We start from the raw sequence: 1,038,764 nt of genomic DNA, 5'->3' as shown, positions 1-1,038,764 counted from the left end.
TATTTTACAGTTTAATGGAGTCCCGGGCCATTAATGCGCGTCAGCTAATTAGCGGCGCGGTGAATACCTGCGCCGATCCCCGAGTGCTAACGATCTTGAGGCTGATAAATCGAACGGTCGCCCCGGCGAAACGATCGGAGCTGACGTTGTCTTAACTGCATCGATATGCACTAGAAAGTGCACTGATCGAGAATCGCGACCTATTCGTCGCTAGATATTTAATGGCGATTTTCTGGGTTACCTGGCGCCATCTTGACGCGATGTAATTGTTTTGAATAATTGTTTCGTGGTTGCTTTGTGTTTTAAAAATGTTTAGTTTCAATCAGGATTTTAAAGTTAATTTGGAATTATTTGTGGCGCCATCTGGTGGTGCCACCTCGTTTTTTCAAAGGATCATTTTCAGGTTATTTTGTTTTTTTTAAATATTGTTTCTTTTCTATGAGGGTTACAGAGTTTGAGATTATTTGAGAATTTGGAATATAGTTATATAGGAGTCATTGCGATTTAATAATGACATCTTTTGATACTTGACGCGATCTTGATGCGATCTAATTATTTTTAATAATTCTTTCACGGTTGCTTTGTATTTGAAAACGTTTAGTTTCTATCAGGATTTTAAAATTAACTTGGAATTAATTGTGACGCCATCTGGTGTCGCCACCTCGGTATTTTAAACGATCATTTTGGGGTTATTTTGTTTTTTGAAAATATTGTTTCCTTTCTATGATGGTTAGAAAGTTTGAGATTCATTGAGAATTTGAAATATTGTTAAATACGAGTCATTGCAATTTAATAATGACATCTTTCGATGCTTGACGCCATCTTGACGCGATGTAATTGTTTTGAATAATTCTTTCGCGGTTACTTTGTGTTTTGAAAACGTTTAGTTTCTATCAAGATTTTAAAGTTAATTTGGAATTAATTGTGACGCCATCTGGTGTCGCCACCTCGGTATTTTAAACGATCATTTTGGGGTTATTTTGTTTTTTGAAAATATTGTTTCCTTTCTATGATGGTTAGAAAGTTTGAGATTCATTGAGAATTTGAAATATTGTTAAATACGAGTCATTGCAATTTAATAATGACATCTTTCGATGCTTGACGCCATCTTGACGCGATGTAATTGTTTTGAATAATTCTTTCGCGGTTACTTTGTGTTTTGAAAACGTTTAGTTTCTATCAAGATTTTAAAGTTAATTTGGAATTAATTGTGACGCCATCTGGTGTCGCCACCTCGGTATTTTAAACGATCATTTTGGGGTTATTTTGTTTTTTGAAAATATTGTTTCCTTTCTATGATGGTTAGAAAGTTTGAGATTAATTGAGAATTTGAAATATAGTTAAATACGAGTCATTGTAATTTAATAATGACATCTTTCGATGCTTGACGCCATCTTGACGCGATGTAATTGTTTTGAATAATTCTTTCGCGGTTGCTTTGTGTTTTAAAAACGTTTAGTTTCTAACAGGATTTTAAAATTAATTTGGAATTAATTGTGGCGCCACCTGGTGGTGCCACCTCGTTATTTCAAACGATCATTTTGAGGTTATTTCGTTTTTTAAAAATATTATTTCCTTTCTATCAGGATTCCAAAGTTTGAAATTGATTAAAAATTTCAAATACAGTTAAATACAAGTCATTGCGATTTAATAATGACATCTTTCGATACTTGACGCCATCTTGACGCGATCTAATTATTTCAAAAAATAATTTTGAGGTTATTTCGTTCTTTAAAAATATTTTTTATGTATCAGGATTCTAAAAATGAGATTGAAATTAATTGAGAATTTGAAATATAGTTAAATACGAGTCATCGCGATTTAATAATGACATCTTCCGATACCTAACGCCATCTGGTGACTCCACCTCATTATTTCAAACGATCATTTCGAGGTTATTTCGTTTTTTAAAAATATTATTTCCTTTCTATGAGAGTTATAAAATTTGAAATTAAGTGAGAATTTGAAATATAGTTAAATATGAGTCATCGCGATTTAATAATGACATCTTCCCAGCTGCCTGACGTCGTCTTGATGCGATCTAATTATTTTAAATAATTCTTCCACGATTATTTCGTTTTTTTAAAATATTCTCTTTGTATTAGGATTTTAAAAAAGTGATTGAAATTAATTGTGAATTTGAAATATAGTTAAATACGATTCATCGCGATTTAATAATGAGATCTTTCGATATCTAACGCCATCTGGTGTCGCCACCTCATTATTTCAAACGATTATTTTGAAGTTATTTCGTTTTTTAAAAATATTATTTCCTTTCTATCAGGATTCCAAAGTTTGAAATTGATTGAAAATTTCAAATACAGTTAAATACAAGTCCTTGGAACCAAGTCAACGCGATTTAATAACGATTCTATCTTGAAGTCGCAATCTAATTATTCCAAATTATTATTTAGCAACTATTTTGTTTTTTTAAAACATCGTTTCCTTTTTCTATCACGATTCTAAAAATAAGCTTGAAATTAATTGATAATTTGAAATATAGTTAAATATAGTTAATTCTTCCCGGAGCTCTCGACGTAAACTATTATTATTTTTATTATACCAATACAATCAAAATAAGATTGCAAATGTGATTTTAATACCAATTAAGTAAAATTTCTGAATGATAGCCCTATTAAAAATATCCAAGGTAACACAATAAACACTCTATTAACATTACATTTCTTACAAACAAATAAACCAATATTGTCCAAAATCCCAATAAAACAATTTCAAAAAAAAACCTGTAAAATAATTTCTAGCTTATATTTCCAAATACAATCTCTTTTTCCCTTTTCAAAATTACCTTCATAACCTCATTTCGACTATCCCCTTCCACCTACTATCGTTCCCCAATAAAACTCTCCGTTCATTAAACAAATAAACAAATAAACAAATAAATAAATATAAACAAAATCCATCCAGTTCCGGTTGATCGATCGATAGACGATAAAACACAGTTCGAGAGCGTTGGGCAACAGTGCACGTGCGCGCGATAATTCGAGAGTCGACAGTAATCGATAAAAATTCTCGCTGCGAGAGCGTTCGAGGCACCGGGGGCGGCGAACGATACGAGAAGGAACGAGAGAGACGAGGAACGGGCGGAGGCGTGTCTCGAAGGTGATCGATCCTCGATCGTTGCGGGGCCCGCGTGGGTCCCCGGGTGTTCGGGGCGCGATGATCGAGATGCAGACCACGCAGCGGCTCGATCCCGAATTCATCGTGTTGGCCTGGCCATTAGCAAATTACTACGGTGTAAACAGTATCGACGTTGCCCCCGGGGCACGTCGGGCCCAAGTGCATCGATCTATGCATACGTGGATGTTTATACATCGGTGCGGATAGAGGGGGGGAGGTGGAGAGGGGGAGCCAGTTAGTTAGTAACCGATCATTATGGCGACGTTTTACACCGGCTCTAGCCACCTAATAACTGTCTACATCGGAATGAATTTAGCGATCGGTAGCGGGCCAGGGCCACGGAACCGGCTGTGGTTCGGTAAAAGAACTCTGGGCAAAAAGAACCGTCTGCTCCCGAAACGGCTGATTCCGTACAGATTCCCCAGGGCGATGTTTAAGAAGAGATAAATTACCGGACTCGGCGTGCAACGATACGGAGTTATTGCGGGGATTTTTGGGTCGATTCTGAACGAAGACAGTTCCATTGAGGAGAATACAGGAGATGATGGAATTCTTTGCTTGGGTGACTACATGTCGGATTGTTGTTTATTGACGAGACAATATTAAGTAGTAGAATTGTTGTAATGTTGGTATGGATATGGAGATAGTGATATGGACTCGTGGAACGAATCGTAAAAGGAAATATGTGGAAATTTTGATATTGTTTTCAGTGAACTGTTTCAAAGAATGTTGAAGAGGAACATGTTTGACTAGGTTTGACAAGGTTTGAGGGTGTTTGCCAGTCTTTCACTGTGTTTGACTATGTTTGCGTAGATTGATACTGATGAAGATGGGAAAATATTGTTATTGCTTGACTGGGTTTGAGTATGTTTGACTGTGTTTAATTGTGTTTGACTAGGTTGGACTATGTTTGAATAGATTCGACTAGGTTTGACTGGGTTTGACTGTGTTTGACTGTGTTTCACTATATTTCACGATATTTACCAATGTTTCGCGATGTTTCATGATGTTTCACGATGTTTCACGATGTTTCACGATATTTCACGATGTTTCACGATGTTTCACGATGTTTCACGATGTTTACATACATTAATACTGACGAAGACGAGAAAATATTGCTATTGCTTGACTAGGTTTGACTATGTTTGACTGTGTTTAATTGTGTTTGACTAGGTTTCACTATGTTTCACGATGTTTTACTATGTTTCACGATGTTTCTCAATGTTTCACGATGTTTATGTGCACTAATACTAATGGAGACGAGAAAATATTGTTATTGCTTGACTAGGTTTGACTATGTTTGACTGTGTTTGAGTGTGTTTGACTAGATTTGACTAGGTTTGACTATGTTTGACTGTGTTTGACTATGTTTCGCAATGTTTCATGATGTTTCACGATGTTTTACTATGTTTCACGATGTTTCTCAATGTTTCACGATGTTTATGTGCACTAATACTAATGGAGACGAGAAAATATTGTTATGGCTTGACTAGGTTTGACTATGTTTGACTGTGTTTGATTGTGTTTGACTAGGTTTGACTATGTTTGACTGTGTTTGAGTGTGTTTGACTAGATTTGACTAGATTTGCCTATGTTGAACTATATTTGACTATATCTCACTAAATTTGACAATGTTTGACTATGTTTGCGTACACTAATACCGACAAACCCGGGGAAAAAATGACAAAATAATCTTTCTACAACAAACAAACGATCATCACCCCTACCCCAAAGTATCCCAAAACCAAAAATCCTTGATTCCAAGAACCTCCAATACCAACTTTCCACCAAAATAACCACAGTACAAATTTTCCAGAGATCACCTTTAACAAAAAATCGTCTTCCAAAATTCAAATATATCAACAGTCATCTCAATCGAACAAAAAAAAAACCAAATAAATAAATTTCCAAAAAAATACCACAACTCTGTTTCATTTGCACCAAATCGAATCTTCTGCATTAAATATCTCGTTCACTGAATTTACAAGAGCACAGAGAGCCGTAGAGAGCCAAGGTCCGCTAGTTTTTGATTTTCTGATCAGGTTCATAGCACAAAAAAAATTCGTTGTGCGCGTCGGGAGCCCCCATTTTAAACGTTGCCCCCCCCCCTTCCTCCCCGCGTCCCCTCGCGCGCAGCACGCGTAATGTTTTATCCAGTTAACAATCCCTAATTGCAGGGTTTCCTGTAACTAACTCGGTTAACGTGAAGGCCCCCACGATGATTCCTCCGCCGTTACCTATCATCGCGATGGATGCAGATTAAACAGCCCCTTAATCTCGGCCTCCGCGAGCTCGCTCAAACTTACCAGACCTCCCTCGTGCTCTCCGGTGCGTCGTTTAATAGGGCCTAACGATAGGGAAACCAGTACTCTTTTACGACGGAATCATACTCCTCGTGAACGTTTGCCCCGAACTCACGACCGGATCGATCCTCGGATCGGTTCCTCTGGCAATCATGTCTCCAATTTTCTAATTCGATTAGCCGTAAAGTGCGAAACATCGCGTTACCCGTGGCCAGCCTGAAGATCGAGGATGGATCTCGCGAGGTGGATCGTTCCTTCGTGATCGACGATCGACCATCCACGAAGATACCATATCGCCTGGTTGGGGCTAGGTCCGCCGCGGTGGACGCGAGACAATAAGAGGAAACGAAGAACACGATGGAAACGGAAGGCGAAGACGAAGTGGAGGAAGAAGAAGAAGACGACGAACGACGCGTACGACGACGAAATCGACGCTGGACGAGGGGGTACGAGGGGGGGGGAAGGGAGAGGAGGAGCGGCTACGAGATGAGGGATGTACGGCGTGACGGTCTAATTGAGGCCTTCTTGATTGCATTTACACCGCTGCACGGCCTCCTGTATCCCAGGTATACCGGAGTATCAGCTTTCTGCAGCCGATCCGCGTCGTATTTGGCCGTGGCTGCTATTGCTTCCACTTCTTCTCTCGCCTCTCCTTACGATACCCTCTTTTCACCTGGCTCGATTCCACTTCTTTTGCGTCAACGTTCGCTCTATTCCTTGGTCATGGTCTTCGAGGATCGTTGGGTAGTCCGGGGGGTTTCGTAATGGGACGCAAAATATTATGAAATTGACGTCCAATCGCTTGTCGTCCTTCTTTTTATAAATTTAAACAATCTACACTAGGGAAATGTGAGGTTAACTATCGAAATACTCTCGAATCTATCGAGACATTCGAGAGTTTCGAGGATTTCGGAGAGTAATAAGTATCGAATCTATCGATATATTCAAGAATATCGAGAGTGATAACTATTGAAACTATCGAGATATTCGAGAATTTCGAGAGTGATAAATATCGAATCTATCGAAATATTCGAGAATTTCGATAGTGATAACTATGGAATTTATCGAGATATTCGAGACATTCGAGAGTGATAAGTATCGATTCTATCGAGATATTCGAGAATTTCGAGAGTAATAAGTATCGAATCTATCGATATATTCGAGAATTTGGAGGGTATTAAGTATCGAATCTATCGAGATATACCCTTCAAATGGTGACCATTTCTCCCCAAATAGTGAATTTTGTTACTCATATTCATATATGACGTTTTCGATCAAATTACTGTAGTATCAGTTACTTAATAATAATAATAATATTATTATATAATAATAGATTCTAATATTAATATTATTATTATTAGCATTCTATTTAAACAATTATAAATATCTCAATATATCAATTATTATTATATAATAATATTATCATTATTATTAAGTAACTGATACTACAGAAATTCGATCGAAATATTATATGTGAATATAAGTAACGAAATTCAATTTTGGGGACAAAATGGACGCCATTTGAAGGTTAGAAACTTCGAATTATTTTTACACCTCGAATCTTCACAATCTCATTTTGTCACATAGAAACTAATTTCCTTTTTACTGAATAACAATAATAGTAGTACACGAATGAAAGTAAACTATGGTATTGTGGCGTCGCCTCCCATGCTCGCCACCAGAGGGGTCGCGCTCTCACAAGCGCTCGACCGACCCCTCCGTTGCTATATATACACTCCTCGAACGACTTCCCAATATCCCAGTCGTCTAAGGCAGGGCCTGCTAGAAAGCCTTACTGATGAGTCCACTGGCAGGCCCGGACGAAACGCGCCCCCTCCTTTCCTTTTCTGCCCTCCTACGGAATTCTCTCGAGATCCTCTACCCGCAGCGAAGCAGCGCCACAGTATTAAATAAATAATACTGTAAAAATTCTATCGAAAACGTTACACAGGAATAAGAATTACCGAAATTCAAGTTTGAGAGCAAAATGAACGCCATTTGAAGGTTAGAAAATTCGAACTCTTTCTGCGCCTCAATTCTTCAGATTCTAACATTAATATTATTATTATTAACATTCTATTTACACATATTATAAATATCTCAATAGTTTCAATGTTCCTACCCCCTACACACAGAAGAACACATTCCCCACATTGCCCAAGGAACATAACAATAAAAAGAGCAAAATTTTCTCAAAGAATCCCCCTCCCCTTTGTAAACGTAATTTCTAACAGCATGATGGACACGCGAGTAGAGGTATTTTCTCACAGGGAACGCGTAAACCGCAAGCAATATCGCGACCACATCTCTCGCGAGCTCGCGACGCGTTCGAGACTCGACGTAAGAATCCCCGAAGAAACCAGGCGAACCAGCACGTTCGAGGGAAAATCTGGGATCGCTTTAGGATCGAAAGGGGTCGTTCAGGGGTCGATCGCGTGGGCGTTCATTCGTTACGAACGTCGGACGTATACACGCTCTCAGGTTTTTATCGCACGGTCTCAGTCGGGGTTACGTATCCGGCGATCGAATGCAAATGCCGCGAAACTCACGGCCGGAATTATATCATTACTCGCCGAGGGACCCAGTGGTGGCCGTGTCTTTTTTCAAATAAGGAAATAAATTAAGACGTAATGGGCTTAATAAGGCTCCGGTCGGATAGCATTCCGCGACCGTGCCAGTAACTAATGGCGGCGTTTGCGCGTTTTATGTCGTGTCGGGGTGAACGGGGGTCCCCTCCCCCCCCCCATCATCCTACGAGTTTTGGGCGTGTAAACCCCCCTGAAACTTTTTGAACTTTTTCTCTGCATCAACGTTGGTTCGATCCTCCATTGGAAACTGTGATTTTCTGTCTCTTTTCGGGAAATTGACGACTCGTTTGAAGGATGATCGAGGGGGATCCCGAGGATAGCGTGGAGATCGCCGGGAGATCGTTAAATTATAGCGGAGTTTCGAGATTATTGAGGGAAAACGGGGTTGAAAATTTCTGAGTGGAGGCTCGCGTGGTGATCGAGCAGTGCGCCAATCGGGCCAGTTGCAGCCCCACTTGGCATCTTTACCACTACCTGTGGTCACTTGCTACCAGTTACTTCCCTCTCCAAGCCAGCTCGTTGCTAAGTGATCGTCCTTTCCGCGTGTCAACGCCATCCGAGGCCCTCGCGCGATAATCGAGAACCTCCTCCGTATTTGGTCCAAACTCCTCGAGTCTCGGGACAATTAAAATTCCTCGGGATCTGAGGTGGACGATCAATTTTCGCGTACCAGTTTGTCCAATGTGGCTAGAGACGTTCGATGTTTGTTGTTTGGGAAGAGAAATCTTCGATTTGGTATGAATGGGTCCTTGATTCAGAGGTTCAGGCGATTTGAATTCAAGCTTTTGTTGGTTGAGTTCGCCATTTTGTGATTCAAATATTTTCTTGGTTTCAGTTTTTCGAGTTATGAGTCTTTGATCTTAGAAAACGGCGGCCATTTCGTCCACGAATTTCGATTTCGATTATTGGTATTCCTACGGAAGGTTTTCGAATTTTTGCTTTATTGTTTATTTAAAATTGTTTTGTTGACAGTTTGTTAAAATGAAATTGTGAGGATTCTAGCCGTAAAAATGGTTTGAAGTTTTTAACCTTCAAATGGTGGCCATTTTGCTCCTCGAATATTCAGATTCTCAATCTGTCCCATAGATACCTACTGTTTCACATTTGACTAAATAACAATAATAATAGTAAACGAGTGAAAGTAAACTATAGTATTAAATAACTAATACTGCTGAAATTCAATCGAAAACATTACACAGGAATAAGAATGATCGAAATTCAAGTTTGAGAGCAAAATGGACGCCATTTGAAGGTTAGAAACCTCGAACTATTGCTGCACCTCGAATTTTCACAGTGTCATTTTGCCACATAGAAACTATTTTACTTTTTGCTGAATAACAATAATAGTAGTTCACGAGTGAAAGTAAACTATAGTATTAAATAATTAATATTGCAGAAATTCAGTTGAAAACATTACACAGAAACAAGAATGATCCAAATTCAAGTTTAAGAGCAAAATGGACGGCTATTTGAAGGTTACAAACTTCGAACTGTTTCTGCACCTCGAATCTTCAGATTCACAATCTATCCCATAGCTACTGTTTTACACTTTACAAAATAACAATAATAATAGTACACGAGTGAATGTAAACTATGGTATCAGTCAGAAATCCAATCGAAAACGTTCACACAGTAATATAAACAACGAAACTCGAGTGTGGGGTCAAAATGGCCGCCATTCGATGCTCAGAAACATCTAATCATTCGAAATCTGCGAATCTAACACGACGAATGACTCACCATAGACTAAAAACGACTGTTTTTCGAGTGTCTGAACGTTCCCGGAGATTGGCGAACCGCCTCTGAACCGAATAAATAAATATTCCGGGAGGAACGATGATGCGAGGGGTCCACTCGGTTGCGGTTTACGCCCTCGGTGGGAAAGATTGCGCGTCCCGTGTCCCGTCCCGTTCGCGTACGGCGCACCACACGCTCGTCCTTGTTTGCGATTCGCCGCGTGGTGTTGGCGTTATTAGCGTAAAGGCCCGAGTTAGCCGCAATCGCGATGGTAATTTGCGCGTTTGCCCGTCCAACCGGTGCCGCCGAGTGGAATTGCGGTGTCGCGTTACCTTACGTGATAATGCGACGCGCCATAAATCCTGGGCCCCCGGGTTGGACCCTCGGTGCGGCTACGTACGATCCGCCGCCTGTAATAACACCAAAGAGAACCCGTGGACGTTGGGAGTTCTGGAGGAGAGGCGTCGATGATGCGCCTCCGTGAAAAGTGGACAAAGGCTCGCGGTGGATTTATTCGGTTACGAGGCAGCTCGACTCGGGAATTCGGCGGTTGTTCGTCGGTGGCTTCTTGAAATTAAGCGTCATTGTTTAAGAGTGAATTCATCTTGATTGTCGATGACTAATGTCCCGCGGCAGCCACGCCGAGCGCCACGAGGATGGATCACGGCCATACAGGAGTCGGTGTCGGGGACGCTGGAATGGCTAACGTCGGGACCAGCGTGCGAGAGAGCGGGAGAGAGAGTGAGAGAGAAATCGGGACGAAGAAGAACTGCCCCACCGGCACGTGAGAGCTCTTTAACGAGCATCATCAATAACGCGTACCGACGTTGAAGAGGAAACAAAAAGGAGCTTAGAGAGTCACGGACGCCGGACAGCGCGAGTCGCCCGCGCTATAGATCCTGGTAAATGGTGTTAATTAGTAAATTTGATTTAAGCCCAAACGAAGCGACCGAATAGGCGGACAACCGTTCGCCGGGGATGATGTACGATCTCCGCGAATTACCCGTACCGGCTTCGCCTCCCTTGGAATCTTGCCCCCGTTTAACCATCGAACGAGATCTACAACGAACGCGCGGCTTGTTCCTCGTTTAATCGCGCTTATTAACGTCCGCTCGATATCGGTCGATCGATACTCTCGATCTGTTACGGAATCGTGACACTTCGAGATAGGTTCGAGAATCGTGACGGTTGGAGGTACTTCGAGATGCTTCGAGAATCGTGATAACTTTGAGAATCGAGATATTACGAGATGCTTCGAGAATCGAGATATTTCAAGATGATTCGAGAATCGAGATACTTCGAGAATCGAGATATTTCGAGATGGTTCGAGAATCGAGATACTTCGAGAATCGAGATATTTCGAGATGCTTTGAGAATCGAGATATTTCGAAATTCTTCGAAAATCGAGATATTTCAAGATGATTCGAGAATCGAGATACATCGAGAATCGAGATACTTCGAGATGCTTCGAGAATCGAGATATTTCAAGAAACGTAATACTTCGAGATAACTTCGAGAATCGAGATATTTCGAGATGCTTTGAGAATCGAGATACTTCGAGAATCGAGATATTTCGAGATGGTTCGAGAATCGAGATACTTCGAGAATCGAGATATTTCGAGATTGTTCGAGAATCGAGATATGTACTTCGAGATGCTTCGAGAATCGTAATACTTTGAGATAACTTTAAGAATCGTAATACTTCGAGATCACTTCGAGAATCGCAATACTTCGAGAATTATTATTATTATTATTATTATTATTGTTGTTGTTATTATTATTATTAATATTCATTTATTAACGGGATTAAACCCTTTAGTACAAAGGGTGTAGTATGTAAGGAACCACAAATTTGGATTTTGCATAGTCAAACATTGTCACTCATAAAATTTTAACAAAATGAAGTAATTTACAAAACGTTTCAAGAATAATTTTAGACATTCTAATGATAGTTATATTGATATACTTCGAGATGCTTCGAGAATCGATATATTTCGAGAATGGAGATATTTCGAGATAACTTCGAGAATCGCAATACTTCGAGAATCGAGAGTCTTCGAGATGCTCCCAAAATCGTAATATTTCGAGATGCTTCGAGAATCGAGATATTTCGAGGTAACTTCGAGAATCGATATACATACTTCGAGAATCGAGATATTTCAAGATAACTTCGAGAATCGCAATACTTCGAGAATCGAGATACTTCGAGATGCTTAAAAAATCGTAATACTTCGGGGTGCGTCGAGAATCAAGATACTTCGAGACGCTTCGAGAATCGAAATACCTCAAAATGCCTCGAGAATCGAGATACCCCGAGATATTTCGAGACTCGTACAACACCTGCGGATAAATTGAACCTCCGCGATGCGATGGACGGTTGAGAATTTTTGGTAATGACGCGTTTGCTACCGTAGGGGTATACCGGGGCAAGAACGGAGACGCGAGGGGGGACCGAAGGGGAAAAGATCGACTCCGAAAACGAAGGGCGCGGAGAAGAGACGGCCCGTTAATCGGAGGGCATTATCTCAATCACGTAAAACGGCAAAATTGCATTTACCTTTTTAAATGAATATTTGGCGGGAGACGCGCCGTGCCGCGCTGTTCGCCGGCGCGCTGCAGCCGCCCGCTAAGTTAATTTACCAAGGAATGCCGGGTAACGCCCTGTTCAACCTACCGGCCGCTGGACAAGTATTGTCCCGCCTCAGCTTCAACCCTAAACGCGAACTTCGGGAACCGACTCGGAGAAAAGATCCGACAGATTCGCGCCGCTCGTTCGCCTCCGCTCGGCCATCGTCAACATTCTTTTCCGCGCTGTTTCTTCTGCAAAAATTCATCTCTCACGGCCGTTACCGCGAGCGTTTCTCCACTTCCGTGGGTGCCATTCGGTTCAATCACCTGCGATATCATCAAGCTGGAGCAATCGAATCGTTGGCGATCGATGAACTGGTGCGCGAGATGCGAGTAAATAGCGATTTTAGCTCGTAAGAAAGGGTTCTTTTGCAGATTTTTATGGGGTTATTGCAAGGGGAAGACCCTGTTTTCATGCTTATAGCGATACTATAGTTATGGAGACCGCAAGGAAGACCTGGTTAAGCTTATTGAATGTGAATATTACGGGGATGGTATGACCTAACAATATTGGTAGAATTGTTGTAATATTCTTATGGAACTGGAGATAACGACAATAATTGTTCCAAGCAATGCTCAACAAGAATATGTTTCACTATGTTTGGGTATGTTTGACTATGTTTGACTAGGTCTGACTAGGTTTGACTATGTTTGACTAGGTTTGACTGTGTTCGACTGTGCTTGACTGTGCTTAACAGTACTTGACTGTACTTGACTGTGTTTGACTGTGCTTGACTGTGCTTGACTGTGTTTGACTGTGCTTGACTGTGTTTGACTGTGTTTAAGTGTGTTTAATTGTGTTTGACTAGATTTGACTAGGTTTCACAATGTTTGACTATGTTTGGCTATGTTTGAGTACATTAATACGTATGAAAACAGGAAAATATTGTTAGATCTGGGTTAGGCTGTAGGTTAAAATTGTCGTCTGACTACGTTTGACCATGTTTGACTATGTTTGACTATGTTTGACGATGTTTGACGATGTTTGACAATGTTTGAGAACATTAATACTCATGAAGATGGCAAAATATTGTTAGATCTGGGTTAGGATCTCGGATAAAATCGTCATTTGGCTACGTTTGACCATGTTTGACAATGTTTGACAATGTTTGACCATGTCTACGTACATTAATACTGACAAAGACGAGAAAATATTGCCAGACCATCCTTTCACAACAAATAAATGACCACCATTGATACCTGAGAGCGGCTTAAACCCAATATCATTGATCCTAAGAATCCTCAATCACCAACTGCTTATTAAACTAGCCTCAACGCCCACAGTAGACATCAAGATATTCCAACACCTGCATTATTCATTACATTTTCAACATCTAAGTACAAGTTCACTACAGTTTCCCATTCCTCGAGAGTACCCAACGCAAAGAAACATTGACTCCACATGCAAGGAACGAAAATTTCCACCAACATTCGAGGCATATGAACCGATCAATGTAATAAAATGCTTCGTCTCGAATGTTGTTCGGGCTAGATTGGCGATCCGTCACGCCGGTGCGGCGCGGCTAACAGATTCTTTCGGTCCCGCGTGATCCACCGCGCTCGTATCTCAGTATCTGATAATTGGAGCGGTAATTACGCGATGATTAACAGAGATGGCTCCCGCGCATCATACCTCCTACAGACCCTGCTCCCTTTCTCTCTCCGTTCCACAACCATTCTCTGTCTCCTCCCTGGTACCCCCTCGAACCACCTCGATCCGCTCAACCAAGATCAAAGATCCAAGATACACACAGCCTCCTGCATGTCCTCCTTCGCTATCCCCCACTCTCGACCACAATTTCTTCTTTTACTCTCTGCCTCTGCGTTCTTATCCTCGTTACAATCCTCGATGATCCATTTCCTATGGAACCAACCAGGATCGTCTCAGTTTGCGCGCGTGGCGCGAGGGGGGGTGAAGAGAGGTCGAGGAAGAAACGAGGAACGACACCCGAGATCGCCACAAAGTATCTGAAAGGTGCACAAAGCAGGTAAGAACGGAATTGGTTAACCGATCGGGCGTGGCCCGCGAGTCGACCGGTTCGAGCAACCCCTAAACGTTCAGTTAATTAGAGCTACGCCGTCTCGTTCTCGACCTCCTCCGTCTCGCTCGCACGGAACCCGTGGCCCGCCTAATAACGCGGGCCAGCCGTAATGAGGAGTAAACTAATTATTGGATGCTAGTTGGGCAGGACGATATTTCACGTACTCGCTGACAGCCAGCCGGGGCCAGGAGCAACAAGGATGCATCAAGGATGCGCCCCGTCCCGGACTGGGAACTCGCTGCGCGCTCGTAAACAGCTCCGAACGATACCGAGCTGCACGGCCAGCTCTGGAGAACCTAATCAAACCTAATCGTTCGCCCCGGTGACACTACGGGGCAGTGTCTAGATCTAAATTAACGATTTTTTTTTTTTTGACAATTGAGAATCTTTCGAGAGTTTTGGAAAATGTATCTTTGGTTTGTGGTTAATTGATTTTTAATTTGAGTCGTTTTTCGCTTGGTTTTTGAGTTGAGTCATTCTTTAACTGGTTTTTTTGTTTGAATCATTCTTTAATTGGTTTTTACTTTGAGTCATTATTGATTGGTTTTTTATTTGAGCCATGCTTTAACTGGTTTCTAGTTTGAGTCATTCTTCAATTGGCTTTTAATTTGAGTCATTCTTTCATTGGTTTTTAATTTAAGTCATTCTACAATTGCTTTTAATTTGAGTCATTCCTGAATTGGTTTTAATTTGTGTCATTCTTCCATTGGTTTTTAATATGAGTCACTCTACAATTAGGTTGTAGTTTGAGTCATTCTTGAATTGGTGTTTGATTTGAGTCATTCTTCTATTGATTTTTAATTTGAGTCATTCTTCGATTGGTTTTTTATTTGAGTAATTCTTCGATTGGTTTTTAATTTGAGTCATTCTTGAATTGGTTTTTAATTTGAATCATTCTGCTATTAGGTTGTAGTTTGAGTCATTCTTGAATTGGTGTTTGATTTGAGTCATTCTTCTATTGATTTTTAATTTGAGTCATTCTTCGATTGGTTTTATTATTTGAGTAATTCTTCGATTGGTTTTTTATTTGAGTCATTCTTGAATTGGTTTTTAATTTGAATCATTCTGCTATTAGGTTGTAGTTTGAGTCATTCTTGAAGTGGTTTTTGATTTGAGTCATTCTTCGATTGGTTTTTGATTTGAGTCATTCTTCGATTGGTCTTTGATTTGAGTCATTCTTAAATTGGTTTTTGAGAAGTTTTATAGTCTTTCACTGCATATTATGAATCGATAAAAGACACTATTAACGACCAAATACAATGAAGTAAACATACTATGCGTTCTTGAGAAGTTGGCTACTGAAAAGAATGTGGGTCTCATTGGTTCTTCACTGCAGCTTGCCACGCCCACAGTCTCTATTGGTCGAAACGACAAAGATAGGCGGAGCAAGCATTCCCACGCCTCCTGTGCCATCCCACTAGCCAACTTCTCGCAAACACACAGTACAAATAGTCATCACAATATTTATAATATAAATTCTATGGAATCATTTCAACGATACTTAAATACCGTATTATAGTCTTTCACTGCATATTATGAATTGATAAAAGACACTATCAACGACTAAATAGAAGGAAGTAAACATACTATGCGCTCTTCAGAAGTTGGCAACTGAAAAGAATGTGGGTCTGATTGGTTCCTCACTCCAGCTTGCCACGCCCACAGTCTCTATTGGTCGAAACGACAAAGATAGGCGGAGCAAGCATTTTCCCGCCCCCTATACCATCCCACTAGCCACCTTCTCGCAAGCACACAGTACAAATACTTATTAAAATTATTGCAACTCAATCGAGAAATTTTGCCTGAATTATTGTAATATATATTCTAAGAAATTATTTCAACGATACTTAAACACCGTATTATAGTCTTTCACTGCATATTATGAATCGATAAAAGACACTATTAACGACTAAATAGAAGGAAGTAAACATACTATGCGTTCTTGAGAAGTTGACTACTGAAAAGAATGTGGGTCTCATTGGTTCCTCACTCCAGCTTGCCACGCCCACAGTCTCTATTGGTCGAAACGACAAAGATAGGCGGAGCAAGTACTCCCACGCCCCCTGTGCCATCCCCACTAGCCACCTTCTCGCGATCTCGCACTAGATACACGCGAATCGTCGACAGTCCCGGCGTAAAACGAACAAATACTTCGCCGAACGCTCGTTGGAAACTAATTTCTGGACGAATGTCGTCATCCGCGGCGATCACGGAATACATTTCAGGTATCCAATCCGAGAGGAAGTCCCCGTAGCCGGGGTCGTTACATAAAATCCCCGGAGCCGTACTCTGCCGAGGCAAGAGGCTTATCCACACGCGGCGCGGCCTTGGTTTCGAATGAAATATCGCGCGGAACGGACCCAATAGGTCGGTCTAATAGGAATAAACAATGTTATGAATTTAAACGGCTCAGCTTGGCGCCACCATAACCCTATATTATCAAATTACGGGGGCTTGTATAGGGACCCGCGAGGTGCACGCCTCGTGCGACCAGGATGCATCGTAAAGTCGGATGTTAACGGTAGGAACCCACGTTCCGCTCCTCCCTTCTCTTTTAGATCCCATTCGCGGCGCTCCACGGGGGGGCGCTTCGTTCCAGCCGAACCCTCGATCACAATAAACAATTACGAAACGAGGATTTTCGAAAATTTCGTGACCGAACGCCGCGCCTCCAAACGAGTTCCACGCTCGATCGAACGACACATGGCTCGTCGCTGGTCCACGGACAGCGATTCCTCGATCGAAACGACCCCGGGGGCTGATTTAGATCGTAACCACGGATTCTACGGTTGTTTCTTTTCCTTTCTCGGTTTCTACGGTTCGAAAAAATCGCGCGGGGCATCCCCTCGAAGCGTTAATCGGCGAATTATCGTCTCGCGCTGTATATCCATTACCCCTGGCGACGGGATAAAATTCATATTAGACGGGTTATTAGGGTAAAGTGAATTATACTGCTCCGATTTACGATGCAGCACGCTTATCCGAATTTCTCGATCAGTCGTATTTCACGGTAATTAACCCGGAGGAGATTCCTCAGGAGGGGGCGGGGGCCTCGTATTCCTCGAATATTAAGAGACCCTCGGTGGAACCCGCCACTTTATGAATACGAAATGAGGGCGCGTCGTGGTGAGGACCGCGTCTCTCTCGACTATCGCGTGGAAAAGCCCTCGGTTTCGTAATAAATTGGGACGGAATCGTAAAGGAGAAAGAGAAGGCGGTTGGGGGGGCGAGAGAGGCCCACGAAACACTCGGACTTGGCTGCTGATCGTTAAAGAATAAAGAATGGTAATATTATGCCTCGCGAATGCTACGTTGGGAACTAGAGAGAGAGAAGAGGATACCTCGAGGGAGAGGGAGAGAGAGGGTTTTGAGAAAGGCGTGGAAATTACAAAGTAAATTCATATCGATTAGTTGGATTATCTTTCTCCCTCGAACGAGATTAACTATCGCGAGGGAACTTTCTCTGGAGGATTTTTTGACGACTGTTCTCCCGTGGGGCCCGCTACGGGTTGGATCTGGGCCCCAAAACACGAGAAACACGGACACGGACACGCCCTGGAGAGGGTTTGGAGGTAGAGGGGCCCCGGACGGGAGAATTTTAATTTAATTAAGATAGATTCGTTATTAAGACCCACGTCCGCGGCAGATTAGAATTCCTTCGTGAATTGGGGAAGATCGTAAGTCAGACCTGTAGATTGGAATGGAATGGAAGGAGGTCTCGAGATCCATGGAGCGTATACAGGGTGTTCGGTCGACTCTGGGGAAAATTTGAATGGGGGATTCTAGGGGGTAAAATAAGACGAAAATTGAGAATACCAATTTGTTGATGGAGGCTTCGTTAAAAAATTATTAACAATTACGTATCTAAAGGCGCAACTTGCGTAACTATTACAGGTGCAATTGTTAATAATTTTTTAACGAAGCCTCAATCAACAAATTGGTATTCTTCATTTTCGTCTTATTTTGGTCTATAGAATCACCTATTCAAAGTTATTAACGTTTAAAGTTTTATAGCAATTGGAGGTGGAATTGAAAAATTTGGAATCGTTATGAAAAAATTATTTTTAGTTGAGGGGGTCGATTGCAATTGTTTTTGGTGAATACACGTATCTTCGAAATCCTACGCAGTTCGGAGAAAAAAATTCGAGTAGGGGGCAAATTTTTTGAAAAAATTGAAATCTTCAAATGATTCTGAAAAAATTATTTTTGGTTGCTGGCATCAATTACAATCATTTTTGGTGAATGGGCATACCCCCATAATACTACCCATTTTCGAGAAAAAAATTCGAGTAGAGGGCACATTTTTCGAAAAAATTAAAAGTTTCCAATGATTCTAAAAAAATTATTTTTGATTGCTGGGATCAATTACAATCATTTTTTGTGAATAGACATACCCTCGAAATCCCACGTAGTTTCGAGAAAAAAATTCGAATAAAGGGACCATTTTTCGAAAAAATTAAAAGTTTCAAATGATTCTAAAAAAATTATTTTTGATTGCTGGGATCAATTACAATCATTTTTGGTGAATAGACATACTCCGGAAATCCTACCCATTTTCGGAAAAAAAATTCGAGTTGTGGCAAATTTTTCAGCGAAATTAAAAAATTTCAAATCATTTTTTAAAAATTACTTTTGGTTGCGGGGGTCAATTACAATCATTTTTGGTGAATAGATATATTCCCAAAATCCTAACCATTTTCGAGAAAAAAATTCATTATCGAAAATACAATGTCTGGCCAAAAATATTACCCTGAAATGTCATGCGTATCTTTAAAACACCATAACTCCTGAACGGATTGGACGATTTTGAAGTTTCAAAAGGCAAACTACGCGTATTTTAGTGAAGAATGTGTAGAAATTCTAAGAATGTTGGAAAAGTTGTTCCTTAACCACGTAAAATTAGAAAAACTCCATAAAAGTGGTCCAAATTTCAAACGACCATAACTACTACAATAGTGAATATATTTCAATGAAATTTTTTTCTGAACTAGTGCTCATCGATACCTACAAAAAAGTATTAAACAGAATTTTCGTAGCGCGTCAAACAAATTTATTAAAAATGAAAAACGAATTTCTAAGAAAATCCACAGGGGTAGGTACCTAAATATTTCGACGAAAAACAAAAATTTCAAATCGCCTTAAAAAAAATATTTTTAGTTGTGGGGTTCGATTACAATCATTTTTGGTGAATACACATACCCTGGAAATCCTACCCATTTTGAAGAAAAAAATTCAAGTAGGCTACAAAATTTTCGACATAATTAAAAAATTTTAAATGATTCTAAAAAAATTATTTTCGTTAACTGGAGTCAATTACAATCAATTTTGGTGAATAGACATACCCCCGAAATCCTACGCACTTTCGAGAAAAAAATTCGTATATGTAGAGACATTTTATTAATAATTTTTAACAATAATTTATTTTGGCCTCTAGAATCTTCCACAAAAGTTCATTTTCTAGTCGAGACGTTGAGGGGAGTGATTTTGGACTACATTTGAAAATAGATTTGTGAATTTCAAGAAGGTTAGAAAAATAAGTATTGGAAACAATGGCCGAAATCAAAGTTTTAGTGTTACAGAATATTATACGGTTGTAATGAACGTGTTAAACGTGATATCTATCTAATATATTAATATTATCAATTTACAAGATGGCGCCGTCGATTTGAAGCGCGAATTTCAAATTTTCAACGCGAGGCGGCGCTGCCGTGTTCATTGCCTCCATCAACAAATTGCTATTCTTGATTTTCGTCTTATTTTAGGCTCTAGAATCCCCCATTAAAATTTTTCCCAGGGTTGCTCGAGCACCCTGTATGTATACTGGTAAACACAATTATCGTGTCTCCGAAAAAGAACGAGAAGAGATCGTTTCCTGACAGGATCGCGAAGGCGTCGTCGACGACTGTCCCCGACCACCGAGTAGTCGTAATCGCAAGCGAGTTACACGGGGCCCTGTCGTTCGTCCAGCGCACGGCAAACGCGAGACGTCAGTTTCGCGACAGAGGCAACACAGTGTACCGTTGTATACGATTGTGACCGCGGTTCTCGACAAACGAAACGCGCTATTAATTTAATGCCCCGCGGCAAAACGCGGGGAACGCGTAGGCGCGAGCCACGGCGGAATATCCCGTGAGCGTTCCCGACATGCGCGCGCTGCACGCTCGATCGCCAACCACGACGACGACGACGCCTATGCGTTTTAATGAACACGTCAATCGACGTACCTGGCCGGTAGTTCGTGCACGATTATTCCCCGAACGACGACATCGGTGACGGTACAAGCTAATTGTTTGATGAAATAATCTGTGCGATACGAGAGCTTCGATATGCCTTTCGAGGAATATTGGGGATTCATATTGGGGGTACAATTATGTTTTGGAGAAATTTTTCATCTGATTGCTAGGTTTTAGGAAGATTGGTCGATATTTAGTTTTGGGACTGTCATGATTGGAATAATGTTTTCTTTTTGAGGTTATTTTAGCCCTACGAACAAGTATTCTGATGTCCCTCGAGAGTCTTGTTTAAGTGATAATATAATTTATTTATTTACTGTTTCAAACAACGCACGGCAAGGATATGTTTGACTATGTTTGATCGTGTTTGACCACGTCTGACCACGTCTAACCACGTCTGACCACGGTTTGGCCACGTCTGACCACGATTTGGCCACGCCTGACCACGTCTGACCACGTTTTGACCACGTCTGACCACGGTTTGACCACGGTTTGACCACGTCTGATCATGTCTGACGACGTTTGACCAGGTCTGACCACGTTAGCCCACGATTTGACCACGTCTGACCACGTCTGATCACGGTTTGACCACGGTTTGACCACGTCTAATCACGTCTGACCACGTCTGACCACGGTTTGACCACGTCTGACCACGGTTTGACCACGTCTGACCACGTCTGACCACGTTTGACTACGTTTTCGTACTTTAATACTGACAGAGATGAAAAAAATATTGCCAGATTATCATTTTATGTCAAATAAATGTTCACCATTGATATCTGAGAGTGACTTAAAAGCAAATATACAAAATATCGACAATATTTCTACTAAACTGTTCCAAACAACATCTGTTTATGACAGCTAACTGGTCACCATTTGTCGTAAAACCGAAATTATTGATACTAAGAAGCTTCAATTTTCGACTGTTCATTAAAACAGCCATTTGTTTGTTACATTTTCTGCATCTTAGTGCAACTTTAATATAGTTTCAGTTCAACATAGCTACGGATTCAAGAACGAAAGTATTTCTAAAAATCTTTCGTTGCATTAATTACTACATTGGCACTTATTTTGACCTTTCAAAAGACACGAAGCAATTATGAGGCGTGTTGGATAGGCCAAGAAATATTTATTTATATGAAAAAGAAGCTCAAACCACATTTTGCACACTGTTTTTCGTGTTTATTTAACCGTTTTTACAGGTTGTACTAACTCTGGTTTCTTTTTCTGGTGATTCTCGACCAAACGCTCGAACAAATATACCCAATAAACTGTAGCCTAATTGCCGGACAAACGACGTCGACATCTGTATCGAGCACGTGTCAGAATTTTCTGGGGCCCCGATAAATGGAAAAATTTCACCAAATAACAGGTGGCGAACGCCCCGAAAGGCTATCGTTCGCAAGCAATTTGGGCTGATTGCTCATTTCGGTTCCTCGATCCAGGCCTGTTGCCTGATTAACACTGGGGACTCTTTAACGTCCGCTGATTCCCCTATTTCCGGCCGGAAAAGCCAACAGTGGGTAATTCGAACGATCCATCGTCGGGCCCCGCCACCCAGTAGACGGTTAAATTAGAATCGATCGCGGCGGATACGTTTCGATCGTTCGTTAGGAACTCTAATAGACGCAGAAAAGCCCAACGACGCGTGGAGGAAGACGATTCCGAGCGGAATGGCCGGGGCAAGATGAACGGTGACGCGAGGTCTCCGAAACTGTCGTTATTTATGTGTTTGGTGAGACGACACGGCGTGTGGGTGTCGAAGCCCGGTGAGCGCCACAGGAGCTCCGTGGGCAACGTGCGCCGCGTGCCTGTGGACGATCCACCAGTGGGCATCTGTGTGCCCCGGGAACCCCGACACTCCTCCTCGCGACCCAAATATTAGGACATCCCGCAAATAACGTGATTTCACCATCGATCGTTCGATAGGACAAATTGGAATTGGCTTTGAACTCGATAGCTTCCCATCTATGCTGACGTACTGGCGAAGTTGTGGAGCAACTGAAACAGTTATCTAGGGGTTTCTAGTTATTGTTCACTATTACTAGATTTTACTTTTTTCACTAGATTTTATTTTTTTCATTAGATTTTACTTTTTTTACTAGATTTTACTTTATTACTGGATTTTCCTTTATTACTAGATTTTCCTTTTTCACTGGATTTTACTTTTTTTACTAGATTCTACTTTTTTCACTAGATTTTATTTTTTCACTAGTTTTTACTTTATTACTAGATCTTACCTTTTTTACTAGACTTTACTTTTTTGCTAGATTTTACTTTATTACTAGATTTTCCTTTTTTACTAGACTTCTCTAGTAAATTTTACTGTTTTATTAGATATTACTTTTTTCACTGTATTCTACATTTTTACTAGATTTCACTTTTGTTACTAGAATTTACTTTATTACTAGATTTTCCGTTATTACTGAATTTTCCTTTTGTACTAGAATTCTCTAGTAAATTTTACTTTCTTCACTAGATTTTACTATTTTTACTAGATTCTACTTTTTTCACTAGACTTTACTTTATTACTAAATTCTACTTTTTTCACTAGATTTTATTTTTTCACTAGATTTTACTTTATTACTAGATTTTACTTTATTAGTGGATTTTCCTTTTTTACTAGACTTCTCTAGTAAATTTTACTGTTTTATTAGATTCTATTTTCTTACTAGATTTCACTTTTTTTACTAGATTTTACTTTTTTTACTAGATTTTCCTTTATTACTGGATTTTCCTTTATTACTAGATTTTCCTTTTTTCACTGGATTTTCCTTTTTTTACTAGATTCTACTTCTTTCACTAGATTTTATTTTTTCACTCTATTTTACTTTATTACTAGATTTTACTTTTTTTCTAGATATTACTTTATTACTAGATTTTCCTATATTACTAGATTTTGATTTTTTACTAGACTTCTCTAGTAAATTTTACTTTTTTACTAGATTTTACTTTTCTTGCTAGACTTTTCTAGTAAATTTTACTTTTATTACTAGATTTTTCTACTACATTTGACTTGTTTTATTAGACTTTTTTACTAGATTGTTTCAGTGAGTGAAAAATGCTCTAACCCAATGCAAAATTGCATAGGGACTTCAAGTTTTAACCTCTTTATTCGCATTAAAAATATTATTCAAAGTATAAAATTATTGACACTTTTATATCTTATTTGAGAATCTTAAATTCACTGAACCTTTCTGCCATATGAGCTCTTAAGTGTACATGTCAATATACTTATTTGAAAAATTCATGCAATCCTCCACTAGTTCACTGTTTTTTAAATGCTTAATAAGAATCAACATTAAGTAAAATAATTGAAATTGAGAGTCCACTCAAGGGTTAACATTCACTTTTCCATAATTATACGCAGTGTTATCATTTTCAGATTGTCGATTTCTCACGTGAGAAATATCACTAGATAGAATTTGGTTCTCGTGGACAATTATCGATGGATCGTTGGACAAATTCGTTGGACGTCGGTATCGAGGGAAACGGAGAGGACGAAAGACATGGAATACGAGGGGTGGGTATTCGAGGGCGCAAAGTAACGCCATCGGACACGCGAATGAGAAACGGGACGGTGTTTCGTGGAGGCAGGAGGTCCGAATGGGCCAATAACTTTGCGAGCTTATGTTCCTGAATATAAAGGGGACAGTGGTAGTTTGCGGTACGACGTCACTCGCGTATCCCCTCCCCCGCTCCCCTTCTCACCAACCACGGTCAACCCTATTATTCCCCTCCTGTCCCCGTTCGTGTTCTGATGCACGACTGTCGTTCTTATTCAAATGCACGCCCCTGCAAACCAAACACGATGGCTCTCGCGACCCAAACGAGTGATTCACGACGCGACGCCAACTACGCGGGACGAGCAGATGCATACGCGTCGGTGGTTGCGCGAAACGTCGCGTTTTAACGTTCCTGCGACGCCACGTCCCTGGGCTTTCTAAGTAAGTTGCAAATGGAACGAACACGATGATTTGTATTATGTTTAGAAACATGTTTATCGTTTCATGCTCGCGACGTGGAATACCATTTGACACTGATTTATGTGCACCCCTCGCGGCCCTGAGACCTGGGACGTCCTGTTGCATTCCAGAGCTCGACGTACGATTCTTCGACTACAATTGTGTATCCACCTCCTCTCGATATTACGATTTGATGGAAAATAATAATTGTTTAATATTTTCAATGCCTGTACTTTTATTAGAGCACTGAAATATAGTATCAATCTTCTGAAAGACTGCGTTCTATTAATATTTGACAGATTATTTTATGTTTCGAACTTTTTCGATCAAAATCGAATTAGTATCGATAGTATCGATCAATATCGATACACGTACAGAGTCGTTCAACGATCGATATGTCGAATCGTTTGTCACGCGAGAATATCGAAATACCATTCGATAATCGATTTCTCGAATCGTTTCTCGCGCGAGAATATCGAAACACCATTCGATGATCGATTTCTCGAATCGTTTCTCGCGCGAGAGTATCGAAACACCATTCGATGATCGATTTCTCGAATCGTTGGTCGCGCGAGACAATCGATACGCGTAAGAGTCGTTTAACGATCGATATCTCGAATCGTTTCTCGCGCGAGAGTATCGAAACACCATTCAACCATCGATTTCTCGAATCGTTGGTCGCGCGAGAGTATCGATATGCGTAAAAGTCGTTTAACGATCGATATCTCGAATCGTTTCTCACGCAAAAATATCGAAACACCATTCGACCATCGATTTCTCGAATCGTTTCTCGCGTGAGAATATCGATACGCGTAGAAGTCGTTTAACAATCGATATCTCGAATCGCGAGAGTATCGAAACGCCGTTCAACGATCGATTTCTCGCGTAATGAAATCACCACGAAATTGATTTTAACAAAAAAATTCATAAACCAGTGACGATTCACAAATCGTTTAAAGATTCCAGCTAGGGATTTTTACGAATTCTAGGGGATTCGATTAATCACGATGTTTTTTGTAGATTTTGTGCTATTTGCTCGACAAATACATTTCAAATTTTATATTAGTATGGTTTTTTAATTGACGAAAGAGGTAAAGGAGGCAAAGAGGGTTGAAGACGACTGGTCTAAAAACTTTTACAGGCCTTTATGAAAAATCACTATAGTGGGAGAGGAGGCTGGACCATACTTCTCCAACCATAACCTCCCCAATAGACTCTCCCCTTTTTTAACATTTTCATATATATTAATATATATTTATAATACATATCAATGACATTTCTAAGCTATTCCAACACTCTAAATTGACACACTAATTGAACTGGACTAAACTGATATAATTGAACAATCAGAAAGTCTAAAATTATCCTTGCAACGTATTGTAAATTAATATATATTGTTAAAATTTCATAAACAATAATGTTTGACAAGAAATCCACATTTGTAGTTCCTTATATATCACATCTTTTGTACTAAAGAGTTCATTTCCGTTTACAAATGAATAATAATAATACTAGTGATATAATTCTTTTGCAATTAATTTATCTCTGTATCAACGAACTAAACTCTGCAGAATTTCTGATTTCTGGCTGGAACAGATTGTCCAGCCATTGTTTGGCCGAGAAATAAAACTCCACCGAGGGCAGATGGATCCTTTAAAATTCAGCCTGTGGAAGAACGACGCGTCGGGGCTACGAAATTCCCGACTAAAGGCCAAAGGAAGGTTTCGGTCGGCTACCGGATAGCGTGGAATATATATACAGCCCGGGTATCTAAAGGCAGAATGGAGAAGAAGAGTTCCAGGGGAGTAAATGACAGGCCCCGCTGGCCGCCCCGGGCCCCAGAGATGATTATTTTGATTAATTTCTCCCGTCATTCGGTAGCCAGTCGTGCCGACGGTGTATTCGTGAGATACGATTCCGCTTCTAATTTCGTCGTAATTGAAATCTATGCGAGATCTTGCTAACAGAACGAGGGAAAATACGAAAAGATCGAATATTTTTTACTTTCGAAATATGGGCAGGTTATCTGTTTATGAAAGGTAAATGTTCACCATTCATAGCTGAGGATAGCGTGAAATCAAATCTATAAAATATCGATAATGTTTCCATTAAACTGTTTCAAAGAACGCGCGAAACGAATATGTTGCACTATGTTTGACTAAGTTTGAGTAGGTTTGACTGTGTTTGATTGTGCTTGACTGTGCTTGACTGTGCTTGACTGTGTTTGACTGTGATTAATTGTGTTTGAATGGATTTGACTATGTTTGACTGTGTTTGACTGCATTTGACTGTGTTCAGCTATGCTTGACTGTGCTTGACTGTGCTTGACTGTGCTTGACTGTGTTTGACTGTGCTTCACAGCGTTTAATTGTGTTTAATTATGTTTGACTAGATTTGACTATGTTTGACTACGTTTGACTGTGTTTGACTATGTTTGGCTGTGTTTAACTGTGTTAACGTACATTAATAATGATGAAGACGTGAAAATATTGTTATTGTGTGACTATGTTTAACAAGGTTTGACGATGTTTGACGATGTTGAACGATGTTTGACGATATTTGACTATGTTTGATGATGTTTATGACCATTAACACTGATGAAGACGAGAAAATATTGTTATTGTTTGACAAGGTTTGACTATGTTTGACTGTGTTTAAGTGTGTTTGACTACGTTTGACTGTGTTTGACTGTGTTTGACTAGGTTTGACTAGGTTTGCCTATGTTTGACTATGTTGGACGATGTTTGACAATGTTTGCATACATTAATATTAACAAAGAAGGGAAAATATTGTCATCTCAAAAGGAAATGTCCACTTCCTTCGAGTAGAATTAAATGAATTAATGGAAAGTCAGACGAGGAAAACTTCATCTAAATTACAAAATGGCGGACAAGAGAAGGGAAAACATTGCCATCTCAAAACGAAATACTCAATTCCTTCGAATGGAATTAAATGAATTAATGCAAACCCAGACTAGGAAAACTTCATCTAAATTACAAAATGGCGGACAAGAGAAGGGAAAACATTGTCATCTCAAAACGAAATACCCAATTCCTTCCAATGGAATTAAACGAATCAATGGAACACCAGACGGGGAAAAATTCATCCAAATTACAAAATGGCGGAGAAGAGATTGTTCTACGAGAAATTGCATATGGCGATTATCCCGCGTCCCTGGGGTAATTCGATCTAATTCCGCGATCCCGTCGATGATTTCGGCTATCTTCTATAATCAGACCCGTTTCGCGCCAACGAACCGAACCAGTAATGGAATGAAATTAAGAGGAGACGTGACTTTCGCTAGAATCTATTAATTCAGACGTGCAAAATTACCACCGGACGTCGATTGGGAACGAGTTTTCGCGAAACTACCGATACGCGGACGCCTTTATCGCATTCCCGTTTCCCTCTTAATCAATTACATTACTGTCAATTATATACAAAAGCGCGATTACCGGTTCCCTAGAAAGCTAAGGCGACGTTATCGTTAACGGCGGCTGGGAAAAATAATTGGCGCGCCTTCTTCTTTTGAAATTTCTCGACACGCGGAAGCCATATATCAGTACCCATGGTCTTTGGAGTCTTTTAATATGCAGTCTGGATTGAGGAAACTGGGAAAGAGAAACCGAAATTTTCTAATCAAAACAGTAATGATACCAGAAATACATAGATAATTGATTTATTAAATATCAAAAAATCGTTTAATATACGATTAATTATTGATTTTAAAGGGAACAATTTTGAAAAACAATCTTGATTCTTAGTCCTCTGATGACTGTATTTTTTGTTTGTCTGAGGCAAATACATTATTAATTTATTAATATAAAAAAAAAAACAATTTTTAACACGCCTGTGGCATTATTAATTGTAAAGGAAATAATTTTGAAAAATTGAAACAAATAGATAATTGATTTATTAAATACCAAAGAACAGTTCCACATATGATTTTAAATGAAACAAATTTGGAAAATAGTCTTGATTCATCAGCCTTCTGATTGCTACATTTGTAGTTTGTCAGAGGTTTAATTAGAAATGACAACAATTTAGTTGGAAGAAACCACCGTAAATCTCGGTTTCTGGGGGGCCAAAAGTGGATTTTCGAGAATCCTGAACGAGTGGTCGAAGGTATGCAGACAGGTACGAGAAGGATAAGGCGTTATCTGCGGGAGGAGAGCGAACATTTGTCCCCTGTCGACTTATCACAGCTACTTCTGTCGTTTCGTTCGGCCCGCAATGAGCAAACGGATCCATCCTCGAATATTGCGCGAGAACGAATCGTAGAACAGAGTCGTGACTGGACAGAAAAAAAAGAGAGAAAAAAAGTGCCTTTAAAAGGATACACTTTACTTCCAAAGTAAAGATTACTCTCTCAAACAGTAAACCCAATCTCCATCAAACTTCTAGGCGAGAAACACGTCTGGGAGACTAAAAGCCCACTGTTTGAAGTCTCAATATCGCAAAATAATTCACACTAAATTATTCTTGAAACTTTTAGTAATGTAGTTACTTTTAAAATTAGGTTTGGTTAAGTTTGACCATGTTTGACTGTGTTTGAATATGTTTGACGATGTTTAGGTACATTAATACTGATGAAGACGAGAAAATAGTGTTATTGTTTGACTATGTTTGGCTATGTTTGGCTATGTTTGACCATGTTTGACCATGCTTGACCATGTTTGACCATGCTTGACCATTTTTGACCATGTTTGACCATGTATGACCATGTTTGACCATGTATGACCAAGTTTAACTACATTTAACTATGTTTGACGGTGTTTGACGATGTTTACGTACATTAATGCTGATGAAGACGAGAAAATACTGTTATTGTATGACTATGTTGGCTATGTTTAACAAGATTTGATGATGTCTGACGATGTGTGGCTATGTTTGACTATGTTTGACTGTGTTTTACTATGTTTGACGATGTTTGCATACATTAATATTTTCAGGCAAGGGAAAATATTGTCAGGTCATCTGCTTATGACATGTAAATAGTCATCATTTAACGTAAAATCATAATTGTTGATACTAAGAATCTTCAATTTCCGATTGTTCACTACTGACAAAGACTAGAAAAAGACTGAGAGGCTAAAAGCCTAATCTTTAAAATCTCAATAACCAAAAATAATTCTCACTAAATTATTCTCGAATCTTTTGACACTAAAAATTACTTTTAAAATTACATTCTTCCTCTTCACAATTATCCAAAATTTTCCCCCACTTCAAACTTTACTGATTATTAAAATCACAGTGAAATATCTGTCCTTGGAGAAAAATTGCACTATCCTTCTTTTTAACATTACATTCCTCATCTTTACAACTATCCATCATCTTCCAGTTCCAATCACATCATATGAACTTTACTAATTATTAACACTAGAACTATCAACAATTACAAAAACCTGAAGAAAATATATAATGCAATGAAAATAAGTGTCTATTCATTCCCTTATAGAAAATTATAGTTTTTCAAAAATTCTGTCAAGTAAACTTTTCACACTTTTCATTAAAAATTACAAATAAGTCATTTAGACTGCTCTGGTAATTCCAGTATTAAAAATCTTCCTCAATCTCCACGTATACAAAAAATATCAAAAAGAAAAATTGCACATCCATACAATTATTCATCATTGTCCTCCAGTTCTGATCACGTCGTACGAACTTTACCGATTATTAAAATCCTCCACGATGTCTACGTGTACGGACAGAGAATATCAAAGAGGAAGAAAAAAAGGGTTAGACAGACGATTCCATCGATGCAGTAGCCGGTACGAGTTCGATTCAGCGCGCGGTACAATTAATGAAAACGAATAGCAACAATTACGACGAGGTTCTAGACGCGGTTCGCGATATCGATCAAGTTCTCGAAAGGCGGTCGGGCGAAGAAGATTGCTCACATTTCTTGGGATAAGGTTGCAGAGAGCAAGATGGATATTTCGTTTTTCGAAACGAACGAGCCGGGGCATCAAGCTCGAGGGCCCCTGAGCAGAGAGAGCAGCAACGAAGGAACGGACAGCGGATCCGGCGCTGACGCTCATTACGATGATTGGCAGATTCAATTAACGAGCAGCCGGGCTCCAGCGCGGCGGGGTCGCCTCGGCTTAACCCCGGCTAAATATTATTAATAATAATCAGCTCATTACCGGCTCCATTAATTATCCGGCTGTATATACGAGTTACCCTGCCTCCAGGAGCGCGCTAGATTCTACAATATCGAATCGATGTTCCCGATAATCGACGCGTTCGAGTTCTGTTACGTTGCATTCAAGATGGCGGCGAAGTCGCGATCGCTTCGCGACTTGATGTCAACAGGATGTTAAATACGATGTGAAATACCACGTTATGAGAGGCAGAGAGTTTTCTGGAGCTTTGAACTTAGTCATTTCGAAAGAATTTTCTCGGTTAAAATGTGTAGTTTGATCGAAACACGAAGTGGAAAATATCAGATCGCGTAACCGTCTAGAGCGCGCTAGATTCTGGAATATCGAGTGGATATTCTCGATAATCGACGTGTTCGAGTTCTCTGACGTTGGTTCCAAGATGGCGTCAAAATCGAGTCACGATCGCCTCGCGACTTAATGTCAACACGATGTTAAATACGATGCGAAATACCACGTTATGAGAGGCAGAGAGTTTTCTGGAGCTTTGAACTTAGTCATTTCGAAAGAATTTTCTCGGTTGAAATGTGTAGTTTGATCGAAACACGAAGTGGAAAATATCAGATCGCGTAACCGTCTAGAACGCGCTAGATTCTGGAATATCGAGTCGATATTCTCGATAATCGACGTGTTCGAGTTCTCTGACATTGCTTCAAAGATGGCGGATGACTAGAGTCGCGATCACCTCACGATTTGATGTTAATGTAACGTTAAATACGATGTGAAATACCACGTTATCAAAGGCAGAGAGTTTTCTGGAGCTTTGAACTTATATGTTTCGAAATGATTCTACCAGTAGAAATGTACAATCTGTTCTCAAACCGTCGCGCGCTAGATTCTTGATAATCGACTTGTTCGAGTTCTCTGACATTACTTTCAAGATGGCGGTTGACTAGAATTGCGATCACCTCGCGATTTGACGTTAACGTAACGTTAAATATAATGTAAAATACCACGTTATCAAAGGCAGAGAGTTTTCTGGAGCATTGAACTTATATGTTTCGAAACGATTTGCTGTTAGAAATTACGATTATTGGGTCATTTTGACCATTTCGGTAATTCTAGTGTTAAACGATCCTAGGTTTTCTTCTGGACTTTGTTGATTACCTTCAAGAATTGTATCAAGGTGTATCACATGTCTGAAAGGAAAGATGGATCAATATAAAGAAATTTTAATAATAAAATTATGAGAAGCTATAGAAAATTCTATTATTCCATGGTTCAGGCACATCTTTGACGATTCTTTCTTCATTCCAGACTACGTTAATTATATTCCAGAGTTACATTAAGGTGTATGGGATCATTGTACTTAAAAGAAAAAATGAATCAATACAAATTTTTAAAATAAAATTTTGTGAGGTTATAGAGAATTCTATTCTGTTTCAAGGATTTTCTTTCGTTAAACAATCCTTTCTTCGTTCCAGAATACGTTGATTATTATCCAGAGTTGTATTAATGCATATAGGGGATCATTGTACCTAATAAAAAGAAAAGATGGATGAGTACAAACAAATTTTTTAAATAAAATTATGAAAAACTAGATAACCGTCTAGAGCTCGCTAGATTCTGGAATATCGACTCAATATTCTCGATAATCGACGTGTTCGAGTTCTCTGACGTTGCTTTCAAGATGGCGTCGAAATCGAGTCGCGATCACCTCGCGACTTGATGTTAACGTAACGTTAAATATAATGTGAAATACCACGTTATCAAAGGCAGAGTGTTTTCTGGAGGTTTGAAATTATTCATTTCGAAAGAATTCTCTCTGTTGAAATGTATAGTTTGATCGAAATCAGATCCCGTAGCCGTCGCGCGCATCCTCGTAATATTATCTTAAACGGCAGAAGGAGGGAAAAGAGAAAGTGGAATATTAATCCATTTAACAAACTCATTATCGATGAGATATATCGAACGTTTACCGTGCGCGTCGGCGGCGCGAACGTGCTCCTCCTATACCGGGGGAACCCCGGTAATATTAGCGGGTTGGCACCCCTGCGGCTTGATTTACGGGCGCGCACTAACGAGCCTCGGCCTGCATCGGACGCGAAGAGGTGGTGCAGGTCGGTGCAACAGCTCTCGATCGTCCGTGGAGCGCCTTCGCGCACGATGCGCCGCGAGCAGTGGCGTCGCCACAATTTTAATCCTCGAAATCGAAAGTCTCGCGAAAAAATTCTTTACAAAACGTTCGCAAATCCTTTCAACGCAACCCATGGGGCAAAACAGGAAATTTTATCGACGATTCACTCTTGTGCGTTTGATTTTTACACTGAATTTGAATATCCTGTTGAAATGAGATTCGTGAGCCCATGGCGTCCACGCCTATGCTCGATATACACCACGATGGATGCACCGAGAAGAAAAGAAGGGCAGTGGAAAGGTTCGGATCCGACAATATGCCGAACGGCTCGAAAGGCTCGAAACGGTCCGACATCGCCGGCCCCCGAGGGCTGATTGGACCGTATTTGGTTGTAATTAAGGCACCGGCGGCGGCCATTAGCGACCGCGAAAACGAACAACATTGTTCCGCGGGCGAAAGGCGAGCCGCGCCGTTCGACACGTATATCAAATTGCGCAAAGATCCTGTCTTACCCTTTCCCGAACAGTCCCGTAATTGCGTTTGTTTTGCTGACCGCGCAATTACCGAAATATACAGCTACGATTTATCGATAACCGACGCCATTGCAAATCTCTTCCGTTCTAGGGAATTTTCTCCGGTGAAATGATCGTTTCCGAGAAAGGTAAATTTGGACTCGCAAAATAGGGACGTATCGAAAGTCAATAGATTATATTTTTAGAGTTGTCAATTTTTTCTGTTGGTGTTTTAATTATTTCTGTATTTTACAACCTTCTTTCTAGTATAGGGAATTTTTGGGGGAGAAATTTATCAACGTTTTTGAGAAAAATTAATTTGGATTCGTAAAATATAGAAGTATCGAAAGTCAATAGATTACATTTTTAGAGTTGTTAATTTTTTCTGTTGGTGTTTTAATTTTTTCTGTATTTTGCAACCTTTTTTTAGTATAGGGAATTTTTTGGGGATAAATTTATCAACGTTCTTGAGAAAAATTAATTTGGATGTGCAAAATATGCATGCATCGAAAGCCAAAAAAGATTAAATTTTTTGAACTATTGATTTTTTCCTGTTGACTGTTTCCTGTCTTTTTATTATAGGGAATTTTTTTGGAGAAATTTTAGCAACGTTTTTTTTTCAGGAAAATTAAATTTGGACTTGCAAAATATGGAGATATCGAAAACACTTTTGAAATCATCATCTATTTTCTTCTGTTATTCTAGGGAATTTTCTTGCAAAAAAAAGCTTATCAACATTGTTGAGAAAGATAAATTTGGACTTAAAAAAAATGGAAGTATCGAAAACGCTTTTGAAATCATCCTCAAATTTCTCTTACTATCCATTTGACTATATCTATGTTTTGCAAGCCTTTTTTATTCTAGGGAATTTTATCGAAGAAAGCTAATCAACATTGTTAAGAAACATGACTTTGAACTCACAGAATGACGTATTGAAAACTAAAAGATTACACTTTTTAAATCATCATCTACATTGTGCAATCTTTTTCATTCTAGGGAATTTTCTTAAAGTAAGCTTATCAATATCATTGAGAACGATAAACCTAGACTAGCAAAATATAGACTTATCAAAAGCTAACAAGATTATGGAAAACACTTTATAAATGATCAATGTTTTTTATTCTAGGGAATTTTATCAGAACAAGCTTATCGACTTCATTGAGAAACATAAATTTGCACTCACAAAACATGGAACTATCAAAAACACATTTTAAATCATCAATTCTTTCCTGTTGGCTCTTTGGTTATGTCTGCATCTAATCTAGGGAATTTTAATCTAGAGAATTTCCTTGCCCAAGCCTACCAACATAAATTTGACTACCAGCTGAGAAAACAGGCAATTTAAAGAACATTTTCAACAATCTTTTCGCCCCCAAATAAGAAGAAACAGAGAAAACAAGATGACTTAAAGAACAAGATTATGGAAAACACTTTATAAATCATCAATGATTTTTATTCTAGGGAATTTTATCAGAACAAGCTTATCAACGTTATTGAGAAAGATAAATTCGCACTCACAAAATATGCAAGCATCGAAAACACAATTTAAATCATCAATTCTTGGCTTTTTGGTTATGTCTGCATCGTGCAACCTCTTTCAATCTAGGGAATTTTCTTACCCAAGCCTACCAACATAAATTCTACTACCAACAGAGAAAACAGCCAATTTAAAGAACGTTTTCAACAATCTTTTCGCCCCAAATAAGAAGAAACAGAGAAAACAAGATTTAAAGAACAAGATTATGGAAAACACTTTATAAATCAATGTTCTCTTATTGACCTTTTGGCTACGTCTACATTGTGATACCTTTTTTATTCTAGGGAATTTTATCAGAACAAGCTTATCAACGTTATTGGGAAAGATAAATTTGGACTTACAAAACATGGAAGCATCGAAAACAGATTGTAAATCATCAATTATTTCCTGTTGGCTTTTTGGTTATATCTGCATCTAATCTAGGGAATTTTAATCTAGGGAATTTTCTTGCCCAAGCCTACCAACATAAATTCGACTACCAACAGAGAAAACAGCCAATTCAAAGAACGCTTTCAACAATCTTTTCGCCCCAAATAAGAAGAAACAGAGAAAACAAGACGATTTAAAGAACGTTTCCAACAATCTTTCCCCAGTAATAATAAGAAACTCAAGACTCGTCGACCGAGAGTACGTCTGTATCTCGTCGTGGACGAAGCACCGTTCAAATTCCGTAACGTTCACCGATAGTGGTGAACCGTGGAAGCGAACGGTGACTTTGCAGGGGACGTTCCCGTGCAGGTATGGCTGACAGATCAGAGGGAATACCACAATACCGTTCGACTCGCGTAATTGGCGCTATGGGCACCCGGTGGGAGCATCCGACACGGCGGTGCGGGGAGGGACGCCGATACAGGATGAAGAGATTTACAATGTTCTCGGCCGTAAAATAATCAATAAAATCTGCGCAATGTAAAGAAACGGACGTGCGGCGGTGATTTAGTATGCGGAGCGGTCGGGCTCTGCTATTCTCTCCTCTCCTCCGGGCCTGGCTTTTCTAACCTATCCTTAAGTCCCAACTACGAAGGCGGCCCCGCATGCTCGATTCGATCTTCGAAACGCGACTACAAAGCAACTTTATTACTCAAAACACTTCTCGTCGATTCTGAATTCCATCTAATCGGTGTTCTTTGCGAGTAAACACCATTTCACCACACCTTTTTTGCATCATTATCGCCTAGTAACATTTTTCAAAACGTTGAGATTTCTTGCAAACAATTTTTTTAAATGCTCCGTTACAATTTTAATCGCTGTTTTACCATGTCCTTTATCCTTATTTTTTTAAGAAGTCAGAAGAGAGAAGAGATGGGTTGCAACAACTTTGTCACTTTTTTTTTAAATTTGCATCAAAGATACATTAAGCTTTTATCCTAGTCTCTATGAAACGAAATACAATTTTTTTCGATCATCAAGATTCACAGTCGTATCTCAGAGTTACGTTTCTCCTGGTGGCTGTTGGGAATCACCGATTTACAATCGAATAACATCTCCGGGATTCGAAACGTAAACAATGCTCGACGATTATCGCCTATCGGGCCGCGAGGCGTGGTCGAACGTCGTGTTTCCTAACTTTACGAGGCGTTAAAGGTATAGTGATTGACGACGAGTGCGCCTAACGAGGTTACGCCAGCGAAACAATAGCGTTCGAAGCCGTTGCGTCGCGTCGTCGCGCGTTCTCGGGGGCTTCCCAAGCCAGAGACACTACGCTTTTGTTCGTAAAAGGCAAGAGATCGAGGGACAGGGCGATAATGACGGGACAGTGGACGACCGATGATCGCGTAATCAAGTCGTATGGGCGGAGGGAGGCTCGATGTGGGCAGAGCTTTAGCTTTCCGGTGGGAAATATAGCGAGTCGCCGCAGGGTTTTGCAGCAGGAGCCGACTATGGTGACGAATTTACGAGCTCCTTACGAGGCTGCCTTCCTCGAGCGTAGCGAGCAATAAAGTACGAGGCCAGAGGATATTCGAAACAATCGGCCCCGTAGAGGCCCGGGACCTATCTACGCGCGAAATCCCCGGATCAAATTTAAAATTGATTTACGAGTGATCGCGCGCCGACCTTCGTCTTCCCATCCCCCCCCCCATATCCACCTTCTGCATACTTCCTGGTATCGACGCGCCAAATTCCATTCCACGTTTCTGGCTCGTCTTTCGTTAACACTAGAACGACACTTGAGGTGTGTTTAATTGTATCAAAGCAATTAAAACGATAGATACTTAAAGAAATACAATGGAAGTAAATGGATATTCATTTTCTGATAGAGAACCACTGTAAGTTTGCAGAAATTCAGCCGAGAGAATTTTTTACAAATTTTGTTAGAAATTACGAATGGGTCATTTTGACCATTTTGGTAGTTCTAGTGTTAAACGATCCTTGGTTTTCTTCTGGACTTTGTTGATTATCTTCAAGAATTGTATTAAGGTGTATCATTGTACCTAATAAAAAGATAAAATGGATGAGTGCAAGGAAAATATAAAAATAAAATCTTGAGAGGCTATAGAGAATTCTATTCTGTTTCAAAGATTTTCTTATCGTTAAACAATCCTTTCTTCATTCCAGAATACGTTGATCATCTTCCAGAGTTGTATTAAGGTGTGTCATTGTACCTAATAAAAAGGAAAGATGAATCAATACAAAGAAATTTTTAAAATAAAATTATGAAAAACTAAATAACCGTCTATGGCGCGCTAGATTCTGGAATATCGAATCGATATTCTCGATAATTGACGTGTTCGAGTTCTCTGACACTTTCAAGATGGCGGTCGACTAGAGTCACGATCACCTCGCGAATTGACGTTAACGTCACTTTAAATACGATGTAAAATACCATGTTATGAAAGGCAGAGAGTATTCTGGAGCTTTGAACTTATTTGTTTAGACACGATTTTATCGGTTGAAATGTACGATTCGATGGAAACGCGAAGCAGAAAAATTGGGATCAAAAGACGGCATGTTAAACGGAATTCTATTGCATGTTTCAGGCTTATTTTTCGTTAAACAATGCTTTCTTCACTCCAGAATACGTTCATTATTTTTCAGAGTTGTATTAACGTGTATAGGATCATTGTACCTAAAAGGAAAGATGGATCAATACAAACAAATTTTTAAAATAGAATTATGAGTTGCTATAGACAATTTTATTCCATGTTTCAGGCTTATTTTTCGTTAAACGATCCTTGGTTTTCTTCTGGACTTCGTTAATTATCTTCAAGAATTATACTAAGGTGTATAACATCATAATATCTGAAAAAAAAGGTGGATCAATATAACAAAATTTAAGAATAAAATTATGAGAAGCTATAGAGAATTCTATTCCATATTACAGACTTGTTTTTCGTTAAACAATCCTTTTTTTTTCTTCTAGACTGCGATAATTGTCTTCCAGAGTTGTATTAATTACATTTTTTCCTTTTAACCTTCTGATTATGTCCCTATGTTGCAACCTTTTTCATTCTAGGGAATTTTCTTGGAGAAACCTTATCAATGTTTTCAGGAAACATAAATTTGTACTTGGATAATATGGAAGTATCGAAAATATTATTTAAATCATCATCAAGTTCTTTCTATTGGCCTTTTGGCCTATTGACCTTTTAGCTATGTCTTTGTTTTGCAATCTCTGTTATTCTAGGGAATTTTCTTGCAGAAAAAGCTTATCAACATTGTTGAGAAAGATAAATTTAGACCTAAAAAAGATGAAAGTATCGAAAATGCTTTCAAAATCATCATCAACTTTCTCCTACAGGCCTTGACTATATCTATGTTTTGCAACCTTTTTTATTCTAGGGAATTTGATCAAAGAAAGCTAATATTGTTAAGAAAGATGAATCTGAACTCACAAAATGAAGTATTGAAAGCTAAAAGATTAGACTTTTTAAATCATCATCTACATTGTGCAATCTTTTTTATTCTAGGGAATTTTCTTGAGGAAAGCTTATCAACGTTTTTGAAAAAGATAAACCTAGGCTAGCAAAATATGGACATATCAAAAGGTAACAAGATTATGTAAATCACTTTATAAATCATCAATGTTCTCCTATTGACCTTTTGGCTACATCTACATTATGTTACCTCTTTCTTATTCTAGGGAATTTTCTTAAAAGAAATGTTTATCAACACTGTTGAGAAAGATAAATTTGGACTTATCTAAAATTCTTTCTTCATTCCAGAATACGTTGATTACTATCCAGAGTTGTATTAAAGGGATCATTGCACCTAATAAAAAGAAAAGATGGATGAATACAAAATAAATATAAAATTATGAGATGCTACAGAGAATTCTATTCCACATTTCAGGCTTATTTTCATTAGTTCTTCCTTCATTCCAATTTACATTAACTACATTCCAGACTTATATTAAGATGTACACAAATACAGGATCATTGGACCTAATAAAAAGGAAGGTTAAATCAATACGAATACAAACAAATTACATAAAACAATAAATAATATCAAAATTGAAGAATATCACATCCTCTTCCAACCCTAGGGACCCTAAATACATATATGACAAAAAGTACACAAAATTAAACCCTAGATAATATACTAGAAATTCCTCTCGCCATCTACATTTAATTTACGCTACTAAAAAAACGCAGAAAAAAAATTATCTTTATTTAAAACTCTTAAAAACTATTCAAAACTATTCAAAACTCGTACTGCAATTTGTGCAGCTAGTCATTCCAGGAATTATTAATATTCCGTTCGCACAGCACAATTTGTGTAATGCATATTGATCGATCTAGATTTCGATCGGAAACTTCGCGCTAAATCCAGTTTCCGAGCTTGTTTACTTTCCCTGGCCGATGCAATCTCCTTTTACCGTCGATCGAGAGATTTCGATCTTTTGTGCGATTTCTCGAAGCAGCCTCGAAGTCTCACCGATCGAGATCGAAATTTTCGCTCCTAAGCGTTCGAAGCAACGCTTGCAAATAGAAATTTACCGCCTTTCTAAATTTATGTAACGTTACGACGCTCTTTCGAAACGCTCGTTTCCATCGACGCTAATAACTGGAACCTCGACGGTAAAAGAACCAATAATGCATTATACGGATGACTCGACAAACTCTGAGTTAACGTTCTCATAGATCAGTACATTGTGCAAGTGCAAGTGATAAAAAAAAAACATTACCATGACTCGATAAACAGCCTCTGAGAACGACGGTAATGTAATTATAACTTGCATTTATTCGTTCGTCGTTTATCACGATGAAAATTCCCATCAACTTTATTCAATTTTCCCCAATGAGCTGAAGGATGGAATTTCCAGATACGAAGTAAGAAAAATGTTTTGTAGGAAATTGGCAGAAAAAAAAAATGAATTGGATGGCTGGTAGACCGGTGGTTTAACTAACGGCGAGTGAGGAAGCAGGAAAAGGAACAATGAGAGGTTTCTCGTCGACCGGTCCTCCTCTTCTCACCAGCACCAGCAATTAACTAACATGGCGTCCACGTTGATTCGCTTCGAGCGTTTACCGTGGCGCTACCTGTTGGGTCGCGTGCCTGTCGATGCAGCGAAATTCTATTCCCTCGAATCTTCTTATTGCACGATCCTCTTCGCCTAATTATGAGCAACCTCGTCGTACATTGGATTTTTGAAGGTCGACGTGGCCTGCTTGTAGAGCGGATTGTCGTCCTAAATGGTAGAGAACATGGTTAATAAGACGAATAGGGTTAATAATATTGGAGATACTAACACGATGCCATTTGGCCAAGGCTCGTTCCTGCTCAAACTTCGCGTACTCGCGTCTGTCGTAAATGGTCGTCCATATCTTCCAAATGAGAAGAATCAGGAAACCCAAAATCACTGTACTCACCATCAACCCGGCAGCGATACCTAAAAAATTTTATTTCAATGATATATACAGGTTATTAACCCTTTTATCCGCCATTTTGAAAATTAAAAGCTTCCACGTCCACTCACCGACGACATTGATTGGCGTGGGACACGTTTTCCCCTTCTCAGCGAGAATTTTAAAAATCTTTTCACCTCCTGTACTGTCTCTGTAATATTGGTACTTGAAAATGAATATACAGCCTTCTTCGCCGTTTGTCCGACAAATGTGAGCTTCACTCTTCTGATCTTCGAGTGGATTATCTGTGATGGCGTCGACCTGAATGAAAGAGACTTTTGTTAATTGGAATCTTCTTCTTACAATGGTTCCTAATCTTGAGTTAAAAGTAACTGTAACAACGTTACAAATTATGTGACTCTTTCCTAACCTTTAATTCAAGTTAAATGTAATAGAACTATTACAGAAGACCAAAATAAAAAATATGTTTAATAAAAGGAACATCACAAGTATGATTGTTTTAAATTGACAAAATAGGAGAATAAAAGTTCCACAAAATAAACATTTCTCACAATATCAATTTGGTGTGGACACTCGTTGCATCTTTCATTTTTGGCCAATGGGCCAGTATTATGAGCCACACATTCCACGCAATCTTTCAGTTTCTCGCACCATTGTCCAGGACAGGTCTGAAAAGGGATCATTGAGTTTCATTTGGAGTTTTCAGATATTTGAAAATACGTTTTTCTGAGACACCCACGGTGCATTCCTCGCAGTATTGGCCAGAGTATCGCACGTTGTCCTTCTCGTGACAGTGGCAGCTACCGCAGACACAGTCACCGCGTCCATTGCAAATATCCCCGTGCTCGCTGTTGCTCTGTATGCATGTGCTGTTCGTCTCTTTGCAATCGCAAGTCTCGCCGCCCCATCCTGGAAAGCAATTGCAAGTACCGCATTCGCACTTCCCTCGCCCGCCGCAAATCTTAAACGCAAACACGACGACAGATGCAATATAACAGAATACACAAGGCGTACATAATTCATCCAACCTCTTTATAAAAGACATCATGCAAGAAGTATAGAATAGACATTGCATGCAGTGCTCTTTTTTTGCTGTTGGAAGTGAGTCAATTACATTTGTAGACACTCATGTGTAACTGTAAATGCTTTTCCAAAAGGACCATAGAACTTTGAATTGAAACAAAATGGAAGCTACAAAGGGTAATCTAGAGATCATTGATACAACACAATTTTCAATGATTCTGAGCACACATGATAATCAAACACTCATTGGAAAAGCTTGTAACAGATATCTACATATTTATAGCAATTGGAACAAAATGGAAGCTTATGAAAGGTACTCTGGAGCATATATGTAACTCAACCTCTCATTGGAAAACCATGTATCAGTTTTCAATGCATTTATAGAACTTTAAAATTGGAACAAAATGGAAGCTACAAAGGGTAATCTAGAGCTCATTGCTACACCACAATTTTCAATGATTCTGAGCACATATAAAAACAAAGCTCTTATTTGAAAACCTTGTATTCAATTTAATCATAGAGCTTTCAAATTGGAACAAAATGGAAGCCACAATGATTCTGACCATATCACATATGTAACTCAAGCTGTTGTTGGAAAACCTTGTAATAGATTTCTATATATTTATAGAACTTTAAAATTCAAACAAAATGGAAGCTACAAAGAGTAATCTAGGGCTCATTGATAAAACACAATTTTCAATCATTCTGAGCACACATGTAAATCAAGCACTCATTGGAGAACCTTGTAACAGATTTCTATATATTACAGAGCATTCAAATAGAAACAAAATGGAAGGTGCAATTATTCTGAGCATATATGTAACTCAACAACTCATTGCAAAACCTTGTATAAGTTTTCAATGCATTTATAGAACTTTAAAATTGAAACAAAATGGAAGCTACAAAGGGTAATCTAGAGCTCATTGCTACACCACAATTTTCAATGATTCTGAGCACATATAAAAACAAAGCTCTTATTTGAAAACCTTGTATTCAATTTAATCATAGAGCTTTCAAATTGGAACAAAATGGAAGCCACAATGATTCTGACCATATCACATATGTAACTCAAGCTCTTGTTGGAAAACCTTGTAATAGATTTCTATATATTTATAGAACTTTAAAATTCAAACAAAATGGAAGCTACAAAGAGTAATCTAGGGCTCATTGATACAACACAATTTTCAATCATTCTGAGCACACATGTAAATCAAGCACTCATTGGAGAACCTTGTAACAGATTTCTATATATTACAGAGCATTCAAATAGAAACAAAATGGAAGGTGCAATTATTCTGAGCATATATGTAACTCAACAACTCATTGCAAAACCTTGTATAAGTTTTCAATGCATTTATAGAACTTTAAAATTGAAACAAAATGGAAGCTACAAAGGGTAATCTAGAGCTCATTGCTACACCACAATTTTCAATGATTCTGAGCACATATAAAAACAAAGCTCTTATTTGAAAACCTTGTATTCAATTTAATCATAGAGCTTTCAAATTGGAACAAAATGGAAGCCACAATGATTCTGACCATATCACATATGTAACTCAAGCTCTTGTTGGAAAACCTTGTAATAGATTTCTATATATTTATAGAACATTAAAATTGAAACAAAATGGAAGCTACAAAGAGTAATCTAGGGTTCATTGATACAACACAATTTTCAATCATTCTGAGCACACATGTAAATCAAGCACTCATTGGAGAACCTTGTAACAGATTTCTATATATTACAAAGCATTCAAATAGAATCAAAATGGAAGGTGCAATTATTCTGAGCATATATGTAACTCAATCTCTCATTGCAAAACCTTGTATAAGTTTTCAATGCATTTATAGAACTTTAAAATTGAAACAAAATGGAAGCTACAATGATTCTGACCATATACATATATAACTCAAGCTCTTGTTCGAAAACCTTGTAATAGATTTCTATATAGTTACAGAACTTTGAAATTGAAACAAAATGGATGCTACAAAGGGTAATCTAGAGCTCATTCATACAACACAATTTTCAATCATTCTGAGCACACATGTAAATCTAGCACTCATTGGAAAACCTTGTAACAGATATCTACATATGTATGTATATGTAGAAACTGAAACAAAATGGAAGCTACAATAGGTACTCTGGAGCACATATGTAAATCAAGCTCTCATTAGAAAACCTTATACAAAAATTCGAAATATTTTAAGCTCTATTTGACCCCCTCGCTAAACAGTTATTTTCTGCACAATTTTTCAAATTCAGAGGAACTCGAGACTACAAACTGAACATGTAAACATGTAGCCTCACCAGTCCATCGCTGCGTTTGCAGGAGAAATTATTGCACTCGCAGTACTTCCCATAGAAGATCTCCTGAGGATTTGATCGCTTGTCGCAATCGCACATGCCACATTTACAGACTCCACGACCATTACAAATTTCATTGGTCTCGTTGTTGGGTTTGCATTCCGCCATGTCGATCTCGTTCCTGGCCCCAAAGTCGTTTCCCTTGCACTCGCATTGCTTCCCATAGAAACCGTCCTGGCAGGAGCACACACCGCAAACCAGGTCGCTGTGGCCATTGCAATACTTGGAATTAGGCTCGTTTCCCTACCATTTTCATTAAAAACGTGTCAGAAAATGGTAAATCATAAATCTACTATAATTTCTATTTTAATTGTTGGGCTAAATACAGTACATATGACCCTGTAACTAGCATTTCTGCATTATGCAATACACGTTTGGGTGAAATTATATTTTTAATGCATGGTTAACTACCCTCAAAAGAAAAATCCTACAAGTCCTACTTTAACTAATCTTTTACTATATTATTGTATTATTTTAATACTTTGTATTCTGTTTTACAATAGATTTGCCTATTAATAATATACATAATAATCTGTATACTTATTTTTCCTTCAATTTTCTGAATTTAATTAGAATTGAGGTTCTGGGAATCCCCTTGTATGAAACAAACAAAATGGCGAGTTGGAGGGCATTGGACTCAAAATGGAGTCAAAACGCTATCATCACAAAGACCATTGACACTGTTTTGCACAGTCCAATCTCTTCAAGACTGTTCAAGAAGACTTCAAGAAGAAGACTCGTCTATTTCTCACCGATTGTCCTGGCCTGTCGCAAGAACAATCGCAAACGATGCTCAGGTCGATCGTCAGGCTCTCCTTTATGCCCCCAGGTTTTATCTCTATGGTTTGTCGCCACTCGTCGGGATCCTCTGGACAATCGAGCGCCTGCAAACGTTCAATACCAAGACCATGATCTTCAGCGATCGTGAATCTATCTATCGACGCACCTTCAACGCTACTTCGAACTCGACGACGTTCCCGACGCGCAATCCTCCGCATTCTCGTCTCTCCTTCAATTCCCCATTGTTCTCCAAGCATCTGGAGAAGTACTTCACATCAACCATCTTCGTCGCGTTGTCCAGCATCGTCACGGACTGCACCAGTTTCTAAAAACGCGAAATTTGATTTTCAAAATTTAATTTTTTACTGAGCTACAAAAATTGTCCAAACTAGAAAATAAGTCCAGATAGGACTCTTGAATATTAACGAGGCTGTAAAAATAAGGTCTATGTCAAACTATGGGTCTGTCAGATTCCAATTGTCCAAAACCAAGTTTTTTGTGAACAATTTGGGGGAATCCCCTGGCTCTTTTTCTCTAATTCTTTCACCTCGTACTCGCCACTGATGAGAGTGACTATGTTCTTCGAATCGTCGTCGAGTGTCCCGATGGAGGAACCGCTGATGCTTCCACTGAGCTGCTGATACGCTTCCTCCGCGCCCTTGACAATCGCGAAGATGATGTTCATGTTGTTTTCGCGCGCCATATTGTTAATCTGTTTACAAAAGTGAATAGTGAGTAATTATTTGACTTGATTACCCCTAATCCAAAGCGTGGATAGTCCCTGTTGACGAGAGATAGGGGAAGCAGAGGGGTTAAGTCTGGGTCTGCTATGGTGGGGGGGACTCATTAATTAACCCCTTGACGTACCATTCAACTTCAAATAATTTTTCAAACGTATACTGTTCAATTTTGTTATAATTTTGTTTTATGAACACTTTGTCAATGTAAAAATCCGTTGATTTTAATATATAAGACTTGATGACGAGTGGAGTAGCCTTATAATTGTGAAAAACTTGACATTAAGAGAACTTTTGTGACGAATCAAGACTCATCATTGTACAGTAAAGGGTTAATAAAGCAATCCTAGCAAGCTCTGCCTCAGATACCACGATATGGAACAGTCGATCGAGGAGCGTATATATGCAAACGGAAGGTCTATCGAACGCTTGCGAGAGAGTCAAGAGCGTGGCCCTCTGGCGGCGAGAGACTCAAGAGTATAGCCCTCTGGCGGCAAGAGACTCAAGAGCGTAGCCCTCTGGCGGCGAAAGAGTCAAGAGCGTAGCCCTTTGGCGGCGAAAGAGTCAAAAGCATAGCCCTCTGGCGGCGAGAAAGCCAAGAACGTAGCCCTCTGGCGGCGAGAGAGTCAAGAGCGTAGCCCTCTAGCGGCGAGCACAAGAAGCTCCTTTCCTATCTCTCATTGACAGAGACCCCACACAGTTTCGATACCAAACAAACTAATGTAATTCTAATTTCTACCACTGTGTGGCGCTCAAAAACAGTAAATACTTGAGCAATGGAGGGGTAATCTTGCAGAAGAGAATACGAGTAAAATCCTTTCTCGTCCAAGTGGCAAAGGCAATCGTTGGGTTCGAGGATCCCTGCGAGCTAGAAGAACATAACACAATAAACAGAATGATGCAAAGAATTATTAATTATTAAAAAACAGAGTTTTTTTAATATGTCCACGTACTCTACCGTCCCCAGCCAAGTGCGACACGGCGTCTGTCGAGAAGACAATGAGGCGTCGTGCGTTCTGTCGCCAACCGATTTCCTTGGTGCACACTATAGCCTGCATCATGGCGTCGAAACCACCTTCCGGTGTATCTACGTTTGCGGATATGGGCGCCTGTTTTACGCGAGTCTGAAATAAAGAAACAGTGATCCGTATTCGATTCTAGATGCTATTTCTACACGCTGGAACGTGTAAATGGAATAAGAAATGAATTCAAAGCGAAACGATTACTTTGAACAGAGCGATGTCTTCGTTGAGCGACATCTGGTGCTGGTAACCGTAAGAAGGAGCGCATACTTTATTGAGAGCAGCGCACGGTTGTTTCAACCTGCAAAAAGGAAAACTGTTTAACAAAGCTAGAAACCTCGTGCAATTTTTATATACAATGAACTTAATTCGATTTTCCTATTTCTCCAACCACAGTTTATGAGAGTTTCATGTGACTCTTTAAAATGTCATAACTTTTGAACAGATTGAAGGATTTTAATGTTTGAAAAGGCAAATAATGCGTATTTAAGTGAAGAATATATAGAAATTCTAACAATATTGAAAAAGTTATTCTTTCATCCCGTAAAATGAGCAAAACCACATGAAAATGGTCCAATATTCAAACTGCCATAATTCATGCTATAATTTAACATATTTCAATGAAACTTTTTTCTGAAGTAGAGCTCATGAGTATCTACAAAAAAGTATTAGACAACTTTTCTGTAAGGCGCCAAACAAAATTACTAAAAATCAAAAACGAATTTTTAAGAAAAACCGACATGGGGAAAGTCCCTAAATTCTTCGACGGAAAAAAAAAAAATTCAAATCGTTCTGAAAAAATTATTTTCGGTTACAGGGGTCAATTATAAGCATTTTTAGTCATTGGACCTACCCTCGAAATCCTACCCACTTTCGAGAAAAAAATTCAGTATGTGTGGAACTTTAAACGTTAATAACTTTTTAACGGAGGCTCAATCGACAAATTAGTATTCTTGATTTTCGTTTTATTTTGGCTTCTAGAATCCCCCATTAAAATTTTTTTAAACGAATTTTTTCAAAATTAAACAGTTTTCTAACTGTAAAACGCATACTTTTCTGGTTGCACGTTGGTCATAGGCATCACAACTTTGTCGACGAAACTACCGAATCCTAGACGAAAATTCGAGGTGAGTTTCCTCATAGCCTCCGCCAATTTGAATCCCAATTCCGACAATCGGTTCCTGTGTTCCATCATGGAGAACGACAAGTCCATAAGATAATACAAATCTACGGGATAGTCGTCCGCTTGACTGTACTTCACGGTCACCCGGTATTCTTCGCCTGCAAACGCAAGAATAACGATTTCAAAAACTGTAATTCTAACATTGCAACGCTTCGAAAACTTTTTCTATATTATTTAATAATTCCTAAGTATTTTATACAATATGCAAAAATATAAAAAATACTTGAAAGAAGGTATGTGAATTATTATATTTAGGGGTTGAGACAACCCTCTAAAAACTATTTTCATTCCTTATAAAATAAATTGGGGATATTTATGAATTTTAATTCTCAAAAAATTAGAAAATTTAAAGCAAGGTAAGAATTATTATACAGGGTGTTCAGTAACTCGTGGGTAAAATTTTAATAGGTGATTCTAGAGACCAAAATAAGACGAAAATCAAGAATACCAATTTGTTGATTGAGGCTTCGTTAAAAAGTTATTAACAGTTGTACCTGTAATAGTTACGCAAGTTGCGCTTTTAGATATTCAATTGTTAATAACTTTTTAACGAAGCCTCAAACGAAAAATTGGTATTCTTGATTTTCGTCTTATTTTGGCCTCTAGAATCCCCCATTAAAATTTTTCCCAGGATTGTCTTAACACCCTGCATTTGGGGGTTGAAACAACCCTCTACAAAGCTATTTTATTAATTTCTACTAATAAAAATATGAATTTGCATAAAGATCCACAGTCTAATTATAAGCTTGAATTGTGTTGGAGTCAATTTTTTTAAATTTTATGGCGATAAAGACACTTTCCTCGACGAAGTTTCAGGCTGATTTTTTGAGGCTGAACTTGAACAGGGTTGGTGCCTTTCTTTGAGGACAACGTTCGGTTCTCGATCACTTTCATCGAGTTTGCGTCGTCCACCACGTCGATATGTGGACACCATCGATCACCCTCCTTCAGATATTGTTTTCTCGTCACGCAACGAATCACAGCGTTGGTGTTCGCGTCGCTCAACTGAATTGACATTATGTTAATTCGTTAAAGAGAACTATTCACGTGGAGAATATAATATTTCTAAAACTAGCAATGGTGTAAAAGAATATTAAGCAAAAAGTGTGTTAAGATGGATTAAAGATTGACTTTTTTTAAATGAAAGTATATGTATATTGTGGACCACATTTTGACGAATTTAATACTTATAAATATTCAAATTTATCGTTACCATTTGCACGTGGGTTAATTTTCACAAAAATTGTATATTGCAGATCAAATTTTGACGAATTTAATACTTATAATCACTCAAATTTATCGCTGTTATTTCCACGTAAATTAATTTCCAAAAATTTTAATTATCGTCAGTTTTTCTAAAAATTCTCTAAAATATTATTAAAATTTATTAGAACCTACAGTTCCATTTAAAAAAAAATGATCTTGGAATATCTTGGACGCTTTCGAAAAAATAAATTGACGCTTCAATTTTGATTGAATATTTTTTTTATATCGCTGGTTATCGCCTATATTTTGCAACCTTTGTTATATTTCATGACAACTGTATATTGTAGACCACATTTTGAAAAATTCAACACTTATAATCACTCAAATCTATTATTCTCCATGTGAATTAATTTTCAATTTCTCCATTTTTATTACAAGGTGCCCCAAAAATAAAAAAGCACGTATTATTATTAATAATAATAATATTATTCCATTTTTAAAAGTTGTTGATGTTACAATATTTTGTCGAAAAAATAAATTACAGTTTCAAGTTTGCCTAAATATTTTTTTAAATCACAAAAAACTAAGAATCTTCGAGAATTTTCCAAAAAAAAAAAATATATAATTGAAAGGATCGAAACATTGAATATCAAAAAATTGTCCATTTTTAAAAACTGTCGATCTTAAAATATTTTTTCGATAAAAATAAATTAACACTTCCATTTTGCCTAAATATATTTTTTTAAATCACAGAAAACTGAGAATCTCCAAGAATTTGCCAAAAAAAAAAATATATAAATGAAACGATCAAAACATTGCATATAAAAAAATTGTCAATTTTTAAAAATTGTCGATCTTGAAATATCTTTTCGAAAAAATAAATTAACACTTCCATTTTGCCTAAATATTTTTTTAAATCACAGAAAACTAAAACTCTCCAAGAATTTGTTACAAAAAAGAAAAGGATCACCTTTGTGGAGCACCAAACGCATCGCGGTGTTTGCACGCAGCTTCTGCAAGTCTGCTGAGACGCGCATAGACTCTCCGAATCCTTGTACTCGGAAAACACGATCGAAAACAGTCGAAACCAAAGGAGAAGAAACGTCCAGCGTGCCATTATTATTAACCTTACACTGGATCACGATTTACTTTTATTCTGACGACTCGAAAGGATATTGCGGCATTCCGCGGAAACGGCTGAGCGATAAAACGACACGGTGCGTCATTAAGTAACGATTCGTCACGTTAAAACCGATTTTTCAATCATCGAGAACGATCATTCGACGGAGGATCTGAAATAAATTTTTAAACGTTCGTTATTTTCACCCTAGAAACTCGTTCGACAGTTTCCATAACGAGAAACGCTATGTTTTCATTTTTATTATTGCGGTTTTTTGATTTTTTTTCTGCGAGACCGATGCACCAAAAGAAATGCTGCATGACTGAATGCTGACAATTTGCGGAAACGAGTCTTTGATAAGACCTCGGACACGTCATTAATTAGCTTCTTGTCGCGTTTCACGCTTACAAGGACGCAGGAGCAACGATTAGCCAGATAAATATTATTTTGTTTTCGTTAATACGTGTTTCAAGTTAATTATTTATTTATGAATTTAAAGGAGCGTTCAAAGACCACAGTGACTCCATCTGACGTTTATTTTATACAAATGCTTGAGCATAAAGCAGCTACCAACGACGATAATCGAATAAAATTGTTTTAGATACCTACAATTCTGAGGAACGTAACTCTCAAACCTGAATTATTTAATAAATACTCGTCTTTTAGGAAGCTCATCCGAAAACATTAACTAATCAATAACAATATTTAAATATATTAAGAATTACTTATTTCGGAAGATAATAGAGAACTAAATCGATTTGAACCTATTCAAATGTTAAATTTGGATTTAATCACCTGCCGGTGAATTAATTTTCTATATTAACAGCGGTAGAATCGCAGATTTCGTCTGTACCACCATAAACTTGGGTTTTGTGGGCCATATAGCTCGGGTGGTAACGTAGTTTCCCCATATGATCATGTCACATGCGACTTTACCAACCTAGACAAGAATACAACTCCATACGTAACAGAAACTCCTTCGAAAACATTAATTAAACAACAGCAATATTTAAATATATTAAGAATTAATTATTTCGGAAGATAATAGAGATCTGAACCGATTTGAACCTATTCAAATGTTAAATTTGGATTTGATCACCTGTCTGTGAATGAATTTTCTATATTAACAGCGGTAGAATCACAGATTTCGTCTGTACCACCATAAACTTGGGTTTTTCGTGCCATATGGCTCGGGTGGTAACGTAGTTCCCCCATATGATCACGTCACATGCGACTTTACCAACCTAAACAAGAATACAACGCCATAGGTAACAGAACACCATGAATTATAGTTGAATTTACCAATTATCCAATCTATTAATTGAAGATTTCGTATGTACCAACATAAACTTGGGTTTTCGTGCCATGAATTGTAGTTGAATTTACCAATTATTCAATCTATTAATTACAGATTTCGTCTGTACCAACATAAACTTGGGGTTTTCGTGTCATATAGCTCGGGTGGTAACGTAGTTCCCCCATATGATCACGTCACATGCGACTTTACCATCCTAGACAAGAATACAACGCCATAGGTAACAGAACACCATGAATTATAGTTGAATTTACCAATTATACAATTTATTAATTAAAACAAAATACGATATGAGTTACTATTTGATACAGGATCGAAATATTAGTCGTTTTGGATCGAATGAAGAAGCTATATTTATACTAAACTACACGGGAAAGCTCACAGCCATTTGCTCATATTATTTGCTATGTAATTAATTATTATATTAAACAGTTCCAAGTAATTAATAATTATATCAAACAGTTCCAAGTGTTGCAATTAATTACATACTAAATAATAATGACCCAGGTCTCACCACGTGGAGGTTGCTGCGAATGGAGACCCACCCTAACCTCGCCCTAACCACCCTTCCTTTGGCGAGGAAACCTAACTATCTATGGACATTTTCTCCTAAAAGAAGAACAAAACGAATAGATTTTATTTTTTTACTTTCTGAATACACGCGACGATAGTTAAAATCAGGTTAATTCGGTAATTGATTATTTAATAATTGTCAAAAAGTAATGAAATATGTATTTTATTAACACTTTACCGACCGGTAGCGGTTGATTAATCGGCTATCGGTCGGTAAACGTCGACCGATAAAACAGTTGATTAATAGGCTATCGGTCGGTAAGCGTTGGCCGGTAAAACAGTCGATTAATAGGCTATCGGTCGGTAAAGTGTTAAAATTGATTCGTTGTAACGATAATCGATTGAAAAGTTGAAATATCGCGAAGCTATCGACACTTCCCATTTGATAGCACTAATTAAATCTAAATCACACGTTTTGGAATAAATATAGGTTTTATAAACAATAGTTTAAGGACTAATTACAAGTAAATCACATGTTTTCTAATAGATATATCTCTTGTAAACAGTAGTTCAATGACTAATCAGGTGTTTACACCGCCGATTGAACACGAGGTTCTGTTCTAACTAATCGAAATACTGATCTCGTAAAAAGTCAACAGTATTACAGCGCACTCTGTGCTCAAGAGCAGTGATTCTGAGAACCACATTTAACCCGATCATCGGTAACGTCAACAAAATCACGAATTTTGCTTTCGATGCAATATCGACAAAAGTTTTGATCAAAAATTATTTACGCAAAATACGATAACATTCTAAAAGTTCTAAAGTCAAAATACTTTTTTATCACTCAAATTAGTTATGAACCACATATGATACATGGAGGCTCCATTCTCAAAATTAGAATCTAGACCAACCAAATGCCAAAAAGTTATCGTTTACACACGTTTTGACTACCTATAGCTCATTCGTAATGCAATTTCCCTCGTTTTTGCAACTTTCGTATCAATCTTTAAACAAATCGATCGGTTCAACAACTAGTTAGTACAGCCAGCTGACGGTAGATGGCGCGAGAAGCACGTATGGTGTTCGAGAACGTTGAATCGATAGTAACGTGGAAACAACGAAAAGGGAAGGAGCGCGTACTTTCGGTGATCGTCTTCTTTCATCGGCAAGTTTCGCACTAAACGGTACGTGTATCGTTCCGAAGCTAGTTCTCACCTTCGATTAACTGTAACTTTGGTGTTCTCTAACAGTGATATGCAACTACAGCACTATCGGTTATGTAAGACGACGTTACGAAAAGTAACACGCTATTTTCCTCTAATTCCTACGAACGACAAATGAAACGTGCTTCGTACCTTAACCAAACATTCCGTGTTACTAAATACTGCCACGACTATCCGCAACCGATGTTAGAAAATCTCTACTCCGTTCTATTTCTATATCGTAAATCAGTGCCGGCTATTCTTAAGCCTAGTGAGAATTGCTGCAACGTGAATTTGTAGGTTAGCTCCACCATACAACGTATTCCATCGGCGAAACGAAATTTCAAGTGCATTATTTTAACTGACCTTTACGCGTGCACGGAACGCAATGTAATTTCGACGATTCGTTTCTATTTTTATACATTTCTATGGAAACGTTGTAACTTTAAGGGAAGCCGCGAATTCACAGCACGAGGAATAGAATGTTCCATTTAATAATTGAGATTTATTCCTAAAAAGTACGATAATCTTCTTACGCGTTTCGTAGGAGAGTTAGAGCGTTGACGATCTTGTGCAACTCTTCAAATAATGAACTTTAAATAACAGGGCGTGTTCGTAAGAAAATGAAGGTTTCCTTGAATGCGTATGTTGTTCGATGCATAGTGCGTCGTTACATAAATATTAAAATATAGAGTAACGTATATCGCGCGTAAGAGAGTTTATTAAAATACTTGCACGACCCCGGTACTTGCTTATCTAACGTTGCACGTTGCATTCCTTATCTCGCTAGAATTTACAATTTCTCCGAGGAAGTTATTTTTTCTCGTCTCGGGGGGAAAAACGAGTCTATAGCGACACGTCTTTAACCTAGATGAATAATTGCTGCGAGAAGACGTAGAAGAGTGAAATATCGATTTACGCATAACTCGGTGATCTGTTAGAAAACCATGCGAATTTTTTTCCTTATTAAAACAGCTAATATAATATTATTTATCCCGCCATTTTATTTACTTCCGTGGTAATCTTCGACAGAAGAAATTCTTTTGCCCAAGTCTTTTACTTTTAATCAGTTTTATTACTCTCGATTTGCATCGATTAAAATGTATAAAACTTGTTTCTCGTAAGACTGAAAAATGTGCGTATTTTCGAACGATACTGTACTATTATTATTTCAAGCGCAAACGTCGCGTAACCGATTGATATTCCAACTATTCACCTTAATCATCGATCATGGACGCGTTCCAATGTCACGTGTCCTTCGTTTTTAAATTTGGCGCCCGTATTTTACGTAACCGAAACGTAATCTTTTTTTCGTCTTTGTTTCAGAGTACGAAGCCAGCGCTGCGGTGTGTCAGAGATGTATTTGACTTCTGCCGCCCTCTATTCCCTCAGGTTATCGTTTCAACAGGTAAAACGAACTTGCGTTCGACAAGTGCAAACGTATTGTGTAACGTATTATGCGTGCGTAGCGTCATAAAATGGCGCCTTTAGTCCTTGTACAGGGTGTTCGACCACCTCTGGGAAAAATTTTAATGAGAGATTCTAGAGAAAATCAAGAATTTTCGATTTCTTGACTGAGGCTTCGTTAAAAAGTTATTAAAAAATTAAATTAATATTCAAATCGTTCTGGAAAAATTATTTTCGGTTACAGGGGACAATTACAATTGTTTTTGGTCATTAGACATACCCTCGAAATCTTGCCCGCTTTCGAGAAAAAAATTCGAGTAGGTATTGAAATTTTTTAGTGAAATTGAAAAATTTCAAATCATACTAAAAAAATTATATTTAGTTACAGGGGTCAATTACAAGCATTTTTGGTCATTACACATAACCCAGAAATCCTACGCATTTTCAAGAAAAAAATTTCTGACCGAAAATCTAATGTGAAAGTCAGAAATGCAACCCTGAAATTTCATAAAATGTCATAACTCTTGAACGGATTGAAGGATTTTAATGTTTGAAAAGGCAAATAATGCGTATTTTAGTGAAGAATATGTAGAAATTCTAACAATATTGAAAAAGTTATTCCTTGACCACGTAAACTAAGAAAATCCCCATGCAAAAATGGTCTAATATTCAAACAGCCATAACACTTACTATAGTGAATATATTTCAATGAAACTTTTTTCTGAAGTAGAGCTCATGGGTACCTACGAAAAAGTATTAGACAACTTTTCTGTAGAGCGTCAAACAAAATTACTAAAAATAAAATAACGAATTTTTAAGAAAGTTGACAGGGGGGAGTCCCTAAATTTTTCGACGAAAAAAGAAAAAATTTCAAATCGTTCTGGAAAAATTATTTTCAGTTGCAGGGGTCAATTACAATCATTTTTGGTTATTAGACATACCCTCGAAATCTTGTCCATTTTCGAGAAAAAAATTCGAGTAGGTATTGAAATTTTTGAGTGAAGTTAAAAAATTTCAAATCATACTTAAAAAATTATATTTAGTTACAGGGGTCAATTACAAGCTTTTTTGGTGAATACACGTAGCTCCGAAATCCTACACGTATCCGAGAAAAAAATTCTTTGCCGAAAATCTAATGTGAAGCCAGAAATGCACCACTGAAATTTCATGCGAATCTTTAAAATATCATAACTTCTGAACGGATTGAAGAATTCTAATGTTTGAAAAGGCAAATAATGCGTATTTTAGTGAAGAATATGTACAAATTTTAACAATATTGAAAAAGTTATACCTTGACCCCGTAAACTAAGAAAATCCCCATGCAAAAATGGTCTAATTTTCATACAGCCATAACTCTTACTATAGTGAATATATTTCAATGAAACTTTTTTCTGAAGTAGAGCTCATGGGTACCTACAAAAAAGTATTAGACAACTTTTCTATACGGTGTCAAATACAATTACTAAAAATCAAAAACGAATTTTTAAGAAATCCGACATGGGGGAAGTCCCTAAATTTTTCGACGGAAAAAAAAAATTTCAAATCGTTCTGAAAAAATTATTTTCGGTTACAGGGGTCAATTACAAGCATTTTTAGTCATTGGACATACCCTCGAAATCCTACCCACTTTCGAGAAAAAAATTCAGTATGTGTGGAACTTTAAACGTTAATAACTTTTTAACGGAGCCTCAATCGACAAATTAGTATTCTTGATTTTCGTCTTATGTTTGCCTCTAGTGTCTCCCATTAAAATTTTTCCCAGGGTAGCCGAGCACCCTGTATAGCACGCGTGAATGAATATTATGCGAATTTCTGCAATTCCCTCGCGCCTTGCACAATTTTCGCATGGTTGATCAGGCACAAAGTTTGCAAGGGAGGGGAACGAAATATGTGAAAGTATATTTGTGAAATTTATTTATAATTTAGAATCGAATGTAAAATAAATGATAAATTTTTTAAGATTTTTTAACTTCGCTAAAATTCACCGAGATATTATTATATTTCCATAATATTCAAACGCCAGTTTTGTCCTAGATAGTATGGGGCATGTGCATTTTATGTTAGCGTGACCCTATCTGCAAGAATTTAATAACATTTCAGTTATCTCGGTCGTTTCACTGTGACTTGATAACAAACAGTTCTATTTAAATAGATTCGAATGTAACTAAGAATAACCATATAAACAAACAGGGCAATTATGTACTTCACCAACACCACCACTGTCTTTAACAGTCTCACAGTAATTTGATGATTACAATTTAGTTTGAACATAGAATTGTTTACTATCTTTTAAATATAACCAAACCATTTGGCTCTGTTTTCAAGACTATAAATAGATTTTAATAATTCATCCTTAAAAACTAATTCAGTGGTAGATTTAACATTTTCAAAGACTGTTGATATCATAGGTGGCGTTGTTAACAGTCTCACTGTAATTTGATAATTACAATTTAGTTTGAACTTAGAATTATGCACTATCTTTTAAATATAACCAAACCATTAGGCTCTGATTTCAAGACTATGAATAGCTTTTAATAATTTTGTCTTGAAAACTAACCTAACATTTTCAAAGGCAATTGATATCATTGGTGGCGTTGGTTAGAACTAAAAACCAAGAACCATATATTGATGGATTACTTCTCTTTCAGGGAGCTGTTTCACATGCAGTACGCAGAAATATAGTCGAACGTAACGCGACGAAATCGGCGTTTGTCCTTGCCGCCGTTGGAATATCCATGAGCATGTTCTCCGTGAAAAAGATGCTTACGTCCAAGCATCGAGGCCGTCTGTAACAATTCCATTCGCATCAGCAGCAACAAATCAACCCTGCAGAAGAGAGGAGAATGATGTTTAAGATGGTTCATCATCAGATACGAATCCTTCACGGAACACGCTCACGACGGAGACCCCACCATCGATAATTAGTATTTTTTAATGGAAACGTTCCCATCGTTGTACCTTTTGCAACCAAAAATCAGCACCACCACCGTTTATTCGTTCATAGATAATAAGGTGCCCAGTATTGTAGCCATTACTAACTCGAATACGAAATACTATCCTCGAATAAGCTAAAGTGATTAAATAATATATATGTATATTCGAGAACGACGAATGGGGCGTTTGTGGTCAGCGATCGTTCCGTAATTTTTTTTGGGAATAATTTTTTATCTGTCGATAAACGATGAAAAAAATTCTTCTCGAAATCTGCCACGAAGGAAATAGACCGACGAGGCTGTAGACAAAGGTGGATGCAATCCCTAGAATCCGCGACGGTTGTTTATTTGTAAGGACTAATTTTAACAATGTTGTCTTTGGAACACACAATCGACCCGACAAGATCGTCGTGATTGTTGCTGCAAGACTATGTCACGGGCTGCAGTCGCATAATCATGTAAGCGCGACATTATACTGTTACGTAGATTATAACCACATTTGTCCGTAGTCAACCATACAAATTCTATGTCACGTATGTTCGTTAACGACACGTTTTAGTTATTTTATTTTCTCCTCCTTTCCCACGATCCTAGTAAATTTTTTCACTTTTGAAATTTATGGCATATCTGGGTTTATCTAGAATAACGTAGACAGTACACGTCATACATTTCTCAGAGCACGATAATTCGTAATAAAATGTCTGTTATAAACGTGTATAAATCATGTCGTGTAGTTATAATCCTCGACAACGTAATATATAGGGTGTTCGGCTACACATGGGAAAAATTTAATGGGAGATTCTAGGGGCCAAAATAAGACGAAAATCAAGAATACTAATTTATGGATGGAGGCTTCGTTAAAAAGTTATTAACGTTTAAAGTTCCGCCCTTACTGAATTTTTTTCTCGAAAGTGGGTAAGATTTCGAGGGTATGTCCAATGACTAAAAATGCTTATAATTAACCCCTGTAACCGAAAATAATTTTTCCAGGACGATTTGAAACTTTTTAATTTTGTCGACAAATTTTACAATCTTCTCAAATTTTTTTCTCGAAAGGGGGTAGAATTTTGGGGGTATGTCTATTCACCAAATATCATTGTAATTGACCCCTGCATCCGAAAATAATTTTTTTAGAACGATTTGACATTTTTTTTTTTTCCGTCGAAGAATTTAGGGACTTCCCCCATGTCGGTTTTTCTTAAAAATTCGTTTTTGATTTTTAGTCATTTTGTTTGATGCCCTATTGAAAAGTTATCTAATACTATTTTGTAGGTACCTACGAGCTCTACTTCCGAAAAAAGTTTCATTGAAATCCATTCCCTATTGTAAGAGTTATGGCTGTTTGAAAATTGGATCATTTTTATGGGGTTTTCCTCACTTTGGAAGATCAAGGATCAACTTTTCGATTATTTTCTGAATTTCTATATATTCTTTACTAAAATACGCGTTGTTTGCATTTTGAAACATTAAAATCCTCCAATCCGTTCAGGAGTTATGACATTTTAAAGATTCACATGAAATTTCAGGAAAGCATCACATTAGATTTTCGGGAAAGAATTTTTTTCTCGAAAGTGTGTAGGATTTCGGGATATGTCCATTAACCAAAAATGTTTGTAATTGACCCCTGTAACTAAATATAAATTTTTTACTACGATTTGAAATTTTTTAATTTCGTCTAAAAATTTCAGTACCGACTCGAATTTTTTTCTCGAAAGTGGGTAGGATTTCAGGGGTATGTGTATTCACTCAAAATACTTGTAATTAACCCCTGTAACCGAAAATAATTTTTTCAGAACGATTTGAAATTTTTTTTTCCCGTCGAAGAATTTAGGGACTTCCCCCATGTCGGATTTCTTAAAAATTCGTTTTTGATTTTTAGTAATTGTATTTGACACCGTATAGAAAAGTTGTCTAATACTTTTTTGTAGGTACCCATGAGCTCTACTTCAGAAAAAAGTTTCATTAAAACATATTCACTATTATAGGAGTTATGGCTGTTTGAAAATTGGACCATTTAAACATTTCTATCCACACATTGTACTTTCAGTAAAGAATTTTTTTCTCGAAAGTGTGTAGGGTTTCGAGGATATGTATATTGACAAAAAATAATTGTAATTGATCCCCACAACCAAAAATAATTTTATCAAAACAACTTAAAATTTTTCAATTCCATCAAACAATTGGAACACCTACTCGAATTTTTTTCTCGAAAGTGGGGAAGAATTCGAGGGTATGTCTAATGACCAAAAATGATTGTAATTGACCCCTGCAACCGAAAATAATTTTTCCAGAACGATTTGAAATTTTTCAATTTAATTTTGTTAATAACTTTTTAACAAAGCCTCCATCAACAAATTGATATTCTTGATTTTCGTCCTACTTTAGCCTCTAGAATCTCCAATTAAAATTTTTCCCACGGTTATCCGGACGCCCTGTATATCGTCGCACCGATGTAGCGACAAAGATCGGTAGAATCATTTTTATTAGACTTAACGTATACATTTATTTATAATTATTATACAGTCTCACACTCGATATCTCTTGTCGTAACGTCTCGTCTATAATTCTCCCACACTCGTTCCTTCAAGCTCTCGATTTCGTCTCGTCGTCTCGCGAAACGTCTCATCCACACCAGGGAACCACCGACGAGATCAAACGTTCGTCGAATACACCTTTTACGTAAATGAATTTTCGCGTTTCCTTTCTGTGTGTAAAAAAATATTCGGAGTTCTAGAAGTTATCCTTTAGTCGATTCTTCCCTTCGTGTGCATAAGGCTATTCGCGCACAAAACATATACATACATATACATATATATACACATTTATACATACATATATGTATGTACAAGCAGCTATAGAATAAAAATTCGTGATCGTCGGACCGCTCGATTCGACAGGTTTAGACGCTAAAAAGGTACCTAAAATAAAATAAAATAAAATAATAATTGAAGAAACATAACGACAATATTAACTATACGATCAACAATGGTAACAGCTACGAATGTCCAAAAGAAGCAACAACGCTGTGAATTTTAACGAATCGATGCTCGTTCTGTGGTTTCGGATAGCTTACCGCAACTAATCGATACTCTCTTGTACTTAAAAGAAACTTTGGCAAATGCTACGCTTAAAAAATACTTTGGCAAACGAGACGCGTTTTCCAGATGGGTTTTTTTTTGTCTCTTCTGACCGATGGAAAAGAATGTGTGTTCTTATGGTAACGTAAAACGATCAAGCGTTGGGGAGGGGAGGGGAGAGCTAACGAAAGAGGACGTTGGATCACCAGATTTGCCTCGATAAAACAAAATTCCCACGCGGAATGTCGAGTGGCGCGGCTTTTGCTCCCGTGTACAATTGTAAACAACTCTATGTGCGAGATAGAAACTGAATCAGAAAAGGAGAGATACAAAAGCGACTTGTTCGGTTTCCCCTGTTCTCGTGTCTCCTTAATTAGTTCCTTAATTAGTGGCAGTCTGGCAGGGAGGCACATGGTTGTCGACCGTACGACAATCGGACAGTACAATTCGGCTTTGAAAGGAGCCACGCATTCAACACTTTGGAGATTAGAATTTTTGTCGATTGTACTATTTATTGTTCGAGCTGCCCGACGATATCGCGTTCGACTTTCACGAGGCTTGTCGAAGCGCGATCTCTTTCTTCAATCTTGAATTTATCACATCTGAAACGTAAACGTACGACTCTCGAACGAAAGAAAATAAATTATCCTCGTGAAAGATCGACGCGCTCCCTAGGGCTACACGGTTAAACTATTCGAGGAGTCAATAAAATATCGTTATCGTTTCTTTAAATTTCGGTGCTTTTTTTCTCTATCACACACACACTCCCATCGTTACTGTCCGAGCTAAAATCGTCCCCCCCCCTTCGACGTATGATCGGATTTAATAGGTAACGCGACGCATAATCGATGTGACTGGCAAGTTCACGGAATCGTCGTCGTCGTCGCTGTTGTACGCTTTGTCCCTTGACTCTAAACGCGTAAAAAACGTATGGTCGTAAACCTCGAGAAGAACGGAATAATAAAAGGCGTGTTCAGCTGCACCATTTACATGTAAAAACACGTTTGAAGGATTTCTGACAAATGTTGTCTGCAATCGATCGAATCACTCGTCTTTGTTTTTTTTTTTTTCTTAAAAGCGATCAAAAAACGTAGCGCGATCCTTCCCCTTCGTCGAAAGGATTAAGACGATGTTAAAAAAATAGATCTTGTCTCCACGATAACTAATGACGACTCTCGTTTTATCTTAAGCTTAATTATTTAACGAAAACACTCGATTGTTTTCCCGTTGCTTTGCCTAATTTACACGGATCTATAAATATTAGTAACTAAATCGATTCGCGCTCGGGCGACGTACACTGTTTTTACTTCCAATTGTTTCGTATTTTAAGAACTAATTACAAACGCCATAAAAATGAAACTTTATAAACGATACTGACATAAGAAAAAGAATATGTATATATATATATATATACACAGGGTGTTTGGCCACCCCCGGTTAAAAAAAAATTTAGTAGGAGATTCTAGGGACCAAAATAAGACGAAAATCAAGAATACCAATTTGTTGATGGAGGCTTCCTTAAAAAGTTATTAACAGTTGCACCCGTAGATGTGCAACCTGCGTAACTATTACAGGTTCAACTGTTAATAACTTTTTAACGAAGCCTCGATCGACAAATTGGTATTCTTGATTTTCGTCTTATTTTGGCCCCTAGAATCCCTCATTAAAATTTTTCCCAGGTGTGGCCGAACACCCTGTATAAAGAGGAACCGGTTCTCTGAAACGTTTTACGTTCTTATCGAGATCGAATCTCGCATTCTGTGCGTGCGATTGGCCCCCATCGTACGTAAAGACTCCATAGAAGTCGTATTATGTTATCTTTAAAATTTTATTTGTTTTTTTTTAAAAAAAAAAAAAAAAAAAGGAAAAGATAACTGAATCCATGCACTTGGTGCAAAGACTGTCCCCGTTTTCATCGGTACTAACATATATATCTTCGTAATATAATAAAACACGTAACTTCGTTATCTCGTTTTCGTACGTTCTACGTGAAAGACGTTTTCAGTTATTAAAAACAGTATTTTTTTCTTCTCTTTTCGGTTCGTCTCGAATATGAAATATGTCATATAAAATCTGCAATAAAATAGAAACTTCTGATACGCTCGATCCACAAACAATTTCCAAAGAAATTTTAAATCAATTACGCTCGATGCATCTAAAAGCATCTCATATTCAAGGCCAGACCATTATTCTTCTTCGACCCCTATCTTTAAGTTGCTTAATTTTACGAATTTTCCATTATATCGAACCTTTATATTGCTCGGAAACTATTCGCGTTTTTTTCTTCTCATTTCTTTTTTTTTTCACGTATTTTTCTTCGAATAATTTCTGTACAAACTTTTTTTTTTATGAGACGATTCAACTATCGTTCTTCCACGAGAAGAAGGCACAGCGTGTTTACATCCCTCGCAGGTATTGGTCGAGAACGGTGACGAGGCTCGGTGACGGCCAATCAGCAGCAAGAGTCCGCTGATTGGCTGGCACCGATCTTCGTCACCGTTCTCGGCCAATACCAGTGAGTCAACGGACTGCAACAGGAGTGTAGGTGTAAACACGCTGTGCCTTATTCTCGCGGAAGAATGGTACATTTGTCAAAGTTCACGCAATCAAATCGATCGTTTCATTTTACTTGTATTTTTTTTTCCTTTTTTTTCTCTCTCGTACAAAACATATTATTCCCGACACGAAACGATGTTTTACGGTTTTTATACAACGAACCAAATACTTTTTTCAATGCATCTCAACTAACGAGTGGTTCGCTACGTTAACATCAACAGCAAAATGTGCAATGTTTGCTTACGCGTTGCATAAATTTTTTTCGGACACTCGACAGATATACGTCTATAATTTTTTTTTTTCTGCACTTTTAATCGGCTTCCCTCATGCAATATCAAGTAAATAGGTATTTCTGTCTACCACAGACTTCGTGCGCTTAGTACTTCTACGAATGTTTAGAAATATAGCGCTTATACTCTTAATAAGAATATCAGTTATCCAAGATAAGACACCTTAATACAACATATTTTTTTTTTTTTTCGGCTTCCGTTTCCAAAATGATTTCTGATTAAACATTGTCAGTATACATGCATACCGGGTGATCGATCTCGCGTCATTTGACCATTCTTAAAACTTCCAAATACACGGGAAACATAACTATCCGTATCCGATTGCGATCATTTCTGAGGACATTTGAACGCTTTTGCTGGTCCATCCGAGAATTATAATTAACGAAACATGTGTAAGTAGTTACGTACATATTGAACACTGTAATCCATTCTTATAATTATTCATATAAGAGAAATAGACTTTATATATTTACTTTAGTTATCCTATTCGTAGGAGAAACATTGACAAAAAACTCCGAATAGACCAGTGCCATTTAGAAACTTTGCAACGGACATATACGTTTGTCCATTTTTTTTTATAGAAATTCTCTTCGGCAGACTATAATGTGAGTGTATACATAATGTTATGTATTACCTTGTAAGAGCTGACGTATACTGTACGACTGAAGTGCGTTTGCTTAACAAGCGATAAAAATATGCGAAGGCTGAGCTTTTCTTAGCGTATCACATATGTATACGCACACACATACGAGCGTTGTTCGTGTACATACATACATATACATATATGTAATAAAACACTTGTTTATTCGCCCTCTTAATATTCGGTTAAAATCGGATTTGTAACCCTGGATCACTAGCACTAGCCACATTGGGAGTGCGGTTAAATGTGTTAACAATGTCTACTTGCTTCGTCGAATGTTTTCTCGTAGTTAACCCAAACGCGTGACTCGTTGCGAACCGGTTTGCATCGTTATTACGATCTCTCGTCCGCACTCTTTTTTGCCCACACCGTCCATCTTTCTCGAAACGTAGAAAACGTCCATGGACTCGAGAGGATGTTCCCACAGCCGATTGCTCTTCGAACCGCTTTCCTGGCACTTTCGAACGCAAATCTCGTTTCGTGTTCCGTGCATACACTATAGAAACGAACAACGATCCTTTTCCATTTCTTGCTGGTCGCTGGCAGGCTCGGCGAATGCAGAGGGATCCGAACGATAGCGATATTAATTCGCGTTGAGGGAATCCAATCGACGACGATAACACAGGAATCGTTCTTTCTTTCTCGTATCCACCACGTGGTAAAGTATACAATCTTATGACATCGAGGAACAGGGTAAACGCGGCGAACCCATCTGCGTGAGCACCCTATCGAGCCATTGCAGCGGCCCGTTTAAATGCAGCTCGATCCAACATGGCGTCGACGTAACGGTTTGTCGTCGATACGCCGCCCCCCAGCCCTTCACGAAGCTCATTCTGATGGTGCACATCCGAGTTAGCTGATACACCGCCTCGAATCCCTGCGACACCGACTGCGACAGCAACGCAGCGAACTCCTGGTTGTTGAAGATCTTCAAATTGCAACCTGCGCGACGTGAAAGAAGAAATACGGTTCTGAGAATAGCGCGTTACGAATGATCCGGGCCGTGAATCGAAACCCAGTCGAAGCTCGTCGTTCGTTGCATCTTCGGCCATCGTAAACGATCAGCTTCGACTGTTGCGTTAAGAAATTGTATCTGAATGTTTCAGCCCCCTTTGAAATTTTAACCTTAAACCAATTTAAGATAGGAATCAATTCTCAGTAAATTAGATAAATGCATATAGATAGCAGCAAGTGTATCTTAATTCCCAGTAACTCTCAAAACAGTACTTGTTTATTAGTTTCATTTTATTTGTAAGGAATACTTATCAAAGAAGCGTCTCTATTTGTTTCTTATTCGACCACACAATTTGTCAGTTTCCAATTTCAAAGGGGCCTGAAACATTCAGATTGAATTTTTAACAGGACAGTGGAAGCTCGTTGTTCGTTGCATCATCAGACACCATAAATGATCAGAGCTTCGACTGTTGAAAATTGTATCCAAATGTTTCAATCCCCTTTGAAATTGGACACTGACAAATTATGTGGTCGAATAGAAAACAAATAGAGACACTTTAATACATATAATGAAATACTCATAAACAAGCATTGTTTTGAGAATTACTGGGAATTAAGATAAGTGTGTACTTTTGCTGCCATCTGTAGAGCTTGACAAATGAATTTGTAAATCATTCCACTTAATTGGTTACTAATTTACTGGGAATTGTTTCCTACCTTAAATTGCTTTAAGGTTAGAATTAACAATAATGAGTTGTCGGTGTAGATTTCATTGTACGTTATTTTGTTGCACCGTGTCTACGTTACAAATTAATCATAAGTTTAAGAGAGTACGTGCAAGAAAGGTCATATAAACCCCTGTAACATTCTGTATCAGAAGTCGTTCAATGAAAATTCCAAGCTATTATCTATTGTGCATCATACACTTAGACTTTTTTTTTTTATGGATCGTATATTGAAATTATTCTATTACTTGGAATACCGAGAACTCGCTATTGTCAATAATGAGTCAGTAATCTCGCATAAGAGAACGCTTACGGTTTCTTTATTATGAGGTTTATCTGCCTGCAATAAAATTGTTACACCGGTATTACGATTTCAAGGGTAATTAAGCACAAGGTTAAATCAAATATAAAGAACTTATCGCCTCTATTTGTCCCCGAGTATTTCATAGCTTTACAGCTCTAACTTGAAAAGGTGCCTTCATCCCCTGCATACGAATCTTCTAAACAAAATCTATGTCAATATACTCGTCAGGTTTCATCAAACGGTTAACGATTGAGTAATGTTCTTTGTTATCATTTGCAGCTAAGAAGGAAGCCTCCGGAGGTGTACACTCATTTGACATCATTCTGTCCACACTACCCAATAGCTTGCGTGCGATAACAATAATGAAAACATTTGAACCGAGTGTACCTTGCACAAGATAAGAACTAAAATCGTTCACCTTCGATTTTAATCTACTTTTGCAGAATCTCAGAGATTACCTATCTGGGTTACAATTACAAATTAACGACGCCTACTATTTTAACAACCTGTGATCTATCATCCTCCAAGAGAGGATTGACATAGAAGCGATTTTGTTCCTTTGGAAGGTTCATTCTCAGCTGCTAGTGACAATACGACGCTTACCGGGCGGTATTTTGCAAACAGTAGCCGGATGCCAGCCGTAACGCTGATTGCAATTAGGACTTTGCACGAATATGCTCGAGTCGGATAGGCACTCGGCGAACACCTCGCCGCCAATGTAATAAAGTCTAGCTCCCTTTCCAATGTGTCGTCTCGTCTGCTCGACCACGGTGTTGCGGTTGACGTTCGACAACAGGCCCAGACAGAAGCGTTCGGAGTTGCTGGGATCGGTGAACCCGTCCACCGTGATGCTCGGCTGGGACGCGTGGAAGGTCTCGCCCACTCTCGTGTTCAGCTCGTAGTAGCTTATCGAACACCTTGCAGGCGAAAGAAAGAAAAAAGCGTTGATTGAATATACCAGTAAACGCGTTCGATCGCGTTTTCGACAGTTAGCTATGATGATTCACGCAGACTCCGCTCACCAGAAGGCAGGCTCGCAATACATAACCGGTTGTGCGTCCACTGGACTGGGAGACAAACGGGACAAAGACATGTTGTCATTGTGGTCCATGTTATCGCCATCCTCGCTTATGTATCCAGGTGGCGGGGTGTCCGCCGGTGGATCCATGGATCCGGGGGCCGGATGCGGTGAACCCTGAACGCTTCCTAGGCTCCCCACGCTCGCGGGACTCGTTGCCTGCATACTCTGGGGGAAAATAAATATACAGAAGGAGAGAACACCGTGTTTCGACCACCTTTTGATGGAGAAATGGGAACAATAGATTCGATACTAACCTGCATTCCTTGGTAGGGATTGTTCGGCTGCTGTTGTTGCTGTTGTTGCTGCTGTTGCTGCGGGGATTGCGGTATACCCTGTTGATTATGGTGCTGATGGTTCAGCGTCGCGTGGAAGCTCGTGTTCTCCGGCACGCTGACGCTGAGCTCCTCGAGGGAGGTGTTGTACAGGACGGGCTCGTCCCCGGCTAGGTTGTGCCGCGGCACGAGAATGGCTGGCAAAACTGCAAAGTTTCGTGCGCTAATAAGTCACGCGATCGGGCCGCGGTCGCTTTGCTTACGCCGGTAATAACGTTACGGCCGATTAATGGCGCGATTCCAGTTAACCCTTTCGTTCCCCAAATTATTTAACTATAAACAAAAATATCTTTTGGTAGCTTTGGGTACGACGAACGATCGGTTCGCGTTGGCTGATAGGCTCGTAAGACGAAGATTTTTATTTTTATTTTAGGATTACATGTGTGGCACGCTTGGCAGATGGAGGGAGAAAATGAAAGGAGAGGGGGAGTACTTCGTTCTGGGTCTGTTATTGGGACTCATGAGTAAGGATTCCTAATAAGAATGTTCGATTCAGAATCGATTTTACAGAAAATTTTTAATTACGAATCGGCGAAATTGAAAAATTTCAAATTGCTTTGAAAAAATTATTTTTGGTTGCGGGGGTCAATTACAATCATTTTTTGTGAATACATATATCCCCGAATTCCTGCATACTTTCGAGAAAAAAATTCGAGTAGGTGGAGAAATTTTTTGACGAAATTGAAAAATTTCAAATTGTTTTGAAAAAATTATTTTTGGTTGCAGGAGTCAATTACAATCATTTTTCGCGGGTAGACATACCCCCGAATTCCCACGCATTTTCGAGAAAAAAATTCTTTACCGAAATTATACCGTGTGTCCAGAAATGTTTCTGTAATTTCATTTCCTCATTTTTATCAATCATATGTACCTACTTAGATATAAGTCTGATTCTCCGGCATTGCTCCAGTCCCAAATATGCCGGATAATCGGAATTTTATTCTATTCGGAATTTTATTCGATTCTAGTCGCTTCAATAAAAAATTGATTCAAGACTTCATTCTTGCAAAAATCGAACATCCCTACACCAGGATATTGGATAGTCGGTTGAGGAACGAAAGGATCAGTCGAACGCTTGCGAGAGAGCGGAGCCCTCTGGTGGCGAGTGCCAGAGGTAACGCCACACATGCAATACGATGCTTTCTCATAATATATTTCTCACCGTTAATAACGGCAGGACAATCTGATGACAATTCCTTTAGCTGGTGTCAAAGAGTCTTTGATAACTTTAGAGAATCTGAAGGGTCGAACAGGTGAACAGAGGTCTTCGAGGCAAAGACGAATGATCTATATCTGTTACACGAAAGATGTAAAGACTCAAGTTCACCTACCTGGCGTCTGTATTCGTTGATAATGGTACGGATTGACGCAGACTTCGTCCCGTTTCTGCGTAAACGCGTATTCGCAGTGCTCGATCGCCCTCAGCTCGTGATGCGACTGCAGATCCGGCCAGCGCCAAAGCCGGCAGTAGATCACGTGCGGCAGACCTTTACCGCGTACTCCTTGGACACCGTTGTCGCCAGCACTGCCCGGACTAGGCCTTTCGTGCAAAGAATACGGACTTAGTGTCTGCGTTTCTCGATCGTCGTATCAATTTCGCCGGTAATCGCCGGGATTCGCGGAACCGGAACCGCGACCATCGAAACACTTTCCCGCCCGCGTCCCCCAACGTCGACCACGATAAAGGCGCCATCGTCGAAGTTTTATACGTCGCCACGAAACTGGCCACTGAGAGAGGCTCGAGCGTCGTCGTAAACTTGGTCTTTAATGTACACACGCTTCTTTCCCGACTTTCCTTCTGCCTCTTTCGCTACCTCGAGTTCCGAGGCGCGTCTGCCGCGCCGGAAGTGGTGGCGCCTAGCAAAGACGCCGACCGATATGCACCGCGTTCATCTCCGACGTTTCTCTCTTTCTCGAAACCGGGGTAATTTAACCGGGGACACGCGCTACAGGGTGGTCCACCGGACACGCAACACCAGAATAACTCTTTAGGCTCGCGAGGACTAAGACCGGGTTAGGTTAGGGCGCACGAGAGTTAATACGACGCGCGTTCGTATGTTTTTCGATGTACTTGCAATTGAAAACAACGAAGACAGACATAGAAACGCGAAACACCGATTGTCTTCGTTGTTTTCAGTTGTAAGACAAGGAAAACATAGAAACGCACGTCGTTTCGACGCTCGTGCGACTCTAACCTAATGTGACGCGAGAGATTAATCCCAGGGGGCGCTGTTTTTAGGAACGATAATTTTTCCTTGTCTTTACAATTGAAAAGAACCAAGATGGGCATAGGAACGCCGGTTGTCTTCGTTGTTTTTAATTGCAAGACAAGGAAGAACATAGAAACGTCGTTTCGACGCTCGTGTGACGCGGAGAAATTAATCCTAGGGGGCGCTGTTTTCAGGGACGATGTTCCCTAGTTTTAACGCCATTTTTTTCTATGTTTTTACGTGGAATTAATAAAAAGATAACCTTCTTCGTCGGTAAATAAAACATTTCGTTTCACTCTGTCGCCATTTTTGCAATTCCAGATTCATCGGTTGGGGGGAATCCCTGCGTTGCAAATTAAACGAACGCTACCAGCTTCGAAAATCTCTGTGTTTAACGAACGGCGACGAAACGACAAAGGAAATGTCGCGGGGAATAACGACGCCGCTGAAACGTGTTTATCATTGACTTTGATGTGCACGCGACTAGAGTGGAATCTCGATGGATGCAACGCCTCGATACCTGCATGCGAAGCGCGTCCTTTGCGTCCGTGTAAGTGGAGGGGACGATCGCTCGCCAATAAATGAACTTGTAAATATACAGAGTGGGGTATTTTTACCACCTTAATTACTTGTTCTTTTAAATTTTATTCGCAGGAAAAATAACGTTTAAGTTTGTTATTATATTTTTACGGACAATAGGAGGCTATATATTGTTAGAACAGCGGTTATTTGAGATGTAGGAGCAAAACAACGGTTCTTACGTCATAAAATGTGTTTCGAAATTGGTGTGGCCGATCGAACCGACGCAACACTGCAATCGCCGAGCAGCTGAAGCCCCGTATGCTTCTTATCGTTTCCGGACTGATTCCATCAAGAGTTCGACGATTACAGTGTTGAGTCGATATCGCCGAACAACGCTTCGAGCACTTATGACGCAAGTATTGTTATTTTACTCCTTCATTTCACGTTGAATGGCCTTGCATTACGCGTATATTTTTTTTATACATGTTCTTTTACAATTGAATATACGCATGTTATATGTTCAGTTTTAAATTCGAAATAAATGGACTGCTAGTTACTGAAAAACGTTCGAAATAAATGGAGCGCGTGTTCTAAATGCTAGCGTTAAAAGGAGCACCCTATATACGCACAGTCCACGCGTGACCATCAATTACAATTGCACGATACGGCAATTCGTTACATAATAATATTAAAACACTCGTTACGGGATTTATATGATAGTTCTCGATGTCGATCTCGTACTCGAACTCGATTCGCGGCCCACGAGAGTCGATTATGCAAGATGGCGCGCCCATCTTGGAAACGAAAACCTCAGAGCTCAAAAGAAGGTGTATTTTTTTAAGAAATTCATTTTTACTTTACTAGAAAAACATAAATTATTATCTCAATTTAAAAATCTGGTTTATATATTGCATTACTATTAGATCATTTAAAAACTTTGTATTTAAACTTTTTTAACATTTTGTTCTTTGCGTTGTTTACCTAATTTGCATTAAAATTACTGCTTTGCATAAAGTATATATAAAAATGAAATAAAATCACGGGAGATCGTTTACAGAGCGAGATACTTATTCGAGGATCGCACAGAGGTACGAAACACAAGTTTTCTCGCAGCTTTGTATGGAACCGCGAGAATATAACCGCGCCCCCTCCCGCTGTACCCAATTGTTATGTAACAACAATGTACCGGCAAAAGTACCGTCAATTCACTGGCAACATTGGCTAACTCTCCAGCGTTTCGACGGTCCGTCTGTTCCCGCGTTCTATCGACCGCTCCAAAAGGTAGCCCTACTATAATAATACAGTAGAACCTTCATTATAGTCGAATAAAATAAATCGGTTACGATTCGACATCGACAAAACCTATACCATAAAATTTTCCGCCGATTTTCTTCGATTTACAAACCTCAACTATACTCATTTCTACTATCATTATCATTTTCATTTTAATTTTTTTTTTAATAAGGGTTACGCTTCGACATCGATAAAACCTATATCATAAAATTTTTTCCCGATTTTCTTCGATTTACAAACCTCAACTATACTCATTTTAAGTTTTTCCCGATTTTCTTCGATTTGCAAATCTCAACTATATTCATCTTAATTTTCATTTTCATTTTTTTTTTAATAACTCACGTTCGACATCAACATAACCTATATCACAACATTTTCCGCGGATTTTCTTCGATTTACAAACCTCAACTATACTAATTTTAATTTTAATTTTCATTTATTTTTAATAAAGGTTACGCTTCGACATTAACAAAACCTATACCATAAAATTTTCATTTTCATTTTCAAATATCCCTAGACCCTCGCGATATTTTTTTTTAATTTTGAATATGATTTGGTGAACGCGAAATTTAGCAAATAAAAAGCTAAAATACAGCACAGATTTTTGCGTTAAGTATAAACGGGGTCAGCCAATGTTCTACGACAATCTCAATTATGAATCGATCTTATGGTTTCTACGAATGGCAACACATAACGATCGAAGAACTATTGCTAACGTTAAGTATTTATACAATGTTCTTGTCCTGTCTCGAGCCAAATGCATCCTTGAAAACGTTACGAAATTTCTCTGTTCTCGAATCGAACCGCCTCGAAATATGGTGATATCGATATCTCGTTGCATATATCGAATCTGCGATTATTCGATTTTTCAACGACTAACCAAAACAAATGGCGTCCATCAAATGTATAAATTGCAATTTATATGAACAGTTTCTACTCGAAAGTGGAAAATCGTTCGAAAAGGACCACAGAGTTCCCTCACTAGTGAATAATACTTACTGGTAGCTCTAATCGAACGAGACGTCGTCAGAGATACGGGAAGATCGTTTCCGACTAGTCGAAATAGCCGTGGTTCTATCGGTAACCGCGAGAACGTAATCGATCCACGGTCTCAGTTCCTTCTGCAATTTTAGTCATCCTGCTGACGCACGCCTACCTCGAGGACGCCAGGAGTCGCGTTCACCGTGAAATTCTTTCCACGTATGCATCAAACGGGCAGGCGCGACTTAATCGAGTTTAATCGTCGATTGCACGGGGAACGGCGGCCGGCGCGCCGGTGTGCTCCCACGTTTTTTACAAAAGGAGAAGAAAGGAAAAGAAAACAGTCGGTACGTGAGCTGCACTTATTTGCACGCGCCGGTGGCGCTCGGTTTTGTCCTCCGCTAAACGCGACACGCACCCCACCGGGAAAAAAAAGAAACAACACTCTAGGACGACCGACGGTCTCTTCTAGGTTATCTTTTACCGAGTAAAAAATGCACGACACACCGGCACGCCGACTATTCGCGAATGCGAACGCACACGCTGGTCTCGACGTCAAAACGAGCACGCGTTGAATGTCAATAGAGGTAAGCCGCTAATGAACGAGAGTCTTTCTCGTTCCGGTCGTCAGGTAAGCCGGGGGCTTATCGTTATCTCGAATAATTTCGGTCGTACGTAACGGAAAGTGGCGGCTAACCGCTTTGTCTCGATCCTCCGGCGGAGTCCATGGGAGGAAGGATACGGAGGAAACGAACGGGTCAACGTCACGGCAACCTTCGGCTACGATAAAGAAACCCAGAAGGCAAGGGAACTCGAGGGAAGGGAAGAAAAAAAAGCATGGAACGTTTTGATAAAACGAGCCAACGAAACCGACGCGATAAATTATATCTTCGCGCGGAGGGCACAGTTACAGCGATTCCGATTTCGTTCCTCGTGGCGACTTCGAGGATCACGGGAATAACTCGGAATTGGACTAATCTTATTCGCCCATCAACAAATAAAAATTTTAGATTCGTTAACTTTCAGTTTTGTATTCGTAAATAATGTTTTTAAGTGGCATTAGAATTGGCCAAATCTAGTTTTTTTCATTTCATTCGTTGATAAACAATAAAATTTGTTCAATTCTGGAATAATTTTTTAATCTTGCGACTTTTCGCGCGTTTATACAAAATGGCGTCCCTCATTATCTTTCGTTAATGTTGTCAAGACCATCAAAATAGTTTCAGGCATTCTTCAGGCAAATTTTATTCGCCATCAACAAATACAGATTTTTAATTCGTTAACTTTCATCTTTTTATTCGTAAATAATGTTTTTAAGTGGCATTAGAATTGGCCAAATCTAGTTTTTTTCATTTCATTCGTTGATAAACAATAAAATTTGTTCAATTCTGGAATAATTTTTGAATCTTGCGACTTTTCGCGCGTTTATACAAAATGGCGTCCCTCATTGTCTTTCGTTAATGTTGTCAAGACTATCAAAATAGTTTCAGGCATTCTTCGGGCAAATTTTATTCGCCATCAACAAATACAGATTTTTAATTCGTTAACTTTCGTTTTTATATTCTTAAAGCACTCATAAATTATAATGTTTTAAACTGATATTAAATCTGGCTGAATCTACTTTAAAACGAGTTTAGAAATTTTATTCTTTATCGACGAATAAAATTCCAGTTCTGGAATAATTTTTGAATCTTGGGACTTTTCCCGCGTTTATACAAAATGGCGTCCCTGCACTGATTATCTTTCGTTAGTGTTATCAAGACCATCAAAATGATTTCAAGCATTCATTAAAATCAGGCAAATTTTCAATCAACGAATAAAAATTTTTAATTCGTTAGCTTCCATTTTTTTATTCGTAACGATACTCGTAAATTATAATGTTTTGAACCGATATTAAATCTGGCTGAATCTACTTTAAAACGAGTTTAAAAATTTTATTCTCCATCAACGAATAAAATTCCAGTTCTGGAATAATTTTTGAATCTTGGGATTTTTCGCGCGTTTATACAAAATGGCGTCCCTACACTGATTATCTTTCGCTAATATTATCAAGACCATCAAAATGATTTCAGAGATTCTTTAAAATTATTGACACCATGCTAATACAAATGTACGAATTTATTATGACTTTTATCCCGTCGACTGCCATGGTGGTCACCGGTGACCGGCGCTTCGAACTTTCCTTCCAAACGCTTGAAATGAACGAACCCCATTACTCATGAAATTTTTAATAATTCCAGTGTTATTAGAAAGTACAATAACAAACGTTGAGGGCATTTCTGAGCACGGAAAACTGGCAGTCAACGTGTTAACAAGAGGTAAACAAGGTTATGTTTCCTTAAACGCGGCCCCAAGACCATAGAAATACCTTCATTTTTGGCAGCCCGCATATTTAAGACTATTATGTAGTACTAAAAACAATGATGACGAAGGGGCTTAAAATAGGGCCAAAATGAAAAACGATCGCGGATATAATGGCGCCTAGACGAAGCACGTCGATGCCGAGAAAGTTCCTCCACCGTTGGTCGTTCGTATCTCAAAAATATTTTTTTTCACCGGCTAAAATATTTGCAACAAATAAATTTAACGCGCGAAATTTTGTAACGTTAAATGATTACTGGGTTTCGCGATCGTCGCGTGCACATCTCGTAAATGGCTCGACACGGTGCCACACTTGCGTAACTTTACGTTTTTCCGAGTCACACTTTGCCTTCCTATCCGCGGGGGAAAACGTCGCTACGAAATCTGTGTCACTCATTTTCTACGTAAATGCTACTTACTGTATCGATTACGTTACGTAAACATCAATTAGTCCGGGTTACCGCTCGAAAGTATCTCGACGACGAATCGATAACATTTTATGTGTCTTGATCGCGTGGAAATCTTAATCGATCAAACGACGAACCCAGCTTCCGTTCCTAGTTACCAAAAATACTCTTTTAAACAGACGAAACAACGCCCATTTTGCTCGTTTACTTTCTCCTTCGATGGGTTAGCCACTATTGCTTTAATCATATAGGTCTTCTATTCTTATCAGTTATTTATTCTATTTTCTTTTCTGCTGGTGAAACAACGTACACTAGGACCTCGTTCATTATCCATTGTAATAATAAAAAAAGGACTATAATTGTTCTACTTTTATAGGTTAGTAAATTGCATGTCACGATTTTGATGTGCAACCATTTCTCAATGATTTTAAAATAATTATAGATTATGTATGATTTCAAAAAAATAAATCTAAAATATAAATTAAATTTGCAAACCTTAAAATTTGCCTTAAAAAAAATGTCGAAAGCCCAATGACGTTCTTAGTCGCGGTTACGGAAACTCGTCCGCGCGATTAATAAATACCTGGGATCTCGATCGGTCGAGCAACGCGGAAACTCTTACTCCGGAGAACCTGGATCGACGTTCTATCGTTGTTCGACAATGCAGAAACGAAACGCCATTCACGGAGGTACGCGATACATCGCGATCGGTAAACCGCGGGACACGGACGAAAATTTCATTTCCTCGAGTCGCGCGCGAATCAAACGCTCGTTAACGACCGTGTAAATAGTCGGTGGATCGCGACGCGTCCAGCTGGTGGAACGAAATCGAATTTCCGGGAGGTTATTGTGAGCACGGAGTTATCAACCGGAGGTACTAGCACGTGGACTGCCGCTGGTGGTCACCGGTGACCGGCGATCGGAGATAAACGGAATTTTATTCCAGCCAAAATGCATTGGAACTGAGAAAAAGCCTGAGAACAGATTGAAACTATAATATAAAATCGTCCTCCATGGTACTTAATTTATATACACACTATAATTGTTGCTATCTTGTTTAAAGTTTAATTACTCTGCATCTTTTAAATATGTATTGAAAAATTATACCTTTCCCGTACGATATTACCAACACAACGGAATCTAACCTTAAAAAGCGTTTATATGTCACTGGACACTTAATGAAAAGTTTAGTACGTCCTTAGCCATGAGAAACTGTCATGGCGGCCGTCGCCTTAAGGACGAGCCGAAGGTTTCGAGCGACAAAATCGCGACACCGTGGCGAAAAACGTAACTCGCGGCGAGTATCGAAACACGAAACACGAAACACGAAACGCGCGCGTTTCGTCCGAGTTACAGAAGGATCTGCCTTTCTCGATGACAGACTTTCCCTCTCTCCTGTCGAGTATCCTTGGACGCACGACGACGTGGCTAGGATTACTATTAATAACATCGTTATGAGCTACGTGCTGTAAGACAATCGATTCCGATACGCGAATTTATTCAGGATACGCTTTCACATCATTGCGCAATAATACAAAATCCAGCAAAATACTAATCGTTCGTTCTAACCTCAAAATCGAACGTCAAAAAGCAACGCGAAGACGTCGATTTCGTCCTGTTCGCGTATTTCTCGAACGTTCCACCGAAAATCGCTGCGATCCTTTTAACCTACAATGCGTAACGTCTGCGTTATGCAATCTACAGATAAGATAGCACGCGCTGAACGCTACATTTAAATTTCTGAAACAAGAGCACCGGAGAGGACAGCTTTCGAAGATCCTGCGACGCTCGAGCGTGAAATAAAAATTTTTCACTTCAAATTAACCCCTTTTACGATTAAATTTACAGTGTAAAGCGGTGAATATGATTTGCAAAAGTTTTAATTTAGAGTGCAAAATCTACGTGGCGCGTCTGCGTACGTCGTTTTGCCCCGAGTATCAATTTGCACTACTTTGTGCTCGTGATCGTCCGAGATGGTTTGATTCTGTTTACAAGACAATAACGTCTGTTAACAATTCATTAAATTAACACATTATATGACGGAGGCTGCCCTTTAACAACCGGAGACGCCAATCGTTGGCACGTCATAAGCCAACAGTGATGAAATCTTATACTCTTTCGCTATGATACAAGTCTCGCTTATCTTGATTTTCCTTCTAGATTTATTTCTCTTGTCCTATGTCACTGCTAGATTCGTTTATCGGTGACTTTGTAAAGTCACGTCCGTTCGAACGAAAAATTCATGATCGTTTGTTTGCGTAGATGATTAAAATTCTTATCTAGATAACAATTTTAAACAACGAATCACAAGATACGCAAATTTGTTCATTTACAGAGATCTACGAGAACCAAAAAATAAACGAGTGTATATGTTTTTTGTTTAAATAAATAAATAACGTTTATTGTTATTTTGTTTCTTCTTTATTCGTGAATAACATTCGATTTATTATTTATCGAAGGCAGCTTATTTCGATTAATTTTTATTGGGACAATTGTTCCAGTAAATCCTGTTTCGTGAACCAAAATGGCCGCCTGCGAAGGATTAACACTTTCGTCGATAAAACCAAGACCTTCTCGTTTTTGTATTATCTTTTAATTTTGTTCGTGATATCAAAGGTCCTAATATCCATTATGTATCTCATAGTCGATCGTACCGATGATGTTTTTAAAATATCAGTCACGTGTTAAGCGATAAGACTGATTTATGTATACGATATGTACACAGTCTGTACGGTTATGTATACAACTCTTCCTATCTTCGAATCCACTTCAAATCTCCTCTTTAACGTCACTTAGTTCTTTGAATTAAACATTTTCAAAAATGTACAAAGTTCAAGCAATTTTTATATAATCTACATTCTACGCGTACAGTATCGTATTTACGATTCGAGGAAGTTTTGTCGTTATACAAAATTAAAATTGTCAAAAATAACTATTTTTAATAACTAAATAAATTTTAAAACACTGTATACAACATTACACTCTTGTAAACACGTTCAAACTAAAATATAAACACTTTTGAATTTCTTTTTTCTTTTTTAAAATTCTTTTAAAAATTATTAACGAACTTATTGTTATTACGTGTGCACATAAAACACTAGAAAACGTTTTTCAAAATCGAATCACTGCCCATTGTAATTTTGTTAAAAGATGAAATCCGGGTCAGAATTGACATTAAATTGAATTTTTACATTAAATTCGGTGTCCTTCATCGGTTAGATACCTTCGTAAGCTAAAATATTGGTTACTGAGTCTCCGTAAGTCGAAACCTCGATAAAACGAAACTTCGAGTTCGTTTTATCGAGGTCCGACATTTCTCGCCTTCCCTATCGCCGTATCAAGGAACACACCACTTCGAATGATCGAACCGACGCTCGATTGTACGTGTCACGACTGTCACTGGTTAGGTGAAAAAAATTTTCAAAGCCCCCGAAGAACAATTCTCGCGCGAAGAAAGATGGATCGCGAGCGCGGGGCAACGTGACGCGCACGTGTCTCATTCCCAGCCACGTTTCGCAACTGAAACGGACGCCGCGCGCGTTAATTGTTATTTATTCCGATCCGAATACACGAGCACAAACGATAAAAAAAAGAATCGTTTACACGGTTACACGTTTCGAACATTGTCGCGCGTCGTGCGCGACAGCTGCTTTCATTTCGCTCGTTCGTTGGTACGCGGCGGCTTATTCGTTAAAGATTGTTACATAATTGCCAAGATAACGCACGGCGTGCAATCACTATACCCAACTATCGTGTTACAGCGAGATAAAGTGATTTTATTAAAATACGTATAAAACTATAATGTTGCTGGTGTCCATTTTGTTTTTCGGCCACCCCTGGGAAAAATTTTAATGGAGGATTCTAGAGGCCAAAATAAGACGAAAATCAAGAATACCAATTTGTTGATGGAGGCCTCGTTAAAAAGTTATTAACAATTGCACTTGTAGATGGGCAACCTGCGTACAGACGCAATTGTTAATAACTTTTTAACGAAGCCTTAATCGACAAATTGGTATTCTTGATTTCCGTCTTATTTTAGCCTTTAGAATCCCCTATTAAAATTTTTATTTATTTAATCGTCGGAACTGGCTTGTATTTTAATTACACTTACTGTTTTAACATTTCGTCTTTTTTTTGTTTGTGAGGAACGCTAAATTGACTACTAGCAGACTTGGATACATTGACAAAAACTAACCCGTTGAGTCAATGTTTTCTAAAGTGTGGGGCGTGACCACTAGAGGGGAGGAGGTGTGTAATCCTAGAAGAACTCCACCATATTTGTCCAGTTCGGTTGAAATTTGATTCAATTGCTCTTTACATTCCGAAGTATTAACTATAATGCATACTGGAATGCTTCAAGGTGAAGTTGATTCCATATTGGTTCGGATAATAGAGATTTTAAGTATCGTCCGGTTGTTTAAAAAGCAAATATTATCGCCGGGTTTGCACCAAGTACTGAACGAACAAACTGACGTAACGCACGCGAATTGATTGCCAAGAAATCGACGGAGAGAACACGTGCCATCGATTAGGATTATCCCCGCACGAACTCGTGGCTGGAGATAAAGGATCGATAAATATATAATAATAATAATAACGAACGAAAAAAAGCTCGTCGAGCTGCTCGTCTAGGATATCTGACAAGATCTTTTTATCGTTAATACCCGCGTTCGAAACTAAATGATGCACCGTGGACGTACACGCGATTCTACGGTCCGCGATTGTATACTAAAAGCGTATTACTGTTATTATATATTTCGGTTTGGTTAGATGTAGCATGTTGATAACGGGAGGGCAGAATCTAAAACAGTACACGTTCGTTGAAAGTCCAGCGAACGCCGGCAATAGATCTTTAGTGCCTTAGGTCAGGTCATATACAGGGTGTTCGGCCACCCCTGGGAAAAATTTTAATGGATGTATACCAATTTGTTGATCTTCGTCTTATTTTCGCCTCTAGAATCCTACCATTAAAATTTTTCCCAATGGGTGGCCGAACGAAACAAGAATTTAAGTCCGAACTGTCAATTGTTTTGGAAGAATCGCTACTTGTAAACTGTTGGAACTTTAAGGAACTGAAACAGATCGTTGCACCTATTCAATCGCTACGTACACGCTCTTGTTTCGTTACAAGCGTGTGTACACGATTATTGTCACGCTCTCGATATTATTCGATATGATTTGCAGTTTCCAACGACGATCGATCGAACGGAGTCGTTTCTTAAACGATCCGCATCACGTTTTAATCAACGTAACAATTGTCATGCGTTTATAAGGTAGTATACGAAAATAGAAATCATCGGGGATACCGGATCCCGTCGATTCGTTAATAAGAACGGAAAGCCGTCTCTTATGCATAGAGTACAATGAAAGAGAAACGTCAAATGGATAGAGAGTGTGACATTATACGCACGAATACGTAGGCAAGTAAATATGAACGGCGAACAAAACACTCGCACACAGACGCGCGTACACGTACTCGTGCTATCTATTTGCCGGAGTTCCGTTAAAAGAGACGCAAATAAATGCAGAAATCTCTACAGAACCCGTTACGTTACGTCACAAAGCAGGTACAAAAACAGACAGGCAAAAAGAGAAAAGAATAGGTCGCACAGGTCGTAATATCTATGCACGCGCAAGGAGTATGTAAAGCGAGCGTACCTTGGTATAGTGATGCACTTGGTGTTGCAACTTTGCGTAGTAATGGCCTTCTCGAGTTCCTCGAGGCCAGTGGACTTCTTTAACTTTTTAACGAGGCTTTTCACGGCTTTCTCACTCCATTTGTCCTCCCCCTCGGCTTTTTTCCAACCCAGCAATCGTTTAACGACAGGCGGGTTAAAGCTGGACAGCATCGAAGTCATGATTTGCGCTACGAGGATTGCGCGCGACCCGCATCGGGCTGTTTCGACGTGCTGCGACACAAACGAATTTACCACTCGCGATATTGGGCCACGGGACCCGGACAGGGTCACTGTACGATTAACGTTAACCGCGAACTTCTAAATCGTGGTGAACGCGAATCTCTCATACGGGCGGCGAAAACTTTGCCACGGCCGCCATATTGTTCCTTAAGCACGTTCGACGGAACTCGGTGATCTTCGGTCGGTCCCGAACCGGTCATTGAATATATGCTAAGTAGAAAGCGAAATTACGATTGATTTTTCAAATACCACTTGAATTTTATTAATTGCACGTAATTGGATAATAACCCACGTTGGTTGTTGCACCAATCTGTTCCAAAGATATTTCGTACGGCAACGTGTGAACTTTAATATATAAGAAGTAATTGTGACGAACGATTCCGTAGCGAGATTTAAAGTTTAGTAAATGTATGTGGTATGGATTCCATTTAATTAACAAAATATAACGATTGGTTGGCTTCGAAACCTGTCTAACCTGACAAAGTAGCCAAAAACGAAATGGCCAATAGCGCGCGTCTCGTGTGACTTCGCTTGTTGTGTTATTTCAGCGTAAATATATTTCTTCGATTATGTTTCTGAATCCCAATTTGATATTAAAAACAAGAAGGTGCTTTACAATTTAGCGGGTCTTCGGCAAGGAATCATCGACATTTCACATTTTAGTGAAGAAGTAGTTATTAATAATTAGTGACAAGGTGTATATTTGTATATAAGTGCAATGAATCGCGAAGGTAAATTGAATTTAAAAAGTTTGTTTAATTTAGGACGCGAAAATGATGAAAACAGTGATATTTAAATATACGTATAAATATTTATGCATATAGAAATTTTAGTTCTGTTAACGTTAATTGTAATATTTATGTAATACACTTGGAAATGTTGGTATTTTAGACTATTTTGTGACTTTAATGCAATGGTATTTCATTTTTAGAAGAAAGAAGTGAATCGGAAGAAGAGCACGAAAAGTCTAGAAGCCCGTCTGCGGATTCCCAAAGATCCGCCAGAAGTAGATCTAAATCACACTCCCCTAGTCGTTCTCCTAGGTTTAAAAATCGTATTTATTTGAATAATTAAATAATATTATTTCTAATATAACATAATCTTTAAAACGTTTTCTTTTAGATCCAATCAATCTTCGCCTGCGCAGCCAAGGTCGCCAGCTTCTGTGCGATCCAATGCTACTTCTAGAAAATCATATTCTAGATCGCCATCCCAGAATCGATCGATATCGCCTTCATCCGATAAAAATCAAAGGCTGTCTAGATCCAGATCGAAGTCTGCCGATAGAAAAAGTGCTTCGAAGTCGCCTTCTAAATCTCCATCACCGGAACGAAATGGGAAAATTGTACAAAGTGAATCGCAATCACCACACTCGATGCGTTCAGCAAAATCACCATCGAGATCAAGAAGCTCTTCGTTGGAAGAATCCAGAAGAAGTTCTAATCCAGCGTCTCGGCAAAATTCGCGCTCTAGATCTAGATCTACGTCGGCTAAACGAAGTAATCCGCCATCCAAGTGCTCTTCCCCGAAAATGAACTCTCCGTTGGGTTCCAGATCTCCTTCGCCATCTGTACATTTTAAATCACGTTCCCGGTCAAACACTCGTTCTCCTTCCGGTTCCCCAAAAGTGGCTGCTAGATCACGTTCTCGGTCAAGCTCTCGTTCTCCTTCCGGTTCCCCGAAAGCGTCTGTTAGATCTCGTTCTCCATCCGGTTCACGAAGATCTCGATCTCGGTCTCTGTCGGGAAGTCCACGGCCAAAATCACACAGTAGATCTAGATCTCCTTTAGACGACAAAAAACTATTACATTCGCCATCTCCATCCTGTATTAAGACTTCTCGATCCCGTTCGAGATCAAAATCCCAATCGATAGATGGATCGAGGAAAGGTTCGCCCCATTCACGAAAAGGTTCCCGTTCAAAATCACCTGCGAACTCTCTGGATGGAAACCATAAATCGAGATCCCGATCTAGATCGGGCTCAGGATCAAGAAAACAGTCGCCTGCGGTATCTCGAAAGGGATCTATATCCAGATCACCTTCCGCGGAACTTCAAGTTTCGTCGCGTTCGAAATCAAGGACACCATTGGGTTCGAGGCAAGGATCGCGATCTAGATCACGCTCAAAGTCTGTCTCGAGACATGGATCGCGATCTAGATCGCACTCGAAGTCTGTTTCGAGGCAAGGATCGCGGTCTAGATCACGCTCGAAATCTGGTTCAAGAAAATCGGTTTCGAGGCAAGGATCGCGATCTAGATCGCGCTCAAAATCTGGCTCCGTGAAATCGATTTCAAGACAAGGATCGCGATCCAGATCACGTTCAAAATCTGGCTCCAGAAAATCGAGATCGTTGTCGGGATCACGGAAAGGATCGCAGTCTCCCATTTCAAGAAAAAGTTCTCGATCGAGATCTAGCTCAAGATCGTCTAAATCCAGATCTGGATCTCGTTCCAGCTCAAAAGCGTCGCGTTCTAGATCGCGTTCGGGATCTCGATCGAAATCAAGGTCGAGATCAAAGTCGCGATCAAAATCTAGATCACGATCAAGATCACATTCGGGTTCGCGATCGAAGTCAAAGTCGCGTTCTAAATCGCGATCACGATCACGATCAAGATCAAGATCGGGCTCGATCGCAGCATCTAGACATTCCTCCAGATCGAAGTCTCGATCGAAATCAAGGTCTCGTTCGGCATCGAAATCAAGAAGATCCAGAAGTCGCAGCGAGGATTCTGAAACTGCTATCAAAAAAAGGAACAGAGTTCTGTCTGACTCCGAAGAAGAAGATAATGGTGTTAAGGCAACGAAGAAATCAAAACACGGATTATCTGATTCGGAGAATGAAGGTAACGATGATGTAGTAGTGGAAAAGAAGGACGAGGATGAACAGGATGAAGAAGGAGAGAATAAACAGCTTGGAGATGGTGCACCTACTGAACGACAGGAGAACGAAGATTCCGATGACGGAATTATCGCAGATGGCGGACTGTAAGTCGATTAAATTTCATGTTTAAAAGATTATATTGTAAACCCAACGTTTAGGAGAAGTAGCTGCGATGACCTTGACCTTGACAGATGTCGTCAAGGTCAAGGTTGAATGACCCCTGAATGACCCTCAGAAGGTTTTAGCTGTTGTTCGTTTTTTATCAAAAAGTTATTAATAAAAATGTATTATTAGTGTTATATTAGAATCTGCGTAGATGTATACTCAATGTGACCTTGACGTTCACACAGTTTATGAAGGTCACAGTTTTGAGCATTCCCCAAAAAGTTATAGCTACCTCTCGTTACAAAGAACAAGTATATGGAATTTCGTTCCATGAGCCCTGCGTAGCACAAAATAGAACATCCCCCACGAGTTGAACAGTGGTTTTGCTGACTGGGGGGGGTGCGTCTCCCAGATTCCCCTAATAACTACACTGACTAATACCGACACCCATTTTTAATAAAATATAATTTAATATAATCGTTTTATTTAAATAAATATGTTGTATAATATAATAAATATTACATGATTTTTATATGCTAATAACTTTTTAATAAAAAACGAGAGACGGCTATAATCTCTTGGATGTTACTCAGGAGGGTGACCTTGACAACATATGTCAAGGTCAAAGTCATCGGAGCTGCCTCCCCTAAACGTAAGGTTTACTAGTTATATACAGGGTGTTCGGCCACTTCTAGGAAAAATTATAATGGGAGATTCTAGAAGTCAAAATAAGATGAAAATCAAGAATACCAATTTGTTGATTTTCGTTTTCTTTTGGCCTCTAGAATCACTCATTAAAATTTTTCCCAGGATTGGCCGAACACCCTGCATATAATGGAAATGTTTCATTACGTAAAATAGTTAAGATTTGACTGTAATGCTAATGCATATCGTCTTTAATGTACGCCTATCAGGAATAACAGATATCTGTAAGTAATGTTACGTACGAAGAAAGTGAAAGTTGTAGTGAAATATTAGTAATAGATGGAAAATCTTTATGCATTGAAGTTTATGAGAATTGACGATTGTAATAAATTCCAGAAATGATGCTTTGTCGGACTTCGACCGTATGTTGGTCCGTAAGAAAGAAGAACAATCACGAAGACGTAAAAGGAAAGATATTGATATAATTAACGATAACGACGATATTATAGCGCAACTTTTGTCCGATATGAGAACAGCATCGGACGAGGATAGAAAATTAAATCAACAAAACAAACCCGCAACTAACAAAATAGCTATGTTACCGAAAGTATTATCGCAACTTAAAAAGCACGACCTGCAATTGGCTTTTTTGGAACATAATGTATTGGCAGTTTTAACAGACTGGTTAGCCCCGATGCCCGATCGATCTTTACCCTCGTTAAAAATTAGAGACAGTCTGTTGAAGCTTTTGTGGGAAGTAAGTTTCAAAATACAAGTTTTACGATTAGGCAACATCGAATAATGTAATCTGTATTTTTAGTTTCCAAGAATTGATCAGGGATCGTTGAAACAGTCTGGCATTGGTAAAGCTGTAATGTATCTTTACAAACATCCTAGAGAAACCAAAGAGAACAAAGAACGTGCAGGTAAATTGATAAATGAATGGGCACGTCCTATATTTAATTTGTCGGCTGATTTTAAAGCGTTGTCGAAAGAGGAACGAATGCAAAGAGACTTGGAACAAACGCCCCAAAAGAGAAGAAAAATTGAAGACGGTAGTTCTTCTCAAAAGTCACAAGACATTAATAAAGCTTTAAAAGGAGACGCCAAGTATGAATTTCTTAAACTTTTAAAGATTAATTAACTTTATCCAGACATTATTGAATTTATTTTGCTTAGGCCATTGAGACCCGGAGACCCTGGATGGGTTGGAAGAGCCAGAGTTCCTAAACCATCCAATAAAGACTACGTCGTAAGACCAGATTGGAAATCTGACATTGACATTAGTAGGGTAAATATAATTCACGTATAATTATTGTCATAGTAAGAGTCCATATCCATTAAATGTGTCCGATATGTTAGCAGAGTACTAAGAAACAAATGAACAGATTTGAGAGGCACATGAAGAATTATATAGATAATAAAAGGATAAAAGCAACTAGAAGAGCTGTAGATATATCCATCGAAGGGCGCAAGATGTCTTTATAAACAATTTTTTGACCCATACATAAAAAGTATTGTATAATATTTACAAGCACTGTGTAACTATATCAATAATTTCCCTGTATTAAATTATACCAGTTAAAATTGTAACTATAATTGTGCTCAATAAAAATTCGATAAAACTTGTTATGTACATTTATTATTATATAATTAGTTATTAAAATCACGACAATATTAATCAATACTAATATACTAATACACAATATTAATCAAATTCTTATAGGAAAAGTTTTATGTAAACGAAGTCTTTCGAAAATTAAATGGCTCCATTTCCGGCTTACGCGAACCCAGCGTGATCTTTTTCCGGTTTATCGTGATATTGTACAGACGGCACAATGAAAGCTAAGGGTGAAGTAAGTAAATATACAAAAATATATTAAAAGTATGATGAATTTATTAGTTAAAAAAAATGTTTTGCAATTACGTTATCCTGCACATCGTGATAGTTCATCTAAAACGATTGAAATAAAGTTTAATCGTATGTTAACATCGACCTAACCTACAATGGCATGTTTGCCGTCACATGTTCAAACTGTTTTGAATTTAATACGTTAATTCAATACGTCAAATTTATAATAGAACTCATTAGAATTTGAGCTTATATTAAAAGAGTTACTTACAATGAAAAACGAATGTTTTTATTTTACAGCTAAAGGAGTTCGAAGTGATCGGACGCAAGTTGCCGACCGAAAAAGAAAAAACGACGCCTTTGTACAAAATGAGAATATTTGCACCCGATGCTATCGTTGCAAAGTCAAGATTTTGGTACTTCTTACGTCAGTTAAAAAAATTCAAGAAGTCCACCGGAGAGATCGTATCTCTTAAACAGGTAACCATCAATGAAACTGAATATTGGAAACACGTCGGATATTTTTAATGTGATGTATTACTTGCTAGATTTCAGAGAAAACTTTGACAAAAATAAAAAATTTTGGAATTTGGTTGAGATACGACTCGAGGTCCGGAACTCACAATATGTACAGAGAGTACAGAGATCTTTCTGTCAGCGGTGCCGTAACACAGTGTTACAGAGACATGGGAGCTCGTCATCGCGCTCGTGCTCATTCCATCCAAATTATTAAAGTCGAAGTTGTAAAAGCTGAGAATTGCCGAAGACCTCAGGTCAAACAATTCCACGATTCCAAAATCAGGTTCCCGTTACCAAAACGTATTCATCATAAGAATCGTATGCCACTCTTTAGCGTTCGAAAACCACGTACCTATTTCCTTTAAATACTTTCTGACTAGTGTTTTGAATATTAACACTAAATATACGTTATTCTAAAGGAAATAAAAAGACATTTGTTCTAATATGCTACCTCCATCGTTATTCTCCTTGTCCTAATAACAATTTTACTTTTCACATTTAAAATACCTGCGATAACTAAAACTACGTCGGTTGTATTAAAGGTTCTTATAGAAAAAGTAAATTATTTATTTTAATTTAAACATAATTTTAAATTAAAATTGTAATTTCTAAAAATACGATTTAAATGATTATGAATAATCACTTTAATCGTATTTATATATATATGTATATATATATGTATGATATGTGTCACGTATTATGATTCATAAAACTGGGCGGATTGCAATCTGGTGCCACTTAGAATCAATCGGAAATTTGAATTTAAGCGTAATACATAAATCAAATCTCTTTTGTAGATTTGAATACGTAGATAAAACTTCTAATTTTATTGAAATAGTCTACGTTGAATAAAATACAACGTTCGAATATATCTTACAATTGTCAAAATTCATTGTGATAGGTTATGTGATAGGTTAGTTTGTTAACTCTTCCGAAAAAAAGTGTACATAATAATTCAATTGCGAATTCAAACAATAATTTCCTACTTTAAATTATGCAAACAAAAGACGAAAAACAATTTTACAGATAGCAATATTATTTTTATTCTCGTGATATAAAATGGGACAGTTTCAAGATAACATGACGGGTAATCGTGAAAAGTTCGACGAGAAAAGTGAAAACGGATTGATTCTTGCCGACAAGTATCTACCTCAGGAATTATTGGCGGAAATTTTCTGCTATCTCGATAACAAGTCATTATTGAATTGTCAACTTGTGTGCGTACGTTGGAAAATTTTAATCCAAAGTTATGTGTGGCGTAAAAAGGCAAACATTTTGCTTGGCCGATTATTTTTGCTAGATGAAGACGTGCATTGGCATGTATCGTATTTAATATGTAAGAAGAAACCTTTCGAAAAAAACTTGGTAATAAATCATTCCGGGGAACATGGGATACAAAAGTATTGGAAGATCCTTAGCCAAGGAGGTGACCGGTGGGCAGTTGAAAATCCTCCGCTAGGAGTTCCACCTCTACCAAACGACGAACCTCTGTTCGGTGGAAAGCAAGTTTGCTTCAGTACTTCCTATCACCATTGCTCCAAAATGCAAACGATCGATCTAGTAGACGCAGGACTGATGGAATATGTTTTAGATACTTTACAACCTTCGATAGTGGTAATTTAAAACTTACATTTTTCAAAGGTTTCGTTTAATGCAATATTTACGCAAGAGGCAGTTCTCGAATAATGATTTATGTTTATATAGGTAAGCGAATGGTACAGTTGTCGATGGGATTGTCCAGCCGTTTATGAGTGCGCTATCAAATTGTTCGATAAACATAACGAAGTGATAGATTCCTTTAAGTTTCGTGATATTATCGAAGGAGAGAAACAAAATAAATGGCACAAAGTACGTGTTTATGTATATTCGAAACGATTATAAAATTGAAAATGTACTGTGTCGTAGAATTAATCGAGCTGAATTTTAAATAGGTGTCGCACGAGTTTTCAAATTACGGGCCTGGGCTTAGAAAAATTTTGTTTTATCACGGAGGCTCGGATCGGTTATTTTGGGCTGGACATTACGGGAGTAAAATGGCAGGTGCGTGTGTTTACATGAAAATTCCTACTACGAAACATTCTGAGAGCGAGGAAAGTACATTGGATATAGATATAGATTAATACATGTTTTTAAAATGAGAGAAGTACTTAAACGAAATTTCTTCAAAAGCTCATGAAAAATATGAACAACATTTATACGATGTTCAAATTTTTAATAGATTTCAAATTCTATCCGAACACTTAACGCTAAGATGATATTTATAAGTATATATAAACATACGTTCTATTGAAATTATGAGCTACGCTAAATATTTGTTAACTTGTAAATAAAAGTTATAATATAATATAAATTACGAGCATGAGTGAGGTATGATAGTTAAGTAATAATATTTGTATGGGTTTTGTTTCGGAACTGCCGTTACGAAGACAAAAACGGACGCGACGCGCGTGACTCACTCGTTCACACCGAATAAACGTGAATCTGATTTCGCAAGTTCTATCGTTCTAAGACTTTCGTTTGCCATAGTTCATCCTCCTACGCCGGTGAGCCCTGCCCTGATTCCACATCCACAACCCCCAACGCGTGTCGAGAAATTCAATACGAGAATTATTTCTTCGAGTCTCGTACAGGTTTATATATGTGATATATTGAATGTTGCATAGTTGTAAAAATAACATTTAATGACATGTATTTATATATATATATATATATATTTCTAAAAAGGCTTTAAAAAATGCGAGATATGATCGAAGAATGAACAAAGAAAATAGTATTTAATCAAGTAAAGCTTAATTTTGATACGTATTAAAAGTTCAAATACAATATGTTATTATTTTAAATTTTTGTTCAAAGTTTTAATAAATTCTCTAACAAATTTAAACTTATGTTAAAGAGTGCAACGAATGTAACTTGAATGCTACTTCGATTAAATTTTGCGGTGCAGAATCTTGATAACACACGTACAACTCCTTCGGATGAGGAGTTGTATAGAGTCGTCCAACAACCCAGTACGTAACGTTTTCCCATTCGAATAACACACCGTGTTCTTTAACAGCGATTAAACTCTTATTAATTACAGTTTTGTCCATATCTGAGTTCAACATTTTTTTAAACCTTACTGTATTATGCAACAGTCTGTGTATAATGTGAACACATTTATTAAAATTGACCAAAATTTTACGATCCTTTGCTGAATTTTCCAATGGCTTCGAAGATAAAAGAATCCCTTCGACCATATCTAAATGCACATAGTGATACAAATAATTTTTATTGCCTGTGGTCAATATTTTTGGTGTTAAATATTCGGCTTGGTTTAATAGATTTTCTCGTATGTTAGATATATCCATGTTTAATATCCGACAGTCATTCTGTAACAATGTATTTTATACAAATATATATTTATATAAACTGAACAATGTACAAAACGCGGAATTAAATAAATATTTTATCGAATAAATTATATATGCTGTTTACCTTGTACATATCGATATCAGAATCACTGTCATCGGAATATCTTGATCCGCTAGAAATTTTTTCCCTTGTTGCTCGTCTTCCTAATATAGGCATTGTTTCGTCGCTTATTTCGCTAACTCCACCTGTTCCTTGGCTCAATGAATCTTCCGATGTATGCAAAGAATACACTGTAAAAAATTTTAAACGACATCAACATTTACCACTGCATATGACTCGTAGGTAAAAAAAAAATGTTAATAGTGTTATTTACCAGATCCTAAGACTGTCAGACTTTCTTCCGTATTACGTTTCTTTAAAATAGAAGGTATCTCTTGAGATCTTCTACTAGTAGTCGTAGTATGGGATGATTTGGTAAGCGAGCTTTGTACATCGTTTGATTTTATGAGACCCAAAAAGTTTTCCGTGATACTGGATGATGGTTTTAGAGACACATTTTCTTCGTAAGGTATTACTTCTGGTCTTGTATTAGAAGCGATCCATTTGGCTGCCAGTGTCGTTACTCCTATTTTTTGTATATGCTTTAGAGTCTCCTGAGCTTCCTCCACGTAAAATATATCCGGACCTGTAGTTTCACTACACCTACGGTGATAAAATTGATAAGTATTTTAAGAATATAATTAAAAGGAAAACATGAGAGCGTTACTTTGTAGTACATCCACCAGATTCTAGGAGGACTGCTAACAGATCATATCCATATCCAACAACAAGTAGAAACCATTTTCCATTAGGAACCAATGGCTGAATACTTCTACCGTTTTCCGTATTTCCACGATTATATAAAGAAGGATAAACCTTTTTCCAAATAACAAGACTCTTTACAGGTTCGTTGGTTATCAAATTGAAAAGGCAATTTTGTTGTAGATAAGAATTCACTTCAATTAAATCGTCATGGGTCAAGTGAGATCCAAGAAGGTAATGTTTGTGATAGATGCAACTACCTAAAATTGTATATAATCTTTGGCAGTCCATGGGATCTTCATTCTAAAAGAATTACATTGTTTTATGGTATTTGGCGTTCTCCTTAATTTACTGTACGATACATACCCAATCTCTATAATCCATCGCTTCCATTTCACTCAAAGCAGCATCGATTTGAATTTGTGCATCTCTTGATAGTTCCAAAGAGTTTGCGACTGAAAAGGTGCTCCTAAATTTGTAACTTTCCATACTTTCGATGTCGTTATTAATTTCCATAGAACGATTAGTTAATCCCGCATTATTCACGTAACTTTTTATATCCAGTAATTGCTGTATAATTAAGATAAAAAAATGATCTAAAGCGGAATGATTTTCCTGAGGTGTGAAGCATTTTGTTAACGATTGGTATGTGAATTTTAAAGTTCTAACTACATCGGCTGATAAATTAACTGCTTCCTCGAGACTACAACTGAAAATATTGAAGATAATGTAATATAAATTACTTTTACATAAATATTATACAGGGTGTTCGGCCACTCCTGGGAAAAATTTTAATGGGTTATTTTGGCCTCTAGAATCTCCCATTAAACCCTGTACAATTGTTACTCACCATTTTTTTGGTAATGCTATTAAAAGTAATTCCTCATCCTGAGAAGTATACACAATATGAATTTCCTCGTCTGCTATCTGTATAGTAGTACTATAAAAGTTGTACTATAAAACGCGATTGGGCATACATTATAAAAATTATATCAACAATTGGTACAAATATTCAATAATACCTAGTAGGCTGTAAACCTGCTATTCCAGGTAACAAGTGATTAAGAGTTATAAAAGCTCCTCTTGCTGTACACAAAATAGAATGCGTATTTTTATTTTCTGACCGAGGTAGTGTATAAAGAACACCTTGTAATTCTGGTCCCATTTCTGAAAGCTCTGTCGTTCGTAGATATAGCACACCGAGTGGATAATTTAATAACGACTGCATTAGATCTTTGCTTTCTTCTTTATTCATTAATCTCTGTACTAACAAAGATTGCTAACAGCGAAAGAAATAAATTATTTTCATTTGTAAAATTTCTTAATTTTACATCACATATACATCAATTATGTAAAATCATATTTACTTTAGGAGAATTTAACGTAGGCAATTTTGCAGTAACATCTATACCTGCGACTCTTTGTAGTTCTAACGTTACCTGAGTGGAGAATGAAAATTAACTGTAATAAACTATTTCATAACTTTACAACACTGCAAATTCAATTCTTACATTCGTTGAAACAGTTATATCAGACAATATCTGATCCAAATTTTGATACGTTACTTCGTTTGAATTTATACTTCTCAACCAATCTCCAATTTTGATGTTTTTATTTTTCATCGCTTCTCCGTCTGGAATAAATCCAGCAACCATGATTCGTGTTTTGTCTGAAAATACTCCCGCAGTAATTCCAAAATATGCTTCGCATAACGTAGCTCTCCTTCCCAATTTATGTCTTCTGTCCGGATCAACCCAGAGCGTAACTTCTCGAATCTCACCTGCCTAAAATGTTCACATACTTTTATGCGAAGTATGTTTTATTACTAGAAGTATTTGCGGAATAACTATAAAATCATTTACTTGAAAGTCCCTAAATGTCACTTCTTTCGTTGCGCTCCCTTCTTTCCCTGAATTGATTATATTGTTCGATACGGCATTGGGATTACTTTTTTTATTCCTTGTGCTCCAACGTTTACTCTCTTTGCGCCTTATGAGTCGCATGAGCTTTCCAGCTCTTGTGCTACGACGTCTAGTCAGTTCTGGTTGGGAATTATGTTGCGTTTCGTTAAAAGAACACTGATCGTCAGTTATGCTTTCTGCTACAGATTCTATGTAAAACAGTTCTCCGTTAGGACTGATTTCTGATTCCCATTCTGCCGTAGAACTGTGACAATGTAAAATATTGAACACGATGAAAATATATTTAATTGAAATATGTAAAAATTTTTTTAAATTCCAAGCACCTATCTGTATCCGAATAATATGATCCAGTACTTGATCCACTGTCACTTGCCCACCAATCATGCTCGTTATCATCTTTTGTATTGTCTACATTGCAGATTTGATCATTGTATTTACATTGTAATTTTAACAATACGTTTTTGGAACCAGCTTCATCCATGTTTTTTTAAAGTAATTGTGAAAGCATGTATAATACTGTATTATTCGAGAATTTACTTTAGATTGTTAAATATTTATCTTCAGTCTTCCATAAAAAGGTTGGGTCAGGCAAATGTTACCTGAATACCTGAATATACAAATTGGAAAGGGTGGGGGCTTGAAATACCTTTCACCTTGATATAGTACAAGGAACTTAGGTATAGTAGCAGACAATAGACTTAAAACACAGGTGGGACGATGTTGGTAAAGAATTACTCTTTTTATTGAAATCATAATGTATTTATAAAATATTTTCATGACAATACAGTAAAAATGAATTAAAATTTAAATATCTCACAGTTTATTTCGTTTACGCATACAATCGCTTATATAAAAATAGAAATCAAACTACGTGTACGAGTTTTCGTGAAAATAACTCAATACTACCAGGTACCAAGTGTTTTGAATACGTTGATAAAGGACGAATCAATCGAGTATTACAATACGAGCCTTTATCGCTTAAAATGTAGATCACTATATCTTGCACTTAATAAGTAAATGCAAAGGTTTATTTCATCTATTAATATAAACACATTATCGGATCGATTGCTTAAGCCTAGAAGGGACAGATTTCATTTCGCTTGGCTCTTTCTTTTTGTGCGGATCGGGCTGGAAACATTTCCATAGTCTTAAAGTTTCATCGGCACCTGCGCTAAGTATCGTGGTTCCGTCCGGGGACATTGCTAAATGCAGAACGCGACTAGAGTGACCCGTAAGTTCGGCGACCTTTGTCATCGTTGGGTACTTCCAAATTGTTAATTGATTTTGCGCATATCCATGACCAGACACAATCTCTTTGTAAGTCGTGGACCAAAGTAAAGAACACACTTGTGACTTGGTATCTATCGTATTTAAGCAGGCTCCTGTACGTTAAGAAAAAATATTTAAATTGGTTTCTTTTTTTTTTTTGTTTGTTTCTACACAATTTTTGTTTACCTGTATTGCAATTCCAAAATCGGATTGTTCTGTCGGCAGTACCACCGCCGCTCGCGAGAATGTTATTTTGCCAGGGGCACCATGCGAGAGCTTTAACAGCAGCTTGATGCTGATTTAACGAATAGATCGGTTGTATATGTGTATGATTCTGCCCAGAAATCGACGGCCATATTTGAAGCATATTATCGTTACCGCCGCTCGCTAAATATTTCCCGTCGGGCGACCATTTCAAACCACACACTTCTTGAGCGTGTGCGTTTATCGTAGATATCAAATGATCCCTTTGCCTAACGTCGTGGTGCACTATTTGCCCAGCTCTAAAAGTAGAAATAAAATCAACGTGATGAAATTCTTTTGGCGATATGTATTGACCAGTTAGCTGTGATTGACGAGTATACTCAGTTAAATTTATATTTATTATGTATTTTCACCTGCATCCACTTGATAAAATATGTGAATTCCAAGAAAGAGATCCCACTCTGGCTGCATGGCCGTTCATTACGCGTACTCTTTTCGTTTGGCAACAATCCCACAATTCTGTGTTCCCCGTTGTGGTGCCTACAGCTAAATATGGACCTTCTTGAATCCACGCGACGGAGCAAACATAGTCATTGCCCTCTACTTCGAATAATTGTTCTATAGTTCCTGACGCGGCATTCCATAAATAAACACTAGCGCCTAATGCTACGGCTAAAATATTACTCTCCGACCAATCGATCAGGTTCAGATCTGAAACAAGTATCGATCATCCTTAATGTTCAGTAAGATCTCCTAGGCATTCTAAATGTTAAATATTCTTACAATAGTCATCGATAATTTCTGGGGCGTCCAATATTCTATCGGGAGTTTGCGGTATATATCTTGTACTAGCTTTCACGCTTGCCGGTGTTTTACTTTGACTGTACATAACTCTTAATGGATTCAGGTAACCTTCCGGAGGGGCAGGTGCTTTGTTTTGATAAGATAAAACCCTTATGTTCTTGATATCACCGCCATATAAATTTTCTCCCATAAGACGCTGCATTTCTTTCTTAGAGGGACTTACGTTGTCCATTTTTTCCTCGTCTTTGTCTGCGTTCGCTTGTTGCTGAATCTAAACGTAATAATAATTCTGGTGTATCGAGGCAATATCCCAGATAATATGAAATATATACCTTGTAATAACCGAGATCAAAATTAGTCGTCGATCTTGAAGGAATGAACCTATCGCCACCGCTGGGTGTTTTAGCAGGCGTAGACGAGGCACGGCCTAAAATTATTTTCATTTAGAAATTGATTACCCCAAATGACATTATAAAATTAGTATCGTACTTGGTGATTTCCTGGAACCCTTGGAAGGTGTTTTTTTAGTTCGAGTGTCATTCTTTTTGGTTGGTGTTTTTCCTGTAGTTGAACTTACGCACGATACATTTGCAATTTTTCGCGACGAATTAATACTAAGATTTACGCTGGACAAACAAACAAATATAACGTTTAACAAAATATTTTGATGAAAATGAAATGATTAAATAATACCTGGAATTCGACGATTCCAAACATTTCTTCTGCCAGCGTGGAAGTGGTCCTTTAATAGCTTCGTCCATGCGAGTCAAACTGTTTATTTCTTTCATATATTTCAGATGAGACATTATCGAAATGTGCAATTTAAAGATTAAAAATAATAATCTGAGTTAATGAATACAAGGGTCTAGTGATGCTAAAACCAAATGAAAATTTTAATGAGCAGATTTGATAGTGTTAACGCATTTCGAGCAATTTAATTTACTTACTCTTATTCCGATTCGGTTAAGTGACAGATATAACTTTAGAAAATAAGATAGAACGTCGAAGTACTTAATTATCGAAAGATATTATAATTTTTCACTCAGAAATATCAAATTCTTTGTTCGCAAAATTTAACTTGCTTGGAACGAACGGAATACTCGACGTTTAAAAAGTCCGTTAAAATTTAAAGGTCTTTGTACATTAGTTCCCCTGTAGGGGGCGTCGTATGAATACAGGCGCGTTTTCAAATTCAACGAAACATTAAGAAAGAACGTAAATTATATACCAGTTATAAAATAGTATGAATGTTTTCGATTTTAATGCCCACGCGCTTACTTTTAGCTTGATTATTTTAAACATTCGTTTTAGGTTATTAATGGTTCATTTTGGAATCGTTAATAGTTGTGAGTGCGCCAAAATGAAGACTATATAAGGAGAAATATGTAATGCAGGTCACGATTTGTTTTATTTTTTTTATTATTTTTTTTTTTGAATTGTCATATTCAAACAAATATTTTCAAATTTGTATAATTTTCTGTACATAGAATAATACTGACTGATTTTTAATCAATTGAAAGTCACTAATGTCATTCCACCAATCGAAAGGTTCTATGCAACCAATATTTTTCATATTTTATTTTAATGGGAGATTTTAGAGGCAAAAATAAGACGAAAGTCAAGAATACCAATTTGTTGATGGAGGCTTCATTAAAAAATTGATATTCTTGATTTTCGTCTTATTTTTGCCTCTAGAATTCAAATGTCCAAGAAATGGATTGAAATCAGAACACTTTAATTTGTTTATATACATATATTCTGGCATTAACACAGCGAATGGAACTCTATAGACAAAATGCATTATAAACGTAACATGATTTCTGAATGTATAATAAATATTACAGGTTAAAATCCTATTTTGTACATCCTACTTAAGGAAGTCTTGTGATTTAAAAGTCTTTATACTAAAAAATTGTGTTCTTGTTACTTAAATCATGTAATATCGTACTCTAAGATTTCTGTAAGATACAATAGTCTTTGAGGCACTATGAACATGTCAACAGGGCGAAAATAAATGTTACATTTCCAAGTCATTAAGTTTGCCTTCGCAGAGCAAAGCATTCTTCAATTTTTCTTCGAAAAAAGAACTTCGCTGCCGTTGTATCTCTAAACAGTCTTCAATCTTTTTGGAAATATAATGCACCTCCATTACTTGGCTTTGACTATTTTCACAAAATTCGGCTAAAGGTTCGAGAACAAAGTCATTTTCTCGGACTTTATATACTTTTCGTTTCTTTACAATAGGTTCACTAGCGCCGATCCCTTTCTCGTTTTCCTGCTCGTACTCTTGAATATTAACTGCTCTCTGTACAATTTTATATTCGTTTAATAGGTTAGATTTCAACCACCATGGTAAAGTTTGAAAGTGTTTTATGTGATTCTTATTATAAACCACTTTCAAATTCTCGTCGAGAAGAAATATCTTTCTCTTCACGATATATAAGAGGACGTCGATGAAGTTCGATGCAGTTGAAATACCAGATGTAAAAAATAAGTGGCTTAATATATTGTAGGATATTTCATTACTGTCGGTACTGGATAATGCTTCTTGACAGTAATCTGTTATACTCTCACTAAATGCGCTGCTGTCATTTATTGGCCATGGATATCTAAAATAGAAATATATTTAAATTAATTATACAGATTAATTGTAATTGAGGGGTCGGTCGAACGCTTGTGAGAGCGCGACCTCTGGTGGCGAGCGTGGGAGGCGACGCTACAATACCATATCTGTATGTTACAGTGAAACACCGAAATCTGGAGAATGTCGACTTTCACCGGTGAATGTCAACATTCACATAGTCGCTTAGTGTATGTCCGAAATATTTGCTAAACACCCTTATTTCTGACTTACACCGGTAAATGTTGACATTCACTAATGGTGAGTGTTGAACATGTTGGAGAATTATATTTTCTTCTCCGTAATTCAGTCGCTATAAAACGTCACAAGGGTGACGTAACTTTTTCGCCTCTCTTTCTGAAAGGATCTAACCCAGATCTAACCCAGACCTAACCCAGACCTAACCCAGACCTAACCCAGACTTAATTCAGACCTAACCCAGACCTAACCCAGACTTAATTCAGACTTATTCCAGACCTAACCCAGACCTAACCCAGACCTAACCCAGACCTAACCCAGACTTAATTCAGACTTAACCCAGACCTAACCCAGACCTAACCCAGACCTAACCCAGACTTAATTCAGACCTAACCCAGACCTAACCCAGACTTATTCCAGACCTAACCCAGACCTAACCCAGACCTAACCCAGACTTAATTCAGACCTAACCCAGACCTAACCCAGACTTAATTCAGACCTAACCCAGACCTAACCCAGACCTAACCCAGACTTAATTTAGACTTATTCCAGACCTAACCCAGACCTAACCCAGACTTAATTCAGACCTAATCCAGACCTAACCCAGACTTAATTCAGACTTATTCCAGACCTAACCCAGACCAATTCATCGCTGATAACGGGGGTTAGGTCTGGAATAAGTCTGAATTAAGTCTGGGTTAGGTCTGGGTTAGGTCTGGAATAAGTCTGAATTAAGTCTGGGTTAGGTCTGGGTTAGGTCTGAATTAAGTCTGGGTTAGGTCTGGGTTAGGTCTGAATTAAGTCTGGGTTAGGTCTGGGTTAGGTCTGGGTTAGAAAAAGATCACGATTTACTGCAGTATCCATTTAGTATAAATTAGGGTATCAGGAAAAAAATTAAGAAAACGTTGCTCGCGTTATCAAAGCTTGCATAAGACTGACAAAGCTGATTGACTCCGAGCAGAACAAAGGATTTGGCAGGAGAGAGCCAGTCGCTTGTTTTTTGACTCTTCTGTTTTAGACCTCCAGCAGAGCATATCTGTGATTGTCGACACACACCGGAGAGGGTCCGAATGTACAACAATGTAATGAAATATTCGATCTTTCACCGACGTATTTGGTATCTGTTGACATTCTCCAATTTCGGTCATTCACGGTAACATGTACATAATTAATCTAAAGAAAACAAAAAGGTATACAAAGATTACTTACTTCCATTGGGGCAATTTAAAACTAGACATCACTGTTTCCAATTTTGCCTTGTAGTCCTCCCTTTTCCAAGTATCGTCAAAATACTCGTAGCTACAGGGCATCATGTACTGGTTACTGATGTAGTTTTTAAACTCTGGAGCAAATTTTGTATACATGAACGATTCCGGATCCAATATTATGTCTATAAGATGAGCGACTGCTTCGTTATGCAAATCAATTATGAATTTTGGCTCCTTCAAAGCGTGTGATAATTTCTCATTGAAGGGCGAATCGCCTAATATCCTGTAAAAACAAGCTTCTATAAACGTTGATAAATTTTTAACAAAAAACGAAATAGCATTGATCACTATACCTCAGCCACAATTCTTCTGTTAAGCAAGTATCGTAAATGTTTTGCAAGTAATCCATCTCTAATGGATTTTGAGGCGATTTATTTATGGATAACCATAGCATTGCACTTTGCGTTAAATTTAAGATCGTTTTCTCTGTTAAATCCTTCTCGTACATAATCGTGTATGTTGATAAGTATCCTGCTTTTAACAGTTCTTCCAAGCTGGAAACAGCCATCTTGTTTTGAGTTTCGAAATTTACATCGCCCAAGACAATGAATACGAGAGGTATAGGCATAAGTCTATCTCTCGACAATATAGTTTTGGTTAAACGTTTTATTACAATTTTGGTATCCTCGGAAGCAGCTGCTATGAACAGAAGGGCATCCGATCCTATTAAATTATGTTCGCTGATCAGACCTTCGAAGTGTCTGATACAAATATGTAAAGCTTCAGCTCGAGTCGATTGATACAGTTTTATAATAGGCTCTGCGGTGTAATCATCAGGGCAAAGATACTGATTCATTATTTTTTTATGATGCCATAATATTGGTTTGTTATGTAAATCTGGCCAAGAAACAACTAATTTCCAGTAATAATTCGAATGCATATTTACGCGCGAAGATTTCATATTTTCTCTAATCCCCATTGAAATTAAAACTTCAATCGGCGCCAAAGAATCGATATACGATTTGGTACATTTTTGTTCTTCTTGCCTTTTACACATATTTTTAATAACTAAATCTTGTTCTTTGGAATACAATAATTTTGCACATTGCCTGCTGGAGCGTTTCTGCAACCACACCGGTGTCCCATCCAATGCTTTTCTTTGTTGCTTTTTTTTCAACGTATTACACTTCCATATATTGAAATACTTTATAATTGTTCTATTTTTGATTCTCATTGACATCTCGTGCAATTTTTGCGAATTAACAATCTCTTCTCGCAAAATATTATTACATACGTCGTGAGTAACCGTATTTAAAATCTGAGTACTGACGTCCTTGCATAACGTGTTATAAACATTCATTCTATTAATTTCCTCTTTTACTAAATTGGAGCAATACTCTTGTACAATTTCTGTTTGCAAGGTATTCGAGATTTGTTTCGCAGTCTCGTCAATTTGTTGCATTTTCATAGCAGACTCCTCTTCCTCCGATTTTAATTTCTCAGGTTTCACTTCTTTCGGAGTTTCAGTTTGTGCTTGTTCCACACGAGCGAAGGAACTTGGTATTTCTTTTATCGTATTGTTGCTCGTAATAGTTGCAGTATTTGTGGCATTCGATGATTTTGAAACAGGTTGCACGTTCGAGTACGTATTAGAAAATATTGCGGAGGGTGTAACATTTCTCATAAATATATTTCCTTGCGCAGCCCCAGAAAATATGCTCTTGTTCATAGCCGATGCAAATGGCGAAGCAACAGCATTGTACTGTGGCGATTCAAATGGCTTAGAGAATATATTAGAGGCGTTTGTAGATGTAGACGTAGTATCGAACACACTGCACGAAGTGGAAGATTCGATGGTCTTATTTACATTTGGTACGATATCTTGTTGTTTAGATGCAAAACTAAACGCCTTTGCATCTTTCTGTTTGTCTAATTTTGATTGCGTGGCAATTATCGGAGGCTTAGAGGTAAAAGAAACATTCGTATCAGATTTCATAGGTATAAAGGCATTCGCACCAAATTCAGTATCAGTAACCGATTTAAATGCATTCGTAGGCACAGAAGTAACTGTAGTTTCAGTTTTATTCTGATCTTTTTCAGGTGTTGGTATCGATTCCTTAGTCTGCACTGTATCTTCGTCTATATATTCGTATGGGTCGTCCAATTCGCTAACAACATTTTTACTCTGATCTTCCGCATTGATAGATTCAGGTGTTAAATAGCCATTCGAATCGAAACTGTTGTGCGGTTTATGGTATTTATAAGTCTGTTCTGGCATCTTACACGCTGCTATACATTCTCCAATGGACAAGTGTCGCATAGTTCTTTTAGATTCTATTACATTACAAGCTCTATTTTGTTTTATATTTAATACAGGCATAGTAAAATTTTGCCGATTTAGTAGTATATGCAGCTCATCCTTCGAAGCACCTAAACCTATTTGTTCGCAAAAGTAAACAGCTTCGTTCTCGTCTTCGAAACCTAATATATCTATTAACTCGTACAGTGGATATGCTGTTGACGTAGTTCTGCAATAGGCTTTCACCATTACCGATAAAGCCTTTAATCTTACTTGGTTGAAATATCTAAGCAGGATGCACGCATTCAAATATGTGGTCTTTCGGACAAGTTTGAAAAATTTGTAATAATTGTTGGATTCGAGGGCGAAATATACATCTAACGCAAATCGAACTTCCGGCGACTTTTGTATACTTCTAGGCAGTCTTTGCAAATCCCACATGAAATTGCCATTGTTCAAATTCAATAAAATAATATATGCTCGAAATTCAGGTTCATTCTTACAATTAATTCCATTTATTCTTAAATCGTTGTACATATACTTCAATGATTGCAAAGACTTTGTTAAATTATCGGAATTAATTCTTTTGTCGAAAACAGACGGCTCTTCGGCACACAGTCTTTCAGAACATACTATATGAAATCTAGCGCATTGTTCAACCAGCTCAACGCTATCGGTGCAACATAATTCTTGTTGCGTTATATCCTTTCGAATTCCTCTTGTTCTATCCCATAAAAAGTGATACCATTCTCCTAAATTTGTTCCCTGGTGATCGCAAAGATTTGCTATTTCGTGAAGCAAATAACTCATCGTCATTTTCAAAGATTTCACCGGTCTCAGTTCATGCGCCATCGGTTCTTCCTGATCTGCGGAAGATCTAGAATACTGTTTTACTGCTATCGCATGATTTATTTTATATTCACTGCTTTCGAGTTGTTCGTATATTGCTAACTGCCTATTAGACTCACGCATTAAACGTTCTTTTTCAGGACACATGTCGGGACACATGCCAATCATCAATCTGGCCGCTGATAATGTGTGAGACTTGGTTTGCCTCATTCTCATAAGTCGATCTCTCGCTTCTAACACTTTGTATTTATCTTCGGAACTATACGCAGGTTGACGTACTACATTTTGTAGCTCCTCGAAAGTTGCATTAGGTAATAAATCTGATATTTGACTCTCCGGTTTAAGTTTCTCAGATTTCGCGGATGTTTTCTCCACTCTGCTCGTAGACTTTGACACACCTTTCGATTGTAGTAATTTGCTCCTTTTGAGCAAATTTCCGTCGATATTACCCTTATAATTATTGTGCAGATTATATTCCATGCTCATCATAGCTTCCAATTCCGATTTAATTTCGTCATCGGGTGATTTCAGAAAATTAGATACAATGTGTTTCGACATATCTTTTTTCTTCGTAGGAGATTTCGGCGATACGCATAATTTTGACCATTCTACGTTAAATTTCTTTCCTAAATACTCGCCGCTTTTATTGTAAGCTACGTTCGCTTCCTTTTTTGTAGCGTAGTTGACGGTTATTATTTGTTTCCTAGGACGAATGGTTATTTTCAACAGATTTCCGAACACCTGGAAATATTCTTTCGCCGCTGTTTTTGTAAGCAACGATTGAGGCACGTTCTTACAAGTTATAGAATTTTCTGCATTGATTTTAGCGACTTGCGATCTAGAATTTTTCTTTAATTGTTCAAACATAGTAGTATCTTTGAGTGCCTGGGCAAATACGTTAACTGCTGGTTTATACGAGTGTCTTGATATCTTAGGCTTATATTGTTTCCCAGACATGCTCGATTGATAAATCGGTGCATCTTGAACGTTTGGCTGCGACACTGCCGTTGGTGTAGCAAAAGTGAATACATTTTTCTTAACGGATCCATCGAATGTCTGCTGTGAATTAACCTCGAAATTAATAGTTTTCGGTGGACTAAGTATGTTTGGTTCGGAAAATATAAATGCCCCCGAAGTCATAGTATCCATCGAGGCTACGTTCGTTTGAGCATTTTCTTTACGTTCCATTATTTGCTTCCTTTTTCTCGAGTTTCACTTAATTACGAACGAGAACGTCATTCCGTATGTTTTCACGTATCGACACCTAGCTTTACCTCCTGTAAACACAGTTATGGTAGATTCATGGCTGGGTACAATTTATTAGAAGCTAGTTCTGTGTATAAGGCGCCTCCACTGAGTGACGGGGATGCCAGAAGTGCACCGAAGGTGCTTTCTCACACTATGCCAGATCACGCGTACGTGAGCTCGTAAAGTTTCGGAAAGTCGACAAAGACAAACTGACACGTGTCCTCTTTCTCGATTCTCCGAAGCTGCCCGAAGTGATTTCGGACCGCCTCGTGGGGGTCGAGAGAGAAAGGCTCACATTTGAAATACACGTTTTAAGACTCCCTGATCGTATTTTAATTATTGAAAGAAAAGAACTTTTTCTCTATCTTCTCTAGAAAAGAAGAAATTAAATTAAATCTTATACATTACACGATCACGTCCGAGATTCCAAATCGCGTGTCGCCGACGAGAGGTCGCACTTCAGCTGTTCAAGAGCGAGAAGGCAACTGTGAGCCTTTCTCTCTCGACTCCCACGAGGCGGTCCGAAATCACTTCGGGCAGCTTCGGAGATTCGAGCGAGAGGGCACGTGTCAGTCGGTCTTTGTCGACTCTCCGAAACTTTACGAGCTCACATGCGCGTGATCTGTCATAGTGTGAGTAGGTGCACTCGGTGCTCAATCTGGCATCTCTGCTGAGTGGGAGCCTACTCTGTTGCATAGCAAACGTTGATACTACATATGTAGATACATATTGTAACGTGTACGTGCTCGATACAAATACAATAAAGTATCTGAAGGGGAACAGAGACGTGCACGGGTACTATCCATGAAGCAGTGTTATACATACGTATAAATGTATTACCAAACGATGATCAAACAATCGGAAAACAAGTATCCGATCAAATTCTCGAATATGAAATTGTTCTGAGTTTCTCGTTTAAATGTGCAAAGAAACACGGAAAACGATAATAACATACGAATACGAGACGATATTGATAAACGTTCGAAAATAATTGTCGAAGAAAATTAAATTTAATGTAAATTCAAGAAACAATAATGCTAAATTATGGAAAATGTAGAAACGTTTTATTGGGTAGAGTGCGCTGTTTTCGGATTATCGGAATAATCGTTGTCTAGTCTTCTTTAAATAAAGCTCGGATAAAAATCGTCGGAACGTAATTCTACTAGAAACGCATAACGTCGGCTGCATTTTAGCCTGAGGCTTTTTACGCAATATCAGTGAACGTCCTACGATGTTCGTCGTTCTAGACATCGAGTTCATACGTCGTCATCAGTTTAATATTGCGAAGGCAACCAACATGGCAGTATATACGAAACCTTCTGTTTCTATGGCGGATAATGATGTCGGTATACGTAAAAAATAAACGTTTCGACGATATTTTCCATGATCGACGATGCCCGAGTAATAGCGATAAATTGTAAAAATGCAACCGATCACGAATATTTGAATGTATAATATAACCGGAAGAGCTCTGCGACGCAACCGATCGGCCATCACTGACTCTCGATTGACCAAGTTTGAATCTTGTAACGGTCGCGCCAGGTAAGTGTAAGCGTTCCACGGCACAGTGCAGATCGTACAGATTCTGTGCGGTGATCATAATTTTCAATTCGTATCCGTCAAATGACACGTAGAAACGTGATCGCGCGTTGGTAGATGGATCCAGTTTACCTTTGCTACACCTACTCTTAACCTTCCGTGTGTTTATATATTTCTTATGATCTCCGATCGTGCTAATTAAATTGTGTCCTTTGTTGTTCGGTCGCACCGATGACAGGTTCGTTCCGTTGGTATTTCCAATACCAGATAATTAATAGAAACCAATGATGGAGGATACAAACGACATACTGGTGTGCGCAACAGAATTTATAAAAGGTAAAGGTGTCCAAACATGTACAAAACTCAATTATGAAATTTAACCCCTCGCCTTACGATTTAATTTCCAACTGTGCGTGCCAAAAGCGACACCAAGGTTTGGTTCGGTAGACTCATCACGTCTCTGAGTCGTCGTCGTAAGCTGAGGGGTTGATTCGCATCGATTGTGTTTCGATTGATTTAAAAAAAACGTGTAACCCATTCTTTTCTTTCAGATCGATTATATTTTGTAACATTGAGGACGATGATAAAGCCAAAGAGTACTCCAAACACCCATTATTTCAGTATCGACGATGAACTGGTTTATGAAAATTTCTACGACGATTTTGGCCCGTTGAACCTTGCCATGTTGTACCATTACTGTCAGAAGGTTAATAAAAAGCTGAAGGCGGTAACCTTGAGAAGAAAACAAATTGTACATTATACAACTATGAATCCGGAAAAGAGAGTTAACGCTGCTTTCCTTATAGGAAGCTATGCTGTAAGTTTATTGTTATACGCATAATATTGAATACGAGAATGTTAATAACGACGTATTTTCTAGGTGATATATTGTAAACGTACAGCGGAAGAAGCATATAATTGTTTAACCAGTAGTCCTAATTGCCCGCCGTTTATTATGTTCCGTGACGCGTCTGTTGGTACCCCATGGTACCAAATATCATTGAGCGAATGTCTGAGTGCCATATACAAGTGCCACAGACTTGGATTCTTTAATTTTCAAGATTTTCGTGTCAAGGAATACGAATACTTGGAAAGAGTTGAAAACGGGGATTTGAATTGGATCGTTCCTGGTAAATTTATCGCGTTTTGTGGACCATGCGCTAAATCGAAAATAGAAAACGGTGAGCATCTACTTTGTTTATTTTATTTTAGAGAATAGCTAGAATTCTGAATGAGATTCTAGATGAACCATGTAAGGGTATAGCCGGATAAGATATCAGTTAATAGACCATTCAAAGAAAACCATTTGTGTGAAATATCAACCCCGTACCCTTACTGAGAGGGTAGTTACAGGGCGTAACGCAATTTTCAGTTTAAGCTGTATATCTTTTGTTGTATTGTATAAAAGATTTTGAAAAAAATTGGGGGTATCTTGCTCTACGGCGTACGTGTTTGTGAATTTTTTCAGAATTTTTCACCGGAAAATGGATTTTGAAAAAATTCTAAAAGTATAAAAATATTTTTTTTTAATAGAAATTATTAAATGACCACGTTTATATTTTTACAGTGTTAGTGTCTTGTCATGATTATTAATCTATAATTTTTTCAGATTTTTAGAAATGGGCGAGCGATGTTGGAAAAATCAAAAACCGACATTTGCTTGTATTTTTACCATAATTTTTGTTGCGACCATGTTCGTATTGTTACAATTTTAATAGCTTGTTACTGTTATAAATATATAATTTTTTTAGATTTTTTGTGGAGGTGTATCGCATACAAAATAATTATAAATCGATATTTCCTAAGTTTTCGTTCGCAGAGGAGTAATATATTCAAAATAGTTTTACGTGTATCAAATAATATAAAACATAAAACCTTAGGAATGTCGAAAAAGACATCAATGAATGACATTGATGAATACTTAATCTTTTATGAGTCATATTCTGAGAAATTCTAATAAAACAATAGCTGCGATTCTCTTAATTCATACATGTAAAACTATTTTGAGCATGTATATAATGATCATTCGATGAAGTAAAAATGTCAATTACCCGAATATATTACAAATGTCGGTTTTTGATTTTTCACATCCGTGGGAAAAATTTTAACGGGGGATTCTAGAGGCCAAAATAAGACGAAAATCAAGAATACCAATTTGTTGATGGAGGCATCGTTAAAAAGTTATTAACGTTTAAAGTTAAAGTGTGCAGCGCGCACGGTTTTCGTCTCACAAGCGCAACTATAAACGTTAATAACTTTTTAACAAAGCCTCCATCGACAAATTGGTATTCTTGATTTTCGTCTTATTTTGGCCTCCAGAATCCCCCATTAAAATTTTTCTTTAAAAGATCAAATCGTGATTCATGATTTCCGTTTGTTCTCGTTTGTAGGTTATCCGCTACATGCACCGAAATCGTATTTCACGTATTTCCGCCACAACGATGTTAGTACAATCATACGTCTTAATAAAGAAATGTACGATGCTTCGAGCTTCATAGACGAAGGGTTTGATCACAAGGATCTGTTTTTTGTTGACGGTTCATGCCCGACGGAATCAATTACGCGTCAATTTCTTAAAATAGCGGAGAACGCGAGGGGCGCTGTCGCTGTACATTGTAAAGCAGGTCTTGGAAGGACGGGTACTTTGATAGGTTGTTACATCATGAAACATTATCATTTGACAGCTCACGAAACAATCGCGTGGATAAGAATATGTAGACCAGGATCGGTGATTGGACACCAACAACAATGGTTGGAAAAGTATGCATGTCAATTGTTATATCGAGCAGTTTGTAATTGAAATATTCGTTGCTTATGAATTTGTGCTCTTTAGGAACGAGCGGTATCTTCACTTTTTTCTACATGAGCCGCTGCAATCGAAAAACGGAAATCGAGTGCACAAGTATGGAATATATTCTATAATTGGTAGACCGAAGACAGCATTTATGATCAACCTGAAAGACCCTCACTTGGTACAAGATAATGTTTCTGGAATAATGCACAGAGTGGATGGAATTACGTTAGAAGACCATACTCCTCCCACTGCTGGTACCAGCGCAACAAAATATATGAATTTGTCTCAAGGCAGCAAATTAATTCAAATTAAAGCCAAAAGGCGAGGTTTACCAACAAATCACACGCTTAATGCAACCACTAGTCCGTCGACTGTCGTACAGTAAGTATCAATACGATTTAACTCGTGTGTAAAAAGGTGTAATTATCAATACATTACGTTTTTTAGCCCTTACTTAAGACCACTGTTGCAAGCAAGGAATCAGAAAAGTACAATCAATACATTAACTGGAAACAAAGAGAAAGATCCCACGAAAAGGGTTCTGCCTAAATCGACCGCGACAACTATCGTTAAAAGGTCAGTAAATTGGATTTTATTATACAGGGTGTTCTTAATGGGAGATTCTAGGGGCCAAAATAAGACGATAATCAAGAATACCAATTTGTTGATTTTCGTTTTATTTTGGCCCCTAGAATCTTCCATTAAAATTTTTTCCAAGGGTGGCTGAACACCCCTGTATAACAATTGCTTACGTTTATTACGCCTCTTCTTGGTAGTTTATTTTCACGCTTTTCCTTTTCGATATATTAATATTTTCTTCGATTCTAACAGCATTCGTTCAATTCAGCTTCGTAACTGCTAAGTTTAGCCCGCGCTCTGACGGTTGCATATTGTGATAGTAAATACAGGATATCACGGTTTTTTTACCAAAAATTATAGAAACAGTTGGCTGGTCAACAGTACCTGTGATCCACCTCCGCGTCGTGTTAAGTCTACTAAACCAGCAACACAGATCAATAATATCAACAACAACAACAACAACAACAACAACACAACCACCACCACTCCCGTCACCTCGATATCCGCATCGAAACCGGTGACAAGGGCCAGTATAAGAACCTCCTGCATCACAAAGACCCGTACTACAAATACGTCTGCAAATCATTCAGTCACGCAACCGCAGCAAGGCATGAACATGATTCTAAGGTCTGCAGATCGAGTAAATCGCTATCATTCTCTAAGGCAGTAAGTCTCAATAACTGTTACTCTTCAAATTTTGCTAAGTAACAGTTATACAGCTTTCTTTATACAAATTGACTTCTGCGAAGGAAATTTTTTTTTTATCTTTTTGTTTTAAAAAGCTTCGTGTTTTAACTAAAATAAGCTCTTTTTGTGCATTTTATTACTCGTATAACTTGGCCTCTATCCTTCTATTGGAGCAACGGTGAAACAAGATTTTTTACTGGCAATTTCACAATACGTGATGCATAAAATAGAACGATACGAAGCTAAGAGCCCTCACATTCCTGTTCGCATAACATTAATATGCATGCAGCATGCACTAAGACATATTTCATTAAAGGCATGTAACCCTTAAAATGATATTAGGCCTGGACAATTAACAACGGAGTAAGATCGTTTATTTATGAGATTTTGTACGTAATAGTACCCAACTGAATTAGCTCGATGCGTATTATTTAGAAGATTAGGCACGATTCTGAAAATGTACAAAATTGAATATCTTTTTATCAGATCGGATTACTGTCCAGGCCTCTAAACTGTATAAGCTACGTTTAGAGCTTAGGGATCAAGTAGCTCCTGAGGTGGCCAACAAACTGCTCCCATTTATTTCTGTGACTTGCAGTGCGCACACGACTAAAAGTTATAAAACTGCATTTATCAGATGACTAACCGATATTCTCAGTGGCGTTGGGGAGGACAATCCGGTAACACGAGCATCTCACCAGCGTCGAAGATCTCACCGCTTAAATCCGATCATTCAGTAAAACCATCTCACTGATCTTCAATTCTTCGACTTGAGCACCTATTGCCCAAGTTTTTATCATAACCAACGAAGGTCGAATAGATCTGCCAGTCGACGTCATAGCTTTTTCAAGGTAGTTATTTTATGTTCGTATCCGTACCTTGGGTTATAAGTTTCTCATAATCGTCTCTCGCGCTTGGCACAGATTTTTTTTAAAAAAATTTCCCACATTCTTGCAATATGTTAAACATTCGCAAAACGAGATCGCCCTTACGTTTTCTTTCTGCGGGTCAGAAAAACGTAAACACTGTCGGAAGTATTCTCGAATAATTTTAATAAATGTATTCACTTTTATTCGCTTTGCTCTCGACAGGAAATTGGATAGAAGCTTGTAATCCCAATGTGCATTCTTACTTATACCTATGTGATTAACATAACTTATTTGTTCTCATACAAAATGTAATATCTATGCGGTGTGTTAGGACAACCCTGGGAAAAATTTTAATGGGGGATTCTGGAGGCCAAAATAAGACAAATATCAAGAATACCAATTTGTCGATGGAGGCTTCGTTAAAAAGTTATTAACGTTTATAGTTGCGCTTGTGAGACGAAAACCGTGCACGCTGCACACTTTAACTTTAAACGTTAATAACTTTTTAACGAAGCCTCCATCAACAAATTGGTATTCTTGATTTTCGTCTTATTTTGGCCTCTAGAATCCCCCGTTAAAATTTTTCCCACGGATGGTCGAACACCCCGTATACAAACATAACTCTTGCTCACGCATCTATTAAATTATAAGAGTGTTTGTACTATATTTTCAAAGTTTAAGTTGAGATAGCAATTTAACGATGAATATAGATTTTACAAATAGACGTAACTTTGTATAAATTTGTTATTGTGCTAATCACATTACGCATAATTGTTCATTAATCAAAAAATTGCAATCATATTGTAATAACAATGAATTTTACGTGTAAGTACTAAACAGCAGTTGGCTGTATAATTGGTTTAGCTGTGCTATTACGTGTTGCGACTTTAACCGTGTCTTCAGATCCGTTTATATTTATTATCCTAAAGTGTCGTTGATATCAAACATATCAAAAAAAATATAATTAAAGAAAATCATCGTAATGATCATGAAACATTTATCCTTTGGACGATCATAAAATGTTTAGAAAAATTTTTAAAGGAGAGGATTAACGAAGACAATTTTTATTTAATTTTAATAACATTTAAACATTCACGGAAATAATTCTGAACTTATATTTTTTCAACTGATCTGAAGATACGGTTAAAAGTATAAATTTTCGTTTCATAGCTTTGTATACAATGTAAATAGAATTGTAAGCTCATTATTAAAAATGCTGTTGAGTATAGTTATATAAAATAAAATAAGCTGTTACAAGTATTTATATATACTTTTACACCATACTTTTCTAGAAAGAGGTACTGCTTTCTAACGTTAACTGTAACAGCTTCTACAAAAGCAATATATTGTATAGCCGAATTTGTACATTTTTGCAGCATTTTTTGTTTCATAATAGTGTTTTTCATTGTTTAAAATACCATTCTTCCGCGAGAAGAGGGCGCAGCGTGTTTACATCCCCGCTCCTGTTGCACTCGCGCTAGACTCACGGTATTGGTCGAGAACGGTGACTAAGTCAGCCAATCAGCGGACTGCAGCAAGAGTGGGGGGATGAAAACACGCTGCGCGTTCTTCTCGCGGAAGGACGATACTTTGCTAACAAATTTCTCCCACTCATTAATCGCTTTAATATACGATGTACATATTGAACTGTTTGGTATGGTGAAGTTACTTTATAAAAATATGCTTACTGTGGAAACATTAATGAATTTTCGATTTTTTAAATACTTAAGAGGCATTGCATAAACTTTATAATAATGTTGATAGTAAAAAAAAAAAAGTCATTGGAATACATTCTAACGATGATAGTGTACAGTATGAATTATGTACAATTATCGTTTCATTAACTTTTATCGATGTAGAATATGTAATTAAATTAATAGATAGGTTGGTAGCAATGTGTAATAAGCGGACGAATGTAATATTTTTGTTAATGTAACCTATTGTGATTCATAAATGGATTTACCTAAGAAGGTACGTCGTGTAAAAAAGAGTAAAAGTATCGATATTAAAGGATTTTTAAAAAAGCGTTAAAATTCGACAATTACCAGCACTAAAATCTACTTAACAAAGACCAGACTAAGCTGGAAACAACTGAATTAATATCATTTAAACGTATTAAAGTGGCTGGGTGTCTAGTTCGTTCAATACAATAAATGTATTGTACTTTTTGCAATAAATCCATTTATAGATTAAAGCGCATCATTCGGTACTATGTATACGCGGTGGTATATTTATATTTATGTACAGAGTATTTTAAAAAGGGTGGGATAAGTTGAAAACGTACGAAATCCACGTACAAAAGAGAAATTGAAATGTCCTTTATTATTTTGTAATTTGTAATTTGTAATTTTGTTTTTTAAATACGGGTTCGACCAACCCTGGGAAAAAATTTTAATGGAGGATTCTAGAGGCAAAGGTTGCAAAATATTGTCGGACTTTTCGATCTCTTTTCACGTGTTCGACGTATCCTATATTTTTGAAACATTCTGTATGTAGCATTCTTCCACGAGACGAGGGCACAACGTGTTTACATCTCCAGCTGTCCGCTGACTCACAGGCATTGGTCGAAAACGGCGTCGAAGTCGGCCAATCAGCGTGCTGCGATACAGCCAATCAGCGGACTGCAGGAAGAGCGGGGATGTAAACACGCTGTGGCTTCTTCTCGCGGAAGGACGATATATTCCTGTAATTATATAAGATCACTTCATAAAAATTGATTAAATATTTTAACAAATTAATGCATTTCATAAAAAGTGTCATTAATATATAAGAACGAAGATATTTTAATAATGTAAAATAATGTATACTAGGTTCTAAAATCTAAGACTACGGAGAAAGTAAATTTTTTAATTGAAAGGTATTTGTAATCACGAAATAAATTTAAAAATTGGCTGTTTCGAGGGAAATCTGATTTACGGATTGAATATTGCGAATTTTATATGTAAAATTCTTTGTGCATAATTTGTAATTATATAGTTGAACTTAAATGTAGGAATTATGTACATGTAACATTGAAGATTGATTATTGTTAAATAACATAGCACAGACATTAACAATTAGACGCTCGTAATACGTGTTAGAGAAATTTTATATTTATATAGGCAAATATATTCACAAAGAAATTTTAGTTGATTGTCATCTAGTTTATAAATAACATTGAGTACAAACCTGCAATGTTTCGATTTTTGCCTTGAATATGCAATTGAATAATAGAAAGATTTTTTCATATATTTTATAAACTGAAATATAAGTGACCAATTCTAAAATACTTTACTTTTTGTATTTTTTAATTTAATGTAGAAGATATTACTACATTACGTTGTAACATTACATAGTATTATGTATATTACTGCGCTTTACTAGCAATCAGAATCGGCGTGCAAAATTATTGCATTTCGATCGAAAAAAATATAACTTTATTCACTGTTATGATTATGTTAAAGTTTAGCGTACAATGAAGTATTATTTAACGATCATGGCATATGAACTTTTTCATAGTTATTATATACTAATTGTTTAATATGTTTTATACATACATGCAAACATACGTTATGTTATACATCTAATAAAGACTATGTATTTTACTTACTTTCAGAATTCTACAAATTATACAATTTTTCCTGTTCAAAGCTGTTCGATAGTATTGGCGTTTCGTTCCTTTGATAGTTGCCGCAGGAATGTATAATATATTAAAAGCTATTTTTTCCTTTCATTTTATTTTCGTAAAAAACAGTACAAAAAGTCGTAGAAAATATATAAAAACGCTACTATACAATTGTAATTAAAAATTTATTTAAATAATGCGTTAAATTTACGTAATTTTGTTAATTTATCGATTCGACATCGAACGTAACCAGCAAACTAATATGCCTAGTATTATCTAATTAAAAAATATATACAATATGTAACGAACATTACCCAGTGACTAGCGAATCCAAGTTGGGACCATTTCTCGATAGTATGAATGTAGTTGTACCCTGTTTCTTGTAATTCAGACGTATCGAACATAAGGCCTAAATAGGCTAAATGAAAAACTGATAGGCCGGAGAACATCATGTTCGTTAGAAACACCCACCAAGAGTTCTGAGTGTTGTACGCGTGCGAGCATTTATTTTTAGCGCACTGTTTCGCCGCTACACACGCGTCAAAAATATTTGCAAGCATAGATCTGAGCTGGAACTCTACGTATGTATAAAATCCAAGGCTAAGCAGGACCGCTGCCAATTGAAAATTTAATCCATGTAAAAGAGCGCTTGTCAAATACGTCATTGTCACAGCTCCAAATTTCCCTACGTAATTAATGCTAGGACGGAATATATCTAAAAAATTTATAGAAAAATTTAAACACTATGTACGAAAGTTCATCGATAAATATTTAAACGATTCAAATACATACAGGTTTTCAACCAAAAATGCATCGGTACGTTCCAACAAATAACGACTTGCACAAGCGACCGTGGAAATTCCACTTTCAGTGGTTTTACTATAACGGTTAGCGCAAGTGGGAATCCCCCTAGTAGTAACACAGTGGATGCAATGTAAGAGATAAAATAATGAGACGTTCGAAAAGATAATGCGTCCCTATAAGCTAACAACCACCTAAAATGATAAAAGAAAAATTTAATACCTATAAAACATGAGAATCAGTTTCGACTGAACGTTTACTAACTTCCAAGAATTATCCATCACCATCCATTGCGTCCAACAGTTTGACACAGTTAAAAACAGAAAGGATAAAAATGCATATTGAACTGTATACATTATCCACCATTTATCCTAGGAATTTGAAACGTTTGTTAATTTTCTGTGTACGTAGGAAAGAAAATACAATTTCTACTTTCGCGTACCTGATTGTTTAAGCAACGTATCGAAATATAATCCTTGAACGATATCCAAGGACCGAAAAGGCATGTAACGCCGCAAAAAGTATATCCCATGTAACTAAAAATGTTAGGTAAATCGTTTGAATTAAGTTTATCTATAGCTATACTAATTGTTTTCATTGCCATTGTTAATACCACGCTGCGTATTTGGTGCCAGACTATCGGCGGCATAGAAAATTCACTGAAAATCAAAAGCTGTAGAAAAGTTACTCGCATTCGATACTCTCTATTTAAAAAAGAAAGAAGCGATATCTATGTTTTTTGCAACTTACCAATACGCGATAATACATAGAGGTGGCAAAAATATTCCTACGCTCTTGCAATATCGCTTAGGTATGTGTAAAGTGATATATGAAAATGTACATAGTGCTATTAGTATAAACAAACACTCTTTTACATAGTGATGGATATTGTACATACCAATCAACATTGATAATATGTGAAAGGTGCCATGCGATATATGTTCTGTAACATTAAATATATAGATGTGAATCATTCGAATTCATACTTCGCAGACCACATTTGTATATTATCTAATACATCTTACGAGAACCAGCGCATAATCTAAATACAATCGTAGAAACAAGTAGCGGTAGTATGTATGTGGCTGTATCGTAAACGGTGGGACCGAGGCAATACTGGTACAATTCGTGGAATGTTTCTTTCTCGATATCATCGTATTCGTATTCATAGTCCGCGTCCTGCAGATACTCGTATCCCACAAAATCACTTTCATCGTAATAAAAAACCGGTGCCTCTACATCGTCCATTACAGTAGAAATTAAAATGCCAGTCTATCGATGACAACAATTTAACATCGATCACAACACCACTTTTCCCTCGATCTACTTCAACGCGAAAATCGTAATCTTTTATTTTAAAAATCGCATATACGCGTAGGAAAGAAAATAATTAAGTGAAATTTTATTCAGAGGTATCAAACACATTCTAATAATTCTCGGTACGTACGGACGCCGGATCCCAAAAAACTTGCGTTCGTTTGTGTTTATACAACTGTATATGTACCGTGCTTCCGCGAGAAGAAGGCACAGCGTGTTTACGTCCCCACTCCTGTTGCGATCCGGTGACTCGCAGGTATTGGTCGAAAACGGTGGCGAAGTCAGCCAATCACCAGTGAGGATCAGGATTACTGTTTAAAATCCCGCGGTTTCCCCCACTACTCGCGATCACCACCGCTCGCCCCTCTACTCTCGTTCACGGCTCAGGGCGCAGCCTGCACCGCGCAGGCTCAGGTGGCGCCGTGGCGATAGTTGCCCATTCGGTCTTGAGCAGTGCTAGGGAGAGGAGTGGGACGAGCAGTGAGCTTCTAGTGGTAGAGTAAAGGGAGGGGGTAACCCGGTAACGCCACATCTTCGCCTAGCAACGCCAACGAGGATAAAACTTCTGCGAGGACCTAACCCTACGAACGAAGAAAATGGAATGAACTTAACACTGATAGCCAAGCATAGTCACTGGACCGCCACAGTAAAAGGTTCCTAACGAATGTACGTTGAAAATAGAATGAACAATTATTTTTTATTTATTGTATTCATACGATGATGCAATGGTGTACAATTTATTGTGTATTTTACATTTTGTTATAACTGCTTAAAGTGATATTCCATTTAAATTGTGCAAATATTGTGCTGCGTGATATCGAAAGAGGAAAAATTAAAAACTAACCTCACACAACTCATAAAAATTCATAAAAATCCTGAGCCAGGACGTAGCCAGACAACTCATCAGACAAATTCTCATTACTTATAAAAGTATTATAGCATAAATAGATTAATTTTAATAAACGTAGTTGTTTAGAGAAGAACATTACATATTGTACTGTGCGTACATAGTTCATTCGACAAAATTGATTCTTGCCATTCTAAGAGAAAGTCACGAATCAAAATGTCTGCTCGATGAAGTTGTATCCATAGTTGTATGAAATTGATGCACTAACACTCAACATGGCAGTGATCTTTATTAATTTTTAAACAGTCTCTTCAAATCAACTACGTACTAATAAAGTATTAGCGAGTTTCTAAAGGCACGTTTTCATTATAGGTATATACCAGTACATAGATCGAAAGTAACGATAATAATTTTAAAAATAAAAATGCAATACGTTGAAATATTAAATTCTCCTGTCGTCATTTTATTATATACATAATAGGATGAAAAAGGAATAAGTTACGTTCTTTAAATCTAAAAAATTGTATACATTGCTTTACAGTTTCTTTAATTCGCCGAGAATTAATATTAAAATTTCGTTAATTGAAATACAGTGGCAACTTCAAAGTTTCGTAACAAGCATAGAAATGGGATCAGGTAACAATCCTAAAGTCTGCAGGCAAATCTGTGCCGCTTCCGCTTTGGCTTGTTTTTTATTAGGACTTGCTACGCTCGGTTTATATTCAGTTCCATTCACTTTAACCTGAAACGCAATATTAAATGTAAACGATACGTTAAATTCAGCAATGAGAAGGATATAGAGCGCCACAAACCTTGAAAAGGAAATTCTTTCTATGATCTGGTCCACATTCGAAACACAATTCATAAACGGGTGCACCAAGTTTTCGCTTCGAACAATATTCGCCTAACAACGACACTGGATGTTTTCCTGTAATTAAATTTTTATTTCCTCGTATTGTATTTCTATAAATTAGGGAATCGAGAAACGATGTAGTATACGCTGTGCATTCTTCTCGTGGAAGCACGGGACAATGTACCTTCCAAAGTTTTGATAGCGGGTACCAATGGCTTCGCAGTTTTTCCTATTTTCTGTCCAATGTCTTGTTCCGACACCAGGCCTCTTTTATCCAATTTCACTTCGAGCTGCAACGGCTCAAGAGTACCTTCTTTATTTTTTCCCAAACCCTCCCCTGGCCGCCAACCCATCTTCTGCAGTAAAGCCATACCCATCCCACCCGAAACAGGTTGCGCCGATACTAATTGATCCTAAATAGTTCGTTAGATCAAGATGTAATTAATGTTGCAACGTGAATCGAATTATAGATATAAAAATGACGGTAATATATAAAAAGAATTCTCCGTTACTTTACGCTCGTGATAATTCAATGTATAATCGATTGTATAAAATTCTAATATTTTTTGGGTGAGAATACTTACCGAAGAAATCATAAATTCGACATCACGCCGCTGAAGTTGTTTCTTCTCTGATGTAGCTACGTGCCTGTAACAAACCCTCAGGTGGATGCAGACTAATGCTAAATATCCCAGCTTTACGACAGTAAGATACAGTGTAACGCCTGATGAAATCCTATGATAGGAAGCTGATGATAATTAGCAATAATCTCACAAGAGCCCATTATATGAATGAACTTCGTGCAGTCGCTGTTCTTAAACGATTTCTTATTTTCATTCACCGACGCGCCTCGTATTTGTTACTCTCGAATTTATCGTATCAATTGTTAATTATTCAATTAATAATCGAGCGTGTATAAAATAATGGTGCTCCTGTGTCCGTGCAGGCACAGAATCTACCTCTATGTAAGAAATAGTCTGTGCCTACACCACAGTACCTATCGGATCAACATGATCGATCTCGATAGACTGTACCTGAAAACTTGTTACAGGCAATATCAGTATCAGGCAATGCATTGTTAAAACAGGAGAAAGGAAGAAGCAAAAAGAGAAAAAAAAAAACTGTGATGTAAATGCGAGCGCATGCGCGTTAACACGTGTGCTCGCATCTCAAACAAAATTTGGTCAATTATTTGACACGTAAATATATAATTAGATCAAGAAGGCACTATCGTAAGTTTCAATAGAAAAATAAATGTGGAATGAAGGACAACGAGACAATCAGACTGCAAATAATACTGTTACCTTACGAGCCCAGGCCTGATAACCTGATGTAAGTTCTGCCGGTGAGAGCACTTTGGCTCCGGTGCTGCCAGTAAACTGACCTGGCATCTGTTTGCTTTCAGCCCACGTCTTCATCTGTAACGTGTAAAATAATAACGTGGAACGCTAAAGATACTTTTAATCACGGTATATTACCTCATTTTGCGCGCGATACATTTCGTTCTGCGCGCACACATCGTTTGGATTCTCTCTCAACTTTCTCATCGCAGCCAATCGTTGCGATACTATAGAACCAATATCTATTAGCTGTAATTGTACACACGTATAAATACATATATATACTTTCGAACAAACTGAAAAGTATCACTACGTTTTCGTACCTCCGTTGTTACCGACTGGGAGAAAATAGTCGTTGGTTGTATCGGTTGTACAGGTGCAGCCGGGGGTATCACAGCGGGAGGTTCGCTTGACGTAGAAGCTGGCACAATCGGTTTCTTTGGTTCTACTTTTTTTGGCGTTACCGGTACCCATTCGTTCTCTGTAGAAAATGAGTAACTGTGAATAAGTAAAAATTTAGTTTCAAACATCCGTAAATGAGGAATTTTACCGCTCTTTCTGTGATGCTGGCCACTCGATACAGGGAATTGTAAACGCAGTTGATTCGATGATTCTACTGTCTTTTCTTGGAATGTTTTCGTCGGTAATTGTTTCGCGTCCTAAAGACAATAGTACAATCGACAATTACATTATTAATTATCTCATTAAATGTAGCGAACTCACCCGAATATTCATGATGATAGAACTAGGTCGTCCTTTGAGCAAAAAGGGATGGTGAAAGCCTTTCTCTGACTCGCTTCCGTCCTCGTCCGATGAGATACTGGAAAGTTCACCTAATGCCTCAGACTTCGATAGTGATTTACAAAAATCTGAAACAAAGAAATGTTTTGTATAATCGCGTACATCAGTTGTATAACCGTATAGTTACCTGTGAGTTCGTCCACTGTCTTTCCACCAGCTTGTATCGCAGCGATAGCTTTGTCTTGTTGCGCCAATGGTAGTGTTCCTTGTTTGATCATATTTATTGCATTCCTTCTAGCAATTTCTAATAATTTCTTCTTATCAATTTCTATTCTTTCCCTTATAAAATATAGAAATTAAATACTTATAAATACAGTAGTAGTTACATACAGGGTGTTCGGCCAATCCTGGGGGAAATTTTAATGGAGGATTCTAGAGGCCAAATTCCCTGTATAGTGATAAAAGAATACTAACTTCCGTTCTCTGCTTCTGCTCCGTCCCCTCGTATATTTATCTCTGCTCCTATCGTCGCTACGGCTTCTGTGTCTTCTCCTTTCTCTGCTTTTCGCGGACTCTCTCCTATCGTTGCTGCGACTTTTATCGTGCCTGTCTCTGCTTTTGTCTCTTCGTTTGTCTCTGCCTCTACTACGGCTTCTATGCGAGTCTGAACGCGTTCGAGATTCGGATCTCCTCTTCTCTTGCGATTGGCAATTGTGATTACGTTTACTGTCTTTACCTGTCGTAGAGTTTTGGTTATGATTATGTACCTTATCTTTGTACTCGCTATCCATATACAACTTTGACTTTTCTATATCGTCTGATCTTTTATCCATACCTTCCAGTCTCTTTTTCTCCTTTTCTCTTAGTATCAATCTCAAATCGTTTCTAGCGGTTATTCCCCCTTTCGTAGGACTCAGTACCCTGTTCTCCCCTTTATCCAAAGTTGGACTCAACGTTGGCGACCTAAGCGAAGTGTATTGTAACGGGCTAGGACTCAACGTTGGTGTCCTGTTGTCTGTACTACTATCGGATATTTCACCATCTTCCATCCGTGCTGCTTTCTCCTTCACCTTGTTCTCTATTTCCTTCACCGTGTTGTTATAAACTGTACTGTTCTTGAGATCTTTTATCAAAATTTTCCCTTGAATTGCTTGCTTTGATTTGTCTACGCATAGAAAAACATCGTTACATACTCATTAACGCGTTCTAAAGTGGGAATGACAATTAATTTCCAGAAATTAAAGCAACAAATAGAACAAAAATGGTCTTCGTCAAATATATACTTCAAAATTATCACTCTTGACGTAAAATTATTAAACGAATTATACAAACCAAGAATTTTAGGTATCAACGGCTCTTCTGGATCCTCTTGAATTTTTTTTGAAATAGGAGGCAATTGAGGGCTCTCCGAGCTTTTTACAAAAGTACTTTCCGATCCCGGTTCCTTCTTAATTAACAAGACTTCTTCGAAATTTGTCGACACGGCCGTATCTTTCTTTTTCAATCCGTTATCTTTGCTATAGCCTTTCCTTTTTACAATGCTACTAGAACTATTGACCTTCGATATTTTATTCTTGGGCTCGTCCGAATCCGATGATCTGCTCGACTCATTTTCGTGCTTCCGTTTAGTCTTCTTTTTATGCTTCTTCTTCTTTTTAACATCTGTTCGTTACAAAAGATTATATTTCAAGCATTTAATAATACAGACTACATAGATTTCTAATTATTTATAATATCTTACTATTGCTTTCAGGGTCGCTGTTACTTTCGGAAGAATTGCGTCTCGATTTCTTTTTATGCTTTTTATCCTTGTGCTTGTGCTTTTTCTTGGCCTTTTTCTTTTTTATCTGAGACTTCTTAAGTTTCTCGACTTTGATATTGGCATTTGGGACCTGTTGATCGGTGTTCTCCGGCGATGCTATTCCCTCCTCGGCGTCAAACGTGCTAAATAACTCTGTCAGTATTTCGTTCGACGATTTCTCGGGCAGTCCGGGTTCCGGCTTAATTTTTATTCTATCAACACCGACAGTGGTGATTAAATTTGCGATATCGAACAAGTCACCCATGTTACTGTTCGTTCATTTGCATAAATAAAAAACCAAACACGGGGATAGTAGCAAAGCTTTCACAGATTTAAGATTTTTACAACGGTCACGTTCGACTTTGCTATCATACATTATCATCGCACCGAACCAGCAGTCGCCATTTATACTGTAATAATCATACGCCATTACAGTACATGTGGGGATTTCTAGGGTTGTTCATGGTGGCGCCACCGTCGCGCTGGTTGCAACGAGCGCGTGTAACTAGGGCGCAGTGATGGACTCTCGTGGGGTTCCTTTCTGCGCATGCGTACGCTGACGTCACAGCTACCTGTTATGCATCTTTAGCGCAAAAAAGGGGTGCATGTAAGGGGCCTGTTGGGAATTCCAACATTTTATTAGCGGACACCTCATTTAGTTAAATATTAGCTTAAGGGGTAAGACCACTGAAAAAATTTGAAATAAAGCGTTTTTTTTTTGGAATCATGTTTGTTACTAGGTTACCAGAAAGTTATACTCTTCATCTCTTAATGTTTCTCACTCGATCTTATTTTTCTTTCTAACATATATAAGATCGATGAAATCGATAAGGTAATGATTAGATTTCATCTGTCTCCTTGTTAGGTTGTTTCAGTTCAGTATTAAACTTGCAACAACTTAAAAAGGAAGACCGTATTACGATGATTCTATCGTCCTTCCACGAGAAGAAGGCACAGCTTGTTTACATCCCCACTCTTGCTGCAGTCCGCTGATTGGCTGTCACAGATCTTCGTCACAGTTTTCGACCAATGCCTGTGAGTCAGCGGACTGCACCAGGAGTGGGGATGTAAACACGCTGTGCCCTCTTCTCGTGGAAGAATGGTACTGATCAAAAGTAAAAATGATTTATTTGAACTTACATGCACGAATGCATGAAGTGTACGGTCGTGCATACGTCCGTATAAATATATTTTGGTAATTCTGTATTAAAGAACGAACAAGTAAAATGTCAGATAAAATTTATGTGTATTGACAATGTAATTTAAAATATACAAGACATTGGCGATAAATAAAAACTAATAATGAAAATGTGCGAATGATTTCAAGTACAATATAATATTACATAAAATTTAGTAATTCTACATGATTAATGATTTTTATGGTATAAACAAATATATACTACCTACCTAATATTTCGCTTCATTTTTAGCGTGAATCTACTCGAATACGTAATATTTCCTAAAAAATTTTGAAAACATTGATAAAGTTGTTTGTACTCGTCATTATTAATTGCGATCTTAAATAACGAAATAATTTCTTTGCGAAAAACGTTTTTTTTTTTTAAAGCTCAATCTGTTCGAAAGTAACTGTAACGATTACAAGAGAAAATTCATTGCATAAAGAATAACATATACAATTTTTACGAACTTCACATTTTGCTCCTACGATTCAGACAATTTAACAACAGACAAATTAACGCAATGTATGAATCATTCATAAATATAGTAACTGGCAAAAAGGCAAAATCGTAATGGGCTACATCCTACTTTATTAGCTTCTAAAACCCTTCAACCCTACAGCAAGTACTTCTTATGATTGTATATTATATATGTTAAATATTTTTCAGTCAGAATACACGTTGAAAGTAAATTTTTTTTTTTATGCGTACGAAGATTTGCCAAGAACATAAAATAATTTCGTATCGGATAGATTAGAATTTTGTGTTAAATGTACATGATCGAATAATAGAACTAAGCGTTCGATTCTAAAATCATTGAAATGAAATTTGCATTCAAGATTACTTGTCTAATACGTTCGACTTAAGTTGCATTGTATCGTATAACTAAAATTAAGAAAAAAAAAAAGGAAAAGCAATTAACGTATCCCATTTTTCATTGAAGTAATATACAATAATGTTAATCATAGCCAAAAGCAGGCGCCAGAAAAATTCCAGCGCATCGATTGAACGTGAATGGCCTATTGTTTCCTTTTATTTTCTGTACCTATTAAATGGATAACATTTTCCTACTTTTAATTATAGTTGTGTACACAATATACAAACCTGTTTCGTAATATCACCAAATTTTGCAAATCATAAAAGTGCTAAAAGTTTCCACTGCGTATATATATATATATATATATAATATACATACAGGGTGTTCGGTCAATCCTGGGAAAAATTTTAATAGGGGATTCTAGAGACCAAAATAAGACGAAAATCAAGAATACCAATTTGTTGATGGAGGCTTCGTTAAAAAGTTATTAACGTTTAAAGTTAAAGTGTGCAGCGCGCACGGTTTTCGTCTCACAAGCGCAACTATAAACGTTAATAACTTTTTAACAAAGCCTCCATCGACAAATTGGTATTCTTGATTTTCGTCTTATTTTGGCCTCTAGAATCCGCCATTAAAATTTTTCCCATGGCCGAACACCCCGTATATATAAACATTACAACACCCTAGTTTAGTTAAGTCGAATAATTATGTTCGAACGTAGCAACTTAGATGTTTAATCCTGCGTATCTTACGTGATACACAAGTTGACAATATTGGACAAAACTAAACTGGGGCAAACGACGAAGAAGTAGACGTTAATTTCATTAGCATTTTAATAAAATTAAAATTTAATATTTTAATTTCATTAGGATTTTAATAAAATTAAAATTTAATATTTTAATTTCATTAGGATTTTAATAAAATTAAAATTTAATATTTTCTCATTAAATTTCTATAACTAACAATTGTAAATCTTTGCTCATTTTTTCGGCATTATATAATACTAATGACTAGACTTCATGTTTTTTTTGTTGCTATTTGTACTTTTGCGTGAAGCACATTTTACTTTTGTTGCCTTCCTAATTAATCCAATGATACGGACAACGAAAATTTATGAATGTGCAAATAGCAACATTCAGTTGCAGGTACAGCTTCTTATTATTCAGACAAAATTAATCTGAAAATCTTATTTGAAGACCAGTGATTAGCAAGTATTTCTCTTCTTCACTCATGATATGTTGGGCATTTGTAAGATTACTTAAATATATTTATATCATTTATTGTAATACTGATCGCGCGCGGATAAATTTTCGAACACGAAGGGAATTCATTGACCTTGTTGCAATTACGAAATATATTTCTGTGTGTCAGTTGCATATCAGAATAAATTTTGTTTACATCCTTCATATACTTGTGATTTAAACATCGCACAAAGTCTTGAGAAATTTATAGGATCCTTTATAGCTTGTACCCGCAGACTGGTATGCTACATGAGTCATGTCATTTAGTGCAGTTCGCGATGGATTATCGCTACCAGTCGTGGATGACCGAGTATAAAACATTTTAATTAAAATCATATGTAGAATTTAATCATTGTCTATCACAAGGTATGAAATACTATGAGAAGAAGGCTCGTACAGTCATAGTAACAGGCTCTCTGCATACTGCACAAGTCGTCATACCAGGAGCACATTTAACACAAGCAACTATATGTCCACAGGGTAAAAATACTACTCCTAATTCCCCGTTATAACAGATTTTACACATCCTCGCGTCATCTACGGGCTTATTATTTTGTGTCTTTGTATTATTTGACAGTTCCTCTGCGTTTACTTTTACAGATTCTGTGTCAATACCGATGCTCTTTACTCCACTGTCTTGAGAACTTGGGCCTGGATTACTTTCCGCATCTTCCTTTTTCTCTACGTCTGTGGGTACGGATTGAACTTTCTTAATGAAACCAGGTAAATTCATTTGCATCATTTCCTGTAACGGGTAGAAAGCATAGATCAGTATACAATTTTATTCCATTCGTACGAAACATGATACAGCTCTTGTACTTACCTCTTTAGACGGTGGAGATATATGCTGACCCGTGACTTTATTTACATATTCTTGCCCTTTAACCATTAACAGATAATAGCATTTGGAGAACCATTTCGCGTGTTGTTCCCAAGGATCGTCTTCCGGTTCCCAATCTTTCAAACCACCTCCGCAATGATAACACAACGTCTGGTCACCTTTTCCAGTATAATAAAAGCCTGCGTCCGCCAACTCTTCTTTCGTTCGTGGCATAAACTTTGGCCAAGTTTCAAACGTATGTAGCCTGGCATCGTAACTGGCGTATTCAGAATGCACAGGTCCCTTGGACCTTCCCAAACCTAAACAGCTTAATTTCGCTGTGCTCGGTAGTTGCAATTCCGTTGACAAAGTACGATTATCAGGACCGGATGTTGGTCGATATTCTATTCCGTAAGGTCCACATACGTCCCCGCTTCTCGGTCTGGGTGGTAGAACCGTGCTTGGATCGACTCCAATCGGCACATTACCACAATTTATTTTGCGAATAAATCTACATCTTGCAGACCAACGTTGATGGTCGGTCATAGGGTTATCGCCTTCTATCCATTGGCATATTTCTACATTGCATTCGAAGCATCTTACTTTATCCTCCTCACCGGTATAGTAAAATCCAGCAGCTGCGAGAATTTCAGGCTCTATATACGGCACAGGCCAATGCTCGAAACTCTGCAGTCTGGCCACTTCGAAGTGATAATCGACGTTGTCCACTTCGTCTCTTAATACATGAGGCGTTATAGGAGGTGGTGGTGTTAAATGTGCATTCGCAGAAGGTTTAAAATTCGTATCGCTTCCCAACTCTCTGTGCTTAATAATACCAGTCATCTTGTTTAAATTAGAGATAGAAGTAATATCTTGGAAAGGTCTCCTCGATTATTTTGAAACCTATTAAAAACATCAGAAATCAAACAACCTACCAACGTGAAATTGAATTAATTTTATAGGCATTGGCGATAATTCTATTTAATCCTTTTTTTCGCAAGTTCGTGCGTCAGAGCTATTCACGATCGAACGATATCGTTCTATGTAAAATTGGCTAAGCTTAGTATCAATTTTACATATCAAAATTATGGACATATGGAACGTATGCGTTAAAAGAAAAAAAAAGAAAAGAGGCGCAATGCGAGAGACGTGCGATCGTGATGCACATTTATGGAAAATTATGCGCATTCGTGGATACACGAATACATGGGAGAGCGAGAGCAAGAGGGAGAGATAAAGAGAGATAGATGACTTTAGTGAGTGGGACTCCGCTGGCTTGGTCGCGATGCCGTTATGATTCGTGAATGATGGAGTATCATAGACTTTTCACACACCACGTAACGTCGAAATAACGCAGCCTACATGTCGCACACAAACAAGAACTTCCGAGAAACAAGCTCAATCTCTCTCTTCGTTCTCATAGTCTGACTGACGCAGCTGTAATACACACTCATGCTGTTCACCGCCCTGTGCGACGTTGCCGCGTATATGGCCCGTATTTTAACTTCTCTTGTTGCATTATACAACTGCGCGCTCATGGGAATGAAATGTATCGACAAGGGCGTAGCAACTTCCTATGCCTCTTTTATACAGGGTGTTCGGCCACCCCAGGGAAAAATTTTTATGGGGGATTATAGAGGCAAAAATAAGACGAAAATCAAGAATACCAATTTGTCGATCGAGGCTTCGTTAAAAAGTTATTAACGTTTAAAGCTGTTCTCGCAAGTGGAACTTTAAACGTTAATAACTTTTTAACGAAGCCTCCATCAACAAATTGGTATTCTTGATTTTCGTCTTATTTTAGTCCCTAGAATCTCCCATTAAAATTTTTCCCAGGAATGGCCGAACCCCCCCGTATCATAATTTTGTCCTTACGACCGTTAAAACTTTGTCAAAATAATTGCGTTATAGTTTTAAGAATCTTAAATGATTATTTAAGATTCTTAAATTTTTTGTCTGGGTCAATTTTATTGTTATTAAATTTCTCGAAATTTGATCCAAAACGTTGGGTAGATTGCTTAAAAGTATCAAATTTGTCGATCTGTGTCGGACTTTCTCGTACTGTTCGAATGTTCGTACGTTACACGAGAGACAAGCCTGCACGCTCCTACTTGCGAGAAAGCTCGGTTTATACAGGGTACTAAACCGGTTTGCTACGGCTCTGGGCTGGAAATCTACAGTGGATTCCTTTCTTCCCCTTTCCGGAATGCATACTTTTCTAATGGCCTGTTCGTGTGAAACGAAGCTACAAATTAATCATATCTACGAATTCTGGAATTAACCAATACACAATAAGAAATAGGTTTAAATGCTATCGATATACAATAATCGAAAAATAAAAATAATTCCAAGAAACTCTTCTGTACTTTTGCATATGTTTTCAACGATACGCATTTTTCTATCGAACACTATTTTACGACATTCTTCTACGCTTCGATAAAAAATCTGTTTCTGTACGAAGACACCTAAAACGTTGTAAATTTAAAGAGTCTGCGTTTAACTATGTTCGAGTATCGAGGGCTTTGGAAATAAACAAAATTAATACATCCTAAAAGAACTATATTTTCGTTGTGCGAATTAAAAATCAATCGCAGAATTAAATGTCCGATTTTTCTTTGAACTTTCACATCTGTTTCGTTCGTTCCATTTGGCAACAGCGTAATCAAGGGGAAGGGAGACACAACGGAAGTTGGTATGCAATGGAGATAGACATAAACAGCACAGGCATGTGTGGGTCAATTGTTTGTACGACGAAGAAAAGGAAATGTTTATATTTTCAATTAGCCTTTACTTTGAAATTATTCTTCGTATTATTTCTTATCCGAAACGATTCACTTCTGCAAGTTCTCGATCTTCGTCGAACCCGTCATAATCACAATTTATAATCAAGAAAGCCATTTCGATATCTAATCTTATTCGCGAACCGATAAAACTTTTCGATAAATGTTTACTTTAATATGGCTCTGCTCCAAATCTGTGTATTTTTGTACAGCTTCTTCGCAAACAGTTTCATTTCAACCAACCCTGGGAAAAATTTTATTGGGAGATTCTAGAGGCCAAAATAAGACGAAAATCAATAATACTAATCTGTTGATGGAGGCTTCGTTACAAAGTTATTAACGTTTAAAGTTTCGCCAGTACTGAATTTTGTACTCCAAAATGCGCAAGATTTCGGGGGTAGGTATATTCACCAAAAATTATTGTAATTGACCCCCCCCCCAACCGAAAATAATTTTTCCAGAACAATTTGAAATATTTATAATTTTGTCGAAAAATTTCACACCTTCCCGAATTTTTGTCTCGAAAATGGGTAGGATTTCGAGGGTACGTCTAATGATAAAAAGTGATTATAATTGACCCCCATAACCGAAAATAATTTTTCCAGAACGACTTAAAATTTTTTTTTTCTTATCGAAAAATTTAGGAACTACCCCCTGTCGATTTTTCTTATAACTTTGTTTTTCATTTTTAATATATTTGTTTGACGCTCTATAGAAAAGTTGTCTAATACTTTTTTGTAAGTACCCATAGGCTCTGCATCAGAAAAAAATTCCAATGAGATACCTTTACTATTGTAGGAGTTATGGCCGTTTGAAAATTGGACCAATTTTAGGGGATTTTTCTCACTTTACGGTGTCAAGGAACAACTTTCTCAATATTGTTAGAACTTCTACATATTCTCGTAATTTTGTTTGACGACCTACGGAAATATTGTTTAATACTTTTTTGTAGATATCCATGGGCTCTATTTCCACAATAAATTTCATTGAAATATATTCACTATTGTAGGAGTTATGGTCGTTTGAAAATTGGACCACTTCTATGGGGTTTTACTAAGTTTACAGAGTTAAGAAACAACTTTTCCAATATTCTAAGAATTTCTAAATATTCTGCATCAAAATACGCGTTTTTTACATTTTGAAACATTAAAATCCTTCAATCTGTTCAGGCAGCATTTCTGGCCTCACATTAGATTTTTTTTTTCTCGAAAGTACGTAGGATTTCGAGGTATGTCTATTCACCAAAAATGCTTGTAATTGACCCCTCTAACTAAATATAATTTTTTTAGTATGATTTGAAATTTTTTAATTTCGTCTAAAAATTTCAGTACCTTCTTGAATTTTTTTCTCGAAAGTAGGTAAGATTTCGGGGGTATGTGTATTCACAAAAAATGATTGCAATTGAGCCCCTTAGCTAAAAATAATTTTTTCAGAACGATTTGACATTTTTTTTTTCGTCGACAAATTTAGGCATCTGTTCGAATTTTTTTCTCGAAAATGGGTAGGATTTTAGGGGTATGTCTATTCACCAAAAATGCTTGTAATCGACCCCTGTAACTAAATATAATTTTTTTGGTATGATTTGAAATTTTTTAATTTCGTCTAAAAATTTCAGTACCATCTTGAATTTTTTTCTCGAAAGTGGGTAAGATTTCGGGGGTATGTGTATTCACAAAAAATGATCGTAATTGACCCCTGAAACTAAATATAATTTTTTTAGTATGATTTGAAATTTTTTAATTTTGTCGAAAAATTTCAGTATCTACTCGAATTTTTTTCTCGAAAGTGGGTAGGATTTCGGGGGTATGTGTATTCACCAAAAATGATTGCAATTGATCCCCTTAGTTAAAATAATTTTTCCAGAACGATTTGAAATTTTTTAATTTAACTTTTTAATAACTTTTTAACGAAGCCTCAGTCGAGAAATTGATATTCTTGATTTTCGTCTTATTTCGGCCTCCAGAATCTCCCATTAAGATTTTTTCCCACGGGTGAATCAATTTGATCGATATTCCGACAATTAGTTTTGGCGATTAGGTTAGGTCCGGCTATTTTTTATTTCGCCGTCGAGGGGAGGGCAACCTGCAACGAGCACGAACACTATGCATGTATGAGTTAGGTCTGGGGGCTGTTATATTATTGAAATTGGTTAAATTGAATCTTTTTGTCCACCCGTTATATACGCTCGCCTGTCGGTCAACCCGATGTGAACAGAAGACGATCGGTGGCCCCTTGCAGACGCAACTCGCCTACCGCACACTCGCAGACATAGTGAACGTGTGGTAGTGCCAACAATTTTTGGAAATATCTCTCGAACCGAGCCTAAACGACCACTATCGTTCGGACAAAACTTATTCACAATCTCCTCCTCCGTAACGTACCAAAAAATCATCAAAATCCGCGACTACCAGTTTCTCAATATTTTAAATCCTTTTTTTTTTTTTGTAAGAAGGAATGCTAATGCGCGTTATTTTTTGTACCTCCTACCATCTGTACTTCTTCACAAAGATGAAATACAAGCCTTTCGCGAAGAAACCATCGGACCAATATACAGATTTAAGGATAAAGCCACGAAAGTAAACGTTCACCGTACGTAGCATTTTCCCGCAGAGAAAGAACCGTGTACGTATGATTAATAAAACGTACTGTAACATACCGATATCGGAACAACCGTGAAGGTCCCCCGTGAACACACACGCACTTTGTTCTCGTTTTCGTCCTTTAGCAAATTAATTTCCTCCGTTGATCAATAAAATTTCACGCGCACACTAAGTAACAACCTGGTCTCGTGGCGGATATATTCGATTATTTCGTTTATACGGATACGAACGGTACGAGAACAAATTAACCGTACCGACTTTCATTAATAAAACGTGGCCGTTGGATCGAGTAACTGAGTCAGAACCCGCGCACTGTTTGTCGAAATTATATTCTCGCGATGAAAACCATATTGATGCGACGCGAGGATATCAGAAACGAGAAACGCGAGTGGTACTCTCGAACATTTCCAGTGTCTGGTGTTATGAAGAGCAATGGCGTACCTCTGTAAGCTCCTTAGTCCCCACTCGGGTTCGACCCAACCAAAGCGTAGTAATAACGGAGGAGCGATGGAAAAGGCCATGGAAAAGGCCGCGGCCAATCTACGCCTCTCTCTCTCTCTCTCTCTCTCTCTCTCTCTCTCTCTCTCTCTCTCTCTCTCTCTCTCTCTCTCTCTCTATGTTTTCAGTTACACGTGCAGCTTAACGCGTAAATTTCCCAGAATTCTTTGTCATTTTGAAAACTTTTCGTCAAAGAGATATTTTCCAAAATCAATATCAATACTCTCTCTCTCTCTATATATATACTACTCTAATTCCTGCTAGCTTCTACTTCCACGATTATTTTCACGTTCCGCAACACGGCTTCGTACCGATATGTTTTAATGTTTAAAAATAGAAATATGCGATAAACACACCGCATCATCGATGCGTTTTTTGGCAATGTATGCATATCTATATCGATACGTGGAGTTTGGCACGTAACGAAATAATATTTTTACGACAAAGGAATTTTAATTATTCGTTTTCGACTTGTTATCGCCGGATCGTTTTAATAAATGTAATCAATTCTTGGAACGGGTCGTGACTGCTGCTTTGCCAAGTCATCCAGTGTTTTAACAATGAGTCAGTTGTAACAATGAAAGCGACATTGTTTTGCATAAGACGTATATATTTAATGGCGAGAAAGGTTTTTCTTGAAACGAGGCTCGAATTAAACGTTTTCTTCATTTTAATAGCGTTTTTCACACAGTCAATTTATAAATATTATATGCATACGACTGTACAACGAAATAACGTACGTCTAATTCGGGCTTTGAAACGATAACCTAATTGTTTCGTATAATGATTACTGTACAAATATTACATAGACATTGAACGCGTTTTTGTTCTATTATTTGATATGGAATTATCGGAACGACAGAAATGAAATAACTGCATAAACTTACCTTCAGGTAATACAAACTTAACAACACTGTCCTTTAACGACTCGAATGTATCAGAAACTGGCAAAGTATAAGGTTATAAGCTTAAGGCTGACACATCCTTAGTCTTTATCTACCAGGTTATCTTGCTTTAAGTACAAAAGTACATATTGTTTTTCATTATTCTTGTTAAATTGCGTAGATCACGATGTCTAGGAAAAATATTATCTATATATATATATTGTTACGTTGAAAAAGTCGGACGATTCTTTTGTCCATTAAATCCGATATATTTACAAGTACTTGTACTAGCTTTTTACGAACAATTAACAGCAGCTGATACATTCGATAATACGTATTCTATGTATTATAAATCTGGTATAACAAATGCATTTATTATATCAACTACAGATGCATAATTTGAACAACGATCGACGAAAGGTGGGGAAAATTTTAATGGGAGATTCTAGAGCCCAAAATAAGACGAAAATCAAGAATATCGATTTGTTGATTTTCGTTTTATTTTGGCATGTTACAATTTTTCCCACCTTTGGTCAAACACCCTGTATAAATAAATAATTTTTTAATCCTGTAGTAAGAAATTTTAAAAGTTCTCCAAACTCTATGAATTAACTGTATCTAACAAATGTGCCCTTTGTATTTGCGTATCAATAACGTGAATTACGTGAATACGTAAATTTGGAGCGGCCATCTTGATTTTTCAGAGCCGGCGAGCACCGCGTAATTGTCTTGCAAAAACAATTACTTTTCTCTAAAACGTTCTGGAATTTGTACTTACTAAGAATATCAACGCAAGTTCCTTTATTCAACAGAAATAATATTATTAACGCTTAAATTATTTTATCATTTTTTTTACATGTCCTTATCGCGGAACAAAAAACGCTCGATATAATAATATTCTAGAAAACTGTACAAAAAAATATATCTTTACGCAATGTCGCATGTATTTACAACTTAAATTACCGACTTTGAATAAATATACTTACTGATATATTTATTAATTAATATCCTGCGTTTTGTTGTTCGGTTTACGATAAAAATGCACGAACGGTAGCACGAATTTCTCGTCGACACATTGGACAGATAGCAAGGGACAGGGCACAGTGAATGCAAGTTAAGTGTCCGCAAGGTAAAAACACAATAGCTATCTGTCGATCTATACAAATTTTACATAAACGAGCTTCTTTTAGTTTTTTATTTTCTTCTTTTAAAGACGCTGAAAAAGGTACAAGTTTGGTTATCATTTGATATCGGTTTCAAAATTTTCAAAGACAGGTTTCGTTGTTATTACTTACCAATTTCCTTAAGTTTAATCTTTAGCTTATTTTCATCACTTTCGTTATTAGATATTTCATGCTCCTCTTCCTTATTCGAGAGTATCTCATTTTTATATTCATTCGTAGTTTCGCTCATAGTTGTAGTATGCGATTCGTTATCATCAGACTGTTCCGTAGTATAATTTATTTGCTCCCTCACAGCGTGATCTAACGTAGAAATTGATTCGTTTCTATAAATCGAATAATATAATACATTAGTATTATGTCGTTCACTATTTTCATGTAGATACAATTTTATTATTACTAAACCTAGTATCGTCCTCCATTATTTGTTCACGAGGTACGTCCATATGTTGATTGAAATTTAAATACAGGGGTCCAATTGTTTCCATTAGTTTTGTCATAACTGTATTTATTCTCTGCGTGTGTAACGCAATTTCTGAAACATACTGAAAGAAAAGATTATTCGAGACGATGATATAATATCGTTCAGATGTTTTCGGAACAATGGAATAAACATATAAAGCATTACTGTTGTTAGCGGACTATCCGACAATCTTTCTGGCCCATTATCTTGCGTAGATGGTAAATTTGTAGACAAAGCGAGAGATGGTGGTGCTTCGGCTGTGGCTGGTTCTCCATCTTCCGCCACGCCCCGGAAAATCTGTATAAGCACTGAATATAATTTAAGATTTTTAAAAGACACAAGATAAATATATAATATTCACCGATGGACTTAAAGGTCGTCTATTATCGATACAACGTTTGACAAATTCTGGTCCCCTTATGAGATTTACGAACACACATTTGGGAGACCATCTGACGTGTTCGTTCCACGCCTCATCCGTTGCTTCCCAAGATCTTATACCGACATCGCAATGAAAACATCTAACAAGATCACCAAATCCTATAATTTTAACATTTACGATATTTCAAAGTTAGCAGAGAGAATTGAAATTTTTATGTCAATATTGAATATTTACCGGTGTAATAAAATCCAGCGATGGACAACAGTTTCGGAGTTTGAATCCGATTTTCCGGCCAACCATAAAAAGTATGCAATCTTTTCTCGTACGTCGAATAATTTGGGTTTTTAGGAGCCGTGTGTATCTGTACACCTAATTTTGTGAGACTCGATCTTTTACCAGGCTTTAACTTTATGTTATTTAAATACAGTATATCTATTAACGAAAAGACCAAGATAAAAAGGTTATTTAGAATATAAAGGGATTACTTCGCACGAATGAATAAATACCATCTCTGTCTGGACGATCGCAGTCAGGAAAATGTACCATGTATTCTGTATCTGGATTTAAACCGTTACTAAGTTTCCACTTCCATACAATACTTGCACAATACGCGCATTGCACCTGCGAACAAAGAAAATAAAATGTATAACGCCGTGTAAGGTTTTAATCTTTTTATATTTATTACCATGTCGTCGTATTGAAGATAATAAAAACCAGATTTAGCAATTCTTTCAAACGATAAGATTGAAGAGATTGGCCACTGACTAAATGTTAGTAATCTAGATGTTAGATTCCTATACTCTCTCGAAGGATCTTTGTTTTCTAAGTATCTTATAGAGAGTTGTTTAATTCTCTCGTTTTCTTGCCGTTCTTCCACCGGCGTTGAAGCTAATTCTTCTAGAAAATCTTCATTTCGCAAGCGAGTCGGAGTCTCGTCATCACTGATATTATTCATTTTGGAATATCAGTTATTTCGAATATCGTCGATCGGAAAAACGTCCCAGCAAATTTCAGTGAAATTACGTCTTCGATTTATGATATATGATTTTTTAATTTGACATTTGAAGTTTCATCATATTTCGACCATATATTCGATGCATTGTAACGCAGTGATGGACATTCGTGGGAATTTTCCCTCGCGGGTTTCCGTTCTGCGCATGCGTAAGCTGACGTCACAGCAGCTACCTGTCGTCCGTTACCACAGACGTATCTTGACCGCGAGAGGAGATGGATGTAAGGGGCCTGCTGGAATTCCAACATTTTTAGATTTTAAATCGATTAAAATATTTGAAATTAATTTGATTTAAATGTATTCGGTTAACATTGATAAAGTATATGTTTCCAGTATATGATAGTCCAGCTTTTGAAAATATCCTATATTGGCCTCTTTTTTATTATTTTTAGCTAAGGGGCTCAATTACAATCATTTTTTGTGAATACACGTACCCCCGAAATCTTGCCTACTTTCGAGAAAAAAATTCAAGAAGGTACTGAAATTTTTAGACAAAATTAAAAAATTTCAAATCATACTAAAAAAATTATATTTAGTTAGAGGGGTCAATTACAAGCATTTTTGGTGAATAGACATACCTCGAAATCCTACGTACTTTCGAGAAAAAAAAAATCTAATGTGAGGCCAGAAATGCTGCCTGGACAGATTGAAGGATTTTAATGTTTCAAAATGTAAAAAACGCGTATTTTGATGAAGAATATTTAGAAATTCTTAGAATATTGGAAAAGTTGTTTCTTAACTCTGTAAACTTAGTAAAACCCCATAGAAGTGGTCCAATTTTCAAACGACCATAACTCCTACAATAGTGAATATATTTCAATGAAATTTATTGTGGAAATAGAGCCCATGGATATCTACAAAAAAGTATTAAACAATATTTCCGTAGGTCGTCAAACAAAATTACGAGAATATGTAGAAGTTCTAACAATATTGAGAAAGTTGTTCCTTGACACCGTAAAGTGAGAAAAATCCCCTAAAATTGGTCCAATTTTCAACCGGCCATAACTCCTACAATAGTAAAGGTATCTCATTGGAATTTTTTTCTGATGCAGAGCCTATGGGTACTTACAAAAAAGTATTAGACAACTTTTCTATAGAGCGTCAAACAAATATATTAAAAATGAAAAACAAAGTTATAAGAAAAATCGACAGGGGGTAGTCCCTAAATTTTTCGATAAGAAAAAAAAAATTTTAAATCGTTATGGAAAAATTATTTTCGGTTATGGGGGTCAATTATAATCACTTTTTATCATTAGACATACCCTCGAATTCCTACCCACTTTCGAGACAAAAATTCGGGAAGGTGTGAAATTTTTCGACAAAATTATAAATATTTCAAATTGTTCTGGAAAAATTATTTTCGGTTGGGGGGGTCAGTTACAATAATTTTTGGTGAATATACCTACCCCCGAAATCTTGCGCATTTTGGAGAACAAAATTCAGTACTGGCGGAACTTTAAACGTTAATAACTTTGTAACGAAGCCTCCATCAACAAATTAGTATTCTTGATTTTCGTCTTATTTTGGTCTCTAGAATCCCCCATTAAAATTTTTTCCAGGGGTGGTCGAACACCCTGTACGTAATTCGTGAAAAGTGAAAAGAACGCTCCCGACCAATCAAAAACGTTCACGAAGAATCACGGAATCACTGTGAATGAAAAATCACCATGATTGGGAATGACGAATGAACGTGATCGAATCACGATATCACGAATGATTCAAAAGTAGCAATTCACGCCATCTCTAATGTTGACAAACATAAATTGTTATCAACCGAGAAACTGTAGAAATTTATAACTTGTAGTAGTTCTTATCTACTAAATGCGTGTGCACACATTGATAACCATATTGTACATTTAGCACAGTAGTTCGAACAAAATTAGTGGCTTGTTTTTCACAATGTTGACACTAAAGAACATTAGCAAAGTAAGTTAATTGTTCTCGATCGTTAAACTATTTATAAACAATTGAATAAATTTCCAAGAATTTAGTTTTCACTACGAAATTGTCGATTTTACGTATTTTATATACTTGTATTTATTTCTCATTTTTTGGAGAAATTTTAATAGATATACTTTATAATTGAAGCATTAATAAATATTGTAATAGACTTCTTAATATCTTTCGGTCTTTAAATCTTTATTATCCATTTTTAAACAATTTGAGTGGTAAAGAATGTATGTGCCCTTTGTTTGTTCAATGGCTCGATTGTTTATAATTCAATATTTTGCTTTCTGTCTAGATTCATCTGTTCAATGTACGATCATGTTGTTCCAAGACGAATTTAAACGACGTTGTAATAGTCAGTGCAGTCAGAACACCTATCGGATCGTTTCTCGGAGGCTTATCGAGCGTACCTGCGCCAAAACTTGGAGCCGTGGCTATTCAAGTATTAATCAAATTCTGACTAAGCTAATTAATCCCAAATACAAATGGTAATTAATAATTTTTCAAGGCAGCAGTAGAGCGTAGCAAGGTTTCGAAGGATCAGATTACAGAAGTTTTTATGGGAAATGTTTGTCAAGCTTCTTTGGGTCAAGCGCCAGCGAGACAAGCTACGTTGTTTGCAGGTTTCCTTCTTAAAATAGTACATTGTTTACACAGTTACGGTCTTATTATTAACATAGAAATGTTTGCGACAGGTTTTCCCAAGTCAACGATATGTACAACGATCAATAAAGTTTGCGCAAGCGGTATGAAAAGCATCATGCTTGCTTCTCAGACGTTACAATGTGGACACCAAGAGATCGTGCTTGCTGGTGGTATGGAATCAATGTCCAACGTACCATTCTACCTTGCACGAGGAGAAACAAAGTACGGTGGTATGAGACTCGAGGTGCAATAAATATTTTCAATATTTCATTAAATTTCTGTACATTCTCCCAATTATCTCACTCGCTCGCAATCTTACAGGATGGGATCGTGTTTGATGGTTTAACGGATGTTTACAACAAATTTCATATGGGCAATTGCGCAGAAAACACTGCTAAAAAGTTAAATATCACGCGCAAAGAGCAAGACGAATACGCTATCAACAGTTACAAACGTAGCGCGGAAGCGTATGCGAATAAAGTATTTCAAGATGAACTTGCACCAGTTAACGTGCCGCAAAAAAAAGGCAAACCTGATATTGTATTCAACGAAGACGAAGAGTACAAGAGGGTGGACTTTGCTAAATTTAACAAATTGAACACGGTCTTTCAGGTATACCTATAAGTCGATTAAAAATTAGCGATCCAGATTTTACGTAACGATTTCTATTTATTGCAGAGAGAAAATGGTACAGTCACTGCTGGAAATGCGTCGACTTTGAACGATGGAGCTGCCGCGTTGGTTTTAACGACTGCGAACGTCGCGCAGAAAATGAATCTGAAGCCTTTGGCGCGAGTGGCCGCGTTTCAAGATGCTGCGACCGATCCTATCGATTTTCCAATTGCACCGTCTTTCGCTATTCCCAAAGTACATTATTGCGATGTACATTAGAGTACAATATACTCTTTAAGCTTTTAATGACGAGACATGTATCTGTTTTCAGTTGCTACAAAGGGCCGGTGTTAATAAAAACGATATAGCCCTTTGGGAGATCAACGAAGCTTTCAGCGTAGTTGTCGTTGGAAACCAGAAGCTGCTCGATATCGATCCTAGTAAAGTAAACGTCCACGGCGGCGCTGTGTCTCTTGGTCACCCCATCGGGTGAGTATTTTAACTATTTAATCGTAAATGAAATATAAACTATATTTAACATTTTAGTATGTCTGGGGCACGTATCGTGGTACACTTGGTACACGCTCTGAAGGCTGGGGAAAAGGGTGTTGCGTCCATTTGTAACGGAGGCGGCGGTGCCTCTTCAATTTTAATCGAAAAATTGTAAGTCCGCGACGAGAAACGTTTCCGCTGATGCGGAAATATTTTTATACTTATTATGCGGGGAAAAGACTATACTCGATCAATACTCCAGTAAAAAATGTATTTTACCATATGGTTTTTGAAAGAATCGTAAAAACTTTCTATTTTTTTACTACACACGTGTAATTTTTATATTTAGATTTTTACAAATCACGTTGTTACGACGAATAAACAATGTTAAAAAATATTTTTAAAATTCTCTCTTTCTGTAGGTGCCATACAATATCTTCTCCACCGACATTAACATTGTACACAAAACGTCCGTGTCCGCTTTGCGATAATCTAAAAAACGAGTTGAAAGCGCAGTTTTCTGGTCGTTACCAACTGCAAGAAGTTGACATTACAGCACCGGGGAACGAAAGGTTCCTCGAGCTGTACAAATACGAAATTCCAGTTCTCTTTTTAGAGGGTCAGTTTCTTTGCAAGCATCGTCTGAATTCGGTGGTTTTAGAAAGGCGATTTACAGATCTAACGTCGTGAATTAAAAATTATAAAAATCAATACAATTAATAAATGTACAAAGTCATCCCGTGTAATCTAATTATCATGAGCGCATTGTATAGTAATCGTTATTAACCTCTTCACGCTCTTGGCCACATATGTGGACGTTCAGTAAATTATAGTTACTGTCAATAATAAATAGACAAAAAAAATAGAAAAAAAGAAAAAAAAATTCGTCCCTGAAGAGGTTAAAATTCTCGTTTCTCCCAAATTTTTTTATACCAACTTTGTAGTGTTCGTAGAACCAGAGTTGGGAAAAATAAATTTTTTAATTAGGTAATTAAATATTTATTTAACGAATATAATAAATGATGTATGTTAACGTCTAGAAACTGATAAATATAGGAATGGTAGAATAATAAGAACGATGAGCAGTGTTTCGTGTAATGGACAAATTAAAAAAATTAAAATCTATAAATGATGGCTTATTATAGCTTAAAATATTCATGAAGATACATAGATTTTGATACTATGTTACTTTTTTACTGAATTTACTATTTTGTAATTGAAAATGGTGCTTCAAAGTTGATGCCAATTTTTTATACATTTTCCGGAAAATTTGCAGTTTGCGCAAATTTTCTGAAAAATGACTTGATTTTTATATGCTCAGTATTATAAAATTTTAAATTACTGATTAACTTTTTTGCAATATTAACAATCTCTCTCAATTTTTTGTATTCAATGTTTTTCAACTTTGACTTGAGTTTTAAAAAATGTAACGATAAGTAACTCTTCTGATATTTTTTTTACTAATTTAGAGGTTATTAAACTTTAAGTCAACGTCAAACCTAGTTTTTAATGTGTTGTATTCAATGTTTTTCAACTTTGACTTGAGTTTTAAGAAATGTAACGAGAAGTAACTCTTCTGATATTTTTTTTACTAATTTAGAGGTTATTAAACTTTAAGTCAACGTCAAACCTAGTTCTCAATGTGTTATATTCAATGTTTTTCAACTTTGACTTGAGTTTTAAGAAATGTAACGATAAGTAACTTTCGTGATATTTTTTTTACTAATTTAGAGGTTATTAAACTTTAAGTCAACGTCAAACCTAGTTCTCAATTTGTCGTATTCAATATTTTTCAACTTTAACTTGAGTTTTAAGAAATGTAACGAGAAGTAACTCCCGTGATATTTTTTTTACTAATTTAGAGGTTATTAAACTTTGAGTCAACGTCAAACCTAGTTCTCAATTTGTTCTATTCAATGTTTTTCAACTTTGACTTGAGTTTTAAGAAATGTAACGATAAGTAACTTGCGTGATATTTTTTTTACTAATTTAGAGGTTATTAAACTTTAAGTCAACGTCAAACCTAGTTCTCAATTGTTGTTTTCAACGTTTTTCAACTTTGACTTGAGTTTTAAGAAATGTAACGAGAAGTAACTCCCGTGATAGTTTTTTTTACCAATTTAGAGGTTATTAAACTTTGAGTCAACGTCAAACCTAGTTTTCAATGTGTTGTATTCAATGTTTTTCAACTTTGATTTGAGTTTTAAGAAATGTAACGAGAAGTAACTCCCGTGATAGTTTTTTTTACCAATTTAGAGGTTATTAAACTTTGAGTCAACGTCAAACCTAGTTTTCAATGTGTTGTATTCAATGTTTTTCAACTTTGACTTGAGTTTTAAGAAATGTAACGAGAAGTAACTTTCGTGATAGTTTTTTTTACCAATTTAGAGGTTATTAAACTTTAAGTCAACGTCAAACCTAGTTCTCAATTTGTTGTATTCAATGTTTTTCAACTTTGACTTGAGTTTTAAGAAATGTAACGATAAGTAACTTTCGTGATATTTTTTTTACTAATTTAGAGGTTATTAAACCTAGTTGCCCAAGTTCGCCCGATACGGAGAAAATATTCGAGATCTTTAAAAGTTAATTATTTTACATTTAAGTTAGTTAACAGTCTTACATTTAATTATTTTATGTTTGTAAATATTTAAAAAAAGACTAAAAATTTTATCCCGTTCGTCCATATACTCAAAATGATTATTACGATTGTTCAGACATTTCCGTTGATCCACTAAAAAAAGTCAGTAATCACTTCTAAAGAAATTGCAATAGTTATAATTGACAACAATTTTTTATCAATTTTTAATTTTTGTAATTAATTTTTTAATTTTTTAGGACACTATATATTTTTATGCAACCTTTGATACATTTTATCATTCTCTTTAAAAAAGTATTGGGGGTCCCAGGTAAAAAATGAATTACTTCGGAAGTTACGATTTTGTGTCCCGAATTCCCATGTACGCGAAACACCGATGGTCGAAACGGTTGTATTGAATTTGGCATTATGTATTTAGCGGGGTGTCGTCGCGAATCTTGCGGCTGGTTGTGTCCGCTTTCGCCTATGCTTGTTCTGTCTTCGAATCACCTACTCTTTTTCGCCCTCTCCACTGGTTCTTCACCTCTTTCCTCTTGGTTCCCTTTCTCTCCGCCATTGGGTCTTGCATACTCTCTTTCCGATGGGTAAGCAGGCAGGCAGGCAGGCTGGCAGGCCAGGCAAGCACGCCCACACCGACACACACCGAAGATCGGCAGTGAATTGGTGAATGCACGCATCGGACTCTCCTTGCCGACGTTCGTTCTTTCTCAGTGCGTGCCTTACTCGGATACCGTGAAGTACTATCGCTTGTTTCGTATCATCTACGTGGCGCGTTGCAGCGGCGGACCCGCTTCGTTTCGGCTCGCGCGGAACAAAGACCAGGCGCGTAAAGAAAACCAAGAGACGAATACGTGCCCTTTAAAGTCACGTACGTGAATCGAACGAACGAACGCGCCCGTTGATTCACCGTCCAGCAGCGGTGCCATCGGGAATCGCTCCGGCGCAGTGGTCTGTCTGAATTTTCGAACCAGTGCCAAGAATAACGGGGCCGGCCGAACGCAAAAGTGGTACTGGAAATCTTCGAGTCGAAAGGGATCGGATCCGATCGGAAGAAAACCGATCGTCTTAACGATCGTTCGTATCGAGATCCCCCGGGTGGCAGTGGATTACGATTTTCGTGGCTCGATGGATCGCGAGCATACCCCCGCGGAACGAAATTCTGTCGCCCCGATGCGTACCCGGACAGCCAAAAGAAGTTTTATCGGCGCGGTGGCGGTAATCTAAACCACGAGTGGTGTGTTACGAGGCAGCGCCAACTGCTCCGTTGCTTCACGATATACACGGGTAAAGAGAAATTCGAATTCTTCTTCGGCCACTATCCGTTGATTTATCGGTGAAAGCAGTATCGAACCTTTTTTCCCCCCCGTAACGATAGACGCGTTTCTGGCCAACCGAGCTCGCAATATTTTTAGATGGCTTTATGCTCGGTCCCGATCGGTTCACGAATTTTCGAGAGTCGGTTGCATCTCGGGGAACGTTGACCGCGTTAAGTCGTTCGATCACGTACGCGCGAATGCATTTTTACCGTGCGATGGAATGACGTAAGTGTTAAACAAAAGACGTTACGCGTATTATATACGGGTCTTTTTACGGAAAGATGAGTGGAATAATTGGATTCGAAGTCCGTTGATTTACTCGAGCGGTGTTTTCTTCTGTGTGTTCGCGAAGAAATTGTGGGAAGAATGAAGGATGAATCTCGCGCGATCGGCTCTGTCGGAAGCGTAGGTGTTCCGAATTCTGGACGTCGTTTTTGAAAATACAGAAGGAACGAAGGTACGTGGAACGTTTGATATTTTTATCGATAACGATTTCTCCGTGTTTCGCGCAACTTGTACAGGTTAGGAGTTTTAAGAATCTTGAGAATAGTTGCTGTTGCAAATGTCCAAGAGTGGTTGGCCTTCGAATACGTATCGATGGTACGTATTGGTGCAATGTCGGACATACTTGCAAATGTACCGTTCTTATTGCATTTCGCTTGAAAAATGCACGAAGAACTCGGTCAACGTGTTCACGGTAATTATTTGCACAAGTGTTTTGTTACTGTTTCTATGATTTCGGTTTCGTTCTTCGCGATTGGTAATATCACGAATGAAATAGAATTTTTGTATCGCTTCTAAACGCAAGTATTCGACTTTGATACAAAAAGTTTCATTTGTTAGAAGAACCTGTTTTCCAAGAAAAGAATTATTTAATATTTTAATGATTAATTGATATTCGTAATAAACATAATAATTCCAATAATAACATGAATTCCATGAAATACAGTTAATAAATAAAAGATTCTACCATTAATGTGAAATTTAGCTTCATTATATTCGAAATATTGTAAAAGCTTCCATTTTTAAATAACTAAAACCGAAGGGAGCCGAAGTTAGACGAAGTTAGACGAAGTGTGTGTGATGTCACGTGCATATAAACAAATTGACGAAAAGTTTTTCACAGAAATGTTTTCAATACTCATTGGCATATGTAATTGTTAAAAGTTCAATAAATAATATGGGGATATAGTAATATAATTTAACTCTTTACGGGTACACTTGATTTTCACACCTAAAAAATACTGCCATACTTATTGGAATTGCGTTTTACGTAACCTTCTTCCAAATTACGTGACATATTTATTATTTTCACAAAATGATTACACGAACGTCATAAGCATTGTAATCAATGAAAATCATCATTTTGCAATATTTTCGATGCGTAACAAAAATTACAAATTTCTTAAAAAAAAATATTTCTAAACATTTTTGCGATCGAAAGGAAAATTTAGTTATTGTAGTTGCCATAAGCATTGTAATCAATGAAAATCATCATTTTGCAATATTTTCGATGCGCAACAAAAATTACAAATTTCTTCGAAAATAAATATTTCTAAACATTGTTGCGATCGAAAGGAAAATTTAGTTTTTGTAGTTGCCATAAGCATTGTAATCAATGAAAGTCATTTTGCAAGATTTTCGATGCCCAACAAAAATTACTTTTTCAAAAATAAATATTTCTAAACATTTTTGCGATTGAAAGGAAAATTTAGTTATTGTAGTTGCCATAAGCATTGTAATCAATGAAAATCATCATTTTGCAATATTTTCGATGCGTAACAAAAATTACAAATTTTTTTCAAAAATAAATATTTCTAAACATTTTTGCGATCGAAAGGAAAATTTAGTTTTTGTAGTTGCCATAAGCATTGTAATCAATGAAAGTCATTTTGCAAGATTTTCGATGCCCAACAAAAATTACTTTTTCAAAAATAAATATTTCTAAACATTTTTGCGATTGAAAGGAAAATTTAGTTATTGTAGTTGCCATAAGCATTGTAATCAATGAAAATCATCATTTTGCAATATTTTCGATGCGTAACAAAAATTACAAATTTTTTCGAAAATAAATATTTCTAAACATTTTTGCGATCGAAAGGAAAATTTAGTTTTTGTAGTTGCCATAAGCATTGTAATCAATGAAAATCATCATTTTGCAATATTTTCGATGCGCAACAAAAATTACAAATTTCTTCGAAAATAAATATTTCTAAACATTGTTGCGATCGAAAGGAAAATTTAGTTTTTGTAGTTGCCATAAGCATTGTAATCAATGAAAATCATCATTTTGCAATATTTTCGATGCGTAACAAAAATTACAAATTTTTTCGAAAATAAATATTTCTAAACATTTTTGCGATCGAAAGGAAAATTTAGTTTTTGTAGTTGCCATAAGCATTGTAATCAATGAAAATCATCATTTTGCAATATTTTCGATGCGCAACAAAAATTACAAATTTCTTCGAAAATAAATATTTCTAAACATTGTTGCGATCGAAAGGAAAATTTAGTTTTTGTAGTTGCCATAAGCATTGTAATCAATGAAAGTCATTTTGCAAGATTTTCGATGCCCAACAAAAATTACTTTTTCAAAAATAAATATTTCTAAACATTTTTGCGATTGAAAGGAAAATTTAGTTATTGTAGTTGCCATAAGCATTGTAATCAATGAAAATCATCATTTTGCAATATTTTCGATGCGTAACAAAAATTACAAATTTTTTCGAAAATAAATATTTCTAAACATTTTTGCGATCGAAAGGAAAATTTAGTTTTTGTAGTTGCCATAAGCATTGTAATCAATGAAAATCATCATTTTGCAATATTTTCGATGCTTAACAAAAATTACAAATTTTTTCAAAAATAAATATTTCTAAACATTTTTGCGATCGAAAGGAAAATTTAGTTATTGTAGTTGCCATAAGCATTGTAATCAATGAAAATCATCATTTTGCAATATTTTCGATGCTTAACAAAAATTACAAATTTTTTCAAAAATAAATATTTCTAAACATTTTTGCGATCGAAAGGAAAATTTAGTTATTGTAGTTGCCATAAGCATTGTAATCAATGAAAATCATCATTTTGCAATATTTTCGATGCTTAACAAAAATTACAAATTTTTTCAAAAATAAATATTTCTAAACATTTTTGCGATTGAAAAGAAAATTTAGTTTTTATAGTGCATAAATAACGAATATGTTATTGTTATTTGATAACGTGTCTCTGCATTCAAAAGAAACATTTATAAGAACTTATTAAAGAAAGACAATGGAAGAATAACGAATGTTTAATAGGAACTTAGGTTTCTTCCTGTAAAACCAATCATCTTATGTGCGTGCATTGAACACGAAAGGCAAAGTCTGTTCGTCTGTATAGGGTGTCTCAAAATACGTGGTATGAAAAAGAAGCTTGTGAAAAGAAAAAAAATACATATTAGTATCGCAAATGGATGACTTTAATTTTGAATTTGTTCTAATAATTTTTGAAATTTTTAAACTCCCTTGTACTATGTAACACGAGAAACGAGTATTCTCGTTTTACAAGTGTGTGTTTTTCTAGTAATTTTTTCGATAACACAAGAAAAAAAAATTCCAATATTATCCACATATAATTCCTGAAAATTTCAATAAAATATATTAATTACAAAAATACTTAGTATACACACGTTGAAAGAATTCTATGTCGTATAAGAAAGTTTTAATAAAAATGCCTAATAAATAAGCTAGTAAAAAGCATGGATTTGTTGGTACACGTAAAAGTACGCCCCCTAATGTCTAATATTATCCACATAAAAATTTCAATAAAATATATTAATTACAAGAATATCACGTTTTTAGTATACACATGTCGAAGGAATTCTATATATCAATAAAATCGTCGTATAAGAAAGTTTTAACGAAAGTGCCTAACAAATAAGCTAGTAAAAAGCATGGATTTGTTGGTACACGTAAAAGGTACGTCCCCTCTCGAGACGTCGATTAGCTTCGAGCCCCTCAGAAATATTCTTGTGGCGTTGTCCTGGTTCGTGATTCACGAATGAGCTATGTAGAGCCGTTGCCAGCTGAGAAGGTCCGGTTACTGGTTACCTGTTACTTGGACCAGTGTGCAGCGGACCCGTCCTGAAATATCGACCGTGAGGTATCCCCCGGTCGCGACTTTCGGAAATCCCTCATTCCGAAAATTCTGTCTGCTGTTTCCCTCGGTGGCCGTTGCGTGTCGTTGCTATTTGGTATGCAGCGCGTCGTACGTTGCTACGGTCGCTGGAAATATTGCTCACGCGTGCTTTATTCGCTCGAGCGATCGATTTTTGTAAACACGCGACCGTATGAAATCGATGGAGATAAATAAAGTGGAGAGACAAGTCGGGTTCATTCTTCCATCTTCGTGTGAGATGACAGATACCGTTCGAAAAGGGCAACGTTTCGGAAACACTGTTCTTCTGTCTCGCAAGTGGCGAGGCAAATGAATCAATTACCGAATGAGTCATATTCCCTCGCGACGACGTGTTGCCTGAAAATTTTTAACATCGTGCTAGCATTAGTGCCATAATAATCGTTGGAAACAGATACGTCGGAATATTTTGCGTCATTGTCGCTCAATATTATTTTAACACTATTTATAGGTTATGATTTAAGTAACCGTTCAACGACTCAGTTGGGTGCGAATTGTTCTCCGGTTCAGGACCGGTTTTGGCAGTCACACAAGACACATAATCCCCTTCTTTCGAACCACTGTAATTTCATCGCGATTTATAATTGTTAAAATGTTATTTGATATTCATTCCGAAAACCGGTCGATAAGCGTCGAAAGCAGATTAATCGGCCAACGGTCGATAACCGCTGGACACACAAAAATCGATCCTGTGAATTTTAACAAGGTTACTAAAATAATTACTGAAACAAATTTTAGGTTATGTAGAATGGTGTAAAATAAAAATTTTAATCTTGCAGAATATTACACAGTTTTTCATTTGGCAACGATTCAAACGATACGATATGAATGTATAAATTATTATTTAGAAAAATTCGTTTACTGTTTCACCTATTAAAACCCTTTCTCTGATACGTTGGTATTAAAAGTTCAACGAACTGCGGGTCTCGCGCCTAGCACAGTTAATTCCATTGATCACGACGACAATAAAGCAAGAAAGGTCGCGCGTGTTACTGTCGGTACGCGATGTTTTTTCCCCGAACAACGATAATCCTTCACCCGTGGTAATAATAATTTGGATCGTTACAGGATCGATGATAATTCGACGAATTGTTTCAGAAAGAAAATTTAATTTAACGAATCTTATCATAGGATATTTAAACGCGTGCAATAAATAATCTATCGTCACGCTTTCCGGGTACGTTTTTCGCGGTTAATTAATGCTCGTAATTAGCGTTCCATTGTTAATAGCGTCTAATGTTATGACACAATCATCTCCAGCTTATTTCCTTCGAACGTTCGGCATTCTCACGTGTCTCTTTCTGCGGGCGAAGTCGAGCATCGATTCCGTTTTAAATCGTTAATCAGAGCATGGCACCTGCATGGAAGCTTCGTAACATTTTTCGATATTTTTTCAACGGTGAGTTCGCAACAATTCGTGGAACGATTCTTCCAGGATTATTCGTTACAAGGCAGAGTCGTTGTATTAGAATACACGGCGAAGATATTTCGTCCTCGAGTCAGGCGAATGTGGGACAGGTTCAGACGGTCAGAGACAGAAACGGCCCACTTTGTTCGTGGGAAGAGGTTAGGTGTATCGTATCGGAATCGTTCGCCATCTTTTTACCAAATAATGTTCCGACTTGAATCGTCATTTTTTCATCAAATTTGGTGACAAATGGCGGACGATAAACCACTGGGCCTGAGTTAAATAATTTTTATTCCAAATAACCGTCGTTTGAATAAATTTGGTGACAAAATGGCGGACGATGCAAGGACGATAAATCGCTGGACTCAAGTTAAATAATTTTTATTTGAAATAACCGACGTTACATTAAATTTGGTGACAAGATGGCGGACGATAAACCACTGAGCTCAAATTAAATAATTTTGATTCCAAATAACCGTCATTTGAATTAATTTCGTGACAAGATGGCGGACGATAAACCACTGGGCCCAAGTTAAATAATTGTTATTCCAAATAACCGTCGTTTGAATAAATTTAGTGACAAGTTGACGGACAACGCAAGGACGATAAACCGTTGGGCCCAAGTCAAATAATTTTTATTCCAAATAACCGTCGTTAGAATAAATTTGGTGACAAAATGGCGGACGATGCAAGTTCGATAAACCACTGGACGCAAGTCAAATAATTTATAACCGTCGTTTGAATAAATTTGGTGACAAGATGGCGGACGATGCAAGGTCGATAAACCACTGGGCCCAAATTAAATAATTTTTATTCCAAATAACCGTCGTTTGAATAAATTTGGTGACAAAATGGCGGACGATAAACCACTGAGCCCAAATTAAATAATTTTGATTCCAAATAACCGTCGTTTCAAATAAATTTGGTGACAAAATGGCGGACGATGCAAGGTCGATAAACCGTTGGGCCCAAGTTAAATAATTTTTATTCCAAATAATCGTCGTTAGAATAATTTTAGTGACAAGTTGACGGACAACGCAAGGACGATAAACCGTTGGGCCCAAGTCAAATAATTTTTATTACAAATAACCGTCGTTTGAATAAATTTGGTGACAAGATGGCGGACGATAAACCACTGGGCCCAAGTTAAATAATTTTTATTCCAAATAACCGTCGTTTGAATAAATTCGTTGACAAGATGGCGGACGATAAACCACTGAGACCAAGTCAAATAACCGTCGTTGTAATATGTTATGTTACTTTTATTTCGTAATAAAAAATAAATTTTCATGATTGCAGAAAGGGAGCAGCGCAAAATGACGTCGAACGAGGATGGCGACCTGATCGATCTAGGGAACGAAGTGTGCGTGCCACGGGTGCCTGTCGAGGAGTTGTTGCCCGAGGAGCAGGAGCATCTTCTCGACGTGTGCCCGCCGAAGTTGGAACAGACGCTCTCGCTGACCAGAAAGCAGGAACAAGTGCACAGCGTGAGCGACAACGGCGACGTGTTGGTCACGCTGGGTCACGACCAGGTGGTGCCTATTCGAAAGAGGATCGACGTTGTTTCGTCCGATACGATAAAAAGGGTCCGCGACATCACCAGGAACTTGGAACCAGTCATAAGGAAGACATGTTCCGATATTAACGAGGAGCACCAGGACACTGTCGACCATGGAACCGTGTCGAGTCACGAAAAGCACGAGGACGAGACGTTCGAGGCCCAGGAGATCAACAACGCCTTCAACTTCCTCACGGAGCTCGACGACGCGGAGGACCAGGTCGAGGCCAGCTACGACCGTCGCGACGACGTCGAGGACTCCCACGTGTCGGTACTATTGACACGATCGGAAAACGAGGATCTGTTGAGCTTCCATCGTGGATCGTCCCGGGCCTTGAGTTGGAAAGCTCCGGACGGCTACTTCGTCCAGAAGGATAACGTTGATCTGGATAATCCGGCGTTCGAATTGTCCTCTAACTCCTCCAACATCTCGCGGAAGATCAGGTCCATTTCCGCGGGTCACGAGCTCGAGGCAGGTGGCATGCCGATCGTGAAGAAACGTTGCAAAGAGGAGGAGGTGTTTGGAAGAACGTCGTTTCAACGCATGCATCGCAAATCATGGACCGAGGGGACCAACAGCTTGAAGACTGGGTCCAAGGACGCTTTTACTAGGTTCGACAGGTCCACCAGTTTGGGGGAGTACAACTGCGAACCGTCCACTTCCACCGTCGCTCATCGACAGTCCAGTTTCATCTCGAGGTACGAGTTATTGTACAGGATGATTGAGGTGCAGGATAAGGTTGAATTGTGGTGTTACCTTCTGTACTCGCCGCCAGAGGGCCACGCTCTTGAGTCTCTCGCTAGCGCTCGATCCGCCACCTCTGTTGCTATATATACGCTCCTCGATCGACTATTCAGTGTCATGGCGACTGAGGGCCTGCTAGGAAGCTTTTATCGATGAGTTTGCTTAGCAGGCCTGTGGTAGGCTTTCCTTACTATTTTTCTCGTTACCTCCAGCAAAGCAAAGCTATAATATGTAGAATATTAAAAAGAAAATGTAGAAGGGAATAGAAGAAGACACAAGTCTCTTCTATTGAGAGATTCAACCTTGTCCTGCACCCGAGAGTATAAGAATAGTGTCTCACCTTAGAAAAGAACTGTAGCTTGTGTGAACCCGGTTCGTAGAATCGTCTTGTATAGCCATTGTCGATGCTTTAGTTGTAAGCGTAATGGAAGTAAAAGTTACACTGCTATTATTATCTGTGAAGCGTGCAACGAATGATTTGCGTGATCGTAATACATTAGTACGCAGTGACGTAAAAGACAGGACCGATTATGAGTCAAGCGAGCGAGACGATCAAATGATATCTGTCAGGCTTGAGAATCAAGCAGGATTGGACGCTAATTTGTGGGTAGCAAAAAGCATTGACTTGCGAGACACGCTTTGAAATGATAAGAATACACTTCTATAAAAATCACTCCCTAAATGAAATCACGCAAATTCGCTGGAATATTAATAAAGAAGTTCAGCCAACCTTGGGAAAAATTTTAATGGGGGATTCTAGAGGCCAAAATAAGACGAAAATCAAGAATACCAATTTGTTGACGGAGGCTTCGTTAAAAAGTTATTAACAGTTGCGCCTGTAGATGTGCAACCTGCGTAACTGTTACAGACGCAACTGTTAATAACTTTTTAACGAAGCCTCAATCAAGAAATTGTTATTCTTGATTTTCGTCTTATTTTGGCCTCTAGAAACTACCATTAAAATTTTTATTTCGTCGAAAAATTTCAGCACCTATCCGATTTTTTTTCTCGAAAGTGGTTAAGATTTTAGGGATATGCATATTCACCAAAAATGATTGCAATTGATCCCCTTAACTAAATATAATTTTTCCAGAACGATTTGAAATTTTTGAATTTAATTGTTAATAACTTTTTAACGAAGTCTCCATCAACAAATTGTTATTCTTGATTTCCGTCTTATTTTGGCCTCTAGACAAAAATAAATTTCCTAGGAGTGGCAGAACACCCTATATTTCACTGTAACTTAACAATTCGCGGTTATCTCGCATCTATTAAGCGAAACCGTCCGTCAGCGTTCGTGTTCCTAATTAAAAAGACCAATTCGTTCGTGTCGTTAACGTTAGCTCTGCAGAAACTTATCAAAAAACCCGTGGGCAGCGATAACGAGAATAAAAACAAGTCTGTCTGTTAACGGAAAGGGTAAAAGAAATCTCGTGGATTTTATCGCGCTTTGACAAATGGAAGGCGAAACATAATTTCAATAGCTTCGCTGCTTCCATCATGCTCTTGATGTCATCGTTGAGAAGGAATCAAAAAAGTTCTAAATAACAGGGACAATGAAAAGTGATAAATCTATAAAACAAATGTAATTTTAAAATACAAATAAAGTAAAAAAAACTTAGATAATGTCATGAGGGGGGTGAACTGTTGAAACGACCCTAGATCGAACGATAGGCGGATGTGAGGTGCGGGTGGCACTCACGGGGATCGAATGGAACGGTGGAAAAGCCTTTTGTACGCGCGGTCTCGCATCGGGTCCCGGTAAGGGGAGTACTTACGTTGCACGACAAGAGCGAGCAGCCGGAAGTAGTGCCACGGGAGTCGTGCGCGAGAAGCGTGGATCCAAGTCGGTTGGACGTCGTGCAGATCCCCGAAGTGGCACGTGCAGCCACGCCTGAGAAACAAAGGAGTTTAGAACTTTCGCCGTACGACCTGTCGTACGCTCTTCATTTAGGGCACGATTGTTTCTCTAACGGCGATCACAGGGCGTCCAATCCCATTTCAAATCCTCATAACCTCATCCAAAATGATATGGAAGGTACCATGGCTTGTATGTTCAAGTAATATTGGATTTACGGACAATTAATTGCTCAGTACTTTCATTGAAAGGCGTCACAAGTTGATATAGGTTCATCATTGTATCAGTAAAATTTAACATAAATTGCAATAGCAATTGATATTAGCTCTTGGATATTCTTAAACTTTCATATAGCCTTCTTTTAATTCATTCTCTCTCTTCATTCCTGTTTTGAGTGTTATTGTTTACCCAAGTTCTGTTATTTCTTAATAGATACACATATTTCATCATAAATAGTAGCTCACATACATAAAATCAAGCATACTCGTGGTTGGCTGTGGGAACACATTTATATTTACATTTGAGGTTATAAAGTTTTGCAGATTCAAAAGGGTTAATATTGTAACTAGACTGTGGATGTTCAATTCTCAAGAAACTACAAAATTCACTTAATATGCAAAAATATAAGAAATACTATATTCACATAACCTCTATAAAGCTCCCATTGCATTAATTCGTACAAATACGAATTTGATTCACAGTTTAGTTATAACACATTTAAGCTACCAAACATCCGCTGAGAAATCGTAGGATAGTCCCAAAGTATGCTCAACCGTCGCTAAGAAAGATCGTCCGTTTGAAAGTGGCGCGAATGAAAGAAAGATGGCGTTCGTTTTCCAGCTTTTCGAGGGAGGACGAGCTGGACACGAGCCCCGAGGACGGATGTTCCGATTGTTCGGAAGTAGATTGGTCGTGGCTGGAGGAAGTGGAGTGCCCGCGGCCCACGGAGTCGTCGTCGGCGCCCGTTGCGGTCGACGCGGTTCAGGAGACCGCCGAGCAACACCGAGGGGGGAGCGCATCCCCCACCAGCGAGAGCGCGAGGCGCAGGCGCGGTTGCGAGCATCGTGCTACCGATGCGGGCTGCAGTGCCGCGATGTCCGTCTCCGGGACGGCAAAGTCCCTGGTGGTCGGTGGTTCGCGATGGTCGACCTCCGACCCGTTGCCCGACCGTAACGAGGACACCGATCAGGATGAGGGTACGCGGTGCAACGCGGCCAACGAGTCCGTGGGCCGCGAGAACGCGACCACGGTGGTGAATTCGTGGGTAAGGGCGTCCATGAGACGTTTAAGGCACTTGAGACTGCCGGAAGGCATCGAGAGACAGCGCAGCGGCGACACGAATAACCGTCGCGGGGCTATCGTATCCGCGCCCAACTCTCTGCCGGACATCGCGCTGATCGCCCCGGAGATCCTCGCCGCGCAGACCAACGGCACTTCCGGTACCCTCCTCAGGCCCTCCAGCGCCCCCGTGAGGAACGTGAACAGCACCAACGTCGTGCCGCCGCGACGGGGTGGCAGACAGTTCAGGGGAAGTCGATCGCAAGCCGCGCGTAGTCGCGACGTGTCCTCGAGGCAAAGCAGCGTTCTGTCGACTACCACCGGCAGTGACACCACCTCGGGAACGACGACGTGCTCCAGCTCATTCGGCGGTGCTTCCACGAGCCCACCTTCCAGCACGGTGACCAGTCCGCAGCGAATCGCTTCCAGACGGTGAGTCCTTTCTTATCTTTTGACAATTGTTTCGTTAACGACTTCCTAGAGATCAATTAGACGCCGAAGCCACGTTTTGGTCCTCTTTCGGTCAATCCTCTTGCCACACGCGCGCCGGAAACGAGAATCGGCTTAACGAGTTTGCCGTTGCTCGTTGCTCGTCCAAGCCTGACACTGCTTGCGTCTCGGATCCCTCTTACGCAAACCGTCGATACACTTCGTGGGCAAGGCGTTAGGAAATTAATCCAGAAAATTACTTCCACGAGCTTTCTTGCGCGGGATTCCGCCCGTCCGCCATTACGTTTTTTTACTTTACCGCGAAATAACGGCGAGTTTCGAAAATTGTTGATATCAAAGACAACGAAGAGGGTGATCTTGAGTTATTTAACTCTTGATAAACATTCGACGATTATGGCCGGGCGTGTAGACCCCGGAGGGCCCTCGTGTCGAGAATAATTGACGAGAGTTGCGACAGCTCCTCGTGTCCACCATCACGGCTGGTTATACGCGCTTTACATTTCCGCCATGAGTTGACGCAACGTGTTACCGCGACGCGCGTCCGACAATCAAATTGAACACGGTCGTCTTCCCCGTCGATTAATAATTTTCCGTTATGCGCCGCGGCATCGAAGATCGATGCGTCTCTAAATTATTCGTCGCGCCATCGCCGCTCAAGACGTCGAACAGCAACTAAAGTTTACTATTTTGTATCGTTTGACATTTATCGTTCTTACAAAAATTTTTCGACATTGTTCACTTTTTAGGTTTTTGGGATGAATTTTACTATTCTTATCGGTTTTTACATTTAGTTTGCACTTTTAGTGTTATCTTAATAGGTTAGGTTAAGTTGGACTTATCATATAGTAGAGTTCATATATTGGTTTTGATGATTACTATAATTAACTTTGGTTTTGAGCAATAATTTTTGGCATTTTACATTTGAATTAACTTCTTTCCTTTTCTCTCTTGGTTTCTTCATATAATCGTATTTTACAATCATCTTTTGAAATTCTTTGTAGCATTTCTTTAACAGTCGACGCCATATTGTTTTTGGAGGACGACATTAGTGTAAACAATTTTCTTTTTTAGGTGTTTCAGACTATATTAACTCTACTTTTGGGTATAAATTATTGATTTTTGTATTAACTTCTTTCTCTCCTGATCTCTTCACATAACCTATTTACTGCATATTCTTCTTTTGAGATTCTTTCCATCATTTCTTCCATATTCGACGCCATATTGTTTCTGAAGGAAGACCTTAGTGTAAATAACTTTCCTCCATATATTTCAGACTATATTAACTTTGCTTTTAAGTAAAAATTTTTAACTTTCGTATTAACTTCTTTTCCTTACTTATTTCACTCTTTTTTTGAGATTCTTTTCATCATTTTTTTCACATTCGACGCCATATTGTTTCTGAAGAACATTAACCTTTCTTTAACATTCGACGCCATATTGTTTTTGGAAGACGACATTAGTGTAAATAACTTTCCCCTCTAGGTGTTTTATACTATATTAACATTTCTTTCGAATAAAAATCCTTGACTTTTGTTATTAACCTTTCCCTTACTTATGTCATACTCTTACTTTAAGATTCTTTTCATCATTTTTGTCCACATTCGACGCCATATTGTTTCTGAAGAAGACCATTAACCCAAGTAACCTTTCCATAGATATTTCGATGACAAATTTAATATTTTGAAAAAATAAGCCTGAAATCCGATTGGAGAAGTCTTCCCGCGCGTCTCTGGAAAGTTTTTTACCTCGGATGCGGCGTAATAACGGAAGATCGCCGCGGATACGGAAATCGTTGTCGCGCGTTTCGGACAACAATCCGTGAGAAAAAGCGCGGCAGACGATGTTGCGTGCGATTCGATCGAGTCCGCGAGGGTCGATGATCTCGATTGCTCGGAGATTGTTTCGCCGTCGATGAACCGTGTAACCTGTTGCGCAATCCACGTTCTAGCGTCGTGTAGCAAAGATCTCCCGACGCAGAGAAGTCTCGCGAGAGGTTCCTCCGTCGTCGACGCGAGAAAATTCCAATCTTCAACTTAAACACGATTGCTGCTATTAAAATTCTATGAAAATTCGATTCGAATGCGAGACATTTTTATTTTATCAGGTGCAGAGCTGTAGGGTTAGGTCTGGGTTATAATACTTTTAACGTTGTCGCGCAGTTGTGTTGTTTGTCGGCGCGATAAGCGACAAAGAATCTTCAACAAAGAATACCGATACCTTTGTAATTATACCGCATTCTTAAATGGTCTCGAGCCTTCGAGATGTCGGTGTTCTATTTAAGAAAACACGTAACATCGAAGTACAGTATTTTCTCTATATAAGCTCGGAACTCGTCCACGATATAGGCAAATATCATATCCCCTCTACTTATCCCCACTGCGTACCGTTAGAACTAAGCACTCGCTGTATCGGCGAGTATGCCTTCCTATGGGCGGTTCCCCAAGATAGCGGCGCGTTTGACAGTCGGTCGTCGAACATTGTCATACGATACGGACAAATTTTTTATTTTTCGTTTTCTTGTTTTGAAACTTTTAACATGTCTGTGACAGTTTTCTGATTTAACTAAGATCAAGTACAACATAATTTTTATTATTGTTTTTCATAAATTATAATATACATTTGACCTTTCTTTAAAGTGTATCCTCATCTGAAAAAAGGGAATTGTAATTTAATTGACCTATCATTTATTTGCCGAAATCGTGAGACAACTCAGAGTAAAATAAGTTGGTTAAACAGTTTAAATTCGCAAGTTATGTATATCTTTTCGGGTTATATCACTATTGCAGTAAACGATCGATACATACATATATGTACTGAAGTTATGACACGATTTAACTAGTACATATACAATATTAAATCAACAACGAAATTCATCTTTATTTTTGTTCTTCCTTTTTTCAAACTTCATCAACATATTCGTGACACTTTTCTGATTAAAATGACACCAAATACGATATACAATTTAGGTCCTATTTACTAACGCAATAAGAAATCAAAGGCATGCATCGCTCAAGTGACTCCACGTCGGCTGTATCGAAACACAGGCGATGTTTACGCGAGCCTATACAGAATCAGTATTTCATTCTGCGACCTCTACCAAGAGAGGTAGAAGTCAGAATTAGAACACCGATTTCGTATAGGCTCGCATAAACATCGCCTGTGTTTCGTTACAGCCGACCCGAAGCGAAGGAAGCGATAGCAAATTCGGCGATGCTCGGCCGCTCAGTCCCTCTTTGTCATATGCTCGCTGTTCTTTTCTATACTCGCCGCCTCCAGTAGGCGTCAACAAAGTATCAAGAATCGTTTCTCGTCCACGATATAGCCGAGCGTTGAGCCCCGAGAGCGTCGCTTCTATAGAGACAATACTGTATATTCATTATCGTTGACGCGTGGCCATCATTTTGTTTTATTCGTTCCCCGAATCTCCGGGCCCGCCCTCTACGCATCGATTGTAATTGTATACGGTTGGAGGCGCGCGTGTCGTTGAACGAGGGAGATTAGCGTCGCTGCCCCGTCATTCTAGCCGGTTTAGCGGAGTCCGTGGAACGGTTTCTCCGTCAATGAACAGCGCAAGCGACGCGTTTCTTACAAGCGTCGTAAACCCGGGGCTTCGTCGATTAACCGGCTGCAGACGGTTACCGGGAATCGAGAAAGTTCAAAGGAACGATCGTTTTCCGGGCCGTGACCGTCGGTATCGAAACGATATCACGCGAACTTATCCCATTGATGTCCAATCTGCACGCGTAGTTACCGCGAAGAATCGTTTGTTGGCCCTATTATGCCAAGCAACTAACCGTGCGCAGTTACATTTGCATCCGCTGCTTCCGATATCGTGCATTTTACTCGAATCCTGGGGGTCGAACTTAATATCCTTGATCGTCGTTTTTTTAGGTTATGCAAAAATTTTCATACTGCTTTGGGAAAATTAACTCGAATTAAAATTAAATTTTTACTCGAATCCTGGGGGTCGAACGAAACTTAATATCCTTGATCGTCGTTTTTTAGGTTTTTTAGGCTTTGAGATTTCGAACCCTTCGTCCAACCACTGTCCGCCATTTTGAAGAATTGTGTTTACATATATTTGTTCAGACAGCAGCCTTTTTTGCCTGTTATTAACATATTCGAGAGTGTGGTCGCGTTTCCGCGTACTCTCGTATGCAAATAGGAGGATAGAACGTGTAATTGTCTCGATTCTCAAACAATGAGAGTCGTTTTTGGGTCAGTGGTGGTACGGGAACGCGCGGCTTCAGGTCAACGGTACTGCCTGATGTGGTTTCCTTAACGGTACACTGTAATAATCACGGTTTCATCCTATTCAAAGTTTCATAATTGACACGATCTTTTCACCGAAAGACCTCGTCACTCTGGAAACTAATCGAAACGTTTCTAACGGATCAGTGCGTCCCGGATACGAGTCCTTCGAAGCCTTTTCCATCGAGGATTGAATATTGCATTAATACTAATTTACAGTTCTCGACCTATGTATTTATATACTAGCGTCCATACTAACAGTGATATAAAGGTAGATGTTTAATAAAGTTCGTTCTGCAACGTCTTAGAAGGCTTTTGAAAGGGTGGGTCAAAAGTGACCCGTCCTCATCATCTCGTCTCCACTGTTAATCTTGCTCAACTCGATGCAAAGGAGTATCTATATCGTTTATAACATTTATTTACGTGCATTGTCGACCCAGCGTTGAAATCTGTCCATTTATAATGAAACAAACGTATGCATGCTCAAACGCTAGCCTACACGTACACCACGAACATTTGTTCTTATTGATTATTTCCCGAGCGAAGCCGTTGCCTTTGTTCAAGTCCACCTCGACGGTATTCGTAACACCGACGCCAATTGTCGTGTACGGTCTAACGATTTTCTCTTATCAACAAGGGCGAACAAAACACAGCAACTTGGACGTTTTTTTTAACAATCGTACCCATTAATTTCTTTGTTTCGCTCGAAAGAAAATAACACGTTTCGTTCGATGTTTCGAAAAATACTGCGATAAATTTTGTATTCGCACAGTTTACATTTTGTCGACGAATCACCGAATCCCTCGAATTCGTAGTTCGAGCAAAGCGGGGAAAAATAAATTTAGATTAATTCGGGATGTTTGACCGCGGCAAAGAAAGCGTACGAAAATTTCCAGCGTCGTGGAAACATCGAGATAACGCTGCCTCTTCTCGTAGAATCTGACGTTGGAAGCCAGCAAGATTCATCGTATTCGTAGTTGTTGTTAACGAGTGAGCAACCGGTTTTCTCTTACCCTCGGTCCCCGTGACTTTGTTGCCTGAACTTTCCCTGAGAATTTTAAACGCTTTTTTCAGTTTTCAAATAAACTATCAATGCAAGGTTAACGGACCTCTTGTTCTAAAAAATCTCGATAACTTAAAAAAAATATATGCAAATGTTCGAGGAGCCGATTTGGAACAATTTGTAAGCCTCGAGTTTTCGAAGATCTCGAAATTTGTATTTTTAGAAAATTTTTACGATAAAATGACTATTGTCTGTAACTTCGTTTATCGAGCTGCGGTTGCCAGAATATTTGGAGAAAGTTTGAAACGCTAGGTGCAACTACGGATACGAGCCAATTACAGAAGTTTGACAACCGCCATTGTTCGAGCGCGATGAACTTACTTTCGTGACGTTTACGTGTCAGCAGGAATTACTTTACCTGGAATGATCGAAAAACTGCCATAGTATCGTCCAGCGGACGATACACCTCCTGTACAGAGGCAAACCGTACGGTTCGATAATGGCGATTAACTAGAGCGAAACGGTACGTGGTATAAGTCGAGTCTCGAAGACTTGGAAACGTCTTAAATCAGCGCGTGCGCGTGATAATTATTTTTTTCTTCGAAACGATAATAAAAGACGTCGCTTGTCCGTTTTCTCGTGTATTAAACTCTAGAAAGTGTGCACATTTTCGACGAACGCACTTCTCGTAAGGCGTCTTCACGATCTGGCAAAATGGCGCCGAAGCTTGGCGCGAAATTTGAATCGAAAAATGGTAAATAATCTTCCAAACGTATCCGTAAGATATTCTGTGATCAAAATTTGCATATTTATTCGCTCAATGCAATAAGCAATCCTTTATTTAAAATTTTATTGTTAAAAATAATTCTCGTAATAATTTATGCGTTGACTCGTAATAGCACGAAACAATTTTTAATCTCTTTAATATTAACAAGAACCTATTTCAAATCCAGTAATAGTTTCGTCATTACGATATAAAGAATAGAAACATTTTTTTTCAAACTTTGGAAGTAATTCAAGTTTATCGAATATTCGATTTCAGCGAGCGTTTATAGTAGAGCGAATGGTACAGTAGACTCGGTTAAACGCGCGGTCAACGATCGTCTGATTGCAAATGGCGCCGAAACTTGGCGCGAAATTTGAATCAAAAAATGACAAATAACCTTCTAAACGTATTTGTAACATATTCCATGATTAAAATTTGCATATTTATTCGCCCAATGCAATAAACAATCCTTTATTTAAAATTTTATTGTTAAAAATAATTCTCGTAATAATTTATGCGTTGACTCGTAATAGCACGAAACAATTTTTAATCTCTTTAATATTAACAAGAACCTATTTCAAATCCAGTAATAGTTTTGTCATTACGATATAAAGAATAGAAATATTTTTTTTCAAACTTTGGAAGTAATTCAAGTTTATCGAATATTCGATTTCAGCGAGCGTTTATAGTAGAGCGAATGGTACAGTAGACTCGGTTAAACGCGCGGTCAACGATCGTCTGATTGCAAATGGCGAATTGCAAGACCGTTTTATGCCTCACATAAAATTGGCCTGTAATTTGGGTTAAAGATGCCGGTGCGTATTTGTTATTGCAAAGATCGTTTTCAATTTGCTAGCTGCTTGTGTGTGCCGCACACGTTTTCACCGTGTGGCGACGCACACGCCCGCCTGTAACCGTAACAAGTGCAAGTATGGGCGTGCACGTTTATGTGCTTCCCCCCTCCCCTCCCCTCTAGTTTCTCTTTTCACCGGTGGCGTTGTAGTGGTCAGAGTGCGTGGCTCCGGGTTCACCTTCCTACGCGCTATCATTGTCTGCTGCACGTCGAATGCACCTTGGACCCATCAAATCTCTCTTCAAAATGGTCCCAAAGTTTCGAAGACTTCGAAAACACGATTCAAAGAAGATCTCGATAATTATTTTTGCTCTAGAAAAAGTTTGAACAAAATCTCTCGCAAATGCATTTCAATTGCACTGTACAGGGATTCCCAGTGTTCTCTGAACATAATAATAGCTCGTATCGAAAGTTATTATTGTTGAATTTTACACCGCAAATATGGAAACCGACATTCCTGTACGGATTAATCCCGCGACGAGGAGAAATTAAAACGGTTCCTGGTAGAATTGGCGTAATCGACATTACGGTGCCCGGTGAGCCCCATTAGATCCAAGCCTCGGGGATACAATCACGACATACCGTTAAAATCGTAATAGGAAAATCATCGAGATGAGGCCTCGTTTCGATTAGAACGCGAGACACGCGAGCCGTGTTCGATACCACAATGAATAGCCGCGTTCTTTAAGAGCGATTAGAAAAACGGATAAATGACGTGTGTATGGTTTGAGTAATCCAGGTAGTCGTTAAGCGGAACGCTTTGTAAAAAAAAAGAAGAAAAAGAAAAAAATTGATTATTCGATACGATTGATATTCGAAGCTGTTCCCTTGAAAGCTTTAATTACTCGATAACAACGCGTATGATCGTAAAGCGAACTTTATGGCGCGGGTTGCATCGCGATCAAAACCAAAGAAGAGGCCGGCGTAATTACGCGGACGCAAGAGGCGGCGAGGCAAAACTTAACGAGCGTTGCGATAATTGTTATATTGTACTGGAAAGAAACAGCTGATTTTCAAACAATATCGTTACGCGGTTTGATCCATAAACGGGAAATCTGTTAGCAGTACTTTCGATTTTTCTACTCGCTGGACACATTCAAGGATAGTGAAAAAAGCAGCGAAAAGTCTTTTTTCGTCCTTATGAATCGCTTGTGTCCTTCGCGATGGTCGTCATCTTGTTTATTTCGATTCACAATTTGCGCGCGCAACAAAGGTTGCTGCTTGTACAGTTCGAGAATGTATATTCCACCTCACCTCTTTCGAACCAGATTTCAACAGTTCTGTAAAAAAATAAAGACTCACGATCCTTTTGTTGCAATCGAACGCTGTGAAAATACCGCTTACATTCATTGTTTTCGATTGAAAATGTAATTTCAAGCTGAAAAGTCTTGTTTCGTCCTTATGAATCGCTTTTGTCCTTCGCGTTAGTCGCCATCTTGGATCCTTTGTTTCGCGATTAGTTGCGCGCGCAACAAAAGGTCGTTGCTTGTACAGTTCGAGAACGTATGCTACATTTTAGCTGCACCTTGCCTTTCCCGTACCAGATTTCAACAGTTCTGAATGAAACGTTTAAAAAACCAAAGACACGCGATCCGTCTGTTGAAATTAAACACTCTACGAATACTGCTTACGCTCGTTTTCACCGTTTGTTATTCGCTCATCTCGTTGCGTAACGTTGGTTCGCCGAATAAAGTATAGATTGCGATTCTAGTCGGCTGGGAGGTTAAAGAGAACGAACTGGTATCTTTAACGAGTTCATTTAGAACTCACGGACGGCGATAACTTTCATGAAAGCACGTGGAACGAAAAGGCGTGGTATGCGTTGGTACCGATAACCGCTGATCGCCCGTATTACATGCGGTTTTCTGTTCCACTCGTCTTATTTATATTCGGGTTCGCGTGGAACGGCGCGGTCTACGAGCTCGTTTCGTGGACAATTTTTCTGCGGTCGAAAACGGGACGAAACTGAGACGAAAGTCGCCTCGTGCCTGGCGTTTGCGGTGTTATCGTCTCGCGCACGACCAACCAGCCAACTTCGTACTGAATTTCTCGCTATGGTTAGTATTGTTCCTCCAATCCCAAAAATATCATTTTCAGGCATTTATTCTAACCTAACATTATGAAAAAGTGAAAAAATAAAAAAGAAGCACAATTATATACAGGGCAAAAAATTTTAATGAGGGATTCTAGAGGCTAAAATAAGACGAAAATCAAGAATAACAATTTGTTGATGGAGGCTTCCTTAAAAAGTTATTAACAATTAAATTCAAAAATTTCAAATCGTTCTGGAAAAATTATTTTCGGTTGTGGGGGTCAATTACAATCATTTTTGGTGAATACACATACCTCCGAAATCCTATACATTTTCGAGAAAAAAAATCGGATAGGTGCTGAAATTTTTCGACGAAAAAAAAATTTTAATGGGAGATTCTAGAGGCTAAAATAAGACGAAAATCAAGAATAACAATTTCTCGATTGAGGCTTCGTTAAAAAGATATTAACGTTTAAAGTTCGCTGGTTGCACATCTACAGGCGCAACTGTTAATAACTTTTTAACGAAGCCTCCATCAACAAATTGGTATTCTTGATTTTCGTCTTATTTTGGTATCTAGAATCCTCCATTAAAATTTTTCACAGGGTTACCGAACACTCTGTATATATTGTTTGTTATATTCTCTCTACGGTTTTGAATTGTAACATTTCTCGAGAAGAAACGCTTCCGTCGTGCTTGCGTCGCGTGAAAAAGTGCAACGAGGCCGCGAAAGCGTCGCCCGTTTGTTTTGCTGGCTCGTTGTTACATCAGTCCGCCTCACGGTACGCGGATTTTGTACGCAATAAGGCGTCGCGGTGTTCGGTATGAATGACATTCGCTGCTGCTGGCTCGGTGTCGTCTTCCTTTGCAACACACGGTTCGAAAACATTCCCCGGGGACATTCACAGTCACGTTTTGTCGCTCTAATTTCAGCCGTCGCGTGGCGCGCCATGTAGGTCGACGTACCATTTATATTTACGCGATTCCAAGATGGCCGCCGATAGACCTTTAACTTCGATCTTCCTTATTTAATTCTCGATTTCTAAAACCTCGATTTTCAATTATTAGATTAGATTAGAAACGTTGTTCTCGATATATGTAAATTGGAAATTTTTCATAATTAAATAACTCTAGGTGGCGCTCTATGTAGGTCGACGTACCTTTTATATTTACGCGATTTCAAGATGGCCGCCGATAGACCTTTAACTTCGATCGTTCCTTATTTAATTCTCGATTTCCAAACCCTCGATTTTCAATTATTAGATTAAATTAAAGACATTGTTCTTGATATATGTATGTTGGAAATTTTTCATAATTAAATAACTGTAGATGGCGCGAGGGAGACCCGAAAAACTGTCTTATTTTACGGAGACACTTCGAGACATTGCTCATCAACGATAAATAATGTGGGCTTACGACATCGAATAGAAAGTGCATGTTACAAAACGAGACACGGAAGAAATATTTGAAAATGTACTGCCTATGATTCGCAGATGTCAGGCTTCTATTGAATTAGAAGATGACACAAGTGTCTCCCATAAATGTGAAAACAAATTGTACCATAATGATTTTTAAATAAAATTCAAACAGCACATTCAGACATCACTAAACATATACACAACAGTTTACTCAGGAATTTCTTAAATTTTCCAGTAAAAAAATTCCCTAGCATTTCTTAAAAATTTCCCTAGTATTTAAAAAATCACTAGTAATTTTTTTGATCCGGTTATTTTTTAAAAATTTCCCTAGTAATTTTTTTTAAAAAATTCCCTAGTAATTTTTTTTTATTAGCTTTTATGAAATTCTAAAAAACGCCCCAGTTTTTTCGTACTCCGACAAACTCGTTAACGTTTGTTACGGGACTTTTACTCCGAATTGCCCCGCGCGTTTTAGTTTCGTAAAGTCGCGTTTGTATGCAACCGGTAAAGCGAGAACGGTTAACTCCGAACACGCCTCGCGCGACTCGTTTCGCGTTTCCCATCGTTTCTCCGCGAGGAACCGGAGAATGGACGATGAAAACCGCGCCTGGAACACAATAAAATTAAATCAGAAACATTCCACAGAAATGCAAAGCAACGGCGTCGAAATTTGTGTCAAAATTGACCCAGACTTATATTCACCATTTCTAAACCCCATTTTGCTAACATTAGTACCTATATTTATCCAAAATCTACCTATTGCACGTCTCAATAATTTAAAAATCTTTATTTTTATTTTTTACCCCCGTCGGTAAAACAGAATTTTTAGTTATATCTGAATTAATGTTTTATTCGAATTGAGGGTGGTATATGACATTTAACTGTGTGAGTTTGCACATGTTTGATGGGCGTAAATAAAGTTCTAAAAATAATCGATTTATAGATCGAGAGGGAAGGATTGCCGAAACCCAAATGGAGTTTTCAAGCATCACGATTTATCGTGAACGTTGCGCGAAATTTCCTTTCCATTAGCTCGATGACGTGCGGGGGAGAACGCGCGCGTTCCGCTATAAATACAGCTCGCGATGCACTTGCACACCGATGTATCGGTTGCAGCACGTGCAACCGTCCACCTCCTGCCTTCTCTGCCGCCCTGTTACCACGGACACAACTGCACCCGACGTATCGACTCATTGTTTACAGCGTTGCAACAAAAAAGAAACGGAGCACCCACTTGGAAATTGCATATCATTGACATAGAGCTCGGCCCCCTCCACTCGCTGACATTTACCTTTCAACGATTCTATGCTAAACAGTAAACGCTATTAAGGGACCTTGACGAATTTTGTAACGTTATAAATTACCAGGCATGGTAAAAAATTGGTGATAGATGGGCTTTACAAGTATATAGATGTTTTAGGTGCAATTTAAATGTGGGGAACGTGTAATTAGAGATAAGAAAATTAGCACTCTGATGCATCGTTTTTAGGTTTAATTATCGGCTTCGTGCGTGTCGGGGAAGACCCAGTAATGGAATAGGGGAATAAAACGTTAGGTAAATGTAGTAAATTATGTGCAATAAGGGTTTGAGGAAGGGAATTGTAAAAATTTTTAGAAAAATTTTATTTTTAATAATATATTTTTATTAATAGAGATTTTTATAAGTAGAGCTAAATATAATAATTTGTATCTTAATAAATGCATAAACATCCACAATCTAGTGAAGTCAAGCTTTTATTAGAATTTCAGGCTACCACCATTTTCTCCAAAATAAATGAACATAGACGCTCAAAAAAAATTATTTCCAAAAATTTGAAAACTGCTTCACACATAATGAGAAGATCATTTCTATTATACTCACAAATTTTCACGTAAAAAATACTTGAAAATCCAGTCTATTTGGGTGGTTTAACTCTACAGAGAAGAAAAATGGCGGAGGTGGCGCCAACGAGCGATTCTATCAAACTCACAAGTTTCCCGAGAAAAATTTGTGAAAGTAGAGCCCATAAACATCCTTATTCTAGTGACAAATCAAGCTTCTATTAAAATTCGTGATACTAATCACGTAGATGCAAAAAAAATTTGATTCCAAAAATTCAAAAAATGCTTCGCACATAATGAGCAGATCATTTTTATCTAACTCACAAATTTCCCGAGAAAAATTCGTGAAAATCGAGCCCATAAACATCCATATTCTAGTAACGAATCAAGTTTCTATTAAAATTCGCGAAAATTGTTTCCAAAAATTCGAAAAATGCTTCACACGCTATAAACAGACCATTTCTATTAAACTCTCAAATTTCCCCGTAAAAAATACTTGAAAATCGAGTCTTTTTGGGTGGTTTAATCCCTCCGAGAAAAAAAATGGCGGAGGTGTCTCCAAGGAGCGGTCTAGCGGGCGCGAGCGCACACGTGCGCTCATCTGCCTGCCCCGTCTGTCACGTGACACCGACCGGGTACAGTTATACATCGACTTCAGAGGGATTCTACGTGCATACGTGCGTTTCGTCGGGCAATAGTGTTTGCCAGTACAGCCATCCAGTTGGTAGCGCGAACGATCGTGGAATCTTCAAGGTTCCGTTCGCGGTAACGCGACACGTAGTACACGGGGGCCAGCGAAAAAGTTCGGACGCGCCACCGTTAACGTCGATTTTTCCCGCTCCGTGGTCCTCGACGGATCGTCGCTACGTGGCCGGTGACGCATCTTTCGCCGAATAATACGCCTCGGTTCCGCTCGTTTTTTCACCGTGACCGGCCGTATAAAGCGTTCAAAATCGCCACACTGCAACGGTATTGTTATTTCCAAGGAAAATCGCGTCGAAATTTCAGCTAGAATCCATCTAACGCGTGGCGGTCACCGGTGACCGGCACTTTTCAAACACAAATTTTACGACTCTAAAATTGCAAATAATTTTAATTAGAATTATGTGAAAATAACGAACTGAAAATTGTCGAATAACGAATGTCGAGTCGAAGGAAAATTCCAAGAATATTCTTTTGTCCGCATTTTCCCGCGGAGTTAATAATAGCGAGTCGAGGTGATAATTTCCACCGTCTCGCCTCGTGTTTTCGAAGAGGGACGACAGTGTTGTTTTTCACCGACTCCTAGGCAGCGTTTTGCATCGGGACCAGTCGATAATTCGCTACGAGTTGGACGTATACACGGCCGGAACGTGACGGTGCGCAAAGTGTTGAACGAGTGCTTATATCCCGTTTCCCAACACGGACATTTTTATAGCCCGAACGGGACGGAGACGGTGGTGTTGCGCAACCGATCGAAAACCGACGCGAACGTCGAGACGGAGCTTGAAAAAAAAGGGAGTTTCGCGCGTTGTGAATCGTCCTGTAACGCGACGAACGTAAAGCTCGCGGTGAAATTAAGAGGAACGAGGAACGACGTCGGCGTCGTGTGTGTACGAATCGACGACGGTGTTCCAAGGATCGCGCCCGGAGCGTCGTATTAGTCGATCCGTGGATCTTGGTGAGCGCTGGTCGCCTTAGAATCGATCGAGAGGCCACGTGCACGGTGCAAAACCGTGATCGATAACGTTGCGGATTCTGGCGATCGAGCGCCGAAACTCAGTGTCATTGGTCCGCGCGGAGGAAACGGAAACGACCATCGCTGCATTGCGTCAAGCCATCGACCGACGGGGAATCGTGGTTGGAAATATTTTTGGAGACCTCCTGAAGAATTTTGGTGAACACGAGATTCGATAATTGTCAAGATCGGTAAAAATAATAGATATAAATCGGCAAGATCGGTAAAAAAAATAGATATAAATGGTCGAGATTGGTGAAAACAACAGTTATAAATCGGAAAGATCGGTAAGAAGAATAGATGTAAATCGGCAAGATCGGTAAAAAAAATTGATATTAATCGTTAAGATCTGTGAGGACAATGACGACAAATTGTCAAGATCGGTAAAAATAATAGATATAAATCGGCAAGATCGGTAAAAAAAAATAGATATAAATCGTCAAGATTTCTGAAGACAATAACGACAAATTGTCAAGATCAGTAAAAATAATAGATATAAATCGGCAAGATCGGTAAAAAAAAAATAGATATAAATCGTCAAGATTTCTGAAGACAATAACGACAAATCGTCAAGATCGGTAAAAACAATAGATAGAAATCGGCAAGATCGGTAAAAAAAATAGCTATAAATCGTCAAGATCTGTGAAGACAATAACGATGAATCGTCAAGATTAGTAAAAACAATAGATATAAATCGGTAAGATCGGTAAAAGAAATAAATATAAATCAGAAAAATAGATCAAGATCGGTGAAGACGATAATAAATCGTCAAAATCGGTGAAGACACGAAAGACGAATCATCAAGATCGGTAAAAACAATAGATATAAATCGGCAAGATCGGTAAAAAAAATAGATGTAAATCAGAAAAATAGATCAAGATCGGTGAAGACTATAATAAATCGTCAAGATCGGCGAAGACAAGAAAGACGAATCGGCAAGATCGGTAAAAAAACTAAATATAAATCGTCAAGATCTTTGAAGACAATAACGACGAATCATCAAAATCGTTAAAAACAACATATGTAAATCGGCAAGATCGGTAAGAAAAAACAGATATAAATCGGAAAAACAGATCAAGATCGGTGAAGACGACAATAAATCGTCAAGATTATAGACATAAAACGTGAAGATCGGTAAACACAATGGAAAAAAATCGTCGAACGTGAGTTAAACCGGAAATGAGTTGAAATTTAATTGTTTTCGGTGTACTCGAACCGTGCGCGGAACCTTGAAATCGGTATTTTGCATGATTGTCTCGAAGATTGTTAACACGTTGGATCCCAGACACACGGGGCATACGGAATTTCGAGGAAATTAATTCGACTGTCGCCCCGGTTGTTAGAACCGCTCCCGGAAACGCGGTGGAAGAATAGAGACGATCGTAGGAAGAGGAAAATCGATAGACACCGTGGAAACGAACGGTCCCGGTCGTTGACGTCGTTGGCGTGACATGTGTTCAAGATGAACCACGATCCAGCGGTCTGCCGTCAGTATTTCTACTGTAGTCAACGTAGACATCGTATCAGGTACCGATCGTTCGTGACGATTTGTCATTGGGAGTTGTTAACATGTTGATTTGTTGGTGGTCACCGGTGACCGACACTTTAAATTTACAATGTGTTATAATATTGGTTAAAACGGGAATTTTAATACTTGTCAAATCGTAAACAATACTTTAATTTGAAATATTGTAAAATAACAAACATAATAATTCGTCACTGGGAGTTGTTAACATGTTGATTTGTTGGTGGTCACCGGTGACCGACACTTTAAATTTACAATAATATTGTTTAGAATTGTCAATATTGTAAATAATACTTTAATTAAAAATATTGCAAAATAACAAATTCATCATTGAATTATAGAATATTTCTATGTTTCTATAATTCGAACAAATGTTGAAGATATTTTGGATATGGAGAATTAAAATGGCAGTTAATGTGTTGAGATGGCTTGGAATTCGCAAATTGTTACGTAAAGGTTAATTTTTGAAACCTTGAATAATGTATTATGTCAATATTTCATAACGATTCGTTGTTGCGTTGATTGCCATTGGTGGTCACCGGTGACCGGCGCTTTGGAGTTACAAACGCGTTGCAATATAGATTAAAATGGAAGGTCAAATAAATAAATTTCCAATTAACGCGTTAAGGTAGCCTGGAAAGCTGTGTCGGCTATAAATCGTATTTAATTCGTAATATTTTTAAGTAAAAGTTAATTTTTGAAACGTGGAATAATGTATTATAACAGTTACTCCTACTAATATTCGTACACCGTCATAGTAATTTACTATAAATGAAAAAAAATAGCTTGTTTCTTATAAATCGAGTCATTGTTTTTATACGAATAAATTAATGATATAACTTGTTAAGGGATGTGGCACGTTGAAGACAGTGGTCCTTGCCTTGATCAGTGAAGTGCAGCTGCACTCGCCGCGTTCGAATCCAGTACTTTGGGATGGGTGACCGCTCCGGGGGAAAAAACACGTTTTCCTGATTTGTTTAGCGTTAGCATCGTTGTATACTCTTTGTATTCTACTTCTCTATCGGATTTGTAATTTGTGTATTAATTAATATTTAAAAAAAAATAACAATTAGTAAAAATAATATATTGAAAGAATTTATAGAAAACAAGTTTCCTTTCATTTATGGGGTACGAATACGAGTGAGAGTAAACTTTGTAAATACAAAAAATAAATAATTCACGTACGACCTATAAGAAAGGAAAAGTTTAGACTAGAAAAAGATAGTGGTATATTTATTAGGAATTGGAAATTAAGGTTTGAACAGTTTCTATTCTACTTTAATCATAAACTATGTACATATCATGTATAGAGAGTATAAACTAAATTAAAATTTGGAAGAAGATAATATAAGGATGCAAATTAAATAAACAGTGTAAAATATGGTTAAGATTTGTAAAAAAAACCACGAAGCTTGATTTATCCCCAAACTTGAAAACTGTCCCCCCAATTAATTAAATTGAACTATGTACATTTGATTATCTATATTCCTCCAGTCGTTCAATTCTTTCGAAAGTAAAAGGATAGAATTTAAAATTTCGTTGCACGCTGAGCGCGAAAACGGGCGTACATGGCGCTAGCTAAATCCTCGGTTCGTTAATCACGGAGATAAACAGCAATAAATCCTGCCAACGTACAGACATTGTTTTCTCTCTGCGTACGATACGGTATCTCGTCGCGAGCAATGCGGACTGGGGTATTTGCAAAGCTTCGCGAGGTTAAAGAACGCGAGAAAATCTAGGCTAGATCGCGGGGAGGGTTCGAGCCTAGCAATCTAGCCCTTCGATCAATCAAATACGATCAATCGTAAAAACACGTGCATAACCTCTTTCGTTAATTTAACACATCGACTGCCACGCCACCTATGCAGGGGTGTTCTGCCAACGTTGGGAAAAATTTTAATGGGGGATTCTAGTATATGGGTGACCGTACCGAAACAAATTTTAGGTTATGTAGCTTACAATGGTCTACAATCAAAATTGTACTTTTTCAGAATATAAAGCAGTTTTGATCTGGCAGTGAACGTGTTAAAAAACATTACATAGTGTACGTTTGAAAATTATTTCCTTTTAAATCGTACGTCAAAGAGATATATAAATATTTCTTAGACTTCCAGGAAGAAATTAGTGCAATCGAACGGATAATTTCGCGATGTCTCTTAAATGGAGTTAATGCTAGACATAACCTTTGCCAGAGTCAAAAGGAATTGCCGATCGACGATGACTCGTTTTCCTTGAGAGATCGAGTCGCTGTAGCTAGATAGTTGCGCGATCAAGGCTCACGAAACTTGTAGTCGCTTTGTTCGAACTGTACAGAGTAGATGACAGCGATCCTTTCGAACGGAGATTCGAACGTTATCGATAAATGCGAATCAAGGTTGTCAAATACGTTGAGCAGGTCGCGCGAATTAGTTGCTCGAAGGATGCCGACGCGTTGTCGTTGCTCGGCTAACACGAGCCAATTCTACCTTTCGTCGGTGTTTGTAGTCGATTTAACACCGGTTGACGTAACTAAGAGTTGCAATGGACCAATGAGCATGTAAATTTCTCACCGTTGAGATCAGAATTTCATTTAAATCGTGTATCGAATTTTTTCTTGCATCTATGCTCGTGAAGTTCACAATTGTTTCGGTAGATGGCGCGCCAAAAGTACGAAAGTCGTTTAACTGTTTTGTTTTGGTAGCAAAAACTTGGGGAAAGCGTCAAGAAAGTGGCCTTCGCGTGCTCTCTGAAAAGAATTCTTTGATTCTAAGAATAGAATGTAATAGAAATCTAAAAATCTTGATTATGTTTAAATATTGGGTCATTTAGATTCAGAGCTCTTTTATTTAATTGTATTCTTCTAAAAATGGAGTCGAACAAATCCAAAATGATAATTTATTATTAAATATTAGATTCAGAGCTTCCATTTTTTTTTATTTTATTGTACTCTTCCAAAAAATGGAGTCAAATAAACCCCCAAATCTTAATTAATTTCCAAATATTAAATTTGAAGCTCCTTTCTTTTGTTATTAAATTGTACTTTTTAAACAACGAAAGAAAGAGCTTATTGAGGCCACACGAAGTATTTATATCGAGCAATGAAAGTTTTTTTTTGCAAGTTCCTTCAGTGAACGTTTGTTTACAATTTCGAAATAAAAACGATGCTATTTATTTATTGTATTCAGAATCGAAACGAGCGAAACAGTGGCGAATTACATTGCACGTTTATATTGAAAATGTGGTCGGTGCACAATCTCGCGTTCTCTTCCCACGATCTAATTGCAATTCGGATTGCATCGCGGCCCGCAACACACGTCGCAACGACCGCCATTTAAGAGTAAAAAATTCAATCTCGAAAATGAAACCCGGCATTTTTCCGTAGCTCTGTCTCCGTCGCGTTACGCAACCGCGCGATTTAATGTTTCGCGTATACGTAAACGCGACATATCATTTGTTTAAATTAAATCCAAGTTTATTGCCGATGCACGGTAAAGCATGCGTTAATCGACGCTTTGAATTTAATTATTTATCTTGAAATCATCGAATGGAAAATGAACATTCAATTGCTGTGAGCGGCCATTTTTGCATTTAGAGTTGAATCCCAAGAAAATGATTAAAAAACAAATTTATAATCTGTGAAGATTATAATTTTGATGCAGTATACATCACATAAATTATGAATGAAATTATAAAAATTGTTTATGATGCATAAAGTGTGTTTTTATTTTATTTAAGATTATAATTATATTACATTATGTGAAGATTATAATTATATTACATTATTATTATATTATTATATTTTGGATGCGATAGAATCTCGTGAATTGTAAATTAAATTATAAAAATTGTTTATGATGCAAAAAACTGTGCTTTTATTTTATTTGCCATTTTTGAATTTAGAGTTGGATCTCAAGAAAATGATTGAAAAAAAATTATAATCTATGAAGATTATAATTATATTACACTATTATTATATTATTATATTTTGGATGCAATAGAATCTCGTAAATTGTAAATTAAATTATAAAAATTGTTTATAATGCAAAAGGTGTGTTTTTAGTTTATTTGCCATTTTTGAATTTAGAGTTGGACCTCAAGAAAATGATTGAAAAAAAATTATAATCTATGAAGATTATAATTATATTACATTATTATTATATTATTATATTTTGGATGCAATAGAATCTTGTAAATTGTAAATTAAATTATAAAAATTGTTTATAATGCAAAAGGTGTGTTTTTAGTTTATTTGCCATTTTTAAAAATAATTGTAAATGAAATAATAATAAAATAATAAAATAAGAATTTTAAATACATATATACCATAATTATAATATGAGACATTAATACATTATATAATATAATTACAATCATAATTTCATATAATTACAATTATAATTGTATTATAATTATAGTATATAATGTATTACTGTCTAAATTGGAAAATATGGGAACTATTTAAATTGAATATACCAATTTTTTAAACGTAAACGGATGTTTTTTAAACTAAAAAAATTAGAGTATAATTATAATACAATTCTATTTGTATTCTCTATTTTTCAATTTAGACATTAATACATTATATAACATAATTGTAATATAAGACATTAATAGATTATATGTATAATATAATTATAAATGCATATAATTACAATTCTACTTGTATTATAATTATAATATATAATGTATTAATATCACAAATGAAAAATAGGATACTATTTAAATTGAATACGAAGTTTCAAATACAATTATAATTGCATATAATTATAATTCTACCTGTATTATAATTATAGTGTATAATGTATTAATGTCTAAATTGAAAAATAGGGAACTATTTAAATTGAATACGAAGTTTCAAATATAATTATAATTGCGTATAATTATAATTCTAGTTGTATTATAATTATAATATACATATAATGTATTTAATAATACCAACAAAATTAAATTACTGCATACCAGAGATATACTTTTTTGAAAATAGTATCTAAGCACATCAACAAAATTAGAGTATAATTGTAATACAATGAAGTTTGAGAAACTATGCTGTATTGTATTCTACGCCTGATTAGACACACGATAAAAACAATACCTGTTTAATTGAGGCAAATTTGCAGGATTTGCGTAGAATGTTTTTATGTAATAGCAAGATCGATTCAATTACCTATTATTCAACGTCAATCAATTTGTAAATACATTCAATAATCAAACTTTTTTAAAAGATAAGATAAAACTCATGAAAGAAAAGAATTTGCATTATATAATATTATAATGTTTATATCACCTGTCTACTATCATTTTGTTGCACAGATTTGTACATTTTCACACACAAATAATTGCGCAAGTAGAATTAATTTATAAATAACCAATCTTTTTCAAAAAATAATCTAAAATTCATGCAATAAAAAATTTGCATTATAGAATAAATAAACAAATTAATGTTTACGTCTATTATTTAATATAATTGTATTGTACAGTTTTGTTCATTTCATAAATAACTAAACAAATAGAATTTAATTTTATATTAAAAAATTGAACGTTAATTTATAAATAACAAATTTTTTTCAAAAAATAAGCTAAAATTCGTTCAATACAAAATTTGCATTGTACAATAGATAAACAAATTAATGTTTACGTCTATTATTTAATATAATTGTATTGTACAGTTTTGTTCATTTCATAAATAACTAAACAAATAGAATTTAATTTTATATTAAATATTATAATCCCCCATTGAATTTCTAATGGGTCCCAAGTAGAAATCGTGCAACTTTTGTTTGGTTTACTTTTTCGCGCAGATAATAATATTGACGTTAATCGTGTAATGTCAACTGCCACGAAGTGTATCTAGCTCGAGCAAATGTTTGCCTCAGGCAGCCCAAGTAATGTTTACCTGTCGAATTCACGTGGGGTTTTGGTGTAAACGCGAGAAATCGAAAAAAAACTAAACATCTGCGAACAGATGTTCGCTTTCAGCCTTGAAATTCTTAAACAATTTAATGGATACGCAATACAATCAATTACTAAAATTACCAACGAGTGTACGATAAATTAGAAACACATCTTTTGCATCATAAAAAATTTTTTATAATTTAATTTGTAATTTAAGAGATTTTACTGCATCAAAATTATAATCTTCTCAAATTATAATTTTTTTTAAATATGTTCCTGAGGTCCAATTCTAAATGCAAAAATGTCAAATAAACTAAATACAACACCTTTTGCATCATAAACAATTTTTTATAATTTCATTTATAATTTATGAGATTTATACTGCATCAAGATTCTAATCTTCGCAGATTATAATTCTACATAATGTATAAATGTTTAAATAGAATAATAGAGAATACCAATGATTATATTTAAATTAAGACATTAATACATTGTTTATTAATCTATTAACACTATTTCCACCTACTCTTTTACAGACACATGTTTCAACCAAACCTTATAATAGAATTTGTATTATAATTATTAGACTGTAAATCTTTATACAAATTTATGTTTTTAATAATAGAATTAATGAAATGTTTTGTATATTTTTGCATATTAGGTGCATTCTGCATCTTTTTGAGGATTAGAATTTCTTATAAATGCATAAATATCCACAGTCTAATAATTATATTCTAATATTTTTAATACCATTTTTTTAAAATATATCAAATTTAATTTAAATTACCAATTTTCCAATTCAGACATCTATAGGGTGTTCAAAACAGAAAAAATATAAATATATGCATTAACATCCACAATCTAATAATTATATTCTAACATTTTTAATACCATTTTTAAAAAATATATCAAATTCAATTTAAATTTCCAGTTTTTCCAATCCAGACATTTATAGGGTGTCCAAAAAACAGAAAAAATATAAATATATGCATCAACATCCACAATCTAATAACTGTATTCTAACATTTTTAATCCCATTTTTTAAAAATATATCAAATTTAATTTAAATTACCAATTTTCCAATTCAGACATCTATAGGGTGTCTAAAACAAAAAAAATATAAATATATGCATCAACATCCACAATCTAATAACTATATTCTAACATTTTTAATTTCATTTTTTTAAAATATATCAAATTCAATTGAAATTTCCAATTTTCCAATTCAGACATTTATAGGGTGTCCAAAAAAAGAAGAAACATAAATATATGCATAAACATCCACAGTCTACTAACTATATCCTAATTCTTTTGATACTATGTTTCAAAAAATATTTCAAATTTAATTTAAATTTCCAGTTTTTCAATTCAATCATTTATAGGGTGTTCAAAATAGAAGAAAATATAAATATATGCATCAACATCCACAGTCCACTAATTATATCCCAATTCTTTGAATACTATGTTTTAATAAATATTTCAATTTTAAATAAAAATTCCAGTTTTCCAATTCAGACATTTATAGGGTGTCCAAAACAAAAAGAAACATAAATATCTGCAGTCTACTAATTATATCCCAATTCTTTTGATACTATGTTTTAAAAAATATTTCAAAATTAATTTAAATTTCCAGTTTTTCAATTCAATCATTTATAGGGTGTTCAAAATAGAAGAAAATATAAATATATGCATCAACATCCACAGTCCACTAATTATATCCCAATTCTTTTAATACTATGTTTTAATAAATATTTCAATTTTAAATAAAAATTCCAGTTTTCCAATTCAGACATTTATAGGGTGTCCAAAACAAAAAGAAACATAAATATCTGCAGTCTACTAATTATATCCCAATTCTTTTAATACTATTTTTAAAAAAACATATCAAATTCAATTTAAATTTCCAGTTTTCCAATTCAAACATTTATAGGGTGTCCAAAACAGAAAAAATATAAATATATGCATCAACATCCACAGTCCACTAATTATATCCCAATTCTTTTAATACTATGTTTTAATAAATATTTCAATTTTAAATAAAAATTCCAGTTTTCCAATTCAGACATTTATAGGGTGTCCAAAACAAAAAGAAACATAAATATCTGCAGTCTACTAATTATATCCCAATTCTTTTAATACTATTTTTAAAAAAACATATCAAATTCAATTTAAATTTCCAGTTTTCCAATTCAAACATTTATAGGGTGTCCAAAACAGAAAAAATATAAATATATGCATCAACATCCACAGTCCACTAATTATATCCCAATTCTTTTAATACTATGTTTTAATAAATATTTCAATTTTAAATAAAAATTCCAGTTTTCCAATTCAGACATTTATAGGGTGTCCAAAACAAAAAGAAACATAAATATCTGCAGTCTACTAATTATATCCCAATTCTTTTAATACTATTTTTAAAAAAATATTTCAAATTCAATTTAAATTTCCAGTTTTTCAATTCAATTATTTATAGGGTGTTCAAAATAGAAGAAAATATAAATATATGCATCAACATCCACAGTCTACTAATTATATCCCAATTCTTTTAATACTATTTTTAAAAAAATATTTCAAATTCAATTTAAATTTCCAGTTTTCCAATTCAAACATTCATAGGGTGTCCTAAACAGAAAAAATATAAATATATGCATTAACATCCACAATCAAATAACTATATTCTAACATTTTTAATACCATTTTTAAAAAATATATCAAGTTCAAATTGAATTTCCAGTTTTCCAATTCAGACATTTATAGTGTGTCCAAAACAAAAGAAACATAAATATATGCATCAACATCCACAGTCTACTAATTACATATATCCTAATTCTTTTACTACTATTTTTAAAAAAATATTTCAAATTCAATTTAAATTTCCTGTTTTCCAATTCAGACATATACAAGATGTTCAAAAAAAAAAGAAACATAAATCTCATTCATTGCATACTCAAACCATACAGATAATCCACACATCTGACCACAAAATTCTAGTATCTTTTCCTTACTTTATTTTACAGAAAAGTTACTTTTGTTTTCCCACAAGACTTTGAAACGCAAATTCTTCATAGTTCTCCAAGTTACCTATAATTTTCCGAGCCGCGTGATCTTTTCTCAGAATCGGGAAAAGTCGGTTTGCTGTCCATCGCTGATTTATACGATTTCCCGAGCAGTCAGGATTTTCTGTCGCCGTGCTCGAACGTTTCCCTTCCCTCGAGATCGTCGATCGTCTCCCAATTCGCCGCTGTTCGCCTTGAAAGCCTCTCGATTCGATCGCGGATACAGCGAGCAACCAATTATCATACTGGAGACGTGACACGGCAGAATGCACGTACATTGGAACTGTTTTCTGCTTAAAAAAAAAAGAAAAAACGTTATCATGACTCTTTCTCACAATTTCGCCTGAGCTTCGAAACTTCATCCTAAACAGAAGCCTGAAAAACCTAAAATAAAGCGTTTTTTTTTCGAATAAATGGAAAAATAAAAGTATAGTAATCAAGAATGCCATCAACCATGTTGTTAAGTGTTAAAAAAAAAACATTTACTCAAAAATATTGCAAAATAACAACACTTGGAGCCATTTTCACGAGGCATGTTTCGAATTTGAGACGATTTGCGGTACCCAGTGTGACTAACATTGCATCTAAAAATAAAAACAAAAAATTTTCTCTCAATCTACATGAGTATAGCTAGAGAAATACACAGGGGATTTTTAAAATATTAATTTTTGTGCGATTGGCGAGCAATTTGCCCCTCAAATTCGAAACACGCCTCGCGAGAATGGCTCCAACGTCGTTATTTTGCACAATTCTTGAATAAATATTCTTTTTTTAATACTCAACGACGTGGTTAATAACGTTCTTGAATATTATTATTGCTTTTTTATAAAAAAAAAAAAGAAACGTGCAAGAACGCTTTATTTCAGGTTTCTGCAGTGGTCTTGCCCCTTATCGCGCTGAATCTAACCGTTCGCGTGTTTCTAATCGCGTGCATTATTAGTACACGCCGACGAAGGTATCGTGGTCATTAGAAGCGGTCAGTTTATCGATTAATCGATAAGGCAATCTCGTTTCGGCCCTCCGTTCCACGCGAGTTCGTGGCTAGCCTTCGCATTTTCGGCCTTTCGCGCGGTTTATTCGGTCGTTTTGATAAAACAGAATCACGAGAAGTTGGGGAAAAGTATCATTCGAGTTTTCTTAATCGACTATGGTTTATAAATGGTACGATATTTGAGAATTTAACATAAAAAATAGAAAATGTCTTAATTTTTTAATGGTTCAAAAGTTTTAGACATTTTATTTATCGCGCTGTTTCTGAGAAGCAAATGATACGCATATTGTCAGACGATCGTTATGTATAGCAAGTTTTTCAAGTTGCTCGCACCGATGACATGTATGAATTCGTTAAATGCACGATCGGGATCGCGACGAGTCAAGGACGCCATTGGCGGCCATATTGGAAACTTGAAGAGGAAACGAAATTGATGTATTTTGCAGATTTAGAAATTGAAATGGTGACTAAATTTATGTCGATTGTGTTACGATTATGGTTATTTTGCAACTTTAACATGCTAATTGAATATTAAACGTAGTAAATTTGTTACTAATTGAATTTTTTATATGTTCTTTTTGCAACGACTACTGAAGTAGTGAATTATGCATTTTCATATGAAAAAATTCACGCAACCTCGTGATATACGTATAAATAACAGTGCAAAGTGTAAACCTGACGTTTCAAATAGTTACTTATTTCGTCGAAATTAAAAAATTTCAAATCCTTCTGAAAAAATTATTTTTAATTGTAAGAGTAAATTATAACCCTTTTTGGTGATTAGACATACCCTCGAAATCCTACTCACTTTCGAGAAAAAAAAATTCGAGTAGGTTGACAAATTTTTCGACGAAAAAAAAAATTTCACATCGTTCTAAAAAAATTATTTTTAGCTAGGGGAATCAATTACACTCATTTTTGGTCAATAGACATACCCTCGAAATCCTACTCACTTTCGAGAAAAAAATTCGAGCAGGTGGACAAATTTTTCGACGAAATTGAAAAATTTCAAATCGTTCTGGAAAAAATATTTTCAGTTGTGGGGATCAATTGCAATCATTTTTGGTCATTAGACATACCCACGATATCCTACCCACTTTCGAGAAAAAAATTCAGGAAGATGGACAAATTTTTTCGGCGAAATTGAAAAATTTCAAATCGGCTTAAAAAAATTATTTTTGGTGGCAGCGGGCAATTACGATCATTTTTGGTGAATAGACATAACCTTGAAATCCTGTGCACTTCCGAGAAAAAAATTCAGGAAGGTGGACAAATTTTTTCGGCTGAATTGAAAAATTTTAAATCGTTCTGAAAAAATTATTTTTAGTTGTGGGGATCAATTGTAATCATTTTTCATCATTAGACATACCCTTGAAATCCTACCCATTTTTGCGAAAAAAATTCAGGATAGTGAACAAATTTACCACGATTACTCAAGCAGCCGCCATCTTTGAAACTATTACACATTCCCAGATGAAAAAATTCAAGTAACTTCGTGAGATACGTATAAATAACGGTGCAAAGTTTAAACCTGATATCTCCAGTAGTTTTTCTTTTATAAAATTTCAAAAATGTGAATTTTTCGGGAACCCCCTTAAGCGATGAATAATCACTTTCATCGACGAAACTCAGCTTTAAAATTGCTTTTAATTTGCAAAGTAAAGGCTAATAACTCGAGTAGTCGACGCGTGGAACCGTAGATAAAACAAAAATGGCGCGGAATGGTTTTCCATACATTCCTCTTACCACGACTACTCAAGCAGCCGCCATCTTTAAAACTATTACACATTCTCAGATGAAAAAATTCAAGTAACTTCGTGAGATACGTATAAATAACGGTGCTAAGTTTAAATCTAATATCTTCAGTATTTTTCCTTTTATAAAATTTCAAAAATGTGAATTTTTCGGGAACCCCCTTAAGCGATGAATAATCACTTTCATCGACGAAACACAGCTTTGAAATTGCATTTAATTTGCAAAGTAAACGCTAATAACTCGAGTAGTCGACGCGTGGAACCGTAGATAAAACAAAAATGGCGCGGAATGGTTTTCCATACATACCTCTTACCACGACCACTCAAGCAGCCGCCATCTTTAAAACTATTACACATTCTCAGATGAAAAAATTCAAGTAACTTCGTGAGATACGTATAAATAACGGTGCAAAGTTTAAACCTGATATCTCCAGTAGTTTTTCTTTTATAAAATCTCAAAAATGTGAATTTTTCGGGAACCCCCTTAAGCGATGAATAATCACTTTCATCGACGAAACTCAGCTTTAAAATTGCTTTTAATTTGCAAAGTAAAGGCTAATAACTCGAGTAGTCGACGCGTGGAACCGTAGATAAAACAAAAATGGCGCGGGAATGGTTTTCCATACATTCCTCTTACCACGACTACTCAAGCAGCCGCCATCTTTAAAACTATTACACATTCTCAGATGAAAAAATTCAAGTAACTTCGTAAGATACGTATAAATAACGGTACAAAGTTTAAACTTGATATCTTCAGTAGTTTTTCTTTTATAAAATTTCAAAAATGTGAATTTTTCGGGAACCCCCTTTAGCTGTGAATAATCACTTTCATCGATGTAATACAGCTTTAAAATTGCATTTAATTTGCAAAGTAAACACTAATAACTCGAGTAGTCGACGCGTGGAACCGTAGATAAAACAAAAATGGCGCGGGAATGGTTTTCCATACATTCCTCTTACCACGATTACTCAAGCAGCCGCCATCTTTAAAACTATTACACATTCTCAAATGAAAAAATTCAAGTAACTTCGTAAGATACGTATAAATAACGGTACAAAGTTTAAACTTGATATCTTCAGTAGTTTTTCTTTTATAAAATTTCAAAAATGTGAATTTTTCGGGAACCCCCTTTAGCTGTGAATAATCACTTTCATCGACGAAACACAGCTTTAAAATTGCTTTTAATTTGCAAAGTAAACGCTAATAACTCGAGTAGTCGACGCGTGGAACCGTAGATAAAACAAAAATGGCGCGGAATGGTTTTCCATACATTCCTCTTACCACGACTACTCAAGCAGCCGCCATCTTTAAAACTATTACACATTCTCAGATGAAAAAATTCAAGTAACTTCGTGAGATACGTATAAATAACACTGCAAAGTTTAAACTTGATATCTTCAGTAGTTTTTCTTTTATAAAATTTAAAAAATGTGAATTTTTCGGGAACCCCCTTAAGCGATGAATAATCACTTTCATCGACGAAACTCAGCTTTAAAATTGCTTTTAATTTGCAAAGTAAAGGCTAATAACTCGAGTAGTCGACGCGTGGAACCGTAGATAAAACAAAAATGGCGCGGAATGGTTTTCCATACATTCCTCTTACCACGACTACTCAAGCAGCCGCCATCTTTAAAACTATTACACATTCTCAGATGAAAAAATTCAAGTAACTTCGTGAGATACGTATAAATAACGGTGCTAAGTTTAAATCTAATATCTTCAGTATTTTTCCTTTTATAAAATTTCAAAAATGTGAATTTTTCGGGAACCCCCTTAAGCGATGAATAATCACTTTCATCGACGAAACACAGCTTTGAAATTGCATTTAATTTGCAAAGTAAACGCTAATAACTCGAGTAGTCGACGCGTGGAACCGTAGATAAAACAAAAATGGCGCGGAATGGTTTTCCATACATTTCTCTTACCACGATTACTCAAGCAGCCGCCATCTTTAAAACTATTACACATTCTCAAATGAAAAAATTCAAGTAACTTCGTAAGATACGTATAAATAACGGTACAAAGTTTAAACTTGATATCTTCAGTAGTTTTTCTTTTATAAAATTTCAAAAATGTGAATTTTTCGGGAACCCCCTTTAGCTGTGAATAATCACTTTCATCGATGTAATACAGCTTTAAAATTGCATTTAATTTGCAAAGTAAACACTAATAACTCGAGTAGTCGACGCGTGGAACCGTAGATAAAACAAAAATGGCGCGGGAATGGTTTTCCATACATTCCTCTTACCACGATTACTCAAGCAGCCGCCATCTTTAAAACTATTACACATTCTCAAATGAAAAAATTCAAGTAACTTCGTAAGATACGTATAAATAACGGTACAAAGTTTAAACTTGATATCTTCAGTAGTTTTTCTTTTATAAAATTTCAAAAATGTGAATTTTTCGGGAACCCCCTTTAGCTGTGAATAATCACTTTCATCGACGAAACACAGCTTTAAAATTGCTTTTAATTTGCAAAGTAAACGCTAATAACTCGAGTAGTCGACGCGTGGAACCGTAGATAAAACAAAAATGGCGCGGAATGGTTTTCCATACATTCCTCTTACCACGACTACTCAAGCAGCCGCCATCTTTAAAACTATTACACATTCTCAGATGAAAAAATTCAAGTAACTTCGTGAGATACGTATAAATAACACTGCAAAGTTTAAACTTGATATCTTCAGTAGTTTTTCTTTTATAAAATTTAAAAATGTGAATTTTTCGGGAACCCCCTTAAGCGATGAATAATCACTTTCATCGACGAAACTCAGCTTTAAAATTGCTTTTAATTTGCAAAGTAAAGGCTAATAACTCGAGTAGTCGACGCGTGGAACCGTAGATAAAACAAAAATGGCGCGGAATGGTTTTCCATACATTCCTCTTACCACGACTACTCAAGCAGCCGCCATCTTTAAAACTATTACACATTCTCAGATGAAAAAATTCAAGTAACTTCGTGAGATACGTATAAATAACGGTGCTAAGTTTAAATCTAATATCTTCAGTATTTTTCCTTTTATAAAATTTCAAAAATGTGAATTTTTCGGGAACCCCCTTAAGCGATGAATAATCACTTTCATCGACGAAACACAGCTTTGAAATTGCATTTAATTTGCAAAGTAAACGCTAATAACTCGAGTAGTCGACGCGTGGAACCGTAGATAAAACAAAAATGGCGCGGAATGGTTTTCCATACATTTCTCTTACCACGATTACTCAAGCAGCCGCCATCTTTAAAACTATTACACATTCTCAAATGAAAAAATTCAAGTAACTTCGTAAGATACGTATAAATAACGGTACAAAGTTTAAACTTGATATCTTCAGTAGTTTTTCTTTTATAAAATTTCAAAAATGTGAATTTTTCGGGAACCCCCTTTAGCTGTGAATAATCACTTTCATCGATGTAATACAGCTTTAAAATTGCATTTAATTTGCAAAGTAAACACTAATAACTCGAGTAGTCGACGCGTGGAACCGTAGATAAAACAAAAATGGCGCGGGAATGGTTTTCCATACATTCCTCTTACCACGATTACTCAAGCAGCCGCCATCTTTAAAACTATTACACATTCTCAAATGAAAAAATTCAAGTAACTTCGTAAGATACGTATAAATAACGGTACAAAGTTTAAACTTGATATCTTCAGTAGTTTTTCTTTTATAAAATTTCAAAAATGTGAATTTTTCGGGAACCCCCTTTAGCTGTGAATAATCACTTTCATCGACGAAACACAGCTTTAAAATTGCTTTTAATTTGCAAAGTAAACGCTAATAACTCGAGTAGTCGACGCGTGGAACCGTAGATAAAACAAAAATGGCGCGGAATGGTTTTCCATACATTCCTCTTACCACGACTACTCAAGCAGCCGCCATCTTTAAAACTATTACACATTCTCAGATGAAAAAATTCAAGTAACTTCGTGAGATACGTATAAATAACACTGCAAAGTTTAAACTTGATATCTTCAGTAGTTTTTCTTTTATAAAATTTAAAAAATGTGAATTTTTCGGGAACCCCCTTAAGCGATGAATAATCACTTTCATCGACGAAACTCAGCTTTAAAATTGCTTTTAATTTGCAAAGTAAAGGCTAATAACTCGAGTAGTCGACGCGTGGAACCGTAGATAAAACAAAAATGGCGCGGAATGGTTTTCCATACATTCCTCTTACCACGACTACTCAAGCAGCCGCCATCTTTAAAACTATTACACATTCTCAGATGAAAAAATTCAAGTAACTTCGTGAGATACGTATAAATAACGGTGCTAAGTTTAAATCTAATATCTTCAGTATTTTTCCTTTTATAAAATTTCAAAAATGTGAATTTTTCGGGAACCCCCTTAAGCGATGAATAATCACTTTCATCGACGAAACACAGCTTTGAAATTGCATTTAATTTGCAAAGTAAACGCTAATAACTCGAGTAGTCGACGCGTGGAACCGTAGATAAAACAAAAATGGCGCGGAATGGTTTTCCATACATTTCTCTTACCACGATTACTCAAGCAGCCGCCATCTTTAAAACTATTACACATTCTCAAATGAAAAAATTCAAGTAACTTCGTAAGATACGTATAAATAACGGTACAAAGTTTAAACTTGATATCTTCAGTAGTTTTTCTTTTATAAAATTTCAAAAATGTGAATTTTTCGGGAACCCCCTTTAGCTGTGAATAATCACTTTCATCGACGAAACACAGCTTTAAAATTGCTTTTAATTTGCAAAGTAAACGCTAATAACTCGAGTAGTCGATGCGTGGAACCGTAGATAAAACAAAAATGGCGCGGAATGGTTTTCCATACATACCTCTTACCACGACCACTCAAGCAGCCGCCATCTTTAAAACTATTACACATTCTCAGATGAAAAAATTCAAGTAACTTCGTGAGATACGTATAAATAACGGTGCAAAGTTTAAACCTGATATCTCCAGTAGTTTTTCTTTTATAAAATCTCAAAAATGTGAATTTTTCGGGAACCCCCTTTAGCTGTGAATAATCACTTTCATCGACGAAACACAGCTTTGAAATTGCATTTAATTTGCAAAGTAAACGCTAATAACTCGAGTAGTCGATGCGTGGAACCGTACATAAAACAAAAATGGCGCAGAATGGTTTGCCAGAGCTAGAGTTTCAAGGGGGTTTTCGCGATAACAAGGATTCGTTAACCGGGATCGCGGCGATCTCCTTACTCATACTCGTATGAATAATTCACGTATGGTCGTCTTAAACGTCAAGAAGGACTAAGATTGGCGCAACGAAGGCGACGTAGACGCTAAGTTTCCGTATTCCTCGATCGAAACAAGGTCCAGTTGCGCCTTTAAGGTGGATCCACGTAGGAGTGCTCGGCCTCTCTTAAGCATTCGCCTCTCTATTCCCCCGATAACGGTACACCCGTGATCCTCGATCTGTTATCGACACTACCGTGAGATCCTTAGCTCGTAATCCACGGTTTGCTTAACCATTGCGCGCTTTATTTTATCGTAACTTGCATTCTACCGCCTCGACGCAAATGGCGGCCATTTAAACCTTTCGAATCGTTAACACTATCGCTACGAGGCAAACCTTAAGAAATGATCTTAAAAAATCACCAACCACATTCCACTCTGCTTCCTAATACGGGGGAAAAAATCTTAATTAAATAAAGAAAATTTAATTACGAAATGTGAACATCTGTAACCTAGTAAATACATATTTTAAAATTTATTGCAAGTCGATTGAAATGAAAAGATTTGATAAAAAGAATTGTTTTTGGATCAGATAAATTTATATCGAATCGTTTTTGACTTGAATTCAGCATCGATTCGAGTTTACCTCGCAGTTCGAGATGCCCTGGTATGGAATCGATTGTCGTAACGAGGTCTCGATCGACCGTGAATTATCTTCGACAACGATGACAAATGCGATACATTTACGTTCGACCCAGTTTTACGACTGATCGATACGGCCTCCAGCATGATTATTTTACGCAGTGTTATCGGGAATCGATAAGCACGCGCCAGCAACAACTAACGCGGTGTTTAATGTTTATGCAATACTTCATTTCGTTTTACGGGCTGCTTAAGAAATGATCTGCAATTCATCGAACTAAAATACATTTACTTGGCATTTTACGGCTACGAGAATAACAGTCAATGTTAACAAATTGACTCATTAGCAAAACAAATCAGTAAAAGTTTGATTTTAAACTCAGATTTCATGGAGTTTGGTTTTTTATGCATCTCTTGGAAAGAAGACAATTGTTTCTTCACTGTTGGTATTTTACAGTTATAGGAATTGAAATCATCATTAACAATTGTTTATTGACAAACCTAAACAGTAAAATGTTGATTTTAAATTCAAATTTCACCTCAAAACGGGCGCCATTTTGTTTTTTCATGTATCACTTAGAGAGATGACGCCATCTTGTTTTTTCACGTATTATTTACAAAGAATACGAACTTTCCTTCGTTTTTGTATTTTTCAGCTACAAGAATTAAAATCAATATTGATAATTATTTATTAATAGATCAAAACAGTAAAAATTTGATTGTAAATTCATATTTCTTGAGTTCTGTCCAGATTTATTTCCTTTAACATCTCAAACCAGGCGCCATCTTGTTTTTCCGTGTATCACTTAAAGGGAAGACGCCATCTTGTTTTTTTACATATGCCTTAGAAAGAATACAATCTTTCCTTTCTTCTTTGTATTTTACAGCTATAAGAATTAAAATCAACATTAACAATTGTTTATTGACAAACCTAAACAGTAAAATGTTGATTTTAAATTCAAATTTCACCTCAAAACGGGCGCCATTTTGTTTTTTCATGTATCACGTAGAGAGAAGACGCCATTTTGTTTTTTCACGTATCATTTAGAAAGAATACAATCTTTCCTTTCTTCTTTGTATTTTTCAGCTACAAAAATTAAAATCAATATTGACAATGATTTATTAACAAACCAAAACAGTAAAAATTTGATTGTAAATTCATATTTCTTGAGTTTTGTCCAGATTTATTTACTTCAAGATCTCAAACCAGGCGCCATCTTGTTTATCGTTTGTTAGAGAGAAGACGCCATCTTGTTTTTTCACGTATCATTTAGAGAGAAGACAATCTTTCCTTTCTTCTTTGCATTTTGCATCTACAAAAATTACAATCAATACTGATAATTATTTATTTACAAAACAGTACAAAATTTTATTTTAAATTCACATTTCTTGAGTTTCTGTCCAGATTTATTTACTTTAACATCTCAAACCAGGCGCCATCTTGTTTTTTCACTTATTATTTAGAAAGAATACAATCTTTCCTTTCTTCTTTGCATTTTGCAGCTACAAAAATTACAATCAATACTGATAATTATTTATTAATAAATCCAAACAGTAAAAATTTGATTGTAAATTCATATTTCTTAAGTTCTGTCCAGATTTATTTCCTTTAACATCTCAAATCAGGCGCCATCTTGCTCTTTCCGTGTATCACTTGGAGAGAAGACGCCATCTTGTTTTTTTACATATGCCTTTAGAAAGAATACAATCTTTCCTTTTTTCTTTGTATTTTTCAGCTACAAGAATTGAAATCGATATTGACAATTGTTTATTAACGAGCCAAAATTGTTTATTGTTTGTTCAGGATATGCGAAAGGCAAAGAGACGTCGACAGGGACGAGGACAGAGGAGAGGACGACGACGAGGACGCGAATCCATTGGGGAAGTGGCCACACGCTCTTAGTCCTGCGTTAGCGTGCCTTAGTTGCACCCTTGGTCTTTTTAATATAAGTAGATTCTCTATCCTTAGTATACAATTTGGAGGTGAGTCCCGGAAGATAGATTGCCACAGGGACTTAGAACGAAACGTAAACTACCGGTATTATATCGATATTTTCCGGTTACGTCTGCTAGAACGCCTAATAGAAATCGAGGTATGGAAATAAACGAGAATGGTCCAGAAAATATTAGCAAATTCAATTTGTAATAATCACGAAAATATATATCTTGCGTTTTCATTGTTAGTTTTCCTTATTTTAAAAACATTTCTACGCGTAAAGTAACAAGTTACACATTCTCGAGACCTTGCACAGAGCCCGATTATCACCTTTTTGAGAGATGATTCAACGATCATGACATCCAGCGTAGGCGTGCGTAGTTTTCTTCGTCGAAAATTATCGATCATCTTGATATCATCTTTTATTATTAAACACGATAAATTACGAGTCTGAAACGCACTCTGATAATAGAAAAGTGAATTAAAAGAAAAATGAAAGTTTATTTATTTACATTTTAAGAGGCTAGAGATCGGTATCGAGAAAACCAGGAAAATACCGGTATTAATCACGGTTTTATTTCAGTGTCGGGTATATTTACGATCCCGAAATAATTTTCGGTTTTAAGTCTCTGAGTCGAAATAAATAAAAAGGACAAAATAAAAACATACGTTCTCTGTTTCTCTTTCCAGTAAATTTCATTGTACAGTTCCTGATTTTGTCTCTGATATTGGGCATTCCACTTTTGACGTTGCACGTGTGCCTCGGGCAAAGATTAGCGGCTGGATCCGTGGATATGTGGAAAATTTCGCCCCTTTTCCAGGGCGTCGGTATAGCTCTGTTAATTGCACAAGCGTTTATCGGTACCTACAGTATAGTCGGGGTGTCCTGGATGTTCGTGTACTTCAGGTACGGCCATTTTCTTTTTGAGCGTTGATATTATGCATTTACGATGAAAATATTTTAGATATAGGTATACTAATGTTTTTATTTAACACTAGATGGCTATAAATGAAAAACTTTATCTGTAATCAAGGAATTAAACACATTCAAAAATAACGTACCGAAATCACCAGTCACTAAAAATCGTACAAGTTGGTACGACTGTAATCATTCGGGGAATACCCCATGTTTTTTAAATGTAGTGTTGGTAGCCCTTTGTTTGCTTGTTTTACTAAGCAAAGTCCATAAATTAGTGTGCAGTGGGTGTAAAATAATAAAAATGAAACAAACTTTTATTGAAGAACGAAACTTGGTTATTTATCGCTATAAAAATAAAAAAAGTTATAATGAAATTTGTCAAGTTATGAACAGAAGCAGAAGTACAATCCAATATATAATTGACAGATGATTTCAGTGTGTCATTTTCAAATATGTATAATTTGTTGATAGTAAATATTTTTATTTATAATTAGTATGCATTGAATAAAGACACATTAATGTAATTATCTCACTGTATCTACTCCTGACTAAATGGAGGATTTTCAAAAGCTCAAAGAAAAAGTTACTATTTGTATTTAGAGTTACTGAATTGCATCGACAAATTTCTTTATTTTTCCAGGGATTCGTTCATAACGAAGCAGGACAAGTACCGCTGGGCAGAGCCATTTTCTTTGTACAGGGAGGACAAGCCGGCGCAGAACGCCAGCACCTTGAACAAACTGTACGAAACTGTGCCGGATTATTTTAGCGGAGTGGTGTTGCAAAGGCAGCAATTGCACGAGTCGGATTCCGGCGTAGTGACGTTAAAATTTCAAGTAGCTTTCAACTTGGCCGTCGTTTGGATGATCGTGTTCGTTTCGTTGAGCAAAGGTACTAGCATTCCCTCTAAAAACACCATGATTCACCGCAAGTTCATTTATTCTATAAATACACCTTGTAAACACTACGGTATCATTCCTGCGAAACAGTGCATGCAAATAAACTCGCTTACTCCCACTTTAACCCCTTAACGTTCATGCCCGAGTCTGACTGCTTTGAAAAACGATATTTGTTTAATCTAATGGTTTAAGGGTTGATAATATTTGTTTTCCTTCAAATTATACGTCGGATACAACATTGTAATTAACAAAAACCGCAGTTTTAGAAACAAATCCAATAAAGAAAACTGATCATTCTTGGTTAGCCCGAAAAATATGAGCGTTAAGGGGTTAAAACCAGAAACATTCAAATGTAACTAAGGAGGAAGGAAACTCGTATGAGAACAGTGTTTTCGTTGCGTTTCCTTCATCGAAACTTACAAAACAGAGTACTCGTAGCAATTAAATATAACTACATTGCCACCAAACACTAACGTTACAAATCTAGTTCCTCGAAACAAATTTAAAACACTGTTCTATCTACTCTTTTCTGTGCAGACGTACAATGTTTAAATTCTATTTGATCTTATTAAAATTTCAGGCTTGAGATCTTATGGTAAAGTGGTGTACGTTTTCACACTGGTGCCTGTGTTTGGCACGCTGGTGCTGTGCACAAAATTGCTCGGCCTCACGCCTCCAGGGTCTATACATCAGCTTTTTCCTGCCACCGTGGGGACCGAGTTCTTCATAAACGGGAAATCGTGGGTGGCGGCGTCCATCGAGGTTTTCCTCACCTGGGGATTACTAGGCGCAGCCGCCATGCAGGTAATTGCCCCACGGACACCATAAACGCGTGTTCGAATAACGGAAAAAAACTCGAACGGAATATCGGTTTTCCAGATAGCTGCGCACAACAAGCACAAGCATCTTCTGCAACGGGACACGAGCCTCGTGATAGTGCTAACGATAGTGGTTCTCCTACTCGCGGCATTTCTGGCGAACACTTGCGTGCAGATTCTCAAGCATCACGGGTATATTTACATTCCGAGTTCCTTCGGTAAGTGAAGCCAACAGGTGCATAATTTCTTGTCCGCGTTTAATGGTTCTGACTGGTTCGGAGTCTATTTTTAGCCCTTAACTGGTAAACAAAATATTAGATCGTTCATTTTTAGTAGACAAAACGGTTGAAAATCATGAAAGCATGTTCGACAAAAGAGATTCCACTGAAACTTAGCATTAAAACAATTGACGTCTAGGCTGGAATACTTAATGTATCTGGTACAAGGTTTCCCTTTCATCAGGGTTCATTCCTGGCTGTTGTACTTACAGATAATAGCGTTAATTAGTTTCTTTCATCGTTTGTATCATCTGGATAGTTTGGAAAGACAAAAGATGGGACTCTGACCGAGGATTGTATTTAAAGATAGTTTCTATTTCAGAAAGAATATCATCGTACGTGTTTATGAGGCACGTGAATCAGCCAGCACCGCCGGGATACAGCAGCACACCAGAGAGATTTATGGCCCACGCGTCGTTTATCGTCGGTGAGCGTGTAATTCGTCCCGGCGCGGATTCCAGCGTAGAATCTGGTTATCAAGTTCTGAGACTTTCCACCGAATTGGTCCCTGCGACGCTGGCATTGCTCGGCACAGAGCAAGTGTCACCATTCTGGGCGGTACTCTTCTACTTTGTGCTGATTCTCTTTGGAATTGCTCAACAGGTACATGCAATATGTATTCAAACGCAAATAATACCCAAGATCCAAGTCTTTAAGCACACAGATGCCTGAATCCTCTTGGAACGCCCGTGGCAAGAGATAGAATCATTCGGTTTAAGGCTCATAATAAGAGCTCATTTCAACAAACATAATAAGCTACATAATTTCTGGTGTTACAGCTGGCAATATGGCACTGCGTGATAACCGGGATCATGGCCATCAACACAAAAGTGATGAAACTCTGGGAAACGACCATCACCTTCTTCAGCTGCGCTTGTGCATACATACTGGGCCTACCCTTGGCCACCGAGGTACATAAATATTCTCTAATAAACTAGCCTTTCAAAGTGGAGCGTAGTCGTTGCTATCGCGTGGTAATCGGAGTACTTATCAGATATACCCCATAATATTTTATTTGCTCTGATAACGATTATCAGTCTAAGAACAAGCGAGGCGCTTCGTCAGTATCGCTAGAGTCATTGTCGTTGATTGAAGATGAGTAACCGCGTAAATTCCGTGGTACGTCGAAGCGTACCTTGCTACTTCTGCAACGATTTTTTGGAGGAGAGGTACCTGAACGATCACCTGAAGCATTGTGGCTCGGTTTTGGAGGAATGTGCCTACAAGTGTGGCGTTTACGTGCCACGGAGGAACATGGAGGACCATCGAGGGACTTGTAATAGGAACGGTTCGAGGAGGAACAGTCAGATAAGCGAGGTCCAAGACACTTTATGGAGGAACAAAATATTCTCAGCTTTGACGTTGCTTCGCTCCGCGTTGAACGAGGAGGAGAGGGAACGCAAGAACCTTCAAGTTAACGTGTCTCGGTGTTTCAAGTTGCTGCACTCCCAGCAGGAGGCCATCGACATCTTGCGGTTCCAAGCGGCGGAAATGACGGGGGAGTGTCGTCAGGGGAACGCTGCCTTGAATCAGCGATTGAGCACGTTGGAATCTAGTCGTGATGACATGGAGCACCGTACCAGACTGAGCTTCCAACAGATCTCCGAGCAACTGAAGCTGCTGCACGTCGAGCTCACCGATGAACAGAGCAAAAAGGACGAGGTGCTGGGCGATTGGTGCATAGAGCTGAAAGATCTGAAGACGTATCTGGCGCAGGAGAGCGCCCACGTGAGCGGGATGTGGCAAGAACAGCAACAGTTGATCCACGACCTCAAGCTGGAGCTGGAGATGAGGTGTAAGAGCTCGAACGAGCTGACGTCTCAACAGAAGGCTCTCGCTGAGAAAGTCGACGCTCTCAGCGAAGAAGTACGCAAGCAGACGTCGGTGGTGGACGAGCACAAGTGCACCATCAAAGGGCTGAAGTTTCAGACGAAGGAGAACCTGAAGTATCTGGAAGAGCTGATCAGAGAGAGCTCCAAGCCCAATGTTGCGGAGCTGGTGGAGTGTCCATGTGAACAGGAACACGAGGAGCAGTTTCCAACCAATGGTAGGCTCCTCTGGAGGATCGATCGTTACAAAGAGAAAATGTCCGACGCCAAAGAGAGCGATTGCGCGCTGTACAGCCCAAGATTCTCCAACAAGGAGTACGGGTACACGCTGAGGCTGGAGTTGTTCCTGAACGGTATAGGCCAGTGGAAAGATCGCCACATAATAGGCTGCCTTCGCGTGGAAAATGGAAAGTGGGACCCTCTGTTGGACTGGCCCTGCGTCCTCCGAGCCTCCGTCGCTTTGAGGAACCAGGAAAACCCTGCAAACGACGTGAAGAAGCTGGTCAAGGCTGTTGGCTATGATAGAACGAACCAGAACGTCGACAGAGACTCCGGAATTTATATGTTCATTCCTCATACGACCTTGACCCGGTACACCGGGTATGTTAAGGACGACACGTTGTTCCTGGACATTCAAGTGAGGGATATAAAAACCAGCGCTTCCGCGTCGTCTCTAGTGTCGTGAGCGATGGAGTGGCTGATACAATCGTTGACAGAAAGAACAAAGTAAATACATGGGGCCCTGAGTGTACTCCAAATAACACTATTTGCACAGATATATTGATACTGTTTCAGATTATAGTGGAATGTAAAGGAATGTTTTTGATAGAGTTTTTTAGTAGTAAAACACGTTGAATTCTTGAGGCAAAAGTTGCAGTCTTAGCATATGCCCACACCTGGGCAAATACACTGTCCCTCTTCCTGCAATCAAATCCACATGTGATGTTACTTCTGTTCCCAGGTGGGCATACATATCGTGTACTATCTGGATTACACAATTGGTGGCTCGTGGTGGATAATGATCTTATATTTGGTGCAAGTCGGTGCTGTGTTCGCGGTGCGGGGACGACCTCACAGCGGAGAGGCGGTCGTTGCAGAGTTGTTCCCACCTACAGGTCGGTGTCTCAGGCACTGGGCTGGACCACTCTTGTCGTTCACGTGGAACGTCGTGCTACCAGTCATTCTCATGGTGAGTCATCATACTATGACCAGTAATCGCAGAACCACGTCAAACGATTATCTAATCAACAGGTTCTCAGCATCACGGTATTCAAAAACGCCGGATTCCGTGAGCTCTACTCTTATCGACGGACTGCCAGAGATTACTGGACGGTGCTCTCGAGGCAACTCGGAGCCATCATTCAACTGATACCGATACTAACCATACCTGCAGTGGCTATCATACAGACCTGTCGTTATCTGAACAACGGCCCACCCGATATATTTGATGTAAGGATCCCAGTGAGCTTTGGTAAACCTGGACTATCGATGTGACAAAACGACATAAGCTTCTCGGGTTTTAGAACAATATGCATGGAAGTATTCTCAACGCTAGAAAGACTGAAACTTAGTATATACCTATATCGCCCAAAAGCAGTCAAAATGGCTTCCTTTGGGCAATCTGGTGTTAAATGAACGCATGCGCTGTGCATGTTGCTCTAAAGGCCCACAGAGATGTGTCACCATTGGATATCGAAGAGCAAACAAAGATAAAACCTTATGTTTTCCTGCAACTGTCGATATCAAGTGCGATATAATACTCCGAAATTTGTCTCCTGATCCACTAACACGACCGCCTTCTTTGTTTGTGCTAAGACCAATCAAGTGGCAGTTAACGTAAATCACTGCGAGCAGTGTAACGGCGTAAGTTCTCATTTCTAACCTCACAGCATGCTCGAAATCGTCCTGCACCATTGAACACGCTAACAAACGTGCAAACTGTTTTGCAGATTAAATTCAATTCTTCTATTTTTAGTAGTAACACCATTTATCTTCTATTTTTAATTTTTAAATTCTCTATTTTCTTCTACCTGTTTCCTGTTTCTTGCTCCAGTTATTCCCCTCCTTTCTACTCTTTTAACTCCTCCCCCCCTTCATCATCTTCTTTTCCCCTTACCTCTCCTGCAATCCTAACCTCGCCTTCAGCCGACGCTTGCAACTAAAATTGAAGTTAACCTTAACCTATTACAGAAGACAATAAAACTAAAATAACACTACTTAGTTACTAAATATCACTACCCCGTTAGGAACATACTCCTCTTCCTCCTAACTTTCACCGCCTATCGCGACCCGTCTCTAAATTCAATTTGCAATGGGTGAATCCGTGTACAGTGTACAGTCTCTTAACACTTTACCGACCGATAGCCTATTAATCGACTGTTTTACCGGCTAACGCTTACCGACCGATAGCCTATTAATCAACTGTTTTATCGGCCGGCGTTTACCGACCGATAGCCGATTAATCAACCGCTACCGGTCGATAAAGTGTTAAAAATTGCATGCCTAGACCAGGGAATATCCCCTCAAACATTGAACAGTGAACACACCTTGACGGTAACTACGTTTTGCAGAGAATCCAACTGCTGTACCGACCCTCTCTGGAGCCGGATGACCCTAGAACAGCTCAAACGCATATCGGGAACGACACTAGTACCAGCATCCACGGTAATGGAATCGTCACTGCGACCACGGAGGTGCCGTTCGAGGATCCGCCGCCAAAGTACACGCCACCGCCCAGTTACACGACAGCCACAGGGGCTAGGATAGCGAAGATGCTGAGACAGAGCTTCAGAAGAAGCGTGAGACGAATAGCGAACGTGCTGGGTGAGAGCAGCACGCCCAGGCAGAGGCCAGCGTTGCAACCGCCGCCACCGGACTACGCGACCGTCCTCGTGGAAATGAATCAAGGCAGACAGACGCAGGACGTGGCGATCCACATCGCCGAGGCGAGGACAGAGATCTCCGTCGCGAACGCACGGAGCAACGCGATGGAGAGACACAGGCCTAACACCATCGACAGATCGACGAGGATCGGCGTGGTGACGCCGCGTGCGGTCGAGCGTACCCATTCGACGCTCGAGAGGACTCGTACGAGACAGTGCGCCACCGTGTCGAGCAGCTCGAACCTGACCGCGGTCGACGTAGCGAATTTACTTCGTAGTAGCATTAGGAGAGGTACTGCGAGGACCCAGCAGTCACTGCGCAGAAGCTTCTGCCACGACGAGCCGACGGTGGCGGCCTCTGTCGAGAATCTAGTCGAGGCGGCCGCGCCGATCGGCGAGGAATCATTGGTCCTGCCGAAGGACGTGTCTCTAGTCTCCGATGAACAGGCTAACGACGATAGCGACGACAAAAAGACTGCCGTAGAGACGGACGAGTCCGTTTCCGTGATATAGACTCTGTCCTTCGTTCCGAGTTTTTTTTTCTATCCAAGAACGTCCCAACGTCACGCAACGATTCACGCGTGCGTTGCCTTTTTAATCGCGCGCTTACCGCGGCGATCTTGAACCAACGACCGAGAAATTTATTCTTATTCTTTAGACTGAATTCAGTATTTCCTTTTCCTTTTCGTTAGTCTTGTCATGCCCGACGAATAACCGCATAATCTCGTCGTTCCACTTACCGCGACGATTGTATCGAGAACGAGATGAATAAAACGTACAACGAACTCTCGCGGAGCTTCGATTATATCGCTGTGTAGATCCATTACGACTTCGAACCGGTGTAATTTACAATTTTTCGGCATTCTTGTTCGAGACTGCGCGCAGGATGAATACGTCGATGTAATATACTGCTGTTAGTCTCCTGGTAGTTTTAGAGTATTAATGTATATAGTATTTTAACGAATCATTTACAAGATAAATTTTTGCTTGTCGCGCGTTTCGTAACGTTAACGTTTTCGTTTTATTGGCCGCAATTGTATAGTCCGTCCACCGTCCATCGAGGCCTGTACTATACTTTCTGGCCGATGGGTCGAACAAAATTGCGGCGAACTAGTGATTGTACGCGTTGCAATGGAAAGATTGTACGTTACGTATTATATGGCAATACGAATAGACGAAATAAGATCAAGCAAGAAAAGCAATGTAAAAAATGTATTGTTATTTACATGATTACGTAGTTGTAGAGTGCCGCAAATATTCTAATAATATTTCATAAGTGTAACTGCTATACCTGATATTATGGACCATAATAAAGTTTTTATGTTCTTTTGTAATTATCTTGTAATCTTTCTTTCGAATTCTTGATTTTTCATATTTTTTTTCTCGCAAGTGAGTAGGATTTCAAGGGTATAAGTATTCACTAAAAATGATTGCAATTGACCCCTGCAACCAAAAATAATTTTTTTAGAACGATTTTAAATTTTTCTTTTTTTGTTGAAAAATTTAGGGACTTCCCCTCTGCCAATTTTTCTTAAGATTCGTTTTTGATTTTTAATAATTTTGTTTGGCGCCCTATAGAAAAGTTGTGTAATAATTTTTTGTAGGTATTCGTGAGCTCTACTTCGGGAAAAAATTTCAATGAGATACGTTCACTATGGTAGGAGTTATGGCCGTTTGAAAATTGGACCAATTTTAGGGGGGTTTTTCTCACTTTACGGTGTCAAGGAACAAGTGTTTCAATATTGTTAGAATTTCTACATATTCTCCACTAAAATACGCGTTGTTTGTATTTTGATAAAGATTTTAAAGAGTTTACATTTCCATAAAGAGTTTAGATTTTCGATAAAGAATTTTTTTTGTCGAAACTGGGTAGAATTTCAAGGTTATGTGTATTTACCAAAAAAGCTTGTAATTGACCCCTGTAACCAAAAATAATTTTTTTAGAACGATTTGAAATTTTTCTTTTTTTGTTGAAAAATTTAGGGACTTCCCCTCTGTCAATTTTTCTTAAGATTCGTTTTTGATTTTTAATAATTTTGTTTGGCGCCCTATAGAAAAGTTGTGTAATACTTTTTTGTAGGTATTCGTGAGCTCTACTTCGGAAAAAAATTTCAATGAGATACGTTCACTATTGTAGGAGTTATGGTCGTTTGAAAACTGGACCAATTTTAGGGGGGTTTTCCTCACTTTACGGTGTCAAGGAACAACTTTTTCAATATTATTAGAATTTCTACACATTCTCCACTAAAATACGCGTTGTTTGGATTTTGAAAAATTAAAATCCTCCAATTCGTTCAGGAGTTATGACATTTTAAACTTTCGATTTTCGATATAGAATTTTTTTCTCGAAAGTGCGTAGGATTTCAAGGTTATGTGTATTTGCCAAAAATGCTTGTAATTGACCTCTGTAACTAAATATAATTTTTTTATTATGATTTGAAACTTTTAATTTCGTCTCAAAATTTCAATATCTACTCGAATTTTTTTCTCGAAAGTGAGTATGATTTCAAGGTTATGTGTATTCACCAAAAATGCTTGCAATTGGCCCCTGCAACCGAAAATAATTTTTTTAGAACGATTTGTAATTTTTTTTTTTCGTCGAAAAATTTAGGGATTCCCCTTTGTCGATTTTTCTTAAGAATTCGTTTTTTATTTCTAATAATTTTGTTTGACGTCCTATAGAAAAGTTTTGTAATACTTTTTTGTAGGTACCCGTGAGCTCTACTAGAGAAAAAAAATTTCAATGAGATGCGTTCACTATTATAGGAGTTATGGCCGTGAAATTTTTTAATTTAATTTTTTAGTAACTATTCAATGCAGCCTCAGTCAAAATTTTAATGTATATTAGCTCTGCAATTTGGAATCTTGTTAACGACGCTTACGTAGCATGGTAAATTATTTATTAGATGCCATTCAAATAATATAAATTCTACAGTACCTTGGTACTTACACATAAGCGAACGCAACGTATCTTTGTTACAGAAAGCGGTCTTTCAGTTTCGAACGTATATAAAACTAAATAAACTATGTATATTACAACCTCGTTATCGAAACGACGACCCTTACACGGATGTCATGCACTTTCATCGATTATGCTAAAATCGCCGTACAGAGCATTTTCGTTTCATTACACGCTTACAAAATGTGCAGAAAGATAACCCTCTTGATGCGTTTAAATAATATTCTTTACCATACGTATATTTTACTTATTACGTCACGAGTAATGGGCAAACGTCTCTCCACGAAGGATTTAATGCAAAGTTGCGCGAGCTAGCATCGACGAAACATACTACTATTCTATATCGAATGAAAAATCGGTATTCCTTAAATGGTTAGGTCATAAATAATTATTAGAAAAAAAAAAAAAAAAAAGGACAGACAAATAAATATCTCCATGAAATCCTTACACTATATGCGGAGAGTAGCTTCGTGGTAGCCCATTTTCCCCATTCCCGAATCATACATGATAATTAAGTCGTTGCAAAGTAATTTCATCGTTATGTTATTTCTTTTTTTTTAAATATCCCATCTCGATACGGAATTAAAACGGTTCCGGGAGACTAGCTCCCGCGAGGCAAATACAATTAACTAGTATTAAAGATATTAATTCAAAGCGGTGGATGTAAGAACGGCGACTCCTCTCTCGTAGAAACTGTGAGGATCTTGACTAGGAGCGATGTTTAAATCGACGGTGAACAGCAGCTCGGTACGCGTGCTGTTCAGGTAAACCGGCAACGAGAGCTTGCCTTTGCGGACTTCGTCGGTGGCTGAGCGTATCCATCTTAACATGGTAACTGGTAAGTCGGTCATTATGGTGGACGTCAGATACAGCTGATTGTCCTTGCACTGTGCTCCTTGCAGCTTCAAACCGGTAACGGCGAACGAGCAGTCGTCGGTCGCGATATTATCACAGTCTCCAATCGTCACGTCCAACTGAAGCTCCTCGAGCGACCAACTGTTCGCCTGCGCTATGCATTGTCTCGTCGCCGTGATGTACGCTTCAGGATTCAGCAGCCCACCGAGCCAAACGGGAAAACTCTGGAGAAAAAACACAAAGTCTCAACAAAGGGTCATAAAATATTGATTAATAATTACATTATAAATAATGAGTATGTATAAATCTATTAGTTTAATATCTATAGTTATTTATAAATATATATCTATAGCTTGATAATATATAAATATCTATGATTTTATAGAATCGATAGATTATCTATAATAAGTCATACAAAGAACCCAAAACCTACCTTGATCTCTTTCGCTCCTCCTTGAGACACCAGTCGCGAGACCTCTTGCAACTGAGACACTCTATGACTAAAATCGGTTATCCACTGTATCACCGTGCAACCTCTCGGTACGGTATAGCGTCTCCAGCGACCAGGTAAAATGCCCTTCACCAATTCCGACAACATGGTTCTGTGATAATTGGTCTGCTTCTTCTTGCTCTAAAAATCGAATAAAAAGTTACAAATGCAATTTACCAAATGCCACAATAACAGTCGAAAGAGTACCTGGCAAATTAAGACTACGTCCTCCAAATCGTGAATCACATCTTGCAGCAACTTGGCGCCACTGTTCACCTCTCTCTCGAAGTAGCGGTAGAGAGGGTCCTTTATATTCTCCACGGTTCTCTTCAGGGTTGGCAGGTTCTTGGGAAGCAACTGTAGCCAGGTGGAGGCTGAATTGTTGAGCGTCCTCATCCACGAGGGTCGACCATCGGCTTCAGCCTTAGTAGGCGTGTCCAGTGACTCTTCGTTCGAATACGCCAACTCGTCCTCGTCCTCCAGCTGCTGCATCTTCAGCAACTTCGACACCAAGTCGGTTCCTCTGGTGGTGAGCAGCACTTTCTCCGCGTTGTTCGGTAGACCTAGCCAGGAAGGTGTTTGCCTGTCAGACAGCGACTCGATCCACTTGAGGAAGTGATCGCGCCTGGTGCCATCTGGCATGGTGATGTTCCTCTGACTCGCTTGCGAAGCGTCTATATTAGCAACTAGGGCAAAGTCAGCCTCGAAGGACCTGGGTGTGAACAGTTTTCTAAGGAACGACGTCAGCAGACGTTGGTCGAAGTCGTTGTCGATCTTCCCACCGTATATGCACTGAGAGAGCAGCGTGACCACAGCGTCCCAGGGCACCTTCTCCGGAGGCAAGTTGGTTCTGCCCATAGCTGTGGTCTCTATCCAGGTGTCCAGAGTGTCGCACGCTACTCTCAGGTCGCTCTCGTTGAACTCGTAATGCTTGGCCCAGCCTAGTGGAGCGTAACGAAGGCGTTCCTGAACGATAGCGTGGAACCAGGCCAACAGGAAGTAGAGACGGGCCCTCTCGTTGGGCGCTTTCATCATCCTCGACGCTGGTACGGTGCTGAAGGTCCTCAATAGGTTTGCTCTGATGCCTGGCGGTGGCTCGAAGACGAATATTCTGCCAGCCCTGAGCAGATTCACCGGCACCTTTGGACTGATCTCCATGGTCAAGAACAGCCTGAAGCTGGCGTGCGGCTGAAGACTGTGCAACTTCTTCTCCAGCTGCACCAGCCACTGCGGGGCCAAGTGCACGTTCTTCAGCAACACCCATCTGCCAGCCTTGACGGCCATGTTTATAGCTCTGTCGGCCTGGTTGAACCCTTCCGTGGACCCAATGGCGATGCTGGCTATTTGCTTGCCCGACTCAGCGGCCAGATCGTCTACTCTACCCGACGCGTCGAAGCCAGGCACTGAGCACAGCAAGGCAGGCACCGTGGCCTTCAATTCGTTATCAACCACAGACGCAAAGTCGAGTTCCGCCTCTGCAGCAGCCATGAAGGATTCACCCAGGGCGGACGTGACCACCAGCGTCGCAGCAGCTATCACGCGATCCGGTCGGAACGCTTGGATGATCAACAGCTGGTGCATAGCTGTCCCAGTCGGTGTCAACGGCTTCTCCTCGTTCCACAGTTTTGGCACACAGGTCTCAGGGGTCGGCGATTGCAGCCACGAGTTAAATTCAGCGTTCTCTTGTATCTTCTCCGCCAGTTTCTTGAAGGCTGGTAGCCTGAGGCTCAACCTCATCATGGCTTCCTGTTGCTCAGAGCTCAGATTGGGCGCGAGGGGTCCCCGGATGTTCAGGACACCTTCCTTGCCCCGTAAGAAGAACGTGAACTCGCTGTCGTACGTGGACTCCGTGGCGATACCCTTCAAATGTATTCTGCACAATAGCAGTGCAAATGTTAGCCTATCGGTGTGCAGCATCCCGCGCGCTACGCGCTCGTAACAGGCGGAGAACAGGTCGCTGATGATCACCGACAGCCTCTGCGTGTAGTCTGATATATTGGACAGCCTTGGGTTCTGAGACAACACGGATGTGAACACGTCCAAGAACATGTTCAGAGAATACTGATACAAGAAGTGCACTTGATTCAGACTGTCCATAGTGAAGTACATGTTGGAGCAGGCTTGTGACAAGGGCATGTACTGTTGTGAGACTGTTTCTATCTCTGCTATCACTTTGTCCGTCTCCTCCACCTTCTTGCTGATGTCTGCAGCCTCCTGTTTCAACGTTTCCAGGGTGGTGATCACGGAATCGTCGTCGAGGATCTTCCCCTTGGCGTCGTTCAGCGCCTGCAGCAAAGACTTCTCGAGCTGCCGTAGCCGCAGGTGGAACTCGCCTTGCAGTTTCAACAGGTCGGACCTCTTCTCGTCGATGTCCGGGCGCTCTGCTTTCAGGACTTGGTTCAAACACTGGCTCTGCAGGGAGCTTCTGGTGACGGTGAAGTTTACAAAGGTGACACGCGAGCAGATGTCTGGCGGGAACTCCACGGTGGGATCTCTGGTGGACAAGAAGATGACGAAGGACGGTGAAAGGTCGATGTCCTGGTCACCGAGGGTGATCAGTACACGTCCACCTGTTCTTCTCAGTTCTCTGTTCAGGACAGGGTTCAGTATCGGGTCGTAGTTTTCTACGTCTTGCACCAACAGAGGATTACCAAAGCGCAGAGCGCTCTCGAGATTCTTCCTGAAGGAGTCGTCCAAGAAGCTCGTTTTCGTGATCTTTCGGTCCTTGAACTCGTTCATTATGAACTCTGTCGCTTGACCGGATGGGTCGATGATCAGTGGGTATCTGTTGAAGCGTTTCAGCATGATGGCATTCTCTGTGCAGAGGTCGTCCGTTGGCAAGGCGTTCGCCTGCCACCTCAGACGTTCATCAGGATTCGAGAGGTACTCTGTTCTTGCTATGTCAGGTCGGAAATGGAGATTCGCGTATTGCAGATGTTGGCACCAGGTACTGAATAGATTTTGTCGGTACTGTAGAACAGAAAATAGTGTTTTGTTACTCTTTGAAGAGGAATGTTACAATTGAACTGGCGATTGAGCTACTGTTGAATGCTTACGTGTTGGTCGAAGTATCCAGCATAGGCTAGGAAGGCGGATGATAGGAGAACATCTCCTATTATTGTAGACATTTGACTCTTGAATGTCTCGCTCGTTGCTTCCCATCGTTCCCTTTCGATTCCCAAGGATTTCAGCAAAGCAATAGAGCGATCTACTTTGGCTTGCACGCTCTCCAAGTCAGCTTTGATGGCTTGAGCTTGAGAGATTAATTGAGCGTATTCTTCCTTGTAGGAGGCTATGCTCTGTTCCAATTGGGCGATCAAATTCTTCACTTCCTCGCCTTTCTGCATGTTTGTTTCAGCCTGACGTTCCAACGAATGGAGCTCGTCCCTCAGGGGTTCTACTCGTTTCAACATGTCCGCATACTCGATCTGAAAATGGTAAATGTTATGAGTTGAATATACAGGGTGTTCAGTCACTCGCGGGAAAAATTTTAATAGGGGATTGGCCTCCATCAACAAATTGGTATTCTTGATTTTCGTCTTATTTTAGCCTCTGGAATCTCCCATTAAAATTTTTATTACGATTTGAAATTTTTTAATTTCGTCTAAAAATTTCAGTACCTACTCGAATTTTTTTCTCGAAAGTTGGTAGGTATTCAGGGGTAGGTCTATTCACCAAATATTATTGTAATTGACTCCCGCAACCGAAAATAATTTTTCTAGAACGATTTGAAATTGTTTAATTTTGTCTGAAAATTTCAGGACCTACTCGAATTTTTTTCTCGAAAGTGGGTAGGATTTCAAGAGTTTGTGTATTCACCAAAAATGATTGCAATTGACCCCTACAACCGAAAATAATTTTTTTAGAACGATTTGAAATTTTTTTTTTTTTCATCGAATTTAGGGACTTCCCCCCTGTCGACTGTTAATAACTTTTTAACGAAGCCTCCATCAAAAAATTAGTATTCTTGATTTTCGTCTTATTTTGGCCTCCAGAATCCCCCATTAAAATTTTTACCAAGCTTTCAATACGAAATTGGTCTGGGTTAATGGGGAAAATTCGGATTACCGAGTTTGTGTCTGTTTTCCGTATTTAATCGAGTTCGAAAATTACGTAAAAAATCTGGTGCATTGTGGTTATCGAGATACGTGTTCAAGAATTTTTTTCAATTTTTCGATTCCAAATTCTAGGTGTGAAAAATTAAAAACGCAGAAAAATACCGATTTCTTACTGAAGCCCTGGGAAAAATTTTATTGGGGGATTCTAGAGGCCAAAATAAGACGAAAATCAAGAATACTAATTTGTTAATATTTGATTTTCGTCTTATTTTGGCCTCTAGAATCTCCCATTAAAATTTTGATTGAGGCTTCATTGAATAGTTATTAAAAAATTAAATTAAAAAATTTCAAATCGTTTTGGAAAAATTATTTCCGTTTGCAGGGCTAAATTACAATCATTTTTGGTGAATACTCATACCCCCGAAATCCTACTCACTTTCGAGAAAAAAATTCGAGAAGGTATTAAAATTTTCAGACGAAATAATAAATTTCAAATCATAATAAAAAAATTATATTTAGTTACACAGGTCAATTACAAGTATTTTTGGTGAATAGTCATACCACGAAATTCTATCCAGTTTTGGAGAAAAAAATTCGATTAGGTACTGAAATTTTTAGACGAAATTAAAAAATTTCGAATCGGTCTGGAAAAATTATACTTAGTCACAGGGGTCAATTACAAGCATTTTTGGTGAAATGACGTACCCCGAAATTCTACGCACTTTCGAGAAAAAAATTCTTTATCGAAAATCTAAGGAGGTGCTTCCCTGAAATTTCATGCGAATCTTTAAAATGTCATAACTCCTGAACGGATTGAAGGATTTCAATTTTTCAAAATACAAACAACGCGTATTTTAGTGGAGAATATGTAGAAATTCTAACAATATTGAAAAAGTTGTTCCTTGACACCGCAAAGTGAGGAAAACCCCCCTAAAATTGTTCCAATTTTCAAACGGCCATAACTCCTACAATAGTGAACGTATCTCGTTGAAATTTTTTTCTGAAGTAGAGCTCACGGATACCTACAAAAAAGTATTACACAACTTTTGTATAGGGCGCCAAACAAAATTATTAAAAATCAAAAACGAATCTTAAGAAAAATTGACAGAGGGGAAGTCCCTAAATTTTTCAACAAAAAAAAATAAAAAATTTCAAATCGTTCTAAAAAAATTATTTTCGGTTGCAGGGGTCAATTGCAATCATTTTTGGTAAATACACAAACTCTTGAAATTCTAGCCATTTTCGAGAAAAAAATTCGAGTAGGTACTGAAATTTTTAGACGAAATTAAAAAATTTCAAATCGTTCTAGAAAAATTATTTTCGGTTGCAGGGGTCAATTACAATCATTTTTGGTGAGTAGACCTACCCCTGAAATCCTACCCCCTTTCGAGAAAAAAATTCGAGGAGGTACTGAAATTTTTAGGCGAAATTAAAAAATTTCATATCATAATAAAAATTGTAATGGGAGATTCTAGAGGCTAAAATAAGACGAAAATCAAGAATATCAATTTGTTGATTTTCGTCTTATTTTGGCCTCTAGAATCTCCCATTAAAATTTTTCCTAAAGTTGGCGACCCTGTATTTGATTATTAAATTTAAACGTGTAAAATATAATTACCTGCGCGGTGGCCCATTTAACCAGCGGTCCACAAGCCAAGCTGGCTCGATTCACTTTCTCAAAGTTGTAGTCGGGATTGCTCAGATAGCGACTCTTCATTTTCTCCCTCACCTCGTCGCTAGATAAACATTCACGAATCAATATCGATTTTTAAAAAACATCAACTAGATCTATTTCTTTGCCTTAGATACGCTTGGTTAACGAACGAAAAACCGGAACTTTAAGCAACATTTTAGTATACTGTATTATACACGTAAACTTCGGTTAGTAACAAGTTTGGCATTTATCGTTCACATCATGCTCTTAATAGTAGTTTGTGCTTTGTGAATTTCGTTGGACTTTCGTTTTTTTAAATTTCATTTTTTAGATTCGAGATCAGCAAGCACAGAGATTAGTTGTACATACATACAACGAGTATTAGTGTTACGCGTTATTTGCCGCCTGGAGAATTGATTTTTCAAAAAAGTATTCGAAGGTACCGTGTTCGCTGATCCCTAAGGTCAAAGAACTTGTATCGTTCGTTCAAGGAAAGAAACTAAAACAGTGAGAATGCATGCTTACGTAATGGCCTCTGTACTGAAATTAGAGACAATAGTATTGATAAAATTGTCCCTCATGATGACAGCGCGGATAGATTTCCAGTCACTGGCATTCTCACCGAGCAATAAGCAGATAGACTCCAACGCGACCTTCACGGTCGCCGGCGGATTCGCCATGGACCGTACTTCGACTAAATGCTGTTTCTTTATCGATTTCACCGCTATACGGAAAAAACGAAACGAATTTTATATAGTACAGTGGTGACAAATCAAGTGCAGGCATGGTGCAATTAGAAAAGTTACAATGTTATTGTAAGAAAAAAGCTCCGCAGCAGGCTTGGGGCGCGTCATTTTCAGCTGACCTATAAAGTTAGAGATCACGGATACTTTATTTACACAGTGTATACGCATTTACGTATCACGTCCTTACAATCATCACAAAAACCAATTACCATCTTTCTAGTTGCTCATAAGAACGTGACCATACGTAAACAAGTGTATCCAGCCAAAATTACATGACATGTATGTGTCAAGCGGTTATGGTAACGGTTTTGCCTCGGTAGGTTCCCAGGTTGCGAGTATCGAACATTCAGCAATCACTGAATAATTGGTATTTTCCTTACGTGATGGCCTCCGTGTTGAAGTTGACGATGGTCGGTATGAAGCTATCCTTCATAATGACGGCGCGAATCTGTTTCCAATCGGTAGCGTTCTCCTCGAGCAACAGGCATATCGACTCTAAAGCCAGCTTTACGATGCTGGGGGGATTTGCCATCGATCGTATTTCGACAAGATACTGCCGCTTAATCCCCTTGACAGCTACGCTCATTATAACGGTTTCAGCGCGACGTGGGACACGTGTCACAATTGCAAATAAATGGGAGTGTCTCGTTTTGACATCGTCGCGATTATCGCAACAAACAACCTACCATTCTGGGCGTCGATCACGGCTGGCTCGACCTGCGCCAGGTCAACCACAACGTCGTCCCTCTTTTGGTTGATGGCCACCGTCTGTATAGCCAACTGCTGCTGAATCTCCTGGCTCTGCACCTTCTTCTTCTCCGCCTCCTGCTGGTCCTTCACCATCTGTCGCAATTTTGCATTCGCGGCCTCGTTCTTCGCGTGCAACTCCTGAAAAATACCACTCGTTAATCTCTTTGCAAAGAACAACTACAAAACGGTGACTTTACCTGAGACTTTATAGCCAAGCTCTTCTGCATCTCCTCCACCTGCTCCACCGTTTCAGCAATCTTGCTCAGACCGACGTTCAGGTGCAGCTGTTGCTCCTCCAGGTCGCTCCTCTTCTCCTGGTAGAGTTTCACGAAGTGATTGATGAAGTCCAGGTAGTGGCGAGGCGTGATCGCCATGGTTCTGCTGCCCCGTTTCACCAGCCTAGCGTTTGCCTTGTGCAAAGTCTGGTGGACGTAGACGCAGGCGTTTATGACCGCGTCTCTGTGCGATGGTACAGAGGGGATCAGCGAGCAGACGGACGGGAAGAAGTCTGGACACTTCCAGGTGGGTCTCTCAAGGTCCACGCGGCTGGTGAACTCCTTGCCGACTTGGAAGAACGCGTCGTCCGACCAGTCGCCGAACCAGTTCAACACGCACCGGTTGAACAACGCGGGCGAGGTCGCGGCGCGGTCTTTGAGGCCATCCGTGCTTGGATTCATCGTGAACACCACGTGCAAGTTCTTCATGACTTGACCGGTGAACCATTTGTACAGCTCCTCGTTGGAATCCAGCATGAGACCCTCGCGCTGAGCGCCCTCCTTACACTGTGTCATCAAGGTTGTATACTCGTCACCTTCGAAGAGACCAGGCACCTCTCCGTTAGCGAGCAGCGTGTTCATTCGCTCCAGGAAGCCAGAATCCAGCACGTTGGACTCATCGAGAATGAATGCTATCTTCTCATCCTTGCAACCGGAACGTCTCAGCACTTGGCGCAAATCTTCATCGAAATCTTCGCCGGTATATTTATTGTGCACCTATTGAAACGATAGACGTTAAATTTTATCACGAGGATCGAGTGAATTGTAAATAAGATTGTACCTTTATTTGGAATATGGACAAACCGTTCATCCACGCAACAAATCTGGACAGAGTTGTCTTACCAGCGCCAGAGACACCAATTAGCAATAAGTGTCCCTGAGGCTGACGGAAAATTCTGTCAATTCGAAGAACGTGTTCGAGAACCTCGTCGAAGAGCACCAAAGGCACGTCTAGCTCTTCTTCGTAGAATACTTTCAGCCTTGCCCTAACGTAATCTCGTAGCTCTTGCCTATTGACTGGTACATAGTCCTTGGATAGCCAGTTGCTGTACAAGATGGGCCTGGCCAACGCTCTCTCCCTGTCTACACCCAGGAAGTGCTTCATGGCGACGGTGTCTATGTTTTTATTGGTCCAGGCTCTTTCTGTATCCTCCACCAGTCTGTCTTGGAAGAGTCGAAGGGCCTCGTGGGCCCACAAGCGCACCAAACCCTCCACCGACAGGTTGTCGAGAGGCCTGATGGCTTCGCAGATCCCGCGTACCCATCTGGTCATCTCACGCGGGGAATAGACGTAGTGCGGTTGCATGTCTTGAGTGAATCTTTCCTGGGACGCCAGGTAGAACTCCACCATGGCGTTCGTCAACGGTTCTGCATAGCCCCTCAACGAAGGAGTTAATCTGAAACATCATATTAGGAATCAAAACCTCTTCTTTTCACCTCTGATCCTCTGATCCTACCTGAGCATAGCGCGAGTAAACGTTCCATAGATCTGTTTCAAGGACGTCTCTCCCGGATAGTCGACGTAGATGACTGGAACGTGTCGTAGGAATCTGTGACTTAGGGGTTTTCTGCCAGGGTCTGTCGGAGGATTGCAAGCACCGACGAACTGGATCCTTTCCAGAGTGACCCACGCCTGGTCGCTGGTTCTGTAGAAACCTCTGTGTTCTACCAACTGTCTCAGGAACGAGATCACGCGTTGCGTTCCGTAGTTATCCATGTCAGGTAGATTGATCTCGTCGCAGAACAGGACTAGCCATTTGCCCAGCTGCACCGGGGACAGTACAACGCCGTTTGGTGTTTTACGGTACTCGCAATAGTGATCGAAGGTCTTGAGCAGCAGCTCGGGAGTGGTGGCTGACGAGAAGTTGAGGCCAACGACTTCCATGTCGGGCAGTGCTCGCAAGGCGGAGAAGAGAGTCATGGTTTTACCGGACCCAGGTGGTCCACAAAGCACTGCAATAAGAATAAAGGTATAGTCTTACTCAAATCTGTAAAAATAGGCTACTTACCTATTGGTTTGTGCTCCGCCAACCACGTGTACAGCAGACTCTCGTGCCTGACGGTGTCCAGAGTGGGTACGACGATGTCTGGACTAGCTACCTTGTGCGTTTCCACTTCGATCTGAGGTACCTTGTTGCTCCAAGGCAACCATTCGCCGTGAATGCTGACTTCGAAGTCTATGATAGGAATGTTACTCTGCGTCGGTAGAGGCACGGTAGTGATGGACCTGACGAAGTCTCCGGAATCGGATCTGACCTTCAATTTCGCGTCGCCAGCGAAGCTCCACAGCAGAGCGTACACCAGACACTTTGGCATGTAACGCTCCAGCTGCTCGCTGGGCAAGGGGAAGTCAGTGTGAGAGTGATTGTACTGAAGAACGTTGCGTACAGATTGGTTCAGCATGGAGAACAGGGAGCTCAGTGCACGCAAACGAGTGAAGTCCATTATGTGTTCCTGCTTCATGGCGTACTCCAAGCATCTCACTACCAAGCCATCGGGAGCAAAGTAGCTCTGCAAGATGCTGGCGACTTCCCTCTGCACGGACAACGCTGGTGACACCGTGTCCTCCTTCTCAGATGCCTTTTTGCTCAGATTGTCTTCCTCGCCGTCCTCCAGCGGGATGTGACGCAAACGTAGCATGTAGTTCTCGAATATCATCTCCGTGGACAGCACGTCCTCGGAGAACCAAACCATACCGCAACGAGAAACGGTGGCCAACGTGGCGTACTTCAGATCCTGCACCTCGAACATGACCCTCACGTTTGGCGGTAGACTCAGACGTTCGCCGTTTGGCAAAGTGAGCAGTTTGTTGTCGTCCAGCACGGAGTTCAGATTCTCCACCCATTCGGGATCAACGTCCCCGTCGAATATGATCCACTGTCTCTTGTTGATCTCTCCTCTCACGTTGTCGATGATCTTACGGAGGATGTGCGTGAAGAGACCGTCGGTCCACTCGCGGGTATTTGGATCCAGCACACCATACAACGTCTCTTTGCTGATTGCTTTTGGATCAATGACGTGTGCAACGCCTTCCACTCCTTCGAATCTCTCCAGAGCTTTCAGGAGCACCTTCCACGCCATTGTTTTACCAGAACCGCTGGGCCCCACCATCATCAGTCCATGGTTCAGGTTGCAGATTTGATAGAGTTGCAGTACCTAAACCGAAGCATCGTTAGAAACCACGACCAATCGAAAGGGGACGAGGATGATACTCATGCGAATTTACGAGACAGGGTACAATACATCTAGGGAAAGTAAAAAGATACAAAATCATGCGATACTGATCACAGACAGTTCAGACTTTCTCTCACCTTTCCTAGCCAGGTCTCACCGATCATATCCTGAGAGTGCGATAAACAATTTAGACGTTAGGAAAACATGGCAATTTAAAAAAAAAAATTCAATCGTTATACTAGTTTTGCATGCCGAGGGTAATGCATGTAATGATTATTTACAGTGATCGATACTCTGGTGTTTTGCGTTACCTTTTCTTGCCAAGCTCCTCCTTGCTCGTCGCCCTCGCCACACACCAGATACTCCTCCATGCACACCTTTCTGATCTGATCTTTCAATCCTGCAAAGATTTGACTTGTTAGAAAAGACACTGTTGAGCTCATGCAAGGTGCAAAGCATGTAAACTTGCCTTTCATCTCTGCACGCGTGTAATTTACATTGGGGAACACATCGTTCAGCAAACTGAACAGTAGTGGAATATCTTCAGCGACCAACTTTGGCACCATTGTCTCGCAAACGGATTGGATGAGGATCTCTTGCTCGGGCAAGTTCTCAGCGATCGAGGCCTCGTCGATGTTCGTCTTGCCGCGATTCTGCATGCCTTCCTTGATCTTCTGGATGCGGTCACGTTTGACATTTCCGGCGGAAATGAGCACTGACTTCAGAGCTCGAAGACCAAAATCGTAATGGGACTGATCAGACAGTTGCTCGTCGCACAGCCTGCAGATACAGCATGTTTCGGATTAACAATATTTTAAAAAAGGTAATTTTGAAATCTGAGAAGCTTACTTGAAGAATGGTACAATCTTGCACGCCAGTTTCTCAGCAGACCTAAATCCTTGGCTGAAGAGCATCACCTCAGCGATCAACTGTCTATCCGGCGTGGTCATGGCCAACGACCTGAAGAGTTTCTTCAGGTTGTCGGGAAGATTGGATCGTCCAGCGTAGCCTGGATTCATGGTGATGAAGATCGCCATGTCCGTGGAGACTTTCACTTGCTTGCCAACCAACTCCACGCAGAGCATTCCTTCCTTCTTCCCCTCCATCTGGCTCTTCAATGCCTCCTGAATGGTCTGCACTTGCTGAGAGACAGCGGAGAGCATACGCTCCTCCAAACGATTGAACTCGTCGAAGCAACCCCACGCACCGACCTGGCAGAGACCAACGAAGATGCGACCCATGGCCTGGAAGTCGAAGGTCTCGTCGCAATTGAACACCAACACGAACCTTCCAAGCTGATGGCCCAACGCTTTCACCGACTCTGTCTTTCCTGTTCCGGCTGGTCCAAACGGAGAGCCACCTAGACGAGCCTCCAAAGCCTGGGTCATCGTCAGGTAACACCTGTCCGTCAAAGGTGTCTGCACCAACCTGTCTTGCACCCCCAAGTACTCGAACCCGTAAAAGAACTTGGCGTTCGCCATGTGTATGGTGAGCTGTTGGAGAACCTCGGTCTGCCTAGGGTCAAAGTAGAATCTCATTTCACACAGCCATTCGAACGCCTTTGGATTGGAGACGTTGTTAGCGATCAATCTTCTGGTCACTGTGCGCTTGTGCACGAACTCGTTGATCAAATGCTCCAGCTTCTTTCGCCTCAAAGCAGGCTGCTCTTGGAGGACAGAGTCCGCCAGAACGTTCAACGTGCCCTCCACTTGCAACAGCACTCTTTCCAAGGGGTTCTTGCTTGGATCGTTTTGGGATTCGTGCAGAGCCGCCTCGACATCCTCCGACCACAAGATCTGAGCAGCCAGGACGATGATCTGTGCCTGGTAGTAGTCGCACCATGTCATGAACGCCTGTGGATTGATGTTACCGTCTTTGAACTGCTTGATGTCCTGTACTGCTCTTGCCAAACTCGACGCCAGGGTGACTCTCATCTCTTTCTCGACGAGGGTCAGCCATTCGTTGATCTTGGGATAGTCCACGGTAGACACTGGATTCTGGAACAGTACTTCCTCCCCCTCGCGGGACACTATGCCTGTAATAATGGTGTTGTCCTCGCTCAGGAGAATAGCTGCTATGCCTGCAAACATCTTCTTGAAGTGCTTCTGCAGCCTGGCGATGTTCTTACTGTTGCCAATGATTTCCAGCAGGTCCTCGTCTCCCACGAAATAGAACCGCGGGAACGAGGTACGTTCTCTCTCCAGATACTCTCCCAAAGCTTTCTGTATTTTGCCAAGCAAGTCAGCCAAACGTTCCAGCGCCCTCTGCACGCCAGGAATGTTCAGAACGTCCATGACCATAGGGGATTTCGACACTTTCTTCATCAGACCTAGAAACTCGGAGCTGATGCTCTGGAAACGAGACGTTTCAACGGGTAACAGCGTTTTGATGTCTGCACTGCTCGAGAAGATACCCTCCAAGTACACCCAACGTCTTTGTACATCTATCCAGACGTCGAACAACGCGTTGATTCTGTTCAGTTTCTCTTCCCAAGTCAACGCCTCCTCCTCGAAGACTTTGTAGTAGGGCGACAGCTTCATCGCAGCCACCGAATTGATGTGCTCTTTGACCTTGTTAAAGAGGTCGTCCCAACCGCGAATCAACTTACATTTATTTTGGTAATTTATCAGATCCAGTTCGTACGTTTGCCAGGACTCGCGGACCTGTTTCAAGAACTCTTCCAGCGCCATTTCACCCTGCGCCACGAGGATGATGTCTTTGACTATTCCTTCGTTCTTCTGCAGGTTCACGTCCCAGACTTGGCCGAGGGTAAGCTCGCTCAGCACCCAGTTGACTCGAAGCTGCTTCGTCAGTTGCTTCCAGTGTCTCTCCTTCAAAGCGTCGGACTTCAATTCGACTATCAACATGTTGACTTTCGTGTAACTTTGCAGCATCTTCTTAACGTATTCATATGAAGAGTACTGTCTGAGTCTGGCGGGTAGTTCCTTCAACTGCGCCATCATCGTGTCCAATTGTTGACGTAATTTCCTCGGCTGAACGGACAGCCAAGGCTTCTCGCGGGTCTCGTCGATCTGAGACCATATCTTTGACAGTTCTGACCAAACGCCTCTCAAGTCTTGAAGCTCCTCGAACACCACTTGCATCCTATCCTCGCTGGTGGATACTCCTCCCGGTTCTTGCAACTCCAAAGCTTCTTTAGCCTTCGCCACGTTGTCCCTCTCCTCTTTCAACCTAGCGAATTTACTTTCAAAGAGCTGCAGCTGTTGCAACGCGTCGTCCGGGCGCAGATGACCCTCGACTGGTTTGCCTCTTTCCCAGTCGCTCAGGAAGTCGGAGGTCCTTATCTCGACCGCCTTGTCCTCCGCGACGATCTTCATTTGCAACGAGGCTACTTGCGTTTGTATGCTCGTGTCCTTTCTCTTCAGTATCTCGTTAAATGCTCCCCACTCGCCCTCGATGTTGTCCACGTGCAGCCACGAGGACGGGAACTGGAACCTCTGGCGTTCCAATATCCTCTGACCCTCGCGGTACACGTCCACTTGCTTCTCCCACGCTTTCATCTTACGTTTCAAAGATTGCACATAAGTTATCAGCCCAACTGCATCTGATGTGCTGGCAGCCTCGATGGACTGTTGCTCCAAATCGCTTCTGGACTTCGATACTTGCGAATGGAAGCTCGACATCTCATTCCCAAGTAGAGTACCAAACTTACCCAACGTCTCTTTGTGCCACGAATCGTACTTCAAGGATACCTTGCTTTGCACCTTCGCGTAACCGATTATAACAGGGCCGAATTCGCGTCTGGTGTCGGACGTGTCGAAGGTGGTTCTAGTTTTCTTGATGTCGTTCAAGCATTTCATCCACAAGTTTATGTTCTCGCCCAGTTTGCCGTACAAATTATCCGGCTGCAGGTCCCAGAGCGCCTGGTAACGCAACCACTGGTCCACGTAATCGGCCACGTCCCTCATTTTGGACTCGACCGCGTTGTAGGCTGCCTCCAGAGGTTGTTTACCAGCGGGCAATTTCGTGAGAAGGTTCCTGTAGGTGCCAGACTCTGGTTTATCCAGACCTACTTGATACCTCGAGCTTTGGAGACGCATTTGCGAGGTGACGATCGCCTGCCACGCGAACAGCTGTTGCATTATTTGGAACCTAGCGTCCTCTATGCTCGGATACAAGTACATGGTCTGGTTCGTTATGCGAACTTCGTGAATCTGATTCTGAATCTTTGGGTCGCCGCCAGGTTTGTGCGTTGGCTGAGACGGTGCATCGGTGTCCATACTAAGATCAACTTCTTTCTTCTGACCGGTAAGAGCGTCGGTCCACGCCTTTATTCCAGCTTCCAATCTGGCGGCTAAATTCTTTTCTACCTCCTCGTCGAGTCTGGCTACCCAGATATTCAAGTTGGAGTAGTTCTTTAAGGACAGCTCGTCCACAGCCTTTTGTATTTTTGAAAGTATGTCGGCGAAGGTGTTTGCCGAGTATGGACATGTTTCGAGGGAACGAACGTCCACGTCCAGTTGTTCCTCGACCACCACCAGGTCTTCCACTTTTTCTTGGAACGAGACGACGACATCTGATAGACGTTGCACGTACTGATCCAACTTATAACTTTCCCAGATGAGAGCGATTCCCTGAGTATGAAGAGTTAATGAGTGAAAAGTAATGCAAAGGGATCAAATGTGACCTTGAATCAAATTTTACGATGGATCCATCGATAGAGAATCAAAATGAAACAATCTGTGCCAGATAGTGTTCTGTGTTGCCTAGATCGGCAACTGTTAATAACTTTTTAACGAAGCCACAATCAACAAATAGATATTCTTGATTTTCATCTTAGTTTAGTCTCTAGAATCTCCCATTAAATTCTTATTATGATTTGAAATTTTTTAATTTCGTCTAAAAATTTCAGTACCTACACGAATTTTTTTATCGAAAGTGGCTAGGATTTCAAGAGTTTGTGTATTCACCAAAAATGATCGCAATTGACCCCTGCAACCGAAAATAATTTTTTTAGAACGATTTGAAATTTTTTTTTTTTCTGTTGAAAAATTTAGGGACTTCCCCTCTATCAATTTTTCTTAAGATTCGTTTTTGATTTTTAATAATTTTGTTTGGCGCCCTATAGAAAAGTTGTTTAATACTTTTTTGTAGGTATCCGCGAGCTCTACTTCAGGAAAAAATTTCAATGAGATACTTTCACTATTGTAGGAGTTATGGTCGTTTGAAAATTGGATCAGTTTTTGGGGGGGTTTTTTTCAGTTTACGGTGTCAAGGAACAACTTTTTCAATATTGTTAGAATTTCTACATATTCTCCAGTAAAATACGCGTTGTTTGGATTTTGAAAAATTAAAATCCTCCAATCCGTTCAGGAATTATGACATTTTAAAGATTCGCATGAAATTTAAAGAAGCATCTCACATTAAATTTTCGATAAAGAATTTTTTTCTCGAAAGTGCGTAGGTTTTCGGTGTAAGTCAATTCACCAAAAATGCTTGTAATTGACCCCTGTAACTAAGTATAATTTTTTCAGAACGATTCGAAATTTTTTAATTTCGTCTAAAAATTTCTGTTCATACTCGAATTTTTTTCTCGAAACTGGGTAGAATTTCGGGGGTAGGTCTATTCATCAAAAATTATTGTAATTGACCTCTGTAACTAAATATAATTTTTTTATTATGATTTGAAATTTTTTAATTTCGTCTGAAGATTTCAATACCTACTCGAATTTTTTTCTCGAAACTGGATAAAATTTCGGGGTATGTCTATTCACCAAAAATGCTTGTAATTAACCTCTGTAACTAAATATAATTTTTTTATTATGATTTGAAATTTTTTAATTTCGTCTGGAAATTTCAATACCTACTCGAATTTTTTTCTCGAAAGTGAGTAGGATTTCAAGGGTATGTGTAATCATAAAAAATGATTGCAATTGACCCTTACAACCGAAAATAATTTTTTTAGGACGATTTGAAATTTTTCTTTTTCGTCGAAAAATTTGGGGACTTCCCCCCTGTCGACTGTTAATAACTTTTTAACGAAGCCTCCATCAACAAATTAGTATTCTTAATTTTCGTCTTATTTTGGCCTCCAGAATCCCCCATTAAAATTTTTCCCAGGGCTTTAATACGAAATCGGTATTTTCCTGCATTTTTAATTTTTCACGCCTACAATTTGGAATCGAAAAATCGAAAAAAATTCTCAAACACGTATCTCGATGTACTAGATTTTTTACGTAATTTTCGAACTCGATTAAATACGAAAAACAGGCACAAATTCGATAATCCGAATTTCCTCCATAACTACCCTTCCGAACAAGATGGAGGGTTGAAACTTGGCACAGAATGTTTGATTTTGATTCTCTATCGATGGATTCATCTTATGTCAACTTTGGTTCAAGGTCACATTTGACCCGTTTATTCGAGTATACTCTTCATAGTTTAGTATGAAAATTTACCTCGGAAATAAGCGACAGAACGTCGTTGCGCATCCCAGCGACCAAAGGCACGATACTGGCCTTGTCTTCGATCTAGGAAGAAACCAGAAATTATGAAACGTAATCGACAAAAAACACATTACTGGAAATACCAATACAATTTTACGACATAAATTACGATTCATCATTCAATAATGTACATTACAAAGAATGCAAACAAAAGTTTTACATGTTCATAGCCGATGCTAAGAAATCGTACGATAATTTTTATCTGCGCTTTAAATATTACAGAAACAGAGAAACACAAGATGTCACCATATCAATTACAAGCAACTTTCGGAATGTGCGGATAGCCAAACCTTTTAAATAAAAATTAAACACTATAAATTTCGAACCAAACGGAAGAGAAATCGCGTTACTTTTTTCGTTCATCGAATCAAAAGTTTACGGATAATCTTCATTGAAAATGAAAAGAAAAGACTCCAATTTATCCAGGTCCCCCCGCACATCCATACAATTCACCTACTCATACTTCAGACGGACTCGTACTAGTTTCTTTAAATTGTCCATTGTATACTAAAACAAAATCGTATCATCTTGCAGTACATATTCTTCTACAAGAGCTAAGCAGGCATACAATAATAATTTGCAAATGTAGGCAAGATGCATAATGCCTGAAAGCATCATGTATGACTACCTTCAATGCGGAGCAGTGGGGACTCCAATTGGTAAGCTAAAAATATTGGAGATCCAAGAAATTAGAAATATCAGTATTACTAATATGTAAACCTTTAACCTGGCTCTATTTCCTATTATTTTCTATTTTAAAAAAAATTCATATCTTCAAGATTTAAATATCTTGCGTTATTGTAACAATGATAAATCACGGTGCAGAAACATCTAGAAAATGAAACTTAGTTGCTACTAGAACGACGAATGTCTCTTGAAAATCTTACGTAAATTTTAGAAATTGTGTGATAAAAATTAAGAGAAACACACAACGAAGGATTACCTTCTCGAGAGTTCTCTCGTATGTTCTGATGCTGTCGATCAGGCTGATCGCGAACGGGTACAGTTGATTGGCCTGATGCGCTTTATTAACAATAGGTAACGGTACACGGAAACCGAGATTCCTCAAGTTTCTCACTTCCTTCGATAACGTGATAATTTCAGGAAGGAAATTCACTTTCAATTTCAACACGTTCCCGCGTCCCGTACGCGATCGTACATTGTCTATTGTAAAAATTCTCCCGGTAACGCCGAGGTTCCTTTGTTGCACTTTCCGCGCCCACTCGTTAAATATTTCCAGAGTAGACAGTTTCATGCGAAAGCTGTCACCATCCGCCTTCAACTTTTGCCCTTCGATGTGACTCTCCCATCCTTTACCTAACGAAGAAAATCAAATGAATACTCCATCGAAACGTACAAGATAATTTCAATAGTTACCTAATACATCCTCAACCCGTTTTAAGTACATCGTGAGCTGGTAATCTATTTGTTTAACCCAGATAATGGATCCAGCGACAGGAGGCAAGTCTCTGACTATGCTCATTTTACAACATTTGCTTTGTGCATATTGAACCTGTAACGCAATAATTAGTTGAAGTTTAGGTGAGCCTTACGTTTAGGGGAGGCAGCTGCGATGACCTTAACCATGACATATGTTATCGAGGTCACCCTTCCTGAATGTTAAAAAGTTATTAATATTACACTAGACTCTGCGTATACGTATACTCAATGTGACCATAACGTTCACATAATTTATGAAGGTCACACTCTTGAGCGTCCCTCAAAAAGTTACAGCGAAGAGCAAAACTGAACACACATACATTTTAACAAAAATAATTTCTTATTCAATATTTGCAGTTAGAATGCAAAAGAAACAAAATAGTATTATCTACAATCTTCTGGCTTTTCAAAACAAATTTAACATTTGTGATATTATTATTTAGCTTGTTATAATTTCTTTTCGCGTTGTCGGTTTTGCACAGCAACTAATTTTTAGTAAACATTTCAGATTTTGGTACACTTAATATTTTGTCCATAAACTTTCAACCTTGAAAATTTGCTTCGATACGTTTGGGTATACTTGATACTACAGTTTCGCAATACTCTGGTGCAATAGAATTGCATCAATATAACATTATGAAATCACTATCTAAAGATATAAAGAATAACATCATTTTCCAATTAAAATTGAGTTTAGCAACGGAAGTAATTGCTAGAAAATTTGCTGTTAGTCAGGGTATTGTACATACAATACAGAGAAAATGTAATTAAGTCCCTGCATCTTTTGGAGACCGTCCAAAATTATTATCTTGTCAGGATAAGAGAAGATTGACAAGATAAAGCTGTTAGAAAGCGATGTTGGAAAGGAAATTAGTAAGTGGACATCTCGGAGAGCATTAAAAGAAGCCAATTTTACAGCAATTAAGAAGAAAAAACAGAATGTCAAGGTCTGTCTGAATTTTTCAAGGAAACATTTAAGCTGGAAAAAAGTAATTATTTCCAATGAATCAAAAATCAATCGAATGCCATCGGATGGATGTTGTTGGTGTTGGAAAAAGCAAGACGAACCTCTTATACCACGTCATGTGAAACAAGCAATGAAATTTCATGGTGTGTCACTTATAGTGAGGGAGTGTATTACTGCGTATGATGTAGGATCACTACACCGAATAGAAGAGTACGGTGAACCAGTATACATATAAGGAAACTTTAGAAAAAGATTTATTAGAAACAATTGAAAATATGCTAGTATCAGAGTTGATGTTGTATTCCAATAACGCTCCTAGGCATTGTGCTAAGAATTGGCTGCAAACTCAACTATTTCAAACCATGGTAATGGCCTGCTCAAAGGTTAGACATAAACCCGATTGAAAATTTCTGGGCATACTTACCCAGTTAGCTGTGATTGACGAGTATACTCGTCATGCGTAAAAAATGGTGACTATTGGCTATTTAAACTGTAATTTTTGTGAAAATGTAATAATGTCTAAACATGTTGAAGCAATTATCAAGGTTAAAGGTTTATGAACGAAATATTAAATGTACCAAAATCCGAAATGTTTAATTTGTTTTGAAGAGCCAGAATATTATAGATAATACTAAGTATTTTATCTTTCTTGTATTCTAATATGCAAATATTGAATACAAAATTATTTTTGTTAAAATGTATGTGTGTTCAGTTTTACTCGTTACTGTATAGCTACCTCTCGTTTTTTATTAAAAAGTTATTAGTATATAAAAATTACCGGAAACAAAAAACAAGAATATGGAATTTTGTTCTACGAGCCCTGCGGAGCATAAAATAAAACATCCCCCATGGGTTGAACAGTATCATATTAAATTCGTTTTGCTGACTGGGGGGCTAAATCCCCCAGAACCCCCCAAAAAACTACACTAACTAATACCAACACCATTTTTAATAAAATATGCTAATAACTTCTTAATAAAAAACGAACAACTAAAATCTCTTGGATGTTACTCAAGAGGGTGACCTTGACAACATGAATCAAGGTCAAGATCATAGAGCTGTCTCCCCTAAACATAAGGTTTACCGAAATTTATAAAATCTTTCGGAAGTCCAGGTTTCTTATACCTTAAACTTTTCGTGCAGAGCTTCGATATCGTCTTTTACTCTCTGTATCAATTGTGTCTGGTATTCTCTAATGGCGCCTCGAATGTGCGGTCTCACGAAGAGCGCGTTGAAACGCGAGAAGATACGAAACATTTCGTTTGCATTTTTCGCGATACCCAATTGATCTCTCAGGTGTGCTGTGATCCTTGCTTCGACTCTTTCTATGCGTTCCTCGTACCTATGTACAGCAGCTTTCCAGGATTCAAGACCCTCTTTGGTAATATCGAGGCAGTCGATCTCTTTCACGTTCTCGTACGCTAAATTTACTTCGCTGATGGCATTTGCGTCCGCCGCGTCCAAAGCAAACTCGGCTTTATCGTTATCAGGATTCTCCAACGTGGCGGTATTATTACTCTGAAGTACTGTGGGTCTAAGTACGCGAACAATAACTGTCCTGAGTTGTTCGTGCTGTCGACGGAACTGTCGCATATGTTCCATTCTGGCTTCCAACTTCTTGTGCATAGGCGTGATCCTCCATACCATTTTCATATGTTCGTCGCGTTTCTTCTTTATAAGGTCTCTCAATAATCCCGTTAATTTTTCGTACTCGTCGTCCCACGCGTTGAATACTTCGAAACACTGTCCCATAACTTTCTCGAACTCGTCGAATGGAATGTGCATTAATCTTCTTGTGCCCAACACTTTGAGGAGTTGTTGCCCTAGATCTCTGGAGATGGCTTCTATCAGCCTCAGTGCTCTCTGAGTAGGGTACTTTGTGCTTCTAATTTTCCGTATATGCATAAAAATTTGCTGAATACTGATCCGTATTCTTTCAAGTTCCGTTGCCGATAGTAAATCGTTAATTGGGAAGTCCTTCATCAATGGATTGTAATCGTTGACTGTAGCCAGAGCTTGTTGCAACCCAGTGTCCGTATCAAAACTAACCGTCGCATGGAATCTCTTTCCATGCTTGAGTATATCCAGAGTCAAAGATATTTCTATACTCTCTCGTTTCTCTTGTATCCGGTGCAACGCTCTCTCCAGATTTAACCAGAATGAAATTTCTTGAAGAGCAGTGCCCGACTCTGGATCACGATTTAATTTGGTGACCTACGCAAATGAAATTTATGACAATATGGTACAAGACGTATACGAATGTTTTAAAATTACTTACCTTTTGAATTTCCTTTATCCATCTATTGACACCATTCTGCAACTGGTTCAGGAATGTTGAATCTTCAACCTTATCGCCAAAATCAGCAACTTTAGGCTTGCGATTCTCTTCGGCGCATTGTTTAATCACTTGTGCAACGACTGGATGAATTTGCAGCGAAATTTCAGGAATATCTATGTTCTGTTGTAAATGCAACAAACCCATTTCGAGTTCTGCTATCTTCTTTTCCACGGTTGGTGCCATTTTATCACCGTCTCGGTCCGCACGACCTGTTTCCTTCACGTAGCTCTTAAAATACGGAGCCATAGTTTTGCTTATAGCGTGCAAAGTTTCGTAAGGCGGTCCGTCCGAGAACGTTACTAGACGCAATTGCGAATGGATAGTCTTATCGGCTTCGACTATAGCTCCACGCTTTGTTATAACTAAGGAGGCCATTTTAGGATTAGTAAAATGTATCTCGTTCGATATATAGAAAACACAATTTTCTTTCTCTTCGTCTGCTTCATTGCTGTCTTCCTCTGAAAGATAACAAATTAAAGTATTAATTTGACAGTATTCACCATTACGATATTAGAAAAATTAATTCTCAAATTACGACGTCGAGGGAAATAAATAAATACTGAAACAAATTTTAGGTTAAGTAGCTCACAACGGTTTAAAATAAAAATTTTACTTTCGCAGAATATTATGATTTTGATCTGGCAGTGAACGTGTTAAACATTACACAAAGTAAAAGCAACAATTTGCAATGTAGAAGCTGATAAATTAATCAGAATAATTATAATAAATTCGTACATAAATCGCACAGATTTTTGTTTAAGTTTGAAGAACTTCTTTTTGAAAATGAATTATTTTTTAGATACGATATGGACAGAAGATGCGTAATATTCATGAAAATAGGTCGTAGGAAAATTTGTTTTCTTTTCCCCTTGATAAGCCAACGTGAAAAAATTCGCCTTCGAACGTAAATGTGTATGAAAGCATTATCGGCGCGAAACATTGCGCACCGGCGCATTTTTACGACAATGATAAAATACGGTGTACAATGTATCATCGAAAACAATGTAGCGATGTCGTTACGCGTATCGATTATATCAAGGCGTGAGTCATAATCGGGAGAAATGCAAATGCATGGGGACGGCAAGTGCCACATTAATTTTCAGAATACGTTTCCTGTCGCCGCGGCTTAATGTACCGTTGTATCGGACGACCGCAATGGAGGATATCGCAACGGGGGCAGAGTGGAAGATTCGCAAACGGCGAATCCGTACAGTAATATCGGAAATATCGTTTTCTGGCCTACGCACCTTTACTGGAATTCCTTTGTATGTAAAGCGCCCACACCTGTGAGTCGTTCAAAAATTTTTTCACGTACTCCTGATTGTTCTTGTCGTCGAGAGCAGAAACGAACGCGGGTGGTACCACATCTTCGTCGGGCAGAAGTACCATCACGACCTTTTTTAAATAATTAGCAAACTCCCAATAACCCACGACCGTAACAATCTGAGACTCCGGGGACGGTTCCCCGGAGCCGTCCAAGGAGTCACCCATCCCGCGGCAATCGGTATCGCAAAATCTTTAAAATCTTGAGCGGGTGATCGGTCGACCCCCGCTCCAGGATGAACTGTCACACGAGTGATGACGAACTGTAGTAGGCATAGACTACAGCACAGAAGTACTTACAAGCTGTAACGATTTTCTAACGATACCGCCATTTTCTTACCCATCGCTTTGGCCCGTTTTCATGTTCGCTTCGATCGGGGCCAGAATTGCAAGAATTTCGCGTCTACTTTTTCAATGACATTTCCACCAAACAGGAACAGTCGTCGATCGTGCGTAGTTATGAAATTTACGTTTGATTGGGGATATATTTCCGGGCTGAGTCCTCACAGGTGACTGCTATTATTATTATAGGATGGTTTTCGCATTTGCACGATAGAAACGTCACTTTAAGTATGCGATTTCAGGCTCGTATGTAACGTACGTGATAAAACGTGACATGCGCACAGCGTGGCCAGATATGGCGTAATTGAGTGCAGGCGACGTCGACGTTAGTAACGACGAACTTCCTTAGCGTTTAATGGAGTGGTGGGGATAGCAGGCATACACTACCGAGCCACGTGTACGTGAGCTCGGCACTTCGCGCAACTTCGGGAAATCGAGAAAGAAGACGAGTGTGTGTCTTTCCTTCTTGCTCTTGTAACAGCTGAAATACGATCTCAGATATAACAGTCAACAATTTGAAGGCCGCTGTCACGTATACGTGACTTTGCAAGCTAGTAGTCGTTCGCCACTGTCACGTGTACGTGATCTGCTGTATCAGTCATCATTTAATCATACATTCAACTTATTACGTTTTTTGAGGTTACGTTTATAATTCCTTATAATAATATTCCTAGCATCTTCGTGTATTTTACAAGAGCAAAAAGGAGAGGCTCACACCAGCGTTCTTTATCAATTTCCCGAGGTTGCGCGAAGTGACGAGCTCACGTACACGTGGCCCGTGCGGCAGTATACGTCTGCCATCCCCGCCAGTCCGTTAGACACTAAGGAAGTTCGTCGTTACTAACGTCGACGTCGCTGCACTCGATTACGCCAGATCTGGCCACACTGGCGTGACATGCGCACGCGTGCGGATCGAGAAGCAGGTGTAAATTTGTTGCAGTGATTTGTAACGGAAATTTTAGCAGTTCGAAAGTCGCTACAGAAATCGGTAACGTTTACAATAGAATCGGGAATTTTTTAGAAAAGGATTTCTCGCTGTCAACGTCGTATGTGATTAAAAGAACGTCTGTAACAAAAAGGCATTCTCCACCGGCTCTTACCGCGTAATCGTCCCGATCGATTCACCTTGTGCTTATTCTTCTACAATGGAAGCTTTAATACCAGTAATAAATAAATTACAAGATGTATTTAACACTCTCGGTTCAGATGCTATACAATTACCTCAGATCGTCGTACTTGGCGCACAGGTCAGTTGGTATTTTTTAAATTACGAAAGATAATAGATTCATGTGACCCTATCGTAATTACAATTTCAATAAAAATATTTTCTCTTCGAATAACTAAACGCCTGGTCGAACGGATCAGTAAATTAAGCTAATTTATATATTAAATCTTTAAGTTTTATATTATGAATCGTACAACATTCTTTGTGCTCTAAAAGAATAGAGAAAAATCAATTTTTTATAATTTCTACAGAATACTTTCAATGCAACGTTAAATACATATATTAATATTCTTTTCAGAGTTCGGGAAAGTCATCTTTAATCGAAAGCCTGGTTGGACGATCTTTTTTACCACGCGGCACCGGTATAGTTACTCGACGTCCTTTAGTACTGCAACTTATCTATTCGCCTATAGATGTGGTAGACGAAAATAGAAACGCAGAGAACGGAACGTGCGATATGAACGAGTGGGGTACATTTTTACACGCGAAAAATAAAATTTACAGAGACTTCAATGATATTTGTAGAGAAATTGAATTGGAAACAGAGCGCATGGCTGGAACCAACAAAGGGATTTGTCCAGAACCAATCAATTTGAAGATATATTCGACGTCTGTTGTTAATCTCACGCTCATAGATCTTCCTGGTATCACAAAGGTGCCAGTCGGCGACCAACCTGAAGATATCGAAAGCCAAATACGCCAACTTGTATTAAAGTACATATGTAATCCTAACTCTATTATATTAGCTGTCGTCACTGCCAACACGGACATGGCTACGAGCGAAAGCTTAAAACTTAGCAAGGATGTAGATCCAGAAGGCAGGCGTACTTTAGCCGTCGTAACTAAATTAGATCTAATGGATGCTGGTACACTATCCTTTTAAATTTCTATTTTACCAGGACGGATCGACAAAATCACTGTATCAAATATTGTTCTAGGTACCGATGCCATAGATATATTATGTGGTAGAGTAATTCCTGTAAAATTAGGAATTATTGGCGTAGTTAATCGTTCTCAGCAAGATATAATGAATAATAAAAGTATTAAAGATTCATTGAAGGACGAGGCTGCATTTTTACAACGCAAGTATCCTACGTTAGCGAACAGAAACGGAACCCCTTATCTAGCCAAAACATTGAACCGTTTACTTATGACTCACATCAGAGATTGCCTACCAGAGTTAAAGGTAATAATGTTGTTCACGAATACTAAAAATTCACCGTTACCGTAACTAGAAAGGACTAAGACGGGCATAATTTGGTAGAACTTATATTTTTTGAAAACAGGCGAGAGTAAATGTGATGGTCTCGCAATTTCAAACACTGCTTTCCTCGTTCGGCGACGACGTGAGCGACAAGACGCAAACATTGCTGCAAATCATTACGAAATTTGCAAGCAGCTATTGCTCAACGATCGAGGGAACGGCTAGGAATATAGGAACGACGGAGTTGTGCGGCGGTGCACGGATCTGTTACATTTTTCACGAAACATTCGGTCGAAGGCTCGACTCCATTCATCCGCTGGCCGGTCTGACGAAATTGGACGTTCTAACGGCCATACGAAACGCGACTGGGCCAAGACCTGCTCTATTTATACCGGAAGTCTCGTTCGAGTTGCTGGTCAAACGACAAATTCGAAGACTCGAGGAACCATCTTTACGGTGCGTGGAACTCGTCCACGAGGAAATGCAAAGAATTATACTGCACTGCGGCACCGAGGTGCAACACGAGATGTTACGTTTCCCAAAGTTGCACGAGCGCATCGTCGACGTTGTTACGCACTTGTTACGACGGCGTCTTCCGCCTACTAATACCATGGTTGAAAATTTGGTCGCCATAGAATTAGCGTATATCAATACCAAGCATCCAGATTTTCATAAAGACGCTGCTCTTGCGTCGTCTTTGCTATCGAACGACACGGATAATCTTAAACGAAATAAAAAGCTGGGTTCATCCTCGAGCGCGTCAAGTACTATAATTCAAAACGACACAGGGGTAAGTATTTATGAAAAGTATGTAAAATTACTTCCGAGCACTTTGTATGTATCGCCCTTTCGGCGAGAAGAAGACACTGCGTATTTACATCTCAGCAACAGGAGTGAGGATGTAAACACGCTGGGCCTTCTTCTCGCGGCAGTGACTAATGGTTTACCTTATTGTACCCTTGTAAACGATAAGATCGAACATTTTATGTTTAATCGACAAGATGATATAACGAATGCCTGCATTTCTGTATCGAGAGTGCCACGTAATTAAACACTTAACGTATCCCTGACAGAGTGTAAAGTCAGTTAACAGTCAAGATGAACTGCCAACTTTTTCCGAGCAGAGTAAGGAGCAACAGGGCCATCAGAATCATTGGTTAAGTAATTTATTGCCTCAGGATAGAACCGATTCGATGAGCAATTCGATCGACGGTTCCTCCCCTAACACAATTCCAACGATTGAAATACAGAAAACTCCGCAACAGAAATCGATAAACCTGCTTCCGGAGGTACCGATGCTAACACCTCGAAAGCTCAACGAACGAGAAGAACGAGACTGTGATGTTATTGGTACGAATAAGAAGCGAATTCGTAATTCGTAATTCGTAATTCGTGCTTAATATTTTATTATCTTCGCTTATATAAACGTTTCATGTTCCAGAGAGACTAATAAAATCATACTTTTATATCGTACGAAAATCTATAAAAGACAGTGTACCAAAAGCTGTAATGTATTTTCTAGTCAACTATGTAAAAGATAATTTACAAAGCGAGCTCGTGACTCATTTGTATAAGGCGGATTACGCTCAGCAGCTATTGAACGAGAGTGAGCACGTTGCTGTTAGACGCAAGGAAGCAGCAGACATGCTGAAGGTACGTCTACGTAAACCACGTCGTTCCATTTTGCGTAATTATCGATGTATACATACATACGTGTTTTCTGTTTCAGGCACTGACTCATGCTGGTCACATTATTAGCGAAATTCGAGAAACACACATGTGGTAACTGAACTTGTACACTACCTGTCCACACCGTCGCGTTCTAGTTCAACATAGACAGTTTGGCATTTTTGTTAGATAAATCGATGAATGATAACGCGTACGTCGAACCACTGTATATAATTTTTATTTTTCATGCAAGCAGTGTCTACAGCTACAATTACTTTTAAGGTTTTACGCATTTTCTTTTAGTTACACGTTTATAAGCGCAAAAAGAACAACGGTATCGTAGCACGTGCATTTACAGGGAATGTCGTTATTAAGAAACTGAAGTATTGCCAGTAATACCAATGGTGCTTGATGCCATAATTTTATTTCATTTCATTTTAGAAGCCTTGTTAAATTTATGTTCTAATTTTCTTTACATCGGGGACACCAACTTTTTCGACAATTTGTAAAGTGTAAAAAACCAAGAGCCATCGACAATTGTATACTGTAAGAACAAGGGTCGTGAATACAGGGCAGTTCGTAATTTTTTGTAACATTTTGCACAGCACTGCCTTGCAGGAGTCGAAAAATGCATTGCATTTAATACAAAAAGTTATCGTAAAAAAAAAAAAAATATTTCTTTTAATACTTTGTGATATAAATCCCAAGCCATGTACTGATATACATATATATATATATACATATAGATACGAAAACGCATTGTTAACTTATTATTGTTGGGAGGTACAGCCGAATTGATTGTAACATTGAATGATACATTGCTGTGTTTTGATAGTCTCGATGTTGGGCGCAGTGAAATACTTTTCAATAAAGTGTATATGCTCGAGCAACTGTATCAGAGCCTCTGCATAACGGCCTTCGTACATCTTCGATATCGCGTTCGATCGTTTGTCGATGGATTTACGCAACTGACCGTTCAATTTTCTCCAATCGATTCTCTCGTCACACTTGAGGCATTGGGACACGTTACGTGTATCATTTTCGTTCAAAGCAAGCGCGCCGATCATTCCCGAACATGCTCTGCAGTTATAATTCATTGTTTCAGGTAACGGATACTGCCAGTTCTGCGTGCAAGCTTCGCATGCGCAAAGAAAACGATACTTTTTCCACAAATACTCGCGTCTCTGTAATTTGCTCTCGCTGAGAAAATGTGGCCCGTAGCAATCAAGAATCTCGGTGTCCTTGCCGATAAAGCGTAACGCTCTAACCACGACCGTTCCTGCGAAAATTATTCACATTTAAACGTCGTACCTTGGCTGACATTTATAGAACGTGTGGACTCGTTTTTTTTTGTTTACCTGATGGATAACTATGGCGAACGACGTTCGGATAGCAGCTGTGATTCACGAGGCTGACCGAAGGATAAATGGCCCCGCCAACGTGTCTCGGTTCCCAAACATGAGTTCCCTTGTCGTACACGTTCTCCACGATCTCGTAAGCGTTGCAATTGATCGCCTGTAAATGATGCATCGTCGCTACAGCCAACGAGAGGAGAGTTTCCTTCAAGCAAACAATGTCCAATTTACTCAAGGCGAAAGTAAAGCATTTTGATAAAAAGATCGCCTCGATAGCGCGAATAAGGTTCACGTTTGGTTCCAGAGTCGCGCAATGAGTCTCCATCTCCAACACGGTGCGATAATCGCCGGAGTTGTACGCCTCGCTTGTCCCTAAATCGCTGCGCTCGTTTTTCGCGCTGGTTGCGCGGTACCGTAGGAAATTGTCGTTTAGAAACGGAACATCGTTCTCTTCCGTGTTGTTATTGTTATTTGTTTTTCCAGTGTTCGACGATAAGGACCCTACGATTGTCATCCTGTAAGCCAGTAACAAGTGCGATGTGTGTCGTTGCGTTTGCTCGGGACCATCCTCGTGAAAAACGTCGAACACGGAACACTCGTATCGGTGATACGTGTGCCATGCTTCTTTGCGACACTTTTCCGAACAGAAAGACACCTGTAAAAAGTACAAGAGGTTCGTGTTTCAGGAGTAGAAAGGTAAATATCGTAGTTGGAAGCAGGGACGAGTAAACATACATCGTCCTTCCGCGAGTGGAAGGCGCAGACTGCCGTGCAGGCAGCGTGTTTACATCCCCACTCTCGCTGCAGTCCGCTGATTGGCTGTCACCGTTCTCGAATAGCGTGAGTGCAACAGGAGTGGGGATGTAAACATTCTGTGCCTTCTTCTCGCGGAAGAATGGTACTTTTGTACTCGACGCGACGAATGTCTCGTTAATTTCCGTTTGTAGTGTAATCTCATTCGTTAGATGTGCAGTACCGTCATATTAACGTTCCATAGTCAATAGTAAGCGCAGGATTATTTGATAATTTAAACATGTCAATAGTTGTATGTATATTAGTGTGATATTTGATATAAATCGATTTTGTAAGTACTTACTGATTTCATTGTTCATTAAAGTTTGAAGAGCTTCTCGAGTGCATTGAATACACGTACAAGTAAAAGGTTAACTCTTTGCGGCACAGGATTTCAGATAATAAAATAGACCCATGTTGCGTAGAAATTTTATTGCATTTTAAGTTAAACAGAATTGGTATATTTTTATTAATAAAGGTATCACATAAAAGCATAAAGAAATAGAAAAACCAGGAGAAAGAGATTGTCGCAATAAACCTTCCGCTTGCAACAATCGATGAACTTGTATTGGCACGTTGAATGTTGCCAACTCGAGTGAATACTGCTTTACGTAAACAAGACGAAATATAAACCTGTGCGCATGCAGATATTTCTGACTAAAAATGTCCCACCATGCATTACGGTGCATCGAATAGGTGGGATGCTTGTAATCCCAGCGTGCCCCAAAGAGTTAAGTACCTTAATACTTTTTATCTGAATATGCCCGTCCCTAGTACCGATTGAGATCTATTCGCAATAACTAACCGTTCGACAATAGTAACAGGGAATCTTGACGACGGTGTCCAGTTTGAAGGTGACGTGACAGTGCAAGCAATTCCTGCCGAACGCCTCTTTGTTCGTGCTGAAAGCAAACGGTGGTTCAACGATAAGAACTGTTCCTGCTTCGATGTTCCTGGTGGCTACCAAGCATCTGCCCCTTTTGTCAACGAATTTCAAGGCCACAGCGTCGGAGCAACTCTTAAGAACGGCGTGCTGTTTCCCGTCGACGTCTGGCGTGCTACCATGATCCCCTGCAAATGCGTTCTCCAGGGACGTGCTCCTACCGGAATTGCGTTTCCTGCGCGCTTTCCTGTCCCGAGAGGACGACGCTTTCAACCGTTTCTTGCACTCGCTCTCTAAACTCAAGCACGCTTTTCTACGTTCCAAGAAATCGTTCGTGCTGTCGGCGGTCTTATTGTAAAAATTCGCGGGAAGCGCAAGCATGCACTCGCAGTACCTCAGGCATCTCGCGTAAGCCTTCGACTCGTACCAGTGTCGTGCGCAATCTAAAAGCGCATCCAGGAACAATCTACTACTCACGCTGGCCGTAAACAGTGTTTCCGTGAGATCGCTAATTCTACCTTCGTCGTATCGCGTAACTCCATTCTCGACCACTCGACACTTGCCATAAATCTCTGACGCTTTAACGTCATCCTTACCCGTGCACGACCCGACAATTCTTACGCTCTTTATGTACGGTACGTCCATGAGGATCTTTATCATTCCTTCTCTGTCGCCGTTCGTGGACAACGCTTTGAAACGGCTAGCGAACGGATCTGTCGTCGCGACGTCGTAAACCGTCTTCAGAAACTCGCTGAACTTGACGCATCTGCGAATAATTCACACATCTGTAACGTTATATGCGTGGGTATGTACTGTTAAAGTTTGGGAACAAACTCTGGGAATGTATTCTACTACGATGATAAAACAGTGTCATGTAAACAATATGTGCCTTCGTTACTTTCTTGCATCACCGAAAACAACGGACATATTTGCGTAAAATTCTCAAATTATGGTCTGTTATTCTTTTATTAAAAATGATAAACAATTTTACAGTCGATAAAACAGGATTATACAGCAAGGCAATTTTACAGTCGATAAAACAGAATTATACAGTAAGACAATTTTACGGTCGATAAAACAGAATTATACAATAAAACAGGAGATTAATAATTGAATATTCGGTTGATTTCCAAGCGTCTGTTATACATAGCAATCTAACGATCGTCGCATGACTCCCACGGCCGTGGTTCTGGTCGACAAACCTTAATTTTAGGTCTCTAAATTTACCAATGTAATTTAATCGAAGACTGAAATAGTTTGCGCGATAGTTTCTCATTTCCACGCCTCGGCCAGTAATATAACTTTCTCCGAACGATATTTGCACGTGGAATTTAAAGCGTTTCTACGATCATTTTCGTCGCCCCTTTCGCGAACGATCGAGATATAATTCGTACTTTTGTATCTTGTCTCAAAGATAAAGGTCGTTCGCTTACCCTTTCGTAATAGACATTATTCGTTCCCGGCAGTTGCAATTAATTGTATCGCAATTGACATTAGCACACGCACTTTTATTGCTGTACAAGACACGAGACGAATGAGCTGTGACGAATTCTAAAATTAGATATCCCGAGATTTCGCTCCGGGACACCTTGTGCTTTATTTCAAAACTTGACTTTAAGAAAAATAATCGGACAGATAAAACAGAATCCACGTTCTAAAATAATACCGTTCAACGAAATTACTAACATTTCCTTACGATCTTACAATTTCAACATTTTACAATATAATTACATTTTACGGGAAATTAAAGAATTAATATAATGCATACATTTGAATATTTCCAAGAAACGTTACGTTCCACGCAGATGCGTGAAATGTACGTTACTTTGGGTAATTTTGAAGAAAAGTAATAAATTCGATCTATATATCCAAATCGAATCTATAAATCCAACCATTGTAGGATTTATTTATAAATTAAAGTTCATTTCTCGAATTAAACTGTGTAAGCATACGTCGAGTACGTTGTACGAATATATTCACCGATCTAATCGCAAAATTTCGAATCCGTTTTCGAGACATTTAAAAATCGAATTTTAATACAATTTTTCCGCGATCGATGTCACTAGTATCACTTAACCATTAGGGGCACCAGACGTCACATGATAAGAACGGGTGTGTGTGCTTTCCTTCCAATCTCTACGTGAAATGTTCTTATTTTAAAATATCACAGATACCTGTGACCAACGTATGCTTTAGACCCGTTGATATAAATTCGTTTTAATTCCAACGTTTCTCTCGAGTATCGTGTACAACGACGGAACGAAAAACACCGCGATGAGATACGTTTTGGGCACTACTTTTGCATCCACTGCCTCCGCTACAATTCTAGTATTAGGTATTAATTAACATTTATTTCGCTTTAAATGAAACTAAAAGCCGTAAAACAATTTACAAAGAAATTTAACCAATTATACCCGTCAATCGAAAAAGATCGTCATGTTTTCGATTTTTCTAAAATACATATATATTTGTTTAAATAATAATAATGTCCCTTGCAGTATTGTACCATGTATTTACTGGAAAAGGAGAACGTGTTAGCATTGCATGGTGAGTAGAAAAATTTTGCTAAAAAATTCTTGCAACGTACGAATATTAAAAAAAGAAATATTTGTAGGTTTTTGGAAAGTTCATCGCCGTATATGTGGGCAACCCTTGGCATCGGACTAGCGGTTGCTTTGTCCGTAGTTGGTGCTGCGTTGTTAGTTTTAATCCTTGCGAACGATTCTCTCGTGTACTTCCGACAAATTAAAAAAAAAACTAATGTAAATGTTTCAGAGGTATTCATACGACCGGAGTCTCCATTGTCGGAGGCGGTGTAAAAGCACCGAGGATCAAAACGAAGAATTTAATTTCTGTTATATTTTGCGAAGCTGTTGCTATCTATGGTTTGATCACAGCCATCGTTTTGTCGGGAATGTTGGAAGAATTTAATTACAACGAACCAGCTTTAAGGGACGAAATTCGTAATCAGAACTGGCTAGCTGGATATTTAATGTTCGGAGCTGGTTTAGCTGTCGGTCTCGTTAATCTGTTTTGCGGTATAGCTGTTGGAATTGTTGGTTCCGGAGCAGCTCTCTCCGACGCAGCCAATTCCGCTCTGTTTGTAAAAATTCTCATAGTCGAAATCTTTGGCTCTGCTATCGGGCTCTTTGGATTAATCGTTGGAATTTATATGGTAAGTTACTCGCAAAAGTTAATAATCATTCTTTTACCTCGTCGTTAACAAACTCTTTCGTTCTTGCAGACGTCTAAAGTAAAAATGGGAAATAAGGTATAAATTTAGGATTAGAAGCAGCACTACAAACAACCATAAAGTATTTTTTGGAATCACAAAGTTCCATTCCATGTTTAGTAATCATTAAAAGAAAAAGGAAAGTAGGTAGAAGGAATACGTAGTATAACCGTTCTGTTCAAAACCGATGTAAAAAAAAAAAAATTGTTTCTCACGCCAAGGTCAGTACATCTTTGTTTCGAACAACTGTAATTTTGATACAAATAGAGTTGAACTCGAATAGTTGTTCAACTATTTTTTAGTAGTGAAAGAAATTTATTGCTGCGATACTGTCAGTTGTTTACAGTACTTCGAGTGCGTTGTAGCGCTCTCCTTTGAATGCATCTAATGTATATATGTTTTTTCCAAACTAAAATGTATCAAACAAGAGTAATATTATGTTATACTTATTTTTATGTGTAAAATATAGTACGTATAATCTTATTTATCAGCGGAATTCATTTAACGACACAAGATGAAGAAAATAGTTCTTTATTCATTTGACAATAATAAAAAAAGGTTTTCAAACGGCATTATATAAAAATTCACGATTGTATATGTAATTAACAGTGATAAAGGTTCTTATAAATGTGTAACGTATGTTCAACGAACTTGAATACAATAGTAATTGAATATCAATTACAAATATTTGATAGCGTTATTGTCAATGGGCCAATACCTGATTAATATTTTTAAACGCCTCTTCCAGACACTTTACGTACTCGCTAGAATTGCAATGGTTGTTATAACTCGTCACCACAGATCCCAGTCTCTTATCTTGAATCATGTATCTGAACATTAGTTGAATGTTGTAGATAAAGTTACTTTATACGTTAGCTTGTTGCAGGCGATATGTTTATATAAACAATAAAGGAAGTGTGTCTCACCCGATTCCATATCCATTGTTTACTACTGGCCCAAATCCACCAGCAATTACGGCTGGACTCGAAAGAGTGGAAGTGGATAAGATATTATTGTTTATATCATTGTACGCTGGATCCTGAAAAATAGCTGGTTTAGGGGAATCTGATTGTTCCCAAATCTTTTTCAATGCGAACAAATGTCTATCGAATCCTTGGCCTGTAAATGTAAAAAGAAGTTGTTAATTTCGATTCTTGACGATTAAGCATAACACCGGATGAGTTATAGATTATAATTACCCATAGCAGCTTCTTTGGTGAGCGTGTTATGAACGTTGCTGCAATTAATTATTAACCGTTTCAATTCCGACTTGGACAATTTGTTACTTTTCCGAGCCATAGCTTCGCACGTTATTTTCGTTTCCATCGTACAGGGCCTAATAGTCTCCGTTCGACCATGCTTAAACGCGGCTGTGCTACAAGATTCGTACGAAGGCACCATACAATTGTCCTGATAGTACAGAGCTAACTGGAAAGCCAATTGCATAATCGCATCAGGACTTACGCCAAAGTTCTTACACTCGCCTTTACCAAATTTCTCGAATATCATATGATCGATACTCAGTCGTTTCGTCCATTCCTCGTATTTCTTCGTTTGCGTATCAACAATATTTTTAAGTTTATCGTCTACGATAAATTCGAGTCGTTCGACATCCACTGTTCCTTTTCGAACGTAATCAGCCTCGTTAGGATGAAATCTTGGTTGTTTGGATATATCGTCTTTTATATCCTGGAAAAATAATGCCAATCAAATGTCACGATTATTCTGCTCAAAATTCTTACGTACATTAAAGAATCGTAGAATGGCTACTCCGTCTCCCCACGAGTGTTCAAAATTTATTCCAGCATGCCCGTCTTGCGAGACAATTAGAGAGAATGATTTGTCGAACCATCTGTTTGTTCCGTCTGCATGGAGGAATGTCTTAACTAATTCATTGTAATCTTCTCCGTTACATGCATCGTCCAGTATCATCATAAATGCAGCGGAGTCTATTTTCTGCAGAAGGTCTCGGTTACCAACTTCTGATAAACGAGCTCTGGTATTAGCCCATAGATTACGTTCCGCAGTTGTAAGTATTCCGATAGGGCTTTTACTGGCTGGTCTTTGGTCGTTTAATATAGATTTCACACAAGCTGCTATTGTCTTTGGGTCGTAAATATAGCCATTCTCATCCAACACATCGAAAGAGTAGAAATGTCCTTTCCTCATTACGATTATGTGCCGAGCAGATGTATTTTGATAAATTTCGTCCTTTTCTACTTTTGGTATCCTCGTTGTGTTAAACAAGTTATGATATTGAGACATGTCCAAAGGATAAGCCTGTAATAATTATTAATTTCAAGACAAGTATATCGTCTCGTGATGAACAAAGATCTAACGTATCTATTATCTTACGTTGAATAAGTAAGCTCCGTACCAACTGATTTGGGACGGCAGTAGTCTCGTAACAGTACGAAATAAATCAGTATCTGATTTTTTGGGATTCAGGTGAAACACTTCTGGCGGCAGAATGCCCTCTTTTAACGATTTCATGAATCTCAACGACGATACAATAAGATTCGTAGCTTTCACTAACTGTGCGTTATATATTGCTTTGTCCTCTGGCGCAAAAACTATGAATGGATTGTAATTGATGGGTAAAGGCTTACGATCTCTTAAATACATATCGAACCACCATTCGCTGATATAGCTAGTCTGACGATTCTTAGCGTCTTTCTCGATAAGCTTTTTGTGTAAATCAACACCGCTCGTTTCAAGAAATTCATTCACGTAAGACGTAGTTTTTTCTAATTGTTCGTTGGATAATAAAGGTATCTGCGCGTTTAGATATCTTCTGCACGTATCCTGTAGTTTGGGAATAGGCAAACGCGGCAGAGATCGTTGGAAATGCATTGTGGGAGTTTTACTTCTTTTAATATATTGGTACTCTTCATCCTTTTGCGTGGCTGTGTTTCTATAATAAAGACAAATATTTACAAAGAAAAATATTTCTGTTTATACATGCCAATTACGAAAATTTACCTTATCGCTTGAAAAACTAACAGCACTTTTCTATTATCAGTCTGAAAGATTAACGCATTATTGAAATAACATATTAAATGTAAAAGTACCGCAATATATTTACCAGTTCCCTTTTAAAATAATTATTTCTCACTGGTAAAGAGAACATATTGCACATATAAAATATTATTCTTTATTATACAGTATTTCATAAAATACAATAATTCGAGCAACACTGAATCGTACAAAAGTAAAAATTTTTCAAACTTATATTACTATCGTTAATTTCAATAGAAAGTATAATGAACTACTGTGCGTTACATTATTAACAAGAAGCGTTATATATATATATACATACATATATGTACATAAGCATCACATAATTAAATATTCTTAACGCACGTTTACATTTCTGTTATAAATATTTAAACGTGTTCGCAATATAATTTAAATATATATATATATACATATTAATGCATATATTTACACGATTTGAGTATTAAAAATTAATTCAAAATTTGTGCTACGCAAAGGTGGATTCACAACGAATCAATTTGGGAAAACCTGTTTCACGGCCAATGGTAAAACGCTCCCTAGAAGATTTTGAGCGATCGTGATTGGTCGACAGGATGATTCCGTGTCTTTCCCGCTTTTTAGAGTGCTGCAGGAGTGTAACGATACATTCGATGAATATAAATAATGAATCGTGTGTGTTTCGACTTGTTTCCTCAAAGTTTATAACAAACGTGTGCCATCGCCATTGATACGGACCGAAAATGCGTTTCTCGTCCGTTAAAACTGTGCCTTAAAAAAAAATATGTTGGATGTATTGCGAAGCGTTTCCGTTTGAAAGATTCAACACTCTTTGTGAATATGTACGATATCGAAACGAAAGGTTTTCAGTGAGGTGTAGTGTATATTCCGTACAGCATGAAGTGACAGCAACGAAAGACTTTTAGACGTACTTAATATCGTTTATCGAAATATGAATTATCACTGTGACCATAAACTCAGTACGAGTCATACGAATTTAAGGTTAGGTATGCGTCATAAATTCCATATTACATCTTCCCGTTCCGTTACGTTGATTACATGAAACAACATATACAATGCAGGTAGTTTAAGGACAACCTACTACATCGTTCTAATGGTGTACGTCGCTCTGTGCATATATTAGATACATAATTCTAATATAAATGCGATATGTTACCACGTCAGTTACTTCAAAAGATATAAACATGTTAGTAAATATGAATCTTGATATTTTTATTGTTAATCGCTGCTTAACACTTTATCGACCGGTAGCCTATTAATCGAGTTTACGATTGCCGATGCTTATCTACCGATAGCCTATTAATAGGTTTTTGGTTGACGACGGTTTTCGTCCACTCGACCACTACTGGTAGATAAAGTGTTAAAAGAAGAAATGCATCATTAAGTATTTAACGTTTTACAGGGCAGATCGAGATTATGATATGGGCCCAGCGACGGAAATGATGGTAAATGATTTTGACGATGAACGGACTTTAGACGAAGAAGAAGCTTTAGAAGGTAGTGAAGATTCTCACAACGAGTTGTCCAACTTGCAAAAGGTATAATTCTACGGTTTCTGAGTTAAATTAATATATATACGATGTTCACTTTGTAACAAGATTCTGATCCCAACTATTCTAGGATCAAGCCTGTGAAATGAAAAAATCAAGCCCATAAATAATTACAATTATGATAAGTTTCTACAACACTTTGGACTCAAAGTGCGTTCTCGTAGTGAGATTCGTATGCCTAGTCTATTTGCTACATCCGGCTTGGTGATCATTTGCGTTCTTGTCTTCTTTCAGGAAGGTGATATGCCACTAAAAGACCTACTAGCAATGTACGGATACGGGGATCCGTCTACGGAAAATTCAAACAGTTCGGATCGGTTGTTAATTCCATCCGGGAGCGGCGACCCGGAAGTCGAGGGACAGTATTCGGATAAGGGTGACAATGACGCGGACGACGACGACGACGACGACGAGGCGGACGCGACTAGTAACGAGCCAGATCTCAAACAATTTTATACAGAAATGTTGGTGAAAGGGAAGGACTCGACGTCGTTGGTGTCGGGATCGGCGATAAAAGGGGGCGGTGCTGGTAGCGTGGTCGCTGGTGACAATAGCAGACGGCACCGTATCCACGATGACGACGACGACGACGAGGAGGTAGAAGGCGAGGAGTGTTCCATGATGGATGGCTGTAGCAACAATGAAAACGCGAGGACGACCGCAACGATAGGGAGCACCGTCGCCGCGAAGTGCAGCGGCATGACTGGACACGGAGGCTGTACGACGGACGACAATACCGTCACTGGTGTAGAGGGCAGTGTCGGAGGCGGCACAGCGGACGGTGGCGAAGATGGAATAGTTAGCGGTAGTATAGTTAGCGGTACCTCAAGATTATTGCGAAGCGTTTCGCGACCACAGAGCGAGGAGGAAGAGGACGACTGTGATTACAGCCCGGACGAAGAGGAATGGAAAAAGACAATTATGGTTGGTAACGATTACCAAGCTGCTATACCAGAAGGTCTTTGTCGTTACGACGATGCATTGCCATACGAGAACGAGGACAAGATGTTATGGGACCCTAGCCATATACCCGAGGAAGAAACCGAAGAATTCTTGGAACGGGCACAGTTGCCAGCTGTGAAGGGCGGTGCTCTGCCTACGGGGTCCCATATCAGAGACGACGAACAAGCGCTGTATCTGTTGCTGCAGTGTGGCTATAATCTTGAAGAAGCGCTGAGAAGGCGTAGAATGAACGTTGTACCGCCTACTGATGCAGTTAGCCTCTGGTCGGAAGAGGAGTGCCACAACTTCGAGTCCGGGTTACGAACTTATGGGAAAGACTTTCATCTGATACAGAAGAACAAGGTACGTACCTTGACTCGTCTCGAGAAACGAAAAATTATTTTGATTCATTGTTGTTGTTCTTGTTACAGGTTAGGACGCGCTCTGTCGGCGAATTAGTGCAATTTTATTACCTGTGGAAGAAAACGGAACGTCACGATATATTCACGTACAAGGCCCGTCTGGAGAAGAAGAAGTACGCGTTGCATCCTGGCATCACGTGAGTATTTTCTCTATCCATCGATAGGGGCATCGTTCTCATAAACGAAGTTGTTCATTTTATTTAAATTATTACAACACATGTCGTATTTTTATCTTCTTTCGCGGCTTAAATAGATGGATTACTTTCGTTCGAGTCGCACAGTCTCTCTTTCATTTGCATTTTCCAACGTGTCGTGATTGAAAACTTGAAGTATGACAAGACCATTGAATCGTAAGCAGGGACTATATGGACCGATTCCTGGAGGAGCAGGAGGGTGTGCGCGATCGCAGCAGCTCGCCGAATGTTCATTGTTTGTTGTACGGTGACGCCAAGCGGCAACGGTCGACCGCTAGTGCTGTGAATAACGACGAATCGAAATCCACGGAACCGTGGGACAGTGGCGCCGTCGATCCGTTGGCGGATCTGAACGGACCAACGCCACCGCCGCCGCCGCCACCGCCCCCTCCTCCACCGCCGCCCACGCCAATCATCGCCAGCGGATCGCCATCAGGATTGGTCTCCACCACTTTGACGACGCCTGCGTACTGTACCTCGTCGACTCGACAGTCCGACTGCTCCCCGGCCGACTCTGCCTGTCCCAATCCTCACGCGTGGTCGAACCTGGCCTCTCGAGGCCACTCTACCTCCTCCATCGTGACGACGATCACCATCAACGCCACGGCGAACACCGCGCCGACGGTCACCGCTGTTGGTACCGCCAACACGGTGACCACCAGCTCCGTCGTCAGTTCCGTTACCTCGAATAATTTCTACCATTCGCGGGCGACGTCGAGAACCAACGACACCCACGATTCACCGTCGCCGGAGAACATTTTACCTCATTTGCCCCCTTAGCGTCAAACGCGACCTTCGGGTTCGCAGCCTGGAAGGCGTCAAATGTCACTGCGCGGCGCGTTCAGCTCGTCGCTAGCGCCATCGCTATCGTCGTAACATATAACGTTCGTTGATATCACGAATTCTATATTTTTATACTGTATCGTAGTAACGACTATCGATCGCGTCAGCGAAAAATGTACGTTCTCGCGCGTAACGAACACAAAGAGGTATTAAAGCTATGTCGATCAACCGAGAAGGACGGAAAAAAAAAAAAAAAAAATAAAAAAAAGGAAACGAACAGTTTGACGGTGAGTGGAACTTGGACGCGAATTACCGTAGCTTTTTCCATTCTCTGCTTTCTACTTTCCGGTAACTGTGTCCGTCGTTGTCCGTAGATTAAGTTTGCGAGAGGAACACACGAGTTTAAATTATTAACATCGATTCGCGTTCTCGGATCTATAAATATTTAAGTGTTGAACGATCGTGATCGCAGAATTGTAGCGCCGTGCGCGAACACACGTAGGATGAACGTAAACGTTGTTCTGTCGCTGGTACTAAATGTACAGAAAAAATCCAGTTCCGCAACGCGGGTTACGCGAATCCGACGAAATGAGACATGATTGAATTAAACTAAATTCGCTGAGAACTTGTTCTTTTTTTTTTTATTTGCGAGAATGCACGAAACGGTGATCGTTAAAATTTTTTTTGGTGATTTGGCGCCAGTGGTTCTCCTCGACCTTTGTAAAGCCTCATGGCACCGAGGGCGAAGAGTCGCTGCGTTTTATACACATTTCGAAATTTCTCCCTCGATTTATTCTTTTTATCAAACTTTTTTTATCCTTTATACGAGCACAAGAAGGTTATAATAAAAATCGTTACTTTATTACGAATTCCAACGTACACCGAATAATTATAAAAAAACTTTGTTTCTTTTGTACACTGCCAAATTTCTCCTTTCGTTTATTCTTAACACATTACCGACCGATAGCCTATTAATCAACTTCTTTACCGACCAACGCTTACCGACCGATAGCCGATTAATCAACCGCTACCGGTCGGTAAAGTGTTAATTTAACACGTAATTCGTCCTATTTTGTAACCGTCGCTATCGATACTGTATCAAGTCCAAGGACTCCACGACAGCCTTCAGCAGCTTGCCCATCAGCGGTAGAAATTGTACGCTGCTGACGTTGGTCGTGAACCGTCCGGTAGTGAAAATGTCCTCCTCGAGTGCCTCTCTGTGCGATTCTTTCAATCTGGCTGGTAAAATATTGTAACTGGGATCGACCGACTGATCTATCGTCCTGACGCTCTTTGTATCCGCGCTGATCAACGATCCTTTCACTGGCCAGTTGTCAGGCGTGCCTCGGTGCTCGAGGAAATCGAAGAAAACTCCCAGTTCCGTGATCGTTTCCCGCGCTATCAGCTGACGGTCTCTGAGAGCGATCCTCGGGCTCCTGACGCCCTCTAGGGCTTGGCACAATATCAACACGAGATTGATTTCAAGCGCCAGCCTCGTGTTGTTCTCGTCCATAGATTCGAACCAAGGATCGCTGAACTTCTGATATTTGGTAATAACAGGGCTGCTGCCGCTTTTCCCAGTGATCGATCCACCTCCTTTGGTGACGTGTCTACCACTGGTCAAGGCTGTTGCTCTGGACAGTATAGTGTTCTCGCAAATGAGAGGATCGTAAGGCCTTCTGACCAACCTGGGGCTGCTCAACAGCGGCACAGTCACGTCCAGGCCGCTGACGTACGCAAGAAAGTCCCCAGCCACGTTGGAGGACCTAGAAGCCGAGCCGGAAGCGGCGTGGATCATCCTCCTGAGATCCTTGCTCGTGTGCATCCTTCTGTCTTCAGGAGTGGCGTGTTCCCATTCCCTCTTGGCGGAATCCGTCTTGTCGTTCTGGCCAACGAAGGACACCGACGAGGAGCTCACTGGCTGAGACCTGGAGTGAAGAGCCTGCGTGAACAGCTGCGTGGAGCTGATGATGGTGCCGTACGTCAACCGTGGACCGGAGATTATGCTCATCTGTGGCGGTCCAAAGTTCATCTCCGCCATGGGGGTGTACCAGAAGTCCTGGGTGTATATAGTGTCCACCAGGGTGTTCAGTCTGGGCGAGAAGTAAACGAAACTGAGCGCGCAGGTCGTGTTTATGATGATCAGCTTGTTCACCAGCAGCTTCAGCTCGTCGCTCGGTGAACGTTTGTCGCAGGACTCGAGCTCCTCCGCGCTCTCCATGCTGATACCGTCGATGATGAACTTGAGGATCCGCGGGCGCAGCAGCAGGTTCACGGTGTTGTCGTACGCCAGGTACATGCACTTGATCAGTGTCTCGCATATGCTCTTCTGTATCGAGTTCCAAACGTACGGCAGCGTGGCCATGATGTTGATGAGCGCAACCAAGGATTGTACCAGATCAGCAGCTAAAAGGTCCGCAGTGTGTCTGAGCAACGTCGACGCGACCATCAACTGGTGCTCGTGGGAGTCAAGAAACATGACAATAGATTTTATATAGACTGTGGGTGTTTCTCTGGTCACTAATCCAGTGAGGAACTCCAAACCTAGGGTGTAGAGCGGCCACCAATCCTGGCAACGCCACTTCCCGTTGGTGCAGTCGTCGTACAAGGAGTCCAGCATGCTGTTGCCGATGTCAGCGGGTGGAATCAGGCTCAGCCACAGCTTTGCAATGTCGTTCTCGTTGATAGGGTGGAGGGTGTACGGGGAACGGACGATCAGGTTGAGCAGGTTGAGCGCCGCTGTGCTGAATCTCAGATAAGGATACTTCTGCAAGGTGATGCCGATGCAGGCCATCAGCTCGGGTATCATTTGCCGTAGCTGCACGCATCCTGACTTGCGCTGCTGCTTCGACAGCGAGCTGCGCTCCACGTAGGACCGCAACAGTTGCGTGACCATGCAGACAGCCAAAGTGGCGGGCAAACTCTCGCGAATTCCACGGAGGGTCTCCGCGTTCATCTCATCGGCGTTCTTCTGGGCCGTCACGCTACCGATCGTCCCCTTCTCGTCCACCGTGCGTTCTATCGGCTGCTGTTGCTTCCGTTTCTCGAACTGAACGGCTGCCTCCCTCAGTTGCTCCAACTCGCTGGCTGCGATTGTGCAGGAGTGCGCCAGAAGGTACTCGAGGCTCGTTGCGTCCTCGCGCAACGTCTTCTTCACGCACTGCACGCAACCAAGGAGCAAAGACATCAGCGTCTGACGCAACGACTTCCCGTAGCTGCGGTAGGCCTGGCCGATCTCCTGCATCAGCTGCGTCAAGCCTGTCTTGAAGATCCTCGAGTCGTCTACGCATATCTGCTTCCAAGAGGTGATGCAACGCAGGGACAGAGACGCTAGCAACATCGTGATCTTTCTGCTACCAAGGTCGTGGGACTGTTTCACCCGTTCCAACAGCGAGCCTAGAGAGTGCTGCGTTATCAGCTGCGCCTGGATCACGTTCACCGGATAGTTGGTCGCGATCCTTTCATCGGTCAGCGTGACGATGAAATTGTACCAGGATTCCAGATTACTTTCGTACTGGGAATGCAGGATACTAGTGTCCTGTTTCTCGTAATTCAACGACCTGTCGCCTTCGGAATGCACATCCTCCAGTATGTAGATCGCCAGCTTCTTCCAATAATCTTTCGACTTGTCCAGAAATTTTCTCAGGTTCATGGAGAAGTCGTCTTCCAGCACGGAACTCTTGAACAGCTCCAGGGTGATTATGTCTAACAGGTGAGAGTAACCCTTAGCGCCCGGCACTAGATCTCTGAAAAGAGGTGCAAACAAATGAGTCCAGAACTTCTCTCGTTTGCGAAAGAAATTGACTAGAATTTCGTTCCTGTGGTACCACATCGCTCTCAGCAACGCCATCGTGCTATTATACAACTTGTCGCACACGATGTCCCCCTTCTCGTAAATCCGGTTCAAGTATTTCACCAAGAACTGTCTGCACCCTTCCGTGAAGAACTCCTCGACCGATCTAGGGAAGATCCGTTTGCATTCTGCCGGGTGCACGATGTTGAAGAGAGCCTCCGTCAGGCCTGGTTGCTTCTCCAGGCAAACAGCGACCAACTCGAGGATGGCGACTTTAACATCCGCCACGCAAGTTGGCGACATGAGTCCTCTACGGGACGCGAAGGTTTCTCTGATAGCTGTACCGTCCATGCCCATGCAGACGAGGAGAGACATGGAAGATCCTTCAGCAAACTTCTTCAGCAGCCTGACAGCCATGGCTTGCAACGGTGGACTGAACCAGACATAGAGATAGTTAACGATCGTGGGCACTATTAAGAGACCATTGGGCACACGAGGCGAAGAATACAAGGCAGCTTCCAACGGAGATCTGTCTCCTGTCTCCAGTCCCAATGATTTCCTGAAGATCAGCAATCTATTCACCACAGATAGAGCCAGCTGTACACTCTTGATCGCCTTGAACCCTTTACCGCGGATCCAATCAGTTTCAGCCATCATTTTATTGTGCAGTGTACGTTCACCCGTGCGGATCAGCTTCAGCAACGCGTGCCTTGGCTCCAGATACAATAAACTATACGCGACCACCAGCTGCAATTCATTCCGTATGTCTTCTTTCGGTAGACTAGACTCGAGAGCTCTGTGAAGACAGAACATGCTCTTCAACCATAGATCGGTCCTCTCCGCGTCCGAATCGAAGTACCAAGAATCCAATTTAGGCAGAACACCTTGCAACAAGAACACCATTCCTGGAATCTCAACCGTGTACAAAGCTTCCTCGTTGTACTTCCTGATCAAGTACTTCGACAGGATATCCAAGTACGCGTTCAAAATTGGATAGGAATGGGCGATCGTTTCGATGGAGGACAGCCAGGACGCGATTATACCGCCGTCGAACGAAACGGCTTCCGCGAAGTCCAACGTCTTCTGGTAACGGTTGTTGAACCTTGGATAAACGCCTGCGCGCATCCTTGAGAGTATCTCTTCAGGATACTCTAGAACGAGCTCGGATGAAATACTGATGCACGCTGCAACGATTTTGTATATGTACATCTTGTCCTCGGGTAATACTGGATAGGAGAATCTGTTGATGATCTCGAAGCTTAGCTCCGTTGGTATGACCATACTTTGAGGTATCCCTATATATTTGGCTAGAGTTTTCAGTAACTTCAACCCTTGCGATACGATCTCGGGCAAGTTTTTGGTCATCTCGCTGATATTCGTGATCCCACCTCCAGCTTGAGAGAAGAGCTGCTCTATCTTGTAGTGCAAGGCGTCCCAGTAGCACGCTTTCTGCCGAAATATCACCACCTCGCGGTCGCTGGACATGCGTATATTCTCGCGCAGAGAATCTTCAGCTATCGCGTACGAGTTTTTATGGATCATACACTCTTGCTCGTACGGTTTGAAGGGTTTATTGTGGTCCCTCTGTCGCGGTACCTCCAGCGTCAGCGACTGGAGATTGTCCAGCTCCGCCGCGATTTTTTCAGCACTCGCTTCAGACGCGCTCGCCAAACCGATCGCAATGTTCGTCAGTGGCTCGAATTCGTACGGGAATTGTTCAGCCGCGAACTTGTAGATCAACCATAAACCGTCGTCCCGTTCCTCCCAAAATCGCGCCGCCGTTTTGGGGAACTGAATCGTGGCGGCAACAGCATCGAAGATACCGTTCAGTACGCTGAGTTTTTCTTCGTCCACGAACGCACACACCAAGGTAAGGAGGTTGTACACGCTGCTGTGCACGACTTCCGCGTAATGAGTCTTTTCGCAGATCATTTCGGTGTTCATTAAATCCTGCAAGTAATGGAAGACGTTGAGTTGTATGGCTTTGATACCGAACGGTTTGAATCGGTTTAACGTGTCCATATTTTCCGGATCGATGGCGTAATTTGCCAACATCCACGACAGAAACAGTGGGCTGTCTTGCGGGTAACTGTCGCGGATGCATTTGTGCTCGAAGGTTTCTTGCATGCTGTTTCTAACGCTTCGTATCCAATCTTCCATGTCGACACTGAGAAACAAAATATTAACGTTAAAATTCTGATTAATTTTAGGTTACGGTGCAAAATACTCACTGTTTTCTGACGTCCAATGCTACCAAAAATAGAGCCGCTTGACTGTGCTGTATTTCTTTGATTTTCTTTGCAATTGCTTTCTTGTCCTCGTGACTTTTTGTGCTTGCCAAGCGCCTTGGTTCCCCCTGTAAAATAATCGAATTTATTTAATAACAGTACTGTAACGCAGACTTATTCTTCTAGTACGTTACCAACCCCGATGCTTTCGTAAAATTTCAAAAATTCGCTGTCCGCAATATGTATATCATGAATGATGACCGTTAATATGTGAAGTAATTCTCGCATTTCAACAAGGCTGCTGTTATATAACCTGTGCAAATACTCCTCCGTACATAGTTGGGATCTAACAGGTGGGTTCACCGTCTTCAATGTTTCTATTTGTTTCTGAATGGATTCCAACAACGTTCCGAATAGAACGCTATCGAAAAACTTGGCGAATTCCTTTTGGTAACGGTGTTCGTTGTCTTTATATTCGACCATAAGTTTTAGGCATTTTATCAGGGTCATTCTTTCGGAATAGTAAAAGTTCCATATATCGTTGATCAACACTTTCATGGAAGTATAATCCACAAGCTGAGACGCGAACGTTTCTGTGCAATTGCGATATTCGTACTTTATGAAATTACAAACTAGGTCCCACGTAATCGTAGCGTCCAGATTCTAGAAAAACAGGAAAACAATTCTGACAATATTTAAATAAAAAAAGTAGTGAAAAGCTTTTCGTAATACGTACCAGAAGAGGAGCAAGTTTACTAATTAGTTCGTACATTCGAGGCGAAGGATCGTTCTTGGGTATATTTTGCAGCGACGCTTCTGTGTACGGTTTAAAATATAGAAGACCTTCCTTGAGGAGTTTTGTTTCCTTTTTAATTTCATCTTCGACGAGCTGTCTCTCGCACCGGCATACCGTATCCGATATTAAGAACCACAATTCCTTACAGTAACTGAATTAAAAATAATGTTTAGACGATGACAGTCATTGTACAAACAGGGTCAATTCTTAAAGAACCATAAAAGCTGTATTCCTTTTCATTAAGACGGCAAAACAAGGTAATATTTACTTACGGCAGACTTTCTACAGCGGGTGCTTCCATTTCACGTACATTGATTTATCTTAATAATAAGAAATATACTATGATTCTCTTACGAGATAATTAAAATATCTTAAACTCTAATGGAACTGCATTTAAACATTACATATCTGTTCTATTAATAGATGTTAACAATTTACTGTAAACATTGACCAGTACGTAACCTCAAATACACCGTTGAAAGTACTGCCGCGTATTATCGCGCGTGCAATTTTCAATTGAATTGAAAACCGGTCACAAAATTATTATGGCGCCTATGTAGTCGGTTTCTGATTGGTCGGATTCTTTAGGCGGAAGTGACTCTGAAGTTAGCCGGGAAGCCGGAAGTTGGCCATACTGTCGTTCACTTCCCGCCAGGACCTCGCGCGCTACGCACGCTTTGTAATTCAGAGCCGCTCGAAAGAGGAATATTTAAGCAAAAATTAAGCAAATCCCGTTTCCCTCCACGAATTCAGGTTGTTCAACTCGAGAAACAAGTCCCCAGCGTGAGTATTCGCTTTCGTTTGCATTCTTTTGCAATGTAGAACGTTTTATATTCGAACGCGTCCAGCGAACACGAAACGCTTTACAAAAATGCAATTATCTACGTTAAATTTGCAATCGTAAGGTCATTAGGGATGTCTTAGTTTACAGTTTGAAAGAAGAAAGTAATATTATACGTTCTTTTACGGGTCTAAAGCATAATACGTAACAAATTTTGAACGATTTAAATTGTTCGTTTCTCTTCCGTAAATCAACGATAAAAACATCTGTTTCGCGTTACAGATACAAAAAATAAACTATCCATGTTATAGCTGGAAGCTTTGACAACGAATATATTCGCATAAATGCTTTCGTTGGGTGTGCTGGGCATACGATTTCTACGGATACGAATTTCCCATCCGCCATGTTCGAAACCTTCACGAAGCGTCATTGCGCAGACTCCCTACCCAGCCAATCATATTACAGAACGCTTCGACACTTCGAAATGTCTAACCTTCGTGCAACGAGGTGCATAACAAAAAAGTAAGTTCTTTTAATTTCTCTACGACAGTAAAATGTTTAAATATTTCACGATTCCGAGGAATAAATTACTAGTTATTAAATGCGTACGAGTGTCTTTGGAAATGAATTCTATACAAGCAATATTTGTACATAACAGCTCGCGCGAGTTGCTCTGAAATATTCTGTCGCGTTTCAATTTTAAAATGTATTATGAATTTAAGAAATAAATTATTAGTTGTTAAATGCTCATTGTTGCGCTTTGGAGATGAATTAAGGCACATCCTTTTATATTTCATTTTAATGTTGGATGTATTTAAAATATATATAATTATAAATATATTAGAATATGTATGTAGAATAAGATTTTTAATTTTTAATTTATACAAGAAGGAAATTGTAATCGAGAAAGATTAAATTCTTTTTTAATGGTTTTTTCTAGATGGATGAATATAAATGTTGGAATTTGGGGGGGGGATAGGAGTATTATCGTTTTATCGATGGACAAACACAATGTCCTTCCACGAGAAGAAGGCACAGCGTGTTTACATCCCCACTCTTGCTGCAGCACGCTGATTGGCTGACTCCTGACAACAGGAGTGGGGAGGGATGTAAACACGTTGTGCCTTCTTCTCGCGAAAGAATGGCATATCCATCGAGCGAGGACGTTTCGTAGACATTAGGACAAATTGCGTTTTGCGACGCGCATAGAGGAAAAATTGTTTTTGAGAGTGCAAGATGGAAAGGGTGAGCGCATCTGTGTGAACGATACCCGGGTACATTTGTTAGAGTTAGTGGGCTGCAATTGGCTATAAGAACGCTGGCAACTAGATGGTTCATCCACGGGATATTCCAGGTCGACGTTAGACCATCCAATTTTTCTTTTTATACGAGCTTCTTATCCATCAAAACAAGCCGGTAATTTTGCTCCTCCCGGCCGAGAAATTTCTCTAGTAGGTTCTAGCGTGCATCGCGTTTATCATAGTAAACTTTTAAGGCGTTCGTCGATCATAACAAAAATATAAAAAAAAAAAAATTTATCAAAGGTATCTTATTTTGCACAATGTGCCTAAATTCGATTGCAAATTCAATTACACAACCACCTCGATATATAAAAAATTATAACGCAAACAATAAGTGATTGTACTTTGAAATGGCCAAGAGGCGCCATTTTGTACTTTTTTGCGCGGCCAATTCTATTGCAATCTATTACCAGGCTCCCAATAAAATCTCGATTGGTCTTTTTTGTTTCAGCCGATGAGCTTAGGACGTCTGGCAGAGGGTCGTCACGCACCCCTTTGCGGTCGAGAGCATCTTCCCCTTCGATCACCGGGAGGATGGCCACCGACCAGGTTATTTGCTCGTTACAAACACGCAGCGGCGACCGGAACGAGGAACAAGTCAAAAGTAATATTTCATAATTACTTGTTAGTAACCCTACATTACGCGTAGATGATGATCCGGTAATTTGGGGAATTATTTAGATGTTACTGGTCCTCGACTTGGAAGTCCCGTGGCAGGAATGCGAGAAAAGTAGAGGGGGTACACCAATTCCCACGTACACATTGAATTCTGGTTCGCTATTCGTCGCGGCAGTTGCACACGCACCTGGACTGCCTGAGAGCAAGGGAGCAAGATAGACAGATGGACCCCTCTTGCCCCTGTGCACAGTAGTCCGCACCACGACTGTAGTCATTGTCTGCCAAAGGGCGCTTACGGGTCACATTCAGGGTTAGGTTGTTTACGTTTGGCGACTCGTCTCCTTGGTCAGAGCGTAGATCAAGTTTGGCCACGTGTCCCTCGCTTCGTCTTCTCTCGAATAAAACACACCTTCTCGAAGGTTCGAGACCGTTCCAGAACGCGGCATAATTACAAAGGTGTCGGTAGCCTTTGCTGAAGTCTAGCGCGCTGCTCACAATGGACAACCCAACGGCGACATTGAAAGCATTCCTAGAATCTTAGAGTATAGTGCAGAGATTTGTGCAGCTTTAAAATTAAAGTTAAAGCCAAAGGTAACATTTATTTTCTTTAAAAAGAAGCAACAACTGACTTGCCCATTTGATGGTCAAATAGAGAAAGAAAAAATAGTAGGTACACTGGATAAAATATTTTGTTATATTCTCTGTATTTTACACGTGGTTGCACGATTAATAGACTCATATTTTATCTCAGATCATCCTGTTTCGATGTTGCAACCACTGGGAAAGATTTTAATGGGGGATTCTAGGGGCCAAAATAAAACGAAAATCAGGAATACTAATTTGTTGATGGAGGCTTCGTTAAAATAGTTATCAACAATTGCGTATCTACAGGCGCAACTGTTAATAACTTTTTAACGAAGCCTCAAACGAAAAATTGATATTCCTGATTTTCGTATTATTTTGGCCCCAACAATCCCCCATTAAAATTTTTTCCAGGTCTGAACACCCTCTATAGTCAAATGACTAATGTACCCATATTTCATCTTTCAGATCATCCGCGATGTTACTACCGTAAAGGAGCTTCGAGGAATAATGGGAGATGCTACCAGTTGAAGGCTGATGTTTCGTATAATCAAAGCACATACCGCTGTGTTTTTGTTTATGCACGAGGAACAAGGACCGTGTAAATTAAGTCCGCCGTGGGTTCTCGAACGACAGAAACTAATCAGGGGTTGGACGAGTTACGCAGTTCGCCCTGGCACAATAATCGCAGGTAAAAGAAACGGCCCGCGGGGGAAAGAAGGCAGGCAGACGCGTCAGGGCGCCGACGCGGGGCGTCGAGGCGGTCGACGCCGCGTCGTAGACGCTGATCGTCGACCAGTGCACGTTCGTCTTGAACATCGAGCGCGTCGCGTGCTGGTCGTCGCCGGGATACGTTTGTGGTACCGTGTCCGCGATGTTGCTGCGAGCGTGAGGGAGATACAGCGCGCAGGGGACGAAGGAAAAACGCGCTTCCATCGGGGATTACTATGCGATCCTACGCAACGAATATTCTCGTAAATATTCCCATACATCCGTCAGGATCGTTTCATCCTGCTCCGTTCGCGGATAGTTACACTCTAAAACCGTATTCATCTATGAAACCCTACCCCTGTGTTAGGATCCTCGAGTAAAAAGAAATAAAATCGTTTTCAGTGAACGACCAACCTGCTGCCTCTCTTCCTGCGATCGGGATCAAGTTTTTAATCACACGATGCACCCAGGACCGAAGATGTGTTGAACAGTGGTGTCAGGAGTATCTCTGATCGAGGCAAGAAGCGAGGCAATAAGTCGGTGAATTCGTGGGGGACGACAGCGTGGACGTAGCCGGCGTGCAATTCGTCGCGTTATAGCTCACCCCGTTCCGCGTGCCCATCGCGATTCTTGTTACCGGTGGATGCATCCATCGGGAAATATAACCGCGGTATCGAAACGGCGCGCGCGAAAACGGCATCGAGGTCCTCGAAATCCGACCGCGGCTAGGGTTGCATGCGGCACTGCGGCTGTTTCGCCGAGTTCGCGGCCTACCCTTGTAATTTAACCGCTGCAACGAGACCCGGCGAACTTTCTGACGGCGGTGATTCCCCCCTGTCGACGCGATTTATCGACCCGACCGGTTTGGGAACCGCGATCGACGCCGATTTCTTTTCGTCCATACTTGGTTCGTTTCTGTTGTTTGTAATTGCAATTATCCGGGGTGGTAAAGAAGGATCCTAGGAATCCGTACTCTGTTCCTCACGCGATTGTAACTTGTAACTAGTTGTTCGAAGGTTGTTGAAACTTTTCTTGCGGAGGGAAACTTCCGTTTAGTTTAGACTGTTGTAAAATTGATTGCGTCCAAAGTGCTCGGGATATGGACTATCATTGCAGGGAGAAACGAAGCAACTTTTACTAGCAACCCTTATATACGTTTGCAACTTGCAAGTTGCTCGAGTACGTCGTTGAGTGGAAACTGCCTTATGAAAGGAATCCTCGCGTTGTTCCTCTGTTATAGACTTGTAAAATTGTTTCCCCTAGATACACAGATTTGTTCTACGACTCCAGTAGTCAGTTCTCAATATTATTGTCCTTTTGAAACTACTGTTAAATATTTTAATCGACCTGAAGTCAAATGTAACGTATTTTACAGCTTCAGTAGCCCAGTTGATGGATAAGATTTCCCCCTAAAGCTACTTGAGTTTAGCAAAAACGACGTTCCGTTGTGTTTGTTGATGGTCGAGGGATCTCTGTATATTCCTAGACCGTCGCGTTCGCGAGTCTCGTGCTTGGTACGAATTCGAGGAACGTTCGGTTCGCGGAACCCGATGGAAGGTCGCTTATCGCCGTAGTGTAACCCGAACGCGAAAAGTGAGAGCACGTGTCGCGGTGTGCAGGTGGTGAATCGGAGCTGAGAGGATGCACAGTGCTGCGAGTCCCCCCGCGACGAACTGAGCGTTTCGGTGGACGTTCTCGCGGCGTTAAAAACACCCGCGAGTCACGCAGAGGGCAGTGAATATATAAAACCGTGTTGTGCGTGGCGGAGGATCGAAACGGTGGAGGAAAAATGAGGGCCTCGTTGCTGTTGCTGGGAGGCATCGTTGTGCTCTCGATCGCGGTCGCGAGGGCTCTTTCGTGTGTGTGCTCGCACCTCGAGTGCGACATTCTCACCGACGAGGATTGCCCCGGGGGCCTCACCTTGGACCCCTGCAAGTAAGTCGGTCTTACTTCTCAGCGATCCGTGACCTGGAATATGAATTTCCATGAAAATGACACGTCGTAAGGCAGAGAGTATCGAAACGAAGGGGTAAACTGTTTTTCTGGCGATCGTTGCCGCCATTTTTTATGTTTTAGTAATTGTCTACGGTGGTCACTGTTGGGTGAATTTTATTTTTAGGCAATGTTTAGCTGGATAGCCATTTGAAAAATTCTGTTAGTGATTTAATATTTGTTGTTTGTTAGTTGTGAATTTCTTGGAATTTTTTGGATGCATTATTAGAAATTTCCGCCATTTTTTATGTTTTAGTAAGTATCTACGGTGGTCACTGTTGGGTGAATTTTATTTTTAGCCAAAATTTATCTGCATAACCATCTAAAAAATTGAATTAGTGATTGAAAATTTGTTATTTGTTAGTTGTGAATTTTTAAGAATTTTTAGGATGCATCATTACGAATTTCCGCCATTTTTTATGTTTTGTCAATTATCTACAGTAGCCATAGTTGAATAAATTTGATTTTTAGCCAAAGTTTATCTGGATGATCACCTAAAAAAATCTCTTTATAATTTAAAATTTTTGTTATTTGTTAGTTGTGAATTTTTAGGATGCATTATTAGAAATTTCCGCCATTTTTTATAATTTACCAATTATCTACGGTGGCCACAGTCGGGTAAATTTTATTTTTGGCCAAAATTTATCTGCATAACCATCTAAAAAATTGAATTAGTGATTGAAAATTTGTTATTTGTTAGTTGTGAATTTTTAAGAATTTTTAGGATGCATCATTACGAATTTCCGCCATTTTTTATGTTTTGTCAATTATCTACAGTAGCCATAGTTGAATAAATTTGATTTTTAGCCAAAGTTTATCTGGATGATCATCTAAAAAAATCTCTTTATAATTTAAAATTTTTGTTATTTGTTAGTTGTGAATTTTTAGGATGCATTATTAGAAATTTCCGCCATTTTTTATAATTTACCAATTATCTACGGTGGCCACAGTCGGGTAAATTTTATTTTTAGCCAAAATTTATCTGCATAACCTTCTAAAAAATTGAATTAGTGAATGAAAATTTGTTATTTGTTAGTTGTGAATTTTTAAGAATTTTTAGGATGCATTATTACGAATTTCCGCCATTTTTTATGTTTTATCAATTATCTACAGTAACCATAGTTGAATAAATTTGATTTTTAGCCAAAGTTTATCTGGATGATCACCTAAAAAAATCTCTTTATAATTTAAAATTTTTGTTATTTATTAGTTGTGAATTTTTAGGATGCATTATTAGAAATTTCCGCCATTTTTTATAATTTACCAATTATCTACGGTGGCCACAGTCGGGTAAATTTTATTTTTGGCCAAAATTTATCTGCATAACCATCTAAAAAATTGAATTAGTGATTGAAAATTTGTTATTTGTTAGTTGTGAATTTTTAAGAATTTTTAGGATGCATTATTAGGAATTTCCGCCATTTTTTATGTTTTGTCAATTATCTACAGTAGCCATAGTTGAATAAATTTGATTTTTAGCCAAAGTTTATCTGGATGATCATCTAAAAAAATCTCTTTATAATTTAAAATTTTTGTTATTTGTTAGTTGTGAATTTTTAGGATGCATTATTAGAAATTTCCGCCATTTTTTATAATTTACCAATTATCTACGGTGGCCACAGTCGGGTAAATTTTATTTTTAGCCAAAATTTATCTGCATAACCTTCTAAAAAATTGAATTAGTGATTGAAAATTTGTTATTTGTTAGTTGTGAATTTTTAAGAATTTTTAGGATGCATTATTAGGAATTTCCGCCATTTTTTATGTTTTGTCAATTATCTACAGTAGCCATAGTTGAATAAATTTGATTTTTAGCCAAAGTTTATCTGGATGATCACCTAAAAAAATCTCTTTATAATTTAAAATTTTTGTTATTTATTAGTTGTGAATTTTTAGGATGCATTATTAGAAATTTCCGCCATTTTTTATAATTTACCAATTATCTACGGTGGCCACAGTCGGGTAAATTTTATTTTTGGCCAAAATTTATCTGCATAACCATCTAAAAAATTGAATTAGTGATTGAAAATTTGTTATTTGTTAGTTGTGAATTTTTAAGAATTTTTAGGATGCATTATTAGGAATTTCCGCCATTTTTTATGTTTTGTCAATTATCTATAGTAGCCATAGTTGAATAAATTTGATTTTTAGCCAAAGTTTATCTGGATGATCACCTAAAAAAATCTCTTTATAATTTAAAATTTTTGTTATTTGTTAGTTGTGAATTTTTAGGATGCATTATTAGAAATTTCCGCCATTTTTTATAATTTACCAATTATCTACGGTGGCCACAGTCGGGTAAATTTTATTTTTGGCCAAAATTTATCTGCATAACCATCTAAAAAATTGAATTAGTGATTGAAAATTTGTTATTTGTTAGTTGTGAATTTTTAAGAATTTTTAGGATGCATCATTACGAATTTCCGCCATTTTTTATGTTTTGTCAATTATCTACAGTAGCCATAGTTGAATAAATTTGATTTTTAGCCAAAGTTTATCTGGATGATCACCTAAAAAAATCTCTTTATAATTTAAAATTTTTGTTATTTGTTAGTTGTGAATTTTTAGGATGCATTATTAGAAATTTCCGCCATTTTTTATAATTTACCAATTATCTACGGTGGCCACAGTCGGGTAAATTTTATTTTTGGCCAAAATTTATCTGCATAACCATCTAAAAAATTGAATTAGTGATTGAAAATTTGTTATTTGTTAGTTGTGAATTTTTAAGAATTTTTAGGATGCATCATTACGAATTTCCGCCATTTTTTATGTTTTGTCAATTATCTACAGTAGCCATAGTTGAATAAATTTGATTTTTAGCCAAAGTTTATCTGGATGATCATCTAAAAAAATCTCTTTATAATTTAAAATTTTTGTTATTTGTTAGTTGTGAATTTTTAGGATGCATTATTAGAAATTTCCGCCATTTTTTATAATTTACCAATTATCTACGGTGGCCACAGTCGGGTAAATTTTATTTTTAGCCAAAATTTATCTGCATAACCTTCTAAAAAATTGAATTAGTGATTGAAAATTTGTTATTTGTTAGTTGTGAATTTTTAAGAATTTTTAGGATGCATTATTACGAATTTCCGCCATTTTTTATGTTTTGTCAATTATCTATAGTAGCCATAGTTGAATAAATTTGATTTTTAGCCAAAGTTTATCTGGATGATCACCTAAAAAAATCTCTTTATAATTTAAAATTTTTGTTATTTGTTAGTTGTGAATTTTTAGGATCCATTATTAGAAATTTCCGCCATTTTTTATAATTTACCAATTATCTACGGTGGCCACAGTCGGGTAAATTTTATTTTTGGCCAAAATTTATCTGCATAACCATCTAAAAAATTGAATTAGTGATTGAAAATTTGTTATTTGTTAGTTGTGAATTTTTAAGAATTTTTAGGATGCATTATTAGGAATTTCCGCCATTTTTTATGTTTTGTCAATTATCTACAGTAGCCATAGTTGAATAAATTTGATTTTTAGCCAAAGTTTATCTGCATAATCATCTAAAAAATTCCGTTAGTGATTTAAAATTTGTTATTTATTAATTATGATTTTATTAGGAATTTTTAGGATGCATTATTAAAAATTTTCGCCATTTTTTCTGTTTTACCAATTATCCACGGTGGCCACAGTCGCCAAAATTTGATTTTCAGCCAAAATGTACCTGCATAACCATATAAAAAAGTCCATTAGTGATTTAATATTTTTATTTGTTATTTCTGAATTTTTAGGATGCATTATTAGGATTCCGCGAGGCGACATTCGGCCTTTTAATGTTGAAAGGTTCCTCTCTGTGCATTAGCGTGCCCCGTGGAAATATTGCGCATTTCAAAAGCTTAATTTATTATACCACGGTGGATTTTTTCGTGGACCTTCATATTCAAAGGCACATCCCTCGTACGAGGGAAATTATACTCTGGAGATTTTAATAAAACTAGTAAAATGTTATGGGTATGTATTTTAAAAATATAATGAAGCTTTAATGAACTATGACTTTTATTGGAAATATGTTTTAATGAATCTTTTTCAGAGTCATCTCAAAAATAGTAAATCGAAATATTTTTATGTAAATATTTTTATTCCCCACTATATGCAATTACATATGGAAATAGTAATTGTGAACCAATCATTTCGTTAAAATTCAGGAAAAAAAAATGTTTCATCAAACAGTAATATTTCACTAAATATTATTTAAAATAATGGTATTGCAACTAATAGTATTGCAAACAAGAGGTTTTTGTCCTTCATTTTATTATATTTTTGTGTTTTAAAAATTTTAATGTTTCCAGCTATTTACACAAATAATAAAACACAAAAATATAATAAAATAAAGGACAAGAACCTCTTCCTTGCAACACTATTAGTTGCAATACCATTATTTCAAATAATATTTAGTGAAATATTACTGTTCGATGAAACATTATTTTCCTGTCTTATTTTCCACATTTGAAAACACAAATAGCATTTTTTCGTCATTTAAACATTCAATAAAATAGTAATTCATTTAAATATTAAACGAACTAATATTTAAACATTAAATGAAATAATATTTTCAAATAGTGTTTACTCATGCGAATATATCAATGTTTACTATTTCAAATGGTCTCTTCATTCGATAGAAACATAAAATTCTGATAAACGTTTGAGATAGATTAGAGGGGATGCAACAATCTGTGTGGAATCATAAAGCACAGAGGCAGCATACTAGCTTTATGGAGAACGCTGGTACAGAGCACTTAGAATTTATTAACTGCGCCGTGGACTGCATCATAACCCGAGCAGCAATAAAATCGAGGCCTGAAGAAACATTTATCTTCCGGCGAGATAGTGACCCAAAGCATCCACTGCATTAAAGCCAAGGAACAGTGCCAAAACAGCCATAATCACCGAATACAAATTGAGACAGTCAGGAGCTCGTAATACAAACGACAAAACAGAATTAAAGAAACTCGATAATTTAAGATTCACCGATTTCTTGAGGCCCTTCGATTCCATATTTTGCAAATGCAAACGCAACTTCGTTACTCGTATTAATTACAGTTTACTTCGAGGCACTTTGCAAGTTTGACTTTTATAATTACACAGAATGTCTCGCGAGTTTCTCTGCAAAGTTTGTCGGCGTGTTCCGCGACTAAGAAAGCCGATTTTGACGGAACTTTCCACAAATGTTCATCGGTCCAACTTAAGAACTGTGACGTATTTCGGTGCTTTTCAACTGCGTCCAAAGTAAGAATCCATCCCTTAAATCAGAGTCATTTTATTTCCGTGCAAATCTTAAATTACAAAAAGGGGGCGTAGAAAAGTGTTTAAAAAGTGTCCTTTTTCTCTTAAATCTTTTGTAATTTGAAAGCTATTCAGTTGTAAATAAAATGGACCTGACAATTCAGAGTTTGTTAAACTGAATAGTTAAGGTGTTCAGTCAACCCTGGGAAAAATTTTAATGGGAGATTCTAGAGGCCAAAATAAGACGAAAATCAAGAATACCAATTTTTCGATTGAGGCTTCGTTAAAAAGTTATTAACGTTTAGGGTTATGCATGTGAGACGCTGGCGCACGCAGCTGTATAAATGTTAATAACTTTTTAACGAAGCCTCAATCGAAAAATTAGTATTCTTGATTTTCGTCTTATTTTGGCCTCTAGAATCCCCCATTAAAATTTTTCCCGGGGCTTCAATACGAAATCGGTCCGGGTTAATGGGGAAAATTCGGATTATCGAATTTGTGCCTGTTTTCCGTGTTTAATCGAGTCCGAAAATTACGTAAAAAATCTGGTGCGTTGTGGTCATCGAGATACGTGTTCAAGAATTTTTTTCGATTTTTAGATTCCAAATTGTAGGCGTGAAAAATTAAAAACGCAGAAAAATACCGATTTCGTATTGAAGTCTTGGGAAAAATTTTATTGGGGGATTCTAGAGGCCAAAATAAGACGAAAATCGAGAATACTAATTTTTCGATTGAGGCTTCGTTAAAAAGTTATTAACGTTTAAAGTTATGCATGTGAGACGCTGGCGCACGCAGCTGTATAAATGTTAATAACTTTTTAACGAAGCCTCAATCGAAAAATTGATGTTCTTGATTTTCGTCTTATTTTGGCCCCTAGAATCCCCCATTAAAATTTTTCCCAGGGTTGTCAAGGAAATACATTTAATAAACTATATAAATAATTTGTTATATCTTGTATTTTAAAGGGAAACAATATTCAGTTCAATATTGAGAAATTTAAAACTAAAACTACCAAAACAGTCAAAATGATTCATTAGTTTCTAACAAAACTTGAAAAAAATTGACTGAACTGAATTTTTGAAAATTTAATTTTTTTTAAGAAAATGAATAAACACTTATTTCGTTTAAATTATTCATTTCTTCACGTATCTATCGCTTTAGTTTCTTTGGTGGAAATACTGTATTAATTGTCTGTATAAATAATTGTCTAGTTATTATATTAATAATTGTCTAATTGTCTGTAGTTCCAGTGTTGAAATCGTTTAAATAATATTTTCCATCGTTGCTCGGAGTATCAAATATCTAGAATTCGAACTTATCGTAGTTTGTCTTTGAGGTACGGACAACGTTTGCTATGAAACCTATAGGTACGTCTTTGTACGAGTTGCTCAGAGCCTTGTTTTAAAGTTTGAACGTATTAGTTTGCAAGTTGCTTGTGTTCCCAGTGATATCCGAGTGTCTTCGCTCTGTGGAGTGTAACTTCGTCTTTAACGAACGAGTTCCGTGTTATTGGTTGATTTTACACTGTTTGATGTTGTAGAATAATAAATAACGAAATAACAGTGGAAAAATAATAGTAAAAACAATTGTCAAAGAAATATATTTCCTTGTAATACAATATTGTATATCTGAATCAATGTTGATTGTGTTATTGACTGATTTTATACTGTTTGATGTAGAATAATAAATAACGAAATAACAGTGAAAAATATTTGTAAAAACAATTGTCAAGAAACTATATTTTTATATAATACAATATTGTATATCTAAATCGATGTTAACACTTTCTAAAAAATCTATAAACCGAATGTCTTCGCATTGTAGTCGTATTTCGGTGCTTTAAATAATAGAAATAATTTTTTTTAGTATTTACAAAAACAAATTTATTTGTTTTTGCATTGGCGATATTGTACTCTTAATCATAGTAAAATAATACGTTAAGCAGTGTAAAAAAATTATTTTTCTACAATTTAAGGATGCCTCTTTGTTTATGAAAAATAATTCATTCAAAATTAACTCTAGTATTTTAAAAAAAAAATTTTCTAATGCGACGGAAGGCAACATAGAGACCACTGACGATATTATAGTCTTAATTATAGAAAAATAGTATGTTAATGTTGGTAATGTGGTAATATAGTAGTGTAATGAAGTACGTGGCAGGAGTTGGACAGGTTAAGAAGAAATAGTTTGCACGTGATAACCTTTTTATAAGAAAACTATACTTAGATACATCTCCTCTCGCAAGTGTCGCAAGACGTACGGACTAATCATGATGGCGCATCCGCTTGCATTACAGTGGCGCCCTCACCTATCGACCACGTGGCGCTCTCGATCTACAAGTGATTTCAGTAGTTAAGCAGTGTAAAAAAATTATTTTTCTACAATTTAAAGATGCCTCTTTGTTTATGAAAAATAATTCAATGCAAATTAACGCTGGTGTCTATAAAAAAAAATTTTATAATTTACTTTTAGAGCAGTCAACTCTCTTCTTAAGATTACAATACATTTTTCTTTACATAGAGGCATTTTTAAATTGCAAAAAAATAATTCTTTTACACTTCTTAATACACTATTTGTCTACAATTAAAACCACGATACCAGCGTTATAAAATTGAAAATATTAATTCCAACAAAGCGAACCATTTTTTTTTCGAGCATAGAATTAAGTTCTAGCAGAATGGGACCGTAAAACGTGAGCTCGTGGCCACCAATTCGATGCAACGGTTATCGCGATGGAATCTAGAACGTTGTCGGTTGCGTGGAGGTTTCGAGTTCTCTTTCGCAGAGGAGGATTTGATTGTCGTAAAATGTTTACGCTACGCGAAATCCGCGGATGTTCCTTCTTCTCTGGAGATAGCTCGTCTACCCCCTTATCGTCCCGAGCTGGAGTCGAACAGTCGACCGACTTCGTTCGCTCCAAAAGACTTTCCAAGGATTCTTTGGGCGCGGTAAACGTTAGGTACACCTATTGAATTCGAAAAGGTCCTGAGAGAGAGGGGAGACGAACGATATAACTGGTACGAAGAATTCTACCTCCATCTTCGCTCTGCCTCTCGTTTCTACCGGAAATTCAATAATTCCGATATTTCTAAACGCCCATACGGTGCTCCATCGTCGAGCAATTTGAACCGGCTAATGTCGAGCGCCATCTTCTTTCTCCAGCATCTGTCTACGTTTTACTCGTTTTGTCAGATCCGTCTACAAAAAATTACACGCGATATTGTGTAAATCGTACGACGAAAGTTTAACCGTTATTTAACGAGTAAAAAAATATTCCCCGGGATTCGATCGGACTGACAAATGGATATTTCGAGGACGAAATACGACGTCGTCGCGTCGCGCTGGGCCTCCGGAGTTCGACGATGCAAATCCAATGGAAAATATATGGTCTATTATGAAGCATAAACGTCGAGGTAAACATATTTTAACGTTGAAAGCTCTAGTAAATCGTATTCGAAATATATGGGGGGTCACTACCTGTCTCCAGCGCTGAAAAATTGATCGGAACCATGCCAAGACGTTACTCGCTAATGGAGGAGATTGCATTCGCTATTAAATAACAGCGTGTCGGTTCTTTTTTATACGAGCCTTCGATCCACGTAAAGCTTTTCAACGAATTTCGTATCAGGAATACTATTCGCGATGACAAATGGAATCGACGATGACTGAATAAATAATCGAGACACCCTGTACATTTCATAATTATATGCGGACCCTTTGATTTCGCGTTGAGTTTCTATCAATTAGCTGAAACGCTGAACATTATTATTTGCACTAGCTATTGACCCATTTACTATCCAGGCAATTAAAAGTGTAGCTTTGTAATTGCAAAACCCTTAATTCTCTTAAATTGAGAAAAAAAGTATATAAACTCAGCTGAACGACTTCCTTATGATAGAATAATCACGAATAATTTTCTTTGCTTCAATTTCTTGCAAATAATAGTGTTGTGGCGTTACCTCACCTACTCGCCACCAGAGGGCCACGCTCTTGTCTTTCTCGCAAGCGCTCGACCAATCCCTTCGTTGCTATAGTGTTCGGTTATCCCTAGGAAAAATTGTAATAGGAGATTCTAGACGCCAAAATAAGACGAAAATCAAAGATACTAATTTGTTGATTGAGGCTTCGTTAAAAAGTTATAGAAACATTTTCGGTAAAGAATTTTTTTTCTCGAAACTGAGTAGGATTTCGTGGGTATGTCTATTCACCAAAAATGATCGTAATAGACCCCTGCAACTAAAAATAATTTTTTTAGAACGGTTTGAAATTTCTTTACGCCGAAAATTTAAGGGGAATAGGTGTATGTCTGGTCAGACATTATATTTTCGGTAAATAATTTTTTTTCTCGAAACTGAGTAGGATTTCGTGGGTATGTCTATTCACCAAAAATGATCGTAATTGATCCCTGTAAATAAAAATAATTTTTTTAGAACGGTTTGACATTTTTTTTCGCCGAAAAATTTAAGGAGAATAGGTGTATGTCTGGTCAGACATTATATTTTCGGTAAGGAATTTTTTTCTTGAAAGTACGTAGGATTTCGGGGGTATGTCTATTCACCAAAAATGATCGCAATTGACCCCTGCAACTGAAAATAATTTTTTTAGAACAGTTTCATTACTTTTTTCGCCGAAAAATGTAAGGGGAATAGGTGTATGTCTGGTCAGACATTATAATTTTGGTAAGGAATTTTTTTCTTGAAAGTGGTTAATATTTCGGGGGTATGCCTATTCACCAAAAATGATTGCAATTTACCCCCCTAGTTAAAAATAATTTTTCCAAGACGATTCGAAATTTTTTTTTTTTCACTCAAAACTTTCAACACTTATTCGAATTTTTTTCTCGAAACTGTGTAGGATTTCGGAAGTATGTCCGTTCACCAAAAATAGTAGTAATTAACCCTTTTAGCTAAAAATAATTTTTTTAGAACGATTGAAAATATTTTTTTCGCCGAAAAATTTAGGCACCTAACCACCCCTGTCGATTTTTCTTAAAAATTAGTTTTGCATTTTTAATAAATTTGGTTTACGTACTACGGAAATATTGTTTAATACATTTTTGTAGGTAACCGTGAGCTCTACGTCAGAAAAAAGTTTCGGTTAAATATATTCACTATTGTAGAAGTTATGGCTGTTTGAAAATTGGACAATTTTTATGGGGTTTTTCTCACTTTAAGGGGTTAAGGAGTAACTTTTCGAATATTTTTAGAATTTCTACATATTCTCCACCAAAATACGCGTCGTTTGCATTTAAAAAAATTGAAATTGTCCAATCCGTTCAGGAGTTATGATGTTTTAAAGATACACATGAAATTTTGAGCAACCATTTTTCGCCTCATATTAGATTTTCGGTGAGGAATTTTTTTCTCGAAACTGAGTAGGATTTCGTGGGTATGTCTATTGACCAAAAATGATTGCAATTGACTCCTACACCTAAATATAATTTTTTTTAAACGATTTGAAATTTTTAAATTTTGGCGAAAAATTTTACAACCTACTCGAATTTTTTTCTCGAAAGTGGTGAGGAATTCGGGGTTATGTCTATTGACAAAAAATGATTGCAATTGACCCCTGCAACTAAATATAATTTTTTTTAAACGATTTGAAATTTTTAAATTTTGTCGAAAAATTTCACATTTACTCGAATTTTTTTCTCGAAGCTGAGTAGAATTTCGAGGGTATGTCTATTGACCAAAAATGATTGCAATTGACCCCTGAAACTAAATATAATTTTTTGAAACGATTTGAAATTTTTTAATTTTTTCGAAAAATTTCACACCTACTCGAATTTTTTTCTCGTAAATGGTAAGGAGTTCGGGGTTATGTCTATTCACGAAAAATAATTGTAATTGACCCCCACAACCGAAAATAATTTTTTCAGAATGATTTGAAATTTTTTAATTTAATTTGTTAATAACTTTTCAACGAAGCCTCAATGAACAAATCGATATTCTTGATTTTTGTCTTATTTTGGCCTCTAGAATCTCCCATTAAAATTTATACCTCGTATATTCATTCCTTGACCGACTATCGACGAGTCAAAAGCTTCTCTTTGCTCTTCTACTGTCTTTCTCGTTATTTGCACCACAGTGTAATCACATACGAGGTTGATTGATACGATAACGTTTCGATTACTTAACGTGGAAAAGATGATACGCGTAAAATCAGAACAATTTTCCTTGCGTCAATTTCTTGTAAATAACAGTCTTGTGGCGTCGCTTCCCGTACTCGCCGCCAGAGGGCCACGCTCTCGTCTCTCTCGCAAGCGCTCGACCTACCCCTCCGTTGCTATATATTCATTCCTCGACCGACTAACGACGAGTCAAACTCTTCTCTCCGCTCTCCTACAATCTTTCTCGTTACCTGCACCACATTGTAATCACACACGAGGTTGATTGATACGATAACGTTTCGATTACTTAACGGGGGGGAAAGGTGATACGCGTAAAATCAGAGAGAGAGGGGTAATAATTACGGGGAAAACGCGAATCGAATCCGGCCAATAATTTGATTACAATTCATAGAAGGTGTCCCATTTCGCGTGGGATGATCCCCTCTGATTATTAACGATGATCAACGAGTTAAATCGTCTCCAGTGACCCGCGATCCTTTCCGGGAACGAATCCGCGGCAGGGATAAAGCTCCGGCGCGGCTTAATTAACTTCTCGATTGCTTTGTTTATCGTCGAAATTAGAGGGAAATGTGTTTAAACACGAGCCCCCCGGAACAATTGAACGGGAGAGTCGATCGGTAGCGGTGGACGGTGAGAGAGGTGAGGCGGCTGAAAATTCCGAAGACCCGACGCTTTTGTTCATCGCCCTGGCTCGGATGTACGGGCTTCGCTTTATCGTGCCCTATTTTTCATCGGCACGCTGCTAATACCCCGAATAAAATTCGCCGACGGCGGTCGGACAAAGACCCGTTGCGCAACAAAGAACAGAATTTTTTGTTCGACCGACGAAAAAGGGAACGAGAGCCCTTGCTACGCGGATTTTAATTGCACGCGGACTACCTGAAACGATTATAATACGCGGGAGAGAAACGAGCGGACAGCGAGGGATACGGGGAATCCGCGTATCAAAATCCGTTCTTGGTGCCAGACGGAAAATCGCGTAGACCTGTCTCGATCGGAGGCAACTTCCGGTCGAGGAGGATGGGTTACAACGACGAGATGTTCACGTGCTTTGGAGATTTTTTAGAAATTGTTAGCAATGGTTTTGATGTACGATATTGTATTCATTATTATTAGTGTAATAATTGTTGTTTTAATTATAGATAAATAATGTATTAAGCAGCGTAAAAAAATTGTTATTTTATAAGTTAAAGATGCCACCTTGTACATAGAAAATAATTCAATTCAAAATTGACTCTAGTATTTATTTAAAAAATTGTATAATGTAATGAAAGGCAAACATAGAAATCATTGGCGATATTTTACTCTTAATTATAGAAAAATAATGTATTAAGCAGTATAAAAAAATTATTTTTCTATTGTTTAAAGATGCCTCCTTGTATAGCAAAAATAATTCAATCCAAATTAACGCTGGTATCAACAAAAAAAAATTGTATAATGCGATGGATGGGAACATAGAAATCATTTGCGATAGTTTTTGTTATAGAAAAATATTAAGCCAAATTAACAATGTAAAAAAATTATTTTTCTATTATTTAAGGATGTCTCCTTGTATAACAAAAATAATTCAATGCAAATTAACCCTGTTTTCACCAAAAAAAAAATTGTATAATGCGATGGAAGGTAACATAGAAATCACTTGCGATAATTTAGTTATAGAAAAATATTAAGCCAAATTAGCAATGTAAAAAAATTATTTTTCTATCATTGAAAGATGTCTCCTTGTATAGCAAAAATAATTCAATCCAAATTAACGCTGGTATCAACAAAAAAAAATTGTATAATGTGATGAAAGGCAACATAAAAATCATTTGTGATATCATAGTCTTAATTATAGGAAGATAATCTATTAAGCAGTGTAAAAAAATTGTTTTTCTATAGTTTAAAGATGCTTCCTTGTATAGCAAAAGTAATTCAATCCAAATTAACGCTGGTATCAACAAAAAAAAATTGTATAATGCGATGGATGGGAACATAGAAATCATTTTCGATAGTTTTTGTTATAGAAAAATATTAAGCCAAATTAACAATGTAAAAAAATTATTTTTCTATTATTTAAGGATGTCTCCTTGTATAACAAAAATAATTCAATGCAAATTAACCCTGTTTTCACCAAAAAAAAAATTGTATAATGCGATGGAAGGTAACATAGAAATCACTTGCGATAATTTAGTTATAGAAAAATATTAAGACAAATTAGCAATGTAAAAAAATTATTTTTCTATCATTGAAAGATGTCTCCTTGTATAGCAAAAATAATTCAATCCAAATTAACGCTGGTATCAACAAAAAAAATTGTATAATGTGATGAAAGGCAACATAAAAATCATTTGTGATATCATAGTCTTAATTATAGGAAGATAATCTATTAAGCAGTGTAAAAAAATTGTTTTTCTATAGTTTAAAGATGCTTCCTTGTATAGCAAAAATAATTCAATCCAAATTAACGCTGGTATCAACAAAAAAAAATTGTATAATGCGATGGATGGGAACATAGAAATCATTTTCGATAGTTTTTGTTATAGAAAAATATTAAGCCAAATTAACAATGTAAAAAAATTATTTTTCTATTATTTAAGGATGTCTCCTTGTATAACAAAAATAATTCAATGCAAATTAACCCTGTTTTCACAAAAAAAAAAATTGTATAATGCGATGGAAGGTAACATAGAAATCACTTGCGATAATTTAGTTATAGAAAAATATTAAGACAAATTAGCAATGTAAAAAAATTATTTTTCTATCATTGAAAGATGTCTCCTTGTATAGCAAAAATAATTCAATCCAAATTAACGCTGGTATCAACAAAAAAAAATTGTATAATGTGATGAAAGGCAACATAAAAATCATTTGTGATATCATAGTCTTAATTATAGGAAGATAATCTATTAAGCAGTGTAAAAAAATTGTTTTTCTATAGTTTAAAGATGCCTTCTTGTATAGCAAAAATAATTTAATCCAAATCAATCCTGGTATCAACAAAAAAAAATTATATAATGTGATAGATGGTAACATAGAAATTATTTGCGATAGTTTTTGTTATAGAAAAATATTAAGCCAAATTAGCAATGTAAAAAAATTATTTTTCTATTATTTAAGGATGTCTCCTTGTATAGCAAAAATAATTCAATCCAAATTAACGCTGGTATCAACAAAAAAAAATTATATAATGCGATGGAAGGTAACATAGAAATCACTTGCGATAATTTAGTTATAGAAAAATATTAAGCCAAATTAGCAATGTAAAAAAATTATTTTTCTATCATTGAAAGATGTCTCCTTGTATAGCAAAAATAATTCAATCCAAATTAACGCTGGTATCAACAAAAAAAAATTGTATAATGTGATGAAAGGCAACATAAAAATCATTTGTGATATCATAGTCTTAATTATAGGAAGATAATCTATTAAGCAGTGTAAAAAAATTGTTTTTCTATAGTTTAAAGATGCCTCCTTGTATACCAAAAATAATTCAATACAAATTAATCCTGTTTTCAACAAAAAAAAATTATATAATGTGATGGATGGTAACATAGAAATTATTTGCGATAGTTTTTGTTATAGAAAAATATTAAGCCAAATTAGCACGGTAAAAAAATTATTTTTCTATCATTGAAAGATGTCTCCTTGTATAACAAAAATAATTCAATGCAAATTAACCCTGTTTTCAATAAAAAAAAAATTGTATAATGCGATGGAGCGCAACATAGAAATCACTGGCGATATTATACTCTTAATTATAGAAAAATAATGTATTAAGCAGTGTAAAAATATTATTTTTCTATAATTTTAAGATGTCTCTTTGCACATAAAAAATAATTGAATACAAATTAATGCTAGTACCTCAAAAAAAAATTTATATTTACTTTTAGAGCTTTTAACTCTCCTCTTAGAAGTTAATTTGGATAATCTACGTTGTACAGTGTTAGCGAATTAGAAACTCAAGCTATCGGAACACGTAGATTCGTTGCGATTAATTTTAAAAGTAACGCGAATGTTTGATGTCCCCAATCCGTGGACGTAAACCCCTAAATTCGCGGAGGAATCGCGGCGCCGTTGTGTTACGCGAACGCCCGGCACAAAGGGAGACGAAAATCAAGTTTTACGATGCGGCTCTCTAACTCTTACAATTAGCAACGCGTTTCAACGTTGAAATCCGCGGCTCGCGTGTTTGCCGGATAACGCAACTCGTAACGCGAGACAGTGCTTTTTCGAGTCGAAGCTCGCGAACAAGCACGGGGGGAAAAAACGACGAGATGCTCAAAGCTTTGAGCCGCGTGTACCGCGATTCCTTGGAAACCGTTGCAACTAAATTATTCAGTTGTCGTAGAGCACAAAGGTGGTTAAATTGCCCGGGCCACGGATACTCGAGACACGCGAAAATAGAATCACACGGCATTTTTAAAAACCTCCAAGGCGTTGTTTTCTAAGATAATTGCCAGATTTTAAAATTTTGTACAAGTAGAATTAATTCAGTCGAATCTTGGTCATTGGAAGCTTTAGAAGGCTAGAGTTTTTGCTATGTAAATCTCTACAAGTCAAATTGTATTGTTCCTTTGTAATTATATTAATATTTAGGCTTCTAAAATTGTTCATTGGCTCTACGAGTCGAAATGTATTGTTCTTCATACAAAAATGTTGTACAATGATATTTAAAGAAGCCATTAAATGGTAACTAAAGCTCTTCTCTACCTCTTAGGCACGATGCACCACTGTAATGTCATTATTCGATGCTATCTTTTTGAACGACGCGCCATTATAGTGGCTCACTCTGGTGGCTCACTCTGGTGGCTCACTTGCTCACTGTTTCAATTAAGTGATCGTTTCCATATGGTTTGATTCACACTATTTTTGCCTTCACAACGTTTTATACCAGTATTAACAATATACAGACATAATGTACAGTCTTTATTTTTAATAATAATACGCCATTGTCAAAATTCAGCCATGCCTAAGAGGTTAGAGGTTTGTATCATCATATTTGTAAATTCTTTATCCATTTGATGATCTGTACTTTAACTGTCAGCTAACTAGAGTTCTTCTAGCTTTCAATAGTGACAATGCATTTGATTTAAAAACTGCAGAATGCATTTAATATGCAAAAATATAAGAAACAAAGTAAGACACGAATTATTGTATTTAGAGGTCGAGACAACCTCTAAAAGTTTCATCGAAGATTGTTGGAAACGAAAAAGCGTGTGCAAAACGCGCAGGATCGAAGCAACGATTACTTTTTCACGGTCGACGTTGCACAGCAGGGGCACTTCATTCCGCGAGTGCATTTGAATTTCGTCGGTTCTAGTACGGGGGCTTGGATTCTCCGCGTATATTGCGGAGAAGGCGCAATACATTTCGACTGGCGGCTCCTAATCCGAATACCATGAAACAGCGGATCCGACAATAGCGTTGCATACTAAACATTTTCCAATAAATTCTCGATACGCTGCCCGCGGGGCCTCGTGCAAGCTTCGTTTTCCATTTCTCGTTCTCGTCTCTGCATCGCGCGTCATCGTTTCCCTGCCTCGGTGCTCGCGCGCGTGTCTGCACGTTTTGAATTATCGGTCGAAAATGTTAGGTTAGGTCTGGAATTAATTAACGCCACGACTTTCGCATTGTAAATTTAATTTTCCGAAATTCTTATTAAATTAATTTGCGAATACATGATGATACATGAATTATCGGTCGAAATTGTTAGGTTAGGTCTGGAATTAATTAACGCCACGACTTTCACATTGTAAATTTAATTTTCCGAAATTCTTATTAAATTAATTTGCGAATACATGATGATACATGAATTATCGGTCGAAAATGTTAGGTTAGGTCTGGAATTAATTAACGCTACGACTTTCGCATTGTAAATTCAATTTTCTGAAATTCTTATTAAATTAATTTGTAAATATATGATAAGCGTCGAATATATTAGGGTTAGGTAAATAAATGTAGCAATTGTTTTTTTTATAATAGTCATAGATAAGAATTAATACGTCTCGAGGTACATGCGATATTTAACACATTCGCTGTCAGATCAAAAATGTATAATATTCTGCAAAAGTAAAATATTGATTTTAGACCATTGTAAGCTACATAACATAAAATTTGTTTCAGTAGTTATTTTTGTAACCTTGTTAAAATTCACAAATTTTATTCAAACTTAATTCCCTCAACGTCTTAATTTGAGAATTAATTTTTCTAGTATCATAATGGTAAATTCTGTCATCCAACGATGACAGTCAAAGTGTTAATAGGAAAAAAGGAGTAGATTTAACACTTTACCGACCGGTAGCGGTTGATTAATCGGCTGTCGGTCGGTAAGCGTTGGTCGGTAAAGAAGTTGATTAATACGCTATCGGTCGGTAAGTGTTGGCCGGTAAAACAGTCGATTAATAGGCTATCGGTCGGTAAAGTGTTAATTCTCTGAAGCATTTATTAAATTAATTGTTAAAGAAATGTAGAAAATGTTGTTTATAATAGTCATAGAACATAAGAAATGATACGTCTCTAGGTACATGGGATATTTAACAGGAAAAGAGGAGTTTAACTCTAGATATACATTGATTCCATCTAAACTTATTTTGTTAGCAATTTTATTAAAATATAATTTTCTTTTCAACTAGAATATACATTTATCTCAGTACATTAGTTAGATTTAGTATAAATTGCTAACAAATAATATTGTGAGTTCTATAATTACACTTTCTGTAAATCTAGCGTTAATTGAACCTCTCAATGTTGGTTTTAAAATTGTTATCCTCCGGTGACTTGGCAGGAATATAACAGTAATTAGGAAAAGAGAAGTTTAGCTATAGATTTACATTGATTGCACATATCTAAACTCATCTTATTAACAGATTCATTAAAATACAATTTTCTTTTGAATTAGAATATACATTTATACCATTACAATTGATCAAATATAATATAAATTGCTAACAAATAATATTATGGGTTCTATAATTATACTTTTTGTGAATCTAGTGTTAATCCAACACATTTGTGGCGTCGTTTCCCATGCTCGCCACCAGAGGGCTCGCATTCTCACAAGCGCTCTCTGGGAAAAATTTTAATGGGAGATTCTAAAGGCCAAAATAAGACGAAAATCAACAAGTTGGTATTTTTGATTATAAAATTAAAATTTCTCATTAAAATTATTCTCAGTCCAAAAATTTTTATTAATTTTTAATTTAATATAAATTCCCAACAAATAATATCTCCTATAATTGTACAAATTATCGTAAATCTAGCGTTAACCCATTGTTAATTTTAAAATTATCCTCCCAGTCTCTAAATAATTAGTAGAGCAATTATATCAAGGACGAGAGAATACAACAGAATTATTTCCTCCCCAATTTGGGGGTGCGTCGTTGCGAGAAATGGTTCATCAAAGCGTTCAACGAATCTTGTCGCGAGTTAGGGGTGGGTTACACGTGTCGGGAAAATTGTTTCGTAGGGAAGACGGGAGGCAATATAAAAGGATTGATTGTCCCCGATCCTACGGCGAGACCGAGTAATAAAATTGCTCGTCCCGGACCCGGAAATTTTCCTGCACCGTGCACAGAAGTACAGGTGTTCTTATCCATCTCTTTTTTCTCCTCTCACCTCCCTCCCCTCCTGCGTCGTGAATGCGCCTTTATTTTTCTCCGGTTCTCTGAATCTCCGCGAGCATTATCTTTGAACGGTTCTTCTGGTTCCCTCGGCCATTAGAAACCGGGGCTGAATGTCGTTTGCTTTCAGTGGCTTTGTTACGTTTGAGCTCGTTTTCATAACGGCCGCGGAACACGACGGTAAAATCGCGTTTATTTCCACGAGATTTTATGAATCGTACCCGTTCCTCGTTTTTAATAACAACGCGTTTGATAACGAGGACGATTGTCCCGTTGGACCTCCGCAGAGTGATTCGCGGTTGTTTTATGGTACCTGACTCCCCCCTAATCGTTTTCAGATGCTGCAGGGTGTGCGCACGTGTCGAGGGTGAGCCGTGCGGCGGGCTGTTCGGTTTCTCCGGAAGCTGCGCCGACGATCTGCAATGCGTGATCAAGAATCTGCTGCCCAATGCCAGGGAGGTCGACGAGGGGATATGCACAAGTAGGTGCAATCGATTCGATTCGCGTTAGGGAGGTCAAAGAGTTCCTGCAATAAAGTGAGAAAGAGATGGATATATGTTCTAGTTGGTAAGAAGCAAAATAAGTAGAGGTAATTAGGCATAAATCATACTGAGGAGCCTCTGTGTATAGAGTATTGGTCGCAAGGAATTATAAGAACCATGTGGAAAAACATTTATTGTACAGGGTGTTCGGTCATACCTGGGAAAAATTTTAATGAGGGATTCTAGAAGTAAAAATAAGACGAAAATCAAGAATACTAATTTTTCGTTTGAGGCTTCGTTAAAAAGTTATTAACGTTTAAAGTTACGCCTATGAGACGCTGGCGCACGCATCTATGCGCAGGTTGCCTATCCTCAGGCGCAAATGTTAATAACTTCTTAAGCCTCAAACGAAAAATTGGTGTTCTTGATTTTCGGCTTATTTTGGCCTCTAGAAACCCCCACTAAAATTTTTTCCCAGGGCTTGTATAACAACCGAAGGGTTGGTCGAGCGCTTGTGAGAACGCGAGCCCTCTGGTGGCGAGCATTGAAGGCGGCGTCATTTCTGAGAAAAATTATAATGGGAGATTCTAGAGGCCAAAATAAGACGAAAATCAAGAATACTAATTTTTCGTTTGAGGCTTCGTTAAAAAGTTATTAACGTTTAAAGTTACGCCTATGAGACGCTGGCGCACGCATCTATGCGCAGGTTGCCTATCCTCAGGCGCAAATGTTAATAACTTTTTAAGCCTCAAACGAAAAATTGGTGTTCTTGATTTTCGGCTTATTTTGGCCTCTAGAAACCCCCACTAAAATTTTTTCCCAGGGCTTGTATAACAACCGAAGGGTTGGTCGAGCGCTTGTGAGAACGCGAGCCCTCTGGTGGCGAGCATTGAAGGCGGCGTCATTTCTGAGAAAAATTATAATGGGAGATTCTAGAGGCCAAAATAAGACGAAAATCAAGAATACTAATTTTTCGTTTGAGGCTTCGTTAAAAAGTTATTAACGTTTAAAGTTACGCCTATGAGACGCTGGCGCACGCATCTATGCGCAGGTTGCCTATCCTCAGGCGCAAATGTTAATAACTTTTTAAGCCTCAAACGAAAAATTGGTGTTCTTGATTTTCGGCTTATTTTGGCCTCTAGAAACCCCCACTAAAATTTTTTCCCAGGGCTTGTATAACAACCGAAGGGTTGGTCGAGCGCTTGTGAGAACGCGAGCCCTCTGGTGGCGAGCATTGAAGGCGGCGTCATTTCTGAGAAAAATTATAATGGGAGATTCTAGAGGCCAAAATAAAACGAAAATCAAGAATACCAATTTTTCGTTTGAGGCTTCGTTGAAAAGTTATTAACGTTTAAAGTGATGTCTATGAGACGCTGGCGCACGCAGCTATGCGCAGGTTGCCTATCCTCAGGCACAAACGTTAATAACTTTTTAACGAAGCCTCAAACGAAAAATTGGTATTCTTGATTTTCGGCTTATTTTGGCCTCTAGAAACCCCCACTAAAATTTTTTCCCAGGGCTTGTATAACAACCGAAGGGTTGGTCGAGCGCTTGTGAGAACGCGAGCCCTCTGGTGGCGAGCATTAAAGGTGGCGTCATTTCTGAGAAAAATTATAATGGGAGATTCTAGAGGCCAAAATAAGACGAAAATGAAGAATACCAATTTTTCGTTTGAGGCTTCGTTAAAAAGTTATTAACGTTTAAAGTTACGCCTATGAGACGCTGGCGCACGCATCTATGCGCAGGTTGCCTACCTACAGGCGCAACTGTTAATAACTTTTTAACGAAGCCTCAAACGAAAAATTGGTATTCTTGATTTTCGGCTTATTTTGGCCTCTAGAATCCCCCATTAAAATTTTTTAAAAATTCGACTTCCTCTCATTAACACACATTTAATTAGCACGAGGCTTCGTTACAGACAAAAGACACACGGTACAATAGTAGAATTGTAGTAAGTCGGAAGAACTCTAGATGGCGCAGAAACAAATGGCGCTTTGTTTCTAACGCTTTGTTATAAGCTTTTTAAATATAGGGAGAATTCATATAGTATTACAAAATATGTTCACATTTTTTAAATTGATTAGCAGTATTATTGTACAGTTTCTTTTCCAAATTTCATCTGTAAAAAATAATTTTCCACCAGCGTTCTGTTAATTAACGTCTCACTGTGTAGTTTATTCCGAATTTATAATTGTCTCACAAACGGAACCAAAGTCTATTCTTTCCAATGTATTTCTAAATTTTAATACTCGAGTGTCTGTAAATAATTGCGTCTGGAAAGAATGCAGTCATTGGAGAAAACAAACGAGGTGTATTGGGTCTCGAGTGTTCTGCTTTCGAACGATAAATTAATTATTAGCAGTGAATGCACGAACTTTCCTATTCTCCAGATTTAGTTCCTAATGATTATTCTGGTATTTAAAGAACTCTCATATCGAAAATACAAAGCTTCGATGTAAAACGAACTCGAAAGGGATTCGAAAGTTTTGTTGATGGCGAAGACAATGGTTCCTGCAGCGGGCATAGTTGCATCGAAACTTCGTTATGAAAACATTTTGGGGCAACATTTTTAGGGACTTTTTCTTTCGTCGTTGTTGCGGGAATTTTTTGACCTGCCCAACGTAATAATAAAAATAGTAGTCAGTGTTATTTTTTAGAGCGTTTAAATAATGATGAAATTGTCAGAAAAATATTTGATAATTCAAAACCTGTTTGACACGGAGAGGTCAAATGGAAGCGAGAAAATGGGGGAACGAGGGCAGAGGAAAAAGAGAAAAGGGCTTTTTAAAGTAAGATAAGTGGACCTTGTCTGGAGTGGCCAGAAAAGGCGAAGGACAACTGTACGATCGTTGGAACTTCCTAATACTTCAAGAAAACTACCGAGAAGTAGTCCAAAGGATCATCTCTCTTTTAAGGCAGGGCGTTGTTTTTGCACCCAACTCTTATTTCTGAACGAAAAAATGTGCTTGGAATTTCTAGTTATTTATAATGATAGCTAACAGTAATTAACAGTTAAAATTGAAAAATAACTCCACCTCGTGGCCCAGTTAGAATTTTATATTTTACAAAACATTTATCAAATAGCGTTCAAAATTGTAGAATAATGATTTGAAAGCGGAAATGAGAATAAATGAACGACGAAACGATATTCTTCGAAACAGTGTGATTAATAACGTTGTCCGGTTCGTGAAAATTTGGCGTCATCGATTACTCTGTCTCTTCGTGTTCGCCGTGTCATAGCCACTAATAATCCTGCACAAACAGCGCGACGATTGTCTCGTCGAGGGTCGCTAATGCAGTGGCGTTTCGATTCAATGAGGACGGGAACATCCGTGCTTTTCCGTCGATCAGTGATTTCATTTTTCCACGTTCTGGACCATTATTTTTCCTAAACATTTTAACATAATAACAACGACTACAAGGTTTTATTTTATTAGGCTTGTAGGAGAAATTGTAATCACAGGTGTACATACAGGGTGTTCGACCAAACCTGGGAAAAATTCAAAAAGCTAACCTTCTTAGAAAAAAGGAATTTCAACGACCATGTTTTATAACCTAAAAATATTTTTGTGACAATTATTCAAAAGTTCATTTAACGTTAACTTAATTTTATTCATTTCAATCCTTAACTACTTGAACACAGCATGCAAAATAATAAAATAAAAATTGTATAAAATGCAACCCTCCCGTATGTATATGCTGAAGAACGAAAAATTGACAAATATAAAAAATTGTTCGACACTTCTCCCAAGGATTTCTATAAACTAAAGACTCACAATGTAATGGTTGTATAAAATGCAACCGTCTCGTATGTATATGCTGAAGAATGAAAAATTGACAACCACCAAAATTTGTTTGATACTACTCTCAATTCAAAAAGCAACTCTTCTTAAAAGAAAGGAATTTCAACGACCATGTTTTATAGACAAAAAAATATTTTTGTAATAATTATTCAAAAGTTCATTTCACGTTAACTCAATTTTATTCATTGCAACCCTTAACTGTTTAAACACAACAGCAAAACTATAACTTTGAATATAGTGGTTGTACAAGATGCAACCGTCCCGTATGTATATGCTGAAGAACGAAAAATTGACAAATGAAAAAAATTGTTCGACACTTCTCCCAAGGATTTCTATAAACTAAAGACTCACAATGTAATGGTTGTATAAAATGCAACCGTCTCGTATGTATATGCTGAAGAATGAAAAATTGACAACCACCAAAATTTGTTTGATACTACTCTTAATTAAAAAAGCAACTCTTCTTAAAACAAAAGAATTTCAACGACCATGTTTTATAACCCAAAAATATTTTTGTAATAATTATTCAAAAGTTCATTTAACGTTAACTCAATTTTATTCATTGCAACCCTTAACTGTTTAAACACAACAGCAAAACTATAACTTTGAATATAGTGGTTGTACAAGATGCAACCGTCCCGTATGTATATGCTGAAGAACGAAAAATTGACAAATGAAAAAAATTGTTCGACACTTCTCCCAAGGATTTCTATAAACTAAAGACTCACAATGTAATGGTTGTATAAAATGCAACCGTCTCGTATGTATATGCTGAAGAATGAAAAATTGACAACCACCAAAATTTGTTTGATACTACTCTTAATTCAAAAAGCAACTCTTCTTAAAAGAAAGGAATTTCAACGACCATGTTTTATAACCAAAAAATGTTTTTGCGACAATTATTCACGAGCTTATTTAATGTTAACTTAATTTTATTCATTTCAACCCTTAACTACTTTAACACAGCATGCAAAATAATAACTTTTGATATAATGGTTGTATAAAATGCAACCCTCTCGAATGTATATGCTGAAGAACGAAAAATTGACAAACACAAAAAATTGTTTGATACTTCTCCTAATTCAAAAAGCAACCCTTCTTAAATAGAAGGAATCTCTGCAGCCATGTTTTATAACAAATTATTTTTGTAACAATTATTCACGAGCTTATTTAACGTTAACTTAATTTTATTCATTTAAACCCTCAATTACTTAAACACAACATACAAAATAATAACTTTTGATATAATGGTTGTATAAAATGCAACCCTCTCGAATGTATATGCCGAAGAATGAAAAATTGACAAACACAAAAAATTGCTCGATACTTTTCTAAATTCAAAAAGCAACCCTTCTTATAAAGAAGGAATCTCTGCAGCCATGTTTTATAACAAATTATTTTTGTAACAATTATTCACGAGCTTATTTAACGTTAACTTAATTTTATTCATTTAAACCCTCAATTACTTAAACACAACATACAAAATAATAACTTTTGATATAATGGTTGTATAAAATGCAACCCTCTCGAATGTATATGCTGAAGAATGAAAAATTGACAAACACAAAAAATTGCTCGATACTTTTCTAAATTCAAAAAGCAACCCTTCTTATAAAGAAGGAATCTCTGCAGCAATGTTTTATAACAAATTATTTTTGTAACAATTATTCACAAGCTTATTTAACGTTAACTTAATTTTATTCATTTAAACCCTCAATTACTTAAACACAACATACAAAATAATAACTTTTGATATAATGGTTGTATAAATTGCAACCCTCTCGAATGTATATGCTGAAGAACGAAAAATTGACAAACGAAAAAAATTGTTCAATTCGTCTCCTAATGAATTTCTATGAACTAAAGTCTCGCAATAATCGAAATTTTCAATCAATTCACGTTGTAACTACTGCTTGTATCAGGTTTTTCTTACCCTGGGACCAATCTTTGTTTCTCCCAACGAAACTCGAGTGGTCGTGTTGAAACGCTGTTAACGGGGACAGTCTTTTGCGGTCGTGATAATCGATACAGGAAGGTAATAATAGTATTCCACCGAGGGCGTGTAGTAATATATGGAAAAAATTTACAGAAACATTATTCCACGGTGTTCTCTGAGGGGGGTTCGTGTTGCACTCGTAACGTCGCGCGACCCAATTCGCCACGCTACTCGTCGAATAAGAGTATCGCGATGTAAGCGACTAAGACAGCTTAGTTTCAGTTTACGAAAGCAAATGCATTGTTACTAGCATTATCTCGTTTTCCAATTACGCGCTGTGGTTCCTCGAAATCGACTGCACGGTATAAAAAGGGCGCGAAAATGGCAAATATTTTGACAACGAAAGGGAAGAAAATTTCCTTCTCCTGCTAAGAGCATTCGAGGGAATCGACTTACTCCATATTGGATTTGTGAAGCATTTATCTTCGAAAATACCGCCTTGGAAATTTTATTTTATTATAATAATTCGAAAGGAGTGGTTCGACATTATCTTCAAAGTGATTTTAAGAGGGAGAGTCCATTAGGCGCATTATTATAAATATTGAAAGAATTCTTTTTCGCCGGATTTTTTCAAAGTACATTAAAAATATTTCCCGTGAATTTTAATATTTTCTGCGACAAAATTAACGAATCTACAAAATTTTTAAGGGGCGCACTTTACCTCGAAAGTGCTCTTAAGGGAGGGTCTCCATTAGGAACGTTACAAAAATCGATTCGTTTTTACTGGATTTCCACGAAAATGTGTAACTTTGGAAACATACCCTGCGAATTGGATAAAGTGGACTGATCTTGAAAGTGCTCTTATAACTTAAACGTATTTTTCTCGAACCGAAGTTTCGCTGAGCTGTTTCAAATTTCATGTTCATGAAAACTGGATATCCGTTTATCGTCCCTGACACGCTCAAGTTGACATCTGCAAAAAGAAAAATATAATAATTCTGTCAAATTATAGTAGATTTCAATTCGAGTACACCAGTCGATACAATTAAATATTTTTTAGTAAAACTTCTGTCTTTGGGGACTTTTTAGCTTGGGCCTTCTTAGACCCATCCTCAGGAGTAAAGTAGTATTTAAGAACAGTAGTACTTCGGGAATGTTCAATATAATTAAATATTCACTCCTGATTAATGCATTTTCGAGTCAAATTTTTTTGTCTTTGGGGACTTTTTAGCTTGGGTCTTTTTAGACCCATCCTCAGGAGTGCTGTAGTATTTAAGAACAGTAGTACTTCAGGAATGTTCAATATAATTAAATATTCACTCCTGATTAATGCATTTTCGAGTCAAATTTTTTTGTCTTTGGGGACTTTTTAGCTTGGGCCTTTTTAGACCCATCCTCAGGAGTGCTGTAGTATTTAAGAACAGTGGCATTTCACGAAGAATGGTCGAACGAAATATCGTTTAAATACATCCCGAATCGGTCAATAAATACCGATGCTCCTCGAGCTTTCACAAAGACGATCCTTTTGTACGTTCTATAAATGTTTCTCGTATTTCCTGTTTTTGACGAGTATCCTCGGGGTGGCTGCCGACGGCAGTAAGAATTGATTTCCAGCACCAAACCGTATAAAACTGTTTGCTGCGACTTGTACCCCACTCCCCCCTCCTCCTGTTCGCGATTGTCCGCGGGACGATTTTTGTCCGCTGTTTCCTCGGTTTATTTAATAATCGATTTGTATAGCAGCGCGCCACCTACAAACGACGTACAACCTTTACCCAGTTCTTTTTTTTTTTCAGTAGAGTCAGCCAGTCATCCTTTTTCTTTTCGTTTCGTTTCGCGAGACCCCTCCGTGCCCGCCCTTCCTTTGAAAGTTCTTAACACTCCGAACGAACGACTGCGGAATCGGGTTGAAGCGAAAGAGACGCGCGCGCTCTCTGCGAATTTAATCGAACAATTTTTCCACGGCGACCTCGCGTCGTTATTACTTCGTTTCTTGTTTTCGAGGCGAAAGCATCGTCGGTAGAAAAAAAAAAAAAAACTCTCGTCGAAAGGCTCGCGGACTTCCTTCTGTAGGAAAGAGGAAACGATTTCAGGATACGCTCCGTCGAGCGGGAAAGCTCGTTTCGAAGCGAAATTAATAAAAAGCAGAGTCAGATTCGAGGAAGCTACCGGCTTTACGCTTTTTTGCAAATATCTCGCGCGCCGTCGTTTGTACGAGAAAGTTAGTCATTATCGAAATCAAATAGCATGAAATTCTCTACAAACAAGGTCTCATTCGTGTTTTTAATAATTTTGATGTTTTAGAAGTTAAACGAATTTTATTCCCGGTTGGTGCACCTCACAGATATAACTGTTTGGAGCCATCATTTGATTCACTAATTTTACTCTTTAAATATTACAGTTAATGAAAATTTGAATAGGACCTTTTTTCTAGAGAATTTAAAATCCTTCAATTTATGTAGTAATCATATTTTTAATAAATTTGATAATTTAGAAGTTAAACGAATTTTATTCCCGTGTGGTGCTCCCCCCCAGATATTACTTTTTGGAGCCACCAAGTGATCACTGATTTACTCGTTAAATATTACAGTTATCAAAAATATGAATAGAGCCTTTCGTATAGAGAATTTCAAACCCTTCAATTTATGTAGTAATCGTATTTTTAATAACTTTGATATTTTAGAAGTTAAACGTATTTTATTCCCAGGAACTCCTTAGAAATATTACTTTTTGGAACCATCAATTGATTCACTGATTTACTCATTAAGTATTACAGGTATCAAAAATATGAATAGAGCCTTTCTTATAGAGAATTTTAAACCCTTCAATTTATGTAGTAATCATATTTTCAATAACTTTGATATTTTAGAAGTTAAACGAATTTTAATCCCGGGTGGTGCTCCCCCAGATATAACTTTTTGGAGCCACCAAGTAATCACTGATTTACTCGTTAAATATCATAGTTATCAAAAATATGAATACAACCTTTCTTACAGAGAATTTTAAACCCTTCAATTTATATCTGAATCATTTTTTTATAAAATCGATAGTTTGCAAGATATTTGCAAAAACCTACAAAGCTGTATTTGCTATTCATCTATTCTCCAAAATGGCGGAATCAGTATGTATCTAAGAACGTCTCTGCCAAATTTCAGCAGCTTTCCACGGTATTCTTTTTATAGTTATAGCCGGGAGGACGATAGTGGAATCGAGGCGCGCGATTACACTTCGATCCTCGTGTTCCTCGAAGAGCAGGTGCGATATGGAGAGCACCGAGGACAAAGTAACGATGTGTTTAGAATTCCAGATTTTATTAACACTCACGCGCGAACGAGCGTAACGTTTGCTGCCGTTGCAGATGGCACCGTGCCAGTACTGCGCAACAGTGGCACACGAACTTCCTTTTTTTCAAAGCCTCGAACGCGATCGGTAATCCTGTAAACTGACGTCTGACTCGACACGAGATCGCCAGTATCTGGGTTGCGTTATCTTGATCAAACGCATGGTTTATTTTACATACAGATCCGACAGATATGCAGGATGTTCGTCCAAACCTGGGAAAAATTTTAATGGGGGACTCGAGAGACCAAACTAAGACGAAAATCAAGAATAACAATTTGTTGATGGAGGCTTCGTTAAAAAGTTATTAACGTTTAAAGTTGCGCCTGTGAGACGCTGGCGCACGCAGCTGTATAAATGTTAATAACTTTTTAAGGAAGCCTCAAACGAAAAATTGGTATTCTTCATTTTCGTCTTATTTTGGCCTCTAGAATCCCCCATTAAAATTTTTTTTATATTAAAATAATACAATGTTCGGTGAGTTTTAAGAATTTTTTTTTTTTTAAATTCAAATCAAATGATACAATGGATGTTGTATAGGTGGATGGCTTTAAATTATTTTCTAGAGTACCTAATCTCCGTCGACGACGTCACGAGCCTAATCTCATTTGGACTTGTTGGCGTTGACGGTGGAACGATAATAAGCTTACCCTTAATATTGCCAAACATCACGTGACGAGGTTTTCGCGGCTGCAGAGCACGCTAATCGTTTCTTACGCGCATAATCGCGTGCCAGTGACACCTATTCACTAGATACGCGATCTAGGTGTTACTTTTGGCTCATCTTCGTCGTTTGCTTCGCATATCAGCGCTCTTATCGATACTGTTACGAGGCACTTGGGTTTCATGCGTTGGAGATAAACAAAAATTGATTTTTCGTTCTATTTTTTTTGAGTCTCGAGCATTGAAATTGTGAAAATTAGCTGAGACATTGTTATAAGATTTTTTATTTAAAAATTTATGTATTTTGATGAGATAGAATTAAATATATACACAATGTTTAAAATTGAAATTGAAATATTCAGTAGTTCTTTTTAAAAAAAAAAAAGATTTTAGATTTTTTAGTTTCAAAATTCCTATATTTTGACAAGATAAAATTTAAATTGTATACACGAAGTTTGAAATATTTAATAGTTCTGTTTTTAAAAAACAATATGAATTATTAGGCAACTTTTGGAACTTCAAACTAGGCAAATAATTCTTTTTTTTTTTTAAATTTGTTTGAAATTGAAATATTTGATAGTACTTTTTAAAAAAAATTTGGAATTATAATGCAAGTTTTGAGACTCAAAATTAGGCATATACATTATTTTTTTACAACTTTTTCCATATTTTGGCAAAATAAAATTAAATAAATTTGAAATTGAAATTGAAATAATTGATATTTTATTTTTAAAAAAATTTGAATTATAATACAAGTTTTGAGTCTCCAAATTAGGCAAATACATTATTTTTTTACAACTTTTTCCATATTTTGGCAAAATAAAATTAAATAAATTTGAAATTGAAGTATTTGGTAGTTTTTTTTTTTTTAACAATCTGAATTATAACGTAAAGGACATTAACAATAATAATAAGATTGTTTAGTTTTTAAATTCCCATATCTTGGCAAAAAAATTAAATAAAATTGAAATTAAAATTTTTGATAATTTTTTTTTTAAATTCGAATTATAATGCAAGTTTTGAGGCTCTAAATTAGGCAGATTCATAAATATTTCACAACTTTTCTCATTCTCGAGTGTGCAATTGTCGTTTATTTGAAAACTTAAATATCTAAAAATTAGGAAAATTTTTGTCATAATTTAATTTTAAATTATGAATGATTATAAATTTTGTTTTAATTTAAAAATTCCCCTATTTTTGCAAGATAGAATTAAATATTTACACAAAATTTGCGTTTGTAAAATTTGATAGTTCTTTTAAAATCGTATTATAATGAAAGTTTTGAGGCTCTAAATTAGGCAGACGAATAAACATTTCACAACTTTTTCCATTCTCATTTCGAGTATGCGAGTGTCGTTTGGTTACCCCATCGAGTGAAACGTTATTACGCTCGGAAAAGTTCAGCACGAATTCTTGCGGTTCGTCGCGTACAGGTTGGGTTGCTATTGTATATGGACAGAATCGATCATGGCTACATTCCTATCCCGAATCGTATTAACCTACTGACTATTCATCATCGTTTTCTCCTCGACGATTTCATTTCTCTGTTTAAGTCTCATCCACCGCGTTTGCATCTTCAATTTCATCGATTTTAATCACTTCTGGTTTCGCTGACCAATTTGGATCCCATTTGCAAGAATCTTTATCAAATTTCTTCGTCTCAATACTGGAAGCTATGAAAATGAATAAATCAAACAAAATATATTACAAAAACAATTTATTTAAGGGTATCTAGAAAATAGAATGCACGTCCATCGTGTCCATTTTTGAATTCTGCGAATATAAAAACAAATAGCACAGTTTAGTATGAATATAACAACAGGCTAGGTTACAAAAGAAAATATTGTAATTTTTTGAAATAGTGACGCTTCAAACGGAAACAAATTTCACAGAAAAGAGAAAAATATTTTTTCAAACAGAAAAAAAGAATTGTTTATATCGTCGAATAAACATTAATTATTATGACTGAAATATTAATAATATTTAAAAATTAAGTTACAATTCTCTTATTTTGTGTGTATATTAAATTATACGAAGATTCATTAGTTTTTAAGAATGTTATCTTAAGAAAAGTCTTGCGAATGATCGCTTTGAAGTTACAAGACTATTCAAACCCTCATCTGATGTATCAGAATTAAGTACTGAATAATAATTCACCGATAATACTTTACCAATCAGGATTTCACCACAAAAATTGCAAAGAAAATTTAATTGAATAACTATTATTTTTATGACTGAAATATTAATAATATTTAAAAATTAGGTGAAAATTTACTCACTTTCTACGTATATTAAATTATACGAAGATTCATTAGTTTTTAAGAAAGTTGGCTCAAGAAAAGTCTCGCGAATGATCGCTTTGAAGTTGCGAATGATCGCTTTGAAGTTACGAGACCATCCAAATCCTCATATATCGCTATTGGCTACTAAATTCGAGCAATACAGTGAGAGTTTTAATCCAATAATAATTACCAAATTTTTTAACAAAAAATTTGTCAAGAAAATATTCTCAATTTTTCGACGTCTGAAGAAATTTCGCCATTTTCCTCGACGTTTATACATTTCGTGTTTGTTCCTGACAGTCGTTCGTTTTCATGCGTTCGTTTCGATATGTGCTTTTCCATGTTGACGTATGTTCCGTTCCGTTAAACCTGCGTCTCGGCGTTGTTCGTTGAAGCGCGACGCGCGGTTGTTTGCGATGGAACGAGTCGCCGACAAGCTCGTTCCGGCGATTTTTTAAAATCCCGGTTCTACCCTTAGTTGAAAACTCGTTGAAAGAGTTCTTTTTTCTAGCCAGTTCGCGAAAGAAAATAAAGAACCGTCCGCGGGACTCGAAATCTCCGCCGCGGTTGAACGCTCCCCTCGAGTGTTCGCGATTCCAAAAGCTCATGAACGCTTTAATATTAATTACTCGCACCGTCTTCTCATTATTATCTTAAAGTGGCAGGTAATTGAATTACCGCGATTCAATTTTCTCGCCCCCGCGAGTAACGACTTCCCTTTTGTACACGAAACGCCTTAGCGAGGACAAGAAACCCCGTCGAACCTCTCGTTCTCCCCTTTCAAGCGATTATTATTATTTAGTGTTAATGATATTATGTAAATTCACGGTTAAATTATTCTGAATTATTTCATAATTCTCGTTTTGGTGGAAATTCGTTTTTCAGTCTCTTATAACAATTATTGTTTATTCGGTAATTGAGTAAATATTTTTGGTAATTTTTAATAAAGCTAAAAAGATTTACTGTAATTTTTTATAAAAGATAGAATAAGCATTTATTTCCATTGCATTCTAGTTCTAGTGTCAATAATAACACCTTCCGATACCTAGCGCCATCTGGCGACGCCACCTCATTATTTCAAACGATCATTTCTCGGTTATTTCGATGTTTAAAAATACCATTTCTTTTCTATATGGATTACAAAGCTTGAAATTAATTGAGAATTTTAAATATAGTTAAATAGGAGTCCTTGCGACCAGGTAATTTAATAATGACACCTTCCAGCTACCTGACGCCATCTGGCGACGCCACCTCATTATTTCGAACGCTCATTTCTCGGTTATTTCGATTTTTAAATGGTGGAAATTCGTTCTTCAGTGTCTTATCGTTTAAAATTTTATTAACCATCTAAAACTGACTATAAAAGAAGAACTGATCCTTCTGATCCTCGTAATTAAATTCTCGTTGACTCAGAAGACAATTTCATGTCCGCCATCTTGGATTTTTCAGGGTTCTTAAACTTTCATTTCAAAGCAATATACTCTATTATAAATTCTAAATGAAAGAAAATAAAATTTGACAAATTATCCAAAACTAACTATAAAAGAAGAATTGATGCTTCTGATCCTGATAATTAAATTCTCGTTGCCTCAGGAGACGGTTCGTCGCCATCTTGGATTTTTTTGGCGCACAGAAAAAATTATACAAATCCCCCAGCACGGTTCTTGAGCTTTTATTTTAGAAAGATACATCAGATCGTGATTGCCTTTTTTTGGAGGGTGAGAAAGCTCGCTTAATCGACTCTCGTCGTATTATTCCGCTGCATGTTCGACGAGCGGACACCTTGGAGAAAAAGAGAAACCGGGGAGACTCGAGGCTAAAACAAAATTGGGTTAACTCGGTACGACGATCGTATCGACTCGGCCGACAGGATTCGTTCGTTCTGTCGACAGAAAGCTTGCTCGTAAATTTCTCGTCGTAAAGGGAAAAAATGAAATCGGTAAGACGTATGTTGCGACTTCCGGGGGGGCATTATGTGCACAGGGTACCACGCGTGTATGCATCGAATGGGAAACACAAAATTTTATGCCTTGTAAGATGTAACAAGATGGCGTCGAGGACAAAATTTCTATTCTATTAACGTTTGAACTAACAAAGCAGTCAAAATGATTGGTAATTTTTAATAAAGCTAAAAAAATTCATTGTAATTTTTTACGACAGGAAGAATAAACATTTATTTCCATTGCATTCTAGTTCTAGTGTTAATAATAACACCTTCCGATACCTAACGCCATCTGGTGTCGCCACCTCACTATTTCAAACGATCATTTCTAGGTTATTTCGGTTTTTAAAAGTGCCATTTCTTTTCTATAAGGATTACAAAGTTTGAAATTGATTGAGAATTTGAAATATAGTTAAATAGGAGTCCTTGCGAATAGGTAATCGCGATTTAATAATGACACCTTCCAGCTATCTGACGCCATCTTGACGTCGCCATTTAATTACTTCGAACGATCATTGCATTATACATTTCTTCAGGTATTTGTACAAACAAATACACTATAATTATTGGTAATAAGATGGCGTCGAGGACAAAATTTCTATTCTATTAACGTTTGAACTAACAAAGCAGTCAAAATGATTGGTAATTTTTAATAAACCTACAAAAATTCATTGTAATTTTTTACGACAGGAAGAATAAACATTTATTTCCATTGCATTCTAGTTCTAGTGTTAATAATAACACCTTCCGATACCTAACGCCATCTGGTGTCGCCACCTCACTATTTCAAACGATCATTTCTAGGTTATTTCGGTTTTTAAAAGTGCCATTTCTTTTCTATAAGGATTACAAAGTTTGAAATTGATTGAGAATTTGAAATATAGTTAAATAGGAGTCCTTGCGAATAGGTAATCGCGATTTAATAATGACACCTTCCAGCTATCTGACGCCATCTTGACGTCGCCATTTAATTACTTCGAACGATCATTGCATTATACATTTCTTCAGGTATTTGTACAAACAAATACACTATAATTATTGGTAATAAGATGGCGTCGAGGACAAAATTTCTATTCTATTAACGTTTGAACTAACAAAGCAGTCAAAATGATTGGTAATTTTTAATAAAGCTAAAAAATTCATTGTAATTTTTTACGACAGGAAGAATAAACATTTATTTCCATTGCATTCTAGTTCTAGTGTTAATAATAACACCTTCCGATACCTAACGCCATCTGGTGTCGCCACCTCACTATTTCAAACGATCATTTCTAGGTTATTTCGGTTTTTAAAAGTGCCATTTCTTTTCTATAAGGATTACAAAGTTTGAAATTGATTGAGAATTTGAAATATAGTTAAATAGGAGTCCTTGCGAATAGGTAATCGCGATTTAATAATGACACCTTCCAGCTATCTGACGCCATCTTGACGTCGCCATTTAATTACTTCGAACGATCATTGCATTATACATTTCTTCAGGTATTTGTACAAACAAATACACTATAATTATTGGTAATAAGATGGCGTCGAGGACAAAATTTCTATTCTATTAACATTTGAACTAACAAAGCAGTCAAAATAATTGGTAATTTTTAATAAACCTACAAAAATTCATTGTAATTTTTTACGACAGGAAGAATAAACATTTATTTCCATTGCATTCTAGTTCTAGTGTTAATAATAACACCTTCCGATACCTAACGCCATCTGGTGTCGCCACCTCACTATTTCAAACGATCATTTCTAGGTTATTTCGGTTTTTAAAAGTGCCATTTCTTTTCTATAAGGATTATAAAGTTTGAAATTGATTGAGAATTTGAAATTTAGTTAAATAGGAGTCCTTGCGACCAGGTAATCGCGATTTAATAATGATAATTTCCAGCTATCTGACGCCATCTTGACGTCGCCATTTAATTATTTCAAACGATCGTTGCATTCTATATTTCTTCAGGTATTTGTTGTTTTCGTTTCTTTGGTACAAACAAATACACTATACCTATTGATCACAAAATGGCGTCTCGGACTAAACTTCTATTTTATTAAGAACGTTACTATTTTGAATAAAAAACAGAAATATAAGTATCAAAAGGGTAAAAAATATTTAAGAAACAACAGAAATCAGAGAACCTAAAACCACCATTTTAAAGAACGCGCCTTATGAAATCTAACAAGATGGCGCCTTGGACAAAATTTCTCTTCTATTAAAGACACTACTATTTTGAATAAAAAAAAAACAGAAATGTAATGCAATCAGTACTGAAACTGTAAAAAATATTCAAAGAACAAGAGATACCAGTGAAAATTAAAAAAAAACTTTTATTTTTGTAAATGAAATACGTCTTCCAAATTTTATGCAGTAAATCAAGGCGTCATAGAAATGTAATTCGCCATATTTATGGAGCCCAAAACGTTTCCACGCTCGAAGGAAGTATTTTGTCAAATGGGTGTTAATCTATTAGCGCTAGAACCGGGGTAGAATCTCTGCGAGGAAAGTTTTAAATCAATTTTAACGAAGATTCAGCCGGGCTGCGTTGTCCCAGCCCGGTTGGAAAACGTTTAAGAAAAGGGCTGAACACACTACGGTCGAGGATATGCATACGCCCGTTGAATTTAAGCCTTTGCATATGCACTGGTACTTGACGTGGAAGCTCCAGGTACTCAGTATTCATGGAATATCGTTGCTCGAAGGCAAGAGGTCGTCCCGGGGGAGACAGAGGGGCGGGACAAATTAGTTTAGCTCCTTTATATTTACATTACCGTGCTTCCATTAAAAAATACTTGCAACCCGCAGACGTCCACCGAAATTGGTTGTACGATTCGCACGTCGCCGTTCATCGATCGTTTTGGTCGTTCCCCATCTTTCGAAACAGTGACAGTATCTTTCCAAATGACAATAACGTCGGAGGTAGCCACAGCACTGCCGATGGAGACGATCAAACGCAAATGAAAACGTGAAAGGAACGAGCCTCGACGCAGTCACGCGAACTGATATTCACGGGAACTATCGAGTATCGACAGTCTTCTCGAACCTGTATGGCATTATCAGCTGCAACAGAAACCTCTTTCATGTCAATATTATTTTTTTTCAATGAAATTCTATCGTCCAGTCGATTGTTACGCCCGCAATACGCAAATGGGATCACCTAAATACGTTATTTATGGCCGTGAGAGGGATCTCCTTGGAATGGGGCGACGCCATTTTGGAGAACTTTAGAAACACGTTCTTTTGTGGGAGTTTTAAGAGTTTCAAGATTTTTTATCATGAGATATTTCTTTGTGGTAGGTTATTACACAAGTTGCTGAATTTTGTAACGATAATTTTTTTATTTTTTGGATTATTTATCAATTTCATTTGTAAATTTGTTTCAGTTGCTTATTTATAAATTTCCTTCATTTGTTCATTTATCAAATTTATTTCATTTGTAGATTTGTTTCAGTTGTTCATTTGTAAATTTCATTTGTAAATTCCTTTTGTGAGATTTTCAATATTGTGTTAGGTTATTACACAAATTTCTGAATTTTGTAGCGAAAATTAACAAATTTTTTGGATTATTTATAAATTTCATTTATAAATTTGTTTCAGTTGCCAATTTATAAATTTGTTTCATTTTTGTTCATTTGAAAATTGCATTCATAAATTTGTTTTATTTGTTCATTTAAAAATTAGTTTCAATTGTTCATTTATAAATTTCGTTAATAAATTGGTTTCAGCTGTTCATTTATAAATTTGTTTCATTTTTGCTCATTTATAAAATTCATTTATTTTGTTTCATTTCTGTTCATTTATTTTCATCTCTAAAATTTCTCATTATCATTTATAAATTTCTTCTATCGCAGCTCATAGAGACTTTAATATTTAAAAAAAATATTCGAAACACTACAAATTCCCCGATTCGTTTTTTCGCGTTTCTTTCGCCCAGTAAAACTCGCACGTTGAAAGGCGGGACTCTTCTCTCGTTGGCCAGTCGCGGGTTCGCTACAGACGTTCGAATTTATAGGTTGATTTCGCGAAAGTTTTGATCGGTTGTAAAAGTTCGTAATAAGTTATCCCTGCCATATCTCACCGTGCAGCATAAGTTTTTTCCCCGATATAAGCCATCCTTCGAGATTCGTCCGGGGGCGTCTTTCCGTGATTCGTTTCATTGTTTTGTCAAATTTCATCGTGACAAAGCGCTCGCTTCCCGTCGCCGGGGACGATTTGTTTCAAAACACGGCGCCTGTTGTTGACGATTTCTCAACGAAACATATTTTGATGCACGATCCAATTTGTTTCTGTCGCTCAGAGAATACAGGGGGGGACCAGACATCGCGTTACGCGACTATGCGAAGTCAATGGAGCGACCAACGATATATCTTCGGGACACATGAAATTTAATTGCTAGTTCTCTAGTAATGATACGACGAATTATGGTAATTACAGCCTGTAAATCATCTCCATTTATTGCCTTTGGTCGTACAGAATGTGGTGTGTCATTTAAACCCGAATTTCACATATGATTGGGTCGGATCGAGTATTGAAATGCTAAATTAAGAGGAGTAAATGTTAATTAAAAGCATCGGAAAAGGTATAGGAAAATGTTTAGAATGGAATTAGAAAGTTTTAAGATAATTTGTGTATTAAAAGTAAAATAGCTTCCAAAGTGTTGAGATTTGGATGAATTGTCTTAGATAAATTTTGTTGAAAAAGGTGGAAAAATAATTTTAAAAGGTAGTATTTTTGTCTGTGTTTGTTTGGAGCTTCAAAATTAAATGTGGGGATCATTAAATTTGAAATATGAAAAGTGTAAGTGAAGGTATATGAAATTATTTAAAATGCAATAGAGTTTCAAGTATTAGTTATATTAAAAATAAATTATATCTTCCAAAATGGTGAGTTTTCAATAATATATCTGGTATATATTTTGCTCAGAAGGATAGAAAAATAATTTTTAAAAATTACATCCTTTCAATGGGGAAAAATCGTAGAGTAATTTTGTCTATATTTACTTGTTAGACTCATAATTAAATTTAGGGATAATCGTTAAATTTGAAATATAAAAAGTATCAGTAAAAGTATATTAAATTGTTCAGATTGTTTTGTTTAATTTATATTACAAATAAAATATTTTCCAAAGTGTTCAGATTCCAAATGACTTATCTCAATAAGATAGTTAATATATTTGCTCAAAATTGATATATTCATTATATTTTGCTCAAAATGATTAAAAAAGAATTTTAAAAATTACATACTTTCAATGAGGAAAAGTCATATACAATCATTTTGTCTATCATTTCTTAGAACCTCAAAATTGAATGTAGAAATAATCATTTTTGAAGTATAAAAAGTATCAGTAATGATATATGAAAATATTTAGAATGTATAATTAGTTTTAAATACTTGTTACATTATAAATAAAATATCTTCCAAAGCTTTTTGTGTTTTCAATGACTTGTATCAATAATATAATTTATATATTTGTTATATTTTGCTCAAAAGGATTAAAAAAGAATTTCAACTGTTTTATTACAAAAAACACCTTTCAAATGTTGACTTAAAATTCTTCTTTAAGTTTAATTATTTCTCTACAATTAATAGACCTTTGATACAGTAGTTGTTAAAAACAAAATGTCCACCAAAGTGTTGAGTTTTCAATGACACATCTCAATGAGATAACTTATATTATTTGCTATATCTGGGGCAAAAGTATTAAAAGAGAATTTTAACCCTTTAATCACAAAGGACATCTTTCACATTTGAACTTAAAATTCTTCTGTAAGTTTAATCATTTCTCTACAATTAATTTGTAAATCTTTGATAGAATAATAGTTAAAAACAAAATGTCATCCATAGTGTTGAGTTTTCAATGACTTATCCCAATCAGTTATTGAAAACTCAACACATTGGAGGACATTTCGTTAAGTCATTGAAAACTCAATAACTTTTTGAGATAAGTCATTGAAAACCCAATAACTTATTGAGATAAGTCATTGAAAACTTAATAACTTATTGAGATAAGTCATTGAAAACTCAATAACTCATTGAAAACTCAACACATTGGAGGACATTTCATTAAGTCATTGAAAATTCAATAACATATTGAGAGAAGTCATTGAAAACTCAATAACTCATTGAAAACTCAACACATTGGAGGACATTTCATTAAGTCATTGAAAACTCAATAACTTTTTGAGATAAGTCATTGAAAACCCAATAACTTATTGAGATAAGTCATTGAAAACTTAATAATTTATTGAGATAAGTCATTGAAAACTCAATAACTCATTGAAAACTCAACACATTGGAGGACATTTCATTAAGTCATTGAAAATTCAATAACATATTGAGAGAAGTCATTGAAAACTCAATAACTCATTGAAAACTCAACACATTGGAGGACATTTCATTAAGTCATTGAAAATTCAATAATTTATTGAGATAAGTCATTGAAAACTCAATAACGTATTGAGATAAGTCATTGAAAACTCAATAACTTATTGAGATGAGTCATTGAAAACTCAATAACTTATTGAAAACTCAACACATTGGTGGACACTTCATTAAGTCATTGAAAATTCAATAATTTATTGAGATAAGTCATTGAAAACTCAATAACTCATTGAGAACTCAACACATTGGAGGACATTTCATTAAGTCATTGAAAATTCAATAATTTATTGAGATAAGTCATTGAAAACTCAATAACGTATTGAGATAAGTCATTGAAAACTCAATAACTTATTGAGATGAGTCATTGAAAACTCAATAACTTATTGAAAACTCAAAACATTGGTGGACATTTCATTAAGTCATTGAAAATTCAATAACATATTGAGAGAAGTCATTGAAAACTCAATAACTCATTGAAAACTCAACACATTGGAGGACATTTCATTAAGTCATTGAAAATTCAATAATTTATTGAGATAAGTCATTGAAAACCCAATAACTTATTGAGATAAGTCATTGAAAACTCAATAACTTATTGAGACGAGTCATTGAAAACTCAATAACTTATTGAAAACTCAACACATTGGTGGACACTTCATTAAGTCATTGAAAATTCAATAATTTATTGAGATAAGTCATTGAAAACTCAATAACTCATTGAGAACTCAACACATTGGAGGACATTTCATTAAGTCATTGAAAATTCAATAATTTATTGAGATAAGTCATTGAAAATTCAATAATTTATTGAGATAAGTTATTGAAAACTCACTAACTTATTAAGATAAGTCATTGAAAATTCATAACTTATTGAAAACTGAACATATTGGAGGACATTTCGTTAAGTCATTGAAAACTCAATAATTTATTGAGATAAGTCATTGAAAACTTAATAACTTATTGAGATAAGTCATTGAAAACTCAATAACTCATTGAAAACTCAACACATTGGAGGACATTTCATTAAGTCATTGAAAATTCAATAATTTATTGAGATAAGTCATTGAAAACTCAATAACATATTGAGATAAGTCATTGAAAACTCAATAACTTATTGAGATGAGTCATTGAAAAGTCAATAACTTATTGAAAACTCAACACATTGGTGGACACTTCATTAAGTCATTGAAAATTCAATAATTTATTGAGATAAGTCATTGAAAACTCAATAACTCATTGAAAACTCAACACATTGGAGGACATTTCATTAAGTCATTGAAAATTCAATAATTTATTGAGATAAGTCATTGAAAACTCAATAACGTATTGAGATAAGTCATTGAAAACTCAATAACTTATTGAGATGAGTCATTGAAAACTCAATAACTTATTGAAAACTCAACACATTGGTGGACATTTCATTAAGTCATTGAAAATTCAATAACATATTGAGAGAAGTCATTGAAAACTCAATAACTCATTGAAAACTCAACACATTGGAGGACATTTCATTAAGTCATTGAAAATTCAATAATTTATTGAGATAAGTCATTGAAAACTCAATAACGTATTGAGATAAGTCATTGAAAACTCAATAACTTATTGAGACGAGTCATTGAAAACTCAATAACTTATTGAAAACTCAACACATTGGTGGACACTTCATTAAGTCATTGAAAATTCAATAATTTATTGAGATAAGTCATTGAAAACTCAATAACTCATTGAAAACTCAACACATTGGAGGACATTTCATTAAGTCATTGAAAATTCAATAATTTATTGAGATAAGTCATTGAAAACTCAATAACGTATTGAGATAAGTCATTGAAAACTCAATAACTTATTGAGATGAGTCATTGAAAACTCAATAACTTATTGAAAACTCAACACATTGGTGGACACTTCATTAAGTCATTGAAAATTCAATAATTTATTGAGATAAGTCATTGAAAACTCAATAACTCATTGAAAACTCAACACATTGGAGGACATTTCATTAAGTCATTGAAAATTCAATAATTTATTGAGATAAGTCATTGAAAACTCAATAACGTATTGAGATAAGTCATTGAAAACTCAATAACTTATTGAGATGAGTCATTGAAAACTCAATAACTTATTGAAAACTCAACACATTGGTGGACACTTCATTAAGTCATTGAAAATTCAATAATTTATTGAGATAAGTCATTGAAAACTCAATAACTCATTGAGAACTCAACACATTGGAGGACATTTCATTAAGTCATTGAAAATTCAATAATTTATTGAGATAAGTCATTGAAAACTCAATAACGTATTGAGATAAGTCATTGAAAACTCAATAACTTATTGAGATGAGTCATTGAAAACTCAATAACTTATTGAAAACTCAACACATTGGTGGACACTTCATTAAGTCATTGAAAATTCAATAATTTATTGAGATAAGTCATTGAAAACTCAATAACTCATTGAAAACTCAACACATTGGAGGACATTTCATTAAGTCATTGAAAATTCAATAATTTATTGAGATAAGTCATTGAAAACTCAATAACGTATTGAGATAAGTCATTGAAAACTCAATAACTTATTGAGATGAGTCATTGAAAACTCAATAACTTATTGAAACTCAACACATTGGTGGACACTTCATTAAGTCATTGAAAATTCAATAATTTATTGAGATAAGTCATTGAAAACTCAATAACTCATTGAGAACTCAACACATTGGAGGACATTTCATTAAGTCATTGAAAACTCAATAATTTATTGAGATAAGTCATTGAAAATTCAATAATTTATTGAGATAAGTTATTGAAAACTCACTAACTTATTAAGATAAGTCATTGAAAATTCATAACTTATTGAAAACTGAACATATTGGAGGACATTTCGTTAAGTCATTGAAAACTCAATAATTTATTGAGATAAGTCATTGAAAACTTAATAACTTATTGAGATAAGTCATTGAAAACTCAATAACTCATTGAAAACTCAACACATTGGAGGACATTTCATTAAGTCATTGAAAATTCAATAATTTATTGAGATAAGTCATTGAAAACTCAATAACATATTGAGATAAGTCATTGAAAACTCAATAACTTATTGAGATGAGTCATTGAAAACTCAATAACTTATTGAAAACTCAACACATTGGTGGACACTTCATTAAGTCATTGAAAATTCAATAATTTATTGAGATAAGTCATTGAAAACTCAATAACTCATTGAGAACTCAACACATTGGAGGACATTTCATTAAGTCATTGAAAACTCAATAATTTATTGAGATAAGTCATTGAAAATTCAATAATTTATTGAGATAAGTTATTGAAAACTCACTAACTTATTAAGATAAGTCATTGAAAATTCATAACTTATTGAAAACTGAACATATTGGAGGACATTTCGTTAAGTCATTGTAAACTCAATAATTTATTGAGATAAGTCATTGAAAATTCAATAATTTATTGAGATAAGTTATTGAAAACTCACTAACTTATTAAGATAAGTCATTGAAAATTCATAACTTATTGAAAACTGAACATATTGGAGGACATTTCGTTAAGTCATTGTAAACTCAATAATTTATTGAGATAAGATATTGGAAACTCAATAACTTATTCAGATACATTATCAAAAACTCAATAATGTATTAAAATAAGTTATTGAAAACTAAACATTTTGGATGACCTTTCATTTTTAACAATTATTGTATCAAAGGTCAACAAGTTAATCGTACAGAAATTATTAAACTCAGAGAATAATTTTAAGTTCAAATTTGAAGGGTGTCTTTTGTGATAAACGTATAAAAATTTTTTACAAAAGATATACTTCAAATGTTAACTTAAAATTCTTCTGCAAGTTTAATAATTTCCCTACAATTCTTGACCTTTGATACAATAATTGTCAAAAACAAAATGTCCTCCAAAGTGTTGAGTTTTTATTGACTTATCTCAATAAGATAACTTATATATTTTCTATATTTTGCTCAAATAAGGCTTAAAACAGAATTTCAACACTTTCATCACAAAAGACACCCTTCAAATTTGAACTTAAAATTCTTCTCTAAGTTCAATCATTTCCTAACAATTAATTTCTTGACCTTTAATACAATTATTGTAAAAAACAAAATGTCCTCCAAAGCATTGAGTTTTCATTGATACACCTAACACACATTCCTCTCCAAAAAACCTTAAAAAAAAATCCGTAGAACCAGAGGAAGTCGTACATTTCTATCAATTTCCTCTCAGAACTGGCCCGATCCCCTCTCGAAAATATCGCGTTCCGCGTTTCCACGGATTCCCAATTAACGTTTTGCAATTCCCAAACAGTCCGCGGACCCCCGGAATCGCGGCGAGAAAAATTAAACGCGCCGCCGTAACGTGCATTTCGCGATTAACGCGTAACGAAATCAGGTTATTTGCATTGCGTTCGTCGGAACGATCTCGTTACACGCGCGCAAATACCTACGGCTCGTTACTCGATTTTCCATCGGTTGCTGGCGGGAGGAGGGAGAGAGAGAGTGAAAGAATCGCGAAATATACACGCTCGATTAAACTCTCGTCGGAATATCGTTTTTGCGTGCACGGACGTCCACGTCCAGGCGTATCTGTTTTACGGAAGGACCGCGTTGCAGATACGAGTTTTCACTTAGCGCGGGTGCTCGCGTTTTAATCGAAAAAAGTCGTTCCCCGTTCGGTTACCAGCAACGACGAGAGAAAAAAAAAAACTGTCGATTGATATCTCGTGGGCATATTCGCGCGTAAGCAGTGCCCACGGTCGATTACATTTATAAATCGGCTAATATCGGGCTACCTGGCGCCAACGTGGACCACCGCGTGCCGGATATAATCGTTGTTTATTGCCACGATTTTGTACCGTCCACTGCTCGATCAACCTGCGATTCAGCTTGCATTTTGTCATACCCCATAACTTGCACCGGCTGCAAGAAAATTCTAAGACGTTTGGTGGTTTTAGAATGTCTGGAATGTTCAGAGTTTGTTGAGACTATTCGCCATTGCAGATTCTGTAACCATTATAGGTGCAATATTGTTGATGAGTGGAGAAGTTTTCTTGGTCAAAGTAGACGATTTGGACGCCCCAATTGCCATATCGAGTCTCTGGAATTATTTACCAAAAGGAAACTTTCCTTTAAGATGATTGAAAATTACCATATTCAGAATTTCTCGTGGAACTTATTTTTACACATGAAATTCGAGAGTCCACTTCTTGGGGGTGTTCAATAATTCCAGTTGAACACATAACTCAGAGGGTGTGGGGCTAAAGGTGGGAAAAATTGTAATGGGAGATTTGTGAGACCAAAATAAGACGAAAATCAAGAATACCAATTTGTCGATTGAGGCTTCGTTAAAATGTTATTAACGTTTAAAGTTACGCCTGTGAGACGCTGGCGCACGCAACTATGCGCAGGTTGCCTATTCTCAGGTGCAAATCATAATAACTTTTTAACGAAGCCTCAAACGAAAAATTGGTATTCTTGATTTTCGTTGTATTTTGGCCTCTAGAATCCCCCACTAAAATTTTTCCCAGGGCTTGTATATCAACTGAAGGGTCGGTCGAGCGCTTGTGAGAACGCGAGCCCTCTGGCGGCGAGCATGGGAAGTGGCGCCACCCCTGGAAGAAATTGTAATGGGGGATTCTTGAGGCCAAAATAAGACGAAAATCAAGAATACCAATTTGTCGATTGAGGCTTCGTTAAAATGTTATTAACGTTTAAAGTTACGCCTGTGAGACGCTGGCGCACGCAACTATGCGCAGGTTGCCTATTCTCAGGTGCAAATGTTAATAACTTTTTAACGAAGCCTCAAACGAAAAATTGGTATACTTGATTTTCGTTGTATTTTGGCCTCTAGAATCCCCCACTAAAATTTTTCCCAGGGCTTGTATATCAACTGAAGGGTCGGTCGAGCGCTTGTGAGAACGCGAGCCCTCTGGCGGCGAGCATGGGAAGTGGCGCCACCCCTGGAAGAAATTGTAATGGGGGATTCTTGAGGCCAAAATAAGACGAAAATCAAGAATACCAATTTGTCGATTGAGGCTTCGTTAAAAAGTTATTAACGTTTAAAGTTACGTCTGTGAGACGCTGGCGCACGCAACTATGCGCAGGTTGCCTATTCTCAGGTGCAAATGTTAATAACTTTTTAACGAAGCCTCAAACGAAAAATTGGTATACTTGATTTTCGTTGTATTTTGGCCTCTAGAATCCCCAATTAAAATTTTTCCCAGGGTTCAGTACGGATATATTATATATAAGCATAAAAATACAAACTCAAATGAGCAAGCGGCTGAGCAGGACTACATGGCGCAGGAAAAACCATTTGACCACCAGATGGCGCTGCAGTGGGACGAGCAGACCCCTTTCACCATTCTAGATTTGTTTCATTTAATATCTAACCTTGAAAATTAATTTTTGTTGGGGTTTTGTAATGAGCTGACACATTCGATATAACTGTTCAATATAAACGTATATTTAGAAGCAAATTAAACACGTGTGCATACAAAGGCGATGCGTACTTTCAGGGAGACATATTTGGACTGAACAACAACAGAAAAACAAAACAATATGTTCGTATCGATAACGGCCATCATCGATTCTCTAACAATTTTTTTAGCTCCAATATGATTGTAGCATTGCTAGAAATAACAATAATAAAACAATTTTATTTCACACGATGACCACCATGGCGGCCATCTTGTTAAGTGATTTTTACTTGCAGTAACAATTCTTTTCGTATCACGAGGACATCGTTTCAATTTTTGTAGTTTGAAATCGAGCAGATTGATCGTTGACGTCATCTACGTTATTCGGAGTTGTATATTTGGAGAATTTAATTTCACCATATGCTGTAGATTCTGTCGCCACGCGTCAAACACGAATGTACATTATACCTGATAATTTATGCCTCGACGTTGACACTTTCTCGAAGCTCTCGTTGAACTCATTCAAGCGTTCTTGTCTTCCCGCCTATCGCGAAATAACGAACTCGATTAATTTATATGCACATGTACGCTTCCCTCAATGAGCAACGACCGCGAAAATTATTTTACTGCCGCCTCGAAAACACATTTGGTTCCGTAGATTTAACTGGACAAGTCGGCCATCTTGGATTTTCAAAAATTTCTAATCATTCTGGAAAAAATATTTTTGGTTGCGGGGGTCAATTACAATCATTTTTTATGAATAGACATATCCTTGAAATCCTACGCATTTTTGAGAAAAAAATTCAGGAATCTGGACAAATTTTTCGGCGAAATTGAAAAATTTCAAATTGTCCTAAAAAAATTATTTTTGCCTTCAGAGGTCAATTAGAATCATTTTTGGTGAATAGGCATAACCTCGAAATTCTACCCCCTTTCGAGAAAAAAATTCGAGTAGGGGGCAAATTTTTCGGCGAAATTAAAAAATTTCAAATGATTCTAGAAAAATTATTTTTGGTTGCAGGGGTGTATTATAAGCAATATTGATGAATAGACATACTCCCGAAATCCTACGCACTTTCGAGAAAAAAATTCTTTACTTCAAATATAATTTGAGCCCAAAATGCAAATCTTTGAAATATCATAACTCCTGAACGTATTGGGCGATTTCAATGTTTCAAAATGCAAACAACGAGTATTGCAGTGAAGAATATTTAGAAATTCTTAGAATGTGGAAGAAGTTGTTCCTTGACACCGCAAAGTTAGAAAAACCCCCTAAAAATGGTCCAATTTTCAAACAGCCATAACTCCCGAAATAGTGAATACATTTCAATGAAATTTTTGTCTGACATAGAGCTCTTGGGTACCTACAAAAAAGTATTAGACAACTTTTCTATAGGGCGTCAAACAAAATTACTAAAAATCAAAAACGAATTTCCAAGAAAAATCGATTTGGGGTAATCCCTAAATTTTTCGACACAAAAAAAAGAATTTCAAATTGTTCTAAAAAAATTATTTTCTGTTGCAGGGTTCAATTACAGTCATTTTTGGTGAATAGACATACCCCCGAATTCTTACGCATTTTCGAGAAAAAAATTCAGGAAGTTAGACAAATTTTCCGGCGAAAACGAAAAATTTTATATTGTTCTGAAAAAATTATTTCCAGCTGCAGGGGCCAATTTGAGTCAATTTTGGTGAATAGACATATCCCCGAATTCTTACGCATTTCCGAGAAAAAAATTCGAGTAAATGGACAAATTTTTCGCCAAAATTAAAAAATTTCAAACCATTTTGAAAAAATTATTTCTCAATGTGGGGATGAATTACAATCATTTTGTGTGAATACGCATACCCTCGAAATCCCACGCACTTCTGAGAAAAAAATTCTTTACCGAAAATATACAGCCAAAAGTGTCACGTTTGTAGTCTGCTTGTCGAGAAGATCCATAATACTACAATACATTCTTCCTGGTCGTCGATCCCCGACTATAAAATACGGTCCACGCAGCAAAACGTAGGATCCGAGGGATCAGTGTCGCACGTCGTACGGAAGAATGAAAGAAACTTCCGTCTTGGGTGCCATTTTTTCCCTTTCGGGGACCAGCACTTTCCGATAAAGGGTGGCTTAAGCCCGAATATCGGGGGGGAAAACGTTGGGGCTCGCGGACAAACAGCGTGCCGTGAAGGGATGGCGATCATTATCTCGCGATAGGACACGGGGTAGAGGGTCCATTGAAACGAGACAAGTCGGTCTCTCGCGATCCCAAACGAGAAAGAAGGGCGGAAGAAAAGGAACACGAGCTGAGAAGCGGTCGCGCGATATCTGAACATTTACGGGCCATTTCCCCGTCGCTGTTCATAATGACGTTATTGCCTTTCGGAGGTTCGGCCGGAGGTGGGCGGGAAGACCGTATCTGAATCCGTTAACCACCGACATTATCGGTTTTCGGCTGATGCGCCGTGGATGTAAATTCGCTGCAATCAGGGTACGCTCGATGCAAACATTGCAGCCACTTTTATTTCTCGTCGGGGAAAGAACCTTTCCGTCCTGGTCGCAAGATTGATTCCTTTCCGGCCCCGTTACACCCTGCTCTACTACGAATTACATTTATTATAACGCGGAGAGTCACAAATCAATTATATATCGGCTGAAAGGACGAGATCAATTAATAAAATTGGGGTTTGGGGAGAAATTTATCGACTGAGGTATGATTGACACTTTACCGACTGGTAGAATATTAATTTCTTTTTTACCGACCAACGTTTATGTACTTACCGACCGATAGAATAGTAATCTGTTGTATCGACTGTAATTTTTACGATCTTATCGACTGTTCATCGTGATACATCTGGTATAAGAAAACGGAGACGTGAAATTAAAGATTGCAAAGCAAAATATCGCAAACATAATAAGTAGACTGCGGATCTTTATGCAAATTCACATTTTTATTAATAAAATTAATGAAACGGAAGCTTCGCGGAGGGCTGTCTCAACCCCTAAATATAATAATTCGTATCTTACTTTAAGTATTTCTTATATTTTTGCATATTAAATGCATTCTGAAGTTTTTGAGGATTAACATTTCCCATAAATGTATAAACATCCGCAGTCTAATAATAAGAATTAAATTCTTAAGCGTTTCTCAGAGTGTCAGACAACTTAAAAATATGATATTTTCATTAATAAAATTAATAAAATCGACGTTAAGGAAGAAATGTATCGACAGAGGTATTATCAACACTTTTATCGACTGGTAGAATATTAATTTCTTTTTTACCGACCAACGTTTATGTACTTACCGACCGATAGAATAGTAATCTGTTGTATCGACTGTACTTTTTACGATCTTATCGACTGTTCGCCGCGATATATCTGGTATGAGAAAACAGAAACGTGAAATTAAAGATTGCACTGCAAAATATTGCAAATGTAATACGAATTAAATTCTTAAGCGTTTCTCAGAGTGTCAGACAATTTTGAAATATGATATTTTCGATTTAATAATTTTCGAGTGGACAACATCGTGGAACATTGGGGCCTCGAGTGCACCTGCCAGTGAAAAAAGGCTGTGATCCGTTTTATGACAAAGGCACTTAACCCAGGCTGTCGTAGCTGCGGGGGTGCGGCTGTATCAATCTCGCTGTGACATACGTGGGATTTTATCTCCGGACTGTACGAAGTTAATGTCTGCAACGATGCCCGGGTATATAGCGTATCGTTTAAACGGCTTTTACTTTTAAACTCGATTCCGCGCCGTGCACGATATTGAAAACATTTTTAGACAGATGCCATCGATATCCTGTCAGCATATTCCATTATTCGATGGAGCGCGGGATGAAAGTTCTTTTTCGTTTCTTCTGTCCCGTTTCCTTGGACCCTCGTTGGCTGGATACCCAAATTTCAGGCTCTTTGATCCTTAAAATAAAAAAAAAAAATTTCGTACCGAAATTAGCACTCTTATTTATTTTGGAAATTATTAACAATTGTTGTGGAGGAAATCGACTATAATTGACGAGTGTTTTCTCTGTGTTTTTATTATCGGAATATGGTAGGAATCGTTGAAATTGCATCTGATTGAGGCGGATACGTGTTTTCGGCAGATTGGTTTCGCCGGCTAGACTCTGGTATCGATGTCAAAGGGGATTGGAATTTTATTGTACGGTTTACAGGAAACTCCCACACAACGGTTTCAGAGCACAATTTTGTATTGTTCAATCATCTCAATTATAGTTGGACACAGATTAAATTCTTCAAAAAAGTATTTTTCAGGTTTAAAAATAATTACAGTCACGATTGATGTCTCTTTTCCTTTTTTGTTTCGAGTACACAGCAAATTTTTTGTGTTACAAATCAGTGGAAACTACTGTTGCAAAAGTAGTAGCTGTCCAAACATCCTTTTTTATATATAAATTATTCAAAAATATTCATCGTGATATATCTGGTATAAGAGAAACGTAAAATTAATGATTCCAGTGCAAAACATTGCAAATGTAATACGAATAGAATTCTTAAACGTTCCTCAGAGTGTCAGGCAATTTAAAAATATGATATTTTCGATTTATTAACTTTTGAATGAATGAAAAGGAAGAAATGTATCGACTGAGGCATGATTAACACTTTATCGACTGGTGGAATATTAATTTCTGTTTTACCGACCAACGCTTAAGTGTTTACCGACCGGTAGAACATTAATCTGTTCTATCGACTGTACTTTTTACGAACTTACCGACTGTTCGTCGTGATATATCTGGTGTAAGAAATGTTTTTGTGGTACAAATCAGCAGAAACCAGTGATATTAATATTGCAAACAGTTGGAAATGTTAACAATTCAAATTAGCAGGAATTAGTGATATTAATATTGTAAACAGTAGGAAAATTAAACAGTATTTGTGTGATAATCAGCAGGAACATCTCTACTATTAATCGTGCATTCAAACTATAAACCTGTTGTAAAAGTTGTAGGCGTCGAAACATCCTTTTTTATATATAAATTATCCAAAAATATTCATCGTGATATATCTGGTATAAGAGAACAGAAACGTGAAATTAAAGATTGCAATACAAAATATTGCAAATGTAATATGAATTAAATTCTTAAACGTTCCTCAGAGTCTCAGATAATTTAAAAATATGATATTTTCAATGTAATAATTTTCGAATAGACAACTTCGTGGAACTTTATAATTAATAAAATTAATAAAATTCAGGCTAAAGAAGAAATGTATCGACAGAGGTATGATTACCACTTTACCGACTGGTAGAATGTTAATTGCTTCTTTACCGACCAACGTTTATGTACTTACCGACCGGTAGAACATTAATCTGTTGTATCGACTGTACTTTTTACGAACTTACCGACCGGTAGACCATTAATCTGTTGTATCGACTGTACTTTTTACGAACTTACCGACTGTTCGTCGTGCTATATCTGGCGAAAGGAATATTTTTGTGGTACAAATCAGCAGAAACCAGTGATATTAATATTGTAAACAGTACGAAATTCCAACAATATTTTTGTGGTACAAATCAGCAGGAACTTTTCTACTCTTAATCGTGCACTCAAAGAAGATACTATGAACTTGTTGTAATAGTTGTACCAGTCTAAACAACCTTTCTTATACATCAATTATTCAAATATAGGCATCAACTAGTCTTACAGAAACCACGATACATAAATCTCCATTTTGGCGAACACTAAAAATACCCTCTGAATCGTTTCTGGGACTCTGAGGGAAGAGTTGAGGGTACCCAAAAAGCTTGTTCCCCAGATTTCGTACATCCAGCTTTGAAGTGTCGTGATTAATTGATCGTATAAACGTTGTTCACGGATGACTGAGGGTCTCACCTTACCCGTAAGAGGGTGGTACCGTCGCTCGTGCTGGTTAATCGAGCCCGGTATCACTTTGCGAGCATGCAAACGATGCGTACGCGCCGTATTATGTATGTACGTACGTATATAGGATACCTGGTTCGCGCAGATAGTGTTACGGTCAATATTTCACCGCAAAACCACGCCGGGCGTGCATAATTTAATTTTTAATCCGGCGTCCGTACGAAAGGAAGGAATCGAGCTACCGTCGTTCACCGAACGCTACCAGCGATCCGGGTGTTCCCCTTCCTCGTCTTGTTCTGCGTTTCAACCCGAGATTTATGGACGTGCCTGGATCGTGCACGTGCGTACAACGGGCTCACGTACTCGTACCAGTTGCTTCGGGGTTACGCGTTCAACGTTTCGTCCATTGAAATTCAGATGGCCATTATTCTTACACGCCAAACGATGAAAAATTTATGTAGATGGACGAGAAATCGTGTTTCTGACGATTTTATTTCATTTTATTCGGTTTATTTTGACTTGGAATTTTCTGTCGTTTGAAATTCCCGCCACTCGACGAGTTAAAATGGCTGACCATGCCACAACAATCATGACGGACGCCTTAAGTTCTCCAACTACGGCAGTTTTAATATTTGACTCAATTAAAATACAGCAGCCGGGTTATTGCAATTTTGATTACGCGCCAAATATCATAAACGTGATTTTTCGACCATCTACAAAAGTTTTTTGACGATTTTATTTCATTTTATTCGGTTTATTTTGTATTGGAATTTTCTGTCGTTTGAAATTCCCGCTACTCGACATGGTAAAATGGCTGACCGTGCTATAACAATCATGGTGGACCCCTGGGGATCTCCAAAGAAGACTGTTTTACAATTTAACAGAATTAAAATACACCAGAGGGGATGTTGCAATTTTTATTACATGCCAAAATATCGAAAAATTTTTGTAGATGGTCGAAAAATCTTGTTTTTGACGATTTTATAACGTTTTATTTGGTCTCTGAATTTTCTGTCATTTGAAATTCCCGCCACTCGACCTGTTAAAATGGCTGACCATGCCATAACAATCGTGACGGACGCCTTAAGTTCTCCAACTACGGCAGTTTTAATATTTGACTCAATTAAAATACAGCAGCCGGGTTATTGCAATTTTGATTACGCGCCAAATATCATAAACGTGATTTTTCGACCATCTACAAAAGTTTTTTGACGATTTTATTTCATTTTATTCGGTTTATTTTGTCTTGGAATTTTCTGTCGTTTGAAATTCCCGCTACTCGACATGGTAAAATGGCTGACCGTGCCATAACAATCATGGCGGACCCCTGGGGATCTCCAAAGAAGACTGTTTTACAATTTAACAGAATTAAAATACACCAGAGGGGATGTTGCAATTTTTATTACACGCCAAATATCGAAAAACTTTTGTAGAAGGTCGAAAAATCATGTTTTTGAAGATTTGATATTGCCTCATTTCACTTTATTTCGCCTCTGTATTTTCTATTTTTTTTTTGCGATTTTATATCGTTTTATTTGGTCTGTGAATTTTCTGTCGTTTGAAATTCCCGCCACTCGACGTGTTAAAATGGCTGACCGTGCCATAACAATCATGGCGGACGCCCGAGGTTCTCCAAACAAGCCTGCTCCACAATTTAACCCAATTAAAATACAACAGAGAGCTATAAATGTTAAAAATACATGCTCAAGATTGATAACAAACAACTCTATAATGCAGAAAATACCAACTTGTTTCGAACAACCGCCATGAAAGATACTAATTAGAATATTTTAACTCTTCTTTGGGAAACGTTCCACATTCATAACAAACAAGCTTTTAAAACACAGAAAATATCAACCTATTTTGAATAACATGCAGAATGTTGTATATGGAGAAAATATTTTTATAATTGATCAATTTTGGATTTCGAAGAAAAATTAGAGTTTCGAATGAAGGGTCGCTATTATTTATTCCCGTAGTGTTTGCGCTTGTTTGGTGAAAATATGGTTTACGCTCGTCACTTATGCACTGGATGACATTACGCGGTGGCGTGTTATTACCCATTTAATTTATGCGGAAATATTAACGAAGCGGTACGACGCAGGAATGGGACACGCGGCCAGCGGGGTCGATTTTCATAAATATTACTATCGCCGGTGCAGCAACGAATAAGCGACATTTTCCGAGTCCCGAAACGCCGGAACAGCGTCGCCGCCATGAAACATTTTAGTGTTTCGGATTTCCTCGATGAGAACGGCTGAATTATAGCCACGAAAGGCGCGCAAAATGAACCAAACGTTCGATAGAATTTTCTGTGCCGCGATTTAGGAGCTTTCTTGTCGCGCGTTATTTATTTAGAATTAGCAGGAATCGCGGTGGAAATATCAGAAAATGTTATGTAACACCCATCCATTCTCACGGTTTGAAGGGAACTCGGAACATTGCAGAGGATGGAATATTTCAGCAAAGTAGAATGCATAGAGCTGATATTTTCAAAGTTATAGCCTACCCCTACCGACTAACTAAAATTTCCCAAGTCCCATTTATCCTGGGGATTTACCCTAAAATAACGTTCCTAGGGAAGAATGATCAAACAACACTTTTCGTGGGGAAAATCTTCGAAAGACTCCCTCCCACCTCTTTGGGGAGAGGCGGGAGGGGTGTGTGGGATTCCCCGCGCCCATTATAACGGGCGCGGGACCTACCCACTAAAAACCCCACGGTGACCCTTCCGCACGATTTGGGAGGATACCGGGAATCGCTCGAAGTATACTTCCGGTATCCTCCCCGTGCCCGCGCTTTGCGCCCACCCGCGGGGGGACAAACGGTCCCCCCGGTAATCGCCCTGTCTCATAGCGGCAGGACGAGGCCACATCGTCCTGCCGCCATCCGTCCCGGGGCCGCGTCTAGTGGCGGCTGCGAGCCCCAACTCGCAACCGCCGCGACCCCTTTTCTACCCCTCGGAGGCCGGCAGCTCATGGCCGCACCAGGCCACCGAGGGTGCCGCTCCGTGCGCCGGACCCGGACAGGAGGCACTGCCACCCCATCCGGTCCGACCCTACGCCGCCTGGCGGGAGGGGGCTCCTATCAGGACCCCCCTCCCAGCCTGGGTCATGCGCCACGCCGAGGGGGCCGCCCGCGTCGCCTGACGCCCAGGCGACGCTCTCTCGCCACCAAACGAGCGCGAGCCTCAGCACGCCGCTGACGCTCGCGCTCCCTTCCCGCGGTCTCCTTCTGCAACATTACGATTTCGCAGAAGGAGGCCACGGCCCTCCACTTCTCCTCGCTGCCGAGCATGGCGCGCACCATGCCCGGCAGCGAGACATCCCGCCCGATGACGCCGATCAGGACACGGCGTTCACCCTCCCATGCAGCGCATACCTCGAGGGTATGTTCCGCCGTGTCCTGCTCAGCGTCACAATGGCAGCAACGCGCCGTCGGCTCCTTCCCTATCCGGCACAGGTATCTCCCGAAGCTGCCATGCCCCGAGAACACCTGTGCCATCCTGTAAGTGAGGCTTCCATGGCCTCTGTCCAGCCACTCACATAGGAGTGGCCGAACAGCCCCGACTGTCCGGTGCCCCGCGGTAGGCAGAGCCAACCGCTCTTGCCACGCGTGCACCACGGACTGCCGGGCCTGGCGCTTCAACTCGCCCCAAGCAGGTTCCTGCACACCCGGGACCGCCCCCACCCCCGCGCGACGGTCGACGCGGTGACGATACATCATCGCGTGCGACCGCGCGAGGAGATCCATGGGCGGCATCCCCGCAAGAACCGTCGCCGCCTCATGTGACACGGTCCGGTACCCGCGGACGACCCTTAGAGCCATCCGCCTCTGCACCCGACGCAGCATAGTCATGCCGCGCCGGGAGGCCGCCAGGTCGTCCGCCCAGACGGGGGCCCCGTATAGGACCACCGACTGAACCATTGCCACATAGAGGCGGCGAACTCGGCCCGCCGGGCCCCCCAGGTTGGGCAGAATCCGGCCCAAAGCCCCGACCATCCTCTCCAGCCGGGGGGCCAGGCAGCGGAAATGCTCCTCGAAGCGCCAGTGGCTATCGAGGATCAGCCCCAGATACCTCATCAGGGGCTTCACCTCGATATTAGCCTCACCCACGCGGATCAGAGGAGGTGGCGGATCCTGCCGAGGTGAATGGAACGCTATCACCTCGGTCTTATGGACCGCCACCGTCATCCCCATCCCTCTGATCCGGTCGACGACGCGTTGCGCCCCCCTCTCCGCGAGACGCTTGGCCCTCCCCCAGTGCGCCCCGACGGCCAGCACCAGTGTGTCATCTGCATAACACACGGCGCTGACGCCGTCGGGGAGGTCGGCCCGCAACACTGCGTCGTACGCGATGTTCCACAGGAGTGGCCCGAGGACCGACCCCTGCGGAACACCGCAGTACACCTCCCTCCGCATATGCCCATCCCGGCTCGGATACTCGATCCACCTGCCGCGGAGATAATACCCGATGGCCGCCCCGAGACAAGGGGGGACCCGATGATATTCGAGCCCCCTCCTTATCTCCTCCCAGGGCAGGGTGTTAAAGGCGTTGGCAATATCCAAGGATATTGCCAAAGCCACCCCTCCCCGGGAGACGGCCGACTCCGAGAGGGCCCTGACACGACCTATCGCGTCGATGGTCGATCGACCCTCCCGGAAACCGTACTGGCAGTCGGCCAGGCCGGGGGCACCCCGCGCCAGGTGCTCGACGAGGCGGGCAGCAATCACCCGCTCGAAGAGCTTGCCCACCTCGTCGAGGAGACAGATGGGCCGGTATGCGGAGGGAGACTCCGCGGGCCGACCCTCCTTCCGGAGGAGGACCATCCTCGCCACCTTCCAACTGGGGGGGAATCGCCCGTCCCTCAGGCATCGGTCGAACAACCGCCTGAGGTCAGCCCCAAGGACGCCCTGGGTCAAGACCCAAACCCGGCCGGGCACACCATCCGGACCCGGGGCCGTGTTACGCGCCCCGAGCCGTCTGATGGCCGCGGCCAGCTCCCCCTGAGTGACCCCCAGTTCGGCCGCCCACTCCCTTGGGACTGCCGCCTCCGCCGGAGGACGTGGTCCCCTCACCCGAATTGGGAAAAGAGTATTGACCACGTCCTCCAGCAGCCGGGGGTCAAGACCCTCGGTGACGGGGGGCGCCCACGGGCGGAGCTTCTTCAGCACCACCCTGTACGGGCGCCCCCAAGGATCGTCATCGAGGGTCTGGAGGAGATCCTTCCATGCCCGGGTCTTGGCCCGTTTGATGGCGACCTGCAGAGCAACCCGCGCCATCCGGTATGCCTCATACAGGTCATCTGCCCTCGCTCGCGCCACGCCATCGTCCGGTCGTAGACGACGGCGCGCGCGGGCGTACTGGCGTCGGGCGCGGACACTCGCGACCCGCAATTCCGCGATCGCGGCCGACCACCAGTACACCGCCCGGCGAGGAGAAGCTCGCCCGACCCGGGGCATCGACGCGTCGCAAATGTTTGCGACTAGTACCCCGAGCCGGGCAGCCTCCTCCTCCATGCTTGGCAACTCGGCCGCCACCTGCGGCCAAGTTGCAGCGAGGGCAGCTGCCATCAGGGCGTCCTTGTCCAGGCGCCGAAGCGCCCAGCGGCGCGGTGGGGTGCCATCCGGGCGGCGGTGCCGGGACGCAGCCCCGGCGGCAGAGACCTCCATCCGGATATACCGGTGATCGGAGAGTGTCTCTGCCTCCGGGGCCACCTGCCAACCCGACACCATGCGCACGGCGTTGGGGGTCGCGAATCCAACATCCACGATAGACCCCCCATATCGCCGCACGCACGTGTGCTCCGACCCCCGGTTCAGTAACCGAAGGTCGAGCCCCGCCGCCCAGTCGCCCAGGATCCCGCCGCGAACGGTGGTCCTAGGGGATCCCCAAGCCACCGACTTGGCGTTAAAGTCCCCCAGGACCAGCACCGGCCGGGCCGCGCAGCGCTGCACGCATGCCGCGACCTCGGCCAAGTACAGCTCGAACGCGGCGTGACCGCTGCGGGGCGAGATGTAGCACCCCACTACGGCGACTCCCCCCCAGTCCACGGCGACGAAACCCCGACCGCGCTCCAGAATGGAGAACGGCGGGGACCCGTCGCCACCTCCCCATACCGTCGCCACCAAACCGTCCGCGTCGCCCACCCAATGTGGGTGATCCGGCACGCGGTACGGCTCGGCGGCGACCGCCAGGCCAACCCCCCACTCCGCGAGGACTTGGGACATCATGTCCTGTGCCGCGCGGCAGTGGTTGAGATTGGCCTGGAGGAGGAGGCGGGGCGCCGTTATTTAACGGCCGTCCCAGCCTCCTCCCGGCTGTCCGTCCCCTGTGGCACCGTCCACCTCCATGGTGGACGCTGCCAGCAACCGCGGTGCTTGACCCGGGGTGGGCCCCTTCTTCCCCTTCCGGGAGGGGGGAGAGCACTTTTTGCTCCCCACCCTGTGATCGGCTGGCCTCCCCATGTCCGCACATAGCGGGCAGTGGGGGGCCGCCGAGCACTGGCTCGCGCGGTGGTCATTCGCCCCGCAGCGGTAACACTGACCGCTGCGGTCCACCGGCGAGGTGCACCACTGCCTCACGTGCCCCAGCTCGAGGCAGCGGTGACACTGGAGTGGCCGCGGCGCGAGTATCTCCACTCGCGCCGAAACCCACCCCACCAATACCCTCCCGGATTCCGCCACCTTTCGGGCGGCGGAGAGGGGACACCGGGCCCACACCGACCCCAGGCCGGAAGGAGACCTGCGGATTTCTCCGACCCGCACGTCTCCCTCGGGGCAATCACCCGCCCTCGCTAGGGCACAGGACACCTCCTGCGCGGTGACCGAGTCGTCCAACCCACATATGCGCATCTCTGTGCGCTTCGTGGGCCGGACGACTCGGACACCCCGCTCGCCCAGCTGCTCCTGGAGCCTCTGGGCGAGTCGGTCCGCCTTCTCGCCGCCCTCTGGACCAGGGATCTCCAGCAGGAGACCCCCGGTCACGGCCCTCTTCGCCCTCACGGAAGCGATGCCGAGCTCCTCCAGGGATACATTATCCCTGGCGAGCCGCATCGCCCCCGCGAGTGTCAGGTCGCCCCCCTGAGGAACGGTCAGCGTAACTGCTGCCGTTTTAGGGGGGCGCCCTGGTCGCACCTTCGCGGCCTTTCCCTTGGCCGCGGGCGGCGAGGTAGCAGGTCGCGGCTGCGAGGCCTTCCTCGCCGCCCTCTTCGCCTTCCGCCCTACCACCTCGCTCCACGACACCCCCCCTTGGGATGGTGCCGCGGAGGACGCGCGCACCGGGGCCGCGGGTACACTACCCCCCTGGGGGGCCGCGACCCGCGGCACCGGAACTGCCACGGTGGGTGGAGCCTTCCCTCCCCCCACCTTTGCCTTCCCCGCCTGAACCGACTTTGGTCGGGGAGGCACCGCCTTCTTGTTGCTGACCGCACCTCCGTGGAGGAGCTCCTCCCGGAAGGCGGCCAGCTTACTATCCATCATGTTCCCGATCCTCCTCAGAAGTTCGTCCTCTGAGGAGGATGGGGAACTCTGCACGGGCGGAGTGCGGGTGGAAGGTCCCCGCAACACCGCCGCCGCACTCCGCTTTTTTTCCACGACCGTGGGTCGTGGTGGTGGAGGTGGAGGAGGAGGGAGGATAGGAGGGAGGGCTGCGCTGTTCCAGCGCGCCTCTGCCCTCATCCTCCCCCGTCGCTCCTCCTCCACCTGGAGCTGCAGCCGGGCATTTCGCCCACACAACTCCTGTGTCGCTTCCCTCATCCTCTGGGCCGCTACCCTAAGGGGGTCTGCCCCGCAGGTCTTCTGCCCCTTCGAGGAGCAGGCCGCGGCCACCTTCTCCACCCGCCTCAGGGACGAGGAGATCCTCTCGGATATCTCCTCGGTTACCTCGTCCCTGAGGCAACTCACCATCACGACCGGGTTCATCGCCCGGTCCACTCCGTCGACGGCCTGCCCCGTCCGCTTCCTCTTGGAGCCTATGTGGCTCCTCGTGGAGGAGAAGGACGAGACTGACGCAGTCTCGTCGTCCTCCTCCACCTTCCACGAAGCCGGGCCAGGCGCTGAGTGAGGCGCGAGCGCCGTCACCCTAGCCCCAACACCGTCATCGTCCTTCCCCTCCAATATAACCCGTCCCATCCCCGTTTTATTTTGAAAATCCATGTATGAATCCCACGAGTAGGTCGGAAATAAAGGTCCACCCGGGCAGAGCCGCCTTACCCGGGTAAGCCTAATACTCCGGGGGTTCGGCAGGTGCCCCGGAGGTGGTCGCTTGGGATTGGGCCTTCTCCCCCAACCATGCATCCCATCGCCGCGCACCATAGCTTAGGATTGGAGGGCGATTTTATAGAGTCGCCATACTCTTGGCCCAGGCGGTTAAGCCAAGGCCCCCGCTTCTCCTGCCGTCACGTACCATTCACAAAACCAAAAAAGGAATTGTGAATGGGTCGTCGTGACGACCAACAGGAGGCTTACGGTGTGATTAGCTTCAGGTACCTCGGGGTCGCTACGCCCCGTACTGCGGCCGACGATTGCCGGACACAGCCCCTGAGGGATCAAACAACACTTGGAAGTTTCGTACCTTTTCTTTGCTTCATAATTTAGGATCGCCGTAAAGGGAACGAAAGAACGGCCCCCCGTGTCATCTGGAATAAATTTATTGCGTATCAGAGTTGCTTTCCATGCAGTCTTAAGCGCAAGGAAAGTGTGTTGTGTAACAATCATTCTGAGAATTGTAAAAGCGAATGATTAGGTGAGATATCTTGTTTAAAATCTTCTGTTCCCAATGGGAATATCTATCCTTTTAGTCGCAGGAAGTTCTGTTGGAAGACACGACGAGAGCTAGAAATATTTATAAATTGTTAGATTGTCCCAATTATTATGGAAACTTTCTGTAAGATATTGTACGTTCGACGATAAATTATTGACTTTGTCATGGTTTTAATGGGTCATCGATGGCCATTAGTGGTCACTTTATGACCATTGACGAGCAACAGTGGTCAGTTTATGACCATTGACGAGCAACAGTGGTCAGTTTTTGACCATCGATGATGAGCAGTGGTCAGTTTATGGCCACAAATGGCCATAGATGGTCACTTTATGGCCACAAATGACCAGCAGTGGTGAGTTTATGACCATTGATGAGGGGCAGTGGTCAGTTTATGACCATCTATGATCAACAGTGGTCAGTTTGTGGCCACAGTTGACCAACAGAGGTCAGTTTATGGTCATCAGAAGCTCTAGTTCTCCCTGATATCTTAAACAATTTTAATTAACAGCCATTAGCTCGGTGTTACCCACGAAAAATGAGTTTTCTATCGTGTGTTATACCGATTATCAGGTCTCACGAAGTTCTGTTGGATGACGCAACAGCTAGAAATATTTGCAAACTGTTAGATTGTCCCACTTATTGTGGGAACTTATTGTAAGATATCGTACGTTCGACGACAAATTATTGACTTTGTCGTGCTTTTAACGCTCATATTTTTCGGGTTATCCAACAATGATTAGTTTTCTTTATTGGATCTGTTTCTAAAAATACGGTTTTTTTTAATTACAATGGTGTATCTAACGTATTATTTGAAGGAAAACAAATATTATCATCCCTTAAACCGTTGGATTAAACAAATATTGTTTTCAAAGCAATCAGACTCGGGCATAAACGTTAAGGGGTTAATGGGTGATCTCTGGCCACAGTGGTTAGTTAATGGCCATCGATGGTTAGTAATGGTCACTTTATGATCATCGACGAGCAACAGTGATCAATTTATGACCATCGATGATCAACAGTGGTCAGTTTATGACCATCGATGATCAACAGTGGTCAGTTTATGGCTACAAACGGCCAGCGGTGGTCACTTTATGGCCCCAAATGACCAACAGTGGTGAGTTTATGACCATTCACGAAGGGCAGTGGTCAGTTGATGATCATTGACGAGACATAGTGGTCAGTTTATGGCCCCAATTACGAACGGTGGTCAGTTTGTGGCCACAGATGACCTACAGTCGTCAGTTTATGATCATCAGAAGCTCTAGTTATCTCTGATATCCTAAACAATTTTAATTAGCAGCCACCAGCTTGATGTTACCCACGAAGAATGACATTTGTATTGCGTGTAACACCGATTTCCAGGTTTCAGGAAGTTCTGTTGAAGACACGACAACAGCTAGAAATATTTTCAAAGTATTAGATTCCTCCACTTATACAGGAAATTTACTGTAATAGATCGTACGTTCGACGATAAATTATTGACTTTGTCATGGTTTTAATGGGTCATCGATGGCCAGCAGTTAGTTAATGGCCATCATTGGTTAGTAGTGGTCACTTTATGATCATCGACGAGCATCTGTGGTCAGTTTATGACCATTGACGAGCAACAGTGGTCAGTTTACGACCATTGACGAGTAACAGTGGCCAGTTTATGACCATTGACGAGTAACAGTGGTCAGTTTACGACCAGTGACGAGTAACAGATGTCAGTTTATGACCATCGATGATCAACAGTAGTCAGTAATGACCAGTAGTGGTCAGTAATGGTAAGCTGTGGTCACCAGTCGTCATCACTTCACTTATGGCCAGAGGTAGGCCCGCGATGTCGCGCGAAACTGAACTGGATTTCCTCAGCAGCGGCTTTATATCCCTCCTTGCAAGATCTTGAAGGGTGGGGGAAACGCAAGGTCAAATTTGACAGTCAAGATTATTTCATATACAGAAGAACTATTTCAATTTGACCTGTTTCTTGGCCATTTTTGAATCTTCACCGCTGTTGTCTATGTTAACCTCATTTTTGACCATCTTTGACCATGAGGTAACCTTTGTTGACCATCAGTGACCATAAACTAACCACCATTGACCACTAGAATAACCAATGAACCACTAAAACCATCACGAAGCTGACAATTAAAGCCTTCTGACCATTTCTGAATCTTCTCATTCTTGACCATTAATGACCATAAACTAACCACTATTGACCACTCGAATAACCAATGAACCATTAAAACCATCACGAAGCTGATGATCAAAGCCTTCTGACCATTTCTGAATCTTCTCATTCTTGACCAGTAATGACCATAAACTAACCATTGTTGACCATCGAGTAACCAATGATCCATTAATGAGATCAATGATTTGTTAGATCCTCCAAGAAATGATTTCACGAAATATTAATATTTTCTAGAAAACAATATTTATAACCATCATTTTCTATCTAGATATTGTTAATAACTATTTCATCTACTGTCCAATGAAAGTTATTAACAATTACGAAAGATAGAAATTACGATCGAAAATTTCAATGAATTTTTATTCCAAAATCGTGATTGGAATTAATATTTGTTAATAATATAAATAATAAATAATATTTATTAATAATACAAATAATAAATGATATTTAGTAATAATATAAATAATAAATAATATTTAGTAACAATATAAATAATAAATAATATTGAGTAATAATATAAATAATAAATGACATCTAGTAATAATATAAATAATAAATAATATTTATTAATAATAATTATTTAATTTTCATCATTCACATTTTTCATGTGCAATTCTGTTTTGTTCGTAAAAATATTCTTCCTTTCTTAGATACATGAATAGATTTCAAGGACGATAAGAATCGAACGTCGAACGTAAAATTATTTCCTTCCAACGAGAATATTCTATGCATTTAGAATTTTATTTTATGCGGGATATCAAGTATGAATATTTAGTTTATTCCTACTCCAGACGGAAAAGTCCTTTGTCAAGGACAATTCGAATCGATTCCCGATAGAACGTCTGTTTTTATGTTGGAACGTTTAATAATATTTTTTCTAAATAGCAGAGTAATTGTCAGTGTCGATCAATCGGAATATTTCTATTTTTGTACGAGTCGTTGGATAACTTTAGAATTTATTTACCGCGGAATATGCAGAGTCACACATAAATTAATTTCACTTCGTGGCGGGACAATCAGTGTCGAGGACGTTTTCGAGACGTTTTCAATCGGAGAATTATACGGAAGCAATTAATATCCAGCTCTTAGTAAACAGCTAACGTTTCTCCACACGTCGTGTATATACGTATCCTTGATTGTAGACAAAATTACCGATATTGAATAAGATACGAATTTCCACGACACGAAATATCCAATTTATTTAACATCTCGTCGATTTCAAGCTATAAGAATTGGAAATATTATTTATTTACTGGTTTAAAGAATGTTATTCCATACTTTTGATTTATTTCTGTGCAGAGAATAATCTTTTTTTTATTGTACCACCTTGTAGTTAATTAGAAAAATTTCCACAGTGAAAGACAGAAACAAAGTGATTTTTATCCTGACAATTTTGCAAATGTGTTAAAAAAAAAATATTTGAGTTCACTACAGAAATTATCAATTGAATTGCATTGAAATCAATCGTTTTTAGCGGATAAAAACTCGATATTAACAATTTTAATGAATATTTCCTACAAGTTCCAGTATAAAATTCGATACGATCTCGTGGAATGACCTAATATTTTTTACGAAGCTTCTCGTTGGATTGATACTCATAATCACGAAATCTGATATAATTTAAAGGAAGGTTCTCCAGTCTGAGACGCTCGATCGATCAAGTTACAATACGAATTCCATTTCTAACGTAGAATTCCAGATCACGGATAATGGAACCGTATCACGAGATCGTGTTTCGTTGGGTGGTTCTGAAAAGCCCCCATAATCGTTCAATGACGCGCAAAAGAATTTTCGAAGCGACGATTAATGCCTTTTGGCCATTCATGAATGTTCATTGGACCGCTGAACGCGATAATAATCTTATTGTTGACCATTAATGGCCATAAGTCAATCATTGTTGACCATAACTAACCATTGTTGACTAGCAATGAGTTCGATTAACCATCCTTCACCATTAGTGACCAGTAGTGACGATTCGTGATTATAAGTTAGCCATTGTTGACCATCAATGAGTTTGATTAACCATTCTTCACCATTAGTGACCATAATCTAACCATTCTTCACCTTTAGTGACCATAATCTAACCATTCTTCACCATTAGTAACCATAATCTAACCATTCTTGACCATTCGTGACCATAATCTAACCATTTTTCACCATTAATGACCATAACATAACCATTCTTCAACATTAGTAACCATAATCTAACCATTCCTGACCATTAGTGACGGTTCGTGATTATAAGTTAGCCATTGTTGACCATTAAAGGCCATAAGTTAATCATTGTTGGACATCAATGATCATAAGTAACCATTCTTGACCATTAGTGACGATTAGTGACTATAATTTAGCCATTGTCGACAATTAATGGCCATAAGGCAATCATTGTTGGCCATAACTAACCATTGTTGACCATCAATGAGTTCGATTAACCATTCTTCACCATCAGTGACCATAATCTAACCATTCTGGACCATTAGTGAGGATTAGTGATTATAAGTTAGCCATCCTTGATCATTAGTGGCCATAAGTCAATCATTGTTGGACGACATATGATCATAACTACCCATTGTTGACCATTAATGACCATAAGTCAATCATTGTTGGGCATTAATGACCATAACTGACCACTTTTGACCATTAGTGACGATTAGTGACTATAAGTTAGCCATTGTCGACCATTAATGGCCATAAGTTAATCAGTGTTGGACATCAATGATCGTAACTAACCATTGTTGATCATTAATGACCATAAGTAAATTAATGTTGACCATCAATAAGTTCGATTAACCATTCTTGACCATTAGTGACCATAATCTAATCATTCTAGACCATTAGTGACGGATAGTGATTATAAGTTAGTCATTGTTGGGCATTAATGGACATAAGGCAATCGTTGTTGGACATCAATGATCATAACTAACCAGTGTTGACCATTAATGATTATAATTAACCATTCTTGACCATTAATGACCATAAATCAATCATTGTTGGAATTCAATGATCGTAACTAACCATTGTTGGACATCAATAATCATAACTAACCATTGTTGGACATCAATGATCATAACTAACTATTCTTGACCATTAGTGACGATTAGTGACCATAAGTTAGCTATTGTTGACCATTAATGGCCTTAAGCCAATTATTGTTGGACATCAATGATCATAACTAACCATTGTTGACCATCAATGATCATAACTAACCATTGTTGACCATCAATGACCATAATTAACCATTGTTGACCATAAATGAGTTCGATTAACCATTCTTCACCATCAGTGACCATAATATAACCATTGTCGACTACCTAACGGATCGCTCTGTTTTTTCCAAAGCGTTCGTAAATGACACGGGGCGAAAAACCGTCCGCGTTATCTCGTTCCAGCGATAACCGACTTCTTCCTGCTCTTTGTTCCCGGAAATTAAACGAGCGCCGGAGTTCGTCGGCTTCAATCGACCGGTAGCTCGATGATTGTGCATCGGTAAAAATTATTGACCTAAAAAAAAAAACACACAATACAATGGGCGTCGAGGCGATGGAAATTTCCGACTCGATGTTTCTTTCGATCGTTCGGACGTTTCGTCGTTATTCATCCGCCGTTCGGGAGGAAAAAAAGAGTCCCTGTGTCCTCGATTCCGCGGAGTCGAGGAGATGCATACGCGCGTCACGAGCGCGCAGTTCCGGTATATTTTATGCAGCAGCGCTAGGAGTGGAGGAGAAGCCCTTAACGCGAGGACACGATTCATCCCCCGGAATGGAGAAAGTGGCGGTCGGGGCCGTTTCGAAAGATGAATTTGTTTAAAGCAGTTCTTTCACCCCAGCGACGACGGCGTGTTTAAGACGAAAATCGCGTTTCTTTTGTCCTGTGGCCATCGAAAGTCCCTTGAAGACAGCCAAAATACTAATTTTTTATCATTATTCGTGTCTCAGGTGGTGGAGGCGACAGTAAATTGGTGAAATTTACCTTGTGACCATTGTCTCCAGTACTATTTACATTCCTATTTGGTTATCTTCACTTTTCTGGTGTTGCCCATCGAATGACTCATTCAAACTATCGCGAAGCGGATGGTTAAAGCCTTCTGGCATTCCTGAATTTTCATTGGGCCACTAACTGCGATGTTAATCTCATTGTTGACCATTGGTGGCCGTAAAGTAACTATTGGTAACCATTGGTGGCCATAAAGAAACTATTGGTGACCATTGGTGACCATAAAGTAACTATTGGTGGCCATTAGTGTCCATAACGTAACTATTGGTGGCCATTAGTGACCATAAAGTAACTATTGGTGACCATAAAGTAGCTCTTGGTGGCTATTAGTGACCATAAAGTAACTATTGGTGGCCATCATTGACCATAAACTAACTACTGGTGACCATAAAGTGGCTCTTGGTGGCTATTAGTGACCATAAAGTAACTATTGGTGGCCATTAGTGACCATAAACTAACTATTGGTGACCATAAAGTAACTATTGGTGACCATAAAGTAACTATTGGTGACCATAAAGTAACTATTGGTGGCCATTATTGACCATGAACTAACTATTGGTGGCCATTAGTGACCATAAACTAACTACTGGTGACCATAAAGTAGCTCTTGGTGGCTATTAGTGACAATAAAGTAACTATTGGTGGCCATCATTGACCATAAACTAACTATTGGTGGCCATTAGTGACCATAAACTAACTACTGGTGACCATAAAGTGGCTCTTGGTGGCTATTAGTGACCATAAAGTAACTATTGGTGGCCATTAGTGACCACGAAGTAACTATTGGTGGCCATTAGTGACCATAAAGTAACTATTGGTGGCCATTAGTGACCATAAACTAACTACAGGTGACCATAAAGTAACTATTGGTGGCCATTAGTGACCATAAAGTAACTATTGGTGATCATAAAGTAACTATTGGTGGCCATTAGTGACCACAAAGTAATTATTGGTGCCCAGTAGTGACCATAAAGTAACTATTGGTGGCCATTAGTGACCATAAAGTAACTCTTGGTGGCCATTAGTGACCATAAAATAACTATTGGTGACCATTAATGGCCATGAGCGAACCGTCATTGTCCATTAGTAACCATAACCGTTGTTGATCATTAGTGACCACAATCTAACCATTATTAACCATTATTGACCATTGTTGAGCTCTTTATGGTTCATTTGTATGTCTATTGTTTTAGTAACTCCTTTAATATCGTAAATCTGTACATATCGAGTAAATAACATATCGAGAATGTAATTGACACGTGCAAAATATGGAATAAATTTGTAGTGAAATTGCACATTTCCCTGTATTGATAAAGTTACGACAAACGAAACGATAAAAAGTCGTAAAGAAATATCGAAGAATCATCGACAGCAAATGGAATTTAATACTGCAACATTAAGGGCGAGAAGGATGGAAATAAAAATATTAAACGCGAGTAATAGGAAAAAAAGTATTCCAATCTTCTTTTTCCCCTGTCCTTCTGTTGTAATATTAAATTCCATTCGTTGCTTCGAGTTCGTTCTTTTAACGGCACTTTTCAACTTTTTATCGCTTCGACTGTTCGTTATTTTGTTAAGCGCCCTTCGCTAACTTGGTATTAGCCTCATAAAGAATCGAGTTCATTTTCGACGGTGGTATTTTATTACACACGTACTCATTTATGGACTCTTGGCACTGGGTCTACTTTCTGATAATCAAATATGGCGGATAATTGAACTGTAAATAATACGGTTATGGAATATAAATTAAAAAAAAAAAGTAATATTGTAATGCAATTTATTAGTAAATATATGATACAATACCATTTATAATTTATTAGTAAATATACAATGCGATGCAAAAGTATTATAACACAAATCTACTTTACCGACAGTCGGCAATGATGCAGCTGGTTTTCGACAGTTTTCGGAAAATAATTGAGGATTATATGAAATCGTAATATTCAGATGTATTTTGAAATAGTATTTATCAGCGTTTTTCCGTGTATAAATCTATATAAACGGTGAGCGTGAAATACATGCAAGGTGTTCAATCACCCTTGGGAAAAATTTTAATTGGGGATTCTAGGGGCCAAAATAAGACGAAAATCAAGAATACCAATTTGTCGATGGAGGCTTCGTTAAAAAGTTATTAACGTTTAAAGTTAATGTGTGCAGTGCGCGCGGTTCCCGTCTCACATGTGCAACTTTAAACGTTAATAACTTTTTAACGAAGCCTCCATCAACAGATTGTTATACTTGATTTTCGTCTTATTTTGGTCTCTAGAATCGCTCGTGTAAATTTTGCCAAGGTTGGCCGAACACCCTAAATAATGCTGTATCTGCGCGGGTCGAGTCGTAGGGACGACGCAAACTACTGTTTATGTCAACGGGACGCACACGCCCGCTGATATCAAGCACCTCCACAGGCGCGTACGTCGTTGGTAAAACGGACTATTCTTGGTTTATTTGATTCGAAACGAGCTCTCCAGCGCGAACCACCGCCGCCTCCGTGCACAGACGAATCCCGCCTCCCGACCGCAGGCCAACTATTGCGCGACCCTTGCGATTTTATTGCGGCCTTACAGGAAATTCAAATATCCGACGATGCACACGCACTGGCCATTTTACGGGGTTTCCCCACCGTACACAATTAAAGGGGAATCTAGGTCGATTCCAGACGCAAAAGGCTCCCTTTATTAGCACTTTGTAAAATGGCGAAGCACGAATTCGAAGCTTTGGAGACTTTATTTTTTGTAAAATTTTATTTTTGTGTTTTATAGAAAATCCATCTTTTTAATACGATTTTTTTTTTTATGGTTTTTGGGACGAATTAATTTTTGTTTGAGGATGAAAATGTTGTTTTCTTTCTGTTTTTACATATATATTTTTAAAATTTTTAAACAGCCAAAAGTGAGAAAAGAAAAATTAATATTAATTTTGAAAGAGGTATTACAGGTTATTAATATAATTTTAAATTGGAAACTTTGTATTAGTTATTGAAAATTCTGTTTTGTTTATTGGATTACAAAAATTGAATGCTTATGTGATTATATTTAAGGACATTTCATACCAAATTAATCACTGTTGAGGTCAATGTCTGGGATTTTGTTTAAAATTGAATATGATGTAGACCATACGATATTAGGGGTAGTTTAAGTCATCATTTTGCTGGTTTCGTATTTATTTACAAAAAAAACCAACATCTAAAATTTACGATTTTTGTAAAATTGGTTTGTATTTTTCATCATTCTTTTTACGAGTGAAAATGCAATTTCTTTTATTTTATTTACAGTGTAATGTATCAGACTTTTCGGTTTGTCTTTGAATCTACATTTTAAAAATTTACAAACAATAAGTTAGAAAAGAAAATTGTCAGGAAATATACAGGATAGCCTGGATTTGAATGATCAGACTTGATCAGACTTGATCAAAGCTTGATCAAACTTGATTAAAGCTTGGCCAAACTTGATCAAACTTGATTAAAGCTTGGTCAAACTTGATGAAACTTGATTTGATGATCAAAGCTGGATTTCATCAAACTCTTTGCAACAGATCAAGCTATCAAACCAACAAATCAAAATATGCAGGATAGCCTGGGTTTTAATGATCAGACTTGATCAAACTTGATCAAGGCTTGGTCAAGCTTGATCAAACTTGATCAAAACTTAGTCGAACTTCTGCAAACTTGATAAAACTTGGTCAAACTTGATCAAAACTTAGCCGAACTTGGGTAAACTTGATTAAACGGTCAAAATTGGTCACAACATGATCAAAACTTGTTCGAACTTGATCAAACTTGGTCAAGCTTGATCAAACTCGGTCTAAGTAATGAAATAGAAAACACCTAACGAATGTGGAATAGAATTTTATCAATAAGATTGTGAAATCATTAGAATAGACCAGATTTTAATGATCAAATTTGATAAAACTCTTTGCAACAGATCAAGCTCTCGAACCAACGAACGAAATATACAGGATAGCCTCAGTTTTAATGACGAAACTTGATAAAACATGGCCAAACTTGACAAACTTGATCGAACTTGATCAAACTTGGTCAAGCTTGATCAAACTTGATCAAAACTTAGTCAAAACTTTCTAAAACTTGGTCAAACGTAATCAAACTTGGTCTAAGTAATGAAAAAGAACCAACTTAACAAATTTGGAATAAAATTTTGCCAATAAGAATGAAATACACATAACACTCCAGATTTTAATAATCAAACTCAATCTAAATAATAAAAAAACGAACTTAACGAATTTGATATATAAAAAAATAAATATTTTATAGATTCCTTCTTATATCTCCCGTTTTATTAACAAAAATTTTGCCTTTAACCAAATAATAAAGGGAGAATAGGACATTTGACAACGAATTTCAATTTTTGACTCGTCGTTTGCGAATGCAAGGCCAACCCCTGTTGCAAAAGTGTTAATATCCGTGTCTTTTCCCCGCCGGGAAAATTATTATCGAACCAAACATCAAAGGTTCAATGACCGTTTCTCGAAATTCACGGGAATAGGGCCGCGCAGTTGCATTTGCGCGAACGTTTCTCGTAATATACAATCTGAATGACCCCGGTTGTTTAGTAATCGGGTTACCAAGGTACAATGTTACCGTTCGCGGGTCGCTTTTAACGCAAACTGCTCCGCGCGACCGGGTTAAATGCAAATTGACGCGTAAGTGGATTCGAGTGCGCGCGAATCGGCGCCTTTGGATCTGGCGAAACGGCGCGACGACACTGGTTCCTTTTAAAAATTATTAAATGCGGCGCCAACGAACCAGACGACTCGTCGTTTGGTCAAATTTCAAAAACAGAAATATTCGATAGCTCCATGGACCTAACTCTCACCACTGATTTGGAAAAAAAAAAATATTTCTAATCTAATAAACGTAGAATAAAATAAATTAACGCTGAAGAGATGTGAATTGTAAAATGAAAATAACAGTTATTTATTCGTTGAATTATAAAGGAAATGTGATCAAGTTGGATCAAGTTTGATCAAGCTTTGATCAAGTTTGATCAAGTTTGGCCAGGTTTCGACCAAGTTTCGACCAAGTTTGATCAAGTTTGATCAAGCTCGATCAAGTTCGATCAAGTTCGATAAAGTTCGAACAAGTTTGCTCAAGTTTGGTCATCAAAATTCAGGCTATCTTATATATTTCGATGATTGTTCCAAGCCCCTGAACTTCTACAAAGAGACCACAATCTCATTAATACAATTTTATTCCACATTCGTTGTTTTTTCGATTACTTACTTACACCAAGTTTGATCAAGTGTAACCATTAAAAGCCGAGCTCCCCGGTGTATTTCGATCGTTGGTTCGCAATCCCTGGCCACCGAGAGGCTCCGTGCGAGCGAACACGAGATAGGAAAGTCCAGTTTCTCAACGTCAAGCAACAAATCTCGAGAATGGCCCGTAAGCGAGCCGCGCTGTTGGATGGCATTCCTATGCAACGCTTCGTCTGCGAGCACAGCCATTGGTAAACCCTACGAATTCTATACGAACGAGTATACAGAACCGTGAAAGTCCATAGATCACCGTCGCGCGATTCGATCCCGCGCATAGAAACCCCAACACGCCCTCGTTGCACGCTCGAATCGAACTTGTATACTCCCGCGAAAGAAATCTAACTACCCTCATTTCGCGGGGCGAAACCACAGCCACGAAATGGCTTTCAACCCTCACCTTAGAAGCCCATTATCATTCTATGTCGCGGCGATACAAAGCCGGAAGGTCTATAAACGGGTCCCGATAAACGTTTCCATAAACAACGTTGCGAGGGGAAAATAACAACCCTGTAAATTTACTTTTTTTCTAATTTATGTTCGACGGGTATCGAACGAAGTAGAAACCTGCAGTGCGGGTACTGTTAATTCAAACTTTGGCCATTTTCCGCCAACGCTGTTGCAACTTGTGTCTTTCAACCATGGTTTCGTATGTAGTTTGTGCAAAGTTGCTCTGCTTCGAGTAGAAATTAGAACGACGCGTTGGTTTGGGAGCCTGATTTGCTGCAAAAGGGGCCACAAGTTTGCCAATCAAATTTTATTCCATGTTTGTTACGTTTTTTTTTCGTTACTTATGTCGAGTTTGATCAAGTTTAATCAAGTTCGATCAATTATGACCAAGTTTGATCAAGTTTAGTCAACTTTGATCAAGTTTAATAAAGTTTCATCAAGTTTGATCAAGTTTAATCAACTTTGATCCAGTTAAATAAAGTTTCAACAAGTTTGATCAATTATGACCAAGTTTGATCAAGTTTAATCAACTTTGATCCAGTTGAATAAAGTTTCATCAAGTTTGATCATGTTTAATCAAGTTTGATCAAGTTTAATTAATTATGACCAAGTTCGTTCAAGTGGGTCAAAGTTCGATCAAATTTTGTCGAAGTTTAATCAAGTTTAATCAAGTTTGATGAAATTTGATTATGTTTGATGATTAAAATCTGAGCTACCAGGTGTATTTCAATCATTGCCTGTTGCATGAAACTATTTACCCAAACTTGACAATTTTCCACCAACGCTGTTGCAACTTATGTCTTTCAACCATGGTTTCCTATGTAGTTTGCGCAAAGTTACACTGCTTCGAGTAGAAATTAGAACGACGCGTTGGTTTGGGAGCCTGATTTGCTACAAAGGGGGCCACAAGTTTGCTAATTAAATTTTATTCCAATTTTGTTACGTTTTTTTTTTCGTTACTTATGTCGAGTTTGATGAAGTTTAATCAAGTTCGATCAAGTTTGATGAAGTTTAATCAACTTTCATCCATTTTAATAAAGTTTCGTCAAGTTTGATCAAGTTTAATCAACATTGATCCAGTTTAATAGAGTTTCGTCAAGTTTGATCAAGTTTGATCAAGTTCGATCAAGTTTCACCAAGTTTGATCAAGTTCGCTCAAGTTGAGCAAAGTTCGATCAAGTTGGTCAAAGTTCGATTGAGTTGGTAGTAGAATGACAGTACGATTATGTTCTATGAGTCAATCAAAAATCTGAAACCTCGTTATTTTATATCATAAATCGAAACTAATAAATTTTCTAATAACATCGTCAATACTCTACCATTTCTCTTTATTTCAAAAATCTAAATATACTTTCTAAAAACTAAACAATGAGAACGTTTGAATCGAGATTGGAATACAGAAGTAACATTAGTAGCAAAGTAAGAAAGCCAACAGAAAACATAAGGAAACTTACGGGGGGGGGGGGGGGGGGAACGAAAATTTAGGAAAAGAAAAATACAGAAGAAACAAAGTTCTCGCTAGTCCCTAGTTGTGTTTCTTATTAACTTTACCGCTCTGCAATGCTAATGTTCCTCCTGGTATCTCCTCCAATCTCCCCTCAAACATTATCATACCTACGTTCTTCGTTTCGAACGTAAATAGACGAGAATGGTAGTTCCAAAAATTCTGTTTCCAATCGACGTACGTTTTCACGATGTTCTTCGTCGATCGATAGGACACGGCCGTCCGATTCGGAGACACCCGTTATAAGAATTTAATTAAATCTGCCGGGGGAATCGGGGAAAACTGTCCATCGCGTAAAAAATTCACCCCAGCGGCGAGCGAACGAGCAAGGAAACACGGAATCTGCCGCGATAAAATCTGTTTACCTGCGATTTCGACCGTATAAATGTTTCAAACGCGAAATAACGCTGGAAAATTATTCGGGCGCAAAGGACGTGACGTATCGAACGAATTCTTGGATTAACCGTCGCTCTGCACGTGCCACCAACCAAAATATATTTGCAAAACCTTTCCAACAACATGGACAAGCACCGTGGAATAGAAATTGTTCGGTGGTCACGTGGTATTTTGCGGTTACATCGACAAACTCGTATGCATTTATTTCGCTGGCTTTATTCTCACTCGTTTATGCTTTCGAGCGTGTTGCACGCGGTGTTCTAATTTCTACTCGAATCGGAGCGTGTTTGTGCAAAATAACTGGCAATACTTGATCAAACTTGATGGAACTTTGATAAACTTCATCGAACTTTGATCAACTTGAACGAACTTTGACCCACTTGATGGAACTTTGACCAACTTGATGGAACTTTAACCAAATCGATCTAACTGTAACCAACTTGATCGAACTTTGACCAATTTGATCACACCTTAACCAACTTGATCACACTTTAACCAACTTGATCACACTTTAACCAACTTGATCACATTTCAACCAACTTGATCACACTTCAACCAACTTGATCACACTTGATCAAACTTGCTCTAAGTAATAAAAAGAAACGTAACAAACATGAAATAAAATTTGATTAACAAGATTGTGGTTCCTTTGCAACAGATCAGGCACCCAAACCAAAGGATCGTTCTCATTTCTTCTCAAATCAGAGTAAGTTTGGGCAAACTATGTAGAAAACCTGGTTTGAAAGTCATAGATTGCAACGGCATTAGTGGAAAATTGTCAGAGTTTAGGTAAATAGTTTCATGCACCAGGCAATGATCGAAAAATACAGGGTGGGCCCAATTTAATCATCAAACATATTGAAATTTGGTCAAACTTGATTACACTTGACCAAACTTTGCCAAACTTGATCGAACTTTGATCCACTTGAATGAACTTTAGCCCACTTGATCGAACTTTGACCAACTTGATCACACTTTGACCAACTTGATCACACATGATCAAATTTTCAGCAACTTGATCAAACTTGATCAAACTTGGTCAAACTCGATCTAAGTACTAAAACAAATACGTAACAAACATGGAATAAAGTTTGATAAACAAGATTGTGGCCCCTTTGCAACAGATCAGGCACCCAAACCAAAGGATCGTTCTCATTTCTTCTCAAATCAGAGTAAGTTTCTGCAAACTATGTAGAAAACCTGGTTTGAAAGACATAGATTGCAACAGCATTAATGGAAAATTGTCAGAGTTTGGGTAAATAGTTTCATACACGAGACAACGATCTAAATACACAGAGTAACTCGGATTTTTATCATCAAACATAATCAAATTCGATCAAACTTGATTAAACTTGATCTAACTTTGCCATAATTGATCAAACTTGATTAAACTTGGTCCAAATTGATCTAACTTGGCTAAGCTTGATCCAACTTGACGAAGCTTGATTCAACTTGATTAAGCTTGATCCAACTTGACCCAACTCGATTAAACTTGATCTAACTTTACCATAATTGGTTGAACTTGATTAAACTTGATTAAACTTGATCAAACTTTGTCATAATTGATCAAACTTAGTCTAAGTAATGAGGAAAACCGTAACAAACATAGAATAAAATTTGATTTACAAGATTGTGGTCCCTTTTGTAGCAAATCAGGCCCCCAAACCAACCTGTCGTTCTAATATCTACTAAAATTATTTATTATAATTAAACAACCTTACAGCTAATCAATTTATATAAGAAGCATAAATCTCGTCTCAAACATTATCAAACTGAAATTGCTTACTTTTTCTGGAAAATATATCTAATTTTTTTAAATAAAGAAAAAAAATCATAGAGTATTAACGGATATTATTAGAAAATTTATTAATTTTAATACTGTTTGATAGAGTTTGAAGGTGTTTGATATAAAATAACGATGAATGTCTCAGACTTCCAATTGACACACGGAACTTAATATGTCGTGTAATGGTTAAACAACGCGATCAATTTAGAAAAAAATTAATAAGTTCTTGGTGCAGAGTTTTTCCAGAATTATTAATCATAATTACTAGAGGGAGTCGCGACACATCATTGACAGGGGTGCATCCAATTTATGAAAGATAAATTCAAGAAGTTTACGCTGTACTCGTCCAGCGATGGCGCAACGGCCATTAAAGTAAGGGCACCGGATAATTGAACGGTATTAAATGCGGGGACGAACCAGAGTGTTGTATAAAAGTTTAACAGCGGAGATATTTTTAAAGCGACGGGGAACGCGAATATTAAGGCCAAGAATGTTAAGAGCTTTCCTCGCTGCATCGTTGCTTTCAAACTTTATGCCAAACACCTAAAAAATAGGAGGATTTTTGCTTCCTGGTATTTGTAGATAAAATACATTTCTGTTAAATTTATTTTAATACAAAATTAATTGTTTTTATATTAAATTTGCAAAAATCCAAAAAACATATTTACATAATTTTCTTGGTCCAAAATTTATTTTGAATATTCATAATTAATTTTTTCAATGATATGACAAGGTGGTATTGTTTAAAGTATAAATAAAAAATTAATTGTTTTTATATCACATTTGCAAAAATCCAAATTTATACAAATTTTCTTACATTAAAATTTATTTATTTTGAATATTTATAATTAATTTGTTCAATGTTATGACAAGGTGGTATTGTTTAAAGTTTAAATAACAAATTAATTGCTTTTATATCACATTTGCAAAAATCCAACAAACATGTTTATACAATTTTCTTGGTCTAAAATTTATTTTGAATATTCATAATTAATTAGGTGCCAAAATTCGACGAAAATGAAAAATTTCAAATCGTTTTGGAAAAATTATTTTCGATTACAGGGGTCAATTACAATCATTTTCGGTGAATAGACATACCCTCGAAATCCTACCCACTTTCTAGAAAAAAATTCGAGAATGTGAAATTTTTCGACGGGGAAAAAAAATTTCAAATCGTTTTGGAAAAAATATTTTCGGTTGCGGGGGTCAATTACAATCATTTTTGGTCATGACACATACCCTCGAAATCCTATGCACTTTCGAGAAAAAAATTCCTTAAAATCCCCGAAAATCTAATTAGGTGCCTAAATTTTTCGGCGAAAAAAAAATTTCAAATCGTTTTGGAAAAATTATTGTCGGTTGTGGGGGTCAATTGCAATCATTTTTGGTGAATAGACATACCCCCGAAATCTTGTGCATTTTCGAGAAAAAAATTCAATACTGGTGGAACTTTAAACGTTAATAACTTCTTATCGAAACCTCCATCAACAAATTGTTATTCTTGATTTTCGTCTTATTTTGGCCTCTAGAATCCCCCATTAAATTTTTTTCCAGGGGTAGCCGAACATTCTGTATATTTCTAAACGAATTTTAGAATCTGTCTAATCACTTTCTTCTCAAAATCAAAAAATCACACCCCTTTCCCGGGGAACTATTAAAATGGACGAATTCTATTTTTCTTTTGTCTGGAAGCCCCATATAAGACACTTGGGGAGAATAAATATTGTTACAAAAGTTAAAGTTAAAAGCTTTGTCATTTAGTAGCAAAAAGCTACCAAAGGATGTGCAATATTTGTTCATCGACGTGATCAGTAGATAACGTTAATAAAGGTTTAACCAAACGCTTTAATAGCGCCGTGTATCTTCTACTTGGAGCGGAGACCGCACCGTTAAGGGTAGAAGATCGCAAGACGAATAAACGTAGACATTGCTCCGACCAATGGCGGTCGTGGAAACGAGACCGCAGGATAGTTGGTACGTTAACCAGCACAGATACCGCTGTTATTCCTGACGCGGTGGCAGAGAAACGCGGAAATATATTTCAGCTTCACGTGTGCGCTTCAGGGGTTGTCGAGGAACCTTCCACCCCCCCCTGAAAATCAGAACATTTCAAAACATTCGTCAAGAAAACTTACAAAAAGACACAATTCTCAATAACAATAATATATCAATAACAATAATAACAATAACTCTAGAAAAACACAATCGGGGTAAAATTGGATTCCAAAGTTAACACTTTACCGACCGATAGCCTATTAATCGACTGTTTTACCGGTTAACGCTTACCGACTGATAGCCTATTAATCAACTGTTTTATCGGTCGGCGTTTACCGACCGATAGCCGATTAATCAACCGCTACCGGTCGGTAAAGTGTTAAAATATTCTTGTTTTAGTTTCTTGTGGTCTTCTATCAGTGAATTAATAGGGATCCCTCGTTAAGAGTCGCTGACTTGTTAACGTTATCGAGGGAGGCACACTAAAATTGTTCAATGTTTGTTTATTTATTTTTAATTCATTCAGAAGTACATGTGTAGTGTCTTTTATAATACAAATTCCATAATTCTCATAAGTAACTTAACTTTAACCTATTCACGCCCTTGGCCACATATGTGGACGTTTAGTTCTTTTTTTTATAATTACTGTTACTGTCAATAATAAATAGACCACAAAAAAAAAATAACGAACCCTGATTTTTTTTTTTTTTTTATTATTATTATTAATGCAATTTGAATCTCAAGAAAGAGATTATTTTGCAGTCCTGATTTATTACCGATAAAACAGTTGATTAATAGGCTATCAGTCGGTAAGCGTTAGCCGGTAAAACAGTCGATTAATAGGCTATCGGTCGGTAAAGTGTTAATAACATTATACCCCATAAATTCAACATTAAATTCTTCTTTTAGAATTTTCAAAAAAGCTTGGTCCCCTATCTATAAACATTTTATAACCATTTCACAAATTAATGGACCCCCATGAACGATATCGAGGGACCAGCGAACGTTAACGAGGGAACATTTCGAGACTCATTTTCCCAGACTTGAAGCTAACAAAAACTGTTTTGAGCCCATCAATCTTCCCTATCCCCATGTTTGCACGAGTTCTATAGGGTGTCACGCAAAGAAGGAGATTTCTCTGATCGTTCGACGGTGTTTTAGTGCCAAGGATGGTGCATTCCTGGCAGGTCAATAGACAGTGTGTGTATGTACGGGCTGCGATCGATTACTCGTTTTATTTCACGCGGATCCTCCGGGAGCACGGCTGTGTTATTACACAGGCGACGAGTCGGAGGAATATCGGGTCGAGTGGGGCGCGCGATTCGTGACATTACGCGAATCGGTAGGTAACGGGAGGATCCGAAGCGAGAGGTACACGATGTTATAACATCGATGAATGCACGCCGATGACCCGAATGCGTCCGATGGATTTTGGGATTTTAAATCTGATAGGATACCGATCGAGGAAAAGCAAACACGGGTAAACTGTAATTTTCACCGTGTCGCGAAAGACTGTGTCGCCGGCACGGAACATATTGCATCGGGACGGACGTATACCGGCGAGGCGGCAGAGATTGCGACCGAATGGAATTCAGATCGAGTAATCAGAATTTTTTGAAAAATACGTTATTTCGCTGTTTGTCAAGATCCCCTATCGCGCCAACTATTGATTAACGACGACGTCGACTCGTTTTCGCGAAATACACGTTGCATATGACCTCCAAAAAAAAAATGTAAATGGGTATATTAATTTTGGAAATTTTTTTGAGTTTGGGAGTAATTATCAGCGAAGGGTGAAATTTTAGTAAAAGGAGGCAGTATTTCATGAATCAGAGATTTCATTTTTTTTTTGTTGAGCATATAGCGCAAGGTCATTTTTTATAACTTCATGCAATACAATATGTGCCAAAAGAACGTAAATATGTATTTAAATTTTGTTAACTTGTTTTTATATAACTATGCAATATCAGTCGTACAAAAAAAATATAAATATGTATTTAAATTTTGTAAATTTGTTTCTGACTAAAAAAATCATCAGCGAGTGGTGAAATTTCTGTAAAAGGAGGGAGAATTTCATGAATCAGAGATTTTATTTTTTTTTTTTGTTGAGCATATAGCGCGAGGTCATTTTTTAGAAATTCATGCAATACAATTCATACCAAAAGAACGTAAATATGTATTTAAATTCTGCAAATTCGTTTTTATATTTCTATGAAGTATTATACGTACCAAAAGATTGTAAATATTTATTTAAATTTTGTAAATTTGTTTGTGTCTGGAATAATCATCAGGAAGGGGTGAAATTTCTGTAAAAGGAGGGAGAATTTCATGAATCAGAGATTTGATTTTTTTTTTGTTGAGCATATAGCGCAAGGTCATTTTTTATAAATTCATGCAATACAATACCTACCAAAATAACGTAAATATGTATTTAAATTTTGCAAATTTGTTTTTATATTTCTATGAAGTATCATACGTACCAAAAGAACGTAAATATTTATTTAAATTTTGAAAATTATGGTCGTGTCTGAAATAACTATTAATAAGATGTGAAATTTCTGTAAAAGGTGGGAGAATTTCATAAATTAGAGATTTGATTTTGTTTTAGTTGAGCATATAGCGCGAGGTCATTTTTTATAACTTCATGCAATACAAAACCTACCAAAAGAATATGTATCTAAATTTTCCAAATTTGTTAATAGTAAATTTGTTTTTATAACTCTGTACAATATTACACATACGAAAAGAACGTAAATACGTATGAAATTAAATTTTGTAAATTTATTTGCGTCTAAAGTAACCATTAGCGAGGCAAAAAATTTCTGTAAAACGAGAATATCACGAGTTGGGTATCCAATTTTTTTGACATCGCGTATATAGCGCGAGGTCATTTTTTATAACTCCATGCAATACATGTGTGTCTATTTGCACGTAACGTAACCTCGTCGCGTAACCTCAATGCAAACACAAACGTTTGTTTGGACTCTGTAGCTGTGTGCACGTGTTGCTAACATTGATGTTTGCGACGCGGTTCGTAACAGTTTCATCATTCTGTCGTCGCATCAAATCATGTTCACGGTCCACGCGCGTGTAACATAACCTCATAGCGATCAGGAACTTTCATGTGGACGAAACGACGTCGAGTTTGGAGCGGATCCATCATTTGTCGCCATTTTCCTGTCCCATCAAACGGTATTTATCGTCGAAATTACGGGCAATCTGGTCGAAAATTTAACAATACTTGATCATCGTACGATTAGTTCACGAATTCCAAAATTTAAACCTGCAATCTGCAATTATAAATCACTGCATATATTTTTTGACTATACAGGGTGACAAATTTTAATGGCGGACTCTAGAGGCCAAAATAAGACGAAAATTAAGAATATTAATTTCCCGACTGAGGCTTCATTACAAAATTATTAAAAAATTTGTGAAATTTTTCGACGGAAAAAAAAATTTCAAATCGTTCAAAAAAAATTATTTTCGGTTGCGGGGGTTAACTACAATCATTTTTGGTCATCACACATACTCTCGAAATCCTACCCACTTTCTAGAAAAAAATTCGAGAATGTGAAATTTTTCGACTGGAAAAAAAAAATATCAAATCGTTTTGGAAAAATTATTCTCGGTTAGAGGGGTCAATTACAATTATTTTTGGTGAATAGACATACCCCCGAAATCCTACCCAATTTCTAGAAAAAAATTCGAGAATGTGAAATTTTTCGACGGGAAAAAAAAAATTTCAAATCATTTTTGAAAAATTATTTTCGGTTGGGGGGGTCAATTACAATCATTTTTGGTAAATAGATATATCCCCGAAATCCTGCGCATTTTCGAGAAAAAAATTCCTTAAAATCCCCGAAAATCTAATTAGGTGCCTAAATTTTTCGATGAAAAAAAAATTTCAAATCGTTTTAAAAAAATTATTCTCGGTTAGAGGGGTCAATTACAATTATTTTTGGTGAATAGACATACCCCCGAAATCCTACCCAATTTCTAGAAAAAAATTCGAGAATGTAAAATTTTCGACGGGAAAAAAAAAATTTCAAATCATTTTTGAAAAATTATTGTCGGTTACGGGGGTCTATTACAATCATTTTTGGTAAATAGACATAACTTCGAAATCTTGCGTATTTTCGAGAAAAAAATTCAGTACGGGTGGAACTTTAAATGTTAATAACTTTTTAAGGAAACCTCCATCAACAAATTGTTATTCTTGATTTTCGTCTTATTTTGGCCGGTAGAATCCCCCATTAAAATTTTTCCCAGGGTTAACTGAACACCCTATATAAAATAATATTAAATAATTCCAATTCAACGTTCATATTTCGTAAAATAAAAATTATATAATATGTATATGTTATATATTAATATTTTAATTATATGGAGTTCATGAAACGTTCGAAATGGGTCGTGCTAAAAGCAAATTGTACATTTGTATTCGTTTAATAATTCTCTAGTTTCCTTTTCATAATTAATTGCCCATTCGCGTCGTTCAATACGCGTTACCCCCCAAAAAAGAATATTCGCGTATCATTAATTTCGTGATTGGAATCGCGAATCGATGGAATCATCGCGTGATTACAGGGCGAACGAAGTCGATCATAGGTGATATTAACATTCGCTCTGGACACTTGTATTATTCATTAATCATCACTATTGATTTCTCGGTAATTATCGTAGCTAGTTTAATTACACGGTAATTATAGTCGTTAATCATTAATCAGGTTACATTTTGCCCCGACAATGTTCTGGAGCAGGATGAACCCGTCCAACGAATAACACGGGAACACGATAAATGCTCGCGACGCGACCAGATTTCGTTCGACAGAAATTATTTGGAGTTTGTTATGCGCATCATCGCCCCCATTTCCGGCTGTGTCGGCGCGTATTAACTCTTGAAAGACCAAACTCCATTTGGACCGTTTAAAACTCTTTTGCATTCGATCGTATCGCCCGCTGTATTTCCTGCACTGTTTAAAATACTACAACAATAGGCGTTGCATATAGAGAAAATACTGTGTTTGTTTTACGGTCCACCTTTTTGTGGTACAAAGTGTAATTTTTTTATTATAATCAAGAATTTTATTCAGCCACTTTTATTAAAAAAATATTTCAAATTTTTTACATTTCAGTAAATAACAATAATAATATAGTTATACATAATATTTATTATAAAATAAATAGCTACTTATTTTCCCATTTAAAATACCCCAACAATAGGCATTATTTATTTTATAGTCCACGTTTTGCAGTACATATTAAAGTCGATTGTAGATATAGAGCGCCACGTAGTCTATCGGTGAGGGCGCCACCATAATATAAGCGGACGCGCCACCTTTATTCGTTAGTACGTCTTGTGACACGCGCGAGAGATGTACCGTAATACATTTTTCTTCTAGAAGGCTAATCTCGTGGTAAACTATTTTTTTACCTTGTTTAACTCCTTCCACGTACCTCCTCAACAATACAAAGTGTAATTTTTTATTGTAATCAAGATTTTCTTTCAGACACTTTCATTAAAAAATTATTTAAAATCTTTGATATTCCAGAAAATAACAATAATAATACTATAATTATACAATAAGCACTATTTATTTCATAGCCCTTTTTTTCTAGTACAAGTAGATTTTTTTTCAACACTTTCAAGTATTTAAAAAATTTTTGTTCAATTTCTGATATTTCAAAAAAATAGAAAATATTTAATTGCGGACCCGTTTAATTTGAGCGCTTGTGAGAACGCGAGCCCTCTGGTGGCGAGTATGGGAAGCGGTGCAAAAATTTTAATGGGGGATTCTGGAGGCCAAAATAAGACGAAAATCAAGAATACCAATTTCTCGCCTAATGGCTCGTTAAAAAGTTATTAACGTTTAAGGTTATGCTTGTGAGACGCTGGCGCACGCTAGGAACTTTAAACGTTGATAACTTTTGAACGAAGCCTCAATCAAAAAATTGTTATTCTTGATTTTCGTCTTATTTTGGGCTCCAGAATCCCCCATTAAAATTTTTCCCAGGGTTAGCCAAACGCCCTGTATACTGAATTATGCGAGTTCATGCACCAGTTCCTAGTCGTAGGAACGCTCCGATTGGACGAAGATGACACGGTGACCGTTGGAAACGCGCTAAGTAGTCAGCGCGATTCAATTTCCGGCGTTAATTAGGATGCACCACGGTCGTGTTCGCAAAGAGAATAATTCCCAAAGTTCCAGGAGAATTAGGCTCGACGTTAAAGCCCAGCTTCCCGAAAGTTTCCCCGCGAATCTTTCCACGTATTCGTCATAACTTCGAACCTGCTTCGCGGAGGAATTATCAACCGACGGATTAATGGAATACGCTCGTTATTCGGCAGAAAATTTTTCGTCCATGTTGCATCGCGTTCCGTCGAGTTTACTATAATTCTCCACGGCATCGTACATTACGTATACTGTAGAAACAAGCCCGAGTTTCCTTCGATCGGTCTCCGAGGCGCTTGGAAAAATAGGGATTTCGAAATAAAACGTATCCCCTATGAGCCACGGCGCTTCTGAAACATTCATGATCTCTCTCTGAAAATCGCTCTGTACGCATCGAACGGAATCGGTTGGCTCTGCCCGTACGACGAACCGACCCCATTTTCATCGTCATTTAGCGGGGTACGTGGCATTAAATTCTCCTCGCGGGTTCTATTTTTCTTTACGACCTATCGCGAATCGGCACGGATTTAATTCTCAAGTACGGAACACGGTTTCTTGAAATTCTTACGACCCGTTGCATTATTAGTTCGCACACGTTGCTATCCCCCGCGATTCCATTTTTGGCAAACGCAATAGTCCCGATAAGAACGGACGGGAAACATCGGGCCGTATAAATCAACGTCGAGGCTCGTTCCGTGCTCTTGTATCCGCGGAAATGTTCCGAATGTTCGATTTTTAGATTCTCTAGTTTCACCTAACCACTCGGGATATGTTGGAACCGGAATATGTACAGTATCGTGCTCGTTTGGTCTGTTACAGTCTTTCAGTTTCGTGGAAGTTCGTCGAACATTAGCCTCTAAATGATCTATTAGAGCCACAGAGAAATAGTCACTACTTTTCTGCAATGTTATTTCATTCGATATAAGTATTTTATGCTACAGTGCAACATAGTGCAACGAGACTTGTGTGGATAACCTCACTTTGTTAGGCGAGATAGTTTATTCGAAGAGTTCTAGGCACCTAGTTACATAATTGTTAGAAATAAAGCGCCATTTGTTCTTAAGCCACTTACAATTCTTTTGACTTACTACTATTGTACCGTGTGTTGAAGTCTTGTGCTCATTAAATGTGTGTTAGTGAGAGGAAGTCGAGCTCCTCATCTTGGAGGTCCAGAGGGACCGCAGAGCTATTGTAGGGGGCCAGGAGATGAAGGTCACCTCGCCCCTACACTTGAATCCTCTGCCACGGACGCCAGGTCACTCACCGCCCGTGGCTCTGGAGCTGCCTTTGGTGCTTGGGCCCCTTGCACCGAGCACCTGTAGCCTCCAGAGGCGGCCCGTCATTCCTCTAGCCACTGATGTGGTGGACGGCGGAGAGCACTGACGGGCTGCTCCTCATCTTGGTGGTCCCTCAGGACCTCAGAGCTACTGGAGGAGGCCAGGAGACGAAGGGCACCTCGCTCCTACCGCCTAAGACCCCACGGTGGCCGTCCTCTGGCGCTGTGGCGGGGGTCCAGGCACTCTAGTGAGGCATCACAGAGTCCTCCGTCACGCCATGCCTGTCGAGGCTCATCCCCTCCCTGATTTCTTCGCCACAAACGCCAGGTCACTCAGCACCCCTGGCCCTGGAGCTACCTTAGGTGCTCGAGCCCCTTGCATCGAGCACCTACAGCCCCCAGAGGAAGCCCGTCATTCCTCTTGCCACTGATGTGGTGGCCGATGGAGAGCGCTGACGGGCCGACCCTCATCTTGGGGGTCCCTCAGGACCTCAGGGCTATTGGAGGGGGCCAGGAAACGAAGGGCACCTCGCTCCTATCGGCTAAAACCCCACGGTGACCATCCTCCAGCGTTGCGGCGGGGGTCTAGGCACTCTAGTGGGGCATCACAGAGTCCTCCGCCACGCCATGCCTGTCGAGGCTCATCCTGGGAGGAAGGATGAACATGTCCTTGCCTCCCTGATTTCTCTGGGCGCCAGGTCACCCAACGCCCGTGGCCCTGTAGCTACCTTTGGTGCTTGGACCTCTTGCACCGAGCACCTGCAGCCCATCATTCCTCCAGCCACCGATGTGGTGGTCAATGGAGAGCACTGACAGGCTGCTCCTCCATCTTGGTGGTCCCTCAGGACCCCAGGGCTATTGTAGGGGGTCAAGAGACGAAGGGCACCTCGCTCCTACCGGCTAAAACCCCACGGTGACCGTCCTCTGGCGTTGTAGCGGTGGACCAGGTACTCTAGTGAGGCATCACAGAGTTCCACGTCACGCCATGCCTGTCGAGGCTCATCCCGGGAGGATCTCTGATTTCTCTGGGCGCCAGGTCACCCAACGCCCGTGGCCCTGGAGCTGCCTTTGGTGCTCGAGCCCCTTGCATCGAGCACCTATAGCTGTAGGTTTCACTAGCCACCGTTGTGGTGGTCGATGGAGAGCACTGACAGGCTGCTCCTCATCTTGGAGGTCCCTCAGGACCTCAGAACTATTGGAGGGGGCCAGGAGACGATGACCACCTCGTCCTGGCTCTCTTTCGAGCCCTCCCGCTCGGTGGCCTCCTTCTGCGACATAACTACTATATAGCGATGACTTGATGGCTAGGCACACCGATTGACCGTAGCTTAATAGCGACGCTTGCTTTCACACGCATTGTCGTTATTGGCTGAGTCGCCCACAACTACAATTCCATCACGTGACATGGGACGCGAACGAAACGTACAGAAACAGAGTAGGGTAGGACAAGACTGAGAGGCATTGACGTAACCATACGCTCAAAATACTAGCCATGAATAGAACAAAAGTGTATCACTTGTGGTTATGGAGACCTTACTACTATGTAGCCTGACGTCAGAGCGGGTCTCTATGGTGGGAATAGGCGGCGCGTAGACCTTCTCTCCTTGCCCTTGTCCCGTTTAGTTTGTTGGTGCCTAGTCATCAAGTCATCACTGTATAGTACCTCGCAGGAGGCCACCACTTGCCATGTCCTCTCGCTGGCCACCATCTTGCCACCTACTGTGGGCCAGCAGAGAGGTTCCTTCCAACTTCCTGCTCCAGGACACGGTGCTCAACTGCCCAGGCAGGCTTCCAGCGTGTGCTGCGCCATGTTCTGAGGGTCTCCACAATGGTGGCACCCCTTCTTCGCCTCTTTCCCGATTCGACACAGCTACTCACCAAAGCAACCATGCTCGATGAGCACCTGGGTCATCCTGTAGGCCTACCAAATAACCTATTAGCATAACCTAACCTACTAGGGAAATAATCACTACTTTTCTGCGATGTAATTTCATTTGATACAAGTATTTTATGCTACAGTGCTACATAGTGCAACTTGACGTGTGTACATAACCTCATTTTACTTTGGGAGACAGTTTATTCGAAATGTTTTAGTCACTCAGTCTCATAACCTGTTAGAGATATGGATCGATTTTAAATAAACATTCACTATGGTTCTGCAAATATTAAGAGGATTGAATTTACAGATGGAAATATAATTTGCAATTATATTATGATTGACGTGTGCTTTTCAGTTTCGTGGAAAAGCCGCATTGTAGTTCATCGAACGTTCTCTAAATAACCTATTAGCCACAGAGGAACATTCACTACTGTTTCACAGTGTAATTTAATTCGACACAGCAGTATTTCATGCTAGAATTCTACATAGTGCGACGCTACGTGTGTGCATAACCTCACTTTGCTTCGCACTTTATTGGAAATGATTCTGTTACATAACCTGTTAGAGATATAGATCGATTTTAAATAGACATTTACTATGGTTCTGCAAATATTAAGAGGATTGTGTTTACAGATATATTTAGTTCGTAATGATTTTATGATTGACGTGTGTACATTGGACGATCGAATTGCGTCGACTGGAGAACGCAGGAACGTGATTGGTTCTCGCCGCCAGCGCGTAACCAATGAAAACATGGCGCCAAGACTGTCAGTTTTAAACTCCGTCTAACACACTATTTAACAATTTTATTATTTTCATGATAAAATACAGTTAAAAAATACATTATAGCAAAGTTAATTAATTACTCATATAAAACAGACTTAAACTACAAAAGTATTCAACACGATTAACACTAGAACTACCGACAATTATACTGCGTTTATTTGTACCAAAGAAATCGAAACGACAGATACGCGAATAAATATATAATGCAATGGAAATAAGTGTTTATATATTCTCTCATAGAAAATTACGATAAATTTTCAAACATTCAGTCGAGTAAGTCGACGAACAGTCGGTAAGTTCGTAAAAAGTACAGTCGATACAACAGATTAATATTCTACCGGTCGGTAAGTACATAAACGTTGGTCGGTAAAGAAACAATTAATATTCTACCAGTCGGTAAAGTGTTAATCATACCTCTGTCGATACATTTCTTCCTTAACGTCGATTGTATTAATTTTATTAATGAAAATATCATATTTTTAAATTGTCTGGCACTCTGAGAAACGCTTAAGAATTTAATTCGTATTCCATTCGCAATATTTTCCAGTGCAATCTTTAACTTCACGTCTCTGTTTTCTCATACCAGATATATCACGATGAACAGTCGGTAAGTTCGTAAAAAGTACAGTCGATACAACAGATTAATATTCTACCGGTCGGTAAGTACATAAACGTTGGTCGGTAAAGAAGCAATTAATATTCTACCAGTCGGTAAATTATTAATCATACCTCCAGGATAGTAATTCCACAGAAGTATCCAATATTTCACTACAATAATCAGACACGTAAAACGTTACCGACCGTAGGTAAAGAAGAGCCACCAATTCCTAGTAAACAAAGGCAGAAAATGTGTAATACCGGACGGTGAAGTTCGCGATCGGGAGGTGGGAGTTTCGAACGAACAAACAATAATAAACGCGGCGCATAATTGTCCCGGATCATCGATCATCGTTCGCGGGCGGCGGATAATGAGAAAGCATAGTTCCCCAGTCGCCCGGGGTTCGTTTAATTGTTACGGACGCGCCGCGTCGGGACGGTGGAAAAACAAATAGCTGTCAAGCGGGGACGGTGCATTCTGATGTCACATTCTTTTTTTTTTTTTTTTTTATTTCCATCGCGGACGAACTCGCGAGGAAAAAAATATATTCCGCGCGGTTTTCGCGTGTTCCGTCAGCGGGCGGACTCCGCGGGCACGATTCGTCCGCGGACGTGCGCGGACTGATTAACACGCCTCTCGTTTCGCGCGTGTAATTTACTTAGCGCGGACGGGGCCGTTATTTTTCATAACGCCATTTACTTCGTAACCGGGGAATCTGCATTTCGTTGTCTCGGAACACGACGTTGTTTCATCCCCCCCAGAAGGGGGGGGGGACGACGTGCTGTGAATTTTTTCTCTCTCGTGCTTCGATATAATCAGATTCGACGAACGCGATTACATTTAACTATTGATTTTGTTCCGCGTTCCTCGAATGGGGGAAGTCCTAGGAAATTCGCTTGTGCTCTGGAAAGATGGTTCTTAATTATTTGCAACACCAAAAATGGCGTCGTTGTCGAGTTGTTTCATTTTGATTGGGGAAATGTGTAAAAAGAGATTTTATTCCTGGATGCGTAAAATTGGTTCTATTTTGCATAATTAGAAATTTTTGTATTAAATTTCTTGGAGTCTTAGTTATTTTGTATTAGTTTTAGTTTTTAGAAAAATTGGTACAAGTCAGTAATTTATAGACCCACGTTCCTTGGTTTTATTCCTTAGTAATAGCACGTAATTGTATGGTAGTGATATGTACTGTGGGGTTCGTTGATTCTGGCGCTCGCCGCCAGAGGGCTACGCGCTTGAGTCTCTCGCAAGCGCTCGATCGACTTTCCATATACGTTCCTCAATCAATTCTCAATATGGCAGCGTCTGAAATAGGATCATAGACGAGCTTTATGAGTAGACTTTTTATATCCTATGGCCTTCGTGGTCCAATCTGACTGCCATAACAATCTGAAAATTCGGTGGTGATTTTTTAGCGTTTTCTTCTCGTGGATGGCGGTCAGTTGAGAAACTATTCACAGAATTAATATTGGTTGGCCAAAAAGCAGCTGTGTTAGTATCTGAGGTAAATACATATCTGAGTTGACTATGGAAGGGATTAAAAATTCAATTTTCAAACGACCATAACTCCTATAATAGTGAATGTATTTCATTGAAATTTATTTCTAAAGTAGAGATCATGGATATCTACAAAAAAGTATTAAACAACATTTTCGTACAGCGTCCACTAAATTTATTAAAATTGAGAATCGAATTTTTAAGAAAAATCGCTTAAATTTTTCGACGGAAAAGAAAAATTTTAAATCGTTCTAAAAAAATTATTTTTGGTTGCAGAGGTCAATTACAATCATTTTTGGTGAACGCATATATCTCCGAAATCCTACGCATTTTCGAGAAAAAAATTCAGGAATGTGGACAAAATTTTCGACGAAATTGAAAAATTTCAAATCGTTCTAGAAAAATTATTGTTGGACGGAAGGGTCAATTAGAATTATTTTTGGTGGATAGACATACCCCAAAAATTCTACTCACTTTTGAGAAAAAAATTCCTAATCAAGAATATAATATATGACCAGAAATCTTCCCCAGAAACTTCATGCGAATGTGTCAAATATCATAACTCCTGAACGGATTGGCCGATTGTAATGTTTAAAAATGCAAACAACGCGTATTTTGGTGAAGAATATGTAGAAATTCCAAAAATTATCAAAACGTTGATCCCTGACATCGCAAAATAAGGGAGAGCCCATAAAAATGGTTCAATTTCCAAACGACCATAACTCCTACACTTCTGAATATATTTCAATGAAATTTTGGGAGGAATTAGAACTCATGTGTACCTACAAAAAAGTATTAGACAACTTTTCTCTAGGACGTCAAATAAAATTATTAAAAATCAAAAACGAATTTAAAAAAAAAATCGACAAGGGGGAGTCCCTAAATTTTTCGACGAAAAAAAAAAACATTTCAAATCGTTCTAAAAAAATTATTTTCGATTGCAGGCGTCAATTACAATCATTTTTAGTGAATATACGTATCCTCAAAATCTTACGCATTATAGAGAAAAAAATTCAGGAATCTGGGCAAATTTTTCGGCGAAATTGAAAAATTTCAAATCGTTCTAAAAAAATTATTATCGTTCCCAGGGTTCAATAACAATCATTTTTAGTGAATACACATACCCCCGAAATCCTGCTCACTTTCGAGAAAAAAATTCCTAATCGAGAATCTAATATATGACCAGAAATGTTTCTGTGATTTCATTTTCTGTCTCACTTTCTCTTGCGTCCATTTGTGTAACCTGTTGGTAATATTATGAGTGACACGAAAATGGTAATGTGGCTGTAGAGCCCCAGAAAAATGGGTCGAAAAAATACATTGTACGTAAGGTCTGCTCGTATACCACTGTGCTCTCATCAACAGTACCCCACAGTACAATTCATCAGCGTGGTCCAATTTAGGCGAGGGTTCGCATAAGTCAACTTCTTTGTCCCTCGTGCGCCACGTGGGCGTCGACAATTTAATATGGCTGGACGAACGTCTCTAAATAGGATTTCTGTTTGCTCGTCGCGATGTTTCGAAGCCGAAATAAAGCGTCGAAGTGTTAAAAACCAGACGCGGTACCCAGTTTTCGAGGAATATCGCGTTGACGAACGACAGGGACGCGTTAAAACGGGCCCTTTTCGGAGTCGTTGCAGCGTAGCTTCTACTTTGTGATTCGATTTACACGGGGCTTTTCGAATTTCGCGTTACGAAGTCGGAAACAACGTGGATATAATCTACGGGAAAACTAAACTGCACGCTATATGGATGTTGTGTTGCCTCTGAGCGAAAGCGCATTAACGAACTTTGAGTTTCGCAAATTCACCGGCAAAGTTATTACTATTATTACGATTATTACGAGCGAGACGAATTCTGTTAAACGCGTCGCTAATATAAATACGATGTGTATGGACGATGAAACGAACGTTAGGCACCAAAATACAATAATGGCGTCCATAATTCCCACGTAAGGATAACTTCAGATAGTTTTGTAGCTCGTTGAAAAATACACGAGGTGTTCGGGAAACCCTGGAAAAAATTTTAATGGGAGATTCTGGAGGCCAAAATAAGACGAAAATCAAGAATACCAATTTGTTGATGGAGGCTTCGTTATAAAGTTATTAACGTTTAAAGTTCCGCCAGTACTGAATTTTTTTCTAGAAAGTGGGTAGAATTTCGGGGGTAGGTCTATTCACCAAAAATTATTGTAATTGACCCCCGCAATCGAAAATAATTTTTTCAGAACGATTTGGAATTTTTTAATTTTGACTAAAAATTTCACATCTTCTCGAATTTTTTTCCTTGAAAGTAGGTAGGATTTCGAGGATATGTCTAAAGACCAAAAATGATTGTAATTGACCCCTGCAACCGAAAATAATTTTTCCAGAACGATTTGAAATTTTTTTTTTTCCGACGTAAAAGGGGACTACCCTCTGTCGACTTTTCTTGAAAATTAGTTTTTCATTTTTAATCAATTTGTTTGCAGCCGTAAAGAAAAGTTGTCTAATACTTTTTCGTAGGTACCCATGGACTCTGCCTCAGAAAAAAATTTCAAGGAGATACCTTTACTATTATAGGAGTTATGGCCGTTTGAAAATTGGACCAGTTTTAGGGGGTTTTTCTCATTTTGTAGTGTCAAGGAACAAGTTCCTCAATATTGTTAGAATTTCTATATGTTCTCCACTAAAATACGCGTTGTTTGCATTTTGAAACATTAAAATCGTCCAATTCGTTCAGAAGTTATGATGTTTCAAATATACGCATGAAATTTCAGGGTACCTCTTCTCACCACATATTGTATTTTTAGTAAAAAATTTTTTTTTCGAAAGCGGGTAGGATTTCGAGAGTATGTTTAATGACAAAAACTGATTGTAAGTGATCCCTGCAACTAACAATAATTTTTTCTGAGTGAATGAAACTTTTCAATTTTGTCGAAAAATTTCACATCTTCTCCAATTTTTTTTTCAAAAGTGAGTGGGATTTCGAGGGTTTGTCTATTGACCAAAAATAATTTTAACTGACCCCTGCAATCAAAAATAATTTTTTCAAAGTGATTTGAAACTTTTTAATTTTCAGGGCAACAGACAGTTATGGTCAGACATTACATTTTCAGTAATGAATTTTTTTCTCGAATATGCGTAGGAATTCGGTGGTATATCTAATGATAAAAAATTATTGTAATTGACCCCCACAATCGAAAATAATTTTTTCAGAATGATTTGAAATTTTTTAATTTTGACGAAAAATTTCAAACCTTCTCGAATTTTTTTCTCGAAAATGCGTAGGATTTCTGGGGTATGTCTATTGACCAAAACTGATTGTCATTGACCCCTGTAACTAAAAATAATTTTTTCAGATTTATTTGAAATTTTTCAATTTTCAGGGTAACAGACAGTTATGGTCAGACATTACATTTTCAGTAATGAATTTTTTTCTCGAAAATGCGTAGGATTTCGGGGTTATATCCAATAACCAAAACTGATTGTAATTGACCCCCACAACCGAAAATAATTTTTCCAGAGCGATTTGAAATTTTTTAATTTAATTTTTTAATAACTTTATAATGAAGCCTCAGTCAAGAAATAAATATTCTTGATTTTCGTCTTATTTTGGCCTCTAGAATCTCCTATTAAAATTTTTCCCAGGGTTGGCTGAACACCCTGTATAAAATCTCATTTGTTACTCTTTTTAGTCCCCAAAGTGGATTAATCAAATATTAAATTCGATAATTGCAGTCGAAACTTAAATTTGATAAATTAATTAGACTTTTTATTTTCATTTTTATAATTTGATGTGAGCAGTTTTTTTTTAAACTTGAATTGCTATTTTTTTTTCATACAAAATTCGATATTCTGATGAATCCTGAGAACAACAGCGGTACCTCGATTCGAGTTTTTTTTTTTTTACACGAGTTTCGTTTTTCGCGGTGAATAATCACTTGATTTACGCGGTTTGTTTTCCGCAATATCAATTTACGTCGAAAATATATATTTCCCCTCTGTCTATTGCTGAAAAACCCATTGCATATCGAAACATTTCACATAATTGTACTTTCAATATTATTCCAACAGTGATTTTTAATTCTGGCGCCATTTTGATTCGTAGAAACTTGATTTAGAATATTTCACTTTTCGCTAATAATTCTAGTAAAAGCTAATAATAATAATAAACGAGGAATTTAAAAATATAACAACGCAAAAATTAAATAAAAATTCGCATTGGAGTACAAATTAATGAAACTCGAATTCAGTTCAAAATGGCGTCCAAGACATAAAAATATAATAAATTTTCCAGTGATTAATATCATTTCCAACGAACGATATTTACAGTTTTTAAATCGAACAAGTATCTGGACGGGATAAAAAAATTCGTCGCGAATTTACAAACGCAATAAAATGTGTTACAAATTCGAAAATACGTTACGAGTTTACAAAGCCCTGGGATCCTGAATCTCATCTGGAAAATGAATCTGTCAGTGATTCCGTCGACCCAGTTTTGTTCGTTGCATAAAATATTGACAAGGCTCTTCACTTGGCCACAAAATTGGAAAACATGATTCTGTATATCGATCCGAGCGTTCGGCGTACTATGAAATTTCACGCGAGAATTAACTGTTGTCAAATATGAAGAAATTTGCATGAATTTAATCGCGAAAAAATCGGGGGAGAAAAAATATTTTTTAGGGGTAGTTTACCCCCCTGATGAGTGTGATTGGGGGTGAAAACATCATTCATGCAGTAAACTGCGGTAGTAAATTTTAATTTAAGTGATCTTCAAACCAAATATGCTATAGGAATTTTTAGACTTTTTATGGATCTCGGAAAATAGTCTTTTTCCTTGTTTCACCCCCTAAATATGAAAACAGATCAAAATAAAAATAGGATATATGTGTTTGAAGTATTTTTTTGAGACATCCTGAAAAACCTAGAAACATAATGACATCGGATGCACTTGTTATGAATTTTCAAAAATAGTTTTTGTTTCTCATTTCATCCCCTGAATATGAAAACAGATCAAAAAAATATTTCACAGAAGTAAGTGTGATTTTTTATTTTGATCTGTTTTCATGTTTAGGGGACGAAACAAAAATAGTTTCTTTCCTCGTTTCACCCCCTAAATATGAAAATTAAAAATGGGGGTGAAAGGAGGAAAAAAACTATTTTTGTTCCATCCCCCAAATATGATAAAAATTCAAATAAATAGTTCAAACATGTATGTGTGACTTTTTATTTTGATCTGTTTTCATATTTTTAGGGGATGAAATGGAAAACAAAAACTATTTTTGAGAATTAATAAGAACTGCATTAAGTGTCATTAAAAGTAATCAAAACAATATTTCGAACACATATGTGCTTCTTATTTTGGAATAGTTTCTTTCCTCGTTTCACCCCCTAAATATGAAAATTTAAAATGGGGGTGAAACGAGGGAAAAAACTATTTTTATTTCATCCCCCTAAATATGGAAACAGATCAAAAAAATATTTCATACATATACCTGTGACTTGTTGGTTGGTTTGGTATATTTCCATATTTAGGGGATGAAATGAGGGGGTGAACATTCTAAAATACCTACAAATATGATGACACCAAATGCACTTCTTGAGAACTGTCAAAAATAGATCTATTTCTCATTTCATCCCCTAAATATGAAAACAGATCAAAATAAAAGGCACATATGTATTTGAAATATTTTTTTAGGGGTAAGTAACACGTACATGTATGAAATATTTTTTTTTTACCATTCTAGAATATTTACAAAAATAATGACACCAAATACACGTTTTATGAACTTTTAAAAATAGTTTTTGTTTCTCATTTCACCCCCTAAATATGGTAACAGATCAAAATAAAATGTACATATGTGTTTGAAATAGTTTTTTGAGACATCCTGAAAAACCTTAAAACATAATGACACAGAATGCATTTCTTATGAACTTTTAAAAATAATTTTTCTTTCTCATTTCACCCCCTTAATATGAAAAACAAATCAAAATAAAAAATCACACTTACCTGTGGGAAATATTTTTTTGATCTATTTTCATATTTAGGGGGTGAAACAAAAGTAGTTTTTTTCCTCGTTTCACCCCCATTTTAAATTTTCATATTTAGGGGTTGAAACGAGGAAAGAAACTATTTTTATTTCACCCCCTAAATATGAAAACAGATCAAAATAAAAAATCACACTTACCTGTGTGAAATATTCTTTTTATCTGTTTTCATATTTAAGGGATGAAATGAGGAACAAATACTATTTTTAAAATTCATAAGAAATGCATTCTTTGTCATTATATTTGTAGATATCCTAGAATGTTAAAAAGAATACATTTCACACTAATACCTGTGACTTGTTGCTTTCATCTATTTCCATATTTGGGGGATGAAATGAGGGGATGAACATTCTAGAATAGAATATAAATGGTATGAATAGAACCTACAAATATACTGACTATACTACACTTCTTAATCAGTTTCAAAAATAGTTTCTATTTCTCATTCCACCCCCTAAATATGAAAACAAATCAAAATCAAAAATCACACCTATATTTGTTTTTTTTTTTTTTTAGAACATTCTAATATACCTAGAAATATAATGAGACATCATTCGTCTCCTATCGAAGTCGAGGGAGATTTCGGTTCGAAGGGGTCGTTTCGATTCGTCTTGCTCCTCCTCCCCGTAGGCCACGCTATAATCTTTCGTAAACGCAACCACGCAGCGAAATCGTACGATTCCGCAGATTTGTGGTAATTTCGGTTGGTTTCCGTGTTTGAGCAAGTTCGCGTAGGATTTGGTATTTTCTTGATCGAAAGCCGGGCTCGGCCGAGAGCGTTTCGCTCCCTTGGTGTGTACCCGGCGAACCGCGGCCAATTAGCCGGAAGCGCATTCAGACCATTAACTCGAAATGAATTCGCGTTTAGGGTTTGCTTCAGCGCGGAGGGTCGATCGGCAAACCGATTGGCAAATTCGATTTCTGGGGCGCTCGACCGTGGATTATTAAACTTATCGATCTAGCGGCCGACGCTGCCACGGGACGGGACGGGACGTTACGCTGTTCCTCGACCGGAAGTTGGTCGCAACGAACTTACGGATCCGCCTCTGTAACGAATAAACTCTGCCCTTGTTTCTTTACTTCCACTCTACCGGAAACAGGAACACGGTTTATACACGACAGGTCCGCCATTTTGGACGATTTGATTCTTAAATTTCTCCCAAAATGGCGGATTTAGATTTATTTTGTTGTCTCGATCCTTAAATATAATAATTCGTATTGTATTTTGACTATTCAAGTATTCTGATGTTACTTGAAGATTTTAATTTCTCATAAATGCATAAATAATTTTTGTTTATTATTTACTATAATTATACCTAATGCAACGATTTTTATAAATCGAATCCGCCTCTGCAACGAATAAACTCTGCCTTTCCATTCTACAGAAACAGAAACACGATTTATACAGGTTTGGTCCGCCATTTTGGACGATTCGATTCCTTAAATTCCTTCCAAAATGGCGGATTCAGACTTATTTTGTTGACTCGACCCTTAAATATAATAATTCGTATTTTATTTTGCCTATTTATTCAAGTATTCTGAAGGTTTTTGGGAATTTAAATTTCTCATAAATGCATAAGTATCCCCTGTTTACTAATTAATATAATTATACCTAATGCAACGATTTTTATAAATCGAATCCGCCTCTGTAACAAATAAACTCTGCCTTTCCACTCTGTGGAAACTGGAACACGGTTTATACAAGTTTGGTCCGCCATTTTGAACGATTCGATTCCTTAAATTCCTTCCAAAATGGCGGATTTAGACTTATTTTCTTGTCTCGACTCTCAAATATAATAAATCGTATTTTATTTTGACTATTCAAGTACATATTCTGAAGTTTCTTGAAAATTTAAATTTCTCATAAATGCATAAATATTTTTTGTTTACTAATTAATATAATTACACCCAATGCAACGGTTTTTATAAATCTGTAACGTGTTTAAGAGATTTCCAGTACGAGCTTTGCTGGTATATTGCGTAGAATTTCTATTTGCAGGATAAATAAAGTTTTGGATGGGTGAATAAATATTTATTCATTACTTAAAGTTGTTAGGCAGTGACTAATTATTTAATTTAATTAAGCCAATTATTGTACCTACTAAAATACCGATTTAATTTGTAAGAAGCCAATTAAGTTAATATATCCGCCACATGTAATATTACGTACAGTCTTTTACCCGCGAAAATTTGAATTGGCGATAGCAAAACGATATTATTACAGTTATGGATTCCGTCGAGGGGACAATCGATAACCGCCAGTAAAAAGCTACTCGTTCTCCGGTATCCCTTAATTGTTTTCCGCGTTTAGGGTCGACCCGGGACACCGTGTATGGTCGTGCAGAAAATAATGGAAGGTTCCGCGTAAACGATAAAGTCACAGTCACAATCACGGTGAATAATGAAAGCGTCGGACGAGTGGGAATCAACGGTGCGCATTTCCAGCCGCGCTCTCGATCTCGAATTCAATCGACGCGCTATTTGCAATTATTCATGGTCGGGCTAGTGCAAAAAGAAAACCGAATAAATAGAGAAGAGGGGAAAAGAACGGGCGAAAACGCGTCGACGAGACACGCGGACGACTCGCGGCAATATTTCCGCCGCGTTCGACGACGATTCTTATCAATTTTCCAGAATTATTTGTTAAAAAGAATGGTTACTACATTATTATTCTATTTCAGAGTCACATTTGTGTTTCTTCATTATTTTTGCGTATGAAAACCTGATGACTGAAATTGAGGTTAGTTTACTGTTTTCTTTGGTTATTTTTTGGTACGTAATTGAGGTTATGATGCGAGACAGCCTCAACGAGACACGCAGACGACTCGTGGCGATTTTTCTACCGCGTTCGATGACGATTCTTATCAATTTTCCAGAATTATTTGTTAAAAAGAATCGTTACTATATTATTATAGTATTTTTACAATTAAATTTGTATCCACGAACGACTACAATAGTGTTTCATCAGTATTTCTGTACATGAAAACCCGATTACTGAAATTGAGGTTAGTTTGATGTGTTCTTTGAGTATTTTTTGGTAAATAATTGAGGTTATGTCTTCAGATAATTTAGTGAACTTTTTGTGGGAGGAATTTGGTAGTCAAATTAAATGAGCCTCTTTCTGTTTAACAAATTAACGTATATATTTTTCACAATGTTCTCTCCACGAGTGCATCACACTCTCTCTATACATGGGACTTCCGCGCGTTCCACTCTCGCGCCCCAGGGTTGCCAACATCCACACTCATTCATTCCCCACTCACTCGTCAGGCATACCACACAATAAAAATAACCCCACACTTTTATCTCCTGAATTATTTAGGGCATGAATACTTTAATACTTGTGAATATTAAAAAGCTGCATTGAATGGTGCAATCCAAGTTATAGAGTTTTACTTTAAATAATAGATACAGTTTTTTAAAAAGAAATAAAATTGTATTTAACCTGTGCATTTAGTTTTGGCTCACAAGATTTTTTATTAACGTTGTTTCAAATGAAATTTGATTGCTCTGACTCTCAATATTTCCCAATATTTTTAGAAATTAGTAAAATTGTTCTCAACTTATGCACATAAATCTTCTTCATAAGTTTTTATTAGTGTTGATTTAAATGAAATTTCACTGCTCTGACTCTTAATATTTGACAATGGTTTTAGAAATGAATAAAATTGTGCTCAGCTTGTGCATTTAACTTTTCCTCATTAAATTTTTTATTAGCATTTGTTCAAATGAAATTTCATTGTACCGACTCTCAACATTTTCCAACGTTTTTAGAAATAAATTAAATTGTACTCAGCTTGTGCATTTAATTTTTCCTCATAAGGATTTTTATTAGCATTCAAATGTCACTACTTCCAATATTTTCTGAAAAATTCTTTATGTGTTTCTAAAGCTTTTTGTGATTCTATTAAGAATTCTTAGAAAGTATTAGTTTAGAACCATATTTGCAAGTCCTAAAAGTTGAAATTAGTGTAATCAAAATTATATAGTTTCACTTTAAAAGAAGAATACAATTTTTAAAAATAAATAATATTGTATTCAGCTCCTGCATTTAACTTTTTCTTATAAGATTTTCTATTAGTGTTAGTTCAGGTCAATTATCACTATTTTGACTTCTCAATATATTCTGAACCAATTCTTTATGTGTTTCTGTAGGTTTTTGTGATTCTATTAACACTTTACCGACCGGTAGCGGTTGATTAATCGGCTATCGGTCGGTAAGCGTTGGTCGGTAAAAAAGTTTATTAATACGCTATCGGTCGGTAAGTGTTGGCCGGTAAAAAAGTCGATTAATAGGCTATCGGTCGGTAATGTGTTAAGAATTCTTTGAAACTATTAATTTAAGGTCACATTTGCAAGTCCTAAAACTTGAAATTAGTGTTATCAAAATTATATAGTTTCACTTTAAAAGAAGAATGCAATTTTTAGAAATGAATAAAATTATATACAGTTTATGCCTTTAACTTTTCCTCATTGCAATGTTTTATTAGTATCAAATCAAGTGAATTGTCACTACTTTGACCTCACAATATTATTCCCAGAACCAATTTTTGATCTGTTCCCAAACTTATTAATTTAGAACCATATTTGCAAACCCTGATACTTGAAATTAGTGCAATCAATATTACAAAATTTCACTTTAATTAATTTTATTCATTTTTAAAAATTGTATGTGCATTTAACTTTACTTGATACAATGTTTTATTGGTATCAAATCAAGTGAATTGTCACTACTTTGACCTACCAAAATATTATTCCCAGAAACAATTTTTGATGTGTTCCCAAACCTATTAATTCAGGACCACGTATGCAAGTCCTGAAACACAAAGTCAATAAAAAATCGTGAAAAAAGATTACAACGTTTGATAGTGTAAATAGAAATCCTTTTAACGACTTTGGACGCCATTTCTCATATCCGCGTGCAATTTTTGCAGAGATTCCGGGCAGATCGAGGAGGCATTGTCCGCGCGGGCCGATAATGTCGGAACCGGGATGCAACTTGGTTTCTGAAGCAATCACCGGAGAGAACGGAAATACTTTGTCGACCGGAAAATGCGTTTGCGGACCGTCGGTGCCTTGGTGTCCGGACGAGCCACGGCCTTACGTTTACGCGACGCGACACGAGTGCAAGCTCAATTTGGCCGCCAAAACCGGTTACGGTAAGTTCCCCGTCATTTTTCACACACCGTTTATTCCACGCTTTCGATCGACTGCGAATCGAAAAAAACACCAGACGAAATAGGAAATTACTTTTCGCGATATTATCGTTGCTTTTCCGATTCCCACGTATTTGTTCGATACCGTGTTCATATTAAACCCAGAATTTCTCCACAATTTTTAGGTTAGAAAATTTACGAAAACGCGATACAAAATTTTTTAGGTTAGAAAGTTCACAGAAACACGATTCATGTGTCGTTTTTCATTGTTTTAAAATATTTGAATATTCTTTGGAGAGATTATTGTTAATTTTATCAATAATATAATTTAGTTCGTAATATAATAGGTTACTAATGCTAAATTCTCGAAGATTAGTTCAAAATATAGTGATTTCGACGATTCCTACGTTCGATTCCGTGTTCATATTAAACCCAGAGTTTCTCCACATTTTTTAGGTTAGAAAATTTACGAAAACGCGATATCAAATTTTTTAGGTTAGAAAGTTCACAGAAACACGATTCATGTGTCGTTTTTCGTTGTTTTAGAATATTTGAATATTCTTTGGAGGGATTATTGTTAATTTTATCAATAATATAATTTAGTTTGTAATAAAATAGATTACCAACGCTAGATTCTCGAAGGTTAGTTCAAAATATAATGTAATAAATAGTAAATATTCGATTATACAATGTTGTAACAATTTATTTATTATCCTATTCTCAATGACAGTATTTATAATTTTACTTAAAAAATGCTCGTTTATGAATTTTGATTTATGTATATTTTGTTAATAAATTTTATTTGTGTAACAATTTATTTATTATTGTATTCTCAATGACAGTATTTATAATTTTACTTAAAAAAAGGTAATGTATGAATTTTGATTTGTGTACATTTTTTTCAAATAAATCCGAAATTTTTACTCGTGTAACAATTTATTTTTATTATTACATTCATAATGACAGTATTTATAATTTTACTTAGAAAATGTTCGTTTATGAATTTTGATTTATGTATATTTTGTTAATAAATTTTATTTGTGTATCAATTTATTTATTATTGTATTCTCAATGACAGTATTTATAATTTTACTTAAAAAAAGGTAATGTATGAATTTTGATTTGTGTACATTTTTTCTAATAAATCCGAAATTTTTATTCGTGTAACAATTTATTTATTATTACATTCATAATGACAGTATTTATAATTTTATTTAGAAAATGCTCGTTTATGAATTCTGATTTATTTTTCTCCGAATGAGTTTGAAATTTTTATTCGTCAATCTCGAATAATGTTGGCCAGCCCTGTGGCTGATGCTGAGGTTGGCAGGACTGCTGATCAGCAATTCCGTGATTCGTGGTTTCGAATCCCCCGTACCTCTCTTTTTCCACGATTCCTACATATATGAATTCATATATAATCATATATGCATGAGGTGACGTATACGGTTAGATATTATCTTATAGAATCGTGGGCGATAATACAAGTTCATGTACGATATTGTCGCACGCGTATGGTCAGTCGTGGTCATTGCGTGTATGACATCAGATATGGCACCTTATGACTCATATAATGCGAACCAGATTAGTATCTATTCGAATATGATCGCACACGTTTCGTGTCTATTCGTTTATAATCCTTTTCTCAGGAATTTCTTTCTAAACTTGGTCGACTAATATTTTGTAAATTTTGAAATATTGTTAATTATTTCAAATTTGAGGTTATGGTCCAACTAAAAATAAATAAAATCTTGTCCTTTCTCTCTTCAGATTTCTTCCTAAAATTGGTCGACTAATATTTTGTAAATTTTGAAAAATTGTTACTTATTTCAAATTTGAGGTTATGGTCCAACTAAAAATAAATAAAATATTTTCCTTTCCCTCCTTATATTTCTTTATAAAATTGGTCGACTCGTATGTCTATAAATTTTTGAAAATTGTTAATTATTTCAAATTTGAGGTTATGGTTCAACTAAAAATAAATAAAATATTTTCCTTTCCCTCGTCAGATTTCTTCCTAAAATTGGTCAATTAATATTTTGTAAATTTTGAAATATTGTTAATTATTTCAAATTTGAGGTTAAATATATTATATTTAATTTTTATATTATTAAAATTGTAACTTGACAAATAGAAGTATTCTTAATGTCACTACTAGTATTATCAAATAATTTACAAGTATTAGAATTCATTTTTGCAAGAGTTTTAAATACATTCATAATTTTAATGGCGCGAAATTTAAAAAACAAAATAAAGAAAACGAGAAAAATTGCATTGCTAACAAACATATTACAAATATTAGAAATCTAAAAATTACAATACACTAAAATTCGCACTTTATATTTTAGAGATATATTTTATTAACATAAAATTTTTGTTGATGAATATTGCAAATAAATCTGAAACACTGAATAATTTTTTAAAATTGTAATTTGACAAATAGAAGTGTTCCTAGTGACACTATTATCATTATCAAATGATTTCCAAGTATTAAAATTCATTTATTGTAAGAGTTTTAAATACATTCATAATTTTAATGGCGCGAAATTTGAAAACCAAAATAAAGAATACGAGAAGAATTGCATTGCTACAAATATTAGAAATCTAAAAAATACAATACACTAAAATTCTCATTTTATATTTTAAAGAATTATTTTATTAACATAAAATTTTTGTTGATGAATATTGCAAATAAATTTGAGAGACTGATAATTTTTTAAAGTTCTAACTTGACAAATAGCAGTGTTCCCAAAGTCACTATTATCATTATCAAAAAATTTCCAACTATCAAAACTCATTTATTGCCAACCATTTAAACACATTCATAATTTTAATGGCGCGAAATTTGAAAACCAAAATAAAGAATACGAGAAAAATTGCATTGCTAACAAACATGATACAAATATTAGAATTCTAGAAAATACAATATACTACAATTCTCGTTTTATGTTTTAAAAAATGATTTTATTAACATAAAATTTTTGTCGATGAATATTGCAAATAAGTCTGAAATACTGAATAATTTTTTAAAAATGTAATTTGACAAATAGAAGTGTTCCTAATGTCACTGTTATCAGTATCAAAAAATTTCCAACTATCAAATCTCATTTATTGCCAACCTTCTAAACACACTCGTAATTTAAATGGCGCCAAAATTCAAAACCAAATAAAGAAAACAAGAAAAATGTCACTACAAACATAACACAAACATCGAAGCTTTAAAAACTATTACATTCTCGTTTACAATTTGGAAAAAAAAATATCATCAACATAAAATTTATATCAATATTTATTGCAAATAAATTGACAATAGAAACGGTACGAAAATAATGGTCCTCTTTCCGAAATTGTGCCCAGCGAACAATTCAATGCAGTCCAAAAAAAAAAAAAAGAAAAAATTGCCTCCCCCTTTGGGGTGGGAGTAGATCGATATTTCGTGATAGAAAAAAAAAAGAATTTTGAATATCCGACTGAAACGTAATCTCGCGTATGGCCAGGCCGCTGTTCCGCGCGGCGATGTTTGCATTACACGCGGATATCGGAGAGAATAAACAGGGATTGTCGAACAAATCCACTGCATTTGTACCCGGTTTTCCATTCCTTTTTAATAACGGCCGTGCGCCATTACAAATTGGCAATCCTGGATTTTCGTCGACGGTTTCGAATCGTTGTTTCCCCCGTCGTCGTCCACGGTGATTGAAATATCGCGCGACTGTTTAATTATTTAATTGTCTCGCGTCCATTCTCGCGTGAACATCGGCGTGTCGGCGACAAAGGAGCGCGAAAAGGGGCGCAGAAGGCTGAAATAACGAAAACTGTCCCGCGGTCGGCCCGTTAATGAAAAGAAAACATAAATAGTAGCGAAAGGAGGGAACAATGGTGACTAAGAAAAAACGAAAGGTCGTGAAGGGTTGGACGGCCGGGCGTTAATGAGAAAAAGACACAACTGCGGGGGCGACGTCTCTCCGCGATTCTTTGTTTCTGATTAAAGCCGCCAAAAATAACTGCGACGGGAAAAGGGTGATACAGACACGTTTTAAGCGAGAAATCCAACTGTGTCGAAGGAAAATGTAATTGGGGAAATCCGAAGAATATTGGAATTAATTTGTAATAATAAATCATTTAAAATTAGTAAATGTATGTATAATGAATTTTTAATAGTAAATATAACTTTAATGAATGTTTAATGTAGTTATTTTTGAAACCTTCTGGACTTTGGACATATTTTTAACATCTTTTCCTGTAAATATAGTATTTTAAAACATATTTTTCAAATAATATTTGCTTCCACAGTCTTATTTCAATCTAATAAATCACGAGTCGAGCCATTTACGCGATACAAGTTGTCAGCCATCTTGGAATCTTTCTAGTATCTTAAAACTAACGTTTAGTGAGTTTCAGAGCATTTAATTCAAGATCTTTCTATTATTTTAGATTTGTTCCTATAAATATAGTAATTTCCATCATAATTTTCGAATCATACTTGCCCCTATAGCCATATTTTAATATAATAAATCACGAGTCGAGCCATTTACGTCGTATGAGTTGTCAGCCATCTTGGAATCTTTCTAGTTCCTTAAAACTATTCTTTCGTCAGTTTCAGAGCATTAATATAAATATGAGTTGTCGAAGGAAAAAGTAATTGGGGAAATTCGAAGAATATTGGAATTAATTTGCAATAATAAATCATTTAAAATTAGTAAAAGTAGGTATAATGAATTTTTAATAGTAAATGTAACTTTAATGAATTTTTATTGTAGTTATTTTATCGACATTTTCTGGACTTTGGAAATATTTTTAATGATTTTGGTTTAAAGAATGTACACTTTTTTTATTGAGGTCTTCATCTTCCATATTAGATTCATAGTGATCGTAATATGGAGTACTATATTTATATGTATTTATATATTAATGTAAATATGAGTTGTCAGCTTTCAAAAGTCATCCAAATTTATATTATATGTTGACATGAATATGAGTTCTCGCGATATGAGTTGTCAGCCATCTTGGAATCTTCCTAGTTTCTTCAAACTAACGTTTAGTCAGTTACACAGCATTTAATTCGGGATCTTTTTATTATTTTACATTTATTCCTATAAATATAGTAATTTCCAACATAATTTTCAAATAATACTTGCTCCTATAGCCTTATTTTAATATAATAAATCACGAGTCGAGCCATTTACGCGATACAAGTTGTCAGCCATCTTGGAATTTTTCTAATCCCTTAAAACTAACGTTTAGTGAGATTCAGAGCCTTTAATTTAAGATATTTCTATTATTGTAGATTTGCTCCTATAAATATAGTAATTTGCAACATAATTTTCGAATCATACTTGCCTCTATAGCTTTATTTTAATATAATAAATCACGAGTCGAGCCATTTACGTCGTATGAGTTGTCAGCCATCTTGGAATCTTTCTAGTTCCTTAAAACTATTCTTTCGTCAGTTTCAGAGCATTAATATAAATATGAGTTGTCGAAGGAAAAAGTAATTGGGGAAATTCGAAGAATATTGGAATTAATTTGCAATAATAAATCATTTAAAATTAGTAAAAGTAGGTATAATGAATTTTTAATAGTAAATGTAACTTTAATGAATTTTTATTGTAGTTATTTTATCGACATTTTCTGGACTTTGGAAATATTTTTAATGATTTTGGTTTAAAGAATGTACACTTTTTTTATTGAGGTCTTCATCTTCCATATTAGATTCATAGTGATCGTAATATGGAGTACTATATTTATATGTATTTATATATTAATGTAAATATGAGTTGTCAGCTTTCAAAAGTCATCCAAATTTATATTATATGTTGACATGAATATGAGTTCTCGCGATATGAGTTGTCAGCCATCTTGGAATCTTCCTAGTTTCTTCAAACTAACGTTTAGTCAGTTACACAGCATTTAATTCGGGATCTTTTTATTATTTTACATTTATTCCTATAAATATAGTAATTTCCAACATAATTTTCAAATAATACTTGCTCCTATAGCCTTATTTTAATATAATAAATCACGAGTCGAGCCATTTACGCGATACAAGTTGTCAGCCATCTTGGAATTTTTCTAATCCCTTAAAACTAACGTTTAGTGAGATTCAGAGCCTTTAATTTAAGATATTTCTATTATTGTAGATTTGCTCCTATAAATATAGTAATTTGCAACATAATTTTCGAATCATACTTGCCTCTATAGCTTTATTTTAATATAATAAATCACGAGTCGAGCCATTTACGTCGTATGAGTTGTCAGCCATCTTGGAATCTTTCTAGTTCCTTAAAACTATTCTTTCGTCAGTTTCAGAGCATTAATATAAATATGAGTTGTCGAAGGAAAAAGTAATTGGGGAAATTCGAAGAATATTGGAATTAATTTGCAATAATAAATCATTTAAAATTGGTAAATATAAGTTTAATGAATTTTTAATAGTAAATATAAATTTAATGAATTTTTAATGTGGTTATTTTTGAAACCTTCTGGACTTTGGAAATATTTTTAACAATTTTTAACGTCTTGTAATGGCTTATATGTGTTCCACTTGCTTTTAGAATTTTGATGACAACTTAAATATTACGAATTTATAGGAAATTTTGTGTTGGTTTGATAGGTAACAGGCAAATTTAAAATATAATAATGGTTTAGAGAATGTTCACTTTTTTTTTACTGAGATCATTATTTTTCATATTAGACTCATAGTGATCGTAATATGGAGTACTATATTTATATGTATTTATATGTTAATGTAAAAATGAGTTTTTAGGCATCGAAAGCCATCTAAATTTATGTTATATGTTAATATGAATATGAGTTCTTGCGATATGAGCTGTCAGCCATCTTGGAATCTTCCTAGTTTCTTCAAACTAACGTTTAGTGGGTTTCAGAGCATTTAATTCAAGATCTCTCTATTACTTTACATTTGTTCCTATAAATACAGTAGTTTTGAACATAATTTTCGAGTAATACTTGCCCCTATAGGCTTATTTCACTATTATAAATCTCGAGTCGAGCCATTTACGTCATATGAGTTGTCAGCCATCTTGGAATCTTTTTAGTTCCTTAAAACTATTCTTTCATCAGTTTCAGAGCATTAATATAAAATTAATGACCATCAAAAGCCAACAGAATTTGTATTATAAATTAATATAAATATGAGTTTTTGAAGGAAAAAGTAATTGGGAAAATCCAAAGAATATTAGAATTAATTTATAAGAATAAATTATTTGAAATTACTAAATATAATTTTAATAAATTTTTAATGCAATTATTCTTGAAACTTTTTGGACTTTGGAAATATTTTTAACAATTTTTAACGCCTTGCAATGGCTTGGAATTTTTTTATTGATAGAAGGTTATTTAATAATGTTAAATTTTTAGGTAAATAGAAACAAATATTTGTGGTTGTTTACTGGAAAAATACTATTTCGATTGTATAGTAAACTTGTCTATCTATTGCTTACTGTTTCTACTTCTGTTTGAGTTTGCAACTGCTGACGATGGTGCATCATCTGTTTTACCCAGTTCGATATAGTTTGAAGGCATTAATATCGATGGAAATCGCTACGTGATAGGTACAATCGAACGTTTATTCAATTCACGTTTAAACAAATATGTTTACAAATGGCAAAATTTGAACTATATAATAAAATTATAATTTTCAATTTGAAACAAATATAAAAGTATTAGAATATTTATTAGGTTTTGTGTACTATAGTTTGTGGTCCATTTCGAAAATATATTTATGCAAAATTATTTTATGTAAGGTTTTCATAACATGAATTTCGTTCCTTGGTTAACACGTCTGACCATAACTCGTTATTTCTACTTGTTTTAAAACGTTGACATAAAAATTAGACGCTTAAAATAAATAACAAAATTAGAATTTTGAACTCCATGCATATATAAAAATTTAAAAATATTTATTGGGTTTGTATACTATAGTTTATAGTCCCTTTTGAAACTATTTTTATGTAAAATTATTTTGTATTAGGTTTGGTTTTCATGAACAGAAATTAGACGTTTAAAATAAATAACAAAATTAGAATTTTTAATTCCATGTATAAATAAAAATTCAAAAATATTTATTGGGATTGTGTACTATAGTTTATAGTCCCTTTTGAAACTATTTTTATGTAAAATTATTTTGTATTAGGTTTGGTTTTCATGAACAGAAATTAGACGTTTAAAATAAATAACAAAATTAGAATTTTTAATTCCATGTATAAATAAAAATTCAAAAATATTTATTGGGTTTGTATACTATAGTTTATAGTCCCTTTTGGATCTATTTTTATGTAAAATTGTTTTGTATTAGGTTTAGTTTTCATGAACATCAATTCCTTGCTTAACACGTCTGACCATACCTGATTATTTCTACTTGTTCTTAAACAAATATGTTTACATATGCACCAATTTTGAACTAAATAATAAAATTAGAGTTTTTAATTCGATACAGATTTAAAACTGTTAAAATATTTACTGGGTTTTGTGTACATCAATTTCTGGGCCAATATGTCTGACCACATCTCATTATTTCTACTTGCTCTGGCACGTATAAACATTGACAACGATGCGTTGTTATTAATTATACGTCAATATTGCTACCATGTAACGAATAAGAAATAATTTAAATAAATAACATTATTGTATCCTAGTATCAATGTTTAAAAACGTAAAAGCAAGTAGAAATATCGAATAATAGTCAGACACTTGAGAAAAATAATCGTAGCTCATTAATTTTAACGATTTATTTATCCGAAACTAGGCTTCCTGTATACAAATAGACGTAATCCGTATCGAAATAAAAATGTGAAACGACGAATAAAATATAAACAATGTCTGATCCATTACTCGTTAAACAGGAATTAAAATTTCAATTATGGAATATTTCACAACAAACGAATAAATATTTAACTGTTTGACCGAACGAACGTCACGAATGAATTATTGTATAATTCGATTATTTATCATTGATAAAATTTAATTTTGCACAATATTTGATCTCAGTAACAGGAGTTTCCCTATATTTTCACATTGTATTTCATTTGATTTCGCATAAATGAAATTTACTGAAGAAAATCCAGAAGGAAACACACGAGACTACAAAAGTACGTATTATTATTATTATTTTATTTTTATTTTTATTTTATTGTTTAGTGCAAAACTAGTTTGTTTAGTGCAAAAATTAATTTTTATTTTATTTTATTTTTATTTTATTTTTATTTTATTTTTATTTTATTTTTATTTTATTTTTATTCTATTTTTATTCTATTTTTATTTTATTTTTATTTTTATTTTATTTTTATTTTATTTTTATTTTATTTTTATTTTATTTTTATTTTATTGTTTAGTGCAAAATTTACAAAGCACTGCAAGGATAATTTTACACTTTCTAATTATTCTTCAATTATATCAATTTTTTAATTCTATTTATATAATTTTGAGATCCAAAAATTATACGATGCCTTTCAAAATGAAATAGAAGGTGATTTCTTAATATTCTGATGGTACATACAAATTATCAATTTAATCAAATATTATTAAAAAAAAAAATTTTAATTAATTTTTTATTTTTATATATATTTTTAATTTTTTTTATTTCCATATGAGAAACTGATTTCTCTCGTGTAATTTAAAATGCACATACAAATTATTAATTTAATCACAATTTATTTCTCCAAGGAAAAGAAAAAAATAATTTTTTGTATTTTTTATCTCGCGTAATTAAAACTGCACAAATTAAACAAATTATTTTCCACAAGAGCCGCGATACAGAGGAACACTTTGTTACCGCGAAACTTCCATAATCGCGTATAATACGAACGCAGTCTCTACGATCTACCAAGAATATCGTTTCCTTATTATGTTAATGAATTCCAGCAACGAAGAAGCGTGTTCCCCGCGTAATTACACTTTTGTTCTTTCTTGGTGTATTGGTTATCAAATAAATTTGACGATAATGACGCTCCCGAGGGGACCATCTCCCCTCTGCGGTTGTATAGAATCAATAGTTAACTCGTCTTTTCATTCAGCAAAACTTCGTCCGGGTCTGTCCTGGACGCGCTTCTCCGTCGAGTCTGTAACGAAGTTGTTAGCGAGCGAGTAACAAAAGTAGTTACCACCGCCGGTGAGGAAAGTTAAATTCGATTCGTCGGGGAAAAGTTTAATCGTGTACGTGGTTTAAAGGTGGAAGCCAGGACGGATTGTTCTTTCTGCGGAGTTAAGTGCACGACGAAAATTTTCGAGTCCATTCTGGAGGGGGGTGAAAAAACAAAAGAAAATCTTCTATTATTTTCTATTACTTTGCATTTGTTCCTATAAATACAGTAGTTTTGAACATAGTTTTCAAGTTACACTTGCTCCTATAGGCTTATTTTAATATTATAAATCACGAGTCGAGCCACTTACGCCATATGAGTTGTCAGCCATCTTGGAATCTTTCTAGTTTCGTAAAACTAACGTTTAGTCAGTTTCGGAGCATTTAATTCGGGATCTTTCTATTATTTTACATTTGTTCCTATAAATATAGTATTTTAAAACATATTTTTCGAATAATACTTGCTCCTATAGGCTTATTTCAATGTAATAAATCGCGAGTCGAGCCATTTACACGATACAAGTTGTCAGCCATCTTGGAATCTTTCTAAGTCCTTCAAACTAACATTTAATCAATTTCAGAGCATTTAATTCAAGATCTTTCTATTATTATACCTTTGTTCCAATAAATATTGTAGTTTTGAACACAATTTTCGTAAATTACTTGCTCCTGTAGGCTTATTTTAATATTATAAATCACGAGTCGAGCCACTTACACGATATGAGTTGTCAGCCATATTGGAATCTTTCTAGTCCCTTAAAACTAACGTTTAGTCAGTTTCAGAGCATTTAAATCAAGATCTTTTTATTACTATACCTTTGTTCCTATAAATACAGTAGTTTTGAACATAATTTTCGATTAATACTTGCTCCTATAGGCTTATTTTAATATAATAAATCACGAGTCGAGCCATTAACGTGACACACGTTGTCAGCCATCTTGGAATCTCTCCAATAATTTTCCTTCTATTATTTTCTTCACAAACAAAATGATTTGTTTCTTTTTTCGAAGAATCGTACCTTGAACTATCAACTAATGATGTAGCAACTCGTATAAACAATATTCGTTACTTCGAAAAATGCAATTTTGCTTAATTTCCTCCGCGTTTCTTTCTTCTTCGCGGTAATTTTAAGGTACAGAATCCGTCCAACCTTTTATTTTCTGAGCGTTCTCCGTATACCACTCGGGGACAGACCACTCCACGTGTCGTGCAACGGTATTTATAAATTCCCGCGCGCACAAACGCGCCGCTGTTGACCGTTTTCCATAGAATTTCCCTTTATTAACCCCCACCGGCCAGCAGGCCGATGCATTTTTATTCCACGCATATTTCTTGGAGGGGACGAGTTATTGCGCCTTCCACCGTCAGGCTGGAAAATTTAAATAGTAATACGTTCCCCGGGTCGCACAATAACGAGCTACACTCGTCGCGAAGTCTAATATTTGCGCGGGTCGAGTAATTGCTGGGGTTAGGGCGGCGGATCGCGAAGTTTTTTGGGGTATTTCGTACGCAGTTCTTTCGTTTAACCCCACAGATAACCTGAAGTCGTTGCGTTTATTGGGATCATTTCGTTGGAAAAGGAAGAGACAATTACTAGAAGTGTTTCAGGATACCAAGCCTTTCAGATTGCAGTAGGGGATATTAGGAAATGAGAAATCTTTTTCATTTGTGAAGAAAATTCTCATCATGAAATTATATTTTTTTCAGTTTTTTTTGTAAAGACTTCAGTAGGAATTTATTCCATCAGAATTTGAAGATATTTCCAGTTCATTCTTAGATATACAACACCAAAAACGAAAAAAATTAACTATAGTGCCTATTTGAGATACTAAAACCCCCAAGTTGCAGCACAAGTCATTGAAAGGAAGAATTTTTTCATTTTTGAAAGAAATTTACATTGTGAACTGAAAAAATATTCAGTTTTCCTCTAAAGACACCATCCAGAATTTATTTCATCATAATTTGAATACACTTTCATTTTATTCTTCGATTTGCAACACCAAAATAGAAAAAATTAATGACTAAAGTATAGTTTTAATAAACTAGAAAGATTCCAATATGGCCGACCACTTACATGGCGTGAATGGGTCGACTCGTGATTTATTATATTAAAATAAGGCTATAGGGGCAAGTATTACTCGAAAATTATGTTGGAAATTGCTATATTTATAGGAACAAAGGTATAATAATAGAAAAATCTTGAATTAAATGCTCTAAAACTCACTAAACGTTAGTTTGAAGAAACTAGAAAGATTCCAATATGGCTGACAACTCGTATCGCGTAAATAGTTCAACTCGTGATTTATTATAATGAAATAAGACTGTAGGAGCAAATATTATTCGAAAAGAATATATTGAAATATTATATTTGTAGGAACAAATGTAAAATAATAGAAAGATCTTGCAAACTATAGTTACTATTTAAGATTACACATCTCTCAAGTTACAGCACAGAACATTCTGAAACAAGAAATCCCTTTCATTTCTAAAGAAAATTCTCGTCATGTTTATTGCATCTATCATGCTTACATCATCAAAAAAGAAAAAAGCACGCTATTGTTAGATTCTCATGATGATCGTTGGATTCAACCAACGTATTTACAAAATCAAAAAAGAATAAAGCGAATTATAATAACTGTTTAAGATACCACACCTCTCAGATAGCAGTAGAGGATATTGTAAAATAAGAAATCTTTTTCATTTGTGAAGACAATTCTCATGGTGCTTGATGGATTCAACGTATTCGCAACATTAAAAAAGAAAAAAGCAAACCAAAGTTAGTATTTAAGATACCACACCTCTCAGGTTGCAGTTTATATCATTGTGAAGACAAAAGTTCCCTTTATTTTTGAAGAAATACCATATTTATAGGAACAGATGTAAAATAATACAAAGATCTTGGATTAAAAGTTCTGAAAGTGGCTAAAGAATAGTTTTAAGGAACTAGAAAGATTCCAATATGGCTGACAACTTATATGGCGTATAAAGGGTTCACCTCGTAATTTATTATATTGAAATAAGTCTACAGAAGCTAGTATTATTCGAAAACTGTGTTCAAAACTACTTTATTCATAGGAACAAATGTAAAATAATAGAAAGATTTTGAATTAAATGCTCTGAAACTGACTAAAGAATAGTTTTAAGGAACTAGAAAGATTCCAATATGGCTGACAACTTATATGGCGTAAATGAGTCGAGTCGTGATTTATTATATTAAAATAAGGCTATAGGAGCAAATATTATTCGAAAAATGTGTTTTAAAATATTATATTAGAAGGAAAAAATGTAAAATAATAGAAAGATCTTGCAAACTATAGTTACTATTATACTTATCATGAGTAGAAACTTTCTTCACACTCCACCAAGAATATATTCCACCACAATTCAAATTACACACTTCCATACTATTCAACGATCTCGAACATTCGATAATACCAAAACTTACGCCATCACATTTTTTTATTAGGCCCACACGGCCCCTAAATTAGGTCGAACGAATCGCAAAATATCGTGACGCGAACGAAATAATAAAACCGCCACGAGACCGACAAATGCATCGGAATCGGATTCCCATTAAAATGGCTTTACGTTTTAAACGTACCGCCGAATTGTAACGTATTTCGATAAACAATTTTTAACCAGTGTATCGGTTATTTCGCGAATATTTTTCGCCCGCGGTTATTAATCGGCTCCGCGGAGCACGATCGAGCGAAACGGCGGGGTAATTTCCATCGTATTTACCAGAATTCAACAAACGTTCCCGTATCCCCGTCGCCATTAGAAGATATTAATACCACTTCCATCGTACGAGGACCGAGTTGAACAGTGTTGGATCGACTTTACAACAACTTCAGTTTCAGTTTATATTAGCCTATTGCTTCTCGGTTTCATTTCCTGCCGCTCCGCGTCGAGTCTGTCCACGTACGAAACTAACTTCGTAGCTAATCGATGCGTGCTTAGATTGCCCAAAACGTTCCCATTAAACAAAATACACACTGTCGTTCATCGTAACATCGATTCGACGAATTAATTGCTTCTTAACGAGTCGGGGAAACGGGTTTTAATATTTTGCCACCGTAAATCGTTTAGGAAGAAAAAAAAAAGTCAGTGGAAACGACTCCAACGCTGGTATAAATATTCCTGAACCACTCGTGATTTATGTCTCGGATCATTATCCTGGTTGAATTTAAAAGTGTAACGAGCGTTCGTGTCGGTAGCACGTTTTATTAAATTCTACGCGGCCGGTGAAACGCGCCCTCAAACTATGTATCCGATTTCCGCTATCGTGCTTTATGGGGTTGCGGGGTCCGAGTTATTTTATTTCTAGTTCTTGGCTCCAGTTTACGTAGCGCCATTTTTCTTCTATCGGTACCGAAACGCGTCGAATTTACTTTCGTCCACGGCCGGCATTATTCCGGCACGTTTGTTCTTTAAAACCACCGCGGCACGGCGAGCATTAATCTTTTCCCGCGATTTACTTCATTTATGCACGGGTGTTTACGAGCCACCAGCTTTGCTGCATTCCTTTTAATACTTGGGAACCTCTGTTCGGACGTGGTTTTCATAAAAACTATTCTTTGGGGAATTTTTAGAATATTTTTTATTATTTCGTATTTATCGCCGTTGATATTTGTTACTGTAGTTCTGTTTTTATATAATAAGTCATGGCTTGGTCCATTTATGCGATGTGAAAGTTGTCAGCCATCTTGGGATTCGTCTAGAGTCTTAAAACTATTATTTAGTCAGTTTCAGAACATCTAATTCAAGATCTATGTATTATTTTAGTTTTGTTCCTCTAAATAAAGTAGTTTTGAACATAGTTTTCGAATAATAGTAGCCCACATAGTCTTATTTCAATATTATAAATCACGAGTCGAGCTATTTGCGTGACATGAGGTGTCAGCCATCTTGGAATCTTTCTAGTTTCTTCAAACTAACATTTAGTGAGTTTCAAACCATTTAATTCAAGATCTTTCTATTATTATAACTTTGTTCCTATAAATATTGTAGTTTTGAACATAATTTTCGAGTAATACTTGCCCCTATAGGCATATTTTAATATAATAAATCACGAGTCGACCCATTTACGCCATATAAGTTGTCGGCCATATTGGAATCTTTCTATTTCCTTAAAACTATTTTTCAATCAATTTCATAGCATTTAATTCAAAATCATTGTATTATTTTACATTTGTTCCTATTAATAAAGTAGTTTTGAACACAGTTTTCGAATAATACTTGTTTCTGTAGACTTATTTCAATATAATAAATTACGAGGTGAACCCTTTACACGCCATATAAGTTGTCAGCCATATTGGAATCTTTCTAGTGCTTTAAAACTATTCTTTAGTCAGTTTCAGAACTTTTAATCCAAGATCTTTGTATTATTTTACATCTGTTCCTATAAATATAGTATTTCTTCAAAAATAGAGGGAACTTTTTACTTCACAATGATATAAATTGCAACCTGAGAGGTGTGGTATCTTAAATACTAACTTTGGTTTGCTTTTTTCTTTTTTAATGTTGCGAATACGTTGAATCCATCAAGCACCATGAGAATTGTCTTCACAAATGAAAAAGATTTCTTATTTTACAATATCCTCTACTGCTATTTGAGAGGTTTGGTATCTTAAACAGTTATTATAATTCCCTTTATTCTTTTTTGATTTTGTAAATACGTTGGTTGAATCCAACGATCATCATGAGAATCTAACAATAGTGTGCTTTTTTCTTTTTTGATGTTGCAAGCATGATAGATGCAATAAACATGATGAGAATTTTCTTTAGACATGAAAAGGATATCTTGTTTTAGGATAGTCTGTGCTGTAACTTGAGTGGTGTGGTGTCTTAAATAGTAACTATAGTTTGCAAGATCTTTCTATTATTTTACATTTGTTCCTATAAATAAAGTATTTTAAAACACACTTTTCGAATAATATTTGCTCCTACAGTCTTATTTTATTATAATAAATCACGAGTTGAACTATTTACGCGATACGAGTTGTCAGCCATATTGGAATCTTTCTAGTTACTTAAAACTATTATTCACTCAGTTTCAGTGCATCCAATTCAAGATCTTTCTATTATTTGTCGTATAAATAAGATAATTATGTACCTACATTCCCCATCATACTTGCAGCTATGGTTTTCTTTCAACATAATAAGTTAAAACTCCCATTTGCCCAATGTAAATAAATCGTTAGTTACTTTCGGCTTTGGGTCTCGTTCTCCCACGAAACGTTTTACCAGAATTTTGTTGCAACGCATTAACATAGAAATGTAAAGTTTATGTTCGCATACAAAGATAATTCGGGCTGATTTATCGGAACGAATACACCGAATGTACATTTTGCACTCGGATATTTCACGCTAAAATTGAACATTATCCCCTCGACGTGCGAGAACTATATGAATTAAATAAATACATTCTACGGTGAACAAATACATTAAGTAATATACGAATTAAATAAATGAACGTTTCGTTAACGATATCCGAATATTAATGCTCGTAATCCACGCTCGCCATCGTTTCGACTCGTTTTTGCAACAACTTTCGCCATCCATCGTCGATTATTATCGCGCAATGGCGACAAATACGTTCGACGGGAGAGTATCCAACTTTCGAACCCTTCGAAGTATTTCTGCTTTTCGATGGTGGTTGTAAAACACGAGGGATACGAAGTTTTCTCGTTCGTGCAAAAGAATCGAACGGGGGACATAAATGTTTTCGACCCTCTCGGTTCTCTGGCGACGGAGAGTCGAGAATCGTATCGGCGGGAAAGGCTCGCGTCAGGAGAATCGGTTGAATCGAAGGGATCCCTCGATTCCCCAGCACCCTTAGGAATTTCTTAGGCTCGTTTCTGTACATAAGCACTCCTCTCACGTCGCGGATCCAATCACTCTTTGCCTCGATGATACTGGGAAACATCGTAATGTCGCGTCGCGCCAGAACTGCTTGCTTCGCTGGCTTTACAGAACACTTTGGAACCGTCTTCTACACGCACAATCCACCACACAAAGAGGATTATCAAAGTGCAAGGGAAACTCTTTAAAACAGGAAATAAATCACTAAAATATACGAGTCGAAATGTATGGGGTTGTGAAGAGAATAATGGAAAGGAAATTAAATGTTCTGAAAATGACTAAAAGTTAGTTTTAAGGAACTAAGAAAGATTCCAATATGGCTGACAAGTTATATGACGTGACTGTTTCACTTCGTGACTTATTATATTGAAATAAGACTGTAGTGGCAAATATTTATCGAAAACTGGTGTTTTAAAATACTATATCTATTGGAACAAATGTAAAATAATACAAAAATCTTGAATTAAATGTTATGAAACTGACTAAATGTTAGTTTTAAGGAACTAGAAAGATGCCAATATGGCTGACAAGTTATATGACGTAAATAGTTCACCTCGCAATTTACTGTATTGAAATAGGTCTATAGAAGCAAGTATTATTCAAAAAGTATAATTTAAAATACTTTATTTATAGGAACAAATGTAAAATGATGGAAAAATCGTGAATATAATGTTCTGAAACTGACTAAATGTTAGTTTTAAGATAACTAGAAAAATTCCAATATGGCTGACAAGTTATATGGCGTAAATAGTCAACTCGTAAGTTACTGTATTGAAATAAGTCTATAGAAGCAAGTATTATTCGAAAACTATGTTCAAAACTACTCTATTTATAGGAACAAAACTAAAATAATACAAAGCTTTCGAATTAAATGTTCTGAAACTGACTAAATAATAGTTTTAAGAAATTTGACAAATTCCAACATGGCTGAGACTTTTGCATCGCTTAAATAGAACAAGCCATGACTTATTATATAAAAACAGAACTACAGTAACAAATATCAACGACGATAAATACAAAATAATAAATAAAATATAAATAAAAGATAAAATAATGAATAAAACTCTCCACCTCGTAAGTTACTGTATTGAAATAAGTCTATAGAAGCCAGTATTACTTGAAAATTATGTTTAAAAATACTTTATTTATAGGAACAAATGTAAAATGATAGAAGGATCTGAAATGAAATGTTCTGAAACTGACTAAATAATAGTTTATTAAATTTATATTTAGTAATTTTAAATAATTTCTTCTTATAAATTAATTCTAATATTATTTGGATTTTCCAAATTACTTTTTCCTTCGACAACTCATATTTATATTAATTTATAATACATGTTGGCTTTTGTTGGTCATTAATTTTGATGGTTGATAACTCATTAATGCTCTGAAACTGACGAAAGAATAGTTTTAAGGAACTAGAAAGATTTCAAGATGGCTGACGTCTCGTATCGCGTAAATGGCTCGACTCGTGATTTATTATATTAAAATAAGGCTATAGGGGCGAGTATTATTCGAAAATTATGGTGGAAATTACTATATTTATAGGAAGAAATGTAAAATGATAGAAAAATCTTGAATTAAATGCTCTAAAACTGACTAAATAATAGTTTTAAGAAACTAGAAAGATTCCAATATGGCTGACAAGTTGTATGACGTAAATGGTTCACTTCGTGACTTATTATGTTGATAAAAGACTATGACAGTAAGTATTATTCGAAAACCATGTTTTAAACTACCATATTTATAGGAACAAATGTAAAATAATTAAATAATTAAATTACTAGGTGCATAAAACTTGTAATCGAAATATCTCCAAAACGAAGATTGTGATGTATCATAACTTCTATTATAACCAGGTATTATAACACCTAATAGCGTTCCAAAAGCGATTCCCACTACCGTACTGTACCCTTGTCAGAATTTTCCACGTACGTCGCGGTGTTTGCCATTAATATTTGCGAACACGTAACTGCTCTTTGCCCTAATCATCGCTGTTACCATTCGCCGCGTTCGTTCGATTTTCGAAATTCCAGACACCGAAACCTTTCACGTTCTTGAAAAAAAAACCGAGTCGAACGAGGCGAAATACGAAGCCGGCGACTCGAAACCGTTTGAAATAACTTTCCATTCGTTGAATATACAAGAAAACGTTTCGGAACGCGATATCGATGCCTTACAGCGCCCCCGTATTGCCTTCGCTTTTTTCTTAAATTTACGTTTTTAGATGCTAAAAACTCGACCGGGGTTTCTTTATGCTGTACAAATATCGTACCTTCGTGTTTGCGCTAAATTTCGAGGCTTCCGCGTGTTCGAGTTACGCAACCCAGTTCGGTATTTCGTAAAGAACAGAAATTAAATTTCCCCGTCCGAAACGAGCGAAAATTTTACATAGAATTTTCCAGTTTTTTTTAAAAATTGCACGAAAATGGGAGTATATTTAGTGTTGGTTCGAGGAATAATGAATTTTAACGGAATAATACGAGCTTCTTGTCTGTTTGGTGACGTTTCTCGAACACGTGCCGTGCCCTGGGGCACGTTTTCGAATTAAATTGAATCCCTCGATCAATAAAACGTCCGTCTAACGACCCAATTATGAAGTTATTGGTCACTGGAGTGTACGAAAGAAGGTATCCCGGTAATCTTATAATAACGTCTACATCCAGCTACCTATCGTACCGATTACGATAAAAGATTAACGAAATATACTGGAATAACGCTCAAATCCTCCACTTTATTAAATCTGGAATTATCTGGATTTTATTTAATAAATTATACCTTCGCTGTGGAAACATTAAGTTTCATTAATACTTAAGAGTGGTGGGAATGTATTGCCCCCTTGTACACGTAAATATTAATAAATAATCGCTTTTAAATGAACGTAAAATAATTTTTTGGATGATATTTACTGCTGAAATTGATCTTACAAATTCATTGATTTTGATTTTTATATTTTAGTGATTTTTGTTTATTGGTTCGAAGAATTTCCTTTAATGGTAGAAAAATTAATCAAAAGATTTTGAATTAAGTGTTTTGAAATTGACTAAAAGTTTGTTTGAAGAAGCTAGAATGATTCCAAGATGGCTGACAACTCGTATCGTGTAAATGGTACAACTCGTGATTTATTGTATTGAAATTAGGCTGTAGAGACAAATTTTATACGAAAAGTGTAGTTTAAAATACTATATTTATTGGAAGAAATGTAAAATGATACAATGATATTGAATTAAATGCTCTGAAAGTGACTAAATGTTAGTTTTAAGGAACTAGAAAGATTCCAATATGGCTGACAAGTTATATGACGTCAATGGTTCACTTCGTGACTTATTATATTAAAATAAGCCTACAGGGGCAAGTATTACTCGAAAATTATGTTCAAAACTACTGTATTTATAGGAACAAATGTAAAATAATAGTAAGATCTTGAATTAAATGCTCTGAAACTGACGAAATGTTAGTTTTAAGAAACTAGAAAGATTCCAATATGGCTGACAAGTTATATGACGTAAATGGTTCACTTCGTGATTTATTCTATTGAAATAAGACTGTAGGAGCAAATATTATTCGAAAATTGTGTTTTCAAATACTATATTTGTAGGAACAAACGTAAACTAATCTTTAAATATCAATTATTTTATTTGAGGTTGATTTTTACCAAATTGGTAAATGGAAATCAACTTTCCTTTGAAGCATTGAAAAATGAATGTACCAATGGAGGATTATGTACATTTTCAAATGATTAAATGGACTTATATTGATACTTAGATTTATTCCATCTTTGCACGAATTTTAAAAAATATTGGAATAATTGTGAATTTGTTTGTAATTATTAAATGGATTCTGAATCCCAATTATTCTACTTAATCTTGATTTTTAAATGAAAATCAACTTTCCATTGGAGCATTTAAAAAATAATAGAAGAACTGGAACGATTCCAAGATGGCTGACAATTCGTATCGCGTAAGTGACTCGACTCGTAATTTATTATATTAAAATAAGCCTATAGGGGCAAATATTAATCGAAAATTATGTTCAAAACTACTATATTTATAGGAACAAACGTAAAATAACAGTAAGATCTTGAATTAAATATTCTGAAACAGATTAAATGTCAGTTTTAAGGAACTAGAAAGATTCCAATATGGCTGACAACTTATATGACGTAAATGGTTCACATCATGACTTATTATATTGAAATAAGCCTGTAGTGGCAAATATTATTCCAAAAATATGTTTTAAAATACTATATTTGTAGGAACATACGTAAAATAATACAAAAATCTTAAATTAAATGCTCTGAAACAGACTAAATGTTAGTTTCAAGGAACTAGAAGGATTTCAATATGGCTGACACGTCATATGGCGTAAATAGTTCACCTCGTAAGTTACTGTATTGAAATAAGTCTATAGAAGCAAGTATTATTCAAAAACTGTGTTCCAAACCACTTTATTTAAAGGAACAAATGTAAAATAATAAAATAATACAATAATTCAATTACTAGATACATACAAAACTCGAAATAAAAATATCTAGAAAACGAAGGGCCACTATGAAGGAACCTACTACAGTTTTTTCATACTAGGTATTATAACTGGTACGTACTATCGTTTCAAACACAATTTCCACTATCGTAGGGTTCCCTTCTGAGTATCCCTGTGACCACTTCCGGATAACTTCGCGTTTGTTTAGGATCCAGCTTGGTTGATCCATTACTGCTGAAATTTATCTCACAAATACATGGATTTTGACTTTTATATTTTAGTGATTTGATTATTGTTTCGAAGTATTTCCTTCGATAATAGAAAAGTTAATAAAAAGATCTTGAATGGAATTCCAAGATGGCTGACAACTCGTATCGCGTAAGTGAGACAACTCGTGATTTATTATATGGAAATAAGACTATGGAGGCAAGTATTACTCGAAAATTATGTACAAAACTACTGTATTTATAAGAACAAATGTAAAATAGTAGTAAGATCTTGAATTAAATGCTCTGAAACTCACTAAACGTTAGTTTAAAGAAACTAGAAAGATTGCAAGATGGCTGACACCTCACATCGCGTAAATTGGTCGACTCGAGATTTATTCTATTGAAATAAGACTGTAGGACCAAATATAATTTGAAAACTATGTTTTAAAATACTATATTTGTAGGAACAAACGTAAAATAATTCAAAAATCTTGAATTAAAAGCTCTAAAAGTAACTAAATGTTAGTTTTAAGGAACTAGAAAGATTCCAATATGGCTGACAAGTTATATGACGTAAATGATTCACTTCGTGACTTATTATGTTGAAATAAGACTGTAATGGCATATAATATTCGAAAACTATGTTTTAAAATACTATATTCGTAGGAACAAACATAAAATAATACAAAAATCTTGAATTAAATGCTCTGAAGCTGACTAAATGTTACTTTCAATGAACTAGAAAGATTCCAATATGGCTGACAACTCGTACGACATAAAGAAACCTACTACGGTTTTTTGATACCAGATACCATATCTGGTATGCACTATCGTTTCAAACGCGATTTCCACTAAGGCAGGATTCCCTTCTGAGTATCCCCGTGGCCACTTCCGGATAACTTCGCGTTTGTTTAGGATCCAGCGTCGATGTTGCGCCTGAATTTACTTCCCATATTAGCCGTTCGGTAATCCATTCGGGTATTTGCATAATAAATGTCCACGGATGGATGATACATCGAGCCGGCCGAGCACGGGTAAACTCGGTAATCTGTAATATATCCGCGCGTACGCGCACATAATGCGCGAAAATGTTTGCAATCTAAGGCTCGAAGATAAAGTATGGCGCTGAGTCGACTCGTAAAGTCGCTCCCGTAGTCTTCCAGGCGTCTTGAAATATTAGGATGTCTCGGCGAGTATTGCGCGTTTTAGTCACTTTGCGTCGGGGTTATTTATCTGGAAAGGGTAATACGGGCACGGTTTATTCCACCGGGGCAGTGGAACGGGGAAAAAAATAAGAAAAAGTTACGTTTCTAGTTAAGTATAAACAACTGTCATTCCTGGAAACTTTATGCCCCTCGAGTTTATTCGTACTCCGGGGCTGGGGGGTCTGTTAGGCGAAGCAGCGCGAAATTGTGCGTTCGTATGTTTCGCGGGGACTCTTCAGACTTGTACGTCTAGTAATTTACAGGGATTTTAGGAGTTTTTTTTCGCCCTCTGGGGAAATAATTAATTTGTTTGAAGGATGTTCTCATAGTTGTGATCTTGAATTTTAATTTGTGGGGAAATTTATTTTAGTGGCTAGTGAAATATTGCAGGGGAAGTACGTTTTTGTAGATGGTTAGCAGACTAAATATAGTAATATTTAATTTATTTTTTTTTTTCGTTATTATTGTAGGAATTTTAGTTTTAGTTTATTTTAATTTAATTTCTGCCATAATTTAGTTTACTTTATATCTTCCTATGAATTGTACTTTTTTTTGTAGTTTCAATTTAATTTCTGTTTTATTTTAAGTTAGCTTACTCTATTTCACTATATGAATTTTAATTTTTTTTTAGTTTTACTTTATTTCAATTTAATGACTTTTATATTGTAGTTTATTTTATATCATTCTATGAATTTTACTGCTTTTTTAGTTTCAGTCAGTTTCAATTTAATTTCTGTTTTATTTTAGGTTAGCTTACTTTATTCCACTAAATGAATTTTAATTTTATTTTACTTTCACTTTATTCGACATTCTAATAATAATACTTCTAATTCTTAGTTCCAAGTAAATCTAAAACCTCAAGGTGAACCTAAAAATTGAAGCACAGAATATTTCCTAAAAAAACTTAGAAATCTCTCAATCCCACCTACACATTCATCCCACGCACGAAAATTTATTCTCCCAGTTTCGATACCCACGGTCCTCGCGGGACGATAGTTTTAATAAATCAAGGTTTCCAAACTGCACGAAACTTTATCCAGGACAGTCACGCGTTATTAACGGTTTCCGGGATCGAAATTTGTAATTCTGCAAAAACCCTCTCAAAGATTCTCTGTGATCATTAAGTGGACTCTCAATCCCTATTGTTCTACTTAATGTTTATTTTTAAATGGAAATCAACTTTGGAGCATTTAAAAAATAATAGAAGAATAGTTTTAAGGAATTGGAACGATCTCAAGATGGCTGACAATTCGTATTGCGCAAATGAGTCGACTCGCGATTTATTATATTAAAATAAGACTATAGGAGCAAATATTATTCGAAAAGTATGTTTTAAAATACTTTATTTATAGGAACAAATGCAATATAATAGAAACATCGTAAATTAAATGTTCTAAAACTGACAAAATGTTAGTTTTAAGGCACTAGAAAGATTCCAAGATGGCTGACACCTCACATCGCGTTAATGGTTCACTTCGTGACTTATTATATTAAAATAAGCCTATAGAGGCAAGTATTACTCGAAAATTATGTTCAAAACTACTGTATTTATAGGAACAAATGCAAAATAATCGAATGATCGTGAATTATATGTTCTGAAACTGACTAAACCTTTGTTTGAAAAAACTAGAAAGATTCCAATATGGCTGACAACTTATATGACGTAAATGGCTCGACTCGTGATTTATTATAGTAAAATAAGCCTATAGGGGCAAGTATTACTCGAAAATTATGTTCAAAACTACTGTATTTATAGGAACAAATGCAAAATAATAGTAAGATCTTGAATTAAATGCTCTGAAATTCACTAAATGTTAGTTTGAAGAAACTAGAAAGATTCCAAGATGGCTGACAACTCATATGACGTAAATGGCTCGACTCGTGATTTATTATATTAAAATAAGCCTATAGGGGCAAGTATTACTCGAAAATTATGTTCAAAACTACTGTATTTATAGGAACAAATGCAAAATAATAGTAAGATCTTGAATTAAATGCTCTGAAATTCACTAAATGTTAGTTTGAAGAAACTAGAAAGATTCCAAGATGGCTGACAACTCATATGACGTAAATGGCTCGACTCGTGATTTATTATATTAAAATAAGCCTATAGGGGCAAGTATTACTCGAAAATTATGTTCAAAACTACTGTATTTATAGGAACAAATGCAAAATAATAGAAAGATCGTGAATTAAATGCTCTGAAACCCACTAAACGTTAGTTTGAAGAAACTAGAAAGATTCCAAGATGGCTGACAACTCATATGACGTAAATGGCTCGACTCGTGATTTATTATATTAAAATAAGCCTATAGGAGCAAATATTACTCGAAAATTATGTTAAAAACTCCTGTATTTATAGGAACAAATGCAAAATAATAGTAAGATCTTGAATTAAATGCTCTGAAACTCACTAAACGTTAGTTTTAAGAAACGAGAAAGATTCCAATATGGCTGACAACTCATACAACGTAAATATCTCAACTCGTGATTTATTACATTAAAATAAGCCTATAGCATCAAGTATTATTCGAAAACTATGTTCGAAACTACCACATTTGTAGGAACAAATATAAAATAATTAAATAGGATTACATAAATGTTCAAATAACTGCCTTAACATATATTAATACTCTGATTTTCTCCAAATTATTCCACCCTTGCACGAATTTTAAAAAATTTACGAATAATTTTGTATTTGTTATTACTATCAGTCGGATTGGGAAATTTGTAATTCTGAAAACGCTCGCGAGGATTCTCGATGAACGATTTACTTTGATTCGCAGCAGCGGAATGCTCGCGTCCGTTTAATTGCGTCGTTTGTTCGGGCGATCGTCTCGTTACGTAATCTAATGAAGCGCGTTAAGGAGGGTGGAAAATAACGGTTAATTGATTTGCGTCTAGCACCTTCCGCCCAAGCTACGGCGAGGCTGATGCTGATAAACTTCTGTTTCAGATGACCTCTTTAGTTCCGGAGACACGGCCGCCGACGACACCGAAGGTGAGTCACTTTCAGTCAATTTCGAAAGTTCCCCGGGAACCTGGAGTTTTAATTGAGTGTGTTTAGTATTCATCAGCGATCGAGTTTGAGGGATTAAAGTGAAATTACGCCGGGCGTGTTTGGCGTTTCGTTAACGAACCGACTCTGATTCGAATCGTTCGTACTTTTATCGGGTGGGCGACTCGTCGTTTTCGTCAGTGACGAGGATATTTCGTTCCTCGTGCAGAATCGAGAAGATAAAGGGGAAATCACGGTTCCTTTTAACCCTTAGGTCTCTCAAGTGAATTATTTCTCTCAATATTGATTTTTAACAAATTGGTAAATGGAAATCAACTCTCCTTTGAAGCATTTAAAAAATAATAGAACAGTTTTGAAGAACTGGAACGATTCCAAGATGGCTGACAATTCGTGTTGCGTAAATGAGTCGACTCGTGATTTATTATATTAAAATAAGCCTATAGAGGCAAGTATTACTCGAAAATTATGTTCAAAACTACTGTATTTATAGGAACAAAGGTAAAATAATAGTAAGATCTTGGATTAAATGCTCTGAAATTCACTAAACGTTAGTTTGAAGAAACTAGAAAGATTCCAAGATGGTTGACAACTCATATCGCGTAAATGGCTCGACTCGTGATTTATTATATTAAAATAAGCCTATAGAGGCAAGTATTACTCGAAAATTATGTTCAAAACTACTGTATTTATAGGAACAAAGGTAAAATAATAGTAAGATCTTGGATTAAATGCTTTGAAACTCACTAAACGTTAGTTTGAAGAAACTAGAAAGATTCCAATATGGCTGACAACTCGTGTCGCGTAAATGGTTCACTTCGTGACTTAGTATATTGAAATAAGACTGTAGGAGCAAATATTATTCGAAAAGTGTGTTTTAAAATACTATATTTATAGGAACAAATGTAAAATAATTAAATAATTCAATTACTAGGTGCATACAAAACTTGTAACCGTATATCTCGAGAACAAAGGCCCATTTTAATGTATTATAACTTGTATTATAATCATTTATTATAAGTTACACCCACTAGCGTTTCAAAAGTGATTCTTCTTGAACCTAAAAATAATAAACCAATGGAAGATTACATAAATTTTTAAATAATTTCATCGACGTACATTGAACAATTATTAAGGTTTAAATCAATACTCAGATTTTCTCCACTTCGTTACATCTTTGCACAAATTTTTAAAAATTAAAAACATATTTTTTAAATCGTAAATTTTGTTTGAGATTATTTGTATGATATTTTCCTGTGACGTTGACTTCCGGTTCGTAGGCGTTGTTAATTTAGAATAATAAATTGAAATTTATCCCCGGTTTGGCTTCACGGCTCGGGATTCTGTAACATTTTTCTGTTCGTTTCTCTGTTTCCTGCTCATCGATCGACGTTTATTAATATCGTCGATGAAAACCGGTTGTTTCTCGTCCGTCAATATCGTGTATCCAATAATATGTTTGATAACCCGCGATCGTTTCGCGTGTGCATCAAGGGGAGCATGGAAAAACTTTTTTCCCCCCACCGCGTAATTGGTGTAACACCAATAATTTCCAATCAACGTCGTTGTGCGCGTATATTACAGTCCCAATAAGCGTCTGTGGAATTTTCAAAACGATCCTAGAAAATGGCTCTTCGAAATATTTAATACACTCTAAACCAAAAAAAGTCGATTTTTTGGAATTAAAAATAATTTAACGAATAACGAAATTTTATTTGAAGCTCGGTTAGGAGTAAAAATTATTTTTAAACATTTAAATATTAAATATTGGGTATCATTTGACGATCGTTAATGCATTCACTGTCTGTGATCCATATATGGGTCACACCACCGTGCTATTGGATACGACGCCGAGAGATTGGACAGTGAACGCGTTAATTGTATTTCGCCGAATAAGCGTCTGGGGAATTTTCAAGGCGATCCTAGAAAATGGCTCTTCGAAATATTTAACACACTCTAAACCAAAAAAAGTCGATTTTTCTGAATTAAAAATAAATTAACAAATAAAGTATTTTAATTGGAAGCTTGGTTAGGGGAAAAAATTATTTTAAAATATTTAAATATTAAATATTTGGTATCATTTGACGATCGTTAATGCATTCACTGCCTGTGATCCATATGTGGGTCACACCACCGTGGTATTGAATACGACGCTGAGAAATTGGACAGTGAACGCGTTAATTGCATTTCGAATCAACGTCGTTGTGCACGTATATTACAGCCCCAATAAGCGTCTGGGGAATTTTCAAAACGATCCTAGAAAATGGCTCTTCGAAATATTTAATACACTCTAAACCAAAAAAAAGTCGATTTTTCTGAATTAAAAATAATTTAACAAATCACGAATTTTTATTTGAAGCTTGGTTAGGAGAAAATATTATTTTTAAACATTTAAATATTGAATATTGCGTACCATTTGACGATCGTTAACGCATTCACTGTCTGTGATCCGTATATGGGTCATACCACTGTGCTATTGGATACGACGCTGAGAGATTGGACAGCGAACGCGTTAATTGTATTGTGGTTCGCAAATATTGAACGTGGTATGGTATTACATGTAAACACGAGTAGAGCAAATATAACAATAAATGAATGTGGTTTTTGTGTCCACGGAAAAAGTCTGGCGGGCAATGATTCTTCGTGCAAAGGTAAACGAAAAATGCGCACAGTTTTTGCTACGTTTTCGAGAAATTCTGTTTGTTATTTGATATAGATATTTTTAGTAGAAACGATACTTCGTGTGTCCGGTCGATGTATAAGATTTTACTTTTATCGAAATTGGGTGTTTCTTTGTATCTACAAAACAAAAAAAGAAAAAAAAAATTGTACTTATTTAAGATAACAAAACTCTCAGTATAGGATATTTTGAAATGAAAAATTCATTTTATTTTTGAAGAAAATTCTCATTTTGAAGTGAAAAAATGATAAAATTTTCCTCGAAAGACACTATTAAGAAATTATTCCATCACGAGTTGAATTATACACTTTATTCTTCGATTTTGGATTGCATAAAATTTTATTTTAAATAAAAATGGTAATTCTTTGATTAAAACTATATCGAAAATGTCTAATAAAATTATTTAATACTTCTTTTCAGAGAAAATCTTTAAGTTTCCAAAAAAAATATTTGCTTATCCTGAAAATTTAAAAAATTTTAAATTTTCTACTTTTGAAATATTATCGACATACAAAACAGTAAGATAGACGAAATATAAATAATACAATGGCCACTGTTTGTGTTTACAAACGCTGAAAAAAAGGCAGAAGTGGCTCCGCGTATAAAATACGAAAAATCGATTTCCCCGAAAACAGAGCCCCCGGGCGAAAATATTCTATCCCGAATTTTCGACTTTTTTTTTTTACACGAAAAGTCGCTCACTCTTTCTGGCTGAGCGTTTTCAAAAGGGTTATATTTTCGCGTTCCGTTTTTCCGTATTTAAGCGCCTGGACGTTTCAAATTTTTGAAGATTTATTCGCTCGAAATTAAAATCGAGAATACTCGAGAGATTTTTAAAAGCTAAGTAATTTATATACAAGGTGTGTCGTGCAATCAGGACCGGTTTGTATCTCGAATTTGATTCGAATAAAATTTCACAGAAGAAATATTGCACGTTACAGGTATTTTTTTTTTTTAAATTAAATCATTTTCTTACGCCAATTAATTTTTTGTGCTTGAAAAATATTTTATGCATTCAAACGCGTAAGCCATCGTCGATATTCTTTTTTGCTTTTCAGGGCAGAAATTTTAATCATTAAAATTTCACTTAACGTCGACGTACTTATTAAAAAAAAAATTTCATCAAAAGATTGCATTGAGGGGGATGTAACGTTTTTTTTTTTTTTATAAATTCATCCGTGCGTTTTTAATCATTGACAGATCGATCGTTTCCAAAGACTTCCTCTTCTCGATCAGCTGTTCGTTTCCATTTAAAAAAAAACTGTTTGAAATTTCTGATTCCAAAGCTGTCGATGCAATTTCTTTCCGGTCGAGAAATTTTAGAAAAATCGAAATAGAGGGGAAAGAGGTTCGTTGAGATGGAATAGAATTCTTTTCGCTATAATGTTTTTTAAATAAAAAAAAAACACTCAAAACACGAGAAACAATTTATGAGACGATTTAACGCTAGAAATACCCACAATTATTTATTTATTTGTAACAAAGATATTAAAATTATAGATACTAAGAGAAATTTATAATGTAATCGAAATAAATGTTTATTTATTTTTTTGTTAAAAAAAACTATGGTCAATTTTCAAAAATTTAACTGAGAAAAATTTTTGTAATTTTTATTGGAAATTTTTAAATGATTTGTAATTTGTTGAAATTACAAAATCATTTGTAATTCATCGAAAATACAAAATTACATATTTGTAATTCATCGAAATTACAAAATTACATATTTGTAATTCATTGAAAATACAAAATTACATATTTGTAATTAATTAAAAATACAAAATCATTAAAATCATTTCGAGCGCTTCTACAGTAGTTTTAGTATAAAAAATTGACAAAATTATACACGAACCTGTTAACAAAAATTCTGACTATACATACTTAAATAAAATTGAGAATGGTACAAAAGAATTTGTGAAAGAATTTTTTTTTCCCCCCCCCCCTCTTCAAGGAGCAAAATTACTTACTTTTATCGGTTTTCGGTTGGAAGCACGTGGGGCGTTTTGGGGGACGTTGGGGCTCGCATAAGCGAGGAATTGAATTACTCTGGGAGACGTTGGAAGCCGTCGCGAGGGTCAGTCGTTCGCATCCACGAGGCGCGAAGGAACTAATTCAATTTGGTAGGCGAGTGCGGTTCGCCTCTTCTTGAACGAGATCGAAAGGGCAACAATGCCCCGGCCCGTGAGAGCTTCTCTTTTTAGGCGGGACGCGTTCACGGATGAGAAAGGACGAAACATCACCGGGAAACGACCGGGGTAACGAAGAAAATTCCCTGCACACCCGCGGGAACGCTAAAACGTCGAGTCTTTTTCGTAGATCTCTGGTCTTTGGCCTCGATAAGAGGTCTGGAAACGCGTGGGGGCGCGTCGATCCCATTTTTTCTTACGGCTGCAACAATTGGGTAGATGGAACTGAAGACCCATAAGACAAAATGACGAATCAAGTAAGTTTAGTTTCAATTTTTTTTATGTTTAACATTTGGATGGAACTGATGATCCTTGAAGGAGTTTTTTCCTGAGGAACGTGGCCTAAGAGTTACTTAGAGAGACGCCATTTTGAAAGTGGACTAATATAGTATTTTAACACTGGTCAGCAGCGTTGAAAATTAGTTATAGAAACTCAGGATTTATCAAACTATGGCTCCCAATATTTATAGTTCAATTTTCTCTTTGAAATTGTAGGCTGGTATTTGTCTTCTATTTGCAATAAATTATTATTGTTCAGAGGCCACAATAGGTCATTCTGGTAGACCACAGACTATCTACCTTTATCTATTTTTTTTGTTGTGACTGCAACAATTGAAAAACTGGAATTGGAGACCCATAAGACATAATGACGAATCAAGTAAGTTTAGTTTCAATTTTTTTTATGTTTAACATTTGGGTGGAATTGATAAGTGGTCCTTGAAGGTATTTTTTTCTGAGGAAAGTGGTCTAAGAGTCACTTAGAGAGACGCCATCTTGAAAGTGGACTAATATAGTATTTTAACACTGGTCAGCAGCGTTGAAAATTAGTTATAGAAACTTAGGATTCATCAAACTATGGCACCCAATTTTTATAGTTCTCTTTGATATTATAGGCTGGTAATTGTCTTCTATTTGCAATGAATTATTATTGTTAAAGAGGGGCTTCAGAGGCCACAGTAGGTCATTTTGATGGACTACAGACTCTATTCACTTTTATCTACTCTTTTCATGACTGCAATAATTGAGAAACTGGAATTGGAGACTTAAAAGAGAAAATGGCGAGTCTAGTAAGTTTAGTTTCAATGTTTTTTATGTTTAACATTTGGGTGGAATTGATGGTCCTTAATGGTATTCTGAGGAAAGTGATCTAAGAGGTATTCAGAGAGACGCCATTTTGAAAGTGAACAACTTGAAGTTGGACAAGTTTACAGGTAGTTATAGAAACTCAGGATTCATCAAACTATGGCTCACAATTTTCATAAATAGTTCAATTTTCCCTTTGAAATTACAGTCTGGTAATTGTCTTCTATTTGCAATCAATTATTATTATTAAAAAGGAGCTTCAGAGGCCACAGTAGGTCTTTTTGATGGACTACAGACTCTATTCACTTTTATTTATTCTTTTTATGACTGCAACAATTGGGTAGATGGAACTGAAGACCCATAAGACAAAATGACGAATCAAGTAAGTTTAGTTTCAATTTTTTTTATGTTTAACATTTGGGTGGAATTGATAAATGTTCCTTGAAGGAATTTTTTTCTGAGGAAAGTGGTCTAAGAGTTACTTAGAGAGACGCCATTTTGAAAGTGGACTAATATAGTATTTTAACACTGGTCATCAGCGTTGAAAATTAGTTATAGAAACTTAGGATTCATCAAACTATGGCACCCAATTTTTATAGTTCTCTTTGATATTATAGGCTGGTAATTGTCTTCTATTTGTAATGAATTATTATTGTTAAAGAGGAGCTTCAGAGGCCACAGTAGGTCATTTTGATGGACTACAGACTCTATTCACTTTTATCTACTCTTTTCATGACTGCAATAATTGAGAAACTGGAATTGGAGACTTAAAAGAGAAAATGGCGAGTCTAGTAAGTTTAGTTTCAATGTTTTTTATGTTTAACATTTGGGTGGAATTGATGGTCCTTAATGGTATTCTGAGGAAAGTGATCTAAGAGGTATTCAGAGAGACGCCATTTTGAAAGTGAACAACTTGAAGTTGGACAAGTTTACAGGTAGTTATAGAAACTCAGGATTCATCAAACTATGGCTCACAATTTTCATAAATAGTTCAATTTTCCCTTTGAAATTACAGTCTGGTAATTGTCTTCTATTTGCAATCAATTATTATTATTAAAAAGGAGCTTCAGAGGCCACAGTAGGTCTTTTTGATGGACTACAGACTCTATTCACTTTTATTTATTCTTTTTATGACTGCAACAATTGGGTAGATGGAACTGAAGACCCATAAGACAAAATGACGAATCAAGTAAGTTTAGTTTCAATTTTTTTTATGTTTAACATTTGGGTGGAATTGATAAATGTTCCTTGAAGGAATTTTTTTCTGAGGAAAGTGGTCTAAGAGTTACTTAGAGAGACGCCATTTTGAAAGTGGACTAATATAGTATTTTAACACTGGTCAGCAGCGTTGAAAATTAGTTATAGAAACTTAGGATTCATCAAACTATGGCACCCAATTTTTATAGTTCTCTTTGATATTATAGGCTGGTAATTGTCTTCTATTTGTAATGAATTATTATTGTTAAAGAGGAGCTTCAGAGGCCACAGTAGGTCATTTTGATGGACTACAGACTCTATTCACTTTTATCTACTCTTTTCATGACTGCAATAATTGAGAAACTGGAATTGGAGACTTAAAAGAGAAAATGGCGAGTCTAGTAAGTTTAGTTTCAATGTTTTTTATGTTTAACATTTGGGTGGAATTGATGGTCCTTAATGGTATTCTGAGGAAAGTGATCTAAGAGGTATTTAGAGAGACGCCATTTTGAAAGTGAACAACTTGAAGTTGGACAAGTTTACAGGTAGTTATAGAAACTCAGGATTCATCAAACTATGGCTCACAATTTTCATAAATAGTTCAATTTTCCCTTTGAAATTACAGTCTGGTAATTGTCTTCTATTTGCAATCAATTATTATTATTAAAAAGGAGCTTCAGAGGCCACAGTAGGTCTTTTTGATGGACTACAGACTCTATTCACTTTTATTTATTCTTTTTATGACTGCAACAATTGGGTAGATGGAACTGAAGACCCATAAGACAAAATGACGAATCAAGTAAGTTTAGTTTCAATTTTTTTTATGTTTAACATTTGGGTGGAATTGATAAGTGGTCCTTGAAGGAATTTTTTTCTGAGGAAAGTGGTCTAAGAGTTACTTAGAGAGACGCCATCTTGAAAGTGGACTAATATAGAATTTTAACACTGGTCAGCAGCGTTGAAAATTAGTTATAGAAACTTAGGATTCATCAAACTATGGCACCCAATTTTTATAGTTCTCTTTGATATTATAGGCTGGTAATTGTCTTCTATTTGCAATGAATTATTATTGTTAAAGTGGGGCTTCAGAGGCCACAGTAGGTCATTTTGATGGACTACAGACTCTATTCACTTTTATCTACTCTTTTCATGACTGCAATAATTGAGAAACTGGAATTGGAGACTTAAAAGAGAAAATGGCGAGTCTAGTAAGTTTAGTTTCAATGTTTTTTATGTTTAACATTTGGGTGGAATTGATGGTCCTTAATGGTATTCTGAGGAAAGTGATCTAAGAGGTATTCAGAGAGACGCCATTTTGAAAGTGAACAACTTGAAGTTGGACAAGTTTACAGGTAGTTATAGAAACTCAGGATTCATCAAACTATGGCTCACAATTTTCATAAATAGTCCAATTTTCCCTTTGAAATTACAGTCTGGTAATTGTCTTCTATTTGCCATAAATTATTATTATTAAAAAGGAGATTTAGAGGCCACAGTAGGTCATTTTTATGGACTACAGACTCTATTCACTATTATCTATTCTTTTTATGACTGCAATAATTGAGAAACTGGAATTAAAAAGACGAAATGGTGTGAATCCTGTAAATTCAGATTCAATTTTTGTTATGTTTAACATTTGGATGCAATTGATGGTCCTTGAAGGAATTTTTTTCTGAGGAAAGTGATTTAAGAGTTACTTAGAGAGACGCCATCTTGAAAGTGGACTGATATATTTTAACACTGGTCTGCAGCCTTGAAAATTAGTTATAGAAACTCTGGATTCATCAAACTATTTCTCACAATTTTCATAAATAGTTCAATTTTCCCTTTGAAATTACAGTCTGGTAATTTTCTTCTATTTGCCATAAATTATTATTATTAAAAAGGAGATTTAGAGGCCATTGTAAGTCATTCTGATGGACCACAGACTCTATTCACTTTTATCTATTCTTTTTATGACTGCAATAATTGAGAAACTGGAATTGGAGACTTAAAAGAGAAAATGACGAGTCTAGTAACTTTAGTTTCAATTATTTTTATGTATAAAATTTGGGTAGAATTGATAAATGGTCTTTGAAGGAATTTTTTTTCTAAGGAAAATGATTTTAGAGACACGCCATTTTGAAAGTGAACTAATACACTTTAATAGTGATCTGCAAGCCTAAAAAATTAATTACAGAAATTCAGGAGTCTCTAGGCTCTCAAGTTTTATTGTCCAATTTGTCCTTCTATATTATAGTTTGGTAATTATTCTCCAGTTATAATAAATTATTATTATTAACTATTTTTTTCACCTGATAACAACAATTGGACGTTTCAATATATATTAATTTCAATGAAATTGATATTTAAATAGCCTTTAAAGGACTTTATTTCTATAAAACCTAATCTACCAATTACTCATAGAGACGCCATTTTGAAAATGAGGTAATATATTCTAATAATTGTCTGCAACCCTAAAAATCGTTCACAGAAACTCAGAATTATTTAACTATCAATTTGTATACTCCAATAAATGTGATCACTGAAATATTACTAAAATAAAAATAAATTTAACATAAAAAAAATAAAATTATTTAAATTATAAAAGCTTCGACGATAAAATCTTTGTAGTGTTGTATTTTTATAATAAAATAATTCTAGAAAATAGTGATTTATTTGAGGAGCATGATTAACACATTATTAATTAACAAATCTTTTAAAATAAAATTATTTAAATTATACAATTTTTTTGGGTTGCATTTTCATAATAAATAATTCTAGAAAATAGTGATTTATTTGACGATCATTATTAACTCATTAGTTAATAAATTTTCTAAAATAAAATTATTTAAATTACACAATTTTTGCAGGGTTGCAATATCATAATAAATAATTCTAGAAAATAATGATTTATTTAACGAACATTCAATAACCCATTAGTTAATAAATTTTGTATTAATAATTTTTTATTTAAAGTATCATTTTCCAAAATTTTCGTGCCTCCCAGTGTTTACAATTACAATCTACTAATTTTCCTCCAATATTAATAAATCATTATCAATAAAAGGAGAGCCTAAAACCCATAACCCTACTTTTATCAATTTTTTTTCGCCTCATAACAACAATTGGAGCAACGAATTTGACTCCCATATGGAAACCTATGATTAAATGGGATCCACGGAAAAAGCGATCGAAGAAGAAACGCAAACACGCGATTCGCGTTCAATGTCTAGTAATTTGCAACGTTTACTCGTTACTTGATAATGTCGGGCAAACACAGAGTTACCGGAACGATCGTAAAAACGAAGACGGGGGTCGGGCAATTAAATTGTTCCGCTCAGCTGGGATCCAAGGGTGGTTCAATTTGGCTCCGCAGGTTGGCCCCGGGGCAAAACACACGATAAGAACGTTTTTCTTTCGCGCGCTTCATCGTAGATTCGTTCTTCAATGGACGACTTCCGGCGCGAAGAATTACCGCCGCCATTTTCTCTTTCACTTTCTTCGATGCAATAAATGTTAATTATAGTCGGGGTAAAAAAAGTTATTAATCACACTTTTATCATGACTCCAGTTCGTACAATATAGGCATTGAAATATTATTAAAATTAAAATTAATAAATTAATAAATTAATAAAATTAATAAAATTAATAAAATTAATAAATTTTAATTTTAATAATATTAAATTGTACAAGCTTAGATGATAAAATTTTTGCAGGGTTGCATTTTCATATAATAATTATAGAAAATAGTGAATTATTTGAAAGTACCCATGTCACTTTTCCAAAATGGTCGAAAACAATTGGTGGATCGTATCAAAACAAAAACAGAGATTCCAATTGAAGGTAGTTTTATAATTCTTCAGGGAGGAATTGAAGTTTTATAGAATAATAGACAAGAAGCAACAATGGTCATTGAAATATTATTAAAATAAAAAAAAATAAAATTATGCAAGCTTGGATGATAAAATTTTTGTAGTGTTGCTTTTACATATAATAATTATAGAAAATAGTGAATTATTTGAGGGGCATGGTCATTGAAATATTAAAATTAAAATTAATAAATTAAAAAAAAATGCTTCTAAAAAAAAATTGTTAAACAATTCCAATCCCCAAATGGAAGGTCGTTTCTCGAGCTCAATAAATAGATCTGAATATTTATAACCTGTTTAACAATATTATTTACATCAGGAATATTTTGTCATAATTTTAAGATAAACTTAGAAAAAGAAAATTGTTAAAAAACGCAACTGGTGGTCACCGGTGACCGGCGCTTCAAACGTGTCTTCAAAACGCTACCAATAAATAAATCTCAATATATATAATTTTTTTAACAATATTACTAACATTAGAAACATTATAATTTAAAAAAATAACCTAGAAAAAAAAATTGTTAAACAATTCCAAGCCTTAAATGAAATTTCGCTCACGAGCTGAATAAAAATTACAACCGGTTAAAGTAATTAAATTGAAAGGTTAGGGGCGCCTTCTCGAACGAGTATAGTTATCCAATCGAATTTAACGAGAAGAAATTCCTGCGCGTCTGCGGCGTCGAAACTATCCCGGGATGGAATTAGTTCGTCAGTGTTCGAGCGGCGCTCGAGTCGAGAAGGTTCCTTGGGATTCTTTGGATATATAATTGTCGCGAAGTTGGCGAATTTTCCGGTGTAAAATGTTCGAAGGGATTAACTTCATCCCCCGATTAAAAGTTGAATCGGTAGATTGTGTCGGAAGTGATCTCAATTAAGGATTCTTAGGCGTTTCAACGAAATTAGACCGCGATTACGGGGAAACGACTCGTCCTGATTGCTTGTTAAGTCGAACGAGCATTTGCAGGGCACGATAATCGATTAACGAGGTTAATTTTTATTGTTCAGGCACCGCGGTTATTGCGTTCGAAATTATTTTATCGGTTACGGATAGAACAACACGATTTAAAATTAAACGAGCTGCGTGTTTAACTTCCCGCGAAATTTCTCGTGGAAGTTTCGACTTTAAATACGGGTAAATATCGATAAGCAGGGAGCTCGTAAACAGAGAAGTTCCACGGGGCATAAATATTTCGGACTAGAAAGGGCTCCGGAGACCAAAAAGTTTGATAACCGTTGGGTTATAAGCTCGAAGTTATGGTATTTATAGACCGGTATCTTCCGAAGAGGCGATTCCTCCGGGGAGACGTGCTATAATTCAAACGAGACGCGAGAGAACATTTTTTATCCCCCCAAAAATATGCAAAACTTAATCGTGGGGGATTAATAACCCTGCAAGTGTATTTTTAAAATTTTTCTGGAACAAATCGTTTCGTACAAAATGTTGGAATTTTTCATAATAAATATTGATACAATTTTACAGGTTGTAAATTTTTTACAAAGCACAGAAATCTCAGAATTCTGACTTGCAAAATTCTAAGTTAAATAGGAAATATGTAGGACCTCAAAATGGTTTTTGGTTTATGTCGATCTGACTTTCCGTTTTGGAGATATCGTAATTTAAATCAACGGATGATTTTTAGACGTCTTACAAGTCTATTAATGCGTATTAAAAATACTAAAACTTTAGACGCTTGTAGTTTCGAAACAATTAAAGCTTTATCCATTTTTGAGCCGCCATTAGCAGCGGCGAAGCTTCCCCTTTAAAAATGTCTTTTGGTTTTTGTCGATCCGACTTTCCGTTTTCGAGATATCGCAATTTATGTAAAGAAGCGTAATTCAATAATTTCCACTGTCTCTCTATGCCCGCCTTACGGAATCGCGTATTAACAATACTAAAAGTTTAGACGCTTGTAGTCTCAAAACTATTAGAGCTTTATCCATTTTTAAGCCGCCATTATCAGCGGCGAAGCTTCCTCTTTAAAAATGTCTTATGGTTTTTGTCGATCCGACTTTCCGTTTTCGAGATATCGTAATTTATGTAAAAGGTAATTTTTTCAATCTGACTATCTCTGTCTCCGTCTAACGCATGGGACCTCTCACTCTCTGTCTCGCGTGAGTCGAGACTGAGTGACGTCACATCTACTGTTTACTACGGTCGCGTGAGGTCAGTGACCTCGCGACGTAAACAGTGAAACGTAAACAAACGCTGCGAAGCCTTCCCCGGAACTATCCACCGCGTCGACTTGAAACTAAAATCGTTATATCTCCGGAACTAATTACGCTATCGACCTGTACGACCACTCATTTTAAAGGGCATTTCATCCTCTATCTGACGAGCTTAACAATCATTATTATTTATGCTGTCTTCTATGTTTATTTTGACATTAACTTTGGCGTTATACACTCAGAGAAGTCTCACCAATTCCTATCGATTATACGACTGGTGTGCGACAAAATTGGACCATAAATTCTTTATTTGAAGATGAATTTAAATTTGTATACATAATGTTTGCATAATTAGTCAGCATTTTTTTTGTAAATAATTATTTTCTCCGGAACTGACTACTCATATCCGATTTATTTATCATAGTAAGCTATTAATTTGCGTTGTAATATCACGTTGACTGGTGGTCACCGGTGACCGACGCTTATATATTACTTACATTAGGAATATTTTATTATAGTTTGAAGATACACAAAGAGAATTTGAAGTCACTTGACACAAAATTCTTTTCCAAGGGAGTTTTATTTCCTATCAGTATACATGAAGGTTAGGTTTAACGTTAATAAAGAATCGTGCATTCCAGATATTCCTCGACAAAGAGAACCATTTCTCTGGCAGAGATTCGCCAAGGCACGATATCTCTTTTCCCTGAAATATGTATACTCGTCCGCAACGAGATGTTTCGAAGTTCCTGGTAACTTTCCTTCCTCTTTCTTTCAGGAAGTCGCGTCGGTTGTTGCGAATCTTCGCCAACTCGTTAGTATAGCAACTCCGTGGCACGGTCTGGGGAGGGAATTGTCGAGGAATACAATTCCGGATCGGCGTCTTTTTCCAGTTTCGAGTTCTTAACAAATATGTGGAAGTCCGCGGAACGTCTTCGCGCTTTCACGGACTACCGGAATACTTCGAGTTTCTGCAGTCGATAGCAGTTTGCCAGTTTCCGCGCGCTTCCCGCTTTTCTGGAACGTTATTTTAAATCGTTCTTGTTCTTTCCGGCCTCCCCTGTAACGATGAAATTTCTTTTTATACTTTTTATCATTTTTAACGAATTTCTATCCCCAATTTTGGAACGTTTCGAGATTTCCAAAATTATCCAAATAAATTTTCTACAACTTAAAAACATTATCTAACGTTGCTAAGTGAGTGAAAAATAATTTACAAATTATTTAAATTAAATAAATATTTAGAGAACATGAATCGACACGTAAAATAGTAACGGCGTCGAGATGAAGAAGTACGAAAGCCAACAGTGATGAAGGGTTGCATTTTCATATAATAATTATAGAAAATAGTGAATTATACACTATTTTCTTATCAAAAAATTAATTAAATTAAAATATTACTAAAATTAAAATTAATAAATAAAAAAAAATAAAATTTCGCAAATTAGACGATAAAATTTAAATTTTTGTAGGGTTGTATTTTCATACAATAATTATAAAAAATAGTGAATTATTTGAGGGTTATGGTCATTTAAATATTATCAAAATTAAAATTGAGAAATATAATATAAAAATAATAAAATTATACAAGCTTGAACGATAAAATTTTTGTAGGGGTGCATTGTCATATAATAATTATAGAAAATAGTGAATTATACACTATTAAGTTAAACAAATAAAAATTCAAGAGTAAACAGCAATGGCGTCGAGGTGAAGAAGTGGAGAAAAATCATAGTAGGAATAATAAAGAGTTATGGTCGGTACTTAGCCATGAATACGACAGCTGTGCACTGGAAGGAGTTTAAGGTTGATAAAAAAGCGAATAAAAATGTAGCAGTAGAAGAAAGATAGAAAGGGATTGTAAGCTATAATAATAATACAGCAGTGAAAGAAAGAGGTACCGGAGGATGTACGATAAATAAATAAATATGAATCCGTTTAAGAAGCGGAGCACCGAGGATGCATCGGCGGTGCTTAAAGGAGGCGACGTCACAAAATGGCGGGCATTATTAAACGGATCGACTACTTTTCTGTACCGTTCGCGTCCACCGGGGACGTAAAGCGAACGTTAAAGGACGATTCCCTTTGGGTTGGCTTGAGAAAGTGGTCAAATCGTTATGCAAAGTTGAATATTGCCCGGAGTTCGGTCGTCTTCGAATTCATGGAACGCTTCTTGGAGACTCGTCCAAGTTTCGAGGAACTGGCGACGATCGTTTTCAAGTGGTACGGGGATGAATACTCGAGCGTTAGGGGCGCATAAAATTACGGGGGGAAGCTTGGTAAATGTATTAAAAAATTTGTAAATAAACAAGTATGTTTATTTTTAATTTGTGAGTCGTTTTGGTTTTTGATAATTGGGATTTGATTTCAAATTTGTGGATTTGTAAATAAGAATAGAAATGAAATCAGGGTCCTCATGGGGGATGAAAATTTTGGAAGGTGATTTTCAGACAGAAAAACAAGTATTTTATATTGTTAGATATATAAACAAGTTTATTATTTGTTATTTCTTTTTGGTTTTTAGAAAATTAGAATTTAATTGAAATTTGTCGATTTATAAATAAATTCAGGGTCCTGATGGGGATGAAAATTTTGGATTGTGAATTTTAGATAGATAAACATGTGTATTATTTGTTATTTCGTTTTGGTTTTTAGAAAATTGGAATTTAATTTGAAGTTTGTGGATTTATAAATAAATTCAGGGTCCTGATGGGGGTAACAATATTGAAACGTGAATTTTAGATAGATAAACAAGTATATTATTTGTTATTTTAAATCGTTGAGTCGTTTTGGTTTTAGCCAATTGGAATTTGATTTGAAATTTGTGGATTTGTAAATAGAAATAGAAAAAATAAAATCAGGGTCCTGATAGGGGATGAAAATTTTGGAACGTGAATTTCAGATTGAAAAACAAGTATTTTATATTGTTAGATATATAAACAAGTTTATTATTTGTTATTTCTTTTTGGTTTTTAGAAAATTGGTATTTAATTTGAAATTTGTGGATTTATAAACAAATTCAGGGTCCTGATGGGGATGAAAATTTTGGATTGTGAATTTTAAATAGATAAACAACTATATTATTCGTTATTTTAAATCCACAAATATGGGTTTCAGATAATTGGAATTTAATTTTATATTAGAGAATTTATAAATAAAATGAGGGTCTATATAGGGGATGGAAATTTTGGAACGTGAATTTTAGATAGATAAACAAGTATATTATTTGTTATTTTAAATTGTTGACTCGTTTTGGTTTTTAGAAAATTTGAATTTAATTTGAATTTTGTAAATTTGTAAATAAAAATAAAAATAAAATAAAATTCCTGGTGGGGGATGAAAATTTTGGAACATGAACTTTAGATAGATAAACAAGTATATTATTTGTTATTTTAAATCCACAAATATGGGTTTCAGATAATTGGAATTTAATTTTATATTAGAGAATTTATAAATAAAATGAGGGTCTATATAGGGGATGGAAATTTTGAAATGTGAATTTTAGATAGATAAACAAGTATATTATTTGTTATTTTAAATTGTTGACTCGTTTTGGTTTTTAGAAAATTTGAATTTAATTTGAATTTTGTAAATTTGTAAATAAAAATAAAAATAAAATAAAATTCCTGGTGGGGGATGAAAATTTTGGAACATGAACTTTAGATAGATAAACAAATATATTATTTGTTATTTTAAATCGTTGACACGTTTTAGTTTTTAGAAAATTTGAATTTAATGTAAAATTTGTTGATTTATGTAAAAAATCAGGGTCCAAAGAAGGGTTGAAAATTTTGGAACGTGATCTTTAAATAAATAAACAAGAATACTATATTGTTATGTAAATAAACAAGTATATTATTTGTTATTTTAAATCGTTGACTCCTTTTATTTTTAAACAATTGGAATTTAATTTGTAATTTGTGGATGTATAGATAGAACCGTGGTCCACACAAGGGATGAAAATTGTGGAACGTGAACATTTAGATAGGATTGGGAGCAGAATCGAGGAAAATGTAATCTGATTTGCCGCGATACGACCACACATAATCACACTGTAATCACAGGTTAATTGGAGGGTTATTGCACGTTTTAAAGATTTGCTATTACGATTATACCGTAATTAGACTATAATCACAGTGCAATTGCGTTCAATTATGTCATGGAAAGTTTGATCAGATTACGTTTCGCCCAACTCTGGTGCTAGTGTCAGAAAATTAACAGTTAAAAATTATTCCGTTTTATATTTTATTATACTCAAATAATGTATCACATATATCATTTTATTTTCCATTTTTGTGCATTCAGTAATTGATTTTTCATACCAGAGGCCAAATAAGAATAGTTACTTAAATGAAAATAATACTTTTTATTGTAAGTTGAAAATAATAATCGTAAAATTTGAAGAAAATCAATTTCTAAATCTTTTGGTTATACAATAATTAATAATTTATCATCAAAACATTTTTCAATCGCCCATAATCATTACTAATGACGAGAAATATTTTTTCGATTATATTTGATCAATGAAATATTTTATTTTGTGGTATAATTCATTTTATTGTCAATAAAACAATTTTTATAAAATTTATCATAATAGAAAAACTCTCAGATAATTTTATAAAATGTTAATTTTTTTTTAATTTTATTTTCAATAAAATTCAATTTTATGTAAATAATTTTTAGACGGTTCTTTAATTTGTTGCTTAATATTTATTCGAAACAAATATTTTATTCCACAGTACAATTTATATTATTACCTTATATTAACATTTTAAAAAATGTATAATAATAGAGAAGTCTTTTGCTAATTTTATAAAATGTCAATACCTTCTTTTTTTCAATTTTATTTTTAATAAAATTTCAACCTTCTCAATTTTCAGATGGTTCTTTAATCACTAAAAAAATAAATACATCATTCTTATTTAAAAAAACACACAAGAAATAATTATAATATTGTTTATCTACACAGCTGAATTGGGGTTGATAATAAATATTTTATTTCACTATACAATCCCTATTATTCCCAATCATACAATTTTAACAAACAATATAGAATAAACTATAATAGCAAAATCCTCAGCTAATACCCTTTTCATTTCTTACAATTTTACTTTCAAAAAAATCTCGGATTTTTTCTACTCTCAGACTGTTCTTTAATCCCTAACAAATTGCAATTTATTTAAAAAAACACAAGAAACAACGAATCATAATATATGCCTACACAGCTAGAGTTGATTATAAATATTATTTTATTCGTCCCCGCCAGGGGGGGTCTCTGGATTAAACAGGGGACGACGACGCGTTTATCCGCGCGAATGCAGAAAATATACACTCGGAATCGCGGTTTCCCCGCAGCGCCGCGGAAAGCTCTGGTAATCCCCGGGAGAGATACGCGTCGCGCGTTGGCCGCGTCCGCGGACCTCGAGCATATTTGCGCCGATAAAACGTACAGATTGTCCCGAGTCTCGCGGCGACGGGCCTTTTTATCAGCCAGCGCCGCGAAGGGACGCGAAAGGGGAACGAAAAGACGGTTCCGCGGCGTAACGTACGCTGCTGCACGGGGACGCGTCGCCCGCGGCGGCGTTCCAGCGACGAAAGTTTCTCCGTGTTTTTCGCTTAAAAAAAAAGGCAAGGAAATCTATCTGGTAAAAGAAACGAGAAAAAAGGGACCGTAATATCGATAAAAACAAAGTTTGCACCCGTGAGAGAGTTAAATGAAACGAAGCTTTTCTATTAAAATATCGCTCACCGTTTAAAGTGAATTTGGAGAAGTTTCGAGAAATTCCGCCCGTCGAATACATCCCTTGCCTGGGTATTAATTTCATTGAAAATTTATTTTCCGCGCGTTCCTGAGCGGCTGAGAAAACTTCGGCGACGTTCAATTACGGAACACCCGTTTCCCAATCGTTTCACCCTTTTCTCTCCGGGTTTCTTATATAGATTAATTTTCCTTGGTCTCGTTTTCCCCAGGTCCTGGGGATTTTTTCGTGCCGCGAAAATCACCAGAATCTACGGCCCGTAAACTTAATCGTAGCAGGGAACGAATCATTTTTTTATAGTTGTTACACGGGCAACCGAAATGAATTTCCACCATTGGTAATGGTTATCGACTGCTTATAACCATTATTATAACTGGGGAAACATTCTTTATTATATGGTTATATAGTAGTATTAAATTCCCCTACCGATAATGGTTATCGATTGCTTATAATCACTATTAATTTCCCCCATCGATAATAATGGTTATCAACTGCTTATAACCACTATTATAACTGGGGAAACATTCCTTATTATATGGTTATATAGTAGAATTAATTTCACCCATCGATATTGGTTATCCACTTCTTATAACCATTATTATAACTGAAGAAATATTCTTTATTATAAATGGTTATATAGTAGACATAATTTTTCCCATCGATAATAATGGTTATCGACTGCTTATAACCATTATTATAACTGGGGAAACATTCTTTATTATATGGTTATATAGTAGAATTAATTTCCGACATCGATAATAATTGTTATCGACTACTTATAACCACTATTATAACTGGGGAAACATTCCTTATTATATGGTTATATAGTGGAATTAATTTCTCCCATCGATGATGGTCATCGACTGCTTATAACCATTATTATAACTGGGGAAACATTCTTTATTATATGGTTATATAGTAGTATTAAATTCCCCTACCGATAATGGTTATCGATTGCTTATAATCACTATTAATTTCCCCCATCGATAATAATGGTTATCGACTGCTTATAACCACTATTATAACTGGGAAACATTCTTTATTATATGGTTATATAGAAGGATTGATTTCACCCATCGATAATAATGGTTATCGACTGCTTGTAACCATTATTATAACTGGGTAAAATTCTTTATTATATGGTAACATAGTAGAATTAATTTCCCCCAATTGATAATGATTATCGACTGCTTATAACGATTATTATAACTGGAGAAATATTCTTTATTGTATAGTTATATAGTAGAATTAATTTCTACCATCGATAATAATGGTTATCGACTGTTATAACCACTATTATAAATGGGAAACATTCTTTGTTATATGGTTATATAGTAGAATTAAATTCCCCTACCGATAATCGTTATCGACTGCTTATAATCACCATTAATTTCCCCCATCGATAATAATGGTTATCGACTGCTTATAACCACTATTATAAATGGGAAACATTCTTTGTTATATGGTTATATAGTAGAATTAAATTCCCCTACCGATGATCGTTATCGACTGCTTATAATCACTATTATAACTGGGGAAACATTCTTTATTATATTATAGTTATAAAGTGGAATTAATTTCCCCCATCGGTGATGGTTATCGACCATTATTATAATTGGGAAACATTCTTTATTATATGGTTATATAGAAGGATTGATTTCCCCCAACGATAATAATGGTTATCGACTGCTTATAACCATTATTATAACTGGGGAAACAATCTTTATTATATGGTTATATAGTAGAATTAATTTCTTCCATCGATAGTAATGGTTATCGACTTTTTATAACCACTATTTATTTGTGGCTGAAATCATTCTTTATTATATGGTTATAAAGTAGAATCAATTTCTCCCATCGATAATGGTTATCGACTGCTTATAACCACCACTACTATTTGTAACTGTGAACCATCCTTTATATTCTTACAAAGTAGAACGAATATCATTTCATAACTGTTAACACCAATATGAATCTTCCCTCAATCGATAATGGTTATTATCGCTTATAACCATTACTTATAATTATAAAACACCCTTTATAATATTAAGTGGTCAAGTTATGGTTATAACATTTAATATTTTAAGAAGAAAAACCATGTCAAGCCGTGATTATAATTTTTTCCAACTCACTGGGGATCGAACCTGGGACCCCAAGAGTCGAAGGCGAGCGTGCTACTCACGGAGCCACGACAGGCTTAAAAAACACGTGCAAGTATCTTGATATTAACTCCTTAAGAAAGAAAATCTTCCGCGAGTCAATTGTTTACAATCAAAGCGTGATAAATAATTGAAATAATTTGTCGTCTATTGAAACGACGAAAGTTACATGTTCTCAAATGTGATTTAGAGTGTAAACAATGGCGTCCGTTATAAGATCTCGCGGGAAATTCGAACGTTTCGTGTAGGGGATGTCCAAGAAAAAGGAATCTCAAGTGCGAACAACCCCCGGGGCTGGAGGAGTTCAACGAAACCATTTGTTAAAAAGTAACTCCCACGGGCGGCGGGAGACCATCTTACTCGCTAATAGCACCGAATGGAATTACACCTAATGGTGAAAAGGAGAGGAAGCGCGCCGGGTTGGCGGTGGATTTCAAAGTGTGTCGTGGCGTTAATCCCCGTTGAAACAAGGGTCTCTGACGGTCGCGAAACGAAGCTACTAACAGCCAACGAATGTTACTTCCGACTCCCCAAAACTTCGCGAAAGGATACATACTCGTACCCTCAGATCACATTTCACGATTTATTTTATAAAATTTTTCGACCGCCATATTTTCATCCCTTGCTCCCCCAATATTACAGTAATTCTTTTGAAATGGAACGGAATTTTTAATAATTTTATTTTTCACTGGGGAACAAATTTTATCATGCTTTTCAAAAAAACTTTTCAAAAAATTTTATATAATAAATTTCATCCCTCAAACTTTTGTGAAAAATTTACATTGTTAAAAAACCATTTTCATATAGGGTAACTAATTGTTTTGGTAAAAGAATTTTGATTAATAGGGACAAAGGGTTGAACCAATTTATAAATTTGTAAAAATTTAAAACAGGTCAAATATATATATAACATAGGTGAACAAAATTTTAAAATTAAAATACTATTATACTCAAAGAATTTTATATAATTAATTTCATCCCCTAAATTTTTGTGAGAAATTTATATTCTCACCAGACACTATTAAAAAACAATTTTCACAACTATTTTGTTAAAAGACATTTCTAAAAATTTAGAACACATGAAATATATATATCAGACCAGGATAAAATCTAAAAATGTAAATACTAGAAAAATTGCAAATTTTGAAAAATTTTCCGAAACTCGAGAAATATTTTTTAAATTTTCTGGACTCCTCTCAGAGTTAAAATGGCGGGCTAGAATTAACAATTTGATCCAGTATCGTCGCGTTTGCGGAGTCTTGGAGTATCAGGACGAGAATGGCGCGAAGATGGTTAAGGTGTATTTGCAAGTAAAAGTAAATTTCGAAGCGATCGCGCGTCGCCGGGGCCAGGAATCCTCAAAGGACGAAGGATCCTCGCGGCGCTTTAATGTATGCCACGTTCTCGATTTCCTTCTCGCCTTCCACTCGCGAAATAATTTGCAAGAAATAGAACGTGGCTCGAGTCGACCGTAACCTTTGAATAAATGCGGAATTACGGTTCTTCCGAAGTTTCTTTGCCCGCTAAGCAGTCGGACGACACGAATTTCTATACGCCCTCGTTAACCCCACGACGGTACCATCTGATTCCAAATAATTTTTCAATCGTATTCAATTTTATTTAAATTTGCTCTGAACAATTGGATTTTTTAATGAATACCTCATCAATATAGAAATATGTTGATTTTAATATACAGGGTGTTCGACAACCCTAGGAAAAATTTTAATGGGGGAATCTAGGGAGCAAAATAAGACGAAAATCAAGAATAGCAATTTGCCGATAGAGGCTTTGTTAAAAAGTTATTACCGTTTAATGTTACGCCTGTGAAACGCTGGCGCACGCAGCTGCGCATCTACAGAAGCAACTGTTAATAACTTTTTAACGAAGCCTCAATCGACAAATTGTTATTCTTGATTTTCGTCTTATTTTGGTCCCTAGAACCCCCCATTAAAATTTTTCTCAAAAGTGGTCGAACACCCTGTATAAGACAATATGATGAGTAGCTTTATGATCATGAAACTTGACATTAAGAACTTGTAACCAGTCAGACTCGTCATTGCATGTCAAGGGGTTGAGCTCGAACAGCAAAAATGGCTGTTTTAGGTTAGGATCCATTATCGATCGTTGGAAATTGTTTGATAAAGAGCGACACGCGTTTCGACGGTTCGTATCGCGTGCAATCTGAATTTATTAAATTGCAAACATAACATAGCTTCGAGCTCGGTGGATCTACGATCTTCTGCCATTGTTTCGAAAGCAATTCCATCCCTCTGCAGTAACTCCGCTTCTTTGTATGCAAACAACTCTACGCGTCCGCGTTTAACGTCGTCGCAGGATTAGATTTAATAGCGGACTATCGCTGAATCTCGCGCTTTGCGCTACAGATACGCGCTAAATACAAATTAAGGGACAATGCATTATTCAAACTGGAATGGGAAAATGTTAATATTAACTTGCATTTGCATGTGGTAATAACGACGCGATAATGTTGTTGTAATTATTGAAAAAGCGCGGTCCAACACGCTGGGGTAATTATTGTTTTAATTATGTGGTAAAGTTTATTTACATTTAAAAAAATCCATGATTTTTCTCATCGTTTATCATTTATTTATCTTCGTATTTGCTTTCGGAGAATTTTTTAAATTGAGGTTATATGAATCCACTCGTAGGAGAAATAAATATTTTATTTTGATATAACAGTTGAGAATTTTGCATGTAATTTTTATGAAACAGGAATAATTATAATTGAATTTCAAAAAAGGTAGTATTTGATTACCTGTGGCTAGTAAATATTCCCAATTTATTTCAATCAATATTAACATTTCTAATTTACACTTTTGAATCACTTTAAATAGCAAATTTGAATAAGTTCAAAGAAACCATTTTATTAGATGTCAAAAAATTGTCAAAGAAATAAAATTAGATGTTGTTATACAAAACAATCCATAGAAGAAACAATTTTTATTTTTTTAATATAATAATTGAGAATTTTGACAAAACAGGAATAATTATAATTGAATTTCAAAAAAGGAATTTTATAATCGAATTTTTTAATTACCTGTGACTAGTAAATATTCCCAATTTATTTTAATCAATATTAAAATTGCTAGTTTTTTTAAAGATTATTATTATATTCCAAAAAACTATCAAAGAAACAATATTACAAATTACACAAACGTGCTCTAAAAAAAAAAATAAAATTTAATCCCCCCAAAATCGAGACGTCGAAAAGCCAAAAAGTACGCGATCGTCGACGTTTTTAATTATTCCAAGGGGCTCTAAACGTTCCCACTCGATTCGAACGCGACCCTTTGGACGTCCGCTCTTTGCAGTAAAGCTGCCCTCGCGGGAGGACGTCGACATCCAGGCGACGCTTTACGAAGTATCGTAATAATTATCCGTCTTCCTCTGTGTTTCGTCGCTGCTCTTTTCCATGACCCAGAATGGCCCGGGGAAAATGTTGAAAAAGACTCCGGGACGCCCCGGCGGTCTTATTCATCCCCCGCGTTCTTTGGCGAAAAACCTCTTTCGGCGGATGCGCGTAATCCCATTCCCGATGGTAATCTTCGCTGCAGAGCGCCGCGCAGGCCGAATAAAATACATATGTGAGAGAGACGCCGACGGCGCGAATGGTATTCACACGGTGGCGTCGAATTTAAAGCAACGTTTTCAATGCAGAGTGCATTAGGGGAAAGTCGAACGCTTTTCGGTTAATGGCCGCTCGATAATTCGGTTAATTGGTTCGTCGACCATCCCTCGGGGCCGGACGCGTCGGATTAGCCTGCGCGGCGTTTGTAGCTTACTTTCAGAGGTAATCGAATTCGCTTTCAGAGATAATTTAAATAATCTTGCCCTCGTTCCGCTCCAACCGGGATCCAAACACATTGTCGATCGATAACGTCCGAAAACCCTTCCGAGAATCTTCGTACTTTTTTCTAAATCATTACACTTCAAATATTAAGTAAGATTTATTATATTTTTTATTGCATTTATGGCAGTTATCATCCAAGCACCATGTACACTGTAAATACAATAATTTTTATAACAGAAAAATCACATCACTGGGACCGGGAATCGAACTTCAGGACCTTGGATTTACCAGTGAAGCACTCTTCTCACTTAGCCAACACTACCTCAATATTATTATCTGTACTTAGAGTATATAGATTGGGTTTATAATTGTAATCCATACCTAATATTGTACACATGTCATTAGAAACATATGTACTATCACTTAGGGTCCTTTGTTAGGCTTCGAATCTTTTTTTAACACCTATAAAATACTCAATACTTGTACTTAACACGTACGTAGATTAATTGGCGAAATTTCTGAAATTTTTTATCGAACGTTTCAAAACAAAGAAATTTAATATTCATTGTTGACCATAACTCACCACTGTTGACCATAAATGAGTTCGATTAACCATTCTTCACCATTAGTGACCATAATCTAACCATTCTTGACCATTAGTGACGATTAGCTATTATAAGTTAGCCATTGTTGACCATTAATGTCCATAAGTCAATCATTGTTGGACATCGATGATCATAACCAACCATTGTTAACCATTAGTGACGATTAGTGACTATAAGTTAGCCAACGTTGACCATTAATGGTCATAAGGCAATCATTGTTAACCATAACTAACCATTGTTGACCATTAGTGACGATTAGTGACTATAATTTAGCCATTGTTGACCATTAATGACCATAAGGTAATCATTGTTGGCCGTAACTAACCATTGTTGACCATCAATGTGTTCGATTAACCATTCTTCACTATCAGTGACCATAATGTACCCATTCTTGAACATTAGTGACGATCAGTGATTATAAATTAGCCATTGTCGACCATTAATGGCCAAAAGTCTATCATTGTTTGACATCAATTATCATAACTAACCATTGTTGACTATTAATGACCATAAGGCAATCATTGTTGGACATCAATGATCATAATAACTAACCATTATTGACCATCAGTGACGATTAGTGACTATAAGTTACCCATTGTTGACCGTAACTAACCGTTGTTGACCATCAATGAGTTCGATTAACCATTCTTCACTATCAGTGACCATAATGTAACCATTCTTGACCATTAGTGACGAATAAGTGATTATAAATTAGCCATTGTCGACCATTAGTGACCATAAGTCAATCATTGTTGGACATCAATGATCATAACCGACCATTGTTGACCATTAGTGACGATTAGTGACTATAAGTTAGCCATTGTTGACCATTAATGGCCATAAGGCAATCATTGTTAACCATAACTAACCATTGTTGACCATTAGTGACGATTAGTGACTATAAGTTAGCCATTGTAGACCGTAACTAACCGTTGTTGACCATCAATGAGTTCGATTAACCATTCATCACCATTAGTGCGCATAATCTAATTATTCTTGACCATTAGTTACCATAATCTGACTATTCTTGACCATTAGTGACCATAATCTAACTATTCTTGACCATTAGTGACGATTAGTGACTATAAATTAACCATTGTTGACCATAAATGGCCATAATGTAATCATTGTTGGCCGTAACTAACCATTGTTGACCATCAATGTGTTCGATTAACCATTCTTCACCATTAGTGGCTATAATCTAACTATTCTTGACCATTAGTGACGATTAGTGATTGTAAGGTAGCCAGTGTTGACCATTAAGGGCCATAAGTTGATCATTCTTGGACATCAATTATCATAATTAACCATTGTTGACCATTATATTATAATTATTATTTTTGTTTGAACTGTTTTTTACAACTCGAATATTTAGTAAATTATGAAAGTTTTTTGCATCGATTCTTTTTGAAAGTTTTGAAGAACGCGTTGACATTGGTTTATTGATATTTCGTCCCGAGTATAAGTGTTTATAACCTGAATATCCAACGCGTGGGAAATAGCCGGGAACGCAGTGATTTATTAAATATTATTCACAAAGAGATATTAAAAACTGACAGTATTTGATAAATATCGGAGGAATGCGTCGCCAGGTGCTTTGTGAATATTGGGATTGGCTATGGTATATTGAAAATAACGTTAACCTCGATTGGCAGATATATGTATTATTATTTAGAATTTGTCGCTGTTCGGAGATTTTGATAAAATCGTAATATACGTATCATGCACGGTGATAAATGTAAATTTCTAGAACGATTAGTTCCAGAACGAACCGTTAGGATGTTTTGGAGGTTATGTAACCACGGTTATCGCCAGTATTCGAAACTTTATAGCCCCAGTGTTTTTCGAAAAATTAGATAAATCAAAAAGATATAACGTAGTTTGCACGAGCGGCGCAAACAAATGTTTTCGGATATTTTGCCCGATTTATTAGCGGCTTTTTCGTATACGTTGTCAAAGTATTCCAACCGCGAACGAACAAATATTTTTAAGTGGCCGGGCTACGAAAACCCGGCGTATTTAAATTTGGCGACGTGGATCTATCCATTTATTAAAAAATCGTTCGTTCAGAAACTGTCATTCGAGTAAAATATCCCACGGCTGCTAATAATAAAACTTTTAAAACTCCGTGCAATTAATTATACGACATAGTGACGTAAAATCGATGTGTTAATCTCCCATTAGGGAGCAGAAATATAGTTTCTCGACGCCATGTTTCTTTTAATTATTTTCCTAAATCCAATACATTTTGACATATTTTAAGAAACTATTTTTTTTTCAATAATTTTTTACAAAAATATAGTTTCTTCACGCCATTTTCTTGTAATTGTGTTCTCAAGTCCCAACACATATCTACAAATTATCTGAATATCTTTTACTTCAAAATTTTTAATACATTTTGGCCTCCCACTATGCTAAAATAAATTTCAAAAAAAGTCTGCAATATTTCCAATACTCCACGTTCCAAATTCTTTCGTCCAGTTACATATAGATATACCAACACTATAGTGAATATTTAAATCCAGCAAATATCACCGAAACTATATATATTCATCACTTACAAGTAAGCGTGGGTCATTTCTGACCCAGTTTCGCCATCGAACTGTTAAATACGACCAAATGACGTCGTGTTGGGCAGCCAGGGATTTCACGGACGGAAAAAATGGCGGTTGACGCGGGGGGTTGGCCGTGATTTCGTTCACCCAATCTTTGACGTCCAATTAATGGCGGCCCAGCGGGGGAATTCGGGTCGCGGAAGGGAATCGGAACCGAAGGTGACGCGGGATTCGATTTCGGGTCACGAATTGCGCTTGTCCGCGTCGCAAATATATCTATAGCTCGGCCTTGAAGCACCCAGGGTGAAAGGAGCAATCAATCTGACCCCGGTGTTGCCCTTTGCCCCCCTCCCCTCCTCGTTCTCTTTGACCCGATCCGCAGGAAGACCTGCCAAAGATTCGAAACGCTTTTCACGGTCCCGAAACACCGTGGAACTCGAAAACTCTTCACTTCGTAGGCTCCCACCCAACCCCCCTTTTTTTTCTTTCTTCTTTCTCTTCTTTCGTTTCCGTTTCTGTTCGAATTGCTCGACACGTCGCTCGAACAAATTTCTATTGTATATCGAGAACGGTTCTGCCCAGCCGTACGTTGGGGACATAAATAACGATGGAACAGCCGGAGGGGCTCGTAGATTCTCCATGGGTGCTCGTACACCTCTTCTTGGCGATTGTAAATTCAATTTTGATAACACTGGATGGCGGAGCTCGCGGTATGTTTTCGTTTCCACTCGCACCTTCTTTTCTTTTGTCACCTTTCTGCATTATCGTCGTTGGTTTTGAATATACAGGGTGGTACGAGCAAATGGGTGAATCTACATGAAAAAATAAGTCGAAAATGTAGAATAACATTTTTTTCGACGGGGCTTTATTCTCGAGTAAATCGATGTTAAATGCGTGTGGAGCACGGGAGGCGTACACCAAGAATGTTTAACATCAATTTACTCGAAAATGAAGCTCCGTACGAAAAAATTTTATTCTACATTTTCGACTTATTTTCCCCCCTAGATTCACCCACTTGTACCATCAATTCATTAACGCCCTTGTATATTCAGAAATCATCGATAATAATGCAGAAAAGTGGCAAGCCAAAAGGGAGGGGAATCTACATGGAAAAGTAGGTCAAAAATGTAGAATGAAATTTTTTCGTACGAAGCTTCATTTCGATATAAATCGATGTTAGATATTCTTGGAGCACGCATCACATGCCCCAAAAATATTTAACATCGATTTACTTGATAATGGAGCTCCGTACGAAAAAGTTTCATTCTACATTTTTTACTTGCTTTTTCATGTAGATTCACCCTCTTTTCGTTTGCAACGAATGGTAACACCCTCTATGATATCGTGCTGTTTAAAGGAACAAGTATTCATCGGTTTTATCCTATCGTTTTTGCACCCTCGTTTCAACTCCGCTTAAATAACATCCAGGTCGTAAATTCCGGCCGAAATCCTTTTCTTTCATAGAATATTCGCCCTTTGCCTTCGATCGTTCCACCCCTCAATTTCGCGTTTGCGTCCCTCGGGGACGCGCGGAAATTTGCCTTTTATTTGTATCTTATTATGGAGGAACGCCGTCGAAACTAGCATATTTTATTTTCGACGAAGGCTCCGTAGCCTTTAATTCGGATCTGAAACAAAATTCTGCTGATTTATGTACAACATAAAGGGAGGGAATGCTGTTGTTCGATTCCTTGGAATATTGGAACGAAATATTCTTTTGTCTCGTGTCTGTCATATCAATCGAACTGCATCGTTTCCCGCCTCTAGAAACGAGCAAAATTTTATTTCTCTTGAAAATAAATTTTCCATTCGTTGGCAAATATAAATAATCAAACACACATGCATGGATAAATAGACAAATATTATTCCAGCACTTACAGAAATCTTGCATTGTTTTTTTATTTTTTTCAGAATAAACTTAATCCCCTCGAAAAAGACTTAACATGCACCAGCCGTCAATTAACGTAAAATGTTACTTTTCGATCGATAAACCATTAATTGGTCGACATCGCGAAACTCAAAATATTTAAATTAAATTGTTCGATAATGAAACGCGTGTCGATACCATGAAACATGGAAATTGAAAGGCTTGTTACAATATCGAAATTAAGTGAAGCCGAAATTTCGAAATTAAACCACCCCTCGCGGGCGCCATGTTTTTTTTTGCAATTTTTATTTGGACAGATCGTGGCAAGAAACGTTTGAATTTGCCTTTTGTTTGTAGTATTACCGAGAACAAGCAAGAAATTCGGATTGACAAACGTTTTCCATGACGAATAGTCCCCCGACGGGTCGCTTTCGCCGCGACTGATCGGTCCGGCAGCGTTTCGTTCGACGCGCGTGCCTGAGCGATTCCGACTCACGCGTATTTAGTTGCGAACGCTTGCACGGCCACGTTATAAATTCGAAATGAGATTTCGAGTCGCAACGTCGCGATGGTTCGACGATAAATTACCGAACCGTCGGAATTAATTGGGTCAAGCAGTGAACCGAGCGACATTAAAAATATAACCCCGCGATATATCAATTTCCTTCTTTTTGCACCGTTGCAAGAAACGTGCAGGTCTTTCTTTCGTGTCTCTAGTTACTTTCTTTTTCGAAATTAGATCTCGTTTTATTTATTGTGGAGTGTTTTAACAATGGTAATTATTTAAGTTTGATACTAGTTTTCAAACTTTCTGTGGTTCGAATTATGTTTGACATTGGTTTGATTTTTGGATTTTAATAATGAGATAAAAATTGAAAAAGAAATTTCAATAAAAATTTCTAAAATTCAAAACATTTCCATTTTAGAGGGGAATATTGTAAAATATTTGTTATTGTATTATTGTTTATTGTATTGCAATAAAATTGAATAAAGTTTCAAGTTTAAAAAATCAATTTTAGTTTTTTGAAATTTGAAATATGAAAATTTCCAACTATTTCCATTTTAGTGTGAAGTATTGTAAAATAGTTATTACAATAAAATAGAATAAAATTTCAAAGATAATATATCAGGTTTCAAAATCCATTTTTATTATTTTGAAATTTGAAACATGGTTGTTAATGTATCGTTGCAAGTACCAGTGAGAATTATCGTTTTGTTGATGTGCCCCATGGTGGTAATTCTTGCAAGCTTCATGTGTAATAAGGGTATAAACAATTTTCTCTCGAAAATTCACCCTACAGTTTCGCGAGAAACATCTTGCATTTCTAATGCAATCTGTTTCGTACTGAGTTTCTGAATTCTCTTCCACGTGGCTAAGAACCTGCCCCAGAGGTTTGAATATGTTTGTTTCGACCCTCGTTCGTTGCACCAGGTTTGATGCAGCTTCAAAAATTGTAGACTATAATTTTTTATTATTTACAAATATTTGCTAATTTTGAGTATGAGACAAAATTCACTGTTTGTTGTACCAGGTTTGAAGTAGTTTGTGTACTTTTCTGCATTATCGTCGACGATTTTTGAATATACAAGGGTGTTAAGGAATTGGTGATGCAAGTGGGTGAATCTACGTGAAAAACGAAGTCGAAAATGTAGAATAACATTTTTTTCTACGGGGCTTCATTCTCGAGTAAATCGATGTTAAATGCACGTGGAGCACGGGAGGCGTACACCAAGAATGTTTAATATCAATTTACTCGAAAATGAAGCTTCGTACGAAAAAATTTTATTCTACATTTTCGACTTGTTTTTTCCTATATATTCACCCACGTGCACTACCAATTCCTTAACAATCTCGTATATTCAAAAATCGTCGACGATATTGTAGAAAGGTAGCAAGCCAAAAGGGAGGTGAATCTACATGAAAAAGCACGTAAAAAATGTAGAATGAAATTTCTTCGTACGAAGCTTCATTTCGAAATAAATCGATGTTAAATATTCTTGGAGCACTCACCACATGCTCCAAAAATATTTAACATCCATTTATTACGAAATGAAGCTCCGTATGAAAAAATTTTATTCTACATTTTCGACTTACTTTTTCACGTAGATTCACCCTATTTTACAAAATAGACTATACTTATTAATTTTCCACCTCAGACATTTTTTTATACCATCAAAAATCGTAGACTCTAATTTTATCTTATTTAAAAATATTTGCCAATTTGTATTATTGCAATTTTTATGTGTGAAATAAAATTCAAAACTTATAATATATACAACATCTTTCAGTTGTTTTTTTAAGTTCAGTTGTTCAACTATTTTTTTATAAAATAGATTCTATTCGTTGAAATTAAAAATGAAGATATACTGTTTGGTATAGTAATAAGAAAATCTCCGTTTGGTTGATCTGTCATCATCTTTAGATAGAATTGAATATGTTACCTAAAGTGGGATCTCCTATTTCGGTATCGTCATGTATAATTACGAACACGGACGTGCGCTGTCATCGAATATAGGAATATTTGGAACGCCGGGAATTAGTCTCCGAGTCGACTAATAAACCTAGAAGTAATATCACAACCATCCTGCTCGTTTGCGGTTGAAAACAGTACTATTAATATTTCGTGGTCGCAGACCGTCATTCGAGCTGGATGGAAACGTCCACGAGGACAGTGCTTGGAAAATGGCTGAAGAAAAACATTTCAAAAAATTTTGTGTAACTCAAGAAATCAGAAATTAATTATTACACATGGAAATAAAATATTTCTGGATCAATTTTAATTTTAAATTTCACATCTAACCCTTTGTCTTTCAAGAATTTATTATAATAAAAGTGTCTAGTTACTTTAGAGCAATTCTAGGGAATTAAAATTGTCCTTATTATTGGAAAAATTTTTGCATTCCAAGAATTTATTATAATAAAAGTAACTAGTTATTTTAGAGCGATTCTAGGGAATTAAAATTTTCCTTTTTCTCAGAAATATTGTTGCATTCCAAGAATTTATTATAATAGAACTGACTAGTTACTTTTGTGTAATTTTAGGGAATTAAAATTGTCCTCTTTACCAGAAAAACGTTTGCATTCCAAGAATTTACTATAATAAAAGCGACTAGTTACTTTTGTATAATTTTAGGGAATTAAAATTCTCCTTTTTCACAGAAAAATTTTTGCATTCCAAAAATGTATCATAATAAAAGCGACTAGTTATTTTAGAGCAATTCTAGGGAATTAAAATTGTCCTTTATCTCAGAAATAATGTTACATTCCCAGAATTTATTATAATAAAAGTGACTAGTTACTTTTGTGTAATTGTAGGGAATTAAAATTGTCCTTTTTACCAGAAAAATTTTTGCATTTCAAGAATTTATTGTAATAAAAGTAACTAGTTACTTTAGGGAATTCTAGGGAATTAAAATTGTCCTTTTTCTCAGAAAAATTTTTGCATTCCAAAAATGTATCATAATAAAAGCGTCTAGTTATTTTAAAACAATTCTAGGGAATTCAAATTGTCCTTTTTCTCAGAAAAGTTTTTAAAGTTTTTGCAATTTAAAATTGTTTCATTAATTAAATTTTGCCATATATAAACTTCGAATCGAGTTATGAATATTAAATCTGGCACAATTGGAGTGCAATGGGTTTATAGAACTCATGAATATTATTCGTCAATAATTTGTAACGATATATTATTTAAAATAAAAATTTCATTTAATACGAGTATCAATAGAAATTCGTGCAATCGTTCGTTTGCAAATCCAGTGTTAATAATTCTACGTACTCGTTGTATTTTACGATTACAATACATTGCAGAACAATTCCACCGACACACATAATTATAAAAGAGGCACAGAGAGGGGAAATAAAAAATTCCTATTCAAAGCACACGAACAATAGTCTCGATATATTCACAGTAGTCATATTACCCCGAATTCCCTTTTAAATTACTGTTTGGTCGAGTATGTAAAGTAGACAATTTTCACCACCATGCGTGGACGCATCCTCGACGAACGAGCTTCAGTAAAACCTGATTTAGTGGACAAATTGGTGGCGGGAATGTCCGTTAGATTCGAACGTCCATTAAATCCAAATGTCCGTAAAATTGTGTCTATACAGAGCCAAAGGTCCGTTAAATAACAAAATTCATATTTTCATGCAAAGCAACATACCAATTTTAGTGTTCCAGAAATGTATGAAAATAACTAGTAAATTTTGGCGTTGTTTGTACGTGTTTGTTTTAGTTTGTATCAGCTGAACATGTCTACTAGTTATTTTATTTATTACAATAGTAGTTAGTAGTTAGTATATTGCCAAATCAATTTTAGTTTTCGAGAAATTTATCTATAAAAATAAATCACTAGAAACTTTAGACGTTGTTTGTTCGTGTTTGTTTTAGTTTCTATCACTTGAACATGTCTACTAGTTATTTTATTTTTTACAGTAGTAGTTAGTAGTTAGCAGACTTAATTTTTACTATTTAATTTTAGTTTTCGAGAAATTTGTAAAAATAGATCACTAGTAAATTTTGACTTTGTTTGTTCGTGTTTATTTTAGTTTGTATTAGCTGAACATGTCTACTAGTTATTTTATTTTTTTTACTAGTAGTTAGTAGTTAACAGATTGCCAAATTAATTTTAATTTTCGAGAAATTTATAAAAATAAATCACTAGTAAATTTTGGCTGTATTTGTTCGTGTTTGTTTTAGCTTGTATCAGCTGAAAATGTCTAGTAGTCATCCTAATTTTTACAATAGTAGTTAATAGTTAGTAGATTGTCAAATTAATTTTTGTCTTCGAGAAATGTATAAAAATAAATCACTAGTAAATTTTGGCTGTATTTGTTCGTGTTTGTTTTAGTTTGTATCAGCTGAATATGTATAACAGTCATCTTATTTTTTACTATAGTAGTTTATTAGTTAATAGATTGCCAAATTAATTTTAGTTTTCGAGGAATTTATAAAAATAAGTCACTAGTAAATTTTGACTTTATTTGTTCGTGTTTCTTTTAGTTTGTATCAGCTGAACGTGTCTAGTAGTCATCTTATTTTGTACAATAGTAGCTAGTTGTTAGTAGATTGCCAAATTAATTTTAGTTTTCGAGAAATTTGTACAAATAAATCACTAGTAAATTTTGAGGTTGTTTGTTCATGTTTGATTCAGTTTGTATCAGCTGAACATGTCTAGTAGTCATCTTATATTTTACAATGGTAGTTAGAAGTTAGTAGATTGCCAAATTAGTTTTAGTTTTCGAGAAATTTGTAAAAATAAATCACTAGTAACTTTTGTCACTATTTATTCGTATTTGTGTTAGTTTGTATTAGCTAAACATGTCTAGTAGTCATCTCTTTCCTTACAATAGTAGTTAGTACTTAGTAGATTAACAAATTAATTTTAGTTTCTGAGAAATTTATAAAAATAAATCACTAGTAACTTTTTACATTATTTATTCGTATTTGTTTTAGTTTGCATCAGCTGAACATGTCTAGTAGTCATCTTATTTCTTACAATAGTAGTTAGTAGATTGTCAAATTAATTTTAGTTTTTGAGAAATGTATAAAAATAAATCACTAGTAACTTTTGACTTTATTTGTTCGTGTTTGTTTCAGTTTGTATTAACTGAACATGTCTAGTAGTCATCTTATTTTTTACAATAGTAATTTTTAAACTGTCAGATCAATTTTAGTCTTCGAAAAATATATAAAAATAAATTACATTTAAATTTCGTCGTTGTTTTTTTTATGTGTGTTTGAAATCGAAATTGCATTCTGTAGATACAGGTTAAGGCAAAAAAATTGCTACATTTTTCATTTATTTTTCCTATTAATATTTAACATGTTTTCCATGTCCATCAATGCTTCGTTTTATTTTACAATATTTCCAAACTTTTTTATCGTAAAAATTGCGTCAAAATACATCACTCACACTACCATCGAAATATTCCACGCAGCATGAAAAAACCTCATAATTTAAAAAAATAAATCTTCGTGATACAAAATAAATTCAAATCTCAATTTTCTTGATTTCTCAATCACTTTCATAATCATCAACAAAAACCATACAAATCTAGCTATTTTTGAATCCTAATCATCATTTGATCATCAAAACCCTTTAAATAGTTGCTTCGTAGAAAAAAAAAATCCAGGAATAATATCAACTAAATTTAAAATTGTGAATTTTGTGAATTAAAATTGTGCCTGAAATCTTGGTATTAAAAAATTAATATTTTTGTCAACTTAGTTACAGTCTTTTAATAGTCTCATAGTATTATAATCTAATAGTCTTGCTAAAAACTTAATATCGTTCTAAAAAAATCTGAATTTTTCGCAAAAAAAAAAAAAAATATGCGTAGAATCTTCGCCTTACGTAAATGCTTGGTTAATGCATCATACGCCAGGCTCGCCTGCAGTGGAATGCACCGCAGGAAGTTTCAACTTCTCCGTCTCCTTGTTCCCCCAGCGTCCTCCTCTATTTGCTCTCGTGATGGACCAGCGTACACATCGTAAAGTATGAAATATACAAGCGGAGCCAGAGGCTTTCCTGCAATTTCCATGAACGCGTAAGGACAGGCTTGATTATTCCGCCGCGGTCCGCGGAGAATTCATCGGGACATTGTCTGCAACAGTTTCCCGCTGCAGTTTTCCTCCGGGCGAGTCCTCTCTCAATCGCATATTTCGTCAGTTTTCACGTGGAATGCGAAAGGAACCGCGATACTGCACAAAGAATATCCGGTTTAAGGGGTTCTTCTAAAACGCGTTTCTTCATGTTCTTTTAGGTATTTTTTTATGAAGAAATTGCGCAAATTCTTGGATCGATTTGGGAAAAATTTTGGTGGGTGATTCTGGAGGCCAAAATACGACGAAAATCAAGAATACCAATTTGTCGATTGAGGCTTCGTTAAAAAGTTATTAACGTTTAAAGTTACGCGTGTGAAACACTGGCGCACGCGGCTGTACGCAGGTTGCCATTCTACAGGCGCAACTTTAAACGTTAGTAACTTTTTAACGAAGCCTCCATCAACAAATTGGTATTCTTGATTTTCGTCTTATTTTGGCCCCTAGAATCTCCCATTAAAATTTTTCCCGGGGTTCCCAAGTGTTCTAATGGCTTCCATGATCCCTTCGTTTGAGTCAAAAAAAAGGAAAAAAATTCTTAATTAGGATACATTTGTGAAAATAATAGCAACGTTTAGAAGTTAAAATATCGATTTTTGTCTTGTTTTTAATTTTAGCAGGCTAAAAAAAAGAAAACAGAAAGTATAATGATTTTAGCTTTATTCTGATATGGGCTATAGTGACACATGTGCTGAAGGTACACGCCAACTTTGAACGAAATTGGTTGACTAGATCTCGAGAAAAACGCGTTTAATAATTTTCAAAAATTAAAAATAAAAATAAAAATAAAAATAATAAAAATTTTAAGAAAATATAAAAATTAAAAAAAAACGAATTTTTTTGGCGGTCTGCAGTAGGAGACTCATTCGTTTCGCAGTTTTCGACAACGAAAACAGATTTCAAACGCGATGCAGCTGGGCTGGTTCTGCGTCTCGTCGAGAGTTTGCGTTATCCGCTATAGGTACCACTTCAAATATGAATAATAATGTATTCGGGGATAGTCAGCGTCTTCTACGATGGAAATTCCGTGGCTGGCACTGGGCGACAAGTATGTGTCCACTCGACTGTGTACACTCGTGAAGTCCAGATGTTTGGCTATGAGTGAGATCTCTGTCTCATTCGTTGAAATTTTAACCCAACAAAAGCTAAAACTAGTAATTTTGTGACTTACAACAGTTTTGAAAACTTTTATAATTTTTTGTAAGGGGTATTTTAATGCATAATAATGGAATTTTTAATATTTAATTTTAAGGCGTGATAGATAATTTTTAATTTTATTTTTGTAATAAATATACAGGGTGGTCGGCAACCCCTAGAAAAAATTTTAGTGGGGGGTTCTAGGGGCCAAAATAAGACGAAAATCAAGAATAACAATTTTTTGTTTGGGGCTTCGTTAAAAAGTTATTAACAGTTGCGTCTGTAGATGCGCAGCTGCGTGCGCCAGCGTTTCACAAGCGTAACTTTAAACGTTAATAACTTTTTAACGAAGCCTCAATCGACAAATTGCTATTCTTGAGTTTCGTCTTATTTTGGTCCCTAGAATCCCTCATTACAATTTTCCCCACGGTTGGCCGAACACCATGTATATTAAAATTGACACATTTTTATATTGACGAGGTATTCATAAAAAATTAAATGCAATTAAAATATGTACAAATACTGAAGAGATGCTCGAGATAAATAAATGATAAATATAGTGAAAAATAATGGATTGTCATCGAATTTTACCCTTTTTGAAATCTAATAATTATAATTATTTCAGTTTTATAAAAAGTTATTAACAGTTGCGTCTTTAGTGAGACAACTTGCGTAGAGGCGCAACTATTAATAACTTTTTAACGAAGCCTCAATCAACAAATATTCTATATACTATACTATAACATATAATTACATTATACAACATATACTATTCTATAACATATAATTACATTATATAACATATACATGATATAACATATATAACATATAACACAGATAATATTCTATAACAAGTATTCTTAATTTTCGTCTTATTTTGGCCTATACCCCTGAATCAGTTTACATCGTAGTTCGACGTGGCCGTATCAAATTTCGCACAACCGTCCCGTCAGGGTGCGCGCGTCGCGTTTCGTTCCAGCTGGAACTCGAAGGACATTACTTACTGCGCCCTGAATCGCGTCGCCGTTTCATTTCCACTTGATAGATGCTGCGGAGCACGGAATCAAAAGCCCACCCCACCCCCTTTATTCATGATCGCCACTATTTCACAGTCTACCACCGAATATCGTGGACTTCTCAGAGGTGGGAGGAGTGGTGGGGATGGGTCGGCCATTTATATCACGAGAGATCCGGTGGAAAACCTGGGTTCGAGTCCAGTTCGCAGCCCGTGGCGTGGGGATCAGTCTTCGTTGTAAATCATCGCGACGCCGAAACAATGAGCATTATTAAACATTTTCGGTGGGGGGGGGGAGGGGGGGGGGCGATGGAAGACGAGGGGAGAGGGACAGACAGAGGGAAAGAGAGATTAGAGGTAGCCATGGTTGTAGCTGGGTCGTGGTTTGTCATTTACATATAAATTGCCCCGCCTAAAATCATACTCGCGTTTAATTTTCCGCTTCCAGGCCGGCCATGGACGTTCCAGCCTCTCGGTGCTTTTAAATCGTGGTGACGTATCGTGACCAGGTCCGATCGTTGCTTGAATCACTCCGACCACCCCCGTATAATCTCGCGTAATAACGAAATTAACCAGACCGTCGGGACGAAAATTTCTTGAGCCACCCCTGGTAGGGGGATGGGAGACGTAAACTAGGCAGAGTTTGAAAGTTGATTAGATAAGGGGGCGTTTGTAGTCCCGACTCCTTGGAACAATGGAGGATACCTGAGCGAACGAGAGAGGCCACGGATAGTCGTTGCTTTGAAGATTTTTTGCATTTTATATGAAATTTATTTTTATTTATTGCATGTATATGTTCAATAATAAAAATATATTTTATAGTCAAATGGTGGCTATGGAGAATCTAAAAAAAAAAATAGGTAAACAAATTTTTAGACGGTGTGTAAATTTTGAAATTCACTTTTCCAAAGAAGTATTTGAATTGTATCAAAATTTTATGATAAATTTAAGGGATGAAAATGATCCATCTGAGTATATATAGATATACATAAATAAAATTAATCACCAATATGCTTCCATAAAATTGTCAAAAAATTTCAAAAACTAAAATGTACCAAAAATCTTTATTGCAAATCTTGAAACGATTTCTTTCTAAAATGTATTTAATTTTCTAAAGAATTATTTGAACTATTTAAAAGTTGATAAGATAAGGGGGCGTTTGTAGTCTCGACTCCTTGGAACAACGAAAGATACCTGAGCAAACGAGAAGTGCCACGAAAGTCGTTGCTTTGCGTCTCCCCTTTCTTTCTCGTTTCCCCCCGTCCCCCCTGAGCTCGTTACAACGTCCCTCGTCCGGGGCTCTATTTACACGAAGGGCGATTAAGTATCCCCCTGAACGACCCCGGTGTCGCCTATCCGACGTCGAGAGGACGCGTCTGTGTGGAACAAACACCTCCATTGTGTGTAGAGGGTGAAAGAGTATGGGGGGTGGCCGCCTGAGAGCGATTAGCCTATTTTGATTCTTGTTTTGCTGGCTTTGGGTCTGTTTTGACCCGTGAAAATTATTGTGGAGGTTGGAAAGTATTTGTTTTTTTTTTTTTGTGAAAAATCCAAAATCCTTGTCGATTTTTCTTCAAAATTCGTTTTTGATTTTTAGTAATTTTATTTGATATCCTAGAGAAAAGACGTTTAATACTTTTTTGTAGGTACCCATGAGCTCTGCCTCAGAAAAAAGTTTCGGTGAAATATATTCATTAGTGTAGGAGTTATGGCCGTTTGAAAATTGGACCATTTTTATGGGGTTTCCCTCATTTTTCGGTGTCAAGGAATAATTTTTTCAATATTGTTAGAATTTCTATATATTCTTCACTAAAATACGCGTTATTTGCATTTTTAAACATTAAAATTGTCCAATCCGTTCAGGAGTTATGGTGTTTTAAAAATTCCCTTGAAATTTTGGGGAACCATTTCTAACCTCACATTAGATTTTCGGTAAGGAATTTTTTTCACAAAAGTGGGTAGGATTTCAAGGGTATGTCTAATGACCAAAAATGATTGTAATTGGCCCCTGCAACTAAAAATAATTTTTTTAGAACGATTTAATATTTTTCTTTTTCGGCGAAAAATTTAGGGACTTCCCCCTGTCGATTTTTCTTGAAAATTCGCTTTTCATTTTTAGTAATTTTGTTTGGCGCCCTATAGAAAAGTTGTCTAATACTTTTTTGTAGGTACCAATGAGCTCTACTTCACAAATAAATTTCGTTGAAATATATTCATTATTGTAGAAGTTATGGCTGTTTCAAAATTTGACCATTTTTATGGGGGTTTTATCACTTTACGGTGTCAAGAAACAATTTTTTCAGTATTGTTAGAATTTTTACATATTCTTCGCTAAAATATGCGTTATTTGCATTTTGAAACATTAAAATCCTTCAATCCGTTCAGAAGTTATGACGTTTTAAAGATACGCACTAAATTTTGGAGCGACATTACTGGCCTGGAATTATATTTTCGCTAAGGAATTTTTTTCTCGAAAATGGTTAGGATTTCAAGGGTACATGTAATGACCAAAAATGATTGTAGTTGGCCACTGCGACCAAAAATAATTTTTTCAGAACGATTTGAAATTTTTTATTTTCGTCGAAAAATTTGTCCACCTTATGATTTTTTTTCTCGAAACTGGGTAGGATTTCAAGGGTATGTCTATTAATAAAAAATGATTGCAATTGACCCCCCTAACCGAAAATAATTTTTCCAGAACGATTTGGAAGTTGAATGAAACCATAATGGAAGGTCGTTGCTTTGCAAATTTTGTGCATTTTATACGAAATTTATCAATGTGTATTTCATTTTATTTTTATATATTGTATGTGTATGTTAAATAATAATGGTTAGAGTAAACAAAAGAATATCGATACATATATTTTATGTTCAAGTGGTGGCTATAGAGAATATAAAAAAAACAATAAATAAACTAATTTTTAGACAGTGTGTAAATTTTGAAATCTATTCAATTTTCTAAAGATGTATTTGGATCGGATTAAGATTTTGTGAGAAAATTAAAGGGATGAAAATTACACATCTGGGTATATACAGCTCAAATAAAATTGTCAAAAAATATCAAATACTAAGATGTATAAAAAATTATTAAAAATAATCAAATAAGTAATTTCTAAATTGCATTTAGTTTTCTAAAAAATTATTTAAATGGTCCATTTAAGTGTACCTAAAGAAACATAAATAAAATTAACCCCAAACATGCTTCAATGAAATGATCAAAAAATTTCAAAACCAAAAAATCAAATCAAAATGCAAATGGCGAACCGAGTTATTTTGACTTCCTTAATAAATCCGTTATTAAATGCCCACGAGAGGCTTCTTGGAAGAGTAAAATGGCCCCAAAATTTCGTGGTTCCGTGCGCCATCGATCAAACGGTCGTGATGAATTCGTAATCCTCCCCTAATCGCGATAATTAACAAATACGAGTTATGCGACCGCGCGCATCGTTAGGCCGCTGTTTACTTTGCAAATCGCGCCGGATAAACGATGCGAGGTCTCGTATCGCCGGGACCGTTTCCCGCATTCGCGATGCATATCATAAAAGGATTAAACTTACCGCAGTTTCATTCGAATTCAACACCGTGTACGTCCGTGCCGTCCTTTTTATCGTCGCTGGTTTATCCGTTGTTCGCGAAAGGGACAGTCTGGTCGCTGTTTTTAGGTCAACTGTCCGCGCGCGATCGCCTCAACCTCGATATCCCTTTCACGAATAACTGTCGTATCGACGAACGGCCGCTGGAAAGAAGCCTGACCGCTCACCCGCTTACGCAAACACTCCCACGAGCCTGGTCTCTGACAAACTATACTACGGAATGACGAACACGAACTCTGGTGGGTCCGATTCGGAGTTAGGAATTAATTCGGGGCTTTTGCATTCGGTATACAGGGCGTTCGACAACCCTGAGAGAAATTTTAATGGGGGGTTCTAGGGACCAAAATAAGACGAAAATCAAGAATACCAATTTGTTGTTTGAGGCTTCGTTAAAAAGTTATTAACAGTAGCGTCTGTAGATACGCAGCTGCGTGCGCCAGCGTTTCAGAGGCGTAACTTTAAACGTTAATAACTTTTTAACGAAGCCTCCATCAACAAATTGGTATTCTTGATTTTCGTCTTATTTTGGCCTTTAGAATCCCCCATTAAAATTTTTCCCAGGCTTATCGAACACCCTGCATAATAAAAATAAAAATAAAATAAAATATACATTAATAAATTTTGTATAAAATGCACAAAATTTGAATATGCGATGACCAATGTTGAGGTAAAAAATTCCCGGTAAAAGTGTCATTTTTTACCATTTTGAGGACACAGTCCAGTCTGCAAACAGTGATTTGCAACGCGAAAGCTTTTGTACGGACTGATGGGGAAGCCCCCGCAAAAGGAAAAGGTGTTTCGCGACTGAAAATGAGTCGAAACGATGAAAAATGAATTTTTGTCGCGGCGGGGGCTTTGTTTCCCAGAAAGATTACTTTGAAAATTAATTGTACGCGCGACCGCCGGCACGGAAACAGCCATAACGGAGTTCGTTTTTTAAACCACATTTCCACTTCGCTCTGTTCTCCTCTGCGTTCTTTGTTCGTCGAATTTACACGTGCTCCCCTTTAATTATTCCGTGCTTTTTTATATTTACTTGAAACATATTATGCACGCGTAAAGAAATATACACAGAGGGCAGATAATTTAATTTTTATCGAGAAATGGGCTATCAAAATTTATTAAATAAATAAATTACTTAATATAATTAAGTGTACCAAAGTTTCACAGTTTTTACAAACTGAAATTTTGAAATTAATTACCTATTCAGTGGGGAAATATGTGAACTCTGTTTACGATATTTATATTATTTATAATTTATTTTTATATTTTTGAAATAGGCAAAAAATTTTTTTCACAATTGTATTGGTCTGAAAAAATGTCCCAAAATAGAAAATTGAGTGTTGCATTGAAAGAAGTTGCACTTTTTCAATTTGTTTTTTTATTAAAATCAATTGCAATTAATTAAAAAAATTATAAATATATATTATGAACTAGATTTTATTTTCTTTTATTTATTTGTTCATAGGTGCATCAATTGAATTATTTATTAGTGGCTCAGTAGATATTTCAAAATATTTTTTTTTTTAGGTATTATTTTTTAATATTAAAGTCCATTTAATCCCCCCAAAAATGAATTGCAATTCAGAACAATGTGATTCTGAATCCTAGTAACTTCGATATTATTTTTTCCCCTAGCAGATGACACGTGGGTAAATCTTGCCATGAAGGATTATTTTAAAACTTCAACAATAGAATAATTCTCTATTTAATTAAACCCATTCTCTTTTGTATTCATTCAAATTCTTCAAAAGGGTAGAATTTATATTAATCTATTTATAGATTAAACCCTTTTTGATACCCTAAAAATTCTTTACAATTTTATTTAATATTTAAATCTTGCATTGCAACGATATTTCATTGCAACCCTATTTAATCCAATCCACCCCTTTGTATTCACTAAAAAAGAAAATAAAAATCTAAAAATTGCTTAAAAAAAATATCCAAAATTTCATAAAATTTATTTGCACGAATTTTCCTGCAATTATAAAACATTGTGCACCAGATAGCATTTATTTGAATGGAGCAAACCCCATTTTATATCAAAAAAATTAATTGCAATTCAAAAGAAGGTGATTTTGAAACCTAGTAACTTTAGTAACTTTTTCCCCTAGTAAATATAAATGTGTAAATTCAGTCCTGAATGATTATTTAAAAAATTCAACAATATAAAAATTCCCCATTTAATCAAATCAAACCCATTTTATCCCCCAAAAATTCATTGCAACTCTATTTAATCAAATCCACCCCTTTGTATTCCTTAAAAAAAAAACAAAAATTAATACAGCAAACTATTCATTGCAATTGTGCTTAAAATATTAATATTTTATTGTAACATTATTTAATCAAATCCACCCCTTTGGATCCACTAAATAAACAAAAATAAAAAATCTAAAAATTAATACAGAATTGTTACAATAATTTTGACACAGAAAAATCCAAAGATTGATAAAATTACACGAATTATCACAAACAACCCTCATTTTATACCAAAAAACTTTCACGAAAAATTATTTACAAAATTCAACAATATAATAATTTTTCATTTAATCAAATCCACCCCTTTGTATCCCTTAAAAAAAAAATTTGTAAATTAATACAACAAAAAATTCATTGCAATTCTGCTTAAAATTTTAATATTTCATTGCAACTCTATTTAATCAAATACACCCCAAACAACCCTCGTTTTATACCACAAAACTTTCACGAAAAATTATTTACAAAACTCAACAATATAATAATTCTCCATTTAATCAAATCAACCCCATTTTGTCCCCCAAAAATTCATTACAACTTTACAACAAAATTACATACAATTCCACCCCTTTATATTCCCTAAAAAAAAAATAAAAATCTAAAAATTGCTTCAAAAAAAAAAAATCCAAAAGTTCATAAAATTTATTGACACGAATTACCCTGCAATTATAAAACATCGTGCCCCGAGTAGCGTTTACTCGAACGGAACAAACCCCTCTAATAGCAAAGGGTTAATTTCTACCCTCGCTTGATTCGACATCTGTTGCATTTTGCTCACAATACGCGCTCGTTGCATCGTTTATTAACCCGCTCGGTGCGCCAAACGAGTATTTTCATATTCGACGCCCCAGAAGGGGGATGGAGGGGGTTGAAAAAAAAAAAATTCGCGTCGCCAAAGATCCAGCGTGTTTCGTTTTGGACCTACGCCCCGCTATCCAACGCAACAAACGAACGTTTCAACGCCCGTGCGTTTAATCGAATTAACGATTGTGGGTCCTGGCCGGCGCTACGCCAGCGCCACCTACGAGCTGTCGCTTTCAGCCGCGCAAAGAAAACACACGCGCGGGGATTATGCCGCGATTCACCGGCGAAAACGGGTCAAGTCGTGAGCGAATTACAGAGGCGCGGATTTAAAACGCGTTTACCGAAGCTCTTTCAGCCCGAACAAACGCCGCGCAAATTATATCGAATCCATTTAATTCTATTTTTCGACGGGCACCGCGCGCTGGACGCGTGTTTGACGTCGTTCGATTTACGAGCTGCCAACGAACGAAACAACCGTTTCGGTGTGCAACTTTGTCCATAATTTACTTGGCTTTTTACGGGGAACGTACCGACGCGAACTTTGCCGGACGTAGACCCTTTCAGCGTTATTAAAATTTCATCGAAACTGGGCCCTTTCGGTCGCGTGAACACCGCTAATAATAACGATGATTTTACTGGGGGAGCGTTCTTATGGACGCTGGGAAGTGGAACGGGTTGCGTTTAACGGTCGTCAGGGGTTGAATTTTTATGGAAAAGTAAAATAATTTGGTTTTGTTACGGTTGGATGATTTTTTAAATAAATTCGAAATAAATAAATTATTGTTTTATTTTGTAAGAGATTGTGTGTAATAAATAAATCAAAATTAGGATTCTACTTAATGTATTCACTACTTCAAAGAAAATCGTTTAGGTTAGTTTAAATTTTGGGCCTTAAATTTTTTAAATAAATTCAAAGGAATTAAATTTATGTTTCTGTTAACTGTATTCACTACTTTATTTATTAGAAAACAGTTATTAGTTTGGAAAGAGTGAAAATTGTTTAAATTCGTTCAAATTTTGGGCCTCAAGTTTTTGGAATAAATTGAGAGTAATGAAATTTATGTTTCTACTAACTACATTCAATACTTTATTTATTATATACAAAACAGTCATCAGTTAGCAAAGAGTGAGTATCATTTACATTCGTTTAAATTTTGGGCCCCAAGTTTTTGGAATAAATTCAAAGTAATCAAATTTATGTTTCTACTAACTATATTCACTACTTTATTCATTATAAAGCAGTTATTAGTTAGGAAAGAGTGAATATCATTTAGATTCGTTAAAATTTTGGGCCTCAATATTTTGTGATAAATTCAGAATAATCAAATGTATGTTTCTACTAACTATATTCGCTACTTTATGTATTACAAAGCAACCATCAGTTAGCAAAAAGTAAATATCATTCAAATTTGTTTACAATTTGGGCCCCAAGTTTTTATAATAGGTAATAGGTTCAAAGTAATCAAATTTATATTTCTACTAGTTAGTAGAATATAGAATATAGTTATATTCACTGCTTTATTTATTACAAAGCATGTTTCAGATAGCAAAGAGTGAATATCATTTAGATTCGTTTAAATTTTGGGCCTCAAGTCTTTTGAAATAAATTCAAAGGAATGAAATTTATGTTTCTGTTAACTGTATTCACTACTTTATTTATTAGAAAACAGTTATTAGTTAGGGAAGAGTGAAAATTATTTAGATTCGCTTAAATTTTGGGCCTCAAGTCTTTTGAATAAATGCAAAGGAATGAAATTTACGTTTCTACTAACTATATTTCACTACTTCATTTATTACAAAGCAGGTTTCAGACAGCAAAGAGTGAGTATCATTTAGATTCGTTTAAATTTTGGGCCTCAATTTTTTGTAATGAGTTCAAAGTAATGAAATTTATGTTTTTATTAACAATATTCATTACTTTATGTAATACAAAGCAGTTATTAGTTAGCAAAGAGTGAATATCATTTAGATTCGTTTAAATTTTGGGCCTCAATTTCTTGAAATATATTCAAACTAGTGAAATTTATGTTTCTTCTAACAATATTCACTATTTTATGAATTACAAAGCAGTTATTAGTTAGGAATGAGTGAAAATTATTTAGATTCGTTTAAATTTTGGGCCTCAATTTTTTGGAATAAATTCAAAGTCATGAAATTTATGTTTTTATTAACTACACTCACTACTTTATTTATTACAAAGCAGTCATCAGTTAGTAAAGAGTGAAAATTTGCATTCTTTTAAATTTTGGGCCCCAAAGGAATTCATAAAACTTGATTCTGAATCGCCTTCAGTAAAAATCATTTTTAGATTCGTTTAAATTGTAGACCTCCATGGGGGTTAATAAAATTTAATCTTGACTTGCTTTCAGTGAAAATCATTTTTAGATTCGTTTAAATTCTGGCCCCCCAAGGGGGTTGATAAAATTTAAATTTGACTTGCTTCTTCATTTGAAAATTATTTAGATTTGTTTAAATTCTTGGCCTCCAAGGGAGTTGATAAAATTCAAATTTGACTTTGCTTTTAGTGAATATTATTTAAATTCGTCTAAATTCTGGGCCCCCCAAGGGGGTTGATAAAATTCAAATTTGACGTGATTTCAGTAAAAATCATTTTTAAATTCGTTTATATTCTGGGCCTCAAAGGGGTTGTTAAAATTTAATTTTGAATAATTTTCAATGACTCTTATTGGAAAATTGGATTTTGAAAATTAAGAATTTGATAGCGATTAAGAAACGTAAAGTGTGTGTTTGAAAGGTTTATTCTCGTAATTGGAAGATTAAAATGGTACACCCGGTAGATTTCAGCGAGGCGAGTCAATATTCAGTACTCGTCGAGATTTCTCAAAATGAAAATGCAGACAGAGCCTCACAGAGGGAGAAAGCAGTACTGTCAACCCCCGACCACAATTTTAAAACCCTCCAACAGTGAGTCTGCGTTGAGTCTACAGAGATCTGAATAAGCACGCGGAAAAATTAATGAGAAAAAAATGGTACAATCGGTGGAAACACAGCATGGTAAATGACTGCGCAGAGATATAGCAACAGGAAGTGAAATTCGTGAAAGAAACGGCGAGAAAGGAGCAATTTTAAACGCGAGAATTTCCCTCTTCTCGCATATTAACCAAAGTGGACTAATCGCTGTGTAATTTTTCTTTCGAGACGAGCGAATTTTATTAAAATTTTCGTTTCGATTATTTCGTGAATTTTTCGAAAAATGTGAGAAATTTTTTATCCATGCATTTTTGGAATATTAGAAAATTTAATGAAAAATTTTTCATTTTTCATTAGCAAGGGATGATTACCTCTCTGAAAATTTAAAAAATTTAAAAAATTCTGGAACTTTGGGGATGCACAGGGCAAATATAGACATGTAATTTGCATTTTTTTAACTATGGAAGTTAACCCCCAAGTATTCTGCTATCATTTATTTTTTTATTTTTGGTTTTTGATTTTTGATTAATTTTTGTATTTTTGATCTTTATTTAGAATTTTTATTCAGTTTAAAATGTTGATGGTAGATCTAATTTAACCTAACCCAGACCTAATCCCCAAATATTTTCTATTTTTTATTTTTTTTATTTTTTGGTTTTTGATTTTTTATTAATTTTTGTATTTTTGATCTTTATTTAGAATTTCTATTCAGTTTAAAATGTTTATGGTAGATCTACTTTAACCTAACCCAGAGCTAATCCCCAAATATTTGATATTTTTTATTTATTTTATATAGAAAAAACGAATCAACGAAATAAACAATTAAAAACATCATCAACAATGAAAAAAATCATCGACGAAATAAACATCGAAATAGAAAAGGAAAAAAATCATCGACGAAATTATCAATGAAAAAATTATCGAAAGAATAAACATCGAAATGAACTATGAAAAAAATCATCGACGAAATAAACAATGCAAAAAATCATCGAAGAAATGAGGAATGAAAGAAATCATTGACAAAATAAAGATCTAAACAAACAATGACAAAAATCGTCGATAAAAAAACATCGATAAAAACAAATAAAGATTTAAAAAAATCATCGAAAAAAACAAATAAACAATACGAAAAATCATCGACGAAATAAATACCGAAATGGACAATGAAAATACTCATCAACGAAATAAACAATGAAAAATGCATCGACGAAATAAACATCGAGAAACTCAAATAAACAATAAAAAAAATTATCGAAAATATCAAATAAACAATACAAAAAATCATCGACGAAATAAACAATGAAAAAAATCATCGAAAAAATATACATCGAAACGAACAATAACCAAAATCATCAACGAAATAAACACCGAGAACCTAATCCCCCCATTCTTTCCCCGAAGCATCGGTTCTCCAAGAGTTTAGTCCCGGTTATGGTTCCGCATAAAGCACGTGTATGGGTGCATTCTTCTTCCGTTTCCCGGAATAATCCCTGGTCGACAGATAAAGGGATGAAACGAAGACGCGTCCGGGCGGGCGTGGAGCAGGGTGGAACTCGACTCGCCTTTGAAAATCCCCCTATAATTAAATTGTCTTTTATATTCAGACGAGGGCTGAAAATGAAGCTAGTCCGGGATAAACCTACCAAGTCGTTTCGTCGCTCCTCGCCCGCCTTCTTTCACCCTGGACCTCTCTCTCTCGACTTTTTCCTCAATCTCCAACCAACCCCTCATCTACTTACCCCCCCCGTCCTTCCCCCTCAGAACTCTGTCCAAAAGGGAGGGGTTGCAATGACACATTCTCTTCGACGATTCGCCTCGTTTTCCGTACCCCCTGTGTCCTCACCCCCTCGCGAAACTCGTCAACCCATCGTACCAGCCCCGCCCTCCCCTACAATTTCGGCCACCTCCTCGTTTCAGACGCCCTTCGAGGCCACCGTAACTTCCTCCGGGCCGATATATCCTATTTTTTTCCATCCCTCCCTTTGACCCTATCGGCGATGTCCTTTGTATGTATATAAGTATACACACCATCTTGTCGACTAGCTCGTTTGACTTGCAAATGTAATCACTAAGAGCATCCATTCGACCTGATCCTTCTATGACCCGGGCTGCTCCGGTTTCCTCTGTTCCGGCGAGAAATCCAACGCGACGTACGACTCCGTCGCGCTCGCGACGTTTGCTCTTCTACGGGGGACGCGAAATTTGGTCAAAATACATCGTTCTGAGATTTTTAGCGAGCCCTAAAGGGAGGATACTGTGAGAATCTGGGGTCAAATGAGCAAAACTCGACTTTCTCTCAGGAACACACTTTTAATGAGCACGAGGCTTCGTTATAGGCGAAAGACACACGGTTCAGAAGTAGTATGTCAGAAGAACTCTAGATGGCGCAGAAACAAATGGCGCTTTACTTCTAATAGGCCTCCGTAAAGTGCAGTTTCTGCGCCGATTGCATACAATAAAAAACAACAAATAGGTTTAACGTCTTGTGAGTCTAGATCACCTTGAGACTTTTTCATTCGTTCTCGACCTTTGAAAACCACGATAATCTCAAAATTTTTATCTCTGTGTATATAATTGCGCGGAGAATAGAATTCTCTAATTTTTCCACAATTTTACATCCCCCATATCATCTTAAAAAATTGATAATCAAAATCGTTCGATTTCTCGAAGAATCGAGAGCGCCATCTTGATCACCTCGCGATTTCTTCATTCGTTTTCAACCCTTCAAAGCCACGATAATCTCTATATTTCTATCTGTGTGTATACAGTTTCCAGGAGAATAGAATTCTCTAATTTTTCCATAATTTTACATCCCCCATACAACCTTAAAAAATTGATAATCAAAAACGTTCGATTTCTCGAAGAATCGAGGGCGCCATTTTGATCACCTCGCGACTTCTTCATTTGTTTTCAACCCTTCAAAGCCACGATAACCTCAATATGTCAACCTATCTGTATACTGTTTCCAGGAGAATAGAATCCTCTAATTTTTCCCGAATATTACATCCTCCATATCATCTTAAAAAATTGATAATTAAAATCGTTCAAACTCTCGAAGAATTGAGGGCGCCATCTTGATCACCTCGCGATTTCTTCATTCGTTTTCAACCCTTCAAAGCTAAGAAAACCTCAATATTTCTACCTTTGCGTATATAATTCCCAGGAGAATAGAATCCTTCAATTTTTTCCCAATATTACATCCCCCATATCATCTTAAAAAATTGATAATTAAAATCGTTCAAACTCTCGAAGAATTGAGGGCGCCATCTTGATCACCTCGCGATTTCTTCATTCGTTTTCAACCCTTTAAAGTCATGATAACCTCAATATTTTTATCTCTGTGTGTACAGTATCTAGGAGAATAGAATTCTCCAATTTTTCCCCAATATTACATCCCCCATATCACCTCAAAAAATTGACAATTAAAATCATTCAAATTCTCGAAGAATCGAGGTCGCCATCTTGACCACCTCGCGATCTCTTCATTCATTCTTAACCCTTCAAAGCCACAATAATCTCAATATTTCTGCCTCTGTGTATATAATTTTCAGAAGAATAGAATTCTCCAATTTTTCCCCAATATTATATCCTCCCTATCACCTTAAAAAATTGACAATTAAAATAATTCAATTTCTCAAGGCAAGACGCCATCTTGCCATCTCAATTATCTCGCGAGTACACCGCGGAAGGTTAGTTTTTCGTTACGTTCTCGAATTCGCGACGGTAGCTACAGCCACGAAGAGCTACGGCCGGGGCTTTGCATCCAAGTAAGTACACACAACACTTTGTTTACTGATGTCGTGCAAGTGTTTCGTGAGCAAACGTCCTTATCTGAAAGCACTGCGCTGCGCGCCAGACGTAAATATTTCAAATTCTCCTTGGCCGCAGCCACGCTTCGCCCCGTTCCGGCCGCTTTATACCAAAGCCGTAAATAACCAGCGTAAGTACGCTCGTTTCGCCGCTCATGAGTGCTCCTCGTTTCTGGGAAGGACGATTAAGTCGTTGCTTATCGCGCTTCCCCGCGTATCCCCCCCGCCATCTTTGTTTTTCGTTTTTTTTTTTTACCGCTCGTGTCATCGTACGACGTACAAAAGATCGCCACGGATACACGATGGAAATTTACGATCCATCGTCGACAGTTGGATACCTGGGCTACAACGCGACACAAAGTTTCTGGGGAATCCCGCGAGACGCAACTGTAAATGTTCCCCAGTTTTTTCGTTCGTAGAATTTTTATAGGTATATTGGTATTGATTATTGGTATAGACATGTAATTTGCATTAGTTGAAATTAACCCCCAAATATTGTGCTATTTTTGATTTTTGATTTTAGATTTTGGAATTTTTATCCAATTTAAAATATTGATGATAGACCTATTTTACACATATTTGACATATTTGATGGAAGCTTGTGTGGGAAATGCGATGTTTTAATTTAAAAATCTTTCATTACATTTATCATTTTCCACTGATAAGGGATGGTTACCCCTTGGAAATTCAAAAAATTCTAGAACTTTGGGGATGCATAGAGCATATATAGACATGTAATTTACATTTGTAGAAATTAACCCCCAAATATTGTGCTATTTTTTATTTTTTTATTATTGATTTTGGATTTTGGATTTTTGATTTTTGATTTATTTTTTTATTTTTGATCGTTGTTTGGAATTTTTATTCAGTTTAAAATATTGATGATAGACCTATTTTAAAGGGGTAACTTTTTACAAATATGGGAAGCACAAACAATTATTATATTTTACTATGAATTTTGAGTCCAGATATATCCTCAGACAAGAATTATTACAGAAACAGTACCTACCACCAAATATTGTGCTATTTTTGATTTTTTGATCTTTTGATTTTTGATTTTTAATTTTGGATTTTCGATTTTGGATTTTGAATTATGGATTTCTGATTTATTTTTTGATTTTTGATCGTTGTTTGGAATTTGTATTCAGTTTAAAATATCGATGATAGACCTATTATAAAGGGGTAACTTTTTACAAATAAGTGAAGCAGAAACAATTATTATATTTTACTATGAATTTTGAGTCCAAATATATCTTCAGACAAGAATTATTACAGAAACACTACCTACCCCCAAATATTGTGCTATTTTTTATTTTTTATTTTGGATTTTGGATTTTGGATTTTGGGTTTTGGATTTTGGATTTTTAATTTTTGATTTTGGATTTTTGATTCGCGTTCGTTGCTTTGATTTATAACTAGATTGCAGTGGCTTCTTTGGGAGTATGCAAAAGCGTTCGCCTCGGATTTAAGACAGAAAACATGATGATCTATGCGTAGACTTTGTTTATGGACGAGAAAAATAATTATCTCTGTTATCGTGGTGTGTTCTAGACGTGTGTTCCACTTTTGTGCAGTCTGCTCTGTGAAAACATAGGCAGGGCAAATTTTATTTCCTTGGAATCTTTAATTGCACAATTTTTGTAAAATAAAATGTAAAATAAATTTTTTTGATGTAGCTTGTAAATTTAATTTCAGTTGACGAAAACATTTTGTTTGTTACTAACACTATTTCTATAATAATTTGCTAAAATAGTCCTTTTTTATAGTAAAAGTCCTTTCAATTGATTTAAAATGTAGTCTCAAAATATGTAAATAATTTTATTTTTTGAATTTAATTATTAACAGATCTAATTTTTCAAATTATTTTATTGGAATCTTATAATAAAGAGGATATGTTTTTTTGTAGGTTTTTTAGGCATTTTGAATTGGAACACTTTAGAATAAAAATAAATAAATTTTTTAATATTGGTTAAAATCGATAAAATTAAAAATAAAAATAAAAGTAACACAGTAGAAATTCAATTTCAAGAAAATCCAAAACATTTGTAATAAAATCGCATCTTATAATAAAGGGGACATATTTTTATGAAGGTTTTTTATTTTAAACGGAACACTTTCCAGTAGAAGTAAATAAATTTTGTAATATTGGTTAAAATTAATAAAAATAAAAATATAAATAAAAATAACACAGTTGAAATTTAGTTTTAATCAAATCCAAAACATTTACAAGGGTTTTTGGTACTTGTAGTCGTTTTTCAAGATGGCGACCGCGTGGCCTTTCGACCGTTAAAGGTTGATTCCCGATAAAAATGGCGATAAACGTGCCCGGGCTCGACAAGCTCCGCGGCCTTCGGCGTAACAGTTCCCGGTGGCACCGGTGGCCAGGTTAATCGCGATTGGCGAACGAAAACAAAGAGGGTGGGACGGGCTGTTGGCCGACACGGTTCACCGGCAAAGTTACCTGCACTTGCCAAACCGTTTCGAAGCACTTCGCGTGCCTTCGCGTAGTTTTCGCGTTACGCTACGGAGGACTTGGCTCGACAGCGAATTCCGTGGTTGGTACAACACTCTACATATTACCGTTCCACGAGGCTGAAAAACTTCCCGGCCAAAACCCGGGAATTATTCCCCGAAGTCTTCGTCCTTTTGCGACCTTCGACCTTCCAGGTGAGCCACCTTCTCCATTTTGGATGCAATTCGATGGATACTTGGGGGGTAGCTGAAGGCGCTTAAAAAATGACAACAAGGCAATCAATTTCACTTTTTTGAGACATATTTACCTGAGAATAGTTTAAAGTGTGATAAAAATTAGGTTGGAATGAGTATTAGAGGTTTTGTTTATTTTGGAATTGATATTAGATTCACTGGAATATTTATTGATATTGTAGAAGTTTTTAAAAATAATAATAGTTTGCAAATGATAGTAATTAAATGCTTAGGTATGAAGAATTGATTAATGTTCGAATATCTTTGCAGTATTGAAGTTTTCAAAGCATATTATCGTGACGTGACAGTAGTGCCTCGATTATTGCACGAAAGAGTCCCTCGTTATATGGTGTCGACAAGTGGACTGTGTTTCTTTCGTTCATTTTATCTTATTTGGGACAGTTTTTTTTGGAGAAGAGCAGGGTAACAAGGAATTTGACCTACCAAAACTCTTTTCTATTAGAGATATTTATTGCATATATCGAAATCATTTAATAACATTGTGAAATTTTTTCGATTATTCAAACATACAAATAGTAGTAATTAAATACTCACATATTATTAACGTTTGAATTCCTGTGCAATATTTGAATTTTTCATCAAATATTCTTATCAAAACAATAGTACCTCGTTTATTGCATGAAATTTTCCCCCATCATATGAAAGTAACTAGTGGACTGTATTTCTTTCATTCATTTTATTTTATTTAGGAGAATTCCTCTTGGAGAAAGTCATAGTAACAAAGAATTTGATCTACCAAAACCCTTTTCTACTAGAAATATTTATTGCATATATCAAAATCATTTAATAACATTGTCAAATTTAGTCTAATATTCAAATATACACATAATAGTAAACACTCAAATATCAAGAACTTATTAACATTCGAATAGCTATGCAATATTTAAATTTTTCAACAAATTCTCCTGTCATTACAGTAGTACCTCGATTACTGCATGAAATTTGTCCTCGTTATATGCAATTAAATAGTGGACTGTGTTTCTTACATTCATTTTATTTTATTTAGGGGAATTCTTCTTGAAGAAGATCAGGGTAATAAGGAATTTAACCGACCAAAACCCTTTTCTATTAGAAATATTTATTGCATATATCGAAATCATTTAATAACATTGTAAAATTTAGTCTAATATTCAAATATACACATAATAGTAAACACTCAAATATCAAGAACTTATTAACTTTCGAATACCTAAGCAATATTTAAATTTTTCATGAAATTCTCCTGTCATTATAGTAGTACCTCGATTACTGCATGAAATTTTCCCCCATCATATGAAATTAACAAGTTGACTGTGTTTCTTTCATTCATTTTATTTTATTTAGGACAATTCCTCTTGAAGAAAATCATAGTAACAAAGAATTTGATCTACCAAAACCCTTTTCTATTAGACATATTTATTGCATATATCGAAATCATTTAATAACATTGTGAAATTTTTTCAAATATTCAAACATACAAATAGTAGTAATTAAATACTCACACATTATTAACGTTTGAATTCCTGTGCAATATTTGAATTTTTCAACAAATTCTCCTGTCATAACAGTAGTACCTCGATTACTGCATGAAATTTGTCCTCGTTATATGCAATCAAAGAGGGGACTGCGTTTCTTACATTCATTTTATTTTATTTAGGAGAATTCTTCTTGAAGAAGATCAGGGTAACAAGGAATTTGACCTACCAAAACCCTTTTCTATTAGAGATATTTATTGCATATATCGAAATCATTTAATAACATTGTCAAATTTAGTCAAATATTCAAATATACAAATAATAGTAACCAAATACTCACATATTATCAACGTTCGAATACCTGTGCAATATTAGAATTTTTCATCAACTTCTCTTATCACAACACTAGTACCCCGTTTATTGCATGAAATTTTCCCCCATCATATGGTGTCAACAAATGAACTATGTCTCTCTCTCTCATTTTATATTATTTCTAACAATTTCTTTTGAAGAAAATCATAATAACAACGAATTTCATCTACCAAAATCCCTTTTCGCCAATATCGAAGCGACCAAAACTAAACCTCGATAATTGTACAAAACCAATTAGAATTCGTTTCCAGGCGTCGACGAGTGGACTAAGCTCGACGCAACGAAGAATATCGTCCCCCCAAACCGTTTTCTCTCCCCCCCTGTATATTCCTAAACAACGCCAAGGCCTCTCGGAATCCCTGTGAAACGAAATTATAGGGAATCACAGCGATAGAAACGTCGGGCGAGCACAATCGAGGGAGAGAATGGACGCGTCAGTAAGAAAATTCCAGCCTTCCCTCGCAGGTTTTCGTAGCCTTCCTGGGAATGAAATCAAGTTCCTCGTTGATCTGGAAAACAAGACAATCCACTTGGACGTTCTTACCGTGGAAAAAAAAGATAAAGGGCAGAAGTTTTGGATCCATTCCCATTGTTCCGGGGCGCGCTCGACTAGTGAAAATACTCACGGTCGATCGCTTCTTGTCACGTACCGTGGAAATCAATGAGTCTACGTAAGGTGGCTTGCAGGAATGCGAAAGAGGGAGCTCGCTTCCTCGCCTTGAAACCTCCTCTTATACGACCTTCCGCGAGCTTCCTCCCCCGCAGCGAACCGGAACGTGCCTTATTCTTCGGACCCTGCGAATACGTAAGAGGTTTCAAAGAGCTTCTCACGAGCAATTGCATTTTCTCGATGTAATTGATTCTCGCCTTGTTCCTTTGACGTCTCGGTGTTGCTGGAACGCCTGCGTCCGTTACGTAGCCGTTTCTCCATATTTCCACCCCCCTTCCACGTTTTTCATCTCGGGTCGTATTGCCCAGCGTCGTTAGAAACTGAAAGCTAAAGTAACTTCTGGAACAAATTAGGAGTTAGCATTTCGTTTTTAACTTTGGGAATTTTTTGCAAAGAAACTATACCATATTTTGCAATAAAATTTAGGAGATTTATTACCACACACTTGAATAATATGCCCAAATTTTTTGAGCCCAGTTAGGCCAAAAATGGCGGCCCTAGATCCTCTTAAAGTCAGTCGCTTATAAAGAAATCGTTCCACGGTATCCATGGGTGTTTAACTTTGGGAATTTTTTGCAAAGAAATTGTACCATCTTTTGCAGTCAAATTTACAAAGTTTATTAACACATACTTGAGTACTGTTCTCAAATTTTTTGAACTCAGTTAAGCCAAAAATAGTGGCGCCAGATTTTCTCAAACTCAGGCGCTTTTAAAGGGACCGCTTCACGATAGCCATGATTGCTTAACTTTGGGAATTTTTTGCAAAGACACTATACTGTATTTTTCAATGAAATTTACAAGGTTTATTAACACATACTTGAGCACTATTTCAAAAATTTTTGGGCCCAAAAGAATTCAAAATGGTGGCTTCAGATTTTCTCAAACTCAAACGCTTTTAAAGAGACCGTTCCACGATAGCCATGATTGCTTAACTTTGAGAATTTTTTGCAGAGACACTATACTGTATTTTGCAATGAAATTTACAAGGTTTACTAACACCTAGGTGAATACTATTTCACAATTTTTTGGAACTCGGAAAGTTCAAAATGACACCTCCAGATCCTTTCAAATTCAGACGTTTTAAACAAATCGTTCCAGAGTATCAATACGCGATTATCTTTGGGAATTTTTTGCAGGGAAACTATACTATATTTTGCAATAAAATTTAGAAGATTTATTACCACACACTTGAATAATATGTACAATTTTTTTGAGTCCAGTTAAGCTAAAAATGGGCGCCCTAGATCCTCTTAAAGTCAGTCGCTTATAAAGAAATCGTTCTACCGTATCCATGAGTGTTTAACTTTGGGAATTTTTTGCAAAGAAACTATACCACTTTTTGCAGCCAAATTTACAAGGTTTATTAACACATACTTGAATACTGTTTTAAAATTTTTTGGGCCCAAAAGAATTCAAAATGGCGGTCCCAGAGTTTCTCAAACTCAGTCGCTTATAAAGAAATCGTTTCGCAGTATCTGTAATAACGGCCATTTTCTTTATTTGGGAAAAGTAATTTACAAAATGGCGACTCTTGGGATCCCAGATTCAATTTTTGAGGTTACCACACAGCGTAATTGAGAGAAATATCCGGGATTAAAACGCGAAATAAAATAAATAAACATGGAAACGGTTAAAAAGGCGCGTGGGCGTTCAACGAGCGGGAAAAATGGCTGTTTTAGGACGTTGTCCTTTAACAACCGACACGGTGAGCTCGGTTTGCAAAATGTGCGGACCATTAGCGAGCCCCGGGGAGAAATAAAAGTTTAATCAAGGAATGAACCGAAAAGTCGATGAAACCGGTGTCCGCGTTTTGCGTGATTTTAATCCGTTCGCGGGCAGCTTTGCTCTCTATCGGACATGGGGAAACCCCGAATCGATACAGAACGGCCTCCGCACATCCATAGAGTGCGTAATACTGTATTTGCGGCACGATAGCAAACGTAGACAAACTGAATCGGCAGGATATATCGCATCCGTTCGTCAATGACTCCCGAAGAAATAAAAAAAAAATAAAAATTTAGTTTGTCGATTTCATTATCGTTATCGTCGGACCAAATATTCTTTATCATTGTTTATGGGAATAATTTCACATTTTTTAGACAAATTTCAATGTCTAAAGATGATATTTTATGCTGGATTTATGAAAATAATTTCACATTTTTTAGACAAATTTCAATGTCTAAAAATGATATTTTATATTGGATTTAATAATTCATAGTACTAAACAAAATGGATGCCTCGAAATTTACAAAATTAAAAATATTTTAATGTACGATGCATCTTTTATGTTAAATAAAAAATACAAAAATATTTTGATCTTATTGACTCATAGCAAAAGGCAAAATAGATGATTAAAAAAATTGAAATAGAAATTTTTCAATATGAGATACATATTTTATACCAGACATAAAATAGTTGAGCCCTCCGTGGCTGCGTGTGTTAGACGCTTGTCTTCGATTCTTAAGGTCTCGAGTTCGAATCCCCCGAGAATTAAAAAAAAATGATGTGTTTTTTCAAGGTTAACTTAAATTGTAGCAAATTAAATAAACAATTTACAAAATAATGCAATAAACAATTTATAATTTTCTGAGGAAAATTATAATAAAACAAAATGGGTTTCCTACAATTTAAAAAAAGTTCAAACAGAAATATTTCAATATACAACCCATCTGTTAATAACAGTTAAAAAACACAAAATAAAAATATCCTGAACGACTCATAATATAAAACAAAATGGATGCCCCACAATATAAAAAGAATTCAAACAGAAATATTTGAATATACAACCCCATTTGTTATACCAATTAAAAACACACAAAATTAAAAATACCATCAACAACTCATAATATAAAACAAAATGGTTGCCACACAATATAAGAAAAATTGAACCAAAAATATTTCAACATACAAGACCATCAATCAAAAAACACAAAATAAAAATATATTGCAACAAATTTCGAACGAAAGAAGCTCTTGGACACTCCTGACATCAAAAATTATTCCCACCTCGAACGTAACGTAATTTCATCGCTGGAAACACGACTGTACGTCGAAGATTGTCCCAATATTTTCGGTAGTGTCGAAAATAGAATAAAAAAAAATACAGCCACTGTTCGGGACAGGTACGGATTGGCTTTGTAAATCGACGTTCCTCCCCCTCCTCCTCCCCGTGCAAAACGATGCAACCGCGTCGGGGCGACGACCACCTTTGAATTTCGAACACGCGCCATTCCCGGGTTCGACGTTCGTGTGTATGTGCGTGGTCGCGTAAACCTGCGCGGAATATAAACATCCGGGGCTTAAATCTCTCCAGATCGGCTACAGTTTATTTATTATGCACATCGACGATCGACCAAAAATTATCCCCGAACTCCATCGCGCGATTTACCGCGTGCAAATATTCGATTGTCTTTATTCATTTTTTTTCTAACTAAATGTTACATCCAACGCTACAATTTACTTAACTATCCTTTCGGGGAATACAAAATAAATTTTTCAATAACTTTTATTGACTTTTCAAGCTTTTATCACGCCCACAGTGAACATGTGTATTTGAACACTATTTGTAGATGATAGCAGCCCTCAAGGGTGACTAAATAAAAAAAAAAATTTTTATTCGGTAGGATTTTTATCAAAATAATTAATTTATGCTGAAAATGATGAATTAAATTAAAAATTGTCAAATTTTGCCATTTTTTCCGCATACTTTTTAATAAAAGTGTATGATAGACTTGTTATAAAAATATAATTTTGATATGGGCGAGAGCTATTACTATGCGGAGCAACGTGTAAAAATTTCAGAGCAATCGAACGTATGGTTTTTGAGATTTCATCCACGCCAATTGAGAAAGTAACATTTCGAGAGAAACGCATTTGAAGTCTGCAAGAACATACTACAGAATTCAATTTAGAATTACTTCGTAGATATACTAACTCGACTAGTATTTATAACTATCAAAATATTTCGATTTATTTTTAATAGAAATTAATTTTTTCTACTGTAAGCTATTTCATATCAAAGATAATCGTTCATCTCGGGAGCCCTCTATGGCTGTGGTGGTTAGACGCTCGTCTTCCATTCTCGAGGTCCCGAGTTCGATCCCCCGAAATCCTAAAAAAATTGGTATATTCATTTTCTTTGGATTTAATGAACATAGATGGTTTTCTTGTTAATTAAACTATATAATAAACATGTAATTATAATATATAATTTAGAAATAAAATATTCAAAGAGAATTATAAATAAAAAATCCATCATGTTTACAAATTTATCTCGTCTGTCGTGATTCCAGTATACTATTTACGTTTCTGAAAAAGAGAGAGTGTATCATTAAAGAGAATCTTATATAATACATATAATATATAAAATCCAGACATAATATATGTATATTGGAAGATGTTCGATAATTACTGGATTCTCTTACAATGCAACGCGTTTCTATGCAGGGCTGAATATCGCTGACAGTCGAGAGTTGGGTTTTCTCCTTTCGAGGTTCGATAATCGTGTTTACAAAGAAGGTTTCGTAGATTTCGACGCCATTGTGGTTGCGCTAGTATCGAGGTAAGTCCGGCGATACAAAGTTGCCATTGTTTTCCAGGACAGTTCGTTTCCCATAATAATGAGGTGGTTGGGAATTTAATAAGATAGAAAGTCCGGGGAATACCAGGAACTGGGTCACCTCTGTTCTAATTGGAGATTGAACAATCGCGTAGGATAATTTCGTACGGTTTAATGGCGTCTATTTTCCTACCAAGCGACTTTTCCCTCTAAGTGCATCGGCGCGGGTTGCACTTTATTTCGAAATGGGACTATCTCGTTTGCTTTGTACGAATCGATTCCCTACCGAATCGGGGAACTTCATTGAATATTTAATATTATTCATCGGGAAGCACTCTGTCGTTGGATGATTCAAATAATGTATACGTACAATTTTCTTTTCGTTAAATATATTCAGATCGACGAAATTGGACCAGTTTTTGTAATAGTTGGATCCTTGGAATTTTTTAAATATAAATAATAATTAGTATTACACTGTTTTTTTTGCATTTTAAAAAAATAAAAAGATATCACTATTATAGAGTTTTAGTGCATAAAAAATATTGTTAATTTTGCATAATTCAGTGTATAGGTGGAATCTCAAAATTTAATTTAATCCTATTATTAATTTGGTATCAGTTATGGTTTTAACAATTAACCTCTTCATGCCCTTGGCCACATATGTGAACGTTTAGTTTTTTTTTTTTTATAATTATAGTTATTGTTAATAATAAATAGACACAAAAAAAGAAGAAAAAAAAATTGTCCTTGAAGAGGTTAAATGCTCCTACTTGATAGAAATTAACAATTCATCGAATTTTAAAAATTCAAATTTTTTAATATATGATGCTTTTTTTGTACCAAATGAAAAAAACACAAAAATATGCTGAAATCAACGATTTATAGTATAAAACCAAATGGATGGCCCACAATTTAAAAAGAAATTCAAATAGTAATATTTAAGTACACGTATAAGTATACGTAATAGTACTATTTAAGTATAGTAATATTTATAATCTGAGAAAAATATAAATATAAACAAAATACAACACAGATCTATTTAAAAGTATTAATTAAAAGGTTCAAATCAGACTGAAGTATAATTTGTTTACTATATCGTCTACTATATTATATATTTCTTATCTAAATTGTAACAAATTCAATAATTCACAAAACAAAAGATAAGAATCTTTATTTATAATAAGAAAAAGTACCAAGTGTGATTTTAACAGTTATAAATACTGTTACTCGATAGAAATTAATTGAGCCCTTCGTGGCTGCGTGGTTTAGACACTTGTCTTCGATTCTGTAGGACTCGAGTTCGATCCCCTGAGAATTAAAAAACAAATCATGTGTTTTTTAAAAGTTGATATAAGTTAGTTATTTCGTAACTAAGTTATAGCAAATTTTAAATAAACAATTGACAAGAAAAATCGAAGAAAAATATATAAATATAGATAAAATACAAGATCTGTCTAAAAGTATTAATTAAAATGTTCACATGAGACTCACATGATAAGTAGAATGTAGTATCTACTATCGTTTAACTTATATACATTTCCTATCTAAATTGTAACAAATTTAATAAACAAGTTACACAGAACAAAAAATAAAAAAAATCCTTATTTATAATAAAAAAAAATACCAACTACAATTGTGACAGATAAATACTGCTACTCGATAGAACTTAATTGAGCCCTCCGTGGCTATGTGACTTAGACGCTTGTCTTCGATTCTCGAGGTCTCAAGTTCGATTCCCCGAGAATTAAAAAAAAAAGAAATCCGTTTTTTCAAACTCGATACAAATTAGTTACTTCTTCACTAACTTGTAGCAATTAAATAAACAATTAACAGTGATAATAATAATAAATCTTTATATATAATCGTAGAAAACTACAAATGTAAATTAAATATACAATAAATCCTGATTTGGAACTAATTAAAATGCTGATACGATACTGAGAGTAGAATTTACAGGACTATCGTCAGTGTTTATCAATGGTTTTGTCGTATAATTTCCTCCAGAAGTCTCCCCGATAATAATTCGAAAAGGCTCGAATGGAAATTTTCCCCGGCTCGTAAACCATCCCGGAGTCCCTTTGATCGAGAGCTTCATAAATATTCCAGTCCATAAAATCTCGTAAGTACTCTCCACCAGTCGAACGTCGGGTTTCTACTGGGACATATGCGATCGCGTTACAGTAAATAATTCTGTACGGTCGTTCCGGCGCGTATCAAACCGTTAATCGAGTACACGTATACTCCGGGAATCAGAAATCATTGGGCGCGTTTCGACAAAGCATATCGGTTGCCTGCGCGTAAACTTCGTTCTAATTAGTAGGCGGTGACCAACGAGATGCACGCGTGGGGGGATCGATTGCTTTGCAATTACTGTTCCTTGTATGTTTTCGCGCCACGTTCGAAACACCGCTCGCCAACGATACTTTTCAAACCCTCGATTAATATTCTCGCCCACCCTTCCGCTACAACGATCCCGTTGCCACAAGATTCCTGCAAAACGTTTCACTTCCACGATTTTAAAATTATTTTTATTTTTTTTGTGATGGAAAATTAAACTTCATGAGGTTTTGTTTTTTTTATTTTTTTTGTGTCTTAGTGGAGATTCAGTAATAAATTTGGACTTTAAAATTCTTCAAAAAGAATTTTGTTTTGATTTTTACCGTTTTATTTTATTTTTCCAAGCAGTTTCCTGTTTTATCGACCAGGAAATTTTCAATACTATTTATTTTTAGAAAAATTGTATTTTTTAGAAGCTGACAAGCCTTGGTTCCAGCTAAGTGACACATAAACAATAAAAAAAAAATTTCTGAAAGTCCATTTTATTGGAAGAAATAAAATCAAAAAAGTCTCATTTCCAAAAAATGTAATTTATTTTCATTTACTAAAAAATTGAATTCTTTAGATGCTGATAAGCCTTGGTTCCAGTTCAATGACCACTACAAAAAAAAAAAAAAAATGGAAGATTTTTGAGTCCATTTTTTTTTTTTTTTTTTGAGGAAAATTAAACTCGTGGGATTCCCACGAGTAAGATTCATCCCCCAAAAGTCAGAATCCTCAATGAAATACTCCCCCACTTTTCTGAGATCGTTGACCCCCCCCTCCCCCTCCAATGTGGAGCCCCAGAAACCGTTTCTTTTCCTCGATTCTCTGTTTTCTGGCGCTTCCGGCTCAGCTGGGGGCTTATCTGGCGTACATCCGCGTCGAATTTCTTCCGTTTGATTTATCCGCGCGTTTCCCACGCGCGAAAAAATAAACTCCCACGCGTTCTTTCGTGAAATAGCTGTCGAAAGTGTACGTCTCGTTCGGAATTATTTATTCGTGTTTTATTAAAGTCGAACGAGAAACGGGGGAAGTTCCGTTTAAAATTTCATCGCCTTCGAGGCAGGACGAGATGGAAAACGTTTCCGCGTAGGACGCCACGTGCCAGGTAATGTTATGAAATCGATGTCTCGATATGGCGGCGAGCGTAACGGAGTAACCTAAGCGTCTCGTAAAGAAGCCTTTGTCTCTAACGCGATACAAGCCTCCGCGGGACTTAAGTTCGGAGCCGCAGTCTGCGCCCGCGGTCGCGATTAAATCCTAAATTATATCCGGGGACATCTGCATGCATTCGGTTGCACGGGGGTATTTTCGAGGATATTCTAAGAGAATTGGACACATTTGGAATTTTATGAAATTAAAACAGACAAAAGAAACGTTGGATGATGCAAGTATCCTTCGAGGTTAAATTATATTTCGTTCCTGTTCTTCAGGGTGTGAGGTAATTGGTAAAACTGGATAGTATAATTATTCTACGTCAAAAAGTGAGTCGAAAATGTAGAATGAAATTTTTTTGTAGGATGTTTCGTTTTTGAGAAAATTCAATTTGAATATTTTTGGAGCACCACGTGAAAAGGGTTAAATTATATTTCGTTCTCGTGCTTTAGGATGTTTAGTAACTGGTGATATAGGATAGTATAATAATTCTACGTCAAAAAGTGAGTCGAAAATGTAGAATGAAATTTTTTTGTAGGATGCTTTGTTTTTGAGAAAGTTCAATTTGAAAATTCTTGGGGCATCACGAGAAAAAGATTAAATTGTAGTTCCTTTACATGCTTTATAGTGTTTAGTAACTAGTGATATTGGATAGTATAATTATTCTATGTGAAAAAATGAATCGAAAATGTAGAATGAAATTTTTTCATAGGATGCTTCATTTTCAAGAAAATTCAATTCGAAAATTCTTGGAATACTTCAAGAAAAAGGGATCTTTTCAATTTTATAAAATTATAACTATTTAACCAAACAAAAGAAACGTAGATAATGCAAGTATTCTTTGATGTTAAACTATATTTCGTTCCCAGTTTTTAGAATGTTAAGTAACTGGTAATATTAAATAGTATGATTATTCTACATGAAAAACTGAATCGAAAATGTGGAATGAAATTTTTTCGTAGGATGCTTCATTTTCGAGAAAATTCATTTCGAAAATTTTTGGCTCACCGCCTGACGAACGCAGCGCTCCTCAGCCATTATTTCGACTCGTATCGATTTTTATTAATTCTAATTTAGAATTATTTCCTTCTTTTTCTTTGATCTTTCCATTTTTTAACTAAAAAAAACATACTATGCCAATCCAAAATTTTATACAATATTTTTGATTCAATTTTTCATACAAAATAATATTACATTTAATCTAAAAATGTAAACAAAACGTAATAATCGTGTAAACATGAACCAGTGTATAATTTGACGTCAACGAATGCATGGATGTTCTTAAAAAAAAAAATATTTTTCAAAATTTTGAATTGTTTGTCCGTTTAGTCCACAATTTAGTCGTAAACATCGAACGGACGGGAATAAAATTTTGTTGGTCGACGTTTCGTTCCATCGTATTTGTGACCACGGTAGTCTCCTGAATTTAAATTTAAAAATTAGAATATAACAAGGATGGAAAATGTATAGAGAGACGGACAACGCAAATAAATTATATGGAAACGAACGGGAACAGAAGTTACTTACTAGGTTAATCCATGCTTTGAAGAAATCAAATACGGGACAGTTCGTAATGCAACGAATTAAATACGTTTTCTTCGTTTGCAGCAGACTCGCGCAGAATAACCTACAAAAATGAAACTTACGAATAATTTTATTAATTTATTTATTAAAAAACAAAAATGAAACCAACGAATAATTTTATTAATTGATTTATTGAAAAACAAAAATGAAACTGACGAATAATTATATTAAGTAATTCATTAAAGATAATTTTAATTATTATAAGACTAGTTTCATATATATATATATATATTTTTTTTAGTTGTTTTTAGTAAAAAAATAGGAAGATAAAAGAAAAAGAAGGAAATAATTCTAAATTAGAATTAATAGACATCGATACACGTCGAAATAATGGCTGATGAGCGCTGCGTTCGTCAGGCGGTGCGCCAAGAATTTTCGAAATGAGTTTTCTCGAAAATGAAGCGTCCTACGAAAAAATTTCATTCTACATTTTCGATTCAGTTTTTCATGTAGAATAATTACACTATTTAGTATCACCAATAACTGAACATTCTAAAGCACGAGAAAGAGATATAATTTAATCCTTTTCACCAGTGCTCCAAGAATGTTATATATATGTATATATATTAATAGTAACTTTGTACGAGAATCGATATCGTTTCTGATCTAAAAAAAAAAATAGATAAATGCGTCTATGAAACTATTTTTATATTTATAGCAATATATAGAATAATCTCCGCACGGTGGAACTAATAATAGAGAGTTTTATCATCGTTTTAATTCCATATTATTATACCGAGTTATTCTCAGAATTGAAAAGATCCCAGGGAGAAATATTCATTCACAGACGCAATACCAACGTGTTCCACGTTTAATTTATCCTACAGTATCGCGGCATTGTTTCCTACGGTTACATTACCTTCGTTTCTTCATTTTGTTTCTTCCGTTGCTACGAACAAAAGCTGCGAAACTAGCTCCAAATTTACACGCAATATTTCTCTTCTTCCTCCCTGTCGCAATTACCCCTTTCTCGTCACTCGTGGTTCCATTAAAGTTTCATCTTCTTACGCTTAATTTCAGTTACGAATTACAGTTTCGTAGCGACTACTAACTTTGTAGAAAAAAATTCAAATTTCAAATAATGGTAAAGTAAACCAAAAATGAAAAGTTTCTTCTCTGTTTTCACAGCGGGGAAATCACTCTTTAATTTTTGAAAATTAAGTATGATGGGTGGAGTGTAAATTTCTCCCATCTCCCTTTTACAAAATTTTTTAGCGACTACAAATTTCGTGGAAAAATATTTAATTATCAAATAATGGTGAAGTAAACCAAAAATGAAATGTTTCTACTCAGTTTTCAGTAAGAAAAATTGTTACTTAAGTTTTAAAAATTGAATACAATGCGAGGGGTGTAAATTTCTTCGACCTCCATTTTACAAAATTTTATATTGACTATAAATTTCATAGAAAAAAATTTAATGAACGAATAATAGCAAAATAGACCAAAAACAAAAATTTTCTCCTCTGTTTTGACTAAGAAAAATTTTTATTTAATTTTTAATAATTAGAGTCGAAAGTTTGGAGCATAAATTTCTTCGATTTCCATTTTACAAAATTTCATAGAAAAAAATTGAACTACCAAATAATAACAAAGTAAACCATAAACAAAAATTTTTTTCTCCTTTTTTTCAGTGCTCCAAGAATGTTATATATATATATATACATATATTTTTTTTTTAGTTTTTTTTAGTTAAAAAATAGGAAGATTAAAGAAAAAGAAGGAAATAATTCTAAATTAGAATTTATAGACATCGATACGAGTCGAAATAATGGCTGATGAGCGCTGCGTTCGGCAGGCGGTGCGCCAAGAATTTTTGAAATGAGTTTTCTCGAAAATGAAGCATCCTACGAAAACATTTCATTCTACATTTTCGATTCAGTTTTTCATGTAGAATAATCATACTATTTAATATTACCAGTTGCTGAACATTCTAAAGCACGAGAGCGAAATACAATTGAACCCTTTTATATATACATATATTTCTTTAGTTTTTTTTAGTTAAAAAATAGGAAGAAATTGTTCTTTAATTTTTGAAAATTAAATACATTGCGTGGGGCATAAATTTTTTTGATTTCCATTTTACAAAATTTCATATCGACTACAAATTTCATAGAAAAAAATTGATTTACCAAATAATAACAAAGTAAACCAAAAACAAAAATATTCTTCTCTGTTTTCACTATGAAAAATCATTATTTAATTTTCAAAAGTTAAGTATGACGAGTGGAGAGTAAATTTCTTCCATCTCCATTTTACAAAATTTTATATCGATTACAAATTTCATAGAAAAAAGTTTAATTAACAAATAATTGCAAAATAAACCAGAAAAAAAAATTTTTCTTCTCTGTTCTCACTAAGAAAAGTCATATTTCAATTTTTGAAAATTAAATACGATGCGTGGCATAAATTTCTTCGATCTCCATTTTACAAAATTTTTTATCGGTTACAAATTTCATAAAAAATAATTTAATTAGCAAATAATAGTAAAATTGACCAAAAACAAAAATTTTTTTCTTTTTTCACTAAAAAAAATCATACTTCAATTTTTGAAAATTAAATATGATGTGTGGGGCATAAATTTCTTCGATCCATATTATACAAAATGGACGAACAACGAGCGCCGGCGCGGTCAACCGTCTACGAAACCGAGGCCCCCCCCCAGGCACTCGTTAATCCAACTTTTGGAAGCGGAGAAATACGAGTTCCACCCGCGGCCATAACCCGACCCGGTGCATCGCGTTGTATAACACGTTACGTTTCGCGGTGCCGTGTGCAAGGGTTACCGCGTTATATGCGTTGTCGCGCAAACATACAAACGTGGCGGACGAGCTACGCCGGATACAGCAAGAAATTAATACTTCGCGCGCGGTTCCGACCGTTGTGGTCTCCCGGTATCTCATCTGTGCACGTACGCGCGTGCATTCTATTTATCGTTATTAAGAATTACGCAATTAGCCGGTCTATCAAGGCCCCCTGACTGCTTTGTTCCATAACCCCTGCAAAAACTGGCACAAACATTCCATTAAAAGCTGAAAATTCCAGAAAAAATAATTCAAAAATTATTTGACTATTTTATTTGGTTTGTTGTGTCAGATTTGGAGGTTAATATTGTGTGTAATTTTTGCACTTAATGTTCTGCCAATGTTTATGTTGATGAGGTGCGTGGTAGGAGTTAAATAGGGCAACCTTTTTATAACCTTTTTGTAAGAAAACTGTATTTCGATACATCTTCTCTCTTACGTGTCGCAAGAGGTACGAATTAGTCAATCAAGATGGCGTCCTCACCGATCGACTACCGTGGCGCCCTCACCAATCGACTACGTGACGCTCTCGATCTACATTCGACTTCAATAGTTTATAATTTCAATGAAACTAGTAGAAAGTTGAAATAATTTCAAGAAAGTTTTGATTTTTTGATAGAATTTTATTAACCTAAATCAACCCCTGCAAAAAGTAGTACAAACATTCTATTAAAAGCTGAAATTTATTGCTGAAAAAATAAATCCAAAATTATTTGACTATTTTATTTGGTTTGTTTTATCAGATTTGGAGGTTAATATTGTGTGCAATGTTTGTACTAAATGTTCTACCAATGCTTTGTGGTTCCAGTAAAAGTAGCCATTTTTTGTACAAAAACTAACACAAACATTCTATTTATGATTTAAAAACTGAAATTTATTGCACAAAAAATAATACAAAAATCTAACTATTTTGTTTAGTTTGTTTTGTCAGGTCAGTAGGTTAGTATTGTATGCAATGTTTGTAATTTCAGTGAAAGTAGCCATTTTAATTTTTTAGCAGAATTTTATTAACCTAGATCGAGTATATATTTTCATAAATAAATTAGATACTGTATTATAAAAGTATTCAAAGAATTAACTATTTTATTTAGTTAATCTTCCCAGATCAATAAATTAATATTTTACATAACACTTGAACTAAATATTGCATCAATGTTGTGCTTCATAAGTCCAGTAAAAGTAGCCATTTTGATTTTTCACTAGAATCCTATCAACCTACATCAAGTATATATTTTTTTAAATAAATTAGATACTATACTATAAAAAAATTGTTTAAATTAACTATTTCATTTACTTCGTCTTGCAAAATCAATAAATTAATATTTTGTATAATATTTGTACTAAATATTTCAACAATGTTGTGCTTTATAAGTAGCCATTTTGAAGATTCAAAAGATTAAAAAAATGCACTATTCCATTTACTCCATCTTCTCAAATCAGTAAATTAATATTTCACCTAACACTTGAATTAAATATTCCATCAAATATCATGGTTCATAAATTCACTAAAAGTCACCATTTTAATTTTCTTCACCAAAATTCAACCAACCCATATCCACTAAATATTTCCTAAAATTAATTCGATACTATAACAACCACAATTATATTATTCTATTCCCAAGTCCAGAATTCACCAGAGAATATTATTTTATTTAATTTCATCGAACCTTGCGCCATCTATGTCCAAAGTTCGAACCTCCCATAACTGTTATAACCTCCAAACAAATATACGATTCGTCCACGCAGTATTAAGCTGCGTCCCCACTGGATCGGCACGGCTCGGCATTTGCCGATAGCTGCGTCCCCACTGGGTCGGCACGGCTCGGCATTTGCCGATCGGCACAGCGTTCGGCAAAAGGCGGCACGGCCGTGCCACTGCTATGCACCGCGGCAAAGCCATTTCAGTACACAAAAAATGTACAGTGACGACGAAGTAATAACTGGTGCTGCTGCAGTTATAGTAATAGCAAATGCAAAAAAAATGCCTAAAAAACGAAGATTTTGGATGCGTCCGAGTTTACGTAGCAGAAGAATATACAGGGTGTTCGGCCACCTCTAGCAAAAATTTTAATGAGCGATAGTAGAGGCCAAAATAAGACGAAAATCAAGAATACTAATTTGTTGATGGAAGCTTTGTTAAAAAGTTATTAACAATTAAATTCAAAAATTTCAAATCGTTCTGGAAAAATTATTTTCGGTTGCGGGGGTCAACTACAATCATTTTTGGTGAGTACACATACCTCCGAAATCCTATCTACTTTCGAGAAAAAAAATCGAGTAGGTGCTGAAATTTTTCAAATCGTTCTAAAAAAATTATTTTCGGTTGCGGGGATCAATTACAATCATTTTTTATCATTACACATACCTCCAAAATCGTACGCACTTTCGAGAAAAAAATTCCTTACTGAAAATCCAATTAGGTGTCTAAATTTTTCAACGGAGAAAAAAAATTGCAAATCGTTGTGTATAGCCATAAAACAGCTGTCAAACACGCGCGGCCACTCGTCGCGTCCTAATCCGGAGTCCCGTTTTTTCTTCGATAAATTAACGTAGCCTTCGACTTGGGGAGAAAACCTCGGGCACCCTCGTTCTGGGGGTGACCTGGAAGTCTTCCTCCACCACGTTCAGGTATGAGGAAAGAGTTTTCCTCCCAAACGGGGTGTGAAAATGGGTCCTCCTTCCCTTAGTCGATGACCAATCGGTCGAGCTAAAAGTTAATACCAAATTCGGTTGACACCCCCAAAATCGCGTATCGGAGGAAGAAACGGGCTCCGGAAACATCGACTATGCAAAAATATGGGCACGAGGAAAAAATCTTTCGCCTATGACCATATTTGGTTACAAGACGGGGCTTTATGGCCCTGCCTGGGCCTTTCAGAACTGGAGGTAGCAATCGTCGCGCTGTGAAATTTTCCGTTCGATCGCGAAAGAATACCAATTTGTTGATGGAGGCTTTGTTAAAAAGTTATTAACGTTTAAAGTTCCTGTATCTTTGTATCTCGATGATGGTTTTGGAACGAAATTGACATGAAACTTTCGTGCTCTCGTGTCTTGGCACGATCTCTTTTGATGGTTACCGACATCGTGCCGATCGACTCGTCGGCATGCCGGTCGGCTTTTCAAGCCATGCTATCCAAGACGATGCAGTGTTTGGCTTTGCCGAGAAGTACTTAGGGTGCCGATCGGCCGTGCTAGATGACAGATGCGGACGCAGTGTAGACGCAATTCTCGGCTTTTGCCGATCGGCCGTGCCGAACGGCAAAAGCCGACCCAGTGGGGACGCGGCTTTACGTTACGCATCGTGCGTCAGCAAATGAACGAAAGAAAAAAAGAGTTTCGTTTTATCGTTGTTGTTGTTTACCCGGGGACAGTTGATATTTCGCGCGACGGCCGATAGCGGGCGATAAGATACTTTCGATCGGAGATTGGGTTCGCTCCGTACGAGTATACGACGAGCGTACGTATTTTCATAGACCCTCTCGTTTTACGTGGGTACACATAGAGAGACGGTCGGCGTATATAAGCGGGGGATGCACATGCTGGAGTCTCTCGGTGCACGCCAAGGCAATTTTCCGTGAGTAAACTCGCAGCCTTTGGGGGGCTCTGACGCGCGTTATCTTACGACTCCGGAGTCAGAGCGGCGGGGAACTGGAGATCCTGGCGAGGATCTGGCAGCGAGGCAGGATCTGTCTCCGTCGTACTGAGGATATGGATTCTCACTTTTCCATACACGATCATTTTTAGAGAGAGGAGGAGCCTGAGGGTGGGCGAACACTGAGGGTCGATAAGACTGGGTCTGACACGTGAGACTTAAGAGTGGGCGCCATTTTTGTTTTTTAGCGACTCTCGATTGCAAAATATGTACCAATATTTCTATATTTCTGAATAGTTCACTTTCATTAAATAATTATGTTCGAAAGAAATTATAAAATGGGTCCTTTTACTGAGGAAAATCGTTTCTGGAATGTGGCATGTGGGACTTGAGTGTCGCCATCTTTGTTTTTTAGAGACTCTTGATTGCAAAATATGTAACAATATTTCAATATTTCAGAATGTTTCACTTTTAGTAAATAATTATGTCTGAATGAAATTACAAAATGGGTCCTTTTACTAAGGAAAATCGCATCTCGAATGTGGCATGTGGGACTTGAGAGTCGCCATCTTTGTTTTTCGACGACTCTCTATTGCAAACTATCTATGAATATTCAATCTGATTTCACAAACAGGACACCAAACACTTTTGTTAAATAATTATATACTTCAAAAAAATTACAAAATGGCTCCCTTATAGACGAAAACAATTTTTGGAATATGACACGTGGGGACTTAAGAGTCGCCATTTTCGTTTTTTGACGATACTAAATTGCAAACTGTCTACCAATATTTCTCAATATTTCACTTCCACTAAATAATTATGTTTGAAAGAAATTACAAAATGCTTTCGTTACTAAAAACAACAGTACAAATCTAGTAATTTTTATATTATTCATTTATTCGTAAAAAAGGTCCTTCAATACAAAAGGAAACAATACATTAAAAAAAGCAAAATTGAAAATTTACATTATAACCCCATGCACTTCAAAACTTGTTTTCAATATGAACATTTCACAATTTAAAAAAAAATTTTATGGTGCTGCTTCTAAGAATTAAAAAAAATGTTCTCACAAAAATTTAAAAACTATTATAATTTACATTTTATTTGTTTATTTCGTTAATGCAGTTAATATTATTTGAAACTAACCTTAAAATTTATATTATGTCACCATAGCCATTAGAACACAAAGAATTAATTTTTAAAAATTTCTAAAAAAAACCTTCTGCATTACAAAAATTATTTCCATTATAAACATTCAACAATTTCAAAATAATTTTATGATACTGAGAATTAAAATTGTTTTTCCAAATTTAAAAAATGATTATAATTTATTTCTCTAATTCAGTTTGTATTATTCGAAATTAACCTTAAAATTTATATGATATCGATTATAGCCATTAGAACACAAAAAATTAATTTTAAATATCCCTAAAAAAGCCCTCTGCACTTCAAAAATTATTTCCAATATAAACATTCAATAATTTCAAAATAATTTTATAGTACTGCTCCTGAGAATTAAAATTGTCCTCCCAAAAATTTAAAAAACGATTATAATGTATATTTTATTTATTTATTTCTCTAATACAGTTACTATTATTAGACTTAAAATTTATATTACGTCGTCATATCCAATAGAATCCAAAAAATTTCTAAAAAAAAGTTTAATGGTGGCCAGACTGTAAACAACGCCATAAAAATAACGTAGCCAATAAACGTGGCCCGTACCCTCTCCCTCGTGGCGATCTATCAGCTACCCTATTGTGTTTTCCCCATTGGTTGGTAGTCACCGTGAAGAAAATCGTTCGTAAGGGGCGTGTTCGTAAAGTCGTCGAGCTCCTCCGGACCGGAATTATGAGCCACGGTTTGACACCGATCGCCTGGCAATGGCGCGCATTAAATTCTCTCGGTGAAGGACAGAAATAAAGTTACGCGCAGTCAGGGTCGTCGTGCTCCTCTCGCCTACCCGATAGCGCCGAGGATGACTCACGTGCCGCGACATCGAAGGCTTGGTTTTCGTCGTATTCAAAATAAAACGATCCACCCGCGCAATTCGTTACTTTCACCTACGGTGCTCCACGGAGTTTCGTTCTTCGATTCCTTTGCAAGTCCACGGTTAATCGTTCGGCCCTTATCGGCGTTACGAAACCGAGAAACAACGTAATAACGAGTTGAGGTTATGGCTGGAGGCGAATGAAAGTGGTATTGAATACTTGGGTCTGGATTTTTTTGAGAAATAACATCGCAACTTTGATTTTTATTTTGAAGGGGAAATATTATTATAGATTTGGAAGGGTTGTATTATTATAGATTTTTAATAATTGATTTTTATTTTTTTTTTATTTTTCTTCAGTATTTACTTGTTGAAATAATAATAATAAATTTCTATTTTTGGAGTGGATGATTTTATACGTTTTTGATTTTGATTTTGAAGTGGATATTTTATTATAGATTTCGAAGGGTTTGTTTTTGTTATAGAGTTTCAATAATTAATTTTTCTTTATTTTTATTTTTTTTCAGAATTTAGTTGAAAGAATATGTAATAATAAATTTCTATTTTTAGAGTCGATGATTTTGAAGGGGAAATTTTATTATAGATTTCAAAGGGTTGTTTTGTTACAGAGTCTCAATAATTGATTTTATTTTTATTTTTTTCCAGAATTTAGTTGCTGAAATACTAATAAAAATTTCTATTTTTAGAGTCGATGATTTTATACGTTTTTGATTTTGATTTTGAAGGGGAAATTTTATTATAGATTTCGAAGGGTTGTTTTTGTCATAGAGTTTCAATAGTTGGTTTTATTTTTATTTTTTTTCCAGAATTTCGTTGTTGAAATAATAATAATAAATTTCTATTTTTAGAGTGGATGATTTTGATTTTGAAGGGGAAATTTTATTATAGATTTCGAAGGGTTGTTTTTGTTATAAAGTTACAATAATTGACTTTTATTTTTTCTTTTTTCAAAATTTAGTTGCTGAAATAATAATAATAAATTTCTATTTTTAGAGTCGATGATTTTAGTTATTTTTGATTTTGATTTTGAATGGGAAATTTTATTGTAGATTTGGGAGGGTTGTTTTGTTATAGATTTTTAATAATTGATTTTTATTTTATTTTTAATTTGTCTTCAGAATTTAGTTGTTAAAATAATAATAATAAATTTCTATTTTTGGAGTGGATGATTTTACACTTGTGTGGTGTGATTAATTATTGCAAGCAGTTTGAAGAATCTCGCGTTGGCCAAACTAAACATTTCTTAGAATTTAGAGTCGGAGAAGATTTATATTAGTCAAAAGAGACCTCAGACTTCACAAAGATTGACGAATACTATTACTAAAATAGACACACATTTATAACTTGTAAAATAACATATAATAAGTTACAGATATATTATTTATTTAATAACAGATTTTTGATCGTATAAATAAATTAATCTTTCAAGCTTTTGTATAAATAATTTAATAAGCAGTGTAAATTTTTACTAAATTTTACTAAATTATTACAGTGTAAATTTTTATTAAAATTTATTAATTTAGTACAGTGTAAATTTTTATTCAAATTGACTAAATCATTACAGTGTAAATTTTTATTAAAATTTACTAAATTACTGGAGTGTAAATTTTTATTAAAATTTGCTAAATTATTACAGTGTACATTTTTACTAAATTTTACTAAATTACTATAGTGTAAATTTTTACTATAATTTACTAAATTACTATAGTGTAAATTTTTATTCAAATTGACTAAATTATTACAGTGTAAACTTTTATTAAAATTTACTAAAATACTACAGTGTAAATATTTACTAAAATTTACTAAATTATTACAGTGTAAATTTTTATTAAAATTTACTAAATGACTACAGTATAAATTTTTATTAAAATTTACTAAATTACTACAGTGTAAATTTTTACTAAAATTGTTACTAAAATTTGTACTGAAATTTACATTGTTAGATTAGTTTCAGAAATTTACAATTTTTTTTTACAATTTTTATATCGAGTTTTTTGCGTGGTCCAAAATGGCCGCCACAGCATATATTATAACAGCACCGTATATACAGTTTTAATAACAGTGACAAAATCTATATTCGCATCAAACTACCATTAACGTCATTAACGATTTTCGACATTTTCCATCGTCAGCAACAATGCACGTTAAGTTCAATTTTGAATTTAATTTACGGGTTTCCATTATATTCTTCTGTGCCCGTAAATCGTCGCCATTGTTACATGCATTCTCTTTTTAAACGCTAGTTGAAATTAATCGATCCGAAGGATACATAAATTTAGGGGGAGATGCAATAACGTGTTAACGTTTAAATTTTGTTTATATATACGACTAATAAATTGAATTTTCTGTTTTATCGGGGAATAAATCGCGTGACGAAGTGTCGATAAATATTAAAAATGGCACGTAAATTATTATACCTCGAAAACTGTTTGCAAACGTTTCAAAAAATATTTGCAAAACGGGTTAAATTTCGTATCTTATCGTAAATTATCATTTGTATTCTATCAAAATTAAGTCATTCTTCTGATTGTGTATATTCGGTATATATTGTTATTTAAAAATGTTAAATAGATTTCTTTAAATTCAAAAAATGTATCTTTTTTTATTTTTGTTATAAATTTTTAGGTTAACAACCATAAGTAACTATTTAAAAATTTGAAAATTACAGAATTTAACTAATATTCAATATTTCTATCTCCTTAATTTCGATGGTACACATAAATACATCATAAACACAATAAACACCTCAATCGTCGTCCGCCATTTTGATATTTTCCATAGGATTGGTAAGCCCTGCTTTAAACAAATTTTTAAACGATTATAGTTTATATTTTATTCTCTTATACAATTATATATCGTCTTAATTTCGATGGTACAAATAAACACCTCAATTGTCGTCCGCCATCTTGATATTTTCCATAGGGTTGGTAAGCCCTCTGCAACTGGTATTTACCAATTTAATACACAGTCAAATAAAGTAGGAGGTGTTTTGATATTATTTATATCAATTTTAATGCCATATTTAATACCAATCATTAATAATTATAAAATCAAATCAAGAAAATTTGATTATATTAATGATTAGGAAGACAATTGATTAAATATCCTTATTTCTTCGAGAATCTATCCTCTTAATTTCTATGGTACAAATAACTACATCAAAAACACAATAAACACCTCAATCATCGTCCGCCATCTTGATATTTTCCATAGGGCTGGTAAGCCCTCTTGCTACCGGTATTTACCAATCTAATACACAGTCAAATAAACCCGGTGTTTTAATATTATTTATATCAATTTTAATGCTATATTCAATACCAATCATTAATAATTATAAAATCAAATCAAGAAAATTTGATTATATTAATGATTAGGAAGACAATTGATTAAATATCGTTATTTCTTCGAGAATCTATCCTCTTAATTTCTATGGTACAAATAGCTACATCATAAATACAAAAAATACTATCGTCCGCCATCTTGATATTCTCTGTAGGGGTTGGCAAGGCCTCCGCTACCGGTATTTACCATTCCAATACCGCCATTCAGCGTTTCGGGTGGGAGACCCCGTCGCAGCAGAGGCGGTGTTACGTCACCGCCAGCGCCTCCCAGGAAAAGAAACGGAATTTCATAGGCGGTAAAGTCGATGGTTCGGCATAAATTACACCGCGGTTAGATCGAGTGACCAGGCTCGCCACGGTTCCGCGGGGTCAAGCACGAACGCCGGCGTACGGTCAAACGGAGACCCGCAGGTAAGTACGTCGGTGGGCTTCTCAGCGGAGTGCGTGGTACACACGCATCGTGGGCCAACCGTCGCCTCCGCGCGGGGGAAACCAGTCACTCGTATAAAACCGGCGAGCGAGTCACGGCTCGAGTCAGTTTCGCCTCGCGCCTCGCGTGAGTCTCGTTCCGGTCCGTCGCGGCGCTAGCGGTTTCTCTCGTTCGCGCGAGTGTGTCAACGCGTTCGCCCAAAGAAAGACCCCACCGTTCTCTCTCAGTGAATCGCGACGATCTCCACGGATGCAGTGCCTCGTCGAGTTGTTGTGACGTTTCATGGCGAGCGTCGCCGCGCCAGGATCGCGTGGTGTTCCGTCGATCGTCGATCAGGAGCATGTAAGTACCAGAGGTATATTGCCCGGTGCCTGTGCCAGATCCGTGGATCCGTAGATCGAAGACGAGAAATATCGCTGGGTCAGGTGGGGAAGCAAAGGATGCCACGTAAACTGGCATAAAATAGAATAGTCTTTGGGGAGTTGGTAGATCTTGGGAAGTGAATCTTTCCGTGAAGCTTGGACGTAGAGATCAAACCCTTTTGGTAGCTGTTAGGTGAATATTAGTAATTGATCTGTCGATGATGTGCGGGAAACGCCTATGGGCGTTTGGTGCGCGTGTATAAGGATACTAAATAGAGGCTTCCGCACACGGTGTGCGTCTCAAAATTGTTATCGATGGATACGTAGAATCTGATGCGAGGTTTCTGGGGGGAAATCGTGAAATTTTAACTTTTGTTGGTTTTGGTCTTTTTTGTGTAAACAAGGGAAATCGTCGACCGGGGTTTCCAGAGTCGCGTAATTTTAATTCCACCGTCGCGTATCGTTGGTCTGGAACGGAACTGGAATTTCAGGATTGACCTTGGGGACCGCTCCGCTTATCGCCCCGGCCGCGGTTGACGTTTATTTTTCACGAGGCGTTAACTACGGAGCGGTGGCGCTCGGCTCGCGCCGGCGCTTTTTCGTGCCCCGCGTATCTTCAGGAATTCCGCGGCGGCCGTGAAAGACTATCAAAGCCACAGGTGGCGGTCAGAATTGACTAATGGGAGAGGGAAGTCAACCGACCATGTGTTTTCGTTCGCGAGGGGGCGCATGGGGTCGTGTCGTTTGCGCTACGGCGAAGGCCATTGACGTTCGGTAATTTGTATCGCTTAACGAGCGAATCGAAACGTTTCCTGAGCGTCGCCCCGCGCCAGCACACCTGTTTAGCCACGGTCAATAAAGCACGAACGAAAAGAACAAACACCGACGTTTCCAAGTTTCGCCAACATACGGAATTATGTACACAGGTATTAATAGAAAGGAAATAACGAAATATTCTTTCACGATCTTTCATTTAATAATGGATTTCGTAAGAATCGAATCCAGTTTTTATTTCTTGTAATTATTTTTGAGAATATTGTTTTCTGTTTTTTATTTAGCAGAGTTAATTTTAAAGGAGATTATTGGGTTTCGAATGTAACCTTAAAAATGTCCACGTTTCGTGAATATATAAAGAGGTACTGTTGGCGCATGCGCAATAGTTGATAGCTGCACGAAGGGTGAAAGAAGCAACGAAAGATTGTTGCATATTCTTTTTTTAAAAGTAGATTTCATTAGTATAAAGAATCGAATCCATTTTTTATTTCCTGTAATTATTTTTGAGAATATTTCTGTGTTTTATTTAGTAGAGTTAATTTTAAAGGAGATTATTGGGTTTCGAATGTAACCTTAAAAATGTCCACGTTTCGTGAATATTTAAAGAGCTTCTGTTGGCGCATGCGCAGATAGGTGCACGAAGGGTGAAAGAAGCAACGAAAGATTGTTCCATATTATTTATTTTAAAAGAAGATTTTGCTAAGCCAAAATGATGGAATCTTTCGTTTCCTTCTTGTAATTATTTTTGAGAATATTGTTTTCTGTGATTTATTTAGCAGAGATAATTTTAAAGTAAATTACTGGGTTTCGAATGTAACCTTAAAAATTTCGTCCATGTTTCGTGAATATATAAAGAGGTACTGTTGGCGCATGCGCAGTAGTTGATAGGTGCACGAAGGGTGAAAGAAGCAACGAAAGATTGTTCCACATTGTTTATTGTAAAAAAAGGTTTTATAAGGCAAAAGGATCGAAATCACTTTGGTTTTTTTCTCACAATTATTTTTGTGAATATCTTTTTCTGTATTATAAATCGTAGAGTTAATTTCAAAGTCGAATGTAGTGTGAAATTGAATGCAAATGTCGAATATAACCTCAAACATGATGATCACGTTTCGTGAATATATAAAGAGGTGCAAGATTGTTGGCGCATGCGCAGTAGTTGATAGGTGCACTAAGGGTGAAAGAGGCAACCAAATATTCTTCCATACTAATTATTTAAAAAGGATTTCGTAAACCAAAAGAATCGAATGCACTTTTGTTTCTCTTCTCACAATTATTTTTCGAAATATCTTCCATATTTTACTTAGTAGAGTTAATTTTAAAGTCTAATGCAGGGCAAAGTAGAACGTTGGTGTCGAACCTAACCTCAAAGCTATCGTTACAAAATTGTTGATGCAAGCAAAGATTGATAGGAGCATGATAGGTGAAAGACACAACGACAGATTGTTTTTCATTTTCTATTTCAAAAAAATTGAATCTATTTTCATTTTATTTTCACAATTATTTTTGAGAATATCATTTTCTATATTCTATTTCGTAGAGTAAATTTTAAAGTCGAATATAGTACAAAGTCGAACTGGTCACTGATGTCGAACATAACCTCAAAAAAATCATTAGAAAATTGTTGGCGCATGCAGAATTCTATGGGAGCTCGAAAGAATGAAAAAACCACAAAAGATTGTTAATTTTCTATTTCAAAAAAATTGAATCTATTTTCATTTTATTTTCACAATTATTTTTGAGAATATCATTTTCTATATTTTATTCATCATAGAGTAAATTTTTAAGTCGAACTGGTCACTGATGTCGAACATAACCTCAAAAGTATCATTACAAAATTGTTGACGCATGCGTAGAAACTGATAGCAACACGAACAACAAAAGATTGTTAATTTTTGTATTTAAAAAAAAATTGACTTCAATTTTCCTTCCATAATTATTTTTCAAGCATATCTTTTACATTTTATTTGCCAGAGCTAATTTTAAAGTCTAATGTAGTGGGAAGTTGAACATAACCTCAAAAATATCGTTACAAAATTATTGACGCATGCGTAAGAGTTGCTAGGAGCACAAAGAATGAAAAAAAACAACAAAAGATTGTTAATTTTTTATTCAAAAAAAGATCGAATCCACTTTCATTTTATTTTCATAATTATTTTTGAGAATATCATTTTCTATATTTTATTCATCATAGAGTAAATTTTTAAGTCGAACTGGTCACTGATGTCGAACATAACCTCAAAAAGTATCATTACAAAATTATTGACGCATGCATAGAAATAGATAGCAGCACAAACAACTAAAAATTAATTTTTGTATTTAAAAAAAAATTGACTTTAGTTTTCCTTCCATAATTATTTTTCAAGAATATCTTCTAAATTTTATTTGCCAGAGCTAATTTTGAAGTCTAATGTAGTGGGAAGTCGAACCCCGATTCCGAACCTAACCTCAAAGGTGCCGTCCGCGTTTCGGTGGTTCTTGGAAGCCCCCGGGGAACGTTACGGTTCGGGAACTTCGGAAGACGCGTCTGGCGAAATTTTCCTGAGCGTTTCGTTCGCCGTTTATTGTCGCGACGATTTGGCAGTGGTATGCAAATGGAGCATCGCCGTCGACGAGAGATAGCGGCGCACTTTAGCCGAGCGAGCCGACAGTCGACAGCGAATTATTTGGCGGTTCCGAGAACTCTAGGCAATAATTAGAACGCGTTAGCGTAATTTTCATGGAGCTTGCGCGACGTAAACGTCGGATCCTCTTGTAAAGTGGCGCGTGACAATTATCCGGAGTCACTGCAACAGTGGAATCTGCATCGTTAAGCTATTCTCCCACTTGGGAAACTTTTAAAAAAAAAAAACGATTAAGCGACGATCGTATTTGTGCAAATTTATGGAATGTTTACATTGTTATTTGTAGTGGGTCCGTTGTTACAATTTTTAGATTGTTTATAAAGTCGAGTGGGAGAAGGGCTTAAGGTATATTTCTAGTCTGAGAGACGTGATTGAATTAATTAGTAGAGGAGAATTGTCTGCGTTGTTTGAAATGGTTATTTTGGATATTTTGGAGTTTTAGTAATTTTTGTGATTTGAATGGCTCGTGTGGGAGAAGGGCTTAATTCACTAAGAGAAATTATGAGGTGACAATTACATCTGTTCGAGTTTAAGGCGTCTTTATATTGTTATTTGTACTGTGGGTGTCGAAACAATTTTTCTATCGTCCATAAGGTCAAGTGGGAGAAGGGCCTAATCTATTAAAAGAAACTATGAGGCGACAATCATCTATATTCAAATTAAATGAGTCTTTATATTGTTATTTGTACTGTGGTCGTCGAAACAATTTTTCTGTCGTCCATAAAGTCAAGTGAAAGAAGGGCCTAATCCATCAAAAGAAATCATCAGATGATAGTCTTTACTATTCAAGTTTACAGAATCTTTACACTGTTATTTATACTTTATTCACCGATAGAATTTTTCTACCGCCCAGTAAGTCAAGTGAGAGAAGGACTTAAGGTTTATTTTTCTAGTCTGAGCAACGTAATCGAAACAATTAGTAGTCGCAAATGATCTATGTTGTTCGAAATGTCTATTCTTGAGACTTATTTTTGGGCTCACATAGCTCATGCGGGAGAAGGGCTTAATCTATTAAAAATAATCTTCAGGTGAAAATCATCTGTATTCAAGTTTCTAGAATCCTTACAATGTTATTTATACTTTGTCCATCGATACAATTTATCAATCGTCCACTAAGTGGGAGAAAGGCTTAATCCATGAAAAGAAATCATGAGGTGAAAATCATCTCTATGCAAGTTTATAGAATCCTTATATTCTTATTTATACTTTGTACATCGATACAATTTATTAATCGTCCACTTAGTCAAGTGGAAGAAGGGCTTAATTCATTAAAAAAACAAATCTTCATGTGAAAATCATCTCTATTCAAATTTATAGAGTCTTTACAATGTTATTTATATTTTGTCCATCGATAGAATTTATCAATCATCCAATAAGTCAAGTGGGAAAAGGGCTTAAGGTCTTTTTTCTATTCTGAGCGACGTAATCGCAAAAATTGCTGGTCGAGAATCGTGTGTGTCGTTCGAAACGATTATTTTGAAGCCTTTGCTTATTTTCTTGTTGGCGTGGGAGAAGGTCTTAATGGTGTTCGAGTCGGCGACAGATTTAAGCGCGAAACCAGGCGGAGACACGCGTCGAGAGGTTGCCTTAGGTCGTGCCGGAGAGGCTAGTTAGTATTTCGGTTCGAAAGTTCGCGAGGCACGTGGCATCGATTTAACGTCACGGTCGGATATTTCGGGCGGCGATCAAACTACCGCCCAGGTGCTCGCTTTAAGACCCATTACGAAACGACGCGGTCGTGGGAACGGAAGAAGACAATCCACTTCGAGAGCCAAGCTTGGTGAAAAATACAGTTGCGTTGCAACGATTTCCAAAATCATACTTTGCACTTGCAAAATAAAAATCAGAATTTTAATCGTGGAATTTAACATTCTCAAATGAAAAATTAAGGTCTTTATTTTTGACATGTGCAATTTGTTTCCAATTTAAAATTTCAAAAAATTACAGTATTTAATTTTGGTCTCTTTTAATTTGGACATGAAAGGCTAGAAATTCAAAATTACTAAAAGACAATTAAATTGATTTAAAAACGATTTTTTTTTTAATCTCTAAATTTCAAAATTTAATTTCATTATTTTCGACGTGTAATTTAATTTTATTATATTTTTATTTTATTTTTATTTTTATTTTATTTTCGTTTGGATTAGATGTGTCGAACGCAGTTAGTAATTAGTCGTAATTTCATTGCATTTTCGAAACTAATTAAAAATAAAAATTGCACGTCACACGATAAGCAACGGGACGAAGAATATTAGTAAATTTTATCAGGGTTTCATCGGTTTAACGGTTATCAGAGCTTAAACCATTCTTTCAAGGGAAACTCGTTAAAAGTTTTTAACGTTCATTTTTTCACATCAGCTTTGAAACTTTTTATTTTACTTTCACTCGGCCCTTGCTGGATCCTTCTCGGATCCTTAGACTCTGAAAAATCGTTTTTAAATCATTTTAATCGTCTTTTAGTAATTTTCTCTTTCATTGTAGACTATTGAATTTTTAGCCTTTTATGTTTGTGATTTAAGTGTTTTACAATTTTTTAACCATTGTTTTTTGAGGATCCAGAGCTTCTGTTATATGTAGATTCTTTTATTCGTTCTACTCGTTGTTAGCAGAAAGAATTTATACAGGGTGTTCGATAAGCTAGGGAAAAATTTTAATGGGGGATTCTGGAGACCAAAATAAGACGAAAATCGAGAATAGCAATTTGTTGATGGAGGCTTCGTTAAAAAGTTATTAACGTTTAAGGCTATGCTTGTGAGACGCGAGCGCACGCGGAACTTTAAACGTTAATAACTTTTTAACGAAGCCTCCATCGACAAATTGGTATTCTTGATTTTCGTCTTATTTTGGCCTCTAGAATCCCCCATTAAAATTTTTCCCATGGTTGTCGAGAACACCCTGTATAGTTTGTATGTGGAGACCACAAAAACGAAATCAGGAAGCATAAATTTCCATTTCGAGTAATTTAGTGCTTCCATTAGATTCTAGAGCATGAAAAATTGTTGAAAAATCTGGTGATTTATAACCACGAACAGAGTTTGGATATCTAATAATTTATAATAATTGGGGGAGGACTAAACTATTATGTTAGAAGAAATATTCCTTAGTTTTGGGAACATCTGTTTCTATTTCTATTAAGAAACACAGTCATGTCTTTATAATAGTGATAGAAAAATTAAATGGCATTTAGGTTAATTTTTAGAGCCCAAAAATATAAAAGTGAATTAGTCACATTAAAATTGAGAAATATATTTAAATTTATTTAACTCTGTTTTTCTAACTAAATTTATATATAATTTTTGAAATTATATATTTTGCATGTAATTTTGGTATTAAACTGGACCTCAATCAGAGTTGCAAACGTTTATTAATTAATTGGATTTGAAGTACACTATGAAAACAATTGAGGAATAGAAATATCAAAACGTAAGAACGAGCAGGTACTAGCATAAGTGCAATACAATGGGATTGGAAAGGTCAAGGTATAATGGGTGGTATAGATACGTAAGGTGTGGTTTGAGTATCTTGGCAATATAAGATAATAGTCAGAAATAAATAGCCAGAGGCTAAACATGGAAGAAACTAATAGCTATCTGTTGAAATAGAATTGAAATATCTAATGAAACGTTAGAAATTTTACTAAAACTCATCAATTGTTACTTTGGATACACTATTACTAACATTAAAACTAACAAAATGGTCAAAATGGTCCATTCATCATTTCTAATACAAATTCTAAAAAATTGACTCGACTGGATTTTTGAAAATTTACCATTATTACTATTGTTAACACTAAAACTAAGAAAGTGGTAAAAATGTCCCATTCAAGATTTCTAATAAAAATTGTCAAAAATTTACCATTATTACTATTATTAATACTAAAAGTAACAAAATGGTCAAAATGTCCCATTCAAGATTTCTAATAAGAATTTTTAAAAATTTATTCGACAGGATTTTTCAAATTTTACCATTATTACTATTATTAACACTAAAACTAACAAAATGGTCAAAATGACCCATTCATGATTTCTAATACAAATTGTAAAAAATTGACTCGACTGGATTTTTCAAATTTTACCATTATTACTATTATTAACACTAAAACTAACAAAATGGTCAAAATGTCCCATTCATGATTTCTAATACAAATTCTAAAAAATTGACTCGACTGGATTTTTCAAATTTTACCATTATTACTATTATTAACACTAAAACTAACAAAATGGTCAAAATGACCCATTCATGATTTCTAATACAAATTGTAAAAAATTGACTCGACTGAATTTTTCAAAATTCATCATTATTTTATATAAGAGAATAAATAAATATTTATTTCCAATTCATGTTTTCTAATAAAAATTGTAAGATTGTAATAGACCTGACTGGATATTTGAAAATTGATCATACTTTTGTATAAGAGAATAAATAAATATTTATTTCAAAGTATTTATCATTTTAATTTTTTTGATGAAAAATAAATACACCATAATTGTTAATAGTTTTAGTGTTGAAAGGTATTCTCAATCTTTGTTATATAATTTCTGAGCGTCCATTTTTTCATATAATTTCTGAGCGTCCATTTTGTGTGAGAACGGAACTGTTTCGATTTATTTTAGCCCGAAAGTTGACGTAACTTGTTAATTCAGCGTGGTTCGCCGGTTCAACCTCTCCCGGAGGTGGATTTAATTCGAGTCTGGTTTCTTTCTTTGTTCGTTCGGGTTCGTGGAAGAGGCAGCAATTTGAGAAGGTGAGATTTATTCGCGTCACTTATCTTATCGCCGGTGCGTCACCGTTTTGAGAATGCCAGCTATCGAACTCTTGCCAAGTCGGATTTAAAACCAAATGCATCGACGTCGAATTCCTCGACCTTTTATCCCGCCGGAAGGATCGACGATCGATCGGGATCCGAGTCCGTGGAACTCGACAACCGCGTGAGACAAATCGCCATTTTGTAAATATCCATTTCCATCGTAATTCATTAGGAAAAATTCCGTGTAATTTTATTATTTAAAAATTGTATTTGGGGGGATTAAAAAATGAGAAATTTCTTGATAAAATTCTGTTTCACCGGAGTCCTGTAGGATTATTTGGATGAAATTTGTATTTTTGTATGTTTTGGTTAGAATCTCTGAAACGTGGAGTCCACTGGAATATATTGGAGACACAGTTGTGCTTCTGGAATTTTTAACGAGGATTTCGTACATGTAATCGTGCTCCTAATGCAAAATATTTTCGATGCCATTAATCTTGAAATGTTAATACATTGTTGAGGAACCAAAATGGCTGCTGTGCATTCTTTTTTAAATGTTTGTTGCTCCATCAACTGGTACCATCATGTTACATATATTACCAAAGATGATAACTATTTAAAAATTGTTCTTTAGAATACTGTGATTGTCTCTAACAATTTGATATAATTATAGAATTGCTCTATATTTTCAAAAATAGTTTGTCATCTCACCAACTGCTCCCATCAAATCAGATATAGTATCAAAACAGATAACTATATAGAAATTGTTATTTAGAGTACTCTGATTGTCTCTAACAATTTTATATAATTATTGAATTGCTCTATAATTTCAAAAAAATATTTCTCATCTTACCAACTGCTCTCATTGTCTCAAACACAGTACGAACGTAAATAACTATGTAGAAATTGCTATTTAGACTACTCTAATTGCCTTTAACAATTTTATATAATTGTTGAATTGCTCTATATTTTCAAATTAGTTTGTCATCTCACCAACTGCTCCCATTGTCTTGGTAATGTATTTCCAAAGGAAATAACTATTTAAAAATTGCTATTCAGACTACTCCAATTGCCTCTAACAATTTTATATAATTATAAAATTGCTCTATATTTTCAAAAATAGTTTGTCATCTCACCAACTGCTCCCATCAAATCAGATATAGTATCAAAACAGATAACTATATAGAAATTGTTATTTAGAGTACTCTGATTGTCTCTAACAATTTTATATAATTATTGAATTGCTCTATAATTTCAAAAAAATATTTCTCATCTTACCAACTGCTCTCATTGTCTCAAACACAGTACGAACGTAAATAACTATGTAGAAATTGCTATTTAGACTACTCTAATTGCCTTTAACAATTTTATATAATTGTTGAATTGCTCTATATTTTCAAATTAGTTTGTCATCTCACCAACTGCTCCCATTGTCTTGGCAATGTATTTCCAAAGGAAATAACTATTTAAAAATTGCTATTCAGACTACTCCAATTGCCTCTAACAATTTTATATAATTATAAAATTGCTCTATATTTTCAAAAATAGTTTGTCATCTCACCAACTGCTCCCATCAAATCAGATATAGTATCAAAACAGATAACTATATAGAAATTGTTATTTAGAGTACTCTGATTGTCTCTAACAATTTTATATAATTATTGAATTGCTCTATAATTTCAAAAAAATATTTCTCATCTTACCAACTGCTCTCATTGTCTCAAACACAGTACGAACGTAAATAACTATGTAGAAATTGCTATTTAGACTACTCTAATTGCCTTTAACAATTTTATATAATTGTTGAATTGCTCTATATTTTCAAATTAGTTTGTCATCTCACCAACTGCTCCCATTGTCTTGGTAATGTATTTCCAAAGGAAATAACTATTTAAAAATTGCTATTCAGACTACTCCAATTGCCTCTAACAATTTTATATAATTATAAAATTGCTCTATATTTTCAAAAATAGTTTGTCATCTCACCAACTGCTCCCATCAAATCAGATATAGTACCAAAACAGATAACTATATAGAAATTGTTATTTAAAGTACTCTGATTGTCTCTAACAATTTTATATAATTATTAAATTGCTCTATATTTTCAAAAAACTATCTGTCATCCTACCAACTGCTCTCATTGTGTCAAACACAGTACCAAAGTAAGTAACTATTAAAAAATTGCTATTCAGACTACTGTAATTGACTTTAACAATTTTATATAATTATTGACTTGCTCTATATTTTCAAAAAAGTATCTGTCATCTTTCCAACTGCTTTCATTGTGTCAAACACAGTATCATAGTAAATAACTATTTAGAAATTGCTATTTAGACCACTCTGATTGCCTCTAAGAATTTTATATACTCATTGAATTGCTCTATATTTTCAAAAATAGTTTGTTATCTTACCAACTGCTTCCTTTGTCTGGTTAATGTATTTCCAAAGCAAATAACTATTTAGAAATTGCTATTTAGAGTACAGTGATTGTCTCTAACAATTTCAAATAATTATTTGTTTGCTCTATATTTTCAAAAAAATTTTTGTCCTCTCTACAACTGTTCCTATCAAATCAGATATAGTACCAAAACAGATAACTATATAGAAATTGTTATTTAGAGTCCTCTGTTTGTCTCTAACAATTTTATATAATTATTGAATTGCTCTATAATTTCAAAAAAATATTTCTCATCTTACTAACTGCTCTCATTGTTTCAAAGACAATACCAAAGCAAATAACTATTTAAAAATTCCTATTCAGTGGACCTTGCTTGCCTCCAACAATTTTATACAACAATTAAATAATAATTACACATTTTCAAAAATATTTTGAAACCTACTTTTCCCATAATCTCGAATACAGTACCAAACTATTTAAAAATCGTAATAAAAACTATTTCAATGCCTCCAAAAAATTGTTTCTATAATTATCATTCAACAAACCTAATGTTAAACCAAAATTCTAAGATCGAAAACGTGTTGTCGAATCAAAAGTGAAGACATTCTCGCGCCAATCTTGACATCTCCAAGTAATTATTTCCGTTCTGAAAATAATCGTTTTCAGTCTGCAAACGTCGTTTCCCGAATTCGTGAATTCTCTTTGCCTTTCATTTGTCACGTTTCACGGGGGACACACACGGTGCTCCGTGATATACGTACACGGTATCGGGAATTCACAATGACGCAACCGTGGTACGTGATCGATGATCGTGGAAACGTGGGAATGCTGGTCTCAAACGGTCAGCCTGTTCTTCCTGTCCCGCCTAAACTCTCGTCAAACTCCACGGCTCATTTGAGAAATGCGCGAGATTCGGTTTCTTGATTTCAGATTCGTCGGGGCTAAACGCGCCGGCCATTCGTGCTTTGAAAAATCTATGATGAATCGTTGGGAATAAATTTAAGCAGATCCACCACGTCCTCCGTTTTGGTACCGAGAAACTCGAGGTTGGTTATAAATTCTCTCGCGGAGTACACTTTTATTACGCACTTTACCTCCCTCGAGACGCGGTGGTTTGCAATCCTTTTGCAAAAAGAAAGAACAATTTTTACTGGAAAGATGAGTCATAGGTTCAAAATTTATGGGAAAGAATATTTCAAATTTTGGAAATTAATATATCAATGCGAATAAATATTTTAGTTCTCTGTATTTTTTTTTATTAAAAATGTTATTTTTTAGTATTTTAGTTTTTAGAATTTTGCACCTAAATATTTTTTTAAATAAATAGTTGTAATGGGACAAAAGTATTTTGACTTTGGTATTTTTTTTTTTTAGAATGTTGAAAATCATTGATGTTTTCTATTTTTTATTTTATACAGTACCACAACATGTAACTATTTAAAAATTGTTATTGATTACGTCTAACAATTTTATAAAATTTTTGTTTCATTGCTCCTTATTTTCAAAAATATTTTTTCATATTTGTCCAGATTAAAAATATCCTTTTGCAATATTTTATTGTCCAGAATTTTCTACCTAAACATTTTTCTAAACAAATAGTTGTCAACACAAAAATATTTTGACTGTTCTTTTTTTTTAATTTTTGAAGTCCTTGATATATTTTTTTTTTTTAATTGCAATTGATATTAAAAAGTGTTTAGAACTGTGATATGATCGTCGAGTATCAAACGTTGGAATTTAACACGAAATTTATTTCCATCGATGATTTTCTAATCGTCGAGTTTTGACAAAATGGAGCTTTATCGTGGCCACTTCGCTTATCTAGCTTAGACCTCGCGCTAATGGACTTCTTATTGCGGGGAAAGTTGGAGCACGTTTATATCGAACAATCCATAACACCAGGGTTCACGAAAGGCCGAGTAATTAGAATTCGTGCCGCCATTAACGAATAATCGAAAGAACGTTGCAATCTCTCTTACGATAATGTAAGTGATAAATGCTTTAGAAGTTTTATAGTCAGGTCAAGTCTATCTACGAAAGTAAACATATTTAGGTTTCGTAGGAATTTTTTTAAAAACACACAAAAATCGAAGTTATCTCTTTATCGAAAGATGAAACTAAGTGTTCTCAAGATATGATCGAAATGTTAGATACTGTTTGTATTTCAAAAACAGAACGTGCCAAAGAATTTAATTATGATAATCGAAAATTCGAGCTCTCAAATTTTACATCGTTTTTGATAACAAAGATCGATCAAGATAGATTTGATATCTTCGAAATAATCACATTACTTGTTCTATTTTTTTTGTTATCGAAAATTGACCTTTCGAAATAAAATTTCGTACATTATAAATAGATTCTTATTTTACAAATTTTTTTAAATAAATAGTTATGATGGGATAAAAGTATTTTGACTATGGTACTTTTTTTTTTAATTGTTCAAAATTTTAGTTCGCTGTTACAAGTTCAGTTGAAAATAGAAAAGTGTATAAAAATAGGAAAAGAAAACCATGTTTTTCAATTTAGAATTTTCTACAGCGAATAGTGGAAAATAAATTTGAATTTTATAATTCGTCATTGGAAATGTGAAAACTACATAAAAAATGAATAATAATATTTTACGACATAGGTACATGAAATTACAGTAAAAATAAACTAATAAAAGTGGTATATTTTGGGAAGTAATATATATGTAAAATTTTGAATTAAAAAAAAAAAATTTCTTTTATACAATTTTTTTATGGTCAATACAAAGTTTCAAGGAAATTTATTTGTTATTTATAAGTCCAAAAATTAATCAAAAACGAGCTTCACAAAATCGCTTTCCAAAAAAATTTTGGGAAAAATATATCAAAAATTGAATGAAAAAATCAGGCATTTTATTTTGTATAATCTTTACAGTAATCAATATAAATTCTCAATGAAATTTATTTGTCACTTTCAAGTCCAAAATCTAATCAAAAACAAGTGTTACAAAATCGACTTTCTGTAAAAATAGCAAATTTTGAAGAAAAAAAATGTATTTAAAGTTGAATGAAAAAATAAGCCATTTTATTTTGCATAATCTTTACAATAATCAATGGGAATTTTCAAAAAAAATTTATTACTCACTTTCAAGTCCAAACATTAATCAGAAACGAGCTTCACAAAATTATTTTTCTATAAAAATAGCAAATTTTGAAAAAAAAAAATATATTTAACATTGAATGACAAAATCAGCCATTTTATTTTGCACAATCTTTACAATAATCTACAAAAACTAGCTTCACAAAATTGTCTTTCTATAAAAATAACATATTTTGAAAAAAAAGACATATCTAAAATCGAATTAAAAAATCGGCCATTTTCATTTGTACAATTATTTTATGATCAATACAAAGTCTCGAGGAAATTTATTTCTCTCTTATAAGTCCAAAAATTAATCAAAAACTAGCTCCACAAAATTAAGATTCTATAAAAAATTTTGACACGAATAATGTATCTAAAATTGAATTAAAAAGGGAGCCATTTTCTTTTGTACAATCTTTACAATAAGCTATACAAATTCTCAAGGAAATATATTACTCACTTTCAAGTCCAAAAATTAATCAGAAATTAACTTCACAAAATTGTCTTTCTATAAAAATAGAATATTTTGTCAAAATAAATATATTTAAAATTGAATGAAAAAGTCAGCCATTTTATTTTGTACAATCTTAACAATAATCAATATAAATTTTCAAGGAAATATATTTCTCGCTATCAAGTCCAAAAACTAATCAAAAACAAGCTTCAAGAAATTGTCTTTTTATAAAAATAACATATTTTGTCAAAATAAATATATTTAAAATTGAATGAAAAATTCAGCCATTTTATATTATACAATCTTTACAATAATCAATACAAATTCTCAAGGAAATATATTACTGACTTTCAAGTCCAAAAATTAATCAGAAATTTACTTCACAAAATTGACTTCCCATAAAAATAGCATATTTTGTCAAAATAAATATATTTAAAATTGAATGAAAAAATCAGCCATTTTCTTTTGTACAATATTTACAATAATCTATACAAATTCTCAAGGAAATTTATTTGTCACTTTGAAGTCCAAAAATTAGTCAAAATCTAGCTACACAAAATTGAGTTTCTGTACAAAATTTTGACAAGAATAATGTTTTCTAAAATTGAATTAAAAAGGGAGATATATTACTCACTTTCAAGTCCAAAAATTAATCAGAAATTTGCTTCACAAAATTGTCTTTTTATAAAAATTAAGAATTAAATATATTTAAAATTGAATGAAAAAATCAGCCATTTTATTTTATACAGTTCTTACAATATTCTGTACAAATTCTCAAGAAAATTTATTTGTCAATTTCAAGTCCAAAAATTAATCATAAATGACCTTCGCAAAATAGATTTTCCTTTTCGAATGAAGTCAGAGTTTCGTACAGGAAAATGTTTGTTTAAAATACGAAATTATTTTTCCCTTTCATCGCGTAAAGGTTGAATGGCGAGCCAATTCGGGTCGTCGTATTTTTGTTAAGCTTTGTTATTGATCGTTCTAACTGTTTAGTTGAAAGGAATTCGTTTCATTCCATTTCACGAACGATAAACTTGTCGGAATGTCGAGCTATTTTCATGCAGCCAATCTTGAGGAACGTAAATAGTGGAACGGCTCGCTGCAAATTTACTGATCCGAACTCACGAGGCATTCGATAAAAATTAATGATACGATACCGAGAACTTTGTGTGACTGTTGATGTTATGTCATCACGACTAATTTTACCAGACGCGAAGCTATTTTGATATTACGATTTTTGTTACGAGTTTCTCCTATCGCCGTGAATTATCTTCGCTTCGTTCTTCGCGACAGCTTTGACGCATTCGAATGGGGACGCCATTTTTCGAGACTTTCTCGCTCCAATGGCGGCTATTGTTTCCCTGCAAACGTAAAAATCTGCATTTTTTGGATGGACATGAATATCGAGATACCAACAATACCCCTTTTATTATAGTTGTAGACTATAGCAATTGAAAGAGGAATAATACCCACATAAACATTATTTAAATATTTTGTCTTTTTGTAAATATATTTGGTTGGTAGAATTTTTCATTTTTTGTATTTCAATTTTTTATTGAAATTATAATAGATGTAAGGATGTTTCTAGATTTTTTTTGTGGCCATTTTGTGACATAAAAGTGATTTTAACTTTTTGTTAATGTTTGTTAAATGAGTTTTGTAATTTTAGTTTATTAATATCGAAGAAAATTGGTTGTTTATTTTTAGACTCTTTGTTACAATTTAAAAAAAAATAAATTTTCATTCCAACTATAGTTTATTTATTTATAGTATATTCAGAATTTATATTCAGATATTAGAATTTCTCATTTTTTTGTATTTTAATTTTTTATTGAAATTATAATCGATTCAAGGACGTTTCTAGATTTTTTTTTTGGGCCATTTTGTAGTATAAAAGTGATTTTCACTTTTTGTTAATATTTGTTAATCGAGTTTTGTAATTTTAGTTCATTAAAATTGAAGAAAATTGGTTGTTTATTTTTGGACCATTTAATGGACTCTTTGTTGCAATTTTTAGAAAAATAAATTCTCATTCCATTGTAATTTGTTTATTTATAGTATATTTAGATAATAGAATTTCTCATTTTTTGTATTTCAATCTTTTATTGAAATTATAATCAATTCTAGGACGTTTCTAAATTTTTTTTTGTGGCCATTTTGTGACAGAAAAGTGATTTTTACTTTATGTTAATATTTGTTTAACGAGTTTTGTAATTTTAGTTTATTAATATCGAGGAATATTGGTTGTTTATTTTTGGACCCTGTAATGGACTCTTTGTTGCAATTTTTAGAAAAATAAATTTTCATTCCAACTATTTTTTGTTTAATTATAACATATACAATGATAATATATAACTTAGAAACAAAGAAGATACGTAATTAATAGAATATTCATGGAAGTCTTATGGAGTGCAATATTCCCTCGCTTAATGCTCGAAACTGAGGTCCGCCTATATGTCGAAGCAATGTATTGCACATTCTTTATGACATTAAAAGTATAAAAAAAAATAGGAAAAAATTCTACCAATCATTATAATAAATTATAACACAAACAAACGTCTCAGAAAACTTTCTTGTAAATAAATTATATTTTTGTACAATTCGAGTTAATATTACAAAAAATCAACCTTCAATCTCCTTTATTTCTCATTTAATAATAATGTGATTCTAAATCTTGATGGAATTTTATAAATAAAAATTGTTGACCATATTTTTGCAATTTTAATATTTAGAAAAATTGTTCCCTAAAAATAGATAAAAAATTATATTCTATGACCATTTTATAACATAAATTCAATTTTTGTTTTTTGTTAATATTTGCAGAAATCAATTTTCAATCTCCTTTATTTCTAATTGAATACTTATGTAATACTAAATCCTGATAGAATTTTAAAAATAAAAATTGTTGGCCATATTTTTGCAATTTTAATATTTTCAATCTCTGAAAATAGATAAAAAAAAGAACCAATAATTCTAGTATATCAAATATTAATCTCAAAACTTCTAAATCGCGACCTTGACTCGTTCTTTCTCAAATAAAAATATAAATTCCAAATTCCTGGCTCGTTTCCAACGATCGATCACTAAATTTATCGTTTCGTTGAAACATAACCTCGAAAATGTAAAATACTCACAGGTCTTGGCACAATTATTCAATCACAAAACGAGAAATAATTCTAAGAAAGCTTCGTTGAAACATAACCTCAAAAATATAAAATAAACACATTCTAGGAAAAATTCGTTGGAACATAACCTCAAAAATATAAATAAAATGCACACAAGTATGGATACAATTATTCAATCCCAAAACGAGAAAGAATTCTAGGAAAGCCTCGTTGAAACATAACCTCGAAAATATAAAATACATTCTAGAAAAAATTCATTCTAACATAACCTCAAAACTATAAAATACTCAAAGGTTTGTACACAATTATTCAATTCTAAACGAAAAAGAATTTTAGAAAAGATTCGTTGGAACATAACCTCAAAAGTATAAAATATAAAATACATTCTAAAAAAAATGCGTTGTAACATAACCTGAAAACTGTAAAATACTTATAGATTTAGACACAATTATTCAATTCCAAAATGAAAATGAATTGTAGAAAAAATTCGTTGGAACATAACCTCAAAAATATAAAACACACACATTCTAGGAAAGATTCGTTGAAACGTAACCTCAAAAATATAAATAAAATGCACACAAGTAAAATTTTTGAATATAAAAATCTCACAATATAATATATTTCTATTACCATATAATTTTGAAAGTAATGTCTAAATCGGAAGGGGTTGTAATCACGAAAAAATAAAAATTCAATAGTCTGTATGTCAGCACAAAAATAAAAACTTTTAAATATAAAAATCTCACAATGCAATATATATCCATATATTATTTTTAATATCCATAATGTTTAAATTTTAAGGGGTTGAAATCACGAGAAAAAAAATTGAATTTAGATATCACCACAAAAATAAAAATTGTCAAAAATATAAATCCAACAATATAATATCTATATATATAAAAATAAGTTGTCCTATGTTCGTGATTTTATAACTCGAGAACCACTCAACCGATTTTCAAACGAGTACATGCGTTGGAAATGTCTACTTTCACTGATGGTTTATAAAAAAAAAACATCGAAAAATTTCTACGAATATGCGTTATACGCGCACTTTTATGATGCGCGTATTCGGCCCGCGCGATACCTCGCCCGTAGCAGTACTGCGATGTTACCGCCAGGTGGCGGAGCATATCGAGCGCTTTCTCGCGAGAGAATTGCATTATCGCGGATATATATGTCAGGACGATCGTCTCGTCATTAATTAATTTTGCACAAGGTCGGGCGAAGCCGAGACGAGGCATGCTAGTAATATATGATTTTTAATATACTGTCCACCGTGTAAAATAATTTTTAATCGCTTAAAAAAACGACAACTACAATACCGAAATGAAGAGAGGAATTTACAAAAAATTTAATCTCGTTCGATCTAATCGATATCTATCGCTTATCTCGATCTCGATACTATCGCTTAATTCTTAATTTATATCGAATCGTTCGAGAACGTTGTTTCGCGAGTCGTTGCGAGTAATTGCAAGAATCGAGGCAACATTTTTTAATGACATTTCGATGGCTCCCCTCCACGACCGGAAACGTGAAAATTTCGCGGCTCGATCGTGCTTTATCGCCCTGGCGGCGAGATAGCGAAAGGTCGCGCGACTTTTGTGCTCGTTACTGTCCATCCATTTTCCTATTACTCCGACGCGGATAAAATTACGTAAACCCTCGTTTAATTTCGTCGACGAGATTTCGAGTCGCAAAGCAACAACGACGGCCTTGTCGTCTCGCTTTTCCCGCCACTTATTTTTATACAAATCTCGACAATTTCTCGAATAAAACGAGACCTTTCTCCTTAAAGTAGAATTCTTTTTCTTTTGGGGGTTAAATAATTCTGTCCAGACCCCTGTGCATTTCATATTTTTGCGGTTATGTTTGAACGAATCTTTTCTTGAATTCTTTTTCGTTTTGGGATTGAATAATTGTGTCCAGATTTGTGTGTAGTTTATATTTTTGAGGTTATGTTTCAAGGAATCTTTCCTAGAATGTGTGCATTTTATACTTTTGAGGTTATATTCCAATCAATCTTTTCTAAAATTTTATTTCGTTTTGGGATTGAATAATTGTGTCCATACTTATTACATTAAAAATTATATGTATATAGATATATATTATACTGTGAAATTTTTATATTCAAAAATTTTTATTTTTGTGATGACACAAATTTTTCAATTTTTCATTTTTTTGTGATTTCAACCCCTTCAAATTCAGACGATATTGGCCACAATTTCGCTACTCAATTTTTTTAAAAATAATTTTGCATTTTTCCAAATATTTTAAATTGTATTAAAAACGATCAATATTCTATACTAATGTATAAATTATCATAAAATGAATAAACTTGCATCACTCTAATATGAACCAGAATCTAATTTTGATAAAATCAATCAAATCGATTTTGATTGAATCGTCATTTTGTTCCACGACACATTAAAATGGCAGAACGCGACGAAGCAACGAATAATAGCCACCACTAAATATGGAGGTCGAGCATTAAATTTTATTAACTCTAGGCAGAGTAATTTATTTGACAATTAATTTGAAGAAGGAAGACGGCATCCACCATTTTCCCACGAGCTTCCAATGTTTGCATATTCAGACGACTGAGAATAATTGTGCTCTGTTAGTACGCACGATATGACCCAATTTCAGGGATCCAAGGTGCAGAAATTTTCAAAAACATTATCAAACTTCTCCATAATCCATAAAAATAAACCATAGATTAATCAATAAACAAACTTAACATCCATCGAACAAAATAACACAAAATGCATGTAAAACCTTTTCAAAGAAACTATGATGAGAGTATAAAAAGTATCGATGAAAGAAACTTCCACGTTCAAAGGGTACCGCAAATTAAAAATTTAATTATCGTCCTCGCCGATACCCTAAATAAAAATATCGATTATCGAGTTTCTGTAATGGATCGATTCGAAGCCACGAAATGTACGAAAAAGATTTCGTACGTAAAAGTATGTAAAAAGTACGTATTTCGTAAAAAGAGAATCGAGCGTATTTCGGAGAAAATAATTCGACACTGAAGGGGTTAAGCGAACACCAATAGAAAATATTTCTTCGTTCGCGCCGCGTGTCGATTTCGCCGCCGCGCATCGGTCCGCGAAGCACAATTCGATCGCGAATACGTAATTATATTTGGCCATTCAGCGACATCTAGATCGTGCAAAAATAGAAGAAACACTGGATCATGAATATTTTGATCTGATTTTAGGTTAATTTTAATATTCTAATATTAATTTAACCACGAAAACTGTAAAAAAATATTCAGAAATTAATTTTTGATATTTTTGATTATTTTCAATTAATTATTTTGGGAATATTATTCATATTTATTAAGATAGTTAACTGTAAAAGTTACTAATTAAAATGATTTATGTTTTGATATGACCTATAAAATGCAAATGAATTTTTAAAATTCATACACCTCTGTTTTTTTAATTTAATTTATGTTGCTATGTGTGTGTATAATTTTTAATATTTTACAAGAATTTCTATTTTTATTCTTTGGTAGACATTTTCATTAATTTTTGAAATATCAAAAAATAAATTTTTCAACTAATTATTTGAATATAAATTACATTTATTAAGTTAGCTAAATTTAAAAATTGCAAATTAAAAATATTTATGTTCTGAATGTTGTGAATATTTAAAATTCGTGCAATTATGTTTTTTGGATTTATATTTCTGTTTGTATAATAATGTTTATTTAATTTTGAATATTTTACAAGTATTTTTATTTGGATGCTTTGTCATTTGTAATAAATATGATTCATAGATTCCACGGTGCGACACGACGACACTGTCAGATGATTGATAGATGTCACAGGTTAATACTAGTTCGAATTTTTGTGTACTCGAAACAAAAGTAGGCCATCTCTGAGGAGATTAAGTTGAAATGTCTCTGCGCCTGCCGCGTATCGCTTTCCAGTCGCATCGGTACGCATACACAATTCGTTTCAGTCGTAAATCCATCATTATACTCGACTGTCTAAGCGTCTTTTCGATCCCCTACAAAACGAAGTAAACTTCAGGTTGTCGCGAGATTTTTTATGGAAATTTTTTTTGAAACTTTGTTTTTCATTTATTTAAAATGCAATATTAAATATTCCTCGATTTTATCACAAGTAGAAGCTATCAATTTTATACTAAAAACGTGATCTTAAAATTTGTAATTTGAAATTAAAATGGAGTTAATTCATCTTACAAATTCTAATATTTAACACTACTTTTCACTACTATAATTTGAACAAAACAAATTCTACTATCTCAAGCATACCCTATCGAATCATAGTACTCCCAAACAAAACAAAAAACATCATATAATTTCAATTCATCCTGTCATCTATTATAATCACAGAAATCAAAACAAAATTTCATTATAAAATTTAAAATGTTATCACTCTAAAAAATTCAAAATTTTATTTTATTACAAGATTCAAAATTGTATTTCATTATAAAGTTCAAAATTGTATTACATTATAACATTCAAAATTATATTTCATTATAAAATTCAAAATTGTATATTATTATAAGATTCAAAATTATATTTCATTATAAAATTCAAAATTGTATTTCATTATAAAGTTCAAAATTGTGTTTAATTATAAGATTCATAATTGTATTTCATTATAAAATTCAAAATTGTATTATATTATAAGATTCAAAATTGTATTGCATTATAAAATTCAAAATTTTGTTTCATTATAATAAAGTTCAAAATTGTATTTCATTATAAAGTTCAAAATTGTGTTTCATTATAAGATTCATAATTGTATTTCATTATAATATACAAAATTGAGTCTCATTATAAGTTTCAAAATTTTGTTATATTGTAAGATTTAAAATTGTATTTCATGAAAAAGGTAAAAATTGTGTTTTATTATAAGATTCAATATTGTATTTCATTATAAAATTAAAAATTCTATTTCATTATAATAAAGTTCAAAATTGTAATGCATTATAACATTCAAAATTATATTTCATCATAAAACACCAAATTTTATCTCATTATAATAAAATTCAAAATTTTATTTTATTATAATAAGGTTCAAAATTGCATTTCATTATAAGATTCAAAATTGTATATCATTATAATAAAGCTCAAAATTATATTTCATTATAAAATTCAATATTGCGTCTCATTACGAGATTCAAAATTATATTTCATTATAAAATTCACTATTGCATTTTATTATAAGATTCTAAATTGTATATCATTATAATAAAGTTCAAAATTATGTTTCATTATAAAATTCAAAATTGCGTCTAATTACAACATTCAAAATTATATTTCATTATAAAATTAAAAATACTATTTCATTATAATAAAGTTCAAAATTTTAATGCATTATAACATTCAAAATTATATTTTATTATAAAATTCCAAATTTTATCTCATTATAATAAAACACAAAATTTTATTTTATTATAATAAGGTTCAAAATTGCATTTTATTATAAAATTAAAAATTCTATTTCATTATAATAAAGTTCAAAATTGTAATGCATTATAACATTCAAAATTATATTTCATCATAAAACACCAAATTTTATCTCATTATAATAAAATTCAAAATTTTATTTTATTATAATAAGGTTCAAAATTGCATTTCATTATAAGATTCAAAATTGTATATCATTATAATAAAGCTCAAAATTATATTTCATTATAAAATTCAATATTGCGTCTCATTACGAGATTCAAAATTATATTTCATTATAAAATTCACTATTGCATTTTATTATAAGATTCTAAATTGTATATCATTATAATAAAGTTCAAAATTATGTTTCATTATAAAATTCAAAATTGCGTCTAATTACAACATTCAAAATTATATTTCATTATAAAATTAAAAATACTATTTCATTATAATAAAGTTCAAAATTTTAATGCATTATAACATTCAAAATTATATTTTATTATAAAATTCCAAATTTTATCTCATTATAATAAAACACAAAATTTTATTTTATTATAATAAGGTTCAAAATTGCATTTTATTATAAAATTAAAAATTCTATTTCATTATAATAAAGTTCAAAATTTTAATGCATTATAACATTCAAAATTATATTTGATTATAAAATTCCAAATTTTATCTCATTATCATAAAATTCCAAATTTTATCTCATTATAATAAAACACAAAATTTTATTTTATTATAATAAGGTTCAAAATTGCATTTTATCATAAAATTCAAAATTGTATACCATTATAACAAAGTTCAAAATTTTATTTCATTATAAAATTCAAAATTGCTTCTCATTATAAGATTCAAAATTATATTTCATTATAAAATTCGAAATTGCATTTCGTTGTAAGATTCAAAATTGTAGGTCATTATAAAACTCAAAATTGTATTACATTATAATATTCAAAATTATATTTCATTATAAAATTCAAAATTGTATATTATTATAAGATTCAAAATTGTGTATCATTATAAAATTCAAAATTGCCTTTCATTATAAGATTCAAAATTGTATATCATTATAAAATTCAAAATTGTATTACGTTATAACATTCAAAATTATATTTCATTAGAAAATCCAAAATTGTATAACATTATAAGATTCAAAATTGTATATCATTATAACATTCAAAATTGTATTGCATTATAACATTCAAAATTATATTTCATTATTAAATTCAAAATTCCATATCATTATAAGATTCAAAATTGTATATCATTATAAAATTCAAAATTGTATTTCATTATAAGATTCAAAATTTCATTTCATTATAACATTCAAAATTGTATTTCATTATTAAATTCAAAATTGTATTTCATTATAAAATTCAAAATTGTGTTTCATTATAAAATTCAAAATTGTATTACACTATAACATTCAAAATTGTATTACACTATAACATTCAAAATTATATTTCATTATAAAATTCAAAATTACATATCATTATAAAATTCAAAATTGTACTATATTATAACGTTCAAAATTGTATTTCATTATAAAATTCAAAATTGTATTACACTATAACATTCAAAATTGTATTACACTATAACATTCAAAATTATATTCCATTATAAAATTCAAAATTACATATCATTATAAAATTCAAAATTGTACTATATTATAACGTTCAAAATTGTATTTCATTATAAAATTCAAAATTGTATTACACTATAACATTCAAAATTGTATTACACTATAACATTCAAAATTGTATTTCATTATGAGATTCAAAATTGTATTACATTATAACATTCAAAATTATATTTCATTATAAAATTCAAAATTGCATGCCATTATAAAATTCAAAATTGTATTTCATTATAAAATTCGAAATTGTATTAAACTATAACATTCAAAATTGTATTTCATTATAAAATTCAAAATTTTATTACACTATAACATTCAAAATTGTATTACACTATAACATTCAAAATTGTATTACACTATAACATTCAAAATTGCATGTCATTATAAGATTCAAAATTGTATTTCATTATAATATTCAGAATTGTATTTCATCATAATAAAGTTCAAAATTTTATTTCATTATAAAATTTCATATTTTCCCCGAACATAATTTGTTTAAATCATCGTCACGCACAACTCCCTAAAAATATTTTAGCCGCTACATATTTAAAATTTCCGCGGTCCACTTACAGGATTTCACTGAGTCGGTGGTTTACAAAACCAAGTGTGTTTATAGAATAAAAATAACGGTTGGACGTGTAGGCGGTCGCGTGGGCCGCGAGCGTTTAAAGTCACGCGCTGTCCAGCTATTTGATCGCGTCGCCGGTGGAAATCCTTCAAACGACCGGTCGAAATGGACGTCACTGGCTCGCGGAGCTCGCTCTTTGAGCCAGAATCCATGCACCGACATGGACAGAGACGTCATTTCCGTTAATTCGCCGTTTTCGAGCAGATTAGTCCAGTAGGAGGGATACTTTGGCACTCCAAAGCAATATATCACATTGTAGACTTCTTGGAAGACTGTACAATCCATTTACAGGAGAATTTTGCAACAATTATTAACCATTTTTCAATCAAATATAATTTTTGTATCGAATATGTTACCAATATAACGTGTTCTCAAATTTTAGTTCATTAAAATCCGAAAAAATTAATTTTTTTAAAAAATATTTTGATTTCAACTGTTTTTTGTTCAATTATAACATATACATTGAGAATATGTAAGTTACAAACGAAAAAGATACGTAATTAATAGAAAATTCGTAGAAGTCTTATGGAGTGCAATACTCCCTCGTTTAATGCTCGAAACTGGGTCCGCCTATATGACGAAACAGTGTGTTATATGTTCCTTATAGACTCGAAAGAAGTATTAATCATTATAAAGACGACAAATCGAATTGAAACAAATTATAACACAAACAAAAGTCTCTGAAAACTTTTTTGTAAATAAATAAATTTTGTAGATTTCATTTGAACAGTTTATGACAATAAAAATGACTTTTGCTGTTTGTTAATATTTGTTAAAAGAGTTTTCTAATTCTGGTTCATTAATATCGAAGAAAATTAATCTTCCATTCCTGGAGCTAGTAACAGACACTTTGTTACAATTTTTCGAAAAAATAAATTTTCATTCCAACTGTTTTTTGTTTAATTGTAACATACACATTGAGAATATTTAACTTAGAAATAAAAAAGATACGTAATTGATAGAAAATTCGTAGAAGTTTTATGGAGTGCAATATTCCCTCGTTTAATGCTCAAAACTGGGCCCGCTTATATGACGAAACAGTGTATTATATGTTTCTTATGGCATCAAAAGTATCAGAAAAAATGGGAAAAAATTCTATCAATCATTATAACAAATTTTAACATAAACAAACACCACAAAAAATTTGTAAATAAATTATATTTTTGCCCAGTTGCGTAAATTTAAATAGATGTGCCAAGGTACATGTGTAGGAATGATTCAGTTTTCTTAATCCCGCGCTGAAATTCTATCTTTGATCGAGGAAGCTGGGCTGCAATCGAAAGTTGGCTGCTTCTCGTCTCCGCGGCGGAAAACGTGCCGCGTGGGTGCGTGCGTGCGGTCGGAACTCCGCTAACGGCACTTCGCGACAAGGAAACCGACTATTCGCGCTCGCGCGCGCGGATAACGATCACTTTGAATCAATAATTCAACCGCGACAAGCCCGCGTCTCCCATTTGCCGTAATGGACGATTGAAACTTCCCCGGTCGACGCATAACGAGGGATTTCGCGCCTGCCAAAGATACTTTAACACCCATGAAAACTCACACACGCCCCGAATTTTTAAAAATCAAACTTAAGAAAATTTTATAGTGTATTAATGTGGCTTAGGGTTATATTTATTGGAGAAGATAGAGAATAATTCTTCCTTTAACTCTTTTCAAGATTTATTAGATATTCTGTTTCAAAATGTTTTTAAATATTGTATATGTGTGTTGGAAAAAGTCTAGGAATTTTTGGTTTTAGTTTAGTACCCTTTGGACGAGCAAATATGCTTCCATTTTCGTGATCAAGATGGCGGATGGTCTTCTGCGCACCCACCTCGCGCATATGCAGCGTTGTTGGCGGCGCTGGCGTCGCCTTTAACCTCACAAAAGTAACGGAGAGTGATTTTAACGAGAAATGAAACAAATTTTACTGAATAATTCTTTCTTTAACTCTCTTTCCAAGATTTATTAGATATTCTGTTTCAGAATTTTTAAAAATATTGTATATGTGTGTTGGAAAAGTCTAGGAATTTTTGGTTTTAGTTTAGTACCCTTTGGACGAGCAAATATGCTTCCATTTTCGTGACCAAGATGGCGAATGGTCTTCTGCGCACCCTCTCGCGCATATGCAGCGCTGTTGGTGGCGCTAGCGTCGCCTCTAACCTCACGAAAGAGACTGAGAGTAATTTTAACGAGAAATAAAACAAATTTTACTGAATAATTCTTTCTTTAACTCTCTTTCCAAGATTTATTAGATATTCTGTTTCAGAATGTTTTTGAATACTGGATATGTGTATTAGAAAAAGTCTAGGAATTATGGGATTTAGTTTAGTACCCTTTGGACGAGCAAATATGCTTTCATTTTCGTGATCAAGATGGCGGATGGTCTTCTGCGCACCCACCTTGCGCATATGCAGCGCCGTTGGCGGCGCTAGCGTCGCCTCCAACCTCATAAAAATGTCTAAAAGTGATTCTAACGAGAAACAAAACAAATTCTACTATCTCAAGCATGCTCTATCGAATCATAGCACTCCCAAACAAAACATAAAACATCCCACGTTAAAAATAGCCCCATCATTCATATAAAATTCGACTCTCAAGCGTTTTTTATCGCCAAAATAGAGTTCTGTTATCGTCTTGATTGGAATTTAACGGGAAACGTCGTTCGATCGTATGGTAATAAGTTTAGGCGGTTCGAGGAACCCTAAAATCGACCTGAGAGCCCCCCTTCCCCCCCATCGATTAAAATTATCGCATAGATTTCCTGGTTCGTCAAGTGTCCCCCCTCACCCCTTGCCGCAGATTCTAACGAGACGAAACGAGCCACGGGTGTCTCGTCGATGTGTTCTCCGACGGTTGACAAGTTTCCGGGAGCAGAGGGGGGAGGGGGGAGATCGAAACACGCCCCCACCGTGCCGGAAATCGTGATCGACGTTTCGCGACTGATCTGTTTGGGAAAGGAAACCACAGCGGCGGTTTCGGTCGGCGGACGCGTGCACCGATGGGGGGGCCTCGATGCATTGTCGTAGTATCGATTCTCAGCGGGTAAAAGGGGTTCGCGAATCCGGTCTAATTAGAACTAACGCACGTCGCTAATTCACCGATATTATACGCGACGTGCAACGGCTCCTGGGATACGCGTGCAATGCATACGATGTATCGCTAGATTGCTGTCGGTACGAGACTTACAACTACGGACTCGTCCCACGCCAATGGGCAATCTAGTTCTGCAGAATGGCCGATCAAGAAATTCTGTTGAACCCTATACAACTCGATTGTTTTAAAGAGTATACATTTTTGTGAACAATTATCAATAACAAATGCAATTTTGTGGTGTAACTTTTAAAAATAAAAAAATTTTCCCCCTCCCCACAAAAATGTATAAATATCTATAAATAAAATTTTATTCACATTGTAAGATAATATTGAAAGCTTGATACCAAATGCAATTTTGTGGTGTGATTTTTAAAAATAAAAAAATTTTCCCCCTCCCCACAAAAATGTACAAATACCTACAATTAATAATTTATTCACATTGTAAAATAATATTGGAAGCTTGAACTATCAATAAAAAATGCAATTTTGTAGTGACTTTAAAAAATAAAAAAATATTCTTTTTACCCCCCCCATGTATAAATGCCTATAATTAAAATTTTATTCATTTCTAAATTCAATTTTACTCAAAATTAAAAATATCGAGGAATTTGCAAATTATTTAAAATAACATTGGAAGCCTGATTTGGTTTTTAGAAACGAGTATGGTTATTGATACTGTCAAGGAGACAATAATTGGCCGACTCGGGAGTATAATTAAGCTCCTTATTGGTTCTCGTAGCGAACAGAACGGGAAATTGGACGTTTCAAGTCTTCTTTAGAATCAAAGTGGTTTCTTATTTTAAGCAAGTTCATTACTGGAAATATAGGTCGTTCAAGTAAAATAATGAAGCGTTGTGCGGAGTTGACAGTATTTAAATTGCATCTAAACGGCCAGATAAAGTGGATGTTGTTCGAATAAAATCGATAATCAAGACCAGGAATTCCGAAAGTATTTTTTTTTTCTTAATTACGAATCCCACGAACTGAATAATTTTAAATTTTTTCAATGTACTTCGCGCGGAAAGAAAGATGGCCGAATTTTCCGTTTCGAATCGCGATCAATGGAGAACGCCATCTACATATATTACGCGGTGTCTCCTTAGAAACTTCGTGTAGCTTTTGTGCACAATTTTTCATACAGCGCATGGTTTATGGGTTATTCAAGGCGAGCATGTTAAGTGCTTCGCTCTGTGCACTATGAATATCAATCTCTGTCATCGAAGTATAGCGCGGATGGTGCAAGTGGGTGGTTTGTGTCCTCGAGTTTTAACATTTTATTAATCGCGTTGGTTAACCTTAATTTTCATTCACCTTGATTTAATTCAATATTCAAGCATAAATGCACTAATAATATGCCTCTGTGGTCACAATTTCTAGTTTCTTATAGATAAAGAGAAGACGTAATTAATTTTGCACCAAAAAATTCTAATGAAACAGGTGGTAATTAAATGATATATGAAATTAAGGTCCTCCAGTGGAGACCTCTGTACGCCACTTGAGGAACTAATCGATCACATGTCGTCTTTCGCGAGACGACTGGCCAGTCTTGGTTAGGTTGTCCTTCCAGTAGCACGTGGTTATACTTTTCGTTAATTTATGGATTTATGACTATCAATAAAGTGTATTTTATTCTTTGCATTTGCGTTGTATCGATTAATTATCCCTGTGATCCATTAACCCTTCACAAAATAACAAAATGGGTGCACTGCACCATTTGAAGATATACAATTTAAGAAACAGAGGAATACAAACAAAATGGCGGCTCAGATATTGTTATTAACGTGGAGTGCTAAGTATTTATTAATCTAGAGATTTGATGGGGGTTTAAAATGAAATATACAACAGATTTTTACACAATATTTAATAATGGCGACTGTAAAAATTGCTGCAGCTGGTATTCCTCTGTTTGCAGCAGAGAAATGGTACATTTGACCGCGGTAACAATGCACCACCACCATTTCTATGCTTTTACCGTATACGCGGGATCCGCTACGTGACCGAAAGTTTCAAATTTTATCGATTTTCCCTGTCAAATTTTATGAAATAAGTGCAAACCTTTTTTTTTTCCACGCATCATAAATTTTACTGTAAATCTCCACCTCGACGTGTTCGAGTCGGTCCAAAAATTGGCCATTCTCGTCACAAATTACTTCGACAGGTTATTTTGACGCAACGAAAATGGAAACCTTCCTTTCGTTTGGAATAAAATTTTTATTTTGGTGGGGGAAAAATTCGTATCATTTTGCTAATAATAAAGTTAAATTTTATTTAAATAATAGTAACAATTTAGAGGTTAGGTTCAAGTTTTGTTCACAATACAGTCCACGAACTTATAAAAATCTAAAATTTGTATTCTCTTTTCCAGAATTAAATTTGCTCGACTTCGAATTAATGAATCGTAATGAATTAGAGGTTAGGTTCAAGTTTTCTTCAAAATACAGTCCACGAATGGGTCTAAAATTAGTATTCTTTATCCCAGAATAAAATTTGCTCCAATTCGAATTGATGAACGTAACAATTTAGAGGTTAGGGCCATATCGAGTGTAATTTGTTAAAAATTCGTGGTCCAATAATAGATGTCGCGATATCGAGAAACGTCGTGATTACTATAGCGTGTCTACAAAAGGCAGATTTCATATATGGAGGCTCATGAAACACCACGATTGAAATATTATATATATATCATATTATATTATTTATATATATGACAGTAGTTTCACCACTACACATGTACAGATATATTCTACCAATTCCCATAACAAACAACTTACACCTACATTACATTAACTTCAGATTTACCTATATATTTAACTATGCAAGATGACTCAGTTGGTACAAATAAAAAAATACCAAATGTTTTTCAAGGATTTACATTTCGTCGATACTCGTTTAGTTTTCGAACGAGGATACTCCTTAGGCGAGTCGGATAAGGCCCCCGTAGAAAATGTTTGTGCGTGCACAAGAGATACCTACGATTCCAGGAAGTCCTCCCTTTCGCTTCGAGAGAAAGATACCCGTTATATCGTGGAATATATCCACGCCAGAGGCCAGGCCAGGCGAGAGAATCGCGGAGGCGTACCAGGAGGGGCGACTATATCCTGCGGAGGGACTCCACGGTCACGAGTTCATACCCCGAAGTGCCATAAGTATCTCCTATCTGGCGAACGTATCTGGCTGTTTAGCGAACGTGCTTAGACACCCATCCTGCTTAGAGATCCTCCCCTGGGAACAGAGAACACTGCACGCCCGTGATTCCCCGTCGTCGTCGACGAGACGACGTTTCCCTTCGACTTTCCGGGTCGGGCGAGGGGGGGTGAGGTTCCCCAAAAACGATTCGTCCGCGTCGATAGTGCGCGCCACTTTGTCAACGTCCTCTCCCGCCCGTCGATTTGCTTTTTCTACACCCCCGGAGATAAGTGAACGTTGGAATTCAACGACATCCGATTGCACTTTTATGTTCGGGTGGGGAAGTACCACTGATGGATCGCGAACGGACGCGTTCGCTAACACCGAACAACGTACTTTCGTTGTACGTACGCCCCCGGTAGGGTGGGTTTTTTTTATTTTGCTGGGTGTGATATTTTATTCGTTGGTGTATTTCCTGGGTTTACATGTTTGGAAGATTATATTTTATTCGTGGTGTTGAGTTTCCATATATATAAATATGTAATATTTTATTTGTGGTGTTTCATGAGTTTTCATATGTGAAATCTGGGTTTCATCAGCTTTCATTTATGAAATCGGGATTTCACGAGCTTCCATATATGAAATTTGGGTTTTCATATTTAGAAATTCATGAAACACCACGAATAAAATATTGTATATATATATATCGAAAATTAATTTCCATTAAAGTACAATATTTTATTCGTGGTGTTTCATGAGTTTGCATACATGAAATCAGGGTTTTATGAGCTTCCATATATGAAATATGGGTTTCCATATTTGGAAATTCATGAAACACCACGAATAAAATATTGTATATTTATACATATGGAAAATTAGTTTTTATTTATGTATAATATTTTATTCGTGGTGTTTCATGAGTTTGCATACATGAAATCAGGGTTTTATGAGCTTCCATATATGAAATCTGGTCTTCCATATTTGGAAACTTATGAAATACCAAGAATACAATATTATATTTAAGTGAAAACTCATTTCCCATATATATGAATGTATAATATCTTGTTTCTGGTCTTTCCTGAGTTTCCATATATGAAATCTGGGTTTCATGAGTTTCCATACATGAAATCTAGGTTTCATGGGCTCTTCCATACATGAGATGTGGGTTTCATGAGCTTCCATGTATGAAATCTGGACTTCCATATTTGGAAACTTATGAAATACCAAGAATACAATATTATATTTAAGTGAGAACTCTTTTCCCATATATATGAATGTATAATATTTTATTTCTGGTGTTTCTTGTGTTCCCATATATGAAATCTGGGTTTCATGAGCTTCAATGTGTGAAATCTGGACTTCTATATTTGGAAACTTATGAAATACCAAGAATACAATATTATATTTAAGTGAAAACTCATTTCCCATATATATGAATGTATAATATCTTATTTCTGGTCTTTCCTGAGTTTCCATATGTGAAATCTGGGTTTCATGAGCTTCCATACATGAAATCTAGGTTTCATGAGCTCTTCCAGACATGAAATGTGGGTTTCATGAGCTTCCATGTATGAAATCTGGACTTCCATATTTGGAAACTTATGAAATACCAAGAATACAATATTATATTTAAGTGAAAACTCATTTCCCATATATATGAATGTATAATATCTTATTTCTGGTCTTTCCTGAGTTTCCATATATGAAATCTGGGTTTCATGAGTTTCCATACATGAAATCTAGGTTTCATGGGCTCTTCCAGACATGAAATGTGGGTTTCATGAGATTCCATATATGAAATCTGGTCTTCCATATTTGGAAACTTGTGAAATACCAAGAATACAACATTATATTTAAGTGAAAACTCATTTCCCATATATATGAATGTATAATATCTTATTTCTGGTCTTTCCTGAGTTTCCATATGTGAAATCTGGGTTTCATGAGTTTCCATACATGAAATCTAGGTTTCATGGGCTCTTCCATACATGAGATGTGGGTTTCATGAGCTTCCATGTATGAAATCTGGACTTCCATATTTGGAAACTTATGAAATACCAAGAATACAATATTATATTTAAGTGAAAACTCATTTCCCATATATATGAATGTATAATATCTTATTTCTGGTCTTTCCTGAGTTTCCATATATGAAATCTGGGTTTCATGAGTTTCCATACATGAAATCTAGGTTTCATGGGCTCTTCCATACATGAGATGTGGGTTTCATGAGCTTCCATGTATGAAATCTGGACTTCCATATTTGGAAACTTATGAAATACCAAGAATACAATATTATATTTAAGTGAAAACTCATTTCCCATATATATGAATGTATAATATCTTATTTCTGGTCTTTCCTGAGTTTCCATATGTGAAATCTGGGTTTCATGAGTTTCCATACATGAAATCTAGGTTTCGTGGGCTCTTCCATACATGAGATGTGGGTTTCATGAGCTTCCATGTATGAAATCTGGACTTCCATATTTGGAAACTTATGAAATACCAAGAATACAATATTATATTTAAGTGAAAACTCATTTCCCATATATATGAATGTATAATATCTTATTTCTGGTCTTTCCTGAGTTTCCATATGTGAAATCTGGGTTTCATGAGCTTCCATACATGAAATCTAGGTTTCATGAGCTCTTCCAGACATGAAATGTGGGTTTCATGAGCTTCCATGTATGAAATCTGGACTTCCATATTTGGAAACTTATGAAATACCAAGAATACAATATTATATTTAAGTGAAAACTCATTTCCCATATATATGAATGTATAATATCTTATTTCTGGTCTTTCCTGAGTTTCCATATATGAAATCTGGGTTTCATGAGTTTCCATACATGAAATCTAGGTTTCATGGGCTCTTCCAGACATGAAATGTGGGTTTCATGAGATTCCATATATGAAATCTGGTCTTCCATATTTGGAAACTTGTGAAATACCAAGAATACAATATTATATTTAAGTGAAAACTCATTTCCCATATATATGAATGTATAATATCTTATTTCTGGACTTTCCTGAGTTTCCATATATGAAATCTGGGTTTCATGAGTTTCCATACATGAAATCTAGGTTTCATGAGCGCTTCCAGACATGAAATGTGGGTTTCATGAGCTTCCATATATGAAATCTGGACTTCCATATTTGCAAACTTATGAAATACCACAAATACAATATTATATTTAAGTGAAAACTCATTTCCCATATATATGAATGTATAATATCTTATTTCTGGTCTTTCCTGAGTTTCCATATGTGAAATCTGGGTTTCATGAGTTTCCATACATGAAATCTAGGTTTCATGGGCTCTTCCATACATGAGATGTGGGTTTCATGAGCTTCCATGTATGAAATCTGGACTTCCATATTTGGAAACTTATGAAATACCAAGAATACAATATTATATTTAAGTGAAAACTCATTCCCCATATATATGAATGTATAATATCTTATTTCTGGTCTTTCCTGAGTTTCCATATGTGAAATCTGGGTTTCATGAGTTTCCATACATGAAATCTAGGTTTCATGGGCTCTTCCATACATGAGATGTGGGTTTCATGAGCTTCCATGTATGAAATCTGGACTTCCATATTTGGAAATTTATGAAATACCAAGAATACAATATTATATTTAAGTGAAAACTCTTTTCCCATATATATGAATGTATAATATTTTATTTGTGGTGTTTCTTGTGTTCCCATATATGAAATCTGGGTTTCATGAGCTTCCATGTATGAAATCTGGACTTCCATATTTGGAAACTTATGAAATACCAAGAATACAATATTATATTTAAGTGAAAACTCATTTCCCATATATATGAATGTATAATATCTTATTTCTGGTCTTTCCTGAGTTTCCATATGTGAAATCTGGGTTTCATGAGTTTCCATACATGAAATCTAGGTTTCATGGGCTCTTCCATACATGAGATGTGGGTTTCATGAGCTTCCATGTATGAAATCTGGACTTCCATATTTGGAAACTTATGAAATACCAAGAATACAATATTATATTTAAGTGAAAACTCATTTCCCATATATATGAATGTATAATATTTTATTTGTGGTGTTTCTTGAGTTTCCATATATGAAATCTGGGTTTCATGAGTTTCCATACATGAAATCTGGACTTCCATATTTATAAACTTATGAAATACCAAGAATACAATATTATATTTAAGTGAGAACTCTTTTCCCATATATATGAATGTATAATATTTTATTTCTGGTGTTTCTTTGTGTTCCCATATATGAAATCTGGGTTTCATGAGCTTCCATGTATGAAATCTGGACTTCCATATTTGGAAACTTATGAAATACCAAGAATACAATATTATATTTAAGTGAAAACTCATTTCCCATATATATGAATGTATAATATTTTATTTGTGGTGTTTCCTGAGATTCCATATATGAAATCTAGGTTTCATGAACTTCCACATATGAAATCTGAGCTTCCATATTTGGAAATTCATGAAACACCACGAATAAAGTATTATATATTTATATATATATATGCAAAATTAGTTTCCATTTAAATGTAATATTTTATTCATGGTGTTTCTAGTAAGATAGAATTCAAATTAGTAAAGTACACTTGTAAAGGTTTAGTATTGGAACTATTGTCATATGCAATAAGCTATGAGTTACTTTTATGTTATTAAAATGGAGGCATTTTTTCTGTAACTATTCTAAAAGTATCTCATATATATATTTAGATCCACAAACTTACTCAACTTACAATATTGGATATAGTAGAAAATTGTTTACACTATATCTGAACCTCAGAGTTAATGTAATGTAAGTCTAAGTTGTTCGTTATGGGAATTAGTAAAATACATATGCAAATGTGTAGTGTTGAAACTACTGTCATATATATAAACTTATAGTGTTTCATTTGTGATGTTCCATTTTGGTAACTCATGAAACACCATGAATTAAATATTACATTTAAATGAAAACTCATTTTCTATATATATATAAGAGGATAATATTTTATTTGTGGTGTTTCTTGAGTTTCCATACATGAAATTTGGGTTTCACGAGCTCTCATTTATGAATTCTAGATTTCATGAGCTTCTATTTATGAAATCTTGGTTTCATGAGCTTTCATTTATGAAATCTAGGTTTCATGAGCTTTCATTTATGAAATCTGTGTTTCATGGGCTTCCATATATGAAATCTGATCTTCCATAGTTTGAAACTCATGGAATATCACGAATAAAATAGTATATTTAAATAAAAACTCATTTTCCATATATATAAATGTATAATATTTCATAGTTTCGTGAGTTTCCATATATGAAATTTGGGTTTTACGAGCTCTCATGTATGAATTCTAAATTTCATGAGCTTCCATTTATGAAGTCTGGGTTTCATGAGCTTTCACTTATGAAATCAAGATTTCATGAGCTTCCATTTATGAAATGTGGGTTTCTTGAGTTTCCATATATGAAATCAAGATTTCATGAGCTTCCATTTATGAAATGTGGGTTTCTTGAGTTTCCATATATGAAATCTCGATTTCATGAGCTTTCATTTATGAAATATAGGTCTCATGAGCTTCCATTTATGAAATCTGGGTTTCATGGGCTTCCATCTATGAAATCTGTGTTTCATGAACTACCATATATGAAATCTGAACTTCCATAGTTGGAAACTCATGGAATATCACGAATAAAATAGTATATTTAAATGAAATTTGGGTTTTACGAGCTCTCATTTATGAATTCCAGATTTCATGAGCTTCTATTTATGAAATCTTTGTTTCATGAGCTTTCACTTATGAAATCTAGATTTCATGAGCTTCTTTTTATGAAATTTGTGTTTCATGAGCTTCCATTTATGAAATTTAGATTTCATGAGCTTACATTTATGAAATCTAGGTTTCATGAGCTTCCATTTATGAACTCTAGGTTTCATGAGCTTCCATTCATAAAATCTGGGCTTCATGAGCTCCCATATATGAAATCTGAGCTTCCATATATATGTAAACTCATAAAACACCCCGAATAAAATACTATATTTAATGAAATAAGAAAAATTGTTCTGGCAGGGGCGTACGTACACCGATGATGATATGCACAGTCGTTGAAAATTGATGTGTTTTCCTATTCCGGTTTGTGCATCGCATCGCGGATTGTTCCGAAGCCCAATGAATATCGAATTTTCAATTTATTCCGTGCGAAGTAATCAGAGGACAAAATAACAAAGAATTTCCATCGAACGTTTTATTTCAATTACCCCTGTTTAACAAAGTAGAACAAAAGCAAGAATCACGAGGGTAGTGTCGTGAATCGCGTTTTAGGAAGGGTAATATTTCAGCTTGTCGAGTCGCATTTAAAATGAAATCTAGCAAGAGCAATACGGTATACATATTGCGTTATTAATATTTAATGTTTTCTATTTGATTTTTCAAATAACGTCTTCGAACTTCTTTGGAGCCAACAATTTTTCTTAAATGATTTAGTTCATTGTCGAAAAATGTTGTTTAGTAACTAAATGATAGCATTTAAGTTTCAAATATGGCGCCATTGTGGATCCCACTTCATCAAACTATTTAAATGTTTTTTCATAAAATAGATTATAAAATAGTTCTAAATACTGGAACATTATTATTTCACAATTATTCATTATTAATTATTATTTACTCCAGCTCAATACAGAATTTAAGTTTCAAATATGGCGCCATTACGAGTTCCACTTCATCAAATTGTTTAAATGTTTTTCCATAGAATAAATTATAAAATAAAGTTTGCAATTTTTCTTAATATTTAAATTGAATATCAAAAAATATAGACACATTATTATTCCATAATTATTAATTACTAGTTACACTCCATCTCAATACAGAATTTGTTTCAAATATGGCGCCATTTTAGGTGTCAATTCATCAAATTGTTCAATTGTTTTTCCATAGAATAAATTATAAAATAAAGTTTGCAATTTTTCTTAATATTTAAATTGAATATCAAAAAATATACACACATTATTATTCCACAATTATTAATTACTAGTTACACTCCATCTCAATACAGAATTTAAGTTTCAAATATGGCGCCATTTTAGGTGTCAATTCATCAAATTGTTCAATTGTTTTTCCATAGAATAAATTATAAAATAAAGTTTGCAATTTTTCTTAATATTTAAATTGAATATCAAAAAATATAGACACATTATTATTCCATAATTATTAATTACTAGTTACACTCTATCTCAATACAGAATTTAAGTTTCAAATATGGCGCCATTACGTGTCTTCATCGAACTATTTAAATAATTTTTCACAAAATAAATTATAAAATAGTTCAAAATAAAGTTTGCAATTTTTATAATACTTAAATTCAATATTAAAAAATATACACACATTATTATTCCACAATTATTAATTACTAGTTACACTCCATCTCAATACAGAATTTAAGTTTCAAATATGGCGCCATTTTAGGTGTCAATTCATCAAATTGTTCAATTGTTTTTCCATAGAATAAATTATAAAATAAAGTTTGCAATTTTTCTTAATATTTAAATTGAATATCAAAAAATATAGACACATTATTATTCCATAATTATTAATTACTAGTTACACTCCATCTCAATACAGAATTTAAGTTTCAAATATGGCGCCATTACGTGTCTTCTTCGAACTATTTAAATAATTTCTCACAAAATAAATTATAAAATAGTTCAAAATAAAGTTTGCAATTTTTATAATACTTAAATTCAATATTAAAAAGTATACACACATTATTATTCCACAATTATTAATTACTAGTTACACTCCATCTCAATACAGAATTTAAGTTTCAAATATGGCGCCATTTTAGGTGTCAATTCATCAAATTGTTCAATTGTTTTTCCATAGAATAAATTATAAAATAAAGTTTGCAATTTTTCTTAATATTTAAATTGAATATCAAAAAATATAGACACATTATTATTCCATAATTATTAATTACTAGTTACACTCCATCTCAATACAGAATTTAAGTTTCAAATATGGCGCCATTACGTGTCTTCTTCGAACTATTTAAATAATTTCTCACAAAATAAATTATAAAATAGTTCAAAATAAAGTTTGCAATTTTTATAATACTTAAATTCAATATTAAAAAGTATACACACATTATTATTCCACAATTATTAATTACTAGTTACACTCCATCTCAATACAGAATTTAAGTTTCAAATATGGCGCCATTTTAGGTGTCAATTCATCAAATTGTTCAATTGTTTTTCCATAGAATAAATTATAAAATAAAGTTTGCAATTTTTCTTAATATTTAAATTGAATATCAAAAAATATAGACACATTATTATTCCACAACTATTAATTACAATTTACTCCATCTCAACACAGAATTTAAGTTTCAAATATGGCGCCATTACGTAACTTCGTCGAACTATTTAAATATTTTTCCCTAGAATAGATTATAAAATGCAGTTCTCCCCTCCCAAACGTCCTCCATCGATCGAACTGAGAATCGTTTGTGAAAGTCTCCAAACGTACACATTATACTCTCTGTATATTGATTCGTCGAACGTCCCCGAGGTGAAATTGAAATTGCATAGACAAACTTGGCAGTCTTCTTCGACGGTGTCAAGTTCAAGTCCTTTTTACAGACGACCGCAAACAACGTTCCTTTTTCTCCGTCGCGAGATTCCGCAGCGGCAAAAAAACCCGAACCGTTCGCTATACGGTAAAAATGGACGCGTGCTCGGCGCGTACACGCGTACAAACGTTTACGTAGGCTAATGTAATACGAGTGGTGATGTCAGCGAACTGTGTTCCTCGTCAGTTGGATCAGGGATTCTCAACAGGGGCCATATTCCCCCTCTCCCCCTCTAAAAAGTTGTAATGTGTCTATTACAATCACTCAATTATAATAATTTTATTATTTAAACAATATAATAATTTTATTATTCGTTAAAATCTTCTTAGAGAAACGTCTTAGTAATATTCAGTACCGCCATTTTGTCAGATATATAGTAATCTTATTATTCGTTAAAATCTGCTTAGAGAGACGTCTTAGTAAAATTCAATTCCGCCATTTTGTCAGAAATATAGTAATTTTATTATTCATTAAAATCTTAGAGAAATGTCTTAGTAATATTCAGTTTCGCCATTTTGTCAGAAATATAGTAATTTTATTATTCGCTAAAATCTTCTTAGAGAGACATCTTAGTAATATTCAGTTCCGCCATTTTGTAAGAGATGTAACTACCATGTTGTACAGGTGTTTGACTGTGTTTGAATCTATTTGTACGTTTACGTTGATGAGGCAGATTACAATTTATGTAATATAAATATGTATGAGCTTCCACGAGAACGTTTAGTGACGTCTAATGACTCTATCTACAATAGGTTAGAAACTGTATTAGTTAGAATAGCAGTAAAAGCAAGGAAGCTTACAGTAATGATGTAATTTTTCAGTGAAACAAGTAAAATTCTTTAATATTCATCATTTTCATTTTTGAAGCACCATCGTGATAATAACATTTTGTAGATATCATTAGATTTGTTAAATAAATTTTTAGAAGCAAAATTTCATGATCCACAAACCTCTCAAGAAACTGAATATTTTTCCTTAAGTCTGATTTTATTTAATTCATGAAAATTAAAAATTGTATTGGCTGGATTAAGAAAGATTTGAGAAGTGGGGTAGGAATTAGAGTCATATAGAAAGAAGTATAATATGGTCTTATATTGAAACATTCAAAAAGGGGGTTTTACAAAGTTTTGTACCCCCTCTCCATTGATCAAAAGAATTCATTATTTGAATTTTATTAAATTATAGACTCAACAGACTCTGTATATTCCCTTACATTTGATTTTATTCAACTTATAAAAATTGAAAATTGTATTGACTGGATCGAGAAAGATTTGACAAAAGCACAAACCTCAACAGACTGTGTATCTTTTCTCAGCTCTAATTTTATTCAACACATAAAAAATAAAAAATTGTATTGGCTGTATCGAGAAAGATTTGAGAAGTAGGGGGTCAATTTAGAGCCATATACAAAAGAGTACCAAGTGGACTTATATCGAAGCATACAAAAAGGGGGTTTTATAAAGGCTTGTACCCCTTCTCCATTGATCAAAGGAGACCATTATTTATATGATAATACATTATATATTCATCTAACTTTGATTTTATTCAATTCATCAAAATTAAAAATAATAGTTTGTGGATTGAGAAAGATTTGACAAAAGTACAAACTTCAACAGACTATGTATATTTTCTTTCTTCAAAAATTAAAAATTGTATTGGCTGTATCGAAAAAGATTTAAGAAATGAGGCTCGATTCAGAGTCATATACAAAGAAGTACCATGTGGACTTATATCGAAGCACACAAAAAGGCGACTTGTACCCCCCCCCCCTCAATTGACCAAAATAGACCATCATTTTATTTTTAATACATTACAGACTCAACGAACTCTATATCTTTCCTTAGATTTCATTTTATTCAACTAATAAAAATTGAAAATTGTATTGGCTGGATCAAGAAAGATTTGACAAAAGCACAAACCTCAACAGACTATGTATATTTTTTTTCTTCAGAAATTAAAAATTGTATTGGCTGTATCGAAAAAGATTTAAGAAATGAGGCTCGATTTAAAGTTATATACATAGAAATACCATGTGGACTTATATCGAAGCATTCAAAAACACGACTTGTACCCCCCTCAATTGACCAAAATAGAGCATCATTTTATTTTTAAAACATTACTGACTCAACGAACTCTATATCTTTCCTTAGATTTCATTTTATTCAACTCATAAAAATTGAAAATTGTATTGGCTGGACCATAAAGATTTGACAAAAGCACAAACCTCAACAGACTATGTATATTTTTTTTCTTCAAAAATTAAAAATTGTATTGGCTGTATCGAAAAAGTTTTAAGAAATGAAGCTCGATTTAGAGTCATATACAAAGAAGTACCATGTGGACTTATATCGAAGCACACAAAAAGGGGACTTGTACCCCCCTCAATTGACAAAAATAAACCATTATTTTAATTTTAACAAATTCCAAAGGGGTCGTGGTTTCCTTTTAGCCAGATTCCAGCGCCGATAATCGTCGAAAACACGGGATGGGACATCTCGAGGAGGAGGAAACGTGCAGTCGAGCAACGCGTCTCCGCGCGCCGGCTTGAATAGTGGATTAGAATCGCGATCGATCGCATTGGCCATCGGTGTTTGTAGGTAACTGTAACTCTCCGATTTCCTCGGCATTCTCGCGGGTACATAGCGGGAGCTTTGCGATTGTACATACCTACGTAATCTCGGGACATTGAACGGTCGCACGTACACCGGTATCTTTGCGGGGCAACGACGTCGAAGCCGGATCTCCTCGAACCCTGCAGGACATCGCGTCTACCCATCTCCCGTTTAATGGCCCCCACCGACAAACAACTGGAATCCGTGGAATCTCCAAACTGTTGAGCGCGCTTTCGTGTTTATCCGTTTCCCTCCCAGACGCTTCTCCAGCTGGTCTTTCGATCCCCAAGAACTCAATGATCCATCCACTGAATTTGATAAACGTTTTGAATTGTGATTTTTGGGGGAATTAATTAGGAGAGTATCAGTGGACCTACGAAGTTTTTGTTTTGCATAGGCGTTTCTACATGTTTGGACCAGCATTAGAAATTTTTAGAATGAATTTTGTGCAAAATTGGAAGAGTTATAAATTTTATTGTTTGTGGGTGTTATTCATGTTGAGCGGTTTCGATTGTGATTTTTGGGAATTAATTTGGGGAGAATGGATGGATCTACGAAGGTTTTGTTTTGCATAGGTGTTTAGACGTATTTGGACCAGCAAGAGAAATTTTTAGAAAGAATTTTGTGCACAATTGAACGAGCTATAAATTGTATTCTTTATGGATGTCGTTCATTTTGAGCGTTTTCGATTGTAATCTTTGAGAATTTATTTGGAGAGAATGGATGGATCTACGAAGATTTTGTTTTGCATAGGTGTTTAGACATATTTGGACCAGCAACAGAAATTTTTAGAAATAATTTTGTTGAAATTTGGACGAGTTATAAATTTTACTCTCCATGGGTGAGTCGTTCACGTTAAGTGTTTTCAATTATGACGTTTGTGAATTAATTTTGGGAGAACCAATGGATCTATGAAACTTTTGTTTTGCATAGGCATTTATACATATTTGGACCAACCTCACAAATTTTTAGGTAGAGTTTTGTACGAAATTGTAAGAGTTACAAATTTTTATATTCATGGATGTGACTGTCGTCCACATTAAAGTGTTTTCGATTGTGATTTTTTAGAATTAATTAGAAGAAAACCAGTAGCCCTACAAAGTTTTTGTTTTGCAAAGGTATTTAGACATATTTGGACCACCCTTAGAAATTTTTATGATTAATTTTATACAAAATTGCACGAGTTACAAATTTTATTCTTCATAAATGTACCTGACGTCCGGAACCACAACGAAGAATCTAGTGCAATGTATCCCAATGTCTTTTAAACACCCCTATGGTGTAAAAGAAGTCCTTCAAAAATTATTCTTGAGTTATTTTTAATGGAATATTTTATTGTCACATATCCAAGTTAAAAAAATTTTGCACTAAAATTATTGAGTTTCAATATTGATTACTCTTCTTTGCAACGACTTCTCCGAATGTGTGCAATATTTTCCGCCATTTTATTCCACTTTTGGTCCCCTTTGGACGCTTTCAAGCGAATTAGCACTATCTCTAATTTATCACCTAAAAACGGAAACAGTTACGCCGCGTTTCCCGAATTCGCTAATTGGACTCATCAGGTAGGATTATACAGCAGATTCTGTTTTAAACGTAATGCCATAAATCTTTTGAACAGTCTGGCGCAACTAATTACCTCCTAACAAACTATCGAGTAATTGTTTGGATACAGGACACCATCAAGAAATAAGTCTCAGTAATGGGTCATAATTAATAATAATATTACCCTAATTGCTTCAAACGGTCTCAAACATTGGCAAACACTAAAAGACTAAAATATAAAAGTACCATTTTTTGTAAATAAATTGGTCCCGATAAGATTGATAATTAATAATAATATTTCTTTCATTGTTTAAAACTGTCTCAAACATTAGCAAACTATATATTATGAAAGTACCATTTTTTAAAATAAATTAGTCCAGGTGAAATCAACAATTAATAACAATATTGCTTTGATTGTTTCAAACTGTCTCAAACATTGACAAACCATAAAATATCAAAGTACCATTTTTTGTAAATAAATTGGTCCCGATAAGATTGATAATTAATAATAATAGTGCTTTCATTGTTTCAAACTGTCTCAAACATTAGCAAACTATATATTATAAGAGTTCCAAGTTTTTAAATAAATAAGTCCTCATAAGATTGATAATTAATAATAAAATTACTTTGATTGTTTAAAACTGTCTCAAACATTAGCAAACTATATATTATAAAAGTACCATTTTTTTAAATAAATTAGTCCTGATAAGATTGATAATTAATAATAATAGTGCTTTGATAGTTGCAAACAGTTTCAAACATTGTCAAACCATAAAATATGAAAGTACCATTTTTTAAAATAAATAATTCCAGATAAAATCAATAATTAATGACAATATTGCTTTGATTGTTTCAAACAGTCTCAAACATTGACAAACCACAAAATATAAAAGTTCCAATTTTTTAAATAAACAAACCCCCATAAGATCCATAATTAGCAATAATATTTCTCTTATTATTTCAAACAGCTTCAAACAATATCAAATCATAAAACACAAAAATTACAATTTGTAAAATAAACAAATCTCAATAAGCTCAACAATCAGCAATAATATTTCTCCAATTATTTCAAACGCTATCAAACATTATCAAACCATAAAATATGAAAATACCATTTTTTTAAATAAATAAGTCCAGGTGAAATCGACAATTAATAACAATATTGCTTAGATTGTTTCAAACAGTCCCAAACATTGTCAAACCACAAAATATAAAAGTTCCAATTTTTTAAATAAACAAAACCCCATAAGATCCTTAATTAGCGACAATATTTCTCCGATTATTTGAAACTGCTTCAGACATTATCAAACCATGAAACACAAAAATACCAATTTTTAAAATAAACAAATCCCAATAATTTCGATAATCAAGAATAATATTTCTCGAATTACTTCAAACGCTATCAAACATTTTCAAACCATAAAACACAGAAATTATAATTTTTTAAATAATCAAATCCCCATAAGATCCATAACTGACTACAATATTTCTCCAATTATTTCAAACAGCTTCAAACATTATCAAACCATGAAACACAAAAATTCCAATTTTTAAAATAAACAAATCCCAATAATCTCAATAATCAAGAATAATATTTCTCCAATTATTTCAAACAGCTTCAAACATTATCAAACCATAAAACACAAAAGTTTCAATTTTTTAAATAAACAAATTCCAACAAAATCGTAAGTTTCCAACAATCTAAAATATAATTTTCCAAACACTCAACCTTCTATTACCCATAAAAAAAAAACCTCCAAACATTCAAACCCTCTCAAACCCCAAAAACCGTTCTGGTCGAGTTTAAAATAAAAAAAAAAATTATATTTTACTCTGATCAAGTATAAAATAAAAGTTTCAATTTTTTAAATAAACAAACCTCAGTAAAATCATAAGTTTCCAACAATCTAAAATATAATTTTCCAAACACTCAACCTTCTATTGCTCATTAAAAAAAAATCTTCAAACATTCAAACCTTCAAACCCCTTCAAACACCAAAAACCGGTCTGGTCGAGTTTAAAATACAAAAAAAATTATATTTAACTCTGATCGAGTATAAAATAAAAGTTCCAATTTTTTAAATAAACTTCAATAAAATCCTAAGTTTCCAACAATCTAAAATATAATTTTCCAAACACTCAACCTTCCATTGGTCATAAAAAAAAATCTTCAAACATTCAAACTGTTAAGAAAAAGGACGAGATTATTTCTCCTTCACTGGATACATGTACATTCATTGCCTGCTGAGAATGTTCCAGTTACAACAAATTCTTTTTGTCTCGAATGTTTCGTTGCGACGAGCGACCGTCGCATTACATATTTTCATGTCCAACGGAACGTTTGTGTACTGCCTTGGTTTAGCTCTTTTATAAATTCATATTTTGTTCGTTTTGTGTCTACGTTTATTATTTTATATCCCTGACCTCATCAACACAAACCCTCTCAAACCATTTCAAACACCAGAAACCGGTCTGATCCGGTTTTGACTCAAGTTCGCGATCGATTTTCTCCCACAGATGGCGGTTGATTCGCGTTCTCGTGGCGGCACGAGTCACCGTGTCACGTAACGTGGACGCGATTCATTTGCATCGTAGCATGGAGAGACCCATCGGGGCTTGATTAATGACTCTTTGCCCGCGCGCCTACAGGTGTTCGTGTAGGTTTGTTTCGGATGTGCCGGGCGACAGAGCCGATAAAAGGGGCCTATTCAGACCGTTTCGTTAGTCGAGCCACGCACGACAGTTTCGCCGAATTAACAGCCAGATACTAATTCCTCGAGCTCAATGGGCGCGTTAAAAACTTGTATTGGCCTCGCGACGCGTCGTCGAGTGCTTACACGACGCTCCAACAAAAGATTCTTCGTTTTTTTTTACGAATAGATTCGTGACTTTGAACAGGGCTATCGGTGTCTAGATTGTGTTCCTATGGAAAACATGAATATGCAAAAAACTGTGTTAAACGTATGTCCTTTTGTGACGATTGTCACTTTGAATGATAATAAAAAATTCTAGGGACTATTTTTTCGTGAAAATAATGGGTGAAAAAATTTTTTGAAAGACTTTTTTTTTTGTGGATGTTAATAGGGTCATTTCAGATTTAAATTTTTAATAGTGAATGGAGTAATAGTTATTGTTAATTTATTTGTGCTTGAGAGTGTAATTGAAGATGGCTGTTTTAGAGATTATTTAAAAAATTGAAAGGAAATTTTAATTATGAAATTTTTTAGTCTTTGAGATTTATTTATTTGGTTTTTATTTTTAGTTTTTTAGGTAGAATATTTTATAATGAGAATTGTGAGCAATAATTTTTGAATTTTAAGCAATTTTTAATGCTTAATAATTTTAGTAATTTTTAATGCTCAACAATTTTAGAAAATTCTAATACTTAGAAATTTTAGTAATTTTTAAAGCTGTCAAATTTTAGTAATTGTTAATGTTTAAAAATGTTAGTAATTTTAGTAACAATTATATATATTTGGACAATCATCAGAAATTTTTAGAAAGAATTTTGTGTAAAATTAGACGAGTTATAAATTTTATTCTATATTGGTTATTGTCTACGTTAAGCGTTTTCGATTGTGATTTTTGAGAATTAATTAGGAGAGAACCAATGGACCTACGCTGTTTTTGTTTTGCATAGGTATTTAGACATATTTGGACCACCATCAGAAATTTTTAGAAAGAATTTTGTACAAAATTGAACGAGTTACAAATTTTTATTTTCTTCATGGATAATGATTCTCGTCCATGTTAAGCATTTTTATTTGTGATTTTTGAGAATTAATTAAGAGAAAACTGAGGAACCTACGATGGTTTTGTTTTGAATAGGTATTTATATACATGTGGACCACCATCAGAAATTTTTTGAATGAATTTTGAACAAAATTGAACATGTTACAAATTTTCTTTTCTTTAGGGATGTGACTCTCGTTCACGTTAAGCATTTTCAATTCTGCTATTTGAGAATTAATTAGGAGAAAACCAATAGTCTTGCAGAGTTTTTGTTTTGTATAGGCATTTATACATACTTGGACCAGCATCACAAATTTTTAGAAAGAATTTTGTACAAAATTGTACGAGTTACAAATTTTTATATTCATGGATGTAACTGTCGTCCACTTTAAAGTGTTCTCGATTGTGATTTTTTAGAATTAATTAGGAGAAAACTAATAGCCCTACAAGCTTTTTCTTTTGCATAGATACTTAGACATACTTGGACCAGCATCACAAATTTTTAGAAAGAATTTTGTACAAAATTGTACGAGTTACGAATTTTTATATTCATGGATGCGATTGTCATCCACTTTAAAGTGTTTTCAATTGTGATTTTTTAGAATTAATTAGGAGAAAACTAATAGCCTTACGAGGTTTTTGTTTTGCATAGATATTTAGACATACTTGGACCACCATCAGAAATTTTTAGAAAGAATTTTATACAGAATTTCACGAGTTATAAATTTCATTCTTAACGCATGTGTCGACTAAGGAGCGTTAGTGGGTTGTTGCACGGTTGAGTCGTGTTCGAAGCGTCAAAGATTTTTTTTCTTTCGTTTCTCACGTGTCGTCGGTATCTGTTGTCGGATCTATAAGAAAATAAAGCCTTTTCCGGGATGTGGACGCGTGTGAACGATGCGTGTAAAGATTGGATACCGGCGCGACCTAATTTCAGATAGCGAGCGATAAGATGTCCACGTTTAGCGTGCACCTGAATTACTACGCGAACGCTGGCTCGTGTTGGCGCCGTGTACGGTTTCGCGCGATAAAGCACGTTTGAGTTATAAAGATAAACGTCGAATTCGAAGGCACGGCTATCGGTTGAACGCACAATTTAAGGGAACGACGCTTTAGGCTTGAAAATTGCCATTTTTTTTATCGTCGATTTTTTCTTTATACAGGGTGTCCCGCCAACCCTGGGAAAAATTTTAATGGGGGGTTCTAGAGTTTTTAAGAAAATGAAACAATATGGACGTTTTTAATTTTTAAATCTGAAATTGTACAGAAATTTAAAATTTAAAATTGTGCACAATTACATTGGTATAAATATAGTAATATGCACCACAAATAAATTGAAATTAAGAACCGAATTAATAAAATAAATCTGAAATATGGCCTCCAAAACTTACAAAATACCAAAAATATATTTTACTTTCCATAGAAGGATATTATCAAATAAAAATAATATATATATCGCTAATAAAAGATGGAAAAAATTCTTGCCCAACGAAGGAATTTTAATTTTCCAAAAATGGCGCCAAAAAATTATTTTCAAATCGGTAGTCGCTCGTATTAAAAATATATTTAAAATTGTGGAGGAATTCGCGATCTGAAATCGCAAAATTCGCACGTTCGAGGTAATTCGAATTCTCTTCAATTTCATATTAGGTGTCCAAGGCTGTTGCTATAATGCAACAATATGATCGCGCCTCGCTATTGAAAACAGACCTGCGGTGCAGTGTAATGGCATTCTTCGTTCGATAATATAACGTGTCAGCTGACAGTTGACACATTCCAGACTATACGATTACTGGGAACTTGGTTTCCAGAAAAACAATTGCATACGTCGTCTAATTATGAGATGGTATTCGACCCTCCACAAGCAAAAAGCAAATTTTTATTTTAAAGGCACTTTATGTTTCTCAATTTCGTACAAATAATAATTTAAAAAATTGTATTTTTATTTAACTTTATAAGTACAAAACAAATTTCCGGAAAAACAATTTTCTCTAATTATAAAATGGTATTCGACCCTCCACAAGCAAAAAGGAAAGTTTTACACTTAATTTTTATTTTAAAGACACTTTATGTTTCCCAAATTTCATATAAATGATAATTTAGGAGGCATAATATAAAAACATATAGAGAGTGTTCGACAACCCTAGGAAAAATTTTAATGGGGGATTCTTGGGGCCAAAATAAGACGAAAATGAAGAATATTAATTTGTTGATGGAGGCTTCGTTCAAAAGTTATTAACGTTTAAAGTTGCGCCTGTGAGACGCTGGTGCACGCGGAACTTTAAACGTTGATATCTTTTTAACGAAGCCTCAATCGACAAATTGGTATTCTTGATTTTCGTCTTATTTTGGCCTCTAGAATCCCCCATTAAAATTTTTCCCAGGGTTGTCGAACACTCTATGTAGTGTAAAATAAATTTTATTTATTTCCATATATACAAATCTGATTAAAACGTTTCTTGATTAGGTGACTCCTCTTCGATAGAAATATTAATCTGAAATTGAGAGACTTTTATAAAAATCTTGAATTTGATTCGGGTCTCCAGTGACCCAAGGAGAGTAATTTGAAAGGTTTAAAAATTCATTTCGTGGATTGTACCGATGGAATAAAGTGTCTCCGTCGTACATGCCGCCTTTCGTCGCGAGATGTGTAGAACAAGGATTAGATCTTTTCCCGCGAAGCCTACCGGATCCTATAGCTCGAACTAGATCGATAAGATCACTTTATTTGTTACAAATAGGGGGAGGTAAGAACGTGACCTAGCATCGAAGCAATATCGGTAATAGCCTGTAACCTTTGTTTGGTTTCACGGAACATGGCTCGATCAGATTGCAATTAAGATAACTAATTTATCGGAACGATCTATCAACGTAACGCAAAGAGGTAGGCGTTTGTGGCTCGTGTAACGCGAGGATAAAAGAGAAAACTCGTGCAACGTGTGTACGTGGCTGTATTCCATCGCGGAGAAGCATCGCAGGGTTCGCGATTTAATATTATAAGCGAGATTACAAAACGTCGATGGTGGACTAGTTTTATTCGACGATTTATATTTTATTATTTTTTGCGCAACTTTTATTTTTGGATGTCGTTTTTGAACGAATCTAAAATTTGTATTCCTTGGTTTGGAAATAAAATTTGATCAGCTCTACCAAAAGGGTCGTCCAAGTTTCTCAAATTTGTTTTGAGAAAGTGATATCTCAAAAAATTGTAAAAATTTGCAAATTTTTGAGAAAATTAAATTTTGAGACTTAAATTTTTCTGAGAGAATAACGTCTCAAAAAACGTAGAATTTGCAAATTTTTGAGAAAAATTAACTATGAAACTCACATTTTTTTGAGAAAATGACATCTCAAAAAAATGTAAAAATTGCAAATTTTTGAGAAAATTAAGTGATTCAAATTTTTGAAAAAAGTTTGCTGAGAAAATGACGTCTCAAAAAATGTAAAATTTACAAATTTCTGACAAAATTAAACTTGTGAGACTCAAATTTTTCAGAGAAAATGACGTCTCGAAAAATTAAAATTTGCAAATTTTCGGGAAAATTAAAATGTAAGACTAAAAGTTTTCTGAGAAAATGGCGTCTCAAAAAATTGTGAAACTTGCAAATATTTGAGAAAATTAAACTTAAAAAACTCAAATTTTTCTGAGAAAATGAAGTCTCAAAAAATTGTAAAAATTGCAAATTTTTGAGAAAATTAAACTTGAGAAATTCAAATTTTTCAGAGAAAATGACATCTCATAAAAAAATTGCAAATTTTTGGGAAATTGTGAAACTCAAATATTTCTGAGAAAATGACGTCTCAAAAAAATGAAAAATTTGCAAATTTTGGAGAAAATCGTTTTTTAAAAAAGGCTTCAATCGATCGTTTCTGCAATCAACAGGCACCTGGCAATATAACCACTTATAATTAAGAATGTTTATTTAAGTAAAGAATCGAACAGAAGACAAATATATCTGTTATTCGAAAATAAATTTATTTTAAATGTGTTAATTGCAACATTGTTCCACGTCAAATGCTGTCGATTTTAGTTGAAATTGATTTAGTCGATGTGGTTTTTAACCTCTATTTTTGGGGTCATCTTCGAAGAAACAGTATTGTTCAGTGAGTAAAATTACAGACAGCTGCATCGATTTTCTGTCGAACGTTTTCGTCGTGTTACTCTCGCCATTACAGATGCATTCACGTATTCCTCAGATTCATCAATTAATATTATATTTTGTTCTATTATTCATCGATCCCTTTCAAGCTAATCCAGTTGTTTTTGCTTTAAATTTAACTATTCTAATCTAGTAAAAATACTGGAAAGTCTATTTATTCAACAAGCAATATTTAATTTCAACTATTTACCAATCAAAGACTGAACAACATTGCAAATTACCCCATTGATATTCAGATTATTTCTATTCCACGAATAACAGAATTTTGGTAATTATTCACCATGTTAACGACCTCGAAGCACATTAGAAGAGAAAAATAAATAGATATAGCATAACAAGCTAAACAAAAACCCTAGTTTTTATCAAATTTTGTCAACTTTTCAACAATTTTTGTTTGCAACGCGTTAACTGTCTGGTGCCCCATATATGGCCCACGAGGATTTTTTCACCTCGAGTTAGAACGAAAAATTAATGAATTTCAATACTAAGTACTACGTCAGATTTTCGATTATTGAAAAGTTTTGTTTGACAACACGTTAACTGTCTGGTGACCCATATATGGTTCACGATGATCTTTTCACCTCGAGTTAGAACGAAAAATTAATGAATTTCAAAACTAAGTACTACGTCAGATTTTCGATTATCGAAATTTTTTCTTTGGCAACACGTTAACTGCCAGGTGACCCACATATGGTTCACGAGGATTTTTTGCGCCCAGTAAACAAAAAATTAATGAATTTCGACATGGTTATAAAACTAAGTACTACATCAGATTTTCGATTATCGAAAATTATTGTTTGGCAACGCGTTAACTGTCTGGTGAAACATATATGGTTCACAAGGTTTTTCCCCCCTCAGAAATGAAAAATTAATGAATTTCGACATGATTACAAAACTAAGTACTACGTCAGTTTTTCGTTTGTTTAAGAATAAAAATTTGACGAGTTATATTTGTTAAACAATATTAGAGATCGTATATGCTAGTGAGAGCTATGTACATAGGCTTAGATGGTAGTCTAATCGCGTGCCATCCCCGCCACTACTTCAAGGCTCTTGTTAAACTTGTTAAGCTATAATTACAATTTATTTTCAAGTTAGAATCGTTTGCTCGTCGTTATTGTCTTGAACTCGGACCCAGACCTAATTTAAACTATTATTTTTCGCTCTGGAATACTCGCGAGCCTATTTCCTTAGTACACTTTAGTGCCATTGAAATTTGCGTGGTAGAGACTAATGCTAGTAATTATTGTCAACTGTGGACAAGGTTCGCGAGCAAGTGAACAATTAAAAGCTATATTTCTGTGCATGATTACTAGTCACACGAGCACGACTCTAAAATATTATTAGAAAATTTCAGGAACATTCAAAAAATTCCAAAAAATTATACAAAAATAAATTAGTATTTTCTGTTAACTCAGCAAATATTATTACAATTTTTAACATTCAAAAAGTTCTATAATTAATTCTAGGTTCTCGAGTTTCAATATATAAAAGATTCATGCAAAAAGAAATTAGTATTGCTATTAACCTAATAAATCATGTCATAATTCCTAACATACCAAGGTGCAATGATCCATATTCTTTAAAAACAGTAACTCTCCATTAATAAATTGGTTACTATTATAATACACTTGGTTGAACACTTAAATGTAACAAGAATGTTGTTAAAAATCCTCTATAATAAATAAACATAGTGACAAGGTCTTTAACATGGTAAATAATCACCGAAAGATTGTCAGAAGGTACAAATTTACCAGTCATTCGATAACTACAGAGACTCTGGCGATAGTTCCCGCGCCCGCCGCCAGAGGGCCACGCTCTCGAGTCTCTCACAAGTGCTCGACTGCTTTGCTCCTCTCGACTGTTCATTCACTACATAGGCGTCCAAGGCACCTTACTAGCTTCCTCCCACACCTCAAAAAGACAAAAACACTTGATCTCTTTAGTTATCGAGTGACTCTCTCCACTATTTATCTCCCCAAAAAAAAATTCTCCCCAATCTCTGACCACTGCTCCCCCACTCTCTTAGGCAGTAACGGCGCTGGATACTAGTTAGGGAAAAGGGCGAAGAAACGTGGCGCAGACGAAAAAAAAAGAATCAAGGAAGAGGAGGACGACGCGAGCAAACCAGAAAGGGGAAACGTTGGAAACCAATGAGCGACGAATTTCTGGCTACGTCTCGAGAGAGAATTATCGAGTAACAAGTTTCTTAATTACCCTCAGCCGCCCCCGCGAGCCGGCGGAATTGGGACACGCCAATTTCGTCCGTAGTCCCGTGCACCAAACGGGGGTGGTGTCCCCCTAAACTAATTAATTCCTTTGGCGTGTCGCGTGAATCGCAAGTTTTTGGTGGGGGGGCGAAAAAAAAAAAGACACGAAAAAGATAAAAAGAGAAAAGAAACGAAGAGAAAAAAACACCAAGTTCGACCGGGAATCGTTTAATTAACAGCAGGGGGGCGGGGGGCGGGGGGAGGCGAACAGCCCACCAAAGCAACCGAGTTCAAGATTACGTCGCTGCACGGACGAGCAATTTCTGCGATAACAAAGTTTCAATCGTCTCCGCAGACGATGGGAATACCCGGGTAAAAGTTTAAAGGAAAGCACTGGCTTGGAAAAGCGATTATCGATCGAACCAACGGGCGGGGGAGGGGGTCTATTAATTACTGGAATTGCGAGGACCAGCTCGAGTGTACACAGAGCGAGAGAGAGAAGTAACTGTGAAAAAGAAAACCCTGTCCCGCGTTCCGAAGGAAGTACCACAGCAAACACGAACACGTGTACACTAGGGGAGGAGGAAGCTCGTGGATAGAAATCGACACCGAGAAACGGTCGGAGAAAGCAGACGTGATCGATAAATGCGAGGACGATGAGTCGTTGACAGTCCTCCGGCGAGCAGATGCGTCTTGGAACGAACCTAACCTAAAATTGCTCTGTCATATCTTGTTTCGAAACAAACAAAAGTGTATTTTAGAGGTTGTTCGAAGGTCGTTGGTATTGGAAGACGAACCTAACCTAAAATTGCAGCAAATTTTGTTTGAAAAAAAAACAAAAGTGTGCAAGATATTTCAGTCGAAAATATTCGATGTGGAGAACCTAACCTAAAATTGTTACTTCAAATTTTGTTTTTGAAATAAATAAAAGTGTGCAAGATATTCGATGTGAAGATCGTAGTTATTGGAAGAACCTAACCTAAAATTGTTGCTTCAAATTTTGTTTAAAAAAATTAAAAGTATATAGATGTGAAGATCGTAATTGTTGGAAGGAGAACCTAAGCTAAAATTTAGTTCTAAAACAGAGAAAAATGTGCAAGGTATTTCAGTAGAAGATATTCGAAGACGCGTATCGTGGGACCACGGAGATATCAGTGGAGTGTTGTGTGGTGTGTGTGTGTGAGAGTGCGTGCGTCGACGTATTCGCAAGAGAAACACGGAGTGGGAAGAAAGGTGGCCGTAGGTGCGAGGAAAACTCGTCGAACGAAGTTATTAGCGAACACCGTCGGGTTCTAGTGCCGGCGCGAAAGAGCGTTAATTACCAAGCTCGTCGTCGGCCAGGATATAATGGCGGTCCGTTGAAAGACGCGCGGTTAGAAGGTCACGAAGTTCGTTCACGAGACGGCCTGTTATGACGTGACGAGAGGAAAACACTTTGGTGTACTTCCGTCGCGAGTATTCCAGAAAGGAAATCCACCATGAGAGTGTCTGGAGTGGCTGCGCTGTTGATCCTCTGTTGCGCCATCGGTGAGTCCTTCAACATTTATGCGTTTTCGCGCGCCCAAAATATTTCAGTGATAATATATTGTGTACGCTCCGAAATTTTTCTAGAGAATTATTCTGGTGAATTTTGTCTGATTTTTCGGGGAATTTTCTGGGGAAATTTTCGGGGAATGTTTTTGGGGAATTTTTGGGGGATAATTGGGGCCTTAAATATGGGCAATGGGGAACGTGTCACTCGACCATTTTGTTCTTTGGAACGGTTGGATTTTTTAATTTGACGCGAAATTTAATTCTGTGACTTAACATGCTATTTGTGAATTTTATTTTTTATTTTGATGTTATTTTTGAATTTTATTAGAATATTCGGACTTAAATTGTTATTTTCGAATTTTATTTGAATATTGGGACTTAAATTGTTATTTTTGAATTTTATTTGAATATTGGGATTGTCGATACAAATAGAAACTTGGAAATTTGTTCACCATTCTGTTCTTTGGAACGTTTTTATTAATTTAATTTAACGTGATATGTAATTTTGTGACTTAACATGTTATTTTTTGAATTTTATTTGAATATTGGGATTGTCAATATAAATGGGAACTTAAGAAATCGCCATTTTATTCATTGGAACGTTTTTATTAATCTAATTTAACGTGATATGTAATTTTGTGACTTAACATGTTATTTTTTTAATTTTATTTGAATATTGGGATCATAAATATAAATGGGATCTTCGCAGACTATTTGCTATTTTGTTCCTTGAAACATTTTGATTAATTTAATTTAACGTGCTATGTAATTTTGCGACTTAAATGTTATTTTTTAATTTAATTTTTATTTTCATGTTATTTTTGAATTTTATTAGAATATTGGGACTTAAATTGTTATTTTTGAATTTTATTTGAATATTGAGACTTAAATTGTTATTTTTCAAGTTTATTTGAATATTGGGACTGAAATTGTTATTTTCGAATTTTATTTGAATATTGGGACTTAAATTGTTATTTTTGAATTTTATTTGAATATTGGGATTATCGATACAAATAGAAACTTGAAAATTTGTTCACCATTCTATTCTTTGGAACGTTTTTATTAATTTAATTTAACGTGATATGTAATTTTGTGACTTAAAATGTTATTTTTGAATTTTATTTAAATATTGGTACCATCGATATAAATGGAGACTTGGGAATTTTTTCACCATTTTGTTCCTTGGAACGTTTAGATCGAATCTAATTTGACAGAAATTTAATTTTGTTTTGTGACTTAAATTGTTATTTTTGAATTTTATTTGAATATTGGAATCCTCAATATAAATGATAGCTTGAAAGTTTATTGGACATTTTGTTCCTTGAAACAGTTGGATAAATGTTCATTAATTTGACTCTGAATTGTAATTTTAATTTATAATTTAAATTTTTATTTTCGCATTTTATTTAAATAATAAGATAATTATATAAATGAAAGTTTGGTGTTCCATTCCCCATTTTGTCCCCTAGAATAGTTGAATAAAATCTTCACTAATTTATCGCAAAATTATAATTCTGTTTTTCGACTCAAATTGTTATTTTGGAATTTTATTTAAATAATAGAATCACGAATATAAATAGGAACTTGGAAGTTTGTTCACCATTTTCTTCCTTGAAACAGTTACAAAAATCATTAATTTCACGTGAAATTGTAATTTGGTTTTTTAACAACCAAAATTGTTATTTTATAATTGTATTCGAATGGTGGAACGACAAACGTCAGTACGTAGTACTTTGTACCCCATTTTGTCCCCCCAAAACAAAATAAAATCAATCACTAATAATTCAAAAGTTTATTACTCTTATTCAATATTTCACTAAATTATTTCCAATACTAAAATTATTCAATCGAACTAAAACTTGCTTTTTATCAATATAATAACCAACCTACCAATTAAAAAAATTATAAAAAAACATTTTCGACCCCTCCACAGTGGTTTCCCGATCTCAAATTTAAAATATCCTCGAATTTCGATAAAATTTCTCGCGTTTCGAAGTGTCGCGTCGTGATTCTCGATCTAATCCCGTCGTTGCGCATGCGCGCCATTCGCGCGGGATATTTCAAGATTGATTGCTGCGCGGTTCAGGGCGAATCAAGATCGCGATTTTTTTTTTTATGCGAAAGAAATGTAATTTTGATTTATGCTTCTCGTTTCGGGCGCACGGTCCTTTTAAGGACTTGCTCCAATCAGGATGGCGTTTTAAGGCCGTTTACTTTCTCGGCTGTAAGGTAAACTATATATGTAGATGGTTTGCTCGCGCGAAATTAGGTGAAAGCTGGCGAGACACACGCGAACGGGGAAGATCCAATTTTTTCCCCCTCTTTTTCCCCCTTCGAAGAGTTACAAGTCCCTTCTAATTAGCAATTAACGCAATTAAGTTAATTTTGGATAATTTAAATAAAATTTAAATTATTTTAAAGAATTTTTGAATTATTTTGAAATTTGTATGAATGACATTTTGACAGATATTTTGATAGAAATATTTGACAAGTTCAGGGTTAAGTAGAATGTTTATATTATAAATATAATTTTGTTAAATTTCCATATGTTTAATTGTATATGAAAAATTGTTAGATGAAAATTAAATTTGTTATGTGTGTTTTCGGAGAATTAAATTCAATGCAAAAAATATTACAGAATTTTCAATATAATTTTAAATTTATAAATAAAACCAGAGATTTTGAAAGCTGCAGAGTTTCAATAATTAAAAATAATTAAAAATATTGAATAACACCAAGTAAATTAAAAAAAATGCAATATTGTTAGAATTCGTAATTGAATCTCTGACTATTTAATTCATATCTACGAAATTGTTACAGAAAATGCTTTATTTTGAATTTTAATACTCGATCGATTTCATACGAACTTCATTTAGAATTTTATTGAGATTATTTTCAGTATTGTTAATCATAGAATATAAATAATTCACAAAAAAAAATTCTGTAACGTTTCCAATGTGTTAAATTTTAACAATTCGATCATCAGATAAATTATAATATAAATAATCAGGTTATAATTATATTATAATTTAATTATAATTATAAATGATCCTCAAATAAAAATTCTGTAACATTTCAAAATGTCAAACTTTAACAATTTGATCATCAGACAAATTATAATATTAATATTCAAATTATAATTATATTATAATTCAATTATAATTATAAATGATCCCCAAAAAAAATTCTGTAATGTTTCCAAAGTGTCAAATTTTAACAATTCGATCATCAGACAAATTATAATATAAATAACCTAATGATAATTATATTATAAGTAAATTATAATTGTAAATAATCCACAAAAAAAATTTCTGTAACGTTCCCAAAATGTCAAATTTGAACAATTCAATCATCTGGTAAATTATAATATAAACAATCAAATTATAATTATATTATAATTATAAATAATCCACAAAAGAAATTCTGTAACGTTTCCAAAGTGACAAATTTTAACAACTCGATCATCAGATAAATTATAATATAAATAATCAGGTTATAATTATATTATAATGTAATTATAATTAGAAGTGATTCTCAAAAAAAAATTCTGTAACGTTTCCAAAATGTCAAATTTTTACAATTCGACCGTCAGATAAATTATAATATAAACAATCAAATTACAATTACATTATAATTAAATTATAACTATAAATGGTCCAGAAAAAAAATTCTGTAACGTTTCCAAAATTTCAAATTTTTACAGTTCGATTAGCAGATGTATTATAATATAAATAACCAAATTATAATTATATTATAAGTAAATTATAATTATAAATAACCAAATTATAATTCTATTATAAGTAAATTATAATTATATTATCAGTAAATTATACTTATAAATAACCAAATTATAATTATATTATAAGTAAATTATAATTATAAATAACCAAATTATAATTATATTATAAGTAAATTATAATTGTAAATAATCCACAAAAAAAATTTCTTCCTAAAATGTCAAATTTTAACAATTCGATCATCAGATAAATTATAATTAATATCTGGTACAAATTTTATTACAAAAATTGCAGCCAAGTATGAATTATTTTCTGACGATCCGCTTCTTAAAGACGTAAATTGAAAAGTAGTACAAATGGGGGGTTTTAAATCGCCCGCGTTGCACGAAAATGTTAAAGATCGATCCCGCCGACGGATATCGCCGGGGCTTCTTCCTTTTACGTCGATCCATTATCCAAGATCTTCGTTGTCCGAATGTACAATGCGATCGTGAGTACTCGCGTTTAATCGCGAAGAAGATATTCTCGCAGCATATTCGCTTCGAGGAGGCTGTGGCAGGGCGCGCAATCGGTATTACCATCACGCCTTCCTCGTTTCGTAATTATGTCAGTTACAGCGCTCGTTACAGCTTTACGAGGGTAAGTCGTGGTGCCACGCTGACGCGGAGTCACGACGAGGCAGCGCAATGCGTTTTAAAGTTGCACCGCGAGTTTCGTCGGTAATTTGTCGCGTAATAAACGAAATCACATGCGTTCATCCATCCCCCCCAAACGTCGAGAAAATCCACTTATTTATTATTTATTATTCATTATTTCGTGCGAGTTAAAATTATTTTTTTTGGGGGGGTACCAACAACCTCACTTTTATTCATTGTAAAATAGAATTATTTCATGTATATATAAATTATTTTTTTAGGGGCATCGATAGTCAACAATTTTTCATTTGTTTATTGTAAAAAATTGTCGTATAGTTTCTTTTTTAAACTCTTAGTTATTATTTATTATTTCGTGTAAATATCAGTTACAATTATTTTTGGGGCACCAAGAGTTATCAATCTCCCATTTGTCCATTGTAAAATATAGTTGTATAGTTTGGATTGCAAATTAACAAATAATGATGTAAAATTTCTCTTTTAAACTGTCATTTATTATTTATTATTCATTATTTGGTAGAAATACGAATGAAAATTATTTTTGGGGCACCAAGAGTTAAAAATCTCTCATTTGTCCATTGTAAAATATAGTTGTATAGTTTGGAATGCAAATTAACAAATAATGAGGTGAAATTTCTTTGTTAAACGCTCATTTATTACATATTATTTCATGTAAATACCAATCAAAATTATTTTTGGGGCACCAACAGTCACCAATCTCCCATTTGTCCATTGTAAAATATAGTTGTATAGTTTGGATAGCAAATTAACAAATAATGATGTAAAATTTCTCTTTTAAACTGTCATTTATTATTTATTATTCATTATTTGGTAGAAATACGAATGAAAATTATTTTTGGGGCACCAAGAGTTAAAAATCTCTCATTTGTCCATTGTAAAATATAGTTGTATAGTTTGGAATGCAAATTAACAAATAATGAGGTGAAATTTCTTTGTTAAACGCTCATTTATTACATATTATTTCATGTAAATACCAATCAAAATTATTTTTGGGGCACCAACAGTCACCAATCTCCCATTTGTCCATTGTAAAATATAGTTGTATAGTTTGGATAGCAAATTAACAAATAATGATGTAAAATTTCTCTTTTAAACTGTCATTTATTATTTATTATTCATTATTTGGTAGAAATACGAATGAAAATTATTTTTGGGGCACCAAGAGTTAAAAATCTCCCATTTGTCCATTGTAAAATATAGTTGTATAGTTTGGAATGCAAATTAACAAATAATGAGGTGAAATTTCTTTGTTAAACGCTCATTTATTACATATTATTTCATGTAAATACCAATCAAAATTATTTTTGGGGCACCAACAGTCACCAATCTCCCATTTGTCCATTGTAAAATATAGTTGTATAGTTTGGATTGCAAATTAACAAATAATGATGTAAAATTTCTCTTTTAAACTGTCATTTATTATTTATTATTCATTATTTGGTAGAAATACGAATGAAAATTATTTTTGGGGCACCAAGAGTTAAAAATCTCCCATTTGTCCATTGTAAAATATAGTTGTATAGTTTGGAATGCAAATTAACAAATAATGAGGTGAAATTTCTTTGTTAAACTCTCATTTATTACATATTATTTCATGTAAATACCAATCAAAATTATTTTTGGGGCACCAACAGTCACCAATCTCCCATTTGTCCATTGTAAAATATAGTTGTATAGTTTGGATAGCAAATTAACAAATAATGATGTAAAATTTCTCTTTTAAACTGTCATTTATTATTTATTATTCATTATTTGGTGGAAATACGAATGAAAATTATTTTTGGGGCACCAAGAGTTAAAAATCTCCCATTTGTCCATTGTAAAATATAGTTGTATAGTTTGGAATGCAAATTAACAAATAATGAGGTGAAATTTCTTTGTTAAACGCTCATTTATTACATATTATTTCATGTAAATACCAATCAAAATTATTTTTGGGGCACCAACAGTCACCAATCTCCCATTTGTCCATTGTAAAATATAGTTGTATAGTTTGGATAGCAAATTAACAAATAATGATGTAAAATTTCTCTTTTAAACTGTCATTTATTATTTATTATTCATTATTTGGTAGAAATACGAATGAAAATTATTTTTGGGGCACCAAGAGTTAAAAATCTCCCATTTGTCCATTGTAAAATATAGTTGTATAGTTTGGAATGCAAATTAACAAATAATGAGGTGAAATTTCTTTGTTAAACGCTCATTTATTACATATTATTTCATGTAAATACCAATCAAAATTATTTTTGGGGCACCAACAGTCACCAATCTCCCATTTGTCCATTGTAAAATATAGTTGTATAGTTTGGATAGCAAATTAACAAATAATGATGTAAAATTTCTCTTTTAAACTGTCATTTATTATTTATTATTCATTATTTGGTAGAAATACGAATGAAAATTATTTTTGGGGCACCAAGAGTTAAAAATCTCCCATTTGTCCATTGTAAAATATAGTTGTATAGTTTGGAAAGCAAATTAACAAATAATGAGGTGAAATTTCTTTGTTAAACGCTCATTTATTACATATTATTTCATGTAAATACCAATCAAAATTATTTTTGGGGCACCAACAGTCACCAATCTCCCATTTGTCCATTGTAAAATATAGTTGTATAGTTTGGATAGCAAATTAACAAATAATGATGTAAAATTTCTCTTTTAAACTCTCATTTATCATTTATTATTCATTATTTGGTAGAAATACGAATGAAAATTATTTTTGGGGCACCAAGAGTTAAAAATCTCTCATTTGTCCATTGTAAAATATAGTTGTATAGTTTGGAATGCAAATTAACAAATAATGAGGTGAAATTTCTTTGTTAAACGCTCATTTATTACATATTATTTCATGTAAATACCAATCAAAATTATTTTTGGGGCACCAACAGTCACCAATCTCCCATTTGTCCATTGTAAAATATAGTTGTATAGTTTGGATTGCAAATTAACAAATAATGATGTAAAATTTCTCTTTTAAACTGTCATTTATTATTTATTATTCATTATTTGGTAGAAATACGAATGAAAATTATTTTTGGGGCACCAAGAGTTAAAAATCTCCCATTTGTCCATTGTAAAATATAGTTGTATAGTTTGGAATGCAAATTAACAAATAATGAGGTGAAATTTCTTTGTTAAACTCTCATTTATTACATATTATTTCATGTAAATACCAATCAAAATTATTTGTGGGGCACCAACAGTCACCAATCTCCAATTTCTTCATTGTAAAACATAACTATATAGTATTATAATTGCAAATTAGTAAGAGATGACGTAAAATTTAGTTTTTACCCACTTTAGAACGGAAGATGAAGCATAAGGTCGAAGGTCGTCACAGGTCAGACGTATAACTCAACTTTGCATTTTTCAAAAATTCTGAATGCGGATTCTATTCAGAGGCAAACTATGCACACTGTGTATAGACGAGTCTCTTTGAGATAAGCCAATAGCTGATACTATTTATGGTTATCGCTCGGTCGTAGACATAACAAAGACGGTGTCAAATAATCTGACTCAGGTCCATCTGCTAAATTTCCAACTGATCTAAACGACAAACCGTGTTTAAAAAACATTAATAGACAATGTAAACGACCATCTGACTGTTCAAACATTGGTATCTTGTGCTGGAATTATTTAAACACTCATCACTTCAATTTCACATTTCATTTTCCCACAATTATTGAAAATTACTGAAATTTTTTATTTAATACAAAAATTTTATTTGTAATTTCAATTCATTCATGTAAATATTTCCCAATTGCGTTATTCTGTTGGTTAATTTTCGCGTGGAAAAAGAATAAAGAATTTAAAGAGCGTCTTTTGTTCCTTTTCTTAAAAACCAACATGGCGGCGGAGTTTCTCAGCTGGAATTATTTAAACCTTCATCACTTCAATTTCACGTTTCATTTTCTACGATTATTTCAAGCTACTGAAATTCTATATTTAATAAAAAATTTTTTTTTTTTATTTAATAACAAAATTTTATTTGTAATGTCAATTTATCCATGTAAATATTTCCCAATTCCGTTATTCTGTTGGCTAATTTTCGCGTGGACAGAGAATAAAGAATTTAAAGAGCGTCTTTCTTCCATTTTCTTAAAAACCAAAATGGCGGCGGAGTTTCTCTGCTGGAATTTATTTAAACCTTCATCACTTAAACTTTACGTTTAATTTTTCACAATTATTCCCACAATTATTTCAAACTACTACAATTATTCTCCTTTTTTTTATTTAATAAAGTTTTATTTGAATTGTCAATTTATCCATGTAAATATTTCCCAATTGAATTATTATGTTCATTAATTTTCGCGTGGAAAAAAAATTTCCACATCATTATGTATAATTATTAAAAACTACTGAAATTTCTTATTTAATAAACAATTATATTAGTAATATTAATTTATCTATATAAATATTCCCCAATTGCGTTAGTTTCTTGGTTAATTTTCGCGTGAAAAAAGAATAAAGGATTGAAAGAGCGTCTTTCTTTTCTTTTCGTAAAAACCAACATGGCGGCGTGGTTTCCTCTTCATTGTATGGCGGATGCCCCAATATTGTTCCGTTTTCGCGGCGAATTCCGTCCATTAGCGGCGTGTGTACAGGTAGAACGGAGCGTAAAAATATTTTCGCGTTCGTCGTCACGCTTATTTTTAACGTCGCCTCGGTTCTCCTTGCGAATTGTTCCCAGCTGCGTCGCGGCGGCGAGGCCAGATTACCACGTGAGGAGTGTTCGGTACCACGGCGACCGGAACAACCGACTGATAACGCCCAGAGCGGATCTCGGATTTCGCTTTGCGTAGCAACGTGCAACGCGATAGAAACGAGGCCAGGCATCGCGATCGAAGTCACTTCGAATCCTAACGATGAATCCTGTAATACACAACAATATTAAAATTATTATGTTCCACTTTGGAACCATAAAAATGGCTGTCTATATTCTAATTTTACCAATAGTCATGAAATTATAATCTATCAAAATAATAGATTTTCCAAAAATTGATTTGGGACTTACGAGAGCTGTTTAAAGAAATATTCACATTGTTCAGAAGAAATTGATTGACTTTTTAGTAAGAACTCAAAAAAAAATTGATTCTCAAAATTATTTTTTTGATAAAAATAAATCCAAAATTGGATACTCGAATTTTAACGAGGCTCTAAAAATATTTGTTTGCAACAATGTATTTTTAACCCATCACTATTTCCAATCAAATAAATTTAGAAAAATATGGGCCCAAATAAATGTAAAATTTCTGTTTTAAAATTTTGTTAAAATTTTCGATAATCTCATAATACATGGCGATGAATATTATAGTGAATAAAAATAATATATTTTCCAAAAATTGATTTGGGACTTACCAGTTTAAAAAAACATTCACTTTGGAACCCTAAAAATGGCTGTCTAAATTCTAATCTTGCCAATAGCGATGAAATTATGCTGTATAAAAATAACATATTTTCCAAAAATTGATTTGGGACTTACCAGTTTAAAAAAACATTCACTTTGGAACTCTAAAAATGGCTGTCTATATTCTAATCATGCCAATAGCTATGAAATTATAGCGTATAAAAATACTATATTTTCCAAAAATTGATTTGGGACTTACCAGTGCTGTTTAAAAAACCATTCTAGGGACCCAAAAATAGTTGCATATTCAAATCTTGTTATTAAAGATGGGAATAATATATTATACATCATTGTTTAGAAAAAATTGATAGAATTTTCAGTAAGAAGTTAAAAAAAATTCATTTTCAAAATTATATGTTGAAAAAAATGAATCGCAAAATTGGATTCTCGAATTTTAACGAGGCTCTAAAAATATTTGTTTGCAACAATGTATTTTTAACCCATCACTATTTCCAATCAAATAAATTTAGAAAAATATGGGCCCAAATAAATGTAAAATTTCTGTTTTAAAATTTTGTTAAAATTTTCGATAATCTCATAATACATGGCGATGAATATTATAGTGAATAAAAATAATATATTTTCCAAAAATTGATTTGGGACTTACCAGTTTAAAAAAACATTCACTTTGGAACCCTAAAAATGGCTGTCTAAATTCTAATCTTGCCAATAGCGATGAAATTATGCTGTATAAAAATAACATATTTTCCAAAAATTGATTTGGGACTTACCAGTTTAAAAAAACATTCACTTTGGAACCCTAAAAATGGCTGTCTAAATTCTAATCTTGCCAATAGCGATGAAATTATGCTGTATAAAAATATCATATTTTCCAAAAATTGATTTGGGACTTACCAGTTTAAAAAAACATTCACTTTGGAACCCTAAAAATGGCTGTCTATATTTTAATCATGCCAATACCAATGAAATTATAATATACAAAAATAATATATTTTTCAAAAATTGATTTGGGACTTACCAGTGGTGTTCAAAAAAACATTCTAAATTTCAAAATTTAAAATTCAAAATTTTCGATAATCTCGTAACGCATCGGTTCCACTTCCGGTGTCAGCGTTCGTGATCCTAGAATTGATCGTTGTTCGCGTAAATCTTCCACGAAGGGAGGGATAGCCCCTTGATTTTGAGAAATATTTCCCCGGCTGGGCGAGAATGGGAAACTGGGGAAAACTCTAAAGAAAATTCTTAGCCGTGGTCGTTGGAGTCTCAGGTACGGCTATAACTCAAACACGACGAAAGTTTGCAGCATACGTACGGCGAAAGAGAGAAACGGGGAGATCGGGTTGGGCTGTGAATCAATTTACGATGAAAAGAAAAGAATTTCCACGGACGAAGCGGGAACGGAAGGCCGCGAAGTCCTTTCTCGAAACTTTCCTGTCCACGACTGGGAAAAATCAATGCAACGAGCGGGGAGCTCGTCAGAAATCGGGTAAAATCTCTGGAAGAGAAGCTTGAAGCATGATAGGATCCTGTTACCTAGTACGAATCTGGTTAGATTGCTTTTTCCCCACGTATGTTCGATTTTAGGAGGATTGCGCACTAGTTCCCGCTTATAAGACCGAATCTTTTCCCCGGATTCAAGCAATAAATCGAATCCCCTCAATTTTTCTTGAGGAATACTTGCTATTTAATAAAATATTGCTAAAAGGTAGTGTAACTATGCTTAGTCTTAGGAAATACACTAGTGCCCGCTTATGAGAGCGAATGTTTGCCCCGGATTCAAGTAAAAAATCAATTTTCTTCAATTTATTTTGAGTTGTGTCGTCAGCAAATAGCAATATTTGTTGTCGTTCGTTAAAATATCGCTCAAAAAGCAGTAACTATGCTTAATCTGAAGAAATACACTAGTCCCCGCTTATAAGATCGAATAATTGCCCCGGATTCAAGCAAAAATCAATTTTTTTCAATTTTTCTTGAGTTCTGTCGTTAGCAAGTATCAATACTTGCTATGGCTTGATAAAATATTATTAAAAAATAGTGTAACTATGCTTATTCTTAGGAAATATACTAGTCCCCGCTTATAAGATCGAATTTTCACCCCGGATTCAAGCCAAAAATTAATTTTCTTCAATTTTCATTGCGCAAGTATTAATACTTGCTATTGTTTGATAAAATATTGCCAAAAACCAGTATAATTATGCTTAGTCTAAAGAAATACACTAGTCCCCGCTTACAAGATCGAATTTTCGCCCGGATTCAAGCAAAAAATTAATTTTCTTCAATTTTCCTTGAGCAAGTATCAATGCTTGCTATTGTTTGATAAGATATTGCCAAAAACCAGTGTAACTATGCTTAGTCTTAGGAAATACACTAGTCCCCGCTTATAAGATCGAATTTTCACCCCGGATTCAAGCAAAAAACACTTTTCTTCAATTTTTCATGAGTTGTGTCGTTAGCACTTCTCAATACTTGCTATGACTTGATAAAATATTCTTAAAAAACAGTGTAACTATGCTTATGCTTAGGAAATATACTAGTCCCCGTTTGTAAGACCAAATTTTCGCCCCGGATTCAAGCAAAAAATCGATTTTCTTCTACTTTTCACAGGTTATTTCATAAGCATAAGCCTTCTGAGGCATACAGTGTTGCCTAATATGTAACTTTCTTTCCTCTATTTATATCCCTTTCATTCAAGCAGCAATTATTCGAACAAACATATTTGAAATATTAATCATGCTCACAATTTCAAATTGTTGCAACAAATATAAACAGAAAATATCAATATCTCACTAAAACTATTAACTCATTTCCATCCAGAACCAAACCACTCTCAACAATACAAAATTACGAAAAATAAAAACAATTTTTAAATTTATATTTACAATTATAAACATAAAAAGAGGACCCCAGTATCTCACTAAAACTATCATTAAATTATCATTATTTCTATTGAAAAACGGGTCCAAACATCTGGAAAAACGACTCAAACGTTGCGCCGTACTCTCGATTAAGCGATATAATATTCAAAATGGCCGCCTTGGGAGACACTGCCCTACGACAAACCGGGCACGCTAACCCCTGGCACATTTCACAATTATCATCTCGGGCGTCGAGCGTGGCCGTATAACTTATCGCACGATAAATCGTTACGTCGGTGACCCCTATAATTCTCGGCCGTTTTCGTCGACCCTAACGATCCTCCGTTTCTCCCGGACGTTTCGCCCCGGAACCTGGCAATCGTCGCGAAGTTCGCCGCGAAGTTCGGCGTTATCTGAGCCCCGCGAATTCTGGCAAATTCAAACAGTCGTTAGCTGGATGTAAGTCGCGGCTAACGGATGCCAGAGACTGAGACTTCGAGTTCGATAACAGAACCTACAATAGTCGAAAAAGTACGACAATTGCAACAAACGAAGTGTTACGTATCATTTATGTATGGGACCTAAACGTTTGGTAGCTTGGGCGTTGGCCCCATCATCTAGCGTACAACCCCTCGAACGGGGTTGACTCATGCCATATGTGAGCACCCGGCCCAATTTTCATTACCTCATATGGTAATGCCCTGCCACTGCAAGGGCTCAATTTCTAGTAGATAAGGGCCGCGTTTTCTCACTCGAGGAGCTCAGTTTTTCTAAAACTCTCGACACAACGTTACTTTGACACTTTGTGGCAAGATCAGGCTATAATCCCCATCAAGCAACCTACCTACCTTAGCGGTTTTATCAGTGAGTGTTCATTAGACTGATCGAGAAGTAGCTCCCGCGAACGCGCCGCGTAAAAGCCGACATAGAACTTTCGCCGTCAAGGCAACCTAGCAATAGTACTAGTTCTGTTAATCGACCATTGTACTTGAGCATCGACTAGAATATATTCAAGTAGTTATCCTCACTTGCATTATTCACTTAATACAACCCTGAGCCCTATTAACAGTGAGACTAGGGGCATCTCAGGAACCCGGTACACCTTTACCGCTCGAGGTGTACCATCACGACAGAGCAAGATCCTAAAAACATCCTAAAAACCTACGTGGCTCCCAGGGTATGAAGCCCCTAGTTCGTCCACTCCTTCTAGCGGCTCCCAGGGTATAGAGCCCCTGGTTCGTCCGTGAAACCATACATTTTCCTTATAAATCTAACCCCGTGGCTCCCAGGGTATAGAGCCCCTGGTTCGTCCACGTGACCTCCTCCTACGGTTCCCAGGGTATAGAGCCTCTGGTTCGTCCGGAACTTCTTTCTCATTCCTGACCATACCTAAAACCACTGGTCGAGTACTGCCCTCGACCGAATCCAGGATCTCGTGTTGGCGCTCATAATAGAAGATACATTTCGTAGACTCTTACTAACGTCAGATACGTAGATATCAACATTAAGAATAAAATTAAGCAATAATAAAGTCAAATCACTGGATGATACTCGATGATGCTTGCAAAATTAAATAATTTCAAATCAGTTTGGAAAAATTATTTTTAGTTGCAGGGGTCAATTACTATTATTTTCGGTTAATAGACATACCCCAGAAATCCTACCCACTTTCGAGAAAAAAATTCGAGTAGGGGGCAAATTTTTCGACGAAATTGAATAATTTCAAATCAGTTTGGAAAAATTATTTTTAGTTGCAGGGATCAATTATAATCACTTTTGGTTAATAGACATATCCTCAAAATCCTACCCACTTTCGAGAAAAAAAATCCAAAAGGTGTGAAATTTTTCGACGAAAATGAAAAGTTTCAAATCACTTTGAAAAAATTATTTTCGTTTTCGGGGGGTCATTAAAATCATTTTTGTTCAATATGAATACCCCTGTAATCCTACTCAGTTTCGAGAAAAAAATTCCTTACCGAAAGTATAACTTCTGGCCAGAAATGGCTGCCGGAATTTTCATGCGAATCTTTAAAATGTCATAACTTCTGAACGGATTGGAGGATTTTAATGTTTCGAAATGCAAATAACGCGTATTTTAGCGAAGAATATTTGGGAATTCCAAAAATGTTCGAAAAGTTGTTCCTTGACCCCGCAAAATGAGAAAAACCCCATAAAATTGGTCCAATTTTCAAACGGCCATAACTTTTACAATAGTGAATATATTTCAATGAAACTTTTTTCTGTAGTAGAGCTCATGGATACCTACAAAAAAGTATTAGACAACTTTTCTATAGGGCATCAAACAAAATGACTAAAAATAAAAAACGAATTTTTAAGAAAAATCGACAGGGGGGAGTCCCTAAATTTTTCGACGAAATTAAAAAATTTCAAATCGTTCTAAAAAAATTATTTTCAGTTGGAGGGATCAATTACAAACATTTTTGGTCAATAGACATACCCCACAATTCCTACGCATTTTCAAGAAAAAAATTCCGGAAGATGTGAAATTTTTCGACAAAATTAAAAATTTCCAAATCTTTCTAAAAAAATTATTTTCGGTTGTTTCCAAGTCTCAACCCTCTATCTTGTTAGGAAAGATAGTTATAGGAAAAATTTAGATTATCGAATTTGTGTCCGTTGAAACTTGCTAAATTTTAATTTGTCAAATTTGAATTTTTAAAATGTCAGATTCCAATTTGTATTTATGGCATATATTGTCTCGCCGATATTCGAGCTCAGATCTCTGCTCGTCGTTAACCTTCTTACTGTGTTAAGAGAAGTCTCCTATCAGTGATGGGGACGGCTACCATTCACTTATCCGATCGAATACGTCTCTCACTTATCCGAGCATTGCTTTATCTCCAATGCATTGAATTTAAAAATGAAACTTAACATTATTACTGCGCCACGAAGTGTCTCCTTTCATTGGTGGGGGCGACTACCATTCACTTATCCGATCAAACACGATTCTCACTTATTCGAGCATTGCTTTATCTCCAATGCATTGAACTTAAAAATGAAACTTAACGTTCTTACTGCGCCACGAATCGTCTCCTTTCAGTGATAGGAACGACTACCATTCACTTATCCGATCGAACACGATTCTCACTTATCCGAGCATTCCTTTATTTCCAATGCATTGAACTTAAAAATGAAACTTAACCTTCTTACTGCGCTACAAATCGTCTCCTTTCAGTGATAGAAACGACTACCATTCACTTATCCGATCGAATACGTCTCTCACTTATCCGAGCATTGCTTTATCTCCAATGCATTGAACTTAAAAATGAAACTTAACCTTCTTACTGCGCTACGAATCGTCTCCTTTCAGTGATAGGAACGACTACCATTCACTTATCCGATCGAACACGATTTTCACTTATCCGAGCGCAGCTTTATCTCCAATGCATCGAATTTAAAAATGAAACTACTCGTTCCTTAACAAAAATGCCCAACAAAGAAACACTTCTAGAGGCCAACAGCGCGTTTCAAGCGACGTTTCGTTCAAATTCGATTCGTCCATCGAGAAAATCGATACTCCATTACCATGGACCGAAATGAATTTAATTCGTGCGCGCGATATTACGTTCGGAAACACAACGTCCACGACGAAGGATGAGATTTTTCGCGCTGCACGCGCCGTGCACCGATGAATTCAATTAATTTTTCCCGCGGGTCGATTTGTCCCCGGCGCTTCCGCGACGAGCGCGGAGGAAACGAGCAAATCCGGCCGGAGAAACTTCGCGCGTCGGGACGACCTCGTTTCCCGGACGGATTCGTGTATGCAGAAACTCGGCTGTTCCCCTTATGACGTATCCAAACCGTACACGTACCGACGACGAGGGCCAACGTCGCGACGGGAAACCTCAAACCGACGCCTCCGACACCTTAAAGCCATTAAGATACCGAGTTTAACCCAAGATTTGTTGGCGTCGCGCGACGCATTAATCCGATTCGCGCCGGTCCGTTAATTAACTTATCGCGGCGGGGCTCGCCAGACGCTGCTTACGGACCATTCTGATCGCGTTTCGACGCGATAAAACGCGAACAGCAGCGAGGGGAGGGGAGGTCAAATGAACTAAATTTGACATATGATCGAATATGTTACTTAATAATCATTTTACATTGGAAATTAAAGATACAAATTTTTTTTTCGAAAATTAATTTATTACCATTATGGACACACATGGAAAAAATTTTAATGGGGGATTCTGGAGACCAAAATAAGACGAAAATCAAGAATACCAATTTTTCGTTTAAGGCTTCGTTAAAAAGTTATTAACGTTTAAAGTTACGCCTGTGAAACGGGAACCGCGCGCGCTGCGTGCGCGAAGCTTTAAGCGTTAATAACTTTTTAACGAAGCCTCTATCAACAAATTAGTATTCTTGATTTTCGACTTATTTTGGGCTCTAGAATCGCCCATTAAAATTTTTCCCCCCAATTAAATTTCAATTATTTTTGTTTAAAAAATGAAAAATGACACGAATGGTGAAAAATGATTTTGTTGAATAGGTGAGTGAGGTAATTGGTACGCTGGGTGAACGAATGTGTTTCTGTCGCATCCGTCGAATTATGTAGCAAATCTGGTTAGGCAAACCCGCGACGCAACACGGATTACGTAAGTCGCGTTGCGCGACACGGTCGAAACGCATCCGAAGCGGTCTTTTGTTCTCGGTTTAAAATTCCACCGGCGATCCAGCGTCGATCGTTATCGACTTGGCCATTACGTGGGATTTGGGATCGGTCGCGTGTGACTCGAATCGGTGATTAATGATTCCGGTCGAGTCATTCGCTAAAAATCAAACCGGGGGAACCCCCGACAGGCAATTAAACCCGTTTATCGCCTCTCCGTCGGTCCTTTTTTGTTCCTCGACTATTGAATAGTCACGATCGAGCCTAGAAAATTAACTAATAAATGCTTTCAGTTACCTTCACAACGATTTACAAAATTTTATTGGAAAACCTACACTAAGAATATTTTTTGAATTCTTAAAATTAATTTAATTTTATATAATATTTGTTTCCATATTTTTTGAATTTTTAAAATTAATGTTTTTCAAAATTCTCTTGGATTGTATTTTGAAAAATTGAAATATAAATTCGATCTAGTAATTAATATTTTAGAGTTAGAATTCACTTCTGTTTCAAAGGAATATTGTGAAAATAATTAAATTCCCTAGTTTTCCACTATTTTTATTCACTACATTCGGTATTAAAATTAAAAAATATAAAATATACTACTATCTACAAAAATCGGCTTAAATTCTAAAAACTATCTCCCCCAAAACAAAAATTAATTATTGCAAATAATCTCCTTGCTGAACACACTATTACAACAAGTGTATAAATTTGAATTCTTATTTTCATAACAATTGTAATTCATAAATAATATTTTCTTTACTATAGAAATAGTATTGATAATCTATGAGTGATTCTAACAGCGAAGACAAAGAAAGATGCAGGGCCAAGATGGCGGACCAAGATGGCGTCGATCTGAGAATCGTTTAGTTATAAATTCTCCCGATAGAGTCGTGCGTGTCGCGCGACAGATTCGACGGATTCCGTTGTCATTCTGTCTGCTCCGTGGAAACCCAATTTTTGTCGCGAACGAACTATATCCGCAAGCTCGAAGTTTGGAACTTTTAAAGCGATCGCTAGCTCGTATGCATAGACTCGGTGGCGGAATCGGGCCACCGAGTTTTATTGCGAACAGTCGGCCAAGATAAAAGACCGACGGTGAAGAAAACGCGGAAAGTTTGGTCGCGTCGGATACGCTGATGCCACGTAGGGTCTCTTCCCACGTCCATGTGCATCCGAGACGACGATACTTCGCGGTGCAGTCGGCCATTTTGACGATTTATAGTCTCGGTCTTTTAAATAACGCCGTTGTACGCGTTAGTGTAAATCACCCCCTCTCGACATACTAAATAAAGACTCGCGAAACTTCTTATTAAAGAACTTTGCTCCAGCCAAGTGTCGATATATCACGTTTTGGGGTTAGGGTCGTTCAAATTTTTATACCCCTCTTGCCTCTAAAACTAAAATTGCGAGGAATAAAAATTTAATTCCTGTCACCTGTCCCCCGAATATCTCGATATTTTTATCGGGTTTTTGTTGGGGGTGGGGGTTAAAATTAAAATGAAATTTGAGAAAATTTGAAATTATTTCGAATTTTGGAAGATTACGGTGGGGGAAATTTTTTGGAGGAATTTTTATTAGTTTTAAGGTGGATAAATTCTTGTGCTATTGTTTTCGAAATTTGTTAGGGAAGCTTTTGTTTGTCGCCTTGCCAAAGACTGTGTGCATATACATAGATGCAAATTTTTATTGGCGATCGAATTTGGCGTCGATAGTTCCAAGTATTTATTTTTGGTAAAAAATGTATTATTAAAAATTGGGAAAGAGTTTCGTAAGAATAGGGTTTTGGAAAAAAAATTTACCCTTTGAAAATATGTGTTTAAAATTGTATTATACCAAATTGGGGAACGAATTTTGAAAAAATAGGGGAGTAGATAATTCTAGAATTATTAGTAGGTTATTCTAGAATTATATACTCCTCTATTTTTTCAAAACTTTTTCCCTACTTTGTATGATATATATTTAAACATATGTATATTTTTAAAGAGTAAATTTTTTTTCGAAACTCTTTCTCAATTTTGTGTGACATATCTTTTAACAAAAATAAATGCTTGACTCTATGATAAAATAGGAGACTAGAATCGTGTACTACCCCAATTTTTTCAAAATTTTTTCTCAATTTTACATGATATATTTTTGGACATATATTCTTAAAGGGTAAATTTTTTTACGAAACCATATTTTTTCGAAACTCATTTCCAAGGTTGTATAATGTATTTTTAACCCTTCCTATCTGATTTATTTGACCAGGGTTAATTTTATCCAGCAACCCTTCGAATTTTTTTTTTATTTTTTTTTTTTTAAGTCGTGGCACATTGGGGGATGACGTCTACGCGTATCGACTGGCTGTCTATTTTCGAGGCCAAGATACATTTAAAATGCATTGAAAGAGATTTCGCGGTGACGACGGTTCGAATCAGATTTTCCGTGGTTGCGCGCGCGCCATTAGACGGCTGATGTCGGGCGATGGAAACGAAAGTGAAATACCGGGGGCTCGTTAAATATGCTCGACACGATCCTCGTGATTTGCCGTGTCGCGTTCCTTCTGGGAATAGTGCACGCCGCAAAAGGAAACCCGGCACTGTGTAGTAGCATCGAGTAAAATCGACATTAACCGATCGTGCACCTTTTCATTTCTATTCTACGCTTGTTCCAACGACTAGCTTTTTTAATTAATCCTCGAACATGGTAAAGTTCACTATGACACCAGTGAATAATTAATATTATCCACAATTGATAGTTAATGAAGACTTATTGAATAAAACAAATTTTCCACTAAATAATCATCACTTTATTTTTGAGACGATAAATTATAAATAAAAAAGGGAGGTTTTGGGGGATGAAAAAGTCACTTGAATGTAGGGGTTGATTTCTTCTTTGACTCATCAAAAATTACTTGGAGGAATGAAAAATATATCCTCATTGTAAAAATTATTTTTATCAAATTTAAATAAAAATATTTTAAGAGATATTACAAATTTAATATTTCAAAAAATTTTTTTTGAAGGTTTTTTTCAAAAATTTTTGTTTAATCAATGACAACAACCTATAATGATAAAGATAAAAATTCTTTCAATATTATATTTTAAAATTTTTGTAATTCAAAAAGAATTATAACTTGCAAATTTAAAAATATAAAAATAATACAATTAAAAATTAGTTAACTCGTTCTCCTCATTGTCAAAATTCTTTTTATCAAATTTAAATAAAAGCATTTCAAAATCTATTACAAATTCAAAATTTCCAAAAAATGTCCTTCCAAATACCAAAACAATGAAATTTGCATTTGTTAACCTCCCGATACATCGTTCCACAATTAAAGTCAAAATAAAACAATTTATCTCCCCAGTCGATTTTCGAAATATTTATTTAGATAAGAATTTCACCCCCACCCCCTCTCCCCCACCCTCCACCTCGTCTCTGATAACATCGTTCTCGCGTTGCATTTTTTAAACGCTATCAGCGGGGATCGAGTGCTGCGCGGCGTTTTCCGTTTGTTAAAATATTTAATTACGGCCCCGGCATCGGGGCGTTTATTAAATTTTTAATTGACGCTGGAAAATACGGGGTAACAGAGTTATGCAATACCGTTGACTACTTTGCATAAAATGAAGGTTTAATACAAGCACGGCGCTCGCGGCCGGAGTTATTCCTCTCGTTCTCCGTGTTGCTTAGCCCCGGAGATATCCGTTGCTAAATGAAATCAAATACTCGTCGCTCGTCGCGGGAGGGGGGGAACTTCTTTTCTTTCGTTACCCTTTGGGGACGCGCGATTACGAAGTTGTTGGAACGTAGTTTGCGTCAAAGAAAAGACACCGATACTTGTCGCGAGTCCCTGGCGATTTCGAAGCTGGCATCGCGTGGAAATAGCGTTCTAAAAACAAACTTAGGACGTATTATTATCATTATTATTATTATTACTATTAATTACGTTCATCTAAACGTGCAATTTAAGTCGATGAACTTATTTTGAATTACTACATAAAATAGAAAAGTAAAAATAAAATTAAAATATGCAAATCGAAAGTATTATTATTATTATTATTATTAATTACGTGCAATTTTAATGCGTAAAATGAAAGTCAATGTAATTAGTATTGATGCACTGAATTTATTTGGAATTACTACATAGATGAGAAAAGAAAAAATAAAAATTAAAATAAGCAAATCAAAAATATTATTATTATTATTATTATTATTAATTTTGTGCAATTTTAATACGTAAAATTAAAGTCGATGAAATGAGTATTAATACACTGAATTTATTTTGAATTACTACACAGAATAGAAAAATAAAAATACAAATAAATAAACAAATAAAAAATATTATTCAGGTTTAATAATAACAGTATGTTACTTGAATGGAATCTTACAGAAAAAGTAATGCAACACAGAGGGTTTAATTTCGAGGATTTAGTGGAACTTTGTAAATTGTTAATGCAAAAGTAAAATTATCACGGTGTATGTAATATAGAAATTGTATAATTATAGTAAACATAATTAATTTCGAAATACGTTGCTTGAATGGAATCTCTCAGAGAGGTAGAACCAGGCAGAGAATTTAATTTCGAGTATTTTATGAAAATGAAAAAATTGTTCGTGCAAAAATAAGTGGAAAACGTGGATTGGAATGTTTTTGTGCGAGGCTTCGTATTCTGGATATTTAATTTTGTAAATTAATTTGCTGCACTTCAATTTTAATATTTTGCAGAAAATGATAATTAAATAGTTTTGCGAACAGTCTCTTACAATGATGGCGCGTTACATTTTTCATTATAAAATTATGTGTAATCAAGGTCATCGATGCTATCCCTTATAAAAATTACTCAGTTTTATTTTTATTTATTGTTTATCGTCTGAATAAAATTTTTTCTCTTTACTTTGGGTAGAAATATTTTTTTAATTAAATTTTCCACGATATAATTATACAGGGTGTTCGACAACCCTGGGAAAAATTTTAATGGGAGATTCTAGAGCCCAAAATAAGACGAAAATCAAGAATACCAATTTGTCGATGGAGGCTTCGTTAAAAAGATATCGACGTTTAAAGTTCCGCCTGTAACCTGCGTACAGCTGCGTGCGCGTGTCTCGCAAGCATAGCTTTAAACGTTAATAACTTTTTAACGAAGCCTCAATAAACAAATTAGTATTCTTGATTTTCGTCTCATTTTGGCGTCTAGAATCCCCCATTAAAATTTTTCCCCCCAATTAAATTTCAATTATATTAAAAAAAAAAAGGAAAAATGACACGAATGGTGAAAAATGATTTTGTTAAATAGGTGAGTGAGATAATTGGTATCATCAGGCGATAATTAGACAAGTTTCATATTTTTCAGTGATTTACAATAACAATTTCACTGTAAAAAGATAATTACAGTAACATGTAATAGCACAGAGATGAATATAGTCCGGATCACATTTTTCCTAACTGAACGGAAGTCGTGCTTATTGGACAGCCAGGTGACGTTTGCGGAGTAAGCAAGAAGTTATACGAAAAACGGGTCGACCATAGGTGGAACACAGTGGTGGATGACTTCCTCTATTGTCGAGGAAAGTCGTGTCGAAAGAAGTTGGGAGTTCGAGGCGACCGGAGTCGAAGAGAAACCAATTCTCCGGCGTGGAAGAACGAAAACTAGGGGCCAGTATTCTTCTCGGTCGTTAAGTCTTCCACCCTTATCTGTCCCTTTTTGCGCCGCGATCCCTTTTCACTGTACAGCTCTCCACTCGCGGTGGAAAACTCTTTCTCGTATCCATCAACGTCGCGTCGATCGTGAAGACCTACACGCGCTCCGACAACAGCGCCATCACTGCTATCTGCCGGTCTGGAAACGACTGAGAAGCTTCTACAGCCTCTGTAGTGACCCACCTGGTGGGTCTTTGATGTTTATTGTTTATAAAAAATTGAATTTTTGGAATATTTATTTGGAGATTTTCAAGATTTTAAGGTGTCTTCGATGGACTTGATTGTAATATTTTTTTTAATTGATATTAATTGTGTTTGAAGGGAGATAGTAATCTTAAGATGTGAGAGGCGAGTGTATAAAATGGCGTCCATGTTGGAGCATTTACAATTTTTGGAATATTAGTGTAAAATTCTGAAAATTTGACGAAATATTTTTTTGATGATTTCGATAAAGTAATAGTAATATATGCTACGTCTGGAAGCAGACAATAATCTCAAAAGATGGGAGCAGAGATTTCTACAAAATGGCGTACATAATGGAGTCTTTTCAATTTTTGGTATATTAGTCTAAAATTCTAAGAATTTAATTATCAAAATGTTTAAAACAACAGTAATATATGCTACGTCTGATGGCAGACCATAACCTGAAAAGATGGGAGAAGAGTTTTGTACAAAATGGCGTCCATATTGGAGTCTTTTCAATTTTTGGAATGTAAAAGTCTAAAATTCTAAAAATTGAACTATGCTTTCATGAATTCAATCATAATATTTGATTATAATAACAGTTATATGTATTGTTTTTAAAGATAGATCATAACCTCAAAATAAGAGATGAAAATGTTTTACAAAATAAGCTTCATATTAGAGCCATCCCAAATTTTTAAATGTAAAAGTATAAAATTCTAAAAATTTAGCTACCTTGCCATGAATTTAAAAAAAATTTTTTTTTTAATTATAGTAATATGTATTGTTTCTAAAGGCAAACCATAACCTCAAAAACTGAGACGAGAATCTTTTATAAAATAAGCTGCATATTGTTGTCAATCCAAAATTTTGGAACATATTAAAAAAACTAATTTTCATTCAAATTAATTAATTTAAATTAAAATATAGTAAATTTAGTTTATAATAAAAGTCTAAAATTCCAAAAATTTAGTTATCCATCCACTAATTTAAGCGTAAGACTCGTTTAAAATAACAGTAATATGTATTATTTCTAAAGTCAGACCATAACCTCAAAAACTGAGACGAGAATCTTTTCCAAAATATGCTTCATATTATTGTCATTTCAAATTTTGGAATATAAAAGTCTAAAGTTCTACAATTTTAGGTATTCTTCAATGAATTCAATCAAAATATATTTTTCAAATAACACTAACATATGTTACGTTTGAGGGCAGACCATAACCTCAAAAAATATGACTGGAGTCATCTACAAAATGAGATCTATATTGGAGTTATTCCAAATTTTGGAACATTTGTCTAAAATTCTAAAAATTTATCAGTCTTTTTTACGAATTCAATCAAAATATATTTTCTAAGTAACACTAATATGTATTGCTTCTAAAAGCAGACCATAACCTCAAAAAATGTGACGAGAATTTTTCATAAAATAAGCTTCATATTGTTGTCATTCCAAATTTTAGTATTTAAAAGCCTATAATTCTAAAAATTTATTTTTTAAATAACAGTAGTATACATAACCTCAAAAAATGAGCCGATGTTGCTTACAAAATAACCTTCATATTGTTGCTATTCCAAATTTTCAAACATTAGTCTAAAATTCTAAAAATTTAGCTACCTATCCATGAATTCAATCATAATATTCGTTTAAAATAACAATAATAATGTATTGCTTCTAAAAGCAAACCATAACCTCAAAAAATTGGGTAAAAATCTTTTACAAAATAAATTCTAAAAATTTGGCTATCCTTCCATGAATTCAATCAAAATATATTTCTCAAATAACAGTAATATCATATTACATTTGAAGGCAGACCATAACCTCAAAAAATGAGCCCAGAGCCTTCCACAAAATAACAATTTCTTCCAATTTTTAGAGCATTCTTCTTTTACTTTCAAATGCAATATCCACTCAATTTTAAAATAAATCCCCCCCCCTCAAATATAATTACCCCCACCCTATCTAATTAAATAGATTATCCAGAGATGTGAAAAAATTTATTCTAGCAATAAATAATGAATAAAATATTTTTAGTATCTTTCTAGTATTGTTTGAATAAAATTATTTATCGTTAAATAAATAAAATTGAGTAATTTTGGAACGTTTTAATTTTCATTAAAAATCATCGGTGACCTTGAAATATTTCTACCCCTCCATGAATTCAATTAAAATACATTTCTTAAATAATAGTAATATGTATTGTTTCTAAAAGCAGACTATAACATCAAAAAATGGGACAAGAATCTTTTACGAAATAAGCTTCACATTAATGTTATTCCAAATTTTGGAATATGAGCATTTAAAATTCTAAAATTTTAGCTATTCTTCCATGAATTCTTTAAAAAAAATATTTTTCTCAAATTACAGTAATATCATATTACATTTTAAGGCAGACCATAACCTCAAAAAATGAGCCCAGTGTCTTCCACAAAATAACAATTTCTTCCAATTTTCAGAGCATTCATTAGTAAATTTCAAAAATTCCATAAAATTAAAAAAAAAATTCTTTTACTTTCAAATGCAATACCCACTCAATTTTAAAATAAATCCCCCTCCTCTCAAATATAATTTCCTCCTATCCTATTTAATACTAAACATACTGTACTCTTCGAGTGGAATAATTAATCTCGAAGCTTCCACCATTTTGGTTTCATGTACCGCGAATTGGCGCAAAGTTCAAAGTTGGCCATTCGTCGTCCAGGCGACGAGTCTCCGGTAGGAAGTTCCTTCCGCGATATCTCTGATCGTATTCACCCGTTACGATTGGCAGTGCATACATCACCGTTGGACGTACGTAGTTCCAAGTAAACGGGATCGATTTCGGCGGGAACTGTTATGTTAAGGATGATGAATAGCCACGGCGAAAACGCGCCTGACAGAATGGTGTCTACGGGAGAATCAGGTGTCAAGGCTATGGTTTATTTGCGCCCAAGGATCCGTATCCGAGACGCTTTTTGTCCATTGTCTGTTATAAATCAACGCTAAACCCTTATGCAGCGCTTTACGATTCACGACTGAATCGCGCGCGTAACGAACAATTCCTTTTGTTGGGCTCGACAATGCTGCAATTGATGCAGCAAATCAGCCGTAGGATCGCTTTTGAATCCTCCGTCGGGCAACGAGAATATTAATACAACTGTAAAAAGAGAACTACGAAACCCTCACAACACCTACATCACAAGTAAAATGATTTTTAAATAACAGTAACGCATGCTACGTTTCGAGGGAGACCATAACCTCAAAAGATAAGACGAGAATCATTTAGAAAATAAATTCTAAAAATTTAGCTATCCTTCCATGAATACAATTAAAATATATTTCTTAAATAATAGTAATACGTACTGTTTCTAAAGGCAGACCATAACCTCCAAAAATGAGACGATAATCGTCTACAAAATAAGCTTCGAATTGTAGTCATTTGAAACTTTGGAATATAGGAGTCTAAAATTCTAAAAATTTTGCTATCCTTCCATGAATTCAATAAAATATATTTCTTAAATAATAGTAACGTATGCTACGTTTCGAGGGAGACCATAACCTGAAAAAATAAGACGAGAATTATTTAGAAAATAAATTCTAAAAAATTTGCTATCCTTCCATGAATTCAATAAAATATATTTCTTAAATAACAGTAACGTATGCTACGTTTGAAGGCAGACCATAACCTCAAAAGATAAGACGAGAATCATTTAGAAAATAAATTCTAAAAATTTAGCTATTCTTCCATGAATTCAATTAAAATATAATTCTTAAATAATAGTAATATGTATTGTTTGTAAAGGCAGACCATAACCTCAAAAAATGAGACAAGAAACATCTACAAAATAAGCTTCACATTGTTGTCATCCCAAATTTTGGAATATTAGTTTAAAATTCTTAAAATTTAGCTATAGTGCCATGAATTCAATATGTTTTTTAAACAACAGTAATTGCTTCTAAGGGCAGACTATAACCTCAAAAAATTGAATAAAAATCTTTTACAAAATAAATTCTAGAATTTTAGCTATCCTTCCATGAATACAATTAAAATATATTTCTTAAATAATAGTAATACGTACTGTTTCTAAAGGCAGACCATAACCTCCAAAAATGAGACGATAATCGTCTACAAAATAAGCTTCGAATTGTTGTCATTTGAAACTTTGGAATATAGGAGTCTAAAATTCTAAAAATTTTGCTATCCTTCCATGAATTCAATAAAATATATTTCTTAAATAACAGTAACGTATGCTACGTTTCGAGGGGGACCATAACCTGAAAAAATAAGACGAGAATTATTTAGAAAATAAATTCTAAAAAATTTGCTATCCTTCCATGAATTCAATAAAATATATTTCTTAAATAACAGTAACGTATGCTACGTTTGAAGGCAGACCATAACCTCAAAAGATAAGACGAGAATCATTTAGAAAATAAATTCTAAAAATTTAGCTATTCTTCCATGAATTCAATTAAAATATAATTCTTAAATAATAGTAATATGTATTGTTTGTAAAGGCAGACCATAACCTCAAAAAATGAGACAAGAATCATCTACAAAATAAGCTTCACATTGTTGTCATCCAAAATTTTGGAATATTAGTTTAAAATTCTTAAAATTTAGCTATAGTGCCTTGAATTCAATATGTTTTTAAAACAACAGTAATTGCTTCTAAGGGCAGACTATAACCTCAAAAAATTGAATAAAAATCTTTTACAAAATAAATTCTAGAATTTTAGCTATCCTTCCATGAATACAATTAAAATATATTTCTTAAATAATAGTAATACGTACTGTTTCTAAAGGCAGACCATAACCTCCAAAAATGAGACGATAATCGTCTACAAAATAAGCTTCGAATTGTTGTCATTTGAAACTTTGGAATATAGGAGTCTAAAATTCTAAAAATTTTGCTATCCTTCCATGAATTCAATAAAATATATTTCTTAAATAACAGTAACGTATGCTACGTTTCGAGGGGGACCATAACCTGAAAAAATAAGACGAGAATTATTTAGAAAATAAATTCTAAAAAATTTGCTATCCTTCCATGAATTCAATAAAATATATTTCTTAAATAACAGTAACGTATGCTACGTTTGAAGGCAGACCATAACCTCAAAAGATAAGACGAGAATCATTTAGAAAATAAATTCTAAAAATTTAGCTATTCTTCCATGAAATCAATTAAAATATATTTCTTAAATAATAGTAATATGTACTGTTTCTAAAGGCAGACCATAACCTCAAAAAATGAGACAAGAAACATCTACAAAATAAGCTTCACATTGTTGTCATCCCAAATTTTGGAATATTAGTTTAAAATTCTTAAAATTTAGCTATAGTGCCTTGAATACAATATGTTTTTTAAATAACAGTAATTGCTTCTAAGGGCAGACTATAACCTCAAAAAATTGAATAAAAATCTTTTACAAAATAAATTCTAGAATTTTAGCTATCCTTCCATGAATACAATTAAAATATATTTCTTAAATAATAGTAATACGTACTGTTTCTAAAGGCAGACCATAACCTCCAAAAATGAGACGATAATCGTCTACAAAATAAGCTTCGAATTGTTGTCATTTGAAACTTTGGAATATAGGAGTCTAAAATTCTAAAAATTTTGCTATCCTTCCATGAATTCAATAAAATATATTTCTTAAATAACAGTAACGTATGCTACGTTTCGAGGGGGACCATAACCTGAAAAAATAAGACGAGAATTATTTAGAAAATAAATTCTAAAAAATTTGCTATCGTTCCATGAATTCAATAAAATATATTTCTTAAATAACAGTAACGTATGCTACGTTTGAAGGCAGACCATAACCTCAAAAAATATGACGAGAATCATTTAGAAAATAAATTCTAAAAATTTGGCTATTCTTCCATGAATTCAATTAAAATATAATTCTTAAATAATAGTAATATGTATTGTTTGTAAAGGCAGACCATAACCTCAAAAAATGAGACAAGAATCATCTACAAAATAAGCTTCACATTGTTGTCATCCCAAATTTTGGAATATTAGTTTAAAATTCTTAAAATTTAGCTATAGTGCCATGAATTCAATATGTTTTTTAAACAACAGTAATTGCTTCTAAGGGCAGACTATAACCTCAAAAAATTGAATAAAAATCTTTTACAAAATAAATTCTAGAATTTTAGCTATCCTTCCATGAATACAATTAAAATATATTTCTTAAATAATAGTAATACGTACTGTTTCTAAAGGCAGACCATAACCTCCAAAAATGAGACGATAATCGTCTACAAAATAAGCTTCGAATTGTTGTCATTTGAAACTTTGGAATATAGGAGTCTAAAATTCTAAAAATTTTGCTATCCTTCCATGAATTCAATAAAATATATTTCTTAAATAACAGTAACGTATGCTACGTTTCGAGGGGGACCATAACCTGAAAAAATAAGACGAGAATTATTTAGAAAATAAATTCTAAAAAATTTGCTATCCTTCCATGAATTCAATAAAATATATTTCTTAAATAACAGTAACGTATGCTACGTTTGAAGGCAGACCATAACCTCAAAAGATAAGACGAGAATCATTTAGAAAATAAATTCTAAAAATTTAGCTATTCTTCCATGAATTCAATTAAAATATAATTCTTAAATAATAGTAATATGTATTGTTTGTAAAGGCAGACCATAACCTCAAAAAATGAGACGAGAATCATCTACAAAATAAGCTTCACATTGTTGAGATTCCAAATTTGAGAATATGAGGATCTAAAATTCTAAAATTTTAGCTATTCTTCCATGAATTCAATCAAAATATATTTCTTAAATAACAGTAATATTATATTACATTTGAAGGCAGACTATAACCTTAAAAAGTGAGCCCAAAGCCTTCCACAAAATAACATCCATATTGTCTTTTCAATTTTTAGAACATTCATTTGTAAATTCCAAAAATTCCATAAAATTAAAAACAAATTCTTTCTCTTTCAAATGCAATATCAACTGAATTTAAAAATAAATAATATCTAATTAAGTAGATTATCTAGAGATGTGAACAATTTTATTCTAGTGATAAATAATAAATAAAATCAAGATTGAGCATTTTGGAACGTTCCAATTTTTATTTACAGTGCAAACCAGCGATGACCTTGATTATATTGTTTAATTTTATTATTAAAAATTTAAGGATATTAGATTTCTCAGAGATGAGAAAAATTTTATTTAACGATAAATAATTGATTTTTAATAAAATCATCGATGGCCTTAAATATTTCTAGTATATTTCTAGTATCGTGTGGATAAAATTATTTTATTTATTTTGTATCGTTAAATAAAATTTTTATGGAGTAATTTTAATATAAATAAATAATACAAAATAAATAAAATTCAGTAATTTTTGAACATTCTAATTTTCATTAAAAAACATCGATGACCTTGAGATATTTCTAGTATCTTTCTAGTATCGTTTGAATAAAATTATTTTATTTATTATTTATCGTTAAATAAAATTTCCATTGAGGAATTTTGGATATAAATAAATAATATAAAATAAATAAAATTGAGTAATTTTGGAACGTTCTAATTTTCATTAAAAATCATCGATGACCTTGAAATATTTCTAGTATATTTCTAGTATCGTTTGAATAAAATTATTTTATTATTTATCGTTAAATAAAATTTTGGATATAGATAAATAATATAAAATAAAATTGAGTAATTAAGGAATGTTCTAATTTTCATTAAAAAACATCGATGACTTTGAAATATTTCTAGTGTCTTTCTAGTATTGTTTGAATAAAATTATTTTATTATTTATCGTTAAATACAATTTTAGTTATAAATAAATAATATAAAATAAATAAAATTGAGTAATTTTGTAGCGTTCTAATTTTCATTAAAAATCATCGATGACCTTGAAATATTTCTAGTATCTTTCTAGTATCGTTTAAATAGAATTATTTTAATTAGAAAGTGTCGAGATGCAACGAAGATTGAGATACAAGCTGGCCTACTTATAAGAGGCTACGTAATACCAATTAATTTTTGTCTAGCACAACAAATAAATAAAGTGAAAGAACAGATAACGTCTGGAGTCGTATCGCAAGCAATTACTCTTCGTTTCGAGACGCTTTATCAGTACCAGAAACGATTGGGAACAGCGGCTTACGTATGAAATTAATAATACTGGATTATCTCACAAATATCGCTCAACTTGCGCTTATTTTCTCCTCGAATTACTCGACAAGCCACACTATATCAATTTAACATTTCATCGAAGCAACAAAATTTCTAAAAAGAACCAAAAAAGTAAACATAAATTTTAGAAAATCGAATGGTGAATTTTGAGTCAATTTTTTCAAATTTAAAAATTAATTAACAAATATAAGATTTTAAATTTTTAGAATTCTAGACCTTTGTTTTTCAAAATAAAGCCTTTTATTAATCATAGTCTTTTAATAAAGAATTATTGCAATTACCAAAAATTGATACTAATAGTCCACCCTATAGATTTCCTTTTTTCCCTCCAAAACAAATATTTCTATTATTCTGTTAAATATTAAGGTTATATTACAGTAATAGAGAAACGTGTATTCAGTATATAATATTAAAAATATGAAAATAATATAAAGAAACTTTAGGAAAAATTGTAGAAAATGTTCACAGACTATTATAGCCTCTAAAAAAATAATTTTGAAAATAAATATCACTCACAGTCTTTTATTAAAGAAAAAGAAAAATTGTAATCATTGCAATTACCAAAAATTGGCACTAAAGCCTCCAAGTTCCCCTCTTTTCCATAAAAAATTTATTTTCCACTTTATAACGAGCCCTGCAAATAAATATTTAATCCCAAATGAAAGTTGCTACGACAAAAATGTAGCTCGAGTCATTGAAATGCCCTACGATTACGTTTTGATTAAAGGTTAACGAGTCCATTAAAAAAAAAAAGAAGAAAAGTTCGTCCTCGCCCGCGAGCCATCGCTCCGGCGGAGGCTCAAACGGCCGTCGAACCGAAGATTTATACTTTTTTAATACGCTTGGACGTAGCAGACAGAACGTTGTAACGACGGGAAGAAACGGACGGTAGACGGATTATCGACGATCGTATTTGTCGACGAGAGCCTCCCCCCTCACCCCCCCTCTCCCGCGGGTTTCAACGCTCGCGTTACGCGTCCATAAAATACGTAAAATATTTGCCTCCCTATCGCGGGTACCGAGCCGGTCTAATTCCAACAACGAGAAAAATACCATCGAACCATCGACGTCCCGGCGAGCGCGAATAAACAAGCTGAATTGTTATTGGACGCGAGCCGGTTTTGTTTTCTTCTTGTTTGCGTTTCTTTTTTTCGGTTTTTTCCCATTCGGGAAAAGGGATACTCGAGCGTGTTACACGGTTCCCGGCGCGCGACGACGAACGGGACGCCACCTGTCGGCCGGGCGGGAGCCGTCAGAAATTGCAACGGCCGCCGAAATCTACTCGGGGGGGCGAGTCGACGGGAATTCGTGCCACGGTCGACGATGCGCGTCGTTACTCCGCGAAGTGGTAACGCGAGAACCCCCCCTTGCAACTCGAGGGAATCGGATTCGAGTTGCTGGCGCAACGCATTCCCGCCGTTCCTGTCGGAAGATATCGCGTGTCTGGCGCTCCATTGTTTCTTCGCGGCGAACTTCCGTCGCGGGACGTTGAAACTAATCGCTGACGAGTCCGATCTTTCGGACAGAGTCGCTGGGAAAAGGAATTGAAATTTTTCTTGTTCGTGGATTTCTGATTGTGGCGGAGTTTAAAATAAAATATATTGGAATTATTATTACCTTCTTTGTTGTAATATTAAGTATATTGTAATTGTTATTACGTTGTTTGTTGCAATTCTAAGTATATTGGAAGTTTTTGTATGTTCTTTGTTGCAGCTCTATTAATTCTATTTGAAACGAGTAAAGAATTTTTTTCTCGAAAATGCGTAGGATTTCGGGGGTATGTGTATTCAACAAAAATGATTGTAATTGGCCCCTACAACCGAAAATAATTTTTTTAGAACGATTTGAAATTTTTTTTTTTTCGTCGACAAAGTTAGGGACTTCCCCCTGACGATTGTTCTTAAAAATTCGTTTTTGATTTTTAGTAATTTTGTTTGGCGCCTTATAGAAAAGTTGTCTAATACTTTTTTGTAGGTACCCATGAGCTCTGCGTCAGAAAAAAATTTCAATGCGATATCTTTACTATTGTAGGAGTTATGGTCGTTTGAAAATTGGACCAATTTTATGGGGTTTTTTCTCACTTTACGGGGTTTAGAGTCAACTTTTTGAATATTCTTAGAATTTGCAAATATTCTCCGCCAAAATACGCGTTGATTGTGTTTTGAAACATTAAAATCGTCAAATCCGTTCAGGAGTTATGATGTTTCAAAGATTAGCATTTTAGGGGAACCATTTTAGGCTTCAGATTATATTTTCAATAAGCAATTTTTTTTCTCGAGAATGGGTAGGATTTCGGGGGTATGTCTATTGACAAAAAATTGTTGCAATTGACCCCCACAACCGAAAATAATTTTTTCAAAACGATTTGAAATTTTTTAATTTTGTCGTAAAATTTCACACATTCTGGAATTTTTTTCTTGAAAATGCGTAGGATTTCGGGAGTATGTCTTTTGGCCGAAAATGATTGTAATTGACCCCTGCAACCGAAAATAATTTTTTTAGACCGATTTGAAATTTTTTTTTTTTCGTCGACAAAGTTAGGGACTTCCCCCCGTCGATTTTTCTTAAATATTAGTTTTTGATTTTTAGTCATTTTGTTTCGCGCCCTATAGAAAAGTAGTCTAATACTTTTTTGTAGGTATCTATGAACTCCACTTCAGAAAAAAGTTTCATTAAAATATATTCACTATTGTAGGAGTTATGGCTGTTTTGAAAATTGGACCATTTTTATGGGATTTTCCTCATTTTGGGGGTCAAGGAAAAACATTTCGAATATTTTTGTCATTTTCACATATTCTTCACCAAAATACGCGTCGTTTGCGTTTTGAGACATTAAAATCGACAAATCCGTTCAGGAGTTATGATATTTCAAAAATTCATATCAAATTATGGGAACTATTTCAGGCCTCAGATCATATTTTCGGTAAGGAATTTTTTTCTCGAAAATGCGTAGGATTTCGGGGGTATGCCTATTGACAAAAAATGGATGTAATTGACCCCCACAACCGAAAATAATTTTTTTAGAACGATTTGAAATTTTTTAATTTCGTCGACAAAGTTAGGGACTCCCCTTGACGATTTTTCTTAAAAATTCGTTTTTGATTTTTAGTAATTTTGTTTGGCGTTATATAGAAAAGATGTCTAATACTTTTTTGTAGGTATCCATGAACTCCACTTCAGAAAAAAGTTTCATTAAAATATATTCACTATTGTAGGAGTTATAGTCGTTTGAAAATTGGGCTACTTTTATGGGGTTTTCCGCACTTTACGGTATATAGAGTCAACTTTTCGAATATTCTTAGAATTTGCAAATATTCTCCGCCAAAATACGCGTTGTTTGCATTTTGAAACATTAAAATCCTCCAATTCGTTCAGGAGTTATGACGATTCAAACATTCGCATGCAGGAGAAACAGACATTCAAGATCAGACATTATAGTTTCGTTAAGTAATTTTTTTCTCGAAAATGCGTAGGATTTCGATGTTACATGTATTCACCAAATATGATTGTAATTGACCCCTGCAACCTAAAATAATTTATTTAAAACGATTTGAAATTTTTTTTTTCGTCGACAAAATTTATCCACATGTCTGAATTTTTTTCTCGAAAATGCGTAGGATTTCGGGGGTACATGTATTCACCAAATATGATTGTAATTGACCCCTGCGACCAAATATAATTTTTCCAGAACGATTTGAAATTTTTAAATTTCGCCCAAAAATTTTTCAAATACGCTTGAAAAAGGCTAATTGCGTGCCCAGTATCCGAGTATTACCCATCACTAACATTACAATATTCATCTTGTGCATGCCTGGGAGGCTTCGATCGACGTTCCTTCGTCTCGTTTCCGACCTCGAAAACTAACGGACGACTCCGTCGTTCCTGAACAGATAGAAAACAGGAGCACCGAGCACACACACACACGCACACACTCGTCCGTCGACAAAAGCTCTCGAGCTCGACGCGGCCATAATCTGGGTCGGAAGAACCGGAAGAAGGAAAGGAAGGACACAAGCTGTCGGTGAAAGTTTCCACCCCCGTCGCGGTTATTTAATCGCGGCCCGCTGTTCGTTCGGAATAGCCCTTTGTCGAGTACTTTTACAATACCGTTCGATTGGCCCGACTGGACGCGTTATGAGATTCTAAATCGATCCATCGCGCATGGCTGATCGCCTCCGTGAAAAATCCGTTCGTCACGAATTTTTAATTCTCTCCACGTCGAAAGATATATGCATTTTATAATCGAAACGAAATTTAAGTAGTCTTCATAATTTATTATATATATTAGTAATTTGCAAGTACCTTTTTGTCAGCCATAACCTCCAATATACAGGGTGGTCGACAGCCCCAGGGAAAAATTGTAGTGGGTGATTCTAGAGCGCAAAATAAGACTAAAATCAAAATGGCCGACCTACTAAACTCCGTAATTCCCACCTCGACACTTCCTTCCTCCGTTATTAAATATTGTGCAACTCGTGTGTTGTGAAACTTTGAGAACAGATAGATAAAAAGTGAACAAAAATGAAGAGTACATCAATACCAACCGAACAACCGTGAAAAAATAACCAGCTTTATATAACTGTTTCCGAGAAACATTCTTTGCTCGTGCAAAAATAAAATTATCACGGTGTATGTAATGTAGAAATTGTATAATAATAGTAAACATAATAAATTTTGAAATACATTGCTTGAATGAAAGTATTTTATGCTATATGAAACTTAATAATAACTTTTTAACGAAACCTCCATCAACAAATTAGTATTCTTGATTTTCGTCTTATTTTGGCCTCTAGAATCCCTCAATAAAATTTTTCCCAGGGTTGTTGAACACCCTGTATTAAAATTCACGAGAATAAAATATTTATAACTTGACACTTTCACTGCCACGAATTTGTGAATTTTAATAAGGTTACAAAAACAAGTAAACAAATTTTAGGTTATGTAACTTACAATGGTCTAAAATTTGATATAAAAAATTCATACACGAGTCTGAAACAGATACAAACGCAATATTTAAAATGTTTGTAATTATTTTTTTTTACGAAATTACAATTTTTTAATGGTTTCATTAGGAAACTAAAATTAATTTTTAGGTGGATGTTTTGAATTTTAATGATGTTGGATGGGAGATTGCGCATTAAATGTTTGGTATATTTGCAAAATTCGAGTAATAGAGTAACGGGACGGAACGAAACGGAGGAAAGGTCGACTTTATCGCGACTTTCGAATCGGACGGAGGCAGTTTGTTGCGCGTGAATTTACTGCTCGGGGTCCCGTTGACTATCGTCCGTCGAGAGATGATATCTCCATTCCCGAGCGTATCCTCTTCGACGAAACGGGACGGTAAAGCACTTCGCGTGACAAGAAGGATGTCAGTTGGACCGCCTCCTATCGTTCTTCTTCCTCGTTAAGTCCGCGATCGAGCTTTTATTTCTTCTTTCACGTCGTTCCTGCAACCCGGAACTCGATGGAATCGGAACGATAGCCACCGATTAGCCGCCATTTTTTCTTCCCAAACATACGCAATTCACTCTTAAAACGTTTGTTTAAAATTTTATTTATTCAATTTTTGGAATACTACTGTAAAATTATAAAAATTTATCAAAATATTTTTTTGATCATTTCCAACAAAATATTTTTTTTTTAAATAACAGTTATATGTATATGCTCTGAAGGCTGACCATAACCTCAACAAATGAGAGGACAGATTTCTACAGAATGAAATTAAAATTCAAAATCAAAATTCGAAATAAAATTTTTTTTGTGATTTCAATCAGAATATCTTTTTAAAATAATAGTTAGTAATATATGCTACGTCTGAAGGCAGACCATAACCTCAAAAAACAAGAGGACAGATAATTTCTAGAAAATAGCATCCATATTAGAGCCTTTTCCAATTTTTGGAATATCAGCTTAAAATTCTAAAAATTTAATTATTAAAATATTTTGTTGGTGATTTCTATCAAAATATTTTTTTCAAATAACAGTAATATATGCTACGTTTGAAGACAGACCATAACCCTAAAAAATGAGAGGACAGATTTCTACAAAATGAAATTAAAATTCAAAAAATCAAAATTCAAAATAAAATTTGTTTTGGTGATTTCAATCAAAATATCGTTTAAAATTATGGTAATATATACTACGTCTGAAGGTAGACCATAACCTCAAAAAACGAGAGGACAGATTTCTACAAAATGGCGTCCATATTGCAGCCATTTCAATTTTTGGTATATCAGAGCGTAATATTCTAAAAATTTAATTATCGAAATATTTTTTTGATGATTTTTATCCAAATATCTTTTTGAAATAACAGTAATATGCATTGCTTTTGAAGATAGACCATAACCTCAAAAAATGAGACGAGAATATTTTACAAAATAAGCTTCATATTGTTGTCATTCCAAATTTTTGAATATAGGAGCCTAAAATTCTAAAAATTTAGCTATCCTTTTTATGAATACAATCAAAATATATTTTTTATACACAATTCACTCTTAAAACGTTCGTTTAAAATTCTAAAAATTAAATTATCATCCCCTCATCGACGAACTAAATCGTAATATTTAAATCTTGTATTTTTTTATTAATTTTTACATTGGAAAAAATTGGACTCGATGTCCACCATTCGATTTTCTAGAATTTATGTTTATTTTTCTGGTTCTTTTTAGAAATTTTGTTGCTTGGTTGAAATATTTAATCAATTCATATTGTTGTCATTTCAAATTTTGGAATACAAAAGCCTAAAATTCTAAAAATTTACCTATCCTTCCATGAATTCAATCAAAATATATTTTTTATACACAATTCACTCTGAAAACGTTCGTTTGAAATTATATTTATTCAATTTTTGGAACATTAATGTAAAATTATAAAAATTTATCAAAATATTCTTTCGATGATTTCAATCAAAATATCTTTTTAAAATAACAGTAATATTAGTTATAAAATATACTAATAAAAGTATCGAAACACTATAGAAGAACTAGAAATACCAAACAATAAAAAAATTAGACCCAAAACAAAAATTAAAACAAAATTATAGAACCTATAGATATTATTTATTTATTTAAATTATAATTAAAAAAAAAATGCATTTTAATATAACTATCCGTACGAAGGGTTTCAATAAAAATAAAATACAACTTTGATAATATTAATATTGAAGTCGATTGTAGATCGACAGCGCCACCTAGTCGATCGCTGAGGGCGCCACCATAGTTAAACCAAATGCGCCATCTTGATTAGTCAGGTACGTCTTACGACACGTGAGAGAGAAGACGCATCAAAACACAATTTTCTTATAAAAAGATTATCTCGTGCAAACTATTTTTTCTAATCCCGTTCAACAATTAATTTGTTCAAATTAAAAGTAAACAAAGTATCAAAACACTACAAAAGAACTCAAAATACCAAACAATAACAAAATTAAATAAAATATGTTAAAATTACAGAATCCATAAATATTATTTATTTATTTAATTTATATAACAAGGAAAAATTGCAATTTTATTTAACCATCCGTACGAAGATTTTCGATAAAAATAAAGTAAAATTTTGATAAGTGACACGTTATCAATAATTCAAGCGGTGCCATTCGTCCGAGTATCTAGCGTGTCCGAGTCACGACGCTTTTACATTTTCACCATTGCACTTTATGTACGACCACCGACGACTTGACTTTCATGAACCCCGGAGCACTCTCGCGAACGTTAACTTTTTCGTCCTAACTTTCTACATAAGTTCTTCACGGCGACGTGCCGCGGACGACCGGGCTCCTCTAGCTTTCCTCTTCCAACTTTCTTACCGCGCTTACTTTGTACTTCCCCGGCCATTGTGCGCGCTTTATAACGTGTCCCCGTCGTCCTTTTGCTTTCAGAATTTAGCTCGAACCACTCGCCACGCGAGCTACGTCGTCTCCAGCTATCCAGCTTTACTTTTACGATTACAATAATACGAAAGGGAACAGTGGCTGGGCAATTATTTTTCACCTTCTGACTGTTCTGTTTGGACACCAGGAAACGGTCGAACTTTTCATCTAGACGAGAACTTCCAATGACGAAAGAAAAAAAATGAACAAACTCTTCCACTCGTTAAATAAAAATGGGAATTAAAGTTAAAATATTTCGTCACTAAATAGAAGCTATCTACTTACAAAATGTCTGCTCTCAATTAGAACTATCTACCGCGGAAGAAAATTCAAAATGGCCGACTTAGCTGAGTCAATAATTCTCACCTCGATACTTCGTTTCTCCATTATTAAATTTCGTGCATCTCGTGTGTTGTAAAATTTTGAGAACAGATAGATAAAAAGTGAACAAAAATGAAGAGTACAGTACCAACCGAAAAATCGTAAAAAAATAACCTGTTTCTGAGAAAGTGTGTAGAATTTTATTCAACGAACGAGTTGTTTACCGTTTGACGGTTATTCAGAAATTTTATCTCGCCAAGAATGCAGGCGTCCCTGGCCTAAAGTCACGGGCCGGGACATGGTTTAATGGAAAAACATTTGGCAGAGTTCCTTTTGCGCTCGCACGTTCCGGCAATCGCAATTTCCTAACGTTCTCTATGATATACAGAAGGTTCGCTGGGAGACGGTCGCCCGGGCCGGGACAGCTACTTCGTTAAATCCTGGACGCGCGCCGCGGAAAAACCGTGCGGCCTCCCCCCTCCACCGGCTGCTGCATTATGCATCGCGTGCGTGCAACGTCGCAACGTTGCATTAGAACCGCGCAAATTGGAACAACGCCGCGTCGGGGGAGCAGCCCTGGCTGTTCCGGGGCTATTTGCTACCCCCTTTTTTCTTCTCGAAACGCAAGCACTCTTCGACGCTCAACGACCATTCGAACACTTCGCCAACGGGAATTGTTTAACCCCGAAGAACGTCGACGGGGTACTCTCGATTCTTAATCGATATTCTGGGAAATCTATTCGTTCTAAGCAATTTTGCGACTCTGTTCTTGTATTCGCGTTTAACGGCGAAGTTATTTTTTTTCTTGCAATAATATGTATATTCTGGATAATGAAAAATAGTCCTTGGGTACTTCTGATTGAAATTCGAGAATTGTAGTGAATTTTAATAGTTATAGTATGAGTGTATTTTGGTGATAATATGTATACTATTCTTTTGGTGGTAGTATGTATACACTGGATCATGAAAAATAGTCCTTGCGTATTTCTGGTTGAAATTCAAGAATCGTGGTGAATTTTAATAGTTATAGTATGTGTTTATTCTGGTGATAATATGTATACTATTCTTTCCGTGATAGTATGTATATTCTGAATCATGAGAAATAGTCCTTGTGTACCTCTGGTTGAAATTCAAGAACTTTGGTGAATTTTAATAGTTATAGTATGTATTTATTCTGGGGATAATATGTATACTGTTTTTTTTGTGATAGTATGTATACTCTGAATCTTGAAAAATAGTCCTTCTGTACATCTGGTTGAAATTCAGGAACTGTGGTGAATTTTAATAGTTATAGTATGTTTATATTTATTTTGGTGATATGTATACTATTCCTTTGGTGATAGTATGTATACTCTGGATCATGAAAAATAGTCTTTGAGTACTTCTGGTTGAAATTCAAGAACTGTGGTGAATTCTAACGCTTACAATATTTATTTATTATGTAATAATATATATACTCTTCTTTTTTTGCATAATATGTATACTCTGGATCACGAAAAATAGTCCTCGCATACTTCTGGTTGAAATTCAATAATCAGTGATGAATTTTAATGCTTACAATATTTATTCATTTTATGCTAATATATATACTCATTATTTTGTAATAATGTATGTATACTCTGGATCAAGAAAGATAGTCCTTGCATATCATTGGTTGAAATTCAAGAACCGTGCTGAATTTTAATGCTTACAATATTTATTCATTTTATGCTACTATATATACTCCTTATTTTGTAATTATATATGTACACTCTGGATCATGAAAGATAGTCCTTGCATATCATTGGTAGAAATTCAAGAACCGTGGTGAATTTTAATACTTACAATGATGTTCACAGATTTCTACTTTTTAATTTCGGTCTTTACCAAAGAATGTTTGTACAAATATATGTATACTCTGGATAATATAGTATTTTTATAGCAAGCATGTAACCAAATTCTAAACAGAATTACGTATCCTATTTGTGTTCGTGTTCGCGTTCGCGTGGTTTGTTAGAGTAATTTGTAGCCTGAAATGGATATTTCAAAGTTCGATGCGATATCCGGGGAAAACGTTTAGCGTGAAAAGTGGAAAAACTTTCGCGCGGGCGAAAGTTAAGACGCGAGAGAAGAAACGTAACCGTTTACGGAACGACTGCGTTTGCCCCATGGAAAAACTCGAACGTTTGTTTCGTCGGTCGATTATCCCGACGCTGGAACCGCGTTTCATGCTGAATTTCTATCGTCCGTTCTGTACGTCGACGGATCCGTCGAGCTACCAGTTTTTTCTAATTGACCCCGTTTCGTTCTCCCGCCGGCTCGTAAGGTCGTATCTCTCGTCGTCGCCCTAGCTTTGCAGCTGTTTGTTCATTACATCATACCATTATCTAATTGCGAAGACGTTCGTTTCGCTAATCTGATCGGAATTCCAATCCGTATCTCCCACTCGTTCCCTCGTTTCGAGGGTTAATCATGCAGAATACTATCTATAACTTTTTTTGTAAATTGTTAGCGTCATTATTGGTATTTCTATGTTTTAATGAGGATAGCTGGTCACTGCTAGCACCTGGTAGCAGCTGCTGATCACTGCTGACCATTGAAAGCCACTGAATATAACTGCTGACCACTGCTGACCACTGAGAGCCACTGAGAGCCACTGAATATAACTGCAGACCACTGCTGACCACTGAAAGCCACCGAATATAATTGCTGACCACGGCTGACCACTGAAAGCCACTGAATATAACTGCTGACCACTGCTGACCACTGCTCATCACTGCTGATCACTGCTGGCCACTGAAAGCCACAGAATATAACTGCTCACTACTGCTGACCACTGCTGACCACTGAAAGCCACCGAATATAATTGCTGGTGGCCACTGCTGACCATTGTTGATCACTGTTGAGCACTTCTGACCACAGCAGATTACTTCTGATATATGTGACAACGAATAACGATTACTACAGGCTACTGTTTGTCTATGCTGGCCATTGCTGACCATTACTGACCACTGCTGACTACTGAAAGCCACTGAATATAACTGTTCACCACTGCTGACCGCTGAAAGCTGCTGAATATAACTGCTCACCACTGATGACCACTGAAAGCCACTGAATATAACTGCTCATTACTACTGACCACTACTGACCACTGAAAGCCACCGAATATAACTGCTGGTGGCCACTGTTGGTCATTGTTGATCATTGTTGACCACTGTTGACCACTTCTGACCACAGCAGGCCACTTCTGATATATGTGGCAACGTATAACGTATTACTACAGGCTACTGTTTGTCTATGCTGGCCTCTGTTGACGTCTGCTAGCATGTGTGGGTCTCTGCCTGTCTCTGCTGGCCTCTACTTGCTGTTTTATAGCTCGTATTGCCATAGATTGACATTACACAAACGTTAATACACACATATCACGTCAGAAGTTGTCAGCAGTGGTTAGCAGAGGCTACAAGGTGTCAGCAGGGGAAAGTAGAGGCCAACGAAGGCCAGCAATAGTCAGTAGCAATCATAATACGTTGTCATCAAAGTATCAGTAGTGGTCTGTAATGGCCATAAGTGGTCAGTAGTGGTTAGCAGTGGTCAACAGTGGTCAGCAGTAATCGTGAGAGGTTGTCAGAAGTTGTTAGCTGCTATCAGTAGTTTCAACAGCTATCAACCATGGTTAACAGTGGTCAACAGTGGTCGGCAGTGGTCAGCAGTGGTCAGCAATAACCAGCAATAGCCAGTAGTAGCTAGCAGTAATCGTAAAAGGTTGTGAGAAGTTGTTAGCTGCTGTCAGAAGTTTTACCAGCTAACAACAATGGTCAGTAGTGGTTAGTAGTGGCCAGTAGTGGTCAGCAGTGGTCAGCAATAACCAGCAAGAGCCAGTGGTAGCTAGCAGTAATCATAAAAAGTTGTCATAAGTTGTTAGATGCTGTCAGAAGTTTCAACAGCTATCAATAATGATCATCAGTAGTGAACAGTGGTCTGCAGTGGTCAGTAGTGGTCAGTAGTGGTCAGCAGTGGTCAGCAATAACCAGCAATAGCTAGTAGTAGCTAGCAGTAATAATAAAAAGTTGGCAGAAGTTGTTAGATGCTGTCAGAAGTTTCAACAGCTGTCAACAATGGTCAACAGTGGTCAGAAGTGGTCAAGAGTGGTCAGCAGTGGTCAATGAAAAATAAAAGTATACTCCTCTGCTCTCTGCATACCAATTGAAAAGCATTCTCCGATGTTATACTTACTCAAACTTTCCCTAAGACCACAATTAAATATAATAACAAAATTCCACACATCCTTGATATTTATTCAACCATAAAATCTAGTCAAAATGAAACGAATGTAATTATAATATATCAAACATACAAAATAGACAGGAACTGTCAAATTAATATTTGGTCTCCATTAACATATGCAAATTAAATGAAAACTATTCCCAGTCTTCGACAACTTTTCGAACCATTAAAAAACATAATCGCCTTTCTGCCTTTCCGGCGCGTATCAGAGTCTTGAAAAGTGAGCTTAGCCCGTAGGTGGTGTCATTATTTCTGCCCGAGCACTCTGTGCTCCGAAGAGGGTTAATTGCCAGGCGAAGAACGCGAGCCTTGACCCAGTAATTCCGGGAGGCAAGTGTCAATTTTGATTCGCGCGCGTGCGGCGCAGAAGAAGCCGTATCGACGCCTCCGTCGTCCGGCGTGACGCGTGTACTCGATTAAAACGGCGCTGCTCGCGTGCAGACTCGAGCGCCGTCGACGCAGGGATAAGCCAATCGGGCCTCGCTCGAACCCGGAAAGGTTTCGACGGGGTAAATAGGCGTGGATGGAGCACAATGAGTAACGCAATTTCGAAGCTTTAACTATATTTCAGCGCTCCCTAACGAAAATAAGGTTATCGCTGCGAAAGGAAAGCCAATATACGCCTGGGCTGCTCTATAAAATTAAACGCGAAGAAAAACATTTTCCCATCGGTCCGTTCAATGTTTTTCAACACCCATTCATTCACGCGGGCACTTGAAAAATTTATTTGTTATTTAATAATTGTGAATTAGTTAAACAGTTTTTTTAACTCTGAAATTTGTTTATCGATTTAAAAAATTTGTTAATAGATTGTAATTTAATAAATGAGGGTAAGAATTAAATATTGGTAGTGAGATGTTGACTACCAAAGGTTAAAATTGTAAAAATTTGTACGAAATTTAAACCGCAGGATTTATGTCATGAAGGTACATAATATGATAATTTAGTATATAGGGTATTAAATGGGTTATAGTTTGATTCATAAATATAAAAATAGAAAGTAAGAAACCTTGAAAGTAGTAAAGATTCTCAGATCAATATTCTACGGTCACACAGAACTCTCGAAGAATATTAAAGAGACAGTGTTTTAGAATTTTATTGTGACGTATATATTCGTTTGGTTGTTATCATGTTGACGTATAATAATCGGTATTAAACGTTAAAGTGTCATTTGCAAATATAAAAGTAGAAACTGGAAACTATAGAACCCCAAAAAGTCAAAGATTCTCAGATGTACATTGTACGGTCACACAGAACTCTCGAAGGATTTTCAAATTGCCCTATCAAAAAACCCTTAACACCCATGTGTGGATGGATAATTAAATATGAATTAATACTTTGACATCTAATTAACAAAATAATATATAAATAGTATGTTTGTTTGTGTGTTTTTTGCATGTCAGAAGTTGTCAGTAGTGGTTAGCAGAGGGTAGAAAGGATCAACAGGGGCAAGTAGGAGCCAGCGAAGGCTAGCAATAGTCAGTAGCAATCATGGTACGTTGTCAGAAATATAAGCAGTGGTCAGCTGTGGCCATTTGTGGTCATTTGTGGACAGTTATGGTCAGTTATGGTCAGCAATGGTCAGCAGTGGTCAACAGAGGCTAGCAGATGGAAGCAGAGGCAAGCATAGGCTAGCAGATGCAAGCAGAGGCAAGCATAGGCTAGTAGAGACAGACCGTAGTCAGTAGTAATCGTTATACGTTGTCTTCAAAGGGTCAGCAGTGGCCAGTAATGGTCAGCAGTGGTCAGCAATGGTCAGCAATGGTTAGCAGTGGTCAATAGAGGTCAATAAACTCAAGCAGATGTAAGCAGAGGCGAGCATAGGCTATTAGAAACAGACTCTAGCCAGTAGTAATCGTTATACGTTGTCATCAAAGGGCCAGTAGTGGCCAGCAGTGTCCAGTAATGGTCAACAGTGGTCAACAGTGGTCAGTAATGTCCATAATAGGTTGTCAGAAGTGTCAGCATCTATCAGTAGTGGTCTGCAATGGCCTGAAATGACCTGCAATGGCCTGCACTGTTCAGTAATGGCCAGTAGTGACTAGCAGTTTCCAGCCGTGGTCAGCAGTGGTCAATAGTGGTCAGTAATGGCCATAATAGGTTGTCAGAAGTGTCAGCATCTATCAATAATGGTTTGCAATGGCCTGCAATGGTCTGCAATGGGCAGTAATGGCCAGTAGTGACCAGCAGTGGCCAGCAGTGGCCAGCAGTAGTCAACAGTGGTCAGTAATGACCATAATAGGTTGCCCAAAGTGTCAGCATCTATCAGTAGTGTGCTGTAATGGTCTGCCATGGTCAGTAGTGACCAGCAGTAGTCAACAGTGGTCAACAGTGGTCAGTAATGGCCATAATAGGATGCCCAAAGTGTCAGCATCTATCAGTAGTGGTCTGCAATGGCCTGAAATGGTCTGCAGTGGTCAGTAATAGTCAGCAGTGGTCAGCAATAGCCAACAGTGATCAGTGAGAAATAAAAGCATGGTCCTCTGCTCTCCCACATACCAATCAACAAAGCGTTCCCCCTAATCATATTTATTGAAACTTTCCCTAAGGCCATATTAAAATTTATTCAAAGAATCTTCATAAATCCCTCATCACCCATATATATGAATGAATAATTAGAAGTAAATCAAAACTTTGACATCGAATTGACAAAATAGCACATGAACAGTATTTCAAATAAATTTCCCCATCACTAGTTAAAAATTCCTTTTGCCATGTCTATATGAAAATCATAGGGACTTTTACTTGTCTTTCGGTGGAATCGTTATCGTTTCGAAGCCCCACGTTGAACGGGCGCGCAAATCCCCCGATATCTCGATATTTATACCCGCGCCAGTCAATAGATAATCCGTCGCTTCGAATCAACCAAAAATCAATAGCCCCCCGGGACAATGGGAGACTTCTCTTCGGCCTTATCTCGTTCACGTCCGATAAATCGTGACTCGCGATGTATACTTTGTTAGCGCCCGCTGACGGCCCGATGACGTTATGACGCGATTATTTCTCGGGTCGGGTGCACGGCCACTGAACACTCGCCCCCCGTCGTCCAACGAATGCGTCATTAACGTTAATACGTCACGGCCGAGTTCGTAATCCCGATAATAATGAGAATCGATAAGTGACCGGCGGCTGGGAAGAGAAACGCGCGCGATAGGAAACGACGGAATCGGGTGAAATTTGTTTCACGTTCCTATAGAACCTCGATTATTGCTAGAAATTGGGTTTGAACGATACGGGGGGAGGGGGGGGGGGCTGACTAATGAAGTGAAAAGTAGTCACGAGCAGTACGCGTCGCTTACGAGCGCTGCGTTTAGCGACCTTGTCCCTCTAATTGCCCTCATCGGTGCAATAATCCAATTCTACTGCGTCGAGTACCGGAAATTAGTTGATTGTCGAAACAAAATTGTAATATTGTTTGGGGAATCCCGATACTTTGATTTTTGACACTTATTGAATATTCCCTGTATCTACTAAACTAACTCATATTTTCTCTCAATTTTTTTTGTATATATTGTCATGAATATAGGGAACAAACATACAAAATTTCAAATCGATCGATAGCATAGTTTTGTCGCAAAAAAATCCTAAATAAAAGCCTCGTCCAAACTCTGGCTATTGAAGTCAATTGTAGATCGAGAGCGCCACCTAGTCGATTGGTGACAGCGCCACCTAGTCTATCAGTGAGAGCGCCACCTAGCCGATCGGTTAGTACGTCTTGCGACACGCGAGACAGGAGATGTGTCTGTAGCAGAGGTTATAGAATTAAACAATAAAAAAACACGCATATTTTATAGGTTATATTTTAATATGGCACATATCATTGCATACATTATCTGAACGCTATTCAGCTGTCATATTAAAAACAAAAGATGGCGTGCATGTTTGCCAACATGGAAATGAGAAACATTCCCATCAGTATTGAAACACAGTTTTCTTATAAAAAGGTTATGTGCTTCATCAACACTGACGAAACATTGAAAATTGGCAAAATGAATCAGTGCTTTTTCATTTTTCGGTTGCATTTGTTCACAGTTTCAGTTCCCTTATCTGTCCAGCAAGACGAGCAGTATCGAGTTTCTCAGCTAGCGCGACCGGAATTCGATCCGTTTCCGTCGCAGACGCGCGGCTCCTCGAATATTCCATCTGCGATAGGACTTTTGGCAGATCGCCTGCATCTCGGAGTCGTTCCCCGGCCTCCCGCTCGTTGTCCTGCATTTACCCGTCTCGCGGAACGTAAAGTTCACTTTTGTGCCCGTCGCGTGCATGCATCCGCGAAAAATTTTCCATTACGGATCTTGCGCCGCGGAATCGGTTCCTCCGTCGTACGTTTTCTTCATTCGCTGGGCGAGAATCCACTTCCTGTTCGAATATCCCCTCCCCCTCCCCTGGGCCTCCGGATCCTACGCAATCGCGTCCAACGCGCCACGAATAACTCGATTGTTGAACTTCAAACGGCATGGAATAGTCGCATGCCATTTATTTTTCAATTTAACGGGGATTTGTGCGCCCCTTTGTGTCTCCGGGCCCGGAAAACTTCGTGTTTTGGACGAAATAACCTATTCTATTTATTTATTTGCTTAGTGCATCCATCGATCGAATCATTTACGCATGATGGCTGTCTCAATTTATCGTATTCGAAAGTATATGGGAAATTGACAGTAATTATTTTCAATACTTTTTAAAATAAAAGAATATTTTTTTATCTGCATAATTTTATACAGTTCCTTTTCCTTTATATAATTGCGATATTTAAAAAAGAAAATGTGCCTTAAATATGGAGATGTCTTCCATCTTGTCACTTGTTCGTGACATCGGAGTACTTCTTAGAAAGATATCAAATTTCATACAGTTTCGTTTCCTTTACATTTAAAACAAATGTGCCTAAAAAACGGAGATGTCTTTCATCTTGTCACTTGTTCGAAACAAAAGAATACTTTTTAGGACATCATATTTTATAGAGTTCTTCTTCCTTTACATTAAAAAGGAGGCCGTGCCACTAAAACGGAGATGTCTTTCATCTTGTCACTCGTTTGAGACAAAAGAATATTCTTTAGAACATCAAATTCTATAGAGTTTCTTTTCCTTTACATTAAAACAAAAATGTGCCTCAAAAATGGAGATGTCTTTCATCTTGTCACTCGTTCGAGACAACAGAGTGCACTTTCGAAGGATACTAAATTTTATATAGTCATCCTTTTCCTTTATATAACTGTGACATTTAAAAAGAAAATGTGCCACAAAAACGGAGATGTCTTTCATCTTGTCACTTGTTCGAGACAAAAGAGTGCTCTTTAGAAGGACATGAAATTTTATACAGCTCCTTTTCCTTTACATTAATAAAAAAGCATGCCTCAAATTCAGAGATGTATTTCATCTTGTCACCCGTTCGAGACAAAAGAGTGCACTTTCGAAGGATACTAAATTTTATATAGTTACCCTTTTCCTTTATATTTAAACAAAAACATGCCTCAAAAACGGAGATGTCTTTCATCCTGTCACTCGTTTGAGACAAAAGTGTGCTCCTTAGAAGGACAGTCAATTAATTTGTCTTCATCTCACCCAAGATCGAACGTAAAAACATCAATTCACAAAGACATTAGCAACAAATTTCACAAAGACAGGGTGACCGGAAATAGGTTCTGCGGGAGTGACAGGATCAAGGACTCCGCGCGACTGACGCACGAGGCGAGTTCCTCGAGGTGGTTTGTTATATCTCGGAATAATAAATCTGCGTGGAGCATTCCGTCGACGAAGCGAAAAATTGATGCGGACGAAACGCGGGGCGACAAGACGATCGAGAGCGACCACTTCTTTTCTGCCGTCAGGCTGTCTTTCCGGCCCCGTCCCGACGAGAGAAGTCGTCGCGCGTAGAACGTGGGTCTCGTCGTCGAGGAAATGGGCACGTCAGAAAGAGGAAATTAAACAGAAGACGGATAAACAGCGGGCAAAGATTAATGTTCTGTACGTGCGCCGCGACAATGCCTTCCGATCCAATAGCACGGGCTCTGCGTTCCCGTGTACATGTACACGCGTGACGAGCCGTAACGAGCACGAATCGAGGGCTCGACCTCGCCTAGCGGTAGATTGGATTTACCGAGGACGTTAGCCATCCGGGGCTCGCGAAAAGCCAACCGGACTGTTCGCGCGACGAGAAAAGTACTCCAACCGGGACCTCCGACCTTCGCTTTGTCCATCGAACCCCAACCCTCCATCGCGACGCATCGCTTTGAAGTTACATACGCTAATACATCGATATTTTATTAAGCAATTCTTTTTCCTACGATGTATATAAGTTTTATTATGTAATTTCATTGTTATTTCAATTGGGACCCACGAATTTCACTTTGTACGTCGAATGAGACCCTACTCTCTGTTGCGAAGCATCGCTTTGAAGTTACATCTGCTAATACATCGATATTTTATTACAAAATTTTTTTTCTACGATGTATATACATACGTTTTGTTATATAATTTCTTTATTGCTCCACTTGGGACCTCCGATGTTCACTTTATACGTCGAATGAGCCCCTACCCTGTATCGCGACGCATCGGTTTGAAGTTACATACGCTAATATATCGATATTTTATTAAAAAATTCTTTTTTCTACAATGTATATACGTTTTGTTATGTAATTTTATTGTTATTTCAATTGGGACCTCCGAATTTCACTTTCTACGTCGAATGAGCCCCAACCCTCTATCGCGACGCATCGCTTTGAAGTTACATCTGCTAATACATCGATATTTCATTACAAAATTGTTTTTCTACAATGTTTGTACGTTTCGTTACGTAATTTCTTCATTAATTATCAAATGATTTTTATTCTATATATATTTTATTTTTTCTAATCGCAATTATCACCTCTAATATTAAAAAATATTAAAGTCAGTGTTTTTTGTAAGCTATCTGCACATACAAGCCAAGGGAACCATCTTGTACAATCGCAATTCGTGTCACTTTGAAGTTACATGTACGCTAATATATCGATATTTTAATAAATAATTTTTTTCCAACAATATTTATACGTTTTACTATACAATTTTTTTATTATTATTGTTTAAATAATTATTATTCTATCGATTGTTTGCATTTCAACAATTTTGTTACTATTTTTAAACGATGTATAGCTTTAGGTTTCTCAAATCGCGATGAATTATAATAATGGTTTAATAACAATTTCATAATAAATTCAAATTTCATAAATTATATAAAACGAATACTTATATCTAATTTTCAATTTAAAACTAAAACAAATATTCTCATACTAAATAATGTAAAACTATTTATAAACACTATTTGCAATAAAATTTATGTTTTCTTCGTTTCTCAAAATATGAATAGAAAATAATATAGAAATAAACGTTGCAAACTTCACAATGTCTTAAATAGTCAAGAATTTATACAGTTAGGAAAAGAATATTAATTTTTTGGAAATGAACGAATTAAAAAAATTGGGTGAGGCGTCGAAATTTCTAGGTACGGCCCTGGACGTATCCCTAGACCGCGCGAATCGTTGGAACCTGCATGTCTAACGGCCGATTCGCCCCCGTCCCGGCCGCGGAACATCGTCGCGATTTAGGCGAAATTTATCGTCGGAACCCGCGGTCCAGGTGCATCGAGCGAGAACGAATCTGAAAGATACGTTCGCATCGTCGCGAAATATGTGCATACGCAATCGTGTTTTTCAAACGTGACGTTTGGATCCGCGGTCGAACGACGCCTATTGTAATAATAATTTATTTACGCGTGATGTACCGTTTGACGTCGAACACGTCCCGGGGAATTATTCCGCGTTTACACGTCCCTGAATTCGGTGGGGTATTTCCCCAGAATATTCCCAGAAAAATTTACACGAACATTAAATAGTTATTTAAATTTTACATAATATTCTTTTGGTTTATACTTGAAAAATATTCTAGGAATGTTTTTATCGTTAAAATCTCTGGATTATTTTGTATAATGTATGCATAAATTTAATAAGCATAAGTTTGAGTCTGAAAGAAATCCTGAGACTCCATAGGGATAATTGTTTTGAAAATGGCGGGAAATTTGAATCGTCGAAAATGTACAATGGATTCGATTATTATTTTTACTGTAATGTCATTCATGACAATAAATTTACACGAACATTAAATAGTTATTTAAATTTTACATAATATTCTTTTGGTTTATACTTGAAAAATATTCTAGGAATGTTTTTATTGTTAAAATCTCTGAAATATTTTGCATAATGTAAGCATAAATTTAATAAGCATAAGTTTGAGTCTGAAAGAAATCCTGAGACTCCATAGGGATAATTGTTTTGAAAATGGCGGGAAATTTGAATCGTCGAAAATGTACAATGGATTCGATTATTATTTTGACTGTAATGTCATTCATGAAAATAAATTTACACGAACATTAAATAGTTAATTAAATTTTATATAATATTCTTTTGGTTTATACTTGAAAAATATTCTAGGAATGTTTTTATCGTTAAAATCTCTGGAATATTTTGTATAATGTATGCATTAATTTAATAAGCATAAGTTTGAGTCTGAAAGAAATCCTGAGACTCCATAGGGATAATTGTTTTGAAAATGGCGGGAAATTTGAATCGTCGAAAATGTACAATGGATTCGATTATTATTTTGCTTGTCACATCATTCATGTATGGAACTAGGAAAATTTTCGAGTTGAAAGAAATTAATTTGGAGAGGATTTATAAATTTTAGTAAGGTCACGAAAATAAGTATGTACTGAGAAAAATTATAGGTTATGTACTTTGCAATAGTGTCATCATAAAATAATCGTTTTGGTCTTGCTGGATATTCTACAATTTTTATCTGACATTGAATGTGTTAACATGATCAGGGATTATCTATTATTGCAAATTTAGAAGACGTACAAAAACAAATGATAGGTTATGTAGCTTATAATGGACCAAAATCAAAATTTTAGTCTTGCAGAATATTTTGGGATTTTTACCTGCCAATAAAAATGTTAACACAGCTAGGGGTTACCTACTATTGCAAATTTAGAAACTGTACAAGAATAAATTGTAGGTTATGTAATTTGGAATTGTCCAAAATCAAAATTTTAGTCCTGCAGAATATTCTATGAGTTTTATCTGCCAATAAAAATGTTAACACGACTATGGACTATCTACTATTACAAATTTAGAAGCTGTACAGAAATAAATTGTAGGTTATGTATTTTGCAATTGGTTAAAATCAAAATTTAAATCTTGCAGAGTATTCTATAAGTTTTATCTGCCAATAAAAATTTTAATACGTCTATGGACTAGCTACTATGTCAAATTTGGAAGCTGTACAGAAATAAATTGTAGGTTATGTTGTTTGTAATGAACCAAAATCAAAATTTTTCACTTGCAGAATATTCTATGATTTTTATCTGCCTATAAAAATGTTAACACTGCTATGGATTACCTACTATTGCAAATTTACAAACTGTACAGAAACAAATTGTAGGTTATGTAGTTCCCAATATTCCAGAATCAAAATTTTAGTTTTGCAGAATATTCTACGATTTTTATCTGCCAATAAAAATGTTAACACGAATATTGGTTACTTGCTATTGCATATATAGAAAATGTTTGACAAAAATACAATGGCGTAGATATATTGCAATTGACTGTTGTTAAAAATGGCGACATTTTGATGGTGTTGTTCTCAAAGTATTCCAAGGATCTTTCGGGTCGATATCGATTGGATAATTCGCTGGATGCACGGTCGAAAGTCAGGCAAGCGGGACGTCGGTCGAGCATGATCGAGCAAGATCGTATAAGGTTGCGGCGCGTTTCGTGGCGGAGTCGAGGTCGCGGCTAGCGGTTTTCGTTCGGCCAACAACCGGTTTGCTTGCAGTCGACTGACGTCATCTTGCCTGCATGCGATTTTAAGGATGCCGAAGGACGAGCGAGGCAGGTGAAAACTGCGTCGAGGAACGTAAACACGCGACTTTTCTTTTAATATCGATGACGCAACCCTGTCTCGCGACCTATCGGAAATTCGATTCGATTAATCGACGCCATTGCTATCGAGAGAACCGTAAATCGATATTCATCGATATTCATCGATATTTATCGATATCTATCGATATTTATTGCCATTTGTTAGAAACAGAAATCTGAAACGTGGTGAAAATTGACATAACCTTAAATTTAACCTGGTAAAAAATTAAAATGTATATTTGTTAACAATTTTATTTTTATCGAATCCAAGTAGAAATATTTTAGATTTTTTTTATATTCTACGATGTATAGATTTTGCTTTAATTTAATTTTTAGGTATGTGTTAGTGAGATTCATTTTTCAAATTTAAGATTTGCAAGATTTTGTTTATATTTGAGAGTGATTTTTTAATTTGAGTTTCAAGAGGGTTTTGGTTTTTACATAATTTTTATATCATTTTTAACTTTCAGAAACCATTTCTACGACCCTGAACGTTTCCTCCCATATAAGGACCTTTCAGATAATTCGATATAAGAACGCAAGAATAGATAGAAGCACAATAATAATTATAATATTATAAGTCAAACTATTTGAAATATATATTTATTAAGAAATAAATTTTTATCGTATCCAAGTAGAAATATTTGCGATTTTTTAAAAATTCTTCGATGTATAGACTTTAGTTTAAGTTAATTTTTGACGAAATTCATTTTTCAAATTGAAAATCTACAAAATTTGATTTGCCTGAGACTAATTTTTGAAATCGACTTTTAGGTGGATTTTAGTCTCAAAATTTGTACTAATTTTAATTATCCAAAAAATATTTCAAATTTCCAAAACCTCTTTCTACGACCTTGAACATTTTCTCCCATATAAGGACCTTTGAAATAATTCGATATAAGAACGCAAGACAATACAGTTTAATTTAATTTTTGACGAAATTAATTTTTCAAATTGGAAGTCTACAAAATTTTATATGGTTGATACAACTATAAATAAATAAATAAAAAAAAAAAAAAAATTTTATTTATTCGAGACTAATTTTTGAAATCCACTTCTAGTGGAGTTTTGGTCTCAAAATTTCTAGTAATTTGGATCATCAAAAAAATATTTCAACTTTGAACATTTTCCCCCCACGTAAGAACCCTCCAAGTAATTCGCTATAAGCACTTAAAAGTAAACAGTTGGCCGTACAATATTGAAACGATTCCACCCCAAGTGTGGTAACGCTTATGGTCGCCGGTGTAGATCATAGTTAACCGCGTGGAATTGGGGGAGTGGGAGGGAACACCGCCGGAATATGTAAATGCCAAAGTACGTCGTTAATTCAGGACGATTATCCTTAATTGCGTGTGTTCCCGCCTTACTGGAGGCGAATTATTTTTTTTTTTTACCCCCCCCCCAGTACCAAAGAAAGGAACGAGAGAGGCTCGTTAGAATTTTTGCCGTACGAACGGGATAGCTGGACGTGTTCTAGCATGCTCGACGAGCTATTACGCTCGATCGGGTATTCGGCATAAAAAATGCAAAACATTCTACGTTCGATAGGTAGCCCATCGATCGGACAGAGGGTTCCTTGGAAAATGGAGAGAGATTACCGGGAGCTCGATACTCGCAGTCCATGTACCCTACTTACTTAATAATACGCCCGACATTTATATTAAAGAGCGATACGGCTTGGCGAGTACACAGCCGCGGCGAAAGATTCCCCGGGTCGGCGTGGAAAGACCGTATTTAAGCTTAATTACGGATCCCCGTGACTCGGCTATTTCCCTTTTTTGCTTCTCCGTTCCTTTTTTACCGACCGAGAAACCGTCCTTCGGACGGATACAAGTTTGCCAAGTCGACGACTTTATTTATCGAGCCGCTCTATAAATAACCTCCCCGTTCTGTTTCGATAGTCGAATCGACGATTCCTGGATGCTTCGATCCTCGGTGCAGAGCAGGATTCCGTTTTTTATTCGGTAGAAAAAACGGGGGAGAAATTAACAGTGAAATCGCGAGACGAAGCTCCCCGACGCATCGGTTCGAAGTGAAAGTAGTCGAAATTCGATGTTCTGACGGTCCAAACTAGTTCAAAAATTATATTCTGAGAAACAAAGTCTAAAACTATCCTTGTAGCATACGTTGATTATTTTACTAATTTTTATAAACAATAATCTTTTTTAAAATTCTTTTTGAAAATTCGTTTTTATATAATTTTTATTTTGAGGGTCTTTATATGTTACTTCTTTTAGAACTAAAGAATTTTTTACTGCGAATAAAAGAATAATGATAATAACATAATAGAAACATTCAAATGTTCCCCCAGAAGCATCGCTTTGAAGTGAAAGTAGTCGAAATTCGGTGTTCTGGCCGTCTAAACTAGTTAAAAAATTGTATTCTGAGAAAGAAAGTCTAAAACTATCCTTTGACACTGCATGTTAATTATTTTATTAATTTTTTAAATGATGATTTTTTTTTTTATTTAATTTTTATTTTGTGTTTTCTTATATGTTACTTCTGTTTGTACTAAATCGTTTTCTATCGTGATTAAATGAATAATAATAATAGTAACATAATAGAAATATTCAAGTGTTCTTCCCGAAGCATCGCTTTGAAGTGAAAGTAGTCGAAATTCGATGTTCTGACCGTCCAAATTAGTTCAAAAATTGTATTCTGAGGAAGAAAGCCTAAAACTATCTTTTGACAGTGCATGTTAATTATTTTATTAATTTTTATAAATGGAAATTTTTTTTTTATATTTAATTTGTATTTTGCGTTTCCTTATATGTTATTTCTGTTTGTACAAAATCGTTTTCTATCGTGATTAAATGAATTATAATAGTAACATAATAGAAATATTCAAATGTTCTTCCCGAAGCATCGCTTTGAAGTGAAAGTAGTCGAAATTCGGTGTTTTGAACGTTCAAACTAGTTAAAAAATTGTATTCTGAGAAAGAAAGTCTAAAACTATCCTTTAACAATGCATGTTAATTATTTAATTAATTTTTATAAACGAAAATTTTTGTTTTATGTAATTTTTATTTTGTGTTTCCTTATATGTTACTTCTGTTTGTACTAAATCGTTTTCTATCGCGATTAAATGAATAATAATAATAGTAACATGATAGAAATATTCAAGTATTCTTCCCGAAGCATCGCTTTGAGGTGAAACTAGTCGAATTTCATACTTCTGACTCCCCAAACTTCGTTTAAAAACTATATTCTGAGAAAGAAAGAGGTCTAAAGCTATCCTTACAGCATAAAATAATTGTTTCACTAACATTCATAAACAATAATAATATTCTCTTGCATAATTTTTAGTCTCTGTATCCATATATGTTATTTCTTTAGTAAACTAAACAATTTTTTTACTATAAATAAATGGATAATAATACCATAATACGAAAATTCAATCGTTCTTCGCGAAGCATCGCTTCGAAGTGAAATTAGTCGAAATTCGATGTTCTGACGGTCCAAACTAGTTCAAAAATTATATTCTGAGAAACAAAGTCTAAAACTATCCTTGTAGCATACGTTGATTATTTTACTAATTTTTATAAACAATAATCTTTTTTAAAATTCTTTTTGAAAATTCGTTTTTATATAATTTTTATTTTGAGGGTCTTTATATGTTACTTCTTTTAGAACTAAAGAATTTTTTACTGCGAATAAAAGAATAATGATAATAACATAATAGAAACATTCAAATGTTCTCCCAGAAGCATCGCTTTGAAGTGAAAGTAGTCGAAATTCGATGTTCTGACCGTCCAAATTAGTTCAAAAATTGTATTCTGAGGAAGAAAGTCTAAAACTATCCTTTGACACTGCATGTTAATTATTTTATTAATTTTTTGAATGATGATTTTTTTTTTTATTTAATTTTTATTTTGTGTTTTCTTATATGTTACTTCTGTTTGTACTAAATCGTTTTCTATCGTGATTAAATGAATAATAATAATAGTAACATAATAGAAATATTCAAGTGTTCTTCCCGAAGCATCGCTTTGAAGTGAAAGTAGTCGAAATTCGATGTTCTGACCGTCCAAATTAGTTCAAAAATTGTATTCTGAGGAAGAAAGTCTAAAACTATCCTTTGACACTGCATGTTAATTATTTTATTAATTTTTTAAATGATGATTTTTTTTTTTATTTAATTTTTATTTTGTGTTTTCTTATATGTTACTTCTGTTTGTACTAAATCGTTTTCTATCGTGATTAAATGAATAATAATAATAGTAACATAATAGAAATATTCAAGTGTTCTTCCCGAAGCATCGCTTTGAAGTGAAAGTAGTCGAAATTCGATGTTCTGACCGTCCAAATTAGTTCAAAAATTGTATTCTGAGGAAGAAAGTCTAAAACTATCCTTTAACAATGCATGTTAATTATTTAATTAATTTTTATAAACGAAAATTTTTGTTTTATGTAATTTTTATTTTGTGTTTCCTTATATGTTACTTCTGTTTGTACTAAATCGTTTTCTATCGCGATTAAATGAATAATAATAATAGTAACATAATAGAAATATTCAAGTATTCTTCCCGAAGCATCGCTTTGAAGTGAAACTGGCCGAAATTCGATGTTCTGACCCTCCAAACTAGTTCAAAATTTATATTCTAAGAAAGAAAGTCTACAATTATCCTTTGACAGTGCATGTTAATTATTTTAATAATTTTTATAAACAATAATATACTTTTTTCTATAATTTGTATTTTGTGTTTCCTTATATGTTACTTGTGTTTATACTAAATCGTTTTCTATAGTGATTAAATGAATCATAATAGTAATATAATAGTAATATAATAGAAACATTCAAGTGTTCTTTGCGAAGCATCGCTTTGAAGTGAAACTAGTCGAAATTCGGTGTTCTGATCGTCCAAACTTGTTCAAAATTTATATTCTGAGAAAGAAAGCCTAAACTATCCTTTAACAGTGCATGTTAATTATTTTATTAATTTTTTTATAAACAATAATAATAAAATTTCAAAAATTTAAATAATAAATCCTTTCTCATATCAATATTATTTCCAGTCCGCAATCGCCAAAAAAAGATTCATCCAAGTGGGTACAAAAGCGGAAACGATCTCTGGGCGTACAAAATGGCGGTTTCATCGGGAGGTCCCGATCGCGGACGCGAAACGGACTCGCTCGTCTAATCGATCGTTTAGAAAAACACAATGTGGATAAAATCGCGCGTCAGATACACCGAGGCGATTAATCCCCCGAACGAACTGCCATTGTAACGAACGGATCGTTACGCGGGGGCGTACGCAGCCGCTGCATCCGCGGGAGTACTCGCTTTGAAATCCGACGGTTCGTTTGCTCCATTTTCCCTCTTCGTTTCCCCATCTGGCGCCCTCGTGTTCACCCTTTTTCGCTCTCCTTATGCAATCTTCTGGTTTTGCGTTACGAAATCAATGCGAACGAGCATCTCCAACCATCTTTCTCTCTTTCACTTTCTGGCCCGTGTGTTTTCCTCGTCGTTTCCCGCGACTCCCATTTATCTTCGGCAGCACTTTAAGCGAGCATAATTAATGGATCGCCCGAGCGAACACGATCGCGCGGGAAAAGTTACCAGGGAACAAAGAAAGAAACAAAAAAAAAACAAGAAAAATGGCTCGTCACGAAAATTCCACGCGACACGCGAAACCGGTTCGGGTTTTAATTAGGTTGTAACACCGGCGCGCGCAGACGTGTGATTGATTCCCTCTGGTAGGTTATAAAATTACATAAAAAAAATTATTATCGTTTATGAAAGTTAGTAAAATAATTAACGTACAAAGCAAAGATGGTTTTAGACTTTCTTTCCTTCTTAGAATATAGTTTTTAAACGAGGTTTGGGGTGTCAGAAGTATGAATTTCGATTAGTTTCACTTCAAACCGATGCTTCGCGAAGAACATTTGAGTGTTTCTATTATATTCTTATCATTATTCTTTTATTCACAGTAAAAAAATGCTTTAGTTCAAAGAGAAGTAACATATAAAGAAATACAAAACAAAAATTGTATAAAAAAGAATTTAAAAAAAAAATTTTAAAAAAGATTATCGTTTATAAAAATTAGTAAAATAATTAACGTATGTTACAAGGATAGTTTTAGACTTTCTTTCTCAGAATATAAATTTTGAATCAGTTTGGAGGGTCAGAACACCGAATTTCGACTATTTTCACTTCAAACCGATGCTTCGGGAACCTTCATGGCTCGATTTCTCCGTTAATGTGTCCCCTTGTTTTCTCTAGCGAAGAAAGGAATCCCTGCACGGGAAAACGCGGGGAAAGTTACCAGGGAACAAAGAAAAAAAAACAAGTAAAATATCTCGTCACGAAAATTTCAACGACACGCGAAACCGGTTCGGGTTTTAATTAGGTTGTAATACCGGCGCGCGCAGACGTCTGATTGATTCCCTCTGGGAACCGTTAGCCGTTTTCAGACTGGTTAATTAAAAGGCGCGTGAGACGATCTCTGCGTTGGAGCGCCCGAGAAATGGCACCGCGTCTTCTTGGGAGGGGAACGGTTTCAGGGAAAGTTCTCTCTCGCCCGACTGTCAAGGGTTAAATAGGGTTTAATTTTCTCTTGTTGAACGTCCGCATACTTGCTACGACGTACGAAACATGCGAGATACCTACTTGGATAGATAGAGATTTATCGTTCTGAGATAATAACATTAGGGGGTACATTCTTGAGGGACCATTTTTTAAGGATACTTTGGGAATTTATTACGAGAAAACGGTGAGACTTTTTTGTATGATTTTTATAGGATATGTTGAGTATCATCTTGTGTATGGATAGTATTTTTTTCAATTGAAAATAATAAAAATTGTGGATTCTGTGATTATAATAGTAGGGGGAACAATTTTAGAGGACCATTTTTCAAGGATACTTTGGGAATTTATTGCGAGAAAACGGTGAGACTTTTTCGTATGATTTTTATAGGATGTGTTGAGTATTATCTTATGTATTGGTAGTATTTTTTTCAATTGAAAATAATAAAAATTGTGGATTCTGTGATAATAATAGTTGGGGGGACAATTTTAGAGAAACATTTTTTAAACTCACTTTGGGAATTTATTGCGAGAAAACGGTGAGACTTTTTTGTATGATTTTTATAGGATATGTTCAGTACTATCTTATGTATGGATAGTATTTTTTTCAATTGAAAATAATAAAAATTACGTGTTCGGTGATAATAATATTAGGGGGGACAGTTTTAGAGGAACATTTTAGAAGCTCACTTTGGGAATATATTTCGCGAGAAAACAGTGAGACTTTTTCGTATGATTTTGATAGGATGTGTTGAGTGTCATCTTGTGTATGGATAGTATTTTTTTCAATTGAAAATAATAGAAATTGTGGATTCTGTGGTAATAATAATAGAGGGGACAATTTTAGTGGAACATTTTTTAAGCTCACTTTGGGAATTTATTGCAAGAAAACGATGAGACTTTTTTGTATGATATTTATGATATATACTCAGCACTATCGTGTGTATATACGTTATTTTTTCCAACTGAAAATAATAATAATTGCGTGTTCTATGATAATAATAGTAGGGGGGACACTTTAGAGTACCATTTTTTAAGCTCATTTTGGGAATTTATTGCATGAAAACGGTGAGATCTTTTTGTATGATATTTATGATATATACTCAGTACTATCTTATATATATACGTTATTTTTTTCAACTGAAAATAATAAAAATTGTGGGTTCTGTGATAATAATAGTAGGGGGGACAATTTTAGAGTAATTAGAGTACAATTTAAGCTCACTTTGGGAATTTATTGTAAGAAAACGGTGGGACTTTTTTGTATGATTTTTATAGGATATGTTCAGTACAATCTTGTGTATGGATAGTATTTTTTTCAATCGAAAATAATTAAAATTTTGGGTTCTGTGATAATTATAGTAGGGGGGACAATCTTAGAGTAGTATTTTTAAGCTCACTTTGGGAATTTATTGTAAGAAAACGGTGGGACTTTTTTGTATGATTTTTATACGATCGGTTCAGTACTATCTTGTGTATGGATAGAATTTTTTTCAATTGAAAATAATAATAATTTTGGGTTCTGTGATAATAATAGTAGGGGGACAATATAGAATACCATTTTTTAAGCTCACTTTGAGAATTTATTGCAAGAAAACTATGAGATCTTTTTGTATAATATTTATAACACACATCAAGCACCATCTAATGTATATACAGTATTTTTTTGAACCAAAAATAATAAAAATTGGGCCTTCAAAAAAATATGTTTTAACATTCCAGTTTAAGTACACTAAAAAGAGATATTTAAAAAATTTCTTGCATAATAATTTCTCTAGAAGAAACGTCTATTTGGAGCACAGACATTCTATACGTAATTTATGGCTAATATCAACGCGTACGTGCAGGAATAATAACACGAGATGACGGACAGTTGAATTTTCAGCCATAATGGTCATTTTAACAGTCGCTTGACAACAATAGCGTAGAATGCAATGCAACAGCTTTCATACGTCTCGTATAATAAATTGCATTCATTACCTCGGGATTTCCATTTCATTCTCATTTATCCCCCCATAAAAAAATGAGTGTTTGCAATAACGATTTTCCATTGTTTACTGGGGAGAATAAAATTTTTTTTAACAACCCCTGGTAGCTAGATAATTCGATGAGTAAAACGTGGATATTTAAAAATGAAATTGTTTATTTTACCCCGCCCTTTTGTTGCAAATTGGAGCTCGATTTATTTTTCGATCTGAGGACCAACCAACGCATTCTTGCGTTCGACCTCCGTCAAAATTAACGCCCGCCATTTCACGGGTGTTCTAATTTTAAGGAAAGGTAGTTACTTCCTTTGTCAACTAAGAGGCTCAAATGGTATTGCGATTCGTCCCCGAGGAAACCGTTTCAAGGAAAGCTATCTCGCCCAGCTGTCAAGGGTTAAATAGGGTTTAATTTTCTCTCGTCCGACGTCCGCATACTTGCGCGAACGAGAACCATCCAATAAGATTGACCTGTTTACGAGCGCCAAGGCTTCGCGTGGATATCCGTGCACGACGAATCGGTGTTACTGCAGAAAATTCTCCGTCTTTTCACTCCCCGACGTTGCGTGGAATTGTATCGCGGTGGAAAAGAACTTAGATTTTGACTGATTTCACTTCAAAGCGATGCTTCGGGAGGAACGTTTCAATTTCCGTGTTATGGTATTGTTGTTCATTTATTTATGGTTAAAAAATTGTTTAGTACGGAGAGAAAGTAACATAGAGGGTGTTGGGCCACCGCTGGGAACAATTTTATCAATCTTTTGACTGAGGCTTCGTTAAATTGTTATTAAAAAATTAAGTTTAATAAGTTTCAAATCATTCTGGAAAAATTGTTTTCGATTGCGGGGGTCTATTGCAAGCATTTTTGGTGATTAGACATATCCATGAATTCCTACGCATTTTCGAGAAAAAAATTCCTTATTAAAAATACCATGTCTGACCCTGACATTTCGATTCCCCTTCAAGTTTAAGAATTTCAAATTATTCTGAAAAAAATATTTTTGGTTGTAGGGGTAGACTACAATCATTTTTGGTCATTATACATGCACCTGAAATCCTACGCATTTTCGAGGAAAAAATTCCTTATTGAAAATAGAACCTCTGACCCTGACATTTCGATTCCCCTTAAAGTTTAAGAATTTCAAATCATTCTGAAAAAATTATTTTTGGTTGCAGGGGTCAATTACAAGCATTTTTGGTGATTAGAGATACACCCGAAATCTTACGCATTTTCGAGTAAAAAATTCCTTATTGAAAGTACAATGTCTGACCCTGACATTCCGATTCCCCTGAAGGTCGAAAAGTTTCAAATCATAGTAAAAAAATTATATTTAGTTAGAAGGGTAAATTACAAGCATTTTTGGTGAATGCATATACCCGTGAAATCCAACGCATTTTCTAGAAAAAAATTCGAGAAGGTATTGAATTTTTTAGACGAAATTAAAAAATTTCAAATCATACTAAAAAAATTATATTTATTTACAGGGGTCAATTACAAGTGTTTTTGGTGATTAGACATACCCCTGAAATCCTACGCATTTTCGAGAAAAAAATTCCTTATTGAAAATAGAATGTCTGACCCTGACATTCCGATTCCCCTGAAGGTCGAAAAGTTTTCAATCATACTAAAAAAATTATATTTAGTTAGTAGGGTAAATTACAAGCATTTTTGGTGAATGCACGTACTCCTGAAATCCTACTCATTTTCGAGAAAAAAATTCGAGAAGATACTGAAATTTTTAGACGAATTTAAAAACTTTTGCATCATGCTAAAAAAATTATATTTACTTACAGGGCTCAATTACAAGTGTTTTTGGTGATTAGACGTACCCCTGAAATCCTACGCATTTTCGTGAAAAAAATTCGAGAAGATACTGAAATTTTTAGACGAAATTCAAAAATTTCAAATCATTCCAAAAAAAATATATTTAGTTACAGAGGCCAATTACAAGCATTTTTGGTGATTAGACATACCCATGAAATCCTACGCATTTTCGAGAAAAAAATTCGTGTAGATGGACAAATTTTATCAATAATTTTTAACAATAATTTTGTGAATAACTTTTTAACGATGCCTCAATCAACAAATTGGTATTCTTGATTTTCGTCTTATTTTGGTCTCTAGAATTTTTCATTAAAATTTTTCGCACCCTGTATGATTTATTTTCAAAATTTTTATAAATTTTTTGTTTCACTTTTTGATGCAGTGAATTGTTGAAACAATAAAATCTTGAATTTTTAGTGAAATTTCTTTCACTTTTAACATTTCAAAATTTTTCATACTTTCGATACAAAAAGGTGTAGAATATTTTCAAAAATTATAATAATTCATGTTGAATTTTCTCTATACAATGACATTTATATACGAAAGATTTCAAAATACATATTTTGTCAATTTAGTATACAAAAAAATTTATTTTCAAAATTGATATAATTTTTTATAAATATCACTTTTTGATACAGTAAATTTTTGAAACAATCAAATCTTGTACTTTTAGTAGAATTTCTTTCATTTTTATAAATTACAATAATTCATGTTGAATTTTCTTGATATAATGACATTTATATACGAAAAATCACAAAGCATACAATTTATAAATTTAGTATACAAAAAAATTTATTTTCAAAATTTATATAAATTTTTTAAACATCACTTTTTGATAAACTAAATTTTTGAAACAATCAAATCATCCAGAACATCAAAATTTCATTTCTTCTCAAAATATTCATACTTTTAACAAAACAGTATAAAACATTTCCAAAAGTAGGAAGTAAAGTCTCTAGCAAAGTTTTTTGTATCTCGAAAGATAACGTGGATAATTAAGGGGATCAAAGTTATTCGTCCAGGCCCCTGCTTGTAAAGTTCGAGGACTCGAGAAACACCCTGTGCATCCCCCAAACGCGAACAACTGGGAGAACAGCGCCGGGTGCGACACGCCTGGCGAAGAAAAGACGGAAGGGTGACGTGGGGGGGTGTAACAAGAATGCCTGAAATTCCGACGCCCCCGAGGCACCGTCGACGCCCGAAATGAATTTTCTAATTAAGATTCAGTCGCATTACTTGGCGGTTTGCTCTCGCGGCCCCTTTATGAGATAATACTCTCCCGACCGTTTTCTAATGAAGGTAAATTACATCCGTACCGCTCTTCTCTCGGCGTGACGTCCGCGCGCACCGGACTCCTTAGCAGCTATATTGCACGGAGTCCAACCTTCGAGGCCACCGACACCGCCAGGGACGCTCGAGATGACTGAAAGTCGGTTGCATAATGCGAAAAAATCACTTTGGTCGCCGCGCAATACGGTAGAAAGTGCGCTAATCCACGCTTTCTAATAATTTTTATCGGGGATTCGAGTGACGGAATCTATATGCGCCATTTGTCTTATAAGACACGAGTGACATTTGTGAATCACTGGGGGACGGGTCACAATTGACCCCAGGTAAATTTTTTAAAATTTTGGGGTGAATGGATTTAGTATATTTAAAAATACAGGGTTGGAAGAAAGGAAGATATGGGGACCCATTGGTTTGAAATTGGAATCGCTACCTACCCCGGTTACAAGTGAAAAGAGGCGAGTCTAATTGTTTCACCTGGAAAGAGTGAGGGATTTGTGAAATTTATAAAAGCATTTTGTAAACACTAACTGTTTTATAAAATTTATCAAAATTCGATAACGTCTTCCAGTAGATTGTAAGAAGAATCACTACCTACCCCGCTTACAAGTGAAAACAGACGACCTCAATTTTCTCACTTGGAAGCGTAACTGTTTTATATAATTTTAAAAGCATTTTCTAATCAATGTTTATTTTATAAAATTCACCAAAATTCCATAAAGTCACCCATTAGATCGAAATAAGAATCGCTACCTACCCCGCTTACAAGTGAACACAGACGACCTCAATTTTCTAACTAAAAAAAGTGACTGTTTTAGATGACTGTAGAAATTATAAAAATATTTTATAAAATTTACCAAAATTCGATACATATTCCCATTACTTTAAAATAAGAATCACTACCTACCCCGCATACAAGTGAAAATAGTTTAATTATTTCACTCGAAAGTGTGAGTGCTCTGTACAATTTATAAAAGCATTTCCTGGACACTGACTGTTTTATAAAAATTGCCAAAATTTGATACATATTCCCGTTACTTTGAAATAAGAATCACTACCTACCCCGCTTACAAGTGAAAACAGCCTACCTCAATTTTCTCACTTGGAAGCGTAACTGTTTTGTACAATTTGTAAAAGTATTTTCTAAACACTGTCTATTTTATAAAATTCACCAAAATTCCATAAGGTCTCCCATTAGATTGAAATAAGAATCGCTACTTACCCCGCTTACAAGTGACAACGGACAAGTGAAATTATTTTGTGTAATTTATAAAAGTATTTTCTAAATACTGACTATTTTATAAATTTTACCAGAATTTAATATGTTCTCCCATTACTTTGGAATAAAAATCGCAACCTACCCCGCATACAAGTAAACATCCACAAGCCCAATTGTCTCACTCGAAAGTGTGAGTGCTCTCTACAATTTATAAAAATATTTTCTAAACCCTGACTATTTTATAAAATTTACCCAAATTCCCATTAGTTTGAAATAAGAATCACTACCTACCCCGTATACAAGTGAAAATAGACTAATTATTTGACTCAAAAGTGAGTGTTCTGTGCAATTTATAAAAATATTTTCTGAACATTGACTATTTTTATAAAATTCACCAAAATTCGACACATAATCCCATTAGTTTGAAATAAGAATCAGTACCTACCCCGCATACAAGTGAAAATAGACTAATTATTTCACTCGAAAGTGTGAGTGTTCTGTGCAATTTATAAAAATATTTTCTAAATACTGACTATTTTATAAAATTGACCAAAATTCAATACGTTCCCCCATTAGTTTAAAACAAGTATCTCTACCTACCCCGCTTACAAGTGAAAACAGACGACCTCAATTTTCTCACTCGAAATCATGAATGCTTTGTATAATTTATAAAAGCATTTTCTAAACACTGACTACTTTTATAAAATTTGATACGTTCCCCCATTAATTTGAAACAAGAATCGCTACCTACCCCGCTTACAAGTGAAAACAGTCGAGTCTAATTATTTCACTCGAGAGCTTGAGTGTTCTGTGCAATTTATAAAAATATTTTCTAAGCACTGACCATTTTATAATTTTCACTAAAATTCAATATAGTTCGTAAAATCAATATGGTGGATAGAATCGCTACCTACCCCGCTTACAAGTGAAAACAGTCGAGTCTAATTATTTCATTCGACACCTTGAGTGTTCTATGCAATTGATAAAAATATTTTCTAAGCACTGAACATTTTATAATTTTTACTAAAATTCAATATGGTTCCCCCATTAGTATGAAACAAGAATCTCTACCTACCCCGCTTACAAGTAAACCCAGGCCTCAATCTTGTCACTCGAAAGCATAAATATTGCACACAATTCATAAAAATATTTTAATTCTTTTCTGCTTTCACCAAATCAAGAGATTATACCCCTTTTAAAAAATCGAAAATTTGACCAAATCAAAATTTTTTCAAAAAGTATTTCACGATATTTTAACAACAATGAAATTGAAAATTCTCATTTCTTGGACCACATCAGTCTTCAAACTTCCTTCATGAGTGTTCAAAATTTAAACTTATTTATAATTTTTATTTGAATTTTTTTTTAAATAAATTAAAATAAGTTCGAAAATCGACGATCCACGGCCCTATCTCGTTCCCCCAGGCCATAGTTTCGCGAGTTCTTCGTGCTTCCTCGCAATTACTTCGAACACAATTTCCCTAATTATACTTAAAAGCAACGGCGCTCCGGGAAGAGGGAATCGGTCGTAAAGCCTCTCCGGAAGATGCAAACGAGCCATGATTTCTGTTTCGCTCTCGTCAAGGACCCTTCTCCGCGATGAACGAAGTAGCTTTTAAAACTTTTTAACTTTTCAACCTTTGACTCTTTCTATCTCTGTTTTTTTTTTTATTTTTTTTTAACTCGAGCTTACCGTCGATTTTTCGAAATGGAATCAAACTCGTCGATATTCTAAAACGTTCGAAGAATCGACAGCCATATTGGGAAAATTTAATTCCGAAATATTGTTAAAAAAATTATAGTATATTTGAATTTATTATTTATTCTATTTTATTCGACGTGTTCCACTTAATTTTCTGTAATTTGATTTTTTCTTTGCTCTTTTATTTCAAGATTTAATTTCAATATAGAAAAAAGAAAAACGATTTTCAAAATTCAAATTTTTGTCTATTTTGTTCGTTATTCGAAAGTTTTATTAATTATTATTTATTCTATTTTATTCGACGTGTTCCACTTAATTTTCTGTAATTTGATTTTTTCTTTGCTCTTTTATTTCAAGATTTAATTTCAATATAGAAAAAAGAAAAACGATTTTCAAAATTCAAATTTTTGTCTATTTTGTTCGTTATTCGAAAGTTTTATTAATTATTATTTATTCTATTTTATTCGACGTGTTCCACTTAATTTTCTATAATTCAATTTTTTCTTTTCAATTTAAATTTCACAATTTAATTTCATTATAGAAAAAGGAAAAGCGATTTTCAAAATTCAAATTGAGAAAATTCAAATTTTTGTCTATTGTTGTTTATCTTTTTTTCGTTATTCTAAAGTTTCTATCTGTGGGGGAAATTTGTTTAGGGGCCAACTTGTATAATCTAGGGAAATCTAGAGAAATAACTAGGAGTTGTACCGCGGTTCGTGTCCATGTCGAGCAAATTCGCCTGAATACTTGACGCAGCCTTTGTTAGGTTGGTGCTAAGCGGCAATCATAAACGGCATCGCCTATTGGCCGAACTTCTCCCGCTGGCATCTGCTTTCACCCGTTCTTGAAACACCCAACTAGCGAGCCAGAAACACAGAAACACGTCACTGGGTACGAATGACGCCGAGGAACATTGCTTTCCTACTTCTGACGTCGCTGGAATTTTTCTTGTTCTCCGTACAGTACATACACGATCATTAAAAAAATTCTTCTATAAATAATTAGTGAACCAGAAACATATAGACTTGTGATTAAATACGAATGATGTCGAGGAATTTTATTTTTCTACTTGTGACGTTCTGGGAATTTTTTTTGTTCTTCATGCAGTACATATAATCAACAAAAAAGAATTTTGTATGTTCAATGGTGGAATGGAAATTATTGTAGCTTGATTGGAATGTTTAATTTTAATAAATATGCATGTAATTTTCTTTTCCAAGTAAAGAGACTTTTAGAAAAATATTTAAATTGTGAAAAAAAAAGTAGAAGGTTATAGAACAAAATGGCGACGTATTTTGTTGATCAAGTAAATTTTGTACAAAATTGGCAGTGTTTGATATTCTAACCTCGATTTTGCTATGCAGATTTATAGAATTACTATGTTTACTAATAGTGGTAAGATAAATGATCTATTTTAAGAATTTTGTATGATGAAACGAAAATTATCGTAGCATGATTGGGATGTTTCACTTAAATAAATATGCATATAATTTTTTTTTTATAAGTAAAGACGACTTTTAGAAAAATATTTAAATTATTCAATATATGGTAGAAGGTTATGGAACAAAATGGCGCTGTATGTCGTCGATCTAGTAATTTTTGTATAAAATTAAGTTTTACTGAAATAAATATGCATGTAATTTTCTTTTTATAAGTAAAGCTGCGCCTTTTGAAGAAATATTTAAATTATTCCAAGATGGCAGAAGGTTATAGAACAAAATGACGCCATATATCATTGATCAAGTAAATCCTGCACAAAATTAATTTTTACTTAAATAAATACGCACGTAATTTTGTTCTTATAAATAAAGTGACATCTTTTAAGACATATTTAAATTATTCCAAGATGGTAGAAGGTTATGGAACAAAATGGCGCTGGACGTCGTTGATCTAGTAATTTCTGTACAAAATTAAGTTTTACTGAAATAAATATGCATGTAATTTTCTTTTTATAAGTAAAGCTACGCCTTTTGAAGAAATATGTAAATTATTCCAAGATGGCAGAAGGTTATAGAACAAAATGGCGCTGTATATCATTGATCAAGTAAATCCTGCACAAAATTAATTTTTACTTAAATAAATACGCACGTAACTTTGTTCTTATAAATAAAGTGACATCTTTTGAGAAATATTTAAATTCTCCAATAAATGGTGGAAGGTCGTAGAACAAAATGGCGGGTATGTGTACGATATTCTTATCTAATTGATACATTACAACTGAGTTGCATGCATTGACTCATAGGGGGCGCTTCTATCGATCATGTGTTAACACTAATACAATTTTTTAACGAATCACAAAAATAAAACTAGTTTCTACGTCTTTAAAAATCTCGAAAAACTAAAATTTCATAGAGTTTGAAGCTTCAAATGGAAAAATTTCACAATATTCGATGTAATAATTGAATTTGTCGATTTCTGTCGAAAATTCGAAACGGACGATTAATTATCATCGTTCCATACAAAACTAACCTATATTATAACTGAGTTGCATGCATTGACTCATAGGGGGCGTTGATGTCGATCATCCGTTAACACTAATACAATTTTTTAACGAACCAAAAAAACAAAATTAGTTTCCACATTCTCCAAAATCTCGAAGTATCCAAATTTCGTAGAATTTGATCCTAGAAATGGAAATATTTTACAAGATTTGATTTAATAAACTGGATGTTTCGATCTTTGTCGAAAATTCGAAGCGGACGATTAATTATCATCGTTTCGTACAAAACTAACCTATATTACAACTCAGTTGCATGCATTGACTCATAGGGGGCGCTTCTGTCGAAGGCCCAAAAATAAAATTATTTTCTACATCGTCTAAAATCTCGAAGAATCCAAATTTGGTAGAGCTTGAAGTCTCAAATGGAAAAATTTCACAATATCCGATGTAATAATTGAATTTGTCGATTTCTGTCGACAAATTCGAAACGAACGATTAAGTTTTCGAAAGTGGACGTATCGGGATTAATCCAGTCGCAGCTTCACAAGGCGACTTCTTATCGCGGGAACAGGATGGTCGCGGGTTGGAAAGAGCCCCCAAGGCGATGCAACTGGTTTACGTTTATCCGAGCGGAATTCATTAGCGGAGGCCGCGTTGCGCGCGCAGTTATCAGTCTGTCGCGGAATTACTTGCGGATTAATCCGACGCGCTCGGAATTACGCGGGCCCGTGTAATCCAGCGCGCAAACAGAGCGGTCACGCCGGAGCGGATTCCTCGCGCGGATAATACGATCGAGCTCGGAAATATACACATTAAAATTCTCCAATGATAATATTAATTTTATCGGGGAACCCCTTTACATGGATGGCTCTATGTCCTTCGAAATCCAATAACAACCTGTACGACATATCTTTTTTACTGCAATTTTAAAGCTACAACATTATGAAAATACAAAATTACCAAACTACATAAATTATAAAATTACAAAATACAATACAAGATTATAAAAATACCAAATCATAAAATTACAAAGTACAAAATTAGAAAATTACAAAATTACAAAATACAAGATTATAAAAATACAAAATTATAAAATTACAAAGTACAAAACTAGAAAACTAGAAAATACAAAATTATAAAATTACAAAATACAAGATTCTAAAAATGCAATATTATAAAATTACAAATAACAAAATTATAAAAATACAAAATTACCAAATTATAAAATTAGAAAATTCAAGATTATAGAAATACAAAATTGTAAAATTACAAAGTACAAAATAACAAAACTAGAAAACACAAAATTATAAAATAACAAAATACAAGATTAAAAAACACAAAATTATAAAATTACAAAGTACAAAACTAGAAATCTAGAAAATACAAAATTATAAAATTACAAAATACAAGATTCTAAAAATACAATATTATAAAATTACAAAGTACAAAATTAGATAATTAGAAAATATAAAATTACAAAATTACAAAATACAAGATTATAGAAATACAAAATTACCAAATTATAAAATTGCAAAATACAAAATTATAAAATTACAAAATACAAAATTAGCACATTACAATAATTAGAAAATTACAAAGTACAAATTAGAAAATTAGAAAATACAAAAATACCAAGTTACAAAATACAAAATTACAAAATACAAAATACAAAATTACCAAATTACAAAATAGAGAATTTTGATAACGTTTCGAGTATTTTTAACTGAACCCAGAAATTTACTAAAATGGTTGAAATGCATCTAACATAGACTATAATTATTTCACCAAAAATAACATTTTTCTATAAAAATTCACATTTACAATTCTTTTAACTTAATCTCGATCATTAATAATTATTTTTCACTATTATTAAGTTCACACTAGAATTTTGCATTTAGAAGCACGAGCTTAAAAATAATTTTTTTGACATCGTTGCAATTAGTATTCTTTGAGCTTCGCTATTTCCACGTCCTTTTCTCTCTCTTCTGAAAATTAGGTTCTGTCCGCGCGGGATACAAATTGTTTTGCATTCAGGGTCCCACAAATTACAGACGTCAGTTACTAGGATGACATGTTTTGTCCACTACAGTGATTCCCCCCGCACAGTGGTTAGGTGGGCTCCGAGCCAACTAGTGTCTTTCTCCTACTCGACCAGCAAAAGTAATCAAAATGTTACTCCCAACACAAATGTTGAATACCAGAAATCACATAGTGAGAATATTTATTATTAATTTTTAATAAATCATCGTGTGCACCATTTCAAAAAATATCTTATTTATTTATCATTTTAAACAAAACTCAAAACCTTCAAATTAATTTTTACTCGATTAATGCAGAGTCAATTTATATTTTATTCTTTTATTATTTATTTTAAACGTATCTATGTCGACTTTGGATCGGTTCATAACTGCAAAATGGAATGCAAAGATAGAATTCGCATTAGGATGACGATCGATACAGCATATGCTCCGCCATGTGATATAATCGTCATATTAGCTACATATCAGGGGTAATTATGTGCATTATCAAATAGAACGTTCACGGTTGCTCGCAGATATTAATATTTATATAATTCTGATATCTTGATATAATTTTCTACACTTATCTTGGCCTGTAAAATACACTAGTAATTACATTTTCAATAATTATTAATAATTAGAATTTCTTCTTATAGCTACAAAATCAACGTCTAAAATATTCAATAATTTCAAATAACAAATTTATTTTGAATTTTGTGTCATTCTATTTAAAACACATTCCAATTTTTTCTAAAATCGAATCTTTCAAAATCAAATTAATTAAATTAATTTTTCTTGTATTTGAAGTAGCATATAATTATTTTTTTTTTATAAAAATTTTCAGGGGGTAGAAAATTATAGAATATTGCATTCACAATAATTATTACAAATTGTAATTTCTTCTTTTTTATAAAAATTTTCAGGGGGTAGAAAATTATAGAATATTGCATTCACAATAATTATTACAAATTGTAATTTCTTCTTATAGCTATGAAGCCATTGTCAAAATTGTCAAAATTACCAATTTTTTCTAAAATTGAATCTTTCAATGTCAAATTAATTAAATTGATTTTTGTTTTATTTTGAATTAGCTTACTATTATTTTTTTGTATAAAAATTGTCAAGAGATAGAAAATTAAAAAATATTGCATTTACAATAATTGTTACAAATTTGAAATTTCTTCTTATAGCTAGTAGCCATTGTCAAAAATATTCAATAATTTCAAATTTTCTCTAAAATCAAATGTTTCAAGATTAAATAAATTAAATTGATTTTTGTTTGTTGAAAATTATAAAATATAAAATTTGTTAGAAATGCAATTGTATTTGTTTTTCACAGCAAAGATATAATCATAAATTTTTCCTGGAGAACTCTGTTCTCGATTATCGAGTTGCTGGAACGACACGCTGAAATAATTATAGAGCGCAAAGGGTTAATAGCAATTTAGCCAATAGATGGCGGATCTAAAAGCTTCTCTCACAGGAGACGGTTTCCAAGAGGAGGACGCGTCTAAGACAAAATTTACTAGGTCAGTCTCACCGCTGAATTCAGAGGAGTCACTAGCCCCTGTAGAAGCTCCAAATTATTACCTGATGAGATCAAATAACCTTCAATTTTAGCACACTATCTTATCAATAAATTTAATTAATATTAGTTCTACACATATAATTTGCTTTCTCAATTTTTAAATAGAATATTATAATCCTTACTCTTACCTACATATGTCAAATTTGTCCATTAATTTGCAAAAAATTCTACTGAAAAATTGACCTGAAAGTACGGTCAAAAACATTTTGGTATTCCACGAATTTAATATCTAATTTTAAATACAATTAATTATCTTTTTACAGATACAATTTGCTTTCAAAATTTTTACATAAATTTTTATCATTTTTACCTCTATTTATATCAATTTTCTCGTTAATTTTCGAAAGATTCGCCGCTGAAAATACGGTCGAATTAAATATTCGACGAACGCGACGCACAATTATCCCTAAAACACGAGCTCCCTTAAAAATATCATCGATCTGCGATAGTCCGGATCGAGGGGATTTACAGGATCCTCGAACAGAGCCAGGAATCGGTATTAACGGGGCCAGCAATGTGCTTTTTGTCGCGCAAAGCTGCCCGTCCGGCGGACTCTTCTGCAGTCGATGAAAATAATCACAGGGGGGGGCGCCACCTCCACTTTTTCCCCGTAGCTACGCGCGACGAAGGAACGAGACAAAGGTTCGACTGCAGACAGGAAAAATCGAGATTAGCGACGAAAGCACGAGAAAATTGCGCCGAGCTTTCTCGCTCCCGGGAGCTGCTCCATTAGCTGCGTCATCTGTCCGATCCATTATCTAATTGATCCGGACAAAGAGCATTTTCAAAGCTTGCTCGAAACTTTGCGAGTACTCGCTGCGTTGCATTATTTCTCCAGCCTCGTTTCCCCCTTTGTTCCGCCATGCGGCGCTGGGGATCCGTTCGACTCTACCGCCACCCCGTGGCGCTCCTGGAAACTTCAAATGGTCGCCAACGTAATCGTCTAAATAAACGATGCTGTACGATTAATCGCCGTGATTCTTCGGTTACTGATTCAACGAGAATTTTAAGCGATTAAACCTGGGCTGCACGAGACGCTTATATTTTTAATTTTCAGGTTTACAAAGGGAAACATTACGGGAGGACAATTTTTGTATCGTGTGGGGAATAAGAAAAATTCTAGCAACGTCAGAGATGGAAAAATAAAATTCTCTATATGATTTGTTTTTAATTACATATTTATGTGATTCTGACTCAGTCACCATAGTCAGAAAGTATATAACCTCATTCTGTAATCATTTCAACGCAAAATTCACACTGACGAATAAATAAATTCCCTGAAACAATGTCACCGTAGTCAGAAAGTACCTAACCTCATTCTGTAATCATTTCAACGCAAAATTCACACTGACGAATAAATAAATTCCCTGAAACAATGTCACCGTAGTCAGAAAGTACATAACCTCATTCTGGATTCTGACTCAGTAATATATTTATAAAAAAATATTTTTATTCATTGTATGCACTGTAGGGAGAACAAGAAAAATTCCAGGAAAATCAGAGATAGGAAAATAAAATTCTCTATATGATTTGTTTTTAATAACATATTTATGTGATTCTGATTCAGTAATATATTTATAAAAGAATATTTTTATTGATTGTATGCACTGTAGGGAGAACAAGAATAATTCCAGGAACGTCAGAGATAGAAAAATCAAATTCTCCGCATGATTTGTATTTAATAACGTATTTATGTGATTCTACAATTCACTACAACAAAATCGAATTAAAAAAAAAATCCAACATTTTGATTTGTATTTAATAACATATTTATGTGATTCTACAAATCACTACAGCCAAATCGAATTTAAAAAAAAATTCAACATTTTCAACAAATTGTAACAACTTAAAAAAAAGCATTTCAATACCCCCCCCTACGAATATCGTTATTTGGTGTCTTTCAAAATCAAATTAATTAAATTGTTTTTTGTTTTATTTGAAGTAGCTTACGATTATTTTTTGTTATTTTAAAAAAATGGTCAAGAGGTAGAAAATTATAAAATATTGCATTTACAATAATTATTACAAATTGTATTTTTTTCTTATAGCTAGAAGGCCATTGTCAAAAATTTTCAAAATTACCAATTTTTCAAGATTAAATAAAATAAATTAATTTTTGTTTTATTTGAAGTAGCTTACAATTATTTTTTGTTATTTTAGAAAAATGGTCAAGTGGTAGAAAATTATAAAATATTGCATTTGCAATAATTATTACAAATTGTAATTTTTTCTTATAGCTGGAAGCCATTGTCAAAAATATTCAAAAAATATTCAGAAAAATAAAATTCTCCACATGATTTGTTTTTAATAACATATTTATGTGATTTTACAAATCACTACAGCAAAATCGATTTCAAAAAAAAATTCAACATTTTCAAAATTGTAACAACTTAAAAAAAAAAAGCATTTCAATCTTCCCCTACGAATATCGTTATTTGGTGTCCAATTCCATCACTTTTGGCGATTCGAGGCGCGTAGCGTGGTTTTCGAGGCGCGAAGGTTGCAAAAACAAGGAAACTCGGTTTCCGGTATGCGGCGCGGAACAATTGGCACGCGGTTCGAGTCGCATTCGTCGGTGGAAAAATTCGATTCCGATGGGCAAGGCGTCGTGAACGAAAGGTGGGGTGCAGGAACGCAACGGAGAAGGATAAGTTAGCGTGTTTTGCTACGGGGTCTATTTCCGTCCGGTATGCTCGCGTAACCACCCGTTTTAATCGCGTGGCCGCTAATAGACGCACCGTGTATGCAAACGCTAAAAACACGGGGAGTCGATCAGCTGAGCCGGCGTTTATTTGCCGGGCGCCGTCCGCCGTCTGTCGTCCTCCTTCATTTTTTTTTTTTTTTATTTCTACGCATTCCCACGATGAATGGCTCGAGAAACGATGAAAAACGTGGACACTGACGCAACCCTAGCAAAAAAGCTACATACGTCTATGTTTCGACTGTAATCGACGAGGATCGAAATTTTTTTGGCTAGAAATATATCCATCAGTCTTTAATTGAAATTAGAAATTGTGTTGCAATTGTCGAGTTTGATAATAAAATTTATTTTTAGAGTTACCTCACTTTTTTTAAAAATCTGACTTTTAGAAATTTTTGTTTGATAAAATTTGCATATTTAAACAAATATGACTGTTTGAAGAGTCAGATTTAGTAAAGGAGTGGAAGAACTCTAAGAATAAATTTTTTTATTAGCCTCGACACGCGTCGTTTACTTGAAATTAGACCTATTCGACTCCGAGCGATCGCTCCGGCGACGAAAATCGTCGTAGGACAAAAATTCGACACGCTATCGTCTAGAGAAAAATCAGGGGAACACAATGCCATCGTTAAAAGTACAGGTCACCATGCTCGTTTACGAGAAAAAGAAAAATAAAATAAAATTTGCATATTGAAACAATTTTATATCTTTTGTCTTTAATTGAAATTAGAAATTAAATAACGAGTGTCGAGACTAATAGAAAAAATTGGAATAACTCTAAAAATAAACTGTTTTATTAGTCTCTACACTCGTCATTTAATTTCAACAATTTTATATCTTTTGTTTTTAATTAAAATTAGAAATTAAATGACGAGTGTCGAGACTAATAAAAAAAAAGTGGAGTAACTCTGAAAATAAATTTTTTTATCAGTCTCGAGGCACTCGTTATTTAATTTCTGTTTTATCTCGAATTTTGAGAAATTTTTTTGTTTTTCCTCGGAAATGAGCACAACGACCTGTACTTTTAACGACGGCATTGTGTTCCCCTGATTTTTTCCTACAGTATAGCGTGTCGAATTTTTGTCCTGCGACGATTTTCGTCGCCGGAGCGATCGCTCGGAGTCGAGTGGGTCTAATTTCAATTAAACGACACATGTCGAGACTAATAAAAAAATTTATTCTTGGAGTTATTCCACTTCTTTTTTAAATCTGACTCTTCAAAAATTCATGTTCATTTAAATACACAAATTTTATCAATTTTATAATATCACTAGAATTTAATTATCAATCATGAAATATTTATCACTGCATATTCACTGTTTTTCCTATCCTATCTGAATCATACGATGTTACAAAATATTAATAAATTATTTATAACATTGCAAAAAATATATATACATATATAAATATATTTTCTTGCAACGTGATAAATAATTTATGAATAATTTGTAGCATCGTACGATTCAGATAGGATTTATTTATATTTATATAAATTCTACGTCAAACACGACATAAGATCCCAAAGGGTTAATGAAATTCTTCTCATGGAATTGAAAACACTGTTGACAATCTTCCTTTACACGGTAGAATAATCAACGAAGTTCTACCAGTCAACATTCTTTTCTACGGGAAACAAAGAGTCAAAGTGAGGCGTAGATCGGATTTGTTTCCGCGGAGACAATGCGAGGCATCGCGCGATCCGATCAGAGCGAGAAAGAGAACAGAAAAGAAAGAAAGAGATTCGATTTGTTCCCTCCAAGACAACGCGAGTCTGGAAAACTATGGAAGCAATCAAAAATTTGAAATGGAATCTCCCTGACGCGACCATCTTGCGTTCCAGATTTCCCTCCGAGCGATTTTTACTTATTCGATCCTACGACTTTGGCAAAAATATACAGAGTGATCGGGAAACCGTGGGAAAAATTTTAATGGGAGATTCTAGAGACCAAAATAAGACGAAAATCAAGAATAACAATTTTTCGTTTGAGGCTTCGTTAAAAAGTTATTAACGTTTAAAGTTACGCTTGTGAGACGCTGCGCACGCAGCTGTGCGCAGGTTGAATATCTACAGGCGGAACTTTAAACGTCGATATCTTTTTAACGAAGCCTCCATCAACAAATTGGTATTCTTGATTTTCGTCTTATTTTGACCACTAGAATCCCCCATTAAAATTTCCCCCCACAATTAAATTTCAATTATATTTAAAAAAAAAATGAAAAAGAAATCTATAGGCGCAAATGTCAAGTTCAGATCAGGTTACACTGTCCACTAGACCTCGAGCTTCACGTGGTGTGTCCAGGGAAGTCCCCTCTCAGTAGTGGGGATGGCTACTATTCACTTATCCGATCGAAAGTAACTTGCAGTTATCCGAACATTGCTGTATTCGCCCAAATACGTATAATTTCAATTCCTCGACCCTAAAAAACCAAAAATATGTAATATCTGCCCCTCCCAGAAAAATAGTATACCAACCCTTCAGGTTGTCACTCGCGTCACAGCCACGAAAGTTAAGGACTTCGTTTAAATTTGCACGCGTTGCCAGAATAAGAGCGATTCCGTGGAATTGGACAGATCGAAGGGGATCCACGGACACCGTTGCGATCGATTTCTCGTCGAGTTGCATCGGATGTCGCTGGAGCCCGACGCTGTTACGGCCGTCTATTATTAAGTCGCGCCCGCGAGGCAATACTCGTATCATTCTCGAAATATTTCAACTACGTCATCCGCAGACGCCAATTATTTCTGGTGCTCGTTAAAAGCGCCGCGTACTCGTTCTATTTTCGCGGCGGCCGTCAGTCAGCCACCTTGGGCTTTTTCGTAGCCCCGAACTGTCTCGATACACGTTCCCGCCGCGAGGATATATCGCGCGGCCGCGGAATGCAGATGCCATCGGGCTCGACAGGCCTTTAATCATTCGGCTGTGCATCGTAGACAGAAGTAACCTCTACAGCTGGCCCCGCTGTAATTGTCCCCCCGGTGTAAATTACGTTGTCGTTGCTCGCGGGGATTCGTTCGCTTCGATCCACGATGTGCCCCAGGGGTTCCCAAACCTTGCAAATTAATTATCTGTGTAGACATTAAAAAAAAATAATTTATAGATGAATTGATATGCAGAATTTATTTTATTTATTATTATTAATTCAACTTCGTCTAGTTTTACAACAATAATAATATTTATTTAACAAGTTCAGTCATCTGTGTATGCAGGGTGTTCGAGAACCCTGGGGAAAATTTTAATGAGGGATTCTAGTGGCCAAAATAAGACGAAAATCAAGAATAGTAATTTGTTGATAGAGGTTTCGTTAAAAAGTTATTAACATTTAAAGCTCCGCGCTCACAGCGCGCGCGGTTCCCGTTTCACAGGCGTAACTTTAAACGTTAATAACTTTTTAACGAAGCCTCCATCGACAAATTGGTATTCTTGATTTTCGTCTTATTTTGGCCTCCAGAATCCCCCATTAAAATTTTTCCCAGGGTTTCCCGAACACTCTGTAGATGAATTGATATACAGAATTTATTTTATTTATTATTATTAATTCACCTTTCCATCTTCGTCTACTTTTACAATAATAATAATATTTATTTAACAAATTAATCTGAAGAAAAAAAATATAGATTTGAATTATTTTGAAAATGTGATATTTTTTTTATATGAGCAGTATTGTGAGTCTTTTGAGGGATAAAAATATCATGTTTTCTCAAACTTGGCACTATTGAGCTTCTCATATACAAAATTCAAATTTACAAATTTTGTTTCTTTTTTAAAAATTCTCTCGATTCTTATAAAATCAGCCTCTATTATTGCAATGCTGGTGAATTAGTTACCATGGGTGTATATTTAAATTTTCTGTTGTGCAGGTTTGTTTACAAAGGGGTGTAACTGTTTATAAGCATCCATGATTTTGTATTCCACGTTGCTAGTTGTTAACATTAAGTTACCATACAGTGATTTCGTAACGAGTTAGTATATATATCGTGTTTCCAACCGATCTTTTGCGTCAACAACACACAGAAGGCGACTAGTATGTTTTATACACCATTCAGAAGCCAATGGAAAATACTAATTTATTCCTAACCTCTCTCAGCTTCAAAATTATATTTAAAAATTGCATAATTATACACCATTCAGAAGCCCATGGAAAATACTAATTTATTCCTGTACTCTCTTAACTTCAAAATTATATTTGAAAATTTAATCATTATATTTTTTTAAATTTTTATTTTTAATTGTATTGATGAAAAATAAAAATAAAAAATATAATTATTGAATTTAAAGATATAATTTTGAAGTTAAGAGAGGTTAAAAATAAATTAGTATTGTAAAATTACATACATATATGGAAGTCTACATTATTTAAAGTGTATCCATTTTTTAATTGAAGATTTATTCAATATTTTTTAGTTAATATTTAGAATATTTTCTTTTTCAATTTCAAAACTATTCGTCAATAAAATTAAAAAAAAAATAAAAGATTTCTTATTAACATCAAAAATATAATTTTGAAATTGAGAGAGAAAATATTTAAAAAATTGTAAATTTCCACATAAATGGGCGATTTTCTATATTTAGAACTAAAAGAATATTTAATAATTCTTCGATTAAAAAATTAATTTTCTGAGGAAATATTATCAACGCAAAATGAAATTTGGTGCACGTGTCAATGGTGGAAATTTATCTTGAATTTTTTGGTCCTCGAAAATACGACGTTGCAAAAAAGAAATGGCGTTTTTTTCTGAATATTGCTGGTGAATTAGTTAGTAAGGTGTTTTCCTCGAAAATTGGAAACATTCAGCGACTCAGAGTTTGAGAACCTCTGACATACTCGTTAATACAGAAGCTATTCAATGACTAAGCATTGTGTCAAGATAAACGTGTATATAAATTACTATTTCTAATAAATTTTTATCTCAATAATCGTGTGTGTGAAAAATGAAAACTTAGAAACGAAACAATGGCAGAAATTGTTTCGAATAATTATTACAAAATTAACGATGAAACGTACAAACTTGATGTTGTAATTAATTTTCAAAATATCAAATTATATTCGTTCACCCATCATTAATTTGGTAGAATTATTTTAATGTTATTCTGGAATTTGTTATGGTTAAATTTTCTTCTCAAATTTAAATTTTCGAAAATTTTTTGAAATTCTGTTTTAAAAATTTTTAATAATTATATCTTGGACGATAATATCTTGGATAATAAGATAATTATATCTTATTATTATTTTTGATTTTGTTAAATAAGAAATTTTATTTTACCTTTATTTTTTTGGTTATTGTAAATTGTGAATAATTTGAGAGAGTATGGCAGTTTTCAAAATTCAGTGGGCTCGATAATTCTGGGTTAAATACCAAGATTATAAAGAATTTTCCAAATTTTCAAATTTCAGAAAAAAACAAAATTTTGAATTTTCTAAAAAAAATTTAGGTTAGAATTTAAAATTGCTTTATTTCAAGTATATTTTATTTTTTCAGTTTTGCTTAATAAATAAAATCGTTAAATGGAAATAAATCTAAAGAAACGTGGATTTATTCAAGATGGCTGAACTCTAAATGTCTGATCCAACGACTTGTCCCCATCAATAACCAAACAGATGTCAAACTTGACATAATTGATAGACATCGGCACGATAATTGCACGTCACGATAAATCTAAGATCGTTCGAGGACGTCCATAGACAGAATTAATACAATTTTATCGACAAATCGTGACCATGCAATATTTTTCTTGGACAAAATTCATCATTTATGCATGATTTGCACAATCAAACACTTCCTAATATTCTATAATTATTTTAAATCAGCCTTGTTTCATAATTCAGGGTCATAAAGCAATAAAAATTAACAATAACGAAAAACAGATATTTGTAATTTTGTGTACCTAACCTCTTTTAATTGTAAAAACAAAGAATATTTTTAAATTTAATACAAAATAATTCTATTCTTTCTATATATATTGTCAAATTTATTTTATAACTAATATTAAAAGCAGAATATATTTTTAAATTTAATAGAAAATAATTTTGTTATTTTTGTATATATTTTTTTAAATGTATTTTCTATTAAATTTAAAAATATATTTTGTTTTTAAAATTAAAAGAGGTTAGATATAAAAATCCAAGATACAAAATTAGACAAGCAATAAAAATTAACAATAACGAAAAACAGAGATTTGTAATTTTGTGTACCTAACCTCTTTTAATTTCAAAAACAAAGTATAGTTTTAAATTCATTTTATAACAACTACTAAAAGCAAAATATATTTTTAAATTCAATAAATTTTAAATTTCTGTATATATATATATATATATATTACATATATTTTTAAATGTATTTTCTATTAAATTCAAAAATATATATAATATATACACAGAAATTTAAAATTTATTGAATTTGAAAATATATATAATATATACACAGAAATTTAAAATTTATTGAATTTGAAAATATATATAATATATACACAGAAATTTAAAATTTATTGAATTCAAAAATATATTTTGCTTCTAATATTAGTTTTTTAAAATAAATTTAAAAATTTTGCTTTCATAATTAAAAGAGGTCGTAATAAAAATTTCTGCTTTTCATTATTGTTAATTTTTATTGTTCGTCTAATTTTACTAAATAACTTATTCAAAATAATTATAAAACACTCAAAATTGTATGCTTGTACAAATCTATATATACATATATTTTTTTTTTTCGAATTGTGTTGACCAAAAGAATCGTTCCCATCGCTACCCCGAACACGTGTACGATACTTTTCCTGGAATTCGTTTGTTCCATGCCGCGAGCTCGAACGTCGTCCATACATGTTTCGCTACTAAATTTCCCGACCGACGAGAATCGCGGCGTTCGGCGTTAATAAAGCCACCGCTGTAAACCGGAACATGTAACGGAGGCCATTTAAAATTATAATTAACAACTGTTGTTGGCGTTACTAGTAAGGGGAAATCGAAACGCTTCGAGTTAACAGAGACGAATGAGCGACGTAAGTCTGCGGGCACCGCTATCAGTGGAAGGTATTAATATCGAAACTTTGCCCGACTCGGAATCGCCTCCGCTGGTTTTGCCAAGAGGATTAATAATCCGTTCGAATTAACGCGATTTATTCGTGTAACGGGCTCTCTTACCCCTGTCAGGCTCGGGATTAATTTTTTATTTGAGGTTACCGCCCGCGATAATATCGATTTCGTGCAATGGGAACGGAGAACCACTCGAATCGCGCGCGCCATGCGCCCGCGCATGCGCGTCTGCTCTCGCTGCGCGCGCATACGGCGTAACCTTTCCGTACTCTTTCGCTCGAAGTGCAGAAACGTTAGAAATTGAATGAAATTTGAGGCATTTAATGTACGAATTCGAAATTGATATGGAAAGTAACTATAATTATTGGTAGATGAGAGAGATTAAGAGTAGTGGGATCGTATAATATAATATTAATATTGTATTGTTTCTTGGAAGTATATTGGGGTTATTTTTTGCTTATGCATTACACATAACCTTTCTATATTCTTTCGTTTGATGTTATGGCCACACGATGGCGCTTTACGTTGGAGTACTGGTCGACCATAGGGGAACTCCCAATACACATAACCTTTTTGTATTCTTTTGATCGATGTTATGGTTTGAGTAAGACCACTATTAACATGAATATTTTCATCGATTTATTGTTACTTTAATAATACTTTAAGACTACATAGTGTAACTTTTAGAAAATTGTGGCGTGCATATGGCCGCAAGATGGCGATTTACGTTGGAGTACTGGTCGACCATAGGGGAACCTCCAAGTAGAGCTCGCCAGTCAGTCGCGGGGAATTCCCGTGCGTGTGTATTACTATCGAAACAGTTTTATATTCTATGGGACCACAAAAATAAAAAATGTAACATCATCGAGTACAGCGAACATTCTAGTTGTCGCGCGGGGAAGTCCCATTCGGATCGATCTCATAGATGGCGACACTGCATTCCTCAACAAAGTGCAGAAAAATTAGAATTAGAATGAAATTTGAAAAATTTAATGTACGAATTTAGAATTGATATGGGTAGTAACTATAATTATTGATATATAGAAGAGGTTAAGAGTAGAGGGATCGTATAATATGATATTAATATTGTATTATTTCTTCGAAGGGTTATTTGAAAAAATAAATATTTGATTCTATAATGGATGCACTATTCGATTATTTATAAGGCCTCTCTCAAAGAGTGTTTTACCTTTATCATATAGTTTACATTTAATGTTCCTTCCAGAATGGTACGTCATTTTGTATTATCACCATCGAACATTTTATGGCTTCCATAACCCTTTCAAATGTTCTTCACTTGGCATCTCTTTGTAATTATTTATTAAAACCCAATTTTGCTTTTTTAATTTTAATATTTTTTATTTTTATAAATAAATAAATAAACAAATATTTATTATCACCATCGAACATTTTATGGCTTCCATAACCCTTTTAAATGTTCTTCACTTGGCATCTCTTTGTAATTATTTATTAAAATCCAATTTTATTTTTTTAATTTTATTATTTTATTATTTTTAATTTTTATAAATAAATAAATAAACAAATATCTAGGTAGTTTCTATAATCCCAGTATTGAAATTTCTCCCACTGAAAAAAATTTGTAAAATATAATTTTTCCGCGGGAGATGAGTCCGAGGCGTCGTTTGATCGGGGTTCCCCCATCGATTTCGTCGCGTTTCGACAAATCTCGAGCCGTGGAAGAAAGTTTCGCGGCGCATTGGAGCGACGAAAGGCAACGGGGAAGGGTGGAAAGCAGAAACTCGTCGGTGTTGCGTTAATAGAGGACCGTGGTCCGGGGAAAGGAGTGCTCACGAAGTCCCAACGTAGACCAACGTATACAGGGTGTTCGACAACCCTGGGAAAGATTTTAATGGGGAATTCTAGAGGCCAAAATAAGACGAAAATCAAGAATACTAATTTGTTGATTGAGGCTTCGTTAAAAAGTTATTAACAGTTGCGTCTGTAGATGCGTAACCTGCGTACAGCTGCGTGCGCTGTTTCACAGGCGTAACTTTAAACTTTAATAACTTTTTAACGAAGCCTCAGTAAACAAATTAGTATTCTTGATTTTCGTCTTATTTTGGTCTCTAGAATCCCCAATTAAAATTTTTCCCAGGGTTGGCCGAACACCCTGTATATACGCCCACAGAAGAAGTGGAAACGGAGAGAGCCCTGATCTCGGTTTAACGAGCCTGTCTCCGCTAGTCTCGTCCGACGAAATCGATGCCACGGGAAACTTTTATTCTCCCCGTCTCAAAACCGCGAAACAAACTTCCCTGGCAAGCTCGACCAGGCGGAGGAAAAGCTCTTAGCGCCCCCCACCCCCCACCCCCCTCCCAAACGAGTAGCAGACGTTTCCTTGCGACAAAAAAATAAACTCGATTCGTCGATCCCTTTGTTCGGGGGCGTGGATATGTTGTCAATGTACACAGGGTGTTGGACCACCGCTGGGAAAAATTTTAAGGGGAGATTCTAAAGGCCAAAATAAGACGAAAATCAAGAATATTAATTTGTTGATTGAGGCTTTGGTAGAAAGTTATTAGCGTTTAAAGTTCCGTCTGCAGAACGGCAATCTGCGAACAGCTGCGTGCGCACGATGGTGGTTCTCACCATAGACGAGGTATAGGAGTAGAGACCTTACACCTCATGGACTTTCGTGGCCCAATCTGACTGCCATATTGGCGAAATTAAAAAATATCTAATCGTTCTGAAAAAATTATTTTTAGCTAAGGGGGTCAATAACAATCATTTTTGGTGAATAGACATACCCCCGAAATTTTACGCAGTCTCGAGAAAAAAATTCGAGTAGGTGCAAAAATTTTTCGTCGAAATTAAAAAATTTTAAATCGTTCTGAAAAAATTATTTTTACCTGGGGCCATCAATTGCAACGATTTTTGGTGAAGAGACATACCCCCGAAATCTTACGCAGTTTCGAGAAAAAAATTCTTTACCGAAAATACAATGTCTGACCATGAATGGTGATTCCCCTGAAATTCGGCAAAATTGAAAACTTTCAATTCGTTCTAAAAAAAATTATTTTCGGTTGCGAGGGTCAATTGCAATCATTTTTGGTCATTACATGTACCTTCGAAATCATGCGCGTTTTCGAGAAAAAAATTCCTTACCGAAAATGTAATTTATGGCCAGAAATGTTGCCCCAAAATTACATGCGAATCTTTAAAATGTCATAACTTCTGAACGGATTGGAGGATTTCAATGTTTAAAAAGGCAAATAACGCGTATTTTGGTGAAGAATATGTAGGAATTCCAAAAATGTTCGAAATGTTGTTCCTTGACCCTGTAAAATTAGGAAAACCCCATAAAAGTAGTCCAATTTTGAATCGACCATAACTCTTACAATAATGAATATATTTCAATGAAATTTATTTTTGAAGTAGAGCTAATGGATACCTACAAAAAAGTATTAAACAACATTTGCGTACAACGTCAAACAAATTTATTAAAAATCAAGAACGAATTTTTAAGAAAAATCGACAGGGGGGAAGTCCCTAAACTTTTCGGTGAAAATGAAAAGTTTCAAATCATTTTGGAAAAATTATTTTCGGTTGCGGGGGTCAATTCCAATCATTTTTGGTGAATAGACATACCACCAAAATCCTACTCAGTTTCGAGAAAAAAATTCGAGTATGTTGACAAATTTTTCGGTGAAACTAAAAAATTTCAAATCGGTCTAAAAAAATTATTTTTATCTAAGGAGGTTAATAACAATCATTTTTGATGGATAGACATACCCCCGAAATCCTACGTACTTTCGAGAAAAATATTCTTTACCGAGAAAAACATACTGGACTAAGTGTCTCACCCTGTATACTGTCGCAGTTTCCAGATAATTCGTTCGATCGAGTGGCTGAAATAATTCCTGTTCCGGTGTTTGTTTACGATTGTTCGTCGAATTACGTGGCTACCGATAATCGAATCGGGATTCTGTGCAAATATTGAAAAAAGGAACATGGTTGCGTCTGGGGGCTTCGAGAATCCCTCGAAAGAAAGTATCATTCGATACTTGCTATGTTTCGCGAAATAAACCTGGTCAGAATTTATTTATTCACTGATCTAATGAGGGAGGAATTTTTTATAACTAGGATATAACTAGAGATATAACTAGGTACACTATATTTTTATTGTATCATCTTCCACTGTATTTATTTTTCTATCCCTGAAAGTGTTCGATTATTATAAAATTTATTGACAAATGTTTACACTATATTTATATTGTATCATCTTCTATTTATTTTTATATTCCCTGGAAATGTTCAATTAATATGTTTTATTGCAAATATAAAACTGTTGAGGAATGCAGTGTCGCCATCTATGAGACGGATTCGAATGGGACTTCCCCGCTCAATGACTAGAACCTTCGCTGTACTCTTTTCATTTTGTAAAAGTTACACTATGTAGTCTTCAAGTACTATTAAAGTAATAATGAGTCTATGAATATATTCGTGTTAATAGTGGTCTTACCCAAACCATAACAAAAACCGTGAATAAATATTATTAAACTAATCCAGTGTGAAAATTAACACAACATGTAACTCTGAATTTTCTTTTGTTCCAGGTAAGTCCAGAGAAGCTCTTATACATAGACACAGGCTCGATTTGTAAGTAACATTTAAGAAAAAAATCCACTTTAAACACCACCAAAAAGGGGGGGGGCAATATTCAGGAATTTTTTAGACCACTTTAAAGACCAACAAAAAGGGGGGTTAATATTCAGGAATTTTAAGACCACTTTAAAGAGCACCAAAAAGGGCGGTTAATATTCAGTAATTTTAAGACCACTTTAAAGACCACCAAAAAGGGGGGTTAATATTCAGGAATTTTAAGACCATTTTAAAGATAATCAAAGAAAAAGTCAATATTCAGTAATTTTAAGACCACTTTAAAGACCATCAAAGAGAAGGTCACAATATTCAGGGATTTTAAGGCCACTTTAAAGACCATCAAAGAGAAGGTCAAAGTGTATTCAGGAATTGTAAAACCACTTTAAAAACCACCAATAAAAGGTCACAACATTCAGGAACTTGAAGACCACTTTAAAGACCAACTTAAAGACCACCAAAGAAAAGGTCACAATATTCAGGAACTTTAAGACCACTTCAAAGACCACCAAAGAAAAGATCACTATTCAGGATTTTTAAACCACTTTAAAGACTACCAAAGAAATGGTCAATATTCAGGAATTTTAAGACCACCAAAGAAAAGGTCAATATTCAGGAATTTTGAGACCACTTTTAAGACCATCGAAGAACAGGCCACAATATTCAGGGATTTTAAGGCCACTTTAAAGACCATCAAAGAGAAGGTCAATATTCAGGAATGTTAAGACCACTTTAATGACCACCAAAGAAAAGGTCACTCTTCAGGAATTTTAAGACCACTATTAAGACCATCAAAGAAAAGGTCAATATTCAGGAATGTTAAGACCACTTTAAAGACCAACTTAAAGACCACCAAAGAAAAGGTCACAATATTCAGGAACTTTAAGACCACTTCAAAGACCACCAAAGAAAAGGTCACTATTCAGGAATTTTTAAACCACTTTAAAGACTACCAAAGAAATGGTCAATATTCAGGAATTTTAAGACCACCAAAGAAAAGGTCAATATTCAGGAATTTTGAGACCACTTTTAAGACCATCGAAGAACAGGCCACAATATTCAGGGATTTTAAGGCCACTTTAAAGACCATCAAAGAGAAGGTCAATATTCAGGAATGTTAAGACCACTTTAATGACCACCAAAGAAAAGGTCACTCTTCAGGAATTTTAAGACCACTATTAAGACCATCAAAGAAAAGGTCAATATTCAGGAATGTTAAGACCACTTTAAAGACCAACTTAAAGACCACCAAAGAAAAGGTCACAATATTCAGGAACTTTAAGACCACTTCAAAGACCACCAAAGAAAAGGTCACTATTCAGGATTTTTAAACCACTTTAAAGACTACCAAAGAAATGGTCAATATTCAGGAATTTTAAGACCACCAAAGAAAAGGTCAATATTCAGGAATTTTGAGACCACTTTTAAGACCATCGAAGAACAGGCCACAATATTCAGGGATTTTAAGGCCACTTTAAAGACCATCAAAGAGAAGGTCAATATTCAGGAAAAGTTAAGACCACTTTAATGACCACCAAAGAAAAGGTCACTCTTCAGGAATTTTAAGACCACTATTAAGACCATCAAAGAAAAGGTCAATATTCAGGAATGTTAAGACCACTTTAAAGACCAACTTAAAGACCACCAAAGAAAAGGTCACAATATTCAGGAACTTTAAGACCACTTCAAAGACCACCAAAGAAAAGATCACTATTCAGGATTTTTAAACCACTTTAAAGACTACCAAAGAAATGGTCAATATTCAGGAATTTTAAGACCACCAAAGAAAAGGTCAATATTCAGGAATTTTGAGACCACTTTTAAGACCATCGAAGAACAGGTCACAATATTCAGGGATTTTAAGGCCACTTTAAAGACCATCAAAGAGAAGGTCAATATTCAGGAATGTTAAGACCACTTTAATGACCACCAAAGAAAAGGTCACTCTTCAGGAATTTTAAGACCACTATTAAGACCATCAAAGAAAAGGTCAATATTCAGGAATGTTAAGACCACTTTAAAGACCAACTTAAAGACCACCAAAGAAAAGGTCACAATATTCAGGAACTTTAAGACCACTTCAAAGACCACCAAAGAAAAGGTCACTATTCAGGATTTTTAAACCACTTTAAAGACTACCAAAGAAATGGTCAATATTCAGGAATTTTAAGACCACCAAAGAAAAGGTCAATATTCAGGAATTTTGAGACCACTTTTAAGACCATCGAAGAACAGGTCACAATATTCAGGGATTTTAAGGCCACTTTAAAGACCATCAAAGAGAAGGTCAATATTCAGGAATGTTAAGACCACTTTAATGACCACCAAAGAAAAGGTCACTCTTCAGGAATTTTAAGACCACTATTAAGACCATCAAAGAAAAGGTCAATATTCAGGAATGTTAAGACCACTTTAAAGACCAACTTAAAGACCACCAAAGAAAAGGTCACAATATTCAGGAACTTTAAGACCACTTCAAAGACCACCAAAGAAAAGGTCACTATTCAGGAATTTTTAAACCACTTTAAAGACTACCAAAGAAATGGTCAATATTCAGGAATTTTAAGACCACCAAAGAAAAGGTCAATATTCAGGAATTTTGAGACCACTTTTAAGACCATCGAAGAACAGGCCACAATATTCAGGGATTTTAAGGCCACTTTAAAGACCATCAAAGAGAAGGTCAATATTCAGGAATGTTAAGACCACTTTAATGACCACCAAAGAAAAGGTCACTCTTCAGGAATTTTAAGACCACTATTAAGACCATCAAAGAAAAGGTCAATATTCAGGAATGTTAAGACCACTTTAAAGACCAACTTAAAGACCACCAAAGAAAAGGTCACAATATTCAGGAACTTTAAGACCACTTCAAAGACCACCAAAGAAAAGGTCACTATTCAGGATTTTTAAACCACTTTAAAGACTACCAAAGAAATGGTCAATATTCAGGAATTTTAAGACCACCAAAGAAAAGGTCAATATTCAGGAATTTTGAGACCACTTTTAAGACCATCGAAGAACAGGTCACAATATTCAGGGATTTTAAGGCCACTTTAAAGACCATCAAAGAGAAGGTCAATAGTCAGGAATGTTAAGACCACTTTAATGACCACCAAAGAAAAGGTCACTCTTCAGGAATTTTAAGACCACTATTAAGACCATCAAAGAAAAGGTCAATATTCAGGAATGTTAAGACCACTTTAAAGACCAACTTAAAGACCACCAAAGAAAAGGTCACAATATTCAGGAACTTTAAGACCACTTCAAAGACCACCAAAGAAAAGGTCACTATTCAGGAATTTTTAAACCACTTTAAAGACTACCAAAGAAATGGTCAATATTCAGGAATTTTAAGACCACCAAAGAAAAGGTCAATATTCAGGAATTTTGAGACCACTTTTAAGACCATCGAAGAACAGGCCACAATATTCAGGGATTTTAAGGCCACTTTAAAGACCATCAAAGAGAAGGTCAATATTCAGGAATGTTAAGACCACTTTAATGACCACCAAAGAAAAGGTCACTCTTCAGGAATTTTAAGACCACTATTAAGACCATCAAAGAAAAGGTCAATATTCAGGAATGTTAAGACCACTTTAAAGACCAACTTAAAGACCACCAAAGAAAAGGTCACAATATTCAGGAACTTTAAGACCACTTCAAAGACCACCAAAGAAAAGGTCACTATTCAGGATTTTTAAACCACTTTAAAGACTACCAAAGAAATGGTCAATATTCAGGAATTTTAAGACCACCAAAGAAAAGGTCAATATTCAGGAATTTTGAGACCACTTTTAAGACCATCGAAGAACAGGCCACAATATTCAGGGATTTTAAGGCCACTTTAAAGACCATCAAAGAGAAGGTCAATATTCAGGAAAAGTTAAGACCACTTTAATGACCACCAAAGAAAAGGTCACTCTTCAGGAATTTTAAGACCACTATTAAGACCATCAAAGAAAAGGTCAATATTCAGGAATGTTAAGACCACTTTAAAGACCAACTTAAAGACCACCAAAGAAAAGGTCACAATATTCAGGAACTTTAAGACCACTTCAAAGACCACCAAAGAAAAGATCACTATTCAGGATTTTTAAACCACTTTAAAGACTACCAAAGAAATGGTCAATATTCAGGAATTTTAAGACCACCAAAGAAAAGGTCAATATTCAGGAATTTTGAGACCACTTTTAAGACCATCGAAGAACAGGTCACAATATTCAGGGATTTTAAGGCCACTTTAAAGACCATCAAAGAGAAGGTCAATATTCAGGAATGTTAAGACCACTTTAATGACCACCAAAGAAAAGGTCACTCTTCAGGAATTTTAAGACCACTATTAAGACCATCAAAGAAAAGGTCAATATTCAGGAATGTTAAGACCACTTTAAAGACCAACTTAAAGACCACCAAAGAAAAGGTCACAATATTCAGGAACTTTAAGACCACTTCAAAGACCACCAAAGAAAAGGTCACTATTCAGGATTTTTAAACCACTTTAAAGACTACCAAAGAAATGGTCAATATTCAGGAATTTTAAGACCACCAAAGAAAAGGTCAATATTCAGGAATTTTGAGACCACTTTTAAGACCATCGAAGAACAGGTCACAATATTCAGGGATTTTAAGGCCACTTTAAAAACCATCAAAGAGAAGGTCAATATTCAGGAATGTTAAGACCACTTTAATGACCACCAAAGAAAAGGTCACTCTTCAGGAATTTTAAGACCATTATTAAGACCATCAAAGAAAAGGTCAATATTCAGGAATGTTAAGACCACTTTAAAGACCAACTTAAAGACCACCAAAGAAAAGGTCACAATATTCAGGAACTTTAAGACCACTTCAAAGACCACCAAAGAAAAGGTCACTATTCAGGAATTTTTAAACCACTTTAAAGACTACCAAAGAAATGGTCAATATTCAGGAATTTTAAGACCACCAAAGAAAAGGTCAATATTCAGGAATTTTGAGACCACTTTTAAGACCATCGAAGAACAGGTCACAATATTCAGGGATTTTAAGGCCACTTTAAAGACCATCAAAGAGAAGGTCAATATTCAGGAATGTTAAGACCACTTTAATGACCACCAAAGAAAAGGTCACTCTTCAGGAATTTTAAGACCACTATAAGACCACCAAAGATATGGCCACAATATTCAGGTATTTTAAGACCACTTTTTAAGACCACCAAAGAAAAGGTGAAGTACCTTCGAATGCGACACACACATTGCATAAAATAGTTTTCCAAGTGAGGGGTGGGGGGATGAATCGTTAAATACAGAGTTATTTCAGGTGGCAATTGACTTGTTCCACCTGTACAAAAGCAGCTTCCGGCTCGAGCGCTTTCGCTGTTGTAAAAATCGCGAGATTCAACGACTTGTTCAACTCCCGTCTACTTTCACGATCCGCGCGAGGCGTTAAACGACTTTAAACACCCGTTCGAATCGATGCAACGATTAACCCATTCTATCGCGTAGAGCTTTAACGAGCAATCGGAACTACCCCTCGGCACCGATTCATCCGAGGATTCGCGCCTGGAGTTTCCGGAATTCTTCTTTCTTACGGCGTCGCTCGGGACAATCGATTCCCTCGAAGAATTCCTCGAACGTCTCCAGCGCGCTACAGGTTGCGTCAATTATTTCGAGATTGATTCAATCTTTCTTTTTTTTTTAAATGTAGTGCGAATGATGTTTGTATTGAAAATTTTTATATAATTAAATATGAGGAGATTTAGTATATCAACAGTACACATGTCCTTTTGAACTTTACATAACCACAAAAAAGCAAATATTATAGTTCGATTATATTTTTGAATATTTTGAGTCACGTTTCTAAAAATAAAAAGCAAATATTAATGTCTCTATTTCTTTATTAATATCTTATTTTTATGTAGTTTTTAATATTTGTTAATCACCAACCTAAAAAAAAAAAAACAAATAATTGAAGTCTGTGTTCTTTTATTATAATAAGTTGCTAATTGTAGACTTCAGGTTTCTGATTACACACTGTACAACGTTTTTTTAAACTATACAAAAGCTCAAAAAACCAAATGCTTGTTAGAAGTAAAGCGCCATTTGTTTCTGCGCCATCTAGAGTTATTCCGACTTACTACTTTATGTACAGATTTAATATTTAACAAAATTGACAGTGAAAGTCCACTGATTTCACTGATGCAAATAATATGTGTTTTGAAAATTCATAAATAATTAAATATAAGGAAATTTATTATTTTAATTTTACATTGACTGTCTCTATAAATAAAAATATTGATGCAAATTTAATTATAATTTCGTCAAAAATTCGTTTCTAAATAAATATGAATAGAATTTACAATATAAAAAATTAGCTCTCAAGCTGAAACGTTAAAAAAAAATCAAAATTGAACAGAATTCATGAATTTAAATAAATTAAATTTGCAAAAATAAATACTAAGACGAATTTTAATTTATATAGTTATAAATAATACATTTGATCTAGCTCTCACTGTATTAATAAATAAATATACCAAATAAACAACATCATAAATATTATCAAAAAAAAATTTTTGTCAATATCATAAATTTGCATCTACAGATTAAATATTTAAAAAAATTGACAAAGTCCATCGATTTCTAAGATAATAAAAAACACATCCATCGATCAAAATTAATAACCTCCAGCTTTCTATAAATTGCTATTTTTCCTATTTTTCAATTTCCATCATCGAGGAAATTAACAAGTGTAATTTTTCATTAGACTACGTCGACGACCTTAAACTTTCTCGCATAATTAACTTCCCAGCTAGACACGCAATTATGGTCTGATTTAAATAATCCAAGGATCCGGTGCAACGCAAACAAAATGTTTATTAACACGCACGAACGTCTCAGTCGAGTTAGACGGGGCGTGCTGGATCCTTGTTTTAATTTGCGCACGCTAAATAACGGCTCCCCGGAGAGGATATCCTCGTTTCGTGATCTTGGCATCGTATTCGTATCCACTCTCTAATTTGCTGAACATATATCATGCATTCCCCGATATTGCGTCCAAATCTCGGGGATTTCTAATGTGTACTGCTAAACTGCCATGATTCACCGTATATTGAACCACCGGTGGGCTATACCTAATCACTAGACTGAGGATATTTATGCATTTATGTGCTAATTTTAATTTTCACAAAATTGCAGAACGCAGTTAATATTGAAAAATATGAGAAATGAAGTAAAATTCGAATTATTATGTTTGGGGGTTGAGACAATGTAGAAAATTTCCAGTTTTGTTAATTCTATTAATAAAAATATGTATTTCACTATTAAAATTCAATTTTTGTTAGAAAATAACATCTCGAAAAATTACAGAATGCAAACAATATTCAACAATATAAGAAATGAAGTAAAATACGAATTATTATATTTAGGGGTTGAGACAATGTAGAAAATTTCCAATTTCATTAATTTTATTTATAAAAATGTGAATTTCAGTGTTTAAAATTCAGTTTTTATTGAAAAATAACATCACGAAAAATTACAGAATGCAATCAATATTCAAAAATATAAGAAATAACGTGAAATTCGAATTATTATATTCAGGGGTTGAAACAACAAAATTTCCATTTCGTTAAGTCTATTAATAAAAATATGAATTTCACTATTAAAATTCAATTTTTGTTAGAAAATAACATCTCGAAAAATTACAGAATGCAAACAATATTCAACAATATAGGAAATAAAGTAAAATACGAATTATTATATTTAGGGGTTGAGACAATGTAGAAAATTTCCAATTTCATTAATTTTATTTATAAAAATGTGAATTTCAGTGTTTAAAATTCAGTTTTTATTGAAAAATAACATCACGAAAAATTACAGAATGCAATTAATATTCAAAAATATAAGAAATAACGTGAAATTCGAATTATTATATTCAGGGGTTGAAACAACAAAATTTCCATTTCGTTAATTCTATTAATAAAAATATGAATTTCACTATTAAAATTCAATTTTTGTTAGAAAATAACATCTCGAAAAATTACAGAATGCAAACAATATTCAACAATATAAGAAATGAAGTAAAATACGAATTATTATATTTAGGGGTTGAGACAATGTAGAAAATTTCCAATTTCATTAATTTTATTTATAAAAATGTGAATTTCTGTGTTTAAAATTCAGTTTTTATTGAAAAATAACATCACGAAAAATTACAGAATGCAATCAATATTCAAAAATATAAGAAATAACGTGAAATTCGAATTATTATATTCAGGGGTTGAAACAACAAAATTTCCATTTCGTTAATTCTATTAATAAAAATATGAATTTCACTATTAAAATTCAATTTTTGTTAGAAAATAACATCTCGAAAAATTACAGAATGCAAACAATATTCAACAATATAAGAAATAAAGTAAAATACGAATTATTATATTTAGGGGTTGAGACAATGTAGAAAATTTCCAATTTCATTAATTTTATTTATAAAAATGTGAATTTCAGTGTTTAAAATTCAGTTTTTATTGAAAAATAACATCACGAAAAATTACAGAATGCAATCAATATTCAAAAATATAAGAAATAACGTGAAATTCGAATTATTATATTCAGGGGTTGAAACAACAAAATTTCCATTTCGTTAATTCTATTAATAAAAATATGAATTTCACTATTAAAATTCAATTTTTGTTAGAAAATAACATCTCGAAAAATTACAGAATGCAAACAATATTCAACAATATAGGAAATAAAGTAAAATACGAATTATTATATTTAGGGGTTGAGACAATGTAGAAAATTTCCAATTTCATTAATTTTATTTATAAAAATGTGAATTTCAGTGTTTAAAATTCAGTTTTTATTGAAAAATAACATCACGAAAAATTACAGAATGCAATCAATATTCAAAAATATAAGAAATAACGTGAAATTCGAATTATTATATTCAGGGGTTGAAACAACAAAATTTCCATTTCGTTAAGTCTATTAATAAAAATATGAATTTCACTATTAAAATTCAATTTTTGTTAGAAAATAACATCTCGAAAAATTACAGAATGCAAACAATATTCAACAATATAGGAAATAAAGTAAAATACGAATTATTATATTTAGGGGTTGAGACAATGTAGAAAATTTCCAATTTCATTAATTTTATTTATAAAAATGTGAATTTCAGTGTTTAAAATTCAATTTTTATTAGGAAATAACATTTCAAATAATTATAGAATGCAATCAATATTCAAAAATATAGGAAATACAGAAAAATACTAATTACTATATTTAGGGGTTGAGACAATATAGAAAATTTCCATTTCGTTAATTCTGTTAATAAAAATAAAAATTTCACTATTTAAAATTCAGTTTTTATTAAAAAATAAAATTGATATTTTATTGACTGATGAGATTTAATTTTACAAATAATTTATAGTATTGTGAGATTCAAAAATTTATTTATTTCGCAAAGAAGGATAATATATCGAAGTAGTTGATGGTAAAAAGAGGAAAAGGTATAATATTATTTTCTTCATACTAGTCCAATATAGGTTTTTGCCAGGAAAACGAAAAACGAGCATCGAGGCTCATGAATATACACGTTTTTGAATAACTTACTTAAAGTGGGTCAGTGGGTCCGAGTTAACTCGGGATAACGGATATTCCAAACTACATCAAAACCGAGTTAACTCGGGTTATGTCCTTAACTACTTAACTCTCTAACCCGGATAAACTCTGGTACATACATATTGTATTTTTCCACTAATCCCGGGGAAAGCCAGGCACTCGAAGCGTAAGCAACACACAAATTACTAGAAACGAACAAATGCAACCATACATAACCTCGAAAAACTAAGAATTATAGCCTCATAATATTTAAAAATTTTTGTAACGATATTTCTAAAAAAAAAAAGCAGATATTAAAGTCTGTGTCCTTTTATTAGTATTTTAAAGCATAGTGAGCTATTGTAAAAAGCTAACTACTATATTTTTATTGTATTTTTAATTATTTTTAACTACCAACCTAAAAAGAAAAAGCAAATATTAAAATCTGTGTGATTTATTTAGTTTGACACAAAACCTCAAAAAACAAGCTACTATATTTTGATGATACAGTATTTTCTCTATATAAGCTCGGAACTCGTCCACGATATAGGCAAATATCATATCCCCTCTACTTATCCCCACTGCGTACCGTTAGAACTAAGCACTCGCTGTATCGGCGAGTATGCCTTCCTATGGGCGGTTCCCCAAGATAGCGGCGCGTTTGACAGTCGGTCGTCGAACATTGTCATACGATACGGGCTCAAATTACTAAGGCAACACTAGTGCAATAATACAAATTTTTTATTTTCGTTTTCTTGTTTTGAAACTTTTAACATGTCTGTGACAGTTTTCTGATTTAACTAAGATCAAGTACAACATAATTTTTATTATTGTTTTTCATAAATTATAATATACATTTGACCTTTCTTTAAAGTGTATCCTCATCTGAAAAAAGGAATTGTAATTTAATTGGCCTATCATTTATTTGCCGAAATCGTGAGACAACTCAGAGTAAAATAAGTTGGTTAAACAGTTTAAATTCGCAAGTTATGTATATCTTTTCGGGTTATATCACTATTGCAGTAAACGATCGATACATACATATATGTACTGAAGTTATGACACGATTTAACTAGTACATATACAATATTAAATCAACAACGAAATTCATCTTTATTTTTGTTCTTCCTTTTTTCAAACTTCATCAACATATTCGTGACACTTTTCTGATTAAAATGACACCAAATACGATATACAATTTAGGTCCTATTTACTAACGCAATAAGAAATCAAAGGCATGCATCGCTCAAGTGACTCCACGTCGGCTGTATCGAAACACAGGCGATGTTTACGCGAGCCTATACAGAATCAGTATTTCATTCTGCGACCTCTACCAAGAGAGGTAGAAGTCAGAATTAGAACACCGATTTCGTATAGGCTCGCATAAACATCGCCTGTGTTTCGTTACAGCCGACCCGAAGCGAAGGAAGCGATAGCAAATTCGGCGATGCTCGGCCGCTCAGTCCCTCTTTGTCATATGCTCGCTGTTCTTTTCTATACTCGCCGCCTCCAGTAGGCGTCAACAAAGTATCAAGAATCGTTTCTCGTCCACGATATAGCCGAGCGTTGAGCCCCGAGAGCGTCGCTTCTATAGAGACAATACTGTATATGTGAATTCAAAGTGACGGTCACGGGTGACCACCGTGGCAATCAACGTGTTATTTTAAAATTGTGACTTTGTTATTTTACAGTGTTCTAAATTAAACTAGCTTTATTTACAATTTCGCAATTTTAGGGTCCTTCCATTGTAAATAATATTGCATCACATTGTGCATTTAAAGTGACGGTCACCGGTGACCACCGTAACAATTTTGTTATTTTAATATGGAGACTTTATTATTTTACAATATTCGAAATTAAAGTAGCTTTATTTATAATTTCACAATGTTAGAATCCTTCAATTGTAAATAATATTGCATCATGTTGTGAGTTCAGCGTGACGGTCACCGGTGACCACCGTGGCAGTCAACGTGCTATTTTAAAATTGTGACTTTGTCATTTTACAGTGTTCTAAATTAAAGTATTTTAAAATATAATAAGCTTCAAATTTCAATTTCTTTTATTTCTGTTAGTTGCTCGTCACAGAACGTCCTTCGAAGTTATTTCTTTGCGATATCAACCATAAAGGAGGTGCAACTCGATCAAATTTCGCGACTCCTGTACATTACTTTCGCCACGCGAAATGATTGAATGTTTCGGGTAAACGAGGACGAAGTTCACCGAGGTAAGTTTTCCCCGAGAACGCAATTTCGTTGACGCGCGTCGACCGACCGACTCGCGCCGCGTAAAGGAAACCACGAATTACGTTCAATGTTATCCCGCGTTCTTCGAATACCGTGGCCTCTCGCTGGAAAGAGAGAAGCCACGAGTGGCGGATTGAGAGGTTTCCCGACAGAGACTCGAGACTTTCGCGTGCCTCCTTTCCTTCGAATTCCACCGGAGATAATGGGAGAATTTCGTTTTTCGCGAGATCAACTTGTTAAAACATCGCTGAACCACGAGTTTATCGAGATCAAAATCCGACTGAACGGAATCAGTAGGAATTAATTCGTTAAAACTCGATGATTGACGCGGTGGTCACCGGTGACCGTCACGTTGAACTCACAATTTTTGGAATATTAATTAGAATGGGAGTATTGTAATAGTTGTTAAATTGTAAATGATAATACTTTAATTTGGAATGTTGTAAAATAATAGTCACAATTTTAAAATAACACGTTGATTGCCACGGTGGTCACCGGTGACCGTCAGGTTGAACTCACAACGTGATGCAATATTATTTACAATGGAAAGATTCTAATGTTGTAAAATTACAAATAAAGCTTCTTTAATTTGAAACATTATAAAATAACAGTCACAATTTTAAAATAACACGTTGATTGCAACGGTGGTCACCGGTGACCGTCACACATTGAACTCATAACATGATGCAATATTATTTACAATGGAAAGATTCTAAAATTGTGAAATTATAAATAAAGCTAATTTAAAACACTGTAAAATAACAAAGTCACAATTTTAAAATAGTACGTTGATTGTCTCGGTGGTCACCGGTGACCGATACCTTGAACTCACAATTTTTGGAATATTAATTAGAATGGGAGTATTGTAATAGTTGTACAATTGTAAATGATAATACTTTAATTTGGAATGTTGTAAAATAATAGTCACAATGTTAAAATAACACGTTGATTGCCACGGTGGTCACCGGTGACCGTCAGGTTGAACTTCACAACGTGATGCAATATTATTTACAATGGAAAGATTCTAATGTTGTAAAATTACAAATAAAGCTTCTTTAATTTGATACATTATAAAATAACAGTCACAATTTTAAAATAACACGTTGATTGCTACGGTGGTCACCGGTGACCGTCACTTTGAATTCACATATACCATCAAAATATAGTAACTGGTTTTTTGAGATTTTGTATAGTTTAAAAAAACCTTTTACACTGTAACTAAGAATGTACAAAAATCAGAATCCAGAAGTCTACAATTAGTAGCTTCTTATATTCTAAAATACTAATAAAAATACATAGATTATAATTTTTGTTTTCCCTGTTTATTGTCGGTGGTTAAAAATATATAAAAATACAATATTACTATTAATATTAATTACACTAGGAGAATTGTAATATTTGTGAAATTGTAAATAATGCTAAAGAAAATAAAGAAAATATTGAAATTGGTTCCCTGCTTATTGCATAGAAATTCCTCAAAAGAAAATTGATCAGAGGAGAACGATTGCCTCCAACCAGCGTTAATAATTTAAAAAATTAGATATCCTGGGTAAAATTCTCAAGCAAATTCGGTCCTCGTGCTCCTTTTGGCGCAACTGTCGCTTCTCCGAGGCTTCGATAACTCAATAACTCCGGCTGGGAATCGCGACGATATTTCTCCGCGTTGTTCCGTGCGTCTGACGTCGAGAACGAGCGTAGAGTCGATGCAGTTTCTTTCAGCGCGAACGATCGCTCCGCGAACGATCGGTCCGCGGCGCAAACGGATTCCCAGGTCGAAACGCGGCCGACGACTCGCTAAAAAACGTCTCCTCGACGTAACGACGGGGACATTTACGCGAACACGGTACAAGTCGACGAAAATCCAGCGATATCCAGCGATCGATCCCCGCCAATATGATCCCGTAGACGTTTCGACGCGCTCTTCGTCCAAATTACGCTCTGTCCTCGGATACCGAAGCTGCCTGGGTCCCGTTTGCAAGGAAATTACGAATTAAGTCAATGTGGAAAACGGCAGTGGACGGGGGGGGCGTAAAAAAGTTTCCAGAAGGCTTCTGAAACGTCGCTGCTCGCGCTCGTGATCGCGTGGGTGGGGATCCTTGATGGATGATCAATTTCCTTTGGGGCCATAATCAACGTGTTTGCTCCAGTTTCGTTGGAACAATTATTTTTCTGAGGCATTGGGACACTGTTTTTATTTTTAATTTTTAAAATTGTGTTGGGAAAAAATTTATTTAATTTGTGAAAAATGGAATTTTTTTTTTTGTGATCACTGTATTGGATTCTTCAACTTTGTTGAAATAATTATTCTTGTAAAGCATCAAGAACCATTATTTTTATTTTTTATACTAAAATTTATTTACATAATTTCTTACTACATTAATGCAAAATTTATTTACTAAATAAAATATAGTTTATAAATTTTCTTTTCATCATAATCACTGCATTTGCTCCACCAAAATTATTCAAATAATTATTTTTATGAAGCATCACTAATTATTATTTTTATTTTCTATACTAAAATCCACATTAATTAAATAAATAAAAGATGGATGATAAAATTCTTTTCCCTTCGTACCTATAATTTGTGTTTAAAATTGCTCTTGGAATGCTATGCCAGCCAACGTTTTGAGAAATATGATATCGAGAACGACTTTAGAGCCCCCGGGAGATAATGAGAGATAATTACAGCTACACGTAATTAATCTGCCATTCCAACGCGATGACTGACTAAATGCTTCGTCTCTAGGTATCTCCATCATCCAACGGTTTTACTAAAGCTGGTTATTATGCTAAAACCACGTGTTCTCTTTTTGGGACAAACAGTGCCGTATACATTTGCATACTTGAGCCGCGCTCGGGCAAAAGTGCTAGATCTTCCTTAATATTTCGAATTTTAAAGTCCAAGTACGTGGAAAATATTTTCGAGACTTCGAGCTGCTGGGAAAACGCACAAAATTACTTCTATGGACCGAAAAAAATCACAATCTCGAAATTTTCGAGAAAAAAATTCCATACAAAATTCCAAAAATTCCCGCGTATCTTTAAAATGACATAACTTCTGAATGGATAGAAGGATTTTAATGTTCCAAACGGCAAACTACGCGTATTTTGGTCAAGAATATGTAGGAATTTTAATAATACTGAAAAAGTTGTTCCTTGACCCCGTAAAGTTAGAAAATACCCCATAAAAATGGGTCAATTTTCAAACAGCCATAACTCCTACCATAGTGAATATATTTCAATGAAACTTTTTTGTAAAGTAGAGCTCATGAGTATGTACAAAAAAGTATTAGACAACTTTTCTGTAGAGCGTAAAACAAAATTACTAAAAATGAAAAACAAATTTCAAAGAAAAATCGACAGGGGGTAGTCCCCTTTTTCGGTAAAAAAAAAAGATTTCAAATTATTCTGGAAAAATTATTTTCGGTTGCAGGGGTCAATTATAATCATTTTTGGTCATTAGTCATACCCTCGAAATCCTACTCACTTTCGAGAAAAAAATTCGAGAAGGTGCCAAATTTTTCGTCAAAATTAAAAAATTTCAAAATCATTCTGAAAAAATTATTTTCGATTGCAGGGTTCAATTACAATAATTTTTGGTGAACAGACCTACTCCCGAAATTGTCGAGTCGTTCATAATCTCGCGGCCAAAGTGGCGACACCTATGAGGTTGAGGATCGTGCGGGGATTCCCGTGTCATTCGTTCGTGTCGAGTCGCGTCGTTTTGTTAGAACCGCATGGCCAGCCTTACTGTAATTTCTTACGTTAAACTATGTATGTAATACTTAAGTAATAATTAAAGTGGTTTAACATTTCAACATTGTCTATATACGGGGTGTTCGACTACCCTTGGAAAAATTTTAATGGTGTATTCTAGAGGCAAAAATAAGACGAAATTGAAGAATACCAATTTGTTGATTGAAGCTTTGTTAAAAAGATATCAACGTTTAAAGTTCCTAACGTGCGCTAGCGTTTCACAGGCGTAACTTTAAACGTTAATAACTTTTTAACGAAGCCTCCATCAACAAATTGTTATTCTTCATTTTCGTCTTATTTTGGGCTCTAGAATCCCCCATTAAAAGTTTTTTTATATTTATTTAAGGTGACTTGATATTATTCAACAATTATATCTATTCTCGCGACGTTACGTAAAATCGACCGAGTAGTGCCACGCAGAAGCATAGAAATCGACGATTATCGAAAACGCGTAGGAAACTCCTAGCGGTCGGGACGCGTGGACGTTATTTCGTTCCGCCAACGATTCTAATAAACCGGTTTCTCCCGTCTGAGAACACGAACCGGAGAAACAAGGAACGATATCCGGGCGCGAATCGTTAAGAGAAATGACCACGCGACACCTGGCCCTCGTTAATGCCAGGCGTATCGATCGAATGCAGATCGAGGCCGATCCGATCGAAATCGTCGGAACGAAACGCGACGCTCGTTTGCATTAATGCTGTTTATCGAGTGGATGGGCCGGTCGAGTGGACGGTCGCGGTGCAGACGCAACGATACGGAGGCATCTGGCGATCCGAGGCGATATTTAAGTCGCGACCTGCTCGTATAATTATTACTCGTTCGGTCGTTACGTGTGATTTAACCGCGGCCGCTTTAACGAGTGCACTCGCGTCATCGGCCTTCGAACGGATTTATTTCTCTGTCGGAGAGCTTCTCCTCCGCTGCGACTTTTGTCGCGTTGCGTCACCTTACTTCAGAGTTGGACAATTTTTATTCGCGACATGCAAATAAACTTTTGCGATTCGTTCGAAAATTTAGATTAAAATGGACGTTTTAACGAATAAGTCAATTTAAAATGGACGTTTGTAGATTTTAATTTGTAAATAAAATGTGGTGTAGTTTGAAAAATCATAACTTTTGAACGATTTGAAGGATTTTGAAGTTTCAAAATGCAGTCGACGCGTATTTTGGTGAAGAATTTTTAGAAATTTTAAGAATGTTGGAAAAGATGTTCCTTGACCTTGTAAAATTAGAAAAACCCCATAAAAGTAGTCCAATTTTGAATCGACCATAACTCTTATAATAGTTAATATATTTCAATGAAATTTAGTTATGAAGTAGAGCTCATGGATACCTACAAAAAAGTCTTAAACGATGTTTTCCGTGCAGCATCAAACAAATTTATTAAAAATCAAGAAATCAATTTTTTGCAAAGAATTTTTTTCTCGAAAGTGAGTAGGATTTCGAGGTTATGACTAATGATCAAAAATAATTGTTATTAATCTCTTTAGATAAAAATAATTTTTTTTAAACGATTTTAAATTTTTTAATATTGACGAAAAATTTCACACCTTCTCGAATTTTTTTCTCGAAAGTGAGTAGGATTTCGAGGGTATGACTAATGACCAAAAATGATTATAATTGACCCCTGCAACTGAAAATAATTTTTTCAGAATGATTTAAAATCTTTTTTTTCCGTCGAAAAAGGGGACTCCCTGTCGATTTTTCATTAAAATTTGTTTTTCATTTTTAGTAATTTTGTTTGTCGCCCCACAGAAAAGTTGTCCAATACTTTTTTGTAGGTATATATGATCTCTACTTCACAAAAAAGTTTCATTGAAATATATTCACTATTGTAGAAGTGAAGATTATTTATTTAAATTAATAAATTCTTGCAATAGTATAAAATTCAGTCGAAATAAAAATATAGAAAATTCAGTAATAAATTAATTTAATTACCAATTTCTATTTCGAGTACTATCATATAACTTTGCAATAAACAAAGTAAAAATTTTTAATTTATACAATATATCCAAATTAATTTATCGATTAGTTTGTAATTTTATTTACGATAATTAACTAATTGGCATCTTTCTCGTAATAGTAATTATCTTCGAAGACGATTAATTCTCGATCTTTTTCACGTTCCCTTGTTACGATAAAAAGACCAAGAGACGATAACGTGATCGTGGCACGATTCTTTAATCGCTATGCACGCTGATGATTCATGCGATCCCGACGAAAACAAGCATCGAATCAGATAACGTTCTTTCGGCCAGTCACGACTGTTTTCGAATTCTTTCGTCGATTACCTACGGATCTTGGCCGCGATTAGGGGAGTCGATGGTCTTATCGCGTGACTTCGTAGCGTTCCACGGCGAAAACGAGTGGACGTTAATCGCGATGGACTCTACGAGCTCCCTGAGAACATGGAGATTCGTTCGACTTTAAAACAAACAGAGTTTGAAGAGCCTCGAATCGCTATGAATTCGTAAATCGTTCTTTCTTGCGGACAGAAACTTCCATATTTTCTCTGCTCAGATCTATTTCGAACGTTCGAGCCTCCATTTTCCTGACTTCACGTCGAAACCGTGTGTACGTTAGATAACAATGGCGATTATGCTCTTAAGCTTGATTTATGAATGCAAGTTGTACAATTTAGCAACTTCGAATTCCTGAATTTATCGTATTGCACATGCTTCTGCCATGAGGTGGATAAGTATGAATAATTATATTAATAATATTGTTTAATTTTATTTAATTATAAATAATTATATTAATATTGTTTAATTTAATTTAATTATGAATAATTATAATTCTTAATATTGTTTAATTTAATTTAATTATGAATAATTATAATTAATAATATTGTTAGCTACAATAATAAATTTAAGTAAATTTTGCAGGAATTTTAGGAAGATTTTAGGAATTTTTTTGGTTTTATAAAACAAACATAATTTTTATTTTTATTTTGAATTGATTCAATTTTACTGTTTTGAAATTAATATACAAAATGGTTTTGAAATATGTTGAATCGAGCTACACTTTCATAATCGTCGATATTCTTTCCAAATACTTATTCGATAAATTTTGCCAGTCTCTTTTTTTCGTTTTTAAAACAAAAAAAAAATTTAGAAAAAATATTCAAAACAATTTTTTTAAACATTGACTCGAATTACACTTTTATAATCATTCTAGAAAATATTCTTTCCAAATAATTGTTCGATAACTTTCGTCAAAGTATTCTCTTTTAATTTTTGAAAACGAAAAGAATTTTCCAAAAATTTTCCAAATAAGTTTTTTAAACATTGACTCGAATTACACTTTCATAATCATTCGAAAAAATATTATTCCCAAATACTTGTTCCATAACTTTCGTCAGTCTTTTTTTTTTTTGAAAATATTACACAAAATTTACAAAATTTACACTTTTATACTCATCGATATATTTCCCAATATTTCGTCAACCTTCGTCAAAGTGTCTTTTCTATTTTTAACTCTAATCTAACTTCTAGTATTTTCTAAAAAAAATTCCAAAACTTTTGCATGATAATGTACTGCAATCGGTTAGGCTATTCCAAGAAAAATATCTACAATGACCGTTCGTTTTATCGAATTTATGCTCGTTACATCATTACCTTCTTCGTCGATAAAACAACGACACGCGACTCGTCGACTGGACACGAAACGATATCGTAAACTTTCCGTAGCCGCCATTTCCGTGGACGCAATTCCCCTAATCGATTCTATCGCGTCTAAAAATAAAGATGAAGTAGAAAACTAGCACGGAATTCGCGAACCGTGCGACTCTACGCGTCGATCGTCGAATCCCTTTCAAAATGTCACTGTCGCCAGACCTCGACTGCGACAAGATGAAAGGGAGTGTCGAAAAACCGTAAAATTGGACATAAAATTGAAACAACATTGGATTTTGTGGAAGAATTAACATTTATAATGTTAAATTTATGTGTATTGAATTATGGGTACTTTTGCAAATAAAAAAATAAAAATAACTAAATTGTATTATATATAAATTTAGGATAAATTTGTTCAAACACAGTACATTAAAAATGTCTCGGATTTGTATTTATTAATTTATATATTTGGTTGTTTATATTGACTAGAAAAAATCTAAGTCAAAATATGTAATTGACGACCTCTAAAATTGGATATTAACATTGAAATATTATTTTGGTAAAGGAATTCGACCATTAAAATTGCATATCAAATTTTAAAAAATTAATCTGGTGAAACAATACGTATCAGAATACTCTCTTGTAAATAAATAAATAATTCAAAATAGCTAAATTGGACTTAACCCAGATTTGCTCAAACACAAAATATGAAAAATGTTTCAGTCTCATTTGTGTTAATTTTTATATTAGGCTCTCCATATTGAATTGAAAAAATATCCCAAAATTCTATATAATATTTTAAAAAATAGTTTTGCTAAAGAAATTCGACTCTTATAATTGCATATAAAATGGAAAAAAAATCTGGTAAAGAAATTCTTGACAGAAGAGGCTATTTCACATTTGTTTTTGTTAATTTTTATATTTTTATCTTAATTTTTTTGTTTTCCATATTTAATAGAAAAATTTGACTCCAGATTCGCTATGAATGACTTAAAATTCGATATAAAATTTTAAATAACAATTTTAGTGAAGAAATTCCAAAACTTAAAAAAAAGATTCTTAAAATTGGGTATAAAATTTTAAACAATTATTTTACATAATTATAGGACTCTCCTGTAAATAAATACACAATTAAAAGTAGCTAAATTGTCGCCTAACCTAGATCAATTTTTATATTAGGTCCTCCATTACCCAATCGAAGAAACTATAAAATTTAAAAAAATAGTTTTGCTGAAGAAATTCGCCTCTTAAAATTGCACATAAAACAAAACAAAAATCTATCAAAGAAATACTCGACAGAGGGGGCCTTCAGCGGCCTGGATCGTCGCGCGAAAATGGCGGACGAGTAAGAAGAGGACGCTCGTCGAACGGAGACGGAGTCGATGAATGAACGGCCGTCTTCGTCGGGCGGGCGCGTGCGTATGCGCGCGAGTGCGTGCCGTAACGCGACACGCGACGATGGTGCGCGCGCACGCGACACGACCGCGCGAATGAATGGGGGAATTCAAGTCGCGTATTTTGGCGTCGCGTCACGGCGTACGTCGGCCACACGGAATCCACGCCACCGTTCATTAATGATACTTTGCGAAATCGTGATTGCCATTCGAGATCGGCGCTGAAACGAACCGACGATTCATTCTGCGCTCGTTAGCCGTGCAAACGACCGATTGACAATGAAATTGAAATACCTCAACAGCTGTTAACGATCCGATCGTGGCCTCGTGGCCGCGTTAAAGGGTACCCTCGGGGAACATCTGGATTCCGTTTCACCTCCATTTCCTGCTCGTGCCGACTGTTTACCGACTCCCGCCGCATATCCGGGCTGGCGATAATGTTTCCTGAAATAAAATACGCGTCGATGAGCGCGGCGTTCCAACGATCGCTAGTCAGCGACTAGGAAGTCTCAGATTTCGTAGTGAAATAAATTTATTGGCAGATTGAAAAATATACTATGTGTCCATTGAGTGGAAAAATTCAAGTAGGGCTGATTCACTGCACAAATTATTAATAATAATAATTTTTAAAATAATTGGTAATAATAATTAATAATTAAAATTCATTGTTGCTTGTATTGTTGATATAAAATTATATGTAATATATTGATAATAGATAAATTACTAGTGGTGCTGTTTTTAGGTTATAGTGAAGTATACAGTGGTCCCTCGTTAAGGTTCACTGGCTCGCGACCGTTATCGAGGGAGGCACTAGGAAATTGTTCTTATTTCAAAATTGAAAGATACTGAGAATGAGCAGGAATTCGGGGGTATATGTATTCACCAAAAATGATTCTAATTGACCCCCACAACCAAAAATAATTTTTTTTTAACGATTTGAAATTTTTAAATTTTGTCGATTTTGGTCACCTTTTCGAATTTTTTTCTCAAATATGCGTAGGATTTTGGGAATATGTCTGTTCACCGAAAATGATTGTAATTGACCCCCACAGCCAAATATAATTTTTTTTTAACGATTTGAAATTTTTTTTTTTGGCGAAAAATTTCAGCAGCTACCTCCTATCAATTTTACTTGAGAATTCGTTTTTGATTTTTCATAAATTTATTTGATGCGCTATGGAAATGTTGTTTAATACTTTTTTGTGGACATCCATGAGCTCTACTTCGGGGAAAAATTTCATTGAAATATAGTCACTATTGTAAGAGTTATGGTCGATTCAAAATTGGACTATTTTTATGGAGTTTTTCTAACTTTACAGGGTTAAGGCACAACTTTTCGAACAATTTTAGAATTTCTGAATATTCTTCGCCCAAATACGCGTTATTTGCATTTTGAAACATTAAAATCGTCCAATTCGTTCAGGAGTTATGGTGTTTTAAACATAATCATGACATTGAAGGAGAAACAGACATTCAGGGTCAGACATTGTATTTTGATGAATTTTTTTCTCGAAAATGCTTGAGATTTCGGGTATATGTGTATTAACCAAAAATGATTGTAATTAACCCCTGCGACGAAAAATAATTTTTTCAGAACGATTTTAAATTTTTTAATTTTGTCGAAAAATTTGTTCACCTTCTTGAATATTTTTCTCAAATATGCGTAGGATTTTGGGGATATGTCTGTTCACCGAAAATGATTGTAATTGACCCCCGCAACCAAAAATAATTTTTTCAGAATCATTTGAAATTTGTCGTTTTTACGAAAAAATTCGTTTTTGATTTTTAATAAATTTGTTTGACACACTGTTCGAAATATATTGAAAATGAGTGAAATAAAAAGCAATGTTTAATGTTTGTTTTGAAAATTCTAAAATCGTTCAAAAATTGTAATGCATAAGTCATTGATTATTTCGATTTTATAAAAATTGACCATTTTTTAAATAATTGCTTAGACAATTTTTATTATTGACACGACCATTTACGAAATTTTGTTAGAATCGTAAGGGGTTGATTGTATAAAAAATATTTTTTTTAGCAAGAATAAGATATAGTATAAAAATAAAATTTTTTAAATAATTTTTATTATTGACACGAGCATTTTAGTTTAATGAAAGCATCCCTTTTTATCGGAAAAGATCGACCAATGCGCAGTTTCGCTTTCCTCGCATATTTCGCTGGTATTCCAGCAGTTCATCCCCCTTTCTTCCTTTCTTGAACTTGCCTCTCCATAGAAAGCAAAATAGATCGTCTACTCTTTTCACTATTTTCCTTTTACTCTTGACACAAGCTACGCTTTGAATTCTGAAAGAGTATATTAAGTCCCTTGACTCCTCCTCGTCAAATGGATGTGATTCCATATTTTGGAATTAAAATTTTCAGAACGTGAAAAGCAAATATAATCGTTGCAAATATTTGATATTTTATCGCCCATTTCCTAACCTCATACAAATATTCAACAAACACTATAGTAAAAAAAATAAAACAACTAATGTGGGTAGACTAATTAATGACAATTAAAAAGCAACTTAAAAAATATAAATATACATGACTCAAAATAATTTTAAAAGGTTTTTTGGTGGAAGAGAAAATGGAATTTTAGGGGATGAAAGTATAAAACACAAAAGTGTTGATTGTAGACAAATTTCTGAGACCAAAAATTATACAAAAATTGATTTTTAAAAGATTTGAAAAATTAAAAAAAATAAAAGATTCCAGACCTAACACACACCAAAAATTATAGAAAAAATGATTTTTAAAAGATTTGAAAAATTTAAAGAAAATAAAATATTCAATTAGGGGATGTAGCATCCCCAGAAAAAAGTTATATAAAATTTTATAAAATAGTCTGACACTTTGTATCTATATTGAATGATTCGTAGTCGTATAAAGAAGACTGATTGATAATAATAAACAAAATTTAAAAAATATAAATATACATAGCTAATTAATTTCAACAATTTTTTGGTGGAAGGGATAGTAGCATTTTAGGGGATGAAAGTATGATATACAACAGTATTAATTGTACAAAAATTCTTAGAACCAAAAATTATCCCAAAAATGATTTTTAAAAAATTTAACCAAATATTAGATTAGAGAATGTAGCACCCTCCCCAAAAAATTGTATAAAATAAATGTTTTGTAAAAGAGACTAATTAATGACGAAAAAACGAAATTTAAAAAATATAAATATAAAAGATTTTAATTAATTTGAACTGTCTTTTGGTGGAAGGATATATAGTATTTTAAGGGATGAAAGTATAATAGATAAGAGTGTTCATTATAGGAAAATTTTGGAGATCAAAAATTATACAAAAAAATAATTTTCAAAAAATTTGAAAAATTTAAAGAAAATAAAATCGCTTCAAAAAAATTATATAAAATTGTATAAATTAGTCTGACACTTTGTGCCTGTGTGGGATGATTCGTAGTCTCGTAAAGATATTTCTGATGATAAATCCGGCGCGCGGGAAGATCCCTGGCGAAGGTTGGAACGCGGCTCCGCGATCCAGACTTCCCGAAATAAACTCGAAAAAGAGGCGAGCGCCGCGGAAACGGAAGCATCGTGTAATTCCGTTCCCGCGAGAGCAAACAGAAGCGCGGGCGAGCCCTGCGGGAAAGGGCGGAGCCGGAGTCAACAAACAAAAAAGACGGGTACGTTGGGAAAATGAATGAAGCTCGAGAGAAGTGCGAAACAGCCGTAGTTTTTCATCGACGGCCGCCATTCTTTCCGCGCGCCGACTGCGACCAAAAACAACGCCGCGACGAAGACAAAGGCATCCGACGGCCGTAGCGAGCAAAAAAATTCTCGGAAACTCTTGGCCGGATAATAATTTCGAACGCACGAACCGAAGACCCGACGAAAATTTCGTTCTACGAACAATGTATCCAATAAATGAATTTTTTTAGACCTTTGGAATTTTTCAATATCGACTCGAGGTTTTATATATTGGATTCTTTGAAAGGAATTTTTGAAAAATGGTTGCAGAATTTAATAGATTGCTGTTGCTAATTAAAACACGTATAAAAATTATATTTTATATACAGTATCCAATAAATGAATTTTTATTGAATTTTTGGAATTTTTCAATATCGACATGAAGTTTTATATTTTGGATTATTTGAAAGGAATTTTTGAAAAATGGTTGCAGAATTAAATAGATTTCTGTTGTTAATTAAGACAGTCACATTAATTATATTCTATACACAGTATCCAATAAATGAATTTTTATTTTTATTTTTGTTGAATTTTTGGAAATTTTCAAAATCAACTCGACCTTTTTTATTTTGTTTTGATTTCTGTTCCTAAATTAAAACACTTACAAAAATTATATTCTATATACACTATTCAATAAATGAATTTTTATTGTCAAATTTTTGTTGATTTTTTGAGATTTTTCAATATCGACATGAAGTTTTGTATTTTGGACTCTTCGAAAGGAATTTTTGAAAAATGGTTGCAGAATTTAATGGATTTCTGTTGCTAATTAAAGCACTTACAAAAATTATATTGTACATAGAGTACCCAATAAATGAATTTTTATTGTCAAATTTTTGTTGAATTTTTGGAATTTTTCAATATCGAGTCGAAGTTCTATATTTTGTATTATTTAAAAAAAGTTTCTGAAAAATAGTTGCAGAATTAAATAGATTTGTTTTGTTAATTTATATTTTTACAACTATTATATCCAATCAGTATCCACTAAATGCATTTTTACTGTCAAAATTTTATTAGACTTTTGGAATTTTTCAATATCAACTCGACGTTTTGTATTTTGTATTATTTAAAAAGAGTTATTGAAAAATAGTTGCAAAATTAAATAGATTTGTATTGTTAATTTCAACACGTATTTGAAATTATTTTTCTAAATCAAATTTTGAATATCAAATCGAAGATTCCTTCGACGAAAATTATAATTTTACTTACAATATTCAATAAATGAATTTTTATTGTTAAATTCTTTAGACATTTGGAATTTTTCAATATCAACTTTTTGAAAAATAGTTATAGAATTAAATAAATTTATGTTATTAATTTAAACAAGCATTCGATATTATTTTTCTAAACAAAATATTCCAATCATGATTGAATTTTTGTGTAAACACAGTATAAGATTGAAAAATCAAAATTGTTCCCTCTATACATTACTTTATTAACTAAGCAACGATGGTACATCCCGTATCGAGCAAATATTAAGTTATCCGAATAAATCTTCGAGCGAACAGACATCGCCAATCTACCCTTTCCGCTCTTTTATTTATCCGACGTTGTTGTAGGAATTAAATTTTATCCATCTCCGGCCCGAGGAAAGTTGCGAAGCCATTTCTTGCTCGTATTCACCGGAAACAGAGTTCAATCCTGATTTTTATCTCGACTATCCCCGCGATACAAATCATCTTCCTCGTCGACGTGCACGCAGAACTTCGTTAAATTGAAAACAAATATTAAAATCCCGAATGGGAATTCCCCACGCGAAATCGAAGCTCGTGTATATCTAGAATATAAGTCTTGAGCAATTATTTTAATCTCACACTACATAATTATACGATAGGTAATGAAAAACACTATTAAAATACCGAATAAAACGATGCAAATGTACTGTGCGTCCTCGAGAAGTCGACTAGTGAAAGAAATGTGGGTTTGATTGGCTCCCTACTCAGGTTTGACACGCCCACGCCCTCTATTGGCCGTGGCGACGAAGTGGAAGTGGAGATAGGCGGAGCAAACGCCCCCTTAACAAGCTTTTCGAAGACACACAGTACTAAATGGTCATTATTTACATTTAAAATATATTTTCCATTACAATATTTGTTTAACAACGTGACAAAACTATTTATTGTGTATTGTGTGTCCTCGAGAAGTCGGCTAGTGAAAGAAATGCGAGTCTGATTGGCTCTCCACTCCAGCTCGACACGCCCACGCCCCCTATTGGCCGAGACGACGAAGTGGAAGTGGAGATAGGCGGAGCAAACGCCCCCTAGTCAGCTTTTCAAAGACCCACAGTATCAAATACCACTATCATACCACGGTCATCACTAGACTGCGGATGTTTATGCATTTATGGGAAATTTTAATCCTCAAAAAACTACAGAACGCATTTAATATGCAAAAGTATAAGAAATACTTAAAGTAAGATACGAATTATTATATTTAGGGGTTGAGACAGTCCTCTGCGAAGCTTCCGTTTCGTTAATTTTATTAATAAAAATGTGAATTTGCATAAAGATTCGCAGTCTAGTCATCACTCACATTTAAAAAATATTTTCCACCACAATATTTGTTTAACAACGTGACAAAAGTATTTATTGTGTACTGTGCGTCCTTGAAAAGTTGTCTAGTGGAAGGAATGCGAGTCTGATTGGCTCTCCACTTCAACTTGACACGCCCACGCCCCCTATTGGCCGAGACAACGAAGTGGAAGTGGAGATAGGCGGAGCAAACGCCCCCTAGCAACCTTCTCTAGGACCCACAGTACCGAAATGGTCATCATTCAGATTTAAAATATATTTTCCAGCACAATAGTTGTTTAACAACGTGACAAAAGTATTTATTGTGTACTGTGTGTCCTCGAGAAGTTGCAAAGTGAAAAATAGGCGGGTCTAATTGGCTTCCCGCCCCAGCTTGACACGCCCACGCCCCCTATTGGCCGCGACGACGAAGTGAAAGTGAAGATAGGCGGAGTAAACGCCCCCTTAACAAGCTTTTCGAAGACACACAGTACCAAATGGTCATTACTCACGTTTAAAAATATTTTCCACCACAATATTTGTTTAACAACGTGACAAAAATAATTTACAGCTCAGTATTATCTAATTCATACTTATTTCGATTTTTAAGTATATACCAACGTTCCAGAAACAGTCTGTTCGATAACGCAACCGGAAATGCATTAAAAGAACGAAATAATGTTCGCAACGCGTGCACCAATGGGCGAAGCACGTTCGTTTTTACGGCGTTGTTACACGATACGAGCGCACCGGCGGCACGGAAACGTAGAGAACGAAAGACGATGTTTCGTTCGCGGAACATCGTTGTCCGCCGCCATTTTCCTTTTTTTTTTCCGAACCATTTTTTCCAGAACGCGACGATATCGGGCGCGACACGCGTCCCTTTTTAGCGTAAAGTGCGCAAACTCGATGTACCGACGAGATTGTAGCGTTGTGGGGGAGGGGGGGAGATAAAAAAAAATTGAAAGCTCCCCGAGTTCCGTAGTCGACGGAAGAAGCGAGTGGCTGTCGAAACGACGCAACAACGTTTGGCACTACCGAAAACGGGCTACCCCTGGCGGCGACAAACGGTAAAATAAATACGACGCTCCGGCCGAAATTCCGGACGAAGTTAATCGTTCGGATTTACAAGCGACGAGCACCGAGCGAATTGTTTCTCCAGTCGTAACCTGTGCTTCGTGCTGCACAATCTCGTCGTGCAAGATGTTCCGTTCGAGTCGAACGATCCCCGCGATCGCTGCGTTACTCGCCCATTTTTATCGCCGATTTGTTTTACTGTCGATGCGTGGGGGAGGGAATACGCTCACGAAAATAATTTTATTTCTGCTTTTAGGAGGAATAAAAATTTCGCAAGCTCGCTTTATATGCGAGAAATGTAAACATTTTTGGATGGAGAATATCTTATTAATTTAGGAGAGGAATTGTCTAATGGAATCTATGTCATTCTATGATTTTATCTGCAAGTTTCGGCAGCCATTTTAGTTTAAAAATCTTTCTGTTTGCTCGAATAACAGTAATTATTAAATTTTATGTGGTATATTGCATATAGAAGGCTCAGAATTTCTTGTTTTGGCAAGCAATTATTTTTTAACCTCAAAATAATATTACACATCTTTTTTCCCATATAATTGAATTTATTTTTAGGAGAGACTGATAGCTATATGCATTATAAAGATATATGAATGAAATGCATGAACAGTAGGTGGAAAAATAACCGTATATTATTAATAATGTGACGTTTGTACTCTCTAGTATCGTCGTTCAGAACGAACTAACCTAAAGTTGAACTGAAATACGAGGCATTGGATTCATAGAGCGCGCTGCTGTCGGTCAGCCATTAACTCAGACGAATTTGTTCCGTTTAAATTATTTACTGACAGCAATACGCTGTATCTAACTTTAGAATATTAGTTTTTCGAACATATAAAAATGTAAAAATTAAATGCACAAACAATAAGTGGAAAAATAACCGTATACTATTAACAACGCGACGCTTGTAGTCTCCACTCTCGTCGTTCAGAAGAAACTAACCTAAAATTTGACTAAAAATCTGTCTAAATTTCAACAAAGCCTACAAATGATTTTTGTTTCGCATTCGTCTTTCGTAAACAATTATTTAACACGTTGACTGCCAGTCTAAAATCCTAAAATTGCTTACGAGACCAATACTTCGATTTTAGGGAATTGTAAACTACACAACTTAAAAGTTGTCGCAGTAGTTTCTTTTGTGACCACATTGAAATTTATGAAGCTTATTAAAATTTATTTTCCTTAACATTTCAACTTAAGAATTAATTGTTTTAGTCCCATTGTTAAAAGTTCTGTCCATTCATAATGGCTGACCGACAGCAGCGCACTCTATGAGGCCGGGGGCACACGAGCGTCGAAACGACGTCCATTTTTATGCTCCTCCTTGTCTTACAATTGAAAAGACATAGAAACGCTAATCTGTTTTCGTTGTTTTCAATTGCAAGCCAACGAAGAACATAGAAACGCACGTTGCTTCGACGCTAGTGTGCCCCTGGCCTCATAGAGCGCGTTGCTGACGGTCAGCCATTAACCCAGACGAATAATTTCCGTTTAAATAATCATTTACGAATACCAAATGACAAAGAAATATCATTTTTAGTATTTCTCGAGATTTAAATCGTGAATTTAACGTAAAAATCGAACTTCATGGAAAGTTACAAGTCGAAGGTGCAGTTTAAATTATTTACTGACAGCAATGCGCTGTATCTAACTTTAGAATATTAGTTTTTCGAACATATAAAAATGTAAAAATTAAATGCACAAACAATAAGTGGAAAAATAACCGTATACTATTAACAACGCGACGCTTGTAGTCTCCACTCTCGTCGTTCAGAAGAAACTAACCTAAAATTTGACTAAAAATCTGTCTAAATTTCAACAAAGCCTACAAATGATTTTTGTTTCGCATTCGTCTTTCGTAAACAATTATTTAACACGTTGACTGCCAGTCTAAAATCCTAAAATTGCTTACGAGACCAATACTTCGATTTTAGGGAATTGTAAACTACACAACTTAAAAGTTGTCGCAGTAGTTTCTTTTGTGACCACATTGAAATTTATGAAGCTTATTAAAATTTATTTTCCTTAACATTTCAACTTAAGAATTAATTGTTTTAGTCCCATTGTTAAAAGTTCTGTCCATTCATAATGGCTGACCGACAGCAGCGCACTCTATGAGGCCGGGGGCACACGAGCGTCGAAACGACGTCCATTTTTATGCTCCTCCTTGTCTTACAATTGAAAAGACATAGAAACGCTAATCTGTTTTCGTTGTTTTCAATTGCAAGCCAACGAAGAACATAGAAACGCACGTTGCTTCGAAGCTAGTGAGCCTCTGGTCTCATAGAGCGCGCTGCTGTTGGTCAGCCATTAACCCAAACGAATAATTTCCGTTTAAATAATCATTTACAAATATCAAATGACAAAGAAAAATCGTTTTTAGTGTTCCTTCAGATTTAAATCGTGAATTAAATGTGAGAATCGAACTTTGTGGAAAGTTACAAGTCGGAAAGTACAGTTCATTAAAGTCGTCGCGATTAGTGCTCGAACGAAACGTGGCTCGCGAGCGTGTGGAGGCTTCTGGGAGGAAATTAACGAAGTCTCTCGATGGCGCTGCCACGTTCGATAATCTTAATTGCCGGTGAGCGGCTATTTCGATCCAGTTCCCGGGTACCATCGACTCTCGAGCACTTTCTTCGCGGTGAATCACCGCTCTGGCACGCGGTGATGTCAATCTTTGCTCAGCTGACGGCGAAAAATACTGACGAGCCTCACCTCCGCGAACCGGACGATCTTTCCGCGGCCTTGCATTCTTTACAGCGTCGCCAGGCTCGACTTTGTCCCACCTATGAACGCCTGAAACTGATATCGCGTCTGTGAACTACGACGTTACTAAAAATCAGACGCAATCGCGGCGCTGCCAACTGTGGCCTTGCAAAAACTGAATCGTTGTCAATCAAAAAGCGATAAAATGGCAAATTATGATAAAATTTGAAACCATGAAACAGAATCGAATAAAATTTCTATATTTTTTTATTTAACTTTTTTCAGAGAAATTGTCTCATATAAAATTAGATATAACTAATTAAAATTTTAATCAAATCTGGACCTAGAAAAAGTGTATCCATGGTACACAAAAATATTCATATACAGGGTGTTCGATGACCCTTGGAAAAATTTTAATGGAGTATTCTAGAGGCAAAAATAAGACGAAAATCAAGGATACCAATTTGTTGATTGAAGCTTTGTTAAAAAGATATCAACGTTTAAAGTTACGCCTGTGAAACGGGAACCGCGCGCGCTGCGTGCGCGGAGCTTTAAACGTTAATAACTTTCTAACGAAGCCTCCATCAACAAATTAATATTCTTGATTTTCGTCTTATTTTGGTCTCCAGAATCCCCCATTAAAATTTTTCCCAGGGTTGTCCTAACACCTTGTATATATGAATTTGTAAAATCATTTTTGCAGCCGTCTATATATTATGAATGTTGTTTAATGAATAGTTTCGAACATTTTGCTTCCATTTTTCGAAAGAAAAATCATTAGTGTATTTTGAAACATAGAAATATTAATTTTTTTTTAATTCTGCAATGTGGGTATCGTGCTGGAGAATAACTGGAAGCTATCATTCGTTAGTTCGTTTAGGGGAAGAACATGACATCCGGGAAATAAAAACCGAACGAACATAGAAACCGCTCGAGCAAAAAGGCTGTCGGAAAATGAGGTCATTTGTTTCGTACCAAATGAGGATTTGTTTCCTACCCCAGCGAAATTCAACGTTTTCGCGCAGATGAAGCGTACGACTTTTTAATTACACAACAAATTCTCCATATGTATCCGGGCTGTTTGCGCGCAAAGCGACTCTGGTAAAAAATTTGTCCGCGGGAAAGGCCGTTATCGCCCATTTTTTACCCGAAACAATTTTGATCAAGAATTAGGTTAACCGCGAGTTACATTTTTCGTGAAATTTTCACAGACGAAGAGGGAATATTAAAGTGCGTGCAAATGAGAGGAAAAGGTTGGCTTCATTTCCTTGCGAGAACAATTCAGAACCTTTCTTTTAATTGTGTTCGACATTACCTTTTGAAAATGTGTAAATTATATGGAAACGGAACGAAGGTTTTGAATTTCTTTTGCAAGCCAAAAGGAGCCTCTTCTCGTTCAATTTTCTTAACCTCTTCAGGGACGATTTTTTTTGGGTCTATTTATTATTGACAGTAACTATAATTATAAAAAAAAAATTAAATGTCCACACATGTCTATTTATTATTGACAGTAACTATAATTATAAAAAAACTTTAATGACATTTTTAGGATTCAAATTTAACTTTAAACAAATCCTTATTAGTAAAATTTTAAAGTAGCTAAAAATTTTCAAAATTTTGGATAATTTTTTTTGAAAAGTGTCCTCCCGACTTTCCACTGAAAACAAACAATTTTTATGACATTTTTAACATCTAAATTTTACTAAAAAAAAATCCTAATTGGATACAATTTTGAAGTAGCTAAAAATTTACAAAATTTTGATAATTTTTTTTTGAAAAGTGTCCTCTAGACTTTCTACTGAAAGCAAACAATTTTTATAACAATTTCAGTATTCAAATGTAATTTAAAAAACATTCTTAATACTCAATAAAAATTCCGAATTATCTAAAAATTTACAAAATTTTAATAATTTTTTGTTTTCGACTAAAAACAAACAATTTTAATGACACTTTTAGGATCCAAATTCAACCTTTAAAAATCCTTCTAATTAAAATTTCAAAGTAGATAAACATTTACAAAATTTTGATAATTTTTTGTTTTCGACTAAAAACAAACAATTTTGACATTTTTAGGATCCAATTTCAACTTGAAAAAAATCCATGTTACTAAAATTACAAAGCAGCCATTAATTTACAAAATTTTAATAATTTTTCAAGTGTTTTCGATTTTCTATTGAAAACAAACAATTTTTATGACATTTTTCGCATTCAAATTTAACATAAAAAAACATTCTTTTAATTTAATAAAAATTTCGAAGCAGCCAGAAATTTACAAAATTTTGATAATTATTTTTTTGAAGATGGCCGATTTTCAACCAAAAAATAAACAATATTTATCACATTTTTAACATTCTAATTTAACTAAAAACAATCCTGATTACTTGGCTATAATTTTGAAATGACCAAAAAATTTACAAAATTTTGATAACTTTTTTTGGCAAAGTGTCCTCGACTTTCCACTGAAAACAAACAATTTTGACAACATTTTTAGAATTGAAATTCAACTTTTAAAAGATCCTTCTAACTAAAATTTCAAAGCAGCCAAAAATTTACAAAATATTGATAATTTTTCCTTGGAAAGTGTCTTCCAAACTCCCCGCTGAAAGCAAACAATTTTTATGACGCTTTTAACACCCAAACGCGACCAACTTTCGTCGAAATCTCTTCTTTGGCGGAGAAATGGCGACGAAACTTATAAGACGTTGCAAGGCCCATAAATATGTCCAAGAGAAAGAAAATGTTGCCCCCCGACCACGCTCGCGACTCTCTTCTATTTTCTATACGGTTATTTTTAGGACGAGCATGGTTTTCAGCCACCGATGTTGTAACGTCATTGGTCGTATTGTCTAACGAACGCGCGGCGGGTCGAATAAAAAAATCGTCGGATTGTTTTTCCGTTACTCGTTAGTCGAATAAAGTCTCCATCGGGCGTGGGAGCGAAATAAAAAAAAAAAAATAAAAATTGCAAACACGCTGCACGAATTCCACGGCGGCTGAATCATCGGGAATAAACTATACATCATCCGTGGACGTCGTAATCGAATCGATCTTTCTTCCGCGAACGACACGGGGGGAACGGAGTCGTCTTTTTAGTCAAAGATCGCCGACGCGTGCGTTCTTGGAAAATTTTATAAACGTCTCTACATCGACTATGTTGGACGAACTGGATTCCTTCTCTTAGTAAACATTGTATTTGTTCAACCGATAACTCCCAGAGAGTTATCTCCCAACGGTATTAGGCGTTATTATTCATCGTTTCTATTTTAGAATCGAGGTTTTGCTGTCAGGTATGTGTGTGTGACTAATTTTCTGTACAGTGGATTTTATATGGTAGAATAGTAATTTTTTTATTGCAATTTTGGGGGGTTTTTTGGTTTGTAAAAATTTGGTTGTGTAGTTTGGTGGTATGGGAAGATATTCTGAAAATTTGGAAATGATTGATACATTAGTTCCATTGCAATAAATTCTTGAAGAGTTGTTCATTATCAACAGTTCTTACCAGGTTGTTTCATTCCCTACATCTGGACATTTATATACTAGAATAATAATTTTTTTATTGCAATTTTGGGGGGTTTTTCAAATTAATAAAAATTCAGTTATATACTTTAATGTAACAACAACATATTCTGAAAATTTGAAAATGATTGGTGCATTAGTTCCATTGCAATAAATTCTTGAAGAGTTGTTCATTATCAACAGTTCTTACCAGGTTGTTTCATTCCCTACATCTGGTCATTTATATACTAGAATAATAATTTTTTTATTGCAATGTTGGGGTGTTTTTCAAATTAATAAAAATTCAGTTATATACTTTAATATAACAACAAGATATTCTGAAAATTTGAAAATGATTGGTACATTAGTTTCTTTGCAATAAATTCTCAAAAAATCGATATTTTTCACGAGTTCTCACCAGGTTGTTTCATTCTCTACATCTGGTCATTTATATACTAGAATAATAATTTTTTTATTGCAATGTCTATCGGTTTTTTTGGTTAATAAAAATTCAGTTATATACTTCAATATAACAACAACATATTCTGAAAATTTGAAAATGATTGGTGCATTAGTTCCATTGCAATAAATTCTTGAAGAGTTGTTCATTATCAACAGTTCTTACCAGGTTGTTTCATTCCCTACATCTGGTCATTTATATACTAGAATAATAATTTTTTTATTGCAACGTTGATCGGTTTTTCAAATTAATAAAAATTCAGTTATATACTTTAATGTAACAACAAGATATTCTGAAAATTTGAAAATGATTGGTACATTAGTTTCTTTGCAATAAATTCTCAAAAAATCGATATTTTTCACGAGTTCTCACCAGGTTGTTTCATTCTCTACATCTGGTCATTTATATACTAGAATAATAATTTTTTTATTGCAATGTCTATCGGTTTTTTTGGTTAATAAAAATTCAGTTATATACTTCAATATAACAACAACATATTCTGAAAATTTGAAAATGATTGGTACATTAGTTCCATTGCAATAAATTCTTGAAGAGTTGTTCATTATCAACAGTTCTTACCAGGTTGTTTCATTCCCTACATCTGGTCATTTATATACTAGAACAATAATTTTTTTATTGCAACGTTGATGGGTTTCTCAAATTAATAAAAATTCAGTTATATACTTTAATGTAACAACAAGATATTCTGAAAATTTGAAAATGATTGGTACATTAGTTTCTTTGCAATAAATTCTCAAAAAATCGATATTTTTCATGAGTTCTCACCAGGTTGTTTCATTCTCTACATCTGGTCATTTATATACTAGAATAATAATTTTTTTATTGCAATGTCTATCGGTTTTTTTGGTTAATAAAAATTCAGTTATATACTTCAATATAACAACAACATATTCTGAAAATTTGAAAATGATTGGTACATTAGTTCCATTGCAATAAATTCTTGAAGAGTTGTTCATTATCAACAGTTCTTACCAGGTTGTTTCATTCCCTACATCTGGTCATTTATATACTAGAACAATAATTTTTTTATTGCAACGTTGATGGGTTTCTCAAATTAATAAAAATTCAGTTATATACTTTAATGTAACAACAAGATATTCTGAAAATTTGAAAATGATTGGTACATTAGTTTCTTTGCAATAAATTCTTGAAAAATCGTTGATTTTCAACAGTTGTTACCAGGTTGTTCCATTCTCTACATGTGGTCATAATAATTTTGTTAACTACGATGTTTATGGTTTTTCAAATTAATAAAAATTCAGTTATATGCTTTAATATAACAACAAGATATTCTGAAAATTTGAAGATGATTAGTGCATTATTTGCCTTGAAATAAATTCTCAAAAATTTGTTGGTTTTCGACCATTTGCACCAGACTGAGCCCACCTAATAAACTAGTCTTTTATACACTCGAATAATAATTTTGTTAACTCCGATGTTTATAGGTTTTCGAATTTATAAAAATTCAGTTATGTACTCTAGTAGTATAGTAAGATATTCTGAAAATTTGAAAATAATTTCTTGATTAATTTCTTTGTAATAAATCCTCGAAAAATCGCTTGCACCAGGTTGTTTCTGCCTGACAAACTAGTATTTTATACACCCGAATAATAATTATGCTATCTCCGATATTTATGGTTCTTTCGAATAACAAAAATTCAGGGATGTACTCTAATATTACACTAACATATTCTGAAAATTTGAAAATGATTAGTGCATTACTTTCTTCGCAATAAATTCTCAAAGATTCTTGCTTTTTAGCTATTTGCACCAGGTTGCCCACACCTAACAAAAGAGTCTTTTCTACGCCCAAATAATAATGTTGCTAACTCCTATATTTATAGTTCTTTCAATTAACAAAAATTCATGTATGTACTCTGATAGTATAGTAAGATATTCTGAAAATTTGAAAATTCTTAGTGCATTACTTTCTTCGCGATAAATTTTCAAAAATTGATGCTTTTCAGCTATTTGTCTTTACCTAGTAGAACAGTCTTTTCTATGCTCAAATAATAATTTTTTTAACTCCGATGTTTATGGTTCTTTCAATTAATAAAAATTCATGCATGTACTCTAATAGTACACTAACATATTCTGAAAATTTGAAACCGATTAGTGCATTACTTTCTTCGCAATAAATTCCCCCAAAAAATCGTCAATTTTGAACCGTTTGCGCCAGTTTGTTTCACTCGAGAGCGATCAGTGTACGAGTTCGCCTACTTTTCCCCCGGAACAAATGTCGTCCGTTGTGTCCGTCCCTCGAACTGTCCGCGCGTACGTATTTCACCGTAACGACGGAACAGTTCGACGCGAAAATACGCGGAACGATAACTGCTAAACGTCGATCGGTCGTTCGCGAGGAGGTCGAGTTGTCGCGGCTGTTTCGCGCGATCTGCGACTATTGCGCAACGAGCGGACTACTAGGAGCGACATGATCGATAAATATCGAAAGCTGGACCGGCGTCGAGCGCGCCAAACAATGGTGCAACGACTCGAACTCGCGCGTAGGTATATCAGGTTGGCTCTCGATACGGCCAGTCGAGACGAGATCGAGATTTATCGAAACCTGCGCCAACGAAATTATTTACTGGGACTTTTTTTCTGCGATCACGCGGTCAGAACCTCCGGTTACGCAACCGACCCAGCGATAGATCGTTGATCCCTGGCCGGTGTAACGACGATCGATCGCAATTAGGAACGCTCCTAACGATGATCGATCGTTTTTATTTATTTGACTTTGTTCTTTTGCGAAATTGTTTTGGGGAAATAATTTGTTAGAGAAGATGATTTTTGGTATTGGATGAATATTTAATTGTTGTATGGTTTTTGAACAATATTGGGGATGTGTTTTTGGTATTATTGGACAATTTTTTTTTTGCTAATTATGCTTGATTTTAAGTATGGTTATGTTATATGGTTTTTGAACAAAATTAGAGTTGTATTTTTGGTATTATTGGATAATTTTTTTTTGCTAATTATGCTTGATTTTAAGTATGGTTATGTTATATGGTTTTTGAACAAAATTAGAGTTGTATTTTTGGTATTATTGGATAATTTTTTTTTTGCTAATTATACTTGATTTTTGAAAAAAATTGAGAATGTATTTTTGGTATTATTGGATAATTTTTTTTTGGTTAATTATGCTGAATTATTATTAAATAGAAGTAAAAATATAGCAAAAATTTTTTAAAATTTTATTCTAAATCTGTCTTTTGACGAATATATTTTTTTTAATCTTGAAAATTGATAGATATTTATTATCGTCATTATTTAGTTAAATAAGTTTGTAATTTTAGTTATTTAGAATTTTATTGAATAATGCATGCAACGTTATTTTGCACTAAATGCAATAAATTGCTGAATTTTTATTAAATAGAAGTGAAAATATAGCAAAGATTTTTGAAAATTTCATTCTAAATCTGTCTTTTGGCCAGTATTTTTTTTTTTAATCTCGAAAATTGGTAGATATTTATTATTATTTAGTTGAATATATTTGTGATTTTAGCCATTTGGAATTTTACTGAATAATGCATGTAACCTTATTTTGCATTAATTGGAATATTTTATATTAATCGTACTTTGAGTTCTTAATCCTCTTATTGCCCAAAATATTGGCTCTTTGTTAAGTACTGATAAGTACTTGCATATGCAATACAATATTAATTATTTCACGCGAGACCATCCAACATATTTTAACATTATTAACCGATTATTATTTATGCAAGATCTTGAATTATTAAATTTGTCAAGATATGTGAATAAAATAAAATATTCAAGAACATTCAGCTGATGCAATCGTTTATTTTGAAATTGTTAATTACATTTTTGATGACATTTTTAGGATCCAAATTTAATTTAAAAAAAATCGTTTTTACTAAAATTTCAAACAAGCTAAAAATTTACAAAATGTTGACAATTTTTTCGGGAAAATGTTTTCGACTTTCCGTCGAAAACGAACAATTTTTATGAAATTTTTCACATTCAAATTTAACTAAAGAAAAATCCCTATTACTAAAATTTCGAAATATTTCAAAATTTACAAAATATGAATAATTTTATTTGTCCTCGACTAAAAACAAGCAATTTTGATGACATTTTTACGATCCAAATTTAACTATAAACAAATCCAAAATTAAATAAAAAAATATTCAAGAACATTTAACTGATGCAATCGTTTCTTTAGAAATTATTAATTGCTTTGTTGACAACGTTTGTAACTCGAGATTAATGGACACTAATCATTCCTCGAGGCCTCCACGTAGAATATAACGTGTTTCCATTTTATCGATCGTAAGAATCTAATCCGATCGACTCAGATTCCATCGTTAGAATTTGTTAACAAGTAAATTATATGCGCAAACTTAATCATTCTCCTCGATCTTCGTTCCCCGTAATTACGAGCGTTATTTTCTATTTTTTCCCCTCTGTATTTTTGAACAAATTAAATCGTCGTTCCATCAAGGGTGTACCGATTCAGACTGACCTCCATCTTTCGTGTCATTGTCACAATAATGCCTTTGACGAGTTCAACGAGATGCAATGGAGGATCGTTGCTGGTGATAATTGATTCGGCCTTTTATTTAACCGACCTCCGTGCACGTTCTCCATCGATCGTCAATTTATGGCCTTTCACGACCCCGAACGACCTTCTCGGTGCATCTCGTTAAATTCAGTCCAGCCATTCAAAAATAAAAACCCCTATAGAATTCGAATTACATCTACGATCAAAAATAAAAATAAAATATCCAAATTAATTTATTTTTCATTGTTAAAAATCAAATATCCAAAATAGAGGGATAATTTATTTTTCACTTTTTCTGGTAAATAAAATTGATTACTGATTCAAAACTAAAAATCCCTAGATGCTGGAATTAGGATTACATTTATAATAAAAAATAAAAAAACATGCAAATTAGAGGGTTAATTTATTTTTTACATTTTGTAACATTTTACTTTTTGTTCATGCACTTAAATTTCTAATTTAAATTTCTAAATTGTTTAGCCATCCAAAAATAAAAATCACTATATGTTAGAATTAAAATTACATTTACAATTCAAAATATAAAATATCTAAATTACAGGGACAATTTATTTTTCACTTTTTGGTAAATAAAATTGATTAGTGATCCAAAAATAAAAATCCCTAGATGCTGGAATTTGGATTGCATTTATAATAAAAAATAAAAAAATATCCAAATTAGAGGGATAATATATTTTTCACTTTTTTTGGTAAATAAAATTGATTAGTGATCCAAAAATAAAAATCCCTAGATGCTGGAATTTGGATTGCATTTATAATAAAAAATAAAAAAATATCCAAATTAGAGGGATAATATATTTTTCACTTTTTTTGGTAAATAAAATTGATTAGTGATCCAAAAATAAAAATCCCTAGATGCTAGAATTAGAATTACATTTAAAATTAAAAATATAAAATATCCAAATTAGAGGGACAATTTATTTTTCACTTTTTGGTAAATAAAATTGATTAGTGATCCAAAACTAAAAATCCCTAGATGCTAGAATTAGAATTACATTTACAATTAAAAATATAAAATATCCAAATTAGAGGGTTAATTTATTTTTCACTTTTTGGTAAATAAAATTGATTAATGATCCAAAACTAAAAATCCCTAGATACTGGAATTAGGATTACGTTTATAATAAAAAATAAAAAAATATGCAAATTAGAGGGTTAATTTATTTTTCACTTTTTGGTAAATAAAATTGATTAGTGATCCAAAACTAAAAATCCCTAGATACTGGAATTAGGATTACGTTTATAATAAAAAATAAAAAAATATGCAAATTAGAGGGTTAATTTATTTTTCACTTTTTGGTAAATAAAATTAATTAGTGATCCAAAAATAAAAATCCCTAGATGCTAGAATTAGAATTACATTTACAATAAAAAATATAAAATATCCAAATTAGAGGGACAATTTATTTTTCACTTTTTGGTAAATAAAATTGATTAGTGATTCAAAACTAAAAATCCCTAGATGCTGGAATTAGGATTAAATTTTTTTAAGGGTTGAGAAAATAATTTTAAAATGTTCGAATGTTTACTATCATTTGAGGTTGAATTCGTAAGTTTGACACTAGAAAAAATAAAATGATACCTTTTTTCATTATTTCAAATCATACAAAAAAGTTTCATGCATTAAAATTTGAAATTAAAATTTTTTTTTAGGGGTGGAAAAAATAATTTTAATACTTTTAAATGTTTATGACAGTTTGACATTACTGTCACGTGCAAATGATCCTTAAATCCAGGTTCATAAATTCACATTTTTTTAAGGAGGGGATAATTTGACACAAACTTTGTCACATTTATAAATAAACAAATCGATGTCTATCGACAATAGAAAACTCTTAAGATGTTGGAGAGTCCAATCAATTGTAATTTTGACTTTGAATAAAAAGATAATAATTTTTTTTTTAATGTTCCTCACTTAACCAATCGAGAAACGATATTTCCAGCGTCGAAATTTCCATCGACACGCGGCTTAATGGATCGCCGCGTAAATTATTCCCGGGTAATCGACGAAATTGTTTACCCGGACAGTTCGATATTTCATCGTTAGGCACGCCGGGACTGATACATCGGGAAAAGTAACGGGGGACCCCTGGCCGTAACGAGCTTAATCAGTGCAAATGACAAGGGACTCTTCTAACGATAACAGATCCCGCGATGTTTACGCGCGCGCGTGCTGCCTTTGTACGTAAATTAATGAGACGCCACCGGGGACAACGACCCCCCCACACACACCCCCTCAACCTGGAAATAAAGCGAAAATCCTTTGTGGAGACAGGGAAACGAGTCTGAAGCTTCGAAACGAAACTGGTCCTCTTTGCACGCTTTCCCTGGGATCTGGATAGGCGTGTGGGAGGTGGAGGACTTCCGGTGAGTCGCACGACAGGCTTCCGGGCAGCCATTGCAGGCACAACTGACCGTTTAACAAGAATAGTTTGTTTTGATAGTTGTTGCATATCACTCATCTATGGGACTCAAACGTTTGGTGACTTGGGTAGCCTCATTAGCTAGCTTAGAACCCCTCGAATGGGGTTAACTCCTGCTATATGTGGGCACTAGGCCCAATTTTCGTTACCTGGTATGGTAATGCCCTGCCACTGTAGGGGCTCAATTTTTATGGGGTTTCATGTCAAGGGCTATGATCCCTAGCAAGCAACGTGTCTACCTTAGTGGTTTTATTAGCGAGTGTCCATTAGACCTCAAGTCTACTCCTCGGAGTAGCTTCTGCCTAGCAATAGTACCAGTTCTGTTAATTGACTATTGTATTTGAGCATTGACTAGATTCAAGTAGTCATACTCAATTGCATTATTCACTTAATACAAGCCTGGACCCTGTTAACAGTAGGACTAGGGGTATCTTAGGAACCTGGTACACCTTTGCCTCTTGAGGTGTACCATTGCGACAGAGCAAGATCCTAGAACATCCTAAAACCCTATGTGACTCTCAGGGTATAAAGCCCCTCGTTCGTCCACGTAACCTGGTATGGTAGTGCCCTGCCACTGTGGGAGCTCAATTTCTATGGGGTTCGATGTCAAGGACTATGATCCCTAGCAAGCAACGTGTCTACCTCAGTGGTTTTATTAGCGAGTGTCCATTAGACCTCAAGTCTACTCCTCGGAGTAGCTCCTGCCTAGCAATAGTACCAGTTCTGTTAATTGACTATTGTATTTGAGCATTGACTAGATTCAAGTAGTCATCCTCAGTTGCATTATTCATTTAATACAAGCCTGGACCCTGTTAACAGTAGGACCAGGGGTATCTTAGGAACCTGGTACACCTTTGCCTCTTGAGGTGTACCATTGTGACATAGCAAGATCCTAAAACATCCTAAAACCCTATGTGACTCTCAGGGTATAAAGCCCCTCGATCGTCCACGTAACCTGGTATGGTAGTGCTCTGCCACTGTGGGGGCTCAATTTCTATGGGGTTCGATGTCAAAGGCTATGATCCCTAGCAAGCAACGTGTCTACCTTAGTGGTTTTATTAGCGAGTGTCCATTAGACCTCAAGTCTACTCCTCGGAGTAGCTCCTGCCTAGCAATAGTACCAGTTCTGTTAATTGACTATTGTATTTGAGCATTGACTAGATTCAAGTAGTCATCCTCAGTTGCATTATTCACTTAATACGAATCTAAATTTGACCTATTAAAAATCGGCAAATTCATGAATTCAAATTCGACAAATTTCACTTATTAAAAATCGTCAAAATTACGAATTCAAATTTGGCAAATTTCACCCATTAAAAATCGTCAAATTTACAAACTCAAATTTGACAAATTTTAAGAATTCAAGTTTGAAAATTTAATAGATTCTCAAGAAATTTGTTATTTAAATATCACAGTATTTTTGAGAATTTTTAATTTTAAATCCTGATTGTTTGGGGCATCACAGTAATACTAATTTTATAGATTGCAATATAATCACTAATCATTTTATTATACTTTACGTACTATCAAATGGTAATTTAATTTTCATACAAAAATTATTAAATAATAGAAAAAAAAATTCAATTTAAAAACGAATTTCATTCTGATTTACTCCCATTCAGATTTCTGAAACTAAAAATAAATTCTCAAATGATTTATAATCCCAACGTCACAGTGTATTTTAAAAAATATTTCTAAATAAATCAAAACATAAATATTCATGAATTCATAGAATTTTTGCAATTGTATACATCGTGTACTAAAAGATACAATATAAATGTGTCGTGTAAAAATGTCATCCGCGAGCCAGAAAGGATTTATACAGGGTGTTCGGCCACCCCTGGGAAAAATTTTAATGGTGGATTCTAGAGGCCAAAATAAGACGAAAATCAAGAATACCAATTTGTCGATTGAAGCTTCGTTAAAAAGATATCAACGTTTAAAGTTCCGCCTGTAGATAGGCAACCCTGCGTACAGCTGCGTGCGCCAGCGTCTCACAAGCATAGCCTTAAACGTTAATAACTTTTTAACGAAGCCTCAATAAACAAATTACTATTCTTGATTTTCGTCTTATTTTGGCCTCTAGAATCCCCCATTAAAATTTTGTCCAGCGTTGGCTGAACACCCTGTATGGACGTGTAATTATTCCGTTTCGTTCAGCATCGACAGAATGCTCGATTCGGTTTGGGAACGTCCGAAACGTTCGATTCGAATTTAATAACCGCAGATAAAAATCTGCCCGGCGTGTGTTTGCTTTACCTCGGTCGATTAATCGAACATATCGACCGGTCGACATAATTGAAGCGTTTAATCACATTTATCGTAATCCGTCGACGTCCCGATTGTTGAACAATTTTGGCGCTGACCAGCCAGCCATGTTCATTATACACCGTTTGTCCCGGATATCGATGTAATTAATTCGGTAAGCGGCATTTATTCCGTCCACATTCCATTTACTATAATCGCGTCACACTGTTTTTACGAACCCCCCGCCTCCGTGAACGCGAATCGGATTTTTCGGTCATACCGATCGGTTTGGAGTCACTTTTTGAAATTCTGCGCCGTACTGTTATTTTTATCGCAGTTATGCATGAGTATAATTGTCATTATTGAATACGAATTGAAACTCGACAAATTTGACAAATTAGAATTTAACAAATTTTATGTATTAAAATGTGACAAATTAAAGTCTGACATTTTACGAATGAAAATTTGACAAATTTTACAATTTAAAATATATCAAATTTCTTAAAATATTTGCTAGGGTTTTGAACTAAATTTCAAGGTGTAGGCCCAATTTTTAGTCATTAAGCGAGGGACTACTGTACTTCTATCATTTTTTAAAATATTTGCAAGGGCTTTGAACCAAATTTCAAGGTGTAAACTCAATTTTCAGTTATTAAGCGAGAGACTGTTATACTACTTTCATTTTTTTAAATATTGTAGAGAGTCTGAGATAAATATTAAAGTCTGGACCTAGTTTTCAGTCATTAAACGAGGGACTACTATACTACTGTCATTTCTTAAACCATTTACAAGAGTTTTGAACTAAATTTCAAGGTGTAGACTCAATTTTCAGTCATTAAGCGAGGGACTACTATACTACTGTCATTTTTTGAAATATTTGTAAAGTGTTTGAGATTAATACTAAAGTCTGGACCTAATTTTTAGTCATTATAAGAGGGACTACTGTACTCCCATCATTTCTTAAAACACTTACAAGACTTCTACAAGACATTTGATCCTATCTCTACCACACTAACCCAATTTTCCTGTCATCAAGCGTTCTACTATACTGCTATCCAACAACTATCCTTTCCCAAAATATCTTCAAAATGCTCAACCCCAACTTCAAGGTGCATCGAACGCCACGAAACACCAGTGGCGCGACGCGCGTGGAAATCCCCCCGTCCCAGGCGGTAATTTTTCACCGTTGTCGTTTTTCAGCCCTTCGGTGGAGCCCGGAACGAGCAAAAAGTTAGTCCGGCCACCACAGTCGACCCGTAATCGACCAGGCAATCGTTGAATTCCTGCAACGGGGGGGAACGAATCTCGCGTTTTCCGGTCGAGAGGCTACCTCGAACGGGCGAACGCGGAATCGAGAGATCGTTTAATTAAACCGTCCTCCTTCCCCTCCACCCACCACCCCACACCGTCGATGGTCGCGCATCCATCCACGCGGCGTACAACGAGAGCGACAACTACTCCCGGCCAACTGGCCCGAAAAACGCCGCCAATCCGGGATTCGAATATGATTGTAATTTATTCCAAGCACGTTTGCTCGACCGTCCTAAACGGGAGATGCGAACAGAGAGAGAGAGATGGAGACTGGAGAGCGTGCTTGGTCGACCAACCGAGAGAAAACCTGTTGAGTGATTATTACCCTTCTTACCGGGGGACTCTACTTTTTGTCGAGGCGAATTACAGGAGCCGTGAAGTCGTTTTTCTTCTTTTCACGCAAATCGTCCCCGCGCGAACGCTTCTGCTCTCGAACCTGATCCAACCGACTGAGAGATTCCGCGGTTATGGTCCGGATTCTTTCGATGTTCTTGGTGAGGAGAAGTGAGGAGATGTGTTGGAATGTGTATGGATGGGAAGTGGATTGTTTTTTAGGTAATTCTTTGGAGGCAGTAGGTGTGTTTAGTTTTTGGAGGATTTTGGAAATTTGGATGTAGAAAAAGTTTTTGAATTTGATTTATGGATTCAAATTTGATATTTTACGAATTAAGATTTGACAAATTTTAGAATTTCAAATTTTGAGAATTTATATTTGACAAATCTTACGAATTACAATTTAATAAATATTAAGAATTCAAATTTGACATTTCTCTAATTAAAATATACAAAATTTTAGAAATTTAAATTTGACAAATATTAGGAATTCAAATTTGACAAATTTTACGAGTTCAAATTTGACAAATTTTACGAATTCAAATTTGATATTTAACAAATTAAGATTTGATGAATTTTAGGAATTTAAATTTGACAAATCTTATGAATTACAATTTAATAAATTTTAATAATTTACATTTGACATTTTTTAAATTTAAATTTGACAAATTTTACGAATCCAAATTTAACAAATTTCACAAATTGAAATGTTATAAATTCTATGAACTCGAATTTGATATATGGCATATTAAGATTTGGCAAATTTAGATTTGGCAAATTTTAGAAATTAAAATTTGACATTTCTTGTGTTAAAATTTAACAAATTTTACCAATTCAAATTTGACAATTGATACGAACTAAAATTTGTCAAATTTTAGGAATTCGAATATGACAAATCTTATGAATTACAATTTAATAAATTTTAATAATTTACATTTGACATTTTTTAAATTTAAATTTGACAAATTTTACGAATCCAAATTTAACAAATTTCACAAATTGAAATGTTATAAATTCTATGAACTCGAATTTGATATATGGCATATTAAGATTTGGCAAATTTAGATTTGGCAAATTTTAGAAATTAAAATTTGACATTTCTTGTGTTAAAATTTAACAAATTTTACCAATTCAAATTTGACAATTGATACGAACTAAAATTTGTCAAATTTTAGGAATTCGAATATGACAAATTTTTTGAATTCAATTTTGATAAATTTTACTAATTCATATTTGTCAAATTTGACATTTTTGGAACCCGATTCAACCGACTGAGAGATTCTGTGGATATGGTTCGCATTCTTTCGTTTTTATTTAAATTTTTTGGATTTTGTAATCTGCATCTGATAATGTAATAAATAGTTTCAATTTTGACATTTTACAAATTTTACAAATTAAAATGTAACAGTTTTTGAAAATTCAAATTTGAAAAATTTGACCGATTAAAAATCGCCAAATGTACGAATTCAAATATAACAAATTTACGAACTCAAATTTGACAAATTTGACTTATTCAAAATCGCCATATTTACGAATCAAAATTTAACAAATTTGACCTAGTAAAGATCGCCAAATTTACGAATTAGAATTTGACAAATTTTAGGAATTCAAATATGATAATTTACGCCCGTCATAAATCGTCAAATTTGTGAATTAAAATTTTACAAGTTTGATGAATTCAAATATAACAAATTTTACGAACTAAAATTTGACAAATTTGACTTATTCAAAATCGCCAAATTTACGAATCAAAATTTAACTAATTTGACCTAGTAAAAATCGTCAAAGTTACGAATTAGAATTTGACAAATTTTAGGAATTCAAATATGATAATTTACGCCCGTCATAAATCGTCAAATTTGTGAATTAAAATTTTACAAGTTTGATGAATTCAAATATAACAAATTTTACGAACTAAAATTTGACAAATTTGACGTATTAAAAATCGCCAAATTTACGAATCAAAATTTAACAAATTTGACCTAGTAAAAATCGTCAAATTTACGAATTAGAATTTGACAAATTTTAAGAAATCAAATATGATAATTTAAGCCCGTTATAAATCGTCAAATTTGTGAATTAAAATTTGCGAATTTTTATGAATTCAAATATGACAAATTTTAGGAATTCAAATTTGATTTTCTCTAATTAAAATTTTACAAATTTTTCGAATTCTAATTTGACAATTTTTATGAATTAGAATTTAACAAATTTTACAGATTGAAGTTTGACAAATTTTGTGAATGCAAATGTGACAAATTTTGTGAACTCAAATGTGGCTTATGTTAGGAATCCAAGTTTGATTATTTGAACAAAAATTTATTAAATTTGACAATTTGTATGGATTAAGGTCCACCAAATTTGACAAATTAAAATTTGTCATTTTACGAATAGAAATTTGACAATTTTTTAAAATAGTAAAATATAACAATTTTATTTCAACCTCTAGGAGGTATCTTGGAGGTACTCTTTGTTATCTTCTATTTTGGGGGTTGGTAGTACATATCTATTATAAATAGATTCTCCAACGTCTCTTTATTTTCGTAATTTCTAATGTTCCGGCTCGTACGTTCGAATTTATAATTAAACGACACGTCGACGTCTGCGGACCTTTTCGACTCGATTTGTCGAACGAGCAATCGACGACGAAGTAGAACTGGCACGCGAGCTGATTAATCGAAAACTCGCGAGGAAACGAGTCGACGAACTTGTCAGGGATCGTGGGGGTCGTTTTAGTTAATGGAACGGTCCCGCAACTTTCGCGTTTGTTCGTCCGCGGGACGGAATATTCCGCTTAGGTAACTTAATCGGCCATTTTAGACGGTTCCACTCGCCCACGTCTATTCAAAATTATTCTAATCCGATTGCCTAAAAAAAAAAACAAAAAAAAAATATCAATTTTCAGGTTCTCCAAAAATTCTAAATAAAAACACAAATATTACAATTCAAATAACATTCTAAGATTATTTTTGTAGATCGATTCAAAATTATTCTAATTCGATTAACTAAAAAAAAATTTTTTAAATTGTAAATTTTCAATTTGAAAATATAAATATTGAAATTGTATATAACATACTAAAATTATTTGTCAACGTCGATTCGAAATTATTCTAATTCAATTGCCAAAAAGAAAAAAGAAAAAAAATTACAAATTTTCACGTTCTCCAAAAATCAAAATTATTCTAATTCAATTGCCAAAAATGAAAATTAAAAACAAACAAATTTTCAGGTTCTCGAAAAAATTCAAAATAAAAATATAAATATTGAAATTCACATAACATACGAAAATTATTTATCTAGGTCGATTCAAAATTATTCTAATTCGATTGCCAAAAAGAAAAAAGAAAAAAAAAAAACAAATTTTCAGAATTTCCAAAATATTTAAAATGAAAATATAAATATTAGAATTCCGATAATACACAAAGATTATTTGAGCTCGAGTTGCAAAATCGGTCGCGAATTAACCGGGACGATTGAAAGATATTTCGAGCGTTCGTCGCGCTGATAACAAAGTTGGCTGGCATTTTGGAATGTTTTCGGTGTGTTTGCGCTAGCGCGTGTTCCCCGGTCAAAAATTTCGCTTTCGCGCATCAAGATACGCGTTATCTGTTTCGAGTGGCTGGAATACCGATATCTCCGTGCTAGTCCGCCGCTCGCGAATGGAATGCGAGTTTATCATTGTGCCAACTGACGAACATTCCGCGCGGGACTAATACCAACGCGCGCTGCATACCCCACTCGAGCCGCGACAAGAGACGGAGAACCACTCGGGCGAAACGCCACCGTGCAAATATTTACCCAAATGTACGTTTTTTCGTTCTACGTCGAGTCCCCGTGCTCGCCAGAGTCCGTCAAAGTCTACGGAGAAAAAGTGTCGTTGAAATATTGCTGAGATTTACTGGGGACCGGATACGGAACAAGAAACTCTCTTAACGCGTTGGCTGGAACGTTAAAATTCTTTACGGTGGCCAAAAACTTTATTTTTAACAATTTTAAAATAAAATTTGTCTTAATATTTCATTTCATAACTTTTCTCAAATTCAAATTTATTTTCTTTGGTATTTCGACTTCAGAATTGTTTCAGTTTTATAGTGAAGAGTTCGAAGAACAACACAATCTAGGGAATTTTTTTTACGAAGAAAGAGCGATAGATTTCACGCGGAGGAAAGAGATTTTCTTCTCCAAATTTACCTATAGTCAACTTGAATAGGTAGTTGAAATAATTATTTTATGTTAAGCGTTATTATGTAAATAAAATAGTAACCTAAAATTTGTCTTAACATTTCATTTCGTATACTTTTCTAGAATTCAAATTTGACTTCTTTAATATATCGATTTGAGAATAAATTGTTTCGATTCCATAGTGAAGAATTCAAAGTGTAACAGAGTCTAGGGAATTTTTTTTTACGAAGAAATAACGATAGATTTCACTTGGGGAACGAGATTTTAGTCTCGAAATTTACTTACAGCCAATTTGAACACGTAGTCGAAATAATTATTTTATATTAAACATTATTATGTAAATAAAATGAGAACATAAAATTTGTCTTAATATTCAATTTCGTAACTTTTCTAAAATACAAATTTATTTTCTTAGATATTTCGATTTGAGAATTAATTGTTTCGATTCCATAGTGAAGAATTGAAAGTGTAACAGAGTCTAGGGAATTTTTTTTTACAAAGAAATAACGATATATTTCACGCGGGGGAACGAGATTTTAGTCTCGAAATTTACCTACAATCAAATTGAATAGATAGTCCAATCAATTATTTTATATTGAACATTATTATGTAAATAAAATAGGAACCTAAAATTTATCTTAACATTCCATTTCGTAACTTTTCTAAAATTCAAATTTATCTTCTTTGATATTTCGATTTGAGAATTAATTATTTCGGTTCCATAATGAAGAATTGAAAGTGTAACAGAGTCTAGGGAATTTTTTTTTACCATGAAATAACGATAGATTTCACTTGGGGACCGAGATTCTAGTCTCGAAATTTACCTATAGTCAATTTGAATAGATGATCGAAATAATTATTTTATATTAAACATTATTATGTAACTAAAATAGTAACCTAAAATTTCTTTTAATATTTAATTTTGTAACTTTTCTAAAATTCATCAAAATTCAAATTTATTTATTTTGACATTTCGACTTGAGAATTAATTGTTTCACTTCCATAGTGAAAAGTTTGAAGCGTAACACAGTCTAGGGAATTTTTTTTTACGAAGAAATAACTATGGATTTCACACGGGACAATGACATTTTCGTCTCAAAATTTACAGGTTTACAAATTGAACAGGTAGTCGAAATAATTATTTTATGTTGTTCATTATTATATAAATAAAGTAGTTATTGCAAAAATTATTGCGAGAAATTATTACGTGAATAAAATAATTATTTCACTATTTTGTATTTCGTTTTACCTGTATGAGTTTGTAAAAGAGAACATTGCTCGTTAAAATGTATTATCCAATAACAATAACAATAATAATAATAACTCTCAATGGAGATTAATAAATATAGTACTATTCCTATACGTATAAGTAAACTTTATTTACTTGTCTATATGATACTAAAAATTATTCGATACTAGGAATTATTATACGATACTTTGTAAGAATTATTTGGTTAAGAATTGAAAGAAATATTTTTGTTTTTATAAAAATAAATTTTGAAAATGGAATCTCTGTTTTTAGAGGATTAGAAACTAGCCACAATTTGTTATTCAATTTATTTTTACATTCTCGTTAATTTTTTTTTTGTAACATCTAATTTTGAGAATTAATTTTTTTATAATCTTTTTTACAAAATTTTTAACGTTCGTCGATTCGCAGTTCGCTTCAAATTCACAATTTGTTATTGAATTTATTTTTACATTCTTGTTAAATTTTTTTTGTAACATCTGATCGTGAGAATTAATTTTTTATAATTTTGTTTACAAAATTTTTAACGTTCGTCGATTCGCAGTTCGCTTGTTTGAAAAGGATTCAGGTTGAACGGAGTCGCGATGCATCGGAATGCATCGATTTAATCCGCGACATCGATACTCGTAGCACTCGGAACGTTATCGTTCGTGTCTAAGGACTTCGAGCTCGTTAATCGATATACGGGGACGCGTCGTTTCGATACGCGCCTGACGAGAGTAACTATCGACTCTCGAAGACGTCGACCGTCGATTAACGAGCCAATCGAAAAATACCGTTGCACCCGCCGGGCTGGAATTCGTCATTGGACGATCCTTTGCATCGTTATTGGCCCCCTGATACCGTTTTATTTGATATTAAAAATGCAAACAAATTATAATCGCGGCGTATCTCTTGGGGAAGAAATGTGATAACAGAGATAACGAGATTGGAAAAATCTTGAAAAATGAATGATGAAAATACTATCATATGAGTGGGAATATTTTCTACAAAAAATTAATTTGTTGGTAGAAGTAATTCAAATGTGTATTTTTAGTATGAAAATTAAGAATGACGAAATTGGGGATTTGAAGGATTTTTACTTCTCTAAAATTATTTGATATAATTGTTTTTTTTGATTGATTATTGGGGAGGAATATATATATGGAAAATTAATAATGAAAATACGAACCCATAAGTGGGCTATTTTCTAGAAAAAATAATTCAATTATGTGTTTTGTAATTGGGTTATAATTCCCGCGGCGAGTAACGTTAGGGCCCGCCGTGGCGCGTCGCTTCGCTCGCTGCTGCGGTTTTTTGTTGCTTGTGGCACGTGTTAAAGATCTAACCGCGTAAAAGTTTATTACTATTATATACTGTCATTTATATTACTCCATTTGTGTATTCTATAAATATGTAACCTATTTTTTATTGCCTATATCTCAAATACACTGTGTTCATATAAACTACACGTTCACTCTAACCCTGCGGCGCCATCATGTTTTTAATATGAAAATTAAAAATGACAAAACTGAGTTTGAAGAGTTTTTATTTTTACTTATTTTTAATTCTTTGATTATTGGGGAGGAGTATATGGAAAATTAATGATGAGACAACTACCCCATAAGTGGGTTATTTTCATACAAAAATAATTCGAATATGTGTTTTTGATATGAAAATTAAGAATGACAAAATTGGATTTGAAGAAGTTTTACTTCTCTACCTATTTTGAATTGTTTTATTGTTGGGGAGGAATATATGGAAAATTAGTAATGAGAACACTACCCCATAAGTGGGCTATTTTCAAAAAAAAATAAATTTCTTAACAAACACACAATTCAAATATATATTTTTAATATGAAAATGAAAAATTACTAAATATTTTGAATTCTTTGATTAGAAGAGTGGTAGAGGGGGAGAATATACAGAAAATGAATAATGAAAATACAACCCCATAAGTGGGTCATTTTCCAAACAAAATAAATTCATTGACAAAAATAATTCAAATATGTATATTTAATATGAAAATAAAAAATGTAAAAATTATAAGATTTCTAATTTTTTGAAAATGCTTTTCGAAGCACACAGATCGCCATTTATATCATTTAAAAATATGTGAACATATCTGTGTATAATTTAAACGATCCATACTCGTTCAAACAGATTATTATTTCGAAATTGCAGACGCTCGAATTTCATTCGTTTTCTCAAAAAACTATTTAGCGAGCACGAGATATTGGAACATCGGGAATAAAATTAAAATTTTCATCGAAACGTTTCCGTTTCATTTCGATGAATATTCTGTAATGAATTATCTCTCTACGAAAGTCTAATAACAGCCGTTCGATGGTCTGGAAAAATCGACCAGTCGTGTGGCTCAATTAATTCTGGGAGCGCATTTCGTAAATTTTCTCCGTTATTGGAGTGAAAAGCGATGGACTCTCGGAACGAAATTACACGGAGATTGCGTCGTTCGTACATATGCACGTCGACCTCGAATAATTACATACAGGGTGTTCGGCCACCCAGGGAACAATTTTAATGGGGAATTCTAGAGGCCAAACTAAGACGAAAATCAAGAATACCAATTTGTTGATGGAGGCTTTGTTAAAAAGTTATTAACGTTTAAAGTTCCGCTCATAATGAATTTTTTTCTCGAAAATGCGCAAGATTTCGGGGATAAGTCTAATCACCAAAAATTATTGTTATTGACACCCTCAACCGAAAATAATTTTTTTAGAACGATTTGGAATCTTTTTTTTCGCCGAAAAAGGGGACTACCCCATGTCGATTTTTCCTAGACATTCGTTTTTCATTTTTAATAAATTTGTTGAACGCTCTACAGAAACGTTGTCTAATACTTTTTTGTACGTACTCATGAGCTCTACTTTAGAAAAAAGTTTCATTGAAATATATTCACTATTGTAGGAGTTATGGCCGTTTGAAGATTGAACTAGTTTTAGGGGGTTTTTTGGCCTCATATTAGTTTTTCGGTAAAGAATTTTTTTCTCGAAAGTGCCTAGGATTTCGAGTGTATGTGTAATGACCAAAAATGATTATAATTGATCCATGCAATCGAAAATAATTTTTCCAAAACAATTTGAAATTTTTTTTATCCCGTCGAATTTTCTCGAATTTTTTTCTAGAAAATGGGTAGGATTTCGGAGGTATGTCTAGTCACCAAAAATTATTGTAATTGACCCCCTCAACCGAAAATAATTTTTTTAGAACGATTTGGAATCTTTTTTTTCGCCGAAAAAGGGGACTACCCCATGTCGATTTTTCCTAGACATTCGTTTTTCATTTTTAATAAATTTGTTGAACGCTCTACAGAAACGTTGTCTAATACTTTTTTGTACGTACTCATGAGCTCTACTTTAGAAAAAAGTTTCATTGAAATATATTCACTATTGTAGGAGTTATGGCCGTTTGAAGATTGAACTAGTTTTAGGGGGTTTTTTGGCCTCATATTAGTTTTTCGGTAAAGAATTTTTTTCTCGAAAGTGCCTAGGATTTCGAGTGTATGTGTAATGACCAAAAATGATTATAATTGATCCATGCAATCGAAAATAATTTTTCCAAAACAATTTGAAATTTTTTTTTTCCCGTCGAATTTTCTCGAATTTTTTTCTAGAAAGTGGGTAGGATTTCGAGGGTATGTCTATTCACCAAAAATTATTGTAATTGACACCCTCAACCGAAAATAATTTTTTTAGAACGATTTGGAATCTTTTTTTTCGCCGAAAAAGGGGATTACCCCAGGCCGATTTTTCCTAGACATTCGTTTTTCATTTTTAATAAATTTGTTGAACGCTCTACAGAAACGTTGTCTAATACTTTTTTGTACGTACTCATGAGCTCTACTTTAGAAAAAAGTTTCATTGAAATATATTCACTATTGTAGGAGTTATGGCCGTTTGAAGATTGAACTAGTTTTAGGGGGTTTTTTGGCCTCATATTAGTTTTTCGGTAAAGAATTTTTTTCTCGAAAGTGCCTAGGATTTCGAGTGTATGTGTAATGACCAAAAATGATTATAATTGATCCATGCAATCGAAAATAATTTTTCCAAAACAATTTGAAATTTTTTTTTTCCCGTCGAATTTTCTCGAATTTTTTTCTAGAAAGTGGGTAGGATTTCGAGGGTATGTCTATTCACCAAAAATTATTGTAATTGACACCCTCAACCGAAAATAATTTTTTTAGAACGATTTGGAATCTTTTTTTTCGCCGAAAAAGGGGATTACCCCAGGCCGATTTTTCCTAGACATTCGTTTTTCATTTTTAATAAATTTGTTGAACGCTCTACAGAAACGTTGTCTAATACTTTTTTGTAGGTACCCATGGGTTCTGCTTCCAGAAAAAATTTCAACGAGATAACTTTACTATTGTAGGAGTTATGGCCGTTTGAATATTGGACTAGTTTTAGGGGGTTTTTTGGTCTCACATTAGTCTTTCGGTAAAGAATTTTTTTCTCGAAAGTGCGTAGGATTTCGGGGGTATGTGTAATGACCAAAACTGATTGTAATTATCCCCCGCAACTGAAAATATTTTTTTTAGAACGATTTGAAAAAATTTTTTTTCGTCGAAATATTTCGGCACCTAAACGATTTTTTTTCTCGAAAATGGATAGAATTTCGGGGGTATGTCTATTCACCAAAAATGATTGTAATTGACCCCCTCAACCGAAAACAATTTTTTCAGAACAATTTCAAATTTTTGAATTTAATTGTTAATAACATTTTATTCTTGATTTTCGTCTTATTTTGGCCTCTAGAATCCCCCATTAAAATTTTTCCCGGGGGTGGCTGAACACCCTGTATATTTCATTAAGAATAGATCAGATGGAATGTATAATATATGAATTTTTCAAATAATTTTTTTTTTTAATTTTCCGTTTTATAGTTGCATGCATTTCGCGAAGTAATTAACGAATCACGCGCTACGTTGTTGCGAAGATGTTAATGGTACGACGTCGTTTCCTTGAAACGTCTTCGTCGCTGCGCGAGTACTTCGAGAGTTCCTCGAAAACAGGAAACAACGTCCATTTCCGGTAACGAGAAATCGTTACGCGCTGGGAGGGTTCATCGCGCGTCGCGTTTCACCGTATTTTCGGATTCCCCGGATCGTTGTCGGGTCTACGGTTGTCTCGTTCTTCCGCGAAATCGACGGTTCCGGATTTCCTTTCGCCAGTTGCCATCCTGGACTCTGGAACATCGATGTCCAAGATCGCGAATTATTAGTTTCCTGTGAACAGGGCTACAGATAGAGTGGTTAAACAGTTTTGGGAATTTTGGATCGAAAAATTGGTCAAATTTGGGAGTTCAAAATTGAGAAATTTTGGGAATTTAAATTTGATAAATTTTAGGAATTCAAATTTGATGAATTTTATGAATTCAAATTTGATATTTTGCAAATTAAGATTTGTCAAATTTGATATTTTACGAATTCAAATTTGACATTTCGCGTATTAAAATTTGGCAAATTTTGACAAATGTTACGAATTCAAGTTTGACAAGTTAATGTTTAATAAATCTTGCGAATTAAAATGTAACAAATCTCAAAAATGAAAATTTAAATTTGACAAATTTATAAATTGAAGTCATATTTTTCATATTAAGATTTGACAAATTGGACATTTTATAAATTCAAATTTGACAAATTTGACATTTTATGAATTCAAATTCGACATTTCACGTATTATAAAGTAGCAAATTTTAACAAATCCAAATTTGACAAATGTTACGAATTCAAATTTGACAAGTTAATGTTTAATAGATCTTGCGAATTAAAATTTAACAAATCTCACAAATGAAAATTTAACAAATATTAAGAATTCAAATTTTATAAATTTTACGAATTAAAATTTGTCAAATTTTACAAATTCAAGTTTAATAAATCTTACAAATTCAAATTTGGCAAATGGTACGAATTCAAATTTGTCAAATTTTACAAATTCAAGTTTAATAAATCTTACAAATTCAAATTTGACAAATGGTACGAATTAAAATTTAACAAATTGTACAAATTGACAAATCTCACAAATGAAAATTTAACAAATATTGAGAATTCAAATTTTATAAATTTTACGAAATTAAATTTGACAAATTTTATAAATTCTGATATTTTGCAAATATGAAGTCTGATATTTTACAAATTAAGATTTGATAAATTGGACATTCTAGAAATTCAAATTTGACAAATTTGACATTTTATGAATTCAAATTTGACATTTCGCGTATTAAAATTTAGCAAATTTTAACAAATCCAAATTTGACAAATGCTACGAATTCAATTTTGACAAATTCAGTTCTTTGCATACAAAAATCCAATTATATATAAAATTTAAAAAAACTGTTTTAAAATATTTAAAAATATTTCTGAAGTACCTGACAATTCAATAAAAGATGAATTGAATTATTATAATTATAATAAATCTCCACTAATTAATCTTGGTTCTGAAAATTTTTGAAAATTTATAAATCTAAAATCCTGAATGTATATTTTTTCCAAGATTAATTATATTTTTATCAATTTCCAAAAGTATAATTTTTCCATGCTATGCATTTTCATTTGTGGCGACTGGTTATAATAAATTTAAACCATTTAATTTTGGCTTTGAAAATTTTTGAAAATTTCTAAATCTAAAATCCGGAACGTATTAATTACATTTTTATCAATTGCAAAAATATTATTTTTTCATGCAATGCATTTTCGTTTTGAGGCGACTGGTTATGACAAATTTTCACCAATTAATTTCGGTTCTGAAAATTTTTGAAAATTTCTAAATCCAGAATCCAAAAGGTATATTTTCCCCCGTATTAATTATATTTTTATCAATTTTCAAAAATATTACTTTTCCATTAAATGCATTTTCGTTTGAGTCGACTGGACAAAGTACTGGATCGAAAAATTCTGTTTCGAAAATAACCCGGAATCAGATCGATGACGGCAGTTAAACCCCCTCGATACTGTTCCAGAAAGAGTATTTCTCTTTTTCTATTTCTGTGTACCTCCCTCGTTCGCCAATACGTTAATAAACACTAGGATCCACGATATCGCTTCGACTCTGGTTTGCTTTTTCCGTGGTTCTGCTTGAAACCAGGGATCGAATGAAACTGTTAACTTCTGTAAATAACAGCTATTTGAGAACTTATAACTTTCCAGAACCTTTGCCTCACCGATTTCAATTAATTTTTTTTCGCGAACGCTGACTTTGTCGCGGAACTTCCCTTCCAACGATATTAAAAATTCTCTGCTCGTCGGAGAAAGTTTATAAAAATATTATTTCTCAGGTAAAACACTAAACGCAATTTTTCAAATTAATGTATTAATTTCTGGGTATTTTTAGTATTTTCATAAGTAGTTACATAGCGTTACAAGTAGTTTCATAATCGTTGAATCTTGATTTTAACTTTGAACGAAACAGACTGAATATTCCATCGCTCGCGAAGAAATAATTATTTTATGTTTAAAATTAATATATAAATAAAATAATAATCTAAAATTTGTCTTAATATTTAATTTCGTAACTTTTACTAAAATTCAAATTTATTTCCTTTGATATTTCGACTTGAGAATTAATTGTTTCGATGTCATAGTGAAAAGTTCAAAGTGTAACACAGTCTAGGGAATTTTTTTTTTCGAAGAAATAAGGACAGAATTCACTTGGAGGAACGATATTTTCTTCTCGAAATTTACCTATAGTCAATTTGAGTTGATAGGTGAAATAATTATTTTACGTTTAAAATTATTATGAAAATAAAATAGTAATCTAAAATTTGTTTCAATATCAAAATTCGTAACTTTTATAAAATTCATAAAGATTCAAATTTATTTTCTGACGTTTCAACTTGAGAATTAATTGTTTCACTTCCATAGTGAAAAGTTCGAAGTGCAACACAGACTAGGGAATTTTTTTTTTACGAAGAAATAACTATAGATTTCACTGGGTGGAACAAGATTTTCATTTCGAAATTTGCCTACAGTTAATTTGAACATGTAGTCGTGATAATTATTTTATGTCGAACATTATTTTGTAAATAAATTAGTAACCTAAAATTTGTTTTAATATTTACATTCGTAATTTTTCTAAAATTCACCAAAATTTTAATTTATCTCCTTTGACATTTCGACGTGAGAATTAATTGTTTCACTTCCATAGTGAAAAGTTCGAAGTGTAACACTGTCTAGGGAATTTTTTTTTACGAAGAAATAACTAAAGATTTCATTTGGGGGAACGATATTTTCGTCTCGAAATTTACCTATAGTCAATTTGAGTAGATAGACGAAATAATTATTTTATGTTGAACATTATTATGTAAATAAAATACTAACCTAAAATTTGTCTTAATATTTAATTTCGTAACTTTTCTATAATTCAAATTTATTTCCTTCGACGTTTCGACTTGAGAATTAATTGTTTCACTTCCATAGTGGAAAGTTCGAGGTGTAACGTAGTCTAGGGAATTTTTTTTTACGAAGAAATAACTACAGATTTCACTTGGGGGAACGAGGTTTACGTCTCGAAATTTACCTATAATCAATTTGAAGAGATAGTCGAAATAATTATTTTATGTTGAACATTATTATGTAAATAAAATAATAACCTAAAATTTGTCTTAATATTTAATTTCGTAACTTTTCTAAAATTCATTTAAATTCAAATTTATTTCCTTTCACGTTTCAGCTTGAGAATTAATTGTTTCAGTTTCATAGTGAAAAATTCGTAGTATAACACAGTCTAGGGAATTTTTTTTTTACGAAGAAATAACTAGAGATTTCACTTGGGGGAAAGAGATTTTCGTCTCGAAATTTACCTACTTGTCGGAGAAAATTTACAAAAATATTATTTCTCAGGTAAAACACGAGAGGCGATCTTCTAATTTAATATATTAATTTCTGGGTATTAGAGACTAATTTTGAGTCATTTGTATCAAAAACAAAAAATTCTATATTTACAAAATATAAATTTGAGTTTGTTTCATTTTCCATTTGTAAAAAGGAAACACTTGTGTTTTCAAATGGCTTTCATAAATTTTTCATAAATTAAGAAAATGTAATTTTGAGTAATTTCTATCAAATTCAAAAAATTCTATAATATCAAAATATAGCAAATCAAATCCAATCAGAAGTTGTTTTTTTTCTCCCATTGGTAAAAAAGAAACACTTCTGTGTTTCCAAATACATAGTTCACATAAATTTTTGACATAACACTAAGATGTAATTTTGAGTCATTTCAAAATCAAAAAAAATTCTCAAAACTCATACCAAAAGGAAAGAAAGTCTACCGTATATTATTATACCTTATCTGTCTCGATAATCGCATTCCCGGTGTCATCGACGAAAAGAACAAATTCCTAAGTGAAGAGCGGGAAGGGGAAATAAAATTACTTTCCGAGTAGTGTGTTTTCTGTAAATAATGCCGGGTTTGTGGTAAGTAATTTAGACGTCGTCCGTTTGCAGCGCGATTCCCGCGGCGGGCAAAGTTTTAAATTGAACAAAATATTTGCTCTGGAACTCGTCGCCGTTGGTAACCGTCGAATGGAAATGTCGTTACTTGTTGATTGCCTGGGTTCTACCCGGGTTTTGGTTGCGCGCGTCACCGAGACGCCCATTCACGTACCTAAGGAAGCGCCTGTTAATCAAATATTTTATCAAGACCCGCATTGCAGGAACTCGCGGACTTCGACATTTGCATACATACGTTATAATAGGCAAACACACGCCGACGGCGCCGCCTCGACGTTTGTTTTCGGCCGTTTGCGAGCGGCAAACAACGTCGCGGAGTATTCGTATCCCATTAAGACCGTCGAAGAAACTCCCGGGATCCGCGTATTTCGAGCGATAATTTCTGAGCAAATTATCGAGAATTTCGTTTGGTCGAGAGTGGGTCAAGGGAACGAGAGAAACGAAGCGCTGCAATGGGGCACTGATTGGTTATTGCAATTCGGTATTTAAAGATTTTGTAATCGTTGATAGTACGACCATGGTTGGAATTAGAAATTATAATTGCAATGGAATACATTTTTTATTATGAAACGAGCAAACTTTGAACCTTGAAAGATGAAAATAGTTGATCGATTGATAATGTAAGTATGTACGAAAATGAAATGTCAGAAAATTTTCGAGTGTAAAATATCGTGTGTTATTTGGGCCTTATTGGGTCTATTTGGGCCTTATTGGGTCTATTTGGGCCTTATTGGGCCTATTTAGGCATTATTGAGCCTATTTGGGCCTTATTGGGCACTGATCGATTATGGCAATACGGTATTTAAAATAAAGATTTTGCAATCGTTGGTAGTACGACTATGGTTCGAATTAAGAATTATAATTGCAATGGAACACAGTTTTTATTATGAAATGGTCAAACTTTGAACCTTGAAAGATGAAAATAGTTGATCTATTGATAATGTAAGTATGTACGAAAATGAAATGTCAGAAAATTTTCGAGTGTAAAATATCGTGTTATTTGGGCCTTATTGGGTCTATTTGGGCCTTATTGAGCCTATTTGGGCCTTACTGGGCCTTATTGGGCACTGATCGATTATGGCAATACGGTATTTAAATTAAAGATTTTGCAATCGTTGGTAGTACGACTATGGTTCGAATTAAGAATTATAATTGCAATGGAATACAGTTTTTATTATGAAATGGTCAAACTTTGAACCTTGAAAGATGAAAATAGTTGATCTATTGATAATGTAAGTATGTACGAAATTGAAATGTCAGAAAATTTTCATATTTAAAATATCCTATATTATTTGGGCCTTATGGGTCTTATTGAACACTGATCGATTATTGTAATTCGGTATTTAAATAACAAATTACATTTTATAGTTTATTTTGAATTAAATATTGTAGTTGAAAACACTCAGTCATTGTAAAAATATAAATATAGATACATATACCTATAAACAATTAAATTTGTTTGAAAAATAGGAAAGGTTATTTCGAATCAAATATTGTGGTTGAAAGTATTTAATTTCGAATAAATTCACTCATATTAAACATATATACTGTTATTAAATTTGTTGGGAAAATAGAAAAGTTTATTTCAATTTAAATATTGTGGTTGAAAACATTGAATTTGAAATAAAGTCACTCATTATAAAGATTTATATACATATACACCTATAAACTATTAAATTTCTTGAAGAAATAAGAAGGTTTATTTCGAATTAAATATAGTGACTAAAAATATTTGCTCGTTTCAAAAATACAAATATACAGGATGTTCGGCCACCCCTGGGGAAAATTTTAATGGGGGATTCTAGAGGCCAAAATAAGACGAAAATCAAGAATATCATTTTGTCGATTGAGGCTTCGTTAAAAAGTTATTAACGTTTAAAGCTGCGCCTGTGAGACGTTGGCGCGCGCAGCTGTACGCAGATTGCCTGTCTACAGGCGCAACTTTAAACGTTAATAACTTTTTAACGAAGCCTCAATCGACAAATTGGTATTCTTGATTTTCGTCTTATTTTGGCCTCTAGAATCCCCCATTAAAATTTTTCCCAAGGTTGGCCCAATACCCTGTATACACCATGTACCCAATCACAGAAAAGTATTAAATAAACGATAACTGTCGTCGGAACGAATCCCCCGATCTTTATTGCACGCTGAAATTCAATCTCCCGAGCGATAAAACCAAACACAGTGTTTCAAGTCTTGAATGCGGGGCAGGACTTCGGTCTTAAAACCGAGCACTATAGTACGCAGCGCCACCGCCGTCGAAGTCGTGGCACGCGCGTCGCGTTCGACGCTCCACGCGAAGCCATTTCGAGCCAACGATTTTTCTAAATTTCTCGCGCTCGCCTTACGACCGTAGCCTCGAGTATTATCGCCCTGCTTCGAGAAACGAAGAGATCCCGCGTACCTCCCGGTGATTCGATAATCCGGAACGAACGACCAACGTGTAATTGGCCGTTTGTTTCCGATTCAATTTCGGTTACGTAACGATCGTTAATCGCGAACAGCCGGAGGATCGAACACCGCGGGGAACTCGCGACGCTGTAAAACGCGGAGGAGGCGTACGCTCGAATATATTTTCGCGAACTTAAACAGGAGCCGCTTTCATTAAAAGCATTATTTACGTCGGCACTTTGTTACTTCGGACGGGTATTGCTGGCTCTTTGTTTACGGCAGCCTCGAGCGCGAAACGAGGCACCGTCGTCAAAGGAAAAGCAAAAGGGGGGAGGCGTTCCTCGACGGAAACGCTGATTTTCGCGATCTTCAGTGTTCCGCAAACATAGAGCAAAAAAATCTTTGACGTGGACACGCTCTATCCCAGGAGCCTGTACGCTCGATGAAACGAATACAGATTCTGGGATCTAGAACGCTCTGCCTAACTAGACCCTCAGAATCGTAGGCTTCATTTTTGGTGAAAAACTTTGACTTTGGGTCAATGGATTAATATATGACTCATAAGTGGGCGAGTTTTCAATTTCAGGACTGAATTTCGTTTGAAAATTTTTTTTTAGTATCGTTCTTTCCAACATTTAAATAGCTTTTAAATTGAGAGGGTGGCTCTAGATTTATTATATGTATACAGGGTGTTCAGCCAACGTTGGGAAAAATTTTAATGGGGGATTCTAGAGGCCAAAATAAGTCGAAAATCAAGGATACTAATTTGTTGATGGAGGCTTCGTTAAAAAGTTATTAACGTTTAAGGCTATGCTTGTGAGACGCTGGCGCGCGCAGCTGTACGCAGGGTTGCCTATCTACAGGCGGAACTTTAAACGTTGATATCTTTTTAACGAAGCTTCAATCAACAAATTGGTATTCTTGATTTTCGTATTATTTTGGCCTCTAGAATCCACCATTAAAATTTTTACTAGGTGTGACCAAACACCCTGTATACATATATATGCACTATATATCTTAGTTCTACTATTATTCTCTTAAATATTTAAATACCGTTGGAATTGAGAGGGTGGTTACAAAAAAAATTATTATTACATTTCTAACATTTATGCATTTATGGGAAATTTCAATTCTCAAAAAACTACAAAATGCTTTAAAATGCAAAAATGTATGAAATACGTAAGATACAAATTATTATATTTAGGGGTTGAAACAACCCTCTACAAAGCTTCCAATTCCATTAATAAAAATATGAATTTGCATAAAGATCTACATTTGAACTGTTCTACATATAAATATTGCTCCTCACACTCCTAATTTTTTTTCAAAATGGCGTCAATAAGCTTCTATATCTATAGATGCAACAAATCAAAGTCAAATATAAAGTAAATAAATAAATACCCACCGAAAACGTACCTAGAAAAGTCAATAAATAATTTGAATTTTGTTGCAAAAATAATTTTGATGATTCTTCTAATATAATTTTTCTTAAATTCTAATAATTTTATTTTCAAAATGGCGTCATCAGATGTAACAAATCAAAGTCAAAGACAAGGTGAATAAATAATTTGAATTTTGTTACAAAAATAATTTTGAAGATTCTTCTAATATAATTTTTCTTAAATTCTAATAATTTTATTTTCAAAATGGCGTCATCAGATGTAACAAATCAAAGTCAAAGACAAGGTGAATAAATAATTTGAATTTTGTTACAAAAATAATTTTGAAGATTCTTCTAATATAATTTTTCTTAAATTCTAATAATTTTATTTTCAAAATGGCGTCATCAGATGTAACAAATCAAAGTCAAGGCAAGGTCAATAAATAAAATTCTTCCAAAACATGGCTGTTGCAACATTCTGTAGCACCAATGAGGTAAAAGTAAACAAATAAGAGGAGTGGACGAACAAAATCCAGAATGCTTGCAGACTGCAGATGTTTATTAGGTCGATTGCAACACCACACTCGTACAGAGTACCTGGGAAAGTCAATAAATATCCAGAATTAACAAACGGAATCAAGAGCACGTGAAAATTGCAGATTTATTAGACAAGCACTCATCTCCACGACTGGCATTATTCCACTTATGACAGGACAATTAATTACTCCTAATGCACTCTATTTAACTGTAGAAATGCAGAGATTTCTTGGCACAATGGACTGACTAGTAAACACTGCTGGATAGTTGATGATAGCCCTTGTCATCCAGTGAAATAGGAATAATAATTCTCCTCGAAATTCCTTATTATTTTCTTCTGCCTGCAACACAAAGTTATACACAGTTATACAAAGTTGACTTTTGGAGTAATTAGATTATAAATCAAGAAACTGACATAAAAGGTTGAGGTGTTAAGAATATAGGAGGATAACTCTGAAGATTGTTTTGATATAATTCATTTAAAGGTTTAAATAGATTTTGAATGGAAAGGGTGGTTTGAGAAGAATTATTATACATATGAATATATGTTTTAATATAATTCATTTGAAGGTTTAAATAGATTTTGAATTGAGAGGGTGGTTTGAGAAGAATTATTATACATATGAATATATGTATGTTTTGATATAATTCTTTCAAATATTTAAATAGATTTTGAATGGAGAGTGTGTTTCAAGAAGAATTAATATACATATGAATATAGCTACTCATATTTTTAATTTCTTTTCAAAATGGCGTTGGTAGGCTTCTATATATATATATGTATAAATGGGAAATCAAAGTCAAAGTCAGAGTTAATAAACAAAACTCACAGAAAGTTAATGAATAACTCAAATTTTGTTGCAAAAATAATTTTGTAGACTGTTTTAATATAATTATTTCAAATATTTAAATCTTCGTTTTTCTTCTCAGTAATAAAACAGGAATTTCAAATCCTCGAGAAATTTCATTTCTGAAATATTTGCACAAATATTTGCATTTTATTTACTATTTCATGTTTACTATTTTTCTACAACTATTTACATCACATTTACTATTTTCCCACAACTATTTACATTCCATTTGCTATTTTATATTAACTTATTTTTCCACAACTATTTAAATTCCATTTACTATATCATATTTACTATTTTTCCACAACTATTCACTATTGCTATTCCATTTCCTATTTCATATTTACTTTTGAAGCATATTAAATACAAGAAACCTGAGTCAACATTTATACAATAGCTTCCAATAAACGAACTCTAAAATTTACAAAATTTTGACCAATCTCACTGTCGAACTAAAAATCCCTAAATTTCAATTTTGTACAAAACTCAAATAATTTATTTTGAGGCAAATTAAATACAAAAAAAACCAAGTCGACTTTCATACATTAGCTTCCAATAAACAAACTCCAAAACTTGCAAAATATTGATTAATTTTACCAAAAAAAATGAAAAATTCCTAGATTTCAATCTTTGCAGAAATAATTTATTTTTAAGTAAATTAAATTCAAGAAACCTAACTCAACTTTTACACAATAGTTTGCAATTACCGACGCAGACGAACGAACGCGGTGTTGGAGGGGGTTGGAGCGCGTTTTCGATGCCCCGACGCACGCGCTCGCGGTCTTTTGACCCCTCAAGCGCGGGTAAATTTTCCGCGGGCTTCCCCCGAGCGTCGGGAAATTATCGTCCCTCTTTGAATATCCGCGTGTTTCGGATCGCAAAAGCCCCCGACGACGTCCGCTCCTACCAACCCTTTCGTACTTTCCTCGAAAGCGCGCCGCTAATGAAAGAACGATTGTTCCTCTCTTCCTCTGCCCCTCTGTTTCCCTCCCGCCCTCCTCCTGTCGCCCGCTTTTGCCCAGCATTTTCCACGCTCGAGTCCTTCTATTTTACCCGCGAAACAACTTTGTGGTCTGACGTAACTCCTGGCTGATTAAAATTTGTTTGGGCACGGGGGTTGGTTCTCAACGGAGATTGATTTGATTGAATTATGGAGTTTCGACTGTAACGTTTTTTCAGTGGTGTAATTAAATTGGAAAATTTTTCATCCATCGGAAAGTTATTTTGATTAGGTTGTATATGAATTTTTGTTTATGAGAAAAATTTATTTTGGATATTCACATGTTGAAAATTAAGTAGTTAAAAATTATATGTATAGATGATGATGAGTTTTTGGGTAAAATATATGTCGAAGATAGAATTTTTTGGACGAATTTGTATCATAGTAGAAAATTTTGCTATCCCCATATTTGGTAAAATAATAATGAAAAATATTGGACCTGTCAATTTTCAATATTGGCCTCCAAATACGACTGGTTTTTATAGAATACTTATTTGCCAAATTGGAATTATAGAATTTTTATTTATTATACTAAATATCAAAGAAATACCCCCTATCTCTTCTCGATTTTTCTTAAAAATTAGTTTCTGATTTTCGATAAATTTATTTGACGCTCTACAGAAAAGTTGTATACTATTTTTTTGTAGGTACCCATGAGTTGTAACTCGGATCCTCAAAGTAGTGAAAGGAACCATAGATGGCGCGAGCGTCGACAAAGATGGCGTCCAGGAGAAGGACGTTAAGACGTGTCGACAAGACGAAATTACATACCAATCATGTTTATTACATAATTCTATAATTAATAAATCGTATGCATATTATTCCAACTAAATTTTGCCAATTTCCCGGGCCACGAAGCAGTGAAAGGAATCACAGTAGATGGCGCGAGCGTCGACAAAGATGGCGTCCAAGAGAGGGGAGCGTTAAAACGTGGTGACAGCAAAAAATTAATTAAAAATTACAAACCAATCATTTTTGCTATATGAGTCTAAAATTAATAAATCGTTTGCATATTATTCCAACTAATTCCAAAGATGGCGGCCAAGACAGGGGCATTAAGACGTGTCGACAACAAAAAATTAATTAAAAATTACAAACCAATCATTTTTACTATACAATTCTAAAATTAATAAATCGTTTGCATATTATTCCAACTAAATATCAAAGATGGCGATCGTTAGAGGGGGGGGGCGTTAAGATCTCTCGACAAGAAAAAATTTAACAAAAATTGCAAACCAATAATTTTTACTATATAAATCTAGAATTAATAAATCGTTTGCATATTACACCAACTAAATTTCAAAGATGGCAGCCAAGAGAGGGGCGTTAAGACGTGTCGACAAGACAAAGTTTATTACAAATTACAAACCAATCATTCTTACTATACAATTCTATAATTAATAAATCGAGGAGAAGTGAAACGAAAGAAAATAGATGGCGCGAGCATCGACAAAGATGGCGCCTAAGAGAGGGGAGCGTTAAGATGCGTCGAGGAGACGCAGACGACGCGCTGTCGGTGTTCCTAGCGCGTCCTTTGGAATATTTCCTAGTGATTTATCGGCGTCGCGAATCTGCGGAGCGGAGCCCCGTCCTTTCGACGCGGGGTAGACAGGGGGAGGGACGGAAAGAGGAAAGCCGAAGCGTATACACACCGTAGACAGGAAATCTTTTGCTTCGAGAGGAGCCTCGTCTCTTTTCCGCGCTGCAAAGCCGCGCCATTATGAGCAGTCAACGGGGTCTCCCCGCGATATTCTGCGCCGGTACGCGCTTATTGTCGTGACGCGAATAACCGTGCTGTCGCGAAAGAAGTCTCCAAGGCGAGGCAAACGAGGGAGGTCTTATCGCGGAACAAGTTTCGCGAAGACCTCTCGAAGGCGCAGTCGGCGCGGAATTATGGCTGTCGACGACGACGGATCCGTCACCTCCGAGTTAACCTTAGGGCTCTTCCGGTGTCTTGACTCGCTTTAAGTTTTAAATTACACCCAGCTTGGGGTTGCTTTATTTAAATAATTGTTACCTTACACAATGTGACGTCAATTCTTTTTCTTGTAAAATATTTTGACAGGGATGTGGGAAAATAGTAAATGCAATGTAAATATTTGTGGAAAAATAGAAAATATGAAATAGCAAATGGAATGTAAATGGAATTGAGAGATTTTTTATTTGATGGTGAAATTGGTCAAAATTTTACAAACTTTAGGGTTGATTTATTATAAGCTACTGTATAATGGTTGATTTACTTCTTGTTGCATTTAATTTGTCTCAAAATAAATTATTTCAATTTTATGCAAAATTGAATTCTAGGAACTTTTAGTTTCTTGATAAAATTGGTCAGTATTTTGCAAGTTTTAGAGTTTGTTTATTTTAAGCTATTGTATAAAAGTTGATTTACTTTGCCTCAAAATAAATCGTTTCAATTTTGTACAAAATTGAAATCTAGGGATTTTTAATTTATTGGTAAAATTGGTCAAAATTTTGACAGTTTTAGAGTTGGTTCATTGTATGCTATTGTATAAAAGTAGATTTACTTTTCTTGTATTCAATTTGCCTCACAATAAATTATTTCAATTTTGTACAAATTGAAATCTAGGAACTTTTAGTTTCTTGGTAAAATTGGTCAGTATTTTGCAAGTTTTAGAGTTTGTTTATTTTAAGCTATTGTATAAAAGATGATTTAATTTGCCTCAAAATAAATCGTTTCAATTTTGTACAAAATTGAAATCTAGGGATTTTTAATTTCTTTGTAAAATTGGTCAAAATTTTGACAGTTTTAGAGTTGGTTCACTGTATGCTATTGTATAAAAGTAGATTTAGTTTTCTTGTATTCAATTTGCCTCAAAATAAATTATTTCAATTTTGTACAAATTGAAATCTAGGAACTTTTAATTTGTTGTTAAAATTGGTCAAAATTTTGCAACTTTTAGAGTTAGTTTATTGCAAGCTATTGTATAAAAGTTGATTTAATTTGCCTCAAAATAAATCGTTTCAATTTTGTACAAAATTGAAATCTAGGGATTTTTAATTTCTTGGTAAAATTGGTCAAAATTTTCCAAACTTTAGAGTTGGTTTATTGTGAACGTTTCAAAGCCATTTTTAGGAGATATTATTAATTCGTCAAATGGCTAACTCTGAATCCTTGTAAAAATGAAAAATTTCAATTTTCATATTAATAAAAAAAATACAAAATGTGTCAAAAATAGTATTCACTAGTTAAATAATTGAATATTAAGTGGGGAATTGGATCAACAATTAAAACAATGCTGCGCAAAAGCGAGTGACACGAGGAGAGGGGAGGGAAACAGAGCGACAGAGGAAGAGGGGAACAATCGTTCTTTCATTAGCGGCGCGCTTTCGAGGAAAGTACGAAAGGGTTGGTAGGAGCGGACGTCGTCGTGGGCTTTTGCGATCCGAAACACGCGGATATTCAAAGAGGAACGATAATTTCCCGACGCTCGGGGGAAGCCCGCGGAAAATTTACCCGCGCTTGAGGGGTTAAAAGACCGCGAGCGCGTGCGTCGGGGCTTCGAAAACGCGCTTCAACCCCCTCCAAAACCGCGTCCGTTCGTCTGCGTCGGTAATTACATTCGTTTTAATTACGTCTGTTTCACGGTCCCCCGAGCACGAAGAACCGCGTTCATGGGACGGGGAAAAAAGTACCCCATAAACCGGAGTTTCGGCGGCGATTACTCCTCGCGGGGGGTTGGCGGAGGAAATCCATTTTCTGTTCCCGAGGATCGTATTTTAGGCGATGAATCGACGCGTTTTCGCGAGCAACGCTCGCCAAAGCGGGACGTCGAACTCTTACTGCTTTTTTAGGGAGGGAGGAGGGACTCGAGTAGCGCTGATTTGCTATTCGAAAATACACGAGAGTTTGATAAATGTGGCGCATTTGGTTCGAGAGGGATGGAGGATTGCCATTAGCAGGAGGCCATTATTTAAATGACTGTTGGGACTTTTTTTTGTGGGGCGGTGAGGAAAAGTTGGTGGATACAAACGACCATCTTTAGGGTAGCATGTTTAATTGATAAGAGGGGAAAAGAATGTTTCGAGGGGCGTTTATTTACCCCTTTGTTGGGGGAAGTTTTCGTTTGAATAGAATGCTTTGGGGTGGAGGTGGATAATATAAAGGTTGATTTGGGATTTTGTATTTTATTTGGGTCGAAATAAATTATTTTAGTTTTGTGAAAAATTGAGATATAGAGATTTTTAATTTGGTGGTGAAATTGATCAAAATTCTGCGAATTTTAGGGTTGGTTTATTTAAAGTTATTCCATGAAAGTTGATTTAGTGTTTTTTAGCATTTAATTTGCCTCAAAATAAATTATTTGATTTCTGGGTAAAATTGAGATCTAGAGATTTTTAATTTGATGGTGAAATTGGTCAAAATTTTGCAAAATTTAGGGTTGGTTTATTTAAAGTTATTCTATAAAAGTTGATCTAGTGTTTTTTGCATTTAATTTTCCTCAAAATAAATTATTTGATTTTTGTACGAAATTGAGATCTATAGATTTTTAATTTGTTGATGAAATTGGTGAAAATTTTGGAAATTTCAGTGTTGGTTTATTGTAAGTTTATTCTATAAAAGTTGACTTAGTTCATTTGCATTTAATTTGCCCCGAATGTTGAATTTGACTTAGTTTTTTTGCATTTAATTTGTATTCGAATTTTGGGCAAAATTGAAATGTAAAGATTTTTAATTTTTTGATGAAATTGGTCAAAATTTTGCAAATTTTAGGGATGGTTTATTTTGAGCTATTCTATAAAAGTAGATTTAGTGTTTTTTGAACTTAATTTGCCTCAAAATAAATTATTTGAGTTTTGAGTAATGTTGAGATCTAGAGACTTTTAATTTGATGGTGAAATTGGTCAAAAGTTTGCAAATTCTAGGGTTGGTTTATTGTATAAAAGCTAAGTTAGTTTTTTTGCATTTAATTTAAACTCAAAATAAATTATTCGAGTTTTGTGCAAAATTGAAATTTAAAGATGTTTAATTTGTCAAAAATTTGGTAATTTGAGGATTGGTTTATTGTAATTTTATTATATAGTATATAGTATAGGTACTTATAGTATTACGAGTACTAAATCATCTTTAATATAATAAACTTACAATAAACCAATCCTAAAATTTGCAAAATTTTTACCAGTTCACCACCAAATGAAAAATCCCTAGATTTCAATTTTGCACAGAACTCGAATAATTTTACTTCATGGCAATTTAAATGCAAAAAAAAAAACAAATCACCTTTTGTACAATGAACTTACAATAAACCAAACCTAAAATTTGTAAAATTTTGACCAATTTCATAAACAAATTAAAAATCTCTAGGTTTCAATTTTGCACAAAACTCGAATAATTTTACTTCGAGGCAAATTAAATGCAAAGAAAACTAAGTCAACTTTTATGTAAACGTATAATTCAATTTTGTGGAAAATTGAAATCTAGGGACTTTTAATTTGTTGGTAAAATTGGTCAAGATTTTGCAAGTTTTAGGTTTGGTTTATTGTGAGCGTTTCGGAGCCATTTTTTAGGCGTAATCTAACTGTGAATCCTTGGAAATTAATATAAAATGAAGAATATTAATATAAAAAATGTAAAATGTATCAAAAGAGTATTATTATACTCTTATAATTATTACTATACACTATATAAATAATTAGAGTATTACTATACACTATATAAATAGTTGAATATTAAGTAAAAAATTGGACTGAATCTACAATTAAAAAGTTTTAATATATTGTATTTAGTAATGATTCGTAAAATGAACATCGCTCCCTGGTCAGCACGTTCATTCTATAAGATTCTTTAAATGTCGTTTGGCTCCAAAGGGGCGACGTTCATCTTACGAATCATCTGTTCATTTTACGAATCATTACTCTATCCGGGAAAATAAAGAAAAAATGAAATTCTGGGAAACATAAGTGCCATCTAGAGACGAAATTAGTCAAAATTTTGCAATTTTCAAGGCTCGTTTATTTTAAGTTTCAAAGCAATTTTTGGAGGATATAATATATAGAATGAATAATTAAAAATAATAGTTTTAAAGTACTTGTATGAGTTTCATAATTTTTCAACAGTATATGTTATTTGGAAAATTTAATTTAAAAAACTACTTTGTATTTCAGAGACCAAAATTCATAACATGGTGTCATGATTATTCAAATTTCCTTTATAGTGACACGAATTTAATTAAAATAGTAAACAAAATTTGTAATATATTTAATTCTTAAAAGAAATGCAAAAATGGTTGGTCATATTAAAAAAAAAAAATGTTTTAAACGCCAAAGGGTCTTTTCGTCGAGCAGCGACAAAAATTCCCCGCAAAAGTAAAATCTTTCTATGTAAATATTCTGGGATAATTAAATTTGGGTTTGCAGTCGAGTTAATGATAGCATAAATGAAAGAGATTTGGCGTTTAGAGGATCTCGAGTTTATCCCTTCACATTTCGTCGAAATTAAATTCGGAAATTTCATTTAAATTCTGCTCTGACAGGTTTATGAATCAATTATCTTGTTCATCAACCTACCATTTTCAGAATAAAACGATATGTTGCCACCACTGAATCTAACAGTGACAAAGGTAAAAATTTATCATAGATATTTTAAAATATAATGTAAACTGTAATAATTGGAAAGTAGGGGATGAAACAATTTTTTTTTTTAAATTGAACTCAACATGAATGTTAACAAATTATTATATAACATACACAGTAATAAGTGGAAAGTAGACATGAAATAATTTTTTTCTTAAATTGAACTCATCATGAATCTTACAAAATTTAATGTAGAATAAATTTTAATCCTTTCTGCCCTACTGTGGATTTTCTTAAAAATTAGTTTTTGATTTTTAATAAATTTGTTTTAAGACGTTCAACTTACGAATCACGTGTTCATTTTACGAATCATTGCTCTATTGAAAAAACTAAATATTTTTTAACACGTGGAACGAACTAACCAATGATGAAGACGTTCAACTTACGAATCACGTGTTCATTTTACGAATCACGTGTTCCTTTTACGAAACATGGCTCTATTGAAAAAAAGTAAATATTTCTTAACATGTGGAACGAACTAACCGAGGATGAAGACGTTCAACTTACGAATCACGTATTCATTTTACGAATCATTGCTCTATTAAGAAAACTTAATATTTCTTAACACGTGGAACGAACTAACCAAAAATGAAGACGTTCAACTTACGAATCACGTGTTCATTTTACGAATCACGTGTTCATTTTACGAATCATGGCTCTATTGAAAAAAAATAAATATTTCTTAACACGTGAAACGAATTAACCAAAGATGAAGACGTTCAACTTACGAATCACGTGTTCATTTTACGAATCATTGCTCTATTATAAAAAATAAATATCTCTTAACACGTGGAACGAACTAACATTTACTGCTGAAAAATACGAAAAAGGGATTTTAAAGTTCCGGGAAAGAAAGACCAGGCGAGGGTTAAAACGTTGCACATAAATGTCACGAAATTTTACGTCGCCTGGAAAGTACCATCTAGGAACGTAGGATCAAGCTTATGGTCTCTGTGTGCGCCTGTGTGTGTGTGTGGATAAGTCCAAGATGGTTCACCAACGAGCCAAACGAGAACAGACTACTTTCCCGATCGGCGCCGAGGCGGAATGAAGACGAGTGCACGCTGGCTGTCCGCTCGTACGTGAAACCACTTCGAAGAGTTCCTTTTTCCCCGGCGCTTCCGATTCTTCTTGATTAAGCAGAACCACGTTTGTTTTCGAGCCGCAGGTTGTTATCGTTAGGTGACGGCCAGCTCGGATTGCGGCCAAGTACGATGCGCTGAATCACGTTGCCCGCGAGACGTTCGCCATTATTTACGAATATCGTCGTTAATAACCCGCCTGGCCAAGGTAAACCGTATCATCGATCGCCGACGACGTCAGAGGATCTTGGCAACTTGGAAACCCCGGCTAAATATAGGCTCTGTTCCGTTAGTTGTTGCACGGAGTGGCGGGGAAGTGATCCTTCCGGAGAAAATTGGATGCAAAACGTAGAATAGTATGTTTTCTTATTGTGCTTTGGTCTCGAGATATTGGTGTTTCATCATTTTTTGTATTGGAGTTAAATTTGGCTGGTGTGGTTGTTTATGTACTGTTTCAATTTATAATGATGTCGACAATAGTTTTTCTGGATTAAATGCTCAAATTTGAAATGGATGTGAGTGGAGAATTGTAAGACAAACAAATTTTTGCTCTTGATTTGGCTGGTGTGTTCCTTTATTATGTACTGTTTCAACTTATAGTGATGTCAACCACAGTTTTCTCGATTAAATTAAATGGGACTTGTAATTCAACTTATATTAATGGGGCTGAATGTAGAATTGTAAGAGAAACAAATTTTTGCTCTTGATTTGGCTGGTGTGTTTGTATACTATGTACTGTTTCAACTTATATTGATGTCAACTACAGTTTTACTGGATTAAATGCTCAAATTTGAGATGAATGTGAATGTAGATACGTAAGACAAACAAATTTTTGCTCTTGATTTGGCTGATGTGTTTGTATACTATGTACTGTTACAACTTATAGTGATGTCAACTACAGTTTCTAGGTTAGATGTTCAAACTTGAGATAGATATGGGTGTAGACTCATGAGACAAACAAATTTTGACTCTTGATTCGACTGATGTGCTTATTTATTTTGTCTGTTTGTCTGTATTTTTGGAAAAGAAACAAACATTTCGTCGATGTTCGTCCAGTCAAAGTCAGCGTCCAAAATCTCGCGGCTAATCGCGAGATCGGAGAAGCTCCCGGAATTTCCGTTGCAATCAAATTAGTTGCGGAGAAGTTGTTAAACTCGGCCGGTAATTTCGTAACAAGGACCGCGCGAGACTTTTAATTATAACTCTCGTCGCCGATACGGCGCGCGTTTAATTACACGCGTTGTTCTCCGCGGTATTTCCTCCCCACCGCGCCATCGAGAATTTTTTTTTTCTTTTCAAAAACGTACGATTCGTCGAGACGTGTCGGCTTAAGGGGGTCTTCTAATGTAAAACGCGTTTTTTTTAAATGTTCTTTTTGGTATTTTTTTATAAAAAAAACTATGCAATTTCTTATATCAGCGTTTTTAACTCTTTCAGTGATATTAAGATTTTATATGCACGATAATTGGGTTGAACGTACACCCTGTATGTTTCTAAAATGATATCCTTTAAGAAAATCCAAAATGGAATTCTTTGGGGGGTTTACGGTAGAAGAGCCCCTTAATTAAAAGCCGCTTTTCGTTACAGCGTCAAGGTGAAACGAGGATTCCTCTTCGTCCCATTACGAATTCGCGCGGCTCGGTGGCTGGTCGTCAAGAGAGACGAGAAAATGAATTTGTATCATTCGTTACGGTGCAGCGAGTTGTCCCGGGGAACTACGCCGCGATCCCCGGACTCGTAACTTAGGACCGTGCAATTTCCGGCTCGAGTTAATTCGTTACGTTCGCTGCCGACTAACGACGCGAAACTGCGCGGCGTCCCGCGAACGCCTCCTGCGCGCGAGCGGGACGAATTAACGAGGATGAAGCTAGTCCCCCCACGGTGGAAATTGATTAAATCGATCCATCTGGCGATTAGTCATTTTATTTACAACTGGGAGGGAATATTATTACCATGGAATGGAAGGGTTGTATCATTAGGGGGGTTGAATCACTTAGGAGGTTGCATTATAGACTCTGTTGTTGAGAGAATTGAGATGAGGAGGATGAAACTACTAACTCTGATGGTGGAAATTGATTGAATCAATGTTTCTGACAATTACTAATTTCATTTGTAACTGAAACAAAATATATTAACGTGTAATATGGGGGTTGCATCACATAGGGAGTTGAATCATAGACTATGTCCATAAGAAGACTCAATTGAATAGGACGATGCTAGTCCCCCCACGGTGGAAATTGATTAAATCAATGTTTCAGACAATTACTAATATTGTTTGTAACTGGGGGAGAATATTATTAGCATGGAATGGAAGGGTTGTATAATTTGGGGGGTTGAATCACTTAGGAGGTTGCATTATAGACTCTGTTGTTGAGAGAATTGAGATGAGGAGGATGAAACTACTAACTCTGATGGTGGAAATTGATTGAATCAATGTTTCTGACAATTACTAATTTCATTTGTAACTGAAACAAAATATATTAACGTGTAATATGGGGGTTGCATCACATAGGGAGTTGAATCATAGACTATGTCCATAAGAAGACTCAATTGAATAGGACGATGCTAGTCCCCCCACGGTGGAAATTGATTAAATCAATGTTTCAGACAATTACTAATATTGTTTGTAACTGGGGGAGAATATTATTAGCATGGAATGGAAGGGTTGTATAATTTGGGGGGTTGAATCACTTAGGAGGTTGCATTATAGACTCTGTTGTTGAGAGAATTGAGATGAGGAGGATGAAACTACTAACTCTGATGGTGGAAATTGATTGAATCAATGTTTCAGACAATTACTAATTTCATTTGTAACTGAAACAAAATATATTAACGTGTAATATGGGGGTTGCATCACATAGGGAGTTGAATCATAGACTATGTCCATAAGAAGACTCAATTGAATAGGACGATGCTAGTCCCCCCACGGTGGAAATTGATTAAATCAATGTTTCAGACAATTACTAATATTGTTTGTAACTGGGAGAGAATATTATTAGCATGGAATGGAAGGGTTGTATAATTTGGGGGGTTGAATCACTTAGAGGGTTGCATTGTAGACTCTGTTGTTGAGAGAATTGAGATGAGGAGGATGAAACTACTAACTCTGATGGTGGAAATTGATTAAATCAATGTTTCAGACAATTACTAATTTCATTTGTAACTGAAACAAAATATATTAACGTGTAATATGGGGGTTGCATCACATAGGGAGTTGAATCATAGACTATGTCCATAAGAAGACTCAATTGAATAGGACGATGCTAGTCCCCCCACGGTGGAAATTGATTAAATCAATGTTTCAGACAATTATTAATATTGTTTGTAACTGGGAGAGAATATTATTAGCATGGAATGGAAGGGTTGTATCATTTGGGGGGTTGAATCACTTAGGAGGTTGCATTATAGACTCTGTTGTTGAGAGAATTGAAATGAGGAGGATGAAACTACTAATTCGGATGGTGGAAATTGATTCAATCAATGTTTCAGACAATTACTAAATTCATTTGTACCTGAAACAAAATATATTAGCGTGTAATATGAGGGTTGCATGATTATATTTTTCAAATACACTATATTTAGGGGTTGAATCACAATTTTAACAACATGTACATTACTCATGCATTACAACCCCTAAAAAAAATTTTTTAATCATCCTAAACAATTCTCATCTCCAAAAAAACCACCCCTTATGTAATCATCCCCTGTTGATTCTTTATAATTAATATTATACTCTACTGTTTTATGTAATAAATTACAATAAAAATAATTCTATAAGGAAGTCGGTGCTTTCTCTATTTCCATATTTTGGATTGTCAAAATTACTAACTTAAATTTTCCAAAAACACTACATTTAAGGGTCGAATCACAATTTTAACGAAATCTATATAGTGCCTCTAAAAAAAATCTCTAATCATTCCAAAACTTCTCGAACCAATCCACCTATATAAACAACCCCCCCACCCCCAAATTTTCGAGCGACCCAGTGTTCCCAATTTCGCTACTCTAGAGCAGGAATGCAGCCTGGGGTGGATTCAGTGTATCGTGCTCGGAGGCACGCCGGGCATTCGTCTTAATTCGGCCGTAAGCTCGGAGCAGCATTCTCGGAAAATTGCTCGAATTACAAATGGCGCGAGCCCTTTATCTCGTTCGAAAGGTCAACGGGATGGTTCAACGAAGAAGAAGACCCGGGGGTCTCGCGACCAAAACCGTGAAACATTCGATGCCCGAGCACCGGCCTTAATACGTCGCGTTAATAACGAGCAGTTTTTTATTCAACGTCCGTTTCCGCGACCCGCGTCGAAACGAGGCCCTACTTCGTCCAGACGTTATTATTCGCGTCGCCGTGAACATCGCATTTATACGTTCGTAAGTCAAGCCAGTGACACGGTCGGCTGTGTCTGAAAGGACCAAGAGTACCGTGACCCGCTTATTACGAGCCCCGCCGCTCGAGGATTCCTCGCTGAAACACACTCGACGCGCCCCTGCTGAACCTGACATCGGCGCGGAATTTCTACCAAACCCTGGAATCCATCTGACGTTTGCTCTTCTTCCACCGTCGTCTTTACTGAGCATCACGTTTTCTTGACAGATTGGGATACGTAATTGCCAGTGAGGATAATTTCGAATTTTGATAGTGTCATGGTTTGTGGGTGAGACCACTGTTAACACGAATGTGTTCATAGATTTGTCATTACTTTAGGACTACATAGTGTAACTTTTAGAAAATGAAAAAGGCATGTGACATCATCGAGTACAGCGATGATCTCATAGGTGGCGACACTGCATTCCTCAATGTGGTGGATAGGTATCTGCTGGGAGAGTCTTCTAATATAAACTTAATGCGGTTGCGTTAACAAAGACTTTATTTTAATACACGCTTCGGTTTTCTATGCTTCTGTCCTCTCGAGTGCGTCGAACAGAACTGGGGACTTTTCATCCCTTGGGCCATGTACCAAGGGGTGCGCCAACTTAAATCTAATACTACAAACTAGTGACTGTGGTTTTACTTAAACTAACTAAAACTAACTAGACTAGGAACTTAACTAGATGGCGCTTGTTACGCCTGTGACGTTAGCCGCCACATCAACAAAGAATAGAGCACCAAAAGTTTTATTTTATATAGTATTTGTTTCCACATTTGTTTCTCGAAATTTGCTTGGATTGTATTTTGAAAAATATAAATATAAATTCGATCGAGTAATTAATATTTTATAATAGTCCCAATGACAATATTCAAAATTTTATAAATATTGGAATTCAGTCGTATTTGGAAGGAATATTGTGAAAATAATTAAATTCTACAATAGATCCATGTATACTCTTTGAATAGTTTTATTCACTGCGTTCAGTATTAAAATTAAGAAATGTTATGTATTGGGTAAGATCGCTATTAACACGAATGTATTCATAGACTTGTTATTACTTTAATAATACTTTCAGACTACATAGTTTAACTTTTATAAATTGAAAAAGGCATGTAATATCATCGAGTACAGCGAACGTTCTAGTCATAGCGTGGGGGAGTCCCATTCTAATCGGTCTCATAGGTGGCGACACTGCATTCCTCAACAGATACTCCTGATCGAGTTCCAAATCTACATAAAAATAGTTTTGGAAGATATTATGTGGAAGAAGATTAAATTTTTAGTGAAAAAGTATTGATTTTTTCATAAAAATTATAGTATTACATTTAAAAAAATTAAATTGCTCTTCAAAACAGACAAATACACTACATAATGTACTCTTTCAAACAATGCAACTTTTTTTTATACAAAATATTTTTGAACAACGCATATTTTGCAAGTTACAGAGGTGCACAACTTGTATAAATCATCTAGTATACAAATTTCTCGAGGAACAGCGTGTTTCGCGCAGTTTTTTCTTTGGCGGGAAATTCAAATCAATGACGAAACAATGCAACTTCTTTTTATAGAAAATATTATTGAACAACGCATATTTTGGAAGTTCTACAGGTGCACAAGTTGTATAAATCACCCAGAATAAAAATTTCTCCCCGAACAGCGTGTTTTGCGCGGTTTCTTTATTGGCGGGAAATTCAAATCAATGACAAAACAATGCAACTTTTTTTTTATAGAAAATATTATTGAACAACGCATACTTTGGAAGTTCTAGAGGTGCACAAGTTGTATAAATCATTCAGCATAAAAATTTCTCGAGAAACAGCGTGTTTCGCGCCGGTTATCTTTTTGGCGGGAAATTCAAAAGCCAACGAGACGCGGTCGCCAGGCAGTTTGTAACGCGGTGAATGTTACAAGGTGTAAAGGTTCACAGGTTAAACGGGGGAGAACGAGAGAGGCGGTCGTAAAGTTGTCATGATAGCAGCAACGACGTTGTTTCGGGGCAGGGTTGTTTAGATGGCTACCCCCGTAGCTCGTATATACACTGTTTTGGAGAACTTATTGTTCCGGGGGGGGGAAGCCTCTCGTCGCGACGCATGTAATGCTCGTTCTTAATCGCGGGGCAATATTCTCACCCTGGACGGAATTACAGGCTGTCCCGAAAGGCAATTTAACGATCCGAGACAAAGGGTGGATAGTAAAACCGTCGACGATGAACGAGAGGCCACCTTTTCGCTCGTTACAGTTACGCGAAAGTAACGATAACGCTCGTTGTGGACAGTTCGACCGTGTAAATGGTCCGGTCAGTTCGACCATATGGAATTTTACACATGTTTTATTGTACCCTGCAACGTTTAACCCCTCCACCCCTGCAGGGATTTTAAAATAAAATACCTGGGAACTTTAAAATTTTAAAAATATTTTTTTCTCCTTTTACACTGACTAAATTAGTGAAGAATATAATTTAAAATAATTTTGGGGCAAATTGTAAAAATATAAAACTACCCCTTTGATAAAGAAACTGTTTGCAATTATTTGTATGGGGAATTATTTAATTTTGCATTGTTTAAACACTGATATTACGTTATCAATTGTTTACGTATTTTATTAACTTAAATTTTAGGATTGTTATCATCAGAAAATTGTGAAATTTACACATGTTTTATTATATCCTGCAACGTCTAACTCTTTCATCCCTGCAGGGATTTTAAACGCCACCTGAGACTTTAAAATAAAACGTCAAGAATATTTTTTAATCGTATTACACTGGCAAATTTACTGAAGAATATAATTTGGAATAATCTGGAGAAAAATTGGTTCTGTACGAATATGGAGCTACCCCTTTTGTTAGGAAACTTTGTGCAATTTTTTCTCTAGGGAATTATTTAATCTTGTGTAAATAGTGATTTTGCATTATTAATTGTCTACATATCTCTATTGATTTTATTTAAATCTTACGATTAGTTTATATGAAAATTGTGAAATTTATAAATATTTTATTGTATCCTGGCAAATTGTGTCTTTAAAAATACAAAACTACCCCTTTTATTAAAAATCTTTATTCCAAATTATTGAAGGTAGTGCAATTTTTTCTATGAGAATTATTTAAAATTATTTAATAGAAATATTAAATTTTATATTGCTGGGCCCATAACCCTTTGTTGGGGTTTTGAATAATTCCACTTGCACACATAACTCAATATATATTTAGTTATCACACATAATACAGACACATAATACACATATACATATAATAAGCATAAAAAATACAAACTCAAATAAGCATACGCCTAAGCACGACTACATGGCGCATACAAAGATGGCGCTGCGGTGGGACGAGCAAACCCCCTTCATATATAAACACTGATTTTATTTAATTATTTTTTTACATCCCTTCATTGATTTAATTTAAATCTTACGATTGATTTACCAAAAAATTGTGAAATTTACAAATGTTTTATTGTATCCTGGCAAATTGTGTCTTTAAAAATATAAAACTACCCCTTTTATTAAGAAACTTTATTCCAAATTATTGAAGCGAGTGCAATTTTTTCTATGAGAATTATTTAAAACTAGCATGCCCCGTCTCAGCTTCGTCCGACCTTGTGCAAAAGCAATTTATGACCAGACGATCGTCCTGACATATATATCCGCGATAATGCAATTCTCTCGCGAGAAAGCGCTCGAGAAGCTTCGCCACCTGGCAGTAACATCGCAGTACTGCTACGGGCGAGGTATCGCGCGGGCCGAATATGCGCATGCGCGCCCAAGTAGACTGTCGTATACAGGGGTCACGTGGTCTGCCAAACAGTCGTACACATGAAATCTTTGCATATAAATTACATGTTAATAACGCGCTTCTGAGACACGCTACATAGCCTATGTCCGTCCTAGAGTATGCAGGAATAACGTGTCAAAATTTGAGGAAGATCGGTTCAATAGGTCTTGAGTTTTGCGCGAACATAAAAATCGGCTCTCTCTTTATATAATAGTATAGATTATTTAATAGAAATATTAAATTTTGCTTTGTATAAACACTGATTTTGTTTTATTATTTTTTTACATCCCTCCATTGATTTAATTTAAATCTTATGATTGATTTACCAAAAAATTGTGAAATTTACAATTATTTGTTTGCATCCTGAGAAATTTCTTCTTTAAAGATACAAAACTACCCCTTTTATTAGAAAATTTTATTCGAAATTATTGTAGGTAGTGCAATTTTTCTATGAGAATTATTTAAAATTATTTAATAGAAATATTAAATTTTGCTTTATATAAACACTGATTTTATTTTATTATTTTTTTACATACCTCCATTGATTTAATTTAAATCTTGTGATTGATTTATCAGAAAATCGTGAAATTTAGTGTATTGACATTTGTAAACGAGATATTATTGCTACTAAATTTTTCAAAAAATTTTACAGTGTACAGAGAAATATTGACACGATAACAAATTCTGATTTGTAACGTACAGTTGGAAATATGAATTCAGTGGAAAAATTCTGCGAAAATGTTAACTTTTTTTTTTTAAATAAAAGGATGTGAAAGTTCTCTAGCCAATTAACACAGTCGCGGTGTATCGTAACATGCTGGACCGATTGTGTCGGGAAAGAAAAAAATAATTTTCATCGGTATTAAAAAGTTTGTTTCAAAAGCTACGTTCACACAGTTTTGTTTTTTAGAATCGGGAAATACGAGGTACAAAATATTTCGTTATCACTCAACTGTAAATTTAGGAACGTTAAAGGTGGTCCAAAAAATTTAAAATTTCTTTTAAAATTCCTAAATAATTTTTTTTGGATTAATTTATTATGTTTATTTTATTTTTCTTTTCAAAGTGCGAATTTTTAATTTTGTTTTGATATTTACAAATAATTCTTCCCAATTAATTTATTTTGTTTCTATTTTTTTTCACCAAACAACGAATTTTTAATAAATTTATTTCGACATTCGTAAATAATTTTTTTGGATTAATTTATGTTTTCTTTATTTTTTTTTTCTCGAATGCATGAATTTTGAATTTTGTTTCGAAATTCGAAAGCAGTGTTTCCCAATTAATTTATTTTTCTCTCCAAAAAACGAATTTTTAATAAATTTGTTTCGACATTTATAAACAATTCTTTCCCAATTAATTTATTTTGTTTCTATTATTTTTCTCTCCAAACAACGAATTTTTAATAAATTTACTTCGACATTCGTAAATAATTTTCTTGGATTAATTTAAGTTTTTTTTATTTTCCTTTTCAAAGTCTCGAATTTTTAGTACGTTGATGCATCGAAATAATTTTTATTTTTTGTTTGCAATATCCTGATTGGGCTTCTTAAACATCCAGAACGATTTTTACAACAGCCTTGAAAGATAAATCCTTGCACGACGCAAAATCCTAGAACGAGCAAGCACGAAAATTGCAAGGCAAAATTGGACGGGCAAAGCAGCTGCAATTACGCGCAATTTTCGCTTCTAACGGTCTTCTGGCTGGTTAAACGATCACGGAGTGACGTTTTCAGCTCGTAAGACACATCTGCCAGATTTGTACATCGTCAACGTTCTCCTAACACGCGACTATACTCATCCGCCATCTTCTTACACGCGGTCATTCAAAATGGCGAATCTTACCCAACGATTCCATCGATCTTCGTGTTTTAACACATTACCGACCGATAGCCTATTAATCGACTTTTTTACCGGCCAACACTTACCGACCGATAGCGTATTAATCAACTTTTTTACCGACTAACGCTTACCGACCGATAGGCGATTAATCAACCGCTACCGGTCGGTAAAGTGTTAATACATCGTTTAAAAAATCAGAATGTAAACACACGCGAGAATGGGTCTGTTTCGAGTGTAAACTTATTCATAATATATCAGCCAATTACCATCTACTCTATATGAATAGAAATTTCCTATTCTTGATATTTCAAGCAGAAGAAGATTATTGTAATTTTCAATTTAACCCTTGATTATCGTTTGTTCTTTGATATTAGTAGAATTATTTTTTAAAAATACAATTTCTCTCGTTTTTGTGAATTTTGGAAATTTTATGATCGATTTTTCACCCAAATCACCCAATATAAAAATTTCTCGACGAACAGCGTGTTTCGCGCGGTTGTTTTTTTGGCGGGAAATTCAAAAGCCAACTATTCTCGATATATCAAGCGAACGAAGATTATTGTAATTTTCAATTTAACCCTTGATTATCGTTTGTTCTTTGATATTAGTAGAATTATTTTTTAAAAATACAATTTCTCTCGTTTTTGTGAATTTTGGAAATTTTATGATCGATTTTTCACCCAAATCACCCAATATAAAAATTTCTCGACGAACAGCGTGTTTCACGCGGTTGTTTTTTTGGCGGGAAATTCAAAAGCCAACTATTCTCGATATATCAAGCGAAAGAAGATTATTGTAATTTTCAAATTAACCCTCGATTATCGTTTGTTCTTTGATATTAGTAGAATTATTTTTTAAAAATACAATTTCTCTCGTTTTTGTGTATTTTGGAAATTTTATGATCGATTTTTAACGATAAATTTGTGAAATAGTATTAATTTAGAAAATTAATGTAATTAGTGTTAATTTTAGAATATATTTCGAAAATTTATTTGCAATACGTATAGTATGTCTACGTCAAAGAAAACTAAAACTTTTGTACAAAACCTTATTTAGCACTATTAATTTTCACATATAGCAAATTTTAAAATACATACATTATAAAAATGGAAGATTTGTAATTCAAAATAGCAAAACATTCCATTTTTATACATATATAGACAATTACGTACATTATAGAAATAGAACATTTTAGATTCAAAATAGAAAAATTTAGATATTTTTAAAATACGTACATTGTAAAAATAGAACAATTTTTATTTTTTGCATATAGGCAATTTTAAAATACATACATTATAAAAATAGAATATGTAAAATTCAGAATAGAAAAATGTTTAATTTTCACATATAGACAATTTTGTAATATATGCGATTATAAAAATAAAATATTTTAAATTCAAAATAGAAAAATGTTTAATTTTCACATATAGGCAATTTTGTAATATATACGATTATAAAAATAAAATATTTTAAATTCAAAATAAAGAATATATCATCATACAATAAACTATAATATAAACAAAATCCACTAATACATTCTAAATCAAATTTGAATATTCAAAAAACCAAAAACAAGCTAATAAATTAATAAAAAAAAAAAAAGAAGAATTAATAAATTGAACGAAACCAATGTACTTTATCATTCATACTACACAATGGAAATAAAGTATCCCAAAACAACGTTTCTCATAAAAGGTACCGCACAAACAATTGAACGTACCAAACAATAAAACAATACTCAGAAAGATAACTCCAATGCATTTATTGCTCTTTCGATCGTTCCTGATAATGCATTGGAAAATTCATTCCACCAAAAGCAGTTTACTTTTAACGTCCTGAATGTCCCATTGATATTTCAATAAAAATTTATTTTCCAATAAAAACGTCCTTTCAAGCCCGGTTCTTGATGTCTTTAAATATCTAATTTGAAAAGTCTCGAAAAATTTATTATCGTCGAATGGCCCTCGTCAAATTTCAACAAGATAATTTCAATGAATTTGTTCGGTTGACACTGATAATGCATCGCAAAGCGAGCATTTATCGAACCATGAAGGGAAGCTCCATTTTCGCGTATTAATCGTCCATTGACGTTTCGATTTAAATGCCTCGCGAAGAGTTCGTTTTTCATTTACATAATACGATTCGTTTTTTTTCTTCTTTTTTTCCGACGTCTTTGATATAATTTGAAAAGTCTCTCGATCGAAGCGCAAGAGATAAAAATCGAAGAAAGAGAAAACTGTCCTGTCGAGTCCGTACTTTTCGTTGAACGGCTGTCATCAAATTTCAACAAGATAATCTCGACGGAATTTATTGCTCTTTTGGCTGTCACCGATAATACGTTGCGAAGTGAGTGTCCATTGGACCGTACAGAGAAGCTTAATTTAAACGTTTCAAACGTCCATTTATTCTTGGATTTAAATGCCTCGGAAAAGGGTTTAACGTATTAAAAATTATTTGAAACAAAAATCGGTGAATGTCGGTGAATTATTTTGAAAAAATAAAATCAATGAATTGTTCCTTTGTTATAGAGGGTACTCATTGGACCATGTACTCGAGGAATTATATTTTTGGTTTTAATTGATCATCGATGTAAAATTCATTATAAAAATTGGACATTTGTGGTTAAAAATAGAAAAATTTTTCATTTTTACGTATAGCCAATTTTAAAATACATGCATTATAGAAATAGAAGATTTGTAATTCAAAATAGGAAAATTTTTAATTTTACATATAGACAATTTTAAAATAAGTACATTATAAAAATAGAACATTTGTAATTCAAAATAGACAAATTTGCAACTTCCTATTATAGACAACTTTAAAATACATCCAATCTAGAAATAGAACATTTGTAATTCAAAATAGACAATTTTGTAACTTTCTTCTATAAAACTAGAACATTTTAAATTTAAAATAGAAAAACTTCCAATTTTTACATATAAAGAATTTGAATATACATGCCATATAGAAGTAAAAGATTTGTAATTCAAAATATTAAAATGCTTAATTTTCACATATAGACAATTTTAAAATACATACGATTATAAAAATAAAACATTTTAAATTCAAAATAGACAAATTTGCAACTTCCAAATATAGGCAATTTTAAAATACATTCATTATAGAAATAGAACATTTGTAACTCAAAATAGACAAATTTGTAACCTTCAAATAGAGACAATTTTAAAATGCATACATTATAAAAATAGAACATTTTAAATTTGAAATAGAAAAATTTGTCATTTTGACATATACACAATTTTAAAATGTATACATTATAAAAAAGGACCTTTTAAATTCAAAATAGAAAAACTTTCAATTTTTACATATAGACAATTTGAAAATAGAACATTTGTAATTCAAAATAGAAAAACTTCCAATTTTTACACGTAAACAATTTGAAAATACATGCCATATAGAAGTAGAAGATTTCTAATTCAAAATAGGAAAATTATTAATTTTACAAATAGACAATTTTAAAATAAGTACATTATGAAAATAGAACATTTGTAATTCAAAATAGAAAAATTTTTAACTTCCTATTATAGTTATTTTTAAAATACATCCAACCTAGAAATAGAACATTTGTAATTCAAAATAGACAATTTTGTAACTTTCTTCTATAAAACTAGAACATTTTAAATTTAAAATAGAAAAACTTCCAATTTTTACATATAAAGAATTTGAAAATACATGCCATATAGAAGTAAAAGATTTGTAATTCAAAATATTAAAATGCTTAATTTTCACATATAGACAATTTTAAAATACATACGATTATAAAAATAAAACATTTTAAATTCAAAATAGACAAATTTGCAACTTCCAAATATAGGCAATTTTAAAATACATTCATTATAGAAATAGAACATTTGTAACTCAAAATAGACAAATTTGTAACCTTCAAATAGAGACAATTTTAAAATGCATACATTATAAAAATAGAACATTTTAAATTTGAAATAGAAAAATTTGTCATTTTGACATATACACAATTTTAAAATGTATACATTATAAAAAAAGGACCTTTTAAATTCAAAATAGAAAAACTTTCAATTTTTACATATAGACAATTTGAAAATAGAACATTTGTAATTCAAAATAGAAAAACTTCCAATTTTTACACGTAAACAATTTGAAAATACATGCCATATAGAAGTAGAAGATTTCTAATTCAAAATAGGAAAATTATTAATTTTACAAATAGACAATTTTAAAATAAGTACATTATGAAAATAGAACATTTGTAATTCAAAATAGAAAAATTTTTAACTTCCTATTATAGTTATTTTTAAAATACATCCAACCTAGAAATAGAACATTTGTAATTCAAAATAGACAATTTTGTAACTTTCTTCTATAAAACTAGAACATTTTAAATTTAAAATAGAAAAACTTCCAATTTTTACATATAAAGAATTTGAATATACATGCCATATAGAAGTAAAAGATTTGTAATTCAAAATATTAAAATGCTTAATTTTCACATATAGACAATTTTAAAATACATACGATTATAAAAATAAAACATTTTAAATTCAAAATAGACAAATTTGCAACTTCCAAATATAGGCAATTTTAAAATACATTCATTATAGAAATAGAACATTTGTAACTCAAAATAGACAAATTTGTAACCTTCAAATAGAGACAATTTTAAAATGCATACATTATAAAAATAGAACATTTTAAATTTGAAATAGAAAAATTTGTCATTTTGACATATACACAATTTTAAAATGTATACATTATAAAAAAAGGACCTTTTAAATTCAAAATAGAAAAACTTTCAATTTTTACATATAGACAATTTGAAAATAGAACATTTGTAATTTAAAATAGAAAACTTCCAATTTTTACACATAAACAATTTGAAAATACATGCCATATAGAAGTAGAAGATTTCTAATTCAAAATAGGAAAATTATTAATTTTACAAATAGACAATTTTAAAATAAGTACATTATGAAAATAGAACATTTGTAATTCAAAATAGAAAAATTTTTAACTTCCTATTATAGTTATTTTTAAAATACATCCAACCTAGAAATAGAACATTTGTAATTCAAAATAGACAATTTTGTAACTTTCTTCTATAAAACTAGAACATTTTAAATTTAAAATAGAAAAACTTCCAATTTTTACATATAAAGAATTTGAAAATACATGCCATATAGAAGTAAAAGATTTGTAATTCAAAATATTAAAATGCTTAATTTTCACATATAGACAATTTTAAAATACATACGATTATAAAAATAAAACATTTTAAATTCAAAATAGACAAATTTGCAACTTCCAAATATAGGCAATTTTAAAATACATTCATTATAGAAATAGAACATTTGTAACTCAAAATAGACAAATTTGTAACCTTCAAATAGAGACAATTTTAAAATGCATACATTATAAAAATAGAACATTTTAAATTTAAAATAGAAAAATTTGTCATTTTGACATATACACAATTTTAAAATGTACACATTATAAAAAAAGGACCTTTTAAATTCAAAATAGAAAAATTTTCAATTTCTACTTATAGATAATTTTAAAACGCATACATTATAAAAATTGAGCATTTCAAACTGAAATTAGAAAAACTGTCATTGTTTACATATATAGGCAATTTCAAAATACATACATTATAAAAATAGAACATTTTAAATTCAAAATAGAAAAATTTTTAATTTTTACGTATGGACAATTCATCCATAACAACTGCTCTTTCCATTAAAACCACATCGTGCAATATACAGTAAACTCCAGTCATCAAAATCGCGTCTTTATGGACACTGGTTCGATCCATAACCTCGCATAAAATTTTGCACGGTTATTTTTGACAGTTTCAATGCTCTTTATAGTCGTAATCAGAATCATGGAAAATTTTATTCGACCTCGTATCGAAACTCTGTTTAGAGGTTTATTCGATCGTTATTCCTCTTTTTATTCGTTCGCTATGAAAGACACATTGATCATATAATGTCGATTTTTGATATTTGTCGAACAAATAACGCGTCTCTATAGGAATTAATCGTACGAAATCGAAACGGAATATCAAATCGTGCTTTATTGTCGCGACCCCAAGTATTATTTCGTTGACAATGGCGCGTATAGGTTAATAAACAAACGATTTAGGTATCGCGATCGTAAGATGGCGCACGCGCATGCGCGCGGAAATTGATTCGATCGAGTGGCGCGATGCCCGCCATTCATTCGACGACCGGAGCGTTTTGTAAACCGGAACTGAATATTTGACGACCGAGAAACGACCCATCGAATCGCCTCGATAAAAATGATGCACGCCCCCACCTTCTTCTGAATCCAATATTCCGAGAAGTTGGCGATGTCATCTCCCGGAGGTATACCGATTTCTCGTACTCGAGCATTCATGGATTCCGGAGCCACATTTTAACATCGATGACCGAATCGAAACTTTCGAAAAAACCAACCTTCAAAGGGGCATCTAAAACTTAATTTGTAGAATGTTAATTTTATTTTCTTTTTAGAATTTTAACTTTAGTTTGGAAGAATTAATAGTGCTAAATATTTTTGCAAAATTGTATTCAGTTTGGAATTTTGATTTTAGTTTGGAAGAATTAGTAGTATTAAATATTTTTGCAAAATTGAAATTTGCAATATCGTATTAAGTTTCGAATTTTGATTTTATTTTTTTAGAATTTTGACTTTAGTTTAAACATTTTTTATTTCGAATTACAAATGCTCTATTTTTATAATATATGTATTTTGAAATTGTCTATATGTAACAATTAAAAATTTGTCTATTTTGAATTACAAATCTTCTATTTTTATGATCGTATGTATTTTAAAATTGTCTACATGTGAAAATGACAAATTTTTCTATTTTTAATTTAAAATGTTCTATTTTTAATTTAAAGTGTTCTATTTTTGTAATCGAATGTATTTTAAAATTTTCTATATCTAAAAACTGAAAATTTTTCTATTTTTAATTACAAATGCTCCAATTTTATAATGCATGTATTTTAGAATCATCTATATGTAAACATAGGAAATTTTTCTATTCTTAATTTAAAATGTTCTAATAATATACTCCATAAAAATTTGTAAATTTTGAACTTCGAAAATGTACGACATACATAAAAATATTCCAAACTAATATTTTTGTGAAATTTTTGTAAAATTTTCGTAAAATTTTTGGTCAAAATAAGAAAATAGTAACAGTAAACATTGTGTAATTAAATAGTATGTACATAACTGTAAAAAAATAAAATCTGAGAAAAATTATTATTTTATAAATATTAAATTATCTTCGAATAATATACTCTCTGAAAATTCCAAAATTTTAAACTATGCAATATTTTTCTTTCTACTTCGATAAATATAGTATTTAAAAATAATTGCAGCATTTCTCAAGGAAACTATAAAAATTATCATGATTAAAACCGTTAATAATATTTCATTTTTCATCATAAAAGCGAGCGTTCAAGTGTTAAGAGGATCTCATTTTCAGATTAAAATTCTTATCAAGGTAAAATTAATCCCAAGCAGGACTGGGAGCAAAGTTTATTAAAAAATCCATTCGCTGTATCTGTTATATTATTGAAAATTAATTGGAGCATAAAATTCTCAAAAAAAAAAAGAAACATTTTAATTATATTCTGAACACTACCTTCAACCACCTTAAACAACATAGGAGACCACATTTCATTTACTTCGTCTTTCTCATTTACCAAGCTTTACAACAATCTAATGAACAAAGTTTCTAAGCTTCTTATCCACGTTTCTCCCCACTTTGCAACCATATTTATTATTAAACTTTAATACAACGCTCTGGTTCATCCTCATCTAAAGCAATCGTCAATTACTTGCAACCCTCTAACAACATCTCGATCATTTATCCTGACCACTATGAAATTACTACAATCATGTCACAAGAGTAATTTTTTCCCCCTCCAAGTTGCAATTAATATCTCCAGAAAATCGCAGAGTCACTTATCACTCCCATATAAAATAATTAACGCCATTGTAACGTGTCCTGACGTTATACAGGGTGTTCAACCAACCCTGGAAAAAATTATGGTGGTAGATTCTAGAGGCCAAAATAAGACGAAAATCAAGAATACCAATTTGTTGATTGAGGCTTCGTTACAAAGTTATTAACGTTTAAAGTTGCGCTTGTGAGACGCTGGCGCGCGCAGCTCTACAGGCGTAACTTTAAACGTTAATAACTTTCTAACGAAGCCTCAATCAACAAATTAGTATTCTTCATTTTCGTCTTATTTTGGCCTCTAGAATCTCTCATTAAAATTTTTCCCAGCCAGTAAAAAATTAAATTTCGCGGCAATTAGACACTCGACTCCCTCGTTATTTTCCAACTGTTATTACTTCACGTAACAGTAGAATTTATATGCTTTGTATTCGACGAATACAAACGCGTTTTAAAATAAACGAATTAACGAACGAAAACGTATTTTAAACGCGAGGTAATTTACGAATCCAGATTTTCTATTCGAATAAAATTCTGGTTGTATGGTTGGAGGGTGCTTCTAGAACCGGAAGTCGACAAAGGAAGCCACCTGCACGATGGATCGATGCTCTGCACGGACTGATAGCGAAGTGGCGTCCAACGTTAAACGCGTGTTTATGTTTTTCTGGCTCGGCGATCGTAAACGGGAGGATTAATACCCGAGCGGATAAAAGGAACGACGACAGGGGTAGTTTTAACGGGATGGTCGATACGAACCAGGAACAAACAACGGAGAACAGACTATAACGGGTAGTTGTAATAATTACAAGCGGGGAAGATGTCAGACGAGAACGGAAATTTGTTAAATAAAAGGCTGAGTGGGTTTAGGTATATTAGAGATTGCAATTCGAAAGGGGTGAATTAAGTCGAAGGGTTGAAAATGGGATTTGGAAAAGGTGGGGAAAATAGGCAGCTGGATTGAGAAAGGGGTCTGTAATTTTAAAAAAAAAAATGGATTTGAATTTTCGAAAGTTGAGATTTTTGAGTGGATTTTGATTTTTTAATTTTTATTTTTGAAAGATTATTTTTTGGAGTGATTTTGAAAATTAGGGGAGGGTTTTAATTTTGTATGCAATTGTATTTTTGTAACTAGAGTGAATTTTTTAAAAATTGGATTGAGAATTTTTAGGGAGTTTGGAAAAAGTAAAAAAGAATTGGAAGTTGAGATTTTTGAGTGATTTTAGTAATTACAATTGCACTTTTGTAACTTGAATGAATTTTTTGAAAATTCGATTTGAATTTTTAGGGTGTTTGTAAAAATAGTAAAAAAAAATAGGAAGTTGAGATTTTTGAGTGGATTGTTAGAATTATTGTTTGGTGTGATTTTAATAATTGCTGGAGGACTTATTTTCTAAAAACTAAAATGTGATGAAAATAAATGGAATTATCTGAATTTTTAGGTTGAAAATTTGGGGGGATTTATATTGTAAAATTTTCTAAAAAATAATGTGTGATCAAAATAAATGGAATTATTTGATTTTTTGGGTCGAAAATTCAAAGTTGTTTATATTATGAGATTTTCTAAAAAATAAAATATGACAAAAATAGATGGAATTATCTGATTCTTTGGATTGAAAATTCGAGAGAATTTATATTGTGAGATTTTCGAAAAACTAAAAATTGATAAATATCAATAGAATTATCTTAAATGGAAAGACCAAATTCTTCTACCAGGAGCCTTTTACCCATCAAATAAATAAATAAAGACCAGTTTACTTGGCTCATCAACGCTTCTAAACTAAAAAGAAGTTGATCACTAGAGCCGAGGGCCAGATAAAAAGCCCAAGCGAGCAGCTCTAAACGCTCTATCGACGTATAGATGGCGGTGTGCTCGACGACGCTCGGGATCCTCCCGTTAATCTCGCCTTAACGAGGATTTAACTTCGTACCGAGGATCGAGGGTAAACCCGCAGGCCTCGAGAGTCGCGCGAGGACATCGTCGACGACCAAGAGGAACGTAGACTCGTCGCGGAAGGTGCACCTGAATTCGGTTAAGACGACGCTCTCACCCGAGCCGTATTAAACCGATATCTATTAAGGTGTGTCTTACACCCACAAACTGCAAGATCCGCGAGGCAGTGGGGGGGGGGCCCCGAATATTGCCCCGAGCGATTTCAGAAATGTCATTAAGGGCCTACCCAAGCGTGGCCAATATCCGACGATTCGTCTCGCGCGCCCCTCCATCCACACTCGCTCCCCCTCGTCGTGGGAAAGCTGGAGACACTTTTATGCACGCGTGTTTTCATGAGTGACTCATAATGGACACCAGATATTGGTATTATAAGCTGATGTATTGGGAGAGATGGGAATGTTCGAGTGATGGGGGATTGAACCGAGAAAATTCGGTAGATACGAGATATTTCGGTTTATCCGAACGTTAAGAAAGAAAATGAAAGATTTGTAATTTGACGGGTTAAATGATCAAAGAATATATGTACAGAAGATAAAAGTGTTCGAGTGATGCGAAACGAATCGAGAAAGTTCGGTAGATCCGAGATATTTCGGTTGATCAGAAGGTTAAGAAAGAAATTGAGAAATTTATAAATTGACGGCTTAAATGGTCTAAGAATTTATGTATGTTGAGTAACGAATTACCAAAAGAATATAAAGAAGATAGAAATGTTCGAATGATGCGAAACGAACCGAGAAAGTTCGGTAGATCCGAGATATTTCGGTTGATCAGAAGGTTATAGAAGACATTGAGAAATTTATAAATTGACAGCTTACATGGTCCAAGAATATATGTATATATGTTGTGTAATGAATTACCATAAGAATATAAAGAAAATAAAAAATTCGAATGACCCGAATCGAACTGAGAAATGTCGGTTTATTCGAAAGTTAAGATAGAAATTGAGTAATTTGTAAATTGACAGCTTCAATAATCAAAGAATATGTGTACGTTGAGTAATAAATTACAAATGAATATATAGAAGATAAAAATGTTCGAATGATGCGAAACGAACCGAGAAAATTCGATAGATCCGAGAAATTTCGGTTGATCCGAAGGTTAAGAAAAAGATTGAGTAATTTAATAAATTGGCAGCTTAAATGGTCCAAGAATATATGTATATCAAGTAGTGAGTTAAAAATAAATATACAAAAGATAAAAATTGTTCGAATGATCCGAATCGAACCGAGAAATTTCGGTTGATCCGAAGGCTACGAAAAAAATTGAACAATTCAGACATTGACATCTTAAATGGTCCAAGAATATAATAATATGTACGATGAGTAATGAATTATAAACGAATTATTTCATTTTATGTTTTTAGTTACTAGAATTGCACTTCTTATTTGTTAATATAATCTCTCCCACGGGTTTGGTTTCTTTAAGAGAACCTTCCTCGTATCTAAAGGAAATATTTCTCGAGCACGTGTCAGGAATAGAGTACCGGATTCAATAAAGAAATTGCATGTGCATCGTAGATAAGATTATTGTTACCAGTGCAGTAGCATAAAAGATATTTTCATACACATATCCAGAACAGAGCACCTGAGATAACAAATAAATAAATTTATTCTTATTGTGTACAATATATTAGTGTGATATTTGCTCTTCTAATTTTGTTAAACATATAAACCTTCAATTTCATTACCTATTATAAACTACATACAAATTTCTCAATTTTTAATAACTACAAATTCACAAATTTTGCACTAATCTCGATCAAAAATTTTAAAACGATTAATTTCGTGATTCACAAAATTCAGACCTTTCATAATACATTGCAATTTCAAAAATGAAAATTAAATTTGATTCTATACAAAACATACAAATTTCTCAATTTTTAATAATTATAAAATATATCATTTATTTTTAAAATAACTCGACAAAAACGTATTTGGGACTCGAAATCGGTGTTATCAGACTGCACACCAGGGCGAAGAAGTTACGTGAAATTATAAGAAGAATGCAGCTATTAGCTCATATTATTTGCTATGTATTATCTATATAATTATTATATTAAATCGTTCCAAATAATTATTAATTATATAAAACAGTTCCAAGTGATACAATTAATTACATATTAAATAACAATGACCCAGGTCTCACCACGTGGGGGTTGCTGCAAATGGAGACCCACCCTAGCCTCGCCCCAACCACCCTTCCTTTGGCGAGGAATTCGAATACCTATCTAAGGGAGAAGCTACAGAAAAGTTAGAAATGAGCTACAAAAGGAGAGTTCTTAAAAGAACTGCCCAATGAAGAGATGAAGAACCTGACAAAATGTCAATACATGTGAGATGATGCACATGTTTTCTAGAAACAAAATTGAAATGTGCAATTGCACCTAAGAACTCTGATGAAGAGATCAAAACCCTAAGAAAATGTTGACACATGTGAGATAATCCATCACATTTTTTTAGAAACGAAATTGAAATGTGCAATTGCACCTAAGAACTCTGATGAAGAGATCAAAACCCTAACAAAATGTTGACACATGTGAGATAATCCAGCACATGTTTTTCTAGAAACAAAATTGAAATGTGCAATTGCACCTAAGAACTCTGACTGATGAAGAGATCAAGAACCTAACAAAATGTTGATACATGTGAAATGATGCACATGTTTTCTAGAAACGAGATTGAAATGTGCAATTGCACCTAAGAACTCTGACTGATGAAGAGATCAAAAACCTAAGAAAATGTTGATACATATGAGACAATCCAACACATGTTTTCTAGAAACAAAATTGGAATGTGCAACTGCACATACGAATCCTGATTATTAAAATACCAATACTTTATTATTAATTGTTCCTTCTTAAATGGATGCTTTTGTTATGATAGTGTCTAATAAGACACTGAAGATCCAACCAGAGATGTGCAACTGCAAGTATGGACCTTGCATAGTAAAATACTAATATATGTAAGGAAGGCATCCTTAGTCTGTTTGAATGTGGCGCGTGAGTAGTATGTCGCGATCTCCATACGTGGCGCTAGAGTGACGAGTCGAGGGAGATGTGCCACGAGGGTAAATGCGACATTTATTTGAAAGAGTGTTTTTACAGGTAGAATTGACTGTCAATTCATTAAGTAGTCATATTGCATTGCGTTGAATTTAATAAAAGTCTTTGTTCTTACAGAGAAACACTTCTACTTATTTTATACCACCAACCTACCGATAAATAATACATTATAAAACAACATTCAATGTTCTTATTCACACCCTTCTTGTACACTAATCACTCTTTCAAATAAATGTCGCATTTACCCTCGTGGCACATCTCCCTCGACTCGTCACTCTAGCGCCACGTATGAAGATCGCGACATACTACTCACGCGCCACATTCAAACAGACTAAGGATGCCTTCCTTACATATATACCTTAATATTAATCATTCCCATTTAAATTTACACACATGTTTCAGTAGTATTTAATAAAATACTGGAGAACGCTTTTTTATCTTATAATCTATATACATTTGTACTTATATTCTAACGCAATTTGTGGAAACATGAAGAAATATAAGGAAATATTTTCTTCTTGGTGTCTTCATCAATCCCACGATGTTTTTCTAAAACATACACTCATATACAATAAATATAACCGATATAAACCGAAGATATGACAAGATATTTTCTTCTTGGTGTCTTTGTTAATTTCACAATGTTATCCTGAAACAAAAACTCATATTCAATAAATGTAACTTATACAAAGTGTTCGGTCAACCCTGGGAAAAATTTTAATGGGGGATTCTAGAGGCCAAAATAAGACGAAAATCAAGAATACCAATTTGTTGATGGAGGCTTCGTTAAAAAGTTATTTACAATTAAATTCAAAAATTTCAAATCGTTCTGGAAAAATTATTTTCGGTTGCAAGGGTCAATTGCAATCATTTTTGGTCAATATACATACCCTCGAATTCCTAACCAATTTCGATAAAAAAATTCAACGAGTGGATAAATTTTTCGACAAAATTAAATCATTTCAAATCGTTCTAAAAAAATTATTGTTAGTTGCAGGGGTCAATTACAATCATTTTTGGTGAATACATATAGCCTCGAAATTCTACTCACTTTCGATAAAAAAAATTCTTTACCGAAAATAAATACAATGTCTGACTATGCGTTGACATGTTTCACTGAAATTTTGGAAAATCTGGTCAAATCGTTCTGGAAAAATTATTTTCAGTTCCAAGGGTCAATTGCAATCATTTTTGGTCAATATACATACCCTCGAATTCCTAACCAATTACGATAAAAAAATTCAATAAGTGGATACATTTTTCAACAAAATTAAAACATTTTAAATCGTTCTAAAAAAATTATTGTTGGTTGCAAGGGCCAATTGCAATCATTTTTGGTCAATAGACAAACCCTCAAAATCCTACCCACTTTTGAGAAAAAAATTCGAGTTGTGTCAAATTTTTCAGCGAAATTAAAACATTTCAAATCATTTTTTAAAAATTACTTTTGGTTGCGGGGGTAGATTGCAATCATTTTTGGTGAGTACACATACCCTCGAAATCCTACGCATTTTTGAGAAAAAAATTCGAGCAGGGGACAAAATTTTCGACATAATTAAAATATTTCAATTGATTCTAAAAAAATTATTTTCGGTTGCTGGGGTCAATTACAATCATTTTTGGTGAATAGACATACCCCCGAAATCCTACCCAATTTTTAGAAAAAAAATTCGAGGAGGTGTGAAATTTCTCGACAGAAAAAAAAATTTCAAATTGTTTTGGGAAAAAAAACTATACGCGAATGGTGCTTGTTATTCGTAAAATGAACCACACAGGGTTCCTTTATTAATTAAATCGCGTGCACCAATATTTAATCATGCGTAACACTAATTTTAATAATGATGTTGAGCCATTCGAGGCTTTGCAGAATCCCAGCTTGCTTCTTGATGATCTTGGTGCAGTGGCCAGCGTTTTGGCCAGCTTTTGGGCTTTGAATCGCAACTCTAATTAATAAAAAACGCGACAAGATCGCAACGCTAGTTTATAATAGAAAAATTCCAAACGCGACTTGTAACAATAAAAGCAACCGCGAATGGTGATTATTCGCAACGCTACCCTGAAAAGTAAACGCGAAAAATAGTAATTCGCAACGCTAAGAACAAACCGATCAGTACGTTCGCAACGCTATTCTTAAATAACGATAAAAGCAATCGCGTATGGAATTCGCAACGCTACCCTGAAAAGGAAACGCGAAAAATAGGAATTCGCAACTCTACGAGCAAACGCGATTATTGTATATACGCAACTCTATCTTTAATGGAAATACATTTAGGTTTCGCAACGCTAATGCAAATCGCGTTGCCCAAAAACGCTGGATCAGGTGCTAGCGTCTTCGGTTGTAGCTATAAACATACATGCACAAAATAAACTAACTACATCAAGCTACTTCAAACTACAATAGAGTGGCACATATGGGGATGATGTTAGACGTTTTAAATATCGCAACACTACGGGGGCAACAACGCGATAAATCAACAATCGCAACGCTAATTTATAATAGAAACAATTCCAAACGCGACTTGTAAGAATAAAAGCAACCCGCGAATGGTAATTATTCGCAACACTACCCTGAAAAGCAAACGCGAAAAATAGTAATTCGCAACTCTACGAGCAATCGCGTTTATCGATAATTCGCAACGCTACTTTTAAAGCAAACTCTCGGTACCTAAGTTTGCATGAGAACAATCGCGAATGGTAATTATTCGCGACGCTACCCTGAAAAGGAAACGCGAAAAATAGGAATTCGCAACTCTAAAAGCAAACGCGATTATTGGATATTCGCAACTCTATGTATATCATAACCGCGAGTTATGGGGAGGGGTGGCTGGCATGTATGGTGCGATCATGTACCATCAGGTACATGCATACGTGAGCCAGCCAGAAAAATAAACTAACTACAACTACAGACGAGTTAAGTGACAAAGTAGTAACAGGAATGACTTTCCATTCTCATCCGAGGATGAAGATGAAAAGCCATTTGTTGCAGCCCACTCTTGAGACAGTTTGTCAGGGCCTCTTCGGCTCATCGAGAGCCTCTTCTTTCTTCGGCGGTCCTGCCGATGCCTGAAACTTACGAAAGACTGGGCTCGAGATTTCGTGCAATACGTAGTCTTCCAACAATATACGAATTGTTGCAAGAGCATACGTGGTGAATCTCGAAAGGGACCTAATCGCGGCCGCGAGCACGAGAGAGCGACTTTGAGGAGTCGAAACTGAAGCTAAACCAAACAGCATACACCGTTTGAATCAGCAAGATTTCTACCCTCGAAATCGTAACTACAGGAACAGAACTGCCACGCGAGAACGCGCCTACCCGAGTAGCTAATGTGGCAGCCCTGTCCTGGCCCTACCTGCTTAGATTTAGCACGCATACCAGAAAGAAAGTGACCTACCTACCTGACCCTATATTTAAAAAATTGCAAAACTCAATCATGCAAACAGACACTCCACGGTTCTCATTCTCAATGTCCGGGCGCGACCTGAACTAGAGGGGACTCCCCGGGGTTCCCCCGACACCCGGACATAACTCACTTCATTCACACTCTAATTGTGGACTTACCAGTTTCTGGGGTGGACTGACAAGGGCTAGTGATCTTTGCGTTAGTTAGTTAATTAGTTAGTTAGTTAGTTTGTAGTAAGTTAGTTAGTTAGATAGTTAACTAGTTAGTCAGTTAGTTAGTTTGTTAGTTTGCCAGTTAGTTTGTAGTTGGTTAGTTAGTTAGGTAGTGAGTTAGTTAGTTAGTTTGTCAGTTAGTTTGTTAGTTTGTCAGTTAATATGTTAGTTTGTCAGTTAGTATGTTAGTTTGTCAGTTTGTAGTTAGTTAGTTACTTAGTTAGTTAGTTAGGTAGTGAGTTAGTTAGTTAGTTTGTCAGTTAGTATGTTAGTTTGTCAGTTTGTAGTTAGTTAGTTAGGTAGTGAGTTAGTTAGTTATTTAGTTAGTTAGTTAGTTTGTCAGTTAGTATGTTATTTTGTCAGTTAGTTAGTTAGTAAGTTAGTTAGTTAGTTTGTAGTTAGTTAGGTAGTTAGTTATATACATAAATATTTGTATAGAACGTTTTAATACATGGAATATAGTCTTTGACCAAATATATTGCATGAATGTATCATTGAGGATTGAAACCTCTTAAAATTTAAATTCATTAAGACCAGCAGTTTTCAAATAAATGGTAAATTGAAATTTGATATTATTATTGATAAAAATCTGATGTTATAAAATTCTGTTTGTAAATTACAATTATAAAAACATCTGAAACGACGCACTTCCACAACCTAACCACAACACACACATGTGGACAGTACGTTGTGCAAGATTCACTAACCAATGTCAGTCGTCAATATATTATTGAATTATTATAAATAAAGTCATCGTGCCCCGTTGCCTTCGCTCATGCAAATAACACTTGGGCATGTGCATGAACTTAGGCAACGAACATGGGAAAAATTAGTCTGAAAATCCTGACTAGAAAAACTGGTTAATAGCTAAACGGTATTTTGTATTTAATTTTTAGTTAAAATGACTTGTAATAATAAAATACGTTAATATTGAAAAATACTATTATTCAATAAAACTATTATAATTGAAATTTAATTATTTAAAATGAAAGACTTTAATTCAGATTTCATGGTAAAATAATTTACTTCAAAAATTGAAATGAACTCATTAAATTGTTATTCAAAATATTCAATTATGGTCGATTCTGTCGTCAAAGTAAATTTTGTAAAAGATGAAACTAGCATAAAATGCATGTTACTTTGACTAAAAAATCGACCTGTCGCGAAATGCCTTCTTGCACATTAAATACATCATATCATGTATTAATTAAATAAGCGATCAATATTTAATAATTTATATTAATCTTGTAAATATTATTGTACAATGTCATATTAATTATCATTCATACTCTACTCGATCACATGTTTTCACATTATATTAATTCATTTTCTATTCAATCAACTCATATAAAGTTAGTAAAAATATTTCATATATTTTATAAAGATTCTATTATATATATTTGTAAAAATTTTATAGTAATCGTAATGTGTAATATTCATTTGCAACATTAAGAAACCCGAGTGCAAGAAGACCCTAGAACCTGCTCTAAAAGATATAACAGTTGATGTTACTACCCACGGTCACTTAACTCGTCAAAAATAGCAAGTATACAACTGGTCACCCGTGTTGATTCGGATCTTTCATCCTACAACACGGTTGGGGACCAGAGGAACACAACATGCGACTCACCAATGATGACTGGAAGTCCTCAGAGTCATCCATCAGTCAGCATGGTCCTACTAGTTAGATTCAGGCCCAGAAACTGTAAGAAAAATGCAAGAAAACAATTAGAATCTACTGTTAAAATTAAAGAGATTTTTAATTAAAAATTTCAAAGTATAAATTTTTATTTACATTGTTCGCTGGTGGTCCATCACTCGATACCACCCTGGGTACTGCTGCTGGTTTCCAGGATCAAGTTCAGAAACTGTAAGAAAACAATTAGACTCCATTGTTAAAACTGTAGATTTTTAATTAAAAATTTCAAAGTATAAATTTATATTTACACTGTTTGCTCGTGGAGCATCGCCCAATAGTCCTCTTCAGTGATGCACTGACTCTAATTCTAGTACTGAGGAGTTCAAATTTCAAATTGAAAAAATAATTAATTTTATTGGAAAATTGCAATTGCAACAATAAATAAATAATCAATTAAATAAATAACAGTCGGAAATATTTAATCGCGTTCAGAACACAGTCTGATATAAACTATTCCAATTTATCGTTGATATCTACCGACGCCATTTTTGTATACTTCGATACATATCGAAGTGGATAAAAAGTTTGTTAACGATTTCAATATTTTATCTTAACAATGACAAAATTGCAAAATTAAGATCATCCTTGCAACGAATAACGTAATAAAATGATAAAATATTAATATGGATGTTAATTTTTGTTATAATTGTTTCAAACGTTACCAATATTCCCTCCAAAATTTGTCGACTCGTCTGCCATCTGTAATGGCGTACTCCACGCGCCAATAAAACTTTCCACGGAAAGTTTACACTGAATTTCAATCAGAGACTGCAACAGAAATAAAATACAAATTAAATCATAATTAAACAATGATTGATTACAATGAAGAAATAGCAAAAGGTTAGAAATACGTACTTCGTTGGTCGCGAAACGCCGACACGTCTTGACAGGTTTCACCAAGTCTTATTTCTTAATTTCGAATTCCGATAAGAAACGGAATAACGATGCATTGAAGTACACGAACGATTATTATAATTAGGCAATGATTAAATCGAAACTGTATTGCAAGAGATCGTAATTAAAACACGAGTAGTAATAGTGGATCAACAGGTTAGAAACACGCACCACGGTCGCCAAACACCGATACGTCTTGACGTCAAAGTATGAATGATGGCCGTTCGACTGTGCTCGGTAATGCTCGCGAATTAGGCGGCGGGGTGGGGGAAGCTCCGATGTCTCGCGAAGCTTACATTACGAACTCGCGGATAGACTGATTTTAGCGAATTATTTACAACTTTAACTAGTCGAGGAATCGCGAATAATTCGTACTTTTCAACTCGTATGCATTCACACCATGGACATAGGAATATAGGGACGGAGCAATAGTTGCGACTGTTGGCGAGGGGAGTGAAGCAGCTTTGCGGGGGGAAATCACGGTCACGTGGTGTACTCTCTGGTGCCGCATTCGTGATTGGTGCTATCCTAAATGCGCGAAATTTAAAAATGAAAGCTTTAGTTTCTTTACAATTATAAATGTACGATAGAATATTTTTAGTAAACCAGAGACACAAAATGTTTTATTTATAAATCAACATACTGAAATGTTAATGGTGATTGAGATGTCAGAATTAAATGGTTAAAAGTTTGAATCTATAGATATGAAAAATCTTTATTACTTTCGTTTGATATTTAAATTTGCAACTACGCAATGAATTCAGTACGGTTTGCATTATTATTTGATGAGATCTGTCAATAAATAAAACATGACTATTTAGGAATAGATAGATATAACTACGAGGTTATCTTTCACTTTTTTCGACTTAAGAATATGATTTAACGAATTTTGCAACATATATGGTCATAGTCTTATAATGCAATATTAAAATTTTTATTATAAAATGTTAATCTAATTCCCTAAATATTGGTAATTTATCCTTTAATAAATTATACAACTGTTAATATCTATTTTTCTATTGCATAAAGAGATTATTTATTTACTTTTCTCCCAAAACGGGACGACTTGCCGTACGATTTTTACACCCTATTACAACGCACAGTGGCATTGTAAAAACAAATATATATCTGTCTTTTTTAGAAAAAAAACTGTATAATTCACTGATGCTACTGCTCACAGTAATACCAGTCTACTCTTTCACTGCCTTTTACACTGCTTCTCACTCACTCTTACTCGATGAGAATGAGATTGCGCTTGCGCTATCACAACCAATCGCCAATGCGGCATCAGAGTACCACGTGACCATAGTTTGCAGCTCCCCGGAGCTGCTTCACCCCCCTCGACCATTGCTCCGTCCCTATATTCCTATGTCCATGAAAATCACCTATGAATTTTGAGGCAGTCAGATTGGGCCACGAAAATCCATGAGATGAAAGGTCTATTTGTATTTTGGGGGCATCCTCAGCGCCATCTGCTGAGAGTATGCAGTAGATAACCCATATATGAGTGACTTGCCAGCCAAAATGTAAATAACAAATGTGATGAACGTACATTAGTACTTACATAGAATCTGTTGAGGTAATGAGATTGAATGATTCAAGCACACAAATTAAACTTGAAAAGAGGTATAACGCAACACGTGATTGCACAATGAACGACACCGTACTGCGTGACACAGAAAAACTGTTCTTTTTGGGCCATGCTCAGCGCCATCTGCTGAGAGCAATAACACGCGCCAAATTCAAAAGCTGGAAATCGCGATTGAAATTCCAACAAAATCAATGTGTTCTGCTAATGTTGTCTTCCACTCGTCACTGTCGACTGTGCTTCTCGTCGGCTCGTTGACGATTATTTAGGGGTTTGTCGAACGTGACTGGGCACTCTGAGTTTCTGGAAGACGGGGACCAACGTTTCGGGGACAATACGAACGCCAGATGGCCTTCGTTAATTGGATTGATTCCTGGAATTGGCCGCGCCGGATTTTACGACTGTTATCCAACGATACGCGAGCCTCGAGGACTACGACGAAGGTTTTTTTTTGAGCCACTGGGCTTGGGCAAAGTCACTGTCTCGTCGTCAACAACTGCGTATATTTACGAGGACGAGATCTGATATTATTTTGATGAAATTTTGTAACTCGTATAATAAGCTTTAAAATATTTAAAATTTTGTTTGGCAATGCATCGATGCACATTTTTGTAGAAATGAATTTCTGTTAGATAAATCGATACTAGATTTCGTGTATGTTCTGTGTGTTTGTGATCAAAATTTTTGGAACTGTTTAATACTTGAAAATATATTGCATTTTAAAATTTTGTTTAGAAATGTATCGATGCATATTTTTCTATAAATGAGACCGATTTTTTTGTTTAAATTGATACTAGATATTGTGTATATTCTGTGTGTTTGTGACCAAACTTTTTGAATTGTTCAGTATGCTGTAAAATAATATTTTAAAATTTAGTTCACAAATTCATTGAAATATATTTTTCTGTGAATGAGATTTTTATACATAAATCAATTACAGTGGTCATTTTGAACAATTTAATATACTTTAAAATATTACTTTTATATTTTGTTCACAAATGCATATTTTTCTATAAATGAGATATTTTTATACAAATCGAATCCACATTTTGTATATATTCTGTGTGTTTGTGTCCAATCAAACATCCTAAAATATTAGTATAAATTTTTTTCTCACAAATGTATATTTTTCTATAAATGAGATTTTTTTATATAGATTGAATAGACATTTTGTGTACATTCTGTGTGTTTGTGAGAAAATATTTTCAACAATATGGCCTCCTATATACTTTTTCCCTGACATCGTTTGGAATGGAATTGTCTGTTTCAGTTATCAAATGTACACTTTATGTGTTTCCATAAATGTGTAGATTACAGTGATTGTACGCAACTATTAGCGATAGTATATACGTTTACAAGTTTCGTCGGTGAGCAACGTTGCCTTAAACGGTCGTTTGTCTGCAAAGCATTCGCATTTAGCAGTGATTGTATATATTCCCTAGCGTTTGCTCCCCTTTACTAATTGGGTTTAGTTTACTTGTTCCGTGTAATGGTCTTAGACGGTTTGGTTCTGCTTACGGGACAATAAAATAATTGTTAACAACTAACACATGGAAATACCACCATTTTGACAACGATTGTCGAAAGCCTGATTATTTTAATTCGTTCGTGCAATGATAATTTATATACAGTAACAACATTCACTTTTACAATAATTTTTTTGCAAGAAATAATTGACAAATATTTAAAATGGCACCCAAATTGAAAACTGTAATACAAATTGTACTTTATTTTAATAATTCTCTGGACTATAATATTTTATCGTGTAATACACTAACAACATTCACTTTTATGATAAGTATTTTACAATAAATAATTGACAAATATTTAAAATGACACCCAAATTGAAAACTTTAATGCAAAATTGTAGTTTATTTTAATAATTCTCTGCACTATAATATTTTATCGTGTGTTTTGTGTGATCGTTTCTAACTCTTTGTTTTCTTTCGTTTCAGGTAAGTCCCGGGGAGCTCGTGTTGGCACAGTCCGTGAACTGTAAGTAGCACTTAGGGGGGAATACCATCTTGAAGACCGCAAATCTGTTCGCTTTTCACGATTTACTTTCAACAGAAACGTCGATAAAAATTATTCATGGAAAATTTTGATTCAAACAAAACGTATTTACATCTCAAAAAAAATATTTCATACATATTATTATAATTTAAGCTTCGGAATAATCTCATAAATTAGTATATTAGTATATTATCTCATTAATTATTTTTTTTTCAATTTCATTAATTTTTTTAATTTTTAATATCGATAAAATCGAATAACTTTCCATTTCAAATTAAATATTTATAAAAAAAAATTACAAAATAATAGAAAATTTGTAATATTAGAAATTTTAAGTTAAAAAAGCTGTTAATTTTCAAAATTTAAAATATAAATAAAATTTGAAATTTCAATAAATTATAATGTGTTGAAAATCATTTTCAACAGAAACGTTGATAAGAATTATTCATGGATAATTTTGATTTGAACAAAACTTATTTGTTTCTAAAAAAAAAAATGTATATTCTCTGTATATTATTATTGTAATTTAAGCTCAAGGATAATCTCATAAATTAGTATATTTTTAACTCATAGATCGTAAGACGAAAATTGAAATTTCAATGTTTAAAAAATTCCTCTCCTTTTTGAGCTCAAAAAAAATTCTTTGTTTTCACGTTATTTACTTTCAACAAAAACTTTAAATAATTCTTTTGATAACTATCCATAAAAAAATTTGATTTAAACAAAACGTATTTACATCTCAAAAGAAAAATATTCATAGCAAAAATTGCATAAACAATTCACTATATTTTTACCAGATCGATCGTCGACAAAAATTGAAATTCCAATTTTAAAAATTCCTCTCCCTTTTGATCTCCAAAGAACTCTATGTTTTCGCCAAACAAAACACTCTAAGAGGACTCTTTCGTCGCCAATTCTCGTTTTCAAGGCCCCGGTCTCGTTTGTGTTCCCCAGCAACCAAAATCTCGACGAGACCACTCGGAATTCGTTCGCTCGATCCCTTTTTACTCTGTCGCAAACACTTGTCGCACTCAATGTGAAAATTCTAAAATGCAACACGCTGCGTGACTTTGTTATTCGAAACTCTATACAACTCTCGAGCGTTGTGACATTCGAGGAGTGTCGCAATTTTTCGCCGTGTTATTCGACACTCCGCGGAGTTCGAGTGCTGGGGTGTTGTACGAGGCATATCTGTTACAAGCTACTATCTGCAGAAAATCTCTCCTTCGAGACCCAATTTATACCCCGGATTCGAATAATGGAATTTACACTTGCACAGAACGATTCTAATAACAGCGTTATACTATTCCTGTGTTCTCAACGAAAATAGAAGGGAATATCAATTGCAGTATTTTTTAAATGAAAATTTCTGTTTTTTTTTAAATAGAAAATTGGAGGCTAGAATTTTAAGTGTATTTAATTAATTGACTATTTTTTTTATTTTAAATATTGTCTATTTTTTTAGGGATAAATATATTTTTGTGTACAGAATCTTTCAATTGCACTATTTTCTAAATGAAAATGACTTCTTTTTACATTAAAAATTAGAAGCTAGATTAATTTTTTTTTTTCGAAATCTCAAAATACAAAATCATCCCCAAAAAATACATTTCCAAGTGCAGAATCTTTCAACGAACCATCTGTATTTACATTCCACCGAGTATATAGCCTTTCCACGAGACTCATTATTTCAGTTCAGAGATTTTCCCAAATTCTGTGAATTTACGAACGAACGTAAAACGCGATCGGCGTCGTTCGCGAAGATAAACTGGTGCCATGCAGCGACGTTCCGCGTGTTCACGTGCCCCGATAAGTAACATTATATTCGCAAGAACGTCCGCGCGGACATCTGCGCATAATATTTACGAACATTCCCGCGGCTGCCTTTGTGGCTTCGTCAGTCCATTACTTCCGCGGCGTTGCCGCGCGCGGGACGAGGCGAACCGCGGCCATTTTACGCGCGAATTTCCCGGGAATGTGATTCGAACCGCGTCACCCGCGCGAACAGTATTATTCGTTACCGCGTAATCGTATTTTTCTTCGAAACAACGAACGTTTTAGCGGTCCCGTTTCCCAAATTTCCGTAACTGTCGCTTCGTCGAACCCGATATCCGGTTAACCTCTTCGCGTCCACGAACGTTTATTTCTTTTCCTGATTCTCCCGTTTGTAGTAAAATAAATTGCAAAATTTCTCTGTGTTTGACTTAAATGGCACGAAAAAATTTTACACTATTTAGAGAAGTTAGAAGAATCGAAAAGGTTAAATATAAATATTTATTATTATCATATGGACATTGAGAAATAAAATATTGAAATTACCAACAATTTTTCAAAATAAATCAAAATTTCCTGGTACTCAACACGTTAAAAATATAAATTTTTCTGGGCAATATTTATTTTACAGTAACAATATAAATTTGTTTAAATTTTGAATAGTACATAAAAATGTGAATAAAATTTATACATTAAATACACTCAATTTAGGAGAAACAGTATTTCTTTTGGCTTTCCCTCCGTAGTACAAAATGGTCGACCATGGATTAAAGGAGACTCAGGTTGAAGACTATAAATCACCAAATTGCCAAACGTTGACGTAGCAAATCAACGTCGAGGGACTAAACCCTAAACACCCCTACACAATTTCGACCAAACGCATCGATTCGTGGACGTATCGTACGACGACGGATAAGAGGTAGAGCTTAACGGCGACGATCAGGACGATTAAGGTCGACCAGTCTCCCTTCTACGGTGAATTTTTTCGCGTCGACGCCATCCCCGATGCGAAAAGACAGCCATTGACGCGATAAAAGCACGAATATCGGGCACGCGGTGCCACGGTAAATATCCACCGCGTTGCTTTACAAGCTAAAAGCAGCGCGATGTAAGCAGTAATGGCTCGGCTCCAGGGCATATCCCTCTTACTCGAGAGGTCGTGAATGTGGCAGCTTTCACGTCATTATTTACCTCGCGCGGATTCCCATTTTCATCGTAAAAATCACGAGATTCGAGATGATATTAAATCCCACGATAGCCCCGCCACGGTTTTTACGACGAGTCTTCTCGTAAAGTTTCCGTATCGTCGTTCCGCGATTGAAACTGTACGAATGGAACAAACATGGAGTGATATTGGGACACATTTTGTCCCGCTGGGAGAGCCAATTTTATCCCCTTTGCTCCCTGAGAACTCTCAGATTGTGTCGAGAATTCGAACTTTCTATATTTTCAAATAGTAATTAATCCAAATCCGATATCATACATTGGTTGAAATTGTATAATTTTTATCAGATACGTGATAAAATGGTCTTGAAAACGAGGTTTGTTTCGAGTCAAATGCTGACTAGTAATTAGGCGAACACCCTGTATGCAAATTTAAATTCAGGTTCAATTAAATACTGAAACTGAGTTGCTGAAACTTTTTTGGGAGTATAGAGTCAAGGTAAATGTAAAAATAAACATAGAAGTTAGCATAAATTATAGTAGTTGTTACGTTCATAGGATAGAGGATGAAAAGCCCTTTAAAATGAGCGTTTGTACGAGCCGATAGCTTCATTAGTTCCGGAGATATAGCGATTTTAGTTTCAAGTCGACGCGGTGGATAGTTCCGGAGATATGAAGCGTTTGTTTACATTTCATTGTTTACGTCGCGAGGTCACTGACCTCACGCGATCGCTGTAAACAGTAAACGTGACGTCACTCGGTCACGACTCACGCGCGAGAGAGAGTGAGAGGTCCTATGCGTTAGACGGAGACAGAGATAGTCGAATTAAAAAAATTACTATTTATATAACTTACGATATCTCGAAAACGGAAAGTCGAATCGCAAAAAACCAAAAGACATTTTTAAAGAGAAAGCTTTGCCGCTGCTAATGGCGGTTCAAAAATGGATAAAGCTCTAATAGTTTCGAAACTGCACGTGTCTAAAGTTTTACTATTTTTAATACGTGATACCATAGGCTTTCGTGAGGCGGACGTAGAGAGATAGTGAAAATTATTGAATTACGCTTTTTTATATAAATTACGATATCTCGAAAACGGGATGTCCGATCGTCAAAAACCAAAAACCATTTTAAAAAGGAGGCCTTACCACTTCTATCAGTGATTCAATTATGGAAAAAACACTATTAGTGAACTGTATGTGTGTTATCATAAAATGTAGTTGAAAATAAATCACCGAATGAAAGCAGACGACAATCAAAACTGAAGATTTTTGAAAATCGTTCAGAGATGAAAGAGCATCGAAGACTCTAATCGCGTCTCTGGTAAGACGACTCACTTTTCGGTTTCACGCACTGTCTCCTGGGGGATTTCACGATAAATTTCAGGTCCTGTCGGAAGAAAGGAACCTATCAACGGATAATCTCGAACGAAACCCAAGACCTCGACAACAGAGCAACTCGATTTTTCCGACTGAATCGGACTTGGCTCTTTAATATCCAGGGACACGTTTTAGTCGTTTAAAGGTTATTAATTATCGTAAAGGCATATTATGGATGACGCATCGCGGGCTTCGATCGTCGATTAAGCGGTCCTCGTCAGTGTTAATGGTCCTGGCTCGTGACGTCCGTATCGACGCGGTTCGCGATTAATGAATCGTCGAAACGCAGAGATTTCACGACCTCGTTGACGACCGTAGCCTATCGCCGCAGCCTAATCGCTCGAATCATCGATTCGTGCTATTTCTGTCCACCGTTTCGATGAGAGGAGAGATAATAATTTTTTTTCAACCTACCACTGATTTCAAAGTTAAATAACAGTTGCTTTTTGAAAATTGCAATTATGAATTTTTTTTTAAGCTCGTAGAATTATTGTATTATAAATAATAATTGCTTTTTGAAAATTATAATTATGAATTTTCTTTTTAAGCTCACAGTAATATTTTATTATAAATAATTGTTGCTTTTTGAAAATTGTAATTATGAATTTTTTTTAAGCTCACAGAAATTTTGTATTATAGACTGATGGTACTTAAACTATTTTTTCTTCAATTTTCCTTGGCACTTAGGCGAATTTCATGGGCACCTTTTTTCAAATTGCTATTTAAATATTAGTTGAATTAAAAATTTCCACTAATTCTCCACTAGATTAGAATTTATATTTATTTATATTTTAATTAAAATTCAAGAGGAATATCAAGGGTGACAAAATTTCGCCTCTCTGTCTTTCAAGCTGTCACAGAACATTGTGATGATTTTAGTGATTTTCAAATTGCTAAAGAAACTCAATTTTTCGAAATATTTAAAAGTTTGCAAAGACAAATTTCAATTTAATAGAAATTCCAAAGTCGACAAAAATTCGCCCACCTGTCTTTCAAGTTGTCGCAACATAGTCTCGATTGAGTGACAACCTGAAAGGCATCACTGTAACGAGACAATAACATAATTCTCACCATCTTCCACTCCAATATTAACATTATTCCAAATTCCAAAGTCGTCAAAATTTTGCCGACCTGTCTTTCAAGCTGTCGCAACCCAGTTTCGATTCAGCGACAACCTGAAAGACATCACTGTAACGCGACAATAACATAATTCTCACCATCTTCCACTCCAATATTAACATTATTCCAAATTCCAAAGTCATCAAAATTTTGCCCACCTGTCTTTCAAGCTGTCGCAACCCAGTTTCGATTCAGCGACAACCTGAAAGACATCACTGTAACGCGACAATAACATAATTCTCACCATCTTCCACTCCAATATTAACATTATTCCAAATTCCAAAGTCATCAAAATTTTGCCCACCTGTCTTTTAAGCTGTCGCAACTTAGTCTCGATTGAGCCACAACCTGAAAGACATCACTGTAACGCGACAATAACATAATTCTCACCCATCTTCCACTCCAATATTAACGTTATTAACGATGTTAACAATATTGCGTTGTAGCAACAACGATGACATTCCCTCAAAATATTTCATTATGTTTCGCGGTAGTGTTTGTTTCGCGCAATTACTTCGATTCGTCGCGCCGCAAATAATTATCCCAGCTCAATTGTACAGAACGATTATTTGATGCGGAGTTCGAGTAACTGTTTTAAGCGTTCGTAATATCGAAACGTTGCGGTTGCTGTTACTTTTGTGCCCAACTGTGACCGACAAGCGTAATCAATTTGCAACGTTCTACCAGTGTCGCGTTTCCAAATGTTAATTAGCGTTCGACCGGATGATCAAACGAGAAATACGTCCGCGTGAAATCTCCAAACGAAACACGATAGACTCCCAACGGTTCCACCCGGTTTACTGTAATCCTTGCGGTAAATATTGTACGATTCTCTTTGTTCTTTAATTTATATAATTATACAGGGTAAATCAGTTGATTCAATTGATTTGTTAAAAATGTTTTAATTTCTAAACGAACCTCGATAGATCCTCAAGCGGTTTTACCCGGTTAACTGTAATTTTTTCGAATAAATATTGTAGCCTTCACTTTGTGGATTAATTTATATTATTATACAAGGCAAATCACTGTTTTCATCTTTCAATCGAAACACGATAGGCTCTCAGCGGTTTTACCCGGTTTACTGTAATTCTTGCAGTAAATATAATAGCGTTATGTTTGTTTATTAATTTATATTATGATACAAAGTAGATCAGTTGATTCAATTGCTCTGTAAAAAATGTTTTCATCTTTCAAACGAAACACGATAGACTCTCAGCAGTTTTACCCGGTTAACTGTAATTTTTTCGAATAAATATTGTAGCCTCCACTTTGTGTATTAATTTATATTATTATACAAGGCAAATCACTGTTTTCATCTTTCAATCGAAACACGATAGACTCTCAGCGGTTTTACCCGGTTTACTGTAATTCTTATGATAAATATTGTAGTTGTTCACGTTGTGTATTAATTTATATTATTATACAAGGCAAATCACCGTTTTCATCTATCACTCGAAACACGATAGATTCTCAGCGGTTTTACTCGGTTTACTGTCATTTTTCCAGTAAATATAATAGCGTTCTCTTTGTTTACTAATTTATATCATTATACAGGTTAAATCAGTTGATTCAAATGCTCCATAAAAAATATTTTAATCTTCCAAACGAAGCTTTATGTATTCTTGGCAGTTTCACCCGGTTTACTGTAATTCTTCCGGTAAATATTGTACCGTTCTCTTTGTTCTCCAATTTATATCATTACACAGGTTAAATCAGTGGATTCAGATGCTCCATAAAAAATATTTTAATCTCCAAACGAAGCTCCATAGATTCCCCCAGCGTTCCCACCCGGTTTACTGTAATCCTCACGCTAAATATTGTACCATGCTCTTCATTAATTACTTCATATCATTATACAGGTTAAATCAGTTGATTCAACTGTTACATAAAAACAATTCTAACCCGTCAATGATGTCGGGTCAAATCTCACCCAAATAATTTTTCCCCCAAGAAGACTGTTCGTAATCGTTCCTGTCCCCCTATCCTCAATGTTTTTGACATACCCCGATAAATAATAAAAAAGTCACTCGTCGAAACATGAACTATGACACGTAACAGTTGTAGCTCGACCATCCAGCCCAGCCTATCAATCATACTCGATGGTCGCAAACAAATAAAGTGACATGCTGTCAGTACCGTTGGTCGTATTTTTATTTTATTCCGCGATTCGGTTGACCGGGCCATGGAGCAACGATAGTTCTAAGAGCTTCTCGCGAGCCCAGAATATTCCATATCGCTGTTACGCGTAACGATTCTTTTAATTCTCTCGCGCTCGACGCCCAGTAATTTAACGGTTACAGCGTCGCTAATGGTTCAGGAGGTGCGCGGAGGTTAAAATTAATTAAAGAAGAGAGAGAAAAAAAAAGGGTACGCGTCGCAGATGGAGTAACACGCTCGTGCTGGCCAGCGTCCCGAGAAGAGAGACCGGAACTGTACCCAACTGCTGACTACCTAGTCGTAGCTATCCAGTCGCTGGCTGAGCGAATGGAGTAGTAGCCAGAGGCACGAACGAGTTGGCAGGACGCCAGTAAACCGACAGACCCTCCAACGAATCCTTCCGTTTATATATGGAAATGCAGTTGTCGACGGCGCCGCAACGTCGACTTTGCCCCACTGCGGCCTGAACGCGCAAAACAAGTCGTAAGGATAAAAAGGTCCCTTTCGACGTTGCGTCGCTTCTTCATTTAAGGGTGTCTTCTACTGCGAATCGACAAAAAATTTGGTTTTTTTTTGCATTTTTTTCAAGGATACAGTGTTAGAAATATATGTGCAAAAGCATATCACCGACACTTCATTAATACAGTGTGTTTCTTATGGGGGAAAGTAATCCTGGTTGAATGTGTCTATTATCAAAATATAAATAAATAATTTTCAAGTTCAAATTGTAAATTTTAACAAAAGAAATGGGAAAATTAAATGATTTTTTTATGCATGGTAGATATTATTAATTTTCTGAAGTTTCAAACTTTGAAGACTGTGCAAGAGTCATTTGTGACTCATACTGACATTCCACTAATACAGCATGTATCTTATGGGAGAAAGTAATCCTGGTTGAATGTGTCTATTATGAAAATATAAGTAAATGTAGAATTTTCGAGTTGAAATTGTAAATTTTAACATAAGAAATGGGAAAGTTTATTGAATTTTTTATGCATGGTAGCTGGTTTAACCTACATTCTTAACTTTATGAAGTTTTGAACTTTACAGACTGTGTCGGAGTCATTTGTGACTCATCCTGACATTTCACTAATACAGTGTGTTTCTTATGGGGAAAATAATCCTGGTTAAATGTGTCTATTATCAAAATATAAATAAATAATTTTCAAGTTCAAATTGTAAATTTTAACAAAAGAAATGGGAAAATTTAATGATTTTTTTATGCATGGTAGATATTATTAATTTTCTGAAGTTTCAAACTTTGAAGACTGTGCAAGAGTCATTTGTGACTCATACTGACATTTCACTAATACAGCATGTATCTTATGGGGGAAAGTAATCCTGGTTGAATGTGTCTATTATGAAAATATAAGTAAATGTGGAATTTTCGAGTTGAAATTGTAAATTTTAACATAAGAAATGGGAAAGTTTATTGAATTTTTTATGCATGGTAGCTGGTTTAACCTACATTCTTAACTTTATGAAGTTTTGAACTTTACAGATTGTGTCGGAGTCATTTGTGACTCATCCTGACATTTCACTAATACAGTGTGTTTCTTATGTGGAAAATAATCATGGTTAAATGTGTCTATTATCAAAATATAAATAAATAATTTTCAAGTTCAAATTGTAAATTTTAACAAAAGAAATGGGAAAATTAAATGATTATTTTATGCATGTTAGATATTATTAATTTTCTGAAGTTTCGAACTTTGAAGACTGTGCCAGAGTCATTTGTGACTCATACTGACATTTCACTAATACAGCATGTATCTTATGGGGGAAAGAAATCCTGGTTGAATGTGTCTATTATGAAAATATAAGTAAATGTGGAATTTTCGAGTTGAAATTGTAAATTTTAACATAAGAAATGGGAAAGTTTATTGAATTTTTTATGCATGGTAGCTGGTTTAACCTACATTCTTAACTTTATGAAGTTTTGTACTTTACAGACTGTGTCGGAGTCATTTGTGACTCATCCTGACATTTCACTAATACAGTGTGTTTCTTATGGGGAAAATAATTCTGGTTAAATGTGTCTATTATCAAAATATAAATAAATAATTTTCAAGTTCAAATTGTAAATTTTAACAAAAGAAATGGGAAAATTCAATGATTATTTTATGCCTGGTAGATATTTTTAATTTTCTGAAGTTTAGAACTTTGAAGACTGTGCCAGAGTCATTTGTGACTCATACTGACATTTCACTAATACAGCATGTATCTTATGGGGGAAAGAAATCCTGGTTGAATGTGTCTATTATGAAAATATAAGTAAATGTGGAATTTTCGAGTTGAAATTGTAAATTTTAACATAAGAAATGGGAAAGTTTATTGAATTTTTTATGCATGGTAGCTGGTTTAACCTATATTCTTAACTTTATGAAGTTTTGAACTTTACAGACTGTGTCGGAGTCATTTGTGACTCATCCTGACATTTCACTAATACAGTGTGTTTCTTATGGGGAAAATAATCCTGGTTAAATGTGTCTATTATCAAAATATAAATAAATAATTTTCAAGTTCAAATTGTAAATTTTAACAAAAGAAATGGGAAAATTAAATGATTATTTTATGCATGTTAGATATTATTAATTTTCTGAAGTTTCGAACTTTGAAGACTGTGCCAGAGTCATTTGTGACTCATACTGACATTTCACTAATACAGCATGTATCTTATGGGGGAAAGTAATCCTGGTTGAATGTGTCTATTATGAAAATATAAGTAAATGTGGAATTTTCGAGTTGAAATTGTAAATTTTAACATAAGAAATGGGAAAGTTTATTGAATTTTTTATGCATGGTAGCTGGTTTAACCTATATTCTTAACTTTATGAAGTTTTGAACTTTACAGACTGTGTCGGAGTCATTTGTGACTCATCCTGACATTTCACTAATACAGTGTGTTTCTTATGGGGAAAATAATTCTGGTTAAATGTATCTATTATCAAAATATAAATAAATAATTTTCAAGTTCAAATTGTAAATTTTAACAAAAGAAATGGGAAAATTAAATGATTATTTTATGCCTGGTAGATATTTTTAATTTTCTGAAGTTTAGAACTTTGAAGACTGTGCCAGAGTCATTTGTGACTCATACTGACATTCCACTAATACAGCATGTATCTTATGGGGGAAAGTAATCCTGGTTGAATGTGTCTATTATGAAAATATAAGTAAATGTAGAATTTTCGAGTTGAAATTGTAAATTTTAACATAAGAAATGGGAAAGTTTATTGAATTTTTTATGCATGGTAGCTGGTTTAACCTATATTCTTAACTTTATGAAGTTTTGAACTTTACAGACTGTGTCGGAGTCATTTGTGACTCATCCTGACATTTCACTAATACAGTGTGTTTCTTATGGGGAAAATAATTCTGGTTAAATGTATCTATTATCAAAATATAAATAAATAATTTTCAAGTTCAAATTGTAAATTTTAACAAAAGAAATGGGAAAATTAAATGATTATTTTATGCCTGGTAGATATTTTTAATTTTCTGAAGTTTAGAACTTTGAAGACTGTGCCAGAGTCATTTGTGACTCATCTTGACATTTCACTAATACAGTGTGTATCTTATGGGGGAAAGTAATCCTGGTTGAATGTGTCTATTATGAAAATATAAGTAAATGTGGAATTTTCGAGTTGAAATTGTAAATTTTAACATAAGAAATGGGAAAGTTTATTGAATTTTTTATGCATGGTAGCTGGTTTAACCTATATTCTTAACTTTATGAAGTTTTGAACTTTACAGATTGTGTCGGAGTCATTTGTGACTCATCCTGACATTTCACTAATACAGTGTGTTTCTTATGGGGAAAATAATTCTGGTTAAATGTGTCTATTATCAAAATATAAATAAATAATTTTCAAGTTCAAATTGTAAATTTTAACAAAAGATATAGGAAAGTTTAATGAATTTTTCCTCTATAGATGGTTTCTAATAGATGGTTTATCTTGTATTCTTAACTTAACGAGGGATCACTGTAGTAAGAGAAATTTTAAGTTTACAATTGTTCAAAATCAAAATGTTGGTCTTGTAAACAATATTTATATAAATTATTTGTTCTTATAAATTTGGTCTTGTAAACAGTATTTATATAAATTTTTCGTTCTTATAAATTTGGTCTTGTAAACAATATTTATATAAACTTTTTGTTCTTATAAATTTGGTCTTGTAAACAGTATTTATATAAATTTTTCGTTCTTATAAATTTGGTCTTGTAAACAATATTTATATAAGCTTTTTGTTCTTATAAATTTGGTCTCGTAAACATATTATAGACTTTCTAAAATAAAAAAACGTTGAATAGTTCTCTATATTTCACTCACACTCAATATTTCCCATTTTCGAGCCTAATAAAAATAAAAATGATCAATTTCCTAGTACCTCCCTCGATAACGTTCGCTTCTACGAACCTTAACAAGGGATCACTCTACTTTGTTCACACATCAACTGTCACACTAAACACAAAGACATGGGAGGGTCAAAGAAGTTGAAAATTAAAAAAGAATGCACATTGCAATTTTAACAAAACAATAATAATCAATTCTGATCTTTCTAAACAGCTTGAGGAGCGAAAAAAACGAACAATAAAGAGGATTGTGGGAGTCAAATGAAGTAGAACCCTTTCTCGATGACATTGAACTCGTTGAAAAGGGTCCCTTTTTTTGTCTGACATTTTATAGATGCTGTAAAAGTGTTGAAAAGTGTCATTTGATATGGGGATTTCCCACTGTGAGCAATTGGTTGTGTTCACACGACGATGCACGGACATTTTAAGAACGCGTCCTTCCGGCGCCTACTTGTACCCGTATAGGCATTAGCCTCATCTGTTCTTGTTGCTGTTGGTAACAACTGTTTTATTCAACCGTTTGTGTTACATGTCGCATCTCCGACGAGCTGTTCTGTATTTATGGCGTATATTCTATCGAGCTTTTAATAAATATTCCCTTAACTGCGTTTAACCCTTTGACTGCTAAAGGCGTATATATACGCTTTCACAAGTCTATCAATATATACGAAAGACGTAAATATACGCCCTCACGTATCCATCAATATATACGAAAAGCGTAAATTTACGCCCTCTGCATTTTTTTCACTATAACGCCTTTTACTGTTTTACCAATTGATTCGACATGGAATTGGATAAAAATTGGATGTTTTAATTTATTTGTATTTATTATTTTTTTAAACCGTAAGAATGGTCTCTTAAATCTACAGGCATGCGACCATCGCGCCATCTATGTTGATGGATTCTTCCTAGGACGCGCCGCAGTCAAAAGGTTAATAACCAACACCCAAAAATTTGACACTTTATTCAACGATTAGTACTAATGGAAGGAACTGGTGGATCGAATAGTTAACTTTTTGAATAAAATGGTGAAATTTTTGAATGTTGCAAATGACCAGGGGCCATTTTCCATAAAATCTCTACGGGGTCCTTTCTTTGTGGGGTTGTAAACGACGAAGAGAGAAACCAGAGCATGGAATGCAAGTGAAACGTACCAACGAAAGTGCAACTTGCAAATCCTCGAAGGGATGAGAGGGAAGGGTCGTAAAACCGAGCCGACACGTGCAGCTATCGTCTGCTAAACTCGTCGAGGACGCGTCTCGAGAGACCCAAATTACTCGATATTCTTCGATCGAAGTCCGCCCCCGCTCGTACATCTTCCCTCTTTACAGTGCGACCTTCCCTCCCTTGATTCCTCGACTTCTCTGTCCACCATTTCTCTTCATTCGTCCCCTAGACTCTTTTCGAACCCATTTTCACCAGCAATCTAACTTCGAATGACCATTCGTAGCATCCTTCCGGTTCTGTGTACTCCCATCCCCCTCCACTTTCGTTTACAATCTGCTACGAACTTGGGAAAGGATACGTTCACTCCTTGACAATTTGTTCGTTAACCCTTTGCACTCCTATGTCAAGTCTGATTTTTTAAGTCCAAACCAAATATCGTACACTTGAAAATTACAAAATACAACAACAGTGTAAATAAAACAGATATTTTAACAGGTAAATTTCAAATAAAACACTTAAAGGCGTTGGGAGCTACTGGTAACAAAATTGAAATACAGGGTGTAAACGATAACTTTGGCAAAAATCATAGGGTAAGTAGAGGTCCATTAGGCAAGTATTTTGAGCATGGGAACCCGTGTCTGGAAATGCACCAGTTTTTAAATTATTTAATTAATTAGCCCAATGCGAGTTTCCCGTAGTTTTCCCCGATTTCGCGAAATCGCGAAGTTTCGTCCAGACCGAAGAGGGTTGCGGTAAAATTAGTACGTCGATTTCATGTTTCGAAGTAGAAAGTAACCCCGCGAGCGAAGTCTCGAGTGTTTCGCGTGGCTCTAATTCATTTCGAGTTAATCATTTTATTTATTTACGTTTCTTGCATCAATTTTTTCTGCCTCACTGAAATTCTTTATATAAAAATTTTAATGAGTTGTCAAAATGCACATGGTAATTTTTTTTTAGCCATTACATTAAAGTGTATAATAATTTTCAAAAAATAAAAACTATATAAAATAAAATGCATGTTAATGGGTCTTGTAAATTTGAATGTTATAGCATTTGTGTCATTTACCATCGCAATAATAAATTAATTAAGCTTAAACTCTCTGCAAGTATTTTGAGAACAAATAGTAACACAGTAGTCCCTCGCTTAATGACTAAAAATTGGGTCTGTGTCTTAGTATTAATCTTAAAAACCTTGCAAATATTTTAAAAAATGGTAGTAATACAGTAGTCCCTCGCTTAATGACCAAAAATTGGGTCTGCGTCTTAATATTAATCTCAAAATCCTTGCAAATATTTAAAAAATTGATAGTAATACAGTAGTCCCTCGTTAAATGACCTAAAATTGGGTCTGCATCTTAATATTAATCTCAAAATCCTTGCAAATATTTTAAAAAATGATAGTAGTGAAGTAGTCCCTCAATTAATGTCTAAAACTTGGGTCTGCGTCTTAATATTAATCTTAAAATTCTTGCAAATATTTTAAAAAATGGTAGTAATACAGTAGCCCCTCGTTAAATGACATAAAATTGGGTCTACGTCTTAATAATGATCTCAAAACCCTTGCAAATATTTAAAAAATTCATAGTAATGCAGTAGTCCCTCGTTAAATGACCTAAAATTGGATCTGCATCTTAATATTAATCTCAAAATACTTGCAAATATTTTAAATAATGGTAGTAGTGCAGTAATCCCTCGTTTAATGACTGAAAATTGTTTCCACATCTTAATATTAATCCCCAACCATTTACAAATATTTCAAAAACAAAAAGAAGTACAATAATCCCTCGTTTAATGACTGGAAATTGTATCCACGTGTTAATATTCATCTCAAAACCCTTGCAAATATTTAAAAAATTCATAGTAATGCAGTAGTCCCTCGTTAAATGACCTAAAATTGGATCTGCATCTTAATATTAATCTCAAAATACTTGCAAATATTTTAAATAATGGTAGTAGTGCAGTAATCCCTCGTTTAATGACTGAAAATTGTTTCCACATCTTAATATTAATCCCCAACCATTTACAAATATTTCAAAAACAAAAAGAAGTACAATAATCCCTCGTTTAATGACTGGAAATTGTATCCACGTGTTAATATTCATCTCAAAACCCTTGCAAATATTTAAAAAAATTATAGTAGTTCAGTAGTCCCTCGTTAAATGACTGAAAATTGTATCCACATTTTAATATTAATCCCCAACCATTTACAAATATTTCAAAAACACAAAGCAGTACAATAATCCCTCGTTTAATGACTGAAGACTGGGTCCACACCTTAACACGTTCAAAAAAATTACAAATTTGAATGAGCTCCAAAACTGTACTATTCTTATTCTCCAGCCATTACTTTAAAATGCATAATAATTTAAAAAAATAGAATATAGAATTGAATGCATGTATAATGTGGCTTATAAATTTGAATGTTATAGCATTCATGTAATTTTATATAACAATAAAAATAATGTTCTTACTAATTAGACGTTTCCTTTGATCCACTAATTTAAAAAATTAAATTTAAAATTTGTATTTAACAGAATGTGTTAAATTAGAAATTAGACTTTTCTTTCGAAAAATTAAATTAAAAATTTATTTAAGAAATTAAATTTAACTAATTTCAGAAATTAAATTTAACTAATTTGAGAAATTAAATTTAAAATTTATATTTAACAGAGTGTCTTAAATTAGAAATTAGACTTTTCTTTCGAAAAAATAAATTAAAAATTTATTTAAGAAATTAAATTTAACTAATTTCAGAAATTAAATTTAACTAATTTGAGAAATTAAATTTAAAATTTATATTTAACAGAATGTCTTAAATTAGAAATTAGACTTTTCGTTCGAAAAATTAAATTAAAAATTTATTTAAGAAATTAAATTTAACTAATTTCAGAAATTAAATTCAAAATTTATATATAACACATCCTGCTAAGTATAATGCCGAATTTCGAATTTCTGCATTTCTGAAATAAACAAGTTTCAAATCAGTCGAAATTAGAGTAAAACCCGACTTGGATGTTGCAGTTATCCGGGGAAACTTCGTCCCGTTTCCCAAACTTGATACCACTTCGAAACGGTGTCGTTACCGAACGAAATACGATAAGAGAACTGTGCGTTGGATAATAGAAAGTGCGTTTCAGGAAGCATTTTGACAATGGGGGGAACATAGGGAACGGTGTACGTCAGGAAACGAAACTACTCCAAAGGTGCTTAAAATGCAGTAAAACGAGCAGTGAAATCTTTATAGCAAAAGTTCTTCCTTTGACTTTCTGCTACTGTATGTGAAACAAAGTGAGTGTTGAGGGGTTGAGCAAAATAATATGATTTGTTGAAAGACGCTTTCTAATATACTCAACTTCACACGTCAACGTTAATGACGAGTGAATTGTTGCGGGATACGGAAGGTAAACTTTAATCACAACCAGTGGAGTTGGTAACAAGCAATAATTATTTCTCCTAAGTCGGATAGCCGAAATGTTTACAGTCTTGTGTTCTAGTGTTAACTTTACCGACCGGTAGCGGTTGATTAATCGGCTATCGGTCGGTAAGCGTTGGCCGATAAAACAGTTGATTAATAGGCTATCGGTCGGTAAGCGTTGGCCGGTAAAACAGTCGATTAATAGGCTATCGGTCGGTAAGCGTTGGTCGGTAAAACAGTCGATTAATAGGCTATCGGTCGGTAAGCGTTGGCCGGTAAAACAGTCGATTAATAGGCTATCGGTCGGTAAAGTGTTAAGTCTGATCTGGTCTCTGGGCCAAGGTTGTCCAAGCAGCTAACCTCGCCATGGGCGTACCCAAGGCCATGGGAGGCAGCATCGGTCCAAGATTGGTGAAATAGTGTAACAATACTGGCCAATCAGTTGGCAGACGAAGTTGATCGGTGGGAGGCGGCATGTAACTGTTCTTTTTAATAATTTTCCCTCGTCTGGGGTTTTCTGCGAGGCGGCGACGGGCCCAGGTCAGCGCTTGGGGCCAGATGTTTCTTGCCATACCTGGCTCGCCATAAAACATCTGGCACTGGCTTTCGATGTTATTGCAGGTAGTAAAGTCATAGAACGCCGGGGTTTGGAGTGTCATGCAGATATGACTGAGTTTAATAATTAAATAGCCATTTTATGGCATTGGATTATAGTCAAAACTTGAATGTTTGAAAGGTCTGACACTACATCCGATGGCTTTATGAATTTACTGTTACGCTGCAACACAGAATACATTGTAATTGTTTTTCTCGTCGGAACAGTGAGATTTCCCGATTTTTAGAACTACGATCGAAGAGTTTTGGAGAACGATGGCTGGATAAAAAGTTTCGACGAATTTTGACCACGCTGTTTTCGTGGATCGAGGAGAGCCTCGCGACAGGGTCGAAACAAACGAGTTGCAATTTGTCAAAGTTTCTGGAAACAGGATCCTCGCGACGAGAAAACTTAAACCAGCCTGCCCATCACGGGGTATCGAGTAATTAGTTCTTGTAAGTGCACGGAAGTCGATTAATTACCAACTATATCTATTCGTCCCAATTCACCCATACAGTTTCCCGAGTGGTCCGTAGACTCTCCTTTTACTTTGATTCCCTTTCATCTTATCGTGATGTACAAAGATGGACTTTAAATATGTTTTCAGATTTATGTTTAAAAATTTTCTTAGAAATTAGATCCTTCGTTCGAGAAATCAAATTTGAAAATCAATTGAGGAATTAAATTTAACCAATTTTAAATTAACACGATGTGTTAAATATAAATTTTAAGTTTAATTTCTCAAATTAGTTTTTAATTTCGAGAACGAAGAGTTTAATTTTTAAGAAAATTTTTGAATATAAATCTGACGACATATTTGAAATGCATTTGTGTTAATTTGGTTAAGGATTGCAATTGACTCCTGCAACTAAAAATAATTTTTCTAGAACGACTTGGAAAAATTTTAAATATTTGAAAAAATATTTAGTTTCTTTAGTAATTTGAGAGTCCCCAAAAAACACTACAGTAATGTCTTTCATGTTGCATCATAAAGGACAAGAAGATAAAATTTTGTCAACCTTACAATTTCTATTAAACTTAATGCTGTCTTCACAAACTTTCAAATATTCCAAAATATTGTGTTTCTTCAGAAATTTGGGACTCCCCCAAAAAACACTACACCAATGTCCTACAAGTTGCATCTCAAAGACCAGGGAGATCAAATTTTATCGACCTTACAACTTTAATTAAACTTAAAACTCTATTTGCAAACTGTCAAATACTGCAAAACATTCTGTTACTTCAGACATTTCAGAATCCCAAAAAACACTACACTAATGTCCTTCAAGTTGCATCTCAAAGACCAAGGAGATGAAATTTTGTCGAACTTACAATTTCTATTCAACTTAAAGCAGTCTTTAAAAACTTCCAATTATTTCAAAACATTGTGTTTCTCCAGAAATTTGAGAATCCCCCAAAAAACACTACGGCAATGTCAGATTGCATGTCAAAGACCAGAGAGATCAAATTTGATCGACCTTACAACTTTAATTAAACTTAATACGTTCTTTGCAAACTGTCGAATACTTCAAAACATCCTGAAATTTCAAAATCCCAAAAAACACTACAGCAATGTTTTTCAGGTTGCATCTCAGAGACCAAGGAGATGAAATTTTGTCGACCTTACAATTTCTTTAATCTTAAAGCTGTCTTTAAAAACTTTCAAATATTTCAAAACCTTGTGTCTCTTTAGAAATTTGGGAATCCCAAAAAAACACTATACTACTGTCCTTCAAGTTGCATCTCAAAGACCAAGGGCATGAAATTTTGTCGACCTTACAATTTCTATTAAACTTAGAACTGTCTTCACAAACTTTCAAATACTTCAAAACATCTATTTCTCCAAAAATTTGAGAATCCTCAAAAAAACACTACACTAACGTCCTCCATGTTGCAACTCGAACCACAACAGCCTCAAAAACAGTCTAACAAAATTTTTACTACATACTATCTACTACCTAGATACTATCTTCAATTTCCACAACGTAACACTAACCCAAAAATACCAATAATTTACCACCATTGGGGATGATCCACCCCTCCAACCGTACTGCAGTCTATGGTGTATTTGGCGAACGCACAGTTCGATGCTGTCTTTAAAAACTCTCAAATATTTCAAAACCTTGTGTCTCTTTAGAAATTTGGGAATCCCAAAAAAACACTATACTAATGTCTTTCAAGTTGCATCTCAAAGTCCAAGGAGAGCAAATTTTGTCAACCTTACAATTTCTATTAAACTTAATGAAGTATTCACAAACTTTCAAATATTCCAAAACATTATGTTTCTTCAGAAATTTGAGAATCCCAAAAAACACTACAGCAATCTCTTTCAGGTTCCATCTCTAAGAACAAGAAGATAAAATTTTGCCAAGTTTATAATTTCTATTAAACGTAATGCTGTCTTCACAAACTTTCAAATATTCCAAAATATTGTGTTTCTTCAGAAATTTGAAAGTCCCCCAAAAAACACTATACTAATGTCCTTCAAGTGGCATCTCAAAGACCAAGGAGATGAAATTTTGTCAACCTCACAATTTCTATTAAACGTAATGCTGTCTTCACAAACTTTCAAATATTCGAAAACATTATGTTTCTCCAAAAATTTGAGAATCCCAAAAAAACACTACACTAACGTCTTCCATGTTGCAACTCTAACCACAGCAGCTTCAAAAACTGTCTAAAAAAATTTTGACGTCCTACATATTATCTTCAATTTCCAACCTAACATAACACTAACCCAAAAATACCAATAATTTACCACCATCGTATTGCAGTCTATGGTGTATTTGGCGAACGCACAGTTCGATGCTGTCTCGCCTGAATAAATGATCAGGGACGAGCGAAAATGTAGAGTCGCGTGGACGGTGGGCGCGAGTGGGAGGCGGAACGCGAGCCAACCGAGTCAGCCAGTCAGCCGGTTCTCCATTAAAGAGATTTCCCGAAAGGTGGTTGGCGTGACGCCAGTGTACGGGGGTCCCCTCATCTTCGAGTCGACCAGCTCGACGTATGCGACGAACGCGGCACACTGACCCTGGCCACGGAACGCGTGTTCCACCCTCCACGATTCTGCGCTTTCTTTGACCGTTCTCGCGATGAATGGCCCCCCACGACTTAGCACCTAGCCTTTTCTTCTCTCTCGACCCAGTTCCCCGCCATCCACACGGTGTCTCGAAACGAGATACGCATTCTTATTAACCCCTTACAACCCGTATTTATATTCGAGAAAACTATCAATTTTTTATTTATTTATTTCAATTTATATTTACACTCATATTTAAGCAAGAACGCTTTCCAGAACGCATTCTAAAAAAATTATTTACGATTCCAGAGGTCAATTACAATCATTTTTGGTCGATAGACATAACCTCGAAATCCTAACCATTTCTGAGAAAAAAATTCTTTTCCGCAGATATAATGGGTGGCCAGAGATTTGTGATTAGATTCTTCGTTTTCATCACTTCATATGTAGATATAGTCCAATTATCGTGCATATAAAATTTTAATGGGAGATTCTAGAGGGCAAAATAAGACGAAAATCAAGAATACCTATTTGTCGATTGAGGCTTCGTTAAAAAGTTATTAATGTTTAAAGTTGCGCCTGTAGACAAGCAACCTGCATACAACTGCGTGCGCCAGCGTCTCACAGGCATAACCGTAAACGTTAATAACATTTTAACGAAGCCTCAATCAACAAATTGCTATTCTTGATTTTCGTCTTATTTTGACCTCTAGAATCTCCCAAACCTCCAATAAATAAATAATGTAAACATGCAGTCGTCAGTGTGCGTCAAACGCCCATGTGCGTTCAATCTCCATATTACTCAAAGCGTAAAAAAATTCCCCGCACAGGACTAGTCCTTTCGTCAAAATCGACCCCAAACGATCCAAATACTCCCATAATCCATCACTAGAGACGAAATACAAAATACAGAACAATTCCCTACCAAATTTCACACGAATCTCCAAATATTATAACATCGACTATTCCATTTCGTCGAAATATCAATTAAAGATTCAAATTTCCCGCCAACTTCGATAGCTTGCGTGAATAATTCGCGCGAATCCGCCAGTAATTACGGCCGGAAGTCTCGGTGGCACGCGTCTGGGACGTTGCAGGATCCTCCCTGGCGAGCGATTTCCGTCCCCGGGAAGCAGCTTCGCGTAGGAAACTCCGGCCCGAGGAACGATTAAAAATGAAATTACCCCGAAAGTCTGCCTCCCCGGCCGCCTGCTGTTCCAACAATTACGCGGGAAGAGAATTCGACTCGTAACTTTCCGCCCCGTGGAAGCTCGTTACGTTAACGCAACTTCGACTGGAAGTTCGTCGACCGGGGAACGTCGGTGAAATTCGTTCGTAACGACGCGTCGAGTCGATATAACGAGCCAGATCCGAGGCGAACAAAACCGAGGAGCTGCTTCAACCGAGGCACGGTCGCTGTTGGGTGGTTCGTTTCGCCATTGGCGAACGTTTCGATCTGCGTGGGATCGAAGAAACAGCAAATATGGATGGCACGATGCTGGAGAAGTGGAGGGGAGGAGTAAATAAATGGATAAGGAGCGAGGGAAATGTATTGCAGAGACGATGGGAGTGTTTAGTTAGGGGTAAGGAGGGAGAGATTTTGGGTTGCTTCGCTTCAAAGCGAGGGTTCTGGAGGCATAGTGATGCAAGAGTCTTCGTTGATTTCTTCATTGATTTTTAAATGATTATTTTTGTGCTCTGAGGATTGTTTTTGAGACTTCTGTTTTCCTAGAATGTGGTTTTTAAAATGAGGTTGGGAGGTAACAGCAACAAATTTTGAGTTGTTTCACTTCAAAGCGAGGGTTCTGGAGGCATAGTGATGCAAGAGTCTTCGTTGATTTCTTCATTGATTTTTAAATGATTATTTTTGTGCTCTGAGGATTGTTTTTGAGACTTCTGTTTTCCTAGAATGTGGTTTTTAAAATGAGGTTGGGAGGTAACAGCAACAAATTTTGAGTTGTTTCACTTCAAAGCGAGGGTTCTGGAGGCATAGTGATGCTAGAGTCTTCGTTGATTTCTTCATTGATTTTTAAATGATTATTTTTGTGCTCTGAGGATTGTTTTTGAGACTTCTGTTTTCCTAGAATGTGGTTTTTAAAATGAGGTTGGGAGGTAACAGCAACAAATTTTGAGTTGTTTCACTTCAAAGCGAGGGTTCTGGAGGCATAGTGATGCAAGAGTCTTCGTTGAATTCTCCATTGATTTTTAAATGATTATTTTTGTGCTCTGAGGATTGTTTTGGAGACTTCTGTTTTCCTAGAATGTGGTTTTTAAAATGAGATTGGGAGGTAACAGCAACAAATTTTGAGTTGTTTCACTTCAAAGCGAGGGTTCTGGAGGCATAGTGATGCAAGAGTCTTCGTTGATTTCTTCATTGATTTTTAAATGATTATTTTTGTGCTCTGAGGATTGTTTTTGAGACTTCTGTTTTCGTAGAATGTGGTTTTTCAAATGAGGTTGGGGTGTAACAGCAACAAATTTTGAGTTGTTTCACTTCAAAGCGAGGGTTCTGGAGGCATAGTGATGCAAGAGTCTTCGTTGATTTCTTCATTGATTTTTAAATGATTATTTTTGTGCTCTGAGGATTGTTTTTGAGACTTCTGTTTTCCTAGAATGTGGTTTTTAAAATGAGATTGGGAGGTAACAGCAACAAATTTTGAGTTGTTTCACTTCAAAGCGAGGGTTCTGGAGGCATAGTGACGCAAGAGTCTTCGTTGATTTCTTCATTGATTTTTAAATGATTATTTGTGTGCTCTGAGGATTGTTTTTGAGACTTCTGTTTTCGTAGAATGTGGTTTTTCAAATGAGGTTGGGGTGTAACAGCAACAAATTTTGAGTTGTTTCACTTCAAAGCGAGGGTTCTGGAGGCATTGTGATGCAAGAGTCTTCGTTGATTTCTTCATTGATTTTTAAATGATTATTTTTGTGCTCTGAGGATTGTTTTTGAGACTTCTGTTTTCCTAGAATGTGGTTTTTAAAATGAGATTGGGAGGTAACAGCAACAAATTTTGAGTTGTTTCACTTCAAAGCGAGGGTTCTGGAGGCATAGTGATGCAAGAGTCTTCGTTGATTTCTTCATTGATTTTTAAATGATTATTTTTGTGCTCTGAGGATTGTTTTTGAGACTTCTGTTTTCCTAGAATGTGGTTTTTAAAATGAGGTTGGGAGGTAACAGCAACAAATTTTGAGTTGTTTCACTTCAAAGCGAGGGTTCTGGAGGCATAGTGACGCAAGAGTCTTCGTTGATTTCTTCATTGATTTTTAAATGATTATTTGTGTGCTCTGAGGATTGTTTTTGAGACTTTTGTTTTCCTAGAATGTGGTTTTTCAAATGAGGTTGGGGGGTAGCAGCACCAAATTTTGAGTTGTTTCACTTCAAAGCGACGATTCTGGAAGCATCGTGATGTTATCAACTTCTTTGATTTCTCTCATTTTTTAAATAATTATTTCGTGCTCTGAGGAGAGTTTGAGACTTCTTTGTTTTTTAGAATATAGTTTTCAAACAATTGTTATGATCGTTAATCAAATCCATAGTTTGACACAAAAATACCATTCTAACTCAAATTACACACGTTTAAAATTGTGTAGAATCCAGTTTCTGTAAGCTACAAATTGAAATAGAAGGAAATATTCAACAAATTCCATGGTAAATTAACTTAAAATTAATCAAGACTGACTTGTTAATAACTTTATTTGTTTTAACAACACGTTCACTGTCCGGTTTCTCAGCCCCATATAAAAAAGCACGGTGATATGACCCATATACGGGTCATGGGCAGTGAACGCGTTGGCACATTCATCAACTTTCTGCAAGCTATAAATTTGTAACAAAATGGCCGATTCCCGAACCCCGATTTTGTTATTTCATGCCAGTTTTTCGCGTTTCCAGGCCACTGTGTGAAACGATCGAATGCGAAAGAGAGACAGAAAGGTCAGGGAAGGGTTATGTATGTACCACTTTAACTGAAATTAGACGAATTTTAAATTGTATATAATGTAGTTTTCTGCAATGTATAAACGTCTAACAAAATGGCAGTCACTCGAATTTCAAATCTCAAAATATTCTGTCAACAGTTCCCACGAAAAACATTGATTGTCAACACATGTCACACGTTCACTGTCCAATTTATCAGTCACGTATCAAATAGCACGGTAATATGACCTATATACGGGTCATGGACAGTGAACGTATTAACACATTCATCAACTTTTAGCAAGGTATAAATTTCTAACAAAATGGCCGATTTTCTATCATCAAGTCACAAACCACTCCATCAACAACTCCCATCGAAAAACATTAATTTTAAAACTTCGATATTTATAAGCAGAGGAATTAATTAATTTCGTTATTATCGTTAATCAAATCTATAGTTCGACACAAATATACCATTGTAAATTAACTTGAAAATAGCCAAGGCTGATTTGTTAATAACTTTATTTGTTTTAACAACACGTTCACTGTCCGATTTCTCAGTCACGTATCAAATTGCACGGTGATATGACCCATATACGGGTCATGGACAGTGAACGCGTTGACACATTCATCAATTTTTTACAAGCTATAAATTTCTAATAAAATGGTCGATTTTTCATCTTCAAGTCACAAATCATTCCATCAACAACTCGCATTGAAGAACATTAATTTTAAAATGTCGATATTTATAAGTGGAGGAATTAATTAATTTTGTTATTATCGTTAATCAAAATTGTGTAGAATCCAGTTTCTGTAAGCTACAAATTGAAAGAAATATTCAACAAATTGTATAGTAAATTAACTTAACAATAGCTACAATAGAAAGAAATATTCAACAAATTGCATAGTAAATTAACTTAAAAATAGCCAAGGCTGATTTGTTAATAACGTTATGTATTTTAACAACACGTTCACTGTCCGATTTCTCAGCCCCATATAAAAAAGCACAGTGATATGACCCATATACGGGTCACGGGCAGTGAACGCGTTGACACATTCATCAACCTTCTGTAAGCTATAAATTTTTAAGGAAATGGCCGATTTTCGAACCCCGATTTTGTTATTTTATCCCACTTTTTCGAGTTTCCAGGCCACTATGTGAAACGAACGAATGCGAAAGAGAGACAGAAAAGTCAGGAATGGGTTACAAGAGGGGATGACAAGGATAAATCTTCCCGTTCGCCATTCGATGCTCGAAATTGCAAGGGACCCGCGTATAATCGAACTGCCAATGCCCCGTTGCCATAGACCGTGGACTCGATCAATTAAAATAACAATATGCTCAATGGACCGCTTTGCATATAAATTAAAGGGGACATCGTTCGGCTGTATCGGCACTTTTCGCGGTTACAATGGCCGCCCTCTGCGCGCCCGGGATCCTCTCGTTCCAGGTACTGTTACGGTGCAGCGGAATCTGAACCGAACGAGTCCGGGACACGTCGGTCCGAACGGTAACGAGGGGAAGTTTAAAAAAAAAAAAAGGAACGCCAAAATTTAGCCGTGGTTCGTTGAAAAAACCGAGCCGTATTTTCGCGGCTTAATGGCAAATTTTCTCCGTGCGACACTTTTTTGTGGCCCTCGTTGGCCGCCATGGAATTCTATTTTCGTTAAATTTCCATAGGGCGGTCGTATTTTACACGGGACCTTTGCGTGTCATTGTTTCGAATCGATTTTGCGTGCTGGGTGGGGGAACAAAATTCAAATGGAATTTTTGCGATTTAAATTGAGACGAATCCGGTGTGGAGAGGGGGGCACCGCCATTTTGAGAAGAATAAAACTGCAAAATTAGCTACAAAATAATTAAACTAGTTTGTAAATAGTTTTGTTTAACTTGAGCATCTTTTAAAAGTGTTAGAAAAAGTCAAGGTCGATGTTTCGAACTGAAGCCGCCATTTTTAAAAAGTGAAAATGGTTGCAAGGACTTGGATAATAACGTAAAATTAGCTACAAAATAATCAAACTAGTTTTTAGAGAGTTTTTAAAATTGAAATATGTGAAAATAGATGAAAATATAAAATTAGTTACAAAATAGTTAACCTAACTTACAAAGCGTTTTTTTCAATTTCAGCATCTTTCAAAAATATTAAAAGAACTCGAAATCAATGTCTCTGACTGGTACCGCCATTTTGAAAGAAATAAAAATACGTACACAGACGTAGATAATACCTCAAAATTATCTACAAAACAGTCAAACTAGGTTCCAAAATTCTAATATTAAAAAAACTCGAAATCAATGTCTCTGACTGATACCGCCATTTTGAAAGAAATAAAAATACGTAGACAGATGTCGATAATACCTCAAAATTATCAACAAAACAGTCAAACTAGTTTTCAAAAATTTTCTTTTACCTAATCACCTTCTAATATTAAAAAAACTCGAGATTAAAATTTCCACCAAAAATTGCCAGAAACTAATAGAATTGAATGCAACTGTAAATTGCAATTTACGTCGAGTAGAATCGCCAGTGTTTCTTGGCTAGATGGGAGAAACATGGCGGCTTGAAGTAAGCGGGGAAACCCGTGGACAAGTAAACGGTCGCGATAGAGGGCGCGCGTGGAGTCAGAACGAAAACGGTTCCGCGGTTTCGCAACCGCCGGTTATATTTCAAGCCGGGCAAAGCATACATTGTCGAAGAGCGACGAGCCAATTCTCGCTGGAAGATCGACTGCCGCCGCTGCACGGCCAGATTCGAACAAACACTCCTCGCCGTACTTATGGCCCCTTTCTTCAGAATGTTTCCGCGCTTGTCTCTCTTCCTCGTCGCCGATGTCGATCGAACGCAGATACAAACATCACTCGTCCATCTCCCTCGTTAAAAGTTACCGACTTCGCCCTTCTTACGCGACCATTTCTCTCTCTGAGCTCGTAGTGATGGGTTTAAGACGCGTTTTCGAACAATTTCTTACTGTGTTTAATTGTTTGATAATATACGAAGTCCAAATTAAATATTGAGTTCAATATTATCAATTCTTTCTTTTATTATTATTTTTTATTGTTCTTTCATTATTTATTTTATTTAATTCTTGTTTAGTAGACTTTTACGTGTTTATTTTTTCTATTTAGTGAGCAACATTTGCCCTTCTTGCCCGACCATTCCTTTTTCTACGTCCGTAGTGATGGGTTTAAGACGCATTTTCAAACAATTTTTTACGGTATTTAATTGTTTGATAATATCTAAAGTCCACGTTAAATATTGTGTTGAACACTATCAATTTTTTCTTTTATTATTTATTTTATTTAATTCTTAGTAGACTTTGACGTGTTTATTTTTTCCATTTAGTCAGCAACAATTGTCCTTGTTTTCTTAACTCAATCCACATTATTTATTGTACCATCTATAATTACAATTTTTTTTGTTATCATCAAATTTATTTTTGCAAAATTCAACTCCTTATCTTCGAATACACAAGATTAATTTTTGTAAAATTTTAAATTTTCGACAGTTGTGAAATACTAAATTTAGAATAGTTCTAGTGGATCAAAAACGACATACAATTTTTATAAACATAGCCAGTGACGAGTATCTAAAATTAAAAATTAAAATTAGTCTTGTAATTGTAATAATAATACATCAGCCATACGCCATTTTGTTTGATTATATCGACACACAATTTTTATAAACATAGCCAGTGACAAGCATATCTAAAATTAAAATTAAAATTAAAATTAGTCTTGTGATTGTAATAATAATGCAACAGCCAATCGCCATTTTGTTTGATTATATCGACACACAATTTTTATAAACATAACCAGTGACAAGCATATCTAAAATTAAGAATTAAAATTAGTCTTGTGATTGTAATAATAATACACCAGTCAGTCGCCATTTTGTTTGATTATATCGACACATAATTTTAATAAACATAGCTAGTAACAATCATATCTAAAATTAAAATTAAAGTTAGTCTTGTGATTGTAATAATAATACACCAGTCAATCGCCATTTTGTTCGATTATATCGAATTATTGAAAATCAATATGGCCGCAACCTCGAACAATCTCGATCGTCGAAAGCGAACTTTAAGCGGTTGAAGCGCGCATCATCGACTTTCAGTTCCGGATATTCGTCCGGCTCGTGGCTTTCCTAGCCACTTTTTCTTTCCGGTCGTCTCTATCGGGAGAGTTTTCGCGAGACTGGCGAAAACTTTGATCCAAAAAGTCCCGCGGGAGAAGAGAAGGACTCTTCAACAGAAGTTTGGCTTGAAAGGAGGGCGACGCGACTGTATTATTTCCGAGTTTCGTGTATTTGCAACGGCGGGACGACGCGACGTTTCGTTTTTAAACCAGCGCGTGGATTATATCTGGCAGACTGTTTTCCAAAGCAGTTGGTACCAGTTGGTTTCTCTGGAACAGTTGGCAATGATTCCTTTTCGAAATAAAATTTTTTATTGCATAGTTTAAGGGACGCAAGCTTGAAACATTGACGAACAATCATATTGCCCGCTTTCAAGTGAATTGGCGTTCAAGTTTGTCTACAATTTTCCAAAGTAGAAGGTACAAGCTGATTTGCTTATGCACACTTGGCTCTGATCCATTTTTCAAACAAAATTTCTTATTGCATGGCGTAAGAAACGAATTGCCCGCTTTCAAGTGAATTGGCGCTCAAATTTGTTAATAACTTCCCAAATCAATTGGTACAAGCCAGGTTGCCTAGTATCGTTTGTGTTGATCCCTTTACAAAATAAAATTTGTTATTGCATCGTTTGAAAGATGTAATCCCATAAAATTGATGAACAATCAATGTGCCCGCTTTCAAGTTAACTGACGTTTAAATTTGTCAATAATTTTCGAAAGCAATTGCTCCAAGCTAGCTCGCCTAATATCATTGGCGCTGATCCTTTTTCTACATAAAATTTGTTGTTGCATCGTTCAAGGGACGAATTGCCCGCTTTCAAGTGAATTAACGCTCAAATTTGTTAATAACGTCCCAAATCACTTTTTACAAGCCAGGTTGCTTAGTATCGTTTGTGTTGATCTCCTCACAAAATAAAATTTGATATTGCATCGTTTGAATAATGTAATCCCATAAAATTGATGAACAATGAAAGTGCCCGCTTTCAAGTGAACCGGCGCTCGAATTTGTCACACGAGAACAGTAATTACTGCAACGACGTTCCATTCTCGTGCAGCGGCTCGCTTTGTTAATCAAGCAACCGGGTTCGTCCATGCGGTTTAATAAAAAATCTTTCGTTTCGGAAGAGATAGACGCGGGCGAGGGAAAAATCGCGCGATCCGTCGATATATAAAAGCTATTTCGCCGGGACTACGTTGCGGATGAACCGACCGTGGATTCGAGCAATCTACGGGATCCCAGCGGGCCACGCGAATTCGATGAGAATCAATCTGCCGCGAGTGGGAATTTTTTCTCCCCAGAAACGAGGCGTCCAATTTATTTGTTTGGATCCCTTAACTGTCCTCCTCGCACGATACAATAGTTATTCAATCCCTCCCAATATAACACTGACCAACTACAATGGGGGTGTATAGGTTATGTTGTCATTTTTAGTAAATTCTTTATTGGAATCTTAATATTGATATTTAAATATTTTGATTCAATCAGAAATTAAAAAAGAATATTTCAAAATTTTTTTAAATTTTACCAAAACCAAAAACCATGGTACTACCACCAGTTTTTTATTTTCAATGAGGACAATTTTTATAACTCTAAACAACTACAATAGGTGTATAGGTTCTCTTGTCATTTTTAGTAAATTCTTTATTGGAATCTTAATATCGATATTAAAAAATTAAAAATGAATATTTCAAGACACTTTCTGAAATTTTACTAAAACCAAAAACCATGGTACAACCACAATTTTTTCATTTTTAATGAAGTCAATTTTTATAACTCTGACCAACTACAATGGGTGTGTATAGGTTATGTTGTCATTTTTAGTAAATTCTTTAATATAATAGAATCTTGATATTGATATTCAAAAATTTTGATGCAATCAGAAATTAAAAATGGATATTTCACGACACTTTATAAAGTTTTACTAAAACCAAAAACCATATTTTTATTTTTAATGAAGGCAATTTTTATAACACTGAACAATTACAATGGGGGTGTATAGGTTACCTCGTAATTTTTAGTAAATTCTTTATTGGAATCTTGATGTTGATATTCAAAAATTTTGATGCAATCAGAAATTAAAAATGAATATTTCACGACACTTTCTGAAATTTTACCAAAACCGAAAACCACCCTAGTAGCACAAAATATTTTATACACATTCATATAATATTAAAAAGAGATACAATCTTTTTTTAATATTCAAATATACATACAATATTTATTTCATATTAAGTAACAAATATTTTTTTTTAAATATGCAGGAAATATGTATTTCATGTTACGAGAAAAATATGTTTTTCTGAATATTAAATGAATCTTTATTCCATATTAGAAATAGAATATTTTTTCCTAATATACAGATAATATTTATTTCATATCATGGAAAAAATATTTTTTTCTTGTTATATAATGAATCTTTATGTAATATTAGAAATAGAATATGAAATGCATGGTTCTACCACCATTTTTTTGTTTTTGATGAAGTCAATTTTTATAACTCTGACCAAGTACAATGGGGGTGTATAGGTTATGTTGTAATTTTTAGTAAATTCTTCATTTGGAATCTTAATATTCATATTCAAAAATTTTGATGCAATCAGAAATTAAAAATGGATATTTCATGACACTTTCTGAAATTTTACCAAAACCAAAAACTATGATTGCACCACCATTTTTCAATTTTTAACAAACTGAATTTTTATAACACTATTTATTAGAATCTTAATATTGATTTCCAGTAATTTAGCTTCAGTGAAATTGAGAAATTTAAAAAAATATTTCAGGCTTTCTAAAATTTTATCAAAACCAAAAACCATGGTACAACCATCATTTTTTTATTTTTAATGAAGTCAATTATTATAACTCTGACCAACTACAATGGGGGTGTATAGGTTATCTCGTAATTTTTAGTAAACTATTTATTATAATCTTAATATTGATATCTAGAAATTTAACTTAAGTGAAATCAGAAATTTTTTAAAATATTTCACACTTTTTAAAATTGTATGAAATTGTATCAAAACCAAGAACCATGGTTTTACCATCATTTCTCAATTTTTAATAAACTAAATTTTTATAACACTATTTATTGGAATCATAATATTGATTTTCAGGAATTTAACTTCAGTGAAATCAGAAATTTTTAAAAATATTTCACATACTGTCTAAAATTATATGAAATTTTACCAAAACCAAGAACCATGGTTTTACCATCATTTCTCAATTTTTAATAAACTAAATTTTTATAACATTATTCATTAGAATCTTAATATTGATATCTACGAAATTTAATTTCAGTGAAATCATAAATTTTAGAAAATATTTCACACTATCTAAAATTGTATTAAATTGTACCAATACCACAAACCATGATTGCACCACCATTTTTCAATTTTTAACTAATTGAATTTATATAACACTATTTATTGGAATCTTAATATTGATTTTCAGGAATTTAATTTCAGTGAAATCAGAAATTTTAAAAAATATTTCACATACTGTCTAAAATTTTATGAAATTGTATCAAAACCACAAAGCATGATTGCATCACCATTTTGCAATTTTTAATAAACTGAATTTTTCCCCAGTTAATTTAAAGTTGCCCAGTACTCCAAAATTCCAATAATTCGTTCACCAATAAATTCGTAGGTCGCGGTCCCATATCGGAATTTCTATTTTTACGAGAGCTACAGCCTGTTAGCGTTAGTGGTGCCCCCTAGTTCGTTATTGCGTTATGAAACTTTAAACGCGATTGTCTCGAAACTCTGCTTCCTGAAACGGGGCACGCTGCAATTACAAATTGGTTTAACCGATCAACTTCGAGACGAAAATATTGCTTATAAAAATCCACATCGAAAAAATAGCCAAACTATAGTGACTTTGTTTAAATTGAGCACCTATTAAAAATCTTAAAATGTAAATTTGTAAATTTTAATTTGAGCGTCTTCGAAAAATATTAATAGTTTAAAATGTTATTATGTTAATTTGTAAATTTTAATTTGAGCGTCTTCGAAAAATATTAATAGTTTAAAATGTTATTATGTTAATATGTAAATTTTAATTTGAGCATCTTTTAAAAATGTTAAAAATTTTAAATTTTATTATGTTAATACGTAAATGTTAATTTGAGCTTGTTTAAAATATATCTCCGTTTATATACCCGTCAAAACATTTTCGTAGGTTTCTATTATGAATACACAATACTTGGCAATTTACAGCTCGTATACGCCCTCGAAATTACCGCGTTTTACCGCCCTCTAAACTCCCATACCCTCTCGAGTTAACACGACCGACTACATTCATTGCTGCAACACTGGTCTTTCTCGAGCAGAGGGTTGCCAGCCACTTTTCTATAACATTCAGCGCAGCCCCACGCGGTACGGATTACGAGCCAAACGTATTAGGTTGTTGCCGGCGAAGTGGCCATTCGCGAGCGCGTAAAGTTTTTTTCGTAATTTTATGTGCGAAATGGGCATTCATCGTACGTCGATTCGAGGCTCGAAACCATCCGAATACGACGCGACAAACGTTCGAGGAGAATGGCAGATCGCGAACGACGAATCAAAGTCAAATTTGAGTATGGATACTTGAGTGAACTTTTAGTGAAATGTCTGTTTTTAGCTGTGATATGGCTTTGGGAGAATGTGCAGAGACTAAATAACTCGACACGACTCCTTTTTTGGGTGTATGTTAGTGATTTAGATCGATTAGGACGAAATACGTGAGTGGAAAATTAAAAAAAAAAATGGATCCCTTTTTAAGGGCCGCTGGCGAACTTTATTGAGGGTGGAAATTGGCAATTGATCATTTTTGTCTCTGGCAAGAATTATAGCAGACTCGGAGTGAATAAAACAGAAAGAAATGTTAACAAAATTGCATCTTTCTCTGTGATAGGTATATTTTTAGAAAAGTGGTTTCTGTTTCTGGCAAGAATTATTGCGGGCAAAAATGAGATACAGTGAGATTGTGAGAAATAGAAAGATATATGTTTAACAAATTGTATGGTAAATTAACTTAAGAATAGCCAAGACAGACTTGTTAGTAACGTTATGTGTTTTGGCAACACGTTCACTGTCCGGTTTCTCAGCCCCGTATCAAATAGCACGGTGATATGACCCATATACGGGTCATGGGCAGTGAACGCGTCGACGCATTCATCAACTTTCTGCAAGCTATAAATTTGCAACGAAATGACCAATTTTCGAATTTCAATTTTCTTATTTTCTACCACTTTTTAATGAGAAAATGAGATACACTGAGTGAAATAGAAATGTTCCACGAATCACATGTTTCTCGTATGGTAACTCAATTTTTAAAAAAGCTATCGAGGAAGGCATTAGAAAATTGATAATTCTTGTTTCTGGCAAGAATGACTGACATTAAAAATAAGATACACTAAGAGTGAGTGAAATTGAAAGGAATTTTCAACAAATTTCATGGTAAATCAACTTAAAAATACCCAAGGTTAATTTGTTAATAACGTTATGTATTTTAACAACACGTTCACTGTCCGATTTCTCAGCCCCATATCAAATAGCACAGTGACATGCACCATATACGGGTCATGGACAGTGAACACATTAACGCATTTATCAACTTTCTGCAAGTACTCCCATAGTAACTCAATTTTATAAAAAGTGATCCCTTTATAAGGTTCGCTGACTCACGAACGTTATCGAGGGAGATACTACAAAATTGATAATTCTTGCCTCTCTCAAGGAATATTCAACAAATTTCATGTTTCCCCTATAGCAACTCAATTTTAAAATAAGTGATTCCTTCGTAACATTCCCTAGCTCGTAAACGTTATCGAGGGAGGTACTAAAAAATTGATAATTCTCCTCTCTGTCACTTCTCTTGTTACATATCATTCATGTATGGGGTCGAAACGTTTGGTAGCTTGGGCGTTGGCCCCATCATCTAGCGTACAACCCCTCGAACAGGGTTGACTCATGCTATATGTGAGCACCTGGCCCAATTTTCATTACCTTATATGGTAATGCCCCGCCACTGTAAGGGCTCAATTTCTAGTATATAAGGGCCGCGTTTTCTTACTCGAGGAGCTCAGTTTTCCTAAAACTCTCGACACAACGTTACTTTGACACTCGAGGCAAGATCAGGCTATAATCCCCATCAAGCAACCTACCTACCTTAGCGGTTTTATCAGCGAGTGTTCATTAGACTAATCGATAAGTAGTTCCCGCGAACGCGCCGCGTAAAAGCCGACATAGAACTTTCACCGTCAAGGCAACCTAGCAATACTACTAGTTCTGTTAATTGACCATTGTACTTGAGCATCGACTAGAATATACTCAAGTAGCTATCCTCACTTGCATTATTCACTTAATACAACCCTGAGCCCTATTAACAGTAAGACTAGGGGTATCTCACGAACCCGGTACACCTTTACCGCTCGAGGTGTACCATTACGACAGAGCAAGATCCTAAAAACATCCTAAAAACCTACGTGGCTCCCAGGGTATAAAGCCCCTGGTTCGTCGACTCCTTCTAGCTGCTCCCAGGGTATAGAGCCCCTGGTTCGTCCGTGAAACCATACACTTTCCTTATAAATCTAACCCCGTGGCTCCCAGGGTATAGAGCCTCTGGTTCGTCCACGTAACCTCCTCCTACGGCTCCCAGGGTATACAGCCTCTGGTTCATCCGGAACTCCTTTCTCTTCCCTAACCATACCTAAAACCACCGAGTACCGCCCTCCACCGAATCCAGGATCTCGTGCTCGCGCTCGTAACACAGTAGATCACGCGCACGTGACAGTGGCCAACGTCTACTAGCTCGCAAAGTCACGTATACGTGACAGCAACTGTTAAAGTGTCAAGATTTTGGCACCGGCCAAGAGGATAATCGGGAAGTGGCGAGGGATCGTGTTTCGCGAGAGAAGAGACGCACAGTGGTGTTATTATGTTCCCCCAGGGGAAAGAACCTGCATAGATAGCAAGAACTACATATGAAGCATTTGCTATTTTATTTGTTTGCAACAGAACTAAGTCGTTTCACCCCTTAGGTTACAATGACGTCTCAGAGAGGTGATAAGTCTACCGGGTCAAACATGAGCTAGCACTCGTAACACTCTGCCCCATAGTCTCCTCTAGAAACCAATTTTTAACATTTTAGCCTCTACTAAGCCGTACCTATTACGATTGGTACCACCTCGAGCAAGAATCAACCATCGAAACGCAAACGTCCCCCGCGATGGAATTACATGGAAACGCGTGTGTATGTATTTTGTGAGAGTAGAACAGGGGGGGTAACGAGTTCTCGAAGGGACGCGGAGACGTCGTCGCAGAGCGTCGATTATACGGGAGAGATTCCGCGACCGGAAACATTTCCCTGTGCAAAGAGACCGTCCCGACTCAATTCCGACGCAATCCATTACGGGAGTGTGTTATTCCAACTGATGGTCGGAACGCGGCTGGGCGGTCTAACGGGTGCCGTGAACGTCGCGCGGAATTCCGGGGAGTTTCCGGCGAAGAGATCGTCGATTAACTCTTACCCAGCGGATGCTGGGTCATTTTGACCTGGCTCTGCGGCCATTTCCGTATTCTTCGTTGAAAAGTCGGGAAGTTCTCGCCTCGAAAGATCCTAGATGAAGACAATGAGGCTGAATACTCTTTCATAAGTCTGTATGCGACTGGTGACAAATTCCCGTGCACGCTGTCGAGTATGAAGTAATTTACCAAGAAATTTCGACCCCTCAACGTACGATTTCATGTAATTTTTCAAACGTATACTGTTTAATTTTGTTTGAATTTGATCGTGCAAGGAAAAAAGAATAGATTTGTTTTACGAATGAAAATTAGGAAAAATTTTAATGGGAGATTCGAGAGGCCAAAATAAGGCGAAAATCAAGAATATCAATTTTTTGATTTCGTTAAAAAGTTATTAAAAGATTGAATTAAAAAATTTCAAATTATTCTGGAAAAATTATTTTCGGTTGCGGGGGTTGATTACAATTATTTTTGGTCATTATACATACTTCCGAAATCCTACGCATTTTCGAGAAAAAAATTCCTTACCGAAAATACAATGTCTGACCTTGACATAAGGGGATTCCCCTGAAATGTCAAAAAGTTCCAAATCATTCTGGAAAAATTATTTTCGGTTGCGGGAGTCAATTACAATAACTTTTGGTCATTAGACATATCCCCGAAATCCTAACCATTTACGAGAAAAAAATTCGAGTAGGTTTTCGACAAAATTAAAAAATTTTGAATCGTTTCAAAAAAATTATTTTTAGTTGCAGGGTTCAATTACAATCATTATTGGTCAATAGATATACCCCCGAAATCTTACCCACTATCGAGAAAAAAATTCCTTAGCGAAAATCTAAAGTGAGGCCTGAAATAGTAACCCAAAATTTCATGCGAATCTTTAAAATGTCATAACTCCTGAACGGATTGGACGATTTTAATTTTTCAAAATGCAAACAACGCGTATTTTGGTGAAGAATATGTGAAAATTCTAAAAATATTCGAAAAGTTATTCTTTGACACGGCAAAATGGGAAAAACTCCATAAAAATGGATCCAATTTCAAACAGCCATAACTCCTACAATAGTGAATATATTTCAATGAAACTTTTTTCCGAAGTAGAGTTCATCGATACCTACAAAAAAGTATTACAAAACTTTTCTGTAGAACGTGAAACGAATTTATTAAAAATCGAAAACGAATTTTTAAGATAAATCGACAGGGGGAAGCCCCTAAATTTTTCGACGAAAAACAAAAATTTCAAATCGTTCTAAAAAAATTATTTTCGATTACAGGGGTTAATTACAATTATTTTTTGTCAATAGACATACTCCCAAAATCCTAACCACTTTCGAAAAAAAAATTACAGAAAGTGAAATTTTTTGACAAAATTAAGAAATTATGAGATCGTTCTAAAAAAATTATTTTCGGTTGTCGGGGTCAATTACAACCATTTTTTGCAATAGGCATACCCCCGAAATCCTAACTATTTTCGAGAAAAAAATTCCTTACCGAAAATATGATCTGAGGCCTGAAATAGTTTCCCTAAATTTTATGTAAATCTTTGAAATATCATAACTCCTGAACGGATTTGGCGATTTTAATGTTTCAAAACGCAAACGACGCGTATTTTGGTGAAGAATACGTGGAAATTCCAAAAATAATCAAAAAGTTGATCCTTGACATCGCAAAATGAGGGAGAGCCCATCAAAATGGTCCAATATTCAAACAGCCATAACTCCTACAATAGTGATTATATTTCAATGAAACTTTTTTCTGAAGTAGAGCTCATAGGCATTTACAAAAAAGTATTAGACAACTTTTCTATAAGGCATCAAACAAAATTACTAAAAATCAAAAACGAATTCTTAAGAAAAATCGACAGGTGGAAGTCCCTTTTTTCGACGAAAACAAAAAATTTCAAATCGTTCTAAAAAAATTATTTTCAGGTGCAGGGGTCAATTGCAATCATTTTTGGTGAATAGACATACCCCCGAATTTCTACCCACTTTCGAGAAAAAAATTCGAGAAAATTTGAATTTTTCGACAAAATTAAAAAATTTCAAATCATTCTGGAAAAATTATTTTCGGTTGCAGCGGTCAATTACAATAACTTTTGGTCAATAGACATACCCCCGAAATCCTAACCACTTTAAAGAAAAAAATTCGAGAAGATGTGAAATTTTTCTACAAAATTCAAAAATTTCAAATCTTTTTTAAAAAATCGTTCTCTCTACGATTCTTCTTCTATAGAAGATGTGTCTCCAAAATTTTTATAATATATAGCAAAAAATAAAATATAAAAAATCGCGGGAAAATGTGTATAAAAATAAACTTTTCTCTAAATTTCCAACAAATTCAAAGCTTTTTTTAAAATTGATATTCAAAAACTAGTATTTTATTTTAAGTAAAATTACATTTTTTAAAAAATTGCTGTTTACCCTAAAATTGTTCACTTATACAAAATTTATCTCCAAAATTTGTTGCATATTGCCAAAGTTTAATTAAAATTTCTTTCAAAATTTGATTAGCCAACTCAGACATGGAATCTTTCAACAATTTTCACCGATGATTTTTCCATCCAATCTGGAACGAAGTGCCATAATTTTTTGGGGGTCGTAAAAACCAAAGAACATCGGTTTTCTCTTTACCGACGAGGATCTGAGGCGTCACGGTGTTGTTCGAGGGTGAGAATGTATATCGTGGGCATGATTGGATCGCATGATTGATCGATCGATCGCGACGAAATCTGCCCATGGTCCTCCCTAATTTGTACTAGACGAGGCGTTGAAATTTATGCTGAATACCATCCAACAGCCCAATGTGGCCGATATAGATTCCAAATGGGAGAACAATATTCCAAATACGAGAGAACTGGCGTAAAGTATAAGATATTATGGTAATTATTAGGCCATCGCTTGTGTTCGACGCAAATAATTATTCATGCTCCCATCCTCGAGCCTATATAATCCATACAACGTAATTTTATCCATTAGTGATGGTAATTTGATTTTAAATTAATGCATTTTGGTGTATTACAAATTTCAATTTTATGTTAATTTTTATTAAAAAAAAAGAATATTTGTATGTGAATCTTGTCAGGATGTATGTATTTACAGGTATATACGAAATTTAATGATAAATTTGTATGGTAATTTTCTATAAACAAATATTTACGAATTTTAATTTTATATCAATTTTTATTTAAAAAAACGAATATATGAATTTGAATCTTGTCAGGGAGTATGTATTTACAGGTATATACAATATTTAATGATATATTTATAGGGTAATTTTCTATTAACAAATATCTACAAATTTTAATTTTATGTCAATTTTTATTTTAAAAAAACGACTATATGCATCTGAATCTTGTCAGGGAGTATGTATTTAAAGGTATTCGACATTTAATGATAGGTTGTAGCCCATTCCTCTTTTATTACATTGGATCATTATGGCACACGTAGTTGACCCAGTAAAATATTTATAGATCGTCCGAGAATAGTAAAAATTTAGAGCGCTCAAACACTGTGGCAATGTCGTTAATAAATAGGAGTGGTCTCGATCGCGATCTATGTAGCATAAGAAATCAATAATAACAATTGTTCAAATTTACCAAAAAAAAACAATTGTTAAATATTTTTTGCAATTTTAAATTTGTCAAAAATGATCAAAATTCAAGAAGAAATCTCTAACAAGTCTTCCAGTTGGCTGCAAGCCTAAATATTTGTCTTAGTTTGCGTCAAAACTACATTATTCGTCGAAGATAACTTATAAGCGACTGTTCTCGTCGTAATAGTCACACGTTCGGATACTTGCAAATTTGATAGGACGAAATCCAACGAGATTTGCATGCTTGACGTAATGAAAAGCCTTTTACTTATAATAATCTCACAAATTCACAGAAAAAAGCATTTGTTAAATTCTTTTGTCAATTTTAAATTTGTCAAATTTGATCAAATTTCAACAAGAAATCTCTAACAAGTCTTCCAGTTGGCTGCAGGCCTATATATTTGTCTCCATTTGTGTCGAAACCACATTATTCATCGAAAATAACATACAAGCGACTATTCTCGTCCTAAAAGTCACGCGTTCGGATACTTGCAAATTCGCTAAATCGAAATTCAACAAGAGTTGCATGATTGCCATGATCAAAAACCCTCTACAAATCGATGCAAATAATGCCTCGTCACAAAAGTCACGCGTTCGGATACTTGCAAATTCGCTAAACCGAAATCCAACGAGTCTTTCGAATGATCGACGCGATAAAAAACCTTTTACAAATCGATGCAAGTATTATCACGTCGTTGTCTCTGTTTTCCCCCATTTAAACAAGTTCTTTGTTCCTCTTGAGTTCATAGAAACGAACGCGTGGGTACCGAGTCGACGATGCGTTTAATATTATAATGAGGCTGCGGTTCGCTTTAACGAATTATTGTAATTTATGGTAATTACCGTTGCTGGAGGCGTCGCTCTGTGCACGCGTCGTACTTGACTGACGACTCTGTGTTTATTCTCATTACGCAACTACGACGACGAAATGACGGAGTTAATTTCCTGTTTCCATAGTAGCTATTATGCACGCCCTTCTAGGTAATACGCAATCCGTGCATTAGAGATTGTCCCGCCAATTTCTTAGAAATACTGTTCAATTTGTTCGGAGGGATCGTTTTCTTCGATGCATGCAATAGCGCCTCGCTTCATGCAACGATCAGTGGTCCGCGTATATGCAACCACTCACTCCCCACCAGCTTCCACTCTCTCGATAGCTGTGTAATATAGTCATAATTTTATACTAGAGTTGATGAGAATATTGACTTCTCGTGAACTGTTTTTCATGTAGTTTTTGTAATTTTATTTGTATTTTGAAAAAAATATCCAGTTGTGTGATTATTTATCTTTTTTTTTGTAAGAGTAGATTAAATAAAAATGTATGTCTCTGAAAATATTATATTTAGTGATTTAGGTATCTTAAAAGAATAATTTATGTAGTATATTTAAAAATAGAAATGTATACCTTTGGAAATATTATATTTAGTGATTTATTCTAAAATATTTACAAATTGACAAAGACTGCCTCAAAAGAAGATTATGAATTCCTTTCTAACTAAAAGAAATAAAATATAAAAAAAAAAAAATAAAAATTTTACAGTAAAAAATATTATTGTTTCCAAAATTAATGAAATAATTATTGTACACTACCACGATGATTCTAAACACCTTTCTTTCCCAAAATACAGTTTTTAACCAAGTTTGAGGGGTCAGAACGCCAAATTTCGACTACTTTCACTTCAAAGCGATGCTTCGGGAAGAACTTTAGCCTATAATACATTCTCTAACTCAACTTCACTAAGTTTAAATATCATTATCATTCATTTATTCGCGTGAAGAATCCTTTACCACAAAAATAATTGAAATTATCAAAAACTTTTTCAAAAAATTATCAATAAAATCCTGTTTAACGATACTTTCACTATTCTTTGTCCACTTTTAATGTGAAGTTTACTTATTTAAAAGGTTTTAACACTGGTAAAGAGAAGCACTTATTGAGTTTCAAGGAAACCTTTATGTGTGTTACGAATGTGTGCTCAAAATTCTGACCAATGGACCACAAGAAACTTGCCCAAGACAGTTGTAATTTAGTTTCCTCGACAGAGCTGTTCCCAAGTCACGAGAATGGACCTACTGAGAGGTATTACGAGGCAAAGCGAATGTTTCTCGATTCCGCCTGCGGATTGCGTTTCCACGACAATGTAAACAGAGCTAAGACAACGACCCGACCCAGTGACGCAACTGTGTACGTCTGGCGCAGTGGTTGTGTATCAGGAACGAGCTGAAATAGAACAAGACGATACATCGACCAATAGATGACGCTGTGTACACAAACTGGGCGAGGACTGATGCTACCATCCAACTTAGGGTGATTTCTGGCACAGAAATGAATGCAAAAAGAGGAAGCAAATTTGTGGCAAACGCGTCTGACCATTGTCGACTGTTTCTACTTCTGGAGTTTTGGTAAACTGTTTAAAATTGTTTTAAAATTATGAAGGAACTAAAGAAAATTCGACGATGGGATTGGGATAATTTAAGATGCATTGGTATTAGAGTAGTCTTCTTTGTTTGTTTATTATTTTTGGTGATTTTTAACTAATTATAACTGAAGTAAAGAAAAATAAGTGATATGATATTATGTTGGTATTAGAATAATATTTTTTATGATGAGAAATAAAATGTTTGTGTTTTGTTGAGATAGAATTTGATTGTATATAGGTAACTTTAATTTTTTGCTATGTGCGATTAGAACTATTTTTAGAAATATTTGTGTTTTGTTACATTAGAATTTGATTGTATCTAATTAAAAGATAAAATCAGGTTGGAGAAATAACAAAAATTGAAAACAAAGAATGAATTTTATTATTTAAATTTTAATTTTTTACTTTCCGTGATTAGAACTATTTCTAGAAATATTTGTATTTTCTTAAATTAAAATTTGATTGCATATAATTAGAAAATAAAATCAAATTAGTGAAAAAAATTGAAAACAAAGAATGAAATTTATTATTTAAATTATAATTTTTGCCTTCCTGTGATTAGAACAACATTTTTTATTTATTCTAATTTTGAAATTTTCTATGCTACTAAGAGGTAAAAAACGAGTGATTCGAGACATATGGAGAATCATTACAGTAAACTTATTTCCTATCTCCGTTTTTTTCGCTATTTATGCCCAACCTGATTTCTCACGGTTCAACGATTTGAGAAACGTAGCAGCCATTCCTATGTAAATTAATTTTTTTGTTTTCGTTTTTCGAACAGTGCCCACGATCCAGTGGACCGACACGTAAAAAAAAATTTGTTACAATAAAATTATTCTCTGCCTCGGTTTTTTGCTCTTCACGACCAACCTGATTTTTTACTGTTCAACGATTTGAGATACGGGGCAACCATTCCTATGTTAATTTTTTTTACGAGATAGTCGACGAGAAACAGATAATACTGTACCATCGTTAACGTTAATGTGCACTAACACAAGTAGAAACAACGATTGATGGTCAGACATGATTGAAATCAAAATATGGTATCAAATATTTTTATTCGTTTTTATTTACTTTTTTTAAAACAGATTTACCCTAATCTTGAAGGCCAGTTTCATCCCCCAAATATGAATTTTTACAACCAAAAGATAAATGTGTGATTTTTATTCATTCCACCATAAGTGGTCACTATATGTAGTATTTCAATTTGTGAATTAATTTTAAAAACAACTTTATTTTACATCATTTTCTTCTAAATAGATTTGCTCTAACCTTGAAGGCCAATTTTATGCTTTAAATATGGTTTTACAAAGCAACTTTTTTCAAGATCATTATTTTTTAAACAGACCCTAGTTTTGAAGGTTAATTTCATTCTTTAAATATGTATTTAAGAAACATCTTTCTTCTAAATTATTTTTTTCTAAATTGACCTCAGTCTTGAAGACCAATTTCAACCCCTAAATATGAATTTTAGAATCAACTTTATACAACATCATTTTTTTCTAAATAGACCCTAATCTTAAAGGCCAATTTCATCCTATAAATATGAATTTAAGAAATAACTTCTTTATAAATCAATTCTTTTCTAAATAAACCCTAATCTTGAAGGTCTAGTTTCAACCACTAATCATGAATTTAAGAAACAACTCTTTTCTAAATAGATCTTAGCTTTGAAGATTATTTTCATCTCCCAAACATGAATTTTAGAAAGAATTTTGTTCTAAATCATTCTTTTTCTCAATAGACCCTAATCTTAAAAGTCAATTTCATCTACCAATCATGAATTTAAGAAACAATTTTGTTCTAAATTATTCTTTTTCTAAATAGACCCTAGCTTTGAAGGTTAATTTCATCCTCCAATCATGAATTTAAGAAACCACTTTGGTCTAAATCATTCTTTTTCTAAATAGACCCTAGTTTTGAAGGTTAATTTCATCCTCCAATCATGAATTTAAGAAACAATTTTGTTCTAAATTATTCTTTTTCTAAATAGACCCTAGCTTTGAAGGTTAATTACTTTCATCAAATATGAATTTAAGAAACAACCTTGTTTTAAGTAAATCTGTTTCTTAGTAGACCCCAATCTTGAAGGTTAATTTCATCACTTAAATATAAATATAAGAAGCAACTTTCTTCTACATTATGTTTTGCTATATAAACCCTAGTCTTGGAGGCCCATTTCATCGCATAATTTGAATTCAAGAATCATCTTTCTCCTATATCATTGTTTACTAAATAGACCTTAGTCTTGAAGGCAATTTCATCCCCAAAATATAAATTTAAAATTCAAATTTCTTTTACATTATTTTTATCTAAATAGACTCTGATCTTGAAGGCCAATTTGATCCTCTAAATATGAATTTTAGAATCAATTTTGTACGGAGTAAATTTCTTTTAAATAAACCCCAGGTTTGAAAGTTAATTTCATCTCTTAAATATACATTTAAGAAGCAACTTTCTTGTACATTATGTTTTGCTATATAAACCCTAGTCTTGGAGGCTCATTTCATCTCCTAAATTTGAATTCAAGAAACATCTTTCTCCTAAATCATTTTTTTCTAAATAGACACTAATCTTGAGGGTCAATTTCATCCCCCAAAGATGAATTTAAGAAACAACTTTGTTCTAAATCATTCTTTTTCTAAATAGACCCTAGCTTTGAAGGTTAATTACTTTCATCAAATATGAATTTAAGAAACAACCTTGTTTTAAGTAACTCTGTTTCTTAATAGACCCCAATCTTGAAGGTTAATTTCATCACTTAAATATAAATATAAGAAGCAACTTTCTTCTACATTATGTTTTGCTATATAAACCCTAGTCTTGGAGGCCCATTTCATCGCATAATTTGAATTCAAGAATCATCTTTCTCCTATATCATTGTTTACTAAATAGACCTTAGTCTTGAAGGCAATTTCATCCCCAAAATATAAATTTAAAATTCAACTTTCTTTTACATTATTTTTATCTAAATAGACTCTAATCTTGAAGGCCAATTTGATTCTCTAAATATGAATTTTAGAATCAATTTTGTACCGAGTAAATTTCTTTTAAATAAACCTCAGGTTTGAAAGTTAATTTCATCTCTTAAATATACATTTAAGAAGCAACTTTCTTGTACATTATGTTTTGCTATATAAACCCTAGTCTTGGAGGCTCATTTCATCTCCTAAATTTGAATTCAAGAAACATCTTTCTCCTAAATCATTTTTTTCTAAATAGACACTAATCTTGAGGGTCAATTTCATCCCCCAAAGATGAATTTAAGAAACAACTTTGTTCTAAATCATTCTTTTTCTAAATAGACCCTAGCTTTGAAGGTTAATTACTTTCATCAAATATGAATTTAAGAAACAACCTTGTTTTAAGTAACTCTGTTTCTTAATAGACCCCAATCTTGAAGGTTAATTTCATCACTTAAATATAAATATAAGAAGCAACTTTCTTCTACATTATGTTTTGCTATATAAACCCTAGTCTTGGAGGCCCATTTCATCGCATAATTTGAATTCAAGAATCATCTTTCTCCTATATCATTGTTTACTAAATAGACCTTAGTCTTCAAGGCAATTTCATCCCCAAAATATAAATTTAAAATTCAAATTTCTTTTACATTATTTTTATCTAAATAGACTCTGATCTTGAAGGCCAATTTGATCCTCTAAATATGAATTTTAGAATCAATTTTGTACGGAGTAAATTTCTTTTAAATAAACCCCAGGTTTGAAAGTTAATTTCATCTCTTAAATATACATTTAAGAAGCAACTTTCTTGTACATTATGTTTTGCTATATAAACCCTAGTCTTGGAGGCTCATTTCATCTCCTAAATTTGAATTCAAGAAACATCTTTCTCCTAAATCATTTTTTTCTAAATAGACACTAATCTTGAGGGTCAATTTCATCCCCCAAAGATGAATTTAAGAAACAACTTTGTTCTAAATCATTCTTTTTCTAAATAGACCCTAGCTTTGAAGGTTAATTACTTTCATCAAATATGAATTTAAGAAACAACCTTGTTTTAAGTAACTCTGTTTCTTAATAGACCCCAATCTTGAAGGTTAATTTCATCACTTAAATATAAATATAAGAAGCAACTTTCTTCTACATTATGTTTTGCTATATAAACCCTAGTCTTGGAGGCCCATTTCATCGCATAATTTGAATTCAAGAATCATCTTTCTCCTATATCATTGTTTACTAAATAGACCTTAGCCTTGAAGGCAATTTCATCCCCAAAATATAAATTTAAAATTCAACTTTCTTTTACATTATTTTTATCTAAATAGACTCTAATCTTGAAGGCCAATTTGATCCTCTAAATATGAATTTTAGAATCAATTTTGTACCGAGTAAATTTCTTTTAAATAAACCTCAGGTTTGAAAGTTAATTTCATCTCTTAAATATACATTTAAGAAGCAACTTTCTTGTACATTATGTTTTGCTATATAAACCCTAGTCTTGGAGGCTCATTTCATCTCCTAAATTTGAATTCAAGAAACATCTTTCTCCTAAATATGAATTTAAGAAACAACTTTGTTCTAAATCATTCTTTTTCTAAATAGACCCTAGTCTTGAAGGTAAATTTCATCCCCATAAAATATAAATTTCTGCAACCAAAAATAAATCTCTATCTAATATTTTCACCTGCTGCGCTTATAAATCGTCTAACACGATTCTCTCTCTCTCTCATGTTCGCCATCTTTGCTTAAAAAAGCGATTGAAAGATGACGATCTCGTCGTGTCAGCTTGCCGGATTCCCCCGGAAATCCCAAAACTCGCAATATCCTCGAGTTCGCCAAGGTGAACGCGTGGGCGTTGTAGCGAGCATAGAATAAAGGAACACAGAGGTTATGTTTGATTCTTCCCACGGAATCGGTGCCCGGGTGCCTCGAGTTTCCCTGTTTGGCGGTCGACGGCGACATGCAAACGCGTTCTGAAAAAATTTGCATTCCGTTCATGGCTGACTAGAGACTCGACGACACGTCGAGAACGTCCAATATAAGCGAGACGTGCTGTTCGCCGACTTATTTGACGAAACTATTGAAACCAGCTGGGCCTTCCTCTTCCTACACTCTGTCTGAGAGAATCGTGCACTGTAAAACATTTCCCTTTAAATTATTAACTAGAAAATTCCACTGTGAGTTAACAAAATTGAAATTCGAAAATCGGTCATTTTGGTAAAAATTACAGAAATTAAATTATACACAATTTTAGACGTGTGTAATTTGAGTTAAAATAACAAAATTAATTAATTCTTCCACTTATAAATATCGAAGTTTTAAAATTAATATTTTGCTATGGGAATTGTTGATGGAATATTTTGAGACTTGAAGATCGAAAATCGGCCATTTTGTTAGAAATTTATAGCTTGTAGAAAGTTGATGGATGCGTCCATGCGTTCACTGCCCGTGACCCGTATATGGGCCACATCACCGTGCTTTTTTATATGGGGCTGAGAAACCGGACAGTGAACGTGTTGTTAAAACATATAACATTACTAACAAATCAACCTTGGCTATTTTTAAATTAATTTACCATGCAATTTGTGCCAAACAATGAAATAACAAAATTGAAGTTCGAAAATTGGCCATTTTATTACAAATTTATGACTTTCAGTTAAATTGAAAAAGGCAATAAAGTGTGATGAACGAGACTTGTTTGGTGCAAATAAAAAATAAAATATTAGATATTTATCTGGATTCTGAGGTGTCTAACACTGACATTGGCGTGTGTGGTGTGGTTTGGCAGAACAATTAAAACAGGTCTGATTGGTGGCCAATGATCCACGGACACGAGCTAGTTGATTTGTAACCAATGATCCATGACACGATCACAGCTACCCTAAATAGACTTAAACCACACAACACACGCCAATATCAGTGGTGTCGCTTGACCCCTGAAGGAGCTGGCCAGCTCCTCAAAGGACACTGCTTAGACCCTAATGCCTCGATCGCTATTAACCCTTGCTTGCTCGAATGCCGGGTCACGGTGACCCGACTTTCGCCTGTTGCTATCGTAATCGACACTGATACGCTTTGGAACGGTGTCCTTTGAATATTCTCATCTAAGAAGTAATAAAAAAATTACAAAACGTAACTCAAAATTGTTTAAAATATATTTTCAAGTCTCACAGAGTCTAAGGAACGATTTACATGTGTCTATTATTTTATATATTCTACTATTGTTGCACTAAAAAATATTTAGAACGATGTCCTTTGAACACTCTCATCTAAAGAGTAATTAAAAAATTCCAAAATGTAGCTGAAAATTACAAAATTTATTTTTTCTGGGTCTCACATAGTCAAAGGAATATTTTACATGTGTTTATTATTTTATATATTCTACTATTGTTGCACTAAAAAATATTTAGAACGATGTCCTTTGAACACTCTCATCTAAAGAGTAATTAAAAAATTCCAAAATGCAGCTGAAAATTACAAAATTTATTTTTTCTGGGTCTTACATAGTCAAAGGAATATTTTACATGTGTCTATTATTTTATACCCTACTATTGGTGCATTAAAAAATATTTGGAACAACGTCCTTCGAATATTCTCATCTAACAAGTGATAAAAAATTACAGAATATGGCTAAAAATTGTCTAAAATATATTTCCAAGTTTCATGGAATCTTAGGAACAATTTACATGCGTCAATTATTTTACAAATCCTTCTATTGTTACACTAAAAAATATGTGGTACAATGCCCTTCAAATATTCTCCTTTAAAGAGTTATAAAATATTACAAAATAATACTAAAAACTTCAAAATTGTCCAAAATATATTTCCAAGCCTCAGAAAGTCCAAAGAACAATATACAGATCTCAATTATTTTATATATCCCACTATTGCAACATTATAAAATATTTCCAGCCAATACTGAATACATAAACAATAAAAAAAAGAATAATCAATCCTAACAATCTAACTCAGACCTAACAAAAGAAATTATCAACCCTATTTTTTATTTTTTTTAAATTTGAACAAAAAAGGACTTTGTTTCAGGTGAAATAATTACTGAATGTTATTGTCCTGACTCAGAGCCTAACCAAGATTTGGCAAAAACTAATTTAAGTTTGAGAAAAAGCTCTGAAAGTAGCTGTCGTTCAGGAACGTGGTTCAAAGTGGAGGGATCCAACAACTAATCAAACTAATAGAATTCCTCAGATGGTCGGTTTCCCACACATTGCAAAACTCTTGGGCTCGCCCTACTGCATGAGACCCTAAGGTAAACCATGCAGAAACGGTGCACCGGCGCTGTAATTTATAGAACTTGGCTGGAAGGTGCCGTCGAACCGTTATGTCCCTCGTTGAATTGCCCTAACGTGGGTTTAGGATACGTCGATGGGTAATGAGAGTCAGAAAGGGACTCGAACCACGTCCTAATTGGAATCTGGAGTTTTCCTGGCTGCTCTAGGGTACTCCATCTTTGAAATTGTTTTTAGAGCAACCCAAACAAAGAAGCAATTTAAGAATTTTTTAGATTAATTTTGGGTGTTTCTCTGGAGGAACTGAAACAGATTGTCAACACTTTTTTCAATGTATAGTACAAGTTTCTATAGTACAACTCTTTATATAAGTTATTTATGTATAGTACAACTCTTTATTATAAGTCTTGAGTGTAGCACTGAACAAATTGAAAGAGATACCTTGTCAACAATTTTTTCATTCTACATAGAATACATGTATCTTCCACCTAGACAAATTTAATATGCTTTATATAAATTTTGAGTGTTGCACTGAACAAATTGAAAGAGATACTTTGTCAACAATATTTTCAATATAGAATACATCTATCCCCTAACTAGTTAAATGTAATATTCTTTATATCAATTTTAAATGTATCATTGAATAAATTGAAACAGATTGTCAACAAATGTTTCAATATACAATACTGGTATCCCCTAACTAGTTAAATTTGATATTCTTTAGTAAATTTTGGTTGTTCCACTGAACAAATTGAAACAGGTTGTCAACAGTCCTCTCAATAAGCAATATACATATCCCCAAACTAGTTAAAATAGAAATTTGTACTATTCTTTAGATAAATTTTGAGTTTTCCACTGAACAAATTGAAAGTGATACTTTGTCAACAATATTTTCAATATAGAATACATCTATCCCCTAACTAGTTAAATGTAATATTCTTTATATCAATTTTATATGTATCATTGAATAAATTGAAACAGATTGTCAACAAATGTTTCAATATACAATACTGGTATCCCCTAACTAGTTAAATTTGATATTCTTTAGTAAATTTTGGTTGCTCCACTGAACAAATTGAAACAGGTTGTCAACAGTCCTCTCAATAAGCAATATACATATCCCCAAACTAGTTAAAATAGAAATTTGTACTATTCTTTAGATAAATTTTTAGTGTTCCACTGAACAAATTGAAAGAGATACTTTGTCAACAATATTTTCAATATAGAATACATCTATCCCCTAACTAGTTAAATTTAATATTCTTTATATCAATTTTAAATGTATCATTGAATAAATTGAAACAGATTGTCAACAAATGTTTCAATATACAATACTGGTATCCCCTAACTAGTTAAATTTGATATTCTTTAGTATGTTTTGGATGTTCCACTAGACAAATTGAAACAGGTTGTCAACAGTCCTCTCAATAAGCAATATACATATCCCCAAACTAGTTAAAATAGAAATTTGTACTATTCTTTAGATAAATTTTTAGTGTTCCACTGAACAAATTGAAAGAGATACTTTGTCAACAATATTTTCAATATAGAATACATCTATCCCCTAACTAGTTAAATGTAATATTCTTTATATCAATTTTAAATGTATCATTGAATAAATTGAAACAGATTGTCACCAAATGTTTCAATATACAATACTGGTATCCCCTAACTAGTTAAATTTGATATTCTTTAGTAAATTTTGGTTGCTCCACTAAACAAATTGAAACAGGTTGTCAACAGTCCTCTCAATAAGCAATATACATATCCCCAAACTAGTTAAAATAGAAATTTGTACTATTCTTTAGATAAATTTTGAGTTTTCCACTGAACAAATTGAAAGTGATACTTTGTCAACAATATTTTCAATATAGAATACATCTATTCCCTAACTAGTTAAATGTAATATTCTTTATATCAATTTTAAATGTATCATTGAATAAATTGAAGCAGATTGTCAACAAATGTTTCAATATACAATACTGGTATCCCCTAACTAGTTAAATTTGATATTCTTTAGTATGTTTTGGATGTTCCACTAGACAAATTGAAACAGGTTGTCAACAGTCCTCTCAATAAGCAATATACATATCCCCAAACTAGTTAAAATAGAAATTTGTACTATTCTTTAGATAAATTTTTAGTGTTCCACTGAACAAATTGAAAGAGATACTTTGTCAACAATATTTTCAATATAGAATACATCTATCCCCTAACTAGTTAAATGTAATATTCTTTATATCAATTTTATATGTATCATTGAATAAATTGAAACAGATTGTCACCAAATGTTTCAATATACAATACTAGTATCCCCTAACTAGTTAAATTTGATATTCTTTAGTAAATTTTGGTTGCTCCACTGAACAAATTGAAACAGGTTGTCAACAGTCCTCTCAATAAGCAATATACATATCCCCAAACTAGTTAAAATAGAAATTTGTACTATTCTTTAGATAAATTTTTAGTGTTCCACTGAACAAATTGAAAGAGATACTTTGTCAACAATATTTTCAATATAGAATACATCTATTCCCTAACTAGTTAAATGTAATATTCTTTATATCAATTTTAAATGTATCATTGAATAAATTGAAACAGATTGTCACCAAATGTTTCAATATACAATACTGGTATCCCCTAACTAGTTAAATTTGATATTCTTTAGTAAATTTTGGTTGCTCCACTGAACAAATTGAAACAGGTTGTCAACAGTCCTCTCAATAAGCAATATACATATCCCCAAACTAGTTAAAATAGAAATTTGTACTATTCTTTAGATAAATTTTTAGTGTTCCACTGAACAAATTGAAAGAGATACTTTGTCAACAATATTTTCAATATAGAATACATCTATCCCCTAACTAGTTAAATGTAATATTCTTTATATCAATTTTAAATGTATCATTGAATAAATTGAAACAGATTGTCAACAAATGTTTCAATATACAATACTGGTATCCCCTAACTAGTTAAATTTGATATTCTTTAGTAAATTTTGGTTGCTCCACTGAACAAATTGAAACAGGTTGTCAACAGTCCTCTCAATAAGCAATATACATATCCCCAAACTAGTTAAAATAGAAATTTGTACTATTCTTTAGATAAATTTTTAGTGTTCCACTGAACAAATTGAAAGAGATACTTTGTCAACAATATTTTCAATATAGAATACATCTATCCCCTAACTAGTTAAATGTAATATTCTTTATATCAATTTTAAATGTATCATTGAATAAATTGAAACAGATTGTCAACAAATGTTTCAATATACAATACTGGTATCCCCTAACTAGTTAAATTTGATATTCTTTAGTAAATTTTGGTTGCTCCACTGAACAAATTGAAACAGGTTGTCAACAGTCCTCTCAATAAGCAATATACATATCCCCAAACTAGTTAAAATAGAAATTTGTACTATTCTTTAGATAAATTTTTAGTGTTCCACTGAACAAATTGAAAGAGATACTTTGTCAACAATATTTTCAATATAGAATACATCTATCCCCTAACTAGTTAAATTTAATATTCTTTATATCAATTTTAAATGTATCATTGAATAAATTGAAACAGATTGTCAACAAATGTTTCAATATACAATACTGGTATCCCCTAACTAGTTAAATTTGATATTCTTTAGTATGTTTTGGATGTTCCACTAGACAAATTGAAACAGGTTGTCAACAGTCCTCTCAATAAGCAATATACATATCCCCAAACTAGTTAAAATAGAAATTTGTACTATTCTTTAGATAAATTTTGAGTGTTCCACTGAACAAATTGAAAGAGATACTTTGTCAACAATATTTTCAATATAGAATACATCTATCCCCTAACTAGTTAAATGTAATATTCTTTATATCAATTTTAAATGTATCATTGAATAAATTGAAACAGATTGTCACCAAATGTTTCAATATACAATACTGGTATCCCCTAACTAGTTAAATTTGATATTCTTTAGTAAATTTTGGTTGTTCCACTGAACAAATTGAAACAGGTTGTCAACAGTCCTCTCAATAAGCAATATACATATCCCCAAACTAGTTAAAATAGAAATTTGTACTATTCTTTAGATAAATTTTGAGTGTTCCACTGAACAAATTGAAAGAGATACTTTGTCAACAATATTTTCAATATAGAATACATCTATTCCCTAACTAGTTAAATGTAATATTCTTTATATCAATTTTAAATGTATCATTGAATAAATTGAAGCAGATTGTCAACAAATGTTTCAATATACAATACTGGTATCCCCTAACTAGTTAAATTTGATATTCTTTAGTAAATTTTGGTTGCTCCACTGAACAAATTGAAACAGGTTGTCAACAGTCCTCTCAATAAGCAATATACATATCCCCAAACTAGTTAAAATAGAAATTTGTACTATTCTTTAGATAAATTTTTAGTGTTCCACTGAACAAATTGAAAGAGATACTTTGTCAACAATATTTTCAATATAGAATACATCTATCCCCTAACTAGTTAAATGTAATATTCTTTATATCAATTTTAAATGTATCATTGAATGAATTAAAACAGATTGTCAAGAATTTCTCCAATATGTCGTACAAGTATACCCTAACTAGTTACATTAAACATTTATAATATTTTTTATATTAATTTGGAGTGTTTCACTGAACAAATTGAAATAGATTGTCAAGAATTTTTCCAATATGTAGTACAAGTTGCCCCAAACTAGTTAAATTAAAAATTTGTAGTATACTTTATGTCAATTTTAAATGTATCACTGAATAAATTGAAACAGATTGTCAACAATTGTTTTAATATATATATAATATACATAGCCCCTAACTAATTAAATCAAAAATTTGTATTATTCTTTATATCTGTTTTGAGTGTTCCACTGAACAAATTGAAACAAATTGCCATCAATTTTGTCAATATACAATAAACATATCCTCCAACTAGTTAAGTTAAGAATTTGTAATATTCTTTAGATAAGTTTTGAGTGCTCCACTGAACAAATTGAAACAGGTTGTCATCAATTTTTTCAATATATGGTACATATATCCCCTAACTAGTTAAATTAACAATTTTAAATACTCTTTATATAAGTTTTGAGTGCTCCACTGAATAAATTGAAACAGATTATCATCAATTTTTTCAACACACAATATACGTGTCCCTTAACTACTCAAATTAAAAAATGAAGAAAACCCTGGAGCCTTTTCCATGCAAAATTTTGAAATTGAGAGTTAATTGATTTGATTTCTTTTCAGTAGTGGATGGAATTTGATCTTGCGTATCTCATCCCTATCTAGAATTTTCAGCCATTGAAGTTGGCAATTCACTGAAACTGAAGAAACGTTTCATTTTGCTTCAAAGCAGTGTAAATTTTGATATCAGCCTCGAGCCAATGAGTCGACTGCGTAAATATAAGCAGAGGGGGGTTGGAGATGATTTTGTTACATAAATCCGATGTAAATCTCAGTATCAACATCCGAAGTGGACTCCGATTTCATTCGATACTCGCGTACGGAACGTGATACTTCCATCGCCATCAAATAAACCTCCCCAGTACCGGCAAATAAACACCTAATATTCTGAAGTGAAGGCAAACACTAAAAATTGAAACTCAAAATCTTCATTTCGATACCAACGACTCAAATTATCTCGATACAAATTCATTAATATATTATTAACAATTAATATTTATATTGTAGGATTTAACAAAGAAAATTGTATTTGGAACAAACGGTATAATTGATATAATTATATAAACAAATTCAAAACACACCAAACACACAATCTTTTTACACAAATTAATATCATCAATTGTGTCTGTTTTTCTGGTTACCCATTCCAGTAACAAATACAAATACAATATTTATATTAATATATTAATAAAAAAAAAAATAATAATAATAATGATATATTAATAAACAAAACTACAGCGCTGTACAAATATTAAATACAAATCTCCTATAATATCGATATTAACATATTAATAAATAAACTAATAAATATGTTAATAAATATTAATTTGTTAATATAAATATTGTAGGAGATTTGTATTTGATATCTGCACCGCGCTGTAGTTTTGTTTATTAATATATTATTGTTATTATTATTATTTTTTGTTTATTAATATATTAATAATTTATTAACAATTAAATCGACGAATATTAAGGTTCGAATAGAGAAGTGGAGCAGTTATATCTGTTGAGAAAGTGCATCGAAAGCCCTGCCAAATATGCGGTCGTGAAATAGATCAGAGATCAAAATTCAATTCTCATGAATGCAAAATAACTATTTGCGTCCGGTCAGGCCGGAGAAATATACGTAAATTATGGGAGCATAAAGTGTTGCAATAACGACAAACTAAATTAATGCTTGGGGTTATAGAAACGACGGTTATCCAGTTAGCCGGGACAAATTAGAGTCCTTTGCTTTCTATTCCAGCAAGATTTATTGGTTGGCCGGTGAATGGTTTTTTGAACCTTTAATGTTATGGCTAAAGATACGTTATTGGAGGGAAACCAGATCGTTTAAAGATAATTTATAGAGTTGTTATATCAGAATTTTAGTGTGGAGTGTATTGAAATTATAAAATTTTGAAATACATATACATGTATAGGTGGAAAGCGTTTATTTTATATTTGTCAATTGTGAAATTGTTTTTTTGTTAATAGAGTAATTATTCTATTTATTTTTAATTTTGTAAACTATAATATGGATTAAAACCATTTATTTTCAATTTTTAGAATCATAATATGGCTCAAAACTATTTATTTTACATTGTCAAATCCATAATAGGGGTCAAAACCATTTATTTCCCATTCTCAAAACCATTTATTCAATTTTCAAAACCATAATATGAATCAAAACCATTTATTTTCAATTTTCAAAACCATAATATGGGCCAAAACCATTTATTTTCAATTTTCAAAACCATAATATGGATCAAAACCATTTATTTTCAATTTTCAAACCCATAATATGGATCAAAATCACTTAGTTCCACTTTTCAAAACCATAATATGGATCAAAACCAATCATTCAATGTTCAGAACCATAAAAGGGATTAAATCCATTTATTTTCCATTTTTAAAACCATTTATTCAATTTTCAAAACTATATTATGGATTAAAAGCATTTATTTTCAATTTTCAAAGCCATAATATTGAACAAAACCATTTATTTTCAATTTTCAAACACATAATATCAATCAAAACCATTTAGTTCCAATTTTCAAAGCCATAATATGGATCAAATCCATTCATTCGCTGTTCAAAACCATAATATGGATCAAAACCATTTAGTTTCAATTTTCAAAGCCATAATATTGATCAAAACCATTTATTTTCAATTTCCAAAACTATAATATGCATCAAAACCATTTATTTTGCATTGCCAAAACCATAATAGGGGGTAAAACCGTTTATTTTCAATTCTCAAAACCATTTATTCAATTTTCAAAACCATAATATGGATCAAAATCATTTATTTTCAATTTTTAAACCCATAATATGGATTAAAACCATTTATCTTCATTTTTCAAACCAATAATATGGATAAAAACCATTTATTTCCAATTTTCAAAACCATAATATGAATAAAAACCATTTAATTTCAATTTTCAAACCCATAATATGGATCAAAACCATTAATTGAATGTTCAGAACCATAATATGGATCAAAACCATTTATTTTCCATTTTCAAAATCATTTATTCAATTTTCAAAACCATTTATTTTCAATTTTCAAAACCATAATATGAATTAAAACCATTTATTTTCAATTTTCAAAGCCATAATATTTAACAAAACCATTTATTTTCATTTTTCAAAACCATAATATGGATCAAAAACATTTTTTTTCCAATTTTCAAAACCATAATATGAATAAAAACCATTTCATTTCTATGTTCAAAACCATATTATGGATCAAAACCATTTCTTTTCCATTGCCAAAACCATAATATGGACCAAAACCATTTATTCAATGTGCAAAACCATAATACGAATCAAAACCATTTATTTTTAACTTTCAAAACCATAATATTGATCAAAACCATTTATTTTCAATTTTCAAAACCATATATTATGCAGTGGTTTACACAATAAAATAGTAATCCCCATTTTTCTCAGTTTTACTTTTTAAGGTTCGTTTAATTCTATCTGTTAGTGCTACTCTGATTCAAATTTACGTTCCTAGATGGCGTCAAGTCCCAAATGAGTGTGGCCAACATCCATAACTTTGGCGCTCTGCGCATTGTCACGCCTCTCCTAAAAAATCAGCCATTTCTTCTCACTATATAATTTCAATCTAGACCACATTTTTTTGTTATAAAGTTTACACCACATTGTCAACCATTGATCAAATAAATATACATAAAAAAACATCCACTATCTTATTGAATATATACTTTTATACACCACGTTGTCAACCATTGATCAAATAAATATACATAAAAAAAACATCCACTATTTTATCGAATGTACATTTTTATAGTCATAAGCGCTATGGGGAATCCCATGGAGGGGAACTCCTTCGCTTGGATCTCGCGAGTTTAATCACCAGATTGGCGTCGTTGCTTCGAGCGTCTCCTCGAGAAGACGTTCTCCCTCCACCACCAATCTGTGCTTTCTCGAATCATTCCGTAGTTGACGTCCGTCATGTGCTCCAATTATCCGCGCAAATTGCCCCGCGAGATCCGTTAAGGCGCAAAAATTTAGGGCAGTCTCTGGTTCAGGCGAGGCTGACGCGCGATTTGCAGCGCGTCAGAAATCTCGAGGTGACGCAAACTGCTAGTCACCAGAGGGCGCTCTGCCCCCGCCATCGCCGCGAATCACCGAGACTGGTCGGGAATAAGTTACACGACTTCCAGCCGCGCGACGCAACATGATTTCCCCGGTGGCGTTCGTTTCTTCCTTCCGACAGCCCCGGTTAATCGGCCCGACGATTCGCCTGGGCTCGATTGCGTCGTTTCTCTTCGCGACCCGGTATGCTGGAGGTGGGCGACGTACGCCAGGAACACGAAGCATCCGCGAAATTCCGGGATCGTCGTAACTGGGATGGCGATACCTCGTCGCCATTTCGACGAGCCGATGAAATTCTCGCGTCACTGCGTAGAGTGAGACTGCATACTGCAAACGGGGTGACAGAACTGTCGAAAATTCTGGGTGGAGAATGGAGTACAAATTAACCTTCAGTCTAGTACTTTATTAGTGGACTGTGGAGCTTGGTTTTATTGTTACATAGTTTGGGGAAGGCCACCATTAACACGAACGTGTTTGATGTACATTATGTAAAATAAGTACCAGTAATTTGTGAATAAGACTCAAATTGCTTACTTAATCGTTCAAATTTATTTTGTCGCCTTCAAAGTAGGCATCATCAGAAGCTATGCACATACGCTAGTGCTTCTCCCAGTCTTCAAAACACGTTTTCGTCAATAGTACAAAGCTGTGTAAGGCAAACTATATTTATACCTACTCGAAAGGTCTGTAGCGTCACTTTCCATACTCGCCACCAGAGGGCCACGCTCTCGTCTCTCTCGCAAGCGCTCCACTGACCCCTCCGTTGCTATATACATTATGTAAAATAAGTACCCGGAATTTGTAAATAAGACTCAAATTGCTTACTTAATCATACAAATTTATTTTGTCATCTTCAAAGTAGGCCCCATCAGAAGCAATGCACATACGCCAACGCTTCTCCCAAGCTTCAAAGCACTTTTTAAACGCTGAAGAAGGTAGCGCCTTTAGCTCCTGCGAATTTTCATTTGTGGCCTCTATCGACTCAAAACGCCTTTCCCGAAGGGTTGATTTGAGTTTTGGAAATAAGAAAAAGTCACAGGGTGCCATATCTGGTGAATACGGCGCTTGTTCGATCACATTTGTTGAGTTGTTGGCCAGAAATTCGCGTACCAAGATCGATGTGTGCGACGGAGCATTATCGTGGTGCAGGATGCAATTGTTTTCCACACATTTGGCCGTTTTCGACGAATATTTTCACGCAAATGTCTCATGATGCTCAAATAATATTCTTTATTTACTGTTTGTCCATCTGGAAAGAATTCCTAATGAACAACACCACGATAATCGAAGAAAACAGTGAGCATGACCTTAATTTTCGAGCGACTTTGACGCGGTTTTTTAGGGTTTTGGTTCATTTTCTAAGCGATATTCCGAAGATTGTTGACTTGTTTGCATATAGTACTCATAAACCCATGTTTCGTCGCCGGTTATGATGCGTTTCATGCAGGTAAAGTAACTAGAAGCTCGTGAAATCATGTCTTCAGCAACTGCTTTTCGATGTTCTTTTTGCAGAAAATTCAGCTCCTTCGGAACACGTCGCGCAGCGACGCGTCTCATGTCCAAAACTTCAGTTATATAGTGTATGACTAGCGTAGTAGCGGAAGCTAGCGTAGGTTCGGTAGATCGAGGTGAGGGCGCTGCGAGCAGACGCCCAGCGACACGCAGTTTGGTCGTCTCTCGTGTCGCAGCCCGAAATAAAGCAGTTTTAAGGTTGACCACGTGGTACTTAATTTTTCACCGATCTCCTTCATCCCCGGCCACCTACTACAGTTAAAATGTTATGAACGGACATGTGAGACATTTCCACTTCATGAGCCACCTCTCTAACACTCAGGCGACGATTATCGATGACCATTTTGTTTATCTTTTCGATGTTTTCGTCGGTCGAAACCATTGACGGTCGGCCAACGCGTGGCAAATCTTGCACTTCTTCACGGCCCTCTTTAAGGCCCTTGTTAAGGATTCTTAAGGAACCTTCACATCGCGGGGTTTATGATGCGGACGTGACTTCTCCGCTATTTTCGAGGATCAGGCCTTCGAGACATTTTTACTTGACAAGTTACTTTATGGTCATTAAGGAAACTCCAAACCCCACACGGGACTTGGAATCCTTGGAGCTCTTCCTTGCCTCAATAGCGATTGACGTATCGCAAACCCGCGGGAGCGCACATCTGCAGACCACAGGGGTCTTGGAGGCTCTGGCTTTCCCCAAATGTTTATAAAAAAGGCAACGGTCTTGCTCAGTTTTACATGGTGTACCTGGGCACTGGACAGCAGGGTGCGCGGGAATGTTGCAAAAGGCAGGAAACGCCCTGCCAAGGTGACGACTTTGAGGATTGGCTTGATCAATCTTCCCCACCGATTAGCGCTGCGCGTTTTCGTCACCTTTAGTAGGGAAAGCCCTAGGTTAAGGATAGCATTAAGTTTTCGGATTAGATTCGTTTTCGATCGAGCCTTACGAACTCGACTAGACTCTCCACAAGGCATTTCATACTCTTGTGCAACACGGAAGAGCAACGGGCTCTCAATCAGAAGCAACGGGCTTCAGTTATTGGTATTTTCCCAAACACTAGTTTGGGTGGTCCTTCGAGCACAAGAAAAGGGAACACAGTAAGGAGCTGTGTAATACGCATGGTCCACGCAACACATAGCACGTGGGCATAGTGCTTCGCGGCTGAAACAGCCCTCTTTGCCTTATACCATTCGTATGTTTGCGTTTTTGATAGGCACCCACTTACCATAGGCTTCCTCTAACATTTTTAACCCTTCGCCACAAGAAATTTCGTTAGAAACGCAACATTTAAGGCAAATTCTTTGATCGACAGTTCTTTCCATCGCTAAAATCGCAGTGCATACTCGAGATCGACTGGTGTAAATAACTGTCGTGAACACACTGGTTGTCACATTGCTATCAAATTTAGCGTAACAACTGAATACAATGTTGCCTACTTGCACACAACAATTTGTTTCAATACATGCACTGTAGGATTTGAACACAATGTATACATCCCTCGACCGCCTACTGACGAGTCCACTAGCCTCTTACGACCTTTCTCGCTTTCTTTCGACCAGCAAACCAGCGCCACAGGTCGAAAGTTTCCATTTATCATCGAACATGGACCACGGTGATGTGTTCAAAATGATCATCGCGGCTAGAAGAAACTACGTTATGGAAAGGGGGAATGTTCTTCGTAGAAGGAATGCGGACATTCGCGAAACAAGCAGCGTCGGAGGCTCTTGGAAGAGCGTATCTCGCTTCAGCTACCGTAACAACGTGCTCTGGTGCACCGTGCTCCGGGAAACTTTTTATCGGTGCCACGGCTCCTTAACCGAGAGACCGCCTCTTAAACGCGAAATCTCCAGAAAACTCGAAGAATCGTTATTTCTCTTTCCAGTCTCTCGCCCGTCGACCGCGAGTTTCCACTAGCGATTAAAGCTTCGCTATTTATTCAGGCGCGAGGGCGCAATTCCCATTTGTAATTTTCCCTTCAGCGAGCAGCCCCCCTGTCGCGCTGACACCTGGATTCATTTATTTATTAGGGTAACAAGATGGAAAAATCACGTTTGCGTACGAGGGAATGCAAGGGAGAAGAAAATGGAGTGACGAGTGGTTTCGAAATTTGAGATTCTCGATCATTTTGGTGTTGGAATCGTCCATATTGGTTTAAATTTAATCGTTTGAATTCCACTGATGATGAAGATTATAGAAAATGTAGATGGATTTGAGTTTCATTTATGAATAAAATTTTAATTGGTGAGGTATTTTAGACATTTTTAGGGGAAAGGAGATATTTTTTTATTTTTTGGGGTGAAGGATATAATTTGAGATTTGTTTCAGTATAGTGATCACTCGTTAAGGGTAGCTGGATAGCAATTTGTTATTTATTAGTCGGTTTTATTTTAACTATTTTTGGAAGACGATAGTAATTTGTTATTTATTAGTCAATTTTGTTTTAATTATTTTTGTAAGACGATAGCAATTTGTCATTTATTTCTCACTGTTTAATTTTAACTATCGTGTTACAAAAATAATTAAAATAAAACTGTGTAATAAATAACAAATTACTATCGTCTTCCAAAAATGGTTAAAATAAAATTAAATGTTGGCGCAGTGAGTGAAAACAAACACACCAGGATTAAAAAAGATAATATATTTAGTATAAACACATAGTAGGAACAATATGTTGGCAATAATCAGCATTAATAAGATCAAAGTATTATCATTATAACACACGCGGCGCATACAGCGACCAAGCTGAGACGACAAGGGCGCCGCACAGCGGTGGGACTCAATAACACGCGTTTTCTTTGTTTGCTTCACGCGCGCGAATTATAACTAGTCTACATTAAATGAATGACAAATAAATTACAAACTGCTATTGCCTTCCAGAAATAATTAAAATAAATCTGAGTAATAAATGACAAATTGCTATCGTCTTCCATAAATAATTAAAATAAAACTGAAAAATAAATGACAAATAAATTACAAACTGTTATTGTCTTCCAGGAATAATTGAAATAAAACTGAGCAATAAATGACAAATTGCTATCGTCTTGCAAAAATAATTGAAATAAAAATGAGAAATAAAAAACAAATTGCTACCATCTTCCAAAAATAATTAAAATAAAACTGAGAAATAAATTAGAAATTGCTATCATCTTCCAGAAATAATTAAAATAAAACTGATAAATAAATAACAAATTCCTATTATCTTTCAGAAATAATTAAAATAAAGTTGAAAATAAATGACAAATAAATTACAAACTGCTATTGCCTTCCAGAAGTAATTAAAATAAAACTGGAAAATAAATGACAAATTTCTATTATCTTCCATAAATAATTAAAATAAAACTGAAAAATGAATGACAAATAAATTACAAACTGTTATTGCCTTCCAGAAATAATTAAAATAAAGCTGAGCAATAAATGACAAATTGCTATCGTCTTGCAGAAATAATTAAAATAAAAATGAGAAATAAATAACAAATTGCTACCATCTTCCAAAAATAATTAAAATAAAACTGAAAAATAAATGACAAATTACTATCGTCATCCAAAAATAGTTAAAATAAAATTAAATAAATTCCAAACTGCTATTGTCTTGCAAAAATTGTGGGGTTATTTTTATTGAGTGGTATGCCTGGTGAGTGAGTGTGGTATGAATGAGAATGGGTGTTGGCAGCGCTGGTGCGCGAGAGTGACGACGCGTGAAGTCTCTTGTATGGAAGAGAGCGTGATGCGCACGTGGTGAGAAATGTATTAAAATGTATACTTATGTTATATTGTTAAATAAGAAAGGGGGTCATTCACTAGTCAACCTAATTCCTCCCACAAAAATAATTAAAATAAAACTGACAAATAAATAACAAATTCCTATTATTTTCCAGAAATAATTAAAATAAAATTGAAAATAAATGACAAATAAATTACAAACTGCTATTGCCATTCAGAAATAATTAAAATAAGACTGAGAAATAAATAATAAATTGCTATAGTCTTGCAAAAATTGAGAAGTAAATGACAAATCGTCTTGCTGAAATAGTTAAAATAAACCTGAGCAGTGCCATTGTACTCCAGGGGTTAAGGCTGCAAGTTTTATTGGCCAAACAGGCTTGCAGACAATCAGCAGACTGTAATACGAGAGTCATCGATCAATTGTTCATTCTGAAAGAACGTGAAAGATACAGGGTTGTTATTGTGTTTCGAAAGAGATACACGACACGAGCCATCGAGCAGCTGGATCTGATACGAGGAACTCCATTTGCTGTATCGATACTGAGATCTAGTTGTAAAGACTCGATATTTTCATGTTTTATTACTGTGAAATAAAAAAGAGGGCTCTCCATATCTAATAAAACAGATAAAATTTTTATCCAAATACAAATTTAAAATAACAAATAAAAATTCAAATTTAGGTTATACAAACATTTCACAATAAAAAAATAAAAATTGAACTGTCCTATTGGTTACCTACATATATACATAGAATAAAATTGTGTCAATTTCTGATTTCACTATTTTTAAATTTAAATTATTGACAAAAAAAAATTGACTCTTTTATTTTCGAGAATTATAATAAATTATCTAGACACAGCTTCGAGAATTGAAAAATTCACTATTTATAAATTTAATTTTTAAAATATTTAAATTATTGACAAAAAAAAAAATCGTAAAAAATAATATTTGACTCCTTTGTTTTACAAGAATTATAATAAATTATCTAGACTCAGCTTCGAAATTTATTTCAATTTTAATTTTTTTGATGATACCAATAATAATGGGAAATAAAAAAGGTGGGGGTTCACCATATCTAACAAAACAGATAAAATTCTTATCCAAAAACAAATTTAAAATAACAAATAAAAATTCAAATTTAGGTTATATTAATAAAAATATATACATATATATGTTTCACAATAAAAAAATAAAAATTGAACTATTTTATTGGTTATTTATACATCGAATGAAATTTTGTCAATTTCTGATTTCACTATTTATAAATTTAATTTTTAAAAAATTTTAATTATTGACAAAAAACAATCGCAAAAAATAATATTTAATTGACTCTTTTATTTTCGAAAATTATACTAATTTTCTAAACTCAGTGTCGAAAATTTTTCTAATTTTCTAAACTCAGTGTCGAAAATTTTTCTAATTTTCTAAAATTCCCAGTGTCGAAAATTTTTCTAATTTTCTAAAATTCTCAGTTTCGAAAATTTTTCTAATTAAAATTTTTTTAACGCTACTTAGAAGCTTCCCAAGCTTTCAACGCCTAATCAATGCCTCCTAATCATCGTAATCTGTAATTCCCGCACAGTTCCGATCGATGTGTTTCGCTTTTAGTCGCCCCAGGAATTCCAGGACGGCGCAAGAAAGGAAAAACAGCAATTTGCTCTCTTCTTGTGTAGCCTCAAATAACTCGACACACCCACAAGAACTGTCATTCATCGTTCAACGAACCCATCCACCTCCAGCACACGGAAACTTACCCAATCAGACAACAGCAACATAAACGTAAAATACGATTTAGCGGCGCGTAGACAGAATTCAATTAGAAGTCGGAGGGAACGCATCAGAACTCGATTAGAACCCAGCGAGAACTTGAATAGATATTACCTCGTAAACATCAGAACTATAGCGAACTCGTTGACGAGAGAAGAACTCGAAACTTGCTTCTAAGGTCGTCTAAAAACACTATTTTATGTGCCACCACTTGCTAAATACTCGTATTTAGTATTCTATTTCATTGTGGAGGCTTCAACAACTAGTTTAGAATTTTCAAAATAGAATAAAATATTTAAAAAATTATAAAATTCTTTTTGAAACGCAGGTGATGTTTGGAATGAATTTATTCAAAAATTCTAATTTATTCAAAATTATAATATATTCAATATTATTGAATGTATATATATTAGGAAATAAATTAAAGGAAAATTAAAAAAATTAAATCATATTTCAATATAAATCACAACCATTCAGCGTACAATAATTATTTTATTTTGCTTTTGTTTACATGTAATACTGCATTTTTTATTAAAGGATTTTTCCCCATGAATAAATGAATAATGATAACAATATTCAAACTTAGTGAAGTTAAATTAGAAAATACATTATAGGGTAAAGTTGCTAAAGTAGTTGAGACACCGTAAAAGTTCTTCCCGAACGATCGCTTTGAAGTGAAGCTGGTTGAAATTTGGTGTTCTGACGTCTAAACTTCGTTTGAAAACGATCTTCTAAGAAAAAATAAGCCTCTAACTATCCTTGCAGCGTGCAATAATTATTTTTCTAATTTTTATAAACAATAATATTTTCTATTGCATAATTTTTATTTTGATATTCCTTATATTTACTTCTTTTTCTATTAAATGGGTTTTTATTGTGAATAAATAAGTGGTAGTAATAATATATAATATGGAAATTCAAATGATCTTCCCGAAGCATCGCTTTGAAGTGAAGCTAGTCGAAATTTGGTGTTCTGACCCCCAAACCTCATTTGAAATCATGTTCGAAGAAAAATGAAGCCTGGAACTACCTTTGGAGCGTGCAATAATCATTTTAAAAACGAGGGAGAAATTAACAGAGACGAAAATACTTCCCGAAGCATCGCTTTGAAGTAAAACTAGTCGAAATTTGGAGCTTTGACCACTCCAACATCGTTTAAAAGACTTAACATTCTGAAATATTAAGACACAAATTGTCCTTGCAGAGTACAATAATCATTTTTCCAACTTTTATAAACAATAATATTTTCTATTGCATAATTTTTATTTTGATATTCCTTATATTTGCTTCTTTTTCTATTAAATGGGTTTTTATTGTGAATAAATGAGTGATAGTAATAATAACATAATACAAAAATTCAAATGATCTTCCCGAAGCATCGTTTTGAAGTGAAACTAGTCGAAATTTGAACTTCTGACCCCTCGAATCTCCATTTGAAAACTATATTCTAAGAAAAATCAAGTCTCTACCTATTCCTACAGCGTACAGTAATTATTTTTCTAATTTTTATAAACAATAATATTTTTTGTTGCATAATTTTTATTTAACTTCTCCTTATATTCATTCCTTTTTTTTTTAAAAACGGTTTCACTGTGAATAAATGAGCGATAGTAATAATAACATAATACGAAAATTCAAATGATCTTCCCCGAAGCATCGCTTTGAAGTGAAACTAGTCGAAATTTGGTGTTCTGACCCCCAAATCTCGTTTAAAAACCATATTCTAACAAAAAAAAACGTCTCAAAAGACCCTTACAGCATACCATAATTATTTCACTAACTTTCATAAATAATAACATTTCTAAAAATACTAAACTATTTCTCCCACTAATAAATGAATAATAAAAATAAAAAATCTGCCTAAAAATTCAAACGCTACTTCCATAGTAATTTTGCCAAATAAAATTATTATTTCCCGCTGAGACTCGATGGATTTTCAAAAAACACAGTTGACGTCTGGGGATCCCCGCCCAAGCACTCGAGGGGCCAATAAATCGAGAGTAACGGCACGTTGACGGGGCGCCTCGCGTCGCGTTACGAGTTCAATTACGTCCACTAAAGGATTCGGCAATATCCAAAGATTCGGCTAATATTTGACCAGGAAAATTGGAAATGAAACGAGAGCGGGACGAACTTGGAAACCGAGCGGCCCGGAGGGACGAGGAGACGCAGCTGCCGCGATCGATGCAATTTTCCTGCTTAATTTAGTAGATGGAAGAACCAGGAACGCGCGTACCTTGTTTCCCCCTATTTTTTCTTTTGCTTTCTTCTCTTTCTTGTTCGCGCGTTACCGTCGTCTCCCAGGCAAAGGCGCGAACTCGATCACGAAATTGCCAAGATCCGCGAACGCCTCCGCGAAACAATCAATCGCTTCTTCGCGGAGGCGCCCAGCGAGTCTCGATGAAAATTGAAGTGCTCCCGTCGACGAGGAAAAAAATAACACCGAATTTCTTGCAACGGTCTTTGAGATATTGAACCGGTGGAACGTTTGATGGATGGATGATATATGGAGCTAGACAAATATGTAAATAGTTTATTGAACAGAGAAAAGCAATAGCTTGAGGTAGTCTTCATGGTAGACATTTTGTATTTGATAAGATTTGAGGAACATTCAATGAATGGATGATATGGAGCTAGACAAATATGTAAATAGTCTATGAATGAGAAAAGCAACAACTTGAGTTAGTCTTACTGGCAGACATTTTGTATTTGAGACAGGATTTTACTGTTTTTGTGATGGAAAATTGTTGTTTTTGAGATAGTGAACTGAAGGAACATTTGATGGATGGATGATGTATAGAGCTAGACAAATATGTAAATAGTTTATTGAACAGAGAAAAGCAATACCTTGAGGTAGTCTTCATGGCAGACATTTTGTATTTGATAAGATTTGAGGAACATTTGATGCATGGATGATATGGAGCTAGACAAATATGTAAATAGTCTATGAAAGAGAAAAGCAACAACTTGAGTTAGTCTTACTGGCAGACATTTTGTATTTGGTACAGGATTTTACTGTTTTTGTGATGGAAAATTGTTGTTTTTGAGATAGTGAACTGAAGGAACATTTGATGGATGGATGATGTATGGAGCTAGACAAATATGTAAATAGTTTATTGAACAGAGAAAAGCAATAGCTTGAGGTAGTCTTCATGGCAGACATTTTGTATTTGATAAGATTTAAGGAACATTTGATGAATGGATGATATGGAGCTAGAGAAATATGTAAAAAGTCTATGAAAGAGAAAAGCAACAGCTTGAGCTAGTCTCAGAGGCAAACATTTTGTATTTGAGACAGGATTTTACTGTTTTTGTGATGGAAAATTGTTGGTTTTGAGATAGTTGAGATTGTTGTTGCGGAACATTTGATGGATAGATGGTTATGAGCTTGACAAAAATTGTAAATAGTCTATGAAAGAGATAAGCAACAGCTTGAGCTAGTCTCAGTGGCAGACATTTTGTATTTGAGACAGGATTTTACTGTTTTTGTGATGGAAAATTGTTGTTTTTGGGATATTGAACCTGAGGAACATTGATGGATAGATAATATGGAGCTAGACAAACATGCAAACGGTTTATTAACATAGAAAACAACAGTTTGTTCTAGTCTTAGTGGCAGATGTATTGTATTTGATATAATTTTACTGATTTTGTGATGGAAAATTGTCATTTTTGAGATAGTTCAGATTGTTGTTGAGGAACATTGATGGATAGATGATTATGAGCTAGACAAATATGTAAATAGTTTATTAAAGAGTAAAACAACAGTTTGTTCTAGTCTTAGTGGCAGATGTTTGGTATCTGATATAATTTTACTGATTTTGTGATGGAAAATTGTTCTGATATTATGGTAGAAAGTTATTTAATTCCAAAGTTCGATGGTACCGCATAATGCACGGGAATGGGAACTTACAACTTCGAGAAATTTGTCGAAGTTATAATGTATGTATGTGGATCGTACGTTCTCATAATTCGTTTCGGTTCATTATGTATTCTTGTCCAGAGTGCGTCTGTTTCCGGTGCTCGAAGTCTGGGATGACTTACTTTGCACTCACTTTCGTGGAAACATTGATTTACTTCGGTAGAAAAATTCTCGAGTGACATTTCCGGCCTGAAATGATATTTTCGGTAAGGAATTTTTTTCTCGGAAATGGTTAGGATTTCGAGGTTATGTCTAATGACCAAAAATGATTATAATTTACCCCTGCAACTGCAAGTAATTTTTTTAGATCGTTTTGAAAGTTTAAAGGAATGTCGCCTTCCATGCTCGCCACCAGATGGTGTCGCGCTCTCACAAGCGCTCGATCAACTCCTCGGTTTGCTATACAGGGTGGTCCACGCAATTGTTTCAAGTCATAACTCCGTTATTATTGCATTTACGAAAAAATGCCAAAGGAGGAAGATAAATGGTTCGAAGAGCACTACATCTGTAGGCCTTTAAATTTTTTTTAGATGCAGCAGTGCATGTGCAATTAACAATTGCATCATTTCTTTAAGTAGAAATGCATATTTTTTTTTACACAGATCGATTCTTCTGTTCATTCTACGTAAAAAATGATTAGGGTACCATGGCAAAAAAGTTATTAGATCTCGAGATATTTTCAAAAAATGTCTTTATCGAAGAAGATACTCAAATATATATTCAAGTATACATTTCTCGAACGACTTCCCAATATTCCACGGCTAGAAAGCCTTACGGATGAGTCCACTAGCAGGCCTGGACGAAACGCACCCCCCTCCTTTCCTTTTCACGCCTCTAACGAGATTCTCGCAAGTTCATACCCGCAGCAAGCAGCGCCACCACAGGCGTACTATTATTGATTTTCGATCCCCCCGTATCTCGAAAACTGTTCAATCTATGAGCTTGGGCATATTGGGACATTTCATCAAGACATCATGAACTACATCATATCGAAAATTCAGCTAATTTGACCGGGGGCCATTTTCCATAATATCTGTGCCGGGGTCCTTTTTAAATGATATCGATTCGAGCAGGACTCGTTGGCGTCATCGATGCTCGAACGTCGCATTCGCGACACAGAGCCACGTAACGCGAAAGATGATAGAGATTCCTCGATCCTGTGTACGTCACGGTTATTAACCGGGTATTCCAGTAATCCGATTCCCAATGAAACGCGTACCGTAGCGACTGTCGCGCGTCCTTCGCGCCACCTGGCGTCAGGCACGTTCGCAAAGCTGGATAATCGAAGCTACTAGGACGTGTTCACCGCAAACACTCGACAGACGCGCGCACGCTCCATTGGCGCGATCGACTTAAGCGATTCTCGATCTCCGTGAGTATCGTTCGACAGTCGAATGGACGGATTTAGCGATTACGAAAGCTAACGAAAAAGCTCGCGAATATGTAAAATAAATCCTCGACCGAAGATAACAATTTCTATTTTTTTATTTTGTCGATTGTTTTTCGATATGAAATTTATAACGTATTTTGCATTTTTCGATATTTTTCATTTTTAAGTTATTAAATTTTGTATGTATGAGTAACTTTGTTTTAATTTTAGATTTTTTATATTATTAACCCTCTGAATTGCAAGAATTCTTTTTAATAGGATCAATTTTTTTTTTGCATTACAAAAATTCTTTTTAATAGGATCAATTTTTTTTTCAATTACAAGAATTCTTGTGTAAATTTATTTTACCTCTTTTATATTATTAATCCCTTACATTACAAGAATTCCTTTCAATTGGATCATTTTTTTTTTTTGCATTACAAGAATTCTTTTCAATAGAATTAATTTTTTTTTTCCATTACAAAAATTCTTTTTAATAAGATCACTTTTTCCCCCATTACAAGAATTCCTTTTAATAGAATCAATTTTTTGTTGCATTACAAGAACTCATTTTAATAGGATCATATTTTTCAATGCAAATTTGTGGTACCATTTTAAAAATATTAAAATAGTCCTTTTTACCCAGTGAAATTTTTGTAATTTAAAAAATCTTCATTTCTTTTTGTGCAATTCTGTTTTACCCTTCTTATATTATTAACCCTTTGCTCTCCAAAAATTCTTTTTAATAGGATCATATTTTTAAATACAATATTGTGATGCCATTTTTAAAATATTAAAATCGCCTTTTTCCCCAGAGAAATATATAAGTTTTTGTAAATTAAAAATTCTTCATCTGTTCTCGTAACTATGTTTATAAATTTTAAATCGAGTTGTGGTCGATATTATGTAATTTTACAGCCCTCGATACGAGGCTCCACAGCGCGAAACTAATAAATAAACTATTGGCGCGATACATGGGAATAAAATCGTGGAACTGTACGGTCCATCGATTTCGAGTATATTTTCAATTTTTCGCGGCGTGCCACGAACAACGAAATCAATTTCTACTTAAACGCGCATTAATATCGCGATCGATGGGGAGGCGCGCGTTCGAGGGGCGAGCAAATAAAGGAAAAAGGAGGACAATGCGCAGCCATAACCGTTATTTATCTCGAGCTCGTTCTCCCCAAAGCTTCTTAAGCCTTTTGTAGTCGTTCGATCGGCTACACTGGGGACTCGACGCTTCCGGCATCGTCGCGTAAAACGTTTGTTCCCGTCTCACTCACCTGAGAAGTCTCGTTGCTCGTAACGCTGACCGATGATCGACGAAAGTCGAAGAAAAAGTAATAAATCGTCGCTTTAATCTCTCGTCGACACAGTTGGGGAGAAAAAGACCACCCTATATGGTCGCAATTAGCTACTTTTAAATTTTATTTGCGTCTAATTCAATACTTTTGACATCTGATTTCAATATTTTGACTAAAAAAATTTTTAAATAAATGAAAACAGAATAAAATAAAAATGCCGTTACATTAAAGCGCATTGTAATTTCGAAAAAGAGGAACCATGTATTTTAAGAAATGGTAACAGTAGTCCCTCGCTTAGGGCTGAAAATTGGGTCCGCGTACAGTAACACGTTCGCGAGAAGTGCAAATTATAATGAGTTGCAAAAATGGGCACGTGATTTATTCTTTAGCCCTCACATTAAAATGTATAATGATTAAAAAAGAAAATTATAAATTTGAATGTTAGAGCATTCATTTTTATTGTGATGCAAAATTATATGGATGATGAAGAAATTTTTAAATATGAAAAGACAAAAATAAAATGAAAACACTCAATGTACCAGTTAACCATTATATTAAAGTGTATAATAATTTTAAAAAAAATAAAAACTATATGGGATTGGAGTTATGATAATGTGGCTTAGAAATTTAAATGTCATAGTATTCATTTTCATTCTGATGGAAAATGACAAAAATGCTAAAGAAATTTTTGAATACACAAAGACAAAAATAAAATGAAAATACTGCATGAAGCAATTAACCATTACATTAAAGTGCATAATAATTTAAAAAAGAAGAGTATATGGAATTGAAGGTATGATAGTGTGGCTTATAAATTTGGATGTTATAGTATTTATTTTCATTGTATTGCAAAATGACATGAATGATATAATATTTAAATTTATAAGCCACTCAATTCCATATAGTTTTTATTTTTTTATATTATTATGCACTTTAATGTGAGAGCTAAAGAATAAATCATCTGTTTAATTTTGCAGTCCATTAAAATGTGTACTGTCCACAAACGTGTTAAGGTGCAGACCCAGTTTTCAGTCATTAAACGAGGTACTACTGTACTACTATCATTTCTTTAAATATTTGCAAAGGTTTTGAGCTCAATTTCAATGTACAGATCCAATTTTTGGTCATTAAGCGAGGGACTATTGTACTACGATCATTTCTTAAAATATTTGCAAGGGTTTGAGATTACTATTAAGGTGTGAACCCAATTTTCAGCCATTAAGCGAGGGACTACTGTCTAGTATTATTTTTTTAAATATTTGCAAAGGTACTGAGATTAATATTAAGATACAGACCCAATTTTTGGTCATTAAACGAGGGACTACTGTACTACTATCATTTCTTATATTGTAAATTTTTTATTTCTTAAAATTATTATTCACTTTAAAGTCTAACATTGTTTTTTTCTTTTCTTTTATTTTGTCTTCGTGTATTTAAAAACTTCTTCCAACACATTGCATAAATTAAATAGAATCGCAACACTCGACATAAATCTCAATTTTTCTCACAGTTTCACAATTTAAATGTTTACTGCCCGCGAACGTGTTAAATCAACTCGAATTTCTGCGTTTCGATCGAGCACTTTAACCGCGATGCAAATTGTTTATTTGTGGGGCCTCTATCTGGAAAGTCTGCCAGCGACGACACGGTTGAACGATGAATAATTAGTACAGCCATCATCGTTCGTAGAGAGAGAATCGAATGGTAATCGAACCAGCTCTCGGGACGCTGCGACACAGTCCCAGCAAAGGAATAGTTTCGAAGGAATCAATATGGATGTTGCTCCCGAGGAAGCGCTGTCTCGCTCGAGTTTACACAGTTTGACGCGTCGAGGTTGGAGAAGAGCGTTTGCCCGGTCAACGATGCTCCCAGGAACGGTTCACCGGATACGAGGTAATACGAGGTACGCCGGATCTTCGCTTTGCGGAATTGGAGCCCGGTCTTTACCTACACAGCCGTCGCAAATCCGTCCAGAACACGGCTTATCAGACGCGGTCGAGAGACTGACGTCAGTGCGTTGGTTGTGTTTTCGAATTCCATGGATTTTCTACGGTTTGCAACAGTTTGCAATCGTACTAAGAAAGGGTGGCTTGGAAAATTTTTCTGTTCACATACCAGTTTTTCAGTAGTTAAAAATGTCCTTAATGTTTGTTCAAAATGGAGTAAAATAGAAATTTTGATTTGTAAAAATTCCACGCTTTAAATTAATATTTAACAAATGTTAGAAATTGAAATGTGACAATTTTTACAAATTCAAATTTCACAAATTAGAATCTAATTAATTTTATGAATTTAAGTTTGACAAATTTGACAAATTAAAGTCTGATATTGTACGAATTCAAATTTGATACAAATTCAAAAACTATTCAAAAACAATGAAAAAGATCTAGCTGTGCTTGTTTATAAACAAAAATTGTCGAAGAAAATTATTGAACACTATTGTAAAAATGAGAAAACTAAAGAAACTACATCTATCAATAGTTATTGTTATTAATATTCAAAAACAATAAAATAGATTGAGTTTTCGATATTTATAAACAAAAATTGACGAAGAAAATTAAAATAAATTAATTTGTTTTATATACTAATAAGGCTTCTCGTTTTGCGAATAAATAAAATAAAATAAATCGTGGCGTCAGCCATCTTGGATATTTTCTGGAGGCTGGAGAAAATATTTGTGGCGCCAATTTCAAATACTATGAGTCCCTAGATAGTTCTCGAGGAGTTTCTACATAAATCTGTTCTCAAAAATCGTGAGTGATTTCTCCATTTAAATTTGTATACTAATAGGGCTTCTCGTTTTTCAAATAAATAAAATAAAATAAATCGTTGCTTCAGCCATCTTGGATATTCTCTGGAGGCTGGAGAAAATATTTGTGGCGCCAATTTCAAATACTATGAGTCCCTAGATAGTTCTCGAGGAGTTTCTACATAAATCTGTTCTCAAAAATCGCGAGTGATTTTCCCATTTATTATTGAAATATTGTAGGGAAAAATGTGCCAATACTTATGTTCGACGCCATGTCTGTCAAAATGCGAGATACACATTATCGACGAAACGTGAAGCTGTCATTCTTACTTTGCAGCATTGTCGGCCGGAAACCGGTCTTGCGATTTCAGCTGCCTATCCCGTCCGTTGGCCTTAACGTTTGTTCGCGGTTCGAGGAAAACATCTTGCATTTTTATGCCCCAAATCGTCCACGAAATATTTCGAATAGATTCTTCCAAACCTTGGATATCGAATAAAATAAATCCTTATAGGATTCTGTGACTTTCGATATAATTACAAAAATATATAAACAAAAATGTCGACTCGTACAATTTTATAAACAATACAGACCAGTTAATTATGCAATTAGTGCCACGTTTTAGATTTTCGAATAAACTATGAAATAAATTCGAGTAGGATCCTGTGACTTTCGATAAAATTACAAAAATATATAAACAAAAATGTTAGTTCGTATAATTTTATAAACACACACACCAACTATTTATGCAATTAGTGCCACGTTTTAGATTCTCAAATAAAATGAAAAATAAATTTGAACAGAATTCATGACTTTCGATAAAATTACGAAAATATATAAACAAAAATGTTGCTTCGTACAATTTTATAAACACATACCAGGTAATTATGCAATTAGTGCCACGATTTAGATTTTCAAATAAAATAAAAAATAAATTCGAGTAAGATTTGTGATTTTCGATAAAATTACAAAAATATATAAACAAAAATGTTTATATACACACATAATTATATTAATTCAATTATGAAAGTTTCATGAAACTTGATGATCGACATGTTAAACAAATTAAAACTGGGAGAAAGAATAGAAATAATCAATAAAAATAAATACCCACCGAATGTTTGTGATTTTATAATAATTTTATAATTTTTTCGTTTGTTTCAGGTAAGTTTGGAGCTCATATCATAGTGTTCGACTGTATTTGACGTGAGTAAAATTTTTGCAAATGCGTACACTTATTATAGTTAAGAAATTTTATATTTTGACTAATTAAAAAACAATTGAATTCCAAAGCAAATTATTGCATCGATAGTCAGGCTTTCGAGAATCTCTAATTGGATCTAGAGCAACAGTTTAGTTAAAAACACCGAAAATCGAGTAAACAACGCAATAAAAAGCATTGTTAACCCGTTAAATAAAAATTCCAATAATAGAATGAGATATTCCGCGTGGAATGAATAAATATTTAGCTGTTCGATAGCGTAAACGTCATGAATAAATTTGTTTCGTTGTTTGTGCGTTGATTTTATAGATCACCCATCGTTCGAGATAAATTTTGGCGCCAATTTAACAAAACGATGAAACTGTCACCTTCTGAAAACATAAACAAAAATTTCAATGCAACGAGATAAACATCTTTCGACACATTATTCTTCCATAGAAATTAATGTATCAATATAATATTTATTTACAAATTAATAATTATATACAAATTGTAGAAGCTCGTATAATTCGAGCAAAATAATTTCATTTGAGAACCACTGATCTTTCAACTCTTTTTTCTCCCATAAAATTTACAGTATTAATACAATATTTATTTACAAATTAATAATTATATATAAATTGTAGAAGCTCATATAATTCGAGTAAATTAATTTCATTTGAGAACCACTGATCTTTCAACACTTTTTTCTCCCATAAAGATTACAGTATTTAGACAATATTTATTTATCAATTACTAATTATATATAAATTGTAGAAGCTCGTATAATTCGAGCAAAATAATTTCGTTTGAGAACCACTGAGCGTTCCGTAAACCCCGAGGAAGATTCAAAATTTTTAACACGTTCGTAGACGTGAATGCTATAGCATTCATTTTTATTTTGATGCAAAACAAGATGAATGATGAAGAAATTTTTAAACATACAAATACAAAACTAAAATTAAACATTCATTTGAGAACCACTGAGCGTTCCGTAAACTCGAAAGACGGATCCCCTGACGCTTTGGCACGGATCCGTCGTTGCGTCGCCGCGATCAACAGCATCGGAGGAATTTCCTTTGCGTTTCGCGTTACACCAACCCAAACCATTGTTCCCAGGCGTTAATTAGCGCCTCCTCGTTGTTCGCCTCCTCTATTTTCTCGCGACGGTATTATCTTCCCGAAGATCAACTCTGGATTTATTTTTATCGTTTTCTTTATCTTTGTCCCTTGTTGAGGCGTCTGATACACCCATGGATGATACAGGAAGCGTATTTAGCTGTGTAAGGGAGGGACTAATGTACTGCCATCATTTTTTGAAATATTTGTAAAGAGTTTGAGATGAATATTGATGTGTGGACCCACTTTTCAGTCATTTAAGGAGGGACTACTGTAGTAGTATCATTTTTTTTTTAATATTTGCAAGGGGTTTGAGCTTCACTTTAAGGTGTAGACCCAATTTTCAGTCATTAAGCAAAGAATTACTCTACTACTATCATTTCTTAACATATTTACAAGGATTGTGAGCTTGATTTTAAAGTATAGACTCAACTTTGTGTCATTAAGAAAGGAATACTGTACTACATTCCTTTTTTCAAATATTTCTAAAGGGATTGTGATGAATATTAAGGTGTGGACCCAGTTTTCAGTCAGTTAACAGGGGACTACTCTACTAGTATCATTTTTATTAAATATTTGCAAAGGTATTGAGGTTAATATGAAGGTTCAGACCCAATTTTTGGTCATTAAGCAAAGAATTACTTTACTACTATCATTTCTTAACATATTTACAAGGATTGTGAGCTTGATATTAAAGTATAGACTCAACTTTGTGTCATTAAGTAAGGAATACTGTACCACATTCCTTTTTTCAAATATTTGTAAAGGGGTTGTGATGAATATTAATGTGTGGACCCAGTTTTTAGTCAGTTAACGAGGGAGTACTGTACTAGTATCATTTTTATTAAATATTTGCAAGGGTATTGAGGTTAATATGAAGGTTCAGACCCAATTTTTGGTCATTAAGCAAAGAATTACTTTACTACTATCATTTCTTAACATATTTACAAGTATTGTAAACTTGATTTTAAAGTGTAGACTCAATTTTGTGTCATTATTGGGGGTATACTGTACTACTTTCTTTCTTTGAAATATTTGTAAATGGTTTGAGATGAATATTGAGGCGTGGGCCCAGTTTTCAGTTATTAAACAAGGAACTACTGTAATAGTATTATTGTTTAAAATGTTTGCAAGGGTATTGAGGTTAATATTGAGATGCAGAGCCCATTTTTGGTCATTAATCGAGGGACTACAATACTACAATAATTTGCTAAAATATTTACAAGGATCTTGAGGTTGACTTTAAGGTGTAGACCCAATTTTGTGTCATTAAGTAGGAAACTGTTGTACTGCTTTCTTTTTTTGAAATATTTGTAAAGGGTTTGAGATGAATATTGAGGCGTGGACCCACTTTTCATACATTAAACGAGGCACTACTGTACTAGTATCATTTTTTAAAATATTTCCAAGGGTTTTGAGATAAATATTAAGGTGTAGACCCAATTCTTGGTCATTAGTCGAGGGGCTCCTATACTGGAACCATTTCCTAAACTGTTTACAAGAATATTGAGCTTGACTTTTAGGTGTAGACTCAATTTCGTGTTTCTAAGTGAAAGACTAGTGTATTACTATCACTTCTCTAAATATCTGCAAGAGTTTTGAGATGAATATTAAGGTGTAGACCCAATTTTTAGTCATTAAAACGTTCACTGCCAGGTCAAACCCGTATAATATTCTGCAAAAGTAGAATTTTGATTTTAGACTATTGTAAGCTACCTAACCTGAAATTTGTTTCATTATTTATTTTGTAACTTTGTTAAAATTCATAAATTCTATCCAAATTCATTTTTTTCTACGTCTTAACTTGAGAATTCATTTTTCTAGTATCCTAATGGTAAATCCTGTCACCCATATATGGCTGATGTGGCAGTCAAAGTGTTAAACGTGGGACTACTGTACTACTATCATTTTTTAAACTATATGCAAGGGTATTGAGGTTAATATTAAGATACAGACCCAATTTTTGGTCATTAAGGAAAGGATTACTGTACTACTATCATTTCTTAACATATCTCCAATGGGTTTGTACTTAACTTCAAGGTGTAGAGTCAATTTTATGTCATTAAACGAGAAGGCTACTATACTGCAATCATTTTCTAAAATATTTACAAGAATTTTGAGCTTGACTTTAAGATGTAGACTCAATTTTATGCCATTAAGTGGGGAACCACTGTACTGCCTTCTTTTTTGAAATATTTCTAAAGGGTTTGAGATGAATATTAAGATGTGGACCCAGTTTTCATTCATTAAACGTGGGACTGCTGTGCTAGTATCATTTTTTTAAATATTTTCAAGGGTATTGAGGTCAATATTAAGATACAGGCCCAATTTTTGGTCATTAACCAAAGGATTACTGTACTAATATCATTTCATAATATATCTCCAAGGGGTTTGAACTTACCTTCAAGGTGTAGAGTCAATTTTAAGTCATTAAACGAGGGGCTACTACAATTATTCCCTAAAATATCTACAATGATTTTAAGTTTAATTTTGAGGTCTAGGTCATTAATCGAGGGACTACTGAACTAGTATCATTTTTTTAAATATTTGCAAAGGTATTGAGGTTAATATTAAGATACAGACCCAATTTTTGGTCATTAGTCAAGGGACTACTATATTTGAATCATTTCTTAAAATATTTAAAAGGATTTGGAGCTTGACTTTAAGATGTAGACTCAATTTTGTGTCATTAAGTGGGGATCCACTGTGCTGCCTTCTTTTTTTAAATATTTCTAAAGGGTTTGAGATGAATATTAAGATGTGGACCCACTTTTGAGTCATTAAACAAGTCACTACTATACTAGAATCACTTTTTTAAATATTTGTAAGGGAATTGAGATCAATATTGAGATACACACCCAATTTTAGCGTCACCGGTTATACACGTACCGGTAAACCAGGAGAAGATTAAATCCTCGAGAGGTAGGGAAAACTGATACCGCTCGAATCAAGATGATAAGCTTTAGACGTTGCTAGTCGGCCGGTCCCCGGTAATGGAAAATGTCAAGTAATCCGATAACCGTTCGCTTGCCTACTCGGGAAACGCGTGCCTATTTAGTTGGGATCCAAATTGAATTCTCCGGGGGCCACGGAACGCCCGATTAAAGCCGGGAAATTATATTAATAACGTTCATTGTGGATCGTGCGGCGGAGTCTCGTTCGCGGGCCAGCCTTCAGGAACGCTTTGTACGAGCGTTTCAAATTCATCGCGCTACAAAAGAAAAGGAAAAAAAGAACACGGAATATCTCTGTGAAAGGTGTTTGGGGAATGTGCTGGCTCGATAAATTGAACAGAAAATTCCTGGTATTGGATGTTGAGATGGTATGGTTGGATGTCGAGAGGGGAAATTAGTCGAGTATTGTAGTTGTTTCTGGTGCTGTCTCTCTCTAAGGTTCGCTAGTTTTTCATTTGTGATGAAATATACGTTGTTAGTTGTTAAATGTTCATATATGAGGCTAAACTTTTTTCGAAATTTTTTTTAACGCGTTCACTGTCCAGTCTCTCAGCGGTGTATCGGGAAGCATGCCCCATATACGGGTCACCGACAGTGAACGTGTTGACGGTTGGAAAATCGTTTAACGCATTCACTGTCCGGTCTCTCAGCGGTGTATCGGGAAGCATGGCGGTGTGACCCATATACGGGTCACCGACAGTGAACGTGTTGACGGTTGAAAAATCGTTTAATACATTCACTGTCCAGTCTTTTAGTGGCGTATTCAAAAGCATGGCGCTATGACCCATATATGGATCATGGACAGTGAACGTATAGAATAAACAGACGTTTTTCTATATATCCTATATACATATTCACAGTCAATAATTTCCATTTACTATTCTTTGAGGAATAATAATTGTAAACGACAACATTGGAATAATATTCGACCATTCAAATATTCCACTCGAATGTAAGAAAAATTCAACAGTAGCAGCCCACTATCCTGATATTTCACTTGAAAGCGATGATGTTCTTTATAAACGGTTCTCGAAGACCCATTCGTTCCTGAGAAAACTCCGATACTGCGTCGACGTCCGTCAGGTGACGCTATCGCTTAAGCAGATATCGCTTCGACGTTAAACCGCGTTGAAAGCTTTCGAGGAACGAGCCTTCAAAAGTGCTCCGGTTACAGTAAGTTGGAACGAAATTAAATACGACGGATCGCGATCCTCCAAGCAGCAAAGTTCGTTTAGCTTAACGCTGATCTCGTTGTAGCTACGAGTGATTTTAATCGGTTCGCGTTTACAGCAAACCGGAGTCTCTTTGGCCACCCGCGTGTTTCGCGATTTCCTCAAGATTTCATATTTTCTAACTAACGCGCGTTGCCTTGCTCGAAAAGAATTTAAGGGGATCTTCTACTGTAAACCGCCAAAAATTTTGTATTTTTTTTTTGCATTTTCTTAGAGAATATAATTTTAGAAATATATGTGCAAAAGTAGATGGTTTATCCTATTTTCTTAATTTTCTGAGGTTTTTAATTTTGCAGACTGTGCCGGAGTCATTTGTGACTCATATTGATACTGCTGCACTGCCCCTAATTTTGACTATTTCTCGTTGTAAAAATTTGTGAATTTCACTGAAACAGTAATAAATATATATACGAAACACCAATCCAAAAACTTGCAAGATCTCTTCATAAAAAAATACCAAAAGAATTGTTTGAAGGACGTTTCCTCTCGAGTTTATTTTACTGAAAAATTTTACTGCTCATCCAGTATGTAACTTTTAAACAAAGACATTGATTGTAGTTCTGCTCGAAGTTTCCCAGCTGGGAAGTCTACGACTGTCTGATAGGAAGATCACGAAGTTTGCATCCCCTCTAGCGACACCGCCTTCGGGGAATTACCAGACTCGGAATAACCCGTCTCTGCAACTTTTTTTTTAATGTTAGAACATCAAGTGTACTCGAGGAATCTACTTGGCCAGAGTATATTTGATCGTGAGAACGTTTTCTCTTGGGGTCTTCGTCCTCCGGTAGAGTCTATTATTTACTCTCCCAGGAACGAAGAACCGAAGAAACGAGATCCATATTGAGACTCCGCGCAGCATCTCTTATTGTTAGTATAAGCGGACGGAGTAGCTTACGATAGCTTAATCCAGAGATTTTGGATATGGTATCCACCCTCTGAGCTCCACCATTTTAGGATTATTACAGGAATTATTGAGTGGGGGTGCTTAAACGACGCCATTGTGGTCGAATCTATTTTTTATGAACTCATATTGAGGTTCATATTGTTACTCTACGTTTTGGTGCTTGGTATAAATGAATAGTAGCTTATGATAGCTCAATCCACAGATTTCGAAAATAGTGCCTTTTATTCCCTAGCTCCACCTCATTAAGAGATTAAGAAACTACGTTTTATCGAGGTAGAGTGCTCAAACGACATCATCTTGCTCGAATCTATTTTTTAATACCAATAGTAAGTAAAATGTAACTTAAAATATAAATAATACGAATTGTTGTTAATATTCAAAAACAATAAAAAAGATCGAATTTTCTACGTTTATAAATGAAAATTAGCAAAGAAAATTATTGAACAATTTCATAAAAACGAAAAGCCTACAGAAATTATATCTATCAATAGTTATTGTTATTAATATTTTTAAATATACAAAGACAAAAATAAGACAAAAAATTCGTGAAAACATTGTTTCGAGTCGTCACAGTGGTTTATCCCCTTAATGCAGAACCACTAAATCACGGGATACACGGACGCCACCATATGTGGACGCCAGCAAGCAGCTGTGTTTACATCGTCGCAGAAACCCGACCCACTGGCGGCGTCGTGTTGCGCTCCCCTTCCCCCCACAAGTACCCCGCAGGTTCTTTCCCCTGGGGGAACATAATAACACCACTGTGCGTCTCTTCTCTCGCGAAACACGATCCCTCGCCACTTCCCGATTATCCTCTTGGCCGGTGCCAAAATCTTGACACTTTAACAGTTGCTGTCACGTATACGTGACTTTGCGAGCTAGTAGACGTTGGCCACTGTCACGTGCGCGTGATCTACTGTGTTACGAGCGCAAGAACGAGATCCTGGATTCGGTGGAGGGCGGTACTCGCTGGTTTTAGGTATGGTTAGGGAACAGAAAGGAGTTCCGGACGAACCAGAGGCTCTATACCCTGGGAGCCGTAGGAGGAGGTCACGTGGACGAACCAGGGGCTCTATACCCTGGGAGCCACGAGGTTAGATTTATAAGGAAAGTGTATGGTTTCACGGACGAACCAGGGGCTCTATACCCTGGGATCCGCTAGAAGGAGTGGACGAACCTGGGGCTTTATACCCTGGGAGCCACGTAGGTTTTTAGGATGTTTTTAGGATCTTGCTCTGTCGTGATGGTACACCTTGAGCGGTAAAGGTGTACCGGGTTCGTGAGATGTCCCTAGTCTTACTGTTAATAGGGCTCAGGGTTGTATTAAGTGAATAATGCAAGTGAGGATAACTACTTGAATATATTCTAGTCGACGCTCAAGTACAATGGTCAATTAACAGAACTAATACTATTGCTAGGTTGCCTTGACGGCGGAAGTTCTATGTCGGCTTTTACGCGACGCGTTCGCGGGAGCTACTTATCGATCAGTCTAATGAACACTCGCTGATAAAACCGCTAAGGTAGGTAGGTTGCTCGATGGGGATTATAGCCAGATCTTGCCTCGAGTGTCAAACTAACGTTGTGTCGAGAGTTTTAGAAAAACTGAGCTCCTCGAGTAAGAAAACGCGGCCCTTATATACTACAAATTGAGCCCTTACTGTGACGAGGAATTACCATATAAGGTAATGAAAATTGGGCCGGGTGCTCACATATGGCATGAGTCAAACCCGTTCGAGGGGTTGCACGCTAGATGATGGGACCAACGTCCAAGCTACCAAACGTTTCAGTCCCATACATGAGTGATATGTAACAAGAGAAGTGACAGAGACGAGAATTACCAATTTTTTAGTACTTTCCTCGATAACGTTCGCGAGCTAAGGAATGTTACGAAGGAATCACTTATTTTAAAATTGAGTTGCTATAGGGGAAACATGAAATTTGTTGAATATTCCTTGAGAGAGGCGAGAATTATCAATTTTGTAGTACCTCTCTCGATAACGTTCGCGAGTCAGCGAACCTTATAAAGGGATCACTTTTTATAAAATTGAGTTACTATAGGAGTACTTGCAGAAAGTTGATGAATGCGTCAACGCGTTCACTGCCCATGACCCGTATATGGGTCACGTCACTGTGCTATTTGATACGGGGCTGACAAACCGGACAGTGAACGTGTTGTCCGAGCCCCAATATAGCGATGTCGTGAACTAAACTCTTGAGGGTTGGGACCGACTACTGCTGCGGCACTTGGGGCCTTACATGACATCTTGCTTGAGGATGCCTTTCTACCTTTTTTCATTTTCTACATGCATATATTATAAGCAGGTAAATTAAGATATTAAAGACTTGAATAAGACCTTTACCTGTTACGATACCTCTATAAATGGCTTTCTAAAAATGGCGACTCTAGATAAAACAGTTCTTCGTATTGACTATGGTCCAAGGCTCTTAGCTGCTCATATTTCTGAAAATTCGTTTGTTTCGTGGGCTGAAACGTGCAAACTTTGACACCTACTCGAGTTTACGACCTCGCTATATTGTGGCCCGGACTATAACAACTGTATCAGTCACCATTTCATCATACATTCAACTTATTACGTTTGTTGAGGTTATATTTACAATTCCTAGCATCTTCGTGTATCTCACTTTGGTGTACATCATCAGTAGTGACGGACAACGTGCGGCCATTGTAGTGTTCAGGGTCCGCTACTCTCGTCGCCTCGCGAATTCGAACGATCATAATTGATCGGGGCTTCCCCTTTCGCGAGACACGCGACTTCCTAGGCGAGCCAGCGCGACGAATTTTCTCTCTCCGTTCCGCATGGTCGACGAAACATCCCGTGCCAGAGGCGTTTGTAACGGCAGAAGCTGCAACGTCCCCCCCCCCTGGAGTCCCGTCCCGCGCGAGCAGGATGCATTAGGGAGGATTTCTAGGACACGACCGAAGAGATAAGGGAACGTGTAGCGGCGTCAGTGTATGCTGATAGCGCGAACCGCGTGTATTATGCACGCGAATAGCTGTGCACTGGACTATTTTTGCGAACAAAGAACGCAAGTGGGGCTGAAAGAATGCTTTGGGAAAATGGAAATCGATTCTTGGGGGGGGGGGAGGAGGAATAAAATTCACTATTTGTTTTACACTGAATTTTTTTTCTATGGTGGATAATTTATCCTATTTTCTTCACTTTCTGGAGGTATTGAACTTTGGAGACTGTGCCGGAGTCATTTTTGACTCATACTGACATTTCACTAATCACGAACCGTGTGAATGAAAATTCAGTATTTGTTTATTGATATTTACGTTTGCGGAGAAATTGTTGTATAACATTATTGTAATTATTGGATTATTCCGTGGTTAAACAATTTTTCTTAACCCTTAAAACGCCCTCTAATTTGTTACTACTTCTTTATTGTGATCTATTTTTTTCTTTTTCTTTTATATTGTTTCATCTATTATTTTTGTACATATAAATATATACTGTGGATTATGCATGCATTATTATTGTACTATACAAGGATTCTCATACACTAGTAATTTGTGTTCTTCAGAAACTAGGCATCATGACAGACAAAGACAGTATTAGATTGATTTTCTATATATACACACACACACCTCTTTCAATATTTGATTTCTAAATTATATATAATAATTACACACGTTTATTATATAGTTTAATCAAGAAGAAAACCATCTACGTTCAATAAATCCAAAGAAAATGAATACACAATATTTTTTCAGATTTGAGGGAACGAACTCGAGACCTCGAGAATCAAAGACAAGCGTCTAACCGTTACAGCCATAGAGGGCTCCCAAGACGAATGATAATCTTTCATGTGAAATACCTCACACTAGAAAAAATTAATTTCCACTTTCCACAACAAATCGAACCATTTCAATAGTTATCAATACGACTCGAGAACAATATTTCGACGAACCCAGATTTTACAATAATGGGTACCGTCGAAAGATTTTTCCCAGCGACACGAGCACAAAGCTCGTCGCTCGATACTTTTTCATTCTCCAAGGATTACTGTTCCCGTGATAAAAAAATTTTGCCCAATATTTACCACGCTCAGCGCGACCAGCGGACGCTGGGTATTTTGTTTTTTATTCCATAAAGCGCGCGAGACCAATTCGGGAACGTCCGCGTAAACGGTAATTGACGTTTTAAAAACTGGCATAAATCGCGAGGGCCCCGTCGGCGACGCGAGTTATAAATTTCGTAGATACTTTCTGGCAACGGTTCCCGTCGCGATTTATTCGATTTAATATCGTCGCGTGAGATCTCCGCCTTCGATTTCCGTCGAGCATTTATCTCGGCCAGCATCTCTCGACGAGATCGCCGGAGTCGATAGATGGCGCGAGCATCGCCAAAGTATTTCGGGGACGTTTCTTGCTGCAATAATGTACGCGTGGCGCCAGTCCCGTCGAAGAATAGACGGCTGTCCCGGCGAAATGTCGCGTGGACGTTGAATACGTAATCCACGTTAACTGTTTATTCAATTTACGAGATGTTCGCGCGAGCGCGCGATGGAATGGGATATATAGGGTGTTTACCTACAGGTGGGCGATATATTAGGGAGCGATTCTGCGCGCCAAAATAAGACGAAAATATGGACCATTTCTTTTAGGGCTTGAGGATTTTATTACACGTTTTCTGCTCCCTTCAAGCACCTGAGTAATGTGAAATAATAAGTATGTAGACATTCTTATCGAAAATTAAAATTATTATGGAACACGGGAATTTGAATTTATTAAAAACTAAAAATGTCCACGCACACACACACACCTAAGTAATGTAAAATAATAAGCATGTAGAAATTCGTATCGAAAATTAAAATTGTTATGAAACACAGGAATTTGAATTTATCGAAAACTGAAAATTTTCACGCCTACACCTGAGTAATTTAAAATAATAAATATGTGAAAATTCTTATTGAAAATTAAAATTGTTACGAAACATGAGAAATTGAATTTATCAAAAACTAAAAATATCCACACAGAAATTTATAAAAATACATACAGTACAAATACAATTTAGTAATTTAAAATAATAAATGTATGAAAATTAAAATTGTTACGAAACTCAGATATTCGAATTTATTAAAAACTAAAAATGTCCACACACACACACACGCCTGAGTAATTTAAAATAATAAATGTATGAAAATAATTATTGCAAATTAAAATTGTTAGGAAACACAGAAATTCGAATTTATTAAAAATTAAAAATGTCCACACACAGATTTAATAAAATATATTTTTTAGTGTAAAATAATTTGAGAAATCATTCCCAAACGCAGCTAGGTTGAGGGGGGAAATAATAATAAAAAAATGATACGTATTTACCGGACTTTTTTGTGAAAAATGAATCCAGTTATAGTATTATTTTTGAGTTTAACAAAGGGAGGACGTGGAAATCGATTTTTAAGCAAATATTATAGCATACAGCTAGTATCACAAAACTGCATGCTATAATATTTGGCTTTATAAATGGCTTTCATTGACTAGATTTCAATTTTGATGCTGTAATTAATATAAAAAAAAATTACAAAGCAGTTTCCTTTTTGAAAATATTGCAGAGAAGGCCTAAAAATAGCATGCCTCCTCTAAAACATTAATTTAATTTTATTTAATTAATACGGAAAATACAAACATCAAGAGTATTTAATAGAGAATTAATTGAACAAAATGGGGACAGTTGAACTCGATAAAAAATATACCATTAAATACTTCTAATATTTTGTTATATAGTAATGATTCTTAAAATGAACATCCAGAGTTGGTATATTCAATTTTCATACAGTGAAGTCGAAATTCGACACCAGCAGATTCTTTAAATGTCCCTCACGCTTCACTGGCTTCAAAGGGCAGACGTTCAACTTACGAATCACGTGTTCATTTTACGAATCACACGTTCAATTTACGAATCACGTGTTCAACTTACGAATCACTTGTTCATTTTACGAATCACGTGTTCAACTTACGAATCATATGTTCATTTTACGAAACACTTGTTTATTTTACGAATCATGTGTTCAACTTACGAATCACGTGTTCATTTTACGAATCATACGTTCATTTTACGAATCATATGTTCATTTTACGAATCACGTGTTCATTTTACGAATCACACGTTCAACTTACGAATCATACGTTCAACTTAGGAATCACGTGTTCATTTTACGAATCACACGTTCAACTTACGAATCAAGTGTTCATTCTACGAATCATCACTCTATTCGAAAAAGTAAATACTTTTTAGCACGTAGAATCAACCAAATCATTCACATGCCCAACTAAAAAATACAAACAAGCGATTTTGAAATTGAAAATCGATACCCACGTCCCTTTTGAGTGGCGTATCTCATTAAAAACTAAAAATTTGAGCGATCCGAGGCTGAGAAACAGTAAATCTAATGAAATTTGCAGACCAAATCCAGTGTGCCCGAGACTTCGCGGCGGTCCTTCTATCGTCGATACGATTCTTGTCGGTCCGTGGAGCCGCGCGTGTCGAAGTTGGCAAAGTGAGGGCAAGAATACGGGCGAAGGAGCGCTTCGATAACTTCTCTGATTAAATCCTCTAATTACGGCTCTCGCTGTTCGCTCTCCGAGCTCGACGAGTTCGCTAAGCTGCGTCCGTCGATTCTGAAACGAAACGACAACCCCGGCTACCTCGGAGCACCCTCTGCTACAGCTGCGCGGGAACAATGTGTACCCTGTACTCGCTAAAACGCGCAAATTGAATGTAATCGGGGTCCTCTTTGATCGCTCATGCTGGGAATCCTAATTCCCGCAATTTCCGCGTTCCTGGGACAAGTTTTACATACGATTCGAGCAACCTCTGATTATGTTTATGAAGCGTGATCGACTACCAGCGTTTCATGCCCATAGGACGAGAACCATTAAGGTGGCTTTCTACTGTAAAGCGCCAGAAAAATTAATTTTTTTTTTAGGATATATGTAGTCTCATAAATATGTGTGTACATTTTGATGTTATTCCATAATTTTAAATAATTTGTCGACATTAAATTTAATATTTATAAAATTCCAAATTTAGTGTAATATTGCATACTCGTTTCAATTTTGCAAAAATATTTAGCACCATTAATTCTACTGGAATAAAATTGAAATTCTAAAAAAATAAAATGAAAATTCTGTAAACTGAGTTTTAATTGTCCATCGATGTATTTTTGCCTGTGTCATTTGTGACTCATGCTGATACTTTACTAATACAGCGTGTTTCTTATGGGAAAAATTTGTTTTTCACATATGCCTTTTTTGAAAAGAATTATAATTAATTAAAAAGACCATGCTTTTTTTTGTTTTTTGTTTCTGTCTTGTTCGCAAATCTATAGTTGAAAATAGTAAACTGTGAAAACACAATTATCTTCGTTGCACTCAGTGCGTGGCTCGAAGAAAGTGACGAGTCAAAAGTGACTCCGGCACAGTACTCGGAGAGTCAATACATAATAGATCGAATTTTCGATAGCTGGTCGTCCTATAAATCAACTATACGTCGTTTAAATGGAATACAAGCAGAACAGAACACACGAAATAACAAAAGAGACGCACAAAATACTCGACTCGTCCCAATTATCGACATGCTGTCGATGAGGCATTTCATTCTTTTTAACGTCACAATTATCGACATAATAAAAACTCCGATTACAATACATTTCCCTCTCCAAATACTGCACGATTGATGGAGCTACTAACAATTAAAATAATATTACAAAAATGCTCCGTACAGTAAATCCGAAAAATCAAGCTTGTACTAAATTCTAAATGAATGTAAAAATATTAAATTTTTAACAATTCAATACTCGTCAGTGAATGAAAAAATACAGGCTTGAAAAATTATTAAATGAATTGGAGTTGCTGGTAAAATTCGTCGAATTGTGAAAAGTTCGAAACGTTAAAAATCGTCGTTGTTCCTCGAATAAATATTGCAAAGAAGGCATTGAATGGCTTTCATTGAACAGATTTCTATTATATTTTGAAGCTGTAATTAATATTAAAAAACAAAATACAATGCGGTTTTCTTTTTGAAAATATTGCAAAGAAGGCCTAAAAAAATAATATTTCTTCTTTGACACGTTAATTTAATTTTGTTCAATTAATAAAGAAAATACAAACATCAAGAGTATTTATTAGAGAAAATAAATAAATAAAAAAAAAGAAAAATACTTTTGTTATACAATCTTTTGTTATACAATAATGATTCTTAAAATGAACATCAAGGTTTGGTATATTTATCTTTCGTACAGCTAAGACGAAATTAGACACCAGCTGTTTCTTTAAAATTTCTCTCACGTTCAACTTACGAATCATGTGATCATTTTACGAATCACGTGTTCATTTTACGAATCATACGTTCCACTTACGAATCACGTGTTCATTTTACGAATCACACGTTCAATTTACGAATCACACGTTCAATTTACGAATCACATGTTCAATTTACGAATCACATTTTCATTTTACGAATCACGTGTTCATTTTACGAACCACGTGTTCATTTTACGAATCACGTGTTCATTTTACGAATCACTTGTTCATTTTACGAATCATACGTTCCACTTAAGAATCACGTGTTCATTTTACGAATCACACGGCCAATTTACGAATCACGTGTTCATTTTAGGAATCAAGCGTTCATTTTACGAATCATCACTCTATTCGAAAAAATAAATACTTTTTAGCGCTTAGAATCAACCAAATCATTCACATGCACTACTAAAAAATACGAAAAAGCGATTTTTAAATTGAAAATCGATATCCACATCGATCAATCTCGCGTCGTGCAACGTTTTGTCGTGGAGTATCTTTGGGGTTCGCGACGTTCCTCGAATAATTTCGCCCTACGACCGAGGTTAATTTCGTGGAACTCTGGCCCGGAGGAGTTCGGCCAAGTCGCTTCTAATTTGGTAAGCTCGGGGATACCCGTCGCGCGACGCGCTTTGGTCACCCGCTGTAACTCGCGTAATATCCCAGTTAATCGAACTTCATTGGCGCCTCCGCGAGGTGGAGCGCTCGGGGCTCGATATCGCGATAAATTGCTTCCCCCGGGTTAATTTCCCGACGAAACCGACCCACCATCGACGATGGCCGAGCGTTTTAGGAACTCCTTGTATAAATTAAGAACCGTTAAACGCGCGCGACCTATTTCTCTCATTATGGCCACTGGAGAGGGGAGGGGGAGGGTAAGCTTTTACAGTTTCCTCGTTATCGTCTCTGTTACATTGTATTTATTGACCCCCATGTAGATAATGATCGCTGCAAACCAATCTGAAACTATGGGCGCCATTTTTTTTTTTAATCTCCAATAAACGAGAGAAATATTTTCTTATGGGGTCGAATTATGGAAACGAGACTATATTTGACGAATTAAAATTTTTAGGTACTGTTATTCATCATGTATTGTCTTTCCAGGTCGTTAATAAATTTTTGTGTATCGAAAAATACATTTTATTTGATTGTATATAATTTTATTAGATTAAATGAAAATTAAAAATTGATTTAATTTTTTTTTTTTATTTATTAATTTGTGTCTAACTAGGTGCTTCTAATTTTTGCAAATGCAAATATAAAATTGTTTTGCATATAGCGGAGCAAAACTTTTTGCTTATAACGAACACTGCTGATCTTTGTCTCTCCTGGTCTTGAAAATATATTTTTCGATAAAAAGATCATTTTTATCACACACAGATTTATAAAAATACATTTTTTAGTATAAAATAATTCGAGGAATCATTCTCAAATGCAGCTAGGTCGTGGTATACCACAAAACCACTGCGTACGAACGCACACGTGCGAATCGAAATGTTGACACAAGTGTGAATTCTCGTGTTGCTTGGAACTGCCACCATCACTCCGCGCATGCATGATTCACAGAGTTATACGACGATTGCAATTCGTTCCAGTATATTATACGACAGTTTGCTCTACGTCAATGGATATTAATAGTTATTGTCAACTGAAAACGCACGTGTCTTTCAAGAATTTTATCTGCCAGAAATCTACGTAAATCATTCTCCGCCATTATACGTGGAAATATTTTTAATATCGCCTACCTCGATGTAACGTCACGATAGGGCGGGGCTAGCGTCGTTATATAGGGAATTTAATTTTTACAAAAGAAAAAAATGTTTTTTCTAATCTTTGGAAACACTACAAAATTTAGGTCAAAATCTTTGCAAGTTACAATATTATTTAACGAACACAGATTCGATCGATTAAACAAGAAATTACATTATTTTCAGGGCTGCGTAACGGGTACCTCGATATAACGACGCTAACCCCGCCCTATAGTGACGTTATATCGAGGTAGGTGATTTTATTTCGAGAATAATTCGATTTTGGAACAAGAAATAACCCTACTTTCAGGGCTATGTAACGGTTACCTCGATATAACGACATTAGCCCCGTCTTATCGTGGCGTTATATCGAGGTAGGTGATTTTATTTCGAGAATAATTCGTTTTATCCCGATCTGAGTATGGAAATGGGGAACTGGGATGGTAAATGTGGAAAACCAGTGAAATGGTACGCACGCGAGTCATCCTACTAATGAAAATTAAAACTTTCATTTTTTTATGCGCGTTATACTTTCGCGAGAGTATATTATCTCTGCATTGGCTTTTCGTGGGTTTATCTGGTGAAAACGAGTCGAAACATGAACTCATTAGAACTAATTTAAATTATAAATAACTGGGTAACTACGCCAACATCGCGATTTTAAGGGTGGTATTATCATCATTTCTGGAATAACATTTCAACGTTTCAAATTTATGCACTTTTAACTACCCATACTTCTGACAGATAAGTATTAAGTATCGAGGTTACAGAATTCTTGACTTCTTTGAATTGTTAATTTATATTATGTGGGGGCAGTATTTTTCTAAATGAATAAGAATTAAAATATTTCTAAAGTATTTGAGCCTAACTTTAACCTATTCGCTGCCAACCACGAATACATACATAAATATGAGTAAACAAATTTTAATAACAAAATATATGCACTTATCAAACACCACCTAACTTAAATAAACAGTAACATTCAAAACATAAATAACAATATAAATAATTTCAAATAATGCTATCTGAACAGCTAATGAATTAAATAAAACTTCTCTCAAAACATTTTCCAATCCCATCATCACCAGATAAAAACAATTTTCGTTACAACGAAAGCGACAATCACTGTAATTGCAAATTCAATAACGCTCTAGCAATTGATGATGTTTCCAGGCCCCCTAAAGGATAACTCGTGGCGAGGCGATTGATAACGCGAACAATGTCTAATAAAGTTCTCTTCATTAGCGGGTGGGGTGGCGGTGGGGCGCAGCGATTCCGCTTTCGCCATTAATGTTCCGATGCCTCAATTACCACGGCGCATCTCGGCCATAAATCACGCGGCGTAGCTGGCACGTGTGCCACGCTAATCGAGTAATTAACATTCCGAGTCTCGTTTAATTTGTATGTCATAGCCCTAGGTGGCGCGTACGCGATCGCCCGGACAAACTTCCGTTTCGCGAAATAACTTTTCCCAGGCACGCTCCGTGCCGCCACGTACTCATGGTAATTCGAACGAGCCGGCCCCCACGGTTAGGTTAAATCGGTTCACCTCTTTCGGGGGAACGCGACCAAGTGAAATTTATTTTACGACGGACTGTCGTGGCCATGGATTTTAAGGAAGGCGAAACGACCCAATCATCGACGCATTTCGAGACGATCGGGACTTTGCAGTCGATCCAAAATTATACAGGGTGGGGCACGAAGTAGTAACAAAATATTTCGTATCGAAGTCAATGACGAATGCAGTTGCTTACATTTTTGAAGAAATTGATTTTCCATGGGAAATTAACCTCTTCACGCCCTTGGCCACATATGTGGACGTTTCGTTTTTTTTTTTTTTTATAACTATAGTTACTGTCAATAATAAAAAATATTTCCTATCGAAGTTAATGACAAATGCAGTGGCTTGAATTTTTGAAGAAATTGATTTTCCATGGGAAATTAACCTCTTCATGCCCTTGGCCACATATGTGGACATTTAGTTTTTTTTTTTTTATAACTATAGTTACTGTCAATAATAAGTAGAGGCAAAAAAATAAAATAAAAAACGAAGTCCCTGAAGAGGTTAAGGTTACTGTTATGGTTTTAAATGGAATTAGGTATTTTTAATTTAGGGGAAGATGGTCAAAATTTGAAAAAATCACTCTATGATTATGTACAATTACACATGAAAAATATAAGGAAATGGAGCAGTTAAAAAGTTTTCTATAGTCTTTGGAAATGGTACAAAATTTATTTGAATCCTTTTTTGGTATGTTTCTTATGATTTACAAATGTATAAATAAGAGGAAGAAGCTAGAAAAGGGTAGTTTCACCCTTACAAACTAATAATAGCACCAACCAAATAGGGAAATTAGGTTTTCTTCATTCACCCTGTATATGTTTAAGGGAAAATTGGCAATGGAATTTGATGCCCACATAGATATAAGAATACATAAAATTTCGAATAAAGTTCTTTCGAAAAATGGAGGAAGATGTGTAAGAAAGTACATAGGGAATTTAATTTTTACAACAGAAAAAAATGTTTTCTGTAGTCTTTGGAAACACTACAAAATTTAGGTCAAGATTCGTTCGATTAAACAAGAAATAACCTTAGTTTTAGGAATGCGTAGCGGGTACCTCGATATAACGACGCTAGCCCCGCCAAATCGTGACGTTATATCGAGGTACCCGTTACGCAGCCCTAAAACTACGATTATTTCTTGTTCCACAATCGAATTATTCTCGAAATAAAATCACCTACCTCGATATAACGCCACGATAAGGCGGAGCTAGCGTCGTTATATCGAGGTAAACATTACGTAGCCCTAAAACTAAGATTATTTCTTGTTCCAAAATCGAATTATTCTCGAAATAAAATCGCCTACCTCGATATAACGTCACGATCGGGGCTAGCGTCGTTATATCGAGGTACCCGTTATACAGCACTGAAACTAAGGTTATTTCTTGTTCCAAAATCGAATTATTCTCGAAATAAAATCGCCTACCTCGATATAACATCGTGATAAGGCGGGGCTAGTGTCGTTATATCGAGGTACCCGTTACGCAGCCCTGAAACTAAGCTTATCTCTTGAAGAAAAACCTGCGAGAAGCAAATGCAGAGATAATATACTCTCGCGAAAGTATAACACGCATAAGAATATAAAAGTTTTAATTTTCATTAGTAGGATGACTCGCGTGCGTACCTTTTCACTGATTTTCCATATTCACTATCCCAGTTCTCCATTTCCATACTCAGATCGAGATAAAACGAATTATTTTCGGAATAAAATCACCTCCCTCGATATAACGCCACGATAAGGCTAAAACTAAGGTTATTTCTTGTTCCAAAATCGAATTATTCTCGAAATAAAATCACCTACCTCGATATAACGTCACGATAAGGCTAAAACTAAGATTATTTCTTGTTCCAAAATGGAATTATTCTCGAAATAAAATCACCTATCCCGATATAACGTCACGATAAGGCGGAATTAGTGTCACTATATCGATTTACCCGTTACACAGCCCTGAAACTAAGGTTCTTTCGTGTACAAAAATCGAATTATTCTCGAAATAAAATCACCTACCTCGATATAAGGCCATGATAAGGCGGAACTAGCATCATTATATCGAGGTACCTGTTACGCAGCCCTGAAACTAAGGTTCTTTCTTGTACAAAAATCGAGTTATTCTCGAAATAAAATCACCGACCTCGATATAAGGCCATGATAAGGCGGAACTAGCGTCGTTATATCGAGGTAACCATCACGTAGCCCTGAAACTAAGGTTCTTTCTTGTTCCACAATCGAATTATTCTCGAAATAAAATCACCTACCTCGATATAACGCCACGATAAGGCGGAGCTAGCGTCGTTATATCGAGGTAAACATTACGTAGCCCTAAAACTAAGATTATTTCTTGTTCCAAAATCGAATTATTCTCGAAATAAAATCGCCTACCTCGATATAACGTCACGATCGGGGCTAGCGTCGTTATATCGAGGTACCCGTTATACAGCACTGAAACTAAGGTTATTTCTTGTTCCACAATCGATTGCATGTCGTTCCACGGAGGAAACACGAAAGCTAGAATGTGGTGGGGCTCGTGTCCTGCTAAATAGTCCGCAGAAACACGACACTTAACCGTTTAATGACCACGCGTGCTACGCGCGTAATTCTCCGTTTAATGGGCCGCTTTCCTTGCTAATTTTCCTCAAACCGTGCTCCCAGTTATGGACCACCTGTCCCGAATGGTAGCCCGTAAATCTGCAAGTTCAAATCCGGACAACGTTCTGGCGTACGATGGTCTTCATCTTCCTTCATTTTGGAATGAATCTTATTTTAAATTTTTATGTGTACCTGGACCTATGTGGTCATCAAATTCTGTTGTCAATTTTTTCGTAAATCTATACAGGGTGAATGGAGATAATTTCTGTATTTACTTGGTGCTATTATTAGATTGTAAGGGTGAAACCACCCCTTTTATTTATGTATTTGTATCAACATAAGTTCTTTAATTTTTAAACGATTTTCCACTATATTTTTATTAAATTTTTTTCGTCGATGATTTTTCGTTTTAGTGAAAATGACCCCAAAATACGACTTCGTTCCATTTTCTAGTCAAAACCTTACAATTTCATTAGTATAAAAGACCTCTTTCACCTATTTAGTAACATTCAAAAACAATAAAAAAAAAAGTACTTAGGTTATTATCGCTAACTGATTTGTCAGGTTGTGATATCAATTGCGACTTCGATTGCCTCATTTTTGGCAAAAAGGCTTCGTTAAAAAGTTATTAACAATTAATTTCAAAAACTTCAAATCGTTCTGGAAAAATTATTTTCGGTTGCGGGGGTCAATTACAATCATTTTTGGTGAATAGACATACCCCCGAAATCCTACGCCCTTTCGAGAAAAAAATTCGTGTAGGTGGACAAATTCTATTAATAATTTGAAATTTGAATGGAAGATTCTAGAGGCCAAAATAAGACGGAAATCAAGAATAGCAATTTGTTGATCGAGGCTTCGTTAAAAAGTTATTAACATTTACGCCTGTAGATAACAACTGCGTGCGCCAGCGTCTCACAAGCATAACTTTAATCGTTAATAACTTTTCAACGAAGCTTCAATCAACAAATTGTTATTCTTGATTTTCGTCTTATTTTGGTCCCCAGAGACTCCCATTAAATTCTTGCCCTACGTTGTCGAACACTATACAAACTTTTTCAGTACCCAATTAACGAAAAACCCCGAACCATTCGAGCGAATATAAAAATTTAATAAAACGACGCAGACAAATTGCCTGTTTTATCCATAAAAGACTGCAGTGTCTCTGCATACGGAATCAGGTAAATTTTTCAACGTAACCAGATTTTGACTCTCGGGGATAGCGGCAATTTATCGAAACCTGAGGACGAGCCAACTCGACGCGAAATTTTATTAGACTGCAGAGCGCCGAACTTGCTCCCTTTAATTCACTTCCCCGACACGCTCCGCCTACCATTTTAGGGGTATAAATTTGAGCGCGTGTGTGCAATTATGTAAAACTCTTCCAGCCGTACGGGTAGCGTCCCGAAATTATTTAGCATCGAAATAGTTCCGCCTTGAGCGCGCCCGCGTTTTCCGCAACGACGACCGTCTTGCGTGTCGAATTTCCCGCGTAATTACAAGCATAAACGAATGTTTACAATTACACGGTTCCCCCGGCACAAGCGTGCGGCAACATAGATCGCTCGAGCAGACTATATTTATCGCTAGACTCACGAGGCAGAGCATTAATAACAGAAATTTTTCTCGAAAATGGTGGACCATATAGGAAAATTTTATATTCTACAGCCTCAAATTTTATTTTTCACTAAATTAAATATTTTGATTTTTTCAATTTGGGAATATTCTTACTTATGGGGCTTGTACTCGATTTAAACGATGTAATGTTGATTTATAGCACGACCAGATATCGAATATTCGATTTTTTATGAATTAACTTTCCGAGTACTGTGCCAGAGTCACTTTTGACTCGTCACTTTCTTCGAGCCACGCACTGAGTGCAACGCAGATAATTGTGTTTTCACAGTTTACTACTTTCAACTATAGATTTACGAGCAAGACAGGCACAAAAAAAAACAAAAAAAAACATGGTGTCTACTTTACTTAATTATAATTCTTTTCAAAAAAGACATATGTACACTAAATACAGAGGTGCTCCAGTTTTGAGCAAGAGAAAATATATCTATATTAGTGAAATATCAGTATGAGTCACAAATGACTCTGGCACAGTAAACAAAGTTCAAAACTTCAAAAAATTAAGAAAATAGGCTAAACCATCGATCACAGAGTAAAAATACATTAGACTTTTCTATTCCTCCCGTTGAAATCTACAATTTTAACTCGAAAATTCCACATTTATTCACATTTTGATAACAGACACATTTCAAATTTTAAATTTCTAACAATTTTGCCCAACTGCCGCTATCCGCAGCCACTTTCCCGCCGGTTTCGAGGCATCCGGGTAATCCAAGTCGGACAAAGGCGGCGTCCGATTGATATAAATGAACCGACCGCGTTTCCTCGGCGCACGGGTAAATTGAAAAGTCGACGCATAAAAAGGCCCCGGCGTGTCCGTCTATCGAGTTTCTGCCAGCCGATTTATTTACCCCGTCGGGACGCGTACGCCCTGGAAAGATATCTTCAGCTCGTAAAACTACCGGACGGGTACCTTATCGAGAACGATGATTCGCTTTTTAACGCGGGGAATCCATTAGCGCGAAAGGCGCGGCGGAGGATTGATCTTTATTATCGAAACGGCGCCAACAGATAAGCCCCCGGGCTCCCTGGAATCAACGAACACGCCCTCGTTTCTTCGCGATGTATTTTCGGGTCAACGTTATCGTCAACCGTCGTCATCGACTCGAAATTTAATTCATACAAGGGAGTGGCGGGAGATTTAAACGTACAGTTTCGACCACGAACAAATGATCGAATGTTTTACATCATATCAAAAGTTCAGCTAATTTAACCGGAGGCCATCTATACTATTGAGAGAGAGCCGATTTTTATGTTCGCGCAAAACTCAAGACCTATTGAACCGATCTTCCTCAAATTTTGACACGTTATTCCTGCATACTCTAGGACGAACATAGGCTATGTAGCGTGTCTCAGAAGCGCGTTATTAACATGTAATTTGTATGCAAAGATTTCATGTGTACGACTGTTTGGCAGACCACGTGACCTCTGTATACGACAGTCTACTTGCGCGCGCATGCGCATATTCGGCCCGCGCGATACCTCGCCCGTAGCAGTACTGCGATGTTACCGCCAGGTGGCGAAGCTTCTCGAGCACTTTCTCGCGAGAGAATTGCATTATCGCGGATATACTATATGTCAGGACGATCGTCTGGTCATAAATTGACACGGATAAAAACACCCAAACTCATCCTCAGCTAACAACCCTCCACTACGAAACTAACCGCATGACGCATGAAAACGAGGTTTTTGAAAGTTTTCCCTCGAGCCTGAACGCATGAAATACCACAACCCCACACTAACATAAATATGTACCAGGCACTAACAATTACTCTAAATGCAGGTTATAGGACCCCCAGCCCCAGGTACTGCAATCAATCACGAATAATAATAAAGTTTGATCATAAATTGCTTTTGCACAAGGTCGGGCGAAGCCGTGACGGGGGGGGCATACTAGTTTTCCATAAGATCTGTGAGGGGTCCCTTTTTGGTGATGTTGAACACGTTGGAGATGGGCCCTTTTTTTGTCTGACGTTTTATAGGTGGTGTAAATTGTTGGTAAGTGTCTGGTTGACATGGGGGTTTCACACGAATTTGGCAATTTATTTGGGGATTAGTATTAATGGGAGGAACTGGTGGGGATAAGTTGTTGGATTGAATTGTTTATTTTGTGAATAAAATGGTGGAAAATTCTGGTTCCTTAGATTTAAAGAAAGCACAATGGTGGCCATTTGGGCCCCTAAGAATTAGAGTATTTATATTACTAATAGTTGAGAAAGATTGATAAATAAATTTAAGTAACTGTTGTAAATTAAAAGTTGGGTAAAATTATTTATTGTTCAAATAAAACAGTGGCATACTCTGGTCTGTCTGATTCAAGAAAAACAAAATGGAGACCTTTCCTACCCTCTTAAGAATTTAATTATTTATACTATTACTAGATGGAACAGATTGATAAATAAATTTGAATAATTGTTGAGAATAAATTTTTGAATAGAGTTGTTTATTCTTTGTATAAAATGGTGGCCAATTCTGGTCCTCCAGATCCAACGAAAACAAAATGGGTGCCTTTTCCTCCTCCTAAGAATTTAATTATTTGTATTATTAGTACATGACAAAATTTTTGGACATTGTTTATTTTTTGAATAAAATGGCGACAAACTCTGTTCTTCCAGATCCAAGAAAAGCAAAATGGGGTGTTTTCCTCCCCCTAAAAAGTTTATTATTTATACTACTATTAGTTGGGAGAAATTGATAAATAAATTTGTGCAACCATTGCAAGTAAATAGTTGGACAGAATTATTTATTATTCACATAAAATGGTGGCATTTTCCTCTCTTTAGGAACTTAATTATTTAAACTACTACTAGATGGGAAAACCTGATAAATGAATTTGAACAACCATTGCAAATAAATATTTGCATTGCATTGTCCAAAATTGTTTATTGTTCATACAAAATGGTGGCCAACTCTGCTAGTCCAGATTCCAAGAAAGCCAATGAGAACCTTAACAAATAAATAATGAATAAATTTCAAACTGCAGAGTCTCGATTTATCTTCCTCTTTAAAATACATTTTACGACTCCCTAATAACACTCCCCTGAAACGAAACAGCAGAAGAGGTCTCGTTAAAGGTTTCCTTGGTCGTTTGCACGTAAACAGCTCTGAAATTTTGCACTCGACGATGAGCAATTTATCAAACGAGACGAGGGCCTCTCTCCTTCGTCCCGAAGAGCTAAATTTTCCGATAGGTCGATCGCGTTTGGAGAAAGTTGAAAATCTTTTCGCTGGTCGGTCAGCACCAAGCAAGACATCGTCGTTCGAGGGGGGGGGTGGAGACGATGGGTGAAAAAGCTAGAACAAGGACGTGGATGGGGGTGGTTAACGAAGGCTTTTACTTCGCGGGACAATGGACATTAACGAGAGCAAGTCGATCTCGGTCATTGTACGCTCGTCACGAACCGTTTCCAGATCGACGAATTACCCGTACCATCAACTTCCGCCGGAACTGGCCAACATTTTTAGGCCTCGACACGTAACTCTATCTTTCTCGTGTTACCTCCAAGTTTCAAGGTGGCAACACGTACCTTTTTATGACACAAAATGAACGAATCGTCGAACTTTTTTAATTTCCAATTTGTGAGATTGTTCGATAAATTTTAATAGTAAAATTGGTATGGTTTTAAACGTGCAAATGGGCAGGTCTTTTATGGTGGGAAATTTCTTCATTCAAGCAGGAGAAAATATATTTGAATTAGTGAAATATCGGTATGAGTCACAAATGACTCTGGCACAGTAAACAAAGTTCAAAACTTCAGAAAATTAAGAAAATAGGGTAAACCATCGATCATAGACTAAAAATACATTAGACTTTTTCATTCCTGTTAAAATTTACACATTTGTTTCAAATTTCAAATTTTCTTTTCTACTAAACTATAAATTTTCTCTTCGTCAACTTAAAAATATCGAACATCGTGAACTTACAGGACGATATAATATTTTTTAATGGTTCCTTAGAAATAAAATAAGACGTGGATATTACCTCAGGAAGCAGAGCAATAATAACAGAGATTTCCTCGAAAACGGAGCTCCGTATCGACAAAATATTTATATTCTATAGTCTCGACCATTCCTGCAAGGAAAATCGCCACCTTTTCGATCGTGCCCAGTATACGTTATTCAAACCGAGCTGTTGTTCCCATTTATGGTGTCTTTAGGTCTCAGCCAACTGCACCGCGTTGCGGACCGTTACACGATCCTTGTCGAACAGTTGCGACCTCGTCCGGGAAATCGATCGTCCTCGACCTTTCGATCGAAAATCGACCTTTCGAAAATTACGCGCGATACGAGCCCCGATTACGCAGGTGCACGTAATTCCTCGATGCTCGCGACCTTTGACATCGAGATGAAATTATTGCCGGTACGCGCGATCCCATCGAGGGATCCGTGGATCGCGCGGCAAAATGATCGGCGAAAAAAGGCACCGTCTCCCGCGGCAATTATCGTAATGGGTCCGGTAATTAAATCGATTTCGATAACGCGGCCACTCGTTCATCGTTCCCAGGAGCGCCGTTAGAAATCGATGCGTCGAGTTCGTTATTGTTCGCTTTGATATCGCGTTTCGTTTTTTCGGGACGAAATCTCTCGGAAAAAAAAGAATTGAAAATCTGCGGCCACCGCGGGGAAATTCGAACGCGGATAATTTGATTTTATTATTCGGCTCGGTTTCATTGCTTCTTGTAACAACGTCGCGAAGCTGTTATTATTTATATTTTTATATGTTTTTTTAATAATTACATTAACATTGGGAATGATACAAAGTAGCAAGTACTACCACTTTGAACTATTGAATATTTTCTCCAATAAAGACACGTTTCACTTAACCGGGGAAAGATGATTTCAGATAACCGGGTAGAAGTAATTTCACGTAAATGGGGGCTACTTGAACTGAAGTTACTGTTAAGAATAACATCATGAAAAGCTGAATCCTACAACGTCTTTTAAAAACACTCACAATATATAAATTTTAATACTTGCTAGTTTGTTAATAATTATATTAACTTTAGGAATGCTACAAAATAGCAAGTACTACCACTTTAAACTATTAAATATTTTGTTATGCTATAATTTAAGAAATTGTCTTGCATGAAAGAATTGTTTCACTTAACCGGGGGATGATAATTTCATATAACCGGGTAAAAATAATTTCACGTAGATGATGACTGTCACATCCACAAATCCATATAGATTGTTTGACACAGCCCATAAACCATATAGATTCAATATCAAATAATATTCGTGAATTTTTTCGTTAACATAATTCAAAAACATGAAATTTAAACTCTAATGTCTCTTTTCTTGAAACTGAGGAAGATGGAGGTCCACTTTCCCGAACAACCACTGAAAAAGTTATTTCGTACGTCTAAAGAAAAACTCATTTCACTTAACCGGGGAAAAATGATTTCAAATAACCGGGTAGAAGTAATTTCATGTAAATGTGGGCTACTTAAATTGAAACTACTGTTAAGAATAACGTCACGAAAAACTGAACCCTACAACGTGTTATTAAAACGCTTACAATATATAAATTTTAATACTTGCAAATTTGTGAATTATTATATTAACTTTAGGAATGCTACAAAGTAGCAAGTACTACCACTTTGAACTAATGATTATTTTGTTATGCTATAATTTAAGAAATTATCTTGCATGAAAGACTCGTTTCACTTAACCGGGGAAAGATGATTTCAAATAAGCGAGTTGAAATAATTTCATGTAGATGATGACTGACATATCTTCAAACCATAATAGACCTGAATTTTTTCCTTAACATGATTCAAAAACATGTATTGCAAACTCTAGTGTTTCTTTTCTTGAAACTGACGAATATTGAAGAAGGTGGAGGTCCAATTTCTCGAACAAACACAGAAAAGTTACTTCGTACGTCTAAAGAAAAACTCATTTCACTTAACCGGGGAAAGATGATTTCATATAACCGGGTAGAAATAATTTCACTTAAATGTGGGGCTATTTGTACTGAAACTACTGTTAAGAATAACGTCACGAAAAACTAAATTCTACAACGAGTTTTTAAAACGGATATGATAAATGAACCTTGATACTTGAAAATTGTATAATAATTAGATTAACATTGGTAATGCTACAAACTAACAAGTACCACATTGAACTATTGAAAATATTGTTATGCTATAATTTAAAAAATTATTTTGCACGACCAGAGAAAGACTCGTTTCACTTAACCGGGAAAGATGATTTCACATAACCGGGTAGAAATAATTCTACGTAGATGATGACTGTCACATCCTCAAACCCATATACATTGTTTGACACAACCTATAAACCATATAGATTCAATATCAAATAATACTCGTGAATTTTTTCATTAACATAATTCAAAAACATGAAATGTAAATTTCAATATCTCTTGTCTTGAAACTGAGGAAGGTGAAGATCCAATTTCTCGAACAACCACTGAAAAAATTATCTCGTACGTCTAAAGAAAAAGTCATTTCACTTAATCGGGGAAAGATGATTTCATTTAACCGGGTAAAAATAATTTCACGTAAATGATGACTGTCACATCCACAAATCCATATAGATTGTTTGACACAGTCTATAAACCATATAGATTCAATATCAAATAATACTCGTGAATTTTTTCGTTAACATAATTCAAAAACATGAAATTTAAACTCTAATGTCTCTTTTCTTGAAACTGAGGAAGATGGAGGTCCACTTTCCCGAACAACCACTGAAAAAGTTATTTCGTACGTCTAAAGAAAAACTCATTTCACTTAACCGGGGAAAGATGATTTCATTTAACCGGGTAGAAATAATTTCGCACAAATGGAGGCTACTAGAACTTGTGCTACTTCCCCATTGAACTACTGATTATTTTGTTATGCTATAATTTGAAAAAAATATCTATAATATCCCCAAACAGAGAAAACTGGCATAACAGTGAACGTGTTAAATTTAAATCTCGGTTTACGGAGCACAGCAATGATTTAATATCATTATTCTACCCGAAACAACGGGAACAAGAGAAATAGCTCGCCACCTGTTATCGTAATGGCGCGGAAATCAAGCCACCGCGAAATAAAGAAGCCCGTTCTTATCTCTCAGCCACTCGGTTCGTTTTCTCAAAGTTTCTGGAAATCCTTTCGTAACGACTCCGTACCACGACGCGTCTATCGATTCGTTCGTTACGCCAGAGAGGGTTGTTAGCTGTACATTTTCTACGCGACGAAAGAAACTCGACAGAGAACGGGAAAAGAGGAAACTGTGCATGCGCGGTGATTTCCTGTTTTATCAGGACACCAGAAAATTCTCGTGTTTCCAAACGGACGAAATAAAACCAACGTTCGAGAAATCACAAAATTGTGGCTCCAAGATTTTCAAAAAACTTTACGTGGTTCGATGAGTCTCTTTTTATTAATCTCTTAGTATATAAGTCGTCCATTTTTAAAAAATTAAATTCCTTCCACATTTGTAATTGCTCTTAGTCTTTCAATTCAATTGTATTTTATAAAATTTATACCCCAAGAAATGAACAAAAACAGACTCGTTGGACCACGTTAATTATTTATTCACTCCTAGAAAAATGTTAAAAAAATATAATAAATTGTTCACTGTATAATATTAAAAGTATAGTGTTTCGAAATGACAGAAATGTTGATGAGTGACTCTAAGTAACCTGGAACAGTGTTTCCCAATGTTGAAAAAAAATTTGTGAAAAATTAACGAAAAAATGTTATATGATATATACATATATATATATATATGTATATATTCAGTATGAAATAATATTCTTATAAGAGAAATAGCTTAAAAAGAGAGTTGAATATTATCGTTAAGAGGTCACTATTTGTATTTCTATGTACTAAATAATAATCCACCGTCGGATCGACAGATTAAATATAAATGTGAATTAGACAATGTCGAGCATTCATTAAAATTATTCGTCCCGTGGTTTGGAACATAAATTACGAGTCCACCAACATGACCTCGACGAAATTCCACTTACTTTTGTAACCTTTCGCGAATTTATATGCCAAAGCACAGAGCGAATAATTTTAATGAATTCACCGCATTAAACATCTCCTCCTTCGTAATAAATATTTTATTTTGATCGCAATGATTCACGATTTTCGTACAATACAAACTTCCGGTAACACTTCTGTGTAGTATGTATAAACATAATACATGTTTTGAAAATGTAAATTACTGTTTCCTGGGATGTGGATAATTTGAATATCAATATACTCGTTATCAATTAAAAATCGAGGAATAATCCTCGATATTATCTTTTTATTCGAATTAGTTAATAATAGTATAAATTGTCCATAATTGTTGGTGTTAGTAAATTTCTACAGACCATTTGGACATTTGAGAAATAGATTTTCTACATTCCTATAAACAAATCAAAATATAGTGTATTTGACATTATTAATTTTTTAATATATCGCTGAATAATCTCAAAAGGAATATTTAACAAGTCTTACGAGTCTATTTTAGGTGTATAAGTTTATAAAAAAAGGGCATTGCTCGTTAAGATATATTATTCAATAATAATAATAATAATAATGAAAGTATTGCAATATATTTTAGAATTTTAACCATTTTTTCTATAAACAAACAAAATACAGTATATGTATATATATTAATTCATTTGATATTATATTTAATTTAATACACTATTTCAATATCAATTTTAAAGAATTTAAATGAATTTATACATTATTTATACATTCTGTTATTGAAAGAGTGATAATATATGTTTTAGGCGATTAAGTACTAATTCTAAATATTTGTACTACAATAGATATGTATACTCTGCAAATGTTTAAAATTAGAAGTTGAATTTGTGCTCTTTCAATAGTGGAATATGTGAATAGAAATTACACATATCCTCAAACCGTAATATTCGAAAATTTTTTCATTAACATGATTCAAAAACATGTATTGCAAACTCTAATGTCTCTTTTCTTAAAACTGAGGAAGATGGAGGTCCAATTTCTCAAACAACCACTGAAAAAATTATTTCGTTCGTCTAAAGGAAAACTTATTTCACTTAACCGGGGAAAGATAATTTCACTTAACCGGGTAGAAATAATTTCACGTAGATGATGACTGTCACATCCTCGAAACCCATATAGATTGTTGACACACCCCATAAACCATATAGTTTCAATATCAAATAATATTTGTCAATTTTTTCATTAACATGATTCAAAAACATGAAATTTAAACTCTAATGTCTCTTTTCTTGAAACTGAGGAAGGTGAAGATCCAATTTCTCGAACAACCATTGAAAAAATTATTTCGTACGTGTAATGGAAAACTTATTTCACTTAACCGGGGAAAGATGATTTCAAATAACCGGGTAAAAATGATTTCACGTAAATGTGGGCTACATGAACTGAAGCGACTGTTAAAAATAACATCACGAAAAACTGAATTCCACAATGTCTTTTTAAAACGCTTACAATATATAAATTTTAATACTTGCAAGTTTGTTAATAATTATATTAACTTTAGGAATGCTACAAAGTAGCAAGTACAACCACTTTGAACTATTGAATATTTTGTTATGCTATAATTTAAGAAAGAATCTTGCATGAAGGACTCGTTTCACTTAACCGGGGAAAGATGATTTCACATAACCGGGTAGAAATAATTTCACACAAATTGGGGCTACTAGAACTTGTGCTACTTCCCCATTGAACTACTGAATACTTTGTTATGCTATAATTTAAGAAATTATTTTGCATGAAAGACTCGTTTCACTTATCCGGGGAAAGATGATTTCAAATAACCGAGTAGAAATAATTTCATGTTGATGACGACTGACATATCTTCAAACCATAATAGGCGTGAATTTTTTCGTTAACATGATTCAAAAACATGTATTGCAAACTCTTAATGTCTCTTTTCTTGAAACTAAGTAAGGTGGAGTTCCAATTTCTCAAAGAACCACTGAAAAAATTATTTCGTACGTCTAAAGGAAAACTTATTTCACTTAACCGGGGAAAGATGATTTCACATAACCGGGTAGAAATAATTTCACACAAATAGGGTCTACTGGAACTGGAGCTACTTCCCCATTGAACTACTGATAATTTTGTTGTGCTATAATTTGAAAAAATATCTAGAATTTCAATGATATCGAACTTTACGCGATATCATCCTGTACTTTTCGAGCTGAATTGAAATTAACTGCAACTTCTATCCTGTAAACAAATCAAAATACAGTGTATATGACACCTCAAATTTTTTAATATATCCCCAGCCACCCCCAAAAATATATTATTCCATAATAATGGTCTCCAACAAAAATTCAACAATAATAATAATAATCAAAGTATTGCAATATATTTCACAATTTTAACCACTTATTCTACTTTTTTTATCAACGTGTTTTCCAAAAAATATTATAAAAAAAACTGATCTAGGTTAACAAAGAACAAACATTAAATTATAAAACGTGTTATTCGAACAAAACGAACGAACTTTATCGTCTCATATTTTTCGAAGCTGAATGGAAATTAACCGCGACATCTATCCGCGTGGCAGAAACAGTCGACTTCTTCGCGAGCCGCGTCGCCAGCGCCGCTTTATGCCCGTCTAATTTATACGTTCGATGGACCGACTTTATTAATTACCAGTCGCGCAATATGCATATCGCATGGAAATTTCAATAATACGTTCACCCGTTAATCATACGCGCAACGACGCCGTGAGCGCGTTTCGTACAGTTTGGATAATAACCGTTGGATTTAACTCTTTGAAATTTATAATGCGGTCCGTGCAAAACACGGACCCGCGATTCAATGATCGCGTTCCTATAAATCGAGACCGTTATCAAGGAGAATAAATCGCGACAGCGGATTCGGTCGATCGAATATCCTCGACGCGGTTAATCAAAGAATCGAACATTGTCGGTTCGAAATCGTGGCGAGAAATTGTTATTTTTGGTACTCGTTGAAAAACAAAACTGGAATTATTAAGTCGTCAACTTGAGTAATTTAAACAATAGTATTTCAATGATATAAATTTTTATGAAAAGTACTACGTTTGAAAACTTGAAGAATTAAAATCGTCGTTAAAAAAAGTTTTTTGATTTTTATTAAAATGTAGTTTCAACGTTGTTTTTTAAAACGTTGACATTTTTAAATTGTTAATTCCCTGGTAAGTTTGAAAATTATTGTATACGCTTTAATTGTTATCTCCAGTTCGATTTTATTGCCAAATTTTATTTCAAATTATTTTTGATTTTTATTAAAATGTAGTTCAACGTTGTTTTTTAAAACGTTGACATTTTTAAATTGTTTATCCACATGTAAACTTGAAAATCATTGTATTAATTTGTTTCAAATTTTATTTTTTATTTTATTTATTTATGAATTGTAATATTTATTTGTTTCAAATTTTGTTTTCTATTAAATTACAAATGTTATCTTTGTTAATTTGATTAAAATTGATTTTAATTAAAATGCAGTTCAACACTGTTTTTTTAAAAATTATTCTATTTACTTTATTTTTCATCTCCAGTTCGATTTTATTAACACAATATTTATTTCAAATTTTGTTTTTTATTAAATTACAAATTTTACCTTTGTTAATTTGAGGATGTAGAATATTACGAATTTAAATAATTTTTCAAAATATAAGAGTATAATACGTCGAAAATCCAATTGGATGTTAATTTGTAAAATTATACCAGAATTATAAAAAAAATCCAAAACTCAAACTTTCTCGAGAGAATATACAATTAAGTGTTAACTGTCAAATGATTGCATCTTTTTAATGTATTATTGTAAGCAATTTTAAAAATAATGTAGGATTGAAGCGACGGTCACCGGTGACCCCCACGACAGTAACGTGTTAACAACGTGGACATCAAGTCTTTCCAACTACAATATTGCATATTTCTTACTTTTGTATTTTGTAGCTTTTATATAAATATATTTTCATTTCTGTTGGAGTGGACCAGCACCCTTTCACCGAAACGTCGAGACAAATTGTTATTTGTGCTACCAGCAAATGCAACCAATCTCAACCTTGTTTTCGCCTCTCTGCTTTGCTTGGAATAAAAGATATCATGTATTTATTTCGATAAATAATTGTAGGCAAAAATGATGTTCATTGGTCGTTAAATAAAAATAAAAATTCTACATCGAAACAAAATAGAAATGAAAATAGTATGCATTGTTCTTTAAATAAAAATGAAAATTCTACAACGAAACAAAATACAAATAAAAATAGTGTTCATTGCTTCTCAAATAAAAATAGAAATTCTACAAAAAAACGAAATAAAAATAAAAATTCTTCGAAAAAAACAAAATAAAAATAAAGATTCTACAAAAAAACAAAATTAAAAAAAAATTGAAAAGTTAGATGGACATTAAGAACCAGGTAGCTATAATTTGATAATTTCACGTTAGTATAAGTAAAAATAGTGTTCATTGCTTCTTAAATAAAAATGAAAATTCTACAGAGAAATATAATACAAATAGAAATAGTATCCATTGGTTTTGAAATAAAAATAAAAATTCTACAACGAAACAAAATACAAATAAAAATATTACCCATTGCTCCTTCAATAAAAACAAAATAAAAATAAAAATTGAAAAGTAAAATAAACATCAACAACAAAAATATCTATAAATTGATCATTTCATATCAGTGTAAATAAAAAAAATAATAAAAAAAATCATGTCACAAAACAAAATCAAAAATCGAACCTTCGAATAGACATCGATAACTAAAAACCTCAATCTATAATTCAAATTAAATTCCATCCGTCGATACGAGCGACTAAATAAAAATATCGCCTGAAACCGGGGAGACTTTCAGTATACTTCTCGACTCTTTTTAACCGGAGCAGACATTTCCACAGATTTCTAAAGCATATTTCCAGTAGAGGAACTTTCCTCGTCTGTATCTTTCCGTCTCCTCCCGAAGAAATATCTCTTCCTTCCGTCTCGTCCCGGGCGCCGCGAAAAATTCGTTTCACCCCCCACCCCCTCCCACCCCCATTCTCCGCCCCGCGAGGAGTCGCGAAGCTCTTTTTCAGGGCAGCTCCGGAGAAACCTGGCTCTTGCCTCTCCTCCTCGCGAGTGGCTTTTCCGCGCAAACTTTTCACCGAGATCCTCACCCTCCCCCCCCACCCCTGTTCCGCCAGTCCACGGAGAACTTCGTCACAAGCTGCCAGGGCTAATTCCACGGCATTTCCCGCGCCCCGTTAACCAGCTAATTGCGACCCTTCTGTCTGCGTCGACCGCCATCGCTGAAGCGCCTCGAGCTCTTCCGCTTCGAATCAGCCGGGGTCCCTTTCGACTTCTTTCGCTCCCCTGGCCACGCGACGTCGCTGAAACGACGAATTACACTCATCCTTGGCGTGGCCCGTTCGTCGATTCCCAAAGCGAATTTCACGAGCGTTACCGAATCCTTGGAGGAATATTCTCCCGCGTTTTACCTTTTGGACTTTGGGTGCTTCAGGGAATGGGTCAATTGTACTTGTGGCGCTGCTTGGGCTGCTGGCAGTGTTGCCGCCACGTGACGGGTGAACGCTGCAGTCGACGATGAACAGTGCCGTTTTTGAGGAAGTCGCCATTTTTCATGGACTGCGTGTCATTTCTGAAGGACTAGACTTGGTTGGATGACGGTTTCAGATTTTTCTGGAAATGGTCCCCCGTTAGATCACCCTAAAGGGCAATTGATGTAACGCAAATCCTCATGTGTTGACCACCAGGACTAGGACAGTCACTAGGACATGGAGCAAGAATGGGTCATAAATTACTCAGGGATTGTTCAACATCCTGCAAACTTTGATTTGCAGGATGAAACAAACCAGACTATGGGCGTTGCACAATCCAAAAATTGTTCAAAATTTGAAATGGGCAGGGCAAGGCCCAATCTGAACATCGAACACCTCCAAGAAGGCACTAAAAGGAAGATTCAGAGGCTTCCTCTAGGACCAGACAGTCTGCATTCTTCAAACCCTCATGTGTTGACCACTAGGACTAGGATAGTGACTAGGACATGGAACAAGAATGAGTCATAAATTATTCAGGGATTGTTCAACATCTTGCAAACTGTGATTTGCAGGATGAAACAAACCAGACTATGGGTGTTGCACAATCCAAAAATTGACCAAAACTCGGATTGGGTAGGACAAGGCCCAATCTGAACATCGAACGCCTCCAAGAAGGCAATAAGAGGGAGATTCAGAGGCTTCCTCTAGGAGCAGACAGTGAATATGGTCCAGAATTGTCTACATTCTGCAAACCCTCATGTGTTGATCACTAGGACTAGGATAGTGACTAGGACATGGAACAAGAATGGGTCATAAATTACCCAGGGTTTGTGCAACGTCGTACATTTAAAACGTTATAACTCCAGAAGGGATAGAAGGATTTCAATATTTCAAAATGCAAATAACGCATATTTTAACAAAGAATATTTACAAATTCTAAGAATATCCTAAAGTTGTTTCCTAGCTCCATAAAGTGAGAAAACCCACACATAAATGGTCCAATTCCTCGTTTTTATCACTTCCCATGTAGGTATAGTCCACTTATTCAGCATATTTGATTTCCCTGCATTACCCCAGTTCCAACTACTCCGGACAATCAAAATTTTACTCTATAAGTCTTGCCTCAACATTTTGGAACATCCTCTATACACAAATCAATGTTCAGTGGAGCACTTGTGAGAAAAGTACAAATCAAGCGTAGTCTTCTAGCGGCGACCACGAGAAGCTCTCCATAGCACAAAATTACAAGTTCCACGAATCCTCCGTGTCCAAAATGTTAAGCAAATTAATCGGATCACGGGTACCTTTGACAGTGAAAAATAGAACCTCTTCTAAACTGTCCAAGCGACAGAAACTTAATAAGACTTAATAAAGCTGAACAACCGATCCCCTCCGCTAATGATCTCGTGTCCCCGTCGTCGGGAGTACTTGCATGAATTATGAGGCCGTCAGACTCTTAAGAAAGAGATCTCGTAAAAATGAGCAAACTACCAAGACAGAGATTTCTTTTACAAATGTAGCCCTGTAAGGTTGGATCTCTTTCAACCAAAGTGCAACAAATTCAGATTAAACTCGCTCGAGGTCCACATGCTTTCTTGTTAAGGAGTTGTTTTGGCCACCAAGCACTATGGCCCCGTGCTATGTGTTGTGTTACGCAGCTCCTTACTGTGTTCCCCTTCCTAGTGCCTGAAGGACCACCCCAACTGGTGTTTGGGAAAACACCGATAACTGAAGCCCCGTTGCTTCTGATTGAGACCCCGTTGCTCTTCGTGTTGCACAAGAGTATGAAACGCCTTGTGGAGAGTCTAGTCGAGTTCGTAAGGCTCGATCAAAAACGAATCTAATCCGAAAACTTAATGCTATCCTTAACCTAGGGCTTCCCCTACCAAGGTGACGAAAACGCGCAGCGCTAATCGGTGGGGAGGATTGGTCAAGCTAATCCTCAAAGTCGTCACCTTGGCAGGGCGTTTCCTGCCTTTTGCAACATTCCCACCCACCCTGCTGTCCAGTGGTCTGCAGATGTGCGCTACCGCGGGTTTGCTATACGTTGATCGCTATTGAGGCAAGGAAGAGCTCCAAGGATTCCAAGTCCCATGTGGAGTTTGGAGTTTCCTTAATGACCGTAACGTAATTTGTCAAGTAAAAATGTCTCGAAGGCCTGATCCTCAAAAATGGCGGAGAAGTCACGTCCGTATCATGAACCCCGCGATGTGAAGGTTCCTTAAGAATCCTTAACAAGGGCCTTGAAAAGGACCGAGAAGAAGTGCAAAATTTGCCGCGTGCCGGCCGACCGTCAATGGTTTCGACCGACGAAAACATCGAAAAGATAAACAAAATGGTCATCGATAATCGTCGCCTGGATGTTAGAGAGGTGGCTCATGAAGTGGAAATGTCTCACATGTCCGTGCATAACATTTTAACTGTAGTAGGTGGCCGGGGATGAAGGAGATCGGTGAAAAATTAAGTACCACGTGGTTAACCTTAAAACTGCTTTATTTCGGGCTGCGACACGAGAGACGACCAAACTGCGTGTCGCTGGGCGTCTGCTCGCAGCGCCCTCACCTCGATCTACCGAACCTACGCTAGCTTCCGCTACTACGCTAGTCATACACTATATAACTGAAGTTTTGGGCATGAGACGCGTCGCTGCACGACTTGTTCCGAAGGAGCTGAATTTTCTGCAAAAAGAACATCGAAAAGCTGTTGCTGAAGACATGATTTCACGAGCTTCTAGTGACTTTACCATCATGAGACGCATCATAACCGGTGACGAAACATGGGTTTATGAGTACGATATGCAAACAAGTCAACAATCTTCGGAATATCGCTTAGAAAATGACTTGTTCCGAAGGAGCTGAATTTTCTTAAGAAAAAAATGGCGGAGAAGTCACGTTCGTATCATGAATCCCGCGATGTGAAGGTTCCTTAAGAATCCTTAACAGGAGTCTCGTGTCGCTTTCGTTACACATAAAAGGTCGGGATCGGCCCGGAGACTCGAGGCAAACGAGCCTGGAAAACCTTGAGACACCAGTTTCACAGGGGGAATAAGACGCGGGCTCTCCGCGTACGATGTAACCGTACGTCTAGAATTCTTTATCTTCTCTCGCGAGCCACTCTTTCCGCTGTTAAAGTTGGCTCGCGGGACCGTGTGCGCGCGGTCTCGATCCCCGACGATCGAGATTCGATCGCGGGCCGACGTAAACCGGGCGGATTTTTATTCCTTTCCGGAGGAACGTCGAACAAATCGCGGAATGGAAACGAACGCGACCAACGACCGGCCTCGATACGCTCGTAAAACGCTTCGCGTTTGGAGAGTAACTCTCTCCGCAACGCTCATTACGCGCGACGCGGGATAGTAATAAAAAGAAAAAAAGGGGATCCGTGCAACGGATAAGCCGATACGCGTCAAACGAGTCGGACGGAAACTAAACGAAACAACTCGTAAAATATTTTACGATCGCGGGGATTATGAATGGGTGCGTTTCCAACGGGGGAAGTTTTCGCCCAAATTCGCTGGCGTTGCAATAGGGAGTGTGTCAAAAGAGGTGGTGATTTTCCAAAAAGAAGAAATTGATACGAAATTAATCTTAAAAAATCAATGAAAAAATTGTCAAAAAGCAAAAAAAAGATACAAAATTAATTTTAAAAAATCAAAGAAAAAATTGTTACGAAATTAATCTTAAAAAATCAAAAAGAAAAAATTGATACGAAATTAATTTTAAAAAATCCAAATGAAAAAATTGATACGAAATTAACCTTAAAATATCAAATTTTTGGATAATATTTTTAAAAATGCTACTGATGTGTTTTATGAAATATTTAACGAGCTTAAATTCGCTTCGATTTCTGTGGATCAAGTTTTGCTTCTTGGGGGAATTTGTTTTCGAATACATTGCGGTCGCGGTAATCCCGGGGCTAATAACCGCGCGGGAAAATGGCGAGCTCGGATTATGTTAAAGCATTCGGTTCCGGGCGAAGTTTAAATAAAAACTTGGCGTTCTCGTTAATGCGATTATCGCGGTTTCCCCTCGAAACGAGATCGATCCGCTCGAATTACAGACGCGAACCAATTAACGCGATCGAGCAAGAAAGATCAAATGTATAAATTAGTTCGTTGTTTTATGTGAACTAAAATAATTTAATGTCCTGAGTGCTTACCAACGCTAATTTATCTAAATGTATTGCATACACCGTAAAAAAAAAACACATCGAATATTTCTTATAAAAGGGTACCTAAAATATTCATTAAATATTCGCAAAGTATTGTACGAAGTATTTTTCATCGTTACAGTGACAAATTTTTCTAAATGTATTGCATACGCCGTAAAAAAACTCACATGGCAAAATTGTTATAAATGAGTACCGAACATATTCCTTACATATTCGTGAATTATTTTTACTCGTCACAGTGAGAAATTTTTCTAAATGTATTGCATACACCATAAAAATAAACACATGGCATACTTATTATAAATGAGTATCTAAAATATTCATTACATATTCGCGAAATATTGTACGAAGTATTGTATGAACTATTTTTAATTGTTACAGTGACAAATTTTTCTAAATGTATTGCATATACCGTCAAAAAAATCACTTTGAATTTTTATTGTAAAAAGGTACCTAAAATATTCATTACAAACTCGCGAAGTATTGTACGAAGTATTTTTATTCGTCACAAGGTCAAATTTTTCTAAATGTATTGCATACATCGTTAGAAAAACACACATGGAATATTTGTTATAAAAGAGTACCTAAAATATTCATTACACATTCGTGAAGTATTTTAAGAAACATTTCTACTTGTTACAGTGGCAAATTTTTCTAAATGTATTGCATATACCGTCAAAAAAACACATCAAATTTTTATTATAAAAGAATACCTAAAATATTCACTACGTATTCGAGAACTATTTTTACTTGTCAGAACGACAAGTTTTTCTAAATGTATTGCATACACCATAAAAAACACACACATGAAACACTCGTTATAAATGAGCAACTAGAGTATTCAATACATCGCAAAGTATTGTAAGAAGTATTTTTACACGTCACAATAGCAAATTCTTCTAAATGTATTGCATACACCATAAAGAAACACACACACATGAAATACTCGTTATAAATAGCTATCTAGAATATTCATTCCATATTCGTGAAGTATTTTTACTCGTCACAATAGCAAATTTTTTTAAATGTATTGCATACACCATAAAAAAAACACACATGAAATACTCGTTATAAATAACTACCTGGAATATTCAGTCCATATTCGCGAAGTCTTTTTACTCGTCACAATAGCAAATTTTTTTAAATGTATTGCATGCACCATAAAAAAACACACACATGAAATACTCGTTATAAATGAGTACCTAGAGTATTCATTATATCGCAAAGAATTTTTACTTGTCATAATGCCAAATTTTTCCAAATGTATTGCATACTTCTTAAAAAAAAAACACATCGGATCATACTTATTATAAATAACTACCTAGAGTATTCTTTCCAAATTCGTGAAGTATTTTTACTCGTCAGAATAGCATATTTTTCTAAATGTATTGCATACACCACAAAAAAACACACATGAAACACTCGTTATAAATGAGTACCTAGAATATCCATAATATATTCGCGAAGTATTTCACGAAGATCTTCGTACATATTTCACGCGCGTCAGAGTGGAACCTGTCGATGATAGTTCGACGACTGGTCGAGTACTTTGCAATGGAAGTCGAGTGGCCGCGAAACAAACGGGGAGCGTTTCCCGTTATTGCTTGTTAGACAAAGATGCGGACGTAGATGGAGCAGAAATTCGAAGAAGAAGAAGAACGAGTCGAATGAATCGAAAACGAAGGGAAAACCTAATAATGGAGTTTCTCCCCCTCCCTCCCGTGTGCAAGGACGATGGCAATAATGGGCGAGCCGCTGTACGCCAGCGATCCCGTAGGGTCGAGTTGAATTGGATACGAAATCGAATTTATTCGATTTTATTCGCGGGAGACGATGAAAAGTCTAAATTTACCGGAGGGAAGTACTCCGCGCAGAAAAGATGAGCATTTTCTCGATATCGAGTCGCGATTTTCCGCGCCTTGGCTCGCGAATAGAACTCGACTACGGGATCCGTTCCCATTGCGATGAACCAAATTATAGTGCTGCTTCGCTTCTTGCATTAACCCATTAGACCCCCAGCTCCGTACGTTGTATAGATCGCTGGTTCCTAACTTGAACTCTGCAGACCTCGAGGGGTTGTCGATTTTCCGCGGTTACGCGAACTTGTATACGTAAAAATATTAAATATTTCGTTAACTTCGTCCATGCTTCCTATTAGAATAGATTTTTAGCTGATTTGGAAAAGAGGGGTAGAATGGAAATAGTAAACATTTATTTTGTTAACATTATCTGTACAATCGTTTTATATTATTAGAAGTTTGTCTATTTAGTGTCTCGAATTCACGATTGTGACTTGTACAGTAATGATTCGTAAAATGAACTTCAGGTGTGATTCGTAAGTTGAATATTTTTATCCTTTCCAATTGGGGGAGTAATTTCTCTCTGGTGCTAGTTAAATATGAAAGATAATATTTTAAAAACGATAAAAACTGGAGTGTCGGACGATGATTCGTAAAATGAACCCCAGATGTGATTCGTAGGTTGAAAATTTCTATTCCTCTCAACTGAGGAGGGAGAGATCTCACTTGGATCCAGTGAAGCATAAAAGACTACATTTTAAAAATGATACGAGTTGGATTGCCGGGCAATGATTCGTAAAATGAACCCCAAATGTGATTTGGAAATGAAACATTTCTATTCATCCCAACTGGAGAAGGGGAATCCTTCTTAGATTCAGTGAACCATGAAAGACGTTATTTAAAACACGATATGCGCTGAGGTACCGGGCAACGATTCGTAAAATGAACTCCAAATGTGTTTCGTAAGTTGAAAATTTCGATTCTTCTCAACTGAGGTGTAGGAGAATTTAATAAAGTATGAAAGATAACATTTAAAATACGATACGAATTGGTGTGCCCAGCGATGATTCGTAAAATGAACTCAGATATGATTCGTAAATTGATCATACAGAGGAATTGTACAAGGATAGAAGAATTGTGTCACGTTTGAATTCACATTTACAAAGGTGCTAATAAAAAGTTTTAAAAATAAAGGGGATGATTCGGTTGCTTAAATTCGGTGTAAAAATGGTGGTCGGCCAATGAAAATTATTGTACGTCGGAGGATACCGATATTCGGGCGGTCTCGGCGGCATTTTTCACTGGCAACGTTTCAGATTTACGACGCACTTCCGGTGACCGACATCCTCGCACTGAAAGAACATAATCCCGACGAATGGACCCCGCTTCCGTACCAGCCACGGAGAAACCAGACGGGGGAAAGTACAGCGCGGAGCTTCTCGGTGAGCTTCCACGAGCTTCCAACAATCGCAGCTCGCCGGGAAGATTGCAACCGCGCCTACGACGCGCTATATGCGCGGAATTGCACGTTCCCTCCATGTACGGCACCTTGAAAAGTATTTCACGAAGTAGAAAGAAGAGTATTTTTACTCGTCGCAATGTTAAATTTTTCTAAATGTATTGCATGAACCGTCTAAAAAAAACACACATGGAATACTTGTTATAAATGAGTACCTAAAATATTCATTACGTATTTGTTAAGCATTTTAAGAAGTATTTCTACTTATCATAATGGCAAATTTTTCTAAATGTATTGCATGGTCCATCAAAAAAAAAACACATGGAATGCTTGTTATGAATACCTGCCTAGAATATTCATTACATGTTCGCGAAGCATTTTACGAAGTATTTGTATCCGTCACAATGGCAAATTTTTCTATATATATTGCATACCTCATAAAAAAACACACACATGAAAGACTTTGTTATAAATAATTACCCAGAATATTCATTACATATTTGCAAAGTATATTTATTCGTCACAATAGCAAATTTGTCTAAATGTATTGCATACACCACGAAAAAAATAACACATGGAATACTTCTTATAAAAGACTATCTAAAATATTCATTACGTATTCGCGATGTATTTTTACATATCACAATGGCAAATTTTTCTAAATGTATTGCATATATGTACCGTCAAAAAAAACACATTCAATTTTTATTATAAAAAAGTACATAAAATATTTATTACAAGTTCGCGAAGTATTGTACGAAGTATTTTTACACGTCGCAATGATAAATTTTATTAAATGTATTGCATAAACCGTCTAAAAAAAACCACATGGAATACTTGTTATAAATGAGTACCTAAAATATTCATTACGTATTCGCGATGTATTTTTACAAATAACAATGGCAAATTTTTCTAAATGTATTGCATATACCGGCAAAAAAAACACATTCAATTTTTATTATAAAAAAGTACATAAAATATTTATTACAAGTTCGCGAAGTATTGTACGAAGTATTTTTACACATCGCAATGATAAATTTTACTAAATGTATTGCATACCTCATAAAAAAAACACACATGAAAGACTTTGTTATAAATAATTACCTAAAATATTCATTACATATTTGTAAAGTATATTTATTCGTGACAATAGCAAATTTGTCTAAATGTATTGCATACACCATGAAAAAGAAACACATGGGATACTTCTTATAAATGACTACCTACAATATTCATTACGTATTCGCGAAACATTTTACGAAGTATTTGTACCCGTCACAATAGCAAATTTTTCTAAATGTATTGCATACCTCATAAAAAAACACACACATGAAAGACTTTGTTATAAATAATTACTTAGAATATTCATTACACATTTGCAAAGTATATTTATTCGTCACAATACCAAATTTGTCTAAATGTATTGCATACACCATGAAAAAAAAACACATGGAATTCTTGTTATAAATTACCACCTACATTATTCATGACATAGTTGGGTAGTATTTTTACTCGTCAGAATAGCAAATTTTTCTAAATGTATTGCATGGACCATAAAAAAAACACACATGGAATACTTGTAATAAATGACTACCTAGAATATTCATTACATATTCGCGAAGTATTTTTATTCGTTGCAATGGCAAACTTTTCGAAATGTATTGCGGTTAGCTGCCGCGAGTTTCCAACAATCGCAGCTCGCCAGGAAGATTGCGGCCGCGCCTATGACGCGCTGTATGCGCGGAATTGCACGTTTCCTCCTTGCACGGCGCCTTCGATCCGGCGGTAATACCCGCCGGCGCCATCACGAGAATCCACGGACAAACGTTTCGAACGAGCGGGGACTGCCGAAATACCGTCGAACATGTTTCCCCCTTCCACGCAAGTTTCTCCGGGCGGCTGCTGCAACCCCCAATGGGCTCGAAAGTTGCGTCAAACGCTCGTCAGAAATACGCAGGCCTACCAAACATTGCCATTCTTCAGGAATTTAATCGTTAAGTGGGCTCTCAATCTCGGCTGAATTATTTGAAAAAATGTTGCAGGGGATGCTCGATTAGGGGTTGGACAAACAAAACAGTATGGGCTTCAATTTTTAAATAATATTTTTTTGACGTTCCTTGGAATGTTTATCCGTCAAGCATTAAAAGAGACATCGACGTTTATTCGTAATGCTACAAATATTCTAAGGGATGCACAATTAGGGGTTGGTCGTACCAAACAAAATAAATTACAATTTTTAAATAATATTTCTGAAATATTCTTTAGAATATCTATCCACAAAGAACTCAGAATAGTCATCTTCGTTTAATAATCCAAAAGAATATTGCAGGGGATGCATTATTAAGGGTTGTTTGTACCAAAATAAGAAACAAACAACAATTTTTAAATAATATTTCCAAAACAAACTTTGGAATATCTATCCACAAATTATTTAAAGCCACATATCATCCTTTGTTCCTAGAAAGGCGAATAATGCGAAAAATGTTGCGGGGGATGCACCGAGTTGGGGGTTGGTCGTAATCGCGGGACGCTGGATCGCGAAAGTTAGAGTTCGTCGACAATTTATCGCGAAGTGGAAGCTGGAAAAGGTCCCGTCGGAGTCTGGGGACGACATTCCGGCCTGGTGCGTGTTCGATAAACTCTCGAAAGTCCGTGGTGCGGCTCGCAGTCGGCCGTCCGGGCTTAGCGCGACCAAACTAGTGGACATCTGTCGCCCCCGAAACTCCCGCGTCGCGCGTTTAACATAGAATGCGGTGTCGCGGCACGACGCGACGCTAATGCGTCACCGTTGCACGGACGTCGCGGCGTCCAGCCGCGTCCCGGCGCACGGAATCGAGATAACCGCACGTCCAGCGGCGACCTGCGTCCGCGTTTGACTGACACCTTGCGGAATTCCGCATCTCTGACCGCCACGGAAGAAACCCACGACGGTTTCCTTGCATTTTTCGATCGATTTTTTTACTGTAATTCGGAGAATGTTGTTTGGGATCAATGGTGGACGAATTGTATGTTGTTTCGTTATTGCAATTGCACTTTTTATTAAATATATAATAATCTCTTCGAAAATGTTCGAATAACTCGAATTGAACCGAGGAATTTCGTCGGTAGGTCCGAGAAATTTCGGTTGATCCGAGAAATTTCGATAGAACCGAGAAATTTCGGTTGATTCGAGAAATTTCGGTAGATTCGAACTTTTCGAAAGAAAGCGAGCAATTTAGACATTGACATCTTAAATGGTCCAAGAATATACGTTGAGTAATGAATTAGAAATGAATTATATATTGTTTAGTTACTCCAATTGCACTTTTTATTCATTTGTGTAGTCTTGTCGATGGGTAGTGATGTAATCTCTTCGAAAATGTTCGAATAACTCGAATTGAACCGATAAATTTCGTCGGTAGATCCGAGAGATTTCGATTGATTCGAGAAATTTCGGTTGATTCGAGAAATTTCGGTAGATTCGAACTTTTCGAAAGAAAGCGAGCAATTTAGACATTGACATCTTAAATGGTCCAAGAATATACGTTGAGTAATGAATTAGAAATGAATTATATATTGTTTAGTTACTCCAATTGCACTTTTTATTCATTTGTGTAGTCTTGTCGATGGGTAGTGATGTAATCTCTTCGAAAATGTTCGAATAACTCGAATTGAACCGAGAAATTTCGTCGGTAGATCCGAGAAATTTCGATAGATCCGAGAAATCTCGGTTGATTCGAGAAATTTCGGTAGATTCGAACTTTTCGAAAAAAACCGAGCAATTGAGTCATTGACATCTTAAATGGTCCAAGAATACACGTTGAGTAATGAATTAGAAATCAATCATATATTGTTTAGTTACTGCAATTGCACTTCTTATTTGTTAATGTAATTTTTTCGATAGGTTTGGTTTGTTCAAGAGAACCTTCTCATTGGAAATGTTTGAATAACTGGATTCGAATCAAGAAATTTCGATCGGACCGAGAAATTTCGATAGATCCGAGAAATTTCGGTATATCCGATTTCGTTGAAAGAAACCAAGCAATTCAGATATTGGCATCTTAAATGATCCATAGAATATTGAATAATGAAATAAAAGTGAATTATATATTGTTTAGTTACTGTAATTACAGTTCTTATTTGTTAATATAGTATTCTCCATAAATTTGATTTCTTTAAGAGAACCTTGTACGTATCTAAAATATATATTTTTCGAGCACGTGTCTGAAATAGAGTATTACTATTACAAGCTGACGTATTGGAAGAGAAGATAAAAACGTTTGAATGACCCGAATCGAACCTAGATATTTCGGTAGATCCGAACTTTTCGAAAGAAATCGAGCAATTCAGACATTGGCATCTTAAAATTTCCAAGAATGTACTTCTCATCATTGAGTAATAAACTGCGGATATTTATGTATTTATTGAAAATTAAAATTCTCAAAACACTATAAAATTCACTTTATATGCAAAAATATAAGAAATACTTAAAGCAAACTACTTTTAATATCTTTGATATTATAAAATAAAATTTTTACCCATATTTGCTTCTTTTCAGAAGAATTTGAATCACGAGAAATTAATTTTAAAAAGTATTGAACTCAATTTTACTAATTTTTGTTAAAAATTTGTATTCAAAATGGCACCTGACGAGGCCATAAAGATATTTAATTTCTTTGCGTTTCTTTTAAGTATCTAAAAGAATAATGAAAAACCAGAATTAGAGAGTTTTTGCTACATTTTTCAAGCGGATAAAACGCATTCGATGGACTGCAGTCTCGAAGATCCACGGGGATTTCTTAGTGGCCGAAAAATGACGCGAAAAAGAACGATCCCCGGACTAGTCTGTTCCACCAACGATCCACCTTTTGTTAGTTTACGGTACTAAAGGCCACCATCGTCCGGCTTAAAGTCGTTGGGAGATCTGCTAGATCTCAGTCTTCGACTACTTCGATGGCGAAACGCTGGATTATTCCACGCTCTCTCCTTTCGTTTTATCGCTCGAGCGAGTCTTGGCCGAGTAATTGCGGCGGAAAATTTCACGGGGAACGGGATCCCGTTATTCTTAAGAGCACGAAAGAACAGTTCGTACAAGTAACGAGGGACCATCGTGCGGAAAAAGCAACGCGTCGGGGAAATGACGCTGAACGTTAGGGGTGCAAGTATAGAGACCGATGCAACAATCGAAACAATTGATTTTAAGCCTTCCAGGATTTTAAATACGGGTTTCTCAAGAATACAAAATTGATTTTAAAGATTGCTTAGATGGAGGGTCAAATCATAGTAAAAACAAAAGATATTTTGCTTTATTTATTATGGTCAAAACAATTCCAAATTTGTTTAAAAATAAGATTTACTTTACTCAGTTTACTTCAATGGCTACTCAAATATATTCGCATATTTTATTTTTATTTATTTAACGTTGACGCTGAACGTTAGGGGTGCAAGTATAGAGACCGATGCAACAATCGAAGCAATTAATTTTAAGCCTTCCAGGATTTTAAATACGAGTTTCTCAAGAATACAAAATTGATTTTAAAGATTGCTTAGATGGAGGGTCAAATCATAGTAAAAACAAAAGAAATTTTGCTTTATTTATTATGGCCAAAACAATTCCAAATTTGTTTAAAAATAAGATTTACTTTACTCAGTTTACTTCAATGGCTACTCAAATATATTCGCATATTTTATTTTTATTTATTTAACGTTGACGCTGAACGTTAGGGGTGCAAGTATAGAGACCGATGCAACAATCGAAACAATTGATATTAAGCCTTCCAGGATTTTAAATACAAGTTTCTCAAAAATACAAAATTGATTTTAAAGATTTCTTAGATGGAGGGCCAAATCAATGCAAAAAAAAAGAAATCTTGTTTTATTTATTATGGTAAAAATAATTCCAAATTTGTTTAAAAATAAGATTTATTTTACTCAGTTTACTTCAATGGCTACTATATTTGTACGAATATGGAATTGTTTTGGAGCAATAAATAACTAACGTTATTATTTCAATGCAGTTACTCAAACATTTTCAAGAATTTTATTTTTATTTATTTAAAAAGGGTTTGATTCCTTTAACATGTATGGTCGCTAAACTGTGGATGTTTATTCAAATTCAAATTTTGTATTAATAGAATTAATGAAATGGAAATTTTTTAGAGGATTGTCTCAACAATTGTCTCAATATAAGAATTCGTGTCGTATCTTTAATAATTTTCTGAGATATTTAAAAGAAATGCAAAGAAAATAAATATATATTTTTATTGCCTTACCAGGTGCCATTTTGAATCAAAATTTTTAACCGAAGTCAGTAAACTTGATTTCAATGCTTTTTGAAATTAATTTTTTGTAATTCCAATTCTTCTGAAAAGAAGCAAATTTGAATACAAATTTTATTTTATAATATCAAAGATATTAATAGAAGTTTGCTTTTATTATTTTCACAGATACTTATAAAAAATGTAAAAGAATTAAATATATTTTTATTGTTTTGTCAAAAACCACTTAAATGAAATTTTTTTGTTGATAAAATTGATTTCAATGTTTTTGAAAGTTAATTTTTTGTAATTCAAGTTCTTTCGAAAATACAAATTTTATTTTATAATATCAAAGATATTAAAAGTAGACTCTTTTGTTCTAGCATCTATCTACTTGTCAAACTGTTAGTTTTTTTCATTTGCTAAGTTTTTGCTCCAAGTTAGTATGCATAATAGCGTAGTAGCGGAAGCTAGCGTAGGTTCGGTAGATCGAGGTGAGGGCGCTGCGAGCAGACGCCCAGCTACACGCAGTTTGGTCGTCTCCCGTGTCACAGCCCGAAATAAAGCAGTTTTAAGGTTGACCACGTGATACTTAATTTTTCACCAATCTCCTTCATCCCCGGCCACCTACTACAGTTAAAATGTTATGCACGGACATGTGAGACATTTCCACTTCATGAGCCACCTCTCTAACACTCGTGCGACGATTATCGACGACCATTTTGTTTATCTTTTCGATGTTTTCGTCGGTCGAAACCATTGACGGTCGGCCGGCACGCGGCAAATCTTGCACTTCTTCTCGGTCCTTTTCAAGGCCCTTGTTAAGGATTCTTAAGGAACCTTCACATCGCGGGGTTCATGATACGGACGTGACTTCTCCGCTATTTTTGAGGATCAGGCCTTCGAGACATTTTTACTTGACAACTTACTTTACGGTCATTAAGGAAACTCCAAACTCCACACGGGACTTGGAATCCTTGGAGCTCTTCCTTGCCTCAATAGCGATCGACGTATCGTAAACCCACGGGAGCGCACATCTGCAGACCACCGGAGTCTTGGAGGCTCTGGCTTTCCCCAAATGTTTATAAAAAAGGCAACGTTCTTGCTCAGTTTTACATGGTGTACCTGGACGTTGGACAGCAGGGTGGGCGGGAATGTTGCAAAAAGCAGGAAACGTCCTGCCAAGGTGACGACTTTGAGGATCGGCTTGACCAATCCTCCCCACCGGTTAGCGCTGCGTGTTTTCGTCACCTTGGTAGGGGAAGCCCTAGGTTAAGGGTAGCATTAAGTTTTCGGATTAGATTCGTTTTTGATCGAGCCTTACGAACTCGACTAGACTCTCCACAAGGCGTTTCATACTCTTGTGCAACACGGAAGAGCAACTGGCTTTCAATCAGAAGCAATGGGCTTCAGTTATCGGTATTTCCCAAACACCAGTTGGGGTGGTCCTTCGAGCACAAGGAAAGGGAACACACTAAGGAGCTGTGTAATACGCACAGTCCACGCAGTACATAGAACGTAGGCATAGTGCTTCGCGGCCGAAACAGCCCTCTTCGCCTTGCACCATTCGTATGTTTGCGTTTTTGATAGGCACCCACTTACCATAGGCTTCCTCTAACATTTTTAACACTTCGCCACAAGAAATTTCATTAGAAACGCAAAATTTAAGGCAAATTCTTTGCTCGACAGTTCTTTCCATCGCATCAATCGCAGAGCACACTCAAGATCAACAGGTGTAAATAACTGCTGTGATCACACTGGTTGTCACATTGCTATCAAATTTAGCGTAACGACTGAACACAATGTTGCCTACTTACACGCAACAATTTGTTTCAATACATGCACTGTGGGATTTCAACACAATGTATACACCCCTCGACCGCCTACTGACGAGTCCACTAGCCTCTTACGACCTTTCTCGATTTCTTTCGACCAGCTAACCAGCGCCACAGGTCGAAAGTTTCCATTCATCATCGAACATGCAACACGGTAACAGCCCCACACACACAGTCGATTCAAAGTAACCGTGTGCATTCGGTGTACAGAGAGTGTTAAGGATCACTACAGACGGATGGTTAAGGGTTTTCTATAGAAGATTCATAGCCTAGGATGAAGCAGGGTTCACACAGAGCGCGGTCAGCGTTCGCAGGTGAAAAGTCACCCGTACATCACGCGGTTGGTACATCGCCGATTCCCAAGAAGAATATGCGCGCCTCGAAGACGCTTGAAGCGCGAAGACGAGAACCGTCCAATGATCCCGGATGATACAGTATTATCCGCGAGTATCGTTGAAAATATGCGGCGTGGAAGCTTTCCGCGCGGACGCGTCCGTCCGGATAAGGAGGATCCGCTGAGAACTCTCGAGGCCCCTCTTCGTGAGCAATCTCTCTCTTAACATCTCTAAATGTAAATCTGCTGGATCCCATCGCGCCAAAGTTACCCGCAAAGATACTGTTTCAATGATATCTGCTTCCGGAATACCGGGCGACCGTGGATGTATTATCTTGAGAACTTGACTTTTCAGAATCGTAATGATGCTGAATGATCTCAAATTTGATTTCGAGAAACTTGGACGAGCAAACATCGAGGAAACTTTTTGAAATTCTTCGAATTTATAGAGTAAATTAATTGGTAGTCTATGATGATGATTTACTGTAAGTGGGACAGGAAACTTGTTTTTTTATGAATTTTTTTAATTTAGTTTTATCAGGTGTATTTTATGAAACAGTTTTTTTTTTATTTCACTGTAACTGTAACTGGAACAGGAAACTTGTTTTTTTAATGATTTTTTTAAATTTATTTTTATCAGGTGTATTCTATGAAACAGTTTTTTTTTTATTTCACTGTAACTGTAACTGGAACAGGAAACTTGTTTTTTTATGAATTTTTAAAATTTATTTTTATCAGGTGTATTTTATGAAAGAGTTTTTATTTTTTAATGTTAAGGGGCAAGTTTTTTTTTATTACAAAATTTATATGTATTTAAAAGTTTCTTTAGCATTCATATCATTCTGCATCATAACGAAAATCAATGCTGTAACATCCAAGGTCATAAGTCCCATTATTATGCACTCAATTCTACATAGGTCTTTACTTTTTGAAATTATTTAGTACTTTACTGTAATAGTCCCTTTATACTATCCCCGTGTATTTAAAAATTTTTTCTAGCTAAACAAATTACATAAATTAAATAAAATTTCAACATCTGACGTGAATCACCATTTTTGCAGTTCATTAAAATTTGCACTATCCTCCAACGTGTTAAGAAATAAATTATAAATCATAAATTTCCCCTCGAATAAATAGAGAACGTCGATTTCCCACGAAAAAAAGCGTAAAAAAAAAAGTTTAGTCGTACGACATTTCCCTCGAAGTCGCGACACTCTGATCGCGATCGTTGAAACGTTTAATCCGATCAACGGTTTGGATCGTAACCGCACCGATGAAAGAGATACGACTCGCAATCGGCCATAAACGAATCATCGTCTGTGCCCGAGCCGATAGGAAACGTTACGACCGGAGGAACGACTTCGAAACGAAACAGAATTCACGGTTATCGCTAATGATGGCCGCATAAGAACTCCAGTGCTGCCAAACGACTCGGAATAATCGACAAAGTAGTCGTTGAATCGACGCGAGAAATACTGCGGTGGATTTCTGTTCCGGCCGTTTCCTGGAACTTGCAAATTAAAAGCGTCACCGGGCTTTCGACCGCTTTGAAATCCAGGAATCCGGGATTTTCGTTGGTTTTTGATACTTAATCCTTGGTTTTGATTTGATGAATCTCTAAAAATTTTTGGTGGTTTATAATTGTGAAATTTGTTCATGTAGCTTGGATTTTTTTAGTGAAAAATTGTGGACCAAGGTTGTGAATTAAGTGTTATTTTTTTGAAATTTTTTTTGTGTTTTAATTTTGAATATTATAGATGGTTGTAAACTTTCATTTTATTTTTAAATATAATAGGCAATATAATATGCAATGGGCCCATATATGGGCATTTGTCTGTGAAATTTATTTGAATCACTGCATGTAGCTTAGATTTTGTAATGAAAAATTATGTATCAAGCTTATAAATTAAGTGTTATTTTTTGAAACTTTCTTTTGTATTTTAATTTTAATGATTGTAGACTCATTTTACTTTTCAATATAACAAGGCAATATAATAATGGGAAAAATTTTAAAGGGAGATTCTGGAGACCAAAATAAGACGAAAATCAAGAATAGTAATTTGTAGATTGAGGCTCCGTTAAAAAGTTATTAACATTTAAAATTGCATACCGACTACAACATTTTTCGACGTAATCAAACAATTTCAAATCGTTTTGGAAAAATTATTTTCAGTTACGAGGGTCAATTACAAACATTTTTCGTGAATACACATATCCTCGAAATCCTACGCACTTTTGAGAAAAAAATTCGCGTAGGTGGACAAATTTTAGTAATAATTTGAAATTTGAATTTAATAAAAAAATTTGAATAGAAGATTCTGGAGGCCAAAATAAGCCGAAAATCAAGAATAGTAATTTGTAGATTGAGGCTCCGTTAAAAAGTTATTAACATTTAAAATCGCATACCGACTACAACATTTTTCGGCGAAATCAAAAAATTGCAAATCGATCTGGAAAAATTATTTTCAGTTGCGAGGGTCAATTATAAACATTTTTGGTGAATACACATATCCTCGAAATCCTACGCACTTTTGAGAAAAAAATTCGCGTAGGTGGACAAATTTTAGTAATAATTTGAAATTTGAATTTAAAAAAAATTAGAATGGAAGATTCTAGAGGCCAAAATAAGACGAAAATCAAGAATAGTAATTTGTAGATTGAGGCTCCGTTAAAAAGTTATTAACATTTAAAATCGCATACCGACTACAACATTTTTCGGCGAAATCAAAAAATTGCAAATCGATCTGGAAAAATTATTTTCAGTTGCGAGGGTCAATTATAAACATTTTTGGTGAATACACATATCCTCGAAATCCTACGCACTTTTGAGAAAAAAATTCGCGTAGGTGGACAAATTTTAGTAATAATTTGAAATTTGAATTTAAAAAAAAATTAGAATGGAAGATTCTAGAGGCCAAAATAAGACGAAAATCAAGAATAGTAATTTGTAGATTGAGGCTCCGTTAAAAAGTTATTAACATTTAAAATCGCATACCGACTACAACATTTTTCGGCGAAATCAAAAAATTGCAAATCGATCTGGAAAAATTATTTTCAGTTGCGAGGGTCAATTATAAACATTTTTGGTGAATACACATATCCCCGAAATCCTACGCACTTTTGAGAAAAAAATTCGCGTAGGTGGACAATTTTATTAATAATTTGAAATTTTGAATTTAAACAAAATTTGAATGGAAGATTCTAGAGGCCAAAACAAGACGAAAATCAAGAATAGTAATTTGTAGATTGAAGCTTCGTTAAAAAGTTATTACCATTTAAAATCGCATAGTGACTAGGAAATTTTTCGACGAAATCAAAAAATTGCAAATCGTTCTGTAAAAATTATTTTCAGTTGCGAGGGTCAATTACAAACATTCATGGTGGATACACATATCCTCGAAATCCTACGCACTTTTGAGAAAAAAATTCTCGTAGGTGGACAAATTTTATTAATAATTTGAAATTTGAATGGTAGATTCTAGAGGCCAAAATAAAACGAAAATCAAGAATAGTAATTTGTAGATTGAGGCTTCGTTAAAAAGTTATTAACATTTGCATCTGTAGATAGGCAACCTGCGTACAGCTGCGTGCGCTGGCGTCCCACAAGCATAACCTTAAACGTTAATAACTTTTTAACGAAGCCTTAATCAACAAATTGGTATTCTTGATTTTCGTCTTATTTTGGCCTCTAGAATCCCCCATTAAAATTTTGCCCTACGTCACCGAACACCCTATATGCCAATCACGAGGGTGTATAACGACGAGAATAGAGATTCCACTGGACTGGAAATTCTGGAAAGATAGGAACAACGAGGCTTTGTCTCGAGTCTACGTCGATTTATTAAATTTTTATATTCGTTCGAATGGTATGGTTTTTCTCGTTAATTGGGTACTGAAAAATGCTCTAAAAATTTTTGATGCATTATAATTGTGAAATTTGTTCATGTCAATGCATGTAGGTTAGATTTTTTTTAGTGAAAAATTGTGGATCAAGCTAGTAAATTAAGTGTTACTTTTTGAAATATTTTTTGTATTTTAATTTTGAATATTATAGATGGTTGTAAACTTTCATTTTATTTTTAAATATAATAGGCAATATAATGGTCCATATATGGGCATGTGTCTGTGAAATTTATTTGAATAACAACATGTAACTTAAATTTTGTAATGAAAAATTATGAATCAAGCTTGTAAATTAATCATTACTTTCTGAAACTTCCTTTTGTATTTTAATTTTGCTGATTGTAGATGGTTTACTTTATAGTTTACACCTCGAAATTCTACGCAATTTTGAGAAAAAAATTCACGTAGGTGGGCAAATCTTAATAAATTGAAATTTTGAATTTAAAAAAAAATTTGAATGGAAGATTCTAGAGACCAAAATAAGACGAAAATGAAGAACAACAATTTGTTAATTGAGGCTTCATTAAAAAGTTATTAACATTTGCGCCTGTAGATAGGCAACCTGCGTACAACTGCGTGCGCCAGCGTCTCACAAGCATAACTTTAAACGTTAATAACTTTTCAACGAAGCCTCAATCAACAAATTTGTATTCTTGATTTTCTTCTTATTTTGGCCTCTAGAATCCCCCATTAAAATTTTTCCCAGGTTTAGCCGAACACCCTGTACATATGCTCCGGATTTTACATATTATCTACTATAATAGGAGAGTTATTCGTTCGATCAGAGGAACGCGGATCCGAAAGGCAGACGTTCCGCGTTGCAGCCGCGTCGTGCATCGGAGGCTCCGTCGCGACACTGTTCGTCGAAAAAGCTTTACGCTTTTAAGCTTTTTATACCGGTCGATCGTTTTGCCAGCCGGAGCGTGAAACTCGCGCTCGGTTCATCCGGGCCGAACGGGAAGATTTCCGTGGCGAATCCCGCGGCGCGGAATGAGTCGAAAAATAACGCTTTTCGTTCTCTGTGCGGTGCAACGGCGCGTGGAGCGTGCAGCTTTATCGCGGGGCGATATCGCCGCGTGTAAAACGCGACCGAGCAATCGCAACGCGATAACTTTTTGTTCCCCCTGTTACGGGGGAATTTAATAAAAACTCGTCACAGTCGACTTCCGCGGTTCCGCGGCCCCAAAGAGAAAAATCAAGGGATTAATACCAGGATAGTTTTACCACGCCCTCTAGAAAAGGGGGGGGGGTGAGGGGGCGTAAGACGGTGTAACGGGGGGCGGAATTGCGTACAAAAGAATCGAGAGAGACTTTCAACGAAACTCGTAGTCCGGTGGAATTGGAATTGTTCGGGCAAAGCTACTGGTGAATCGCTAGGAATTTCAAAATTCAGTTGTAAAATTTAAATGCAGGTTTCAAGTGGCAGGTTTCAGATATTTAATCTTAGAGATGATTATTGAAATTATATTTAGTATTGAATAAACGTAATTGTGATTCTGGGTATGAGAATAAATATTTTTTTTAACATTGATTTAAGATTTTATGAGAAAGCACGATAGTTTGCGGTGGTTTGAAGATGTTTGGATCTGTTTGCAGGATAATTACGCATGACAGATCAACTATGTAATCGTTATTTGAATTAGAATTATATTTAGTATTGAATAAACTATGCACTTGTATTTCTATTTATAGGAATAAATATTTTATAACTTTGATTCACGATTGATGGGAAAGCACGATAGTTTGTGGTGGTTTGAAGGTGTTTGGATCTGTTTGCAGGATAATTACGTATGACAGATCAACTATGTAATCGTTATTTGAATTAGAATTATATTTAGTATTGAATAAACTATGTATTTGTTATTCTATATATAGGAATACATATTTTATAACTTTGATTCACGGTTTATGGGGAAGCACGATCGTTTGTGGTGGTTTGAAGACGTCTGAATCGGTTTGGAGGCTAATTACGTGGACTCTCATAAGATTTTATGTCCCCTAGTCTAGTGCAATGATCATTTGCCTGGGCACTCCTAAGATTTGATGACCCCCACTCAAGTGCAATAGTCATTTTATTCGATTTGTAGTGGTTTGAAAACGTTTGAATCAGTTTGCAGGCTAACTACATACACTCTTCCCAGATTTCGTGGCTCCCAACCTGGTGCAATAGTCATTTTATTCGATTCCTGGTGGTTTGGAGACGTTTGAATCGGTTTGCAGGCTAACTGCATTGACTCTCCTAAGGTTTTATGCATCCCACTCCAGTGCAATGGTCATTTTATTCGATTCGTGGTGGTTTGAAGACGTTTGAATCGGTTTGCAAGCTAATTACATGGAATCTCATAAGATTTTATGTCCCCTACTCTAGTGCAATGATCATTTGTATGGGCACTACTAAGATTTGATATCCCCCACTCAAGTGCAATAGTCATTTTATTCGATTCCTGATGGTTTGAAGACGTTTGAATCGGTTTGCAGACTAACTGCATTGACTCTCCTGAGATTTTATGGCTCCCAACCTGGTGCAATCATCATTTTACTTGATTTGTGATGATTTGAAGGTGTTTGAATCAGTTTGCAGCCTAACTGCATTGACTCTCCTAAGGTTTTATGCATCCCACTCCAGTGCAATGGTCATTTTACTCGATTCGTGGTGATTTGAAGGCGTCTGAATCGGTTTGCAATGGGCACTCCTAAGATTTGATGTCCCCACACAAGTGCAATAGTCATTTTATTCGATTCCTGATGGTTTGAAGACGTTTGAATCGGTTTGCAGACTAACTGCATTGACTCTCCTGAGATTTTATGGCTCCCAACCTGGTGCAATCATCATTTTACTTGATTTGTGATGATTTGAAGGTGTTTGAATCAGTTTGCAGCCTAACTGCATTGACTCTCCTAAGGTTTTATGCATCCCACTCCAGTGCAATGGTCATTTTACTCGATTCGTGGTGATTTGAAGGCGTCTGAATCGGTTTGCAATGGGCACTCCTAAGATTTGATGTCCCCACACAAGTGCAATAGTCATTTTATTCGATTCCTGATGGTTTGAAGACGTTTGAATCGGTTTGCAGACTAACTGCATTGACTCTCCTGAGATTTTATGGCTCCCAACCTGGTGCAATCATCATTTTACTTGATTTGTGATGATTTGAAGGTGTTTGAATCAGTTTGCAGCCTAACTGCATTGACTCTCCTAAGGTTTTATGCATCCCACTCCAGTGCAATGGTCATTTTATTCGATTCGTGGTGATTTGAAGGCGTTTGAATCGATTTGCAATGGGCACTCCTAAGATTTGAAGTCCCCACACAAGTGCAATAGTCATTTTATTCGATTCCTGATGGTTTGAAGACGTTTGAATCGGTTTGCAGGCTAACTGCATTGACTCTCCTGAGATTTTATGGCTCCCAACCTGGTGCAATCATCATTTTACTTGATTTGTGATGATTTGAAGGTGTTTGAATCAGTTTGCAGCCTAACTGCATTGACTCTCCTAAGGTTTTATGCATCCCACTCCAGTGCAATGGTCATTTTATTCGATTCGTGGTGATTTGAAGGCGTTTGAATCGATTTGCAATGGGCACTCCTAAGATTTGAAGTCCCCACACAAGTGCAATAGTCATTTTATTAGATTCGTGGTGGTTTGAAGACGTTTGAATCGGTTTGCAGGCTAACTGCATTGACTCTCCTGAGATTGTATGGCTCCCAACCTGGTGCAATCATCACTTTACTTGATTTGTGATGATTTGAAGGTGTTTGAATCAGTTTGCAGCCTAACTGCATTGACTCTCCTAAGGTTTTATGCATCCCACTCCAGTGCAATGGTCATTTTATTCGATTCGTGGTGATTTGAAGGCGTTTGAATCGATTTGCAATGGGCACTCCTAAGATTTGAAGTCCCCACACAAGTGCAATAGTCATTTTATTCGATTCCTGATGGTTTGAAGACGTTTGAATCGGTTTGCAGGCTAACTGCATTGACTCTCCTGAGATTTTATGGCTCCCAACCTGGTGCAATCATCATTTTACTTGATTTGTGGCGATTTGAAGGTGTTTGAATCAGTTTGCAGGCTAACTGCATTGACTCTCCTATGGTTTTATGCATCCCACTCCAGTGCAATGGTCATTTTACTCGATTCGTGGTGATTTGAAGGGGTTTGAATCGGTTTGCAATGGGCACTCCTAAGATTTGATGTCCCCACACAAGTGCAATAGTCATTTTATTAGATTCGTGGTGGTTTGAAGACGTTTGAATCGGTTTGCAGGCTAACTGCATTGACTCTCCTGAGATTTTATGGCTCCCAACCTGGTGCAATCATCACTTTACTTGATTTGTGATGATTTGAAGGTGTTTGAATCAGTGTGCAGCCTAACTGCATTGACTCACCTAAGGTTTTATGCATCCCACTCCAGTGCAATGGTCATTTTACTCGATTCGTGGTGATTTGAAGGCGTTTGAATCGGTTTGCAATGGGCACTCCTAAGATTTGATGTCCCCACACAAGTGCAATAGTCATTTTATTAGATTCGTGGTGGTTTGAAGACGTTTGAATCGGTTTGCAAGCTAATTACATGGAATCTCATAAGATTTTATGTCCCCTACTCTAATGCAATGATCATTTGTATGGGCACTACTAAGATTTGATATCCCCCACTCAAGTGCAATAGTCATTTTATTCGATTCCTGGTGGTTTGAAGGCGTTCGAATCGGTTTGCATGGTAACTACATACACTCTCCTGAGATTTTGTGGCTCCCAACCTAGTGCAATGATCATTTTATTTGGTTAGTGGCGATTTGAAGGAGTTTGAATCAGTTTGCAGGCTAACTGCATTGACTCTCCTATGGTTTTATGCACCCAACTCCAGTGCAATGGTCATTTTATTCGATTCGTGGTGATTTGAAGGCGTTTGAATCGATTTGCAATGGGCACTCCTAAGATTTGTTGTCCCCACTCAAGTGCAATAGTCATTTTATTCGATTCGTGGCAGTTTGAAGACATTTGAATAGGTTTACAAGCTAACTGCATTGACTCCCCTAAGATTCTATGCATCCCACTCTAATGCAATGGCCATTTTACTTGATTAGTGGTGATTTGAAGACGTTTGAATCAGTTTGCAAGCTAACTACATACACTCTCCTGAGATTTTGTGGCTCTCAACCTGGTGCAATGATCGTTTTATTTGATTAGTGATGATTTGAAGGCGTTTTGATCGGTTTACAGAGTAACTGCATTGACTCTCCTAAGATCTGATGTCCCCCACTCAAGTGCAATGATCATTTTATTCAATTCATAACGGTTTGAAGACGTTCGACTCGGTTTGCAAGCCAATTACATGTACTCCCATAACACTTTACGCTCTCCACTTCACTTCACTGATCTCCCCCGTATCTCGAACGACGCCCCAGATCGTCGATCCTCCAAAACCTTGTAATTGGCTCCTCGCGAGCAGCAGTTTCCACGATTCCCCATAAATAGTAACGCAAATCGGTAGCAGCAACTGAACGCAACAACGGTCGCTTACTGGATTCCTGTGCTTCGCGTAGACGATAAGGCGTCGCGACGTTGCTTTAATCCGGGCGTGTGGCTGCCTGTGGAATGGCATCCGTGACTCGAGGGGTCGAAAAGGAGACGCGTCGTTGTTCCTGGAGAAAGCCTCGTCGCGTTCAGTGGGAGACGGAAGGCGATGGGTTCGGTATCGCGAAAGACATAAAGGCAACCTGACGCGTTCCATTATAGCGATGTCTACGGCGTAGCTATCAGCGGTAACGGGCCAGCTGACGCGGCAATGCAAACACAGGCTCTCCCACCCACCCATCCCAAGCGTTATATCGGTTGCACGTACATACGTACGCGCCATCCCTGACCCCACCCGATACGGAACTCCATACGTCTCACGGAGATCTCGATTTGCATTTTACAACTAGCTGCAACCGGCGTCGCGCGTCGACCGGCTGGCAAGACAACGAAAGAGAATATTCCAGATTTTTTTTCTTTTTTTTTCCCCCCCCGTTGTTTCTGGCCCGTTGGAAATTTCCGCGGCGGCCGTAAAAATCCGCGCGCTTATCGTTTATTTTATGCAAAACCCGGTGTTGCGCGTTCGAGGGGCTGGTCGCGGGCGCCAAACGATCGCTCGCGATTACCGCGACGGAGACGAATCTCTGGGTTGATCCTCTTCGACCCGAATCTCGCTGGACTTTGTTAGCGGATCGCGTGTTGCAGCGTTCTCGTTTCGCTCGAACGTCTGGACAGTCTTACCCTCGATGGTTATTTTCGGTGTTGGGCGGATTTTAGATACGAAGAAGAGTGTTTTAAATGGACCGTTTATTTTGAAGGTGTAAGTCGATTTTTAGAAAAAAATGGTATGGATTAAATGTTGAGTATTAATTTATACTTAATTCGGTGTAAACTTTTTATTTGTAACGAGTTAATATTTGATATCTTAAAAAATGGCTATGCTTTGTTCAATTTAGAATTGGTTCGTCGAAGTATTGACTATTGTTGATTCGTATTTATAACTATCGAAATGTTTTGATTTGTTCTAAAAAGTGGAAATTTATGTCTTTTACTGTAAGATATTTTATAGCAAAGATAGGTATTTGTTTTGGGAGCCCTCCGTGGCTGTGGTGGTTAGACGCTTTTCTTCGACTCTGGAGGTCTCGCGTTCGATCCCCCAAATCCTAAAAAAATTGAGTATCCATTTTCTTTGGATATATTGAACACGTACGGTTTTCTTCTTGATAAACATGTAATATATATTATATATAATTCAGGAATCAAATATTTCAAAGAGATATGTGTATATGTATAAAAAATATCATGTTTACAAATTTGTCTTGTCTGTCCTTTCAGATAGGGAGTTTGTCGTGATTCCTGTATACCATTTACGTTTCTGGAAAACATTGTTATTATGGAAGACTCTTATATGGTTCATAATATATAAAATCCAGAGCATATACAGGGTGTTCACAGAGTATGTATAGGGTGTTTAGCGCCATCCTTGGGAAAAATTTTAATGGAGTATTCTAGAGGCCAAAGTAAGACGAAAATCAAGAATACCAATTTGTTGATGGAGGCTTCGTTAAAAAGTTATTAACGTTTAAAGTTCCATACGTACTGAATTTTTTTCTCAAAAGTGCGCAGGATTTCGGGGCTATGTGTAATGACCAAAAATGATTGTAATTAACCCCTGCAAACGAAAATAATTTTTCCAAAACAATTTGAAATTTTTTTTTCGTCGTAAAATTTCACACCTCCTCGAATTTTTTTCTAGAAATTGAGTAGGATTTCGGGGGTATGTCTGTTCACCAAAAATAATTGCAATTAACCTCTGCAACCGAAAATAATTTTTTCAGAACGATTTGAAGTTTTTGAATTTAATTGTTTATAACTTTTTAACAAAGCCTCCATCAACAAATTGGTATTCTTGATTTTCGTCTTATTTTGGCCTCTAGAATCTCCCATTAAAATTTTTCCCTACGTTAGCGAACACCCTGTATAATTGCAACACCAAAATTTTAAAATAATTTAGTTTTCCTATTACAAACACTGAAAACTTTGAAATAAAAATTTCAGAATAAAAAGAAGGTATGAAAAACATAAATACTGTCCCAGAAACTGAACAAATTCCATTTGAAACATTGTTCAACATCTTTCATAATTTGAAAATAATATATAATTAAAATGGGTGACTCTGATATAAGGATCTCCATTAAAATCTAAAAATGGGAGCAACTAAATTAATTTCTAAATTGATGAAAGGACTCCACAAATACGAATATGGAAATTGTCTATAAACAACATAATAATCTAAAATTTCACAGTACTTTTAAATTACATTCTATTACATATAATTGCGACACCAAAATTAAACAAATTTCAGTCTTGTTATTACAAATATTGAAAACTGTTGAAAAAAAATATTCAAAATAAAAAGAAGGGATCCAGAAAAATAAATACTGTCCTAGAAACTGTTTAGATTTAATTTGAAACATTTTTTAATTCGACGTTTGAAAATTATATAAATATAAGTAAAATGGTTGACTCTGCTATAAATGGTTGACTCTGTTTCTCCATTAAAGTCGAAAAATAACAGCTTCTAAATTAGTTTTTAGATTGGTCCAACGGACATTTGCCCAGAGTTTCATTAAAATCGACGTCGAACAGTACGTATCGTTTTCCAGCGAAAACTGTGGGAAGAAAGGAAGATAAATCGAGGAAGAAATTGCGAGTTGTATTGGGTGAGACGTTTTAGTCAGCCCTCGCAACGACTGTAACCGAAGAAAAGTTACTCGTGACTATCTACGTTCTGTCTACCAATAGTACTACATTCTCCTTAACTCGGACCTTCCTTTCCACCCACGATACTCGCGAGCACCAAAAAACAAAAACAAAAACTATCCTTCTGCTTTTTTACCGAATCACTGGGAACGTTGACCCTTTGAAAAACAGTTGTCGAGTTATTTTTCTCAGATCATTTACTCTGCTGGATGACTTATTATTACCTTATTTACAAGATTAATTTTGTAGGAAAATAAAAATATGAAATGATATTTTTTCGAGGAAAATAATTACGAAAATGATTTAGAACGAATTGGGTAAATTGTGTTTGATCATTGCTATCTGTTTCTACTTATGATGGATGAATTTGATTAATTAGAACCAATTGAAGTAAATAATACAGTGTAAAGTAGAATTTTATAGTAATGGTCGGACACGTTAAATAATCATTTTAAAAAATACATTAGAAAATAATATGGATTTTGAAAAAGGAAATTAGAAAATACTAATGATATTGAGAAGAGTAATTAGAAAAGAATAACGATTTTGAAAAAAAGAAATTAGGAAATAATAACCATTTTAATAAGCAGAAATTAGAAAATAATAACCATTTTAATAAGGAGAAATTAGAAAATAATAACCATTTTTGAAAAGGAAGCTGGAAAATAATAACCATTTTATAAAAAGAAATTAGAAAATAATAACGATTTTGAAAAAAGAAGTTAGAAAATATAATAAGAACCATTTTGAAAAGGGGAATTTAGAAAATAATAACCATTTTAAAAAGGAGAAATTAGAAAATTATAAACATTTTACAAAGAGAAATTAGATTATAATAACCATTTTTTAAAGGGAAACGAGAAAATAACGATTTTTTAAAAAGAAATTAGAACATAATAACCAATTCGAAAAAGAAATTAGACAATAATAATCATTTGAAATTGAAACTGAAATTAACAACATAAATATCCACTAAAACGTTAAATATTTCATATTTTAAAATCAAATTTCAAATTGCATTTGTCATTTTAAACTCAAAATTCAAATTTCATTTGTTAATTTAAATTCAAATATCAAATTTCATTTGTTAATTTTAAAATCCAAATTCCAAGCTTCATTTGTTAAATTAAATTCAAATTTCAAGCTTCATTTGTTATTTTAAATTCAAATTTCAAATTTCATTTATTAATTTAAATTCAAATTTCAAGCTTCATTTGTTATTTTAAATTCAAATCTCATATTTCAATTGTTAATTTAAATTTAAATCTCAAATTTCGTTTGTTAATTTAAATTCAAATTTCAAGCTTCATTTGTTAATTTAGATACAAATTTCAAACTTCATTTCTAATTTTAAATTCAAATGTCAAATTTTATTTGTTATTTTAATGCAAATTTCAAGATTCATTTGTTATTTTTAATTCAAATTTCATTTGTTAATTTAAATTTAAAATTCCAGCTTCATTTGTTATTTTAAATTCAAATTTCAAGCTTCATTTGTTAATTTAAATTCAAATATCAAATTTCACTTGTTAATTTTAAAATCCAAATTCCAAGCTTCATTTGTTAAATTAAATTCAAATTTCAAGCTTCATTTGTTATTTTAAATTCAAATTTCAAATTTCATTTATTAATTTAAATTCAAATTTCAAGCTTCATTTGTTATTTTAAATTTAAATCTCAAATTTCAATTGTTAATTTAAATTTAAATCTCAAATTTCGATTGTTAATTTAAATTCAAATTTCAAGCTTCATTTGTTAATTTAGATACAAATTTCAAACTTCATTTCTAATTTTAAATTCAAATGTCAAATTTTATTTGTTATTTTAATGCAAATTTCAAGATTCATTTGTTATTTTTAATTCAAATTTCATTTGTTAATTTAAATTTAAAATTCCAGCTTCATTTGTTATTTTAAATTCAAATTTCAAGCTTCATTTGTTAATTTAAATTCAAATATCAAATTTCACTTGTTAATTTTAAATCCAAATTCCAAGCTTCATTTGTTAAATTAAATTCAAATTTCAAGCTTCATTTGTTATTTTAAATTCAAATCTCATATTTCAATTGTTAATTTAAATTTAAATCTCAAATTTCGTTTGTTAATTTAAATTCAAATTTCAAGCTTCATTTGTTAACTTAAATTCAAATTTCAAGCTTCATTTGTTATTTTAAATTCAAATGTCAAATTTTATTTGTTATTTTAATGCAAATTTCAAGATTCATTTGTTATTTTTAATTCAAATTTCATTTGTTAATTTAAATTTAAAATTCCAGCTTCATTTGTTATTTTAAATTCAAATTTCAAGCTTCATTTGTTAATTTAAATTCAAATATCAAATTAGCATTTGTTAATTTAAATCCAAATTGCAAGCTTCATTTGTTAAATTGAATTCAAATTTCAAGCTTCATTTGTTATTTTAAATTCAAATTTCAAAATTCATTTATTAATTTAAATTCAAATTTCAAGCTTCATTTGTTATTTTAAATTCAAATCTCATATTTCAATTGTTAATTTAAATTTAAATCTCAAATTTCGTTTGTTAATTTAAATTCAAATTTCAAGCTTCATTTGTTAACTTAAATTCAAATTTCAAGCTTCATTTGTTATTTTAAATTCAAATGTCAAATTTTATTTGTTATTTTAATGCAAATTTCAAGATTCATTTGTTATTTTTAATTCAAATTTCATTTGTTAATTTAAATTTAAAATTCCAGCTTCATTTGTTATTTTAAATTCAAATTTCAAGCTTCATTTGTTAATTTAAATTCAAATATCAAATTAGCATTTGTTAATTTAAATCCAAATTGCAAGCTTCATTTGTTAAATTGAATTCAAATTTCAAGCTTCATTTGTTATTTTAAATTCAAATTTCAAATTTCATTTATTAATTTAAATTCAAATTTCAAGCTTCATTTGTTATTTTAAATTCAAATCTCATATTTCAATTGTTAATTTAAATTTAAATCTCAAATTTCGTTTGTTAATTTAAATTCTAATTTCAAGCTTCATTTGTTAATTTAGATACAAATTTCAAACTTCATTTCTAATTTTAAATTCAAATGTCAAATTTTATTTGTTATTTTAATGCAAATTTCAAGATTCATTTGTTATTTTTAATTCAAATTTCATTTGTTAATTTAAATTTAAAATTCCAGCTTCGTTTGTTATTTTAAATTCAAATTTCAAGCTTCATTTGTTAATTTAAATTCAAATATCAAATTTCATTTGTTAATTTTAAAATCCAAATTCCAAGCTTCATTTGTTAAATTAAATTCAAATTTCAAGCTTCATTTGTTATTTTAAATTCAAATCTCATATTTCAATTGTTAATTTAAATTTAAATCTCAAATTTCGTTTGTTAATTTAAATTCAAATTTCAAGCTTCATTTGTTAACTTAAATTCAAATTTCAAATTTTATTTGTTATTTCAATCCAAATTTCAAGCTTCATTTGTTATTTTCAATTCAAATTTCATTTGTTAATTTAAATTTAAAATTCCAGCTTCGTTTGTTATTTTAAATTCAAATTTCAAGCTTCATTTGTTAATTTAAATTCAAATATCAAATTAGCATTTGTTAATTTAAATCCAAATTGCAAGCTTCATTTGTTAAATTGAATTCAAATTTCAAGCTTCATTTGTTATTTTAAATTCAAATTTCAAATTTCATTTATTAATTTAAATTCAAATTTCAAGCTTCATTTGTTATTTTAAATTCAAATCTCATATTTCAATTGTTAATTTAAATTTAAATCTCAAATTTCGATTGTTAATTTAAATTCAAATTTCAAGCTTCATTTGTTAATTTAGATACAAATTTCAAACTTCATTTCTAATTTTAAATTCAAATGTCAAATTTTATTTGTTATTTTAATGCAAATTTCAAGATTCATTTGTTATTTTTAATTCAAATTTCATTTGTTAATTTAAATTTAAAATTCCAGCTTCATTTGTTATTTTAAATTCAAATTTCAAACTTCATTTGTTAATTTAAATTCAAATATCAAATTTCATTTGTTAATTTAAATTCAAATATCAAATTAGCATTTGTTAATTTAAATCCAAATTGCAAGCTTCATTTGTTATTTTAAATTCAAATTTCAAGCTTCATTTGTTATTTTAAATTCAAATTTCAAAATTCATTTATTAATTTAAATTCAAATTTCAAGCTTCATTTGTTATTTTAAATTCAAATCTCATATTTCAATTGTTAATTTAAATTTAAATCTCAAATTTCGTTTGTTAATTTAAATTCAAATTTCAAGCTTCATTTGTTAATTTAGATACAAATTTCAAACTTCATTTGTTATTTTAAATTCAAATTTCAAATTTTATTTGTTATTTTAATGCAAATTTCAAGCTACATTTGTTATTATAACTTCAAATTTCAAATTTCATTTGTTAATTTACATTCAAATTTCTAATTTGATTTGTTAATTTACATTCAAATTTCTAATTTCTAATTTCAAGTTTCATTTGTTATTTTAAATTCAAAGTTCAAATGACATTTGTTATTTTAAATTCAAATTCCAAGCTTCATTTTTTATTTTAAATTCAAATGTTAAATTTCATTTATTATTTTAAATTTAAATTTCGATTTTTATTTGTTATTTTAATCCAAATTTCAAGCTTCATTTGTTATTTTAAATTCAAATTTCAAATTTCATTTGTTATTTTAAATTCAAATTCCAAGCTTCATTTGTTATTTTAAATTCAAATTTCAAATTTCATTTATCATTTTAAATTTAAATTTAAAATTGTATTTGTTATTTTAATCCAAATTTCAAGCTTCATTTGTTATTTTAAATCCAAATTTCAAAATTCATTTGTTATTTTAAATTTCGATTACAATTTCAAATTTTTAAAAAACCTTTAACACAAATCGTAAAGAGAATTCATTTGCAAAAAATTAATCTCCTCGCTAAAAAAGCCCAGAAAAAAGAACCACAAACATCGCGATGGCGTTCACCGATCCGAAAATTCTGAAGACCGCGAAATTTCCCAAACGAGACTTCGTTTTCATAAACGAAGTGTACATAATCGTTGAAATCCGTGAAAAGGTCCCATTGAGGTTCTCAAAAGTCGTGGTCTTTGGCCGAAGAGGCCGGATAAGGAGTTTCAGAAACGTTTCTGGAGCCTCGACGGAAACGCTGCTGGTTCGACCGGACCTTGAAAAGCGTTAGAAAATGGCGGAAAAAAGGTTGACGCGGGGCTGCAACGAGTGGCCATTCAGCGACGTGTTCGTTAAGCATGAATAATGTAGTTTCTGGCACGAGACCGGGGAAAAGCTACGGGGGAAAGGGAGAATATAACTCGACGAACGAACGGAATAAAGGGTGGAAGGGCTTTGATCCTTTCTAGCCGTCGAATTTGCGTCGGCGAGTTACCGGATATGCGGGCACAAAGGTTCGCGTCGTTCGAGATCGGCGCACGGAGGAGCAGCAAACACCTTATTTCGCGAACACCAGCGCCAACTCGATTTGCCAAAGCGACGAAAAGAATCGACAGTCTGACGAATACATTTCGACGCGACAGTTCCGTGCTGCTCCCCTTCTCAGTTCTTAATTAATTTTAGCAATTTCAGTGGAGGGTTTTGTTTTCGAGACGTTGCAAATAAATTACTATTTGGATCTAGTGTCTCTTGTTTGGTATCGAAAAGGATGGTTTTATGAGAAATATTTTGTCAAACTGGTTAATTAAAAATTCATAGACAACGAAGAAGTCTTAGAGTTGGAGTTGGGAGAATTATTTGAATCGAACTGTTAAAACTAAAGAAAAAATTTACGTGCAATGTGACGAGGATATGGAACACAAAAATGACAACATGAGAGGGTCTCAAAATGTATTTTTCGGTAAAAAATAAACTTTGATCTATTAATTTGTATCTAACTAGGTGCTTCTGCATAATTTTTCTAAAAGTAAATATAAAAGAGGTTTGCATATATCGAAGCAAAACTTTTTGCATATAACGAACACTTCTGTTCTTTGTCCCTCCACGCCTATAAAATGTATTTTTCGATAGAAAAAAATAAGTTTTGATGTACTAATTTGTATTTAATTAGGTGCTTCTGCATAATTTTTCTAAAAGTAAATATAAAAGAGGTTTGCATATATCGAAGCAAAACTTTTTGCATATAACGAACACTACTTGTTTTTCATCTATCCACGTCTTTAAAATGTATTTCTTGACAAAAGGAACAATTGTTATCTAATTGTATCCAATTATATTAGATTAAATTCAAATTAAAAATCAATTACTTTAATTAATTTTGACCCATTCATTTGCATCTAAGTACTTCTACATAATTCTTGAAAAAGTAACTATAAAATGGGAAATATGAAAATGTTTTGCATATATCGAAGCAAAACTTTTTGCATATAACGAACACTACTGTTCCTTGTCGTTCCATGCCTTTAAAATGTATTTTCCAATAGAAAAAAATATATTTTGATGTATTATTTTGTATTTAATTAGGTGCTTTTGCATAATTTTTCTAAAAGTAAATATAAAAGAGGTTTGCATATATCGAAGCGAAACTTTTTGCATATAACGAACACTACTGTTCTTCGTCTATCCACGTCTTTAAAATGCATTTCTCGACAAAAGGAAGAATTGTTATCTAATTGTGTCTAATTCTATTAGATTAAATTCAAATTAAAAATCAATTACTTTAATTAATTTTGACTTATTCATTTGCATCTAAGTACTTCTACATAATTCTTCCAAAAGTAACTATGAAATGGGAAATATGAAAATGTTTTGCATATATCGAAGCAAAACTTTTTGCATATAACGAACACTTCTGTTCTTTGTCCCTTCACGTCCTTAAAATGTATATTTCCATAGAAAAAAAAGAATTTTTATCTACTTATTTGTATCTAAGTGTTTCAGCAGATTTTTTTGCAAAAGTAACCATAAAATGGGAAATATAAAAGTGTTTTACGCATATCGAAGCAAAATTTTTTGCATATAACGAACACTACTGTTCTTCGTCCCTTCACGTCCTTAAAAAGTATTTTTCAGTAAAAGAAAACATTTTTATGCAATTATATCTAAATTTATTAGATTATATAGAAATTAAAAATCAATTATTCTAATTAACTTTTACCTATTAATTTATATCTAACCAGGTACTTCTATTTTTTGCAGAAGTACCTATAAAATGGGAAATATAAAAGTGTTTTGTATATATCGAAGTAACACTTTTTGCATATAACGAACACTACTGTTCCTTGTCTCTCCACATCTTTAAAATGTATTTTTCGGTAACAACAAAAATTTGTGTCTCTTAATTTCTATCTAACCAAGTGCTTCTACATAATTCTTGCCAATATAACTATAAAAATGTTTGCATATAACGAACACTACTGTTTTTCGTCCCCCCCGGCATCCTTAAAATGTATTTTTCGGTAAAAACAAAAATATATATCTATTAATTTCTATCTAACCAAGTGCTTCTACATAATTTTTGCACAAGCAAATATAAAAATGTTTCGCATATATCGAAGCAAATCTTTTTGCATATAACGAACACATCTGTTCTTCGTCTATCCACGCCTTTAAAATGTATTTCTCGACAAAAGGAAGAATTGTTATCTAATTGATGTCTAATTCTATTAGATTAAATAAAAATTAAAAATCAGTTATTTTAATTAATTTTGACCCATTCATTTGCATCTAAGTACTTCTACATAATTCTTGAAAAAGTAACTATAAAATGGGAAATATGAAAATGTTTTGCATATATCGAAGCAAAACTTTTTGCATATAACGAACACTATTGTTCCTTATCTCTCCACATCTTTAAAATGTATTTTTCGGTAAAAACAAATATTTCTATCTAACCAAGTGCTTCTACATAACTTTTGCAAAAGTAAATATAAAAATGTTTCGCATATATCGAAGCAAATCTTTTCGCATATAACGAACACAACTGTTCTTTGTAACGTATGTTTATGGGGGTACTAAATCGTGAAAGGAGAGCAGTCTTTCATGTAAAAATCGTTGGGATCGTCCATCGATCCTTCGCAACGCTAATTTAAAGTTTCGAGAGCCACGATCGAGAAAGGATAGCGGCGAGGCCCTTATCGAAAACTATCGTTCCCCGCAACTTTCACTCCACTTTGTATTGGCGAAGCCTTCCGGAACACGTTTTCGTCGAAACTTCGGGGAGATTGAACGCCCTTCAACTAGAACGATCCCATGCTAAAGCAACCACGAAATATTAACGGCTTACAATTGTAAGTCCATAATACGGGCTCGGTAATAGCCTTTCGCCTCCAGTCAATTTCCGTGTTTGCTAGCTGAAATTGCGGTGGAAGTTGCCGCACGAACGCTGAAGTTTCCAACGAACGACACGCGATCCGGAAACGGAAAGTCCCCCGACGGCTTTCGATACAAAACGCACATACTGGATCAACGCTTAAAACATTACTAATTCTCGCGTTTACAAACATTTGAAATTGATACTCTTTTCCAAACACATCGAATTAGTTTTAATTATACAATATTGAATTTATTTAAAAATATTTCGAATAAAGTATGAGACTAAAAATAGTCAAATAAATTGAAATTTTAAATTTTCTTTAATATTCTCAATACAAAATTTTCATCGATCGAAGAAACCTTACTATTTTTTTTTTCGTCACAGCCATTTTTTTTTTTTGGATTTCCACAATGTTTGCAATGAATTACTTCTTCATCGAGCTAGAAACCACTTTTTATTATACAATATTGAATTTATTTAAAAATAATTCGTACAACGTATGACACTAAAAGTAGTTAAAAATTTTGAAAATTAAAATTTTTTAAATTTTGACTGAAAATATTCAAATTTATTATATTTCATTTTAAATATTGATTCATACTTCGAATACAAAATTTTCATCCAAAAAAATTTGTCACTTTTTCGTTCCTCCCACTTTTTTTTGGATCTCCGCCATCTTTACAATGAATTACTTCTTCATCGATCTAAAAACCATTTTTAATTATCTCGATATTGAATTTATTTAAAAATAATTTAAATAACGTTCAACTAAAAAAGTAGTCAAATATATTGCAATTTATTTTATAATTCATTAATATTCCGAATACAAAATTTTCATCCAAAAAAATTTGTCACTTTTTCGTTCCACCCGCCGCCATTGTTTTCTTCGAATCTCGACGATCTTTACTATATGTATATTACGTCTTCTTTAAACCGGAACTCGATTTCAAAGTGAAACGTCTCCCACCAAAGCTTTTCAGAGCGCTTTTCGATAGTTTTCGCGCCACGTCAGCGTGAAAATATGAGTCTCCAACGAAAAACTCCGCAATGGCGGACGCGACAGTTTCTCGATTGCAACTTTCCCGCGTATGTGTTTTCCCCCGTGCAAATTTATTTCTCGCGACCGTTGATGAGTTCTTTCAGCCTCTGGTGAAAAGGGTTAAACGAAACGCAGCTCTGATTAAAGAAACGCCCTCGCCCGTAAATATTTGTACCGACGGTCGGTAATGCAGAGAGGCGGATTCTATTTCACCGGAAAAGGTCGTGATTAGAAAGTGCGAGAGGCGTCCGGGAATAACGTTTCGCTTGATTAGAAAAGATCGCGGATAATATCGTTATACGGCGGTTCCCGTTCGGTTCTCGTAACCGCGTTTGTTCGAGCGAAATTCCATTCCGCGAGAGTCGCTTCGACGACGAAAAGCCGTTGGAAAACGGGCGCGAGGGAGCTTCTAAGTAACGACACGCCGTCGAAAATTTTCCCTCGCTCCTCGAAGAGAAACGGGACGAAGTGCAAATTTAACTCGAGCTTCTTCTTCTCTCGCTAGGCGGGAGAACCAAAGCTGGATGTCTCCGTCTCTCTCGCTTTGTGGACGATAGAAACGAAAGAATGGAACGGTAACTTTAAGACGCAAAGTCTTCTATCGGGAGGAAGCCTGTCCGTCTGAGAGCTTAAAACTGAAATTACATCGCCATCGGTAATATTTCGGTCGAATTATACTGGAAATTTTTATTTCATCGCGAATTGGGCCGCCATTTTGATTGGAAGCATTTTAATCGTGTGTTATATGAATTTTATTTTATCTTTCGACGGAGAAATTATTATGATAATTTAAAAAATTTTAAATGGAGTGATATGAGCCACAGTATTAAAACTAGTAAATATATAGTGTGGCCAAAAAAATTGGGATCGGTAATATTTTGGTGAAATTATAATTGAAACCTTCATAACCTCGTAAATTGATCCGCCATTTTGATTAAAAGAATTTCAAGCCTTATATGGTTTTTATTTTATCTTTCGAATGAGAAATTATTATAATAATTTAAATAATTCAAAATTTCATAAATTTTGTGATATGGGCGACGGTACTAAAACTATTATACATATATACAGGGTGTCGAAAAAGGTTGAAATCGGTAATAATTTGGTCAAATTATAATTGAAACCTTCATAACTTCGTAAATTGATCCGCCATTTTGATTAAAAGCATTTCAACCCTTATATGAATTTTATTTAATTTTTCAAACGAAAAATTATTATGATAATTTAAATAATTTAAAATGTAGTAAATTTTGTGATATGGACGACAGCACTGAAACTATTAAATATACAGGGTGTTCAAAACGGTTGGGTTCTGTAATATTTCGGTCCAATTATACCTGAAATCTTTATAACATCGCGAATTGGGCCGCCATTTTGATTAAAAGAATTTCAAATCTTATATAAATTGTATTTTATCTTTCGAACGAGAAATTACTATGATAATTTAAATAATTTAAAATGTAGTGTATTATGTGATATGAGCGACAGTATTAAAACTATTAAATATACAGGGTGTCAAAAAAGGTTGGTATCGGTAATATTTCGGTCGAATTATACTAGAAATCTTTATAACATCGCGAATTGGGCCGCCATTTTGTTTGGAAGCATTTTAATCGTCTGTTATATGAATTTTATTTTATCTTTCGAACGAGAAATTATTTTGATAATTTAAATAATTTAAAATGTAGTGAATTATGTGATATGGGCGACAGTACTAAAACTGTTACATATACAGGGTGTCCAAAAAGATTGGGATCGGTAATATTTTGATCAAATAATAATTGAAACCTTCATAACCTCGTAAATTGATCCGCCATTTTGATTAGAAATACTTCAACCCTTATATGAATTTTATTTTACTTTTCGAGTGAGAAATTATTATAATAATTTAAATAATTTAAAATGTCATAAATTTTGTGATATAGGCGACGGTATTAAAACTATTAAATATACGGGGTGTCCAAAAAGGTTGGGATTAGTAATATTTCGGTGAAATTATAATCAAAACCTTTAAAATCTCTCAAATAGAACCGCCATTTTGATTACGAGCATTTCAACCCCCTATTATATGAATTTTATTTCATCGAATCGAGAAATTATTAAAATAATTTAAATAATTCAAAAACCTAAATTACGTGACATTGGCAACATCATTAAAACTATTAAATATAGAAGATCTGTTGAATTTATAACTTCGTACTGTGCTTCCAACGCTCGCCACTAGAGGGCTACGCTCAACTTGTACCTTTCTCGCAAGTGCTCGACTGATCATCTATTCGTGTATAGAGAATGTTCAATAAAATAGTGACTAGACTTATTCTACGTGTTACTGAGGTGAAACAAATAAAAAAGGTTCTTATAAACTTATATCCGAAAATGCTCTGTTAAAAAATAAATAAAAAAACATTTATTTATTCATTCAATTAACTCATTGAGTATCCTGAATTTTACCAAAATGTTATCGAACTATTCAAAATCTTCGTTTTTGTAAACGATCCTTCAAACTAATAGTAAAATTCCATCAGCGTTTTTGATTCTTTTTTACTATTTTTTGCATTAATATTTAATTTTAATTTTTGCATTTACAATATCTGTTACAATTATTTTTTAAATGTTATCGAAAAATTCAAAATCTTCGTTTTTGTAAACGATCCTTCAAACTAATAGAAAAATTCTATCAACGTTTATGATTCTATTTTACTATTTTTTTCATTAATATTTAATTTTAATTTTTGAATTTACAATATCTGTTACTATAATTTTAGTATTTTGAATTCTGTTTTAGCTGTATAAGTTAGCAAAAAAATGACATTGCACCACCACTCCACTTACACAAAAATTATTTAAACCACATAATTTGTTTATAAAAATAAAAAAATTTTGTAAAAATACTTTTTCGATTTTTTCAATGCCTCGTAAGATACTGTATGTGATCAGTCAGACAATGTTTTTTACCACATTTTCGGGAAACGGCACCACTGGGTGACGATCAATCGCGCTGATTCCGCGCGGTTTCGAGCGTTCTTAAAACGAATCGACCCCCCCACCCACCCCCCTGTCCAGTCATTAGGTTCGTTTCACGCGCGTATCCGATTTCAATTAGGCTAATGATTTCACGGTGGCGGGGAAAAAGAGGAGGGGGGAGGGGGGATGTATCATTTCCGGGCGGGATGGTTTTTGGCCGGATTATTCGCCGAAAGTTTCCCTGGCAGCTTTTCAGCGCGGTTGAATGCGGTCGCGCGCGCGCGCTGCGAATTAATCCATCGCGTTTTTTTTTCTGCTCGATCCTCGACGCCCTTGGGACAGTTCGCCAGGAAATTGTAGTTTATGGGAATAAAAAAAAAAAAAATCTATTTAGAACTCCCGCGACCGTTAACGAGACATTGTATGGTATTTAGTGTCTTTTGATCGATTGACGAGAACAAATTGGACCGTTATTTTTTTTTTTTTTTGGAGCCGTGAGGAATTTCATGGTGTTTCTTTTAAGAGGGTCTTCTATTGTAAATCGCAAGAAAATTTCTAGTTTCTTTTTGTATTCTTTTAAAGGATCTTTTAAATATGTGTGTTAGTAAATTTGGCAAGGCAAAGAGTAAATTCCAACTTGAGAGTCCAATACATTAAAAAATTCAAGTACAGTAAAATACAGTAAAAAAAGAATGAAATGTAGTAAAATAGAGCAAAAACACAGTAAAATATAGTAACATATAACAAATATACAGTACAATGTAGTAAAATACAGAAAATACAGTAAAAATAGAGTAAAATATAGTAAAATACAGCAAAAACACTGTAAAATATAGTAAAATACAGCAAAAATGCAGTAAAACATACCAATATAACAATCAAAATATATTAAAATACAGTCATAATACAGTTGAAAACAAAATACAGACACAATATAACAAAAAGAAAAAAAAAAGAAAGAGAGCGCCATTTTAAGATCTCTAAGTTTTGTTCTAAAATAAAATATAGCAAAATACAGTAAAAATAGAGTACCCTGCAACAAATATACAGTAGAATGCACTAAAATACAGTAAAATACAGCAAATACACAGTAAAATATAATAAAATACAATGAAAATACAGTAAAATATACTAAAATCCAATCAAAATACATCGAAATACAGTAAAATACAGTCAAAATACAGTTAAAAAAAAAACTACAGTTACAATACTATAAGGAGAAAAAAAAACAAAAAGAGAGTCTTTTTTAAGCTCTCTAAGTTTTGTTCTAGAATATAATATAACAAAATACAGTAAAAATAGAATAAAATATAGCAAAATATTCTAAAAATAGAGTACCATACAACAAATACACAGTACAATGTACCAAAATGCAGAAAACACAGTAAAAATAGAGTATAATATAGTAAAATACATCAAAAACACTGTGAAATATAGTAAAATATAGTAAAATATAGCAAAAATGCAGTAAAACATACTAAAATACAATCGAAATACAGTAAAATATAGTAAAATACGGTCACAATACTGTTACAAAACAAAACAGTCACAATATAATAAAAATAACAAAAAAAGAAAAAGTCAGCCTTTTTTAAGCTCTCTAAATTTTGTTCTAGAATAAAATATAGCAAAATACAGAAAAAATAGAGTACCATACAACAAATATACAGTACAATGTAGTAAAATACAGCACACACACAGTAAAATATAGTAAAATACAGTAAAATATAATTAAATTCAATCAAAAGACAGAAAAATACAGTTAAAAAAAGACTACAGTTACAATACAATAAAAAAGAAAAAGAGATACTTCTTTAAGCTCTCTAAATTTTGTTCTAGAATAAAATATAGCAAACTACAGAAAAAATAGAGTACCATACAACAAATATACAGTACATCGTTGTAAAATACAGAAAATACAGTAAAATATAGTAAAATAGAGTAAAAACACAGTAAAATATAATAAAATACAGCAAAAATGCAGTAAAACATACCAAAATACAATCAAAATATAGTAAAATACAGTCAAAATACAGTTAAACAAAAAACTACTGTTACAATACAATAAAAAGAGAACAAAAAGTAAAAGATAGCCTTTCTTAAACTCTCTAAGTTTTGTTCTAGAATAAAATATAGCAAAATACAGAAAAAATAGAGTACCATACAACAAATATACAGTACAATTTAGTAAAATACAGTAAATACACTCAAAATACAGTAAAATACAGCAAAAACACAGTAAAATACACTAAAATATAATCAAAATACAGGAAAAACACAGTAATAAACACTAATATACAATCAAAATACAGTAAAATATACTAAAATACAATCAAAATACATCAAAATACAGTAAAATACAGTTAAAAAAAAAAAACCACGGTCACAATACACTAAAAAAAAAGTAAAAAAGCGCGTTTGTGAAGCCCTCAAAGTCCCCATCCAAAAGCAGATCCCTCCGCCCCGAATCCCGAGTCCTCGAGTTCCCAAAATGGCGTCGTTTTTTCGCCGATTCCGCGAACGTCGCCAAGTCTGGTAGCCTTTTCCGGCGGTTTTCCGGGTTTATGGAGATACAGAAGCCCCGTGGCACGGGCCCGGGGCGAGACAAAGAGTCACGTCGGTTGGTGTGAAACGAAAAGAAAGAGCACGAAAAGTTCGTTTGTCGCGCGGGCGAGGGGGGGGGTGGAGGGGGCGCTCGAACGATAGCGCGCGCCAGCTCCGAGGACGCGGACGACGCGAACAATGCGGAGTGTCGAGAGACGGCAACCGGCGGGGCTCGGATGCTACCAACGGAATAGACAAAAGCCCCCGGAAAAGAATTAATGGCGGGCCGACTCTTTCTCGCCATTCCGAATCCCACGTTGTTCCAAATCTCCCCCGCCCCGCCGCCGTTCACCCTACAAACTCGCCTTTCTCCACCCTCGTCCTCCTTTCCCCGTCGATCTTTCTCCTCTTCTGCTCCGCGCCCGGGCTTTCCACCAATGTATTACTGTAAATGAGTTACCAAGCTCCCGGGCAGCTTTACCACTCCGGGGGAAAAAAACGAGAAGAGCGGAGAACGCGAGTGGCGAAAGAGAGACGGAGAGAAACAGACGGTGGGAGGATCGCGAGAACGTTCCCGGTGAAATTAAGTGCCCTCGCGTCGGGAGAGACGACGCATTTTTCCCAGCCGGGGTGATTCATAGCGGAAAGAATATCGAGGACCTCTCGACTCCTCTGTCGTCGAGAGATATCGCCGGTGAATTTTCGATCGAGGCGCGCCACGCTCGCGGAGGAACTCCCCACCCCGGAAAAGGACGCGACGGGGATTAAATAATTTTCTTTTCCCCCGGACGGGCCGAGCAGGCTGGCCAATTTTACTCCCCGGCGATTCGAACCGACGCGACGGATAAAACTGATTTATTAAGAGGACCGTCCGCGACGACTCACGGCGCTGGAGAACGGTGATTCATACGCGATAAAGTCCGATTCCCTTTTATTAGGTACCTTTTTATAAAGAGACTACGCAAGCTCTTGCGTCGCCGTTTCGCATATATTTGGTGTACGAATGAATAATCCAATTTTGTCAGCTAGATTCAATGTTTATTTGAAAGATCTTTCTATAACTTTAAGCCATCTTTCAGGCTGTTGCGTCTTATAATGGCAATTCAGCGTTTGCATTGATGCTACAAGCCATTAGCTAGGTGGTTTTAGTGTCGATGTATACTAAATCACATAATAACCACCATAAAGGGCCCGTTTCAGCCACCTCGCGACCTGGTCCTGACCATTGGGCCAGGGTTCTTCCAGATACCTAGGATGCGTGGTCCGCAAATGCAAGAATTACCAGCGCATGAATCCAGAACGAATGGGGTTCTGATTGGATGCAGTTGGCTTCTTGCATCAGGATATAAGGCGCGAGATTTAGCATACTACACACTAATTACAAAACGTCGAAACATCATACACCGTTGTACGAACGAGAGATGGCCTACGTCCAACAGAAATACAGTCCACTACAACAAACCAACGCCTTGCATATCAACAGACGTGCAAGAAGAGCTCTTGACGTGCAACACATTGCACGAGCCCTCAACACAGGCAACTGATGAATTCCATCTCGGAAAAATTTTACGTTTTTGGACCCCATAAAGTCGTCAAGCCATTTTCGGATCTCATCCACTGATTGTAAGTGCATATCGGATGAGGCGTGTTGCATCGACCGGACCAGGTGATAATCGGATTGGAGCAATGTCTGGTGAATACGCCGGGTGCTGCAAGACGTCCCAGCCAAGACTCATTACGGTGTCTTTTGTATGGGGAGCAATGAGTGGCCTGGCGTTGTCATGCAACAATTTCACTGGGACGTTCTCCTTTGCCAGTATACGGACGTTTTCGATCCAATGCTTGACTCAAGCAGATCAATTGACGTTGGTAGCAGTCCGCAGTAACTGTTTCACCCGGTTCCAACAACTCATAATAAACCACGCCCTTGATATCCCACCAAGTGCAGAGAAGAACCTTCTTTCCGAGGCGATTGGGTTTTGCAACCGATATTGATGCTTCTCCGGGCTTTACCCACGGCTTTCTGCGTTTCGGATTGTTATAGAGTATCCACTTCTCATCGCCCGTAACGATTTTCCACGAGAATGACTTTCGACGCTGCTTATTGAGATGAGAAAGACACGCTGTCACTCGTTGATTTTTGTTGGTTGCAGTTAGTTCATGCGGAACCCATCTTCCTTCTTTCTGGATCTTTCCCATCTCACGTAGGCGTTTGGAAATCGTTTGCTGGGTTACTCCTAACTGTTCTGCAAGTTCTTTTTGCGTTTGTGCCGCATCCTCAGCGAGCAGTTGTTCTAAAATCATCGTTGTCGCACTTCCGAGGGCCTCCAGGGTGTTGTTTGTCGATTAGACTCAAATCACCGCTTTTAGACCGCTTAAACCAAAATGTGCACACATCATACGATACAACACCTTCATCGAGAAAGGAACAAATCGATTCGCATGCTCTTGCAGCATTTTTCCCTTGTTGGAATTCGTAAAGAATGCAGTGTCAGATATGCACCTTATGTGTCGCCATTTTCGACTCCACTGAATTGAATACTTTTGGAGGTTATGTTGGGCCTTTCGCTAAACTATCTTTTGTTTTAACTAGCTATATGTCAACACTATATGACCGCAAAAGAGCGGGAAAATCTGTTGACTTTTGTTAGGGAATAATCTTCCTTTAAGTTGACGGATGCACGAGTGTATTTTGAACTTGTAATTCTTGTGTTGGCAACAGGGTTGTATGGATGTATGTATGGCGGAAGAGTAGAGGAGCTGAACGTGGCGTAACACGTAAAAGTAAAAGTGGTGAATGAGTATTAAAAAGAATCCAAACGAATAGAAGAATATTACTTAAAATTGTTTATTTTTGTTAATCACGTTCATTGAGTTTAATAAAGTATTATTTATGTTTATCAGAGATAACACTGAAATCTGAACTTTATTAGAATCACGTGCTAGTGCAACAACTTTAAACTTGATTTTATAACCGCTCAAGATAATTTGGATTATTCATTTGTACACCTAATAATATTTACATGAAAGTCATTGTTTAACCCATTCCCTGCCAAGTCTAAATTATATGAAATTATACCTATTGCAATTTCTGTTTCGAGTGTTATTGTTTATCCAAGTTTTGTTAATCCTTGATAAGTACACATATTTTGTTATAAATGTTTACATGCATAATATCAACCTCGAATTTACTCGTGGTTGACAGTGAAAAACACTTTTCTATTTTTGTCTGTGGCCACAAGAGCTTTGTAGAGGGTTGTTTCAACCCCTAAATATAATAATTCGTATCTTACTTTAGTTACTTCTTGTATTTTTACATATTAAGTATAATTCTGTAGTTTTTTTAGAATCAAAATTTTGACTTTAAACTTGATTTTATAACTGCTCAAGATAATTTGGATTCTTCATTTGTACACCTGATATATTCATTACTCTTTCAGTGATATTCACACAATTTTACGACGAGAAATAGTCAAAATTAGTGGCAATGTCAGAAATATCAATATGAGTCACAAATGACTCCGGCACAGTCTGCAAAGTTCAAAACTTTGGAAACTTAAGAAAATAGGATAAACCATTTACCATAGAAAAAAAATTCATTAGACTTTCCCATTTCTTTTGTTAAAATTTACAATTTAAACTCGAAAATTTCTCATTCATTTGTATTTTGATAACAGACACATTTGACACATTTGAGGATTATTTCCCAACTTACAATGAACTTATGAGACTTGTATCCCATTTACGATGTAAAATAACTTGATTTATAGTACAACCAGCTATCGAAAACTCGATCTGTTATGTATTAACTCTCCCAGTACTGTGCCAGAGTCACTATTGACTCGTCACTTTCCTTGAGACACGCATCGAGTCTCGCCATTGCAACGAAGATAATTGTATTGTCACAATTCGCTATTTTCAACTACAAAGACAAAAAAAAAACATGGCGTCTCCTTTACTTGTTTAAAAGAGTTTCCAAGTGGTCGTATTTGTTTACAACGTTCTGACGATGCAACAGAAAGTTTTTACGAAGAGAAGGAGGAAGGTATGCTGTTCTATCATAATATTTATAAATGTCGAAGAAAATGAATTTACACAGGATTCATGAATTTTAGCGAGGTTATGGAAATAAATACCATAGACCGTTCATATTATTCGCGAAGCCATTCTCATCATTCCTGGAACTGCGTCGACGAGATGAATATTTAAAAACATACACAAGACTGATTAAACTTCCTGGAAAACGTGTAAATTAAATATAAAAATACTAGAATAAGAAAATGCATAACAACGGAGCACATAATTAAATTATCATTGAAATTAAAAATGTGGTAGAAAGACTTCGTTATTTTAAAGTTGAGATACTATACGAGAATTGTGCAATTTAAAAAAAAAACATATAAAATAAATAAAATAATAAAAAAGAAATGCATAAGAATATGACATAAAATTAAATTGTCATTAAATTAAAAATATAACAGAAAAGAATAGATTTCTCTATTTTACAGTTGAAAAAATAGAAAACATATATATACTTAGATTTCTGAACGATTTTGGAATCTGTAGAATAAATAAACGTTGAATAGTTCTCTCTATTTTACTCACTTTTCGAGCCAATAAAAAAAAAATTTCAAATCGTTTTGGAAAAATTATTTTTGGTTGAAGAGGTCAATTACAATCATTTTTTATGAATAGACATACCCCCAAAATCCTACCCATTTTCTAGAAAAAAATTCGAGAAGATGTGAAATTTTACGACGAAAAAAGAAATTTCAAATCGTTTTGGAAAAATTATTCTCGGCTCCGGGGGTTACTTACAATCATTTTTGGTCATTACACATACCCCCGAAATCCTGCGCATTTTCGAGAAAAAAAATTCAGTACAGGCGGATCTTTAAACGTTAATAACTTTTTAACAAAGCCTCCATTAACAAATTGGTATTCTTGATTTTCGTCTTATTTTTGCCTCTAAAATCCCCCATTAAAATTTTTCCCAGGGTTGGCGGAACACCCTGTATGTATGTACATATTTCGAGGTCGTGGACACGTTCAAAGGCGCGCGTTCGCGTTTGATGTCGCGTAGATGGCGCATCGATCGCGTCGCCCCCCCCCCGACGAAATCGGTTTGTTGTTTCGAGACGGTGCATTGTCAACGCGGAACGTGGATTCCTCGCGAACCCGATGACGAAGCGAAGCTCGTCGACTGCAATAGAATTGCAAAGGCTTTTCACTGGCGCGGCGAACGGAAGAGATTGCCGGATGAACGGGAGCGTATCGACGCGACGCGACGCCGGATACAATCGAAAGCGAAACACGAGAAGACGATGTAATTGCGCGCGTTCGAGTAAACGCTCGACGATTTTTTTTTGTCCGGGGGTACGTTTACGGTCGTTTTGAAATCGCGCTTTTCCCAACCATCGAGCCTCTTTTCCCGCGATGGAATTGCAGTCGTGGACATTTTAATTAAATAACAATTCTTTGCTTTTTTTTTAAGCAAGCTGGAGTTGTTGATCATTTTTTTAATATTGTAAATTCGTTACATTTTTTTTTTTAGTCATTATCTATATATTCATATGGAAGTATATACATATATATGTGTACTTTTCAATTGCAGCCGTGCACATTTTAATTAAATAACAATTCTCTGTTTTTTTTTTTTTAAGCAACCTGGAGTTGTTAATAATTTTTTTAATACGATAGATTCGTTACATTTTTTTTTTTTAGACATTTGGACAGTTTTTAATATTTTTTTATTGAGTATTTAAAATTGTATAGACGTGATTTTTAATGGCAACAAAAAAATGTTCTTAACACTAGAACTACCAAAGTGTTCAAAATTCGTAATTTCTACTAAAAATTGTAAAAAATTTACTCCATTGGATTTCTGAATAATCTGATTTTTTTAAGCAACCTGGAGTTGTTGAACATTTTTTTAATATGAAAGATTCGTTTCAAAATTTGAATTTCTTGTTTGCAAAAGTTTAGCCTTTTTTTTTTAATTTTTCAATTTTACTTATACATACTACACATATTGCAAATTAATTCTCAATTTCAAGTTTTTGTTTTAATTTTCAAATTTTAATTTTTCAATTTGCAAAAGTTACTCTTTTTTTTTTTAATTTTTTAATTTTACCTATGTATAGTACACGCATTGCAAATTAATTTTCAATTCCAAATTTCAATTTTTTTATTTTCAAAAGTTTTAGTCTTTTTCTTTATTTTTCTACATACTAGACGTATTGCAAATTAATTTTCAATTCATACGACTTTTTGTTATCCTGTGTACAGTTTTCATTGTTATTTTACGAATTTATCTTTAAAAATCGATTATGAAGTTAAAATAAATTGATCATGAAATTGTATTTTTTGAAAATAATTATAATTCGATGCTTGAAAAAACTCAAATTTTAGCACACACCTAATAAAATGAACTTATAATATTCACGACTTTAACCCATTTAATTTTCAATAAAATCCCACAAATTGAACAATCACAAAGCGACACAAAATTTAAAATACGTAATTTAAAACAAATTGAATAAATTTCATTCTGCCTTCCGAATTGCAGAGTTAAAATTTTCACCGTAGTATTCTTTTACTTTCTGGCGATTAGCATTGTTGTAAAATATTCCTAAAGCTACCCTTTGCTTCGTCGAAATCGTAACACCTGAAAAGGATTCTGATACGCGACGCACATTATTCCCTTTATCTTCCTCTTCCACGATCCTCTCCAATGTTCCGTAAATCTGCAGAGTGTCGCTCGTCCACTGGGAATCGGAGAATAAATATTTGAAAGCTCAGTGAACGCGAAATTACTGGGAAATTTCAAAAAAGCATCAAAATCTCCCAAAAATCCTAATTAACTTTACGTTCCATAAATTCATCATTCGAAGTTTTGACTTTTTTCTTCCAAATATATTCAACTATTTTCCCATTGCTTGATCAATTTTAAAAAAGGCTTGTTTCATAGATTCTTCATTGTAAGACTTGACTTTTCTCTTCAACACATACTCAACCATTTTCCCATTGTTCCATCAATTTTAAAAAAGGCCTGTTTCATCCATTCTCCATTGCAAGACTTGACTTTTCTCTTCAACACATACTCAACCATTTTCCCATTGTTCCATCAATTTTAAAAAAGGCCTGTTTCATCAATTCTTCATTGTAAGATTTGACTTTTTCCCTCGACACAATATTCAACTATTTTCCCATTGTTCGATCAATTATAACAGAGGCCAGTTCCATCAAGTCTCCATTGCAAGACTTGACTTTTCCCTTCAACACATATTCAACTATTTTCCCATTGTTCCATCAATTTTAAAAAAGGCCTTCTTCCATCAATTCTTCATTATAAGATTTGATTTTTCTCTTCAACACAATATTCAACTATTTTCCCATTGTTCGATCAATTTTAAAAGAGGCCTGTTTTATACATTGTTCATTGTAAGATTCGACTTTTCTCCTCAACACACAATTCAACTATTTTCCCATTGTTCGATCAATTTTAAAAAAGGCCTGTTTTATAAATTCTTCAATCTAATTTTTCACTTTTTTATTCAACATATATTCAACTATTTTCGCATTGTTTTATCAATTTTAAAGAAGGGCTGTTCCATCAACTCTTCATTGTAAGATTGGACTGTTTTCCTCAACACACTATTCAACTATTTACCTCTTGTTGAATCAATTTTGAAAAAGGCCAGTTTCATCAAGTCTCCATTGCAAGACTTGACTTTTCTCTTCAACACATATTCAACCATTTTCCCCTTGTTGAATCAATTTTAAAAAAGGCCAGTTTCATCAAGTCTCCATTGCAAGACTTGACTTTTCTCTTCAACACATATTCAACTATTTTCCCATTGTTCCATCAATTTTAAAAAAGGCCTTCTTCCATCAATTCTTCATTATAAGATTTGATTTTTCTCTTCAACACAATATTCAACTATTTTCCCATTGTTCGATCAATTTTAAAAAAGGTCTGTTTCACACATTCTTCATTGTAAGATTCGACTTTTCTCCTCAACACACAATATTCAACTATTTTCCCATTGTTCGATCAATTTTAAAAAAGGCCTGTTTTATAAATTCTTCAATCTAATTTTTCACTTTTTTATTCAACATATATTCAACTATTTTCGCATTGTTTTATCAATTTTAAAGAAGGGCTGTTCCATCAACTCTTCATTGTAAGATTGGACTGTTTTCCTCAACACACTATTCAACTATTTACCTCTTGTTGAATCAATTTTGAAAAAGGCCAGTTTCATCAAGTCTCCATTGCAAGACTTGACTTTCCTCTTCAACACATATTCAACCATTTTCCCCTTGTTGAATCAATTTTAAAACAGGCCAGTTTCATCAAGTCTCCATTGCAAGACTTGACTTTTCCCTTCAACACATATTCAACTATTTTCCCATTGTTCCATCAATTTTAAAAAAGGCCTTCTTCCATCAATTCTTCATTATAAGATTTGATTTTTCTCTTCAACACAATATTCAACTATTTTCCCATTGTTCGATCAATTTTAAAAAAGGTCTGTTTCACACATTCTTCATTGTAAGATTCGACTTTTCTCCTCAACACACAATATTCAACTATTTTCCCATTGTTCGATCAATTTTAAAAAAGGCCTGTTTTATAAATTCTTCAATCTAATTTTTCACTTTTTTATTCAACATATATTCAACTATTTTCGCATTGTTTTATCAATTTTAAAGAAGGGCTGTTCCATCAACTCTTCATTGTAAGATTGGACTGTTTTCCTCAACACACTATTCAACTATTTACCTCTTGTTGAATCAATTTTGAAAAAGGCCAGTTTCATCAAGTCTCCATTGCAAGACTTGACTTTTCTCTTCAACACATATTCAACCATTTTCCCCTTGTTGAATCAATTTTAAAAAAAGCCAGTTTCATCAAGTCTCCATTGCAAGACTTGACTTTTCCATTCAACACATATTCAACTATTTTCCCATTGTTCCATCAATTTTAAAAAAGGCCTTCTTCCATCAATTCTTCATTATAAGATTTGATTTTTCTCTTCAACACAATATTCAACTATTTTCCCATTGTTCGATCAATTTTAAAAAAGGTCTGTTTCACACATTCTTCATTGTAAGATTCGACTTTTCTCCTCAACACACAATATTCAACTATTTTCCCATTGTTCGATCAATTTTAAAAAAGGCCTGTTTTATAAATTCTTCAATCTAATTTTTCACTTTTTTATTCAACATATATTCAACTATTTTCGCATTGTTTTATCAATTTTAAAGAAGGGCTGTTCCATCAACTCTTCATTGTAAGATTGGACTGTTTTCCTCAACACACTATTCAACTATTTACCTCTTGTTGAATCAATTTTGAAAAAGGCCAGTTTCATCAAGTCTCCATTGCAAGACTTGACTTTTCTCTTCAACACATATTCAACCATTTTCCCCTTGTTGAATCAATTTTAAAAAAAGCCAGTTTCATCAAGTCTCCATTGCAAGACTTGACTTTTCCCTTCAACACATATTCAACTATTTTCCCATTGTTCCATCAATTTTAAAAAAGGCCTTCTTCCATCAATTCTTCATTATAAGATTTGATTTTTCTCTTCAACACAATATTCAACTATTTTCCCATTGTTCGATCAATTTTAAAAAAGGTCTGTTTTATACATTCTTCATTGTAAGATTCGACTTTTCTCCTCAACACACAATATTCAACTATTTTCCCATTGTTCGATCAATTTTAAAAAAGGCCTGTTTTATAAATTCTTCAATCTAATTTTTCACTTTTTTATTCAACATATATTCAACTATTTTCCCATTGTCTTATCAATTTTAAAGAAGGGCTGTTCCATCAACTCTTCATTGTAAGATTGGACTGTTTTCCTCAACACACTATTCAACTATTTACCTCTTGTTGAATCAATTTTGAAAAAGGCCAGTTTCATCAAGTCTCCATTGCAAGACTTGACTTTCCTCTTCAACACATATTCAACCATTTTCCCCTTGTTGAATCAATTTTAAAAAAGGCCAGTTTCATCAAGTCTCCATTGCAAGACTTGACTTTTCCCTTCAACACATATTCAACTATTTTCCCATTGTTCCATCAATTTTAAAAAAGGCCTTCTTCCATCAATTCTTCATTATAAGATTTGATTTTTCTCTTCAACACAATATTCAACTATTTTCCCATTGTTCGATCAATTTTAAAAAAGGTCTGTTTTATACATTCTTCATTGTAAGATTCGACTTTTCTCCTCAACACACAATATTCAACTATTTTCCCATTGTTCGATCAATTTTAAAAAAGGCCTGTTTTATAAATTCTTCAATCTAATTTTTCACTTTTTTATTCAACATATATTCAACTATTTTCCCATTGTCTTATCAATTTTAAAGAAGGGCTGTTCCATCAACTCTTCATTGTAAGATTGGACTGTTTTCCTCAACACACTATTCAACTATTTACCTCTTGTTGAATCAATTTTGAAAAAGGCCAGTTTCATCAAGTCTCCATTGCAAGACTTGACTTTCCTCTTCAACACATATTCAACCATTTTCCCCTTGTTGAATCAATTTTAAAAAAGGCCAGTTTCATCAAGTCTCCATTGCAAGACTTGACTTTTCCCTTCAACACATATTCAACTATTTTCCCATTGTTCGATCAATTTTAGATAAGTCTTGTTCTATAAATTCTTCAATCTAATTTTTGTCCCTTTTTTCAACACATATTTAACTATTTCCCCATTGTTTGATCAACTTTAAAAAATGCCTGTTTCATAAATTCTTCGTTATAAGATTTGACTTTTTTTGTTGGAATAAACGATACACGGGCTTCAAACGCGCCACCCGGTGTCGGGCACATCTTCATTTCTTTTGTCTGTCTGATCTGTTCCTTGGTTCGCGTTGTTTGCTCGATCTCGTGTTGCCTCGTTGTAATTTAAACTTTCTTATAATAAATCAGTTATAACGAAACCCGAGGCTCTTTATTTGGTGCACGTTCAATAACCTGCCGTGAAACTCTCTCACATTTTCCCTCAACACATATATTCAACTATTTTCCCATTGTTTCATCAATTTTTAAAAAAAGTCCTGCAACGCGTGTAAAATTCGTCCAACGAAGAAAGTAGTCGAACTTTAAATTTAAGAAACAACGTTTACATCATTAATTTTCTTTTCGTTCCGTAAAGTTAATTAGATCCGCTTCGGACAGGTTTATACGTCGAGCAGCGTGGGCGTTGTTTAAAGCAGGTATCGCTAATCTAAGTTTCTTCGGTAATTTCGTAGCGGATACGTTAGAGGCGAACAGCCAGCAAATTGTGGAATATGAAAATTTATGGCAACGCGTTGAAGTGGCTTCGCGAGCTCCTCAGATGAACGCACTCGAATTAATTAGCTCGATGGCCGCCGTTCCCGTATAATACGAACAGTATCTTGCCCGGCGAATCTAGTAATGTTTATCCTACTGAATTAATAATTTATGACATCTAACGATGCACAACACTATTTCTTTTAACACGTTCACACAATTTAAAATTTTGTTTTTCGTCGAAAAATTTAGGCATCTAAATTAGATTTTCGGTTAGGAATTTTTTTCTCGAAAGTGTGTAGGATTTCGGGGGTATGCGTAATGACCAAAAATGATTGCGATTGACCCCCGCAAATGAAAATAATTTTTTTCAAAACGATTCGAAATTTTTTTTTTCGTCGTAAAATTTCACATCTTCTCGAATTTTTTTCTAGAAATCGGGTAGGATTTCGGAGGTATGTGTATTCACCAAAAATGATTGTAATTGATCCCCGCAGCCGGGAATAATTTTTTCAAAACGATTCGAAATTTTTTTTTCATCGTAAAATTTCACATCTTCTCGAATTTTTTTCTAGAAAGTGGGTAGGATTTCGAAGGTATGTGTATTCACCAAAAATGATTGTAATTGATCCCCGCAACCGAAAATAATTTTTCCAGAACGATTGGAAATTTTTGAATTTAATTGTTAATAACTTTTTAACGAAGCCTTCATCAACAAATTGATATTCTTGATTTTCGTCTTATTTTGGCCTCTAGAATCTCCCATTGAAATTTTTCCCATGGGTGGTTAGACACCCTGTATTTGTAAATATGATGAGTGTAGTTTGTTTTAGCTAAGTTTTCGCGTAAGAAATGGCACGTGAAAGATGACAGGGTAGTTTTGACGCACGTGACAGGAAAAGGGTTGAAGCCTATAATCCTCATTCCGAGCTTTAAACGACAAAGGGTAGCCTCCGGCCGCGTACACTGGGATTATCGATCGACCCTTCCTAGACTGGTAATCGAGCTTCCGGGTAATTGGTTTAACCCTTCTGATACGGGATCGCGTTGGATCTCGATGAAACGAGGGCGAAATAAAAAGCCAGTCGACGCGTCTCGAATGCACGCGATCTATTTATCGTGTCCCAGAAAATATGGTATTTACAAATTATACAAATCCAAGGACGATGTTGCAATAATTGATGAATTTGAATTAATTGAACAATCATTAGAAAGTCTAAAATTATCCATGCAATATATTGTAAATTAATTTATTTTTGTTAAATTCACTAAGCGATAGTGTTTGACTATGTAAAAGCGACATCTGTAGTTACTTACATATTATTAGGTGTACAAAAGAATAATCCAATTTTTCCAGCCACATTCAATGTTTATTTTAAAAGAAAGTAAATCGAATTGTTCGATCAAAGTATTCGCCGTTACTTTCTATAATTTTAAGCCACCTTTCAGGCAGCTGATGAATTCCATCTCGGAAAAATTTTACGTTTTTGAATCCGATAAAGTCGTCAAGCCATTTTCAGATCTCATCCACTGATTGGAAGTGCATATCGGATGAGGCGTGTTGCATCGACCGGAACAGGTGATAATCGGATTGGAGCAATGTCTGGTGAATACGCCGGGTGCTGCTAGACGTCCCAGCCAGGACTCATTATGGTGTCTTTTGTATGAGGAGCAATGTGTGGCCTGGCGTTGTCATGCAACAATTTCACTGGGACGTTCTCCTTTGCCAGTATACGGACGTTTTCGTTCCAATGCTTGACTCGAGCAGATCAATTGACGTTGGTAGCAGTCCGCAGTAGCTGTTTCACCCGGTTCCAACAACTCATAATAAACCACGCCCTTGATATCCCACCAAATGCAGAGAAGAACCTTCTTTCCGAAGCGATTGGGTTTTGCAACCGATGTTGATGCCTCTCCGGGATTTACCCATGGCTTTCTGCGTTTCGGATTGTCATAGAGTATCCACTTCTCATCGCCCGTAACGATTTTCCACGAGAAAGACTTTCGACGCTGCTTATTGAGATGAGAAAGACACGCTGCCACTCGTTGATTTTTGTTGGTTGCAGTGAGTTCATGCGGAACCCATCTTCCTTCTTTCTGGATCTTTCCCATCTCACGTAGGCGTTTGGAAATCGTTTGCAAGGTTACTCCTAACTGTTCTGCAAGTTCTTTTTGCGTTTGTGCCGCATCCTCAGCGAGCAGTTGTTCCAAATCATCGTTGTCGCACTTCCGAGGGCCTCCAGGGGCGTTGTTTGTCGATTAGACTCAAATCACCGCTTTTAAACCGTTTAAACCAAAATGTGCACACATCATACGATACAACACCTTCACCGAGAAAGGAACAAATCGATTCGCATGCTCTAACAGCATTTTTCCCTTGTTGGAATTCGTAAAGAATGCAGTGTCGGATATGCACCTTATCTGTCGCCATTTTCGACTCCACTGAAATGAATACTTTTGAAGGTTATGTTTTGCCTTTCGCCAAACTATCTTTTGTTTTAACTAGCTATATATCAACACTATATGACCGCAAAAGAGCGGGGAAATCTATTGATTTTTGCTAGGGAATAATCTTCCTATAAGTTGGCGGATGCATGAGTGTATTTTGTACTTGTAATTCTTGTGTTGGCAACAGGGTTGTATGGATGTATGTATGGCGGAAGAGTAGAGGAGCTAAAAGTGGCGTAAAACGTAAAAGCAAAAGTGGTGAATGAGTATTAAAAAGAATCCAAACGAATAGAAGAATATTACTTAAAATTGTTTATTTTTGTTAATCACGTTTATTGAGTTTAATAAAGTATTATTTATGTTTATCAAAGATAACGCTGAAATCTGAACTTTATTAGAACCACGTGCTAGCGCAACAACTTTAAACTTGATTTTATAACTGCTCAAGATAATTTGGATTATTCATTTGTGCACCTAATACATTTTTGTACTAAAGGGTTTAATACCGTTAATAAATGAATAATAATAATAAAAATGATAGACTTCTTTCTTCGAAAGGTATATTTTCGAGTTTGGTAGAAATAGAATTTTTCCAGAAATTGATATATTCGTTTGATGAGGGATGCAAGATAGCAATTAGAAAATTAATGTCTGGGGAGTTTTTATTGGGGACATGATTGCGCTTCAGAAAATCTCGTTAAGAATTCCAAGAGAACAATCATCTCTCTGGTATATTAATTGATTCGTTTCATGGTTCGGGAGTTCGAACGAAAAGGTTGCAAAAATAGAAATTTCGTTCGATTGCTCGCAGGGCTGACTCAGCGAACCCATAGTCGCGATTTTGACCGAGTTTTGAGGCAGAACTTGGTTTATCCGAGCGGAGCATTTCTCTGTAGAATATCGCTTCCCTTTTTGCACCTTTCTTTCGCAAGGAAATTGTTTGCAAATTAAACAATTTTGTTGAAAAAATTATTTTTAATTGAGGGGGTCAATTGCAATCATTTTTAATGAATACACATACCCTCGAAATCCTATGTAATTTCGAGAAAAAGATTCGAATAGGTGGACAAATTTTTCGACGGAATTAAAAAATTTTGAATCATTTTGAAAAAATTATTTTTAATAGAGGGAGTTAATTACAATCATTTTTAGTGCATACACATACCCCCGAAATCCTACGCACTTCCGAGAAAAAAATTCTTTATCGAGAATACAATGTCTGACCAAATATTGATTCATTCCCCTGAAATTTCATAGGTATACATAAAAGATCATAACTCCTGAACAGATTGGAGGATTTTAATGTTTCAAAAGGCAAACAACGCGTATTTTAATGGAGAATATTTAGAAAATCTAACAATGTTGAAAAAGTTGTTCCATAAACCATATAAAATGCGAAAAACCCCCCCCAAAAAATTGACAAACATTCGAACGACCATAACTCCTACAATAGCGAATATATTTCAATGAAATTTATTTTGGTAGTAGAGCTCATAGATATGTACAAAAAAGTATTAAACAACTTTTCCATAGCGCGTCAAACAAAGTCACTAAAAATCAAAAACTGATTATTATGAAAATTCGACAGGGGGTAGGTGCTGAAATTTTTCAGCGAAAAATAAACTTCACATCGTTCTAAAAAAATTATTTTCAGTTGCAGGGGTAAATTACAATAATTTTTGGTCAATAGACTTACACTCGAAATTCTAAGCACTTTCGAGAAAAAAATTCGAGTAGGTGGACAAATTTTTCGATAAAATTGAAAAATTTCGAATCATTCTGCAAAAATTATGTTTGTTTGCAGGGATCAATTACAAACATTTTTTGTGAATACACATACCCTCGAATTCCTACGCGCTGGCGAGAAGAAAATTCTTTACCGAAAATATAATGCGTGGCCAGAAATGTTTCCCCGAAATTTCATACCACCCGTGGGAAAAATTTTAATATAAGATTCTAGAGACCAAAATAAGACGAAAATGAAGAACAACAATTTGTTGATCGAGGCTTCGTTAAAAAGTTATTAACATTTGCAACCTGCGTACAGCTGCGTGCGCCAGCGTCTCACATGCATTACTTTAAGCATCAATAACTTCTTAACGAAGCCTCAATCAAAAAATTGTTATTCTTGATTTTCCTCTTATTTTGGTCTCTAGAATCTTCCATTAAAATTTTCCCCAGGTACCAACACCCTGTACATCTTTGTACGTCGAATAAAGTAACGTTCTGAAGTAAAACTGGGCCCTGTTTCATTTCGAGGGCGATTCAAAAATACCTAGAAAGCAAACGAGTTTGAAATACGTAATACTTTCTGGGACACCGTAATATTTAGCCGCGAAAAGGAATCCGGACGACCGCTGAGAGCCCGAGGACACGGGTCAGGGGTTTCCGGCAGCGTTCGCGAAACCCACTCGGGCCGCAAATGGGTCGCGGTGTGCAACGACGCTCCGCGCTCTGCGAGAACCCGCTGTCGCGCAAATTACCCATTAATGGAGCCACGGGAACGGTATTTAAATTATTCCTCTACTCTTTCGCTGGCAGCGTTTTTCCGGCGACTTTGTCGGGCGCAGCCGCGCTTTAACATCGCCGATTCACCTGTCGACTCCGACTTTATTTTCGTTTCCGACTCGTTTCCCTTTACGCGCCGCGGAAAGCCGGTTTCTGCCCCTTCCCTCGCCGCCTCGACGTTCTTCCGCTCCTGGAACCGGAGGTAGAAACGAAAGTTAAGTGCATTTGTTTACGTTAACACTAGGTTAACGCGCCCGATTCGACGGGTTTCGGACTCCAAACGGTGAAAACACTCGTAAATATTATTTCATACAACTTCTTGTTGAAAGAAAAATTCAGTGCTTGTTTACTCTACGGATTCCAAACTTTAAGAAACTCGTAAATATTGTTTAAGAGACAAAAATTTTGATTTTAGACAATTGTAAACTACACAAAATTTGTTTTCTTTTCTCTGTTAAAGTCACGTTACAGAGTGAAATAGAGGAAACTATTGAACGTCTGTTTATTCTGTAGATGTCAAACGTCAACACGTTCACTGCCCATGACCCATATATGGGTCATAGTGCCATGCTTTTGGATACGTCGCTAAGAAACTGGACAGTGAATGCGTTAAAGAATTCGTAAATATTATTTCTTAGCCGTTTTTGTTGAAAAATAAATCGCGTTTTCTGTGCACTTCACTGATTTGAGTTTCATTTATGAATACAATTTAAATTATAGGTATTTGTACATTTTTTTGTGAAAGAGAATATTTTTTTATTTTTAAAAGTCACGTACACAGCCTAAAATTTGTATTGGTGGAGTGATCCCTCGTTAAAACGTTGCAGAGTGAAACAATACGTTCACTGTCCATGACCCATATATGGGGCATAACACCATGCTTTTGGATGCGCCACTAGGAGACTGGACAGTGAACGCGTTAAAGAATTCGTAAATATTATTTCTTAGCACTTTTTGTTGAAAGAAAAATCACGTTTCTATTGCACTCCAGTGATTTGAATTCCATTTATGAGTAATATTTAAATTATAGATGTTTATACACTTTTTTGGGAAAGAGAATATTTTTTTATTTTTAGAAGTCACGTACATAACTTAAAATTTATATTAGTAGAGTAATCCCTCGTTAAGCTTCGTTAGCGTGCGAACATTATCGAGGAAGGTAATAGAAAATTGTTGTTTCCTCTGTTAAATTCACGTTGTAGAATAAAATAGAGGGAACTATTTAACATTTGTTTATTCTATAGATTTTAAACATTAAAAAGCACGTAAATATTGTTCAAGGGATGAAAATTTTAATTTTAAACAATTGTAAACTACACAAAATTTATCTTAATACAGTCATCCCTCGTTAATATTCGCAGTTCGCGAACGTTATCGAGGGAAGTAATAGGAAATAGTTTTCTTCTTTGTTAAATTCATGTTGTAAAGTGAAATAGAGGAAACTATTCAACGTATTCCAAAGGTTAACACGTTCACTGCCCATGACCCATATATGGGTCATAGCACCATGCTTTTGGATACGTCGCTAAGAAACTGGACAGTGAACACGTTAAGGAACTCGTAAACTTTTATTTGTCCTTTTTATTTCGACGGGCCTCAAAATATTTCAAACACTAAAATTTCAATTTAGACTGCAAATTGTCACTACTTATTACTCATGACGAATATACTCGTCATAACACAAAATTTTACACTTTTTTCACGACGAGTATACTCGTCAGAAACAGTTAACTGGTTAGAGTGTACCAGTGGAACTAAGTCACAAAAACATAAACAGCGTGTTATTTCCATCATCGTGTGTGAATCTCCTAAATAATTTATCCAAAAAAAAAAAATTAAATGAATCTTGTCAAGCTGATTGAGATATCACCACACTCTGTGCTCACGTGGACGTACCACATCTCCACAAACACACACGAAGTCTCCATAAACGCTGATCAACTTTCAAAACAGATCCTCTCAAAGTGTATCAGTGGAACTAAGTCACAGAAATATAAACAGCGTGTTATTTCCATCAAAAAAAAAAAAAAAATGAAATGAGACCTCTCAAGCTGATTGAGAGATCACCACACACTTTGAGCCAACGCTGACGCAAGTCGACGGGTAACCATGTGTCGGCGTGTGTCTTTGAAAGACACCACCCGCAGGCAACGGGGGATGCCCAGGAGTCTCTCGATCCTCGTTTAATTGGTTTATCGGACATCAAACTATCCGTTGCAGTGCAGCCGCAGATGTTTGCCCATATGCCAAGCGATACGCGGCCGCCAAGGTTTGATGTCCTCGACGCGGAGACAGAGGCGACGCGTTTTACCGGGTGCTCCCGGTATGCTACGGTTCGATGGGTCGAGAATTCGGTGGCGAGGCTTGTGTGCCTAGCACCCGGGACCATTAGCTTTGACGTCAATGGCGGAGTACGGAGAGATTAGCGACGGTGGCAGACGCAGACAGACGTAGGGGGACCTTTACCGGAGAGTCTGTGCCCCTAGGTAAATTAGGTTCTCGACGTATACGCAAAGAGAGTCTACGTTAACGCGTTAACGTCGTCGAGTGGTGGGGTGGGAGGAATTGTAAAACAGACTCAACCTTCCCAGACAATCAGACTACCGGCTCCAGAACCTGACGAATTCGTCCTTTTAACGGGGATGAGTGACTCGAATCAACGTCAGGAATCTCTGCCTGTTTGTAATAGGGATCCCTCGTTAAGGATCGCTGGGTAGCGAACGTTACCGAGGGAGGTACTAGGAAATTGTTCTTTTCTCTATTAAATTCACGTTGCAGAGAAAATTATTTAACGTTTCTTTATTCTACAGATTCCAAACGTTAACATATTCACTGTCCATGACCCATATACGGGTCATAACATCATGCTTTTGGATACGCCGCTAAGAGACCGGACAGTGAATGTATTAAACGATTTTTCAACCGTCAACACGTTCACTGTCGGTGATCCATATATGGGTCACACCGCCATGCTTCCGGATACACCGCTGAGAGACCGGACAGTGAATGTATTAAACGATTTTTCAACCTTCAACACGTTCACTGTCGGTGCCCCGTATATGGGTCACGCCGCCATGCTTCCGGATACACCGCTGAGAGACCGGACAGTGAATGTATTAAACGATTTTTCAACCGTCAACACGTGCACTGTCGGTGACCCGTATGTGGGTCACACCGCCATGCTTCCGGATACACCGCTGAGAGACCGGACAGTGAATGCGTTAAACGATTTTTCAACAGTCAACACGTTCACTGTCGGTGACCCGTATATGGGTCACACCGCCATGCTTCCGGATACACCGCTGAGAGACCGGACAGTGAATGCGTTAAGGAACTCGTAAATATTATTTGTCAACACTTCCTGTTGAAAGAAAAATCGCGTTTCCATTGCACTCCAGTGATTCGAGTTTCATTTATGAATAAAATTTAAATTATAGGTATTTACATGTTTGTTGAAGAGAATATTTTTTTATTTTTAGAAATCACGTACACAACTAGGATGATTTCAATCCAAAGACTGATTCGAGTCGAGACATTTTCTTGAATCTAACGCGATCGCAACTCTCTGTAAATATTTTCCAACGGAGAATCCAAGACGATTCCAGGAGAATAGTTGAAATTCTACAACTCGGTAGTCAGTTGAGACTCGTGAATTAGGGGTGCAATTAGGTACCGGAAACGTGAAAATCCATAGGATGAACATTGTTACGCCTGGATCTATGGAGAATTGAACCGAGAAGGGTATCGGATTCGGCAAACGACCGGTGGGGAAGCGAATGCTGGGACGACCGTTTCACGAGAAATTGTATTAGCCTTGTCCTGGACAGCGGTAACCCTTGCATACCGAATGAACTTATTGTTGCCCCTGTTGCAAGTAGAATACGCCGTTGCATGCGGTAACGTGGCTCTGAAACCGATCCCCCGTCCCTTTCCCTTTCCCTTTTCCCCCCAATGGAATTATTATCGATGTTTCCACGCGCGTTATCGACTTCGAAATTTCTCCAACGACGCGAGACAACGCCTCGTTGTTCCTATCTTTCCAGAATTTCCGGTCTAATGGAATCACTCTCCTCGTCGTTGCACACCCTCGTGGTTTGCGTATACAGGGTGTTCGTACCTGGGAAAAATTTTAATTGGAGATTCTACAGACCAAAATAAGAGGAAAATCAATAATAACAATTTGTTGATTGAGACTTCATTAAAAAGTTATTAACGTTTAAGGTTATGCCTGTGAAACGCCAGCGCACATAGTTGTACGCAGGTTGCAAATGTTAATAACTTTTTAACGAAGCCTCGATCAACAAATTGTTGTTCTTCATTTTCGTCTTATTTTGGCCTCCAGAATCTCCTATTAAAATTTTCCCCAGGGGTGGTCGAACACCCTGTATTTACGATCGATGGCCTTGAAATAAATTCTGCCATCCGTTCGGTACACCAGTGCTCTTTGTCACAGACTTTTATACGCGAACGTTCGTTCGACGATAGACGAAAATGGTGAAACGCGAACGCGCGCGGGCGGACAAAATGAAAGCTGAAAATTAATCTTTGACCCCGGCTCGTAGTTTTTTTTTGTTTTTGGAGCTACGAGCGCGACGTCGATGATAAAAACACGCGACGAGGAAATGAAACATAAAAATTCCCCCGGGATGCAAGAGCAAGGTTGATGTTTACAATAATGTCCCCGGCGACAAATTTCATACCTTGGATCGTTGCAAACTTACGAGAAGCATCGTTTAATATATATGGGGGAAAATAAACAATGATTTTTGGGACTGTTTTTGTAGATTTGAATCGAGGAATATGAATAGATTTTCGATTCGAAAATTTTCGGGAGACCTCTTGGATGATTCGAATCTTTTCAAAAGTCTTTGATTTTTCTGCGAAATTTCGTAAGGAGCGACTCGGTGATACGACTGGGAGGCAGGTCGTCTGCCAGACCATCGTTTGACTGACGACGCGGGGGGAAAACAGTCGTCTTTACCTTTTTCCTTTTCGCTACTCTCCCCCGCAAAGGGATCGATCTTATCGGAAACTATAGTCTTCCGGGTAGAACCGACGCAAAATATTGGATGGCGTCTCGCCCAAGGAAAATATCGCATCTGCTTCGATATAAAACCGAAGTATCTCTTAATACTGGCATCCCCCGACCCATTTCAAACAATTCTATCCAGCATGGAGTGCCTTACATCCGTCTCTATACAGATAAAAATCGAGTACTTGCGAGAAAAATTTGAAATTTATTTTCACCGAGAAATCACTACTAAGACATTAATAATAATTATAAACTTTTAGTTAACATTAATAATTTTGAATAATTATTAAATAACATTGAAATTTGACCAATATATTCTAAATTCGACAGCTCTTGATCACTATAATCCATCCAAAGAGACCCAAAACAGTGATGGGGATGATTCAGTATCAACAATACAGTATTGGAGTTCTGTCTTTAAACGAGGGATTACTGATTTTACTGATTCACAAAGAAAATTCGTCTTGAAATTTATCTTTACCAAGGAAACCTTGTCCTACCCATTAATAACAATAACAAATTTTCAATTACCATTAATATCTTCAAAATTCAGCCAGTACATTCTCCACTTCACAGCTTTTAACCACTATAATCGATCAAAAGACACCGAAATAATGGTGGGGATGACTTGGTATCAACAATACGGTTCCAGGATTCTGTCTTTAAGCGAGGAATTACTGTCGTACTCGCTCAGTCGAACCCCGTCGCGCCCGCCATTAGTAGTAATCTTTAGATAGCGTGAAAGCTAGCTAGCTCCAGTTTGAAAGCCCCGTGCCAAACAAACGGCGCTTTTGTCGCTCGCGCGGCAAGTCGTCTCGCAATAACGTCGCGACATTTTAATAACCGAGTCGCAAGGAGCTCCCAGCGACGCGTCGACCTATGCAAATTTTCCGTCCGTGACGATAAAAGCGCGGCCTGTTCTTTGACTCTCTGCTCTCTCGACCTTTTAAAATAAAAAAATAAAAATACCCAACGCGTGACTCTGGACGCGTAACCGAATCGTCGCGCGGGAATGCGTTCGTCTCCAGCCCCGTCACGCTTTGTGTGTCTCATACGTATTTCACGTCGCGTCCCCGTCGCGTTTTCATCGAGTTTTCGCCCCGAAGAAGTTACCGCGCTTTGACGCTGGTCGCGTGCACGTTCCGCGCGTTTCGCGCCCGGAATTATATTTCCCTATTTATTGTTTCGTCGCTGGTCGCGTACGCGTTCGTGTTCGTGTTCGTGTTCGTGTTCGTGTTCGGCGACGAGTACCCGTGACAAAATTCAACCGACAAAAGATCGACGTTCCAGGGAAAATTCGACAGCCTCGAAAAATCGAAGCCCGCAGTTTAAAACCGTGGACCGATGATATTTTCACGGAGTGGCCAGAGGGGAGGGAATGGTGAATTAATTCAGAGATGCGAAAAGTGTATTAGAGTCGAGGGAGAGTATATTGAAAAATAACAGAAACGCGTTTCGCGAGCTTTTTGAACCTTCACGGAAGGAGACTGTTGCAGAATGTTGTGGTATTAATATCTTTTAACGGTATATTCCAATCAACGTTAAGCTAACCATACTGGGGAGGAAAAATATGTATCGAAATAAAAAAAAAGTAATATAGGAGAATTTTTTTATCAATATTTATAACATATTGTTGTAATTGAAGAAAGTATATGGTGAATATACTAGTGTTCGATATCGAGACGATGCTCGCGAATTACCATGATCATCTGAGTATGTCGTTTTTTTTTTAAATTCGGTCAAAATTCGGAATTCGAAACTTGGGATTTAGGGAACCGATATTTGGGAATTAATCCAAATCTTACATTAATTTATTTAACACGTTCCAAGCTGTTTTTGCCCAACTTGTCTGTCAGGCCACGACGTTTTCAGTGAATTAAATAAATGTGTCTGCGTGTACCATTTATGGTACACGTGGATTGAGCCCAAGTTCAACGTGTACCATATATGGTACACGCGACTTGAAGACCGAGTTCAGCGGGTACCACATATGGTACACGTGGCTTGAAGGCCGAGTCGCAACGTGTACCATATATGGTACACGCGACTTGAAGGCCGAGTTCAACGTATGCCACATATGGTACACGCGGTTTGAAGCCCAAGTTCAACGTGTACCATATATGGTGCACGCGACTTGAAGGCCGAGTTCAACGTGTACCACATATGGTACACGCGGTTTGAAGACCGAGTCCAACGTGTACCATATATGGTGCACGTGACTTGAAGCCCAAGTTCAACGTGCACCATATGTGGTACACGTGGTTCGAAGACCGAGTTCAACGTGTATCATGGCATGGAAACGCGTTAAGGGGGTCCTCTAAGTGTTACTTTTTGGCTTCTTTGGAGAATTTTTGGCGAATAACAACGTTTGCTTTTTGAGTATCGAAATAAAAAAAGTAATATAACAGAATTTTTTTTCAATATCTGTAATGTATTGTTATAATTGAAGCAAGTATACGATGAATTTACCAGCGTCCAATATCGAGATGATGCTCGCGAATTACCATGATTACCTTGGGTACGTCGTTTTTCTTTTTGAAACAGCGCAGCCTCGAAAGTTGCACGTCGACCGACGAGACGCATCCTGTCGCGGAGAACATTCGCGTAACATCAAATTGCAGTCTAGCGTTTAGTTTTTGCATTTTTGCATTTTTGCGCCGCATTCCATCTTTCATGTACACATCCCGACACCCTGTTCTCGCATACCTTACGAAGTTTTTTCGAACTTTCCTGTCGCTCACTCGCGCAATTTTTCTCCTCTGATGTGACGTATATTTCGTGGAGGGCGAATAATGTAATATTTCCGCGACGAGAAACATTTTCCACCGAACGTCCGAGATTGCGTTAAACGAATCAATCTCGCGAGGGAAAACAGTGCATTTGTAGAGAGGATTGTAGAAAAACATTTTTATCCATCTCTGGAAAAATATTTTGAGAATTCCTGTGTAAAATTATTTAAATGACCATTTCAGAGTTGGATTTTAATACCATTGAAAATTTACAGTGTACATTAGATGCTAATTTTTCATTAGAAAAGAGAAAAAACTACCATAAAGAGACGATTTTATGGCATGCATTGTCATTATTGGCTCCATCACTTAACTAAGGACTCCAACAAAAGCTATAGAGCCACAGTAGTACCATATTGAACCACATTAGTGTAGCCTTAAGCTCAGAATATTAACCATGAAAAATTATATAAAATATCTCTTTCGAATATGAAGATTCTACTACTACCTGATTGTTAAGAAACATAAAATTGAGGCTTTCTACTTAAGAATTAGACGAATCGAACAACCTGCGCCCCTCTCCCTCGCTCTGTTCTATCCATAGATGACGCAACGGACGATCCAATTAAACTTTTCCGATCTTTCTGTCCGCAGGAGACGCGAGTGGCGCCGAGTGTCCGGAGGACAGCGTCCGAGACGAGAACGGCGGTTGCAAATGCGCGACCGGATGTCCTCCAGCGGTCTGCCCGGAGGGTCAACGCCCCGTTCAAGTGAAGGCTGCGGATCCCCAGACTCCCGGTAGCTGTTGCGCCCGCTACGATTGCGTACCCTCAGGTAAGCAACCATCGTGTCCAACCGTGTCATAGTCCGGGCCACGATATAGCGAGCTCGTAAAATCGAGTAGAAAGTAAAGATGTTTCAGCTACCAGAACAAGCAAATTGAATAGATAAGGCCTTTAGACCATGGTCAAGGCCGTACGAAGTGTTTTATTCAGTGTTGTCATTTTTAGAAAGCCATTTTTAGAGGTACCGCTAGAGGTAAAGGTCTCACTCAAGTCTTTAATATATTAATTTATCTGCTCATAATATATGAATGTAGAAAATGGAAAAAGGCACCCTCAAGCAAGATGTCATGTACTCTCAAGAGCTTAGTTTACGATCTCGCTATATCGTGGCCCGAACTATACCAAATAACCAGCGAACACTGAGAACCTAGACACGAAAGACGAAACGCGACACGGTCCACCCCCGACGACGTATCCCGCCGCGAGGTTCGTTCGTCGATCACGATCGATGAGCCACGGTGTCCGTCGCGGCGGGAAACGATCGGTCCGCGACGCCGTGGCTCCCCCGGGTGACTCTGCTCGCGACAGAAACCATCTGAAAGTGTCGTTTTTCCTGTGAAAGACTCCCGAGGCATCGACCCGTGTCCCGAAAACAGCGCGTTAACGGAAGATGGAAAGTGCGAATGCGCTCCCTGTTCACCAGCCAGCTGTCCGGCCGGTTATCGTCCCGTTCAGGTGACGGACGACCTCGATCGCGAGACACCCGGTAGCTGTTGCCCTCTCTACGACTGCAGACCCTCAGGTAATTACGAAAGGTCGTAATCGAGGCTCTCCCGCTCTCCTATCGGCGGTCAAACCGATACGCGGGGAATGCGCCCCCCTGTCTAACGGGTCGATATCTTCGATCTACCTGCTCCTCCTCGCCTGCACCCGGTACTCCTGTGCCTTCGAGTTGCTCTCCAATCGCGATCCTCCACTGGGCAAACCTCCCATTCCTTCGTGCTTGTAACATAGGTGTACGGCGTTTCCTGGTGCCGCGAGCGAGACGTCGCAATTTTTGTGTCGAGATTCGTTTTCATTGGGCAAATTTCACCCCGGAAACAGGGGTCCAAATTCGAAATTTGGGATTTGGGATTTGGAGAACCGATATTTGGGAATTAATCCAAATTTTACATTAATCTATTTAACACGATCTCTGCTAAGTCGTTTTTGCTCGAATTGTCACTGAGACCATGATATTTTCAGTGAATTAAATAAATATGTCTGGGTGTACCATATGTGGTACACGTTAAATTTGACCTTCGGGACGCGTGTACCATATGTGGGGCACGTTAAATTTGGTCTCCGGGCACGTGTACCATATGTGGGGCACGTTAAATTTGGGCCTTGGGCCACGTGTACCATATGTGGTACACGTTAAATTTGACCTTCGGATCGGGTGTACCATATGTGGGACACGTTAAATTTGGTCTTCGGGTCACGTGTACCATATGTGGGGCACGTTAATTTTGGTCCTCGGGTCACGTGTACCATATGTGGTACACGTTAAATTTGACCTTCGGGCCACGTGTACCATAAATGGTACACACAGACATATTTATTTAAGCCATGATGTTCTCGGTGAATTAAATAAATGTGTGTACCATTTATGGTACACGTGACCTGAAGGTCAAGTTTAACATGTACCATAAATGGTACACGTGACGCGGAAATGTGTTACTGGGACCCTATAGTGTGAAAAAGCGTGTTTCTTTTAGACTTTCTTGGAGAATTTGTTTCGAAAAAACTATAAGAGTTTTTGCAGTCAAATTTGCAAGTTTTATTTGTACATATTTCAATGATATTTAAAAATGTTTCAAACGAAAAGAAATTAAAATTTATGGTACTGTATATTCCCAAACATAGTTGCTTCTGAAGAAAAAAGAAAAGAGAGAAAGGAACGTGAACGATTCTTAATTAGTATGAATTTTGCTGTAGCACGTTTCCCATGCTTCAGATCGGAAAAATGCATAGAACATTCCTTAAACTACACTATGTAGCAAGAAAAATGAGATCTCGAGGTACTCTGTACGATCGATAGAAGATACGAGGTTGTGAACGATAAAAAAATCGTTTCCATGGATATCTATTACAAGATCAAAGACGTATCCCCCTTAAAACTAGAGATATGTATGAACTGAATTGCTTTCGTACAGCAAATATTAATATTACCTCCGCGATGATATAAATTTATTGCTCCTCGAGTATTCATCTTTTTCAAAATGAATGTCTCCCTCTGGAATTTTTCTTATCTTTCTAGTGAGATATTTAAACCCGTCGAGATCTCATTTCTCTGTATTATGCAGTGTAATTCGAGATGTATTGTGCGCATTTTCCTGTCCAAAGCACAGAGAAAGTTTGATGAAACAATTTATAAAAATGAGGCATTTTTACATTGCAATCTTCAAACATTAAGAACATGAAAGAAATAAAAGAAACGATAATACAGTGAAGTAAATATTTTCTACATTTTCCTCAGAAAAAAGAAAATTAATGTTCTTTAATTAACCACAATTATTTAAATATTAACGTTAAGAACATGCAAGAAATAAAAAAAACAATAACATTGTGAAGCGAATATTCTCTGCTTTTTCCCTCTAGAGAAAAAAAAAATTGATGTTTTTTAATTGAATCGTAATTATCTAAATATTAAATAGACAGACTGTTGTGCATAAAATACAAATGTAAAGCTTATTTAACCATTCATATTGTTCCCCTGACATTTTCTCCAACTGCATTCACAATGGATTTATGACATGAAACAGTTGCGTGTACCAACCTGTATACATCTACATAAATTTATAACGTCAATATAGGATTGAGGTCTAGGGGATTTAAAGGACCAGAAAGTCCTTGTAGCTCGCTCACTTCAAAATAGATTAACCCCGTGACCCATATGTAGAAAATCATTGTTTGGGGAATCTAGTTCCTCGGTACTTGATTATTTCTAATACGAGCAGAAACCCCGCTTAATGCATGCACATACATACATTATTCAATTACTCCTACGAATAAGATCACCATATTGCAGTAATATTACTTCCCAAAAAGTTTCAAATTTTCCTGTATTTTCCTCGACGAATTTTAGACAATATAATATTTTTCTCATAAATGTAATAAATTGCCAATTAACATATTGTAAATAATATTACTTCTCAAAAATTTTCAAAAATTTCAAAATTCAAATTTTCCTATATTTTTCTCTATAAATTTTACACGATAAAATATTTTTCTCATAGGTGAGAACCTAATGTAATAAATTGTCAATTAACATATCGCAAGTAATATTGTTTTCCAAAAATTCTCAAATTTTCCTATATTTCTCCCGATGAATTTCGCACAGTAAAATAATTTCCTCATAGGTGAGAACCTAATTAAATAAATTGCCAATCAACATATTGCAAGTAATATTGCTCTCCAAAATTGAACAAATTTTCCTACATTCTCGTGGATTTTCCACTCTAAAAAGAATTCCTCATAGATGGGTACCTAATTTAATAAATTTATGTGCCCAATCGGATAAAAAACCCATCAAATTATAATCCTAGCTTTAAAAATGCAACGAAGCATTCGGACGCCTCCACTCTTCTTTTATCTCGACTTATTATTGCAAAATGCAACTGCATCAATTTTTTAATAAAAATTCTCGTCACTCTTCGCTTGTGAAAGAGCCAAGCCTAAAACCGGGATTAAAGAAGCCTCTAGAAAGTTTATACCAATAGAATCGATCCAAAGAAACTAGCAGAGTGGTGGGGATGACTCAGTGTCTTCAATGCGGGGCTGGAATTCTGTCTTTAAGCGAGGGATTACTTTTGAATTTTACTGATGTAGAAACTATCGCGTACTTATGAAGAAAATTCATGTTATAATTTATTTTCACAAGGAAAATCATCACTAACTCATTAATAATAATTATAAACTTTCAGATTATATTAATATTGAATTAACTTTGAAATTGGACCAGTGTATCTATAATTTCAAAGGTGTGGTCAACTAGAATCGATGCAAAGACACTTGAAGAGTGGTGGGCTGGAATTCTGTCTTCAAGCGAGGGATTACTGATTTTACTGACACATGAGGAAAATTTGTCTTGGAATTTATTTCCAATAAGAAAACCTTGCACTGTCCTTTAATAACAATCATGATCTTTTTTAGCAAACATTAATAACATTGAAATTTGACCAATATATTCTAAATTTCACAACTGTGGCTCACTAGAATCGATCCAAACGAACCTAGAACAGTAGTGGGGATGACCCACTATCTTCAATCCGGTCCTACAATTCCGTCTTTAAGCGAGGGATTACTGTCGTACGAATTCTTATTACAAAAATCCGATTGCGCCAATCTTTTAATAAAAAATCCTCGTCGCTCTTCACTTGTGAGAGAGTTAAGAATAGAAATTACCGGAGTGGCTGGTGCAGTGCTTGCTCTTACATACATAAAGCCTAAAACCAGGATTAAAGAAGCCACCGGAAAGTATAGTTCGTTAAGGTTAAATGAATTCCAAGTGAGAAAGAAACAATAGACGCGGCCCTCGGAGCCAGCACGACCGTAATTAAGGATTAAAGCCGTGGCTCTCGTTGAAAATTGCGCCGCTCGACGTTCTTGCCGACATTAGAAATTCGAGTCGCCTCGATTATAATCAGCGAGAAAGCTCCGGCTGATCTCCGCGCGCCGGGTGGCTGGGAAAAAGCCTTTTAAGTTTCGAGATACGCGGGGGACCAGGTTTGGCCCGGCGCCGCGCAAACTTTCGATTTACCTGTTGAATTTTAATGAGGCCATTCTTATCTCGCGGACGCGTTCACGAGTGCTCCCGATGCCACAACCACCCACCAAGCTCCAATAGCCATCCATTTTGAAATTTAATGACGACCGCTGGGAACAATTACGAAACCGCGACGATCGAAACAATCGTCAACCTGTGAGAATCCCAAAATTCAAATCTTAATGTTTATTGATCACCTAATCATCGACGTTTCTGTAATGGCAATTGGAACACGTCCCTTCTTCTTTCGTCATTGGCAGAAAATAATTTGCAATCCGGTGAGAGGAAATTCGATTTTAAGTGTGTACCATATATGGTACACGTGGCGTGGTGGGCAAGTTTAACGTGTACCATACATGGTGCACGTGGCGTGATGGTCAAGTATAACGTGTACCATATATGGTGCACGTGACGTGATGGTCAAGTTTAACGTGTACCATATATGGTGCACGCAGTGTTTAGTGACTATTCTCATCTCGCGAACGCGTTAACGAGTGCTCCGGACACCATAACCGCCCACAAAGCTCCAATAGCCATCCATTTTGAAATTTAATGACGATCGCTGGGAATAATTACGAAACCACGACGATCGAAACAATCGTCAACCTGAAAGAATCCAAAATTCAAACCTTAATGTTTGTTAATCACTTAAGCGAAAATATTGATCTTTGACGTTTCTGTAATGGCAATTGGACCACCTCCCCTCCTCTTTCGTCATTGGTAGAAAATAATTTGCAACCCGGTAAACGAGGAAATTCGATTTAAATTTCAATTTCGCTAACAGCAATCTCGAAATTTCGAGTTTCTGGCTCCGTAGCTGCACCCGGTACCACGGAGTGTTTAATTACGCTTTCGACATAATTAGTGACGTAACGATAATAAATATTGATCGAGCCGTTTCGATGGGCATTCAGCTCCTGTAGAGCTCTGTCTGTTTTGTTAACAAACATCGATTAATTGGTAAACATAAACTCCGGTTTGTCCGGTTGTTCTTCGCGAACGTCGCTACCGGAAGATCGTGCTCCGCCATTTTGTTCTCGATTCGTCGAACGAAACGTTTAGTATTGTAGAAAGAAAATAAGAACTGTATTAGGAAGAATGAAAATTAAAAAAGTAATCATTCTAAATATTTTTGATTTTGGAACAAACTCTTTTCAACAAATTTTTATTTAAAATCGAGTTTAAGCTTGTGTTATTGAATTTTTATTTACTTTCTATTTTGTAAACTTGCAAAGATTGACTGGAAAAGCATTTGATTAAGCAAAACTCGCAATTTCTTTCAAAACTTATCTACCTTTCTCCTTAAAATACAAGTTTCAAGTAACGTTGCCCAGACTTATGGTCCACGAAGGCCGCCATCTTCTACGTGTAAGTCCTGTAATTGCTTTTCGAAGAGTGTTCCAAAGTTTCGGGACCAAATTCTCGAGGTAATTCGACGATTACAGGGTTCTCGACAATCCGAGACCTCGATAGTTGGCAACTCCGGAGTATTACAAAACGATTACTATACTATATAACCAGAATCGATTTAGAAAAACGTACGTAACAAGAACTTCGTGTTGAACTAACGTACAACTCGCCAAAAATCATTATTTGAGCGACTACTAAGTGATATACGAGTCTCCCTCGCTTGTTGCAACAGAATCTACGTTAGGGATACTTGCAAAAGAATTGATTGGCTTCAGAAAAAAGTATGTAACTGCAACTTAGTGACAAAACAACGAATAGATTCGTCAGAAACCATTATTTCAACGATTACTAACCGATATACGAGTCTCCCTCGCTTGTTGCAACAGAATCTGCGTTAGGGATACATGCAAAAGAATTGATTGGCTTTAGAAAAAAGTATGTAACTGCAACTTAGTGACAAAACAACGAACAGATTCGTCAGAAACCATTATTTCAACGACTACTAACCGATATACGGGTCTCCCTCGCTTCTTGCAAAAATCTACGTTAGGGATACATGCAAAAGAATTGATTGGCTTTAGAAAAAAGTGTGTAATTGGAACTTCGTGTCGAAACAACGTACAACTCGCCAAAAATCATTATTTGAGCGACTACTAAGTGATATACGAGTCTCCCTCGCTTGTTGCAACAGAATCTACGTTAGGGATACTTGCAAAAGAATTGATTGGCTTTAGAAAAAAGTATGTAACTGCAACTTAGTGACAAAACAACGAACAGATTCGTCAGAAACCATTATTTCAACGACTACTAACCGATATACGGGTCTCCCTCGCTTCTTGCAAAAATCTACGTTAGGGATACATGCAAAAGAATTGATTGGCTTCAGAAAGAAGTATGTAATTGGAACTTCGTGTCGAAACAACGTACAACTCGCCAAAAATCATTATTTGAACGACTACTAGCCGATATACGAGTCTCCCTCGCTTCTTGCAACAGAATCTGCGTTAGGGATACTTGCAAAAGAACCAATTGGCTGTAGAAAAAAGAGTGTAAGTGGTACTTCATGTCGAAACAACGTACATATTCATCAGAAACCATTATTTGAACGACTACTAACCGATATATAGTAGTGCCTCGCTTCTTGCAACAATCTGCGTTATGGATACTTGCAACGGAATCGACTATTCATGTTCCTTTGACTCAGGAACTAAATTTCGTCACTATTCTTTGCATTACTGATACTTAAACGTTATTTTTGTTCGTATCATTTTTATTTTTATTTCTTTCCTCCTATTTTTCAAGAATTAAATGTTATAATTTGTATTGATCGATTCACAAGAAGGTGGCTTCGATTTCATTGCAAGAAAAGAGGCAACTTAGTGTTGAAACAACGTACAACTTGTCAGAAATCATTATTCCAACGGCTACTAATCAATATATGGTTCTCCCTCGCTTCTTGCAACAATCTGCGTTAGGGATACTTGCAATAAATCGACTATTCATGTTCCCTCGACTCCAGAACTGAATTTCATGACAATTCTTTGTAGTATTGATACATATACGTTACTTTCGTTCTATTTTTCTAGAACTAAACGTTATAATTTTTATTAATCATTCCACACAAAGATAGCTCAGATTTCATTGCAAAAAAGAGGCAGTACCACATAGAAGGTGGTTCACCTACATAAAACCACCTAAATATCTTCTCTAATTGTGCGGTTACAAAAAATATTTTATATGCTATTTGAACTAATATTTTTTAATTTTTTTCGTAGTTCACAAGGTTATCGATGTTTTTTTTTTGCGTATAATTCTATAATTTTTTTTTATTGCATCGCTGAAGTAAAAACACATTCAGATATGTACATTACATGACCTTGAAAAATAAATAGAAATAAACAATGTTTGTTTATCGTGGGGCTCTGTGAGTGTAAATAAACGTGTTTTAATATTTTGGTGTTAGATAGACAACCAGATAGACAACTCTGTGCAAAACCCAAAAAAGACCCAAAAACTTGTTTGATTTCCATTTCGAAAATATTTAACGTGGCGTTCCCCATTGCAGAGTCTGTGTTGTGGGTAAAGATGGCGACAGAGGACACGAAATCGACGAAACATTGCATCTACGAGGACAAAGCGAAGAAGGTGGGCGAACAATGGCAGCAGTCGGACTGCGTGACCTGCGTCTGCGAGGAGGAGGGAGTGTCCTGTCAGGAACCGATGTGTAAGTCCTGCGAAAACGCCATTCCTCCGAATCCGGGCGAGTGTTGCCCCCACTGTCCCATACCGACGAATGCAACGATCGAGGAGCTCGAACCGCCTTGCCGAAATTCTTTAGAAAACTGCGACTTGACATGCGATCATGGATACGTGAACGACGAGAACAATTGTCCCATCTGCAGCTGCATCGTGCAAAAGGTACGTGGGAAAAATAATGTCCTTCGAAATCAATAAACAGAAATCAACGAGTCCCCAATATTTGATATTTTTGAAAATTTTATAAATAGTCCAAAAAATTTTGTACGTTCAATTTTAATAACTTTGGATATAAAAATTATGAATATATGAATGGGTTAAATTCCTTATAAATTATATGTCCAGGGCAATATCGTTTAAAACTTCTTCTAGCACAGTTTGGTAAATTTTCAAAAAAACCAGTCGAGTAAATTTTTTTCAAATTTTATTGAGTCATTTTGACTGGTTTGGTAATTCCAATGTTAAATACCTTATAAATTATATGGTATTATTCAATTACAGAGTTTAATAAATTTTCAAAAATTTAATCGAGAAAAATTTTTGCAAATTCTGTTAAAAATTATGAATGGGTCATTTTGACTGTTTTAAATAACTTATCAATTTTATGTCCAAGGCAATACCGTATAAAACTTCTTCCAATACAGAATTTAGTAAATTTTCAAAAATTGAGTCGAGTAAATTTTTTACAAATTTTGTTGGGTTATTTTGACTGGATTGGTAGTTCTAATGTTAAATTTCTTACAAATTATATGTCTAATGCAATATCTTCTAAAACTTCTTCAATTTTCAAAAATTTAATCGAGAAAAATTTTTTGCAAATTCTGTTAAAAATTATGAATGGGTTATTTTGACTGTTTTAAATACCTTATAAATTATATGTCCATTGCAATAACGTCTAAAACTTCTTTTAGTACAGAGTTTAATAAATTTTCAAAAATTGAGTCGAGAAAAATTTTTATAAATTATGTTAAAAATTATGAATGAATCTTTTTGACTGTTTTAATTATTTTATAAATTATATATCCAAGCCAATATCGTCCAAAACTTCTTTTAGTGCAGAGTTTAATAAATTTTCAAAAATTGAGTCGATTAAATTTTTTACAAATCTTATTAAAAATTAGAAATAGTCGATAATAATATAATAATTCTTGTCTCAATCACTTGGAATCAATCTCTCGAAATTGTTAAGAATCTCATGTTCCAAAATTCTACACCAAAAATTTGCAATCGAAAGGCGTCTTTCGTAACAGTTTTGACAACCACGTTTCCGGGTTTCAGGAGAACGACGACTCCGTGGTAGTGCATCCACCAGCGGACGTCGATAAAGTTTGCCCAGAGCTGCCGCATTGTGGACTCAATTGCGACCTCGTGAAGGACGAGGGGGGATGCTCTGTGTGCGCTTGTCAGACACCACAGACCTTCGAGGAGCCCACCAACGACAGCGTCGTGATCGACGCGACCGGAAAGAAGATTTGCCCGGAGGTCAAGTGCGACTTGCACTGCGAGCGCGGTCTGGTCATGGACGAGAACGATTGCACGTTTTGCAAGTGCAGGGCGCCCAACACCAACTGTCCGCCCCTGGAGGGATGCAGAAAACGATGCACCTTTGGCTACAAAACGAACAAACGCGGCTGTTCCGTGAGTTTTATTTCCGCATTCTCTATTCCAAACAAAAGTCCCTTTTTGTAAACAATTTTTTAAACTGATTCACTGATTTTGAAATTGCTTGAAAGTTGAAAGCATAGTTCATATGTAAATTACTAGGAAGTTTCAAGAACGTAATTCGTGAAGAGCTATAGTCATCGATCTGTGTTTGTTGAGTAACTTCGTAATTGATTTGAAACTAGAAATTAGATTTTCATTGGGTTCGAGTCTATTAAATACCAAACTATCGAAAGTAAGAATTTTGTAAACGAATTGGATGATTAGTTTTCGTGTTTTAATTTCAAATTTAAATAAACAATTTATAATTTAGTTTCATCGCACACCAGTTTTATAATCGATGGGAATTGCTGAAACCTCTTTGGGAGTATAGAGTCAAAGTAGATTTCAAAATAAACATAGAAGACAACGTAAATAATAATAGTTGATATGTTCATTGGATAAGGGATGAAGAGACCTTTAAAATGAGACTTGTTTCAAGTCGATAGCTTAATTAGTTCCGGGGATATGAGGGTTCGAAGCGTTTGTTTACCTTTCGTTGTTTACGTCGCGAGGTCATTGACCTCACGCGATCGTAGTAAACGTGACGTCACTCGGTCTCGACTCACGCGCGAGAGAGAGTAAGAGGTCCTACGCGTTAGACGGAGACAGAGATAGTCGAATTAAAAAAATTACCTTATACATAAATTACGATATCTCCAAAACGGAAAGTCGAATCACCAAAATCCAAAAGGTGTTTTTAAAGAGGAAGCTTTGCCGCTGCTAATGGTGGCCCAATAATGGATGGAACTTTAATAGTTTCGAAACTGCAAGCGTGTAAATTTTGACTGTTTTTAATACGCGTTGTTAGGCTGTTCCAAGACAGTGAACACTGAATATTCTCTCTTTTCGTCTTTGCTATACATATATCTTCTATTTACATCGGAAGCTAACCGGAATTTGACTGCAAATTGCAAACAATGCCCAGCTTTTTACAAAAAAATATAAATCGTTCAGACTACATATTATTCTAAGAAAACAAACAACAAAAATAAAAGCCAATATTGGAAAATTCATTGTATTTAATTCACGCAATGTCACTAAAATATCATTATATATTAAAAATTCTAAACGAAATTTTAAAAATGATCATTTATCCAGTCGTGGTGGATTCAATGTTAATAAAAACAAATTTTACACAGAAAACAAACAATAAGAATGGAAGTGAATATTGAAAAATTCATTGTACTTAATTCACTCAATGTCGATAAAATATCGTTATACAGGGTGTCCGGACACACCACATTTTAATGGGAGTTAAAAAGTTATTCAAAAATTAAATTAAAACATTTCAAATCATTCTAAAAAAATTATTTTTAGCTAGTGGGGTCAATTACAATCATTTTTGGTTAATACACATACCCTAGAAATCCTAACCAGTTTGGAGAAAAAAATTCCTCACCGAAAATATAATTTCAAGCCAGAAATGTCACTCCAATATTTTATGCATATCTTTAAAACGTCATAACTTCTGAACGGATTGCAGGATTTTAATGTTTCAAAAAGCAAACCACGCGAATTTTGATGGAGACTATGTGAAAATTTCAAAAATATTCGAAAAGTTGTACCTTGACCCCGTAAAGTGAGAAAAACCCCATAAAAATGGTTCAATTTTCAAACAGCCATAACTTTTACAATAGTGAATATATTTCAATGAAACTCTTTTCTGAACTAGAGCTCCTAAGTACCTACAAAAAAGTATTAAACAACATTTCCGTAGCGTGTCAAACAAATTTATTAAAAATGAATAACGAATTTTTAAGAAAAATCGACAGGCTGAAATTTTTCGGCGAAAAAAAAATTTCAAACCATTCTAAAAAAATTATTTTTAGCTAGTGGGGTCAATTACAATCATTTTTAGTGAACACACATACCTTCGAAATCCTACGCAGTTTTGAGAAAAAAATTCGAGTAGGTATTTTTCGACGAAATTAAAAAATTTTGAATCGTTTTGAAAAAATTATTTTTGGTTGAGGGGGTCAATTACAATCATTTGTGGTCAATACACATACCTCCGAAATCCTACGTACATTCGAGAAAAAAATTCCTAAACGAAAATATACCTATATACCTACAAGGCGTTCGACCACACTTGGGAAAAATGTTAATGGTAGATTCTAGAGACCAAAATAAGTCGAAAATCAAGAATACTAATTTGTTGATCGAGGCTTCATTAAAAGGTTATTAATGTTTAAAGTTGCTCCTGTAGAACGGCAATCTTCGTACGCGTGACAGTGCGCCGTTCTAACTTTAAACATTAATAACTTTTTAACGAAGCCTCAATCAACAAATTAGTATCCTTGATTTTCGTCTTATTTTGGCCTCTAGAATCTCCCATTATAATTTTTCCTAGGGTTTGCACTTTAATAAAAACAGGGTTAATAAAAACAAGTTTTACTCAGTTGCTTGCACACCATCGAACTTAACTTCGCGTAAACAAAGTTTGTATCATTTTCTAGACCAAACTATTCCATCCTGTAGGCTCTAAGGAAGAAGTGGAAGGCGATTTCGAGCTAACCACGCGTTGCATCGTTTCAGGTATGTCGTTGTCGAGCCTCCTGCACCGATCACCTGAACGGAACGCATCCGGAAGGATCGACTTGGCAACCGAACGCGTGCACCACGTGCACCTGCGAGGCCGGAGGAAGACTCGGCTGCAGAGAAACCATCTGCTCGGTAGCCTGTTGCAACCCGTTGCCTCCGAAGCCAGGAACCTGTTGTCCAATCTGTCCAATTACGGTAAGTACCGGTCCAGAGGCGACGCGGTGTTCGAAAACGGCGATTTAAACCCGAAAAAGTTCGATTTTTTACCATCTCCAATATCGTTTTACTATTTTACTATTTACTTTCAGCTGTCATTAAGTTTGCAAACCCTTGAGGATCTTCGTTTGAAACATTATTTATCCCCCAGAAATTGTTTAAATAGGTTAATTTTTACTGAGAAAATCTACGTTTCTGTTCTTCTTGGAAATCTGTTTTTGGAGTTCATATTTCCCCTTCTAGGAAACAATGACATTACAATGGTTGAATTTTGTACTGTATGAATCTTGCACAGGAAGGTACTTTATTTTAGAATAAAAATGATTGATCAAAATTTATTATAATTTTGAATATAGGTAATCAGAAAGAACCAAATTTAGTATGCAGTTATCCTAAGTTTTTGGGATAGAAGTTATGAAATTGGTACGTATTAGTCAAGGTTCCAGCACGAGCTTGTAGTTTACGTTCGTTTCTTTTTAATTTTTTATACTTTTTTGATAATGTAACTTTAAAGTTAGCGAATCTTGTCCTTATCAATCCCATTTTCTGTTATTTTTTTTTAATTAAGTAATTTAATTTTCATAGGTAGATGGATAAATTTTTCAACAAAATTACAAAAATTTCAAATCGTTCTAAAAAAATTATTTTTAGTTGCGGGGGTCAATTATAATCATTTTTGGTGAATAGACATAGCCCCGAAATCCTACCCACTTTCGAGAAAAAAATTCTTTACCGAAAATATAATTCGTGGCCAGAAATGTTTCCCCAAAATTTCATGCGTATATATCTACAAGGCGTTCGGTCACACCTGGGAAAAATTTTAATGGCAGATTCTAGAGACCAAAATAAGACAAAAACCATGAATAGTAATTTGTTGATTGAGGCTTCGTTAAAAAGTTATTAATGCTTAAACTTGCGCCTGTAGAACGGCGCACTGTTACGTGTACGTTGCGCCGTTCTACAGGCGTAACTTTAAACAGTAATAACTTTTTAACGGAGTCTCAAACAACAAATTAGTATACTTGATTTTCGCCTTATTTTGGTCTCTAGAATCACCCGTCAAAATTTTTCCGAGGGTTGGCCTAACACCCTCTACACTATTCGATGAATAACAGTGGGAGTTCAAAATATCCTTTAAAAAACAAGTGTATCTATAAGAATTTAAATTTCGTGAGAATAATAAAACCAAAAATTACCAAATACATTTTTTTTATACTATTATTTCGTAACTCTTTTTATGCAAATCAAATGCGAATAAATTGAGTATTTTAAAAATGTTATAAAAGTCCCCATTTGAATTCTCAAACCTCTTTTTGACAATTTTGAATTTCTCGACAATAATAAAAACAAAAAAATACCAAATAGAACAGAAAAAAACGCGTTTTACAGTAGAAGACCCTGATATTTGAATTAAATTTTGTTTAATTCAATCATATTAACTTTCGATAAACATTTACAACCAGAATATTTACATTTAATTTTTTTATATTCTATTATTTAGTAATTTTTTTTATGCGAATAGAATCATTTGGTGATAATTAATTTGTAACAAAATTAAATATAAATTTGATGAAAGTTCCCATTTGAATTCTCAAACCTCTTTTTGACAATTTTGAATTTCTCGACAATAATAAAAACAAAAAAATACCAAATACAACATTTAAAAAACACGTTTTACAGTAGAAGACTCAAGGTGAAATATAATTTTTCGCGTCTAAATCGCCGTTATCGAAAACCATTCGACGTATTATAAATAAATAAATAAATAAATTAATTAACGTGAAAACACAAAAATTTCTCTCCTGTCCACAGGATTCGAAGGAGAACGAGACTGGCGGCCACCAAGGTAGCAGAAGCATGGGCACGGTATCGATCACGTTGATCGTCATACTATCGGTGCTCTGTTTGGCGTTGATCGTCGACATAGTCCGCAGTCGATTCCGCGGACGACTGTCGCCGTCGGAGACGTCGTTCGCGTCGTATCCGTCGCAGTACTACAAATACGTGCCCGCGTACGACACGCCGATGCATCGAAACGAGAAAATCGTACCCCTGTAAAAGACTGTAAAAAGAAACAAAAAAAAAACAAAAAACAGAGAAAACCAATTCCGAGAGAAATTACGAAAAAGTCCTGGACGGGTTCACCCCCCAGTCGCGTACCGTTGACGAAAACGAGAAAAAGAATTTAAAAAAAAAAAAAAAAGATCCGACCGCGGGGACGGAGAGAAGAGTCCCCCGATTTTTGGGACCGTCGAATCTGGGTCCCCTAATTTTCTTTTTTTGTGGATACGAGAAAAAGTAAAAAAAAAAAAATATGTCAGGCGAAACGGGCTTGAAAAATACCATGCGTAGCTTCAGTATTATTTGTAAGTAGCGAGGACGGTGTTGCGATTAAAATGGAAGAAAAGGGATGGGTGGTGAGGAAGTACCGGAAGCTCGTGACACGGCTGTCGATAACTATCTTCAGCCCCCCTAACTTAATACGATATCGTGTTGTAACCTGTAAATTATAATATAAAAGTTAGCGTAATTACCGTGGAATGGTAAACAAGTGAATATACTAATGGTAATGCTGGTAGATCCTAACTTAATCGAGAACCGTAGAAGAGAGACAGGTGTCTCGATCCGTAGTACATATTAGTTCCCTCGATCTCTGGACCATCGTTGTTGTTTCGCGTTGTGATAACGAAGCTCCGCCGTTTACTTGGACGGCACAGAGAACCACGCAATGGTTTCAATACGGTGATCATCGAAATGGCAACCATAGGGGATGAGAGCAATGTTTCTTTTATCGAGTTTATTCTCAAAATTTTTTCTGGTATTTTTTTAATCTTAATTTACAAGGAAGACAAATTTTTTGAATAATCAATCTAGTCCCCTTTACAAATTTGAGACTGGGAACCAATGGGGATGAAAATAAAAAAAATTTTTTGTTTTGTTTTTCAAAATTTTCACTGACACCTTCTTAATTTGGTACCTTTACGATCATAATTTACAAGAAAAATTTACTTCGAATTGTTTCACAAAAAGTTTTTTGTACATTCTTAATTTGGTACTTTTTTAATCTTAATTTACAAGGAAGACAACATTTTTAAATAATCAAGTTGCCCTACCTTCTTAATATTCATTTACAAGAAAGAAAAATTTTATAAATATTCAAGGTCCCTGTAAAAATTTGGGACTTACGCCTACCTTTGTTACTTTCATACCCGAGGAATCCCTAATTATTCCACAAAATTTCTACTTCCACCTTCTTAGTATTCATTTACAAGAAAAAAAATTGTTTAAATAGTCGAGGTCCCTCTAATAATTTGGGACTTACACTTACATTTATTATTTTCATCCTAGAGGAGTTCTTTACTTATTCTTCAAAATTTCTACTTCTACTTTCTTAATCTATTCCTCCTTAAATATTCTTTTACAAGAAAAAAAATTGTTTAAATAGTCAAGGTCCCTCTAATAATTTGGGACTTACACCTACCCTTATTACTTTCATCCTCGAGGGGTCTTAAATTATGCCTCAAAATTTCTATTCCTACCTTCTCAATATTCATCTACAATACACAAAATTTTTTTAAATAGCCAATGTCCTTCTAAAAATTTGGGACTTACACCTACCCTTGTTACTTTCATCCCCAAGGAGACCCTACTTATTCCTCAAAATATCTGTTCCTACCTTCATAATATTCAACTACAATACAAAAAATTTGTTTAAATAGCCAATATCCTTCTAAAAATTTGGGACTTACACCTTGTTACTTTCATCCCCGGAGGAGTCCCTACTTATTCCACAAAATGTATACTTCTACCTTTTTAATATTCATCTTCAATACAACAAAATTTGTTAAACAATGTTCCTCTAAAAATTTGGGACTTACACCTTATTACTTTCATGAGAAGTTTCCCGGGGAACTCCGTACTTATTCCACAAAATTTCTACTTCCACCTTCTTAGTATTCATTTACAAGAAAAAAAATTGTTTAAATAGTCGAGGTCCCTCTAATAATTTGGGACTTACACTTACATTTATTATTTTCATCCTAGAGGAGTTCTTTACTTATTCTTCAAAATTTCTACTTCTACTTTCTTAATCTATTCCTCCTTAAATATTCTTTTACAAGAAAAGAAATTGTTTAAATAGTCAAGGTCCCTCTAATAATTTGGGACTTACACCTACCCTTATTACTTTCATCCTCGAGGGGTCTCAAATTATGCCTCAAAATTTCTATTCCTACCTTCTCAATATTCATCTACAATACACAAAATTTTTTTAAATAGCCAATGTCCTTCTAAAAATTTGGGACTTACACCTACCCTTGTTACTTTCATCCCCAAGGAGACCCTACTTATTCCTCAAAATATCTGTTCCTACCTTCATAATATTCAACTACAATACAAAAAATTTGTTTAAATAGCCAATATCCTTCTAAAAATTTGGGACTTACACCTTGTTACTTTCATCCCCGGAGGAGTCCCTACTTATTCCACAAAATGTATACTTCTACCTTTTTAATATTCATCTTCAATACAACAAAATTTGTTAAACAATGTTCCTCTAAAAATTTGGGACTTACACCTTATTACTTTCATGAGAAGTTTCCCGGGGAACTCCGTACTTATTTCTCAAAATGTCTACTCCTACTTTCTTAATATTCATCTACAATACAACAATTTTGTTTAAATAGTCCCTCTAAAAATTTGGGACTTACGCCTTGTTATTTTCATCCCCGATGAGTCCCTACTTATTCCACAAAATTTCTACTCCATCTCAATCTGTTTCTCCTCAAATATTCATTTACAACAAAGAAAAACTTTAGAAATATTCAAGGCCCCTCTTTTAATTTGGGACTCACACCTCACTTTCATCCCCGGAGGAGTCCCTACTTCTCCCACTATTGCATTTCGACCTCGAACGATGTAGATTGCCTGTTGCAAAAGTCTCTGTGCGCTATTCAGGTTGTAAAATGGCGGCATCGAGCGGGCGCGTTAAGCGTTCTGGGAATAACGTCGACTCGGGAAGAAATATTAATTCACCGGTCGGAGGCGATACTTTGTTCTCGAAGCGGAGCGTCGTTAATCACGGCATTGCTTGCGGGAGCCCTAGTTACAGAGTACGTTCGTTCTTACGCTCCACGGGAGACCTTTTATTTCACGGCGGATTAAATCCAAGCGTCTTAATTTGTCATCGAGGACCAACCGGGTACGAACGAAAGAGATGAAAAATGCTTTTTTGCCGTGCCTCGCTCGTAAGAACAGCGTGGTAGATTTAATATTATAGGTTAGCCTCCGATAACTGTGTTACTAGACTGTTCCTATGTTTCGCCTTTCTTTAACGCGAATAGTGTATCTTCGTACCTAGCGACGTCGAGTGTGACGCGCGATATTTATACTTCTGTCGAAAAACCTGGCCGTTGTTTTGTCGTGGGAGGAAGAAAAAAAGTCCCTTATACCCTGAAAATGAGGGCTCGTTTAGGGCCGGGGAAATACAATGTCGAATATTCTTTCGTGTCTCTGGACGTTCGTAGATCTATAAATCAAACTCCTTGAGATAATTGTATTTTTTTTTTATTAGGTCGTCCCATAAATTCGTATAAAATTGATAATTTAAGAAGGAACATTTAATGAAAATTTACACACTGGCAGACCAAAAATATTTGACCCTTATTTTTTGTTTATTGTTCATGTTGGAGGGATGAAATTCGTCCTCGAAGTAGAAGCTGTTAAGTATATTTGCTCCAATTTGTTGCAAACTATTAAAAATATTAGAATACTGTAAATGGATGAAGTTTATATTTTTTCAAAAAAATATTGGACCCTTATTTTTTTTTGTCATCCAGGTTGAAGATATTACAAATTATTAAAAGATTGGAATGGTGTAAACGGATGAATATTAAATTTTTAATAACAGATTTTTTGGAAGAGGGAAATTCTTCACTGTCCGGTCTCCTAGCGCCGTATTCAAAAGCATGGTGTCGTGACTCATATAAGGGTCACAGACAGTGAACGTCTCGACGGATGAAAACATCATTTAACGTGTTCACTGTCCGGCCACTCAGCGATGTATCCGGAAGCATGGTGATGTGACCCGTATAAGGGTCACAGACAGTGAACGTCTTGACGGATGAAAAATGTTTTAAACGCGTTCACTGTCCAGCCCCTCAGCGGCGTATTCGAAAGCATGGCGTTGTGACCCACATATGAGTCATCGACAGTGAACTTGTTGACGGTTGAAAAATCGTTTAATACATTCACTCTCCGGTCACTTAACTACGTATTCAAAAGCATGGTGTTATGACCCATATACGGGTCATGGGCAGTGAACGTGCTAATTTTCGCAATTTTTTTTTTATTATATTCTTTTGCAAATATTAAACCAGTCGTCAGATATTATGTTCTGTTTGGAAGTAATAGTGTAAAAATAACTATGTTGTCGTGAGAATCGATTACAAAATAGATTTTTTGGAAAAAGGAAATAATAAAAATATTGGAATAGTGTAAACGGATGAATACTATACTTTTTTGGAAGGGGAAAATTTAAGAAACTCAAATTCTAATACAAAACACAACACAAATTTATAGGACGACATAATAAAATACTTCAATCAAGAACATACAAAATTTTTATCTGCAATGAGAGACACTATTGTTCACATTTTTTCAAACTTGAAAAAAGGAGTTTTTAAACAAAAATTTTGTCGAATTCGAGTAGCTGTGAAACATTGGAACAGCCCCAGTCCTATTTTCGTATCGAAAGATTTATAATCACGACGGTTGCATAAAGAAAACAATGCTTCGCCCTTATTTTTCTGCGCGGTGTATCGTTTTTTGGTTTCGTATTCTGCTGCTTCGACGCGGAAAAATCACGGCAAGCGGGAAAGAAAAGAGCTGACCTCTCTCGATCGGAGGCGCATCGACACCGGAAACTTTTATACGACTTTTATACGGTGCTGATTTCTCAAAGCGGAAACAACAACAACAAAAAAGTTCTATATTTTTGTACGGTTCGGTAGGCGGTTTAATTTATTGTTTAGCGCGTTTCATTCCGAGCGTCGTGTGTGTCATTTGCTTTCCAAAATTTGGAACACGCGTTTTACGTAGCAAAGATCGTGGTCTCGATGAAAGATCCAAGAACCAGAGAGAGTGTCCTGATCGTCTCCGATCCGGGTACAGTACCAGTTTCGATGCGTTCAGTTTCTCCCAGCGCACGCTTGTACATATTCGCGAATCTAATCGACACCTAAATGGCACCTGCTATCGCGTAACGAACGAAATTACAGTCGAACTTGGTTGTAACGAGCATCGAGGGACCGACAAACTTTTCCCTAATTATTATTTTATATACAGGTAATCCCCCGTGTAACACGGTTTCGTTGTGACACAATTTTAGGACCAAATTTAACGTGTTCACTGTCCGGTCTCTCAGCGGTGTATCCGGAAGCATGGTGGCGTGACCCATATACGGGTCACCGACAGTGAACGTGTTGATGGTTGAAAAATCGTTTAATACATTCACTGTCTGGTTCCTCAGCTGTGTATCCGGAAGCATGGCGGCGTGACCCATATACGGGTCACCGACAGTGAACGTGTTGATGGTTGAAAAATCGTTTAATACATTCACTGTCTGGTTCCTCAGCTGTGTATCCGGAAGCATGGCGGCGTGACCCATATACGGGTCACCGACAGTGAACGTGTTAATTTTCAAAATTTTTTTTTCATTATTTTCTTTTGCAAATATTAAACCAGTCGTCAAATTTTCTGTTCTATTTGGAAGTAATAGTGCAAAAATAGCTATATTCTCGTGAGAATCAATTACAAAATAGATTTTTTGAAAAGGGGAAATTTTAGAAGCTCTGGTAATAGATATTTGACCCTTATTTTCCTTTTATCGTTCATGTTGAAGATATTGCAAACTATTAAAAATACTGAAATGGTGTAAACGGATGAATATTATATTTTTTTGGAAGGGAAAAATTTAGAAAGCTCGAATAATGAAATTTTGAAAAAATATTTAACATCAATATATTACGCTTGATTTTAGTAAACATATTTTTGATAATTAAAATAGGAATAACACGTTCACTGTCCGGTTTCTCAGCAGCGTATTCAATAGCACGGTGATGTGCCCCATATACGGGTCATGGACAGTGAACGTGATAATGCAGCTTATTTTTGAAACCTAAATTATTAAAAAACTAAACTACCGTGTTACAGAGGGGGTACCTGTATTGATAACGAGTATAATCTACCTCCTATTATTTTGTAATTCTCAATAACTTGTTTAAAAAAATATTCAAGAGGCAAAATAACTATTGGAGGGAGAAAAATAATATAATTACATATCTATGCTTGTATAAACTACAACAGCACTTAATATTAATCGTTCAACTGGTTTCGAAAGGAGTATACAATAATATTACTCCTGTATTTAATCTTTACATATATAAGTGTAATTAACGAAAAATAATTTGTGAAATTAATTCCGCACAAAGGCTTTTTCTAGCACTGATTAATTTAACTATGAAAAGAACTATTTATTTATCTGTATTTCAAGAACCATACACAAACAAAGAAACAAGAAAACATGTATCAAAATATTATCCAATTTTTAAATTATATTTTATTTTAATCGTTACATGTGTATTAAGGGTATCTATTTTTGTTAATTTATAGTTATTTCTAACGAGTTTCCTAACACCTGTTACACAATTTATTCAATAACAGATATCGATTAATCTTTTTATTTACGAATCACAAAAATTTTCGTTCGAAAGATTTTATTTCGGCATATCTCGATAAAATTCTTGTCCTTATTAAAATTGCGATTTCGTTATATTCGTACGCGTTACAACCAAGCACGACTTTTTCTTCGATGTCGATCGGAGCGTCGCGCGTTTTACGTAAATCGTTCGTTTGCACCGCGCTTGTTTTCAGAGGCTCGATATATCGCGATGTATCGTCCAGCAGCGATAGCCCGACATTGTAATATAGCCTATCGTTAACGAACGAGAAAAGAGAAAAATGCGAGCGACGGCGAGAGACCTGAAACAAAAGGTGATAGAAGAAATTACGAAAACAAAAGCTGCAAACGGTCGAGTAAAAATAAAATAAAAGAGAGACGGCGTTACGCGCACCGACGTTCTTCCTTGCAGTCTCGTTTTCGATCGTGTGCGCGTGCGCAGACATATCCTTCGCGCCGGGGATGGGCAAAAGTTACTAGAAAAAGTTACTAGAAATTCAACCCCAACGAAAAGTTACTAGAATTCAAATTCTAATTTTTATCCAACAAATTTCGAAATATTACTTTTGTTACTATTGTTACTTTTTATAATTCAAATTCTAATTTTTATTTAACAAATAACAAATCCAAACTTCTTTATATGTTTATAATTCGAAAAAATTATTACTTTTTTAGGTTAAATTCCAACTTTAACCTAACATATAACAAATCCAAACTTTTTCATATATCTATGATTAGAAATATTATTTTTATTACTACTGTTACTTTTTATATTTCAGATTTCAATTTTTATTGAACAAACAACAAATCTACATTTCTCCATATAATATTTATAATTCGAATTCTAATTTTCAGTCAACAAATAACAAATTTAAATTTCTTTATATGTATATTTATAATTTGAAAAAATTGTTCTTTTTTATAATTCAACTTCCAATTTTTATCCAACAAATAACAAATCCAAACATGTTTATAATTAGAAAAATTCGTTACTTTTTAAAATTCAGATTCCAATTTTTATTGAATAAATAACAAATCCAAATTTCTTTATATCTATTTATATTATACATTTTTATATTTATAATTCGAAAAAAAATTTTTTTTTTGTAATTCAGCTTCCAATTTTTATTTAACAAATAACAAATCCAAACTTTTTTATATATTTATAATTCGAAAAAATTGTTACTTTTTATAATTCAAATTCAAATTTTATTAAACAAATAATAATATACCGTTAATCATACCCCATTTCTCTCAATTTCTTTCAAATATTTCTCTCCCTACCCTCAAAATAATTTCCTCATTTTTGGCGTCAAAAAAAAATTCATAAATCAAAGTAACGTTATCTGATAAAATTTCACATAAATATGAATTTTGCCCATCCCTGGTACGCGTGTCCCAGGTTTCGCGTATCGTTGTAACAACGCAGGTTAACCGATCTATCATTGAAGGTTGACTACCAACATATCCGTGCATGTAGTTAGTGGCGCGCGCGCGCGCGCACGTAGAGACTCGTCTTATCGTTCCTCCTCTCCTAAATTAACGCATACATATATATTTTTTCAATGTGACACTCTCGTCTTACTGTAATATCTTATATAACCTATCGTCTCTATCGTCTAGTAATACTAAAGTTACTCGCGTACGCGCGATCACGGTCGCGTGCGTACCTAATACAGAAATGATCGTCGATCAATATTTCGCGGGCTGTATTTCGTACGTGTACATGTACCTTGAAGACAATATGCATCGACAAAAGGGTTTCTCGAATCTTGTTACCGTGTACTCGAAGCGAACAGATGAGAATCAACGATGCGATTATATGTGTCTTGATAGAAGGAGTTCTTTGGCGTACGCTAAGAACGTTTTTAGGAATAATACGGGGATCGTTTCTTTTTTTGTCGTGCGAGATTCTCCGCTGGGAAGAGAAGAAGAGGTAATAAGGGGTACGAAACGCGCGACTTTGTCGTCTCTGGCCTCGGGAAGCAAGCCCAATCGACTCCAACGGCGATCGATCGTGGAAGTTGATTAAAAGGAATCCACTTTTTTCTCCAACAGGAAAACGTGGATCGTAGAACAGTGAGGTTGACTCTAAATTGCGTTGGGTCGCGAGTCTCTCGTCTCCAGATTTTCTAACACACGATTTTTAAACTAAAAATTTAAAAAAGTATTCAAAATTGTGAGTCAAAAGGTCTTGAGTTTTGAAAGATCTTCCGGAAAGTCTTTAATCTTGGAAGAGCGACCAATGTTGAGTTACGTATTAAAGTTAGATCTTTTCACGACGATCGAGCTTGCTTCTCGCGATCGTCGAGATCGTTCGACGCTTTCTAACGTTCCGCGTGGAGAAAGAAAAATCGTTTCATGCGTTCACTGTCTGATCTTTTAACGGCGTATCCAAAAGCATGGTGATGTGACCCGTATATGGGTCACAGACAGCGAACGTGCTGACGGTTGAAAAATGTTTTAAACGCGTTCACTGTCCAATCCTTCAGCGGCGTATTCGAAAGCATGGCGTTGTGACCCACATATGGGTCATCGACAGTGAACGTGTTGACAGTTGAAAAATCGTTTAACGCGTTCACTGTCCGGTCTATTAGCGGCATATTTAAAAGCATAGTGCTATGACCCATATACGGGTCATAGACAGTGAACGTGCTGACGGTTGAAAAATGTTTTAAACGCGTTCACTGTCCAACCCTTCAGCGGCGTATTCGAAAGCATGGCGTTGTGACCCACATATGGGTCATCGACGGTGAACGTGTTGACAGTTGTAAAATCGTTTAACGCATTCACTGTTCGGTCTCTCAGCGACGTATTCGAAAGCATGGCGTTGTGACCCACATATGGGTCACCGACAGCGAACTTGTTGACGGTTGAAAAATCGTTGAATTTTGGAGGGAAGCTCGACGGAGCCACGAGAGAAGGAACGCAGGGAACGTGCATCGCGATTACGTAATCGTCGAAGAGTCCTAGAAGAATCGCGGTAAGAAGATCGAAGGTCCGAACGATGATCGAAACGCGGCGATAAACGGGCGCAGAAAGACACCGAGAAACGAACAGTGGTCTCGTGCTTGCGCGCTCTTTGTACAGTTTCACCGTAACGAAATCATATCAGTGTAACCTAGACATATTTAATATGTGCGAACACGTATGCATATTAAAATCGTGCGTCATGTTTAAAGATAGCTCTTGTATGTTAAATAAAACGAGACTAAATAAAATTGTTAATATGTGATATTGTATATGGGAGGTAACGTTTGGATGGCCGAACAATTCAATCCTTAACGATTTCCTTCATCCATCGTTAGCTTATCGAACCAGCTACCTGAATTCTCGACTTTATTGAATTTCGATTGCACAGTTCTATTGGTATAGTTTGCATACAAAATCTGATGCCAAGGACACTTTTAAGCAATAATTACTTACTTAATCGCGAATAAATAAATGCTTCACAAAATTTATTCTTATTTCGAGTAATTGAATTCTCTGGAATGGAAGGGTGAATCATTGGAATATTAATTTGTGTACAGAGTAAATGCAAACGTATACACGATCCGCTGATTTCCATAATCTTATTTTGAACGATATCTGATAATGTCTGATAGCTTCACCATCCACCCTCATACTCGAATCGCTCCTTTAGGGAACTTAATAAACTTGATGTGTTATATACATGGTCAAACAGAAAAGTTATCGATAGATGGAGTTGCCAAAAACAAGTCTCCACGGGTAAGAATGGTCAAACAGAAAAGTTATTGACAGATGGAGTTGTCACACACAAGTCTCCATGGGTAAGAATGTAATCTACTTACCATTTACTAGTAAATGATTCACAAACAGCAGGCTTGCGAAAGGTTTTCTACACTATGAATCGGAGTGGAATATTGAAGTTAAGCATACGAGGTTATAATTAAATAAAATAGACTATGTAAAATATGCATCTTATGGAAATGTATGCCATACGAACTGAAATACCGACCTAGTAAAAACCCCATGATTCTCGAGTGACCTCTTCGTTCACAGAACGGTGGTGTTCGAAACTACAGCCAATTGAACTACTGATAACGTAAAATTAGCAACCGTAGAAAAGACTATCTTCTCTTACATGGTATACCTTGTCTATGGTAATAGAGATTTTATCTTATGGGAAATGATTTCACAGACGAGATATATGAATAGACCTTTCACCTTATGGACTTTCGCGGCCGAATCTGACTGCCATACCGACCTGAAAATTCGGAGGTGATTTCAGCGACCCCTTCTCTTGGATGGCGGTCAGTTGAGAAACTCACTGAATTAGTGTGATAGGCAGCAGCTAGTTGCATGTAAATGCATACGAGTTGAAAAGTACGAATTATTCGCCATTCCTTGACTAGTTAAAGTTGTAAATAATTTGCTAAAATCAGTCTAACCGCGGTTTTTACCTGAGGCATCCCTCGGGTTCGTAATATCACAGACGAGGTATACGAGTACACCTTTCACCTAATGTATTTTTTCGGCCCGTTTCTCTGGGGTCCCGGGACCCCATTACCATTTTCGTGTCACTCGCAACGTTATCAACAGATTTAGAAATTAACACAAGAGGAAGTGAGACAAAAAATAAGAATAACATAAATTTTATTATTTTTTAACGGAATGATAGCTGTATGGTCCAGAATTGAGCATCGATCGATTAATTTCATTGGAACAACCAATCGATCGAGATTATTTAAAGATTTTAAAATTATTAAAATGCATAAGGATCTCATTGATAGATGCACCGCAAATCCTCTATTTTTCATTTTAAATTGTAATATATTATTTATTTAAAAACTAACTCGGCAACAAACGTATTTGCGACTCGAAATCAGTGTTATTAGACCGCACACCAGGACGAACAAGGTATGTGGAACTATTAGAAGAACGCAGCCATTAGCTCATATTATTTCCTATGTAATTAATAATTCTATTAATTACATAGTAAATAATAATCCCCAGGTCTCACCTCGTGGAGGTTGCTGCGAATGGAGACCCGCCCTAGCCTCGCCCCAACCACCCTTCCTTTGGCGAGGAATTCGAATACCTATCCAAGTGAGAAGCTATCGAAAAGTTAGAAACGTACTACAAAGGTCGAGTTCTTAAAAGAACTGCCCAATCAATAGATGAAGAACCTAACAAAATGTCAATACATGCGAAATAATCCATCGCATGTTTTCTAGAAACGAAATTGTAATGCGCAACGGCACGTATGAATCCCGATTACTAAATTATCAATACGTACTTTATTATTAATTGTTCCTTCTTAAATAAATACTTGGATTACGACAGTGCCTAACAAGACACTCGTACAAAACGAAGAAAGGATCCTGAAGATCCAACCAGAAATGTGCAACTGCACGTATGGACCTTGCATATTCGAATACCAATACGTATCATAATATTAATCATTCCCCGCTTAAATTTACGCACACTTTTCGGTAATATTTAATAAACGTCTGGAGAACGCTTTTTTATCTTATAATCTATATACATTTCTACTTATATTCTAACGCAATCTGTAGAAACACGAAGAAACGTGAGGAAATATTTTCTTCATGGTGTCTTCATCGATCCCACGATGTTTTTCTAAAACATACACTAATATACAATAAATTATAACCGACATGAAACAAAGAAATACGACAAGATATTTTATTCTTGGTGTCTTCGTCACTCCCGCGATGTTTTCCTGAAACAAAAACTCATATCCAATAAAATATATAACTCGGATAAAACAAATAAATATGAAAAAATATTTCTTCTTGGTGTCTTTATTAATCCCACGATGTATCCCTGAAACATAAATCGGACGATAAATAAAATTGTATGAAATATATCTCTAAGGGCGATCAAGATGGAATCCGTGTACCATTTCCAATTCCATTATTCGATGATTATAATATTCTGTTAACAAAAACTTGTTCAAAGGATTAAAAGCTGAAACGAAAGTGTATCAATGAACACAGAAAAAAATAATTCTGTACCGTCAAGGTAGACTCATAGTAATCGATCATAGTAAAATTGAATGGAATTAATATATTAACTAAAGCTTTCACGAGTAAAAATTTATATTAAAAAGTTTAAAAACATAAATATTACGTGAAACCGAATGAAAAGTTAAATTCGTACCAGTGTTAAGATAAATAAGAAATAGATTGAAAATTTTATTCATTCGTTGCCGTAGATTTTATTTTTCGAGAAAAAAATTTTCAAGACGTATACATTGCAATAATTATATTTTACTGTATTCAAAACTAAATTACGTCCGTACAGAAGAAGCAATAACCAACGAAAATGTCGATTCTACGCGGAAATTAATTCTCAATGTGAAATATCGAATTGCAATTTGCATACCCTTTTTATGCAACCATTCTATTTTCCATCGATTAAAACAATGACCGCGAGCAAACTTTGATTTATGCAAAGTATACAGAATATTTATAAAAAATTCGCTATTTATAAATAACAATTGGATCGCAAACGTTATTATATCCCGTAAAAATTACCAACACTAAGAATGAATAATTAGTGATATACATATCTATATAGCAATCATAAATTCAATCTACAATAAAATTAATCATAATATAGAATTTTTAAATGCATAACAAATCTGTGATGAAAATACATTCCCATATATTACAGATTTTAACACGTTACGAAGAATAAAACAATTGATCCATTCACAGCAGTACTTTCAAGCAGTATTTCTTTTGAGAATGAACTCATAATTGGAATAAACGTCCACTCGTGTTAAATTCAAACAACGCGTGAGTGGACCATTCTTTCTTTCGCAACACTAATTTATAAAATAAAATGCTATACGCGAATGGTGCTTGTTATTCGTAAAATGAACCACACAGGGTTCCTTTATTAATTAAATCGCGTGCACCCATATTCAATCATGCGCAACACTAATTTTAATAACGACGTTGAGCCATTCGAGGCTTCGCAGAATCCCAGCTTGCTTCTCGATGATCCTGGTACAGTGAGCAGCGTTTTGACCAGCTTTTGGGCATTGGATCGCAACTCCAATTAATAAAAAACGCGACAAGATCGCAACGTTAGTTTATAATAGAAAAATTCCAAACCGCGATTTCTAACGATAAAAGCAACCGCGAATGGTGATTGTTCGCAACGCTACCCTGAAAAGTAAACGCGAAAAATAGTAATTCGCAACGGTAAGAGCAAACCGATCAGTTAATTCGCAATGCTATTCTTAAATAACGATAAAAGGAATCGCGTATGGAATTCGCAACACTAGCCTGAAAAGGAAACGCGAAAAATAGGAATTCGCAACTCTACGAGCAAACGCGATTATTGGATATACGCGACTCTATCTTTAATGGAAATACATTTATGTTTCGCAACGCTAATGCAAATCGCGTTGCCCAAAAACGCTGTATCAGGTGCTGGCGTCTTCGGTTGTAGCTAGAAACATACATGCACAAAATAATCTAACTACATCGAGCAACTTCAAACTACGATAGAGTGGCACATACGGGGATGAAGTTAGACGTTTTAAATATCGCAACACTACGGGGCAACAACGCGATAAATCAACAATCGCAACGCTAATTTATAATAGAAAAAATTCGAAACGCGACTTGAAAGAATAAAAGCAACCCGCGAATGGTAATTACTCGCAACGCTACCCTGAAAAGCAAACGCGAAAAATAGTGATTCGCAACTCTAATAGCAATCGCGTTTACTAAAAATTCGCAACGCTATTTTTAAAGCAAACGCCCGGTTCCTAGGTTTGCGTAAAGACAATCGCGAATCGTATTTATTCGCAGCACTGATATATCAACGCGATTAATATTTGTTCGCGACTCTACGAGCAAACGCGAACATTGTATATTATTCGCAACTCTAACTTTAATCAGGGGCTATTGGTACATGTACGTAGACATGTACTGGCCACAAAATAAACTAACTACTACTAGTATTACAATCGGGGTAGAATTTGGGCATTGAAAATATCGCAACGCTAAATAAAAAATCGCACGATTGATCAAGATCGCAACGCTAATTTATAATATGAAAATTGCAAACGCGGTTGATATCCATTCTATGTATAAGAGTAAAAAAGCAACGCGAATCGTGATTGTTCGCAACACTACCCTGAAAAGCAATCGCGAAAAATAGTATTTCGCAACTCTACGAGCAATCGCGTTTATCAATAATTCGCAACGCTATTTTTAAGCAAACGTTCGGTACCTATGTTTGCAAAAAATCAATCGCGTATCGTGTCAAGGCGCAACACTACCCTGAAAAGGAAACGCGAAAAACAGTGATTCGCAACTCTACGAGCAAACGCGATTATTGGATATTCGCGACTCTATGTATATCATAACCGCGAGTTATGGGGACGGATGGCTGGCATGTATGGTGCAATCGTGTACCATCAGGTACATGCATACGTGAGCCAGTCAGAAAAATAAACTAACTACAACTACGGACGAGTTAAGTGACAAAGTAGCAATAGGAATGACTTTCCATCCTCATCCGAGGATGAAGATGAAAAGCCATTTGTTGCAGCCCGCTCTTGAAACAGTTTGTCAGGGCCTCTTCGGCTCATCGAGAGCCTATTCTTTCTTCGGCGGTCCTGCCGATGCCTGAAACTTACGAAAGACCGGGCTCGAGATTTCGTGCAATACGTAGTCTTCCAACAATATACGAATCGTTGAAAGAGCATACGTGGTCATCTTCGAGGGGGACGAGCGTTTCGAAAGGGACCTGATCACGACCGCGAGCGCGAGAGAGCGACTTTAAGAGCCGCGCGATTCGAGGAGTCGAAAATAAAGCCGAAACAAACAGCACAAGTGCACCGTTTGAATCAGCAACATTTCTACTCTCGAAATCGTAACTACAGGAACAGAACTGCCACGCGAAAACGCGCCTACCCGTATTACTAATGTGGACAGTCCTGCCCTGACCCTACCTACTTAGGTTTAAACACACACACCAGAGAATAAGTTACCTACCTACCTAACCCTATATTTAAAATAATGCAAAACTCAGTCTCTCAAACGAACACTCCACGGTTCTCATTCTGTATGTCCGGGCGCGACCTAAACTAGAGAGGACTCCCCGGGGTTCCTCCGACACCCGGACACAACCTCATTCATACTCTAATTGTGTACGTACCAGTTTTTGCAGTGGACTGACAAAGCTAGTGCCCATTGCGTACTTTTATTATTTATGTAAAACATTTTAATATATCTGATATAGTCTTTATTAAAATATACTCTATATATGATCATGTAAGATTGAAAAGCTAATTCATTATGCATTTTACAATATCATTGACGTATATGCAATACGAGCAATTGCCAAGTAAATAATAACTATAAGTTTAATATCATTATTGTGACTGTTATGAATCTAATGTCAAAAAATTCTGTATCTGAATTGTAATAAACTTTTGAAACGATGCACTTCCACATCCTGACCACAAACACACATATGTGGACAGTACATCGTGCACGATACACTAGCATTGTCAGTCGCACGGATAAATTATTATTGTAAATGTTACGAACTAAGTCATGAGTGCCCCGTTGCCTTTGCTCGTGCAAATAACACTTGGGCATGTGCACGAACTTAGGCAACGAACACGGAAAAGTATCCTGAAAATCCTGACTAGAAAAACTGGTTATTAGTAATTAACTAAACGGTATCTATTCTCAATTAAAATGACTCGACTTGTTATATGTAATATATCGACAACAGAGTACGTTAATATCGAAAAATATTATTATTCAAGAAAAATTTGTAACTGAAATTTAATTGTTCAAAATGGAAGACTTTAATAATGATATCATAATAAAATAATTTACTTTGCAAATCGAAATAAGTTTGTTAAATTATTATTCAAAATATTCAATTAACTCTGGTCGATTCTGTCGTCGAAGTAAATTTTTTAAAAGATGAAACTAACATGCATGTTCCTTTGAGTCGAGAAACGACCAGTCGCGAAACGCCTTCTTGCACGTGAAATACATCATATGATGTATTAATCGATGAAACGAATATTTAATAATTATGTTAATGTTGTAAGATATTCTACTGGATCATATGATCGATATAATGCTTTCGCATTATATTAATTCGTATTCTACTCAATTATATAATTCATATGAAGTTGCGTAACATTTATTGGTAACATTGAAAAACGCGAGTGCAAGAAGACCCTAGCCTGCACTAAAAAAATATAACTCATGGGTATTTTTCATAACCGCTGTCACTTAACTCGTCAAAAATACCAAGTATACAACTGGTCACCCGTGTTGATTCGGATCTTTCATCCTACAACATGGTTGGGGGCCAGAGGAACACAAATAGCATGCGACTCACTCATGATGAACTTGTGCCTCTGGGATGACTGCATAATGATGCTGCTGCTGCTGCCCAGTGGAAGTCATCAAAGCCCCCTGCATGGTCCTGCTATAAAGAATAAGAAAGCAATTATAATCTATCGTTAAAATTATAGAGATTTTTAATCAACAAATTTCAAAGTATAAATTTATACTTACGTTGTTCGCTCGTGGTCCACCGCCCGATACCCCCCCCCGGGTACTGCTGCTGGTCCCCAGGATCATGTTCAGAAACTGTAAGAAAACAATTAGAATCTATTGTCAAAACTGTAGAGATTTTTAATTAAAAATTCCAAAGTATAAATTTATACTTACATTGTTTGCTCGTGGAGCATCGCCTAATAATCCTCTTCGGTGATGCACTGGCTCTAATTCCGGTAACGAGGAGTTTAAATGTCAAATTGAAAAAATAATTGATTTGATTGGAAAGTATTAAATTTAATTACCGGGACCGAAGATTCAAATCGGCGAACAAATGACTCTATTATCGCGATTCAGGAAACAGAAAGAGCCCACGATGCTCTGTAAATAATTTAATACCGCGTGAGAAACACTGCTTCTATTCTCGCGTTTCCCTAACATCGCGAACGATAACGTACTCGGGGTCACTTTGCCCCGAGAAACAAACTTGTTTGCTACGCACGATCACTGAATCTACCGGCCGCATTGCGCGCGGCCAACAAATTCCCTGGAAAGAAAAGAGCTGAAAAGAAAAGGGACAGGATACAAGAAACACAACAAGCACATCTGTGCTTAGCCTATCGATTTTCTTTTTTCTTCTTACAAGAGTTCGTCAACAGAAATACTGCTTTAGTTAGCACTGCTGTATACATAGTTTAACATGATCAATGCCACAAAGGCGAACTATTCTCAATAAATGAGAATTTCAACGATAAAATATTATCTACGAAAATAATTACGTACAAGTAATTATTCAATTTATAAATATTATATCACCAAGTTTCATAGTTAGAGTTGTAAGCATGATTATGTTTACTTTCTCGAACGTTAGAATATCCCGTAATTTTTATAAATATCCCGAAATTTGCAAGAATTAAAAGTTCGTTGGTTATTTGTGCTCGAATAGCATATTTAAACGCCGAAGTTACTACATTTTCTTAAACTTGCATCGAGATATGTATGCAAATAGCAATTACAACAATTCATAAAGAAATATGAACGATCGATTAAATAAATAACACTCGGAAATATTCAATCGCGATCAGAATACAGTTAAATATAAATTATTTCAATTTATCGTCGATATCTACCGACGCCATTTCTCTATAACTTCGATATTATATCGAAGTGGATAAAAGGTTTGTCAAAGATTTTCATAATTTACCTTAACAATGAACGATTATAATATTATGATCATGCTTGCATCGTATAACGTAATAATCAGACAAAAATATATAAATATTGGTATGGATATTACTTTTTGTTATAATTGTTTAGAAGTTACCAATATTCCCTCGAAAATTTGTCGACTCGTCTGCCATCTGTGATGGTGTCGTTTATGCGCCAATGAAACTTTCCATGGCGTCGAATTTCAATCCGAGACTGCAACAGAAATGAAATAGAAATTAAATCATAATTAAACAATAATTGATGATAATAACGAAGAAATATTAAAAGGTTAGAAAGACGTATGTACCTCGTTGGTCGCGAAACGCCGACACGTCTTGGCAGGTTCCAACAAGTCGTATTATTTCTTAATTTCGAGTTCCAATAAGAGACTGTAACAGAAACGAAATAACGATGCATTAAAGTACGCAAACGATTATTACAATTAAGTAATGATTAAATCGAAACCGTATTGCAAGAGATCGTAAGTAGTAATACGCGAGTAGTAATAGTGGAAGGATAAACAGGTTAGAAATACGCACCTCGGTCGCGAAACGCCGATACGTCTCGACACGTCTTGCTATGTTTATTTTCAAAGTACGAATGATGGCCGTCCTCTGTGCTCGGCAACGCTCGGGAATTAGGCGGCGGGAAGGGGGAAGCTCCGATGTCTCGCGAAGCTTGTTTACGAACCCGAGGGATACCTCGGATAGAAACCGCGGATAGACTGATTTTTAGTAAATTATTTACAACTTTAACTAGTCAAGGAATCGCGAATAATTCGTACTTTTCAATTGGTATGCATTTACGCGCACTAGCTGCTGCCTATCGCGCTAATTCAGTTAGTTTCTCAACTGACCGTTATCCATGAGAAGAGGCCGCTAAAATCACCTCCGAATTTTCAGGTCGGTATGGCAGTCAGATTCGGCCACGAAAGTCCATAAGGTGAAAGGTCTATTCATATATCTCGTCTGTGCTTTCACCACAGACGAGGTATATGAATAGACCTTTCACCTAATGTAATTTTACGGCCCGAGTTTCTGGGGTCCCGGGGCCCCCATTACCATTTTTGTGTCACTCGCAACGTTACCAACGGATTCAGAAATGAATTTTAATCCCTTTCATAGCCAACTCACATGGATTTACGCAAAACTACAGCTGTTTGCCTATCGATACTAATTCGGTGAATAATTTCTCAACTGACCGCCATCCATGAGAAGAGGACGTTGAAATCACCTCCGAATTTTTCGCTCGGTATGACAATTGTTCGAACTGACGTACAAAAAGAGAAAAATTAACGAGATACACTCTTCCAAAATGGAACAAAATGTTAAAAAGATCATGCGTCAAATTGTAAGGGAATCCTCGTAAGAAGGCTTTAATCTTCGTAATGGTTTTAATGGGTCGATGATCAACAATGACTAGTTTATGGTCACTGGTGGTCAACAGTGAGGTGGACATCAAGGTCAGCGGTCCAGTGAAGATCCAGAAATGGTCAAGAGGTGGGACCGATCGAAATAGTTTCTTTGTAGACGAGACAGTCTTACCTGTTATCTTCAACTTTGTCTCTGACTGGTCTCCCCACCCTTTCATCACCTTAGTCATATAAGCAGGGTCACTGCGAAGATTTCTTCAGTCGCGTCGCGAATTCGGGAGTGTACGAATAGCCAGAGGAGAACCGGGGACCGCTGCTGACCTCTGCTGGCCGCTGCTGACCACTACTGGCCACCGCTGACCACAGCTGACCATGGCTGACCAATACTGACCACTACTGACCAGTGCTGATTCGCGTTCCTGCCACTACTGACCACTACTGACCAGTGCCGGACGGTGATGACCAACGGTAAGAACTGTTTAAAATTTCTCTCCCCTCTTCTATTCTATCATTTGATGCCAATTTTGCTACAATGAACTGATTTTGCCTTGTTTATCCAACCGATGTTGCTATAATATGAATATTTTCTTACTTTACAGCTGGCCCTTATGGTAACTACCCTATGTACTGACAACAAGTAGTAAGTCCACTCCACTTATTTATATTTTATTATTTTCATTTGTTTGTTTGATGTGAATTCAACTGTATTTATCTATCTGATTTTATTTGGTTATTATGAATGTTCCTTTTCTATGTTTCTACTTTTACATTGTTTGTCGAATTTATGTGAATGCTTTGATATGTATAGTATTGCAGGATATAATAATATAATATTGTTTTCAATCATACACTATATTTGTTTCTATACAAATTCATGAATTCACATTTTTACGTTCTTGCTCGAATTCTCGTAATATTCTACGTAGGTACTTTGTTCGATTCTTCCATTTCGTTTGATCGTTTGGTGTTGATTCAACTTGGTGCCTCGATCCAAGTTTCTTTCATTATTAGGAGTGTTCGTTTTGATACGAATAACATTGCGTCGATGCATATACCGTATTTGTTTCGATGTCTCTGACTCGTTTTTTCGTTCGTGTTCGTTGTTCGACGCTGATTAATATAAGATCTTTATTCTTACTTCTGAGCTAAAATTCTTGTAACATTTTGCTAATATACTCTGTTCAATTCCCTTTAGCTAGGTGATAGATCATTTTAAAGTGTTTATTAAATTTCCTACCATATCTCACTAATATACATATGAGTTTTGATTTCAGTTTAAATTTGGGTTAATCGCAAGGACATCGAGGGAGAACGCCACAACCGCCGAGGGACCTTTAATTGCAAGTTGATTAGTCTTAACACATTACCGACCGATAGCGTATTAATCGACTTTTTTACCGACCAACGCATACCGACCGATAGCCGATTAATCAACCGCTACCGGTCGGTAAAGTGTTAAGCTTCGTCGCGAGTATTAAAATTAACGTCGAAGCCTTCTTTATTATACGTATCTCCGCGTCCTACCAAGCAATTATTCAATAAGTAGCTTGTCTCTCGCTCGTTCCCTCGTTCCTAGCTTCGGTCACCGCTGTTTCATCGATTGAGACATGTGATCGGCCGTGTAGCTGGCCCGACAGATCTAACCGCCTTCCCATTGGTAGCTCGATCCAGGGAAAATGGTACTCTGCTGGAAGGTGTGGAGTTTCCGTATCCTGCGGAAACGCATACCTTCCAGCGGAAGTCGACACTGAAACAGAGGTACTCTCTCTTTGTCAGACAACTTGAGTCGGGTCCTTCGGGCTCCCGGCGGGTTGCGTTGGAGCAATGGAGACCTTAGATTCGGAGTCGCAGCCGTCCGTTATCCTGTAGAGATCTAGTTAGCAAGGGCAGTAGGTTCGATCCTCGGATCCGCTGCACGGTTCAGCGTCGCGTCGCGTCGCTTCGCGTGCCCCTCAAATTAACTTCGTCCCTCTTTTTAACCAAATAATTGCTTGGTACATCCAAGGAACTTTGTTTCCTTCTATCGTCCGAATTTTAGTTTCAACTTGACCAGACTTGAGCTTCGACGTTAATTTTAAGTCCCTATTGTATGCGTCTCCCAATATTGCCAAGTAATTATTTAACAAGTAGCTTCACTCGACTCTCTGGTTCCTAGCTTCGATCACCGCTGTTTCATCGATCGAAACATGTGATCGGCCGTCCAGTTTGTCCGAAAGATCTAGTCGCCTACCCATGATAGATCGATTACTAGAAATAGGAATCAATCTACCAAGGGCAGTGTTGATTCGATCCGAAGATCTGCTGCACGGTTCAGCATCGCGTCGCGTATCCCATAATTTAGCTTCATCCCTTTTTAAACGAAATAATTACTTGGTAGCTAAGCTTAGCTAAAAGGGAGATCGATGGAACTTTGATTCCATCTATCTCCCTTCGGGTCTCCACTCGCAGCAACCTCCACGTGGTGAGACCTGGGTCATATTATTTAGTATGTAATTAATACGATTATTAATTACATAGGAAATAATATGAGCTAATGGCTGCGTTCTTCTTATAGTTCCACATACCTTGTTAGTCCTGGTGTGCGGTCTAATAACACTGATTTCGAGTCGCAAATACGTTTGTTGCCGAGTTAGTTTTTAAATAAATAATATATTACAATTTACAATAAAGAATAGAGGATCTGCGGTGTATTTATCAATGAGATCCTTACGTATTTTAATAATTTTGAAATCTTTAAATAATCTCGATCGATTGGTTATTCCAATGAAATTGATCGATCGATGCTCAATTCTGGACCATACAGCTTTCATTCCGTTAAAAAATAATAAAATTTATGTAATTTTATTTTCCGTCTCACTTCCTCTTGTGTTAATTTCTAAATCTGTTGATAACGTTGCGAGTGATACGAAAATGGTAATGGGGTACCGGGACCCCAAAAACTCCGGCCGAAAAATTACATTGGGTGAAAGGTCTATTCATATACCTCGTCTGTGCTCATACCTCATCAGTGGTAACACATCTTTGCAGGATAATAATTAATTACATTCCTATGGTCACAATAAAAAAGTTTTTCTCCATAAATAGAATTAAACAAAATAAGAGTTAACTGTTCTCTTCGATCCCCTATTTTAATTCTTTCATTTACATTTTGATAATACTCTGAATGGTGTAACAAGCTCCTTGGACTAATTCTGGAGTGTCTGTTCAAACATTTATTGTCTTTAGATAATTTCAGACGTCTCATATTAATACTAAATTCGAAACTAGTTTACATCTACTCAACGAATTTTTCTACATTTTTATGTCATTTCCAATTCAATTGTCCAACAGTGGCTTAACAACCTCTTTTCTACTTTGGCTTCTCCAATGAAAATCACTTGCATCTTCCTCTGGCAATACAGTTTAATCGACAGAATCTCAAACATATAATCCTTCCTTACAAACTAAATCTCTTTCAAAAAAAAAAACCATCATTTATGTACAATTAAAAAATAAATTCTCTCAAAAAACACAGCAGATAGAGTTGCAAAGAAAGACGTAACATAATTCACGCATCCATGTTTTATTTTCTATACATCCAACGCGCATCACATAATTTTACAATTAATGTCTCGTCGAAGCGGATACATCCTTTCTCTCTCGAGACGCCCAGAATCGTCCAAAATGCACGCAGCACGCGATTCCCCGATCAAAAATATATTTTACACTTCGAAACGAACTTCTTTTTTTGTACACTCGAATACACGATTCATAGGTGAAGAAACGTTCAAACTTTCCCAACTTTCTCTGTTTACAAATTTGGACACTGATGTTCACCGCGTACGACGAAAATCTCTCGAGAGCTTCGAAATGTTCCTGTTCGTTGCCGAAGGAGGTCTTCTCCACTACGTACCGCGGTATCGATTTACATCTTTTACGAGCTCCTCTCCTTTGTGCGATCATTACGCGAGCATAGAACCGGGGAGCAGCTGAACTCGAGCGCGCCATCGCTCGAAGGGTGCGCGGAACCAGTTTCCCATTCCGAGCTCCACCCAGATGTTTTACGGACGTTCTCGCCCTTCCATTGGCGACGAATCGCAGCCATGGTTCCCGCGGAACCACCATGATCGCGCGATGCCCTCCGCGAATCGCTTTCGCCAACGTTCATCGTCTTCTTCGTAGCGAACGACGAGCTCGATTCGGGAATTCTCACGACGTTCGTTAAGTTCGATGGTCTAAGAGATGGTCAGTTGGCTCGTCGATCGATCGAGATTGCAGTGTTCGATGTGGGGGACGTGGAGGAGTCAGGCGAACGCGTGGACACGCGCGAATATGTCGTCGCTTTGGCCGTGTTGATCGTCGTTGCGATCGGTCTCGTAGTCCGTTGGTCACATCGAGTGCTGCGGAGGCGGCAGCATGATCTCGTAACCGGCCGGCATGGTTTGTTGGTGATGGTGGTGATGGTGGTGGGCGCTGGTCATCATTTGATGGTGCGTCTGTTGGTAGTATTGGTGGTGCATGGGCGAGTGGGTGGAGTAGTAGACGGAGCTCTGTTCTGCGTCTTTACCTGGAAAAATGCGCATAGTTAGTGTCATAATGATTTATTTTGTTATTATATTATTAAGGAAAGTGTTATACCAAATACGCTAAAATATTGTGCGAATATATTGCGTTAAATGTTATATAATAATAGAAATAATATATACGAATACAATAAAGTATTATTGTATAATGACCCATATGTGGGTCACGGGCAGTGAACGTTTTTGAGACTCGACAGTATTATTGTATACTTTATTGTATAATGACCCATATGTGGGTCACGGACAGTGAACGTTTTTGAGACTCGACAGTATTATTGTATAATACTTTATTGTATAATGACCCATATGTGGGTCACGGACAGTGAACGTTTTTGAGACTCGATAGTATTATTGTATAATACTTTATTGTATAATGCCCCATATGTGGATCACGGACAGTGAACGTTTTGAGGCTCGACAGTATTATTGTATACTTTATTGTATAATGACCCATATGTGGGTCACGGGCAGTGAACGTTTTTGAGACTCGACAGTATTATTGTATAATACTTTATTGTATAATGACCCATATGTGGGTCACGGGCAGTGAACGTTTTTGAGACTCGACAGTATTATTGTATAATACTTTATTGTATAATGACCCATATGTGGGTCACGGGCAGTGAACGTTTTTGAGACTCGACAGTATTATTGTATAATACTTTATTGTATAATGACCCATATGTGGGTCATGGACAGTGAACGTTTAGAGACTCGAGAGTATTATTGTGTAATACTTTATTGCATTTGTATACATTATTTCTATTATTATATAACACTTAATGCAATATAATCGCATAATATTTAAGCGTATTTAGTATAATACTTTACATAATTATATAATAACAAGATACATTATTTGAATTATGTGTAAAAAAGAATGCACAGTATTGTACTAAATACACTAAAATATTATGCAATTATATTATATAATAATAGAAATAACGTATACAAATACAATAAAGTATTATACAATAATTATTTATTATAGAATAATACATTATTGTATTTGAATTACGTGCAAAAAAATGCACATAATTATTCTGATAATAATTTATTTTATTATTATATAATTACATAAAGTATTATACTAAATACACTAAAATATTGTACAATAATTGTTTATTACACAATAATACTTTATTGTATTTGAATTATGTGCAGTATAATATAAATTAATAGGGCATAGACGAGGTATTGTTCTATTGTGGTGCTAACTCTAACCGTGGGCAGATAGAAAGATTTAGAAATGAGTAATAGTTTGTAGGATATTTCAGTGGTAAAAGTTTAATTGTTGTTGTTATTGGTCTGGGTTGAGTGAAATTGTTTAACACTGGATTTACAGGCTAATTAGACTCATTTAAAATGAGAAATTGTTAAAGAATTTCGTATATTGCATAAATAAAATTTTAAATAAGTTTATTTGGCGTAGCCTCTAAATCTAGTGTTCTACATTCATGTACTATATGATGACCTTCAAGGTCATAGAAGATCTGGATTAAAAAAAGTTTGAATAGATATAAGTGATTTAAAAATTAAAATACAACAAGCATGTGCATCGACTTCAATTTTGTTGTATGAATTAAATTGGCTCACTTCAGTAAAAATAAATATATACTCAACATCCGTAAATCTAATGTTAATAGACTCAGAATTTGTAACGTAAGTGCCATAAATGAATAGAACGGCAATGCTGGCCAATGTGTTTCTTGAACATACTTTAAGTCTTTTTAAATCGAATGTATTGCAAGAAATGATAGAAAAATGTCTCTGAGAGATGTTTAAGGTGTGAGAAAAATCTGTATTCTCGTCCAGAAATTGCGTTTTCATGTTGGTAGTGCTGCTAGTCGTTTTATGTAAGACGAAATCCTGACAGAAAATAAAATAAATCTGAATTCCATCTAGGGGCATTTTCTCGAGTTTCACGCAGTAGTGATGTTCGGTTAAGTGAAAACATTTCACCCCGGATAAGTGATACGTAACCATCCCCAACGTTGTTTCCTCAGCTCAAGCAGAGTAGACACGAGCAAAATATTATTCGAATCAAGTTTCTTCGTTTCAATCTGTAATATTGCTCTATTTTTTAAAAATTGTTAATTGAAATTTTTAATGGAAAAGAAATTTGACCCAATGTCACTTATTAAAACTCGACTGTATTTTAATATGTATAGAGTTAACCAAACGAAGCCTCGAACAAAAGTTACTTCAGAAACGAATCTAAAATCTTTGTTCTTTATTCGTAAATAAAATTTATCGTAGCTGTTTCCTCAGCTCAAGATTTTTCATTCCAATAATATTTTTCATTCCAGTAATATCGTTCTATTTTTAAAAAATTGTTAATCAACATATTCAACAAGCTAATTTGACCCAATGTGAATTATCAACACGTTCACTGTCGGGTCTCTCAGCGGTGTATTCAATAGCGTGGTGATATGACCCATATATAGGTCATGGACAGTGAACGTCTTAAGACTCGACTACATATATTTTAATATTTATAGAGTTAACCAAACGAAGCCTCGAACAAAAGTTGATTCAGGAACGTGTCTGAAATCTTTGTTCTTTATTCGTAAATAAAATTTATTGTAGCTGTTTCCTCAGCTCAAGATTTTTCATTCCAGTAATATCATTCTATTTTTTAAAAATTACTAATCAAGATTTTCAACGGGCTAATTTGACCCAATGTAAGTTATCAACACGTTCACTGTCTGGTCTCTCAGCGGTGTATCCAATAGCGTGGTGATATGACCCATATATGGGTCATGGGCAGTGAACGTGTTGACACTCGACTGTATTTAAATATTTATAGTTAACCAAACAAAGCCTCGAACAAAAGTTGGTTCAGGAACGAATCAAAAATAGTTGTTCGTCGTTCCTGAATAAAATTTATCGTAGATTGTTGTGTGTATCGTTCCGTGGTTGACTTACCAGTCTCGTAAACGCCGCGACCGTAGCAGAGGGCCTTGACGTCGTTCATGGGGCTAAGGCCTCCGTTATGGGGGTGGACGGAGGACGGGGTGACGGGCGCCGCGTATCCGTGGTGATGCGGGCCCATGGGACTCATGCCCATCGGGCTGCACGGGTTCATGCCCACCGGTGACATGCCCATCGTCGACAGCGGCGACATCGCGAGATTCGGGCTGTCCGAGTCGATGCTCTGCAACGACTGTATGCTACCACCGTTGCTCACGGAATTGCTCATCGCGTTGGCTGCGCCGCCCTGGCAGTTTAACGGTAACATGTCCCTGGAACGAAAAATATAGGATTCTTGTTGGAACTAGGCTTGGGACCAACTTTTTTCAATGCCTCAGCGACTCAATATAATTTGTAAATACTTTGATGATTATTTTTTAATCGAAACAGTTAAGGGGGTATTCTCGTGTAACAGCGTTACAATTAAAGTTTACTTTTTAATTTTTTTTAAATAAAATTTTGAAAACTATAGCATTTTGAAGAACAAATTTTTCTTTCTGTATAAAAATATGGAAAATTTAAAAAATATAGCATTTTGATGTACAAATTTCTTTTTTTTGGTATGAAAATATGGAAAATTTTATATGCTAGAATATTTTGAAGAACACATTTCTCTTTTTGTATAAAAATATGGAAAATTAAAAAAAATATTGCATTTTGATGAATAAATTAATTTTTTTTCGTATGAAAATATGGAAAACTTTAAATACTATAGCATTTTGATGAACAAATTTCTTTTTTTGGCATAAAAATATGACAAATTTTAGAAACTATAGCATTTTAAAGAAAAAACTTTTCTTTGGTATAAAAATGTTGATGTACTTCAAAATGCTATAGTTTTAAAAATTTTCCATATTTTGTGTTGAAAATAGGTTCAGTATCAGTGGAAAAACCAATCAGTTTTAATAAAATTTGGTATAAACATGCTTTCTTCAAAATATTATGGTTTTCAAAATTTTATTTTTTAAAAATTAAAAAAAAAATTTTTTTGCTATAAAAATGTGGAAAATTTCGAGAATTATAGCATTTTGAAGCCAAAATTATTTTTGATATGTAAACATGAACAATTTTAGAAACTGTAGCATTTTGAAGATAAGATTTTTCTTTGGAATGAAAAGGTTTTCTTCAAAATACTATACTTTTTAAACTTTTATTTTTAAAAAAACCAATTGTCTAAACTTTCATTCGAGGCAAGCAGTTACTAATTTTAATCGCTATATGTTCACTTGCAAAAAAGATTTTCGTGCAATAATGAAGTCACTAAAGAATTTTTAATTGTACAATCATGTGAGGAATTGCTATAGTTGAGAGCTAGAGAGAGCGCCCTTGGTAGGAATTCAGATTTCACGACAAACATTTTTGAGAAAAACGTTTCGAACGAGTTGCTCGAAACCCGTCGCGACAATCGTGTGTCGATGTGTGTTTTCCCCGAAAGCTGCACGTGTCGCGCTGAAAAATCGTCGTGGACCCCGGCGGTCGTAAATCTCCGTTTCGAAGGGAAAAGTCGTCGAAGCGTTTCCAACCGTGAAGCACATTCGAGGCCTCCTCCATTGTCTTAAAAGTTAGCCTCGACAAAAAATCTCGTGACCCTTGGCCCCGGGACCGATCGAGGAGTCACCCCCGCGCGCGTGCGCACACATGCTCGTTCCGAGAAACTTCAGTCGGAGACGTTAAGGAAGCCGACGCGGGGCAAAAAAGGTCGACGAGGAAGGCCACTTTATTCACGCATTGTTCCTCGTCGTCCACGGTGGAAACAAACGCTTCGGTCGTTTGCACGCGCGGCTCCTCCGTCTCTGTCCCTCCCCATGGCCTACCCTGTGTCACCGGTGAACGCACACGCACGGTGGCCCATGTGCGGAGCTCCGCCCATGACCGTAGTTCGTCCACGCGGCTCCGAACCTCCCCTCCGACCCCCTTTCGCAACCGTGAACCGTGCATTTTTTTATGGTCGCGCTTCAAGGTCTGGATCTCGAGACGCACGGCCACCGACGATCGAGTTTTGTTCCCTCGAGTTCACGCGTCGACCGCCATCTTGGACCAAACCATTTTAAATATAGTATAAATATTAAGTCCCCCCATAGCACATTGCTCCTAATTTAGAATTTGTATTAATTGGTAGGTGTGAAAAGGAAACGTGTTAATTTATTGAATTTTAATTTTTATAAATTTCTATAGTATTAGAATTAATGATAGTTTATTTACATTTGGCTACTGGTGAAAAATGATAATATTTGGTCGTCCCATATGTTCGTGCTGGAGTTTTGTATTACACAATGATATTTTAAACACATAATGGAATTTTATGAAAATCAATAACCCCCCCCTTTCTTTGGCAGAGCCATTGTATCTACAAAACTCCTTTGATATTTTTATTAAAATGTAGTTCAAAGTTTTTCGTTAAAACATATATTGAAATTGTTTACCCTTTAATAAGCCTGGAGATTGTTGTATTTTATTTCTTATAAAATTTTATTATATGTTAATGAAAATATTCATGCAATTAGGCTCAAGCACGATCAAGAGAATTTTGATCCATAAATCAGTGTGGATTCCAAACTTTAAACTTTGATACAATGTCTATTCAAATTTCTATGAATTCTTGATATTAGTTTAAAATTTTAAAAATTCCCTGACCTCACAAATTTTGTTTAACTTTCTATTAAATTATAAACTTTATCGTCAATTTCGGAATATCGAACGAGCACGAACTTATGGAACCTAATATAAATAAGTTATACACGATGACACTTGAATTATGTATAATGAGAATCAATCTGTTTCATCAAAGTCGCGTTTGTATCGTTTTTCTCTTTCATCTGCAAATCCACCATTTTGCTTTGCAACCAGAGAATCGCCATTACCTGGTATATTACAGTCCGTCGAGTAATTACTGTCGCGTTTATGTCAGGGCGATTTCAATGGCACAGATTAACGTACAAGCTGTGTAATTCAAAGTAATGACTAATTGATTAAAAATAATTAATTTTAAAATCTTTCAAATTGCCAGGATACGCGATACTTGTCCCGAGTTCGAACCGATTTGATCCCCGTATGTGGGTCAATGGGAAGTCAAACGCGTTAACACTAGTAATTTAATGTTTTCACAGAACAATACCATATTAACTTCTCACTAGCATCTGCTAGGAATAATATCCTTCTTCGACAGGAATTTCATGTTGATGGTCAGATTAAAATGTGGTGAGAGTATTATCAATGTATTGGTGAGATTCTCCCGATAAAAATGAGTACAAACACGACCTAGTTTGGACTACTTTTAATTTTGATGCACTCAAATTATTTTTGAAAAATTCTCAATTAAGTATAATTAAAAATTGTCCGAATAGTGTCGTGTTTGGACTCATTTTCATCGGGGAAATCTCGCCAATCTCATTTTGCATCAAATTAAAATTTTATAACAAACAGAAGCGTAATAAAAATGGTATTTTATTTATCAAATACTAATTAAGTCAAATGTGGTGAGAATATCACCAATGTACTGACGAGATTCTCCCGATGAAAATGAGTCCAAACACGACCTAGTTTGGACTACTTTTAATTTTGATCCACTCAAATTAGTTTTAAAAAATTCTCAATTACGTATAATTAAAAATTGTCCGAATGGTGTCGTGTTTGGACTCATTTTCATCGGGAGAATCTTACGAATCTCATTTTGCAAGAGATTGTTACTGTATTCTTAAATTATAGAATACTAAATATGAGAATTAAACTTTTACTGGAAATCACATTGTTGGTCAGATTAAAATGTGGTGAGAGTATTATCAATGTATTGACGAGATTCTCCCGATGAAAATGAGTCCAAACACGACCTAGTTTGAACAACTTTTAATTTTGATCGACTCAAATTATTTTTGAAAAATTCCCAAATTACGTATAATTAAAAATTGTCCGAATGGTGTCGTGTTTGGATCCATTTTCATCAGGAAAATCTCGCCAATCTCATTTTGCGTCAAGTAAAAATTTTATAACAAACAAAAGCGTAATAAAAATGATATTTTGCAGATTGCATAAAATTTTTCGACTTTATCTTGACACATACACAAACCATTACAGTATACTTCGTCTCAAGTTCATTATTTACTTCTTCATGCTATACAATTACTTTCTTTGAATTCTTCTTTTAAATTACAAAAATCTCAACGGCGTTCACTGTCCGATTTCTCAGCGGCATATACAATAGCGTGGCGGTGTGACCCATATATGGGTCACGGGCAGTGAACGTGTTGTAAATGTCAGTGGTGCTATAGTTATGCTTCGTATTGTATATAGTCGATGTTTGGCGCATGTGCGGGTAATTTTTGTAGGTAGACGGCGCGCTTCCGTGCGGCGGGACGCGCGTCGAGATAAATCGACGCAGCGTCGGAGGGCCGGTCGTGGCCTTTATGTAGTAAACTATTGGTAGTGCGAACAGCTCAATGGTGAAACGCGAGACGTAACCAAAGCTGCGTCATAAAACGGTAATGGGGCGTCGCGTTTCCTTTTCCTAGGGCCTCTGTCAGTGGGGGTAGGACGTTAAGGGCGGAAAGAGGGAGGAAGCTGGAACGAAGCTCCTTCGCCGTCGGGAAAGAATTTTGTCGTTTCGTGGGCGTTCTGCCGAGGTGTAAAGCACTTGGAAACTTTCGAGTACCGTGATTCGGCGTCGAGACGCCTCCATCAAGAACAGTAGCGACGAAATGTTTGAAAACGAGACGTAATCCCCCTCGTTTACTCGCGTTTGCAACCCCCCAAAAACTGCTATTCAACACTTTCGATGAAACTTTAAAGTAATATATAGGGTGGTCTATGCAACTTGTGTATTTCTGTAACTCCCAAAGTATGTTCGAAAAAATTTTGTATAAAAAGGTTGCAAGGTTTGAAGGGGTACACTATGCAGTGCATTTGTCTTTTTTATGGATGAAGATATTTTGGAGATTTGAAAGGGTAATTTTGTGATTTTTATATGGAATATTATGCTTTTTGTACCAAAATATGGAAGAATATCAAACTCTGAGGAGAAAAGTGTTGATTTGTATTAACTTTAAATCTAATAAGTAATGAGTAATTTTAATAATGATTGAAAAAAATTTTCAAAAAATAAAGTGAAATTACTCAGAAATTATTAGGTTTTGGGCTAATATAGATCAACACTTTTCTACTCAGATTTTGATATTCTTCTATATTTTGGTATAAAAAGTATATTTCATTAAAACAAATTCTCCTCCTATAAAAATGACAAATGTAGTAAATAGTGTCTGTTTTGGGCACCCTGTATAACACAAGAATCCTGGACCACAATTTTATCGTTAATAACGAGGGGTTAATTTGCAAAACTGTGTTTCTTTAGGTTTTAATGTTTGCTTCTGTGAGTTTTGTTTCGAAGTTTGGTTCCAACCATTTTGAAAACACTGTATAACGTCCTCGACTATGTTACAATTTTACTATCTTTAATAACGAAAAGTTAATTTGAAAAAACAGTTTCTTTAGGTTTTAAAGTTTGCTTTTAAGAGTTTAATTTCGAGGTTTGGTCCCAACAATTTTGGACACTCTATACAACGTCCACGACTACAATTTTAATATCTTTAATAACAAAAAGTTAATTTGAAAAAATTGTGTTTCTTTAGGTTTTAAAATTTGCTTTTGAGAGTTTAATTTCGATGTTTGGCCCCAATCATTTTGGACACCCTATATATCCTCGACTAGAATTTTAATATCTTTAATAACTAAAGTTATTTTGCAAAACTGTGTTTCTTTAGGTTCTAAAGCTTGCTTTTGTGAGTTTAATTTCGAGGTTTGATCCCAACCATTTTGGACACCCTATATATCCACGACTAAAATTTTAATATCTTTAATAATGAAAAGTTAATTTGAGAACATCGTGTTTCTTTAGGTTTTAATATTTGCTTTCGTGAGTTTAGTTTCAAAGTTTAGTTCCAATCATTTTGCACACCTTGTATAACGTCCTCGATTACGTCATAATTTTAATATCTTCAATAATGAAAAGCTAATTTGCAAAACTGTTTCTATACATTTTAAAGTTTGCTTTTGTGAGTTAAATTTCGAAGTTTGGTTCCAACCATTTTGAACACACTGTATAACGTCCTCGACTATGTTACAATTTCAATATCTTTAATCACAAAAAGTTAATTTGAAAAACTGTGTTTCTTTATGTTTTAATATTTGCTTTCGTGAGTTTAGTTTCAAAGTTTAGTTCCAATCATTTTGCACACCTTGTATAACGTCCTCGATTACGTCATAATTTTAATATCTTCAATAATGAAAAGCTAATTTGCAAAACTGTTTCATTACATTTTAAAGTTTGCTTTTGTGAGTTTAATTTCGAAGGTTGATCCCAACCATTTTGAACACCCTATGGAACATCCATGACTACAATTTTAATATCTTTAATCACAAAAAGTAAATTTACAAAACTGTTTTTCTTTAGATTTTAAAGCTTGGCTTTTGTAAGTTTAATTTCTAGGTTTGATCTCAACCATTTTGAACACCCTATATAACGTCCTCGTCTACAACTTTAATATCTTTAATAATGAAAAGTTAATTTGATAAAATCGTGTTTCTTTAGGTTTTAATATTTGCTTTCGTGAGTTTAGTTTCAAAGTTTGGTCTCAATAATTTTGAACACCTTGTATAACATCCTTGATTACGTCATAATTTTAATATCTTTAATAATGGAAAGCTAATTTGCAAAACTGTTTTTCTTTAAATTTTAAAGCTTGGCTTTTGTGAGTTTAATTTCTAGGTTTGATCCCAACCATTTTGTACACCCTATGTAACATCTTCAACTACAATTTTAATATCTTTAATAACAAAAAGGTAATTTGCAAAACTGTGTTTGCTTACGCTTGAAAATTTTCTTTTGTAAGTTTAGTATATACATTGTGTTAAATGAACATTCTATTTATCAATACGAAGCTAGAAACGAGGTTCGCGTGCAAATATCGAGGTTTCATTTGCTCAGGCTCTATGCAATTGAGTCTGTGATTCTTTTCTTTTCTTCCTCACTGAGACGAATAAAGGTGAGTAAACTGGAAAAATATGCAAATGTTTTCCGTCCCGGCCACGAACTGTCGATAGTCCGTCGATCGAAAATATGTATCACGATTCGTACGATTAAATAGTTCGTCGCGTTGGCGGTCCAAAGCTAACCGTAAACGAGGCTCGACGTAGCCATAACAACGCTCGCTATCCGCTCATTCTTTCTGCACACGTATGCTCCACCTACACCGATGAAGAAGATTTATGCGAATGCATGCACGCTTGAAAATTTTTCGTCAACCATAATTAACCACCAGAAGTAAAAATTATCTCTGTAGATTTAATATTCCAAAAATGGGTAAAATTTTATTTAATTGTTTCTGACGTTTATTCGGAAATTTGTATTTGTTAAGAAATATTTAATTTTATGATGGAAATATTGATTCGAATTTTTTATTTGTTATTAGAAGATCAAGATAAGAATTTTGTTTTTCTTATGGGGGTTAGTTTCCATCCCCCAATTGTATCTATGTAGATTTAATATTTCAAAAATGAGTAAAATTTTATTCGATTGTTTCTGACGTTTATTCGAAAATTTGTATTTTTTAACAAATATTTAATTTTATGATGGAAATATTTATTCGAATTTTTTATTTGTTATTAGAAGATCGAGATAAGAATTTTGTTTGTCCATCCCCCAATTAGAACACAGTCGAGGTGTCGAGGTTGTAATCTTATCTTAATTCGCAGTCCGTGTTGTATCAATAACGGTTAAACGCGTGCTCAGCATTATCTAAGGACAACTGTTCGTTCTTCCATTACGTAATCGACACTCTTCTACCTTTCGGAAGATATCTGCAAAGGGTTTACAAATAACGGTAGAACGATCGCGAATACGTAGTTAGTTCTAGACTTACACAATCCCTCAAGAGATTAGGCGTTTCTCGATTTCGAGCAGAGGACGTTTGAGGTTCGCTGGAATTCCCATAAGCTCGTTAAAACGTTTCAGAATGCTCGCAGAATAGTTTAAACACGATTGAGACGAACTTGTCTAAATAAAAATATCGAGAAATAATAGGTCACCCGTTATATAAAAATTAGAACGAAACGTTTCACGACAGTTTTTTAAATTAAGTTGTTGTTAAGTTAAGTTAAGAAGATTCGTGAATAATGTTACGAAAATAAGTATTATGATATATTTTTGGTTATGCAGTTTCCAAACTTTTTTTTGGAAAATATTTTTTCCTCGTAGAAAATCTCATGGCTATTGGTCTGACACGTGTTTATAAATCAAAATTCAGGGAACAAGAAAATTTCTATTTTCTTTGTGTAATTTGTATTAGAAACACGATTACGTTTTGAAAATTCATGTTGAAAATCTGTTCTATGTTTCGAAACCCCAGAGCAGGGGACATTTTTTATTAAAAGTGCACAGAATGTTTTGTAAATAAAAGAAAGTAGAAGTAAACGTTCATTTTAGTTATTAAATAAGAATATTCCAATTTTTTGATTTGAAAAATATCCCAGCAAAAAAAGCTAAGCAAAAGTCTCAGGTGGGACATATTTTAACCTAACCTCAAAGAGTTAAAGAACTCACAAATCATTATATCATTAGTTTTATAGAGAAATATAAATATGGTATTCCATTTAGTTTGTTCTCTTCACACTAAGGCAATTTTTCAAATGGCATCCATCCATTAACTCTTTGAGAAACACGATTTTAAACAAAAAAACATGCAAAATGTACAGAATATTTTTTCAATATAAGAACGTAGAAATAAACGTTCATTTCCATTATTAACACTAGTAATTTAAATTTTTTGATTTGAAAAATATTCCAACAAAAAGAAGCTAGGTAAAAGTCTGAGGTGGGACATTTTTTAACCTAACCTCAAAGAGTTAAATAACTCACAAATCATTCGCAAATAATAGAACTTCTACAAATCCTCCCTCCAAAAAGCTTCCATTTCATCGATTCTATTAAGACCATTTTGCAAATGGCGTCCATCCATCAAAACGTGGTGAGAGTGTTATTAAAATATTGACGAAATTCTCTCTATGAAAATGAGTCCAAACACGACCTGGTTCGGACCACTTTTAATTTTTAATGATTTTAAACAAAAAAAAACACTCAAAATCCACAGAATATTTTTTCAATATAAGAACGTAGAAATAAACGTTCATTTTAGTAATTAAACATGCGTATTTCAATTTTTTGATTTGAACAATAACCCAGCAAAAAAAACTAAGCAAAAGTCTGAGGTGGGACATCTTTTAACCTAACCTCATAGAGTTAAATAACTTACAAATCATTCACAAATAATATTCCGGCTATTTAGAGGTAATAAAAATATTCTGGAGGTGTAAACGTGACTTTCAAGTGGAAATTATGTAATTAGCGTAACAAGGTCGAAGTTGGAAACACCCGTAGATGCCCTAAATTTCGTTGCATCTTCTCGAGGGAAATTCGACTCCGTTCGAGGCGGTCGGAAACCGATTTCTCGAGCGGCGTTTCCCCCGAAAAACAATCGTCCCCGATGATGTCGGTCGTTGTGGCTCGTAGAGAATGATTTACCGTCTCCGAAGTGGCCGCTGTGCCACTCGTAAAAGGACGCACGGACCGATACACATGTCGAAACACTTGTTGCATGGTGGAAAATGTCGTGACCCCCCGTTGGTACACGTGCCCTCCATGCACGCATGTTCCGCCGCGGGACGCTTGGTGCCCCCGTCGAGGATTCCTCGGGGAATTTTCTGCGCGTTGACACTCTCGAAGGCCATACTTTTCACGCAACAACCGTCTCCTCAAAGGGGCATCGCCGTTGGGGACCATCGGAAGGATCGTTTTTACTGGTTTTGGTCAGTGTCCCAAAAATTTTTTTTTATTGCAATTTTTTTGGAAATCCCCACTAAATCTACGTCGAAGATATCGGGACATTTTTAATTCCTATACTTTAAGGTGCACCAAAATGTGGATATTGTTTGGTAAAGTTTTTGTTAATATAATTTTACTAGATTTTCTCAAAATATAGTTGAAATTTTTTTTATTGCAATTGTATGGAAATCCACCCTTAATTTACCATCGAAGGTACCAACTTATTTTGAATTTCGAGATTTTAATATACACCAAATTTTGAATATTCTTTGGTAAAGTTTTTGTTCAACTTCTTATTGGAATTCCATGGAAATCCACCCTTAATCTCTTTTGAAGATATCAGCACATTTGAAATTTCCATATTTTAAAATATACCAAATTTTGAATATTCTTTAGTAAAATTTTTGTTAATCTAACTTTACTAGATTTCCTCAAAATATAGTTGAAATTCATTTTATTGCAATTCTATGAAAATCCACCCTTAATCTTCTCTCAAAGATACCATCACATTTTAAATTTCCATATTTTAATATATATCAAGTTTTGAATATTCTTTAGTAAAGTTTTTGTTAATATAATTTTACTAGATTTTTTCAAAATAACTGAAATTTTTGTATTGCAATTCTATGGAAATCCACCCTTAATCTCCTCTCAAAGATACCAGCACATTTTCAATTTTTAAAACAAATCTATTCTTTTTACCATTCTTTGCACCAACAAATTTAAACAAAATTAAATAGTATACGTTTGAAAAATTATTTGGAATGAAATCGTACGTCAAGGAGTTAATGAGAATATGTAGAAATTCCAAAAATATTCGAAAAGTTGTCCCTTAACCCCGTAAAGCGAGAAAACCCTCATAAAAATGGCCCAATTTTCAAACGACCATAACTCCTACAATACTAACTATATTTCAATGAAATTTATTTCTTAACTAGAGCTCACGTACACCTACAAAAAAGTATTACAAAACATTCTCCTACACCGTCAAACAAATTTATCAAAAATCAAAAACGAACTTCAAGAAGCATTCGTACGTCAAGGGATCAACGTCGAACGAAACTGACAAGCGAAAAAGGAATACAAATCGACTCACGTTCTCGTCTGCGGGGTCCTGTCTCTCTGGCGTCTATTCTTGAACCAATTGGACACCTGGGTGAGCGTCAGCCCGGTCTTCTTGGCGAGGTTCTTCTTGTCGTCGGGCGTCGGGTACCTGTTCCTCATGTAGCACTCCTTTAAAGCTTTCCTCGATCGTTCCTTGAAGCAGTAGACCGTCTCCTCCCCGTCCCAGATCGTCTTTGGTAGCGGATACTTCTTCCTCAATCGATACTTCTCCACAGCGCCCAGCGGACGACCGCGAATCTTCTCCGCCTCGCGGTAGTGCGACTTGAACCACATCTGTTGGAGCTCCGTGTGCCGTCGCGGCGAGAAAGGGTGACTCTCCAGGATCGAATACAGCTCGTGGTACGCGCCACGATGGAAAGCTACCGCGGCTCTAGCCATCATCACGCTCTCGCCGCCGCGGAGCAACTCGCCCGGTGGAAGGGACCAGAGAAACCTGATCGAAACGGTTGATTTTTAAATTAAAGTCTCATTTTGAGAGCGTTTTGTTCGAATAATAGGTGGTAAATAACTTGGAGAGATGTACAAGCATAATTTTAATTCATTTGCGTCAGATGTTTCTAGGTTTGGGACCACTGACCTTTTCTGACCTTGATTGACACACGTTTGTTTTAAATCGATGACTCAATTGGACGTCTTTTGGAATTTTTGTTGAGTCAAACGTTTCTAGTTTTGGGACCATTTTCGAGAACACCTCTATATTTTTGAAATTGGCAACATTGAATGAAGCATATTTGGTCGAGGTCTCAATTGGGTACCTTTTATTCGAATAAAAATTGGTAAATAACGTGGAGAGATGTACAAGCATAGTTCTAATTTATTTGGGCCCAACGATTCTATTTTTGGGCCTATCTTTATATTTTTGAAGTTAATAAGATTGAATCAAACATGTTTTATTTAAATTGATGTCTCAATTGGGCGCCTTTTATTCGAATAAAAATTGATAAATAACGTGGAGAGATGTACAAGCATAATTATAATTCATTTGGGTCAGACGTTTCTAGGTTTGGGACCACTGACCTTTTTATTTTTGGAATTGGGATGCTTGAATCAAACATAGTTGATCGAAACACATTTGTTTTAAATCAATGTCTCAATTGGACGTATTTTGGAATTTTTGTTGAGTCGACCACTTTTAGCTTTGGGACTGTCTTTATATTTTTGAAATTAATAAGATTGAAGCAAACATATTTGATCGAAGTCTGAAGTGGGTACCTTTTATTCGAATAAAAATTGATAAATAACGTGGAGAGATGTACAAGCATAGTTATAATTTATTTGGGTCAGACGTTTCTAGGTTTGGGACCACTGACCTTTATATTTTCGAATTTGAGAAGATTTAATCAAACATAGTTGATCGAAACACGTTTGTTTTAAATCGATAACTCAATTGGACGTATTTTTGAATTTTTTTTGAATCGACGACTTTTAGCTTTGGGACTGTCTTTATATTTTTGGTATTACTAAGATTGAATCGAACATATTTGATCGAAGTCTCAATTGAGTGCTTTTTGTTCGAGTAAAAATTGGTAAATAACTTGGAGAGATATGCTAGCATAATTTTCATTTATTTGGATCAAACGATTCTAGGTTTGGGACCGTCTTTATATTTTTGGAATTAATGGGGTTGAATCAAACATACTCGATAAAAATTCGTTTGATTTAAGTCTCAATTGGTCGTCTTTTATAACAATTGATAAATACCAGAAAGATGTACAAGTATAGCTCTAATTTATTTGAGTCCAATGATTCTATTTTTGGGACCGTCGTTATACATATTTTTAGAATTAAGAAGATTGACTCAATTGGACGTCTTTTGGAATTTTTTTTGAGTCAAAAATTTTTAGCTTTGGGACCGTCTTTGGGAACACTGACATTTGTATTCTTGGAATTGGGAACATTGAGTAAAAAATACTCGTTCGAAACACGTTTGCTTTGAATCGATGTCACAATTAGACGTCTCTTGGAACTTTTTTTCAATGAAAGGTTTCTAGTTTTGGGTCCATTTTCGACAACACCTCTATATTTTTTAAATTGGATAGATTGAATGAAGCATATTTGATCGAAGTCTCAATTGGGCACATTTTATTCGAATAATAATTGATAAATAACGTGGAGAGATACATAAGCATAGCTCTAATTTATTTGGGCCCAACGATTCTATTTTTGGGACCGTCTTTATATTTTTGGAATTAAGAAGATTGGAATTTATGGCTTTGTGGAAACACACTTGATTTAAATCGATGTCTCAACTGGACGTCTTTTGGAATTTTTTTTTTGCATCAAACATTTTTAACTTTGGGACCGTCTTTATATTTTTGGAATTAATAGGATTGAATCAAACATGCTTGATCGAAATTCGTTTGATTTAAGTCTCAATTGTATGTCTTTTATAACAATTGATAAATAACAGAAAGATGTACAAGCATAGCTCTAATTTATTTGGGTCCAACGATTCTAAGTTTGGGACCACTGACCTTTATATTTTTGGAATTGAGAAGATTTAATCAAACGTAGTTGATCGAAACACGTCTGCTTTAAATCGATGTCTCGATTACACGTCTCTTGGAATTTTTTTTGAGTCAAACGTTTCTAGTTTTGGGTCCATTTTCGAGGACACCTCTATATTTTTTAAATTGGAAAGATTGAATGAAGCATATTTGATCGAAGTCTCAATTGGGCACATTTTATTCGAATAATAATTGATAAATAACGTGGAGAGTTATATAAGCATAGCTCTAATTTATTTGGGTCCAACGATTCTATTTTTGGGGCCGTCTTTATATTTTTGGAATTAAGAAGATTGGAATTTATGGCTTTGTGGAAACACACTTGATTTAAATCGATGTCTCAACTGGACGTCTTTTGGAATTTTTTTTTTGCATCAAACATTTTTAACTTTGGGACCGTCTTTATATTTTTGGAATTAATAGGATTGAATCAAACATGCTTGATCGAAATTCGTTTGATTTAAGTCTCAATTGTATGTCTTTTATAACAATTGATAAATAACAGAAAGATGTACAAGCATAGCTCTAATTTATTTGGGTCCAACGATTCTAAGTTTGGGACCACTGACCTTTATATTTTTGGAATTGAGAAGATTTAATCAAACGTAGTTGATCGAAACACGTCTGCTTTAAATCGATGTCTCGATTACACGTCTCTAGGAATTTTTTTTGAGTCAAACGTTTCTAGTTTTGGGTCCATTTTCGAGGACACCTCTATATTTTTTAAATTGGAAAGATTGAATGAAGCATATTTGATCGAAGTCTCAATTGGGCACATTTTATTCGAATAATAATTGATAAATAACGTGGAGAGATACATAAGCATAGCTCTAATTTATTTGGGTCCAACGATTCTATTTTTGGGGCCGTCTTTATATTTTTGGAATTAAGAAGATTGGAATTTATGGCTTTGTGGAAACACACTTGATTTAAATCGATGTCTCAATTGGACGTATTTTGGAATGTTTTTGAGTCAAACATTTTTAGCTTTTGAGACCGTCTTTGGGCACATTAACTTTTGTATTTTTGCTTTGGAACACGTTCGCTTTGAATCGAAGTCTCAATTGGGTGTCTTTTATAACAACTGATAAATAACGTAACTGTGCAAGCATAAATTCAGTTGTCAGTATAAATACTTCAAAATTTTGGTCAAACGATCCTAGTTTTGGGCCCATCTTTGGGAACACCTCTATATTTTTCGAATTGTATTTCATCTCAACGTCGAAACCAACATTACTATATTTTTCCAAAAAGTCAATCATAATATTGCCCAGTCAATTCGAATAAATGCCACGAATAAATTGCTAGACGTTAAATATATTGATCATTTATTATTCGAATTAAATATTGCCCATCTCTGATATTCATTTACAAAACTATGTTTATTTTATTTCATCTCAACAACAAAACTAGCATTGTTATATTTTTTTTAAAGAAACCAAACATAATATTGTCCAGTCAATTCACACCAACGTGATAGGCAATCGAGACATTCAGACGGTTCATTATTGCAGACTGTGGATCGCAATTTGAGAAAGACTGATGGCGCTTTATACGCGTTTATTTATTGCTTACTAAGGACCACGTATAGGACGTCTGTTATAACAGGTTAAAATAATAAAGCGATCGAGCAGCTATAAGCAAGATAAGTGTTTTTAGTCAACAAATCGATCGAAAACATTCCCTCCAAATCTTCAGTCTCGTGCAATTCTATAATTTATTAGCATTAATATCCACCCCATACGTTAATAATTGCCCTAATATCAAACTTGGTCAAAAAATTCATTCTCTAATCAAAAACAAAACTGTTAGATTCGCTTTTTACAACTAGCTTTTTTCCCCGCGCTTGAAATTACTTTCTCACAGTGATTTAACACTAGAACTACCAAAAGCAGTCAAAATTCGTAGTTTCTAGTAAAATTTGTAAAAAATCTACGCGACTGAATTTTTTTAAATTTACCATAATTTTATTACATTGTAAGCCCTTAGATTTTTTTTTTAGTGTAATTAATAATGATTTTTTTCACACTAAACTACCAAAGCAGCAAAAATGACCCATTCCTAATTTCTAATAAAATTTATAAAAAATTTACTCGACAGGATTTTTGAGAATTTACTAAACTCTTATTAACCCTTAAGTGGGTTCTCAATCTCAACTGAATTGTTTTACTTAATGTTGGTTTTTACAAAATTGGTAAATGGAAATCAACTTTTTTTTAAAGCATTTCAAAAATAATGAACTAATGGAAAATTACATGAATTTTAAGGGTTAAATTTTGTACTGGAAGAAGTTTTAGACGATACTGCCTTGGACATATAATTTATAAAGTATTTAACACTAGAATCGAAAGTGGTCAAAATGATTGCTCAATTTCGAATAAAAATTTTTAAAAATGTACTCGTTGAATTTTTGAAAATTTAATTTTCTATAAGAAAATTAATGAACACTTATTTCTATTGTACTATACATTTCTACACGCATCTATGGTTTTAATTTAATTGGTACATATAAATACATTATAATTCTCTGTTATTCTAGTGTTAATAAAGATTCTACCTTAGCCATGGAAGCTAATAAATAAGTATTGTATAAAAACTGGTCCTATTTATCAGGCCCAATACCTTTTACTATTATTTTATTAAATGTAAGGGTAGTAAAATTTTGCAGTATTATATACATTCGTCATAAAATTCAATATTGAATTATTGCACATTTTTTAATTTTTTGTCCAGCTAATTTTATTACGTATTTGTCAGGCCCAATATTTTTCATTATTATATGAGTAAATATGGGGATAGTCCAATTTTACACTATTACATAAATTTGTCCCAAAAATTGTAGCTTGCAGGATTGCACATTTTTATCATTTTCGTCCAACAAACTTTATTACATATTTGTCAGGCCCAATATTTTTCATTATTATTTGAGTAAATATGAGGATAGTCAAATTTTACACTATTACATAAATTCGTCCCAAAAATTATACCTTTGCAGAATTGCACATTTTTAGAATGTTTGTCCAACTAACTTTATTACGTATTTGTCAGGCCCAATATTTTTAATTATTATCTTAGTAAATATGGGGATAATCAAATTTTGTACTATAATATAAATTCACCCTAGAAAGTCTAGCTTGTCGAAGTGTGCACTTTTAGAATGTTTCTCCAAATAATTGTATTACGTATTTGTCAGGCCCAATATTTTTCATTATTATCTGAGTAAATATGGGGATAGTCCAATTTTACACTATTACATAAATTCGTCCCAAAAATTGTAGCTTGCAGAATTGCATATTTTTAGAATTTTTGTCCAACTATATTACGTATTTGTCAGGCCCAATATTTTCCATTATTATTTTATAATATGGATATGTTAAATATAGGGAGAGTGAAATTGTGTACTATTATATAAATTCGACTTAAAACTTCTACCTTGCAGAATTGCACATTTTTAGAATTTTTCTCCAACTAATTTTATTACGCATTTGTCAGGCCCAATATTTTTCATTATTATTTGAGTAAATATGGGGATAGTCCAATTTTACACTATTACATAAATTCGTCCCAAAAATTATACCTTTGCAGAATTGCACATTTTTAGAATGTTTGTCCAACTAACTTTATTACGTATTTGTCAGGCCCAATATTTTTAATTATTATCTTAGTAAATATGGGGATAATCAAATTTTGTACTATAATATATATTCACCCTAGAAAGTCTAGCTTGTCGAAGTGTGCACTTTTAGAATGTTTCTCCAAATAATTGTATTACGTATTTGTCAGGCCCAATATTTTTCATTATTATATTAGTAAATATGGGGATAGTCAAATTTTGCACTATTACATAAATTTGTCCCAAAAACTCTAGCTTGCAGAATTGCATATTTTTAGAATTTTTGTCCAACTATATTACGTATTTGTCAGGCCCAATATTTTTCATTATTATCTGAGTAAATATGGGGATAGTCCAATTTTACACTATTACATAAATTCGTCCCAAAAATTATACCTTTGCAGAATTGCACATTTTTAGAATGTTTGTCCAACTAACTTTATTACGTATTTGTCAGGCCCAATATTTTTAATTATTATCTTAGTAAATATGGGGATAATCAAATTTTGTACTATAATATAAATTCACCCTAGAAAGTCTAGCTTGTCGAAGTGTGCACTTTTAGAATGTTTCTCCAAATAATTGTATTACGTATTTGTCAGGCCCAATATTTTTAATTATTATCTTAGTAAATATGGGGATAATCAAATTTTGTACTATAATATAAATTCACCCTAGAAAGTCTAGCTTGTCGAAGTGTGCACTTTTAGAATGTTTCTCCAAATAATTGTATTACGTATTTGTCAGGCCCAATATTTTTCATTATGATCTTAGTAAATATGGGGATAGTCAAATTTTGCACTATTACATAAATTCGTCCCAAAAACTCTAGCTTGCAGAATTGCATATTTTTAGAATTTTTGTCCAACTAACTTTATTACGTATTTGTCAGGCCCAGTATTTTTCATTATTATCTTAGTAAACATAAGTAAAATTGTGTACTACAATAGAAGTTTGACCTAAAAATGCTACCTTACCAAATTGCATAGTTTTAAAATGTCTGTTTAACTAATTTTATTACGTATTTGTCGGGCCCAATATTTTTCATTATTATCTTAGTAAACATAAGTAAAATTGTGTACGACAATAGAAGTTTGACCTAAAAATGCTACCTTACCAAATTGCATAGTTTTAGAATGTCTGTTTAACTAATTTTATTACGTATTTGTCGGGCCCAATATTTCTCATTATTATCTTAGTAAATATAAGGGTAGTAAAATTGTGTACAATGATATAAATTCGACCTAAAGATTCTACCTTACCAAATTGGGCATTTTTAGAATTTTTGTCCAACTATATTACGTATTTGTCAGGCCCAATATTTTTCATTATTATCTTATAATATAGATATCTTAACTATGGTGATAGTCAAATTGTGGACTGTTACATAAATTCGTCCCAAAATTTCTAGTCTTAAATTGCACATTTTTAGAATTTTTGTCTAATTTTATTACGTATTCGTCAGGCCCAATATTTTCCATTATTATCTTATAATATGAATATCCTAAATATGGTGATAGTCAAATTGTGGACTATTACATAAATTCGTCCCAAAATTTCTTGCTTACCAAATTGCCCAAATTTATAACTTTCATCCAATATCATTACCTATCTCTTCCACCTAAAACTGAACTTCGTCCACCTCTCTTGTACCCACAAAAGTCCCAAAATCCTTTTACCCTTCGAATACACGTCCACGGAAAGTCTCAGAATCGGTGGTTCGCGATCGTTGTAATCGAAACGACGGCGAAACAAAGGGCTTACCTCGTGAGCTTCTCGATATCCTGGCTCTGCGATAACGCCTCGCACATGCAAGATATCTGCTCGGGCGTAAAGTTACTGCTCGCGCTGCCCAGAGACAGGGCCCCGATGTTCCCAATATTCCCCGTCGCGTTGCTCGAGGTGCAATTGGTCAGCTCCTGCGGATACTGCGGGCTCCCGTTCGACGTTGGCGTCAGATTCTGCGGATGGGAATGATGGCTCAACGATAATCCAGGCATCGATGAGCTGTTGTACTGCCCGGCGGTCGCATTTCGATGCACGGCGCCCATCTGGCTGTTGCAGTCGCTGTTCGGCGATGACAATTGATCCGAACAGTCGGACATTCTCGATCGATTCTTGCCGTTTCTCGCGAGACGGCGACCACGGATCAATCCACGCGCATCTTCGTCGATTTTCGCGAATCGAATGTCCCCGCTAGCTGTCGACCGTCGCGTGTATCGATCGCGGAACAAAAACGATTCCCAGAGCGCGGACACGCGTGTTTACGGACGAACGTCTCGCGACGAAAGTAAGCATCCGCCACACGATGGACGTTCGATCGATTCATTCATGTCCCCGCGTCGATTTCCATTCATAAATCCTCGTGGTACTCCTGGCGAGGTCGCGGGAAACGTTTCCACGATTACTCATCACTTGTGCACACTGTCGTCGAACAACACCTCGCGCGAGCACTGAGAACGATTCGAAATTAAAGGAAGCACCCGGCGGCGTGTGCTTTCCGACGAAAATATGTAATCGCGTTTACAACGTGGTGTGTCGCGGTCGTGCAGCTACTGGTGGTTCCAGGGACGATGGTGGTGGTGCCACTGCCGATTATTTCGCACCGATGTCGTAGCTGGAGGACGGGGTCGACAGTGGCGGTGGTGTTTCTCTCTTCCTCTTCGAAGCGCCCTCTTTTTTTTTTTCAGCGGCCAAACGGAGGAGTGGAGCGCGCCGCGGCTGGCGGCGCAACAGCGACGCGATTGGTCGGTCGGGGAGCGCGCGAGCTCGTCCCATTGGTCGAGCACGGGGGCGGTGCAAGCTTCTACCCCCGTCGGAACCCACCCCGTTCGGCGTACGCGGCTCCCGGCTTCCTCTCGCCGGTGGATCCTCACCTGCCGACGTCCTCGACGAATTCGAGAGACGATTACTCGAATCTCTCTGTGCCCCACGCCTCTCACGGTCGCACGGTCGATTATTTCGCGACTTTATATAACCCCCCACCACCTCTCCGGGGAAATTGGAAAGAATTATTTTCGTCATCGGGGAATCGGGGGATGAGATTTAGTGTATTTGTTTATCTTCGATACAGAGAGTGCAATCATCCCTTTTTGAATGCCTCAACGCTGGATTTATGGACGTTTGTTGGATGTATTTTTGTTGAAATTTGTTGTGTTGACAGTGGATTTTTGGGCCCTTCGCAAGTTTAAATCTAATAATTGTGTGACGCGTTCACTGTCCGATTTCTTAACGGTGTATCCAAAAGCATGGTGCTGTGACCCATATATGGGTCACGGGCAGTGAACTTATCAGCATATGTCATGAAAATTTATTCAATCCTCCATTAGTTTGTTATTATTTAAATCCTTTAACACTTTGGCTGTCACGTCACCCATATATGAGATGTCGAGGGAAATAAATTTGGATAGGATTTGAACGTTTGTTACATATACATTTGTAGTCAAATTTATAGATTATTTCGCGACTTTATATCCCCCCACCACCTCTCCAGGGAAATTGGAAAGAATTATTTTCGTCATCGGGGAATCGGGGGATGAGATTTAGTGTATTTGTTTATCTTCGATACAGAGAGGGGAATCATCCCTTTTTGAGTATCTCAACGCTGGATTTGTGGACGTTTGTTAGATGTATTTTTGTTCAAATTTGTTGTGTTGACAGTGGATTTTTGGGCCCTTCGCAAGATTAAATGTAATAATCGTCTAACGCGATCACTGTCCAGTCTCTTAGCGACGTATCTAATAGCATGGTGCTGTGACCCGTATACGGGTCATGGACAGTGAACGTGTTAGCATATGTCAATGTAATTATTTAAAAATTTATGCAATCCTCCATTAGTTTGTTATTTTATAAATCCTTTGGGTTGATTCGCAAGTTGAGATGTCGAGGGAAATAAATTTGGATATGATTTGGAGTGGAATCATTCCTCTTTGAATATCCCAACGCTGGATTTGTGGACGTATGTTTGATGTATTTTTATTCAAATTTGTTGTATTGACAGTGGATTTTTGGGCCCTTCGCAAGTTTAAATCTAATGATTGTTTAACTCGTTCACTGTCCGATTTCTTGACGGTGTATCCAAAAGCATGGTGCTGTGACCCATATACGGGTCACGGACAGTGAACGTGTTAGCATATGTCATTCTAGTTATTTGAAAATTTATTAAATCCTCCATTAGTTTGTTATTTTTTATATTCTTTGGGTTGATTCGCAAGTTGAAATGTCGAGGGAAATAAATTTAGACAGGATTTGGACGTTTGTTACATATATTTGTAGTCAAATTTATCGATTATTTCGCGACTTTATATCCCCCCACCACCTCTCCAGGGAAATTGGAAAGAATTATTTTCGTCGTCGGGGAATCGGGGGATGAAATTTGGTGTATTTGTTTATCTTCGATACAAAGAGTGGAATCATCCCTTTTTGAATATCTCAACGCTGGATTTGTGGACGTTTGTTTGATGTATTTTTATTCAAATTTGTTGTGTTGACAGTTTAAATCTAATAATTGTCTATCGCGTTCACTGTCCGATTTCTTAGCGGTGTATCCAAAAGCATGGTGCTATGACCCATATACGGGTCATGGACAGTGAACGTGTTAGCATATATCAATGTAATTATTTAAAAATTTATGCAATCCTCCATTAGTTTGTTATTTTTTCAATCTTTTGGGTTGATTCGCAAGTTGAGATGACGAGGGAAATAAATTTGGACGTTTGTTAGATGTATTTTCGTTCAATTTTGACAGTGGATTTTTGGGCCCTTCGCAAGTTTAAATCTGATAATTGTCTAACGCGTTCACTGTCCGATTTCTTAGCGGTGTATCCAAAAGCATGGTGATATGACCCATATACGGGTCATGGACAGTGAACGTGTTAGCATATGTCAATGTAGTTATCTAAAAAATTATGCAATCCTCCATTAGTTTGTTATTTTTTCAATCTTTTGGGTTGATTCGCAAGTTGAGATGTCGAGGGAAATAAATTTAGACGTTTGTTGGATGTATTTTCATTCAATTTTGACAGTGGATTTTTGGGACCTTCGCAAGTTTAAATCTGATAATTGTCTAACGCGTTCACTGTCCGATTTCTTAGCGGTGTATCCAAAAGCATGGTGATATGACCCATATACGGGTCATGGACAGTGAACGTGTTAGCATATGTCAATGTAGTTATCTAAAAAATTATGCAATCCTCCATTAGTTTGTTATTTTTTCAATCTTTTGGGTTGATTCGCAAGTTGAGATGTCGAGGGAAATAAATTTAGACGTTTGTTGGATGTATTTTCATTCAATTTTGACAGTGGATTTTTGGGACCTTCGCAAGTTTAAATCTGATAATTGTCTAACGCGTTCACTGTCCGATTTCTTAGCGGTGTATCCAAAAGCATGGTGATATGACCCATATACGGGTCATGGACAGTGAACGTGTTAGCATATGTCAATGTAGTTATCTAAAAAATTATTCAATCCTTCATTAGTTTATTATTTTTTAAATGCTTTAACACTTTGACTACTACGTTATCCATGTATGGATTTAAAAAAAATTAATTTTCAAGTTGAAATGTTAAAGGACATAATTTTTAATTTGGATTAATGAATTTTTGCGTGCTAATTATAATAAGTTCTAAGATGAATTTTTTGGGCAATAAAAATATTCCAACATAAAAAGCTAAGCAAAAGCTAAGCAACTGATTCAATTTTTAACCTAACCTCAAAAACTTTATGAACTCACCAATCATTCGACAATAATATTTCGACTATTTAGAGACAAAGTGAAATAATTTTTGGGTTAATTAAAATAGTCCAGCCGTTTAAATCTAATCAAAAGCCTCTCAGCTGAGCCAATTTTTAACCTAACCTCAAAAACTCACAAACCATTCGCAAATAATAGAACTTCGGTTATTTGGAGTCAAAGTGAAATAATTTTTGTGGCAATAAAAATATCCTAGCATAAAAAATCAAACAATAGCCTCTCAGCTGGGTCAATTATTAACCTAACCTTAAAAACTTGAAGAATTCACAAATCATTCGACAATAATATTTCGACTATTTAGAGGCAAAGTGAAATAATTGTTGGTGCAATAAAAATATCTCAGCATAAAAAGCTATTCAAAAGCCTCTCATCTGTATCAATTTCTAACCTAACCTCAGAAACTTAAGAAACTCACAAGTCATTCGACTATTTAGAGTCAAAGTGAAATAATTTTTGGTGCAATAAATATATCCTAGCACAAAAAATCAAACAATAGCCTCTCAGCTGAATCAATTTGTAACCTAACCTCAAAAACTTAAAGAACTCCCAAATCATTCGACAATAATATTTCAACCGATTTAGAGGCAAAAAAAGAAACGATTTCTGGAACCTCTAAAGTTCGAACACCTATTCCTCGATAATGGAAATCGTATTTTCGGTTTCTGTCGACAGTTTCCATCGTCAAAGTAAATGAATTATCGGCCGCGAATGCGTGTGTGGTCGAACGAATTCAGGCCGCGAGTTCAGCGGCGTTCGAGAATATAGGAGGTGACCAATAAACACCGGAAACGGAACGCGTCAACGTTACCCTATACCGTGTTTTGATTCTAAGCGGTGCTATCACGCCTCGCGTTCGACTAATTTCATAACAACCGGCAACAATTCCCCGCCTCGCGCGCTGCTCTTTATCTCGAGTTTTTGTTCGCGACGCTTCTTTCACGTTTCGCCGGAAAGCAAACGCGCGCAGTCGTTCCAACGATTATTCTTCGACCATCGAAACGGAAACGACAGTCTCGGTTTTATAAAAAAGTTTATATCGTTTCTTGGATTCTTATCTGATTTATATTATGACGCTCTAAAATCTAATTTATCTGATTTATTGAGATCTTTTTGAGATTGATTTTTTAATAATAAGGTATTTAATAATAAGAATAGTTAGTTTTTAATTGGATAGTAAAACTTGACTATAGTGATATCTTAAAATGAAATACAATGAAATTCTTATGAAATATCATTATGTATATATGTATATATATTTTCAAGAATTTTTGATATTAGAATGTGGAACTTATTTTGGAAAATTTGTTGGTTTCCAAGTTTTCGAATAAATGCTTTTGATCGTCTTATTTTTATATTGACGATATTTCAACGATATTATTGATAATATTATCGATATCAGTGATATGTAAATAGAGTAACTAGTAGAGTAGCAAATTTTCCAAAATAAGTTGTTTCATACCCTAATTGCAAAAATTCGGGAAAATATGCTACTTGTTTTGTGTAAAATATCTTTTTAAAATTATAAAACCCCAATATTTAACTATTTTTTTTCTAAACCTAATCTTAAAGGTCTTAAAGCGATTAGCAAATTTTTAGAAAAATGTGATATTTCTATTTAGTAATTTGAGGCGTTTTAAGTGGAAATAATTTGTGCAATGTCAAACTTGTATTGAGCATATGTTCGTTCAATCTAGTATTAAGTTTATTGTACCTGTTTTCTAACAATACTTATTAGAATGAAAAATTGCAATTTTTTATTATTAAAATAATTTGATCATCAACAACAAACTAGTTTAACAGATAATGTATTTTTAACTAGTTTTCTGTACATTTATAATTAGACTGTGGATGTTTATGCATTTATGGGAAATTTTGATTTTCTAAAAATTACAGAATAATTAAGAAAATATAAGAAATGCGTAAGATATGAATGATTGTATTTAGGGCTTGAGACAGCCCTCTAAGAAACTCTAATTTCATTAATTCTATTAATAAAAATATGAATTTGCATAAAGATCCACAATCAAATTATAAACAACCCCAAATCTTGAACTAAACTTATTATGTCATTAGTTCTATACACAAATATGAATATGGTGTTCCATTTAGTTAGTTCTAAAGTAGTTCTCTTCACATTAAGACCATTTTGCAAATGGCGTCCATCCATTAACTTTTCGAGGCACACGATTTTAAACTAAAAAACACTCAAAATGCACAGAATATTTTTTCAATCTAAGAACGTAGAAATAAACGTTCATTTTAGTTATTAAACATGGGTATTTCAATTTTTTTATTTGAAAAATAACTCAGCAGAAGCAGCTAAGCAAAAGTCTCAGGTGGGACAGTTTTTGACCAAACCTCAAACAGATAAAGAAATCACAAATCATTCGCAGATAATACAACTTCTACCAGTCTTCCCTCTAAAAAGCTCCCATTTCATCAATTCTATTAAGACCATTTTGCAAATGGCGTCCATCCATTAAAACGTGGTGAGAGTGTTATTAATGAATTGGCGAAATTCTCTCGATGAAAATGAGTCCAAACACGACCTAGTTCGGATTACTTTTAATTTTGAATGATTTTAAACAAAAAAACACCCAAAATGCAAAGAATATTTTTTCAATATAAGAACGTAGAAATAAACGTTCATTTCAATTATTAACACTAGTAATTTTAATTTTTTGATTTGAAAAATATCCCAGCAAAAAAAGCTGAGCAAAAGTCTCAGGTGAGACAGTTCTTAACCTAACCTCAAAGACTTAAAGAAATCACATGTTATTCTCAAATAACAGAACTTCTACAAATCCTCACTCTAACAAGCTTCCACTTCAACAATTCTATTTCTTAAAAATATTAACATTTGCATAAACAACCCTAGATCGTGCACTGAGTTTATTATATCATTACTTCTACAGAGAAATATAAATATGGTATTCCAGTTAGCTTGTTTTCTTTGCACTAAGACAATTTTGCAAATGGCTTCCATCCATTAACACTTCGAGGTACACGATTTTAATTAAACAAACACCCAAAATAGAAAGAATATTTTTTCAATATAAGAACGTAGAAATAAACGTTCATTTTAGTTATTAAACGTGAGTATTTCAATTTTTTGATTTGAAAAATATTTCGGGAAATTCAGCTAAGCAAATGTCTCAGGTGGGACAGTTTTTAAACAAACCTCAAAGAGTTAAAGAAATCACAAATCATTCGCAAATAATACAACTTCTACAAATCTTCCGCCAAAAAAACTTACTTATTACTATATTTCATCAATTCTATTAAAAAAATTTTGCAAATGGCGTCCATCCATTAACTATTCGATGCATACGATTTTAATTAAAAAAACACCCAAAATACAAAGAATATTTTTTCAATTTAAGAACGTAGAAATAAACGTTCATTTTAGTTATTAAACATAAGCATTTAAATTTTTTGATTTGAAAAATAACGTGGGAAATTCAGCTAAGCAAAAGTCTCAGGTGAGACAGTTCTTATCCTAACCTCAAAGAGTTAAGTAACTCACATATCCTAAAAAGCTTCCACTTCATCAATTCTATTAATAAAAATATTAAAATTTGCACAAACATCCATCAATTAATTATCCTTCAATTTTCCAAGCTTATTTTTTCCTGAAATCACAATTCTTGCGTTAATGAAACTGTATTTTCTAGAATCCCTATTTTCACTAAAAACAGCAATATTTTACAACCTTATAATATAAATAAAACAGTATCATCAAACACCATTGAAATATCGATGACTTATCGATGCACGATAGCACAGTGTCTTCCATTCAAATCGATGATCGAGAACAATCGATTTGCGTGCATCGATCCCGCCGAGTCAAGGCGAGAACCACGGTCGACAAACCCTCGTTAAGAGCGAAAAGAAGCGTCACGCTGGCTGTGCCAGGACGTCGATGCCCGTCGGCAGGAAGTCGAGGCTCGTCGATGAAAATAGCGCGATGTTCCAGGGACCACCGGGCGTCTCGTAGATCAATGAGCGCCGATACTCTGACAGACGAACGAAGATGTCTTTTAACGGGCACGGAAAATCTCGATGCCCGCCACGCCTCGCCAATCCTTTGAATCCGCTCCGCCTTTCCCGACTAATTGCCTTCGGTGCGTCGCTCCGCGATGCTACGCCGTGACGGGAAGCGTCGCGACGCTGGACTTTGACTAATTTCACCCCTCGGGACGCGTTCAAACGATGTGTCGCACAAAACATCCACGAAACCACGATCAACGACTTCTGTTCGACTCGAGTTGGAGCCAGATGGAAACAAAATAGAGTTAAAATTAAGTTATAATTGTGGCTATTATTATATTAGATGTGAAATTATTATTTTTTTTTATATTTTTTAGACTATGTATTTAATTGAATTTTAATATCTATAAAAATTTAATTCATCCTCTAATAGCAAATATAAAATATACTCTAATAGATAATATGTATAAAATTACTATTTTTTTTATATCTCTTAGACCATGTGTTTAATTGAATTTTAATATTTTTAAAAATTTAATTCATCCTCCAATAGCAAATATGAAATATTAAATACATGAAATATAATCTAATAGATTATATGTAAAATTATTATTTTTTTGTACCTCTTAGACCATGTATTTAATTGAATTTTAATGTCTATATAAATTTAATTCATCCCCTAATAGCAAATATAAAATAAAATTTAATAGATAATATGTGTAAAATTATTATTTTTTTTATACCTCTTAGACCATGCATTTAATTGAATTTTAATGTCTATAAAAATTTATTTCATCCTCTAATAGCAAATATAATTATGAAACAATTTATAATAATATAAGTAGATTGATACGATTATAAGTGAAGATTTTTTGAATAGTTGAAGATTCAGATAAAATATTGGAAAACAGATGAGTACTTCTATATAGAGAAATATAAATATAGTATTCCACTTAGTTTATTTTCTTCACACTAAGACAATTTTGTAAATGGCGTCCATCCATTAACTCGATGAAAGGCACGATTTTAAATAAAAAAACACTCAAAATGCATAGAATATTTTTTGAATATAAGAACGTAAAAATAAACGTTCATTTCAATTATTAACACTAGTAATTTTAATTTTTTGATTTGAAAAAAATCCCAGCAAAAAAAGCTAAGCAAAACTTTCAGGTGGAACTGGTTTTAACCTAACCTCAAAGAGTTAAAGAAACCATATATCATTCTCAAATAATAGAACTTCTACAAATTTTCCCTCTAAAAAGCTTCCATCTCATCAATTCTATTAACAAAAATATGAATGTATATAAATAACCCTAAATTTTGATCTGAGATTATTGTGTCATTACATCTATAGAGAAATATAAATATGGTATTCCATTTAGTTTGTTCTCTTTACATTTTCATCTTGAAAATCTGTTCTATGTTTTGAAACCCCCGAGCAAGGGACATTTTTCATTAAAAATGCACAGAATATTTTTTAAATAAAAGAAAGTAGAAGTAAACGTTCATTTTAGTTATGAAACATGAGTATTTCAATTTTTTGATTTGAAAAATATCCCAGCAAGAAAAGCTACGCAAAAGTCTCAGGTGGAACATATTTTAACCTAACCTGAAAGTGTTAAGTAACTCAGCAATCATTCGCAAATAATAATATTTTTGCAAATTTTCCCCCTAAAATGCTTCGATTTCATCAATTCTATTAGTAAAAATATAAATTTACATAAATAACCTTAGATTTTGCATTGAGTTTATTATATTATTACTTTTATAGAGAAATATAAATATGGTATTCCATTTAGTTTGTTCTCTTCACACTAAGACAATTTTGTAAATGGCGTCCATCCATTAACTCTTTGAAGCACACTATTTTGAACAAAAAAACATTCAAAATGGACAGAAAATTTTTCAATATAAGAACGTAGAAATAAACGTTCATTTTAGTTATTAAACATGAGTATTTCTATTTTTTAATTGGATAAATAACTCAGCAGAAGCAGCTAAGCAAAAGTCTCAGGTGGAACAGTTTTTACCCTAATCTAAACGAGTTAAAGAATTCACAAATCTTCGTTCTAAAAAGCTTCCACTTTGTCAATTCTATTAAGACCAATTTGCAAATGGCGTTCATCCATTAACTATTCGAGGCACACTATTTTGAACAAAAAAACATCCAAAATGGACAGAATATTTTTTGAATATAATAAAGTAGAAGTAAACGTTCATTTCAGTTATTAACACTAGTAATTTCAATTTTTTGATTTGGAAAATAACTCAGGAAAAAAAGCCAAGCAAAAGTCTCAGGTGGAGTAGTTTCTGACCTAACCTCAAAGAGTTAACCCCTTAACGTTCATGCCCGAGTCTGACTGCTTTGAAAAACAATATTTCTTTAATCCAACGGGTTTAAGGGATGATAATATTTGTTTTCCTTCAAATTATACGTTGGATACAACATTGTAATTAACAAAAACCGTATTTTTAGAAACAAATCCAACAAAGAAAACTGATCATTGCTGGTTAACCCGAAAAATATGAGCGTTAAGGGGTTAAAGATTTCACACATCATTTGCAAATAATATTTCGACTGTTCAGAGACTTTTCAGAGATTTTTGGGGTTATGAAAATAACCCGGGATAAAAATTTAAACACAAGGCTCAGCTTGGTCCAGTTTTTAACCTAACCTCAAAGAGTTAAAGGGCTCACAAATCATTCGTGATTCAGACACAGATGGAAACAAAATAGACGAGTTAAAATTCAATTATAACTGTGGTTACTATTATATTAGATATAAAATTAGATTACATACGAAATTATTATTTTTTTTATACCTCTTAGACCATGCATTTAATTGGCTTCTAATATGTATGAAAATTTAATTTCTCCTCTGACTGCAAATATAATTATAAAATAATTCATATTAATATTAATAGAATGACACGATTCAAAATGGAGATTTTTAGAATAAACGAAGATTCAGATAAAATATTAAATACTTTAACTAGATAAAACAAATGAGTACCAAATGACGAGTTAACCGAATTTACAACGATCTGATATTAATATTGCTAAATTTACTTTTGTTGTTAACTCTTAACTGGTCGCCTTTATATTTGCAAATTAAATTTGTGGTGATTTGTTAAACTCCAGATGTACTGTAAATAGTGTATTGCAAAATTTACTATTGTTATTAACCCTTCACTGATCACATTTATATTCGCAAAATAAATTTGTAATGATTTATTAAACTCCAGATTTTTTTTTTTTTTAATTATGAATTAATGTTATCTTTCCTTATCGTTGTTCTGTAAATAGTGTATTTAATTTAAAATAGCCCATTTATTTCAAACAGTAGCTCATAATCTGTCCCAATGGGGGGTCTACAGGGACCCCTGTGCGTCTATTTAAGGGTTAATCTTCGTTCCATTGTGCCCCACAAAATCGAGATTTGATTTACTATTATATAGCTTGTGTGAACCATTCGGTAAAAATTCTAAAAAAATTATTTATTTATATATTTTTGGTATTATATTATTCCATTGCCTTGCAACCTCATAAATAAATATTATAACGTCTGTTCTCCACTAAATCAAGTTTTTAAATATTTAAAAGCTACGAGCAAGATGCAAAGTTCATTGTTTTTATTTAATTTATTCGAATCGATGCAATTTTCGGTTCGAGTGGAAAAAGTCGTTCGCAAAAACAGAATCGGTTTTGTTTTCGACCGTTTTAAATTGAAACCGTGAAGAAAAAAAAATCATGAAAAAAAACAGAATTGCGCGTGTCGTAAACGTTCGCTTTTTATAGAAAAACACATTGTAGCGCGGGATAGAGTTCTATCGACCATAATCAGAGAATATTTCACGCTACAAAAATCGGGTAAATTATCGTCGAGTATAAAATTGTTAAAATTAATATTCTATATATATATATATGTAAGAGAATTAAAAACATTTTGCAACAACTATGTTTTCTCGAGCACGTGTCCCAAAACACACGAGTTAGGTATCATTCGAAAGGTTTTGGGTCAAAGTTATGTCTTTTCGGGGCCCCGGGCCCCTCCCACTTCCGGTTCGGAAGTCTGTCAAACCAATCATTTTGTTAGAACTGCGTGGAAGGAATTTTTGGAATCTTTTGAATCTGCTCGATTTTTGTTAAATATGTTATAATTAAACTACGAATGTTTATGCATTTATTTGAAATTGTGTACAAATGAATAATCCAAATTATCTTAAGCAGTTATAAAATCAAGTTTAAAGTAAAAATTTTGATTCTAAAAAAACTACAGAATTATACTTAATATGTAAAAATATAAGAAGTAACTAAAGTAAGATACGAATTATTATATTTAGGGGTTGAAACAACCCTCTACAAAGCTCTTGTGGCCACAGACAGAAATAGAAAAGTGTTCTTCACTGTCAACCACGAGTAAATTCGTGGTTGATTTTATGCATGTAAACATTTACAACAAAATATGTGTACTTATCAAGGAATAACAGAACTTGGATAAACAATAACACTCGAAACAGAAATTGCAATAGGTATAATTTCATATAATTTAGACTTGGCAGGGAATGGGTTAAACAATGACTTTCATGTAAATATTATTAGGTGTACGAATGAATAATCCAAATTATCTTAAGCAGTTATAAAATCAAGTTTAAAGTTGTTGCGCTAGCACGTGGTTCTAATAAAGTTCAGATTTCAGTGTTATCTCTGATAAACATAAATAACACTTTATTAAACTCAATGAACGTGATCAACAAAAATAAACAATTTTAAGTAATATTCTTCTATTCGTTTGGATTCTTTTTAATACTCATTCACCACTTTTACTTTTACGTGTTACGCCACGTTCAGCTCCTCTACTCTTCCGCCATACATACATCCATACAACCCTGTTGCCAACACAAGAATTACAAGTACAAAATACACTCACGCATCCGCCAACTTATAGGAAGATTATTCCCTAACAAAAGTCAATAGATTTTCCCGCTCTTTTGCCGTCATATAGTGTTGACATATAGCTAGTTAAAATAAAAGATAGTTTAGCGAAAGGCCCAACATAACCTTCAAAAGTATTCGATTCAGTGGAGTCGAAAATGGCAACAGATAAGGTGCATATCCGACACTGCATTCTTTACGAATTCCAACAAGGGAAAAATGCTGCAAGAGCATGCGAATCGATTTGTTCCTTTCTCGATGAAGGTGTTGTATCGTATGATGTGTGCACATTTTGGTTTAAGCGGTTTAAAAGCGGTGATTTGAGTCTAATCGACAAACAACGCCCTGGAGGCCCTCGGAAGTGCGACAACGATGATTTTGGAACAACTGCTCGCTGAGGATGCGACACAAACGCAAAAAGAACTTGAAGAACAGTTAGGAGTAACCCAGCAAACGATTTCCAAACGCCTACGTGAGATGGGAAAGATCCAGAAAGAAGGAAGATGGGTTCCGCATGAACTCACTGCAACTAACAAAAATCAACGAGTGGCAGCGTGTCTTTCTCATCTCAATAAGCAGCGTCGAAAGTCTTTCTCGTGGAAAATCGTTACGGGCGATGAGAAGTGGATACTCTATAACAATCCGAAACGCAGAAAGTCATGGGTAAATCGCGGAGAAGCATCAACATCGGTTGCAAAACCCAATCGCATCGGAAAGAAGGTTCTTCTCTGCATTTGGTGGGATATCAAGGGCGTGGTTTATTATGAGTTGTTGGAACCGGGTGAAACAGTTACTGCGGACTGCTACCAACGTCAATTGATCTGCTCGAGTCAAGCATTGGAACGAAAACGTCCGTACACTGGCAAAGGAGAACGTCCCAGTGAAATTGTTGCATGACAACGCCAGGCCACACATTGCTCCCCATACAAAAGACACCATAATGAGTCTTGGCTGGGACGTCTTGCAGCACCCGGCGTATTCACCAGACATTGCTCCAATCTGATCATCACCTGTTCCGGTCGATGCAACACGCCTCATCCGATATACACTTCCAATCAGTGGATGAGATCCGAAAATGGCTTGACGACTCTATCGGGTCCAAAAACGTAAAATTTTTCCGAGATGGAATTCATCAGCTGCCTGAAAAATGACTCAAAGTTATAGAAAGTAACCGCGAATACTTTGATCGAACAATTCAATTTACTTTCTTTTAAAATAAACATTGAATGTGGTTGGAAAAAGTGGATTATTCATTTGTACACCTAATGTTATTCACTTTAGTGCCATAACATTCAAATTTATAAGCCATATTATTGTGGAGTCAATTTTATTATAACATTTTTTTTCCCAGTTTTAGAGCTCGATAAATTTTTTATTGGTCACGAAAGTAGTAAGAGACCCAATTTTCAGTCATTAAACGAGGGACTACTGTACTACTATGATTTCTTAAAATACTTGTAACAGTTTGAGATTAATTTTAAAGTGCAGATGCAATTTTCAGTCATTAAACGAGGGACTACTGTACTACTATCATTCCTTCAAATATTTTCAAGGATTTTGAAATTAATATTGAAGTGTGGACCCAGTTTTCAGTCATTAAGTGAGGGACTACTGTATTGCTTTCTTCTTTTGCCATATTTGTAAAGGGTTTGAGATCAATATTAACCTAAAACCCCAATTTTCAGTCACTAATCGAGGGACTACAATACTACTAAATGCTTCCAAAGCATTTGAGCCTAACTTTAACCCATCCACTGCCACCCACAATTATACTCGTGTCCAATTTCATGCATGGTAAACATTCACACCAAAATACATTCACTCATCAAGAAACAATAGAACTCGCATAAACAATAACACTAAAACCAGAAATGGCAATAGGAACAACTTCGTACAATTTAGATTTGACAGCGAACGGATTGCAGACGTAACCTTTAAAATTCTACGCGATCAGGGAGTTCGATAAGAGGTCGAAGGGTGTGTGTTTGGCGAACGGGGTGTGAAAATTGTTCTAATTTCGCGGGGGCTTCTAGACAGAACGATGACACCGGCAGAAGCAAGACCCGATGATAGAGGGGCGGCGCCGCGCTTTGCGATGGCGTCTCCTTCGATTTGGTGTCGGATTTCCAGCGGGCCGCCATTTTCCCCGCTTCCTATCTGTCTCTCTCCTCTCCCTCTTCCACCTACACCCACCCCTTCGCACCCTCTCGCGCGACTCCCGTAGGATAGGGACGCGCTTACTTATCAAAACGATCTCGGGATTCCCGATGTCGACCGCTTTCTTCCACCTCCTCCACCCCTCCTCCCCCTCCCGCCCCTCTTCTTTTTCCCCCCTTCTTCAGACTCCCTTTCTTTAACGGATTACCGGGAAAATCGGTGCCCATTAAAAGTCGTTTACTTCCACCTGGCATGCTCTACTTCACTCGCGATTATTCTCAGATTTTCTCCGCCACGAATATCGAAGACTGTCGGGAAATGCATATTGGAATTATTAAAATGACCATATGTTAGTGTCAAGTTTTGTACTAGAAAAGCAATATTTTAAATATATATGTATAATGGTAAATATTATAGTGCTCTGGGAAATTATGTGCATTTCAAATTATTTGGATCGTGGTTATTTTAAATTGCTGTAAAAATGGAAATTGGGCCCAATTTTACTGACTTGAAACGATATTTTAGTCATATAATGTTAGAAAATATTATGCATTTGAAATTCTTTAGTTCGTGGTTATTTTATATCGTTCTAAAAATTGAGACTGGGCCCAATTTTACTTTAGAATGTTAGTTTGTTCCCATATGTTCGTGAGCACTGGGCCCAATTTTACTGACTTGAAACTATATTTTAATCATATCATGCTAGAAAATATTATGCATTTGAAATTCATTGCCTCTTTGCTAATCTAAATCGATCTAAAAATTGAGACTAGGCCCAATTTACTATTGAATATTAGTTTGTTCCCATATGTTCGCGATATTCGCGAGTACTGGGCCCAATTTTACTGACTAAAAACAAAATTTTAGTTATATAATGCTTGAAAATATTGTGCATTTCAAACTCTTTAGTTCGTGGTTATTTTAAATCGCTCCAAAAATTGAAACTGGGCCCAATTTTACTGACTTGAAACTATATTTTAGTCATATAATGTTAGAAAATATTATGCATTTGAAATTCTTTAGTTCGTGGTTATTTTAAATCATTCTAAAAATTGAGACTGGGCCCAATTTTACTTTAGAATGTTAGTTTGTTCCCATATGTTCGTGAGCACTGGGCCCAATTTTACAGACTTGAAACAATATTTTAATCATATCATGCTAGAAAATATTATGCATTTGAAATTCATTGCCTCTTTGCTAATCTAAATCGATCTAAAAATTGAGACTAGGCCCAATTTACTATTGAATATTAGTTTGTTCCCATATGTTCGCGATATTCGTGAGCACTGGGCCCAATTTTACTGATTTAAAACAATATTTTAGTCATATAATGCTAGAAAATATTGTGCATTTCAAACTCTTTAGTTCGTGGTTATTTTAAATCGTTCTAAAAATTGAAACTGGGCCCAATTTTACTGACTTGAAACAATATTTTAATCATAGAATGATAGAAAATATTATGCATTTGAAATTCATTGTCTCCTGGTTATTTTAAATCGCCCTCAAATCGAATCTGGGCCCAATTTTACTTCAGAATATTAGTTTGTTCCCATATGTTCGTGACATTCGTGAACACTGGGCCCAACTTTACTGACTTGAAACAATATTTTAATCATTGAATGCTAGGAAATATTACGAATTTAAAATACATTGCCTCCTGGCTATTTTAGATCGCTCTAAAAATGGAAATTGGGCCCAATTTTACTGACTTGAAACAATGTTTTAATCATATAATGCTAGAAAATATTGTGCATTTTAAACTTTTTGGTTCGTGGTTATTTTAAATCGCTCTAAAAATGGAAACTGGGCCCAATTTTATTTTCGAATATTAATTTGTTCCCATATGTTCGTGACATTCGTGAGGACTGGGCCCAACTTTACTGACTTAAAACAATATTTTCGTCATATAATGCTAAAAAATATTACGAATTTAAAATTCATTGCCTCCTGGCTATTTTAGATCGCTCTAAAAATGGAAACTGGGCCCAATTTTACTGACTTGAAACAATATTTTAATCATAGAATGATAGAAAATATTATGCATTTGAAATTCATTGTCTCCTGGTTATTTTAAATCGCCCTCAAATCGAATCTGGGCCCAATTTTACTTCAGAATATTAGTTTGTTCCCATATGTTCGTGACATTCGTGAACACTGGGCCCAACTTTACTGACTTGAAACAATATTTTAATCATATAATGCTAGGAAATATTATGCATTTGGAATTCATTGCCTCCTGACTATTTTAAATCGCTCTAAAAATTGAAATTGGGCCCAGTTTTACTTTAGAATATTAGCTCCTTCCCATTTGTTCGTGATATTCGTGGACACTGGGCCCAATTTTACTGACTTGAAACAATATTTTAAATAATACAATATTAATAATTCTTTAATATATCTCAATTGTAGTTACTTGAAAATTTATATAATCCTCCATTAGTTAATTATTTTTTAATTGCTTTAAGGGAAAGTCGATTTCCATTTACCAATTTCGGAAAAATCAACATTAAATAAAATAATTCAGTTGAGATTGAGAGTCCACTTAAGGATTAAATTTGAAGAATGCGTATGAGTCACAAATGACTCCGGCACAGTCTCCGAAGTCTACTAATTCGTTTTTATAGATACAATATATATTTCTTTCAAATTTTGTTTTCTACTAATTGTAAATTACAAATGTTTATCTTTATCAATCTCAGAGTAGCGAATAGCACGAACTTACGGGATGCTCAAATATTTTGATCATGATCGACGCGAAAAAAAATAGTATTATGACAAATACTCACACACTTCTAAACAAAATTAACCTCACAGACATTTAGAACCAAGCAAATCCACTTTAAATTCGAAATATGTGTGTGAGTCACAAATTACTCTGGCACAGTCTCCAAACTCCACTACCTCAATTTAATTACAACAAACGCTAGCACACTTCTGTCAAAAATGAACCCTAGCGCTATTTTGATCCAAATAAGGATGTTTCAAATTCGAGGAATGCTTATGAGTCACAAATGACTCTGGCACAGTCTCCAAAAACTCCACTACCTCAATTTAATTGCCACAGCGCTATTATGACCCCCAACCAAGTCTGTTTCAACTTCGAATAATCCAAGAAAACGTACCAAGCTAATTTTCCCAGAACCAAGTAACCACCTCCAGCAGTCACACGCGACCTAGAACTCGTAATTCGCCGAAAGAAGTATCTCGGGACGAAACTGTCGAGGGGAGGGTGATCGACAAAAGCTCCTCGTCGGTCAGGATTCGTCCGTTTGTACCTGGACGCGCGAAGGCATTCCAAACTCGACGCGCATTAGGCGGCGGGGGACCAGGCGGAGGGACGCGACAGAGCGAAGCAAAGCGGAACAGAGCGGAGCGGAGAACACTCCGGCACCGGCACCGGCGTCGTATTTCGCTGTACTGCGTTTAATTGCATTCCAAAATGGCTCTGTGCAAAATCGACCCGACGATCCCGCCGACCGTCCTCGTTCAGCCCCTTGAACCTCCGGGCACGACAAACGGGCATCTTCACTCGACGCGCGGATCCAGACGAATTAAACCTGGTCCGCCTCTCTGCGACGATTTCAACGCGACGCGTCTCTCTGTCGGCGCTTCTTCAAATAGCTACGGTTTCAAACCGGGCACAAAGGATCGTAACGAAGCTTTCGCGCGCGAAGACACGGCGCAACGAACATGGTGCACGAAAGAAATATTTCCCAGAGATCGGTTCATGCCTTTGTTTTGCCTCCAAAACTTGGAAGAATCAAAGTATCGAAGGAAAGAGTCGAAAGGACACATGATTTTTGTTTGAAACGCGGCAGTTTACAACATAGACTATATGTTTAAGTCTAGGTTGGACTGTTGATCTTGTTCTTGACGAAAGTCAAGAGTACCAATTTGTCGATTGAGGCTTTGTTAAATAGATATTAACGTTTAAAGTTCCGCCTGTAGATAGGCAACCTGCGTACGTCTAGGTTGGACTGTTGGGATCCGGGTGGTCGAGGCTCCTTTTGCGTTATAAGAGTTTGTTCATTTAGGTTGAACTCACTTAACCGAACTCAACTATGAAGAGTAATGGAATTTGCAATGGAAGTTGAGTCTCGGGCAAGGTGGTAACACCTGTAGACTTCTTGTGCAACTGTGAGACCCTGGGACCTGAGGTCAAGGGGTATATGTCTTAGCAATAGTAGGGAAGGAGGACCCCTAGACCTAGTGACTAGTCTTGTGATGAGCCTCGTGACTAACAGACGATGATGTATCGATGTTTGGCCTATTGGTCATCCAACAGGACTCTAGGATATAGTATTCGTGACAGAAACTGTGGTTGAGTAATGCTCTTTTTGTGTTATAAGAGTTTGTTCATTTAGGTTGAACTCATGCTGGACTCAACTATGAAGAGTAACGGTATTTGCAATGGAAGTTGAGTCTTGGTCAAGGTGGTAACACCTGTAGACTTCTTGTGCAACTGTGAGACCCTGGGACCTGAGGTCAAGGGGTATATGTCTTAGCAATAGTAGGGAAGGAGGACCCCTAGACCTAGTGACTAGTCTTGTGATGAGCCTCGTGACTAACAGACGATGATGTATCGATGTTTGGCCTATTGGTCATCCAACAGGACTCTAGGATATAGTATTCGTGACAGAAACTGTGGTTGAGTAATGCTCTTTTTGTGTTATAAGAGTTTGTTCATTTAGGTTGAACTCATGCTGGACTCAACTATGAAGAGTAACGGTATTTGCAATGGAAGTTGAGTCTTGGTCAAGGTGGTAACACCTGTAGACTTCTTGTGCAACTGTGAGACCCTGGGACCTGAGGTCAAGGGGTATATGTCTTAGCAATAGTAGGGGAGGAGGACCCCTAGACCTAGTGATTAGCCTTGTGATGAGCCTTGTGACTAACAGACGATGATGTATCGATGTTTGGCCTATTGGTCATCCAACAGGACTCTAGGATATAGTATTCGTGACAGAAACTGTGGTTGAGTAATGCTCTTTTTGTGTTATAAGAGTTTGTTCATTTAGGTTGAACTCATGCTGGACTCAACTATGAAGAGTAACGGTATTTGCAATGGAAGTTGAGTCTTGGTCAAGGTGGTAACACCTGTAGACTTCTTGTGCAACTGTGAGACCCTGGGACCTGAGGTCAAGGGGTATATGTCTTAGCAATAGTAGGGGAGGAGGACCCCTAGACCTAGTGACTAGCCTTGTGATGAGCCTTGTGACTAACAGACGATGATGTATCGATGTTTGGCCTATTGGTCATCCAACAGGACTCTAGGATATAGTATTCGTGACAGAAACTGTGGTTGAGTAATGCTCCTTTTGTGTTATAAGAGTTTGTTCATTTAGGTTGAACTCATGCTGGACTCAACTATGAAGAGTAACGGAATTTGCAATGGAAGTTGAGTCTTGGTCAAGGTGGTAACACCTGTAGACTTCTTGTGCAACTGTGAGACCCTGGGACCTGAGGTCAAGGGGTATATGTCTTAGCAATAGTAGGGGAGGAGGACCCCTAGACCTAGTGACTAGCCTTGTGATGAGCCTTGTGGCTAACAGACTATGATGTATCGATCTTTGGCCTATTGGGCATCCAACAGGACTCTAGGATACAACATTCACGTAGAAACTACAGCCAAAATGGTACACCACACAAGAAAATTGTGTTTCACCCGAAAAAAGAAGTTTGAGGATGATTTGGAGAAGAAGTAAGGTGGAGGTACAGGGTGTATCTCTGGGTGTACCTGGGAAAAATTTTAATGGGAGATTTTAGAGGGCAAAATAAGACGAAAATCAGGAATATCAATTTGTTGATGGAGGCTTCGTTAAAAAATTATTAACAGTTGCGCCTTTACGCAAGTTGCCTATCTCAATCGATAAATAGGAATTCTTAATTTTTAAATTTGCGCCTGTGGAACGGCAATCTGCGAACAGCTGCCTGCACGTGACAGTGGTTCTCAATCAGCATGAGGAACTCTACTTACTGACGTATCGAGTACAGTTTTGTGAGTGAGAACCACTGTCAGCAGGTCCCAAACATTACTGGTCAAATATTATATTTTTTTTCTCGAAAGTGTGTAGGATTCTGGGGATTGTGTGTTCACCAAAAATGATTGCAAGTGACCCCTGCAACCAAAAATAATTTTTTCAGAATGATTTGAAATTTATTTTTTTTCGTTGAATTTTTGCACCTACTCGAATTTTTTTCTCGAAAATGCATAGGATTTCGAGGGTATGTGTCTTCACAAAAAATAATTCTAATTGACCCCTGCAACCAAAAATAATTTTTTTAGAACGATTTGAAATTCCTCCAGCGACTACCCCGTATTGATTTTTCTTAAAAATTCGTTTTTGATTTTTAATAAATTTGTTTGACGTCCTACGGAAATTTCGTTTAGTACTTTTTTGTAGGTACCCATGAGCTCTACTTAAAAAATAAATTTCAATGAAATACACTCACTATTGTAGGAGTTATGATCTTTCGAAAATTGGACCATTTTTATGGGGTTTTTCTCATTTTTCGGGGTTAAAGAATAACTTTTTGAATATTCTCAGAATTTCTAAATATTCTTCACTAAAATACGCGTTGTTTGCATTTTGAAACATTAAAATCCTTCAATCCGTTCAGGAGTTATGATTGTTTATACACATATTAGGTCGTCCCATATAAATAAGATCACTGAAATTTATTATTATTATTATTGTTATTCGTTTAAATCTTGCCTAGGAGGCTTAGGATGATTTCTATTAGATCGTTCTATATTTTTGTAGCGAGTTTCGATGTATTTGTTGATACATTGTCGCGTACCATTCAGTATAACGATTGTTGGTCGACAATTCGTACTTTAAATGGAACCAAAATGGCGACACAAATTCCCAGATTCTCAGAGAACGTTGCCATTATGCTCTTATTAAGAATTTATATTATTTGTTTGGTGTAAAAAAGAAAAGGATATAGAAATTTATTAAATTTTAATTTTTACAATTTTCTACAATATCAGAATTATTGATACCTCGAGTAGAAAGAGTTCAAGTTTTATAATTTATATAATTTTATAAATCTTATAATTTCAATCATATTTGACTGTTGTGGAAAAATAATAAAAAATAATATAAATTTGAAGGTAAATTTTAATAAACTATGGTAGAACTCTTTTCTTTTCGGGAGTCAGTTAATACAATTGCATATCTAATTCTCTCATTCGTTACCAAAATGGCGTCACAAATTCCCTAGTGGAAAAATGATAATATAAACTGGAAGGTAAATTTTAATAAATATAGATTATGGTAGAATTCCTTTCAGGAATCAGTTTATATATTTGCATATCTAATTCTTTCATTCGTTACCAAAATGGCGTCACAAATTCCCATGGTAGAACTCTTTTCAGGAGTCAGTTTATACAGTTGCATATCTAATTCTCTCATTCGTTACCAAAATGGCGTCACAAATTCCCTAGTGGAAAAATGATAATATATACTGGAAGGTAAATTTTAATAAATCATGGTAGAACTCTTCTCAGAAGTCAGTTTATATAATTGCATACCTAATTCTCTCATTCGTTACCAAAATGGCGTCACAAATTCCCTAGTGGAAAAATGATAATATAAACTGGAAGGTAAATTTTAATAAATCATGGTAGAACTCTTCTCAGAAGTCAGTTTATATAATTGCATATCTAATTCTTTCATTCGTTACCAAAATGGCGTCTGAAATTCCCCAGTGGAAAAATGATAACATAAATTGCAAGGTAAATTTTAATAAACCATGGCAGAGCTCTTCTGAGGAGTCAGTTTATATAATTGCATATCTAATTCTCTCATTCGTTACCAAAATGGCGTCACAAATTCCTAGTGGAAAACTGTTAATATATAAATTGGAAAGTAAATTTTTAACAAATATAGATTATGGTAGAACTCTTTTCAGGAGTCAGTTTATACAATTGCATATCTAATTCTCTAATTCGTTACCAAAATGGCGTCGAAAATTCCCCACTAAAAAAAATTGAAAAAAAGCACATGAACGTGGCTGTGTGGGTCGAAACGAATTTCCGTTGGATTGGCGGGACCGATATATCGCGGGCAATCGAATCGAGCGTCGGGAACGGTCAGGTGCATCTCGTATTTCCGTGTAAACGGTGTCGGTATGCGCGTACATGGGTACACGCTTATATCTATAAAATTCATATCGTGGAACAATAAGGGAGGCGGGTTCCGCTCGCGGGGATCGCAAGGACTGTCGTGTTGGTGGCCGGGTCATCCGACACCGCCTCATCGAGATAGCGACTATCTTCGTCCGCGCGTATATAACTCATTCGTCGACAATCGGTTCGGTTTATTTTTAGAAGCTGACATTCTTGGTGTACACAGGTGACGTCCGTCGTCTCGAGTTACCTTAGTGACTTCGCAACCTCGTCCCTTCAACCCTTTCGCGACTCCCAAATACGTGATTTGCAAAATGGCCGCCAGATGGAAACTGTACAATTTTCTGTAAGCCTAAAATTTCGATATTGGACCATTGTAAATTACATAACCTAAAATTTGTTTCAGTACTTTTTTCAGTTATTTTTTTAATCTTGATAAAATTCAGAAATTTTACCCAAATTTATATTTTTCCACCTCTTAACTTTTTTGTAGGTACTCATGAACTCTACTTCAGAAATAAATTTCAATCAAATCCATTCACTATTGTAGGAGTTATGGTCGTTTGAAAAATGGACCATTTTTATGGGGGTTTTCTCGTTTTACGGGGTTAAGGAACAACTTTTTCAATATTATTAGAATTTCTACATATTGTTGACCAAAGTACGCGTAGTTTGTCGTTTGAAACATTAAAATCGTCCAATCCATTCAGAAGTTACGACGTTTTAAAGAAACGCATTTTCGGGGGCCATTTCTGGTCTCACATTGGATTTTCGGCAAGGAATTTTTTTCTTGAAAGTTCGTAGGATTTCGAAGGTTAGTGTGATGATAAAAAATGATTGTATTTGACCCCCGCAACTGGAAATAATTTTTTTAGAAGGATTTGAAAATTTTCACACCTTCTCGAATTATTTTCTAGAAACTGGGTAGAATTTTGGGGGTATGTATATTAACCAAAAATGATTGTGATTGACCCTCGCAACCGAAGATAATTTTTCCAAAACGATTTGGAATTTTTTTTTCCGCCAAAAATTTGTCCACCTTCCTGAATTTTGTTCTTGAAAGTGGATAGAATTTCGGGGGTATGTGTATTCACAAAAAATGATTCTAACTGACCTCTGCAAGCAAAAATAATTTTTTAGATGGATTTGAAATTTTTTTTTTCGTCATGAAATTTAGTCATCTACCCCCTATCGATTTATCTTAAAAGTTAGTTTTTGATTTTTAATAATTTTGTTTGACGTCCTACGGAAATGTCGTTTAGTACTTTTTTGTAGATACCCATGAACTCTACATCAGAAATAAATTTCAATCAAATCCATTCACTATTGTAGGAATTATGGCCGTTTGAAAAGTGGACCATTTTTATGGGGTTTCGGCTCCTAGAATCTCCCATTCAAGTTTTTTCCCATGGTTGGACCGAACACCCTGTATATTTTCGCGCAGCAGCATCGCTTGAACGCGTCCCGTGATTTCAGGGTAACGCGCGTGCGCGCTGGAAACAATAAGGTCCGTTAATTATTACTATCGCTCGGCGCAATAGACGAGCCGCCTGTACTTTACCCGCGGGGGGAGAAATCGTAGCGCGTAGGATGTCGTCGTAATAGGTCGGAATCGTCGATTACACGGTTAGTTAGGCGCGCACGGTGATTTGAGGGTAGTTGGAACGGCGGACTGTCATCATCCCCCCCCCCCCGTTCCAGAGCGCGGCCGGCTAAACATGTCGCGCGGGAAACGCGTCTGACAATAAGTATCCGGCCGGGATACAAAAGGGTCTCGTCGCTGGAGACGGTGGGTCGCGCGAGAGATTACGCTCTTTTTCTTTCGACGATGTTTGTCGTACCGGAAACACGATTCCCGGCGCTCGCCGGATAACGAATAACGCCGATTTTCCGCGCTAGTAAAATGAGGAGGTCCGTCGTTTAATCGCGCTACGAGATTTATGGTGACGGCTAATTATTATGGGACCAAAGAGGGGGAGGGGGTTGGAGGAGCGTATATGCCGCAAACGACGACCCTTATCCGGTCCTAAGGGGGTGGCGGAGATCGCGGTAACACGAATGCGTCGTCAATTATGTCGATTCACCGTGGACGCAATCGGACGCTCGTCACGCTTATTAGGGTTAAACTTTTGCGTTCATCGATTACGCCATTGACCCACCTGGTGCATTTTCGCGCTGAGGATGATAATCTCGGTGTGGAATCTTTTGTTGGAGCGACGGGAAGTGACCTGGCTTGGAACAGTAATTTATTTTTGACGTAGATTTGGAATTTTTTTTTTATTTGAATTTGGGTAGATTTTTGAATTTAGCAGTGCATTTCGTTTTTTAGCGATAGGCTCCAGAGTATGCAACGAGTCTTACAAGTGGAGGAGGCATTTTTGTATTTGGATGTCTGTTGCTATATTTTGGAATTATTTTAATATTTCGTGTTCTATTTTAGCTGCATAAATTTGTTAAAAATTGCATTCAATTTGGTTGAAATAATTGGATTATTCATTTGTGCACCTAATATTTTGAGAAATATATGGAGCAGTCTTTTGGTGTACATTTATTTAGTAAATTCAAAATATGAATAACAATTTCGTGACTAAGGCTTCGTTAAAAAGTTATTAACAATTTGTACTTAAAATGTTTCAAACGGCAAACAACGCGTATTTTGGTGAAGAATATGTAGAAATTCTAATACTATTGAAAAAGTTGTTCCTTGACCCCGTAAAGTTACAAAAACCCCATAATAATGGTCCAATTTTCAAACGACCATAACTCCTACAATAGTGAATGGATTTGATTGAAACTTATTTCTGAAGTATAGCTCATGGGTACCTACAAAAAAGTACTAAACGAAATTTCCGTAGGACGTCAAACAACATTATTAAAAATCAAAAACTAATTTTTAAGATAAATCGACAGGAGGTGGATAACTAAATTTTATGACGAAAAAAAGAATTTCAAATCCATCTGAAAAAATTATTTTTGCTTGCAGGGGTCAATTACAATCATTTTTTATGAACACAAATACACCCGAAATCCTATCCACTTTCGAGAAAAAAATTCAGGGAGATGGACAAATTTCTGGACGAAATTAAAAAATTTCAAATCCTACTGGAAAAATTATCTTTAATTGGAAGGATCAATTACAATCATTTTTTGTCAATACACAAACTTTCGAAATCCTACGAACTTACGAAAAAAAAATTCCTTGCCGAAAATCTAATCTGAGGCCAAAAATGGTCCCCATGCATATCTTTAAAACGTCATAACTTCTGAATGGATTGGACGATTTTAATGTTTCAAACGACAAACTACGCGCACTTTGGTCAACAATATGTAGAAATTTTAATAATATTGAAAAACTTGTTCCCAACCCCGTAAAACGAGAAAACCTCCATAAAAATGGTCCATTCTGCAAACAACCATAATTCCTACAATAATGAATGGATTTGATTGAAATTTATTTCTGAAGTAGAGTTTATGGGTACCTACAAAAAAGTATTAGATAACTTTTCTATAGGGCGTCAAACAATATTACTAAAAAAGAAAAACGAATTCTTAAGAAAAATCGACAGAGGGTAGGTGGACAAATTTTTCTGCAACATTAAAAAATTTCATATCAATCTGAAAAAATTATTATTGAATGCACGGATTAATTATGATCATTGTTGGTGAATAGACATACCTCCGAATTTCTATTCAGTTTCGAGAAAAAAATTTCAGAAGGTATTGAAATTTTTCGGTGAAATTAAGAATTTACACATCGTTCTAGAAAAAATATTTTCAGTTGCAGGAGTCAATTAGAATCATTTTTGGTGAATAGACATACCCCCGAATTCCTATCAAATTTCGAGAAAAAAATTCAGGAAGAAGGACTTTCTGGACGAAATTGAAAAATTTCAAATCCATCTGAAAAAATTATTATTAATTGCAGGGGTCAATTACAATCATTTTTTATAAATAGACATACCCCTGAATTTTTATCCACTTTCGAGAAAAAAATTCAGGAAGATGGACAAATTTCTGGACAAAATTAAAAAATTTTGAATCCTTCTGAAAAAATTATTATTAATTAGAGGGGTCAAATGCAATCATTTTTGGTGAATAGACATATCCCCGAATTCTTATCAACTTTCGAGAAAAAAATTCAGGAAGATGGACAAATTTCTGGACAAAATTAAAAAATTTGAAATCCTTCTGAAAAAATTATTATTAATTGCAGGGGTCAATTACAATCATTTTTTATGAATATACATACCCCTGAATTCCTATCCACTTTCGAGAAAAAAATTCAGGAAGATGGACAAATTTCTGGACAAAATTAAAAAATTTTGAATCCTTCTGAAAAAATTATTATTAATTAGAGGGGTCAATTACAATCATTTTTGGTGAATAGACATACACTCGAAATCCTGCGCATTTTCAAAAAAAAAATTCATTACTGATGAAACTTTCAATTTTAATAACTTTTTAACGAAGCCTCCATCAACAAATTGTTATTCCTAATTTCCATCTTATTTTGGCCTCCAGAATCTCCCATTAAAATTTTCCCCAGTATATAATCAATAATACTGTTTTTTCCATCATCGAGATATGCTGGACCACTCAAAGAGCATCTATTATTATTAAAAAATCGTCAGCAACGAAGTTGCGTGTGTAAAACCTGCACGGGAGCCGGGCCAATCGCATTGTCGGATCAACGCGCGGGGACCAGTGACACGGAACCGTGGCATAAAGTGGCCAGTGACACATAAAGAGCATATTTTCGGGCATTAGGAGGGTCCCTCCGTGGAAGGTCGGGCCCCCGGGAGCCGGGGCTACCTGTGTTCACGCCTGTTCGCGCTCTCCAGCCTAAAGAATCTTCCGCACCGATCTCTCGGGCCCGTTAATGGGGAAATAACCGACGGATTACGTCGCCTAATCCTCCCGCCAACGCGATCTTATTGTCGCGAGGGGATCGAGCGAAATCTTGCGTTTTGTCCTCTCTGCGCCGTCGAGATCGTCCATTGTCGTGGACGACCTTATTCGACCGCTCTATCGAATCTCAGTCGCCTCGATAACGATCACGGGAACCTTGCCAGAAATTTCGATATCTGGGGCAGGTTTTAATAATAGTAATTTTAACCGTGTCCCGCGTGCTTTTGAAAAGAGTTTTCTGTGAACTTTCTTTTTTAAGAGACTCGAAGGATCATTTGTGGGGGTTTGTGGACGATACTGGGAAAGGATAGCCATTGGTGATTGAATAATTAGCACACGATAGAGTACACATAGTTTGTAAAATTAGAAACTCACTCTGTGATAATTTTTTAGTCTAAAGCGTGGTTTTATGTGAATATAAATGGTATAATATTATATTCTATTCCTGGTAAGGATTTTCAACAATTTTTGGAAACCTCTAAAACTGTCAAAGGGGTCAAATAATAGTAATAATAATAATGATCTGAGTGAATTGTTTGAAGCTGTATTTTGTATTCTATTTTAGCTGTGTTGGTTTGTAAAAAATTACATTGTTCATTGAAATGTGTCACTCAATAAGAATAATAATAAGTCTGTGTCTTTCTGAATATTGGTTGCACCACGATGAGGGGTTCTATTGTTATTTAGCAGATAATTTGTAATTATTTGTGTATCTGAATTTGTGAATGGTCGACGTGTTTGGTGACAGCATTTTTTAGAATGCAAAGAGAAACGTCGACTCGTTTTTTTAAATTTTTTAATTTCGCTGTCGATTTATCTTAAAAATTAGTTTTTTATTTTTAATAAATTTGTTTGACGCTGTATGGAAATGTTGTTTAATACTTTTTTGTAGGTACCCATGAGCTATACTTCAGAAATAAATTTCAATGAAATACAATCACTATTGTAGGAGTTATGGTCGTTTGAAAATTGGACCATTTTTATGGGGGTTTTATAATTTTACGGGGTTAAGGAACAACTTTTTCAATATTATTAGAATTCTTAAATATTCTTTGCCAAAATACGCGTTGTTTGCATTTTGAAACATTAAAATCGTCCAATCCGTTCAGAAGTTATGATATTTTAAAGATAAGCATGAAATTTTGGGGGCCATTTCTGGCCTCACATTAGATTTTCGGTAAGGAATTTTTTTCTCGAATGTTCGTAGGATTTCGAAGGTATGTGTATTGACCAAAAATGATTGTAATTGACCCCTGCAAGCAAAAATAATTTTTCCAGAAGGATTTGAAATTTTTTAATTTCGTCCAAAAATTTGTGTATCTTCCTGAATTTTTTTCTCGAAAGTGGATAGGAATTCGGGATTATGTCTATTCGTCAAAAATGATTGTAATTGATCACTGCAATTAAAAATAATTTTTCCAGATGGATTTGAAATTTTTTAATTTCGTCCAGAAATTTGTCCATCTTCCTGAATTTTTTTTCTCGAATGTGGATAGGATTTCGGGGGTATGTCTATTCACCAAAAATGATTCTAATTGGCTCCTGCATCTAAAAATATTTTTCCCAGAACGATTTGAAATTTCTTAATTTCACCGAAAAATTTCAATACCTTCTCAAATTTTTTTCTCAAAACTGAGTAGGAATTCGAAGGTATGTCTATTCACCAACAATGATTATAATTAATCCTTGCACTCAAAAATAATTTTTTCAGAGTGATTTGAATTTTTTTAATTTCGCCGAAAAATATATCGTCCTATCCCCATCGATTTTTCCTAAAAATTCGTTTTTCATTTTTAATAAATTTGTTTGACTCTGCATGGAAATGTTGTTTAATACTTTTTTGTGGGTATTCATGAGCTCTACATCAGACATAAATTTCATTGCAATATATTCACTATTGTAGGATTTATGGCCGTTTGAATATTGCACCATTTTTAATGGTTTTATCTCAGTTTACGGAATTAAGGAACAACTTTTCAAATATTCTCAGAATTTCTAAACATTCTTCACCAAAATACGGGTTGTTTGCATGTTGTCACATTAAAATCCACCAATCCTTCCAGAAGTTAGGCGTTGAAATTTCTGAAATTCGTCCAAAAATTTGTCCATCTTCCTGAATTTTTTTCTCGAAAGTGGATAGGAATTCGGGGGTATGCCTATTCACCAAAAATGATTCTAATTGACTCCTGCAACTGATAATATTTTTTCTAGAACGATTTGAAATTTCTGAATTTCGTCCAAAAATTTGTCCATCTTCCTGAATTTTTTTCTCGAAAGTGGATAGGAATTCGGGGGTATGTCTATTCACCAAAAATGATTCTAATTGACTCCTGCAATTAATAATTATTTTTCCAGAAGGATTTGAAATTTTTTAATTTCGTCCAGAAATTTGTCCATCTTCCTGAATTTTTTTCTCGAAAGTGGATAGGAATTCGGGGGTATGTCAATTCACCAAAAATGATTCTAATTGACTCCTGCAACTGAAAATATTTTTTCTAGAAAAATTTGAAATTTCTTAATTTCACCGAAAAATTTCAATACCTAATCAAATTTTTTTCTCGAAACTGAGTAGAAATTCTGAGGTATGTCTATTCACCAACAATGATCATAATTAATCCATGCACTCAAAAATAATTTTTTCAAAGTGATTTGAATTTTTTTAATTTCGCCGAAAAATTCGTTTTTGATTTTTAATAAATTGGTTTGTTTAATGGTCGTTTGAAAATTGGACGATTTTTATGAGGCTTTTCCTCACTTCACGGTGTTGACGAACAACTTTTCGTACATTCTTAGGATTTCTAAATATTCTTTTTTGTGTGTCCGTGAATAGGTCGACGTGTTTGGCGGCAGCATTTTTTTAAAACGCAATCAAGAAACGCCGAGTCGCTTTTTTCCTCAATATTTTGTTTACCGCGGCTAGCACGTGTCGGCCGCCGTCGAGAAATCGTTTTTAATATAAATGCAACCACGCGCATTCGACGTCCTCTTATCTGGCCGGGTCTGTGTCAGGTGAGTTTTGTGGGAAAAAAGGTGGACGCAGGTCTCCGGCCAGAATCGTCTTACGCTGAGTCGCACGATTTATCTGCAGGTAAAGACTCTTGCATCGTGGCACAATACGCGTCGAGCCCTACGCTCGAGTTCTCACACTCGATTTCGCGTTTCGACTTGAAAAGCGTTCGTTAAAATTAAAATGAATTTTTAGAGATTTGGGTTTAACAATTTTTTAATGTAGCATATAGCACTCATTTTCATTCTAATGCAAAATGACAGGAATCTTATAACTAGACTGCGAATGTTTATGCATTTATAGGAAATTTTAATCGTCAAAAAACTACAGAATGCATTTAATGTGCAAAAATATAAGAAATACTTAAAGTAAGATACGAATTATTATATTTAGGGGTTGAGACAGCCCTCTGCGAAGCTTCCGTTTCATTAATTCTATTAATAAAAATGTGAATTTGCATAAAAATCCGCAAGTCTACTTACAACAGTCAAATTTATAAGCCACATTATTGTGCAGTCAAATTTGTGTAACATTTTTTTTTTTTTGTTAACTTATTATGCACTTTAGTGTTGTGGTTAAAGAATAAATTATTTGTCCTGTTTTGGGAGCTCGTTAGAATTTTTATTGGATGAGAAAGTGTTGAGGGACCCAATTTTCAGTCATTAAGCGAGGGACTACTGTAGTGTTTTCTTTTTTTAATATATTTATATAAACATTGAGATTAATATGGAGGTGTGAACCCAGTTTTCAGTCATTAAGCGAGAGATTACTCTATTGTTTACTTTTTTTTACATATTTGCAAGGGTTTTGAGTCCGATATTAAGACACAGACCCAATTTTCAGTCATCAAGCGAGGGACTACTGTACTGCTTCCTTTTTTGAAAGTATTTCTATAGAATTTGAAATTAATATTAAGGTGTGAACCCAATTTTCAGTCATTAAACGAGGGACTACTGTACTACTATTTTTACTCGAAATGCTTCTATAAAAAAAGCCTCTTAACCTCCAACTGCAATGATTTTTAACACTCGTACATCGAATGCACGATAATTTTAGCTCACCTGTAGCTATTTTCATATTCTTTCTTCAATGATAAATGAAACTTTCAACCATTAAAGTAGATACAAATATATTGTCTCTTGAATAGTTTCTATTGACAAATTCTACAAAAATTATTTTCCAAAAAAAACAAAGTTAATTTCTATTTCTTCAATATTAACACGTTCACGAATAGCATTTTTTTTATTATGATGCAAAATGATATGAATACTATAACCTTCTTAGTATGTATTCGATTGACTTTTCTTTACAAAATGGAATTGTTAAGTATTGTGTCCTATGCATTCACTTCAAAGTTATAGTCATTCGAAGTCAGAAAGTTATGATTCGTCTTTCGTAGCATCGTCAACTTCAACAACTTTCTCATCACATTTGCTATACACAATTGTGCACAATTCGAAGTGCAGAATCTGTAGAATGATGCCTCATGCACTCATTGTCAGTTCCACAAGAGCGTGTCGTTCCTAATCTCGTCACTAGGTGGCGCATCTGTTCAACAATCGGTTGATTCAACTGTTCGGACACTTAGCTCCAATGCTTTGAGGTTAAATCACTAGTGTGGGATATCCACGTTGAAGATGACAAAAATAACAATGATTGCAGCATACTCTAGTCTCTTCGAAGCGGTGATTCTCAGTAATCATCCAAAAGGACCCAAAATGTCGTTCGCAACAGCCAGTCTCTACCTGGGCAAATCAATGTCCGTCATTAACCCTTTGCACTCCTGTGTCGAGTGTGATTCGACATAAATTTTTATCTCAGGAACTCCTTCGTCGAGTTCCCAGTCGACACTTTCTCAAATCCAAACCAAAGAGATATCTCGAAAATTACAAAATGCAACAACAGTGTAAATAAAACAGATATTTTAACAGGTTAATTTCAAATAAAACACTTAACTCGACTGAGTAATTTCATTTTAAAATATCACTATAGTCAATTTTTATTATCCAACTAAAAATTAACTTTTCTTATTATCAAGTAACTTTTTTTTGTACCATAGGGCTATGTCATAAGAATTTCATTGTGTTTCATTTTAAGATATCACTATGGTCAATTTTTAATATAAAACTAAAAATTATACATAATTATTAATAATTTTTTTTTAGTTGGGAGCTGCTGGTAACAAAATTGAAATATAATTCGGAGTGCAAAGGTTTAAGAAGTGGCTAAAAAGATAAAACTGTTGACTATCTGCCTGAACCTGGCAAGCGTCTCTCAAAGTCAGAAAAGGACGACGAAGCAATTTTAAGAATCCTGGGTATTGTGAGTAAAATGGGCAAAAATGTATTTATTTAAACAACGACGACACTATACAAAAGATACGAACAATTAAAACCCGCTGATAAAATCGAGTACGACTTTTTCTCTTTCTACTGTCACTGAGGCACGTCTTCCAGCTCACATTTGTTTTAATACTCTCTCTCTCGATCCTTGATTCGTACTACCTGTTAGACACAACGTTCGGTCGCTCACTCTCTCAACCATGAAACACATGTTCTCTAGATACATCGTCATGCTCACTTACAAAAATAAACGCTAGGCCACGACATACAAATAAAGTTCACTTTCTTATCTATGATAACCATATTACCACAGGTATCCCCCAACGAAAAGCCAAGCTAGTTTCAGCGAGAAAGGGTGTAGAAGTGAGCCTGGATACAATTCGACGTCGATTGCATGATGCTGACTATGGATGGCGATGCACAAAGTTGAAGCCATTTCTGACCGAAAAGCATGTTGAAAAGCGTCTGTTGTGGGCTAGGGCTGATATCGACCATGATTTCTCCAACATTATCTTCACGGATGAATCCTCTTCTTGGGCCTGGGGGGGTGCAACAAGGCATACGTGACCGCCTCGTGCAGTTCTCGTTATCCAAAGCACAGTGAAGCACCCGGTAAAGGTGCATGTCTTGCTTCTCTAGACAAGGATTTGGAGTTTTGTACCTGTTTACGGACAATCTTGATGCCCAAAGGATGATCAAGATACATCAAAATTGTTTATTAAAGTCTACTGGGAGATGGTTTGGCTCGGATAACAGCTTCTGGGTGCTTCATGGAGGATGATAACTGTCAGGAGTACCAAGATAAAGCCTAATCGTAAGTCTCACTTGCGTCGACAAAGCAGAGCAGGTAATCAATCGCCACCTATTGGATCTCGTATTGATCTATAGAATGCACTAACTGTAACACGTGCCATACCGCTTTGTCCTTCTCGTTAGTTAATTAAATACTATATATTAGTTATTAATAAACGTTAATTAAAATAATATACTGTGCAATAAAGTTTCAACAATAACCCTAAGCACGGAAGTCGTCAAAATGGCGTCAGGACACTGGATTGGTCTTCTCAGTCGCCTGACGCTGATCCCTCATCGAGAACCTGTGGGCAGTAATGGAGGTCAAGCTCAGGGAAAAGCGAGTATTTAATGTGAAACAATTGACACGTCATCATCCGCCAAATATCTGGAGGTTTCTGCCCGAAACAATGGCGGCAAATGGTGCTGGGTGCTATAGTCGACAATGATGGCGACTGGACGACGTACCAAATAGGTAAATGCATTGTAGTACGATGCTTATATTTTGAGGTCATACGTTGACCAAGTCCTTCTTTTGCAGAAAATATGACCGACACACTCTTGGGGACCAGAGTGTAGTTATTTTAGGCAAATTTCTCACTTTTTAACATCCTCCTTTGGCTCTTGTGGACCAGAGTATAGTCACTTTAGGCACCTAGGGGGGTACAAATTTCCCACTTTTTTAGCATCCTCCTTAGCTCTAGTGGACCAGAGTATAGTCACTTTAGGAGCCTGGGGAGGTACAAATTTCTCACTTTTTAACATCCCTCTTGGCTCTTAAGAACCAGAGTGTAGTCACTTTAGGCAAATTACACACTTTTTAACATCCCCCTTGGCTCTTGTGGTCCAGAGTGTAGTCACTTTAAGCACCTAGGGGGGGGTACAAATTTTCCACTTTATTAACATCCTCCTTGGCTCTAGGCAAATTACTCACTTTTTAACATCCCCCTTGGCTCTTGTTGACCAGAGTGTAGTCATTTTAGGCAAATTCCTCACTTTTTAACATCTTCCTTGGCTCTTCTGGACCAGAGTATAGTCACTTTAGGCACCTGGGTGGGTACAAATTTCCCACTTTTTTAACATCACCCTTGTCTCTTGTGGACCAGAGTGTAGTCTTTTTCACTTTAGGCAAATTTCTCACTTTTTAACATCCCCCTTGGCTCTTGTGGACCAGAGTGTAGTCACTTTTGTTAAGAAAAAGGACGAGTTTATTTCTCAGACACTGGATACATGTACCTTCATTGCCTGCTGAGAATGTTCGAGTTACAAATGTTAGATTTCGTCTCGAATGTTCCGTTGCGACGAGCGACCGTCGCATTACATATTTTCATGTCCAACGGAACGTTTATGTACAGCCATAGTTTTGCTCTTATTTAAACTCATATTTTGTTCGTTTTGTGTCTAAGTTTGTTATTTTATATTCTGACCTCATCAACAACTTTAGGCACCTGGGTACAAATGTCCCACTTTTTTAGCATCCTCCTTAGCTCTTGTGGAACAGAGTATAGTCATTTTAGGAACCTAGGGGGGTACAAATTTCCCACTTTTTTAGCATCCTCCTTGTCCACCCATCCTAGAAAATCACCCATCAGCGTAGAAATTTTCCGGGATTTCGGACTGGTTCCGTTTCCTGTGAGAGAACGCTGAAACGACAATAAAGGCTTGACGCCATAGAGGTGTTGCCACTGTTATGCCGACAATATGTTCCGGATCCTTAATAACGACGACAGCGAGCGGTATTAAGAGGCATTACAAAGCGGGGACACTTGAATGCGCGTCGAGGAGGGTTCTCGCTCTTGAAAAGAGCATCTGAACACAGAGAACCCTGTTGCCCCCTCGATGTTATTATGAACTCCCTCCCCATTCACGCCACGTTCCTGGCCCCCTACCCTCTTTCTCTCACCGTGTACCTTCTCTGGATCACCCATCTCCGTTCCTCCAGTGCGTCACAACCACATGGCGCTGGGTGCACACAGCGCCCCGTACGCGTGTATCCGCCATTTCCAGGGACGCTAAGCCGACAACGTGCGAATTTTAAGGGGCGATATCTCGAGATTATCGTCTGAGGGAGGGAGAGGGGGGATCGTCTTTCGTATTTCGTCTTTCGTCTTTCGAGGAAATCACCTGATTCCAATCTGTCACGTCTTTCGTGGAAATCTGTTTTCCCGCTGATGATTCTCGTACGCGGACGACGGCGCCGCGACGACGGGGGTAAAAAAAACGCGAAACGAGGGGGAAGTATTCGCAGGTGTCGCGTTACATCATTGTATCCGTCGGCTACAAGCACCCCAATAGGGGCAGAAACACGCGTTCGCGACCAACGTGGCGTCGCCCTTTGAACTATTTCCTCGCCCCTCGCGTATCGTACTCTCTGCCTCCCCGGGGGATGGTTTTCAAACGGTGAAATCGTCCATACCGCAACCAAGATTTATTTAATTAGAGGTTGCACCCTCGTAACGCGCACCGGGGTTTATCTTGCGCTTTCGATCGGCGTGCAGCGTCTTCTGGGACGCCATTTTGTTTTGGTAAGTGTGATTTGGGTCCTTATTCTGGATTAACGCTGGGATTGCTGATGATTTATTTGTATCGAAGAAAGTGGTATGATAGATATGTGGAATAATGTATAATGGAAATATAGTGTTTGTTTGAATTAAATTTTCAAAAATTGAGGCGAGTCAATTTTATAGAAATTTTATTTGCAATTTCGAATGAATCATCATTTTGACTGGTTTGTAGAAATATATAATGCAATGGAAATGTTTATTCATTCTCTTATAGAAAATTAAAATTTCAAAAATTCAGTCGACTAAATTTTATACAAGTTTTATTAGAAATTTCGAATTGGTCATTTTGATTTCTTTGAGAAAATGTATAATTCCATTGGAAATGTTTATACATTTTGCTACAGGAACTTATAGTAAATTTTTTAAAATTTAATCGAGAAAAGTTTTTGCAATTATTAGAAATTACGAAGAAAGACATATTACAAATAACTGCAGAAATGAAAATAAACATTTAACTGATGTAACTTTTTGTGGTTTAATTTGCCATAGTATGAGCTATAGAAACCAGCGTTAATTTAAAAAAAAATGATTTTTGTTAGCGTTCGTGACGTCATCACTTCGGGATGAGCTGAAGCAAAAATTCAAAAACTGCTTGAAAATGTAATATATTCTATAAAAAAAAATGGAATTTGGTTCTTTTATCTTCATGACAGTACTACCAATCTATTGGCAAGATTCTCCCGATGAGAACGAGTCCAAACACGACACCATTCGGACAATTTTTAATTATTCAAAATTTAGAATTTTTCAAAAATGAGTTTAAGTAAGTCAAAATTAAAAGTAGTCCAAACCAGGTCGTGTTTGGACTCGTTTTTATCGGGAGAATCTTGTTAATATATTCATGACACTATCACGAGGATACAAGTATAAAAATTTCAAATTTCATCACTCTCATCTGGAAAAATTGTCATACTTGATTCTTTTATCTTCACGACTCTATTACCAATGTATTGGCAAGATTCTCCCGATGAGAACGAGTCCAAACACGACACCACTCGGACAATTTTTAATTATTCAAAATTGAGAATTTTTCAAAAATGAGTTTAAGTCAAAATAAAAAGTAGTCCAAACCAGGTCGTGTTTGGACTCGTTTTAACCAGAAGAATCTTACCAATACATTAACAATACTCTCACCAAATTTTAACCTAACCAGCAATGCGACTTTCAGTCAAAATTTAATTCTCTCATTTATAATTATTAACGCTATATTTATAAGTCAATCGAGTAAGTAAATCTTAAAAATGAATAAGATGACAAATGACATTATATAATTGTTCTCCATTAACATCCTCTATTTATTAATAGTTTTCAAACAGAAAAAATTCAATTATATATTCAATATGGCGGTCCATGCTTAAGATTCAATCTCATATTAAAATCGAACAAATTTCGTTAAAAATGAATAAGATGAACGACATTATATTACTGTTCTCCATTAACATCCTCTATTTGTTAATAGTTTTCAAACAGAAAAAATTCAATATATATTCAATATGGCGGTCCATGTTTAAGATTCAATCTCATATTAAAATCGAACAAATTTCGTTAAAAATGGACATTCGAAGGACGGAGTTGCAATCGCTTCCTAGTATTATTTTCTGATCGTGACGAACGAAAACCGGAAACGTTTGCAAACTCGTACGTCCGTAATGGGACACCGCGAAGAAATAAATTCGATCTGTTTTGTACGCGAATGGTGCTCGCCGACGGAAACTCACGCGACTTTCTCGACAACGATACTCGACTCGCCGGTTGCCCGTCTGCGAGCAAGAAGATGACGTATTCGGGACGAAAACGAAACGCTGTTACGACGATTCCTCCCGCTGACCGTGCGGAACGGCCAAGGCCGCGTCGTCGTTCCTCTATCGGGGCTTATCACGACCAACTTAGCACAGACTACATACTTACCACGCTGTGGGAATTGAGTAATTATCGCGTCACACCTCCGGGAATTGTATTTATAGCGACTCTAGGAAAGCGTCTCGACGCATCCACGTGTAGTGGAGAGATTAGAACTCGCCTCTTATCACACCAACTGACCATCTTACTGTGCATATCTACAAATCAATTTTTCAAAATTGCTCGAATGGAAAAGTTAGATTCAATTTTGAGGCTTGCAAAAATTCGGAAAATTGTATTTCTAATTCACAAATTCTCTAAAAATTTTGTATTTTATAATTGGATTGGATTTTTGAAAATTTGGAAAATTGTGTTTCTAATTTACGAACTTTCTAAACACTTTGTATTCTATAATTAGAATTTTTTTCGTAAAAAAGCAACTCGAAGGATGCCAAAAAAAAACAAAAAGTGAGATTCAATTTTGAGGCTTACAAAAGTAAGGAAAATTTCGTTTCTAATTTACGAACTTTCTAAACACTTTGTATTCTATAATTAGAATTTTTTTCGTAAAAAAGTAACTCGTAGAATTCCAAAAAATCGAAAGGTGAGATTTAATTTTGAGGCTTGCAAAAATTTGGAAAATTGCGTTTCTAATTTACGAATTTTCTAAACACATCAATTCTATAATTAGAATTTTTTTCGTAAAAAAGTAACTCGTAGAATTCCAAAAAATCGATAGGTGAGTTTTAATTTTGAGATTTTAAAAAATTTGGAAAATTGCGTTTCTAATTTACGAACTTTCTAAACACTTTGTATTCTATAATTGGAAATTTTTTCGTAAAAAAGCAACTCGTAGAATTCCAAAAAATCGAATGGTGAGATTCAATTTTGAGGCTTTCAAAAATTTGGAAAATTGCATTTCTAATTTACAAACTTTCTAAACACTTTGTATTCTATAATTGGAAATTTTTTCGTAAAAAAGCAACTCCTAGAAATCCAAAAAATTGAAAGGTGAGATTCAATTTTGAGACTTGCAAAAATTTGGAAAATTGCGTTTCTAATTTACGAACTTTCTAAACACTTTGTATTCTATAATTAGAATTTTTTCCGTAAAAAAGTAACTCGTAGAATTCCAAAAAATCGATAGGTGAGTTTTAATTTTGAGATTTTAAAAAATTTGGAAAATTGCGTTTCTAATTTACGAACTTTCTAAACACTTCGTATTCTATAATTAGAAATTTTTTCGTAATAAAGCAACTCGTAGAATTCCAAAAAATCAAAAGCTGAGATTCAATTTTGAGGCTTGCAAAAATTTGAAAAATTGTATTTCTAATTTACAAAGTTTCTAAATACTTTGTATTCCATAATTAGGAATTTTTTCGTAAAAAAGCAACACGTAGAATTCCAAAAAATCGAAAGGTGAGATTTAATTTTGAGGCTTGCAAAAATTTGGAAAATTGCGTTTCTAATTTACGAATTTTCTAAACACATCAATTCTATAATTAGAATTTTTTCCGTAAAAAAGTAACTCGTAGAATTCCAAAAAATCGATAGGTGAGATTTAATTTTGAGGCTTGCAAAAATTTGGTAAATTGCGTTTCTAATTTACGAACTTTCTAAACACTTTGTATTCTATAATTTGGAAATTTTTTCGTAAAAAAGCAACACGTAGAATTCCAAAAAATCGAAAGGTGAGATTCAATTTTGAGGCTTGCAAAAATTTGAAAAATTGTATTTCTAATTTACAAAGTTTCTAAATACTTTGTATTCCATAATTAGAATTTTTATTCGTAAAAAAGCAACACGTAGAATTCCAAAAAATCGAAAGCTGAGATTCAATTTTGAGGCTTGCAAAAATTTGGAAAATTGCGTTTCTAATTTTCGAACTTTCTAAACACTTCATATTCTATAATTAGAATTTTTTTCGTAAAAAAGCAACACGTAGAATTCCAAAAAATCGAAAGGTGAGATTCAATTTTGAGGCTTGCAAAAATTCAGAAAATTGTTTCCCAAGCTTATGAATCCTCCAAACAACCCTAATTTCTATAATTGGAATTTTTTTGTCTCCCAAAGCAGCTTGTAAAAATCCTCGAATCGAAAGGTGAGATTCAATTTTGAGGCATTTGAGGCAAAAATTCGGAAAATTGCTTCCCAATCTTACGAAGCCTCCAAAACAACCCTAATTTCTATAATTGGAATTTTTTTGCCCCCCTAAAGAAGCTCATAAAAATCCTCGAATCGAAAGGTGAGATTCAATTTTGAGGCATTTGAGGCAAAAATTGGGAAAATTGCGTTCCAAGCTCACGAATCCTCCAAAACAACCCTAATTTCTATAATTGGAATTTTTTTGCCTACCAAAGCAGCTCATAAAAATCCTCGAATCGAAAGGTGAGATTCAATTTTGAGGCATTTGAGGCAAAAATTGGGAAAATTGCTTCCAAACAACCCTAATTTCTATAATTGGAATTTTTTTGCCCGCCCCCAAAGAAGCTCATAAAATTCCTCGAATCGAGAGGTCAGAAATTTAGGCGATCATAGAACGCGTGGTGTAATCGACACCTAAAATCGGTTACCATAATATTTGTCTTCCGCGTTTACGGCGTCCACTCGACCGCAAACACTGGGAAACCGCCAGCTTGTCAAAATATAGCTGCAATTCATTACCCAGGGACCGTGAAAGGTGTAGAATCCAGGTAGTTGTGAAGGCGCCTTTTGTCCGAGCTAAATGGATTCCCGGCGAGCGACTGCCAGTCTGCTTATTCTCGCTGGACAAGGTGCGAAGCACGCTTTAAAGAGGAAACTCGAAGCCTATCCGACCATTAAAGGCACGTTACGCGCCACGGAAATGCACAATCGTCTTTTTTCGAACCGTGTCTTCCGATCGACTAAACGCACTCTTTGGCAAATTACGTTGGAGCTTAGAAAAATAAAAATAAAAATATTAGGTCTACAAATGAATAATCCAATTTATAGAGAAGATGTGGTATTACTAAATAAATGTACGCTGAAAGATTGCTCTGTATATTGCTCAAAATGTTCGTACTTATATTTATACAGGGTGTTCGGTCATTTTTTGGAAAAATTTTAATGGGTGATTTTAGTGATCAAAATAAGACGAAAATATATCTTTTAAAAAGTTTTGAAGTCACATAAGCAAAATACAACAGTATGCGTTTAAAAAATTATTTGTAATTAAATTGTACGTCGAGGGGTTGAAACACAAGCCATTTTTGAATATATCATTACAAAAATTTTGAAGTGAAATAAACAAATTTTAAAAACATTAAATAAAACGTGTTGTAAAAATTCTTTGTTAGTAGATCGTACATCAAATAATTAATGAAAATTTTTTTAAGTTTGTGTTATCCCTAGGGAAAATTGTAATGGATGATTCTAGAGGCCAAAATAGGACGAAAGTCAAGAATACCAATTTGTTGATTGTGGCTTTGTTAAATAGATATTAACGTTTGAAGTTCCGCCTGTAGATAGGCAGCCTGCGTACAGCTGCGTGCGCCAGCGTCTCACAAGCATAGCCTTGAACGTTAATAACTTTTTAACGAAGCCTCAATAAACAAATTAGTATTCTTGATTTTCGTCTTATTTTGGTCTCTAGAATCTACCATTAAAATTTTTCTCAGGGGTGGCTGAACATCCTGTATGAAGACTGACTTTAGACTGAGGGAATGTTACAATGTTTCTATTTTCATAAACTATGTCTACTGTAGAGGAGTGGATTTACTAAATAAATGTACACTGAAAGATTGCTTTATATATTTCTAAAAATATTAGGTGTACAAATGAATAATCCAATTTTTTCAGCCACATTCAATGTTTATTTTTAAAGAAAGTTAATTGAATTGTTCGTTCAAAGTATTCGCCGTTACTTTTTATAACTTTGAGCCATTTTTCAGGTAGTTGATGAATTCCATCTCGGAAAAATTTTATGTTTTTATATAATTTGGATTATACATTTGTACACGTAATAGAATTTATATTATATTTATATTTTCTCTGGTTTCGATCTAAAATCGAGGAACGTCGAGTGTTCCGGAAATACGATCATAGAAATCTACTATTATTATGATTATTGTTATTATTTTTTGCTACACATGAAGTGGTAAAAACGAGAAATATAATTGCAGATGAGGTATAGGAGTAGATTTTGCGTCAAATGTATTTTTTGGGACCATTTTTCTGGGACTCCAAGGCCCCATTACCATTTTTGTGTCACTCGTAATATTACCAAAAGTTTAAAGAAATGAACACAAGAGGAAGTGAGACAGAAAATGAAATTACAAAAACATTTCTGGTCACGCATTATATTTTTGGTAAAGAATTTTTTTTCTCGAAAATGGTTAGGATTTCGAGGGTATGTCTATTGACCAAAAATGATTGTAATTGACCTCTGCGATCGAAAATAATTTTTTCAGAATGATTTGAAATTTTTAAATTCATTTTCTTAAAAATTCGTTTTTCTTTTTTAGTAATTTTGTTTGACACCCTATAGAAAAGTTGTTTAATACTTTTTTGTAGGTACCCACGAACTCTACTTCAGAAATAAATTTCAATCAAATCCATTCACTATTGTAGGAGTTATGGCCATTTGAAAATTGGGCCATTTTTATGGGGTCTTTTGTAACTTCATGGTTCAAGGAACAATTTTTTCAATAGTATAAGAATTTCTACATATTCTTGACCAATGTACGCGTTATTTGTCGTTTGAAACATTAAAAACGTCCAATCCGTTCAAAAGTTATGATATTTTAAATATATACATGAAATTTCGGGGGCCATTTCTGGCCTCACATTAGATTTTCGGTAAGGAATTTTTTTCTCGAAAGTTCGTAGGATTTCGAAGGTTTGTGTATTGGCCAAAAATGATTGTAATTGATCCCTGCAATTAAAAACAATTTTTCCATAAGGATTTGAAATTTTTTTATTTCGTCCAGAAATTTGTCCACCTTCCTGAATTTTTTTCTCGAAAGTTCGTAGGAATTCGAGGGTTTCTGTATCGACCAAAAATAATTGTAATTGATCCCTGCAATTAAAAACAATTTTTCCATAAGGATTTGAAATTTTTTTATTTCGTCCAGAAATTTGTCCACCTTCCTGAATTTTTTTCTCGAAAGTGGATAGGAATTCGGGGGTATGTCTATTCACCAAAAATGATTCTAATTGACTCCTGCAACTGAAAATATTTTTTCCAGAACGATTTGAAATTTCTTAATTTCACCGAAAAATTTCAATACCTACTCAAATTTTTTTCTCGAAACTGAGTAGAAATTCGGAGATATGTCTATTCACCAACAACGATCATAATTAATCCATGCACTCAAAAATAATTTTTTCAGAGTGATTTGAATTTTTTTAATTTCACCGAAAGGGTTTACCAAACGATTTTCCCCCCCTCAATAAATCAATAATGATAACAAATGTGAGCAATTCTCCTAATAGCAATAATACGTAATTTTGTCTGGTGTTTGACCAACCAGAAGGATTGCACGCTTCATTTGTCCGTTAGTAGCGGTGATTAATTTTCTTGCAGCAGAGACGATACGCCGACATCCGCGAGATACTGACGATCACGTTTTGGAAGGGGTTGTTGGCAAGATAATTGAGCGTAATTGGGTGCGTTTGATGACAGATGTAATCCCGGGTGAAGGCTGGAGGCAGAAGCCAGGGGCGCAAGAAGGAAGGAAGAAGGGCGTATGGTAGGGATGGGGATGGTCTATAATTTATAAACTAGGGGCTGTTTTCGGGTAATTGCAGATAACGATGGGGCGGTCCGGATAACAAGCCGACATGGGAGTCACTGGACACCGTGCCACTCCACCATCCACCGGTAACACCATAACCTTCGTTATATACGGCTATTCTCTGTATCGCTCCTCTGCATCGCTGCCCAGCCATAAGTTACGTCGCGCGTGACATCGTCGCGGGGGTTTCCCTAATAAATCGCGGTTTCTGCTCTAGCGCGACGTTCCCACCTCCGTTTTTGGAACGCAAAATGGACTTTTTATTCACGATATCGTCCAACTTGCCACGCTTACACTTACTACTCCTATTTACCAACGACAACGAGCACCATGCTTTTCTTAAAAGTCCATTGTAAATCAATATTTTTATTCATTAAATGGGAAGCCCCATTAGTATAATATGAATTGATACGAAATTGTTTGGGAAAAGATTATTGATATTTATGCAATTTAAGAGAAATTTTAATGGCATTTGAAAGTCCATTGTAAATCAATATTTTTATTTTATTTCATTTTTTTTATTTATTCATTCATTAAACGGGAATCCCCGTTAGTATAATGTAAATTGATACGAAATTTTTTGGGAAAAGACTATTGATGTTTATGTATTTTAGGGAAATTTTAATGGCATTTAAAAGTCCATTGTAAATCAAAATTTTTATTTTAGTTTTTCATTCAATAAGTGGGAAGCCCCATTAGTGTAATGTAAATTAATACGAAATTGTTTGGAAAAAGACTGCTGGTGTTTATGCATTTAGGATAAATTTTTATGGCATTTGAGACCATTGTAAATCAATATTTTTAATTTATTTTATTTTTTTATTTTTTCATTCAATAAATGGGAAGCCCCCATTAGTATAATGTAAATTGATACGAAATTCTTTGGGGAAAAGACTGCAGATGTTTATGCATTTAAGGGAAATTTTAATAGCATTTGAAAGTCCATTGTAAATCAATATTTTTATTTTATTTCATTTTTTTTATTTATTCATTCATTAAACGGGAATCCCCGTTAGTATAATGTAAATTGATACGAAATTTTTTGGGAAAAGACTATTGATGATTATGTATTTTAGGGAAATTTTAATGGCATTTAAAAGTCCATTGTAAATCAAAATTTTTATTTTAGTTTTTCATTCAATAAGTGGGAAGCCCCATTAGTGTAATGTAAATTAATACGAAATTGTTTGGAAAAAGACTGCTGGTGTTTATGCATTTAGGATAAATTTTTATGGCATTTGAGACCATTGTAAATCAATATTTTTAATTTATTTTATTTTTTTATTTTTTCATTCAATAAATGGGAAGCCCCCATTAGTATAATGTAAATTGATACGAAATTCTTTGGGGAAAAGACTGCAGATGTTTATGCATTTAAGAGAAATTTTAATAGCATTTGAAAGTCCATTGTAAATCAATATTTGTATTTTATTTCATTTTTTTTATTTATTCATTCATTAAACGGGAATCCCCGTTAGTATAATGTAAATTGATACGAAATTTTTTGGGAAAAGACTATTGATGATTATGTATTTTAGGGAAATTTTAATGGCATTTAAGAGTCCATTGCAAATCAATATCTTTATTTTATTTTATTTTTTTATTTACTCTTAACACTTTACACTTAAAATGGATAGACTATTTTTTCAATATAAGAACGTAGAAATAAACGTTCATTTTAGTTATTAAACATGAGTATTTCAATTTTTTGATTTGAAAAATAACCCAGCAAAAGCAGCTAAGCAAAAGTCTCAGGTGGAACAGGTTTTAACCTAACCTCAAAGAGTTGAAGAAATCACATATCATTCTCAAATAATAGAACTTCTACAAATCTTAACTCTAAAAAGCTTCCATTTCATCAATTCTATTAATAAAAATATGAATGTATATAAATAACCCTACATTTTGAACTAAACTTATTATGTCATTAGTTCTATACACAAGTATGATTATAGTATTCCATTTAATTAGTTTTCTTCACATTAAGACCATTTTGCAAATGGCTTCCATTCATTAACTCATCAAAGCACATGATTTTGAACAAAAAAAACACTCAAAATGGACGAAATATTTTTTGAATGTAATTAAGTAGATGTAAACGTTCAATTTAGTTATTAAACAAGAGTATTTCATTTTTTTGATTTGAAAAATAACCCAGCAAAAAGAGCTAAGCAAAAGTCTCAGGTGGAACAGATTTTAACTTAACCTCAAAGAGTTAAAGAAATCATTCTCAAATAATAAAACTTCTACAAATCTTCCCCCTGAAAAGGTTCCACTTCATCAATTCTATTAAGACCAATTTGGAAATGGCGTTCATTCATTAACTCTTCGAGGCACACGATTTTAAACAAAAAAACACTCAAAATGAACAGAATATTTTTTGAATATAATAAAGTAGAAGTAAACGTTCATTTCAGTTATTAGCACTGGTAATTTCAATTTTTTGATTTGAAAAATAACCCAGCAAAAATAACGAAGTAAAAGTCTCAGGTGAAACAGATTTCGAACTAACCTCAAAGAGTTAAAGAAATCACAAACATACTCAAATATTAAAACTTCTACAAATCTTCCCTCTAAAAAGTTTCCATTTCATTAATTTTATTAATAAAAATATAAGAATTTGCATAAAGATCCACAATCTGATTATAAACAACCCTAAATCTTCACCCTAAACTTATTATGCCATTAGTTCTATACACAAATATGAATATTGTATTCCATTTAGTTAGTTCTCTTCACATTAAGACCATTTTGCAAATGGCGTCCATCCATTAACCCTTTAAGGCTCACGATTTTGAACAACAAAACATCCAATATAGAGAGAGTATTTTTTAAATAAAAGAAAGTAAAAGTAAACGTTCATTTTATTTATTAACGCTGGTAATTTCAATTTTTTGATGTGAAAAATAACCCAGCCAAAAAAGCTAAGCAAAAGTCTCAGGTGGAACAGTTTTTAACTCAACCCCAAAGAGTTAAAGAAATCACAAATCACACTCAAGTAATAAAAGTTCTACAAATTTTCCCTCTGAATAGCTTCCACTTCATCAATTCTATTAATACCATTTTGCAAATGGCGTCCATCCATCAATTCTTCGAGACACACGATTTTAAACAAAAATATCCTCGAAATGCATAAAATATTTTTTGAATATATTAAAGTAGAAGTAAACGTTCATTTCAGCTATTAACACTAGTAATTTCAACTTTTTGATTTAAAAAATAACCCAGCATAAAAAGCTAAGCAAAAATCTCAGGTGGAATAGTTTTTAACCTAACCTCAAAGAGTTAAAGAATACACAAATCTTGCCTCTAAAAATCTTCTACTTCATCAATTCTCTTAATAAAAATATTAAAATTTGCATTAACATCCCATTCAATTAATTACTATTATTTCGTGAAATAACGAATGATCGTCATTTCGTGAACTTATTATTCCGTGAAATCGCATTCTTGCGTTAATGGACCAGCTACGTGGCGTTGTTGGCGAGAAGTAATCCGCGTGATTTCGAGCGATTAGGAGCGGGCGCATAGAAGCCAGGCTACGTAAGATCCGAGATTAAGAGATGTAATCCTTGGTTAGAGGCGATTTTGTCGACTGCTCGTACAACCCGCAGCCAGGAGGGTCGAGATGCACGCCGACGACAATACGATCGGCCCATTGTCGCGAGGATTTCAATGGACATTGCGACAATAAACTATTGACAACTGTGCGTCGCGTTGCGTAAAGGGCCCGAAGGGTCCCCAGATCGACGGCCATAAGCCTGCTTGACTGTACTTTTCACGCCCTTTTTCCACGCTCGTCCACCAAATTATTATGTCCCGTGACCCTTCGTACTCCGCAAACAGACATCTGCTATTAATAATATCCGTGAAAATTTTACGAATCGTCACTTGCATCGACGAGGGTTCGCCTAATTGCGTCGAGATGGTGGTCAATTAGGTTGAACGCGTCGATATTAACGTCTTGATGTACCATTTAATTTTGAATCATTTTTTTAATGTTTACTATTTTGTTTCGTTTCGATTTTGTTTATCTGACTTCAAAATTTTTCACATGACGTATTGAAAAATGGATTGTGTTTGATAAGACAAAAGTTTTTACAAGATATATTCAAAAATGGCTTGTGTTTGATGATACGATTTTAAAAACGTAACCTCTTAACGTACGATTTATGAGCAAATAATTTTTCAAAAGTTTACTTTTTATTTTCGATTAAATTTGTTTATCTGACTTCAAAAGTTCTTAAAAAATGTATTCATAAATGACAATGCAAACTTAGAAAATCTCTATTTAACTCCTTGACGTACGATTCAATTACAAATAATTTTTTTAAGTCATACTATTTAATTTTGTTTAAATTTGTTTATCTAACTTCAAAATTTTCAAAAGATATGTTCAAAAATGGCATTTATATATGATAATACAAACTTAAAAAAGTTCTACTTAACTCTTAGACGTACGATTTAATTTTGAATAATTTTTTTAAAATGTACTATATAGTTTTGTTTAAATTTGTTTATCTGACTTCAAAATTTGAGAAAAATATTAATGGGAAATTCTGGAGGCCAAGAATATCAATTTCTTGACTGAGGCTTCGTTAAAAATTTATTAAAAAATTTCAAATCATTCGGAAAAAATTATTCTTCGTATGTGGGTCAATTACAATCATTTTTGGTCATTACACATACACCTGAAATCCTACCCACTTTCGAGAAAAAAATTCGAGTAGGTGCTCTAATTTTTCGACGAAAAAAAAAATTTCAAATCGTCCTAAAAAATTATTTTCGGTTGCAGAGGTCGATTATAATCATTTTTGGTCATTAGACATACTCTCGAAATCCTACGCATTTTCGAGAAAATAATTCCTGACCGAAAATCTAATGTGAGGCCAGAAATGCACCCCCGAAATTTCATGCGAATATTTAAAATATCATAATTTCTGAACGGATTGGGGGATTTTAATGCTTCAAACGGAAAACAACGCGTATTTTGGTGAAGAATATGTAAAAATTTTAAAAATATTCAAAAAGTTGTTCCTTAATTCCGTAAACTGAGAAAAAACCCCATAAAAATGGTCCAATTTTCAAACGGCCATAACTCCTACAATAGTGAATGGATTTGATTGAAATTTATTCCTGAAGTAGAGTCCATGGGTACCTATAAAAAAGTATTAAACAACTTTCCTGTACAGTGCCAATCAAATTTATTAAAAATGAAAAACAAATTTTTAAGAAAAATCGATAGGTGCCTTTTTTCAGCGAAAAAAATAATTTCAAATCGTTCTGGAAAAATTATTTTCGGTTGTGGAGGTCAATTACAATCATTTTTGGTGAATAGACATACACCCGAAATCCAGCGCATTTTCGAAAAAAAAAATTCATTACTGGCGGAACTTTAAACGTTAATAACTTTTTAACGAAGCCTCAATCAACAAATTGCTATTCTTGATTTTCGTCTTATTTTGGCCTCTAGAATCTCCCATTAAAATTTTTCCCAAGTGTGGTTGAACACCCTTAAAATTTAGAATTTGAAAAATAGACATAGTTTTCTCTATTTCACCCACACTCAATGTTTCCTAATTTCGAACCTAACAGAAATGAAAATTATCAATTTCCTAGTACCACCCTCGATAACGTTCGCTGAATTATGGTCACTGTACTAAAACAAATTTTATGTTGTGTAGTTTACAATTGTGTAAAATCAAAATTTTTATAATATAAACATAGTTTTCTCTATTTCACATACACTCAATATTTATTACTTCCAAGCTTAATAAAAATAAAAATTAACAATTTTCTAGTAGGATCACTGTACTAAAGCAAAGTTTGAGTTGTAGAATTTACAATTGTCCAAAATCAAAATTTTAGTGGGTGATTCTAGAGGCCAAAATAAGACGAAAATCAAGAATACTAATTTGTTGATTGAGGCTTCGTTAAAAAGTTATTAACGTTTAAAGTTGCGAATGTAGAACAGCAATCTTCGAACAGCTGCGCATGCGTGACAGTGCGCCGTTCTACAGGCGGAACTTTAAACGTTAATAACTTTTTAACGAAGCCTCCATCAACAAATTGCTATTCTTGATTTTCGTCTTATTTTGGCCTCTAGAATCCCCCATTAAAATTTTTCCCAGGTATGGCGCAGCACCCTTAACATTTAGAATCTGTAAAATAGACAACAAAATAGACTCAATGTTTCCTAATTTCGAACCTAACAGAAATAAAAATTATCAATTTTCTCAACGAAGGATCACTCTAAAACTATAATAATTATGAAAATGATCAAAGAGTCCATTCCACATCGAAATCGAGATTTTCTACCACGATTTTTTTATGCACACTTATTTCATATCTACTGATATTTCAAAAATTTTGACAATTGAAATGTAACATAATAAAATTGAAAAATTTTTAAAATAATCGAACACTAATATTTAAAATGGACTCTTCGTAAAATTGATTTGGATGATGGGGATGAACGAGATTACACCAACGAACGAACTTGTATAACAGCCTTTATTTTATCGATACGATACAATTTTTTTTTTAATTGCCGCGCGTTACTCACCGTTGCCGCTGTGTCGCGCAGAAGCCATTATCCGTCTTGTTTTCTTCCGTGATGTTTGACGCGTTACAATAATTACTACGAGACTTAACGTTTGCAAAGATAGGTCAAGCGATATGATTCGTTAATTCGACTCTGTTCCATAAAAATTCTCGACACTTTTGGACACGCCCCTCCACCAGCTCTCTTCCTAGCTTTTTCGCCTGTAAAAATTCACCCACGACTTTGTTTGGAACGCTGCAAAGTTACGGATCACTTTCACGTCGATCACACATTGACTATCAAAAATTAATTTTGTTTATGAATTCAAAATTACGAATTGAAAATTCCCTTTTTTTAACACATTATTTGCAGATATAGATTTTACTGCTCTTTTGCAAAATTATAGTACTATTAACTGTAGATATTCAATAGTTTTTCAGGTATAAATAATTAAAATTAAACAATTATAAGTCAACTCTGTACACATAATCCCATCGACTATTTACAGAATGTCCAGTAAAATTTAATGTTAATTCAGTTCATTAGTTTTTGCTTATTTCTGCATTTAAAGAATATATGTACCGAAAGTAGAAGTTCATTGATGTTGGAATAGTGTAGCAATTAGAAGAATTGCATCTGAATTTGTGAATGTCATAATCATATTTTTCTCCAACACAAAACCACATAAAAACTTGCAAACTCAATTAATATTAAATTTCACAAGACATTTTGAGAATGGTCACTTTATAGTCACACTTTAATTACTAATATCTTGAAAAGTGTTAACTATACGCACCCAATATTTTACATACATCAAAAGGGATCGCCCTGCAACCATTCTGCAAAAGCACGTTGAAATCCAAGCCGTGACCCGTATATGGGTCACTGGGCAGCCAACGTGTGTTGCGCGCGAAATTTCGTTTTCGATCGCGTCGTTCTGATGGTAGGACAAACAACGGCCCAACAACCCCCCTCCCCCCCCCCACCCCCCCTAGCCGTCGATAATGTCTATGATAAGATTGCCTTTAGCACAAAAATACATCTTCGTAAATTACATCTATAGACCATCTCCGTTTGATATAATAGCGGCGTAGCGTTAAATTAATCTGTTTCGTTTCTCGTCGGTACGTTTGTGTACGCCGCGGCGCACGCCTCACGAATTCCTCGAATCGCGCGAAAAGGGAAACACATTCCACACCGGGTTTCTGCCGACGCAGACACGCCCCGATCGTCGTCACAGAAACACGATACACGATATACCCATAATACGTATATATTATATATATGCATTTATGCATGTATGTATTTATATATTTACACACGAAGTTTCAACTTTAATATGCACTTGGAAGACAGAGGTCATATGTTACGCACATATCGATAATTTTATAAATTTTTATGCGCGTCGCGTTATGCGTGCACGCGCGTACGGTTAACACTTAGGTACGCCATTGCTCCTTAACTATAACTACAATATGTATATCCAGCGTGGATTCGCTGATCGTTCGAAGATTTTTTTTTTTTCTTCGACGTTACACTCCACGAGGGAAACCTCGGTTTTTGCCCCTAAATTTTTGTATTACATAACTTTTTCAACACTTTACCGACCGGTATTAATCTACTTTTACCGACTGACAGTCTGTTGATCGGCTCTTTGTCGGTAATCACCACCGGTCGGTAACCACCAACGGTCGGTAAAGTGGTAATTGCTCGCGAGGTTTAACTAAATTTAAGCGGTTCGATTCTTGGCTTTATATTAACCATTTTTTTAGGTTCTCCATCTTTTATTTATCTACCGTTTCTCGTATTTTGGAGGTTTCATTTTATTGTTAAAAAAAATAACATTGCAAGAATTGTGACTTTTGTGAAATATGTTTACCATCCAAAATTGTGCTGATAAATATTAACGAATTTAAATAATGTTCCAAAATTGTTTGGTAGAGTCCAAGTTCAACTTTAACAATGTTTATTTGAAAACACGATGGAAGTATATTTTGTAAATTAATTTATGAATAAAAAAATTGGGGAAACCTGAGGGATCCCTCGTCAGAGACAAGTTTCTCGACTTCGAACCCACGTAATCTCGATACAAGAGTAATTAAAGATCGACAGCGACGATTTTCCAATGTCCTGGTGTGGACAACGAGCCGCCATTCGGCTCGATACGCCCCCAAAAACGACTTTACACGCTAATATATCGTTGAAATGGAACTATCCATCGACTAATAATGAATGCACGCGACATATTAAAGAATCTTCGAAAAGTTTCGCGCGATCGTCGAAGCTCGCGAATCTCTGGCGGATGTTAGAAAATGGCCGACGGACGAGAAACCCAAATACTCTTTTAAGCGTCGAATGTCCACTTCGTGGCGAGAGGTGGTTCCGATCGTAAAAAATATCGACTGATCCCAGTTCGCCAGCTTCGTCGATCGCCCTCTTAACATATTTACACGATATGTTACATCGAGAATCAGAGGATAAAAACGAAACGATCTAGTCTAGCGATCGTTACGCGGACACAGGACCCAAACGACGATCTAAAAATTATACAATTCTCTTTTTAAAACAATTTAACGACAGGACACTATGTTTCAGCTTTGATCACGCGCACGTTGGTCGATTCGATATTTATACGTAGTCAGAGGCGTTCTTGTACATTGTTCGTCGATTTGTGAAACGGAAAAATTGATAGACTCGACAACGATCGCTGAATACATTATTTACACGTTTAAGGGGGGATTATCGTGTAACAGCGTTTAAATAAATTTTTTTTTTTTAATTTTTTTTTGTGTAGAATTAAACGTTCTATCGTGCTGAATTTTTAGAAACGTGGTGAGAGACCCTTAAACTATAGGAAAATATTTTTTTTGATCCATTTCTTATTATTTTTTATTAAATTGAAGTTAAGAATTTTAATCCTGTCGTACGTTGCAAAATGAGATTGGCGAGATTCTCCCGATGAAAACGAGTCCAAACACGACACCATTCGGACAATTTTTAGTTATTCAAAATTGAGAATTTTTCAAAAATGAGTTTGAGTAAGTCAAAATTAAAAGTAGTCAAAACCAGGTCGTGTTTGGACTCGTTTCAATCGGGAGAATCTTGTTAATATATTGATGATACTCTCACGAGGATACAAGTATAAAAATTGAAAATTTCATCACCCTCTTCTGGAAAAATTGTCACACTTGATTCTTTTATCTTCACGGCACTATTACCAATATATTGGCAGGATTCTCCCGATGAGAACGAGTCCAAACACGACACCAATCGGACAATTTTTAGTTATTCAAAAATTGAGAATTTTTCAAAAATGAGTTTGGGTCAAAATAAAAAGTAGTCCAAACCAGGTCGTGTTTGGACTCGTTTTAATCGGGAGAATCTCTCCAATACATTGGTGATATTCTCACCACATTTGACTTAATTAGTATTTGATAAAAGATAATAAAAAATGGACGAAAAAAATATTTTCGTACAGTTTAACAGTCTCTCTTCGTGTTCCTGAAAGTCTAATACAATAGAACGTTTAATTCTTTTCGAAAAAAATAAAAAAGAGAATTTTAATTTTAACCCTGTTACAGGGGAATCCCCCCTTAAGGGCGGGAACTATTCGAAGCATAAGATTAGGATTTCGTTCTAAAATTCTCAGCTGCCTGACAGGGCTTCTCGTTTCCGGGGTCACGGAGGCGTCCAACGGGTGATTCTTTTAACCCAGCGAAAAGGAAGCACGCGAAAAAAAAAAACGTTACGATGCATAGTGAAATACAATGCTTGATATGCGATCAGTGATCAAAGATATGCTTCGCGAAAACTTTAAGCAAACTGGGGCGTCTCGTAACCCCCGATGGAAGAAATTTGCAAAAGGCGGTAAATTCAAATTTGACAGCGTGGAAAAAAACGTAGAATTTTTTTTTTACGCTTGGCTCTCCGTGTATAGTGTTTTATAAGGGACTAACGATTTCTCTAGATCGTGTTAGAAATACGTGAATCGACGCCCACGAATCAAAAAGCTATCGATACAACCATCAGAGCTTGCGACTACTGTGACGTTTACGCCATTGTTGTTGGATTTCGAACGATGGATTCCACCCTTTTGATTCATCATGCTAATAATTTGTATATAAATATATGACCTCAATACATTAGACTTACTATCTGTAGATTAATAAATATTTATTAATTTGATTTTCAAAAAAATTTTCAAAAGTCAAATTTTAGAATGTTGGTGAACGTGTGAAAATATAATTGTTCGAACGAATATACGTCACAGATAAATTTAATATTTGAGTATTGTTCCAATAAAATTTTCAATCAAAATTTCAAAATTTGATAAATCGCTATACGTTGGTCTCGAAATTACCAAATTTTAGTGTTTGTTGACAGCCATAGGCGTCCACCACAATCATTGAAAAACCAAGGTCACCAAAAGCGTTGAATCCAAGTTCATTCGATCCCCACAAATTCAAAAATCCAAAATGCAAAGTCTCCGGTGCGATCTCTAGAAATTTTGAAAGATGGACGACGCGCGAACGTAACGTTGGAACAAATTCGATAATCAAGGTTATCCTACGGGTCGATGAAAAATGGGCGTAGTCTCTCCCCGCTCCTCGGGCGAATTACAAACTTCGCGTATTTTGCAATTTTTTTTTTTTCTTTTTTTTTTTTCGAAAATCCTAGGACGAGGTTCGTTCACGATCTAATCGCGATTGTTATGTATCGTAGGTCGAGGAAAAAAATCGACGCGACGACGGAGATATGTCGTAGGAAAGGGTTCGTCCTAGGAGCTGGTTTTTCGCGAGTTTTTTTTTTTTTTTTTTTTTTGTTGGATTTTGTTCGAGGACGATTTATTCCATGGTGTCGTACTTGACTTTCTTCACTTTGAAGTAGCGATAGGCCGCGTAGCCGGTGATGGTTAGCAGCACGGCGGCTGCTAGTGTCGAGCCAACTGCAACCGGAGCTGTTTCGTCCCGGAAACCGCGCGCGCTCAGCGACGTGCACGAGAACTCCACGGCGAACTCGTTGTTCTTAAACTTGAACGGCTGCAGCTTCATGTCTCTGAAATTTTAGATGCATCCTTGAGCAATCGAAACACTAAAAAATCCTCGATTGAGAAAAAATTTTGGAACGTAACAATTTCTGTTACAATTTCTTCCCAACGGGTTAAATTTTTACGAGAGTTGTTTGAAAAACTTGGCAAAAAAATAAGATGCAGAGCTGTGCACTGGATTCGAAAAGTTTTCAATTTTTTAAAACCATAGAAAATGTAGGTTTAGTACAATTTTGGAAAATTATTTTTCTGGCATTGAAAATTTCTTCCCAGGCAGCTAAATTTTTAAGGGGGTTGTTCGAAAAATTTGGTAAAGCAGTAAAAAAATTGTGCACTAGATTCAAAAAGTTTTCAATTTTTTAAAAACAATCTTTTATAATCTGCCTGAAACGAGCTAATAATTTTTGTAAATCATTCATGTTCCTAAATAAATAAATTTGAAATCAAATTTTGATGGATATTATACAGTCTAAGGATTTATTTTAATAAAATAGTCTCTTGTATTTAACTTTGGGATACCACTTTAGGAAATATAGCAACAAAAATTTAAAAATGCTCGCAATTTAAAAATTTGTTTTTTTAGTCAGAAGTCGCATAAACAATCTTTTATAATTTACCTGAAACGAACTAATAATTTTTGTAAATCATTCTGGACCCCAAATAAATACAAAATACAAATAAATAAGTTAAATACAAAAATGTTATAATTATTACAATTTTATTTAAAATTTGTTTATTTGAGGGCAAGAATAATATACAAAAATTATTCACTCGTTTCTGGTAAATTATAAAAGATTATTTATGCGACTTCTGACTGAAAAGAAAAATTTTTAATTTGCGAGCATTTACAAATTTTTTTTGCCAAATTTATCCCAAAGTTAAATACAAGAGACTATTTTATTAAAATAAATTCTTAGACTGTATAACATCCATCAAAATTTGATTTAAAATTTATTTATTTGTAAGCAAAAATGATTTACAAAAATTATTAGCTCATTTTTAAAAAAAAATTTCTCAAAAAATACATTCAAAAATGGTTCATGTATGATAGTACAAACTTAAAAAAAATTATTTGTAATTGAATCGTTCGTCGATAATAATAAGTTTGTATCACCACATATAAAATCCCAGTTTTGAATACATTTTTTGAAAATTTTTCAAGTCAGTTAAAAAAAGTTAAACAAAACTAAATTTTATACTTTTAAAAATTATTTGTAAAAATTTAGAATTTGCAAAAATTTATAAAGATCAAATTTTAAAAATGTGAAGAAATTGAGATTTCGAGCGAAATACCTGAGTAAAACGCTGGCGAAATGCTTGCCATCGGTCAGATTGATCTGCGTCTCCCCAGTACAGGAGTACGACTTCCCAACAGGCGTCGGGAACAGCATGGAAGCGTGCTTTTGCCCGGTACTCAGCCTGATTGTCTTGTCTTTAATAGAAACGGAATTAGAATCGATCCAAAATTATTGCACGAACGTGGAAATTTCGCGAAGGACAGTACTCACTGGGCTCGTCGATGTGCTCGAAGTGTCTATCACTCGAATTGTAGGTCAGCTCGATCTTCTCGACGTACCATCGTTCCCCACCAGGTGTCTGGAAGTTTTAATTATTCATTGGAAAATTATATTCATGTTAAATTTAATATGCAAAAATTAAATAATATAAAAGTACTGATATAAAAATTTATATTAGTAATAAATTAAATATGCAGGGTGTTCGACAACCCCCTGAAAAATTTTAATGGGGGATTCTAGCGGCCAAAATAAGACGAAAATCAAGAATACCAATTTGTCGATTGAGGCTTCGTTAAAAAGATATTAATGTTTAATGTTCCGTCTGTAGAACGGCGCACTGTCGCGCGTGCGCAGCTGTTCGCAGATTACCGTTCTACATTCGCAACTTTAAACGTTAATAACTTTTTAACGAAGCCTCAATAAAGAAATTAGTATCCTTGATTTTCGTCTTATTTTGGCCTCTAGAATCCCCCATTAAAATTTTTCCCAGGAGTGGTTGAACACCCTGTATGTACTGTATATGTTGATACTTATGAAATGTTTTAATAGGAGGTTTGTTTGAAAAGTGTGGTAAATTTCCACGAATGGTGCTAAAATGCGTTAGCTTGTATCTTTGTATCTTTGCTTGTATGACTGTTGAGAATCATTCTTCATAATAAAGCTGACAAAGTTTCAGTCAGATACGAGGCTTGGTTCGCGTTTGATAGCTATCTGAATCGATCGCTTCCACATTTGCTACGAAATGCTTCTTCTTTGCCAGGATAACGTTCTACGAATCGATCGTCGCAGTTGTAGAATTGCACGAATATGGTTGGATTCGTCCATCAAGGGGGTAGTTTATTTTAAAAAATGTAAATTCAAATTTGATTTTAAAAATAATGATTTTAGAAGAAATAAATCCGAATCCACTCCTCGTCCACACTTAAAAGTTTATGGCAGAATTGCATGAATATGGTTGCTTAATCGTCCATTAAGGGGGGTAGTTTATTTAAAAAAATATAAATTCAAATTTGGTTTAAAAAAGAATTATCAAATTTAGAAGAAATAAATTCAAATTGACTCCTCCTCGACCCTTAAAAGTTCATGGCAAAATTGCGTGAATATGGTTGAATTTATCCATTAAGGGGATAGTTTATTTAAAAAAATATAAATTCAAATTTGATATAAAAAAGAATGATCAAAATAAATTCGAATCGATTCTTCATTCACCCTTGAAAATTTATGCCAGAATTGCATGAATATGGTTGGATTCAAGCATTGTTGAGGGTAGTTTATTTAAAAAAATATAAATTCAAATTTGATTTAAAAAAGAATGATCAAATTTGGAAGAAATAAATTCGAATCGATTCCTTATTCACCCTTAACAATTTATGCCAGAATTGCACGAATATGGTTGGATTCAAGCATTGTTGGGGGTAGTTTATTTTAAAAAATATAAATTCAAATTTGATTTTAAAAAAAAGTGATCAAATTGAAAAGAAACAGCTTCGAATCAATTCCTCAACCACCCTTAAAAATTTATACCATCGATAACCATTTTCCAAAATATTACTTAACCTACATTTTCTATGATTTTAAAAATTTGAAAATTTTTTGAATCCAGTACACACAACCCTCCATCTCAGTGATTTGCCAAGTTTTTCAAACAACCCCCATCAAAAATTATCTCGCTGTGAAAAAATTTTCCATATCATCGATTATTTTCCAAAATTTTATCAAACCCACATTTCCAAAGCCATTAAAAAATCGAAAATTTGTTGAATCAATTGCACATAACCTTCCATCTTTCTTTTCCCCCAAACATTTAAAACAACCCCCTTATAATCACCACAATAATCACCCAGAATTAAAGTTTGTTTTCATGATTTTAAAAATTTGAAAACTTTTTGAATCCAATGCACAGCTTTGCATCTTCATTTTTGACCAAATTTTTCAAACAACCCCCGTAAAAATATAACTCATTGGAAAGAAATTTTCGAAGCCATTAAAAAATCGAAGTCTTTATGATTCTAGTAAGCAACCCTCCATCTGTCTTTTTTTGATCAAATTTTTCAAAACAACTCTTGTAAAAATTTAATTAAATTAATTTAACTCTCAGGGAAGAAATTTTCAATGCCACAATAATCATTTTCCAAAACTGTACTAAACCCACATTTTCTATGATTTTAAAAAATTCAAAATTTTTTTGAAATTAGTAAGCAACCCTCCATTTTCCTCTTTCACCAAACTGTTCAAACAACACCCATCAAAATTTATCTCGCTGTGAAAAAATTGTCCATACCATCGACTATATTCCAAAATTTTATCAAAGCCATTAAACAATCGAAAATTTTTTGAATGAATTCTACATAACCCTCCATCTTTCTTTTCCCCCAAACATTTAAAACAACCCCCTTATAATCATCACAATAATCACTCAAAATTAAAATGTTTGTTTTCCAACATCTAAACGCTATAAACCCTTGTTCGCGAAGATCTAATCGTGTTCCGCGGCCATTAAACGAACAGTAATTCCAGTGCTCGTGTTAATCGCGAACAAAACAGATGGCGCGCAGGTCGGACGAGCAAATTGTCGCAAGGATCCCTCGCCACGCGAACGTCGGAATGGAAAATGTAACTGTACATCGAATTCAACGTGAATCGTAGAGAAAAGGGCCGGCTGGTATCGATTTCTCTTCGAAACGAGCGTTTCGTGTGCAAGTCGAACGCAACGACGCAGCTTTCGTGACCCCGATCGCGCCCGTGGAAGACGTAAACCGTTGGAAAATCACGTTTCTCGCTCGTCCATTAATTGTATCGTACCTTGGCGAAGCTCCACAACAGTACGAACGCATTCCACTTCAGAGACATCGATACCGTGTTCTCGCTGTCGCAGTTTCCGGTCACCTTGGCATCGTTGGGAACGTAAATGTTCGATTCCTGCAATAAACGTTTACTCAGACTGTGCACGAACTGTTTCGTTTCGAATCAGGCACGAATTAAGACTCGTGATTAGGGGTGGTTGCAGGCTTTCGGATATTTAAATATATTTTTGCTGATTTAGGAACGAAAACATTAACACTAGAACTATCAAAACAGTCGAAATTAACCATTTGTAGTTTTTTTTGTAAAAAATTTACTAATCTGAATTTTTGAAATTTTAATTTTGTATAAGAGTGTAATTAAACACGTTATTTTCATTGTATAATACATTTCTTCCAATCAGTCAAAATGACTCATACGAAATTTCTAAAAAAATTTGTAAAAAATTTACTTATCTGAACTTTTGAAATTTTAATTTTGGGTAAGGTATAATTAAACACTTTATTTTCATTGTATTATACATTTCTTCAAAGCAATTAAAATAACCCATTCGTAATTTTAAATAAAATTTGTAAAAAATTTATGCGACTGAATTTTTGAAAATTTAATTTTCCATAAAAGAATGAATAAACATTTTCATTCCATTATACATTTCTCCAAGGCAGTCAAAATAACGTAATTTACATTCGTAATTTCCAATAAAATTTCTAAAAAATTTACTTATCTGAATTTTTGAATATTTTCTACAAAAATTATAAATAAACATTTCCATTGCATTATATATTTTTCCACGTATCTGTCGTGTTAGTTTCTTTGGTAAAAATAAATACACTATATTTGTCGAGTAGTTCTAGTGTTAAAAGATTTTTCGAGCAACCGTAGTTTGTCACTTGAGAATCTTTAATTCGGCCATGTTTGGTTTACAAACGAGCATTCTTACTTGATCTTCCCCGAGTTTCGTTCGATATTTCACCGTGATCAGAGCGTCCACCTGCAGGAGAATGCATGCTTGGCCGTTGCTGCCGTCCAATCGGTACAAGGGTTGCTCCGTGGAGAAGGCTCTGTGCGTCGACGTGGACGTCGTCGTCGTCGTCGTCGTCGTTGTCGTCGTCGTTGTCGCCGTCGACTGTGCAGGTATCGTTGTTGTGCTCCATACTTCGAAGTTCACTGCTTGCTTCGAAATATTATTCACGTTAAAAACACGACTGTCCAAACAACAAAGACGGTCAGTTCTTATACAATATGTAATATACATATACAGAGTGTCCAAAAAGGTTGAGTTAGGTCTGCGTTAATTTTTACAAATTAATCGACAAGTTTTCCTTTCTATAAATATATACACTAATTACTTATATACAGGGTGTCCATAAAGTTTGGGTTTTTTAGATTCTTATACAATATACATACAGGGTGTCCAAAATGGTTGAGTTAAGTCTGGGTTAATTTTTACAAATTAATCGACAAGTTTTTCTTTCTATATATATGTACACTAATTACTTATATACAGGGTGTCCATAAAGGTTGTGTTAGGTCTATTCTTGTACAATATACATACAGGGTGTCCAAAAAGTTTAGGTTAGGACTGAGTCAATTTTTACAAATTAATCGACAAGCTTTTCTTTCTATATGTGTATATACATATACATACTTATATACAGGGTGTCCAAAAAGGTTGAGTTAGGTCTGGATTAGGTAATGGTAAATGCATTTTGGATACATTCCCAAAGTTGATCTTTTTCTATCATATTTTCCTGAATCAATTTTTTTGCGTAATCCCATAAATAAAAACGAATTTTTCCCATGAATTGTTGAACGCTTATATCTTTTGAATAAAGCATTTTCGGGCATAAGTTTATAGGAACTTTTTTCATCTATTTGGTATCAGTAATTCGTAGTGTAAGTTTGATCCTAACTTTTTTGGACACCCTGTATAACGCAAGAGTCCGCAACTACAATTTTAATATCTTTAATAACGACAAATTAATTTGCAAAACTGTGCTTCTTTAGGTTTTAAAACTTGCTTTTGTGAGTTTGGTCCCAACCATTATGGACACCCTATGTAAAGTCCTTGACTATAATTTTTATATCTTTAATAACGACAAATTAATTTACAGAACTGTGTTTGCTTTTCTGACGTCAGTTTCAAAGTTTGGTCCCAAACTTTTTAGACACCCTATATATCCTCGACTATATTACAATTTTAATATCTTAAATAACGAAAAGTTAATTTACAGAACTGTGTTTGCTTAGGTTTTAAAGTTTGCTTTTGTGAGTTCAGTTTTGAAGTTTGGTCCCAACCTTTTTGGTCACCCTATATATCCTCGACTAGATTTCGAATATCTTGAATAACCAAAGTCAATTTGCAAGACTGTATTTGCTTAAGCTTCAAAGTTTGCTTTTGTGAGTTCAGTTTTGAAGTTTGGTCCCAACCTTTTTGGACACCCTGTATATCCTCGACTATATTACAATTTTAATATCTTAAATAACAAAAAGTTAATTTGCAAAACTGTGTTTCTTTCAAAGCTTGGTTTTGTGAGTTTAGTTTTGAAATTTTGGTCTCAACCTTTTTGGACCCCCTGTATATCCTCGACTATATTACAATTTTAATATCTTAAATAACAAAAAGTTAATTTGCAAAACTGTGTTTCTTTCAAAGCTTGGTTTTGTGAGTTTAGTTTCGAAGTTTGGTCTCAATCTTTTTGAACGCCCTATATAGCGTCCCCGACTACAATTTTAAAATCTGTAATAATGAAAAATTAATTTGAAAAAATTGTTTCTTTATGTTTTAAAATTTGCTTTTGTGTGTTTAATTTCGAGGTTTGGTCCCAACCATTTTGGACACCCTATAATATCCTCGACTATATTACAATTTTAATATCTTTAATAACGAAAAATTAATTTACAGAACTGTGTTTGTTCAGGTTTAAAGTTTGCTTTTGTGAGTTTAGTTTTGAAATTTTGGTCTGAACCTTTTTGGACACCCTATATATCCTCGACTAGATTTTGAATATCTTGAATAACCAAAGTCAATTTGCAAAACTGTATTTGCTTAAGCTTCAAAGTTTGCTTTTGCAAGTTTGGTATAGTGTATACACACTGTTAAATGAGCATTCCATTTGTCAATAGGAAGCCAGAAACGAGGTTCGCGTGCAAGTATCGAGGTTGCATTTGCTCTATGCAATTGAGATAGCGTATGGAAATGCTCGACGAGCAACAGGCTGTACTTAACGCATGCTCTAAAATACTTATCGACCGGGATCGTGTATCAAGCCACGACCTTATCGGACTTTAAATGCATCGTTTTCGTCTCTATATTTACCAAACTATCTCGAACACAAATCGTGCAGTCCGCGAAACGTGAACCGGTATTTTCAAAGTGATTTTAATTGTAACCCAATTTAGACAAACGATTTACACCGGATTTCCGTAATATTTCAAACAACACACAAATCTCAACTGTTTTTTGTAAAGATCGTTCAATGTTTTGTGCAGATCATTTTGAAAAAATTCGATTTCTAGAAAAATTAGGTTGAAAATTTTTAAAACCTTTTTTTGTAAATATCAGAAGTATAAATCAATAGAGATAATCACAACAAAGGAAAAAAATTCAAGTTAAATGGATTAAGAATTATTGTAAAAACTCAAAATTAAAAACTCAAAAATGGTTTAACAAAACTTTGGTTTGGAGAAAAATCAATGTGAAAATTCTTGGATCCTTTTTTAAAATACCAGAAATGTAAATTAATAGACGCAACCCCTAGGAAAATATTGAAATCAGACAAATTAAGAATTATTATAGAAACTCAAAATTAAAAAATCAAACATGGTTTAAAAAACTTTTAGTTTCCTGAAATATCAATTTAAAAATTCTTGGAGATTCTTTTTATGATACCAGAGGAAATTTAAGACAATAAAAACAACCCCCAGGAAAAAAATCGAGCCATGATATAGTTATATTATTTATAACACGTGCAACAAAATTGCAAAGGACTTTGTCATAAAACAATGTCTCGTTTCACGATACAATTTCGATCGTCGAGACTCGAACCGGTTCTTCCCCAGTTACCACCCACCGATAACACCGACACGCCGCGTCCCCTCCCTCGACAACCGGAAAGGTCACATCCTACGAATCTCCATTTACATAATTGTTCCCCACATACGTTACAACGCGTTTACTACTTCCGATTCGTGTATCGATCGCGAAAAAACCACCCAACCAGTATTAAATATTCAACTTCGTCACGAAACTACATCCCTATCATCCCTTGCGTAATTCCTTTCCACGAAACTCTCTGTTTACGTTCCCAGAGGGGGGTTGGAACATTCCTCTTACCAGGGGTAGCTTGGAATTGGGAACAGGCAAATCGAAGATGACCCTAGGCGTTCTGCGTGTCGTGTAGAGATGCTCGTCCACCTTTTGAGGCGCCGTCGAGGGGCTGGGGACGCTGAACGCCGTGCTCAAGACACACCCTAAGAAAAAAAAAATCATCCCTTAAACAATTCTCCTAGTAACACGCTATTTTATGCAAATACGTTTCGTCAAACAGGTCCTTTGAACCGAAAGCGTTCGCGAGGTGGTTGACTCCTTCGAAATGTCGCTGTACCCCACGCTATCGCGCGACAATATTAAGGACAACTGTCTCTGCAGGGCATCCGCAGATATGTCACGCGAGTACCGGTCACGGAATTTTTTCAAATGGAAACAAAGACTAAAGAAATTATTTTCAAAAATAATTGCGATATATTTTTCATTTTGATGGCGACAGTGTACACTTTAATTTTTTTTTTTTTTGGTTTTTGGAATTTTTTGAATGGAAAACAGTGACTAGAGAAATTATTATAAAAAATAATTACGATATGTAGTGTACACTTTAATTTTTTTTTTTTGGTTTCTGGTTTTTGATTTTTGGAATCTTTCAAATGGAAACAACAACTATGGAAATTATTATCAAAAAAAAATAATGACATGAATTTTTTATTCTGATGGAGACAGTGTACACTTTAATTTCTTTTTTTTTGATTTTTGGAATTTTTTGAATGGAAAACAGTGACTAGAGAAATTATTATCAAAAATAATTACGATATATTTTTTATTCTGATTTAGACAGTGTACATTCTAATTTTTTTCTTTATATCGAATTTTTGGAATGGAAACAGCGACTAGAGAAATTATTAACAAAAACAATTATCGAGACGACGTCCACTTTAATTTTCCGAATTTTTCGAATGGAAATAGCGACTTTTGGGGAAAAAAAATGATTCGCATTTATAAAATCGAACCCTAGGAACGGGATGACCTGCTCGATCGTTAAAACGCGTTGCGACATCGTGTGTTCGCCAGAGTTACGGTCATGGCCTCCGAATTTTATCAGGAAGATTATAAAAAATATCTCGTTCAATTTTTACTCTGTTTAACACATTTTCGGGGATCCACAATTTAAACCCAAGGGTAACCCCCCGCAACCTTCCAACGAAAGCACTGTCCTGTCGCGGTGGAGTTATTACACCACAGAGTCGAGGATTCAACGGAAAGGAACTCACACAGTACGAAGAGGGCCTTGGTGTGGTCCACGCGCCGCGCCATCGCTGGTTTTGTCGCCTGGCTGTTTGGCTCGGGAATTCACGACGAAAGGTTGATAGGGTGAAAGGAAAAATACGCCTGGTCGCGAGACGATTCTACCCAGGCGGCGTTCGCGAAGCTTGTGAGACGAGCGAGTAAGCTCGGGGCGCAGACGGATCGATAGAAGCTTTCAGCATGCGCTGCGATGCCTTTCTATATATGCGTGCGTGGCGAAGCACGGAAAGGGGGCTCTCCGTCGGTTGGTGCCGCGGTTCCCCGCGCGGTGGCGCTGCCGGTGACGTCGGGCGTCGGCGTTCCTCTTCATTCAACCCGATGCGCCGGAATACGGCCGACCCTTTCCCGCAATCGAACCACCGGTCCGCTCTGAATGAACGGCCTTCGCGCACTGATCTCACCATTGATAAGATCGAACGTCCTGGAATTGATTCCACGGATTTTACACGCTGGGATTAGATCGACTTCCGGTCTCGTTGGTCGGCGATGGAGTACATCTTGGATGTGATCGGGGAAATCGAACGATCTTTTGGTTATCAGGGGATGGAAATTTGTTACTTACGGTTACTTTCTTGTAACTATTTTTATAAAATTATTGGGGTGATGCAGAAGATTGGGCTTGACTTATTTGGTATGAATTTTAGCAAAATGTAATTACAATTATTAGGGGGTGCAGCATCTTAAAAATAGTGAAAGAAAATTAGTGTAATATAGGTAAATATATATATGGCTTTAACATTTTTTCTAACAACCCCTCTTATGAAATTATTGGGGGTGGTGAAAAATATTTTACAGTCTTGATTTATTTGATCTAAATTTTAACAAAATGTAATTACAATTATTAGAGGGTGCAGCATCTTAAAAATAGTGAAAGAAAATTAGTGTAATATAGGTAAATATATATGGCTTTAACATTTTTTCTAACAACCCCTCTTATGAAATTATTGGGGGTAGTTCAAAATATTTTACAATCTTGATTTATTTAATCTAAATTTTAATAATTGTTACTTATGGTTGAAAGATTGTATTTATTTCTTACAACCCCCTCAATAAAATTATTGGGGTGGATCAAAAAATTTAGCAGTCTTCATTTATTTGGTTTAAATTGTAATAAAATGTAATTTCAATTATTAGAGGATGTAAAATCTTGAAAGTAGCGAAAGATAATTAGTAATATAGGTGAACATATACAGGGTGTTCGACCACCCCTGAGAAAAATTGTAATAGGGGATTCTAGAGACCAAAATAAGACGAAAATCAAGAATACCAATTTGTCGATGGAGGCTTCGTTAAAAAGATATTAATGTTTAAAGTTCCGCCTGTAGATAGGCAACCTGCGTACAGCTGCGTGCGCCAGGGTCTCACAAGCGTAACTTTAAACGTTAATAACTTTTTAACGAAGCCTCCATCAACAAATTGGTATTCTTGATTTTCGTCTTATTTTGGCCTCTAGAATCCCTCATTAAAATTTTTCCCAGGGGTGGCCGTACACCCTGCATAATTTTAACATTTTTTCTGACAACTCCACTTATAAAATTATTGGGGTAATCTAAAAAATTTTACAATCTTAATTAAATTAATCTAAACAATAATAATCGTTATTTATGCTCGACAGATACAATTTAGTCCAAAAAATTTTGCAATATAAGATAACATGTATAATTGCAATTTTTTTTTTTAATACGTGCTTTAATCAACTAATGATAAAGTAAGACCTCCTAAAAGAATTGAAGCACACTGATGTTGAGAAGCAATTGCATACTTGATGCTTTGTTCTTTGTTGTAACAACTGCCCACCCTTAATAACGTCATAATTATTGAACATTCCACCCACTCAAAAGGTACGTCATGGCTTGGAGGGGTGAGAATCGAATGAGTCGTAACCCAAACTGTCGTCATACAATTACTGACTGCAGTGGTTCCCAAGTTTTTGCATTTTTTTTTTTTTTTTATGAGTAAAGTCGATAATTTCTTGCTCGTTAACGCAAGTTTCTCTTTTTATCGTTAACATCCGTTATATTCGTGTATCCCCATATCGCAATAACGTTTTCGTCCTAGATTCGAAATATTTGGCGGAATATTTCTGAAATATCGCTGGAACGTGTCCATGGCCGCCATTGTTCAACGACGTCTCTGTAATATTTCAGACAATATTGCTGTGATACTGCTGGAAACTTTGCATGCAGTTTCCACGATATTCCAGAAATGTAATTCTGTTTATATTATTTTTATTCGCGTGTTCAGAATGCATATAGTTTACTTTGTTTCAATAATAATGTTGGAAAATTTATGAATCTTTCTCTGAAATAAGTAAATTTATTTTTAAACAAATTCATCGTAACTAATAATATTAGATTTTGGTTATTATTATTTAATTTTTATATTATTTAATTTTATTATTATTTAATTTCATTGTTATTTAATTTTATTATTATTTAATTTCATTGTTATTTAATTTTATTATTATGTAATTTTATTGTTATTTAATTGTATTATTATTTAATTTCATTGTTATTTAATTTTATTATTATTTAATTTTTTAATTATTTCATTTCATTGTTATTTAATTTTATTATTGTTTAATTTTTATATTAATTAATTTTATTGTTATTTAATTGTATTATTATTTAATTTCATTGTTATTTAATTTTATTATTATTTAATTTTATTGTTATTTAATTTTATTATTATTTAATTTAATTACTATTTAATTTCATTGTTATTTCATTTTTTTATTATTTAATTTTATTGTTATTTAATTTTATTATTATTTAATTTCATTGTTACTTAATTTTATTATTATTTAATTTTATTGTTATATCATCCCCTTTTATCTGGTTTAACAAGTAAATAAATTATAACAAACAAATACATTTTGTTTTGTTTACGAAGATATCAAATTAATTCCATTGTATTGAGAAACAAAGCAATTACTCGAATGTTAAATATTATCATAATATATGTACCGGAGTGATTTACGTGATAAAACAATGGTTAATTCCCATGAGAATGCATTTCCACCCACGCTTTATATTTTTATTTTTTCTTGCCCAGTTCTAACGATATTGTTGAAATTGTGGGGTATAAAAAAAAATAAAAATCAATACAACATTATGCCAGTAATATAACTAAGGACATAAGCACACTTTAACAACAATATATTTTTCACATAGCACGATACTGTTGTATCTAAAACCACACGTTTCTTGGGACGTGATATCTCGAGAATTACGGAACCGATCGATTTGAAATTTCGCGTGCATGTGAAGCAGATGTCTGTTTATAGCCCCTGTCAGACTAAAGTTGATATCGTTAAATATTCTATTTGTTTAGCTCTGAAGGCAAACGAAATTGTGACAATATCGACGCTCAGTTAAAAATTTCGTCAAATTATATTTTAGATATTTTATTCTGATGAAAACAGCACACTTTAATTGTTTGTTTGTTTTATTTTTCTTCGATTAGTGTATAACAACATTTACTACATCTCGTTATAAAAATTCGTTCAATTTTTTCTAATATTTTTCGTCCATGGATGCTATTTTTACTAAACTTTGAGGTTAGGTTTAAATATAGCCTCCAGAAATTGTGACAGTATCGACACTAATTAAAAAATTTCATGAAAATATATTTTATCTTTTTTATACTGATGAAAATGGTACACTTTATTTGTTTTATCTGTTTTCTATTTGTGTATAACAATATTTACTATATTTCGTTACAAAAATTCGTTATAAAAATAAATTCGTTCAACTTTTTCTAATTTTTTTCGTCCATGGATACTGTTTTTACATAATTTTGAGGTTAGGTTTAAAAATAGCCTTCAGAAATTGTGACAATATCTGCATTCCTTTAAAAATTTCATCAAATTATGTTTTATCTTTTTCATTCTGATGAAAATAGTACACTTTGTTTGCTTTATTTGTTTTCTATTCGTGTATAACAATATTTACCATATCTCGTTACAAAAATTCGTTCAATTTTTTCTAATTTTTGTTCGTCCATGTATTTTTACATAATTTTGTGGTTAGGTTTAAAAATAGCCTCGAGATAATTACTCTATTTCGTACACGTTCACCCAATTTGCATAGTAAAGACGTTACAATAATACCTCTCGAAGGTTCGAACGATCGCCTAGCGATCTTTCAGGCTGCAAATGGAAGCGTCGTGCATGAAATACGGGACGACGCGAGACCACCCCCGCATAGAATCAAAAGGCACAGGGTGGACAGATTTGGTGCATCGGTGCAACGCGTGGGCGTCTTACGGAAAGTTCAAGTTGTCGTTACGTGGAATTTTTCCGTGAAACTTTAAGTAACCAGATGTAAGAATGAGATCGAACGAAATAAGCCAAAGGTAAATGTTACATCTAGATTCTGTCACAAATGTTAATGTTCCTTGGAAGTCGTAAAGGAAATGGTTCTACTTAAAGGGTCGATAATCGTTTTCAATAATTAGTACAATGCTGGAGGGCATAACATTTGAGGTTGAGTCTAGTTTGGACGCGTAAGTTGCTTACGTTGCTCGCTGTGGCGCTGCAAGCGCTTGCAAGCGTAATAATGACGTCATTGTTACGTCGTATCACATAACATATATTAGCTTCGATTAATAAGATAAATCAATTTTACGAGCTATTTATGAAATGAAATAAAACTAGATATGGTTCGAAAAATTTCTGTATATTAATTCCATTTTGGCGCTGTTGCAAATTAACCAAAATGAACCGTTCCTAGCATATCTATAAATGCTCATAGTGGCGTGAGCGTCCAAACCGAACCGCACCCTTGGTCTAGTTGGATTAAATTCGCGTTCGTACATTTCACTTTCGTTGGACGATAGCCACCAAGTGCATATCCTCGTTAACGCCCACTACAACGCCCCCGCGAGCTTAACAATATCCATTTGTAACGTTTCCGGTCGTTCCGGACTTCTACTAATATCCAAGCATTCCGTTAAAAACGAAAGTGAAAAATCAAGAATACCAATTTGTCGATTGAGGCTTCGTTAAAAAGTAATTAACAGTTGGACCAATACGCAGGTTGCCTATCTACAGGCGCAACTGTTAATAACTTTTCAACGAAGCCTCCATCGACAAATTCTTGATTTTCGTCTTGTTTTGGCCTCTAGAATCCCCCAAGTGCACCCTGTATCTCAATTACACGATCAAGTAATAATACCTTCCGTAAATGTGGATTGTCTCAGCCCAAATGAAGTACACCATATCCCCGGTAGGTGGCGCGTACGTACGAGAAAAGAATCCGATCGTTGGTAGGATTTCTCGTTAGATGTCTGCACGCGTCTCTCGTTGCTCCATCAACAAAGAGGTTGCGCGTTTTCGCCGGTCACGATCGTGGTCAACAGGCAGGAGTAAATCAACGCGGGTTTCCCTCGAATTTTTGCTGCGTATAAGCCCGAGTCGGACGCGTGACCGTGAAAATTCGCGGATCGAACCGATTCCACGTTCGAAAAATCGAAAATCGGTGATTGTCAAAGGTCGTTAACGTATTTCTCGAGTGGAAGATTATGTTCGCTCTCAGAGTAAGGGCAGACAGGGTACCGTGAGCCGAGTGAACTGCGTAGTGAGAAGAGAATTGTTTCTGATTTACAGGCGATGCTCGCCGACCGTTTACCAGTCGCAGCTGTACTATATCAAATCGTTCAGAATCCTTTGTTCGTTATGAATTTTGCCACAGTTTTCACTCCCGAAGGAAGAATGTCGCTCGAAGCTGAAAAACGTAAGGCGAAACGATTTCTTTGTATTTTTACGATATCGTTGAACGTTCCATATGTTTCTATCTCAAGTTTCGTTCAGTCTCGTCACGTTGTATCGTTGCGAGAAGGGCCACGCAGAAATTGCTTATTATCATTGTCCATAGAAAAATTCATGACCATGCCGTTAGCAGAGAAAAGGAAATATTATAAAGGAGGCGTTACCACGTTAGATAGAGTTCCAACATGGGCGGAGTACTGGCGTAAGAATAAAACCAATATCGGCCTGTTGACTCTCGAGAAGGTCGAACCAGTCGACGAGGAAATAGCTAACAAAGTTTCTATGTGGCAAGGCGATATCACGTCTCTAGAGATAGATGCTATAGTGAATGCTGCAAATTCGAGTCTGCTCGGTGGTGGCGGAGGTATATAAGACACGTTCGATAGAAATAAGGAGTAGGTAACTTTGCTAAAGGATAAATAAAAACTTTGCCAGTTGACGGAGCTATTCACAGAGCCGCGGGACGAACTTTAAAGAAAGAGTGTTCGACTTTGGGTGGATGTCCTGTCGGAGAAGTTAGAATAACCGGGGGTTATATGTTACCTGCGAAGCGTTAGTATACGCAACAACGTGCTTGGGACAGCGCTTTCATAGATGTAATATTTTAGATGTTATCCATACGGTTGGTCCGCAAGGGGAAAAGCCAGAAAAGTTGAGGGATTGTTACAAGAATAGTCTCAGGATTGCCAAAGAGAATAAATTACGCACAATAGCTTTTCCTTGCATCTCGACTGGAATTTATGGATATCCGCAAAGACCAGCAGCCAAAGTAGCTTTATCGACGGTTAAGAAGTTCCTACTCGACAACAAAGACGCAGTAAGATTTTGTTTGATAGTTGTACAGATCACGGAGAATGGCGGCACAGGACACTGACGAATTTCTTAAACTTGCAGGTGGATAGAGTTATCTTTTGTCTGTTTCTTAAATCCGACAAAGACATATACGAGGAACTGTTACAAAAATATTTTGCTACCGATTAAACGTCCGTCGGCAGAGGTATCCTGTACTTTAAACTGAAATTTTAGAATGTGCTTTACAAAGCTGTATCGAAGTGTGCGTCAAATAATATTCTTAGAAAACTATCAAAAAAAGATATGTTCTTTCCTAGACGTCACCCTTTATCAACACGCCCGAGTACGGTTTCGAATTTCGCGGGTAAACGCGTCGCTCGCGGCCAGGGTGTCGATGATTGGCGGCGACGGTGGCGCCGCGGCTTTACGGTTCGTCCGCGTCGTGTTTCGGGCCGACGACGGCGCGTCGCCATCTTGAAATATCGAAGTGTGGTAATGTCTGTATGTGATAATAGGTGGGGGACGGTCGTTAATGTGGTGCGTCTCGTACGGAAAATCTGTCACAAATGGGTAAATATATTTTGTATTGAAGTCGCTCGTCTCGAGGGTCGACCGGTCTCGTGGCTATCGCGTATGCCGGAACGACGGTACGCTGGCAAGAGAAGCACACCCATAGTTCTGTACTAGTGCTCTCGCCGATCTGTCGTGGCGAAGGTGCGCTCTCCCGAGCGAGATCGCGGCTAGTGAGCAGTGCGTGCGTACGAAAGGGAGTACAGTGTATATTTTGTGGTTCCTCTGTACGATTCGAGGGTCGATCGGGTTATTCGGTTGTACGACCGACGAGCAAACACGACGTCGTCGCGTCTTCGAACGTCGCCTGGCCCCCCCCCGGGAGTGTGTGCGTGCGTGCGTGTGCGGCATGAAAATTCACGGATACGTCGGCCCGTGAGGAGAACGATCGAGAAAGGGACGAAATATTGTGGGATATCGTTCGCCGGGACGGGACGTGGGTTGCGTATCTGCACGGTGGGTCTTGTTCTCTCGCTCGGTCGCTCGGACAAGGCGGACGTACGGACCGGAGTCCCGTAATCCTGAATGGCCGCCGCCACCGCTTTCTAGGTTACTGACGGACACCCAGCGAGAGCGACGAGGAACGAACAAGAGGGACAGTGACGGAGAGAGGCGCGAGAGGGAGCGAGAGGAGTAGAAAGAGAACGAGCGACCGAGAGACAGAGTGGGGTGCAGGCGCTCGCGACTCCATACACGACCGAGTACCGATGTGCGGCCACCGAGGTACGCGATCACCGTCTCCCGGGTGTATTTCTCGCGTTCGTCGCCGATCCCAGATCGGAGACTCGCTGCATGTGGCAGACGAGGCTTAAATCGCTGGTGCTGCTACCACCGCTGGTGCTGCTGCCGCCGCCGCCGCTTCCACCGCTGTCCTCCTCGTCGCACACGTCGACATCGACGCCGAGAGACTTTACCTTAGGCAAACGAACGCGTGCCGATCTCTCGCACTCGTTACGCGCGTATGCATCACGTCGCGTACGTATTTTAACGGACAGAGTGATATATCCCCGAGCGTGTCGCCGCGTCCTACCTACCCACCAAGCAGTAAGTGGGTGTGGGTTTCTTCGTTCGTATGGCTGGCGTGTGTGAGTGCTCGTGTGCTCGCACGTACGTGCCCCGTGTACCTGCGTTCGCGCGCGCGTGTGCCTATGTATGACTGTTGTTCCGCTTACGTGCACTATCGTGTAAGCGTGGTAAGTATCCAAAAAATCAGGCTCCTCGAGGGGGGCGGTAGGGGTGGGGGTCGCCAGCGAGGAGGCCCTCGTCGCGAGTTACTTCGCTTTCCTCGTTCACGTCCGTGTCCTCTCTGTCTCTCGATTTGGCTACGAAAAGGCTTCTTTCCCCTCCCCTTTTGGGGGGGGAGTGGGGTACACTTCGTCTTTTATTTTCGCGGTGCACTCCTAACCCCGCATTTTCGTCACTCGTCTGTCACGATCACGCTTCCGAACCGCGCGTTTCTCCTTGACGTCCGACCGTTCCGTTCGAAATCGTTGTCATTCGAAGCATCACGGCGAAACGAATCGGCCAGCGAACCGGCTGACACGCGGTTCTGCATCGCTCGCGTCGAATATTCAAAAACGCGTGTGCGCCAGGCGTGATCTCGCGAGAATCCGTCAGAGGGTGGGAGAAAAAAAAAACGCGTTACGGTACCGTTGATCGAACGTTCCGTGTCGACCGGTGCACCGGTGTGCACACGCGTTATTATTATCGTTCGTCAACTCGGGAAGAGTTTTCGATACCGCCCACTTCCTCCTTCACGTGAAGCCTCTTGTCGATCGAAATGGTTTTTTATTACCTGTCTGGGGGCCCTCTCTGCCCCTGTCGCCAAGGGTCACTCGCGACGGTGCTACTGACCTCGCTCGTCCAGTTGTCGCGAAAAACGATTACCGCGACGGTATCAATTTATCGGCGCTATCGGTCGACCGTTGCGTTCTCGTGTCGCGTTGCAACGTTGCTCCGCTCCTAACGCAGCATCTCTCGTGCGTTTAGAGACCGTCGCGACGGATTTATGTTACTATGACTCGATGAATATTTATTCTTTTATAAAGTGAGGTTAGACGCGTGACACGTATTGGTTCTCGGTAGTACTAGATTTAATACGTTTTGTGATATTCGTAGTTTCGAGGTTAGGTAACGATACAACATTTCTAGCTGTGCCTCTTACGTTGTGCATCATAATTTCTCAGTGATATTTACATGTGTTTTACGTGTAAGTGATAACGCTAATGATAATAATTAGTGGTTAGGTTATTATATTACTATGATTCGAAGAATATTTATTCTTTTACGAAGGGAAGTTAGACGTGTAATATTGATTTTCGGTAATGTTGAAACTACATTGAATTGTTCATTGATTCTGGATATTCGTAATTTTGAGGTTAGGTTTCGATACAGAATTTTTGTTGTGTTTTTTTACAGTACTTGTGTATAGTAATTTCTCAGTGATATTTATGTGTATTTTACGTGTAAATGATAACGATAATAATAGTAAATAGTGGTTAGGTTATTATATTACTGTGATTCGCAGAATATTTATTATTTTACGAAGGGAGGTTAGACGTGTAATATTGGTTCTTAATAATGTTGAAACTACATTGAGTTGTGCATCGATTCTGGATATTCGTTGTTTTGAGGTTAGGTTTCGATACAGAATTTTTGCTGTGCTTTTTGCAGTAGTTGTATATCGTAATTTCTCAGTGATATTTATATATATTTTACGTGTAAATAATAACGATAATAATAGTAAATAGTGGTTAGGTTAATATATTACTATAACTCGCAGGATATTTATTTTTTTACGAAGTGACGTTAGACGCGTGACACGTATTGGTTCTCAGTAGTGTTCAAACTACATTGAACACGTTTTGTGAGATTCGTAGTTTTGAGGTTAGGTTACGATACAGCATTTCTAGCTGTGCCTCTTACGTTGTTAAAATTTTAATGGGAGATTCTAGGAATCAAAATAAGACGAAAATCAAGAATATTAATTTCATGACTGAGGCTTCCTTTAAAAGTTATTAAAAAATAAAATTAACAAATTTCAAATCATTCTGAAAAAATTATTCTTATTTGCAGGGGTCAATTGCAATCATTTTTTGTCAATAGACGTAACCCCGAAATCCTACTCAGTTTCGAGAAAAAAATTCAAGGAGTGGATACATTTTTCGACAAAATTAAAACATTTCAAATCGTTCCAAAGAAATTATTTTTAATTGCAGGGGTCAATTACAATCATTTTTTGTCATTACACATATCCCCGAAATCCTACGCACTTTCGAGAAAAAAATTCCTTACCGAAAATCTAATTAGGTGCCTAAATTTTTCGACGGAAAAAAAAAATTTCAAATCGTTCTGGAAAAATTATGTTCGTTTGCGGGGGTCAATTATAATCATTTTTGGTGAATAGATATACCCCCGAAATCTTACCCACTTTCTAGAAAAAAATTCGAGAAGGTATGAATATTTCGACGGAGAAAAAAAATTTCAAATCGTTTTGGAAAAATTATGTTCGTTTGCGGGGATCAATTATAATCATTTTTGGTGAATAGACATACCCCCGAATTCCTACTCACTTTCTAGAAAAAAATTCGAGAAGGTGTGAAATTTTTCGACGGAGAAAAAAAATTTCAAATCGTTTTGGAAAAATTATTTTCGGTTGTAGGGATCAATTACAATTATTTTTGGTGAATAGACATGTCCTCGAAATCCTACCCATTTACGAGAAAAAAATTCATTACCGAAAATATAATTAGGTGCCTAAATTTTTCGATAACAAAAAATTTCAAATCGTTCTGGAAAAATTATTTTCGGTTGCAGGGGTGGATTACAATTATTTTAGGTGAATAGACATGTCCTCGAAATCCTACCCATTTACGAGAAAAAAATTCATTACCGAAAATATAATTAGGTGCCTAAATTTTTCGATAACAAAAAATTTCAAATCGTTCTGGAAAAATTATTTTCGATTACGAGAGTCAATTATAATAATTTTTGGTGAATAGACATAGCCCCGAAATCCTGCGCGTTTTCTAGAAAAAAATTCAGCACTTGCGGAACTTTGAACGTTAATAACTTTTTAACGAAGCCTCCATCAACAAATTAGTATTCTTGATTTTCGTCTTATTTTGGCCTCCAGAATCCCCCATTAAAATTTTTCCTATGGTTGGCAGAACACCCTGTATATGTATTTTACATGCCCCGACAACGATAATAATAATCACTGATTAGGATATTAATTCTTTTACGAAGGTTAGACATGTAACATTGGTTCTCTATAATGTTGAAACTGCATCCAATTGTGCATCGTTTAAATATCTGGATATTCGTAGTTTTCAGGATAGGTTTCTACAACAGGATTTTAGCTGTGCCATTTACAGTGCTTGTTTATCGCAATTTTTCAGTGATATTTATGCGTGATAGTGATAATAATAGTGGTTTCCGACTACTGAAACAGTACTTTCTTTAAATATGTTTTATCACGCCGAGTTCCGTTGGCTGCTATTAATGTTCGAGACAGGTAATTAGACACTCTTTGTTCGTTATATCGTCAGACGTATTTTGTTGTAAAATAATTCTGGCCGTCTACGTGATAGCAATATGCAGATTGGCCCTCGGGCCAAAACGAGATTGACACGCCTGATTTAGATAATACGTTGTAGACATAGTCGCGTCGAGAACATTGTATTTTAACAGTTCGGTCTAACAATAAGTTTGTCTGTTGCCCTACAGGGGGATCGTAACTTACAGATACAAATTGTAAATCATCACGCGTTAACACGTTCACTACCAGATCAAAACCGCACAATATTCTGCAAAAGTAGCATTTTCATTTTAGACCATTCTAAGCTACATAACCTAAAATTTATTTTGGTACTTGTTTTCGTAACCTTCTTAAAATTCACAAACTCTATCCAAATTTCCTTTCCACGACGTCTTAACTTGGGAATTAATTTTCATCGTAAAGATAAATACTGTCACCCATGTATGGGGTGACGTGGAAGTCAAAGTGTTAAAATCGACGGCTGGTTGTTGGTATTTTTCAATTTACTAGTCTCTAAATTTATGGTGCGTGTACCGTGAACAATTGTATGCTAATGACCGTGAATTAAAGTCGTTATGGCATTTTGCACGTACCATCTCGTTACAACAAAGTTCGTTTGTACGTTGTAAATTTACACTTAATAACTTAGAAAGCGTTTCACGTACGAACAATTTTAATAGGGGATTTTAGAGCTAAAATAAGACGAAAATCAAGAATACCAATTTGTTGAGTTTCGTCTTATTTTGGCCTCTAGAATCCCCCATTAAAATTATTCCCAGGGATGGTCGAACACCCTGTATATGGATGGCAGGTTTACCACTATGGAACTAGAAAAATTAATTCTCGAGTTGAGATGTCTAGGGGAATAAATTTGGATAGAATTTGTGGATGTTAACAAGGTTATAAAAATAATTACTGAAACAAGTTTTAGGTTATGTAGTTTACAATGGTTTAAAATTCAAATTTTGTTCTTGCAGAATATTGTACGGTTTTGATCTGGCCGTGAATGTGTTAAATCTAATCCCTCCCGATGATTGGATTAACGATTTCGCGCGTGAAAATAATTATTGCACAGACGGCGGTGGACTGAGGATGGACGATGGCCGAAACGTTTCCTTTACGAGGCTTTCGAATCACGGTATCGATCACGTATAACCGTTCCTTTGTACTTTGACAAGCGCGTTCTCGACCGTCGGGATACTCCACGCTTACGTTAGCCTCGGGTATTGTTCTCTTAACGATGCGCCGTTTCTTAACCCTTTTACGTTCATCCTATATTTGCATCAGTGATATGAGACGCTCGGGCTGAATTCGAACGTATTTGCAGGTTAGAATAGAAAAGTTACACTTGCCGATGCAAACTATACAGGGTGTTCGATCACACTTGGGAAACAATTTCAATGGAAAATTTTGGAGCCCAAAATAAGACGAAAATCAAGAATATTTGTTGGCTGAGGCTTCGTTAAATAGTTATTAACAAAATGAAATTTAAAAATTTCAAATCGTTCGGGAAAAATTATTTTTGATTGCGGGGGTTAATTATAATCATATTTAGTGAATCGACATAACACTGAAATCTTACGCATTTTCGAGAAAAAAATTAGAGTAGGACAAATTTTTCGGCGAAATTGAAAAGTTTCAAATCATTCTGGAAAAATTATTTTTCGTTGCAGGGATCAATTGTAATTATTTTTTGTCATAATACATACCCCAGAAATCCTGCACACTTTCGAGAAAAAAATTCGTGTAGGTGGACAAATTTTTGAACGAAATTAAGTAATTTCTAATCATTCTGAAAAAATTATTTTTCGTTGCACGGATCAATTGTAATTATTTTTTGTCATAATACATACCCCAAAAAACCTACGCACTTTCGAGAAAAAAATTTGTGTAGGTGGACAAATTTTTCGGCAAAATTGAAAAATTTCAAATCATTCTGGAAAAATTATTTTTCGTTGCAGGGATCAATTGTAATTATTTTTTGTCATAATACATACCCCAGAAATCCTGCACACTTTCGAGAAAAAAATTCGAGTAGGTGGACAAATTTTTTGACAAACTTAAAAAATTTCAAATTGTTCTGGAAAAATTATTTTTGATTGCGGTGGTTAATTATAGTCATTTTTGGAGAATAAACATATCCCCGAAATCCTACATACTTACGAGAAAAAAAATTTTTCCGAAAGCATAATGTATGACCAGAAATATCAGTCCAAAATTACTTTAAAACGTCATAACTTCTGAACGGATTGGAGGATTCTAATGTTTCAGTCGGCAAACAACGCGTATTTTGGTCAAGAATATGTAGAAACTCTAACAATATTGAAAAAGCTGTTCCTTAACCCCGTAAAGTGAAAAAACCTCCATAAAAATTGTCCAATTTTCAAACGACCATAACTCCTACAATAGCGAATGAATTTCATTGAAATTTATTTGTGAAGTAGAGCTCATAGGTATCTACAAAAAAGTATTAAACAATATTTCCGTACAGCGACAAACAAATTTATTAAAAATCAAAAACGAATTTTTAAGAAAAATCGACAAGTGGTGGGTAAATTTTTCGACGAAATTAAAAAATTTCATAATCCGTCTGAAAAAATTATTTTTAATTGCGGAGGTCAATTACAATTATTTTTTGTCAGTACAGATAATCCCGTAATCCTATTCATTTTCAAGAAAAAAATTCCAGAAGGTGTAGAAAATTTTGGCGACAATTAAAAATTTCACATTCGTTTGAAAAAATTATTTTTGGCTGAGGAAGTCAATTATGATTATTTTTTGTTAATAGACATACACCCGAAATCCTACACACTTTGGAGAAAAAAATTCGAGTAGGTGGACAAATTTTCTGACAAAATTAAAAAATTTCAAATTGTTCTGGAAAAATTATTTTTCGTTGCAGGGGTCAATTACAATTATTTTTTGTCAAAACACATACCCTAGAAATCCAACGCACATTCGAGAAAAAAATTCTTTACCGAAAATATAATGTATGACCAGAAATGTCTCCAAAATTACAAGTTATGTTTCAAAAGTCATAACTTCTGGTTGGATTGGGGGATTTTAAAATCTAATTTCTTTTATTTAATCACTTTCTACAAAACGTGTTTGCTTCTTCTTTATTTCTGGGGAATAATATACAGGGTGTTCCGCATTTTTCCGTACACACTTCAGTAATGTGTCCTACAAGTAAAAATAATACTAAAATGTTATACAGGTTGTTCGCCCACCCCTGGGAAAAATTTTAATGGAAGATTCTAGAGGCCAAAATAAGACGAAAATCAAGAATAATAATTTGTTGATTGAAGCTTCGTTAAAAAGTTATTAACGCGTAAAGTTAAAGTGTGCAAGCTATCGCGCGCGCGCAGCTGTTCGCAGATTGCCGTTCTACAGGCGGAACTTTAAACGTTAATAACTTTCTACCAAAGCCTCAATCAACAAATTGGTATTCTTGATCTTCGTCTTATTTTGACCTCTAGAATCTTCTATTAAAATTTTTCCCCGGTCTGGCCGAACATCCAGTATAACAAAAAATTCATAAATGCTTTATTAAGAAAAACATGAGCTGTGAAGATAAAATCAATCCTTTGCAAGCATTCGATATCGTAAGTTTCTTTGCAATTTACTCAACATGAACTTGAACAATAATTCAAAATTTTATAAATCATTTATTAAGTTAAATGATAGAAACTAGACTGATAAAAATAGTTATCCACATGATTCTACGTTAAAAATATTTTTTCGTGCATCGACTAGTAGTTTCTCTCTTAAAATAAAATTTGAATAAATTTGTTTAATAAATAAAAAAACATCCCATTTCATATTTTCGTTATAACTTCTAAATAAAGCATTTATGAATTTTTTGTTACATAACACTTTATTGTCATTTTTATTTGTAAAATGCGGAACCCCCTGCATATATTTTGAAATTTTTTTAACACCCTGTATATATATTTAAATTTTTTGAACACCCTGTATATATTTTAAAATTTTTTGAACACCCTGTATATATTTTTAAAACCTTATTAGACATCTCACACGAGTATATTTGCGTATGTGTAAGCGAACGAATTAAGTTTGATAATTTCCAACTTCCACAATTACCGTGGCTTTAGATAAACGTAAAGACACTGTTCAGTTTTGCAATTAACGTTTACATACTAATCGGCAATTACAACTTCAGTTTGTAACTTAGAAACTAGGGTCGAGTCATCGTAGTAGCAAGTAGGCCCTCGATTATTGCACGAGGCTCTCGTTCGATGCGTGGTATCGACGAGTAGGGGGGATGGTCGCTAAGCGACCAAGCAAGTTCGGGGACTCCACGCATGAGCCACGAACGAGATTCCTCGAGCGGAGTTATTCCTTATCGAATCGATCGCTTACGCAGGATTCCGTGGACCCCGATTTTCTTGCAACAATCGAGGGTGTATCGCGTGCACTAAGCAGAGGTTCCCCGTCGTCGCGTCTGTCGCGTGTCAGCACGCGAATCGACGTTTTCTCGTCCACGTTTCCTCCTCCCCCGCTAGCTGTTACGCTCGATACGACGCGCAGCAAAATAATCGCTCTTAGCGAGAGTTCATCGTTACCCGTCAGACCGACGATTTATTCTTGGATTACCATTATGGAACCGCGGTGTTGGCGAGTTTACGTAATAGCATTTCATCAAGCGCGTCTTTTTTGAAAAAATTATTTTTAGATGTGGGAGTCGATTACGATCATTTTTTGTGATTAGAAATACACCCGAAATTCTAAGCACTTTCGAGAAAAAAATTCGAGTAGGTGGACAAATTTTTCGATAAAATTTAAAAATTTCAAATTGCTCTGAAATAATTATTTTTAGTTGTAGAGGTCAATTATAACCCTTTTTGGTGGATAGACATACCCCCGAAATCCTATGTACTTTCGAGAAAAAAATTCGAATAAGTGGACAAATTTTATACGAAATTAAAAAATTTTAAATTGTTTTGGAAAAATTATTTTTGGTTGCAGGGTTCATTTACAATTATTTTTTGTGAGAACACGTACCCTCGAAATCCTACGCACTTTCGAGACAAAAATTCTTTACCGAAAATATAATAATGTATGACCAGAAATGTCTCTTCAAAATTATATGCATATGTTTAAAAAATCATAACTTTTGAACGGATTGGAGGATTTTAATGTTTCAAAATGCAAACAACGCGTATTTTGGAGAAGAATACATAGAAATTCCAAGAATGTTCGAAAAGTTATTTCTTAACCCCGTAAAATGAGAAAACCCCCATAAAAAAGGATTCAATTTTCAAACTGCCATAATTTCTACAATAGTGAATGGATTTCATTGAAATTTAGTTTGGAAGTAGAGCTCATGGATACCTTCAAAAAAGTATTACAAAACATTTCCGTACACCGTCAAACAAATTTATTAAAAATCAAAAACGAATTTGTAAGAAAAGTCGACAGAGGAGGTAGGTGACTAAATTTTATGACAAAAAAAAAAGTTTCAAATCCAGCTGAAAAAATTATTTTTGACTGAGGGAGTCAATTGCAATTATTTTTTGTGAAGACACATAACCTCGAAATCCTCTCCACTTTCGAGAAAAAAATTCGATTAGGTGGGCAAATTTTTCGACGAAATTAAAAAATTTCAAATTGTTCTGAAAAAATTATTTTTGGTTTTAGGGGTCAATTACAATTATTTTTTGTGAAGGCACATACCCTCGAAATTCTCGCCACTTTCGAGAAAAAAATTCGAGTAGGTAGACAAATTTTTCGATAAAATTAAAAAATTTCAAATAATTCTGAAAAAATTATTGTTGGTTGCAGGGATCAATTATAATTATTTTTTGTGAAGTCACATACTCTCGAAATCCTATGAACTTTCGAGGAAAAAATTCCAATAGATGGACAAAGTTTTCGACAAAATTAAAAAATTTCAAATCATTCTGAAAAAATTATCATTGGTTGCGGGAGTCAATTACAATAATTTTTGGTGAATAGACATTCACTCGAAATCCTCTCCACTTTCGAGAAAAAAATTCGAGTAGGTGGACAAAGTCAAATAATTTTTTTTTTTTTTTTTATTATTATTTAGCGTGACATTCATTTTTCTAGTGCAGAAATATGTATAGATATTCTTGGATTACTATTATGGAACCTCTGTGCGAGTTTACGTAACACTGTTTCATCGCGAGCAGAGCCAGGCCGGAAAACTTTCCTCGTAATTGTAAAACGTACTCGCGCGCGCTAGCGTTCTCACCTGCTCTTAATTGCTATTCTTCGCGAACGCTTCCTCTTTGCACGTTCGAGCCACGAAGCGATTACGCGAAAGCTCGCCGTCGATACGTATCGTCTGCAGGGAGGAACTATCGCGAACAGCGGTCGTCGGTGGTGTTTGATAAGTTTCGCACTGGTTCGGGAGCGGCGGGGGCGGCACCACCCCCCACTCACTCGCTTAGTTTCGTGCGTACCCGGTGACCCAGTTCCCGTGGAAGGTTTAGGACAGGGGTTTGCAAACTAAGTTCATGGTGCCCTGGATGTTAAGGCGATTCGTCTGAGACGCCCTTAGTGACCTAATGACTCCTTTACAGCGCCATCTTCTTTTTTTTATGATATTGGTGCTTCGACGATATTTCTAGTTCTTTAACACTTTGACTGCCACGTCACCCACATATGGGTGACAGAATTTACCACTACGATATTAAAAAAATTAATTCTCAAGTTAAGACAAATTTTAGGTTAAGTAGTTTACAATGGTTTAAAATCGAAATTGTACTTTTGCAGAATATTATACGGTTTTGATCTGGCAGTGAACGTGTTAATGGCTGAGCAATTCTCTTGTGCAATAATTATTTAGCAATAATTGTGTAATTAAATATTTCTCGAAATCTGGTTTCTGGAGTATTGTGCAGATTTGGAAAGATGGCAACAAGGGAAGGAGGTACAAACTTGTTATGCTCTACAGCGCCATCTTTTTTCTTTCGATGCTATTAGTGCATCGACAATATTTTTACGTGCCCTTTAAGGGATGAAGAATATTCTTACTCGTGCAATAATTATTTAAATAAATACTCTTCTAAATCTGGTTTCTGAAGTATTGTGTAGATTTGGAAAGATGGCAACAAGGGAGGGGGGTGCAAGCTTGCTATGCTTTACAGCGCCATCTTTTTTTTCGATGATATTAGTGCTTCGACGATATTTTTACGTGTCCTTTAAGGGATGAAGAATATTCTTACTCGTGCAATAATTATTTAAATAAATACTCTTCTAAATCTGGTTTCTGAAGTATTGTGTAGATTTGGAAAGATGGCAACAAGGTAGGGAGATGCAAGCTTGCTATGCTTTACAGCGCCATCTTTTTTTCTCGATGCTATTAGTGATTCCTCGTGCATAATTATTTAAATAAATATTCTTTGAAGTCTGGTTTCCGTAGTATTGTGTATATCTGGAAAGATGGCAAAAAGGGAGGGTGGTGGAAGCTTCTGATTTTTGATTATTACGCCATTTTGGTATAGAAATAAGCCTGAGTTTAGTGTCTCATCGCTATTTCCACGTGTCTTTTAAGGGTTGAACAATACTCTTACTCGTGCAATAATTACTTAGCAATAAATATTGTTCTTAAATATCTGATCTCTCGAGTACTGTGTAGATTTGGAGAGATGGTAACAAGGGGGGAGGGGGGTACAAGCTTCTGATTTCTTCTTTTGACGCCATTTTAGTATACAAATGAACCCTTATGAATTCTTATTTAATTATTTACTAATAAATATTATTTTTAAATATTTGTTGTCTTGAGTATTATACAGATCTGGAAAGATGGCTAAAGGGAGTTGGGGGGGTTGCAAGTTTCTGATTTCTGCTTTTGACGCCATTTTGGTATAGAAATGAACCTGAGTTTATTCGTGCATAATTATTTACCAATAATTATTTTTTTTCGACATCTGGTCTCTCAAGTACTGTGTACATCTGGAAAGATGCCAACAAGTACAAGCTTCTGATTTCTGCTTTTGACGCCATTTTGGTATCGAAATAAACCTGGATTTACTTTAGCTTATTTATTTACCAATATCTGGTCTCCCAACTATTGCATAAATCTAGAAAGATGGCAACAAGGGTGGGGGGGTACAAGCTTTTTATTTCTGCTTTTGACGCCATTTTGGTATCGAAATAAACCTGGATTTACTCTTGCATAATTATTTAGCAAAAATATTGTTTTTCGACATCTGGTCTCTCAAGTAGTGTGTAAATTTGGAAAGATAGCAAGGGGGGGGGGCACAAGCTTCTGATATTTT

At 35.3% G+C, this 1,038,764-nt stretch overlaps 27 protein-coding genes and 1 long non-coding RNA gene across 61 annotated transcripts; 13 read left to right on the top strand and 15 right to left on the bottom strand.

Annotated features, from left to right (window-relative positions):
• Positions 1-39,272: 39,272 nt before the first annotated feature.
• On the bottom strand, positions 39,273-50,657 carry LOC122399712 (integrin beta-PS-like). 3 transcript variants are annotated; one of them, XR_006259284.1, is made up of 16 exons: positions 50,012-50,657; positions 48,636-48,840; positions 47,705-47,933; positions 46,857-46,953; positions 46,584-46,754; positions 46,400-46,498; positions 45,441-45,605; positions 45,060-45,218; positions 44,866-44,997; positions 44,057-44,356; positions 41,468-41,689; positions 41,280-41,396; positions 40,839-41,028; positions 40,612-40,751; positions 39,933-40,550; positions 39,273-39,902 (listed from the first exon to the last, which is right to left on the bottom strand). XR_006259284.1 is itself a non-coding variant. In XM_043400600.1 (15 exons), exons 1-15 carry the CDS (start codon positions 50,156-50,158, stop codon positions 40,476-40,478), a joined length of 2,454 nt encoding a protein of 817 aa, XP_043256535.1. In that variant the 5' UTR covers positions 50,159-50,657; the 3' UTR covers positions 39,273-40,475. The 3 variants fall into 3 exon arrangements, 2 of the variants coding, with proteins under 2 accessions (XP_043256535.1, XP_043256533.1); XM_043400600.1 differs by having other exon boundaries at positions 39,273-40,550; positions 48,630-48,840; XM_043400598.1 differs by having other exon boundaries at positions 39,273-40,550.
• A 12,506-nt stretch (positions 50,658-63,163) lies between these two features.
• LOC122400046 (mothers against decapentaplegic homolog 3) lies at positions 63,164-81,383 on the bottom strand. The gene is made up of 6 exons (XM_043401248.1): positions 80,926-81,383; positions 68,825-69,033; positions 67,416-67,639; positions 67,103-67,326; positions 66,684-66,997; positions 63,164-65,039 (listed from the first exon to the last, which is right to left on the bottom strand). Exons 1-6 carry the CDS (start codon positions 81,123-81,125, stop codon positions 64,771-64,773), a joined length of 1,440 nt encoding a protein of 479 aa, XP_043257183.1. The 5' UTR covers positions 81,126-81,383; the 3' UTR covers positions 63,164-64,770.
• A 106-nt stretch (positions 81,384-81,489) lies between these two features.
• Positions 81,490-86,388, top strand: LOC122400045 (IWS1-like protein). 4 transcript variants are annotated; one of them, XM_043401245.1, is made up of 8 exons: positions 81,490-81,916; positions 82,117-82,228; positions 82,308-84,170; positions 85,086-85,100; positions 85,213-85,573; positions 85,637-85,926; positions 85,996-86,107; positions 86,182-86,388. In XM_043401245.1, the coding sequence occupies exons 1-8, from the start codon at positions 81,904-81,906 to the stop codon at positions 86,302-86,304; spliced, it is 2,889 nt and encodes a 962-aa protein (XP_043257180.1). In that variant the 5' UTR covers positions 81,490-81,903; the 3' UTR covers positions 86,305-86,388. The 4 variants fall into 4 exon arrangements, with proteins under 4 accessions (XP_043257180.1, XP_043257179.1, XP_043257182.1 ...); XM_043401244.1 differs by having other exon boundaries at positions 86,179-86,388; XM_043401247.1 differs by lacking the exon at positions 85,086-85,100.
• A 211-nt stretch (positions 86,389-86,599) lies between these two features.
• Positions 86,600-87,567, top strand: LOC122399733 (60S ribosomal protein L18a). Its single transcript, XM_043400641.1, has 3 exons — positions 86,600-86,672; positions 86,969-87,148; positions 87,217-87,567. The coding sequence occupies exons 1-3, from the start codon at positions 86,655-86,657 to the stop codon at positions 87,550-87,552; spliced, it is 534 nt and encodes a 177-aa protein (XP_043256576.1). The 5' UTR covers positions 86,600-86,654; the 3' UTR covers positions 87,553-87,567.
• A 331-nt stretch (positions 87,568-87,898) lies between these two features.
• On the top strand, positions 87,899-89,761 carry LOC122399741 (F-box only protein 44-like). 2 transcript variants are annotated; one of them, XM_043400656.1, is made up of 4 exons: positions 87,899-88,100; positions 88,214-88,801; positions 88,892-89,035; positions 89,119-89,761. In XM_043400656.1, exons 2-4 carry the CDS (start codon positions 88,247-88,249, stop codon positions 89,305-89,307), a joined length of 888 nt encoding a protein of 295 aa, XP_043256591.1. In that variant the 5' UTR covers positions 87,899-88,100; positions 88,214-88,246; the 3' UTR covers positions 89,308-89,761. The 2 variants fall into 2 exon arrangements, with proteins under 2 accessions (XP_043256591.1, XP_043256590.1); XM_043400655.1 differs by having other exon boundaries at positions 87,899-88,801.
• Positions 89,762-89,914: 153 nt separating this feature from the next.
• Positions 89,915-93,742, bottom strand: LOC122399740 (protein inturned). Its single transcript, XM_043400654.1, has 11 exons — positions 93,585-93,742; positions 93,202-93,505; positions 92,851-93,123; positions 92,707-92,778; positions 92,362-92,618; positions 92,190-92,279; positions 91,706-92,048; positions 91,305-91,642; positions 90,912-91,240; positions 90,662-90,828; positions 89,915-90,555 (listed from the first exon to the last, which is right to left on the bottom strand). Exons 1-11 carry the CDS (start codon positions 93,740-93,742, stop codon positions 90,070-90,072), a joined length of 2,817 nt encoding a protein of 938 aa, XP_043256589.1. The 3' UTR covers positions 89,915-90,069.
• A 381-nt stretch (positions 93,743-94,123) lies between these two features.
• Positions 94,124-96,395, bottom strand: LOC122399791 (cell division cycle protein 20 homolog). Its single transcript, XM_043400752.1, has 7 exons — positions 96,232-96,395; positions 96,028-96,164; positions 95,871-95,965; positions 95,518-95,809; positions 95,148-95,445; positions 94,717-95,033; positions 94,124-94,643 (listed from the first exon to the last, which is right to left on the bottom strand). The coding sequence occupies exons 1-7, from the start codon at positions 96,342-96,344 to the stop codon at positions 94,315-94,317; spliced, it is 1,581 nt and encodes a 526-aa protein (XP_043256687.1). The 5' UTR covers positions 96,345-96,395; the 3' UTR covers positions 94,124-94,314.
• A 907-nt stretch (positions 96,396-97,302) lies between these two features.
• On the bottom strand, positions 97,303-104,004 carry LOC122399707. Its single transcript, XM_043400589.1, has 3 exons — positions 99,918-104,004; positions 99,566-99,847; positions 97,303-98,147 (listed from the first exon to the last, which is right to left on the bottom strand). The coding sequence occupies exons 1-3, from the start codon at positions 103,898-103,900 to the stop codon at positions 97,556-97,558; spliced, it is 4,857 nt and encodes a 1,618-aa protein (XP_043256524.1). The 5' UTR covers positions 103,901-104,004; the 3' UTR covers positions 97,303-97,555.
• Positions 104,005-104,779: 775 nt separating this feature from the next.
• On the top strand, positions 104,780-110,861 carry LOC122399861 (dual specificity protein phosphatase CDC14C). 3 transcript variants are annotated; one of them, XM_043400892.1, is made up of 9 exons: positions 104,780-105,502; positions 105,738-105,835; positions 106,051-106,316; positions 106,380-106,680; positions 107,890-108,259; positions 108,333-108,674; positions 108,741-108,869; positions 109,233-109,538; positions 110,158-110,861. In XM_043400892.1, the coding sequence occupies exons 2-9, from the start codon at positions 105,784-105,786 to the stop codon at positions 110,198-110,200; spliced, it is 1,809 nt and encodes a 602-aa protein (XP_043256827.1). In that variant the 5' UTR covers positions 104,780-105,502; positions 105,738-105,783; the 3' UTR covers positions 110,201-110,861. The 3 variants fall into 3 exon arrangements, with proteins under 3 accessions (XP_043256827.1, XP_043256826.1, XP_043256828.1); XM_043400891.1 differs by having other exon boundaries at positions 110,218-110,860; XM_043400893.1 differs by having other exon boundaries at positions 104,781-105,502; positions 110,197-110,861.
• A 3,382-nt stretch (positions 110,862-114,243) lies between these two features.
• LOC122399864 (protein-serine O-palmitoleoyltransferase porcupine) lies at positions 114,244-116,310 on the bottom strand. The gene is made up of 6 exons (XM_043400895.1): positions 115,859-116,310; positions 115,584-115,776; positions 115,276-115,492; positions 115,098-115,204; positions 114,825-115,027; positions 114,244-114,747 (listed from the first exon to the last, which is right to left on the bottom strand). Exons 1-6 carry the CDS (start codon positions 116,079-116,081, stop codon positions 114,305-114,307), a joined length of 1,386 nt encoding a protein of 461 aa, XP_043256830.1. The 5' UTR covers positions 116,082-116,310; the 3' UTR covers positions 114,244-114,304.
• Positions 116,311-117,452: 1,142 nt separating this feature from the next.
• On the bottom strand, positions 117,453-122,148 carry LOC122399860 (protein Son). 2 transcript variants are annotated; one of them, XM_043400889.1, is made up of 13 exons: positions 121,673-122,148; positions 121,264-121,593; positions 120,767-121,096; positions 120,406-120,667; positions 120,119-120,270; positions 119,914-120,059; positions 119,741-119,849; positions 119,514-119,671; positions 119,329-119,439; positions 119,155-119,268; positions 118,035-118,263; positions 117,810-117,925; positions 117,453-117,739 (listed from the first exon to the last, which is right to left on the bottom strand). In XM_043400889.1, exons 1-13 carry the CDS (start codon positions 121,995-121,997, stop codon positions 117,599-117,601), a joined length of 2,523 nt encoding a protein of 840 aa, XP_043256824.1. In that variant the 5' UTR covers positions 121,998-122,148; the 3' UTR covers positions 117,453-117,598. The 2 variants fall into 2 exon arrangements, with proteins under 2 accessions (XP_043256824.1, XP_043256825.1); XM_043400890.1 differs by lacking the exons at positions 117,453-117,739; positions 117,810-117,925 and adding an exon at positions 118,435-118,498 and having other exon boundaries at positions 118,157-118,263.
• An 811-nt stretch (positions 122,149-122,959) lies between these two features.
• LOC122399865 (putative inhibitor of apoptosis) lies at positions 122,960-132,666 on the bottom strand. 5 transcript variants are annotated; one of them, XM_043400900.1, is made up of 3 exons: positions 132,554-132,666; positions 125,792-126,691; positions 122,960-125,713 (listed from the first exon to the last, which is right to left on the bottom strand). In XM_043400900.1, the coding sequence occupies exons 2-3, from the start codon at positions 126,629-126,631 to the stop codon at positions 125,345-125,347; spliced, it is 1,209 nt and encodes a 402-aa protein (XP_043256835.1). In that variant the 5' UTR covers positions 126,632-126,691; positions 132,554-132,666; the 3' UTR covers positions 122,960-125,344. The 5 variants fall into 5 exon arrangements, with proteins under 5 accessions (XP_043256835.1, XP_043256836.1, XP_043256831.1 ...); XM_043400901.1 differs by lacking the exon at positions 132,554-132,666 and adding an exon at positions 131,610-131,742; XM_043400896.1 differs by lacking the exon at positions 132,554-132,666 and adding an exon at positions 131,225-131,601.
• Positions 132,667-133,067: 401 nt separating this feature from the next.
• On the bottom strand, positions 133,068-135,697 carry LOC122399863 (death-associated inhibitor of apoptosis 2-like). Its single transcript, XM_043400894.1, has 8 exons — positions 135,262-135,697; positions 135,083-135,197; positions 134,811-135,008; positions 134,556-134,734; positions 134,360-134,491; positions 134,137-134,276; positions 133,846-134,057; positions 133,068-133,766 (listed from the first exon to the last, which is right to left on the bottom strand). Exons 1-8 carry the CDS (start codon positions 135,529-135,531, stop codon positions 133,579-133,581), a joined length of 1,434 nt encoding a protein of 477 aa, XP_043256829.1. The 5' UTR covers positions 135,532-135,697; the 3' UTR covers positions 133,068-133,578.
• A 1,672-nt stretch (positions 135,698-137,369) lies between these two features.
• On the top strand, positions 137,370-139,668 carry LOC122399859 (acetyl-CoA acetyltransferase, mitochondrial). The gene is made up of 8 exons (XM_043400888.1): positions 137,370-137,514; positions 137,831-137,977; positions 138,044-138,158; positions 138,231-138,424; positions 138,502-138,792; positions 138,859-139,047; positions 139,124-139,281; positions 139,339-139,668. Exons 1-8 carry the CDS (start codon positions 137,488-137,490, stop codon positions 139,457-139,459), a joined length of 1,242 nt encoding a protein of 413 aa, XP_043256823.1. The 5' UTR covers positions 137,370-137,487; the 3' UTR covers positions 139,460-139,668.
• Positions 139,669-142,321: 2,653 nt separating this feature from the next.
• LOC122399726 (sodium-dependent transporter bedraggled) lies at positions 142,322-198,411 on the top strand. Of its 3 annotated transcripts, none has more exons than XM_043400623.1 (14): positions 142,322-143,164; positions 150,080-151,037; positions 153,782-154,651; positions 189,356-189,534; positions 190,178-190,394; positions 191,047-191,297; positions 191,886-192,109; positions 192,185-192,341; positions 192,724-193,004; positions 193,181-193,312; positions 195,192-195,419; positions 195,482-195,679; positions 196,046-196,093; positions 196,801-198,411. In XM_043400623.1, exons 2-14 carry the CDS (start codon positions 150,097-150,099, stop codon positions 197,623-197,625), a joined length of 4,551 nt encoding a protein of 1,516 aa, XP_043256558.1. In that variant the 5' UTR covers positions 142,322-143,164; positions 150,080-150,096; the 3' UTR covers positions 197,626-198,411. The 3 variants fall into 3 exon arrangements, with proteins under 3 accessions (XP_043256558.1, XP_043256560.1, XP_043256559.1); XM_043400624.1 differs by lacking the exon at positions 142,322-143,164 and adding an exon at positions 143,437-143,653; XM_043400625.1 differs by lacking the exon at positions 196,046-196,093 and having other exon boundaries at positions 142,323-143,164.
• LOC122399727 (TNF receptor-associated factor 5) lies at positions 193,364-195,108 on the top strand. The gene has a single exon (XM_043400626.1). The coding sequence runs from the start codon at positions 193,497-193,499 to the stop codon at positions 194,913-194,915; it is 1,419 nt and encodes a 472-aa protein (XP_043256561.1). The 5' UTR covers positions 193,364-193,496; the 3' UTR covers positions 194,916-195,108.
• A 1,592-nt stretch (positions 198,412-200,003) lies between the features above and the next one.
• LOC122400014 (dynein heavy chain, cytoplasmic) lies at positions 200,004-225,284 on the bottom strand. Of its 7 annotated transcripts, none has more exons than XM_043401177.1 (22): positions 225,210-225,284; positions 224,533-225,124; positions 223,226-223,743; positions 222,073-223,161; positions 219,918-220,053; positions 219,484-219,857; positions 218,493-218,564; positions 212,923-216,668; positions 212,543-212,853; positions 212,385-212,473; positions 212,211-212,240; positions 210,909-212,055; positions 210,357-210,852; positions 209,681-210,296; positions 208,822-209,616; positions 208,561-208,762; positions 207,654-207,852; positions 207,093-207,210; positions 204,473-204,844; positions 201,624-204,386; positions 201,360-201,557; positions 200,004-201,150 (listed from the first exon to the last, which is right to left on the bottom strand). In XM_043401177.1, the coding sequence occupies exons 2-22, from the start codon at positions 224,774-224,776 to the stop codon at positions 200,716-200,718; spliced, it is 13,950 nt and encodes a 4,649-aa protein (XP_043257112.1). In that variant the 5' UTR covers positions 224,777-225,124; positions 225,210-225,284; the 3' UTR covers positions 200,004-200,715. The 7 variants fall into 7 exon arrangements, with proteins under 7 accessions (XP_043257112.1, XP_043257115.1, XP_043257113.1 ...); XM_043401180.1 differs by lacking the exon at positions 225,210-225,284 and adding an exon at positions 219,169-219,204 and having other exon boundaries at positions 224,533-225,181; XM_043401178.1 differs by lacking the exon at positions 225,210-225,284 and having other exon boundaries at positions 224,533-224,887; positions 224,949-225,181.
• A 569-nt stretch (positions 225,285-225,853) lies between these two features.
• On the top strand, positions 225,854-230,208 carry LOC122399814 (dynamin-1-like protein). Of its 4 annotated transcripts, XM_043400785.1 has the most exons (8): positions 225,854-226,197; positions 226,474-227,041; positions 227,114-227,361; positions 227,462-228,169; positions 228,453-228,729; positions 228,821-229,032; positions 229,109-229,218; positions 230,153-230,208. In XM_043400785.1, the coding sequence occupies exons 1-7, from the start codon at positions 226,096-226,098 to the stop codon at positions 229,163-229,165; spliced, it is 2,172 nt and encodes a 723-aa protein (XP_043256720.1). In that variant the 5' UTR covers positions 225,854-226,095; the 3' UTR covers positions 229,166-229,218; positions 230,153-230,208. The 4 variants fall into 4 exon arrangements, with proteins under 4 accessions (XP_043256720.1, XP_043256724.1, XP_043256721.1 ...); XM_043400789.1 differs by lacking the exon at positions 230,153-230,208 and having other exon boundaries at positions 228,504-228,729; positions 229,109-229,215; XM_043400786.1 differs by lacking the exon at positions 230,153-230,208 and having other exon boundaries at positions 227,462-228,186; positions 228,455-228,729; positions 229,109-229,215.
• Positions 229,778-233,590, bottom strand: LOC122399815 (SET and MYND domain-containing protein 4-like). 2 transcript variants are annotated; one of them, XM_043400791.1, is made up of 5 exons: positions 233,511-233,590; positions 232,000-232,843; positions 230,406-231,057; positions 230,209-230,326; positions 229,778-230,127 (listed from the first exon to the last, which is right to left on the bottom strand). In XM_043400791.1, the coding sequence occupies exons 1-5, from the start codon at positions 233,525-233,527 to the stop codon at positions 229,818-229,820; spliced, it is 1,941 nt and encodes a 646-aa protein (XP_043256726.1). In that variant the 5' UTR covers positions 233,528-233,590; the 3' UTR covers positions 229,778-229,817. The 2 variants fall into 2 exon arrangements, with proteins under 2 accessions (XP_043256726.1, XP_043256725.1); XM_043400790.1 differs by having other exon boundaries at positions 229,778-230,326.
• Positions 233,591-234,066: 476 nt separating this feature from the next.
• LOC122400013 (V-type proton ATPase 21 kDa proteolipid subunit) lies at positions 234,067-235,615 on the top strand. The gene is made up of 5 exons (XM_043401175.1): positions 234,067-234,412; positions 234,576-234,624; positions 234,692-234,775; positions 234,853-235,252; positions 235,322-235,615. The coding sequence occupies exons 1-5, from the start codon at positions 234,352-234,354 to the stop codon at positions 235,352-235,354; spliced, it is 627 nt and encodes a 208-aa protein (XP_043257110.1). The 5' UTR covers positions 234,067-234,351; the 3' UTR covers positions 235,355-235,615.
• Positions 235,616-235,763: 148 nt separating this feature from the next.
• On the bottom strand, positions 235,764-238,580 carry LOC122400011 (carnitine O-palmitoyltransferase 2, mitochondrial). The gene is made up of 7 exons (XM_043401170.1): positions 238,395-238,580; positions 238,292-238,332; positions 237,665-238,223; positions 237,056-237,589; positions 236,509-236,998; positions 236,236-236,428; positions 235,764-236,139 (listed from the first exon to the last, which is right to left on the bottom strand). Exons 1-7 carry the CDS (start codon positions 238,446-238,448, stop codon positions 236,013-236,015), a joined length of 1,998 nt encoding a protein of 665 aa, XP_043257105.1. The 5' UTR covers positions 238,449-238,580; the 3' UTR covers positions 235,764-236,012.
• Positions 238,581-238,969: 389 nt separating this feature from the next.
• Positions 238,970-243,039, top strand: LOC122400012 (mesoderm induction early response protein 1). Of its 4 annotated transcripts, none has more exons than XM_043401172.1 (6): positions 238,970-239,305; positions 239,386-239,510; positions 239,727-239,862; positions 240,109-241,179; positions 241,248-241,375; positions 241,594-243,039. In XM_043401172.1, the coding sequence occupies exons 2-6, from the start codon at positions 239,467-239,469 to the stop codon at positions 242,210-242,212; spliced, it is 1,998 nt and encodes a 665-aa protein (XP_043257107.1). In that variant the 5' UTR covers positions 238,970-239,305; positions 239,386-239,466; the 3' UTR covers positions 242,213-243,039. The 4 variants fall into 4 exon arrangements, with proteins under 4 accessions (XP_043257107.1, XP_043257108.1, XP_043257106.1 ...); XM_043401173.1 differs by having other exon boundaries at positions 238,970-239,310; positions 241,597-243,039; XM_043401171.1 differs by having other exon boundaries at positions 238,970-239,310.
• A 7-nt stretch (positions 243,040-243,046) lies between these two features.
• Positions 243,047-249,436, bottom strand: LOC122400010 (nucleoporin Nup188). The gene is made up of 5 exons (XM_043401168.1): positions 249,305-249,436; positions 248,973-249,183; positions 248,435-248,899; positions 248,240-248,364; positions 243,047-248,175 (listed from the first exon to the last, which is right to left on the bottom strand). Exons 1-5 carry the CDS (start codon positions 249,331-249,333, stop codon positions 243,300-243,302), a joined length of 5,706 nt encoding a protein of 1,901 aa, XP_043257103.1. The 5' UTR covers positions 249,334-249,436; the 3' UTR covers positions 243,047-243,299.
• A 3,703-nt stretch (positions 249,437-253,139) lies between these two features.
• Positions 253,140-906,789, top strand: LOC122400008 (cysteine-rich motor neuron 1 protein). Of its 2 annotated transcripts, XM_043401166.1 has the most exons (11): positions 253,140-253,288; positions 254,645-254,960; positions 274,325-274,467; positions 356,578-356,802; positions 382,616-382,660; positions 891,589-891,768; positions 892,342-892,521; positions 900,002-900,354; positions 901,471-901,830; positions 904,432-904,632; positions 906,466-906,789. In XM_043401166.1, the coding sequence occupies exons 2-11, from the start codon at positions 254,815-254,817 to the stop codon at positions 906,709-906,711; spliced, it is 2,079 nt and encodes a 692-aa protein (XP_043257101.1). In that variant the 5' UTR covers positions 253,140-253,288; positions 254,645-254,814; the 3' UTR covers positions 906,712-906,789. The 2 variants fall into 2 exon arrangements, with proteins under 2 accessions (XP_043257101.1, XP_043257102.1); XM_043401167.1 differs by lacking the exon at positions 892,342-892,521.
• LOC122400009 lies at positions 461,878-713,277 on the top strand. 2 transcript variants are annotated; one of them, XR_006259318.1, is made up of 3 exons: positions 461,878-462,100; positions 515,969-517,676; positions 713,195-713,277. It is a non-coding gene; the product is annotated as an uncharacterized LOC122400009 (long non-coding RNA). The 2 variants fall into 2 exon arrangements; XR_006259317.1 differs by lacking the exon at positions 713,195-713,277 and adding an exon at positions 606,288-607,804.
• Positions 906,790-930,876: 24,087 nt separating the features above from the next.
• On the bottom strand, positions 930,877-953,265 carry LOC122399829 (homeobox protein SIX6-like). Its single transcript, XM_043400824.1, has 4 exons — positions 952,919-953,265; positions 945,006-945,467; positions 934,000-934,316; positions 930,877-931,055 (listed from the first exon to the last, which is right to left on the bottom strand). Exons 1-4 carry the CDS (start codon positions 953,257-953,259, stop codon positions 930,877-930,879), a joined length of 1,299 nt encoding a protein of 432 aa, XP_043256759.1. The 5' UTR covers positions 953,260-953,265.
• Positions 953,266-1,007,049: 53,784 nt separating this feature from the next.
• Positions 1,007,050-1,018,935, bottom strand: LOC122399718. The gene is made up of 7 exons (XM_043400611.1): positions 1,018,789-1,018,935; positions 1,017,581-1,017,717; positions 1,014,185-1,014,418; positions 1,013,245-1,013,361; positions 1,010,434-1,010,521; positions 1,010,219-1,010,357; positions 1,007,050-1,008,933 (listed from the first exon to the last, which is right to left on the bottom strand). The coding sequence occupies exons 1-7, from the start codon at positions 1,018,829-1,018,831 to the stop codon at positions 1,008,723-1,008,725; spliced, it is 969 nt and encodes a 322-aa protein (XP_043256546.1). The 5' UTR covers positions 1,018,832-1,018,935; the 3' UTR covers positions 1,007,050-1,008,722.
• Positions 1,018,936-1,024,155: 5,220 nt separating this feature from the next.
• Positions 1,024,156-1,025,664, top strand: LOC122399777 (macro domain-containing protein CT2219-like). 4 transcript variants are annotated; one of them, XM_043400726.1, is made up of 6 exons: positions 1,024,156-1,024,302; positions 1,024,431-1,024,557; positions 1,024,699-1,024,956; positions 1,025,028-1,025,144; positions 1,025,201-1,025,409; positions 1,025,487-1,025,664. In XM_043400726.1, exons 2-6 carry the CDS (start codon positions 1,024,434-1,024,436, stop codon positions 1,025,571-1,025,573), a joined length of 795 nt encoding a protein of 264 aa, XP_043256661.1. In that variant the 5' UTR covers positions 1,024,156-1,024,302; positions 1,024,431-1,024,433; the 3' UTR covers positions 1,025,574-1,025,664. The 4 variants fall into 4 exon arrangements, with proteins under 4 accessions (XP_043256661.1, XP_043256660.1, XP_043256659.1 ...); XM_043400725.1 differs by having other exon boundaries at positions 1,024,156-1,024,315; XM_043400724.1 differs by having other exon boundaries at positions 1,024,156-1,024,360.
• The last annotated feature ends 13,100 nt before the right edge of the window (positions 1,025,665-1,038,764 follow it).

The sequence above is a fragment of the Colletes gigas genome, unplaced genomic scaffold, assembly GCF_013123115.1.
Source record: "Colletes gigas isolate AHSC1104 unplaced genomic scaffold, ASM1312311v1 Colletes_gigas_Sc00015, whole genome shotgun sequence".
Lineage (NCBI taxonomy): Eukaryota > Metazoa > Arthropoda > Insecta > Hymenoptera > Colletidae > Colletes > Colletes gigas.
The sequence above is the reverse complement of the archived record's forward strand: the minus strand, read 5'-3'. Positions and strand labels throughout refer to the sequence as shown.

Excerpts from the sequence above, each read along its gene's own strand:
- LOC122400014 (XM_043401180.1), bottom strand. The coding sequence starts at position 224,776 with ATGGGTGACTCCTTGGACGGCTCCGGGGAACCGTCCCCGGAGTCTCAG. Across the intron at positions 210,853-210,908 it reads GGCGGAGCACAAACCAATAG|TGCTTTGTGGACCACCTGGG; the intron begins GTAAGTAGCCTA and ends TTCTTATTGCAG. Across the intron at positions 204,845-207,092 it reads TTAAATGGGCCACCGCGCAG|ATCGAGTATGCGGACATGTT; the intron begins GTAATTATATTT and ends TACCATTTTCAG.
- LOC122400046 (XM_043401248.1), bottom strand. The coding sequence starts at position 81,125 with ATGACTTCGATGCTGTCCAGCTTTAACCCGCCTGTCGTTAAACGATTG. Across the intron at positions 67,327-67,415 it reads ATCCCTACCAAGGAATGCAG|AGTATGCAGGCAACGAGTCC; the intron begins GTTAGTATCGAA and ends ATTTTCCCCCAG. Across the intron at positions 65,040-66,683 it reads TGTTTGCAAAATACCGCCCG|GTTGCAATTTGAAGATCTTC; the intron begins GTAAGCGTCGTA and ends CACGTCGCGCAG.
- LOC122399726 (XM_043400623.1), top strand. The coding sequence starts at position 150,097 with ATGACGTCGAACGAGGATGGCGACCTGATCGATCTAGGGAACGAAGTG. Across the intron at positions 193,005-193,180 it reads TCTTTGGAATTGCTCAACAG|CTGGCAATATGGCACTGCGT; the intron begins GTACATGCAATA and ends CTGGTGTTACAG. Across the intron at positions 193,313-195,191 it reads GCCTACCCTTGGCCACCGAG|GTGGGCATACATATCGTGTA; the intron begins GTACATAAATAT and ends TTCTGTTCCCAG.
- LOC122399864 (XM_043400895.1), bottom strand. The coding sequence starts at position 116,081 with ATGGACGATGTAGAGGCACCGGTTTTTTATTACGATGAAAGTGATTTT. Across the intron at positions 115,777-115,858 it reads TAGATTATGCGCTGGTTCTC|AACATATATCGCATGGCACC; the intron begins GTAAGATGTATT and ends TTAATGTTACAG. Across the intron at positions 114,748-114,824 it reads GCATTTTTGGTTGAAAACCT|ATATATTCCGTCCTAGCATT; the intron begins GTATGTATTTGA and ends TAAATTTTTTAG.
- LOC122399863 (XM_043400894.1), bottom strand. The coding sequence starts at position 135,531 with ATGAATAATATCAGTGATGACGAGACTCCGACTCGCTTGCGAAATGAA. Across the intron at positions 135,198-135,261 it reads ATCTTCAATACGACGACATG|GTGCAATGCGCGTATTGTGC; the intron begins GTAATAAATATA and ends CTTTGTTCGCAG. Across the intron at positions 134,058-134,136 it reads ATAATGGAGGACGATACTAG|AAACGAATCAATTTCTACGT; the intron begins GTTTAGTAATAA and ends TTCGATTTATAG.
- LOC122399860 (XM_043400889.1), bottom strand. The coding sequence starts at position 121,997 with ATGGGTGACTTGTTCGATATCGCAAATTTAATCACCACTGTCGGTGTT. Across the intron at positions 119,850-119,913 it reads CTATCATCATGAATATTCGG|GACGCGAAACAATTACCGAC; the intron begins GTGAGTTCGCTA and ends TATTGTCTTTAG. Across the intron at positions 119,440-119,513 it reads CCCAGTCGGTAACAACGGAG|CTAATAGATATTGGTTCTAT; the intron begins GTACGAAAACGT and ends GTACAATTACAG.
- LOC122399859 (XM_043400888.1), top strand. The coding sequence starts at position 137,488 with ATGTTGACACTAAAGAACATTAGCAAA. Across the intron at positions 137,515-137,830 it reads CACTAAAGAACATTAGCAAA|ATTCATCTGTTCAATGTACG; the intron begins GTAAGTTAATTG and ends CTTTCTGTCTAG. Across the intron at positions 138,793-138,858 it reads AATTGAACACGGTCTTTCAG|AGAGAAAATGGTACAGTCAC; the intron begins GTATACCTATAA and ends TATTTATTGCAG.
- LOC122399707 (XM_043400589.1), bottom strand. The coding sequence starts at position 103,900 with ATGGAACGTAAAGAAAATGCTCAAACGAACGTAGCCTCGATGGATACT. Across the intron at positions 99,848-99,917 it reads ACAGAAGAATTGTGGCTGAG|GATATTAGGCGATTCGCCCT; the intron begins GTATAGTGATCA and ends TTGTTTTTACAG. Across the intron at positions 98,148-99,565 it reads TTTAAATTGCCCCAATGGAA|ATATCCATGGCCAATAAATG; the intron begins GTAAGTAATCTT and ends TTTCTATTTTAG.
- LOC122399791 (XM_043400752.1), bottom strand. The coding sequence starts at position 96,344 with ATGTCTCATCTGAAATATATGAAAGAAATAAACAGTTTGACTCGCATG. Across the intron at positions 95,034-95,147 it reads ATTTTATCAAGTGGATGCAG|AGCTGGGCAAATAGTGCACC; the intron begins GTGAAAATACAT and ends TTCTACTTTTAG. Across the intron at positions 94,644-94,716 it reads ATTTTGGAATTGCAATACAG|GAGCCTGCTTAAATACGATA; the intron begins GTAAACAAAAAT and ends CTTAACGTACAG.
- LOC122399865 (XM_043400900.1), bottom strand. The coding sequence starts at position 126,631 with ATGACTGGTATTATTAAGCACAGAGAGTTGGGAAGCGATACGAATTTT. Across the intron at positions 125,714-125,791 it reads TATCTCCACCGTCTAAAGAG|GAAATGATGCAAATGAATTT; the intron begins GTAAGTACAAGA and ends TACCCGTTACAG.
- LOC122399777 (XM_043400724.1), top strand. Across the intron at positions 1,024,558-1,024,698 it reads GTCGCTCGAAGCTGAAAAAC|AAAAATTCATGACCATGCCG; the intron begins GTAAGGCGAAAC and ends CATTGTCCATAG. Across the intron at positions 1,024,957-1,025,027 it reads TCTGCTCGGTGGTGGCGGAG|TTGACGGAGCTATTCACAGA; the intron begins GTATATAAGACA and ends AAACTTTGCCAG.
- LOC122399815 (XM_043400790.1), bottom strand. Across the intron at positions 231,058-231,999 it reads CCTGTTACTATTGTCGAACG|GTGTCTTTCTGTTCGGAAAA; the intron begins GTTAGTTATTGC and ends TACTTTTTACAG. Across the intron at positions 230,327-230,405 it reads TCGCCATAGTTATCCATCAG|GAACGGTCGTGGTTAGAGCG; the intron begins GTAAACAAAAAA and ends TAATTTTCGCAG.
- LOC122399718 (XM_043400611.1), bottom strand. The coding sequence starts at position 1,018,831 with ATGGCGCGGCGCGTGGACCACACCAAGGCCCTCTTCGTACTGT. Across the intron at positions 1,014,419-1,017,580 it reads CCAATTCCAAGCTACCCCTG|CAAGCAGTGAACTTCGAAGT; the intron begins GTAAGAGGAATG and ends AATATTTCGAAG. Across the intron at positions 1,008,934-1,010,218 it reads TTCGCCAGCGTTTTACTCAG|AGACATGAAGCTGCAGCCGT; the intron begins GTATTTCGCTCG and ends CTAAAATTTCAG.
- LOC122400013 (XM_043401175.1), top strand. The coding sequence starts at position 234,352 with ATGAGATACGTTTTGGGCACTACTTTTGCATCCACTGCCTCCGCTACA. Across the intron at positions 234,413-234,575 it reads CGCTACAATTCTAGTATTAG|TATTGTACCATGTATTTACT; the intron begins GTATTAATTAAC and ends TGTCCCTTGCAG. Across the intron at positions 235,253-235,321 it reads TAATCGTTGGAATTTATATG|ACGTCTAAAGTAAAAATGGG; the intron begins GTAAGTTACTCG and ends TCGTTCTTGCAG.
- LOC122400008 (XM_043401166.1), top strand. The coding sequence starts at position 254,815 with ATGAGGGCCTCGTTGCTGTTGCTGGGAGGCATCGTTGTGCTCTCGATC. Across the intron at positions 900,355-901,470 it reads GCAGCTGCATCGTGCAAAAG|GAGAACGACGACTCCGTGGT; the intron begins GTACGTGGGAAA and ends TCCGGGTTTCAG. Across the intron at positions 904,633-906,465 it reads GTCCAATCTGTCCAATTACG|GATTCGAAGGAGAACGAGAC; the intron begins GTAAGTACCGGT and ends TCCTGTCCACAG.
- LOC122399829 (XM_043400824.1), bottom strand. The coding sequence starts at position 953,259 with ATGTCCGACTGTTCGGATCAATTGTCATCGCCGAACAGCGACTGCAAC. Across the intron at positions 945,468-952,918 it reads GATATCGAGAAGCTCACGAG|GTTTCTCTGGTCCCTTCCAC; the intron begins GTAAGCCCTTTG and ends CGTTTCGATCAG. Across the intron at positions 931,056-933,999 it reads TCGCGGCGTTTACGAGACTG|GTAAAGACGCAGAACAGAGC; the intron begins GTAAGTCAACCA and ends GCATTTTTCCAG.
- LOC122399814 (XM_043400786.1), top strand. The coding sequence starts at position 226,096 with ATGGAAGCTTTAATACCAGTAATAAATAAATTACAAGATGTATTTAAC. Across the intron at positions 227,042-227,113 it reads ATTAGATCTAATGGATGCTG|GTACCGATGCCATAGATATA; the intron begins GTACACTATCCT and ends ATATTGTTCTAG. Across the intron at positions 227,362-227,461 it reads ATTGCCTACCAGAGTTAAAG|GCGAGAGTAAATGTGATGGT; the intron begins GTAATAATGTTG and ends TTTTGAAAACAG.
- LOC122400045 (XM_043401244.1), top strand. Across the intron at positions 82,229-82,307 it reads TCCCCTAGTCGTTCTCCTAG|ATCCAATCAATCTTCGCCTG; the intron begins GTTTAAAAATCG and ends GTTTTCTTTTAG. Across the intron at positions 85,927-85,995 it reads GCTTTAAAAGGAGACGCCAA|GCCATTGAGACCCGGAGACC; the intron begins GTATGAATTTCT and ends TATTTTGCTTAG.
- LOC122399861 (XM_043400891.1), top strand. The coding sequence starts at position 105,784 with ATGATGGAGGATACAAACGACATACTGGTGTGCGCAACAGAATTTATA. Across the intron at positions 106,681-107,889 it reads TAAATCGAAAATAGAAAACG|GTTATCCGCTACATGCACCG; the intron begins GTGAGCATCTAC and ends TCTCGTTTGTAG. Across the intron at positions 108,260-108,332 it reads CAACAACAATGGTTGGAAAA|GAACGAGCGGTATCTTCACT; the intron begins GTATGCATGTCA and ends TGTGCTCTTTAG.
- LOC122400012 (XM_043401172.1), top strand. The coding sequence starts at position 239,467 with ATGCGATATGTTACCACGTCAGTTACTTCAAAAGATATAAACAT. Across the intron at positions 239,511-239,726 it reads ACTTCAAAAGATATAAACAT|GGCAGATCGAGATTATGATA; the intron begins GTTAGTAAATAT and ends AACGTTTTACAG. Across the intron at positions 239,863-240,108 it reads AGTTGTCCAACTTGCAAAAG|GAAGGTGATATGCCACTAAA; the intron begins GTATAATTCTAC and ends GTCTTCTTTCAG.
- LOC122400010 (XM_043401168.1), bottom strand. The coding sequence starts at position 249,333 with ATGGAAGCACCCGCTGTAGAAAGTCTGCC. Across the intron at positions 249,184-249,304 it reads CCCGCTGTAGAAAGTCTGCC|TTACTGTAAGGAATTGTGGT; the intron begins GTAAGTAAATAT and ends TTTTTAATTCAG. Across the intron at positions 248,176-248,239 it reads GCATTGGACGTCAGAAAACA|TGTCGACATGGAAGATTGGA; the intron begins GTGAGTATTTTG and ends TTTGTTTCTCAG.
- LOC122399733 (XM_043400641.1), top strand. Across the intron at positions 87,149-87,216 it reads AGATCGTATCTCTTAAACAG|ATTTCAGAGAAAACTTTGAC; the intron begins GTAACCATCAAT and ends ATTACTTGCTAG.
- LOC122399712 (XM_043400600.1), bottom strand. The coding sequence starts at position 50,158 with ATGGCACGCTGGACGTTTCTTCTCCTTTGGTTTCGACTGTTTTCGATC. Across the intron at positions 47,934-48,629 it reads GAAACTTCGTCGAGGAAAGT|GCGAAGAATACCGGGTGACC; the intron begins GTCTTTATCGCC and ends TTGCGTTTGCAG. Across the intron at positions 46,755-46,856 it reads AAGACATCGCTCTGTTCAAA|ACTCGCGTAAAACAGGCGCC; the intron begins GTAATCGTTTCG and ends TCTTTATTTCAG.
- LOC122399740 (XM_043400654.1), bottom strand. The coding sequence starts at position 93,742 with ATGGATGAAGCTGGTTCCAAAAACGTATTGTTAAAATTACAATGTAAA. Across the intron at positions 93,124-93,201 it reads TGACATTTAGGGACTTTCAA|GCAGGTGAGATTCGAGAAGT; the intron begins GTAAATGATTTT and ends TGAACATTTTAG. Across the intron at positions 91,241-91,304 it reads TCTGGTGGATGTACTACAAA|GTGTAGTGAAACTACAGGTC; the intron begins GTAACGCTCTCA and ends TTATCACCGTAG.
- LOC122400011 (XM_043401170.1), bottom strand. The coding sequence starts at position 238,448 with ATGTGCAATATGTTCTCTTTACCAGTGAGAAATAATTATTTTAAAAGG. Across the intron at positions 237,590-237,664 it reads ACGGAGCTTACTTATTCAAC|GCTTATCCTTTGGACATGTC; the intron begins GTAAGATAATAG and ends TAATTATTACAG. Across the intron at positions 236,429-236,508 it reads CACCAAAGAAGCTGCTATGG|GCCAAGGATTCGATAGACAT; the intron begins GTAATTATAATC and ends TTACATTTACAG.
- LOC122399741 (XM_043400656.1), top strand. The coding sequence starts at position 88,247 with ATGGGACAGTTTCAAGATAACATGACGGGTAATCGTGAAAAGTTCGAC. Across the intron at positions 88,802-88,891 it reads CTTTACAACCTTCGATAGTG|GTAAGCGAATGGTACAGTTG; the intron begins GTAATTTAAAAC and ends ATGTTTATATAG. Across the intron at positions 89,036-89,118 it reads AACAAAATAAATGGCACAAA|GTGTCGCACGAGTTTTCAAA; the intron begins GTACGTGTTTAT and ends AATTTTAAATAG.
- LOC122399727 (XM_043400626.1), top strand. The coding sequence starts at position 193,497 with ATGAGTAACCGCGTAAATTCCGTGGTACGTCGAAGCGTACCTTGCTAC.